This window comes from Scyliorhinus torazame, chromosome 5, assembly GCF_047496885.1.
Source record: "Scyliorhinus torazame isolate Kashiwa2021f chromosome 5, sScyTor2.1, whole genome shotgun sequence".
NCBI lineage: Eukaryota > Metazoa > Chordata > Chondrichthyes > Carcharhiniformes > Scyliorhinidae > Scyliorhinus > Scyliorhinus torazame.
In genome coordinates, this window is record NC_092711.1 from 196444534 (window position 1) to 197357103 (window position 912570).

At 50.3% G+C, this 912570-nt stretch overlaps 1 protein-coding gene across 1 annotated transcript; it reads left to right on the top strand.

The window, feature by feature from the left end:
• The first annotated feature begins 226675 nt into the window (after positions 1-226675).
• LOC140420864 (gamma-aminobutyric acid receptor subunit alpha-3-like) lies at positions 226676-858976 on the top strand. The gene is made up of 10 exons (XM_072504959.1): positions 226676-227220; positions 277758-277890; positions 288588-288709; positions 448594-448661; positions 599809-600029; positions 743941-744023; positions 744424-744567; positions 787259-787411; positions 838902-839113; positions 847348-858976. The coding sequence occupies exons 2-10, from the start codon at positions 277805-277807 to the stop codon at positions 847672-847674; spliced, it is 1416 nt and encodes a 471-aa protein (XP_072361060.1). The 5' UTR covers positions 226676-227220; positions 277758-277804; the 3' UTR covers positions 847675-858976.
• The last annotated feature ends 53594 nt before the right edge of the window (positions 858977-912570 follow it).

Genomic DNA, 912570 nt, shown 5'->3' on the forward strand with positions numbered 1-912570 from the left:
TAACTATAGGTGCAGGGGAATGATCTACAGAATTTACGGTGTGTCAATGCAAGCTTTTCCTTATCCTGTACTTGTTTGGAATGTATTAATGATCCTTGAAGTCCGCTAGGAGTTTCTCCCTTCAAACGGTGACTTCTGGACAACCTTTAGCTGAAGTGGTTTTATTCCATTTTGAATTAAAATACTGGTTATTTTAATTTCTGCTGCCTTATTTCAAACCGAATTCTGCGGCGAACATGATATTCATCACAGCTGCTGACTCTCTCTCCCTCCCTGAAGGTGCTGACACTCTCTCTCTCTCTCCCTCCTCTGAAGGTGCTGATTCTCTTTCCCTCCCTGAAGGTGCTGACACTCTCTCCCCTGAAGGTGCTGACTCTCTCTCTCACCCCTGAAGGTGCTGACTCTCTCTCTCTCCCTCCTCTGAATGTGCTGACTCTCTCTCCCTCTCCCCTGAAGGTGCTGACTCTCTCTACCTCCCCTGAAGGTGCTGACTCTCTCACCCCATCACCTGAAGGTGCTGACTCTCTCTCCCTCCCCTGAAGGTGCTGACTCTCTCTCCACCCCCCCTGAAGGTGCTGACTCTCTCTCCCCCTCCCCTGAAGCTGGTGACTCTCTCTCCCTCTCTCCTGAAGGTGCTGACTCTCTCTCCCAATCCCCTGAAGGTGCTGACTCTCTCTCCCCTGAAGGTGCTGACTCTCTATCCCTCTCCCCTGAAGTGCTGACTCTTTCTCCCCTCCCCTGAAGGTGCTGACTCTCTCCCCACCTCCCCTGAAGGTGCTGACTCTCTCTCTCCCTCCCCTGAAAGTGCTGACTCTCTCTCCCCCTCCCCTGAAGGTGCAGACTCTCTCTCCCCATCCCTGAAGGTGCTGACTCTCTCTCCCCTGAAGGTGCTGACTCTCTCCCCCTGCCCTGAAGGTGCTGACTCTCTCTCCCCCTCCCCTGAAGATGCTGACTCCCCCTCCCCTTCCTCTGAAGGTTCTGACTCCCCCTCCCCCTCCCCTGAAGGTTCTGACTCTCTGTCCCTCCCCTGAAGGTGCTGACAGTCTCTCTACCACCCCTGAATGTGCTGACTCTCTCTGTCCCTCCCCTGAAGGTGCTGACTCTCTCTCCCTCCCCTTAAGGTGCTGACTCTCTCTCTCCCTCTCCCCCTCCCCTCAAGGTGCTGACTCTCTCTTTCTCTCTCCCCCTGAAGTTGCTGACTCTCCCTCCCCCGAAGGTGCTGACTCTCATTCCCCGTCCCTTGAAGGTCCTGACTCTCTCTCTTTCCCTGAAGGTGCTGACTCTCTCTCTCTCTCCCCTGAAGTTGCTGACTCTCTCTCCCCCTCCTCTGAAGGTGCTGATTCTCTCTGTCCCTCCCCTGAAGGTGTGTGAAGGATTTAGGTTATTCCGGACCTGATAATACTTTATTAATAACCTTTGCTCTAGGTTAACCCACCAAAAGAGGGAATTCCGTTTCTCTGCCAAGACTCAGAATAGATCTCACGAAGGGAGAATGCTTCTCTGGGTCTCAGACAGTTAAACAGGATTTCAGTTAATTCTTATGGGAAAAGTTCAGATCTGTCACTCATAGCTAAATCGTTACCTTTGTCATCGTGGGTCCTAGTCATTGAAGACTTCCTAAATGAGTGTCTAGGATTTTAAACTTTGAGAGTAAGTCTACACAGTATAATTTTATTCAATATATTTTTATTGTAAAATACTCTCAATTGATACATACAGAATTGCAGATATAAAAATATAAATTGATAAACAGTCTTTAGTTTTCTGTTAATAATATGAAAATTCGTTAACAGGCCTTTGTTATCTGCTAACACGCTAACTTCCCTTAAGAGAATGAGATATCTAAAACATGGAAAATCCTAAATTATCTCTTATCAATTTCTAATATATTTCTAAGAAGTTTAACAGAAACATACTTACAAAAACCATGCTGGTCTTTGTTTGATGAGGCAAGCTTGAAGAACAGAGCTTTGAACCACACTCCTGCAGGGGAGTGAGAAGGTACCTCTCTGCCAAAATGCCCCTCTTTTTATACATAAAATCTTCTAATCGGTCAAGGACTGTCTCTGTTAACGTATCCCATGTTGTTGGATAATTATCTGTAGCCAAATAGCTAATTTGAAGTATTATCATCAATATATGTTTTAACGATCTTAGTGTCTGCGTGAATGTCAGGTGTCTTCAGATATATTGGCAAAGAGGGACCCATATAAAGATCTGTCTCTTTTTAATGTTGCCATGTTTCTTAGATATATATAGATTGTCAAACAGGCACTTCTTTGAGGGTGTTATTCTAAATATCAAGAGTTTTATAGTTAAGGAAGGATTTGTGTACTATTTATCTCAATAATTTTCTATCCTCATGGTTTGAATAACTATAGGTGCAGGGGAATGATCTACAGACTTTACGATGTGTCAATGCAAGGTTTTCCTTATCCTGTATTTGTTTGGAATGTATTAATGATCCTTGAAGTCCGCTAGGAGATTCTCCCTTCAAATGGTGACTTCTGGACAACCTTTAGCTGAAGTGGTTTTATTCCATTTTGAATTAAAATACTGGTTATTTTAATTTCTGCTGCCTTATTTCAAACCAAATTCTGCGGCGAACATGATATTCATCACAGCTGCTGACTCTCTCTCCCTCCCTGAAGGTGCTGACTCTCTCTCCCTCCCTGAAGGTGCTGACACTCTCTCTCTCTCTCCCTCCCCTGAAGGTGCTGACTCTCTTTCTCTCCCTCCTCTGAAGGTGCTGACTCCCTCTCCCTCTCCCCTGAAGGTGCTGACACTCTCTCTCTCTCCCTCCCCTGAAGGTGCTGACTCTCTTTCTCTCCCTCCTCTGAAGGTGCTGACTCTCTCTCCCTCTCCCCTGAAGGTGCTGACTCTCTCTCTCTCTCTCCCTCCCCTGAAGGTGCTGACTCTCTCTCTCTCTCTCCCTCCCCTGAAGGTACTGACTCTCTCCCCCCCTACCCTGAAGGTGCTGACTCTCTCTCCCTCCCCTGAATGTGCTGACTCTCTCTCTCCCCCAACTCTGAAGGTGCTGACTCTCACTCTCCCTCCCCTGAAGGTGCTGACTCTGTTCCCTCCTCCCCCGAAGGCGCTGACTCTCTCTCCCCTCCCCTGAAGTTGCTGACTCTCTCTCTCCCTCCCCTGAATGTGCTGACTCTCTCTCTCTCCCCCTCCCCTGAAGGTTCTGACTCTCTCTTCCTCCCTCCCCTGAAGGTGCTGACTCTCTCTCTCCTTCCCCTGAAATTGCTGACTCTCTCTCTCCCTCCCCTGAAGGTGCTGCCTCTCTCCCCTCCCCTGAAGGTGCTGACTCTCTGCCCCCTCCCCTGTAGGTTCTGACTCTCTCTTCCTCCCTCACCTGAAGGTGCTGGCTCTCTCTCCTTCCCCTGAAGTTGCTGACTCTCTCTCTCCCTCCCCTGAAGGTGCTGACTCACTCGCCCTCCCCAGAAGGTGCTGAATCTCTTTCCCACTCCCCTGAAGGTGCTGACTCTCTCTCTCCCGCCCCAGAAGGTGCTGATTTTCTCTCTCACTTGCCTAAATGTGGTGACTCTCTCTCTCCCTCCCCTGAATGTGGTGACTCTCTTTCTTCCTCCCAGAAAGTGCTGACTCTCTCTCCCTCCACTAAATGTGGCGACTTTCCCTCTCCCACCCATGAAGGTGCTGACTCGCTCTCTCCCTCCCCGGAAGGTGCTGACTTGCTCTCTCCCTCCCCTGAATTTGCTATTTCTCTCTCCCTCCCTGACGGTGCTAACTGTGTCTCCCATTCCCTGAAGGTGCTGACTCGCTCTCTCCCTCCCCTGAATGTGCTGACTCTCTCTACACCTGCCCTGAAGTTGCTGAAAATCCTCCTCTGAAAGTGCTGATTCTCTCTCCACCCCTCGAAATTGCTGGCACAGTGGTTTGCACTGCTGCCTCACAGCATTAGTTTCAATTCTAGACTTGGTTGCCTGTCTGGGTGGGGTGTATACATTCTCCCCATGTCTGCATGGTTTCCTCCGGATGCTGCGGTTTCCTCCCACAGGTTAAAAATGTACAGATTAGGTCGATTGGCCATGATAAATTGTCCCATAATGTCCAAAATGTTTGGTTGGATAAAGGGGATAGGGCGGGGCGTGGGCCAAGGTAGGATGCTCTTTCAGAGGGTTCGTGCAGACACGATGGGCCGAATCACCTCCTTCTGCATTGTCGGGATTCTATGATTCTGCGATACTAATTACAGTGATGGAACGGTGATATGTTTCCAAGGCAGGATGGTCAATGGGTTGGAGATGAAAGCCTAGTTGGTGGTGTTCCCAGGAACCTGCTGCCCTTGTCCATAAAAACCCAACAGTCCAACAATATACAAAAAATGTGTGCATTAATAGATGATTGGCGTGTTAAAGATATGGTCCCGGGGGGGGGGGTCTCTGTATTATGCGGGTCTCAACGAGAGTTATCCCTCTTACAGGGGTCCCTCGGGGTCTCCCCATTCCAGGGTCCCGGGGGGGGTCTCCCTATTATACGGGTCTCAACGAGAGATCTCCCTATTACAGGAGTCCCTGGGGGTCTCCCTATTACAGTGGTCTCGGGAGGAGGGTTGCTGGTCGGATCACCACGATACTTGGGTGTGGGGGGCTGCTGTGCGGTGGGGGCGAGGGAGGTATTCGGGACTGATTTGTTGTGCGAGGTGGGTAGCCGGCTGCGGGTCTTCGCTATTGGGCTGTCCACTTGAAATGGTGGCCCGACAGCAGGATTCCCTTGGGAATCGATCGTATTCCATGCCATACTGTTCTGACTACCTGGGCAAGAGCACCGTCAATTCCAGGCCCACAGGCCTCGGAGTCCCAAAATAAGTGAATTGTGTATTTTCGTGCGATCTTTGACCCTTGACTGCTGCAATAGGTTACAGACACCAGGGCTGGATCCTCCCAAAATGAGACTATGTCCCCGCGCCAGCGTAAAAACGCCACGTTTTGCGCCCGAAATTCCTATTAAAAAGTTGAACTAATTCAATGCCCTGCAGGGGGCTAGCAGAGACCCAGAGTAAATCTTGCAGTTTTAGCTGTGGATACGGGACCCCGGTATCTGTGCATGCGCATGGCAGAGGAGTTAAACTAAAAAGTAGGATCTCAAAGGTAGTAATATCAGGATTGCTACCAGTGCCACGAGCTAGTCAGAGTAGGAATGTCAGGATAGATAGAATGAATACATGGCTCGAGAGATGGTACAAGAGGGAGGGATTCAAATTCCTGGGGCATTGGAACCGGTCCTGGGGGAGATGGGACCAGTACAAACCGGACAGTATGCACCTGGGCAGGACTGGGGGTGGGGGGTTTGCTAGAGCTGTTGGGGAGTGTTTAAACTAATGTGGCAGGGGGATGGGAACTGATGCAGGAAGTTGGAAGGTAGTAAAACAGGGACAGAAACAAAAGGCAGTAAGGGGGAAAGTGTAAGTCAGAGAAGCCATAGTCAAAAATCAAAAAGGGCGACAGTACAAGGTACAGTGACTGAGGGGAGCTCAGTGAATAGGACCAGGAATACTAAAAGGAATAAAACGGGAAGTAAAAACATGAATTGTAAGCGACGTGGCAGGTTGTTACATGAAGATATGGGATCAACCACAAGGAAAATTAAGAGAAAAGGTAAGAGGAAATATAACTTAGGAGAGGTTACTGATCGAGGTGTTAAGATTCAGAACAGAGGTAAAAAACCCAACATAAGTGTACTTTACCTGAATGCTCATAGTATTCGGAATAAGGTAAATGAGTTGATGGTGCAAATCATCGTGAATGACTATGACTTAGTGGCCATTACTGAAACATGGTGAAAGGATGGTCACGACCGGGAGTTAAATATCCGAGGGTGTCAAACTATTCGGAAGGCCAGAGTGGATGGTAAGGGAGGTGGTGTAGCTCTGTTAATTAAGGATGACACCCGGGCAATAGTAAGGGATGACATCAGTGCTATGGAGGATAAGGTTGAATCCATTTGGGTGGAAATCAGGAATAGTAAGGCAAAAAAGTCACTGATAGGAGTAGTCTATAGGCCACCAAATAGTAACATTATGGTGGGGCAGGCACTAAACAAAGAAATAATTGATGCATGTAGAAATGGTTCAGCAGTTATCATGGGAGATTTTAATCTACATGTCAATTGGTTTAACCAGTCGGTCAAGGCAGCCTTGAGGAGGAGTTTATAGAATGTATCCGCGATAGTTTCCCAAAACAGGGTAGTTATTATGGGAGACTTTAACTTTCCAAATATTGACTGGAAAAGATATAGTTCGAGTACAATAGATGGGTCGTTTTTTGTACAGTGTGTGCAGGAGGGTTTCCTGAAACAATATGTTGACAGGCCAACAAGAGGCGAGGCCACGTTGGATTTGGTTTTGGGTAATGAACCAGGCCAGGTGTTGGATTTGGAGGTAGGAGAGCACTTTGGGGACAGTGACCACAATTCGGTGACGTTTACGTTAATGATGGAAAGGGATAAGTATACACCGCAGGGCAAGAGTTATAGCTGGGGGAAGGGCAATTATGATGCCATTAGACGTGACTTGGGGGGGATAAGGTGGAGAAGTAGGCTGCAAGTGTTGGGCACACTGGATAAGTGGGGCTTGTTCAAGGATCAGCTACTGCGTGTTCTTGATAAGTATGTACCGGTCAGACAGGGAGGAAGGCGTCGAGCGAGGGAACCGTGGTTTACCAGGGAAGTGGAATCTCTTGTTAAGAGGAAGAAGGAGGCCTATGTGAAGATGAAGTGTGAAGTTTCGGTTGGGGCGATGGATAGTTACAAGGTAGCGAGGAAGGATCTAAAGAGAGAGCTAAGACGAGCAAGGAGGGGACATGAGAAGTATTTGGCAGGAAGGATCAAGGAAAACCCAAAAGCTTTCTATAGGTATGTCAGGAATAAGCGAATGACTAGGGAAAGAGTAGGACCAGTCAAGGACAGGGATGGGAAATTGTGTGTGGAGTCTGAAGAGATAGGCGAGATACTAAATGAATATTTTTCGTCAGTATTCACTCAGGAAAAAGATAATGTTGTGGAGGAGAATGCTGAGCCCCAGGCTAATCGAATAGATGGCATTGAGGTACGTAGGGAAGAGGTGTTGGCAATTCTGGACAGGCTGAAAATAGATAAGTCCCCGGGACCTGATGGGATTTATCCTAGGATTCTATGGGAGGCCAGGGAAGAGATTGCTGGACCTTTGGCTTTGATTTTTATGTCATCATTGGCTACAGGAATAGTGCTAGAGGACTGGAGGACAGCAAATGTGGTCCCTTTGTTCAAAAAGGGGAGCAGAGACAACCCCGGCAACTATAGACCGGTGAGCCTCACGTCTGTAGTGGGTAAAGTCTTGGAGGGGATTATAAGGGACAAGATTTATAATCATCTAGATAGGAATGATATGATCAGGGATAGTCAGCATGGCTTTGTGAAGGGTAGGTCATGCCTCACAAACCTTATTGAGTTCTTTGAGAAGGTGACTGAACAGGTAGACGAGGGTAGAGCAGTTGATGTGGTGTATATGGATTTCAGCAAAGCGTTTGATAAGGTTCCCCACGGTAGGCTATTGCAAAAAATACGGAGGCTGGGGATTGAGGGTGATTTAGAGATGTGGATCAGAAATTGGCTAGCTGAAAGAAGACAGAGGGTGGTGGTTGATGGGAAATGTTCAGAATGGAGTACAGTCACAAGTGGAGTACCACAAGGATCTGTTCTGGGGCCGTTGCTGTTTGTCATTTTTATCAATGACCTAGAGGAAGGCACAGAAGGGTGGGTGAGTAAATTTGCAGATGATACTAAAGTCGGTGGTGTTGTCGATAGTGTGGAAGGATGTAGCAGGTTACAGAGGGATATAGATAAGCTGCAGAGCTGGGCTGAGAGGTGGCAAATGGAGTTTAATGTAGAGAAGTGTGAGGTGATTCACTTTGGAAGGAATAACAGGAATGCGGAATATTTGGCTAATGGTAAAGTTCTTGAAAGTGTGGCTGAGCAGAGGGATCTAGGTGTCCATGTACATAGATCCCTGAAAGTTGCCACCCAGGTTGATAGGGTTGTGAAGAAGGCCTATGGAGTGTTGGCCTTTATTGGTAGAGGGATTGAGTTCCGGAGTCGGGAGGTCATGTTGCAGCTGTACAGAACTCTGGTCCGGCCGCATTTGGAGTATTGCGTACAGTTCTGGTCACCGCATTATAGGAAGGACGTGGAGGCTTTGGAGCGGGTGCAGAGGAGATTTACCAGGATGTTGCCTGGTATGGAGGGAAAATCTTATGAGGAAAGGCTGACGGACTTGAGGTTGTTTTCGTTGGAGAGAAGAAGGTTAAGAGGAGACTTAATAGAGGCATACAAAATGATCAGGGGGTTGGATAGGGTGGACAGTGAGAGCCTTCTCCCGCGGATGGATATGGCTGGCACGAGGGGACATAACTTTAAACTGAGGGGTAATAGATATAGGACAGAGGTCAGAGGTAGGTTCTTTACGCAAAGAGTAGTGAGGCCGTGGAATGCCCTACCTGCTACAGTAGTGAACTCGCCAACATTGAGGGCATTTAAAAGTTTATTGGATAAACATATGGATGATAATGGCATAGTGTAGGTTAGATGGCTTTTGTTTCGGTGCAACATCGTGGGCCGAAGGGCCTGTACTGCGCTGTATTGTTCTATGTTCTATGTTCTAACAGTATGTAATGGAACCTACGAGGGAACAAGCGGTCCGAAATCTGGTCCTGTCTAATGAGACAGGATTGATTCATGATCTCATAGTTAGGGATCCTCTCGGAAGGAGCGATCACAATATGGTGGAATTTAAAATACAGATGGAGGGTGAAAAGGTAAAAGCAAACACGAGTGTTTTGTACTTAAACAAAGGAGATTACAATGGGATGAGAGAAGAACTAGCTAAGGTAGACTGGGAGCAAAGACTTTATGGTGAAACAGTTGAGGAACAGTGGAGAACCTTCCAAGCGATTTTTCACCATGCTCAGCAAAGGTTTATACCAACAAAAAGGAAGGACGGTAGAAGGAGGGAAAATCGACCGTGGATATCTGAGGAAATAAGGGAGAGTATCAAATTGAAGGAAAAGGCGTACAAAGTAGCAACGATTAGTGGGAGGCTAGAGGACTGGGAAATCCTTAGGAGGCAACAGGAAGCTATTAAAAAAGCTATAAAGAAGAGTAAGATAGATTATGAGAGTAAACTTGCTCAGAATATAAAAACAGATAGTAAAAGTTTCTACAAATATATAAAACAAAAAAGAGTGGCTAAGGTAAATATTGGTTCTTTTAAGGATGAGAAGGGAGATTTAATAATGGGAGATGAGGAAATGGCTGAGGAACTGAACAGGCTTTTTGGGTCGGTCTTCACAGTGGAAGACACAAATAACATGCCAGTGACTGATGGAAATGAGGCTATGACAGGTGAGGACCTTGAGATGATTGTTATCACTAAGGAGGTAGTGATGGGCAAGCTAATGGGGCTAAAGGTAGACAAGTCTCCTGGCCCAGATGGAATGCATCCCAGAGTGCTAAAAGAGATGGTTAGGGAAATTGCAAATGCACTAGTGATAATTTACCAAAATTCACTAGATTCTGGGGTGGTTCCGGCGGATTGGAAATTAGCAAACGTGACGCCACTGTTTAAAAAAGGAGGTCGGCAGAAAGCGGGTAATTATAGGCCAGTTAGCTTAACTTCGGTAGTAGGGAAGATGCTAGAATCTATCATCAAGGACGAAATAGCGAGGCATCTGGATGGAAATTGTCCCATTGGGCAGACGCAGAATGGGTTCATAAAGGGCAGGTCGTGCCTAACTAATTTAGTGGAATTTTTTGACGACATTACCAGTTCGGTAGATAACGGGGAGCCAATTGATGTGGTATATCTGGATTTCCAGAAAGCCTTTGACAAGGTGCCACACAAAAGGTTGCTGCATAAAATAAAGATGCATGGCATTAAGGGGAAAGTAGTAGCATGGATAGAGGATTGGTTAATTAATAGAAAGCAAAGAGTGGGGATTAATGGGTGTTTCTCTGGTTGGCAATCAGTAGCTAGTGGTGTCCCTCAGGGATCAGTGTTGGGCCCACAATTGTTCACAATTTACATAAATGATTTGGAGTTGGGGACCAAGGGCAATGTGTCCAAGTTTGCAGACGACACTAAGATGAGTGGTAAAGCAAAATGTGCAGAGGATACTGGAAGTCTGCAGAGGGATTTGGATAGGCTAAGTGAATGGACTAGGGTCTGGCAGATGGAATACAATGTTGACAAATGTGAGGTTATCCATTTTGGTAGGAATAACAGCAAAAGGGATTATTATTTAAATGATAAAAGATTAAAACATGCTGCTGTGCAGAGAGACCTGGGTGTGCTAGTGCATGAGTCTCAAAAAGTTGGTTTACAGGTGCAACAGGTGATGAAGAAGGCAAATCGAATTTTGTCCTTCATTGCTAGAGGGATGAAGTTTAAGACTAGGGAGGTTATGCTGCAATTGTATAAGGTGTGAGTGAGGCCATACCTGGAGTATTGTGTTCAGTTTTGGTCTCCTTACTTGAGAAAGGACGTACTGGCACTGGAGGGTGTGCAGAGGAGATTCACTAGGTTAATCCCAGAGCTGAAGAGCTGGGACTGTACACGTTGGAATTTAGAAGGTTGAGGGGGGATATTATAGAAACATATTAAATTATGAAGGGAATAGATAGGATAGATTCGGGCAGGTTGCTTCCACTGGCGGGTGAAAGCAGAACTAGGGGGCATAGCCTCAAAATAAGGGAAAGTAGATTTAGGACAGAGTTTAGGTGGAACGACTTCACCCAAAGGGTTGTGAACCTATGGAATTCCTTGCCCAGTGAAGCAGTAGAGGCTTCTTCATTAAATGTTTTTAAGATAAAGATAGATAGTATTTTAAGGAATAAAGGGATTAAGGGTTATGGTGTTCGGGCTGGAAAGTGGAGCTGAGTCCACAAAAGATCAGCCATGATCTCATTGAATGGTGGAGCAGGCTCGAGGGGCCAGATGGCCTACTCCTGCTCCGAGGTCTTATGTTCTTACGTTCCAGTGGCAGCGCCGAGTTTCATGGCGGACTCGGACCGCGGAGCCATACAGAGAAAGGAGACCCCCCCCCGCAACCGCCATGCCAGCATCCTGACCGGCAATAAGTGGATTCTCTGCCCCGGCGCCTAACGCGATTTCAGCACGGGGCTGCGGAGAATCCAGCTCCAGATGTTTATGTAAAGTATTAACAAAACTGTTTATTTATAACAAGAGTAAAAGAGTAATACGAAGAATGGAACAATGCTCTCCTAATTATTCCCCAAACCCCATCCCATTTCTACCAGACACAAGACAGACAAACGGTGAGGGGTTGGAAAGGATAAAAATAACAGGGATTAAGTTGGAAAATGAGAGGTGAGTATCTTCATAGTTGATGTTTTCACAGAACTGAGACAGAATGCAGACTGACTTCTGGTCCAGAATTTTCTAAATGGCTCCACCAATCTCAATTGAGAATAGAAGATGCCCTTGAATTTAAAAAGGAGCTGATAGGTTGCTCATCTAGTCTATCAAAATGATATCATGGGCTACGTAAGAAATCTTACAACACCAGGTTAAAGTCCAACAGGTTTGTTGAATCACTGGCTTTCAGAGCACAGCTCCTTCCTCAGGTGAATGAAGAGGTGGGTTCCAGAAGTATATATATAGATAAAGTCAATGATGCAAGATGATACTTTTTATGTGAGTCTTTGCAAGTAATTAAGTCTTTACAGTCCAGACGGAGCAACTGGAGAGAGAGATCATCACAAGTTAAAGAGGTGTGAATTGTCTCAAGCCAGGACAGTTGGTAGGATTTCGCAAACCCAGGCCAGATGGTGGGGGGTGAATGTAATGCAACATGAATCTAAGGCCATACTCATGTATGTGGAACTTGGCTATAAGGTTCTGCTCGGCAATTCTGCGTTGTCGCGTGTACTGGAGGCCACCTTGAAGAACGTTTACCCAAAGATCAGAGGCTGAATGCCCTTGACTGCTGAAGTGTTCCCCGACTGGAAGGGAACATTTCTGCCTGGTGATTGTCGCGCGATGTCCATTCATCCGTTGTCGCAGCGTCTGCGTGGTCTCGCCAATGTACCATGCTTTGGGACATCCTTTCCTGCAGCGTATGAGTTAGACAATGTTGGCTTAGCCGCACGTACCTGGTGGGTGGTGTTCTCATGTGTAATGGTGGTACCCATGTCGATGATCTGGCACGTCTTACAGACATTTCCTTGGCAGGGTTGTGTGGTGTCGTGGTCGCTGTTCTGAAGGCTGGATAGTTGGCTGCAAACAATGGTTTGTTTGAGGTTGCGCAGTTGTTTGAAGGCAAGTAGTGAGGGTGTGGGGATGACCTTGGCAAGATGTTGTCTTCATCGATGACGTGTTGAAGGCTGCGATGAAGATGTCGTAGTTTCTCCGCTCCGGGCAAGTACTGGACGACGAAGGGTACTCTGTCGGTTGTGTCCCGTGATGTATACAAAATGATCAGGGGGTTGGATAGGGTGGACAGTGAGAGCCTTCTCCCGCGGATGGATATGGCTGGCACGAGGGGACATAACTTTAAACTGAGGGGTAATAGATATAGGACAGAGGTCAGAGGTAGGTTCTTTACGCAAAGAGTAGTGAGGCCGTGGAATGCCCTACCTGCTACAGTAGTGAACTCGCCAACATTGAGGGCATTTAAAAGTTTATTGGATAAACATATGGATGATAATGGCATAGTGTAGGTTAGATGGCTTTTGTTTTGGTGCAACATCGTGGGCCGAAGGGCCTGTACTGCGCTGTATTGTTCTATGTTCTATGTCTTCTGAGGAGGTCGGTGCGGTTCTTTGCTGTGGCGCGTTGGAACTGCCAATCGTGAGTCGAGTGCCATATCCCGTTAATACAAGCGTCAGCAGATGTCTGTTATGCCCCAACTCGTCTGAGCAGATCCGGTGTATACGGAGGGCTTGTCCATAGGGGGTGGCTTCTTTAATGTGTTTAGCGTGGAAGCTGGAGAAGTGGGGCATCGTGAGGTTTTCCGTGGACTTGCAGGAAAGCGAAGTGCTGAGGTGACCGTCCTTGATGGAGATGAGTGTGTCCAAGAATGCAACCGATTCTGGAGAGTAGTTCATGGTGAGTCTGATGGTGGGATGGAACTTATTGATGTCATCGTGTAGTCGTTTCAGTGATTCTTCGCCGTGGGTCCAAAGGAAAAAAATGTCATTGATGTATCTGATGTATAACGTCGGTTGAAGGTCCTGTGCGGTGAGGAGGTCTTGTTCAAACTTCTGCATGAAGATGTTGGCATATTGAGGTGCGAATTTGGTCCCCATGGCTGTTCCGTGTGTCTGGATGAAGAACTTGTTGTCGAAGTTGAAGACGTTGTGATCCAGAATGAAGCGGATGAGTTGCAGAATTGCGTCTGGAGATTGGCAGTTGTCAGTGTTGAGTACTGAGACTGTTGCAGCAATGCCATCTTCATGGGGGATGCTGGTGTAGAGTGTCGAGACGTCCATTGTGATGAGGAATGTTCCTGGTTCAACTGGTCCATGGGTGCTGAGTTTCTGTAAGAAGTCTGTTGTATCGCGACAGAAGCTGGGTGTTCCTTGTACGATGGGTTTCAAGATGTCCTCGATATAGCCAGAGAGGTTCTCACACAGGGTCCCATTACCTGATACGATAGGATGGCCTGGTGTGGTGGCCTTGTGTATTTTCGGGAGGCAGTAGAGATCTCCAACGCGGGGAGTACGCAGGGTGCTCTGAAAGTCTGGATCCAAGGTCTTGATCAGTATGTTGAGTTGGCGGGTGTGTTCCTTGGTTGGATCTGCGGGTCTGGGATCTCTTGTTCAACAGATTACAACAAATGATGGAAGCTCATTGGCCACAGAAACTTCCAGAAGGAAAAAGTGATTTTCAGCAGATGGAGGAAATTCCATTTTCAGTAATGAAGAGAATAAATCTTGCGAATGGTTGAGTTTCTTGTGCTGCCGATCTTGGCCAGCAAGGCTTAAGCTGCTCTTTGAAGTCCATCTGGTTCATTCGTTAATTGATTTTCCAGTTAATTAGCCAGAGAGACTGAAGCGTGAACTGTACCTTCTGCAAACTGATAATTGATCAACTGAAGAAAGCACCACAGTGGCAGAAAGGTGCTGACGACGGCGGTTCCCCTGATATCAACTATTTTCAACATTTTTCAAAAAATTCAAATAACTTTATTTCAATTAAAACTGAGTTGGTTGAGGGGGAACTGTGGATGTGGATATGTCAACACAAACCGTCAGAGATCAAAGATCCCGACAACCATGTCTCTCACTTCATGATGATGAAAGCATCAAGACCAAAACTACCCTTTACCCTGTCCCAGATTCACCCCGTGCTCCAGAACTCACCCCCCCTGCTCCAGACACCCCCCTGCTCCAGACACCCCCTGCTCCAGACACCCCCTGCTCCAGAAACCCCCCTGCTCCAGACACCCCCTGCTCCAGACACCCCCTGCTCCAGACACCCCCTGCTCCAGACACCCCCTGCTCCAGACACCCCCTGCTCCAGAAACCCCCTGCTCCAGACACCCCCTGCTCCAGACACCCCCTGCTCCAGAAACCCCCCTGCTCCAGACACCCCCTGCTCCAGACACCCCCTGCTCCAGACACCCCCCTGCTGCAGACACCCCCTGCTCCAGACACACCCCTTGCTCCAGACACCCCTTGCTCCGGACACACCCCTGCTCCAGACACCACCTGCTCCAGACATCCCCTGCTCCAGACACCCCCTGCTCCAGACACCCCCTGCTCCAGACACCCCCTGCTCCAGACAAACCCTGCTCCAGACAAACCCTGCTCCAGACACCCCCTGCTCCAGACACCCCCTGATCCAGACACCCCCTGATCCAGACACCCCCTGCACCAGACACCCCCTGCTCTAGACACCCCCTGCTCTAGACACCCCCTGCTCTAGACACTCCCCTGCTCCAGACACCCCTTGCTCCAGACACCCCTTGCTCCAGTCACCCCCCTGCTCCAGACACGCCCCTGCTCCAGACACCCCCCCCGCTGCAGAAACCCCCTGCTCCAGACACCCCCCTGCTGCAGACACCCCACTGCTGCAGACACCCCCTGCTCCAGACACCCCCTGCTCCAGACACCCCCCTGCTCCCGACAACGCCCTGCTCCAGACACCCCCCTGCTCCAGACACACCCCTGCTCCAGACACCACCTGCTCCAGACACCCCTGCTCCAGACACCCCCTGCTCCAGACACCCCCCTGCTCCAGACACCCCCCTGCTCCAGACACCCCCCTGCTCCAGACACCCCCCTGCTCCAGACACCCCCCTGCTCCCGACAACGCCCTGCTCCAGACACCCCCCTGCTCCAGACACACCCCTGCTCCAGACACCACCTGCTCCAGACACCCCTGCTCCAGACACCCCCTGCTCCAGACACCCCTTGCTCCAGACACACCCCTGCTCCAGACACCCCCTGCTCCAGACACCCCCTGCTCCAGACACCCCCTGCTCCAGACACACCCCTGCTCCAGACACCACCTGCTCCAGACACCCCCTGCTCCAGACACCCCCTGCTCCAGACACATCCCTTCTCCAGACACACCCCTGCTCCAGACACCCCCTGCTCCAGACACCCCCTGCTCCAGACACCCCCTGCTCCAGACACCCCCTGCTCCAGACACCCCCTGCTCCAGACACCCCCTGCTCCAGACACCCCCTGCTCCAGACACCCCCTGCTCCAGACACACCCTGCTCCAGACACCCCCTGCTCCAAACACCTCCTGCACCAGACACCCCTTGCTCCAATCACGCCCCTGCTGCTCCAGACATCCCCTGCTCCAGACACCCCTTGCTTCAGACACCGCCCTGCTCCAGACACGCCCCTGCTGCTCCAGACACTCCCTGCTCCAGACACCCCCTGCTCCAGACCGTCCCCTGCTCCAGACACCCCCTGCTCCAGACCGTCCCCTGCCCCAGACAACCCCATGCTCAAGACCCGCCCCTGCTCCAGATACCCCCTGCCCCAGACATGCCGCCTGCTCCAGACACGCCCCTGCTCCAGATACCCTCCTGCCCCAGACAACTCCCTGCTCCAGACACACCCCTGCCCCAGAGCCTCCCCTGCCCCAGACAACCCCATGCTCAAGACCCGCCCCTGCTCCAGATACCCCCTGCCCCAGACATGCCTCCTGCTCCAGACACGCCCCTGCTCCAGATACCCCCTGCCACAGACACCCCCCTGCTCCAAACACGCCCCTGCTGCTCCAGGCACGCCCCTGCTCCAGATACCCCCTGCCACAGACATGCCTCCTGCTCCAGACACGCTCCTGCTCCAGATACCCCCCTGCCCCAGACACCCCCCTGCTCCAGACACACCCCTGCCCCAGAGCCTCCCCTGCCCCAGACACCCCCATGCTCCAGACACACCCCTGGTCCAAACATCCCCCTGCCCCAGACATGCCCCCTGCTCCAGACACGCCCCTGCTCCAGATACCCCCCTGCCCCAGACACCCCCCTGCTCCAGACACGCCCCTGCTTCAAATACCCCCCTGCTCCAGACACTCCCCTGCTCCAGAGCCTCCCCTGCCCCAGACACTCCACTGCTCCAGACACACCCCTGGTACAAACATCCCCCTGCTCCAGGCATGTCCCTGCTCCAGACCCCCCCCTGCATCAGACACCCCCCTGCTCCAGACATAACCCCTGCCCAAGACTTGCCCTCTGCTCCAGACACCTCCCCTGCTTCAGACTCACACCCTGCTCCAGGTACTTCCCCTGCTCCAGACACCTCCCCTGCTTCAGACTCACCCCCTGTCCCAGACTCAACCCCTGTCCCAGACTCACATCTGTCCCAGGCACGCCCCTGCTCCAGATACCCCCTGCCACAGACATGCCCCCTGCTCCAGACACGCTCCTGCTCCAGATACCCCCCTGCCCCAGACACCCCCCTGCTCCAGATACCCCCCTGCCCCAGACACCCCCCTGCTCCAGACATGCCCCTGCTGCTCCAGGCACTCCCCTGCTCCAGAGACTCCCCTGCCCCGACACCCCCATGCTCCAGACACACCCCTGGTCCAAACATCCTGCTGCCCCAGACATGCCCCCTGCTCCAGACACGCCCCTGCCCCAGACCCCCATGCTTCAGACACCCCCCTGCTCCAGGCACACCCCTGCTCCAGAGACTCCCCTGCCCCGACACCCCCATGCTCCAGACACACCCCTGGTCCAAACATCCTGCTGCCCCAGACATGCCCCCTGCTCCAGACACGCCCCTGCCCCAGACCCCCATGCTTCAGACACCCCCCTGCTCCAGGCACACCCCTGTTCTAGACATCCCCCTGCCCCAGACACGCCACTGCTCCAGACACGCCCCTGCTCAAGACCCCCATGCTTCAGACACCCCTCTGCTCCAGATACGCCGCTGCTCCAAACCCCCCTGCCCCAGACACGCCCCTGCTCCAGACCCCCCCTGCATCAGACACCCCCCTGCTCCAGACACACACCCTGCCCAAGACTTGCCCTCTGCTCCAGACACCTCCCCTGCTTCAGACTCACCCCCTGTCCCAGACTCAACCCCTGTCCCAGACTCACCCCCTACCCCAGACCCACCCACTGTCCCAGACTCAACACCTGTCCCAGACTCACCCCCTACCCCAGACTCATCCTCTGCCCCAGACTCATCCCCTTGCCCCAGACTGACGCCCAGTCCCAGACTCACCCCCTACCCCAGACTCATCCTCTGCCCCAGACGCATCCCCTTGCCCCAGACTCACCCCCTGCTCCAGACACCCCCTGCTCCAGACACCCCCTGCTCCAGACACCCCCTGCTCCAGACACCCCCTGCTCCAGACACCCCCTGCTCCAGACACCCCTTGCTCCAGACACACCCCTGCTCCAGACACGCCCCTGCTGCTCCAGACACTCCCCTGCTCCAGACACTCCCCTGCTCCAGACACTCCCCTGCTCCAGACACTCCCCTGCTCCAGACACTCCCCTGCTCCAGACACGCCCCTGCTGCTCCAGACACCCCCTGCTCCAGACACCCCCCTGCTCCAGACACCCCTTGCTCCAGACACCCCCCCTGCTCCAGACACTCCCCTGCTCCAGACACCCCCTGCTCCAGACCGTCCCCTGCCCCAGACACCCCCATGCTCCAGAAACGCCCCTGTTCCAGATACCCCCTGACCCAGACATGCCACCTGCTCCAGACACGCCCCTGCTCCAGATACCCACTGCCCCAGACATGCCCCCTGCTCCAGACACACCCCTGCCCCAGACACCCCCCTGCCCCAGATACCCCCCTGCTCCAGACATGCCCCTGCTGCTCCAGACACTCCCCTGCTCCAGAGCCTCCCCTGCCCCAGACACCCCCATGCTCCAGACACACCCCTGGCCCAAACATCCCCCTGCCCCAGACATGCCCCCTGCTCCAGACACACCCCTGCTCCAGATACCCCCCCTGCCCCAGACACCCCCTGCTCCAGACATGCCCCTGCAGCTCCCGACACCCCCCTGGTCCAAACATCCCCCTGCCCCAGACATGCCCCCTGCTCCAGACACACCCCTGCTCCAGATACCCCCCTGCCCCAGACACCCCACTGCTCCAGACACACCCCTGGTACAAACATCCCCCTGCTCCAGGCATGCCCCTGCACCAGACCCCCATGCTTCAGACACCCCACTGCGCCAGGCACACCCCTGTTCCAGACTACCCCCTGCCCCAGACACGCCCCTGCTCCAGACACGCCCCTGCTCAAGACCCCCATGCTTCAGACACCCCTCTGCTCCAGATACGCCGCTGCTCCAAACCCCCCTGCCCCAGACACGCCCCTGCTCCAGACCCCCCCTGCATCAGATACGCCCCTGCTCCAGATACACCCCCTGCCCAAGACTTGCCCTCTGCTCCAGACACCTCCCCTGCTTCAGACTCACACCCTACTCCAGATACCTCCCCTGCTCCAGACACCTCCCCTGCTTCAGACTCACACCCTACTCCAGATACCTCCCCTGCTCCAGACACCTCCCCTGCTTCAGACTCACCCCCTGTCCCAGACTCAACCCCTGTCCCAGACTCACCCCCTGCCCCAGACCCACCCACTGTCCCAGACTCAACACCTGTCCCAGACTCACCCCCTGCCCCAGACTCATCCTCTGCCCCAGACTCATCCCCTTGCTCCAGACTGACGCCCTGTCCCAGACTCACCCCCTACCCCAGACTCATCCTCTGCCCCAGACTCATCCCCTTGCCCCAGACCCACCCCCTGTCCCAGACTCACCCCCTGCCCCAGACTCATCCTCTGACCCGACTCATCCCCTTGCCCCAGACTCACGCCCTGCTCCAGACACACCCTGCTCCAGACTCACCCCTGGCCCAGACTCACTAATTGCCCCAGACTCACACCCTGCCCCAGACTCACCCCCTGCCCCAGACTCATCCCCCTGCCCCAGGCCCACCCCCTGTCCCAGAGTCACCCCTGTCCCAGACTCATCCCCTGCCCCAGATCCACACCCTGCCCCAGATTTACCACCTGCTCCAGACTCACCCCCTGTCCCAGACTCACCCCCTGCCCCAGACTCATCCCCCTGCCCCAGACTCATCCCCCTGCCCCAGATTTACCCCATGCCCCAGATTCATCCCCTTGCCACAGACCCACCCCCTGCCCCAGACTCACCCCCTGCCCCAGACTCACCCCCTGCCCCAGACTCACCCCCTGCCCCAGACTCACCCCCTGCCCCAGACTCACCCCCTGCCCCAAACTCACCCCCTGCCCCAGACTCACCCCATTCCCCAGTCTCACCTCCTGCCCCAGATTTACCCCTGCCCCAGAATCACCCCTGCCCCAGACTCATCCCCTGCCCCAGACTCACCCCCTTCCCCAGACTCACCCCTTGCCCCAGACTCACCCCCTGCTCCTGACACACCCTGCCCTAAGACTCACCCCCCTGCCCCAGACTCATCCCCCTGCCCCAGACTCACCCCCCGCTCCAGACTCACCTCCCGCTCCAGACTCACCCCCCGCTCCAGACTCACCCCCCGCTCCAGACTCACCCCCTACTCCAGACTCACCCCCTACTCCAGACGCACCCCCTGCTCCAGACTCACCCCCTGCTCCAGACTCACCCCCTGCTCCAGACTCACCCCCTACTCCAGACTCACCCTCTGCGCCAGACTGACAACTTGCCCCAGACTCATCCCCTGCCCCAGACACACCCCTTGCCACAGTCTCACCCCCTACTCCAGACTCACCCCCTTCCCCAGACTCACCCTCTGTCCCAGACTCATCCCCTGCCCCAGACTCACACCCTGCCCCAGACTGACGACCTGCCCCAGACTGACGACCTGCCCCAGACTCACCCCCTTCCCCAGACTCACCCCCTGTCCCAGACTGACGACCTGCCCCAGACTCACCCTCTGCCCCAGACTCACCCCCTACTCCAGACTCACCCCCTACTCCAGACTCACCCCCTACTCCAGACTCACCCCCTACTCCAGACTCACCCCCTACTCCAGACTCACCCCCTACTCCAGACTCACCCCCTTCCCCAGACTCATCCCCTGCCCCAGACTCATCCCCTGTCCCAGACTGACGACCTGCCCCAGACTCACCCTCTGTCCCAGACTCACCCCCTACTCCAGACTCACCCCCTACTCCAGACTCACCCCCTACTCCAGACTCACCCCCTGCCCCAGACTCACCCCCTGTCCCAGACTCACCCTCTGTCCCAGACTCACCACCTACTCCAGACTCACCCCTTGCCCCAGACTCACCCCCTGCCCCAGACTCACCCCCTGCCCCAGACTCACCCCCTGCCCCAGACTCACCCCTGCCCCAGACTCACCCCCTGCCCCAGACTCATCCCCCTGCTCCAGACTCACCCCCTGCTCCAGACTCACCCCCTGCTCCAGACTCACCCCCTACTCCAGACTCACCCTCTGCGCCAGACTGACAACTTGCCCCAGACTCATCCCCTGCCCCAGACACACCCCTTGCCACAGTCTCACCCCCTACTCCAGACTCACCCCCTTCCCCAGACTCACCCCCTGTCCCAGACTCACCCTCTGTCCCAGACTCATCCCCTGCCCCAGACTGACGACCTGCCCCAGACTGACGACCTGCCCCAGACTGACGACCTGCCCCAGACTGACGACCTGCCCCAGACTCACCCCCTTCCCCAGAATCACCCCCTGTCCCAGACTGACGACCTGCCCCAGACTCACCCTCTGCCCCAGACTCACCCCCTACTCCAGACTCACCCCCTACTCCAGACTCACCCCCTACTCCAGACTCACCCCCTACTCCAGACTCACCCCCTACTCCAGACTCACCCCCTACTCCAGACTCATCCCCTGCCCCAGGCTCATCCCCTGCCCCAGGCTCATCCCCTGCCCCAGCCTCACCCCCTGTCCCAGACTCACCCTCTGCCCCAGACTCACACCCTGCCCCAGACTCATCCCCTGCCCCAGACTCATCCCCTGCCCCAGACTCATCCCCTGCCCCAGACTCATCCCCTGTCCCAGACTCATCCCCTGTCCCAGACTCATCCCCTGTCCCAGACTCACCCTCTGTCCCAGACTCACCTCTTGCCCCAGACTCACCTCTTGCCCCAGACTCACCCCTTGCCCCAGACTCACCCCCTGCCCCAGACTCACCCCCTGCCCCAGACTCACCCCCTGCCCCAGACTCACCCCCTGCCCCAGACTCACCCCCTGCCCCAGACTCACCCCCTGCCCCAGACTCACCCCCTGCCCCAGACTCACCCCCTGCCCCAGACTCACCCCCTGCCCCAGACTCACCCCCTGCCCCAGACTCACCCCCTGCCCCAGACTCACCCCCTGCCCCAGACTCACCCCCTGCCCCAGACTCACCCCCTGCCCCAGACTCACCCCCTGCCCCAGACTCACCCCCTGCCCCAGACTCACCCCCTGCCCCAGACTCACCCCCTGCCCTAGACTCACCCCCTGCCCCAGACTCACCCCTTGCCCCAGACTCATCCCCTGCCCCAGACTGACACCTTGCTCCAGACTCATCCCCCTGCCCCAGACTCACCCCCTGCTCCAGACTCACCCCCTGCCCCAGACTCACCCCCTGCCCCAGACTCACCCCCTGCCCCAGACTCACCACCTGCCCAAGACTTTTCCCCTGCTCCAGACTCACGCTTGCCCCAGACTCACCCCCTGCTCCTGACACACCCTGCCCTAAGACTCACCCCCCTGCCACAGACTCATCCCCCTGCCCCAGACTCACCCCCCGCTCCAGACTCACCCCCCGCTCCAGACTCACCCCCTACTCCAGACTCACCCCCTACTCCAGACTCACCCCCTACTCCAGACTCACCCCCTGCTCCAGACTCACCCCCTGCCCCAGACTCACCCCCTGCCCCAGACTCACCCCCTGCCCCAGACTCACCACCTGCCCAAGACTTTTCCCCTGCTCCAGACTCACGCTTGCCCCAGACTCACCCCCTGCTCCTGACACACCCTGCCCTAAGACTCACCCCCCTGCCACAGACTCATCCCCCTGCCCCAGACTCACCCCCCGCTCCAGACTCACCCCCCGCTCCAGACTCACCCCCTACTCCAGACTCACCCCCTACTCCAGACTCACCCCCTACTCCAGACTCACCCCCTGCTCCAGACTCACCCCCTGCTCCAGACTCACCCCCTACTCCAGACTCACCCCCTACTCCAGACTCACCCTCTGCGCCAGACTGACAACTTGCCCCAGACTCATCCCCTGCCCCAGACACACCCCTTGCCACAGTCTCACCCCCTACTCCAGACTCACCTCCAACTCCAGTCTCACGCCCTGCCCCAGACTCATCCCCTGCCCCAGACTCATCCCCTGCCCCAGACTCACCCCCTGTCCCAGACTCACCCTCTGTCCCAGACTCACCCTCTGTCCCAGACTCACACCTTGCCCCAGACTCACCCCCTGCCCCAGACTCACCCCCTGCCCCAGACTCACCCCCTGCCCCAGACTCACCCCTGCCCCAGACTCATCCCCCTGCCCCAGACTCATCCCCCTGCCCCAGACTCACCCCCTACTCCAGACTCACACCCTGCCCCAGACTCACCCCCTGCCCCAGACTCACCCCCTGCCTCAGACTCACCCCCTGCCCCAGACTCACCCCCTGCCCCAGACTGACACCTTGCTCCAGACTCATCCCCTACTCCAGACTCACCCATTGCCCCAGACTCACCCCCTGCTCCAGACACACCCTGCCCTAAGTCTCACCCCCGTCCTAGACTCACCCCCTGCCCCAGACTCACCCCCTGCCCCAGACTCACCCCCTGCCCCAGACTCACCCCCTGCCCCAGACTCACCCCCTGCCCCAGACTCACCCCCTGCCCCAGACTGACACCTTGCTCCAGACTCATCCCCCTGCCCCAGACTCACCCCCTGCCCCAGACTCACCCCCTACTCCAGACTCATCCCCTACTCCAGACTCATCCCCTACTCCAGACTCACCCCTTGCCCCAGACTCACCCCCTGCCCCAGACTCACCCCCTGCCCCAGACTCACCACCTGCCCAAGACTTTTCCCCTGCTCCAGACTCACGCTTGCCCCAGACTCACCCCCTGCTCCTGACACACCCTGCCCTAAGACTCAGCCCCCTGCCCCAGACTCATCCCCCTGCCCCAGACTCACCCCCTGCTCCAGACTCACCCCCCGCTCCCGACTCACCCCCCGCTCCAGACTCACCCCCCGCTCCAGACTCACCCCCCGCTCCAGACTCACCCCCTGCTCCAGACTCACCCCCTACTCCAGACTCACCCCCTACTCCAGACTCACCCCCTACTCCAGACTCACCCTCTGCGCCAGACTGACAACTTGCCCCAGACTCACCCCCCTGCCCCAGACACACCCCTTGCCACAGTCTCACCCCCTACTCCAGACTCACCTCCAACTCCAGTCTCACACCCTGCCCCAGACTCACCCCCTACTCCAGTCTCACGCCCTTCCCCAGACTCACCCCTACTCCAGACTCACCCCCTTCCCCAGACTCATCACCTGCCCCAGACTCATCCCCTGCCCCAGACTCATCCCCTGCCCCAGACTCATCCCCTGCCCCAGACTGACGACCTGCCCGACTCACCCCCTGCCCCAGACTCACCCCCTACTCCAGACTCACCCGTTTCCCCAGACTCATCCCCTGCCCCAGACTCACCCCCTGCTCCAGACTCACCCCCTGCCCCAGACTCACCCCCTGCCCCAGACTCACCCCCTGCCCCAGACTCACCACCTGCCCAAGACTTTTCCCCTGCTCCAGACTCACGCTTGCCCCAGACTCACCCCCTGCTCCTGACACACCCTGCCCTAAGACTCACCCCCCTGCCACAGACTCATCCCCCTGCCCCAGACTCACCCCCCGCTCCAGACTCACCCCCCGCTCCAGACTCACCCCCCGCTCCAGACTCACCCCCCGCTCCAGACTCACCCCCTACTCCAGACTCACCCCCTACTCCAGACTCACCCCCTACTCCAGACTCACCCCCTGCTCCAGACTCACCCCCTGCTCCAGACTCACCCCCTACTCCAGACGCACCCCCTGCTCCAGACTCACCCCCTACTCCAGACTCACCCCCTACTCCAGACTCACCCTCTGCGCCAGACTGACAACTTGCCCCAGACTCATCCCCTGCCCCAGACACACCCCTTGCCACAGTCTCACCCCCTACTCCAGACTCACCTCCAACTCCAGTCTCACGCCCTGCCCCAGACTCACCCCGTACTCCAGTCTCACGCCCTTCCCCAGACTCACCCCCTACTCCAGACTCACCCCCTTCCCCAGACTCATCCCCTGCCCCAGACTGACGACCTGCCCCAGACTCACCCCCTGCCCCAGACTCATCCCCTGCCCCAGACTGACGACCTGCCCCAGACTGACGACCTGCCCCAGACTCACCCCCTGCCCCAGACTCACCCCCTACTCCAGACTCACCCCCTTCCCCAGACTCATCCCCTGCCCCAGACTCATCCCCTGCCCCAGACTCACCCCCTGTCCCAGACTCACCCTCTGTCCCAGACTCACACCTTGCCCCAGACTCACCCCCTGCCCCAGACTCACCCCCTGCCCCAGACTCACCCCCTGCCCCAGACTCACCCCTGCCCCAGACTCATCCCCCTGCCCCAGACTCATCCCCCTGCCCCAGACTCACCCCCTACTCCAGACTCACACCCTGCCCCAGACTCACCCCCTGCCCCAGACTCACCCCCTGCCTCAGACTCACCCCCTGCCTCAGACTCACCCCCTGCCCCAGACTCACCCCCTGCCCCAGACTGACACCTTGCTCCAGACTCATCCCCTACTCCAGACTCACCCATTGCCCCAGACTCACCCCCTGCTCCAGACACACCCTGCCCTAAGTCTCACCCCCGTCCTAGACTCACCCCCTGCCCCAGACTCACCCCCTGCCCCAGACTCACCCCCTGCCCCAGACTCACCCCCTGCCCCAGACTCACCCCCTGCCCCAGACTCACCCCCTGCCCCAGACTGACACCTTGCTCCAGACTCATCCCCCTGCCCCAGACTCACCCCCTGCCCCAGACTCACCCCCTACTCCAGACTCATCCCCTACTCCAGACTCATCCCCTACTCCAGACTCACCCCTTGCCCCAGACTCACCCCCTGCCCCAGACTCACCCCCTGCCCCAGACTCACCACCTGCCCAAGACTTTTCCCCTGCTCCAGACTCACGCTTGCCCCAGACTCACCCCCTGCTCCTGACACACCCTGCCCTAAGACTCAGCCCCCTGCCCCAGACTCATCCCCCTGCCCCAGACTCACCCCCTGCTCCAGACTCACCCCCCGCTCCCGACTCACCCCCCGCTCCAGACTCACCCCCCGCTCCAGACTCACCCCCCGCTCCAGACTCACCCCCTGCTCCAGACTCACCCCCTACTCCAGACTCACCCCCTACTCCAGACTCACCCCCTACTCCAGACTCACCCTCTGCGCCAGACTGACAACTTGCCCCAGACTCACCCCCCTGCCCCAGACACACCCTTTGCCAAAGTCTCACCCCCTACTCCAGACTCACCTCCAACTCCAGTCTCACACCCTGCCCCAGACTCACCCCCTACTCCAGTCTCACGCCCTTCCCCAGACTCACCCCCTACTCCAGACTCACCCCCTTCCCCAGACTCATCACCTGCCCCAGACTCATCCCCTGCCCCAGACTCATCCCCTGCCCCAGACTCATCCCCTGCCCCAGACTCATCCCCTGCCCCAGACTGACGACCTGCTCCAGACTCACCCCCTGCCCCAGACTCACCCCCTACTCCAGACTCACCCGTTTCCCCAGACTCATCCCCTGCCCCAGACTCATCCCCTGCCCCAGACTCACCCCCTGCCCCAGACTCACCCCCTGCCCCAGACTCACCCCCTGCCCCAGACTCACCCCCTGCCCCAGACTCACCCCCTGCCCCAGACTCACCCCCTGCCCCAGACTCACCCCCTGCCCCAGACTCACCCCCTGCCCCAGACTCACCCCCTGCCCCAGACTCACCCCCTGCCCCAGACTCACCCCCTGCCCCAGACTCACCCCCTGCCCCAGACTCACCCCCTGCCCCAGACTCACCCCCTGCCCCAGACTCACCCCCTGCCCCAGACTCACCCCCTGCCCCAGACTCACCCCCTGCCCCAGACTCACCCCCTGCCCCAGACTCATCCCCTGCCCCAGACTGACACCTTGCTCCAGACTCATCCCCCTGCCCCAGACTCACCCCCTGCTCCAGACTCACCCCCTGCCCCAGACTCACCCCCTGCCCCAGACTCACCCCCTGCCCCAGACTCACCACCTCCCCAAGACTTTTCCCCTGCTCCAGACTCACGCTTGCCCCAGACTCACCCCCTGCTCCTGACACACCCTGCCCTAAGACTCACCCCCCTGCCACAGACTCATCCCCCTGCCCCAGACTCACCCCCCGCTCCAGACTCACCCCCCGCTCCAGACTCACCCCCCGCTCCAGACTCACCCCCCGCTCCAGACTCACCCCCTACTCCAGACTCACCCCCTACTCCAGACTCACCCCCTACTCCAGACTCACCCCCTGCTCCAGACTCACCCCCTGCTCCAGACTCACCCCCTACTCCAGACGCACCCCCTGCTCCAGACTCACCCCCTACTCCAGACTCACCCCCTACTCCAGACTCACCCTCTGCGCCAGACTGACAACTTGCCCCAGACTCATCCCCTGCCCCAGACACACCCCTTGCCACAGTCTCACCCCCTACTCCAGACTCACCTCCAACTCCAGTCTCACGCCCTGCCCCAGACTCACCCCCTACTCCAGTCTCACGCCCTTCCCCAGACTCACCCCCTACTCCAGACTCACCCCCTTCCCCAGACTCATCCCCTGCCCCAGACTGACGACCTGCCCCAGACTCACCCCCTGCCCCAGACTCATCCCCTGCCCCAGACTGACGACCTGCCCCAGACTGACGACCTGCCCCAGACTCACCCCCTGCCCCAGACTCACCCCCTACTCCAGACTCACCCCCTTCCCCAGACTCATCCCCTGCCCCAGACTCATCCCCTGCCCCAGACTCACCCCCTGTCCCAGACTCACCCTCTGTCCCAGACTCACACCTTGCCCCAGACTCACCCCCTGCCCCAGGCTCACCCCCTGCCCCAGACTCACCCCCTGCCCCAGACTCACCCCTGCCCCAGACTCATCCCCCTGCCCCAGACTCATCCCCCTGCCCCAGACTCACCCCCTACTCCAGACTCACACCCTGCCCCAGACTCACCCCCTGCCCCAGACTCACCCCCTGCCTCAGACTCACCCCCTGCCCCAGACTCACCCCCTGCCCCAGACTGACACCTTGCTCCAGACTCATCCCCTACTCCAGACACACCCATTGCCCCAGACTCACCCCCTGCTCCAGACACACCCTGCCCTAAGTCTCACCCCCGTCCTAGACTCACCCCCTGCCCCAGAATCACCCCCTGCCCCAGACTCACCCCCTGCCCCAGAGTCACCCCCTGCCCCAGACTCACCCCCTGCCCCAGACTCACCCCCTGCCCCAGACTGACACCTTGCTCCAGACTCATCCCCCTGCCCCAGACTCACCCCCTGCCCCAGACTCACCCCCTACTCCAGACTCATCCCCTACTCCAGACTCATCCCCTACTCCAGACTCACCCCTTGCCCCAGACTCACCCCCTGCCCCAGACTCACCCCCTGCCCCAGACTCACCACCTGCCCAAGACTTTTCCCCTGCTCCAGACTCACGCTTGCCCCAGACTCACCCCCTGCTCCTGACACACCCTGCCCTAAGACTCAGCCCCCTGCCCTAAGACTCAGCCCCCTGCCCCAGACTCATCCCCCTGCCCCAGACTCACCCCCTGCTCCAGACTCACCCCCCGCTCCCGACTCACCCCCCGCTCCAGACTCACCCCCCGCTCCAGACTCACCCCCCGCTCCAGACTCACCCCCTGCTCCAGACTCACCCCCTACTCCAGACTCACCCCCTACTCCAGACTCACCCCCTACTCCAGACTCACCCTCTGCGCCAGACTGACAACTTGCCCCAGACTCACCCCCCTGCCCCAGACACACCCCTTGCCACAGTCTCACCCCCTACTCCAGACTCACCTCCAACTCCAGTCTCACACCCTGCCCCAGACTCACCCCCTACTCCAGTCTCACGCCCTTCCCCAGACTCACCCCCTACTCCAGACTCACCCCCTTCCCCAGACTCATCACCTGCCCCAGACTCATCCCCTGCCCCAGACTCATCCCCTGCCCCAGACTCATCCCCTGCCCCAGACTGACGACCTGCCCCAGACTCACCCCCTGCCCCAGACTCACCCCCTACTCCAGACTCACCCGTTTCCCCAGACTCATCCCCTGCCCCAGACTCACCCCCTGCTCCAGACTCACCCCCTGCCCCAGACTCACCCCCTGCCCCAGACTCACCCCCTGCCCCAGACTCACCACCTGCCCAAGACTTTTCCCCTGCTCCAGACTCACGCTTGCCCCAGACTCACCCCCTGCTCCTGACACACCCTGCCCTAAGACTCACCCCCCTGCCACAGACTCATCCCCCTGCCCCAGACTCACCCCCCGCTCCAGACTCACCCCCCGCTCCAGACTCACCCCCCGCTCCAGACTCACCCCCCGCTCCAGACTCACCCCCTACTCCAGACTCACCCCCTACTCCAGACTCACCCCCTACTCCAGACTCACCCCCTGCTCCAGACTCACCCCCTGCTCCAGACTCACCCCCTACTCCAGACGCACCCCCTGCTCCAGACTCACCCCCTACTCCAGACTCACCCCCTACTCCAGACTCACCCTCTGCGCCAGACTGACAACTTGCCACAGTCTCACCCCCTACTCCAGACTCACCTCCAACTCCAGTCTCACGCCCTGCCCCAGACTCACCCCGTACTCCAGTCTCACGCCCTTCCCCAGACTCACCCCCTACTCCAGACTCACCCCCTTCCCCAGACTCATCCCCTGCCCCAGACTGACGACCTGCCCCAGACTCACCCCCTGCCCCAGACTCATCCCCTGCCCCAGACTGACGACCTGCCCCAGACTGACGACCTGCCCCAGACTCACCCCCTGCCCCAGACTCACCCCCTACTCCAGACTCACCCCCTTCCCCAGACTCATCCCCTGCCCCAGACTCATCCCCTGCCCCAGACTCACCCCCTGTCCCAGACTCACCCTCTGTCCCAGACTCACACCTTGCCCCAGACTCACCCCCTGCCCCAGACTCACCCCCTGCCCCAGACTCACCCCCTGCCCCAGACTCACCCCTGCCCCAGACTCATCCCCCTGCCCCAGACTCATCCCCCTGCCCCAGACTCACCCCCTACTCCAGACTCACACCCTGCCCCAGACTCACCCCCTGCCCCAGACTCACCCCCTGCCTCAGACTCACCCCCTGCCTCAGACTCACCCCCTGCCCCAGACTCACCCCCTGCCCCAGACTGACACCTTGCTCCAGACTCATCCCCTACTCCAGACTCACCCATTGCCCCAGACTCACCCCCTGCTCCAGACACACCCTGCCCTAAGTCTCACCCCCGTCCTAGACTCACCCCCTGCCCCAGACTCACCCCCTGCCCCAGACTCACCCCCTGCCCCAGACTCACCCCCTGCCCCAGACTCACCCCCTGCCCCAGACTCACCCCCTGCCCCAGACTCACCCCCTGCCCCAGACTGACACCTTGCTCCAGACTCATCCCCCTGCCCCAGACTCACCCCCTGCCCCAGACTCACCCCCTACTCCAGACTCATCCCCTACTCCAGACTCATCCCCTACTCCAGACTCACCCCTTGCCCCAGACTCACCCCCTGCCCCAGACTCACCCCCTGCCCCAGACTCACCACCTGCCCAAGACTTTTCCCCTGCTCCAGACTCATCCCCTGCCCCAGACTGACGACCTGCCCCAGACTCACCCCCTGCCCCAGACTCACCCCCTACTCCAGACTCACCCCCTACTCCAGACTCACCCGTTTCCCCAGACTCATCCCCTGCCCCAGACTCACCCCCTGCCCCAGACTCACCCCCTGCCCCAGACTCACCCCCTGCCCCAGACTCACCCCCTGCCCCAGACTCACCCCCTGCCCCAGACTCACCCCCTGCCCCAGACTCACCCCCTGCCCCAGACTCACCCCCTGCCCCAGACTCACCCCCTGCCCCAGACTCACCCCCTGCCCCAGACTCACCCCCTGCCCCAGACTCACCCCCTGCCCCAGACTCACCCCCTGCCCCAGACTCACCCCCTGCCCCAGACTCACCCCCTGCCCCAGACTCACCCCCTGCCCCAGACTCACCCCCTGCCCCAGACTCACCCCCTGCCCCAGACTCACCCCCTGCCCCAGACTCACCCCCTGCCCCAGACTCATCCCCTGCCCCAGACTGACACCTTGCTCCAGACTCATCCCCCTGCCCCAGACTCACCCCCTGCTCCAGACTCACCCCCTGCCCCAGACTCACCCCCTGCCCCAGACTCACCCCCTGCCCCAGACTCACCACCTCCCCAAGACTTTTCCCCTGCTCCAGACTCACGCTTGCCCCAGACTCACCCCCTGCTCCTGACACACCCTGCCCTAAGACTCACCCCCCTGCCACAGACTCATCCCCCTGCCCCAGACTCACCCCCCGCTCCAGACTCACCCCCCGCTCCAGACTCACCCCCCGCTCCAGACTCACCCCCCGCTCCAGACTCATCCCCTACTCCAGACTCATCCCCTACTCCAGACTCACCCCTTGCCCCAGACTCACCCCCTGCCCCAGACTCACCCCCTGCCCCAGACTCACCACCTGCCCAAGACTTTTCCCCTGCTCCAGACTCACGCTTGCCCCAGACTCACCCCCTGCTCCTGACACACCCTGCCCTAAGACTCAGCCCCCTGCCCTAAGACTCAGCCCCCTGCCCCAGACTCATCCCCCTGCCCCAGACTCACCCCCTGCTCCAGACTCACCCCCCGCTCCCGACTCACCCCCCGCTCCAGACTCACCCCCCGCTCCAGACTCACCCCCCGCTCCAGACTCACCCCCTGCTCCAGACTCACCCCCTACTCCAGACTCACCCCCTACTCCAGACTCACCCCCTACTCCAGACTCACCCTCTGCGCCAGACTGACAACTTGCCCCAGACTCACCCCCCTGCCCCAGACACACCCCTTGCCACAGTCTCACCCCCTACTCCAGACTCACCTCCAACTCCAGTCTCACACCCTGCCCCAGACTCACCCCCTACTCCAGTCTCACGCCCTTCCCCAGACTCACCCCCTACTCCAGACTCACCCCCTTCCCCAGACTCATCACCTGCCCCAGACTCATCCCCTGCCCCAGACTCATCCCCTGCCCCAGACTCATCCCCTGCCCCAGACTGACGACCTGCCCCAGACTCACCCCCTGCCCCAGACTCACCCCCTACTCCAGACTCACCCGTTTCCCCAGACTCATCCCCTGCCCCAGACTCACCCCCTGCTCCAGACTCACCCCCTGCCCCAGACTCACCCCCTGCCCCAGACTCACCCCCTGCCCCAGACTCACCACCTGCCCAAGACTTTTCCCCTGCTCCAGACTCACGCTTGCCCCAGACTCACCCCCTGCTCCTGACACACCCTGCCCTAAGACTCACCCCCCTGCCACAGACTCATCCCCCTGCCCCAGACTCACCCCCCGCTCCAGACTCACCCCCCGCTCCAGACTCACCCCCCGCTCCAGACTCACCCCCCGCTCCAGACTCACCCCCTACTCCAGACTCACCCCCTACTCCAGACTCACCCCCTACTCCAGACTCACCCCCTGCTCCAGACTCACCCCCTGCTCCAGACTCACCCCCTACTCCAGACGCACCCCCTGCTCCAGACTCACCCCCTACTCCAGACTCACCCCCTACTCCAGACTCACCCTCTGCGCCAGACTGACAACTTGCCACAGTCTCACCCCCTACTCCAGACTCACCTCCAACTCCAGTCTCACGCCCTGCCCCAGACTCACCCCGTACTCCAGTCTCACGCCCTTCCCCAGACTCACCCCCTACTCCAGACTCACCCCCTTCCCCAGACTCATCCCCTGCCCCAGACTGACGACCTGCCCCAGACTCACCCCCTGCCCCAGACTCATCCCCTGCCCCAGACTGACGACCTGCCCCAGACTGACGACCTGCCCCAGACTCACCCCCTGCCCCAGACTCACCCCCTACTCCAGACTCACCCCCTTCCCCAGACTCATCCCCTGCCCCAGACTCATCCCCTGCCCCAGACTCACCCCCTGTCCCAGACTCACCCTCTGTCCCAGACTCACACCTTGCCCCAGACTCACCCCCTGCCCCAGACTCACCCCCTGCCCCAGACTCACCCCCTGCCCCAGACTCACCCCTGCCCCAGACTCATCCCCCTGCCCCAGACTCATCCCCCTGCCCCAGACTCACCCCCTACTCCAGACTCACACCCTGCCCCAGACTCACCCCCTGCCCCAGACTCACCCCCTGCCTCAGACTCACCCCCTGCCTCAGACTCACCCCCTGCCCCAGACTCACCCCCTGCCCCAGACTGACACCTTGCTCCAGACTCATCCCCTACTCCAGACTCACCCATTGCCCCAGACTCACCCCCTGCTCCAGACACACCCTGCCCTAAGTCTCACCCCCGTCCTAGACTCACCCCCTGCCCCAGACTCACCCCCTGCCCCAGACTCACCCCCTGCCCCAGACTCACCCCCTGCCCCAGACTCACCCCCTGCCCCAGACTCACCCCCTGCCCCAGACTCACCCCCTGCCCCAGACTGACACCTTGCTCCAGACTCATCCCCCTGCCCCAGACTCACCCCCTGCCCCAGACTCACCCCCTACTCCAGACTCATCCCCTACTCCAGACTCATCCCCTACTCCAGACTCACCCCTTGCCCCAGACTCACCCCCTGCCCCAGACTCACCCCCTGCCCCAGACTCACCACCTGCCCAAGACTTTTCCCCTGCTCCAGACTCACGCTTGCCCCAGACTCACCCCCTGCTCCTGACACACCCTGCCCTAAGACTCAGCCCCCTGCCCCAGACTCATCCCCCTGCCCCAGACTCACCCCCTGCTCCAGACTCACCCCCCGCTCCCGACTCACCCCCCGCTCCAGACTCACCCCCCGCTCCAGACTCACCCCCCGCTCCAGACTCACCCCCTGCTCCAGACTCACCCCCTACTCCAGACTCACCCCCTACTCCAGACTCACCCCCTACTCCAGACTCACCCTCTGCGCCAGACTGACAACTTGCCCCAGACTCACCCCCCTGCCCCAGACACACCCCTTGCCACAGTCTCACCCCCTACTCCAGACTCACCTCCAACTCCAGTCTCACACCCTGCCCCAGACTCACCCCCTACTCCAGTCTCACGCCCTTCCCCAGACTCACCCCCTACTCCAGACTCACCCCCTTCCCCAGACTCATCACCTGCCCCAGACTCATCCCCTGCCCCAGACTCATCCCCTGCCCCAGACTCATCCCCTGCCCCAGACTCATCCCCTGCCCCAGACTGACGACCTGCCCCAGACTCACCCCCTGCCCCAGACTCACCCCCTACTCCAGACTCACCCGTTTCCCCAGACTCATCCCCTGCCCCAGACTCATCCCCTGCCCCAGACTCACCCCCTGCCCCAGACTCACCCCCTGCCCCAGACTCACCCCCTGCCCCAGACTCACCCCCTGCCCCAGACTCACCCCCTGCCCCAGACTCACCCCCTGCCCCAGACTCACCCCCTGCCCCAGACTCACCCCCTGCCCCAGACTCACCCCCTGCCCCAGACTCACCCCCTGCCCCAGACTCACCCCCTGCCCCAGACTCACCCCCTGCCCCAGACTCACCCCCTGCCCCAGACTCACCCCCTGCCCCAGACTCACCCCCTGCCCCAGACTCACCCCCTGCCCCAGACTCACCCCCTGCCCCAGACTCACCCCCTGCCCCAGACTCATCCCCTGCCCCAGACTGACACCTTGCTCCAGACTCATCCCCCTGCCCCAGACTCACCCCCTGCTCCAGACTCACCCCCTGCCCCAGACTCACCCCCTGCCCCAGACTCACCCCCTGCCCCAGACTCACCACCTCCCCAAGACTTTTCCCCTGCTCCAGACTCACGCTTGCCCGAGACTCACCCCCTGCTCCTGACACACCCTGCCCTAAGACTCACCCCCCTGCCACAGACTCATCCCCCTGCCCCAGACTCACCCCCCGCTCCAGACTCACCCCCCGCTCCAGACTCACCCCCCGCTCCAGACTCACCCCCCGCTCCAGACTCACCCCCCGCTCCAGACTCACCCCCTACTCCAGACTCACCCCCTACTCCAGACTCACCCCCTACTCCAGACTCACCCCCTGCTCCAGACTCACCCCCTGCTCCAGACTCACCCCCTACTCCAGACGCACCCCCTGCTCCAGACTCACCCCCTACTCCAGACTCACCCCCTACTCCAGACTCACCCTCTGCGCCAGACTGACAACTTGCCCCAGACTCATCCCCTGCCCCAGACACACCCCTTGCCACAGTCTCACCCCCTACTCCAGACTCACCTCCAACTCCAGTCTCACGCCCTGCCCCAGACTCACCCCCTACTCCAGTCTCACGCCCTTCCCCAGACTCACCCCCTACTCCAGACTCACCCCCTTCCCCAGACTCATCCCCTGCCCCAGACTGACGACCTGCCCCAGACTCACCCCCTGCCCCAGACTCATCCCCTGCCCCAGACTGACGACCTGCCCCAGACTGACGACCTGCCCCAGACTCACCCCCTGCCCCAGACTCACCCCCTACTCCAGACTCACCCCCTTCCCCAGACTCATCCCCTGCCCCAGACTCATCCCCTGCCCCAGACTCACCCCCTGTCCCAGACTCACCCTCTGTCCCAGACTCACACCTTGCCCCAGACTCACCCCCTGCCCCAGACTCACCCCCTGCCCCAGACTCACCCCCTGCCCCAGACTCACCCCTGCCCCAGACTCATCCCCCTGCCCCAGACTCATCCCCCTGCCCCAGACTCACCCCCTACTCCAGACTCACACCCTGCCCCAGACTCACCCCCTGCCCCAGACTCACCCCCTGCCTCAGACTCACCCCCTGCCCCAGACTCACCCCCTGCCCCAGACTGACACCTTGCTCCAGACTCATCCCCTACTCCAGACACACCCATTGCCCCAGACTCACCCCCTGCTCCAGACACACCCTGCCCTAAGTCTCACCCCCGTCCTAGACTCACCCCCTGCCCCAGACTCACCCCCTGCCCCAGACTCGCCCCCTGCCCCAGAGTCACCCCCTGCCCCAGACTCACCCCCTGCCCCAGACTCACCCCCTGCCCCAGACTGACACCTTGCTCCAGACTCATCCCCCTGCCCCAGACTCACCCCCTGCCCCAGACTCACCCCCTACTCCAGACTCATCCCCTACTCCAGACTCATCCCCTACTCCAGACTCGCCCCTTGCCCCAGACTCACCCCCTGCCCCAGACTCACCCCCTGCCCCAGACTCACCACCTGCCCAAGACTTTTCCCCTGCTCCAGACACACGCTTGCCCCAGACTCACCCCCTGCTCCTGACACACCCTGCCCTAAGACTCAGCCCCCTGCCCCAGACTCATCCCCCTGCCCCAGACTCACCCCCTGCTCCAGACTCACCCCCTGCTCCAGACTCACCCCCCGCTCCCGACTCACCCCCCGCTCCAGACTCACCCCCTGCTCCAGACTCACCCCCCGCTCCAGACTCACCCCCTGCTCCAGACTCACCCCCTACTCCAGACTCACACCCTACTCCAGACTCACCCCCTACTCCAGACTCACCCTCTGCGCCAGACTGACAACTTGCCCCAGACTCACCCCCCTGCCCCAGACACACCCCTTGCCACAGTCTCACCCCCTACTCCAGACTCACCTCCAACTCCAGTCTCACACCCTGCCCCAGACTCACCCCCTACTCCAGTCTCACGCCCTTCCCCAGACTCACCCCCTACTCCAGACTCACCCCCTTCCCCAGACTCATCACCTGCCCCAGACTCATCCCCTGCCCCAGACTCATCCCCTGCCCCAGACTCATCCCCTGCCCCAGACTGACGACCTGCCCCAGACTCACCCCCTGCCCCAGACTCACCCCCTACTCCAGACTCACCCGTTTCCCCAGACTCATCCCCTGCCCCAGACTCATCCCCTGCCCCAGACTCACCCCCTGTCCCAGACTCACCCCCTGTCCCAGACTCACCCCCGTTCCAGACTCACCCCCTGTCCCAGACTCACCCTCTGTCCCAGACTCACCACCTACTCCAGACTCACACCTTGCCCCAGACTCACCCCCTGCCCCAGACTCACCCCCTGCCCCAGACTCACCCCTGCCCCAGACTCATCCCCCTGCCCCAGACTCATCCCCCTGCCCCAGACTCATCCCCCTGCCCCAGACTCAACCCCCTGCCCCAGACTCAACCCCCTGCTCCAGACTCACCCCCTGCCCCAGACTCACCCCCTGCCCCAGACTCACCCCCTGCCCCAGACTCACCCCCTGCCCCAGACTGACACCTTGCTCCAGACTCATCCCCTACTCCAGACTCACCCCTTGCCCCAGACTCAACCCCTGCTCCAGACACACCCTGCCCTAAGTCTCACCCCCGTCCTAGACTCACCCCCTGCCCCAGACTCACCCCCTGCCCCAGACTGACACCTTGCTCCAGACTCATCCCCTACTCCAGACTCACCCCTTGCCCCAGACTCACCCCCTGCCCCAGACTCACCCCCTGCCCCAGACTCACCACCTGCCCAAGACTTTTCCCCTGCTCCAGACTCACGCTTGCCCCAGACTCACCCCCTGCTCCTGACACACCCTGCCCTAAGACTCACCCCCTGCCCCAGACTCATCCCCCTGCCCCAGACTCACCCCCTACTCCAGACTCAACCCCCGCTCCAGACTCACCCCCTACTCCAGACTCACCCCCTGCTCCAGACTCACCCCCTGCTCCAGACTCACCCCCTGCTCCAGACTCACCCCCTGCTCCAGACTCACCCCCTGCTCCAGACTCACCCCCTACTCCAGACTCACCCTCTGCGCCAGACTGACAACTTGCCCCAGACTCATCTCCTGCCCCAGACACACCCCTTGCCACAGTCTCACCCCCTACTCCAGACTCAACTCCAACTCCAGTCTCACGCCCTGCCCAGACTCACCCCCTACTCCAGTCTCACGCCCTTCCCCAGACTCACCCCCTACTCCAGACTCACACCCTTCCCCACTCATCCCCTGCTCCAGACTCATCCCCTGCCCCAGACTGACGACCTGCCCCAGACTCACCCCCTGCCCCAGACTCACCCCCTACTCCAGACTCACCCCCTTCCCCAGACTCATCCCCTGCCCCAGACTCATCCCCTGCCCCAGACTCACCCCCTGTCCCAGACTCACCCTCTGTCCCAGACTCACCACCTACTCCAGACTCACACCTTGCCCCAGACTCACACCTTGCCCCAGACTCACACCTTGCCCCAGACTCACCCCCTGCCCCAGACTCACCCCTGCCCCAGACTCACCCCCTGCCCCAGACTCATGCCCCTGCCCCAGACTCACCCCCTACTCCAGACTCACCCCCTACTCCAGACTCACCCCCTACTCCAGACTCACCCCCTGCCCCAGACTCACCCCCTGCCCCAGACTCACCCCCTGCCCCAGACTGACACCTTGCTCCAGAATCATCCCCTACTCCAGACTCACCCCCTGCTCCAGACACACCATGCCCTAAGTCTCACCCCCGTCCTAGACACACCCCCTGCCCCAGACTCACCCCCTGCCCCAGACTCACCCCCTGCGCCAGACTCACCCCCTGCCCCAGACTCACCCCCTGCCCCAGACTCACCCCCTGCCCCAGACTCACCCCCTGCCCCAGACTCACCCCCTGCCCCAGACTCACCCCCTGCCCCAGACTCACCCCCTGCCCCAGACTCACCCCCTGCCCCAGACTCACCCCCTGCCCCAGACTCACCCCCTGCCCCAGACTCACCCCCTGCCCCAGACTCACCCCCTGCCCCAGACTCACCCCCTGCCCCAGACTCACCCCCTGCCCCAGACTCACCCCTTGCCCCAGACTCACCCCCTGCCCCAGACTCACCGCCTGCCCAAGACTCACCACCTGCCCAAGACCTGCCCCCTGCCCAAGACTTTTCCCCTGCTCCAGACTCACGCTTGCCCCAGACTGACGACGTACCCCAGACCCACCCCCTGCCCCAGACTCATCCCCCTGCCCCAGACTCATCCCCCTGCCCCAGACTTACCCCCTACTCCAGACTCACCCCCTGCTCCAGACTCAGCCCCTACCCCAGACTCACCCCCTGCCCCAGACTCACCCCCTGCCCCAGACTCACCCCCTGCCCCAGACTCATCCCCTGCCCCAGACTCACCCCCTGCCCCAGACTCACCCCTTGCCCCAGACTCACCCCCTGCCCCAGACTCACCCCCTGCCCCAGACTCACCCCTGCCCCAGACTCACCCCCTGCCCCAGACTCACCCCTGCCCCAGACTCACCCCCTGCCCCAGACTCACCCCCTGCCCCAGACTCACCCCCTGCCCCAGACTCACCCCCTGCCCCAGACTCACCCCCTACTCCAGACTCACCCCCTGCCCCAGACTCATCCCCTGCCCCAGACTCACCCCCTGCCCCAGACTCACCCCTTGCCCCAGACTCACGCCCTGCCCCAGACTCACCCCTTGCCCCAGACTCAGCCCCTACTCCAGACTCACCCCCTGCCCCAGACTCACCCCCTGCCCCAGACTCAGCCCCTGCCCCAGACTCATCCCCTGCCCCAGACTCACGCTCTGCCCCAGACTCACCCCCTGCCCCAGACTCACCCCCTGCCCCAGACTCACCCCTTGCCCCAAACTCACCCCTTGCCCCAAACTCACCCTCTGCCCCAGACTCACCCCTTGCCCCAGACACACCCCTTGCCCTAAGACTCACCCCCTGTCCTACACACACCCCCTGCCCCAGACTCATCCCCCTGCCCCAGACTCACCCCCTACTCCAGACTCACCCCCTCCTCCAGACTCACCCCTTGCCCCAGACTCATCCCTTGCCCCAGACTCACCCCTTGCCCCAGACTCATCCCCTGCCCCAGACTCACCCCTTGCCGCAGACTCACACCCTGCTCCAGACACACCCTGCCCTAAGACTCACCCCCTGTCCTAGACCCCACCCTGCCCCAGACTCATCCCCTGCCCCAGACACATCCCCCTGCTCCAGACTCATCCCCTGCCCCAGGCTCATCCCCTGTCCCAGACTCACCCTCTGCCCCAGACTCACCCCCTACGCCAGACTCACCCCCTGCCCCAGACTCACACCCTGCCCCAGACTCACACCCTGCCCCAGACTCACACCCTGCCCCAGACTCACCCCCTACTCCAGACTCATCCCCTGCCCCAGACTCATCCCCTGTCCCAGACTCACCCCCTACTCCAGACTCACCCCCTACTCCAGACTCACCCCCTGCCCCAGACTCACCCCCTGCCCCAGACTCACCCCCTGCCCCAGACTCACCCCCTGCCCCAGACTCACCCCCTGCCCCAGACTCACCCCCTGCCCCAGACTCAACCCCCTGCCCCAGACTCACCCCCTGCCCCAGACTCACCCCCTGCCCCAGACTCACTCCCTGCCCCAGACTCACCCCCTGCCCCAGACTCACCCCCTGCCCCAGACTCACCCCCTGCTCCAGACTCACGCTTGCCCCAGACTCACCCCCTGCTCCTAACACACCCTGCCCTAAGACTCACCCCCTGCCCCAGACTCATCCCCCTGCCCCAGACTCATCCCCCTGCCCCATACTCACCCCCTACTCCAGACTCACCCCCCGCTCCAGACTCACCCCCTACTCCAGACTCACCCCCTACTCCAGACTCACCCCCTGCTCCAGACTCACTCCCTACTCCAGACGCACCCCCTGCTCCAGACTCACCCCCTACTCCTGACTCACCCTCTGCGCCAGACTGACAACTTGCCCCAGACTCATCCCCTGCCCCAGACACACCCCTTGCCACAGTCTCACCCCCTACTCCAGACTCACCCCCTGCTCCAGACTCATCCCCTACTCCAGACTCACCCCTTGCCCCAGACTCACCCCCTGCCCCAGACTCACCCCCTGCCCCAGACTTTTCCCCTGCTCCAGACTCACGCCTGCCCCAGACTCACCCCCTGCTCCTGACACACCCTGCCCTAAGACTCACCCCCCTGCCCCAGACTCATCCCCCTGCCCCAGACTCACCCCCTACTCCAGACTCACCCCCCGCTCCAGACTCACCCCCTGCTCAAGACTCACCCCCTGCTCCAGACTCACCCCCTACTCCAGACGCACCCCCTGCTCCAGACTCACCCCCTGCTCCAGACTCACCCCCTACTCCAGACTCACCCCCTACTCCAGACTCACCCCCTACTCCAGACTCACCCTCTGCGCCAGACTGACAACTTGCCCCAGACTCATCCCCTGCCCCAGACACACCCCTTGCCACAGTCTCACCCCCTACTCCAGACTCACCTCCAACTCCAGTCTCACGCCCTGCCCCAGACTCACCCCCTACTCCAGTCTCACGCCCTTCCCCAGACTCACCCCCTACTCCAGACTCACCCCCTTCCCCAGACTCATCCCCTGCCCCAGACTGACGGCCTGCCCCAGACTCACCCCCTGCCCCAGACTCATCCCCTGCCCCAGACTGACGACCTGCCCCAGACTCACCCCCTGCCCCAGACTCACCCCCTACTCCAGACTCACCCCCTTCCCCAGACTCATCCCCTGCCCCAGACTCATCCCCTGCCCCAGACTCACCCCCTGCCCCAGACTCACCCCCTGCCCCAGACTCACACCTTGCCCCAGACTCACCCCCTGCCCCAGACTCACCCCCTGCCCCAGACTCATACCCCTGCCCCAGACTCATACCCCTGCCCCAGACTCACCCCCTGCCCCAGACTCATCCCCCTGCCCCAGACTCATCCCCCTGCCCCAGACTCACCCCCTACTCCAGACTCACACCCTACTCCAGACTCACACCCTGCCCCAGACTCACCCCCTGCCCCAGACTCACCCCCTGCCCCAGACTCACCCCCTGCCCCAGACTCACCCACTGCCCCAGACTCACCCCCTGCCCCAGACTCACCCCCTGCCCCAGACTGACACCTTGCTCCAGACTCATCCCCTACTCCAGACTCACCCCTTGCCCCAGACTCACCCCCTGCTCCAGACACACCCTGCCCTAAGTCTCACCCCCGTCCTAGACTCACCCCCTGCCCCAGACTCACCCCCTGCCCCAGACTCACCCCCTGCCCCAGACTCATCCCCTGCCCCAGACTGACACCTTGCTCCAGACTGACACCTTGCTCCAGACTCACCCCCTGCTCCAGACTCACCCCCTGCTCCAGACGCACCCCCTGCTCCAGACTCACCCCCTACTCCAGACTCACCCTCTGCGCCAGACTGACAACTTGCCCCAGACTCATCCCCTGCCCCAGACACACCCCTTGCCACAGTCTCACCCCCTACTCCAGACTCACCTCCAACTCCAGTCTCACGCCCTGCCCCAGACTCACCCCCTACTCCAGTCTCACGCCCTTCCCCAGACTCACCCCCTACTCCAGACTCACCCCCTTCCCCAGACTCATCCCCTGCCCCAGACTCATCCCCTGCCCCAGACTCATCCCCTGCCCCAGACTCATCCCCTGCCCCAGACTCATCCCCTGCCCCAGACTGACGACCTGCCCCAGACTCACCCCCTGCCCCAGACTCACCCCCTGCTCCAGACTCACCCCCTTCCCCAGACTCATCCTCTGCCCCAGACTGACTCCTTGCTCCAGACTGACACCTTGCTCCAGACTCATCCCCCTGCCCCAGACTCACCCCCTGCCCCAGACTCACCCCCTACCCCAGACTCACCCCTTGCCCCAGACTCACCCCTTGCCCCAGACTCACCCCCTGCCCCAGACTCACCCCCTGCCCCAGACTCACCCCCTGCCCCAGACTCACCACCTGCCCAAGACTTTTCCCCTGCTCCAGACTCACGCTTGCCCCAGACTCACCCCCTGCTCCTGACACACCCTGCCCTAAGACTCACCCCCCTGCCCCAGACTCATCCCCATGCCCCAGACTCACCCCCTACTCCAGACTCACCCCCCGCTCCAGACTCACCCCCTACTCCAGACTCACCCCCTACTCCAGACTCACCCCCTGCTCCAGACTCACCCCTGCTCCAAACTCACCCCCTGCTCCAGACGCACCCCCTGCTCCAGACTCACCCCCTACTCCAGACTCACCCTCTGCGCCAGACTGACAACTTGCCCCAGACTCATCCCCTGCCCCAGACACACCCCTTGCCACAGTCTCACCCCCTACTCCAGACTCACCTCCAACTCCAGTCTCACGCCCTGCCCCAGACTCACCCCCTACTCCAGTCTCACGCCCTTCCCCAGACTCACCCCCTACTCCAGACTCACCCCCTTCCCCAGACTCATCCCCTGCCCCAGACTGACGACCTGCCCCAGACTCACCCCCTGCCCCAGACTCACCCCCTGCTCCAGACTCACCCCCTTCCCCAGACTCATCCCCTGCCCCAGACTCATCCCCTGCCCCAGACTCACCCCCTGTCCCAGACTCACCCTCTGTCCCAGACTCACCACCTACTCCAGACTCACACCTTGCCCCAGACTCACCCCCTGCCCCAGACTCACCCCCTGCCCCAGACTCACCCCTGCCCCAGACTCACCCCCTGCCCCAGACTCACCCCCCTGCCCCAGACTCACCCCCCTGCCCCAGACTCATCCCCCTGCCCCAGACTCACCCCCTGCTCCAGACTCACCCCCTGCTCCAGACTCACCCCCTGCCCCAGACTGACACCTTGCTCCAGACTCATCCCCTACTCCAGACTCACCCCTTGCCCCAGACTCACCCCCTGCTCCAGACACACCCTGCCCTAATGCTCACCCCCGTCCTAGACTCACCCCCTGCCCCAGACTCACCCCCTGCCCCAGACTGACACCTTGCTCCAGACTCATCCCCTACTCCAGACTCACCCCTTGCCCCAGACTCACCCCCTGCCCCAGACTCACCCCCTGCCCCAGACTCACCACCTGCCCAAGACTTTTCCCCTGCTCCAGACTCACGCTTGCCCCAGACTCACCCCCTGCTCCTGACACACCCTGCCCTAAGACTCACCCCCTGCCCCAGACTCATCCCCCTGCCCCAGGCTCACCCCCTACTCCAGACTCACCCCCCGCTCCAGACTCACCCCCTACTCCAGACTCACCCCCTACTCCAGACTCACCCCCTGCTCCAGACTCACCCCCTACTCCAGACGCACCCCCTGCTCCAGACTCACCCCCTACTCCAGACTCACCCTCTGCGCCAGACTGACAACTTGCCCCAGACTCATCCCCTGCCCCAGACACACCCCTTGCCACAGTCTCACCCCCTGCCCCAGACTCACCTCCAACTCCAGTCTCACGCCCTGCCCCAGACTCACCCCCTACTCCAGTCTCACGCCCTTCCCCAGACTCACCCCCTGCCCCAGACTCACCCCCTGTCCCAGACTCATGCCCCTGCCCCAGACTCACCCCCTACTCCAGACTCACCCCCTACTCCAGACTCACCCCCTGCCCCAGACTCACCCCCTGCCCCAGACTCACCCCCTGCCCCAGACTGACACCTTGCTCCAGACTCATCCCCTACTCCAGACTCACCCCCTGCTCCAGACACACCCTGCCCTAAGTCTCACCCCCGTCCTAGACACACCCCCTGCCCCAGACTCACCCCCTGCCCCAGACTCACCCCCTGCCCCAGACTCACCCCCTGCCCCAGACTCACCCCCTGCCCCAGACTCACCCCCGGCCCCAGACTCACCCCCTGCCCCAGACTCACCCCCTGCCCCAGACTCACCCCCTGCCCCAGACTCACCCCCTGCCCCAGACTCACCCCCTGCCCCAGACTCACCCCCTGCCCCAGACTCACCCCCTGCCCCAGACTCACCCCCTGCCCCAGACTCACCCCCTGCCCCAGACTCACCCCCTGCCCCAGACTCTCCCCCTGCCCCAGACTCACCCCCTGCCCCAGACTCACCGCCTGCCCAAGACTCACCCCCTGCCCAAGACCTGCCCCCTGCCCAAGACTTTTCCCCTGCTCCAGACTCACGCTTGCCCCAGACTGACGACGTACCCCAGACCCACCCCCTGCCCCAGACTCATCCCCCTGCCCCAGACTCATCCCCCTACTCCAGACTTACCCCCTACTCCAGACTCACCCCCTGCTCCAGACTCACCCCCTGCCCCAGACTCACCTCCTGCCCCAGACTCACCCCCTGCCCCAGACTCACCCCCTGCCCCAGACTCACCCCCTGCCCCAGACTCACCCCCTGCCCCAGACTCATCCCCTGCCCCAGACTCACCCCCTGCCCCAGACTCACCCCTTGCCCCAGACTCACCCCCTGCCCCAGACTCACCCCCTGCCCCAGACTCACCCCCTGCCCCAGACTCACCCCCTGCCCCAGACTCACCCCCTGCCCCAGACTCACCCCCTGCCCCAGACTCACCCCCTACTCCAGACTCACCCCCTACTCCAGGCTCACCCCCTGCCCCAGACTCATCCCCTGACCCAGACTCACCCCCTGCACCAGACTCACGCCTTGCCCCAGACTCACGCCTTGCCCCAGACTCACCCCTTGCCCCAGACTCAGCCCCTACTCCAGACTCACCCCCTGCCCCAGACTCACGCCCTGCCCCAGACTCACCCCCTACTCCAGACTCACCCCCTGCCCCAGACTCATCCCCTGCCCCAGACTCACCCCCTACTCCAGACTCACCCCCTGCCCCAGACTCATCCGCGCCCCAGACTCACCCCCTGCCCCAGACTCACCCCTTGCCCCAGACTCAGCCCCTACTCCAGACTCACCCCCTGCCCCAGACTCACCCCCTGCCCCAGACTCACCCCCTACTCCAGACTCACCCCCTGCCCCAGACTCATCCCCTGCCCCAGACTCACCCCCTGCCCCAGACTCACCCCTTGCCCCAGACTCACCCCCTGCCCCAAACTCACCCCCTGCCCCAGACTCACCCCCTGCCCCAGACACACCCCTTGCCCAAGACTCACCCCCTGTCCTACACACACCCCCTGCCCCAGACTCATCCCCCTGCCCCAGACTCACCCCCTACTCCAGACTCACCCCCTCCTCCAGACTCACCCCCTCCTCCAGACTCACCCCTTGCCCCAGACTCACCCCTTGCCCCAGACTCACACCCTGCCCCAGACTCACCCCTTGCCCCCCAGACTGACACCTTGCCCCAGTCTTACCCCCTGTCCCAGACACACCCCCTGCCCCAGACTCACCCCCTGCCCCAGACTCACCCCCTACTCCAGACACAATCCCTGCCCCAGATTCACACCCTGCCCCAGACACACCCCCTGCCGCAGACTCACCCCCTGCCCCAGACTCACCCCCTACTCCAGAATCAATCTCTGCCCCAGATTCACACCCTGCCCCAGACTCACCCCCTGCCCCAGACCCACCCCCAGATCCAGACTCACCCCTGCCCCAGACTGACGCCCTGCCCCAGACTGACGCCCTGCCCCAGACTCACCCCCTGCCCCAGACTCACCCCCTGCCCCAGACTCACCCCCTGCCCCAGACTCACCCCATGCCCCAGACTCACCCCCTGCCCCAGACTCACCCCCTGCCCCAGACACACCCCTTGCCCAAGACTCACCCCCTGTCCTACACACACCCCCTGCCCCAGACTCATCCCCCTGCCCCAGACTCACCCCCTACTCCAGACTCACCCCCTCCTCCAGACTCACCCCCTCCTCCAGACTCACCCCTTGCCCCAGACTCACCCCTTGCCCCAGACTCACACCCTGCCCCAGACTCACCCCTTGCCCCCCAGACTGACACCTTGCCCCAGTCTTACCCCCTGTCCCAGACACACCCCCTGCCCCAGACTCACCCCCTGCCCCAGACTCACCCCCTACTCCAGACACAATCCCTGCCCCAGATTCACACCCTGCCCCAGACACACCCCCTGCCGCAGACTCACCCCCTGCCCCAGACTCACCCCTACTCCAGAATCAATCTCTGCCCCAGATTCACACCCTGCCCCAGACTCACCCCCTGCCCCAGACCCACCCCCAGATCCAGACTCACCCCTGCCCCAGACTGACGCCCTGCCCCAGACTGACGCCCTGCCCCAGACTCACCCCCTGCCCCAGACTCACCCCCTGCCCCAGACTCACCCCATGCCCCAGACTCACCCCCTGCCCCAGACTCACCCCCTGCCCCAGACTCACCCCCTGCCCCAGACTCACCCCCTGCCCCAGACTCACCCCCTGCCCCAGACTCACCCCCTGCCCCAGACTCACCCCCTGCCCCAGACTCACCCCCTGCCCCAGACTCACCCCCTGCCCCAGACTCACCTCCTGCCCCAGACTCACCCCCTGCCCCAGACTCACCCCCTGCCCCAGACTCACCCCCTGCCCCAGACTCACCCCCTGCCCCAGACTCACCCCCTGCCCCAGACTCACCCCCTGCCCCAGACTCACCCCCTGCCCCAGACTCACCCCCTGCCCCAGACTCACCCCCTGCCCCAGACTCACCCCCTGCCCCAGACTCACCCTCTGCCCCAGACTCACCCTCTGCCCCAGACTCACCCTCTGCCCCAGACTCACCCCCAGCCCCAGACTCACGCCCTTTCCCAGACTCACCCCCTGCCCAAGACTTTTCCCCTGCTCCAGACTCACCCCCTGCCCCGACTCACCTCCTACACCAGACTCACCCGCTGCCCCCAACTCACCCCTGCCCCAGACTCACCCCCTGCCCCAGACTCACCCCCTGCCCCAGACTCACCCCCTGGCCCAGACTCACCCCTGCCCCAGACTCACCCCTGCCCCAGACTGACACCCTGGCCCAGACTCAAACCCTGGCCCAGACTCACCCCTGCCCCAGACTCATCCCTGCCCCAGACTCACCCCCTGCCCCAGACTGACACCTTGCCCCAGACTGACACCTTGCCCCAGACTCACACCCTGCCCCAGACTCACCCCTTGCCCCCCAGACTGACACCTTGCCCCAGACTTACCCCCTGTCCCAGACACAGCCCCTGTCCCAGACACAGCCCCTGCCGCAGACTCACCCCCTGCCCCAGACTCACCCCCTACTCCAGACACAATCCCTGCCCCAGATTCACACCCTGCCCCAGACACACCCCCTGCCGCAGACTCACCACCTGTCCCAGACTCACCCCTTACTCCAGAATCAATCTCTGCCCCAGATTCACACCCTGCCCCAGACTCACCCCCTGCCCCAGACCCACCCCCAGATCCAGACCCACCCCCAGATCCAGACTCACCCCTGCCCCAGACTGACTCCCTGCCCCATACTGACGCCCTGCCCCAGACTCACCCCCTGCCCCAGACTCACCCCCTGCCCCAGACTCACCCCCTGCCCCAGACTCACCCCCTGCCCCAGACTCACCCCCTGCCCCAGACTCACCCCCTGCCCCAGACTCACCCCCTGCCCCAGACTCACCCCCTGCCCCAGACTCACCCCCTGCCCCAGACTCACCCCCTGCCCCAGACTCACCCCCTGCCCCAGACTCACCCCCTGCCCCAGACTCACCCTCTGCCCCAGACTCACCCCCAGCCCCAGACTCACGCCCTTTCCCAGACTCACCCCCTGCCCAAGACTTTTCCCCTGCTCCAGACTCTCGTTTGCCCCAGACTCACCCCCTGCCCCGACTCACCTCCTACTCCAGACTCACCCCCTGCACCAGACTCACCTCCTACACCAGACTCACCCCCTGCCCCAGACTCACCCCCTGCACCAGACTCATCCCCTACTCCAGACTCACCCCCTGCCCCAGACTGGCACCTTGCTCCAGACTCATCCCCTACACCAGACTCGCCCCCTACTCCAGACTCACCCCCTGCCCCAGACTCACCCCCTGCCCCAGACTCACCCCCTGCCCCAGACTCACCCCCTGCCGCAGACTCACCCCCTGCCCCAGACTCACCCCCTGCCCCAGACTCACCCCCTGCCCCAGACTCACCCCCTGCACCAGACTCACCCCCTGCACCAGACTCACCCCCTGCCCCAGACTCACCCCCCTGCACCAGACTCACCCCCTGTTCTGACTCACCCCCTGCCGCAGACTCTCCCACTGCCCCAGACTCATCCCCTACACCAGACTCACCCCCTGCCCCAGACTCACCCCCTGCACCAGACTCACCCCCTACTCCAGACTCACCCCCTGAACCAGTCTCACCCCCTGCTCCAGACTCACCTCCTGCCCCAGACTCACCCCCTGCCCCAGACTCACCCCCTGCCCCAGACTCACCCCCTGCCCCAGACCCACCCCCTGCCCCAGACTCACCCCCTGCCCCAGACTCACCCCCTGCACCAGACTCACCCCCTGCTCTGACTCACCCCCTGCCCCAGACTGATCCCCTGCACCAGACTCACCCCCTGCTCCAGACTCATACCCTGCCCCACACTCACCACCTGCCCCAGACTCACCCACTGCCCAAGACTCAACCCCTGCCCAAGACCTGCCCCCTGCCCAAGACTTTTCCCCTGCTCCAGACTCACGCTTGCCCAAAACCCACCACCTGCCCCAGACTCACCCCTGCCCCAGACTCACCCCCTGCCCCAGACTCATCCCCCTGCCCCAGACTTACCCCCTACTCCAGACTCAACCCCTACTCCAGACTCACCCCTTGCCCCAGACTCACCCCCTGCTCCAGACACACCCTGCCCTAAGACTCACCCCCTGTCCTAGACACACCCCCTGCCCTCGACTCATCCCCCTACTCCAGACTCACCCCCTGCCCCAGACTCACCCCCTGCCCCAGACTCACCCTCTGCCCCAGACTCACCCCCTGCCCCAGACTCACCCCCTGCCCCAGACTCACCCCCTGCCCCAGACTCACCCCCTGCCCCAGACTCACCCCCTGCCCCAGACTCACCCCCTGCCCCAGACTCACCCCCTGCCCCAGACTCACCCCCTGTACCAGACTCACCCCCTGCCCCAGACTCACCCCCTGCCCCAGACTCACCCCCTGCCCCAGACTCACCCCTTGCCCCAGACTCACACCCTGCCCTAAGACTCACCCCCTGTCCTAGACACCCCCCCTGCCCAGGACTCAATCCCTGCCCCAAACTCACCCCTGCCCCAGACGCACCCTCTCCTCCAGTCTCACCCCCTGCCCCAGATTCACCCCCTGCCACAGACTCACCCCCTGTCCCAGACTCACCCCCTGTCCCAGACTGGCACCTTGCCCCAGACTCACCCCTGCCCCAGACTCACCCCCTGTCCCAGACTGACACCTTGCCCCAGACTCACCCCCTGCCCCAGACTCACCCCCTGCCCCAGACTCACCCCCTGCCCCAGACTCACCCCCTGCCCCAGACTCACCCCCTGCCCCAGACTCACCCCTGCCCCAGACTCACCCCTGCCCCAGACTCACCCCCTGCCCCAGACTCACCCCCTGCCTCAGACTCACACCCCTGCCCCAGACTTACACCCTGCCCCAGACTCACCCCCTACTCCAGACTCACCCCCTGCCCCAGACGCACCCCCTGCCCCAGACGCACCCCTGCCCCAGACTGACCCCCTGCCCCAGATTCACACCCTGCGCCAGACTCACCCCTGCCCCAGACTCACCCCCTGCCCCAGACTCACATCCAGCCTCTGACTCACCCCCTGCCCCAGACTCACCCCCTGCCCCAGACTCACCCCCTGCCCCAGACTCACCCCCTGCCCCAGACTCACATCCAGCCTCTGACTCACCCCCTGCCGCAGACTCACCCCCTGCCCCAGACTCACCCCCTGCCCCAGACTCACCCCCTGCCCCAGACTCACCCCCTGCCCCAGACTCACCCCCTGCCCCAGACTCACCCCCTGCCCCAGACTCACCCCCTGCCCCAGACTCACCCCCTGCCCCAGACTCACCCCCTGCTCCAGACTCACCCCCTGCCCCAGACTGACACCTTGCCCCAGTCTCACACCCCGCCCCAGACTGACGCTCTGCCCCAGACTCATACCCTGCCCCAGACTCACCCCCTGCCCCAGACTCAACCCCTGCCCCAGACTCACCCCCTGCCCCAGACTCACCCCCTGCCCCAGACTCACCCCCTGCCCCAGACTCACCCCATACTCCAGACTCTCCCCCTGCCCCAGACTCACCCCCTACTCCAGACTCACCCCCTTCCCCAGACTCACCCCCTACTCCAGGCTGACACCCTGCCCCAGACTCATTCCCTGCTCCAGACTCATTCCCTGCTCCAGACTCACCCCCTGCCCCTGACTCACTCCCTGCCCAAGACTCACCCCCTGCCCAAGACCTGCCCCCTGCCCAAGACTTTTCCCCTGCTCCAGACTCACGCTTGCCCCAGACTCACCCCCTGCCCCAGACTCAGCCCCTGTAAAAATGCAGATTGCTGAGAAATAACATTTACCCTTTTGAAGGAGTGGGGTTGCCAAAGAAAATCTCAGCTTCCTGCACTTGGTTTCCTAACCTGACTGCATTTCCCAAGATAGCTGCTGGAAGGGTTCCACTGCACACACATCTTTCATGGGTGGAAACCTCCTTCCCAGCCCTTCCAACTTCATTATGGGCTTGAAACCTTAACTCCATTTCTCTCTCCTTTAAGTGTCTTTCTTGATGATTCCTTTATTTTCACTTTCTTCATTTCTGCTGTTATCATGTTTGATCTATGGATGCTTAATGGACATGTATCTTTAAATGAAGCTGCAGAAAGAATGAGGAATTCAAAAAGTTACAGCATAGTACACTCTGCCAGCCTTAGATAACAGGACTCAGACTTCTCATCACCCAGTGGGGGCTCAGTTTGATGGATTGACAGTTTGATGGATTGACAATGGTCAAAAGGCCGTATCCTGCCTGGTTGCAGGTGATGATTGGATCCTAGTTGAGTGAAAGGATTTTCAGAGACCCAAGGAGCTCAGTGTGAATCCTGGACACTCAGAGGAAGGACCTGCTCCTCTTTTCTCTCTCTCCAGACAGGCTGTGAGTTGCTGTTTTTCTGAAACTATTGAGTCTACTGTGTCCACCGTGCCATTACAGGCTGCAAACAGAGGCCTGGATCTGAAAGCTTACTTTGAAGCACGGTCTGTTTCAAGGCAACCATCTGAAACAAAGGCTCTTTTTCCTTTTACTTGTTATTTTCACCCCTTTCCTCCTCTCTGTGTTTGTCTGTCTTGTGTGTGTGTGTTTGTGTGTGCTGAGAGAGAGTGTGAGGGGCAACTTAAGATGGGCAATGAGGAATTAGTTGATAGTTAACTAGTTGTATTTGCTATATATTTAATTTAGTTCTTGTTATTAATAAAAGGTCATTATGTTTAAATGTACAAACTTGGTGACTAATTATTGTGCAGCCAAGGGAAAATTGGATATTTTTCCAACAGTTACTGATTAACTCAATTGTTTTGTGACTCCGGGTTGAGTGGGATTGGAATTTACTGGACCCCAGCCCAGGGTGCCATAGCAATACACAGATGTTGCCAGACATGCTGTGTTTTTTCAGGATTTCCTGTTTTTATTTTGGATTTCCAACATCTGCAGCATTTTGCTTTTATTTAAGTGCTGCTGTGATCCTGGCTGCCAAGAGGCAGTTCATTCCTTGTACCTACAGATCACTGTGGTAACCTCTTTTATAAAACCTCAATATTTGCTGGTTTTGGGTCATGTGAATATAACAGTCGTGTTTTGTGAAGACCCTGGCTGGATAAACCATCCTGCCGAGACCCTTTCACACCATCCTGTCTATCTCTCTTTGAGCACCTGCTGCTTCATTGTTTAATATCCTGTCCTCCTCACGGAGAGCAAGGAGATACTTCATAGGATTTTGATTGTCAAACACCTATCCTGCTGACACAGTAAGACAGAATAGCACTGCACTAAGGGTTAATTTCTACAGTCTGATCAGGCACAGAATGGTTTGTGAAATGGCTCAGGAAGGGTTGGAGCTGAATCATTGGTTTAACCCATGTTCAAGTGCTGGATTCCAATGACTGGTGACAAGGGACTTATAATAACAATAGTTCATTAATAATATTATTAGAGTCACAAGTAGACTTACATTACCACTGCACTGAAGTTACTGTGAAAAGCACCTTGTTGCCACATTCCAGCGCCTGTTCGGGTACACAGAGGGAGAATTCAGAATGTCCAAATTACCGAACAGCACATCTTTCGGGACTTGTGAGAGGAAACCGGAACACCCGGAGGAAACCCACGCAGACACGGGGAGAATGTGCAGATCCATACATACAGTGACCCAAGCTGGGAATCGAACCTGGAACCTTGGCACTGTGAAGCAATAGTGATAACCACTGTGCTACCGTGCATTCTGAGCAGCTCTTACCTGCTTCAACTCTGCCTGTGCTCCAGGAAACTCCCCACTTACGACACGTGACTCTTTAGCTACTGTGTCATCACGGCATCACGTCACCACTCGGTCTGCAGCCTATGTTGTGCAAGATATCTCCTTTGTCTTTATCCAGCATGAGAAATGACAGCCTTGAGTCGTTAAGTAGCTGACTATCACTTCAAAAGCCTCTTTGCATTCATTAAAGAAGCTGTAAGTAGTTAATGCTTTGACTATCTCTCCGTGTTATGATCTGGCAGGTGGTAAGTGCCATGTAAACCAAATCCCAAAGGAAAATTGAGCAAGCTATCTGGGTGGCACGGATGCACAGTGGTTAGCACTGCTGCCTCACAACTCCAGGGTCTCATCTTCAATTCCGGCATTGGGTGACTGTCTGTGTGGAGTTTGCACGTTCTCCGCATGTCTATGTGGGTTTCCTCCGAGTGCTCCGGTGTCTTCCCACAGTCCAAAGACATGCACGTTAGGTGGATTGGCCATGCTAAATTGCCCCTCATTGTCCAAAAGGTTAGGTTAGGTTACTGGTTTACGGGGATAGGGTGGAAGCCTGGGCTTAAGTAGGGTGCTATTTCAAAGGGCTGGTGCAGATGCGATGGGCCAAATGACCTCCTTCTGCACTGTAAATTCTATGATTCTATGAACTCTTTACTGTATTTTGTCACAAGATGACTGAAGTACTGAATTCGGGAGCCACAAATTCCAGCCACACTTTTGGAGATTTTAAATATTAAGATAAAACATTTATTGACAAAAGAAACACACAAGATTACGTTTATACAGTTAAGATTAGTCTTACAGAACATTCTCCCAAAACGATTCTTGCTCATAAATTAACACCCCTTTAGGCAACCATTCATTATAAATAGTTAACCTAAAAATCCAGTAACAATGCCCCCAAGGGAAAGCTACCATCACTTTAGTGAAATATGCTACATAATATCTCACTCCTAGCTTCCACTCTGCTGTGGAAGTTCAAACTCTCCTGTTTGCAGCCCCAAGCCTTTCTGGCTTAAATAGGTGGCTGATGTGAAACTTATTTCTGGCAAACAGATACTCTAGTGTTGCCTGGCAGCTGCCTCACTTTGCTTCTTCACAGTTCTACACAGCACAGAAAGCACTCGAGGATGTCTTACATTGCTCAACACAACTCCCAACCTCTCTTTAAATGTTTATTCGCTTTCATCTCTTCTCACTACCATTATCCTTCTTTGAACTTTACCTCTCCCAGGATACAAATATGTTTAATGTTTTCCTTATGGCCACCACCATCAGGTCAAAAAATAATAACTTACATTATTTATTTATGACTTTTTCCAATTTTAAACTCCATTTTACCTCCCTTTGAAATTTAACAACTTATCACATTAAACATTCTTTATCTCCAGATGCAAATTTTTACCCATGTTTTATTTACCGTCGAACATCCGAGTCGCTCTTATTCACCTTAAATGCCTACCTTTCACATTTAGCCACTTTGATGTCCTCAACTTCGTAGCTTAATTAAATTAGTCACACACCCACCCATAGAGTCATTCAGCACAGAAACATGCCCGTCAGCCCTCCACGTCTATGTCGACCATCAGATACCAAACTACACTAATCCCATTTACCAGCACTTGGTCCATAGCCTACTATACCCCGGTGATTTACGTGCTTGCCCAGATGCTTCATAAATGTTATTGACAGTACCTCCGTCCGGCACCCTCTCTGGCAGCATGTTCCATATTTACACCACCCTCTGGGTGAAAAAATGTTTGCTCAGGTTCCTCTAACCCACTTACTCCTCATCTTAAACTATGCCCTGTGCCCTTTGGTCTTAGACACCTCTGCCATGGGGAAAAGTTTTATATGATCTACCCTATCTATGCCTCTCATAATTTTGTAGACATCTATCAGCTCACCCCCCTCAGCCTTCTCTACTCTGGATAAAGCAAATCCAGCCTATCCAGTATCTCCTCCTCGCTGAAACTTTCTATTCCAGCCAACATCCTGGTGAATCTCCTCTTCACCCCCTCCAGTGCAAATGCGCTCTTCTGATGATGTGGCACATCAGAACTGCACATCTGTGGCCTAATCAATGTTTTCTAAAGTTTTACCAATACTCCCTGCTCCGATATTCTATGCCCCGGCTAATGAAAGCAAGCATTCCTCACCACCCTGCCTACCTGTGCTGCCATTTCAGGGATCCATGGGCTTCGACACCAAGGTTCCTTTCTTTCTCAATACTCCCTAAGGACCTACGAATCATTGTGCATTTCCTACCCATACTAGACCTCCCAAAATACATCATTTCACACTTATCAGGATTAAGTTCCATCTGCCATTGCTCTGCCCAATTTACCAGCTGATCACTGTCATTCTGTAAGACGATCCTCGCGATCAAAAACATAACCTTATTTTGTGTCATCTGCAAACTTACTAATTATACCTTTGACATTCACATCCAAGTTGTTAATGTATATTACGGTGTTAATGTATAACAAACAGCAAGGGTTCCAGCACCAATCTCTGTGGTACATCGTTGGTCACAGCCTTCCAACGACAAAAACAACCTTCCACCATCACCCTTGGCCTCCCATTAACAAGCCAATTTTGGATCCAATTTGCCAACTTGCCTTGGATCCCATTGGTTCTAACCTTTTGGAACAGTGTTCCATGTGGGGTTTTGTCAAAGGCCTTACTGAAATCATGTAAAGATAGAAACCAACATAGAAAATAGAAGCAGGAGGAGGTTATTCAGGTCTTTGAGCCTACCATCATCAAGTTCAATACTCTGATACCGCCTTCCCCCATATCCCTTGATCCCTTTAGCCCCAAGAGCTATATCTAATAACTTCTTGAAATTACACAATATTTGCACCTCAACTATTTTTGTGATAGCAAATTTCACAGATTCACCACTCTCTGGGTGAAGAGATTTCTCCTCACCTCAGTCCTAAAAAGTTTCCCCCCTCATCCTCAACCTATGACCCCTAGTTCTGGGCTCCCCCACCATCAGGAACATTCTTTCTGAATCTACACTGTCTAATCCTGTTAGAACTTTAAGTTTCTATGGGATCCTCCTCACGCTTCTAAACTCCAATGAATATAATCCTAACCAATTTAATCTCCCCTCATTTGACAGCCCCACCATCCCAGGAATCAGCCTGGTAAACCTTCACGCACTCTGCCCATAGCAAGAACATCCTTCCTCAGATAAGGACACCAAAACTGCACACGATACTACATGTGTGGCCTCACCAATGTCCTACAATTTCCTACAATTGCAGGAAAAATCTCCTCTATCCCTACACTCAAATTCTCTTGCTATGAAGGCCAATGTACCATTTGCCTTCTTTGCTGCCTGCTGTACCTGCGCATTTACTTTCAGCGACTGATGCACGAGGACACTTAAGGTCTCGCTGAGTATCCACCTCTCTCAATTTACACTCATTCAAATAATAACCTGCCTTCCTATTTTTGCCACCAAAGTGGATCACCTCACAATTAAAATAGTGATCTCTGGATGTAGTAATACATGATCAAGTAATGTTAAGCAAGTACAGGCAAATGATGACTGGATGGCCACACTACCAAGATGTATAAAAAGGTTGTTCCACTCTTTCCTCAAGGAAAGTGTGTTCGGAGTGTGGAGAGTACAGTAGGGAAACAGCTAGAGAGAAGAAGTTAACAGATCTTAGTATATAACAATGTTGTATTTAATAGTTCAATCTATAGTTATTTGTTTGTTTACTAGTTCAGTATTTAAGTAAAAAGAACTCACTAGTTTATTTCATATTACTCAATAAATTATTTTGTCATCACCTGGAAGACAACAACTATATTTCAACAACTCGGCTCGACAAAAAGAGTAATATATATATTATAAAATCATAATATTCCAGGACCCATAGACCAGCCAGAGGGTAGAACAAGAACAAAGAAGAAAGAAAATTACAGCCCAGGAACAGGCCCTTCGGCCCTCCCAGCCTGCGCCAATCCAAATCCTTTTTCTAAACCTGTTGCCTATTTTCCAAGGGTCTACTTCCCTCTGTTCCCCACCCGTTCATATATCTGTCTAGATGCATCTTAAATGATGCTATCGTGCCCGCCTCTACCACCTCGGCTGGCAAAGCGTTCCAGGCACCCACCACCTTCTGTGTAAAAAACTTTACACGCACATCTCCCTTAAACTTTCCCCCTCTCACCTTGAAATCGTGACCCCTTGTAATTGACTCCCCCACTCTTGGAAACAACTTGTTGCTATCCACCCTGTCCATACCTCTCATAATTTTGTAGACCTCAATTAGGTCCCCCCCTCAACCTCCGTCTTTCCAACAAAAACAATCCTAATCTACTCAACCTTTCTTCATAGCTAGCACCCCCCATACCAGGCAACATCCTGGTGAACCTCCTCTGGACCCTCTCTAAAGCATCCACATCCTTCTGGTAATGTGGCGACCAGAAATGCACGCAGTATTCCAAATGTGGCCTAACCAAAGTCCTATACAACTGTAACATGACCTGCCGACTCTTGTACTCAATACCCCGTCCGATGAAGGCAAGCTTGCTGTATTGCCTTCTTGACCACTCTATTGACCTGCGTTGCCACCTTCAGGGTACAATGGACCTGAACACCCAGATCTCTCTGTACATCAATTTTCCTCAGGACTCTTCCATTGACCGTATAATCTGCTCTTGAATTAGATCTTCCAAAATGCATCACCTTGCATTTGGTGGATTGAACTCCATCTGCCATTTCTCTGCCCAACTCTCCAATCTATCTATATTTTGCTGTATTCTCTGTCAGTCCTCCTCACTATCTGCAACTCCACCAATCTTAGTATCATCTGCAAAGTTGCTAATCAGACCACCGATACCTTCGTCCAGATCATTTATGATTTATGTATATCACAAACAACAGTGGTCCGAGCACGGATCCCTGTGGAACACCACTAGTCACCTTGCTCCATTTTGAGCACTCCCTTCCACCACTACTCTCTGTCTCCTGTTGCCCAGTCAGTTCTTTATCCATCTAGCTAGTACACCCTGAGCCCCATATGACTTCACTTTTTCCATCAACCTGCCATGGGAAACTTTATCAAACGCCTTACTGAACTCCATGTATATGACATCTACAGTCCTTCCCTCATCATTTAACTGTCACTTCCTCAAATAATTCTATTAGGTTTGTAAGTCATGACCTTCCCTGCACAAAACCATGCTGCCTATCACTGATAAGTCTATTTTCTTCCAAATGTGAATAGATCCTATCCCTCAGTAACTTCTCCAACAGTTTGCCTACCACTGACATCAAGCTCACAGGTCTATAATTCCCTGGATTATCCTTGCTACCTTCTTAAACAAAGGGACAACATTAGCAATTCTCCAGTCCTCCGGGACCTCACCTGTGCTCAAGGATGCTGCAAAAATATCTGTTAAGGCCCCAGCTATTTTGTCCCTCGCTTCCCTCAGTAACCTGGGATAGATCCCATCCGGACCTGGGGACTTGTCCACCTTAATGCCTTTTAGAATACCCCAAACTTCCCCCTTCCTTATGCTGACTTGACCCAGAGTATTTAAACATCCATCCCTAGCCTCAACATCCGAAATGTCCCTCTACTTGGTGAATACCGATGCAAAGTACTCATTAAGAATCTCACCCATTTCCTCTGACTCTATGCATAAATTCCCTCTTTTGTCTATGAGTGGGCCAATCCTTTCTCTAGTTACCCTCTTGCTCCTTATATACTAATAAAAGGCTTTGGGTTTTTCCTTAACCCTGTTAGCCAAAGATATTTCATGACACCTTTTAGCGCTCTTTATTGCGCGTTTGAGATTTGTACTACTTTCCCGATATTCCTCCAAAGCTTCATCAGTTTTATGTCGCCTAGATCTTATGTATGCTTCCTTTTTCATCTTCGCTCGTCTCACAATGCCACCCTTCATCCATGGTTCCCTAATCTTGCCATTTCTATTCCTCATTTTCACAGGGACATGTCTGTCCTGCACTCTAATCAGCCTATCCTTAAAAGACTCCCACATTTCAAATGTGGATTTACCCTGAAACAGCTGCTCCCAATCCACATTCCCTCACTCCTGCCGAATTTTGTTATACTTGGCCTTTCCCCGATTTCGCACTCTTCCTTTAGGACCACTCTCGTTTTTGTCCATGAGTATTCTAAAACTTACGGAATTGTGATCGCTGTTCCCAAAGTAATCACCGACTGAATCTTCAACCACCTGGCCGGGATCATTCCCCAATATCAGGTCCAGTATGGCCCCTTCCCGAGTTGGACTATTTACAGTTGGATAGAGGACAGTCGGCAATGTTGAGGGTCCGGCAAGCCTGGAGCGGCAGGGAGGCTCTCGGCCGCCTCACATAGGATATGGCCTCGTCTGTCATCGTAACCCCTCTCCCCACCCCCTCCCCCATCCCCCTCTCCCCTTAGAATCATAGTATCCCTACAGTGCAGAAGGAGCCCATTCGACCCATCGAGTCTGCGCCAATCCTCTGAAAGAGTATCTTACCCAGACACAAGTCCCACTCTAGCCCCACCTAATCATTTTTGGACACTAAGGGGCAATTTTGTACAGCCAATCCAGCTAATCTGTACATCTTTGGACTGTGGGAGGAAACAGGAGCGCCTGGGGCAAACCCACGCAGACATGAGGAGAACATATCAACTCCATCCACACAGTCACCCAAGGCTGGAATTGAACCTGGTTCCTGTAGGAGTGTTATCAGGAGCTGAGTATTGAGCTGGTTTTTACGTGGGGGATTTCCCCACCTAATTGCAGTTCAGCTAACACATAGACTCATGGAGACAGCAACTCTGGAGAGTGATTTGGATAAACTCCAAAACCAACTCTGCTTTACATTGCTTCAGGTTGAACAGTTATACAATTTCCAAAAATCAGCAGCCCACCCCAGTTGTACTCGATCCAATCTTTGTAGCCGTAGATTTTACCTTGACCAATGAATTTTACTTTAGGCAGCTTGGTAACTGCGTGATCAGCTCATGATTTAGCCGCATCCTGTTCCCTGGCAATCTGTTGTTTTTCAAGACCCTCGCATCTGCTGTCTCTTGCTCTCCCCTACTCCCTTTTGTCTTATCTCAGTGTCATAATATACACCAGTATATCATGGTGCAGACACACACACTGATGGACACACAGTGGGCACAATCAACACACACAACACCGCAGCCAATCAATAGTGAGAGCACATGCACTATGAAGACAGGGGGCATCATTCGCGTTGCAGCTAGCTAGGAAGACAGAGCTCACAGCCTGCAACACAGACATTCACCATGTGCTGAGTGCATCGACTGGTTAGGACAAGGCAAAGGTCTTTAGTTAAAGCTAGTATCATATTAACCCACAGTCTGAGGATGTTTAAACAGCTAATGATTCAATAAAATAGTGTTGCACTATTTCAAGTGTTGGTGACCTGTATGTGATCCAGACCATCCAACACATCATGATACCAGGTGTGGTGGGATATTAGCACTTCTTAGACCTACCTGCAAGTGATCTGCCTTCCGCCAGCATTCCGTCATCCTGCAACATGGAGAACATCAGCCCGCCGCCGCCGCTCCGCATCGCCGGCAACCTCGGGGCCAACTGGAAGATTTTCAAACAGCGCTTCCAGATCTTCCTTGAGGCCATAGACAGGGAACAAAGAACAAAGAACAAAGAAATTTACAGCACAGGAACAGGCCATTCGGCCCTCCAAGCCCGTGCCGACCATGCTGCCCGACTAAACTACAATCTTCTACACTTCCTGGGTCCGTATCCCTCTATTCCCATCCTATTCATGTATTTGTCAAGATGCCCCTTAAATGTCACTATCGTCCCTGCTTCCACCACCTCCTCCGGTAGCGAGTTCCAGGCACCCATACCCTCTGCGTAAAAAACTTGCCTCGTCCATCTACTCTAAACCTTGCCCCTCTCACCTGAAACCTATGCCCCCTAGTAATTGACCCCTCTACCCCAGGAAAAGCCTCTGACTATCCACTCTGTCAATGATCCTCATAATTTTGTAGACCTCTATCAGGTCGCTCCTCAACCTCCTTCGACCCAGTGAGAACAAACCGAGTTTATTCAACTGCTCCTCATAGCTAATGCCCTCCATACCAGGCAACATTCTGGAAAATCTCTTCTGCACCCTCTCTAAAGCCTCCACATCCTTCTGGTAGTGTGGCGACCAGAATTGAACACTATACTCCAAGTGTGGCCTAACTAAGGTTCTATACAGCTGCAACATGAATTGCCAATTCTTACACTCAATGCCCCGGCCAATGAAGGCAAGCATGCCATATGCCTTCTTGACTACCTTCTCCACCTGTGTTGCCCCTTTCAGTGACCTGTGGACCTGTACTCCTAGACCTCAGAGGTAGGTTCTTTACGCAAAGAGTGGTGAGGCCGTGGAATGCCCTACCTGCAACAGTAGTGAACTCGCCAACATTGAGGGCATTTAAAAGTTTATTGGATAAGCATATGGATGATAATGGCATAGTGTAGGTTAGATGGCTTTTGTTTCGGTGCAACATCGTGGGCCGAAGGGCCTGTACTGCGCTGTATCATTCTATGTTCTATATATGTTCTATGTTCTTTGACTTTCAATACTCTTGAGGGTTCTACCATTCACTGTATATTCCCTACCTGCATTAGACCTTCCAAAATGCATTACCTCACATTTGTCCGGATTAAACTCCATCTGCCATCTCTCCGCCCAAGTCTCCAAACAATCTAAATCCTGCTGTATCCTCTGACAGTCCTCATCGATATCCGCAAATTCCACCAACCTTTGTGTCGTCTGCAAACTTACTAATCAGACCAGTTACATTTTCCTCCCAATCATTTATATATACTACAAAGAGCAAAGGTCCCAGCACTGATCCCTGTGGAACACCACTGGTCACAGCCCTAATTAGAAAAGCATCCTTCCATTGCTACTCTCTGCCTTCTATGACCTAGCCAGTTCTGTATCCACCTTGCCAGCTCACCCCTGATCCCCTGTGACTTCACCTTTTGTACTAGTCTACCATGAGGGACCTTGTCAAAGGCCTTACTGAAGTCCAGAAAGACAACATCCACTGCCCTACCTGCATCAATCATCTTAGTGACCTCCTCGAAAAACTCTATCAAGTTAGTGAGACACGACCTCCCCTTCACAAAACCATGCTGCCTCTCACTAATACGTCCATTTGCTTCCAAATGGGAGTAGATCCTGTCTCGAAGAATTCTCTCCAGTAATTTCCCTACCACTGAAGTAAGGCTCACCGGCCTGTAGTTCCCTGGATTATCCTTGCTACCCTTCTTAAACAGAGGAACAACATTGGCTATTCTCCAGTCCTCCGGGACATCTCCTGAAGACAGTGAGGATCCAAAGATTTCTGTCAAGGCCTCAGCAATTTCCTCTCCAGCCTCCTTCAGTATTCTGGGGTAGATCCCATCAGGCCCTGGGGACTTATCTACCTTAATATTTTTTAAGACACCCAACACCTCGTCTTTTTGGATCTCAATGTGACCCAGGCTATCTACACACCCTTCTCCAGACTCAACATCTACCAATTCCTTCTCTTTGGTGAATACTGATGCAAAGTATTCATTTAGTACCTCGTCCATTTCCTCTGTCTCCACACATAGATTCCCTTCCCTATCCTTCAGTGGGCCAACCCTTTCCCTGGCTACCCTCTTGCTTTTTATGTATGTGTAAAAAGCCTTGGGATTTTCCTTAACCCTATTTGCCAATGACTTTTCGTGACCCCTTCTAGCCCTCCTGACTCCTTGCTTAAGTTCCTTCCTACTTTCCTTATATTCCACACAGGCTTCGTCTGTCCCCAGCCTTTTAGCCCTGACAAATGCCTCCTTTTTCTTTTTGACGAGGCCTACAATATCTCTCGTTATCCAAGATTCCCGAAAATTGCCTTATTTATCCTTCTTCCTGACAGGAACATGCCGGTCCTGAATTCCTTTCAACTGACACTTGAATGCCTCCTACATGTCAGATGCTGATTTGCCCTCAAACATCCGCCCCCCAATCTATGTTCTTCAGTTCCCGACTAATATTGTTATAATTAGCCTTCCCCCAATTTCGCACATTCATCCTAGGACCACTCTTATCCTTGTCCACCAGCACTTTAAAACTTACTGAATTGTGGTCACTGTTCCCGAAATGCTCCCCTACTGAAACATCTACCACCTGGCCGGGCTCATTCCCCAATACCAGGTCCAGTACCGCCCCTTCCCTAGTTGGACTGTCCACATATTGTTTTAAGAGGCCCTCCTGGATGCTCCTTACAAAATCCGCCCCGTCTAAGCCCCTGGCACTAAGTGAGTCCCAGTCAATATTGGGGAAGTTGAAGTCTCCCATCACCACAACCCTGTTGTTTTCACTCTTTTCCAAAATCTGTCTACCTATCTGCTCCTCTATCTCCCGCTGGCTGTTGGGAGGCCTGTTGTAAACCCCCAACATTGTGACTGCACCTTTCTTATTTCTGATCTCTACCCATATAGCCTCACTGCCCTCTGAGGTGTCGTCCCGCAGTACAGCTGTGATATTCTCCCTAACCAGTAGCACAACTCCGTCACCCCTTTTACATCCCCCTCTATCCCGCCTGAAGCATCTAAATCCTGGAACGTTTAGCTGCCAATCCTGCCCTTCCCTCAACCAGGTCTCTGTAATGGCAACAACATCATAGTTCCAAGTACTAATCCAAGCTCTCAGTTCATCTGCCTTACCCGTAATACTTCTTGCATTAAAACATATGCACTTCAGGCCACCAGACCCGCTGTGTTCAGCAACTTCTCCCTGTCTGCTCTGCCTCAGAGCCCCACTGTCCCTATTCCCTAGTTCTCCCTCAATGCTCTCACCTTCTGACCTATTGCTCCCGTGCCCACCCCCCTGCCATACTAGTTTAAACCCTCCCGTGTGACACTGGCAAACCTCGCGGCCAGGATATTTATGCCTCTCCAGTTTAGATGCAACCCGTCCTTCTTATGTAGGTCACACCTGCCCCGGAAGAGCTCCTAGTGGTCGAGATAATGGAAACCCTCCCTCCTACACCAGCTGTTTAGCCAAGTGTTTAGCTGCTCTATCTTCCTATTTCTAGCCTCACTGGTACGTGGCACAGGGAGTAATCCCGAGATTACAACCCGAGAGGTCCTGTCTTTTAACTTTCTGCCTAGCTCCCTGAACTCCTGCTGCAGGACCTCATGCCCCTTCCTGCCTATGTCGTTAGTGCCAATATGTACAACGACCTCTGCCTGTTTGCCCTTCCCCTTCAGGATGCCCTCTACCCGTTCGGAGACATCCTGGACCCTGGCACCAGGGAGGCAACATACCATCCTGGAGTCTCTTTCACGTCCACAGAAGCGCCTATCTGTGTCCCTGACTATAGAGTCCCCTATTACTATTGCTCTTCTGCGCTTTGACCCTCCCTTCTAAACATCAGAGCCAGCCGTGGTGCCACTGCTCTGGCTGCTGTTCTTTTCCCCTGATAGGCTATCCCCCCCCGACAGTATCCAAAGGGGTATACCTGTTCAAGAGGGGGACAACCACAGGGGATTCCTGCGCTGACTGCCTGCCCTTTCTCGTGGTCACCCATTTCTCTGCCTGCACATTGGGTGTGACCACATTCACATAACTGCGATCTATGATGCTTTCCTCCACCTGCATGCTCCTAAGTGCATCCAATTGCTGCTCCAACCGAACCATGTGGTCTGTGAGGAGATCCAGTTGGGTGCACTTTCTGCAGATGAAGCCATCCGGGACGCTGGAAGCCTCCTGGACCTGCCACATCTCACAGTCAGAGCACTGCACCCCTCTAACTGACGTTGCGTCAATTAATTAAAATTAAAAGTTTTTAAAAATAAATTCTAATATAAATGCGAAAGCTAAATATAGTACTCTCCGATCTCTGGCTTAGATACCCCTCTAAATTATAATTAAGTAATTACGTTTAATTAGTTACCAATGCTTAATTTTTTTAATTTAGTGTAGACCAGATCGTTTTCGGTGTTCAGTCGGACCCCCGACGTCAGCAGCTCCTCAAAGTAAAGCAATTCACTCTAGTGACCGCCATCGAGACCTGTGTCTTACATGAAAATGCCACGAGTCAGTATTCCCATATACAAGCGGCTGAAGCGGCAAGGTTCCCACGAGACGGAACGGGTCCAAGTGATTGCGCACCTCCAGGGCCTCAGCCTGGATGAGGGCGGCCATTTTGCGCGCTTTTCGTGGACTCCCGCGCTTGTACGCACCAAACGAGGGGACGGCGACGTTGAGGAACGTAATGCACAGGCGCGCACCATGCACGACCGCACCGTGCATGCGCGGTGGTGCAACAAACGTGCTGACGCCACGACGTTTGGCAACTGTGTCCACTTAAAGCGGCAATGCCCGGCAAAATCTCGACAATGCCTACGATGTGGAAGACTTGGCCACTATGCTGCCTTCTGTCGAGCAGCTCAGCCTTCCAATTCATATCGCTTCAGCCAGCCTCGCAGGAATGTTCGGGCAATTCAACCCACGGTCACCGAATCCGATGCGGACCTCCCACACAGCAGTGACACCGAGGACCCGAAGGCGCCTTTTCGAGTCGGTGTCGTAACGAAAAACAGGCTGTCCCCGAAGCAAAGGCACCAGCCGCTGTCGGTATACAGCATCGATCCAGACGATGAGTGGTGTGCCACCCTGACGGTCAACCGGTCCCAAATGCGATTCCGCCTGGACACTGGTGCCTCCGCCAATCTCATGGCGTGGTCTGCTTTCCAAAGCCTTCGTGTCAAACCAGCCATCCTTCCATCGGCCTGCCAGCTATTGGACTACAATGGCAACATCATTTTTGCTACCGGCTCGTGCCAACTTGAAGTGACGCACAAGTCATGGAAAGCCATTCTTCCTTTCGAGATAGTGGGCTCCTCGAAGAACTCCCTGCTTGGCGCACAGGCGTGCAAGCTGTTGAACCTCATTCAAAGAGTTCACTCTCTCTCTCCTGATGACACGTCTGCCTTCCAAGACGCTGACTTCAGGGCGCAACTCGACGCCATCATCGACAAGCACCGCGACGTCTTCGAAGACATGGGCACGCTCCCATATACTTACAAGATCCTACTCAAACAGAACTCCACACCTGTGGTGCATGCACCTTGCAGAGTCCCAGCACCCCTCAAGGACCGCCTCAAGCAGCAAGTGCAGGACCTCCAAGACCAAGGAGTGATCTCCAGAGTTACGAAACCACCCGACTGGGTCAGTTCCATGGTGTGCGTAAAAAAGCATTCCGGCGAGCTGAGAATTTGCATTGATCCCAAGGATCTGAATCACAATATCATGAGGGAGCATTATCTGATTCCCAAGCACGAAGAGATCACATGCGAGATGGCTCGCGCCAAGCTCCTCACCAAACTTGACGCCTCAAAAGGTTTCTGGCAAATCCAGCTCGGCAAATCCAGCAGGAAACTGTGTACCTTTAACACCCACTTTGGCAGCTATTGTTACAACAGGATGCCGTTTGGGATCATATCGGCTTTAGAAGTGTTCCACAGGATCATGGAACTATGGGCAGCATGGTAGCATTGTGGATAGCACAATTGCTTCACAGCTCCAGGGTCCCAGGTTCGATTCCGGCTTGGGCCACTGTCTGTGCGGAGTCTGCACATTCTCCCCGTGTGTGCGTGGGTTTCCTCCGGGTGCTCCGGTTTCCTCCCACAGTCCAAAGATGTGCAGGTTAGGTGGATTGGCCATGATAAATTGCCCTTCGTGTCCAAAATTGCCCTTAGTGTTGGGTGGGGTTACTTGGTTATGGGGATAGGCTGGAAGTGTTGACGTTTGGTAGGGTGCTCTCTCCAAGAGCCGGTGCAGACTCGATGGGCTGAATGGCCTCCTTCTGCACTGTAAATTCTATGATCTATGAAATGATGGAAGGTATTGAAGGTGTTCGCGTCAATGTCGATGACATAATCATTTGGTCCACCACCCCGCAGGAGCATGTTAGTCGCCTCCTGCGCGTGTTCAAATGCATACGGGAACAAGGCCTACACCTCAACAGAGCCAAATGCTCCTTTGGTCAGACGGAACTCAAGTTCCTAGGGGACCACATCTCCCAGTTGGGTGTGCGGCCGGATGCGGACAAGGTGGCTGATATCACAGCCATGAAAATGCCAGAGGACAAGAAGGCGGTCCTCCGATTTCTGGGCATGGTCAACTTCCTAGGGAAGTTCATCCCTAACCTCGCCTCTCATACCACGGCTCTCAGGAACCTGGTCAGGAAGACGACAGACTTCCAATGAGCGCGAATGGAGAGAACTCAAAACCAAACTCACCACGGCCCCGGTCTTAGCTTTTTTTGACCCAGCGAAAGAGACAAAAAGTTTGACCGATGCCAGCCAATCTGGCATTGGGGCAGTGCTCCTGCAACGTGATGAGGCCTCATCATGGGCCCCCGTTGCATATGCGTCACGCGCCATGGCCCCCACGGAACAGCGCTACGCGCAGATAGAAAAGGAGTGCCTGGGCCTTTTGACCGGTGTCGTCAAGTTTCATGATTAAGTGTACGGCCTTCCCCAATTCACCGTCGAGACCGATCATCGCCCGCTGGTCAATATAATACAGAAAGACTTGAACGACATGACGCCTCGCCTCCAGCGTATTCTGCTCAAGCTCCGGCGATACGACTTCCAGCTGGTATACACCCCGGGCAAAGACCTAATCATTGCCGACGCTCTCTCCAGGGCAGTCGACACTCCGTGTGACCCAGCGGGATTCGTCTGTCAGGTTGACGCCCATGAGGCCTTCATGGCCTCTAATCTACCTGCCACGGATGAACGCCTCATCCAAATTCACCGCGAGACAACGGCTGACCCTTTGCTACAGCGTGTCATGCGCCACCTAACAGACGGGTGGCTCAAGGGCCAATGTCCGTAGTTCTACAACATCAGAGACGATCTGGCGGTAGTCGATGGAGTTCTCCTGAAACTGGACCGCATTGTCATCCCGCACAGCATGCGGCAGCTCATCGTGGAACAACTACACGAGGGCCATCTTGGCGTGGAAAAGTGCCGCCGACGGGCCCGAGAGACTGTACTGGCACGGCATCAATAACGACATCGCCAACACAGTGCTCAACTGCCCCACTTGTCAGCGCTTCCAGCCGGCCCAACCACGTGAGACCCTACAGTCCCATGAGTTGGTCACATCCCCTTGGTCCAAGCTCGGCATCGACCTGTTCCACGCGCTGGGCAGGGACTAAGTCTTGATTGTAGACTACTTTTCAAACTACCCGGAGGTGGTACGTTTACACAACATCACATCATCTGCAGTCATCCGTGCCTGCAAGGACACCTTAGCTCGACACGGCATCCCACTCACTGTGATGTCGGACAATGGCCCCTGCTTCGCAAGCCAGGAATGGTCCAACTTTGCCAGGAGGTACAACTTTGTGCATGTGACATCCAGTCCCCTGTACCCCCAATCCAACGGCAAAGCGGAGAAGGGCGTCCACATAGTCAAACAGCTCCTCTGCAAGGCTGCCAATGCTGGGTCCGATTTCTACCTCGCCCTGCTGGCCTATCGCTCCGCCCTATTGTCCACTGGCCTGTCGCCAGCCCAGCTGCTCATGGGTCGCACCCTGAGGACGACGGTGCCGTCCATTCATGTCCCAGACCTCAACCACGTTCCGGTCCTTCAACGAATGCAACTGTCTCGTGCACAACAGAAGGTGGCTCATGACTCCTGTGCAGCTGATCTCCCTGCTCTGGCTCCAGATGACAAATTCCGTATCCATCTTCCGGATGGTGGCTGGTCTGCAACCGCTGTGGTTCTTCGGCAGGTGGCTCCCCACTCGTTCCTGGTTTGTCTACCGGATGGCTCCACTCTGCGCCGCAATCGACGCGCCCTTTGTCTCGTTCCACGCTCGCTACGTGATCCTCCACCGTTGCCACGCCCTCCTGTTGCCCCTGCCATGGACTATGCAGAGATCCCGGTCACTCTGCATCCTCCTCACTCTGACGCAGTCCATCCCGCTCCTCAGCCGGCGGCTCCCGATCCACCCTTGAGACGGTCAGCCAGAATTCGCCGCCCACCTCAGAGACTTAATTTGTGAACTTTGTGGACTTATGGACTTTCTGATCTGTTCTGTTCTTCCGTTTAATCGTTCAAGTGGTTTGTATATAGTGTCCATCCCGTTATTCTTGCGACACTGTTTTTCTGCACCAGGCACCTTCCCATGTAAATAGCTTAGTTTTTATGTACATAGTCCTGTAAATATTTGGCACACACGTAGTCAGAAACATTCACCATACATTATTTATTGCCACGCAGGTACATTTTTTATAAAAGGGGGGATGTCATAATATACACCAGTATATCATGGTGCAGACACACACTGATGGACACACAGTGGGACCAATCAACACACACAACACCGCAGCCAATCACCAGTGAAAGCACACGCACTATAAAGACAGGGGGCATCAGAGTTCCCGCTCATTCGAGTAGCAGCTAGCTAGGAAGACAGAGCTCACAGCCTGCAACACAAACATTCACCATGTCCTGAGTGCATCGACTGGTTAGGACAAGGCAAAGGTCTTTAGTTAAAGCTAGTATTGTGTTAACCCACAGTCTGAGTATGTTTAAACAGTTAATGATTCAATAAAATAGTGTTGCACTATTTCAAGTGTTGGTGATCCAGAATACCCAACACATCACTCAGTAGGTTCCAGCTTGAACATTGTCTGTCTGAGCGCGGGACACGTGTGGTCTCATCCGTCGGGAACTCGGCATGGCAGCTGCGGACCCAGTCCAGAGCTGCCACAATCGGGGGAGCGCCAATCCGCGGGCAGGGGGGACTTCATCACGGGCTGGGGGCACTATGGGAGGGGGGGATGTGGTCAGGGTGCATGATCGGCTGAAGGGGGAGACTATTTCAAGGGCCGAGTCCGGGAGCAGCCACCACCATGTAGCACGGCGCGGCCGCTATAGGCCGCTACCGTGCGCATGCGCGGCCATGGACCTGCAATTCTCCGGGCCATAGAGACAACTAGAGCCGGGTGCTCCACGCTGCCTTCCTGCTAGCCCCCAGCAAAACGGAGAATCGATGGCCGATTTACACCAATTTTGTCTGGCGTAAAACGCCACCGTTCCCACGCCGGCGTGGGGGCACAGCCCCAGAATTGGACAATTCAGCCCATGGTTTGCATTTTTCAGGAGTGTGTATCCACTGCCGTGGTTTGTGTTTCTCAGGACTATGTATTCACTGCTCTGGTCTGCATTTCTCAGGAGTGCATATCCACTGCTGTGTTGTGTGTTTTTGTTAGGACTGTGTATCCACAGCTAGATCTGCATTTCTCATGTGTTTATCCACTACTGTGGTTTATATTTCCCAAGACTGCACATCCACTGCTGTGGTCTGCATTTCTCAGAACTATGTATCCACTGCTGTGGTGTGTGTTTATCAGGACTGTGGATTCACTGCTATGGTCTGCCTTCCTGAGGAATGTCTATCCACTGCTATGGTCTGTGTTTCTCAGGAGTGTGTATCTACAGCTGTGGTCTGTGTTCATAGAATCATAGAATAATAGGATTTACAGTGCAGAAGGAGGCCATTCAGCCCATCGAGTCTGCACCGGCCCTCGGAAAGAGCACCCTACTTAAGTCCCACGCCTCCACCCTATCCCCCTTTATCCTTGTAACCCAGTAACCCACCTAACCTTTTTGGACACTAAGGGCAATTTAGAACATAGAACATATAGTGCAGAAGGAGGCCATTCGGCCCAACAGGTTTGCACCGACCCACTTAAGCCCCCACCTCCACCCTATCCCCGTAACCCAATAACCCCATCTAACCTTAATTTATCATGGCCAATCCACCTAACCTGCACATCTTTGGACAGTGGGAGGAAACTGGAGCACCCGGAGGAAATTCACGCACACACGGGGAGAATGTGCAAACTTCTTACAGATAGCGACCCAGCGGGGAATCAAACCTGTGACCCTGGAGCTGTGAAGCAACTGTGCTAACCACTATGCCACCATGCTGCCCTTTCTCAGGACAGTGTAGCCACTGCCATGGTCTGTGTTGCTCAGGACTGTGTATTCACTGCTGTGGTCTGTGTTTGTCAGGACTGTGTATCCACTGCTATAGTCTGTGCTTCTCAGGAGTGTGGATCCACTGCCATAGTCTGCATTTCTCAGGACTGTGTTTCCACTGCCATGGTTTGTGTTACTGAGGATTGTGTATCCACTGCTGTGGCCTATGTTTCTTAGGACTGTATAATCATTGGTGGCTGTGTTTCTCAGGACTGTGTATTCACTGCTGTGGTCTGTGTTGTTCAGGGTTGTGCATCCACTGCTGTGGTCTGTGTTTCTCAGGACTGTGTAACCAATGCAATGGTCTGTGTTTCTCAGGACTGTGCATCCACTGCCGTGGTCTGTGTTTCTCAGGACTGTGTATCTCAGGACTGTGTATCCACTGCTGTGCTCTGCATTTCTCAGGATTGTGCATCCTCTGCTGTGGTCTGTGTTTTTCAGGTCTGTGAACCACTGCCATAGTCTGAACTTCTTAGGCTTGTGTATCCACTGCTACGGTCCGTGTTTCTCAGGACTGTACATCTTCTTCCATGGTCTGTGTTTCTCAACTGTGTGCCCACTGTTGTGCTGTGCATTTCATAGTGCTGTATATCCAGTGCGGTAGTCTGAGTTTCTCTTGGCTGTGCAATCACTGCCATTGTATGCATTTCTCAGAACTATGTATCCACTGCCCTGGTCTGTGTTTCTCAGGACTGTGTATCCACTGTGCAACAAATGTTTTCCCTCATATCGCCTTTAGTTTACAGGAGTTTGCTGGTGAACCTTTAATACAAGTAATACAATGTGTATTAAACAAGAAAAATTAGCTATGTTCCATGAGACAAAATGATGAGAAATATCTCAAAACAAACACTAGAAAATGATTCAAATATTCACGATTCCTTAACCCCAGCTGTATCTTTGCAGACACAATTTCTGAAATACAAAGCAGTTTGCAACATCCATCTCACACTCTAATATTTAGTATAACTATGTGACCCAAGCCGGAATCGAACCTGGGACCCTGGAGCTGTGAAGCATTGTGCTATCCACAATGCTACCGTGCTGCCCTTAAGAACAAATAAATCTACACTATATCATTTTACCGTAATCCATGTACCTATCCAATAGCTGCTTGAAGGTCCCTAATGTTCCCGACTCAACTACTTCCACAGGCAGTGCATTCCATGCCCCCACTACTCTCTGGGTAAAGAACCTACCTCTGATATCCCCCCTATATCTTCCACCTTTCACCTTAAATTTATGTCCCCTTGTAATGGTTTGTTCCACCCGGGGAAAAAGTCTCTGACTGTCTACTCTATCAATTCCCCTGATCATCTTATAAACCTCTATCAAGTCGCCCCTCATCCTTCTCCGTTCTAATGAGAAAAGGCCTAGCACCCTCAACCTTTCCTCGTAAGACCTACTCTCCATTCCAGGCAACATCCTGGTAAATCTTCTTTGCACCTTTTCCAAAGCTTCCACATCCTTCCTAAAATGAGGCGACCAGAACTGTACACAGTACTCCAAATGTGGCCTTACCAAAGTTTTGTACAGCTGCATCATCACCTCACGGCTCTTAAATTCAATCCCTCTGTTAATGAACGTGAGCACACCATAGGCCTTCTTCACAGCTCTATCCAATTGAGTGGCAACTTTCAAAGATGTATGAACATAGACCCCAAGATCTCTCTGCTCCTCCACATTGCCAAGAACTCTACCTTTAACCCTGTATTCCGCATTCATATTTGTCCTTCCAAAATGGACAACCTCACACTTTTCAGGGTTAAACTCCATCTGCCACTTCTCAGCCCAGCTCTGCATCCTATCTATGTCTCTTTGCAGCCGACAACAGCCCTCCTCACTATCCACAACTCCACCAATCTTCGTATCGTCTGCAAATTTACTGACCCACCCTTCAACTCCCTCATCCAAGTCATTAATGAAAATCACAAACAGCAGAGGACCCAGAACTGATCCCTGCGGTACGCCACTGGTAACTGGGATCCAGGCTGAATATTTACCATCCACCACCACTCTCTGACTTCTATCGGTGAGCCAGTTCGTTATCCAACTGGCCAAATTTCCCACTATCCCATGCCTCCTTACTTTCTGCATAAGCCTACCATGGGGAACCTTATCAAATGCCTTACTAAAATCCATGTACACTACATCCACTGCTTTACCTTCATCCACGTGCTTGGTCACCTCCTCAAAGAATTCAAGAAGACTTGTAAGGCAAGACCTACCCCTCACAAATCCGTGCTGACTATCCCTAATCAAGCAGTGTCTTTCCAGATGCTCAGAAATCCTATCCTTCAGTACCCTTTCCATTACTTTGCCTACCACCGAAGTAAGACTAACTGGCCTGTAATTCCCTAGTCCCTTTTTTGAACAGGGGCACGACATTCGCCACTCTCCAATCCCTTGGTACCACACCTGTTGACAGTGAGGACGAAAAGATCATTGCCAACGGCTCTGCAATTTCATCTTTTGCTTCCCATAGAATCCTTGAATATATCCCGTCAGGCCCGGGGGACTTGTCTATCCTCAAGTTTTTCAAAATGCCCAACACATCTTCCTTCCTAACAAGTATTTCCTCGAGCTTACCAATCTGTTTCACACTGTCCTCTCCAACAATATCGCCCCTCTCATTTGTAAATACAGAAGAAAAGTACTCGTTCAAGACCTCTCCTATCTCTTCAGACTCAATACACAATCTCCCGCTACTGTCCTTGATCGGACCTACCCTCGCTCTAGTCATTCTCATATTTCTCACATATGTGTAAAAGGCCTTGGGGTTTTCCTTGATCCTACCCGCCAAAGATTGTTCATGCCCTCTCTTAGCTCTCCTAATCCCTTTCTTCAGTTCCCTCCTGGCTATCTTGTATCCCTCCAATGCCCTGTCTGAACCTTGTTTCCTCAGCCTTACATAAGTCTCCTTTTTCCTCTTAACAAGACATTCAACCTCTCTTGTCAACCATGGTTCCCTCACTCGACCATCTCTTCCCTGCCTGACAGGGACATACATATCAAGGACACGTAGCACCTGTTCCTTGAACAAGTTCCACATTTCACATGTGTCCTTCCCTGACAGCCTATGTTCCCAACTTATGCACTTCAATTCTTGTTGAAGTCCTCTCCAACTCAAAATCCTGAAACAATTTTGTTAGTTAACCGTTGAAAAGTGGCTGGGGTGTTTTTCATGCCAAATGGCATAACTTTGAATTGGTATGTACCATCTGGAGTCACAAAAGCTGAAATCACCTTCGCCCTTTCGGATAAAGGTACCTGCCAGGTAAGAAAAGCTGATTGTCCTACCTTCTCAATGCAATACTCCAAACGTGGGATAGGATAAGAGTCCGTTCTTGTAACTGCATTAACCTCTCTATAGTCCACACACAACCGTTGGGTACTGTCCGGTTTCGGTACTATCACTATGGGTGAGCTCCATTGACTGCAACTCACTTCAATTATGCCATTTTTAAGCATACTTTCAATTTACTTGTTAACCTGTGCCAATTTTAAAGGGTTAAGTCTATATGGATGTTGTTTAATTGGAACAGCATTTCCCACATCTACATCATGTATAGCCATTTTAGTACTTCCCAACTTATCTCCACAAACTTGCCCATGTGATATCAATAACTCTTTCAAATCAGTTTGTTTTTCCTCTGAAAGGTAACTCAACAATTTATCCCAATTTTTAAGAATATCCTTGTTTCCAATTTAAATTGAGGGATGTCAAATTCACAGTCATCTGGCTTCGGTTCTTCACTTTGAGTTAGAATCAGTAAACCCTCCTCCTTTTGCTCTCCTTCCCTTTCAAAGTAGCTTTTAAGCATATTCACATGACACACTCGGTGACTTTTCCTTCTATTTGGTGGTCTTACTACATAATTCACTTCACTTAATTTCCTTTCAATCTGATAAGGTCCACACAACATGGCTTTTAAAGATTCACCTACCACTGGTAACACTATTAAAACTTTATCTCCACTGGCAAAACAACAAACTTTTGCTTTCTTGTACGCGACCCGTTTCATCACATTTTGTGTAACTTTTAAACATCTAGCCAATCCCACTGCTCAATGTAATTGTTCCCTAAAATTTGTCACGTAATCCAATCTTTGCTCACTCACCAATTTTTCCTTAATCATCTTACCTCATGACCAAAAATTGGTTCAAAAGGACTGAATTTGGTTGACTCAGTCAATTGCAAACAGTACGAATGGAATTCCTTTATCCTGATCCTCTGGATAATCTTGACAATAAACCCTGAACATTGTCTTTAATGTCTGATGGCACCTTTCTGACGTTCCCTGCGATTCTATATGGTACGTAGCTATCCATAACTTCTTTGAATAATCTTGAGGTAAAATTTGATTCTTGATACGATTGTATTTCTGTGGGTAGTCCACATCTAGCAAAGAATTTAAGTAACTCCTCCATAATCTTTTTAGCTGTAATATTGCGTACTGGAATGGCCTCTGGAAACCTAGAAGACAGATCCATTACAGTCAGAAGATATTGATTCCCACTTTTCGTTTTAGAAAGCGGTCCTACGCAATCAATTAAGGACCTTGTAAAAGGTTCCTCAAATGCTGGAATGGGTATTAAGGGCGATGGTTTGATCACTGCTTGAGGTTTCCCTATCACTTGACATGTGTGACATGATCGACAAAATGTAACTACATCGTATGTAATCCAGGCCAATAAAAATGTTTTTGTATTTTAGCTTGAGTTTTTCTTACTCCCAATTGATCTTCCACTGGTACCTCATGTGCTACTCGCAACAGCTCCTTTCTATACCCTACCGGCAAACCACTTGATGAACTTCTGCCCACTTTTCACCTGCATATGTAAAGGTCTCCATTTTCTCATCAAGACATCACTTTTACGGTAATAGCATTCTGGTATACACTCAGATTCCTCCTCCGTGTATGCTTCCTGATACATTCGTTTTATTTCTGTATCTTTCTGTTGTAACTCCACCAATTTTCCTGAACGAAAAATATCCACCTCATCCTCCACCTGTTCTTGTACTTTTCCAACCATCTGATCAAAAATCGTTTCTGATAATTGCACGTCAACTTTATCTTCACTCTTTGATTTCTCCTCTTGTCTTAACCTGTGACTTTGCGACCTTGCTACTACACAATCCGGAAATATCCCAGGATATTCGTCCTTCAACACTTCAGTTGTCTGATTTTCAACTGGCTTATCAACCACAGTAGGCATCACTCCCACCTGCGATCCAGCTATACCATGACCCAAGATAAATTCTATTCCTGGACAAGATAGTTTCTCTATTACTCCTACCACCACTTCACCACTCTTCATTGGGCTTTCCAACCTTACCTTATATAATGGAGCACTACTTTTCTCCCCCTGAATTCCACATATTACTACCTTTTCTGGAAATATTCCTTCCAAACTACATAACTCCTCATCTCTTACCATCAAAGAGTGACTAGCTCCCGTATCTCTTAAAATTGTGACTTCTTTGCCTGCTCCTCCTGGTACACATGAGTAAACTTTACCCACACAAGTAAATTCTTGAAAGAGATTTGGCACCTTCTTATCAATCACCTCTTGATCAGGCTGTACAATCTTTTGCACCTCCTTCGCTTCACTTGGCCTTTCCTTGACCACTTTAACAAACCCCACTGTCTTATCCTGTTTTACCACATCAGCCTTCCCAGTGCTTTTCTTCAACCACCAACACTGTGACTTTACATGGCCTAGTTTATTACAGTGAAAATATTTGAAACTTTTCATTTCTCTTCCACCCTCCTGGATTTCCTTTTTAATCTGAGGTACACTCCTTATTATCTCCCATCAGATCACCTTTACCTTTACCACTTGAGTATTTCTCTTTTCCCCAGCTTCTCTCCCTCACAGGTTGAAACTGATATTGGAAACCAATCTTTGATTTATGAACTAATTCATAATCAGCTGCCATTTCTGCTGCTAACCTCACAGTTTTAACCCTCTGCTCTTCCACATGAGCTCTCACTACATCAGGAATTCAATTTTTAAACTCCTCCAAAAGTATAATTTCTCTGAGAGCTTCATATGTTTGGTCTATTTTCAAAGCCCTTATCTACCTATCAAAATTACTCTGTTTGATCCTTTCAAACTCCATGTATATTTGACCAGGTTCCTTCCTTAAATTTCTAACCCTTTGTCTGTAGACTTCAGGCACTAGTTCATATGCACCTAAGATGGATTTCTTCACCTCCTCATACATCCCAGACTCCTCCTCTGATAGTGATACAAACACTTCACTGGCCCTACCTGCCAGCTTTGTTGAATCAGTAATACCCACATGCCCTGTGGCCATTTCATTTGTTTAGCTGCCTTCTCAAATGAAATGAAAAAGGCTGCTACCTCCTTCTCATCAAATTTTAGCAATGCTTGGACATATTTAAATAGATCCCCACCAAGCCTTCCACTATGATGCTCAAACTCATTATTCCCATCACTCTCCTAAACTGCACGATTCCCTTTACATCCGCCAATTTTACCTAACTGACATGTTTCATGGTCATTTTCTGAAGTTCAAATTCTCTTTCTTTTTCCCTTTCCTCTCTATCCTTTTCTTTTTCTTCTCTATCTCTTTCTCCCTCTTTTTCTTTTTCGCTGATCTGTACCTCCCTTTCTCTTTCTTTTTGTTCTGCCTGTTCTATTCTTTCTTTTTTCCTTTCTTCTCTCACCTTTTCTCTCATTTCTTATTCAAGCTGCTTTAATTCTTTTTCATGTTCAAGTTGCTTGATTTGTAACTGAATTTTTGCCACTTCCAATGAGTCCGTCTGTATCTCAAGCAATTTTAAATGCTCAGCTACCGCCGTAAGTACCTCATCTTTTCATATTCTGTCAGGTAATATTAACTGCACTGTTTTTGCAAAATCTAAAAGCCTGTTTTTAGTCTCTGTTTGTAAGGTACTGCGAGTGACCTTCTCCACCCCCAAAAACTTCAGAGCCTCTGAAAGACCCATTGTCCACAACACACTCCCTACTTAAACTGGAATACCACACCTGAAAAGCAAACACAAATATGCTCACCCCTCATTGTCTTTAAGTTCACTAAGCCAACCCAATCACAAAAGATAGACTTTTATCCCACAAGCCCCCATTTGATGAAACACACTTGTCTTAAAGGGACTCTCACATGACACTGGGCTCTCTGGCATCCCAATTTGGAATGCCATCAGCTCCTGCTATAGCTTGCAATAAAGGACTAGATTTTAAAACTCGAAGGGCGGGATTCTCCTACCCCCGCCGGGTCGGAGAATCCTGGGGCGCGGCACAAATCCCCCCCCCCGTTTTTCGGCAGGGGTGGGATTCACACCACGTCGGTCGGGGGCCGTTGACAGCGGCCCCCCAGCAATTCTCCGGGCCCCGTTGGACCGAGCGGCCGTCCGTTTTTGGCCAGTCCAGCCGGTATGGGTTACATATGGTCCCACACGGCAGGACCTGGCAGGTAACTTGGCAGGGGCGGTTCTTGGGGGGGCGTGGGGGAATCCGACCTCGGGGGGGGGCCCACGGTGGCCTGTCCCGCGATCGGGGCCCACCGATCTGCGGGCCGGTCTGTTCCGTGGGGGCACTTCTTCCTTCCGTGCCGGCCCCTGTAGGGCTCCGCCATGGCCGGTGCGGAGAAGAGAATCCCCCACGCATGCACCAAAATACGCTGGCCGGCTACGCGCATGCGTGAGATCACGCCGGCCCTTCGCCGCATGCGCGAACCCTTCGGTGCCAGCTGGAGCGGCGCCAACCCCTCCCGCATCCACCTAGAAAGTGCGGTTCTCCCGACGGCGTGGGGACTTAATCCCCAGAAGGGAGAAACCCGGACAAAGAATCTGCACTGATCTTTCATGAACATGAGTTTGAAGTACACTGCAGTCGAATAGCTGTATAATTTTACCCACTACAATTTGGTGCCATGACTCGGATTCACTTGAGCTGGTGGTGGAGACATGACTACAGTTTGGTGAGTATTATCTTTTGGATTGGATTGGATTTGTTTATTGCCACGTGTACCGAGGTACAATGAAAAGTATTCTTCTGTGAGCAGCTCAACAGATGATTTAAGTACATGAAAATAAAAGGAAATAAAAGAAAATACATAATAGGGCAACACAAGGTACACAATGTACACCGGCATCAGGTGAAGCATACAAGAGTATAGTATTAATCAGGTCAGTGCATAAGATGGTCGTTTAGGAGTCTGGTAACAGCAGGGAAGAAGCTGTTTTTGAGTCTGTTCGTGCGTATTCTCAGACTTTTGTGTCTCCTGCCTGATGGAAGAAGTTGGAAGAGTGAGTAACCCAGGTGGGAGGGGTCGTGGATTATTCTGCCCGCTTTCCCCAGGCAGCTTTTCTTGATTATACACCCGACTGGGTACTGTCACAGACTGACAGCTGATTTAAAAGAGTGAATCTGGACCAAGAGTAGACCAGACGAAGGGCGTGCAGGGGGACGCCTGAAATTGGAAGTGGTTCATAAAATCGTGTACCCTGATCGGGTGGCCCAACGAGGGTAAAATCGGAAGTGCTTAGTGTTGCCTTTTTCCCTTTATGTGAACCACAAGCTGTTTCTTATATTGACCAATGACCACACAACCAGTATGTTAGGTCAAAACACAGTTTATTAATAACACAAGACTTGTATCTCTATGCAATAATACACGCGGCTCCATACTAAACTACACCTAACAACTAAGATGACCTTTACTTAACTTTGAGTGACTGGCACTGTGCGAGATATGGCCTTTATCCGGGTCCACATGGTCGGTTGGAAGCCTTCAACTTCGTCTCGGCTGGGCTCGTCCTTCAGGTAGCGATCGCGGGTCCTGGAACTTGGCTAGTTGATATGCTGCAGTTGGTCGCACACAGGCCGGTCCCAAAAGAGACAGATCTCTAGTGCGCAGGGCTTTTTATCCTTCGTCTCTTTCGCGCCCTTTTGGGCGGTCCTTACTCCAGGTCCAATGGATCGATAGGGTTTTCGATCACCCTCATCAATCTTAGCCAATTAGGGGACGGATACCCCGATGGCTGGGCGGGTCCTAGCTATCATTGTCCCAGGCACGTAGGCCTTTCCAAATAATGGGGGGAGTGGGGGGGGGTTGCCGGTTAGTCTGCTATCGTTGATGGTCCTTAATGCGAATGCTATTGTCCTGGGGAAAATGGTAATTGATTCTCAATGGATGCAAGTTTCAGCCAAGTCTGGTTTCTTTGCACAATACACAGAGGCTGTGTACCTGCCTGTGTCCCAAATTAACCACACTTCCCATGGTCCTTTGCAGGTGGCCATTCTACATGGCTACATTATAAAACCACGTGCCCTGTTCGGTGGCACCATTGGGGCGATTGAAATTGGTCTTTGAACTGTTGAATTGTGTTAAATGCTAAGAAGGCGAAAGCTGACAAAGCAGAACTTAGGTTTGTGACCGACTGAGGGAAGGTGCAATGTTCCTTTTCAATGCCCCAAATCATCCTAATTGCTAAAATGTAAAAACAGGTTGAATTCCAACACTTTGCTGTGTAGTTACGAAAAGGGGGCTGGAAAGCTCAAACAAGTCCTTTCCCGAATATCTGGGGGTGGAACCCCTGGTACAGCTGGCCATTTTCTAATGGTGGTGACAGCACGACACGAAGGGGCCCAGATAAAGAATGTTAAAACAGAGCCTTTCACTACCGAAGAGAGACAAACGTTATAACAAAATTGATAAAGAGTTAATGAAATTGTAAATGAAATACAAACTTGCGTTAAACAATTCTTTAATTCAGTTCTGAATCAAGGTCAGATATAAATTTGCAGCGATCCAATGTGAATTTTTCAAAACAAGTTAAAAGTGAACTGTTAATACTTCTTTCAAACTTGCTTAAGTAAGAAAATTGAAATTATTTTAAAGGAAAATAAAGGATATAGGAAAATAAATTGGAGCAGGAAAGTTAACTATTTCAGCAGGCAATTGATTTGTTTTTAAATTGCCCAGAAACATATATGTCTATGATTATATGTGTCTAACTTATTTGATATAAGATCTAATGAATAATAATTAATAATAATAATCTTTATTATTGTCACAAGTAGGCTTACATTAACACTGCAATGAAGTTACTGTGAAAAGCCCCGAGTCGCCACATTTGGAACTTGTGGGAGGAAACTGGAGCACCCGGAGGAATCCCACATAGACACGAGGAGAACGTGCAGAATCCGCACAGACAGTGACCCAAGCTGGGAGTCGAACCTGGGACCCTGTCATTGTGAAGCAACAGTGCGAAGCACTGTGTTACCGTGCCGATTTATGGGAACTCAATGACGTCAGTTAAAAGAGGAAATTTTAAGCATGCCCTAGAAGAATGTGGAACACATGTGCGAATTTTATTGTTATCATAATCGCCCCCAGAAGGAGAACAAAGATTTTACAGGTGTGTAGTGTTTTTGGGTGAGAATGTTTTTGAGATTTGAATTGAACAAAGAATAGATAATGCCTATGATGACAGTTGGAAATTGGCTTAAATGGATCAAAAAAAAAATGAATGAAATAAATAATTTAAGTTTTATAATGAAGGAGAATGGAGGATCTTGTTTATTATTTTAACAAGAGATTGTGAGCTCTGTCTCTTAAAAAGAATCTATAGCCGCGAGAGATGATTAACTGTTTGAAATTCATGAGCAGGGAGATTCTTGGTCTGCTTCATTTGTTTCATGTGGATGTTCGTATATTTGTGTTATCATTGTTTTGGGCTATGTTTGTTAAAGTTCATCTTTCTGGGGAATTAACCTTGATGGGAGTTTTTAATTACTGGCATTCTGGAAGTTTACAACAGAACCACATGGATGCTTCAGTAATTTGTTTTGGTCATTGCAGCTTTAAATCACTTGATATGCTTCACTGCCTGTGTAGGAATGATAAGTGTGTGTTATCTGTTTCAAGTTTTACTGTTTTCTGTCTGATTTTGAGATTTTTGAGATCATAGTTTAAGTCAAGCAGCTAACAAAGGGAAGTTTAGTTAAAAAAAAATTATTTTGAAAGGTTACCAACCAGAAGTCATGTTTTTCTTGCCAGAAGCATGGGGCGGGATTCTCCACTCCCGCGCCGAAGTGGGCGCACCGTCGTGAACGCCGTCCAGGTTCACGACGGCGCGAAACGGCCCCGGTCCCGAACGATTCAGGCCTGACAATGGGCCAGGATCGGGGCCGCGTCATCTACACGCGCCAGGCCTTGTCGCCCGCGTAAAAGCGGCACCGCATCGATGACGCCGCATAACGGGCGTCATCCGCGCATGCGTGGTTGCCGGCCTCTCTAAGTCCGCCCCGCAAGAAGATGGCGGACGGATCTTGCGGGGCCGCGGAAGGAAGGAGGTCCTCCTTCAGAGAGGACGGCCCGACGATCGTTGGGCACCGATCGCGGGCCACCCCACATTTAAGGTACCCCCCGGTGCAGGATCCCCCCTCGCCCCCCCGCAGGCCGCCCCCCCGCAGGCCGCCCCCCCCCAGCGTTCATGCACCGCTCACGACCAGGTGTGGACGGCGCCGGGAGGAACCCGCCGTTTTGACCTGGCCGCTCGGCCCATCCGGGCCTCAGAATAGCGGGGGTGCCGGAGAATCGCCATTTTCGGTGTCTCCGGCGATTCTCCGGCCTGCGGCCCACGAAACTCGACCGGGCCGTTTCCGCCTCTTGGGAGAATCGCGGGAGGGCGCCGGACCGCGTCCCGGGGAATTTTGGCGGCCCAAGCGATTCTCCCAACCGGCGTGGGAGTGGATAATCGCGCCCATGGTTCCAAGATATTTTTGTTAGACATGTGGGTATTTTATCCTGGCTACAAATTCACACATGTAAGAATGAGATAATTTAAATCCAATATGGTTTATTGGAATTTGGGGATATTTGGAATGATTATTATTTGTTTTATTTTTCCAATTAAGGTACAATTTAGCGTGGCTAATTCACCTATCCTGCACATCTTTAGGTTGTGGGGGTGAGACCCACACAGACATGAGGATAATGTGCAAACTCCACACGGGCAGTGACCCAGGGCCGGGATCGAACCCGGGTCCTCGACGCCATGAGGCAGCAGTGCTAACCACTGCAACATCTGCCACCAGGTTTCTTGTTAGGTTGAAACAAAGAAGGGTGATGTAATAATAATATCCAATTGAGAACTTTGCTCCACCCTTTTTCAAACCAGCAGAGAAGTAACCCTTGCCTGTTACAGCTGAAGATGTATTTATAATAATAATAATCTTTATTGTCACAAGTATGCTTCCATTAACATTGCATTGAAGTTACTGTGAAAAGCCCCTTGTCGCTATATTCCGGCGCCTGTTCGGGTACACGGAGGGAGAATTCAGAATGCCCAAATTACCTAACAGCACGTCTTTCGGGACTTATGGGAGGCAACCAGAGCACCCGGAGGAAACCCACGCAGACACGGGAGAACGTGCAGACACCACATAGACAGTGACCCAAGCCGGGAATCAAACCATACTGTGCTACCATACCGCCTATATTTTTTACAGGAATTGGAGATTACAAAGTTTTAGGTTTGAAATGTCAGCTATGTTCCTATTAAGTAACCCATTTTTGCACCAAGCAGAATGGATCTTTCGTGTTTTACTTTACAGGTAACTACAAGCGAATTGCAGTAGCTTCAAGAAATTGTAAATGTATTTGTAGACTTTCAATATTGCAGCAATAGTCTGCCCATTCTAAAATCTAGTGAAAGGGGAGGGTAAATCGTGAGAAGTTACAAAAGACAGAATAGATGGAGGAGTGCAAGGTCACATTCACCAGTCTTAAACAGGTTCGAGCAACAGCACCGGCATTAGAACTGCCAGACTTGACTTGCCCCCTTCCACATGTATGGCCATAATAATGGGAATTATTCCACTGCTGTAGTGACCCAACAATATGGAGATTATAAGCAACTTGTAGCCTATTATTCTAACAAGCAATCAATAGTTGCTGCTGGATATAGAAAATCCATATAGAGCACCCCTTTGCACAGATTCTGGACATGGGAAGGTTGAAAATGGTCTCCGACGCTAGAAGGACTCAAGGGGAGTGTGTAGCCATCTGGGATGGCAACTTACAACCAGGAACAGAAAAACTCGCAAAGCGTAGCGGGTAAAATGGACAAAGCAAGATACAGGCAGGCTCAGAGCCTGAAATGTATATTTGCAAGTGAGGAGTCCAGACGGTATCGAAACTCCGACCAATTAGCATTTTGATGGGCCGATTAGCATTTTATGGCCCATCTTCACCAAGACAAAGGACTGGTACTTGAGCAACCGGTACAGTCCCAGACATTTCAGCGCCACTCCCTGTTCTAGGGAAGCATAAACAACAGGGTCAGTGACCGCTTGGGACACGCCCAGCCATCCAGGCACCCGCTCATTTATTGGTTAGAAATCGAACATAGTGATCGGGGATCACCCAATTAGTGGGGGCCAAACTGAAGGAACGCCCAAAGGAGCCTGAAAACCCCCAAGCATAAGAAGAGAGTCCACCATATGTTCGTCCTCTTTTGGACCTGGCGCCCCGGCACCGACCATCTCCAATGGCAGCACCACCAGAAGCAAGTCCAAGTTCAACGCCCGCTACCAGCCGGATGAACCTAGCTGAGCAGCAGTTACTTCTCCAGACTCGATAGATCCAGAAGCGAACAACGGTCACTGTTCCTCTGACCTAAGCCTGAAGTTAAGTACAGGTTGTCTTAGTCGATAGGTGTAGTTAACTAGTAGTGTATGTTGCATGACTAATTATGTGTGTAAATAAAGTACCCTTGACCATGAACTAACTAACTGGTGTTTGGCTCTTTGATCGATAGCCGGTTGAACCTTGTGGTGGTATCATTCGATACCTGGCGACTCTGAGCATTAGAATATAGATATCAAAAGTAGGGAGGGCAAACTCATTGATTGCCGTGGTTACAGCAGAGCCACAGAAAAGGCAACAAGTGTCTGTTACTTAAATGGGTGGGTTACAGTAGTTAGGAACAAGAGAACAGCCCAGTGGGATATGTGACCATTGAGGAAAGGAATATGTATGTGATGTGCAGATTGAAGTTGAGGAAGTGAATAGGGTAAGAGAAGAGCTGTAAGAGGAGGCCAGTGTGACCCTTTTTGTCAAAAGGTTATGGCGGAGTGAAAGAAGAGCCAAGAATAGGCCGGGCAATAGTTGAGCAAGGCGACGACTTTAAAAGTGGAATCGATCTGACAGGTAACGAGGACGACGATGGTAAAAAAACCTGACATTTAAAGTGGTTTTAAGAAGACAATAAAAAAAAGCATGCACACAGCTTAGGCGGTTTCCATGGATATAAGGACAAAGATTATTTTGAAGACGAGATGAAATAGACGTTAATGGAAATCTGAAAGCCGACAACACTGTTGTTTGAATTTGGGACAATTTTTTGGATGTGAAGAAGAAATGTAATATAGCAAGTTACCTTCAAAGAAATGTCATTAAAGACAAAACATGTTACTGCCTGAATCAAATAGAAGTGTTTGATTTCTGTTTTAAAGATGTTATGAAGCTATTTTATTGGACTGCAAAAATTCTCCAGGGCTGAGATTGGGATAGGATTACACAATTGAATGTAGTTGATTGAGACAGGAAATCAAAACTGCAAATGGAAATTGGAATATTGGGTACAATTCAATGGAATATTTCAATCCGGCATTGATATATATATATAAATATACAGAGAGAGAGAGAAAGAGAGCGAGGGAGAGAGAGAGAAAAGGGGAAAGTCTAGCAGAGGCTCGTAAATTGATAAACTCTCTCTTGGTAATGCTTGTGTCCTTGTTTATGTTTTTATTTAAGAGAACAAAATTTGATACTCTGGCCACCACCATGAGACATCTGAACCATACATGGAGAGATAAACAACAACCGTGAGATAATTTGGTAAGATCACAAAGAGTTTAAGAATGTGTGGCATAGCATTTGGGGCACTGCATAAGTGTGCAGATGGGTTAGCTCTGAAGTAACAAATAGGCAGGAAACCAGTTCAAAATAGACCCTTTCAAGGGTTTGAAATTCCTTGCTTTTGTGCACTAAAGAACAGGGGCGAAATTTACCGGAAACGGCGCGATGTCCGCCGACTGGCGCCCAAAACGGCGCCAATCAGACGGGCATCGCGCCGCCCCAAAGGTGCGGAATGCTCCGCATCTTTGGGGGCCGAGCCCCAACATTGAGGGGCTAGGCCGACGCCGGAGGAATTTCCGCCCCGCCAGCTGGCGGAAACGGCCTTTGTTGCCCCGCCAGCTGGCGTGGAAATGACATCTCCGGGCGGCGCATGTGCGGGAGCGTCAGCGGCCGCTGACAGTTTCCCACGCATGCGCAGTGGAGGGAGTCTCTTCCACCTCCGCCATGGTGGAGATCGTGGTGGAGGCAGAAGGGAAAGAGTGCCCCCACGGCACAGGCCCGCCCGCGGATCGGTGGGCCCCGATCGCGGGCCAGGCCACCGTGGGGGCACCCCCGGGGTCAGATCGCCCCAGTACCCCAGAGCCCGCCCACGCCGCCTTGTCCCGCCGGTAAGATAGGTGATTTAATTTACGCCGGCGGGACAGGCAATTTATCGGCGGGACTTCGGCCCATTCGGGCCGGAGAATCGAGCGGGGGGGGCCCGCCAACCGGCGCGGCGCGATTCCCGCCCCCGCCTAATATCCGGTGCTGGAGACTTCGGCAACCGGCGGTGGCGGGATTCACGCCAGCACCCGGCGATTCTCCGACCCGGCGGGGGGTCGGAGAATGTCGCCCCAGGTCCCATGCATGCACACTACATGACAAACAGCAGGGCATGAAATGGTTAATGAGGCCAATAGAGTGCAACAACATCTTTCAGTTCTGAAAGCACTGACACATACTCCAGAGAGAAACTGATTTTAAAACTATTGGGATAAATTAAATATCCCAATACCTGTCAAAATGATCAAAATTAAAGTGAAAGGGTAAATTGTTTGGACAGGAACAATTAAGGGCCCGGCAGCAAGTAAACCTGGTGAGGAGTAGCCACAAGATGGATGCATATGAATGGAGAATATTGTAAGTCCATGCATGATGTTATTCTGAATGATATTGAGTGAGATAATCTGTAAGTGGGTAGTGTCAGAGAGAAAGGGGTATCAATCGAATTATTCAGAGAAACAACAGATGATGGAATAAAATTGAATTAAACACATTGGGCGGGATTCTCCTGAATCCCCGTGACGGCCAGACGCCGGCGTCAAAAACGGCGCGAACCACTCCGGCGTCGGGCCGACCGGAGGTTGCGGAATCCTCTGCACTTCCGGGGGCTAGGCCGGCGCCAGAGGGCCGGTGCGAGTTAGTGCATGCGCAGACCAGCCGGCGTATTCTAGCACATGTGCAGGGGGGTGTCTTTTCTTCACTGGCTATGGTGGAGCCCTACAGGGGCCGGCGCGGAAGGAAGAAGTGCCCCCATGGCACAGGCCCGCCCACAGATCGGTGGGCCCCGATTGCGGGCCAGGCCACCGTGGGGACCCCCCCCGGGCCGGATCCCCCCCCCTCGAGGACCGCACGAGCCGGTCTACCACCCAGCCCCACGCTGTGTGGGACCATGTCCAATTCACGCCGGCCGGACTGGCCAGAAACCGACGGCCGCTCGGCCCATCGGGGCCCGGAGAATTTCCGGGGGGGGGGTGCTGCTGCCAACGGCCCCCGTCCGGCGTGGTGTAATCTTCCTTTCCCTCATCCACTGTTTCTTTCTTTGTCTTTGTTTATCTATCTCTGTCCTTTTATCTCTCTCTCTCCCATTTCTTATAATCTGTCTCTTTTCCTGGGTCTCCCCCCCCTTCCTCTGTTTCTCCCTCTCTCTCTCTCTCTCTCAGAGGACCACATTTTACTTGTTTAACTATTTCCCTCAGTGTTTTTCACACTTGGCCTCATTTACCGAGTGTATCTCAGCTTGTCTCACTCTCGCTGATCCTGCCGATCCCTCTTTGTGACTTTCTGTTTCTTTTTATCATGCTTCCTGCCCTCATCTGTTCCTGTCTCAGTCTCAGTCTCTCTCTCAGGTATCTATAGCTCTCTGTTGCCCTCTGTCTCTCTTCATCTCTATCAATATCATTGTTTTCGTCTCTCTCTCTCTCTCTCTGTCTATCGTTCTTTTTACGTCTCTTGTTATCGTAATATCTGCCTTTATCGCTCCTTCTGTCTCTCTATTTCTCACTCTCTGCCTCTCCCTCTGCTGACCTTGAACTCCACCCTCTCATTCACCTTAATGTGAGTCAGATTTCCAACTCTGAGGACAGATGCTCTTTAGCTTCTCATTTGCTAGAATATTAGAGACTAGGATCTGTTTCACGAATACTTTACCTATTCCCCAGCAGAGAGCACTGCAGCATTCAGTATCAATTCCAACCCAATAATGCTGTGTGTATGAGGCAGATACAACATTTTCAACTCAGAATTTTGTATATTCATTAAGACGTGAGTTGAATGGAAACAATGACAGACATGGGTGATTTGACGAGGCAGTCACAAAGTCACAGCAAAGTGACTGCTACATTTATTACATAATGGTTCAGTTGGAAAGATAAAAAGATATCCAAATATTTCCAACTCCAAGGAAATACCAACAAGTCATAGTCTCTACACAATGCTCTGGGTGAACAAAGAATAAAGAACAAAGAAAAGTACAGCACAGGAACAGGCCCTTCGGCCCTCCAAGCCCGTGCCGACCATGCTGCCCGACTAAACTACAATCTTCTACACTTCCTGGGTCCGTATCCCTCTATTCCCATCCTATTCATGTATTTGTCAAGATGCCCCTTAAATGTCACTATCGTCCCTGCTTCCACCACCTCCTCCGGTAGCGAGTTCCAGGCACCCACTACCCTCTGTGTAAAAAACTTGCCTCGTACATCTACTCTAAACCTTGCCCTTCTCACCTTAAACCTATGCCCCCTAGTAATTGACCCCTCTACCCTGGGGAAAAGCCTCTGACTATCCACTCTGTCTATGCCCCTCATAATTTTGTAGACCTCTATCAGGTCGCCCCTCAACCTCCGTCGTTCCAGTGAAAACAAACCGAGTTTATTCAACTGCTCCTCATAGCTAATGCCCTCCATACCAGGCAACATTCTGGTAAATCTCTTCTGCACCCTCTCTAAAACCTCCACATCCTTATGGTAGTGTGTCAACCAGAATTAAACACTATTCTCCAAGTGTGGCCTAACTAAGGTTCTATACAGCTGCAACATGACTTGCCAATTCTTATACTCAATGCCCCGGCCAATGAAGGCAAGCATGCCGTGTGCCTTCTTGACTACCTTCTCTACCTGTGTTGCCCCTTTCAATGACCTGTGGACCTGTACACTAGATCACTCTGACTTTCAATACTCTTGAGGGTTCTACCATTCATTGTATATTCCCTACCTGCATTAGACCTTCTAAAATGCATTACCTCACATTTGTCCGGATTAAACTCCATCTGCCATCTCTCCGCCCAAGTCTCCAAACAATCTAAATCCTGCTGTATCCTCTGACAGTGCTCATCGCTATCCGCAATTCCACCAACCTTTGTGTCGTCTGCAAACTTACTAATCAGACCAGTTACATTTTCCTCCAAATCATTTATATATACTACAAACAGCAAAGGTCCCAGCACTGATCCCTGCGGAACACCACTAGTCACAGCCCTCCAATTAGAAAAGCATCTTTCCATTGCTACTTTCTGCCTTCTATGACCTAGCCAGTTCTGTATCCACTTTGCCAGCTCATCCCTGATCCCGTGTGACTTCACCTTTTGTACTAGTCTGCCATGAGGGACCTTGTCAAATGCCTTACTGAAGTCCATATGGACAACATTCACTGCCCTACCTGCATCAATCATCTTTGTGACCTCTTCGAAAAACTCTATCAAGTTAGCGCGACACGACCTCCCCTTCACAAAATCATGCTGCCTCTCACTAATACGTCCATTTGCTTCCAAATGGGAGTGGATCCTGTCTCGAAGAATTCTCTCCAGTAATTTCCCTACCACTGACGTAAGGCTCACTGGCCTGTAGTTCCCTGGATTATCCTTGCTACCCTTTCCAAGAGCCAGTGCAGACTCGATGGGCCGAATGGCCTCCTTCTGCACTGTAAATTCTATGAAGTCTATGATTAAACAGAGGAACAACATTGGCTATTCTCCAGTCCTCCAGGACATCACCTGAAGACAGTGAGGATCCAAAGATTTCTGTCAAAAAGGCCAGTGTGGTGGGATTACACATTAAAAGTCAGCTCTAACAATTTTCACAAAATGTAAATGTAAATATTCTACTCTTAAATAAAAGCAAAATCCCGGAGATATGAGACAAAAACAGAAAATGCTGGAAAAAAATTCAGCAGGTCTGGCAGCATCTGTGGAGCGAGGAACAGAGTTAAGGTTATAAATCTTATATGGACTCTCCCTCCACAGATGCTGCCAGGCCTACTGAGTTTTTTGCCCAGCATTTTCTGTTTTTACATTGTGCTATTAATATCGGGAAAGGACCATTAAGCAGGCCATTCAGCCCTTCAAATCTACCCTGAGATTCCATGAGATGATGTCTGATCTGATTGTGGTCTTAACTCCATTTTCCTCCCAGAACCCTTGTGTTGGATCCGAGCAGAGTGACCACAAGGAACAAATGTTCAGAGACAAAAAGAAAGGTTTAACCATGCACACAATACTCACTCCAATCCCTAAAGGATTCATAGATACTCATAGAATTTACAGTGCAGGAGCCCATCGAGTCTGCACCGGCTCTTGGAAAGAGCACTCTACCCAAGGTCAAAATCTCCACCCTATCCCCATAACCCAGTAACCCCACCCAACACCAAGGGCAATTTGGGCACTCAGGGCAATTTATCATGGCCAATCCACCTAACCTGCACAACTTTGGACTGAGGCAGGAAACCGGAGCACTCAGAGAAAACCCACGCACACATGGGGAGGATGTGCAGACTCTGCACAGACAGTGACCCAAGCCGGAATCGAACCTGGGACCCTGGAGCTGTGAAGCAATTGTGCTATCCACAATGCTACCATGCTGCCCCACACCCCGGCCCACATCCAGACCGCAGTTTTATACCAGTCAGGCTTACCTTGTTAAGGGAAGCCCCGTCCCTTTAAAGGGGAAGTTCACATTCTGTCGAGGTCACGAGGAACCTAATAGTCCACACCCCATGGCCTCCGTGAGGGTTATAACAGCTTTCCTCCCTTGTCTATCAAAGGTCCCTCCAACTCAGCCTTGAATATTTTCAAAGACCCAGCCTGCACTGCTCTCTGGAGAAGAGAATTCCATAGACTAACGATCCTCTGAGAGAAACAAAACTTCCTCACCTCTGTCGTAAAAGCTCTTATTTTTAAATTGTCTCCTTAATTCTAGCCTCCCCCATGAGAGTAAACAGCATGGATACAGCATGGATACAACCTATTCAACCTTTCTTCATAGGATAAGCCCCTCATCCCTGGAATGAATCAATGAACTTTCTCTGAACTGCTTCTAATGGAATTATATCCTTTTTCAAATAAGGAGGCCAGAACTGTACATGTTATTCCAGATGTGGTCTCACCAAGGCCTTTTACAGCTGCAGTAAGAATTTCCTACTTTTAGATTCCACCCCCTTGCAATAAACACCAACATTACACCTGCTTTCCTGATCACTTGCTGCATCTGCAGACTTTTCCTGATTCATGTACCAGGACACCCAGATCCCTCTGTACCTCAGAGTTCTGTAATCTCTCTTTTTTTAATTACATTCTGCTTTCTTATACTTTCTGCCAAAGATGGCGCCGGAGTGAGGCGACTTTCTGCGAGCTCTCCCTAACAAATCCACTTTTTACTTATCTTACAATCGTTTTAATCTTTTCCTTATTATGTATTTTCTTTTATTTGCTTTTCTTTTCATGTACTTAATGATCTGTTGAGTTGCTCGCAGAAAAATACTTTTCACTGTACCTTGGTACATGTGACAATAAACAAATCCATCCAAAGTGGACCAAGTCCACGTTTCCCACATTATACGCGACCTGACAAATTTTTGTCCACTCATTTAACCTGCCATATCCCTTTGTACACGCTTTACCCCCTCTTCACAACTTAGTTGGTGTCATCGGAAAATTTAGCATCCGTACATTTATTTTCCTTGGCCGGAATTCTCCGTCCATTCACACCAACGAGGTTCTTCAGTCCTGCTGCGGTGAAGGAGCTTTGGCTGAGTGCCAGATTCTCCATTCTCGCTGGCATTGATGGCGGGAATGAACTCCGATCGGAGAATCCCAGCCCTATCCAATTCAATAATATCGATTTCAGGATCAGGAAACAACTGTGATACTCTCTCCAAAGCAGCAACCTGCACCACCCAGAAAAAAACACCTGCAAGTTCACATACTACCCCGACTCAAAACACTGGATGCCGAATATGTGTGTTTCCTCTGCTATTCAAATGGCTGGTGGACTGACAGACTGACAGATTTATACACTGTTACTTGACATTGACTGTGATGCAGCAGTAACATGCTTCCATGTCTTTGGGCTCTCTTTTCAGCTTTCCTTTCCATTCGATTGGTACTGAAGGATTCGGAATTTGGGTTTTCCTCCACTTTGGATTGTTCCTCCATTTTCTGTTGCTCAGAACAGACTGTCTGTTAATTCAGCTGGACTTCATTTTGGACAAAACATGCAAGCCAGTCATAACCCAAAGGGGCTAGCCCCTCTTAACTGCTATGCTCACTCCCAAGCGTAGTGTGGTACTCACCACTGTTGTATTATATTGTATATACTGCACTGCATACGAGGGTATTACGGTAAGGGTACTACAGGTACGGGGGTAGATCCCTGCCTGCTGGCTCCGCCCAGTAGGCGGAGTATAAATGTGTGTGTCACATTGGCCATTTCGGCAGCAGCTGTAAGAGGCCACACATCTCTGTGTAATAAAGCCTTGATTACTCTCTACTCTCGTCTCATCGTAATTGATAGTGCATCAATTTATTACTCAGAGATGTGTGGCCTCCTACAGCTGCTAGCCCATGGCCATCTGACATTGGTTCCTGCTTATTAACAGTTGCTGTTTTATTTGCCTCCAGAAATAGCTTATGACTTTCTGACAGAAATTTCATTAACTTTTGCCTCCGCAATATTTGTCCAGTTGGCCGGTGAATATAACTTAGAGGCAATGGACAGGGGACTCTGCTTGAGATAACAGAACATGTAGGGTTTGCTGGATATGTGTTACCAAAATGACCTCGCTGAATGAGGCTTTCATTAAACCAAAATGCTGTTTGTGGTACCCATTGATTCAAGGCCTGAGACCAGGTGAACGCAGGACAGACAATTATAACAGGAATGTTAATCCATCAAGGAAACTGGAGTGTTCATCTTTTGCTATCAGCAGAAACAGCAATTAATAGAGGACAGGTATCAGAGACCTGAAGTAGAATCACAGATGCTAACATAATGATCTATCTTCTAAGCGTTACAAAGAAGTAATTACTTTGTCTCTGTATTGGACTTTGTAATAGTATATGGTTAGCTTGTAATGACACATGTTTTAGCTGTTGTTATTTTCCGACACTATGTATTAACTAAAACAGATGTCGGGAGTGGTGCAGGAGGCCACATTATAAACTTTGATTAATGCCATACATTTATGTTCTGAATTCACTCTATAATCTTATAAATCGTAATAATCATGGATACACACTTATGTTAATGCTACACCTTGTATAACCTTAAGTATAATTTGTATTACACTAAGCATTACAAAATATTCTGTGAATTAGGAGTGGTGACCATATTTTCCTTTGTATTAAAATTAAAATGGCCTCGAGCAGCTTTTTAGCTTGCAGTAAGAAGCTAGTTCATGGCCAGATAGTTGATCAGACAGAATTTGTTTTCATCAGAATCCAAGCTGCTGGCATTAGCCGTTATCGGAGGGAAGGAATTGGAAGCCATAAATTTCTTTTGTATATGATGAAGGAGTTTCTGGCTAGCAAATGCCTAGATGCGTGACCTATCACCAATTCTAAAGGTCACGGGAGACTCCTCGGATATTAAGAATAATAGCGTCACAGATCTTGAGGGTCGTGAATAAACATTACTTATTAGGAAGAGGCCAAGCTGCAGAATAATGGGAGGAGTAACGAGGGGTGATAAGGACTGTCTGAAATGTTTATAACCTGTGCTCTTGTGTCTGTAGACTGAGATGAATTTTGTCTGACTCTTTACCTGCAGGTTAAGGCAGACAGGGGGCGGAATTCTCCCCCCCCCCCCCCCACGCTGGGTGGGAGAATCGCCCGGGCGCCGCGTGAGTCAAGCCACGCCGCCCCGAAGCCCGCACGCGATTCTCCCCCCCCCCAAACTGGCGCGCCGCGAATCACGACTGGCCGCTGGGAGAATCGGCGCTTGCCGTTGGTAATGGGCGAGCGGCGATTCTCCGGCCCAGGTGGGCCGAGCGGCCTGCCCAACACGACAGGCTCCCGCCGGTGCCATCCACACCTGGGGCGTCATTCTCCGACCCCCCGTCGGGTCGGAGAATTGCCGGGGGCTGCCGTGAATCCCGCCCCCGTCGGTTGCCGAAGTCTCCGGCACCGGATATTCGGCGGGGGCGGAAATCGGGCCGCGCCGGCTGGCGGGCCCCCCCCCCCCGCTGGATTCTCCGGCCCGGATGGGCCGAAGTCCCGCCGATAAATTGCCTGTCCCGCCGGCGTGGATTAAACCACCTTTTGAACAGCGGGACAAGGTGGCGTGGGCGGGCTCCGGGGTCCTGGGGGGGGCGCGGGGCAATCTGGCCCCGGGGGGGTGCCCCCACGGTGGCCTGGCCCGCGATTGGGGCCCACCGATCCGCGGGCAGGCCTGTGCCGTGGGGGCACTCTTTCCCTTCCGCCTCCGCCACGGTCTCCACCATGGCGGAGGCGGAAGAGACTCCCTCCACTGCGCATGCGTGGGAAACTGTCAGCGGTCGCATGCGCCGCCCGGAGATGTCATTTGGCGCCGTTTTGGGCGCCAGTCGGCGGACATCGCGCCGTTTCGGGAGAATTTCGCCCCAGGTTGCAGCCGGCGGGAACAGCCCGGGAATTCTGGAGGGGGGGGCGGCCTGTGGGGGGAGAGGGTAGTTCCTGCACTGGGGGGGGCTCAAGAGGGGTCTGGCCCGCGATCGGTGCCCACCGATCGGCCGGCCGGCCTCTCTGAAGGAGGACCTCCTTTCCTCCGCTGCCCCGCAAGATCCATCCAACATCTTCTTGCGGGGCGGCCGCGGGGAGGACGGCAACCGCGCGTGCGCGGGTGATGTCATTTACGCGGCGCCGGTTGCGTCATTTACGCGGCGCCGCTTTTACACGGCGCCAAGGCCCGCCGCACGTAAATGTCACGGCGCCGCTCCTAGCCCCCCGGGGGCGGGAGACTAGGGGGCTGGGAACGGCCTCCGACGCCGGAGTGAAACACTCCGGTTTTCACTTCGCCGTCGGAACTTCGTCTCCCGTTGGGAGAATTGCGCCGACTGGTCTCCCGGCCATTTAAAATCTCCAAGAAAGTCCATAGCAGAATTTACCATGCCTGATCCTAGTCTACGTTTTTGAGTCTAACAGTACTTTGTGGAGGATGATTCATTGGTTTCAGTACTGAGACAATAACGATGCTATACTCAAAATCTCCAAAGCACCCAACCATCTCATCAAAGCATTCTGGACGATTTGTACCAGATCTTTCTTGCTTCTGATTGGAGAGTGGGGCTTTTCAATGAATGACACAAAACTTCAACAGTCAGTGGCACTTCCTTCACCCCTGGTTTACTATGTTAGCGGAAGCTCTTTACAACGACTAAACCTCAGGACAGCAGAAACAACTGTTTCACTGATGTCTGACATACAGTTAATACCTTTTCTTTGTGTGTCCCTCTCATTTGGGTTGTTCCTAGCTGTTAGATCACAGTTTCCCTATATATCATCAGTGTGATGTTGTTTCGTTTCACAGCAGCTTCCGTTGAGTAACCATTTCCTTTCAATTTTTCAGGAAAGATCTTCTGGTACAGTTTGAGTGAGATGATATTACTCTGTGCTCCAGTATCAATCTTCAGCTTCTGATTTATGGTGTGGACTTATTTCTCACCCACGTCCTGATCTGAATGCGTGTGTGAACATTCTTTCTCTGGGAACTGCCAGATGTTTCATGCAGTTGTTTGGTGCCCATGCCCATGGTGGCTCAAACCCATAATCATCTTCCAGTGTATGAATGTTTTAGTACTTTGTTCCTTCTCATTTGCTCTATTGCGCTGTCTCTGATACTCCCTTTGCCATCTTCTTTCTTCATTCTGCACATATTTTCCCAGTGATTGGGCTTTCCGCAAACTCTACAGATTGTTCCAGATTCCTTCTGTCTGTGAAGTGATGGTCATCCCATGAAAGAAAGAAGCTATAAATATAGAGCTCCAAGATTAAAAAGAGGGATTCTCCTATGAAGTAGGTATTAAAAATTAGAAGCAGCATTCATCTGCTGGAGAGATGTTTCGCGATAATTTAAAGTACCTGGGCATGATTGTGTGCACAAGGTCACTAGCTTCCCATGGTATAGGATATGGTATAGAACATAGAACATACAGTGCAGAAGGAGGCCATTCGGCCCATCGAGTCTGCATTGACCCACTTAATCCCTCATTCCACCCTATCCCCGTAACCCAATAACGTCTCCTAAGCTTCTTGGACACTAAGGGCAATTTAGCATGGCCAATCCACCTAACCTGCACGTCTTTGGACTGTGGGAGGAAACTGGAGCACCCGGAGGAAACCCACGCAGACACGGGGAGAACGTGCAGACTCCATACAGACAGTGACCCAGCGGGGACTCGGACCTGGGGCCCTGGCACTATGAAGCCACAGTGCTAGCCACTTGTGCTACCGTGCTGCCCCAATATCCTCTAACACAAGGCAGCTCTGAAAAAAACAGGAACTGACCTTCACATGACCTCAGCAAAACATTGATAAATTGTCTGATACCACAATCTTCGAATGAATAAGCTTAAGGATGACCTAAAATCACTTGTTAACTGAATCCTGAAATATGAGTTGCACAAGGAAGTGACGACCATCTGCATCTCTCAATATTGTCTTTGATTGAAGGATGATGGCTAATACGAAGGATGTCATTCAGTGTATCCTAAGAGTGAAGAAATATCTCCTTACCTCAGTCTTATCTCAGGGGCTGTTTAGCACTGGGCTAAATCGCTGGCTTTGGATGCAGACCAAGGCAGGCCAGCAGCATGCTTCAATTCCCGCAACAGCCTCCCCGAACAGGCGCCGGAATGTGGCGACTAGGGGCTTTTCACAGTAACTTCATTTGAAGCCTACTTGTGACAATAAGCAATTTTCATTTCATTAAATGGTCCCCCTGTTATTCTGAGACTGTGTCCCCTGGCTCCAGACTCACTAGCTCGGGGAAACATCCTATCCACATTTATCCTGTCAGAATTATCCTCTGTAAGAATTGTGCAAGTTTCAGTGAGATTGCTTCTCATTATTCAAAACTGTACGCAGAATACAGACACAGTTTACCCAATCTCTCCCTCATAAGACAATCCCACTATCCAAGATGTTAGTCTTATGAACATCGATTGCACTCCCTCGATGGCAAACATATCCTTTCTTAGATAAGGAGACTGCAACTAAGAACAAAGAACAAAGAAATGTACAGCACAGGAACAGACCCTTCGGCCCTCCAAGCCCGTGCCGACCATGCTGCCCGACTAAACTACAATCTTCTACACTTCCTGGGTCCGTATCCCTCTATTCCCATCCTATTCATGTATTTGTCAAGATGACCCTTAAATGTCACTATCATCCCTGCTTCCACCACCTCCTCCGGTAGTGTGTTCCAGGCACCCACTACCCTCTGTGTAAAAAACTTGCCTCGTACATCTACTCTAAACCTTGCCCCTCTCACCTTAAACCTAGGCCCCCTAGTAATTGACCCCTCTACCCTGGGGAAAAGCCTCTGACTATCCACTCTGTCTATGCCCCTCATAATTTTGTAGACCTCTATCAGGTCGCCCCTCAACCTCCGTCGTTCCAGTGAGAACAAACCGAGTTTATTCAACCGCTCCTCATAGCTAATGCCCTCCATACCAGGCAACATTCTGGTAAATCTCTTCTGCACCCTCTCTAAAGTATCCACATCCTTATGGTAGTGTGGCGACCAGAATTGAACACTATACTCCAAGTGTGGCCTAACTAAGGTTCTATACAGCTGCAACATGACGTGCCAATTCTTATACTCAATGCCCCGGCCAATGAAGGCAAGCATGCCGTATGCCTTCTTGACTACCTTCTCCACCTGTGTTGCCCCTTTCAGTGACCTGTGGACCTGTACACTTAGATCTCTCTGACTTTCAATACTCTTGAGTGTTCTACCATTCACTGTATATTCCCTACCTGCATTAGACCTTCCAAAATGCATTACCTCACATTTGTCTGGATTAAACTCCATCTGCCATCTCTCCGCCCAAGTCTCCAAACAATCTAAATCCTGCTGTATCCTCTGACAGTCCTCACCGCTATCCGCAATTCCACTAAATTTTGTGTCATCTGCAAACTTACTAATCAGACCAGTTACACTTTCCTCCAAATCATCTATATATACCACAAACAGCAAAGGTCCCAGCACTGATCCCTGCGGAACATCACTGGTCACAGCCCTCCAATTAGAAAAGCATCCTTCCATTGCTACTCTCTGCCTTCTATGACCTAGCCAGTTCTGTATCAGCCTTGCCAGCTCACCCCTGATCCCGTGTTCCTTCACCTTTTGTACTAGTCTACCATGAGGGACCTTGTCAAAGGCCATACTGAAGTCCATATAGACAATATCTACTGCCCTACCTGCATCAATCCTCTTTGTGGCCTCCTCGAAAAACTCTATCAAGTTAGTGAGACACGACCTCCCCTTCACAAAACCATGCTGCCCCTCACTAATATGTCCATTTGCTTCCAAATGGGAGTAGATCCTGTCTCGAAGAATTCTCTCCAGTAACTTCCGTAACACTGAAGTAAGGCTCACCGGCCTGTAGTTCCCTGGATTATCCTTGCTACCCTTCTTAAACAGAGGAACATCATTGGCTATTCTCCAGTCCTCTGGGACATCACCTGAAGACAGTGAGGATCCAAAGATTTCTGTCAAGGCCTCAACAATTTCCTCTCCAGCCTCCTTCAGTATTTTGGGGGAGATCCCATCAGGCCCTGGGGACTTATCTACCTTAATATTTTTTAAGACGCCCAACACCTCGTCTTTTTGGATCTCAATGTGACCCAGGCTATCTACACACCCTTCTCCAGACTCAACATCTACCAATTCCTTCTCTTTGGTGAATACTGATGCAAAGTATTCATTTAGTACCTCGCCCATTTCCTCTGCCGTATTTATCCTTCTTCCTCACAGGAACATGCCGGTCCTGAATTCCTTTCAACTGACACTTGAAAGCCTCCCACATGTCAGATGTTGATTTGCCCTCAAACATCCACCCCAATCTAGGTTCTTCAGTTCCCGCCTAATATTGTTATAATTAGCCTTCCCCCAATTTAGCACATTCACCCTAGGACCACTCTTATCCTTGTCCACCAGCACTTTAAAACTCACTGAATTGTGGTCACTGTTCCCAAAATGTTCCCCTACTGAAACTTCTACCACCTGGCCGGGCTCATTCCCCAATACCAGGTCCTGTACCGCCCCTCCCCTAGTTGGACTGTCTACATATTGTTTTAAGAAGCCCTCCTGGATGCTCCTTACAAACTCGGCCCCGTCTAAGCCCCTGGCACTAAGTGAGTCCCAGTCAATATTGGGTAAGTTGAAGTCTCCCATCACCACAACCCTGTTGTTTTTACTCTTTTCCAAAATCTGTCTACCTATCTGCTCCTCTATCTCCCGCTGGCTGTTGGGAGGCCTGTTAACAATACTTCAGGTGTGGTCTCACCAAGTCTCCATACAATTGCAGCAAAATATCTTCACATCCGTACTCAAATCCTCGTGCAATGAAGCTCAACATGTCATATGCCTTCCTAATTGCTTATTGCATCTGCATGTTAGCTTTCAGTGACTCATGAACGAGGACACACGGGTTCCTTTGGAAATCAACACTTATCGACCTCTCACCATTTAAGAAATGCTCTGCCTTTCTGTTTTTTTCTGCCAAAATGGACAACTTCACACTTATTCCCATTATATTCCGTCGGCACATTCACTCGCCAGTCCAGGTCCTACTCCTTGCCTACTCCTCACAACTTACATTCTCACCAAGATTTGAATCTGCAGAACTTTTAAAGTGGTAATACAAGTGGACAAGGTAGTCAAGAAAGCATACAGAATGCTTGGCCTTCATTCGACGGGACATCGATTATAAAATCTGGCAAGGCCGCACTTTGAATATTGCGCACAATTCTGGTCGCCACATTACCAGAAGGATGTGGGGGCTTTGGCGAGGGTGCAGAGGAAGTTTACCAGGATGTTGCCTGGTCTGGAGGGTGTTAGCTGTGCGGAGAGGCTGAATAGACTCGGACTGTTTTGATTAGAAAGACGGAGGTTGAGGGGTGACCTGATAGAGGTCTACAAAATTATGATTGGCATGGATAGAGTGGATGGGCAAGCACTCTTTCCCAGGGTGGAGGGGTCAGTCACCAGGGGGCATAGGTTTAAGGTCTGTGGGGCAAAGTTTAGAGGAGGTGTGCGAGGCAGTTTTTTTTACACAGAGGGTGGTGAGTGCCTGGAACGCGTTGCCATGGGGAGGTTGCGGAAGCAGATACATTAACGGCATTCAAAGGGCATCTCGACAAGTACATGATAGGATGGATATAGAGGGAGGAAGGAAATCCTGAGGGTTTTAGCCAAGGATGGTATCATGACCGGTACAAGCTTGGAGGGCCAAAGGGCCGTTTCCTGTGCTGTATTGTTCTTTGTTCTTTGTAACGGGAGATAAAAGCTGTGATTATGAAAACTCTGATGGGATCCAGGTGGTTCTGGCACATAGCTGCCTGTGAGAAGGCAGCCCTGTCCTGGGCTTTGGCCACCGCCTGCACAGAATGCCCCAGGCCTTGGACAAGCTGATCCATAGCCAAAACCGTCACCCCCAATGCCTCCACCATGGACACTACCCTTGCGGTGTTGGCCTGGATGACACGCATGGCTGGCACCACCACCTGCTCCTGCGCGTGGTTGGATTTCTCCAGCTGTGCCCGCAGGTGCTGGATTCTCGCCGACAACCCCTTGGTCCCTGGCTCTCTGACTGCATCTCCACTGTGGCTGGGACTGAATGTTTCAGAAACCCGGGACCCACCTGGACTGCAGCTGGTTCCTGTGGCCGGCCTGCCCTCCGACTGTCCGGTCCCTTGGGAGCTCTACCTCCACCTGCTGTACCGAATCCGATGTGTGGTGTGGACCAGATAGTGTCCCAGGAGCCTCTTCAATAATGTGCCCAGCAGAGGTAATAGTCCCTGGGATGGTGGAGGGTGTTGGAGACAGCTGTGACGATCCGATCCGATCTCCGGGGTGTCCTGAGTCTCAGCCGGAGTGCTGGTGTTCGGGCTGCTCTCCCGGTCAGTGCTCAGCTGTCTGAGGGACACCGGCTCTGGCACTGGCTGGGATCGGGGGGGCTCCGGATGGACCCACCCCATCTGCGGCAGGTCCTGCAAGACACAAGATGACATGTATGATTTTACCTCGGGCCGGGCAGGAGTGGAGGGGGTGGTGAGGGTGGTGTGGGGGTGAAGGTGGTGTGGGGGTGGGGGTGGGGGGTTATGTAGTGATCGTGGTGTGAGGGTGGGGGGGTGAGGGTGGAGGGCTGGGGGTGAGGATGGGGTGTCTCAACACACGTGTCTTGGGAAACCGCAACTCAGCAGGGTCTCAGTTCCTCGCCCGTGACCGCACTCCACCCTGTGTAACCTCCTTTCCTCTGGGCCACCGGCCACGTTCAGGACCCTCTGCTCGGGCATGGTGAGGGACCGCAGGTCTGATAGTCCCCCTCCAGTCTTCTCCCGCTCCCAGCGGTTGTGTGTGGCCTTTTCATGGGGCGGGGGGGGAGCTGGAAACACATTCATCAAAACTTTTAGGCCGCCCAACACATGCAGCCCAGGGGTTGGGTAGATGGTGGCCTCAGTGGCCAGGGCACCCGGCCATGGCGGCTGGCATGGATGCTGGCATGTGGGAGGGTAGGGGTTTAACCGTCCGCGGGGGGGGGAGGAGGGCTCGGTTATGGATGTGTGGTGGTGTGGTGTTGGTGCCAGGGGCACGGAGCAGCCAACTCATCTTGGCTGCCCTGAGAAGGTTGTGCAGTTTCTTCCTGCACTGGATGCCGGTCCGGATGACGCTGCCCACAGCGCTGACAGCCTCCCCCACCTGTGCCCAGGCACGACAAATGGCGGCGCCTGGCAACCTTCCTCCCGGGCCGGGGTACAGGATCATCCGCCTCTCCTCCATCGCATTCAGGAGGGTCTCCAGTCCAGCGTCCCTGAACTGTGGCGTTGCTCTCCTTATAGCCATCTTGTTGGCTGGGTCGGTGTGTGGGGGGAAGGACCGTTTAAGTGTGGCTGCAGCATGTGAGCCTCATGGGTGCCAAACACAGGCCCGATGAATCCGGCACCGTTGTTCGTGGAATTGATTGTGTTCCACGTGGCGCCGGTGATGGCCCATTTAAAGTAGCTGAATCGGTGCGGGTGTTGCGCCGATTTTCCTGTCGTAAAACTCCACACTTCCTCCGCAGGCGTCAAAACGTTGCCTCAAGACTTCCGGGTGCGGCTATGCAGAGCTATTCGGTAGCTCCCACTTGGAACGGACTTTTGGGCTCTTTTACAGGGCCCCCACGGCATTTGATTGACATTTCCCGGTGTGGCAAGAGGACTGCAACACTCCCCTGACGGTGTCCCCCAGGAGTGTTGCGTCTTTTGTCTGCCAGGCCCAGCAGAAGCAGTGGAAGATTTGGCTGCAACAGGATAAACAGGGCCCCTTCCAGCATGCAAGCGGGGGAAGGGCAAGCTTAAAGCTGCAAACTGACCTGAGGACCTTTATCAAAAGTGAATTCTAACAGCAGAGGGAACAACTGTGAAAAGATCTCAACAGGGCCACTGAAGAAGCGGGGACGAGGCTTCCGGTGGCGGCCATGGAGGAGTAGGTCACGCATTCGTCAGCTCCCGTCTGGAACTGACACTTAGACCTTTTTCAGGAGTTTCCACGGACATTTTGGGGCAGTTTGGTGAAGCGAACACTGCCAAAAGGATTCCCTCTCGAGACTTTTGGGCTCTTTTCAGGGCCCCCAAGGGCACTTTTTCGACGTTTCCCGGTGTGGGAAGGAGTTAATAATAGTTCCCCGTCAGTATATGGCTTTAACTAGGAGCGGGGTGACAAAAAAGATGGTGGTGGACCAGAAGAAGGGAGGAAAGAAGGACAAAATGGCGGCGGGCGGAGACCAGGCAGCGTGGAGGCAGTGGGCGGAGGAGCAACAGGAGGGTATCCAGCGCTGCCTCAGAGAGATTAAAAAGGACCTGCTAGAGCCGATGAAGGCTTCCATTGATAAGCTGCTGGAGACACAGACGGCCCAGGGGGTGGCGATCCGTGAGGCTCGACAGAAGATCTCTGACAATGAGGCCGAGATCTTAGGCCTGGCGGTAAAGGTGGAGGCGCACGAGGTGCTCCACAAGAAATGGCAGGAGCGGTTCGAGGAGATGGAGAATCGGTCGAGGCGGAAGAATCTGCGGATTCTGGGCCTCCCGGAGGGGCTGGAGGGGCTGGTCGTGGGGGCCTATGTGGTCACCATGTTAAACTCGCTGATGGGAGCGGGGTCCTTCCAGGGGCCCCTGGGGCTGGAAGGGGCCCATAGAGTGTTGGCGAGGAGGCCTAAGGCTAACGAGCCTCCGCGGGCGGTGCTGGTGCGGTTCCATCGGTTCGTCGATCGGGAGTGTGTGCTCAGGTGGGCCAAGAAGGAGAGGAGCAGCAGGTGGGAGAACGCGGAGGTTCGGATATATCAGGACTGGAGTGCGGAGGTGGCGAAGAGGAGGGCCGGGTACAATCGAGCGAAGGCGGTGCTGCACAGGAAGGGGGTGAAGTTTGGCATGTTGCAGCCGGCGCGATTGTGGGTTACCTACAAGGACCGGCACCATTATTTTGAGTCTCCGGAGGAGGCGTGGGCCTTTGTTCAGGCCAAGAAGCTGGACACAGACTGAGGGTCGGGATGGGCGATTGGGGACTGCGGTGGATATGTTATGCCTATTTTTGGTTCGGGGGGGGGGGGCCTTTGCATTGTTTTGGGTTTCTCTTTTCTCTGTGTTTTTCTCTTTCGGGTTGGGGAGGGTGGATGGGGCGGGTTGGGCACTGTTTTGGTTGGTGGCGGGGACTGGTAGGTGGAGAGCGCGGTTTCTTTTTCCCGAGCCGAAGACTGGAGGGCGGGGGGCGGGACCGGGGCGGGGAAGCGAGGATTGTTTCCCGCGCTTAGAACGGAGGGGGAGAGCCTGTGAATGGGGAGCGGGAGAGGAGGGTGTGCCACACAATGGGAGGAGTCGAAGGGGAGGCGGGAGTGGCCGGGGTCAGCAGGAGTCAGCTGACTTACGGAAGTGCAATAGGGGGAGTAAACCAGCTAGGATGGGTCCTAGCCGGTGAGGGGGGGGGGGGGGGGAATCGAGTTGCTGCTGCTAAGATCAAGGAGGAGCTGGAGCGAGTGGGGTGGGTCAAGACGGGGGTATGCCGCTGTGGGGAACGGGCCGGGTGTGGGGTGCGGGCGCGTGGCTGGCCGAGGAGGGGTCATGGTTAGTTGGCGGGGGAGGGGGGGCGAGTAGCCCCCTGATCCGGCTGATAACCTGGAATGTAAGGGGACTGAATGGGTCGGTTAAGCGGGCCCGCGTGTTCGCGCACCTGAAGGGGCTCAAGGCGGATGTGGTTATGCTTCAGGAGACACACCTGAAGGTGGCAGACCAGGTAAGACTGAGGAAAGGGTGGGTAGGTCAGGTGTTTCAATCGGGGCTAGATGCCAAAAATCGAGGGGTGGCGATCTTGGTGGGAAAGAAGGTGTTATTCGAGGTGTCGAGCATTGTGGCAGATAATGGCGTTAGGTACATAATGATAAGTGGTAAGTTGCAGGGAGAGAGGGTGGTACTGGTCAATGTGTATGCTCCGAACTGGGACGATGCGGGTTTTATGCGGCATATGTTGGGTCGGATCCCAGACTTGGAAGTGGGGGGCCTGATAATGGGGGGAGACTTTAACACGGTGTTGGATCCTGCACTGGATCACTCCAGGTCTAGGACGGGTAGGATGCCGGCGGCGGCGAGAGTGTTGAGGGGATTTATGGACCAAATGGGAGGGGTGGACCCTTGGAGATTTGTAATGCCGGGGGCTAGAGAATTTTCATTCTTCTCACATGTCCATAAGGCTTATTCTCGAATCGACTTTTTCATTTTGAGTAGGGTGCTGATAGCAAGAGGAGAGGATACCGAGTATTCGGCAATAGCCATTTCGGACCACGCCCCGCATTGGGTGGACTTGGAGATGGGGGAGGAGAGGGACCAGCGCCCGCTGTGGCGCTTGGACGTGGGGCTGTTGGCGGACGAGGAGGTGAGCGAGCGGGTCCGAGGAAGTATAGAGAGGTACTTGGAGACCAACGACAACGGGGAGGTCCGAATGGGGATGGTATGGGAGGCACTGAAGGCGGTGGTGAGGGGAGAGCTGATCTCCATCAGGGCGCACAAGGAGCGGAGGGAGCGGGGAGAGAGGGAGAGGCTGGTGGGGGAGATGGTGAGGGTAGACAGGAGGTATGCGGAAGAACCTGAGGAAGGATTGTTGAGGAAGAGGTGCAGCCTCCAGGCCGAATTCGACCTGGTGACCATCAGGAAGGCGGAGGTGCAATGGAGGACAGCCCAGGGGGCGGTCTACGAGTATGGGGAAAAGGCAAGCCGGATGCTGGCGCATCAGCTTCGGAAGCGGGACGCAGCTAGGGAGATCGGGGGAGTTAAGGACAGGGGAGGGAGCATGGTGCGGAGTGGGGTTGGCATCAATGGGGTCTTCAGGGACTTCTATGAGGAATTGTACCGATCTGAGCCCCCACGGGAGGAGGGAGGGATGGGCCGTTTCCTGGACCAATTGAGGTTTCCAAAGGTGGAAGAGGGACTGGTGGCGGGACTGGGGGCCCCGATTGGGCTGGAGGAGCTGATCAAAGGGATAGGAAGCATGCAGGCGGGGAAGGCACCGGGGCCGGACGGTTTCCCGGTCGAGTTCTATAAAAAATATATGGACCTGTTGGGCCCGCTGTTAGTTAGGACCTTTAATGAGGCAAGGGAGGGGGGGCTTTACCCCCGACGATGTCCCGGGCACTGATCTCCTTGATCCTGAAGCGGGACAAGGATCCCCTGCAATGTGGGTCTTACAGACCGATTTCCTTGCTAAATGTAGATGCCAAGGTGCTGGCGAAGGTCTTAGCCACGAGGATTGAGGATTGTGATCTGCAGATCATCCATGAAGACCAGACGGGGTTTGTGAAGGGGAGACAGTTGAACGCTAATGTGCGGAGGCTTTTGAACGTTATCATGATGCCGGCGAGGGAGGGGGAGGCGGAGATAGTGGTGGCGATGGACGCTGAGAAAGCCTTCGATAGGGTAGAGTGGGGGTACCTGTGGGTGGTGCTGAAGAGGTTTGAGTTTGGGGAGGGGTTTGTCAGGTGGGTTAGGCTGTTGTACGAGGTCCCGATGGAGAGTGTGGCAACAAATAGGAGGAGGTCCGAGTACTTTCGGTTGCACCGAGGGACGAGACAGGGGTGTCCCCTGTCCCCCCTGCTCTTCGCACTGGCGATTGAACCCCTGGCTATGGCACTGAGAGAGTCGAGGAACTGGAGAGGGTTGGTGCGGGGTGGGGAGGAGCATAGGGTGTCGCTTTATGCGGACGACCTGCTGCTGTATGTGGCGGACCCGGTGGGAGGAATGCCAGAGGTAATGAGGATGCTTAGGGAATTCGGGGACTTTTCGGGGTACAAGCTCAATATGGGGAAGAGCAAGCTGTTCGTAGTTCAGCTAGGGGACCAGGAGAGGGGGGTTGGCGAGCTCCCACTAAAAAGGGAGGAGAGGAGTTTCAGATATTTGGGGGTCCAGGTGGCCAGGAGCTGGGGGGCCCTGCATAGGCTTAACTTTACAAGGCTGGTGGAGCAAATGGAGGAGGAGTTCAAGAGGTGGGACGCGTTGCCGCTGTCCCTGGCGGGTAGGGTGCAGTCAATCAAAATGACGGTGCTCCCAAGGTTTTTGTTCCTGTTCCAGTGCCTCCCCGTGTTTATCCCGAAGGCTTTTTTCAGGCGGGTTAACAGGAGTATAATGGGGTTTGTGTGGGCGCGAGGGACTCTGAGGATGAGAAGGGTGTTTCTGGAGCGGAGTAGAGATAGGGGGGGGCTGGCACTGCCAAACCTCTGTGGGTACTACTGGGCCGCCAATGCGACAATGGTGCGCAAGTGGGTGATGGAGGGGGAGGGGGCTGTATGGGAGAGGCTGGAGACGGCGTCCTGTGTGCGTACGAGTCTGGGGGGGGTGAACTCTTCCTCTTCATGCGCGAGGCTCAGCCTCATACAGTTTAAGGTGCTGCACAGGGCACACATGACCGGGACAAGGATGAGCCGGTTCTTTGGGGGTGAGGACAGGTGTGTTAGGTGCTCAGGGAGCCCAGCAAATCACACCCATATGTTCTGGGCATGCCCAGCGCTGGAGGAATTTTGGAAGGGCGTAGCGAGGACGGTGTCGAGGGTGGTAGGATCCAGGGTCAAACCGGGCTGGGGGCTCGCAATATTTGGGGTGGCAGAGGAGCTCGGAGTGCAGGAGGCGAAAGAGGCCGGAATTCTGGCCTTTGCGTCCCTGGTAGCCCGGCGAAGGATTCTCCTTCAGTGGAAAGATACGAGGCCCCCAAGCGTGGAATCTTGGATCGGCGATATGTCAGGGTTCATTAAATTGGAGAGGGTGAAATTCGCCTTGAGAGGGTCGGTACAAGGGTTCTTTAGGCGGTGGCAACCGTTCTTAGACTTTCTGGCAGAACGCTAGACATTGGTCAATGGCAGCAGCAGCTCGGGGAGGTGGGGTGGGGGGTTACTTAATTCTTGTTTGTGTTCTTTACACTGGAGGGTCTGAGGGGGTGTATATACCTGCTGTCTTAAGTCAGGGTGTTAATGTTAATTTATTATTCAGGTACGGGGGGAGGGGTTTGGGGGGGTTGCTTTTTTAGATTGTGTTTTGTACTTAACCCTGTTGGGTTCTTTTTTCTTTCTCATTTTGTTATTGATATTTTATGAAAACCTTTAATAAAAATTATTTAAAAAAATTAAAACAACGTTGCCTCAAAAACGGAGAATCCAGCCCTGTATTTTTTCAAGAAGCAGTTTGAGAAAGAACTTTGGGCAAAGGGGATCAAAGAATATGGGGGGGAAGGCGGGATTAGGCTTGGGTAATCAGCCATGATCACAATTAATTGTGGAAGGCTCGAAAGGCTGAATGGACTCCTGCTGCTGCTATTTTCTCTGTTTTTATGATTCACTCTTCGAGGAACATGTTGGCACAGAACTCTCAGTATTTCACTTTTGAAAAACTCCCACTTTCCAAATGTAGATCTATTTGCAAGTCGTTGCTCCCAGTTTATGTTTGCCAGATCCTGTTTAATGATATTGAAATCGACCTTCCCCCAATTCAAATACGTGATTTCTGGACTACCCTTATCTCTTTCCATAATGACCTTGAAACTTACAGAATTACCATCCCCAAAATGCTCACCCATTGACACTTTGGCCAATTGCCCAGCTTGTACAGGTCGCACCTACTGTCCCAATGGTCTAATGATCAATGATCTAAAGTCCCCCGCCTCCTAAACCATAAATTCATCTGACTTATTTTTCTATTCCTATACTCAGTGGCACATGGCACTGGAAGTAATCCAGAGATTAGACCTCAGACGTCCTGTTCTTTAATCTATGACCTAATGCCCTAAATTTTCATTGCAGGGCTTCCTCCTTTTTTCTGCCTATGTTGTTGGTACCGCTGTGTACCACGGACATTGGCTGCTCACCTTCCCCCTTCAAAATACCCTGCAGCCAATCTGAGACATCCCTGACCAGTGGGGCAACATACTGTTGAGTCTAATTCCCGGCCGCAGAAATGCTCCCCTTACAATCAGGTTGCCTATCACTAAAGCTCTCCCAGTACTTTTGCACCTCTCCTTTGCAGCAGGACCAACATGGTTCATAAACATGGTGCCATAAACATGGCTGTTGTTGCTTTCCCCTAGAGGCCAACCTCCCACAGTGTCCAACATGGTACATCTGCTTGAGATGGGGATGATCGCAGGGAACTCCTGCACTATCTGCCTACACCTACTACCATACAAGTGGTCACCCAACACGTTTCCACCTGTGCAGCCATTGCTTGCAGTGTGACCAGCTTGTTAAACGTGCTATCCATGATGCCCTCAGCACTACAGAAGCTCCATAGTGTATCCACCCGCAGCTACAGTCACACAATGTCATTCAGAAGCTGCAGCTGAAATGAAAAAATGCAATGATGGCCACACTTGCTGCGTATATGGTCACCAGAGACACTGGAAGGGTCACTGATTTCCCACATATTGTAGGAGGAGCATTAAACAGGGCAGAATTATCTTGCCATATCCTTGAACTGAACTTTTAGTTTCTCACTTAAATTTAGATTATGCAAGAGAACTTCCTCTACTTTAAACTCTAGCTACACAAAAGCTAACGTCCCTGAAAGGTTTACAGAAGGGAAGATACACCTGATTGTTGCTCACCAATCATCAGCCTCCATTGCTGCACATCACTTTCGGAATTGTGACATCAGTTTGAGCTCTGCTGCCAGCTCACTTCGCTGTTTTTAGTTCTGGAGTGCTCTGCTCCGCCTCGCTGCTTCTTCACACGTCAGCTACCAATTGTGATCCCACCAACTTCAAGCAAGCTATTCGTGAAAATTATTTTACCTCACAACACTGCTCATCAAATCAGTTCCCTTCTTCCATCTGGGAGATTATAAAACTCAGCTGTGTCCACACATGCCCAGAATGAAGCCAAGATCCATACTCGTAATTTGTGGCTCCACCTCCTCCCTCTTTCACCTTATTCTCTGTTTTCACCTAACTCCAAGCAGCATCCACAGTTGTGCACTGCTTTGTGTCTATTGCTTAGTGCTGTACACTGCTGTGTGAGTATTGCAAAGTGCTGTACACTGCTGTGTGAGCATTGCTTAGTGCTGTACACTGCTGTGTGACTAATGCTTAGTGCTGTACACTGCTGTGTGACTATTGCTTAGTGCTGTACACTGCTGTGTGAGTATTGCTTAGTGCTGTACACTGCTGTGTGAGTATTGCTTAGTGCTGTACATTGCTGTGTGAGTATTGCTTAGTGCTGTACACTGCTGTGTGAGCATTGCTTAGTGCTGTACACTGCTGTGTGAGTATTGCTTAGTGCTGTACACTGCTGTGTGACTATTACTTAGTGTTGTACACTGCTGTGTGTGTGTATTGCTTAGTGTTGTACACTGCTGTGTGTGTGTATTGCTTAGTGCTGTACACTGCTGTGTGAGCATTGCTTAGTGCTGTACACTGCTGTGTGAGTATTGCTTTGTGCTGTACACTGCTGTGTGAGTATTGCTTAGTGCTGTACACTGCTGTGTGAGCATTGCTTAGTGCTGTACACTGCTGTGTGAGTATTGCTTAGTGCTGTACACTGCTGTGTGACTATTGCTTAGTGTTGTACACTGCTGTGTGTTTGTATTGCTTAGTGCTGTACACTGCTGTGTGAGTGTATTGCTTAGTGTTGTACACTGCTGTGTGAGTGTATTGCTTAGTGCTGCACACTGCTGTGCGAGTATTGCTTAGTGCTGTACACTGCTGTGTGAGCATTGCTTAGTGCTGTACACTGCTGTGTGAGTTTTGCTTAGTGCTGTACACTGCTGTGTGACTTTTGCTTAGTGCTGAACACTGCTGTGTGTGTGTATTGCTTAGTGCTGTACACTGCTGTGTGAGTATTGCTTAGTGCTGTACACTGCTGTGTGAGTATTGCTTAGTGCTGTACACTGCTGTGTAAGCATTGCTTAGTGCTGTACACTGCTGTGTGAGTATTGCTTAGAGCTGTACACTGCTGTGTGAATATTGCTTAGTGCCGTACACTGCTGTGCGAATATTGCTTAGTGCTGTGCACTGCTGTGTGAGTATTGCTTAGTGCTGTACACTGCTGTGCGAGTATTGCTTAGTGCTGTACACTGCTGTGCGAGTATTGCATAATGCTGTACACTGCTTCGCAAGTGTTGCTTAGTGCTGTACACTGCTGTGCGAGTATTGCTTAGTGCTGTACACTGCTGTGTGAGTATTGCTTAGTGCTGTACACTGCTGTGTGAGTATTGCTTAGTGCTGTACACTGCTGTGTGAATGTTGCTTTGTGCCGCACACTGCTGTGCAAGTATTGCTTAGTGCTGCACACTGCAGTGTGAGTATTGTTTAGTGCTGTACACTGCTGTGTGTGTATTGCTTAGTGCTGTACACTGCAGTGTGAGTATTGTTTAGTGCTGTACACTGCTGTGTGATTATTGCTTAGTGCTGTACACTGCTGTGTGTGTATTGCTTAGTGCTGTACACTGCTGTGTGATTATTGCTTAGTGCTGTACACTGCTGTGTGAGTATTGCTTAGTGCTGTACACTGCTGTGTGTGTATTGCTTAGTGCTGTACACTGCAGTGTGAGTATTGTTTAGTGCTGTACACTGCTGTGTGATTATTGCTTAGTGCTGTACACTGCTGTGTGAGTATTGTTTTGTGCTGTACACTGCTGTGAGTATTGCTTAGTGCTGTACACTACTGTGAGTATTGCTTGGTGTTATACACTGCTGTCTGAATATTGCTTTGTGCCGCACACTGCTGTGCGAGTATTGCTTAGTGCTGTACCCTGCTGTGTGGGTATTGCTTAGTGCTGTACACTGCTGTGTGAGTATTGTTTAGTGCTGTGTGAGTAATGTTTAGTGCTGTACACTGCCGTGTGAGTATTGTTTCGTGCCGTATACTGCTATGTGGGTATTTCTTAATGCTGTACACTGCTGTGCGAGAATTGCTGAGTGCTGCACACTGCTGTGAGGGTATTGCTTAGTGCTGTACACTGCTGTGTGGGTATTGCTTAGTGCTGTACACTGCTGTGTGGGTATTGCTTAATGCTTTACACTGCTGTGTGTGTATTGCTTAGTGCTGTACACTGCTGTGTCAGAATTGCTTAGTGCTGGATAGTTACAAGGTAGCGAGGAAGGATCTAAATAGAGAGCTAAGACGAGCAAGGAGGGGACATGAGAAGTATTTGGCAGGAAGGATCAAGGAAAACCCAAAAGCTTTCTATAGGTATGTCAGGAATAAGCGAATGACTCAGGAAAGAGTAGGACCAGTCAAGGACAGGGATGGGAAATTGTGTGTGGAGTCTGAAGAGATAGGCGAGACACTAAATGAATATTTTTCGTCAGTATTCACTCAGGAAAAAGATAATGTTGTGGAGGAGAATGCTGAGCCCCAGGCTAATAGAATAGATGGCACTGAGGTACGTAGGGAAGAGGTGTTGGCAATTCTGGACAGGCTGAAAATAGATAAGTCCCCGGGACCTGATGGGATTTATCCTAGGATTCTCTGGGAGGCCAGGGAAGAGATTGCTGGACCTTTGGCTTTGATTTTTATGTCATCATTGGCTACAGGAATAGTGCCAGAGGACTGGAGGACAGCAAATGTGGTCCCTTTGTTCAAAATGGGGAGCAGAGACAACCCCGGCAACTATAGACCGGTGAGCCTCACGTCTGTAGTGGGTAAAGTCTTGGAGGGGATTATAAGAGACAAGATTTATAATCATCGAGATAGGAATAATATGATCAGGGATAGTCAGCATGGCTTTGTGAAGGGTAGGTCATGCCTCACGAGCCGGATTGAGTTCTTTGAGAAGGTGACTGAACAGGTAGACGAGGGTAGAGCAGTTGATGTGGTGTATATGGATTTCAGCAAAGCGTTTGATAAGGTTCCCCACGGTAGGCTATTGCAAAAAATACGGAGGCTGGGGATTGAGGATGATTTAGAGATGTGGGTCAGAAATTGGCTAGCTGAAAGAAGACAGAGGGTGGTGGTTGATGGGAAATGTTCAGAATGGAGTACAGTCACAAGTGGAGTACCACAAGGATCTGTTCTGGGGCCGTTGCTGTTTGTCATTTTTATCAATGACCTAGAGGAAGGCGCAGAAGGGTGGGTGAGTAAATTTGCAGACAGTACTAAAGTCGGTGGTGTTGTCGATAGTGTGGAAGGATGTAGCAGGTTACAGAGGGATATAGATAAGCTGCAGAGCTGGGCTGAGAGGTGACAAATGGAGTTTAATGTAGAGAAGTGTGAGGTGATTCACTTTGGAAGGAATAACAGGAATGCGGAATATTTGGCTAATGGTAAAGTTCTTGAAAGTGTGGATGAGCAGAGGGATCTAGGTGTCCATGTACATAGATCCCTGAAAGTTGCCACCCAGGTTGATAGGGTTGTGAAGAAGGCCTATGGAGTGTTGGCGTTTATTGGTAGAGGGATTGAGTTCCGGAGTCGGGAGGTCATGTTGCAGCTGTACAGAACTCTGGTACGGCCGCATTTGGAGTATTGCGTACAGTTCTGGTCACCGCATTATAGGAAGGACGTGGAGGCTTTGGAGCGGGTGCAGAGGAGATTTACCAGGATGTTGCCTGGTATGGAGGGAAAATCTTATGAGGAAAGGCTGATGGACTTGAGGTTGTTTTCGTTGGAGAGAAGAAGGTTAAGAGGAGACTTAATAGAGGCATACAAAATGATCAGGGGGTTGGATAGGGTGGACAGTGAGAGCCTTCTCCCGCGGATGGATATGGCTGGCACGAGGGGACATAACTTTAAACTGAGGGGTAATAGATATAGGACAGAGGTCAGAGGTAGGTTCTTTACGCAAAGAGTAGTGAGGCCGTGGAATGCCCTACCTGCTACAGTAGTGAACTCGCCAACCTTGAGGGCATTTAAAAGTTTATTGGATAAACATATGGATGATAATGGCATAGTGTAGGTTAGATGGCTTTTGTTTCGGTGCAACATCGTGGGCCGAAGGGCCTGTACTGCGCAGTATTGTTCTATGTTCTATGCTGTCACTGCTGTGTGAGTATTGCCGAGTGCTGCACACTGCTGTGTGAGTTTTGTTTAGTGCTGTACACTGCAGTGTGAGTATTGTTTGGTGCTGTACACTGCTGTGCGAGTATTGCTTAGTGCTGTACACTGGTGCGCGAGTATTGTTTAGTGCTGTGCACTGCTGTGTGAGTAACGCTAAGTGCTGCAGACTGCTGTGTGGGTATTGCTTAGTGCTGTACATTGCTGTGTGAGAATTGCTTAGTGCTGTACACTGCTGTGTGAGTAATGCTTAGTGCTGTACATTGCTGGGCGAGAATTGGTTAGTGCTGTACAATGCTGTGTGAGTATTGCTTTGTGCTTTACACTGCTGTGCGAGTATTCTTTAGTGCTGTACACTGTTGTTTAAGTATTGCTTAGTGCTGTAAATTGCTGTGTGAGTGTTGCTTACTGTTGTACACTGCTGTGTGAGTGTTGCTTACTGCTGTACACTGCTGCGTGGGTATTGCTTAGTGCTGTACACTGCTGGGCGAGTATTGCTTTGTGCTGTACACTGCTGTGTGAGTATTGCCTAGTGCTGTACACTGCTGTGCGAGTATTGCTTAGTGCTGTGCACTGCTCTGCGAGTATTGCTTAGTGCTATACACTGCTGTGTGAGTATTGTTCAATGTTGTGCACTTCTGTGCGAGTATTGCTTAGTGCTGCACACTGCTGTGCCAGTATTGCTTAGTGCTGTACACTGGTGTGCGAATATTGCTTAGTGCTGTGCACTGCTGTGTGAGTATTGTTTAATGCTATACACTGCTGTGCAAGTACTGTTTAGTGCTGCACTCTGCTATGCGAGTATTGCTTCGTGCTGTACACTGCTGTGTGAGTATTGTTTAGTGCTTCACACTGCTGTGTTAGTATTGCTTAGTGCTGTGCACTGCTGTGAGAGGATTGCGTAGTGCTGTACACTGCTGTGTGAGTATTGCTTATTGCCGTAGACTGCTGTGTGTGTAATGCTTAGTGCTGTACACTGCTGTGCGAGTCACGCTTAGTGCTGTACACTGCTGTGCGAGTATTGCTTGGTGCTGTACACTTCTGTGTGAGTATTGCTCAGTGCTGTACTCTGCTGTGCGAGTATTGCTTGGTGCTGTACACTGCTGTCTGATTATTGCTTAGTGCTGTGCACTGCTGTGTGAGTATTGTTTAGTGCTGCACACTGCTGTGCGAGTATTTCTTAGTGCTGTACATTGCTGTGTCAGAATTGCTTAGTGCTGTACACAGCTGTGTGAGTAATGTTTAGTGCTGTACATTGATGTGTGAGAATTGCTTAATGCTGTATGCTTCTGTGTGAGTAATGCTTAGAGTTGTACAATGCTGTGTGAGTATTGCATAGTGCTGTACAGTGCTGTGTGAGTATTGCTTAGTGCTGTACACTGCTGTGAGTATTGTTTAGTGCTGTACACTGCTGTGTGAGTATTGCTTAGTGCTGCACACTGCTGTGCGAGTATTGCTTATTGCTGTACACTGCTGTGTGAGTATTGCTTAGTGCTGTACACTGCTGTGTGAGTATTGCTTATTGCTGTACACTGCTGTGTGGGTATTGCTTAGTGCTGTACACTGCTGTGTGAGTATTGCTTAGTGCTGTACACTGCTGTGCGAGTATTGCTTATTGCTGTACACTGCTGTGAGGGTATTGCTTAGTGCTGTACACTGCTGTGTGAGTATTGTTCAGTGCTGTACACTGCTGTGTGGGTATTGCTTAATGCTGCACACTGCTGTGCGAGTCTTGCTTAGTGCTGTACACTGCTGTGTGAGTATTGTTCAATGTTATACACTTCTGTGCGAGTATTGCTTAGTGCTGCACACTGCTGTGTGAGTAATGCTTAGTGCTGCACACTGCTGTGAGGGTATTGCTTAGTGCTGTACACTGCTTTGTAAGTATTGCTTAGTGCTGTAAATTGCTGTGTGAGTGTTGCTTAATGCTGTACACTGCAGTGTGAGTATTGCTTACTGTTGTACAATGCTGTGAGTGTTGCTTACTGCTGTACACTGCTGCGTGGGTATTGCTTAGTGCTGTACATTGCTGTGTGAGTGTTGCTTAGTGCTGTACACTGCTGTGCGAGTATTGCTTAGTGCTGTACACTGCTGTGTGAGTATTGCCTAGTGCTGTACACTGCTGTGTGAGTATTGCTTAGTGCTGTACACTGCTGTGCGAGTATTGCTTAGTGCTGTGCACTGCTGTGTGAGTATTGTTTAATGCTATACACTGCTGTGCAAGTACTGTTTAGTGCTGCACTCTGCTATGCGAGTATTGCTTTGTGCTGTACACTGCTGTGTGAGTATTGCTTAGTGCTGTGCACTGCTGTGCGAGTATTGCGTAGTGCTGTACACTGCTGTGTGAGTATTGCTTATTGCCGTAGACTGCTGTGTGTGTAATGCTTAGTGTTGTACACTGCTGTGAGAGTCATGCTTAGTGCTGTACACTGCTGTGCGAGTATTGCTTGGTGCTGTACACTGCTGTGTGAGTATTGCTTAGTGCTGTACTCTGCTGTGCGAGTATTGCTTGGTGCTGTACACTGCTGTCTGATTATTGCTTAGTGCTGTGCACTGCTGCGTGAGTATTGTTTAGTGCTGCACACTGCTGTGTGAGTATTGTTTAGTGCTGTACACTGATGTGCGAGTATTGATTAGTGCTGTACACTGCAGTGTGAGTATTGTTTAGTGCTGTACACTGCTGTGTGTGTAATGCTTAGTGCTGCACACTGCTGTGCGAGTTTTGCTTAGTGCTGTACACTTGTGTGCGTGTATTGCTTAGTGCTGTGCACTGCTGTGTGAGTATTGTTTAATGCTATACACTGTTGTGCAAGTACTGTTTAGTGCTGCACTCTGCTATGCGAGTGTTGCTTCGTGCTGTACATTTCTGTGTGATTATTGTTTAGTGCTTCACACTGCTGTGTGAGTATTGTTTAGTGCTTCACACTGATGTGCGAGTGTTGCTTAGTGCTGTACACTGCTGTGTGTGTAATGCTTAGTGCTGTACAGTACTGTGTGAGTGTTACTTAATCCTGTACACTGCTGTGCGCGTATTGCTTAGTGCTTTACACTGCTGTGTGAGTATTGCTTAGTGCTGTTCACTGCTGTGCGAGTATTGCTTAGTAATGTACAATGCTGTGCGAGTATTGCTTAGTGCTGTACACTGCTGTGTGAGTATTACTTAGTGCTGTACACTGCTGTGTGTGTAATGATTAGTGCTGTACAGTACTGTGTGAGTGTTACTTAATCCTGTACACTGCTGTGTGAGTATTGTTTAGTGCTGTACACTGCTGTGTGAGTATTGCTTAGTGCTGTACACAGCTGTGCGAGTATTGTTTATTGCTGTATACTGCTGTGTGTGTATTGCTTAGGGCTGTTCACTGCTGTGTGTTTATTGCTTAGTGCTGTACACTGCTGTGTGAGTATTGCTTAGTGCTGTACACTGCTGTGTGAATATTGCCTAGTGCTGTACACTGCTCTGTGAGTATTGCTTAGTGCTGTGCACTGCTGTGTGAGTATTGCTTAGTGCTGTACACTGCTGTGTGAGTATTGCTTAGTGCTGTACACTGCTGTGTGAGTATTGCTTAGTGCTATACACTGCTGTGTGAGTATTGCTTAGTGCTGTACACTGCTGTGTGAGTATTGTTCAGTGCAGTACACTGCTGTGTGACTATTGCTTAGTGCTGTACACTGCTGTGTGAGTATTGCTTAGTGCTGTACACTGCTGTGTGAGTACTGCTTAGTGCTGTTCACTGCTGTGTGTTTATTGCTTAGTGCTGTACACTGCTGTGTGAGTATTGCTTAGTGCTGTACACTGCTGTGTGAGTATTGCTTAGTGCTGTACACTGCTGTGTGAGTATTGTTCAGTGCTGTACACTGCTGTGTGTGTATTGCTTAGTGCTGTACACTGCTGTGTGTGTATTGCTTAGTGCTGTACACTGCTGTGTGAGTATTACTTAGTGCTGTACACTGCTGTGTGTGTAATGATTAGTGCTGTACAGTACTGTGTGAGTGTTACTTAATCCTGTACACTGCTGTGCGCGTATTGCTTAGTGCTTTACACTGCTGTGTGAGTATTGCTTAGTGCTGTTCACTGCTGTGCGAGTATTGCTTAGTAATGTACAATGCTGTGCGAGTATTGCTTAGTGCTGTACACTGCTGTGTGAGTATTACTTAGTGCTGTACACTGCTGTGTGTGTAATGATTAGTGCTGTACAGTACTGTGTGAGTGTTACTTAATCCTGTACACTGCTGTGTGAGTATTGTTTAGTGCTGTACACTGCTGTGTGAGTATTGCTTAGTGCTGTACACAGCTGTGCGAGTATTGTTTATTGCTGTATACTGCTGTGTGTGTATTGCTTAGGGCTGTTCACTGCTGTGTGTTTATTGCTTAGTGCTGTACACTGCTGTGTGAGTATTGCTTAGTGCTGTACACTGCTGTGTGAATATTGCCTAGTGCTGTACACTGCTCTGTGAGTATTGCTTAGTGCTGTGCACTGCTGTGTGAGTATTGCTTAGTGCTGTACACTGCTGTGTGAGTATTGCTTAGTGCTGTACACTGCTGTGTGAGTATTGCTTAGTGCTATACACTGCTGTGTGAGTATTGCTTAGTGCTGTACACTGCTGTGTGAGTATTGTTCAGTGCAGTACACTGCTGTGTGACTATTGCTTAGTGCTGTACACTGCTGTGTGAGTATTGCTTAGTGCTGTACACTGCTGTGTGAGTACTGCTTAGTGCTGTTCACTGCTGTGTGTTTATTGCTTAGTGCTGTACACTGCTGTGTGAGTATTGCTTAGTGCTGTACACTGCTGTGTGAGTATTACTTAGTGCTGTACACTGCTGTGTGAGTATTGTTCAGTGCTGTACACTGCTGTGTGTGTATTGCTTAGTGCTGTACACTGCTGTGTGTGTATTGCTTAGTGCTGTACACTGCTGTGTGAGTATTGCTTAGTGCTGTACACTGCTGTGTGAGTATTGCTTAGTGCTGTGCACTGCTATGTGAGTATTGCTTAGTGTTGTACACTGCTGTGTGAGTATTGTTCAGTGTTGTACACTGCTGTGTGAGTATTGCTTAGTGCTGTACACTGCTGTGTGAGTATTGCTTAGTGCTGTGCACTGCTATGTGAGTATTGCTTAGTGTTGTACACTGCTGTGTGAGTATTGCTTAGTGCTGTACACTGCTGTGTGAGTATTGCTTAGTGCTGTGCACTGCTGTGTGAGTATTGCTTAGTGCTGTACACTGCTGTGCGAGTATTGCCTAGTGCTGTACACTGCTGTGTGAGTATTGCTTAGTGCTGTACACTGCTGTGCGAGTATTGCCTAGTGCTGTACACTGCTGTGTGAGTAGTGCTTAGTGCTGTACACTGCTGTGTGTTTATTGCTTAGTGCTGTACACTGCTGTGTGAGTATTGCTTAGTGCTGTACACTGCTGTGTGAGTATTGCTTAGTGCTGTACACTGCTGTGTGAGTATTGCTTAGTGCTGTACACTGCTGTGTGAGTATTGCTTAGTGCTGTACACTGCTGTATGAGTATTGCTTAGTGCTGTACACTGCTGTGTGAGTATTGCTTAGTGCTGTACACTGCTGTGTGAGTATTGCTTAGTGCTGTACACTGCTGTGTGAGTATTGTTCAGTGCTGTACACTGCTGTGTGACTATTGCTTTGTGCTGTACACTGCTGTGAGTATTGTTCAGTGTTGTACACTGCTGTGTGAGTATTGCTTAGTGCTGTACACTGCTGTGTGAGTATTGCTTAGTGCTGTGCACTGCTATGTGAGTATTGCTTAGTGTTGTACACTGCTGTGTGAGTATTGTTCAGTGCTGTACACTGCTGTGTGACTATTGCTTAGTGCTGTACACTGCTGTGTGAGTATTGTTTAGTGCTGTACACTGCTGTGTGAGTACTGCTTAGTGCTGTACACTGCTGTGTGTGTATTGCTTAGTGCTGTACACTGCTGTGTGAGTATTGCTTAGTGCTGTACACTGCTGTGTGAGTATTGCCTAGTGCTGTACACTGCTGTGTGTGTATTGCTTAGTGCTGTACACTGCTGTGTGAGTATTGCTTAGTGCTGTACACTGCTGTGTGAGTATTGCTTAGTGCTGTACACTGCTGTGTGAGTATTGCTTAGTGCTGTACACTGCTGTGTGAGTATTGTTCAGTGCTGTACACTGCTGTGTGACCATAGCTTAGTGCTGTACACTGCTGTGTGAGTATTGTTTAGTGCTGCACACTGCTGTGTGAGTATTGTTTAGTGCTGTACACTGATGTGCGAGTATTGATTAGTGCTGTACACTGCAGTGTGAGTATTGTTTAGTGCTGTACACTTGTGTGCGTGTATTGCTTAGTGCTGTGCACTGCTGTGTGAGTATTGTTTAATGCTATACACTGTTGTGCAAGTACTGTTTAGTGCTGCACTCTGCTATGCGAGTGTTGCTTCGTGCTGTACATTTCTGTGTGATTATTGTTTAGTGCTTCACACTGCTGTGTGAGTATTGTTTAGTGCTTCACACTGATGTGCGAGTGTTGCTTATTGCTGTACACTGCTGTGTGTGTAATGCTTAGTGCTGTACAGTACTGTGTGAGTGTTACTTAATCCTGTACACTGCTGTGCGAGTATTGCTTAGTGCTTTACACTGCTGTGTGAGTATTGCTTAGTGCTGTTCACTGCTGTGCGAGTATTGCTTAGTAATGTACAATGCTGTGCGAGTATTGCTTAGTGCTGTACACTGCTGTGTGAGTATTACTTAGTGCTGTACACTGCTGTGTGTGTAATGATTAGTGCTGTACAGTACTGTGTGAGTGTTACTTAATCCTGTACACTGCTGTGTGAGTATTGTTTAGTGCTGTACACTGCTGTGTGAGCATTGCTTAGTGCTGTACACAGCTGTGCGAGTATTGTTTATTGCTGTATGCTGCTGTGTGAGTATTGCTTTTTGCTGGACACTGCTGTGTGTGTATTGCTTAGGGCTGTACACTGCTGTGCGAGTATTGCTTAGTGCTGTACAGTACTGTGTGAGTGTTCCTTAATCCTGTACACTGCTCTTCGAGTATTGCTAAATGCTGTTTACTGCTGTGTGATTATTGTTTTGTGCTGTACACAGCTGTGTGAGTATTGCTTAGTGCCGTGCACTGCTGTGTGAGTCTTGTTCAATGCTGTACACTGCTGTGTGTGTATTGCTTAGTGCTGTACACTGCTGTGTGAGTATTGCTTAGTGCCGTGCACTGCTGTGTGAGTATTGTTTACTGCTGTTCACTGCTGTGTGAGTATTGCTTAGTGCTGTACACTGCTGTGTGAGAATTGCGTTGTGTTGTACACTGCTTTGTGAGTATTCCTGAATGCTGTACACTGCTGTGTGAGTATTGCTTAGTGCTGTACACTGCTGTGTGAGTATTGCTTTGTGCCGTGCAATGCTGCGTGAGTATTGTTCACTTCTGTACACTGCTGTGTGAGTATTGTTTAGTGCTTCACACTGCTGTGTGAGTATTGCTTAGTGCTGTGAACTGCTGTGCGAGTATTGCGTAGTGCTGTACACTGCTGTACGAGTATTGCTTAGTGCTGTGCACTGCTGTGTGTATTGTTTTAGTGCCGTACACTGCATTGTGAGTATTGTTGAGTGCTATACACTGCTGTGTGTGTATTGTTTAGGGGTGTACACTGCTGTGCGAGTATTTTTCAGTGCTGTACACTGCTGTGTTAGTATTGTTTAGTACTGTACACTGATGTGCGAGTATTGTTTAGTGCTGTACACTGCAGTGTGAGTATTGTTTAGTGCTGTACACTCCTGTGTGAGTATTGTTTAGTGCTGTACACTGCTGTGTGACGATTGCTTAGTGCTATACACTGCTGTGCGAGTATTGATTAGTGTTGTACACTGCTGTGCAAGTATTGCTTAGTGCTGTACACTTGTGTGCGTGTATTGCTTAGTGCTGTGCACTGCTGTGTGGGTATTGTTTAATGCTATACACTGTTGTGCAAGTACTGTTTAGTGCTGCACTCTGCTATGCGAGTATTGCTTCGTGCTGTACACTGCTGTGTGAGTATTGTTTAGTGCTTCACAATGCTCTGAGTATTGTTTAGTGCTTCACACTGCTGTGTGAGTATTGCTTAGTGCTGTACACTGCTGTGTGTGTATTGCGTAGTGCTGTACACTGCTGTGCGAGTATTGCTTAGGAATGTACAATGCTGTGCGAGTATTGCTTAGTGCTGTACACTGCTGTGTGAGTATTACTTAGTGCTGTACACTGCTGTGTGTGTAATGATTAGTGCTGTACAGTACTGTGTGAGTGTTACTTAATCCTGTACAATGCTGTGTGAGTATTGCTTAGTGCTGTACACAGCTATGCGAGTATTGTTTATTGCTGTATACTGCAGTGTGAGTATTGTTTAGTGCGGTACACTGCTGTGTGTGTATTGCTTAATGTTGAACACTGCTGTGTGAGTATTGCCTAGTACTGTACACTGCTCTGTGAGTATTGCTTTTTGCTGGACACTGCTGTGCGAGTATTGCTTAGTGCTGTACAGTACTGTGTGAGTGTTAATTAATCCTGTACACTGCTCTGCGAGTATTGCTTAATGCTGTTTACTGCTGTGTGATTATTGTTTTTTGCTGTACCCTGCTGTGTGAGTATTGCTTAGTGCCGTGCACTGCTGCGTGAGTATTGTTCTCTGCTGTACACTGCTGTGTGAGTATTGCTTAGTGCTGTACACTGCTATGTGTGTATAGCTTAATGCTGTACACTGCTGTGAGTATTGCTTAGTGCTGTACACTGCTGTGTGAGTATTGCTTAGTGCTGTACACTGCTGTGTGAGTATTGCTTAATGCTGTACACTGCTGTGTGAGTATTGCTTAGTGCTGTACACTGTAGTGTGAGTATTGCTTAGTGCTGTACACTGCTGTGTGAGTATTGCTTAATGCTGTACACTGCTGGGTGTGTATTGCTTAGTGCTGTATACTGCTGTGCGAGTATTGCTTAATGCTGTACACTGCTGTGTGAGTATTGCTTAGTGCTGTACACTGCTGTGTGAGTATTGCTTAGTGCTGTACACTGCTGTCTGAGTATTGCTTAGTGCTGTACACTGCTGTGTGAGTATTGTTCAGTGCTGTACACTGCTGTGTGACTATTGCTTAGTGCTGTACACTGCTGTGTGAGTATTGTTCAGTGTTGTACACTGCTGTGTGAGCATTGCTTAGTGCTGTACACTGCTGTGTGAGTATTGCTTAGTGCTGTGCACTGCTATGTGAGTATTGCTTAGTGTTGTACACTGCTGTGTGAGTATTGTTCAGTACTGTACACTGCTGTGTGACTATTGCTTAGTGCTGTACACTGCTGTGTGAGTATTGTTTAGTGCTGTACACTGCTGTGTGAGTACTGCTTAGTGCTGTACACTGCTGTGTGTGTATTGCTTAGTGCTGTACACTGCTGTGTGAGTATTGCTTAGTGCTGTACACTGCTGTGTGAGTATTGCCTAGTGCTGTACACTGCTCTGTGAGTATTGCTTAGTGCTGTGCACTGCTGTGTGAGTATTGCTTAGTGCTGTGCACTGCTGTGTGAGTATTGCTTAGTGCTGTGCGAGTATTGCCTAGTGCTGTACACTGCTGTGTGAGTATTGCTTAGTGCTGTACACTGCTGTGCGAGTATTGCCTAGTGCTGTACACTGCTGTGTGAGTAGTGCTTAGTGCTGTACACTGCTGTGTGAGTATTGTTTAGTGCTTCACACTGCTCTGAGTATTGTTTAGTGCTTCACACTGCTGTGTGAGTATTGCTTAGTGCTGTACACTGCTGTGTGTGTATTGCGTAGTGCTGTACACTGCTGTGCGAGTATTGCTTAGTAATGTACAATGCTGTGCGAGTATTGCTTAGTGCTGTACACTGCTGTGTGAGTATTACTTAGTGCTGTACACTGCTGTGTGTGTAATGATTAGTGCTGTACTGTACTGTGTGAGTGTTACTTAATCCTGTACACTGCTGTGTGAGTATTGCTTAGTGCTGTACACAGCTATGCGAGTATTGTTTATTGCTGTATACTGCAGTGTGAGTATTGTTTAGTGCGGTACACTGCTGTGTGTGTTGCTTAATGTTGAACACTGCTGTGTGAGTATTGCCTAGTACTGTACACTGCTGTGTGAGTATTGCTTTTTGCTGGACACTGCTGTGTGTGTATTGCTTAGGGCTGTACACTGCTGTGCGAGTATTGCTTAGTGCTGTACAGTACTGTGTGAGTGTTAATTAATCCTGTACACTGCTCTGCGAGTATTGCTTAATGCTGTTTACTGCTGTGTGATTATTGTTTTGTGCTGTACACTGCTGTGTGAGTATTGCTTAGTGCCGTGCACTGCTGTGTGAGTATTGTTCAGTGCTGTACACTGCTGTGTGTGTATTGCTTAGTGCTGTACACTGCTGTGTGAGTATTGCTTAGTGCCGTGCACTGCTGCGTGAGTATTGTTCACTGCTGTACACTGCTGTGTGAGTATTACTTAGTGCTGTACACTGCTACGTGTGTATAGCTTAATGCTGTACACTTCTGTGAGTATTGCTTAGTGCTGTACACTGCTGTGTGAGTATTGCTTAGTGCTGTACACTGCTGTGTGAGTATTGCTTAATGCTGTACACTGCTGTGTGAGTATTGCTTAGTGCTGAACACTGTAGTGTGAGTATTGCTTAGTGCTGTACACTGCTGTGTGAGTATTGCTTAATGCTGTACACTGCTGGGTGTGTATTGCTTAGTGCTGTATACTGCTGTGCGAGTATTGCTTAATGCTGTACACTGCTGTGTGAGTATTGCTTAGTGCTGTACAGTGCTGTGTGAGTATTGCTTAGTGCTGTACACTGCTGTGTGAGTATTGCTTAGTGCTGTGCACTGCTGTGTGAGTATTGCTTAGTGCTGTACACTGCTGTGCGAGTATTGCCTCGTGCTGTACACTGCTGTGTGAGTATTGCTTAGTGCTGTACACTGCTGTGCGAGTATTGCCTAGTGCTGTACACTGCTGTGTGAGTAGTGCTTAGTGCTGTGCACTGCTATGTGAGTATTGCTTAGTGTTGTACACTGCTGTGTGAGTATTGTTCAGTGCTGTACACTGCTGTGTGACTATTGGTTAGTGCTGTACACTGCTGTGTGAGTGTTGCTTAGTGCTGTTCACTGCTGTGTGTTTATTGCTTAGTGCTGTACACTGCTGTGTGAGTACTGCTTAGTGCTGTTCACTGCTGTGTGTTTATTGCTTAGTGCTGTACACTGCTGTGTGAGTATTGCTTAGTGCTGTACACTGCTGTGTGAGTATTGCTTAGTGCTGTTCACTGCTGTGTGTTTATTGCTTAGTGCTGTACACTGCTGTGTGAGTACTGCTTAGTGCTGTTCACTGCTGTGTGTTTATTGCTTAGTGCTGTACACTGCTGTGTGAGTATTGTTTAGTGCTGTACACTGCTGTGTGAGTACTGCTTAGTGCTGTTCACTGCTGTGTGTTTATTGCTTAGTGCTGTACACTGCTGTGTGAGTATTGCTTAGTGCTGTACACTGCTGTGTGAATATTGCCTAGTGCTGTACACTGCTCTGTGAGTATTGCTTAGTGCTGTACACTGCTGTGTGAGTATTGCTTAGTGCTGTACACTGCTGTGTGAGTATTGCTTAGTGCTGTACACTGCTGTGTGAGTATTGCTTAGTGCTATACACTGCTGTGTGAGTATTGCTTAGTGCTGTACACTGCTGTGTGAGTATTGTTCAGTGCTGTACACTGCTGTGTGACTATTGCTTAGTGCTGTACACTGCTGTGTGAGTATTGCTTAGTGCTGTACACTGCTGTATGAGTATTGCTTAGTGCTGTACACTGCTGTGTGAGTATTGCTTAGTGCTGTACACTGCTGTGTGAGTATTGCTTAGTGCTGTACACTGCTGTGTGAGTATTGTTCAGTGCTGTACACTGCTGTGTGAGTATTGCTTAGTGCTGTACACTGCTGTGTGAGTATTGTTCAGTGCTGTACACTGCTGTGTGACTATTGCTTAGTGCTGTACACTGCTGTGTGAGTATTGTTCAGTGTTGTACACAGCTGTGTGAGTATTGCTTAGTGCTGTACACTGCTGTGTGAGTATTGCTTAGTGCTGTGCACTGCTATGTGAGTATTGTTCAGTGCTGTACACTGCTGTGTGACTATTGCTTAGTGCTGTACACTGCTGTGTGTGTATTGCTTAGTGCTGTACACTGCTGTGTGTGTATTGCTTAGTGCTGTACACTGCTGTGTGAGTATTGCTTAGTGCTGTACACTGCTGTGTGAGTATTGCTTAGTGCTGTGCACTGCTATGTGAGTATTGCTTAGTGTTGTACACTGCTGTGTGAGTATTGTTCAGTGTTGTACACTGCTGTGTGAGTATTGCTTAGTGCTGTACACTGCTGTGTGAGTATTGCTTAGTGCTGTGCACTGCGATGTGAGTATTGCTTAGTGTTGTACACTGCTGTGTGAGTATTGCTTAGTGCTGTACACTGCTGTGTGAGTATTGCTTAGTGCTGTGCACTGCTGTGTGAGTATTGCTTAGTGCTGTACACTGCTGTGCGAGTATTGCCTAGTGCTGTACACTGCTGTGTGAGTATTGCTTAGTGCTGTACACTGCTGTGCGAGTATTGCCTAGTGCTGTACACTGCTGTGTGAGTAGTGCTTAGTGCTGTACACTGCTGTGTGTTTATTGCTTAGTGCTGTACACTGCTGTGTGAGTATTGCTTAGTGCTGTACACTGCTGTGTGAGTATTGCTTAGTGCTGTACACTGCTGTGTGAGTATTGCTTAGTGCTGTACACTGCTGTATGAGTATTGCTTAGTGCTGTACACTGCTGTGTGAGTATTGCTTAGTGCTGTACACTGCTGTGTGAGTATTGCTTAGTGCTGTACACTGCTGTGTGAGTATTGTTCAGTGCTGTACACTGCTGTGTGACTATTGCTTTGTGCTGTACACTGCTGTGAGTATTGTTCAGTGTTGTACACTGCTGTGTGAGTATTGCTTAGTGCTGTACACTGCTGTGTGAGTATTGCTTAGTGCTGTGCACTGCTATGTGAGTATTGCTTAGTGTTGTACACTGCTGTGTGAGTATTGTTCAGTGCTGTACACTGCTGTGTGACTATTGCTTAGTGCTGTACACTGCTGTGTGAGTATTGTTTAGTGCTGTACACTGCTGTATGAGTACTGCTTAGTGCTGTACACTGCTGTGTGTGTATTGCTTAGTGCTGTACACTGCTGTGTGAGTATTGCTTAGTGCTGTACACTGCTGTGTGAGTATTGCCTAGTGCTGTACACTGCTGTGTGTGTATTGCTTAGTGCTGTACACTGCTGTGTGAGTATTGCTTAGTGCTGTACACTGCTGTGTGAGTATTGCTTAGTGCTGTACACTGCTGTGTGAGTATTGCTTAGTGCTGTACACTGCTGTGTGAGTATTGTTCAGTGCTGTACACTGCTGTGTGACCATTGCTTAGTGCTGTACACTGCTGTGTGAGTATTGTTCAGTGTTGTACACTGCTGTGAGTATTGCTTAGTGCTGTACACTGCTGTGTGAATATTGCTTAGTGCCCCGGAGTTGGGCCTTGCATCTGGAGGACCCAGTAACTGAACTGTTCTGCAGTGCCCATGTGGCCCCTTTTCGCTTTCCAAGACAGATGAATTGTTACATGCTCCAAATGGAGCTGGATACTGAGAAGCTGTTCCTGGGGTGACGCATAGCACTTTTAATCTTACAAATATGTAGTGCATTCTTTGCCTTTGGCTGACACAACGGTTCATTTGGTCACTTCTCCAGGGGAATGACTGAATATTGTGGGGTCCCCCCTCATTCCATTGGTTCATGCGCGCCAATAAGTGCGTCTTCCTCTCTTTGCTGTGCAAGGCAACGGTCCTCGCCTGTTGGGTCGCGATTGGCTACACCAGCCACAGTTGGATTGGCAGCATAGCCTCCAAGTAGGGTCTGGCTCTTTGTGTGCGGTGCTGAGTTAGTTCCCTGAGGTTTTCCAGCCCGCTTTGGGTACCATTAAAGGATCGTGGCTAAACTCCAGGTTGACCCGGAAGCTCAGCCCTGATATTTTTGTGCCTGGCTGGTGTACACTCTCTATATGGAGAAGGTTGATACAGACCTTCGGCGTTTGAAAGGTTTGACACAATTCGCCCTGAGGCTTTGGTGATTGGGCGGTGCCTATTGTCCCAGTCATGAAGCCTCAGCAGAGATGATAAATTGACAGTGAACACGGTGTCGTGATCATCTACTCTGCACATCTTTGGGTTGTGAGACGAGAGCCACGCAGACACGAGGAAAATGTGCAAACTCCACACGGGCAGTGAACCAGGGCCAGGATCAAACTCAGGGCGTCGGCATTATGAGATAGCAGTGCCAACTGCACCACCATGCTGCCCGATGGCTTTTACCATCTTTCGACTGTGGTCCTTTACCTCGCATTGAAGATTTATATGCAACATTTGGTGGCGGCTGTACGTTCACAAAATTGGACTTGAATAACGCTTTTGCACAACTGGTGCGTGATGAATCTTTCCAGAAGTACATCAAGATTAATATGCACAAGGGACTCCATAAGGTCTTCTGTTTAGAATCTCCTTGGTGTGCGCAGTCTTGCAGCACGTCATGGAGAACATCCTGCGTGGATTTCCGTGGTTACGGTTTACTTGGGCAACGTGTTAGTCACAGGGGCTATGGAACAAGAACATTTGCAGAACCCCGACGTGAATATGGGGTGCCCGCCCTGAACAAAGTGTGTGTTTCACGCGAATGAAGTGGCATATTAGGTATACTTACCGAGAAGGTATCGGCAATCAAATTGGCCCCTGTACCACGAGACGCCATGGAACTTTGCTCTTTTCTTGGGTTAATTAATTATTATGTGCACTTTATTCTGAATTTGGCTACCGTTCCCCCCCCCCCCCCCCTTTACTTGCTTTGAAAAAGCACCCAGGATGCAAAGTTTAACAGGGTGAAGCGGTGGTTGTCTTCTTTAGGGGTGTTGTTACTTTTTGACTCCTCAAATCCATTATATGTCACCTGTGATGCTTCACCAGATGGCATTGGGGCAGCTCCATCCCATTGAATGGACCATGGCTGTGACCGTCTGATCGCTTTTGTCTGCTGGACGCTGACTGCGGCTGAAAGAATATATGCCCTGATACAGCATGGCCGTATTTGGTGGAAAGCAATTTCATCAATTTGTCTAATGCGCCATATTTTAACATCACCAACCACAAGCCATTGCTCGGCATCTTTCGTGAGACAAGGCAATCCCGCCTATAGCATCTGCAAGAGTTCAGCACTGGGCTCTGTTATTGGCTGCTTACGGATACTCTTTTGAGCACCACCCTGGGATCCAAATTACTCATGCTGAGTGCACACACACTATAATAATAATAACCTTTTATTGTCACAAGTATGAAGTTACTGTGAAAAGCCCCTAATCGCCACATTTCGGAGCCTGATCGGGTAAGCTGGTACGGGAATTGAACCCGCGCTGCTGGCCTTGTTCTGCATCACAAACCAGCTGTCTAGCCCACTGAGCTAAACCAGCTCTATGTTCATGCATCCAAGATTGCTAGATATGCAATGCAATAATCGTCCTCTGAGGCATGGAATGTGTGCCCTTGAGGAAGCACTTGAGAGTTCAGGAGCTTGGGGTGCTCTTACAACTAACAAGGCTAATCCCTCATTTGAAATAGCTTTCAGCTATGAAGCTAGAGGTTGCCCACAATCAAAGGGAGTGAAATTGACTTTCAGCATCGAAGCTACACCAGTCCTCGATGTAGGACAGACAGGCTGCAGCTGTGGTTGCCCCAGTTATGGGTCTCTGCAATATTTAATGATGGCTTGAATGCCTCACAGACACAAAGCCCCTCATCTCCCCAGCCCAGGGCGACCCCTCAATGGAAATGGGTACTCACCTCCTCACTTCCCCTCAGCATTCATGCCACCTTCACGTTTTAGAAAAAGAGTACCAAACGATGCCCACGTGACTTCCCATTGGGGAGTCGAGTAATTCCCGGGAGGCCGCTGGATTGACTTCAATCTTTTAATAAGATTGAAATGTATGCGTATTAGGGTTAATGATATTTTTGAGCGAGATCTGGAACTCGCCAAATGGTTCGTCCTGATTTTGCTCTCTCCCGCGATTTGCCCGGCATGTCCGAATCTGCGCCGGGCGCAACTCGGTCTCTGAATCGTGCCCATACTGTCTAAATACAAGTTGCTGTTGTAATCGTCATTAATTTAAAGGCACAAATAGTAATCAATAGGTTTGATCTAATAAGCATTACCAGGATGTGGCTGTACGGTGACTAGGGTTGTGAATTAAATATTCCAGGGTAGTTTACTTTTGGAAACAGCAGACATAATAGAAAAGGAGATGGAATAACCCTGATTATAAAGGATGTGATAAAAGCTGGAGGGAAAAAGGAGGTTAGACCAAAATGTGGAATTTAAATTCAATTAATAAATCTGGAAGTGAATGTTTGTCTCAGTAGAACAAAGAACGGTACAGCACAGAAACATGCCCTTCGGCCCTCCAAGCCTGCACTGACCATGATGTCTGTCTAAACTAAAACCTTCTGCACTTCCCGGGTCCATATCGCTCTATTCACATCCTATTCATGTATTCATCAAAGTGCCTCTTAAATGCCCCTATTGTATCTGTTTCCACCACCTCCTCCGACAGCGCATTCCAGGCTCTCACCACCCTCTGTGTAAAGTCTTCCCTCGCACATCTCCTCTCAAGTTCCCCCTGGTACCTTGAACCTATGTCCCCTAGTAATTGACTCTTCCACCCTTGAAAAAAGCATGTGACTATCCACTCTGCAATGGATCATGCCGCCACCAAATCATGCCGCCACCAAATCATGCCGCCACCAAATCATGCCGCCACCAAATCATGCCGCCACCAAATCATGCCGCCACCAAAGGTTTTCGTAAAACCCCATCTGATTCACTAATGTCCTTTCGGGAAGGAAATCTGCCATCTTATATGGTCTAGCCTACATGTGACTTCAGACCTACACTCCAGGCCCTCTGAAATGGCTGAGCAAACTGTTCAGTTCAAGGGCATTTAGGCATGGACAATAAATGTTGGAACAGTGATACCCACATCCCACGAATTAATAAAAAAAGGTTCCCCAATATATTTTGCTCAATATGTTGTGAACTCATATGGATGGAACTAAGAAATAACAAAGGTGGTTTATAGGCTCCTAACAGTAATCATACTGTTAGGCAGAGTATCAACCAGGTAATTAGAGCAGCAAGTAACAAAGGTAATACAATAATTGTGGAGGATTTTAATCTTATAGACCAGACATTCCAAATCAATAAAAGTAACTGAAAGGATGGCTTTTATGGAATACATTTGAGGTGGTTTTCTAGTCCGATATATTGAGGAAACCACCTAGGGAATAGACTTTTTTACATAGAGTACTGTGCAGTGAGACAGGATGTCAACATTTTCATATTCTCATAGTGAATGATTCTCTGGGGAAGAGTAATCACAATATGATGGATTTTTTAATTAAGGTTGAGAGTTGTATGTTTAAGAAATAATCAAATTTTAAACAAAACGAATTATGGAAGAAATGGGGCGAGTTTGCAGAGAGTGTGGGAAATTAGATTTAAAAATATGATGGTAGATAACTAGCGGCAAACATTTAAATAAATAATTCATAATTCTCAATGAATAAACATTCCCTTGAGGAATAAAATCTCCACTGGAGAGGTAATGGTGCTGTGACAAATGAGAGAAGTCAAGGACAATCTTAGATTAAACAAATAGGTTGACAATATTACCGAAAGGAGCAGTAAGCCTGAGGATTGGCAGTGTTTTAAACATCAGTGAAGGATGCCTAAAAAAATGATTCAGAGGGAGAAATGTGAGAGAAAACTAGCAAGAAATTTAAAACTGATTGTAAGGGCAGCACGGTAGCCTTGTGAATAGCACAATTGCTTCACAGCTCCAGGGTCCCAGGTTCGATTCCGGCCTGGGTCACTGTCTGTGCGGAGTCTGCACATCCTCCCCGTGTGTGCGTGGGTTTCCTCCGGGTGCTCCGGTTTCCTCCCACAGTCCAAAGATGTGCGGGTTAGGTGGATTGGCCATGATAAATTGCCCTTAGTGTTCAAAATTGCCCTTAGTGTTGGGTGGGGTTACTGGGTTATGGGGATAGGGTGGAGGTGTTGACCTTGGGTATGATGCTCTTTCCAGGAGCCGGTGCAGACTCGATGGGCCGAATGGCCTCCTTCTGCACTGTAAATTCTATGTAAATTCTATTCTATTCTATAAGAGCTGCGAGTCAGTGGAAAGGACAATATCAGCAGATGTAAATTGGTCTCATAGAAGCAGAGACAGGAGAAATTATAATGGTGAATAAGCAAATATTTTCTATCTATCTTCACTGCAGAAGATACAAAGAACATTTGCAGAAAAACAAAGGAGGGTGAGAAACTTAAAGTAATTAAATAAATGATGAAAACAACTACAGAATTGAATGGTTTATGGCTCTAGCTGGTTTCTCACATGTGCAGGATGCCAACACCTCCACACTTACAGCAATCCAGGCTCCCTCAGATTACCCAAGAGTATTCATTGACCACTCCACCATTGTGCACAGAATTGCTTTGGAGCTAACATGATGCTTTCCAGACTTCCAGACATCTTCACACCTCAAGGCAGACTGACTGCTCCGAGACAAGAGACACCCACTTAAAATGTGACTGATTAAGCCTCACCGAAAGTTGGTAAAAAAGGTTGGGAGTATGACAGTACATAACTATCAACTGGAAATGAACCGAGCATCCTGAAGATGAGTTTCAAGTTCCTGGACTGATCTGGATGTACGCCAGCCGCAGGTTCCTGAATGTTCACCACAAAATCACAGAGATTTTATGGCACAGAATGAGGCCATTTGGCCCATCGTTTCTGCACGGCTCTCCGAACGAGCATTATAACCTAGTGCCATTTCCCTGCCCTGTCCCCAATCCCCTGGGATAAACTACCTTAGCGTGTAGGGGAGGCAGGTTCAATCAAGAGGGAATTAGATTGTTTTCGGAAAAGGAAGACTGCTACAGGGTTAGAGGAAGAAGTGGGGGAGTGGCACTTGGTGAATTGCTACTTGGAGAGCTAGTACAGACACAATGACCTCCTGTGCGTAACCACTTGTGATTCTGTGAATAATATTTTTGTTCTTCAAACAGAAATTTATCCGTACGTCAACGGATGAAATTCTCCGCCTTGTGACACCGCAAACGTGAGCCGTGATCTGCCGGAGAATCGTGCATCCGGCCAAACTCGAGGTCTGTGCACTGCGCAGAATCTGGTGACATAATCCGATCCGCACTGGTGGCAATAACAAGGTCTGATCCCTGCACTGGCAGCGGCATGCAAAACAGGCATTTGCATGCATTGAAATGTGATTAGCGGGTTGGACACTGTATGCTCCGCCCTTCTGCGTTGCTCCACTCCTCTCAGGCGGAAATCTTGCGGGCGCGAATTGCTGTAAGTATTTATAAACGTGGTCAGGAGGCCAAGGCTGTGGAGGGGGAGCATGGGCTAAAAGACACTGAAAAGCTGGTGAAAACTGTCAGGCTTGTTGGCGATGGATTCCTGGGCCGGCGGCAGTAGCGGGTAGTGACTTGATGCCAGCTCCGTGTGTTCGGGGTGTCCCCTTCGGGATCTGGGTGGCTTGGCTCAGACTGCCATTGCTGCAGTCTGTCTTTTAAACACACCCCTTTGGTGTTACTTACAGGCTCCTGGTTGCTCACGCTAAGTGCTGCCTGTGTTCTTTAAATGCTCAGAAGGCCTCTGGTCATCTGGGAGCCCACCCAGTCCACTCCTCTGGACACCCTCAGACCTCAGTTGGATCATCATGGGCCAAGTTTAATCAGGAGCCCACCAGGTGTTGATGGGCTCCTGATACAACTCAGCAGTGCTGCCTTATTGCAGAGGAAGCAGGGGATCCCCAAGCTCACCCCAACCAGAGGACACCTGCACCGCAGCCTTTGGAACCCTCCCTGGCAGAGAATTCACGAGTTACCCCACCCCTCCGGACCACCAGCTGTCTCCTTGTAGAGACTGGCAGTGTTGACTGCTTCTGCCACCACCTCCCAAGCAGTGTTCAGGAGGGCAGACTTGAGTCTGCAGCCCACACTGGGGAAGAGCGTGTCCATCCACACCTCACTGACATGGAGCTGGCATCCACTCTGGACTCCCGACTTCAGGGGGGCAAGTCTTCTGTGAGTCATCTTAGTTTCTCCAATGAGTATGTGGTAAGTGGAGCACTTAAAAACAGCTCCAATTGCCTGGTTCTTTGGCACTAACTTCAGCCCCAGGGCTGGGAATTGCTCAGAATTCGCAACAGCAGAGTGCTGGCCCAGTAGCATGTCCTGAATTGTTCCACAAATAGTACTCCCAACAAGATCGTGAAGTGCACATAATTCAGTCCTGGCGTCAACACTTAGGGCGCGATCTAATGGCTGCGACGGCTGGCTGCGAATCCGCACAAGCCAGTTAGATCGTGAGAGATGATAAAATCAAGAACTATGCCGGGCGCTGATCGGCTTCTGATCTCACCAGCCCGCTCCCATTAGCGAGATCCAGATCCCGCTGCGGCATGGCGAGAAACCAATAGTCACGAATTAAGGCCAATCTACATCCCATTAACGGGCAGCACTCCTTTGAATGGCCTCACATGATCTAACCTGACTCTTAAGTGCCCCCTCAAGGGCAATTAGGGATGGGCAATAAATGCTGGCTGCCAGTGATGCCCGCATCCCATGAATGAATAAAAAAAGAGATTTGGCTGCTGTCGGGATTGGAGGAGGTGAGTAACCATCTTCGGTTTTGGGCAATCGGCCCAGGGACTCTGGGGCAGCAGCACTGGGGTGGGGAAGCCTCCAGGGGCAACGGGCCCAGTATGGGAGGGTGGGGGGGGGGGGGGGGGGGGGGAGGACACACCAGTACAGAGCCCTATCCATGGTAAGATAGTTAACGTCACTTTAAATAGAAACAATGCTTGCACCATAGAAAATGCAAATCTAAACAATGAACAAAAGAATCTGGGATAGAGGTGAACAAATTATTCAAAACAGCAGCTCGGGTCAACAGAGCAAATAACAATGCTAGCACAGTCCTTTGACTTATTCTTAAGTGAATAAAATTCAAAAGCAATGAAGTTATGTTCAACTTTTACAGGACCCCAGTTCAGCAACATGCAGAATGCTGTGTGCCATTCCAGTCCCCATTCTATCAAGAGTTTGCAGATTATACGAACATTGGCAGAGTTGCTAATAGTGCCGAGGATATAGATAGATTGGAGACTTGGGCACAGAAATGGCAGATGAAGTTTAATCAGGACAAATGTTATTTTGGAGGATCAAATCTAGGTATGAATTGTACTGTAAATGGCAGAACCCTTAGGAACATTACCACACAGAGGGATCTGGATGTGCAGGTCCACAGTTCCCCAAAAGTGGTAACACAGGTGGCCAAGGTGATGAAGAAGGCATTATGAAGGCATGCTTGCCTTCATCAGTCGGGACATTGAGTACAAGGGTTGGGAAATCATGTTGCAGCTATATAAAACCTTGATTAGGCCACATTTGGAGTATTGCGTGCAGTTCTGGGGCGAAATTCTCCGTTATCGGCGGAAAGTCCGCCGATCGGCGCAAAAAACGGCGCAAATCCGACTTGCGTCACATCGGAAAAATGGGTCGAAAGTCTCCGGCCCGAAATGGGCTAGCAGCGACGTAACGGGATCCGCGCTTGCGCAGTGGTTCACACCGTGCAGCGTCATACGCGCCGCACGGCGTGACGGCTCATAAGGCCGCGCTGCTCCCCCCCACCCGACCGCAACACCCGACTGGATGGCTGGCCGCCGCTCAGCCCCGAGGTTCGAGTCACGGGATGTGGAGGCGCTCCTGGACGCGGTGGAGCAGAGGAGGGACACCCTGTATCCCGGGCACGGCCGCAGAGTTGCCCCACGCCACAGCCGGCGTCTGTGGAGGGAAGTGGCAGAGGCCGTCACCACTGCGGCCCTGACACCACGGACAGGCAACCAGTGCCACAAGAAGGTGAACAACCTCGTCAGAGCAGGCAGGGTGAGCCGCCCCATAACCCCCCCTCCCCCATATCCCCCCTCCCCCATATCCCCCACTCCCCCATATCCCCCCTCCCCCATTTACCCCCCTCCCACATATCCCCCATATCCCCCCTCCCCCATATCCCCCTCCACCATATTCCCCCTCCCCATAGCCCCCTTCCTCATATCCTCCCTCCCCCATATCCCCCCTCCCCCATATCCCCCATAATCCCCCCTCCCCCGTATCCCCCCTCCCCCATATCCACCCTCCCCATATCACCCCTCCCCCATATCCCCCTTCCCCATATCCCCCATATCCCCCCTCCCCCATATCCCCCCTCGCCATATCCCCCCTCCCCATAGCCCCCTTCCTCATATCCTCCCTCCCCCATATCCCCCCTCCCCCATATCCCCCATAATCCCCCTCCCCATATCCCCCATATCCCCCTCCCCCGTATCCCCCCTCCCCGTATCCCCCTCCCCATATCCCCCTCCCCCATATCACCGCTCCCCCATATCCCCCCTTCCCCATATCCCCCATATCCCCCCTCCCCCATATCCCCCCTCCCCCATATCCCCCCTCCCCCATATCCCCCCTCCCCCATATCCCCCCTCCCCCATATCCCCCTCCCCCATATCCCCCCTCCCCCATATCCCCCCTCCCCATATCCCCCTCCCCCATATCCCCCATATCCCCATAATCCCCCCCTCCCCATATCCCCCCTCCCCATATCCCCATATCCCCCCCTCCCCCATATACCCCCTCCCCCATATCCCCCTCCCCCATTTCCCCCCTCCCCCATTTCCCCCCTCCCCCATATCCCCCATATCCCCCCTCCCCCATATCCCCCCTCCCCCATATCCCCCCTCCCCCATATCCCCCCCTCCCCCATATCCCCCCCTCCCCCATATCCCCCTCCCCCATATCCCCCTCCCCCATATCCCCCTCCCCATATCCCCCTCCCCCATATACCCCCTCCCCATAATCCCCCATATCCCCCCTCCCCCATTTATCCCCCTCCCCCATATCCCCCCTCCCCCATATCCCCCCTCCCCCATTATCCGCGATATCCCCCCTCCCCACATCCCCCCCTCCCCCACATCCCCCCTCCCCCATATCCCACCTCCCCCATATCCCCCCTCCCCCATATCCCCCCTCCCCCATATCCCCCATAGGGATATGTGAATCCAGCCCTAACCTTAACCTCTGCAATGCACGAGCAACCGATGGCGTGCATTCATATACCTGCCTAACAGCGTTGCCTTTTACCCCTGCCACCCCCACCCCCCCCACAGGATAAGCGCGCACACAACAATAGGGAGCATGTGAGGACTGGAGGAGGCCCCGCTGATGAGATGCCACTGACCGAACACGAGGAAAGGGCCCTGGAACTGGCTGGCGGACCTGATGACCAGGAGGTTGCTGATGCAGAGGTCGGGGGCGTAGTAGCAAGTGAGCCACCGACAGCCCGTCCCCATATCCCCCCTCCCCTATATCCCCCTCCCCCATATCACCTGATCACAGCCTGATGTCTAACCATGCATGCTTCATTGTGTATCGCAGGACCAAACGTCCAGGCACCCATCCCCGCAGATGCAGACCGCCCGCAGGATGCCCCTCGGAGGCCACGGGAGACGGAGAGACCCGGACCCTCCAGCATGCGACGCCCGCAGGATGCCGCTCGCACACCACGGGAGACGGAGAGACCCGCACCCTCCAGCATGCGACGCCCGCAGGATGCCCCTCGCACACCACGGGAGACGGAGAGACCTGGAGCAACAGGGAGACGACACCCCCGTCACGTGCGGGAGCGACCACTCAGCGACGAGGGGGGCAGCCACAGGCCCCCGTCACATCCGAGCCAGGACACCACTACCCAGGACACCACTGCCCGGGACACCACTACCCGGGACACCACTAACCGGGACAGCACTGCCCAGGACACCACTACCCGGGACACCACTACCCGGGACAGCACTGCCCAGGACACCCCTACCCGGGACAGCACTACCCAGGAAGACGAAATACCGGACAGTGACTCAGAGTGGATGGGTGGAGACGAACCCCCACCCCAAAGTGCCATGGACTCAGAGTGGGACGAAGAGCACGACACAACGCCACTGCTGTCACCAACACCCTCCACCATCGCAGAAACACTCACCACGGTTGGGCACTTTAGTGATGAGGCGTCTGGTACACTCACTGGTGCGCACAACACAGCCGTCCCGGTACAGCAGGTGGAGGTAGGAGCAGCAGAGGGGCCGGGCGGTCGGAGGGCAGCCCAGCCCAAGCGAACATCTGCCGCCCAGATGGATCCCGGGTTCCTGGAGTTACCACACCCACACATAGATCCGCTGCAACCACCGACCCGGAGACGAGCGAAGAGGGTGACGGGCGGCTTGCGGCGGCTGCAGTCGCAGGTGGAGGAGTCCACCCGCGTCCAGGAGCTGGGAGTGGTGCCGGTCATGCGTGCCACCCAAGCTGACACCGCACGGGTGGCGGCAATGGGTGCGACGGTGTCAGACATGGGGAACGGTTTGCGAGGCCTGGGGCCTTCCGTGCAGGCGGCGTCTGTGGCCCAGGAAATGGCTGCCCTCTCACAGGAGGCCATGAGCCAGTGCCAGCGCCAGATGGCAGAGGCGCTCAATGCCATAGCCCAGTCTCAGCAGGCCATGGCCCAGTCTCTGCAGGCCATGGCCCAGTCTCTGCAGGCCATGGCCCAGTCTCTGCAGGCCATGGCCCAGTCTCTGCAGGCCATGGCCCAGTCTCAGCAGGCCATCGCTGAGGGCATCGGCGCCAGTGACCATGTGCGAGCCGGCGTCGCACAGTCACAGACAGGGTTTGCCAACCCCTTGGGCTCCATGGCTGCAAACCTGCAGACCCCTGTCGATACCAGCACGGGCCTCCAGGACTGGCAGCGCCAGATGTCGGGGGGGCGTCGGATGGCCAGTCCGTTCGCATCTCCCACCCATGTAGAGGCCTGGGGGCCATAGGGCACCCCGAGGGAGGAGGAGGTGGTGTGGTCCGACCCGGCTCCCCCTGTAGGGGAGGTCCCGGTACACCGCGACACCTCGGACTCGCCCCCCCTTCCGTCCCAGGTGCATCGGGTGGGCAACGGGCAGGACAGGCTGGCAGCTCGCCATCCCAGTCGCCCTGGCCGCAGCTGGCCCATCTAGGCCAGGACGCCCCAGGAACCGGCTGCCAAAGGGATCCAGTGTCAGAGGGCAGGAATCACAGGAGTCCACCTCCAGTTCTGCTGTACTGTCTGGGGAACCACGTAGACGTAGTCAAAGGGCCCGTAAGGCCAAACAATTAGACACTGAGTAAGTTGGCACGGGTCAAGGACACAGGTGAGCTTTAGGGGCTACGGCACGTGCATGAACCCGTTTGGTTATTAAAGCCAATGTTACACCTACAGAAGCTGCCTTTGTGCTCTGTCCAAAGCGTGCGGGGGTGTCATGTACGTTGAGCGCAAGTGTGTGTGTGAGGGGTGGTCTTACCTCAGCCCCAGGTGAGTCTGCCCCCTTCCCCCTGGGCCGCCATCAACATCCCCCGGGCAGAGGACGGGACCGTGCGCTGCAGTGTCACAGCCGCATGCAGGGATGGTCCGGGTGGATGGTGGTACTGTGGCCATGGGTCAGACATAGTCCAACGATGTAGAGCCAGGAGCTCACCGCAGGGCGGGTTGTCATCATCCTCCATGGCCTGCAATAGACACGCGTCCACCCGCAACTGTGTGAGCCCGGCCCGTTGTGCCGCAGGTGGATCGGCAATGGGGGGGGTAGTGTGCATGCGGGTGTGGTGGGTGGGGTTGGGGAGGGGGGTGAGGGTGCTGGGTGGGTGGATGGGTGGGGGGTGTGGGTGGTCGGCTGTTGCCATGGTGTGCTGTCTGTGGCCATACTACCCGATTCCCACGCCCATCTAGCCAGTGAAGCGGGCGGCTATCAGTCTGTCCCGTGCCCGCTGGGCCAGCCGGTAACGGTGGACAGCCACCCGCCCGTGTCTACCCCGTCTGCCCTGACCATTACCCCCATCACCCTCATCTGGGGAGGACTGCGCCTCTTCCTGCTGTTCCTCCTCTCCGCCCTCCTCTGCCTGCGGCACATCGCCCCTCTGCTGGGCTATGTTGTGCAGGACGCAGCACACCACAATGATGCGGCCGACCCTATCTGACCGATACTGGAGGGCGCCCCCAGAGAGGTCCAGGCACATGAAACGCATCTTCAGCACGCCAAAGCACCTCTCTATCACTCCCCTTGTCGCTACAAGGGCATCATTGTAGCGGTTCACCGTCTCATTGCGTGGCCTCCGTATAGGCGTCATCAGCCACGATCGCAATGGGTAGCCCCTGTCGCCCAGCAACCAGCCCCTCAGCCGGGGATGGCGTCCCTCGTACATGCCGGGGATGGATGACCGCGACAACACGTATGAGTCGTGTACACTGCCTGGGTAACGGGCGCAGACATGCAGGATCATCATGCGGTGGTCGCAGACCACCTGTATGTTCATCGAATAGGTCCCATTCCTATTGGTGAACACGGCCCTGTTATCTGCCGGTGGCTGCACGGCGACGTGCATCCCATCGATCGCGCCCTGGACCATGGGGAACCCGGCCACGGCAGAGAAGCCCACAGCCCGGGCATCTTGGCTGGCCCGGTCCACGGGGAAGCGGATGTAGCGGTACGCCATGGCATACAGGGCATCTGTCACTGCCCGGATGCACCGATGTCTGCGATATGCCGGACAGGTCCCCACTCGGTGCCTGGAATGACCCCGTTGCATAAAAGTTCAGGGCCACCGTAACCTTGACGGACACGGGGAGTGGGTGTCCCCCGCCAGTGCCACGCGGTGACAGGTGTGCCAGCAGGTGGCAGATGTGTGCCACGGTTTCCCGCCTCATCCGGAGTCTCCTCCTGCATTCCCGGTCCATGAGGTCCTGGTATGACTGCCGGGGCCGGTACACACGGGGCGCCCTCGGGTGCCTCCGTTGCCGTGGGGCCGCGACGTCCTCCTCCCCCTCCTCGTCCTGTCGGTCAGGTGTCCCTCCAGCCTGGGCGGCTGCCGCCTGTCCCTCTGCGGCAGCCTGCGCCGCCTCTCTGGCACGCTCCTCCTCCTCATCCAGGGCAACATAGACATGAGCGGCTGCCGCCACGGCGGCCAACATCGCTGGATGATCGGAAAACATGACGGCCTGGTGGGGGGGAGGGGAACGACGACATGTCGTCATTGCCCATATCCCCTCCTCCCCCCAGCCAGGTGGCATGGACCGCATGGGTCCAACTGTTGGAGGCCGGCACCTGGCCAGGTGGACCAACACACTTGCCCTCGCATCCCCCTCCCCGGCACGGACCCCTCCCCCAACCGCCACCCCGGCACGGAGCCCCCCCCCCCCCAACCTCCACCCCGGCTCGGACCCCCCCCCCCAACCTCCACCCCGGCACGGACCCCCCCCCCCAACCTCCACCCCGGCACGGACCCCCCCATCCCCCTCCTCGGCACGGACCCCCCCCCAACCTCCACCTCGGCACGGAACCCCCATCCCCCTCCCCGGCAGGGAGCCCCCACCCCCAACCTCCACCCCGGCACGGACCCCCCCCCCAACCTCCACCCCGGCACGGACCCCCCATCCCCCTCCCCGGCACGGACCCCCCCCCATCCCCCTCCCCGGAACGGACACCCCCCCATCCCCCTCACCGGCACGGACCCCCCCCAACCTCCACCCCGGCACGGACCCCCCCCCCCCCCCAACCTCCACCCCGGCACGGACCCCCCCCCCAACCTCCACCCCGGCACGGACCCCCCATCCCCCTCCCCGGCACGGACCCCCCCATCCCCCTCCCCGGCCACGGACACCCCCCCATCCCCCTCCCCGGCACGGACCCCCCCCCAACCTCCACCCCGGCACGGACCCCCCCATCCCCCTCACAGGCACGGACCCCCCCCCGAACCTCCACCCCGGCACGGACCCCCCCCAACCTCCACCCCGGCACGGACCCCCCCCCAACCTCCACCCCGGCACGGACCCCCCCATCCCCCTCCCCGGCACGGACCCCCCCCCCAACCTCCACCCCGGCACGGACCCCCCCCCCCAACCTCCACCCCGGCACGGACCCCCCCCGAACCTCCACCCCGGCACGGACCCCCCCCAACCTCCACCCCGGCACGGACCCCCCATCCCCCTCCCCGGCACGGACCCCCCCCCAACCTCCACCCCGGCACGGACCCCCCCCAACCTCCACCCCGGCACGGACCCCCCCCCAACCTCCACCCCGGCACGGACCCCCCATCCCCCTCCCCGGCACGGACCCCCCCCCAACCTCCACCCCGGCACGGACCCCCCCCCAACCTCCACCCCGGCACGGACCCCCCCCCAACCTCCACCCCGGCACGGACCCCCTCCCGGCACTCCCCGATGGATCGAAGGGTGTTTTCTGTGCTGTCGACCTCTATGCATCTATGACTCTAAACATTCCAGAAACAATACTCCTAAACAATATTTCAGAAAGACAAAGAGAATGATAAAGGAAGTGGGATAGTCCTGATTCTATACGATAACATAAGGACATTTCTCAGAAATGGTGTGGCGTCAGAAGATCTTGAAGATCTTAAAACTGATGAGGCTTTGAAGGAATATCGGGAAAGTAGGACAAATCTCAAACGCGCAATAAAGAGGGCTAAAAGGGGTCATGAAATATCTTTGGCTAACAGGGTTAAGGAAAATCCCAAAGTCTTTTATTCGTATATAAGGAGCAAGAGGGTAACTAGAGAAAGGATTGGCCCACTCAAGGACAAAGGGGGGAATTTATGCGTGGAGTCAGAGGAAATGGGTGAGATTCTTAATGAGTATTTTGCATCGGTATTCACCAAGGAGAGGGACATGACGGATGTTGAGGCTAGGGATGGATGTTTAAATACTCTGGGTCAAGTCAGCATAAGGAAGGGGAACGTTTTGGGTATTCTAAAAGGCATTAAGATGGACAAGTCCCCAGGTCCGGATGGGATCTATCTCAGGTTACTGAGGGAAGCGAGGGACGAAATAGCTGGGGTCTTAACAGATATCTTTGCAGCATCCTTGAGCACGGGTGTGGTCCCCGAGGACTGGAGAATTGCTAATGTTGTCCCTTTGTTTAAGAAGGGTAGCAGGGATAATCCAGGGAATTATCAACCTGTGAGCTTGACGTCAGTGGTAGGCAAACTGTTGGAGAAGATACTGAGGGATTTGATCTGTTCACATTTGGAAGAAAATAGACTTATCAGTGATAGGCAGCATGGTTTTGCGCAGGGAAGGTCATGTCTTACAAACCTAATAGAATTCTTTGAGGAAGTGACAAAGTTATTTGATGAGGGAAGGGCTGTAGATGTCATATACACAGTTTGATAAAGTTTCCCATGGCAAGTTGATGGAAAAAGTGAAGTCGCATGTGGTTCAGGGTGTACTAGCTAGATGGATAAAGAATTGGCTAGGCAACAGGAGACAGAGTAGTGGTGGAAGGGAGTGTTTCAAATTGAATCAACCCTGTGTCTCTACTCACTGACTGTCTCCACTGGAAAGAGGAAGATCATGTGTGTTGTGTCCTTTATATATGGATTGGTGTAATGCCCTCCTGTGGTCGTGTCACCTCTGTGTGTATCGTGAATGTCCATTGGTCGTGTCCTATCTAACTTTTCTATTGGTTGAGTGTCTGTGTGTCATGTCTCTGGTGCTCCCTCTAGTGTCTAGCTAGTCTACATGTATTTACATTAACCCTTGTGTCTTTACAGTGATGCATATCACCACAGAGGGTGCTAGCTATGAAGAAAGGTTGAGTAGATTAGGATTGTTTTCGTTGGAAAGACGGAAGTTTAGGGGGGAACCTGATTGAGGTCTACAAAATTATGAGAGGTATGGACAGGGTGGATAGCAACAAGCTTTTGCCAAGAGTGGGGGTGCCAATTACAAGGGGTCACGATTTCAAGGTGAGAGGGGGAAAGTTTAAGGGAGATGTGCGTGGAAAGCTTTTTACGCAGCGGGTGGTGGGTGCCTGGAACACTTTGCCAGCGGAGGTGGTAGAGGCGGGCACGATAGCATCATTTAAGATGCATCTAGACAGATATATGAACGGGTGGGGAACAGAGGGAAGTCGATCCTTGGAAAATAGGCGACAGGTTTAGAGAAAGGATCTGGATCGGCGCAGGCTGTGAGGGCCGAAGGGCCTGTTTCTGTGCTGTAATTTTCTTTGTTCTTCTTTTGTTCTAGATTCAGTTTCAGTGGAAATTAGGAATAGTAAGAGCCACTGGTGGGAATATTTTATAGGCTACCTAACTGTAGTTAGAATGTTAGGCAGAGAATTAAACAAGAACTAATTGGAGCTTGGAACAAAGGAAATGTAATAATTTTGGCGGATTTTAATCTTCATACAGACTGAGGTAATCAAATCTGTAAGAATGGTTTCGAAATTGAGTTTGTACAAGGTTTCATGATGGTTTCTTGGAGAACTACATAGTAGAACTGACTCGGGGTAAATTTATCTTAGATTTAGGATTGTGTAATGAAACAGGGTTAATTAGCAATAGACATGGACATAGAATTTACAGTGCAGAAGGAGGCCGTTCGGCCCATCAAATCTGCACTGACCCTTGGAAAGTGCACCCCACGCCACCATTTTATCCCTGTAACCCAGCAAACTCACCTAACCTTTTTGGACATCAAGGGCAATTTAGCATGGCCAATCCACCTAACCTGCACATTTTTGGACTGTGGGAGGAAACCGGAGCACCCGGAGGAAACACACGCAGAAACGGGGAGAATGTGCAGACTCTGCACAGACAGTGACCCAAGCCGGGAATCGAACCTGGGACCCTGGAGCTGAGAAGCGACAGTGCTACCCGCTGTGGAGGGGACATGCATTTCAACCAGCCTCTATCCCATCCCTGTGCACAACTGCGAGTGAGCCCAGACCCAGAGAGGTACAACGGTGATCATTGGCCCCACTGTGTTCAAGGAGGCTGCTGCAGAGTTCCCTACGCGGACTGGGATTGCTCCTGTGATGAAGCAAAGCTTGGCCTCTCGCAACAACCTAGTATGGATTTCAGCTCCATTACTTTGCCCAATCCTGCAATTCACACTGAGTGTAATGTACTCTGAACTCGCTTCAACTAATCCACTAAATATGTCCTTTTATCTATTGCAGGTACAGCAGACTGTGGCCAGCTAGTCAGCCCCCAGAGCATGTCTGAGGATGAGGAGGCTCAGGATGAACCATGACAACGTTCACTAGCATCCTCCACCAGCGCAGAGACACACACCTCAGTGGGACAAGGTTGAAGGTTAGACTTAGGGTCGCTTTTACGAAAGTTAAAATGTTTTGAGGTCACCTCAGGGTCACCAGTGTCCTATCACTGTGAACAAATTGCACTTTCTTGAAGACCATTCCATGAGTATGTGAATGTAATGGTCAGATAAAAGAATTTTGGTTTGGATCTTCGCAATCCTCTTATTACGCATTTCAACCTTTCTCGCACTCAGATTGTTCCCTTTTAAGATTACCAGTCGTGTGATGCCAATCTCAGTGCCATTTGGTGCTGGATCCTTGTGTGTTGTCAGGGAGATATCTGTAATTCTTTATTCAGAGTCTCTGATGGGTCATTTTGCAGTCATTTGGGATAGCAATGGCTGAGGAGGGCTCACCAGAAATGTGACCCTCTGCGCATCTGGGTTTCCAAACTAATAGTATCCCAAACCAAGACATTCATTCGGACAAGGCTCCTACACTGGTTTGTATTTGCTTTGTGGCAGTGTTTGCTGGTGAAGGTTATCAGTTCGAAAATAGTGGAGTGCCACTAGGAACAGTGCTGGGGCCTCAGCCATTTATCAAATATATTAAACACTTAGATGAAGAAACGGAATCATGTTTTGAAGTATGCTGATGATAATAAACGCGGTGGAAAAGTCAGCTGTGGGGAGGAGACAGAGGAGCTGCAAAGAGGTATAAATAGGTTAGGCGAGTGGGCAACAAGATGGCAGATGGAGTATAATATGGGGAAATGTGAAGATATTCACTTCGGTCGTAAGAATAAAAAAGTATAAATTTTGTTTTTCAAGGTGAGAAACCTGTAAGTGTTGATGTTGAGATTTGGGTGTGTGGTACAAGGAGGTCAGAATGTGCACGTGCAGGTACAACCAGCAATTAGGAAGGAAAATGGAATGTTGGCCTTTGGAAAATGGATCATTGGAGAAGAAGAAGAAAGAAGACTTGCTACAGTTGTACAGGGTTTTGGTGAGTCCACAGCAGGAATGCCGTGTGCAGTTTTCGTCTCCATATTTAAGGGAGAATATATTCACATCAGAGGTCTCTGGGAAGACAAGGTTGTCCTGTGATGAGAGGATGAGTAAATTGGGATTTTATTCTCTGTATTGTAGAAGTTTGTAGGGGTTTGATCGGCTGAGAGATTGTTTCCGCTGTTCTGGGAATCTAAAGCATGGGGAAGGCCCAGTCTCAGTATAAGGGGCCAATCGTCCAGGATACAGAACTGGCTAGGTCATAGAAGGCAGAGAGTAGCAATGGAAGGCTGCTTTCTGATTGGAGGGCTGTGACTAGTGGTGTTCCACAGGGATCAGTGCTGGGACCTTTGCTGTTCATAGTATATATAAATGATTTGGAGGAAAATGTATCTGGCCTGACTAGTAAGTTTGCTGACGACACAAAGGTTGGTGGAATTGCGGATAGTGATGAGATATCCGCTATACAGTACCCCTTGATTTGTACCAAGTGGGACCTGGGTGCGAGGGCTATGGTTTGGGATGCAGGATGGGTGGGCAAGGAGCAGTGCCTTACCGTTTCTGGATGGATAAAGCTCTCTGTGCTCCCAGAGTCGAAGAGGCATGCCCGTTGACATGGACCTTCATTATCGAGTTTTGCAGATGCTTCGGCCGAGTTTGGTCGAGGGTGATCGCTCCCACTCGCGAGTCCTCAGCCGAGTCGGACTCGTAAAATGGCCGCCGCCGTCGGTTGCACGTGTCGGGTCGAGAAGATGGCCGCCGACAAGATGGCCACTCCCATGATTCGCACGAGGCTGATGACGCGTCAGAAGGGGGGGTGTCGGGTCGGTGCGCAGCCGCATTGCGAGGCCTGCGGGCCTGAGAGCCTGATTTTCGGGCCGGCTGCTCTTTGTTCTTCTGGCCCCTGGGTCTGGCCAGGCAGACCCTTGCAAAATGTCCCTTCTTCCCGACGTCGCTGCAGATCGCGGAGCGGGCTGGGCAGCGTGGGCGTGGATGCTGGCCCTGCCTGCAGAAGTAGCATGGTGTACCCCCAGGATGAGCGGGTCGCTGCGCGGCGCAGGCCCGTAACGTGGCTGAGTCTGGGGAAGTCCGAAGCGGGCTCGCAGAGTCCGCGGGGTACATACCCAAATTATGTCGGGCCACCTCCAGCGAGGAGGCAAGCGTTAGCGTGTCCTGGAGGTCTTTTGCCCCGTTTTCGAGCAGCCGCTGCCAGATGTGTGTCGAGCGGATTGTAGAGGGTGCCATCTCTGCTACTCCACTACTGGGCCGATATCTGGGGTTTGAGTATCTGTGTGTGTCTCTCTCCAGCTGGCACTGAAACTTCAGAGGCCAGGGGATGCCGCACTGGGACACCTCCACGGGAGAGAGCACTGAATCAAGCCTTCCGTTTATCCCTAACCGGAAGCCTGAGGGTTATATCACACAGATATCCAGACCCCCACCAATGCCCAGGTGATTCTCTCTCTTGCCGGTGGTGCAACACCCACCCGGTTCCTACTTCGCTGGAGTAGCTTTCCCAAGAGAGAGAATAGGACACTGCTGTTTATTACCTAACCAGCAGCCTGTCCTGAGTGAATCGTTCAAGATGACCCTAGATTCTCGAACCCGGAATTAAGGTGAGGAATATCTTAACAATGACTTGGTCAGAGATCGCTGGTGAGAGATTGAAGAATTTAAACGACTCCAATTATCAGCAAATCAAGGTTTATTGCAAAACCCAGGTCAACATCATCAAACAGAAGAAATTATAATAAAATCTTAAACTCTAACACAAACTAAGTCTATTCAGAAAGTACTATAACGGACACAACGTAAAATCTTATTGTTACACAGTTTTAGCAATGACACAGAACACAAATCAAGTCCCCTTCCCCCAAAGCCTCAACCACTATCAAGGTCAAGGGAGTTTCGCAAGCTGCTGCAGGGTACTTACAGTCACAGGCTGCAGGAGGTCAAGTCAAAGGTGGAGAGGTCAAGCCAAGAGACCCTCAATCGAAACACAGCCCCTTTTATATCCGTTTTACCTGGCCTTTTCCTGTGTTCGGCCAGCCCATTTTGCATTGAATTGGTAAGGTTTAAAGTTCCCGCTGGTCCCGCCCCCTTTGAGCCGGTCAGAGCTGTCGACTTCTGGGTTTTCCTCCCCCTTTGCGTTGTATCGGTCCAAGTTTAAAGTTCCCGCTGGTCCCGCCCCCTTTGAGCCGGTCAGAGCTGTTCGCTTCCGGGTTCTCCTCGCAGGTCCGCTCCTTCCAGCCAGGCAGACCTGCCGCGATTTGAATTTGGCGCCGACTCCGCCCCCTCCACCCAGTGAGTTCCTGCCGGTGGCTTCTGTCAGGATTGGAGTACCTCCCCCAGGTCCGCCTCCAACTTGGTTTTTTCTACCGTTTATCTTCAAGGGGCTTTTCCAGCGCAATATACTGAGCCCAGACAGTCTGCTTTTTGGGATAACAAGGTTAAGCTCTCTTGTGAAGATTTTCAAAGTCTTCCAGCTGCTCCGGAGATGGCTGCTATTCTCACCTTGCTATGTTGATGGGGTGTTAATTGGATTCTGCTCTGGTGGAGGCCAAGTCATTTACATCTGCATGGGGCTATGACCATCCCATTGTCCTGCTTGCAGGCAGGCCCCTTACAGCATTACCATGCCCCTTTGTCTGTGTTTTAATCTCATCTAGTTGTCTGGCTCCTTCTTCCTTGTAGCTCCTGGGGGGGTTTGTAAATACCTATGCCCCTACTCAGCTCAGCGGACCAAGCCTGCTGGGAAATTTGGTTACGTTCCCTTGGCTGAAAAGTGTCCAGTTTACAGTCTCTGGGTTTTATCCTTGGGCAGTCCAAAAAGGGCCGAATTGCCCGAAAACCTTACAGATGCCCCTTCGATACGTCCCTACCTGCTTGGACCGTATCGATACAGGTGAAGGGCAATCATTTCCTTTTGTGTGGACCGTAGGCCCCCCCTCAACAACATGCAAAACTACAAGTCCCAAGACAGTTCCCTTAATCTAGGCTACCCCTAATTTCATTGAAAGGGAAAGACAAGACCATACTTAATTCAAACACACAGTAACATACACACATTTCACCGGAACCCCAAACGTAAGGGTCCCTGTACATATATCACAATCAAGTAACTGAAACCCGCGAATCCATACACCTATTTACATTTGAATCTCTTTATTTCACTAAGGATCCTCTTTTCTTGGCTGCACTTCGCTTCTTCCCGTTGAAGGCTCTCCATTTTTCCTCCATCGTCGATACCTGCAGCTGAGAGGTTCAGTACAACTGAGGCGACAGCATAATGTACCCCCTGGTACAACATTTCCTTTGTGGGGACAAACACTAAACCATTCTCAGGCCCCCCTGGTGGTGATCGGACAGTTGTGAGGGTCGATTGGTTGGGCTGTGGGCAGGGGTCGCTTTACCTGAACCAGCAGTTCGGTAGCTTTTACAGTCATCCCTTCCCTGGGCGTTACACATCCCTCCCCACTGCGGTCAATTCATCCCGTTCCCTGGGTTCTGCCACCACCTAACAAAAGTGATCGATGCCCCTTGTGGACATGTCTTGGTAGACCCCCATAAACACAAATAAATGCCCTGGTCAGAAGCCCACCACTTATCCCAGCAAACGGTGATCCTACCCGGTGACCCCGTGATGGTCCGGTAGGTGTTGTTGTCCAGGCGTTCCCAGTCCGAGGACCGATCCCTCATGTCCAGGCTCAGCTTCCTGAGCCACCACCATCTCCCCAAAGGAACGTCCCCCTCACAGGTTAAACACACCCGCCTGCCCTCAGTCACCCTAACCCGGTCAGTCGCCACCTGTATCTCCTCGCAGAGTACAGAGGCCTCTCCATAGGTGAAGCTCTGGTGGCTGGAGTACCTGGTCGAGTTCGACCCCAGCCACCCAGGCCACCTCCCCAGGTGTGAGTAGCGGGTCTGCTCTGTGGCCACCTGGTCTCCCTGTCCGGTAGTGACAAGAGGGGCTCTGCCGCCAGAGCACCCATAGACGAAGGACTCTTCTGTCTCGCCTCTGCGGAGTTCTCCCGGTCCCACCATCGCCAAGATCATCAGCAAGCTCCACATCGTCGGGTGCCCCACCTGTAAAACAGACAAAACACATCCTTGCCTCTACAGAACTACCTACCTTAAAGTGCATGGCTTCTATCCAGCGGCAGCAGCAGCTCCCGCTTTTAAGTTGGGAAATTGACATGAAATTGCCGCAGCCTGTCTGTGGTTCTGTGTCCACAGCCCGGCTCCACCAGGGTCCTAGTGCCTGCTGCTCAATCATTATATCACTGCACTATGCGCTTCTGTGATCCCACGATCCTAAATAACCCACACACCACTAAACACTAATTAGAACTAACAGGGGGGGAATGCTATATACAATGCCACCCGTCTCCGGGTGGCCAAATTAAAACTGGACCCCGCTATACTGGGGCAGTTCACCTGTTTGGACCAACGGCTCGGGCCAGACCGTCCCCTCCCGGGGGTTCGGGCTGCCCCTTGCCTCTCCTTCCCCAACAGGGTTCGGGGATCCCTCAGCTCTCCCTTCTACTCGGGCCCCCTTACTGCGGGACCGGGTTCTAGGGAGGTGTGATGGGGACCATCTTACAGGGGGCTTGGAGACCCGATTGCTCCTTCGTCCCCTGGATGGTTCCCACGCCCAAGGTGATACCTCCCTCTCCTCTGCCTCCCTAGCCTCTATACTAAGGCAGGCCACCTGACCCACAGGTAATGGCTTGGGAATCGTTACTGTCCCTGGGCTGGGTGCTTGCAGCACTGTCGATTTCTTTGGGACTGCCCCTTCGGGACAGCACCTTGTCACCGGTTGTGTGACCGTGGAGTCAGGGACCTCCCCCACCGTCGTTAATTCTACGGGGGGTTTCTCCACTACCACCCCCAGTCTTCCCCCCAACTTGCTCTTTCTTGCCCTTATGGGGTGGAACAATTTAAATTGACTGATGTGGCGTTCGCATGGGTCCCACCTTAAGGGATTTAAACTGCAAATAGCCGCTGAGGAAGCCTCCAGAATGGGACCCTGCACCTGGACCGGACCAGGGTCTGGGGCTAGAACTACCCCTGTGCTCCCTTTTTCCTGAGGCTGCTCCCTGGGTAGTCATACGGGTTCTTGTGGTGTGGGTGCGGGCAGGCCCTGGCCCGTTGCCATTGCCACCTGTCCCGACCCAGCTACTAGGCTCTGCAAAAAGGCTAAAAGTTTTTTTAATTCGATGGTTTCCGGGGCAGCTGCTCCTGCCGCCGGGGTCTGACTCTCTACTGCGGGAGCCCTCTCCTCCTTGCTAGGGTTCTCACACTCCCTCTTGAAATGCCCGGCCTTACCACACCCGTAGCATACCGGTCTCTTGTCGGAGGTCCGGGTGTCCTCATGCTTCCACTCTCTCTTAGGGGCTGCTGGCGCGATTTCATGCACCCTACCCTTAAGGGGCTTGTCCTCACCCCTCTCCCCATTACGATATGCGAGGGTAAGTTTCCTAAGGACCTCTTCCTCATTAAGGGCCGGGGTCTGCGGGTCGAACCAGTGTTCGGCTTTTGCCCTAACGTGAGGGAGACAGTTGGCAACTAGGGTCTTCAGCCAGTGGGCGGTTCTTTCCCCTAAATTCCGTCTATCCGCGGGAACCCCGCATGCCTCCATATAGACAATCCACAGCCTGTCTGCGAACATGGTGGGAGATTCCCCTGGTTGCTGCTTGGTTTCCCCCACCCTCATGAAAGGGCTCCCCAGATTCAAGCCCATCGCCACCAGAACAGCAGTCTGTGCTGCCGCCCATGTGTCGGGTCTTCCCCCATTCCCAGAGGTCACTGCCCTGCATAGCTGTGCATCTAGGGTCATCAGAAGCATCCTTACTTGCTCCCCCTCGTCGCAGTCATTAATGCTGGCTGCCTGCTCCACCTCCATAAAATGAAGCGACGGATCCCCTTTTGGAGTTAGCCTGGGAACGTGGGCCACCATCCCCCTGAGCGCGGATGCCCCATGAGGAATGCTAATGTCGCCCTCAACCGGTCCCCTATTCGCCAGCCCCGCCGGGGGACCATACCTTCTCTGTCTGACAGGGCACATCTGCCCTACCTGGGGTTCCTGCTCCTCCTCCCCACTGTCTGACTCTTCTTCTCCTGTGTCCTCTCGCCCTACCACCCCTGGGTTAACTACCCACACAGGAGATGCTGTTACCTGGGGATCCCTCTCTGCTCCCCCTTGGGCCCGTCCCTTCCTGGACTCCCCGTTCCCCGCCTGCCGACCCGGGCACGATCCCGGTGCCTCAGGAGGCGGTCTATTCCCCTTGGCCTTTGGGGAATCATCCGCTGCGAGGAACACCTTGCCCCTAGGGAACCCCCCTGGACCTACCAGGTGTACCTGTCCCCTGACCTTGGACAAGGTCTCCTCCAACTCCATTATTCGTGCCTGGCACGGCCCATGAGCACAGTCCCCTACTTCCTCGCGAGCCACTCGGTACGCTGCCTGGATGTCCCGGAACTTCCCCTCCAGCTTCCTACACTGCTCTGTACTCCGAGCATAGAGTTCCTGGAGCCTCCGTTCCTTTTCTTTACCCTCCACTATCTGGCAGTGGAGATAGTCCTTCTCGCACCGGTTAGACTCGCTTTCCTGTAGGCTGCCCTGTTTCATTTCTGCCAATTCCTCCCGCAGTCGTTCCGCTGCGCTAGCGCTGTCCTGTTTAATTTCTGCCAATTCCTCCCGCAGTCGTTCCGCTGCGCTAGCGCTGTCCCCTGCGCTGGCCCTCACTTCTCCCAACTCCTGCTCTAATTCTTCGACCCTTCGCTCTGTTTTGACTACCTGCTGGGACAGGCAGACCAGCCAAACTGCCTTCTCCAAGTGCCTTTTGTGCGCCTTACTATCTGTCCATGCAGCCGCTGCCATTACAGGTCGCTCCGCATTAATTAGTTCTGAGACCCAAGGTTTGGTGAGGTTGACCTTTTGCCACATATACGAGGAGATTCTCTCCTCCATTTTACTTCGTTCCCTCACCCCCTCTGCCAAGTCACATACTCCAAACCACCGGGGTCCTGCCGCGGTCGCCATTGTAGAGGGTGCCATCTCTGCTGCTCCACTACTGGGCCGATATCTGGGGTTTGAGTATCTGTGTGTGTCTCTCTCCAGCTGGCACTGAAACTTCAGAGGCCAGGGGATGCCGCACTGGGACACCTCCACGGGAGAGAGCACTGAATCAAGCCTGCCGTTTATCCCTAACTGGAAGCCTGAGGCTTATATCACACAGATATCCAGACCCCCACCAATGCCCAGGTGATTCTCTCTCTTGCCGGTGGTGCAACACCCACCCGGTTCCTACTTCGCTGGAGTAGTTTTCCCAAGAGAGAGAATAGGACACTGCTGTTTATTACCTAACCAGCAGCCTGTCCTGAGTGAATCGTTCAAGATGACCCTAGATTCTCGAACCCGGAATTAAGGTGAGGAATATCTTAACAATGACTTGGTCAGAGATCGCTGGTGAGAGATTGAAGAATTTAAACGACTCCAATTATCAGCAAATCAAGGTTTATTGCAAAACCCAGGTCAACATCATCAAACAGAAGAAATTATAATAAAATCTTAAACTCTAACACAAACTAAGTCTATTCAGAAAGTACTATAACGGACACAACGTAAAATCTTATTGTTACACAGTTTTAGCAATGACACAGAACACAAATCAAGTCCCCTTCCCCCAAAGCCTCAACCACTATCAAGGTCAAGGGAGTTTCGCAAGCTGCTGCAGGGTACTTACAGTCACAGGCTGCAGGAGGTCAAGTCAAAGGTGGAGAGGTCAAGCCAAGAGACCCTCAATCGAAACACAGCCCCTTTTATATCCGTTTTACCTGGCCTTTTCCTGTGTTCGGCCAGCCCCTTTTGCATTGAATTGGTAAGGTTTAAAGTTCCCGCTGGTCCCGCCCCCTTTGAGCCGGTCAGAGCTGTCGACTTCCGGGTTTTCCTCCCCCTTTGCGTTGTATCGGTCCAAGTTTAAAGTTCCCGCTGGTCCCGCCCCCTTTGAGCAGGTCAGAGCTGTTCGCTTCCGGGTTCTCCTCGCAGGTCCGCTCCTTCCAGCCAGGCAGACCTGCCGCGATTTGAATTTGGCGCCGACTCCGCCCCCTCCACCCAGTGAGTTCCTGCCGGTGGCTTCTGTCAGGATTGGAGTACCTCCCCCAGGTCCGCCTCCAACTTGGTTTTTTCTACCGTTTATCTTCAAGGGGCTTTTCCAGCGCAATATACTGAGCCCAGACAGTCTGCTTTTTGGGATAACAAGGTTAAGCTCTCTTGTGAAGATTTTCAAAGTCTTCCAGCTGCTCCGGAGATGGCTGCTATTCTCACCTTGCTATGTTGATGGGGTGTTAATTGGATTCTGCTCTGGTGGAGGCCAAGTCATTTACATGGCTATGACCATCCCATTGTCCTGCTTGCAGGCAGGCCCCTTACAGCATTACCATGCCCCTTTGTCTGTGTTTTAATCTCATCTAGTTGTCTGGCTCCTTCTTCCTTGTAGCTCCTGGGGGGGTTTGTAAATACCTATGCCCCTACTCAGCTCAGCGGACCAAGCCTGCTGGGAAATTTGGTTACGTTCCCTTGGCTGAAAAGTGTCCAGTTTACAGTCTCTGGGTTTTATCCTTGGGCAGTCCAAAAAGGGCCGAATTGCCCGAAAACCTTACAGGATGCTGGACACGAAAGCGTCTCTGATGTGCAGGTTCATATGGACTTCCCCTGTCACATCCTGGTGGTCACAGTCCCTGGCAAGCGCGGTGAGTTTTTCGACGAATTCGTCTAGCGATTCCCCCGAGTGCTGCCGGCAGGTAGAGAGCCGATGCATGGCGTGTACCTCGTTGATGGGTTTGACGAACCGCCTGCGGAGTAGCTCGATCGCCTCTTCAAAAGTCGGTGCCTTTTCAAGCATGGCGGAAATTCTGTGACTCAACCGGGCGTGGATTAGACGCAGCTTGCGTGGCCCCAGGATGGGAGTCTCTGGGGAGTCCAGGTAGACCTCGAAGCATCGGAGCCAGTATTTAAAAATGTCCTTTGCCTCTGGTGTCCGTGCTTCCAGGTTGAGTTTCTCTGGTTTTAGGCCTGCGTCCATCGTGATGTAGCTTAGCTTATTAAATTGCGGTACTCTCAATAACGACGCTTAGAGTGTAAACGGTAAAAGGCTTTAATAAGCTAAGAACTAGTCTGGTGCCGAGACGTGTGCTAACAGTGGTGCCGCCCACAAGGCGGCCCCTTATTTACGGCTCCCAGATGGGCGGAGTCCCCCAGGGTTCCAAGCCCGGTCTTAAAGGGGACATCACCTTACATGATGACAAGGGTACAGTGTTACAGTAACCGTTCATCATATCTACCTTAATATTTTTCAAGACTCCCAACACCTCGTCTTTTTGGATCTCAATGTGAGGAGAGGTTGAATAGGTTGGGCCTTGCACTCATTTGAATTTAAGTGACCTTGTTCAGACATATAGGATTCTCAGGGGGGTTGACAGGGTAGATGCTGAGAGGTTGTTACCCCTTGTGGGAGAGTAGGACCAGCGGGTATAATCTCCGAGTACCGGGTCACCCATTTAAGACCGGGATGAGGAGGAATTTCTTCTCTGAAAGGTTAGTGAATCTGTGGAATTCTTTATCGCAGACGGCTGTAGAAGCTGGGTCGTTAAGTATGTTCAAGTCTGAGATAGACAGATTTTTTTCATCAGCAAGGGGATCAAGGGTTATGGGGTAAGGCAGGAAAGTGGATTTGAAGGTTATCGCATCAGATCAGCCATGATCTCATTGCATGGAGGAGCAGACTCGATGGGCTGAATGGCCTCCTTCTGCTCCTACATCTTATGGCCTTACAGTCTCACTTTAGGAAAGGGCAGGAAAGATTCATGAGAATGGTTTTAGGGACAATCTGACTATGTAGTCAGATTGGAGGGGCTGTTACTGTTTTCCTAGGAGAAGAGAATGTTAAAAGGGGATTTGATAGAGGTATTTAAAGTCGCGAGGGGTATAGGCAGAGTCGATAGAGAGAAACTGTTCCAAGTGTCAGGAGGGTCGAGAACAAGAGGGCACGGATTAAAGATAATTGGCATTTAATGGGAATTGGCACCAAGTGAAGAGCTTATTTTGCACACTGGGCTAAATAGCTGGCTTGCAATGCAGAACAATGCCAGCAGCGTGGGTTCAATTCCCGTACTGGCCTCCCCAAACAGGTGCCGGAATGTGGGGACTAGGGGCTTTTCACAGTAACTTCATTGAAGCCTCCTTGTGACAATAAGCGATTATTATTAATATTATTATTATTATTTGGAGACTCCGTGCAGTTACAATGGGCCGAATGGCCTCATTCTGCACTGTAACAAATCTGTGGGGCTGAATTCTCTGCCATTGGGATTCTCTATTTTTGCCGGCAGCCTGTGGGTTTGTGTGGGGGTGCCCCAAAGTGAGAAACCCCATTGGCCAGCTGGCGAAACAGAGAACCCCAACGGTGTGCCACACTAGAAGTCTGATGCGGAGGGACGGAGAAACCCGCCCGTGACCTTCCAGTTTTCACCTTGTTCTGTATCAGGAAGGTCTCCATACCCGTACAGGTTTGATTTCACCCTTGGGTAGCTGTGTGTGGAGTCTGCACATTCTCCCTGTGTCTGCGTGGGTTTCTTCCGAGTGCACCGGTTTCCTCCCACAGTTCAAAGATGTGCAGGTTAGGTGGACTGATATGCTAAATTGCCCCTAGGTGATATGCTAAAGTGGGCCGAGGTGGAGTGCTCATCCAGAGGGTCGGTGCAGACTCGATGGGCTGAATGCCTTCCTTCTGCCCTGTAGGGGAGTGAAGCAGAATAAGAGAGCTCTCGGTTTCACCCATGGCTCAAGCTTCCCCAGGTTGCAAGGTGCTGCAGAGAGCCCTGTCATAGCACTGTGTGTTCACCATAACCAATCCCTCATGTCCAGCTGCTTTCCGAGCACGGTCTCCACATCCTGCAGCTCTGACAGGCACATCTGCAGAGGTGACCTACACTGAGAGCCATGATGCTTTCCTAGATATCACCAAGGAGACAGATAATAAATAATTCTGCTGCCTAGACCCCCACGTAGGAGCTTTTCATAACAGCCTGATTTGTTAAGAGTCACTCGAGAGACAAAAGGAATGTGCCCTCTCATTCTATTTTTGGTGTATGTTCTCTCTCCTTGGCTTTTCTCCAAATATTAGCTTTGTCCTTGATGCCTTTCCCTGACCATATGGTAGTTCTCAAACTGTGAGACTGCACCATCTCTCTGTCCTCGGTACCTGCTGCACTCCTGCAGCGGAGTCCCTGAATGGTAAAGCCGGGAAAGTGGGAGCCGGGATAAAACAAAAGCTATGGGAGCTGAGATAAGTAACAAGAGTCATAGAGGTTTACAGCACAGAAAGTGGCCCTTCGGCCAATCTTGTCTGCGCTGGCCATTAAGTACCTATCAATTCTAATCCCATTTTCCACCACTTGTTCCGTACCCTTGTAAGCTATGGCATTTCAAGAGCTCATCTAAATGCTTCTTAAATGTTGAGGCTTCCCGCTCTACTAACCTTTCAGGCAGTGAGTTCCAGATTCCCACCACCCTCTGGGTGAACAAGTTTGTCCTCAAATCCCCTCCATGTGTGGGAATGGGAGCTGGGATAAAACAGCAGGAGAAACTTGCAAAGTGATGACTCAGCACATGGAGCTGGTGAGCAGAGTGAAATATTGAAGTTAACCACGCGGTTTTCAATCTCCTCCAGCTAACGATGCCTCCCACTCACGTAGTCGGTCACCCAGGACACACAGAAGGAGCCACCTCCAGTGTCCGATCGAAGTTCATCCCTCAACCAAATTCACAAAAACAGACTATCTGGTCATGATCACATTACTGTCTGTGGGAGCTTGCTGAATATATTGGCTGCTGTGTTTCCTACATTAAAACAGTCACTGCACTTCAAAATATGCTCCTGCTGAAAGGTCACAACCTGAGACGTGCCCCGACAGAGATGTTGTGAGACTTGCCGAGTATTTCCAGTGGTTTGGTTTTATTTTGAAATTCATAGAATTTACAGAGCAGAAGGAGGCCATTCGGCCCATCGAGTCTGCACCGGCTCTTGGAAAGAGCACCCTACCCAAGGTCAACACCGCCACCCTATCCCCATAACCCAGTAACCCCACCCAACACTAAGGGCAATTTTGGATACTAAGGGCAATTTATCATGGCCAATCCACCTAACCCGCACATCTTTGGACTGTGGGAGGAAGCCGGAGCACCCGGAGGAAACTCACGCACACACGGGGAGGATGTGCAGACTCCGCACAGACAGTGACCCAAGCCAGAATCGAACCTGGGACCCGGGAGCTGTGAAGCAATTGTGCTATCCACAAGGCTACCGTGCTGCCCTTATATATTTCATCAGCTGTAAGCCACTTTAAGAATAAAGAACAAAGAACAATACAGCACAGCAACAGGCCCTTCAGCCCTCCAAACCTGTACTGGTCATGATACCACGTTGGCCAAAACACTCAGCACTTCCTAGTGCCGTAACCCTCTATACCCATCCTATCCATGTATTTGGCGAGATGCCTTCAGAACGCTGTTAATGTATCTGCTTCCCCAACCATTTCCTGGCAGCACGTTCCAGGCACTCACCATCCTCTGTCCAAGTCTTGCCCAAGACTCCAACCTATTTATGTCCTGTTGTATCCCCTGACAATCCTCAACACTATCTGCCACACCACCAACCTTGGTGTCATCTGCAAACTTACTAATCAGACCAGCTACATTTTCAAAGAACAAACAACAAAGACCAATACATCACAGGAACAGGCCCTTTGGCCCTCCAGGCCCACACCGGCATGATACAAACCTTTGCCAAAACCCTCAGCATTTCCTTGTGCCGGATTCCTCTATACCCATCCTATCCATGTGTTTGTCAAGATGCCTTGTGAATGCCGTTAATGTATCTGCTTCCACAACCTCCCCTGGCAACGTGTTCCAGGCACTCACCACCCTCTGTGTAAAAAAGCCTGCCTCGCACATCTCTAATCTTTGCCCACGGACCTTAATGCTATATACCCTGTTGACTGACCCCTCCACCCTGTGAAGAGTGTTTGCCCATCCGCTCTATCCATGCCCCTCATAATCTTGTCACCTTTGATTTCCTCCAAATCGTCTATGTATACTACAAACAACAGAGGCCCCAGCACCGATCCCTGTGGAACATCACTAGTCACAACCTTCCATTCAGAAAAACACTCTTCTACTGCTACCCTTTGCCTTCTGTGACCGAGCCAGTTCTGTATCCATCTTGCCACCTCACCTCTGATCCCATGTGACTTCACCTTTTGTACCAGTATGCCATGGGACATCTTGTCAAAGGCTTTACTGAAGTCCATGTAAACAACATCCACCACCCTCCCCTCATCAATCATCTTTGTCACCTCCTCAAAAATTTGATCGAGTTAGTGAGGCACGACACGACCTCTTCTTCACAAAACCATGCTGTCTATCGCTGATGAGTCCATTTATTTCCAAACGGGTATAAATGCTGTCTCTGAGAATTCTCTCCAATAACTTACCTACAACAAACATGAGGCTCACCGACCTATAGTTTCCTGGATTCTCTCTGCTACCTTTCTTAAACAGTGGTACCACATTAGCTATTCTCCAGTCCTTGGCAATCTCACCTGTAGCCAATGAGGATACAAAGATGTCAGTCAAGGCCCCAGCAATTTCCTCCCTTGCTTCCCTCAGTATTCTGGGGTAAAGCCCATCAGGCCCATGAGTCTTATCTACCTTAATATCTTTTTAAAAACCCAAAATCTCCTCCTTTTTGATGTAAACATGACCCAGAATGTCCACACACCCCACCCAAGAATCATCTTCCACAAAGTCCTTTTTTATGATGTGCAGTTTTCAAAGGAAGCATAAATACAAGAGAGGTTGGATAGGTTGGGGTTATTTTCTGTATCTCCCATCCACAGAAAAAGCTTCACATCTCCTCCCCAACCGGACCTCCTGACCCAAATGGATACGGCCGCCACTGACTTGACCACTCTTTCCTGGCCCCCCATGACCTGAACAACCCCCACCAAACCAACCGGACCTATCCCCAATCCCATTCAGCCCACACCCTTCTGATGTCAGTTTTCCACACCCAATATCCGACTCTCAACCCCCCCGCCCCCGTCCGATGCCTGACCCCCAACAGCCCTGACTTCCCCATTTACCTGCCACGCCCTCACTCCCTGCCGCCTGAAACCACTCCACACATCCCATCCCCTTATCTTAGACAGTTACCTTCTTCCCAGCCTGTTATTTTCAATGGAACATTTCAACTCATCTGCTTCACAACAGTTAGTGCTGTAAAGCGGGGCATGTCCTCCTTTGACCCTGGAGCCGAGGATGTGCTGCGCTGCCTGAATGTCACCTGGTCTGAGTCAGGAAGGTTGGGCGATTATTGCGAGATAGGCGATTAAAACTTTTAGCAGAGCTAAGTTGGTTGGTATGGAGTGGCAATCTGCTGCTGAAACCCACTCCAAGGAAGGTATGGCCCGCTATTAACTTTTCATCTGCAGAAGGTCCATTTAGATCTGAAATGCTAACTCTGTTTCTCTCTTCACAGATGCTGCCAGACCGGCTGAGTATATCCAGCATGACCCATTCTGTTTTGAATAATTATTCTTTCTCTCTCTCTCTCAGATGCTCCCAGAGCTGCTGAGTGTTTTCAGCTATCACCATATTTTGCTCTTGTAAACTTGATTTAAAAAAACTCCAGTGAATCACCTAAGGTTACTATATTAAACTGTTGTAACCGACACGAGACCCACAAGGCTGGGCCGAGTCTCGTGGAATATGAGCTTCCTCCTAATAGGAGCTGCCTCAACAGTGGGAGAACAAATCAGGATATATGAATCCAACCCGAGTGTGGGCTGGGCGCGGGTATCATAGAATCATAGAATTTACAGTGCAGAAGGAGACCATTCGGCCCATCGAGTCTGCACCGGCCCTTGGAAAGAGCACCCTACCTTAGCCCACACCTCCACCCTATCTCAGTAAACCAATAACCCCACCTAAACGTTTTGAACACTCAGGGCAATTTATCATGGCCAATCCATCTAGTTGGAAGGGTAGTCCCTCCTGGGACCGGTGTGCATAGAATCTTCCTTTTGTTGTCAATAAAACCTTTGTCCCTTACACTTCTTGTGTGGCCGCTTCTTGAACTAGCGACGAGGGTTAAGTGTAGCTGCAGATGCTGCTATTTTTGCTGGACCTGGAGGCCTTTGGAGGTTATTTTGCCTGCCACAGTGATGCCGCATTTTGGGAAGCTAGAGGCGTTTGACGCGGGTATCGAGGACTGGTCACAATATGTCAAGCATATGAGTTATTTTTTCTGACCAACGCCATTATCGGTGATGAACGCCAGACTGCGATTCTCTTAATGGCTTGTGGTGCGCCCACCTTTAGTGTGATAAAGAACTTAACATACCGCGCTGATGCTCGATCTATAACTCCAGAAGCGAGATTGGATGACAGTTGAAGGCTTTATTGGACTCGATGTTTCCCCCAGCAGCGCAGGTACAGAATGCAGCTGCTAGGGAGACACAGGCTCTTATACTCCACCTTACTGGGCAGAACCAGCAGGCAGGTTTCACCAATGATATTGCTGTCTCAGGTACCTCCCACACCAATGGTCTTACAGCATCAACCTGGGTACCGTAATACCCCTAATACCGACTACCACATTCACCCCCTGATAAATAAAGAGTCCGGTGGGGGTGGTGGTCTCGCGTTATACAGTGGTAGACGTTGAGGTTATGGTGGTACCCGGTATACATTAGTACAGTGTTTTGCCTCGTTACATGTCGCGACTATTTACAGTATTTATTTACATCAAAATGAAGCAATTAGTCGGTCGGGGGCCCTGGTCATCCTCTGCGATTCTCGCAGTTTCTGCGGTGATCCAGGCACTGGCTCGGGCATCCATGGCTCCGGGAGCGTGGCTTCGGCTTCTTCGGCAGTTTCATCACCTCTAGATGGGACCAGTGGGAGAACCGATCCACCTGGGAAGGGGGCGGCTGTGGGGTGCGCCGGTGGGAGGGAGGGTGGGGTTGGTGGTGGTGTAATGGGTGGCGACCCAGTGGGCGCCAGGTCCCGTAGGGAGACCGTATCCTGTGGGCCGTCGGGATACGCCACATACATAGGCATATTGAGGGTTAGCGTGAAGGAGGTGGACCCTATCGACCAATGGGTCCGACTTGTGCACCTGCACGTGTTTGCGGAGCAGGATGGGTCCAGGAGCTGCCAGCCAGGTTGGGAGCGAAGTCCCGGAGGAGGACTTCCTAGGGAAGACAAGGAGACGTTAGTGAGGTGTCTGGTTGGTCGTGGTACACAGCAGTGATCGGATGGAGTGGAGGGCCACCGGGAGGACTTCCTGCCAGCGGGAGACTGGGCGATTCCTGGACCGTAGGGCCAGCAGGACGGTCTTCCAGACCGTTCCGTTCTCCCTCGCTACCTGTCCGTTTCCCCGGGGGTTGTAACTGGTCGTCTTGCTTGAGGCAATGCCCTTGCTGAGCAGGAATTGACGCAATTCGTCGCTCATAAAGGAGGACGCCCTATCACTGTGTATGTAGGTGGGGAAACCCGAACAGTGTAAAGATACTGTGGAGGGCTTTTATGACGGTGGCTGCGGTCATGCCGGGGCAGGGGATGGCGAATGGGAACCGGGAGTACTCGCCAATCACGTTCATGAAGTCCATACTGAGGCTTTCAAAGGGACGGGAAGCCTTTATCAGGTGCGCTTTCTCTGGCATGTAGAAGTGCAGCTTGCTCTCCGCACAGATTTGGCAGTTCCTGGTGACGGTCCTGACCTCTTCGATGGAGTAGGGCAGGTGCGGGTCAAAATGAAATGGAAGAATCGAGTGACCCCCGGGTGGCAGAGGTCCTTGTGGAGGGCCCGGAGTTGGTCCACTTGTGCATTGGCACATGTGCCACAGGATAGGGCATCATGAAGCTCATTTAGCTTCCCAGGACGATACAAGATCTCATAGTTGTAGATGGAGAGCTCGATCCTCCACCGTAAGATCTTATTGTTCTTTATCTTGCCCCGCTATGCATTATCGAACATGAAAGCAACCGACCGTTGGTCAGTGAGGAGAATGAATCTCCTGCTGGCCAGGTAATGCCTCCAGGACCGCACAGCTTCTGCTATGGCTTGGGTCTCCTTTTCAACTGAGGAATGGCGGATTTCTGAAGCGTGGAGGGTGCGTGAGAAGAAGGCCACGGGTCTGCCTGCTTGGTTGAGGGTGGCCGCCAGAGTTACGACAGACGCGTCGCTCTCGATTTGGAAGGGAAGGGATTCATCGATTGCGTGCATCGTGGCCTTTGCAATGTCCGCTTTGATGCGGCTAAAGGCCGGCGGGCCTCTGCTGACAGGGGAAAAACCATGGATTGAATTAGTGGGCGGGCCATGTCCGCAAAGTTGGGGACCCACTGGGGCATAATATGAAAAAAATCCCAGGCAGCGTTTCAGGGCCTTGGAGCAATGGGGGAGGGGAATCTCCATGAGGCGGCGCATGCGTTCGGGATCTGGGCCTAAAACTCCATCATGCACTACATAGCCGAGGATGGCTAGATGGTCGGTGCTGATCACGCATTTGTCCTTGTTGTAGGTTAGATTAAGGATTTTTGAGGAATGGAGTAATTTTCGGAGGTCGCGGTCCTGTTGGTCGTGGCCGCAGATGGTGACGTTATCGAGGTATGGAAATGTGGCCCACAAACCGTACCAGTCAACCATTCGGTCCATCTCCCGTTGGAAGACCGAGACTCCATTTGTGACACCGAAGGGAACCCATAGGAAGTTGTAGAGCCGCCCATCTGCTTTGAATGCAGTGTATTTGCGGTCGCTGATGGGGAGCTGGTGGTAGGTGGATTTTAGATCCACCGTGGAAAAGACCTTGTATTGTGCAATCTGATTGACCAGATCAGATATGCGGGGGAGAGGGTACGCGTCGAGCTGCGTATACCTGTTGATGGTCTGACTATAATCGATGACCCCCGGTCATTACAACCACGACTTGAGCTCTCCATGGACTGTTGCTAGCCTCAATAATACCTTCCTTCAGTAACCGCTGGACTTCCGACCTAATGAAGGTCCGGTCCTGGGCACTGTACCATCTGCTCCTGGTGGCAATGGGTTTGCAATCCGGGGTAAGGTTCGCAAAAAGGGAAGGCAGATCGACCTTGAGGGTCGCAAGGCTGCAGACAGTGAGGGGGGGTATATGGCTGCTGAATTTAAAAGTTAAACTCTGGAGGTTACATTGGAAATCTGACCCTCGGAGTGTGGCAGCGCAAAGGTGAGGGAGGACGCAGAGGCGGAAATTTTTTAACTCCCTTCCCTGGACCATGAGATTCGCTACGCAGAACCCTTTGATCTCTACAGAGTGAGACCCGGAGGCCAGGGAGATTTTTTGATTAACTGAGTGGATGGGAAGAGATCAGCGCCTCACCGTGTTGGGGTGTATGAAGCTCTCTGTGCTCCCAGAGTCGATCAGGCAGGATGTTTTGTGCCCATTGATGAGCACGGTCGTCGTCGCGGTCGAGCGCGTTCAGGGCCGAGACTGGTCCAGGATCACCGAGACAAGTCATGGCAAAAGTTGGGGTTTTCCTCGGGCGGTGTGTGTTCATCCGAATCGGGATCCTGAGACTCCAGCCAAGATGGCGGTGCCCACTGGTCGCACATGGCTGGGGGGGTGCAAGATGGCGGCGCCCATCCGTCGCACGTGGTCCCTGGGGAACAAGATGGCGGCGCCTGGGGCCCGCACGTGGCTCTGGAACAGGAAGATGGCGGCGCTCGCTGGCCGCACGTGGCTCATGGAGAGAGTTGGGGTGGCAGTCCAGTTTCACCCCCGGTGACCGCGGCGACCGCCCGGGCCTGGCATACAGCCACGAAATGGCCCTTTTTGGCCCACACTTTGCAGGTGGAGGAGCGGGCCGGGCAGCGCTGCCGGGGGTGTTTGGCTTGCCCGTAAAAATAGCAGCGGGGCCCCCCGGGTTTGCCTGGTAGTCACGCAGCACAAGCTTGTGGGAGGATGGGGGATGCATCGGAGTCGGCTGTGGGGGGGTTCCTCTCTGCCCTATGGGCCGCCGCGCGGTCGGGTACGTAAGTGCGGGCGTTTCAGGAGGCCACATCCATGGAGCTAGCAGGGGCCCGTGTCTCCTTGAGGCCTAGTGTGTCTTTTTCTAGCAGCCACTGGCGGATTTGGGAGGACAGCATACCTGCAACGAATGCGCCCCGGATCAAAAGCTCTGTGTGTTCGCTGGCTGAAACTTGCGTGCAGTCACAGTTCCTACCTAACACCAGGAGCGCACGGTAAAATTTATCCAGCGATTCCCTGGGAATTTGTCGCCTCGACGCTAGCAGATGTTGGGCGTAGACCTGGTTTACTGGGCGAATATAGTGTCCTTTCAGCAGAGCCATTGTGGCCTTGAAATCGTCCGCATCCTCGATGAGGGTGTAGATCTCTGGGCTTACCCTCGAGTGGAGAACTTGCAGTTTCTGGTCCTCCGAAGGTGCCGTCGTGGCCGTCCTGAGGTACCCTCGGAAGCATGCCAGCCAGTGTTTGAAGGTTGCCGCTGAGTTTGCCGCATGGGGGCTGAGTTGCAGACACTCCGGCTTGATTTGGAGCTCCATTCTTTGAAATCTAGTCCAATAAATTGATGCTCGATCAATAACTCCAGAAGCGAGATTGGATGACAATTGGAGGCTTTATTGGACTAGATGTTTCCCCCAGCAGCGCAGATACAGAATGCAGCTGCTAGGGAGACACAGGCTCTTATACTCCGCCTTACTGGGCGGAACCAGCAGGCAGGTTTCACCAATGATATTGCTGTCTCAGGTACCTCCCACACCAATGGTCTTACAGCATCAACCTGGGTACCGTAATACCCCTAATACCGACTACCACACCCGCCACCTCAGCTGGACCTCCAGGGGGCCGTGGAAATTGTCCTGTCGCGAGAAAGTGCAGAACAGGATGTACAAGAATTGTAGAGGATGGACGTCCTAAGCTTAGGCCGCACCCCCTTGGCTGGGCAACCCTTCTTCTCTGCCCTGGGCTGTGACCCGCCAGGGATTGGCACAGTAGCCTAGGACCACTAGGTGACTGAGTAGGTACTCTCTACCGATTTAGACGAGGACGACCCCGGGATTGTGGGATGTGTGGTTAGTTTGGTCACAGAGAGCAGTGTCGGCAGGATGTCCGTCCATCCGTCATCCTGCCAGGCCTAGCAGCCCACCTTGGTTCTGCACCATTTTCATGGGAGAGCCCACAGATGATTGTCTACACCTGAACTGCATTTCCGCATCCAAAACTGCCCCATTAAGGTCACGGTTGATTTCAATGGTCACCCATTACTAATGGAGCAGGGAACAAATACTGCCGTCTCAGTTGTCGGTCAGTATATTTTCGAGAAACTCCGAACGGGAGAGCAGCTCCTGCCATTGTAGGACACCAAGGCTCAGTTGGCCACATGCACCGGGGAGCTGCTGGCCATTGTTGGAACCACCGTGGCCCCGGTGGTTTAGGGGCAACAGTCCACTTGTCTACCCCTGGGGATGGTGAGAGGTGACGGACCCAGTTTGCTTTGCCGTGACTGGTTACAATGCCTCTGTGTAGACTGGCGGAAGGTGTTTGGGATGGGTTCGGGCAGCCTCAATGCAGTATTGGCCAAGTACCCCGAAGTTTTCAGGCCTGGGCACAATCTGTGAGGCCTTGGCAAAGATCCATGTGGATCCTGCGGCACAACCGAGATATTTTCGTGCTCGCCCAGTCCCTTACACGCTGCTTCCTAAGGTGGAAGTGGATCTCCACCAGCTCAAAGGTTTGGGGATCATCCGACCGGTGACATTTGCGGATTGGGCTGCGCTATTTGTCCCTGTTATGATTAGTAGGTTTGCAGACGACACAAAAGTTGGTGGAATTGCGGATAGCGATAAGGACTGTCAGAGGATACAGCAGGATTTAGGTCATTTGGAGACTTGGGCAGAGAGATGGCAGATGGAGTTTAATCCAGACAAATGAGGTAATTCATTTTGGAAGGTCTAATGCAGGTAGGGAATATACAGTGAATAGTAGAACCCTCAAGAGTATTGACAGTCAGAGAGACCGAGGTGTAGAGGTCCACAGGTCACTGAAAGGGGCAACACAGGTGGAGAACCTAGTCAAGAAGGCATATCGCATGCTTGCCTTCAATGGCCGGGGCATTGAGTATAAGAATTGGCAAGTCATGTTGCAGCTGTATAACCTTAGTTCGGCCACACTTGGCATATAGTGTTCAATTCTGGCCACCACACTACCAGAAGGATGTGGAGGCGTTAGAGAGGGTGCAGAAGAGATTTATCAGGGTGTTGTCTGGTATGGAGGACATTAGCTATGAGGAGCGGTTGAATAAACGCGGTTTGTTCTCACTGGAGCGACGTAGGTTGAGGGGCGACCTGATAGAGGTCTACAAAATTATGAGGGGCATAGACAGACTGGATAGTCAGAGGTTATTCCCCAGGGTAGATGGGTCAATTACTAGGCGGCATAGGTTTAAGGTGCGAGGCGCAAGGTTTGGGGGAGATGTACGAGGCAGGTTTTTTACACAGAGGGTAGTGGGTGCCTGGAACTCGCTACCGGAGGAGGTGGTGGAAGCAGGGACGATAGTGATGTTTCAGGGGCATCTTGACAAATACATGAATAGGATGGGAATAGAGGGATACGGACCCAGGAAGTGCAGAAGATTTTAGTTTAGACGGGCAGCATGGTCGGCACCGGCTTGGAGGGCCGAAGGGCCTGTTCCTGTGCTGCACTTTTCTTTGTTCTTTGTTCTTTGAAGCTTGATGGCATTGTCCTCCTCTGTGACGACTGTAAAATGACGGTAAATAGGGCCTCCAAGTTGGACAGGTATCCATTGCTACGGATCGAGGACCTGTATGCCAAATTGGCCAGTGGTCACTCCTTCACCAAACTCGATATGAGCCGCGCGTACCCTCAGTTGGTGTTATACCCAGAGTCTCGCAAATAAGCGCTGGTGAACACACATCAGGGACTGTATGAGTACGGCAGATTTTTGGTCATATATGATGCCTCACCATACGGCATCGGCACTGTATTGTCCCATCAGGTGAATGACGGTCAGGAGCACTCAATCGTTTTTGCATCGAAAATACTTGCTGTGGCTGAGCGCAACTATGCCCAAATAGAGAATGAGGGTCTGGCCGTGATACCCGCCATCAAAAAATTCCACCAGTACATCTACGGGCGTCGATTCACAATACGGGCTGATCACAATCTGTTGCTTTCAGTTTGTCAAGTAGGACAGGGTCATTCCTCCGATTGCATCAGCCAGAATTCAACGGTGGACCCTCATACTGGCTGCGTTCCAATACGTGCTGGAACACCAGGATGGAGATAGCGCACATGGATGCTTTGAGTAGGATTCTGCTCCCGACGAGGCTGCCAATGTCCCCCAGGGTTGACAAGGTCGTCGCTATCAAGCGTTTCATGGACATATTGCTGGTCACTGTAGCCCGGATATGTACATAGACCCAGAGCGATCCCATGTTATCCAGGATTCAACATATTGTCTTATATGGAGCCCAGCGGCGTGCCATTCCCAGTGAACTGAAGGCATTTACAACTGAAATTGCCGAATTCAGCATGGAAGATGGTATACTCCTTTGGGGGACATGCGTGGTGGTTCCACAAAAAGGGCAAGGCCCCATCTTCGTGGACCTCCACAATGGGCACCCCAGTGTGTCAAAGATGAAAATGCTTGCCTGACGTTACGTGTGGTGGTCAGGTCCAAATGCGGAGATTGAGTGGCTCGCCCACCAATGTGGCGTACGCTAGGAGAAGTAGAACCTCCCACCTGCAGCACCACTTCACCCCTGGGGTTGGCCGGGCTGCCCGTGGATACACCTCCATGCCGATCTTGCTGATGCTTTTCAGGGGCCCATGTTCCTCCTCCTTATTGAAGGTCACTCAAACTGGTTGGACATCCACACAATGCCATCAAAATGTTGTGGGTGACAGTTGAGAAGCTTTGGCTCGCGTTTAGTATTCACGGTATTCCAGAGGTACTGGTCTCTGACAACGGGATGCCGATACCAGTGTGGAGTTCAGAAAATTTATGAGGACCAATGGCATAAGCCACATACACACTGCCCTACATCACCCCATGACCAATGGTTTGGCCGAGTGGGTGGTCCAGACATTTAAGCGTGGAATAAGCAAGCAGACGATACATGACTGGCTTGCTTCCTTTTCTGCCGGTGTCATGCAGCAAGGCACCGGCAAGGCATCGGCAGAACTTCTTATTGGTTGTCGGCTTCAGGCTAAATTTGCACAATATTGGCGGGAGGATATGCCACAGGGAGGTGCAGCTGGAGGTTGCCCTGCCGAGCATTCCCCACCGAGGTGGTTCTCACTGGGCGACACAGTCCATGTGCACAATTTTGGTGATGGTGCCAAGTGGATATCGAGAACTATTGTCCAACAGACCGCGCTAGTGTCATACCGGGTTCGTGTGAGTGACCTTGAGTCAAATGGGCATCTTGATCACCTCCGTGATAGGGGTTGTGTATTGTACAATGCCCTTTTGGAGGCCCGGCATGACCCCGGACACCCTGACATTGCCATCGCCACAAGCACCATCCCACGGGGGTCTCGGTGATGAGATGCTGGATGCCGGAGATTCGGACTCCGAGATGGGGGTGCCACCGCAGAATGTTGCCAGTGAGGGGTCTCCTGACGACCAACTGCCGACGGTGGGACCACCTTGACGATCGACAAGGAGACGTCGGTCACCTGACTGCTATATGCCATCTGGCCCTGACCTGACGGCGCCCAAGCTGCAACCACGAGCAAAAAGATGCAGGGTTCCCCCATCGTGCATCCCATTGATGGATGCACTGCTGCACTTTGCAGGGGGGAGGAGTGCTGTAAACTACATGAGACCCAAGGGGCCGGGCAGATTAGGCTCCCCGTGAGTCTTGTGTAATATGAGCTTTCCTGCTGAGGGGGCAGGGCTCCCTCATCAGCAGGGGAGCAAATCAGGATATTAAAAACTCCGGCTTGGAGTGGCCAGTCTCTTCAGGGACCAGTGTTCAGAGACTCTTCGCTTTGCTGTTCATAAATCTTTCATTCCTTACGCTTCCTGTGTGGCCGCTCCTTGAACTCAACATAATACCACTTCATAAATTCACGTTCTTTGCTTTGCTATTGAACTGATTTAAAACAAGATCACGACTCTTTAATTTAAACTGAAGAATGCAGTTGCAATTTTTAGCTGTAATCCAATTAAATCAGTGTTTTAAAGGCGTTCAAATGAAACTACTACCAGATTCCATAGCAACTGGAAGTTGTACCTCAAGGCTGAGTCTTACCATTTTTTTAAAAACAAACTCTCTCTGGTTTTACAGTTAGGTGAATAAACTTTAGCCAAAATAAAATCACACTGGCATCGTCAACTTAAAATGTAATCTACAAATTTTCTCCAATTCTGAATATACAATCTGAAAATAAAATGAACTCCCTCAACAATCATATTCACAATTTGATGCAGTTTAAACACATTCACTCCTCTAATGGATTCTGAACTCAGAGAACACCAAGTTTCTTCTTATGTGATAGGTGTAGAAGGCATACAGCATGCTTGCCTTCATCGGACGGGGCATTGAGTATAAAAAGTGGCAAGTTATTCTGCAGCTTTATAGAATCTTAGTTAGGCCACACTTGGACTAGTGTTCAATTCTGGTTGCCACACTACCAGAAGGATGTGAAGGCTTTAGAGAGGGTGCAGAAGAGGTTTACCAGGATGTTGCCTGGTGTGGAGGGCATTAGCTATGAGGGAGGTTGATAAACTCTGTTAGTTCTCACTGGAATAATGGAAGTTGAGGGGTGACCTGATAGAAGTCTACAAAATTATGAACGGCATGGACAGAGTGGATAGTCAGAAGCTTTTTCTCAGGGTGGAAAAGTCAATTACTAGGGGTTTAATGTGGGGCAAAGTTTAGAGGAGATGTGTGAGTGAGGTTTTTTACACAGAGGGTAGTGGATGCCTGGAACTCGCTGCCGGAGGAGGTGGTGGGAGCAGGCACAATAGTGACGTTTAAGGGACGTCTTGACAAATGCATGAACATGATGGGAATAGAGGGATATGGACCCCTGAAGTGTAGAAAGTTTTAGGTTAGACGGGCAGCATGGTCGGCGCAGGCCTGAAGGGCCGAAGGGCCTGTTCCTGTGCTGTACTTTTCTTTGTTCTTTATTCTATTCTCAGGCTGCGATTTTAAGGGTTATTTTCACAATTGAAATCAGCTGGCCGGGTGTATCTTCTCTTCACAATGACAGGATGACAGAGGATTAAACTGCTTTTAGCCATGTTAAACATTTCAAAGTCAGCAACTTCCCCACATTCACGCACACATTCATACAGAGATTCCCAGGGAATGTTAGACAATCCCATTCCATTGTCTCCTTCTTCCACAGTTCACATCACTGCTTGAGGGATTTGGTGTATTTCTGGATGCCTTACTTCCTGACCCTGTTCTCATATCTTGGTGCGGTTGTTACTTAAATTTTTTTTTCGATTACTCAAATCTTTTTTTCCAATTTGAGGGGGCAATTTAGCGTGGCCAATATAACTACCCTGCACATCTTTATGGGTTGTGGGGGTGAGACCCACGCAGCCATGGGGAGAATGTGCAAACTCCACACGGACAGTGACCTGGGGCCAGGATCGAACCCGGGTCCTCGGTGCCGTGAGCAAGCAGTGCTAACCACTGTGTCACCATGCCGCCCAGGTCCGGTTGATTCTTGCTAACAGTCTCCGTCCATCAGCTTCTATCTTCTATATTTTCCCATAGCTATCCTAGATTCTGTTTGCTCAACAAAGGCTATGGGTGACCCAAATAATTCTTCTATCATGTGTGCAGACTGGGTGGTCATGTGGATGTTGGGACGCAGCGTGCAGAAAAAGACGTCATGTGTTGGGAGTGCGGGGGGTTCTACCAGAGCTCGGGCAGGTGCACACCATGTAACAGCTGCTCAGTTACTGTTGATAAACACTCACTGTTTGTTAGGACCCTGGTCGCCAGTTATTGGGACCACGGTGTCACGGGTTGGCAGGATTGCACAGAGCTTCACCACATCGAACCGCTCATGTTGGTGAAAACATTGCAGGCAATTGGGCAAAATTCGAACAAGAGTGGTGCATCAACTGCGGTGCCAGCCCATCAGGCAAATCAAAGAAGGTTCAGGTATTCATTCTCGTAAATTGAGCGGGTCCCGAGTCAGTTGAGAAATACAAGTTTTCTAATTTTCAAATGGAGGAAGAGGAGGCTCCCGAAATATTGTTGAAAATGTTTGAGCATATATGCATGTCTATAAATAATATCATACTGGATAGATATAATAATAATATCACACCTTTAATACTAGCGACCAAAGGTTTGACAAGTCTATTCAGTCGTACACTGCGACTTTAAGAATTCTGGCAAAAAGATGCGCATTTGGCACCCTCACTGATGAACCTGTGAGAGATCGCATTGTGTGTGGGGTCCACAGCAGTGTTGGCCACAAGCAGCTTCTTCGTGAGAAAGATCTAATATTAATCTAATGTAAATCGGTAATCTAATGAAAGATCTGCCATTGGTATCTGCGTGCTAGAAGGAAGCAGCAGGGAGTTGAGGTGGGAAACATGTTTTTGCAGTAATCAGGCTTAAGAGGTGACTTAATTGAGGCATACAAGATGATTAGAGGATTGGATAGGGTGGACAGTGAGAGCCTTCTTCCTCAGATGGTGATGTCTAGCTTTAAATTGAGGGGAGATAGATATAAGACAGATGTCAGAGGTAGGTTCTTTACTCAGACAGTAGTAAGGGCGTGGAATGCCCTGCCTGAAACAGTAGTGGTCTCGCCAACACTAAGGGCATTCAAATGGTCATTGGATAGACATATGGACGACAAGGGAATAGTGTAGATGGGCTTTAGAGTGGTTTCACAAGTCGGTGCAACATTGAGGGCCGAAGGGCCTGTACTGCGCTGTAATGTTTTATGTTCCATGTTCTAACTGCAGCGGCCATTGCTCACAGAGCAGAACTACATGTCTGACGTTTAGAAAGCTTTGTAACAAGTGTGGCAAAGGGAACTATTTTGCGAAATGCTGCAGATTTAAACCACAGCAACCTCCCTATGCCACCTGCCACATCGTAGCTGGGTCACTGCTACTGGTTCCAGAGTGTGAACAGGGTAAATGAGTTGGAGTGTAATCAGAGTAACCAAGGCACAGAACCTCCATAAACACTTTATTGTGAGAATGATAACAACATTACTGTGATGGGAGGCACGGTGACACAATAGTTAGCACTGCCGCCTCACGGCGCCGAGGTCCCGGCCCTGGGTCACTCTCTGTGTTTGCACATTTTCCCCGTGTCTGCATGGCTCTCGCCCCCACCCCAAAGATTCAAGGCAGGTGGATTGGCCATGCCCCTTAATTGGAAAAAAAAATTGGATAATCTAAATTAAAAAATAACACCATCACTGAGAAGAGTGAGATTTTCCCCACATTAAACTGTGCCTGGGGCAATGCAAAACTAAAAGTAAAGATTGACATGGGGCAAAGTGTAATGTCCTGCCCAGGAAGTTGTTATGGGAAATTGAACTATATGCTGCCCCAATCCTAACACTCAGGTGGACGTCATGGTAAATGGCGGACAAACTATCCACATGGATGTGACCACTCTCCATTGCACACAGGGCAGCTTCAAGTTTCATGTAATTGACCAAAACGTGAAACTGCCCTTGGATCGGCGGGGCAGCATCACACTGGGGATCATCCACCTTGGTACAGACGTGCACACTCTGCAACACCAGGCTCCAGAAATGATAAAGGACAAAGGCCTCTCCCACTGAGACATCATTGGGAAACTACCAGTAATGTACCATATGAGACTCGATGATTTGGTATCACCAACAGTCTGTGCTCAAGGAGAGCGTCGGTAGACATGAAGTGGAAAATAGTAAATTAGCTGCATCGGAAGATGACATTGGGAGTCATACCTCTTACAGCGGAGGCCACAGAATGGATTTCAGCAATGGTGGCTGCAGTAAAGAATGATGGGACGGTCAGGATCTGCATTGACCCAGTTCACTTAGACAAAGCACTGCTCTGATCTCATTACCCTCTGAAGACAGTGAAACAGGTGATAATGCCAAGGCTTTTAGCATCTTAGGTGTGAAATTCAGGTTCCGGAAAATCAAGCTGGATGAAGAATGTTTGAAACTCACCACCTTCAATACTTCGTTAGACAGATACCGTTTCCTCCACATGCCCCATGGGATCTACACTGGCAGTGGGGTCTTCCAGTGATGAATGGAGCAACTCTTTGCAGGTCAACTCTGTGAAATCATTGTTAGTGACATCCTGGTTTGGGGTCGCACCGTGCAAAAACATGACGACCATCTCGTCCTCGACAGAATCAGGAGCACACAGTTAAAGTTCAACCCTGCTAAATCTAGATTCAGGGTTAACCAGGTTCCTTACATGGGTCACTTCGTCACAGCCGATGGGTGAAGCCAGATCCAGACAAGACAACGGCTATATGACAGAATGACCATCCCCTTGACAAGCGTGCTTTATAGATCTTCCTTGGGTGTGATTCAGTGACCACTCTGCACCCGGTGCGGAACTTCCCAGAGGGAAGTCACCCAGGCATCATTTAGCTTGTTCTCAAAAATGTGAAGGTGGCACAATGGCTACATTGGGAAAGTGAGTAGCCATTTCCATTTTCTGGCATGCAGATCAAAGGCACCAGAGCTGCTGCCCCTCAAGGGGGTTGGGATCGGTCGGGGGCCTGAAGTATTCCAGGTCGGTGTTCATCCCTGGGCCAGGGGGTGAGAGGTTTTGCATCTGTGAGGCCTTCAAGCCATCTTTAAACGTAGCCTGCTGCTTTCTGCACCATCTGGCCTTTGATACCCTTGATGGGTGTCCTCTGGAGGGCCTGGAGCTGGGATGGTCCTGTCTGAATTTTTGGTGTTGTAGTGACCTGTATATCTGCTGGTATGTAAAGGGTTAATGACTGTAACATAGTATTAGACAACCACAAGATGGCAGCACTGAATTCTGCCATCGTACTGCTGTACGATCCTATCATATCCAAACTGGCTTGTCAGGCGATGAGACAACTTCATCCTGAAGCAATTGCAGCAATTCAGGCCAAAGCTCTATATAGCACGGCAGAGGAGCAACAGTTGGCAAAGATTGGATCGACCAGTCAGCCCACACTGGACACATTTCATGATTTACTGACTAAACTTGGTATATAAATTGAACTCAGAGGATCTTCCTCCCTCTTCGTATCAGGAGTGACTAGACAGCAGAGTGTTAGAGAGATATAGCTTAGTTGGCACATGCAGTTAAGTATAATTAATACTTCTTCTGATTTACTTTATCATCAGTTATAGTTCTGTAGAGTGAACAAACTCATTAGTATTTAATTTGTTATTCATTAAATATCATTAGCTTTAAATTGAAGATGAGTAGTTTCATTGAATTCTAACCATCAGACCATTCTGGAAGTAAAGCAAAGAGTAACAAAGTATTATGATCACGTAACATAACAGGTGTCACTGGCGTGGCTATGCCATCCTGTTCTGCCCGCTACCCTTGAGATGCATTGGTGTTGGGGGTGGGGAGAGGGATTCAGAAGAATGGGAGACCACCGTAGTGCCTCGGTAACCGGCCCCAGGTTGGCCTCCAGAACGTCTCCTCCCTGACGGGGTCCGTATGACCCTGGGGGACTCGATCATGGAATCATAGAATTTACAGTGCAGAAGGAGGCCATTCAGCCCATTGCGTCTGCACTGGCCCTTGGAAAGAGCACCCTACCTAAGCCCATACCTGTAATCTATCCCCGTAACCCAGTAACGCCACCCAACCTTTTTGAACACTAATTTAGCATGGCCAATCTATCTAACCTGCACACTCACTCCATCTGGCTGGACACCTGCAACTTTTTTCAGTGTAAAAGTCTGAACCAGACAATGTTCAATGTAACTAATGCCTTGCCTACATGATCGACAATGTATAAATATCGCATGATTTTTCAGTTGGGTAGTGTCAGCTCCAGAGACACTTCTCTGAGGTTGTGCTTGCTAATAAACAATCGTTCTGTATCTGTGTCTCCTCAAATTACTTTGTATAACAGTCTAGCACTACACACCAGCGCAGCCAACTGGCACAATGACACACTCTGTGCATCTGAGTAAACCAAATGCTGGGGGCCGGATTCTCAGATTTGGAGACTATGTCCCCACGACGGCGTGAAAACTGTGGCGTTTTACGGCAGGAAAACTTTTGCTGGGGACTAGCAGGAAGTCAGCGTCGAGCTCCCAGCTCTAGCTGCCAATGCACCCCAGAGAATTGCCGGGTATGTGGCCATGCCGCGCAACATGGCGGCGGTCACCCGTGGACCCGGCCCGCAAAATAGTTCCCCCCCTTTGGCCGGCTCGCACGTCCCGGACCGCCCCACCACAGTGCCCCCAGCCCCAAATATGTTCAGCCCTACCTGCGGATCGGCACTCCCCCGAGTGCTGGACTGAGTCCGCAGCCACCACGCTGAGTTCCCCACGGGTGAGACCACACGTGACCCACTCGGGAACGCGGCCGGTCGGGGACGGAGTATCACGGGGCGGGCCTCAGCCAACGTTCGGAGACCGTGGATATGGCGTGTGGCGCACTCTCCGAGTACGTTGCTTTTCAGGTGGCGGAGCATCGCGAAAGTGGCGCCGCGTCCCACATTTCGGCATCATCGGGGATTCTCCGCCCCGTCGCAAAACGTGATTTTGGCATCTGGGATCGGAGAATCCAGTCCAGGGTTGTCCAAAACCCTTTGTACTTTAAAAGGTGGCTGTTGTGGGTGCGGGTTGGGCAATGTGCCAGCTGCAGCAGCCCAATCAGTGTTTCACACAATGTAACTAGTTATGTGTTGTTAGCTCTGTTTAACTTTGTATGTTGTCAATAGTTTAAACCTCGTGACTGTTCTTGCAGACTGTTACACTTCATCCTCCTCATCCCCCTCTTCAGACAAGGATGCATGTCCATCCGCCTCCTCTTCTTATCCTCCTCCAGTCTGTTGCCTCGTTGCCGTGCCAGATCGTGGAGTGCTTAGCAGACCACCACAAAGCGGGAGGCCCTCTGGGGGGGTATACTGCAGGGTACATCCAGGGCAGTTAAAGCAGCGGAACCACATCTTGAGCATCCTGATGCACTGCACAATGACAGCATGGGTGGCAACGTGGTCCTTAATATGATGGATCGCCCCTTCAGTCTCAGGCCTCCATCGGCCGTCATCAGCCATTTCCTCAGCATCTATCCTTTGTCCCCCCGCGAGCCAGCCTGCCATCCTGGCATGGCCCTCAAAGACACCTGGATCTCCGAGTGCTCCAAGAGGTAGCTGTCATGCACTCTCCCAGGTGCATGATTCTGAGGTGGTGGTTGCACACAATCAGTATGTTCAGGAAATGGAACCCCTTCCTGTTAATATAGGGCACTTCCTTATGCCCCAGTGCTCACAGGGTGAGAAGCATTCCATCGATCGCTCGATGGATATCGGACATCCCAGCAGTGAAACTTGCAGCCAGGGCATCTTGGTGGGCCTGGTCCAATTGAAAGGGGATATAGTCTGATGTCAGATCCCCGCTCGAGCTCTGAAATTACCCAGTGACCTAAAGTTTTGGGGCTACAGTAACTTTCATGGTCACCGGGATGGGTGTCCTTCTCCTCCTCAGGATGTCAAATCCACGGGGACGTGGCACAGGTAGCGACTTGTCAGTCAGAGCATATGCTGTCCGTCAGCTCATTGAATTACCTAAGATTTCTACTTTCGGCTAACCTCCCCTTCTGGGTCCCTCCACAGCCTGACGGGCAGACGGGCCTTCAGGATGTGTGATGACCCCCTGCACATGGCTGCCTCCTACGGCGTCTGCCCTCCTCGTCTGCCTTAAGCAACACAAGGGCAGCCTCCGCGGCATCCACACCAGCAAACATTGTTTAATCTGGAAGGAATTGGAGAAGGAGAAAGTCCGACAATCAGTTAGGGCTTCCATCCCTGGACCCACAAGCCTCCCCCACCCTTACCATGACTGTTCTACCTTCTCTCAGAGTGCCATCCAGTGAGCCAGTTGTGTTGACAAACCTTGCTCTGCACACTCGCCCCCAGCTTCATCAGGAGCCCTTGGTCCCAGACTTCTGTCGGGAACATTAGGAAGGCCGTGTTCAGCTGCCCTCCGCTCATCCACAAACTTAGCCTTTGGCTCTGAGAGAATTCTCAGTGCTGAAGCCCAACTCTTTAGTGTTTGATGTTGGCAGCTGCCTCTATGGTGCTGATGCTCCTCGAGTCGGGGGACATTGTTCAGGTATCAAAGTTTGTTGGACATGCAGTGCACTAATCTTCCTCTGAGACATGGCATGTATGCCCTCGAGGAGGCACTTGAAAGTTCAGGAGAATGAAGTGCTCTCACAACTAACAATGCTAATCCCTCATTTGAAATCGTCTTCAGCTGTGAAGCGAGAGGCTGCGCATAAAGGGGCTTTCAGGATAGAAGCCACAGCAAGGCTCTGTACTGGGCGAGTTTGGTAGAACAGACAAACTGCAGCTGTGGTTCCTCCTGTTATGGGTCTCCACAATATTTAAAGATGTTTTGAAAGTCTCACAGGCCGCAAAATCCCTCAACCCCCATTGGCCCAGGGGTGACCCCTGACCTGGAATGCTTGAGCCCCCTGACCAAGCCCCCTCTCCATTGAGCACTGGGGCAGCAGCTCCAGTGCCCTTGAGCTGTAAGCCGGAAAATGGAAAGGGCTTATCACCTCCTCAGTTCCACTCAGAAGCCATCGTGCCAGCTCCTGTTTTTGAAAAGAGGTACCCTTTTGACTATCCGCTGAGCACTACCTTGGGTTGGAGGTATTCATAAAAGCATTGCATCAGACAATCATAGAATTTAGAGCACCCAACTGAAGCCCACGCCTCCACCCTAACCCCGTAACCCAGTAACCCCACCTAATCTTTTGGACTTTAAGAGGCAATTTAATATGGCCAATCCACCTTACCTGCATATCTTTGGACTGTGGGAGGAAGCTGGAGCACTCGGAGGAAACCCACGCAGGCACGGAGAGAACGTACAAACTCCATACAGGCAGTCAACTGAGACTCGAATTGAACCCAGGTCCCTGGCATTGTGAGGCAGCAGTAATAACCACTGTACCACCGTGCCACCCACAGATGGAACATTATTCCGAACTCCTCGAACAGTCATACAGGTGTGTCACTCTTTCTGCTTATCTGTGAGTGTCTGACTCTTTACATGTTATCAGAATACCAGCTTACTTATGGCCTTGCATATTAGGTATGTAGGTCTCCTAGCAACTCGATCCTTATCTGTGTTTTTCATTATTCTGCAATTTTAGTATTTACTGTCTTTGAGTTACTGAGACAAGATTCACTGCATCCACCCCATCAACAGTTTTCTGTATATTTTCTCTGTAGTTGCAATACTGTAGCAAAGCAAGCTGACATACCTGACCATTAGTGCCACACTAGAATACACAAAAACCTGTCATTCTGCTGAATTCTGTCATGCCTATTATTTGATGTAGGCCTGTTACACACATTATTCAAACTCATTTTCTCATGTTTATAACTAGTTCTGTCACATCAATCATTATGCATAATTCTGTAACACCTAGCATTATGTCTTACACATATATTTTACATCAGTCTATTCTTTGACCTAATTCTGCCACATCTATCATTCTGTGGAAGTTTGTGGCAGGTATTATTCTAAATAGTTCACTAACTCTTTTTACACCCATCAGTCCACCTAATGCCGTCATACCTAGCATTCTAATTAAGTATTGCACCTATTGTTTTACCGAATTATCTTACATCCATTGTTCTAACAAACTCTGTCATACAAATTATTCTATTTGTTTCTGATATTATGCTTCCTACTTACTCTGACAGTACTATCATCTAACTAAACCAGCCCTAGGTACTGGGAATGACAAAGGCACACCCTACCCAGTCAGCCCTGCAAAGATCTCCTCCTTAGTATGTGCCCAAATTGGGAGAGCTGCCCCACAGCCTGAAACAGTCATACTCGCTGAATCATACCCAACAGCCAATGCTCCAGACTCCTCCGTTACCCGTCCCACTACCAGAACAGACCCACCAGGAACACGTGGCAACACAGTGCTAGAGGGCGGCACAGTAGCACAGTGGTTAGCACTGTTGCTTCACAGCACCAGGGACCCAAGTTTGATTTTTGGCTTGGGTGACTGTGTGTGGAGTGTGCATGTTCTCCCAGAGTCTCTCCGGTTTCCTCCCACAAGTCCCGAAAGACGTGCTGTTAGGTGAATTGGACATTCTGAATTCTCCCTCAGTGTACCCGAACAGGTGCTGGAATGTGGCGACTAGGGGCTTTTCACAGTAATTTCAATGCAATGTTAATGTAAGCCTACTTGTGACACTAATAAAGATTATTATTATGCAGTGTGGAGGTAGTTTAAAAAAAAAAATTCAGAGTACCCAATTCATTTTCTTTTCCAATTAAGGGGCAATTTAGCGTGACCAATCCACTTACTCTGCACATCTTTGGGTTGTGGGGGGGCGAAACCCACGCAAACACGGGGAGAATGTGCAAACTCCATTCGGACAGTGACCCAGAGCCGGGATCGAATCTGGGACATCAGCGCCGTGAGGCAACAATGCTACCCACTGTGCCACGGTGGAGGTAGTTAACCTGGGAGTTATCAACATTGACTCTGGAATTCATGAAGTCTGGAATGTCATTAATTCAAACATGACATCAAGGCAGCATTTGGCCAGGTGTGGCATCAAGGAGTCCGAGCAAAACTTGAGTCAATAGAAATTGGGAGATAGCTCTCCACCAGTTCGAGTCATTCCTCGGTTACCATTAACTAGTTACTGAACTGGACCGGCCATTTAAATGCTGTGGCTACAAGAGCAGGTCAAAGGCTGGAATTCTGTAGAGAATAACTCACTTCCTGACTTGTCAAAATCTAGCCATCATCTACAAGGTACAAGTCAAGAGTGTGATGGAACACTCTCAAGGAAGTGCTGAGAGTTTTGGCAAATGTTGGTATCATGACCGGTACAGGCTTGGTGGGCCTGTGCTGTACTGTTCCTTGTTCTTTGTTCTTTTACATAGGGCTGAGGCAGGTATGGGAGACATATTTCCTCTCTATGTTAGACCTACCAAAATGCATTGCCTCACATTTGTCTCGATTAAACTCCATAGGGTGGACAGTGAGAGCCTTTTTCCTCGGATGGTGATGTCTAGCACGAGGGCACATAGCTTTAAATTGAGGGGAGATAGATAGAAGACAGATGTCAGAGGTAGGTTCTTTACTCAGAGAGTAGTAAGGGCGTGGAATGCCCTGCCTGCAACAGTAGAGGACTCGCCAACACTAAGGGCATTCAAATGGTCATTGGATAGACATATGGACGATAAGGGAATAGTGTAGATGGGTGTTAGAGTGGTTTCACAGGTCGGCGCAACATCAAGGGCCGAAGGGCCTGTACTGCGCTGTAATGTTCTATGTTCTATGTTCTATTTGCCATTTCTCTGTCCAAGTCTCCAAACTATCTATATCCTGCTGTATCCTCTGACAATCCTTAACATTATCTGCCACTCCACCAACCTTGATGTCATCCGCGAAGTTACTAATCAGATCAGCTACATTTTACTCCAAATCATTTATTTATACCACAAACACAACCTCACCTTCACAAAACCATGCAGTCTATCGCTAATGAGTCCATTTGTTTCCAAATGGGCAAACATCCTGTCCTTGAGAATTCTCTCCAATAATTTACCTGCTGCCGACGTGAGGCTCACTGGCCTATAGCTTCCAGGATTATCCCTGCTACCTTTCTGAAACAATAGTAACACATTAGCTATTCTCCAGTCCTCTGGGATCTCATCTCTAGCCAATGAGGATACAAAGATGTAATTCAAGGCCCCGGCAATTTCCTGCCGGGCTTCCCTCAGTATTCTGGGGTAAATCCCATCTGGCCCAGGAGACTTATCTACCTTAATATGTTTTACAAGACCCAATACCTCCTCCTTTTTTATGTCAACGTGACCCACACTGTCCACACACCCTAGTCAAGAATCATCTTCCACAAAGTCCTTTACTTTGGTGAACACCAATGCAAAGTATTCATTTAGTACCTCGTCCATTTCCTCTGGCACAACACATAGATTCCTCCCACTTCCTTAAATGGCCCAATCCTTTCCCTGGCCACCTTCTTGCTTTTTACTGTGAATAAATAGAACATAGAGCAGTACAGCACCGGAAGACCATAAGACCATAAGGCATAGGAGCAGAATTAGGCCACTCGGCCTATCAAGTCTGCTCTGCCATTCAATCATGGCTGATATTTTCTCATCCCCATTCTCCTGCCTTCTCCCCATAACCCCTGATCCCCTTATTAATCAAGAACCTATCTAATTCTGCCTTAAAGACACTCAGTGATTTGGCCTCCACAGCCTTCTGCAGCAAAGAGTTCCACAGATTCACCACCCTCTGACTGAAGAAATTCCTCCTCATCTCTGTTTTAAAGGAATGTCCCTTTAGTCTGAGATTGTGTCCTCTGGTTCTAGTTTTTCCTACAAGTGGAAACATCCTCGCCACTTCCACTCTATCCAGGCTCATTTAATCTAATTTAGTCTAAGGTCAACCTAACCTACACCCCTTCAAATAACTGCTTTCCATGTGCCTGTCCAAGAGCCGCTTAAATGTCTCTAATGACTCTGACTCCACCACCTCCGCTGGCAGTGCATTCCACGTGCCCACCACTCTCTGTGTAAAGAACCTGGGCGCGATTCTCCATTCCCGCGCCGAAGTGCCCACGCCGTCGTGAATGCCGTCGAGGTTCACGACGGCGCGAAACGGCCCCGATCCCGACCGATTCAGGGCCCGAAAATGGGCTAGGATCGGGGCCGCGAGAACCTCGGGGGGGCGTGTCGCGAAGGCTGCGTCGTCACCGCGCTGCGTCATAAATGGCGCGATCCGCGCACAGAGGACCTGGAGGAGAAGAGAGGAGATGGCTGAGCCCCGAAGGGCCGCACCGAGGTTCCGGGACACGGACCTGGACACCCTGGTGGATGAGGCGGAACAGAGAAGGGACAACCTCTGCCCAAGACGTGGGCATCGCCAGCCATCCAGCGCGGTGAAGCGTGGCTGGCGGGAGGTGGGCACCGCAGTCAGTGCTGTGGGGCAGACCCCCCCGGACGGGGGAGCAGTGCCGCAAGAAGTTGCACTACCTCACCCGGGCTGCCAACGTAAGTGCCATGAGGGTGCCCCCATGCCGGGGGGGGGGGGGGGGGAAGTAGGGTGGAGGGGGCAGGGGGGGGTTGGGAGTGTTGGGGGGGATTGGGGCATCAGGGGCGATGTTGGGGTGGTCAGGGGGGTTTGGGGGGGTCACGGTGCCCAACTACCTACTCGACCCACATGAGCCCCGGGACCCCCCGGAGCGAAGCCATGGCGTGCTGTCTCCTAAACCAGCAACAATGTTGTCTATATCTGCGTGCCCTGATGATACCCGCCTAATGGTGATGCTTTATCCAACCCCTCCCCACAGGACAAGATAGCGCACAACCAGCGTGAGCGCATGAGAACCGGAGGGGGTTCTCCTGTCCTGCACCCCCTAACTGTTCACGAGCAGAGGGCCCTGGACCTCGCTGGGGGATCCGCCACCCGGGAGATCGCGCCATGCCAGGTCGGAGGCGGAGAAGCAAGTGAGAGAACCCTGCATGTCCTCCCCACCTCCAACCCGTCATCGCCCCCTTCACACTCTGGCCACTGCACCCTCGATCCCATCCCCCCTCACACTCTGGCCACTGCACCCTCGATCCCATCCCCCCTCACACCCTGGCCACTGCACCCTCGATCCCATCCCCCCTCACACTCTGGCCACTGCACCCTCGATCCCATCCCCCCTCACACCCTGGCCACTGCACCCTCGATCCCTTTCCCCCTCACACTCTGGCCACTGCACCCTCGATCCCATCCCCCCTCACACCCTGGCCACTGCACCCTCGATCCCTTTTCCCCTCACACTCTGGCCACTGCACCCTCGATCCCATCCCCCCTCACACTCTGGCCACTGCACCCCCGATCCCCTCCCCCCTCACACTGTGCACCCACCACCACCATACACCCGGACCACCGTGTCTATCAAACCCCGAATCTTTTATGTTCCCCAGGGCCACCCGCCGAACCTTCAGGGACGTCTCGCCCAGGAAACAGCGCAACATTGCCAACCGCAACTGCACCCAGGGACGCACGCCAGAGGTTGGCAGTCGGTCGGACAGGAGGGCAGACCTTTCAGTCTGGGACGCAGGACCGGGACGCTCAGACCACCGGGACAGACATTAGTGAGGGGCACAGGGAGGACAGTCATGCCGAAGTCCACATCACGGCCACACACCCGTTGGATCGAACTGGAGGTCAAGACGACATGGCCCGCATGGAGCTTGCGCCGGGCCAAGAGGGGGACCATACACACCAGACTTCCTGATGGATGATGACCTTGAGCTTGCGGCACTGCTGCCTCCCACACCGTTCACCATCACAGAGGCACCCACCTCGGTTGGGCATATAAGTGATGAGGCTCCCGGGTCACTGTCTGGTGCGCACCCCACAGCCGAGCCGGTACAGCAGGTGGAGTTTGGAGCAGCCAAGGGGCAGGACGGTCGGAGGGCAGCCCAGGCCCAGCAACCAGCTGCCACCCAGACGGTCCCCGGGTTCCTGGATGTAATTGACCCACCCGGACAACCGATGCATGTGGACACCCAGGGACTGAATAACGGGATGAGGGCCGTCTTCCAGGACCTGCACACGCAGTTGGAGGAGTCTATCCGCGTCCAGGAGCAGGGAGTGGTGCCGCTCATCGCAGCCACCCAGGCCGACACCGCACGGGTGGCGTCCGCGGTGGAGGCAATGGGTGAAAGGGTTTTGGCCATGGGTCAGGCAAGGCGTTGGGCTTACCGTGCACGCGTCATCCATGGCCCAGGAGAGGGCTGCCCTCTCACAGGCAGCCATCGCACAGAGCCAACAGGACATTGCCGCCGCTCTCTGGGCCCTGGCTGAGTCTCACCATGCCATGGCCCGGTCCCAGCGAGTGATGGCACTGTCCCAGCAGTCGGTCGCGGAGAGCATTGACTGCCTGGCGCACGTGATGGATGGCGTCGCGCAATCACAGGTCAAGATCGCACAGACCTTGGCAGGAATGTGGCACTCCCTGGGCTCCGTCTCAGCGAATATTCGGACCGTGGTCGATACCGCTGCAGGCCTCCAGGACTGGCAGCGCCAAGTGTCGGTGGTGTGACGGGGCATGTCTCCGAGCACATCTCCGTCCCACAGTGAGGCCCGGGGGCCACCGGGCTCCCCGAGGGAGGAGGAGGTTCTGGGGCCCGTCCCGGTAGCTCCATCAAGAGACGTCCCGGTACACTCGGCCTCCCCCCGTTCCGTCCCTGGCGCATCTGGTGGGGAGCGGGCAGGTCAGGGTGGCACCACGCCATCCAGCATGCCCGCAGAGCAGCCTGGCCCATTGAAGCCGGGCCGCCCCAGGAAACGCGTGCCGACGGGGAGCCATGTCGAAGGGCGTGATTCTCAGCAGTCCGCCTCCACTCCTGCTGTACCATCTGGGAACACACCTAGACGTAGTGGTAGGGCCCGTAAGGCAAAGACGGTAGGCACGTAAGAAGTTGGCACGGGTGCAGAACACAGTCTAGTTGTAGTGGGTAGGGCACCTATGTTAACCTCACGAATAAACGCACTGTTAAATTTGACTTGTAAGACTGTGTGCTATGTCCGGTGCCAGGGGGCTCGTGAGGGTGCCCGATTGGCGTAGTGGTATACGAGCCGTTCAAGGTCTGTTCCGGATGTGCTGACCCTTTCCCCCCCTGCCTCCCATAATCAGACACCGTTGTCCTCGGTACACCAATGCCAGCCACCCCACGGGCATGTGGTGAAATATCCGTCACAAAGGCTGTGACCACCGGAGTGCATGGTTCAGCTATAGCCATGAGTCAGACCTCGGCTGGCGAATCTGAGCACACAGCTCATCGCAGAGCGGGCCGTCATCATTCAACATGGCACTGATCACACCCGCTTACACAATCATCAATGTTGTGCAATCCCGTCGTGCAGCAGTGGTAAGGTGATGTGGAATTGTTGCCGTGAACGCAGTGCGGGGGTGCGGGGGCGGGGGGGGGGGGGGGGTGCTGTGTGGTGCCCGTGTACAGGACTGACGGTGCAAGTGGCAGTGTTCAGCGAATCCCACCCCCACAGTGCGTGAACCGTGCGGCCACCAACGCGTCGCTGTCCGCGGCGGTGCCGTCGCGCAGCCTCCTGGACGTAACGAGCAGCCGGGCAGTGTCTGCGCCCTGCACCCCTCCCCTATCCTGATGCGCGCCATCATCCTCATCCTCCTCTTCCCCATCCCCCTCGTTTGCATTGGCTCCAGTGCCGTCGGGTCCTCCCTCCGGCTCCTCCACCAGGTCATCTCCCCTCTGCATGGCAATGTTGTGCAGCGCACAGCAGACCACAACTATGCGACCGACCCTGTCGGGGTGGTACTGCAGGGCCCCTCCTAATCGGTCCAGGCATCTGAAGCGCATCTTCAGCAGCCCGAAGCACCGCTCCACCACACCCCTGGTTGCTGCATGTGCCTCATTGTATCGGCTCTCCGCGTTGGTGTGAGGCCTCCGTATTGGCGTCAGCAGCCATGACCTCAATGGATAGCCCTTGTCGCCCAGCAACCAGCCCCTCAGCCGCGGGGGGGGGGGGGGGGGGGGGGGGGGCAATCCATCGAACATTGCGGGGATGAACGACTGTGCCAGAATGTAGGCGTCATGCACACTGCCGGGGTACTTTGCACACACGGGCATGATCGTCATGTGGGGGTCGCACACCACCTGAATGTTCATGGAGTATGCGCCCTTTCTGTTCATGAACACGTCCCTGCTGTCTGCAGGCGGGCGCATGGGGACGTGCACCATCGATGACACCCTGGACCATCGGTATCCCGGCCACCTTGGCGAATCCATGTGCCCGTGCCTCCTGCTGTGCTCGGTCCTTGGGGAATTTAATGTACCTGTCTGCGATGGCGTACAGGGCGTCGGTGATGGCCCTGATGCATCTGTGGACCGATGCCTGTGATATCCCGGATAGGTCCCCGCTTGGCGCCTGGAAGGAACCGGTTGCATAAAGGTTTTGGGCCACTGTCACCTTGACGGAGACTGGTATCGTGTGTCCTCCACCCATTCCACGTGGTGCGAGGTGCACCACGAGCTGGCATATATGTGCGACCGTCTCCCTGCTGAACCGTAGTCTCCTCCTGCATGTGATGTCCGTTAGGGCCTCGAACGACATTCTGTCAGGGTACACCCTCGGCCTTGCTGGACACCTGTGGCGCCCTGGCACCACCATCAGTGGATCCCCCTGCTCCACCTGCTCCTCCTCCTCCTCCTGCTCCCCCCCAAGCACTTCCTCTGCATTCCTCGCCGTCTGGCGGTCAATGTTCCCCTCGGCATCCCCCTGCACATTTGGGTCCTGAGCGCCTGCGGCCTGCGCGTCGACGACGGGCCACTCCGCGCCCATCCCCTCTGCTGCACCGGCAACCGCTGCATCTGCAGCCACTGTGGGCCGTCCGACTCTACGCTGCCGGATGGCAAACTCCAGAGCTGCGGCTCCAACCACGGCAGTGAACATCGCTGTCTGGTTGGCATACATGGTGACCTGCAGGAGGGTGGTGGGGGGGCAGAGAAACGACATGTTACACCATGTATACAGTGAATGGTAGAACCCTCAAGAGTATTGAAAGTCAAAGAGATCTAGGAGTACAGGTCCACAGGTCATTGAAAGGGGCAACACAGGTGGAGAAGGTTGTCAAGAAGGCATACGGCATGCTTGCCTTCATTGGCTGGGGCATTGAGTATAAGAATTGGCAAGTCATGTTGCAGCTGTATAGAACCTTAGTTAGGCCACACTTGGAGTATAGTGTTCAATTCTGGTCGCCACACTACCAGAAGGATGTGGAGGCTTTAGAGAGGGTGCAGAAGAGATTTACCAGAATGTTGCCTGGTATGGAGGGCATTAGCTATGAGGAGCGATTGAATAAACTCGGTTTGTTCTCACTGGAACGAAGGAGGTTGAGGGGAGACCTGATAGAGGTATACAAAATTATGAGGGGCATAGACAGAGTGGATAGTCAGAGGCTTTTCCCCAGGGTAGAGGGGTCAATTACTAGGGGGCATAGGTTTAAGGTGAGAGGGGCAAGGTTTAGAGTAGATGTACGAGACAAGTTTTTTACGCAGAGGGTAGTGGGTGCCTGGAACTGTCTACCGGAGGAGGTAGTTGAAGCAGGGACGATAGGGACATTTAAGGGGCATCTTGACAAATATATGAATAGGATGGGAATAGAAGGATACGGACCCAGGAAGTGTAGAAGATTGTAGTTTAGTCGGGCAGCATGGTCGGCACGGGCTTGGAGGGCCGAAGGGCCTGTTCCTGTGCTGTGCATTTCTTTGTTCTTTCTTTGTAAGGTTCTTCCACACCTCGTTGCGGGTTCTTCCACACCCCAGCCGGGTTGCATGGGATCCCTGTGTGTCCCGGTGGCCTGGTCGCGCTGCAGACACGCAGCCAGCCTAACACCTGGTCACTGTCTGCGCCCAACGGTCAGTTCACACCGTACTGCTCACCAGTGTGCCACTCGCCTGTGCCCATCAGCCACAGGCAACCTGCGGCCGTGTCCTCGTCACCGTCCTGCCATATCAGGGCGGCTGACATGTGGCATCCGCGGATGGACGATTCCATCCACACTCTCCCTCACCCCCCTCCCACCTGCACGCCACTCCCTCATCCCCCCCTCCCACCTGCACACTCCCACACCCCCCTCCCACCTGCACACTCTCCCACACCCCCCTCCCACCTGCACACTCTCCCTCACCCCCCTCCCACCTGCACACTCTCCCTCATCCCCCCTCCCACCTGCACACTCTCCTTCACCCCCCTCCCACCTGCACACTCTCCCTCATCCCCCTCCCACCTGCACACTCTCCCTCATCCCCCCTCTCACCTGCACACTCTCCCTCATCCCCCCTCCCACCTGCACACTCTCCCTCATCCCCCCTCCCACTTGCACACTCTCCCACACCCCCCCTCCTACCTGCACACTCTCCCTCATCCCCCCTCCCACCTGCACACTCTCCCTCATCCCCCCTCCCACCTGAACACTCTCCCTCACCCCCCTCCCACCTGCACACTCCCACACCCCCCCCTCCCACCTGCACACTCTCCCACACCCCCCTCCCACCTGCACACTCTCCCTCATCCCCCCTCCCACCTGCACACTCTCCCACACACCCCCTCCTACCTGCACGCTCTCCCTCATCCCCCCCCTCCCACCTGCTCACTCTCCCTCACCCCCCTCCCACCTCTCCCACACCCCCCTCCCACCTGCACACTCTCCCTCATCCCCCCTCCCACCTGCACACTCTCCCACACCCCCCCTCCTACCTGCACGCTTTCCCTCATCCCCCCCTCCCACCTGCTCACTCTCCCTCACCCCCCTCCCACCTGCACACTCACCCCCCCCCACCTGCACACTCTCCCACACCCCCCTCCCACCTGCACACTCACCCCCCCCACCTGCACACTCTCCCACACCCCCCTCCCACCTGCACACTCTCCCACACCCCCCCCCTCCCACCTGCACACTCTCCTCACCCCCACTCCCACCTGCACACTCTCCCTCATCCCCCCCCTCCCACCTGCACACTCTCCCACCCCCCCCCCCCCCTCCTACATGCACACTCTCCCGCACTTTGGCCCCAGCCTTCTCGGGGAAGCCGACCCGGTCTCCAGGAGCTCCGGAACAGTCCGCTCACCTCCTCCCTGCTCAGCGTCAGCCAGCACGACTGGCTGACGACTTTAAAAAGCAGGTGTGAACGGCGACGGCGTGAACTGGGGTCACGCCGTCGGGACTTCGGCCCATCCGGGCCCGAGAATAGCAGGGGTGCCGGAGAATCGCCATATTGGGTGTCTCGGGCGATTCTCCGGCCTGCGCAGCGCGGAACTCGACGGGGCCGTTCTCGTCGCTTGGGAGAATCGCGGGAGGGCGTCGGACCGGCGTCGCGGGAAAATTTGGCGGCCCAGGCGATTCTCCCAACCGGCGCGGGAGTGGAGAATCGCGCCCCCCACTTCTGACATCTCCCCTATACCTTCCTCCAATCACCTTAAAATTATGTCCCCTCATGTCAGCCATTTCCACCCTGGGGAAAAGTCTCTGACTATCCACTCTAGCCATGCCTCTTATCACCTTGTACACCTCTATCAAGTCACCTCTCTGCCTTCTTCGCTCCAGTGAGAAAAGCCCTAGCACCCTCAGCTTTTCTTCATAAGACATGCCCTCCAGTCCAGGCAGCATCCTGGTAAATCTCCTCTGCACCCTCTCCAAAGCATCCACATCCTTCCGATAATGAGGTGACCAGAACTGGACACAATATTCCAAGTGTGGTCTAACCAGGGTTTTATAAAGCTGCAGCAAAACCTTGCAGCTCTTAAACTCAATCCCCCTGTTAATGAAAGCCAACACACCATACGCCTTCTCAACAACCCTATCAATCTGGGTGGCAACTTTGAGGGATCTATGTACATGGACCCCAAGATCCCTCTATTCCTCCACACTTCCAAGAATCCTACCTTTAACCCTGTATTCAGCATTCAAATTCGACTTTCCAAAATGAATCACTTCACATTTATCCAAGTTTAACTCGATCTGCCACTTCTCAGCCCAGCTCTGCATCCTGTCAATGTCCTGTTGTAACCTGCAACAACCCTCGACACTATCTACAACTCCACCAACCTTCGTGTCATCGGCAAACTTACTAACCCACCCTTCCACTTCCTTATCAAAGTCATTTATAAAAACTACAAAGTGCAGAGCTCCCAGAACACCACTGGTCACAGACCTCCAGGCGGAATACTTTCCATCCACTACCACTTGCTGTCTGCTTTCGGCCAGCCAATACTGTATCCAGACAGCCACATTTCCCTGTATCCCGTGCCCCCTGATTTTCTGAATGAGCGTACCATGGGGAACCTTATCAAATGCCTTAATGAAATCTATACACACCACATCCACTGCCCGACCTTCATCAATGTGTCTTGTCACATCCTCAAAGAATTCAATGAGGCTTGTGAGGCATGACCTGTCCCTCACAAAGCCATGCTGACTATCTTTAATCAAACTAGGTTTTTCTAAATAATCATAAATCCGATCTCTCAGGATCTTTCCAGTATTCTGCTCACCACAGACGTAAGACTGACTGGTCTGTAATTCTCAGGGATTTCCCTATTCCCTTTCTTGAACAGGGGAACAATATTCACCTCCCTCCAATCATCCGGTCCTACTCCAGTGGAGAGTGAGGACGCAAAGATCATCGCCAACGGCGCAGCAATCTCCTCCCTCGCTTCCCGTAGTAACCTTGGGTATATCCCGTCTGGTCCAGCGGACTTATCTATCCTGATGCTTTTCAAAATGTCTAGCAACTCCTCCTTCTTAATATCAATCTGTCCGAGTCTATTAACTTGGTTCACACTGTTCTCACGAGCAACAAGGTCCCTCTCTCTAATGAATACTGGAGCAAAATATTCATTTAGGGCCTCCCCAACCTCCTCAGACTCTGGGCACAAGTTCCCCCTACTATCCCTGATCGGCCCTACTCTCACTCTCATCGTCCTCTTAATTGTCACGTAAATGTAGAATGCCTTGGGGTTTTCTCTAATCCTTCTCGCCAGGGCTTTTTCATGCCCCCTTCTAGCACTCCTAAGTCCATTTTTAAGTTCTTTCCTGGCTATCTTGTAACCCTCTAGAGCTGAGTCAGATCCTTGCTTCCTCAACCTAACGTAACATTCCTTCTTCCTCTTAACTAGAAGCTCCACTTCTCTTGTCATCCAAGGCTCCTACACCTTACCATTCCTTCCTTATGTCAATGGGACAAAACTATCCAGCACTCGCAGCAAGTGCTCCTTAAACAACCTCCACATTACTGTTGTGAATTTTCCCAAGAACAATTGTTCCCACTTTATGCTCCTCAGCTCCTGTCTCATAGCAGTATAATTTCCCCTCCCCCAATTAAATACCTTCCCATACTGTCTGTTCCTATCCCTCTCCATGACTATGGTAAAGGTCAAGGAGTTGAGGTTACTGTCACCGAAATGCTCCCCCACCGAGGCATCTGACACCTGACCTGGTTTGTTGCCAAGCACCAAATTCAATATGGCCTCCCTCTGAATCGGCCTATCTACACATTGAGTCAGGAATCCTTCCTGTACACACCTGACAAAATCTGCTCCATCCAAACCATTTGCACTAAGGAGGTTCCAGTCAATATTAGGGAGGTTGAAGTCACCCATGACAACAACTCTGTTACTTCTGCACTTTTCCAAGATCTGCTGCCCAATCTGTTCCTCCATCCATCTGCTGCCATTGGGGGTCTATAGAAAACTCCCAATAAAGTGACTGCTCCTTTCTTGTTTCTGACTCCCACCCATACTGACTCAGTAGACAAACCCTCCTCAACTACCTCCTTTTCTGTAGCTGTAATGCACTCCCTAATTAATAGTGCCACTCCCCCTCCTCTTTTACCTCTCTCCCTATTCTTCTTAAAACATCTAAACCCCGGAACATCTACCAACCATTCCTGCCCCAGTGAAATCCATGTTTCTGTAGTAGCTTTGGGATTCACCTTAATCCTACTTGCCAAGGACTTTTCATGACCCCTCCTAGTCCTCCTAATTTCCCGCTTCAGTACCTTCCTACTTTCTTTATACTCCTCAAGGCTTTCCACTGTCCCCACACTTCTAGACTGTACAAAAGTCTCCTTTTTCTTTTTGACAAGGTTCACAATATCCCGCGTTATCCAAGGCTCCCTAAACTTCCCATACTTACCCTTCGTTCTCTCAGGAGCGTGACTTTCCTGAATCCTAGCCAATTTTCGTTTGAAAGACTCCCACATGTCCGATGTTGATTTACCCTCCAACAGCCGCACCCAATCAAAATTCTTCAATTCCTGTCTAATGTTATCGTAATTTGCATTTCCCCAGTTTAGCACCTTACGCGGGGGTTACCCTCATCCCTGTCCAAAAGTACCCTAAAACTTACGGAATTGTGGTCACTACTCCCAAAATGTTCCCCTACTGAAACCTCAACCACCTGGCCAGGCTCATTCCCCAATACCAGATCCAGTACTGCCCCTTCCCGAGTTGGACTATCTACAAATTGCATCAAGAAGCCTTCCTCGGTACACCTTACAAACTCTGCCCCATCCAAGCCCCTAGAACTAAGTGAGCCCCAGTCAGTATAGGGGAAATTAAAATCACCGACCACACCAACCCTGTTACTTTTGCACGTATTTAAAATCTCTCCACCTATTTGCTCCTCTATCTCTCGCTGGCAGTTGGGGGGCCTGTAAAGAACGCCGAACATTGTGATTGCCCCCTTCCTGTATCTGAGCTCTACCCAGATTGCCTCATTGTATGAGCCCTCCGAGGTGTCCTCCTGCAGTACGGCTATCCTATTCTCCTTAATCAGTAATGCTACTCCTCCACTCCTTTTTTCTGACTTCCACATATCCCCCTTTATCTCTCCTGAAGCATCCATATCCTCCAACGTTCAGCTGCCAATCCCACCCTTCCTTTAACCAAATGTTTGCGATAGCCACAGCATCATAATTCCAAGTACAAATAAGTGCTCTAAATTCATCTGCCTTATCTGCTATACTTCTGGCGTTGAAACAAATACACTTCATACCACTGCGTTTGAGCAGACATGGAGATGTTCTCTTATTTTTGTTCTCTATTTCCCCTTCAATTAGTACACCTTCTAAGCTTACGCTCTGCTTCCCTCCCCTGCCGTACTAGTTTAAATATCCTGCCCATCCTCCCCTTACCCCGCACCCTCCTTGTCAGACGAGGCGTGGCATTCCTCCCCCTCTTCCAACAAGTCACCCCTCTGCTGCGTGATGTTGTGGAGGATGCAGCAGGCTGCCATGATGCGGGCGACTCTCTCAGCAACATACTGGAGAGCTCCTCGAGAGCTGTCCAGGTACCTGAACCGCTTCTTCAGGATACCAAAGCACTGCTCGGTCACATCACTGGTCGCTGTATGGGCGCCGTAGTAGCGGGTCTCCACATCAGACTGTGACCTCTGGATAGGTATCATCAGCCCTATACCGCATTAGCCAACCCACAAGGTGAGGGCGGGGGGGGTGGGGGGGGGGGGGGGGGCTGCCTCTTGAACATGTCAGGAATCATCGAGTGCGCAGGATGAAGGCATCATGCACACCAACCGGATATCAAGCGCAGAGGGGAATGATGCACAGCTGATGGTCACAGACTAGCTGTGCGTTCATTGAGTGATACCCCTTTCAGTTTGTGTAGCGTGGCGTGTTATCCGCAGGTGCCCATAGGGTGACATGCATCCCTTCGATCAGTCCCTGGACCCAGGGCATCCCGACGATGGCAGCGAAACCCACTGCCCGGGCATCCTGGTAGGCTCAGTCCACATCAAAATGGATGTTTGATCCGCCTGGGCATATAGGGCCTCTGTGATGGTATGGATACACCTGTGCACCGAGATCTATGAGATCCTGGCCAGATCCCCACTCGGCGCCTGGAAGGACCCTGTGGCATAGACGTTCAGGGCGACCATCACCTTGTCGATCACCGGGAGTGAGTGTCCTCCTCCATACCCCCCGGTGCCAGGTGTGCCATCACCTGGCCGATGTGTCGCACTGTCTCTCTGTGGAGCCGGAGTTTTAAACGGCATAGCTGTTCCGGCAGCTCCTCGAATGTTAAGCGGTGCCGGCACACATAAGACCTCATGTAGCACCTCCTTGGCCCCTCCTCCTCCTCAGCCTGTTGGACGGTCGGCTCTCCAACTTGGGCGGCTGCCACCTGCCCTCTGACACCCACTCCGCTGCTGCCATTCTGCTGCTGCAGCTTCCACCTCCTCTTCGAGTGGCTCCCGCTCATCCGGCTGCAGGGCATTTCGCAGAGCTGCAATGACCACCAGATCGGCCACCACTGCTGGTCCAACTCTAAAATCCATTGTCTACAGAGGGTGAGAGGCCGACAGGTTAGCATGGTGCCCAACCATGGTCAATGGGCTATACATTGGCCCCGGTTGCCACTGAAGGATTCGCCTCCCACACCTCCCTCCACAAGGAGAAGTTAGAGCAGAGTGAATGTTAATTAGAGATAGCACGAGATTAGATCATAATGTAGTTAGTGAATAGATAGAATATAAAATACTGTAAGACAGATTCAATATAATTTATTATCATATGTAGCTCAGTAGAGTGTTCGAACTTCATTTAATTAGGAGTGTAATAAAAAAATTAGTTTAGTTTCAATCTTTTGATTGGTATACTTTTTGTCATCACTCCATCACGTCAGGACTGACCCCGCAAACTTACCTTCCAGGTCCCGCCATGTGGGAGGTGAGTAATCCATGCCGGCGGGACTCAGCCAAACTCGACGGCCACTAGGCCCATAGGGTCTATGAGAATCGCTGGGACGGCAGCTGTCAACGGCCCCTGACTGGCATGGCGGCGATCCTGCGGGAGTCCGAAAATCGGTGCAGGAATATTCTCGGGTCGGAGAATCCCGGCCTTTATATTTCAGTGTATTGATTATCAGAATTGCACAGGTTCTGTATTTCAGTGTATTGATTATCAGAATTGCACAGATTCTGTATTTCAGTGTATTGATTATCAGAATTGCACAGGTTCTGTATTTCAGTGTATTGATTATCAGAATTGCACAGGTTCTGTATTTCAGTGTATTGATTATCAGAATTGCACAGATTCTGTATTTCAGTGTATTGATTATCAGAATTGCACAGATTCTGTATTTCAGTGTATTGATTATCAGAATTGCACAGGTTCTGTATTTCAGTGTATTGATTATCAGAATTGCACAGGTTCTGTTTTTCAGTGTATTGATTATCAGGATTGCACAGGTTCTGTATTTCAGTGTATTGATTATCAGAAATGCACAGGTTCTGTATTTCAGTGTATTGATTATCAGAATTGCACAGATTCTGTATTTCAGTGTATTGATTATCAGAATTGCACAGGTTCTGTATTTCAGTGTATTGATTATCAGAATTGCACAGGTTCTGTATTTCAGTGAATTGATTATCAGAATTGCACAGGTTCTGTATTTCAGTGTATTAATTATCAGGATTCCACAGGTTCTGTATTTCAGTGTATTGATTATCAGAATTGCACAGGTTCTGTATTTCAGTGTATTGATTATCAGGATTGCACAGGTTCTGTATTTCAGTGTATTGATTATCAGAATTGCACAGGTTCTGTATTTCAGTGTATTGATTATCAGAATTGCACAGGTTCTGTATTTCAGTGTATTGATTATCAGAATTGCACAGGTTCTGTATTTCAGTGTATTGATTATCAGAATTGCACAGGTTCTGTATTTCAGTGTATTGATTATCAGAATTGCACAGGTTCTGTATTTCAGTGTACTGATTATCAGAATTGCACAGGTTCTGTATTTCAGTGTATTGATTATCAGAATTGCACAGGTTCTGTATTTCAGTGTATTGATTATCAGAATTGCACAGGTTCTGTATTTCAGTGTATTGATTATCAGAATTGCACAGATTCTGTATTTCAGTGTATTGATTATCAGAATTGCACAGATTCTGTATTTCAGTGTATTGATTATCAGAATTGCACAGGTTCTGTATTTCAGTGTATTGATTATCAGAATTGCACAGGTTCTGTATTTCAGTGTATTGATTATCAGAATTGCACAGATTCTGTATTTCAGTGTATTGATTATCAGAATTGCACAGGTTCTGTATTTCAGTGTATTGATTATCAGAATTGCACAGATTCTGTATTTCAGTGTATTGATTATCAGAATTGCACAGGTTCTGTATTTCAGTGTATTGATTATCAGAATTGCACAGGTTCTGTATTTCAGTGTATTGATTATCAGAATTGCACAGGTTCTGTATTACAGTGTATTGATTATCAGAATTGCACAGGTTCTGTATTACAGTGTATTGATTATCAGAATTGCACAGGTTCTGTATTTCAGTGTATTGATTATCAGAATTGCACAGGTTCTGTATTTCAGTGTATTGATTATCAGAATTGCACAGGTTCTGTGTTACAGTGTATTGATTATCAGAATTGCACAGGTTCTGTATTTCGGTGTATTGATTATCAGAATTGCACAGGTTCTGTATTTCAGTGTATTGATTATCAGAATTGCACAGATTCTGTATTTCAGTGTATTGATTATCAGAATTGCACAGGTTCTGTGTTACAGTGTATTGATTATCAGAATTGCACAGGTTCTGTATTTCAGTGTATTGATTATCAGAATTGCACAGATTCTGTATTTCAGTGTATTGATTATCAGAATTGCACAGGTTCTGTATTTCAGTGTACTGATTATCAGAATTGCACAGGTTCTGTATTTCAGTGTACTGATTATCAGAATTGCACAGGTTCTGTATTTCAGTGTATTGATTATCAGAATTGCACAGATTCTGTATTTCAGTGTATTGATTATCAGAATTGCACAGGTTCTGTATTTCAGTGTATTGATTATCAGAATTGCACAGATTCTGTATTTCAGTGTATTGATTATCAGAATTGCACAGGTTCTGTATTTCAGTGTATTGATTATCAGAATTGCACAGGTTCTGTATTTCAGTGTATTGATTATCAGAATTGCACAGATTCTGTATTTCAGTGTATTGATTATCAGAATTGCACAGGTTCTGTGTTACAGTGTATTGATTATCAGAATTGCACAGGTTCTGTATTTCAGTGTATTGATTATCAGAATTGCACAGGTTCTGTATTTCAGTGTATTGATTATCAGAATTGCACAGATTCTGTATTTCAGTGTATTGATTATCAGAATTGCACAGGTTCTGTATTTCAGTGTACTGATTATCAGAATTGCACAGGTTCTGTGTTACAGTGTATTGATTATCAGAATTGCACAGGTTCTGTATTTCAGTGTATTGATTATCAGAATTGCACAGGTTCTGTGTTACAGTGTATTGATTATCAGAATTGCACAGGTTCTGTATTTCAGTGTATTGATTATCAGAATTGCACAGGTTCTGTATTTCAGTGTATTGATTATCAGAATTGCACAGATTCTGTATTTCAGTGTATTGATTATCAGAATTGCACAGGTTCTGTGTTACAGTGTATTGATTATCAGAATTGCACAGGTTCTGTATTTCAGTGTATTGATTATCAGAATTGCACAGGTTCTGTATTTCAGTGTATTGATTATCAGAATTGCACAGGTTCTGTATTTCAGTGTATTGATTATCAGAATTGCACAGGTTCTGTATTTCAGTGTATTGATTATCAGAATTGCACAGGTTCTGAATTTCAGTGTATTGATTATCAGAATTGCACAGGTTCTGTATTTCAGTGTATTGATTATCAGAATTGCACAGGTTCTGTATTTCAGTGTATTGATTATCAGAATTGCACAGGTTCTGTATTTCAGTGTATTGATTATCAGAATTGCACAGGTTCTGAATTTCAGTGTATTGATTATCAGAATTGCACAGGTTCTGTATTTCAGTGTATTGATTATCAGAATTATACAGTCTCTGTATTTCAGTGTATTGATTATCAGGATTGCACAGGTTCTGTATTTCAGTGTATTGATTATCAGAATTGCACAGGTTCTGTATTTCAGTGTATTGATTATCAGAATTGCACAGGTTCTGAATTTCAGTGTATTGATTATCAGAATTGCACAGGTTCTGTATTTCAGTGTATTGATTATCAGAATTGCACAGATTCTGTATTTCAGTGTATTGATTATCAGAATTGCACAGGTTCTGTATTTCAGTGTATTGATTATCAGAATTGCACAGGTTCTGTATTTCAGTGTATTGATTATCAGAATTGCACAGGTTCTGTATTTCAGTGTATTGATTATCAGAATTGCACAGGTTCTGTATTTCAGTGTATTGATTATCAGAATTATACAGTCTCTGTATTACAGTGTATTGATTATCAGAATTATACAGTCTCTGTATTTCAGTGTATTGATTATCAGAAATGCACAGGTTCTGTATTTCAGTGTATTGATTATCAGAATTGCACAGGTTCTGTATTTCAGTGTATTGATTATCAGAATTGCACAGGTTCTGTATTTCAGTGTATTGATTATCAGAATTGCACAGGTTCTGTATTTGTGTATTGATTATCAGGATTGCACAGGTTCTGTATTTCAGTGTATTGATTATCAGAATTCCACAGGTTCTGTATTTCAGTGTATTGATTATCAGAATTGCACAGATTCTGTGTTACAGTGTATTGATTATCAGAATTGCACAGGTTCTGTATTTCAGTGTATTAATTATCAGGATTCCACAGATTCTGTATTTCAGTGTATTGAGTATAAGAATTGCACAGGTTCTGTATTACAGTGTATTGATTATCAGAATTGCACAGGTTCTGTATTTCAGTGTATTGATTATCAGAATTGCACAGGTTCTGTATTTCAGTTTATTGATTATCAGAATTGCACAGATTCTGTTTTTCAGTGTATTGATTATCAGAATTGCACAGGTTCTGTATTTCAGTGTATTGATTATCAGAATTGCACAGGTTCTGAATTTCAGTGTATTGATTATCAGAATTGCACAGGTTCTGAATTTCAGTGTATTGATTATCAGAATTGCACAGGTTCTGTGTTACAGTGTATTGATTATCAGAATTGCACAGGTTCTGTATTTCAGTGTATTGATTATCAGAATTGCACAGGTTCTGTATTTCAGTGTATTGATTATCAGAATTGCACAGGTTCTGAATTTCAGTGTATTGATTATCAGAATTCCACAGGTTCTGTATTTCAGTGTATTGATTATCAGAATTGCACAGGTTCTGTATTTCAGTGTATTGATTATCAGAATTGCACAGATTCTGTATTTCAGTGTATTGATTATCAGAATTGCACAGGTTCTGTATTTCAGTGTATTGATTATCAGAATTGCACAGGTTCTGTATTTCAGTGTATTGATTATCAGAATTGCACAGGTTCTGTATTTCAGTGTATTGATTATCAGAATTATACAGTCTCTGTATTACAGTGTATTGATTATCAGAATTGCACAGGTTCTGTATTTCAGTGTATTGATTATCAGAATTGCACAGGTTCTGTATTTCAGTGTATTGATTATCAGAATTGCACAGGTTCTGTATTTCAGTGTATTGATTATCAGAATTATACAGTCTCTGTATTACAGTGTATTGATTATCAGAATTGCACAGGTTCTGTATTTCAGTGTATTGATTATCAGAATTGCACAGGTTCTGTATTTCAGTGTATTGATTATCAGAATTGCACAGGTTCTGTATTTCAGTGTATTGATTATCAGAATTATACAGTCTCTGTATTTCAGTGTATTGATTATCAGAATTGCACAGGTTCTGTATTTCAGTGTATTGATTATCAGAATTCCACAGGTTCTGTATTTCAGTGTATTGATTATCAGAATTGCACAGGTTCTGTATTTCAGTGTATTGATTATCAGAATTGCACAGATTCTGTTTTTCAGTGTATTGATTATCAGAATTGCACAGATTCTGTATTTCAGTGTATTGATTATCAGAATTGCACAGGTTCTGTATTTCAGTGTATTGATTATCAGAATTGCACAGGTTCTGTATTTCAGTGTATTGATTATCAGAATTGCACAGGTTCTGAATTTCAGTGTATTGATTATCAGAATTCCACAGGTTCTGTATTTCAGTGTATTGATTATCAGAATTGCACAGGTTCTGTATTTCAGTGTATTGATTATCAGAATTATACAGTCTCTGTATTTCAGGGTATTGATTATCAGAATTGCACAGGTTCTGTATTTCAGTGTATTGATTATCAGAATTGCACAGGTTCTGTATTTCAGTGTATTGATTATCAGAATTGCACAGGTTCTGTATTTCAGTGTATTGATTATCAGAATTGCACAGGTTCTGTATTTCAGTGTATTGATTATCAGAATTGCACAGGTTCTGTATTTCAGTGTATTGATTATCAGAATTGCACAGGTTCTGTATTACAGTGTATTGATTATCAGAATTGCACAGGTTCTGTATTTCAGTGTATTGATTATCAGAATTGCACAGGTTCTGTATTTCAGTGTATTGATTATCAGAATTGCACAGGTTCTGAATTTCAGTGTATTGATTATCAGAATTGCACAGGTTCTGAATTTCAGTGTATTGATTATCAGAATTGCACAGGTTCTGTATTTCAGTGTATTGATTATCAGAATTGCACAGATTCTGTATTTCAGTGTATTGATTATCAGAATTGCACAGGTTCTGTATTTCAGTGTATTGATTATCAGAATTGCACAGGTTCTGTATTTCAGTGTATTGATTATCAGAATTCCACAGGTTCTGTATTTCAGTGTATTGATTATCAGAATTGCACAGGTTCTGTATTTCAGTGTATTGATTATCAGAATTGCACAGGTTCTGTATTTCAGTGTATTGATTATCAGAATTGCACAGGTTCTGTATTTCAGTGTATTGATTATCAGAATTGCACAGGTTCTGTATTTCAGTGTACTGATTATCAGAATTATACAGTCTCTGTATTTCAGTGTATTGATTATCAGAATTGCACAGGTTCTGTATTTCAGTGTATTGATTATCAGAATTCCACAGGTTCTGTATTTCAGTGTATTGATTATCAGAATTGCACAGGTTCTGTATTTCAGTGTATTGATTATCAGAATTGCACAGGTTCTGTATTTCAGTGTATTGATTATCAGAATTGCACAGGTTCTGTATTTCAGTGTATTGATTATCAGAATTCCACAGGTTCTGTATTTCAGTGTATTGATTATCAGAATTGCACAGGTTCTGTATTTCAGTGTATTGATTATCAGAATTCCACAGGTTCTGTATTTCAGTGTATTGATTATCAGAATTCCACAGGTTCTGTATTTCAGTGTATTGATTATCAGAATTGCACAGGTTCTGTATTTCAGTGTATTGATTATCAGAATTGCACAGGTTCTGTATTTCAGTGTATTGATTATCAGAATTCCACAGGTTCTGTATTTCAGTGTATTGATTATCAGAATTGCACAGGTTCTGTATTTCAGTGTATTGATTATCAGAATTGCACAGGTTCTGTATTACAGTGTATTGATTATCAGAATTGCACAGGTTCTGTATTTCAGTGTATTGATTATCAGAATTATACAGTCTCTGTATTTCAGTGTATTGATTATCAGAATTGCACAGGTTCTGTATTTCAGTGTATTGATTATCAGAATTCCACAGGTTCTGTATTTCAGTGTATTGATTATCAGAATTGCACAGGTTCTGTATTTCAGTGTATTGATTATCAGAATTGCACAGATTCTGTTTTTCAGTGTATTGATTATCAGAATTGCACAGATTCTGTATTTCAGTGTATTGATTATCAGAATTGCACAGGTTCTGTATTTCAGTGTATTGATTATCAGAATTGCACAGGTTCTGTATTTCAGTGTATTGATTATCAGAATTGCACAGGTTCTGAATTTCAGTGTATTGATTATCAGAATTCCACAGGTTCTGTATTTCAGTGTATTGATTATCAGAATTGCACAGGTTCTGTATTTCAGTGTATTGATTATCAGAATTATACAGTCTCTGTATTTCAGGGTATTGATTATCAGAATTGCACAGGTTCTGTATTTCAGTGTATTGATTATCAGAATTGCACAGGTTCTGTATTTCAGTGTATTGATTATCAGAATTGCACAGGTTCTGTATTTCAGTGTATTGATTATCAGAATTGCACAGGTTCTGTATTTCAGTGTATTGATTATCAGAATTGCACAGGTTCTGTATTTCAGTGTATTGATTATCAGAATTGCACAGATTCTGTATTTCAGTGTATTGATTATCAGAATTGCACAGGTTCTGTGTTACAGTGTATTGATTATCAGAATTGCACAGGTTCTGTATTTCAGTGTATTGATTATCAGAATTGCACAGGTTCTGTATTTCAGTGTATTGATTATCAGAATTGCACAGATTCTGTATTTCAGTGGATTGATTATCAGAATTGCACAGGTTCTGTATTTCAGTGTACTGATTATCAGAATTGCACAGGTTCTGTGTTACAGTGTATTGATTATCAGAATTGCACAGGTTCTGTATTTCAGTGTATTGATTATCAGAATTGCACAGGTTCTGTGTTACAGTGTATTGATTATCAGAATTGCACAAGTTCTGTATTTCAGTGTATTGATTATCAGAATTGCACAGGTTCTGTATTTCAGTGTATTGATTATCAGAATTGCACAGGTTCTGTATTTCAGTGTATTGATTATCAGAATTATACAGTCTCTGTATTTCAGTGTATTGATTATCAGAATTGCACAGGTTCTGTATTTCAGTGTATTGATTATCAGAAATGCACAGGTTCTGTATTTCAGTGTATTGATTATCAGAATTGCACAGGTTCTGTATTTCAGTGTATTGATTATCAGAATTGCACAGATTCTGTTTTTCAGTGTATTGATTATCAGAATTGCACAGGTTCTGTATTTCAGTGTATTGATTATCAGAATTGCACAGGTTCTGTATTTCAGTGTATTGATTATCAGAATTGCACAGGTTCTGTATTTCAATGTATTGATTATCAGAATTGCACAGGTTCTGTATTTCAGTGTATTGATTATCAGAATTATACAGTCTCTGTATTTCAGTGTATTGATTATCAGAATTGCACAGGTTCTGTATTTCAGTGTATTGATTATCAGAATTGCACAGGTTCTGTATTTCAGTGTATTGATTATCAGAATTGCACAGGTTCTGTATTTCAGTGTATTGATTATCAGAATTGCACAGATTCTGTATTTCAGTGTATTGATTATCAGAATTGCACAGGTTCTGTGTTACAGTGTATTGATTATCAGAATTGCACAGGTTCTGTATTTCAGTGTATTGATTATCAGAATTGCACAGGTTCTGTATTTCAGTGTATTGATTATCAGAATTGCACAGATTCTGTATTTCAGTGGATTGATTATCAGAATTGCACAGGTTCTGTATTTCAGTGTACTGATTATCAGAATTGCACAGGTTCTGTGTTACAGTGTATTGATTATCAGAATTGCACAGGTTCTGTATTTCAGTGTATTGATTATCAGAATTGCACAGGTTCTGTGTTACAGTGTATTGATTATCAGAATTGCACAAGTTCTGTATTTCAGTGTATTGATTATCAGAATTGCACAGGTTCTGTATTTCAGTGTATTGATTATCAGAATTGCACAGGTTCTGTATTTCAGTGTATTGATTATCAGAATTATACAGTCTCTGTATTTCAGTGTATTGATTATCAGAATTGCACAGGTTCTGTATTTCAGTGTATTGATTATCAGAAATGCACAGGTTCTGTATTTCAGTGTATTGATTATCAGAATTGCACAGGTTCTGTATTTCAGTGTATTGATTATCAGAATTGCACAGATTCTGTTTTTCAGTGTATTGATTATCAGAATTGCACAGGTTCTGTATTTCAGTGTATTGATTATCAGAATTGCACAGGTTCTGTATTTCAGTGTATTGATTATCAGAATTGCACAGGTTCTGTATTTCAATGTATTGATTATCAGAATTGCACAGGTTCTGTATTTCAGTGTATTGATTATCAGAATTATACAGTCTCTGTATTTCAGTGTATTGATTATCAGAATTGCACAGGTTCTGTATTTCAGTGTATTGATTATCAGAATTGCACAGGTTCTGTATTTCAGTGTATTGATTATCAGAATTGCACAGATTCTGTTTTTCAGTGTATTGATTATCAGAATTGCACAGGTTCTGTATTTCAGTGTATTGATTATCAGAATTGCACAGGTTCTGTATTTCAGTGTATTGATTATCAGAATTGCACAGGTTCTGAATTTCAGTGTATTGATTATCAGAATTGCACAGGTTCTGTATTTCAGTGTATTGATTATCAGAATTGCACAGGTTCTGTATTTCAGTGTATTGATTATCAGAATTGCACAGGTTCTGTATTTCAGTGTATTGATTATCAGAATTGCACAGGTTCTGAATTTCAGTGTATTGATTATCAGAATTGCACAGGTTCTGTATTTCAGTGTATTGATTATCAGAATTATACAGTCTCTGTATTTCAGTGTATTGATTATCAGGATTGCACAGGTTCTGTATTTCAGTGTATTGATTATCAGAATTGCACAGGTTCTGTATTTCAGTGTATTGATTATCAGAATTGCACAGGTTCTGAATTTCAGTGTATTGATTATCAGAATTGCACAGGTTCTGTATTTCAGTGTATTGATTATCAGAATTGCACAGATTCTGTATTTCAGTGTATTGATTATCAGAATTGCACAGGTTCTGTATTTCAGTGTATTGATTATCAGAATTGCACAGGTTCTGTATTTCAGTGTATTGATTATCAGAATTGCACAGGTTCTGTATTTCAGTGTATTGATTATCAGAATTGCACAGGTTCTGTATTTCAGTGTATTGATTATCAGAATTATACAGTCTCTGTATTACAGTGTATTGATTATCAGAATTATACAGTCTCTGTATTTCAGTGTATTGATTATCAGAAATGCACAGGTTCTGTATTACAGTGTATTGATTATCAGAATTGCACAGGTTCTGTATTTCAGTGTATTGATTATCAGAATTGCACAGGTTCTGTATTTCAGTGTACTGATTATCAGAATTATACAGTCTCTGTATTTCAGTGTATTGATTATCAGAATTGCACAGGTTCTGTATTTCAGTGTACTGATTATCAGAATTATACAGTCTCTGTATTTCAGTGTATTGATTATCAGAATTGCACAGGTTCTGTATTTCAGTGTATTAATTATCAGGATTCCACAGATTCTGTATTTCAGTGTATTGATTATCAGAATTGCACAGGTTCTGAATTTCAGTGTATTGATTATCAGAATTGCACAGGTTCTGTATTTCAGTGTATTGATTATCAGAATTGCACAGGTTCTGTATTTCAGTGTATTGATTATCAGAATTGCACAGGTTCTGTATTTCAGTGTATTGATTATCAGAATTGCACAGGTTCTGAATTTGAGTGTACTGATTATCAGAATTATACAGTCTCTGTATTTCAGTGTATTGATTATCAGAATTGCACAGGTTCTGTATTTCAGTGTATTAATTATCAGGATTCCACAGATTCTGTATTTCAGTGTATTGATTATCAGAATTGCACAGGTTCTGTATTTCAGTGTATTGATTATCAGAATTGCACAGGTTCTGTATTTGTGTATTGATTATCAGAATTGCACAGGTTCTGTATTTCAGTGTATTGATTATCAGAATTGCACAGGTTCTGTATTTCAGTGTATTGATTATCAGAATTGCACAGATTCTGTTTTTCAGTGTATTGATTATCAGAATTGCACAGGTTCTGTATTTCAGTGTATTGATTATCAGGATTGCACAGGTTCTGTATTTCAGTGTATTGATTATCAGAATTGCACAGGTTCTGTATTTCAGTGTATTGATTATCAGAATTGCACAGGTTCTGTATTTCAGTGTATTGATTATCAGAATTGCACAGGTTCTGTATTTCAGTGTATTGATTATCAGAATTATACAGTCTCTGTATTTCAGGGTATTGATTATCAGAATTGCACAGTCTCTGTATTTCAGGGTATTGATTATCAGAATTGCACAGGTTCTGTATTTCAGTGTATTGATTATCAGAATTGCACAGATTCTGTTTTTCAGTGTATTGATTATCAGAATTGCACAGGTTCTGTATTTCAGTGTATTGATTATCAGAATTGCACAGGTTCTGTATTTCAGTGTATTGATTATCAGAATTGCACAGGTTCTGTATTTCAGTGTATTGATTATCAGAATTGCACAGGTTCTGTATTTGTGTATTGATTATCAGGATTGCACAGGTTCTGTATTTCAGTGTATTGATTATCAGAATTCCACAGGTTCTGTATTTCAGTGTATTGATTATCAGAATTGCACAGATTCTGTTTTTCAGTGTATTGATTATCAGAATTGCACAGGTTCTGTATTTCAGTGTATTGATTATCAGGATTGCACAGGTTCTGTATTTCAGTGTATTGATTATCAGAATTGCACAGGTTCTGTATTTCAGTGTATTGATTATCAGAATTGCACAGGTTCTGTATTTCAGTGTATTGATTATCAGAATTGCACAGGTTCTGTATTTCAGTGTATTGATTATCAGAATTATACAGTCTCTGTATTTCAGGGTATTGATTATCAGAATTGCACAGTCTCTGTATTTCAGGGTATTGATTATCAGAATTGCACAGGTTCTGTATTTCAGTGTATTGATTATCAGAATTGCACAGATTCTGTTTTTCAGTGTATTGATTATCAGAATTGCACAGGTTCTGTATTTCAGTGTATTGATTATCAGAATTGCACAGGTTCTGTATTTCAGTGTATTGATTATCAGAATTGCACAGGTTCTGTATTTCAGTGTATTGATTATCAGAATTGCACAGGTTCTGTATTTGTGTATTGATTATCAGGATTGCACAGGTTCTGTATTTCAGTGTATTGATTATCAGAATTCCACAGGTTCTGTATTTCAGTGTATTGATTATCAGAATTGCACAGATTCTGTGTTACAGTGTATTGATTATCAGAATTGCACAGGTTCTGTATTTCAGTGTATTAATTATCAGGATTCCACAGATTCTGTATTTCAGTGTATTGAGTATAAGAATTGCACAGGTTCTGTATTTCAGTGTATTGATTATCAGAATTGCACAGGTTCTGAATTTCAGTGTATTGATTATCAGAATTGCACAGATTCTGTATTTCAGTGTATTGATTATCAGAATTGCACAGGTTCTATATTTCAGTGTATTGATTATCAGAATTGCACAGGTTCTGTATTTCAGTGTATTGATTACCAGAATTGCACAGGTTCTGAATTTCAGTGTATTGATTATCAGAATTGCACAGGTTCTGAATTTCAGTGTATTGATTATCAGAATTGCACAGGTTCTGTATTTCAGTGTATTGATTATCAGAATTGCACAGGTTCTGTATTTCAGTGTATTGATTATCAGAATTGCACAGGTTCTGTATTTCAGTGTATTGATTATCAGAATTGCACAGGTTCTGTATTTCAGTGTATTGATTATCAGAATTGCACAGGTTCTGTATTTCAGTGTATTGATTATCAGAATTGCACAGGTTCTGAATTTCAGTGTATTGATTATCAGAATTGCACAGGTTCTGAATTTCAGTGTATTGATTATCAGAATTGCACAGGTTCTGTATTTCAGTGTATTGATTATCAGAATTGCACAGGTTCTGAATTTCAGTGTATTGATTATCAGAATTGCACAGATTCTGTATTTCAGTGTATTGATTATCAGAATTGCACAGATTCTGAATTTCAGTGTATTGATTATCAGAATTGCACAGATTCTGTATTTCAGTGTATTGAGTATCAGAATTGCACAGGTTCTGTATTTCAGTGTATTGATTATCAGAATTGCACAGGTTCTGTATTTCAGTGTATTGATTATCAGAATTGCACAGGTTCTGTATTTCAGTGTATTGATTATCAGAATTGCACAGGTTCTGTATTTCAATGTATTGATTATCAGGATTGCACAGATTCAGTATTTAAGTGTATTGATTATCAGAATTGCACAGGTTCTGTATTTCAGTGTATTGATTATCAGAATTGCACAGGTTCTGAATTTCAGTGTATTGATTATCAGAATTGCACAGATTCTGTATTTCAGTGTATTGATTATCAGAATTGCACAGGTTCTGTATTTCAGGGTATTGATTATCAGAATTGCACAGATTCTGTATTTCAGTGTATTGATTATCAGAATTGCACAGATTCTGTATTTCAGTGTATTGATTATCAGGATTGCACAGGTTCTGTATTTCAGTGTATTGATTATCAGAATTGCACAGGTTCTGTATTTCAGTGTATTGATTATCAGAATTGCACAGGTTCTGTATTTCAGTGTATTGATTATCAGAATTGCACAGGTTCTGTATTTGTGTATTGATTATCAGAATTGCACAGGTTCTGTATTTCAGTGTATTGATTATCAGAATTGCACAGGTTCTGTATTTCAGTGTATTGATTATCAGAATTGCACAGGTTCTGTATTTCAGTGTATTGATTATCAGAATTGCACAGGTTCTGTATTTCAGTGTATTGATTATCAGAATTGCACAGGTTCTGTATTTCAGTGTATTGATTATCAGAATTGCACAGGTTCTGTATTTCAGTGTATTGATTATCAGAATTGCACAGATTCTGTATTTCAGTGTATTGATTATCAGAATTGCACAGATTCTGTTTTTCAGTGTATTGATTATCAGAATTGCACAGGTTCTGTATTTCAGTGTATTGATTATCAGAATTGCACAGGTTCTGTATTTCAGTGTATTGATTATCAGAATTGCACAGGTTCTGTATTTCAGTGTATTGATTATCAGAATTGCACAGGTTCTGTATTTCAGTGTATTGATTATCAGAATTGCACAGGTTCTGTATTTCAGTGTATTGATTATCAGAATTGCACTGGTTCTGTGTTACAGTGTATTGATTATCAGAATTGCACAGGTTCTGTATTTCAGTGTATTGATTATCAGAATTGCACAGGTTCTGTGTTACAGTGTATTGATTATCAGAATTGCACAGGTTCTGAATTTCAGTGTATTGATTATCAGAATTGCACAGATTCTGTATTTCAGTGTATTGATTATCAGAATTGCACAGGTTCTGTATTTCAGTGTATTGATTATCAGGATTGCACAGATTCAGTATTTAAGTGTATTGATTATCAGAATTGCACAGGTTCTGTATTTCAGTGTATTGATTATCAGAATTGCACAGGTTCTGAATTTCAGTGTATTGATTATCAGAATTGCACAGATTCTGTATTTCAGTGTATTGATTATCAGAATTATACAGTCTCTGTATTACAGTGGATAAACATATGGATGATAATGGCATAGTGTAGGTTAGATGGCTTTTGTTTCGATGCAACATCGTGGGCCGAAGGGCCTGTACTGCGCTGTATTGTTCTATGTTCTATGTTCTAAACCCCTTTCCGGCGGGTAAAGCAACAATTGTCGTCGGTGGGTTACTAACCCACTATGATCCGGGAAAGCCTTTGCTCGTCACATGTGATGCATCCCCGTATGGTATTGGGGCCATCCTGTCCCACAAGATGGAGAACGGGGCCGAGCGACCGATAGCTTTCGCCTCCCGCACATTGACTGCAGCGGAGAAAAAGTACGCGCAGATCGAGAAGGAGGGCCTGGCAGTGGTTTTCGCGGTGAAACGCTTCCACCAGTATGTGTATGGCCGCCATTTCACTCTCGTGACTGATCATAAGCCCCTGCTGGGACTCTTCAGAGAGGATAAGCCAATACCGCCCATTGCTTCTGCACGGATCCAGCGCTGGGCTGTGTTGCTTGCTGCATATGAGTATTCTCTGGAGCACAAACCAGGGGCGAAATTCTCCGTTATCGGCGGAAAGTCCGCCGATCGGCGCAAAAAACGGCGCAAATCCGACTTGCGTCACGTCGGAAAAATGGGTCGATAGTCTCCGGCCCAAAATGGGCTAGCAGCGACGTAACGGGATCCGCGCTTGCGCAGTGGTTCACGCCGTGCAGCGTCATACGCGCTGCACAGCGTGACGGCTCATAAGGCCGCGCTGCTCCCCCCCACCCGACCGGAACACCCGACCGCAACACCCGACCGGATGGCTGGCCGTCGCTCAGCCCCGAGGTTCGAGTCACGCGATGTGGAGGCGCTCCTGGACGCGTTGGAGCAGAGGAGGGACGCCTTGTATCCCGGGCACGGCCGCAGAGTTGCCCCACGCCACAGCCGGCTTCTGTGGAGGGAAGTGGCAGAGGCCGTCACCGCTGCGGCCCTGACACCACTGACAGGCACCCAGTGCCACAAGAAGGTGAACGAACTCGTCAGAGCAGGCAGGGTGAGCCTCCCCATATCCCCCCCTCCCCATATCCCCCCCTCCCCATATCCCCCCTCCCCATATCCCCCCGCCCCCATATCCCCCCTCCCCCATATCCCCCCTCCCCCATATCCCCCATATCCCCCCTCCCCATATCTCCCATATCCCCCCTCCCCCATATCCCCCCTCCCCCATGTCCCCCCCTCCCCCATATCCCCATATCCCCCTCCCCATATCCCCCCTCCCCCATATCCCCCCTCCCCCATATCCCCCCTCCCCCATATCCGCCATATCCCCCATATCCGCCATATCCGCCATATCCCCCATATCCCCCATATCCCCCCTCCCCCATATCCTCCCCTCCCCCATATCCTCCCCTCCCCCATATCCCCCCTCCCCCATATCCCCCCTCCCCCATAGCCCCCCTCCCCCATAGCCCCCATATCCCCCCTCCCCCATATCCACCCATATTCCCCCTCCCCCATATCCACCCTCCCCCATCTCCCCCATATCCCCCATATCCTCCCCTCCCCCATATCCTCCATATCCCCCCTCCCCCATATCCCCCCCTCCCCCATATCCCCCATATCCCCCCTCCCCCATATTCCCCCTCCCCCATATCCCCCCTCCCCCATATCCCCCCCTCCCCCATATCCCCAAGTGAATCCAGCCCTAACCTTAACCTCTGCAATGCACGTGCAACCGATGGCGTGCATTCATATACCTGCCTAACACTGTTGCCTTTTACCCCTGCCCCCCCCCCACACAGGAGAAGCGCGCACACAACAATAGGGAGCATGTGAGGACTGGAGGAGGGCCCACTGATGAGAGGCCACTGACCGTACTCGAGGAAAGGGCCCTGGAACTGGCTGGCGGACCTGAGGACCGGGAGGTTGCTGATGCAGAGGTCGGGGGCGTACCAGCGAGTGAGCCACCGACAGCCCGTCCCCATATCCCCCCTCCCCTCTATCCCCCTCCCCGTATCACCTGATCACTGCCTGATGTCTAACCATGCATGCTTCATTGTGTATCGCAGGACCAAACGTCCAGGCACCCATCCCCGCAGATGCAGACCGCCCGCAGGATGTCCCTCGGCGACCACAGGAGACGGAAAGACCCGCACCCCCCAGCATGCGACGCCCGCAGGATGCCCCTCGGAGACCACAGGAGACGGAGAGACCCGCACCCTCCAGCATGCGACGCCCGCAGGATGCCCCTCGGAGACCACAGGAGACGGAGAAATCCGCACCCTCCAGCATGCGAGGCCCGCAGGATGTCCCTCGGAGACCACGGGAGACTGAGAGACCCGGACCCTCCAGCATGCGACGCCCGCAGGATGCCCCTCGGAGACCACGGGAGACGGATAGACCCGCACCCTCCAGCATGCGACGCCCGCAGGATGCCCCTCGGAGACCACAGGAAACGGAGAGACCCGCACCCTCCAGCATGCGACGCCCGCAGGATGCCCCTCGGAGAACACTGGAGACGGAGAGACCCGGACCCTCCAGCATGCGACGCCCGCAGGATGCCCCTCGGAGACCACGGGAGACGGAGAGACCTGGACCCTCCAGCATGCGACGTCCGCAGGATGCCCCTCGCACACCACGGGAGATGGAGAGACCTGGAGCAACAGGGAGACGACACCCCCGTCACGTGCGGGAGCGACCACCCAGCGACGAGGGGGGCAGCCACAGGCCCCCGTCACATCCGAGCCAGGACACCACTACCCAGGACACCACTACCCAGGACTCCACTACCCGGGACAGCATTACCCAGGAAGACAAAATACCGGACAGTGACTCAGAGTGGATGGGTGGTGACGAACCCCCACCCCAAAGTGCCATGGACTCAGAGTGGGACGAAGAGCACGACACAACGCCACTGCTGTCACCAACACCCTCCACCATGGCAGAAACACTCACCACGGTTGGGCACTTTAGTGATGAGGCGTCTGGTACACTCACTGGTGCGCACAACACAGCCATCCCGGTACAGCAGGTGGAGGTAGGAGCAGCAGAGGGACCGGGCGGTCGGAGGGCAGCCCAGCCCAAGCGAACATCTGCCGCCCAGATGGATCCCGGGTTCCTGCAGTTACAACACCCACACATAGATCCGATGCAACCACCGACCCGGAGACGAGCGAAGAGGGTGACGGGCGGCTTGCGGCGGCTGCGGTCGCAGGTGGAGGAGTCCACCCGCGTCCAGGAGCTGGGAGTGGTGCCGGTCATGCGTGCCACCCAGGCAGACACCGCACGGGTGGTGTCCGCGGTGGAGGCAATGGGTGCGACGGTGTCAGACATGGGGAACGGTTTGCGAGGCCTGGGGCCTTCCGTGCAGGCGGCGTCTGTGGCCCAGGAAATGGCTGCCCTCTCACAGGAGGCCATGAGCCAGTGCCAGAGCCAGATGGCAGAGGCGCTCAACGCCATAGCCCAGTCTCAGCAGGCCATGGCCCAGTCTCTGCAGGCCATGGTCCAGTCTCTGCAGGCCATCGCTGAGGGCATCGGCGCCAGTGGCCATGTGCGAGCCGGCGTCGCACTGTCACAGACAGGGTTTGCCAACCCCCTGGGCTCCATGGCTGCAAACCTGCAGACCCCTGTCGATACCAGCACGGGCCTCCAAGACTGGCAATGCCAGATGTCGGGGGGCATCGGATGGCCAGTCCGTTCGCATTCCCCACCCATGTAGAGGCCTGGGGGCCATCGGGCACCCCGAGGGAGGAGGAGGTGGCGTGGTCCGTCCCGGCTCCCTCTGTAGGGGAGGTCCCGGTACACCGCGACACCTCGGACTCCCCCCCTTCCATCCCAGGTGCATCGGGTGGGCAACGGGCAGGACAGGCTGGCAGCTCGCCATCCCAGTCGCCCGGGCCGCAGCCTGGCCCATTTAGGCCAGGACGCCCCAGGAAACGGCCGCCAAAGGGATCCAGTGTCAGAGGGCAGGAATCACAGGAGTCCACCTCCAGTTCTGCTGTACCGTCTGGGGAACCACGTAGACGTAGTCAAAGGGCCCGTAAGGCCAAACAATTAGACACTGAGTAAGTTGGCACGGGTGCAGGGCACAGATGAGTTTTAGGGGCTAGGGCACGTGCATGAACTCCTTTGGTTATTAAAGTCGATGTTACACCTACCGAAGCTGCCTTTGTGCTCTGTCCAAAGTGTGCGGGGGTGTCATGTACGTTGAGCGCAAGTGTGTGTGTGAGGGGTGGTCTTACCGCAGCCCCAGGTGAGTCTGCCCCCTTCCCCCTGGGCCGTTACCAACATCCCCCGGGCAGAGGACGGGACCGTGCGCTGCAGTGTCACAGCCGCATGCAGGGATGGTCCGGGTGGATGGTGGTACTGTGGCCATGGGCCAGACATAGTCCAACGATGTAGAGCCAGGAGCTCATCGCAGGGCGGGTTGTCATCATCCTCCATGGCCTGCGATAGACACGCGTCCACCCGCAACTGTGAGCCCGGCCCGTTGTGCCGCAGGTGGATCGGCAATGGGGGGGGGGGGGGGGTGGTGTGCATGCGGGTGGGGTGGGTGGGGTTGGGTAGGGGGGTGAGGGTGCTGGGTGGGTGGATGGGTGGGGGGTGTGGGTGGTCGGCTGTTGCCATGGTGTGCGGTCTGTGGCCATACTACCCGATTCCCACGCCCATCTAGTCAATGAAGCGGGCGTCTATCAGTCTGTCCCGTGCCCTCTGGGCCAGCCGGTAACGGTGGACAGCCACCCGCCTGTGTCTACCCCGTCTGCCCTGACCATTGCCCCCATCCCCCTCATCTGGGAAGGACTGGGCTTCTGCCTGCTGCTCCTCCACTCCGCCCTCCTCTGCCTGCGGCACATCGCCCCTCTGCTGGGCTATGTTGTGCAGGACGCAGCACACCACAATGATGCGGCCGACCCTATCTGACCGATACTGGAGGGCGACCCCAGAGAGGTCCAGGCACCTGAAACGCATCTTCAGCACACCAAAGCACCTCTCGATCACTCCCCTTGTCGCTACATGGGCATCATTGTAGCGGTTCTCTGCCTCATTGCGTGGCCTCCGTATAGGCGTCATCAGCCACGATCGCAATGGGTAGCCCCTGTCGCCCAGCAACCAGCCCCTCAGCCGGGGATGGCGTCACTCGTACATGCCGGGGATGGATGACCGCGTCAACACGAATGAGTCGTGTACACTGCCTGGGTGACGGGCGTAGACATGCAGGATCATCATGCGGTGGTCTCAGACCACCTGTACGTTCATCGAATAGGTCCCCTTCCTATTAGTGAACACGGCCCTGTTACCTGCAGGTGGCCGCACGGCGACGTGCATCCCATTGATCGCGCCCTGGACCATGGGGAACCCGGCCACGGCAGAGAAGCCCACGGCCCGGGCATCTTGGCTGGCCCGGTCCACGGGGAAGCGGATGTAGCGGTGCGCCATGGCATATAGGGCATCTGTCACTGCCCGGATGCACCGGTGCACCGATGTCTGTGATATGCCGGACAGGTCCCCACTCGGTGCCTGGAATGACCCCGTTGCAAAAAGTTCAGGGCCACTGTAGCCTTGACGGGAGAGGGTGTCCCCCGCCAGTGCCACGCGGTGACAGGTGTGCCGGCAGGTGGCAGATGTGTGCCACGGTTTCCCGGCTCATCCGGAGTCTCCTCCTGCATTCCCGGTCCGTGAGGTCCTGGTATGACTGCCGGGGCCGGTACACACGGGGCCCTCGGGTGCCTCCGTTCCCGTAGGGCCGCGACGTCCTCCTCCCCTTCCTCGTCCTGTCGGTCAGGTGTCCCTCCAGCCTGGGCGGCTGCCGCCTGCCCCTCTGCGGCAGCCTGCGCCGCCTCTCTGGCACGCTCCTCCTCCTCCTCCTCCTCCTTATCCAGGGCAACATAGACATGAGCGGCTGCCATCACGGCGGCCAACATCGCTGGATGATCTGAAAACGTGCCGGCCTGGTGGGGGGGGAGGGGAACGACGACATGTCATCATTGCCCATATCCCCTACTCCCCCAGCCAGGTGGCATGGACCGCATGGGTCCAACTGTTGGAGGCTGGCACCTGGCCAGGTGGACCAACTCACTTGCCCTCCCATCCTCCTCCTCGGCACGGACCCCCCCCCCAACCCCCAACCTCCACCCCGGCACGGCACGGACACCCCCCCAACCTCCACCCCGGCACGGCAAGGACCCCCCCCAACCTCCACCCCGGCATGGCACGGACCCCCCCCAACCTCCACCCCGGCACGAACCCCCCCCAACCTCCACCCCAGCACGGAACCCCCCCCCCCAACCTCCACCCCGGCACGGCACGGACCCCCCACAACCTCCACCCCAGCACGGACCCCCCTCCCCAACCCCCAACCTCCACCCAGGCACGGCATGGACCCCCCCCCCAACCTCCACCCCAGCACGGCACGGACCCCCCCCCAACCTCCACCCCGGCACGGACCCCTCCCCAACCTCCACCCCAGCACGGACCCCCCCCCAACCTTCACCCCGGCACGGACCCCCTACCCCCCCCCCAACCTCCACCCCAGCACGGACCCCCCCCCCAACCTCCACCCCAGCACGGACCCCCCCCCCAACCTCCACCCCAGCACGGACCCCCCCCAACCTCCACCCCAGCACGGACCCCCCCCCAACCCCCAACCTCCACCCCGGCACGGCACGGACCCCCCCCCCCCAACCTCCACCCTGGCACGTCACGGACCCCCCCCCCCCCAACCTCCACCCCGGCACGGACCCCCCCCCCCCAACCTCCACCCCGGCACGGACCCCCCCCCCCAACCTCCACCCCGGCACGGACCCCCCACCCCCCACCCCCCCGAACCTCCACCCCAGCACGGACCCCCCCCCCCCAACCTCCACCCCGGCACGGACCCCCCCCCCCAACCTCCACCCCGGCACGGACCCCCTCCCGACACTCCCCCGGAGCCCAGCCTACTCTAACCACCCCCCCCCACCCCCCGCCGCACACACACACACACACACAACCCGAGACACACCTCTCCTCAAGCATTCAGTCTGCGGCCACGCCATTGCCTGCCCAGAGCCAACCCCCCAGGCCGTCACTCACCTCCACGCTGGTCGGAGTGAGCCTGGAGCACCGGGTCACGCTGATGAAAAGGAGGTTTGATTCACGTCGACGTGAACGGTCATCACGTCGACGGGACTTCGGCCCATCCGGAAGGGAGAACATCGGCAGGCCGAAAATCGGCTGCCTTGCGCAGACCCGTGACATTCTCCGCGGCAGCGGCGCCATTAACGCCCCGCTGACTTTTCTCCCTTCGGAGACTTCGGCAACCGGCGGGGGCGGTATTCACGGCGGCCAACGGCCATTCTCCGACCCTCTGGTGGGTCGGAGAATGACGCCCCAGGTACGCAGATAGCAAATGCCGGCGCAGTGAGCCAATTGCCTTTATCGACCGTCCCCATGTCGACCCCCATGACCGGTGAGGTGGTTACAACCCTAAATTTTATGGACACCTTGCCTGTCACGGCATCACAGATCCGTGAGTGGACCCAGACGGAGCCAGTCCTGTCAAAGGTTCGGCACATAGTCCTGTATGGTGGGCAGCATAGACAGCTCCCAGGCGAGTTGCGGGCATTTTCCTCCAAGCTGTCAGAGTTCAGCGTGGAAGACGGCATCCTCTTGTGGGGGACGCGTGTGATTGTCCCGGAAAAAGGCCAGGAGCTGATATTATGCACAATGGGCATCCAGCCGTGACCAAGATGAAAATGTTGGCCCGGAGTTATGTCTGGTGGCCAGGCCTCGACACCGACATTGAGAAGGTGGCCCAAAACTGCTCCATTTGCCAGGAGCATCAGAAGCTTCCGCCGGCCGCGCCCCTACATCACAGGGAATGGCCAGGGTGGCCTTGGGCACGCTTGCATGCAGATTTCGCAGGCCCTTTTCAGGGATCCATGTTCCTTCTACTAATTGACGCCCAGTCCAAATGGCTGGAGGTGCATAAGATGCAGAGGACAACGTCCGGCGCAACAATTGAAAAGATGCGTTTATCGTTTAGTACGCATGGCCTCCCCGAGGTGCTGGTCACGGATAATGGCACTCCATTCACGAGTGAGGAGTTTGCTAGGTTTAGAAAGATGAACAGCATCCGCCATATCCGCACCGCCCCTTACCGGCTTCAAATGGGTTGGCAGAGCGTGCAGTGCAGACATTCAAAAGAGGCCTAAAGAAGCAGTCTTCCGGATCAATGGACACGAGACTGGCTCGCTTTTTGTTTACGTACAGGACCACCCCCCATGCAGTGACTGGGGTAGCTCCCGCAGAACTCCTAATGGGCAGGAGACTCCGCACCCGCCTTAGTATGGGTTTCCCGGACATTGGCGCAAAAGTATGCCTCACACAAGAACGGCAGGGACAGGGATTTTCTCGGCATCGTCCGATCCGGCAGTTTGCGCCCGGTGACCCAGTATTCGTGCGGAATTTTGCTGGTGGTGCCCAATGGGTTCCTGGTGTAATCTTTCACCAAACGGGCCCTATATCTTACCAAGTGCAAGCCCAGGGTCGTCTCCAGCGAAAACATGTAGACCACGTCCGGTCCAGAAGATCATCCCCTCAAAAGATTCCCCGCCCCCGGAGCTCATTTCAACAGCCGCAAAGACCAGAGACAAGGGAAGGTAGTCCTCAAAATCTTCCACTGGTGCCTCACTCGAAGCCTGCGCAGGTCATTACGGAACCGAATGGAGATAGAGACGCTGACATGACGGAGGCAGCAGACTCTGACTCCGAGATGGAGACACAGGATGCATCAGAGGGGGAATCCGCGGGTCCACGGGCCGTGGATGTACAACCGCGCCGTTCATCACGGAAGCGCCGGTCTCCGTCTCGTTACACGCCGCCTGATCCAGCGCCGCGTGCAAATGGCGTCCGGCCTGCGGCCAAACGAGTCCGATGCCTTCCTTCGCCAGGGTCTTCGGTGGATTCCTTGGACTTTGGGGGGGAGGGATGTTATAACCTGCCTACTTTCGATTGGCTGGGGACTAATGACTATCCCACAATCCTGTGGGAGTATGAACTTCCCCAATGAGGGGGGCGGAGAAACTCCTAGTATAAATAAGCTGGCCAGTTCAGGAACCAGGAGGAAGGAGAAGGTAGCAAGGGAGGTTACTGCTACTGTTATGTATATATGTTATAGTAACTAAATGTTATTACTTTGTATCCTTAAAAACTCGTGCTGGATTCTTCATGGCCCTTACAAAAAGTATATTGATTATAGAATTATACAGACTCTGTATTTCAGTGTATTGATTATCAGAATTATACAGACTCTGTATTTCAGTGTATTGATTATCAGAATTAAACAGACTCTGTATTTCAGTGTATTGATTATCAGAATTATACAGACTCTGTATTTCAGTGTATTGATTATAGAATTATACAGACTCTGTATTTCAGTGTATTGATTCTCAAAATTATACAGACTGTATTTCAGTATATTGATTATAGAATTATACAGACTCTGTATTTCAGTGTATTGATTATCAGAATTATACAGACTGTATTTCAGTATATTGATTATAGAATTATACAGACTCTGTATTTCAGTGTATTGATTATCAGGATTATACAGACTCTGTATTTCAGTGTATTGATTATCAGAATTATACAGACTCTGTATTTCAGTGTATTGATTATCAGGATTATACAGACTCTGTATTTCAGTGTATTGATTATCAGAATTATACAGACTCTGTATTTCAGTGTATTGATTATAGAATTATACAGACTCTGTATTTCAGTGTATTGATTATCAAAATTATACAGACTGTATTTCAGTATATTGATTATAGAATTATACAGACTCTGTATTTCAGTGTATTGATTATCAGAATTATACAGACTGTATTTCAGTATATTGATTATAGAATTATACAGACTCTGTATTTCAGTGTATTGATTATCAGGATTATACAGACTCTGTATTTCAGTGTATTGATTATCAGAATTATACAGACTCCGTATTTCAGTGTATTGATTATCAGAATTATACAGACTCTGTATTTCAGTGTATTGATTATCAGAATTATACAGACTCTGTATTTCAGTGTATTGATTATAGAATTATACAGACTCTGTATTTCAGTGTATTGATTATAGAATTATACAGGCTCTGTATTTCAGTGTATTGATTATCAGAATTATACAGACTCTGCATTTCAGTGTATTGATTATAGAATTATACAGACTCTGTATTTCAGTGTATTGATTATCAAAATTATACAGACTGTATTTCAGTGTATTGACTATCAGAATTATACAGACTCTGTATTTCAGTGTATTGATTATAGAATTATACAGACTCTGTATTTCAGTGTATTGATTATCAGAATTATACAGACTGTATTTCAGTATATTGATTATAGAATTATACAGACTCTGTATTTCAGTGTATTGATTATCAGAATTACACAGACTGTATTTCAGCATATTGATTATAGAATTATACAGACTCTGTATTTCAGTGTATTGATTATCAAAATTATACAGACTGTATATCAGTATATTGATTATCGGGATTAAACAGACTCTGTATTTCAGTGTATTGACTATCAGGATTAAACAGATGCTATTTCAGTGTATTGGTTATCAGAATTATACAGACTCTGTATTTCAGTGTATTGATTATCAGAATTATACAGACTCTGTATTTCAGTGTATTGATTATCAGAATTAAACAGACTCTGTATTTCAGTGTATTGATTATCAGAATTATACAGACTCTGTATTTCAGTGTATTGATTATCAGAATTAAACAGACTCTGTATTTCAGTGTATTGATCATCAGAATTATACCGACTCTGTATTTCAGTGTATTGATTATCAGAATTATACAGACTCTGTATTTCAGTGTATTGATTATCAGAATTATACAGACTCTGTATTTCAGTGTATTGATTATCAGAATTAAACAGACTCTGTATTTCAGTGTATTGATCATCAGAATTATACCGACTCTGTATTTCAGTGTATTGATTATCAGAATTATACAGACTCTGTATTTCAGTGTATTGATTATCAGAATTATACAGACTCTGTATTTCAGTGTATTGATCATCAGAATTATACCGACTCTGTATTTCAGTGTATTGATTATCAGAATTAAACAGACTCTGTATTTCAGTGTATTGATTATCAGAATTATACAGACTCTGTATTTCAGTGTATTGATTATCAGAATTATACAGACTCTGTATTTCAGTGTATTGATTATCAGAATTATACAGACTCTGTATTTCAGTGTATTGATTATCAGAATTATACAGACTCTGTATTTCAGTGTATTGGTTATCAGAATTATACAGATTCAATGGGCGGGATTCTCTCAGCCCACATCGTTGTGGAGAATCGCCGGGCCGGCGCGAATTGCGCGAAACCTCCCTGATGCCGGTCCGCCGATTCTCCGGTCACCGGAGAATTGGCGCCGGTGCGGTCAGCAAGGCGCTGGTCAAGGGCCACTCTACGTGGCCCTCCCGCCAATTCACTGCCCGGGATGTGTCGAGTGGCCGCCCGAAATCGTCCGAGTCCCACCGGAGCCGTTCACATCTGGTGCGAAATTCTCCGGAAACGGCGCGATGTCGCCGACTGGCGCCCAAAACGGCGCAAATCAGACGGGCATCGCGCCGCCCCAAAGGTGCGGAATGCTCTGCATCTTTGGGGGCCGAGCCCCAACATCGAGGGGCTAGGTCGGCGCCGGACGAATTTCCGCCCCGCCAGCTGGCGGAAACGGCCTTTGTTGCCCCGCCAGCTGGCGCGGAAATGACATCTCCGGGCGGCGCATGCGCGGGAGCGTTAGCGGCCGATGACGGCATTCCCGCGCATGCGCAGTGGAGGGAGTCTCTTTCGCCTCCGCCATGGTGGAGACCATGGTGAAGGCGGAAGGAAAAGAGTGCCCCCACGGCACAGGCCCGCCCGCGGATCGGTGGGCCCCGATCGCGGGTCAGGCCACCGTGGGGGCACACCACGGGGCCAGATCGCCCCGCGCATCCCCCAGGACCCCGGAGCCCGCCCGCGCCGCCTTGTCCCGCCGGTAAGGTAGGTGGTTTAATTTACGCCGGCGGGGCAGGCATTTTAGCGGCCGGACTTCGGCCCATCCGGGCGATTCTCGCCCCTGCCGAATCTCCGGTGCCGGAGATTTCGGCAACCAGCGGGGGCGGGATTCACGCCAGCCCCCGGCGATTCTCCGACCCGGCGGGGGGTCGGAGAATTTTGCCCCTGGTCTTATCAGGCGGGACCTTGCCGTCCATCCTGTCGGGGTTGGCCTGGTGGGGAGGGATGGGGCGTCCGACCCCAGGGGGTGCGGGGAGGCCTCCACCGTGCCTGGCATGCAATCGGGGTCTACCGATCGGCGGGCCGGCTTCTCCTGGTGGGAGCCTCTTTTTCTCCATGCCGGCCCCTGTAGCCAACCCGCGAATGCACGGGGCAGACTTCCTCAGTGCACCGGCCCTGATGCAACATGGCGTGGGGGTTCAGGGCCCGGCCTCGTAAATCAATAGGGCCGGGCTGGAGAGGCCGGTTCGCCGATCGGTGGGACCCGATCGCGGCCTAGGCCCCATCGGAGGTCCCCCCCTCGCTGAAGGAGCGCTTTTCCCCGCCCCACAGGCCGCACCCCGACGCTACGTGCAGAATTCCGCGCGGCCGCTCGGCCCATCAGGGCTGGAGAATCGGCGGCCCGGCCACAGGCAGCGGATCGCGACTGGCGGCCCGCCAAAAGCACCGGCGCAAATGGCGCCGATTCTCCGCTCCTCAGAGAATCGCCTGTCGGTGTCGGATCGGCGGCGCGGGAAAAATGGCGCGAACAGCGATTCTCCCATACGGCGCGGCATGGGAGAATCGCGCCCAGTATTTCAATGCGGGAGCTTCAGCGGCCACTGCTGTCATCCCCGTGCATGCGCAGAGGCGGTGTCTCTTACGCGTCGGCCATCGTGGAGGCTGTGGCCGAGGTGGAGAGAAAAGAGTGCCCCCACAGCACAGGTCCGCCCGCGGATCGGTGGGCCCCGATCGCGGGCCAGGCCACTGTGGGGGCACCACCCCGGGACCAGATCGCCCGCGACCTCGCCCAGGACCCCGGAGCCCGCCCGTGCCGCCAGTCCCGCCGATAAGGTAGGTGGTTTGATTCACGTCGGCGGGACTGGCATGACAGCAGCGGGACTTCAGCCCATCGCGGGCCGGAGAATCGCCGGGGGGGGGGGGGGGGGGGGGGGGGGCCCGCCGACCGGCGCTGCGTGATTCCTGCCCCCACTGAATTTTCATGCCGCTCCCCGGCGATTCTCCGGCCCGGTGGGGGGTCGGAGAATCCCGCCCAGTATTTCAATGTATTGATCATCGGGATTACACACTGTGGGCGGTATTCTCCAAGCCCTGCGCCGGGCCAGAGAATCCCCGTGAACGGGCCATGCCACCCCGACGCCAGCACGCGATTCTCTGCAGTTCAGAGAATCGGCGCTATTGCTGCCGGTGTGGTTGGCGCTCCGCCGGTTGTGGGCAGCTCTATGCGGCCGAACCGCCGATTCTCCGGCCCAGGTGGGCCGAGCGCCCGCAGGAAAAGAGCCAAGTCCCACCACCGCCGTTCTAACCTGCTCTACGCCGATGGGACCTCGGCGTGTAAGGTTCGGGTGGCAGCCTGTTAGGGAGAGAGGGGGGTCCGACCCTCGGGGGGGGGGCCTCCGATGTGGCCTGGCCCGCGATCAGGGTCCACCGATCGGCGGGCTGGCCTCTCTGGCTGGGGGCCTCCTTTCCTACGTGCCGGCCCCTGTAGCCCTGCGCCATGTTGCGTCGGGGCCGGCGCGTTGAAGGAGGCCACTGCGCGTGCGCGCGTTGATGGCAGCGCCACTGCGCATGCACGGATCCCTCGGCATCCAGTTCGCACCGGGATCTGCAGGTGGAGCGGCACGAACCGCTCCAGCGCCATGCTGGCCCCCTGTAGGAGCCAGAATTAGACGTGGGAGCGGTCCATTCACGCCGTCGTAAAACGCGACGCCGTTTACGACAGCGTGGACACTTTGCTGCGGGATTGGAGAATCCCATCCAGTATTTCAATGAATTGATCGTTGGGATTACACAGACTCAGTGTTTCAGTGCATTGTTTATGTGCATTACACATACTATTTTGGAAGTGACATGTCTCACACATGTTTAGTGATGTTGAACCAGAATGACCAGAGAACTCCGGCAAGCCTCAAAATAACAATTGGTGGAAACTGGAGGCATAAAATGTTTTTTCATGGAAAAAACAATTGTCTGCATTTGAATAAAAGAATGTACATCTGATCATCTAAAACAAATTAGAATAAAACTACACACAGTGAAGAGAAATTGGGGAAATTTGTAGATGCTGCTCCTTGTATCGGTTACCATAGTAATGGAAAATCCCCTTTTATAATTTCTCAGTAGGTATTAAGTGTTCCAGATAAACAGGATTTTCTCCGATGAATGTTAATAGAATTGGAACAAGGCGCAGTTTAGTGTGTGAAATATTCTTGTGTCTGAACTGAACGTGGCAAGTGTGTAATGGATTAAAATGTGTATGACTGTTCTTGTGCCTGTGCATGTACAGATGTGAGGATGTGTGTGAATATTTATATGTATGTTTTTGTGCTTGAATGAGTGGTGGGATGTGTGTGTGTATATGCGTTGGTGTGTCTTTGTTTTTATGTATGCTTGTATGTTATTCTGTCTGTTTCTCTGTGTGGGTTTTGTACAAGAGCATGTTTCTGTGTCTGCATATTCATGTTTCGGTGTGTGTGTCTGTGTGTTTTTGTGTGTGTGCTTCTGTATGTGTATTTCTGTGTGAGTGTGTGTTTCTATGTGTGTTTCTGTGTGTCTATGTTTCTGTGTATATGTGTTTCAGTGTGTGTGTGTGTTTCTGTGTGTGTGCATTTCTGTGCGAGTGTGGATGTTTCTGTGTGAGCATGTGTATTTATGGGTATATTCCTATGTGTACATGAGCGTGACTGTGTTTCTGTGTTTTTTTTATTCATTCATAGGAATTGAGCATTGGCTTGGTCACATCCCTTAGAGTCAACCACATTGCTGTGGGTCTGGAGTCACATTTGGCCAGACTAGGTAAGGACGGCAGATTTCCTTCCCTAATGGACATTAGTGGGCCAGGTGGGTTTTTACTACAATCGGTTTCATGGTCATCAGTAGACTTTTAATTCCAGAATTTTTGTTGGATTCAAATTCCACCATCTGCCCTGGCGGGATTCGAACCCAGGTCCCCAGAGCATTACCCTGCGTTTCTGGATTATTAGTCCAGTGACAATGTTACTACACCACTGCCTCCTGAGTGTGCGTGTGTGTTTCTGGGTATATTTTTCCGTGAATGTTTATGTTTCTGTGTGGGTGTTTCTTTGTATGTGATTCTTTGTGTGTTTGTGTTTCTGTGTGTGTATGTTTCAAAGAACAAAGAAAAAACAAAGAACCATACTGCACAGGAACATGCCTGTGTGTATATGTGAGTGTGTGTAAGTGCTTCTCTGTGTGTGTATAAGTGTTTCTGTGCATGTTTGAGAGTCCTTCCATTTGTGTGTGTTTCTTGTGTGTTTCTGCATGTGTTTTTGTGTGCATATTTCTGTGTGTGCATGTTTCTGTGTGCACCTGTTTCTGTATGTGCACTTCTCTGTATGTGTTTCTGCCTGTGCGTGTTTCTGTGTGCCATTTTGGTGTGTGAGTATTTCTGTGTGTCCGTGTTCTGTGTGTGGGTGTTTCTGTGATGTGTGCATGTTTCTGTTTGTGCGTGTTTCTGTGAGAGTGTGTTTCTGTGAGAGTGTGTTTATGTGTGTTTTTCTAAGTGCTCATGTATGTGCAGCGTGTGAGAAAGAAAATGTGATGCGAATCTTTGTGTGCCTGTAAGTATTTCAGTTTGTGCGTTTGTGTGTATCTGCCTATGTTTCTGCATGTTTCTGTGCATGCATGTCTTTATTTGTGTGTGAGTAAGTGTGTCTGTGCATCCTCTGATTTGAACAGGTCAGACATCACTGAATCCACCTCCGGGGAATCTGATGTGCCACTGTCAGTGGGGGAGAAAAAGCAGCAAACATATATAATCTTCTCTTTCTAGAAACAACATCTCCCAGACACACTGTGGGATATTAGTGAGACTGCAGCAGCACGAGGATATGTATTTAAAAAAAAAAAAATCCCGGCACTGGTAAGAGCTGAGCGATTGCTTATTGTGTAGTCTGCTTGCAGTGCTAGTCTGGCTGCTGTTTGAGCTGAATGCAGTGTGCTCTGTCAGAGGAGAGGAGATGTTGGAATTTGTGATTCCAATCCCAGACAAAATAATAATCAAGGATTGTCTGAAAAAAGTCATCATCTTCAAACATCAGCATCCAGCTTGTTGGAAGAGTCAGAGTGCAATAACTATGGATCTGGAAATGTGTTAATGCATGGGGTCTGAATCCAACATTTTGGAATCTAAACTGAATCAATTTATTTGAAAAATACGTCTGAGGTTGAACTACAGAAGGGACGGTTCCACAAAATGTCTTAGAGGTCTAGCTACAGAGAATGAAGAGAGAGGGAGTGAGAGAGAAAGAGAGGAATAACCAGGAATACAGGATGGATGAAACAAAGTATTTGTTGCCTGATATCCAAAGGGTGTTGTGAATATAAATCATTTTTAAAGGTGAGCAGTATTACATACTAGTTTAAAATTCTTTTTGTGTTTGAAAATATTGTAAAACATTCAGTCAAACTATGAGGCAAAACTTGGGCCCCGCAGGGGAGAATGATTCTGGCTGTATTCTTAGAATGTGCCTTTAACGTATCATGTCCAGCGAGTCACGAATAAGTCCCTCATGAAAAAAATAATTCAGCAATTCAATGTGATGACTTTGATTCTGAGCCCTCAATTAGAGGCTTGAAAATATGTTCAACAAAACACCCCAAAAATTATGTTTAAAATTCAAGTTCACAAAAGGAGATTATTTTTGTTGCTGAGACTGGATTCATGGTTTTTTTAAATCACTGTAAAAAACTGTAATGAACTTATTGCTCAGGGAATGTTATGTAGCCCCAAGAAGAGAGACTGCATTTAAAAAATGTGCCTCTAATTGATCATTGATCCAACTGATTGTTTATAAAGAAATGGAAATCATGTACATGTTTCTGCTGCTCTAATCATTGCTGGATTCATTTCTGCAGCTTCCCCATAAATTCAGTATATAGCACAGACTGCCAACCCTGTTTGACTTTTCATTGTGCTTTTCATGGTCGCATATGATGTAGACATGCAGTAAAAATGATTGGGCATCACACTGATGGAGCCAGGTGTTTGTGGCATGTGCATTTGCAAAATAAAAATAGAATTTTGTGTGTAGGATTTGAAGATTTGATCAGTTTTAATTGTTGCAAAAAGGCAGATATTTTCCTCCCCACTGCTGCTATGTTTATGTTGTGCACATCTGCACCTCGTTGTATTTTGTCACAGTAGGAGCTCAGATGGGCTCATCTGATTGCTTGTAGACATGGTGCGGACTCTGAATACACCAGCTGCCAAAAACATCCCAGCCCTCAGAGTTAACAAAAAGTGACCTCTTATTTCACACAATGAAATTGTGAGTATGCACACCCCAACATTAAACATTTTGTCCTCTTTCTGTTTGGCAACAAAATAAACGACTGACGTGATTTACTGTATCAATGTCTTTGATTTATTTCTGAAAACCAGAAGCACTGACTATACAGCAGGCACAACTCACAGTTGTTTCTAAGCAGCAGTGTCAATAATCAAACAGAGACAACTAACCAAGATGCTTATTTGAAATGCAAAAAATCCCCTCACTATACAATTTAATTAAACATGCTCTCGTATGAGACATGTTTATCCTTTCATTGGCCTGTTCACAAACATCTTCACATTTACCACGTTCTAAATCTTGGTGTAATAATGAGCTTTGAAAACATTGTTTGACAAAGGCCAATACCAGAAGCTCAGTCATAGTAATCCTGTCACGGTTGATGAATCACTAGGTTCTGGGAAGGCATTGTTTTGTGCACATTTGATGTCGTTAATGCCACATGACTATGATGTCATTGATGACACATTACTTTGATGTCACTTGTGTCACATGACTGTGATGTTATTGATGACATGGGGCTACTGTGTCATTGATGACATAGGGCTATGATGAACTTAATGACACAGGGCTATGATGTCACTGGTGACACATTACTTTGATTTCACTTGTGTCATATGGTTTTGATGTCAGTGTTGATACTGGGTTATATGTCACTGATGACACATGATTTTGTTGTCACTGATGATAAATTGATTTGATATATTAAAGGCACAGGCTAGGTTTCCGCTAACAACACTGGGATGAAATATTACAATGGATGCATGACAATGTCTTTAGTAATATCACATGGCTGGATAGCTGGCACTGAAGTGCCACCTTTGACATATGGCTACGATGTCTTTCGTGGAGCATTATCGTGCTATCATTGTGACCCATGAATACAATGTTATTGAAGGTTCTGATGTGATTATGATGTGAAAGATGCAACATTATATTATAGAATGGCCACAGTACAGTAGGAGAATATTTAACTTTCACAGACCATGCAATCTCTCAGCAAGAGCAATTGGAGCGAGTCCATCTTTTTTGATTCTGGCAATGATGGCACAAGGATGTGATGTCACTCAGTGCAGATGAATGTCATGTTACTGTAAGAAACACTTTGTGACATCACTGATTATAATTGGTTGCAGTTTGACTGATGGCACCTGACTGAGGCATCAATGATGTCACATAACTGTGGTATCACTGATGTCACCTGATGGTGGTATCATTGATGTCACCTGGATATGATGTCAATGATGTCACAGCCTGAGGTATCACTGAAGGCACCTGGCTATGATGTCAATGGTATCACGTGACTGTGGTATCAGTGATGTCACCTGGCTATGATGTCAATGATGTCACAAGGCTGTGGTATCACTGATATCACGTGCCTGTGGTATCACTGATGTCACCTGGCTCTGATATCAATGATGTCACTTGCCTATGGTATCATTGATGTCACCTGGCTATGATGTCAATGATGTCACATGACTGTTGTATCACTGATGTCACCTGGCTATGATGTCATTGATGTCACACTGGTGTGCTATCAAAGGTGGCACATGGTTGGAATGTCACTGCTGATGTTACGTGGCTGTGATGTCACTTATGGTAAATGGATCTGATGTCATTGCCAGGAGATGGCTGTGATATAATTGATGTCTTAGGGATGCGGTATCAATGAGAGCACATGGCCTTTGACATCAATAATCAGACCTGTCCATGATGTTATAGATAACACATGGCAATTTGTCATTAATGACATTTGGTTGCGATGCCAGAGATCGCTGATGGTTGTGATGTCAATGATGGCAAATGGTGCTGGTGTCATTGACATCATATGGCCCTGATGTCATTTCATTGCAGTGATGTAACAAATGATACAATTAATGTAAAGTTACAAATGGTATATAACTGTATTGTGATTGATGGAATTTCAGTGACATACAGGAACATAGGAATATTGGAGGTGGGGTAGGCCATTCTGCATTGCAGAAAATGTGGCTGTTGTCATTAATTGTCAGGCCATCATTAGCAACGGTACTTTGAAGGTCAATCCAGAGTAGATCAGGAACCCATTCGTGGAACACAGGAACAGGAGTAGGCTATTTGGCCCATCAAGCCTGCTTCACCATTCAGTTAGACCATGACAGATCACCTACCTCCTTCAATGCCACTTTCAAACATAGGGGGCGATTCTCCAGTATGGAGCCCAAGTGTTCACGCCGTCGTAAACGCCGTCGCGTTTCACGACGGCGCGAACCGGGCCCAGGTACGACCGATTCTGGCCCCCACAGGGGGCCAGCACAGTGCTGAAGCGGTTCATGCCGCTCCAGTCTCCTTTCACGGCGCCAAATGGCCGCAGCGCCAACCTGCGCATGCGTGGGGGACTTCTTTAGCGCGCCGGCCCCGACTCAAGATGGCGTCGGTGTTCAGGGGCCGGCCGTGCCAGAAAGTAGGCCCGGGGATGGAGAGGCCGGACTGCAGATCAGTGGGCCCCGATCGCGGGCCAGACCCCATCGGAAGCCCCCCAGGTGAAGGAGCCCCCCTCGCCCCCCGACCGCTCGCGCAGAGTTCCCGCTAGCAGCGACCAGGGGTGAACGGCACCGGCGGGACTCTGTCGTATCGCAGCGGCCGTGCGGCCCATTCGGGCCGAAGAATCGGCGGCCCCGCTGATTCACGCGCTGGCGCAAATGGCGGCAATTCTCCGCACCTCGGAGAATCGCGCGCCAGTGTCGTGGCGTCGTGGCGCAGTTGCGCCGATTCTCCGGCCCGGCGCAGGGCTCGGGGAATTGCCCCCACTCTCTCCATAACCCTTGATGTCATTGGTATCTAGGAATCTATCGATTTCTGTCTTGAACATGTTCAATGACTGATCTTCCACAGCCCTCTGGGGTAGAGAATTTCAAAGGTTCACCACCTTCTGAGTGAAGAGATTCCTCACCATTTCAGTCTTAAATGCCCCATCCCGTATAATGAGACTGTGTTCCGTGGTTCTAGACTCAAGAGCCAATAACCCTGTATGAATTTTGTAAGTTTCAATAAGGTCACCCCCCATTCTTCAAAATTCTAGAGAATGCAGGCCCAGTTTCTTCACTCTCTACTCATAAGACAATCCTGCCATCGCAGGTATTAATCTGGTGCATCTTCCTTGTACTCCCTCTATAGCAAGTATATCTTTCCTTTGATGGAGACCAAAACTGTACATAAGTGTGGTCTCACCAAGATTCGATCTAATTGTCACAAGACATCTTCACTCTTGCACTCAAATCTCCTTGCGATGGCAAGGCATACAATTTGCCTTCCTTATTGCTTGCTACACCTGCCTGTTTGATTTTGGTGCCTCATGAACAAGGACACCAGAGCCCTTTGGACACCAGTACTTCCTAACTTCTCACCATTTAAGAAATACCTTTCTGTTTCTTTCCAGCAAATTGGAGAACCTCACACTTTGTCGCATTATATTTCACCTGCTATGTTCTTGCCCATTCACTTAGCCTGGCCAAGTACTCTGGAAGCCTTGCGACTTACATTGCCACTTAGTTTTATGTCATAAGCAAATGTCACAGTAGAAGACGCAAAAAGCATTCCAAGAACATTAGAAAAGCAGGGGTCAAAAAGGAAAGAGGAACTTAAAACAATTACAATCACTGCAGAGAAAGTACGAGGAAAGCTAACGGGACTAAGGTCTCCTGGACCTGAAAGCTTGCATGCTCAGGTCATAAAAGAAGTGGTTGCTGAGTTAATGACCGGACTTATCCGGGAATTCATGCCAGCAGGATCTGCGAGACCTGCCGACGGCGCACACTTCCATTGTGCGTTTCCCAGCAGCGAGGGGTGCATTTAGCAGGAAACTCCATTGGCGAGACCAGAAGATTCTGCCAGAAGCCAATGGCGGGCCGCCTCCATGAAACACATGGCCGATTGCATGGGAAATCCGACCCAGTGAATTAATTAGTTATGATTTTCCAAAATTATCCAGATTCTGGAAAGGGTCCAGCAGAATTTTGTTGCAGATGAAGAAAGGAGCAAGACAGAAAGTAGGAAACTATAGGCCTCTTAGCCAAACGTTAACCATTGGGAAAATGCGGGAATCCATTGTTATTTTTCTTTATTTTTCAAAAGATTTAAAGTAACCAATTCATTTTTGTTCCAATTAAGGAGCAGTTTAGCATGGGCACTCCACCTACCTACGCATATCTTTGGGTTGTGGTGGTGAGACGCAGAATGAGCAAACTCCACATGACAGTGACCCGGGGCAGCAGTGCTAACCACTGCGCCACTGTGCCGCCCTTAGAATCCATTGTTCGGGAGGTTGTATCAGGACATTTAGAAAATCCTAATACAATCATGCAGACTCAACATGGTTTTGTGAAAGGGAAATAGTTTTTGCTAACTTTATAAGAATGTTTTGAAGATGTAACAAAAAGGATGAGTAAAGGGGGAGATAATAATCTTTTATTGTCACAAGTATGAAGTTACTGTGGAAAGCCCCTAGGCGCCACATTCCGGGGCCTGTTTGGGTAAGCTGGTACGGGAATTGAACCCACGCTGCTGGCCTTGTTCAGCATCACAAACCAGCTGTCTAGCTCACTGAGCTAAACCAGTGTGATGAACGATGACTGCCTTATCATCATGTAAGGTGATGTCCCCTTTAAGACCGGGCTTGGAACCCTGGGGACTCCGCCTCTGGCTCCGCCCATCTGTGAGCTATATATAAAGGGCTGCATTGTGGGCTGTACAGCAGTTAGCACATGTCTCAGCTCTAGCATAGTTCTTAGTCTAATAAAGCCTTCTTTACCGTTTACACTCTAAGCGTCGTTATTGAGAATACCTCAATTTATTAGACTAAACTAGATTCAGGATGGACGCAGGCCTAAAACCGGAGAGGCTCAACCTGGAAGCACGGACTCCGGAGGTGAAGGAAATTTTTAAATACTGGCTGCGGTGCTTCGAGGCCTACCTGGACTCCACAGAGACTCCCATCCTGGGGCCACGCAAGCTGCGCCTACTCCACGCCCGGGTGAGTCACAGAATCTCCGCCACGCTCGAAAAGGCGACGACTTATGAAGAGGCGGTCGAGTTACTCCACAAGCGGTTTGTCAAGCCCATCAATGAGGTACACGCCAGGCATCTGCTCTCTACCTACTGGCAGCGCTCGGGGCAATCGCTAGACAAATTCGGCGAGAAACTCACCGCGCTTGCCAGGGACTGTGACCATCAGGATGTGACAAGGGAAGTCCATATGAACCTGCACATCAGAGACGCTTTCGTGTCCGGCATCCGCTCGACCTACATCCGGCAGCGGCTGCTCGGAAAAGGGGCAAAAGACCTCCAGGACACGCTAACGCTCGCCTCCTCGCTGGAGGTGGCCCGACATAACTTGGGTACGTACCCCGCGGACTCTGCGAGCCCCCCCTGGACTTCCTCAGACTCAGCCGTATTACAGGCCTGCGCCACGCGGCGACCCGCTCACCATGGGGACACACTGTGCTACTTCTGTGGGCAGGGCCAGCATTCACGCCCGCTCCGCGATCTGCAGCGACTGCGGGAAGAAAGGGCATTTTGCGAGGGTCTGCCTGTCCAGACCCAGGGACCAGAAAAACAAAGAACAGCCAGCTCTAAAATCAGGCTCTCAGGCCCGCAGGCCTCACAATGCGGCTGCGCACCGACCCGACACGTCCCCTTCTGACGCGTCATCAGCCTATGCGAACCATGGGAGCGGCCATCTTGGTGGCGGCCATCTTCTCGACCCGACACTTGCGGCCATTTTACGAGTCCGACTCGGCTGAGGACTCCGATTACCCACGAGTGGGAGCAATCATCCTCGACCAAACTCGGCCAAAACACCTGCAGAACTCTGTGATGCAGGTCCAGGTCAACGGGCGCGACACTGCATGCCTCTTCGACTCCGGGAGCACGGAGAGCTTTATCCACCCTGAAACGGTAAGGCGCTGCTCCCTACATCCCGCATCCCAAACCATAGCCCTCGCATCCGTGTCCCACTCGGTACAAATTGAGGGGTACTGTATTGCGGATCTCTCGATCCAGGGTGCCAAAAACACCCATTTCAAATTTTATATCCTCCCTCACCTCTGTGCCCCCTGCTGCTCAGACTGGATTTCCAGTGCAGCCACCGAAGCCTGACACTGAAGTTCGGCGGACCCTTGGTAGGAGGTTTACCCTCGTCACCGGCCAACGGTCAGTCGCCTATATGTTCGATAACACGCAACGGGGCAAAATAAAAAACGATAACATTTTGAGATGGAGGATCGAACTCTCCACCTACACGTACGATATCAAGTATTGTCCAGGGGAGCTCAACGAGCCCCCAGATGCCCTGTCCCGCGGCACATGTGCCATCGCGCAGGACGACCGCCTGCAAGCCATCCACAATGACCTCTGCCATCCGGGGGTTACCCGGCTCGTCCATTTTATCAAGTCCCGCAACCTACCTTACTCAACCAAGGAGGTCAAGGCCATGGGCAGGGCCTGCCAGATCTGTGCGGAGTGCAAACCACACTTCTATCGGCCAGACAAGGTTCGGCTCGTGAAGGCCTCGGGTCCCTTTGAGCGACTGAGCGTGGACTTCAAGGGGCCCCTCACATCCACCAATCATTATGCCTATTTCCTCACCATGATCGATGAGTTCTCCCGTTTCCCATTCGCTATTCCCTCCCCTGACATGACTCAGCCACTGTGATTAAGGCACTGCACAGCATCTTCACCCTGTTCGGTTTCCCCGCTTATATCCACAGCCACCGGGGTACATCGTTCACGAGCAATGAACTGCGTCAGTATCTGCTCAGCAAAGGCATCGCCTCGAGCAGAACGACCAGTTATAACCCATGGGGAAATGGGCAGGTGGAGAGGGAGAACGCAACAGTGTTCGGCTGTCCTTCTGGCCCTGCGGTCGAGAAGTCTCCCAACCACCCGCTGGCAGGAGGTCCTACCCGATGCCCTACACTCCATTAGGTCACTCCTCTGCACGGCCACGAATGAGACCCCTCACGACCGATTGTTTCTCTTCCCCAGGAAGTCTACCTCCGGGGTCTCGCTTCCACCTTGGCTGATGGCTCCGGGACCTGTTCTTCTCCGGAGGCACACGAGGAGCCATAAAACGGACCCCCTAGTCGAAGAGGTCTGACTGCTCCACACCAACCCCAGTTACGCCTATGTTGAGTACCCCGACGGCAGGCAAGATACGGTTTCCCTCCGGGATCTGGCACCCGCTGGATCCCCCACCACAGACGCCCCTTCCCGCACCGCGCCCCTGCAGGACCCGTCGCTTCCTACAACACACCCCTTCCGGCCCTACCCCGCATTGGTGAGCACCTACCACGCTACCCCCCTTTACACACCCCGCCGGCGCCGGTACCGCTACCCACGGCCCTGCCTAGTCCCCCTGCCCCGACACGGACCGAAGCTCCGACCGCTGTGCTCCCGGATGTGCACTCAAAAAGGACGTCTGTGCCCGCCGCACCACCGCCTGAACTGAGGACGTCTAGGGGGACGATCCAGCCACCGAGACGGATGGATCTATGATGACACTTCACCCCCGCCGGACTCTTTTTAAACAGGGGGTGAATGTGATGAACGGTTACTGCCTTAACGTCATGTAAGGTGATGTCCCCTTTAAGACCGGGTTTGGAACCCTGGGGACTCTGCCTCTGGCTCCGCCCATTTGTGAGCTATATATAAAGGGCTGACTTGTGGGCTGTACAGCAGTTAGCACATGTCTCAGCTCTAGCATGGTTCTTAGTCTAATAAAGCCTTCTTTACCGTTTACACTCTAAGCGTCGTTATTGAGGGTACCTCAACCAGATATATTTGTATTTCCAAAAGGTGTTTGATAAGGTGCCTCATAAAAGGTTGCTACACAAGACTAGACTTATACAATTGTGAATGATATATTAACATGGACAGAAGATTGGTTAACTAACAGGAAACAATGAGTCGGGATAAATTCTTTACTTCCAAGTTGGCAAACCGTAATTAGTTGAGTGCCATAGAGATCATTGGTGAGGCCTCAATATTTATGGTCTATATTAATGAGTTGAATGTAGCGACCGACTGTAATGTAGCCAAATTTGCTGATGATGCTGTTGCAGACAGGTGACGGGATCAATTAAAACAGCCCTGATTTCCCCGCTCTCTACACGTCCATAAACGCTAAGGTGTTTTTAAAACTTGATTTCTCCCTTAATAAATGGTGGCTTTATTTCCCCCAACCCTTAAATTTGGAAATGCTCCAATCCTCACTGAGTAACGTGCACAGCAAACCCGAGGTAAGATAAAATATAAAGGGTTGGTTTATTTTAATACACACGTGAGAGAGGGTTTTGCGACGTGCATCCCTGTTACATTCACACAATAAACGGGGGATAAGCAAAAAGGTTCAGGACGTGACAAAAATAAAATACAGGTTGGGCCTTTACACATGTCCAGAGTCCAGAGTCCAGAATAAGGGGCGAAATTCTCCGTAATCGGCACAATGTCCGCCGACCGGCGCCAAAAACGGCGCAAATCAGTCCGGCATCGCGCCGCCCCAAAGGTGCAGAATCCTCCGCATCTTGAGCGGCTGAGCCCTAACCTTGAGGGGCTAGGCCCGCGGCGGACTGATTTCCGCCCCGCCAGCTGGCGGGAAAGGCCTTTGGTGCCCCGCCAGCTGGCGCGGAAATGACATTGCTTGGCGGCAAATCCGCGGGAGCGTTAGCGGCCGCTCACGGCATCCCCGCGCATGCGCAGTGGAGCGGAACATCCCCGCGATTCTCCGGCCCGGATGGGACAAAGTCCCGCCGCTAAAATGCCTGTCCCGCCGGCGTAGACTAAACCACCTACCTTACCGGCGGGACAAGGCGGCACGGGCGGGCTCCGGGGTCCTGGGGGGGAGGGGGCGCGGGGTGATCTTGCACCGGGGGGTGACCCCATGGTGGCCTGGCCCGCGTTCGGGGTCCACCGATCCGCGGGCGGGCCTGTGCCGTAGGGGCACTCTTGCCCTTCCGCCTTCGCCACGGTCTCCACCATGGCGGAGGCGGAAGAGACTCCCTCCACTGCGCATGTGCGGGAATGCTGTCAGCGGCCGCTAACGCTCCCGCGCATGCGCCGCCCGGAGATGTCATTTCCGCACCAGCTGGCGGGGCACCAAAGTCCTTTTCCGCCAGCTGGCGGGGCGGAAATTCGTCCGGCGCGGGCCTAGCCCTTCAAGGTGAGGGCTCGGCCCCCCAAGTTGCAGAGCATTCCGACCCTGATGTCGAATGGAATGTTCCTGCTGCGGAGAAGTTGATGGATTGTAGGGTGATCCATCTTTCCGAAGCAAGACTTCTATGATGAGGGAAGGAACATCGAGTCACTTAGTCTTGGAGGGACAAGTTCCAAAGTTCCAGCAATTGGGAGGGTTGCTTTCTGCTGCCACTTGTTTGATGGTAGATATAGATACACAGATACATAGAAGATAGGAGCATGAGGAGGCCTTTTGGTCCTTCGAGCCTGCTCCGCCATTTGTCATGATCATGGCTGATCATCCAACTCAATAGCCTAATCCTGCTTTCTCCCCATAGCCTTTGATCCCATTCTCCCCAAGTGCTATATCCAGCCACCTCTTGAATATATTCAATGTTTTAGCATCAACTACTTCTCGTGGTAATGAATTCCACAGGCTCACCACTCTTTGTGTGAAGAAATGTTGCCTCATCTCTGTCCGAAATGGTTTATCCTGAATCCGCAGACTGTGACCCCTGGGGCGAGATTCTCCAACCCCCCGCCGGGTCGGAGAATCGCCGGGGGCTGGCGTGAATCCCGCCCCCGCCGGTTGCCGAAGTCTCTGGCACCAGAGATTCGGCGGGGGCGGGAATCGCGGCGCGCCGGTTGGCGGGCCCCCCCGCTCGATTCTCCGGCCCGGATGGGCCGAAGTCCCGCCGCTAAAATGCCTGTCCCGCCGGCGTAAATTAAACCACCTACCTTACCGGCGGGACAAGGCGGCGCGGGCGGGCTCCGGGGTCCTGGGAGGTGCGCGGGGCAATCTGGCACCGGGGGGTGGCCCCATGGTGGCCTGGCCCGCGATCAGGGCCCACCGATCCGCAGGCGGGCCTGTGCCGTGGGGGCATTCTTTCCCTTCCGCCTCCGCCACGGTCTCCACCATGGCGGAGGCAGAAGAGACTCCCTCCACTGCGCATGCGCGGGGATGCCGTCTGCGGCCGCTGACGCTCCCGTGCATGCGCCGCCCGGGGATGTCATTTCCGCGCCAGCTGGCGGGGCACCAAAGGCCTTTTCTGCCAGCTGGCGGGGCGGAAATTCGTCCGGCGCCGACCTAGCCCCTCAATGTTGGGGCTCGGCCCCCAAAGATGTGGAGCATTCCGCACCTTTGGGGCGGCGCGATGCCCGTCTGATTTGCGCCGTTTTGGGCGCCAGTCGGCGGACATTGCGCTGTTTCCGGAGAATTTCGCCCCTGGTTCTGGACACACCCATCATTGGTAACATCTTCCCTGCATCTATCCTGTCCAGTCCTGTGAGAATTTTATAAGTCTCTAAGAGATCCCCCCTCATTCTTCTGAACTCCAGCGAGAACAATCCTAACCTAGTCAACCTCTCCTCATATGACAGTCTCGCCATCCCTGGAATCAGTCTGGTAAACCTTCGCTGTGCTCCTTTGAGAGCAAGAACATCAGTCCTCAGAAAAGGAGACCAGAACTGCGCACAATATTCCAGGTGTGGCCTCACCAAGGCCCTGTACAATTGCAGCAACACATCCCTGCTTCTGCACTTGAAACCTCTCGCAATGAAGGCCAACGTACCATTAGCCTTCTTTACTGCCTGCTGCACCAGCATACTTACTTTCAGCGACTGGTGCACAAGGACATCCAGGTCCCACTGCACACTCCCCTCTCCCAATTTACAACCATTCAGGTAGTAATCTACCTTCCTGTTTTTTCTTCCAAAGTGAATAACCTCACACTTATCCAAATTATATTGCATCTGCCAGTGATTTGCCCACTCTCCCAACCTGTCCAGATCATGCTGTAGGATCCCTGCATCCTCGTCACAGTTCACCCTCCCACCTAACTTGGTATCTTCTGCAAACCTTGAGATGTTACATTTTGTAGCACAGGAGTTCTGTTCTCATTGGAGGTTAAACTGTAACTGCAGAGTTCGCAGTTCCACAGGACAATACTACAGTGCAGCTGAACAAAGGATGGCTGGCACTTTGAGGTGTTTCCTTGGAGTCAGGATTTCTTTTGTTCTTGGAGACACTGGTTTTGGATTGACTAAATGTAGCCCCCTTGTTGAAACCATTGAGTTAGGACAATTAATGCTCTGGCCAATAGCACCATTATTGGAAGGTTAGGGCTTACACAATGCCTTTGCTCATAAGTGGCTGGGGCAGACTGTTCATCTGCGAGGACATTGTGTTGGCTTAGCTGGAGTGGTCACATTCCAGGCATTTGAGGTATGAGCCTTTGCTTGTTCTGAAACTTCTGGAAGTCAGCATGTGACCAGCTGCAGCCATCTTGACAACTCAGCAATTGTCTATTTTTAAAAGCATTTAAAAAAGTATTTTAAAGTAGTCCAGCTGATGAATGTATGTTTGTGTATTTTCCTTCATGCCTTGACCGTGATAACACAAAGATAAGTATGTCGCAAGTCATGAGGACACAATTTGCAAAGTGATATAGATAGATTAAGTGAATGAGCAAAACATTGGCAGATGCGGTATAATGGCAAAAGGTGTGAGGTTGTCCACTTTGGCAGGAATTACAGAAAAGCAGAATATTATTTAAGTGGAGAGAGAGTGTTTAATGCTGCAGTACAGAGGTGTTTTGTAGCGATATCAGAAAATGCAGCTACAGCAAGAAAGTGGGAAGACACATGGAGTGTTGGCCTTTATTTAAACTTAATTACCTGCAAAGACTCGCATTCAAAGTATCGTGTTGCATCATTGACTTTGTCTATATATGTGTTTCTGGAACCCACCTCTTCATTCACCTGAGGAAGGAGCAGTGCTCCAAAAGCTAGTGACTCCAAACAAACCTGTTGGACGTTAACCTGATGTTGTAAGACCTCTTACTGTGCCCACTCCAGTCCAACGCCGGCATCTCCATATCATGACTTAAGGAAGGATATACTTACATTGGCAGCAATTCAGAGGTCACTAGGTTGCTGCTGGGATGAAGGAGTTGTCTTATGAGAAAAGGTTGAGCATGTTGGACCTATACTCATTGGAGTTTGAAGGTTTAGAGATAATGCACTGGATTCTCTGTTTGGAAGATGTTCTCCCGCCAGAGCTGAATTGCACGGTCCCCTAGTGGTTGTAAAGTGGGATACAATTCAGTGTTCCATGCCTTGCAAATTTATTCATGGTGTGGAATACGAGGGATTATAATACGAGGGCCGTTATTAAAGACATAGACATAGAACATACAGTGCAGAAGGAGGCCATTCGCCCATCGAGTCTGCACCGACCCAGTTAAACCCTCACTTCCACTCTATCCCCGTAACCCAATAACCCTTCCTAACTTTGTTAGTCACTCAGGGCAATTTATCATGGCTAATGCTCCTAACCTGCATGTCTTTTGTCTGTGGGAAGAAACTGGAGCACCCGGAGGAAACCCACGCAGAGACTGGGAGAACGTGCAGACTCCGCACAGCCAGTGACCCGGCGGGGAATCGAACCTGGGACCCTGGCACTGTGAAGCCACTGTGCTATCCACTTGTGCTACCGTGCTGCCCAATCTTGAGCAGTTGGCCTGATAGGAGGGTCCCGCAGTCGGCCAACACTCCCGCACCACAAATCAGCCCCGAACCCCCCCCGGCCATCATAAATCGGCCCTAACCACCACCCTCATTGCACGGCAGCACCTACCCAGATTGCATGGGTTCACCCCCCCCCCACCCATACCCCCAAATATGGGGGTGACCTGACTCGCCCCACCTTCCAGGATCCCCTGTAAACCCCCCGCCCCACAGGGAACCATGCCGAAAGCAAGTCCTTCCACAGATCCCCCTCCCCCACACACACATGGTAGGGCAGCACGGTAGCACAAGCGGCTAGCGCTGTGGCTTCACAGCGCCAGGGTCCCAGGTTCGATTCCATGCTGGGTCACTGTCTTTGCGGAGTCTGCACGTTCTCTCCGTCTCTGCATGTGTTTCCTCCAGGTGCACCGGTTGGGTTGTGGGGATAGGGTGGAAGTGAGGGCTTAAGTGGGTCAGTGCAGACTCGATGGGCCCAATTGGCCTACTTCTGCACTGTTTGTTCTATGTTCTATGTTGACTCACAGAGCTTCGTTAATCTTTGAAACTCTCTTCCATTGGGAGCTGGCTCAATGAATATATTCAAGATTGAGATAGATTCTTGATTGACCAGGGAGTGAAGAGTTCTGAGCAACAGGCAAGGAAGTGGGATTAAGGCCACAATGAAATCAGCCCTGATTTTACTGAATGGTTGAGCAGGATTGATTGGCCAAAAGGCCAACTCCTGCTCCTATTTCTTATAATCTTACAAAGTTCACAAATGACAACTGGATGAGTACGTGAAAAGACACATGGTTCTAGGTGCGAAATAAGTGGTTTGGAGGGGATCTGAGTGTGGCGCACAATGACTTACGAGAGAGACGAGAAGTGATGAAGTTGATTCAGGCTTTATTAAGCGAGACTTGTCCCCAGCAGTTCAGCAACAGAATGAAGCGGCGGGGAGAAGCTCGGGTTCTTATACTCCGCCTTCAGGGCGGAGCCAGGAGTCAGCAGCCAACCAGGACCCGGGATCTGTCAGCCAATAGCATCACGGCTTCATAGTCCCACATGACCCCTAATACATACCACCACATTCACCCCTTGTTAAAAAGGAACCCGGCGGGGTGGTGGTTCGCATGGTGGTAGGGGTTTACAAGGCTGGCCCTGGAAGGAAAATTTCGGACATGTTACTCCAGTTTTAGCCCTACATTGGGCTATGTACAAAGTTTGCGAAACTATTTACAATATTAGCAAGGGAAAAAAAAAATGTCTTTTGTTACAATACAACAACATTCTTGGTGTCACGCGGATGCCACGAGTCGAGCGGGCGGTCTGGTCTTCCTCGTGAATCGCCTCAGCCCTGGTGGTGGTGCAGGTGCTTGTTCAGGCATTGTCGTCTCCGGGAGCGTTTCGGTGTTTGTTCCCGTTTCACTCCTGGGCGGGCACGGGAGGAGGACCGATCCTCCCGGGAAGGGGGTGGTCGCGGGGTGCGTCGGTGGTAGGGAGGGGATGATCAGTGTCGGGGGGGTGTGTGTGTTGCCGGCGGGCGCCAGGTCCCGCAGGGAGACCGTGTCCTGGCGGCCGTCGGGGTATCCACGTATGCGTACTGTGGGTTCGCGTGGAGAAGGTGAACCCTCTCGACCAACGGGCCCGATTTGTGCGCCCTCACATGTTTCCGGAGCAAGATGGGTCCTGGGGCCGCCAGCCAGGTCGGCAGCGACGTTCCGGAGGAGGACTTCCTGGGGAAGACAAGGAGGCACTCATGAGGTGTTTGGTTAGTGGTGGTTCACAGCAGCGACCGGATGGAGTGGAGAGCGTCCGGGAGGACCTCCTGCCACCGGGAAACTGGGAGATCCCTGGACCGTAGGGCCAGCAGGACGGTCTTCCATACCGTGCCGTTCTCCCTCTCTACTTGCCCATTCCCCCGGGGGTTGTAGCTGGTCGTCCTGCTCGAGGCTATGCCCTTACTGAGCAGGAACTGGCGCAGCTCGTCACTCATGAAGGAGGACCCCCTTTCGCTATGGATATACGCGGGGCAACCGAACAGTGTGAATATGGTGCCAAGGGCTTTAATGACTGTGGCCGCTGTCATGTCGGGGCAGGGGATGGCGAAGGGGAAACGAGAGTACTCGTCCACCACATTCAGGAAGTATGCGTTGCGGTCAGTGGAGGGGAGGGGCCCTTTGAAATCCAAACTGAGGCGTTCAAAGGGGCGGGAAGCCTTGATCAGGTGCGCTCTATCCGGCCTGAAAAAGTGCGGTTTGCACTCTGCGCAGATGTGGCAGTTCCTGGTGACTGTACGGACCTCCTCCACAGAGTAGGGGAGGTTGCGGGACTTTATGAAATGGTAGAATCGAGTGACCCCCGGGTGGCAGAGGTCCTCGTGGAGGGTTTGGAGGCGGTTAATTTGTGCGTTGGCACATGTGCCGCGGGATAGGGCATCGGACGGCTCGTTCAGCTTTCCGGGACGGTACAAGATCTCATAGTTGAAGGTGGAGAGCTCGATCCTCCACCTTAAGATCTTGTCATTTTTAATTTTGCCCCGCTGTGCATTATCGAACATGAAGGCTACCGACCGTTGGTCGTTGAGGAGAGTGAATCTCCTGCTGGCCAGGTAATGCCTCCAATGTCGCACAGCTTCCACTATGGCTTGGGCTTCCTTTTCCACTGAGGAGTGGCTGATTTCTGAGGCGTGGAGGGTCCAGGAGAAAAAGGTCACGGGTCTGCCCGCTTGGTTAAGGGTGGCCGCCAGAGCTACGTCGGATGCATCGCTCTCGACCTGGAAGGGGAGGGACTCATCGATGGCGCGCATCGTGGCCTTTGCGATATCCGCTTTGATGCGGCTGAAGGCCTGGCGAGCCTCTGTCGACAGGGGGAAGGTAGTGGTCTGTATTAGCAGGCGGGCCTTGTCTGCATACTGGGGGACCCACTGGGCGTAAAATGAAAAGAAACCCAGGCAACGTTTCAGGGCTTTGGAGCAGTGGGGGAGGGGGAAATCCATAAGGGGGCGCATGCGTTCGGGGTCGGGGCCTATTATCCCATTGCGCACTACGTATCCCAGGATGGCCAACCGGTTTGTGCTAAAAACGCACTTTTCCTCGTTGTATGTGAGGTTCAGGGCGTTAGCGGTCTGGAGGAATTTTTGGAGGTTGGCGTCGTGGTCCTGCTGATCGTGGCCGCAGATGGTTACGTTGTCGAGATACGGGAACGTGGCCTGCAACCCGTGCTGGTCAACCATTCGGTCCATCTCCCGTTGGAAGACCGAGACCCCGTTCGTGACACCAAATGGGACCCTTAGGAAGTGGTATAGACGCCCGTCTGCCACGAAGGCTGTGTACTTGCGGTCACCTGGGCGGATGGGGAGCTGGTGGTAGGCGGACTTGAGGTCCACGGTGGAGAAAACCTTATACTGGGCAATCCGATTTACCATGTCGGATATGCGGGGGGAGAGGGTACGCATCTAGCTGTGTGTACCTGTTGATGGTCTGGCTATAGTCTATGACCATCCTTTGCTTCTCCCCGGTCTTTACTACTACCACCTGGGCTCTCCAGGGACTATTGCTGGCCTGGATTATGCCTTTCTTCAGCAACCGCTGGACTTCAGACCGAATAAATATCCGGTCCTGGGCACTGTACCGTCTGTTCCTAGTGGCGACGGGTTTGCAATCCGGGGCGAGGTTTGCAAACAAGGACGGCGGTTCAACCTTGAGAGTTGCGAGGCCGCAGATAGTGAGTGGGGGTATTGGGCCGCCAAATTGAAATGTTAGGCTCTGCAGGTTACACTGGAAATCTAATCCCAGTAATGTGGGCGCGCAGAGTTGGGGAAGGACGTAGAGCCTGTAGTTCTTAAACTCCCTCCCTTGCACCGTTAGGTTTGCGATGCAGAACCCTTTGATCTCTACGGAGTGGGATCCTGCAGCTAGGGAAATCTTTTGCGTACTTGGATGGATGGTCAGAAAGCAGCGTCTCACCGTGTCTGGGTGAATAAAACTCTGTGCTCCCGGAGTCGATTAAGCATGATGTCTCGTGTCCGTTGATCAGCACCGTTGTTGTCGTCGTCTGGAGCGTCCGGGGCCGTGATTGATCCAGAGTCACCGAAGCCAGTCGTGGTAGTAGTGTCGCGGCGTCTCCTTCGGACCCCGTGGAGCCGTCGATGCTGGGGTCCTTTGTTGTCAACCAAGATGGTGGCGTCCATGAATCGCACGCGGCCGGGGGTGGACAAAATGGCCGCCCCCATGGATCACACGTGGTCGGGGGTGGACAAAATGGCCGCCCCCATGAATCGCACGTGGCTGGGGGGGTCACAAGATGGCGGCGCCCATCCTCGCCTCGTGGTGCCCGGGACCCAAAATGGCGGCACCCGTGGGTCGCACATGGGGCGCTGGGGGGGGGTTGGGGAGTGTTTGGGCTATGCTGGGCTCGTTCTTCTCCGGGGATTGCGGCGACCCCCCGGGACCGGCACACTGCCGCATAATGGCTCTTCTTGCCGCAGCTTTTACAAATAGCTGCGCGGGCCGGGCAGCGCTGCCGGGGGTGTTTCGCTTGCCCGCAGAAATAGCAGCGGGCCCCCCCGGGATGGTCTGGCGCTTTAACCGTGCAAGCCTGCGAGGGGGTTGTCGCGACGGAGGTCCACGGAGCCCAAGCGGCTGCCACGCGGTCGGGGCCTTAGGCGCGGGCGTTCTGCGAGGCCACATCTAGGGAAGCTGCAAGGGCCCGTGCCTCTGAGAGTCCTAGCGACTCTCTTTCTAAAAGTCTTTGGCGGATTTGGGGAGAGTTCATACCTACCACAAAACCATCGCAAATTTGCATGTCTGTGTGTTCCATCGCGTTCACCGGCGGGCAGCTGCAGCCCCGTCCCAAAATTAGCAGCGCGGCGTAGAACTCTTCTAGCGATTCTCCGGGACTTTGCTGTCTCGTTGCGAGTTGGTGGCGCGCGTAGACCTGGTTCACGGGCCGAACGTAGATGACCTTCAGTAATGAGAGCGCCGTCGGGAAATCCTCTGCGTCTTCTATGAGAGGGTAAATTTCCGGGCTTACCCTCGAATGCAGGACCTGCATTTTCTGGTCTTCTGTGATCCGGCCGGGGGCCGATCGGAGGTAGCCTTCAAAACATGCTTGCCAGTGTTTAAATACTGCTGCCGAGTTCGCTGCGTGGGGGCTGATCCGCAGGCATTCCGGGGCGATCCGGAGCTCCATAGTCTTTTAAGCTCGCTTAATAAATTGTAGCGCACAATGACTTACGAGAGAGACGAGAAGTGATGAAGTCGATTCAGGCTTTATTAAGCGAGCCTTGTCCCCAGCAGTTCAGCAACAGAATGAAGCGGCGGGGAGAAGCTCGGGTTCTTATACTCCGCCTTCAGGGCGGAGCCAGGAGTCAGCAGCCAACCAGGACACGGGATCTGTCAGCCAATAGCATCACGGCTTCACAGTCCCACATGACCCCTAATACATACCACCACACTGAGAAAACATTCTTTTCACCCAGGTGATGCCGCCTGAGAGGGTGGCGGAGGCAGATACACTCAACATTGAAGAAGCATCTGGACCAGCACTTAAATCGGCAATGCATAATAGGCTATGGACCAAGTGCGGGTAAATGGGATTAGTATAGACATGGTGGGCTGAAGGGCCTGTTTCTGTGTTCTATGACTCAATTACTCGGTGACTCTAATATCATTAATAATACTCAGCTGAATTGACATTGGTGAGTTTATGGATTGTACATGGCTGCAGTGTCACTGATGAAACTTACTTGCAGACAGGTGCTTGTTGTTTCATTTGTGACACATGCCTGTAATTTCACTGATGACATGTTGCTATGTTTCATGCACATAGCTGTAATTTCAGTGTCTTTTCACTGCTGACAAATGCCAGTAGCTTTGTTTGTGACACACTGCTGTAATTTCACTGATGGCACATAGCTGGAATTGAATTAATGACACAAGGCACAAAAAAAAACAACTGGAAAAGTGAATCACCCATTGGCTAAGAAATTAAGTTAACAAATGTATTTGATCAAAGGAAGCAATCGCCAGAAAAAGTGGTAAATCTGAGAATCGGGAGCAATTTAGAATCTGGCAAAGCTGGAGCATTTCAGAGAGGTTATTTGGATTTTCCTTTGTGAAGACAGAACTAAAGTAGTTGTTTAATTGCTCTGCATTTTCCTGATTCTCCATTATGAGTTCTCCTGTTTCGGACTATAAGAACCTACATTTGTTTTCACTCATCTTTTATTACATATTTATAGAAGCTTTTACAGTCCGCTTTTATGTTACTTGCAAGTTTGCTCTCATATTCTATATTTCCCCTCTTAATAAATCTCTTTGTCCTCCTTTGTTGAATTCTAAATTGCTCTCAGTCCTCAGGCTTACTACTTTTTCTAACAACTTTATATTACTCGACTTTGGAACTAATGCTATCCTTAATTTATTTTAGAAGCTGTGGTTGGGCTGCTTTTCTTGTGTTTTTGCAGCAGAAAGGAATGAATAAATGTTGCAATACATACATTTGTTCCTTAAATGTTTGCCATTGCCTATCAATCGTCACGCCTTTAATGAAGTTCCCTCATCAAACTTAACTAACTCGATGGACTTCCGGTGGCGCCCTCGAGAAAGCGGGTCGCAGGTCGGATCGCTCCCACCCGCGATGCGCAAACGGACCTGTTAAACGGACTTTTGCAGGACCTGGCGACCTGGTTAGGTTGAGGAGACAATAGGGAAGAGGCTCCCCCCCCCCCCCCCCCCCGGGGCATGAGCAGCTGGACCAGAAGTGGTCGAGTGGAGCGGCAGGGCTCGAAGCGGGAGCAGCGGGGACCCCAGGCCGAGTGGCGAAACATGGTGGACGGCAGGGACCAGGGAGCGGAGGCTCACTGGCCAAGGGAGCAGCAGATGGAGTTTTTTAAGAACTGCTTCGCCGAATTGAAGAGGGACACGTTGGACCCGATGAGGGCGGTAATGGACCGAATGGTCGAGACGCAGGCGGTCCAGGAGAAGGCGCTCAGGGAGGTCGAGGGGAAGCTCTCCAGCCAGGCGGACACGGTGGCGGAGCTGGAGCATGAGGTGGAAGAGCTGAACGCCCGCCAGAGGAGGATGCAGGAGCAGCTTGAAGAGCTGGGGAACAGAGCCAGGAGGCAGAATTTGAGGATCGTTGGCCTCCCCGAGGGCTGCGAGGGGTCGGATGTGGGTGCATACGTGAAAGGTATGCTCGAGGCGCTGATGGGGCCGGAGGTCTTTCCCCCGACCCCTGGAGTTGGATGAGGCGCATAGAGCCCCCAAAAGGAAGCCCAGGATGGGCGACCGACCGAGGGCCTTGGTGGTCCGCTTTCACCGGCTTGCTGACAGGGATTGTGTGCTGCGATGGGCCAAGGCGGAGGGGAGCAGCAGATAGGAGAATTGTGAGGTGCGCATCTACCAGGACTTGGGAACGGAGCTGGCCAAGAGGCGTGCAGGATTCATCAAGGTAAAGGCAGCCCTCTACAAAAAGGAGGTGAGGTTTGGAATGCTGTATCCTACGAAGCTGTGGGTTACGTTTGAGGAACTCCACTACTATTTTGAGACACCGGAGCAGGTTTGGACTTTTATCAAAGAAAAGAAGCTGGACTTGAACTAAAGGGCACTTAGTTTTTTCAGTGCTGTACAGTGGCGGCGGTCTGATAACCTAACTTGCTCTGATTAGGAGTGATTTTTTTTTTTCTTGAAAGAAGAAGCTGGAGTTGAACTAAGGCTCTCAGAGCTTTTGTGTTTCAGCGGTTTGTTAGATTATCCTGTACTGTAATGTTATATCCAAGATTGTTTTCAGCCGGGACAGGGAGCGGGGGCTGGAGGGCGCACTGTGTGGGGTGTTTGTGGGAGATTGCATTGAGGGGGGAGATGGGGGGAGAGAGAGGGGCCCTGCAAAGGGGGTCCTGCGCTTGGTACCTTTTGGCGGGAGATCAGGGCCTCGGAGAGGAGTATGGGCTAGGGGCTGGTCAGGGGACATGGAAGGGCACAGGGAGATACGATCAGGTTAATGTGTCCTTGGAGTGTGGGGGGAGGGCCCGAGCACTCGGGTAGGAGACAGACAGGCGCTAAGGGCAGGGGTCAGCGTAGCTAGCGTAGGTCAGGGGGCCCCAGGGAGAGTAGGAGGAGGGGTGGGCTAGGGCCAGACATGGGGCTGGCCTGGCAGGTCAAACCTCGGGGGGTGGGGGAGGTTAGGGGGGGGCAGATGGGAAGGGGAGCAGAGGAGATTTAAGGGGCAAGGGGGTGTTGAGGAATCCCCTGAGGGAGAGAGTCGCTGCAGACTCTCAGGGAGCGGAGCAGGAAACTGATAGCAGCAGCACCCGAGGTGGGGGGGAGGGGTAGAGCCACGTTAGTTTAGTTGAACACGTGGGGCATGGCAAACAGAGTTGATAGGGGAAATGTTTTGTTAACATGTTTATTCTTTCCCACTGTTTGTTTTCACTATGTTAAGGCCCTTTGCATAGGCCCTGTGATCTCTCTGGAAATGCTACAGATTTGTTTTAAATAAAAAAATTTTAAAAAATCTTAACTAACTCATGCCTCATACCTTGGTAGTTTCCTTTGTTTAAATTTAAACCCTAATTTCAGAACGGACTTCCTCACTTTCTATCCGAATGGAGAATTCTATCTTGTCATAGCCACTGTTCCCTAAAGGACCTCGCACACCAAGATTATTAATGGACCCCTTCTCATTGCACAATTGCAAATTGAGGATAGCATTGAAGAACCTAGTTCGTTCCTTGACATACTGGTCTAAAGGAAATCTCCGTACGCAGTCCAGGAATATATCTACCACAATACTGTATTTAATTTGTTTTGCCTAATCTATGTGTAGATTAAAGTCACCCATATAATACTTTGACAAAGAGTCATTGGACTCGAAACGTTAGCTCTTTTCTCTCCCGACAGATGCTGCCAAACCTGCTAAGATTTTCCAGCATTTTCTCTTTCGTTAAAGTCACCGATAATTATTGTAGCACCCGTGTTACATACATCTCGAATTTCCTATTTAATGCCCCCCCTACCACTACTGTTTGGAGGCTTTTAGACAACTTCCACTTACGTTTCCTGTCCCTTACTTCTTCTTAACTCCACCCAGGCTGTTTCTCCATACAGATTTTCTGAGACAATTGTACTATTGTACTGATTTCATCCTTATCTAGCAACACCACCCCACCTACCTTTTTGCCTGTCCTTCCTAAATATCAAATATCCTGGATATTCAGTTCGCAGCCTTGGTCACCCTGTCCAAGGCTCTCTGTAATTGCAATCATATTATAGACGTTTAGATTGGTTTGCACTGTTATTTCGTCTGTCTTATTGTGAATGCTCAGATACAGTGCCTTTAGACCTGCAAGGATATTAGTCCTAGTCCTGCTGGGGTGCACACCATCTGGATGTTAGCTCTGACAATGTGAAATCTGGATGGGAAGAATTCAGAAATACCAAGGGACAAAAAATATTAGTGGGTGTCATATATAGACCCACAAACTGCAGTTGGGAATGGCATTAAACAAGAAATTAGAGACGCATGTAACAAGGGAATATCGGTGATCATGGATGATTTTAATCTTCACATAGATTGGGCAAATCCAATTAGCCATAATGCGATAGAGGAGGAATTCCTGGAGTATATAAGGGATGGTTTTCATGACCAATACATGGAGGAACCAACTAGAGAGCAGGCCATCTTAGACTGGGTACTGTGTAATGAGAAGGGAGTCATTGCCAATATGGCTGTATGAGACCCCTTGGGGATGAGCGACCATAACATGATAGAATTTTTTTATCAAGATGGAGAGTGATGTACTTGATTCGGAGACTAGGGTGCTGGATCTTAACAAAGGGATCTATGAGGATATGAGGTGTGAGTTGGCCTTGATAGATTGGGGAGAGTTACTTCAAGGGATAACTGGGGATAGACAATGGCAAACATTCAAGGAACTTATGGGGGAACTACAGCAACTGTTCATTCCTGTCTGGCACAAAAGCAAAGGGAGTAAGAGGGCCAATCCATGGCTTACAAAGGAAATTAGAAATAATATCCGATACAAGGATTGGCCAAGAAAAATAATAGGTCTGAGGATTGGGAGCAGTTTAGAATTCAGCAAAGAAGGACGAAGGGACTGATTAAGAAGGGGAAAGTATAGTACGAAAGGAAGCTTGCAGGGAACATAAAGGCTGACACGAAGAGTTTCTATAGATATGTGAAGAGAAAGAGATTGGTAAAGAGAAATGTAGGTCCCCTACAGACTGAAACAGGAGAATGAATAATAAGGGACAAAGAAATGGCTGAGCAATTGAATACATACTTTGGTTCTGTCTCCCACTCCTGTCATGATATTTAGATCAGCATATCGTGGTGCAATCAAACACACACTGATGGACATGCAGTAGGACCAACCAACACCAGACAAATGTGAGGTAATGCATTTTGGAAGGTCTAATGCAGGTAGGGAATATACAGTGAATGGTAGAACCCTCAAGAGTATTGAAAGTCAAAGAGATCTAGGAGTACAGGTCCACAGGTCATTGAAAGGGGCAACACAGGTGGAGAAGATAGGAAAGAAGGCATCCGGCATGCTTGCCTTCATTGGCCGGGGCATTGAGTATAAGAATTGGCAAGTCATGTTGCAGCTGTATAGAACCTTAGTTAGGCCACACTTGGAGTATAGTGTTCAATTCTGGTCACCACACTACCAGAAGGATGTGGAGGCTTTAGAGAGGGTGCAGAAGAGATTTACCAGAATGTTGCCTGGTATGGAGGGCATTAGCTATGAGGAGCGGTTGAATAAACTCGGTTTGTTCTCACTGGAACGAAGGAGGTTGAGGGGAGACCTGATAGAGGTCTACAAAATTATGAGGGTCATAGACAGAGTGGATAGTCAGAGGCTTTTCCCCAGAGTAGAGGGGTCAATTACTAGGGGGCATAGGTTTAAGGTGAGAGGGGCAAGGTTTAGAGTAGATGTACGAGGCAAGTTTTCTACGCAGAGGGTAGTGGGTGCCTGGAACTCGCTACCGGAGGAGGTGGTGGAAGCAGGGACGATAGTGACATTTAAGGGGCATCTTGACAAATACATGAATAGGATGGGAATAGAGGGATACGGACCCAGGAAGTGTAGAAGATTGTAGTTTAGTCGGGCAGCATGGTCGGCACGGGCTTGGAGGGCCGAAGGGCCTGTTCCTGTGCTGTACATTTCTTTGTTCTTTGTTCTTTGTTAACACACACACACAACATCGCAGCCAAACACCAGTGAGAGCGCACACACTATAAAAACAGGGGACACTACAGTGCCCGCCCATTCCAGCAGCAGCCAGCTCAGAGCACCGAGCTCAGAGCCTGCCACTCAGACATTTACCATGTGCTGAGTGCCTCACCCAGATAGTAATAGGACAGGGTCCACAGATTAGCTGGTAATGCACGTACCCAAGTTAGCAGTGTGCTGTTACAGTTAACCAGTTAATAACATTGAGTTACACCATCTCCAGCCGTGTTGGATCATTTGTACATCAGAACACCCAACACGACAACTCCGATATTCAAAGAGGGAGGTAGAGAGAAAGCAGGGAATTATAGACCAGTAAGCCTAACATCGGTAGTGGGGAAAATGCTTGAATCCATTATCAAGGACTTTATAACAGAACATTTAGAAAGCAGTGGCAGGATCAGTCAGAGTCAGCATGGATTTATGAAGGGAAAATCATGCTTGACAAATCTGTTGGAATTCTTTGAAGATGTAACCAGTACAGTTGACAAGGGGGAGCCAGTCGATGTGGTATACCAGATGTGGTATACCAGACAAAGTCCCGCAAAAGAGATTATTGTGCAAAATTAAAGCGCATGGTATTGGGTGAAATGTATTGAGGTGAATAGAACACTGGTTGGCAGAGAGGAAACAAAGAGTAGGGATTAATGGGTCCTTTTCAAATTGGCAGGCAGTAACTAGTGGGGTATCACAGGGATCAGTGCTGGGACCCCAGCTATTCACAATATATATTAATGATTTGGATGAGGGAACAAAATGTAACATCTCAAAATGTGTCCAGAACCAGGGGTCACCAGATGTCTGAGGATTCAGGGTAAACCATTTCGGACAAATATAAGGAGACATTTCTTCACACAAAGAGTGGTAAGCCTGTGGAATTCATTGCCACAAGAAGTAGTTGATGCTAAAACTTTGAATATATCCAAGAGGTGGCTGGATATAGCACTTGGGGAGAATGGGATCAAAGGCTATGAGAAGAAAGCAGGATTAGGCTATTAAGTTGGATGATCAGCCATGATCATGATGATTGGCAGAGCAGGTTCGAAGGGTCAAAAGGCCTCCTCCTTCTCCTATGTTCTATGTATCTATGTATCCAGCTTGTACAGGCCCCATCTTCCCCAGAATCGGTCCCATTTCCCTAGGAATCCAAGTCCCTCTCTCCTACATCATCGCTTCAGCCACCCATTCATCTGGTCTATTCTCCCCTTCCTGTTCTCGCTAGCATGTATCATTGGGAATAATCCTGAGATTACTACTTATGAGGTCCTACTTTTAAATTTATTTGCTCGCACCTTGTATTCAGCTTTCAGGATTTCATCCCTCTTTTTACCAACATCGTTGGTACCAATGTGGGCCACAACCTCTGGCTGTTCAGCCTCCCCTTCAATCATTCAGCGACATCTTGACACTGGCACCAGGGAGGCAACATACCATCCTGGTGTCACATCTGCAGCCAAAGAAATGCCTGTCTGTTCCCCTGACAATATAACCCCCTGGCTCTTCCACTCTTTATTTTCTCTCCCCGTTTGCAGCTGAGCCACTCATGGTATCACAGACCTGTCTCTTACTGCATTCCCCTGAGAACCGTATCCAAAAGGAAAACCTGTCAGAGAGGGAGATGGACCCAGGGGACTCCTGCAACACCTCCCCAGTGCTCTTGCTCTGTCTGGCAGTTACCCATTCCCTTTCGGCCTGTGCATTCTTTACCTACGGTGTGACCACCTCACTGTATCTGCTGCCCACGAAGATCTCCTCCTATTATAAAGTAAGGGGAGGACCCACCATCCATGGTGAACTGAAGAAGTTAAGGATCGCATCAAACACAAGGAAAAATCATTTCACTGCACACAGATGAGTGGCAGGTCAGATGATAGGTCAGAATATAAAGAAAGGCAGAGGTTGTCTAAAAGGTTAATCAGGAAAATAGAATTAAAGTATGAGAGGAAGCTAGATAGGAATGTAAAAATGGAGAGTAAGAATTTCTACTGGTACTTAAACAGGAAAAGAGTAAGAGGGTGTTGGTCCTCTAAAGTGTAAGAATTGGGCATTAATAGTAGATAATGAGAAGATGGCAGATGGAATGAACAGATATTTTGCTTCTGTCTTCACTATAGAGGAGACCAAAAAGATTCCAGTCGTAACTGTAAATCAGGAGATAGAGGGGAACTTGGTGAAATTACAATCACTGTGGAAACTGTAATGAACAAACTGATGGAGATGCAGCTGACAATTTTCCGGTCCTGATAGACTTCATCAGGAAAAAGGTGGTTAATGAGGTAGCTGATGTGTTAATGTTAAATTTCCAAAATTCGTTAAATTCTGGAAAGGTTCCGTCAGACTGCAAAGTAGAAAATCCTCCTCTATTCCAGTGAGACACAAAACCGGAAACTGTAGGCCTATTAGCTTGACATCTGCCATGGGGAAAGTATTAGAATTGATCATTAAAGAGATTATAGCTGGACACTTAGATTAGCTCAAGATAATTGTGAAAAATCAACATGGTTTGTGAAAGAGAAATCACATTTCTCTAATTCATTGAAATTCTTTGAAGGAGTCACGTGTGCTGTGGATAAAAGTTAGCCTCTAAACGTACTGAACTTGGAATTTGTAAGGATCCTCCCATTTAAACCCTGTTTGTTCCCTGTTTTCTCCTTTCTGTTACTTATTTTATTTGCGCTATTACAATTTTTTCCCATGGACGATTAATGGGCTGTGCCTTTAATGTCGATTTTACCCTGTATTCGAGCAGCAGCCTGGGCTGGTTTAAACTGAAGATTGACCTGCGACCCTAAGGCAAACCAGTCTGCATGAAACTGTCTTTAATTCAAAGCAGCAGATTCCAGAGGGTTGTGCTGCCTTTGTTTCACACAATCGGATTCCAGAACGATTTGACTGACACCAGTGGTGACGCAGATTGATGGACCTGGGTGGCATCTTGACTGGATTGAAGTTTGGCTGGTTGGCAGAAAACAGAGAGTGTACAAAAATGGGTCTTTGTCTGATTGACAGGATGTGATAAGTGGAATATCACACGGGTCTGTGCTGGGGCCTCACCTTTTCATGATTGATGATTTAGAATCGGGAACAAAGGCATAGTAGCTAAATTTGTAGATGACACAAGGTTAGGTAGGAAAATATGTTGTGGAGAAGGTTGCATATGGATGTAGATAGGTTGAGTGAGTGGGCAAAAATCTGGCAGTTGGCATATAATATAGAGAAATGTGAAGTTGTTCACTTTGGCAAGAGGAATATGAAGATCCTTTAACAGAAAATGACTGCAGAATTCAGAGGTGCAGAGGGATCTAAGTGCATGAGTTACAAAATGTTAGTATGCAGGTGCTGCGAGTAATTAAGAAGGCTAATGGAATGTTATCCTTCATTACGACGGGAATTGAAATCCAAGTAAGGATGTTATGTTTCAGTTATATGGGGCATTGGAGAAACCACGGGCGGGATTCTCTGATCCTGAGGCTAAGTGCTGACGCCGTCGGAAATCTGGCCCCTACAGGGGGCCAGCAGGGTGCTGGAGCGGTTAATGCCGCTCCAGCTGCTGATCCGGCCATGAAATGGGCGCCGGGGGATGCGCGCATGCACAGTGGGTCTGGCGCGAACCCACGCATGCGCAGTCCCACCGGTGCGATTTCCGCGCATGCGCAGTGTCTCCCTTGTCCGCGCCGGCCCCGATCCAATATGGCGCAGGAGTACAAGCGCAGGCGCGGAAGAAAGGAGGTCAGGGGACAGAGAGGCCGGCCCACCGATCGGTGGGTCCCGATCGCGGGCCAGGCCACATCGGAGCCCCCCCCCCCCCCCTCCAGGGTTGGACCCCCCCCTCCCCTCCCACAAGCCGCCACCCGACCCTTCAATGCTGAGTTCCCGCCGGCTGAGAGCATGTGTGGATGGCACCGGCGGGACTCGCCATTTCCACGACGGCCGCTCGGCCCATCCCGGCCCGGGAAATGGCGGGCCGGCCGCGTAGAGCAGCCCCCGACTGGCGCTGCGCCAATCACACCGGCGCCAATGGCACTGATTCTCCACTCTGCGGAGAATTGCGTGCCGACGTCGGGCGGCATGACGCGATTTGCGCCGGTCGCGGGGATTCTCCGGCACGGCCCCGGGCTGAGAGAATCATGCTCCATATCTAGAATACTGTGTGCAGTTTTTGTCTCATTATTTAAGGAAGGATGTATATACGTTGGAGGTGGTTCAGAGGAGGTTCACTCATTTGATACCAGTAATGGATGGGTTGTCTTAAGAGGAAAGGTCAGACAGGATGGGCTTGTTTCCAGAGTGAGGGGTGACTTAATGGAAGTTTATAAGATCCTGAACGGTCTTGACAAGATTGATGTGGAAAGGATGTTTCCTCTTGTGGGTGAGTCCAGAGCTAGGGCGCAGTGCTTAAAATTAGGGGTTGCCTTTTTCAGACAGAGATGAGGGGCGAAATTCTCCGGAAACGGCGTGATGTCCGCCGACTGGCGCCCAAAACGGCGCAAATCAGACGGGCATCGCGCCGCCCCAAAGGTGCGGAATGCTCCGCATCTTTCGGGGCCGAGCCCCAACCTTGAGGGGCTAGGCCGGCGCCGGATGAATTTCCGCCCCGCCAGCTGGCGGAAAAAGCCTTTGGTGCCCCGCCAGCAAGACTGTAATTTCACTTGATTCTAATTTCATAGGAACGTAGGAACAGGTGTAGGCCATTAAGCCCCTCGAGCCTACCCCGCAATTCAATGAGATCATGGCTGATCTGTGGCCTAACTCCATATACCTGCCTTTGGCCCATATCCCTTAATATCTTTGCTTAACAAAAACCTATCATATGTGACATATGGCTATCTGATGACGTATGTCGGTGAGTTCATTGATGGCACAGGCTTTAATTATATGAATGGGCTTTTGCTGTAGATGAACAGATGGCAAATGGCTGCAATTTCATCCAAGATTCATGTGTGAAATATCATTGGTAATACAGAATTCCATTGTTGAAACAATGCTGAAATTTCATTGATTCTTTGGGAGGCAAGGGATGAGATTGCAGAGCCTTAAGCTTTGATCTTTGGGTCCTCACTGTCCACGGGGATAGTGCCAGAGGACTGGAGAGTGGCGAATGTTGTTCCTCTGTTCAAGAAAAGAAATCGGAATGACCCTGGTAATTATAGGGCGGTTAGTCTTACTTCGGTGGTCGGTAAGTTAATGGAAAAGGTCTTGAGGGATAGGATTAATGACCATTTGGAAAGATGCAACTTAATCTGCGATAGTCAACACGGATTCATGAAGGGTAAGTCTTGCCTCACAAATTTGATTGAATTCTTTGAGGAGGTAACTAAGTATGTAGATGAAGGTAGAGTAGTTGATGTCGTATACATGGATTCCAGTAAGGCGTTTGATAAGGTTCCCCATGGTCGGCTCATGAAGAAAGTAAGGAGGTGTGGGATAGAGGGAAATTTGGCCAATTTAGTTAAGTAACTGGCTATCACATAGAAGACAGAGGGTGGTGGTGGATGGAAAATTTTCAGACTGGAGACCAGTTACCAGCGGTGTACCACAGGGATCAGTGCTGGGTCCTCTGCTATTTGTGATTTTTATCAATGACTTGGAGGGGGGGGCTGGAGGGTGGGTCAGTAAATTTGCTGATGACTCCAAGATTTGTGGAGTAGTGGATGAGGTGGAGGGCTGTTGTAGGCTGCAAAGAGACATTGATAGGATGCAGAGCTGGGCAGAAAAATGGCAGATGGAGTTTAACCCTGATAAGTGCGAAGTGATTCATTTTGGTAGGACAAATTTGAATGCGGATTACACGGTCAACGGCAGGATTCTGAGGAATGTGGAGGGACAGAGAGATCTTGGGATTCATGTCCACAGATCTCTGAAGGTTGCCACTCAAGTGGATAGAGCCGTGAAGAAGGCCTATAGTGTGTTAGCGTTTATTAACAGGGGGCTTGAGTTTAAGAGAAGTGGGGTTATGCTGCAACTGTACAGGACCAGGTGAGACCACATTTGGAGTATTGTGTGCAGTTCTGGTCACTTTACTATAGGAGGGATGTGGAAGCATTGGAAAGGGTGCAAAGGAGACTTACCAGGATGCTGCCTGGTTTGGAGGATAGGTCTTATGAGGAAAGGTTGAGGGAGCTAGGGCTTTTCTCTTTGGAGCGGAGGAGGATGAGAGGTGACATAATCGAGTTTTATAAGATGATGAGGGGGATAGATAGAGTGGACGTTCAGAGACTATTTTCTTGGGTAGATGTAACTGTTACAAGGGGGCATAACTATAAGGTTCGGGGTGGGAGATATAGGAGGGATGTCCGTGGTAGGTTCTTTACTCAGAGAGTGGTTAGAGTGGAATGGACTGCCTGCTGTGATAGTGGAGTCGGACACTTTAGGAACATTCAAGCGGTTATTGGATAGGCACATGGAGCACACCAGAAAGACTAGGGGCGAGATTCTCCGACCCCCTGCCGGGTCGGAGAATCGGCGGGGGCTGACGTGAATCCCGCCCCCGCCGGGTGCCGAATTCTCCGGAGATTCGTCGGGGGCGGGAATCGCGCCGCGCTGGTTGGCGGGCCCCCCCCCCCCGTGATTCTCCGGCCCGGATGGGCCGAAGTCCCACTGCTAGAATGCCTGTCCCGCCGGCGTGGATTAAACCACCTCTCTTACCGGCGGGACAAGGCGGCGCGGGCGGGCTCCGGGCTCCTGGGGGGGGCACGGGGCGATCTGGCCCCGGGGGGTGCCCACACGGTGGCCTGGCCCGCGATCGGGGCCCACCGATCCGCGGGCGGGCCTGTGCCGTGGGGGCACTCTTTTTCTTCCGCTGAAGAGACTCCCTCCACAGCGCATGCGCGGGGATGCTGTGAGCGGCCGCTGACGCTCCCGCGCATGCGCCGCCCGGCAATGTAATTTCCGCGCCAGCTGGCGGGGCACCAAAGGCTTTACCCGCGAGCTGGCTGGGCGGAAATCAGTCCGGGGCGGGCCTAGCCCCTCAAGGTTAGGGCTCGGCCGGTCAAGATGTGGAGGATTCCGCACCTTTGGGGCGGCGCGATGCCGGACTGATTTGCGCCGTTTTTGGCGGACATCGCGCCGATTACGGAGAATCTCACCCAGGGAGTGGGATACCTTGATCTTGGTTTCGGACAAAACTCGGCACAACATCGAGGGCCGAAGAGCCTGTTCTGTGCTGTACTGTTCTATGTTTGGACAAAACTCGGCATAACATCGAGGGCCGAAGGGCCTGTTCTGTGCTGTACTGTTCTATGTTCTATGTTCTATGCATGTAACTTCACTGGTGAAGCAGAGCTGTATACTCGCTTACGACACCTGGCTAATTTCATCGATCTAACTGATCGCAAACTTACCACTGATGGAACAAATCTGTAATCTAATTGATGACACACACCCGCAATTTTGCTGCTGACAGACAGCTGAAATATTATTGATTAGACATGCCAGTAATTTCAATTTTTACGACATTTAAGAGCTCATTCAAACATATGTTCACCGGATTCTCCTGGCAAATGGGACTCAATGGGCACGCCTGGGATACCTCACCAAAGCGCCATTTAGTACTGCTACACACAAACGTCGACCAGTTGTAATTACACCTGGAGCTGTCCTCCAGGTCATTGGACACCCCCGGGTGGTCGAGGACAGCATGGCACCTTGGCACATCCCCTGGCACCTGGGCACCTTGGCACTGCCAGAATGCAAGGCACCCTGGTGGTGCCACCCTGGTGCTGCCAGGATGCCGGTTGGCACTGCCAGGCTGGCAGGGCACTACCAGGATGCTAGGCTCGCGGTGCCATGGTGCTCGGTTGACCCTGTCAGGGATCAGACCCAGGTAGCCTTAAAAGACGGGGGAGAGGTAGGGGTGAGGGGGTGGCGGTCAGAAATAGTGGGGGGGGGCTCAAATGTTCTTGATGTTACATTGCTATAATTTCACTGATTTCACCTGACTGTCATTCCAGTGAAAGAGATGCTGGATTCTCTGCCTCCCGCCTCCGGGAGAATCCAGCACCGGGCAAAAAATGGGATCGATGCCTGGCGCCCATCTCATTCTGATGCTCCAGTCCCCTATTGGCGGCAGCATCAAGATTCATGCCCCATCAGCGGGAGGATGCAAATTGGTCAATAGGGCAGCATGGTAGCACAAGTGACTAGCACTGTGGCTTCACAGTGCCAGGGTCCCAGGTTCGATTCCCTGCTGGGTCACTGTCTGTGCGGAGTCTGCACATTCTCCACGTGTCTGCGTGGGTTTCCTCCGGGTGCTCCGGTTTCCTCCCACAGTCCAAAGACGTGCAGCTGAGGAGGATTGGCCATGATAAATTGCTCTTAGTGACCAAAAAAGGTTAGGAAGGGTTATTGGGTTACGGGGATAGGGTGGAGGCGGGGGCTTAAGTGGGTCGGTGCAGACCCGATGGGCCGAATGGCCTCCTTCTGCACTGTATGTTCTATGTTCTATGTAATTGGACCCATCTGCATCCTATTAATGGGCTGGATTCTCCGGTTCCGACGCCAAAATCGCGTTCGGCGAATGTCCGGAGGATCAAAGTTCCCGACCACATCGGGGCGGCGCCACTTTCGCGATGCTCAATCCTCTCCAAAGCAGCGTACAGCCGTCGCCATGTAGCACGGCACGGCTGCCGCAGGCCGCCGCCGTGCGCATGTGCAGCCACAGACCCGCCAATTCGCCGGGGCGTATCGGCAGCTCGAGCCGGGTGCTCTACACTGCCACCCTGCTAGCCCCCAGCAAAATGGGGAATTGGTGGCTGTTTCGCACCAGTTTTTCTGGTGCAAAACGGCACCGTTCCCACGCCGGCGTGGCAACATAGCCCCAGAATGGAGAATCCAGCCCCAGGGGCTGTTTAGCACACTGGGCTAAATCACTGGCTTTTAAAGCAGACCAAGCAGGCCAGCAGCACGGTTCAATTCCCGTACCAGTCTCCCCGAACAGGCGCCGGAATGTGGTGACTAGGGGCTTTTCACAGTAACTTCATTGAAGCCTACTTGTGACAATAAGCGATTTTCATTTCATTTCATATACCTGGAAGCCCCCCATGAGAGAGATCACTGCCTGGCAGCCTCCCCCATAAGACTGATCACTGCCTGGCAGCCCCCCCCCCCCTCCCCCCCCCCCATAAGAGAGATCACTGCCTGGCAGCCCCCCACCCCCCATAAGAGAGATCACTGCCTGGCAGCCCCCCCATAAGAGAGATCACTGCCTGGCAGCCTCCCCATAAGAGAGATCACTGCCTGGCAGCCTCCCCATAAGAGAGATCATTGCTTGGCAGCCCCCCCATAAGAGAGATCACTGCCTGGCAGCCTCCCCATAAGAGAGATCATTGCTTGGCAGCCCCCCCATAAGAGAGATCATTGCCTGGCAGCCCCCCCATAAGAGTGATCACTGCCTGGCAGCCTCCCCATAAGAGTGATCACTGCCTGGCAGCCCCCCCATAAGAGTGATCACTGCCTGGCAGCCCCCCCATAAGAGTGATCACTGCCTGGCAGCCCCCCCATAAGAGAGATCACTGCCTGGCGCCTCCCCCCCCCCCCCCCCACCATAAGAGTGACCTCAGCTGGGAAGCTAGAAAGCAGTCCCGATAGAGACAGTGGGGGGAAAAAAATCATATGTGCAATACACCTGCTGGTTCAGGCTTAGGAAGTAGCACCTGCAAATTCCATAAAACAAGAAATCAGGTCAGCTGTATTTAAACCCATTCAGATCTTTGATCTGCAAGGTTTTTATTCATATTTATGTGAAATTGATTTTACTAGACTGTGATTGACAGCTTTCACAAACATGCAGCTGCCAGGGTTGTTTAATTCATCCCCTTCACACTCCAGTGGAGTTCAAGTAGTCAGTGAAAGGAGCTGCAATATTTATAAACATCTACCTATGATTGACAGCTCTTGGACCACATCAAATATAATTAAGTGCTCTCACTTCCTGTTTTTCTCTGCAGAAAGCACTTCACTGACAGAAAGCTGTCAACCATAGATAGGTGTTTATAAACATTGTGATTAGTTTCACAGCTGATGAAAGCCCTGTAATAATAATGCTGATGAGAGGCCAGTAATGTTACTGATGACACAGGGCTGTAATGTTACTGATAACATTACTGATGACACAGGGCTGTAATTTTACTGATAACATTGTGCTGTAATGTTACTGAGAACACATTGCTTTAAATTACTGATGCCCTGGAGCTGTAATATTACTGATGACAGAGCTGTAGTATTACTGATGACACTGGGCTTCAATATTCCTGTTGGCTGTAATATTATTGAATACACAGGGTTGTTAAAGTTAAAGTTAAAGTTAAAAGCCAGGACAGACAGAGTTGTCATCTCTGGTTTGTTGCCGGTGCCACGTGATAGCGAGGCTAGGAATAGGGAGAGAGTGCAGTTGAACACGTGGCTGCAGGAATGGTGTAGGAGGGAGGGCTTCAGGTATTTGGATAATTGGAGCGCATTCTGGGGAAGGTGGGACCTGTACAAGCAGGACGGGTTGCATCTGAACCAGAGGGGCACCAATATCCTGGGAGGGAGGTTTTCTAGTACTCTTCGGGAGGGTTTAAACTAATTTGGCAGGGGAATGGGAACCGGATTTGTAGTCCAGCAACTAAGGTAGCCGATATTCAGGACGCCAAAGCGTGTAATGAGGCAGTGGGGAAGGGAACACTGACAAAGGAGAGTACTTGCAGGCACGGAGATGGGTTGAAGTGTGTATACTTCAACGCAAGAAGCATCAGGAATAAGGTGGGTGAACTTAAGGCATGGATCGGTACTTGGGACTACGATGTGGTGGCCATCACGGAAACTTGGATAGAAGAGGGGCAGAAATGGTTGTTGGAGGTCCCTGGTTATAGATGTTTCAATAAGATTAGGGAGGGTGGTAAAAGAGGTGGGGGGGGTAGCATTATTAATTAGAGATAGTATAACAGCTGCAGAAAGGCAGTTTGAGGAGTATCACCCTATTGAGGTAGTATGGGTTGAAGTCAGAAATAGGAAAGGAGCAGTCACCTTGTTAGGAGTTTTCTATAGGCCCCCCAATAGTAGCAGAGATGTGGAGGAACAGATTGGGAAACAGATTTTGGAAAGGTGCAGAAGTCATAGGGTAGTAGTCATGGGCGACTTTAACTTCCCAAATATTGAGTGGAAACTCTGTAGATCAAATAGTTTGGATGGGGTGGTGTTTGTGCAGTGTGTCCAGGAAGCTTTTCTAACACAGTATGTAGATTGTCCGACCAGAGGAGGGGCAATATTGGATTTGGTACTTGGTAATGAACTAGGGCAAGTGATACATTTGTTAATGGGGGAGCATTTTGGAGATAGTGACCACAATTCTGTGACTTTCACTTTAGTAATGGAGAGGGATAGGTACGTGCAACAGGGCAAGGTTTACAATTGGGGGAAGGGTAAATACGATGTTGTCAGACAAGAATTGAAGTGAATAAGTTGGGAACATAGGCTGGCAGGGAAGGACACAAGTGAAATGTGGAACTTGTTCAAGGAACAGGTGCTACGTGTCCTTGATATGTATGTTCCTGTCAGGCAGGGAAGAGATGGTTGAGTGAGGGAACCATGATTGACAAGAGAGGTTGAATGTCTTGTTAAGAGGAAAAAGGAGACTTATGTAAGGCTGAGGAAACAAGGTTCAGACAGGGCATTGGAGGGATACAAGATAGCCAGGAGGGAACTGAAGAAAGGGATTAGGAGAGCTAAGAGAGGGCATGAACAACCTTTGGCGGGTAGGATCAAGGAAAACCCCAAGGCCTTTTCCACATATGTGAGAAATATGAGAATGACTAGAGCGAGGGTAGGTCCGATCAAGGACAGTAGCGGGAGATTGTGTATTGAGTCTGAAGAGATAGGAGAGGTCTTGAACGAGTACTTTTCTTCTGTATTTACAAATGAGAGGGGCGATATTGTTGGAGAGGACAGCGTGAAACAGATTGGTAAGCTCGAGGAAATACTTGTTAGGAAGGAAGATGTGTTGGGCATTTTGAAAAACTTGAGGATAGACAAGTCCCCCGGGCCTGACGGGATATATCCAAGGATTCTATGGGAAGCAAGAGATAAAATTGCAGAGCCGTTGGCAATGATCTTTTCGTCCTCACTGTCAACAGGCGTGGTACCAGGGGATTGGAGAGTGGCGAATGTCGTGCCCCTGTTCAAAAAAGGGACTAGGGATAACCCTGGGAATTACAGGCCAGTTAGTCTTACTTCGGTGGTAGGCAAAGAAATGAAAAGGGTACTGAAGGATAGGATTTCTGAGCATCTGGAAAGACATTGCTTGATTAGGGATAGTCAGCACGGATTTGTGAGGGGTAGGTCTTGCCTTACAAGTCTTATTGAATTCTTTGAGGAGGTGACCAAGCATGTGGATGAAGGTAAAGCAGTGGATGTAGTGTACATGGATTTTAGTAAGGCATTTGATAAGGTTCCCCATGGTAGGCTTAAGCAGAAAGTAAGGAGGCATGGGATAGTGGGAAATTTGGCCAGTTGGATAATGAACTGGCTAACTGATAGAAGTCAGAGAGTGGTAGTGGATGGCAAATATTCAGCCTGGATCCCAGTTACCAGTGGCGTACCGCAGGGATCAGTTCTGGGTCCTCTGCTGTTTGTGATTTTCATTAATGACTTGGATGAGGGAGTTGAAGGGTGGGTCAGTAAATTTGCAGACGATACGAAGATTGGTGGAGTTGTGGATAGTAAGAAGGGCTGTTGTCGGCTGCAAAGAGACATAGATAGGATGCAGAGCTGGGCTGAGAAGTGGCAGATGGAGTTTAACCCTGAAAAGTGTGAGGTTGTCCATTTTGGAAGGACAAATATGAATGCGGAATACAGGGTTAATGGTAGAGTTTTTGGCAATGTGGAGGAGCAGAGAGATCTTGGGGTCTATGTTCATACATCTTTGAAAGTTGCCACTCAAGTGGATAGAGCTGTGAAGAAGGCCTATGGTGTGTTCACGTTCATTAACAGAGGGATTGAATTTAAGAGCCATGAGGTGATGATGCAGCTGTACAAAACTCTGGTAAGGCCACATTTGGAGTACTGTGTACAGTTCTGGTCGCCTCATTTTAGGAAGGATGTGGAAGCTTTGGAAAAGGTGCAAAGAAGATTTACCAGGATGTTGCCTGGAATGGAGAGTAGATCTTACGAGGAAAGGTTGAGGGTGCTAGGCCTTTTCTCATTAGAACGGAGAAGGATGAGGGGCGACTTGATAGAGGTTTATAAGATGATCAGGGGAATTGATAGAGTAGACAGTCAGAGACTTTTTCCCCGGGTGGAACAAACCATTACAAGGGGACATAAATTTAAGGTGAAAGGTGGAAGATAGAGGAGGGATATCAGAGGTAGGTTCTTTACCCAGAGAGTAGTGGGGGCATGGAATGCACTGCCTGTGGAAGTAGTTGAGTCGGAAACATTAGGGACCTACAAGCAGCTATTGGATAGGTACATGGATTACGGTAAAATGATATAATGTAGATTTATTTGTTCTTAAGGGCAGCACGGTAGCATTGTGGATAGCACAATTGCTTCACAGCTCCAGGGTCCCAGGTTCGATTCCGGCTTGGGTCACTGTCTGTGTGGAGTCTGCATGTCCTCCCCGTGTCTGCGTGATTTTCCTCCGGGTGCTCCGGTTTCCTCCCACAGTCCAAAGATGTGCAGGTTAGGTGAATTGGCCAATGATATATTACCCTTAATGTCCAAAATTGCCCTTGGTGTTGGGTGGAGGTGTTGAGTTTGGGTAGGGTGCTCTTTCCAAGAGCCGGTGCAGACTCAAAGGGCCGAATGGCCTCCTTCTGCACTGTAAATTCAGTGATAATCTATGATTAATCTAGGACAAAGGTCCGGCACAACATCGTGGGCCGAAGGGCCTGTTCTGTGCTGTATTTTCTATGTTCTATGTTCTATGTTGTAATATTGCTGATAATACAGGGCTGTACTATAATTGATGTCACAAAGTTGTAATATTGTAGATGACACAGGGCTGTAATATTGCTGATGACAGGGCTGTAATGTTACTAATGACACAGGGCTGGAATATTACTGATGCCACAAAGCTGCATTATTGTAGATGACACAGTGCTATAATATTGCTGATGGCAGGGCTGTAATGTTACTGACACGGCTGGTATATTACTGATAACGCAGAGTTGTAATACTGCTGATGGCACTGAGCTGCAAAGTTGCTGATGACATAGAGCTGTAATATTACTGATGACAGAGCGCTGTAACATTGCTGATGACACAGAGCTGAAATATTGCTGATGACATTGTTGTAATGTGAGGGCCTTGTGCATTCACTGTTGTCCAGCTTAGAGGCAGGCGGGCATTTACTCAGGCAGGTTTGGCTGGAATACCTTGGGGGGGTGGGGGGGGGGGGGGGGGGGGTGTCGAGGCGGGTTGCCTCACGTCCTTTAAAAAGTACATGGATCAGAAGCTGGCACATCATAACATTCAAGGCTATGGGCCATGTGCTGGCAAATGGGATTAGGTTGGCAGGTCAGGTATCTTTCATGCATCGGTGCAGACTCGATGGGCCGAAAGGCCTCTTCTCCACCGTATTATTCTGTTTGTGGTGAACTGCAACACGGCCGTCTTCCCGCCTTCCATCAGAATTAAGTTCTGGATGTGAAGGCCCTCGACCATCACACCCTGATGCCAGTTGAAAATATTCAGTAGCGAATTAAAATCCAAATATAGGCCTCATCCCTCCACCCATGCGCACAAGGCAGGCACACAGAGGGCTGGAAATAATAAGGGTTAAGGGTAAAAGTCCCTGCTTCAGTTGAGGATTTCTTCAGTTCACCTTCTTCCCAGTATGAATGACGTTTAAAGTCTCTAACTTTGCAGCCTGCACTCGTGTTCCTGCAGTCACACATTCCCTGGAGTGGCAGAGACTTTGCTTCCGCCAGCTTTTCTCTTAGCTCGTGGAGGGAAAGAGTTGGCTGGATCTTTTCATGCGAGGCCTAGCAGTTGTTTTTTCAGCTGGGTATTTCACCTCCGCTACCAGAATTCAAACTGAAAGTAAAAATGGAACCTCATGGCTCTAAAGAACATTCCAGAGATGTCAGAACCAATCACCACTGGTTATCGGCAAAACCCAACCTTGTCATAGAATCATAGAATCATACAGCACAGAAGGGGCCCCTCGGTCCATCTCATCTACACCGTTCAAAAACAACCACCTGACCATTCTAATCCCATTTTCCAGCACATGGCCCATTGCCTTGTATGCCTTGGCATCGCAAGTGTACATCTAAATACTTCTTAAATGTTGTGTGGGTCTCTGCCACCACCACCCTTTCAGTCAGCCAGTTCCAGACTCCCACCACCGTCTGGGTAAAAAAGTTTTTTCTTCACATTCCCTCTAAATCTCCTGCCCTTACATTAAATCTATGCCCCCTGGTCTTTGACCCCCTCCACCAAGGAGAAACGCTTTTGCCCGTCTACTCTATCTATACCCCTCATCATTTTATATGTCCGACCCCCCTCAGTCCCCTCTGCTCCAAGATAAACAATCCAAGTCTATCCAATAATTTTCCATTGCTAAAACTCTCCAGCCCAGGCAACATCCTGGTAAATCTCCTCTGCATCTTTTCCAGTGCTATCCCATCCCCCCCATTCCAGAACTGCACACAATACTCTAGCTGTGGCCTCCCCTATACAGTGCTAGCATAACCTCCCTTCTCTTAAACTGTCTGCCTCGGCTAATGGCAAGTGTACCAAATGCTTTCTTAACTGCTGTATCCACCTGCTCTGCTAACTTAAGGGACCGGTGTACATGCTGATCCTTCTGACACTCAGTGCTTTCCATATATTGCCTTGCCTTTCCCTAGTCCATTGCCTCCCACTTATCCTGATTGAATTCCATTTGCCACTGATCTGCCCATCTGACCAGCCCATCTATATTCCCTGTAATCGAAGGCTATCCTCCTCATTATTTACCATCTCACCTATTTTTGTATCATCCTCAAACTTACTGATCAACACTCCTGCATTACTAAATCATTTGTATAAACCACAAACAGAAAGGGCCCCACTCTGATCCCTGTGGGGCCCCACTGGACACAAGTTTCCAGTCAGAAAAATATCCCTCGACCATCACCCTCTGCTTCCTGCCACACAACCAATTCTGGAACCAATTTGCCAAATTTGCTTGGATCCCATGAACTCTTATCTTCGCTATCAGTCTCTAATGTGAGACCTTATCAAAAGCCTTGTCGAAGTCCAAGTAGATGACGTCAAATTCATTTCCCTCATCTACACACTTGGTCACTTCTTTGAAATATTCAATCAAGTTGTTCAGACATGAACTCCCCTTCACAAACCATGCTGACTGTTCTTGATTAATCCATGCCTCTCCAAATGCCAAATGCAGATTAATTCTGTCTCTTAGAATTGCTTGCAAAAGTTCCCTTACCACTGAGGTTAGCCTGACTGGACTGTGGTTTCCTGGTTTATCCCTTTCTCCTGTCATGATATCCACATCAGCATATCATGGTGCAATCACACACACACTGATGGACAGGCAGTTGGACCAACCAGCACACACATAACATCGCAGCCAATCACCAGTGAGAGCACACGCACTATAAAACAGGGAACACTGCAGTTCCTGCTCATTCTACCAGGAGACAGCTCAGAGCACAGAGCTCACAGCGTGCCACTCAGACATAGTCCATGTGCTGAGTGTATCACTAAGATAGTGATAGGGCTGGGTCCACAGGTTAGCTGGTGAAGCACGTACCCAAGCCAGTAGTTAGTTGTAACCGTTGTTAAGACAATAAAACAGAGTTGTACCATCTCCAGCCGTGCTGGATCATTTGTGCAGCAGAACACCCAACGCAACACCTCCCTTTTTGAATAAGGGTCCCATGTTGGCTATCCTCCAGTCCTCTGGGATCTCTCCTGTGGCCAGAGAGGAATTGAAAATTATTGCCAGCACCCTTGCTTTTTCCTGCCTTGCCTCTCTGAACAGCTTGGGATACATTTTACCAGGCTCTGGAGATTTGTCTACTTTTAGCCTGCCAGACCACTCAGAACCTTCTCTCTGTCTATGTTAATTTCTTTCATTTTATTGCAGTCCTTCTCCCTGATTTCCGTACTCACACTGTCCCTCTTACGAGTGAACACTGACACAGTGTATTCATTTAAAACCCTACCTTCATCCTCCGGCTCCACACACAAATTACTATTGTGGTCCTGAATGAACCCTATTTTTCCTTAGTTATCCTTTTACCCTTAATGTAAAACAACTTAGGATTTTACTTTATTTTAATCTGCTCGTTGGATTTGGATTTGTTTATTGCCACATGTACCGAGGTACAGTGAAAAGTATTTTTCTGCGTGCAGCTCAAACAAGCATTTAGTACATAAAAAGAAAATACATAATAGGGCAACACAAGGTACACAATGTAAAATCCTTTCATGTCCCTTTTAGCTCTCCTAATTTCCTTTTTAAGTTCCCTCTTTCACATTCTACACATTCTGTACACCTCTTAGGCTCCTGCTGTTTTGAGCCCTCGATATCTGCCTCCCTTTTTCTCCTGATCCAATGCTAGATATGCCTCAATATCCAGAATGTGGAGATGCCGGCGTTGGACTGGGGTGAGCACAGTACGAAGTCTTCCAACACCAGGTTAAAGTCCAACAGGTTTGTTTCGATGTCACTAGCTTTCGGAGCGCTGCTCCTTCCTCAGGTGAATGAAGAGGTCTGTTCCAGAAACATATATATAGACAGATTCAAAGATGCCAGACAATGCTTGGAATACGAGCATTAGCAGGTGATTAAATATCCAGAGTTAAAGGCAAATCCACATTAAAGGCAAAGCCCATCAATTATTCATGGACCAAAAGTTAAGATGTTAGTAGCAAAAAAAAATAACAAAAAGGGAAAATCAGGAAACAAACAGTGTTTAAACAGGAGGATCCTTACAAAAGGCATTCAGTTGCTATTCAAGCATCTGTACATCTGTTCTCTCTTCGTACCCTCACTTCACTTACCTTGTTCTCATGGGTCACTTCCTGATCCTGCGACTCCAGGTGGCTGAGGATTCTTCCAGCAGCTTCCATGCCCTCCTCCATGCTGGTGCCGAATGCAAGAGCTGGCGGCCTCTGTTTGGCTGGCAGCTCTCACCAGGGGGACCTAATTCCAGAAGAGAGTCTGCCATTGGCCTTGGCAGTGCTCGATTGGCACATGGGTTGGTGGGCTTTCTGGAGAAGAGGCAGTGTGGATCGCTCGCTGGCTCTCCAGCCAGCAGGCAAGACCCCTGGTGCCTCTGCAAGAACCGGCCTGTTTCACAGATGATACATGGCTGTAATTTCACTGAAACACATAACTGAAATTAAATTAATGAGACATATCTGAAATATCAATAACACAAGCTGGAACACATAGGTAGCACATGACTATACTTCCATTGGCTGTAACTTCACAGAAGACCAATGTTTTTTTTATTTTTGATGACAAGTGGCTGTAATGGGAATGTGGTGGGGAGATGGTGGGGAGACGGTGGTGTAGTGGTATAGTCACTGAATGAGTTAGCCAGAGACCCAGAGTAATGTTCTGGGGACCCAGGTTCAAATCCTGCTACTGCAGATGGTGAAATTTGAACTCAATAAAATTCTGGAATTAAAAGTCTAATGATGACCATGAAACCATTGCCGATTGTTCTCTAATGTCCTTTAGGGAAGGACATCTGCCAGCTTGCCGGCTTGCATGTGACTCCAGACCCACAGCAATGTGGTTGACTCCTAACTGTCCCCTCAAGAGCAATTAGGAATGAATCATAGAATTTACAGTGCAGAAGGAGGCCATTCGGCCCATCGAGTCTGCAGCAGCCCTTGGAAATAACCCAGTAACCCCACCTAATATTTTTTTGGACACTAAGGGCAATCTAGCATGGCCAATCCATCTAACCTGCACATCTTTGGACTGTGGGAGGAAACCGGAGCACCCGAAGGAAACCCACGCGGGCACGGAGAGAATGTGCAGACTCCGCATAGACAAGTTGGGAATTGAACCCAGGTCCCTGGCGCTGTGAAGCAACTGCTAACAACTGTGCTACTGTGCCGCCCTAAATGGTTGGAGTCATGCCTGGCAGAAAGGAAGATGGTTGTGGTGTTTGGAGGTCAATCATCTCAGCTCCAGGACGTCACTGGTGTTCCTCAGAGTAGTGTCCTAGGCCCAATCATCTTCAGCTGTTTCATCAATGACCTGCCTTCCATCATGAAAAATAAAGGCTGCCACATCCCATGAACAAACAGAAAAAATTCACTGAGGAGAAATGACTGCAATTTCTCTGAGGACACATGGAGGTAATATGATTGATGACATATCATGGCACATGACGCACCGTGGAAATTCCTTCTGTGCCATAAATACTTGGACATTTTTGAAATGTTCCATATACCTGAGTGTAAAGCTGTGGGGAGTGGCAGTACATGAATTACTCTTTGAGAGACCAGTACAACTCCAATGGGTGCATTCCACCTTTTGTGCTGTAATGATTCTGTGATTTTATTCTAAGACACATGGCTTTAATTTAATTGATGAAACAAGGCTGGAAGCTCATGAATGCAAATGGATTGGAATGCCTAAATTTTCAGTGAATCCTTGAGGCTGTGCTGCCATTCGTGGGATTTTTCTTATTTAATTGTCTGCACTGTTGGTGATTTTGCTCATGTTTCTGTTATCAATGCTGTTGAACAGCTCCATTATCAGTTACGCTGAGAACTTGACAATTAATGGGGAACTGTCTTGTTAGCAGGTGCTGGTCACCTTCCCTAATATTGATGGAGAACTGTGATCTTGAAGAGCTGTCATCAGCAATTCTGAACAGCTCTTTTTGATGTGAAGATGTGGCCGTCGCTGTCTAGACCAGCATTTATTGCCCACCTCGAGTAGCCCTTCAGAAGGTGGTGGTGAGCTGCTTTCTTGAAACGTTGCCATCCTTGTGTTGTAGGTACACCCACAGTGTTGTTAGGGAGGGAGTTCCAGGACTTTGACTAAGTGGCAGCGAAGGAACGACGATATATTTACAATTCAGGAGAGTTTGCTTCTTTGAGAGAACTTGCAGGTGGTGGTACTTCTAAGCTTCTGCTGCCCCTGTCCTTCGAGACATTGCGGGCAAAATTCTCAATTTGGGAGACTAAATACTGATGCCAGGATTGAATGGGGGGCGGTCCTCTGTGCTGATGTGGGCACCGGAGGCATTCAGGACATGCTGATGGGTCAGCACTCACGCCTCATGGAACTAGTGCAATTCCACTGACATCGGTGTCGGATTCGCTGGGGTCAGGATTGGTACTGGAGAGTGTGACAAGCTGGAGCTGCATAGAAGCACTCAATTCCCTACACACACGTATTCCAGCCAACACGATGGCACCATGGAGAGCGGCCCCAAGGTTCGCAGACGCAGAACTGGAGACACTGCTGGTTGCCATGGAGAAGAGGCAGGACACCTTGTTCCCCCTTGTTCAACTGGGCCTGGGCAGCGGTGGCAGAGGCAGTGAGCACCGTGGGCCCTACCGCAAGGACCGGCCAGCACATGCCGGGAAGAAGCTGCACGGCATCTCCAGGACGAGCCGGGTGAGTCACCACCACCGTGCCCCTGGCACCACCCTCATCCCACACACCCCAAACCCCCACCCCCATACGGCCACCAGCAGACGGAGGGGTAGAAAGGGCCGAGTGTGGATGGGCAACCCCCCAGGCTAGCCAAGGTGAGCCCCCACCTCCGTGCCCCTGGCAGGATATGCAGCAGGTCACCTCCACATCTGAGGACCCACCTAGATGAAGCTAAGTTAAGTTGGCACAGGTGAAGCACATAGGTTAGCGATAGGGGCTATGATACAATATTTGTATAACCACAATAAACACCTGTTCACCGATGTTCCAAACTGCCTCAGTCCTCTGTCCAAAGGGTGAGGGATGGACTGGGCTGGATTCAGAGGGTGTGTTGGGTGGACTGGTGAGGTGGAGGCTGTAGCGGAGGGCTGTGGATGGGGATGGGCCATTGATGTGGAGTTGAGGGGATTGGAAGAAGGCATGGGGCTGGGCCCCAAGTGCAGTCCGGCGTTCCACCCGGAGTCACCCTCGGGTGTGGGAGGGGATTGGGTCAGAGATGTAGGGGTGCCATGTGTAGGGCCTACACAGTGAGTGACCCATCACCACTCAACAGCCCCATAGCCACAACCCTCCTACCATCTCGGACCCCAACCTCCCCTGAAGGTCTGTGGGCCCGTGTGAAGGAATGGCCAACACGCATGCTGGGGGCACCTGGGCAGACAGTAGAATGTGACCCTGGGGCGGGCGTCAGACTCTGTCAAACTATACGGAGCACCAGAGCTCATCACACTGTGGGCCATCATCATCCTCCATCCCATGGACCAGACCCGCTGACCCAGGGTCAACACCCTGTGGCAAAGCTGGTGGGAAGCAGAGAGGGTGCAGGTGCTCTGGTTGAGGGGATGAAGTGCAGTAATGGGGGTCAGGGGAAGGGGCGGGTGGCCATGGTGGGTGGGGGGGGCATGTGGGGGTGGGATAGAACATTTGAGTTGCTGGTGGCCAGGCCACCTAGCCAACGAACTGGGAGGCGATTAGGTTGTCCCGTACACTGTGGCCCAGGCGCACATCTCATGTGGTCTCCTGTGCCTGCCCGGGCTTCAGGCCCTGCCCATCCTGGTCCTTCTCAGCATTTCACCTCTCTGTGGCGGATGCAGAAGGCCACCAGGTTGTGGGAGACCCTCCTAGGGCTGTATTGGGACCCACCAGAGTGGTCCAGGCACCTGAACCACACATCTTCAGGACACCGATGCACCGCTCGATGACGTTCCAAATTGATGCATGGGCATCATTGTAACGCTTCTCTGAGAGGCGTCCTTGAAATGAAAAATGAAAATCGCTTATTGTCACAAGTAGGCTTCAAATGAAGTTACTGTGAAAAGCCCCTAGTCGCCACATTCCGGCGCCTGTTCGGGGAGGCTGGTACGGGAATTGAACCGTGCTGCTGGCCTGCCTTGGTCTGCTTTAAAAGCCAGCGATTTAACTCAGTGCACTAAACCAGCCCACGAGAGCAGCGGAGAGCCCCTGTGCTCCCAAGATCCAACCACTTACCCGAGGGAGCGCCTTGAACGTATCGGGCACTGACGAGTGTGCCAGAACGAATGCGTTGTACATGCTTCCTGGGTATCGGGCATAGACGTGCATGTATTGCAGCCGGTGGTCACACACCAACTGCACATTCATGGAGTGGCACCCCCTTTCCGATTGGTGAAAGGCACCCCCTCATGTAATGGTGCTCAAAGGGGGACATGTGTCCCATCCACCACAACCTGGAAGAGGGGCATGTCTGCGATGGCAGCAAATCCCACTCCCCGGGTGACCTGGAGGGTTCGGTCCGCACTGAATTTTATAAAGTGCGCCACCGGGAACGGGTATCCATGCACCGCAGTTCCAGGTGTGTGATAATCCGACAGAGATTAGATAATCCTGCTGTAGTTGTCGCTGGCAGGCTGGGTCTGGCATGTCCTCGAATGGCAGATGCTGCCGATACACAAGAGGCCTGATGGAGCGCCCCCTTCCCACCTTCTCCTCGGCCTGTTAGACGGCTGGCTCTCCAGCCTCACTGGCTGGTGCCTGCTCCTTTGGGGCCAGCTTCTGTTCTGCAGAGTCCTCCCTGAACAGCTCATGTTCGTGCAGCCTCATTGCGTCTGCACGGGCCACCGCGACCAGGCAGATGTCAGCTATTCTTGGGGAGTTCAGGCCCATTGTACCCTGAAGGTGGCATCGCAGGTCGATAGAGTGGTCAAGAAGGCATACAGCATGCTTGCCTTCATCGGACGGGGTGTTGAGTACAAGAGTTGGCAGGTCATGTTACAGTTGTATAGGGCTTTGGTTAGGCCACATTTGGAATACTGCGTGCATTTCTGGTCGCCACATTACCAGAAGGATGTGAATGCTTTAGAGAGGGGGCAGCGGAGGATGCCATACCAGGAAGTTGCCTGGTATGGAGGGTGCTAGCTATAAAGAGAGGTTGAGTAGATTAGGATTGTTTTCATTGGAAAGATGGAGGTTGAGGGGGGACCTGATTGAGGTCGACAAAATTGTGAGAGGTATGGAAAAGGGTGGAAAGCAACAAGATTTTTCCAAGAGTGGGGATGTCAGTTACAAGGGGTCATGATTTCAAGGTGAGAGGGGGAAGGTTTAAGGGAGATGTGCATGGAAAATCTTTTACGCAGAGGGTGGTGGGTGCCTGGAACTCCTTCACAGCGGAGGTGGTAGAGGCGGGCACGATAGCATCATTTAAGATGCATCTAGACAGATATATGAATGGGTGGGGAACAGAGGGAAGTAGATCGTTGGAAATAGGCGACAGGTTTAGATAAAGGATCTGGATCGGCGCAGGCTAGGAGGGCCGAAGGGCCTGTTCCTGTAATTTTCTTTGTTCTTTGTTCTATTCCTGGCTGCACTCTGAAATCCATTGTGTGCAGGGGATGAAGGGCCACCCATATTAGCATGGTGAGTATTTACAGGTCCGATGGGCTACACAGAGGCCCAGGCCGGCACTGAAGACCCTGCCCCACATGTCACAGTGAGGGCCTGGATAAAAGGAACAGTGAGAGACAGAATAATTGGTGGTCAAGAGGATCAAGATGAGAAAGCAAGAGGAGCAAGATAGCACTGATTGGACATAAAGAAATAAGAAGGGCAAGTGAAAGATGAAGGGCTGGATTCTCCTGTCCCCAACTGTGTGTTTCCCGGCCACGCGCTGTTGGCTGATGATGGGATTCTATCTTCCCGCTGCTTGTCAATTGGATTTCCCATTGCAACCAACCCACACTGCCACAAAACCTGCTGGCGGGGCTGCACTGCCAGCGGGAAAACTGAATCCCAATGACCGGAGAATTCTGGCCTAAATGTTTGGAGCCAGAGGTGAGAGAGTGAATGCCTGTCAGATGAGCATAACCTTGTATGTTGGCCAGCAACGTGGATGAGACGTCATAACAGTCTCTGAGACTTTTAAAAATTAAACTATATAAAATGTATGCACACTTTAGCCTCATATAAGAATGGTCATGGATCACAGGGCAAATGGACAAATTAATGAACCCATCAATGTTCCTGTGGAAGCAAAGATTTTTATTTTTTTCATGGTATGTGGGCATCACTGGCTGTGCAAACAGTTCTTGCCTGTCACTTATTGCCCTTGAACTGAGCGGTTTTCTAGGACATTTCAGAGGGCAGTTAAGAATCATAGAATGCTTACAGTGCAGAAGGAGACCATTTGGTCCATCAAGTCTGCACTGAACCTCTGAAAGAGCATCCTACCTAGGTCCACTCCCTCCCGTCCATCCCACTCTATCCCCCGTAACTCCATAACCTAACCTGCACATCCCTGGACACTAAGGGGTAATTAAGCACGGCCAATCCACTTAACCCACACATCTTTGGACTGTGGGGGAAACCGGAGCACCCGGAGGAAACCCACATAGACACGGGGAGAATGTGCAGACTCCGCACAGCCAGTCACCCAAGGCTGGAATCGAACCCGGTCCCTGGCACTGTGCGGCAGCAGTGCTAACCACTGTGCCACCACATTGCTGTGGGCCTGGAGTCATTTGTAGGCCAGACAAGGTAAGAACTTGAGATTTCCTTCCCAAAAGGGACATTAGTGTACCAGATGGGTTTGTGTAAAAATCAATGATTGTTTCATGGTCACCATTACTGGGACTAGTTTTCTATTCCAGATTGATCAACTGAATTTAAATTCCATCAACTGGGATTTGAACCAATGTCCCCAGAGCCTGGGCTAGTGGTATTACCACCACACCATCATCTTGTGATAAATTGGACTAGCAAGGATCACAAACGCGCAGATGATTGCGTCATTTGTTTTGCGTCAATTGGATGGCACAATAACACAGTGCTTAGCACTGTTGCTTCACAATGCCAGGGTCCCAGGTTTGATTCCCGTTCTCCCCTTGTCTGCGTGGGTTTCCTCCGGGTGCTCCGGTTTCCCCCCACAGTCCAAAGATGTGCAGGTTAGGTGAATTGGACATTCTGAATTCTCCCTCAGTGTAACTGAACAGACGCCGGAATGTGGCGACTAGGGGATATTCACAGTCACTTCATTGCAGTGTTAATGTAAGCATATTTGTGACAATAATAAATATTATTAGCATTATCAAATAGTTGGTTGACAATCACTTCAATTGAAGTGGCACATGTGTGTTGAGCCTTGCAAAGCCTCTCGACCCTCTGGTAAGAAATTCTCATGAGAAGGAGCAAAGGTGTTCAATCCCATGTTGCGACAGTGCACGGATTGAGCAATGTGCTAATTGGACAACGGAGACAATAACTAGTCCAACTAACTGAAAGGCAGCCAGCCATGAGCCTGTGTGGAGCTGAGTAAACCCAAATAAAAATTTAACAGTTCATATAAAGCTTGGCCAATGATGACAGTAACATTTCTGAAAGGTGAACACAGGGCAGAAACGAGAGAGAGAGAGGGAAAGAGAGAGAGGATGACTAAGAAAAAGAGTGAAAAGGAGAGTTTGCATAGACTTGTCCATCTTCTATTTAATGTCATTCTGCTTTTGGTTTCTCTGCAGACCACTGTCCCACGTGAGCTTGCTGATACTGGGAACAGATTCAGGACATGGCTGAACTAGTTCTGGGAGTCTTCGTATTCTATAGCCTCCTTGTGATAGCGCTTCTTTCCAAGACCAGCATCCCTGTGCATGGGTAAGTGGCTGTACGTTCATTCCATTTTCATACGAGGGTTACTCAGTAGCTAGCTAACAGATGTGATTATTGTCCAATATGTAAGGAACACAACAGGCAGAGTCAGCAGTCTATTATATTGACATTTTGTTGTAAATGATGTGGGATCATCTATTTCATTAATTATTTTGGATCTTCTATTTTTTTCTTTACCTTGTTCCTTTTATTCTTGAGTTGGGGCCAGTTTTGATACCAAAGGGTAACCCACACCATCATGCCAACTATTCCAGCATCTTAAGCAAATCCTGAGGGGTAGATCCCATCCCAGCTTCCACCATGTTGGTAGCTGTGGAACACGGTTGAGAATTCTTCCAGTGAGTAAATTTAAACAACTTCACTCTGATTTCCTTGTCTTCTGGAATGATTCGAAGATGCCTAGTGGCTCTGAGGCAAGAGATTCCTGGTTTGAAGTTTCAGCTGGTTGTTTGAAATACAGCAGTGGGAAAGGTCAGCTGATATTGTTCAAAGTGAGGAGTTCCTGAGAGTAAAGAGTTTACAGATTCTGGAATGTTTTACCCCATCATATTGTGCAGCCATGATAAAGCTTCTGAATGCTCAAAGGCAGATAACTCACAGGGGAGGCACAGTGGTCAGCACTGCTGCCTCACAGCACCAGTCACCAGGGTTCAATTCCAGCCTTGGGTGTCTGGAGTTTGCATATTCCCTCCGTGTCTGAGTGGATTTCCTCCGGGTGCTCCGGTTTCCTCCAACAGTACTAAGTTGTGCAGGTTAGGTGGATTGGCCATGCTAAATTGCCCAGAGTGTCCAGGGATATGTGGGTTAGGTGGGGTTATAGGGTTGCAGGGAACCTGGTGGGAACCTAGTTAGAGCTCTCTTTCAGAGGGTTGGTGCAGACTTGATGGGCCAAATGGCCTCTTCCTGCACTGAGGTAGTTCTCTGATTCTATTATCCTATACTCACAAATTAAGCAATATTTCTTAAGAGGTATAAAACTTGTAAAAGTTAAAAAACACAGAAAGTATTCAGATGTAAACAAGCAATCAGGAAGTTAAATGGAATGCTATCCTTTACTACCATACTTCAATCCCACTGCATTAATGAACCCTTGCTATTATTGTGTGGGACTTTGGTGAGAACAGACCTGGTGCACAGCACTAAGTTTCTGTCTCAATTTCTAAGGAAGGATATACCTACAGAGGCAGTCCAGCAAAGGTTACAAGATTAGTTCAAGAGAGGAGAGGGCTGTCCAACAATAGAAGCCTGAGTAAATTGGGTCTATCCTCTCTAGGGTTTAGAAGAAAGAGACGTGATCACTTTGACAAGCTATAAATGAGGTGTCAATCTGGTGAACCACAATGCAGGACCACTTGTGTGTCAAACAGTGCAAGGTAGACAGACCTAAATCATCCCACAACCAACAGATCAGCTAAAGCTCTGAAACCCTGCCTCTTCCAGTCTGAATGGGAGCAGGTGGTGGACAATTAAACAACAATCTGGGGCTAAACAGCTGGCTTGTAAGCAGAATAAGACCAACAGCGCGGGTTCAATTCCCATACCGGCCTCCCCAAACAGGCGCCGGAATGTGGCGACTCGGGGCTTTTCACAGTAACTTCATTGACGCCTACTTCTGACAATAAGCGATTATTATGATTATTATTATTAATTAACCAGAGGAGGAGGCTCCATAAATGTCCGCATCCCCAATGTTGGAGGAGCCCAACAGATAAGTGCAAAAGATAAGGCTGAAGCATTCACAACAATCTTCAGTCAAAAGCGCTGCATGGGTGACCATCTCGGCCTCCTCCAGAGATCCCCATCATTACAGATGTCAGTCTTCAGCCAATTCGATTTACTTCACGTAATATCAAATAACTGCTTAAGGCACTGGATACCGCATAAGTTACGGACCTGACAATATTTCAGCAATAGTACTGAAGACCTGGGCTCTGGAATTAGCTGCACTCTGTACAGCTCCATTGGCATCTACCCAGCAAAGTGGAAAGTTGCCCAGTAGAAAGCAGGAGAAATCCAATCGGGCCAATACCTGCCCCATCAGTCTACTCTCAATCATCAGCAAAGTGATGGTCATTGACAGTGCCATCAAACAGCACAGCAATAACCTGCTCACGGACATTCAGTTTGTGTTCTGTCAGGGCCATTCAGTTCCTGACTTCATTACAGCCTTGGTCCAAACATGGACAAAAATTCTGGACTCCAGAGATGAGGTGAGAGTGACTGCCCTTGACACCAAGACAGTGTTTGACCGAGTGTGGCATCAAGGAGCTCTAGCAAAATAGAGGTCAGCAGGAATCAGGGGTAAAATCCTCCACTAGTTGGATTCATACCTAACACAAAGATAGATAGTGGTGATTGTTGGAGATCAATCATCTCAGTCTGGAGACATCATTGTAGGAGTTCCTCAGGGTAATGTCCTAGGCCCAAACATCTTCAGCTGCTTCATTTATGACTTTGCCTACATCATAAGGTCAGAAATGGAGATGTTCACTGATGATTTCACAATGCTCAGCGTTATTTGCATCTTGTCAGATACTGAAGCAATTGATGTTCACACATAACGCTATGTCCCTTGATTGCTCCAATGACTTACAGGTACCAGATTTGTAAATTAAACATAACTGTTCAGTTATAACGGAAATAGAATTGAAACATGCAGTAACTGTAACAAAATAACAGCAACTAATGTACTACCTCCTCCCTTTAATTGTCTTGCCCCATATCCCCCTACAAACAAGACAGACAAACACAGGAGATAGGGAGGGGAAAGGAGAAAATAATAATGGTTTAAAATAAAGAGATGAGAAGTTGTAGTCTTTGCAGCAGGCTGTCCTCCCAGGACAAGGAATGATTGAAGCAAGAAGCTGGATTGCTAATGGGGGTCTTCTGGCATGAACATTCATTCAGTGCTTTCAGGCTGTAGGGTTTCCTCTGGGGAAGTCACTTGAACTTTTATTACCCTGGGCCTTCATTCAAAGGAACAGCTTCAGGCCAGTTTGATTCTTAAGACTCTGGGTATCACCTTCTCCCCAGATCCAGCCTGTGTTTTAAACTTAACTGGATTCTAGGCCCACCAGAATGTCCTCCAGCATTACTCAGGAAGTACAGAGTATCAGAGAAACAGTTTCCATGGGATTTTTTAGAGATCTGTTAACATTTCAGGAAGAGAAATCCAGAGAGTTCCCTCCAGCTCTACCTTCAGGAATTAAACACTGACAGGTTGGATAGAGAGAAAAGGCTGGCTGGATCATTTTCCTGGAGAGAACTCCAGCAGAGGTATTGCTCTACAGCTGGATTTTGAAAACTGAAAGCAAGATGAATCCTTCCTAGCTCTGCAGAACATTCCAGAATAGTCAGCACCAATCAGCATTGAGTATCAACAAAGGCCCAGAAAGTTGAGCCAGCTCATTGGTTGCCAGCCACGTCCATCAAGATGTGTTAGCATTGATCTCCCTGGAATGAGCTCATCTGAAACGTAAAGGCTCTTTGTAACCTGCGTTGCCTTACATCATAGGTCAATCCTCAGTTTACTAGCCACCCGAATTAAAGGTGAAATCCATTCACATTAGGCACATTAATTGTCCAGATACAAAAATTGAAAGAGCAAATAAGAGAAATGAAAATGAAAAATCAAGGGTCAAACAGGAATTAACAAGAGGATCCTTACAATATATACCGTATTCGGAGACAATATACAGGCTTGAACTGTACAGTGGCAAGTGGCATTCATGCCATACAAGATCCAGATAATGACCATCTCCAATATGAAAATCTAATCATATTCAGTGATATTCAGTGGCATTACTATGGCTGAATCCCCTACTATAAACATCCTGGAAGTTACATTGAGCAGAAACTGTGCTGGCCGAGCCATATAAATACTGTGGCTACCAGAGCAGATCAGAGGCTGGGAATCCTGCAGCAAGTAACTCACTTCCTGACTCCACAAAGCCTGTCCACCACCTAACAATGCACAAGTCAGGAGTGAGATAGAATATTCCCCAGTTATCTGGAAGAGTGCAGTTCCAACCCAAGAAGTTCAACACCATTCTAGACACGATGTGGAGATGCCGGCGTTGGACTGGGGTGAGCACATTAAGATGTCTTACAACACCAGGTTAAATTCCAACAGGTTTGTTTTGAATCACTAGTTTGCTCCTGGGACAGTGGTCTGCAGAGAAACCAAAAGTAGAATGACAAAGAGCTGTGCTCCAAAAGCTAGTGATTCGAAACAAACCTGTTGGACTTTAACCTGGTGTAAGACTTCTTGCCATTCTAGACAAAGCAGCCCATTTGATCGGCAACCCAGCCACCACCTTAAATGTTCACTCCCTCCAGCACCGACGCACAGGGGCAGCAGTATGTACCATCTACAAGATGCACTGCAGCAACTCCCCAAGGCTCTTTTAACAGCACCTTCCAAAATAGCTACCAATACCACCAAGAGCAGCAGATGTATGGGAACCGTCAAGTTAACAGGAACAATGTGAAAATTAAAGCTAGTCTTATTTATAGTGACCAAGGTGCTACCACTGATTGTCATAAGACTTCATGCTGTTCAGTCATTACCTGGTCTGGACTAAATGTGACTCCACAAACAGCGATGTGGTTAACCCTTAGCAGCCCTCAAAAACAAGCCACTCAATTTGGGATGGGCAAGAAATGCTGGTCTTGCCAACAACATCCACATCCCATGAAAGAGTGAAAGAAAATCCTCTATCATTTAGGACTGAGATGAAAACTTTCTTCACTCAGAGGATCAGGAAACATTGGAATTATTTATCCCACAGTGTTGTGGATGTTTCACGGGTGAGTATTTTATAGACTGAGATCAATAGATCTATTGACCACGAAGGGAATCAGACAGGGAAATTGAGTTCAGGTAGATCAGTTACAATGGTATTAAATGGTGAAGCAGCCTTGAAGGGCTGTATGATCTATTACTTTCATCCACGCTGATGGATGTGGTCCCTGCACTGATGGACTGCAGGCAGCGAAGTTCTGCAGTTTTTAGAGAAGGTGAAGTCTCCAAACTGTTTACAAATAAAGTTTTAATGTTTTGAAAGCTACGGTGCCATGGACGTCGACAGCGCTGGATCTTGCAGTGAAATCACCAAACGAATCGGACATATCGGGCAGGATTCTCCGACCCCCCGCCGGGTCGGAGAATCGCCGGGGGCTGGCGTGAATCCCGCCCCCGCTGGTTGCCGAATTCTCTGGCACCGGATATTCGGCTGGGGTGGGAATCGGGCCGCGCCGGTTGGCGGGCCCCCCCCCCCCCCGGCGATTCTCCGGCCCGCGATGGGCCGAAGTCCCGCTGCTGGAATGCCTGTCCCGCCGGCGAGAATCAAACCTTTTGAACGGCGGGACAAGGCGGCGCGGGCGGGCTCCAGGGTCCTGGGGGGGGGGGGGGGGGGGCGCGGGGCGATCTGGCCCTGGGGGGTGCCCCCATGGTGGCCTGGTCCACGATCGGGGCCCACCAATCCGCGGGCGGGCCTGTGCCGTGGGGGCACTCTTTTCCTTCCGCCTTCGCCATGGTCTCCACCATGGCGGAGGTGGAAAAGACCCCCTCCACTGCGCATGCGCGGGGATGCCGTGAGCGGCCGCTGATGCTCCCGCGAATGCGCCGCACGGCAAAGTTAGTTTCGCGCCAGCTGGCAGGACACCAAAGGCCTTTCCCGCCAGCTGGCGGGACGGAAATCTGTCCAGCGCGGGCCTAGCCCCTCAAGGTTAGGGCTCGGCCCCTCAAGATGCGGAGGATTCCGCACTTTTGGGGCTGCGCAATGCCGGACTGATTCGCGCCGTTTTGGCGCCGGTCGGCGGACATCGCGCTGATTGCGGAGACCCCGCCCATCAAACGCAGGAATAACGGAGTCTCCAAATGGCAGGAGACCAAAAAAACTGCGGAGATTGCCAGACGGTGTCAAGCTTTAAAAGTAAAAACAATGGTTCAAAGGAGAAGCGTCAAAACTTCAAAAGAGTGAGAAAAACACACGGAAGCTGCTGACAGCTGAGAGATCAGACTTAAAGCACAATTGCATTTAAAGCAGCAACTGCAAGACAAGACACATGGCTGTGGCCAGAAAGATTGAAGAAAATCCAGATAGAGGTCCATCAGCAACAAAGACTTCAAGGAAGTGGCACTGAAAGATCCCAGAAGGAGGGCTATGAAAGACCCCCAGAAGGAGGCCAATGCAATTCCCCAGAAGGGGGGCAATGAAAGACCCCCAGAAGGGGGGCAATGGAAGGCCCCAGAAGGAGGGCAATGGAAGACCCCAGAAGGAGGCTATGAAAGACCCAGAAGGAGGGACTAAAAGGGTCACGAAAAGTGATTGGCAAATAGGGTTAAGGAAAATCCCAAGGCTTTTTACACGTCCAGAAAAAGCAAGAGGGTAGCCAGGGAAAGGGTTGGCCCACTGAAGGACAGGTAAGGGAATCTATGTGTGGAGCCAGAGGAAATGGGTGAGGTACTAAATAAATACTTTGCATCGGTATTCACCAAAGAGAAGGAATTGGTGGATGTTGAGTCTGGAGAAGGGTGTGTAGATAGCCTGGGTCACATTGAGATCCAAAATGACGAGGTGTTAGGCGTCTTGAAAAATATTAAGGTAGATAAGTCCCCATGGCCTGATGTGATCTACCCCAGAACACTGAAGGAGGATAGAGAGGAAATTGCTGAGGCTTTGACAGAAATCTTTGGATCCTCACTGTCTTCAGGTGATGTCCCGGAGGACTGGAGAATAGCCAATGTTGTTCCTTTGTTTGAGACGGATAGCAAGGATAATCCAGGGAACTACAGGCCAGTGAGCCTTACGTCAGTGGTAGGGAAATTACTGGAGAGAATTCTTCGAGACAGGATCTACTCCATTTGGAAGCAAATGGACGTATTAGCGAGAGGCAGCGTGGTTTTGTGAAGAGGAGGTCGTGTCTCACTAACTTGATAGAGTTTTTCGCAGAGGTCACAAAGATGATTGATGCAGGTAGGGCAGTGGATGTTGTCTATATGGACTTCAGTAAGCGCTTTGACAAGGTCCCTCACAAGGTGAAGTCATACGAGATCAGGGGTGAGCTGGCAAGATGGATACAGAACTGGCTAGGGCATAGAAGGCAGAGAGTAGCAATGGAAGGGTGCTTTTCTGATTGGAGGACTGTGACTAGTGGTGTTCCGCAGGGATAAGTGCTGGGATCTTTGCTGTTCGTAGTATATATAAATGATTTGGAGGAAAATGTAACTGGTCTGATTAGTAAATTTGCTGATGACACAAAGGTTGGTGGAACTGTGAATAGCGATGAGAACTGTCAGGATACAGCAGGATTTAGATCGTTTGGAGACTTGGGCAGAGAGATGGCAGATGGAGTTTAATCCGGACAAATGTGAGGTAATGCATTTTGGAAGGTCTAATGCAGGCAGGGAATATACAGTGAATGGTAGAACCCTCAAGAGTATTGAAAATCAGAGAGATCGAGGTGTACAGGTCCACAGGTCACTGAAAGGGGCAACACAGATGGAGAAGGTAGTCAAGAAGGCATAAGGCAAGCTTGCCTTCATTGGCCGGGGCATTGAGTATAAGAATTGGCAAGTCATGTTACAGCTGTATAGAACCTTAGTTAGGCCACACTTGGAGTATTGTGTTCAATTCTGGTCACCACACTACCAGAAGGATGTGGAGGCTTTAGAGAGGATGCAGAAGAGATTTACCAGGATGTTGTCTTGTATGGAGGGCATTAGCTATGAGGAGCAGTTGAATAAACTCGGTTTGTCTCAATGAAACAACGGAGCTTGAGGGACGACCTGATAGAGGTCTACAAAATTATGAGGGGCATAGAGAGAGTGGATAGTCAGAGGCTTTTCCCCAGGATAGAGTGGTCAATTACTAGGGGGCATAGATTTAAGGTGCGAGGGGCAAGGTTTAGAGTAGATGTACGAGGCAAGTTTTTTACACAGAGGGTAGTGGGTGCCTGGAACTCGCTACCGGAGGAGGTGGTGGAAGCAGGGACGATAGTGACATTTAAGGGGCATCTTGACAAATACATGAATAGGATGGGAATAGAGGGATACGGACCCAGGAAGTGTAGAAGATTTTAGTTTAGAAGGGCAGCATGATCGGCACAGGCTTGGAGGGCCGAAGGGCCTGTTCCTGTGCTGTACATTTCTTTGTTCTTTGTTCTTTGTTTTGGGGGCAATGAAAGACCCAGAAGGGGGGCAATGAAAGACCCAGAAGGTGGGCAATGAAAGACCCAGAAGGTGGGCAATGAAAGACCCAGAAGGTGGGCAATGAAAGACCCCAGAAGGCGGGCAATGAAAGACCCCAGAAGGAGGGCAATGAAAGACCCCAGAAGGTGGGCAATGCAGGACCCCAGAATGAGGGCAATGAAAGACCCCAGAAGGGGGGCAATGAAAGACCCAGAAGGTGGGCAATGAAAGACCCCAGAAGGGGGGCAATGAAAGACCCCAGAAGGGGGCAATGAAAGATCCAGAAGGGGTCAATGAAAGACCCAGGAGGAGGGCAATGAAAGTTCCCAGAAGGTGGGCAATGAAAGACCCAGAAGGGAGGCAATGAAAGACCCAGAAGGTGGGCAATGAAAGACCCCAGAAGGCGGGCAATGAAAGACCCCAGAAGGAGGGCGATGAAAGACCCCAGAAGGTGGGCAATGAAAGACCCCAGAAGGTGGGCAACGAAAGACCCCAGAAGGTGGGCAATGAAAGACTCCAGAAGGGGGGCAATGAAAGACCCCAGAAGGGGGGCAATGAAAGACTCCAGAAGGGGGGCAATGAAAGACCCAGAAGGGGGGCAATGAAAGACCCCAGAAGGGGGGCAATGGAAGACCCAGAAGTGGGGCAATTAAATAAACCAGAAGAGGGGCAATGGAAGACCCAGGTGGGCAATGAATTACCTCAGGAGGAGGGCAATGAAAGACCCAGAAGGTGGGCAATGAATGACCTGAGAAGGAGGACAATGAAAGTCTGTTTCCCTCTCTTCCCTCCCTATTCATGTACCATCCAGATGATTTTAAATGTTGATAATGTGCCTGCTTCCACCCGAACCACTGTCAGCGCGTTCCAGGCACCCACCACTCTGCGTGAATAGCTTCCCTGCACATCTCCCTTAAACTATTCCCCTCTCACCTTGAACCTGTGCCCCCTTGTAATTGACACTTCCACCCTTGGAAAAAGCCCTTCCACCCTTGGTGGCCTGGCCCGCGATTGGGGCCCACAGATCCTCGGGCGGGCCTGTGCCGTGGGGGCACTCTTTCCCTTCCGCCTCCTCCATGGTCTCCACCATGGCAGAGGCGGAAGAGACTCCCTCCACTGCGCATGCACGGTAAACTGTCAACGGCCGCTGACGCTCCCGCGCATGCGCCGCCCCGACATGTCATTTCCGCGCCAGCTGGCGGGGCACCAAAGGCCGTTTCCGCCAGCTGGCGGGGCGGAAATTCCTCCGGCGTCGGCCTAGCCCCTCAATGTTGGGGCTCGGCCTCCAAAGATGCGGAGCATTCCGCACCTTTGGGGCGGCGCGATGCCCGTCTGATTGGCGCCGTTTAGTGTGCCAGTCGGCGGACATCGCGCCGTTTCGGGAGAATTTCGCCCAAGGTTGCTGAAATGGTCACGTGAATTGAAAAGTAAAAGAACCAATATGATAAAATGATCAATGAAAAAGTGGTCAATTAAAAAGGTGCCAAATTGAAATGTTGGCAAGTGAAAAAACGTATCACATGACCTAAGTACCAGAAACAGAGTACCACGGACATTTCTTCACACATGACAGACAGACATTGTGGGAAAACTGGCCATATTAGTAATTCTGTCTAGATAAAGCATACCAGTACATGTGTTTATGTTTGAACACTCAAGCCTCAAAATCTCACCAATGAACCATCACCATTGCAACAATAAAAAAACATATTAAGTACATAATATAACATGGTGTCACAATATGAAACTTCGGGAGCTAATCAAGTTGGATCCCTGGAATTATTGTCTCTGAGACTGGACTCCTGTCATACCCCAGAGACATGGGGGGACAGATCGTTCATAACCATTTGGGTCACTTGAGGAGTAAAGAAACTCCAGCAGTCAGTGTTGCCATCACAAAATAGTTTTGAACCTGTAAGCACCTAAGTACCTGATCGTAGACTCCCTACAGTGCAGAAGGAGGCCATTTGGCCCATCGAGCCTGCAGAGACCCTCCGAAAGGGCACCTGACCTAGGTGCAGAGGAGGTTTACCAAGATGTTGCCTGGTCTGCAGGGTGTTAGCTGTGTGGACAGGCTGAATATAGTCCGACTGTTTGCAATAGAACGACAGAGGTTGAGGAGTGACCTGATAGATGTCTACAAGATTATGAGGGGCATGGATAGAGTGGATGGGCAGGCACTCTTTCCCAGGTTGGAGGGGTCAGTCACCAGGGGGCATAGGTTTAAGGTCCATGGGCAAAGCTTAGAGGAGATGTTCGAGGCAGGTGTTTTACGCAGAGGGTGGTGAGTGCCTGGACGCGTTGCTAGGGGAGGTTGTGGAAGCATCTTGACAAACTATGGGCATAGAGGGATACGGCGCAAGGAAGTGTGAGAATTTTGCCAAAGGTTAGTATCATGACCGGTACAGGCTTGGAGGGCTGAAGGGCCTGTTCCTGTGCTTTGTTCTTTGTATTTTTGGAAAAAAAGGTTGATTCTTTTTATTCTTAGATTTTCAAAGAAACATGCTCGACCAGCACCAACAGAGGGGAAAGACAACATCACCATCTTCACCAGAATTTTGGACCGTCTGTTGGATGGTTACGACAACAGGCTGCGGCCTGGTCTTGGAGGTAAAAATCACCATTTATTTAAGGAGAGGCTTAATTGAGAAGTATTCAAAATCTGATGCACTCTCTCACCTTCTGTTGCACATGCTATTTAAAAAGATGCACATTGTTCAATGTGGTGAAGTGTTCAAACTACAGGAGTTGCAAGTAAATAAAGTCAGAAATCAGAAGAGATCAGGCAGATCCTTTACATCCCACGAGGAGCTGAATATCCAGAAAAGTCCGTGAACACGGATTCTCTGGGAAAATAACTACAGAGGCTGCTTAATAAAATTAGGGGTGAGAATAAAATTCTGGTGTTGACAACAATATAAAATTCCCATGAATTCCTACAAAAAAGCTCGTGAAGTAAATGCAGACGTGAACGCAAGGGCTGGGGAGAAGGTGGAAGGATATTGGGATGAAGTTGATTGATGTGATTCAAGTTTCTGATGAACAGATGTGTTGAAGGACAGGATGAATTGATGGGGTTGAGGGACAGCGCGAGTAGATGGGGTTGAGGGACAGGGTGAGTGGATGGGGTTGAGGGACAGGGTGAGTGGATGGGGTTGAGGGACAGGGCGAGTGGATGGTGTTGAGGGACAGGGCGAGTGGATGGGGTTGAGGGACAGGGTGAGTGGATGGGGTTGAGGGACAGGGCGAGTGGATGGTGTTGAGGGACAGGGCGAGTGGATGGTGTTGAGGGACAGGGTGAGTGGATGGGGTTGAGGGACAGGGCGAGTGGATGGTGTTGAGGGACAGGGTGAGTGGATGGGATTGAGGGACAGCGTGAGTGGATGGGGTTGAGGGACAGGGCGAGTGGATGGGATTGAGGGACAGGGTGAGTGGATGGGGTTGAGGGACAGGGTGAGTGGATGGGGTTGAGGGACAGGGCGAGTGGATGGTGTTGAGGGACAGGGCGAGTGGATGGGGTTGAGGGACAGGGTGAGTGGATGGGGTTGAGGGACAGGGTGAGTGGATGGGGTTGAGGGACAGGGCGAGTGGATGGTGTTGAGGGACAGGGTGAGTGGATGGGGTTGAGGGACAGGGCGAGTGGATGGTGTTGAGGGACAGGGTGAGTGGATGGGGTTGAGGGACAGGATGAGGGACAGGGTGAGTGGATGGTGTTGAGGGACAGGGTGAGTGGATGGGGTTGAGGGACAGGGCGAGTGGATGGTGTTGAGGGACAGGGTGAGTGGATGGGGTTGAGGGACAGGATGAGGGACAGGGTGAGTGGATGGGGTTGAGGGACAGGATGAGGGACAGCGTGAGTGGATGGCGTTGAGGGACAGGGCGAGTGGATGGGGTTGAGGGACAGGGCGAGTGGATGGGGTTGAGGGACAGGGTGAGTGGATGGGGTTGAGGGACAGCATGAGTGGATGGGGTTGAGGGACAGGGCGAGTGGATGGAGTTGAGGGACAGGGTGAGTGGATGGGGTTGAGGGATAGGGTGAGTGGATGGGGTTGAGGGACAGGGTGAGTGGATGGGGTTGAGGGACAGGGCGAGTGGATGGGGTTGAGGGACAGGGCGAGTTGATGGGGTTGAGGGACAGGGTGAGTGGATGGGGTTGAGGGACAGGGTGAGTGGATGGGGTTGAGGGACAGGGTGAGTGGATGGGGTTGAGGTAAAGGATGAGTGGATGGGGTTGAGGGACAGGATGAGAGGATGGGGTTAAGGTAAAGGATGAGTGGATGGGGTGGGGGACAGGGTGACTGGATGGGGTTGAGGGACAGGGTGGGTGCATGGGATTGAGGTAAAGGATGAGTGGCTGGGGTTGAGGGACAGGGTGAGTGGATGGGGTTGAGGGACAGGGTGAGTGGATGGGGTTGAGGGACAGGGAGAGTGGATGGGGTTGAGGGACAGGTTGAGTGGATGGGGTTGAGGTAAAGGATGAGTGGATGGGGTTGAGGGACAGGGTGAGTGGATGGAGTTGAGGGACAGGATGAGAGGATGGGGTTAAGGTAAAGGATGAGTGGATGGGGTGGGGGACAGGGTGAGTGGATGGGGTTGAGGGACAGGGTGGGTGGATGGGATTGAGGTAAAGGATGAGTGGATGGGGTTGAGGGACAGGATGAGTTAATGGGGTTGAGGACAGAATGAGTGGATGGGGTTGAGGTACAGGATGAGAGGATGGGGTTGAGAGACAGGATGAGGGACAGGGTGAGTGGATGGGGTTGAGGGACACGGTGAGTGGATGGGTTTGAGGGGCAGGGTGAGTGGATGGGGTTGAGGGACAGGGTGAGTGGATGGAGTTGGGGGACAGGATGAATGGATGGGGTGGGGGACAGGGTGAGTGGATGGGGTTGAGGGACAGGATGAGTGGTGGGGTTGAGGGACAGGGGAGTGTAGATGGGGTTGAGGGACAGGCTGAGTGGATGGGGTTCAGGGACAGGGTGAGTGGATGGAGTTGAGGGACAGGGTGAGTGGATGGGGTTGAGGGACAGGATGAGGGACAGGATGAGTGGATGGGGTTGAGGGACAGAATGAGTGGATGGGGTTGAGGGACAGGGTGAGTGGATGGGGTTGAGGGACAGGTTGAGTGGTTGGGGTCGAGGGACAGGATAAGTCAATGGGGTTGAGGGACAGGATCAGAGGATGGGGTTGAGGGACAGGGTGAGGGACAGGGTGAGTGGATGTGGTTGAGGGGCAGGGTGAGTGGATGGGCTTGAGGGATAGGGTGAGTGGATGGGTTTGAGGGACAGGGTGAGTGAATGGGGTTGAGGGACAGGGTGAGTGGATGGGGCCGAGGGACAGGATGAGTGGATGGGGTTGAGCGACAGGGTGAGTGGATGGGGTTGACGGACAGGATGAATGGATGGTGTTGAGGGACAGGATGAGTGGATGGGGTTGAGGGACAGGGTGAGTGGATGGAGTTGGGGGACAGGGCGAGTGGATGGGGTTGAGGGACAGGATGAGTGCTGGGTTTGAGGGACAGGCTGAGTAGATGGCGTTGAGGGACAGGTTGAGTGGATGGGGTTGAGGGACAGGATGAGTGGGTGGGGTTGGGGGACAGGGCGAGTGGATGGGGTTGAGGGACAGGATGAGTGCTGGGTTTGAGGGACAGGCTGAGTAGATGGCGTTGAGGGACAGGTTGAGTGGATGGGGTTGAGGGACAGGATGAGTGGGTGGGGTTGAGGGACCGGTTGAGTGGATGAGGTTGAGGGAGAGGATGAGGGACAGGGTCAGTGGATGGGGTTGAGGGACAGGATGAGGGACACGATGAGTAGATGGGGTTGAGGGACAGGATGAGTGACAGGGTGAGTGGATGGGGTTCAGGGACAGGGTGAGTAGATGGGGTTGAGGGACAGGATGACTTAATGGGGTTGAGGGACAGGATGAGTGGATGGGGTTGAGGGACAGGTTGAGTGGATGAGGTTGAGGGACAGGATGAGTGGATGGGGTTGAGGGACAGGTTGAGTGGATGAGGTTGAGGGATGGTATGAGTGGATGGGGTTGAGGGACAAGTTGAGTAGATGGGGTTCAGGGACAGGATGAGGAACAGGGTGAGTGGATGGGGTTGAGGGACAGGATGAGTGGATGGGGTTGAGGGACAGGATGAGGGACAGGGTGAGTGGACGGGGTTGAGGGACAGGGTGAGTGGATGGGGTTGAGGGACAGGGTGAGTGGATGGGGTAGAGGGACAGGATGAGTGGATGGAGTTGAGGGACAGGATGAGTGGATGGGGTTGAGGGACAGGTTGAGTGGATGGTGTTGAGGGATAGGGTGGGTGGATGGGGTTGAGGGGCAGGGTGAGTGGATGGGATTGAGGGACAGGTCGAGTGGATGCGATTGAGGGACAGGGTGAGTGGATGGGGTTGAGGGACAGGGTGAGTGGATGGGGTTGAGGGACAGGGTGAGTGGATGGGGTTGAGGGACAGGGTGAGTGGATGGGGTTCAGGGACAGGGTGAGTGGATGGGGTTGAGGTAAAGGATGAGTGGATGGGTTTGAGGGACAGGGTGAGTGGATGGGGTTGAGGGACAGGATGAGAGGATGGGGTTAAGGTAAAGGATGAGTGGACGGGGTGGGGGACAGGGTGAGTGGATGGAGTTGAGGGACAGGGTGGGTGGATGGGATTGAGGTAAAGGATGAGTGGATGGGGTTGAGGGACAGGGTGAGAGGATGGAGTTGAGAGACAGGATGAGGGACAGGGTGAGTGGATGGGGTTGAGGGACAGGGTGACTGGATGGGTTTGAGGGGCAGGGTGAGTGGATGGGGTTGAGGGACAGGGTGAGTGGATGGAGTTGGGGGACAGGATGAATGGATGGGGTGGGGGACAGGGTGAGTGGATGGGGTTGAGGGACAGGATGAGTGGTGGGGTTGAGGGACAGGGTAGTGTAGATGGGGTTGAGGGACAGGTTGAGTGGATGGGGTTCAGGGACAGGGTGAGTGGATGGAGCTGAGGGACAGGATGAGTTAATGGGGTTGAGGGACAGAATGAGTGGATGGGGTTGAGGGACAGGGTGAGTGGATGGGGTTGAGGGACAGGATGAGGGACAGGATGAGTGGATGGGGTTGAGGGACAGAATGAGTGGATGGGGTTGAGGGACAGGGTGAGTGGATGGGGTTGAGGGACAGGATGAGTGGATGGGGTTGAGGGACAGAATGAGTGGATGGGGTTGAGGGACAGGGTGAGTGGATGGGGTAGAGGGACAGGTTGAGTGGATGGGGTAGAGGGACAGGATAAGTCAATGGGGTTGAGGGACAGGATGAGAGGATTGGGCTGAGGGACAGGGTGAGGGACACGGTGAGTGGATGGGGTTGAGGGGCAGGTTGAGTGGATGGGGTTGTGGGACAGGGTGAGTGGATGGCGTTGAGGGACAGGATGAGGGACAGAATGAGTGGATGGGGTTGAGGGACAGGGTGAGAGGATGGGGTTGAGAGACAGGATGAGGGACAGGGTGAGTGGATGGGGTTGAGGGACAGGGTGAGTGGATGGGGTTGAGGGACAGGATGAGTGGTGGGGTTGAGGGACAGGGTAGTGTAGATGGCGTTGAGGGACAGGTTGAGTGGATGGGGTTCAGGGACAGGGTGAGTGGATGGAGCTGAGGGACAGGATGAGGGACAGGATGAGTGGATGGGTTTGAGGGACAGAATGAGTGGATGGGGTTGAGGCACAGGGTGAGTGGATGAGGTTGAGGGAGAGGATGAGTGGATGGGTTTGAGGGACAGAATGAGTGGATGGGGTTGAGGGACAGGGTGAGTGGATGGGGTTGAGGGACAGGTTGAGTGGATGGGGCAGAGGGACAGGATAAGTCAATGGGGTTGAGGGACAGGATGAGAGGATTGGGCTGAGGGACAGGGTGAGGGACACGGTGAGTGGATGGGGTTGAGGGGCAGGGTGAGTGGATGGGGTTGAGGGACAGGGTGAGTGGATGGGGTTGAGGGACAGGGTGAGTGAATGGGGTTGAGGGACAGGGCGAGTGGATGGGGTTGAGGGACAGGATGAGTGGATGGGGTTGAGCGACAGGATGAGTGGATGGGGTTGACGGACAGGATGAGTGGATGGGGTTGAGGGACAGGATGAATGGATGGTGTTGGGGGACAGCGTGTGTGGATGGTGTTGTGGGACAGGGCGAGTGGATGGGGTTGAGGGACATAGTGAGTGGATGGAGTTGGTGGACAGGGCGAGTGGATGGGGTTGAGGGACAGGATAAGTGCTGGGGTTGAGGGACAGGCTGAGTAGATGGGGTTGGGGGACAGGTTGAGTGGATGGGGTTGAGGGACAGGATGAGTGGATTGGGTTGAGGGACAGGTTGAGTGGATGAGGTTGAGGGAGAGGATGAGGGACAGGGTCAGTGGATGGGGTTGAGGGACAGGATGAGGGACAGGATGAGTAGATGGGGTTGAGGGACAGGATGAGGGACAGGATGAGTAGATGGGGTTGAGGGACAGGATGAGGGACAGGGTGAGTGGATGGGGTTCAGGGACAGGGTGAGTAGATGGGGTTGAGGGACAGGATGACTTAATGGGGTTGAGGGACAGGATGAGTGGATGGGGTTGAGGGACAGGTTGAGTGGATGAGGTTGACGGACAGGATGAGTGGATGGGGTTGAGGGACAGGTTGAGTGGATGAGGTTGAGGGATGGTATGAGTGGATGGGGTTGAGGGACAAGTTGAGTAGATGGGTTTCAGGGACAGGATGAGGGTCAGGGTGAGAGGATGGGGTTGAGGGACAGGATGAGTGGATGGGGTTGAGGGACAGGATGAGGGACAGGGTCAGTGGGCGGGGTTGAGGGACAGGGTGAGTGGATGGGGTTGAGGGACAGTGTGAGTGGACGGGGTAGAGGGACAGGATGAGTGGATGGAGTTGAGGGACAGGATGAGTGGATGGGGTTGAGGGACAGGTTGAGTGGATGGTGTTGAGGGATAGGGTGAGTGGATGGGGTTGAGGGACAGGGTGAGTGGATGGGGTTGAGGGACAGGTTGAGTGGATGCGGTTGAGGGACATGGTGAGTGGATGGCGGTGAGGGACAGGATGAGGGACAGAATGAGTGGATGGGGTGGAGGGACAGGTTGAGTGGATGGGATGGAGGGACAGGATGAGGGACAGGATGAGTGGATGGGGTTGAGGGACAGGATGAGGGAAAGGGTGAGTGGATGGGTTTGAGGGAAAGGGTGAATGGATGGGGTTGAGGGGCAGGATGAGGGACAGGGTGAGTTGATGGAGTTGAGGGACAGCGTGAGTGTATGGGGCTGAGGGACAGGATGAGTGGATGGGGTTGAGGGACAGGATGAGTGGATGGGGTTGAGGGACAGAATGAGTGGATGGGTTTGAGGGACAGGGTGAGTGGATGGGGTTGAGGGACAGGGTGAGTGGATGGTGTTGAGGGACATGGTGAGTGGATGGGGTTGAGGGACAAGATTAGTGGATGTGGTTGATGGACAGGTTGAGTGGACGTGGTTGAGGGACAGGGTGAGTGGATGGGGTGGAGAGACAGGTTGAGTGGATGGGGCGGAGGGACAGGGTGACTGGATAGGGTTGAGGGACAGGGTGAGTGGGTGGGGTTGAGGGACAGCGTGAGTGGATGGGGTTGAGGGTCAGGATGAGGGACAGAATGAGTGGATGGGGTTGAGGGACAGGGTGAGTGGATGGGGTTGAGGGACAGGATGAGGGACAGGATGAGTGGATGGGGTTGAGGGACAGAATGAGTGGATGGGGTTGAGGGACAGGGTGAGTGGATGGGGTAGAGGGACAGGTTGAGTGGATGGGGTAGAGGGACAGGATAAGTCAATGGGGTTGAGGGACAGGATGAGAGGATTGGGCTGAGGGACAGGGTGAGGGACACGGTGAGTGGATGGGGTTGAGGGGCAGGTTGAGTGGATGGGGTTGTGGGACAGGGTGAGTGGATGGCGTTGAGGGACAGGATGAGGGACAGAATGAGTGGATGGGGTTGAGGGACAGGGTGAGAGGATGGGGTTGAGAGACAGGATGAGGGACAGGGTGAGTGGATGGGGTTGAGGGACAGGGTGAGTGGATGGAGTTGGGGGACAGGATGAATTTATGGGGTGGGGGACAGGGTGAGTGGATGGGGTTGAGGGACAGGATGAGTGGTGGGGTTGAGGGACAGGGTAGTGTAGATGGCGTTGAGGGACAGGTTGAGTGGATGGGGTTCAGGGACAGGGTGAGTGGATGGAGCTGAGGGACAGGATGAGGGACAGGATGAGTGGATGGGTTTGAGGGACAGAATGAGTGGATGGGGTTGAGGCACAGGGTGAGTGGATGAGGGTGAGGGAGAGGATGAGTGGATGGGTTTGAGGGACAGAATGAGTGGATGGGGTTGAGGGACAGGGTGAGTGGATGGGGTTGAGGGACAGGTTGAGTGGATGGGGCAGAGGGACAGGATAAGTCAATGGGGTTGAGGGACAGGATGAGAGGATTGGGCTGAGGGACAGGGTGAGGGACACGGTGAGTGGATGGGGTTGAGGGGCAGGGTGAGTGGATGGGGTTGAGGGACAGGGTGAGTGGATGGGGTTGAGGGACAGGGTGAGTGAATGGGGTTGAGGGACAGGGTGAGTGGATGGGGTTGAGGGACAGGATGAGTGGATGGGGTTGAGCGACAGGATGAGTGGATGGGGTTGAGGGACAGGATGAGTGGATGGGGTTGAGGGACAGGATGAATGGATGGTGTTGGGGGACAGCGTGTGTGGATGGTGTTGTGGGACAGGGCGAGTGGATGGGGTTGAGGGACATAGTGAGTGGATGGAGTTGGGGGACAGGGCGAGTGGATGGGGTTGAGGGACAGGATAAGTGCTGGGGTTGAGGGACAGGCTGAGTAGATGGGGTTGGGGGACAGGTTGAGTGGATGGGGTTGAGGGACAGGATGAGTGGATTGGGTTGAGGGACAGGTTGAGTGGATGAGGTTGAGGGAGAGGATGAGGGACAGGGTCAGTGGATGGGGTTGAGGGACAGGATGAGGGACAGGATGAGTAGATGGGGTTGAGGGACAGGATGAGGGACAGGATGAGTAGATGGTGTTGAGGGACAGGATGAGGGACAGGGTGAGTGGATGGGGTTCAGGGACAGGGTGAGTAGATGGGGTTGAGGGACAGGATGACTTAATGGGGTTGAGGGACAGGATGAGTGGATGGGGTTGAGGGACAGGTTGAGTGGATGAGGTTGACGGACAGGATGAGTGGATGGGGTTGAGGGACAGGTTGAGTGGATGAGGTTGAGGGATAGTATGAGTGGATGGGGTTGAGGGACAAGTTGAGTAGATGGGTTTCAGGGACAGGATGAGGATCAGGGTGAGAGGATGGGGTTGAGGGACAGGATGAGTGGATGGGGTTGAGGGACAGGATGAGGGACAGGGTGAGTGGACGGGGTTGAGGGACAGGGTGAGTGGATGGGGTTGAGGGACAGTGTGAGTGGATGGGGTAGAGGGACAGGATGAGTGGATGGAGTTGAGGGACAGGATGAGTGGATGGGGTTGAGGGAAAGGTTGAGTGGATGGTGTTGAGGGATAGGGTGAGTGGATGGGGTTGAGGGACAGGGTGAGTGGATGGGGTTGAGGGACAGGTTGAGTGGATGCGGTTGAGGGACATGGTGAGTGGATGGCGTTGAGGGACAGGATGAGGGACAGAATGAGTGGATGGGGTGGAGGGACAGGTTGAGTGGATGGGATGGAGGGACAGGATGAGGGACAGGATGAGTGGATGGGGTTGAGGGACAGGATGAGGGAAAGGGTGAGTGGATGGGTTTGAGGGAAAGGGTGAATGGATGGGGTTGAGGGGCAGGATGAGGGACAGGGTGAGTTGATGGAGTTGAGGGACAGCGTGTGTGTATGGGGCTGAGGGACAGGATGAGTGGATGGGGTTGAGGGACAGGATGAGTGGATGGGGTTGAGGGACAGAATGAGTGGATGGGTTTGAGGGACAGGGTGAGTGGATGGGGTTGAGGGACAGGGTGAGTGGATGGTGTTGAGGGACATGGTAAGTGGATGGAGTTGAGGGACAAGATTAGTGGATGTGGTTGATGGACAGGTTGAGTGGACGTGGTTGAGGGACAGGGTGAGTGGATGGGGTGGAGAGACAGGTTGAGTGGATGGGGCGGAGGGACAGGGTGACTGGATAGGGTTGAGGGACAGGGTGAATGGGTGGAGTTGAGGGACAGCGTGAGTGGATGGGGTTGAGGGACAGGATGAGGGACAGAATGAGTGGATGGGGTTGAGGGACAGGATGAGGGACAGAATGAGTGGATGGGGCTGAGGGACAGGATGAGGGAGAGAATGAGTGGATGGGGTTGAGGGATAGGTTGAGTGGATGGGGTTGAGGGACAGGATGAGTGGATGGGGTTTCAGGGACAAGGTGAGTGGATGGGGTTGAGGGACAGAATGTGTGGATGGGGTTGAGGGACAGGTTGAGTGGATGGGGTTGAGGGGCAGGATGAGGGACAGGGTGAGTGGATGGGGTTGAGGGACAGGATGAGGGACAGGATGAGTAGATGGGGTTGAGGGACAGGATGAGGGACAGGATGAGTAGATGGGGTTGAGGGACAGGATGAGGGACAGGGTGAGTGGATGGGGTTCAGGGACAGGGTGAGTAGATGGGGTTGAGGGACAGGATGACTTAATGGGGTTGAGGGACAGGATGAGTGGATGGGGTTGAGGGACAGGTTGAGTGGATGAGGTTGACGGACAGGATGAGTGGATGGGGTTGAGGGACAGGTTGAGTGGATGAGGTTGAGGGATGGTATGAGTGGATGGGGTTGAGGGACAAGTTGAGTAGATGGGTTTCAGGGACAGGATGAGGATCAGGGTGAGAGGATGGGGTTGAGGGACAGGATGAGTGGATGGGGTTGAGGGACAGGATGAGGGACAGGGTGAGTGGACGGGGTTGAGGGACAGGGTGAGTGGATGGGGTTGAGGGACAGTGTGAGTGGATGGGGTAGAGGGACAGGATGAGTGGATGGAGTTGAGGGACAGGATGAGTGGATGGGGTTGAGGGACAGGTTGAGTGGATGGTGTTGAGGGATAGGGTGAGTGGATGGGGTTGAGGGACAGGGTGAGTGGATGGGGTTGAGGGACAGGTTGAGTGGATGGGGTTGAGGGACATGGTGAGTGGATGGCGTTGAGGGACAGGATGAGAGACAGAATGAGTGGATGGGGTGGAGGGACAGGTTGAGTGGATGGGATGGAGGGACCGGATGAGGGACAGGATGAGTGGATGGGGTTGAGGGACAGGATGAGGGAAAGGGTGAGTGGATGGGTTTGAGGGAAAGGGTGAATGGATGGGGTTGAGGGACAGGATGAGGGACAGGGTGAGTTGATGGAGTTGAGGGACAGCGTGAGTGTATGGGGCTGAGGGACAGGATGAGTGGATGGGGTTGAGGGACAGGATGAGTGGATGGGGTTGAGGGACAGGATGAGTGGATGGGGTTGAGGGACAGAATGAGTGGATGGGTTTGAGGGACAGGGTGAGTGGATGGGGTTGAGGGACAGGGTGAGTGGATGGTGTTGAGGGACATGGTAAGTGGATGGAGTTGAGGGACAAGATTAGTGGATGTGGTTGATGGACAGGTTGAGTGGACGTGGTTGAGGGACAGGGTGAGTGGATGGGGTGGAGAGACAGGTTGAGTGGATGGGGCGGAGGGACAGGGTGACTGGATAGGGTTGAGGGACAGGGTGAATGGGTGGAGTTGAGGGACAGCGTGAGTGGATGGGGTTGAGGGACAGGATGAGGGACAGAATGAGTGGATGGGGTTGAGGGACAGGATGAGGGACAGAATGAGTGGATGGGGCTGAGGGACAGGATGAGGGAGAGAATGAGTGGATGGGGTTGAGGGATAGGTTGAGTGGATGGGGTTGAGGGACAGGATGAGTGGATGGGGTTTCAGGGACAAGGTGAGTGGATGGGGTTGAGGGACAGAATGTGTGGATGGGGTTGAGGGACAGGTTGAGTGGATGGGGTTGAGGGGCAGGATGAGGGACAGGGTGAGTGGATGGGGTTGAGGGACAGGATGAGGGACAGGATGAGTAGATGGGGTTGAGGGACAGGATGAGGGACAGGATGAGTAGATGGGGTTGAGGGACAGGATGAGGGACAGGGTGAGTGGATGGGGTTCAGGGACAGGGTGAGTAGATGGGGTTGAGGGACAGGATGACTTAATGGGGTTGAGGGACAGGATGAGTGGATGGGGTTGAGGGACAGGTTGAGTGGATGAGGTTGACGGACAGGATGAGTGGATGGGGTTGAGGGACAGGTTGAGTGGATGAGGTTGAGGGATGGTATGAGTGGATGGGGTTGAGGGACAAGTTGAGTAGATGGGTTTCAGGGACAGGATGAGGATCAGGGTGAGAGGATGGGGTTGAGGGACAGGATGAGTGGATGGGGTTGAGGGACAGGATGAGGGACAGGGTGAGTGGACGGGGTTGAGGGACAGGGTGAGTGGATGGGGTTGAGGGACAGTGTGAGTGGATGGGGTAGAGGGACAGGATGAGTGGATGGAGTTGAGGGACAGGATGAGTGGATGGGGTTGAGGGACAGGTTGAGTGGATGGTGTTGAGGGATAGGGTGAGTGGATGGGGTTGAGGGACAGGGTGAGTGGATGGGGTTGAGGGACAGGTTGAGTGGATGGGGTTGAGGGACATGGTGAGTGGATGGCGTTGAGGGACAGGATGAGAGACAGAATGAGTGGATGGGGTGGAGGGACAGGTTGAGTGGATGGGATGGAGGGACCGGATGAGGGACAGGATGAGTGGATGGGGTTGAGGGACAGGATGAGGGAAAGGGTGAGTGGATGGGTTTGAGGGAAAGGGTGAATGGATGGGGTTGAGGGACAGGATGAGGGACAGGGTGAGTTGATGGAGTTGAGGGACAGCGTGAGTGTATGGGGCTGAGGGACAGGATGAGTGGATGGGGTTGAGGGACAGGATGAGTGGATGGGGTTGAGGGACAGAATGAGTGGATGGGTTTGAGGGACAGGGTGAGTGGATGGGGTTGAGGGACAGGGTGAGTGGATGGTGTTGAGGGACATGGTGAGTGGATGGGGTTGAGGGACAAGATTAGTGGATGTGGTTGATGGACAGGTTGAGTGGACGTGGTTGAGGGACAGGGTGCTTGGATGGGGTGGAGAGACAGGTTGAGTGGATGGGGCGGAGGGACAGGGTGACTGGATAGGGTTGAGGGACAGGGTGAGTGGGTGGGGTTGAGGGACAGCGTGAGTGGATGGTGTTGAGGGACAGGATGAGGGACAGAATGATTGGATGGGGTTGAGGGACAGGATGAGGGACAGAATGAGTGGATGGGGCTGAGGGACAGGATGAGGGAGAGAATGAATGGATGGGGTTGAGGGACAGGTTGAGTGGATGGGGTTGAGGGACAGGATGAGTGGATGGGGTTTCAGGGACAAGGTGAGTGGATGGGGTTGAGGGACAGAATGTGTGGATGGGGTTGAGGGACAGGTTGAGTGGATGGGGTTGAGGGGCAGGATGAGGGACAGGGTGAGTGGATGGAGTTGAGGGACAGGGCGAGTGGATGGGGCGGAGGGACAGGGTGACTGGATAGGGTTGAGGGACAGGGTGAGTGGGTGGGGTTGAGGGACAGCGTGAGTGGATGGGGTTGAGGGACAGCATGAGGGACAGAATGAGTGGATGGGGTTGAGGGACAGGATGAGGGACAGAATGAGTGGATGGGGCTGAGGGACAGGATGAGGGAGAGAATGAGTGGATGGGGTTGAGGGACAGTTGAGTGGATGGGGTTGAGGGACAGGATGAGTGGATGGGGTTTCAGGGACAAGGTGAGTGAATGGGGTTGAGGGACAGAATGAGTGGATGGGGTTGAGGGACAGGTTGAGTGGATGGGGTTGAGGGGCAGGATGAGGGACAGGGTGAGTGGATGGAGTTGAGGGACAGGGCGAGTGGATGGGGTTGAGGGACAGGGTGAGTGGATGGGGTTGAGGGACAGGGTGAGTGGTTGGGGTTGAGGGACAGGATGAGTGGATGGGGTTGAGGGATAGGATGAGGGACAGGGTCAGTGGATGGGGTTGAGGGACAGGATGAGGGACAGGGTGAGTGGATGGGGTTGAGGGACAGGGTGAGTGGATGGGGTTGAGGGACAGGATGAGGGACAGGGTGAGTGGACGGGGTTGAGGGACAGGTTGAGTGGATGGGGTTGAGGGACAGGGTGAGTGGATGGCGTTGAGGGACAGGATGAGGGACAGAATGAGTGGATGGTGTTGAGGGACAGGTTGAGTGGATGGGATGGAGGGACAGGATGAGGGACAGGATGAGTGGATGGGGTTGAGGGACAGGATGAGGGAAAGGGTGAGTGGATGGGTTTGAGGGACAGGGTGAATGGATGGGGTTGAGGGACAGGATGAGGGACAGGGTGAGTGGATGGAGTTGAGGGACAGCGTGAGTGTATGGGGCTGAGGGACAGGATGAGTGGATGGGGTTGAGGGACAGGATGAGTGGATGGGTTTGAGGGACAGAATGAGTGGATGGGTTTGAGGGACAGGGTGAGTGGATGGGGTTGAGGGACAGGGTGAGTGGATGGTGTTGAGGGACATGGTGAGTGGATGGGGTTGAGGGACAAGATTAGTGGATGTGGTTGATGGACAGGTTGAGTGGACGTGGTTGAGGGACAGGGTGCTTGGATGGGGTGGAGAGACAGGTTGAGTGGATGGGGCGGAGGGACAGGGTGACTGGATAGGGTTGAGGGACAGGGTGAGTGGGTGGGGTTGAGGGACAGCGTGAGTGGATGGGGTTGAGGGACAGGATGAGGGACAGAATGATTGGATGGGGTTGAGGGACAGGATGAGGGACAGAATGAGTGGATGGGGCTGAGGGACAGGATGAGGGAGAGAATGAGTGGATGGGGTTGAGGGACAGGTTGAGTGGATGGGGTTGAGGGACAGGATGAGTGGATGGGGTTTCAGGGACAAGGTGAGTGGATGGGGTTGAGGGACAGAATGTGTGGATGGGGTTGAGGGACAGGTTGAGTGGATGGGGTTGAGGGGCAGGATGAGGGACAGGGTGAGTGGATGGAGTTGAGGGACAGGGCGAGTGGATGGGGCGGAGGGACAGGGTGACTGGATAGGGTTGAGGGACAGGGTGAGTGGGTGGGGTTGAGGGACAGCGTGAGTGGATGGGGTTGAGGGACAGCATGAGGGACAGAATGAGTGGATGGGGTTGAGGGACAGGATGAGGGACAGAATGAGTGGATGGGGCTGAGGGACAGGATGAGGGAGAGAATGAGTGGATGGGGTTGAGGGACAGTTGAGTGGATGGGGTTGAGGGACAGGATGAGTGGATGGGGTTTCAGGGACAAGGTGAGTGAATGGGGTTGAGGGACAGAATGAGTGGATGGGGTTGAGGGACAGGTTGAGTGGATGGGGTTGAGGGGCAGGATGAGGGACAGGGTGAGTGGATGGAGTTTAGGGACAGGGCGAGTGGATGGGGTTGAGGGACAGGGTGAGTGGATGGGGTTGAGGGACAGGGTGAGTGGATGGGGTTGAGGGACAGGATGAGTGGATGGGGTTGAGGGATAGGATGAGGGACAGGGTCAGTGGATGGGGTTGAGGGACAGGATGAGGGACAGGGTGAGTGGATGGGGTTGAGGGACAGAGTGAGTGGATGGGGTTGAGGGACAGGATGAGGGACAGGGTGAGTGGACGGGGTTGAGGGACAGGTTGAGTGGATGGGGTAGAGGGACAGGGTGAGTGGATGGCGTTGAGGGACAGGATGAGGGACAGAATGAGTGGATGGTGTTGAGGGACAGGTTGAGTGGATGGGATGGAGGGACAGGATGAGGGACAGGATGAGTGGATGGGGTTGAGGGACAGGATGAGGGAAAGGGTGAGTGGATGGGTTTGAGGGACAGGGTGAATGGATGGGGTTGAGTGACAGGATGAGGGACAGGGTGAGTGGATGGAGTTGAGGGACAGCGTGAGTGTATGGGGCTGAGGGACAGAATGAGTGGATGGGTTTGAGGGACAGGGTGAGTGGATGGGGTTGAGGGACAGGGTGAGTGGATGGTGTTGAGGGACATGGTGAGTGGATGGGGTTGAGGGACAAGATTAGTGGATGTGGTTGATGGACAGGTTGAGTGGATGTGGTTGAGGGACAGGGTGAGTGGATGCGATGGAGAGACAGGTTGAGTGGATGGGGTTGAGGGATAGGATGAGAGACAGGGTCAGTGGATGGGGTTGAGGGACAGGATGAGGGACAGGGTGAGTGGATGGGGTTGAGGGACAGGGTGAGTGGATGGGGTTGAGGGACAGGATGAGGGACAGGGTGAGTGGACGGGGTTGAGGGACAGGTTGAGTGGATGGGGTTGAGGGACAGGGTGAGTGGGAGGCGTTGAGGGACAGGATGAGGGACAGAATGAGTGGATGGTGTTGAGGGACAGGTTGAGTGGATGGGATGGAGGGACAGGATGAGGGACAGGATGAGTGGATGAGGTTGAGGGACAGGATGAGGGAAAGGGTGAGTGGATGGGTTTGAGGGACAGGGTGAATGGATGGGGTTGAGGGACAGGATGAGGGACAGGGTGAGTGGATGGAGTTGAGGGACAGCGTGAGTGTATGGGGCTGAGGGACAGGATGAGTGGATGGGGTTGAGGGACAGGATGAGTGGATGGGGTTGAGGGACAGAATGAGTGGATGGGTTTGAGGGACAGGGTGAGTGGATGGGGTTGAGGGACAGGGTGAGTGGATGGTGTTGAGGGACATGGTGAGTGGATGGGGTTGAGGGACAAGATTAGTGGATGTGGTTGATGGACAGGTTGAGTGGACGTGGTTGAGGGACAGGGTGCTTGGATGGGGTGGAGAGACAGGTTGAGTGGATGGGGCGGAGGGACAGGGTGACTGGATAGGTTTGAGGGACAGGGTGAGTGGGTGGGGTTGAGGGACAGCGTGAGTGGATGGGGTTGAGGGACAGGATGAGGGACAGAATGATTGGATGGGGTTGAGGGACAGGATGAGGGACAGAATGAGTGGATGGGGCTGAGGGACAGGATGAGGGAGAGAATGAGTGGATGGGGTTGAGGGACAGGTTGAGTGGATGGGGTTGAGGGACAGGATGAGTGGATGGGGTTTCAGGGACAAGGTGAGTGGATGGGGTTGAGGGACAGAATGTGTGGATGGGGTTGAGGGACAGGTTGAGTGGATGGGGTTGAGGGGCAGGATGAGGGACAGGGTGAGTGGATGGAGTTGAGGGACAGGGCGAGTGGATGGGGCGGAGGGACAGGGTGACTGGATAGGGTTGAGGGACAGGGTGAGTGGGTGGGGTTGAGGGACAGCGTGAGTGGATGGGGTTGAGGGACAGCATGAGGGACAGAATGAGTGGATGGCGTTGAGGGACAGGATGAGGGACAGAATGAGTGGATGGGGCTGAGGGACAGGATGAGGGAGAGAATGAGTGGATGGGGTTGAGGGACAGTTGAGTGGATGGGGTTGAGGGACAGGATGAGTGGATGGGGTTTCAGGGACAAGGTGAGTGAATGGGGTTGAGGGACAGAATGAGTGGATGGGGTTGAGGGACAGGTTGAGTGGATGGGGTTGAGGGGCAGGATGAGGGACAGGGTGAGTGGATGGAGTTGAGGGACAGGGCGAGTGGATGGGGTTGAGGGACAGGGTGAGTGGATGGGGTTGAGGGACAGGGTGAGTGGATGGGGTTGAGGGACAGGATGAGTGGATGGGGTTGAGGGATAGGATGAGGGACAGGGTCAGTGGATGGGGTTGAGGGACAGGATGAGGGACAGGGTGAGTGGATGGGGTTGAGGGACAGGGTGAGTGGATGGGGTTGAGGGACAGGATGAGGGACAGGTTGAGTGGACGGGGTTGAGGGACAGGTTGAGTGGATGGGGTTGAGGGACAGGGTGAGTGGATGGCGTTGAGGGACAGGATGAGGGACAGAATGAGTGGATGGTGTTGAGGGACAGGTTGAGTGGATGGGATGGAGGGACAGGATGAGGGACAGGATGAGTGGATGGGGTTGAGGGACAGGATGAGGGAAAGGGTGAGTGGATGGGTTTGAGGGACAGGGTGAATGGATGGGGTTGAGGGACAGGATGAGGGACAGGGTGAGTGGATGGAGTTGAGGGACAGCGTGAGTGTATGGGGCTGAGGGACAGAATGAGTGGATGGGTTTGAGGGACAGGGTGAGTGGATGGGGTTGAGGGACAGGGTGAGTGGATGGTGTTGAGGGACATGGTGAGTGGATGGGGTTGAGGGACAAGATTAGTGGATGTGGTTGATGGACAGGTTGAGTGGATGTGGTTGAGGGACAGGGTGAGTGGATGCGATGGAGAGACAGGTTGAGTGGATGGGGCGGAGGGACAGGGTGACTGGATAGGGTTGAGGGACAGGGTGAGTGGGTGGGGTTGAGGGACAGCGTGAGTGGATGGGGTTGAGGGACAGGATGAGGGACAGAATGAGTGGATGGGGTTGAGGGACAGGATGAGGGACAGGGTGAGTGGATGGCGTTGAGGGACAGGATGAGGGACAGAATGAGTGGATGGGGCTGAGGGACAGGATGAGGGAGAGAATGAGTGGATGGGGTTGAGGGACAGGTTGAGTGGATGGGGTTGAGGGACAGGATGAGTGGATGGGGTTTCAGGGACAAGTTGAGTGGATGGGGTTGAGGGACAGAATGAGTGGATGGGGTTGAGGGACAGGGTGAGTGGATGGGGTAGAGGGACAGGATGAGTGGATGGAGTTGAGGGACAGGATGAGTGGATGGGGTTGAGGGACAGGTTGAGTGGATGGTGTTGAGGGATAGGGTGGGTGGATGGGGTTGAGGGGCAGGGTGAGTGGATGGGATTGAGGGACAGGGCGAGTGGATGCGATTGAGGGACAGGGTGAGTGGATGGGGTTGAGGGACAGGGTGAGTGGATGGAGTTGAGGGACAGGGTGAGTGGATGGGGTTGAGGGACAGGGTGAGTGGATGGGGTTCAGGGACAGGGTGAGTGGATGGGGTTGAGGTAAAGGATGAGTGGATGGGTTTGAGGGACAGGGTGAGTGGATGGGGTTGAGGGACAGGATGAGAGGATGGGGTTAAGGTAAAGGATGAGTGGACGGGGTGGGGGACATGGTGAGTGGATGGAGTTGAGGGACAGGGTGGGTGGATGGGGTTGAGGTAAAGGATGAGTGGATGGGGTTGAGGGACAGGGTGAGAGGATGGAGTTGAGAGACAGGATGAGGGACAGGGTGAGTGGATGGGGTTGAGGGACAGGGTGACTGGATGGGTTTGAGGGGCAGGGTGAGTGGATGGGGTTGAGGGACAGGCTGAGTGGATGGAGTTGGGGGACAGGATGAATGGATGGGGTGGGGGACAGGGTGAGTGGATGGGGTTGAGGGACAGGATGAGTGGTGGGGTTGAGGGACAGGGTAGTGTAGATGGGGTTGAGGGACAGGTTGAGTGGATGGGGTTCAGGGACAGGGTGAGTGGATGGAGCTGAGGGACAGGATGAGTTAATGGGGTTGAGGGACAGAATGAGTGGATGGGGTTGAGGGACAGGGTGAGTGGATGGGGTTGAGGGACAGGATGAGGGACAGGATGAGTGGATGGGGTTGAGGGACAGAATGAGTGGATGGGGTTGAGGGACAGGGTGAGTGGATGGGGTTGAGGGACAGGATGAGGGACAGGATGAGTGGATGGGGTTGAGGGACAGAATGAGTGGATGGGGTTGAGGGACAGGGTGAGTGGATGGGGTTGAGGGACAGGTTGAGTGGATGGGGTAGAGGGACAGGATAAGTCAATGGGGTTGAGGGACAGGATGAGAGGATTGGGCTGAGGGACAGGGTGAGGGACACGGTGAGTGGATGGGGTTGAGGGGCAGGTTGAGTGGATGGGGTTGTGGGACAGGGTGAGTGGATGGCGTTGAGGGACAGGATGAGGGACAGAATGAGAGGATGGTGTTGAGGGACAGGGTGAGAGGATGGGGTTGAGAGACAGGATGAGGGACAGGGTGAGTGGATGGGGTTGAGGGACAGGGTGAGTGGATGGAGTTGGGGGACAGGATGAATTTATGGGGTGGGGGACAGGGTGAGTGGATGGGGTTGAGGGACAGGATGAGTGGTGGGGTTGAGGGACAGGGTAGTGTAGATGGCGTTGAGGAACAGGTTTAGTGGATGGGGTTCAGGGACAGGGTGAGTGGATGGGGTTCAGGGACAGGGTGAGTGGATGGAGCTGAGGGACAGGATGAGGGACAGAATGAGTGGATGGGGTTGAGGGACAGGGTGAGTGGATGGGGTTGAGGGAGAGGATGAGTGGATGGGTTTGAGGGACAGAATGAGTGGATGGGGTTGAGGGACAGGGTGAGTGGATGGGGTTGAGGGACAGGTTGAGTGGATGGGGCAGAGGGACAGGATAAGTCAATGGGGTTGAGGGACAGGATGAGAGGATTGGGCTGAGGGACAGGGTGAGGGACACGGTGAGTGGATGGGGTTGAGGGGCAGGGTGAGTGGATGGGGTTGAGGGACAGGGTGAGTGGATGGGGTTGAGGGACAGGGTGAGTGAATGGGGTTGAGGGACAGGGTGAGTGGATGGGGTTGAGGGACAGGATGAGTGGATGGGGTTGAGCGACAGGGTGAGTGGATGGGGTTGAGGGACAGGATGAGTGGATGGGGTTGAGGGACAGGATGAATGGATGGTGTTGGGGGACAGCGTGTGTGGATGGTGTTGTGGGACAGGGCGAGTGGATGGGGTTGAGGGACATAGTGAGTGGATGGAGTTGGGGGACAGGGCGAGTGGATGGGGTTGAGGGACAGGATAAGTGCTGGGGTTGAGGGACAGGCTGAGTAGATGGGGTTGGGGGACAGGTTGAGTGGATGGGGTTGAGGGACAGGATGAGTGGATTGGGTTGAGGGACAGGTTGAGTGGATGAGGTTGAGGGAGAGGATGAGGAACTGGGTCAGTGGATGGGGTTGAGGGACAGGATGAGGGACAGGATGAGTAGATGGGGTTGAGGGACAGGATGAGGGACAGGATGACTTAATCGGGTTGAGGGACAGGTTGAGTGGATGAGGTTGAGGGAGAGAATGAGGGACAGGGTCAGTGGATGGGGTTGAGGGACAGGATGAGGGACAGGATGAGTAGATGGGGTTGAGGGACAGGATGAGGGACAGGATGAGTAGATGGGGTTGAGGGACAGGATGAGGGACAGGGTGAGTGGATGGGGTTCAGGGACAGGGTGAGTAGATGGGGTTGAGGGACAGGATGACTTAATGGGGTTGAGGGACAGGATGAGTGGATGGGGTTGAGGGACAGGTTGAGTGGATGAGGTTGACGGACAGGATGAGTGGATGGGGTTGAGGGACAGGTTGAGTGGATGAGGTTGAGGGATGGTATGAGTGGATGGGGTTGAGGGACAAGTTGAGTAGATGGGTTTCAGGGACAGGATGAGGATCAGGGTGAGAGGATGGGGTTGAGGGACAGGATGAGTGGATGGGGTTGAGGGACAGGATGAGGGACAGGGTGAGTGGACGGGGTTGAGGGACAGGGTGAGTGGATGGGGTTGAGGGACAGTGTGAGTGGATGGGGTAGAGGGACAGGATGAGTGGATGGAGTTGAGGGACAGGATGAGTGGATGGGGTTGAGGGACAGGTTGAGTGGATGGTGTTGAGGGATAGGGTGAGTGGATGGGGTTGAGGGACAGGGTGAGTGGATGGGGTTGAGGGACAGGTTGAGTGGATGGGGTTGAGGGACATGGTGAGTGGATGGCGTTGAGGGACAGGGTGAGGGACAGAATGAGTGGATGGGGTGGAGGGACAGGTTGAGTGGATGGGATGGAGGGACAGGATGAGGGACAGGATGAGTGGATGGGGTTGAGGGACAGGATGAGGGAAAGGGTGAGTGGATGGGTTTGAGGGAACGGGTGAATGGATGGGGTTGAGGGACAGGATGAGGGACAGGGTGAGTTGATGGAGTTGAGGGACAGCGTGAGTGTATGGGGCTGAGGGACAGGATGAGTGGATGGGGTTGAGGGACAGGATGAGTGGATGGGGTTGAGGGACAGAATGAGTGGATGGGTTTGAGGGACAGGGTGAGTGGATGGGGTTGAGGGACAGGGTGAGTGGATGGTGTTGAGGGACATGGTGAGTGGATGGGGTTGAGGGACAAGATTAGTGGATGTGGTTGATGGACAGGTTGAGTGGACGTGGTTGAGGGACAGGGTGAGTGGATGGGGTGGAGAGACAGGTTGAGTGGATGGGGCGGAGGGACAGGGTGACTGGATAGGGTTGAGGGACAGGGTGAGTGGGTGGGGTTGAGGGACAGCGTGAGTGGATGGGGTTGAGGGACAGGATGAGGGACAGAATGAGTGGATGGGGTTGAGGGACAGGATGAGGGACAGAATGAGTGGATGGGGCTGAGGGACAGGATGAGGGAGAGAATGAGTGGATGGGGTTTCAGGGACAAGGTGAGTGGATGGGGTTGAGGGACAGAATGTGTGGATGGGGTTGAGGGACAGGTTGAGTGGATGGGGTTGAGGGGCAGGATGAGGGACAGGGTGAGTGGATGGAGTTGAGGGACAGGGCGAGTGGATGGGGCGGAGGGACAGGGTGACTGGATAGGGTTGAAGGACAGGGTGAGTGGGTGGGGTTGAGGGACAGCGTGAGTGGATGGGGTTGAGGGACAGGATGAGGGACAGAATGAGTGGATGGGGTTGAGGGACAGGATGAGGGACAGAATGAGTGGATGGGGCTGAGGGACAGGATGAGGGAGAGAATGAGTGGATGGGGTTGAGGGACAGTTGAGTGGAGGGGGTTGAGGGACAGGATGAGTGGATGGGGTTTCAGGGACAAGGTGAGTGAATGGGGTTGAGGGACAGAATGAGTGGATGGGGTTGAGGGACAGGTTGAGTGGATGGGGTTGAGGGGCAGGATGAGGGACAGGGTGAGTGGATGGAGTTGAGGGACAGGGCGAGTGGATGGGGTTGAGGGACAGGGTGAGTGGATGGGGTTGAGGGACAGGATGAGTGGATGGGATTGAGGGATAGGATGAGGGACAGGGTCAGTGGATGGGGTTGAGGGACAGGATGAGGGACAGGGTGAGTGGATGGGGTTGAGGGACAGGGTGAGTGGATGGGGTTGAGGGACAGGATGAGGGACAGGGTGAGTGGACGGGGTTGAGGGACAGGTTGAGTGGATGGGGTTGAGGGACAGGGTGAGTGGATGGCGTTGAGGGACAGGATGAGGGACAGAATGAGTGGATGGTGTTGAGGGACAGGTTGAGTGGATGGGATGGAGGGACAGGATGAGGGACAGGATGAGTGGATGGGGTTGAGGGACAGGATGAGGGAAAGGGTGAGTAGATGGGTTTGAGGGACAGGGTGAATGGATGGGGTTGAGGGACAGGATGAGGGACAGGGTGAGTGGATGGAGTTGAGGGACAGCGTGAGTGTATGGGGCTGAGGGACAGAATGAGTGGATGGGTTTGAGGGACAGGGTGAGTGGATGGGGTTGAGGGACAGGGTGAGTGGATGGTGTTGAGGGACATGGTGAGTGGATGGGGTTGAGGGACAAGATTAGTGGATGTGGTTGATGGACAGGGTGAGTGGATGCGATGGAGAGACAGGTTGAGTGGATGGGGCGGAGGGACAGGGTGACTGGATAGGGTTGAGGGACAGGGTGAGTGGGTGGGGTTGAGGGACAGCGTGAGTGGATGGGGTTGAGGGACAGGATGAGGGACAGAATGAGTGGATGGGGTTGAGGGACAGGATGAGGGACAGGGTGAGTGGATGGCGTTGAGGGACAGGATGAGGGACAGAATGAGTGGATGGGGCTGAGGGACAGGATGAGGGAGAGAATGAGTGGATGGGGTTGAGGGACAGGTTGAGTGGATGGGGTTGAGGGACAGGATGAGTGGATGGGGTTTCAGGGACAAGGTGAGTGGATGGGGTTGAGGGACAGAATGAGTGGATGGGGTTGAGGGACAGGTTGAGTGGATGGGGTTGAGGGGCAGGATGAGGGACAGGGTGAGTGGATGGAGTTGAGGGACAGGGCGAGTGGATGGGGTTGAGGGACAGGGTGAGTGGATGGGGTTGAGGGACAGGGTGAGTGGATGGGGTTGAGGGACAGGATGAGTGGATGGGGTTGAGGGATAGGATGAGGGACAGGGTCAGTGGATGGGGTTGAGGGACAGGATGAGGGACAGGGTGAGTGGATGGGGTTGAGGGACAGGGTGAGTGGATGGGGTTGAGGGACAGGATGAGGGACAGGGTGAGTGGACGGGGTTGAGGGACAGGGTGAGTGGATGGGGTTGAGGGACAGGGTGAGTGGATGGGGTTGAGGGACAGAATGAGTGGATGGGGTTGAGGGACAGGTTGAGTGGATGGGGTTGAGGGGCAGGATGAGGGACAGGGTGAGTGGATGGAGTTGAGGGACAGGGCGAGTGGATGGGGTTGAGGGACAGGGTGAGTGGATGGGGTTGAGGGACAGGGTGAGTGGATGCGGTTGAGGGACAGGATGAGTGGATGGGGTTGAGGGATAGGATGAGGGACAGGGTCAGTGGATGGTGTTGAGGGACAGGATGAGGGACAGGGTGAGTGGATGGGGTTGAGGGACAGGGTGAGTGGATGGGGTTGAGGGACAGGATGAGTGGATGGGGTTGAGGGACAGGATGAGTGGATGGGGTTGAGGAACAGGATGAGGGACAGGGTGAGTGGATGGGGTTGAGGGACAGGGTGAGTGGATGGGGTTGAGGGACAGGATGAGTGGATGGGGTAGAGGAACAGGATGAGTGGATGGGGTTGAGGGGCAGGGTGAGTGGATTGGGTTGAGGGACAGGATGAGTGGATGGGGTTGAGGAACAGGATGAGGGACAGGGTGAGTGGATGGGGTTGAGGGACAGAATGAGTGGATGGGCTTGAGGGACAGGGTGAGTGGATGGGGTTGAGGGACAGGTTGAGTGGATGGGGTTGAGGGACAGGATAAGTCAATGGGGTTGAGTGACAGGATGAGAGGATGGGGTTGAGGGACAGGGTGAGTGGATGGGGTTGAGGGGCAGGCTGAGTGGATAGGGTTGAGGGACAGGGTGAGTGGATGGGGTTGATGGACAGGGTGAGTGAATGGGGTTGAGGGACAGGGTGAGTGGATGGGGTTGAGGGACAGGGTGAGTGGGTGGGGTTGAGCGACAGGGTTAGTGGATGGGGTTGAGGGACAGGATGAGTGGATGGGGTTGAGGGACAGGATGAATGGATGGTGTTGGGGGACAGCGTGTGTGGATGGTGTTGAGGGACAGGGCGAGTGGATGGGGTTGAGGGACAGGGTGAGTGGATGGAGTTGGGGGACAGGGCGAGTGGATGGGGTTGAGGGACAGGATGAGTGCTGGGGTTGAGGGACAGCCTGAGTAGATGGGGTTGAGGGACAGGTTGAGTGGATGGGGTTGAGGGACAGGATGAGTGAATGGGTTTGAGGGACAGGTTGAGTGGATGTGGTTGAGGGACAAGTTGAGTAGATGGGGTTCAGGGACAGGATGAGGAACAGGGTGAGTGGATGGTGTTGAGGGACAGGATGAGTGGATGGGGTTGAGGGACAGGATGAGGGACAGGGTGAGTGGACGGGGTTGAGGGACAGGGTGAGTGGATGGGGTTGAGGGACAGGGTGAGTGGATGGGGTAGAGGGACAGGATGAGTGGATGGAGTTGAGGGACAGGATGAGTGGATGGGGTTGAGGGACAGGTTGAGTGGATGGTGTTGAGGGATAGGGTGAGTGGATGGGGTTGAGGGACAGGCTGATGGATGGGGTTGTGGGACAGGTTGAGTGGATGGGGTTGAGGGACAGGGTGAGTGGATGGGGTTGAGGGACAGGATGAGGGACAGAATGAGTGGATGGGGTTGAGGGACAGGTTGAGTGGATAGGATGGAGGGACAGGATGAGGGACAGGATGAGGGACAGGATGAGTGGATGGGGTTGAGGGACAGGATGAGGGAAAGGGTGAGTGGATGGGTTTGAGGGACAGGGTGAATGGATGGGGTTGAGGGACAGGATGAGCGACAGGGTGAGTGGATAGGGTTGAGGGACAGGATGAGAGGATGGGGTTAAGGTAAAGGATGAGTAGATGGGGTGGGGGACAGGGTGAGTGGATGGGGTTGAGAGACAGGGTGGGTGGATGGGATTGAGGTAAAGGATGAGTGGATGGGGTTGAGGGACAGGGTGAGTGGATGGGGTTGAGGGACAGGATGAGGGACAGGGTGAGTGGATGGGGTTGAGGGACAGGGTGACTGGATGGGTTTGAGGGGCAGGGTGAGTGGATGGGGTTGAGGGACAGGGTGAGTGGATGGAGTTGGAGGACAGGATGAATGGATGGGGTGGGGGACAGGGTGAATGGATGGGGTTGAGGGACAGGATGAGTGGTGGGGTTGAGGGACAGGGTAGTGTAGATGGGGTTGAGGGACAGGTTGAGTGGATGGGGTTCAGGGACAGGGTGAGTGGATGGAGTTGAGGGACAGGATGACTTAATGGGGTTGAGGGACAGAATGAGTAGATGGGGTTGAGGGAAAGGGTGGGTGGATGGGGTTGAGGGACAGGATGAGGGACAGGATGAGTGGATGGGGTTGAGGGACAGAATGAGTGGATGGGGTTGAGGGACAGGGTGAGTGGATGGGGTTGAGGGACAGGTTGAGTGGATGCGGTTGAGGGACAGGATAAGTCAATGGGGTTGAGGGACAGGATGAGAGGATGGGGTTGAGGGACAGGGTGAGGGACAGGATGAGTGGATGGGGTTGAGGGACAGGGTGAGTGGATGGGGTTGAGGGACAGGGTGAGTGGATGGGGTTGAGGGACAGGGTGAGTGAATGGGGTTGAGGGACAGGGTGAGTGGATGGGGTTGAGGGACAGGATGAGTGGATGGGGTTGAGCGACAGGGTGAGTGGATGGGGTTGAGGGACAGGATGAGTGGATGGGGTTGAGGGACAGGATGAGTGGATGGGGTTGAGGGACAGGATGAATGGATGGTGTTGGGGGACAGCGTGTGTGGATGGTGTTGAGGGACAGGGCGAGTGGATGGGGTTGAGGGACAGGGTGAGTGGATGGAGTTGGGGGACAGGGCGAGTGGATGGGGTTGAGGGACAGGATGAGTGCTGGGGTTGAGGGACAGGCTGAGTAGATGGGGTTGAGGGACAGGTTGAGTGGATGGGGTTGAGGGACAGGATGAGTGAATGGGGTTGAGTGACAGGTTGAGTGGATGAGGTTGAGGGAGAGGATGACGGACAGGGTCAGTGGATGGGGTTGAGGGACAGGATGAGGGACAGGATGAGTAGATGGGGTTGTGGGACAGGATGAGAGACAGGGTCAGTGGATGGGGTTCAGGGACAGGGTGAGTAGATGGGGTTGAGGGACAGGATGACTTAATGGGGTTGAGGGACAGGATGAGTGGATGGGGTTGAGGGACAGGTTGAGTGGATGAGGTTGAGGGATGGTATGAGTGGATGGGGTTGGGGGACAAGTTGAGTAGATGGGGTTCAGGGACAGGATGAGGAACAGGGTGAGTGGATGGGGTTGAGGGACAGGATGAGTGGATGGGGTTGAGGGACAGGATGAGGGACAGGGTGAGTGGACGGGGTTGAGGGACAGGGTGAGTGGATGGGGTTGAGGGACAGGGTGAGTGGATGGGGTAGAGGGACAGGATGAGTGGATGAAGTTGAGGGACAGGATGAGTGGATGGGGTTGAGGGACAGGTTGAGTGGATGGTGTTGAGGGATAGGGTGAGTGGATGGGGTTGAGGGACAGGGTGAGTGGATGGGGTTGAGGGACAGGTTGAGTGGATGTGGTTGGGGGACAAGTTGAGTAGATGGGGTTCAGGGACAGGATGAGGAACAGGGTGAGTGGATGGGGTTGAGGGACAGGATGAGTGGATGGGGTTGAGGGACAGGATGAGGGACAGGTTGAGTGGATGGGATGGAGGGACAGGATGAGGGACTGGATGAGGGACAGGATGGGTGGATGGGGTTGAGGGACAGGATGAGGGAAAGGGTGAGTGGATGGGTTTGAGGGACAGGGTGAATGGATGGGGTTGAGGGACAGGATGAGGGACAGGGTGAGTGGATGGAGTTGAGGGACAGGATGAGGGACTGGATGAGGGACAGGATGAGTGGATGGGGTTGAGGGACAGAATGAGTGGATGGGTTTGAGGGACAGGGTGAGTGGATGGGGTTGAGGGACAGGGTGAGTGGATGGTGTTGAGGGATATGGTGAGTGGATGCGGTTGAGGGACAGGATTAGTGGATGTGGTTGATGGACAGGTTGAGTGGATGTGGTTGAGGGACAGGGTGAGTGGATGGGGTGGAGAGACAGGTTGAGTGGATGGGGCTGAGGGACAGGGTGACTGGATAGGGTTGAGGGACAGGGTGAGTGGGTTGGGTTGAGGGACAGCGTGAGTGGATGGGGTTGAGGGACAGGATGAGGGACAGAATGAGTGGATGGGGTTGAGGGACAGGATGAGGGACAGGGTGAGTGGATGGGGTTGAGGGACAGGATGAGGGACAGAATGAGTGGATGGGGCTGAGGGACAGGATGAGGGAGAGAATGAGTGGATGGGGTTGAGGGACAGGTTGAGTGGATGGGGTTAAAGGACAGGATGAGTGGATGGGGTTTCAGGGACAAGGTGAGTGGATGGGGTTCAGGGACAGAATGATTGGATGGGGTTGAGGGACAGGTTGAGTGGATGGGGTTGAGGGGCAGGATGAGGGACAGGGTGAGTGGATGGAGTTGAGGGACAGGGCGAGTGAATGGGGTTGAGGGACAGGGTGAGTGGATGGGGTTAAGGGACATGGTGAGTGGATGGGGTTGAGGGACAGGATGAGTGGATGGGGTTGAGGGATAGGATGAGGGACAGGGTCAGTGGATGGGGTTGAGGGACAGGATGAGGGACAGGGTGAGTGGATGGGGTTGAGGGACAGGATGAGTGGATTGGGTTGAGGGACAGGATGAGTGGATGGGGTTGAGGAACAGGATGAGGGACAGGGTGAGTGGATGGGGTTGAGGGACAGGGTGAGTGGATGGGGTTGAGGGACAGGATGAGTGGATGGGGTAGAGGAACAGGATGAGTGGATGGGGTTGAGGGGCAGGGTGAGTGGATTGGGTTGAGGGACAGGGTGAGTGGATGGGGTTGAGGGACAGGGTGAGTGGATGGGGTTGAGGGACAGGATGAGGGACAAGATGAGTGGATGGGGTTGAGGGACAGAATGAGTGGATGGGCTTGAGGGACAGGGTGAGTGGATGGGGTTGAGGGACAGGTTGAGTGGATGGGGTTGAGGGACAGGATAAGTCAATGGGGTTGAGGGAAAGGATGAGAGGATGGGGTTGAGGGACAGGGTGAGGGACAGGATGAGTGGATGGGGTTGAGGGGCAGGGTTAGTGGATTGGGTTGAGGGACAGGGTGAGTGGATGGGGTTGAGGGACAGGGTGAGTGAATGGGGTTGAGGGACAGGGTGAGTGGATGGGGTTGAGTGACAGGATGAGTGGATGGGGGTGAGCGACAGGGTGAGTGGATGGGGTTGAGGGACAGGATGAGTGGATGGGGTTGAGGGACAGGATTAATGGATGGTGTTGGGGGACAGCGTGTGTGGATGGTGTTGAGGGACAGGGCGAGTGGATGGGGTTGAGGGACAGGGTTAGTGGATGGAGTTGGGGGACAGGGCGAGTGGATGGGGTTGAGGGACAGGATGAGTGCTGGGGTTGAGGGACAGGCTGAGTAGATGGGGTTGAGGAACAGGATGAGGGACAGGGTGAGTGGATGGGGTTGAGGGACAGGGTGAGTGGATGGGGTTGAGGGACAGGATGAGTGGATGGGGTAGAGGAACAGGATGAGTGGATGGGGTTGAGGGGCAGGGTGAGTGGATTGGGTTGAGGGACAGGGTGAGTGGATGGGTTTGAGGGACAGGATGAGGGACAGGATGCGTGGATGGGGTTGAGGGGCAGAATGAGTGGATGGGCTTCAGGGACAGGGTGAGTGGATGGGGTTGAGGGACAGGTTGAGTGGATGGGGTAGAGGGACAGGATAAGTCAATGGGGTTGAGTGACAGGATGAGAGGATGGGGTTGAGGGACAGGATGAGAGGATGGGGTTGAGGGACAGGGTGAGGGACAGGATGAGTGGATGGGGTTGAGGGACAGGGTGAGTAGATGGGGTTGAGGGACAGGGTGAGTGGATGGGGTTGAGGGACAGGGTGAATGAATGGGGTTGAGGGACAGGGTGAGTGGATGGGGTTGAGGGACAGGATGAGTGGATGGGGTTGAGCGACAGGGTGAGTGGATGGGGTTGAGGGACAGGATGAGTGGATGGGGTTGAGGGACAGGATGAATGGATGGTGTTGGGGGACAGCGTGTGTGGATGGTGTTGAGGGACAGGGCGAGTGGATGGGGTTGAGGGACATGGTGAGTGGATGGAGTTGGGGGACAGGGCGAGTGGATGGGGTTGAGGGACAGGATGAGTGCTGGGGTTGAGGGACAGGCTGAGTAGATGGGGTTGAGGGACAGGTTGAGTGGATGGGGTTGAGGGACAGGATGAGTGAATGGGGTTGAGGGACAGGTTGAGTGGATGAGGTTGAGGGAGAGGATGACGGACAGGGTCAGTGGATGGGGTTGAGGGACAGGATGAGGGACAGGATGAGTAGATGGGGTTGTGGGACAGGATGAGAGACAGGGTCAGTGGATGGGGTTCAGGGACAGGGTGAGTAGATGGGGTTGAGGGACAGGATGACTTAATGGGGTTGAGGGACAGGATGAGTGGATGGGGTTGACGGACAGGTTGAGTGGATGAGGTTGAGGGATGGTATGAGTGGATGGGGTTGGGGGACAAGTTGAGTAGATGGGGTTCAGGGACAGGATGAGGAACAGGGTGAGTGGATGGGGTTGAGGGACAGGATGAGTGGATGGGGTTGAGGGACAGGATGAGGGACAGGGTGAGTGGACGGGGTTGAGGGACTGGGTGAGTGGATGGGGTTGAGGGACAGGATGAGTGGATGGGGTAGAGGGACAGGATTAATGGATGGTGTTGGGGGACAGCGTGTGTGGATGGTGTTGAGGGACAGGGCGAGTGGATGGGGTTGAGGGACAGGGTGAGTGGATGGAGTTGGGGGACAGGGTGAGTGGATGGGGTTGAGGGACAGGATGAGTGCTGGGGTTGAGGGACAGTCTGAGTAGATGGGGTTGAGGGACAGGATGAGGAACAGGGTGAGTGGATGGTGTTGAGGGACAGGATGAGTGGATGGGGTTGAGGGACAGGATGAGGGACAGGGTGAGTGGACGGGGTTGAGGGACAGGGTGAGTGGATGGGGTTGAGGGACAGGTTGAGTGGATGAGGTTGAGGGACAAGTTGAGTAGATGGGGTTGAGGGACAGGATGAGGAACAGGGTGAGTGGATGGTGTTGAGGGACAGGATGAGTGGATGGGGTTGAGGGACAGGATGAGGGACAGGGTGAGTGGACGGGGTTGAGGGACAGGGTGAGTGGATGGGGTTGAGGGACAGGGTGAGTGGATGGGGTAGAGGGACAGGATGAGTGGATGGAGTTGAGGGACAGGATGAGTGGATGGGGTTGTGGGACAGGTTGAGTGGATGGTGTTGAGGGATAGGGTGAGTGGATGGGGTTGAGGGACAGACTGATGGATGGGGTTGAGGGACAGGTTGAGTGGATGGGGTTGAGGGACAGGGTGAGTGGATGGGGTTGAGGGACAGGATGAGGGACAGAATGAGTGGATGGGGTTGAGGGACAGGTTGAGTGGATAGGATGGAGGGACAGGATGAGGGACAGGATGAGGGACAGGATGAGTGGATGGGGTTGAGGGACAGGATGAGGGAAAGGGTGAGTGGATGGGTTTGAGGGACAGGGTGAATGGATGGGGTTGAGGGACAGGATGAGCGACAGGGTGAGTGGATAGGGTTGAGGGACAGGGCGAGTGGATGGGGTTGAGAGACAGGGTGGGTGGATGGGATTGAGGTAAAGGATGAGTGGATGGGGTTGAGAGACAGGATGAGGGACAGGATGAGTGGTGGGGTTGAGGGACACGGTAGTGTAGATGGGGTTGAGGGACAGGTTGAGTGGATGGGGTTCAGGGACAGGGTGAGTGGATGGAGTTGAGGGACAGGATGAGTTAATGGGGTTGAGGGACAGAATGAGTAGATGGGGTTGAGGGAAAGGGTGAGTGGATAGGGTTGAGGGACAGGATGAGGGACAGGATGAGTGGATGGGGTTGAGGGACAGAATGAGTGGATGGGGTTGAGGGACAGGGTGAGTGGATGGGGTTGAGGGACAGGTTGAGTGGATGCAGTTGAGGGACAGGATAAGTCAATGGGGTTGAGGGACAGGGTGAGAGGATGGGGTTGAGGGACAGGGTGAGGGACAGGGTGAGTGGATGGGGTTGAGGGGCAGGGTGAGTGGATGGGGTTGAGGGACAGGGTGAGTGAATGGGGTTGAGGGACAGGGTGAGTGGATGGGGTTGAGGGACAGGATGAGTGGATGGGGTTGAGCGACAGGGTGAGTGGATGGGGTTGAAGAACAGGTTGAGTGGATGGGGTTGAGGGACAGGATTAATGGATGGTGTTGGGGGACAGCGTGTGTGGATGGTGTTGAGGGACAGGGCGAGTGGATGGGGTTGAGGGACAGGGTGAGTGGATGGAGTTGGGGGACAGGGCGAGTGGATGGGGTTGAGGGACAGGATGAGTGCTGGGGTTGAGGGACAGGCTGAGTAGATGGGGTTGAGGGACAGGTTGAGTGGATGGGGTTGAGGGACAGGATGAGTGAATGGGGTTGAGGGACAGGTTGAGTGGATGAGGTTGAGGGAGAGGATGACGGACAGGGTCAGTGGATGGGGTTGAGGGACAGGATGAGGGACAGGATGAGTAGATGGGGTTGTGGGACAGGATGACTTAATGGGGTTGAGGGACAGGATGAGTGGATGGGGTTGAGGGACAGGTTGAGTGGATGAGGTTGAGGGATGGTATGAGTGGATGGGGTTGGGGGACAAGTTGAGTAGATGGGGTTCAGGGACAGGATGAGGAACAGGGTGAGTGGATGGGGTTGAGGGACACGATGAGTGGATGGGGTTGAGGGACAGGATGAGGGACAGGGTGAGTGGACGGGGTAGAGGAACAGGATGAGTGGATGGGGTTGAGGGGCAGGGTGAGTGGATTGGGTTGAGGGACAGGGTGAGTGGATGGGGTTGAGGGACAGGGTGAGTGGATGGGGTTGAGGGACAGGATGAGGGACAAGATGAGTGGATGGGGTTGAGGGACAGAATGAGTGGATGGGCTTGAGGGACAGGGTGAGTGGATGGGGTTGAGGGACAGGTTGAGTGGATGGGGTTGAGGGACAGGATAAGTCAATGGGGTTGAGGGAAAGGATGAGAGGATGGGGTTGAGGGACAGGGTGAGGGACAGGATGAGTGGATGGGGTTGAGGGGCAGGGTTAGTGGATTGGGTTGAGGGACAGGGTGAGTGGATGGGGTTGAGGGACAGGGTGAGTGAATGGGGTTGAGGGACAGGGTGAGTGGATGGGGTTGAGTGACAGGATGAGTGGATGGGGGTGAGCGACAGGGTGAGTGGATGGGGTTGAGGGACAGGATGAGTGGATGGGGTTGAGGGACAGGATTAATGGATGGTGTTGGGGGACAGCGTGTGTGGATGGTGTTGAGGGACAGGGCGAGTGGATGGGGTTGAGGGACAGGGTTAGTGGATGGAGTTGGGGGACAGGGCGAGTGGATGGGGTTGAGGGACAGGATGAGTGCTGGGGTTGAGGGACAGGCTGAGTAGATGGGGTTGAGGAACAGGATGAGGGACAGGGTGAGTGGATGGGGTTGAGGGACAGGGTGAGTGGATGGGGTTGAGGGACAGGATGAGTGGATGGGGTAGAGGAACAGGATGAGTGGATGGGGTTGAGGGGCAGGGTGAGTGGATTGGGTTGAGGGACAGGGTGAGTGGATGGGTTTGAGGGACAGGATGAGGGACAGGATGCGTGGATGGGGTTGAGGGGCAGAATGAGTGGATGGGCTTCAGGGACAGGGTGAGTGGATGGGGTTGAGGGACAGGTTGAGTGGATGGGGTAGAGGGACAGGATAAGTCAATGGGGTTGAGTGACAGGATGAGAGGATGGGGTTGAGGGACAGGATGAGAGGATGGGGTTGAGGGACAGGGTGAGGGACAGGATGAGTGGATGGGGTTGAGGGACAGGGTGAGTAGATGGGGTTGAGGGACAGGGTGAGTGGATGGGGTTGAGGGACAGGGTGAGTGAATGGGGTTGAGGGACAGGGTGAGTGGATGGGGTTGAGGGACAGGATGAGTGGATGGGGTTGAGCGACAGGGTGAGTGGATGGGGTTGAGGGACAGGATGAGTGGATGGGGTTGAGGGACAGGATGAATGGATGGTGTTGGGGGACAGCGTGTGTGGATGGTGTTGAGGGACAGGGCGAGTGGATGGGGTTGAGGGACATGGTGAGTGGATGGAGTTGGGGGACAGGGCGAGTGGATGGGGTTGAGGGACAGGATGAGTGCTGGGGTTGAGGGACAGGCTGAGTAGATGGGGTTGAGGGACAGGTTGAGTGGATGGGGTTGAGGGACAGGATGAGTGAATGGGGTTGAGGGACAGGTTGAGTGGATGAGGTTGAGGGAGAGGATGACGGACAGGGTCAGTGGATGGGGTTGAGGGACAGGATGAGGGACAGGATGAGTAGATGGGGTTGTGGGACAGGATGAGAGACAGGGTCAGTGGATGGGGTTCAGGGACAGGGTGAGTAGATGGGGTTGAGGGACAGGATGACTTAATGGGGTTGAGGGACAGGATGAGTGGATGGGGTTGAGGGACAGGTTGAGTGGATGAGGTTGAGGGATGGTATGAGTGGATGGGGTTGGGGGACAAGTTGAGTAGATGGGGTTCAGGGACAGGATGAGGAACAGGGTGAGTGGATGGGGTTGAGGGACAGGATGAGTGGATGGGGTTGAGGGACAGGATGAGGGACAGGGTGAGTGGACGGGGTTGAGGGACTGGGTGAGTGGATGGGGTTGAGGGACAGGATGAGTGGATGGGGTAGAGGGACAGGATTAATGGATGGTGTTGGGGGACAGCGTGTGTGGATGGTGTTGAGGGACAGGGCGAGTGGATGGGGTTGAGGGACAGGGTGAGTGGATGGAGTTGGGGGACAGGGTGAGTGGATGGGGTTGAGGGACAGGATGAGTGCTGGGGTTGAGGGACAGTCTGAGTAGATGGGGTTGAGGGACAGGATGAGGAACAGGGTGAGTGGATGGTGTTGAGGGACAGGATGAGTGGATGGGGTTGAGGGACAGGATGAGGGACAGGGTGAGTGGACGGGGTTGAGGGACAGGGTGAGTGGATGGGGTTGAGGGACAGGTTGAGTGGATGAGGTTGAGGGACAAGTTGAGTAGATGGGGTTGAGGGACAGGATGAGGAACAGGGTGAGTGGATGGTGTTGAGGGACAGGATGAGTGGATGGGGTTGAGGGACAGGATGAGGGACAGGGTGAGTGGACGGGGTTGAGGGACAGGGTGAGTGGATGGGGTTGAGGGACAGGGTGAGTGGATGGGGTAGAGGGACAGGATGAGTGGATGGAGTTGAGGGACAGGATGAGTGGATGGGGTTGTGGGACAGGTTGAGTGGATGGTGTTGAGGGATAGGGTGAGTGGATGGGGTTGAGGGACAGACTGATGGATGGGGTTGAGGGACAGGTTGAGTGGATGGGGTTGAGGGACAGGGTGAGTGGATGGGGTTGAGGGACAGGATGAGGGACAGAATGAGTGGATGGGGTTGAGGGACAGGTTGAGTGGATAGGATGGAGGGACAGGATGAGGGACAGGATGAGGGACAGGATGAGTGGATGGGGTTGAGGGACAGGATGAGGGAAAGGGTGAGTGGATGGGTTTGAGGGACAGGGTGAATGGATGGGGTTGAGGGACAGGATGAGCGACAGGGTGAGTGGATAGGGTTGAGGGACAGGGCGAGTGGATGGGGTTGAGAGACAGGGTGGGTGGATGGGATTGAGGTAAAGGATGAGTGGATGGGGTTGAGAGACAGGATGAGGGACAGGATGAGTGGTGGGGTTGAGGGACACGGTAGTGTAGATGGGGTTGAGGGACAGGTTGAGTGGATGGGGTTCAGGGACAGGGTGAGTGGATGGAGTTGAGGGACAGGATGAGTTAATGGGGTTGAGGGACAGAATGAGTAGATGGGGTTGAGGGAAAGGGTGAGTGGATAGGGTTGAGGGACAGGATGAGGGACAGGATGAGTGGATGGGGTTGAGGGACAGAATGAGTGGATGGGATTGAGGGACAGGGTGAGTGGATGGGGTTGAGGGACAGGTTGAGTGGATGCAGTTGAGGGACAGGATAAGTCAATGGGGTTGAGGGACAGGGTGAGAGGATGGGGTTGAGGGACAGGGTGAGGGACAGGGTGAGTGGATGGGGTTGAGGGGCAGGGTGAGTGGATGGGGTTGAGGGACAGGGTGAGTGGATGGGGTTGAGGGACAGGGTGAGTGAATGGGGTTGAGGGACAGGGTGAGTGGATGGGGTTGAGGGACAGGATGAGTGGATGGGGTTGAGCGACAGGGTGAGTGGATGGGGTTGAAGGACAGGATGAGTGGATGGGGTTGAGGGACAGGATGAATGGATGGTGTTGGGGGACAGCGTGTGTGGATGGTGTTGAGGGACAGGGCGAGTGGATGGGGTTGAGGGACAGGGTGAGTGGATGGAGTTGGGGGACAGGGCGAGTGGATGGGGTTGAGGGACAGGATGAGTGCTGGGGTTGAGGGACAGGCTGAGTAGATGGGGTTGAGGGACAGGTTGAGTGGATGGGGTTGAGGGACAGGATGAGTGAATGGGGTTGAGGGACAGGTTGAGTGGATGAGGTTGAGGGAGAGGATGACGGACAGGGTCAGTGGATGGGGTTGAGGGACAGGATGAGGGACAGGATGAGTAGATGGGGTTGTGGGACAGGATGACTTAATGGGGTTGAGGGACAGGATGAGTGGATGGGGTTGAGGGACAGGTTGAGTGGATGAGGTTGAGGGATGGTATGAGTGGATGGGGTTGGGGGACAAGTTGAGTAGATGGGGTTCAGGGACAGGATGAGGAACAGGGTGAGTGGATGGGGTTGAGGGACACGATGAGTGGATGGGGTTGAGGGACAGGATGAGGGACAGGGTGAGTGGACGGGGTTGAGGGACAGGGTGAGTGGATGGGGTTGAGGGACAGGGTGAGTGGATGGGGTTGAGGGACAGGATGAGGGACAAGATGAGTGGATGGGGTTGAGGGACAGAATGAGTGGATGGGCTTGAGGGACAGGGTGAGTGGATGGGGTTGAGGGACAGGTTGAGTGGATGGGGTTGAGGGACAGGATAAGTCAATGGGGTTGAGGGAAAGGATGAGAGGATGGGGTTGAGGGACAGGGTGAGGGACAGGATGAGTGGATGGGGTTGAGGGGCAGGGTTAGTGGATTGGGTTGAGGGACAGGGTGAGTGGATGGGGTTGAGGGACAGGGTGAGTGAATGGGGTTGAGGGACAGGGTGAGTGGATGGGGTTGAGTGACAGGATGAGTGGATGGGGGTGAGCGACAGGGTGAGTGGATGGGGTTGAGGGACAGGATGAGTGGATGGGGTTGAGGGACAGGATTAATGGATGGTGTTGGGGGACAGCGTGTGTGGATGGTGTTGAGGGACAGGGCGAGTGGATGGGGTTGAGGGACAGGGTTAGTGGATGGAGTTGGGGGACAGGGCGAGTGGATGGGGTTGAGGGACAGGATGAGTGCTGGGGTTGAGGGACAGGCTGAGTAGATGGGGTTGAGGAACAGGATGAGGGACAGGGTGAGTGGATGGGGTTGAGGGACAGGGTGAGTGGATGGGGTTGAGGGACAGGATGAGTGGATGGGGTAGAGGAACAGGATGAGTGGATGGGGTTGAGGGGCAGGGTGAGTGGATTGGGTTGAGGGACAGGGTGAGTGGATGGGTTTGAGGGACAGGATGAGGGACAGGATGCGTGGATGGGGTTGAGGGGCAGAATGAGTGGATGGGCTTCAGGGACAGGGTGAGTGGATGGGGTTGAGGGACAGGTTGAGTGGATGGGGTTGAGGGACAGGATAAGTCAATGGGGTTGAGTGACAGGATGAGAGGATGGGGTTGAGGGACAGGATGAGAGGATGGGGTTGAGGGACAGGGTGAGGGACAGGATGAGTGGATGGGGTTGAGGGACAGGGTGAGTAGATGGGGTTGAGGGACAGGGTGAGTGGATGGGGTTGAGGGACAGGGTGAGTGAATGGGGTTGAGGGACAGGGTGAGTGGGTGGGGTTGAGGGACAGGATGAGTGGATGGGGTTGAGCGACAGGGTGAGTGGATGGGGTTGAGGGACAGGATGAGTGGATGGGGTTGAGGGACAGGATGAATGGATGGTGTTGGGGGACAGCGTGTGTGGATGGTGTTGAGGGACAGGGCGAGTGGATGGGGTTGAGGGACAGGGTGAGTGGATGGAGTTGGGGGACAGGGCGAGTGGATGGGGTTGAGGGACAGGATGAGTGCTGGGGTTGAGGGACAGGCTGAGTAGATGGGGTTGAGGGACAGGTTGAGTGGATGGGGTTGAGGGACAGGATAAGTGAATGGGGTTGAGGGACAGGTTGAGTGGATGAGGTTGAGGGAGAGGATGACGGACAGGGTCAGTGGATGGGGTTGAGGGACAGGATGAGGGACAGGATGAGTAGATGGGGTTGTGGGACAGGATGAGAGACAGGGTCAGTGGATGGGGTTCAGGGACAGGGTGAGTAGATGGGGTTGAGGGACAGGATGACTTAATGGGGTTGAGGGACAGGATGAGTGGATGGGGTTGAGGGACAGGTTGAGTGGATGAGGTTGAGGGATGGTATGAGTGGATGGGGTTGGGGGACAAGTTGAGTAGATGGGGTTCAGGGACAGGATGAGGAACAGGGTGAGTGGATGGGGTTGAGGGACAGGATGAGTGGATGGGGTTGAGGGACAGGATGAGGGACAGGGTGAGTGGACGGGGTTGAGGGACTGGGTGAGTGGATGGGGTTGAGGGACAGGATGAGTGGATGGGGTAGAGGGACAGGATTAATGGATGGTGTTGGGGGACAGCGTGTGTGGATGGTGTTGAGGGACAGGGCGAGTGGATGGGGTTGAGGGACAGGGTGAGTGGATGGAGTTGGGGGACAGGGCGAGTGGATGGGGTTGAGGGACAGGATGAGTGCTGGGGTTGAGGTACAGTCTGAGTAGATGGGGTTGAGGGACAGGATGAGGAACAGGGTGAGTGGATGGTGTTGAGGGACAGGATGAGTGGATGGGGTTGAGGGACAGGATGAGGGACAGGGTGAGTGGACGGGGTTGAGGGACAGGGTGAGTGGATGGGGTTGAGGGACAGGTTGAGTGGATGAGGTTGAGGGACAAGTTGAGTAGATGGGGTTGAGGGACAGGATGAGGAACAGGGTGAGTGGATGGTGTTGAGGGACAGGATGAGTGGATGGGGTTGAGGGACAGGATGAGGGACAGGGTGAGTGGACGGGGTTGAGGGACAGGGTGAGTGGATGGGGTTGAGGGACAGGGTGAGTGGATGGGGTAGAGGGACAGGATGAGTGGATGGAGTTGAGGGACAGGATGAGTGGATGGGGTTGAGGGACAGGTTGAGTGGATGGTGTTGAGGGATAGGGTGAGTGGATGGGGTTGAGGGACAGACTGATGGATGGGGTTGAGGGACAGGTTGAGTGGATGGGGTTGAGGGACAGGGTGAGTGGATGGGGTTGAGGGACAGGTTGAGTGGATAGGATGGAGGGACAGGATGAGGGACAGGATGAGGGACAGGATGAGTGGATGGGGTTGAGGGACAGGATGAGGGAAAGGGTGAGTGGATGGGTTTGAGGGACAGGGTGAATGGATGGGGTTGAGGGACAGGATGAGCGACAGGGTGAGTGGATAGGGTTGAGGGACAGGGCGAGTGGATGGGGTTGAGAGACAGGGTGGGTGGATGGGATTGAGGTAAAGGATGAGTGGATGGGGTTGAGGGACAGGGTGAGTGGATGGGGTTGAGGGACAGGATGAGAGGATGGGGTTGAGAGACAGGATGAGGGACAGGATGAGTGGTGGGGTTGAGGGACAGGGTAGTGTAGATGGGGTTGAGGGACAGGTTGAGTGGATGGGGTTCAGGGACAGGGTGAGTGGATGGAGTTGAGGGACAGGATGAGTTAATGGGGTTGAGGGACAGAATGAGTAGATGGGGTTGAGGGAAAGGGTGAGTGGATAGGGTTGAGGGACAGGATGAGGGACAGGATGAGTGGATGGGGTTGAGGGACAGAATGAGTGGATGGGGTTGAGGGACAGGGTGAGTGGATGGGGTTGAGGGACAGGTTGAGTGGATGCAGTTGAGGGACAGGATAAGTCAATGGGGTTGAGGGACAGGGTGAGAGGATGGGGTTGAGGGACAGGGTGAGGGACAGGGTGAGTGGATGGGGTTGAGGGGCAGGGTGAGTGGATGGGGTTGAGGGACAGGGTGAGTGGATGGGGTTGAGGGACAGGGTGAGTGAATGGGGTTGAGGGACAGGGTGAGTGGATGGGGTTGAGGGACAGGATGAGTGGATGGGGTTGAGCGACAGGGTGAGTGGATGGGGTTGAAGGACAGGATGAGTGGATGGGGTTGAGGGACAGGATGAATAGATGCTGTTGGGGGACAGCGTGTGTGGATGGTGTTGAGGGACAGGGCGAGTGGATGGGGTTGAGGGACAGGGTGAGTGGATGGAGTTGGGGGACAGGGCGAGTGGATGGGGTTGAGGGACAGGATGAGTGCTGGGGTTGAGGGACAGGCTGAGTAGATGGGGTTGAGGGACAGGTTGAGTGGATGGGGTTGAGGGACAGGATGAGTGAATGGGGTTGAGGGACAGGATGAGTGGATGAGGTTGAGGGAGAGGATGACGGACAGGGTCAGTGGATGGGGTTGAGGGACAGGATGAGTAGATGGGGTTGTGGGACAGGATGACTTAATGGGGTTGAGGGACAGGATGAGTGGATGGGGTTGAGGGACAGGTTGAGTGGATGAGGTTGAGGGATGGTATGAGTGGATGGGGTTGGGGGACAAGTTGAGTAGATGGGGTTCAGGGACAGGATGAGGAACAGGGTGAGTGGATGGGGTTGAGGGACACGATGAGTGGATGGGGTTGAGGGACAGGATGAGGGACAGGGTGAGTGGACGGGGTTGAGGGACAGGGTGAGTGGATGGGGTTGAGGGACAGGGTGAGTGGATGGGGTAGAGGGACAGGATGAGTGGATGGAGTTGAGGGACAGGATGAGTGGATGGGGTTGAGGGACAGGATGAGTAGATGGGGTTGTGCGACAGGATGACTTAATGGGGTTGAGTGGATGGGGTTGAGGGACAGGATGAGTGGATGGGGTTGAGGGACAGGATTAATGGATGGTGTTGGGGGACAGCGTGTGTGGATGGTGTTGAGGGACAGGGCGAGTGGATGGGGTTGAGGGACAGGGTGAGTGGATGGAGTTGGGGGACAGGGCGAGTGGATGGGGTTGAGGGACAGGATGAGTGCTGGGGTTGAGGGACAGGCTGAGTGGATGAGGTTGAGGGAGAGGATGACGGACAGGGTCAGTGGATGGGGTTGAGGGACAGGATGAGGGACAGGATGAGTAGATGGGGTTGTGCGACAGGATGACTTAATGGGGTTGAGGGACAGGATGAGTGGATGGGGTTGAGTGGATGGGATGGAGGGACAGGATGAGGGACTGGATGAGGGACAGGATGAGTGGATGGGGTTGAGGGACAGGATGAGGGAAAGGGTGAGTGGATGGGTTTGAGGGACAGGGTGAATGGATGGGGTTGAGGGACAGGATGAGGGACAGGGTGAGTGGATGGAGTTGAGGGACAGCGTGAGTGTATGGGGCTGAGGGACAGGATGAGTGGATGGGGTTGAGGGACAGAATGAGTGGATGGGTTTGAGGGACAGGGTGAGAACAAAAGAACAAAGAACAAAGAAATGTACAGCACAGGAACAGGCCCTTCGGCCCTCCAAGCCCGCGCCGACCATACTGCCTGACTAAACTACAATCTTCTACACTTCCTGGGTCCGTATCCTTCTATTCCCATCCTATTCATATATTTGTCAAAATGCCCCTTAAATGTCCCTATCGTCCCTGCTTCCACTACCTCCTCCGGTAGCGAGTTCCAGGCACCCACTACCCTCTGCGTAAAAAACTTGCCTCGTACATCTACTCTAAACCTTGCCCCTCTCACCTTAAACCTATAAAGTGGATGGGGTTGAGGGACAGGGTGAGTGGATGGTGTTGAGGGACATGGTGAGTGGATGCGGTTGAGGGACAGGATTAGTGGATGTGGTTGATGGACAGGTTGAGTGGTATGTGGTTGAGGGACAGGGTGAGTGGATGGGGTGGAGAGACAGGTTGAGTGGATGGGGCTGAGGGACAGGGTGACTGGATAGGGTTGAGGGACAGGGTGAGTGGGTGGGGTTGAGGGACAGCGTGAGTGGATGGGGTTGAGGGACAGGATGAGGGACAGAATGAGTGGATGGGGTTGAGGGACAGGATGAGGGACAGGGTGAGTGGATGGGGTTGAGGGACAGGATGAGGGACAGAATGAGTGGATGGGGCTGAGGGACAGGATGAGGGAGAGAATGAGTGGACGGGGTTGAGGGACAGGTTGAGTGGATGGGGTTGAAGGACAGGGTGAGTGGATGGGGTTTCAGGGACAAGGTGAGTGGATGGGGTTCAGGGACAGAATGATTGGATGGGGTTGAGGGACAGGTTGAGTGGATGGGGTTGAGGGGCAGGATGAGGGACAGGGTGAGTGGATGGAGTTGAGGGACAGGGCGAGTGAATGGGGTTGAGGGACAGGGTGAGTGGATGGGGTTAAGGGACAGGGTGAGTGGATGGGGTTGAGGTACAGGATGAGTGGATGGGGTTGAGGGATAGGATGAGGGACAGGGTCAGTGGATGGGGTTGAGGGACAGGATGAGGGACAGGATGAGTGGATGGGGTTGAGGGACAGGATGAGTGGATTGGGTTGAGGGACAGGATGAGTGGATGGGGTTGAGGAACAGGATGAGGGACAGGGTGAGTGGATGGGGTTGAGGGACAGGGTGAGTGGATGGGGTTGAGGGACAGGATGAGTGGATGGGGTAGAGGAACAGGATGAGTGGATGGGGTTGAGGGGCAGGGTGAGTGGATTGGGTTGAGGGACAGGGTGAGTGGATGGGGTTGAGGGACAGGGTGAGTGGATGGGGTTCAGGGACAGGATGAGGGACAAGATGAGTGGATGGGGTTGAGGGACAGAATGAGTGGATGGGCTTGAGGGACAGGGTGAGTGGATGGGGTTGAGGGACAGGTTGAGTGGATGGGGTTGAGGGACAGGATAAGTCAATGGGGTTGAGGGAAAGGATGAGAGGATGGGGTTGAGGGACATGGTGAGGGACAGGATGAGTGGATGGGGTTGAGGGGCAGGGTTAGTGGATGGGGTTGAGGGACAGGTTGAGGGACAGGTTGAGTGGATGGGGTTGAGCGACAGGGTGAGTGGATGGGGTTGAGGGACAGGATGAGGGACAGGATGAGTGGATGGGGTTGAGCGACAGGGTGAGTGGATGGGGTTGAGGGACAGGATGAGTGGATGGGGTTGAGGGACAGGATTAATGGATGGTGTTGGGGGACAGCGTGTGTGGATGGTGTTGAGGGACAGGGCGAGTGGATGGGGTTGAGGGACAGGGTGAGTGGATGGAGTTGGGGGACAGGGCGAGTGGATGGGGTTGAGGGACAGGATGAGTGCTGGGGTTGAGGGACAGGCTGAGTGGATGAGGTTGAGGGAGAGGATGACGGACAGGGTCAGTGGATGGGGTTGAGGGACAGGATGAGGGACAGGATGAGTAGATGGGGTTGTGCGACAGGATGACTTAATGGGGTTGAGGGACAGGATGAGTGGATGGGGTTGAGGGACAGGTTGAGTGGATGAGGTTGAGGGATGGTATGAGTGGATGGGGTTGGGGGACAAGTTGAGTAGATGGGGTTCAGGGACAGGATGAGGAACAGGGTGAGTGGATGGGGTTGAGGGACACGATGAGAGGATGGGGTTGAGGGACAGGATGAGGGACAGGGTGAGTGGACGGGGTTGAGGGACAGGGTGAGTGGATGGGGTTGAGGGACAGGGCGAGTGGATGGGGTAGAGGGACAGGATGAGTGGATGGAGTTGAGGGACAGGATGAGTGGATGGGGTTGAGGGACAGGTTGAGTGGATGGTGTTGAGGGATAGGGTGAGTGGATGGGGTTGAGGGACAGGGTGAGTGGATGGGGTTGAGGGACAGGTTGAGTGGATGGGGTTGAGGGACAGGGTGAGTGGATGGGGTTGAGGGACAGGATGAGGGACAGAATGAGTGGCTGGGGTTGAGGGACAGGTTGAGTGGATGGGATGGAGGGACAGGATGAGGGACTGGATGAGGGACAGGATGAGTGGATGGGGTTGAGGGACAGGATGAGGGAAAGGGTGAGTGGATGGGTTTGAGGGACAGGGTGAATGGATGGGGTTGAGGGACAGGATGAGGGACAGGGTGAGTGGATGGAGTTGAGGGACAGCGTGAGTGTATGGGGCTGAGGGACAGGATGAGTGGATGGGGTTGAGGGACAGAATGAGTGGATGGGTTTGAGGGACAGGGTGAGTGGATGGGGTTGAGGGACAGGGTGAGTGGATGGTGTTGAGGGACATGGTGAGTGGATGCGGTTGAGGGACAGGATTAGTGGATGTGGTTGATGGACAGGTTGAGTGGTATGTGGTTGAGGGACAGGGTGAGTGGATGGGGTGGAGAGACAGGTTGAGTGGATGGGGCTGAGGGACAGGGTGACTGGATAGGGTTGAGGGACAGGGTGAGTGGGTGGGGTTGAGGGACAGCGTGAGTGGATGGGGTTGAGGGACAGGATGAGGGACAGAATGAGTGGATGGGGTTGAGGGACAGGATGAGGGACAGGGTGAGTGGATGGGGTTGAGGGACAGGATGAGGGACAGAATGAGTGGATGGGGCTGAGGGACAGGATGAGGGAGAGAATGAGTGGATGGGGTTGAGGGACAGGTTGAGTGGATGGGGTTAAAGGACAGGATGAGTGGATGGGGTTTCAGGGACAAGGTGAGTGGATGGGGTTCAGGGACAGAATGATTGGATGGGGTTGAGGGACAGGTTGAGTGGATGGGGTTGAGGGGCAGGATGAGGGACAGGGTGAGTGGATGGAGTTGAGGGACAGGGCGAGTGAATGGGGTTGAGCGACAGGGTGAGTGGATGGGGTTAAGGGACAGGGTGAGTGGATGGGGTTGAGGTACAGGATGAGTGGATGGGGTTGAGGGATAGGATGAGGGACAGGGTCAGTGGATGGGGTTGAGGGACAGGATGAGGGACAGGATGAGTGGATGGGGTTGAGGGACAGGATGAGTGGATTGGGTTGAGGGACAGGGTGAGTGGATGGGGTTGAGGGACAGGATGAGTGGATGGGGTAGAGGAACAGGATGAGTGGATGGGGTTGAGGGGCAGGGTGAGTGGATTGGGTTGAGGGAGAGGGTGAGTGGATGGGGTTGAGGGACAGGGTGAGTGGATGGGGTTGAGGGACAGGATGAGGGACAAGATGAGTGGATGGGGTTGAGGGACAGAATGAGTGGATGGGCTTGAGGGACAGGGTGAGTGGATGGGGTGGAGGGACAGGTTGAGTGGATGGGGTTGAGGGACAGGATAAGTCAATGGGGTTGAGGGAAAGGATGAGAGGATGGGGTTGAGGGACAGGGTGAGGGACAGGATGAGTGGATGGGGTTGAGCGACAGGGTGAGTGGATGGGGTTGAGGGACAGGATGAGTGGATGGGGTTGAACGACAGGGTGAGTGGATGGGGTTGAGGGACAGGATGAGTGGATGGGGTTGAGGGACAGGATTAATGGATGGTGTTGGGGGACAGCGTGTGTGGATGGTGTTGAGGGACAGGATGAGTGGATGGGGTTGAGGGACAGGATTAATGGATGGTGTTGGGGGACAGCGTGTGTGGATGGTGTTGAGGGACAGGGCGAGTGGATGGAGTTGGGGGACAGGGCGAGTGGATGGGGTTGAGGGACAGGATGAGTGCTGGGGTTGAGGGACAGGCTGAGTAGATGGGGTTGAGGGACAATTTGAGTGGATGGGGTTGAGGGACAGGATGAGTGAATGGGGTTGAGGGACAGGTTGAGTGGATGAGGTTGAGGGAGAGGATGAGGGACAGGGTCAGTGGATGGGGTTGAGGGACAGGTTGAGTGGATGCGGTTGAGGGATGGTATGAGTGGATGGGGTTGAGGGACAAGTTGAGTAGATGGGGTTCAGGGTCAGGATGAGGGACAGTGTGAGTGGACGGGGTTGAGGCACAGGGTGAGTGGATGGGGTTGAGGGACAGGGTGAGTGGATGGGGTTGAGGGACAGGATGAGTGGATGGGGTTGAGGGACAGGTTGAGTGGATGGGGTTGAGGGACAGGCTGAGTGGTTGGGGTTGAGGGACAGGATGAGGGACAGAATGAGTGGATGGGGTTGAGGGACAGGTTGAGTGGATGGGATGGAGGGACAGGATGAGGGACAGGATTAGTGAATGGGGTTGAGGGACAGGATGAGGGAAAGGGTGAGTGGATGGGTTTGAGGGACAGGGTGAATGGATGGGGTTGAGGGACAGGTTGAGTGGATGAGGTTGAGGGAGAGGGTGAGGGACAGGGTCAGTGGATGGGGTTGAGGGACAGGATGAGGGACAGGATGAGTAGATGGGGTTGTGGGACAGGATGAGGGACAGGGTCAGTGGATGGGGTTCAGGGACAGGGTGAGTAGATGGGGTTGAGGGACAGGATGACTTAATGGGGTTGAGGGACAGGATGAGTGGATGTGGTTGAGGGACAGGTTGAGTGGATGAGGTTGAGGGATGGTATGAGTGGATGGGGTTGGGGGACAAGTTGAGTAGATGGGGATCAGGGACAGGATGAGGAACAGGGTGAGTGGATGGGGTTGAGGGACAGGATGAGTGGATGGGGTTGAGGGACAGGATGAGGGACAGGGTGAGTGGACGGGGTTGAGGGACAGGGTGAGTGGATGGGGCTGAGGGACTGGGTGAGTGGATGGTGTTGAGGGACATGGTGAGTGGATGGGGTTGAGGGACAGGATGAGTGGATGGGGTTGAGGGACAGGATGAGGGACAGGGTGAGTGGATGGGGTAGAGGGACAGGATGAGTGGATGGAGTTGAGGGACAGGATGAGTGGATGGGGTTGAGGGACAGGTTGAGTGGATGGTGTTGAGGGATAGGGTGAGTGGATGGGGTTGAGGGACAGGGTGAGTGGATGGGGTTGAGGGACAGGATGAGTGAATGGGGTTGAGGGACAGGATGAGTGGATGAGGTTGAGGGAGAGGATGACGGACAGGGTCAGTGGATGGGGTTGAGGGACAGGATGAGTAGATGGGGTTGTGGGACAGGATGACTTAATGGGGTTGAGGGACAGGATGAGTGGATGGGGTTGAGGGACAGGTTGAGTGGATGAGGTTGAGGGATGGTATGAGTGGATGGGGTTGGGGGACAAGTTGAGTAGATGGGGTTCAGGGACAGGATGAGGAACAGGGTGAGTGGATGGGGTTGAGGGACACGATGAGTGGATGGGGTTGAGGGACAGGATGAGGGACAGGGTGAGTGGACGGGGTTGAGGGACAGGGTGAGTGGATGGGGTTGAGGGACAGGGTGAGTGGATGGGGTAGAGGGACAGGATGAGTGGATGGAGTTGAGGGACAGGATGAGTGGATGGGGTTGAGGGACAGGATGAGTAGATGGGGTTGTGCGACAGGATGACTTAATGGGGTTGAGTGGATGGGGTTGAGGGACAGGATGAGTGGATGGGGTTGAGGGACAGGATTAATGGATGGTGTTGGGGGACAGCGTGTGTGGTTGGTGTTGAGGGACAGGGCGAGTGGATGGGGTTGAGGGACAGGGTGAGTGGATGGAGTTGGGGGACAGGGCGAGTGGATGGGGTTGAGGGACAGGATGAGTGCTGGGGTTGAGGGACAGGCTGAGTGGATGAGGTTGAGGGAGAGGATGACGGACAGGGTCAGTGGATGGGGTTGAGGGACAGGATGAGGGACAGGATGAGTAGATGGGGTTGTGCGACAGGATGACTTAATGGGGTTGAGGGACAGGATGAGTGGATGGGGTTGAGTGGATGGGATGGAGGGACAGGATGAGGGACTGGATGAGGGACAGGATGAGTGGATGGGGTTGAGGGACAGGATGAGGGAAAGGGTGAGTGGATGGGTTTGAGGGACAGGGTGAATGGATGGGGTTGAGGGACAGGATGAGGGACAGGGTGAGTGGATGGAGTTGAGGGACAGCGTGAGTGTATGGGGCTGAGGGACAGGATGAGTGGATGGGGTTGAGGGACAGAATGAGTGGATGGGTTTGAGGGACAGGGTGAGAACAAAAGAACAAAGAACAAAGAAATGTACAGCACAGGAACAGGCCCTTCGGCCCTCCAAGCCCGCGCCGACCATACTGCCTGACTAAACTACAATCTTCTACACTTCCTGGGTCCGTATCCTTCTATTCCCATCCTATTCATATATTTGTCAAAATGCCCCTTAAATGTCCCTATCGTCCCTGCTTCCACTACCTCCTCCGGTAGCGAGTTCCAGGCACCCACTACCCTCTGCGTAAAAAACTTGCCTCGTACATCTACTCTAAACCTTGCCCCTCTCACCTTAAACCTATAAAGTGGATGGGGTTGAGGGACAGGGTGAGTGGATGGTGTTGAGGGACATGGTGAGTGGATGCGGTTGAGGGACAGGATTAGTGGATGTGGTTGATGGACAGGTTGAGTGGTATGTGGTTGAGGGACAGGGTGAGTGGATGGGGTGGAGAGACAGGTTGAGTGGATGGGGCTGAGGGACAGGGTGACTGGATAGGGTTGAGGGACAGGGTGAGTGGGTGGGGTTGAGGGACAGCGTGAGTGGATGGGGTTGAGGGACAGGATGAGGGACAGAATGAGTGGATGGGGTTGAGGGACAGGATGAGGGACAGGGTGAGTGGATGGGGTTGAGGGACAGGATGAGGGACAGAATGAGTGGATGGGGCTGAGGGACAGGATGAGGGAGAGAATGAGTGGACGGGGTTGAGGGACAGGTTGAGTGGATGGGGTTGAAGGACAGGGTGAGTGGATGGGGTTTCAGGGACAAGGTGAGTGGATGGGGTTCAGGGACAGAATGATTGGATGGGGTTGAGGGACAGGTTGAGTGGATGGGGTTGAGGGGCAGGATGAGGGACAGGGTGAGTGGATGGAGTTGAGGGACAGGGCGAGTGAATGGGGTTGAGGGACAGGGTGAGTGGATGGGGTTAAGGGACAGGGTGAGTGGATGGGGTTGAGGTACAGGATGAGTGGATGGGGTTGAGGGATAGGATGAGGGACAGGGTCAGTGGATGGGGTTGAGGGACAGGATGAGGGACAGGATGAGTGGATGGGGTTGAGGGACAGGATGAGTGGATTGGGTTGAGGGACAGGATGAGTGGATGGGGTTGAGGAACAGGATGAGGGACAGGGTGAGTGGATGGGGTTGAGGGACAGGGTGAGTGGATGGGGTTGAGGGACAGGATGAGTGGATGGGGTAGAGGAACAGGATGAGTGGATGGGGTTGAGGGGCAGGGTGAGTGGATTGGGTTGAGGGACAGGGTGAGTGGATGGGGTTGAGGGACAGGGTGAGTGGATGGGGTTCAGGGACAGGATGAGGGACAAGATGAGTGGATGGGGTTGAGGGACAGAATGAGTGGATGGGCTTGAGGGACAGGGTGAGTGGATGGGGTTGAGGGACAGGTTGAGTGGATGGGGTTGAGGGACAGGATAAGTCAATGGGGTTGAGGGAAAGGATGAGAGGATGGGGTTGAGGGACATGGTGAGGGACAGGATGAGTGGATGGGGTTGAGGGGCAGGGTTAGTGGATGGGGTTGAGGGACAGGTTGAGGGACAGGTTGAGTGGATGGGGTTGAGCGACAGGGTGAGTGGATGGGGTTGAGGGACAGGATGAGGGACAGGATGAGTGGATGGGGTTGAGCGACAGGGTGAGTGGATGGGGTTGAGGGACAGGATGAGTGGATGGGGTTGAGGGACAGGATTAATGGATGGTGTTGGGGGACAGCGTGTGTGGATGGTGTTGAGGGACAGGGCGAGTGGATGGGGTTGAGGGACAGGGTGAGTGGATGGAGTTGGGGGACAGGGCGAGTGGATGGGGTTGAGGGACAGGATGAGTGCTGGGGTTGAGGGACAGGCTGAGTGGATGAGGTTGAGGGAGAGGATGACGGACAGGGTCAGTGGATGGGGTTGAGGGACAGGATGAGGGACAGGATGAGTAGATGGGGTTGTGCGACAGGATGACTTAATGGGGTTGAGGGACAGGATGAGTGGATGGGGTTGAGGGACAGGTTGAGTGGATGAGGTTGAGGGATGGTATGAGTGGATGGGGTTGGGGGACAAGTTGAGTAGATGGGGTTCAGGGACAGGATGAGGAACAGGGTGAGTGGATGGGGTTGAGGGACACGATGAGTGGATGGGGTTGAGGGACAGGATGAGGGACAGGGTGAGTGGACGGGGTTGAGGGACAGGGTGAGTGGATGGGGTTGAGGGACAGGGCGAGTGGATGGGGTAGAGGGACAGGATGAGTGGATGGAGTTGAGGGACAGGATGAGTGGATGGGGTTGAGGGACAGGTTGAGTGGATGGTGTTGAGGGATAGGGTGAGTGGATGGGGTTGAGGGACAGGGTGAGTGGATGGGGTTGAGGGACAGGTTGAGTGGATGGGGTTGAGGGACAGGGTGAGTGGATGGGGTTGAGGGACAGGATGAGGGACAGAATGAGTGGCTGGGGTTGAGGGACAGGTTGAGTGGATGGGATGGAGGGACAGGATGAGGGACTGGATGAGGGACAGGATGAGTGGATGGGGTTGAGGGACAGGATGAGGGAAAGGGTGAGTGGATGGGTTTGAGGGACAGGGTGAATGGATGGGGTTGAGGGACAGGATGAGGGACAGGGTGAGTGGATGGAGTTGAGGGACAGCGTGAGTGTATGGGGCTGAGGGACAGGATGAGTGGATGGGGTTGAGGGACAGAATGAGTGGATGGGTTTGAGGGACAGGGTGAGTGGATGGGGTTGAGGGACAGGGTGAGTGGATGGTGTTGAGGGACATGGTGAGTGGATGCGGTTGAGGGACAGGATTAGTGGATGTGGTTGATGGACAGGTTGAGTGGTATGTGGTTGAGGGACAGGGTGAGTGGATGGGGTGGAGAGACAGGTTGAGTGGATGGGGCTGAGGGACAGGGTGACTGGATAGGGTTGAGGGACAGGGTGAGTGGGTGGGGTTGAGGGACAGCGTGAGTGGATGGGGTTGAGGGACAGGATGAGGGACAGAATGAGTGGATGGGGTTGAGGGACAGGATGAGGGACAGGGTGAGTGGATGGGGTTGAGGGACAGGATGAGGGACAGAATGAGTGGATGGGGCTGAGGGACAGGATGAGGGAGAGAATGAGTGGATGGGGTTGAGGGACAGGTTGAGTGGATGGGGTTAAAGGACAGGATGAGTGGATGGGGTTTCAGGGACAAGGTGAGTGGATGGGGTTCAGGGACAGAATGATTGGATGGGGTTGAGGGACAGGTTGAGTGGATGGGGTTGAGGGGCAGGATGAGGGACAGGGTGAGTGGATGGAGTTGAGGGACAGGGCGAGTGAATGGGGTTGAGCGACAGGGTGAGTGGATGGGGTTAAGGGACAGGGTGAGTGGATGGGGTTGAGGTACAGGATGAGTGGATGGGGTTGAGGGATAGGATGAGGGACAGGGTCAGTGGATGGGGTTGAGGGACAGGATGAGGGACAGGATGAGTGGATGGGGTTGAGGGACAGGATGAGTGGATTGGGTTGAGGGACAGGGTGAGTGGATGGGGTTGAGGGACAGGATGAGTGGATGGGGTAGAGGAACAGGATGAGTGGATGGGGTTGAGGGGCAGGGTGAGTGGATTGGGTTGAGGGAGAGGGTGAGTGGATGGGGTTGAGGGACAGGGTGAGTGGATGGGGTTGAGGGACAGGATGAGGGACAAGATGAGTGGATGGGGTTGAGGGACAGAATGAGTGGATGGGCTTGAGGGACAGGGTGAGTGGATGGGGTGGAGGGACAGGTTGAGTGGATGGGGTTGAGGGACAGGATAAGTCAATGGGGTTGAGGGAAAGGATGAGAGGATGGGGTTGAGGGACAGGGTGAGGGACAGGATGAGTGGATGGGGTTGAGCGACAGGGTGAGTGGATGGGGTTGAGGGACAGGATGAGGGACAGGATGAGTGGATGGGGTTGAACGACAGGGTGAGTGGATGGGGTTGAGGGACAGGATGAGTGGATGGGGTTGAGGGACAGGATTAATGGATGGTGTTGGGGGACAGCGTGTGTGGATGGTGTTGAGGGACAGGATGAGTGGATGGGGTTGAGGGACAGGATTAATGGATGGTGTTGGGGGACAGCGTGTGTGGATGGTGTTGAGGGACAGGGCGAGTGGATGGAGTTGGGGGACAGGGCGAGTGGATGGGGTTGAGGGACAGGATGAGTGCTGGGGTTGAGGGACAGGCTGAGTAGATGGGGTTGAGGGACAATTTGAGTGGATGGGGTTGAGGGACAGGATGAGTGAATGGGGTTGAGGGACAGGTTGAGTGGATGAGGTTGAGGGAGAGGATGAGGGACAGGGTCAGTGGATGGGGTTGAGGGACAGGTTGAGTGGATGCGGTTGAGGGATGGTATGAGTGGATGGGGTTGAGGGACAAGTTGAGTAGATGGGGTTCAGGGTCAGGATGAGGGACAGTGTGAGTGGACGGGGTTGAGGCACAGGGTGAGTGGATGGGGTTGAGGGACAGGGTGAGTGGATGGGGTTGAGGGACAGGATGAGTGGATGGGGTTGAGGGACAGGTTGAGTGGATGGGGTTGAGGGACAGGCTGAGTGGTTGGGGTTGAGGGACAGGATGAGGGACAGAATGAGTGGATGGGGTTGAGGGACAGGTTGAGTGGATGGGATGGAGGGACAGGATGAGGGACAGGATGAGTGAATGGGGTTGAGGGACAGGATGAGGGAAAGGGTGAGTGGATGGGTTTGAGGGACAGGGTGAATGGATGGGGTTGAGGGACAGGTTGAGTGGATGAGGTTGAGGGAGAGGGTGAGGGACAGAGTCAGTGGATGGGGTTGAGGGACAGGATGAGGGACAGGATGAGTAGATGGGGTTTGTGGGACAGGATGAGGGACAGGGTCAGTGGATGGGGTTCAGGGACAGGGTGAGTAGATGGGGTTGAGGGACAGGATGACTTAATGGGGTTGAGGGACAGGATGAGTGGATGTGGTTGAGGGACAGGTTGAGTGGATGAGGTTGAGGGATGGTATGAGTGGATGGGGTTGGGGGACAAGTTGAGTAGATGGGGATCAGGGACAGGATGAGGAACAGGGTGAGTGGATGGGGTTGAGGGACAGGATGAGTGGATGGGGTTGAGGGACAGGATGAGGGACAGGGTGAGTGGACGGGGTTGAGGGACAGGGTGAGTGGATGGGGCTGAGGGACTGGGTGAGTGGATGGTGTTGAGGGACATGGTGAGTGGATGGGGTTGAGGGACAGGATGAGTGGATGGGGTTGAGGGACAGGATGAGGGACAGGGTGAGTGGATGGGGTAGAGGGACAGGATGAGTGGATGGAGTTGAGGGACAGGATGAGTGGATGGGGTTGAGGGACAGGTTGAGTGGATGGTGTTGAGGGATAGGGTGAGTGGATGGGGTTGAGGGACAGGGTGAGTGGATGGGGTTGAGCGACAGGGTGAGTGGATGGGGTTGAGGGACAGGATGAGGGACAGGATGAGTGGATGGGGTTGAACGACAGGGTGAGTGGATGGGGTTGAGGGACAGGATGAGTGGATGGGGTTGAGGGACAGGATTAATGGATGGTGTTGGGGGACAGCGTGTGTGGATGGTGTTGAGGGACAGGATGAGTGGATGGGGTTGAGAGACAGGATTAATGGATGGTGTTGGGGGACAGCGTGTGTGGATGGTGTTGAGCGACAGGGCGAGTGGATGGGGTTGAGGGACAGGGTGAGTGGATGGAGTTGGGGGACAGGGCGAGTGGATGGGGTTGAGGGACAGGATGAGTGCTGGGGTTGAGGGACAGGCTGAGTAGATGGGGTTGAGGGACAAGTTGAGTGGATGGGGTTGAGGGACAGGATGAGTGAATGGGGTTGAGGGACAGGTTGAGTGGATGAGGTTGAGGGAGAGGATGAGGGACAGGGTCAGTGGATGGGGTTGAGGGACAGGTTGAGTGGATGCGGTTGAGGGATGGTATGAGTGGATGGGGTTGAGGGACAAGTTGAGTAGATGGGGTTCAGGGTCAGGATGAGGGACAGTGTGAGTGGACGGGGTTGAGGCACAGGGTGAGTGGATGGGGTTGAGGGACAGGGTGAGTGGATTGGGTTGAGGGACAGGATGAGTGGATGGGGTTGAGGGACAGGTTGAGTGGATGGGGTTGAGGGACAGGCTGAGTGGTTGGGGTTGAGGGACAGGATGAGGGACAGAATGAGTGGATGGGGTTGAGGGACAGGTTGAATGGATGGGATGGAGGGACAGGATGAGGGACAGGATGAGTGAATGGGGTTGAGGGACAGGATGAGGGAAAGGGTGAGTGGATGGGTTTGAGGGACAGGGTGAATGGATGGGGTTGAGGGACAGGTTGAGTGGATGAGGTTGAGGGAGAGGGTGAGGGACAGGGTCAGTGGATGGGGTTGAGGGACAGGATGAGGGACAGGATGAGTAGATGGGGTTGTGGGACAGGATGAGGGACAGGGTCAGTGGATGGGGTTCAGGGACAGGGTGAGTAGATGGGGTTGAGGGACAGGATGACTTAATGGGGTTGAGGGACAGGATGAGTGGATATGGTTGAGGGACAGGTTGAGTGGATGAGGTTGAGGGATGGTATGAGTGGATGGGGTTGGGGGACAAGTTGAGTAGATGGGGATCAGGGACAGGATGAGGAACAGGGTGAGTGGATGGGGTTGAGGGACAGGGTGAGTGGATGGGGCTGAGGGACTGGGTGAGTGGATGGTGTTGAGGGACATGGTGAGTGGATGGGGTTGAGGGACAGGATGAGTGGATGGGGTTGAGGGACAGGATGAGGGACAGGGTGAGTGGATGGGGTAGAGGGACAGGATGAGTGGATGGAGTTGAGGGACAGGATGAGTGGATGGGGTTGAGGGACAGGTTGAGTGGATGGTGTTGAGGGATAGGGTGAGTGGATGGGGTTGAGGGACAGGGTGAGTGGATGGGGTTGAGGGACAGGTTGATTGGATGGGGTTGAGGGACAGGGTGAGTGGATGGGGTTGAGGGACAGGATGAGGGACAGAATGAGTGGATGGGGTTGAGGGACAGGATGAGGGAGAGAATGAGTGGATGGGGTTGAGGGACAGGTTGAGTGGATGCGGTTGAAGGACAGGATGAGTGGATGGGGTTTCAGGGACAAGGTGAGTGGATGGGGTTCAGGGACAGAATGAGTGGATGGGGTTGAGGGACAGGTTGAGTTGATGGGGTTGAGGGGCAGGATGAGGGACAGGGTCACTGGATGGGGTTGAGGGACAGGATGAGGGACAGGGTGAGTGGATGGGGTTGAGGGACAGGATGAGTGGATTGGGTTGAGGGACAGGATGAGTGGATGGGGTTGAGGAACAGGATGAGGGACAGGGTGAGTGGATGGGGTTGAGGGACAGGGTGAGTGGATGGGGTTGAGGGACAGGATGAGTGGATGGGGTAGAGGAACAGGATGAGTGGATGCGGTTGAGGGGCAGGGTGAGTGGATTGGGTTGAGGGACAGGGTGAGTGGATGGGGATGAGGGACAGGGTGAGTGGATGGGGTTGAGGGACAGGATGAGGGACAAGATGAGTGGATGGGGTTGAGGGACAGAATGAGTGGATGGGCTTGAGGGACAGGGTGAGTGGATGGGGTTGAGGGACAGGTTGAGTGGATGGGGTTGAGGGACAGGATAAGTCAATGGTGTTGAGGGAAAGGATGAGAGGATGGGGTTGAGGGACAGGGTGAGGGACAGGATGAGTGGATGGGGTTGAGGGGCAGGGTTAGTGGATGGGGTTGAGGGACAGGGTGAGTGGATGGGGTTGAGGGACAGGGTGAGTGAATGGGGTTGAGGGACAGGGTGAGTGGATGGGGTTGAGTGACAGGATGAGTGGATGGGGTTGAGCGACAGGGTGAGTGGATGGGGTTGAGGGACAGGATGAGTGGATGGGGTTGAGGGACAGGGTGAATGGATGGTGTTGGGGGACAGCGTGTGTGGATGGTGTTGAGGGACTGGGCGAGTGGATGGGGATGAGGGACAGGGTGAGTGGATGGAGTTGGGGGACAGGGCGAGTGGATGGGGTTGAGGGACAGGATGAGTGCTGGGGTTCAGGGACAGGCTGAGTGGATGAGGTTGAGGGAGAGGATGAGGGACAGGGTCAGTGGATGGGGTTGAGGGACAGGTTGAGTGGATGCGGTTGAGGGATGGTATGAGTGGATGGGGTTGAGGGACAAGTTGAGTAGATGGGGTTCAGGGTCAGGAAGAGGGACAGGGTGAGTGGACGGGGTTGAGGGACAGGGTGAGTGGATGGGGTTGAGGGACAGGGTGAGTGGATGGGGTAGAGGGACAGGATGAGTGGATGGGGTTGAGGGACAGGTTGAGTGGATCGTGTTGAGGGATAGGGTGAGTGGATGGGGTTGAGGGACAGGCTGAGTGGATGGGGTTGAGGGACAGGTTGAGTGGATGGGGTTGAGGGACAGGCTGAGTGGTTGGGGTTGAGGGACAGGATGAGGGACGGAATGAGTGGATGGGGTTGAGGGACAGGTTGAGTGGATGGGATGGAGGGACAGGATGAGGGACAGGATGAGTGAATGGGGTTGAGGGACAGGATGAGGGAAAGGGTGAGTGGATGGGTTTGAGGGACAGGGTGAATGGATGGGGTTGAGGGACAGGATAAGAGGATGGGGTTAAGGTAAAGGATGAGTGGATGGGGTGGGGGACAGGGTGAGTGGATGGGGTTGAGGGACAGGGTGGGTGGATGGGATTGAGGTAAAGGATGAGTGGATGGGGTTGAGGGACAGGGTGAGTAGATGGGGTTGAGGAACAGGATGCGAGGACGGGGTTGAGAGACAGGATGAGGGACAGGGTGAGTGGATGGGGTTGAGGGACAGGGTGACTCGATGGGTTTGAGGCGCAGGGTGAGTGGAAGGGGTTGAGGGACAGGGTGAGTGGATGGAGTTGGGGGACAGGATGAATGGATGGGGTGGGGGACAGGGTGAGTGGATGGGGTTGAGGGACAGGATGAGTGGTGGGGTTGAGGGACAGGGTAGTGTAGATGGGGTTGAGGGACAGGTTGAGTGGATGGGGTTCAGTGACAGGGTGAGTGGATGGAGTTGAGGGACAGGATGAGTTAATGGAGTTGAGGGACAGAATGAGTGGATGGGGTTGAGGGACAGGGTGAGTGGATGGGGTTGAGGGACAGGATGAGGGACAGGATGAGTGGATGGGGTTGAGGGACAGAATGAGTGGATGGGGTTGAGGGACAGGGTGAGTGGAAGGGTTGAGGGACAGGTTGAGTGGATGCGGTTGAGGGACAGGATAAGTCAATGGGGTTGAGGGACAGGGTGAGTGGATGGGGTTGAGGGGCAGGATGAGGGACAGGGTGAGTGGATGGAGTTGAGGGACAGGGCGAGTGGATGGGGTTGAGGGACAGGGTGAGTGGATGGGGTTGAGGGACTGGATGAGTGGATGGGGTTGAGGGGCAGAATGAGGGACAGGGTGAGTGGATGGAGTTGAGGGACAGGGCGAGTGGATGGGGTTGAGGGACAGGATGAGTGAATGGGGTTGAGGGACAGGTTGAGTGGATGAGGTTGAGGGAGAGGATGACGGACAGGGTCAGTGGATGGGGTTGAGGGACAGGATGAGGGACAGGATGCGTAGATGGGGTTGTGGGACAGGATGAGGGACAGGGTCAGTGGATGGGGTTCAGGGACAGGGTGAGTAGATGGGGTTGAGGGACAGGATGACTTAATGGGGTTGAGGGACAGGATGAGTGGATGGGGTTGAGGGACAGGTTGAGTGGATGAGGTTGAGGGATGGTATGAGTGGATGGGGTTGGGGGACAAGTTGAGTAGATGGGGTTCAGGGACAGGATGAGGAACAGGGTGAGTGGATGGGGTTGAGGGACACGATGAGTGGATGGGGTTGAGGGACAGGATGAGGGACAGGGTGAGTGGACGGGGTTGAGGGACAGGGTGAGTGGATGGGGTTGAGGGACAGGGTGAGTGGATGGGGTAGAGGGACAGGATGAGTGGATGGAGTTGAGGGACAGGATGAGTGGATGGGGTTGAGGGACAGGTTGAGTGGATGGTGTTGAGGGATAGGGTGAGTGGATGGGGTTGAGGGACAGGGTGAGTGGATGGGGTTGAGGGACAGGTTGAGTGGATGGGGTTGAGGGACAGGGTGAGTGGATGGGGTTGAGGGACAGGATGAGGGACAGAATGAGTGGCTGGGGTTGAGGGACAGGTTGAGTGGATGGGATGGAGGGACAGGATGAGGGACTGGATGAGGGACAGGATGAGTGGATGGGGTTGAGGGACAGGATGAGGGAAAGGGTGAGTGGATGGGTTTGAGGGACAGGGTGAATGGATGGGGTTGAGGGACAGGATGAGGGACAGGGTGAGTGGATGGAGTTGAGGGACAGCGTGAGTGTATGGGGCTGAGGGACAGGATGAGTGGATGGGGTTGAGGGACAGAATGAGTGGATGGGTTTGAGGGACAGGGTGAGTGGATGGGGTTGAGGGACAGGGTGAGTGGATGGTGTTGAGGGACATGGTGAGTGGATGCGGTTGAGGGACAGGATTAGTGGATGTGGTTGATGGACAGGTTGAGTGGTATGTGGTTGAGGGACAGGGTGAGTGGATGGGGTGGAGAGACAGGTTGAGTGGATGGGGCTGAGGGACAGGGTGACTGGATAGGGTTGAGGGACAGGGTGAGTGGGTGGGGTTGAGGGACAGCGTGAGTGGATGGGGTTGAGGGACAGGATGAGGGACAGAATGAGTGGATGGGGTTGAGGGACAGGATGAGGGACAGGGTGAGTGGATGGGGTTGAGGGACAGGATGAGGGACAGAATGAGTGGATGGGGCTGAGGGACAGGATGAGGGAGAGAATGAGTGGATGGGGTTGAGGGACAGGTTGAGTGGATGGGGTTAAAGGACAGGATGAGTGGATGGCGTTTCAGGGACAAGGTGAGTGGATGGGGTTCAGGGACAGAATGATTGGATGGGGTTGAGGGACAGGTTGAGTGGATGGGGTTGAGGGGCAGGATGAGGGACAGGGTGAGTGGATGGAGTTGAGGGACAGGGCGAGTGAATGGGGTTGAGGGACAGGGTGAGTGGATGGGGTTAAGGGACAGGGTGAGTGGATGGGGTTGAGGGACAGGATGAGTGGATGGGGTTGAGGGATAGGATGAGGGACAGGGTCAGTGGATGGGGTTGAGGGACAGGATGAGGGACAGGATGAGTGGATGGGGTTGAGGGACAGGATGAGTGGATTGGTTTGAGGGACAGGATGAGTGGATGGGGTTGAGGAACAGGATGAGGGACAGGGTGAGTGGATGGGGTTGAGGGACAGGGTGAGTGGATGGGGTTGAGGGACAGGATGAGTGGATGGGGTAGAGGAACAGGATGAGTGGATGGGGTTGAGGGGCAGGGTGAGTGGATTGGGTTGAGGGACAGGGTGAGTGGATGGGGTTGAGGGACAGGGTGAGTGGATGGGGTTGAGGGACAGGATGAGGGACAAGATGAGTGGATGGGGTTGAGGGACAGAATGAGTGGATGGGCTTGAGGGACAGGGTGAGTGGATGGGGTTGAGGGACAGGATGAGGGACAGAATGAGTGGATGGGGTTGTGGGACAGGATGAGGGACAGGGTGAGTGGATGGGGTTGAGGGACAGGATGAGGGACAGAATGAGTGGATGGGGCTGAGGGACAGGATGAGGGAGAGAATGAGTGGATGGGGTTGAGGGACAGGTTGAGTGGATGGGGTTAAAGGACAGGATGAGTGGATGGGGTTTCAGGGACAAAGAGAGTGGATGGGGTTCAGGGACAGAATGATTGGATGGGGTTGAGGTACAGGTTGAGTGGATGGGGTTGAGGGGCAGGATGAGGGACAGGGTGAGTGGATGGAGTTGAGGGACAGGGCGAGTGAATGGAGTTGAGGGACAGGGTGAGTGGATGGGGTTAAGGGACAGGGTGAGTGGATGGGGTTGAGGGACAGAATGAGTGGATGGGGTTGAGGGATAGGATGAGGGACAGGGTCAGTGGATGGGGTTGAGGGACAGGATGAGGGACAGGATGAGTGGATGGGGTTGAGGGACAGGATGAGTGGATTGGGTTGAGGGACAGGATGAGTGGATGGGGTTGAGGAACAGGATGAGGGACAGGGTGAGTGGATGGGGTTGAGGGACAGGGTGAGTGGATGGGGTTGAGGGACAGGATGAGTGGATGGGGTAGAGGAACAGGATGAGTGGATGGGGTTGAGGGGCAGGGTGAGTGGATTGGGTTGAGGGACAGGGTGAGTGGATGGGGTTGAGGGACAGGGTGAGTGGAAGGGGTTGAGGGACAGGATGAGGGACAAGATGAGTGGATGGGGTTGAGGGACAGAATGAGTGGATGGGCTTGAGGGACAGGGTGAGTGGATGGGGTTGAGGGACAGGTTGAGTGGATGGGGTTGAGGGACAGGATAAGTCAATGGGGTTGAGGGAAAGGATGAGAGGTTGGGGTTGAGGGACAGGGTGAGGGACAGGATAAGTGGATGGGGTTGAGGGGCAGGGTTAGTGGATGGGGTTGAGGGACAGGGTGAGTGGATGGGGTTGAGGGACAGGGTGAGTGAATGGGGTTGAGGGACAGCGTGAGTGGATGGGGTTGAGGGACAGGTTGAGGGACAGGATGAGTGGATGGGGTTGAGCGACAGGGTGAGTGGATGGGGTTGAGGGACAGGATGAGGGACAGGATGAGTGGATGGGGTTGAGCGACAGGGTGAGTGGATGGGGTTGAGGGACAGGATGAGGGACAGGATGAGTGGATGGGGTTGAGCGACAGGGTGAGTGGATGGGGTTGAGGGACAGGATGAGTGGATGGGGTTGAGGGACAGGATTAATGGATGGTGTTGGGGGACAGCGTGTGTGGATGGTGTTGAGGGACAGGATGAGTGGATGGGGTTGAGGGACAGGATTAATGGATGGTGTTGGGGGACAGCATGTGTGGATGGTGTTGAGGGACAGGGCGAGTGGATGGGGTTGAGGGACAGGGTGAGTGGATGGAGTTGGGGGACAGGGCGAGTGGATGGGGTTGAGGGACAGGATGAGTGCTGGGGTTGAGGGACAGGCTGAGTAGATGGGGTTGAGGGACAAGTTGAGTGGATGGGGTTGAGGGACAGGATGAGTGAATGGGGTTGAGGGACAGGTTGAGTGGATGAGGTTGAGGGAGAGGATGAGGGACAGGGTCAGTGGATGGGGTTGAGGGACAGGTTGAGTGGATGCGGTTGAGGGATGGTATGAGTGGATGGGGTTGAGGGACAAGTTGAGTAGATGGGGTTCAGGGTCAGGATGAGGGACAGTGTGAGTGGACGGGGTTGAGGCACAGGGTGAGTGGATGGGGTTGAGGGACAGGGTGAGTGGATGGGGTTGAGGGACAGGATGAGTGGATGGGGTTGAGGGACAGGTTGAGTGGATGGGGTTGAGGGACAGGCTGAGTGGTTGGGGTTGAGGGACAGGATGAGGGACAGGATGAGTGGATGGGGTTGAGGGACAGGTTGAGTGGATGGGATGGAGGGACAGGATGAGGGACAGGATGAGTGAATGGGGTTGAGGGACAGGATGAGGGAAAGGGTAAGTGGATGGGTTTGAGGGACAGGGTGAATGGATGGGGTTGAGGGACAGGTTGAGTGGATGAGGTTGAGGGAGAGGGTGAGGGACAGGGTCAGTGGATGGGGTTGAGGGACAGGATGAGGGACAGGATGAGTAGATGGGGTTGTGGGATAGGATGAGGGACAGGGTCAGTGGATGGGGTTCAGGGACAGGGTGAGTAGATGGGGTTGAGGGACAGGATGACTTAATGGGGTTGAGGGACAGGATGAGTGGATGGGGTTGAGGGACAGGTTGAGTGGATGAGGTTGAGGGATGGTATGAGTGGATGGGGTTGGGGGACAAGTTGAGTAGATGGGGATCAGGGACAGGATGAGGAACAGGGTGAGTGGATGGGGTTGAGGGACAGGATGAGTGGATGGGGTTGAGGGACAGGATGAGGGACAGGGTGAGTGGACGGGGTTGAGGGACAGGGTGAGTGGATGGGGCTGAGGGACTGGGTGAGTGGATGGTGTTGAGGGACATGGTGAGTGGATGGGGTTGAGGGACAGGATGAGTGGATGGGGTTGAGGGACAGGATGAGGGACAGGGTGAGTGGATGGGGTAGAGGGACAGGATGAGTGGATGGAGTTGAGGGACAGGATGAGTGGATGGGGTTGAGGGACAGGTTGAGTGGATGGTGTTGAGGGATAGGGTGAGTGGATGGGGTTGAGGGACAGGGTGAGTGGATGGGGTTGAGGGACAGGTTGAGTGGATGGGGTTGAGGGACAGGGTGAGTGGATGGGGTTGAGGGACAGGATGAGGGACAGAATGAGTGGATGGGGTTGAGGGACAGGATGAGGGAGAGAATGAGTGGATGGGGTTGAGGGACAGGTTGAGTGGATGGGGTTGAGGGACAGGTTGAGTGGATGGGGTTGAGGGGCAGGATGAGGGACAGGGTGAGTGGATGGGGTTGAGGGACAGGGCGAGTGAATGGGGTTGAGGGACAGGGTGAGTGGATGGGGTTAAGGGACAGGGTGAATGGATGGGGTTGAGGGACAGGATGAGTGGATGGGGTTGACTGATAGGATGAGGGACAGGGTCACTGGATGGGGTTGAGGGACAGGATGAGGGACAGGGTGAGTGGATGGGGTTGAGGGACAGGATGAGTGGATTGGGTTGAGGGACAGGATGAGTGGATGGGGTTGAGGAACAGGATGAGGGACAGGGTGAGTGGATGGGGTTGAGGGACAGGGTGAGTGGATGGGGTTGAGGGACAGGATGAGTGGATGGGGTAGAGGAACAGGATGAGTGGATGCGGTTGAGGGGCAGGGTGAGTGGATTGGGTTGAGGGACAGGGTGAGTGGATGGGGTTGAGGGACAGGGTGAGTGGATGGGGTTGAGGGACAGGATGAGTGGATGGGGTTGAGCGACAGGGTGAGTGGATGGGGTTGAGGGACAGGATGAGGGACAGGATGAGTGGATGGGGTTGAGCGACAGGGTGAGTGGATGGGGTTGAGGGACAGGATGAGTGGATGGGGTTGAGGGACAGGATTAATGGATGGTGTTGGGGGACAGCGTGTGTGGATGGTGTTGAGGGACAGGATGAGTGGATGGGGTTGAGGGACAGGATTAATGGATGGTGTTGGGGGACAGCATGTGTGGATGGTGTTGAGGGACAGGGCGAGTGGATGGGGTTGAGGGACAGGGTGAGTGGATGGAGTTGGGGGACAGGGCGAGTGGATGGGGTTGAGGGACAGGATGAGTGCTGGGGTTGAGGGACAGGCTGAGTAGATGGGGTTGAGGGACAAGTTGAGTGGATGGGGTTGAGGGACAGGATGAGTGAATGGGGTTGAGGGACAGGTTGAGTGGATGAGGTTGAGGGAGAGGATGAGGGACAGGGTCAGTGGATGGGGTTGAGGGACAGGTTGAGTGGATGCGGTTGAGGGATGGTATGAGTGGATGGGGTTGAGGGACAAGTTGAGTAGATGGGGTTCAGGGTCAGGATGAGGGACAGTGTGAGTGGACGGGGTTGAGGCACAGGGTGAGTGGATGGGGTTGAGGGACAGGGTGAGTGGATGGGGTTGAGGGACAGGATGAGTGGATGGGGTTGAGGGACAGGTTGAGTGGATGGGGTTGAGGGACAGGCTGAGTGGTTGGGGTTGAGGGACAGGATGAGGGACAGGATGAGTGGATGGGGTTGAGGGACAGGTTGAGTGGATGGGATGGAGGGACAGGATGAGGGACAGGATGAGTGAATGGGGTTGAGGGACAGGATGAGGGAAAGGGTAAGTGGATGGGTTTGAGGGACAGGGTGAATGGATGGGGTTGAGGGACAGGTTGAGTGGATGAGGTTGAGGGAGAGGGTGAGGGACAGGGTCAGTGGATGGGGTTGAGGGACAGGATGAGGGACAGGATGAGTAGATGGGGTTGTGGGATAGGATGAGGGACAGGGTCAGTGGATGGGGTTCAGGGACAGGGTGAGTAGATGGGGTTGAGGGACAGGATGACTTAATGGGGTTGAGGGACAGGATGAGTGGATGGGGTTGAGGGACAGGTTGAGTGGATGAGGTTGAGGGATGGTATGAGTGGATGGGGTTGGGGGACAAGTTGAGTAGATGGGGATCAGGGACAGGATGAGGAACAGGGTGAGTGGATGGGGTTGAGGGACAGGATGAGTGGATGGGGTTGAGGGACAGGATGAGGGACAGGGTGAGTGGACGGGGTTGAGGGACAGGGTGAGTGGATGGGGCTGAGGGACTGGGTGAGTGGATGGTGTTGAGGGACATGGTGAGTGGATGGGGTTGAGGGACAGGATGAGTGGATGGGGTTGAGGGACAGGATGAGGGACAGGGTGAGTGGATGGGGTAGAGGGACAGGATGAGTGGATGGAGTTGAGGGACAGGATGAGTGGATGGGGTTGAGGGACAGGTTGAGTGGATGGTGTTGAGGGATAGGGTGAGTGGATGGGGTTGAGGGACAGGGTGAGTGGATGGGGTTGAGGGACAGGTTGAGTGGATGGGGTTGAGGGACAGGGTGAGTGGATGGGGTTGAGGGACAGGATGAGGGACAGAATGAGTGGATGGGGTTGAGGGACAGGATGAGGGAGAGAATGAGTGGATGGGGTTGAGGGACAGGTTGAGTGGATGGGGTTGAGGGACAGGTTGAGTGGATGGGGTTGAGGGGCAGGATGAGGGACAGGGTGAGTGGATGGGGTTGAGGGACAGGGCGAGTGAATGGGGTTGAGGGACAGGGTGAGTGGATGGGGTTAAGGGACAGGGTGAATGGATGGGGTTGAGGGACAGGATGAGTGGATGGGGTTGACTGATAGGATGAGGGACAGGGTCACTGGATGGGGTTGAGGGACAGGATGAGGGACAGGGTGAGTGGATGGGGTTGAGGGACAGGATGAGTGGATTGGGTTGAGGGACAGGATGAGTGGATGGGGTTGAGGAACAGGATGAGGGACAGGGTGAGTGGATGGGGTTGAGGGACAGGGTGAGTGGATGGGGTTGAGGGACAGGATGAGTGGATGGGGTAGAGGAACAGGATGAGTGGATGCGGTTGAGGGGCAGGGTGAGTGGATTGGGTTGAGGGACAGGGTGAGTGGATGGGGTTGAGGGACAGGGTGAGTGGATGGGGTTGAGGGACAGGATGAGGGACAAGATGAGTGGATGGGGTTGAGGGACAGAATGAGTGGATGGGTTTTAGGGACAGGGTGAGTGGATGGGGTTGAGGGACAGGTTGAGTGGATGGGGTTGAGGGACAGGATAAGTCAATGGGGTTGAGGGAAAGGATGAGAGGATGGGGTTGAGGGACAGGGTGAGGGACAGGATGAGTGGATGGGGTTGAGGGGCAGGTTTAGTGGATGGGGTTGAGGGACAGGGTGAGTGGATGGGGTTGTGGGACAGGGTGAGTGAATGGGGTTGAGGGACAGGGTGAGTGGATGGGGTTGAGGGACAGGATGAGTGGATGGGGTTGAGCGACAGGGTGAGTGGATGGTGTTGAGGGACAGGATGAGTGGATGGGGTTGAGGGACAGGGTGAATGGATGGTGTTGGGGGACAGCGTGTGTGGATGGTGTTGAGGGACTGGGCGAGTGGATGGGGATGAGGGACAGGGTGAGTGGATGGAGTTGGGGGACAGGGCGAGTGGATGGGGTTGAGGGACATGATGAGTGCTGGGGTTGAGGGACAGGCTGAGTAGATTGGGTTGAGGGACAAGTTGAGTGGATGGGGTTGAGGGACAGGGTGAGTGAATGGGGTTGAGGGACAGGTTGAGTGGATGAGGTTGAGGGAGAGGATGAGGGACAGGGTCAGTGGATGGGGTTGAGGGACAGGTTGAGTGGATGCGGTTGAGGGATGGTATGAGTGGATGGGGTTGAGGGACAAGTTGAGTAGATGGGGTTCAGGGTCAGGAAGAGGGACAGGGTGAGTGGATGGGGTTGAGGGACAGGGTGAGTGGATGGGGTAGAGGGACAGGATGAGTGGATGGGGTTGAGGGACAGGTTGAGTGGATCGTGTTGAGGGATAGGGTGAGTGGATGGGGTTGAGGGACAGGCTGAGTGGATGGGGTTGAGGGACAGGTTGAGTGGATGGGGTTGAGGGACAGGCTGAGTGGTTGGGGTTGAGGACAGGATGAGGGACGGAATGAGTGGATGGGGTTGAGGGACAGGTTGAGTGGATGGGATGGAGGGACAGGATGAGGGACAGGATGAGGGACAGGATGAGTGAATGGGGTTGAGGGACAGGATGAGGGAAAGGGTGAGTGGATGGGTTTGAGGGACAGGGTGAATGGATGGGGTTGAGGGACAGGATGAGGGACAGGGTGAGTGGATAGGGTTGAGGGACAGGATGAGAGGATGGGGTTAAGGTAAAGGATGAGTGGATGGGGTGGGGGACAGGGTGAGTGGATGGGGTTGAGGGACAGGGTGGGTGGATGGGATTGAGGTAAAGGATGAGTGGATGGGGTTGAGGGACAGGGTGAGTGGATGGGGTTGAGGGACAGGGTGACTCGATGGGTTTGAGGCGCAGGGTGAGTGGAAGGGGTTGAGGGACAGGGTGAGTGGATGGAGTTGGGGGACAGGATGAATGGATGGGGTGGGGGACAGGGTGAGTGGATGGTGTTGAGGGACAGGATGAGTGGTGGGGTTGAGGGACAGGGTAGTGTAGATGGGGTTGAGGGACAGGTTGAGTGGATGGGGTTCAGGGACAGGGTGAGCGGATGGAGTTGAGGGACAGGATGAGTTAATGGGGTTGAGGGACAGAATGAGTGGATGGGGTTGAGGGACAGGGTGAGTGGATGGGGTTGAGGGACAGGATGAGGGACAGGATGAGTGGATGGGGTTGAGGGACAGAATGAGTTGATGGGGTTGAGGGACAGGGTGAGTGGAAGGGTTGAGGGACAGGTTGAGTGGATGCGGTTGAGGGACAGGATAGGTCAATGGGGTTGAGGGACAGGGTGAGTGGATGGGGTTGAGGGGCAGGATGAGGGACAGGGTGAGTGGATGGAGTTGAGGGACAGGGCGAGTGGATGGGGTTGAGGGACAGGGTGAGTGGATGGGGTTGAGGGACTGGATGAGTGGATGGGGTTGAGGGGCAGGATTAGGGACAGGATGAGTGGATGGGGTTGAGGGACAGGATGAGGGAAAGGGTGAGTGAATGGGTTTGAGGGACAGGGTGAATGGATGGGGTTGAGGGACAGGATGAGGGACAGGGTGGGTGGATGGAGTTGAGGGACAGCGTGACTGTATGGGGCTGAGGGACAGGATGAGTGGATGGGGTTGAGGGACAGAATGAGTGGATGAGTTTGAGGGACAGGGTGAGTGGATGGGGCTGAGGGACTGGGTGAGTGGATGGGGTTGAGGGACAGGATTAGTGGATGTGGTTGATGGACAGGTTGAGTGGATGTGGTTGAGGGACAGGGTGAGTGGATGGGGTGGAGAGACAGGTTGAGTGGATGGGGCTGAGGGACATGGTGACTGGATAGGGTTGAGGGACAGGGTGAGTGGGTGGGGTTGAGGGACAGCGTGAGTGGATGGGATTCAGGGACAGGATGAGGGACAGAATGAGTGGATGGGGTTGAGGGACAGGATGAGGGACAGGGTGAGTGGATGGGGTTGAGGGACAGGATGAGGGACATAATGAGTGGATGGGGCTGAGGGACAGGATGAGGGAGAGAATGAGTGGATGAGGTTGAGGGACAGGTTGAGTGGATGGGGTTGAGGGACAGGATGAGTGGATGGGGTTTCATGGACAAGGTGAGTGGATGGGGTTGAGGGACAGAATGAGTGAATGGGTTTGAGGGACAGGTTGAGTGGATGGGGTTGAGGGACAGAATGAGGGACAGGGTGAGTGGATGGGGTTGAAGGACAGGGTCAGTGGATGGGGTTGAGGGACAGGATGAGGGACAGGGTGAGTGGATGGGGTTGAGGGACAGGGTGAGTGGATGGGGTTGAGGGACAGAATGAGTGGATGGGGTTGAGGGACAGGGTGAGTGTATGGGTTTGAGGGACAGGATGAGTGGATGAGGTTGAGGGACAGGTTGAGTGGATGGGGTTGAGGGACAGGATGAGTGGGTGGGGTGGAGGGACAGGATGAGTGGGTGGGGTGGAGGGACAGAGTGAGTTCACAGGATGAGTGGATGGGGTTGAGGGACAGGATGAGGGACAGGGTCAGTGGATGGGGTTGAGGGACAGTATGAGTGGATGGGGTTGAGGGACAGGATGAGGGACAGGGTCAGTGGATGGGGTTGAGGGACAGGATGAGGGACAGGGTGAGTGGATGGGGTTGAGGGACAGGGTGAGTGGATGGGGTTGAGGGACAGAATGAGTGGATGGGGTTGAAGGACAGGGTGAGTGGATGGGGTTGAGGGACAGAATGAGTGGATGGGGTAGAGGGACAGGGTGAGTGGATGGGGTTGAGGGACAGGGTGAGTGTATGGGTTTGAGGGACAGGATGAGTGGATGGGGAAGAGGGACAGTATGAGTGGATGGGGTTGAGGGCCAGGGTGAGTGAATTGGGTTGAGGGACAGGATGAGTGGATGGGGTTGAGGGATAGGATGAGGGACAGGGTCAGTGGATGGGGTTGAGGGACAGGATGAGGGACAGGGTGAGTGGATGGGGTGGAGGGACAGAGTGAGTGTACGGGGTTGAGGGACAGGGTGAGTGGACGGGGTTGAGGGACAGTGTGAGTGGATGGGGTTGAGGGACAGGATGAGTGGATGGGGTTGAGGGACAGGATGAGGGACAGGGTCAGTGGATGGGTTTGAGGGACAGGATGAGGGACAGGATGAGTGGATGGGGTTGAGGGACAGGATGAGGGACAGGGTGAGTGGATGGGGTGGAGGGACAGAGTGTGTGTACGGGGTTGAGGGACAGGGTGAGTGGACGGGGTTGAGGGACAGGGTGAGTGGATGGGGTTGAGGGACAGGATGAGTGGATGGGGTTGAGGGACAGGATGAGGGACAGGGTCAGTGGATGGGGTTGAGGGACAGGATGAGGGACAGGGTGAGTGGATGGGGTTGAGGGACAGGGTGAGTGTATGGGTTTGAGGGACAGGATGAGGGGATGGGGAAGAGGGACAGTATGAGTGGATGGGGTTGAGGGCCAGGGTGAGTGAATTGGGTTGAGGGACAGGATGAGTGGATGGGGTTGAGGGACAGGATGAGGGACAGGGTCAGTGGATGGGGTTGAGGGACAGGATGAGGGACAGGGTGAGTGGATGGGGTGGAGGGACAGAGTGAGTGTACGGGGTTGAGGGACAGGGTGAGTGGACGGGGTTGAGGGACAGTGTGAGTGGATGGGGTTGAGGGACAGGATGAGTGGATGGGGTTGAGGGACAGGATGAGGGACAGGGTCAGTGGATGGGTTTGAGGGACAGGATGAGGGACAGGGTGAGTGGATGGGGTGGAGGGACAGAGTGAGTGTACGGGGTTGAGGGACAGGGTGAGTGGACGGGGTTGAGGGACAGGATGAGTGGATGGGGTTGAGGGACACGATGAGGGACAGGGTGAGTGGATGGGGTGGAGGGACAGAGTGAGTGTACGGGGTTGAGGGACAGGGTGAGTGGACGGGGTTGAGGGACAGGGTGAGTGGATGGGGTTGAGGGACAGGATGAGTGGATGGGGTTGAGGGACAGGATGAGGGACAGGGTCAGTGGATGGGGTTGAGGGACAGGATGAGGGACAGGGTGAGTGGATGGGGTGGAGGGACAGAGTGAGTGTACGGGGTTGAGGGACAGTGTGAGTGGACGGGGTTGAGGGACAGGGTGAGTGGATGGGGTTGAGGGACAGGATGAGTGGATGGGGTTGAGGGACAGGATGAGGGACAGGGTCAGTGGATGGGGTTGAGGGACAGGATGAGGGACAGGGTGAGTGGATGGGGTGGAGGGACAGAGTGAGTGTACGGGGTTGAGGGACAGGGTGAGTGGACGGGGTTGCGGGACAGGGTGAGTGGATGGGGTTGAGGGACAGGATGAGGGACAGGGTCAGTGGATGGGGTTGAGGGACAGGATGAGGGACAGGGTGAGTGGATGGGGTTGAGGGACAGGGTGAGTGGATGGGGTTGAGGGACAGCATGAGTGGATGGGGTTGAGGGGCAGGGTTAGTGGATTGGGTTAAGGGACAGTGTGAGTGGATGGGGTTGAGGGACAGGATGAGGGACAGGGTGAGTGGATGGGGTTGAGGGACAGGGTGAGTGGATGGGGTTGAGGGACAGGGTGAGTGGATGGGGTTGAGGGACTGGATGAGTGGATGGGGTTGAGGGGCAGGATGAGGGACAGGGTGAGTGAATGGAGTTGAGGGACAGGGTGAGTGGGTGGGGTTGAGGGACAGGGTGAGTGTATGGGGTTGAGGGACAGGGTGAGTGGATGAGGTTGAGGGACAGGATGAGTGGATGGGGTTGAGAGACAGGATGAGGGACAGGGTCAGTGGATGGGGTTGAGGGACAGGATGAGGGACAGGGTGAGTGGATGGGGTTGAGGGACAGGGTGAGTGGATGGGGTTGAGGGACAGGATGAGGGACAGGGTGAGTGGATGGGGTTGAGGGACAGGGTGAGTGGATGGGGTTGAGGGACAGAATGAGTGGATGGGGTTGAAGGACAGGTTGAGTGGATGGGGTTGAGGGACAGGGTGAGTGTATGGGTTTGAGGGACAGGATGAGTGGATGGGGAAGAGGGAGAGTATGAGTGGATGGGGCTGAGGGGCAGGGTGAGTGGATTGGGTTGAGGGACAGGATGAGGGGGTGGGGTGGAGGGACAGGATGAGTGGGTGGGGTGGAGGGACAGAGTGAGTTCACAGGATGAGTGGATGTGGTTGAGGGACAGGATGAGGGACAGGGTCAGTGGATGGGGTTGAGGGACAGTATGAGTGGATGGGGTTGAGGGACTGGATGAGGGACAGGGTCAGTGGATGGGGTGGAGGGACAGAGTGAGTGTACAGGGTTGAGGGACAGGGTGAGTGGACGGGGTTGAGGGACAGGGTGAGTGGATGGGGTTGAGGGACAGGATGAGTGGATGGGGTTGAGGGACAGGATGAGGGACAGGGTCAGTGGATGAGGTTGAGGGACTGGATGAGGGACAGGTTGAGTGGATGGGTTTGAGGGACAGGATGAGTCGATGGGTTTGAGGTACAGGATGAGTGGATGGAGTTGAGGGGCAGGGTGTGTGGATTGGGTTGAGGGACAGTGTGAGTGGCTGGGGTTGAGGGACAGGATGAGGGACAGGTTGAGTGGATGGGGTTGAGGGACAGGGTGAGTGGATGGGGTTGAGGGACAGGGTGAATGGATGGGGTTGAGGGACAGGGTGAATGGTTGGGGTTGAGGGACAGGGTGAGGGACAGAATGAGTGGATGGGGTTGAGGGACAGGATGAGGGACAGGGTCAGTGGATGGGGTTGAGGGACAGGATGAGGGACAGGGTGAGTGGATGGGGTTGAGGGACAGGGTGAGTGGATGGGGTTGAGGGACAGGATGAGGGACAGGGTGAGTGGATGGGGTTGAGGGACAGAGTGAGTGTACGGGGTTGAGGGACAGGGTGAGTGGACGGGGTTGAGGGACAGGGTGAGTGGATGGGGTTGAGGGACAGGATGAGTGGATGGGGTTGAGGGACAGGATGAGGGACAGGGTCAGTGGATGGGGTTGAGGGACAGGGTGAGTGGATGGGGTTGAGGGACAGAAAGAGTGGATGGGGTTGAGGGACAGGATGAGTGGATGGGGTTGAGGGGCAGGGTGAGTGGATTGGGTTTAGGGACAGGGTGAGTGGATGGGGTTGAGGGACAGGATGAGGGACAGAATGAGTGGATGGGGTTGAGGGACAGGGTGAGTGGGTGGGGTGGAGGGACAGGGTGAGTGTACGGGGTTGTAGGACAGAGTGACTGGACGGGGTTGAGGAACAGGGTGAGTGCACGGGGTTGAGGGACAGGGTGAGTGGACGGGGTTGAGGGACAGGTTGAGTGGACGGGGTTGAGGGACAGCGTGCGTGGATGAGGTTGAGGGACAGGATGAGGGACAGGGCGAGTGGATGAGGTTGAGGGACAGGTTGAGTGGATGGGGTTGAGGGACAGGGTGAGTGGATGGGGTTTCATGGACAAGGTGAGTGGATGGGGTTGAGCAACAGAATGAGTGGATGGGTTTGAGGGACAGGTTGAGTGGATGGGGTTGAGGGGCAGGATGAGTAGATGGGTTTGAGGGACAGGATGAGTTGATGGGGTTGAGGGACAGAATGAGTGGATGGGTTTGAGGGACAGGGTGAGTGGATGGGTTTGAGGGACAGGATGAGTTGATGGGGTTGAGGGACAGAATGAGTGGATGGGATTGAGGGACAGGGTGAGTTGATGGTGTTGAGGGACAGAATGAGTGGATGGGATTGAGGGACAGGGTGAGTGAATGGGGTTGAGGGACAGGATTAGTGGAAGGGGTTGATGGACAGGTTGAGTGGATGTGGTTGAGGGGCAGGGTGAGTGAATGGGGTTGAGGGACAGGTTGAGTGGATGGGGTTGAGGGACAGGGTGAGTGGATGGGGTTGAGGGACAGGGTGAGTGGATGGGGTTGAGGGGCAGGATGAGGGACAGGGTGAGTGGATGGTGTTGAGGGACAGGATGAGGGACAGGGTGAGTGGATGGGGTTGAGGGGCAGGATGAGGGACAGGGTGAGTGGATGGAGTTGAGGGACAGGGCGAGTGGATGGGGTTGAGGGACAGGGTGAGTGGATGGGGTTGAGGGACAGGGTGAGTGGATGGGGTTGAGGGACAGGATGAGGGACAGGGTGAGTGGATGGTGTTGAGGGACAGGGTCAGTGGATGGGGTTGAGGGACAGGATGAGGGACACGGTGAGTGGATGGGGTTGAGGGACAGAGTGACTGGACGGGGTTGAGGAACAGGGTGAGTGGATGGGGTTGAGGGACAGGGTGAGTGGACGGGGTTGAGTGACAGGGTGAGTGGACGGGGTTGAGGGACAGGGTGAGCGGATGGGGTTGAGGGACAGTGTGAGTGCACGGGGTTGAGGGACAGTGTGAGTGGACGGGGTTGAGGGACAGGGTGAGTGGACGGGGTTGAGGGACAGGGTGAGTGGACGGGGTTGAGTGACAGGGTGAGTGGACGGGGTTGAGGGACAGGGTGAGTGGACGGGGTTGAGGGACAGGGTGAGTTGACGGGGTTGAGGGACAGGGTGAGTGGACGGGGTTGAGTGACAGGGTGAGTGGACGGGGTTGAGGGACAGGGTGAGTGGATGGGTTTGAGGGACAGGGTGAGTTGACGGGGTTGAGGGACAGGGTGAGTGGACGGGGTTGAGTGACAGGGTGAGTGGACGGGGTTGAGGGACAGGGTGAGTGGACGGGGTTGAGGGACAGGGTGAGTGGACGGGGTTGAGGGACAGGGTGAGTTGACGGGGTTGAGGGACAGGGTGAGTGGACGGGGTTGAGTGACAGGGTGAGTGGACGGGGTTGAGGGACAGGGTGAGTGGACGGGGTTGAGGGACAGGGTGAGTGGACGGGGTTGAGTGACAGGGTGAGTGGACGGGGTTGAGTGACAGGGTGAGTGGACGGGGTTGAGGGACAGGGTGAGTGGATGGGGTTGAGGGACAGAATGACAGGATGGGGTTGAAGGACAGGTTGAGTGGATGGGTTGAGGGACAGGGTGAGTGTATGGGTTTGAGGGACAGGATGAGTGGATGGGGAAGAGGGACAGTATGAGTGGATGGGGTTGTGGGGCAGGGTGAGTGGATTTGTTTGAGGGACAGGATGAGGGGGTGGGGTGGAGGGACAGAGTGAGTGGACAGGATGAGTGGATGGGGTTGAGGGACAGGATGAGGGACAGGGTCAGTGGATGGGGTTGAGGGACAGGATGAGTGGATGGGGTTGAGGGACAGGATGAGGGACAGGGTCAGTGGATGGGGTTGAGGGACAGGATGAGGGACAGGGTGAGTGGATGGGGTGGAGGGACAGAGTGAGTGTACGGGGTTGAGGGAGAGGGTGAGTGGACGGGTTTGAGGGACAGGGTGAGTGGATGGGGTTGAGGGACAGGATGAGTGGATGGGGTTGAGGGACAGGATGAGGGACAGGGTCAGTGGATGGGGTTGAGGGACAGGATGAGGGACAGGGTGAGTGGATGGGGTTGAGGGACAGGGTGAGTGGATGGGGTTGAGGGACAGGATGAGTGGATGGGGTTGAGGGGCAGGGTGAGTGGATTGGGTTGAGGGGCAGTGTGAGTGGATGGAGTTGAGGGACAGGGCGAGTGGATGGAGTTGAGGGACAGGGCGAGTGGATGGGGTTGAGGGACAGGGTGAGTGGATGGGGTTGAGGTGCAGGATGAGGGACAGGGTGAGTGGATGGATTTGAGGGACAGGGCGAGTGGATTGGGTTGAGGGACAGGATGAGGGACAGGGTGAGTGGATGGGGTTGAGGGACAGTGTGAGTGGATGGGGTTGAGGGACAGGGCGAGTGGATGGAGTTGAGGGACAGGGCGAGTGGATGGAGTTGAGGGACAGGGTGAGTGGATGGGTTGAGGGACAGGGTGAGTGGATGGGGTTGAGAGACAGGATGAGGGACAGGGTCAGTGGATGGGGTTGAGGGACAGGATGAGGGACAGGGTGAGTGGATGGGGTTGAGGGACAGGGTGAGTGGATGGGGTTGAGGGACAGGATGAGGGACAGGGTGAGTGGATGGGGTTGAGGGACAGGATGAGTGGATGGGGTTGAGGGACAGAATGAGTGGATGGGTTTGAAGGACAGGTTGAGTGGATGGGGTTGAGGGACAGGGTGAGTGTATGGGTTTGAGGGACAGGATGAGTGGATGTGGAAGAGGGACAGTGTGAGTGGATGGGGCTGAGGAGCAGGGTGAGTGGATTGGGTTGAGGGACAGGATGAGGGGGTGGGGTGGAGGGACAGGATGAGTGGCTGGGGTGGAGGGACAGGTTGAGTGGATGGGGTTGAGGGACAGGGTGAGTGTATGGGTTTGAGGGACAGGATGAGTGGATGGGGAAGAGGGACAGTATGAGTGGATGGGGTTGAGGGGCAGGGTGAGTGAATGGGGTTGAGGGACAGGATGAGGGACAGGTTCAGTGGATGGGATTGAGGGACAGGATGAGGGACAGGGTCAGTGGATGGGGTTGAGGGACAGGATGAGGGACAGGGTGAGTGGATGGGGTTGAGGGACAGGATGAGGGACAGGGTGAGTGGATGGGGTGGAGGGACAGAGTGAGTGTACGGGGTTGAGGGACAGGGTGAGTGGACGGGGTTGAGGGACAGGGTGAGTGGATGGGGTTGAGGGACAGGATGAGTGGATGGGGTTGAGGGACAGGATGAGGGACAGGGTCAGTGGATGGGGTTGAGGGACAGGATGAGGGACAGGGTGAGTGGATGGGGTGGAGGGACAGAGTGAGTGTACCGGGTTGAGGGACAGGGTGAGTGGACGGGGTTGAGGGACAGGGTGAGTGGATGGGGTTGAGGGACAAGATGAGTGGATGGGGTTGAGGGACAGGATGAGGGACAGGGTCAGTGGATGGGGTTGAGGGACAGGATGAGGGACAGGGTGAGTGGATGGGGTGGAGGGACAGAGTGAGTGTACGGGGTTGAGGGACAGGGTGAGTGGACGGGGTTGCGGGACAGGGTGAGTGGATGGGGTTGAGGGACAGGATGAGGGACAGGGTCAGTGGATGGGGTTGAGGGACAGGATGAGGGACAGGGTGAGTGGATGGGGTTGAGGGACAGGGTGAGTGGATGGGGTTGAGGGAAAGCATGAGTGGATGGGGTTGAGGGGCAGGGTGAGTGGATTGGGTTAAGGGACAGTGTGAGTGGATGGAGTTGAGGGACAGGGCGAGTGGATGGGGTTGAGGGACAGGGTGAGTGGATGGGGTGGAGGGGCAGGATGAGGGACAGGGTGAGTGGATGGAGTTGAGGGACAGGGCGAGTGGATGGGGTTGAGGGACAGGATGAGGGACAGGGTGAGTGGATGGGGTTGACGGACAGGATGAGTGGATGGGGTTGAGGGACAGGGTGAGTGGATGGGGTTGAGGGACAGGGTGAGTGGACGGGGTTGAGGGACAGCGTGCGTGGATGAGGTTGAGGGACAGGATGAGGGACAGGGCGAGTGGATGGGGTTGAGGGACAGGATGAGGGACAGGGTGAGTGGATGGGGTTGAGGGACAGGATGAGGGACAGAATGAGTGGATGGGGCTGAGGGACAGGATGAGGGAGAGAATGAGTGGATGAGGTTGAGGGACAGGTTGAGTGGATGGGGTTGAGGGACAGGATGAGTGGATGGGGTTTCATGGACAAGGTGAGTGGATGGGGTTGAGCAACAGAATGAGTGGATGGGTTTGAGGGACAGGTTGAGTGGATGGGGTTGAGGGGCAGGATGAGTAGATGGGTTTGAGGGACAGGATGAGTTGATGGGGTTGAGGGACAGAATGAGTGGATGGGTTTGAGGGTCAGGGTGAGTGGATGGGATTGAGGGACAGGGTGAGTTGATGGTGTTGAGGGACAGGGTGAGTGAATGGGGTTGAGGGACAGGATTTGTGGAAGGGGTTGATGGACAGGTTGAGTGGATGTGGTTGAGGGGCAGGGTGAGTGAATGGGGTTGAGGGACAGGTTGAGTGGATGGGGTTGAGGGACAGGGTGAGTGGATGGGGTTGAGGGACAGGGTGAGTGGATGGGGTTGAGGGGCAGGATGAGGGACAGGGTGAGTGGATGGAGTTGAGGGACAGGGTGTGTGGATGGGATTGAGGGACAGGGTGAGTGGATGGGGTTGAGGGGCAGGATGAGGGACAGGGTGAGTGGATGGAGTTGAGGGACAGGGCGAGTGGATGGGGTAGAGGGACAGGGTGAGTGGATGGGGTTGAGGGACAGGGTGAGTGGATGGGGTTGAGGGACAGGATGAGGGACAGGGTGAGTGGATGGTGTTGAGGGACAGGGTCAGTGGATGGGGTTGAGGGACAGGATGAGGGACAGGGTGAGTGGATGGGGTTGAGGGACAGAGTGACTGGACGGGGTTGAGGAACAGGGTGAGTGGATGGGGTTGAGGGACAGGGTGAGTGGACGGGGTTGAGTGACAGGGTGAGTGGACGGGGTTGAGGGACAGGGTGAGCGGATGGGGTTGAGGGACAGTGTGAGTGCACGGGGTTGAGGGACAGTGTGAGTGGACGGGGTTGAGGGAAAGGGTGAGTGGACGGGGTTGAGTGACAGGGTGAGTGGACGGGGTTGAGGGACAGGGTGAGTGGACGGGGTTGAGGGAAAGCATGAGTGGATGGGGTTGAGGGGCAGGGTGAGTGGATTGGGTTAAGGGACAGTGTGAGTGGATGGAGTTGAGGGACAGGGCGAGTGGATGGGGTTGAGGGACAGGGTGAGTGGATGGGGTGGAGGGGCAGGATGAGGGACAGGGTGAGTGGATGGAGTTGAGGGACAGGGCGAGTGGATGGGGTTGAGGGACAGGATGAGGGACAGGGTGAGTGGATGGGGTTGAGGGACAGGATGAGTGGATGGGGTTGAGGGACAGGGTGAGTGGATGGGGTTGAGGGACTGGATGAGTGGATGGGGTTGAGGGGCAGGATGAGGGACAGGGTGAGTGGATGGAGTTGAGGGACAGGGTGAGTGGGTGGGGTTGAGGGACAGGGTGAGTGGATGGGGTTGAGGGACAGGGTGAGTGGATGGGGTTGAGGGACAGGATGAGTGGATGGGGTTGAGAGACAGGATGAGGGACAGGGTCAGTGGATGGGGTTGAGGGACAGGATGAGGGACCGGGTGAGTGGTTCGGGTTGAGGGACAGGGTGAGTGGATGGGGTTGAGGGACAGGATGAGGGACAGGGTGAGTGGATGGGGTGGAGGGACAGAGTGAGTGTACGGGGTTGAGGGACAGGGTGAGTGGACGGGGTTGCGGGACAGGGTGAGTGGATGGGGTTGAGGGACAGGATGAGGGACAGGGTCAGTGGATGGGGTTGAGGGACAGGATGAGGGACAGGGTGAGTGGATGGGGTTGAGGGACAGGGTGAGTGGATGGGGTTGAGGGAAAGCATGAGTGGATGGGGTTGAGGGGCAGGGTGAGTGGATTGGGTTAAGGGACAGTGTGAGTGGATGGAGTTGAGGGACAGGGCGAGTGGATGGGGTTGAGGGACAGGGTGAGTGGATGGGGTGGAGGGGCAGGATGAGGGACAGGGTGAGTGGATGGAGTTGAGGGACAGGGCGAGTGGATGGGGTTGAGGGACAGGATGAGGGACAGGGTGAGTGGATGGGGTTGAGGGACAGGATGAGTGGATGGGGTTGAGGGACAGTGTGAGTGGATGGGGTTGAGGGACAGGGTGAGTGGACGGGGTTGAGGGACAGCGTGCGTGGATGAGGTTGAGGGACAGGATGAGGGACAGGGCGAGTGGATGGGGTTGAGGGACAGGATGAGGGACAGGGTGAGTGGATGGGGTTGAGGGACAGGATGAGGGACAGAATGAGTGGATGGGGCTGAGAGACAGGATGAGGGAGAGAATGAGTGGATGAGGTTGAGGGACAGGTTGAGTGGATGGGGTTGAGGGACAGGATGAGTGGATGGGGTTTCATGGACAAGGTGAGTGGATGGGGTTGAGCAACAGAATGAGTGGATGGGTTTGAGGGACAGGTTGAGTGGATGGGGTTGAGGGGCAGGATGAGTAGATGGGTTTGAGGGACAGGATGAGTTGATGGGGTTGAGGGACAGAATGAGTGGATGGGTTTGAGGGACAGGGTGAGTGGATGGGATTGAGGGACAGGGTGAGTTGATGGTGTTGAGGGACAGGGTGAGTGAATGGGGTTGAGGGACAGGATTAGTGGAAGGGGTTGATGGACAGGTTGAGTGGATGTGGTTGAGGGGCAGGGTGAGTGAATGGGGTTGAGGGACAGGTTGAGTGGATGGGGTTGAGGGACAGGGTGAGTGGATGGGGTTGAGGGACAGGGTGAGTGGATGGGGTTGAGGGGCAGGATGAGGGACAGGGTGAGTGGATGGAGTTGAGGGACAGGGTGTGTGGATGGGATTGAGGGACAGGGTGAGTGGATGGGGTTGAGGGGCAGGATGAGGGACAGGGTGAGTGGATGGAGTTGAGGGACAGGGCGAGTGGATGGGGTTGAGGGACAGGGTGAGTGGATGGGGTTGAGGGACAGGGTGAGTGGATGGGGTTGAGGGACAGGATGAGGGACAGGGTGAGTGGATGGTGTTGAGGGACAGGGTCAGTGGATGGGGTTGAGGGACAGGATGAGGGACAGGGTGAGTGGATGGGGTTGAGGGACAGAGTGACTGGACGGGGTTGAGGAACAGGGTGAGTGGATGGGGTTGAGGGACAGGGTGAGTGGATGGGGTTGAGGGGCAGGGTGAGTGGATTGGGTTAAGGGACAGTGTGAGTGGATGGAGTTGAGGGACAGGGCGAGTGGATGGGGTTGAGGGACAGGGTGAGTGGATGGGGTGGAGGGGCAGGATGAGGGACAGGGTGAGTGGATGGAGTTGAGGGACAGGGCGAGTGGATGGGGTTGAGGGACAGGATGAGGGACAGGGTGAGTGGATGGGGTTGAGGGACAGGATGAGTGGATGGGGTTGAGGGACAGGGTGAGTGGATGGGGTTGAGGGACTGGATGAGTGGATGGGGTTGAGGGGCAGGATGAGGGACAGGGTGAGTGGATGGAGTTGAGGGACAGGGTGAGTGGGTGGGGTTGAGGGACAGGGTGAGTGGATGGGGTTGAGGGACAGGGTGAGTGGATGGGGTTGAGGGACAGGATGAGTGGATGGGGTTGAGAGACAGGATGAGGGACAGGGTCAGTGGATGGGGTTGAGGGACAGGATGAGGGACCGGGTGAGTGGTTCGGGTTGAGGGACAGGGTGAGTGGATGGGGTTGAGGGACAGGATGAGGGACAGGGTGAGTGGATGGGGTGGAGGGACAGAGTGAGTGTACGGGGTTGAGGGACAGGGTGAGTGGACGGGGTTGCGGGACAGGGTGAGTGGATGGGGTTGAGGGACAGGATGAGGGACAGGGTCAGTGGATGGGGTTGAGGGACAGGATGAGGGACAGGGTGAGTGGATGGGGTTGAGGGACAGGGTGAGTGGATGGGGTTGAGGGAAAGCATGAGTGGATGGGGTTGAGGGGCAGGGTGAGTGGATTGGGTTAAGGGACAGTGTGAGTGGATGGAGTTGAGGGACAGGGCGAGTGGATGGGGTTGAGGGACAGGGTGAGTGGATGGGGTGGAGGGGCAGGATGAGGGACAGGGTGAGTGGATGGAGTTGAGGGACAGGGCGAGTGGATGGGGTTGAGGGACAGGATGAGGGACAGGGTGAGTGGATGGGGTTGAGGGACAGGATGAGTGGATGGGGTTGAGGGACAGTGTGAGTGGATGGGGTTGAGGGACAGGGTGAGTGGACGGGGTTGAGGGACAGCGTGCGTGGATGAGGTTGAGGGACAGGATGAGGGACAGGGCGAGTGGATGGGGTTGAGGGACAGGATGAGGGACAGGGTGAGTGGATGGGGTTGAGGGACAGGATGAGGGACAGAATGAGTGGATGGGGCTGAGGGACAGGATGAGGGAGAGAATGAGTGGATGAGGTTGAGGGACAGGTTGAGTGGATGGGGTTGAGGGACAGGATGAGTGGATGGGGTTTCATGGACAAGGTGAGTGGATGGGGTTGAGCAACAGAATGAGTGGATGGGTTTGAGGGACAGGTTGAGTGGATGGGGTTGAGGGGCAGGATGAGTAGATGGGTTTGAGGGACAGGATGAGTTGATGGGGTTGAGGGACAGAATGAGTGGATGGGTTTGAGGGACAGGGTGAGTGGATGGGATTGAGGGACAGGGTGAGTTGATAGTGTTGAGGGACAGGGTGAGTGAATGGGGTTGAGGGACAGGATTAGTGGAAGGGGTTGATGGACAGGTTGAGTGGATGTGGTTGAGGGGCAGGGTGAGTGAATGGGGTTGAGGGACAGGTTGAGTGGATGGGGTTGAGGGACAGGGTGAGTGGATGGGGTTGAGGGACAGGGTGAGTGGATGGGGTTGAGGGGCAGGATGAGGGACAGGGTGAGTGGATGGAGTTGAGGGACAGGGTGTGTGGATGGGATTGAGGGACAGGGTGAGTGGATGGGGTTGAGGGGCAGGATGAGGGACAGGGTGAGTGGATGGAGTTGAGGGACAGGGCGAGTGGATGGGGTTGAGGGACAGGGTGAGTGGATGGGGTTGAGGGACAGGGTGAGTGGATGGGGTTGAGGGACAGGATGAGGGACAGGGTGAGTGGATGGTGTTGAGGGACAGGGTCAGTGGATGGGGTTGAGGGACAGGATGAGGGACAGGGTGAGTGGATGGGGTTGAGGGACAGAGTGACTGGACGGGGTTGAGGAACAGGGTGAGTGGATGGGGTTGAGGGACAGGGTGAGTGGACGGGGTTGAGGGACAGGGTGAGTGGACGGGGTTGAGGGACAGGGTGAGCGGATGGGGTTGAGGGACAGTGTGAGTGCACGGGGTTGAGGGACAGGGTGAGTGGACGGGGTTGAGTGACAGGGTGAGTGGACGGGGTTGAGTGACAGGGTGAGTGGACGGGGTTGAGGGACAGGGTTAGTGGACGGGGTTGAGTGACAGGGTGAGTGGACGGGGTTGAGGGACAGGGTGAGTTGACGGGGTTGAGGGACAGGGTGAGTGGACGGGGTTGAGTGACAGGGTGAGTGGACGGGGTTGAGGGACAGGGTGAGTGGAAGGGGTTGAGTGACAGGGTGAGTGGACGGGGTTGAGGGACAGGGTGAGTGGATGGGGTTGAGGGACAGAATGACAGGATGGGGTTGAAGGACAGGTTGAGTGGATGGGTTGAGGGACAGGGTGAGTGTATGGGTTTGAGGGACAGGATGAGTGGATGGGGAAGAGGGACAGTATGAGTGGATGGGGTTGTGGGGCAGGGTGAGTGGATTTGTTTGAGGGACAGGATGAGGGGGTGGGGTGGAGGGACAGAGTGAGTGGACAGGATGAGTGGATGGGGTTGAGGGACAGGATGAGGGACAGGGTCAGTGGATGGGGTTGAGGGACAGGATGAGTGGATGGGGTTGAGGGACAGGATGAGGGACAGGGTCAGTGGATGGGGTTGAGGGACAGGATGAGGGACAGGGTGAGTGGATGGGGTGGAGGGACAGAGTGAGTGTACGGGGTTGAGGGAGAGGGTGAGTGGACGGGTTTGAGGGACAGGGTGAGTGGATGGGGTTGAGGGACAGGATGAGTGGATGGGGTTGAGGGACAGGATGAGGGACAGGGTCAGTGGATGGGGTTGAGAGACAGGATGAGTGGATGGGGTTGAGGGACAGGGTGAGTGGATGGGGTTGAGGGACAGGATGAGTGGATGGGGTTGAGGGGCAGGGTGAGTGGATTGGGTTGAGGGGCAGTGTGAGTGGATGGAGTTGAGGGACAGGGTTAGTGGACGGGGTTGAGTGACAGGGTGAGTGGACGGGGTTGAGGGACAGGGTGAGTTGACGGGGTTGAGGGACAGAATGACAGGATGGGGTTGAAGGACAGGTTGAGTGGATGGGTTGAGGGACAGGGTGAGTGTATGGGTTTGAGGGACAGGATGAGTGGATGGGGAAGAGGGACAGTATGAGTGGATGGGGTTGTGGGGCAGGGTGAGTGGATTTGTTTGAGGGACAGGATGAGGGGGTGGGGTGGAGGGACAGAGTGAGTGGACAGGATGAGTGGATGGGGTTGAGGGACAGGATGAGGGACAGGGTCAGTGGATGGGGTTGAGGGACAGGATGAGTGGATGGGGTTGAGGGACAGGATGAGGGACAGGGTCAGTGGATGGGGTTGAGGGACAGGATGAGGGACAGGGTGAGTGGATGGGGTGGAGGGACAGAGTGAGTGTACGGGGTTGAGGGAGAGGGTGAGTGGACGGGTTTGAGGGACAGGGTGAGTGGATGGGGTTGAGGGACAGGATGAGTGGATGGGGTTGAGGGACAGGATGAGGGACAGGGTCAGTGGATGGGGTTGAGAGACAGGATGAGTGGATGGGGTTGAGGGACAGGGTGAGTGGATGGGGTTGAGGGACAGGATGAGTGGATGGGGTTGAGGGGCAGGGTGAGTGGATTGGGTTGAGGGGCAGTGTGAGTGGATGGAGTTGAGGGACAGGGCGAGTGGATGGAGTTGAGGGACAGGGCGAGTGGATTGGGTTGAGGGACAGGGTGAGTGGATGGGGTTGAGGGGCAGGATGAGGGACAGGGTGAGTGGATGGATTTGAGGGACAGGGCGAGTGGATTGGGTTGAGGGACAGGATGAGGGACAGGGTGAGTGGATGGGGTTGAGGGACAGTGTGAGTGGATGGGGTTGAGGGACAGGGCGAGTGGATGGAGTTGAGGGACAGGGCGAGTGGATGGAGTTGAGGGACAGGGTGAGTGGATGGGTTGAGGGACAGGGTGAGTGGATGGGGTTGAGAGACAGGATGAGGGACAGGGTCAGTGGATGGGGTTGAGGGACAGGATGAGGGACAGGGTGAGTGGATGGGGTTGAGGGACAGGGTGAGTGGATGGGGTTGAGGGACAGGATGAGGGACAGGGTGAGTGGATGGGGTTGAGGGACAGGATGAGTGGATGGGGTTGAGGGACAGAATGAGTGGATGGGTTTGAAGGACAGGTTGAGTGGATGGGGTTGAGGGACAGGGTGAGTGTATGGGTTTGAGGGACAGGATGAGTGGATGTGGAAGAGGGACAGTGTGAGTGGATGGGGCTGAGGAGCAGGGTGAGTGGATTGGGTTGAGGGACAGGATGAGGGGGTGGGGTGGAGGGACAGGATGAGTGGCTGGGGTGGAGGGACAGGTTGAGTGGATGGGGTTGAGGGACAGGGTGAGTGTATGGGTTTGAGGGACAGGATGAGTGGATGGGGAAGAGGGACAGTATGAGTGGATGGGGTTGAGGGGCAGGGTGAGTGAATGGGGTTGAGGGACAGGATGAGGGACAGGTTCAGTGGATGGGGTTGAGGGACAGGATGAGGGACAGGGTGAGTGGATGGGGTGGAGGGACAGAGTGAGTGTACGGGGTTGAGGGACAGGGTGAGTGGACGGGGTTGAGGGACAGGGTGAGTGGATGGGGTTGAGGGACAGGATGAGTGGATGGGGTTGAGGGACAGGATGAGGGACAGGGTCAGTGGATGGGGTTGAGGGACAGGATGAGGGACAGGGTGAGTGGATGGGGTGGAGGGACAGAGTGAGTGTACGGGGTTGAGGGACAGGGTGAGTGGACGGGGTTGCGGGACAGGGTGAGTGGATGGGGTTGAGGGGCAGGATGAGGGACAGGGTCAGTGGATGGGGTTGAGGGACAGGATGAGGGACAGGGTGAGTGGATGGGGTTGAGGGACAGGGTGAGTGGATGGGGTTGAGGGAAAGCATGAGTGGATGGGGTTGAGGGGCAGGGTGAGTGGATTGGGTTAAGGGACAGTGTGAGTGGATGGAGTTGAGGGACAGGGCGAGTGGATGGGGTTGAGGGACAGGGTGAGTGGATGGGGTAGAGGGGCAGGATGAGGGACAGGGTGAGTGGATGGAGTTGAGGGACAGGGCGAGTGGATGGGGTTGAGGGACAGGATGAGGGACAGGGTGAGTGGATGGGGTTGAGGGACAGGATGAGTGGATGGGGTTGAGGGACAGGGTGAGTGGATGGGGTTGAGGGACTGGATGAGTGGATGGGGTTGAGGGGCAGGATGAGGGACAGGGTGAGTGGATGGAGTTGAGGGACAGGGTGAGTGGGTGGGGTTGAGGGACAGGGTGAGTGGATGGGGTTGAGGGACAGGGTGAGTGGATGGGGTTGAGGGACAGGATGAGTGGATGGGGTTGAGAGACAGGATGAGGGACAGGGTCAGTGGATGGGGTTGAGGGACAGGATGAGGGACAGGGTGAGTGGTTCGGGTTGAGGGACAGGGTGAGTGGATGGGGTTGAGGGACAGGATGAGGGACAGGGTGAGTGGATGGGGTTGAGGGACAGGGTGAGTGGATGGGGTTGAGGGACAGAATGAGTGGATGGGGTTGAAGGACAGGTTGAGTGGATGGGGTTGAGGGACAGGGTGAGTGTATGGGTTTGAGGGACAGGATGAGTGGATGGGGAAGAGGGAGAGTATGAGTGGATGGGGTTGAGGGGCAGGGTGAGTGGATTGGGTTGAGGGACAGGATGAGGGGGTGGGGTGGAGGGACAGGATGAGTGGGTGGGGTGGAGGGACAGAGTGACTTCACAGGATGAGTGGATGGGGTTGAGGGACAGGATGAGGGACAGGGTCAGTGGATGGGGTTGAGGGACAGTATGAGTGGATGGGGTTGAGGGACAGGATGAGGGACAGGGTCAGTGGATGGGGTTGAGGGACAGGATGAGGGACAGGGTGAGTGGATGGGGTGGAGGGACAGAGTGAGTGTACGGGGTTGAGGGACAGGGTGAGTGGACGGGGTTGAGGGACAGGGTGAGTGGATGGAGTTGAGGGACAGGATGAGTGGATGGGGTTGAGGGACAGGATGAGGGACAGGGTCAGTGGATGAGGTTGAGGGACTGGATGAGGGACAGAGTGAGTGGATAGGGTTGAGGGACACGGTGAGTGGATGGGTTTGAGGGACAGGATGAGTCGATGGGTTTGAGGTACAGGATGAGTGGATGGGGTTGAGGGGCAGGGTGTGTGGATTGGGTTGAGGGACAGTGTGAGTGGATGGGGTTGAGGGACAGGATGAGGGACAGGTTGAGTGGATGGGGTTGAGGGACAGGGTGAGTGGATGGGGTTGAGGGACAGGATGATTGGATGGGGTTGAGGGACAGGGTGAGTGGATGGGGTTGAGGGGCAGGATGAGGGACAGAATGAGTGGATGGGGTTGAGGGACAGGATGAGGGACAGGGTGAGTGGATGGGGTTGAGGGACAGGATGAGGGACAGGGTGAGTGGATGGGGTTGAGGGACAGGGTGAGTGGATGGGGTTGAGGGACAGAATGAGTGGATGGGGTTGAAGGACAGGTTGAGTAGATGGGGTTGAGGGACAGGGTGAGTGTATGGGGAAGAGGGACAGGATGAGTGGATGAGGTTGAGGGGCAGGGTGAGTGGATTGGGTTGAGGGACAGGATGAGGGGTGGGGTGGAGGGACAGAGTGAGTGTACGTGGTTGAGGGACAGGGTGAGTGGACGGCTTTGAGGGACAGGGTGAGTGGATGGGGTTGAGGGACAGGATGAGGGACAGGGTCAGTGGATGGGGTTGAGGGACAGGATGAGGGATGGGTGAGTGGATGTGGTGGAGGGACAGAGTGAGTGTACGGGGTTGAGGGACAGGGTGAGTGGACGGGGTTGAGGGACAGGGTGAGTGGATGGGGTTGAGGGACAGGATGAGTGGATGGGGTTGAGGGACAGGATGAGGGACAGGGTCAGTGGATGGGGTTGAGGGACAGGATGAGGGACAGGGTCAGTGGATGGGGTTGAGGGACAGGGTGAGTGGATGGGGTTGAGGGACAGAAAGAGTGGATGGGGTTGAGGGACAGGATGAGTGGATGGGGTTGAGGGGCAGTGTGAGTGGATTGGGTTTAGGGACAGGGTGAGTGGATGGGGTTGAGGGACAGGGTGAGTGGATGGAGTTGAGGGATAGGGTGAATGAATGGGATTGAGGGACAGCGTGAGTGGATGGGGTTGAGAGACAGGATGAGTGGATGGGGTTGAGGGACAGGGTGAGTGGATGGGGTTGAGGGACAGGGTGAGTTGATGGGGTTGAGGGACAGGATGAGGGACAGAATGAGTGGATGGGGTTGAGGGACAGGGTGAGTGGGTGGGGTTGTGGGACAGGGTGTGTGGATGGGGTTGAGGGACAGAGTGATGGACAGGATGAGTGGGTGGGGTGGAGGGACAGGATGAGTGGATGGGGTTGAGGGACAGGATGAGTGGATGTGGTTGAGGGACAGGGTAAGTGGACGGGGTTGAGTGACAGGGTGAGGGGACGGGGTTCAGGGACAGGGTGAGCGGATGGGGTTGAGGGACAGTGTGAGTGCACGGGGTTGAGGGACAGCGTGAGTGCACGGGGTTGAGGGACAGGGTTAGTGGACGGGGTTGAGTGACAGGGTGAGTGGACGGGGTTGAGTGACAGGGTGAGTGGACGGGGTTGAGTGACAGGGTGAGTGGACGGGGTTGAGGGACAGGGTGAGTGGACGGGGTTGAGTGACAGGGTGAGTGGACGGGGTTGAGGGACAGGGTTAGTGTACGGTGTTGAGTGACAGGGTGAGTGGACGGGGTTGAGGGACAGGTTGAGTGGACTGGGTTGAGGGACAGGGTGAGTGGATGAGGTTGAGGGACAGGATGAGGGACAGGGCGAGTGGATGAGGTTGAGGGACAGGGTGAGTGGATGAGGTTGAGGGACAGGATAAGGGACAGGGTGTGTGGATTGGGTAGAGTGACAGGAGGGTGAATGAATCTGAGGATGCAGGGAATGCTGCACTCTCCGTGCTGAGGGAGCGCTGCACTCTCCGTGCTGTGGGAGCGCTGCACCCTCCGTGCTGAGGGAGCGCTGCACTCTCCGTGCTGGGGAGCGCTGCACTCTCCGTGCTGAGGGAGCGCTGCACTCTCTGTGCTGAGGGAGCGCTGCACTCTCCGTGCTGGGGAGCGCTGCACTCTCCGTGCTGGGGAGCGCTGCACTCTCCGTGCTGAGGGAGCGCTGCACTCTCTGTGCTGAGGGAGCACTGGACTCTCTGTGCTGATGGAGCGCTGCACGCTCCGTGCTGAGGGAGCGCTGCACTCTCCGAGCTGAGGGAGCGCTGCCGCTGCACTCTCCGTACTGAGGGAGCGCTGCACTCTCCGTGCTGAGGGAGCGCTGCACTCTCCGTGCTGAGGGAGCGCTGCACTCTCTGTGCTGAGGGAGCGTTGCACTCTCCGTGCTGAGGGAGCGCTGCACTCTCTGTGCTGACGGAGCACTGGACTCTCTGTGCTGATGGAGCGCTGCACTCTCCGTGCTGAGGGAGCGCTGCACTCTCCGAGCTGAGGGAGCGCTGCCGCGGAACTCTCCGTACTGAGGGAGCGCTGCACTCTCTGTGCTGAGGGAGCGCTGCACTCTCCGTGCTGAGGGAGCGCTGCACTCTCTGTGCTGAGGGAGCGCTGCACTCTCCGTGCTGATGGAGCGCTGCACTCGCCGTGCTGAGGGTGCGCTGCACTCTCCGTGCTGAGGGAGCGCTGCACTCTCCGTGCTCAGGGAGCGCTGCACTCTCCATGCTGAGGGAGCGCTGCACTCTCCCTTCTAATGGTGCGCTGCACTCTCCGTGCCGAGGAAGCGCTGCACTCTCCGTACTGATGGAGCGCTGCACTCTCCGTGCTGAGGGAGCGCTGCATTCTCCGTGCTGATGGAGCGCTGCACTCTCCGTGCTGAGTGAGCGCTGCACTCTCCGTGCTGAGGGAGCGCTGCACTCTCCGTGCTGAGGGAGCGCTGCACTCTCCGTGCTCAGGGAGCTCTGCACTCTCCGTGCTGAGGGTGCGCTGCACTCTCCGTGCTCAGGGAGCGCTGCACTCTCCGTGCTGAGGGAGCGCTGCACTCTCCGTGCTGAGGGAGCGCTGCACTCTCCGTGCTGAGGGAGCGCTGCACTCTCCGTGCTGAGGGAGCGCTGCACTCTCCGTGCTGAGGGAGCGCTGCACTCTCCGTGCTGAGGGAGCGCTGCACTGTCTGTGCTGAGGGAGCGCTGCACTATTCGTGCTGAGGGAGCGCTGCACTATTCGTGCTGAGGGAGCGCTGCACTCTCCGTGCTGTTGGAGCGCTGCACTCTCCGTGCTGATGGGAGCGCTGCACTCTCCGTGCTGAGGGAGCGCTGCACTCTCCGTGCTGAGGGAGCGCTGCACTCTCCGTGCTGAGGGAGCGCTGCACTCTCCGTGCTGAGGGAGCACTGCACTCTCCGTGCTGATGGAGCGCTGCACTCTCCGTGCTGATGGAGCGCTGCCGCTGCACTCTCCGTGCTGAGGGAGCGCTGCACTCTCTGTGCTCTGGGAGCGCTGCACTCTCCGTGCTGAGGGAGCGCTGCACTCTCCGTGCTGGGGGAGCGCTGCACTCTCCGTGCTGAGGGAGCGCTGCACTCTCCGTGCTCAGGGAGCTCTGCACTCTCCGTGCTGAGGGTGCGCTGCACTCTCCGTGCTCAGGGAGCGCTGCACTCTCCGTGCTGAGGGAGCGCTGCACTCTCCGTGCTGAGGGAGCGCTGCACTCTCCGTGCTGAGGGAGCGCTGCACTCTCCGTGCTGAGGGAGCGCTGCACTCTCCGTGCTGAGGGAGCGCTGCACTCTCCGTGCTGAGGGAGCGCTGCACTGTCTGTGCTGAGGGAGCGCTGCACTATTCGTGCTGAGGGAGCGCTGCACTATTCGTGCTGAGGGAGCGCTGCACTCTCCGTGCTGTTGGAGCGCTGCACTCTCCGTGCTGATGGGAGCGCTGCACTCTCCGTGCTGAGGGAGCGCTGCACTCTCCGTGCTGAGGGAGCGCTGCACTCTCCGTGCTGAGGGAGCGCTGCACTCTCCGTGCTGAGGGAGCACTGCACTCTCCGTGCTGATGGAGCGCTGCACTCTCCGTGCTGATGGAGCGCTGCCGCTGCACTCTCCGTGCTGAGGGAGCGCTGCACTCTCTGTGCTCTGGGAGCGCTGCACTCTCCGTGCTGAGGGAGCGCTGCACTCTCCGTGCTGGGGGAGCGCTGCCGCTGCACTCTCCGTGCTGGGGGAGCGTTGCCGCTGCACTCTCCGTGCTGAGGGAGCGCTGCACTCTCCGTGCTGAGGGAGCGCTGCACTCTCCGTGCTGAGGGAGCGCTGCACCCTCCGTGCTGAGGGAGCGCTGCACTCTCCGTGCTGAGGGAGCGCTGCACTCTTCCTGCTGAGGTAGCGCTGCACTCTCCGTGCTGCGGGAGCGCTGCACTCTCCGTGCTAAGGGTGCGCTGCACTCTCCGTGCTGAGGGAGCGCTGCACTCTCCGTGCTGAGGGAGCGCTGCACTCTCCGTGCTGAGGGAGCGCTGCACTCTCCGTGCTGAGTGAGCGCTGCACTCTCCGTGCTGAGGTAGCGCTGCACTCTCCGTGCTGCGGGAGCGCTTCACTCTCCATGCTGATGGAGCGCTGCACTCTCCGTGCTGAGGGAGCGCTGCAATCTCCGTGCTGATGGAGCGCTGCCGCTGCACTCTCCGTGCTGAGGGAGCGCTGCACTCTCCGTGCTGAGGGAGCGCTGCACTCTCCGTGCTGAGGGAGCGCTGCACTCTCCGTGCTGAGGGAGCGCTGCACTCTCCGTGCTGATGGAGCGCTGCACTCTCCGTGCTGAGGGAGCGCTGCACTCTCCGTGCTGAGGGAGCGGTGCACTCTCCGTGCTGAGGGAGCGCTGCACTCTCCGTGCTAAGTGTGCGCTGCACTCTCCGTGCTCGAGGAGCGCTGCCGCTGCACTCTCCGTGCTGAGGGAGCGCTGCACTCTCCGTGCTGAGGGAGCGCTGCCGCTGCACTCTCCGTGCTGAGGGAGCGCTGCACTCTCCGTGCTGAGGGAGCGCTGCACTCTCCGTGCTGAGGGAGCGCTGCACTCTCCGTGCTGAGGGAGCGCTGCACTCTCCGTGCTGAGGGAGCGCTGCACTCTCCGTGCTGAGGGAGCGCTGCACTCTCCATGCTGAGGGAGCGCTGCACTCTCCCTTCTAATGGTGCGCTGCACTCTCCGTGCCGAGGAAGCGCTGCACTCTCCGTACTGATGGAGCGCTGCACTCTCCGTGCTGAGGGAGCGCTGCATTCTCCGTGCTGATGGAGCGCTGCACTCTCCGTGCTGAGTGAGCGCTGCACTCCCCGTGCTGAGGGAGCGCTGCACTCTCCGTGCTGAGGGAGCGCTGCACTCTCCGTGCTGAGGGTGCGCTGCACTCTCCGTGCTGATGGAACGCTGCACTCTCCATGCTGGGGAGCGCTGCACTCTCCGTGCTGGAGGAGCGCTGCACTCTCCGTGCTGGAGGAGCTCTGCACTCTCCGTGCTGGAGGAGCGCTGCACTCTCCGTGCTGAGGGCGCGCTGCCGCTGCACTCTCCGTGCTGAGGGAGCGCTGCACTCTCCGTGCTGAGGGAGCGCTGCACTCTCCGTGCTGAGGGAGCGCTGCACTCTCCGTGCTGAGGGAGCGCTGCACTCTCCGTGCTGAGGGAGCGCTGCACTGTCTGTGCTGAGGGAGCGCTGCACTATTCGTGCTGAGGGAGCGCTGCACTCTCCGTGCTGTTGGAGCGCTGCACTCTCCGTGCTGATGGGAGCGCTGCACTCTCCGTGCTCAGGGAGCGCTGCACTCTCCGTGCTGAGGGTGCGCTGCACTCTCCGTGCTCAGGGAGCGCTGCACTCTCCGTGCTGAGGGAGCGCTGCACTCTCCGTGCTGAGGGAGCGCTGCACTCTCCGTGCTGAGGGAGCGCTGCACTCTCCGTGCTGAGGGAGCGCTGCACTCTCCGTGCTGAGGGAGCGCTGCACTGTCTGTGCTGAGGGAGCGCTGCACTATTCGTGCTGAGGGAGCGCTGCACTCTCCGTGCTGTTGGAGCGCTGCACTCTCTGTGCTCAGGGAGCGCTGCACTCTCCGTGCTGAGGGAGCGCTGCACTCTCCGTGCTGAGGGAGCGCTGCACTCTCCGTGCTGAGGGAGCGCTGCACTCTCCGTGCTGAGGGAGCACTGCACTCTCCGTGCTGAGGGAGCACTGCACTCTCCGTGCTGATGGAGCGCTGCACTCTCCGTGCTGATGGAGCGCTGCCGCTGCACTCTCCGTGCTGAGGGAGCGCTGCACTCTCTGTGCTCTGGGAGCGCTGCACTCTCCGTGCTGAGGGAGCGCTGCACTCTCCGTGCTGGGGGAGCGCTGCCGCTGCACTCTCCGTGCTGAGGGAGCGCTGCACTCTCCGTGCTGAGGGAGCGCTGCACTCTCCGTGCTGAGGGAGCGCTGCACTCTCCCTGCTGAGTGAGCGCTGCACTCTTCCTGCTGAGGTAGCGCTGCACTCTCCGTGCTGCGGGAGCGCTGCACTCTCCGTGCTAAGGGTGCGCTGCACTCTCCGTGCTGAGCGAGCGCTGCACTCTCCGTGCTGAGGGAGCGCTGCACTCTCCGTGCTGAGGGAGCGCTGCACTCTCCGTGCTGAGTGAGCGCTGCACTCTCCGTGCTGAGGTAGCGCTGCACTCTCCGTGCTGCGGGAGCGCTTCACTCTCCATGCTGATGGAGCGCTGCACTCTCCGTGCTGAGGGAGCGCTGCAATCTCCGTGCTGATGGAGCGCTGCCGCTGCACTCTCCGTGCTGAGGGAGCGCTGCACTCTCCGTGCTGAGGGAGCGCTGCACTCTCCGTGCTGAGGGAGCGCTACACTCTCCGTGCTGATGGAGCGCTGCACTCTCCGTGCTGAGGGAGCGCTGCACTCTCCGTGCTGAGGGAGCGGTGCACTCTCCGTGCTGAGGGAGCGCTGCACTCTCCGTGCTAAGTGTGCGCTGCACTCTCCGTGCTCGAGGAGCGCTGCCGCTGCACTCTCCGTGCTGAGGGAGCGCTGCACTCTCCGTGCTGAGGGAGCGCTGCCGCTGCACTCTCCGTGCTGAGGGAGCGCTGCACTCTCCGTGCTGAGGGAGCGCTGCACTCTCCGTGCTGAGGGAGCGCTGCACTCTCCGTGCTGAGGGAGCGCTGCACTCTCCGTGCTGAGGGAGCGCTGCACTCTCCGTGCTGAGGGAGCGCTGCACTCTCCGTGCTGAGGGAGCGCTGCACTCTCCGTACTCAGGGAGCGCTGCACTCTCCGTGCTGAGGGAGCGCTGCACTCTTCGTGCTGAGGGAGCGCTGCACTCTCCCTGCTGAGGGTGAGCTGCACTCTCCGTGCTCAGGGAGCGCTGCACTCTCCGTGCTCAGGAAGCGCTGCACTCTCCGTGCTGATGGAGCGCTGCACTCTCCGTGCTGATGGAGCGCTGCACTCTCCGTGCTGATGGAGCGCTGCACTCTCCGTGCTCAGGGAGCGCTGCACTCTCCGTGCTGAGGGAGCGCTGCACTCTCCGTGCTGAGGGAGCACTGCACTCTCCGTGCTGATGGAGCGCTGCACTCTCCGTGCTGATGGAGCGCTGCCGCTGCACTCTCCGTGCTGAGGGAGCGCTGCACTGTTGTTATCATGCAAGGTCCCATGTCGTGACCTTCCAAAATTGGTGCGAAAAGTTTGCAATTATCACTTGATTATTTTGAAGTGTTATAAGAAAGAAAAACAGGCAATGATAGGTTTGCCAGTTTAATGTCAGTTGTGACCTTGTTTCTGTAACCTGTTTTGGGGGAAAAAGTGACACAGCATCTCGGAAGTATGAGATAATCACAAAGCCTACACACATTTGTAATGTTAAGCACATCTAACTGACATGGTTCAAGTTTTGAGAATCATAATGGAATGTCCACTTGTGTTATTTAGTGGGTCTCCCGGAAGTCATTCACGGATGTGAACATTAGCAAATCTGAGATTGTATGGAATTAGGGGGAAAGCTGACTGGTGGTGAGTTGAAGGGCAAGGTTAAGAAGGTCAGGCGTTAATGAATAACCTCAGCCAGTACAGGAATTGAATCCAGGCTTAGCATCGCTCCACATCACAAACCCGGCATCCAACCCCATGAGCTACCTGACCTCTCTCGATGGGAATGTGTAAGTTCTGGTCATACCCCTTCTGCAATGTTATCGTCTGTTGCGAACTCCACTCAGGATTGGCATTCGAGTGCAGATTCCCAGGATTGATACCAGGGCTAAAATAATTCAATTATGAGGACAGATTCCCCAGAGTAGCCATATATTTACTAGAATATAGAAGATTAAGGGGTGATATAATTGAGGTGTGTCTTTGCATTGGAGAAATGCAAATGTCACACCAGCATTTAAGAAAGGATTGATGGAGAAACAAGGAGATTACTTTGAGACTATCATCAGGGACAGAGGGCTGGATTGTCAATTGTTAATGGGGCTAGGAACGGACACGGGCACGATTTGGAAGTTGCATTTCCTGGAATGGTGACACTGGACCTTCCCATCTCTTGTTTAGTTGATAATATTTAGAAGATGTGAAGGGAGGGGAGGGAAGGTGAAACTGACTTGCCACAAGTGAATGGCTCCTTGAGGAAGAGAGTTGTATCTCCACGCTTGGAGATCACACAAAGTTAGTGGGAATGGTAGGTTGATTAGAAGATTAGTGAAAAGTCTCTCTCCAAAAGGATTGTGGGTGCTGTGACAACTGGAATTGTCAATTCTTTGTTGAGTAAGGGTTATGGAGCCAGGGAAATAACAAAGGGAGTTCAGGTCTCCATAAGACACAACTAATTGAATAGGGGAACAGGCTCAAAGGAATGTTTGGCCTCATCCTGCTGCAATATAATTGGGAGAGAGCTGGAAACATATGGAGAAAGATTCTAGCTCATATTCTTTGAAGTGACTGTGTGATTGGAGTAAATGAGAGCGAAAGCTTTCCTTTTGAACTAACAGTTTGACGGTGTAACAGGCCATTCCACTGCAGTCAAATCAAATGGACAGCTTCGCACAGATATTAGCAGCTTGAACAAGTATGTTTAAATAAAAGTAATGACACCATTCATTTACTGAGTGACATTCTCAATTGCTGTATTGCAACACAAAAGGTCATTACAATAAATCAGACCTTGTTCAAAAATTAATATCCACTGCTTGGTTTCCCTGGCTCAGTTTCCAATGTGCCCAGGCTGAAGCCTGGATTTTCCACTCCTCTCAGGGGAAAATATTGCAGGAGCGCACAGGTCAGGTTTACATCGACAGGAAACCAGTTGGGATCGTCCACTGTAGACTTCAATGGTGGCGTATGTTTCCCACTGCACCATGTCGGGAATGGAATTTGAATATGAGAATATCAGGAATGCTCAGTGTGAAGGCAGCTTTTTGTTTCGTCGGAATCACGCACCTACTGGATCAAAAGGCCACGCCGGCGCCTAATAAGATCAGCGTCCTTCATGTTCAGATGTAAGGGGGCTGCATTTCAGTCGTGACTTCGAGCTATGTTCACCTGACTGATGTCGCACAATGCAGGGTCTGCTCACACATGGTTTCCGGGCATAATACTAATCGATTGATGGCACGGTCACAGTCAGGGGAAGCATCTTATAGAGCAGGTCGAGGGGCAGGGACTAAATGGTCTAAATGGTCTCTGCCTGTTAATAAGCCTTGAGATAGGAGAGGTAAGGTTGACATGGGGCATAGCCACACCCACCTCAAAATGATTCAAGGGGTAAAACAGGGATATCCCCCATGCTTACAGGGGAGGAATGCGAGTTATTGGAGGGAGGGAAGCCTGTATCTTCTGTTCCTCCTGGATAATGGGAGGTATTTCCATAGTCATGCAGGAAGGGTCGAAGCTAGTCTGGTAGTAGAACCTCAGCGACCTGAAATTATGTTGCAGTAGAAAATGAACCAATGAAAAATAAAACAAACCTGCATACTAACATTTTGTAACTTGTGCATTAGAACATCTGGTGTCGCACCTCAACATTCTGCAGTCGTTCTCCACTTAAGTATTTATTATTCTTCCTGCCAAAGTTAACAACGTCACATTTTCCCACATTATACCCCATCTGCCAAATGTTTGCCCACTCACCCAGCTTATCTATATCAGTCTGCAAGCCCCTCATGTCTTCTTCACAACATACTGGAAGTCTGCAGAGGGATTTGGATAGGCTAAGTGAATGGGCTAGGGTCTGGCAGATAAAATACAATGTTGACAAATGTGAGGTTATCCATTTTGGTAGGAATAACAGCAAAAGGGATTATTATTTAAATGATAAAATATTAAAACATGCTGCTCTGCAGAGAGACCTGGGTGTGCTAGTGCATGAGTCGCAAAAAGTTGGTTTACAGATGCAACAGGTGATTAAGAAGGCAAATGGAATTTTGGCTTTCATTGATAGAGGGATGGAGTTTAAGACTAGGGAGGTTATGCTGCAATTGTATAAGGCGTTAGTGAGGCCACACCTGGAGTATTGTGTTAAGTTTTGGTCTCCTTACTTGATAAAGGACGTACTGGCACTGGAGGGTGTGCAGAGGAGATTCACTGGGTTAATCCCAGAGCTGAAGGGGTTGGATTACGAGGAGGGGTTGAGTAGACTGGGACTGTACTCGTTGGAATTTAGAAGGATGAGGGGGGATCTTATAGAAACATATAAAATTATGCAGGGAATAGATAGGATAGATACGGGCAGGTTGTTTCCACTGGCGGGTGAAAGCAGAACTAGGGGGCATAGCCTCAAAATAAGGGGAAGTAGATTTAGGACTGAGTTTGGGAGGAACATCTTCACCCAAAGGGTTGTGAATCTATGGAATTCCTTGCCCAGTGAAGCAGTAGAGGCTCCTTCATTAAATGTTTTTAAGATAAAGATAGATAGTTTTTTGAAGAATAAAGGGATTAAGGGTTATGGTGTTCGGGCCGGAAAGTGGAGCTGAGTCCACAAAAGATCAGCCATGATCTCATTGAATGGTGGAGCAGGCTCGAGGGGCCAGATGGCCTACTCCTGCTTCTAGTTCTTATGTTCTTATGTTCTTTCCTAATCATCTTTGCAAATTTGGCGACCATGCCTTCTCTCCCCTCATCTAAGTCATTGATGTAAATTGTGAAAAGTTGAGGCCCCTGCGGGTCTCCATTCATGCCAATCAGAAAAAGACCCATTTATTCATACTATCTGTTTTCTGCCAGTCAGCCAATCTACAATCCAAGCTAATATGTTACCCCTAAACCACAAGCTTTTATTTTCCACAATTACCTTTAATGTGGCACTTTATCAAATGCCTTCTGTAAATTCAAGTCCATTATGTCTACAGGCTCCCCTTTATCCACAGCACATGTTACTTCTTTAAAGAATTCCAATACATTGACGAAACATGATTTTCCCTTTCACAAATCCATGCTGACTCTTCCCGATTACCTTGAGTTTTCCAAAAATGAGTAATGATAACCACTTTAATGACCAATTCTAACACATTCTCCATGATAGATGTCAAGCTAACTAGCCCATAATTTTCTGTTTTCTGCCTCGCTCCCTTCTTGAATAGAGGAGTTATATTTGGTACCTTCAAGTCTGATGGATCATTTCTAGAATCTAGGGAAATTTGGAAATTTCACACCAATGAATCTACTCATTCACCACCTTTTCTCAGACCCGAGGACAAAGTAGATCAGGACCCGGGGACTTGTCAGCCACAGCTCCATTAGTTTGTTCAGTACATCTTTCCCAGTGATTGTAATTTTACCAAGTTCCTCTCGCCCCTCCACCTCTTGATTTACAGCTATTACTGGAATATTTCTTGTATCCTCTGTAGTGAAGACAGAAGCAAAATACCTGTTCATTCCATCTTCCATTTTCTGATTATTGGCTATTAATGCCCCGTTCTCACTCTCTACAGAAGAAACATTACAATGCACTTTCAGTATCACTGTCAGAACGAGCAGCTGGTGAAGGATCCTCACTTGGATCTGCACCGTCATGCTCACCCTTGCCACAGACACGTATTATGATCCCAGACCAAAATGATTAACTAAAACCTTGAGGTAACAAGGATAGTAGGCTGAAAGCCCAATATTTTAATTTATTTGTAAGATTGTGCATAAAGAATGGTGCATTCCAGGAGGGATTGCATGAAGAAATAGGACTTTAGTATTTTAAAACTGTATGGTAACTACTATATTAACTTTTTTAACTTCACACCCAAAAAGAACAGCTTACAATTACCTCTCAAACACTACTACCTAATTTCCCGTTAAGCAACATGGAAAGAAACAGCCAGCTCTCAATCTATCTTACTGTGAGGGAATTGTGGACTCAGAGTCAGACAGATCAGAATTCAACTCCCCTCTCCAAAGCTTTCCCCAAAAAACTGCCTCTCGAAAGCTTTTCAAAATGTCTCCCTGTATTCCTTGGCCCCACCCAGCAATGGCCTCGTCTCCCCAACCTAAAAAATAAATGATCGCTGCCGGCTGAAAAGCACATTAATTCCCAAGGGACTTTCCCAGTCAAACCACAGTCCATTGATCCAGACTGAAAAACGCATTCCTTTGTCAATTTCACCCTCTGGCTGCTAAAAGCACCTAGACCCTGCAAAAACAGAATTGTTTTTAAACAAACATAACCGCTGCATTCAAACACACTCTAACTCTTTTAACCCTTAAATTGCCCAATACTTCGAATCCAATATTCCTAAAGTCTTCCTGTCATCATGCCTCCCCCACCTTTCAAAGAAAATGAACTAGCAATGTAAATAGATGGATTCATTTTTCTAAACTTCTTTTAACATTAAACATTTGCTGAGATTACATACAACCCAAACTCTAAAATATATCAATATATCATTTTACATTTTTAAACAGGCAAATTTCAATATGAATTTATTCCATTTTGGTCTTCTCACATGTCACAGTTGTGCAAAGCATCAGCAATCACATTTTCTCTTCCTGCCACATGTAGAATTGATAAATTAAACTGTTGTAATAATAAACTCCGTCTGAATAGTCTTGCATTTGGAGTAATAAAATTGTCCAAAGATTTTAATGCATTATGGTGCTTATGTACAGTTGTGTCAGATAAATTGTTACAAAGATAAATGTTAAAATGTTGTGACACCAATACTGAACTCAATGTCTCCTTCTCGATGTGCGAATATTTATTTTGGTTAATTTTGAGTTTCCTAGCAAAATACCCGATTGGTCTTTCTATTCCTTCATCGTCCTCTTGCAGCAGGACAGCACCAACACAAACATCACTTGCATAACTTACCATTCAATTTCCTTACAATTTGATATGGCACACTGAATCCTGTTTTCAATAGTTCACCTACCATTGGTAACAAAACTAGTACTTTCTCCCCACTAACAAAACTACACATTTTTGATTTCTTATCCGCTCCTTTTTTCATCACATGTTGTGACAATTTGAAATATTTCCTAGCCAACTCACCAGCCCCAGTTAATTTCCCCCAAACGTTTGACACATAGTCTAACAATGTAATCTCCGACCGCTGACTCACTAATTTCTCTTTGAACAATTTAAGTGATCCTCTCACCTCATAATCAAAAATCAATTCAAATGGACTGAATTTAGTTGAATCATTAGGTGCAACCCGAATTGCAAATTGTACAAATGGAATTCTTTTATCCCCATCCTCTGGATAATCTTAACTATCGGCCCTCAACATGATCTTTGGAGTTTGATGCCACCTTTTTTTTATTTAGAGGCAATTTAGCATGGGAAATTTAGCGTGGCCAATCCACCTACCCTGCACATCTTTGGGTTGTGGGGACGAAACCCACGCAAACATGGGGAGAATGTGCAAACTCCACACGGACAGTGACCTAGAGCCGATTTCGAACCTGGGACCTCAGCGCGTGAGGCAGCAATGCTAACCACAGTGCCACCATGCTGCCCTGATGATGCCATCTTTATAATGCCCCTTGTGATTCAAGATGATGTGTCTGAGTTAAATAACTTTATTCCAGAACTATCCGTAATTTCCTTGAACAACTTCGACATAAAATAGGATCCCTGATCTGACTGAATTTATTTTGGTAGTCCATATCTATTAAAAAACATTTGGTTAACTCCTCTCCAACTCTCTGAGATGTAGGGCTGGATTCTCAGATTCTGGGGCTGTATCCCCACGCCAGTGGGAATGGGGAAAACTTGCGCAAAATGGCTACCGACTCCCCGTTTTGCTGGGGACTAGCAGGATGGCAGCATAGAGCACCCGGTTCTAGCTGCCGATATAAGCCCCGAAGAATTGCTTGATTCATGGGTACGCATGCGCACGGCGGCAGCCTGCAGTAGCCGCGCTGTGCTTCATGGCGGACGCTGCTCGCAGACCCGGCCCGTGAAAAAATCCCTCCCTTCGGCTTGCTCGCGCGCCCCAGACCACCCCCCACAGTGCCCCCAGCCCCGAATAATTTCCCCCCTGCTTGCGGATTGGCCCTCCCCCGACTGTGGCGGCGGCGCTGGACTGAGTCTGCAGCCGCTATGCCGAGTTCCGGGTGAGACCATGCGAGACCCATGCTGTCGGGAACTCGGCTGGTCGGGGGCAATGTCCTGAAGCCATCGATACGGCGCGCAGCATACTCCTAGAGTACGGCGTGCGCCGTATTCCTAGAGTACGCCATTTTGGAGGAGCGGAGCATCGCGAAAGCGACGCTGCCCCAGATCCTAATGTGAATTTGGATTCTCCGGCCGGTCTCCGAACGCGATTTCGGTGACGGAGAATGCAGTCCATAATGTTTCTTAATGGAATTTCCAGTAGACCGATCCATTATGGTCAACAAATACTGATTCCCATTTTTGGTTTTAGGCAGGGGTCCCACGTGATCAATTGGGTCCTGAATAAAAGATTCCTCAAATGCTGCAATGAGTATTAAAGGTGCTGGTTTGATTACCACCTAAGGATTTCCTATGACCTGACATGTGTGACAAAACAGCAAATTGAACTGTATCCTTATGCAGTCCAAGCTAATAAAAATGTTGTTGTATTTTTGCTTGGAGTTTTCTTTGTTCCTAAATGAAATCCTATTGGAACCTCATGCACTACCCACAGATCTCCTTTCTATAACCCACCAGTAATAACACTTGATGAATTTATCATCTGCTTGAATATGTAAAGGTACCCATTTTCTCATTAATAGATTATTTCAAATGTAATAACACTCTGGCATATACTTAGATTCCATTTCCATATATGCTTTCTGATACAACTGCTTTATCTCTGAACCTTTCTGTTGTAATTCAACCAACTTGCTTGAACTAAAGACATCCGTTTCATCCAGTACCTGCTCTTGTTCTTCACTAACCATCTGATCAAACATGGTTTCTGACAACTGAATGTCAGCCCTATCGGTACTCCTCAAGTTTTCTCTCTCCTGTGGCTTTGTGACTTGTTACCACACCATCAGGAAATATTCCCAGGTAAACCTCTTGCAACATGACTTTCCACTGGCTTTTCAACCGCAGTAGGCTGCACTCCCATCTGTGATCCAGTGACATCATTACCGAAGAAAAAAGTAATTTTTCTATTACTCATACAACCACTCCACCACTTTTCACTGGACTCTCTAACCTTATATAGTGGCACACTACTACTTTCACCACTAATTTCACATATTACCACCTTTTCTAGCAATACTCCTCCCAAACTACATGTCTCCTTATCTCTCACCATTAAAGATTGACTTTCTCGTGTATCCCTTAATATCTTAATCTCCTTCACTACACCACATTGTACACACGAGTAAGTCTTACCTTCACAAATAAAATCCTTACAAAGTTCTGGTACTTGCTTTTCCACAAACCTCTGAACATGCTGCACACTTTGTTACAGCACCCTGTCCTGGACTCCGCGTGGCGGCAGCCATGGGAACTCCACCACCTGCTGCCGAACAAACGCCCATACCTGCAGGGCAGCAAGGTAGCATTGTGGATAGCACAATTGCTTCACAGCTCCCGGGTCCCAGGTTCGATTCTGGCTTGGGTCACTGTCTGTGCGGAGTCTGCACATCCTCCCCGTGTGTGCGTGAGTTTCCTCCGGGTGCTCCGGCTTCCTCCCACAGTCCAAAGATGTGCGGGTTAGGTGGATTGGCCATGATAAATTGCCCTTAGTATCCAAAATTGCCCTTAGTGTTGGGTGGGGTTACTGGGTTATGGGGATAGGGTGGCGGTGTTGACCTTGGGTAGGGTGCTCTTTCCAAGAGCCGGTGCAGACTCGATGGGCCGAATGGCCTCCTTCTGCACTGTAAATTCTATGAAATAATCTGTAAATTCTATGAAATATCTGAAGGTGTTCCCCGCGGGGAGTCCAACTCACCCAGGCTCCCGAACTTCCCGTCCACAAACAGGTCCCCCATCCTTCTAATACCTACCCTGTGACAGCTCAGAAACCCTCCATCCATCCTCCCCGGGACAAACCGGTGGTTCCCCCAAATCGAGGACCACACCGAGGCCCCCACCTCCCCCCTGTGACGTCTCCATTGGCCCCAAATTTTGAGGGTAGCCGCCACCACCGTGCTCGTGGTGTACCTCGTTGGAGGAAGCGGCAGTGGCACCGTCACCAGTGCCTCCAGGCTTGTGCCCACACAGGACACGCTCTCCAGCCTCTTCCATGCCGCCTCATCCCCCTCCATCACCCACTTCGGCACCATTGCCACGTTGGCGGCCCAATAATACCCACAGAGGTTAGGCAGCGCCAACCCCCCCCTATCCCTGCACCGCTCCAGGAACACCCTTCTCAGCCTTGGGGTCTTCTGCGCCCATACAAACCCCATAACGCTCCTGTTAACCCGCCTGAAGAAGGCCCTAGGGATCAGGATGGGGAGGCATTGTAACAGGAACAAAAATCTCGGGAGCACCGTCATTTTAACTGACTGCACTCTACCCGCCAGGGAGAGTGGCAGCACGTCCCACCTCTTAAACTCCTCCTCCATCTGCTCCACCAGCCTCGTGAAGTTAAGCTTATGTAGGGCCCCCCAGCTCCTAGCCATCTGGACCCCCAGGTACCTGAAACTCCTCTCCACCCTTTTTAGTGGGAGCTCACCAATCCCCCTCTCCTGGTCCCCCGGGTGCACTACGAACAACTCGCTCTTCCCCATATTAAGCTTGTTCTTGGAGAAAACTCTAGACTCCCTAAGGATCCTCTTCACCTCCGGCATTCCCCCCACCGGATCCGCCACATATAGCAGCAAATCATCCGCATAGAGCGACACCCGATGCTCCTCCCCACCCCGCACCAGCCCCCTCCAGTTCCTCGACTCCCTCAACGCCATTGCCAGGGGTTCAATCGCCAGTGCAAAGAGCAGGGGGGACAGGGGACACCCCTGCCTCGTCCCCCGGTGTAGCAGGAAATACTCTGACCTCCTTCTGTTCGTGGCCACACTCGCCACCGGGGCCTCACCCATCTGACAAACCCCTCCCCTCCCCGAACCTTTTCAACTCCTCCCACAGATACCCCCACTCCACCCTATCAAAGGCCTTCTCCGCATCCATCGCCGCCACCATCTCCGCTTCCCCTTCCATCTAAACCAGCCCCAAACCAGGGGCTGGTTTAGCTCACTGGGCTAAATCGCTGGCTTTTAAAGCAGACCAAGGCAGGCCAGCAGCACGGTTCAATTCCTGTACCAGCCTCCCCGAACAGGCTCCGGAATGTGGCGACTCTTGGCTTTTCACAGTAACTTCATTGAAGCCTACTTGTGACAATAAGCGATTTTCATTTCATTTTACCAGGGGCTGTTTAGCACAGGGCTAAATCACTGTCTTTGAAAGCAGACCAAGGCAGGCCAGCAGCACGGTTTGATTCCCGTAACAGCCTCCCCGAACAGGCGCCGGAATGTGGTGACGAGGGGCTTTTCACAGTAAATTCATTTGAAGCCTACTTGTGACAATAAGCGATTTTCATTTCATTTCATTTTCATCGCTGGCATCATTATAACATTCAAGAGCCTCCGTACATTGGTATTCAACTGCCTCCCTTTCACGAACCCCGTCTGATCCTCGTGTATGACCTGCGGCACACAGTCCTCTATCCTCATGGCCAAAATCTTTGCCAGCGACTTTGCGTCTACATTTAAGAGTGAGATCGGCCTGTATGACCCACACTGTAGGGGATCCTTGTCCCGCTTCAGGATCAGAGAAATCAGCGCTCTAGACATCGTCGGGGGGCAGAGCCCCCCTTCCCTTGCCTCGTTAAAGGTCCTTACCAACAGCGGGCCCAGCAGGTCCGCATACTTCTTATAAAATTCGACCGGGAACCCATCTGGCCCCGGTGCCTTCCCTGCCTGCATGCTTCCTATCCCTCTGACCAACTCCTCCAACCCAACCGGCTCCTCCAACCCAACCGGCACCCCCAACCCCGCCACCTGCCCCTCCTCCACCCTCAGAAACCTCAGCCGGTCCAGAAAGCGACCCATCCCTCCCCCTTCCAGTGGGGGCTCAGACCGATACAGTTCCTCGTAGAAGTCCCTGAAGACCCCATTGATACCCACCGCACTTTGCACCATGTTCCCTCCTCCATCCCTAACTCCCCCGATCTCCCTAGCTGCCTCTCGCTTCCGAAGCTGGTGCGCCAGCATACGGCTCTCCTTTTCTCCGTATTCATATACCGCTCCCTGCGCCTTCCTCCACTGCGTCTCCGCCTTCCTGGTGGTCAACAAATCAAACTCAGCCTGGAGGCTACGCCGCTCCCTAAGCAATCCCTCCTCCGGGGCCTCCGCGTACCTCCTATCCACCCTCACCATCTCCCCCACCAACCTCTTCCTCTCTCTCCTCTCCCCCCTCTCCTTGTGTGCCCTAATGGAGATCAGCTCTCCTCTGACCACCGCCTTCAGCGCCTCCCACACTACCCCTACTTGCACCGCCCCATTGTCATTAGCCTCCAGGTACCTCTCTATACACTTCCGGACCCGCCCGCTCACCGCCTCGTCCGCCAGCAACCCCACCTCTAGGCGCCACAGTGGGCGCTGGTCCCTCTCCTCCCCCAACTCGAGGTCCACCCAATGCAGAGCATGATCAGAAATGGCTATCGCCAAGTACTCCGTATCCTCCACCCTCGGAATCAGCGCCCTGCTCATGACAAAAAAGTCAATCCGGGAGTAGACCTTGTGAACATGGGAGAAGAATGAAAATTCCCTGGCCCCCAGTCTTGCAAACCTCCACGGATCCACCCCTCCCATCTTGTCCTTGAACCCCCTCAGCACCTTGGCCGCCGCCGGCCTCCTGCCCGTCCTAGACCTAGAGCGATCCAATGCCGGATCCAGCACCATGCTGAAATCTCCCCCCCATTATCAGGCCCCTTGTCTCCAGGTCCGGAATCCAGCCCAGCATACGCCGCATGAACCCCGCATCGTCTCAATTCGGGGCGTATACATTGACCAACACCACCCGCTCCCCCTTGCAGCCTGCCACTTACCATCACATACCTACTGCCATTGTCTGCCACGATGCTCGACGCCTCGAACGACACTCTCTTCCCCACCAGGATCGCCACCCCCCCCCCCCCCCCCCCTCCCCCCCCCGATTTTTTGCATCCAAACCCGAATGAAACACCTACCCTACCCACCCCTTTCTCAACCTTACCTGATCCGCCACCCTCAGGTGCGTCGCCTGAAGCATGGCCACATCCGCCTTCGGCCCCTTCAGGTCCATTCAGTCCTCTTACATTCCAGGTTATCAGCCGGATCTGGGGGCTAATCACCCCTCTCCCCCGCCGACTAGCCATAGCCCTTCCTAGGCCAGCCACGTGCCCGCGCCCCCAGCACAGCCCGTTCCCCACAGCGGCAGACCCCCGCCCCGACCTCCTCTACCAACTCCAGCTCCGCCTTGGCCATTCCAGCAGCAACCTGGTCCCCCCCCCCCCCCCCCGGCCCCAGCTGGGCCCCCCCGAGCTGCATTGCTACCCCAATTGCGCTCCTGTAAATCAGCTGACTCCTGCTGACCCCAGCCACTCCCGCCGCTCCATCGAACCCCCCCCCCCTCCCTCCCCGTCCCCAGCAGGATCTCATCCTTTCCACTCCCAGCTCCAGCCCTGCCTCTTCAGCCCTAAACGCGTGGGGGAAAAAAAGCCCGCACTTTCTACTGGCCCCGCCCCGCCTCCCCTGGCTCAGCACCCTTTCCCACTACCCCCAACTCAGGCCTCTTCCCCCCCCCCCCCCCTCCCCCCCCCCCCCCGCATCCCCACCCTGCGCGGGGCTCCATCTCCCGACCATCAACCCCCCAAGCGGTTTACCTACACCCTCCCCCCCCCCCCCCCACGAGCCTGCCCGGCGGACCTAATTAAAACAATGCCAATCAACCTCCAAAAACCAACGAACCCCCCCTCAAAACGCAACCCAACAATCCCCACCATCCCTCCACCGCGACCCCTCATTCCCGACCCTTAGTCTGAGTCCAGTTTTTTGGCCTGAACAAAGGCCCACGCCTCCTCCGGGGACTCAAAATAATGGTGTTGATCCTTATAGCTGACCCACAGACGTGCCGGCTGCAGCATACCGAACTTCACCCCCTTCCTGTGCAGCACTGCATTCGCCCGGTTGTAACCGGCCCTCTTATTCGCCACCTCCGCGCTCCAATCCTTGCTGAGGGACCTGGTAGGTCCGGACCTCCGCGTTCTCCCACCTGCTGCTCCTTCTTGGCCCACCTTAACACACATTCTCGATCAGCAAACCGGTGGAACCGCATCAACACCGCCCGCGGCGGCTCGCTGGGCTTGGGCCTCCTCGCCAGCACTCGGTGGGCCCCCTCCAGCTCCAAGGGCCCCTGAAAGGCCCCCGCTCCCATCAGCGAATTCAGCATGGTGACCACGCAGGCCCCCACGTCCGATCCCTCCAGCCCCTCCGGGAGACCCAGGATCCGCAGGTTTTTCCGCCTTGACCGGTTCTCCATCTCCTCGAACCTCGCCTGCCATTTCTTGTGGTGAACCTCCACCTTCACCGCCAGGCCCAGGATCTCGTCCTCGTTCTCCGAGACCTTCTGCCGGACCTCCCGGATCATCGCCCCTTGGGCCGTCTGGGTCTCCAGCAACTTATCGATTGAAGCCTTCATCGGCTCCAGCAGCTCTGCTTTCAGTTCCTTAAAACAGCGCTGGAGAAGCTCCTGCTGCTCTTGCACCCACTGCCTCCACGCTGCCTGATCTCCTCCCTCGCACCTTTCTTTGCTTCAATGCCACTTTTTTAATCGTCCCACTCCTGGTCCAATCCATACACTATCGGGGGAATGTTACTGTCCCCTTCCCACACTGGGTAACATCGAACAAGCGCCGTTATGGGCCCCAAAAAGAACCCAAAAGCCCCATATGTCCTTTTCACCATCCTATTAACCTGCCTTTCTGCCTTCAGAGATGTATGGACAAACACATCAAGGTCCCTTTATTCTTCAGAACCTCCCAGTGTCAGACCTTTCAGAGTATACTTCCTTGTTAAATTTCCTTCCTAAGTGTATCAACTCACACTTTTCAGGCTTAAATTTATCTGCCACTTATCCGTCCATTTGACCATCCCGTCTATATCTTTCTGTAACTCAAGGCACTCAACCTCACTATTAACCACCTGGCCAATCTTTTAGTCATCCACAAACTTACTGATCCTACCCCCCCAACATTGTCATCTACTGTAATTTTCTAAATGTCAAACAATAGGGGACCCAGCACGGATCATTGTGGTACGCCACTGGTCACTGGCTTCCAGACAATAAACAGCCATCTATCTCCTCTGTCTCCTACCGCTAAGTCAATTATGAATCCACCTTATCAAATCACCCTGTATCCCATATGCATTTGCCTTCTCAATAAGTCTCCCATTTTTAAAAAGTTTATTTACGGGATGTGGTATCGCTGGTGAGGCCAGCAGTTATTGCTCACCCCGAGCTGCCCTTCAGAAGGTGGTGGTGAGCTGCCTTCTTGAACCGCTGCAGTCTTTGAGGTCTAGGAACATCAACTGTGCTGTTAGGGAGGGAGTTCCAGGATTTTGACCCAGCGACAGTGAAGGAGCGGCAATATATTTCCAAGTCAGAGTGATGAGTGACTTGTCGGGAAACCTCCAGGTAGTGGGGTTCCCAGGTATCTGCTGCTTCTGTCCTTCTAGATGTTAATGGTCGTGGGTTTGGAAGATGCTGTGTAACAAACCTTACACAGCTACTGCTGTTCATCGGTGCTGCAGGGTTTGAATGTTTGTGGAAGGGGGGGCAATCAATTAGGATGTTTGTCCTGGATGGTGTCAAAGATGCTTGAGTGTTGTTGGAGCTGCACTCATCCAGGCAAATGGAGAATATTCCATTACACTCCTGACTTGTGCCTTGCAAATGGTGGACAGGCTTTGGGGGGGGGGGGGGGTGGTCAGGAGGTGAGGTACACGCTGTAGGATCCCTAGCCTTTGAACTGCCCTGGTAGCCACAGTATTAATGTGGCTAGTCCAGTTCAGTTTCTGATCAATGTTAACCCCAGGACGTTGATTGTGGGAGATTCAGCGATGGTAATGACATTGAATATCAAGGGGCGGTGGTTCGATTCTCTCTCATAGGTTATTGCCTGGCATTTTGTGGCACGAATATAACTTGCCACTTGTCAGCCGAAGCCTGGATATTGTCCAGGTCTTGCTGAATTTGGACATGGACTGCTGAGGAGTCGCAAATGTTGCTGAACATTGTACAGTCATCCATAAACATCCCCACTTCTGACCTTATGATGAAAGGGAGGTCATTGATGAAGCAGCTGAAGATGGTTGGGCCTAGGACACTTCCCTGAGGAACTCCTGAAGTGATGTCCTGGAGTTGAGATGATTGACCTCAAACCAAAACAACTATCTACCTTTGTGCCAGGTATGACTTCAACCAGCAGAGAGTTCCCCCCCGATTCCCTTTGACATCAGTTTAGCTAGGGTTCCTTGATGCCATACTCGATCAAATGCTGCTTTGATGTAAAGGACCTTGTCAAAGGCTTTGCTGAAATCTATGTAAAGTACATCAACTGCACTATCTACACATTTGGTTACATGATCAAAAAATCTCAGGCATAACCTCCCTCTGACAAAACCATCCCAGATCAAACCTTGCATCTCCAAGTGGAGATAGATTCTCTTCTTCAGAAACGTCTCCAGTAGTTTCCCTACCACTGACGTGAGACTCACTAGTTCATAGTTCCCTGGCTTGTCAATTTTGTGAAGGGGAGGTCGTGCCTCACTAACTTGATCGAGTTTTTTGAGACGGTGACAAAGATGATTGATAGGGGAGGGCGGTGGATGTTGTTTACATGGACTTCGGTAAAGTCTTTGACAAGCTGCCTCGTGGCAGACTGGTACAAAACGTGAAGCCACATGGGATCAGAGGTGAGGTGGCAAGATGGATACAGAACTGGCTCAGACATTGAAGGCAAAGGGTAGCAGTAGAAGGGTGTTTTTCTGAATGGAAGGTTGTGACTAGTGGTATTCGACATGAATTTGTGCTTGGGCCACTGTTGTTTCTAGTGTACATAAATTATTTGGAGGAAAATGTAGCCAGTCTGATTAGTAGGGGGAAACACGGTAGCACAGTGGTTTGCACAGTTGCTTCACAGTTCCAGGGTCCCAGGTTTGATTCCTGGCTTGGGTCACTTTCTGTGCAGAGTCTGCACGTTCTCCCCGTGTCTGCGTGGGTTTCCTCCGGGTGTTCCGGTTTCCTCCCACAGTCCAAAGATGTGCAGGTTAGGTGGATTGGCCATGTTAATTGCCCTTGGTGTCCAAAAGGGTTGGATGGGGTTATGGGGATAGGGTGGAAGCATGGGCTTAAATAGGGTGCTCAGGGGCCGGTGCAGACTCGATGGGCCGATTCCACTGTAAATTCTATGATTCCATGAGTAAGTTCGCGGATGATACCAAGGTTGGTGGAGTGGCAGATAGTGTTGAGGATTGGCAGAAGATACAGCAGGACATAGATAGGTTGGAGACTTGGGCAGAGAAATGGCAAATGGAGTTTAAAGCGGACAAATGTGAGGTAATGTATTTTGGTAGGTCTAACATGGAGGGGAAATATATGTAAATGGCAAACTCTTGGGAATATAGAATGTCAGAGAGATCTGGGCATGCAGGTCCACAGATCTTTAAACACAAGTGGACAAGGTAGTCAAGGAAGCATACGGAATGCTTGTCTTCATTGAACAGGGCATCGAGTATGAAAACTGGCAAGCCATGCTACAGTTGTATAGAACCTTGGTAAGGCTGTACTTGGAATATTGCACTCAATTCTGGTCGCCACACTACCTGAAGGATGCGGAGGCTTTGGAGAGGGTGCAGAGGAAGTTTGCTCGGATGTTGCCTGGTCTGGAGGGTGTTAGCTATGTGGAGATGCTGAATGGACTCTGACTGTTTTCATTAGAAAGGCGGAGGTTGAGGTGTGACCTGATAGAGGTCTACAAGATTATGAGGGGCATAGATAGAGTGGATGGATAGGCACTCTTTACAGGATGGAGGGATCAGTCACCAGAGAGCATAGGTTTAAGATTCGTGGGGCAAAGTTTAGAGGAGATGTGCGAGGCAGGCTTTTCACGCAGAGGGTGGTGAGTGCCAGGAACGTCAGGGGAAGTTGTGGAAGCAGATACATTAAGACCGTTCAAAAGCCATCTTGACAAACACATGGATGAATGGGTATCGAGTGATACAGCATAAGGAAGTGCTGAGGGTTTTGGCAAAGGTTGCTATCATGACCGGTACAGGCTTGACGGGCCGAAGGGCCTGTTCCTGCGCTGTATTGTTCTTTGTTCTTTGTTGTCAGATTTGGTCGAATCTGAATTGGTGCGTAACTGAACCTTGATAGTGGAGTTTCAGAAACAGTTCCCATTCATCATTATCATTCTATAAGCAGTTTAAATACAGTGAAAGGGAAGCTGGATAAGTACACGAGGGAGAAAGGAATAAAAGGAATCGCTGATCGGGTGAGATGATTTAGAGTGGGAGCACAAGCTTCGGAATGGAGCTTCCAGGCAACCAAGTCCAATTTTTGAGCAGTAAAATTCGATGTAACTGACATCCTGCAGTCATTATTCGATCCTTCCTTGTCACACCCTCAATTTGCTGAGTAAGTTAGTTTAATACTCCTGTGCCCAGCGAAACAAGACTCTTCTCAGTCCGGAGTTAAATATCAGACTCTAATCTAAATATCATCTCCTTCACATCCAGCTGATTGCGGCTCTCCTCAGTGCCTGTTTCCACTTGCGAGTCTGGAACAGGCTCATCTTTCTGTTTTTAATTTTTGAAGTGCCCAATTCTTTCTTTTCCAATTACGGGGCAATTTAGCGTGGCTAATCCACTTATCCTCCACACCTTTGGATTGTAGAGCGAGCCCACGCAGACTCGGGGAATATGTGCAAACTCCACATGGACAGTGACCCTGGGTCAGGATCAAACCTGGGTCCTAATTGCCGTGAGGAAACAGTGCTAACCACTGCGCCACCGTGCCACCCCAGAACAGGCTCATATTGTCTCTTGTAACAAAAGACATTTACCTCGCACATCTCCTCTAAACATTGCCCCTCGCACCTTAAACCTATGTTCCCTAGGGTTGAATCTTCCACCCTGAGAAAAATATTCTGACTATCCACTCTGTCCATGCCCCTCATAATTTTGTAAACTTCTATCAGGTCGTCCCTCAACCTCCGTGAGAACAAACTGAGTTCATCCAACCTCTCCTCATAGTTAATACATAGAACATAGAACATTACAGCGCAGTACAGGCCCTCGATGTTGCGCCGACCTGTGAAACCACTCTAAAGCCCATCTACACTATTCCCTTATCATCCATATGTTTATCCAATGACCATTTGAATACCCTTAGTGTTGGCGAGTCCACTACTGTTGCAGGCAGGGCATTCCACGCCCTTACTACTCTCTGAGTAAAGAACCTATCTCTGACATCTGTCTCATATCTATCTCCCCTCAATTTAAAGCTATGTCCCCTCGTGCTAGACATCACCATCCGAGGAAAAAAGGCTCTCACTGTCCACCCTATCTAATCCTCTGATCATCTTGTATGCCTCAATTAAGTCACCTCTTAACCTTCTTCTCTCTAACAAAAACAGCCTTAAGTCTCTCAGCCTTTCCTCATAAGATCTTCCCTTCATACCAGGCAACATCCTGGTAAATCTCCTCTGCACCCTTTCCAATGCTTCCACATCCTTCCTATAATGCGGCGACCAGAACTGCACGCAATACTCCAAATGCGGCCGCACCAGAGTTTTGTACAGCCGCAACATGACCTCATGGCTCCGAAACTCAATCCCTCTACCAATAAAAGCTAACACACCGTACGCCTTCTTAACAACCCTCTCAACCTGGGTGGTAATTTTCAGGGATCTATGCACATGGACACCAAGATCTCTCTGCTCATCCACACTGCCAAGAATCTTACCATTAGCCCAGTACTTGTCTTCCTGTTATTCCTTCCAAAATGAATCACCTCACACTTTTCTGCAATAAACTCCATTTGCCACCTCTCAGCCCAGCGCTGCAGCTTATCTATGGCCCTCCATACCAGGCAATATCCTGGTAAACCTCTTCTGTATCCTCTCCAAAGTCTCCACATCCTTCTGCTAGTGTGCCGACCAGAATTAAACACTATATTCCAAGTGTGGCCTAACTAAGGCTCTGTACAGCTGCAGCATGATTGCCAATTTTGTATACTAAATGCCTTGACCGATGAAGGCAAGCATGCAGTATGCCTTCTTGACTACCTTCTCACCTGTGTTGCCTGTGACCTGTGGACCTGCAGAGTCCCTCCTCTGTCAATACTCTTGATGGTTCTGCCAGTTATTGTGTATTCCCACCGGTATTAGACATTCCAAAATGCATTACTTCACATTTGTCCAGATTAAACTCCATCTGCCATCTCTCGGTCCAAGTCTCCAACCAATTTATATCCTGTTGTATCCTCTGACAGTCCTTATTGCAATCAGCACTTCCACTAACCTTTGTGTCATCTACAAACTTACTAATTAGACCAGTTACATTTTCCTTCAAATAATTTATACATACTACAAACAGTAATAGGTCCCAGTGTTATGGGCCAGGGTTTAGAGAACCCCAAAGTGTATCATGGAGTTCACCTGATGTGCTTCCCATTGACAATAGATTGTGGTATGGGAAGCACATGGCCCACTCTACAGGTGTGGTCCAGCAGAAATGGAAAAGTATTTTTTAAAGCAAAACAATGTTTATTCTATGAACTCGAGTTAACCTTTTTAAAACATACAGTGAACATCTTAGCAATCATCAATTCAAATATAACCCCCAAAGAATACAACATTAAGTAATCCTTAAGCTGCCCTTTTAACATCCATAAGACTTTAAAAAAAAACTTTAAGCAGAAGCACATCAGGTTAAAGTCACTACTGAGAGCAGTTATTAGTTTTAAATCACCAAAGGATCGATTTACAGAGAGATAGACTCATACACCTTCTGGCTGAGACTGCAGCTACCCAGCTCTGAAAATTAAATTAAAACACACCCTGCAGCAAATAGCCTAAAACAAAAGTAAAAAGCTGACAGACAGCCTAGCTCCACCCACTCTCTAACATCACTGCAGTAATAGACACCCATTTCTTAAAGGTACTCTCACTACAGATATTTATCTACACACCCATTTATAAACACCCATTTCTTAAAGGTACTCTCACATGACACCTCCCCCCAAGAAAAAAAAATAAACCATCAACTTCAAGATGGTTTCATTTTTCACCTTTTCACCATCCTTTAAGAAATGCACACAGTAATATACTTTTTTGTTTCAAAAAACAACACACGCAAACAGATATAATAATATAGTCCATTATTGTTCTTCTTCCTCCAACTGGAATCCTTCTCGATTGACAGTCTCTTTGAACAAGAAGGTCTCTGCATGATCCATCCATTTCTCTATACCTCAGCATTTCTCTTTAAAGTCAAATACTTTAGTTCAATTTGATCACAGAGTCCCTTGTAATTCTCCAACACATGAGCATTGGTTAGCACAGTTTTCAGGCAGTCAAATGCCTGTTGAAAGTCCGCTGCCCACTGAAATTTTTGACGTTTCTTCAGCAAGTCCATCAGTGTCGAGTGTATCGGAAACTCCCCAATAACTGTTCTTTTCACATCCCGTGGGACCATTCGACCCTGTCCGATTGTATGGCCACGGAAAGTGACCTGGGCTTTTCCAAATTCACTTTTGGCTAGGTTTATCACCAAACCAGCCTCCTGAAGTCGATCAAAACACTCCATCAGATATTTTAAATGTTCTTTCCATGTCTGGCTGAAAATTACCAGATCGTCGATGTATACCGCACAATGGGGTAATCCTGAAACAACTTTGTTAGTTAACCATTGAAATGTGGCTGGGGCGTCTTTCATGCCAAATGGCATAACTTTGAATTGGTATATACCATCTGGAGTCACAAAAGCTGAAACCTCCTTTGCCCTTTCGGATAAAGGTACGTGCCAGTAACCTTTAAGTAAATCCAGTTTGGAAATAATAGCTGATTGCCCCACTTTCTCAATGCAATCCTCCAAACGTAGGATAGGATAGGAGTCCGTTCTTGTGACTGCATTAACCTTTCTATAGTCCACACACAACCATTGGGTACCACCTGGTTTAGATACCATCACTATGGATGAGCTGCATTGGCTGCAACCCACTCCAATTATGCCATTTTTATGCATACTCTCAACCTCTTTGTCAACCTGTGCCAATTTTAAAGGGTTAAGTCTATATGGACGTTGGCATAAAAGCAAATTACAGCGGATGCTGGAATCTGAAATGAAAGAGAAAATGCTGGAAAATCTCAGCAAGTCTGGCAGCATCTGTAGGAAGAGAGAAGAGCTAACATTTCGAGTCCGATGACTCTTTGTCACGAGCTTTGACAAAGAATCATCGGACTCAAAACGTTAGCACTTCTCTCTCCCGACAGATACTGCCAGACTTGCTGAGATTTTCTGGGATTTTCTCTTTCGTATATTGATGTTGTTTGATTGGAACAGCATTTCCCACATCTACATCACGTATAGCCATTTTAGTACTTCCCAATTTATCTCTACAAACTTGCCCATGTGATATCAGTAACTCTTTCAGGTCAGTTAGTTTTTCCTCTGGAAGGTAACTCAACAATTTATCCCAATTTTTAAGAACACCCTCATTTTCCAATTTAATTTGAGGTATGTCAAATTCACAGTCATCTGGATTTGCTTTGTCATTTCGAGTTAGAATCATTAAAACCTCCTTTTTCTCTCCTTCACTTTCAAAGTACCTTTTAAGCATATTTACATGACACACTTGATGAGTCTTCCTTCTATCTGGTGTTTTTACCACATAATTCACCTCACTTAATTTCCTTTCAATCTGATAAAGTCCACAAAACATGGCTTTTAAATGCTCATCTACCACTTGTAACAACACTAAAACTTTATCTCCACTGACAAAACTACGAACTTTGGATTTCTTGTCCGCTACCCGTTTCATCATATTTTGTGCAACTTTCAAAAGATGTCCAGCCAATTCACCTGCTCTATTTTAATCGTTCCCTAAAATTTGACACGTAATCCAATAATGTAAGTTCTGATTTCTCACTCTCCAATGTTTCCTTAATCAATTTAAGTGGTCCTCTTAACTCATGACCAAAAATTAGTTCAAAAGGACTGAATTTGGTTGACTCATTAGGTGCATCCCTAATTGCAAACAATACGAATGGAATTCCTTTATCCCGGTCCTCTGGACAATCTTGGCAATAAGCCCTCAACATTGTCTTTAATGTCTGATGCCACCTTTCTAACGCTCCCTGCGATTCTGGATGGTACGCAGTTGATTTAAATTGTTTTATTCCTAAGCTATCCATAACTTCTTTGAATAACCTTGAGGTAAAATTTGATCCTTGATCCGATTAAATTTCTGTGGGAAGCCCATATCCAGTAAAGAATTTAAGTAACTCCTCCACAATCTTTTTAGCTGTAATATTACGTACTGGAATGGCCTCTGGAAAACTAGTAGACACATTCATTATAGTCAAAAGATATTGATTCCCAATTTTCGTTTTCGGAAGCGGTCCTACGCAATCAATTAAGACCCTTGTAAAAGGTTCCTCAAGTGCTCAAATGGGCATTAAGGATGCTGGCTTTATCACTGCTTGAGGTTTCCCTATCACTTGACATGTATGACATGATTGACAAAATTTAACTACATCCTTATGTAGTCCAGGCCAATAAAAATGTTTCTGGATTTTAGCTTGAGTTTTCCTTATTCCCAAATGACCTCCCACTGGTATCTCATGTGCAACTCGCAACACCTCCTTTCTATACCCTACCAGCAATACCACTTGAACTTCTGCCCACTTTCCATTCACCTGCATATATACAGGTCTCCATTTCCTCATCAAGTCATCACTTTAATGGTAATAACACTCTGGTATACATAGGAACATAAGAACTAGGAACAGGAGTAGACCATCTGGCCCCTCGAGCCTGCTCCACCATTCAATGAGATCCTGGCTGATCTTTGTGGACTCAGTTCCACTCTCCGGCCCGTACACCATATCCCCGAATCCCTTTATTCTTTAGAAAGGTATCTATCTTTTTCTTAAAAACGTTTAAAGAAGTAGCCTCAACTGCTTCACTGGGCAAGGAATTCCAGAGATTCATAACCCTTTGGGTGAAGAAGTTCCTCCTAAACTCGGTCCTAAATCTACTTCCCCTTATTTTGAGGCTATGCCCCCTAGTTCTGCTTTCCCCGACCAGTGGAAACAACCTGCCCGCATCTATCCTATCTATTCCCTTCATAATTTTATATGTTTCAATAAGATCCCCCCCGCATCCTTCTAACTCCAATGAGTACAGTCCCAGTCTACTCAACCTCTCGTCATAATCTAATCCCCTCAACTCTGGGATCAACCTGGTGAATCTCCTCTGCACACCCTCCAGTGCCAATATGTCCTTTCTTAGGTAAGGAGACCAAAACTGAACACAATACTCCAGATGTGGCCTCACCAACACCTGATACAATTGCAGCATAACCTCCCTAGTCTTGAACTCCATCCCTCGAGCAATGTCAAAACTCGATTAGCCTTCTTAATCACCTGTTGCACCTGCACACCAACATTTTGCGACTCGTGCACCAGCACACCCAGGTCCCTCTGCACAGCAGCATGTTTTAACATCTTACCGTTTAAATAATAATCCATTCTGCTGTTATTCCTCCCAAAATGGATAGGCTCACACTTGGCAACATTGAATTCCATCTGCCAGACCCGAGCTCATTCACCTAACCTATCCAAATCCTTCTGCAGACTTCCGGTATCCTCTGCACTTTTTGCTTTACCACTCATCTTAGTGTCGTCTGCAAACTTTGACACATTGCACTTGGTCCCCAACTCCAAATCATCGATGTAAATTGTGAACAACTGCGGGCCCAACACTGATCCTTGAGGGACCCCACTAGTTACAGGTTGCCAACCAGAGAAACACCCATTTATCCCCACTCTCTGCTTTCTGTTAGTTAATCAATCCTCTACCCATGCTACCACTTTACCCTCAAGGCCATGCATCTTTGTATGCTTTCTGATATATCCGTTTTATTTCTACATCTTTTTGTTGTAACTCTGCCAATTTTCCGGAACTAAAAATATCCGCCTCATCCTCCACCTATTCTTGTTCTTTTTCAACCATCTGATCAAAAATTGTTTCTGATAATTGCACTTCAACTTCATCTTCACTCTTTGATTTCTCCTCTTGTCTTCACCTGTGACTTTGCGACCTTGTTACTACACAATCCGGAAAAATCCCAGGATATTCGTCCTTCAACACTTCAGTTGTCTGATTTTCCACTGGCTTATCAGCCACAGTAAGCATCACTCCCACCTGCCATCCAGCTATATCATTACCCAAGATAAACTGTATTCCTGGACAAGATAGTTTCTCTATTACTCCTACTACCACTTCACCATTCTTCACTGGACTTTCCAACCTTACCTTAAATAATGGAACACTACTCCTCTCACCCTGAATTCCACATATTACCACCCTTTCTGGCAACATTCTTTCAGATCTACATAACTCCTCATCTCTTACCATTAAACATTGACTAGCTTCCGTATCTCTTAAAATTGTGACTTCTTTACCAACTCCTCCTGATACACATGAGTAAACTTTATCCACACAAGTAAATTCTTTAAAGAGATCTGGCACCTTCTTATCAATCACCTATTGACCAGGCTGTACAATCTTTTGCACCTCCTTCGCTTCACTTGGGCTTCCCTTTACCACTTTAACAAACCCCACTGTCTTATCCTGTTTTACCACATCAGCCTTCCCAGTGCTTTTCTTCAACCACCAACACTGAGACTTTACATGGCCTAGTTTATTACAGTGAAAACATTTGATATTTTTCATGTTTTTTACACCCTTTCTTCTTTAATCTGAGGTACCCGCTCCTTATTATCTCCCATCAGATCACCTTTACCTTTACCACTTGAGTATTTCTCATGTCCCCAGTTTCTATCCCTCACTGGCTGAAACTGATGTCGGAAACCAGGCTTTGATTTATGAACTAATTCATAATCATCTGCTATTTCTGCTGCTACTCTCGCAGTTTTAACCCTCTGCTCCTCCACATGAGATCTCACTACATCGGGAATTGAAATTTTAAAATCCTCCAAAAGTATAAATTTCAAAGCCCTTATCGACCTATCAAAATTACTCTGTTTGAGCCTTTCAAACTCCATGTATGTTTGACCAAATTTTTTCCTTAAATTTCTAAACCTTTGTCTGTAGGCTTCAGGCACTGGTTCATATGCACCTAAGATGGATTTTTTCACCTTCTCGTACGTCCCAGATACCTCCTCCGGTAGTGATGCAAACACTTTACTAGCCCTACCTATCAGCTTTGTTTAATCAGTAATACCCACATGTTCTGTGGCCATTTCATTTGTTTAGCTACCTTCTCAAATGAACTGAAAAAGGCTTCTACCTTCTTCTCATCAAACCTTGGCAATGCTTGGACATATTTAAATAGATTCCCACCAAGCCTTCGACTTTGACGCTCTTTCTCACTATCCTCATCACTATCATCCAACTGTACGTTTCCCTTTGCGTCTGCCAATTTTAACTGGCTGTCATGTTTCATGGCCATTTTCTGAAGTTCAAACTCTCTCTTTTTTTCCCCTGATCTGTATCTCCCTTTCTCTTTCTTTTTGTTCTGCTAGGGCTATTCTTTCTTTTCTCCTTTCTTCTCTATCCTTTTCTTTTTCCTCTCTCTCTCTTTCTTTTTCTTCTTTCGTATTCAAGCTGCTTTAATTCTTTCTCTTGTTCCATTTGTTTAATTTGTAACTGAATTTTTGCCATTTCCTATGAGTCAAACTGTATCTCATGCAACTTTAAATGCTTAGCCATCGCCATGATTACCTCATCTTTTCGTATTTTGTCAGGTAATGTTAACTGCAATGTTTTTGCCAAATCTAACAGTCTGCTTTTAGTCTCTGTCCGTAAGGCACTGCATGTGACCGTCTCCACCCCCAAAAACTTCAGAGCCTCTGAAAGAGCCATTGTACACAACACACTCCCCACTTAAACGGGAATACCACACCTGAAAAGCAACCACAATATGATCATCCCTCACTGTCTTTAAGTTCACTAAGCCAATCCAATAGATAGACTTTTATCCACCTTGAGCCCCCAATTTGTTATGGCCAGGGTTTAGAGCCCCAAAGTGTATCATGGAGTTCACCTGACCCACAACTTTGAATAGATTGTGGTATGGGGAGCACACGGCCCACTATGCAGGTGTGGTCCAGCAGAAATGGAAAAGTATTTTTTAAAGCAAAACAATGTTTATCCTATGAACTCAAGTTAACCTTTTTAAAACAGATAGTGAACATCTTAGCAACCATCAATTCAAATATAACCCCCAAAGAATACAACACTAAGTAATCCTTAAGGTGTCCGTTTAACATCCATAAGACTTTTAAAAAACCTTGAAGCAGAAGCACATCAGGTTAAAGTCACTACTGAGATCAGTTATTAGTTTTAAATCACCAAAGGATCGATTTTACAGTCTTTACATTACAGAGAGAGAGACTCGTACATCTTCTGGCTGTGACTGCAGCTATCCAGCTCTGAAAAAGAAACTAAAACACACCCTGCAGCAGTCTAAAACGAAAGTAAAAATCTGGCAGACAGCCCAGCTCCACCCACTCTGACATCCTTGCAGTAATAAACACCCATTTCTTAAAGGTACTCTCACTACAGATATTTATATGCACACCCATTTCTTAAAGGTACTCTCACATGACACCAGAAAAACACCCTTCCACTGCTACCCTCTGTCTTCTATGACCAAGCTAGTTCTGTATCCATCTTACTAGCTCACCTATAATCCATGTGACTTCACGTTCTGCAGCAGTCTGCCATGAAGGACCTTGTCAAAGGCCATACTGAAGTCCATGTAGACAACATCCACTGCCGTACCTTCATCAATTATCTTTCTCACTTCTTCGAAAAACTCGATCAAGTTAATGAGGCACGACCTCCCCTTCACAAAACCATGTTGCCTCTCGCTAATACGTCCAATTATTTCCAAGTGGGAGTAAATCCTTTCTCGAAGAATCCTCTCCAATAATTTCCCGACCACTGAAATAAGGGTCACCAGCCTATAATTTCCTGGATTATCCTTGCTAACCTTAGAACATAGAACATAGAAAAATACAGCACAGAACAGGCCCTTCAGCCCACGATGTTGTGCCAAACTTTTGTCCTCGATTAAGAACAAATTAATCAACAACCCATCATTCTACCGTAATCCATGTACCTATCCAAAAGCTGCTTAAAGGTCCCTAATGTTTCCGACTCAACTACTTCCACAGGCAGTGCATTCCATGCCCCCACTACTCTCTGGGTAAAGAACCTACCTCTGACATCCCCCCTATATCTTCCACCATTCACCTTAAATTTATGTCCCCTTGTAATGGTTTGTTCCACCTGGGGAAAAAGTCTCTGACTGTCTCTGAAAGGAATAGATAGGATAGATGCGGGCAGGTTGTTTCCACTGGCGGGAGAAAACAGAACTAGGGGGCATAGCCTCAAAATAAGGGGAAGTAGATTTAGGACTGAGTTTAGGAGGAACTTCTTCACCCAAAGGGTTGTGAATCTATGGAATTCCTTTCCCAGTGAAGCAGTTGAAGCTCCTTCATTAAATGTTTTCAAGATAAAGATAGATAGTTTTTTGAAGAATAAAGGGATTGAAGGTTATGGTGTTCGGGCTGGAAAGTGGAGCTGAGTCCACAAAAGATCAGCCATGATCTCATTGAATGGTGGAGTAGGCTCGAGGGACCAGATGGCCTGCTCCTATTCCTTATGTTCTTATATCTACTCTATCTATTCGCCTGATCATCTTATAAATCTCTTTGAAGTCGCCCCTCATCCTTCTCTGTTCTAATGAGAAAAGGCCTAGCACCCTCAACCTTTCCCCGTAAGACCTACTCTCCATTCCAGGCAACAAAGAACAATCAAAATTACAGCACAGGAACAGGCCCTTCGGCCCTCCCAGCCTGCGCTGATCCAGATCCTTTATCTAAACCTGTCGCCTATTTTCCAAGGATCTACTTCCCTCTCATCCCCACCCATTCATATATCTGGCTAGATGCATCTTAAATGACGCTATCGTGCCTGCCTCTACCACCTCTTCTGGCAAAGCATTCCAGGCACCCACCACCCTCTGCGTAAAAAACTTTCCATGCACATCTCCCTTAAACCTTCCCCCTCTCACCTTGAAATTGTGACCCCTTGTAATTGACACCCCCACTCTTGGAAAAACCTTGTTGCTATCCACCCTGTCCATACCTCTCATAAATTTGTAGACCTCAATCAGGTCCCCCCTCAACCTCCATCTTTCCAATGAAAACAATCCTAATCTACTCAACCTTTCTTCATAGCTAGCACCCGCCACACCAGGCAACATCCTGGTGAACCTCCTCTGCACCCTCTCTAAAGCATCCACATCCTTCTGGTAATGTGGTGACCAAAACTGCATGCAGTATTCCAAATGTGGCCTAACCAAAGTCCTATACAACTGTAACATGACCTGCCAACTCTTGTACTCAATACCCCGTCCGATGAAGGCAAGCATGCTGTATGCCTTCTTGACCACTATCGACTTGTGTTGCCACCTTCAGGGTACAATGGACCTGAACTCCCAGATCTCTCTGTACATCAATTTTCCCCAGGACTCTTCCATTGACCATATAGTCCGCTCTTGAATTGGATCTTCCAAAATGCATCACCCTGCATTTGCCTGGATTGAACTACATCTGCCATTTCTCTGCCCAACTCTCCAATCTATCTATATTTTGCTGTATTCTCTGACAGTCCCCCTCGCTATCTGCAACTCCACCAATCTTAGTATCATCTGCAAACTTGCTAATCAGACCACTTATACCTTCATCCAGATCATTTATGTATATCACAAACAGCAGTGGTCCGAGCACCGGTCCCTGTGGAACATCACTGGTCACCTTTCTCCATGTTGAGACACTCCCTTCCACCACTACTCTCTCTCCTGTTGCCCAGCCAGTTCTTTATCCATCTAGCTAGTACACCCTGAACCCCATGCAACTTCACTTTTTCCATCAACCTGCCATGGGAAACTTTATCAAACGTCTTACTGAAGTCCATATATATGACATCTACAGCCCTTCCCTCATCAATTAACTTTGTCACGTCCTCAAAGAATTCTATTAGGTTTGTAAGACATGACCTTCCCTGCACAAAACCATGCTGCCTATCACTGATAAGTCTATTTTCTTCCAAGTGTGAATAGATCCTATCCCTCAGTATCTTCTCCAACAGTTTGCCTACCATTGACGTCAAGCTCACAGGTCTATAAATCCCTGGATTATCCCTGCTACCCTTCTTAAACAAAGGGACAACATTAGCAATTCTCCAGTCCTCCGAGATCTCACCCGTGCTCAAGGATGCTGCAAAGATATCTGTTAAGGCCCCAGCTATTTCGTCCCTCGTTTCCCTCAGAACCTGGGATAGATCCCATCCGGACCTGGGGACTTGTCCACCTTAATGCCTTTTAGAATATCCAAAACTTCACCCTTCCTTCTGCCGACTTCACCTAGAGTATTTAAACATCCATCCCTAACCTCAAAATCTGTCAATTCCCTCTCCTTGGTGAATACCGATGCAAAGTACTCATTAAGAATCTCACCCATTTCCTCTGACTCCATGATTAAATTCCCTCTTTTGTCTTTGAGTGGGGCAATTTTTTTTCGGAGTTGTTTTTGTCTCAGAGCAGCAGGAAACCGGAGGTCAGCTGTGCGGATTTCTGGGAAGGTGTGTAGTACCTGTATATAAGTTGGGCGGTTGCTAAACCCGAGGCACTACACTTGTAGTGTCCACCACTCTTCCACCTCCTCTAACCTAAGGGGTTGAGTGAATATCAAGTAAGCTCTTCCTTTCTTTTTCTTGTTTTGTCCGCAATTATCTAGGGGGGGGGGGATGGCAGGGAAGGCAGTGCAATGTTCCTCCTGCAGAATGTTTGAGGTGAGGGACGCCATCAGTGTCCCTGCTGATTTCACCTGAGGGAAGTGCCATCTCCAGCTCCTCCGAAACTGCATTAGGGAACTGGAGCTGGAGTTGAATGAACTTCGGATCATTTGGGAGGCAGAGGTGGTCATAGATAGAAACTTCAGGGATGTAGTTACTCTGAAAAATGAAGATAGATGGGTGATGGTGAGAGGGGCTGGGAGGAAGCAGTCAGTACAGGGATCCCCTGTGGCCGTTCCCCTTAGTAACAAGTATACCGCTTTGGATACTTTTGGGGGGGGGGGGTACTTACCAGGGTTAAGCCATGGGGTGCAGGTCTCTGGCACAGAGTCTGTCCCTGTTGCTCAGAAGGGAAGGGGGAGAGGAGTAGAGCATTAGTCATTGGAGACTCCATCGTTAGGGGGATAGATGGGAGATTCTGTGGGAACGAGAGAGACTCGCGGTTGGTGTGTTGCCTCCCAGGTGCCAGGGTCCGTGATGTCTCGGATCGTGTTTTCGGGATCCTTAAAGGGGAGGGGGAGCAGCCCCAAGTCGTGGCCACATAGGCACCAACAACATAGGTAAGAAAAGGGATAGGGATAGGAATTCAGGGAGCTAGGGTGGAATCTTAGAGCTAGAACAAACAGTTATTATCTCTGGGTTGTTACCCGTGCCATGTGCTAGCGAGACGAGGAATAGGGAGAGAGAGCAGTTGAACACGTGGCTACAGGGATGATGCAGGAGGGAGGGTTTCAGATACCTGGATAATTGGGGCTCATTCTGGGGTAGGTGGGACCTCTACAAACGGGATGGTCTACACCTGGATGAGAGGGGTACCAATATCCTGGAGGGGAAATTTACTAATTCTCTTTGGGAGGGTTTAAACTAATTCAGCAGGGGGTTGGGAACCTGAATTGTAGCTCCAGGGTACAGGAGGTTGAGAGTAGTGAGGTCATGAGTAAGGTTTCAAGATTGCAGGAGTGTACCGGCAGGCAGGAAGGTGGTTTAAAATGTGCCTACTTCAATACCAGGAGCATCCGGAATAAGATGGGTGAACTTCGATGTTGTGGCCATTTCAGAGACATGAATAGAGCAGGGACAGGAATGGTTGTTGCAGGTTCCGGGTTTTGATATTTCAGTAAGCTCAGGGAAGGTGGTAAAAGTGGGGTATGGCATTGTTAGTCAAGGACAGTGTTACGGTGGCAGAAAGGACGTTTGATGAGGACTCGTCTACTGAGGTAGTATGGGCTGAGGTTAGAAACAGGAAAGGAGAGGTCACCCTGTTGGGAGCTTTCTGTAGGCCTACGAAAAGTTCCAGAGATTTAGAGGAAAGGATTGCAAAGATGATTCTGGATAGAAGCGAAAGCAGCAGGGTAGTTGTTATGGGGGACTTTCCAAATATTGACTGGAAACGCTATAGTTCAAGTACTTTAGATGGGTCTGTTTTTGTCCAATGTGTGCAGGAGGGCTTCCTGACACAGTATGTAGATAGGCCAACAAGAGGTGAGGCCATATTGGATTTGGTACTGGGTAATGAACCAGGACAGGTGTTAGATTTGGCGGTAGGTGAGCACTTTGGTCATAGTGACCACAATTCGGTTACGTTTACTTTAGCGATGGAAAGGGATAGGTATATACCGCAGGGCAAGAGTTATAGCTGGGGGAAAGGCAATTATGATGCGATGAGGCAAGACTTAGGATGCATCGGATGGGGAAGGAAACTGCAGGGAATGGGCACAATTGAAATGTGGAGCTTGTTCAAGGAACAGCTACTGCGTGTCCTTGATAAGTATGTACCTGTCAGGCAGGGAGGAAGTGGTCGAGCGAGGGAACCTTGGTTTACTAAAGTAGCTGAATCACATGTCAAGAGGAAGAAGGTGGCTTATGTAAAGATGAGATGTGAAGGTTCAGTTAGGGCTCTCGAGAGTTACAAGTTAGCTAGGAAGGCCCTAAAGAGAGAGCTAAGAAGAGCCAGGAGGGGACATGAGAAGTCTTTGGCAGGTAGGATCAAGGATAACCCTAAAGCTTTCTATAGGTATGTCAGGAATAAAAGAATGACTAGGGTAAGAGTAGGGCCAATCAAGGACAGTAGTGGTAAGTTGTGCGTGGAGTCCGAGGAGATAGGAGAGGTGCTAAATGAATATTTTTCGTCGGTATTCACACAGAAAAAAGACAATGTTGTCGAGGAGAATACTGAGATACAGGCTACTGGACTAGACGGGCTTGAGGTTCATAAGGAGGAGGTGTTAGCAATTCTGGAAAGTGTGAAAATCGATAAGTCCCCTGGGCCGGATGGAATTTATCCTAGGATTCTCTGGGAAGCTAGGGAGGAGATTGCTGAGCCTTTGGCTTTGATCTTTATGTCGTCATTGTCTACAGGAATAGTGCCAGAAGACTGGAGGATAGCAAATGTTGTCCCCTTGTTCAAGAAGGGGAGTAGAGACAACCCCGGTAACTATAGACTAGTGAGCCTTCCTTCTGTTGTGGGCAAAGTCTTGGAAAGATTTATAAGACTTGGGATTTATAATCAACGAGAAAGGAATAATTTGATTAGAGATAGTCAACACGGTTTTGTGAAGGGCAGGTCGTGCCTCACAAACCTTATTGAGTTATTTGAGAAGGTGACCAAACAGGTAGACGAGGGTAAAGCAGGTGATGTGATGTACATGGATTTCAGTAAAGCATTTGATAAGGTTCCCCACGGTAGGCTATTGCAGAAAATACGGAGGCATGGGATTCAGGGTGATTTAGCAGTTTGGATCTTCCACACATTCAAGGGGTCAACCTAATACCCAGGTGGGTTTAGATATCTTTGTCTCGGTGATTTGAGAGTTAGCACAAACACAGTGGCCCAAATGGCCTCTTTGCGGGCTATGTCATTCTACATCACTCAGTGCCTCATCCAGAAGCACACTGAAATCATTACGTCCATGTAGGAGCAAGGAACCAACCCGCAAAGATACATCTATTGTCCACTGTGCAAACGGAAAGGAATTCACCAATTCTGACAACGGTAAAGGAATCTCACTCCCTTCCTGCAAATTCTTCACCAGAATCTGTCTGAACCTCAATCAGGATCTACTGTAAGAAAATCAGTGCTGTTTCTGAAAAGGTTGTGGATCCATTGATATGATGTTTGCAATTAGACAGCTCCATTAAAAAGTACCCAGAGCAGACCTGGGCTACTAGACTAGGATTTTGACCTGATCAAGGCTGGGAGGGCCTTTTGCAGAAATGTGGCTGCCCTGAAAAACAGATTGCAGTGGTTCCACAGTTCCAGGACAGCACGTTCCCTTGTGTCCTGGATGATTCTTCTCAGGGCATTAGTGAGACCACATTTCAAATATTGTCTGCAGGTTTGGTCTCCTTATTTAAGGAAAGATGTAAATACATTGGAGGCGGTTCAGAGGCAGTTTATTGGACTGATCCGTGAAATGAATGGGTTGTTTCAGAAGGAAAGGTTGGACTGGCTGGGCATCTTTCCACTGGAGTTTAGAAGAGGGGTGGCTTGATTGCAGTATCATAGAATCATAGAATTCACAGTGCATCGGCCCATCGAGTCTGCACCAGCACTTGGAAAGAACACCCCACTTATGCCCACACCTCCACCCTATCCCCGTAACCCAGTAACCCCACGTCACTTTTTTGGACACTAAGGCAATTTAGCATGACCAATCCACCTAACCCGCACATCTTTGGACTGTGGGACAAAACTGGAGCAGCAGAGGAAACCCACGCAGACACAGGAAGATTGATTAAGAAGGGGAAAGTACAGTACAAAAGGAAGCTTGCAGAGAACATCAAGACTGACACTAAGAGTTTCCATAGAAATGTGAAGAGAAAGAGATTGGTAAAGACAAATGTAGGCCCCCTATGTACATAAACAGGGGAATGCATAATAGGGGACAAAGAAATGGCTGAGCAATTAAATACGTACTTTGGTTCTGTCTTCACAAAGAGGACGCAAATCAGTTACTGGAAATGTTGCAGAATGAAAGGTTTAGTGAGAGGGAAGAACTGAGGGAGATCAATATTAGTTGAGAAATGGTGCTAGGAAAATTGATGGGATTGAAGGCTGATAAATCCCCAGGGCCTGAGAATCTGCATCCCAGAGTGCTTGAGGAGTGCTGGAAATAGTGGATGCATTGGTGGTCATCTTCTGGGATACTATGGACCCTGGAACATTCCTTGCAGATTGGAGGGAAGCTAATGTCACTCCAATATTCAAAAAAGGAGGTAGAGAGAAAGCAGGGAATTGTAGACCAGTAAGCCTAACATCAGTAGTGGGGAAAATTCTTGAGTCCATTATCAAGGACTTTAGAGCGGAACATTTAGAAAGCAGTAGCAGGATCAGTCAGAGTCAACATGGATTTATGAAGGGGGAAATCATGCTTGACAAATCAGTTGGAATTCTTTGAAGATGTAACTTGTACGGATGACAAGGGGGAGCCAGTCGATGTGGTATATTTGGACTTTCAGAAGGCGTTTAACAAAGTCAAAGAGATTATTGTGCAAGATTAAAGTGCATGGAATTGGGGGAAGTGTATTGAGGTGGATAGAAAACTGGTTGGCAGAGAGGAAACAAAGAGTAGGAATTAATGGGTCCTTTTCAAATTGGCAGGTAGTAACGAGTGGGGTGCCACATGGATCGGTGATGGGACCCCAGCTATTCATAATATATATTAATGATTTGGATGAAGGAACAAAATGTAACATCCCAAAGTTTGCAGATGATACTAAGTTGGATGGAGGGTGAACTGGGAGGGTGCAGATAGCCTACAGCATGATCTGGACAGGTTGGGCGAGTGGGCAAATCAATGGCAGATGCAGTATAATTTGGATAAGTGTGAGGTTATTCACTTTGGAAGCAAAAGAATGGCAGATTACTACCTGGAACGGTTGTAAATTGGGAGAGGGGAGTGTGCTGTGAGACCTGGGTGTCCTTGTGCACCAGTCGCTGAAAGTAAGCATGCAGGTGCAGCAGGCGGTAAAGAAGGCTAATGGTATGTTGGCCTTCATTGCAAGAGGTTTTGAGTACAGGAGCAGAGATGTGTTGTTGCAATTATACAGGACCTTCCACCTGGAGTATTGTGCGCAGTTTTGGTCTCCTTTTATGAGAAAGGATGTTCTTGCTCTCAAAGGAGTGCAGCGAAGGTTTACCATATTGATACCAGGGATGGCGGGGCTGTCATATGAGGAGTGATTGACTAGGTTAGGATTGTTCTCGCTGGTGTTCAGAAGAATGAGGGGGGATCTCATAGAGACTTATAAAATTCTAACAGGACTAGACAGGGTAGATGCAGGGAGGATGTTCCCGATGGTGGGTGTGTCCAGAACTAGGGGTCACAGTCTGAAGATTCAGGGTAAACCATTTCGGACAGAGATGAGGAGACATTTCTTCACCCAAATAGTGGTGAACCTATGGAATTTATTACCACAGGAAGTAGTTGATGCTAAAATATTGAATATATTCAAGAGGCGGCTGGATATAGCACTGGAGGAGAATGGGATCAAAGGCAATGGGGAGAAAGCAGGATTGGGCTATTGAGTTGGATAATCAGCCATGATCGTGATAAATGGTGGAGCAGGCTCGAATGGCCAAAAGGCCTCCTCCTGCTCCTATCTTCTGTGTATCTATGTACCATGTGTATTGTTCAGTTTGGGGGCTTGCGATATGATGGAATTAAAGGTGAAGGGCATGAGTTGATACTACCATAGGAAGCGCGAGTTTCAGCCCTACAACTATGTGTCCAGTGGCGATGTGAGACCATACGTCATAAGAAATAGGAACAGGAGTTGGCCGTTAGGCCCCCTCCCGAGCTAGTTCCGCCATTCAATGGGATCATGGCTGATCAAACACTCCTCCTGTTCACTTCCTGCCCTTTCCCGTAACCCTTGTCCCTTACTGATGAAGAATCTATCGATCTCCGCATGTTCCAAAGGCTCACAGTCCCTTGAGAGAAGAAATTCTTCCTCATCTCAGCCTGAAATTGGCACCCTTTTATTCTGAAACTGTGCTCTCTGGTCCTAGAATCTCCCAGGAGGGGAAACATCCTCTCAGCGTTTATCCCCTTAAGAATCTGATGTGTTTCAATGAGATCGTCTCTCATTTTTCTAAATTCCAATGAGTAAAGTTTCTGCAAACAAAATGTTGAAGCCTTGAATCTTTTTTGAATTAGCCACGAGTTTGGGGTGCATATTGTTTTCTCCATGGCAACACCATGCAAATCAGAGTCAACTTACCAACCAATTAGCGCACTTTTCTCCTACAGTAAAAATTGTTGTGAACATAGTCAAGTCGTGAACGAACAAAGGCGTGAATAAATGCTTCAGCAGAAGACAGTCCGAATCAAACAAAGTTACCAAGTTCTTAGTTATGGTGCAGAAATATGTCTGGAATCTCGTCTCGGGGTCGACAAGATGCCAAGGCTGCAAACAATTAGGTTCTCGTCAGATGGTTGTCAGGGAGAGGGATGGAATCGAGAGAGAAGGAATAGAATTTGTGGTGGTGATTAAAGTCAATGACTTCAAGTTTCCCAGAATATAATTGGAGGAAATTTCTGCTCATCCAGTTCTGGATGTGAGATAAACTGTCCGATAATCTAGCAACAGGGGAGTTGAGAGAGGTGATGGCGAGGTCAAGTTGATGTAATCAGGAGAGTTGGGTAGAGCTAAGGTAATCACCTGAACACCAGGCATGACATCATCAACTTGTCAAAAGAAACTGCCATGGAAGATTAAAGAGAAAAGCAACAACATCAATCTAAAATGAGAGAATGTAAAACAAACAGGAGGGGCTGTTTAGCATACTGTGCTAAATCGCTGGCTTTGAAAGCAGACCACGGCAGGCCAGCAGCTCGGTTCAATTCCCGTACCAGCCTCCCCGAACAGGCGCCGGAATGTGGCGACTAGGGGCTTTTCACAGGAACTTCATTTGAAGCCTACTTGTGACAATAAGCGATTTTCATTCATTCATTTCATACAAAAGAAATAACACACAAATCCTGGTGAATGGGAAAGATAGAAAGGACAGCACAGGGTGATAACACAGATAATAAGAGCTAGAAAAAGGGAATTTGGAAAGAAACCTTCAACGGATATCAAAAAATGGTTACAATAACGTTTTGAAAAATGAGGGTGGCCAGGAGTAAAGTAGATCCCTCAACAACTGCTAACGGTAATCATAGAATTTACAGTGCAGAAGAAGGCCATTTGGCCAATCGAGTCTGCACCGGTTCTTGGAAAGAGCACCCTACCCAACCCCACACTTTCACCCTATTGCCATAACCCAGTAACCCCACCCAACACTAAGGGCAATTAAAGGGAAATTTATCATGGCCAAACTGTCGTAATATACACCAGTATATTATGGTGCACACACACACACACTGATGGACATGCAGTGGGACCAATCAGCATACACAACACCGCAGCCAATCACCAGTGAGACCACACGCACTATAAAGACAGGGGACAGGAGAGTTCCCGCTCATTCTAGTAGCAGCCAGCTCCGAGTACAGAGTTCACAGCCTGCAACACAGACATTCACCATGTGCTGAGTGCATCACCAGGTTAGGACTAGGCAAGGGTCAACAATTAAAGCTGGTATTGCATTTACCCACAGTTCAAGTATGTTAATATAGTTAACCTTATAATAAAATAGAGTTGCACCACTTCAAGTGTTGGTGACTTGTTTGTGATCCAGAACACCCAACACATCATGGTACCAGGAGTGAACGGGTTCAGTCCAGACAGCCATAACTCAGCGGACAGTGACAACCAGCAATGATACCCAGGCAACCTGCACATCTTTGGACTGTGGGAGGAAACCGGAGCACCCGGAGGAAACCCACGCACAAACGGGGAGAACGGGCAGACTCCGCACAGACAGTGACCCAAGCTGGGAATCGAACCTGGGACCCTGCAGCTGTGAAGCAATTGTGCTAACCACTATGCTACCATATTGGGCATGATTCTCCCATGTTACACCCAGCATGGCGAATCACGGAAGAGACCCAAATCGGGTTTGTGCCAGACGCAAAACCTTGCGTGAGTCACCTGACTTGCAGCGCCCCCTTCTTTCTGGGCATGATCCAGATAATGATATTTAACTGGGGGATCATGCCCTTGAGAGAAGGGGCGAGGAGGGAGTTTGAGGGGGCCGCAGAAAGTTTGGGGGTGAAGGGGTGGTCCTGAAAGGAGGGAGGTAGAGATTGGGGCAGCCTTTCAAAAGGGCATCCCGATCTGTGAGGAGCTACTCCTGATTGTGTGCCGGAAAACCTTAAAAGTGTGGCCTCAAAGGGTAGAAACTCACCAAGGTCCAAAAAATAGCTAAGTGCCGTTGAATAATGATATCAATATCAGCACTGTAGCCATTCTGAAACACCTTGCTAACGCGCCCGAAACCGGACTTTTAAATTCCTCTGATGAATCGCGCCCATTGTCATTGAAAATAAAGAAATGGTGGACATGTTGCATAATTAGTTTGCAGCAGAGCTCTGCATGTCAGAAATTCCAAACAAACTAATATTGCATCAGGGACAGAAACACAGCAATTTAGTATCAACAAAATAACAGGAATGAAGAAAATAATCGCACTAAAAAAGTGATAAACCTCCAGGACCAAATGGTGTCCATGTCAGGGCTTTAAAGGAAGTAGGTGAGGATATTGTCAAGGTTTTACTTTATTTTTTTCTTTCAGTTTGGGAACCTTCATTTACATTGGAAAATTGTGCATGCCGCTCTGCTGTCTATAAAGGTGAAGTGAAACCAGGGAATTGTAGCTCAATATCTGTTGCTGTGAATTTACTCGATAAAGTGACTGAACTGATAGATTTGTAAAGGTTCGGTCACGCCTGACAAATCTGATTGAATCTTTTTGAAGTGGTGACTGAAGTCGTGGATGTTATTTATAAGGACCCTAGAACATAGAACATAGAACATTACAGCGCAGTACAGGCCCTTCGGCCCTCGATGTTGCGCCGACCTGTGAAACCACTCTAAAGCCCATCTACGCTATTCCCTTATCGTCCATATGTCTATCCAATGACCATTTGAATGTCCTTAGTGTTGGCGAGTCCACTACTGTTGCAGGCAGGGTATTCCACGCCCTTACTACTCTCCAAGTAAAGAACCTTCCTCTGACATCTGTCTTATATCTACCTCTCCTCAATTTAAAGCTATGTCCCCTCGTGCTAGACATCACCATCCGAGGAAAAAGGCTCTCACTGTCCACCCTATCTAATCCTCTGATCATCTTGTATGCCTCAATTAAGTCACCTCTTAACCTTCTTCTCTCTAACGAAAACAGCCTCAAGTCCCTCAGCCTTTCCTCATAAAATCTTCCCTCCATTCCAGGCAACATTCTGGTAAATCTCCTCTGCACCCTTTCCAATGCTTCCACATCCTTCCTATAATGCGGCGACCAGAATTGCACGCAGTACTCCAAATGCGGCCGCACCAGAGTGTTGTACAGCTGCAACATGACCTCATGGCTCCGAAACTCAATCCCTCTACCAATAAAAGCTAACACACCGTCTCAACCCTCTCAACCTGTGTGGCAACTTTCAGGGATCTATGTACATGGATACCGAGATCTCTTGCTCATCCACACTGCCAAGAATCTTACCATTAGCCCAGTACTCTGTCTTCCTGTTATTCCTTCCAAAATGAATCACCTCACACTTTTCTACATTAAACTCCATTTGCCACCTCTCAGCCCAGCGCTGCAGCTTATCTATGTCCCTCTGTAACTTGTAACATCCTTCCACACTGTCCACAACTCCACCGACTTTAATGTCATCTGCAAATTTACTCACCCATCCCTCTACTCCCTCCTCCAGGTCATTTATAAAAATGACAAACAGCAGTGGCCCCAAAACAGATCCTTGTGGTACGCCACTAGTAACTGGACTCCAGTCTGAACATTTCCCATAAACCACCACTCTTTGTCTTCTTCCGGCTAGCCAATTTCTGATCCAAACTGCTAAATCACCCTGAATCCCATGCCTCCGTATTTTCTGCAGTAGCCTACCGTGGGGAACCTTATCAAATGCTTTACTGAAATCCATATACACCACATCAACTAAATTGCTAGAAGGCACTTGATAAACTCCCAATTGTTGACCTGGTCAGGAAATTGACTGAATCATAGAATCCCTACAGTGCAGAAGGAGGCCATCCAGCCCATTGAGTCTGCACCGGCCATTCGAATGAGCATTTACACCCCCCGTCCAACCCACCCTCGCTTTGTAACCCAGAACCTGGACATTAAGGGGCAATTTAGCTTGGCAAATCCACCTAACCTGCACATCTTGGACTGTGGGAGGAAATCGGAGCACCTGGCGGAAACCCACGCAGATATGTGAAGAAGGTACAAACTCCACACAGTTCAGAGGCCAGGATTGAACCCGGGTCCCTGGCACTGAGGCAGATGTGCTAACTACTGTGTCACCATGAACAGCAGTAAATAGTGAATAGGGATAATAGACAGGTACTCGAATTATCAGATCATGTCTCCTGGAGTCCCACAATATTGGTGCCCGGACTATTTTACTTTACTTATTCACGACAAGGTGATGGGATAGAACATACAGTGCAGAAGGAGGCCATTCGGCCCATCGTGTCTGCACCAACCCACTTTAAGTCCTCACTTTCACCCTATCCCCGTAACCCAATAACCCCAATAACCCCTCCTAACCTTTTTGGACACTAAGGGCAATTTAGCATGTCCAATCCACCTAACCTGCATGTCTTTGGACTGTGGGAGGAAACCGGAGGAAACCCACGCAGACAGAGGGAGAACGTGCAGACTCTGCACAGACAGTGACCCAGTGGGGAATCAAACCTGGGACCCTGGCACTGTGAAACCGCAGTGCTAACCACTGTGCAACCGATCGAAAGCCACATATCCAAATTTATTGATGGCACAAAGATTGGTGGCATTGGAAGTAATGTAGATGGAAACATAATGTTGCAAAAAAGATATCGATAAATTTACTGAATGGCCAAAACTATCTCTAAGAAGGATGGAACAGCACACATTCTTTTCATTTGACTATTTATTTATTTATTTGTTTTTCTTTTGTTTTTTTGGAATTGTAGTTGTATAAGTTAACCTAAGGTTTAAGACATGCAGGAGATCCCAGACCCATGTCATGCTCCTCGTGTGCAATGTGGGAGCTCAGGGACACGTTCACTGACCCTGGCTCCTTCACGTGCAAGAAGTGTGTCCAGCTGCAGCTCCTGTTCGACCGCTTGACGGCTCTGGAGCTGTGGATGGACTCATTTTGGAGCATCTGCGATGCTGAGGACGTAGTGGATAGCACGTTTAGCGAGTTGGTCATATCGCAGGTGAAAAGTACTGAGGAAGATACATGGGTGACCAAAAGACAGCAAGAGTAGGAAGGCAGTGCAGGTGTCCACTGTGGTCATCTCCCTGCAAAACAGGTAGACCGCTTTGGATATAGTTGAGGGAGTTGGCTCACCAGGGGAAGGAGGCAGCAGCCAGGTTCATGGCACCGTGGCTGGCTCTGCTGCGCAGGAGGGCAGGAAGAAGAATGGCAGGGCTATAGTGATCGGGTACTCCACCGCCGGCGGCTCTGCCGACACAATCGAGACTCCAGGGTGGTATGTTGCCTCCCTGGTGCCAGGGACAAGGGTCAAGGATGTCTCGGAGCGGCTGCAGGACATTCTGGGGGGTGGGGAGTGTGAACAGCCAGCTGTTGTGGTGCGCATAGGCAGCAACAATATGGGTCAAAAACGGGATGAGGTCCTACAAGCTGAATTCAGGGAGTTAGGAGTTAAACTAAAAAGTAGGACCTCAAAGGTAGTAATCTCAGGATTGCTACCAGTGCCATGAGCTAGTCAGAGTAGGAATGTCAGGATAGATGGGATGAATGCGTGGCTCGAGAGATGGTGCAAGAGGGAGGGATTCAAATTCCTGGGGCATTGGAACCTGTTCTGGGGAAGGTGGGACCAGTACAAACCGGACGGTCTGCACCTGGGCAGGACTGGAACCGATGTCCTAGGGGGGGAGGTGTTGCTAGAACTGTTGGGGAGGGTTTAAACTAATGTAGCAGGGGAATGGGAACTTGTGCAGGACATCGGAGGGAAGTAAAACAGGGCCAGAAACAAAAAGCAGTAAGGGGGAAAGTGTAAGGCAGAGAAGCCATAATCAAAAATCAAAAAGGGCCACAGTACAGGGTACATTGACTGAGGAGAGTGTGAAAAGGGAGGTGGCCAATGCAGGATTGAGGGTGTTGTACCTAAATGCACGCAGTGTACGGAACAAGATAAATGAGCTTGTTGCGCACATTGAAATTGAACGGTACGATGTGGGCATCACAGAGACGTGGCTACAAGGGGATCAGGGTTGGGATCTAAATATCCAAGCATATATGTCCTATCGAAAGGACAGGCAGATGGGCAAAGGGGGCGGGGTTGCATTGTTAGTAAGTAATGAAGTTAAATCGATAGCAAGGAGCGATATAAGATCAGAAGGCAATCTGATCAGATCACAATCTTTGTGGGTAGAGTTGAGGAATCTCAAAGGTAAAAAGACCTTGATGGGAGTTATGTAGCAAGTCAGGAATAAATCAGGAGATAGAAAAGGCATGTAAAAAAGGCAAGATTGCAATAATCATGGGGGACTTCAATATGCAGGTGGACTGGAAAAATCAGGTTGGCAATGGATCCCAAACAATCTAAGTGATGGTTTTTAGGAGCATTTTGTGACAGAGCCTACTAGGGAACAGGCAATTCTGGATTTGGTGATGTGTAATGAGGCAGACTTGATTAGGGAACTTAAGGGGAAAGAACCCTTAGGGCGCAGTGACCACAATATGATTGAATTTATCCTGCAGTTTGAGAGGGAGAAGCTGCAATCAGATGTAATGGTATTACAATGAAAGAAGGGTAACTGCAAAGACATGAGGGAGGAGCTGGCCAGAGTTGATTGGAAAAGGAGCCGAACAGGGAAGACAGTGGAACAGCAATGGCAGAAGTTTTGGGGGGTTATTAGGGAGGCAGAACAGAAATTCATCCCAAGGAGGAGGAAACATGCTAAGGGGAGGACAAGGCATCCATGACTGACGAGGGATGTCAAGGACAGCATAAAGGCTAAAGAAAAAGCATACAAAGTGGCGAGCTTAGTGGGAAACCAGAGGATTGGGAAGCTTTTAAAAGCAATCAGAGGACAACTAAAAAAGCAATAAGGGGGAGTAGATGAAGTATGAGTGCAAGCTAGCTCATAACATAAAGGAAGATAGGAAGAGATTTTTTAATATATAAAAGGTAAGAGAGAGGCAAAAATAGACATTGGACCACGAGAAAATATGGCTGGAGAAGTAATAATAGGAAACAAAGTAATGGCAGACGAACTGAATTGTTACTTTGCATCAGTCTTCACGGTGGAAGACACCAGTGGGATGCTAGAGCTCCAGGAGAACCAGGGGGCAGATGTGAGTGCAGTGACCATTACAAAGGAGAAGGTTCTGGGGAAACTGAAAGGTCTGAAGGTGGATAAGTCACCTGGACCGGATGGACTACACCCCAGGGTCCTAAAAGAGATAGCTGAGGAAATTGTGGAGGCATTAGTGATGATCTTTCAGGAATCACTGGAGGTAGCGAGGGTCCCAGAGGACTGGAAAGTGGCTAATGTAACACCACTCTTTAAGTAGGGAGGGAGACAGAAGATGGGAAATTATAGGCCGGTTAGCCTGACTTCGGTCATTGGTAAGATTTTAGAGTCTGTTATTAAAGATGACATCGCGAAGTACTTGGAAGGGCATGGTAAAATAGGACTGATTCAAAGGTAGGTCGTGTCTGACAAATCTGTTAAAATTCTTTGAGGAGGTAACAAGGACGTTAGACGAAGGAGAACCAGTGGACATGATTTACTTAGATTTCCAGAAGGCCTTTGACAAGGTGCCGCATAGGAGACTGTTAAATAAGTTAAGAGCTCATGGTATTCAGGGTAAGATCCTGGCATGCATAGCGGATTGGCTGACTGACAGAAGATAGAGAGTTGGGATAAAGGGGTCTTTTTCAGGATGGGAGCCGGTGACTAGTGCTGTGCCTCAGGGGTCTGTGCTGGGACCACAACTTTTTACAATATACATTAATGATCTGGAAGAAGGTACTGAAGGCACTGTTGCTAAGTTTGCAGATGATACAAAAATCTGTACTTGGACAGGTAGTATTGAGGAAGCAAGGGGGCTGCAGAAGGACTTGGACAAGCTAGGAGAGTGGGCAATGAAGTGGCAAATTAAATACAATGTGGAAAAGTGTGAGGTTATGCACTTTGGAAGGAGGAATTTAGGCATGGACTATTTTCTAAATGGGGAAATGCTTTGGAAAGCAGAAGCACAAAGGGACTTGGGAGTCCTTGTTCACGATTCTCTTAAGGTTAATGTGCAGGTTCAGTCGGCAGTTAAGAAGGCAAATACAATGTTAGCATTCATTTCAAAAGGGCTAGAATACAAGACCAGGGATGTACTTCTGAGGCTGTATAAGGCTCTGGTCAGACCCCATTTGGAGTATTGTGAGCAGTTTTGGGCCCCGTATCTAAGGAAGGATGTGCTGGCCTTGGAAAGGGCCCAGAGGAGGTTCACAAGAACGATCCCTGGAATGAAAAATTTGTCGTATGAGGAACATTTGAGGACTCTGGGTCTGTACTCGTTGGAGTTTAGAAGGATGAGAGGGGATCTTATTGAAACTTACAGGCTACTGCGAGGCCTGGATAGAGTGGACGTGTAGAGGATGTTTCCACTTGTAGGAAAAACTAGAACTAGAGGACACCATCTCAGACCAAAAGGACGATCCTTTAAAACACAGATGAGGAGGAATTTCTTCAGCCAGAGGGTGGTGAATCTGTGGAACTCTTTGCTGCAAAAGGCTGTGGAGGCCAATTCACTGAGTGTCTTTAAGACAGAGATAGATAGGTTCTTGATTAATAAGGGGATCAGGGGCTATGGGGAGAAGGCAGAAGAATGGGGATGAGAAAATATCAGCCATGATCGAATGGCGGAGCAGGATCGATGGGCCGAGTGGCCTAATTCTGCTCCTATGTCTTATGGTCTTAAGGTCTTATAAGCTCGAAACAATGGAGGTCCAAAAATTCTTGGAGTTCCAGGTACACAGATCATTAAAATGTCATGAGCAGAAACCGAGAATAATGAAAAAAACTAGTGGTATTCTGACCTTTATGTTGTTATGGACAGACTGAGAGAAAAGTAATGAAATCCCTGCTCCTTTCACAACTGTCTGAAATTAGTAAGCTTCCGAGAGGAAGATGTGGTTTTTTTACCCCTGAGTGTGTGGACAATTTGAATACCTGGCAGCAAGTTTTTTTCTGGGTTTAAATATAGAAAGATGATTCTTTATTTAAACACTAATCCCAAAATCCCAGCATCCATTCACACAGGCATGCACTCAAAAACAATCAAAGAGCGAACAGTTGAAGACAATAGTGCACTTTTGTAAGTTATAAACACAAGGAAGTGTTCATTATTCACTTGATTGTTGTCTTCAGGAAAATGAGCATTGCAGGCCTGATTAAAAAGTTTCTTCACTTCTAATGTGTCGTTTGGGTGAATTCAACAGCTGAGGTTTTATGCTGAAATGGCTTTCCAGGCTCTTTTTAGAGAGATAGACTTTCTGCAGGTCAAAAAGTTAGCTGTTTGCAATTTCATTACCAGTGTCATGATATGCAAACATGCAACCAATGAACACTCAGAATAGGACACAACCAATGGGCAGTCAGAACACTCAGAGGTGGCATCACCACACGGGGGCATGACATAAACACTATCAAAGGGATGAGGCACTCACACCCTGCCTCTTTCCACAGACAGACAACTAGAAAGTTAGACAGGGTTCATCAGCAGCATCACATCCCAGCATGTGGCTTCCAGCAAGCTGGTACAGTTAGACTGAGTTACTACAGTCAGATTAGCAGAGAGTCGAACTCATTTGAGAACTGTGTTAATAGTTCAATAAACACGTTGAACTCATTTCAGAGTCTGGAGTATCCTTTAGATAAGACTGCATCAAGTAGCAGCCAGCGTTATCCGAAGCAGCATAACACAACATGATACAAGGAGTGTCTGTTCAATCTATTTAGTTCAACTCAGCAAGATCCATGACAACCAGCAACTGAATAAAGGCACAATGGACAAGATTAGGCTCCTCATCAGCCCAGGACCACCGGCAATCTTAGTGCCAACTGGCGACCATTCAAGCAGAAATTTCAACTATACGTGGAAGCATCCGACCTCAATGGCGCGACCAATGCTCAGAAGTTAGCTCTTCTACTCACCATGCGATAGAGATCTTCAACTCCTTTCACTTTTCCAAAGGGCAGGACAAACCGAAATACCAAATCATCCTGGACAATTTCGACAGCCACTGCGACGTGGACACCACCAAAATCTTCGAGCGCCACATCTTCAATGAAATGAAAATCGCTTATTGTCACAAGTAGGCTTCAATGAAGTTACTGTGAAAAGCCCCTAGTCGCCACATTCTGGCGCCTGTTCGGGGAGGCTGGTATGGGAACTGAACCGTGCTGCTGGCCTGCTTTGGTCTGCTTTAAAAGCCAGCGATTCAGCCCAGTGTGCTAAACCAGCCCCTAAGCAGAGGATGCAAGGTAAAGACAAATCCTTCAACTCCTATCTAACTAACCTTAGATTGCGCAAGCTTGCAACTTCGGTGATATCACTGACTCCATGATCAGAGACCAAATCGTTTTTGGAGTCCACTCTGATCCTCTGCGAAAGCAATTGTTGAAAATCAAGCACATGACCCTGCCAGTGCGATTGAAACGTGTACTGTGCATGAGCACTCTAAAAATCGCTATTCACAGTACAAAACGGCAGAAAGTGAAAACCAAGCCTCCCACGAGGTGGCGAGAGTTCGTCCATCTCCCGGACGCAGCGCCTCCACATTGCCGAAAGTGACCATTTCACATGCTCTTCCTGGGGCCCGACGCATGCGCAATGCGATCGGGAACACAAAGTGGCCGAAAACCGCATTGAGCAGGTGCAGACGTCCGAGAACCGCACCGCGCATGCGCAACGATGCACTGAGCGTCATGACGCTGCCGTCATGACATGTGCGAACTGCGGCACCACCTACTTTTTAAAAAACTGCCCTGCAAGAGGCAAACGCTGTTTAAACTGTGGGAAACCAAACCACTATGCAGCCCTGTGCAGATCTGCACCACCAGTGAGGAGCCAGCGTTCCCAATTCCGACAGTGGCGCATCAGAAGTGTGCAACATCGAATGCATGAGTCTGATCCAGGCAGTGCGATGGATCCAGATGATGAATACCTGGACAACACTTACCGAGTGGGCATTATTACGAAGTGCGAATACGCCACACCGGACACATCGCGAGTCCAATCAATCCTGGCCGTGGATTCCGAGGACGAATGGCATGCAGTGATGAGTTCAACCACTGCGCCATCCAGTTCAAACTGGACACAGGTGCCTCCGCCAACCTGATTTCGCAGGTGGACTTCAAGAGAACCAGGAAGCCCCCACAATCCTTCCAGCTGCCGGCAAACTCCTGGACTACAATGGAAATGCAATCAAGGCACTGGGGTCCTGCCATCTGCAGGTGTCCAGCCGACACACACAAGCAAGCTTCCGCTTCGAGGTTGTTAAACTAGTCAGGGCGTCCCTGCTAGGTGCGCACGCCTGCAAGCAACTGAACCTCATTCAAAGGGTCTACACCACGACGCCGTCCCATTCGGATCTTCAGGCCAGCATCGACAACATCCTAACCCAGTACCCAGAGGTATTTAGCGGGATGGACACGCTGCCGTACGAGTACAAGATTCTACTGTGGCCTGATGCCAAGCCAGTGGTCCACGCACCACGACGTGTCCCTGCTCCACTGAGAGAGCGCCTGAAGGCAGAGCTCACGAGTCTACAACAAAAAGGCGTCCTCTCCAAGGTCACTGAACCAACCGACTGGGTCAGCTCGATGGTGTGCGTAAAGAAGCCTTCGGGGGACCTACGCATCTGCATTGACCCCAAGGGTCTAAACGAAAACATTATGCGGGAACATTACCCCATCCCGAAGAGGGAGGAAATCACGAGTGAGATGGCACACGCGCGCTTCTTCACAAAATTGGACGCATCCCAAGGAATTTGGCAAATCCAACTTGAAAAATCCAGCAGAAGGCTCTGCACCTTCAACACGCCTTTTGGCAGATTCTGCTACAATCGAATGCCATTTGGCATCATCTCGGCATCAGAGATTTTCCATCGCATCATGGAACAGATGATGGAGGGAATAGAAGGGGTTTGTGTCTACGTTGACGATATCATAATCTGGTCCACAACCCCAGAGGAACATGTGTCACGACTCAAGAAAGTATTCCGACCCATACATGAACATGGCCTCAAGATAAACAGGTCCAAGTGCTGTTTTGGGACATCCACGCTGAGGTTCCTGGGCGATCAGATTTCGCGACACAGTGTGCGCCCGGACACAGACAAAATTAAACCCATCGAGGCAGTGAAAGTCCCCGGGGACAAGAAGGCAGTACTGCGCTTCCTGGGAATGGTCAATTTCCTTTGCAGGTTCATCCCTAATTTGGCCACCTGGTGCGCAACCTGGTGAAAATATCCGCATTTGAGTGGAAGACGGAGCACCGAACAGAGTGGCTAGAGCTGAAAGCCAAGCTCACCACTGCACCTGTCCTTGCATTCTTTGACCCAGACCGAGAGACCAAGATATCCACAGATGCGAGTCAGGATGGCATTGGGGCGGTGTTGCTTCAAAGAGACGACACATCATCCTGGGTACCAGTAGCATACACATCACAGGCAATGACACCTACTGAGACCAGATATGCGCAGATAGAGAAGGAGTGTTCAGGTCTTCTCACCGGCATCCTCAAATTTCATGATTTTGTCTATGGCTTGCCAATATTTACTGTTGAGGTGGATCATAAGCCTCTGGTCCACATCATCCAAAAGGACCTGAACGACTTAACGCCTCGTTTGCAGAGAATTCTGCTCAAACGCCAGAGGTATGATTTCAATTTGGTGTACACACCTGGCAAGGAGCTCATCATCGCCGATGCATTGTCCCGCTCAGTCAACTCACCCAGTGGACCACTGGAGATCATCCAGCACATTGAATTGCAGGTAGAACTGTGTGCAAGCACTCTCCCGGCAACAGATGAGAAGGTCGTTCTCATCCGAGAAGAGACGGCCAAAGACCCCCTGTTGCAGCGAGTCATCCACAACCTCAGCAATGGCTGGCAGAAAGGGCAATGCCCTTAATTCTACAACGTCAAGGATGACCTGACACTGATCGACGGCACCCTTCTCAAGCTGGACAGGATAGTCATCCCGCTACATCTCCAGAGCATGGTGCTGCGGCAGATTCATGAGGGACACCTGGGCGTAGAAAGGTGCAGACGCAGAGCCCGGCAAGCTGTCTACTGGCCCGGCATCAAACAGGACATCACAGACATGGTCCTGAACTGCGAAACCTGTCAGAGGTTCCAACTAACGCAGACCATGGAGACGCTCCAACCACATGATCTCAAGACCTCTCCATGGTCCAAGGTTGGCATTGACCTATTCCATGTGAATGGTTGCGACTATATCTTAATCATCGATTAATTTTCGAACTATCCTGAGGTGCTGAAGCTGCCAGACCTCACGGACCATCATCAAAGCGTGTAAAGAGACATTCTCATAGAATGGCATCCCGAACACCATCATGAGTGACAATGGCCCGTGCTTCCACAGTCGAGAATGGTCCATGTTTGCCAAGAGCTACAATTTCAGGCATGTCACCTCCAGTCCGCACTATCCGCAGTCAAATGGCAAAGTCGAAAAAGGGGTGCACATCGTTAAGCAGCTCATCCGCAAGGCCTCGGACTCTGCTTCCGACATACACCTTGCACTACTTGCGTACCGGGCGACTCCCTTGTCCACTGGAATGTCGCCAGCTCAACTGCTGATCAACAGGGACCTGCGGACGACGCTTCCAGCCACACACCTGCCCAACCTTGATCACCTCCCGGTGCTGCAGAAGATGCAGCAGCTTCGTGACAGCCAGAAGCAGGGCTATGATGCACATGCCACCGATCTGGACGTGCTATCCCCGGCAGACACGGTCAGGATCAAAATACCAGATGGTGGGTGGTCTGCTCCGACTGTCGTTGTTCGATCCTATGTCATATGTATGGCTGATGGCTCCATTGTGCGAAGGAATCGAAGGGCACTGCGAAAAGTTGCTTGCCCACAACCACTTTCTCCTCCAGTAGTTGACAAGGATCAGATGCAAGCCTCAGAGACTGGACTTATGAGCATTTGTTTTATTTGTTCTGTTCCGTATTCCTCAGTCAGTCACATTAGACAGACACATTCACATGTATATACAACTTTTTAAAAAAAAGGGGGGGAGATGTCATGATATGTAAACATGCAACCAATGAACACTCAGAATAGGACACAACCAATGGGCCGTCAGGACACTCAGAGGTGGCATCATCAGAAGGGGGCATGACATAAACACTATAAAAAGGATGAGGCTCTCACACCCTGCCTCTTTCCACAGACAGACATCTAGAGAGTTAGACAGGGTTGATCAGCAGCATCGCACCCCAGCACGTGGCTTAGAGCAAGCTGGGACAGTTAGACAGAGTTACTACAGTTAGATTAGCAGAGAGTTGAACTCATTTGAGAATTGTTAATAGTTCAATAAACACGTTGAACTCATTTCAGAGTCTGGAGCATCCTTTAGTTAAGACTGCGTCAAGTAGCAGCCTGTGTTATCCGAAGCAGCATAACACAACAACCAGGAGGTAGGTTTGCTGTATCAGTGGAACCAAAAACAAACCAGGCTTGCAGACCTTATGATGTTACAGCTGGAGGTTCTTAAGGCAGAGGTATTACTGCTCCGTCTGGTACTTTCTGCGGTCATCCTTTTTAAAGATAACAAAGAGACGAACATGGCAGCTTCATGGAGTGGCTATAATGGTTTCTGCTTCAATCCTTTACTCACAAAGAAGGGTCACATAACTATGGAAAGCCACAGTACACAAGAGTCGGCAGGGCACAAAGGCAGTTCTCCAAACATTTTCATATGAATAATAAGAAAAACCATATTCGGCGGGATTCTTTGGCCTTGTCCGCCCGGCGACCGGAAATTCCTGGCCAAGGTCAGTTACATGGTCCACGTCCCATCTTGGGACGATCTTGCAGCCAGCGCAGCCGAAGTATCCAGCCCATTGCATGCACAATCTTTTGCAGTTGCAAGTTACTCACGTACACCATCTATAAAAAAAGGTCGTCTCAGCAAACAGAAAACCATTCATTCTAGTCTGCCTCACTTTTGTCAGTCTCTACTGACCTATACATACATTGCACACAACCTTTAGCAAGTCTTCCAACTGTATGTGTGCGAGTCTTGCTGGTCATTTGTCTGCTGCTTCCTGGGTTGCCTCTCTGGTGAATTTTGATGCTGTGGTGAGTGCTGCTACTGATCTGTTGCATTTGTTGGGGAGAAGTTACCCTCGGGCACTGATGGACATTCGATTCCTTGTTCAGTTGGCAAAATCAACTCTTCCTCATTAACTGTCTGCTGTAAAGGAGCAGCTTCTCCGGTTCCACGTATGTGTCTGTCGTGTGATGATATAGTTGGCTGTTCACTTTCACCGTGTATGATCAAGATGACAACTGCTTCACACAGGTTCCAAGTTGCCAAGTGGGCTGAGTTTTATTGAATGCATTTTAAATGTTTGCATTCTGCCTGGCTCTTGAACTCTCAACTCTGGCAATGATTTATTTGGCAGCTTTATCAAAGTGAAATTTGACTTTCTGTCATTTCACTTTGATTTTGTTATTCATTCCTGTTACACCTGGTTTCAGAGGCTTTGGAAGACTAGTCTGGGTGCAACGTGACATTAATCGCTAGACTGGGCTACATTTCTTGCCCTCAGTAGGTGTTTTTCTCGACTCTTAAGATCGCTTTGTTCACACCGTTGCAGGATCTAGTTGACTTTTTGATGATTCCTTTGCTAATGTTCATTGCTGCCTCAGTCTTTCATTGGACAGGGACTGGTGTGGAGTCCTGAATTTCCAAATCATTCATTATGCACCTGAATTCTTCACTTGTAAACTGAGGGCCATTGTTGCTCATCACAATGTCATGATGACCAAAGTGTACTTTCAGGAATTCTACAATTTCACTGGTAATGGTTGGCATCAGCTGGTCCAACTCTCAGTAGGCTGAATAGTAGTCAACATTGATGAAACAGTCATTTCCAAATAGAGTGAAGGGGTCTGCTCCAAGCTTTCTTCTTGATCTCTCTGGGATGTCATAAGTCACGAGCAACTATTTCCCTTGCTTATCTTGATGTTCATTAGATGCATTGCAATGGCCGATGTGGTCTTTAATCTCATGGCTCATGTTTGGCCAGTAGGAGCACTTCTCTTGCTTCCTCAGACGAGACCTTGGTGGCTGGCATGGCTTCACTTCAGCATCTCTTTTCTCATCCTGTAAAGGATGATGATTCGAGTTCCTTTGCACAGGACACCATTGGGCAATCATTTCATCCCTGTTTGCCCAATGCTTATAAGAATAACAGTAGGTGTTTCCTTGGTAGTTTCCGGTCATCCTTTCATCGCTACTTTCTGTAGCACTTGGAGAGATACATTTCATTATCTATTCACTTGATCTGTGCAAGAAACTTGTCTGTCAGATTCAATGTTTCTGCTGGTTGATGATTCGAGAGCACTTTGTGTTCTTGCTTCTGGTTGAATCTTGTACATTTCACATAGTGGACTGGCGTCATCAGCTTTCTTCGAAGGGAAAGTGGCTCTTGATAGCTTGCCTGTGATGTACATACACTTCTCTTGCTTGTACTTCACTTCCAAACAATGTCTCTGAAAAGAGAGTACCATCTTTTGATGACACTTTGGTGCAGATAAAAATGGTTTGCGAAAGATGCTTTTGTTATGGGCCAGGACTTAGAAACTCCAAAGTGTATTATGACGTCCACCTGACCTGCAACCTTTATGTTGAATTTGGCTAGGATGAGCACAAGAGCATTCCCTTCAGGTGTGATTCAACACTGGACACTTTAATCAAAACAAGCTTTATTCTAAGAACTTAGTTAACATTTATATGAACACACAAGAATTTTTATCAATTACAAACATAAATACACCACACAGCTACAGTAATCTATGTATTACACGTCATGAATTCCCCCTTAACTGTTCCAATTCAAAAACAAAATCTCATAAGCCAAAAATCCCTTTTCAAGGGCGTGGCCCAGCACTCTGCATTCTCACTTGAATAAGACTGGGTTTTCCTGAGATTCTGACCCCGTCTCACGAGCAGGTTTACATCCTTCCGGAAAGCAAACTATATCTTTTAAGTTGCCAGAGCAGGTAGCTTAATCAGTGTTTTGTTTCCTGGAAAATCTCTTTAAAATGAAAATAGAGAGAGAGAGACAGACCAAAACACTTATTTTCTCTGTTTGTAGTCCACTGCAGTCAAAACTGAAAGCGAAAGTAAAACAAACCTCACAGCTACATCTCAGCTCCACCCACAAAATGACATCACTGAAGCCATGTGATAAGCCAAAAACCTTTCTTAAAGGGACACTCCCATGACACCTAGATCATGGTCGACAAGAGGCTTGTGGTCAGACTCTATCCTTACTTTCCCGTGTTGCTAACTTTTCGGTTGGTTCAATTGCTCTCTTTTAGTACCTTTGCTCTCGAGTTGCCAGGTATCTTTATGATACCGCCACGAGGTTCAAGTCCAAGTAATGGGTGATGGGAGACTTCAACTTCCCCAATATTGACTGGGACTCACTTAGTGCCAGGGGCTTAGACGGGGCGGAGTTTGTAAGGAGCATCCAGGAGGGCTTCTTAAAACAATATGTAGACAGTCCAACTAGGGAAGGGGCGGTACTGGACCTGGTATTGGGGAATGAGCCTGGCCAGGTGGTAGATGTTTCAGTAGGGGAGCATTTCGGGAACAGTGACCACAATTCAGTAAGTTTTAAAGTACTGGTGGACAAGGATAAGAGTGGTCCTAGGATGGATGTGCTAAATTGGGGGAAGGCTAATTATAACAATATTAGGCGGGAACTGAAGAACATAGATTGGGGGCGGATGTTTGAGGGCAAATCAACATCTGACATGTGGGAGGCTTTCAAGTGGCAGTTGAAAGGAATTCAGGACCGGCATGTTCCTGTGAGGAAGAAGGATAAATACGGCAATTTTCGGGAACCTTGGATGATGAGAGATATTGTAGGCCTCGTCAAAAAGAAAAAGGAGGCATTTGTCAGGGCTAAAAGGCTGGGAACAGACGAAGCCTGCGAGGAATATAAGGAAAGTAGGAAGGAACTTAAGCAAGGAGTCAGGAGGGCTAGAAGGGGTCACGAAAAGTCATTGGCAAATAGGGTTAAGGAAAATCCCAAGGCTTTTTACACGTACATAAAAAGCAAGAGGGTAGCCAGGGAAAGGGTTGGCCCACTGAAGGATAGGCAAGGGAATCTATGTGTGGAGCCAGAGGAATGGGCGAGGTACTAAATGAATACTTTGCATCAGTATTCACCAAAGAGAAGAAATTGGTAGATGTTGAGTCTGGAGAAGGGTGTGTAGATAGCCTGGGTCACATTGAGATCCAAAAAGACGAGGTGTTGGGTGACTTAAAAAATATTAAGGTAGATAAGTCCCCAGGGCCTGATGGGATCTACCCCAGAATACTGAAGGAGGCTGGAGAGGAAATTGCTGAGGCCTTGACAGAAATCTTTGGATCCTCGCTGTCTTCAGGGGATGTCCCGGAGGACTGGAGAATAGTCCTTAAGAAGGGTAGCAAGGATAATCCCGGGAACTACAGGCCGGTGAGCCTTACTTCAGTGGTAGGGAAATTACTGGAGAGAATTCTTCGAGACAGGATCTACTCCCATTTGGAAGCAAATGGACGTATTAGTGAGAGGCAGCACGGTTTTGTGAAGGGGAGGTCGTGTCTCACTAACTTGATAGAGTTTTTCGAGGAGGTCACTAAGATGATTGATGCAGGTAGGGCAGTGGATGTTGTCTACATGGACTTCAGTAAGGCCTTTGACAAGGTCCCTCATGGTAGAATAGTACAAAAGGTGAAGTCACACGGGATCAGGGGTGAGCTGGCAAGGTGGATACAGAACTGGCTAGGCCATAGAAGGCAGAGATTAGCAATGGAAGGATGCTTTTCTCATTGGAGGGCTGTGACCAGTGGTGTTCCACAGGGATCAGTGCTGGGACCTTTGCTTTTTGTAGTATATATAAATGATTTGGAGGAAAATGTAACTGGTCTGATTAGTAAGTTTGCAGACGACACAAAGGTTGGTGGAATTGCGGATAGCGATGAGGACTGTCGGAGGATACAGCAGGATTTAGATTGTTTGGAGACTTGGGCGGAGAGATGGCAGATGGAGTTTAATCCGGACAAATGTGAGGTAATGCATTTTGGAAGGTCTAATGCAGGTAGGGAATATACAGTGAATGGTAGAACCCTCAAGAGTATTGAAAGTCAAAGAGATCTAGGAGTACAGGTCCACAGGTCATTGAAAGGGGCAACACAGGTGGAGAAGGTAGTCAAGAAGGCATACGGCATGCTTGCCTTCATTGGCCGGGGCATTGAGTATAAGAATTGGCAAGTCATGTTGCAGCTGTATAGAACCTTAGTTAGGCCACACTTGGAGTATAGTGTTCAATTCTGGTCGCCACACTACCAGAAGGATGTGGAGGCTTTAGAGAGGGTGCAGAAGAGATTTACCAGAATGTTGCCTGGTATGGAGGGCATTAGCTATGAGGAGCGGTTGAATAAACTCGGTTTGTTCTCACTGGAACGAAGGAGGTTGAGGGGAGACCTGATAGAGGTCTACAAAATTATGAGGGGCATAGACAGAGTGGATAGTCAGAGGCTTTTCCCCAGGGTAGAGGGGTCAATTACTAGGGGGCATAGGTTTAAGGTGAGAGGGGCAAGGTTTAGAGTAGATGTACGAGGCAAGTTTTTTACGCAGAGGGTAGTGGGTGCCTGGAACTCGCTACCGGAGGAGGTAGTGGAAGCAGCGACGATAGGGACATTTAAGGGGCATCTTGACAAATATATGAATAGGATGGGAATAGAAGGATAAGGACCCAGGAAGTGTAGAAGATTGTAGTTTAGTCGGGCAGCATGGTCGGCACGGGCTTGGAGGGCCGAAGGGCCTGTTCCTGTGCTGTACATTTCTTTGTTCTTTGTTCTTTGTAATGATCAATAACTCAATACACCGATTAGTAAGATTCAAATCAAAGCACATTTATTATACACAGTAATCGCTACTGATGCACAAATTCTATGTCTAAGCTACTTCTGTAACTAACCGGCCTATACTTAACTTTGGACTGGCCCACCAGGTCAGGGGAACAAATGGCCTTTCGTTCGGGTTCTGAGTCTGCGGGATTCGAAGTTGGTACGGATTGGTAGCTAGCAGCGCCTATCTCGTAGCGAGCATTGACTTGAGACTTACTTCTTTCGGCGGTCACTGCACCGGTCACGGTCAAGGTTGGTTCGAAGTTGCTGGGTGATCCGGGCAGGAAGAAGAGAGCGAGTTGAACTTGGTGGTTTAAATTTATAGTCCCCAGGGGCTTCCCGCCTTTCGTGGCGGACCCTGTACCTGGTTCTAGGTGATTGGACTTTGTTCCAATTGCTTGGTTCGATTTCTCCAATAATGGAGCGGTTCCCTGATCGATGGGCGGTCTTGCGGTGTCCATTAACCTCTTTTGTGTTGGCTCCTGCTGGCGCTGGGGAGTCTGGGTTAGTTTTGTGTGTCCCAAATGTTACTATTGTTCCCGGGGATTGCTCATTAGTATGTAGATGGCTGCTACATTATTATGCTGATGGTCGCTGGTATCGATGCTGTCTGGGCTTTGCAGAGTTAAATACACAGCAAACCTGCACCTGCTGGTTTCTGCCTGTGTTGGCTGAATTTCCCTTCAGCCTTTGCCGTTCGCCATTTTAAATCGGGAGTTGGCCAATTTAGGTGGCTACACCCGACCCAAATTCAGATTGGTTAAAATGCTCACAAGCAAAGGCAATATACAGTTACTCTTTCACAATCTGTGTATAGCATCATTCGGTGTGCATCTTGATGCAAACTCAACTGGTTGTCTTTGCTGCATGAGGGTTGCTCCAAGTCCTGTTTCTCTGGCACCTCACTGCAGAGTGACTTTGCCATTGACAGCATCATACCTCAGCACTTGCATTATTATCATTGATGTTTGATGTGAGTGGAAGCTGCTTCTTGTTCGGTGCCCCAGTACTATTGAACATCCTTTGCAGTGAGCTTGTTTAAAGGTTCACGTGATAATGACAAATTGGGCAGTTAGCTAGTTAGCTCAAAAATCTGACAAATCGTTCAACCTCCTTCACACCTTTTGGTTGCAGCATCTCTGCTACAGTTTGCACCTTATCGGGGTCAGGGCAACCTCCTTTCACTATCATGACTTATGTACTGGACTTCAGTCACCTTCAGTTGCAGTTTTTTTAAAAGTCAGCTTTAGGTTCATCTGGTAAGCTCTCTCTAACAGTCTCACTAGATTCTGATCATGGTCGACAATGTCTTCTAGTGGTGTAGTTCTGGTGGTGGTTTCTGTAATGGGGAGTCTCTGGTGGGGTTCTCTGTAATGGGGCTTCTGCGAAAGAGACTCCAGGATGGTGTGTTGCCTCCCTGGTGCCAGGGTCAAGGATGTCTCTGAACAGACATGGAGCATTCTGAGGGGGAGGGTGAACAGCCAGAGGTCGTGGTACACATTGGTACTAACGACATAGGCAGGAAGAGTGACGAGGTCCTACAGGGGGAGTTCAGGGAGTTTGGTAGTAAGTGAAAAGCAGGACCTCGAGGGTTGCATTCTCGGGATTACTCCATGTGCCACGTGCCAGTGATACTAGGAATAAGACGATAGTACAGCTAAACACATGGCTAAACAGCTGGTGTAAGAGGGAGGGTTTCAGATACTTGGATCATTGGGCTCTCCGCCGGGACAGGTGGATCCTGTACAAGAAGGACGGGTTGCACCTAAACTGGAAGGGCATAAATATCCTGGTCGGGAGGTTTGCTACGCAGAAGGACCTGGGCGTTCAGGTCCATAGTTCCATGAAAGTAGCAATGCCGGTGGTTAAACTGGTCAAGAAGGCACATGGCATGCTTGCCTTCATCGGCTGGGGAATTGAGTACAAGAATTGTTTGATCAAGTTACAATTGTATGAAATGTTAGTTAGGTCACATTTGGAATACTGCGTGCAGTTCTGGTCGCCACACTACCAGAATGAGGTGGGTGCAAAGAGGATTTACCAGGATTTTGCCTGGTCTGGAGGGTGTTAGCTTTGGGGAGAGGTTGTATAAACTCGGATTGTTTTCATTGGAAAGATGGAGGCTGAGGGGAGACCTGATTGAGATCTACAAAGGTATAGACAGGATGAATAGAGAGGTATAGACAGGGTGAATAGTCAGATTATTTTTCCCAGGATGGAAGCCTCTATTACAAGGGAGCACAGCTTCAAAGTGAGATGGGGAAATTATAGGCGAGATGTGTGGGGAAAGCTTTTCATGCCGCGAGTGGTGGGTGCCTGGAACGCATTGCCAGTGAAGGTGGGGGAGGGAGACATGATAGCAATGTTTAACATGTAGCTTGACAGACACATGAATGAACAGGGAATGGAGGGATACGGATAGTTCGGGCAATAAATAGTAGGTCTAAATAAGGAATCTGGATTGGCGCAGGCTTGGTGGGCCGAAGGGCTTGTTTATGTGCTGGAAAGTTCTTTGTTGCTAGCGTCACCTTGGAGGGTTCAAGCTAGTGTGGTAGGGAGGTGGGAACCAGAAATGAAATGAAATGAAAATCGCTTATTGTCACAAGTCGGCTTCAAATGAAGTTACTGTGAAAATCCCCTAGTCGCCACATTCCGGCGCCTGTTCGGGGAGGTTAGAAGTAGGTTAGAAGATGAACAAACTGAGGGAGAATAGAGAATAGGGCCAGTAAGACTCCGAGGAAGAGCAGGCAGGGAGATGTTGCTGAACACTGCAGGACTAGTGGTCTGAAGTGCATTTTTTCAGCGTGAGAACTGTAAGAGGTAAGGTAGATGAATTTAAGAGCTTGGATTAGTACTTGGAATTATGTTGTTGCCATTACAGAGACTTGGTTGAGGGAAGGACAGGATTGGCAGCTAAATGTTCCATGATTTAGATGTTTCAGGTGAATAGAGGGGTTGTAAAAGGAGTGGGGGAGTTGCATTACTCGTTAAGGAGAATATCACAGCTGTACTTCAAGAGGACACCTCAGAGGGCTCATGCCGTGAGGCAATATGTCCAGAAATAGGAAGGTTGCAGTCACAATGTTGAGGCTTTACTACAGGCCTCCCATCAGCCAGAGGGAGATAGAAGGGCAGATACGTAGACAGATTATGGAAAGATGGAAAAGCAACAGGGTTGTTGTGGTGGGTGATTTTAACTTCCCCTATATTGAATTTGACTCATTTAGTGCTAGAGGCTTGGATGGGGCAGAATTTGTAAGGAGCATCCAGAGTGCTTCATGAAACAATATGTAAATAGTCCAACTAGGGAAGGGACTGTACTGGCCTGGTACTGGGGAATGACCTCAGCCAGGTGTTTGAAGTTTCGGGAGGGGAACATTTAGGGAAAAATGACCATAATTCCGTAAGTTTTAAGGTACTCGTGGAGAAGGGAAAGGAGTAGTCCTTCGGTGGAGATGCAACAATATTAGGGAAAATACAATAATATTAGGCAGGAACTGATGAATTTAGATTGGGGGAGTCTTTCAAACCTCAGTTGATTAGAATTCAGGACTGTCCTGTTCCTGTGAGGATGAAGGATAAGTTTCGGGACCCTTAGATAACGAGAGATATTGACAGCCTTGTCAAAAAGAAAAATGAAGTATTTGCAAGGTCTAGAAGGCTGAGAACAGCCAAAGCCCTTGAATAATATAGAGAAAGTAGGAAATAACTTAAGCAAGGGGTCAGGAGAGCTAAAAGGGGTTATGAAATGTCCTTGGCAAACAGGATTAAGGAAAATCACAAGGCATTTTATACGTATGCAAAGAGCAAAAGGTTAGCCAGGGGGAGGGTTGGCCCACTCATGGACAGAGGAGGGAATCTATGTGTGGAGCCATAGGAAATAGGTGAGACTAAATGAGTACTTCGCATCAGTATTCACCAAAGAGAAAGACTTGTGGATGATGGGTCCACGCCTCCCCCACTACCCTTTGTCCGTAAATCCTCCATGCTGAGCAACACAGTATTCATCATGGGCAGACCACAGAATCCATGTTTATACATGAATTCAGCATTATAAAAATATGTTCTCACTGATAAAAACGTTGATTTCATTTACTGCGCTTTATTCACTTTAAGAACAAATATTCGTATTCACAGTGTGATTTCAAGGACTTGATAAATACTTGGAGCTGTTAATCAAACTGTGAAGTGATAGGCTGTGATAATGATAGGTTGTAAAATCAGTTAATGGAGCACGGATCCTGGAATGGCAGCAATAATTGGGGTGGCGCACTGGGGCAGCAATGTGGCCCAGTGGTCAGCACTGCTGCCTCACAGCTCCATGGACCCGGGTCCAATTCTAGCCTCGGGTGACTGTCTGTGTGGAATTTGCATTTTTGTCCGTGTCTGCGGTGGTTTCCTTCGGGTACCCCGATTTCTGCCCAAAGTCCTAAGATGTGCAGGTTAGGTGGATTGGCCATGATGAATTGTCCTTTAGTGTCCAAAAGGCTAGGTGGGGTTGCAGGGATAGGGTAAAGGCATGTAGGGTACCCTTTCCAAGGCCGGTGCAGACTTGATGGGCCGAATGGCCTCCTTATGTACTGTAAATTCCATGATTCTAATATTGTAATGGTAGCCTTCTGTCTTAGTCAATAGACAGAGTGATGTAGCAAGCATTGATTTTTTTCAACACTTCCAACAGATTTTTTCAAATATTTAATGCGCTGGCGATTTAAATATTTGACAGCTTGACGGCTCCTCTTGACAACTCCCTTAACAGTTCCAATGAGCTTGACAGATCCAATGAGTTCATTCACTTTTTACACACATTCATGCCCAATTTTAACAATCTCAAAAGGCGGGTGACCTTCCCCAAATTACATCTAGGCCAGAATTCTCCTGTTGCTGCCATTCTCCTGTCTTCCCGCCGACAGCACAGCCCCGCCACCGGGTTTTGTGGCAGTGTGGGGTGATTGCAGTGGGAAATCCCATTTGGGAAGTTAGTTTCCCCCGCCCCTCAGTGAATGGCGCACAGCCAAGAAACACGCGGCTGCCGGACCAGGAAATCCCGCCCCTCAGCTCTCTCAAAAGCTGACTGAAAACTCCAAAGGGCAAATGATCTCTCCCACAGGTGTCCATGGACCATATTGAAATGGGTACCTTTTTAAGTTTCGACCTTCTGCTCCCAGATGTAAAGTGCACATGCTGGGTGGGATCCTCTGTCCTGCAGTACACGTTTTCTGGCGCGGTGCGCCCCCCGCTGGCAGCGGGATTCTCTGTCCTGGCAAGCGTCCATTGGGGTTTCCCATTGTGAGTTCGCTGCCGGCGAATGCTGCCAATGGAGAATCCAGCCCACTTATTTTGCCCCATGTCCTCCTTGCGAAAATCAGATCCAGACTGAAGGCAGTTACAATTTAATTTGTCCTGCTGCCTCTGTGAATCACAGGTATCCCAAGTTTGACCTGCTCCCAATCATGCTGCTGTGAAACTGTAGTTCAAGGGTGGGACCTCTGAGTTCTGGCTTCAAAGTCTCTCCACCTTTGTGAAAATTCAGGTTTAAATTTGTCCTCCCTCAGCATACATGTTTTGAAGGCATCCCTATCTCTGATGAGATTATCCTTCAGTTGCTTGAATTTACAAGATTCAGCTAGATGTGTCAGCACAGTCATATTGATCAATATTTCCCCCTCCAACTGAACTCTGCAATTGAACATGTAAGGCGCTGTTTACTGGCCTCGCCGTGCCCGACCTGGTGGTGCGACAAGGGCAATAAATTTGGCAAGACGCTGCGATCTGGATCTCGCCAGCGCTGGGTGAAATTCAGATTTAGATTTTTGAATGAGCCATTTGGCTTATTTAAATATGTCTGCAATGTATTCTCACTGGGCCCCAGGGTAACTAGTGAGGCCTGGACTTAGTACTGGCCTTTGGAGACCACTGGGTGGTCAGTGAAAGGGCAGGTTGGCCCCCTGGCTCTCTCTGTGGCATCCGGGCGTTGCCAAGGTGCTCGGATGACACTGTCAGGCTGGTGGGGGCACTGTCAGGGTGTCCGGGTGGCAGGTCCGGGTGCCCGGAAGCTAGGGTGGCCCTGCCAAGGGTTTGGACCTTAGAGAGGCCATGCCCATGAATGGAGGGGGTGATGGGGGGAATGAAGGACGGGGAGGTGAAAGGTGGGTATGAAAGGGCCAAATAATGGTTGGAGGTGGGGAAAGGGTGAGGGTCCTGAAAGGGGGAGCTCAAAAGAGAAGGTGGGGAGACCTGAAAAGGGAGGTGGCCTGCAGCTATCCCAGAGCGAGTGTCCTCACTTGGAGGGGGTGTTGGGTAATGCCCATGTGTGCCGAGGTGACATTGCCCGTGGGTGGGTGGTGTGATGGACCCTCAAGCTCACTTAGAGATTGGGGTACCATTTGAAAATGGCAGCCCGATCTCTGCGGAGCCAGTCTTGGAGCCAGTTACATTGTTGCAGGAGACATACGAAAGAATAACAGTTACACTGCTTTAGGGGACACAGTATAGAACTGGTATAGGGGACATACTATATATTAGGTTACACTGATGTAGGGGACATACTATAGAATAACAGTTGCACTGATATAGGGGACATCCTATACAATAACAGTTACACTGGTATAGGGGACATACCATAGAATAACTGACACTGGTGCAGAAGACATACTATATAACAGGTACACTGGTGTAGGAGACATACTATAGAATAACAGCTAAACTGGTATAGGGGGCATTCTATAGAATGGTTCCACTGCAGGTAATATACTATGGAATAACAGTTACACTGGTATGGGAATATACTATAGAGTAACAGTCAAACTGGTACAAGGGAACTTCTGTGGAATAACAGTTAGAGGTATTGGGGATATACTACGGAATAATAGTTACACTGGTCTGGGGAATATACTGTAGAATTCCAGAGTTAGACAGTTATAAGGGATATACTGTAGAATTACAGAGTTACACTGTTAAAGGGGAAATGCTTTAGAATAGCAGTTACACTACAATAGAGGATATTCTATCAATTAATAGTTACACTGGTATAGGAGATATACTGTGTAATTACAGAGTTAGACTGACATAGAGGATATTCTATGGAATAACAAGAGTGTTAGAGTTATAGTGGTCCATAGCACAGAAAAGGTGCTTCAACCCAGTCAAATCAATCACCTAACTATTCTAATCCCATGTTACAGCATTTCGCTCATAGCTTTGTAGCCATGTCATTGCAAGTGCACATCTAAATATTTCTCAAACGTCGTGAAGGTCAGGGCGGCATGGTGGTGCAGTGGTTAGCACTGTTGCCTCATGGCACCGATGACCCGGGTTCGAACCCGGCCCCGGGTCATTTGTCCGCGTGGAGTTTGCATATTCTCCCTGTATCTGCGTGGGTCTCACTCTCACACCTCAAAGATGAGCAAGGTAGGTGGATTGGCCACACTGAATTGCCCTATCATTGAAAAAGTATTGGGTACTCTAAATTTATTTTTAAAAATGTTATGAGGGTCTTGTGCCTCCACTACCCTTTCAGCCAGTGAGTTTTGGATTCCCACCACCCTCTGGATAGAAAGGTTTTCCTCACATCCCCTCTAAACCTCCTGCCCCTTAGCTTAAATCTATGTCCCTTGGCCATTGATCCCTCTGCCAAGGAGAAAGGTTTCTTCCGGTCTATTTTATCTATGCCCCTCATAATATTATACATCTCAATCATGTCCACCCTCAGTCTCCTTTGCTCCAAGGAAAACAACCCCAGTTTATCTAATCTCTCTTCCTAACTAAAACTGTCCAGTCAAGGCAGCATGTTGTTAAATCTCCTCCACATCTTTTCCAGTGCCATCACATCCCGCCTATCGTGTGAATTCCTGAACTGTACACAATACTCTAGCTGTAGCCAATACCAACATTTTATATAGTTCCAGCATAATCTCCCTGCAATAAGCTCTAAGCCTTGGATAATAAAGGCAAGTACACCATATGCCTTCTTACCCACTGTATCCGCCTTCTCTGCTACCTTAAGGGACCAGTGTACATACACACCATGGCCCCTCTGATCCTCGGTGCTTGCCAGGGTGCTACCGTTTTTCCCAGGCCTCGTTTGTCCTGCCCAAGTGCATCATTTCACACTTATCGGGATTGAATTCCATTTTCCACTGATCAGCCCATCTGACCAGCCCATCTATATCTTCCTGTAACCTAAGGCTATCCTCCTCACTATTTATCACCCCATCAATTTTCGTATCTTCCTCAAACTTACTGTTCAACTCTGCTCCATTCATATCTAAATAATTTATGTAAACCACGAACAGACAGGGTCCTAACACTGATCCTTGCGGGACTCCAATGGATCCAGGCTTCCAGTCAGAAAAACACCCCTCGACCATCTGCTTCCTGCCACTCAGCCAATTCTGGATCCAATTTACCAAATTTCTTTGGTTCCCATGGACTCTGATACCGTCACTATCAGTCTCCCATGTTAGACCTTACCAAAAGCCTTGCTGAAGTCCAAGTAATATCATAATAATATTTTTTAATGTCACAAGTAGACACTGCAGTGAAGTCACTGTGAAAAGCCCCTAGTCACCACATTTCGGCGCCTGTTCGGGTACACAGAGGGAGAATTCAGAATTCTCAGCTGGTACGGGAATTGAACCCACGCTGCTGGCGTTGTTCTGCATTACAAGCCAGCTGTCTAGCCCACTGAGCTAAACAGCGCTGCAGAAAGTAGAAATCGGTTGCGACCCAGCGGAATAGGGATGGTATCCGGTCCTGGATTCCCGATGGTTGTTACCTCTCACGAGATCTAACCAGTTTAGGAACTGGGAAATTATTGGAGAGGTCCTTTGAGACAGGATTTACTCCCATTTGGAAGCACAAGGAAGTATTAGCAAGAGGCAGCATGGTTTTGTGAAGGGGAGGTCGTGTCTCAGTAACTATATCGAGTTTTTCGAGCAAGTGACAAAGATGATTGATGCAGGTAGCGCAGTGGATGTTGTCTACATGGACTTCAGTAAGGCCTGGTAAGGTCCCGCATGGCAGACTGGTACAGAAGGTGAAGTCACATGGAATCAGAGGTGAGCTGAAAAGATGGATACAGAAGTGGCTTGGTCATAGAAGACAGAGGGTAGCAGTGGAAGGTGTTTTTCTGAATGGAGGGCTGTTCCACAGGGGTTAGTGCTGGGGTCTTTGCTGTTTCTAGTATGTATAAATGATTTGGAGGAAAATGTAACTGGTCTGATTAGTAAGTTTGCAGATGACACAAATGTTGGTGGAGTTGCGGATAGAGATGAGGACAGTCAGGGGATACAGCAGGATATGGATCGGTTGGAGACTTCAGCAGACAAATGTGAGGTAATGCATTTTGGAAGATCGAATACAGGTGGGAAATATATAATAAATGCCAGAACCTTTCAGAATATTGACAGACAGAGGGATCTGGGTTTACAGGTCCATAGGTCACTGAAAGTGGTAACACGGGTAGAGAAGGTAGTCAAGAAGGCATACGGCACGCTTGCATTCTTTGGCCGGGGCATTGAGTATAAAAATTGGCAAATCATAATGCAGCTGAATGGAACCTTAGTTAGACCACACTTGGAATATCGTGTTCAATTCTGGTTGCCACATTATCGAAAGGATGTGGAGTATTTGGAGAGGGTAGTACAGAAGAGGTTTACCGGGATGTTGGCTGGTATGGAGAGCATTAGCTATGAGAAAAGGTTAGATAAACTTGGTTTGTTCTCTGGAATGACGGAGGTTGAGGGGCGATCTGATAGAAGTCTATAAAATTATGAGGGGCATGGTCAGAGTGGATAGTCAGAAGCTTTTTCTCAGGTTGGAGGAGTCAATTACTTGGGGACATAGGTTTAAGGTGCGAGGGGCAAAGTTTAGAGGAGATGTGCGAGGAAAGTCTTTTACACAGAGGGTAGTGGGTATCTGGAACTCGCTGTCGGAGGAGGTGGTGGAAGCAGGGACGATAGTGACGTTTTAGGGCCGTATTGACAAATACAGGAATAGCATGGGAATAAAAGGATACGGACCCGAGAACTGTAGGAGGTTTAAGGTTAGACGGGCAGCATGGTCAGTTTCTGTGCTGAACCTTTCTTTTTTCTTTGTTCACTCGTATAGGGGATGTACTGTGGAATTACAGACTAGATAGTGTGGACAGGATAAAATTGTTTCCCTTGATGGAGGATTCTAGAACCCGGGACATTGATTCAAGATAAGTAGCGGAAGGCTGTGGAGGGGACATGAGGAAAATTGTTTTTACACCAAGGGTAGTGGGAATCTGGAATTAGCTGTCTGAGTGGGTAGTGGAAGCAAAGACCCTAAACTCTTTTAAAAGGTTGCTGCATTTGCACCTTAAGTGCTATAAGCTACATGGCTATGGACCAGGTGCAGGAAGGTGGGATTAGAAAGAGCACCTGGATGTCCTCAGGCTCGCATGTACATGATGGGTCGAATGACCTCCTTCGGCGCTGAGACTTTTCTATGATTCTAAGATCTTCAGGGTGGTCAATGGGATATCCCATTGACAGCGGCAAGATCTAGCTGCCAAGATACTCGCTGTGAGGAGGCCAGAGAAATCTGACTCAACCTGTCAGTACTGATTCAGGGGACATGATGCATGATAATAGAACCCTATTAATTAATGATCAATTCCACCCTGTACACTGTATTGATTACTCTGTAGTTTGGCAAAACTGGTGTTCCTTTTCTTTCTGCAGGTTCTGGACTGGGCCATGTGGGATTTTAATGACTCACTGACACTGATGTTTTGAATGTTAAGGGGAAATCTTACTTTCAAAATGTTTGTGTTTTGTTTTCTCACAGAAAGCGTGACTGAAGTTAAAACAGACATCTACGTTACCAGCTTCGGGCCAGTGTCTGATACGGACATGGTGAGTGGGTGTGAAGGTGGCTTGTGGGTTTCAGTTAAGGATTGGACTGGACAATGAGAAGTTGGATATTTGACAGAAGGATGAGAAGATTGGGAGTGTATATCCACCACCTTAAACATTCAATCGCTCCACTACCAATGCGCAGTTGCAGCCATGTGTACCATCTACAAGATGCACTGCAGCATCTCACCAAGGATCACTTGACAGCACTAGCATGGGAATAGCAGTTCTCCACATCAGAAAGACAAGGGCAGCTGACACATGGGAACCCCACTACCTGGAGGTTCCCTTCTGAGCCACTGATCTTCCTCACTTGGAAATATATCGCCGGTCTTTCACTGTCGCTGGGTCAAAATTCTGTAGCTCCCTCCCTAACAGCACAGTAACCTACACCACAAGGGCTGCAGCGGTTAAAGGAGGCAGCTCAACACCATTTTCTCAGGGGCAATTAGGGGTGGGGAATAAATGTTGGCCTAACCAGTGACACCCACACCTTGTGAATTCTGCACATTGTCCAGAGGAATGACTGGAACAGGTGAAAGAGATAGTTATATTATGTGCAGGATGGGAATATGGGATCTTGTCTGAAACATGGAGATCTGCCAGTTCTTCTAAGGAACTATTTTAAGGTAATAAATACTCTTCAAAGTAAATCTGACCCGGTGTAATCATAAAATTGTCTGATGCAATTATACCGCTCCCCCCATGAAAAACATCAAATTTTAACAGGGAAATTGTTATAACATCTCTTTGTCCTTGTTTTGACCTAAAGAGTTAAACAATCTGATTTCACGCTCCAACTTCTCGTCCCTCGCTCTGGAGGTTGCAGCATTTCAAATATATATCAAAGTTGTTTAAATGTGTTGAGGGTTTCTGCCTTGACCACCATTTCAGGCAGTGGGTTCCAGACCCACATCACTCTCTTGAAAAAATTACTAAAATGCTTCAGCCCTCACAATGGGTTGGTATAGACTCGATGGGCCGAATGGCCTACTTCTGCACTGTAGGCGTTCTAGATTCTATGACAAGACACACAATAATTTCATCCATCCCCTCTTCAGTCTGGTCACATCCTTTCTGCAATATGGTGACCAGATCTGCACACAGTTCTAGCATCACCTCCCATGACTCTTATATATCCTATGCTTTAGCTGATAAAAAAGTATCTTGCAAATCACCGTATCTATCCACCCTGTTACCTTAGAGATCCTTGGATATGCACTCCAAGTTCCCTCTGTTCCTCGACACTTCTCCTATCATTTGTTGATATTCTCTTGTCCTCCCCAAATGCATCACCCAACACTTCTCTGGACTGAATTCCATTTGTCACTAACCAGTCCATTCATATCTTCCTGAAGTCGACCACTATGGGTCAAAATGTTGCGCCTCCGTGAGCCATCAGCGAAAACGGCGATGTGGGCAAAAAAATCAGGAAATGCAATTCTTGCCGGTGAGATCATGTTTTCTGATTTTCCAGGCATAATGTGGATCCCACCACTGAAGACTGGGAATCTCACTGAAATACATTATAATATCATTAGCCAGCCCTCCCGCTGGGACCTCTCCTCTCACTGAACATTCATCAGTTGCCGTGTGACGCCCGCTGGCGCAATTTACAACAGTTGTATAAAAACGAACCTGATGACCTTACGTCTGAAGGGGATATTAGAGGTGAGCGCTCGGGTCGCCATTACTTGGGAGCGATGGGGGGTTGGGGGGGGTTCAGATTCGGCATCTCAGGGGTGGAGCCACTTACAGGCCTTAGCAGCCCTTCATGGCTGGAAGTGGTGCGCAGGCAGCCTTTCTAGTGTCCTCCTTTTTAGGCCTGTGGCAATATCACATCTGAGGGATTGCTCTCCCAGACTGGCAGCTGGAAAGGGTGGGAGCTGGTGAATTCATTGGGCCAACACTGGGGGTGACTGTGAGGTTCTAGGGTGGGGACCTATGAGAGGCCAGTCTGCATAGGCAGAGTGGGAGACAGTGACAAAGGGTGAGACCTGAAGACCCTCACACAGGGGAGAGGACAGGTCTAGTCAGAATGAATACCCACACTCAGGCATCACCATGAGGCCAGAGGGCATGAGATGCCTGGAGGTTCCAGGCCACTGATTATGGAGGCCAGGTTGTCAGGGGTGAGTGTACGAGTGACTGGCTGATCAAGTTGGAAGTTCAGGCAGCACAATAGCACTGTGGCTTCACAGCGCCAGGGTCCCAGGGTCGATTCCCCACTGAATCATTGTCTGTGGAGGCTGCACGTTCTCCCCGTGTCTGCGTTGGTTTCCTCCATGTGCTCCGGTTTCCTCCCACAGTCCAAAGTTGTGCAGGTTAGGTGAATTGGCCGTGATAAATTGCCCTTAGTGACCAAAAAGGTCACTGAGCAGACCTAACGGCCCTGCCTGGCAGACCTCACCAGGGAGCCATCTAGCACTGGTTTCCATAAATGTGGACAAGTCATAATGGCACCTGGGGGTCTCCCAGGTCATTAGAGACCCCTGTGTCATCAGGAGCTGGGCATTGTGGTATCCTGGCACTCCTGCTAGCACCTCGGCACTGCCACTTCAGCACCCTGGCAGTGCCACCAGGCCTGGGTGGCAGTGCCATGGTGCCAGGCTAGCAGTGCCAAGGTGCCCGAATGCCAGGTTGCATTGCCAGGGGTCTGGCCCAGGGGTGCCATACTCAAAGATGGGGTGACGGAAATGCTCAGGGACCCCAGAAGAGGTAAATTGAGGGAAATTCATGTCTCCGGAGGCCACAGTGGGGTCGCTGAAGCGGGTCGAAAGATCGGGGCTGTCGTTAAAAATGGCGCCCTGATCCACAAGCAGTCTTCCTGCATTGGTGAGCTGAGCTTGTCAGTAGAGGGAATGACTAAAGTGCGGCCTCGACAGTACATTCCTCGCCAAGGCCAAAAAAGCCCGGCAAAGTGCAGTTGAATAGTGGGATCTTTCTCAGCACTGCAGGCGTCCGCTAAACCCGCCTGAAACCAGACCCTGAAATGTTTTCATTAAATCGCGTATGTTTTCAAGAAGATGTTAGATATAGTTCCTGGGGCTAAAATGATCAAAGGATATAGGCAGAAAACGGGAACAGGTTACTGAATTGGATGCTCAGCGATGATCATATTGAATGGTGGAGCAGGATCGAAAGGCCGAATCCTGACCCTATTTTCTGTATGTCTACAAGTCGCCACTTTGAAAAAATAGGGGAAAATTATGCCCTTCATCTTCATGATAGCCAACTTTTGGAATCTTCTGCAAACTTCTCAAAGCAGGTCCCCAACATTTAAATCTAAATCATTGATATATACCACAAACTGGAAAGGAGCCAGTACTGAGCCCTGTAATACACACTAGGAACAACCTTCTAGTCACAAATACACCCGTCAACCAGAACCCTTTGCAGATGACACCAAGTTGGTGTGAGGGTGAGCTGCGAGGAGGATGCAGAGATCCTTCAGTGTGATTTGAACAAGTTGAGTGGGAAAATGAATGGCAGATGCAGTATAATTTGGAGAAATGCAAGGTTATCTACTTTGGAGAAAAAACGAGAAGGCACACTATTATCTGAATGGCCATAAATTAGGAGAGGGGAATGTGCAACGAATGTACACCAGTCACAGAAGGTAAGCATGCCGGTACAGCAGATGGTAAAGAAGGCAAATGTTGGCCTTCATGGCAAGAGGATTCGCGTACAGGAGCAGGGATCTCTTGCTGCAATTATACAGAGCCTTGGTGAGGCCACACCTGGAATATTGTGTCCAGTTTTAGTCTGCAAAACTGAGGAAGGATGTTCTTGCTCTCAAGAGAGTACAACAAAGGTTTACCAGTCTGATTCCTGAGGGGAGATTGAATTGTTTAGGATTGTATTCACTGTAGTTCAGAAGAATGAGAGAGGATCTCATAGAAACCAATTAAATTCTAACAGGGCTAGACAGGGTAGTTACAGGAAGGCTGTTTCCGATGGTGGGTGTGTCCAGAACCAGGGGTCATAGTCTGAGGATATGTGGTAGACCATTTAGCACAGAGATGAGGACAAATGTCTTCACCCAGAGAGTGATGAGCCTGTGAAATTTGTTTCCACAGGAAGTAGTTGAGGGCAAAACATTGCATGTTTCAAGAAACAATTAGATGTAGCACTTTGGGCGAAGGGGATCAAAGGACTTGGGGGCAAATCAGGATTAGGCTATTGAGTTGGATGATCAGCTATGATCATAATGAATGGCGGAGCAGACTTGAAGGGCCGAATGGCCTCCTCCTGCTCTTATTTTCTATGATTCAATGATTCCTGAATCAGTTTTGGATCCAACTTTAATTTCCCCTTGAATCTGATGAGCTTTTAATTTTAAGACCACTGCCAGGTGAAGCTTTGTGGAAAAACCTTGTTAAAATCCATGTCCACTGCATCAAATACCCTCCATGTTACTTCAGCGAAAAATTCAATCAAGTTGGTCAACCAGGGCCTTGCCTTGGCAAATGCATGATACCTCTCTGAAATTAATCTATGCCATGAGTCATGTGCCACACAAGATGATTAACAAGAAACGGACACACTTTGCTGACTTCTGCAGTACATCACTCAGCTATGTCTGCTGTCAAGTCCACTAAGACTTGTTGACGTATTCTAATGCTCTTCATCCTTCTCTATACAATTGTGCCTGTCTTCTTTTGAAACTGAGTTCTATTTATGAATCTTGTATTAAAATTAAGTAAAGCTGCATAGGATGAAAAGAGAGGCCACAGATTAAAAGACTGGACAGATTCAAAGTGTTGGCCCAATTGTTTCCCAAGTGTTGTGCTCTTGGGCGAAATTCTCCCGAAACGGCGCGATGTCCGCCGACTGGCGCCCAAAACGGCGCCAATCAGACGGGCATTGCACCGCCCCAAAGGTGTGGAATGCTCCGCATCTTTGGGGGCCAAGCCCCAACATTGAGGGGCTAGGCGGGCGCCGGAGGAATTTCCGCCCCGCCAGCTGGCGGAAACGGCCTTTGTTGCCCCGCCAGCTGGCGCGGAAATGACATCCCCGGGCGGCGCATACGCAGGAGCGTCAGCGGCCGCTGACGGCATTCCCGCGCATGCGCAGTGAAGGGAGTCTCTTCCGCCTCCGCCATGGTGAAGACCGTGGCGGAGGCGGAAGGGAAAGAGTGCCCCCACGGCACAGGCCCGCCCGCGGATCGGTGGGCCCCGATCGCGGGCCAGGCCACCGTGGGGGCACCCCCCGTGGACAGATCACCCCCCGCCCCCCCAGGACTATAAGACCATAAGACATAGGAGCGTAAGTAAGGCCATTCGGCCCATCGAGTCCACTCCACCATTCAATCATGGCTGATTTCAACTCCATTTACCCGCTCTCTCTCCATAGCCCTTAATTCCTCGAGAAATCAAGAATTTATCAACTTCTGTCTTAAAGACACTCAACGTCCTGGCCTCCACCGCCCTCTTTGGCAATGAATTCCACAGACCCACCACTCTCTGGCTGAAGAAATTTCTCCTCATCTCTGTTCTAATGTGACTCCCTTATATTCTAAGGCTGTGCCCCCGGGTCCTAGTCTCCCCTGCTAATGGAAACAACTTCCCTACATCCACCCTATCTAAGCCATTCATTATATTGTAAGTTTCTATTAGACCTCCCCTCAACCGGAGCCCGCCCACGCCGCCTTGTCCCACCGTTCAAAAGGTGGTTTAATCCACGCCGGCGGGACAGGCAGTTTATCGGCAGGACTTCGGCCCATCCGGGCCGGAGAATCGAGCGGGGGGGGGGCCCGCCAACCGGCGCGGCGCGATTCCCGCCCCCACCGAATCTCCGGTGCCGGAGACTTCGGCAACCGGCGGGGGCGGGATTCACGCCAGCCCCCGGCGATTCTCCAACCCGGCGGGGGGTCGGAGAATGACGCTCCTTATGTATTGACCAGCTCTGTGTTTCTTCATGCAGCTCACAGCCAAACAAACAGACACTCCCAGCTGCGTTCTCAAACTGAAACTCAAAAAAGCAGAAGTGAGCTCAGCTCCCCCAATTGTGTTATAGGTCCGCGTTTACAGAACCCCAAAGTGTTTCATGTTCAACCGACCCACAACTTGTAATAGATTGTGGTGTGGGAAGCACACGGCGTACTCTCCAGGTGTGATACAGCAGAAATAGACAAGTGGTTTTTAAAACAAAACAATGTTTATTCTATGAACTCAAGTTAACCTTTTAAAAACAAACATTGAATACCTTAAAACCCATTACTTCGAAGATTACCCCAAAAGACTACAACATTGTTTAGCACAGGCTGTTTAGCACAGGGCTAAATCGTTGGCTTTGAAAGCAGACCAAGGCAGGCCAACAGCACGGTTCAATTCCCATACCAGCCTCCCCGAACAGGCGCGGAATGTGGCGACTAGGGGCTTTTCACAGTAACTTCATTTGAAGCCTACTTGTGACAATAAGCGATTTTCATTTCATTTAATTTCATTTCATTTTTTCACTAAATAATCCTTCAAACTGTTCCTTTAAACATCCAAAAGACTTCAAACCTTCATAATTAGGAGCACATTAGATTACATTCAATATATTTATAGTCTTTGGATTGTAGAAATCAACAGACCAGCTCTGCGTTTCTTCATGCAGCTCACAGCCAAACAAACAGACACTCCCAGCTGCGTTCTCAAACTGAAACTCAAAAAAGCAGAAGTGAGGTCAGCTCCACCCACCCTCTGACATCACTTCAGTAATATGATCAACTCCATTTCTTAAAGGTACATTGCTTAAACATCCATTTCTTAAAGGTACTCTCACATGACACCTCCCCCCCCCGCCCCCAAAAAAACCCATCAACTTCAAGATGGTTTCATTTTTCACCTTTGCACCATCAATTAAGAAATGTACACAGTAAAAACACTTTACCGGTTCAAAACAAAAACACACACAAACAGGTATAATAATATAGTCCTTCCGTTCATCACATTCGTGACAAAACATCGGCTATCACATTTTCCCATCCTGCCACATGTACTATTTTTAAATGAAATGGCTGTAACAATAAACTCCAGTGAAACAGCCTCGCATTGTTATTCCGGAATTGCTCCAAAAACATCAATGGATTATGATCAGTTAATGGTGTCAGACGGATTGCTGGTCACACAAATGTTAAAATGTTACAAAGCCAGCACCAAACGGGCTGGTAAGGGGCTGGTTTAGCACACTGGGCTAAATCGCTGGCTTTTAAAGCAGACCAAGGCAGGCCAGCAGCATGGTTCGATTCCCGTACCACCCTCCCTGAAAAGGTGCCGGAGTGTGGTGTCTAGGGGCTTTTCACAGTAACTTCATTGAAGCCTACTTGTGACAATAAGCGATTTTCATTTCATTTTTTTCAAACTCAAAGTCTCCTTTTCAATCGTGGAATACTTTTTCTGGTGAGAATTCAATTTCTTTGACAAATAACCAACAGGCCGCTCTAGCCCTTCGTCGTCGTCTTGTAGAAGCACCGAACCTACGCCCACATCGCTCGCATCCACAGCCACTTTGAATGATCTGGCATAATTTGGGATGACTAACTCAGGAGCAGTGGTTAACACAGCCTTCAGGCCGTCAAATGCCTGTTGATACTCCGCTGTCCACTGGAATTTGTTACGCTTCTTGAGCAAGTCCGTCAGTGGAGTGACCATACTGCTAAAATTTGGTACAAATTTCGGGTAAAATCCACTCATACCAAGAAATCGCATTATTTCCCGTCATGTCGAGGGTATCGGAAACGCCCCAATAACTTTCGTTTTCACATCCCGTGGGACCATTCGGCCCTGTCCGATTGTATGACCAAGGAAAGTGACTTGGGCTTCTCCAAATTCATTTTTGGCTAGGTTTATCACCAAACCCGCCTCCTGAAGTCGATCAAATAACTCCATCAAATGTTTTAAATGTTCTTTCCATGTCTGGCTGAAAATTACCAGATCATCGATGTATACCGTACAATTAGGTAATCCTAAAAAGATTGTATTTGTTAACCGTTGAAATGTGGCTGGGGCATTTTTCATGCCAAATGGCATAAATTTGAATTGGTATATACCATCTGGAGTCCCAAAAGCTGAAATCTCCTTCGCCCTTTCGGATAAAAGTACCTGCCAGTAACTTTAAGTAAATCCAATTTGGAAATAAAAGCGGATTATCCCACGTTCTCAATGCAATCCTCCAAACATGGGCTAGGATAAGAGTCCATTCTTGTAAGCACATTAACCCTTCTATCGTCCACACACAACCGTTGGGTACCATCTGGTTTTGGTACCATCACTATGGGTGGGCTCCATTGGTTGCAACCCACTTCAATTCTGCCATTTTTAAGCATACTCTCAATCTCTTTGTTAGCCTGTGCCAATTTTAAAGGATGAAGTCGAACGTAGAGACTTCTCAGTGCTGCGAACGCCGTCTGGAAATCGCGGGTGTCTTCAATGAGGGTGAAAATCTCCGTGCTCACCCTCGAGTGCAGGACCTGCAGTTTTTGTTCATCTGAGACTCGGCCTGTGGTCGATGTGATGTAGGCCTCAAAGCAAGTCTGCCAGTGTTTGAAGGCTGCTGCCGCATTCACTGCGTGGGGGCTGATCCTCAGGCATTCTGGAATGATCCTGAGCTCCATAGTCCTTTTTAGGCACGCTTAATAAATTGTGGCGCACAAAGACTCCGTGAGACAAACAGAGTGAAGTCGATGAGGCTTTATTAAGCGTGTCTGTTCCCCAGCAGCCCGATAGTAAACTGGCATGCGGGGGAAGGCACCGGCTTCTTATACTTCGCCTTCAGGGCGGAGTATGAGGTCAACGGCCAACCAGGACCCGGGATCTGTCAGCCAATGACATTAGGGCTTCCAGTCCCACATGACCCCCAATACATACTACCACAGATGTTATTTGATAGGAACTGCATTTCCCACATCTACATCATGTATAGCCAATTTAGTACTTTCCAGTTTATCTCTACAAACTTGCCCATGTGATATCAATAACTCTTTCAGGTCAGTTTGTTTTTCCTCTGGAAGGTAACTTAACAATTCATTCCACCAATTTTTAAGAACATCCTCATTTTCCAATTTAATTTGAGGTATGTCAAATTCACAGTCATCTGGATTTGGTTTGTCACTTTGAGTTAGAATCATTAAAACCTCCTTTTTCTCTCCTTCACTTTCAAAGTACCTTTTAAGCATATTCACATGACACACTCGGTGAGTCTTCCTTCTATCTGGTGTTTTTACCACATAATTCACCTCACTTAATTTCCTTTCAATCTGATACGGTCCACAAAACCTAGCTTTTAAAGGCTCACCTTCCACTGGTAACAACACTAAAACTTTATCTCCACTGGCAAAACTACAAACTTTGGATTTCTTGTCCGCTACCCGTTTCATCACATTTTGTGCAAATTTCAAATGTTGTCTAGACAATTCATCTGCTCTAATCGTTCCCTAAAATTTGACACGTAATCCAATAGTATAATTTCCGATTTCTCACCCACCAATTTTTCTTTAATCAATTTAAGTGGTCCTCTTACCTCATGACCAAAAATTTGTTCAAAAGGACTGAATTTGGTTGACTCATGAAGTGCATCCCTAATTGCAAACAGTACGAATGGAATTCCTTTATCCCAATCCTCTGGATAATCTTGACAATAAGCCCTCAACATTGTCTTTAATGTCTGATGCCACCTTTCTAATGCTCCCTGCGATTCTGGATGGTACGCAGTTGATTTTAATTGTTTTATTCCTAAGCTATCCATAACTTAGAACATAGAACATAGAACGATACAGCGCAGTACAAGCCCTTCGGCCCACGATGTTGCACCGAAACAAAAGCCATCTAACCTACACTATGCCATTATCATCCATATGTTTATCCAATAAACTTTTAAATGCCCTCAATGTTGGCGAGTTCACTACTGTAGCAGGTAGGGCATTCCACGGCCTCACTACTCATGCGTAAAGAACCTACCTCTGACCTCTGTCCTATATCTATTACCCCTCAGTTTAAAGCTATGTCCCCTCGTGCCAGCCATTTCCAGCCGCGGGAGAAGGCTCTCACTGTCCACCCTATCCAACCCCCTGATCATTTTGTATGCCTCTATTAAGTCTCCTCTTAACCTTCTTCTCTCCAATGAAAACAACCTGAAGTCCATCAGCCTTTCCTCATAAGATTTTCCCTCCATACCAGGCAACATCCTGGTAAATCTCCTCTGCACCCGCTCCAAAGCCTCCACGTCCTTCCTATAATGCGGTGACCAGAACTGTACGCAATACTCCAAATGCGGCCGTACCAGAGTTCTGTACAGCTGCAACATGACCTCCTGACTCCGGAACTCAATCCCTCTACCAATAAAGGCCAACACTCCATAGGCCTTCTTCACAACCCTATCAACCTGGGTGGCAACTTTCAGGGATCTATGTACATGGACACCTAGACTTCTTTGAATAACTTTGAGGTAAAATTTCATCCTTGATCCGATTGTATTTCTGCGGGTAGTCCATATCTAGTAAAGAATTTAAGTAACTCCTCCACAATATTTTTAGCTGTAATATTACATACTGGAATGGCCTCTGGAAACCTAGTAGACAGTTCCATTATAGTCAAAAGATACCGATTCTCACTTTTTGTTTTAGGAAGCAGTCTAACACAATCAACTAGGACCCTTGTAAAAGATTCCTCAAATGTTGGAATGGGGGTTAAGGGTGCTGGTTTTATCACTGCTTGAGGTTTCCCTATCACTTGACATGTGTGACATGATTGACAAAATTTAACTACATTTTTATGTAGTCCAGGCCAATAAAAATGTTTCTGGATTTTAGTTTGAGTTTTCCTTATCCCCAAATGACCTCCCACTGGTACCTCATGTGCAACTCGCAACACCTTTCCATACCCTACCGGCAATACTACTTGATGAACTTCCGCCCACTTTTCATCCGCCTGCATATGTACAGCTCTCCATTTTCTCATCAAGACATCACTTGTACGGTAATAACACTCTGGTATACTCTCAGATTCCTGTTCCGATTATGCTTTCTGATATATCCATTCTATTTCTACATCTTTCTGTTGTAACTCCGCCAATTTTCCTGAACTAAAATTATCCGCCTCATCCTCCACCTGTTCTTGTTCTTTTTCAACTATTTGATCAAAAATCGTTTCTGATAATTGCACTTCAACTTCATCTTCACTCTTTGATTTCTCCTCTTGTCTTAACCTGTGACTTTGCGACCTTGTTACTACACAATCCGGAGAAATCCCAGGATATTCGTCCTTCAACACTTCAGTTGTCTGATTTTCCACTGGCTTATCAACCACAGTAGACATCACTCCCACCTGCGATCCAGCTATATCATTACCCAAGATAAACTGTATTCCTGGACAAGATAGTTTCTCTATTACTCCTACTACCACTTCACCACACTTCACTGGACTTTCCAACCTTACCTTATATAATGGAACGCTACTCCTCTCACCCTGAATTCCACATATTACCACCTTTTCTGGCAACATTCTTCCTAAGCTACATAATTTCTCATCTCTTACCATTAAAGATTGACTAGCTCCTGTATTTCTTAAAATTGTGACTTCTTTACCTGCTCCTCCTGATACACATGAGTAAACTTTACCCACACAAGTAAATTCTTTAAAGACAACTGGCACCTTCTTATCAATTACTACTTGAACAATTGTTTACACCTACTTCGCTTCCCTTGGGCTTTCCTTTACCACTCTAACAAACCCCACTGTCATAGCCTGTTTTACCACATCAGCCTTCCCAGTGCTTTTCTTCAACCACCAACACTGTGACTTTACATGGCCTAGTTTATTACAGTGAAAACATTTGAAACTTTTCATTTCTCTTCCAAAGGTTTTCTTTTTTTCCTGGATTTCTTTTTTAATCTGAGGTACACTTCTTTATTATCTCCCATCAGATCACCTTTACCTTTACCACTTGAGTATTTCTCATGTTCCCAGTTTCTATCCCTCACTGGCTGAAACTGATGTCGGAAACCAAGCCTTGATTTATGAACTAATTCATAATCATCTGCCATTTATGCTGCTAATCTCGCAGTTTTAACCCTCTGCTCTTCCACATGAGTTTTCACTACATCAGGAATTGAATTTTTAAACTCCTCCAAAAGTATAATTTCTCTGAGAGCTTCATACGTTTAGTCTATTTTCAAAGCCCTTATCCACCTATCAAAATTACTCCGTTTGAGCCTTTCAAACTCCATGTATGTTTGACCAAATTCTTTCCTTAAATTTTTAAACCTTTGTCTGTAAGCTTCAGGCTCTAGCTCATATGCACCTAAGATGGATTTTTTCACCTCCTCATACGTTCCAGATACCTCCTCCGGTAGTGATGCAAACACTTCACTAGTTCTACCTACCAACTTTGTTTGAATCAGTAATACCCACATGTCCTGTGGCCATTTCATTTGTTTAGCTACCTTCTCAAATGAAATGAAAAAGGCTTCTACCTCCTTGGCAATGCTCGGACATATTTAAATAGATCCCCACCACGTCTTCGACTATGACGCTCTTTCTCACTATCCTCATCAATCTCATCCAACAGTATGTTTCCCTTTGCGCCTGCCAATTTTAGCTGATTTTCATGTTTCATAGCCATTTTATGAAGTTCAAACTCTTATTTTCCCTTTCCTCTCTATCTCTTTCTCTGTTTCTTTCTTCTCTCTCCTTTTCTTTTTCTCTAATTGCATATTCAAGCTGCTTTAATTCTTTTTCATGTTCAAATTGCTTAATCTGCAACTGGAGCTTTGCCATTTCTAATGAGTCAGAATGTATCTCAGGCAAATTTAAATGCTCAGCTACCTCGGTAAGTACCTCATCTTTTCACATTTTGCCAGGCAATGTTAACTACAATGCTTTTGCCAAATCTAACAGTCTGCTTTTAGTCTCTGTCCGTAAGATATTGCATGTTACCGTGTCCACCCCAAAAACTTCTGAGCCTCTGAAAGAGCCATTGTCCACAGCACATTCCCCACTTAAACTAAAATACCTCGTATTTTAGTAAACTAAAAGCAACCACAATATGTTCACCCCTCACTGTCTTTAAGTTCGTTAAGCCAGTCCAATTGATAGACTTTTATCCCCCTCGAGCCCCCAATTGTTATGGGTCCGGGTTTACAGAATCCCAAAATGTTTCATGGATTTCAACCGACCCACAACTTGTAATAGATTGTGGTGTTGGAAGGACACGGCGTACTCTCCAGGTGTGATACAGCAGAAATAGACAAGTGGTTTTTAAAACAAAACAATGTTTATTCTATGAACTCAAGTTAACCTTTTAAAAACAAACATTGAATATCTTAACACCCATTACTTCGAAGATAACCCCAAAAGACTACAACACTAAATAATCCTTCAAACTGTTCCTTTAAACATCCAAAAGACTTCAAACCTTCAAAAATAGGAGCACATAAGTTACATTCAATATATTTATAGTCTTTGGATTGCCGAAATCAACAGACCAGCTCTGTGTTTCTTCATGCAGCTCACAGCCAAACAAACAAACACTCCCAGCTGCGTTCTCAAACTGAAACTCAAAAAAGCAGAAGTGAGCTCCGCTCCCCCCACCCTCTGACATCACTTCAGTAATATGATCAGCTCCATTTCTTAAAGGTACACTGCTTAAACATCCATTTCTTAAAGATACTCTCACATGACACAATAGATATTGAGCATGACAGGCAAACCCCAGTACAGAAGGTCCTCAAACCACTTATTAGAGTTTATACAAGAATACACCTGATGCAAACTCAACATTTATAAGATGATAACATTAAGTTATGGGTATATAGGAGAATATCTGCCGCTACCTCTTAAATGGTTCCTCTTTGCCTCAGAAGGAATGCCGTAGCGATTCCAGCCTTTGGTCCTGGGCCAGGTGCAGCGCAACATCCCAGGACTCCGCTGACTGCAGTTCTGTCCCATGTGTGAAGTGCGGACATCACACCAGACATAGCCGAAGGCGACAGGTGAGCTGACGCCCCAGGCACACTGGGCATAGTAGGCATCGACCCTGTGGTAAGCCCTTGCATTTGGATGACCCAGAGAAGCCGAGGAGGAGGCCGAGATGCACCTCAATTGTGTTTCAGAGCCCTGTATAGCCCCAATTCATATTCGGGTATAGGCCAATGGACATTTGCTCCGGATTGAGTTTGACATCGGAGTGGCTGTTACAGTTGTGGCACAACGCACCTTTGACCAGATCAAGCAGGTAGTGAGTACCTTGTCATTGACAGGTACAGCCACTTGGTTGGCCACGTATACGGGTGAGTGTTTTCATATTCTGAGGTCTACATTCATTCCAGTGATTTACGGAGTTCAGTCCCTGCGCATTCTCCTCTTTGTGGGGCAAGGTGATGGCCTGGCTGTGGTTTTTGGTGTCAAACATTTTCACCAATATGGCTGCCATTTTGTCATCATAACTGCCCATAAGCCGCTACATGGTCTCTTTCGTGAGGACAAGGTGATCCCAGTGATAGCCTCTGCATGGATCCAGTGCTGGACTTTGCTGTTCGCCACATATGAGCACTCTTTTGACTACTGTCCAGGGACACAAATAGGGAATACAGGCGCTTTGCGTTGTCTTCCCCTGCCGGTAGTGGCCGCTGAACTGCCCAAGCTGGCTAAGGTGCGCCAGCTGGTGTTGTATGGTGGGTAGTGGAAACCGCTTCCAGGTGAGTTGAAGGCATTTTCTTTAAAGTTCTCCAAACTAATCGTGGAAGACAGTATCCTCCTATGGGACATGAAGATCATCGTCCCTGAAAAAGGGTAGACTTTGAAAGATCTTCATGCGGGACATCCTGGTGTATCCAAGATGAAGATGTTGGCTAGAAGCCACGCTTGATGGCCAGGGTTAGATGCCACTTTCGAGGCATTGCCCAGGACTGTCATATTTGTCAGGAACATCAGAATCTCCCGCAGCAGCACCTTTACGTCTCTGGGAGTGGCATTGTCACCCTTGGGCCCACGTTTATGTGGATTTTGCAGGACATTTTTTAGGGTGACGTTTCTGATAATGGTGGATGTCCACTCAAAGTGGCTGGAGGTCCACAGAATGACGTCTTGAGTGACCTGAGAGCGCCTACTTACTACTTTTTTGTTCAATGACATACCCAGGGGGTTCATCACTGATAATGGAGCTTTGTTTACAAGCGAAGAGTTGGCCACGTTTGCGGCAATGCGATTCGCCATGTCTGCACCACTCTTTATCACCCAGTGTCAAATAGTTTAGCTGAGAGAGCCATACAGGCTGTAAAAAGAGAGCTGAAGAAGCAGACTGTGGACTCGATGGATACCCAGATTCCTGTTTTTTCACAGGACCACTCCTCACGCGGTGATTGGGGTGCCCTCCCCCTGCCGAGCAGTTAATGGGTCAGCAGCTCTGGACATGACTGTGTTTTCTGATGCCAGACATAGGCACTAAGGTGCGCTATAGTCAAGAACCCAAAGTCATTGCCCGGCTCGACGTCAACCACTTTGTCGCTTCGCACCTGACGATGTGGTCTACGTTCTAGGATCTTACTCCTCAACTCGATAGCGAGCTGCCAGAGCAAAAATGTCTTTGTCATCCAGCTGCTGCGGTGGATTCTTCTTCTTCTTCATCAACCATCTTTACAACTTTGTCATCTTTGCCACATCATCGTCATTCTAGGTGGTGTTTCGACTTTTGAGGAGGAGGAATGTAATTACCAGCAGGGGACATACAGAGTGGGGATGATTGTTTTCCCCGAGCCCCTCGAGGAGTACAAGCTCCCCCACTAGGGGTGGCATTGCTTACCCGCACTTGTATAAAAGGTCGGCCATTCTGGAAATGACCAGCGGGAGAGATTACCCGGTGAGGTTTGACCAGTACTCATGTAGTTGGTTGTTGTAAAATTAACGCTGCTAACCTTTTGCTTATTAAAGTTGGATGATCAGCCATGATAATGAATGGCGGAGCATGATCGAAGGGCCGAATGGCCTCCTCCTGCTCAGGTTTTCTATGTTTCCATGTTTTGTTTCCTGTGGAAGGGATTAAATTATTTGTGTTGTGATGGAATTACTTCTGTTGGATTTTTTTAAGTCTGTGGTTTTGTAAGTTTGTACCTGTGGAGGGTGCCCTTTGGTGCCTGCAGTTCGCAGCATGCTTAGCTTTGATACATTTGACCCTCCCTTGGAACAGGGAAGGAACCCCATTGGGAGATATTAATAGGGTCACACAGATCAGTTCCAGGGCCAGTGAAGAGCAGTTAGTGAACAATTAGTTGGGAGCAGACGCAGAGGCTCCATGGAGCTGAAGTGCTGTCATTAGCTGTGCGGCTGAGAGAGCTGGGGCAATAAACAGATATCGGCGAGCCTCAAAGGAGCCCCGAAGCAGTTGTTGGCAGCAGCGTGGGCGAGAAACTGGACTTGTGTCTATATCCAGACATTGGAAGGTGTAACCTGACCAACACGGGGGGGCACAGTCTTGGTAGAAGGTCAGTTCAGCTCAAGAGGTATCCAAGAAGGCTTGCTGGAAGCAGATTTAAGAGAGAGATCTGCAATAGCGTGCTTTTTGGGTGAGGATAGTACTTGTGGAACTCAGGTAGATCAGAGCTGCTGTTGCCCTGAGGATCAGAGTAATGCTTTGAAAGAGAGGACCTAAAATTCCGCAGGAGGAAGACTGAATTTGAAGATGTTTTGTGATTCACAATCAAAACTGAGTGTGAAGCTAAGAAAACTTGGGGAACCTGGGTTAAATCACCAGGGCCTGTTAAAATCTACGTCCCAGAGTATTAAACAAAATGGCCCTCCAAATGTTGGATGCATTGGTGGTCATCTTCCAAAATTCTCTAGACTCTGGAGACTCTACATATTGGAGGGTGGCAAATGTAACCCCACTATTTAAAAAAGGGTGGGGGAGAAGAAAGGAGAGTGTTGCAAACTAATTAGCCTTACATCAGTGGTGAGAAAGATGCTAGAATCTATTATAAAAGATATGATAAGAGAACATTTGGAAAGCATTAAAGGGATTGGAGAAAGTCTGCATGGATTTATGAAAGGCAAATCATTCTGAACAAATCTACTGGAGATTCTTGAGGATGTAACTAGCACAATAGATAAGGGAGAACTAGTGGATGTGGTGTATTTAGACTTTTAGAAGACTGTTGATAAGGTCCCTCATAAGAGGTTAGTGGGCAAAATTAAAACACATGGGATAGGGGGATTAGCATGGATCAAAAATTGGTTGAAACGCAGGAAACAGAGACTGCAAATAAATGGATCTTTTTCCAAGTGGCAGGCAGCGACTAGTGGGTTACCGCAGGGATCAGTGCTTGGGCCCCAGCTTTTCATGACATGTATAAATGGCCTGGATGTGGGAACCAAATGTAACATTTCCAAGTTTGCTGACAACACAAAACTAGTTGGAATTGCGAGAGGGATGCATGGAGGCTTCAAGATGCTCTCGACAAGTTGAATGAGTGGGCAAACACATGGCAGATTCAGTACAGTGTGGCTGAATGTGAAGTTCTACACTTTGGTGTGGAAAACAGAAAGGAAGAGTATTATCGAAAGGGTAATATATTGGAAAGTGTGGATGTAAAAAGGGATCTAGGTGTCCTTGTACACCAGTCAATGGAAGTGGAGAGGCAGATGCAACAAGGAATTATGAAGCCAAATTGGAAGTTGGTCACCATTGCAAATTTGAGTTTAGAAGTTGAAATGTTGGGCCTTGGTGAGACCACACCTGGAGTATTGTGTGCAGTTTAGGTCTCCCTATCGAAGAAAAGATATAGAGGGAGTGCAGCGGAGGTTCATTCTGCTGATGCTGGGGTTGCTAAGACTGTTCCATGAAGAGAGATTGGATCGACTGGGCCTGTATTCACTGGAATTTACAATGATGAGATGATTAAACGTACCAAATTCTAACAGGGCTGGAAGACAAGATGCAGGGAGGATATTTTCCCTAGTTGGGGAATCTAGAACCAGGGGCACAGTCTCAGGATATGTGCTAGACCATTTAGGACTGAGATAAGGAAAAATGTCTTCACTCAAAGGGTAGTGAGCTTGCGGAATTCTCTACCACAGGAGGCTGTGGAGGCCAAGTCACTGAATGTATTTAAGAAAGGGATTTTTAAAAATATGTTCACAGCATGGGGCGGCATGGTGGCACAGTGGTTAGCACTGCTGCCTCACAGCTCCAGGGTTAAATTCCGGCCTAGAGCAAATGAGCTGCAGACTAGGAGGCGGCATGGTGGCACATTTTGCTTTAGTGTGGAACTGACGCCGGGAGATGGCACTGCTGCCTCACTGTCTTTGTGGAGTTTGCACTTTCTCCCCATGTCTGCGTCCTCCGGCTGCTCTGGTTTCCTCTCACAGTCCAAAGATGTGCAGGTTACAGGTAGATTATTGGCCATGCTAAATTGCCCCTTAGTGTCCAAAATGTTAGATAGGGCTACTGGGTTATAGGGATATGGTGGAGGCATGGGCTTAGGTAGGGTGCTCTTTCAAAGAGCTGGTGCAAACATGATGGGCCGAATGGCCTCCTTCTGCACTGTAAATTCTATGATTCTATGAGCATCATTGGGGTATGGCGAGAACACAGGAATATGGCATTGAGATCAAGGACGAGCCATGACCACATTGAATGATGGAGGAGCCCAAAGGGCCAAATGGCCTTCTGTTGCAGTCTAGTTTCCATGTTTAATGTCATCCCAGTAAAATTAAAATCATCGGCTTGTGGAAGGGCTTAAATTATTTATATTGTGCTGAAATCATCTTTTTGTTGATGATTTTTTGTCTGAATTAACATCTGTGGAGATATTTGCAATTTAATGTGTAGCTTATGGTATTTTTGACCATAAAGTATAAGATAAATGACTGTTTGGTTTGTTAACTCATGTACAGTAAAATGTCTTCTGCTTAGTCTAATTTAAGAATGTTGCAGGTTCCTAAACAGATTAGAACCAAATTTGGGGGCCTGGTCTGGAATTCTAATAATGTGAAAAGGCATAGCCAAGGTCAGTGTGATTCAGCCAGTACTGGCTTACATCTCACAACTTTCAAATAGACTTGCTGCATGGAAAAGAACCAAACTCCATTTTACTTTTTCTCTCCTAAATATTTGTGCCTTTAACAGCAATCCGAGGAATTTATTAAATTTGCTGTCATCAAATTTCATTAAAATTAAAACTACACAATGATCCAAATTGTGGAAAACACGTTTCAGCTTCACCTTGACTTTTGGTTTCCCACCCATGAGCCATGAAGGCATAACACTTTAAAGGAATTGAAAAGCTGTTAAAACATGCGGAAATCATCAGAAACATGACATTTCCTATCAGGAAGACAGAATTTCAGATTCCTCATCACATTTGAAAAAAAGGTCTCTCGCCTCAGTCTTGAATCTATAAATGTTTTACCTTAAACTACAATTCTTTTAAAAATCATGGGCTGGATTCTCCATTTTTGGGACTAAGTCCCCATGCCGTCATGAAAACTGTGTTCTTTTATGCCAGGAAAACCTTGCAGGGGCTAGCAGGCAGCTGTCGTAGAGCTCGCAGCTTTAGCCACCGATACAGCCCCACGCACTGCCAGATCAGAGGCCACGCATGCGCACGACAGCGGCCTCCAGCGGCCACGCCATGCTCCATAGTAGACTCAGCCCGTGCACCTGGACGGGCAAAGTAGTGCCCCGCATCGGCCGCCCGCGCGCCCTGAACCGCCTGTACACATATCCCAGACTCGAATGAAACACCCCCCCCCCCCCCCACCCTCCGATCGGCCCTCCCCCGACTGAGACGGCCCCGGACTGAGTCCGCAGCCGCCACGCAAGTATCCTGGACGGTGGGATCCTCGCCGTCGGGAATTCGGCCGATCGACAACAGAGCATGGCAGGGTGGGCACTGAGGCCAATAATACTCGGCGCGGTGTACTCCACGAGTACGCTGATTTTCGGGGGGCAGAGAATTGAAGAACCGGCACTGCTCCTGATTTCGTGCGGCAAAACAGATTCTCCGCCCCATCGCCAAAAGCGATTTCGGCGTCGGGGTGCAGAGAATCCAGCTCCGTGTCAAATGCTCCTTACATTATGAACTCTTTGGCATGTCTCTGGATTGTTGCTATAAATCCTCAGATCATTCTTGTTTTTTTTTACTCATCAGTCGCAAGATCAAAGAGTGCCGTCACCTTCTGAATGCCCATCATATTCCAGTACAAGGAACATCCCTTGTACTGATTAGTCTGTTTAGATTGGAAATTTAGCACAACATCAGTTGGATTATTACACTCAACATTCCGTTTTCTTTCTGTTCCAATCTCATGTCCATTACTGGAGATTGTTCACATAATTTATCATAACCAGAATTTCACTGGGAACACAATAAGAGACCAGCTTTCACAATTTAATATGTGAGTTAAGCTCAGCAATTCTAATGTAATTCAGACTAAGAGCTTAAAATCACTCAAAACATGACAGATAAAATTATTCAAATGCCACACGATTCCAACAAAACCACAGTAAATTGTCATTTTTCTTCTTGCCCTTATTCAGGTGCCTTTCCACATGATTAAAAATAGTGAAAAGTTAAATTTCACAAAAATAAAATTCTATCTTCTTCCCCTGAAGGTGCTGACTCTCCCTGTCTCCCCTGAAGGTGCTGATTGAAGGACGGCATAGTGACACAGTAGTTAGCTCTGTTGTCTCACAGCACCAGGGACCCCTGTTCAATTCCGGCCTCTGTGTGGATTCTGCACTTCCTCCCCGTGTCTGAATGGGTTTCCTCCAGGTGCACCGGTTTCCTCACATAGTCCAAAGATGTACAGGTTAGGTCGATTGGCCATGCCAAATCGCCCCTTAGTGTCCAGAGGTTAGGTGGGTTATGGGGTTGCGGGAAGTGGGCCTGGATGCAGTGCTCTTTCAGAGGGTCGGTGCAGATTCGATGGGCTGAATGGCCGCCTCCTGCACTGTAGGGATTCTATGATTGTCACACAATCTGGGTATAATGTTTGCAGACTAAGAAAGGACAGAGGAGCCTGTCCTGGTTTCGCTTTGGAAACCATTCATCAACTCATCGGTTATTTGTTTAAAACTGGCCACTGTTATTTATATTGCTTTACTGTTGTGTAAAAGAAACACTACGTACTGTTATGTTTGGCCAAAAATCTTGAATAAAATATATATATTTTTTAATCTCATCGGTCTTGCAAAGACTGAAAGCTGAAGAACCTGCAGAATTTTTGCTGGGTCCGTTTTCTCATCAGCTCTTATTTGTATCGCTCGTTTAATATAGTAAACCAGTCAAGCCAATTCACATTGGCAAAGTTTGATGCTGACGCACTGCAGGAAGCATCACAGCAGGTGACTAAAAGCTTGGTCACCATGCTCAGTTTTAAGCTGCATCTCGAGGGAGGAATGTGAGGGCAGACATGGAGGAAATCCCAGAGTTCAGGATCTCGGCAGCTGAAGATGCAATGGTGACATAATTAAAATCGGGACCCTTGAGAAGCTGCAGTTAGAGGATGCAGATATCTCAAAGGGTTGTAGGACTGGAGGAGATTACAGAGGTCGCGAGGGATGAGATCATGGAGAAATTTGTCAACAAGGAAGAAAATTTTAAAATCAAGATGTTGCTTGGCCAGGAGCCAATGTAACTAGAGAGAGGAGGGTTGATAGGTGAATGGGACTTGGTGTGAGTTAAGACAAAGGCAGAAGGATTTTGGATAAGTTAAAATTTACAGAATGTTGACTAGCAGCAGGAGTCCTTTGGAATAGTCAGTGTTATGCAGGTGGAAATGCCTGGTTTAGTGATCGAGGGATATGTGGTCAGAAGCTCATCTTGTGGTCAAATACGATACCAATGTTGCAAGCACTCTAGTCTAGCCTCAGATATTTGCCAGGGGGAGGGATGGACTGAGTGGGTACAGAGATAGTGGTCGGTGCTGTAGACTGGAGGAAATTTGCACTCATTTTTTGGCAATGCAGTTTAATAGAGACAGTGGAAAGGTCAACCGAGACAATGGTGAGGTAGAACTCAGTGCAGTCAATGTAAATGTGAAAGTTGATGTTGCGTTTTCAAAGATGTCGTAGAGGGGCAGCATGGGGTGAGACATTAGAGATGGTTGTGAGACTCCCGACACAATGTTGCAGGAACAGGAAGAGAAACCATTACACATAGTTCTCTGGCTATGATCATATAGATAAGAATGGACCCGGGCGAGAGCCGTCCTGTCCAACTGGATGGCAATGCAGATGCTTTGGAAGAGGATGGTGTGGTCAACCAAGTCTGATGACCGGTGAGAAGGATGAGGAAGAATAGTTTACCTTTGTCACAATCACACAACATTTTACTTGTGACTTTAAGAGGGAAGTTTCAGTACAGTGATAGGGGTAGAACCCTGATTGGAGGACTTCAAACATGGAATTCTGGGAAAGATTGTCAGGAATTAAGAGTTGACAACAGGTCTGTTCTGGGGAAGGTGTTCGAATCGATCTTTAAGGAGGTTATAGCTAGGCACTTAGACAAGCTTAAGGCAATTGGAAAGAGTCAGCGAGGGAAATCATGTTTAACCACTTTACTAGCATTCTTTGAAGGTGTAACATATAAAGAACAAAGAAATGTACAGCACAGGAACAGGCCCTTCGGCCCTCCAAGCCTGTGCCGACCATGATGCCCATCTAAACTAAAATCTTCGACACTTCCTGGGTCCGTATCCCTCCATTCCCATCCTATTCATGTATTTGTCAAGATGCCCCTTAAATGTCACTATCGTCCCTGCTTCCACCACCGCCTCCGGCAGTGAGTTCCAGGCATCCACTACCCTCTTTATAAAAAAAACTGCCTCACACATCTCCACTAAACCTTGCCCCTTGCACCTTAAACCCATGCCCCCTAGTAAGTGACCCCTCTACCCTGGGGAAAAAGCCTCTGACTATCAATTCTGTCTATGCCCCTCATAATTTTGTAGACCTCTATCAGGTCGCCCCTCAACCTCCGTCGTTCCAGTGAGAACAAACTGAGTTTATTCAACCTCTCCTCATAACTAATGCCCTCCATACCAGGCAACACCCTGGTAAATCTCTTCTGCACCCTCTCGAAAGCCTCCACATCCTTCTGGTAGTGTGGCGACCAGAATTGAACACTATACTCCAAGTGTGGCCTAACTAAGGTTCTATACAGCTGCAACATGACTTGCCAATTCTTATACTCAATGCCCCGGCCAATGAAGGCAAGCATGCCGTATGCCTTCTTGACTACCATCTCCACCTTTGTTGCCCCTTTCAGTGACCTGTGGACCTGTACACCAAGTCCAAAGATGTGCAGGTTAGGTTAGGTGGATTGGCCATGATAAATTGCCCTTAGTGTCCAAAATTGCCCTTAGTGTTGGGTGGGATTACTGGGTTATGGGGATAGGGTGGAGGTGTTGACCTTGGTAGGGTGCTCTTTCCAAGAGCCGGGGCAGACTCGATGGGCCGAATGGCCTCCTTCTGCACTGTAAATTCTATGATTCTATGAACTCTCTGACTGTCAATACTCTTCAGGGTTCTACCATTCACTGTATATTCCCTACCTGCATTAGACCTTCCAAAATGCATTACCTCACATTTGTCCGGATTAAACTCCATCTGCCATTTCTCCGCACAAGTCTCCAAACGATCTAAATCCTGCTGTATCCTCTGACAGTCCTCATCGCTATCCGCAATTCCACCAACCTTTGTGTCGTCTGCAAACTTACTAATCAGACCAGTTACATTTTCCTCCAAATCATTTATAGAGACGACGAACAGCAAAGGTCCCAGCACTGATCCCTGCGGAACACCACTAGTCACAGCCATCCAATCTGAAAAGCACCCTTCCATTGCTACTCTCTGCCTTCTATGACCTACCCAGTTCTGTATCCATCTTGCCAGCTCACACCTGATCCCGTGTGACTTCACCTTTTCTACAAGTCTGCCATGAGGGACCTTGTCAAAGGCCTTACTGAAGTCCATATAGACAACATCCACTGCCCTACCTGCATCAACCATCTTCGAAAAACTTTTTCAAGTTAGTGAGACACAACCTCCTCTTCACAAAACCGTGCTGCCTCTCACTAATACGTCCATTTGCTTCCAAATGGGAGTAGATCCTGTCTCGAAGAATTCTCTCCAGTAATTGCCCTACCACTGATGTAACGCTCATCTGCCTGTAGTTCCCTGGATGATCCTTGCTACCCTTCTTAAACAAAGGAACAGCATTGGCTATTCTCCAGTCCTCCGGGACATCAGCTGATGACAGTGAGGATCCAAAGATTTCTGTCAAGGCCTCAGCAATTTCCTGTCAAGCCTCCTTCAGTATTCTGGGGTAGATCCCATAAGGCCCTCGGGACTTATTTACCTTAATATTTTTCAAGACACCCAACACCTCATCTTTTTGGATCTCAATGTGACCCAGGCTATTTACACACCCTTCTCCAGGCTCAACATCCACCAATTCCTTCTCTTTGGTGAATACTGATGCAAAGTATTCATTTAGTACCTCACACATTTCCTCTGGCTCCACACATAGAGCCCCTTGCCTGTCCTTCAGTGGGCCAACCCTTTCCTTGGCTACCCTCTTGCTTTTTATGTACGTGTAAAAGGTCTTGGGATTTTCCTTAACCCTATTTGCCAATGACCTTTCGTGACCCCTTTTAGCTCTACTGACTCCTTGCTTAAGTTCCTTCCTACTTTCCACACAGGCTTTGTCTGTTCCCAGCCTTCTAGCCATACAAATGCCTCCTTTTTCTTTTTGACGAGGCCTACAATATCTCTCGTTATCCAAGGTTCCCGAAATTTGCTGTATTTATCCTTCTTTCGCACAGGAACATGCCGGTCCTGAATTCCTGCCAACTGACATTTGAAAGCCTCCCACATGTCTGATGTTGATTTACCCTCAAACATCCGCCCCCAATCTAGATTCTTCAGGTCCCACCTAATATTGTTATAATTAGCCTTCCCCCAATTTAGCACGTTCACCCTAGGACCACTCTTATCCTTGTCCACCAGCACTTTAAAACTTACTGAATTGTGCTCGCTGTTCACGAAATGCTCCCCTACTGAAACTTCGACCACCTGGCCGGGCTCATTCCCCAATACCAGGTCCAGCACAGCCCCTTCCCTAGTTGGACTATCTACATATTGTTTTAAGAAGCCCTCCTGGATGCTCCGCACAAACTCTGCCCTGTCTGCTGTTGGGATTGATAGTTGGCCCGCATCACAGAACAAAGAGCCAGAGGCATCAAATTGGTTGTGGTGAGGATATTTTAATGTTCCTCGTACAAGTGAACACTGCTGCCCCACTATCCCGATGGTGTCACCCCACTATCTTTTCCTCCCCTACCCCTCCCCCACCAAAGCACACTGTACTCCTTACTTCCGCATCCCCTCACCCCCTCAGTGCCCTCAGTGATCCTCAATGTGTTTGGCCTTCCTTGATCTACCGCTACATCGAGGTGAATCCCCAGGATGCAAATCAGAGATGGAGGCAGCCAGTTGCTTACCACATCCCATTGCCTTCAATGCACAGGACGGGCATCCTCTGGGGGCTCTGGGGCCCTGCGCACTTGTCGACAGTACATGCACAGCCATCCAGCCCTGTTCTGGGTACTGGCTTCGAGGCGCGGCCTCATCAGAGGCGGAACTTGGGGAAGCTTGTGGCCATCGTCGGCAGTCGATAGGATGGATCTGGATTGCCACTTAGTGCTCCCTTCTCCAAGTCAGTGTGGATAGAACACTGGGGTTCACCTCAGAATAGAGGGGCAGCTGGTACAAGCCCTGGTTGCCCCTGTGTCATCTGACTTTGACAGCTCTTGCAGCTCTACAGTCTATGCACCATGATGTTGACCCCCTCGGTGATGCTCCTTAGTGATCAGTGATTGGGCCATGCTCTGCAATGACTCGCCAATGCCCACCTGGGACTGGGACAAGCTCTGCAGCGCCTCGTCCATTCCCATCTGAGAGCGAGACATGTCCCGCAGCAGCTCATCAATGTCAGCCTGGTACTGGGTCACATCCCCCATGGAGTCGGACATTCTGCCGAGGCCCTCCAGCCATGGCCATCACCGACTATGCCTTGGACACACACCTTCACTCATGCTGCCGATGTCATGTACCAGGCTCTCCACTGCGGTCGCCACTCCAGCAGTGTTGGCCTCAGTGACATGCATTGCCGGCGACATCTCCTGCGGCCATAGTCTCTAGGACTCCTCCAATCAGCTATGGACCGGCTGGAGTGTTGCTGACATCTTCATCTGGATGTCTCGGCCGCTCCCTAACATCTCCATCAGCTCCGGGTAAACCTGTTCCAGAGGCTCAACTGGGTCCTGGGATGACAGCTGTGAGGCATCAACTGTGGCATCCTCTGAGCTCTCCAAGATGGTCTCATGGGAGGCAGGAGGTTGGGGCTACCCAGGATGGGGCGGCACTGTCAAATGGAGGAACTGTAGGAGAATGAACACGTGGTCAGTGGGAGGGAGGGTTAGTCTGTATGGCAATAACAACTCATGTGTGACAGTCCGTCCGCCGATCTGTGCCCTCTCCCAGCGATTGTGGGAGAGCTTCTCCTGCGGAGACATAGAGGGCATCATTAGTCACACGTGTTTCACAGTGCTGGGGGGGGGGGTGGTTTGAAGGGAGGGATGGGAGAGTTGGGGTTAAGGGAGAGCTGGAGTGAAGGGTGGGTTGGGGGACAGATGGAGGGTTGGAAGGGCTGGTCACTTTGGTGGGGGGGAAAGCTCTGGGAGGCGGGAGGGGTTGTCAACTCACCCGTGCTGCCCCGGTGTAGGTCATTGACCTTCTTGCGACACTGGAGGCCACTGCCCGAGCTTATGGCCGTTGCCACTTCGTCACAGGTGGCACTATATATCCCACCTCGCCTCCAGTGCAACTCGGAGCCTCCCCAGGTCTGCATCTCCAAACTTGGGGTCGTCTTGGCGCCATGGCTGCGAGCAGAATGGGGTTGGTTGTGCAAGTACTGCTCGACCTTGTTAGCGGGGGGCCTGGCATGCACGGTCCCGGCGAATTGGCTGGCAAGTCTTCATTTGCGGTGTGAAGCCTGTGAAGCCTCATTAAGTGGACTAATTAATGTTGAATAGCATTTCTGGCCTGGCTGGGCCGAGCGCCGGGAAGCTTGTGGCATTCCCGCTCACTCCCATACTTAGAAAACTTTCCGGTGAATCACGTCTATGCTGTACTTGGGTTTCCAGAAAGCATTTGATAAGGTGCCACATAAAAGGTCATTGCAAAAATTAAAGCTGTAAGGGATACCATATTAGCCTGGATTGAAGATTGGTTGACTGGCAGAAGACAAACAGAAAATATAAATGGATCTTTGTCTGATTGATAGGATGTGATAAGTGGAATCCAGCAGAGGTCTGTGTTGGAGCTTCAACCTTTTAGAATTTACATCAATGACTTAGAAGAGGGAAGCAAAGGGATGGCTGTAAAATTTGCAGACGACACAAAGCTAGGTAGGAAAGTATGTTGTGAAGAAGACATGAGGGCCGGAATTCTCCGGCTGTTCGTTGATGGCGGAATTCTCTGGTGCCATCGGCAGCGCACCCCCACCCACGAGATTTCCGGCAGCGTGGGGTGGGTTCAATGGGAATTCTCATTGAAAATGGAGGGAGCAAAGAATCCCGCCGTCAGCAAACACGCAGCTGGATGGTTAGAGAATCCCACCCGAGGAATTTGCAGATGGATATAGATAGGTTGAGTGAGTGGGCAAAAATTTAGCAGATGGAGTATATTGTGGGAAAATGTGAAGTTGTTCACTTTAGTAGGAGGAATGTTATTTGAATGGAGAACAACTGCAGAATGCCGAACTGCTGAGGGATTTAGGTGTTTTAGTGCAAAGGTCACAAAAAGTTAGTATGCAGGTCCAGCACGCAATCAAAAAGGCTAATGAAATGTTATCCTTCATTACAAGAAGAACTGAACAGAAAAGTAAGGATGTTAATGTTGAAATTATACGGGCATTGGTTAGACCGCATCTCGAATACTGTGTGCAGTTTTGGTCTCCTTATTTAAGGAAGGATGACGGTTCAGGGGAGGTTTACTACATTGATACCTGCAATTAGTGGGTTGTCTTATGAGGAATGTTTGGACAGGCTGGCCTTGTTTCCACTGGAGTTTAGAAGAGTGAGGGGTGACTTCATTGAAGTATATAAGATCCTGAACAATCTCGACAAGGTGGATGTGGAAAGGATGTTGTCTCTTGTGGGTGAGTCCAGAATTAAGGGCCGTTCTTTTAGAACAGAGATGAGGAGAAATATTTTATCTAAGAGGATTGTGCGACTTTGGAATTCTTGCCCTTAAAAGGTGATGGAGGTGGAGTCATTGATTAATTTTAAGGTGGAGGCAGATAGATTATTGTTGAGCGGCGGAATCAAAGATTATCGGGGGTAGATGAGAATATAGAATTCACAACACAAATAGATCAGCCATGATCTTATTGAATGGTGGAGTAGGCTTGAGGGACCAAATGGCCTAATTCTGCCCTTATTTTGTATGTTTGCATGTTGGTGGATTCAAGGACTTTGAAAAGGAAGCTGGAGATGTGGCGTTTGCATGGACGTAGGGTTTTTTCAGTCAACAGGGTAGTTTTGAAGGAGAGGGGGGAGACAATGGCTGAGAAAAGAAACACATCCCCGCAACTTTACTTTCTGATACTTTTTTAAGCTGTTAAACTCTCTCTTTTATATTCTAACTTTGTTGTGATTAGTTGAGGAACAATTGCCGAGACATTGGTATGTCTGAACAAGAAATTATATATTGGCCGATTCATGCATCTCTCTCATCATCATGTGGGTGGTCCTGTTTCCACGGTCCCAACATTAATCCTTCAACCCTAATGCAATGTGATGGAGGTGGATAGTGGCAATGGGGAACCAGGCAACAGTCCCATATGCTGTTTCTGTTGGTTCAAACCCGAAAACTATCCCACAATCCAAACTCTGCCATCACCTCGCTAAATGTATCATGATGTTGAGCGCTGGATCAGGACTGGGTGGTTTATAAATAACATATAGACCTTAAGTCTCATTTTTTTTCTTGTACCCCTCATCAGAGGAGTCCTGATCTGGTCTGGCCTACATGTGACTCCAGACCCGCAGCAATGCGTGTTTCATGGTCATCATCAATTTAAATGTATGTCTATATCTGACTGTCGAGTGCAAATTGTGATTCTGAAAGAACTAGGTAAAGTTTCCGTAAACATTCATCTAGTTTGGAGTTTGATTATCAACAGGATCATTGACTATAAGGCAGCATTGTTAAAAGCCACAGAACTACATGTTATCATGCTCAATATTCTGTCCGATCAAATGTGGATATTCTTACTTATATATAATTCCTCAAACGATCAAAGACATTCATTGATTTGCATTGGAATTAAGCATACAACTAAAACTATTATTACCAATTGTTATGGGCGAGGCGTTTTCAGAACCCCAAAATGTATCATGGAGTTCAACCAACCTCCCCCTTTAATGGATTGTTGCTTTTCCGAGCACACGGCTTGTTCCCCAAGTGTGATATTACAATTATGGACACATGGTTTTTAACACATAACAATGTTTATTCCATGAACTCAAATTAACCTATTAAATAAACATTGGATCTCTTAACACCCCTTACTTCAAAGTTAACCCTGAAAATAACACAACACTAAATAATCCCTCAAAATGTTCCTTCAAACATCCAAAAGGCTTCAAACCTACAAAACAGTAACACCCCAGGTCACAGTTAATATATATTTTCTGTTTTATGGCAGAGATAGATATGCTTGGTTGACTTCAGCTCCAGCACCTTGCTTTCTTCCTGCAGCTCACTGGAAACACACAGACACACCCAAGCTGATTTTTCAAACTGGCTTTGTCCCTTCAAGCAGATCACATCAAACCAGAACTTCTCAATCTGCTGTCTCAAGCTGGCTTTCTCCTTTTTAGCAGCTCACAGCAAAACAGCCAGGCACTTTAAACTGCTCTCAGCAAAACCAGCCAGGCACTTTTAGCTGCTCTCAGCAAAACACAGACACACACACAGCTCTTTTCCTCAAAACTGAAACTTCAAAAATGGCTGAACTGAGTTCAGCTCCACCCACTCTCTGACATCACTGTTTTCTTAAAGGTACATTGCTTAAACATCCATTTCTCAAAGGTACTCTCACATGACACAATAGTTACATCCAGGAGAGTGTTATTGTCTCATCTACATCAAAACTTCTGTTTGACTTGTTGAGCTATCTTACCTTGTCAATGTGGACGTTTTTATTATTCATTCATGGGACGTGGGCTTCACAGGCTGTGTCAGCATTTATTGCCCATCCCTAATTGCCCTTGGGGGCAGTTAAGAGTCAACTGCATTGCTGCAAGTCTGGAGTCACATGTAGGCCAGACCAGATCAGGACGGCAGATTTCCTTCCCTAAAGGACATTAGTGAACCAGATGGGTTTTTACAACAATCGACAATGGTTATCATTAGACTTTTAATTCCAGATATTTTATTGAGGTGAAATACCACCACTTGCCATTGTGGGTTCCGAACCCGGGTCACCAGATCATTATCCTGAGCATCTGTATTACTAGTCCAGTGACAATACCACTCTGCCACCGCCTCCCCATAAATACTGAATATATCTTAACCTCATCAACCTCCTGTTAGGAAAACCGCAATTATGTCTGGCTATTAAAACTGAGGCTGCAATTTTGCACTCCGAACCACTGTTTGCCACGGTGCTATGGACGTCCTGAAGCTATAAAATGGTGCAGACCAAGCTGCCAGCCACTTCCAACAATATACAAATGTACAAATTAGGAGCAAGAGGAGGCAACGTGGTCCCTTGCCCCTACACCCCCATTTAATAAGATCATGGCTGATTTGATTGTGACCTCAAATCTACATCCCACATACCCCCAATAACCTATCACCCCCCCCCCCACCACCCCCCCACCCCCCCCCCCCCACCCCCCGTTTGCCAAGAATCTCTCCACCTCTGCCTTAAAAATACTCAAAGGTTCTCCTCCCACTACCTTTTCAGGGAGAGAGTACCAGAGACTCTCAACCTTTTGAGAGAAAACATTTTGCCTCATCGCCTTATTTTTAAACAATGGCCCCTGGTTCTAGATTTTCCCACAAGAGGAAACATCCTCTCCATATCCTCCCTGTCAAAATCCCTCAGGATCTTATTTTTCAATCAAGTTGCTTCTTACTCTTCGAAACACCAGTGGATTCAAGCCCGGCCTGCCCAATCTTTCCTCATAAGATAACCCACTCATTCCAGGTATTAATCGAGTCGACCTTCTTTGAGAAGCTTCCAACACATTTAAATCCTTCCTTAAATAAGGTAACCAATACTGTACACAATACAGCACATGTGGTCTCACTAGTACCCTGTACAACTGAAGCAAAACCTCCTTACTTTTGATTTCAATTCCCCTTGTAATAAACAATCACATTCCATTAGCTTTCCCAATTATTTGCTGGACTTATGCGACTCATGCACTAGGACACCCGGATCCTTCTGCACCTCAGAACTTGCAATCTCTCACCATTTAGATAATTCCGTTTGATGCCAAATTCTGGGCAGAATGCTGGTGCAGGAATGCCGTGCATGTTTTGAACGAGTGAGGATTTGTGTGTGACTATCAGCTGTTCTGACTAAATGGATGCACATTTCACAAACTGAGTTCCTCCCAACCACTGAGCCCGACCATTAATCATTCTCAGTTGAATTTGCAGACAGCACCATGAGGGTATCTTCATGATGGCATGGTCACCATTTCTATATTGGTAGAGATGGGTTCCAAGCTCTCCTCCAAGCTCCTTGACATCACAAGTCTGTCATGAAAGCCTGCCAATGCACAAAGTATAATAGTGTACATGCTCATTAGAATCCCTGTGTAGGCTCATTGAAGTCTTTATCTGGGTCTGCTGCAGCAGAACTTATCTGGACTTCGCCCTCGACTGAACAAACACACAGATCGGCTGAGATGCTTGGAGCCTACTCTTGCCCAGTAACTCACCACATGCAGATTCCAACTCTAGACTAGCCTATATTCGATATATTCTATTTACAAGTCTATATTCTATACTACTTTGTGCATTGCCAGTATCTGAGGTGGTGACTGCGAGTGTCAGATCAAATGCTGGTGCCTCTTCAAGAGTGTTGTGATTTTGCTCTCTCCCTTCTCCCTAAGGCTGGTTAGGTGGCAGCTCTCGGGCAGAAGGAAACATAAAATCAGAATCAGGGTTAATATGTGGGTGAGGAGGTTAGTAAGAAGCCCAAAATCACACCATTTGCATCTTACACACTAAGGCAGATGGCAGGCTGAGAGTGTGGAGGGAGTTGTGCAGGAACAGAGGTCAGTAACATATTGTCCTGAATTCTCCGGCCGTTAGGATTCTCTGTTCCCGCTGGCAGCGCATCCCCACCGGTGGGTTTCCCAGTGGTTTCAATGGGAAATCCCATTGACAAGCAGCAGGAAAGTAATACTCTTTCAGAAGAGTAATAGTTATAGGGGACTCTATAGTCAGGGGAACAGATAGGCGCTTCTGTGGACGTGAAAGAGACTCCAGGATGGTATGTTGCCTCCCTGGTGCCAGGGTCCAGGATGTCTCCGAACGGGTAGAGGGAATCCTGAAGGGGGAGGGCAAACAGGTAGAGGTCGTTGTACATATTGGTACTAACGACATAGGCAGGAAGAGGCATGAGGTCCTGCAGCAGGAGTTCAGGGAGCTAGGCAGAAAGTTAAAAGACAGGACCTCGAGGGTTGTAATCTCGGGATTACTCCCTGTGCCACGTGCCAGTGAGGCTAGAAATAGGAAGATAGAGCAGACAAACACGTGGCTAAACAGCTGGTGTAGGAGGGAGGGTTTCGGTTATCTGGACCACTGGGAGCTCTTCCGGGGCAGGTGTGACCTGTATAAGATGGACGGGTTGCATCTAAACCGGAGAGGCATAAATATCCTGGCCGCGAAATTTGCTAGTGTCACACGGGAGGGTTTAAACTAGTATGGCAGGGGGGTGGGCACGGGAGCAATAGGTCAGAAGGTGAGAGCGTTGAGGGAGAACTAGGGAATATGGACAGTGTGGCTCTGAGGCAGAGCAGACGGGGAGAAGTTGCTGAACACAGCGGGTCTGGTGGCCTGAAGTGCATATGTTTTAATGCAAGGAGCATTACGGGTAAGACAGATGAACTTAGAGCTTGGATTACTACTTGGAACTATGATGTTGTTGCCATTACAGAGACCTGGTTGAGGGAAGGGCAGGATTGGCAGCTAAACGTTCCAGGTTTTAGATGTTTCAGGCGGGATAGAGGGGGATGTAAAAGGGGAGGCGGAGTTGCGCTACTTGTTCAGGAGAGTATCACAGCTATACAGCGAGAGGACACCTCAGAGGGCAGTGAGGCTATATGGGTAGAGATCAGGAATAAGAAGGGTGCAGTCACAATGTTGGGGGTATACTACAGGCCTCCCAACAGCCAGCGGGAGATAGAGGAGCAGATAGGTAGACAGATTTTGGAAAAGAGTAAAAACAACAGGGTTGTGGTGATGGGAGACTTCAACTTCCCCAATATTGACTGGGACTCACTTAGTGCCAGGGGCTTAGACGGGGCAGAGTTTGTAAGGAGCATCCAGGAGGGCTTCTTAAAACAATATGTAAACAGTCCAACTAGGGAAGAGGCGGTACTGGACCTGGTATTGGGGAATGAGCCCGGCCAGGTGGTAGATGTTTCAGTAGGGGAGCATTTCGGTAACAGTGACCACAATTCAGTAAGTTTTAAAGTACTGGTGGACAAGGATAAGAGTGGTCCGAGGATGAATGTGCTAAATTGGGGGAAGGCTAATTATAACAATATTAGGCGGGAACTGAAGAGCATAGATTGGGGGCGGATGTTTGAGGGCAAATCAACATCTGACATGTGGGAGGCTTTCAAGTGTCAGTTGATAGGAATACAGGACAGGCATGTTCCTGTGAGGAAGAAAGACAAATACGGCAATTTTCGGGAACCTTGGATGACGAATGATATTGTAGGCCTCGTCAAAAAGAAAAAGGAGGCATTTGTCAGGGCTAAAAGGCTGGGAACAGACGAAGCCTGTGTGGCATATAAGGAAAGTAGGAAGGAACTTAAGCAGGGAGTCAGGAGGGCTAGAAGGGGTCATGAAAAGTCATTGGCAAATAGGGTTAAGGAAAATCCCAAGGCTTTTTACACTTACATAAAAAGCAAGAGGGTAGCCAGGGAAAGGGTTGGCCCACTGAAGGATAGGCAAGGGAATCTATGTGTGGAGCCAGAGGAAATGGGCGAGGTACTAAATGAATACTTTGCATCAGTATTCACCAAAGAGAAGGAATTGGTAGATGTTGAGTCTGGAGAAGGGGGTGTAGATAGCCTGGGTCACATTGTGATCCAAAAAGACGAGGTGTTGGGTGTCTTAAAAAATATTAAGGTAGATAAGTCCCCAGGGCCGGATGGGATCTACCCCAGAATACTGAAGGAGGCTGGAGAGGAAATTGCTGAGGCCTTGACAGAAATCTTTGGATCCTCGCTGTCTTCAGGGGATGTCCCGGAGGACTGGAGAATAGCCAATGTTGTTCCTCTGTTTAAGAAGGGTGGCAGGGATAATCCCGGGAACTACAGGCCGGTGAGCCTTACTTCAGTGGTAGGGAAATTACTGGAGAGAATTCTTCGAGACAGGATCTACTCCCATTTGGAAGCAAATGGACGTATTAGTGAGAGGCAGCACGGTTTTGTGAAGGGGAGGTCGTGTCTCACTAATTTGATAGAGTTTTTCGAGGAGGTCACTAAGATGATTGATGCAGGTAGGGCAGTAGATGTTGTCTATATGGACTTCAGTAAGGCCTTTGACAAGGTCCCTCATGGTAGACTAGTACAAAAGGTGAAGTCACACGGGATCAGGGGTGAACTGGCAAGGTGGATACAGAACTGGCTAGGCCATAGAAGGCAGAGGGTAGCAATGGAGGGATGCTTTTCTAATTGGAGGGCTGTGACCAGTGGTGTTCCACAGGGATCAGTGCTGGGACCTTTGCTCTTTGTAGTATATATAAATGATTTGGAGGAAAATGTAACTGGTCTGATTAGTAAGTTTGCAGACGACACAAAGGTTGGTGGAATTGCGGATAGCGATGAGGACTGTCTGAGGATACAGCAGGATTTAGATTGTCTGGAGACTTGGGCGGAGAGATGGCAGATGGAGTTTAACCTGGACAAATGTGAGGTAATGCATTTTGGAAGGTCTAATGCAGGTAGGGAATATACAGTGAATGGTAGAACCCTCAAGAATATTGAAAGTCAAAGAGATCTAGGAGTACAGGTCCACAGATCACTGAAAGGGGCTGCACAGGTGGAGAAGGTAGTCAAGAAGGCATACGGCATGCTTGCCTTCATTGGCCGGGGCATTGAGTATAAGAATTGGCAAGTCATGTTGCAGCTGTATAGAACCTTAGTTAGGCCACACTTGGAGTATAGTGTTCAATTCTGGTCGCCACACTACCAGAAGGATGTGGAGGCTTTAGAGAGGGTGCAGAAGAGATTTACCAGAATGTTGCCTGGTATGGAGGGCATAAGCTATGAGGAGCGATTGAATAAACTCGGTTTGTTCTCACTGGAACGAAGGAGGTTGAGGGGCGACCTGATAGAGGTATACAAAATTATGAGGGGCATAGACAGAGTGGATAGTCAGAGGCTTTTCCCCAGGGTAAAGGGGTCAATTACTAGGGGGCATAGGTTTAAGGTGAGAGGGGCAAAGTTTAGAGTAGATGTACGAGGCAAGTTTTTTACGCAGAGGGTAGTGGGTGCCTGGAACTCACTACCGGAGGAGGTAGTGGAGGCAGGGACGATAGGGACATTTAAGGGGCATCTTGACAAATATATGAATAGGATGGGAATAGAAGGATATGGACCCAGGAAGTGTAGAAGATTGTAGTTTAGTCGGGCAGTATGGTCGGCACGGGCTTGGAGGGCCGAAGGGCCTGTTCCTGTGCTGTACATTTCTTTGTTCTTTGTTTGTTCTTTGAAAAGAGAATCCCACCACAAGCGAACGGTGCACCGCCGAGAAACATGCAGCTGGAGGAGTGGAGAGCCCGCCTATTACCCTGAAAGTACGCAATGAAACCTGGTGATAAAGGTTCTGTCCCAACCAGCTTCATGGCATGGAACACCGCTGCGGGGTTTAGGGATTAGAGCAGGCCTGTCTCCCAACAATTCTACACTGATCCTTTCTATTATGTGGCACCTTGTCCTCCGAGAGGTGGAAAATGTCAGTGATTTTGTTGCAATGTTTGGTGACGTATCTGTCATAGCTGAATAGCTTGAGGGCATTTGGAGGTTGCAAGCGATGGTTGTGTAGCTGATAACATTGGTAAATATGTGAGAGCTATTTGCAGCATCTGAACGTTGAACGGGTGTATGAGCAAGTGCTGCGAAATGAGCAGCTGATAGATAGGCGGTCTGGTGGGTTCGAGACGTCATGTGAAAATGCATACACGACCCAAGTGAGGTCATTAAACATTTTCTTGCACTGCTGCTCAGTCTCAGGGAGTTGACCTCCCTGGTCGCCTGCTCCCACGCTCTATGGAGGTTTGTTACCTGAGGGTTTCCTGACAACCCACCTAATTATGGCATCACCCAGCTTATCAATGTTATGAGGAAAGGTTGAACAGGTTAGGCCTGTACCACTTGGAGTTTAGAAGATTCGGAGGTAATCTTACTGAAACATATAAGATTCTGCGGTGACTTGAAAGGATAGATGATGGGAGGATGTTGGCCCTCATGCGGAATCTAGAAGTGGGGCAAGGTTAAAAATTCCCTTGAAGACTGAGATGAGGAGAACTTTCTTGTTTCAGAGGGTTGGCAGTGTTTGGAATTCCATTCTCCAGAGAGCAGTGGAGGCTGGGTCATTGAATATATTCAAAGCTGAGTTAGACGGATTTTTAATCTCCAAGGGAGTTGAGGGTCATGGAGGAGAGGCTAGAAAGTGGAGTTGAGACCACAAGTAGCAGCCATGATCTTACTGAATGATGAAGCAGGCTTGAGGGAGCGAATGGCCTAATCCTTTCTTATAATCGTATGAATGTCCATGACTAATCCTGCATGCTGCCAGTTGTGATCCGTGAAGACCTCTATTTGCCCTGGTGCTCCGTTTCCATTCTCTCCAATTGCAGCGCTGACACACAGTAGCAGTCTCATTTCATTCAGTGCCCTGTTAAAAGAACAGACTATCTTTAAGAGCTGGAAGCCAGCTACAACACCTGCTTGCCTTGCATACGTTCAGATCAATTTCTGAGTGCAGTCAGCCAGCAGCCTACTCTGAGTTCAACATACACCAGAAAATAGGTGCAAACCTACACTAGCCATGCATATATAAATAATTTGCAGATGTGGTTAATCTACAAAATGAATAACATAGGCGAGGCAGGCTGTCCCTTTCTAAAATGTTCAATGTTAACTAGAGTATTAAATCTCAAAGGAAAGTTACTACTGATTGGTCTAAATTGGTGAGATCAATTTCTGATTAAATTCATTACTGCTAATAGTGTGAGATATCAAGCCCATTGAACAGAGGAGGGTATAGGGGCTGGTGGTTGTTGCCATATGGCTTTTAAGAAAATGTGTAAATGATGTACACTTGTCCTTGAGGAACCAAGAAGTAAAACAGCATGTGACCAGCTGTCAATTAGTAAATTGGAGCAGTTGTTGCTGTTTTTTTGAGTCATAGTGCTTCCTGAATTCTTAAAGTAAACCAGTTGTTGAGCTATCCTGTGACACCTTCAAATACATCAAATCTGCTTATATTTTGCCAACCGTGTGTATAATTGGAGAGTTTGTATGAAGAAGCCAGAAATGCACCATGGTGGCAGCGTTTTGAGGTTGAAGACCACCGGAGGAGCCACAGATATGATTTGGTGTAATACATGGATAGTATGTGCATTGAAGCCCTCTACAGACAGGTCTTTCTGGTAGGCTTTGATCAGCATTGAAACTATAACCAGCTCCATTAGCAATTGAGACAGTTCAGCCCACAACAAATCACAATCCTTGCCTTTATCACAGGACCTTCTGATGAACTGATCAGTTCATTCTTGTGGCTGTTGACTGTAAGCCATTGGCTCCAATCAGTGCATTCTAAAATTTATCTTTTCACAAAGTTTTGTCAAATAGTGAGTTCCTGATCTGTGGGATGGTGAATGTGAGCAATGAGTCTGTTTGCGGTCTTGCCGTGCAGTTGGTTTTAAATCATAAGGAAAAACTGCAGAGTCATTCAAACATCTTTGGAAGACCACAGATGTCCCATTGGACCAGTTGGATCCTGTTCAGCTGCAGACCAGTTCATCAGATGGTCCAGTGATAAAGGCAAGGATTGTGATTTGTTGCAAGCTGAACGTCTAAATGACTAATGGAGCTGGTTATAGCTTCAATGCTGATCAAAGCATTCCAGAAAGACCTGTCTGTAGAGGGCTTCAATGCATATACTATCCATTTATTACACCAAACAAAGGATGGAAATATGCTTTTTAGATTTTGTCATCACAGAATATCAATGAAAATAAAGATAACCATCAGAAATGAGGAGTTGCATAGAGTCAACATTTTGTGCCTGGCTGAGGAGGATCAGAATTATTCTGTTCAACTGCAGAACATGCTAAAGGAGCATGAAACAGCAAAAGTGCCAATACATGTTCACAGTCAAAATCACTAGACGAGCGAGTGTGAACATCATACCGGTCAGAGTCCTAAAGGATGTGTACCTGGATCATTGGAGGTCAATGATACAACCAACTGAAGGCAAACTAAATGCAGCCAATGGGTCACCCATTCAGTGAATTGCTACATTCAATTTGAAATGCAGCTACAGCAAATCTGCGTGGAAACCACAAGTGTTTAATGTGGTGGACACAAGTAGACCAGTAGTAGCAGAGTTACCGGTGTGTTCAGAACTCAACATTGTGACCATACACAAGATCACCAAAATCACAGCAGAAGAGGTTCAGAATTAGGGCATTGAGTCAGTCTGTGGCCCATAATAGACATACCCAAACAGATTTGACACCACAAGGAACTTCAGAGGTGATAATGTGCAACACCTCACAGAAGGTATAATTCCATCGATCAACCCTTCTAGAAAGTGGAGTGTGCTCGTCCAGAGAAGTTGTACAGAGAAGATGATGTGAAGCATATCGGCATTATCCAGTGTGTGTCAGCACAGCAGCTGGTGCAGTTCTATCATTTGCCTACTGCAAAAAGATGACACAATTCGGCTATGCTTGTCCACAAGATGTCTAAAGCTCGCTCTAAAGTGATGGCCACACAAGATTTCAAAATGAGAGGAATTGAATCCCAAATTCACAGGAGCAAATTTTTTCCAAATTGAACGCTAAACATGGATATTGGTCGGTTCATTTGACAGAGGGGCCTCAAGAAATCACTGCATTCAGGACACCATTTGAAAGATACTGCTTCCAGAGTTTACTCTTTGGCTTATCCATCACTCAGGATCTGTCCCAGCAGCATATGGATTGGATTACAGAACATATTGCTGGGTGCATATGCATCACCGATGATATTACACTGATTGGCAAAACAGAAGGGGATCACAGCTATATTATTCTCTAAGTCTGAATAAAGATTGTAGACTTCCAGTTAACACAAATACTTTATTCAGTGGGTTTGTTCTGTTTCCAGAGCTTAACTAGATATAATACAGTCAAGAGGTATGACCAGTGAAGCTAAGGTAAGCTGCCTATGCTGAGCTGTCTCTGTCTGCTGGTCCCTAGCCCTGTGCTTCTGAAAGAGGCGGATCCTACCTTGGGCTGGACTCGTTATACCCGTCTCTGGTGCCCTCTAGTGATGCTGTGGCTGTTACATCTGTCTGCAGTCCCTGGTGTAAGTGCAGATGTATGTACAGATCACTACTCCCCCCCCCCCCCTTTTATTGGACATGTTTTCTAGACTGGCCTCAAGAAAACTGTACATAACAAGTGGTGAGAATATGCAAATCTGCACACTGTGAAAATGATAAAAGTAATACAGAAACAATTAACTGTGTTGTGAGTCCATCGTGAGAAATGTCCATATTCGTCTTGTGCGTGTGTTGAAGTGTCGTCACAAATCTAGCCGGTCGAGTGCCTTATGGCTTCTGCTGGAGCGTCTTAACGGTGGTAGTAGGGATGATGGTTTGATGGCATCAAGAGTACTGTCTGGAGTTGTGTGGCGAGGAACGTCCTGTGGACAAATGGACTCGGTCAAGTCCAGTGTGGGAAATACTGGCGTTGTAGGTCGAATCTCTAATAGATCCCAGCGGTTACGGCGAAAAAGTACTCCCGCAGACGATTTGACAATGTAGGACTGCGGTGCCTCCTGCCTGATCACCGTGGCTGACTCAGACCATCCGCCTCCTGGGTCCCGGATTCGGATGGTGTCACCTATTGTCAGTGGCTTGAGTGGGATCGCATGTTGATTGTAGTATAGTTTGTGTTTGGAGAATAGTGCTCGCATGTCGTCGAGAACGGGTGCGTTGCCGGGGACTCGGAATTGCTTTGCCGATAGGGTTGTCCGGATGTCTCTGCCGAAGAGCATTTGCGCTGGCGACAGTCCTGAGCTCAATGAGGTTGCTCGGTACGATAACAGAGCTAGGTTGATGTCAGAACGTGACTCGTCTGCTTTGCTGATGAGCCGTTTGATGATGTCGACACCTTTTTCCCCTGTTCCATTTGATTGCGGGTAGCGATTCTGTGTCGCACCGTTGTCTGACCTCGACTTTTTCTTGTGTTTGTGGTAGTGATCCTGTCAGTCACCATTCATGAAAGCTGTTTTGCTTGTTTGTTCTGGAGCAGATGTGAATTTGTGAGATTCTTTATCATGCCATGGCATGTTTGCAGTCTCGTCATTGTTTTGCAGTAAGCTGTGGCATTGTCCTTCAAGGGCAGAGTTGTACCATGTTGTACAGGTCGTTGTTTCATTGTTGTTGTTTGTGTCGTTTCGGTCTTTGTTGTTTTCGTTGGCGTTCTTGTTGTTGTCGTTCTTGTTGTTCTTTTTGTCGCGCTTGTTGATTCTGTGTTCGTTGTTTTCGCTTTTATTCTTGCTCTTTTTCTTGTCATGCTTGTTGTTTCTGGGATGCTTCTTGTTGCTTTTGTCATTCTTGTTGCGCTGCATGTTGCTTTTGTTGTTGCTGTTGTTCTTGTTTCTGATGTGCTTCTTGCGGTTTTTGTTGTTCTTGTTGCGCTCAATGAATGTGCCATGTGGATGATTTGAGTCATTGTCACAGTTATTGGTGTCCGTGCCCATTGTGGTCTCTGCTACATTGAGCATATCTTCTTGAGAATTGTGAGAATGATCTGATGTTGCATTGATTTTGGTGACATCAGTCATTTGTGGTTGATTCGATTCCTCTTTTTTTGCTTACTTGGTACTCCTCTTCCAGAGTCATTTCTGGTTCACTTGAATCATCATTGATTTCTAGGTGCTCCTCTTTTGGAGTCATTTCTGGTTCACTTGAATCATCATTGATTTCTTGGTGCTCCTCTTTTGGAGTCATTTCAGATTTATTTGAATCATCTGTGATTTCTTTGTGCTCCTTTTTCTGGAGTCAAAATCTTCACAATTTCAATTGATGTGGTCTCTCTGGACTCATGGGTGGCCGTCCTCTGATTATTGAGTGCTTCTGTGCAGACGAGCTGAGATATGTCAGTCTCGCTGTGATCCTGCACATCCTGTATGGGAATTGTGATTTCTTCGTCACTTATCTCACATACAGTGGGTAGACATTCAGTGTCTTCTTCTGGTGGCTCAAATAAGCTTGATAGATCTCCATGGTATTGTTCATGCATGGCGTTCGGTATGGAATGTTTGCTTGCTGACATTTTTGAGTCTGTCACCGAGCTGTCTGTGGAGGCTTGCGTCACTCTCTTTGTGGAGACTTGCGTCGCTCTCTTTGTGGAGGCTTGTGTCACTCTCTCTCTGTGGAGTCCTTCATCGCTCTCTCTGTGGAGCCCCTCATCGCTCTCTCTGTGGACTCTGTCATCGCTCTCTTTGTGGAGTCGTGCAATGTTCTCGCTGTAGAGTCGATCTGTGCTCTCTCAACGGAGTCATTCTGTGCTCTCCGTGTGGCGTCGTCTTCATCTTGGGGATTGCTGTCATCCAATGTATCGACGATCTGCCATGGCATCATGGTGTTGGATTCATCTACCATGAGAAGAGTCGTATTGAGCATTTCAACCGTATTGCTGATGCTGTGATCAGGATCTCCGAATAACTCAGCCATGTCTGAGCAGTATTGTGTGTATTGTTCGATAGACAGATCATCGCCTTTTGTTTTGGAGTTGTGATCGTTCTCTTCATGTTCAATGAACAAATCATCTTCTTGCGTGGAGGTTGGGACCCTTTGTGGTGTGTGGACCACTCTCTGTTTCTTGGCATCAGGCCGCAGCATAATCCTGCACTCACGAGTCGGGATGTCATATGTGCTGGGCTGAAGATTCCCCAATCCGAAGAACTCATCGTCGAGGTCTTCACGGTCCAACACCTCTAGTTGCGGTTCGGATTTGGTACTGGGGTAGCCATCTCCGAAGATGAAATCTATGTCTGAGTCGTAGTCTACAAGGACCATATTGTGGTGATATACATCACTGTAAGTACACAAAGGGTTAATGTACATACACTACACCTAGCTAGACACTAGAGGGAACACCAGAGACATGACACACAGACAGTCAACCAATAGGTCAGTAAGATAGGACACGACCAATAGACAGTCACGATACATACACAGGTGACACTACCACAGGAGGGCATTACACCAACCTATATAAAAGGACACAGCACGCATGCTCAGTCTCTTTCCAGTGGAGACTCTCAGTGAGCACAGACACTGGGTTGATTGAAACACATCACTCCCACCACTTGGATTGTAGCAGACTGGTTAGATCATCTGAGTAGCTATAGCAGGATTAACAGTAGAGTCGAATCCAAGTAAGAGAATTGTTAATAGGTCAATAAACGTGTTGAAGCTATCTCCAAGTCTGAACCTTCCTTTGTCAGAGTGCACATCAAGGAAGCAGCTTATGCCACGACAAGAGCATACCAAAAGACAAATCATCTTCTAGGGCAGTGCTAACTGCTTATTCCAGGGTGTTGTGAAAGTTATTTTTAACTGCTGGTGTAAGTTCGGGCATTGTTCTGTCTTTTGAGGCAAGAAAATTGGGTGTTGCAGCTTTAAATTTATTTTTGTTCATTTTCATGCATTTCCCTTTTATGTGGGCATGGTCCTGGTCATCTGACATCATGACGCTAGTGACGTCATGTGTCGGTCTCGATTGCGCATGCGCAATTCGAGTTTCCATTGCTGTGCGCTCTTGGCACAACTGCGCATGTGCGGCTCCTTCCTCAAGATGGCTGCCGCTCAGAACTTCCTTCAATCCTGTCTCTGCCTCGTGCTAAGTTTTGGCGCTGTTTTTTCCGATTTTCTTTTCTGGACACTGATTCTGTGTTTGTAAAGACTGACAGTATTGATTTTGTTTTTGTTCATAAGCAAGGCATTTTTGTCTAGCGATTTCTAGAGTTAGATGCTTATTTTGTCATAGATCTTCCTTCAAATTTTTATCAGATAGTCTAGAAATTAATTGATGGATTATCACAGTGTCTCTGAAATCAGCATAATCACAGCCTTGTGGTATTAACTTGAGATTTGTAATAAAATCAGAGATGGGCCCTCCGTTTCTCTGACTAGAGTTAAATCTTTCCAGCATCTCACCAGCCTGACTGTTACAGCATTTAGCAAATTTTTTGAGTATATTTCTACTTTGGATTTGTCTTCATCTTCTAAGTAATTAAAGCAATTATAGATTTCTCTAGCTCCATGCCCTCTTGTTGAGAGAAGTAGGGCTATTTTCATTGCATCAGAGGCATGGCTTAAATCACTAGCTGTGATAAATATCGCTTTTCTGTTCACCCCCCTTCCCTTCTGAGCCACAGAGCCAGGCTCAGTGCCAGAGACCTGGCCGCTATGGCCTTCCTATCGTGCCCCCCCCCCCCTCCCCCAAACAGAATCCAAAATGGTATACTTGATTTTAAAGGGGAACGGCCACGGGGGATCCCTGCACTGTCTGCCTGTTCCCTTTCCTTCCCCTGACTGTAACCCAGCTACTCTTGTCCTGAAACGTGGGTATGGCTATCTCCCTGTAACTCTTCTCTATCACCCCCTCTGCCTCCTGGATGATCCGAAGTTCATTCAGTTCCAACTCCAGTTCCCAAACTGGAGTTGGAACCCACTCCGAGGAGCTGGAGTTGGGTGCACCTCCCGCAGGTGTAGTCAGTGGGGACACTAGTGGTATCCCTTACCTCCCACATCCTACAGAAGGAGCATGCAACTGCCCTAACTTCCATCCCCTCTGATCTGAATTTCGAAATAGATTTTTAAAAGGAAAAAAAATATAAGATTAAGGACTCGTTATGACCTTAAAAAAAACAATACTGCTGCTACTCTCTCAAGTGAACCCTCTAAAATTGGTGATTTAGCTGAATGATACAAATATAGCTTGCTGCCTGCTATTCACCGGCCTCGTCACGCTCTCACTCGAGCGCAACAAGGCCACTAAATTGCACCCAAGATCTCTGTATTTTTATGCTAACTTGCGGTGATATGGCCAGGTTAACCGAGGTGAACTGTTTCTTCTCTGTCCCACTACTCAGTTGGTTACAACAGAGTTTGAATTTAAAGGAGAGGTGATACTGTCAATTTAATATATATTTAATTGTGTACAGCTCAGTGCAAAAAATAAGCTAGGTAGGTTTCGGTCAGTTAATAAGTAAGAATTTTATTGCTAAAAGTCACTTAGATAAAGATGCGGAACTTATTAACTAAAGGTGTAAATAATAATAATAATCACTTATTTTTGGAGTCTGGCACCGCCTGTGGTGAGCCAAGTGTGTTTTTCATGTGAAAGAGGTGGTGTACTTGGGCTATCGCCAGGGTTTACACCCAGTTGCAGAGAAGTGCGTGCCATTCAGCAGGCCCCTGTCCCTACGAGCACCACAGAACTTTGATTGTTTTGAGGGTTAGTGAACAAGTTCACCCTGAATCGCTCCCCTCCATCTACTTTTGAAGAAAAACCAAGAGTGGACGAGGCACAGGCCGCAGGAAACAGCTTTCAGACAAGTGAAGAAACAGCTTTCGTCTTTCGGGTTGTTGACTCACTATGAGCCCGCTAAGTCTCTCATTGTCACATGTGTCGCCGTATGCTATTGAGGCCATTCTCTCTCATAGGCCGACAGATGGTGGGGATCGGATGATTGCTTTTGCCTCCTGGACGCTGGCTATGGCCGAACGCAAGAGCGCACATTATAGAATCATAGAATCCCTGCAGTATAGAAAGAGGCCATTCAGCCCATCGAATCTGCACCGACCCTCTGAAAGGAACTCTACCAAGTTCTGCCCCACCCTCTCCCCGTAATCCCACCTCACCTTTGGAAACGAAGGACCAATTTAGCACAGCCAATCCACTTAACCTGCACATCTTTGGACAGTGGGGAGGAAACCGGAGCACCCGGAGGAAACCCACGCAGACACGGAGAGAATGTACAATCTCCACACAGTCACCCGAGGCTGGCATTGAACCCGGGACTCTGGTATAGTGAGGCAGCTTACTAACCATTGTGCCACCGTGCTGCCCACATAGACAAGAAGGGACTGCCGCTGGTTTTTGCAGTAAAGGAATTTCACCAATACGTGTACGGCTGCCATTTTACCATCATGACCGACCACGAACCATTGCTCAGTCTGTTCAAGGAGGACAGGTCTATTCGCCTATCACTTCCGCAAGGATCCAGTGGTTGGCCCTGATGTTGGCTGCTTATGAGTACTCATTCGAACATAGGTTCCCCATGGCATATGTGTCACCCCGCTCCCCCACCACCACACCAAACCAGCCTCACACCACCCCACCCCCACACCACCCCTACTCGCCCGCTCCACCACCCACAGCCCCCTCTCAGTGCACCTCCTCCCTGCTCCCAACATACCCCACTCGGCTCCCCCCCCGGCCTGCGATGCAATCAAGCGTCTTGCCATGTTTCTTGCAGGAGCTGCTGGTGATGAGACAGGCCCGACTGGTGTCACCCGACCCCAGCCACAGCCAGCACCCCAGGTGCTGACCGGAGATGAGGGAAACACAACACGGATGGGGGCCATCGACCCACATCCCCGGAGACCCCAGAGCTCGAGTCCTCGATTTCCCATCACAGCTGTCTCCGATTCCCTCCACCATCCCAGAGACACTCACCTGGATTGGGCATGTTAGTGAAGAGGCTCCTGGGGCACTATCTGGTGCACACCACACAGTTGACCCGGTACAGCAGGTGGAGGTAGGAGGTAGGTCGGCGGGCAGTCCAATCCCAGAGATTAGCTGACGAGGGATGGGTTTCAGGCGTCTGGAATGGATGGTCCCATCGATTGTGGAGATGCAGTTTCAGAACCAGAGACTACATGAGGGGTGTTGGTGAGCATCCAGCATCAGCAGGTGCAGTTGGGAGGTGTCCAACCGCGCGCAGGAGCAGGAGCTGGTACCATCCATGCGTGCCACCCAGACTAACACCGCACGGGTGACATCCGTAGTGGAGGCCTTGGGAGCGAAGGTTTTGGCCATGGATCAACATGTCCAAAGTGAGGGGAACTCTGTGCAGGTGGCGAGTCTGAGGCTCACGTCATGGCTGATATGGCACACACCCAGAAGGTGGTGGCACAGTCACAGCGTGATGTGCTGCAGTCCCAAATCGAGGTGGTCCACTCTCTGTTTTCCATGGCTGCGAGCATGTTGACCCTGTTTGAGACAGCAGATGGGCCTCCAGGACTGGCAGCACCAGGTGGCAAGGGAGACTCGGGGGTTAGCTCCGCTCGCACCCCCGTCCCATGGAGTAGCCAGGAGGCCATCGGCACCTCCAAGGTGATAGGGCCCATGCCGGAGACTCCCTCAGGGGAGGTAGCAGAACACAGCAGCACCTCAGATTCGCCCCTTCCTATCCCTGACGCATCACATGCTCAGTGGGCTGAACAAGGTGGCACCACGCCATCTGGGACACTGAGCAACAGCCCGGCCAATCCAGGCCTGGTCACCCCAGAGGACAGTCGCCACATAGGTCCTAGGTCACAGGACGGGAATCACAGCATGCCGCCTCCACTCCTGATGTACCATCTGAGGATCTACGTAGGCACAGCATTAGGGTCTGTAAGGCCAGAAAGGTAGGCAGCAATTAAGTTGGCACATGCAGGGCACAGGGGCCAGGGCACAAATCTGTATATATATTATTACTTTAAACTTCTGTGCACAATGTTACAACCTGGCGTGTTGCTCTGTCAGAAGGGTGTGAGGGATGGAGTGGAGCAGAGGAGGCGGGGGGGGGGGGGGGGGGGGGGGGGCGTGGAAATGGGTGGATGTTGAGCTAGGCTTGGCCCAGGGACTGTGGTTCAGCCAGTGCTCACCGTTCCACCCCACCATTCCCATTTCCGGCATCCCAGTGATTTGATGCGACCGTGTGATGTAATGGTAGGTTCGCATGCAGGGATCACTCAGGTGAATGGTGAAAGTGCCACCATGGGCAGGGGAGACGTAGTCAAATGATGCAGAGCACCAGAGCTCATCGCAGGGTGGGTTGTCAACATCCTCCATCTGTGGACCATAGCCACTGTTACTGCCAAACCAGGGCCCGCAGTCCATATTACAGCAGGTCAGGGAGTGGTGTGGAGGTGGGATGCGGTGTCCCTGGCCAGTCTCCGCCCCCCCCCCTCGTCGGTGAACCTGAAGGCCTCCCATGCCTTCCCAGGCCCCATGTCCCTCCATCCAGGATGGCACGGTAGCACAGTGGTTAGCACTGCTGCTTCACAGTGTCAGGGTCCCAGGTTTGATTCCCGGCTTGGGTCACTGTCTGTGCGGAGTCTGCACCTTCTCCCCGTGTCTGCGTGGGTTTCCTACGGGTGCTCCGGTTTTCTCCCACAAGTCCCGAAAGACGTGCTTATTAGGTGAATTTGACATTCTGAATTCCCTCTGTGCACCCGAACAGGCGCTGGAATGTGGCAACTAGGGGATTAGAACAAAGAGTAAAGAAAAGTACAGCACAGGAACAGGCCCTTCGGCCCTCCAGGCCCGTGCCGACCATGCTGCCCATCTAAACTACAATCTTCTACACTTCCTGGGTCCGTATCCCTCTATTCCCATCCTATTCATGTATTTGTCCAGATGCCCCTTAAATGTCACTATCGTCCCTGCTTCCACCACCTCCTCCGGCAGCGAGTTCCAGGCACCCACTACCCTCTGTGTAAAAAAAACTTGCCTCGTACATTTCCTCTAAACCTTGCCCCTCGCACCTTAAACCTATGCCCCCTAGTAATTTACCCCTCCACCCTGGGGAAAGCCTCTGACTATCCATTCTGTCTATGCCCCTCATAATTTCGTAGACCTCTATCAGGTCGCCCCTCGACCTCCGTTGTTCCAGTGAGAACAAACCGAGTTTATTCAACCTCTCCTCATAGCTAATGCCCTCCATACCAGGCAACATCCTGGTAAATCTCTTCTGCACCCTCTCGAAAGCCTCCACATCCTTCTGGTAGTGTAGCGACCAGAATTGAACACTATACTCCAAGTGTGGCCTAACTAAGGTTCTATACAGTTGCAACATGACTTGCCAATTCTTATACTCAATGCCCCGGCCAATGAAGGCAAGCATGCCGTATGCCTTCTTGACTACCTTCTCCACCTGTGTTGCCCCTTTCAGTGACCTGTGGACCTGTACACCTAGATCTCTCTGACTTTAAAAACTCTTGAGGGTTCTACCATTCACAGTAACTTCAGAAGCCTACTTGTGACACTAATAAAGATTATTATCCTCGGCCTCCCCTGCATCCTCTTCATTGGAGGAGGCCTGGTGTTCATCCTCCTCCTCCAGCACGTTGCTCCTCTGCTTTGCGATGTTGTGGAGAATGGAGCAGGCCACCATGATGTTGGCGACCCTCGCAGCGCTACGCTGGAGGTCCCCTCCAGAGCAGTCCAGCCCCCTGAAACGCATCTTCCGGATGCCAAAGCTCTGCTCGACCACACCCCCGGTGTGGTCGAGCAGAGCTTTGGCATGGGCTTTATTGTAGCTGGTCCCCATGTCGGTCTGTGTATCAGTGTGTAACAAAGGAGGCAGAGAATTGTGGAGGCCCCGGAGAATACCGGGTCAGACCCACTAATGATATGCAAACAGCATTTACTGTGCGTGCGGAGTGGAATGCATTGACAACGCTGCCAAGGCACCGGAGAATTGTGATTTGGCGTGAACATGGCACCCGCCACGATTTTGGTGTCAAAACTGATTCTCCGCCCAATCACCTTTCCCAATTCTAGCGTCGGCTGACAGCGAATCTCGCTGTTCTGTTTTGAGACTGATGACCACCGCAGTTGGGGCAGGGCGTGCCCTGTGTCCTAAAATCTTTGGATTCCCACCTAAAGCCTTTGCTGCTTTTTCAGGCTGATCATCTAGCAGACAGATGCTAATGGCTGTTTGTAATTTTAAATCTTTCTCCCACAGACTATTCATTCTCTGACAAACTCATCGGTAAGGGTGCCAAATATACATTTTTTTCATCAAGATTTTTATAATTGCAGGATAGAACTATATCGATTAGTCAGAACTTTTGTTTGTAGAGTTAAACACGTGCCCATCGAATATGATGTTTTTGATTGGCAAGCAAATGTTCTCAAACTTTTTAAAGGTTATTTCAGGGTAGGGTCCTCTTTCTCTACTTCCATTTGAAAAGCAAACGACACCAACTTCACGACGGCCTCAGGCCACTAAGTCTGGTAATATGTAAACTTCGAATCACTAACAGTGCAGAAGGAGGCCCATCGAGTCTGCACCAACCCTTTAAAAGAGCACCCTACCTAGGCCCACGCCCTCACCCTAACCTGTAACCCAGTCACCCCTCACCTTTTGGACACCAAGGCACAATTTAGCATGGCCAATCCACCAAACCTGAACATCTTTGTACCTTTTTATACCTTTGTGATTTGTCAGATAATCCGGCACAGCAGTAGATGTGCCACTCCTTTTCAAACTTGGTCCAGTTGTCCACAATGTTTTCAACAATCATGATCAGGTCGATGCGGCAAAGTCTTTGTGCCATACTGCCCACCCCGACACCATGTAGAAATGCTGGGTTCCCAACGACTGGTGACCAAGGACTGATAACAACAACAATTTGTTCACTAGTCTGAACAGCTCTCACCTGCCCCCACTCTGCCCGCACTCCGGAGAGAACTCCCGACGTGTGACACTTTAAGTAGCCATGCCATCACCTGACCACTCGGTCTGTAGTACCAGAATAACCCATTGCACCCAAAGCAGAAACTAGTCGATATTGTATACAACAGCTTCTTTAATGCTCCCCTCTTAGACTGCCTCCTGCTCTACAGTTATCACTCAGGATATCCTCCTTGTAGTCTGCATGCTTATCCTCACAAGTAGCTGTTGAATGGGTGTCAGTGTGTGGTGATACACCACTGTACCTCCCTACCATTGTACATAGTATATAATAGTTGTGCGTAACGTGGCCCTGTAATATTGTGTATTGTACTGTAACTCTGCAGAGGTTGGTCACTGGTAGGTAACCCGACCTGGCCACGGAGAGCTCCGCCTTAGCCACTCCCCCGGGAGTCAGTATAAGAACCTCTTCTGGGACAGGCCCCATTCTGTCTGGGGTCGTCTGTGTCGGGTAAGCCTCCCATGTAGTATATTAAAGCCTGAGTTAAAGTCTCACTTGTCTTTGTGGTTCTTGACGCTTAGCGCATCACAGTGGTTATGGAAATCCTTCTTTTTCCCTCCTGGGCTCTTTGCTTCACGCTCTTCCTTTCCTTGCACCTGTACTTTGTTCTGGTCTGTAATTGTGTTCGGATATAAATTAACCACACATTCTTCACCCTCTCCTATAGAGTGCAGTTTGACCCTGCTGCTTCTTCAGCTTATCTGGTACTGAAACAGTCATTCATGCCTCTGTCGCCTTGATCGAGACTTGACAATTCCAACCTTTCTTGGCTGTGCTCCATAACTTCAGTTGAGCCATACCTCTGCTGCCTGTATTCTCATTTTAACCCACATTCCTGCGCTCACTGACCTACTCCAGCCCCTGTTCCAGCAATGCCCCAATTTTAAGATACGTGTCCTTGTTTTTAAATCCCTTCATGACCTGCCCCTCCCCCTCTCTGCAATCTCTTCCAGCCCCACAATCCTCTCAAATCTCAGTGCTCCTCTAATTCTGGGGATGTTTTCTTACTATTTTTTTTTTAACAGATTTAGAGTACCCAATTCATTTTTACCAATTAAGGGGCAATATAGCATGGCCAATCCACCTACCCTGCTCATCTTTGGGTTGTGGGGGCGAAACCCACGCAAACACGGGGAGAATGTGCAAACTCCATACAGACAGTGACCCAGAGCCGGGACCGAACCTGAGACCTCAACGCTGTGAGGCAGCAATGCTCTCCACTGCATCATCATGCAGCCTGATGTTTCAATATTTTTAATGTGTTCTGCAAATTAACATTGTTATAAATTATGAGGCAGGATTAAAATCTACAATTGTATTCCCTGTCATTTAGAAGGTTGAGGCATGATTTTCAGAATCTATACAGTGCAGAAGTAAGCTATTCCGTCCATTGAGTCTGCACTGATTCGCTGAAAGAACATTCTAACTAATCCCACTCCCCTGCCTTACCCCCGTAACCTTGAACATTCTCACTTTGCAGAACGGCAGTGTTCTGAAGAATGTGGATGAGCAGAGAGATCTCGGAATTCATGTCCATAGATCTCTAAAAGTTGCCACCCAAGTGGATCGCCGTGAAGAAAGCCTATAGTGTGTTAGCATTTATTAACAGGGGGATTGAGTTTAAGAGCCGTGAGGTTATGCTGTAACTGTACAAGACCTTGGTTAGACCACATTTGGAGTAATGTGTGCAGTTGTGGTCACCTCATTAGAGGAAGGATGTGGAAGCATTGGGAAGGGTGCAAAGGAGATTTACTAAGATGCTGCCTGGATTGGAGGGTAGGTCTTATGAGGAAAGGTGGAGTCAGACACTTTAGGAACTTTCAAGCGGTTATTGGATAGGCATATGGAGTGCAATAGAATGATTGGGAGTAGGTTGATTTGATCTTCGTTTCAGACTAGTTCGGCACAACATCAGCCTCCTCTACCCTGTCAGGAAGTTCACTCCAGACTCCAACCTCACATCATTTTTATTCCTTTAGCCCATTATTTTGAATCTGTACCCTTTAGTTCTTGATGCCCTTTTGAGGGGGAACAGTTTATCTCTATTTACCCTGTCGATGCCCCTCAGCATCTTGAATACCTCGATCAAGTCTCCCCTCAGCCTTCTTTTCTCCAAGGAAACAGTCCCAACCTCTCCAGTCTATCCTCATAGCTATGTTCTTTAACCCTGGAATCATTCTTGTGAATTTCCTCTGCACTCGCTCCAATTTTCATCAGGAGTCTAACATGGGGGAGTACGGTTGAACAATCAGAGCCAGATCGTTAAAGAATGTACTTAGGAAACAGTTTGTCATGCAAAAGTGGTAAAGATTTGGAACTCTCCTCCACAATTAGATGCTGGATCAGTTGTTAATTTTAAAACTAAGATTGATAGTTTTGTGATCCAAAGGTAGGAAGAGATACGGGCAAAAGTGGGTCAATGAAGTTAGGTCACAGATCAGCCATGGTCTCTTTAAATGGCAGATTGTTTTCAAGGGACTAAATGCCTCCTCCTATGTAATTGTGGAAAAAGCTTATTTTGAGGAAATGATAATGGGAGTGGGGAAGGTAAACAGAAAAAAACATAAAAGATAGATACAACAGTCGTGAAGATATTTCAAACAGTGATCAAATGAGTCCTGGTGGAACATATTCTCCTGAATAACTGAAAAAAACAATCATCTACGATGATGCATTATTGGTGAAAGTGATAAGGCGAAAAATGAAGGTAGATAGAATGTGTAAATTAAATAGATCGACAATAAAAGAGAGAATGACAAAAAGGAAACATCAGGCAGTTAGGAAATAAATGAAAACATTGAAAAGGAAAGCAAAGAGAAACTATGCGATTAAGTTATGAAGCAATATAAAACATAAATAGTAAAGTATTTGGCAGATACATAAATAATAATTCAAAAATCATAACATCAACAAATAGGGTCACTGAAGGATAAATATACTAATCACATCGGACAGGTCAGCAAAACAGCAGAAAACTGAATAGTTATTTTGTTGCGCTATTGAGCAGGGAGTTAATAGGGAGGACATGATCTTGGAAGAATCATAGAATCTCTGCAATGCAAAAGGAGGCCACAGGGCCCATCGAGTTTGCACCAAACCAAACATGGCCAATTCACCTAACCTGCACTTCTTTGGACTGTGGGAGGAAACTGGAGCACCCGGAGGAAACCCACACAAAGAAAAAGTGCAAACTCCACACAATCACCCAAGGCCAGAATTGAACCCGGGTCCCTGGAGCTGTGAGGCAACAGTGCCAACCACTGTGCCACCGTGCTGCCCCAGGCCCTTTCTGAAGAAATCAAAAAGTTATAAAGTTATTTAAGGTAGAAATAGTTTAAGGGCACAATAATTGATATACTCATAAAACTTAGTGGATTGAACTGTTGATTTAGAGAAAAGATAGTAGAGACACCATTAAATATATATATATATATATATATATATGTGTGTGCGCACACACACGCACATTGCATATGTGTGTGTGTGCATACATATAGATTATATAATCAACAAATGTTTATATGGAAATGGAGAGAGAAAGACGCACACACACATTCAATAAAGGAAGGTCTTGCTTGACCAACCTTATTGAAATCTTTGAATAAGCTGAGAGATGGAGAGGGGACATGCAGCAGATATTTAGATTTTCAGAAGGCCTTACGTAAGGAACTACACAGTAGATTCACAGGGCGGAATTTACTGTTTTTTCTTCGAAGTGCTGGTCAAGGCGAGAGAAGCAGTGTGAAGCTCACTGGCTGCCCACCTGGCTTTTATCGCCATATTGCCGAGAACATCAAAGAAAAAATTCCTGGAGGTGTGTTGCATGTAATCACGCTGGCTGGGCAGACCTGAAAGAGCCGACAATAGCAGTTTTTCAACCATTGGGCAATGTTTGTAAAGGGCTCCCGATCTCCAGCACTCAAAATAAAAACATAGGACCACCCCCCACATTGCGCATGGAGACCATCACTCCCATACCCACAGGAGGATCTCCCTCCCCCATGGGCTCCATGATGTTCCCCAGAGGAAACTTTCCCTACAGCACTGCCCCTTGGCACTGCCTGGGAATTTCCCTCTCCTCCTGGGGATTGTACCATGTGCACCACCAACATGGCCTCTTCAGCTGGTTCATGTTGCTCTGGGCCTGTTGTAAACCTGAGAAATCCCAATCTAGGGGGACGATACAATGGGGAAGCCCGCCAATGAGATGGTAATGCATTTAAAAGTGGTTCCTGACCTTCCTGGGCGGGAACTTCGTTATGTCTATGGCAGGGGCATGGACGATCGCGCAGCGAGATCTTGCCAGTGCGAATCTCGCTTTTGGCTTCTCATGAGATTTTTCCCCCCATTGCCATTTGCGCACAAGGTTGAAACATGTGGAAAGAACTAGAAGAATAGGTTGCAATCTAGTGACAAAATAGAAAACAAAGAAATTGTGTTAAGGGTAGTTTCTAAATCTGCAGATAACATTAAATGGTTAGGTATAGTTAATGCTGATGAAGACTGTGTCAAAATACAAGAAGGAATTAATAAACTTCCAGAATGGATGTGTAAATGGCAAATGACTTTCATACAGATAAATGTGAGTTGGTCTTTCTCGGAGGAAGAGAAGTGTTTAAATGGGATAGGGGTTCTGGGGTGCAGATAGACAAATCACTGAAAGTAGTGGCACAGGACAATGAGGCCAGAGAAAGTAAGCCATGCATTGGAGTTCATTCCAGAGGGATAACATTGAAAAGCAGCTCAGTCATGTTAAAGTTGTGTCAAAGCTTGGTTAGACCACACAGCACTGTGAATAGATTTAGTGTCCACACTATAAGAGGGATATAGAGGCAAGGTAATTGATGAAGCAGCTGAAGATGGTTGGGTCTAGAACTACCCGATGGAACTCCTGCAGTGATGTGCTGGGATTAAGATGATTGACCTCCAATCCTCACAGCCATCGTCTTTTGTGCCAGGTATGACTCCAACCAGTGAAGAGTTTTCCCCCTGATTCCCATTGACTCCAGTTTAGCTAGGGCTCCTTAATGTCATACACAATCAAATGCTGCCCTGGTGTCAAGGGCAGTCACTCTCACCTCACCTCTGGAGTTCAACTCTCTTGTCCATGCTTGAACCAAGGCTGTAATGAGGCCAGTAGTTGGGTGACCCTGGTGGGAACACATGCTGAGCATCAGTGAGCATGTTATTGCTGAGAAAGTGCCGCTTGATGACTCCTTCCATCAGTTTACTGATGATTGAGAGGAGACTGATGAGGTGGTAATGAATTTGTGCTGCTTTTTGTATGCAGGGCGTACCTGGGCAAATTTCCACATTGCCAAGTAGATGCGAGTGTTTTAGCTGTTCTGGAACAACTTGACTAGGGCCGTGGCAAGTTCTGGAGCACAGGTCTACAGTAGTATTGCCGGAATATTGTAAAGGTCCAAAGCCTTAACAGCATCCAGTGCCTACAGTTGTTTCTTGGGGTGAATTGAGTTGGCTGAAGACTGGCATCTGTGATCATAGAATCCCTACAGTGCAGAAAGAGGTCATTCAGCCCATCGAGTCTGCACCAACACTTCGAAAGACCACCCTAACTAGGGCCAATACCCTACAATTTATCATGGACAATCTACCTAACTTGCACAAATTTGGACTGTGGGACGAAACTGGAGCACCCGGAGGAAACCCACGCCGACACTGGGAGAACGTGCAAGCTTCAGAAAGACAGTTACCTGAGTTCAGAATCGAACCCGGGTCCCTGGCGCTGTGAGGCAGCAGTGCTAATCACTGTGCCACCCATGCTCTGTGGATCTCTGGAGGAGACTGAGATGGATCATCCACTTGGCACTTCTGGCTGAAGCTTGTTGCAAATGATTCAGCTTTGTCTTTTGCACAGATGTGCTGGGCTCCTCCATCATTGAGGATGGGGATATTTGTGGAGCCTCCTCCTCCTGTGCACTGCCGTTCAGGCTTTGGTCCAGGTCTCTCTCTTCCACTCACAACGTACCTATCCCTGCCACCAGCAAGTTTAGTGATTGAAGTGTGGGGATGGGTGAGCAGATGACAGTGAGGATGGGTGGGTGGGTGATAGAGGTGTGGCTGGATGAATGAGTGACATTGAGGATGCGTAGATGTGTGAGGGCAGGTGAGTGAGTTACGTTGGGTTGGCAAGTGAGTGAGTGTGTAGATGGGTAGGTGAGTGATGGTGACGATGGGTGAGTGGGTGACAGAGTATTTGAGGGTGAGTGATTGAGGGTGGGTGAGTGAGCATGGATGAATAAGAGTGAGTAAGTGAGGGTGAGAGTTGGTGGGTGAGGGTGGTGAGTGAGGATGAGGATGGGTGGGTGAGTATGTGTGCTTGCGTGTGACGGTGTGTGTTTGTGGACAGGTTATACCAACCAACCCATCTCATGTTTTTCAGTTCCGGAGGTAGCCCGCCAACAAGATTTACCGACTCCGCAGTTGTCAACGGGATTTCCTGTTGAGCGCATCCCTCATCGCCGGGAAATCCGTGTGCGGTGTGGGACTGGAATATCCCGCCGGAGTAAACATCTGGCAGATCATGCGTAATGTGTGCACATCTTGTGCGTGTGTGAATGTCTGTGTGTGTGTGTGAGTGTGAAGGTGTGAGTGTATGTGTGTGTGTGTATATGTGTGTGTGTGTCAGTGTGTGTGTATGTCTGTGCGAGTGTGTGTGTGAGAGAGTGTGTGTTTGTTTATGTGTGTGTGAGTGAGTGCTTATGTGTATATCTGTATGTGAGTTTGTGTGTATGTCTGTGTCAATGTGAAGGTCTGTGTGTGTATGTCTGTGTGTGAGTGTGTGTGTGTATGTGTATCATAGAATTTACAGTGCAGAAGGAGGCCATTTGGCCCATCGAGTCTGCACCGGCTCTTGGAAAGAGCACCCTACCCAAGGTCAACACCTCCACCCTATCCCCATAACGCAGTAACCCCACCCAACACTAAGGGCAATTTTGGACACGAAGGGCAATTTATCATGGCCAATCCACCTAACCTGCACATCTTTGGACTGTGGGAGGAAACCGGAGCACCCGGAGGAAACCCACACATACATGGGGAGGATGTGCAGACTCCGCACATCCTGCCCGTATGTCTGTGTGTGAGTGTGTGTATATGTCTGTGTGTATGTGTCTGTATGTGTGTATGTCTCTGTGTGTGTATGTGTGTGTGTGAGTATGTCTGTGTGTGAGTATGTCTGTGTGTGAGTATGTCTGTGTGTGAGTTTGCCTGTGTGTGTGTGAGTATGTGTGCGTGTATATATGCCTTTGTGTATGTGTGTGTGTGTGTTGTGTGTGAGGGGGAGAGAAGGGAGAGTGTTTGTCTGGCTCACCCCTGTCATGATATGAAGACACACACATAATGAGATACAGACAAGCAGCTAATGGACACAGAGAACAGGATTTGACCAATAAGCAGGTAGGACACTCAGGGGTGGGATCTGACTATAAAAGACACGAGGCACTCACACTCCACCTCTTTCCACTGATGAACATCTAGAGAGTCAGACAAGGGTGATGTTACAATCTCACACCTCCACCACGTGGCTAAGAGCTAGTCTGGTTCAGTGAGACAGAGTAACCACACTTAAGTTAGCAGAGAGTCGAACTAACAGAGAATAGTGCCATCTGTGCTATTAGTTAAATAAACCTGATTGAACTAACTTCAAGGTCTGGAGTATCTTTCTGATCTAAGCTGCATCCAGTTGCAGCCAGTGTTAGACCAGTGTACCGAACACGACATGATACCAGGAGACTACTAATTTAAGGTGGCTCACCTCTCCATCCCGTGACGATCAGCAAATGTATCCTGGCACATGGAGAAGATTCAGACTCCTCACCAGCCCAGGACCTCCGGCAATCTCAGTGCCAACTGGCGGATATTCAAGCAAAGGTTTCTGCTATATATCGAAGCCTCGGTCCTCGAGGGTGCGTCTGATGCAAGAAAGATTGTGCTTCTCCTCTCAACAGCGGGTGATCAAGCCATCAAACTCTTCAACTCGTTTAACTTCACCGAAGGCCAGGACAAGACAAAGTTTCAGACCATCCTGGACAAGTTCGATAGTCACTATGAAGTGGACACCAATGAAATCTTCGAGTGCTACATATTCAAACAACGTCTTCAAGGTAAAGATGAATCAGTGCCTTCTTAACTAGCCTCCGCCTGCTAGCGCAGTCCTGCAACTTTGATGAGATTGCTGACTCCATGATCAGAGACCAAATCATGTTTGGAGTTCACTCTGATCCTCTGAGAGAGCAGCTCTTAAAAATCAAGCATACGCCCCTGCCAGTCGCGATTGAAAAATGTACAGTGCATGAGCACGCAAAAAATCGGTATTCCCGATACAAATTGGCTGAAAATGAGAAACTTGCCTCCCACGAGGCAGTGAGTGTGCAGGCCATCTCCCGGATGCAGCGCCTCAGCATTGAAGACAGCGGCCATCTCGCGCGCTTTTCCTGGAGCCCCACGCATGTGCGATGCGAACGGGATAACGAAGCGGCCGACACCCACATTGCACAGGTGCAGCCGTCTGCCGACTGCACCTGCGCATGTGCGATGATGTACACCGCATCACGACACCGACGCCATGACGTGCCCGAACTGTGGCAACGCCCACTTAAAGGGGCACTGCCCTGCAAGAGGCAGGCGATGTTTAAACTGCATGAAGCCTGGACACTATGCAGACTGGTGCAGGTCTGCGCCCCCAATCAGAGGCCAGCGCTCCCAATTCCGACGACGGCGCGTCCAGAATGTGCAACGACGATTACAGGATTCTGATCCTGGCAGTACAACGGATCCAGAGGACGAGTGCCTGGAGTCCGCCTACCGAGTGGGCATCATTACCACACGTGAACATGCCACACCTAACTCATCTCGCATTCAGTCCATCCTCGCTGTGGATTCGGAGGATGAATGGCGTGCGGTGATGCAGGTCAACCGCTGCTCCATCCAGTTCAAGCTGGACGCAGGTGCTTCTGCCAACCTCCTCTCACAGGCAGACTTCAAACGCATCAAGAAGCCCCCCAAGGTCCTCCAGAAGCCTGCCAGCTCCTGGACTATAACGGTAATGCCATCACGGCACTGGGGTCCTGCCATCTACTCGCCTCCAACCGGAGTACCATGCACGGCTAAGGTTTGAAATTGTCAAGCTGGACAGGGCACCCTGGGCGCGCATGCCTGCAAAAATCTAAACCTGGTGCAGCGGGTTTTTTCAACGACATCCTCCATCGTGGATCTTCAAGCTGGGATTGACGACATCCTCGCTCAGTATCCAGATGTGTTTGACGGGATGGGCACTTTGCCATATCAGTACAAGATCCTACTGTGACCTGATGCCAAGCCAGTGGTCCATGCACCACGCCGGGTCCCGGCTCCGCTGAAGGAGCGCCTGAAGGAACAGCTCAAGGAGCTGCAGCAGCGGGGGATCATTTCCAGAGTAACCGAACTGACTGACTGGGTCAGCTCGATGGTCGTGGTTAAAAAGCCCTCTGGAGACCTGCGCATCTGCATTGCTCCCAAGAATCTCAACCAGAATATAATGTGTGAACGCTACCCCATCCCAAAGCGGGAGGAACTGACCAGTGAGATCGCATATGCACGGTTTTTCACGAAGTTAGATGCGTCACATGGATTCTGGCAAATCCAACTGGATGAGTCCAGCAGAAGGCTCTGCACCTTCAACACAACTTAGCATCGGAGATATTTCATCGCATCATGGAGCAGATGATGGAGGGCATCAAAGAGATTTGTGTGTACGTGGACGACGTCATCATGTGGTCCACAACCCCTGAGGAGCATGTTTCCCGTCTCCAGCAGGTATTCCGCCGTGTCCACGCCAATGGCCTGAAGCTGAACAGGGCCAAATGTTGCTTTGGCATGTCAACACTCAAGTTCCTAAGAGACCAGATCTCTCTGCAGGGCGTGCGCCCCGATACAGACAAGGTCAAGGCCAGCGCAGCCATGAAGGTCCCGGAAGACAAGAAGGCAGCATTGCGCTTCCTGGACATGGTCAATTTTCTGGGCAAGTTCATCTCAAACATGGCCTCACACACCACGGCGCTACGAAACCTAGTCAAGAAGTCCACTGCCTTTGAGTGGAAGGCGGCCCATCAGGCAGAGTGGTTGGAGCTGAAAGCCAAGCTCACCACTGCACCTGTATTGGCATTTTTCAACCCAGACAGGGAAACACAAATCTCGACACATGCGAGCCAGGATGGCATCGGTGCGGTCCTGCTGCAACGCGTCCTGGGCACTGGTTGCCTACGTATCAAGGGCAATGACGCCCACCGAACAAAGGTATGCACAAATCGAAAAGGAATCCCTGGGCCTTCTCACTGGCATTCTCAAGTTTCACGACTATGTCTACGGCCTGCCAACATTCACAGTCGAGAGGAATCACAGGCCCCTGGTCCACATTATCCACAAGGACCTTAATGACATGATGCCTCGGTTGCAGTGCATCCTCCTCAAACTCAGAAGGTACGACTTTGACCTGGTCTACACGCCTGGCAAGGAGCTCATCATTGCCGATACACTGCCCCGCTCCATCACCGTGCCTAGTGAACCACTGAAAGTCATCTGGCAAATTGAGTCACAGGTTGAGTCACAGGTGCAGCTGTGTGCTCGCACCCTCCCGGCATCTGATGAGAAGGTGATTCATATCCGTGAGGAGACAGCCAAAGACCCCCTCTTGCAGCGTATTATGCAACACCTAGCCCAATGGCTGGCAAAAAGGGCAGTGCCCCCAATTTTTCAATGTAAAGGGCCACCTGACGGAGATTGATGGTATCCTCCTCAAACTGGACCGGATTGTAATTCCACTCAGTCTCCAGAGCTTGGTGCTCCGTCAAATCCATGAGAGACACCTGGGTGTGGAAAAGTGCAGACGCAGAGCCAGGCAGGCTGTCTACTGGCCCGGGATCAGCCAGGACATCGCGAACATGGTCCTTAATTGTGCGACCTGTCAACGCTTCCAGCCAGCGCAGTGTAAGGATACACTTCAGCAGCATAAAATTGAAACCTCTCTGTGGTCCAAGGTTGGCATCGACCTCTTTCATGCAAATAGTCGTGATTACGTGTTAATCATTGATTACTTTTCCAATTACACTGAAGTCGTGAAGCTCTCAGACCTCACATCTCGGACCGTCATCAAGGCCTGTAAGGAGACGTTCTCCAGGCATGGTATCCCACTCACTGTCATGAATGACAATGGCCCATGCTTCAGCAGCCATGAATGGTCTCTGTTTGCCCAGTCGCATCAGTTCAAATACGTCACTTCCAGCCCACACTATCCGCAGTCAAACAGAAAAGTTGAGAAAGGGGTGCACATAGTGAAGCAGCTCATCTGCAAGGCCGCGGATTCTGCGTCTGACATTCACCTTGCGCTGCTTGCGTACAGGGCGACCCCACTGTCCACTGGCATGTCGCCGGCTCAACTCCTGATGAACAGGGGCCTGCAGACGACACTTCCAGCCATACACGTGCCCAACCTGGATCACCTCCCGGTGCTGCAGAAGGTGCAGCAACTCCGAAACCAGCAAAAACAGGGCTATGATGCTCATGCCACCGATTTGCCCGTGTTATCCCCGTCAGACACTGTTCGGGCCAAGATCCCTGATGGAGGCTGGTCAGCTCCAGGTGTCATTGCTCGACAGGCTGCCCCCCGCTCGTATGTTGTGCATCTGGCTGATGGTTCTATTGTGTGACGAAACAGACGGGCACTGCGCAAAGTTGCCTGCCCGCAACCACATTCTTCTCCGTTTCCTTCTGTTGTTTTGCCACCTCCTGATACCTCGACTCACGAGGCCACCAGTCAGGCTACAATCCCGCCCATCAAGGCACTGTCGGCCCCACCACCACCTCTCCGGCGGTCGACCAGGATCAGACGCAAGCCACAGAGACTGGACTTATGAACATTTGTTCTGTTTGCTATGTTCTGTGTTCTCACATTAGACAGCTGTTTTCACATGTACATATGTTCACATCCACTGCATGTATATATGTTAATATTGGCCTTTCTTGTAAATACGTTCACATACATTGCACTGAGTGCTGAATTTGGTGCTTTTTGAGTGCTATAGTAAGAGTTTGGTGACCGAAGGAGTATAAGGCTTCATTTTTATCTAAAGTTTAGTCTTTCTTTTATTTAGTTAATTAACTTAAAAGTTGCTGTTTGGTTTAGAAGAAGGTGAATTTTCAATCAGCTTTAAACAGGCTTCTACTTGTAGGCACTTGCAGCTGGAGCTTGTTAATTAGTTAATTGGATTAGGCCAGTTTTCAGAGGCCAGATTCACAGTATAAAAGTGATCCCCTACAGTGCAGACTTTGTTTGCACTGAGTGCTGAATTTGGTGCTTTTTGAGTGCTATAGTAAGAGTTTGGTGACCGAGGGAGTTAGGTGAGCAGGGAGTAAGGTGCTCCTTCCATTTTGTTTCCGACATTTCCGCAAAGAGTGAGAAGAGAGCCAGGAGTTTACAGAAAGTGTAGCTGACTGGGAGCAGAGTCGGAGGGCGGAGATCTAGTTAGTCCACACGGCAGCTATATTCTGTCAGGTAAGAGGGGATGGAGGCTAGGCCAGTTGCATGCTCCTCCTGTAGGATGTGGGTGGTGAGGGATACCACTAGTGTCCCTGCTGACAATACCTGCAGGAAGTGCACCCAACTTCAGCTCCTCAAAGACCGTGTTAGGGAACTGGAGCTGAAGCTGGATGAACTTCGGATCATCCGGGAGGCAGAGGGGGTGATTGAGAAGAGTTACAGGGAGGTAACCACACCCAAGGTACAGGACAAGATTAGCTGGGTTACAGTCAGGGGGAAAAAAAAAAACAGGCAGACAGTGCAGGGATCCCTCGTGACCGTTTCCCTTCAAAACAAGTATACCGTTTTGGATGCTGTTGGGGGGGATGACCTACCGGGGGAAGGCCCGAGCGGCCAGGTCTCTGGCACTGAGTCTGGCTCTGGAGCTCAGAAGGGAAGGGGGCAGAATAGAAAAGCAATAGTTGTAGGAGATTCAATAGTTAGGGGAATAGATAGGAGATTCTGTGGTCGCGAGCGAGACTCCCGGAAGGTATGTTGCCTCCCGGGTGCCAGGGCCAGGGATGTCTCGGATCGTGTCTTCAGGATCCTTAAGGGGGAGGGGGAGCAGCCAGAAGTCGTGGTACACATTGGTACCAACGACATAGGTAGGAAAAGGGGTGTGGAGGTAATAAACAAGTTTAGGGAGTTAGGCTGGAAGTTAAAAGCCAGGACAGACAGAGTTGTCATCTCTGGTTTGTTGCCGGTGCCACGTGATAGCGAGGCCAGGAATAGGGAGAGAGTGCAGTTGAACACGTGGCTGCAGGAATGGTGTAGGAGGGAGGGCTTCAGGTATTTGGATAATTGGAGCGCATTCTGGGGAAGGTGGGACCTGTACAAGCAGGACGGGTTGCATCTGAACCAGAGGGGCACCAATATCCTGGGAGTGAGGTTTTCTCGTACTCTTCGGGAGGGTTTAAACTAATTTGGCAGGGGAATGGGAACCGGATTTGTTGCCCAGCAACTAAGGTAGCCGATATTCAGGACGCCAAAGCGTGTAATGAGGCAGTGGGGAAGGGAACACTGACAAAGGAGAATACTTGCAGGCACGGAGATGGGTTGAAGTGTGTATACTTCAACGTAAGAAGCATCAGGAATAAGATGGGTGAACTTAAGGCATGGATCGGTACTTGGGACTACGATGTGGTGGCCATCACGGAAACTTGGATAGAAGAGGGGCAGAAATGGTTGTTGGAGGTCCCTGGTTATAGATGTTTCAATAAGATTAGGGAGGGTGGTAAAAGAGGTGGGGGGGTGGCATTATTAATTAGAGATAGTATAACAGCTGCAGAAAGGCAGTGCGAGGAGTATCACCCTATTGAGGTAGTATGGGTTGAAGTCAGAAATAGGAAAGGAGCAGTCACCTTGTTAGGAGTTTTCTATAGGCCCCCCCAATAGTAGCAGAGATGTGGAGGAACAGATTGGGAAACAGATTTTGGAAAGGTGCAGAAGTCATACGGTAGTAGTCATGGGCGGCTTTAACTTCCCAAATATTGAATGGAAACTCTTTAGATCAAATAGTTTGGATGGGGTGGTGTTTGTGCAGTGTGTCCAGGAAGCTTTTCTAACACAGTATGTAGATTGTCCGACCAGAGGAGGGGCAATATTGGATTTAGTACTTCGTAATGAACCAGGGCAAGTGATAGATTTGTTAGTGGGGGAGCATTTTGGAGATAGTGACCACAATTCTGTGACTTTCACTTTAGTAATGGAGAGGGATAGGTACGTGCAACAGGGCAAGGTTTACAATTGGGGGAAGGGTAAATACGATGTTGTCAGACAAGAATTGAGGTGCATAAGTTGGGAACATAGGCTGGCAGGGAAGGACACAAGTGAAATGTGGAACTTGTTCAAGGAACAGGTGCTACGTATCCTTGATATGTATGTCCCTGTCAGGCAGGGAAGAGATGGTCGAGTGAGGGAACCATGGTTGACAAGAGAGGTTGAATGTCTTGTTAAGAGGAAAAAGGAGACTTATGTAAGGCTGAGGAAACAAGGTTCAGACAGGGCATTGGAGGGATACAAGATAGCCAGGAGGGAACTGAAGAAAGGGATTAGGAGAGCTAAGAGAGGGCATGAACAATCTTTGGCGGGTAGGATCAAGGAAAACCCCAAAGCCTTTTACACATATGTGAGAAATATGAGAATGACTAGAGCGAGGGTAGGTCCGATCAAGGACAGTAGCGGGAGATTGTGTATTGAGTCTGAAGAGATAGGAGAGGTCTTGAACGAGTACTTTTCTTCTGTATTTACAAATGAGAGGGGCGATATTGTTGGAGAGGACAGTGTGAAACAGATTGGTTAGCTCGAGGAAATACTTGTTAGGAAGGAAGATGTGTTGGGCATTTTGAAAAACTTGAGGATAGACAAGTCCCCCGGGCCTGACGGAATATATCCAAGGATTCTATGGGAAGCAAGAGATGAAATTGCAGAGCCGTTGGCAATGATCTTTTTGTCCTCACTGTCAACAGGGGTGGTACCAGGGGATTGGAGAGTGGCGAATGTCGTGCCCCTGTTCAAAAAAGGGACTAGGGATAACCCTGGGAATTACAGGCCAGTTAGTCTTACTTCGGTGGTAGGCAAAGTAATGGAAAGGGTACTGAAGGATAGGATTTCTGAGCATCTGGAACGACACTGCTTGATTAGGGATAGTCAGTACGGATTTGTGAGGGGTCTTATCTTACAAGTCTTATTGAATTCTTTGAGGAGGTGACCAAGCATGTGGATGAAGGTAAAGCAGTGGATGTAGTGTACATGGATTTTAGTAAGGCATTTGATAAGGTTCCCCATGGTAGGCTTATGCAGAAAGTAAGGAGGCATGGGATAGTGGGAAATTTGGCCAGTTGACTAACGAACTGGCTAACCGATAAAGTGGTGGTGGATGGCAAATATTCAGCCTGGATCCCAGTTACCAGTGACGTACCGCAGGGATCAGTTCTGCGTCCTCTGCTGTTTGTGATTTTCATTAATGACTTGGATGAGGGCGTTGAAGGGTGGGTCAGTAAATTTGCAGACGATACGAAGATTGGTGGAGTTGTGGATAGTAAGGAGGGCTGTTGTCGGCTGCAAAGAGACATAGATAGGATGCAGAGCTGGGCTGAGAAGTGGCAGATGGAGTTTGAAAAGTGTGAGGTTGTCCATTTTGGAAGGACAAATATGAATGCGGAATACAGGGTTAACGGTAGAGTTCTTGGCAATGTGGAGGAGCAGAGAGATCTTGGGGTCTATGTTCATACATCTTTGAAAGTTGCCACTCAAGTGGATAGAGCTGTGAAGAAGGCCGATGGTGTGCTCACGTTCAGTAACAGAGGGATTGAATTTAAGAGCCGTGAGGTGATGATGCAGCTGTACAAAACTTTGGTAAGGCCACATTTGGAGTACTGTGTACAGTTCTGGTCGCCTCATTTTAGGAAGGATGTGGAAGCTTTGGAAAAGGTGCAAAGAAGATTTACCAGGATGTTGCCTGGAATGGAGAGTAGATCTTAAGAGGAAAGGTTGAGGGTGCTAGGCCTTTTCTCATTAGAACGGAAAAGGATGAGGGGCGACTTGATAGAGGTTTATAAGATGATCAGGGGAATAGACAGAGTAGACAGTCAGAGACTTTTTCCCCGGGTGGAACAAACCATTACAAGGGGACATAAATTTAAGGTGAATGGTGGAAGATATAGGGGGGATGTCAGAGGTAGGTTCTTTACCCAGAGAGTAGTGGGGGCATGGAATGCACTGCCTGTGGAAGTAGTTGAGTCGGAAACATTAGGGACCTTCAAGCAGCTATTGGATAGGTACATGGATTACGGTAAAATGATATAGTGTAGATTTATTTGTTCTTAAGGGCAGCACGGTAGCATTGTGGATAGCACAATTGCTTCACAGCTTCAGGGACACAGGTTCGATTCCGGCTTGGGTCACTGTCTGTGCGGAGTCTGCACGTCCTCCCCGTGTCTGCGTGGGTTTCCTCCGGGTGCTCCGGTTTCCTCCCACAGTCCAAAGATGTGCAGGTTAGGTGAATTGGCCAATGATAAATTGCCCTTAATGTCCAAATTGCCCTTGGTGTTGGGTGGAGGTGTTGAGTTTGGGCAGGGTGCTCTTTCCAAGAGCCGGTGCAGACTCAAAGGGCCGAATGGCCTCCTTCTGCACTGTAAATTCAATGATAATCTATGATTAATCTAGCACAAAGGTTTGGCACAACATCGTGGGCCGAAGGGCCTGTTCTGTGCTGTATTTTCTATGTTCTATGTTCTATATGTCATCCAAACATTAAAAAAGGGGAGATGCCATGAAATGCAGACACACACATAATGAGAAACAGGCAAGCAGCTAATGGACACAGAGAACAGGACATAACCAATAAGCAGGCAGGATACTCAGGGGTGGGATCTGACTATAAAAGACACGAGGCACTCACACTCCGCCTCTTCCCACTGATGAACATCTAGAGAGTCAGTCAAGGGTGTTGTTACAATCTCACACCTCCACCACGTGGCTAAGAGCTAGTCTGGTTCAGTCAGACAGAGTAACCACACTTATGTTAGCAGAGAGTCGAAGTCACAGAGAACTGTGCTAACTGTGCTATTAGTTCAATAAATCTGATTGAACTAACTTCAAAGTCTGGAGTATTTTTCTGATCTAAGCTGCATCCAGTTGCAGCCAGTGTTAGACCAGTGTACCTAACACGACAACCCCCACTGTCACGGTTCTCATTCACCCTCACCCCACGCACCAACATGCACTGTGTGTCTCAGTGGCTGAGGGTGAATGAGTGAGCACCCTGAGACTGGGAAAGGGCTGGGAACACACACTCCCATCTTTTCACACTTGAATGTCATCTTTATTTATTATTCATTTATTGCAATTATCAATTTATGATTGTGACTTCTTTTTCTCAGCAAGATGTTTCTTCCAGACCTCAGATTTTGTTTTGAAAATCAATTTTAATGTTGTCTCAAACATTTACCCCCCCCCCCCCCCCCTCCCCACCCCCCAACCCCCACCGTGCCGAGTGTGAGAATTATTTGAAAGTGCCCCCACATGAATAGGTTGGAGAAGCTGATGCTGGAGAGTGCAGCAGACTTTCTTGATAAGCTGCCTTCTCATCTGGAATATGAATACATGTTATTATTTCTTCAGGAATTGACAGATTTTCTGGGTTGCCTGGGGCTTCCCTCTGATATTTGAAATTCTCCTAATGCCAACATTTTTCCTGCCACTGATGTCCATTTCCCAACAGTTCCTGGAACATATTTTCCCAAAATGTTCTTTTATTTTTGTTATTTGCCTCTGGGATCTGCATTCGCTGGCAAAGCTGATATTATCACCCTGCAACGTGGCTGAGGAAATTATTTCTCTTCTCTTTGATATTCCGCTGTTGTCTGCATTTCTGAAAAATTGCTGAGATTTTCTCAAAACTCACCCCTCGAGCTTCTGACACAGGAATAGGGGGAGGCCTTACAGATCCTGGTTGAGGGAAGGGCAGGATTGGCAGCTAAACGTTCCAGGATTTAGATGTTTCAGGCGGGATAGAGGGGGATGTAAAAGGGGAGGCGGAGTTGCGCGACTGGTTAGGGAGAATATCACAGCTGTACTGCGAGAGGATACCTCAGAGGGCAGTGAGGCTATATGGGTAGAGATCAGGAATAAGAAGGGTGCAGTCACAATGTTGGGGGTTTACTACAGGCCTCCCAACAGCCAGCGGGAGATAGAGGAGCAGATAGGTAGACAGATTTTGGAAAAGAGTAAAAACAACAGGGTTGTGGTGATGGGAGACTTCAACTTCCCCAATATTGACTGGGACTCACTTAGTGCCAGGGGCTTAGACGGGGTGGAGTTTATAAGGAGCATCCAGGAGGGCTTCTTAAAACAAGATGTGGACAGTCCAACTAGGGAAGGGGCGGTACTGGACCTGGTATTGGGGAATGAGCCCGGCCAGGTGGTAGAAGTTTCAGTAGGGGAGCATTTCGGTAACAGTGACCACAATTCAGTAAGTTTTAAAGGACTGGTGGACAAGGATAAGAGTGGTCCTAGGATGAATGTGCTAAATTGGGGGAAGGCTAATTATAACAATATTAGGCGGGAACTGAAGAACATAGATTGGGCGCGGATGTTTGAGGGCAAATCAACATCTGACATGTGGGAGGCTTTCAAGTGGCAGTTGAAAGGAATTCAGGACCGGCATGTTCCTGTGAGGAAGAAGGATAAATACGGCAATTTTCGGGAACATTGGATGACGAGAGATATTGTAGGCCTCGTCAAAAAGAAAAAGGAGGCATTTATCAGGGCTAAAAGGTTGGGAACAGACGAAGCCTGCGTGGAATATAAGGAAAGTAGGAAGGAACTTAAGCAAGGAGTCAGGAGGGCTAGAAGGGGTCACGAAAAGTCATTGGCAAATAGGGTTAAGGAAAATCCCAAGGCTTTTTACACGTACATAAAAAGCAAAAGGGTAGCCAGGGAAAGGGTTGGCCCACTGAAGGATAGGCAAGGGAATCTATGTGTGGAGCCAGAGGAAATGGGCGAGGTACTAAATGAATACTTTGCATCAGTATTCACCAAAGAGAAGGAATTGGTAGATGTTGAGTCTGGAGAAGGGGGTGTAGATAGCCTGGGTCACATTGAGATCCAAAAAGAAGAGGTGTTGGGTGTCTTAAAAAATATTAAGGTAGATAAGTCCCCAGGGCCTGATGGGATCTACCCCAGAATACTGAAGGAGGCTGGAGAGGAAATTGCTGAGGCCTTGACGGAAATCTTTGGATCCTCGCTGTCTTCGGGGGATGTCCCGGAGGACTGGAGAATAGCCAATGTTGTTCCTCTGTTTAAGAAGGGTAGCAAGGATAATCCCGGGAACTACAGGCCGGTGAGCCTTACTTCAGTGGTAGGGAAATTACTGGAGAGAATTCTTCGAGACAGGATCTACTCCCATTTGGAAGCAAATGGACGTATTAGTGAGAGGCAGCACGGTTTTGTGAAGGGGAGGCGTGTCTCACTAACTTGATAGAGTTTTTCGAGGAGGTCACTAAGATGATTGATGCAGGTAGGGCAGTGGATGTTGTCTATATGGACTTCAGTAAGGCATTTGACAAGGTCCATCATGGTAGACTAGCACAAAAGGTGAAGTCACACGGGATCAGGGGTGAGCTGGCAAGGTGGATACAGAACTGGCTAGGCCATAGAAGGCAGAGAGTTGCAATGGAAGGATGCTTTTCTAATTGGAGGGCTGTGACCAGTGGTGTTCCACAGGGATCAGTGCTGGGGCCTTTGCTCTTTGTAGTATATATAAATGATTTGGAGGAAAATGTAACTGGTCTCATTCGTAAGTTTGCAGACGACACAAAGGCTGGTGGAATTGCGGATAGCGATGAGGACTGTCGGAGGATACAGCAGGATTTAGATTGTTTGGAGACTTGGGCGGAGAGATGGCAGATGGAGTTTAATCCGTACAAATGTGAGGTAATGCATTTTGGAAGGTCTAATGCAGGTAGGGAATATACGGTGAATGGTAGAACCCTCAAGAGTATTGAAAGTCAAAGAGATCTAGGAGTACAGGTCCACAGGTCACTGAAAGGGGCAACACAGGTGGAGAAGGTAGTCAAGAAGGCATACGGCATGCTTGCCTTCATTGGCCGGGGCATTGAGTATAAGAATTGGCAAGTCATGTTGCAGCTGTATAGAACCTTAGTTAGGCCACACTTGGAGTATAGTGTTCAATTCTGGTCGCCACACTACCAGAAGGATGTGGAGGCTTTAGAGAGGGTGCAGAAGAGATTTACCAGAATGTTGCCTGGTATGGAGGGCATTAGCTATGAGGAGCGGTTGAATAAACTCGGTTTGTTCTCACTGGAACGAAGGAGGTTGAGGGGAGGCCTGATAGAGGTATACAAAATTATGAGGGGCATAGACAGAGTGGATAGTCAGAGGCTTTTCCCCAGGGTAGAGGGGTCAATTACTAGGGGGCATAGGTTTAAGGTGAGAGGGGCAAGGTTTAGAGTAGATGTACGAGGCAAGTTTTTTTACGCAGAGGGTAGTGGGTGCCTGGAACTCGCTACCGGAGGAGGTGGTGGAAGCAGGGACGATAGTGACATTTAAGGGGCATCTTGACAAATACATGAATAGGGTGGGAATAGAGGGATACGGACCCAGGAAGTGTAGAAGATTGTAGTTTAGTCGGGCAGCATTGTCGGCACGGGCTTGGAGGGCCGAAGGGCCTGTTCCTGTGCTGTACATTTCTTTGTTCTTCTTTGTTCTTTTCAGCCTCTCGAGCCTGTTGCACAGGAATAGGAGGAGGCCATTCAGCCCCTTGTACCTGTTATACTGGAACAGGGGATGCCCATTCAACCCCTCTGGCCTGTTACACACGAACAGGAGGAGGCTATTCAGCCCCTAGAGTCTGTTGCAAGCAACAGTGGGAGGCTATTAAACCTCTCAAGTCTATTACACAAGAGGACAAGGCCATTCAGTCCCTCTGGCCTGTTGCTCAAGAGCAGGATGAGGCGATTCAGCCCCTTTAATCTGACTACAGTAGTGAACCATTCAAGGCCTTCAAACCCTGTTCCAAATTTGAATTAGATCAATTCCTGGATAATTCAACTTACTCACATTTCCTGCATATCCTGTGTCACTGTTACCTCATAACATTGGAGGCAGTGCAAAAGAGAATCACCAGGCTAATTCCTGGGTTGAGAGCTTTGTCCTATGAAGAGAGATGGAATAGTCTTTGTCTGTATTCCTTGGAAGTTTAGAAGAATGAGGGGACTTTATTCAAATAAGACCCTGAGAGGGCTTGTCAGGATAGATTAGTTTTCATTCATGGGAGAGTCTCGAACAAAGGAAGATAGCTACAAGATAAAAGACTCATTTAAAATTGAGATGCTTAGAAATTCCTTCTTGCAGAGGGTGATGAATCTCTGTGGGCAGAAACCAGAGCACCCAGAGGAAACGCACACGGACACGGAGAGAAAGTGCAAACTCCACACAGACAGTCATCTAAGACAGAAATTGAGCCCAGGTCCCTGGCATTGTGATATGCAGTGCTAACCACTATGCCACCATGCTGCCCCAGGGATGGGTGGAGTATTGGGAAGGCTTTGAACTAACTTGGCATGACTGTGCCAACCAGGAGATAATATCAAAGAGGAATGCCAAGATTCACAGAATACTGAGAGAGATAGCACTAGATTAGGGTGCAGTAATTTAATAGGTGGGTTCAGAGTAAGGAAGAAAATATGAAATCTAAATCACAGGTACTGTGCATGTGTGTGAATGCACAGAGTATTATAAATAAGATTGGAGAGTTATAAGCACAGATTGCGTTGTGGAAATATGATGATAACAGAGACCTGGCTCAAAGAAGATCAGGACTGGATATTAAATATTCCTAGATGTTCAGGAAAACTCGGAAAGGAAGCATTGCACTATTGATTAAGGAGACCTTTGCAGTGCTTAAGAAGGAGGATATTTCAGAGTGGTCAAGGGCAGAATCTATTTGGCTCAAGGTAAGGAACAGAAAACATGTCATTATATTTCATAGATTTCATAGACTTTACAGTGCAGAAGGAGGCCATTCGGCCCATCGAGTCTGCACCGGCCCTTGGAAAGAGCACCCTACCCAAGCACACACCTCCACCCTATTCCCGTAACCCAGTAACCCCACCCAACTTTTGGACACTAAGGCAATTTAGCATGACCAATCCACCTAACCTGCACATCTTTGGATTGTGGGAGGAAACCGGAGCATCTGGAGGAAATTCACGCAGACACAGGGAGGACGTGCAGACTCTCCACAGACAGTGACCCAAGCCGGGAATTGAACATGGGACCCTAGAGCTGTGAAGCAACTGTGCTAACTACTGTGCTACAATGCTGCCCAGAGGCAATTAGTGGGAAAGATATAGAGGTACGAATTTGCAAGGAAATTACAGAGAGATGCAAGACTCATAGAGAGGTTATAATGGAGGACTCTGAATGTGAACTGAGATAGCAGAGGAATAAAGGGCAGAAGGAGAATAGAGTTCCTAGAATATGTTATAGAAAGTTCTACAGTGTCCAGTTCCATGAGAAAGAAGGCACAGTTAGACCTGATGCTTGGGAATGAGGTGAGCCAAGTGTCAGCAGGAGAACATTTAGCGAACAGTGACCATTTTATCATAAGGTTTGGAATAGCTATGGAAAATGACAAAACATTCTGGAGTTTGAATAACTAACTGGGGGAAAACCAACTTCAATGGGGTAAGAATGGATCTTGGCTAAATAAACTGGTGTCAAAGGTTGGCAGAAAACTGATAGCTCAAAAATGGGCTACTTTCAAAGAAGAGATGGTTCATGCACAGTCAAGGTATATTCCCTTTGAAAGGAAAGGTAGGACAACAAATCCAGAGCTCCCAGGAAAGCAAAAGAAAAATAAATGCCAATGACAGGTGTGAGAACCATGAGGAATTACAGAAGATTCAGAGTGGAGGTAAAAAAGTTCATTAGAGAAACAAAGAGTGATTATGAGAAAAGACTGACAGCCAAATAAATAGTAAAAGGGAGTAAAAGGAGGAGCGGGAAGGAGGGAAAATTAGAGACCTAAAAGTGAATTTACCACAAGGAGGCAGGAGACATGGCAGGAGACATGGGCGGCACAGTAGCACAGTGTTTAGCACTGTTGCTTCACAGCGCCTGGGTCCAAGGTTCGATACCTGGCTTGGGTCACTGTCTGTGTGGAATCTGCACGTTCTCCCAGTGTCTGCGTGGGTTTCCTCCCACTGTCCAAAGATGTGCACGTTAGGTGGATTGTCCATGATAAATTGCCTTTAGTGTCCAAAAAGGTTAGGTGGAGTTACTGGGTTATGGGGAGAGGGTGGAGGTGGGGGCTTAATTAGGGTGCCCTTTCCAAGGGCCGGTGCAGACTCGATGGGCCGAATGGCCTCCTTTTGCACTGTCAATTCTGTGATTCTACTTTGCATTGTCTTTACCAAGGATTTCAGGATGCTAACCTGGCCATGGTGAAAAAGGAGGTCATTTAAATTGATAAGGAGGAGGTTGTCTGTACTTAAAGTTGATAAGGCACCAAGACCGGATCAGGTGATACCGAGGGATGTGAGAGTGGAAGTTGCAGAGGCACTGGCCATAATCTTCAGTCTTCCTTCGACTCATTGGTGGAGCCAGAGGACTGGAGAATTACAAGCATTACACCCTTGTTTAAAAAAGACTGTAAAGATAATCCCAGCAACTACAGACCAGTTGGTTATTTTCTATCTTTAGACGAACAGTACAAAAGAATTAGATTGCCGTAGCACGTGTGTTTGCAAGATTTATTGAATAAATCTTCACTATTACACTTTTTGGCACTAGACACCCCATGGAAAAAGAGGAAATTCCAGACAGGTCAAGAACACAATCTATTTGGCTAGAGCTAAGGAACAAAAAAGGTGTGATTATATTGCTCGGTGTTGCCTAGAGGCCCCTAACTAGTGGGAAAGATCAGATGGCCGTTTATTTCTCACTGATTGCCTGCACACTTCGGGAATTTGTCATTCTCGAATTTAGATGTACTGTCAGATTCTCCAGTAGATGTCTCCACCCTGGAAGGGATTACAGCCTCTTTATCCGAGGGAGGATGAGTAGTAGCCGGTACTTCTGATTCAACCTCTTCTTCTGTTGATGAAAGATAAGCTACACAATTAGATGGAACGGAGACCGTTACCTTTTGAAACAGTTGTGGCATTCTAACATGGGTTGACAATAATTGTTCCACATGATGTCTCCGCGAGTTTGTCTATCGTTTGGTCCGTGTAGGATATTGGACCAGTCTGAGCCAATACCATCGCAGGACCCACTTCTCACTGGTAGTGTAGCTGCGCACTTAATACTTGTTCTCCTTGTCGAAACAAAAGTTCCTTTGAGTTAATTTCTTGTCTCAAGATATGTGGTTGTTGGTTTTGCTCTACTCTGTCATATGTCTCCTCGGCAAGCATAAACAAAAGGTAGTTCTCCGCTTCCTTTTCATCAATAGCAAAGCTGGGGAACTTTGTGTGGCTGTATGTGTCGTATTTTGGTATGTTGCTAGAAACATGTTCACACGGCGCTGAAGTCAACTTTGGCCTTTTGACGCCTTCAGTGCTGTTTCCAGGACTGGACAACCTTTTGGCTAACCCATTCGTGAACAGGTAGTAAGGTGCTGAATTTATATGTTGACTCCACAGATTGTTAAGTAGTCTTCAAACTCTTGGGTTATGAACTGTGGTCCATTGTCGCTCATGATCTTCTCTGGTTTTCCAAATCTCGCAAAGATCTCATTGAGCTTTTCAATGGTTTGTTCCGCAGTGCTCAGCTTCATTATGACTACCTCAGGACACTCTGAGTGAGCGTCTACAATAACCATGAACATGTGCCTCTCAATTGGACCAGCAAAATCAATGTGCAGACATTTCCATGGCATTTTAGGCCACTCCCATGGATGCAATGAGGACAAGTGTGGTGCATTCCGTATCTGTGCACATCACTGGCACAGTCCAGCTTTTTCTTCCATTTGGGCATCAGTTCCTGGCCACCAAAAGTAGTGCGAATTCCTTCATTCGAGCTGTGCCTGGGTGTCTTTCCAATACTGTTTGTCACAAAATTTTAGGAATAATTACTCTCATTCCCCATAACAGACATCTGCCTGTGCTGTTAATTTGAGTCTCCTAGAAATGTATGGTCTTGATTCAAGATGTTTTCTTGCAGTACTCTACTTTAATACCATTTCTAGTACATTCCCCATCACACGATCATTTCTGGTATGTCTTTGGACTTGCGCTCCAGTCACTAGAACATTCTCAATCTGTGAACCATAAAAAATATTAGCATGACTAGATAGTATTTGACTAGCTGGTAAAGGTAAGCATGATAATGCATCTGCATTGGCATGATTTTCTGATTGCGGCATTTGATTTCAGAGGAATGTGCAAATATTATTAAAGACCACGTCGGAGTCTACTTGCAGCCAATGAAGTGATATCTTTGTGTGGCCCAAAAATAGCTGTTAAGGGCCTGCAGTCCATCAGCAATGTGAAGTGACGACCATACAGGTATTGGTGAAATTTCCGTCAGTGCCTCAGTGCCTCCTTCTCCAACTGAGCCAAGTTAAATTCTACATTTGTTAATGTACGAGATGCAAAAACTATTGGTCTTTCTACCCCTGAAGGTAGTATATGTGACATGATCGCTGCAACACCGTAAGGTGAAGCATCACAGGCAAGTTGTAATGCTCACTTTGGATAGAAATGTCCCAACATTCCTGACTTTCCAGTGCTTCTTTTACAGATTGATATGCTTTGCATTCTGGTGTGTCTATTGCCATGCCTGTCTTGCACATAACAACATATGTGAGGGTTCCAATAGGGTTGCTAGATTCTGGATGAATTTTCCATAGTAGTTGATTAACCCTAAGAATTACCTAAGTTGAGTGTCCTTGGCCTCCATTATGGTTTCCATTTTTAGGTGTTTTAAGTAGATCTTTACTGTCAATTACATGTCCAAGATATTGTATAGATGTCTGGAAAAGTGTTCGAAATATTCTTGCTCATTTGTGCCAGTGATAATATATCATCTAGGTAGCACTAACACGACCCTCTAAGCCACTAAGGGTCTGGTCCATTGAGCATTGAAATAAAGCTGTGCTGACGTTATTCCAAAAGACAATCTCTTGTAGTGGAATAGGCCTTTGTGAGTGATGATGGTGAGCAGGTATTGAGATTCATTTGCAGGTAGACCTTGCTGAACTTTGGCCTCCTGCAAAGCCTGCAAAAAAAATCTTCAATCAATGGTAGTGGGTATTGATCCACACGTAGTATCAAATTGATTGGGTACTAATGCTACAGATGCAAATTATACCATTCTGTTTGATGACAGGTACAATAGGGGTAGCCCAGTCACGAGTAGTGAAGGGTTATAAGACTCCTCCAGTTCCCATGAATCTCAGTAGTTCGGATTCAACCATTTGACTTATAGGTCAAGGTATGGCTCTAGCCTTCAGCCATTTTGGGGGTGATGCTCCGAGCTCCCCCCGCCAGGCCAGAGAATTGCCGCAACTGCGCCACGAAGCTGGCGTGCGATTCTCCGAGGTGCGGATAATCGGCGCCATTTGCGCGGTGCATTTGGCGCGGCACCGGCCACGGGCCGCTGGAATCGGCGGGGCCGCCGATTCTCCGGCCGGATGGGCCCAGCGGCCGCACCAATACGACAGAGTCCTGCCACCGCCGTTCACCCCTGTTTGCTGCCGGTGGGAACTCTGCGTGAATGGGCGGGGGGCGGCCTGTGGGGGGGGCTCCTTCACCGGGGGCCGGGGGGGGCCTCCGATGGGGTCTGGCCCATGATCAGGGCCACCGATTGGCGGGCCGGCCTCTCCCCCCCCCCCCGGGCCTACTTTCTGGCGCAGCCAGCCCCAAACACCGACGCCATGTTGAGTCGGGGCAGGCGCGCTAAAGAAGTCCCCCGCGCATGCGCAGGTTGGCGCAGCCCAACTTCACATGCGCGAGTTGGCGCGGCGTCCATTTGGTACCGCAAAAGGAGGCTGGAGCGGCGTGAACCGCTCCAGCACCGTGCTGGCCCTCTGTGGGGGCCACAATCGGTCGTACCTTGGCCCGGTTCGCGCCGGTGTGAAACACGACGGTGTTCACGACGGCGTAAACACTTGGGCTCCATATTGGAGAATCACCCTCTTTGGCTGGCTGTTTTGTTTCATTTTCAGGGACATTTTGTACCCCTTTCCATGGACCCCAGTGTGTCTTTAAAAACACTGCTGTATTTTTCCATTATTGACTGTGTGTCTGATTTTGAATCAACTAAGCTGCTTACATCGTTCCAATTCAATTTCATTCTTTCCAGCCATGAACAGCCAAAGATCTGGAATATTTCCTCATACCAAATGGAGTGGTAGCTCTGCAGTTTTTCCACTCAGCTCAACCATGACTGTGATGTAACCTCTTAGAGGCACTCTTAGAGGTCCTCAAGATCACATCTGCTGGTTTCAAAGGCAGTTGATTAAGTTTCCATTCATAGATGAACTCAGGAATTAGGACACTGCAGCCCCTGTATTGCCCTCCATTTTGATAGGTTGTCTGTTAAGATTTGGCCCAACCCAAAAAACAATGCAACTCATCCTGGACTGAGAGCATGTTCAGCTTCAGTCTTCATCAGAATGAATTCTGATGGAATTCATCTGATGGGGAAAACAGCAGCAGCCAGAGCAGTGGCACCACGGCTGGCTCTGATGTTCAGAAGGGAGGGTCAAAGCGCAGAAGAGTAATAGTTATAGGGGACTCTATAGTCAGGGGAACAGATAGGCGCTTCTGTGGACGTGAAAGAGACTCCAGGATGGTATGTTGCCTCCCTGGTGCCAGGGTCCAGGATGTCTCCGAACGGGTAGAGGGAATCCTGAAGGGGGAGGGCAAACAGGTAGAGGTCGTTGTACATATTGGTACTAACGACATAGGCAGGAAGGGGCATGAGGTCCTGCAGCAGGAGTTCAGGGAGCTAGGCAGAAAGTTAAAAGACAGGACCTCGAGGGTTGTAATCTCGGGATTACTCCCTGTGCCACGTGCCAGTGAGGCTAGAAATAGGAAGATAGAGCAGACAAACACGTGGCTAAACAGCTGGTGTAGGAGGGAGGGTTTCTGTTATCTGGACCACTGGGAGCTCTTCCGGGGCAGGTGTGACCTGTATAAGATGGACGGGTTGCATCTAAACCGGAGAGGCATAAATATCCTGGCCGCGAGATTTGCTAGTGTCACACGGGAGGGTTTAAACTAGTATGGCAGGGGGGTGGGCACGGGAGCAATAGGTCAGAAGGTGAGAGCGTTGAGGGAGAACTAGGGAATAGGGACAGTGTGGCTCTGAGGCAGAGCAGACGGGGAGAAGTTGCTGAACACAGCGGGTCTGGTGGCCTGAAGTGCATATGTTTTAATGCAAGGAGCATTACGGGTAAGGCAGATGAACTTAGAGCTTGGATTACTACTTGGAACTATGATGTTGTTGCCATTACAGAGACCTGATTGAGGGAAGGGCAGGATTGGCAGCTAAACGTTCCAGGATTTAGATGTTTCAGGCGGGATAGAGGGGGATGTAAAAGGGGAGGCGGAGTTGCGCTACTTGTTCAGGAGAGTATCACAGCTATACAGCGAGAGGACACCTCAGAGGGCAGTGAGGCTATATGGGTAGAGATCAGGAATAAGAAGGGTGCAGTCACAATGTTGGGGGTATACTACAGGCCTCCCAACAGCCAGCGGGAGATAGAGGAGCAGATAGGTAGACAGATTTTGGAAAAGAGTAAAAACAACAGGGTTGTGGTGATGGGAGACTTCAACTTCCCCAATATTGACTGGGACTCACTTAGTGCCAGGGGCTTAGACGGGGCAGAGTTTGTAAGGAGCATCCAGGAGGGCTTCTTAAAACAATATGTAAACAGTCCAACTAGGGAAGAGGCGGTACTGGACCTGGTATTGGGGAATGAGCCCGGCCAGGTGGTAGATGTTTCAGTAGGGGAGCATTTCGGTAACAGTGACCACAATTCAGTAAGTTTTAAAGTACTGGTGGACAAGGATAAGAGTGGTCCGAGGATGAATGTGCTAAATTGGGGGAAGGCTAATTATAACAATATTAGGCGGGAACTGAAGAACATAGATTGGGGGCGGATGTTTGAGGGCAAATCAACATCTGACATGTGGGAGGCTTTCAAGTGTCAGTTGATAGGAATACAGGACAGGCATGTTCCTGTGAGGAAGAAAGATAAATACGGCAATTTTTGGGAACCTTGGATGACGAATGATATTGTAGGCCTCGTCAAAAAGAAAAAGGAGGCATTTGTCAGGGCTAAAAGGCTGGGAACAGACGAAGCCTGTGTGGCATATAAGGAAAGTAGGAAGGAACTTAAGCAGGGAGTCAGGAGGGCTAGAAGGGGTCATGAAAAGTCATTGGCAAATAGGGTTAAGGAAAATCCCAAGGCTTTTTACACTTACATAAAAAGCAAGAGGGTAGCCAGGGAAAGGGTTGGCCCACTGAAGGATAGGCAAGGGAATCTATGTGTGGAGCCAGAGGAAATGGGCAAGGTACTAAATGAATACTTTGCATCAGTATTCACCAAAGAGAAGGAATTGGTAGATGTTGAGTCTGGAGAAGGGGGTGTAGATAGCCTGGGTCACATTGTGATCCAAAAAGACGAGGTGTTGGGTGTCTTAAAAAATATTAAGGTAGATAAGTCCCCAGGGCCGGATGGGATCTACCCCAGAATACTGAAGGAGGCTGGAGAGGAAATTGCTGAGGCCTTGACAGAAATCTTTGGATCCTCGCTGTCTTCAGGGGATGTCCCGGAGGACTGGAGAATAGCCAATGTTGTTCCTCTGTTTAAGAAGGGTGGCAGGGATAATCCCGGGAACTACAGGCCGGTGAGCCTTACTTCAGTGGTAGGGAAATTACTGGAGAGAATTCTTCGAGACAGGATCTACTCCCATTTGGAAGCAAATGGACGTATTAGTGAGAGGCAGCACGGTTTTGTGAAGGGGAGGTCGTGTCTCACTAACTTGATAGAGTTTTTCGAGGAGGTCACTAGGATGATTGATGCAGGTAGGGCAGTAGATGTTGTCTATATGGACTTCAGTAAGGCCTTTGACAAGGTCCCTCATGGTAGACTAGTACAAAAGGTGAAGTCACACGGGATCAGGGGTGAACTGGCAAGGTGGATACAGAACTGGCTAGGCCATAGAAGGCAGAGGGTAGCAATGGAGGGATGCTTTTCTAATTGGAGGGCTGTGACCAGTGGTGTTCCACAGGGATCAGTGCTGGGACCTTTGCTCTTTGTAGTATATATAAATGATTTGGAGGAAAATGTAACTGGTCTGATTAGTAAGTTTGCAGACGACACAAAGGTTGGTGGAATTGCGGATAGCGATGAGGACTGTCTGAGGATACAGCAGGATTTAGATTGTCTGGAGACTTGGGCGGAGAGATGGCAGATGGAGTTTAACCTGGACAAATGTGAGGTAATGCATTTTGGAAGGGCTAATGCAGGTAGGGAATATACAGTGAATGGTAGAACCCTCAAGAGTATTGAAAGTCAAAGAGATCTAGGAGTACAGGTCCACAGATCACTGAAAGGGGCTACACAGGTGGAGAAGGTAGTCAAGAAGGCATACGGCATGCTTGCCTTCATTGGCCGGGGCATTGAGTATAAGAATTGGCAAGTCATGTTGCAGCTGTATAGAACCTTAGTTAGGCCACACTTGGAGTATAGTGTTCAATTCTGGTCGCCACACTACCAGAAGGATGTGGAGGCTTTAGAGAGGGTGCAGAAGAGATTTACCAGAATGTTGCCTGGTATGGAGGGCATAAGCTATGAGGAGCGATTGAATAAACTCGGTTTGTTCTCACTGGAACGAAGGAGGTTGAGGGGCGACCTGATAGAGGTATACAAAATTATGAGGGGCATAGACAGAGTGGATAGTCAGAGGCTTTTCCCCAGGGTAGAGGGGTCAATTACTAGGGGGCATAGGTTTAAGGTGAGAGGGGCAAAGTTTAGAGTAGATGTACGAGGCAAGTTTTTTACGCAGAGGGTAGTGGGTGCCTGGAACTCACTACCGGAGGAGGTAGTGGAGGCAGGGACGATAGGGACATTTAAGGGGCATCTTGACAAATATATGAATAGGATGGGAATAGAAGGATACGGACCCAGGAAGTGTAGAAGATTGTAGTTTAGTCGGGCAGTATGGTCGGCACGGGCTTGGAGGGCCGAAGGGCCTGTTCCTGTGCTGTACATTTCTTTGTTCTTTGTTCTTTGAATTGCTTCAGTTTCATTGTGGTTGTTCTTCTCTTTTTTTCCACATTGTGAATTGTCTTAGTTTAATTTGTTTTGTTTGTTACTTTGAATGAGCTCTGTGTCTTTCTTTGAGCGTTCGTCTCAGGAGAAGTAATTTTACCGCAGCAAGTCTTGCTGTGTGGCCAGTTCTGCCACAATTTTTACATTGGCTGTCCATGCTCCAGCAATCAGCCTGTGAATAGCCAATTTTTGCACAGCCATGACACGCCTGTTGCTGGATAGACTTCTTCTGGGTGGCAGCCAGTTTATGGATCCTTGTGCTCACTCCGAGCTGAGAAACCTCCTTAGCCGCAATTCCATTGAAACAGCAATATCCAATACAGTCTTCAGACTTGGATTACCTTCCGTTAATAACTATTTTGAATGGCCTATTTTTTAAAGCTACACAATAAACAATCTTTAATTGTAATTTAATGAATCTCACAAAACTCTGCAAATCGCTTGAGGTATGCAACAAACTGTGCAATATTTTTCCCTATTAACTGATTCCGTTGATGAAATTGAAACCTTTCCACAATAATCAAGGGCTTTGGTGAATAATGATCTTCTAAAATTTTCACCAGTTCTTGATTTGTCTTATCCCCAGGTTTCTCAAGCTGAACTAAGCTTCTTAGCAAATCAGAAGTTTTGCTCCTGATTGTATTTAATGCAATACTTTAATCTCTTCTGATATTTTGTTGGTTAAAATGTAATAATGGAACCTCTCTGAATATGATTTCCTCTGAGTTTTCTACTAAATTTTCCCGCCATTATTCACGGTGTCAGAATGTTCTCCTCCTTCAGTGGTCTAGTTCATAGAATCATAGACTTTACAGTGCAGAAGGAGGCCATTCGGCCTATCGAGTCTACACCGGCTCTTGGAAAGAGCACCCTACCCAAGCCCACACCCCCACCCTATCCCCATAACCCAGTAACCCCACCCAACACTAAAGGCAATTTTGGACACTAAGGACAATTTAGCATGGCCAATCCACCTAACCTGCACATCTTTGGACTGTGGGAGGAAACCGGAGCACCCGGAGGTATCCCACGCACACACGGGGAGAACGTGCAGACTCCGCACAGACAGTGACCCATGCCAGGAATCGAACCTGGGACCCTGGAGCTGTGAAGCAATTGTGCTAACCACTATGCTACCGTGCTGCCCACGGTTCATTCAAGGTGGATCACCAATTTGTAACAACTTTTACTTTCACCAGCTTTAACTTGCAACAGCTTTAACTAGCATGAAAGTTATTATAATCTTTTGTTCTTTGCCCTGCTCTATCTCCGTGTCTACTGTACTGCACGTGGCAAGCCCCGCAGCCTGACTCCCCAGATTGCCGGTTTAAAATTGGTACGAGCCCTTCCTTTGAGTTTTTGCTCCAAAACCTTACCGGTTCCAATTCCAGTGATTTCTGACCTTCTGTGAATCGATTGATTGATTAATTGATTTGTTGAAGCTGCTCCACGCCAACAATTTTTGAATTTTATCTTTCTCTTTCTTCTGATCCGTTCCTCATCGACAGTTTTACTTTTGTTAAACTGTTGTATCTGTAGACTAAGAGTACAAAATAAACAAATGCCGTTGCATGTGGGTTTGATACAAGATTAGCAGAGGTTTATTGAATAAGTCTCCACTGTACAAGGATTTGTATTGGACTCCCCAAAAGTCCGCAAAGTAGCCGATGGTATCACACATGTCACATAACTCGATTATGAAAGAGACATTGCACACAAGTAAAATAGCCCATAGATATAACAGGTTCGGCTTCAGTAGTGGGGAAACCTTTAGAAAAAATAATTTGGCACAAAATGAAGAGTCACAATGGTAAATGAGGGTTAAGTAAGAAAAGCCAGCATGGATTTCTGAAAGAAAAACCATGTTTAACTAACTTATTGGAGGTTTTGAAAGCAATAATAGAGAGGGCTGATGAGGGCAATGTTGTTGATGTGATGTGTATATATAGACCATAAGGCATAGGAGCAGAAGTAGGTCACTCAGCCCATTGAATTTACTCCGTTATTCAATTACATCATGGCTGATGGGATAATCCTCAACTCCACGCCCCTGCATTATCCCCATAACCCTCAATTCCCTTATTGATTACAAATCTGTCTATCTCAACCTTGAACACACTTAACGGGCGAGATTCTCCGACCCCCCCCGCCGGGTCGGAGAATCGCCGGGGGCTGGCGTGAATCCCACTCCCGCCGGTTGCCAAATTCTCCGGCAGCGGATATTCGGCGGGGGCGGGAATCGCACCGCGCCGGTTGGCACCCCCCATGCCTGTCCCACCGGCGTAGATTAAACCACCTACCTTACCGGCGGGACAAGGTGGCGCGGGCGATCTGGCCCCAGGGGGTGCCCCCACGGTGGCCTGGCCCATGATCGGGGCCCACCGATCTGCGGGCGGGCCTGTGCCATGGGGGCACTCTTTGCCTTCCGCCTTCGCCACGGTCACCACCATGGCGGAGGCGGAAGAGACTCCCTCCACTGCGCATGCGCGGGAATGCCATAAACGGCCGCTAACGCTCCCGCGCATGCGCCGCCCGGAGATGTCATTTCCGCACCAGCTGGCGGGGCACCAAAGGCCTTTTCCGCCAGCTGGCGGGGCGGAAATTAGTCTGGCGCGGGCCGAGACCCTTAAGGTTGGGGCTCGGCCCCCCAAGATGTGGAGCATTCCGCACCTTTGGGGCGGCGCGATGCCCGACTCATTTGCGCCGTTTTGGGCGCCAGTCGGCGGACATCACGCCAATACCGGAGAATTTCGCCCAACGATCCAGCTTCTACAGCCTTCTGGAACTTACTACCCTCTGTCTTAAATGGATGTTCCTTGTTAATATCCCGGCCCAGACCCCAAGGTTTGTTCGGACACCGGCAAGAACCCCAACCACTTCAAAAAATGTTTAAAAACTCTGAGGTAAGGATGCTTCACTCCAGGAATGATTCCACTAGCCAATGGGTATCTTTGTAAAAATAAACTTTTTTTTAGCACAGGATTAAACACATTACCATCACAGAAAATACATTTTCAATTAACAGTTAAACAATGCTTCAAATATTTAACTCCAACGCAATCTTTAAGTTTGCGGATGAAACGACTGTTGTGGGTTGTTTCTCAAACAATGACGAATCAGACTACAGAGTGGAGATAGATCATTTGGTTGCATGGTGTACCGAAAACAACCTCTCTCTAAATGTCGGAAAGACCAAGGAACTGATTATCGACTTCAGGAAGCATAGCACGACATATTACCCCCCACCTGCACCAATGGCTCCGAAGTGGAGATGGTCGATAGCTTTAAGTTCCTGGAGGTCACCATCACCAACAGTCCATCATGGTCCACTCATGTTGGTGCAACAGTCAGGAAAGCCGAGCATCATCTCTACTTCCTACGGAAGCTAAAGAAATTCAGCATGTCTGCATCAACTCTCACAAACTTCTACAGATGTGCCATAGAGAGCATCCTATCCGGCTGCATCACAAGCCTGGTATGGCAACTGCTCGGTCCAAGAACGCAAGAAACTGCAGAGTGTGGTGAACTCAGCCCAATGCATCACACAAGCTTGGCACCCTCACATTGATTCAATATACACCTCTTGCTACCTCAGGAAGCATTATCAGAGACCCCTCCCACCCAGGCTTTCCCTTCTTCCAGACCCTTCCATCAGGCAGAAGGTACAGAAGTCTGAAGACCCGCACATCCAGATATAGGAACAGCTTCATCCCCACAGCTGCCAGACTCCTCAACGACTCCCCCTGGGACTGATCTGTTCCCTGTAAGAACACTATTCACGATACCCTATGTTGCTCTTGCTCTTGCATTTGCTTTGTTTGGTCCCTTGTTCCGCACTGTAACCAATCACTGTTTGTCGATGTATCATTTGTCAATGTACTCTGTTGATTATTCTTTTGTCTACTATGTACGTACTGCGTACATTCCCTTGGCCGCAGAAAAATACTTTTCACTGTACTTGGGACCTGTGACAATAAATCACATCAAATCAAATAAAAGGAAACCCATTTTACTGCGAACTTAGGAAAGTCTGCTTGGCGACAGCGAGAATGTCTTTCAGAAACAGGCTGCAAGCCCTTCTGTCTTTGGCAGACTACTGCTTAACCTGACAGCCTTTAGCAAAAGCTGCTGCTGAACTTAAAACTCCTGGCATAACTGAAAAACTGAACTAAAACAGAAAATATCGGACAATCTCAGCAGATCTGACAGCATCTGTGGAGGGAGAAGGGGGCTAACATTTTGAGTCTGGGTTACTCATTGTCAAAGCTGAAGAGAACTGGAAATAGGGTCAGATTTATACTGTGGTAAGGGGGTGGGTGTGTGGAGCAGTGGGGCTGGATAGAATGCCAGTGGTAGGTGGAGATTGTCAAAGATGCCATGGACAGAAAGACAAAGGGAATGTACATATGAGGTGATCAAGGCTAAGACAGATATTGATCATGGCAGAGATTACTATGTGTTAATGCCAGAACAAAGGCAAGCAGTGTGTCAAAGCACAGCTGGAAACAGAGAACAGATGGCCCAAGTGGGGTTGGATGGGGGAACAATGGTGAGGGAAAATTGGACCGACGGAAGAAATTAAAGTAAATGACAGAAGTAAAAATGGGGTGAAGGTGGAGGAGAGAGTTCACAGTCTGAAGTTGTTGAACTTAAATGTTTAGTCCGGAAGGCTGTAATGTGCCTAATTGGAAGATGAGGTGCCGTTCCTCCAGTTTGCGCTGGGCTTCATTGGAACATTGCAGCAGGCCAAGGATGGACATATGGACAGGAGAGCAGGACAGAGAGTTGAAATGGCAGCGACAGGAAGGTCTGGGTCCTGCTTGCGGATGGAGCGAAGGTGTTCTGCCAAGTGGTCACCCAGTCTGCATTTTGTCTCTCCAATGTAGGCTGGACCGTACTGGGAGTAGCAAATGCAATAGACCAGATTGAAGGAGGCACATGTGAAGCACTGCCTCACTTGAAAAGCATGTTCAGGCCCTTGGATGAGGTAGGGGCAGATGTTACAACTTCTACGATTGCATGGGATGGTGCCGTTGGGAATAGGGTGAGGTGTTGGGGGTGATGGAGGAGTAAACCAGAGTATCCCGGAGGGTATAGTCCCTGCAAAATGCTGGTGGGGGAGTGAAGGGGGGATGTGTTTGGTGGTGATATAATGCTAAAGTTGGCGGAACTAGAGGAGTATGATTCTTTGAATGCAGAGGCTGATGGGATGCAAAGTGAGGACAAGGGGGACCCTATCCTGGTTCTGGGAAGGAGGGGAAGGGGTGAGAACAGAGGTGCGGGAGATGGGTCAGACACGGTTGAGAGCCCTGTCGTCCACAGTGGGTGGGAAACAACAAAAACTAAACTGCCTGTTACAGACCTGGCTACCCCATTAATTGCATCATATTTATCCCACTTAGATCCCCTGTCCCGCTTACTGTAATAACCCTCATGTGACCCACAGGAACGACCTGACAGATCTCCCCTTGGGGCTCATGGAATATGAGTTGCCCCATTAATGGGCAGAGGCTCGTCAGCAGGGAACCATAGAAATCACCTCTTAAAAATCGGCCCAGTTTGGGGCCAGTATGATCAGTCATCCAAGACCTTTGTGCTACACGCCATGTAATAATAAATTGCCATTTGGAGTTACCTTCTCACGTCATCATTGCTTTTATACTTACCCAAGTCCTGACACAATGGGCAGGATTCTCCGACCCCCCGCCAGGTCGGAGAATTGCCAGGGGGCGGAGTGAATCCCGCCACGCTGCTCCGACGCCGGCTGCTGAATTCCCCGGCGCCAGTTTTCGGGCGGAGGAGGGGTTCGCGCCGCGTCGGTCGGGGGCCGTTGGCAGTGGCCCCTGGCAGTTCTCCGGTCCCCAATGGGCCGAGCGTCCACCTGTTTTCGGCCAGTCCCACGGCGTGAAATGGACATGGTCAATCCCGGTGGGACTTGGCTTTTAGGGCGGTTAGCGGGGTCCTCAGGGGAGCACGGGGGGAATCCAGCTCCGGGGCCCCCCACAGTGGCCTGACCCGCGATCGGGGCCCACCTATCTGTGGGCGGGCCTATGCCGTGGTGGCACTCTTTCCCTCCGCGCCGGCTTCTGTAAGTCTCCGCGATGGCCGGCGCGGAGAAGAAACCCCCTGTGCATGCGCAGGAAACATGCCAGCGGTTCTGCACATGCACCAGAACACGCTGGCAGTTCTGCGCATGCGGCAACTTGTGCCGGCCGGCGGAGTCCCTTCGGTGCCTGTTGGCGCAGCACCAATTACTCCAGCGTTGGCCTAGCCCCCAGAAGTGCGGAGGCTTCAACAACTTCCGGGCGGCCCGACACCAGAGTGGTTCACGCCACTCTTGGCGACGGTACGGGGACGCCCTGCCGATTCCGGGAGAATCACGGCCAATGTCTCAAATTATCTACTCTCCAGGGAATCTCCAGGAACCATAAAAAAATTCCATTAAGCCTTTCATTGTGAAAACGATTTATTAATGATGATCTCACTTATTCGAAATCTTAATTGCATCTTTTGCAGCTACAAAGTCTGAATATCTTAACCTAGATACTTTACTAATATTACTGCAGATATAAAGACCTGAACTCAAGCTTTTAAAAACATTATCGCAACAGATATAAAATACAAATTATCTAAAATTTACTTCATTCATCACCACCCCTTACTCGAAGATTATGCTCTCTGTCCCTAGACTGGCAAGAGGAAACATCCTCTGAGCATCTACTCTGTCAAGTCCCCTGAGAATCCTTTCTGACTCAGTAAGGTCACCTCTCATTCTTCTAAACTTCAATTAGTACAGGCCCCATCTACTCAACTTCTCTTCATAAGAAATTCCCTCAGATCCGGGATTAACCTGGTGAACCTTCTCTGGATTGCCTCTAATGCCAGTGTATCATTCCTTAGACCAAAACTGTTCACAGTATTCCCGAGTGTGGTCATAGAATCATAGAATCATAGAATTTACAGTGCAGAAGGAGGTCATTCGGCCCATCGAGTCTGCACCGGCCCTTGGAAAGAGCACCTTACTCAAGCCCACACCTCCACCCTGTCCCTGTAATCCCACCTAACCATTTTTTTGGATAAGGGAAATTTAACATAGCCGATCCACCTAACCTGCACATTTTTGGACTGTGGGAGGAAATCGGGACACCCGGAGGAAACCCAAGCAGGCACGGGGAGAACATGCAGACTCCGCACAGACAGTGACCCAAGCCGGAAATCGAATCTGGGACCCTGGAGCTATGAAGCAATTGTGCTAACCATTGTGCTACTGTACTGCCCTCTAGCTAGTGCCTTGTATAGTTTTAGCACGATTCTCTTAAGGTTAACATGCAAGTTCAGTCAGCAGTTAGGAAGGCAAATGCAATGTTAGCATTGGTGTTGAGAGGGCTGGAATACAAGAGCAGAGATGTACTGCTGAGGCTGTATAAGACTCTGGTCAGGCCCCATTTGGAATATTGTGAGCAGTTTAGGGCCCCATATCAAAGGAAGGACGTGCTGGCCTTGGAAAGGGTCCAAACGAGATTGACAAGAATTATCCCTGGAATGAAGTGCTTGTCATATGAGGAACAGTTGAGGACTCTGGGTCTGTACTCGTTGAAGTTTAGAAGGATGAGGGGGGATCTGATTGAAACTTACAGGACAATTCGAGGCCTGGATAGAGTCGACGAGGAGAGAATGTTTCCACTTGTAGGAAAAACTAGAACTAGAGGACACGATCCTTTAATACAGAGATGAGGAGGAATTTCTTCAGCCAGAGGGTGGTGAATCTGTGGAACTCTTTGCCGCAGAAGGCTGTGGAGGCCAAATCACTGAGCTCCTTTAAGACAGAGATAGATAGGTTCTTGATCAATAAGGGGATCAGGGTTATCGGGAGATGGCAGGAAAATGGGGATGAGAAAAATATCAGCCATGATTGAATGGCGGAGCAGACTCGATGAGCCGAGTGGCCTAATTCTGCTCCTATAACTTATGGTCTTGTGGTCTAACCTTCCAAGAACCTTAAATTCTGGAAAAGTCCCAGAGGATTACAAGTACTAATGACGGGTTGGGACATGACGTGGGGGGATGGGGTGGTGGGACATGGTGCTGGGAAAACATGTTGGACTGTGATATCTCTTGCTGATGTGTGATGTGTGTGAAGTTTAATGGAAATTAAAGTGGAGGAGATATGAAATGTGGTTTTAATCTGATTGAATGCCATGGCTCCCTGGTAACATATCAGAGTACATACATCACCTCTCACAATGATCTCATTGGCTAGGTATGTTTTGCTCATTGAAACGCCTCGGGCCTCCCTACCCCCACTCAGCTTGTAATCACTGCATTGCTGTCATGGCAACACTTCACATCACTTCTCAATTTTCACATTGGGTCTCATAGGGTTTCCATGGTAACTTCCTTGGAAAATCTCCTCTGTAAACATAACTATAACCTCGTGCAGCATGTGATTGTAACACTCCCATTAACACACAGCGAGATAATAGTGCTAAGGATCTTCATTTTGACAAACCACTGTTAATGTGTAACAGGACAGAAGTTGGCAAGGAATCCTGTTTGAAGACAGTGCCATGTCCCCACATCACAACAGTTTCCTGTTTTGTTTATATGCCAGAATTTGTTTCAATAAAATGTTTGAAGCCATTGAGGAATAGAGAAGGAGGCTATCCAGCCCTTTGTGAGTCTGCTGCCTCTTCGCTAAACCTCTCAAAACCTTTGCTAATGTTTCACTTTCTCCCCACCTTGTATCAATCTCAAACTAATCCCACTGTCCCTTGTTCTCCATTAACCCTGTATCAATCATAAACTAATCCCACTTCCCACTGTCTCCTCATAGTCCTGTATCAATCCGAAACTAATCCCACTGCCCTGTGTTTTCCTCATAGTCCTGTATCAATCCTAAATTAATCCCACTGTCCCATGCTTTGCACATAGTCTTGTATCAATTCTAAACTAATCCCACCGCCCCATGTCTCCTCACAGTCCTGTATCAATCCCAAACTAATCCCATTGCCCCATTGTCTCCTCATAGTCCTGGATCAATCCCAAACTAATCCCACTGCCCTGTATTTTCCTCATAGCCCTGTACCAATCCTAAATTAATCCCACTGCCCCATGCTTTGCACATAGCCGTGTATCAATCCTAAACTAATCCCACTGCCCCGCTGTCTCCTCACAGTCCTGTATCAATCCCAATCTAATCCCACTGACCCACTGTCTCCTCATATTTCGGCGGCAGCGGTGCGCAGGGGCCTTCTTGGAGGTGAGTAGTGAGTTTAAAAGCACTTACCTTTACAGGAGCAGCCCTTTGGATTTCGGCGGCAGCGGTGCGCAGGGGCCTTCTGGGAGGTGAGTAGTTAGTTTAAAAACCTTACCTTTACAGGAGCAGCCCATTGGATTTCGGCGGCAGCGGTGCGCAGGGGCCTTCTTGGAGGTGAGTAGTTAGTTTAAAAGCTCTTACCTTTACAGGAGCAGCCCTTTGGATTTCGGCGGCAGTGGTGCGCAGGGGCCTTCTGGGAGGTGAGTAGTGAGTTTAAAAGCACTTACCTTTACAGGAGCAGCCCTTTGGATTTCGGCGGCAGCGGTGCGCAGGGGCCTTCTTGGAGGTGAGTAGTGAATTTAAAAGCCTTACCTTTACAGGAGCAGCCCTTTGGATTTCGGCGGCAGCGGTGCGCAGGGGCCTTCTGGGAGGTGAGTAGTGTATTTAAAACCACTTACCTTTACAGGAGCAGCCCTTTGGATTTCGGCGGCAGCGGTGCGCAGGGGCCTTCTGGGAGGTGAGTAATTAGTTTAAAAACCTTACCTTTACAGGAGCAGCCCATTGGATTTCGGCGGCAGCGGTGCGCAGGGGCCTTCTTGGAGGTGAGTAGTTAGTTTAAAAGCACTTACCTTTACAGGAGCAGCCCATTGGATTTTGGTGCGCAGGGGCCTTCTTGGAGGTGAGTAGTTACAGCAGTTTTATTTGTTTTTATATAAGGCGGGAACCGGAAGTTCTACCTCTGGCAAGTGCCCCCCCCCCCCCAACCAATAAATTCTGGTGGAGAGGAAACCCGAGACACTACACGTGTAGTGTCTCCCACCCGCCCTCCTCCTCTAACCTAATAATAAGACCCATTGGTGTAAGGTAAGTGCCATATTATATTATTAGCATTGTGCAGGTCAAGGATCGGTGGTGGAGGAGCAGTCTCTGTCAGCGAGAGAACCTGAGAACATCTCAGACACTCAGAAGGCAAGTAAGTGATTTTTACTTTTATACCTTTTTTCAAATTGTGTGTGTCGGGGGGGAAATTGAAGCGACATCACAGAAAAGCTGTGACCTGAGTGGCTGGTTGGGATTCTAACCTAAATTTAAAAAATATTTGAGTATTTGGGAACTAATTAAACATAATAACTTAGAAATTTAGTGCTAGGAAACAGATAGTTGACAGTAACTTTGCAATTTAAAAAAAAAAGTATTTAAAAAAAAAAATAGAGACAAATTTTAATTTTAATTAATTGACGCAATGTCAGTTAGAGGGGTGCTGTGCTCTGACTGTGAGATGTGGCAGGTCCGGGAGGCTTCCAGCGTCCCGGGTGGCTTCATCTGCAGAAAGTGCACCCAACTGGAGCTCCTCACAGACCGCATGGTTCGGTTGGAGCAGCAATTGGATGCACTTAGGAGCATGCAGGTGGCGGAAAGCGTCATAGATCGCAGTTATGTAAATGTGGTCACACCCAAGGTGCAGGCAGAGAAATGGGTGACCACCAGAAAGGGCAGGCAGTCAGTGCAGGAATCCCCTGTGGTTGTCCCCCTCTCGAACAGATATACCCCTTTGGATACTGTCGGGGGGGATAGCCTATCAGGGGAAAACAGCAGCAGCCAGAGCAGTGGCACCACGGCTGGCTCTGATGTTCAGAAGGGAGGGTCAAAGCGCAGAAGAGTAATAGTAATAGGGGACTCTATAGTCAGGGGCACAGATAGGCGCTTCTGTGGACGTGAAAGAGACTCCAGGATGGTATGTTGCCTCCCTGGTGCCAGGGTCCAGGATGTCTCCGAACGGGTAGAGGGAATTCTGAAGGGGGAGGGCAAACAGGCAGAGGTCGTTGTACATATTGGTACTAACGACATAGGCAGGAAGGGGCATGAGGTCCTGCAGCAGGAGTTCAGGGAGCTAGGCAGAAAGTTAAAGGACAGGACCTCGAGGGTTGTAATCTCGGGATTACTCCCTGTGCCACGTGCCAGTGAGGCTAGAAATAGGAAGATAGAGCAGACAAACACGTGGCTAAACAGCTGGTGTAGGAGGGAGGGTTTCCGTTTTCTGGACCACTGGGAGCTCTTCCGGGGCAGGTGTGACCTGTATAAGATGGACGGGTTGCATCTAAACCGGAGAGGCATAAATATCCTGGCCGCGAGGTTTGCTAGTGTCACACGGGAGGGTTTAAACTAGTATGGCAGGGGGGTGGGTACGGGAGCAATAGGTCAGAAGGTGAGAGCATTGAGGGAGAACTAGGGAATAGGGACAGTGTGGCTCTGAGGCAGAGCAGACGGGGAAAAGTTGCTGAACACAGCGGGTCTGGTGGCCTGAAGTGCATATGTTTTAATGCAAGGAGCATTACGGGTAAGGCAGATGAACTTAGAGCTTGGATTACTACTTGGAACTATGATGTTATTGCCATTACAGAGACCTGGTTGAGGGAAGGGCAGGATTGGCAGCTAAACGTTCCAGGATTTAGATGTTTCAGGCGGGATAGAGGGGGATGTAAAAGGGGAGGCGGAGTTGCGCTACTTGTTCGGGAGAATATCACAGCTATACTGCGAGAGGACACCTCAGAGGGCAGTGAGGCTATATGGGTAGAGATCAGGAATAAGAAGGGTGCAGTCACAATGTTGGGGGTATACTACAGGCCTCCCAACAGCCAGCGGGAGATAGAGGAGCAGATAGGTAGACAGATTTTGGAAAAGAGTAAAAACAACAGGGTTGTGGTGATGGGAGACTTCAACTTCCCCAATATTGACTGGGACTCACTTAGTGCCAGGGGCTTAGACGGGGCAGAGTTTGTAAGGAGCATCCAGGAGGGCTTCTTAAAACAATATGTAAACAGTCCAACTAGGGAAGGGGCGGTACTGGACCTGGTATTGGGGAATGAGCCCGGCCAGGTGGTAGATGTTTCAGTAGGGGAGCATTTCGGTAACAGTGACCACAATTCAGTAAGTTTTAAAGTACTGGTGGACAAGGATAAGAGTGGTCCGAGGATGAATGTGCTAAATTGGGGGAAGGCTAATTATGACAATATTAGGCGGGAACTGAAGAACATAGATTGGGGGCGGATGTTTGAGGGCAAATCAACATCTGACATGTGGGAGGCTTTCAAGTGTCAGTTGAAGGGAATACAGGACAGGCATGTTCCTGTGAGGAAGAAAGATAAATACGGCAATTTTCGGGAACCTTGGATGACGAGTGATATTGTAGGCCTCGTCAAAAAGAAAAAGGAGGCATTTGTCAGGGCTAAAAGGCTGGGAACAGACGAAGCATGTGTGGCATATAAGGAAAGTAGGAAGGAACTTAAGCAAGGAGTCAGGAGGGCTAGAAGGGGTCATGAAAAGTCATTGGCAAATAGGGTTAAGGAAAATCCCAAGGCTTTTTACACTTACATAAAAAGCAAGAGGGTAGCCAGGGAAAGGGTTGGCCCACTGAAAGATAGGCAAGGGAATCTATGTGTGGAGCCAGAGGAAATGGGCGAGGTACTAAATGAATACTTTGCATCAGTATTCACCAAAGAGAAGGAATTGGTAGATGTTGAGTCTGGAGAAGGGGGTGTAGATAGCCTGGGTCACATTGTGATCCAAAAAGACGAGGTGTTGGGTGTCTTAAAAAATATTAAGGTAGATAAGTCCCCAGGGCCTGATGGGATCTACCCCAGAATACTGAAGGAGGCTGGAGAGGAAATTGCTGAGGCCTTGACAGAAATCTTTGGATCCTCGCTGTCTTCAGGGGATGTCCCGGAGGACTGGAGAATAGCCAATGTTGTTCCTCTGTTTAAGAAGGGTAGCAAGGATAATCCCGGGAACTACAGGCCGGTGAGCCTTACTTCAGTGGTAGGGAAATTACTGGAGAGAATTCTTCGAGACAGGATCTACTCCCATTTGGAAGCAAATGGACGTATTAGTGAGAGGCAGCACGGTTTTGTGAAGGGGAGGTCGTGTCTCACTAACTTGATAGAGTTTTTCGAGGAGGTCACTAAGATGATTGATGCAGGTAGGGCAGTGGATGTTGTCTACATGGACTTCAGTAAGGCCTTTGACAAGGTCCCTCATGGTAGACTAGTACAAAAGGTGAAGTCACACGGGATCAGGGATGAGCTGGCAAGGTGGATTCAGAACTGGCTAGGCCATAGAAGGCAGAGGGTAGCAATGGAGGGATGCTTTTCTAATTGGAGGGCTGTGACCAGTGGTGTTCCACAGGGATCAGTGCTGGGACCTTTGCTGTTTGTAGTATATATAAATGATTTGGAGGAAAATGTAACTGGTCTGATTAGTAAGTTTGCAGACGACACAAAGGTTGGTGGAATTGCGGATAGCGATGAGGACTGTCTGAGGATACAGCAGGATTTAGGTTGTCTGGAGACTTGGGCGGAGAGATGGCAGATGGAGTTTAATCCGGACAAATGTGAGGTAATGCATTTTGGAAGGGCTAATGCAGGTAGGGAATATACAGTGAATGGTAGAACCCTCAAGAGTATTGAAAGTCAAAGAGATCTAGGAGTACAGGTCCACAGGTCATTGAAAGGGGCAACACAGGTGGAGAAGGTAGTCAAGAAGGCATACGGCATGCTTGCCTTCATTGGACGGGGCATTGAGTATAAGAATTGGCAAGTCATGTTGCAGCTGTATAGAACCTTAGTTAGGCCACACTTGGAGTATAGTGTTCAATTCTGGTCGCCACACTACCAGAAGGATGTGGAGGCTTTAGAGAGGGTGCAGAAGAGATTTACCAGAATGTTGCCTGGTATGGAGGGCATAAGCTATGAGGAGCGATTGAATAAACTCGGTTTGTTCTCTCTGGAACGAAGGAGGTTGAGGGGCGACCTGATAGAGGTCTACAAAATTATGAGGGGCATAGACAGAGTGGATAGTCAGAGGCTTTTCCCCAGGGTAGAGGGGTCAATTACTAGGGGGCATAGGTTTAAGGTGAGAGGGGCAAGGTTTAGAGTAGATGTACGAGGCAAGTTTTTTACGCAGAGGGTAGTGGGTGCCTGGAACTCGCTACCGGAGGAGGTAGTGGAAGCAGGGACGATAGGGACATTTAAGGGGCATCTTGACAAATATATGAATAGGATGGGAATAGAAGGATACGGACCCAGGAAGTGTAGAAGATTGTAGTTTAGTCGGGCAGTATGGTCGGCGCGGGCTTGGAGGGCCGAAGGGCCTGTTCCTGTGCTGTACATTTCTTTGTTCTTTGTTCTTTGTTCATAGTCCCGTATCAATCCCAAACTAATTCCACTGACCCACTGTCTCCTCACAGTCCTGTATCAATCCCAAACTAATTCCACTGTCCCGTTCTCTCCTCATAGTCTTGTATCAATCCCTAACTATTCCCATTGCCCCATTGTCTCCTCATAGTCCTGTATCAATCCCAAACTAGTTCCACTGTACCGTTGTCTCCTCATCATCCTGTATCAATCCAACCTAATCCCAGTACCTCACTGTCTACTCCTAGTCTTGTATCAATCCCAAACTAACTCCACTGCCAAGTGCTCTCCTGATATTTCTGTGTCAATCCCTAACTATCCCACTGCCCCACTGTCTCTCTCTGTAGTCCTGTATCAATCCTAAATTAATCCCACTGTCCCATGCTTTGCACATAGCCGTGTATCAATTCTAAACTAATCCCACCGCCCCATGTCTCCTCACAGTCCTGTATCAATCCCAAACTAATCCACTGCCCCACTGTCTCCTCATAGCCCTGTATCAATGCCAAACTAATCCCACTGCCCCACTGTCTCCTCATAGCCCTGTATCAATGCCAAACTAATCCCACTGCCCCACTGTCTCCTCATAGCCCTGTATCAATCCTAAATTAATCCCACTGTCCCACTGTCTCCTCATAGCCCTGTGTCAGTTCCAAACTAATCCCACTGTCTCCTGATAGCCCTGTATCAATCCCAAACTAATCCCACTGCCCCACTGTCTCCTCATAACCCTGTATCAATCCCAATCTAATCCCACTGCCCCACTGTCTCCTCATAGACCTGTATCAACCCCAATCTAATCCCACTGCCCCACTGTCTCCTCATAGCCCTGTATCAATGCCAAACTAATCCCACTGCCCCACTGTCTCCTCATAGCCCTGTATCAATCCCAATCTAATCCCACTGCCCCACTGTCTCCTCATAGCCCTGTATCAATCCCAATCTAATCCCACTGCCCCACTGTCTCCTCATAGCCCTGTATCAATGCCAAACTAATCCCACTTACCCACTGTCTCCTCAAAGTCCTGTATCAATGCCAAACTAATCCCACTTACCCACTGTCTCCTCAAAGCCCTGTATCAATGCCAAACTAATCCCACTGCCCCACTGTCTCCTTATAGTCCTGTATCAGTCTCAAACTAATCCCACTGCCCCACTGTCTCCTCAAAGTCCTGTATCAATGCCAAACTAATCCCACTGCCCCACTGTCTCCTTATACTCCTGTATCAATGCCAAACTAATCCCACTGCTCCACTGTCTCCTCATAGCCCTGTATCAATGCCAAACTAATCCCACTGCCCCACTGTCTCTCTCTGTAGTCCTGTATAAATGCCAAACTAATCCCACTGCCCCACTGTCTCCTTATAGTCCTGTATCAATGCCAAACTAATCCCACTGCCCCACTGTCTCCTCATAGCCCTGTATCAATGCCAAACTAATCCCACTGCCCCACTGTCTCCTCATAGCCCTGTATCAATGCCAAACTAATCCCACTGCCCCACTGTCTCCTCATAGCCCTGTATCAATGCCAAACTAATCCCACTGCCCCACAGTCTCCTCATAGCCCTGTATCAATCCTAAATTAATACCACTGTCCCACTGTCTCCTCATAGCCCTGTATCAGTTCCAAACTAATCCCACTGTCTCCTCATAGCCCTGTATCAATGCCAAACTAATCCCACTGCCCCACTGTCTCTTCATAACCCTGTATCAATCCCAATCTAATCCCACTGCCCCACTGTCTCCTCATAGCCCTTTATCAACCCCAATCTAATCCCACTGCCCCACTGTCTCCTCATAGCCCTGTATCAATGCCAAACTAATCCCACTGCCTCACTGTCTCCTCATAGCCCTGTATCAATCCTAAATTAATCGCACTGCCCCACTGTCTCCTCATAGCCCTGTATCAATGCCAAACTAATCCCACTGTCTCCTCATAGCCCTGTATCAATGCCAAACTAATCCCACTGCCCCACTGTCTCTTCATAACCCTGTATCAATCCCAATCTAATCCCACTGCCCCACTGTCTCCTCATAGCCCTGTATCAACCCCAATCTAATCCCACTGCCCCACTGTCTCCTCATAGCCCTGTATCAATGCCAAACTAATGCCACTGCCCCACTGTCTCCTCATAGCCCTGTATCAATCCCAATCTAATCCCACTGCCCCACTGTCTCCTCAAAGCCCTGTATCAATCCCAATCTAATCCCACTGCCCCACTGTCTCCTCATAGCCCTGTATCAATCCCAATCTAATCCCACTGCCTCACTATCTCCTCATAGCCCTGTATCAATGCCAAACTAATCCCACTTACCCACTGTCTCCTCAAAGTCCTGTATCAATGCCAAACTAATCCCACTTACCCACTGTCTCCTCAAAGCCCTGTATCAATGCCAAACTAATCCCACTGCCCCACTGTCTCCTCATAGCCCTGTATCAATCCTAAATTAATCCCACTGCCCCACTGTCTCCTCATAGCCCTGTATCAATCCTAAATTAATCCCACTGTCCCACTGTCTCCTCATAGCCCTGTGTCAGTTCCAAACTAATCCCACTGTCTCCTGATAGCCCTGTATCAATGCCAAACTAATCCCACTGCCCCACTGTCTCCTCATAACCCTGTATCAATCCCAATCTAATCCCACTGCCCCACTGTCTCCTCATAGCCCTGTATCAACCCCAATCTAATCCCACTGCCCCACTGTCTCCTCATAGCCCTGTATCAATGCCAAACTAATCCCACTGCCCCACTGTCTCCTCATAGCCCTGTATCAATGCCAAACTAATCCCACTGCCCCACTGTCTCTCTCTGTAGTCCTGTATAAATGCCAAACTAATCCCACTGCCCCACTGTCTCCTTATAGTCCTGTATCAATGCCAAACTAATCCCACTGCCCCACTGTCTCCTCATAGCCCTGTATCAATGCCAAACTAATCCCACTGCCCCACTGTCTCCTCATAGCCCTGTATCAATGCCAAACTAATCCCACTGCCCCACTGTCTCCTCATAGCCCTGTATCAATGCCAAACTAATCCCACTGCCCCACAGTCTCCTCATAGCCCTGTATCAATCCTAAATTAATACCACTGTCCCACTGTCTCCTCATAGCCCTGTATCAGTTCCAAACTAATCCCACTGTCTCCTCATAGCCCTGTATCAATGCCAAACTAATCCCACTGCCCCACTGTCTCTTCATAACCCTATATCAATCCCAATCTAATCCCACTGCCCCACTGTCTCCTCATAGCCCTTTATCAACCCCAATCTAATCCCACTGCCCCACTGTCTCCGCATAGCCCTGTATCAATGCCAAACTAATCCCACTGCCCCACTGTCTCCTCATAGCCCTGTATCAATCCTAAATTAATCGCACTGCCCCACTGTCTCCTCATAGCCCTGTATCAATGCCAAACTAATCCCACTGCCCCACTGTCTCTTCATAACCCTGTATCAATCCCAATCTAATCCCACTGCCCCACTGTCTCCTCATAGCCCTGTATCAACCCCAATCTAATCCCACTGCCCCACTGTCTCCTCATAGCCCTGTATCAATGCCAAACTAATCCCACTGCCCCACTGTCTCCTCATAGCCCTGTATCAATCCCAATCTAATCCCACTGCCCCACTGTCTCCTCATAGCCCTGTATCAATCCCAATCTAATCCCACTGCCCCACTGTCTCCTCATAGCCCTGTATCAATCCCAATCTAATCCCACTGCCTCACTATCTCCTCATAGCCCTGTATCAATGCCAAACTAATCCCACTTACCCACTGTCTCCTCAAAGTCCTGTATCAATGCCAAACTAATCCCACTTACCCACTGTCTTCTCAAAGCCCTGTATCAATGCCAAACTAATCCCACTGCCCCACTGTCTCCTCATAGCCCTGTATCAATCCTAAATTAATCCCACTGCCCCACTGTCTCCTCATAGCCCTGTATCAATCCTAAATTAATCCCACTGTCCCACTGTCTCCTCATAGCCCTGTGTCAGTTCCAAACTAATCCCACTGTCTCCTGATAGCCCTGTATCAATACCAAACTAATCCCACTGCCCCACTGTCTCCTCATAACCCTGTATCAATCCCAATCTAATCCCACTGCCCCACTGTCTCCTCATAGCCCTGTATCAACCCCAAACTAATCCCACTGCCCCACTGTCTCCTCATAGCCCTGTATCAATGCCAAACTAATCCCACTGCCCCACTGTCTCCTCATAGCCCTGTATCAATCCCAATCTAATCCCACTGCCCCACTGTCTCCTCATAGCCCTGTATCAATCCCAATCTAATCCCACTGCCCCACTGTCTCCTCATAGCCCTGTATCAATGCCAAACTAATCCCACTTACCCACTGTCTCCTCAAAGTCCTGTATCAATGCCAAACTAATCCCACTTACCCACTGTCTCCTCAAAGCCCTGTATCAATGCCAAACTAATCCCACTGCCCCACTGTCTCCTTATAGTCCTGTATCAGTCTCAAACTAATCCCACTGCCCCACTGTCTCCTCAAAGTCCTGTATCAATGCCAAACTAATCCCACTGCCCCACTGTCTCCTTATACTCCTGTATCAATGCCAAACTAATCCCACTTACCCACTGTCTCCTCAAAGCCCTGTATCAATGCCAAACTAATCCCACTGCCCCACTGTCTCCTTATAGTCCTGTATCAGTCTCAAACTAATCCCACTGCCCCACTGTCTCCTCAAAGTCCTGTATCAATGCCAAACTAATCCCACTGCCCCACTGTCTCCTTATACTCCTGTATCAATGCCAAACTAATCCCACTGCTCCACTGTCTCCTCATAGCCCTGTATCAATGCCAAACTAATCCCACTGCCCCACTGTCTCCTTATAGTCCTGTATCAATGCCAAACTAATCCCACTGCCCCACTGTCTCCTCATAGCCCTGTATCAATGCCAAACTAATCCCACTGCCCCACTGTCTCCTCATAGCCCTGTATCAATGCCAAACTAATCCCACTGCCCCACAGTCTCCTCATAGCCCTGTATCAATCCTAAATTAATACCACTGTCCCACTGTCTCCTCATAGCCCTGTATCAGTTCCAAACTAATCCCACTGTCTCCTCATAGCCCTGTATCAATGCCAAACTAATCCCACTGCCCCACTGTCTCCTTATAGTCCTGTATCAGTCTCAAACTAATCCCACTGCCCCACTGTCTCCTCAAAGTCCTGTATCAATGCCAAACTAATCCCACTGCCCCACTGTCTCCTTATACTCCTGTATCAATGCCAAACTAATCCCACTTACCCACTGTCTCCTCAAAGCCCTGTATCAATGCCAAACTAATCCCACTGCCCCACTGTCTCCTTATAGTCCTGTATCAGTCTCAAACTAATCCCACTGCCCCACTGTCTCCTCAAAGTCCTGTATCAATGCCAAACTAATCCCACTGCCCCACTGTCTCCTTATACTCCTGTATCAATGCCAAACTAATCCCACTGCTCCACTGTCTCCTCATAGCCCTGTATCAATGCCAAACTAATCCCACTGCCCCACTGTCTCCTTATAGTCCTGTATCAATGCCAAACTAATCCCACTGCCCCACTGTCTCCTCATAGCCCTGTATCAATGCCAAACTAATCCCACTGCCCCACTGTCTCCTCATAGCCCTGTATCAATGCCAAACTAATCCCACTGCCCCACAGTCTCCTCATAGCCCTGTATCAATCCTAAATTAATACCACTGTCCCACTGTCTCCTCATAGCCCTGTATCAGTTCCAAACTAATCCCACTGTCTCCTCATAGCCCTGTATCAATGCCAAACTAATCCCACTGCCCCACTGTCTCTTCATAACCCTGTATCAATCCCAATCTAATCCCACTGCCCCACTGTCTCCTCATAGCCCTTTATCAACCCCAATCTAATCCCACTGCCCCACTGTCTCCTCATAGCCCTGTATCAATGCCAAACTAATCCCACTGCCCCACTGTCTCCTCATAGCCCTGTATCAATCCCAATCTAATCCCACTGCCCCACTGTCTCCCCATAGCCCTGTATCAATCCCAATCTAATCCCACTGCCCCTCTGTCTCCTCATAGCCCTGTATCAATCCCAATCTAATCCCACTGCCCCACTGTCTCCTCATAGCCCTGTATCAATCCCAATCTAATCCCACTGCCCCACTATCTCCTCATAGCCCTGTATCAATGCCAAACTAATCCCACTTACCCACTGCCTCCTCAAAGTCCTGTATCAATGCCAAACTAATCCCACTTACCCACTGTCTCCTCAAAACCCTGTATCAATGCCAAACTAATCCCACTGCCCCACTGTCTCCTCATAGCCCTGTATCAATCCTAAATTAATCCCACTGCCCCACTGTCTCCTCATAGCCCTGTATCAATCCTAAATTAATCCCACTGTCCCACTGTCTCCTCATAGCCCTGTATCAGTTCCAAACTAATCCCACTGTCTCCTGATAGCCCTGTATCAATGCCAAACTAATCCCACTGCCCCACTGTCTCCTCATAACCCTGTATCAATCCCAATCTAATCCCACTGCCCCACTGTCTCCTCATAGCCCTGTATCAACCCCAATCTAATCCCACTGCCCCACTGTCTCCTCATAGCCCTGTATCAATGCCAAACTAATCCCACTGCCCCACTGTCTCCTCATAGCCCTGTATCAATCCCAATCTAATCCCACTGCCCCACTGTCTCCTCATAGCCCTGTATCAATGCCAAACTAATGCCACTGCCCCACTGTCTCCTCATAGCCCTGTATCAATCCCAATCTAATCCCACTGCCCCACTGTCTCCTCATAGCCCTGTATCAATCCCAATCTAATCCCACTGCCCCACTGTCTCCTCATAGCCCTGTATCAATCCCAATCTAATCCCACTGCCCCACTGTCTCCTCATAGCCCTGTATCAATGCCAAACTAATCCCACTGCCCCACTGTCTCCTCATAGCCCTGTATCAATCCCAATCTAATCCCACTGCCCCACTGTCTCCTCATAGCCCTGTATCAATCCTAAATTAATCCCACTGCCCCACTGTCTCCTCATAGCCCTGTATCAATCCTAAATTAATCCCACTGTCCCACTGTCTCCTCATAGCCCTGTATCAGTTCCAAACTAATCCCACTGTCTCCTCATAGCCCTGTATCAATGCCAAACTAATCCCACTGCCCCACTGTCTCTTCATAACCCTGTATCAATCCCAATCTAATCCCACTGCCCCACTGTCTCCTCATAGCCCTTTATCAACCCCAATCTAATCCCACTGCCCCACTGTCTCATAGCCCTGTATCAATGCCAAACTAATCCCACTGCCCCACTGTCTCCTCATAGCCCTGTATCAATCCCAATCTAATCCCACTGCCCCACTGTCTCCTCATAGCCCTGTATCAATGCCAAACTAATCCCACTGCCCCACTGTCTCCTCATAGCCCTGTATCAATCCCAATCTAATCCCACTGCCCCACTGTCTCCTCATAGCCCTGTATCAATCCCAATCTAATCCCACTGCCCCACTGTCTCCTCATAGCCCTGTATCAATGCCAAACTAATCCCACTGCCCCACTGTCTCCTCATAGCCCTGTATCAATGCCAAGCTAATCCCACTTACCCACTGTCTCCTCAAAGTCCTGTATCAATGCCAAACTAATCCCACTTACCCACTGTCTCCTCAAAGCCCTGTATCAATGCCAAACTAATCCCACTGCCCCACTGTCTCCTTATAGTCCTGTATCAGTCTCAAACTAATCCCTCTGCCCCACTGTCTCCTCATAGCCCTGTATCAATGCCAAACGAATCCCACTGCCCCACTGTCTCCTTATACTCCTGTATCAATGCCAAACTAATCCCACTGCCCCACTGTCTCCTCATAGCCCTGTATCAATGCCAAACTAATCCCACTGCCCCACTGTCTCTCTCTGTAGTCCTGTATAAATGCCAAACTAATCCCACTGCCCCACTGTCTCCTTATAGTCCTGTATCAATGCCAAACTAATCCCACTGCCCCACTGTCTCCTCATAGCCCTGTATCAATGCCAAACTAATCCCACTGCCCCACTGTCTCCTCATAGCCCTGTATCAATGCCAAACTAATCCCACTGCCCCACTGTCTCCTCATAGCCCTGTATCAATGCCAAACTAATCCCACTGCCCCACTGTCTCCTCATAGCCCTGTATCAATGCCAAACTAATCCCACTGCCCCACTGTCTCCTCATAGCCCTGTATCAATGCCAAACTAATCCCACTGCCCCACTGTCTCCTCATAGCCCTGTATCAATGCCAAACTAATCCCACTGCCCCACTGTCTCCTCATAGCCCTGTATCAATGCCAAACTAATCCCACTGCCCCACTGTCTCCTCATAGCCCTGTATCAATGCCAACCTAATCCCACTGCCCCACTGTCTCCTCATAGCCCTGTATCAATGCCAAACTAATCCCACTGCCCCACTGTCTCCTCATAGCTCTGTATCAATGCCAAACTAATCCCACTGCCCCACTGTCTCCTCATAGCTCTGTATCAATGGCAAACTAATCCCACTGCCCCACTGTCTCCTCAAAGTCCTGTATCAATGCCAAACTAATCCCACTGCCCCACTGTCTCCTCATAGCCCTGTATCAATGCCAAACTAATCCCACTGCCCCACTGTCTCCTCATAGCCCTGTATCAATGCCAAACTAATCCCACTGCCCCACTGTCTCCTCATAGCTCTGTATCAATGCCAAACTAATCCCACTGCCCCACTGTCTCCTCATAGCCCTGTATCAATGCCAAACTAATCCCACTGCCCCACAGTCTCCTCATAGCCCTGTATCAATCCTAAATTAATCCCACTGCCCCACTGTCTCCTCATAGTCAATAAACAAAAACAAAGAAAAGTACAGCACAGGAACAGGCCTTTCAGCCCTCTAAGCCTATGCCAACCATGCTGCCCGTCGGCCTAAAACCATTTACACTTCCGGGGTCCGTATCCCTTTATTCCCATGCTATTTATGTCTTTGTCAAGATGCCCCTTAAATGTCACTATTGTTCGTAACTGCTTCCACCACCTGCTCCGGCAGCGATTTCCAGGCACTCGCTACACTCTGTGCAAAAATGTCTCTCGTACATCTTCTCTAAACTTTGTCCCTCGCACCTTAAACCTATGTCCCCTATTAATTGACTCTTCCACCCTGGGGAAAAGCTTCTGACTATCCCCTCTGTCCATGTCCCTCATAATTTTGTAGACATCGATCAGGTCGCCCCACAATCTCCATCATTCCAGTGAGAACAATCCAAGTTTATCCAACCTCTCCTCATAGCTAATGCCCTCCATACCAGGCAACATTCTGGTAAATCTCTTCTGCACCCTCTCTAAAGCCTCCAGGTAGTGTGGCGACCAGAATTGAACACTATACTCCAAGTGTGGCCTAACTAAGGTTCTATACAGCTGCAGCATGACTTGTCAACTTTTATACTCAATGCCCCGGCCAATGAAGGCAAGCATGCCGTATGGCTTCTTGACTATTTTCTCCACCTGTGTTGCCCCTTTCAGTGACCTGTGGACCTGTGCACCCAGATCCCTCTGCCTGTTGTTACAACACCCTGGGTGAGTGCCTTGTCAATTTCTTCCCCACAGAACCCGGAGTCCCAACATAAGTGAATTAACCAATATTTTACATTTTCTGAAGATCTTTAACCCATGCCTGCTCCAGTGAGTTAGACACCAGGGGCGGGTTTCTCCACTCCCACGCCAAAGTGGCCGCGCCTTCGTGAACGCCGTCGAGGTTCGCGATGGCGCGCAACGGCCCCGGTCCCGACCGATTCAGGCCCTGACAATGGGCCAGGATCGGGGGCGCGTCATCTACACGCGCCAGGCCTTGTCGCCCGCGTAAAAGCGGCGCCGCATAGATGACGCGGCCGGTGCCGCATAACGGACGTCATCCGCGCATGCGTGGGTGCCGTCCTCTCTATGTCCATCCACAAGAAGATGGGGGATGGATCTTGCATGGCCGCGGAAGGAAGGAGGTCCTCCTTCAGAGAGGACGGCCCGACGATCGGTGGGCACAGATCACGTGCCACCCCACATTCCAGGTAAAGCCCAGTGCAGGATCCCCCCTCCCCCCCCCCCCCCACAGGCCGCCCCCCCAGCGTTCACGCACCGCCCACGACTGCAGCGACCAGGTGTGGACGGCGCCGGGGGGAACCCGCCGTTTTGGCCTGGCTGCTCGGCCCATCCGGGCCTCAGAATAGCGGGGGTGCTGGAGAATCGCCATTTGGGGTGTCTCCGGCGATTCTCCGGCCTGCGGCCCGCGAAACTCGACGGGGCCGTTCCCGCCGCTTGGGAGAATCGCAGGAGGGCGTCGGATCGGCGTCCCCGGAAATTTTGGCGGCCCAGGCGATTCTCCCAACCGGCGTGGGAGTGGAGAATCGCGCCCCAGATTTATCAGTAAAATATTAATAAACAATTTATTAATTAAAATTAAAGATGAACATATAAGTAAATAACAGGATATTCGTCTATCAGACCACCTAATCCCAAGGCCCCATCCCACCCTCTATCCAGACACACACAAGACAGACACAAGGTAAGAGTCGGCGGGATAAAAAGAAAATGGGGATTAAAGGGTAAGTTTGAGATGAATTTTCACTACTGAGGTTGCAGCCTCTGGGAAATAGATTTCCTTGAGAAGTTCCGGTTGGCACAATTCCGTCCTTCGACCACCAGATGGTGTTTCACCTAAGAATTCAAGGTCGGTGTGATTCCGCCCTTCGGTCACCAGATAGAGTAGGTCTGGGCTGTTCAGATCAGTGCAGTTATCATTGCCGGCCACCAGATGGTGCTGTACGCAGGATGCTCAGGTCCGTGCACCTCTGCCTTTCTACTACCAGATGGAGATTTCATCTCCCTCTGAGAACAATACAACTCTGATCCTGGAATTTAGCGGTTTTACTGGCCTGATTCCTGTAGAAGACTCTGGAGGCTTTATCACAAATGCTCCCACTTGCAACTTCAATTCTTCAGCACTTCCCAGCCACTGGCACACAGTTCGAAGGTTACTGACCTTTGGGAAATCTTGCACTTTCACACTCAAGATCTCTTTCCCAGTTCTGTTGGCTGTCTATGCCCCTTTAAACAGAGAAATATTCACAAGTTTGGCTAGAATGCTTCTTAAAATCGTCCAGCACAGAGAGAAAGAGAAGGAGAGAGAGACTTCAGGGTCCTTACTTGCTGGCTTTCCAAGCAGAACTGAACAAAAGTTGGCACTCTCCAGAAGACCTGCTCTTACCTGAAAATTACTGACTGACTTCATCAACCACAGGCCCCAATAGGAGAAGACTGAAAATCCTATATACACCGATTGGTTGCTTGCCAAGTTATAAGAACATGAGAACTAAGAAATAGGAGCAAGAATAGGCCACCTGTCCCCTCGGGCCTGGTTTCCATTAAAAAAAATCATGGTTGACCTTTTTTGTGGACTCAGCTCCACTTACCTGCCCGCTCACCGTAACCCTTAATTCCTAAATATCTATCTATCTTTGCTTTAAAAACATTCAGCAAGGTAGCATCAACTGCATCACTGGACAAGAAATTCCACAGATTTACAACCCTTTGGGTGAAGAAGTTCCTCCTCAACTCAATCCTAAATCTGCTCCCCCTGATTATGAGGCTATGCTCGCTAGTTCTGCTTTCACCCGCCAGTGGAAACAACCTGTCCGCATCTATCCTATCTATTCCCTTCATAATCTTATATGTTTCTATAAGATCCCCCCTCATCCTTCTAAATTCCAACGAGTACAGTCCCAGTCTACTCAGCCTCTCCTCGTAATCCAACCCCTTCAGCTCTGGGATTAACCTAGTGAATCTCCTCTGCACACCTTCCAGTGCCAGTACGTCCTTTCTCAAGTAAGGAGACCAAAACTGAACACAATACTCCAGGTGTGGCCTCACTAACACCTTATACAATTGCAGCAGAACCTCCCTAGTCTTAAACTCCACCCCTCCAGCAATGAAGAACAAAATTCCATTTGCCTTCTTAATCACCTGTTGCACCTGTAAACCAACTTTTTGCGACTCATGCACTAGCACGCCCAGGTCTCTCTGCACAGCAGCATGTTTTAATATTTTATCATTTAAATAATAATCCCTTTTGCTGTTATTCCTACCAAAATGGATGACCTCACATTTGTCAACATTGTATTCCATCTGCCAGACCCTAGCCCATTCACTTAAACTATCCAAATCCCTCTGCAGACTTCCAGTATCTTGACAGAAACAACCTCCCTGCTTCTATCTTAACTACTCCCTTCATAATTTTCTGTTTCTATCATATCTCCCCTCATTCTTCTAAATTCCAGAGAATATAGTCCCAGTCTACTCAGCCTCTCCTCATAAGCCAATCTTCTCAACTCCTGAATCAACTTAATGAATCTCCTCTGCACCCCCTCCAGTGCCAGTACATCCTTTCTCAAGTAAGGAGACCAAAACAGTACATGGTGTGGCCTCACCAGCACCCTATAGAGCTGAAACATAACCTCCCTGTTTTTAAGCTCCATCCCTCTAGCAATGAAGGATAAACTCCATTTGCCTTTTTAATTACCTGATGCACCTGCAAACCAATGTTTTGCCATTCATGCACAAGGACACTCAGGTCCCTCTGCACAGCCGCATGCTGCAATTTTTTACCATTTAAATAATAGTCCATTTTGCTGTTATTCCTACCAAAATGGATGATCTCACATTTACCAACATACTCCATCTGCCAGATCCTCGCCCATTCACTTAAACTATCCAAATCCCTATGCAGACTTTCAATGTCCTCTGCACACTTTACTCTACCACTCATCTCAATATCATCTATGAACTTTGACATATTACACTTGGCCCTCAACTCCAACTCCAGCTATCAAACCATATCATGGGTTCTGCCACAGAACCTAAAGGAGATGTTTTTGGACCAGCACATTAGAACAATGTCCAAGACTACAATTTAAACAGAAATCCCAAAGGGTGCATTAACGTTGTAGTAGCTGCCATGAAGAATGTATATCAGAACAGGCAGCAGGACGGGCATTAAAAGGGAACACTGACAATATCCTAACACTGTCAATACTCTTAAGGGTTCTGCCATTTATTAGATATGTTCCACCTGTATTAGACCTTCCAAAATGCATTACCTCACATTTGTCCGGATTAAACTCCATCTGCATCTCTCCGCCTAAGTCTCCAACTGATCTACATTCTGCTGTATCGTATGACAGTCCTCACCTACCAATGTTTGTCTCATCCGCAAATTTACTAATCAGACCAGTAACATAGTCCTATTTTAATCCCAAACTAATCCCACTGCCCCATTGTCCCCTCCACGTCCTGTATCAATCCCAAACTGATCCCAGTGCCCCACTGTCTCCTCCAGGTCCTCTATCAATCCCAAACTGATCCCACTGCCTGGCTCTCTTCAGTTAAATGTTTCAGGAATCTATCTCTCAGCCACTCCGTGATTCAGTGATCCACTGTACAAACACATTTGTTCCTACCATCCTACCTATCTTTCTCACCTTGTAGCAGTGTTAAAATGATGTCTCCTCGACACCGAGTCCGAAATCAGAAAATAGATTCCTTTCCTTTTCATTTAAAGGCTTCTGTCTCTTGAAAACCTTTCTCACGTTGCAGAGAATCATGCACAATATTGGGTGCTGGTTTGAAAATTTCAGCATACGGTTTTTCATTGGCCTTTGCTCCTAGCTGGGACTAATCAGTGAAAACTGCATTTCTCAATTCCCATTATCTTATACCAATGCATAGATAGTGAGTGCTAATAGACTGGTCCTCCATGGAAGGGTTTCACCTTTCATGGAACTTCTCGGCTTAGGGAGTCCTTGAGATCGAAGGTGACTTCTGGGGCTTCTCAATCATTTCAGAACTCATTGAACCAATGTGCAATCCAGAGACTCGCATGGGGCAGGTGATGCTTGGAGCATTGGGTAGGTGGATTGTTGGAGGTTTGTGCACTCTCTATGATGCCTCAACTTCACCCCAGCATGTTCCTGGCGTGGTCTCTTAATGTGTTCTGGGATGTTTTGAAGGAACCTTCTCCATTTTGGTCAGTCACAAGCCAGTGACTCATCTGAATCAGCTCTTCAGTGATGATTGAGGGCATCCCTAAAACATTCCCACTGTCCCACTGGGAGACACCTGCTCGATTAAGTTCAATAAGTAGAGCAGTTACTTAGGGCTTCTGGTGACCGACATGACTCACTCAGAGGAGCTGGTTTTGAGTGATTCGCGTCTCAATGCTGTACATGTTTGCTTGGGAGAGAACGCTGTTGCTGAATTGTCTTTCTTGCCATCAGATTTGGAGGATCTTGCGACCATTTTGCTGGTGGTACTTACCCAGTGATTTGAGCTGCCGGCTGAAGACTGTCCAAGTCTCTGAAGCAAACAGTAATCCGGGTATCACTGCCGTCTCGTGAACCACAATTTAATCTCAGGTTTGAGATCCTTGCTCTCAAATACTCTTCTCCTCAGTTAGCTGAAGGCTGAGCTATCACATTAGAGTCGATGTCGTTCATGTCTGCCTCCGTCATGAGGAAGCTCCCAAGATATGGAAACTGGTCCACATTTTCCCGAATCTCACTGTCTCAGTTGAATCTGAATTGATGGAGGGAGGCATTGTGCTGTGGGAGATGGTTGGAGGAGGACCTTAGTTTCCAGGTATTTAGTGAAAGGCCCACTTTCTTATGTGTTTGAGCGAAGGAGTCACCAATGACTTTGAGCTCAGTTTCTGAGTGAGCACACACACACATCTACATACTGAAATGTAGTCACTGTTGTAATGTAGGAAACACTGCAGCCAATCTGTGCACAGCAATGTCCACCAAACAGTAATGCCATAGTGACTGAGGTATGTAATGATATGTAGAATATAATTTGTTAAGAATTTAATAATCGAATTGTAAGTTAGGATAGGTGCCATGTGCATAGACTGAAATTCTAGCATCCAACCACAGGTGGCATGGTGACAGGAGTAGGTCGCTAGAAGACAGGCTGCATGGAGATACGAGGTAATCTCCTGGACAGCACATGGAGACAGAATCTGGACAACAAGCACAGAGTATAGTCGCATATCGAACAGCTCCAGTAAACAGTTAACCATAGTTATTTGTACTTAGCTGTAATATTCAACTGCATCATATAAATCTTACATAGTTAATTAATAAACAGTTTTGTTCATTTACAAAGCCATATGTTATCTGAGCACTTCAACTATAAAGACCTCGCCATCCGTGCGTGCAGAGAACATTACACGGTAATCTTCTGTTATTTACCTACTTTCCAGCATAATTCCTCCACTTTTCATCTGCCATTCTGGGGTCTTAAATCTAAAGAAAGCAAACTGTGTAGGTAATGAAGGGTGAGTAAGCTAAGATAGATTGGGAAATTATATTAAAAGATGCCAAATTAATGTGACGGAGATGATTGAGGTTGAGGTGATTGAGACTTTGGATTGAAGGTGGTTAAGATTGAACAGTTTCCATTCTGTTTGGTAGACTATCTCCAGGCCTGTGGGAAGGTCACTGAAGGTGAGGTGCAGTATTACAGTGAGGAAAGTGGAAAAGTGAGTTGGTGGAATGGCCTCAGTCTTCACTGAGATAAGGCCTGTGGTGGGTCAGTTGGTGAGGATCTTGGCTTGTATGTCATTGTGGAGCAAGCAGGAGAATCACAGAATCACAGAATGGTTACAGCACAGAACAAGGTCTATCAGCCTGACATGTCTGTGCTGGGCCACTGAAAGAGAAACTCACCTTGCACCACTCCCCTGCATTTTTCACCATATCTCCAGGAGACAGGAAATCAATTTCAATGATTAGAGGCCCATTTAGGAGCTATTTAATGGTGCCATTGGCATTTTGCCAATGTTGAATCAAAACACATCTCACAAAGAGGCCATCAGCTGTACTGAGTCAGTCTCCCAGCGGCGGCACAGCAGCGATGGGTTTATGCAGCTGGTACAAAGTTGTGTGAAGGGTGCCGGCCCCCATAGACACAACAATATCCCTGAAGGGGATGCCCTCCTCATGCAGCCCTTTAATAATTTTAACCCAGAAGGAACAATCAGTTTGGACCAGTGTTGATTATTCCCAGTTTTCACTGTTATTCTCCTTCTTTGCCAACTTGTTTTAGGCCGCTGCTTTCTGGTCTATTTCAGTAATGGCTGCTGCTGGTCTCTTGTCTATTTCAGTAATGACTGCTGCTTTCTGGTCTATTTTAGTAATGGCTGCTGCTGGTCTCTGGTCTATTTCAGTAATGACTGCTGCTGGTCTCTGGTCTATTTCAGTAATGGCTGCTGCTGGTCTCTGGACTATTTCAGTAATGGCTGCTACAGGTCTCTGGTCTATTTCAGTAATGGCTGCTGCTGGTCTCTGGTCTATTTCAGTAATGGCTGCTGCTGCTTTCTGGTCTATTTCAGTAATGGCTGCTGCTGGTCTCTGGTCTATTTCAGTAATGGCTGCTGCTGGTCTCTGGTCTATTTCAGTAATGGCTGCTGCTGGTCTCTGGTCTATTTCAGTAAGGACTGCTGCTGGTCTCTGGTCTATTTCAGTAAGGACTGCTGCTGGTCTCTGGTCTATTTCAGTAATGACTGCTGCTGCTTTCTGGTCTATTTCAGTAATGGCTGCTGCTGGTCTCTTGTCTATTTCAGTAATGACTGCTGCTTTCTGGTCTATTTTAGTAATGGCTGCTGCTGGTCTCTGGTCTATTTCAGTAAGGACTGCTGCTGGTCTCTGGTCTATTTCAGTAATGACTGCTGCTGGTCTCTGGTCTATTTCAGTAATGGCTGCTGCTGGTCTCTGGACTATTTCAGTAATGGCTGCTGCTGGTCTCTGGTCTATTTCAGTAATGACTGCTGCTGGTCTCTGGTCTATTTCAGTAATGACTGCTACAGGTCTCTGGTCTATTTCAGTAATGGCTGCTGCTGGTCTCTGGTCTATTTCAGTAATGGCTGCTGCTGGTCTCTGGTCTATTTCAGTAATGACTGCTGCTGGTCTCTGGTCTATTTCAGTAATGACTGCTGCTGGTCTCTGGTCTATTTCAGTAATGACTGCTACAGGTCTCTGGTCTATTTCAGTAAGGACTGCTGCTGGTCTCTGGTCTATTTTAGTAATGGCTGCTGCTGGTCTCTGGTCTATTTCAGTAAGGACTGCTGCTGGTCTCTGGTCTATTTCAGTAATGACTGCTGCTGGTCTCTGGTCTATTTCAGTAATGGCTGCTGCTGGTCTCTGGACTATTTCAGTAATGGCTGCTGCTGGTCTCTGGTCTATTTCAGTAATGACTGCTGCTGGTCTCTGGTCTATTTCAGTAATGACTGCTACAGGTCTCTGGTCTATTTCAGTAATGGCTGCTGCTGGTCTCTGGTCTATTTCAGTAATGGCTGCTGCTGGTCTCTGGTCTATTTCAGTAATGACTGCTGCTGGTCTCTGGTCTATTTCAGTAATGACTGCTACAGGTCTCTGGTCTATTTCAGTAATGGCTGCTGCTGGTCTCTGGTCTATTTCAGTAATGACTGCTGCTGGTCTCAGGTCTATTTCAGTAATGGCTGCTGCTGGTCTCTGGTCTATTTCAGTAATGACTGCTGCTGGTCTCAGGTCTATTTCAGTAATGACTGCTGCTGGTCTCTGGTCTATTTCAGTAATGGCTGCTGCTTTCTGGTCTATTTTAGTAATGGCTGCTGCTGGTCTCTGGTCTATTTCAGTAATGACTGCTACAGGTCTCAGGTCTATTTCAGTAATGGCTGCTGCTGGTCTCTGGTCTATTTCAGTAATGACTGCTGCTGGTCTCTGGTCTATTTCAGTAATGGCTGCTGCTGGTCTCTGGTCTATTTCAGTAATGACTGCTACAGGTCTCAGGTCTATTTCAGTAATGGCTGCTGGTCTCTGGTCTATTTCAGTAATGACTGCTGCTGGTCTCTGGTCTATTTCAGTAATGGCTGCTGCTTTCTGGTCTATTTTAGTAATGGCTGCTGCTGGTCTCTGGTCTATTTCAGTAATGACTGCTGCTGGTCTCAGGTCTATTTCAGTAATGACTGCTGCTGGTCTCTGGTCTATTTCAGTAATGGCTGCTGCTTTCTGGTCTATTTTAGTAATGGCTGCTGCTGGTCTCTGGTCTATTTCAGTAATGACTGCTACAGGTCTCAGGTCTATTTCAGTAATGGCTGCTGCTGGTCTCTGGTCTATTTCAGTAATGACTGCTACAGGTCTCAGGTCTATTTCAGTAATGGCTGCTGGTCTCTGGTCTATTTTAGTAATGGCTGCTGCTGGTCTCTGGTCTATTTCAGTAATGGCTGCTGCTGCTTTCTGGTCTATTTCAGTAATGGCTGCTGCTGGTCTCTGGTCTATTTCAGTAATGGCTGCTGCTGCTTTCTGGTCTATTTCAGTAATGGCTGCTGCTGGTCTCTGGTCTATTTCAGTAATGGCTGCTGCTGGTCTCTGGTCTATTTCAGTAATGACTGCTGCTGGTCTCTGGTCTATTTCAGTAATGACTGCTACAGGTCTCTGGTCTATTTCAGTAATGGCTGCTGCTGGTCTCTGGTCTATTTCAGTAATGACTGCTGCTGGTCTCTGGTCTATTTCAGTAATGACTGCTGCTGGTCTCTGGTCTATTTCAGTAATGACTGCTACAGGTCTCTGGTCTATTTCAGTAATGGCTGCTGCTGGTCTCTGGTCTATTTCAGTAATGACTGCTGCTGGTCTCTGGTCTATTTCAGTAATGACTGCTGCTGGTCTCTGGTCTATTTCAGAATTGGCTGCTGCTGGTCTCTGGTCTATTTCAGTAATGGCTGCTGCTGGTCTCTGGACTATTTCAGTAATGACTGCTGCAGGTCTCTGGTCTATTTCAGAATTGGCTGCTGCTGGTCTCTGGTCTATTTCAGTAATGGCTGCTGCTGGTCTCTGGACTATTTCAGTAATGACTGCTGCTGGTCTCTGGTCTATTTCAGTAATGGCTGCTACTGGTCTCTGGTCTATTTCAGCAGTGGTTGCCGGCTAGGCTTCTGGCCTAGTTGAGCAGGCACTGCCGCTGGTTGCTGGCCTACCTCAGCAGAGGATGTTTTGAATTATAATGACTTGGAGATTTGCTGCATATTGAATGTTAATTCATCAAGTTGTGAGATTTATTATCCTAGTTTCCAATCTTTCTACAGGATAATGGCTACCCACTGAGGAGGTGTCTGATGATGGCTGTGCAGAGGCCACAGCATGCAGCAAAGACTAGGTATAACGAGAGTCATGCTGCTACCTGCACTTTAGTTGAGCAGACCACCAGGTGCTGGAGATGAAGACCTGGTGCCTGGACACGTTTGGTCGTGCCTTGCAGTACACAACAAAGAGGGTGTCACACATCCTGGCCGCCTGTTGCACCCTTCACAACCTGGCACTTCAACAGGGCGGAGGGGGCAGAATTGCTTAAGGGGGAGATGGAAGAGCTGCACATATCCCATGAAGAGGACGTAAAGGTGGACAATGAAGATGGGGTACCGGAGGGAGATAACGTCAACCATCAGGCAGTGGCTTGGACAGAAGGGCAAAAGAGCTCAGGATGCCCTCATAGCCACCCGATTCATGGTTGGTAATGATGAGGGGCTTTGAGAATGTCCCATCATCTTGAAGTCCCTTCCCATGTGCACGGATCTTCAGTCTGACTGCTGGCAGCGCACACTCTCACCGATAAGGCTCGTGTCCTGGGGAGTGTGCGGTTTTCCATAGTCCCTACGTTGCAAGAGGGTGATGATGACTTTCAGTTGGGACAATGAATTGTTCCTCACAGAGCTACTGAGAATCTGATTCTTGCCTGACTAAAGGCAGGGCTTACTGTCAGATCAGGGCGATGTCACACAGAGAGTTTAATCTCTCATGATCTAGGCTCCTCCTTCGTGAACTGTGTCACCAGAGGCCAATGCACAGTTTCCATGAGGGTTTAGCCTCTAGGTTACATACTGTAGCACCGTCAATATGACGTGAGGCAGGTTGAGGTAATGTCAATTGAAGGCTTTATTAAGCAGAACTTTATCCCCAGCAGCGTGGTTACAGAGTACAACTGCTGAGGGAAATGGAGGGAAAAACTGGGTTCTTATACCGGCATTTCTGGGTGGAGTCCAGTAGGTGGCAGATCCTATCAGGACCTGGCATCCCTCCACCAATAGCCTGTCGACACGTGGTGTACCATATTACCCCTAATACATACCACCACATTCATCCCTTGTTGAAAATAAACCCGGCGGCATGGTGGTTCGCATGGTGGTAGGGGTTTACAGAGTCGGAACTGTGCATTAACTATAACAAGACACAATAACTGAAAACTGGGCCAACGGGCCAAACAGGGTCGGCATGATGCCATAACTATAACAAGACACAATAACTGAAAACGTTGAGTTAAAGCGATTCGATGAGCCGGATGGGCGCCCTGGTCGTCCTTTCCAATCGTCTCGGGCGTGGTGGTGATGGCGCTGGCTCGAGTCCCGTCGACTCTGGGAGCGTAGCGCTGTCCCCTGTGTCCTTACTCCTGGGCGGGTCTGGGAGGAGAACCGAACCCCCCGGGAAGGGGGTGGCGGCGGGATGAACCGGCGGGAGTGAGGAGGTGGTGATTGGCATTGGGGGTGTGGGTAGCTCCGGCGGGCGCCAGATCTCGCAGGGAGACCATGTCCTGTCGACCATCGGGGTACTCCACATAGGCGTATTGCGGGTTGGCGTGAAGGAGATGCACCCATTCCACCAACGGATCTGACTTGTGCGCCCGCACATGTTTCCGGAGCAGAATGGGTCCCGGAGCTGCTAGCCAGGTCGGAAGTGGCGTTCCAGAGGAATACTTCCTGGGAAAGAGGAGGAGGCGCTCGTGAGGCGTTTGATTCGTGGTGGTGCACAGCAGGGACCGGATAGAGTGAAGGGCATCCGGGAGGACTTCCTGCCAGCGGGAAATTGGGAGGCTCCTAGACCGGAGGGCCAGCAGGACGGCCTTCCAGACCGTTCCATTCTCCCTTTCTACCTGCCCGTTCCCCCGGGGGTTGTAACTGGTCGTCCTGATCGAGGCTATGCCCCTGCTGAGCAGGAATTGACGCAGTTCGTCACTCATAAAGGAGGACCCCCTGTCGCTATGGATATAGTCGGGGAAACCGAACAGTGTAAAAATGGTACCGAGGGCTTTAATGACCGTGGACGCGGTCATGTCGGGGCAGGGGATGGCAAAAGGGAAATGGAAGTATTCGTCAACGACGTTCAGGAAGTATGCGTTGCGATCGGTGGAGGGGAGGGGGCCTTTGAAATCCAAACTGAGGCGTTCAAAGGGTCGAGAGGCCTTAACCAGGTGCGCTCTATCTGGCCTGAAAAAGTGCGGTTTGCACTCAGCGCAGATCTGGCAGTTTCTGGTGACTGTTCGGACGTCCTCGACGGAGTAAGGGAGGTTGCGGGCCTTAAGGAAATGGTAGAAACGAGTGACCCCCAGGTGGCAGAGGTCCTCGTGGAGGGCTTGTAGACGGTCCACTTGTACATTGGCACATGTGCCGCGAGATAGGGCATCGGATGGCTCGTTCAGCTTTCCGGGACGATACAAGATCTCATAATTGAAGGTGGAGAGTTCGATCCTCCACCGCAAGATCTTGTCGTTCTTGATCTTGCCCCGCTGTGCATTATTGAACATGAAGGCTACCGACCGTTGGTCAGTGAGGAGAGTGAATCTCCTACCGGCCAGGTAATGCCTCCAGTGTCGCACAGCTTCCACTATTGCTTGTGCCTCCTTTTCCACTGAGGAGTGGCGGATTTCTGAAGCATGGAGGGTTCGGGAGAAGAAGGCCACGGGTCTGCCTGCTTGGTTGAGGGTGGCCGCCAGAGCTACATCCGATGCGTCGCTCTCGACCTGGAAGGGGAGGGACTCGTCGATGGCATGCATCGTGGCCTTTGCGATATCCGTTTTGATGCGGCTAAAGGCCTGGCATGCCTCTGTCGTCAGGGGAAAAGTAGTGGACTGAATTAGTGCACGGGCCTTGTCTGCGTACTGGGGGACCCACTGGGCGTAATAAGAAAAGAAGCCCAGGCAATGTTTCAGGGCTTTGGCACAGTGGGGGAGAGGGAACTCCATGAGGGGGCGCATGCGTTCAGGGTCGGGGCCTATCACTCCATTACGCACTACGTAGCCCAGGATGGCTAGACGATCGGTGCGGAACACGCATTTTTCTTTGTTGTAAGTGAGGTTCAGGGCGTGAGCGGTCTGGAGGAATTTTTGGAGGTTGGCGTCGTGGTCCTGCTGGTCGTGGCCGCAGATGGTGACGTTGTCGCGATACGGGAACGTGGCCCGTAAACCGTGCTGGTCAACCATTCGGTCCATCTCTCGTTGGAAGGCCGAGACTCCGTTCGTGACACCGAATGGAACCCTTAAAAAGTGGTATAACCGCCCGTCTGCTTCGAAGGCAGTATAGTTGCGGTCACCGGGACGGATGGGGAGCTGGTGGTAGGCGGACTTGAGGTCCACGGTGGTAAAGACCTTGTACTGTGCAATCCGATTGACCATGTTGGATATGCGGGGGAGAGGGTATGCATCTAGCTGAGTGTACCTGTTGATGGTCTGACTATAGTCGATGGCCATCCTCTGTTTCTCCCCGGTCTTAACAACTACCACCTGGGCTCTCCAGGGACTGTTGCTAGCCTGGATGATGCCTTCCTTCAGCAGCCTCTGGACTTCGGACCGGATAAATGTTCGGTCCTGGGCGCTGTACCATCTGCTCCTTGTGGCGACGGGTTTGTAATCCGGTGTGAGGTTCGCAAACAAGGAAGGCGGTTCAACCTTGAGGGTCGCGAGGCCGCAGACAGTCAGTGGGGGTATAGGGGTGCCAAATTTAAATGTTAAACTCTGGAGGTTGCATTGGAAGTCCAACCCTAGGAGTGTGGGTGCACAGAGATGGGGGAGGATATACAGCAGGTAATTTCTGAACTCCCTCCCCTGCACCGTTAGGTTAGCGATGTTGAACCCTGTGATCTGAACGGAGTGGGATACGGCTGCCAGGAAAATTTTCTGGGTGCTTGGCCGAATTACGAGGTAACAGCGCCTTACCGTGTCCGGATGAATGAAGCTCTCCGTGCTCCCAGAGTCGATAAGACACGGCGTCTCGTAGCCATTCACTAGGACTGTAGTGGTTGCAGTCTGGAGCGTCCGGGGTCGCGACTGGTTGAGGGTCGTCGAAGCCAGACGTGGTTGTTGAAGTTGAGCATCGTAATCAGGCAGTAAGTGGCCGTCTGTGTCGGGGTCCTTCAGCCAAGATGGCAGCGTCCACGGATCGAGCGCGGTCGGGGGTGGACAAAATGGCGGCGTCCGTTGGTCGCACGTGGATCGCTGGGGGGGCTGGGTCTGTGGTCCTGTTTCTTCCCCGGAGATAGCGGCGACCCCGTGGGACTTGCACACAGCTTCCCGCAGCTTTTGCAGGTAGCCGCGCGGGCCGGGCATCGCTGCCAAGGGTGTTTCGGCTGGCCGCAAAAATAGCAGCGGGGCCCCCCCCGGTTGGTCTGGTGTTTTGGCCGCGCAGGTTTGCGGGGGTGGGGGGGGTGTCGGAGAGTCGACCACAGCGGGGGTCCACGGAGCCCAAGGGGCTGTAGTGCGGTAGGGGGCGTAGGCCCGGGCGTTACGCGAGGCCACATCGATGGGTGCCGCCAGGGCCCGAGCTTCTGTAAGTCCCAGAGATTCTTTCTCCAGAAGCCTTTGGCGGATCTGGGAAGAGGCCAAACCTGCCACATAAGCATCGCAGACCAGGAGCTCTGTGTGTTCACTCGCTGTTACCGCTGGGCAGTTGCAGTTTCGACCCAGGATCTGCAGGGCGTTATAAAACTCGTCCAGCGATTTCCCCCGGAAATTGCCGTCGTGTGGCGAGCTGGTAGCAAGCAAAAACCTGGTTCGCGGGCCGGATGTAGATATCCTTCAGCGCGGCAATGGCACCGGTGAAACCGTCCTCGTCCTCGATAAGGGAGTAGACGTCAGGACTCACCCTGGAATAGTGGACCTGCATCTTTTGTTCGTCAGTCGGTGTGCCGGGGGCCGTTCGGAGGTAGCCCTCAAAGCATGGCATCCAGTGTTTGAAGATAGAGGACGAGTTAGCTGCTTGGGGTGCGATGCGCAGGCACTCCGGGGTGATTCGGAGCTCCATGTTCCCACGTCGTTTTCTTCAATTTAAGTTCTGCTTAATAAATTGTAGCACCGTCAATATGACGCGAGGCAGGTTGAGGTAATGTCAATTGAAGGCTTTATTAAGCAGAACCTTATCCCCAGCAGCGTGGTTACAGAATGCAACTGCTGAGGGAAATGGAGGGAAAAACTGGGTTCTTATACCGGCATTTCTGGGTGGAGTCCAGTAGGTGGCAGATCCTATCAAGACCTGGCATCCCTCCACCAATAGCCTGTCGACACGTGGTGTACCGTATTAGCCCTAATACATACCACCACACATACCATATGAATTAAGAGCAGGAGTAGACCACTCGGCCCCTCGAGCCTGCTTCCCCATCCAATAGGATCATGGCTTATCTGATTGTAACCTCAACCCCACATTCCTGCTGACCCCCAATAGCCTTTCACCCCCTTTTTAATCAAGAGTAGAGAAGACTCTGGGCTGAGCCCATTCTGCGGAACAGTTGCCTCAGCTGCACTGCAAGAAGAAATCTATTGAGACCAGAGAGCCATAGACAGGTTACAAAATGTGAGAGATTATTTACAAAGTTGGGTGGTTATTTATATTGGTGGACGATTATCTATAAGTGCCCATGATATGCAACTGGACCTTCTTAACATTTCTAACTGCGGCTACATCTTGATGTTTCCCCAGAATCCACAGTTGAGGTGGAGGCAACCTGCTGTCTGCCATGCCCCTGTTGTGTGTGATGACCTTGATGGGCATCCTCTGGTTGGCTGAGGCCTGAAGGCCCCGGGCCTACTTTCAGGGTCAGTGCCTATGAGATTGGGGATGTTTCAGTCACAGGAGGGATTTGGATGGTTGGACACTCCAGCAGATTGCCCTGGGCTATGCACCAGCTTTTCCTCCTCCCTGTGATTACCCGAGGAACCCTGGCTTCCTCCTTGGGATAGAGGGGCATCTGGAGTAAGGTCGAGAAGCCCCTCCACCCTCTGGCATTTGCACTTGTGGATGCCCACAATTGCCTGCGCCGTGGAGTACATGGCCTGCGATATGAAATGCATGTCATCCATGTCCTGCAGCTGTGCAGGACAGAACTCTTGCATCAAGGTCTCCACTGTGGCTGCTACCTTGTTGCGTTGCAGTGTTTACACAATCTCCTCGGTCAAAAGCTCCTCCATTCTGTCTTTCGATCAGAGTACAGTTGCTGACATTCCTTTTGACTTTGGAACTCTAGCAACCATCATTACCAAGTTCAGAGGCTTGTCATCTGTCTGGGACTCTACAGATTCTTGGTCTCCAGCAATGTCCCGAGTGCCGACACCAATGGCACGCCATGCCTCTTCCTGCTGTGGAGTGAGGTGCTCAGTTTTTGACCCGATCTGTCTGGGACTCTCTCATACGAAGTCCCATTGAAGTGTGCGTCTCTGCGCTGGTGGAGGGTGTGGGTGAAGACTGTGATGCCTCTTGATCTCCATTTCTGAGAACTCACCACTCACGGCAGACTCTTGGACCTGGCTGATGGAGGCACTGTGCCTGTGAGAAGAGAGATGGCAGGGAAATAAAGAGACTACTCGACTCTCATTTGGTTGATATGATGGATGATGCTGTGCTGGATCACTTGGTTTACTGACTCGGCGCAGAACAAAGAACAATACAGCACAGGAACAGGCCTTTCGGCCCTCCAAGCCTGCACCGGTCATGATACCAACCTTTGCCAAAAGCCCTCAGCACTTTCTTGTGCCGTATCCCTCTATACCCATCCTATCCATGTATTTGTCAAGATGCCTTTTGAACGCCTTTTTATGGGCAGCACGGTAGCACAAGTGATTAGCACTGTGGCTTCACAGCACCAGGGTCCCAAGTTCGATTCCCTGCTGGGTCACTGTCTGTGCGGAGTCTGCATGTTCACCCCGTGTCTGCGTGGGTTTCCTCCGGGTGCTCTGGTCTCCTCCCAATGTCCAAAAATGTGCAGGTTAGGTGGAGTGGCCATGATAAATTGCCCTCAGTGACCAAAAAAAGGTTAAATGGGGTTATTGGGTTACTGGGATAGGGTGGAAGTGAGGGCTTAAGTGGGACAGTGCAGACTCGATGGGCCGAATAGCCTCATTCTGCACGGTGTGTTTTTTAAAAAATTTAAAAACGCAGTTAATGTATTTGCTTCCACAACCAAGGAGTGGTCGGGTTCTTCCGCAGCCAGTTGGAGAGCTTTCTTCTTTAACTCCATGAGGTAGGGAAATTACTGGAGAGAATTCTTCGAGACAGGATCTACTCCCATTTGGAAGCAAATGGACGTATTAGTGAGAGGCAGCACGGTTTTGTGAAGGGGAGGTCGTGTCTCACTAACTTGATAGAGTTTTTCGAGGAGGTCACTAAGATGATTGATGCAGGTAGGGCAGTAGATGTTGTCTATATGGACTTCAGTAAGGCCTTTGACAAGGTCCCTCATGGTAGACTAGTACAAAAGGTGAAGTCACACGGGATCAGGGGTGAACTGGCAAGGTGGATACAGAACTGGCTAGGCCATAGAAGGCAGAGGGTAGCAATGGAGGGATGCTTTTCTAATTGGAGGGCTGTGACCAGTGGTGTTCCACAGGGATCAGTGCTGGGACCTTTGCTCTTTGTAGTATATATAAATGATTTGGAGGAAAATGTAACTGGTCTGATTAGTAAGTTTGCAGACGACACAAAGGTTGGTGGAATTGCGGATAGCGATGAGGACTGTCTGAGGATACAGCAGGATTTAGATTGTCTGGAGACTTGGGCGGAGAGATGGCAGATGGAGTTTAATCCAGACAAATGTGAGGTAATGCATTTTGGAAGGGCTAATGCAGGTAGGGAATATACAGTGAATGGTAGAACCCTCAAGAGTATTGAAAGTCAAAGAGATCTAGGAGTACAGGTCCACAGGTCATTGAAAGGGGCAACACAGGTGGAGAAGGTAGTCAAGAAGGCATACGGCATGCTTGCCTTCATTGGCCGGGGCATTGAGTATAAGAATTGGCAAGTCATGTTGCAGCTGTATAGAACCTTAGTTAGGCCACACTTGGAGTATAGTGTTCAATTCTGGTCGCCACACTACCAGAAGGATGTGGAGGCTTTCGAGAGGGTGCAGAAGAGATTTACCAGAATGTTGCCTGGTATGGAGGGCATAAGCTATGAGGAGCGATTGAATAAACTCGGTTTGTTCTCTCTGGAACGAAGGAGGTTGAGGGGCGACCTGATAGAGGTATACAAAATTATGAGGGGCATAGACAGAGTGGATAGTCAGAGGCTTTTCCCCAGGGTAGAGGGGTCAATTACTAGGGGGCATAGGTTTAAGGTGAGAGGGGCAAGGTTTAGAGTAGATGTACGAGGCAAGTTTTTTACGCAGAGGGTAGTGGGTGCCTGGAACTCGCTACCGGAGGAGGTAGTGGAAGCAGGGACGATAGGGACATTTAAGGGGCATCTTGACAAATATATGAATAGGATGGGAATAGAAGGATACGGACCCAGGAAGTGTAGAAGATTGTAGTTTAGTCGGGCAGTATGGTCGGCGCGGGCTTGGAGGGCCGAAGGGCCTGTTCCTGTGCTGTACATTTCTTTGTTCTTTGTTCTTTGTTTGAGGACTATTAACGTGGGAATCCCTCGGCTCATCTGGGATCTCTCCCTTTAATTTTGTGCCAGCTTCTCTGAGAGTATAAGCCGGCTGTGCGCCAGGTCTGTCCGGCATAATGAGTGGGAGCAGGGAGTTGATGAGGGGGAGATGAAGTATCATAGAATCATAGAATCATAGAAGTTTACAGCATGGAAACAGGCCCTTCGGCCCAACCAGTCCATGCCGCCCAGTTTTTTACCATTAAGCTAGTCCCAGTTGCCCGCACTTGGCCCATAACCCTCTATACCCATCTTACCCATGTAACCATCTAAATGCTTTTTGAAAGACACAATTGTACCCGCTTCTACTACTACCTCTGGCAGCCCATTCCAGACACTCACTACCCTCTGAGTGAAGAAATTGCCCCTCTGGGCCCTTCTGAATCTCTCCCCTCTCACCTTAAACCTATGCCCTCTAGTTTTAGACTCCCCTACCTTTGGGAAAAGATGTTGACTATCTACCTTATCTATGCCCCTCATTATTTTATAGACCTCTATAAGATCACCCCTAAGCCTCCTACGCTCCAGGGAAAAAAGTCCCAGTCTATCCAGCCTCTCCTTATAACTCAAACCATCAAGTCCCGGCAACATCCTAGTAAATCTTTTCTGCACTCTTTCTAGTTTAATAATATCCTTTCTATAATAGGGTGACCAGAACTGCACACAGTATTCCAAGTGTGGCCGTACCAATGTCTTGTACAACTTCAACAAGACGTCCCAACTCCTATATTCAATGTTCTGACCAATGAAACCAAGCATGCCGAATGCCTTCTTCACCACCCTGTCCACCTGCGACTCCACCTTCAAGGAGCTATGAACCTGTACTCCTAGATCTCTTTGTTCTATAACTCTCCCCAACGCCATACCATTAACTGAGTAGGTCCTGGCCTGATTCGATCTGCCAAAATGCATCACCTCACATTTATCTAAATTAAACTCCATCTGCCATTCGTCGGCCCACTGGCCTAATTGATCAAGATCCCGTTGCAATCCTAGATAACCTTCTTCACTATCCACTATGCCACCAATCTTGGTGTCATCTGCAAACTTACTAACCATGCCTCCTAAATTCTCATCCAAATCATTAATATAAATCACAAATAACAGTGGACCCAGCACCGATCCCTGAGGCACACCACTGGTCACAGGCCTCCAGTTTGAAAAACAACCCTCTACAACCACCCTCTGCCTTCTGTCGTCCAGCCAATTTTGAATCCAATTGGCAACCTCACCCTGGATCCCGTGAGCTTTAACCTTCTGCAACAACCTACCATGCGGTACCTTGTCAAAGGCTTTGCTAAAGTCCATGTAGACAACATCTACTGCACTACCCTCATCTACCTTCTTGGTCACTCCCTCAAAAAACTCAATCAAATTTGTGAGACATGATTTTCCACGCACAAAGCCATGCTGACTGCCCCGAATCAGTCCTTGCCTCTCTAAATGCTTGTAGATCCTGTCTCTCAGAATACCTTCTAGCAACTTACCTACTACAGACGTTAGGCTCACCGGTCTGTAGTTCCCAGGCTTTTCCCTGCTGCCCTTCTTAAACAAGGGCACAACATTCGCCACTCTCCAATCTTCAGGCACCTCACCTGTGGCTGCCGATGATTCAAATATCTCGGTTAGGGGACCCGCAATTTCCTCCCTAGCCTCCCACAACATCCTGGGATACATTTCATCAGGTCCCGGGGATTTATCTACCTTGATGCGCTTTAAGACTTCCAGCACCTCCTCCTCTGTAATATGCACACTTCTCAAGACATCACTATTTATTTCCCTTAGTTTCCTAACATCCATGCCTTTCTCCACCGTGAATACCGATGAGAAATATTCATTCAGGATCTCACCCAACTCTTGTGGCTCTGCACATAAATGCCCTTGTTGATCCTTAAGAGGCCCTACTCTGTCCCTAGTTACTCTTTTCCCCTTTATGTATCTGTAGAATCTCTTTGGATTCTCCCTTGCATTATTTGCCAAAGCAATTTCATGTCCCCTTTTTGCCCTCCTGATTTCCCTCTTAACTCTATTTCGACAATCTCTATACTCTTCAAGGGATCTACTTGATCCCAGTTGCTTATGTACGTCATATGCCTCCTTCTTCTTTTTGACCAGAGTCTCAATATCTCGAGTCATCCAGGGTTCCCTACTTCTACCAGCCTTGCCCTTCACTCTAAAGGGAATGTGCTTACCCTGCACCCTGGTTAACACATTTTTAAAAGCCTCCCATTTACCAGCCGTCCCTTTGTCTGCCAATAGTCTCCCCCAATCTACCTCTGCAAGTTCCTGTCTGATACCATCAAAATTGGCCTTGCCCCAATTAAGAATTTTAACTCTTGGGCCAGACCTATCATTCTCCATAGCTATCTTAAAACTAATGGAATTATGGTCACTTGTCCCAAAGTGATCCCTCACTAGCACTTCTATCACTTGCCCTTCCTTATTTCCCAAGACGAGGTCAAGTTTTGCCCCCTCTCTAGTCGGTCCATCCACATACTGAATGAGAAATTCCTCCTGAATACACTCAACAAATTTCCCTCCATCCAAGCCCCTAATGCTATGACTGTCCCAGTCAATGTTGGGAAAGTGTGTGAGAGAGCGAGGAGGAGATGAAGTGTGTTGGACCGTGAGTGGCGGTTTCCCTTGAGCTGGCTGTGAGTGAACTCCCTATTTGATGAGTGTGTAAATCGAGAGTGATGAGAAAAGTGACTTACTCTGGCAGAACAGAGGAGATCATTCATCCTCTTCCTGCACTTGGTGCTCGTCCTCCTCTGCAGGGAGCTGGCACTTACCATGCTGCCATTGCCTCACGTGGGGTTAGTGACCTGGTTGGTGGGTCTCCTCCCTTTGCCCGTTAAAGGATTGCTTGAAGCATTGCTTGATAGCATCCATCAGTCTGTCCATCAGTGAGGTACGTTTCTGAGAATCAAGGGGCAGATTTCTTCACAGTCATCCTCTGCATTAGACCTTGTTTGTACAGGTTGATGGGGAAATCTTTAAATGGAATGCCCCGTTTGCTTGTGTGCTCAACTGGTGGCAGAACGGGTCAGGCAAATCAGAAGCTGCCCGCCACAGAGGTGGCATGAAACACGTGGGAACTTATTTTTCAAAGTCCCTAAAAATATGGCACGAAAACCCACCACCTCTGCTGCCGGCGGGCTAAACTCCAAAATACTGTGCAGTTTGGAATCCCATGTTATAGGAGGGATGTGATAGCACTGGAGAGGGTGCAGAGGAGATTTACCAGGATGCTGCCTGGGTTGGAGAGTTTAAGTTATGAAGAGAGACTGGATAGACTGGGGTTGCTTTCTTTGGAGCAGAAGAATAACAGGAATGCGGAATATTTGGCTAATGGTAAAGTTCTTGGAAGTGTGGATGAGCAGAAGGATCTAGGTGTCCATGTACGTAGATCCCTGAAAGTTGCCACCCAGGTTGATAGGGTTGTGAAGAAGGCCTATGGAGTGTTGGCCTTTATTGGTAGAGGGATTGAGTTCCGGAGTCAGGAGGTCATGTTGCAGCTGTACAAAACTCTGGTACGGCCGCATTTGGAGTATTGCGTACAGTTCTGGTCACCGCATTATAGGAAGGATGTGGAGGCTTTGGAGCGGGTGCAGAGGAGATTTACCAGGATGTTGCCTGGTATGGAGGGAAAATCTTATGAGGAAAGGCTGATGGACTTGAGGTTGTTTTCGTTGGAGAGAAGAAGGTTAAGAGGAGACTTAATAGAGGCATACAAAATGATCAGGGGGTTGGATAGGGTGGACAGTGAGAGCCTTCTCCCGCGGATGGAAATGGTTGGCACGAGGGGACATAGCTTTAAACTGAGGGGTAATAGATATAGGACAGAGGTCAGAGGTAGGTTCTTTACGCAAAGAGTAGTGAGGCCGTGGAATGCCCTACCTGAAACAGTAGTGAACTCGCCAACATTGAGGGCATTTAAAAGTTTATTGGATAAACATATGGATGATAATGGCATAGTGTAGGTTAGATGGCTTTTGTTTCGGTGCAACATCGTGGGCCAAAGGGCCTGTACTGCGCTGTATTGTTCTATGTAAGAGATTGAGGGGGGACATGATTGAGATGTCCAAAATTATGAGGGGCATAGATAGAGTAGACAGGAAGAAACTTTTCTCCTTGGTGGTGGGATCAATGACTGGGGGCATAGATTTAAGCTAAGGGACAGGAGGTTTAGAGGGGATGTGAGGAAACACTTTTTTACCCAGAGGGTGGTAGGAGTTTGGAATTTTCTGCCTGGTAGGGAGGTGGAGGTAGAGACCCTCATAACATTTAGGAAATTTTTTTTTTTTTTAAATTTAGAGTACCCAATTCATTTTTTCCAATTAAGATGAATTTAGCGTGGTCAATCCACCTCCCCTGCAAGTCTTTGGGTTGTGAGGGCAAAACCCACGCATACACAGGGAGAATGTGAACCTCCACACGGACAGTGACCCAGAGCCGGAATCGAACCTGAGGCATCAGTGCTAACCACTGCGCCACCGTGCTGCCCTCGTTAGGAAGTATTTGGATGTGCACTTGCGATGCAAAGGCAGACAAGGCTATGGGACAAGTGCTGGAAAGTGGGATTATAATTTTGACCGGCACAGACCTGATGGGCCAAAGGGCCTTTTATGCACTCCTATACTTCTGGCATGTGCTGAGGTTGTGCAGGTTGTTATATAAAGTTAAGAATTCTTTGGTTCCAGTTGTGGTCACTTAAGCAGTGGCATGACTGGTAATTACTGGGAGTGCGGAGGAAAACCTCTACTTTCTCAATCAGTTCATGCCACTCACTATTGAATGGTGCAGAGACTTGAGTCTATTCCTCCACCTCCCTCAGTGGGACTCAGGATGCACTTAGAGACTGCACCATTCAACCAAATCACCAAGCTTTCAACATTTGAGTTTTCATCCGCCCTGAGTCCTCTGCGCTGTCACAAATGACCATAGCCAGAACTATTCTGGCAGGAAACATTATATTATGTGTTAAGGACAAAGAAGGTTACAGGGTTCTGGCCCTGAGCCAGTCCCACCTGACAGTAACAGAAGACATTGCTTGTGATAGGGTCTAGACAAGGCTTCAAGTGCAATGTTCATCAATCCATTCTCTTCAAACTGTGAGATAAGTGCTCAGCTGGGACCATTCACCTTTGCCTATCAATGGAATAATTTCCCTGTGTCTGTTAGTCACAGGGATTATTTTGTCGGCCTGTGTCCTGTGAAATGTGTTAGGTCATTTCTTCTGGCTGTGAATTGTCAGGTTATTGAGTAGAGCTGGGATACAGCTCGTCATGTACATCTTTTGAAAACCTTCATGATTTCAGTTCTGTTCCTTCCTTACCCAAAGTCCCTAATTCCAACTAATAGACATTCCCATGCAGCTAGCTGCCCACCTTGATAATATGGTCATCATAATCAATGGTTGTTGGCAGGTTGCTCAAGCATGGAAGGCAAGTATGAGAATATTCCAGATGTTGGCCTCATGTCATCTTCCTAGTGAACAGAACTGGATTGTACATCAAACTTGGACACTTATGAACAAGGTAACTTGGTACACACTGGGCATTGCCATCACCTCCTGACCTCATTGGGAGAAGCTGGTAGCAAGTGTCTATATTTATAGAATTAGAAAATTACACAGAACTTGCAGGGCAGAAACAGGTTATTCAATCCATCAGCTCAATGTTAGTGTTTACACAGCTCACCTAACCAGGACTAGGACCAGATGAGATGCATCCAAGGTAACTGAGACAGAGCGAGTAGAAATGGCAGAGCACTGACCATACTTTTCCAATCTTTCTTAGTCTCCGAGATGGTGACAGAGCATAGGAGAATTGCAGATGTTACACACTTGTCCAATAAAGGTTGCAAAGATAAGTCCAGAATATGTAGGCAAGGCAGTTTAACATTAGCGGAGGGGGAAACTTTTAAAAATTAATATTCAGGACAAAATTAGTAGTCACATGGGCAAATCAACATCCTGGTGGTTACTAAGATAAAAAACATTACTATGGATGCTGGAATCTGAAGCAAAAAGAGAAAATACTGAACAATCTCAGCAGGTCTGACAGCATCTGTGGGGAGAGAATGGAGCTAATGTTTCGAGTCTGGATGACTCTTTGCCAAAGTTAGAGGGAACTGGAACAAGGTTGTGATTTATACTGTTGGGGGATGCGGGGTGTGTGGAGCAGTGGGGCTGGATAGAGGGTCAGCGATAGGTAGAGATTGACGAGATGTTGTGGAGAAAGACAAAGGGAATGTAAATGGCGGTGATCGAGGCTAAGACAGATGCTGATAGTGGCACATTAAAAAATCAGGACCTGTTAATGGCAGAACAAAGGTAAGCAGTGTGTCAAAGGACAACCTGAAACAGGGAACAGATGGCCCAAGTGGGGTGGGGTGAGGAGTCAATGGTGAGGGAAAATGGACCGATGGAAGCAGTGAAAATGTATTGCGAGAAATAACATGGGGTGAAGGTGGAGGAGAGAGTTTACAGTCGGAAGTTGTTAACTCAATGTTAAGTCTAGAAGGCTGTAACGTGCCTAATCGGAAGATGAGGTGCTGTTCCTCCAGTTTGCACTAGGCTTAACGGGAACTTTGCAGCAGGCCAAGGATGGACATGTGGACGTGATAGCAGGACAGTGAGTTGAAATGGCAAGATCTGGAAGATCTGGGTCTTGCTTTCAGACGGACGGAAGGTGTTCTGCAAAGTGGTAACCCAGTTTCTGCTTAGCCTCTCCAATGTAAAGTAGACCTGCATTGGGAGCAGCAAAGGCAATAAACAAGATTGAAGGAGGTGCACAAGAAGTACTGCTTCACCTGAGAAAAGTGTTTAGGACCTGAGATAGTGAGGAGGGAGTGTGGTGTTCTTTGTGTTGCTAAATTCTGGATGGTTGCGTCGTGTTCACAAAGACCACAAATAGCTTTTATATTGAACAAATCTATAGATTTATTTACACTACTTAATTGGATTCAACACTTACTCCTATATAATACACAGTTGATAACAAACATACAATCTACACTGATCTACTACTAATCTCTACACTAATACATTAACTATGATCTGCTCTAACTCACTATCTTTCCTTAAGTCTGTCTTCTAGATTTTTTTCTCAACCTCTTACCCACAAGGCTTAGCATTGATGCCTTTATATAGTCGTGCATCTAGCTCCCTCTAGTGGTTGATTTGGACATGACATTAGCCCTTCCAGTTCTGAACATTTATGATAATGTCACATCCTGCTTTCCTTGGAAAAAAGAGATTATAAATTTTGTTTGTAACATTTTTTCTTTGAACATTACATTAGCGAGCATGAATCATAAACTTGTGTGACATTCAGTTGCAAAATAAACATTAAATCACATTGGTGGTTACAGATGAATAGTTATTAAAGTCATTACAAATTCAGTCTGTTCGGTGGTTTCCTCGTTCTCGTTGATCTTCTCAGTGGTCTTGTCGAAGTATGCAAGTTGTCCTCTAAATTGTTTTGATGCGTTGTTGATAATGAAGGATTTGGAAAGTCAATGTTTTTGGAGATGGCATCCTGAGCAACAATGTTCGCTGCTGTCTGGGGCAGATCAACCAAAACTACGGGGTACTTAGTTGTGATGTTACCTATTTGTATCGCTACAGGGGCTGATGTGATGTGTCCCTGTTGTAAATGGCCTGTAAAGCCACTGAGTGTGATGGTGTCTGTTGTGGGTCACGTGTCTCGCTGAAACATCGTGGAGGAATTAAGTGTGGTGCGGGATCCTCCTGTGTCCCAAAGAAATTCTACGGGGTGTCCCCGAACTTTGCCTGCTACTACCGGTCTATTGGACCTGTCCCAAAGGGTGTCGCAGACCCAAGTTGGGGAGCCTGAACACCGTCAGTCGGTGCCGCTCATGTCAGCATTCTCTGAACGGGCGCTAACGCTATGGATCGGCTTTGCCCTATTCCTGTTCAGGGTGCCTGTCTGTTGGTTTCTCTGCTGCTTTTGGGGTGCGTTGCACTCTCGTGCAAAGTGTCCTAACTGTCCACAATTGTATCATTCTTGAGCTTTGGGCTGGAGTGGGCTGTTCCTGCCCTCATTTACCCATGCGGGGTTCTGGTGGGCTTTAACTGGATTCATATCTGCCTGATCTTCCTCGGGTTTTATAAATGCGGTTTTGCTTTGGACTGATTGCTCCCAAGCGCGGGACAACCTCTTCAAAACCCATTTCTCATGTGAGCCTCATCTGAGGGGTCGTAATTTGTGCAAGCTTTCTGTCCTGCGTCTGTCACGTGAGAGACTAGGATGCGAGTCCATTTGGCAATATTATATGGGGAAAAATGGGCGCGGGCTAACTCTTCGAAAACTGCGGTGAAGTGTACCCACAAGCGCCCAGCAAACACTGTTGGGTTCTGTCTTCTTTTGCCTACACTTATTTCGGCCTTCTACGGGGTCTCCTCTGTTGAAGCCGATCGCATCAAGGATCGCTGTGTGCACCTCTTGGAGTGTGCCTCCTCCAACATTCTGTGGGTCGGGAAGGGCTGCCCCGACTGAAGGGTCGAGGCTTAAAACTGTGAGCTTCACTTGCTCCTTTTCGTCCAGGCCGTACATGGTAACCTGCTGTTTAACTTTCGCGAAAAATTGGTGGGGGTCTGATGTGGGAAGGAACGGTGTAATTTTTCCACACGCGTTCCGTAATTGGGTCACGGTTAACGGGGTTGTGTAAAGGAAATCTGCTTCTCCTTCTGCTGCGACCCTGCAGTGTGTGGTTACAGGGTTCATGGGGGTGTGTTCTGCCTGTTCAGTTGGGGGTTGGGGCGCTTTCCTTTTCTGGGGTTTTCCCTGCGTACATGTCCCATGTACGTATCTATGGGCAGTCTCAAAGAACAAAGAACAAAGAAATGTACAGCACAGGAACAGGCCCTTCAGCCCTCCAAGCCCGTGCCGACCATGCTGCCCGACTAAACTACAATCTTCTACACTTCCTGGGTCCGCATCCCTTTATTCCCATCCTATTCATGTATTTGTCAAGATGCCCCTTAAATGTCACTATCGTAAAACTCTCTCGTTCAATTCCTGCCAGTCGGGGCCGTTTTCCTGATCTAACTGGGGTCCGAATGTGCTTTGAAACCCATTTTGAACGGAAAGCAGAGATTGCAATTCTGCAATTTGCTTCCGGCACTTTGCGTGGTCTACCGAGCTCTGTCTTTGTTCCGTCGTGGAAGTATGGAGTGCTCGTAGGGCTGCTTTCAGATCATTGCACTGTTTCTGCAATTTCTCAACTTGTTGCTCGGTCTCTTGTCTTACCAAGACTGCACGTTATCGGATTGCGTTTGGAAACTACTCAAATGCGCGAGACAAGACTGGTGTGCCCTCTTGACATTATCCACCTCTCTGTCCCTTGCTGCTTACTGCTCTTTTAAATCTCTATTCTCCTTCTCTACCTTGCTCATGTCTACCTCACTACTTCTGTCTCTCTCCTCTATCTTTCTACGGAGCGTCCCAACGACCTCCTCGGTGCCTCGCAATTGTGCCAAACAGGACACGATTGCCATCGGCTTGCGAGCTTTCCCTAAGCTCTTCTTGTGGATCTCTGACAGGTCTCCCACCAAGTATGTCCTATACTCCCGGGACCTGTTTCCTCATTAGCGCAGAATTCACTCCAGGGGCCATCCTTTCCCTTTGAGATATTTCCTGATCTCATCTTCCCAAACCGGACACTGTCCTACTCTACTGGTCGCTGCGACCTCGAATTCCTGGGGGTTCATAAGGTGTTCCATTGCCTTCATTGCCATTTTCTCTATCTAGGTTCTCTGCTGAATTTGGAACAGTGGGTGATAAAGTGATGTAAACACGGGTACGGCTCACGTTAATTTCCGGCCTACAAAACTCCCGACAGTTTTACGCAACAAAATCTCTCAAGTTTACCTTATATTCCTGTTAGTATGAATGCATTAACACACTTCTTAATCTCAGAGGCTTGATCAGTACTGTTCTTACGCTTATGGTTTTTCTGTTTCCAATTGGATTCTCAATTCAAATTTGGGTTCTCTCGGAGTGGTTATGCCACTTCTAAGTCAAGTCCCATCAGATATCGCCAGTAAATGTTGCTAACTTACTGTTGTCTCTTAACTTGGCTCTGTTTAATTACATTTGCTCAAGAGTCGCCAGGTATCTTTCGATATTGCCACAAGGTTCAAAACCGAATACTGATCAAAGACTCAATACACCAGTTAGTAAGTTCAAAGCAATGCTCATTTATTTACACACAGTCAAATCTACTCCTGCATAAAACTCTACAACCTAAACTATCACTCTGACTAAAAGCCTATACTTAGCTTCGGGTGCCCACTCAGTCAGAGGAACAATGGCCATTGCTCGGTTCTGAGGCTGCTGGGTTGAGCTGTTTACAGGGTAGCAACTAGGAGCATCTATCTCGTAGTGTGCGTTGACTTGGAACTTACTTGGTCTGGTGTAGCTGCTAGTCAGGTCTCTCCTCGCTGAGAGCCAAGAGAGAGATCCTCTCTTGGGGAGTCCTTTTTATACCCCAAAAGGGCTTCGCGCGCTTTTGGGCGGGCCTTGAACTTGGCCCCAATTAATTGGGCCGTTTCCCAATTGTCCTTATCGATGTTCCTCCTATAGAGGGGTGGGTTCCCTGGTTGCTGGACGTGTCCTAGGTGGCCGTTGGTTTCCTTTGTTTTAGTCTCCTCTGCGCCGGGATGTCTGGCTTAACATTGTTTACCTAAATGTTGCCTTTTGTTCCCAGGGATGGCTCATTAGTATGTAGATGGCTTAGCAGTACCGGTCCTGTCTGAGAGCTAAGGCTCTAATCAACAGACAGACCTTGCACCTGCTTTCTTTTTCGGTATTGTCTAATTTTCCTTGCATTCTTTGCAAGTGTCCATTTTGTAATCGGGACGTGGCCATCCCAGATGGCTACAGTGAGAGGACAAGTTCAGCCAGACAGAGGAATGGTGGTGGATGGGGATTGTTCAGGTATCTGTTCGAGGAAGAAGCGGAGAGCCCTCTGACCATCCTGGTGGGGAACAGAGGTATAGAGGGATTGGATATCCATGATAAAGAGGAGACAATTAGGACTGGGAAACTGAAGTTGATATATTGTAGGACATCAGAAGAATTGCAGATGTAGGTGAGAAGGGACTGGACAGGAGGTGAGAGGATGGAGTCAAGATGGGAAGAAATGAGTTCAGTTGGGCAGGAATAGGCTGTAATGATGGGCCTACCAGGACAGTCCTGTTTGTTGGTTTTGGGGGGGGGGGAGGTAGAAGCGGCCTGTCCAGGGCTAGGACACTAGGGTTGGGAGCTGCGGAGGGAAGATCTCCAGAGGAGCTGAGGTCAGTGAGAGTCCTGGAAACAACGGCTTGCTGCTCGATGGTTGGGTCATGGTACAGGGAGAGGTAGGAAGAAGCATCTGAGAGTTGGTGCTCAACCTCTGCATGGTAGAGGTCAGTACGCCAGACAACAATGACCCCATCCTTGTGGACAGCATGGATGACAAAGTCAGGGTTGGATCTGAGAGAGCAAAGTGCAACAAGTGCAGGAGACAGGCTCGAGTGGGTCAGAGGAGCAGAGAAATTGAGAAGATCAATGTCACGCCAGCATTTATGAATGAAAAGAGCAGGTAAGCGGACGGTTGGAGGGGTCAGGTGGAGGGAGAGTATGGGAGGCGGATAAAAGGATCTGTTGGACGGGGGAGGACTCCCGCCCGCAGAAGTAAGCGCAGTGCTGAAGGTGGTGGAAGAAAAGCTCAGCATTATGTCGAGCCTGAAATTCGCTGAGTCCTTTGCTGAATACAGCACATTCAGTTTTGGAGAGGGGAAGACCAGAGGGTATGGTGAATACACGGTAAAGGCTGGAGTTAGCAACAATGGGGTCCGAGGGATGGGAAAGAATGGAGAATCCTGGATGGGTTCAAGTCAGGAGTATGATGGAATACTCTCTTCTTGCCTGGATGAGTGCAACTCTAACAACACTCAAGAAGCTTGACACCATCCAGGACAAATGAGCCTGGCTTGATTGACACCCCATCGACAATCATTCAATTCCTCCACTACCGATGAACAGGGACAGCCGTGTGCACTATCAACAAAATGCTCTGCAGAAAGTCACAAAGTATCCTTTGACAGCACCTTTCAAACTCGTGCCACTACCATCTAGAAGGGCAAAGGCAGCCCGAGAACACAACCACTTGGATGTTCCCCTCCAAGTCAATATGTCGCCTTTCCCTCACTGTCACTGGGCCAAAATCCTGGAACTCCCTCCCTGACAACATTGTGGGTGTACCTACACCACATGGACTGCAGCAGTTCAAGTAGGCAGCTCATCACCACCTTCTTAGTCAGCAATGCGCACATATAAAACAATGGTTAATTGAGGAAATCCAGCAGGAATGTGTTGAGGAAAAATTGTGTTTGACTAACTTGCTGGAGTATTGCTGAAAAAAACGAGACATGCTATGAAAGCTTTTCATCTTGTACCCATCAAAACAGATTTCCAATAGTAATAATTTATACTGCCTGAGCAGCAAGTGTTGATTGGTTGGCAAGTGGACTCTAACTGATGGAGCTGTTACCATTAGGAATGTACCAGGGAACAGTTAACTGTCAAGCTTGTGTTCAAATTTAAACCAGGCTGATTAGTAAATTTGCAGATGACACCAAGGTTGGTGGAATAGCAGATCATGTTGAGGATTGTCAGAGGATAGAGCAGGACATAGGTAGGTTGGAAACTTGTGCAGAGAAATGGCAAATGGCGTTTAATCCAGACAAATGTCAGGTAATGCATTTTGGTAGGTCTAATATAGAGGGAAAATATACCATAAATGGAAAAACACTTGGGAATATAGAATGTCAGAGAGATCTGGGCACGTAGGTCCACAGATCTTTGAAAGTGGGAACACAAGTGGACAAGGTAGTCAAGAAATCAATGCTTGCCTTCATTGGATGGGGCATCAAGTATAAAAACTGGCAAGTCATGCTACAGTTGTGTAGAACCTTTTGGAATCATTTGGAATATTATGCACAATTCTGGTCTCCACACTACCAGAAGGATGTGGAGGCTTTGGAGAGGGTGCAGAGGAGGTTGACCAGAATGTTGCCTGGTCTGGAGGGTGTTGGCTCTGTGGAGAGGCTGAATAGACACAGACTATTTTCATTCGAAAGACCGAGGTTGTGGGGTGACCTGATAGAGGTCTACAAGATTATGAGCGGCATGGATAGAGTGGATGGGCAGGCACTCTTTCCCAGCGTGGAGGGGTCAGTCACCAGAGGGCATAGGTTTAACATCCTGGAGCAAAGTTTAGAGGAGATGTACGAGGCGGGTTTTTTACGCAGATGAGGGTAAGTGCCTGGATCGAATTGCATGGGGAGCTTGTGGAAGCAGATACATTAATGGCGTTCAAAAGGCATCTTGAAAAATATATGGATGGGATGGGTATAGAGAGATACGGCACAAGGAAGTGCTGAGGGTTTTGGGCCAAGGTTGGTATCATGACCAGTACAGGCTTGGAGGGCCGAAGGGCCAGTTCCGGTGCTGTATTGTTCTTTGTTCTTTGACTCTGATTGGTCAAGGTGTTGCCATGTGGGGAATGAACCATGAAATGGCTTTAATTAAGTTGAAAAAGGTGCAATGCGTGGACATGCTCCTTCTGTCTGCAAAGGACAGAATTCAATATCTGTGAATATATGTGGCTTCAAGCATGTGTAAGTGAGCCACACTGAGACCAATTTATAATCTTAAATTGGTTTTCTGTGTACTTCTTAGTGCAATCATGGTTGTTTAGCAAATGTTCTCATGTGCAGAATCACATCGAATGTTGGACACTGTGTTTTGGGTTTTGCAAGGATGGGCTTATTGGGTACGGTCAGTACGTTGTCCATTGTGAACTGTGGTTGGAACAGGTTGTCTGATATGTTCTGTCAGTCTTTGGGACATACAGCCAACATACCTGGCATCAAACTGGCATTGAAGCTCATAGACCACATTATTAATTTGTGTGACAGGTAGAATGTCTCTTTCACTTGACGGCACCATCCTGTTAGTGGAGAATGCCACTCGTGTTGCAAAAGCGTGAAATAGCTAACTTCACCTGTTTTCACCTGTGACCCAAGTTTTCACCTGTGACTGAAGTTTTGAGGTACCTTACCCTTCCAGGGTAATCTGAGGAAGACTGAACACTTTTCAGAGCCAAAAGTCGTAGCTTTAGGCCCGTTCATGAGTTTGTGCGTTATGTAGCAAGCAATGATCTGATCAGGCTAGATATTATCCCACAGGGTGTCTTAAATGTGCTCCTATTTCAGCATCAAGCAAATGGTTCAGGCCTTATTTCTGAGGTTGCTGATGAGGTTAATCTTATAGCACATGGAACTGTCAGAATCTCAATGTGTACGTTGACCAGTGAAGGTGGGCATGTGATAGACGACAGTAGAGAACTCCCTCGTAGATTTCTCAACTGACACATCAAGGAAAGGGAGCTCATTTGACTGTCCCATTTCTAAGGTGGGTTCCATAGATGAAACTCATTAAGGTGTGCAAGGAAATTCTTACAGGCAGCTGCGGATTCAAATCTAACAAAGGTATCATCAATGTATTGGAAATATGCAAGGGGGAGGAGGTTAGGTGTCATTCCATTGAAGAAGTGTTTCTCATGGAACCCAACAATGATGTTTGTGAGAGCTGCTCCTAGAGCGGGTCCCCATGGTAACACCAGTTATTTGAGCATTCACTGTGTTGTTGAAACTGAACTTGACTGCGTGAATTGCTGAGTTCATAAATTTAATGAATACAGATTCACACAATGTCAGCCGGTCTAGATCGCCATGTTATAACGCAGCTGTGCGAATACCGAAGGCTTCCTTGAATGGTACATTGATGAATTGGTTCGCAATGACAAATGAGCACATCCACACAGCATCAGTATTGATATGTAAGTCCTGCATGGTGTTCGCAAAGGTGAAGGAATCCTGTGTATGTGGAAAATTTGTTCAAAACTGGTTGCAGCAACTCACCCAACAATTTGACCAATTCATGTTGTGATAAACCAGTTAGAGACAGAAAAGAAGGACATCACTTCTGTCTGTCTTGAGCAGCCCATACATATGTGGATGTAGAAGAAGAAGGATGTAGTGAGCAGTGAGGATGAATGCTACCTTTTTTTGTTACCCAGCCGCTTGTTAATCTTACTCGAATCCAATAAGGATTTTTGCAACTTGCTTTCAAGCAGGGTTGTCTGGCCATGCTATGTGACGGGTCCAATGGATACAAATATTGACCCATCATTAAGAATGGTGTGCATTCAGTCAACGTAGTCACACATATTAAGGATGATCATTCCAGTACGTTTGTTGGGTTTACAGGTCTGTATGTCTGAGTTGGCCTTAAGGCCTTGCAATGCTACTAGACATTCAGTTTGCATGTGAAAATCAGCCAAGTTGCTCAGAATCCCACAATATGTGTGTGCTAGATCATAAACATAAGAACATAAGAACTAGGAGCAGAAGTAGGCCATCTGGCCCCTCGAGCCTGCTCCGCCATTCAATGAGATCATGGCTGATCTTTTGTGGACTCAGCTCCACTTTCCGGCCCGAACACCATAACCCTTAATCCCTTTATTCTTCAAAAAACTATCTATCTTTATCTTGAAAACATTTAATGAAGGAGCCTCTACTGCTTCACTGGGCAAGAAATGCCATAGATTCACAACCCTTTGGGTGAAGAAGCTCCTCCTAAACTCAGTCCTAAATCTACTTCCCCTTATTTTGAGGCTATGCCCCCTAGTTCTGCTTTCACCCGCCAGTGGAAACAACCTGCCCGCATCTATCCTATCTATTCCCTTCATAATCTTATATGTTTCTATAAGATCCCCCCTCATCCTTCTAAATTCCAACGAGTACAGTCCCAGTCTACTCAACCTCTCCTCGTAATCCAACCCCTTCAGCTCTGGGATTAACCTAGTGAATCTCCTCTGCACACCCTCCAGCGCCAGTACGTCCTTTCTCAAGTAAGGAGACCAAAACTGAACACAATACTCCAGGTGTGGCCTCACTAACACCTTATACAATTGCAGCAGAACCTCCCTAGTCTTAAACTCCATCCCTCTAGCAATGAAGGACAAAATTCCATTTGCCTTCTTAATCACCTGTTGCACCTGAAAACCAACTTTCTGCGACTCATGCACTAGCACACCCAGGTCTCTCTGCACAGCAGCATGTTTTAATATTTTATCATTTAAATAATAATCCCTTTTGCTGTTATTCCTACCAAAATGGATAACCTCACATTTGTCAACATTGTATTCCATCTGCCAGACCCTAGCCCATTCACTTAGCCTATCCAAATCCCTCTGCAGACTTCCAGTATCCTCTGCACTTTTTGCTTTACCACTTATCTTAGTGTCGTCTGCAAACTTGGACACATTGCCCTTGGTCCCCAACTCCAAATCATCTATGTAAATTGTGAACAGTTGTGGGCCCAACACTGATCCCTGAGGGACACCACTAGCTACTGATTGCCAACCAGAGAGGCACCCATGAATCCCCACTCTTTGCTTTCTATTAATTAACCAATCCTCTATCCATGCAACAACCTTTTGTGTGGCACCTTGTCAAAGGCTTTCTGGAAATCCAGATATACCACATCCATTGGCTCCCCGTTATCTACCGCACTGTTAATGTCCTCAAAAAATTCCACTAAATTAGTTAGGCACAACCTGCCCTTTATGAACCCATGCTGCGTCTGTCCAATGGGACAATTTCCATCCAGATGCCTCGCTATTTCTTCCTTGATGATAGATTCCAGCATCTTCCCTACTACCGAAGTTAAGGTCACTGGCCTATAATTACCCGCTTTCTGCCTACCTCATTTTTTAAACAGTGGTGTCACGTTTGCTAATTTCCAATCCGCCGGGACCACCCCAGAGTCTAGTGAATTTTGGTAAATTATCACTAGTGCATTTGCAATTTCCCTAGCCATCTCTTTTAGCACTCTGGGATGCATTCCATCAGGGCCAGGAGACATGTCTACCTTTAGCCCCATTAGCTTGCCCATCACTACCTCCTTGGTGATATCAATCCTCTCAAGGTCCTCACATGTCATAGCCTCATTTCCATCAGTCACTGGCATGTTATTTGTGTCTTCCACTGTGAAGACTGATCCAAAAAACCTGTTCAGTTCCTCAGCCATTTCCTCATCTCCCATTATTAAATCTCCCTTCTCATCCTCTAAAGGACCAATGTTTACCTTAGCCACTCTTTTTTGTTTTATGTATTTGTAGAAACTTTTACTATCTGTTTTTATATTCTGAGCAAGTTTACTCTCATAATCTATCTTACTCTTCTTTATAGCTTTTTTAGTAGCTTTCTGTTGCCCCCTAAAGATTTCCCAGTCCTCTAGTCTCCCACTGATCTTTGCTACTTTGTATGTTTTTTCCTTCAATTTGATACTCTCCCTTATTTCCTCAGATATCCACGGTCGATTTTCCCTCTTTTTACCGTCCTTCCTTTTTGTTGGTATAAACCTTTGCTGGGCACTGTGAAAAATCACTTGGAAGGTTCTCCACTGTTCCTCAACTGTTTCACCATAAAGTCTTTGCTCCCAGTCTACCTTAGCTGGTTCTTCACTCATCCCATTGTAATCTCCTTTGTTTAAGCACAAAACACGAGTGTTTGATTTTACCTTCTCACCCTCCATCTGTATTTTAAATTCCACCATATTGTGATCGCTCCTGCCGAGAGGATCCCTAACTATGAGATCCTGAATCAATCCTGTCTCATTACACAGGACCAGATCTAGGACCGCTTGTTCCCTCGTAGGTTCCATTACATACTGTTCGAGGAAACTATCGCAGATACATTCTATAAACTTCTCCTCAAGGCTGCCTTGACCGACCTGGTTAAACCAATCAACATGTAGATTAAAATCCCCCATGATAACTGCTGTACCATTTCTACATGCATCTGTTATTTCTTTGTTTATTGCCTGCCCCACCATAATGTTACTATTTGGTGGCCTATAGATTACTCCTATCAGTGACTTTTTCGCCTTACTATTCCTGATTTCCACCCAAATGGATTCAACCTTATCCTCCATAGCACCGATGTCATCCTTTACTGTTGCCCGGATGTCATCCTTAAATAACAGAGCTACACCACCTCCCTTACCATCCACTCTGTCCTTCCGAAAAGTTTGATACCCTCGGATATTTAACTCCCAGTCATGGCCATCCTTTAACCATGTTTCAGTAATGGCCACTAAATCATAGTCATTCACAATGATTTGCGCCATCAACTCATTTACCTTATTCCGAATACTACGAGCATTCAGGTAAAGTACACTTTTATGTTGGCTTTTTTACCCCTGTTCTTAATCTTAACACCTCGATCAGTAACCTCTCCTAAGTTATATTTCCTCTTAACCTTTCTCCTAATTTTCCTTGTCGTCGAACCCATATCTTCCTGTAACAACCTGCCGCGTCGCTTACCATTAATGTTTTCACTTCCCGTTTTATTTCTTTTAGTATTCCTGGTCCTATTCACTGAGCTCCCCTCAGTCACTGTACCTTGTACTGTCGCCCTTTTTGATTTTTGACTATGGCTTCTCTGCCTTACACTTTCCCCCTTACTGCCTTTTATTTCTGTCCCTGTTTTACTACCTTCCAACTTCCTGCACGGTTCCCACCCCCCTGCCACATTAGTTTAAACTCTCCCCAACAGCTCTAGGAAACACCCCCCCTAGGACATCGGTTCCAGTCCTGCCCAGGTGCAGACCGTCCGGTTTGTACTGGTCCCACCTCCCCCAGAACCGGTTCCAATGTCCCAGGAATTTGAATCCCTCCCTCTTGCACCATCTCTCGAGCCACGTATTCATCCTCTCTATCCTGACATTCCTACTCTGACTAGCTCGTGGCACTGGTAGCAACCCTGAGATTACTATCTTTGAGGTCCTACATTTTAGTTTAACTCCTAGCTCCCTAAATTCAGCTTCTAGGACCTCGTCTCATTTTTTACCTATATCGTTGGTGCCTATGTGCACCACGACAGCTGGCTGTTCACCCCCCCCCCCCCCCCCAGAATGTCCTGCAGCCACTCTGAGACATCCTTGACCCTTGCACCAGGGAGGCAACATACCATCCTGGAGTCTCGATTGCGTCCGCAGAACCTCCTGTCTATTCCCCTTACAATTGAGTCCCCTATCACTATAGCCCTGCCATTCTTCTTCCTGCCCAGCTGCGCAGCAGAGCCAGCCACGGTGCCATGAACCTGGCTGCTGCTGCCTTCCCCTGGTGAGCCATCTCCCTCAACAGTATCCAAAGCGGTATATCTGTTTTGCAGGGAGATGACCTCAGAGGACACCTGCACTGCCTTCCTACTCTTGCTCTGTCTTTTGGTCACCCATTTACTATCTCCCTCAGTACCTTTCACCTGCGGTGTGACCAACTCGCTAAACATGCTATCCACAACGTCCTCAGCATCGCGGATGCTCCAAAGTGAGTCCATCCCCAGCTCCAGAGCCGTCAAGCGGTCTAACAGGAGCTGCAACTGGACACACTTCTTGCACGTGAAGGAGCCAGGGACAGTGGATGTGTCCCTGAGCTCCCACATCGCACACGAGGAGCATGACACGGGTCTGAGATCTCCTGCATGTCTTAAACCTTCGGTTAACTTCAACAATTTCAATTTCCCCCCCCCAAAAAATTTAAATAAATAAATAAACAATGAAGAAAAAAAATATATATATATACCAATGAAAGGAAACAGAAAAACAGAAACACTACTTACCAGTCACAAAAAGCACTTCCTCCCCACCCAGCTTCAAATTCCCACCTCGATTCAAATTCCCAAACTCACTCTTTGCTGTCTCACTCCTGGCTGTCTTCTCTGTCTCACTGGGAGAACTCACAGATCAGCTAGGCACACTTTCAAGGATTTAGTATCTTTAATGCATGCTGGTTTGTGGCAGGATAGTTGGGAATAGAGGAGTTTGACCTCAGAAAATACTTCTTCCAGTTTGATGTGGGATGAAGGCACACCAAAATTGTCACCATGGGCAAGGACAAACCCCACCCATTCAGAGAACTCAGTGTCAGAACACATGCCAAACTGCATGTTTGACAGCATCATTAATGTTACTGCAAAACAGCTTCTGCAGTTGCTTGAGATTTGTGGAGAGGATTGATGGAGGTAATGCTATTTATGTGGTGTACAAGGACTTCCAAATGTGGTTTGATACAGTGCCACACAACAGACAAGAGGAAACATCCTCTCCACATCCACCCTGTCAATACTCCTCAGGGTTTTAAAGGTTTCAATCAAGTCGCCTCTTACTCTTATAAGCTCTGATGATTAACAAACCTAACCTCACCAAACTTTCATCATAACACAACCGACTGATTAAATAAACCTTCTTTGAACTGCCTCTAGCGCATTTACATCTTTTCCTTAATAAGGGCACCAATACCGTACACAATTCTCGAGATGTGGTCTCCCCAATGCCTTGTACAACTGAAGCATAATCTCCTTACTTTTGGAATCAATTTCCCTCAGAATAAACAATGTTTTATTAGCTTTCCTAATTACTTGCTGTACCTGTAGACTAGTCTTTCGTGATTCATGCACTCGGACAGCTGGGTCCCTCTGTACCTCAAGAGTTCTGCAATCTTTAATCATTTAAATAATCCATTTATCTTTTATTTTTCTTTCCAAAATGGACAATTTCACATTTTCCCACATAATATTACATTTGCCAGATCTTTGTCTATTCACTTATTTTATCTGTGTTCCTTCGTAGAGTCCTTATGTCCTGTTCACAGTTTACTTCCTGACCTATCTTTGTGGCATCAGCAAAATTCGCAAACATACCTTCAGTCCCTTCATCCAATTCATTTATACAAATTGTAAAGAATTGAGGTCTCAATACTGATTCCTGTGGTAATCCTGCCAACCTAAGAAAGGTTGAATGGTGGAGCAGACATGATGGGCCAAATAGCCTAATTCTTCATAGTGGTTAGCACAGTTGCTTCACAGCTTTAGGGTCCCAGGTTCGATTCCCGCTTGGGTCACTGTCTGGGTCACCGTCTGTGCGGAGTCTGCACGTTCTCCCCGTGTCTACATGGGTTTCCTCCGGGTGCTCCGGTTTCCTCCCACAGTCCAAAGATGTGCAGGTTAGGTGGATTGGCCATGCTAAATTGCCCTTACGTTAGGTGGGGCTACTGGGTTATGGGGATGTGATGAGGTGTGGGCTTCAGTGGGCTGCTCTTTTCAAGAGCCGGTGCAGACTCGATGGTCCGAATGGCCTCCTTCTGCACTGTAAATTCTATGATTCTATGTCTTGTGGTCTCTATGGATCATTTATACTGACTCCTTGCTTCCTGTTAGATAGTCAATCTTCTGTCCATTCCAATATGTTACCTTCTACACCGTGAGCTTTTACTTCCTGTAATAACCTTTAATGTGGCACTTTTCTTCCTGTAATAACCTTTAATGTGGCACTTTATCAAATGTCCTACGGAAAACTAAGTATAGGCGCCGGTATGTGGCGACTAGGGGCTTTTCACAGTAACTTCATTTGAAGCCTACTTGTGACAATAAGCAATTTTCATTTCATTTTTCATTTCATTACAGTACATCCACCTTTATCTTTATCCACAGCACATGACTCCTTCAAAAAATTCCAAGAAATTGATTAAAAATTATTTTCCTTTTTACCAAACCATGTTGACTCTGCCTGATTGGCTTTAATTTTTCCATGTGTCCTGCTATAACATCTTTAATCATGATTTCTAACATTTTCCCTATGGCAGTGGTCAATAATTCCCTGCTTTCTGTCTTCCTCCCTTTTTGAATAAAGGAGATACATTTGCTATCTTCCAACCTAATGGAACCTTCCTGAATCTAGGGAATTTTGGAATTTAAATCCAATGCATTGTAGCCACCTGGGTGGCCACTTCCCAACTTTAAAATGGAGATCCGCTAAGAATGCAGGGAAATTCAGTCAAACGCAGGAAAAGCAAGCAGGTGCAAAGTTTCCTGTATATCAGAGCTTGCAGGAACCCAGACAGCACTGAAACTGACAACCATCTACATATTAATGAGTGATCCCCGGGAACAATTGGAAACAGTTAAGAAAAACAAGGCCAAGCCAGACTCCTCAGCGTCAGCAGGAAGGCCAACGGACACTTAGGAACCGCCCAGCGATCGGGGAACAGCTCCAGTATTGGAGAAATCGATCCAAGTGATCAGAACTTAGTCCAATCACTTGGAACCAGGTACGGGGTCCGCCCAAAAGGGTGTGGAGCCCCTGGGGACTATAAAATAGAGCCCCCAAGTTCAATTCGTCCTTCTTGGCATGGTCTCTCAGCAGCTCGAAACATCTCTTGACAGTTACCTGCCTAGTAGCTGCACCAACCAAGTAAGTCTCCAGTCAACGCACGCTACGAGATAGGCGCTCCTAGCTACCAGTCTATACTTGGAAGCTTGGAAGCCTGCAGACTCTGAATCGAACGAAAGGCCATTTTTTCCCTGACCTGGTGGGCCAGTTCCAAAGCTAAGTATAGGCCTTTTAGTGTTAGAGATAGTCTAGTAAGTAGAGTTTTATGCATGAGTAGTGATTGATTGTGTATAATAAATGTGTTTTGATTTGAAACGTACTAACTGGTGTATTGAGTTATTGATCAGTACTTGAACTTGAACCTCGTGGTGGTATCATAAAGATACCTGGCGACTCTAGAGCAAAGGTTATAAAACAGAGCAAATTAAGTAAAGACACAATGAGCAACAAATTAAGAATCAACCAAAAGTTAGCAACATTTAGTGGCGACATCTGACGGGACCTCGACTTAGAAGTGACCTAACCACTCCGAGAGAACCCAAAATTTGAATTGAGAATCCAATTGGGAACAGAAATATTCACAAGTGTTCAAGCAGTTCTGACCAATCCTCGTAATTCGGAAGCGTGTTAATGCATGCGTAACTAACTGGGCTATAAGGTAAAACTGATAGATTTTGTTGCGAAAAACTGTCAGGAGTTTGTATTCCGGAAAATAGAAACGCCGTACCCGTGTTTACAGCACCGCCTTAGTACCCCCCGTTCCAAATTTTAAAAGAGAGTATTCAGATAGGAAAAATAGCAATGAAGGCAATAGAACGCTTCATGAACCCTCAAGAATTTGTGGTCGCAGCGACCAGCAGCAGAGTAGGCCAGTGTCCCATTTGGGAAGTTGAGATTAGAAGGTAATTCAAAGGGAAGGGACTGGGCCCTTGGAGGATGCACCATGTTCCAAAAAGACACGTGGCCCACTACAGCCACAATCACCCTCAGCGGCTTCACGGGCCATTCACAGCAGGGACACATCACAGCCCCTGTACCCATTCAAATTGGCAACATTACAACAAAACACCCCATAGTTTTGGTCGATCTGCCCCACACAGCAAAACACATTTATTATACACAGTCAATCACTACTCATGCATAAAACTCTACTTACTAGACTATCTCTAACACTAACACTAAAAGGCCTATACTTAGCTTTGGAACTGGCACACCAGGGTCAGGGGAACAAATGGCCTTTCATTCGATTCTGAGTCTGCAGGCTTCAAAGCTGGTATAGACTGTTAGCTAGGAGCGCCTATCTCGCAGCGTACGTTGACTGGAGACTTACTTAGTTGGTGCAGCTACTAGACAGGTCACTGTCAAAGGTTGTTTCAAGCTGCTGAGAGACCCTGCCAAGAAGGACGAATTGAACTTGGGGACTCTATTTTATAATCCCCAGGGACTCCGCGCTCTTTTGGGTGGACCCCGTACCTGGTTCCAAGTGATTGGGCTAAGTTCTGATCACTTGGATCGATTTCTCCAATACTGGAGCTGTTCCCTGATCGCTGGGCGGTTCCTAAGTGTCCGTTGGCCTTCCTTTGTCTTGGCTCCTGCTGGCGCGGAGGAGTCTGGCTTGGCCTTGTTTTTCTTAACTGTTTCCAATTGTTCCCTGGGATCGCTCATCAATATGTAGATGGTTGTCAGTTTCAGTGTTGTCTGGGTTCCTGCAAGTTCTGATATGCAGGAAACTTTGCACCTGCTTGCTTTTCCTGCGTTTGACTGAATTTCCCTGCATTCTTAGCGAATCTCCATTTTAAAGTCTGGAAGTGGCCAACCCAGGTGGCTACAGCATCAGTTATCTAATTGGCCACTTCTTTCAATATTGAGGATGAAGCCTATCTGGACCTGGGAATTTGTCAGCCTCCAGACCCAACTATTTGCTCAATACCACTTCACTGGTGATTGCAATTTTCCTGAGTTACTCCCTCTCTTCCATTTCCTAATTTACAGCTATTTCTGGGATGTTATTTGTGTCCTCTATAATGGAAATCAATGCAAAATACCTGTATAATTCATCCACCATAGCCCTCTTTTCCAATACTAATTCCCCAGATGCACATTCTATAGGGCCAATGCTCACTTTTTTTACTCTTTTCTTATTTGAATATCTATAGAAACTCTTACTGTCCACCTTTATATTTCTAGTTAGCTTTCCCTTGTATCTAGCTTTTCCCTCCCTCACAATCTTTTTGTCACTCTTTGTGTTCCTTATAGTCTTTCCAATCTTCTAACCTGTCACTCGCCATTGCGCAAATGTATACTTTTTTCAGTTTACTACTGTTTAATAACGTTTTAGTTATCCACAGATAATGGGCCTGCCCGTTGGATTTTTTTCTTTCTCACTGGAATGTGTTTATTCTGTGTATTCTGAAATATTCCTATAAATGTCTGCCACTGAACATCCCTTAAGTATATTTGCCAGTTCACTTCACCTCGCTCTGCTTTCATGCCTTCATAATTGTCCTTATTTTAGTTTAAAATACTAGTCTGGAACACATTCTTCTCTCCCTCAAACAGAATGCAAAATTTAATCATATTAAGATTGCTGTTGCCCAGAGACAGATTCACAATGAGACCATTAATCCTCTCTCACTGCACAATATCAGGCCTAGTTCTGGCCACCACGACGAGGAAGGATGTGATTAGAGACAGTGCAGATTATTATTATTATAGGAATACTTCTAGAGATGAGGTACTTCAGTTATGGAGATAAATTAAGCAGGCAGGTGCATCAGGCAGTAAAGAAGGCAAATGGTATATTGGCCTTCGTAGAGGGAGAATTTGAGTACAGTGATGTCTTTCTGCAATTATATTCTGGAATATTGTGTGCAGTTTTCACCTCCTTATCTGAGGAAGGATGCTCTTGCTCAAGAAGGAATACAGAGAAAGTTTATCAGAGTGATTCCTGGGGTGGCCAGACTGACGTATGAGGAGAGACTGAGTCGGTCATGATTGTATTTGCTGGAGTTCAGAAGAATGAGGGGGAATCTCATAGAAACCTATAAAATAGATAGGGTAGATGCAAGAAGGATGTCCCCGGTGGTGGGGGTGTCCAGAACCAAAGGTGGTAGTCTGAGGATATGGAGGATCATTTAGGCTTGAGATGAGGAGAAATTTCTTCGTGCAGAGAGTGGTCAGTGTGTGAATTCGCTCCCACAGAAAGTAGTTGAGGCCACAGTACACTGTGGATGCAATCTAACCAAAACATAGTATGTTCTGGGTCGTTCAGTGTTGGGAACTCGGTTGTGTTTTTGGGCACCAGCGGGGAATGCCCCCAGAAGCCGCACTTCATTTCACACACTGAGGAGTTCCAGTGACCGGAGATCCTCCGTGCAGAAGAGAAAAATCGTCCCCTGACCTCTCGGCCACCCCCTGCATGACGGACCCCCCCCTCCCCCAATGCCCCAACTCATCTGTTGGGGGGTCCTTGAGCCCCTGCAACCCACCTCACATGGGCAGGCCACCCCTGGGCCCAATTCCCGGTGCAAGCAAAAAGCCACCAAGGAACCTTGGCACTGCCAACCTGGCACCCTGGCAGTGCCCCTGGCAGCCTGGCATTGCCACCTGCGCAAGTGTATAAAAATGCCAGGGTGGCATCAGCAGTGCCAGGGTGCCATCAGCCCAAAACCAACCACCCAGGGGTCTCCGATCTCCTTGGAGACCCAAGAAAATGCCATTTGTGGGGACCAGGCCGGTAGATCCTAGGTGCTGGTTCAATCTGACATCGTCAGCAGAGTTAAATGAGTTTAAACTTGCTCAACTCTGAAAGTCTGGGTCCTGCCCATTGTGGATGGGATACAGATTACAATGCTTCACGGAATCTCATTAGATCTTGCGAAGCATAACGACCATCGGGAATCCAAGGTGAGGCCTTTCCCGGGATCTACTGGCTGCGTGCCATTCCGATTTCAACGGGAGTCAGATCGTAAATTGGTAAATCTTATATGTTGCCAAGAAGCAATTCGATATAGAACATGGGGCAAAGGGGATCATAGAATATGGGAGAAGGAGGGATCAGCCTATTGAGTTGGATGATCAGCCATGATAATGAATGGTGGAGCAGGCTCGAAGGGATGAATGGCCTCCTCCCTACTACTAATGTCTATATGTCTATTTCAACTGAAGAACTTTGGGCTGTTTTCCTTGGAGAAGTGAAGATAGAGAGGTGATTTGACAGAGGGTGTTGAAAATCCTGAGGGGTCTGGACAGAGTAGATAGAGATAAACTGTTTCCTTGGTGGAGATTAAGAACCAGAGATACTGATTTGCGGTATATAACAAAAGAAACAATCGTGATATGAGGAAAATCCTGCTTGCGCAGTGAGGTTGTGGAATGTACTGTGTGAGAGTATGGCGGACACAGATTCACACAGCCCGTGATTGGGATCTGGAATGTACTGTCTGAGAGTGTGGTGGAGGCAGGTTTAAACAGTGAGTGGTTAGGATCCGGAATGTACTGTCTTGAGTGTGTGGTGGAGACAAATTCACACAGCGAGTGGTTAGGATCTGGAATACACTTCCTGAGAGTGTGGTGGAGGCAGGTTTCAGCAGAGCTTTCAAAAGGAAATTTGAAATTTATCTGATAAAGAAGGAATTGAATGGGCTAGGGGAAAAAGTCAGATGATTAGAATTCGCTGAGCTGCCCTTGCAGAGACCTGGTGCAGGCTGAATGGCCTCCATCTGTGCTGCAATAATTCTATGCTTCCACTTTGTAAGATAATGCAAACTGAACCTGAAACAGTTGTTTATTGATGACAGGCAGGTGAACAGAATTCATTCTTTGTTTAATTGGCAATATTGGTGGAAGGGTTTGATGCAACTGGGAAGAGGCGATAGCGACAGGGACAAGCTAAGGAAACAACAATGCTCCTAACCATCTGATTGCCTCCTTGTTTTTCCTGAATGCAGGAGTACACCGTTGACGTGTTTTTCCGACAGAGTTGGAAGGACGAGCGACTCAAATTTAAAGGGCCCATGCGCATATTGCCACTAAACAACCTTCTGGCCAGCAAGATCTGGACTCCAGACACTTTCTTTCACAATGGAAAGAAGTCAGTGGCACACAACATGACCACTCCAAACAAACTACTGAGGCTGGTGGACAATGGGACCCTGCTCTACACCATGAGGTAAAGAATCGCTCATTCTTCCTGCCATTCAAACTCAAACCACTCTTTTTTTTTTCAAATTATTATCTCCTAATTTCCAATATGCTGCAAATTCCACTTGCCAAGAATTCCAAAACTCCAACTAGATTCCATCAGTTCATGGTTGTTTTCTTTATTCTCAGGATATGAGTATTGAGAATGTTCTGGTGGTAAGCCATCTTGAACTATTGGTACCATTATTTGATCCAGCTATGTGTCTGGCTGGGCCATTTCAGAGGGGCAGTTTAAGAGTCAACCACATTGCTGTGGATCTGGAGACACGTGTAGGCCAGACCAGACAAGGATGTTTGATTTACTTCCCTAAAGGACATTAGTGAGCCAGGTGGGTTTTTCCGAAAATCCCACAGTTTCACGGTCACCTGTACTGTGACCAGCTCTTTATTTGCAGATTTTTAAAAATTGACTTCCAATTCTGGGTTTGCTGAATGGCTAACCCAGTAAGATAACACTCCACCAGCACTCTAACCTATTACTATTTGTCACCTTACTCCTTTGCTCTACTTTACTGAAGGCAACGCCCCGTGCTGGGATCCAGACCCACTGATGTGGGCACGAACCGTGCATCGCCACGGCCTCCTGGTAATGTTAGTACTTGTACTATTGTCTTGTCTTCTGTTGTAACCAAGGTTTTAAATAACTGAGAAAGGTCTGGCAAATGCCAGTATCACCAACAGACACCTGAACGTTATTTACCCATGGGGCACATTCTCAGGTGAACCTCGCTGTATCTGTTGTACAGTGTTATATCACTGTATATTTAAAAATTCTGGTCTTTATTCTCAAGTTCCCCCCATGACCACCCCCTCCCTATTTCTGTAATTTAATTCAGACATACGTTCCTTGACAATCTCTCTAATACTGGCCACTTGTGCATTTCCCATTTTGATCTCTTCAGCATGTTTTTCTAGCTGCCTAGGTCCTGAGCTCTAGAAATTCTCCCTAACATCTCTGGTTCTCTACCTCTTTCTCCTCCTTGAAACTGTGCCTTAAAACATGCAACTTTGACCAAATGTTTGTTCATCTGTCCTAATGGTTTCTTCTCAGGATCAGTGTCATATTTGTATGGTAATGCTCCAGTGAAACGCCTTGTGATTCTCAGTGTTCACCAAGGTTATACAAATGAAAGATGTTGTTGAGCATCTGAAGTATCTGCATACGTGTTTGTTTCTGCATATATGTATATGATTGTTTTGCATGTTTAAAGCTCTGTGTATGCACATGTTTGTGATTAAGTTTGTGTGCACTCGTATGAATGCAACCATGAGTGTATATATGTGTACTTGTGACTATGAGTATACGTGTGTGAACATGAGTGTGACTGCTTGTGAACATGTCTAAATTATTGAGTACATACATGTACTTGTTTGCAGCTGTGTGGATATGTGTTTCTATCCATACGCATGTGTCTGCGTTTCTGCTGATCTGTATGTGTGCGAGTTAGTAACTGAGTGTAACCATGTACACGATTGTGTTTGTAAGCATGTATTCAACTGCGTGTGATTTAACCGTGTGTACATGGGGACATATGTGTTTGAAAACAATGATTGTGAACTTGAGTGCTCATGCATGTTTATTTCCATGCGTTTACATGTGTATGTTTATAACCGTTTGTGGATTGTTGAAATTGTGTGCGGAATTGAATGTGGGTAATCAGTGTCTCGTCCAATGAATGACTATCCGGTGATAACCCGAGGTCACCTCTTTTCGATAAAGCTCGCTACCTAAAGTACCAAGCAGATCTTGCCAGGCCAGTGGTGGGCTTTCCTGGAATCAAGGACCATGTGGACAGAAATCCTGCCCCCCTGAAGAATGCTGGCCAATCAAAGGCCAGCAGTGGCTCATTGCTGGCAGCACCACTGGGAGGGTGGTGGCTGCTACTGGTAATGCACCCTCCTGAGACCAAGAATTGCGAAGAGAATCAGGCTACATGGAAGTAATGGTGGAGGTTGGGGCTATAGGGTGGAGGTCGCAAGGTGCCAGGGGGATTGGCAGTAAGGACAGGGAATGCCTCTCTGTGGGCCCCACCATCCTGATGCCCCCACCATCCTGATGCCGGGTCCCTAGATCAGGCATTGAGTTTTTGATTGGAAGGCCTCCCACCCACATGGGTATGCGAGTGTATCCGTGACCCTGTTTCTGTGTGTATGTCAGTGAGCCTGCGATTCGATAGATATGCTTACAACCATTTTGCATTTGTTTCTGTGAGCGGAATTTCAGTGTTGCCGCCGAAGTCAATGGACGTTTGAATGACTTGTTGCATTTGATGGGGCCTGCCCCACCATGCCGGGCAGTAACATTCTGTCCTGTGTGTTTTCATGGGTGTTTGAAACCGAGTATCCCTGTGTCTGTTTTAAACTGAATGAAAACCTGAGATTTTGTTATCTAATGTGTGCATGTATCTGTAACTGTCTTTATAAGTGTGTTTGCATATTTGTGAGTTGTAATCATGTCTGTACACGGGTGTTTCTGATTATTTGTGTGAATGTGTATTTTTAACTTCGTGCACGTGTAAATGTTTTTAACTGTGGGTGGAGTTTTCTATTCTCTGCACCGTGTTGGCTAAGGTGGGAAAGGCTGTACAGCTGGATTTTCTCTCCAGATAATTCCGCAAACGGTGCAGAGAAATCTGGAGGTGCGGCTCACGCCGTCATGCTGGCGGGAAGAGGCTGGAAATAGCTGGACGCCTCAAACCCTGCTGTTTAAAAGCGTGTCTCAATCTCTGATATAAAACACAGGGACGCCCCCCCCCCCCTCCCCCGCCACACACACACGGGAGCCATTGACAGACATGGGGAACCACCCACAACAAAGGGGAACCCTCCCCCCAATGGAGCTTCCTGGAGGGGTTCCATGACGCATGGGCACTGTCAAGGGGCACTGCCAGAGAAAGTGCCAGGGGGCAGGGTCAGGGGGCTGTGCCGGGGGGCAGTGCTAAGGAACTGCCAGGCCATGTCGATCCCCTGCCTCCACCCCCTCCCCGCCCCCCCCCCCCCCAACCAGCTATACTTACCTGTGCATCCTCAGTGGATTCTCATCGCCTGGTCCCGTTCTTGAAAAGCAGTTGTAAACCTTGCTAATGTTGAGGAATCTGAATATGGCAGGGAATCCCGCCAATTACATTAAGATTTACTTTTCTGGGTGGGAACCTTATATCACTGGCGGGGGTAGTGGAGAATCTGAAAATGTGATCTCGTCACCATTCGACCCCACGGAAAACGCTGGCACAAAATCGCGCCAATGTATTTTTTTGTTATTGTACATGTACATCTGTGTTTGTTACTATGTTTATACATGTATGTATTTATATCTATGCGTGTACGTGTATGTACACTGTCCGACAGTGGAAGAAGCGCAATCGTCGAAAGCAGACGGCCAATTTGGTTGACCGGCAGCTCTTACGGTCCCAGCAGTGCCTGAACTCAGTAGTGGGTGCTGCTGGGATTGTGCCGTGGGTGCAGGTGAGGCATATCTTCGACATGGAGGGACAGACACCCTTGAGAGGGGACAAGGAAAGAGTTGGAGCTGTTTTTGGGCCCAGGGAAACAGGCAGAAGGCGGTGGTTATAATCTTAGTACGGAATGGACGGAGAGGTGCCCAGATGTGCACAGGGCATCTTCTAAATAATGTCCCCAAACTTTCACTTTGGGTGAAGAAAATAACCATTTCACTCTTCCATTGCCCAGCATATTATGGCAATGGAGGTGGACTGAGGTCCTTAAGTAGCCATTCATTTTAAACTTAAAGACTTCATTAGGCCCAAGGCGGCAGGCTAATGGGCATCTTATCTACCCCATTGTATTATGGTGACTAGGTCAGGGTGGGTAGAGTGGCAGTGAGCTACCCATCCAAACTATTTTAATGCCCCCTGCTGAACACATGGCTGGTTGGGAACATAAATCCAACTCCATGTGTGCACATGGATTGTAATCATGTGTGTGCAGGTCTGTTTCTAACCATCTCTATACCTATGTGTTTGTTACCCTGTGATGGGCATATGTGTGTTTTAACCATGAGATTGCGTATTTGTGATCAAGTGTGTACATTGGCCATAATTCAGTAAATTTTAAGGTACTGTCGGATAAAGATAAGAGTAGTCCTCAGGTGAAGGTACTTGTGACAATAAGCGATTTTCATTTCATTTCATTTTATGATGAGTCTTGGGAAGGGTGAGATAATCTGGGTCGCATTGAGATCAAAAAGAAGGTGTTGGTTTGAGGAAAATTAAGCTGTCATCAGTGGGGATGGGAGGGGGAAGGTAAAAGAAAAGGGGGAGGCATGTGGGGTTGGATAAGGTTGGAAATGGTGAGAGGGAAATTGGGATTGGGGAATTGTGTACACAAGCCATGTTGGCTGGGTTTGGTTGTTGGTTGGCTGTGTATTGTTCACTTTGGGTTTTTTTCTTCTTGAAAATTGTTAAAACTTTAAATGCCTTATTAAAAACATTATTTTTTTAAAAAGGTGTTGGGCGTCTTGAACAACATTAAGGTAGATAAGTCTCCAGGGCCTAATGGAATCTACCCCACAATACTGAGGGAGGCAAGGGAAGAAATGGCTGGGGCATTGACAGGAATCTTTGTATCCTTACTGGCTACAGGTGAGGTCCCAGTGGATTGGACAATAGCTAATATTGTTCCTTGGTTTAATAAGGGTAGCAAGCATAATCCAGGAAATTACAGGCCGGTGAGACTTATGTCAGTGGGAGAAAAATTATTGGCGAGATTCTTTGAGACAGTATTTACTCCCATTTGGAAGCAAATGGACGTATTAGCGAGAGGCAACATGGTTTTGTGAAGGGGAGATCGTGTCTCACTGACTTGATCGAGTTTTTCGAGGAAGTGTCAAAGATGATTGATGAAGGTAGGGCAGTGGACCTTGTCTACATGAACTTCAGTAAGGCCTTTGACAATGTCCCTCATGGCAAACTGGTACAGAAGCTGAAGTCACACTGGTTAGAAGTGAACTAGCAAGATGGATACAGAACTGGCTCGGTCAGAGAAGACCGTGGGCTGCGGTGGAAGGGTGTTTTTATGAATGGAGGGCTGTGACTAATGGCGTTCCTCAGGGACCAGTGCTGGGACCTTTGCTGTTTGTAGTATATATAAATGATATGGAGGAAAATGTAACTGATCTGATGAGCAAGTTTGCGGATGACACAAAGGTTGGTGGAATTGCGGATAACGATGAGGACTGTCAGAGGGTACAGATCAGTTGGAGACTAGGGCGGAAAGATGGCAGAAGGAGTTGAATCCGGACAAGTGTGTGGTGATGCATTTTGGAAGGTCTAATATAGATGGGAAATATACCATAAATGGCAGAACACTTGAGAGTATTGACATGCAGAGGGATCTGGGTCTACAGGTTTACATGTCACTGAAAGTGGCAACACAGGTGGAGAAAGTAGTCAAGAAGATATACGAGATGCTTGCCTTCATCAGCTGGGGCATTGAGTATAAAAATTGGCAAGTCATGGTGCAGCTGTATAGACCCTTAGTTGGGCCACACTTGGAATATAATGTTCAATTCAGGTCACCACACTACCAGAAGGGTGTGGAGGCTTTAGAGGGCGTGGAGAAGAGGTTTACCAGGATGTTGCCTGGTATGAAGGGCATTAGCTATGAGAAGCAGTTGGATAAACTTGGTTTGTTCTCACTGCAACGACGGAGGTTGAGGAGCAACCTGATCGATGTCTACAAAATTAGGAGGGGCATGGACAGAGTGAATAGTCAGAAGCTTTTTTCCATGGTGGAAGAGTAAATTACGTGGGGACATAGGTTTAAGATGCGAGGGGCAAGGTTTGGAGGAGATGTACGAGGTATGTTTTTTTACACAGAGGATAGTGGGTGCCTGGAACTCACTGCCGGAGGAGGTGGTGGAAGCAGGAACGACAGTAATGTTTAAGGAGCATCTTGACAGATACATGGGAATAGAGGGATACAGACCCTGGAAATGTGGCAGGTTTTAGGTTAGACAGGCAGCATGGTCAGCGCAGGCTTGGAGGACCAAAGGGTCCGTTACTGTGCTGTACTTTTCTTTGTTCTTTATGTGTGGTGACGAGGAGATTTTCACAGTAACTTCATTGCAGTGTTAATTTAAGCCTACTAGTGACACTAATAAAGATTATTGTATTTCTGTCTATAGCCATCAATACTCATGTCTATGATTTTGAATACCTGTGCATTTGTTATTACATTCAGATATGTACATGTTTATTACTGTGTAATAAGGGGCACAGATAGGAGATTTTGTGGGAGCGTGAGAGACTCACGTTTGGTATGTTGCCTCCCAGGTGCAGGGGTACGTGATGTCTCGGATCGTGTTTTCCGGGTCCTTAAGGGGGAGGGGGAGCAGCCCCAAGTCGTGGTCCACATTGGCACTAACGACATAGGTAGGAAAGGGAATAAGGATGTCAGGCAGGCTTTCAGGGAGCTAGGATGGAAGCTCAGAACTAGAACAAACAGAGTTGTTATCTCTGGGTTGTTGCCCGTGCCACGTGATAGTGAGATGAGGAATAGGGAGAGAGAGCAATTAAACACGTGGCTACAGGGATGGTGCAGGCGGGAGGGATTCAGATTTCTGGATAACTGGGGCTCTTTCTGGGGAAGGTGGGACCTCTACAGACAGGATGGTCTACATCTGAACCTGAGGGGCACAAATATCCTGGGGGGGAGATTTGTTAGTGCTCTTTGGGGGGGTTTAAACTAATGCAGCAGGGGCATAGGAACCTGGATTGTAGTTTTAGGGTAAGGGAGAATGAGAGTATAGAGGTCAGGAGCTCAGATTTGACCTCGCAGGAGGGGGCCAGTGTTCAGGTAGGTGGTTTGAAGTGTGTCTACTTCAATGCCAGGAGTATACGAAATAAGGTAGGGGAACTGGCAGCATGGGTTGGTACCTGGGACTTCGATGTAGTGGCCATTTCGGAGACATGGATAGAGCAGGGACAGGAATGGATGTTGCAGGTTCCGGGGTTTAGGTGTTTTAGTAAGCTCAGAGAAGGAGGCAAAAGAGGGGGAGGTGTGGCGCTGCTAATCAAGAGCAGTATTACGGTGGCTGAGAGGATGCTAGATGGGGACTCATCTTCCGAGGTAGTATGGGCTGAAGTTAGAAACATGAAAGGAGAGGTCACCCTGTTGGGAGTCTTCTATAGGCCTCCAAATAGTTCTAGGGATGTAGAGGAAAGGATGGCGAGGATGATCCTAGATAAGAGCGAAAGTAACAGGGTAGTTATTATGGGAGACTTTAACTTTCCAAATATTGACTGGAAAAGATATAGTTCGAGTACATCAGATGGGTCGTTTTTTGTACAGTGTGTGCAGGAGGGTTTCCTGACACAGTTTGTTGACAGGCCAACAAGAGGCGAGGCCACGTTGGATTTGGTTTTGGGTAATGAACCAGGATTTGGAGGTAGGAGAGCACTTTGGGGACAGTGACCACAATTCGGTGACGTTTACGTTAATGATGGAAAGGGATAAGTATACACCGCAGGGCAAGAGTTATAGCTGGGGGAAGGGCAATTATGATGCCATTAGACGTGACTTGGGGGGGATAAGGTGGAGAAGTAGGCTGCAAGTGTTGGGCACACTGGATAAGTGGAGCTTGTTCAAGGATCAGCTACTGCGTGTTCTTGATAAGTATGTACCGGTCAGGCAGGGAGGAAGGCGCCGAGCGAGGGAACCGTGGTTTACCTCAAAGAAGTGGAATCTCTTGTTAAGAGGAAGAAGGAGGCCTATGTGAAGATGAGGTGTGAAGTTTCAGTTGGAGCGATGGATAGTTACAAGGTAGCGAGGAAGGATCTAAAGAGAGAGCTAAGACGAGCAAGGAGGGGACATGAGAAGTATTTGGCAGGAAGGATCAAGGAAAACCCAAAAGCTTTCTATAGGTATGTCAGGAATAAGCGGATGACTAGGGAAAGAGTAGGACCAGTCAAGGACAGGGATGGGAAGTTGTGCGTGGAGTCTGAAGAGATAGGCGAGATACTAAATGAATATTTTTCGTCAGTATTCACTCAGGAAAAAGATAATGTTGTGGAGGAGAATGCTGAGCCCCAGGCTAATAGATTAGATGGCATTGAGGTACGTAGGGAAGAGGTGTTGGCAATTCTGGACAGGCTGAAAATACATAAGTCCCCGGGGCCTGATGGGATTTATCCTAGGATTCTCTGGGAGGCCAGGGAAGAGATTGCTGGACCTTTGGCTTTGATTTTTATGTCATCATTGGCTACAGGAATAGTGCCAGAGTACTGGAGGATAGCAAATGTGGTCCCTTTGTTCAAAAAGGGGAGCAGAGACAACCCCGGCAACTATAGACCGGTGAGCCTCACGTCTGTAGTGGGTAAAGTCTTGGAGGGGATTCTAAGAGACAAGATTTATAATCATCTAGATCGGAATAATATGATCAGGGATAGTCAGCATGGCTTTGTGAAGGGTAGGTCATGCCTCACAAACCTTATCGAGTTCTTTGAGAAGGTGACTGAACAAGTAGACTAGGGTAGAGCAGTTGATGTGGTGTATATGGATTTCAGCAAAGCGTTTGATAAGGTTCCCCACGGTAGTCTATTGCAGAAAATACGGAGGCTGGGGATTGAGGGTGATTTAGAGATGTGGATCAGAAATTGGCTAGCTGAAAGAAGACAGAGGGCGGTGGTTGATGGGAAATGTTCAGAATGGAGTTCAGTCACAAGTGGAGTACCACAAGGATATGTTCTGGGGCCATTGCTGTTTGTCATTTTTATCAATGACCTAGAGGAAGGCGCAGAAGGGTGGGTGAGTAAATTTGCAGACGATACTAAAGTCGGTGGTGTTGTCGATAGTGTGGAAGGATGTAGCAGGTTACAGAGGGATATAGATAAGCTGCAGAGCTGGGCTGAGAGGTGGCAAATGGAGTTTAATGTAGAGAAGTGTGAGGTGATTCACTTTGGAAGGAATAACAGGAATGCGGAATATTTGGCTAATGGTAAAGTTCTTGAAAGTGTGGATGAGCAGAGGGATCTAGGTGTCCATGTACATAGATCCCTGAAAGTTGCCACCCAGGTTGATAAGGTTGTGAAGAAGGCCTATGGAGTGTTGGCCTTTATTGGTAGAGGGATTGAGTTCCGGAGTCAGGAGGTCATGTTGCAGCTGTACAGAACTCTGGTACGGCCGCATTTGGAGTATTGCGTACAGTTCTGGTCACCGCATTATAGGAAGGACGTGGAGGCTTTGGAGCGGGTGCAGAGGAGATTTACCAGGATGTTGCCTGGTATGGAGGGAAAATCTTATGAGGAAAGGCTGATGGACTTGAGGTTGTTTTCGTTGGAGAGAAGAAGGTTAAGAGGAGACTTAATAGAGGCATACAAAATGATCAGGGGGTTGTATAGGGTGGACAGTGAGAGCCTTCTCCCGCGGATGGAAATGGCTGGCACGAGGGGACATAGCTTTAAACTGAGGGGTAATAGATATAGGACAGAGGTCAGAGGTAGGTTCTTTACGCAAAGAGTAGTGAGGCCGTGGAATGCCCTACCTGCAACAGTGGTGAACTCACCAACATTGAGGGCATTTAAAAGTTTATTGGATAAACATATGGATGATAATGGTATAGTGTAGGTTAGATGGCTTTTGTTTCGGTGCAACATCGTGGGCCGAAGGGCCTGTACTGCGCTGCATTGTTCTATGTTCTATGTGTACCTAAGTGCATTGGTAATTCTGGGCAGAATTTTATGAAGGCGGGGAAGCCAATGTCCACCATCAAAACTAGCTGTCTCCCTACTGACCGATCATCAGGGGTTTCAATGGAATTAAGTCCCTAATTGGCTGTGTGAATGTTGTCTCTGGGGCTCCCAGCTCCATGGAGGATAGTTAATTGCTGCACCCCTCCCTGCCCCACCCCCCTCAGAGCTGTCCCAAAGGCCAGTCAGAGGCTGGTAGTTCTCCATTTCCGGCAGCATCATTAGGAACAGTGACTGCTGTCCTCACCAGCGAACGCTGTTAGATTTCTAGAGAAAAGCAAATGTGAGCAGGATTGGGAGTGAGGGATGTGGGGTAGGTCAGAGGAAAGGACAGGGGTTGGCACTCAGCAGGCATCCCCTTTACAAAGCCAGATACCCTCTCCCTCCCCCCACACACCACCTCCCCATGAGGCACTTTGAACAAGAGACATCCTTTGCTAGGGTGCTATAAGCATCCCAACATGCTTTATTTGATCATCTCATCGAAGGGCTTGTCCCCAGTCCCTTAATGGTTGAACAAGGCCTTTTGGTAGGCATTAACTGCCCACCTACAGGCTTGTGGCTTCTGGGCCTCTGTGGACAGTCCGCTCCAAACATTTACCATCCTAAATTTAATTATATTTAACCTGACCATTCTCTTCTGGCCATTCCCATCCCTCCCCCTCCCCCCTCCCCCAATCAAATTAAACAGCACCAAGCCCCCCAGCCCCTCCCTGCCACTCCCCGCAACCTTTACAATGTGTGCGTGGGTTTCCTCTGGGTGCTCCGGTTTCCTCCCACAGTCCAAAGATGTGCGGGTTAGGTGGATTGACCATGCTAAATTGCCCTCAGTCTCCAAAAAAGGTTAATTGGGGTTGTGGGGATAGGGTGGAAGTGTGGGCTTGGATTGGGTGCTATGAAATATAAAGCAAGTAGAACTGGTTAACTAGTATCTAATTCCTAATTCCCCACTTCAACTTGCCTCACACTCTACACACACAAACACAAGACAAGCAAACACAGAGGGGAGGAGAAGGGTCAAAATCATAAATAAAATGAAAACAGAATCTTTGTTTCAGATGCATGTTTCTAGTGCCTTACTGGCCTTCAAACTTTGCTTTCAGTTCAAAGTTTTCACTGCAGTTTCATTCTGGTCTCTGTAATTTCATAAATACAGCACTCACAGCCTTTCTGGAGAAAGAGAGCAGGCTCTTGTCTCTGTCTGCAACATGTAATGGTTTCATTCATTCACGATCTCTGCAGCTCCTGAAATATGGAAGTTATACAGCTTCCTGGAGAAAACATGGAGGAGAGAGAGTGAGCAGACCTTTGTCACTTTTGTGTCTAGGTCTCAACTGAGCTCGCTGAAGTGTCAGAGAATGAACCCAATGGGGTAGGATGCAATCACCACCTGTTACTGGTCAGAGTACGGCCTTTTGGCCACTTCATTGGCCACTAGCCAATCAATTGACCCAAGTCCTACCCCATTTCTTTCTGGTGCTGAGAAGTCAGATTGGAGGGAGGCGAATGTTGTTCTCCTGTTCAAGAAATGGAATAGGGAAATCCCAGGGAATTACAGACCAAGTCAGTCTTACGTCTGTGGTGAGCAAAATACTGGAAAGGATTCTGAGAGGTAGGATTTATGATTATTTTGAAATATACAGTTTGATTAAAGATAGCATGGCTTTGTGAGGGGCAGGTCATACCTCACGAGCCTCACTGAATTCTTTGAGGATGTAATGAGACACATTGATGAAGGCCGGGCAGTGGATGTGGTGTATAAAGGCATTTGATAAGGTTCCCCATGGTAGGCCCGTTCAGAAAGTCAGGGGGCATGGGATACAGGGAAATTTGGCTGTCTGGATACAGAATTGGCTGGCCGAAAGAAGACAGCAAGTGGTAGTGGATGGAAAGTATTCCTCCTGGAGGTCTGTGACCAGTGGTGTTCTGCAGGGATTTGTTCTGGGAGCTCTGCTCTTTGTGGGTTTTCTAAATGACTTGGGGCTTGGAAGTGGAAGGGTGAGTTAGTAAGTTTGCCGATGACATGAAGGTTGGTGGAGTTGTAGATAGTGTCGAGGGCTGTTGCAGGTTACAACAGGACATTGACAGGATGCAGAGCTGGGCTGAGAAGTGTCAGATGGAGTTGAACCTAAATAAATGTGAAGTGATTCATTTTGGATGGTCAAATTTGAATGCTGAATACAGGTTTAAAGGCAGGATTCTTGAAGTGTGGAGGAACAGAGGGATCTAGGGTTCACGTACATAGATCCCTCAAAGTTTCCACCCAGATTGATAGGGTTGTTAAGAAGGCATATGGTGTGTTGGCTTTCATTAACAGGGGGATTACGTTTTAAGAGCCGTGAGGTTTTGCTGCAGCTTTATAAAATCCTGGTCAGACCACACTTGGAATATTGTGTCCAGTTCTGGTCACCTCGTTATAGGAAGGATGTGGATGCTTTGGAGAGGGTGCAGAGGAGATTTACCAGAATGCTGCCTGGACTGGAGGGCATGTCTTATGAAGAAAGTAAGAAGTCTTACAACACCAGGTTAAAGTCCAATTTTAACCTGGTGTTGTAAGACTTCTTATTGTGCTCACCCCAGTCAAACGCCGGCATCTCCAAATCTTATGAAGAAAGGTTGAGGGATCTCGGGCTTTTCTCACTGGAACAAAGAAGGCAGAGAGGTGACTTGATAGAGGTGTACAAGGTGATGAGAGGCATAGATAGTGTGGATAGCCAGAGACTTTTCCCCAGGGCGGAGATGGCTATCACGAGGGGACATAATTTTAAGGTGATTGGAGGAAGGTATAGGGGAGATGTCAGAGGTAGGCTCTTTACACAGAGAGTGGTGGGTGCATGGAATGCACTGCCAGCAGAGGTGGTGGAGTCAGAGTAATTCGGGACATTTAAGCGACTCTTGGACAGGCACATAGAACATAGAACATTACAGAGCAGTACAGGGCCTTCAACCCTCGGATGTTGCACCGACCTGTGAAACCACTCTAAAGCCCATTTACACTATTCCCTTATCGTCCATATGTCTATCCAATGACCATTTGAATACCCTTCGTGTTGGCGAGTCCACTACTGTTGCAAGCAGGTCATTCCACACCATTACTACTCTCTGAGTAAAGAACCTACCTCTGACGTCTGTCTTATATCTATCTCCCCTCAATATAAAGCTATGTCCCCTCGTGCTAGACGTCACCATCTGAGGAAAAAGGCTCTCACTGTCCACCCTATCCAATCCTCTGATCATCTTGTATGCCTCAATTAAGTCACCTCTTAACCTTCTTCTCTCGAACGAAAACAGCCTCAAGTCCCTCAGCCTTTCCTCATAAGATCTTCCCTCCATACCAGGCAACATTCTGGTAAGTCTCCTCTGCACCCTTTCCAATGCTTCCACATCCTTCCTATAATGCGGTGACCAGAATTGCACGCAATACTCTAAATGCGGCCGCACCAGAGTTTTGTACAGCTGCAACATGACCTCATGGCTCCGAAACTCAATCCCTCTACCAATAAAAGCTGACACACCGTACGCCTTCTTAACAACCCTCTCAACCTGAGTGGCAACTTTCAGGGATCTATGTACATGGACACCGAGATCTCTCTGCTCCTTCACACTGCCAAGAATCTTACCATTAGCCCAGTACTCTGGCTTCCTGTTATTCCTTCCAAAATGAATCACCTCACACTTTTCTGCATAAAACTCCATTTGCCACCTCTCCACCCAGCGCTGCAGCTTATCTATTTCCCTCTGTAACTTGTAACATCCTTCTGCACTGTCCACAACTCCACCGACATTTGTGTCACCTGCAAATTTACTCACCCATCCTTCTACGCCCTCCTCCAGGTCATTTATAAAAATCACAAACAGCAGTGGCCCCAAAACAGATCCTTGTGGTACACCACTAGTAACTGGACTCCAGTCTGAACACTTCCCATCAACCACCACCCTTTGTCTTCTTCCAGCTAGCCAATTTCTGATCCAAACTGCTAAATCTCCCTGAATCCCATGCTTCTGTATTTTCTGCAGTAGCCTACCATGGGGAACCTTATCAAACGCTTTACTGAAATCCATATACACCACATCAACTGCTTTACCCTCGTCTACCTGTTTGGTCACCTTCTCAAAGAACTCAATAAAGTTTGTGAGGCACGACCTACCCTTCACGAAACCGTGTTGACTATGTCTAATCAAATTATTCCTTTCCAGATGATTATACACCCTATCTCTTATAAACCTTTCCAAGATTTTGCCCACAACAGAAGTAAGGCTCACTGGTCTATAGTTACCGGGGTTGTCTCTACTCCCCTTCTTGAACAAGGGGACAACATTTGCTATCCTCCAGTCTTCTGGCACTATTCCTGTTGACAAAGATGACTTAAAGATCAAAGCCAAAGGCTCAGCAATCTCCTCCCTAGCTTCCCAAAGAATCCTAGGATAAATCCCATCCGGCCCAGGGGACTTATCTATTTTCACCCTTTCCAGAATTGTTAACACCTCCTCCTTATGAACGTCAAGCCCTTCTAGTCTAGTAGCCTGAATCTCAGTATTCTCCTCGACAACATTGTCTTTTTCCTGTGTGAATACTGACGAAAAAAATTCATTTAGCACATCTCCTATCTCCTCGGACTCCAAGCACAACTTCCCACTACTGTCCTTGACTGGCCCTACTCTTACCCTAGTCATTATTTTATTCCTGACATAGCTATAGAAAGCTTTAGGGTTATCCTTCATCCTACCTGGCTCTTCTTAGCTCTCTCTTTAGGTCCTTCCTAGCTAACTTGTAACTCTCGAGCACCCTTACTGAACCTTCATGTCTCATCTTTACATAAGCCTCCTTCTTCCTCTTGACAAGTGTTTTGACTGCCTTAGTAAACCACGGTTCCCTTGCTCGACCACTTCCTCCCTGCCTGACAGGCACATACTTATCAAGGACACCCAGTAGCTGTTCCTTGAACAAGCTCCACATTTCCATTGTGCCCATCCCCTGCAGTTTTCCTCTCCATCCGATGCATCCTAAGTCTTGCCTTATCGCATCATAATTGCCTTTCCCCCAGATATAACTCTTGCCCTGAGGTATATACCTATCCCTTTCCATCACGAAAGTAAACGTAATCGAATTGTGGTCACTATCACCAAAGTGCTCACCTACCTTCAAATCTAACACCTGTCCTGGTTCCTTACCCAGTACCAAATCCAATGTGGCCTCGCCTCTCGTTGGCCTATCTACATACTGTGTCAGGAAACCCTCCTGCACACATTGGACAAAAACGGACCCATCTAAAGTACTCAAACTATAGCGTTTCCAGTCAATATTTGGAAAGTTAAAGTCCCCCATAACAACTACCCTGTTGCTTTCGCTCCTATCCAGAATCATCTTTGCAATCCTTTCCTCTATATCTCTGGAACTTTTTGGAGGCCTATAGAAGGGTGACCTCCTTTCCTGTTTCTAACCTCAGCCCATACTACCTCAATTGACGAGTCCTCATCAAACGTCCTTTCTGCCACCGTAATACTGTCCTTGACTAACAATGCCACCCCTCCCCCTCTTTTACCATCTTCCCTGAGCTTACTGAAATATCTAAACCCCGGCACCTGCAACAACCATTCCTGACCCTGCTCTAGCCATGTCTCCGAAATGGCCACAACATCGAAGTCCCAGGTACCAACCCATGCCGCACGTTCACCCACATTCTGGATGCTCCTGGCATTGAAGAAGACACACTTTAAACCACCTTCCTGCCTGCCGGTACACTCCTGCAACTTTAAAACCTTACTCGTGACCTCACTACTCTCAACCTCCTGTATACTGGAGCTACAATTCAGGTTCCCAAGCCCCTGCTGAACTAGTTTAAACCCTCCCGAAGAGCATTAACAAATTTCCCCCCCCCAGGATATTGGTACCCCTCTGGTCCAGGTGTAGACCATCCCGTTTGTAGAGGTCCCACCGACCCCAGAATGAGACCCAGTTATCCAGAAATCTGAAACCCTCCCTCCTACACCATCCCTGTAGCCACACGTTCAACTCCTCTCTTTCCCTATTCCTCATCTCGCTATCACGTGGCACGGGTAACAACCCAGAGATAATAACTCTGTTTGTTCTAGATCTAAGTTTCCACCCTAGCTCCCTGAATTCCTGCCTTACATCCCTATCCCTTTTCCTACCTATGTCGTTGGTACCTATGTGGACCACGACTTGGGGCTGCTCCCCTCCCCCTTAAGGATCCCGAAAACACGATCCGAGACATCACGCACCCTGGCACCTGGGAGGCAACACACCAACCGCGAGTCTCTCTCGTTCCCTCAAAATCTCCTATCTATCCCCCTAACTATGGAGTCTCCAATGACTAATGCTCTACTCCTCTTCCCCCCCCTTCCCTTCTGAGCAACAGGGGCAGACTCTGTGCCAGAGACCTGCACCCCATGGCTTACCCCTGGTAAGTCATCCCCCAACAGTATCCAAAGCGGTGGAATCCCTGTACTGACTGCTTCCTCCCAGCCCCTCTCACTGTCACCCATCTATCTTTATTCTTCGGAGTAACTACATCCCTGCAGCTTCTATCTATGACCACCTCTGCCTCCCAAATGATCCGAAGTTCACCCAGCTCCAGCTCCAGTTCCCTAACGCGGTTTCTGAGGAGCTGGAGATGGGTGCACATGGACAGCAGTAAATTGAAGGGGTATAGGTTAGGTTGAACTGGCCCAACTGAGCATGCGCGGGTTGGCGTGGCGGAAATGAGGCTGGAGCGGCGTGAACCGCTCCAGTGCCGTGCTGGCCTCCTGTGGGGGCCAGAAGCGTACGTAACCGGGCCCGGTTCGCGCTGTCGTGAAACGTGATGGCGTTCACGACGGCGCAAACTCTTGGGCCCAATATTGGAGAATCGCCCCCGTAATTCCAAGCATGGCCTAACTAAGGTTCTACACAACTGCAGCATGACTTGCCAATTTATAATCTCAATGCCCCTGCCGATGAAGGCAAGCATGCTGTATGCCTTCTTGACTACCTTTCAGTGACCTGTGGACCTGTACACCCAGATCCCTTTGCTTGTCAATGCCCTTAAGGGTTCTGCCATTTACTGTATATTTCCCACCTGTATTTGACCTTCCAAAATGCATTACCTCACATTTGTCTGGGTTAAACTCCATCTGCCATCTCTCCGCCCAAGTCTCCAACTCATCTATGTCTTGCTGTTTCCTTTGACACTCCTCATCACTTTCCACAATTCCACCAACCTCTGTGTCATCCTCAAACTTACTAATGAGACCAGTTTACATTTACCTCCAAATCATTTATATTTACTATGAACAACACAGGTCCCAGCACTGATGCTTGCGGAACACCACTAGTCACAGCGCTCCATTCAAAAAAAAGCACCCTTCCGCTGCTGCCCTCTGTCTCGTGTGACTGAGCCAGAAACTCCATGGAGCCCAAAAAAACAGCAAAGTGGCGTTGAATAGCGGGATGATTCTCGGCGCTGCAGCCGCTGAGAAACACCCCACCAAACCCACCCAAGTTTGTCTGCTAAATCACGCCCCAGGTCTTTTCCCTAAAGCTGGCCCTTGATTACTAAGCAGCAGCGCATTCATTTTCCAAACTCTTATTTACCTTTCTGTCATAAACTCTTTAAGCACACTGGAGACACATTTTAAAATGAAACCAAAAGAGCTTGTACGTGCAACCACCTTTGTTCAACCTGAATCTAACTAGAGTTTTACACTTTCTTACATAAAAATACTAAACATAATTGACTGAAACATTTTAACATCCAACGATACATACATTAATCATTAAAAGTGCCTCTATTTCCCGACAAATGCGTCTTTGTAATGTATTTATCCATATCAATGGCCATGTTTGTAGCTGTTTATTCAAGAAAATATATGTGTTTGTATCCAGATATGTGTGCAAATTTGGAATTGCGTTGGACATGTAAATGTGTGAATTAATTTGTGTTTATACGTATTAGGGTGTGTTTATAACTGAATTTGTCGATGGTTTTGTATGTGTGTTTGTAACTGTATTTATCCATGTTAATGTGTGTGTTTGTAACTGTGTTTATCCATGTTTTATCCATGTTTATCCAGTAATAAAGTACTGTGTGCGGTTCTGCAATCTACATTATAGGAAGGATCTGAATATAGGAGGGCGACATGATAGCACAGTGGTTAGCACTGTTGCTTCACAGCACCAAGGTCCCAGTTTCGATTCCCCACTTGGGTCACTATCTGTGCGGAGTCTGCATGTTCTCCCTGTGTCTGCGTGGGTTTCCTCCATTTCTTTTCAGAAGTCCTGAAAGACGTGTTGTTAGGTGAATTGGAAGTTCTGAATTCTCCCTCTGTGTACTCAAACAGACAGCGTAATGTGGCGACTATGGGATTTTCACAGTAACTTCCTTGTCGGGTAATTGTAAGCCTAGTTGTAACACTAATAAAGATTATCACCAGAAATTGTTCAGAGGAGATTTACCAGGATGTTGCCTGAACTGGAGAGTTTTAGCTATGAAGAGAGATTGGACAGACTGGGGTTGTATTCCAAGGAGACTGAGGAGGGATATGATTAAGATGTAAAAAATTATGAGAGCCATAGGTAGAGTAAACAGGAAGAAACCTTTCCCCTTGGTGACCAGGGGCATAAATAAATTTCACCCAAAGGGTGATGAGAGTCTGGAACCCGTTGAAAGCGTGGTGGAGGCAGAGACTCTGATGACATTTTAAAAATATTTAGATGTGCAGCACGGTAGCACAAGTTGATAGCACTGTGACGTCACAGCTCCAGGGTCCCCGGTTTGAGTCCCAGCTGGGTCACTGTGCGGAGTCTGCACGTTCTCCCCGTGTCTGCGTGGATTTTCTCCGGGTGCTCCGGTTTCCTCCCACAGTCCAAAGACGTGCAGGTTAGGTGGATTGGCCATGCTAAATTGCCCTTAGTGTCCAAAAGGTTAGGAGGGGTTATTGGGTGACGGGGATAGGGTGGAAGTGAGGGCTTAAGTGTGTCGGTGCAGACTCGATGGGCCGAATGGCCTCCTTCTGCACTGAATGTTCTATGTAATGTGCACTTGTGATGTGAAGGCTATTGGTCAAGTTCTGCAAAAAGGGATTGGAATAGTTAGGTGTTTTATAAACTAACATACAGGATGGGCCGAAGGGTCCTTTTTATGCAGTAGACCTCTTAGACTCTATGTTAGTGTATGTATTTGGAACTGAGTTTGTCCATGTAAATGTGTGTCTGTAATTGTGCTTATCTGTGTTGATGTGTGTGTTTGTAACTGTGTTTATCCATGTTAATGTGTGTGTTTGAGGGCACTGTTGCTAACTTTGCAGATGATACAATGATCTATAGAAGGACAGGTAGTATTGAGGAAGCAAGGGGGCTGCAGAAGGATTTGGACAGGCTAGGAGAGTGGCAAATGAACTACAATGTGGAAAAGTGAGAGGTTATGCACTTTGGAAGGAGGAATTTAGGCATAGACTATTTTCTAAATGGGGAAATGCTTAGGAAATCAGAAGCACAAAGGGACTTGGGAGTCCTTATTCACAATTCTCTTAAAGTTAACGTGCAGGCTCAGTCGGCAGTTAAGAAGGCAAATGCAATGTTGGCATTCATGTCAAGAGGGCTGGAATACAAGAACAGGGATGTACTTCTGAGGCTGTTAATGCTCTGGTCAGATCCCATTTGGAGTATTGTGAGCAGTTTTGGGCCCTGTATTGAAGAAAGGATGAGCTGGCCTTGGAAAGGGTCCAGAGGAAGTTGACAAGATTGATCCCTGGCATGAACAGCTTGCTGTATGAGGGACGGTTGAGGACTCTGGGTCTGTACTCGTTGGAGTTTAGAAGGATGAGGGGGGGATCTTATTGAAACTTACAGGCTATTGCGAGGCCTGGGTAGAGTGGACGTGGAGAGGATGTTTCCACTTGTAGGAAAAACTAGAACCAGAGAACACCATCTGAGACTAAAGGGATGATCCTTTAAAACAGAGACGAGGAGGAATTTCTTCAGCCAGACGGTGGTGAAGCTGTGGAACGCTTTTCCGCAGAAGGCTGTGGAGGCCAAATCACTGAGTGTCTTTAAGACAGAGATGGATAGGCTGTTGATTAAGAAGGGGATCAGGGGTTATGGGGAGAAGGCAGGAGAATGGGGATGAGAAAATATCAGCCATGATTGATCGGCGGAGCAGACTTGATGGCCAGAGTGGCCTAATTCTGCTCCTATGTCTTATGATCTTTTGGTTTGTAACTATGTATATCCATGTTAATGTGTGTGTTTATAACTGTGTTCATCCATATTAAGAGTTTCAATCATTGCTTATCCATTTTAATGTATGTTTGTAACTATTTATCAATGTTAAAGCATGTGCGCATAACCCATGTAAATGTGTGCTTATAACTGTTTATCCATTGTGGTAATTTGAGACCACAAAGTAGGTGGACGAATGCATTGTTTAAAATTTTGAAAACTTCTTTATATAAATAAATGACAAAGTTTAACCATAACGGTAACACAGCAGAACAGTAGTAAAAGTTAACAACTGTGAAAACTGGAGCTCCAATAACACTGCTCTGAAAAAGCCCACCCAAAGCCCGCATACACACATCCCTCAATACATGCCAGAGTAACATTTATAGAGGAGAGAGGCTTATAAGATAATTCTGGACTCAAAATGATGCTCTGTAACACTTCTCCCCTCTTAAATTTTAATCCCCCAACAGGACAAAAATACAACAAAAGTAATGTCTGAACTATGCCAAAGTCAGGAGCTTTGGATTGCCTTGTGATCTATGCAATACGACTGGTGAATCTTGTAACAGTTGGTCTGAAATCGTAGCTGAAGGTGTAGTTTGAGTACCTGAATGTTCCGCTTCCACTGATAATTTGCTCAGCAATAAAAAAGGGGCAGCCACGCTACCAGAACTATACTGCAGACCCCCAGATATTAGGAGGGAGTTAGCAGAGCAAATATCAAGTCAGATTTCTGAGTGCAAAAACAATAGGGCAGTTATCGTTGGGGACTTGCGATCCCAAGGCATACAAGGCTATGGGCCAAGTGCTGCGAAATGGGATTAGAATAATTAGAACGTAGAATATAGAATTTACAGAAGGAGACCATTCGGCCCATCGAGTCTGCACCGGCCCTTGGACAGAACGCCCTACTTATTTAAGCCCATACCTCCTCCCTTTTCCCGTAACCCAGTAACCCCACCTAACATTTTTGACATTAAGGGCAATTTAGAATGGCCAATCCACCTAACCTGCACATTTTGGTCTGTGGGAGGGAACCGGAACACCCGGAGGAAACCCACACAGACATGGGAGAACGTACAGACTCTGCATAAACAGCGACCAAAGGCGGGATTCAAACCTGGGACCCTGGCTCTATGAAGCAACAGTGCTAACACTGCTACCGTGCCGCCCCTGGTTGTATTTGACCGGCGCAGACGCAATGAGCCTAAGTGCCTTTTCTGTGCTGTATGACACTGTAACTCTATGGCTTCAACTACTCTGATATCAATTGGGATATGAACAGTGCGAAGGGCACAGAGGGCACAAAATTCTAGAGCAGTATTCAAGGGAACGTTTTAGCCAGAGTGTAACAAGCCCAACAAGAGGGAGTGCAACTCTAGGAAATGAAGCTGGGCAAGTGGATGAGGTAGCAGTGGGGAGGCAATTTTTAAAAATTCTTTATGGGATGTAGGCATCGCTGACTGGGCCAGCATTTATTACCTATCCCTAATTCCCCTTGAACTGAATGATGTTTCAGAGGTAATTTAAGAGTCAACCACATTGCTGTGGGCCTGGAGTTACACGTAGGCCTGACCAGGTAAATATGGCAGATTCCTTCCTTATAAAACATTAGTGAACCAGATGGGTTTCCAAGACAATTGACAATGGTTGTTCGACTTTTAATTCCAGATTTTTTATTGAATTTAAGTTTCACCCTCTGCCATGGAGAGATTTGAATCAGGGTCCCTAGAGCATTACAAGTCCAATGCACCACTACCTCCTCTTGCGGTTTTGGAGATAGGGACCTTTATATCATTAGATTTAGCACCATTATGGAAAAGGACAAAGAACTGGAGTCAAAAGTTCTAAATTGGGGAAAGACAGATTTTACAAAGCTGTGAGGTGAGCTGGCGAGAGTGGGCTGGTCACAGCTATTCGAAGGAAAAACTGTGTCAAATCAGTGGGAGAAATTCAAAGGTGAGATTCTACAGGCACAGTGTAGACAAGTCCCCACAAGGAAAAATTGTGGTTTGGCCAAACCTAGAGCCCCCTGGTTATTCAGAAGCATATAAGTAAAAGAGGAAATGAGGAAAGTAAAGGGAGGATACGAGGAATCTGAAACGAGGAATCAAGAGGGCTAAAAGGGGGTCATGAAATATCTTTAGCAAACAGGGTTGTGGAAAATCCCAAAGCCTTTTATTCATATATAAGGAGCAAGAGGGTAACTAGAGAAAGGGTTGGCCCATTCCAGGACAAAGGAGGAAAGTTATGCGTGGAGTCAGAGAAAATGGGAGATTCGTAACGAATACTTTGCATCGGCATTCACCGAGGAGATGGACATGACAGATGTTGAGGTTAGGGATAGATGTTTGATTACTCTAGGTCAAGTCGGCAAAAGGAGAGAGGATGTGTTGGGTATTCTGAAAGGCCTTAAGGTGGACGAGTCCCCAGGTCCGGATGGGATCTATCCCAGGTTACTGAGGGAAGTGGGAGAGGAAATAGCTGGGGCCTTAACAGATATCTTTGCAGCATCCTTGAACATGGGTGAGGTACCGGAGGACTGGAGAATTGCTAATGTTGTCCCCTTGTTTAAGAAGGGTAGCAGGGATAATCCAGATAATTATAGACTGGCGAGCCTGACGTCAGTGGTAGGGAAGCTGCTGGAGAAGATACTGAGGGATAGGATCTATTCCCATTTGGAAGAAAATGGGCTGAGCAGTGATAGGCAACATGGTTTTGTGCAGGGAAGGTCATGTCTTACCAACTTAATAGAATTCTTTGAGGAAGTGACAGTTGATTGATGAGGGAAGGGCGGTAGATGTCATATACATGGATTTCAGTAAGGCGTTTGATAAAGTTCCCCATGATAGGCTGATGGAGAAAGTGAAGTCTCATGGGATCCAGGGTGTACTAGCCAGATGGATAAAGAACTTGCTGGGCAACAGGAGACTGAGAGTAGTAATGAAAGGGAGTTTCTCAAAATGGAGAACTGTGACCAGTGGTGTTGCACAGGCATCCGTGCTGGGACCACTGTTGTTTGTGATATACATAAATGATCTGGAGGAAGGTATAGGTGGTCTGATTAGCAAGTTTTCAGATGACACTAAGATTGGTGGAGTAGCAGATAGTGAAGGGGACTGTCAGACAATACAGCAGAATATAGATAGATTGGAGAATTTGGCGGACAAATGGCAAATGGAGTTCAATCCGGGCAAATGCGAGGTGATGCATTTTGGAAGATCCAATTCAAGAGCGGACTATACGGTCAATGGAAGAGTCCTGGGGAAAATTGATGTACAGAGAGATCTGGGTGTTCAGGTCCATTGTACCTTGAAGGTGGCTGCGCAGGTTGATAGAGTGGTCAAGAAGGCATACGGCATGCTTTCCTTCATCGGAAGGAGTATTGAGTACAAGAGTTGGCAGGTCACGTTACAGTTGTATAAGACTTTGATTCGGCCACATTTGGAATACTGCGTACAGTTCTGGTCGCCACATTACCAAAAGGATGTGGATGCTTTGGAGAGGGTGCAGAGGAGGTTCACCAGGATATTGCTTGGTATGGAGGGCGCTAGCTATGAAGAGAGGTTGAGTAGATTAGGATTATTTTCATTAGAACGACGGAGGTTGAGGTCTACAAAATCATGAGAGGTATAGACAGGGTGGATAGCAAGAAGCTTTTTCCCAGAGTGGGGGACTCAATTACTAGGGGTCACGAGTTCAAGGTGAGAGGGGAAAAGTTTAAGGGAGATTTGAGTGGAAAGTTCTTTACGCAGAGGGTGGTGGGTGCCTGGAACGCATTGCTAGCGGAGGTGGTAGAGTTGGGCACGATAGCGTCATTTAAGATGTATCTAGACAGATACATGAATGGGCAGGGAGCAGAGGGATACAGATCCTTAGAAAATAGGCGACAGTTTTAGATAGAGGATCTGGATCGGCGCAGGCTTGGAGGGCCGAAAGGCCTGTTCCTGTGCAGTAATTTTTCTTTGTTCTTTGATACAAAAAAATATTGGCGGTAAAATCAAAGAAAATCCTCAGATATTTTATCTTTACATTAAAAGGAAGAGAATAACTAAGGAAAAGGTAGGGCCTGTCAGAGAGGTACATGGTAAATTGTGGGTTGATTCAGAAGATGTGGGCAGGGTTTTCAGTGAATAATCTGTCTGTGTTCGCTGAGGAACAGGATGATTCAGACATTCTAGTTATAGAGGAGAAGTGTGACACATTTGCTACAATAAACATAGTGAGCGGGATTCTCCTTTACAGGGACTAAGTCCCAATGCCGGCAGGAGAACCGGCGCCAACCACTCCGGCGTCAACAGCCCCCGAAAGTGCGGAATTCTCCGAACTTTCGAGGGCTAGGAGGACGCGGGAGAGGTTGGCGCCACTCCAACCGGCGGCGAAGGGACTGCATGGGTTTGCGCATGCGGCGAAGGGCCGGCGTGATCTTGTGCATGCACGGAACTGCCGGCGTGGTTCCACGCATGCTCAGACCGGCCGGCGTATTCTGGCACATGCATAGGGGGTTGTCTTCTTCGCACCGGCCATGGGAGAGCCCTGCAGGAGCCGGCGCGGAAGGAAGGAGTGTCCCCACGGCACAGGCCCGGCCACAGATCAGTGGGTCCAGATCGCAGGCTAGGCCACCGTGGGGCACCCCCCTGGGGTCAGATCATCCCATGCTCCCGCCCGAGGACCACCCCAGCCGACTTACCTGCCAGGTCGCGCTGTGTGGGACCATGCCTAACCCACGCCGACGGGACTAGCCAAAAACAGATGGCCGCTCAGCGCATCGGGGTATGGAGAATTGCTGGGGGGGGGGGCCGCTGCCAATGGCCCCCGACTGGCGTGGTGTGAACCCCGCCTCCGCCCGAAAACCAGCGCCGGGATTCTCGCAGGCCCCAGAGATTCTCCGACCCGGCAGGGGGTCAGAGAATCCCGCTGCACGAGAGAGGCAGTACTGGAGGGACTGACAACCTTAAAGTTGGATAAATCACCAGAGCCGGATGGATTATATCTCAGGCAGTTGAAGGAAGCCAGGGAGGAAATAACAGATGGTCTGAGGATAATTTTCTAATCCTCAATAGATACTGGTGGGGCACCAGAGGATTGGAGGTCTGCAAACGTTGTGCCATTATTTTAAAAGAGTGCGAGGGATCGGCCAGAAAACTATAGGCCGGTCAGTCTGACCTCCGTGATGGGCAAATTACTGGAAACAATTCTGAGAAACAGGATAAACTGTCATTTAGAAAGGCACAGATTAATCAGGAATTGCCAGCATTGTTTTGAGAGGGACGATTCTGCCTTATTAACTGCATAGAATTTTTTGAGGAAGTAACAAGGAGAATTGATGAGGGCAGTACAGTGGCTAGATGTGGTAAACCAAAGAGTCGAGTCAAGGCATGAGAGAAAGGTACTAATATGGGAAATGATAAACAGATTATGACCGAGTTTGCTGATGACGCAAAACTGGTGGAATTGTGAGCAGGGTGCAAGGAAGCCTCAAGGTGATTTAAGACACAAAAGTGCATATATACACTTTGGTGTGAAAAAGAGAAAGGAAGAGTATTATTCAGTGATATATTCGAAAGTGAGGATGTACAAAAGGACACCTGGGTGTCCTTGTTCACACTCCGTGAAAGTGCTGAGGCATGCAGCAAGCAGTTAGGAAAGAAAATAGTATGTTGGCCTTCATTGCAAGAGGATTTGAGTTCAGAAGTAGAGATGTTTTACTGCAGTTATTCAGGATCTTGGTGAGAACACACCTGGTATCTTACATCCAGTGTTGGTCTCCCTACCTAAGGAAGGATATACTTGTCATAGAGGGAGTGCAGCTGAGGCTCACTAGGTTGATACTGGGGTTACACGTAGGACAATCTGAAAGAAAATGTCAAGCTGGCTTATCAGAAAGGTGCTTCAATAATCATGGGGGATTTTAATCTACATATAGGTCACTGTCTGTGCGGAATCTGCGCGTTCTCCCCATGTCTGCATGGGTTTCCTAAGGGTGCTCCGGTTTCCTCCCACAAGTCCTGAAAGACGTGCTGTTAAGTAATTTGCACATTCTGAATTCTCCCTCTGTGTACCCAAATAGGCACCGGAATGTGGTGACTAGGGGCTTTTAATAGTAACTTCATTGCAGTTACTTGTGACAATAAAGATCATTATATTATATTATTTTATAGATTGGAAATATCAGGTGGGAATAGGTAGCCTGAATGAGGAGTCCACAGAATGTTTTCAGAATAGTTTCTTAGAACAGCATGTTCAGGAGTTAACCAGAGAGCGGGCTGCTATAGACCTGGTATTGTGCAGTGAAATGGCAATAATTGATAATCTTGTAATGAAGACACCCTTGGGTAGCAGCAGCAATGATAATATGATTGAATATAATATTCAGGTTGAGGGAGAAAAAAGTGTGTCCAAGACTAAACATAACTCAGGGCAGTGTGAGGGCAAGAAACCTGAGCTGACTAAGTGAGCTGAAAAATGTGCTAAAGGGGTAAATCAACAGATGTTCAGTGACAGACATTGAAAGAGAATTGTCAGAATACAGAAAATAATCACATTCCAATGAGAAAGAAAAAATCCAAGGGAAGGAACCGTCATCTGTGGATAACTAAAAAAGTTAAAGCCAGTGGGCAAGATTATCTATTTGGGAAACTATGGGCCGGATCCTCCATTGGCAGGATTCTCCATTGGCAGGATTCTCCATTGGCAGGATTCTCCGTTTCACTGAAAGCGCATGTGGTAATACCAGGCATTGCAGTACCTGAGAGGTGAATGACCATTGGCTAGACCTAGGAGTCTACCATTGGCTAACGTACATAGCCCCGCCCTGAGAGGCAGGGTATAAGAACCCATGCCATCCCAGCAGCCTTCACTTTCTGTATCGAAGCCGCTCTCCATGCTTCCGATATTCGCCACTCCTCGGTCGAAAAAGAGGCTCAGGCCATAGTAGAAGCTGTGCGACACTGGAGGCATTTGTTGACTGGCAGGAGATTCACTCTCCTCACGGACCAACGGTCGGTGGCCTTCATGTTCGATAATGCACAGCGGGGCAAGATTAAGAACGACAAGATCTTGCGGTGGAGGATAGAACTCTCCACCTACAATTACGAGATCTTGTACCGTCCCGGGAAGCTGAACGAGCCTCCTGATGTCCTGTCCCATGGCGCTTGTGCCACCGCACAAGTAGACCGCCTCTGAGCCCTCCACGAGGACCTCTGCCACCCGGGGGTCACTCGTTTCTTTCATTTCGTTAAGATCTGAAACCTGCCCTACTCCATCGAGGAGGTCAGGACAGTCACCAGGGACTGCCGAATCTGCGCGGAGTGCAAACCGCACCTCTACCGGCCAGAGAGAGTGCATCTGATGAAGGCTTCCCTTTGAACACCTCAGCATGGACTTCAAAGGCCCCCTCCCCTCCACCGACCGCAACACGTACTTCCTGAACGTGATTGAGGAATACTCCCGCTTCCCATTCGCCATCCCCTGCCCGGACATGACCACGACCACCGTCATCAAGGCCCTCCAAAGTATTTTTACACTGTTCGGTTTCCTCGCATACATTCACAGTGATAGGGCGTCCTCCTTTATGAGCGACGAACTGCGTCAATTCCTGCTCAGCAAAGGCATCGCCTCCAGCAGGACGACCAGTTACAACCCCCGGGGAAAGGGGCAGGTAGAAAGGGAGAACGGAACGGTCTGGAAGGCTGTCCTGCTGGCCCTTCGGTCCAGGAATCTCCCAGTCTCCCGCTGGCAAGAAGTCCTCCCAGTGGCCCTTCACTCCATTCGGTCGCTGCTCTGTACTGACCGGAGGGTCAGTACTGCCGCCGGAGCCCCTGCCCAGCGCCGAACAGGCACCGATGCCCCTTACAGGCACCCCTCCCCCCTGCCCACCTTTCGCCCCAACAGCGCCGCCTAGAGGTGACGAAGCTACCTGGGAGGAAGACACCACGTTCCCGGAGCCACAACCGCCGGGGCCCCCACCAGGATCATCGCCGAAACTCAGACGCTCCAGAAGGATGGCCAGGCCACCCGATCATCTGAATGCTGCACCATGAACACTTCTTCTGTTACCCTCGACATCACGGTACCTCCATACCTGGTCCTACCATGCAAAAGGCAACAGTGAAGCTGGCCATCACCCCGCTGGGTTCTTTTTTAACAGGGGGTGATTGTGGTAATACCAGGCATTGCAGTACCTGAGAGGTGAATGACCATTGGCTAGACCTAGGAGTCTACCATTGGCTAACGTACATAGCCCCGCCTTGAGAGGCGGGGTATAAGAACCCATGCCGCCCCAGCAGCCTTCACTTTCTGTATCGAAGCCGCTGGGTACAGTTCTAGCTGATTAAAGCAGATTAGATATGACTCCCCTTGTCTCGAGAGTTATTGATTGTGCATCAGCGCACTCACGCCCGTAGATTTTCTAACGGCGTGGGGGTGCCCACAGTGGGAAATGCCATTGAACGACTGCCAGGATGGCGAATCCTGCTACCGGCGGGGTTGTGTCGTACCCGTTTCCGGGTGCGGTGGGATGGAGAAGACCGCCCTATATTCTCCCACCAGAGCTGAATTGTATGTGATTGGTGCCCTTGCTGGGAGCGCAAATGATAGAGCAATTCAGTGTCCCTCGCCATGCAAATTTATGCACGGCGAGGATTATGAGGGATTCCTGAGGGAATCCGGCTGTCGGCCGTCATTTTGAGCGGATGACCGATAGTGAAACCCCCGAGGCCCCCCTGCACACTGCAAATCAAATCCCCTCCAGCATCGCACAACAGCCCCCTACCTCCAGGTCTCCTGGGTTCCCCCCTTCCCCCAAGAAAAGGGGTGACCCGACCAACGACCCTAGGGACCCCCTAAATAGAGACACCGTCCCAGAGTACCCCTAAATAGGGAGGCGCCCTGCAGCAACCCACTAAATAAGGAGACCCCCAAAACATTTACCAACTAGAGGGAATGACATTAATTGATAATCTCATAATGAAGACACCCTTGGGTAGCAGCAATGATAATATGATTGAATTTTACATTCAGGTTGAGGGAGAAAAGAGTGTGTCCAAGACTAGTATTCTAAACATAACTCCCACAGTGACCCCTAACTACAGGGACTCTTTCCCCCCCCCCCCCCCCCCCCCCCCCCCCGCCCCCCCCCCCAGAGAGCCCCTAACTCGGGTGACCACCACAGAGATCCCCTAACTCGAGGAACCTTGGCATGTTTGTCATTGGATCACTGAAGGCAGAAAGGCAAGATTAATAAGGTGGTGAAAAAGGCATATGGGACATTCGTTTTTATCAATCGGGCCACTGCTGGAGTACTGTGTGCAATTCTGGTTGTCAAATTATTGGAAGGATGTGATTGTACGAGAGCGGGTGCAGAGGCAATTCACCAGGATGTTGCCTGGGATGATACATTTAAGCTATGAAGAGAGGTTGGATAGGTTGGGTTGTTTTCTCTAGAGTGGAGTGGAGAAGTCTGAGGGGTGACGTGATTGAGGTGTACAAGTCAAAATGCAGTGCAAGCAGAATTTTTGAATATTCTTAACGCAGAGCTAGATAGATTCTTGATTAACAAGGGGGTGAAAGGTTATTGGCGGTCAGACGGAATGTGGGGTTGAAGTTAAAATCCTATCCGCCACAATCTTATTGATGGGGGAGCAGGCTCAAGGGGCCGAGTGGCTTACTCCTGCTCCTAATTCATATGTTTGGATAAAAGTGAGATCACATGGTATACAGGGGAAGGTGGCATGTTCGATTCAATATTGGCGCAATGACAGGAAATAAAGAATAATGGTCGATGGATGTTTTTGAGAATGGAAAACAGTTTCCAATGATGTTCCGCCGGGTTCAGTGCTGGGACTCTTGCTGTTTGGTGTATTTATTAAGGATGTAGAGTTAAATGTGGGTGATGTGATTGGGAACTTTGCAATTTGCCATGTAATTGACAGTGAAGAGGAAAGCTGTTGACGCCAGAATGGTATCAATAGTTTGGGTGAGTGGGCAGAGAAGTGGCAAATGCAACTCAATTCTGAAAAGTGTAAAGTAATGCATTTGGAGAGGACAAACAAAGCAAGGGAATATTCAATAAACAGGAAGATATTGAGAGAGGTTGAGGACGTGGCAAAGAGTCATCCAGACTTGAAACATTAGCTCCGTTCTGTCTCCACAGATGCTATCAGACCTGCTGAGATTGTCCAACATTTTCTGTTTTTGTTTCAGATTCCAGCATCTGCAGTAATTTGCTTTTATCTAGCTGGGATGATGGAATTATATAAAACGCTGGTTCCGCCACAACTGGAGTTTTGTACTGTTCTGGTCACCACATTACAGGAAGGACACTCTCTGGAGAGAGTGCAGAACAGATTTACAGGAATGTTGCTAGGGCTTGAAAATTGCGGCTTTGAGGAGAGATTGGACAGGCTGAAGTTGTTTTCCTCAGAGCAGACCTAATTGAGGTCTACAAAATGATGAGGAGCCGAGAAAGGGGAGACTAGAAAGATGTATTTCCCCTAACTAAGGGTTCAATTACCAGAGGATATTGGTTTAAGGTGATTGGTAGAAGGATTAGAGGGGACGGGAGGAAAACCTATTCACCCAGAGGGTGGTGGGTGTCTGGAATTCACTGCCTAAGTTGGTGGTTGAGGCTGAAAGGCTCAACTCATTTAAAAGGTACCTGGATCTGCACCTGATCCTGCAAGGACAGGGATCAGGTGCTGGAAAGTGGGATTAAAATGAACGGCTACTTTCCTGTTTCCTCTTCTTTGGCCGGTGAAGACACGATGGGTTGAATGGTCACTTTCTGCACCATAACATCTTTGTGGTTCTATATAGCATTTTACATAACTAAGAGATGGCTCAAAATTCTTTACAGCAAATAATGTATGTTGTGGTAGGGGATTTTAACTTCCCCTATATTGACTGGGATTCACTTAGTACAAGGGGATTGGATGGCAGAGTTTGTAAGGTGTCAGGAAAGTTTCTTTATGCAAGATGTAGATAGTCCAGCTAGGGAAGGGACAGTATTGGACCTGGTATTGGGGAATGGTGGTTGAGGTTTCAGTAGGGGTACATCTTGGGAATAGTGACCATAATTCTGTATGTTTTAGGGTACTTTTGGATAGGGCTGAAGGTAACCCTCGGGTTAAGGTGCTAAACTGGGGAAAGGCAAATTACGATAACATTAGGCAGGAGTTGAAGAATTTGGATTGGGTGCGCCTGTTGGAGGGTAAATCAACATCGGACATGTGGGAGTCTTTCAAGCGACAGTTGATTAGGATTCAGGAAAGTCATGAAGGATAAGTTTGGGAAGTTTAGGGAGCCCTGGACAAACAGGGATATTGTGAACCTCATTAAAAAAAAAAAGGGAGGTTTTTGTACGGTCCTAGAAATCTTTGAGAAGTATAACGAAAATAGAAAGGAACTTCTGAGGGAAATTAGGAGGGCTAGAAGGGGTCGTGCAAAGTCCATGGCAAGTAGGATTAAGGTGAATCGCAAAACTTTTTATTCATATGTAAAAAGCAGAATGGTGGCCAGGGAAAGGGTTGGATCACTTAAGGACAGTGAGGGGAATCTATGTGTTAAGCAAGACGAAATGGGCGAGGCACTAAATGAGTACTTTGCATCAGTGTTCACCAAAGAATAGGACTTTGTGGAAGATGATTCTTGGGTAGGGTGTGTGGATAGTGTGTGTCATGTTGACATCAAAAAGATGGAGGGATTGGGTACTTTAAAAGACATTAATGTAGATACGTCTCCTGGGCCTGATGGGATTTACCCCAGAATACTGAAGGAAGCAAGGAAGAAAATTGCTGGGGCCTTGACTGACAGGTTTGTATCCTCATTGGCTGAAATCCCAGAGGACTGCAGAATTGCTAATGTGGTATCACTGTTTAAAAAAGGCAACTGGGGGAATCAGGGAAACTACAGACTGGTGAGCCTCACATTGGTAGTAGGTAAATTATTGGAAAGAATTCTCAGGAGCTGGATTTGTATCCATTTGGAAACAAATAGGCTCATTCGCAATAGACAGCATGGTTTTGTGAAGGGGAGGTTGTGCCTCACTAACTTGTTCGAGTTTTTTGAGGAGGTGACAAAGACGATTGATGAGGGGAGAGCGGTGGATGTCGTTTACATGGACCTCAGTAAAGCCTTTGACAAGGTGCCTCATGGCAGACTGGTACAAAAGATAATGTCACATGGGATCAGAGGTGAGGTACTAAGATGGATACAAAACTGGCTTGGTCACAGAAGGCAGAGGGTAGCAGTAGAAGGGTGTTTTTCTGAATGGAATTTTGTGGCTAGTGGTGTTCCGTAGGGATCAGTGCTGGAGCCTCTGTTGTTTGTAGTATACATAAACTATTTGGAGAAAATGTAGCTCGAGTGATTAATAAGTTCGCAGATGACATCATCTAGGCTAAGCCATGGGCAGAGAAATGATAAATAGAGTTTAATTCGGACAAATGTGAGGTAATGCATTTTGGTGGGTCTAACATAGAAGAAAAATATACTGGAAATGGCAAAACTCTTGGGAATATAGGAAGACAAAGAGATCTGGGCGTACTGGTCCACAGATCTTTGAAAGTGGCAACACAAGTGGGCAGGTAGTCAAGAAAGCATGTGGAATGCTTGCCTTCATTGGACTGGGCATTGAGTATAAAAACTGGTAAGTCATGCTACTTGTATAGAACCTTGGTAAGGCCACACTTGGAATATTATGCACAATTCTGGTTGCCACACTACCAGAAGGATATGGAGGCTTTTGAGAGGGTGCAGAGGAGGTTTACCAGGATGTTGCCTGGATTGGAGTGTGTTTAATATGCGGAGAGGCTGAATAGACTGGGACTGTTTTCATTAAAACGACGGAGGTTGAGGGGTGACCTGATAGAGGTCTACAAGATTATGAGGGCATGGATAGAATGGATGGGCAGGCACTCTTTCCCAGGGTGGAGGGATCAGTCACTAGGGTGCATAGTTTTAAGGTCCGTGGGGCAAGGTTTCGAGAAGATGTGCAAGGCAGGTTTTTTTACACAGAGGGTGGTGAGTGCCAGGGGAGTTTGAGGATGCAGATACCTTAATAGCATTCAAAAGGCATCTCGCCAAATACATGGATAGCATGGATACAGAGGAATATGGCTCAAGGAAGTGCTGAGGGTTTTGGCCAAGGGTGGGATCATGACCAGGACAGTCTTGGAGGATTGAAGGGACTATTCCTGTGCTGTTTTGTTCTTTGAAATATAGGCACTGTTGTAATCTAGGAATTCATCTTGGATTGTGCACCGGTATCTTATTCTGCTCTCCTCATTTACATTGAAACTTGCTTTATCCAGGGAACAGGGTATCGGTCATGCAGGTAGGTTCTATAACAGATCTTAGTGGGCATAATAGTAGACACAGTCAAGTTCTATTCGAGAAAAGTCAGCAGCTTCTATTATTTAATGATATTACAAATTACAGTAAAGGGATATTTCACTACAGTCTTGAACTGTTCTCTGAATTTAGTCTGGGTGACGGCGTAAATACAAGTATTTGTGCAGCAACTCAGAAGCTGAAACATATAACCAGATTCTTGTACAATTCCATTAATAGATCCAACAGTACCAAGAAAATACCACATCCGATTCCACATATAATAGACCATAACATTTGACCATAATAATATGAAATTCCCAGAGATAACAAAAAGTAAAATGATAGATTTCTTTCGACTCTCCATCTCTGGGTCTTTGGGTCTCTCCCCACTGTTGTGAGCTCGGAGTCTCCTACGGGCTCTGCTGCTCACTAAAATGTATCTAACAGTTAAAGCATTGAGCAGCAGAATCAGAGCAAATGGGATACATGGAGTAAACATGTAATGAAGCAGTTCAAATATTGCCCACAGCAGTGATTCTGTATTTTCATCTGTTACATTGCAAAACCATGGACTATTATCAAGTTCATACTTACTCGTATACATAAAATACCAGAAAATATTCTTTAAGCAGCTGAGGACAGTCACTGTTCCCAGAACCACAGTTGCCATTTTCTCGGTGCAATATTTAGTTTTCAACTTCTGGTAACAAATGGCCACAAATCGGTCAAAGGTGAAACTGACAGTGAACCAGACAGAACAATCAGTGACTGCATAAAGTAGGACAGCATGAATATTACAGACTGGAATATGCAGCACAAAACGAAACTGTTCCCAATAAACAATTGGAATATGTCTCAATATCAAGTCGAGGATAATAACCAGTAAATCCGCCACTGCCATGGCCACCAGGTAGCAGGTAACACATTTGGAGAGACCACACTTTCTCTGAGTTAAGGTAATAATTGTCACTATGTTAACTGTGAGGAAGAGAAATGAACAGGTAAGTTAGACATCATACTGGGAGCAAAAGCTGCAGCATCATGTACTTTGAGAACATATGCAACTTGTTTCAGATATTCAATTATGAAATTTAAATCCTTTACCTGTGCAGAGATATAGGGTTTAAATATATGAATAATTGGTAGTAAAATGTGGAATCAATGCATGAATGGGAATAAATACAACATAAAAGTTACAGTTACTAACTTGATCGAGTTTTTTGAGATCACAAACATGATTGATAAGGGAAGGGCGGTAGATGTTGTTTACAAGGACTTTAGTAAAGCCTTTGACAAGGTGCCTCATGGCAGACTGGTACAAAAGATGAAGTCACACAGGACCAGAGGAGAGGTGGTGAGATGGATACAGAACTGGCTCGGTCACAGAAGGCAAAGGATAGCAGTGGAAGGGTGTTTTTCTGAACGGAAGTTTGTGACTCGTGGTGTTCCACTGGGATCTGTGCTTGGGGAGAAGACAGGAGAAAGGGAATGAGAAAATATCAGCCATGATTGAATGGCGGAGCAGACTCGATGGGCCGAGTGGTCTAAATCTGCTCCTATGTCTTCTGGTCTTGGGCCTCTGTTGTTTATAGCATACATAAATGATTTGGAGGAAAATGTAGGTGGTCTGATTAGTAAGTTCGCGGATGACACCAAGGTTGGTAGAGTGGCAGATAGTGGTGAGGATCGTCAAAGGAGACGCAGGACATAGATAAGTTGGAGACTTGAGCAGACAAATGGCAAATGGAGTTTAATCCGGACAAATGTGACGTAATGCATTTTGGCAGGTCTAACATAGAGGGGAAATATACCGTAAATGGCAAAACTCTTAGGAATATAGAAAGTCAGAGGGATCTGGGCATTCAGGTCCACAGACCTTTGAAAGTGACAACACAAGTCGACAAGGTAATCAAGAGAGCATATGGAATGCTTGCCTTCATTGGATGGGACATCAAGTATAAAACTGGCAATTCATGCTGTATGTGTAGAAAACCTTTGTAAGGCCGCACTTGGAATATTGCGCACAATTCTGGTCGCCACACTGCCAGAAGGTGTGGAGGCTTTGGAAAGGGAGCAGAGGAGGTTTACCAGGATGTTGCCTGATCTGGATTGTGTTAGCAATGTGGAGGGACTGACTAGATTAGGACTGTTTTCATTAGAACAACGGAGGTTGAGGGGCCGCCTGATAGAGGCCGACAAGATTATGAGCAGTATGGATAGAGTGGAGGCAGGCACTCTTTCCCAGGGTGGAGGGGTTAGTCACCAGGGGCATACGTTTAAGGTCCATTGGGCAATGTTTAAGGGAGATATATGAAACAGTTTTTTTTTACACAGAGGGTGATGAGTGCCTGGAACGCGCTGCCAGGGGAGGTTGTGGAAGCAGATATATTAACGGCGTTCAAAAGGCATCTTGACAAATACATGGATAGGATGGGCATCGAGGGATAAGGCACAAAGAAGATCTGAGGGTTTTGGCCAAGGGTGGTATCATGACTGGTTAGGCTTGGAGGGCCTGTGCTGTATTGTTCTTTGTTGTTCTTTTTTGATGTTTGATCAAGGAGAGATTAAATTATTTAAATATATTTTGATCACATTAGAAGCCTGACAGAGGTAACAGGGATGTAAGTGACCGGAGCTTCTGAAGAAAAAACAGAATCTTGATAATACGGTATCACGTCCAAAATCAACAGCAGACAGCAGCGAGGATGAGTCAGGGAATGGAAAGGAGCAAATTAATTATTGGAAATATCGGCCTAGGCCTTGGGTCAGTGGTGAAGTGGAGGAATTTCTCAAATACATTAGGACATGATTTGTTTCCCTGTATGTTCTCAGCCCAGCTAGAAAGGAAGCACTGCTGGTTTTGTTGCTGGGGAAGAAGATGAGCCAAGTGAACAATATGTATGTGAGGAAGTATTTGGGCAATTGTAAGATAAGGCATAAATTAGTAATGAGGAAGATAAAGGAACATTTTTCCAATCTATATTTGCGGTATTAAAATTCTTATCTTTTTAAAAAGATGTTTCAAGTTACAGGCTGGATATATTACACTAAGCAGCAATGTAGTGGAAACCAAAGCTTAGGGGCTGATACCGAAATTGGGAAAGGCGATTGGATGGAGAATTGGGTCCGACACCAAAATGGCCGCTGTAATGGCGGTCGGTGCCTGGACACCGCCTCAGTCCATGGGGAGGGTCACCCCGGCCACTTGACCTGTTCCCCACCGGCGCCTCCTGACGACAAATTCGCAGCAGGTGCCGATTTGACGCCAAGTTGCGATTCTTCGTCACCTCGGCAGCGTTGTCAATGCGTTACGGAATGAAGGTTCAGTAGATACCGTTTGCATGTCATTAGCTGGCTCGACCGAACCGGTATTCTCCAGGGTCTCCCTGATTTTCTGCCTCCGATGGGCCGAGTTCCCGATGGCATAGTTCACTTGTGCTTTTAAAGATCGTGAAATCGGTGCCATGGCTGCTGAGAGAGAGCGAGAAAGGAGCTGCCGGCCCGGACACTGGGGTGCGGGAGGCCCTGCCAGGGCCTCAGGAGGAGAGGGGAGACGGTGGGGAACAGGCCGAGTTGTCCGGGTGACCCCCCCCCCCCACCATGGGACTGTGGAGGTGTCCAGGCATGGACCGCCATTACCTTGGCCATCTTGCTGCCCACTGACAACCCACCTTGGCCCCTGGTTCTGCTGTATGATACTTGTCTTCTGAGGACCTGTCGGACCAGGCATGCCGACGAAGACTCCGGCTGGGCAGAGAGGCAGTGTGAAATATCTGCCTGATGATGGCACAACTGGCACCGCGGGAATATGGGGGAGGACACCCACTCCCGCTCCCCGTCACGGTGATGGTCGCCCTGAACGTTTCCACGACGGCCTTCCAGGCGCCGAGTGGGGACCTGTCCGGGATCTCTCCGACCTCGGTGCACAGATGCATCATGCCGTCACGGAGGCCCTGCATCTATTTTAATGTGGACCGAGCCCGCCAGGATGTCCGGGGGTGATCAAAGTGATGCATGTCCCCCTATGAGCACCTACAGATGACAGACCGCTCTACACCAACCGAAAGGGGTTCCACTCAATGAAAGGGCAGCTGATATATGACCATCAGCTGCGCATCATTCAACTCTGCTCTGATACCCAGGCAGTGTACACGATGCCTTCATCAATGAATTCTGACATGTTCGAGACACCCCCACCCCGGCTGAAGGGTTTGCTCCTGGGTTATCCACTGTGGTTGGTGCTGATGACGCCTATCTGGAGGCCACACACTGATGCGGAGACCAACTACAATGACGCCCATACAGCGCTAACAGCGGGTCTGGTCCATAGGATGGAGGATGATGACAACCCACTTTGCGATGCGGTGCTCCGCATTGTATGACAACGTCTGACTCCCGACCATGGGAGCACTTCCACCTGGGTGATCCCTGCAGGCGAGGTGGCCATTCCATCACAGGGTCCTATCGGATCCCTGGGGTGGCGGTATGAGGGGCGGGGGGGACGGTGGAATTGGGAGGAGGAAGGGGAGCATGGGCCATGCATATGGTCCTGGTCCACCTATCCCCCCCCCCCCCCCCCCCACCTGGCCAGCAAAGTCCGGCCCACCCCTCACACTCACCAGACTGAGCACCAAGGCTGGTTGTAACAGTGGCAACAGGTCCCGTAGCCCCTATAACTAAACTGTGCCCTGCACCCGTGCCAAATTAACTGGTGTCTACATTTCTGGCCTTATGGGCTCTAGCGCTACATCTGGGTGGATCTCCAGATGGTACAGCAGGAGTGGAGGCAGCCTGCTGTGATTCCCGCCCTGCGGCAAAGGTCCTCATTGGCAGGCATCTTCTGGGGCGACTGAGCCTGGATGGGCCCGCCTGCTGCTCGGATGTCCCAGGTGGCTGTTCTGCCCGCTGCCCACCAGATGCGCCACTATCATGGCCAACTGAGGTGAGTGTTTCAGGGATGATGGAGGGTGTTGGAAACAGCTGTGATGGAAAGTCAATGTCATCCTCCGATCCGAGCTCTAGGGTGTGCTGAGTCTCGGGTGGAGGGCTGGTGTCTGAATTGCTCCCATCACTGCTCGGCTCATGGGGGGGTCTCCGGTTGTGGAACTAGCTGGGGGTGGGGGGGCACCAGATGGACCCACCCCATCTCCAGAAGGTCCAGCAAGACACGACAAGACGCATGATTAGACCGGGGCCATGGGGGAGGGCTGGTGGTGTTGGGGTAATGTCGGGTGAGGGTGACAGTGGTGTTGGCGTGATGGTGGTGTTGGGGGTGGGCGGGGTTGACACACACATCACTCCAACAAAGCGGGGTTACGGGTGTGCGGGCCGGGGTTATTGGCCGAGGCACACTGCTGCCTACTCACCCTGGCCGCCCTGAGGAGGTCGTGCAGTTTTTTCCGGCACTGTTGGCCGGTCTGGATGTTGTTGCCAAACTGCTCAAGGCCTCTGCCACCTGCGCCTAGGCCGGGTTGCAAGGTCATCCGCCACTCCTCTACCACGTCCAACAGGGTCTCCAGCTCGGGGTCTGTGAACCTCGGGGCTGTTCTCCTTTCTGCCATCTTGTGACTGGGATGCTGTATGCGACTGCAGCTTGTCAGCCTTTGGGTGTTAATCGCAAAACCGGCGAAACTGGCACTATTTCCCATTAGAATGGATTGTGTTCCACGTGGCACCAGTGCTAGCCCTTTAACGGTTGTGGAATCGGTCCAGTGAGGCGCCTGTTTTTCTGTCGTAAAGGTCTACGGATTCTGCTTAGGTGTCAACACATATTCTCCGATTTTGAGGCTATGTCAGGAGGATGTGTCTATCTTATGACCAAAAAGTCGATGCCGACCCCACACCGATGCTCCGCCCGGTGGAGGGCTAAAAGCTCCGCCACGTAAAGCTGGCTTTACCTGCAGTTATGGATGGCGAATTGCCGGGTCTGTGGCCACACATACATATGGCAGCAGCTGCGCACGGACCCAGCCTGCCCGATAGTGCTCCCCTGTAATCCCCCGCACCAACCCCCACAGCACCTGCCGAAGCCCTGCCAGCCAGTAGAATGGCTCCCCCTCCGACCGTGATGGCGCTGGACACAGTCCGCAGCCGCCACGTGAGGTCCCCGTAAACTGTGAGCATACGTGTTTCAAACCGTCGGGAAGTCGGTCCATCGGGGGCGGAGCATTGGGGAGGAGGGCCTTGGGTGACGCCCTGAGGCCGTCCCAAAGGCGTGCAGCGTACTTAAGCAATGCTGCCGTTTTGTGTGTGGGGGGGGGGGAGGGGTTCGGTGTCAAAACGGATTCTACGGCCAATTGTCGAATGCGATTTCAATATTGGCAATTGGAGAATCCAGTCCTCGGTCTCAGAAACGGAGAATCACGCCCAGGGTCTCTTGATGAGAAGAGAGTGTAAGGGTCCTTCCGATTTATTCCCTGATTTCCCTTTCCTTTATTTTGCTATGTGAAGTAACAGTGAAGGCTGATGAAGGGAACATGGTTTGAAGGAAGGGTTTGATAAAGTACTGCATAAAAGGCTAGTCAACACATCTGTGGCTCCTGGAATAGGAGGATTAATGTTCCCATGAATTTAAAAACAATCAAGGACAGAATTTCACAATCAAGGTCAATGGTACTTTGACAGATGGGGAAATTGTAGACATTGGTTTACCCAACAGCCAGTGCTGGCACCACAGATGTTGCAGAAAATAATTTGGGAATAATAGTAAACTTGCAGGAGTATTTCTCAGTGAGAATGATGAAAAGATAGCAGAATGGGCAGCCAAGAGGCAGATATAAATTTAATTTAATACAGGTCATGTGAGGTGCTGCTTTTGGTAAAAGGGCTATGGCGATGCAATATAGATTGAATGGTACAGTTCTAAAGAATGTGCAGGGATAGAAAGAGATATTTGAAGATGGCAACATATATTGAGATAGTGGTTAGCAAAGTGTATGGGATATTGAGCGTCATAGATAGAGGCATTGAGTACGGATGTGGGGAAGTTATGCTGAACCTTTATAAAACTCTGGTTTGGCCCCACTGCAGCATTGCACCCAGTTCTGGTCACCACACTCTAGGAAGGATGTGAGGGTCCTTGAGAGTGTGTAGAGGAGATTTACAAGTGTGGGTCCAGGGATGAAGGGGGTTGAGTTGGAGAAGCTGGAGGCGTCCTGCTTGGTGTGAACGAGATTGACGGGAGATTTAATCGAGGTGAACAAGCTTTAGAGAAGATAAACGGGGATAGACTGATTATGGTACAAGAACTAGAGAGCACTGATTAAGGTTCTGGGCAAGTGATGCAGGAGGATCTGGGAATAATTTTACACAATTAAATGGTCATGACCTAGAACTCACTGCCTATGACAGTGGAAACAGACAATCGATGATTTCAAAAGACAAACTTGCAGGATTCCATGGATGAAGCAGTGAGATGGGACTGACTTTGATTGCTTCATGGTGAGCTGGTGAACATTGATTGTTCTTGCTGACATGACACTATGGCTCCACAGCTCTACAGAGAAACTTATCAGTGACGCTGAGTGTACTGAGGTAAATTATACGAATATTACAGTGAAACTGTTTTCTCGAATTAATAACAAAACATAAGTACTTACCAGGGACACTAACTGCCGCTAGGATGGGATAAAAAATCTGTTGTAGATCCTTAAATAATTTTCGTATCCGACGCTTTTGAAGGAATGTTTGAAGATCAAGACTTGAAATCATGATTTCAGTTCTTTGATTATCGGCGATGGCATTTGTACTTGAGGCAACAAACACAGATAATATAAGGTAACACAGTGAAGGGGACTCGTCATATAGAGCTGAGAAATCCCCAAGTGCTGTCATTAGGCATTGAAGTGAGTGGCATTAATTCCAGTAAATGAACAAACACACTTATTGAGCCACTGTTGCTACATCCCTTGGTTACGACAGAATCTAGTTCAGTGCATTGTTCAGTTTGAAACTGAAATTGAGCAAGGGCAAAATACTTCAGCTGTGCAGAAATGACCAAAGATAGAACGGAGAGACTGGAGTTTCTCGTCCTGCGTTGGTCTAAAATAGGCCACATAAGAGGAGAAAATGACTGGAAAATAAAGAACTTACTGAACAAGAAACCGCTCCTTCCACATTTCGCTTTCCTCAAGAACAGAATCTACAAATTGCTGATTTCACTAATAGAATGAGTGAAGTGGTCTCTGCTTCCATCCAGGAATTTCATTCCCTATGCCAACTGAGCCAGACTGCTCCTCCCTCAGTACGAAGTCTTACAACACCAGGTTAAAGTCCAACAGGTTTGTTTCGATGTCACTAGCTTTCGGAGCACTGCTCCTTCCTCAGGTGAATTTCATCGATCTCAGTCTTGAACATACTTAATAACCCAGCCTCTACAGCCCTCTGCTATACAGAATTCCACAAATTCACCACCCTTTGAGAGAAGAAATTCCTCCTCATCTCTGTCTTAAATGGCTGACCCCTTACTCTGAGATTATGACCTCTGTTGCTCGACTCTCCCATTAGAGGAAACATCCTCTCAGCATCTACCCTGTAAAGCTCCCTGAAAATCCTGTACATCTCAATAAGATCACCTCTCATTCTTCAAAACTCCAGTGAGTACAGGCCCAACCTCCCCCCATAAGAAATCCCTTCATGCCCAGGATCAACCTCGTGAACCTTCCACAGATTGCCTCCAATGCCACTATATCTTTCATTAGGTAAGGGCACCAAAACTGTTCACAGTATTCCAGGTGTGATGTAACTAGTGCCTTGCATTGTTTCATCAAGACTTCTTTATTTTTAATGATGTGGAGATGCCGGCGTTGGACTGGGGTGAGCACAGTAAGAGGTCTTAAAACACCAGGTTAAAGTCCAACAGGTTTGTTTCGATGTCACTAGCTTTCGGAGCGCTGCTCCTTCCTCAGGTGAATGAGCTCAGGTTCACCTGAGGAAGGAGCAGCGCTCCGAAAGCTAGTGACATCGAAACAAACCTGTTGGACTTTAACCTGGTGTTGTAAGAACAAAGAACAAAGAAATGTACAGCACAGGAACAGGCCCTTCGGCCCTCCAAGCCCGTGCCGACCATGCTGCCCGACTAAACTACAATCTTCTACACTTCCTGGGTCCGTATCCTTCTATTCCCATCCTATTCATATATTTGTCAAGATGCCCCTTAAATGTCCCTGTCGTCCCTGCTTCCGCTACCTCCTCCGGTAGCGAGTTCCAGGCACCCACTACCCTCTGCGTAAAAAACTTGCCTCGTACATCTACTCTAAACCTTGCCCCTCTCACCTTAAACCTATGCCCCCTAGTAATTGACCCCTCTACCCTGGGGAAAAGTCTCTGACTATCCACTCTGTCTATGCCCCTCATAATTTTGTAGACCTCTATCAGGTCTCCCCTCAACCTCCTTCGTTCCAGTGAGAACAAACGAGTTTATTCAACCGCTCCTCATAGCTAATGCCCTCCATACCAGGCAACATTCTGGTAAATCTCTTCTGCACCCTCTCTAAAGCCTCCACATCCTTCTGGTAGTGTGGCGACCAGAATTGAACACTATACTCCAAGTGTGGCCTAACTAAGGTTCTATACAGCTGCAACATGACTTGCCAATTCGTATACTCAATGCCCCAGCCAATGAAGGCAAGCATGCCGTATGCCTTCTTGGCTACCTTCGCCACCTGTGTTGCCCCTTTCAATGACCTGTGGACCTGTACTCCTAGATCTCTTTGACTTTCAATACTCTTGAGGGTTCTACCATTCACTGTATATTCCCTACCTGCATTAGACCTTCCAAAATGCATTACCTCACATTTGTCCGGATTAAACTCCATCTGCCATCTCTCCGCCCACGTCTCCAGACAATCTAAATCCTGCAGTATCCTCCGACAGTCCTCATTGCTATCCGCAATTCCACCAACCTTTGTATCGTCTGCAAACTTACTAATCAGAGCAGTTACATTTTCCTCCAAATCATTTATATATACTACAAAGAGCAAAGGTCCCAGCACTGATCCCTGTGGAACACCACTGGTCACAGCCCTCCAATTAGAAAATCATCCCTCCATTGCTACTCTCTGCCTTCTATGGCCTAGCCAGTTCTGTATCCACCTTGCCAGCTCACCCCTGATCCCGTACTTTTGTACTAGTCTACCATGAGGGACCTTGTCAAAGGCCTTACTGAAGACCATATAGACAACATCTACTGCCCTACCTGCATCAATCATCTTAGTGACCTCCTCGAAAAACTCTATCAAGTTAGTGAGACAATATCTCCCCTTCACAAAACCATGCTGCCTCTCACTAATACGTCCATTTGCTTCCAAATGGGAGTAGATCCTATCTCGAAGAATTCTCTCCAGTAATTTCCCTACCACTGAAGTAAGGCTCACCGGCCTATAGTTCCCTGACTTCTTACTGTTCTTTATTTTTATACTCCATTTCCTTTGAAATAACGGCCAGCATTCCATTTGCCTTCCCAATTACCTGCTGAACGTGCAGGCTAACATTTTACCATTTGTGCACATGACGAGGATCCCCAAATCTCTCTGAGCTTCAGTTTTCTGCAGTCTGTCTCCATTTAAATGATATTCAGCTCCTTTATTCTTCATATCAAAGTTCATAACTTCACATTTCCCAGATTATATTCCATCAGCCATGATTTTGTCCACTTCCCTAACCTGTCTATATCCCCCTGTAGAATCTTTGTGTCATCCTCACCACTTGCCTTCCCACCTATATTTGTGTCATCCACAAACTTGTCAATAATACATTTACTTTCCTCACTCAAGCCATTAATATATGTTGTAAATAATTGTGGCCCCAACAATGATCTCTGTTGCACTCCATTAGTTACAGGTTGCCATCCTGAACATGCCCCTCTTATCCCAACTCTCTGGGCGCGCTTCTCCGCTCCCGCGCCGGTTGGGAGAATCGCCTGGGTCGCCAAATTTTCCTGCGACGCCGGTCCGACGCCCTCCCGCGATTCTCCCAAGCGGCGAGAACGGCCCCGTCGAGTTCCGCGCGGCGCAGGCCGGAGAATCGCCCGAGACATCCAAAATGGCGATTCTCCGGCACCCCTGCTATTCTCAAGCCCAGATGGGCCGAGCGGACAGCCCAAAACTGCGGGTTCGCCCCGGCACCGTCCACACCTGGTCGCTGCCGGCGGGAACAGCGCGGGAACGCTGGGGGGGGGGGGCGGTCTGCCGGGGAGGGGGGGGAGAAGGGGGGGGGGGATCCTGCACCGGGGGGGGGGGGGGGCCTGCGGGGAGGGAGGGGGGATCCTGCACCGTGGGGGGGGGGGCTCAAATGGGGTCTGTCCCGCGATCGGTGCCCACCGATCGGCGGACCGTCCTCTCTGAAGGAGGACCCCCTTTCTTCCGCAGCCCCGCAAGATCCATCTGACATCTTCTTGCTGGGCGGACTCGGAGAGGACGGGAACCACGCATGCGCGGGTTGGCGCCTTTACGTGGCAACAAGGCCTGGCGCGTGTAAATGACGCAGCCCCGCTCCTACCCCATTATCGGGCCCTGAATCGGTAAGGATAGGGGCCGTTTCGCGCCGTCGTGAGCCTCGACATAGTTCACAACGGCGCGAACACTCGGCCCCCATTTCGGAGAATCCCACCCTCTGTTTTCCATCAGTTAGCCAATCCTCTATCCATGCTCATATACTACCCCCAACACCATGGGCTCTTATCTTATTAAATTGCCTTTTGTTTTTTTCATGCGTTACCTTATCGAGCTTGCAGTAACTTGAGACCAGAAAGAAGGTTGTTGAATGTGTTGTTTAAAAGGAGGAGCTCCTTTATATAAATAAATAGCAAAGTTTGACAATAACAGTAACACTGCAGAACAGTAGTCACAGTGATAACTATGAGAACAGGAGCTCTCGTAAAACAGGGCATGGAATCACCCTTCTGGAGTTTAAGTGCTCCTGCCAGTGGAGAATCAGGACTGATCTCTACTGTTGCTAGGAGCGGGACCCCAGTGCAAAACTCTTTCTTTCACCATGCAATATATGCACACCTTTTTGAGTGTGAGCCCGATCCTGAGGTCTGGCAGCAGGCTCCCCTCCCACTCACAATGCTAATTCTACTGAAACCACGAGAGGTGAACAGGGATGTTTGATGGAGGTACCTTATGTGCGATTAACTGGTCATGCCCCCACAGCACACATTCTTGAGGATGGCCCAACCAACCCCCACCCTCTGATGCCCGCAGATCCCCATCATCGACACACATCAGTCACCCCATCAGATCCCCATCAGTCACCGCAATCAGATCCCCCATCAGAGGCCCCTATCGCTTCCCCTGCATCAAAGTTGATGAGCAGTCCAGTAAAAGATCACTGCATTTTAATTTATCCTTCCATAACAGACAAAAGTGTTTAAAGCAACAACTGTTACAAGTGTCAGAGGATTCCTCGAACGTCAGGTATAGTGGAAAATGCCTCCAATCCCCTGACAGTCTCAGTGGTTTCACTTCCTATTATTCATTGCATAAAGCACTTTACTGCTTTTAATGTGGTGAGGAGGTGTCAACCATAGCAAAAGTGTTTATACACCTTGTGGTTAGTATCACAGCAGGGTAGTGGAGATGCATCCAGGAGTGAAGGGAAAGACAAATAAATGATCCGCAAAGCACCTGTCCTGGAGTAATAAAATTGTCAATCACTGAATTGCTCCAATGTATTGCTGTGTGAAATTGAATGGAAAGTTTGCATTTAAGATGCTGCCAGGGCAGGATTTGCGTTACGGGGGGGGGAGGGGGGGCTTCTGATGGACTTCGGGGGGCATCTCAGTTATGCACTGACCTTCTTGACCCGCCTCTGGGTCTACAGCATCAGGATCACACTGGGACAAACTGGCACCAAAGCCCATCAGGGGGATATCCCTTTGTGGGAGGTTGCTGCATAGGGGTGATTGGGGGGCGGGGGGGGCTTTGACTTGGGCTTCTAGCCCATTAATTAAATTGAAATTGGTGATTTGCATCCTCCCGGCAGCACAAAGCGGGTGGCATGCTGAGGCTGCCGGCAGGGGATTGGAGCATCACAACAGGGTTTGGCGTTTCTTGGGGGACATTTCATTTCTCCACTCAATCGGGAATCCCAATCACGGTGTCGGGCAATAGAGAATCCGCCCTCAGTTCACCCAGGCTTACAGCTCACCCAGTTGCAGACTGCAAACGCCCGCACATGCTCAGAACCCTCAGCAGATGCCAGTAAAACAATTAGATAGGAGAAAGGCTTTTAAGAACATTCTAATCAAAATGACACTCTGTAACATTTCTCCCCCCTTAAATTTCAATCTCCCATCAGGACAACGGAAGTAATGTTTTATCGATAACGAAAGTCTGTCAGGAGCTTTGTGGTTGCATTGTAAGCTATGTAATACCACTGGTGAATCTTGGAACATTTGAAACGGACTCCAAGGTGAAGAGGCAGATTGAGAATCTGAACACGAAAGTTCCTCTTCCACTCCCTCAGCAGAGTCAGCTGACAACCCTGGAAACACAGGAACCCTTTCCTGGTGAACACCAACAGCAGCATTACCTTCTGCCTTGTTTTCTGGTTGCTGATTCTGAAACATTTCCTGACTTTGAGTCCAAATGTAAATGAACATGGTCTTGGTGTCTGTGAACAGCTCTTCCGTGTTGTCGTCTCACCACTCAAATACCGGACCATTTTGGTTTAAAATTATTCCCAGTAACCACCTCTCGCTACCACCAAAGTTGGTCATGTAACCGTTATCATTCAGTTTGAACTGCCTCTCTTTGGCATGGTAGTTGTGACCCTCCTTCTGCTTCACTTGTCTCCAGCTCATTTTTGCTCTGAGATCTGGATGAAGTGAATTCAGCAGTGATTTCACATAATTGAAAGCCTTCTTTTGTGTGGACTCCCACTTCCATTTGGTTTCTTTGTGCAGAAGCAGGTACAGTGGAGCCAACACTGTGGAGAGGTCTGGCAAAAAGATCCATAATAGTTTACCAAGCCCCAAACTGACCTGAGTGGCCCACCGCACCTAAAATACCCCACTGCTTTCACCTTTTTGCTTACAGTCTGTTTTTTAATTTGATGCAATGCCCCAACCTGGGCCCTGATATTAATCTTCTGAGTATCTGTAGCATTACTAGCAGCCATTATCATGCCCTAGAAAACTTCTGGAGCCGCCTCAAAAGTCAATGTTGCTTTAACCAACAACCAAAGCTGAATGTTGTCCTCAATAATGCCACAGACTAGCCTATCTCTGAGAATATCTTCTAAAACTGCCCCAAAATCACAGTGTTCTGAAAACCATGGTAATTCTGCCCCAAAGTTAGTTACCAATTCACCTAATTTTCGAAAATGTGAAATTTGTATCTTTGAACATTCACTGAGGACTTCTTGTTATGGAGATCCTGGACTAGAGCAAAGAAATTTGCAAATTAAATCTCCCCTAGCTTCTGTGGAATTGGCAAATTCCTCATCAACTTGTAAGGCTTCACCCCACACACACTCAGGAGAATTGCGCACTGCGTTACCTTATCTTCTATTCCATTTGCGAAAAAGAAAGGTATTCAACCCAGTCCTTGCTTCTCTCATCGAATTCACTGCTCACCCTGTACATAGCCGTGGTGTGGCTAACTTTAAATTCTATTGAATAAACCCGTAATGAAAGCTAGATGTTCACTGAATGCAATCTTGTGTTGCCATGCTGAACATCGATAAATTTTCTTTTCTTTTCTGGCCGTTTTCTCCTCATTACCCAAAAACATGTTTATGTTTGTGATTTTAACTGTGTTTATCCATGTTAATGTGTATGCTTATAATTGTGTTTATCCATGCAAACGTGCTCATCCATGTATATGTGCACATTTATATATGTGCTAATCCACGGAAACAGATGTTTGTAACTGAGTCTAGACATGTAAATGTGTGTGCATCTAACTGTGGTTATCCATATTAATGGGTGTATTTGTAACTGTGTTGAAGCATGTTAATGTGTGTTTGCAACTGTATTTGTCAATATTAATGTGTATGTTTGTAACTGTGTTCGGGTTTGGGACTATGTTTGTAACTGTGTTTATCCATGTAAATGTATGTGCTTTTAATTGTGTTTATTTATTTAAATGTGTGTGTCTGTAGTTGTATTCATACTTATGTGTTTGTAACGGTGTTTAACCATTTAAATATATTTGTTTCTAGTGTGTGCCTTTGTTACTTTTTATCCATGTATTTATGTAAATGTATATTTGTTTATGTATGTGTTTATCCATGTTAATGTGTGTTTGTAGTTGTTCAAGCATGTTAATGTGTGTTTGACACTGTTTATCCATGTAAACACGTGTTTATAACTGTTTATCCATGTAAACATGTGTGTAATAGTTACTTTTAATGTTAATGTGTGTGTTTGCATGTGCATTTATGCACATTAATATGTGTGTTTGTCATTTTGTTTATCCATGTTCTGTGTGCATTTGTAACTGTTTTCATCCATATTGTTACAATGTCCTGGGCACCCTCAGATAATTCCAGCCCCACGTGCCCAAGATTCACATTGCAAGTGAACCACTAATTCTTGGAAAAATTCCTGAAATCTTTGGCTCTTGGCGACCCAATAATTAACAGTCACCAGATGTGTAAGTAGAAACACAATTAATGTTTATTTATAACACAAACTATCATGAAATATGCTGTAAATACAACTGAATAACGGCAAGCTAACACCTTTTAACTGTCCCACACCCTGACCACACACACAAGACAAACAGAGGGGTGTGGAAAGGGATAAAAAGAATAAGGCTGAAGGTTAAAGATAGTCTTTGCTTCAAATGGTGGTTCTTTAGCAGGCTTTTCACATAGCATGCTCACTGATGAAAGCCTCTCGTTTACAGCTTGTAGATTCATTCATTCAGGATAGAGAATTTAGTCCTCACTGGCAGCAAGCTTTCTGGAGAGATGCTTTATTTCTTATCAAACTGGGCCTTCAGCTCAAGGTTCACCTCCGGGCCTATATCTTTCTGGATAGATACTTTACTCCACCTCAAACCTTGCTTTCAGCTCATGGTTTGACTTCAAGCCTTTGCAATCTCGAGATAATGACACCCAGACTTACTGAAAGAACAATCAGCCCTCACAGCAGACCTATGGAGAGGATTAGTCAAGATATTTTTGGAGAGAACTAATTAGAACCCTCCATCCAAGAAGCAGAATCAAAAGAGAGACCAAAAACTCAATACTTGAAGCTCTGAGATGTAGTGAGAACAGATTCAATCATCACCTGTTACCGGCCAGAGCACAGTCTTTTGGGCCAATTCATTGGACACTGTCCTTATCAATCAAACTGAGTCAGCACAGATGTCATCCAATCTGCAGACCCCAGTCTAAAACAGTACACCATCCTGGATCCTTCTGTTTGAGTTAAAGGCACAGGCTGCTTACAGGCTGTCCTGTCTTAAAGTCAAAAGTCCATTAAACATCCATGGATCAAAACAGCAAACAAAAATGGGAAAGGAGGGAATAAATGTGAACAAACAGTTCAGTGTAATAGTGTGTGTTTATAAATGAGTTAATCACATAAACATGAGTTTATTACCCTGTTTATACATGTAACTGTATCTGCATGTAACTGTGTTTATACAGGTTAATGTGTGAGATTGTAACTGTGTTTAAGCATGTTAAGCTGTTTGTAACTGTGCTTATCAACATTAATGATGTGGAGATGCCGGCATTGGACTGGGGTGAGCACAGTAAGAAGTCTTACAACACCAGGTTAAAGTCCAACAGGTTTGTTTCAAACACTAGCTTTCGGAGCACTGCTCCTTCCTCCGGTGAATCACCTGAGGAAGGACCAGCGCTCCGAAAGCTAGTGATATCGAAACAAACCTGTTGGACTTTAACCTGGTGTTGTAAGACTTCTTACTGTATCAATATTAAGTGTGTTGTTTGTAATTACGTTTATCGATGTAAAGGTGTGAATTTCTTAAGTGTCAATCCTTGTTAATTTGTGTTTTTAACAGTGTATATGCAAGTTAATACATGTATTTATAACAGTGTTTATCTATGTAAATGTGTGTGCTTGTAAATCTGCTTATCCATGTAAATGTGTGTTTGTAAATGTGTTTTACCATGTTAATGGGTGCGAATCACTCGGAAAATTATTACCTTTCATTTTGGGTGGGATTCGCGGGCACATTTGCACCGGCTGTAATGGCGGGATCGAGAATTGTATTCACCTGCACTTAGTGCAAAGAAAGATCCATACCTGAAACTCACCACACCTGGTTGCCCAGGTGTCTGATTCACCTGACTCATGCCCGTACCCCCGAGGGTGCAGGAGAACCAGCAGCAGAATTAGCAATGCCACCTGGGAGGCTGTGGCAGCTGCAGTTAGTGCAGGCAGTATGACGAGGAGGACTGCAGTCCAATGTAGAAAGAAGATGAACAACCTCCTGGGAGCTGCAAGGGTAAGTTACCAACTCTCATGGCATCAGTCCCACCTGCAATCCCTCAATTTGCCAACCCCCACCCCCCCCCCCCCCCCCCAATCTATTGGCTGACACATCGCACTCTCCCAACACAAATCTCCAAGCTTGTTCTTCACAACCTCCGGCACTTAGCATCACAGCCCATTAACGTCTAGACGTGGCACCCACACATGCCACCTGCTGCAGACCCCTGATCAATCAAGTGCATGGCTCACAATGTCCGCTCTTTGTCCTAGCAGGCGAAGATAGCCCATAATAAACAGGAAAGGGCCAAGATAGGGGAAGGAATCCCAGAGATCTGAGTCCTCACCGCTATGAGAAACGGGCCCCGGAGATCACGCGTTTGCCCGAGGAGAGAGCAGTCACTGACAGCGAGGTTGGTCTGTGCCATAGTAGTAAGGATTCACTGTCCCATCATCCAGATGACCTGTCTCAAGTGAGTTGTTGATGTCGCACAAAATGATCCTTCCCTCTTACTGACCACATGTCCATTGTCCTGCCGGATCACCATCTGATGATGTTGGGCCATCCAGTGTCGCTGTCCCCTGCCACCCAAGAGACCACCTCCAAAGGGAGCTTCAAGGAGAACATCGGCAATACATCACAGCTGTCATCCGCACTTTCCACCAGTGCAGATACACACACCTTGGTGGGTGACATCAGCAGACAGGCTTCTGAGTCACTATCTGGTGAGCACCACACAGCTGCCGATGCACATAAGGTGGAGGCAGGAACACCCAAGAGAGACAGCAGTCAAAGGTCTGCTGGCTCCCAGGACTCAGCTGGCCCCAGCCAGATGCTAAGCTTCTGGACAAGATTCTTTCTGAGTTGCTAGAGATGATAAACCAGAACTGTGAGCTTCAGGAGGGGATGCCAGCCACATTCCTGTGACTACAAAGCCGACTGTAGGAGTCTCAAAGACGTCAGACGTCTTGATCACGCATGCCAACACAGGGTGGTGGCCGCAGTGGAAAACCTGGAGCGCACTGTCCAAGGCATTGCTCAGTTTGTGATGACCATGGCTGGGGACCTTGACACCATGCCCCAGTCGCTGCGAGACATGTCCCAGTCACAGGTGGACATTGCCGGGGCACTCCAGAGCATGGCCTAGTCACTAGGAGCATCGCTGAGCGTATTGCCACAGGCAATTGGGAGCCTCCTGGACTAGCAGTGCCAGATCACTGAGGCTTCTGGAGCTCACTTCAGCTGCACCTCCATCACATTGAGTCACCTCGGGCCCTATGGAAGCCCTGGAGCCCATTCCAGGGCCTTCCACCCACGAGACTATGGGGCCTCCAGTTGTTCTGAATCTAACTCTCCAGACACTGGAGTATCACAAGGTTAGCGAGCAGAACAGTGTGGCAAAGCGACACCTGTGACAGGGCACCCCCTGGCTCCAGGCCCTACAATGGACGACTGTCAAGAGCATCAAGGACCACAGGGTGCGGAAAGCAACAGGCAGCCACCACCTCTGATGTGCATCCTGGGAACACACCGTGATGTAGCATGGAGGATGAAGAATCTTTAAGAGAACTGAGTGGCACTGCTGAGGTCAGTATTCACAGCTACGGAGAATGGATAATCTACACTTCCGAGGTCCATATCCCTCTATTCCCATCCTATTCATGTATTTGTCAATACGAGCCTTAAAAGTCACTATCGTAACATGTTTCCACCACCTCCTCCGGCAGTGGGTACGAGGCACTCAACATCTTCTGTGTAAAAAAAAAAAAAAAAAAAAAACTTCCCTCGCACATCTCCTCTAAACTTTACCCTCACACCTTAAACCTATGTCCCCTAGTACTTGATTCTTCCACCCTGGGAAAAAGCACCTGACTATCGACTCTGTCCATCCCCCTCATAATTTTTTAAACCTCGATTAGGTCACTCCTCAACCTCCGTCATTCCAGTGAGAACAAGGCGGGTTTCTCCAACCACTCCTCATAGCTAATGCCCTCCATACCGGGCAGCATCCTGGTCAACCTCTATTGTACCTTCTCCAAAGCCTCCACATCCTTCTGATAGTTTGGCGACCAGAATTGACCAGTATACTCCAAGTGTGGCCGAATTAAGTGTGGTGAATGTATTCACCATATTATAAGTTGTCTGTATAGTACTGTGGCCTATGGCCAAGGAATGGTAATATGATCTCCTTCCATGTATTGTACTGGAACCTTGGTGGGCTCCGCCTCTGGCTCCGCCCCCCCGGGCGGTATATAAGCTGGGGGCGGCGCTCAGTTGTTACAGCAGTCACAGGCAGGCAAATTCTTGGATAATAAAGCCTATGTTCACTCGCTCTCATCGTCTTGTAGTGAATTGATGGTACATCAATTTCTAATCCAACGACATCACTATGGAAGCCGCTCTGAAGCCTGATAAACTAGAACTCGATGCACAAGCAGCAGCCGCTAAGGAAATCTTCTCCCACTGGCTCTGCTGTTTTGAGGCCTACCTCGACTCCTTTGAAACTCCTCCCTCCGATGCCATCAAGCTGCGCCTCCGCCACACCCGGGTGAGCCACCGAATTTCGGGTACGACTGAGGACGCAGCCATGTACGAAGCGGTGGTCGCGATTCTAAAGAAACAGTTTGTGAAGCCCGTGAACAAAGTGTTCGCACGGCACCTCCTCACTACCCGCCGATAACGCGCCGGGGAATCGCTGGACGAATATCTAAAGAACCTGACTCTACTCACCCGCAACTGCAACTACAGGGATGTGAAGATCGATGAGCACATGAAGCTGATGATCCGGGACACCTACGTGGCTGGGGTCCGTTCTAACTACATCCGGCAGTGACTGCTAGCAAACGGGGCCACTGATCTACAGGACACGGTAAAACTAGCTACCTCGTTGGAGGTGGCCTACCAGAGCCTCGCCGCGTTCCCGGCAGACCCACGAACCCCTCGTGGGCACCACAGATACTGCCTTCACCAGGCCCGACTGCGTCCCAGGCCTGTGCCGCGCAGCTGCCCGTGCAGCGCGGGGGACCGTCTTGCTAATTCTGCGGGCTGGGCAACGCTGCCAGAGGTGTTGGCCCTGCCCGCAGAAGTAGCAAGACGGTCCCCCGCGACATGCAGCGACTGCGGCAAAAAGGGAAATTTTGCCACAGTCTGTCTGGCCCGATCCAAAGCCCCGAAGTCAAAAGCTTACCAGGCCCCATCCACGGACTCACAGGCCCACAGACCCCACAATGTGGCTGCGTGCCTGCCGGCACCGCCCCCTTCAGATGCATCATGCGCCTTGTGCAGCTCGTGGGGGCCGCAATCTTTAACTCAGCCCGACACGTGCGACCTGTGGGGGCGGCCATATTGGCCGCCATCTTCAACACCAACCGACACGTGCGACCGATGGGGGAGCCATCTTGGTCGCCATCTTCATCCAGCCCGACACGTGCGACCCGTGGGGGCCGCCATCTTGCGACCCCGATACCTCCGACCACACAGGCTACCCGCAACTCGGTGCAATCACCCTCGACCAGTCACGGCCAAAACATCTGAAGAATTCGATGATGGCCGTCTGGATCAATGGGCATGAGATCCCCTGTCTTTTTGACTCCGGGACCACAGAGAGCTTCGTCCACCCCGACACGGTAAGGCGCTGCTCCCTCCACATCTACCCTGCGTAGCCTTCTTTTCTAGAACGCTCCATGCCACCGAGATTCGACACTCCGCTGTTGAGAAGGAAGTGCAAACCATTGTGGAAGCTGTGCGGCATTGGAGGCACTACCTAGCTGGTAGGAGGTTCACCCTCGTCACCGACCAACAGTCGGTAGCCTTTATGTTCGACAACGCACAACGGGGCAAAATTAAAAACGACAAAATCTTGAGGTGAAGAATCGAACTCTCCACCTATACTTATGATATCAAGTATCGTCCTGGGGAGCTCAACGAGCCCTCCGATGCCCTTTCCCGCAGCACATGCACCAGCGCGCAAGACAACCTACTTCAGGCTATCCACAATGACCTGTGTCACCCGGGGGTCACTTGGCTTATCCACTTTATTAAGGCCCGCAACCTGCCCTACTCCACCAAGGAGGTCAGGGCCATGACCAGGGATTGCTAAGTCAGCGCGGAGTACAAACCGCACTTCTACCGGCCAGAAAAGGCTCACCTGGTAAAGGCCTCCTGGCCCTTTAAGCGCCTCAGCATTGACTTCAAAGGGCCGCTCCCTTCCACCAACCGTAATATATACTTCCTGACCGTCATTGACGAGTACTCCCACTTCCCCTTCGCTATCCCATGTCCCAACATGACCTTGGCCACTGTTATAAAGGCACTGCACAGCATTTTTACCCTGTTCGGTTTCCCTGCATATGCCCACAGTGACCGGGGCACCCCTTTCATGAGCGATGAGCTACGTCAGTACCTGCTCAGTAAGGGCATCGCCTCGAGCAGGACTATGAGCTACAACCCGGCAGGGAAACGGGCAGGTCGAGAGGGAGAACGCGACGGTATGGAAGGCCGTTCTTCTTGCCCTTCAGTCTAGAAGTCTCCAGATTCCCCGCTGACAGGAGGTCCTCCCCGACACGCTCCATTCCATTAGATCACTCCTCTGCACAGCCACGAAGGAGACCCCTCACGGCCGTTTGTTTGTCTTCCCTATGAATTCCATCTCCGGTGTCTCGCTTCCATCCTGGCTGACAATTCCGGGACCTGTCCTTCTCCGGAAGCATATGAGGAGCCATAAGACTGACCCCCTGGTCAAGAGGATCCAGCTTCTGCATGCCAACCCCCAATATGTCTACGTCACGCACCAAGATGGACGGCAAGATACGGTCTCCCTCCGGGACCTGGCCCCCGCTGTATTAGACCTTCCAAAATGCATTACCTCACATTTGTCAGGATGAAACTCCATTTGCTACCTCTTCGCCCAAGTCTCCGACCGATTCACAGCCCTCCATTCAGAAAAGCACCCTTCCACTGCTACACTGTCTTCTCACCTCCGATGCCAGCTCACCTCCGATCCCATGTAACTTCACCTTCTGTACCAATCTGCCATGAGGGACCTTGTCAAAGGACTTTCTGAAGTCCAGGTAGACAACATCCACTGCCCTACCTTCATCAATCATCTTTGTCACTTCCTCGAAAATCTCGATCAAGTTAGTGTGACACGACCTCCCCTTCACAAAACCACGTGCCTGTTGCTGATACGACCATTTGCTCTGTGGGCTGACAGACACAGAGTCTCATCTCATGTGAATCTCAAGACAATTAGGGCCTACTGGCATATCGGAAGGACCCTTGCAGCTGCCTGTCCTCCATCCTCCGTGTCCTCCTTGGGATTGTCCTCCAGGCCCTCCTGGTCCTCCCCCATCAGACAAGGCCATATGATCCTCCTCCTCCTGCTTTTCGCCTCACTGCTTTGCCAGGTTGTGGAAGGCACAGCAGACCACCACAAAGCAGGAGGTCCTCTGGGGGCTGTATTGCAAAGCACTGCCAGAGTGGTCCAGACAGTGAAACTGCAGCCCAATGCAGCGTTTTTGACAACCGGTGGCAGCATGGTTGGTACGGGTCTCTGCCTCGGTCTCAGGCCTCCGCACTAGCTGCCTTGGACTGTTAAGTGTCATATTATCTTGCAAATGTATTTGTTAGCTGAATAAGAATGCTGTTTTAATCTATAATGAATTATGCTGTTTCTATGTTCTGTTGAAGCTATGTTTTGAAATGAATTATGCATTTTGAAATGAATTATGTTTTGAAATGACCTGAGGTTATGAGGGAGTTTTAAAATGGGTATTTAATAGACTAGGGGCTTAATGCTAAATAGTTATCTTTTACCTATCATTTTTGCCTATTTTACCTATCAGGTGTGTCAGAAAATAGCTGGCTTCTACAGCCGGCCCTTTTGATAAATCGAAAGAATAAGTGAGATATTATCACAAGATAAAAGACACCATTAATGCGATAAGAGAGGTAAAAGTGCAAAGAATAACTCATTCCTATTGTCATTGCAGTTTTAAACAATAGAGAGGACAAGTAATTGCATTACAAGCATTTCAGCAAAAACTATTATAATTCTTAAAGAATCATTATTATAAAATACCAACTAATAAATTAATCAAATTTGATTCCACTGATTCAGTATTGATAAATTATACAATAGGTTAATAATACAGTCATATAATTGATTGATCAGTAACATTTCAACAATAACAATGCATTTCTATTTCATCTAATGGTGGTGCAGTTGGGTTAGTGTGAATCATTCTGACAGTTGGTCCCCTGCGTTTAGCGAATAGTTCTTTGATGCACTTGATACATTGGCATGTTATGTGAATGATGAATCCAGCTACAGAGGAGAATAAGATTATTCTTACTGTGGACATTCCAGTGTGTCCCAACCACCCGCAAAGTTTATCCCAGAGAGGGATAACTGGGGGTGGATCAAGTTTCTTGATTTCTCTTTGGATATGTGATGCGAGGTCTTCAACTTCTTTTGAGTTATCTGGAATTAAAGTGCCACACTCCGCACCAATCAGGGCGCAGGTGCCACCTTTTTCAGCTAGCACATAGTCAAGTGCCATTCGATTTTGTAATGCCACGGTTTGAATTGCTCGCATTTCGTCAGAAATTCTACCTCGGGCAGTGGCGGTGTAATCTGCTACGTTTTGTATGATGGTCGATAGTTTACTCAATTCATTGCCCATCCTTATTTCCCAATAGAAAGGAATAATTCTAGCATAAATTGCATCTCCTAAGGTAATGGAACGTTTATTTCTTCGAGTGGCTGGTTCTGAAACATAGGGAGATGAGGAGAATGACGGATAGCAGGTACTAACTATCCTAAATAGCAAGATCCTGACCAGTATTTTGGGAGCCAGGGATATACTCTATTATTACAAATAAAATAAGTCCCATTATAAGCAGAATATAAGTAAATGTCTTCTAAGTACCAATGATCTGAGAATGTTTTATTATTTATAATGTTGCGTATGCCTGTTATTGTTGAGGACCGTTTAATTCTTTGTAATACATTTTGTGTACATTTATAAGCTGTGTTAACATCTAAATAATTAGTACAAACACTATTGCCCATTTTAATCCCTTTGGAGTGATTACTAATGAGGCGTATTGATCCTTTTTATTTAATATTAGTTGGGACGCTAATATATTGAGGATTTTTGTTCAGGTTATATTTAAGTTGGTGCCATCCTGAAAAGGTGTTTAGTGGTAGCCTGCAGATTTCCATAATTTAAGAAATTTCTGTAAATAAATCTTGTACCTTCCTTTTCCACATGAATATGCTCCAGAACAGACCACTACAGAGCGAGGGACACTTTGATAGATGCACCATTCTGCTGTTTCTGAAGCATTAAAGGGAATAGTTAGAAAGGGAATACCCTCTCCTGAGTTAGTAGGGGTTGCAATGCATACCCAACAATTGGAAATATTGAAATTTTTAGCATATATCTGAGATGTGTAACGGAATGTGTTCTTATTCAGTTCTGGTACAACATTTACAAAGCCAATCAAATAACTGAAAATGAATAGTACGGTAAACATTTTACAGATCTCAATATTTATATGCGCGCTTCACGTGTGATGCGTGAATCCAACTTTTCTTTCCTTTTAACTTTACAGCGGATTGGGTGGTGAGAAGGATTAGAAATGGTCCTTCCCACTTTGATGAAATGAAATGAAAATGAAAATCGCTTATTGTCACAAGTAGGCTTCAATGAAGTTACTGTGAAAAGCCCCTAGTCGCCACATTCCGGCGCCTGTTCGGGGAGGCTGTTACGGGAATTGAACCGTGCTGCTGGCCTGCCTTGGTCTGCTTTCAAAGCCAGCGATTTAGCCCTGTGCTAAACAGCCCCTAAGGGTTCTTTCAGCAGCTTTTTAACATGCGCTTCTTCACCAGGCACCAGGTCGTGCCCACCTTCTGGAGGATCTCCTCACTCAGCTAATACCTGTTGAGAAGCAGAATTAACAGCATTTGTTAGATTTTGACAATAAGTCAGCAAAGCATCACTCATTAAATGACAGTCTGCTTTCCGCAAATCAATAGTTCCTGGCAGAGACATTGGTCTGCCTGTGATGATTTCAAATGGACCCTTGCCTGTTGTTCTGTTTGGTGTAGCTCTAATACTGCATAATACTATTGGCAAAGCGTGGACCCAATTCATGCCTTCCTGGTTGTATTTAGACAGTCTTTCCTTCAAAGTTTGATTCATATGTTCCACTTGTCCTGATTATTGTGGATGATAAGGACAGTGTAAATTCCAGTTAATGTTTAGTAGTTTACAGACTTCCTTACAAACAGCACCTGTAAAGTGAGATCCATTGTCTGAGTCAATGCTAGCTGGTACCCCCCATCTGGGGATAAAGTCTTTGCATAGCACTTTGGCTGTATGGGCAGCTGTCCCTCTTCTAGCTGGAGCAGCTTCCACCCATCTGGAGAAAGTATCCACTATTACAAGGATGTCATTGTATTGTTGATATTTAGGAAGGGTGATGTAATCTACCTGTATATCCTGGAATGGTCCTGCGGGAGCAGCAGCTCTTAATTGAGGCACAGGTGTTATAGGACCCAAGTTATTCTTTTGACGGGTTACACAACGATTTGATACTAATTGTGCATGTTTCTTGAATCCTTTACCACACCAGCTTTTATGGAATTGATCCATCATTTGTTGAGGTGATAGATGTCCCCATGAATGAATTTGTTGAGCTAAGAAGGGCATTAGTGATTGTGGTGTGACTGGTTTATAAGTTTGAACTCCTTTCCAAATTTTGTCGTCATATGGCTGAATACCTGATTCTAACTATGTCCATTTTTCTTCCATTATGCAATCATTCTGCATTTCAGGTAAATCATGTAATAAAGTGGTTACTCCCAATTTGTAAATGTGACTGAATTCCTGATGCCATTGGGAGGCACAAAGGGAGGCAGCTTCCCTTGCTGCTTGGTCCACAAGAGCATTTCCTCTTGCTTCCATAGTGTCCTCATGAGTATGGGCTTTACATTTTAGAACTGATATTTCTTTTGGTAAGGACATAGCTTCTAGAAGATCTCGTACTTCCTTTCCATTTCTGATAGGTGTACCAGCTGTTGTGAAAAATCCTCTTTTTCTCCACAGAGGGCCAAAATCATGTGCTACTCCAAAACCATATCTGGAGTCAGTACAGATGTTAGCAGTTTTATCTCTTGCCACATGATATGCTTCTGTTAGTGCTTTTAATTTAGCCTGCTGAGCTGATGTACCTGGGGGCAAACTTCCTTCAGCTAATACTTTGTATGGGCTTGTGACTGCCCACACAGCTTTTTTGATACTCTTGTCAATAAAAGAGGAACCATCAGTGAATAGAACTAAATATGGGTTCTGTAGTGGCTCTTCTTCTACCAAGCGTACTACTTCCATTTCCTCTATTATTTTCACACAGTCATGCCCTTCTCCCTCTTCCTTTTTGTTCCTCGGGAAGCGGGAGCAAAGATGATGGGTTTACGGGACTGACTTTGTGAAAATATAGGTTGGGAGCTTCCAAAACTGCTGTCCATTTGGTTCATCCAGCTGATGTAACTTGTGACACTCTGTTCATGGATAGGAGAGAATGGACTGAGTGTGGACATTTAATGGTTAACTTTTGGTCTAGGACAAGCCCTGATGTTGCCATTACAGCTCGACATGTGGCTTCCATGGCTCGTAAACAGCTGCCAAATGCTAGTGCCACATTGTCAAGTTTAAGGGAATAGTATTCAACCGGTCTTAAGACATCACCATGTTCCTGAGCTAATACTGCAGTCATGTAACCATCTTTTTCATGAACAAACATGGCAAAAGGTTTTCCGTTGTTTGGAATACCTAGGGCTGGTGCTGAACACTGGACCTTTTTCAAATTTAGAAATGATTGCTTCTGTTCTGAATTGAGATTAACTAGATCCTTTGATTTTCTGTTTCCTTTTAAAAGATCATTCAATGGCTGGGATAACTGAGTGTAAGAATAAGTCCAATTTCTGTTAAAATTACAGAGTCCCAAAAAGGATCTTACTTCCTGTACCGTTGAGGGTTCTTTAGCTGCTTTGTTGGCAGCCGTTCTGTCCTGAGTAAGTTCCCTTTTTCTTTTGGATATTTTCTGACCTATGTAGACAACTTCTTGGGAAATCTGGGCTTTGGCAAAGCTAGCTTTGTGACTATTAGTACTGAGGTGGTTCAGGACCACTTGTAGATCTTTCTCATGATCATCTTTATTGATGGAGGCTATTAGAACATCATCTACATACTGGATAATGGTGGAAGGCAGATCAGGCAGTTGCCTGAGATGATTCTGTAGAGCCATGTGGTGAACAGTTGGGCTATTGTGAAAACCTTGCGGTAGTCTAGTCCATGTGTACTGTTGTTGATTAACTGTAAAAGCAAACCATGGTTGTACTTGCTTAGCTAGTGGTACTGACCAGAAACCATTGGCCATGTCAATGACTGAAAACCATTGAAGGTCAGGAATTAAAGAGTTAAAGATTGTAGATGGATCTGCTACTAAAGGAGCTTTTCTGACAATGAATTGATTTGCTCTTCTGTAGTCAATTGTAAGGCGCCACATGCCCTTAGCCTTTTTTACAGGCCATACAGGGCTGTTTGATGAGCTATGAATGCGCACTAAAATACCCCTTTCTTCAAGTTGTTTTATTATACGTAGAATGTCTTGAATTGAAGTATTATTAATAGGGTATTGTTTGGTACAAGGTGGAGCGGATCCCATAAAAGTGACTGGTTCCATTTTCAAAAGGCCACAGTCATTTTTATCTTTTGTCCAAATTGGATGATTTTATATTTCATCTTTTTTGATGTGTCTAATGGACCAGGTGATTTTTCCATTATTGAAATTGAGTGAAGAATTTAGTTGTGATAAGATGTCCATACCAAGACATGCTTGTGTTACCGGACCTACCCATATTGATGTCATCAGTTGGTGTGGTCCAAATTTCAAAAGCTGTGGCTTAGTTTGTCGGAGAGTAATTGAATCTCCTCCTGCGGCAAAAGCGTTAATTTTTCCTGCAGTTAGGGGAAAGAAAGCAGCATTCTGTTCAGTAACACAGGTAAGTTCAGCTCCAGTGTCAAATAAGAAATCCATATGAATACCTCCCACTCTTAGTGACATATATAGTCCATCATTTTTCAGTTCCAAAAGTGCATGTAGAGAAATCCTCATCAACTCCTCCTGGTGCTTGGATGTGGCGACTCTGGCGACCTACTGCTCCCCAGACCGTGAAGTGCCACCCATATTATCTTCCACATGAGTTCACTTCAGCCATTATCGCAGCGGTCTACATCCCACCCCAGGCAGTAGTGAGAAAGGCGCTGGACGAACTATACACAGTAATAAACAACTACGAAACAGAACACCCGGAGGCCTTGTTCATCGTGGCCGGAGACTTCAACAAGGCCAACCTCAGGAGTGTACTGCCAAAATTCCACCAGCACATCTGTCCCACCAGGGGCGACAACACTCTTGACCACTGCTACACAAAAATCAAGGGCGCCTACCGTTCCATCCCCCTACCGCACTTTGGGAAATCAGACCATAAGACGGTGCTCCTTCTCCCAGCATACAAGCAGAAACTCAAGCAGGAGAATCCAGCTAAGAAGGTTGTGCAGTGCTGGTCCAAGGAGACAGACGAGCTCTTACGTGACTGCTTAGTGACAGTGGACTGGTCCATATTTAAGAACTCAGCGACCAACTTAAATGAGTATGCCACCACCGTCACAGACTTCATCAGCAAATGTGTGGACGACTGCGTGCCAAAGAAAGCAGTACGTGCGTTCCCCAACCGGAAACCATTGCTCAATCGTGAGATTGACTCCCTACTGAAGGACAGATCTGAGGCGTTCAAGGCAGACGACCCTGACCTATACAAGAAATCCAGCTACGACCTCCGCAAAGCCATCCGGAATGCCAAGAGAGAATATCAAACCAAGCTCGAGTCACAGACAGACTCTCGGCGGTTGTGGCAAGGACTAAACAACATAACGGGCTACAAAGCAAAGCCGAACAGTATCTCTGGCAGCAGGGCACCCCTCCCCGATGAACTCAATGCATTCTATGCTCGGTTCGAGCAGGTAACCAACAATCCGCTGGCGAGTGCCCCAGCAGCCCATAATTCACCCATACCCACCATCACAGCTTCCGAAGTCAGATTGGCCTTCCTGAAAGTGAACCCTCGGAAGGCAACGGGCCCAGACGGGATCCCTGGTCGTGCACTCAGAGCCTGCGTGGACCAGCTGGCAGAGGTATTCACGGACATCTTTAACCTGTCCCTACTCCACTCCGAGGTCCCCACCTGCTTCAAGAAGACCACCATCATACCGGTGCCAAAGAAGAACCAGGCAACGTGCCTCAATGACTACCGACCAGTGGCCCTGACTTCAGTCATAATGAAGTGCTTCGAGAGGTTGATCATGAAGCGCATCACCTCCATACTCCCAGAACGCCTTGATCCACTGCAATTCGCATACTGCTGCAACCGGTCCACATCAGACACCATTTCCCTGGCCCTACACTCAATGCTAGAGCATCTCGAAAACAAGGACTCCTACATTAGACTCCTATTTATTGACTACAGCTCCGCCTTCAACACCATAATCCCAGCCAAGCTCATATCAAAGCTCCAAAACCTAGGACTTGGCTCCCCACTCTGCAACTGGATCCTCGATTTTCTGACCAACAGACCACAATCAGTAAGAATGAACAACAACACCTCCTCCACAATAGTCCTCAACACCGACGCCCCGCAAGGCTGCGTACTTAGCCCCCTACTCTACTCCCTGTGCACACACGACTGCGTGGCAAAACTTGGTTCCAACTCCATCTACAAGTTTGCTGACGATACGACCATCGTGGGCCGGATCTCGAATAACGATGAGTCCGAATACAGGAGGGAGATAGAGAACCTAGTGGAGTGGTGTAGCGACAACAATCCCTCCCTCAATGCAAGCAAAACTAAAGTGCTGGTAATTGACTTTAGGAAGCAAAGTACTGTACACACCCCTGTCAGCTTCAACGGGGCCGAGGTGGAGATGGTTAGCAGTTTCAAATTCCTAGGGGTGCACATCTCCAGAAATCTGTCCTGGTCCACCCAAGTCGACGCTACCACCAAGAAAGCACAACAGCGCCTATACTTCCTCAGGAAACTAAGGAAATTTGACATGTCCACATTGACTCTTACCAACTTTGACAGATGCACCATAGAAAGCATCCTTTCAGGCTGCATCACAGTCTGGTATGGCAACTGCTCGGCCCAGGACCAAGAAACTTCAGAGAGTCGTGAACACCGCCCAGTCCATCACACGAACCTGCCTCCCATCCATTGACTCCATCTACACCTCCCGCTGCCTGGGGAAAGCAGGCAGCATAATCAAAGATCCCTCCCACCCGGCTTACTCACTCTTCCAACTTCTTCCATCGGGCAGGAGATACAGAAGTCTGAGAACACGTACGAACAGACTCAAAAACAGCTTCTTCCTCACTGTCACCAGACTCCTAAATGACCCTCTTATGGACTGACTTCATTAACACTACACCCTGTATGCTTCATCCGATGCCAGTGCTTATGTAGTTACGTTGTATATGTTGTGTTGCCCTATTATGTATTTTCTTTTATTCCCTTTTCTTCTCATGTACTTAATGATCTGTTGAGCTGCTCGCGGAAAAATACTTTTCACTGTACCTCGGTACACGTGACAATAAACAAATCCAATCCAATCCAATATGGAACGAATCATTAAGAGTGGGGTTCAGTAGTTTTTTTGAATGATCAAACATAGAACGTCTTTGAGCTGCAGTACAGCCGTTTAACATTTCGTTCATAGCATTGTCGTCATCGTCTGCGTCCCCACGTGGGTACGGCTCATCCCTACGTGGGTATGGCTCGTCCCTATGTGAGAACGGCTGGGAGGGTCTCGAATCCCTGCAGGCAAGTCTGGGTGCGTCTTGTTGGAACTTAACCCTATGTGATTTTTGTCTGTGCGCGTTACGTGATTTTCCACGAGGTGGTAACGTATTGTAGTGATCACTGCCTACTTCATTTTCATCTCCTGACTCGATCCGTTGTTTATGATAGCATGTTGCCATCCAGTATCCTACTTTACCGCAGAAAAGACATTGTGGTATTTTCTTATGTGATTTTAATGGAGCAAGGGTACATGTTTGCCCTGACGCCTCCGGTGAAATTGTAGTTACTGCTGATATTCCTGCAGGCGCTGCAACAGCTGCCGCTGGAGCAGCGGGTATTGCAACAGGCTGAATTTGAGCAACGGGTAACATAGGCTGCATTTGAACGGGTATCATAGGCTGCTTTTGAGCAGGTAACATAGGCTGCATTTGAGCGGGGAACAAAGGCTGCATTTGAACAGGTAACATAGGCTGCATTTGAGCGGGTAACAAAGGCTGCATTGAAACAGGTAACATAGGCTGCATTTGGGCAGGTAACAAAGGCTGCATTTGGGCAGGTAACATAGGCTGCATTTGGGCAGGTAACACAGGCTTCATTTGGGTTGGTAACAAAGGCTGCATTTGAGCAGGTAACATAGGCTGCATTTGGGCAGGTAACACAGGCCGCATTTGAGCAGGTAACATAGGCTGCATTTGGGCAGGTAAAACAGGCTGAATTTGAGCAGCTGCAGTGTTATAGATTGCCTGGTTATGCATACCGCGATCTATCTGAATGCACTTGTCAACTATGTCGCGATAGGTACCAGCTGTGGCCCAAGTTGGTCAAATCAAATTCAAGACCGGTTTAATACCGGCTATAAAAGCCGCTTTAATTGGACCTAAAATGCTTGTGTCCCAAGTGTCAGTTTCATTTTTGAGTGTCATTCCTGAGTATTCGAAGTAAAAATCTTTCTTCAAAATCCTGAATATCTTCAGTATATTTTTGAGTGCAAGATGTGATTCTAGACCAATCGGTTCTCGGAAGGTGAAATTTTAATAGCCAATTCTTGACTGCTAGCCAACCACCTAAATTTTGTAAATCATCTCCAAGGGCAACTTCTCCCTCTGTTCCAAGAGTTGCACTGGCACGAGTGCTTACATAATTGTCAGAATTTGTACTCCATCAAATGGGTGGAGATGGTAAATGGATTGCAATCTGTGAAGTTGATCCCATGTGGTCATACCACCCTTTTTTGGGTGTTGAAAATCTTTAGACCGTTTGTCAGTTTTTTCAGGGTCTGCTACATCATGAACCCAATGGTGGTCAAATATGGTCAAATAACCGTACCTTCATCATCTACCTCTTTGCTTCCAACTTTAACCCGTTTGAGTTTTAAAGGGACTAATCGAATCAATTTAGTAGGCATTCTGGGAAAACTTGTTTCATCACTATCTTCATCTGATTCAACTGGCAAATGAAATTTAGATTTTGATTTAGTCCTTGATCTCAGCTGTGGAATTGGAGCTTTTTGTGCAACTGGAGCAGCTTGTTGAATTGGAGCTGTTTGTGCAACTGGAGCTGCTTGTTGAATTGGAGCTGATTGTGCAACTGGAGTAGCTTGTTGAATTGGAGCTGATTGTGCAACTGGAGTAGCTTGTTGAATTGGAGCTGATTGTGCAACTGGAGTAGCTTGTTGAATTGGAGCTGATTGTGCAACTGGAGTAGCTTGTTGAATTGGAGCTGATTGTGCAACTGGGGCTGCTTGTTGAATTGGAGCTGATTGTGCAACTGGGGCTGCTTGTTGAATTGGAGCTGATTGTGCAACTGGAGCAGCTTGTTGAATTGGAGCTGATTGTGCAACTGGGGCTGCTTGTTGAATTGGAGCTGATTGTGCAACTGGAGCAGCTTGTTGAATTGGAGCTGATTGTGCAACTGCGGCTGCTTGTTGAATTGGAGCTGATTGTGCAACTGGAGCTGCTTGTTGAATTGGAGCTGATTGTGCAACTGGAGCAGCTTGTTGAATTGGAGCTGATTGTGCAACTGGGGCTGCTTGTTGAATTGGAGCTGTTTGTGCAACTGTTTGAGAAACAGGAATTGTTTGTGAAATTGAATTTGGAGGCGAAACTGGATTTCGAACTGTGTTGCTTAGAGTACTTACTCCAGCATCAGAACTAACATTCACATTTGTGCTTCGGTTTAAATTATAAGCTGCAAGGCTGTCAAGATTTTGCAGTGTCCTTTAAAATTGTTCATTTCACCTTCCAAAATACAGCCTTCTTCGACTAACTTGCAATTTTCAATTTTGACTCGCTCAGTTTTTGTTTGTAACTGATGGTATTTTGACTCTGTTTCAATAACTTTACGTTGCAACTCTCCATTTTGAAATGATAGTTGTTGAACTTTAAAGGACTCGTTTTCCAGTAATGTTCTAATCTCATCATAATGCTCAAGTTTAGATTTTGCATCTCGTAATTCCTCAACAACTGCAGCTAGTTGAGCTTTAGTGGACTTAAGGTTATGGGCGTTTTTATTTTTAACAGTTACTTCTTGCTGTCTGCGAAGCTGTGCCATTATTGCAAGAGTCCATTTTGCATGTTGCATGGGCCATGCAAGCGTGTGGTTTTTCCCCATGCCCTCTTGATATTATCAAGGGACCACTGTCCTCTGGGGATATCCTATTTTGATTCAATTTGTCTTGAAATTTCACATTGTCCAAATTGTCTATGAATTAAAGATCCCAAATCACTCAATATATAGTCAATGGAGACATCCGGTACAGCGCTACCTCCCTTGGAAGTTATGGGAACTAGTTCTCCGCCGGTTAAAGGTTCTGAATCTATTTTAGGATTTGTTTCCGCCATAAATTCAACCTTACACCCAATTTTTTGGTTGCCAACTGTGTGTAATATGTGTACCGCCCCGTTTTATTTTTGTTTCAACAACCGGCACCCGATTGAATTAACACAGTCTATAAAAATGTCCTTTCTAGGGGTCGAAGCACTGCTTGATACGGCTTTAAGACTTTTAATGGGTGAAAAAGATGTTTCTTACCCCAGTCTAGCCGTTTTTCTTGGGTCTTCCATCCTTCTGGGCTTCCGTTAGCGGTAAGATCGTTCGTCTTCCGAAGTACTCCGATTCTCCCCGATTGTCTTTGACTCGCTCCGAAGGTTTCTGAACATCTCCGATTTTGTCCCATCTCGTCTCAGAGCTCCTCCCTTTTGCCGAACTACGTCAGTTGTAGAGATCTACCATGCGGATCTAGTGGCACTTGCGAACACTAAAAGTCAGTAGAAATTTGAGTTAACACTTCTTGTGTGCAAATAAGAATCGTTTCTTGTCCTCTATTTGATCACAATTGAGAATCACTTAAATCTTATTCTCTAATAAGTCCAGCTAGCAAACGGACTCAAAGAGAAGCAATTTGTAGACAATATAACTTTCAAATAATATAGAAATGATTTTCTTGCTTACGGCAAAAGAGCTTGCATTTACTTCAAGAGTCAGAGTTGGAAAGTGAAAGTATGAAAGATAGATACAGCGAATAGCTTACATCAAAGAATATAGAATGATCTGGATAAAAATGGCCGTATGATCTAACACGGTTATACTAAATCATATCTGTCTTTAGCCATTTAGCTATACCCCTATGTAATCCTAATTGGTTTGGGTTAGAATCAAATAAGTTTGATTTGACAGTTAGATGTCTGTCTTTAATGTGCAACATTAACTTGAAATGTTTCATAAATGAATTCTTATAGGTGTTATGGAATGCGATTTGATGCCGTTATCGTAAACGGCTTGAACTGGATTCTTGCTGACTAGACTGTTAGGACATGGCTCCTTTAGGTTACGGTACCGTTGCTATGCTAGTGTCATGGAGCTGTCCTGCCCTTGGACTGCTTAGTGTCATATTACCTTGCAAATGTATTTGTTAGCTGAATAAGAATGCTGTTTTAATCTATAATGAATTCTGCTGTTTCTGTGTTCTGTTTGAAATGAATTATGCTGAATATATGTTTTGAAATGACCTGAGGTTATGAGTGAGTTTTAAAATGGGTATTTAATAGACTAGGGACTTAATGCTAAATAGCTATCTTTTACCTATCATTTGTACCTATTTTACCTATCGGGTGTGTTAGAAAATAGCTGGCTTCTACACCATGTAAATGAGTGTTGGTAACTGTGTTTATCCATGTTTTTTTTTCTTTTTCTTCCTGCACATCTTTGGGTGGTGGGGGCAGAACCCACTCAAAAACGGGGAGAATGTGCAAACTCCACACGGACAGTGACCCAGGGCTGGGATCGAACCTGGGACCTCAGCGCTGTGCGGAAGCAGTGCTAATCACTGTGCCACCGTGCCGCCCCTATGTTTATCCATGTTAATGAATGTTTGCAACTGTGTTCATCCATATTAATATGCTGTTTGCAACTGTGTTTATTCATGTTGTTTGTATTGTGTGTTTGTATTGTGTTCAACCATGTAAATGAGTGTTTGTAACTATGTTCCTCCATATTAATATTTGTGTTTGCAACTGTTTATTCATGTTAAATATGTGTGTTTGTAACTGTCTATCCGTGTAAATATATGTTTGTATCTATGTTAATCCATGTAAATGTGTTTGTAACTGCGTTTATCCATGTTATTGTGTATGTTTGTGACTGTTAATTCATGTAAGTTTGTGTGTTTATAATTATGTTTATCCATGTTATTGTACGTGTTTGTAACTGTTTATTCATGTAAATATATGTGTTTGTAACTGTGATTATTCATATTATTCTGTGTGTTCATAATTAATCCAAGTAAATGCACGGTGGTGCTGTGGTTAGCACTGCTGCCTCACGGTGCCGAGGTTCCAGCTTCGATCCCGGCTCTGGGTCACTGTCCGTGTGGAGTTTGCACATTCTTCCCGTGTTTGCGTGGGTTTTGCCCCCACAACCCAAAGATGGGCAGCACGGTAGCACAAGTGGATAGCACTGTGGCTTCACAGCGCCAGGGTCCCAGGTTCGATTCCCCGCTGGGTCACTGTCTGTGCGGAATCTGCACGTTCTCCCCGTGTCTGCGTGGGTTTCCCACGGGTGATCCGGTTTCCTCCCACAGTCCAAAGACGTGCAGGTTAGGTGGATTGGCCATGATAAATTGTCCTTAGTGCCCAAAAAGGTTAGGAGGGGTTACGGGGATAGGGTGAAAGTGAGGGCTTAAGTGGGTCGGTGCAGACTCGATGGGCTGAATGGCCTCCTTCTGCTCTGTAAATTCTATGTTCTATGTGCAGCGTAGGTGGATTGGCCACACTAAATTTCCTCTTGGAAAAAGTGAATTGGGTACTCTAAATATTTTTTTTAAATCATGTAAATATGTGTGTTTGTAACTGTGTTTAACCATGTCAGCCTGTGTGCTTGTAACTTTGGGTTGGATTCTCCAGCCGTGTTCACCCAGCAACTGGAGAATCCCGCCCGAGGTCAATGGATGTTTCCATTGTCGCCGTCTCGCCCCTGCCGTTCTTGCAGCGCGCGGGGCAGAGGAAACCCACCCTATGTTTATCCAGGTTCTGTGTTTATCTATGTTATTGTGTGTGTTTGTAACTGTTTTATCCATATAAATGAGTGTTTGTAATTGTGTTTTTCCAGGTAAATGTGTGTTTGTAAATGTGTTTATCCATGTTAATGTGTGTGCTTTGCTCTGACACCCTGGGTGAGTGGGTGGTGAATTCCAGCCCCAAAGATCCCGGAGCCCCAACATAAGTGAATTAACCAATAATTTGTATATTTTCCTGAGATCTTTGTCCCTTGACAGCTGCAATGGCCTACAGGTACTAAATTTGTAAGTAAAACATAAAATAAACCTGTTTATTCATAACAAGTGTAGAGATAAACATGTAATGGAAATAATAGAATAATGGTCTACTAATCATACTATTCCCCAAACTCCACCCCAACCAACACCCAGACACACACAAGAAAGAACATAAGACCATAAGATGATAAGACCGAGGAGTAGAATTAGGCCACTCAGCCCATCGAGTGAATGGCCACGCCATTCGATCGCGGCTGATATTTTTCTCATCCCCATTCTTCTGCCTTCTCCCCATAACCCCTGATCCCCTTATTAATCAAGCTGGGCGGGAAGGAAAGGTTAAAAATTAACATCGATGAAAAGGACTGAGATGAATCTTTGCTGCAGTGGTGGTAGTCTTTGTAGTCCGTGAACTTGAAATCATTGGTTGGTTTGGATCTTTTAAGGATTGTCTCTAATTACAACTCGCAGGCTGCAGAACTTCCTCCAGGGAGTCACGTTCACTTGACTGGCTTCAGCCCCACTGAATTATTTTAGAATTCTCTGAGAATTGCAAAGAGGGTTTTCCATCTAATCTGCCTCTGGAACACTTGTATGCTCCTTCTGCAAATCAAGATTAGCTGTAGTGAAGAGAAAGTAACAGGCCCTTCTCGAGACCTCAGGGGAGAGCTATCAGCACTGTGCTTTCCACAGCCTTCCAAACAGAGGTTAGGCTTTCACAGAACTGGCCGGAGACTTCCTGCAGCCTTTTGATCAGAGGTTATTCTCCATAGGTCTGGCTGGGTAGAATGCCTGCAGCATTTTAATCAGGAGTTAAACCTTCACAGGCCTAAGAGAGACAGAGTGTGTTTTAAATTGCCAGCCTTAAATCCGATCCTGCTGCTTCCTAGGTTTTCACAGAAAAGAGATGAAATGAAAATCGCTTATTGCCACAAATAGGCTTCAAATGAAGTTACTGTGAAAAGCCCCTAGTCTCCACGTTCCGGCGCCTGTTCGGGGAGGCTGGTATGGGAATTGAACCGTGCTGCTGGTCTGCCTGGGTCTGCTTTCGAAGCTAGCGATTTAGCCCTGTGCTAAACCAGCCCCGATCTAAACCAGACCCAGAGATAAAAGACTGCCTACTGTTCTAGAATCTTCCAAAAGAGTCTCCCAATCCCAATCAGAAACAGAAAATGTCCTGGAGTTACAGAAGAGGGGCTTGATTGCTAGCCAAGTCAATCAAAATGACGAGCTATGCAACAGAGCACACTGCATCAAGGGGCGTTCCTGGGTCAGTTCAAATAGCAGCTTGCAGCAGGGGGCAGGAGGTGGGGTCAGTTCAAAACCGAAAGTCCGAAGCTTTAAAAATAGCCAACAGGACAGGCATTAAAAATATAACCAGGACGAGACAAGGATTTAAAAGAGGTTCCTTACAGTTTGTAAATGTGTTTATCCATGTTACTCAGTGTGTTTGTAACAGTTTTTATTCATGTAAATGTGTGTTTGTAACTGTGTTTATCCATGAAAATGTGTGTGTGTGTTTGTCACTGTGCTTATTCATGTTAATTTGTACGTTTGGTAATGTGTTTTACCATGCAATTTGCATCTTTGTAACTCTGTTTCCCTCTGAAAATGTGTGCAATTTTTCCACTGTTGAAATGGACCACTAGGGTCATTTCAAGATGCGCCACCTGTTTGAGGCCGTTAGCTTCCGGTAGTCACCGGCCACACCAGCCAGGCCTTACACAGGCCCCTGATTATAGAGACCCATCTAAGTGTGTGTGTTTGTAATTGTGCTTATCCATGTAAATGTGTGTTTTTGTAACTGTGGGCTGGATTACTCCACCCCGCCCACCGCTAGATTGCCATGGGCGGGACGCGGACTTTTTAAAGGTCGATTGACATTGGGTGGGGAATTTCCAATTAATGTGTGTTTGTAACTGTCTATAGCCAGCCTCTAGCTTGGCAGCTGAAGGCTATCACAAAAGAGAGATCAGCCTTGTTATTTATGATAGCACTTCATATTCCTGAACTCTCATAGAACATACAGTGCAGAAGGAGGCCATTTGGCCCATCGACCCACTTAAGCCCTCACTTCCACCCTATCCCCATAACTCAATAACCTCTCCTAACCTCTTTTGGCCACTAAGGGCAATTTTTATCATGGCCAATCCACCTAACCTGCACGACTTTGGACTGTGTGAGGAAACCGGAGCACCCAGAGGAAACCCACGCAGACAAGGGGAGAACGTGCAGACTCCGCACAGACAGTGACCCAGCGGGGAATCGAACCTAGGACCCTGGCGCTGTGAAGCCACAGTGCTAGTCACTTGTGCTACCGTGCTGCCCTCTCAAGTGCCTCCTCGAAGGAACAGGTGCCCTGTCTGAGAGGATGATTAATGTGTGTATGTAATTGTGTTTATCCATGTCAAAGTGTGTTTTTAACGGTGCATATCCATGTTAATGTATGTGTTTGTAACTGTATATCCATGTTAATGTATGTGTTTTTAACTGTATATCCATGTTAATGTATGTGTTTTTAACTGTGTGCATCCATATTAATGTGTTTGTGTTAAATGTCTATGTTTTAGCTGTGATATTCCGTTTTAATATCATAGATTATCATAGAATTTACAGTGCAGAAGGATATGTAAGTTTGTAGCAGTGCATATCCATGTTTATGTGTGTGTTTGTAATTGTGCATATCCACGTTAATGTGTGTTTGTAAATGTATATTCATGTTAATGTGTGTTTGTAACTGTGCACACCCATGTTAATGTGTGTGTTTTTAACTGTATATCCATGTTAATGTGTGTTTGTAACTGTGTATATCAATGTTAATGTGTGAGTTTTAGCTGTGATCTTCCGTTTTAATATGGGTGTTTGAAACTGTGTATATCCATGTTAATGTGTGGGTTTGTAACTGTGCATATCCATGTTAATGTGTGAGTTATAGCTGTGATATTCCGTTTTAATGTGTATGTTTGTAACAGTGTTTATCCATGTTAATGTGTGTGTTTGTAACTGCATATCCATGTTAATGTTTGTTCCTAACTATGCATATCCATGTTAATGTGTGTGTTTGTAACTGTATATATCCATGTTAATGTGTGCGTTCGTAGCTGTTCATATCCATGTTAAAGTGTGTGTTTGTAACTGTGTATATCCTTGCAATATGTGTGTCTGTAACTGTGTTTACCCATGATAATGTGTATGTTTGCAACAGTGTTTATACATGTTAATGTGTGTGTTCCTAACTGTGCATATCCATGTCAATGTGTCTGTTTGTAACTGTGTATATCTATGTTAATGTGTGAGCTTTCACCGTGATATTCCATTTTAATGCGTATGTTTGCAAAAGTGTTTATCCATTTTAATGTGTGTGTTCCTAACTGTGCATATCCATGTTAATATGTGTGTTTGTACCTGTGCATATCCATGTTAATGCGTGTGTTTGTAACTGTGTTTATCCATGTTATTCTGTGTGTTTGTAACTGTGTTTTTCCATGTTTCTGTGTGTGTTTGTAACTCTGCATATCCATGTTAATGTTTGTATTTGTGACTGTGCATATCAGTGTTAATGTGTGTGTTTGTAACTGTGTACACCATGTTAATGTTTGTGTTTGTAACTGTGTATATCCATGTTAATGTGTGTGTTTGTAACTATTTATTCATGTTCAATGTCTGTCTTTTGACTGATAGTCCATTTTAGTGTGTATTTGTAACAGTATTTATCCATGTTACTGTGTGTGTTCATAATTGTGCATATCCATGTTAATGTGTGTGTTTTCTTAATTGTGCATATCCATGTTAACAGTGTGTATCCATGTTAAATTGTGTGTTTTTGACTGTGTATACCCATGTTAATGTATGCGTTTGTAACTGTTCATAGCCACGTTAATGTGTGTTTGTAACACTGTTTATCCATGATAAAGTATGTGTATGTGACTGTGTATATCCATGATAATGTTTGTGTTTTTTAAACTGTACATATCCATGCTAATGCATGCTGGTATCTGCGTATAGCCATGTTCATGTCTGTGTTTGTATCTGTGTTATCCATGTTAATGTGTGAGTTTGTAACTGTGCATAACCATGTTAATGTTGGTGTTTGTAACTGTGCATATCGATGTTAATGTGTGTGTTTGTAACTGTGTATATCCATGTTAATGTGTGTGTTCCTAACTGTACATATCCATGTTAATGTGGGTGTTTGTATCTGTGTATATCCAGGTGAATATGTGTGATGTAACTGTGCATATCCATGTTAATGTGTGTGTTCGTAATTGTGCGTATCCATATTAATGTGTGTTCAAAACTGTGTATATCCATGTTAATGTGTGTGTTTGTAACTGTTTATTCATGTTAAAGTGGGCAGCACGGTAGTGGGCAGCACGGTAGCATTGTGGATAGCACAATTGCTTTACAGCTCCAGGGCCCCAGGTTCGAATCCCGGCTTGGGTCACTGTCTGTGCGGAGTGTGCACATCCTCCCCGTGTGTGCATGGGTTTCCTCCGGGTGCTCCGGTTTCCTCCCACAGTCCAAAGATGTGCAGGTTAGGTGGATTGGCCATGCTAAATTGCCCTTCGTGTCCAAAATTGCCCTTAGTGTTGGGTGGGGTTACTGGGTTATGGGGATAGGGTGGAGGTGTTGACCTTGGGTAGGGTGCTCTTTCCAAGAGCCGGTACAGACTCTATGGGCCGAATGGCCTCCTTCTGCACTGTAAATTCTATGATCTATGATCCATGATCTAAGTGTGTTTGTTACTGTATGTTGTGTTATGTAAGTTGGAATAACACTAGTTGCCACTTGATGCAGTTTTGAGTAAAAGATGCTCCAGACTTTGAAGTGAGTTCAATGTCTTTTATTGAACTATTAGCACAGTTCTCAATGAGTTTGACTCTCTGCTATTCTAAATGTAGTAACTCAGTCTAACTGAACCAGCCTTGCTCTAAGCCACGTGCTGGGATGTGATGCTGAGGATACACCCTGTCTCACTCTGTAGATGTTGGACTGTGCAAAGAGGTGGGGTGTGAGTGCCTCATCCCTTTTATAGTGAGATACCACACCTGAGTGTCCTGACTGCTCATTGGTTGGGTCCTATTCTGTGAGTTCATTAGCTGCATGTTTGCATATCGTGACATCTCTCTTTTTCTTAATGTTTTGTTAGTGTATGTGAATGTATTTACGTGTAAATGGGTCTGTCCAACGTGACTGACGGAGGGCAACAGAACAGAGCAGACAAAACAAACGTTCACAAGTCCAGTCTCTGAGTCTGATCCTGGTCGACCACCGGAGAGGTGGCGGAGGGGCTGATGGCGCCTTGACAGGTGGGATGGAAGCCTGACTGGTGGCCTCGTGGTGCGAGGTATCAGGAAGTGGCAATTCAACATATGGAAATGGAGGAGAAAGCGGTTGCGGGCAGGCAACTTTGCGCAGTGCCCGTCGATTCCTTTGCACGATGGAGCCATCAGCTATACGTACAACATAAGAGCAGGGCGCAGCCTGTCGAACAACGACAGCCGAGGCAGACCACCCACCATCCGGTATCTTGATCCTGACCGTGTCTGCCGGGGATAACACGGCCAGATCGGAGGCATGGGAATCATAGCCCTGCTTTTGACAGTCTCTGAGCTGCTGCATCTTCTGCAGCACCGGGAGGTGATTCAGGTTGGGCAGGTGTATGGCTGGAAGCGTCGTCCACAGGTCCCTGTTCATCAGGAGTTGAGCCGGCGACATGCCAGTGGACAATGGAGTCGCATTGTACGCGAGCAGTGCAAGGTGTATGTCGGAATCAGAGTCCGCGGCCTTGCAGATCAGCTGTTTCACAATGTGCACCCCTTTCTCGACTTTTCCATTGGACTGCGGATCGTGCAGACTGGAGGTGACATGCTGGAAATTGTATGACCTCGCAAACGTGGACCATTCTCGACTGTTAAAACAAGGGCCATTGTCGCTCATGACAGTGATTGGGAGCCATGCCTTGAGAATGTCTCCTCACAGGCTTTGATGACGGTCCGAGAGGTGAAGTCCGGGAGCTTCAGCACCTCAGCAATTCGAGAAATAGTCGATGATCAATACGTAGTCGCGACCATTCGCATGAAAGAGGTCGATGCCAACCTTGGACCGCGGAGAGGTCACTATGCCATGCTGTTGGAGCGTCTGTTGCTCTGCGCTGGCTGGAACCGCTGACAGGTAGCACAGTTCAAGACCATGTTCGTGATGTCCTGGCTGATGCCGGGCCAGTAGATAGCTTGCCGGGCTCTGCGTCTGCACTTCTCGATGCCCAGGTGTCCCTCATGAATCTGGCGCAGCACCAAGCTCTGGAGACTGAGCGGAATGACAATCCTGTCCAGCTTGAGGAGGATACCATCAATCACCGTTAGGTGGTCCTTTACATTGTAAAATTGTGGGAACTGTCCTTTCTGCCAGCCATTGGTGAGGTTGTGGATGACGCGCTGCAAGAGGGGGTCTTTGGCTGTCTCATCACGGATGAGAACTACCTTCTCATCTGTCGCCGGGGGAGTGCTAGCACACAGCTGCACCTGAGATTCGATGTGCTGGATGATCTCCAGCGGCTCACTGGGCGAGGTGACGGAGCAGGACAATGTATCAGCAATGATGAGCTCCTTGCCAGGTGTGTACACCAAGTTGAAGTGTTACTTCCTAAGTTTGAGCAGGATTCTCTTCAACCAAGGCGTCATGTCGTTCAGGTCCTTGTGGATGATGTGGACCAGAGGCCTATGATCCGTCTCGACAGTGAATGTCAGCAGGCCGTAGACATAATCATGAAATTTGAGGATGCCGGTGAGAAGACCCAAGCACTCCTTCTCAATCTGTGCATATCTGGTTTCAGTGGGCGTCATCGCCCTTGGTGCGTAGACTACTGGTGCTCAGGATGATGTGTCATCTCGTTGAAGGAACACCGCACCGATGCCATCCTGATTCGCATCTGTGGATATCTTTGTCTCCCAGTCCGAGCCGAAGAATGCCAGGACTGGTGCAGCGGTGAGCTAGGGTTTCAGCTCCTGCCACTCTGTCTGGTGTGCCGCCTTCCACTCAAAGGCAGTTGACTTTTTCACCACGTTGCGTAGGGCCGTGGTGTGTGTGGCCATGTTTGGAATGAACTTGCCCAGAAAATTGACCATACCCAAGGAGCGCAGCACCGCCTTTTTGTCCTCCGGGATCTTCATCACCTCAATGGCCTTGATTTTGTCTGTGTCCGGGAGGACACCATGCTGTGAGATCTGGTGACCTAGGAACTTGTGCGTCGATGGTCGATGTGCCAAAACAACATATGGACCTGTTTAACATGTACACGGTGGAATACCTTCTGGGGATGGGGCACATGTTCTTCAGGGGTCATGGACCATATGATATGTCGTCCACGTACACACGAACCCCTTCAATGTCTTCCATCATCTGCTCCATGATGCGATGGAATCTCACCATTGCTGAGATGATGCCAAATGGCATGCGATTGTAGCAGTACCTGCCAAAAGGCGTGTTGAAGGTGCAGAACCTTCTGCTGGACTCTTCCAGCTGGATTTGCTAGAATCCCATTGATGCATCCAATTTGGTGAAGATGCGCGCGTGTGCCACCTCACTCAAGAACAAGAACAAAGAACAAAGAAATGTACAGCACAGGAACAGGCCCTTTGGCCCTCCAAGCCCGTGCCGACCATGCTGCCCGACTATCCCTGGGTCCGTATCCCTCTATTCTCATCCTATTCATGTATTTGTCAAGATGCCCCTTAAATGTCACTATCGTCCCTGCTTCCACCACCTCCTCCGGAAGCGAGTTCCAGGCACCCACTACCCTCTGTGTAAAAAAACTTGCCTCGGACATCTACTCTAAACCTTGCCCCTCTCACCTTAAACCTATGCCCCCTAGTAATTGACCCCTCTACCCTGGGGAAAAGTCTCTGACTATCCACTCTGTCTATGCCCCTCATAATTTTGTAGACCTCTATCAGGCCGCCCCTCAACCTCCGTCGTTCCAGTGAGAATAAACCAAGTTTATTCAACCGCTCCTCATAGCTAATGCCCTCCATACCAGGCAACATTCTAGTAAATCTCTTCTACACCCTCTCTAAAGCCTCCACATCCTTCTGGTAGTGTGGCGACCAGAATTGAACACCATACTCCAAGTGTGGCCTAACTAAGGTTCTATACAGCTGCAACATGACTTGCCAATTCTTATACTCAATCCCCCGGCCAATGAAGGCAAGCATGCCGAATGCCTTCTTGACTACCTTCTGCACCTGTGTTGCCTGTGGACCTGTACTCCTAGATCTCTCTGACTTTGAATACTCTTGAGGGTTCTACCATTCACTGTATATTCCCTACCTGCATTAGACCTTCCAAAATGCATTCCCTCACATTTGTCCGGATTAAACTCCATCTGCCATCTCTCCGCCCAAGTCTCCAAACAATCTAAATCCTGCTGTATCCTCTGACAGTCCTCATCGCTATCCGAAATTCCACCAACCTTTGTGTCGTCTGCAAACTTACTAATCAGACCAGTTACATTTTCCTCCAAATCATTTATATATACTACAAACAGCAAAGGTCCCAGCACTGATCCCTGTGGAACACCACTGGTCACAGCCCTCCAATTAGAAAAGCATCCTTCCATTGCTACTCTCTGTCTTCTATGACCTAGCCAGTTCCTCGAAAAACTCTATCAAATTAGTAAGACACGACCTCTCCTTCACAAAACCATGCTGCCTCTCACTAATACGTCCATTTGCTTCCAAATGGGAGTAGATCCTGTCTCGAAGAATTCTCTCCAGTAATTTCCCTACCACTGAAGTAAGGCTCACCGGCCTGTAGTTCCCTGAATTATCCTTGCTACGCTTCTTAAACAGAGGAACAACTTTGGCTATTCTCCAGTCCTCCGGGACATTACCTGAAGACAGTGAGGATCCAAAGATTTCTGTCAAGGCCTCAGCAATTTCCTCTCCAGCCTCCTTCAGTATTCTGCGGTAGATCCCAGGCCCTGGGGACTTATCTACCTTAATATTTTTTAAGACACCCAACACCTCGTCTTTTTGGATCTCAATGTGACCCAGGCTATCTACACACCCTTCTCCAGACTCAACATCTACCAATTCCTTCTCTTTGGTGAATACTGATGCAAAGTATTCATTTAATACCTCGCCCATTTCCTCTGGCTCCACACATAGATTCCCTTGCCTATCCTTCAGTGGGCCAACCCTTTCCCTGGCTACTCTCTTGCTTTTTATGTACGTGTAAAAAGCCTTGGGATTTTCCTTAACCCTATTTGCCAATGACTTTTCGTGACCCCTTCTAGCCCTCCTGACTCCTTGCTTAAGTTCCTTCCTACTTTCCTTATATTCCACACAGGCTTCGTCTGTTCCCAGCCTTTTAGCCCTGACAAATGCCTCCTTTTTCTTTTTGATGAGGCCTGCAATATCTCTCGTTATCCAAGGTTCCTGAAAATTGCCGTATTTATCCTTCTTCCTCACAGGAACATGCCGGTCCTGAATTCCTTTCAACTGACACTTGAAAGCCTCCCACATGTCAGATGTTGATTTGCCCTCAAACATCCGCCCCCAATCTATGTTCTTCAGTTCCCGCCTAATATTGTTATAATTAGCCTTCCCCCAATTTAGCACATTCATCCTAGGACCACTCTTATCCTTGTCCACCAGCACTTTAAAACTTACTGAATTGTGGTCACTGTTACCGAAATGCTCCCCTACTGAAACTTCTACCACCTGGCCGGGCTCATTCCCCAATACCAGGTCCAGTACCGCCCCTTCCCTAGTTGGACTGTCTACATATTGTTTTAAGAAGCCCTCCTGGATGCTCCTTATAAACTCCACCCCGTCTAAGCCCCTGGCACTAAGTGAGTCCCAGTCAACATTGGGAAAGTTGAAGTCTCCCATCACCACAACCCTGGTGTTTTTACTCTTTTCCAAAATCTGTCTACCTATCTGCTCCTCTATCTCCCGCTGGCTGCTGGGAGGCCTGTAGTAAACCCCCAACATTGTGACTGCACCCTGCTTATTCCTGATCTCTACCCATATCGCCTCACTGCCCTCTGAGGTGTCCTCCCGCAGTACAGCTGTGATATTCTCCCTAACCAGTAGCGCAACTCCGCCACCCCTTTTACATCCCCCTCTATCCCGCCTGAAACATCTAAATCCTGGAACGTTTAGCTGCCAATCCTGCCCTTCCCTCAACCAGGCCTCTGTAATTGCAACAGCATCATAGTTCCAAGTACTAATCCAAGCTCTAAGTTCATCTGCCTTACCCGTAATACTTCTTGCATTAAAACATATGCACTTCAGGCCACCAGACCCGCAGTGTTCAGCAACTTCTCCCTGTCTGCTCTGCCTCAGAGCCCCACTGTCCCTATTCCCTAGTTCTCCCTCAATGCTCTCACCAATTGCTCCCGTGCCCACCCCCCTGCCATACTAGTTTAAACCCTCCCGTGTGACACTAGCAAACCTCGCGGCCAGGATATTTATGCCTCTCCAGTTTAGATGCAACCCGTCCTTATATCGGTCACATCTGCCCCGGAAGAGCTCCCAGTGGTCCAGATAACGGAAACCCTTCCTCCTACATCAGCTGTTTAGCCACGTGTTTAGCTGCTCTATCTTCCTATTTCTAGCCTCACTGGCACGTGGATCAGGGAGTAATCCCGAGATTACAACCCTAGAGGTCCTGTCTTTTAACTTTCTGCCTAGCTCCCTGAACTCCTGCTGCAGGACCTCATGCCCCTTCTTGCCTATGTCGTTAGTACCAATATGTACAACGACCTCTGCCTGTTTGCCCTCCCCCTTCAGGATGCCCTCTACCCGTTCGGAGACATCCTGAACCCTGGCACCAGGGTTATATAACTGCGATCTATGACGCTTTCCGCCACCTGCATGCTCCTAAGTGCATCCAATTGCTGCTCCAGCTGAACCATGCAGTCTGTGAGGAGCTCCAGTTGGGTGCACTTTCTGCAGCTGAAGCCATCCGGGACGCTGGAAGTCTCCCGGACCTACCACATCTCACAGTCAGAGCACAGCACCCCTCTAACTGACATTGCGTCAATTAATTAGTAAATTAAAATTAAAAGTTACAATTTTAAAAATTTGTTTTTAAAATTACTGTTAACTATCTGTTTCCTAGCACTAGATTTCTAATACAAATGTGAAAGCTAAATATAGTACTCTCTGATCTCTGGCTTAGATACCCCTCTAAATTATAATTAAGTAATTATGTTTAATTAGTTACCAATGCTTAATTTTTTAAATTTAATGTAGATTCCCAACCAGCCACTCAGGTCACAGCTTTTCTGTTTACCCCCGACACACACAATTTGAAAAAGGTATAAAAGTAAAAATGAGTAAAAATCACTTACTTACCTTCTTACCTTCTGAGTGTCTTAGATGTTCTCAGGTTCTCTCCCTGACAGAGACTGCTCCTCCTCCTCCGAACGGCTCCCGAAACTAGGCTGCGATCTTTTTAAATCTCCACTCCGACTCGCAGCTCCCGCGCTTTTTAAATCTCCCGCGTTTTTTAAATCTCCCGGCTCTCTCTCCTCTCGCGCTGTTTTCAATGTCCCGGCTCTCTCTCCTCCTGCACTTTTTAAATCTCCCGGCTTTCTCTCCTCTCGCACTGTTTTCACAGTCCCGGCTTTCTCTCCTCTAGCGCTGTTTTCAATGTCCCGGCTCTCTCTCCTCCCGCGCTTTTTAAATCTCCCGGCTTTCTCTCCACTCCCGCTGTTTTCAATGTCCTGGCTTTCTCTCCTCCCACGCTGTTTTCACTGTACCGGCTCTCTCTCCACTCGCGCTGTTTTCACTGTGCCGGCTTTCTCTCCACTCGCACTGTTTTCAATGTCCCGGCTCTCTCTCCACTCGCGCTGTTTTCACTGTGCCGGCTTTCTCTCCTCTCGCGCTGTTTTCAATGTCCCGCCTTTCTCTCCTCTCGCGCTGTTTTCAATGTCCCGGCTCTCTCTCCACTCGCGCTGTTTTCAATGTCCCGGCTCTCTCTCCTCTCGCGCTGTTTTCAACGTCCCGGCTGTTTCTCCTCCCGCGCTGTTTTCAATGTCCCGGCTCTTTCTCCTCTCGCGCTGTTTTCAATGTCCCGGCTCTCTCTCCTCCCGCGCTGTTTTCAATGTGCCGGCTGTCTCTCCTCCCGCGCTGTTTTCACTGTCCCGGCTGTCTCTCCTCTCGCGCTGTTTTCACTGTCCCCTCTGTCTCTCCTCCCGCGCTGTTTTCACTGTCCCGGCTCTCTCTCCTCTCGCGCTGTTTTCACTGTGCCGGCTGTCTCTCCTCTCGCGCTGTTTTCAATGTCCCGGCTCTCTCTCCTCTCGCGCTGTTTTCAATGTCCCGGCTCTCTCCTCCCGCGCTGTTTTCACTGTCCCGGCTCTCTCTCCTCTCGCGCTGTTTTCAATGTCCCGGCTCTCTCTCCACTCGCGCTGTTTTCAATGTGCCGGCTGTCTCTCCTCCCGCGCTGTTTTCACTGTGCCGGCTGTCTCTCCTCCCGCGCTGTTTTCACTGTGCCGGCTGTCTCTCCTCCCGCGCTGTTTTCACTGTGCCGACTGTCTCTCCTCCCGCGCTGTTTTCACTGTCCCGGCTGTCTCTCCTCCCGCACTGTTTTCACTGTCCCGGCTGTCTCTCCTTCCGCGCTGTTTTCACTGTGCCGGCTGTCTCTCCTCCCGCTCTGTTGTCACTGTGCCGGCTGTCTCTCCTCCCGCTCTGTTTTCACTGTCCCGGCTGTCTCTCCTCTCGCTCTGTTTTCAATGTCCCGGCTCACTCTCCTCTCGCGCTGTTTTCAATGGATCGGCTGTCTCTCCTCCCGCGCTGTTTTCACTGTGCCGGCTGTCTCTCCTCTCGCGCTGTTTTCAATGTCCCGGCTCACTCTCCTCACGCGCTGTTTTCACTGTCCCGGCTTTCTCTCCTCTCGCGCTGTTTTCACTGTCCCGGCTCTCTCTCCTCCCGCGCTGTTTTCACTGTCCCGGCTCTCTCTCCACGCGCTGTTTTCAATGTCTTTACCTTGCAATCGCTGCTTTAATCTGTAGTGCTCACAGTGGCTGTCACACTTGTCCAGGGTGGTCTGAAACTTGGTCTTGTCCTGGTCTTCGGCGAAGTGAAAGGAGTTGAATATTTCCAACGTGTGATCACCCGCTGTGGTGAGGGAAGGAGATATCTTCTCTGCATCAGACGCACCATTGAGGTCTGATGCTTCGACGTAAAGCTGAAATTTCTTCTTGAGTGTCCACCAGTTGGCACTGAGATTGCCGGAGGTCCTGAGCTGGTGAGGAGACGGAATCTTTTCGGTATACATTCGCTGGTCGTCACGCATCTTGCTGAGTTGAACTAACTAGATTGAACAGACTCCTGGTATCGTGTTGTGTTATGTAATTTGGAATAACACTTGTTGCCACTTGATGCAGTTTTGAGAAAAAGATGCTCCAGACTTTGAAGTGAGTTCAATGTGTTTTATTGAACTATTAGCACAGTTCTCAATGAGTTCGACTCTCTGCTAATCTAAATGTAGTAACTCAGTCTAACTGAACCAGCCTTGCTCAAAGCCACGTGCTGTGGTGTGATGCTGAGGATACACCCTGTCTCACTCTGTGGATGTTGGCCTGTGGAAAGAGGCAGGGTGTGAGTGCCTCATCCCTTTTATAGTGAGATACCACCACTGAGTGTCCTGACTGCTCATTGGTCGTGTCCTATTCTGTGTGTCCATTAGCTGTATTTTTGCATATCATGACACTGTACATATCCATGTTAATGTATGTGTTTTAACTGTGAACATAGAACATACAGTGCAGAAGGAGGCCATTCGGCCCATCGAGTCTACACCGACCCACATAAGCCTTCACTTCCACCCTATCCCCCTAAATCCTCCTGACCTTTTTGGACACAAAAGGCAATTTAGCGTGGCAAATCCACCTAACTTGCACGTCTTTGGGCTGTGGGAAGAAACCCATGTTAATGTGTGTCTTTGTATCTGTGCAAATCCATGTTGATGTTTATGTTTGTGCCTGTGTATATCCATGTTAATGTGTGAGTTATAGCTGTGATATTCCATTTTAATGTGTGTGTTTGTAACTGTGCATATCCATATTAATGTGTGCGTTCGTAACTGTGCATATCCATGTTAATGTTTGTGTTTGTAACTGTGTATATCTATTTTAAAGTGTGTGTTTGTTACTGTGTGTAGCCATGTTCAATGTTTGTGTTCGTAACTGTGCATATCCATGTTAATGTGTGTGTTCACAACTGTGTACATCCATGATAATTTGTGTGTTTGTAACTGTTTATTCATGTTAAAGTGTTTGAAACTGTGCATATCCATGTTAATGTGTGGGTTTGTAACTGTACATATCCATGTTAAAGTGTGTGTTTGTAACTGTGTTTATGAATGATAATGTTTGTGTTTTTTAACTGTGCTTATCCATGTCAATGTGTGTCTGTATCTGCATATAGCCATGTTCATGTGTGTGTTTGTATCTGTGTATATCCATGTTAATATGTGTGTTTGTAACTGTGCATATCCATGTTAAAGTGTGTTTGTAACTATATCCATGTAATATATGTGTGTAACTGTGCATATCCATGTTAATGTGCGTGTTTTAGCTGCGATATTCCGTTTTAATGTGCATGTTTGTAACCGTGTTTTTCCATGTTAATGTGTCTGTTTGTAACTGTACATATCCATGTCAATGTTTATGTTTGTAACTGTGCATATCCATGTTAATGTGTGCGTTTGTAACTGTGTATATTCATGTTAATGTGTGTGTTCCTAACTGTGCATATCCATGTTAATGTGTGTTTGTAACTGTGCACATCCATGTTAATGTGTGTGTTCATAACTGTGCATATCCACATTAATGTGTGTGCTTGTAACTGTTTATTCATGTTAAGGTGTGTGTTTGTAACTGTACATATCCATGATAAATGATACGGCAGCACGGTAGCCTTGTGGGGGGCAGCACGGTAGCCTTGTGGATAGCACAATTGCTTCACAGCTCCAGGGTCCCAGGTTCGATTCCAGCTTGGGTCACTGTCTGTGCGGAGTCTGCACATCCTCCCCGTGTGTGCGTGGGTTTCCTCCGGGTGCTCCGGTTTCCTCCCACAGTCCAAAGATGTGCAGGTTAGGTGGATTGGCCATGATAAATTGCCCTTAGTGTCCAAAATTGCCCTTAGTGTTGGGTGGGGTTACTGGGTTATGGGGTTACTGGGTTATGGGGATAGGGTGGCGGTGTTGACCTTGGGTAGGGTGCTCTTTCCAAGAGCCGGTGCAGACTCGATGGGCCGAATGGCCTCCTTCTGCACTGTAAATTCTATGATAATGTATGTGTTTTAGCTGTGATATTCTGTTTTATGTTAATGTGTGTTTTAGCTGTGATATTCTGTTTTAATTTGCATGTTTGTAACAGTGTTTATTCTTGTTAATGCGTTTGTTTGTAACTGCATTTATCCATGTTACTGTGTGTGCTTGTAACTGAGTTTATCCATGCTAATGTGTGTTCGTAACTATTTATCCATGATAATTAGTGTTTGTGACTGGATTCTCATGTTAATGTGTGTGTTGTAACTGTGTTTATCCATGTTAATGGTTGTGTTTGTAACTTTATCCATGTTAATGTGTGCGCTTGTAACTGTGTTGATCCATGTTAATGTGTGTGTGTTTGTTAGAGGGCTAAATTTCCTGCCTCGCGACGCCGCAAACATTCATAGATTATCATAGAATTTACAGTGCAGAAGGAGGCCATTCGGCCCATCGAGTCTGCACCGGCTCTTGATAAGAGCACCCTACCCAAGGTCAAACATTAATCGTGATCGGGTGGTGAATCGGGCGTCTGGCCAATATCAAGGTGTGCATCCGGTACCAAATTGGGTGCCCTGTTCCTATCCCTCGCTGGTGGTGATAATGTGACGACGTACGCAAAATCGGCATTTGCATTCATTTAAATTTGATTTGAGTCACTATGCTTTGGGGCTCTGCCTGATCTGTCCCTCACAGGCTGAAGGTGGTCCATGTATGTGTGCTGGCCAATATATCCTTTGGGGTGATGGGGATTTAGTGGTTATGGAGATGGTGAGAGGTGATGGGTCACTCACTGGGTAAGCTGTCCTTCAGGGCGGCCTCCCACCTCTGGCCCCGTTCCCTGCCATCTCTGAGGGTAACCCCAGTCAATTGTCAATTGAAAGCTCAAATATCCTGGGGGCCCTGTTCCATGCAATCTTCCAGCACCCACACCCCATACCACCAAATTCCCGCACCCCACCACTGGCACATCTTCCATACCCAGCCCAGCTCATCCCTCACACCCTTCAGAAGTGGGATTGAGGCAGGTCAGAATGTTGGTGATAAGGTGTTCAATAGTGAATAAAGACATTATTGTGCTCTGACCCCTCCCTCTAATCTATGCACTGCACCCATGCCTACTTAACTGGTATTGAACCAACTTATTTTGCGTGGCCTTCCGCCCCTTCTAGGTGTGATACTAAACAGTACATCAGACATGGAGGTGACCTGCTGCATATCTAGCACTCTGACTTGAGATGGGGGCCTGGATGCAGATGGTCCGACTGACTTTCGGGTGTCACATATGACAAAATGCCACCCTGTTCTGACTGAAGATGTGCCATGTCAGGTGGGGGGGATTCAGAAGCATTGAGGTATTCCAGAACCTCCACTGTTGGAGGCAATGGCACAGGCCCCATCACTTACCCCCTCCCTTCCCCCCGGGCTACTCCTTGGTACGGAGGTGAAGCCGCAGTGTACCCCGGAGGCTCCACCATCATCTGGCACGGCCAGTCCTGGAGGCCTGCCCTCGTCGCAACCAGGGTCTCAACGCTGTCAACCATGGCGCGCAGAGACTGCACCATGTCCCTCAGTGCCTCGGGCATGACTCTCTGTGGCTGGATCATATTCAACTGTCACTGGCCCAGGTGAGTCAGCACCCAACTAGTGCTCTCGATGCCCTCAGCCTTTGTGACTGAGCCAAGTTCTAGAGCGTCGCAGCAATGTCTATGTGGTCCTTGTGACTGGGCTGCCCTGTCCTAAGACTCAGCCATCAACTGCACAGTGTGTCCGAAGCCTTGGATGTCTTGATGTATGCCATCTGTTCAGTTTTGGCCTGTGTGCCACGCAATGTCGACACGATCTCCTGAACCTGAACGTGGATGGACTCCTCCAGCTCTACCTGCGGACACTGGCAAATTGCTGACAATCCCTGCTGTAGATTCTGGCTCATTAGTGAGATTAAAGTCTAATGCAGCGGTCTCCAGGTATTCCCCGCACCCCCGACCCCAAGCTGGAAGGCATTCGCGCTCGAATCACTACTAGTCCCTAAAAGATGGAACCAAGCACCATGGATCCCAAAGGGGAGCAAAGAGATGAGTATCCCTCTCCTCTACCTCAAGGGAGCACAAGGCTGCAGCAGCTGCTGGCCGGATGCCGTGGGGATCAAAGAACAAAGAACAGTACAGCACAGGAACAGGCCCTTCAGCCCTCCAAGCCTGTGCCGACCATGCTGCCCGTCTAAACTAAAATCTTCTACACTTCCTGGGTATGTATCCCTCTATTCCCATCCTATTCATGTATTTCGCAAGATGCCCCTTAAATGTCCCTATCGTCCCTGCTTCCACCACCTCCTCCGGCAGCGAGTTCCAGGCATCCACTACCTTCTGTGTAAAAAAACTTGCCTCGTACATCTCCTCTAAACCCCCGCACGTTAAACCTATGCCCCCGAGTAATTGACCTCTCTACCATGGGAAAACGTTTCTGACTATCCACTCTGTCTATGCCCCTCATAATTTTGTAGACCTCTATCAGGTCGCCCCTCAACCTCCTTCGTTCCAGTGAGAACAAACCGAGTTTATTCAACCGCTCCTCATAGCTAATGCCCTCTATACCAGGCAACATTCTGGTAAATCTCTTCTGCACCCTCTCTAAAGCCTCCACATCCTTCTAGCAGTGTGGCGACCAGAATTCAACACTATACTCCAAGTGTGGCCTAACTAAGGTTCTATACAGCTGCAACATGACTTGCTAATTTGTACAATCAATCCCCCGGCCAATGAAGGCAAGCATGCCGTATGCCTTCTTGACTACCTTCTCCACCTGTGTTGCCCTTCAAGGGAGTTGGGGTTTGCGGGACCTCCCCATAGGCTGGCAGAAAGGACAGTTCCCACAATTTTACAATGTGATTGATGGTATCCTCCTCAAGCTGGACAGTATTGTCATTCCGCTCAGTCTCCAGAGCTTGGTGCTGCGCCAGATTCATGAGGGACACCTGGGCGTCGAGAAGTGCAGACGCAGAGCCCGGCAAGCTATCTACTGGCCCGGCATCAGCCAGGACATCACGTACATGGTCTTGAACTGTGCTACCTGTCAGCGGTTCCAGCCAGCGCAGAGCAAGGAGACGCTCCAACAGCATGACATAGTGACCTCTCCGTGGTCCAAGGTTGGCATCGACCTCTTTCATGCGAATGGTCGTGACTACGTATTGATCATCGACTATTTTTCAAATTGCCCTGAGGTGCTGAAGCTCCCGGACTTCACCTCTCGGACCGTCATCAAAGCCTGTGAGGAGACATTCTCAAGGCATGGCATTCCAATCACCGTCATGAGCGACAATGGCCCGTGCCTTAACAGTCGAGAATGGTCCACGTTTGCCAGGTCATACAATTTCCAGCATGTCACCTCCAGTCTGCACGATCCGCAGTCCAATGGAAAAGTCGAGAAAGGGGTGCACATTGTGAAACAGCTGATCTGCAAGGCCGCGGACTCTGATTCCGACATACACCTTGCACTGCTCACATACAGGGCGACTCCTTTGTCCACTGGCATGTCGCCGGCTCAACTCCTGATGAACAGGGACCTGTGGACGACGCTTCCAGCCACACAATTGCCCAACCTGGATCACCTCCTGGTGCTGCAGAAGATGCAGCAGCTCAGAGACCATCAAAAGCAGGGCTATGTTGCTATCCCCGGCAGACACTGTCAGGATCAAGATACCGGATGGTGGGTGGACTGCCCCGGCTGTCATTGTTAGACAGGCCGTGCCTCGCTCTTATGTTGTACGTATGGCTGATGGCTCCATCGTGCAAAGGAATCGACGGGCACTGCGCAAAGTTGCCTGCCCGCAACCACTTTCTCCTCCATTTCCATATGTTGAATTGCCACTTCCTGATACCTCGCACCACAAAACCACCAGTCAGGCTTCCATCCCGCCTGTCAAGGCGCCGTCAGCCCCTCCGCCACCTCTCCGGCGGTCGACCAGGATCAGACGCAAGCCTCAGAGACTGGACTTGTGAACGTTTGTTTTGTTTGCTCTGTTCTGTTGTCCTCCGTCAGTCATGTTGGACAGACCCATTTACACGTAAATACATTCACATACGCTGACAAAACATTTTTTTAAAAAGAGAGATGTGATGATATGCAAACATGCAGCTAATGAACAAACAGAATAGGACCCAACCAATGAGCAGTCAGGACACTCGGGGGTGTTATCTCGCTATAAAAGGGATGAGGCACTCACACCCTGCCTCTTTCCACAGTCCAACATCTGCAGAGTGCGACAGGGTGTATCCTCAGCATCACACCCCAGCACGTGGCTTAGAGCAAGGCTGGTTCAGTTAGACTGAGTTACTGCATTTAGAATAGCAGAGAGTCGAAATCATTGAGAACTGTGCTAATAGTTCAATAAAACACACTGACCTCACTTCAAAGTCTGGAGCATCTTTTACTCAAAACTGCATCAAGTGGCAGCCTGTGTTATTCCAAATTACATAACACAACACGATACCAGGAGTCTGTTCAATCTAGTTAGTTCAACTCAGTAAGATCCGTGATGACCAGCGAATGTATACCGGCACAATGGAAAAGATTCCGGCTCCTCACCAGCTCCGGACCTCCGGCAATCTCAGTGCCAACTGGCGGACATTCAAGCAGAAATTTCAGCTTTACGTCGAAGAAGCAGACCTCAATGGTGCGTCTGATGCACGGAAGATAGCTCTTTTCCCCACCACAGTGGGTGATCACGCCTTGGAAATATTCAACTCCTTTCACTTCGCCGAAGACCAGGACAAGACAAAGTTTCAGACCACCCTGGACAAGTTTGACAGCCACTGTGTGCGCTACACATTAAAGCAGCGATTGCAAGGTAAAGACGAATCGTTCAACTCATACTTAACTAATCTTCGACTGCGAGCGCAATCCTGCAACTTCGGTGATATCACTGACTCCATGATCAGAGACCAAATCGTTTTTGGAGTTCACTCTGATCCTTTGAGAGAGCAGTTACTGAAGATCAAGCATATGACCCTGCCAGTCGCGATTGAAATATGCACAGTGCATGAGCACGCTGAAAATCGCTATTCCCAGTACAAAATGGCACAAGGCGGAGAGTGTGCAGGCCATCTCCCGGATGCAGCGCCTCAAAATTGACGAAAGCGACCATTTTGCGCGCTCTTCCCGGGGCCCGACGCATGCGCGATGCAAACGGGATAACGAAGCGGCCAAAACCGGCACTGCGCAGGTGCAGACGTGACCGCACTGCGCATGTGCAGAGGTCTGAGAACCGCACTGCGCATGTGCAACGACACACACAGCATCAGGACGCCGGCGTCATGGCGTGTTTGAACTGTGGCACCGCCCATTTAAAGAAACACTGCCCTGCAAGAGGCAGACACTGTTTAAACTGCGGGAAGCCAGGCCACTATGCAGCCCTGTGCAGATCTGCATCACCAGTCAGGAGCCAGAGCTCCCAATTCCGTTGACGGCGCATCCGGAGTGTGCAACAACACCTGCAGGATTCTGATACCGGCAGTGCAATGGATCCAGATGATGAATGCCTGGACAATGCCTACCGTGTGGGCATTATTACAACGTGTGAATATGCCACACCAGACTCATCGCAAGTCCAGTCAATCCTAGCTGTGGATTCCGAGGACGAATGGCGAGCAGTGATGAAGGTCAACCACTGCCCATCCAGTTCAAGCTGGACACAGGTGCCTCTGCCAACCTCCTCTCACAGGCAGACTTTAGACGCATTAAGATGCCCCCCACGGTCCTTCCAGCTGCCTGCAAGCTCCTGGATTACAATGGGAATGCCATCGCGGCACTGGGATCCTGCCATCTGCACGTATCCAACCGACACACACAAGCACGGTTACGCTTTGAAATTGTTAAGCCGGACAGGGCATCCCTACTAGGTGTAAACATTCAAAAGGTTTAAACCACGATATCCTCCCGTGTGGATCTTCAGGCCGTCATCGATGACATCCTCGCCCAGTATCCAGATGTGTTTAACGGGATGGGCACGCTGCCGTATCGATACAAGATTCTGCTACGACCTGATGCCAAGCCAGTGGTCCAGCACTACGACGTGTCCCTGCTCCACTGAGAGAGCGCCTGAAGGCACAGCTCAAGGATCGTCAGCAACAGGGCATCATATCCAAGGTCACCGCAACGACTGACTGGGTCAGCTCGGTGGTGTGCGTAAAGAAGCCTTCGGGGGACCAGCGCCTCTGCATTGATCCCATGGATCTCAATAAGAATATCATGCGGGAACACTACCCCATCCCAAAGCGGGAGGAACTCACGAGTGAGATGGCACACGCACGCTTCTTCACCAAATTGGATGCATCACAGGGATTTTGGCAAATCCAGCTGGAAGAGTCCAGCAGAAAGCTCTGCACCTTCTACACGCCTTTTGGCAGATACTGCTACAATCGCATGCCATTTGGCATCATCTCGGCATCGGAGATATTCCACCGCATCACGATGCAGATGATGGAAGGCATTGAAGGGGTTCGTGTGTACGTGGTCGACATCATCATATGGGCCACGACCCCTGAAGAACATGTGTCCCGTCTCCAGAAGGTATTCCACCATGTACATGCCAACGACCTAAAGTTAAACAGGTCCAAATGTTGTTTTGGCACATCGACGCTCAAGTTCCCAGATGACCAGATCTCACAGCACGGTGTGCGCTCGGACACAGACAAAATATAGGCCATCGAGGCGATGAAGGTCCCTGAGGACAAAGAGACTGTGCTGTGTTTCTTGGGTATGGTCGATTTTCTGGGCAAGTTCATTGCAAACATGGCCACACACACCACGGCCCTACACAACCTGGTAAAAAAGTCAACTGCCTTTGAGTGGAAGGTGACATACCAGACAGAGTGGATGGAGCTGAAAGCCAAGCTCACCACTGCACCAGTCCTGGCATTCATCGGCACGGACTGGGAGACAAAGATATCCACAGATGCGAATCAGGATGGCATCGGTGCAGTGTTGCTTCAACGAGATGACACATCATTCTGGGCACCAGTAGTCTACGCACCAAGGGCAATGACACCCACTGAAACCAGATAGGCACAGATTGAGAAGGACTGCTTGGGTCTTCTCACCGGCATCCTCAAATTTCATGAATATGTCTACGGCCTGCCGACATTCACTGTCGAGACAGATCATAGGCCTCTGGTCCACATCATCCACAAGGACCTGAACGACATGATGCCTCGGTTGCAGAGAATCCTGCTCAAACTTAGGAGGTATGACTTCAACCTGGTGTACACACCTGGCAAGGAGCTCATCATCGCTGATGCATTGTCCCGCTCTGTCACCTCGCCCAGTGAGCCACTGGAGATCATCCAGCACATCGAATCACAGGTGTAGCTGTGTGCTAGCACTCTCCCGGCGACAGAGGAGAAGGTAGTTCTCATCCGTGATGAGACAGCCAAAGACCCCCTCTTGCAGCGCGTCATCCACAACCTCACCAATGGCTGGCAGAAAGGGCAGTGCCCACAATTTTACAATGTGAAGGATGACCTGACTGTGATTGATGGTATCCCCCTCGAGCTGGACAGGATTGTCCTTCCGCTCAGTCTCCAGAGCATGCTGCTTCACCAGATTCATGAGGGACACCTGGGCATCGAGAAGTGCAGACGCAGAGCCCAGCAAGATGTCTACTGGCCCGGCATCAGCCAGTAACGTGTCCACATTAAAAAAAAAGTGGAGATGTCATGATATGCAAACATTCATCTGATGAACACAGAATAGGACCCAACCAATGAGCAGTCAGGACACTCAGGGGTGGTATCTCACTATAAAATGGATGAGGCACTCACAACCCGTCTCTTTCCACAGACCAATATCTACAGAGTGAGACAGGGTGTATCCTCAGCATCACGCCCCAGCACGTGGCTTAGAGCAAGGCTGGGTCAGTTAGACTGAGTTACTACATTTAGATTAGCAGAGAGTCGAACTCACTGAGAGCTGTGCTAATAGTTCAATAAAAGACATTGAACTCACTTCAAAGTCTGGAGCATCTTTTACTCAAAACTGCATCAAGTGGCAGCTTGTGTTATTCCAAATTACATAACACAACACAGTGGACCAGGACAGATTGTTGGTGATGTGAACACCTAGGAAGTTGATGCTGTCAACTGTCTCCACCTCAGCACCATTTATGCAGACAGGGGTGTGTACAATATTTTGCTTCCTGATGCCAATGACCAGCTCCTTAGTTTTGCTGACATTGAGGGAGAGATTGTTGAGGCAGAGCTATTTAACACCCCATAACAGGACAAAGCACAGCTGCAGTCTGACTGTCCTAAATACTCCCACCGGACAGAGCCATTCTACCGCTTGTTTATTTCAGAAACATTTAACTCCCTTTGAAATTTCAATAGGCTCTGTGTTTTCAGTGTTGCAGTATGCCTGCTTTTATCCCTTTGTACTTGGTTGTTTGCATTCAATTTCACATCCCTTGACTTTTACAAACCTCTTGATTGACAGCCAAAGGCTTTCTGAAAGGAAGAATTAGATTTGTTTTTATGGTACTTCACAGTCTATTAAGTCTGAACTGCTTCCTCGAAAGAGCAGGTGCTCTGTCTCAGTTCTTTTTTTTCATTCTGTATTTTTTTTCCATTCTGAAGTTCTTCCTACAAGGAGCAGGCATGCAGTCCTAATGCACTTTTTTAGGCTGAAACTTTTTCAATCTCTGATGTCTGAACAGCATGTCTGCATTGGAGGTTCTTTCCCACCATAGAAGGTGACACCACTTAGGCATTGAAATGCAAGGCTTCCTCAATGAAAATCATCTCACAGCCGTTGTTGAATTCACTGGATAGATGTGATGACCTTGCAGAGGGCTCGGAGGCCTTTGTTGCCCCTGGGTGGTCAGCCTCTGGGAAGGGTGGCACCACAGAACTGTTGGTGCTTCCTGGACACATTGGCATTGCCAATTTGGCATCCTGGAAGTGCCACCTGGACACCTTGGCAGCACCACCCAGGTGTCGCACTAGCACTTCCAGGGTGCCCAGATGGCATTACCAGGCTGGTAGGGGCAGTACCAGGGTGCCAGGCTGGTGGTTCCAAGGTGCCAGTCTGGCATTGTACCCGCAGCAGGGATTGAGCCCTGGATGCCCTTCTCATATGAGGTGGGGTGCGCGGGTCCCAAGGCTCCCAACAGGTGAGTTGGGGGGATCGGGGGTTTGAGCGATCAGGCCACCATTTGAAAATGGCACCCCGATCTCTTCCTGCACAATGGACCTGTGGCAAGTGGATCTCCTCAGGGCAGGAAATTACAGCAGAGAGTGGCCTCTGGGGGGGGGGGTTACCTCCTGGGGCACAAAACAAGACAGAATGCCGTGATAGCGGGGTTGCTCCTGGCGCTTCAAGCAACTGGAATGACACCGCTAATCCTATTCAAAATTACCGGCATGGTGGCACAGGGTTCAATTTTGACTTCGGGTGACTGACTGTGTGGAGTTTGTACGTTCACCCTGTGTGTGCGTGGGTTTCCTCCGGGTGCTCCGGTTTCCTCCCACAGTCCAAAGATGTGCAGGTTAGGTGGATTGACCATAATGAAATTCCCCTTACTGTCCAGGGATGTGTGGGGTAGGGTGGGATGGACGGGGGAGTGGACATGGGTCAGCTGCTCTTTCGGAGGGTCATTGCAGACTTAGTGGGCCAAATGGCCTCCTTCTGCTCTGTGAGGATTCTACAATACTCTGACTTTGTATTATTTTGGCTCGATCGTGCCCAGTGTTTATCAATGGTAATGTGTTCAGGTTTGCAACTGGGTTTATCCATGTTCATCTGTGTATTTGTAACTGTGTTTATCCATGTGATTGGTGTTGTATCTGTGTTTGTCCATGTGAATGTGTGAATTTATAACTGTTTATATCCATTGTAAATGTGCATGTTTGTAATTGTGTTTATCCATTTCAATGTGTGAATTTGTAACTATGTTCATCCATGTGAATGTGTGAATATGTAATTGTGTTTATCCATGTTGATGTGTGTGCTTGGAACTGTGTTTATCCATGTGAATGTGTGTGTTTGTAACTGTTTATCGATCAAAATGTGTGTTTGGTACTGTGCCTATTCATGTTCATGTGTGAATTTGTAACTGTGTTTATCCATGTTAATGTGCGTGTTTATAACTTCAGCCATGTTATCGTGCTTGTTTATATGTTTGCTCATCAGTGTTAATGTTTGTTTGTAATTGTTTTTATCCATGTAAATGTGTGGTTGTAACTGTTTTTAGTCTTAATGCAGGGTTAGAAAATTCTAGCTTGTGTTTGTAAAAATGTGTGCTATATACGTGTCAGTAAATGTGTGCATTTTTGTAATGGTGTGTGGACATGTTTGTAACATTGTCTCTATGTACAAATATGCATAACCATGTGTGCTCATGTAACCATTTGTATACCTGTGCATGTTTGTAATCATATAAGTCTACTTGTTTGGACATGCATATATTTATGACCTTGTGTTGCAATTCTGTCTTTGTCTTCATTTTTATAAATGAGTTTTAATCGTGTGATTGCCTGTCTATGTTTTAACAGTATTCACATGTTTGTGTGTGCAACCTGGTGTATTCATGTATGTGTTTGCAGCCACATCCATGTAGGTGTGCTGTGATCATATGCGCGCATGTGGTTCTTTGTAATCGTGTTTCCAAACATATACACGTGACCATGTGCCATCATCTGTTTGTTCCCGTGTATTTATGTTTGTGTGTTTGTAATTATATTTTTCATATCTGTTTCTCGCCCTGTTTAAATGGCTGTGTGTAACCATGTGTGTGCAAGTAAATGGGTGGAATTTTGCACTCTGTGCACAGAATACTGACTGAGACAACAAAGCTGCCACGTAGCCCTCCAACTGCACAGATTTTGTTTTCTCCAGATAAAGACATGCTCTGTGCACAGAAATTCTCGCCAGCGGGAATCTCGTTTCCTGACTCTCATGGGATTTTGGACCTACGTTGCCATTCACGCTGACAACAGCAAACATAATCTGAAAATTGCCCTGTGTGCACATGTGTTTGCAATGGTTTTTATAGATGTACAGATTTTTGACAACATGTGTACGTGTGCTTGGTTGTAACTGTATTTATACATGTGCATACTCATCACCCTGGGAGTTTGCCTGTGTGTTTGTCCATGTGTTTGTCCTTTTAACTGTGTGATTATATGTATATATTTTTAATCATGTGTTTCAATCTCTGTGCCCAACCAGGTGTGTATTTGTACGTGATGTATTGTAATCATGCGTGTTTGATTATAGTCATGCTTATGTTTGTGGCCATGTGAGTACATCTGTGTATTTGCAAAGTCGTGTTTATTTGTAAGTGGTTGTAACCGCCTGTACATGTGTATTTTTATACTTGTGCCTCTAGCTGTTTGTTTGCAACAATGTGTTTGTACATGTGTATGTGTGTTTATAACTGTATCCAGACATGTGTTTATTTGTAACTGTGCCTGTGTATGTATGTGCAATTCTAATCAATGGTACATGTATTATTGTATTGAGACATGGATATATTTGTGGTTCATCTGTGTGCTTGTTTCTGTTACAACCTGAAGATGGTTCCCCTGTTTTCCCAATCCTCGTTTGACTGCAACAAGTTTTTAAAAAATAACAATATGCTTCTCAATTCAGTTAGTGTTTAAGTGTTGTGACTGGAAAAGACACACCCAGACAGGTTGCTTTGTAAATTGTTTTAAAAAAAAGGCTATTTTGTATTGCGTTTAACACCCAATCTAAGTAAAATCATAAAAACGCTCTGACTCTCTCACGCACATCCAAGGGTGCACACACACACACACACACACACACACACACACATCCAAGGGTACACACACACACACACACACACACACACACACACATCCAACGGTACACACACACGCACATGCATGTGGGAGGACAGGTAAAGTGGTTTTAAAAGTCCAATGAATATCCATAGTTTACAAAGCATGTGGACTTGGTGACTTGGATGGTTTCAGACTGGGCTCAGTGGTCTCTGGGTGTTGTGCCCAGGTGATATAATGATTATGGTGGGCAGTGTGGTGTTGGGTGCTCTGAGGTACAGACAAACCAACACGGTTGCGATTGGTACAACGCAGTTTTATTCCAACTAGTTATTTACACATCTGACTTGGTACTCAGCACGTGGTGACTGTGTGAGTGTCTTGTTAATGAGGTCCTGGCCTTGTCCTGTCTCCAGATGGACTGGCCAGCAGGTGTCGTGTTTCTTGTCTTATACTGTGTCTGCTCTTGTCTGTGATTGGCTGTCGTGTTATGTGTGCTAATTGGTCTGTTGGTCTGTCTATCATGATGTGTGTGTTGTGATGTGTGTTTGAATATCATGACAGGCAGTTTACCTTTTCTTCTGGAGACATCAGCTGCATAAAAAACTGCCTGTGGCAATTGGGTGATCAAACAATAGGCTGCACTTGAACTTTCAGGATGGTTGGAGAGAGGGAGTGGTGGGAAATACTCAGGATCCTGCTTCTTGTGTTCTTTACTTCCCATGTACTGTGGCCTTAAACTCAAAAGGTTAGCGTGCCAGCGCAGCAAGTAATTTTAGGTAAGCTAATAGAAAGTTATCATTTATTGTTTAACGGAATTGATTGCAAAAGTAGGGACATTATGCTTCAGTTGTATTGGTGAGACCACATCAGGAGTATTGGGTTTTGACAAAGGGTCATCTGGACTCGAAACGTTAGCTCTTTTCTCTCCCTACAGATGCTGCCAGACCTGCTGGGATTTTCCAGCATTTTCTCTTCAGTTACAGGAGTATTGTACACTGTATTGGTCACCTTATTTAAGGAAGGGGATAAATGCGTTGGAAGCAGTTAAGAGAAGGTTTACTGGACTAATACCATGAATGGGAGGGTTGTCTTATGAGCAACGTTTGGAGAGATTAAACTTATATCCACTGGGGTTTAGAAGAGTAAGAGGCGACTTGATCAAAACTTTTAAGATCCTGAGGGGTGTTGACAGGGTGGATGTGGAGAGGATGTTTCCTCTTGTCAGAGAATGTAGAACTAGGGGGGCACCATTTAAAAATAAGGGGTTACTCATTTAAAACAGAAATGAGGAGAAGTTCTTTCTTGTGGTAGGTTGAGGCTCTTTGGAACTCTATTCCTCAAATGAAAGTGGGATCAGAGTCTTTGAATATTGTTAAGGCTAAAATAGATAGAACATTGATTAACAGGGGGGGAAGTTTATCGGGGGTTGGAGGGAATGTAGGGTTAAGTTTACTATCAGGTCAGCCATGATCTTAGAAATGGCAGGGTGGGCTCGAGGGGCCAAGTGTGTACTCCTGCTCCTAATTCATATGTTTCTGTGTAAGGTTTGTTGGCATCACATTCCCCCTTTCACCGGCTGACCAGTTACTGAAATATGGTCAGAGCAAGTTGATTCAAGGTCCAAGGTTTCAGCATGATTAGATTATGCTAGATGGCTTTCTTGGCCAGAGATCATTGTCAAAAATGATTACACTGAAAGCTTTTTCTGCACCCAGTTGAATACACAATTGCCTGGATGCTTTGTGAGCGGGCCAGGAGATAATCCATTCACAATCATCCAAGATGATTGTCTGTACTGTGGTTTGTTGATTCCATTTTAATGGTTTTGGTAAGGAACAGCCATGGAAAACTTATAAGGTGCTGTTTTGAGTCACTTTTAAAAAGAATGCTGCTGTACCATCATTTAAAAACTCAACCAGTGGTTTGCAGTACAACAAATACATAAAGTAATCTTCAATGTAAAGCATGGCGTTAATACAGCGCCCATGTGTATATATGTATGTTTGTAACCATGTGATTACATGCCTCTGTTTGTAACCATGTGATTACATGCCTCTGTAACCATGTGATTGCATGTTTGCGAGTGCAACCATTTGTGTACATCAATGTGTTTGTTACTTTTTAATTTGTTTGTAACGAGTGTGTTTGTGTGCTATTTTAACTATACGTGTACATGCATGTTTGAAACTGTTTACCCATGAGCATATCTGTGGCTATCTCTTTTTAAATTCATTTAAGGGATGTGGGCATCGCTGGTTAGGCCAGCATTTATTGTCCATCCCTAGTTTCCCATCAGAAGGTGGTGGTGAGTTGCCTTTGAACCACTGCAATCTTTGAGGTGTTGTTAGGTAGGAAGTTCCAGGATGTTGCCCTAGTGATAGTGAAGGAACGGCGATATATTTCCAAGTCAGGGTGGTGAGTGACTTCAAGGGGTACCTCCAGGTGGTGGAGTTCCCAGGTATTTGTCCTTCTAGATGGTAGTGATCCTGGGTTTAGAAGGTGCTGTCTAAGGAACTTTGGTGCGTTACTGCAGTCCATCTTGTAGATGGTACACATGGTTGCCATGTTCATTGGTGGTGGAGGATTTGAATGTTTGTGGAAGAGGGAGCAATCAAGCGGGCTGCTTTGTCCTAGATGGTGTCGAACTTCTTGAGTGTTGTTGGAGCTGCACTCATCCAGGCAAGTGGAGAGTATTCCATTCCACTCCTCACTTGTGCCTTGTCGATGGTGGACAGACTTTGGGGGGTCAGGAGGTGAATTAATTGCCAGAGGATTTCTAGCCTTTGACTTGACCTAGTAGCCACAGTATTAATATGGCTAGTCCAATTCAGTTTCTGATCAATGGTAACTCCCAGAATGTTGCTTGTGGGGGATTCAGCGATGCTAATGCCATTGAATGTCAAGGGGCGGTGGTTAGATCCTCTTGTAGGAAATGGTCATTGCCCAGCACTTGTGTGGCACGAATGGAACTTGCCACCTTGGATATTGTCCAGGTCTTGTTGCATTTGGACATGTACTGTTTCATTATCTGAGGAGTCGCGAAAGGTGCTGAACTTTATGCAGTCATCTGCAAACATCTCCTTCTGACCTTACGATGGAAGGGAGATCATTGATAAAGCAGCTGGAGATGGTTGGGCCAAGGATACTACCCTGAGGAACTCCTGCAGTGATGTCCTGGAGTGAGATAATTGACCTCCAACCACCACAACCATCTTCCTTTGTGCCAGGTATGACTCCAACCAATAGTGAGTTTCCCCCCCATTAACTCCAATTTAGCTAGGGCTCCTTAATGCCCTATTCGGTCACATGCTTCCTTGATGTCAAGGGCAGTCACTCTCTCCTCACCTCAGGCATTCAGCTCTTTTATCCGTGTTTGATTCAAGGCTGTAATGAGGTCAGGAGCTGAGTGACCCTGGCAGAACCCAAACTGAGCGTCCATGAGCAGGTTATTGCTGAGTAAGTGCCGCTTGATAACACTGTTGATGACTTGTTCCATCATTTCTGCTGATGATGGGGAGAAGGCTGATAGTGTGGTAGGGCTGAGGCTCCTCAACTCCTGAGCCGGGAGATTTAAAAAGCGCGGGAGGAGAGAGCCGGGACAGCGAAAACATCGCGGGAGCAGAGAGAGCCGGGACAGCGAAAACAGCGCCGGAGGAGAGAGCCGGGAGATTTAAAAAGCACGGGAGGAGAGAGCCGGGACAGTGCTGGGCGAGGTGAGTGCACAAAAGGTGTGGCAGGAGTGCTTTTAGTCACGGAGTGCTGATTGGAACAGAGTGCATCTGAGTTTAGGTGAGTGACTGAGTTCGAGTGAGTGGCTGTGTTTTTGTTGGTGTTCGGGTTTATCCTTGAGGTTCTGTAAAGAAAAAAAAGAAAAATTTAAATTAATTAACTAGTTGAATATGGCTGGACAGGTGATGTGCTGTTGCTGTATGATGATGGAACTGGTGGATCCCATTGAGACCGTCAGTGACCACATCTGCAGCAAGTGTTGGCTGCTCGAGGAACTTCGGCTCAGAATTGATGAGCCGGAGACTGAGCTTCACACACTGCGGCACATCAGGGAGGGGGAACATTACCTGGACACTTTGTTTCAGGAGGCAGTCACACCCGGTAGAATAAGTTCTGTTAATTCGGACAGTGGTCAGGGACAGAGTGGTGTGACTGCAAGGGAGGCAGGTAGGGGGATCCTGAGTTTAGGAGTTGAGGAGCCTCAGCCCTTGACCTTGTCCAACAGGTATGAGGTACTTGCTCCCTGTGTGGATGAGGAAGAGGGCTGTAGGAAGGATGCGTTGACTGACCACTGCACCATGGTACAGGAAGCCATTCAAGAGGGGGGAGCAAAAAGACAAGTGGTAGTTGTAGGGGATTCTATAATTAGGGGCATTGATGGCATCCTTTGTAAACCAAATCGAGAGTCCCGCACGGTATGTTGCCTGCCCGGTGCCAGGGTGAGGGACATCTCTGATCGGCTTGAAAGGATTTTGCAGAGGGAGGGGGAGGATCCAGTTGTTGTGGTCCACGTTGGGACTAACAACATAGGTAAGACTAGGAAAGAGGACCTGTTTGGGGATTATCAAACACTAGGGACTAAATTAAAAAGCAGGTCCTCCAAGGTTATAATCTCTGGATTACTACCTGAGCCACGTGCCAATTGGCATAGGGTTGAGAAAATTAGAGAAGTTAACACGTGGCTAAAGGAGTGGTGCGGGAAAGAGGGATTCCATTTCATGGGGCATTGGCATCAGTACTGGGGCAGGAGGGACCTGTACTGTTGGGACAGTCTTCACCTGAACCATTCTGGGACCAGTGTTCTAGCGAATAGGATAAATAGGTTGGTCACAAGGACTTTAAACTAGCAAGTTGGGGGGAAGGGAAGTGTAAAGCTATGGACAGTATAATGATTAATGGAGATCAAGGCAGCAGGTTACGTGACAGGTTATTATGTAGAGATATGGGTTCAAAGACAAGGAAAATTAGGAGAAAGGGTAAGAGGAAAAATAAATTGCGAAAAGTTACTGATCAAGGTGTTAGGATTCATAACAAAGACATAAAAATCAGCATAAGTGTACTTTACCAGAATGCTCGTAGCATATGAAATAAGGTAAATGAGTTGATGGCGCAAATCATCGTGAATGACTATGATTTAGTGGCCATTACTGAAACATGTTTAAAAGATGGTCACGACTGGGAGTTAAATATCCAAGGGTATCAGACTATACGAAAGGATAGAATGGACGGTAAGGGCGGTGGTGTAGCTTTGTTGTTTAAGGATGGCATCCGGGCAATAGTAAGGGATGATATTGGTGCTATGGAGGACAAGGTTGAATCAATTTGGGTGGAAATCAGGAATAGTAAGGCGAAAAGGTCACTGATAGGAGTAGTTTATAGGCCACCAAATAGTAACAGGATGGTAGGGCAGGCAATAAGCAAAGAAATAACGGATGCATGTAGAAATGGTACAGCGGTTATCATGGGAGATTTTAATCTGCATATCGATTGGTGTAACCAGGTTGGTAAAGGCAGCCTTGAGGAGGAGTTTATAGAATGTGCCCGGGATAATTTCCTGGAACAGTATGTAATGGAACCTACAAGGGAACAAGCGGTCCTAGATCTGGTCCTGTGTAATGAGGCAGGATTGATTAATGATCTCATAGTTCGGGATCCTCTTGGAAGGAGCGACCACAATATGGTGGAATTTAAAATACAGTTGGAGGATGACAAGGTAAAATCAAACACTAGTGTTTTGTGCTTAAACAAAGGCGATGACAATGGGATGAGAGAAGAACTAGCTAAGGTAGACTGGGAGCAAAGACTTCATGGTGAAGCAGTTGAGGAACAGTGGAGAACCTTCTGAGCGATCTTTCACAGTGTTCAGAAAAGGTTGATACCGACAAAAAAGAAAGACGGTAGAAAGGGGAAAAATCGACCGTGGATATCTAAGGAGGTGAGGGAGAGTATCAAATTGAAGGAAAAAACATACAAAGTGGCAAAAATTAGTGGGAGACTAGAGGACTGGGAAGTCTTTAGGGGACAACAGAAAGCTACTAAAAAAGCCATAAAGAAGAGTAAGGTAGACTATGAAAGTAAACTGGCTCAGAACATAAAAGCAGATAGTAAAAGCTTCTACAAATATATAAGACAAAAAAGAGTGGCTAAGGTAAATATTGGTCCTTTGGAAGATGAGAAGGGAGATTTAATAATAGGAGACGGGGAAATGGCTGAGGAGCTAAACAGGTTTTTTGGGTCAGTCTTCACAGTGGAGGACACAAATAATATGCCAGTGACTGATGGAAATAAGGATATGATAGGTGAGGACCTTGAGATGATTGTAATCACTAAGGAGGCAGTATTGGGCAAGCTAATGGGGCTAAAGGTAGACAAGTCTCCTGGCCCTGATGGGATGCATCCCAGAGTGTTAAAAGAGATGGCTAGGGAAATTGTAAACGCACTAGTGATAATTTATCAAAATTCACTAGACTCTGGGGTGGTCCCAGAGGATTGGAAAGTAGCAAACGTGACACCACTGTTTAAAAAAGGAGGTTGGCAGAAAGCGGGTAATTATAGGCTGGTAAGCTTTACTTCGGTTGTAGGGAAAATGCTGGAATCTATCATTAAAGAGGAAATAGCGGGGCACCTGGAGGGAAATTGTCCCATTGGGCAGACGCAGCATGGGTTCACAAAGGGTAGGTCGCGTCTGACTAATTTGGTAGAATTTTTTGAGGCCGTTACCAGTGCAGTAGATAACGGGGAGCCAATGGATGTGGTATATCTGGATTTCCAGAAAGCTTTTGACAAGGTGCCACACAAACGGTTGCTGCATAAACTAAAGATGCATGGCATTGAGGGTAAAGTGGTCGCATGGGTAGAGGATTGGTTCACTAACAGAAAGCAGAGAGTGGGGATAAATGGTTGTTTCTCTGGTTGGCAATCTGTAACTAGTGGGGTCCCTCAAGGATCAGTGTTGGGCCCGCAGTTGTTCACAATTTACATAGACGATTTGGAGTTGGGGACCAAGTGCATGTGTTAAAGTTTGCAGACGACACGAAGATGAGCGGTAAAGCAAAAAGTGCAGAGGATACCGGAAGTCTGCAGAAGGATTTGGATAGGTTAGGTGAATGGGCTAGGGTCTGGCAGATGGAATTCAATGTTGCCAAGTGTGAGGCTATCCATTTTGGGAGGAATAACAGCAGAATGGATTATTATTTAAACGGTAAGATGTTAAAACATGCTGCTGTGCAGAGGGACCTGGGTGTGCTGGTGCACGAGTCGCAAAAAGTTGGTGTGCAGGTGCAACAGGTGATTAAGAAGGCTAATTGAGTTTTGTCTTTCATTTCTAGAGGGATGGAGTTCAAGACTAGTGAGGTTATGCTGCAATTGTATAAGGTGTTGGTGAGGCCGTATCTGGAGTATTGTGTTCAGTTTTGGTCTCCTTACCTGAGAAAGGACATATTGGCACTGGAGGGAGTGCAGAGGAGATTCACTAGGTTGATCCCAGAATTGAGGGGATTAGATTATGACGAGAGGTTGAGTAGACTGGGATTGTACTCATTGGAGTTTAGAAGGATGCGGGGGGATCTTATTGAGACATATAAAATTATGAAGGGAATAGATAGGATAGATGCGGGAAGGTTGTTTCCACTGGTCAGGAAAGCAGAACTAGGGGGCATAGCCTCAAAATAAGGGGAGGTAGATTTAGGACGGAGTGTAGGAGGAACTTCTTCACCCAAAGGGTTGTGAATCTCTGGAATTCCTTGCCCAGTGAAGCAGTTGAGGCTTCTTCTTTAAACGTTTTTAAGAAAAAGATAGATGCCTTTCTAAAGAATAAAGGGATTCGGGGATATGGTGTACGGGCCGGAGAGTGGAGCTGAATTCACAAAGATCAGCCATGATCTCACTAAATGGTGGAGCAGGCTCGAGGGGCCAGATGGCCTCCTCCTGTTCCTAATTCTGTTCTTATCCCAAGAAATGGAATTTGTGAAATGCCTCAGAGATGTTTTTTTGGAGCAGCTTGTGACAGAGCCTACTAGGGAACAGGCAATTCTGGATTTGGTGATGTGTAATGAGGCAGACTTGATTAGGGAACTTCAGATGAAGGAGGCCTTAGGGAGCAGTGACCACAATATGATAGAATTTACCCTGCAGTTTGAGAGGGAGAAGCTACAATCAGATGTAATGGTATTACAATTAAATACGGGTGACGACCAAGACATGAGGGAGGAGCTGGCCAGAGTTGATTGGAGAAGGAGCCTAGCAGGGAAGACAGGGAACACCAATAGCAGGAGTTTTTGGGGGTTATTAGGGAGGCAGAACAGAAATTCATCCCAAGGAGGAGGAAACATGCTAAGGGGAGGACAAGACATCCATGGCTGACAAGAGATATCAAGGACAGCATAAAGGCTAAAGAAAAAGCATACAAAGTGGCGAGAATTCGTGGGAAACCAGGGGATTGGGAAGCCTTTAAAAGCGAGCAGAGGACAACTAAAAAAGCAATAAGGGGGAGAAGATGAAGTACGAGTGCAAGCTAGCTAGTAATATAAAGGAAGTTAGGACGAGATTTTTTTAATACATAAAAGGTAAGAGAGAGGCAAAAATAGACATTGGGCCACTAGAAAATGTGGCTGGAGAAGTAATAATAGGAAACAAAGAAATGGCAGATGAACTGAATAGTTACTTTGCATCAGTCTTCACGGTGGAAGACACCAGTGGGATGCCAGAGCTCCAGGGGAACCAGGGGGCAGAGGTGAATGCAGTGACCATTACTAAGGAGAAGGTTCTGGGGAAACTGAAAGGTCTGAAGGTGGATAAGTCCCCTGGACCGGATGGACTACACCCCAGGGTCCGAAAACAGATAGCTGAGGAAATGGTGGAGGCATTAGTGATGATCTTTCAGGCATCACTGGATGCAGGAAGGGTCCCAGAGGACTGGAAGGTGGTGAATGTAACACCACTGTTTAAGAAGGGAGGGAGGCAGAAGATGGGAAATTATAGGCTGGTTAGCCTGACTTCGGTCATTGGTCAGATTTTAGAGTCTTATTAAAGATGAGATCGCGAAGCACTTGGAAGTGCAAGGTAAAATAGGACTGAGTCAGCACAGCTTTGTCAAAGGGAGGTCATGTCTGACAAATCTGTTAGAGTTCTTTGAGGAGGTAACAAGCAAGTTAGACAAAGGAGAACCAGTGAACGTGATTTATTTAGATTTCCAGAAGGCCTTTGACAAGGTGCCGCACAGGAGACTGTTAAATAAGTTAAGAGCCCATAGCGTTCAGGGTAAGGTCCTGGCATGGATAGAGGATTGGCTGGCTGGCAGAAGGCAAAGAGTGGGAATAAAGGGGTCTTTTTCAGGATGGCAGCCGGTGACTAGTGCTGTGCCTCACGGGTCTGTGCTGGGACCACAACCTTTTACAATATACATTAATGATCTGGAAGAAGGTACTGAAGGCACTGTTGCTAAGTTTTCAGATGATACAAAGATCTGTAGAGGGACAGGTAGTATTGAGGAAGCAAGGGGGCTGCAGAGGACTTGGACAAGCCAGGAGAGTGGGCAATGAAGTGGCAAATGAAATACAATGTGGAAAAGTGTGAGGTTGCACTTTGGAAAGAGGAATCTAGGCATAGACTATTTTCGAAATGGGGAAATACTTCGGAAAGCAGAAGCACAAAGGGACTTGGGAGTCCTTGTTAACGATTCTCTTAAGGTTAATGTGCAGGTTCAGTCGGCAGTTAAGAAGGCAAATGCAATGTTAGCATTCATGTCAAGAGGGCTAGAATACAAGACCAGGTATGTACTTCTAAGGCTGTATAAGGCTCTAGTCAGACCCCATTTGGAATATTGTGAGCAGTTTTGGGCCCCATATCTAAGGAAGGATGTGCTGGCCTTGGAAAAGGTCCAGAGGAGGTTCACAAGAATGATCCCTGGAATGAAGAACTTGTTGTATGAGGAACGTTTGAGGACTCTGGGTCTGTACTCGTTGGAGTTTAGAAGGATGAGAGGGGATCTTATTGAAACGTACAGGATACTGCGAGGCATGGATAGAGTGGACGTGGTGAGGATGTTTCCACTTGTAGGAAAAACTAGAACCAGAGGACACCATCTCAGATTAAAGGGACGATCCTTTAAAACAGAGATGAGGAGGAATTTCTTCAGCCAGAGTGTGGTGAATCTGTGGAACTCTTTGCTGCAGAAGGCTGTGGAGGCCAAGTCACTGAGTGTCTTTAAGACATAGATAGGTCCTTGATTAATCAGGGGTTATGGGGAGAAGGCACCAGAATGGGGATGAGAAAATAGCAGCCATGATTGAATGGCGGAGCAGACTCGATGGGCCAAGTGACCTAATTCTGCTCCTGTGTCTTATGGTCTTATCTCCCTCCTGTAGTCTGATTTGTCGTTGTTTGTGATGCGGTTCACCACAGTCGTATGATCCGCAAACTTATAGATTGAGTTGGAGTTAAATCTTGCCAGACAGTCATGTCTGTATAGGGAGTACAGTAGAGGACTGAGCACACATCCTTGCGGGGCTCCGGTGTTGAGGACTATCGTGGAGGAGGTGCTGTTCCCTCCCCTGACAGATTGCAGTCTGTTGGCGAGGATCTCGAGGATCCAGCTGCACAGGGAGGGGTCAAGTCCAAGATTGCGGAGTTTGGTTATTAGTCTTGTTGGGATAATGGTGTTGAAGGCGGAGCTGTAGTCTATCAACAGCAGTCTTACATAGGTGTCCTTGTTGTCAAGGTGTTCGAGTGTTGATTGCAGAGTCAGTGAGATAGCGTCTGCTGTGGACCGTTGCGATGATAGGCAAACTGCAGTGGATCGAGACCGTCTGGGAGGCTGGCAGTGATCCGTGTCATGACTAGCCGCCCGAAGCATTTCATGATAACAGACATTAGGGCCACTGGTTGGTAGTCATTAAGACAGGCTGCCTTGTTCTTTTTTGGTACTGCTATTATGGTGGTCTTCTTGAAGGAGGTGGGGACCTCAGAGCGAAGGAGTGAGGTGGTGAAGATATCTGCGAATACACTCGCCAGCTGGTCTGCGCTGGCTCTGAGTGCTCGCCCAGAGACTCCGTCGGGGCCCTTCGCTTTCCGCGGATTCACTTTCAAGAAGGCAGCTCTTACCTCTGAGGCTGTAATAGTGGATATGGGTGTGTCCAGGGCTGTTGGGACGGGTGGCACTAATACATTGGCTGACTACTCAAAACGGTCATGGAACTTGTTCAGATCATCGGGTAGGCATACCCCAGCCCCAGATATTCCACCTGGCCTTGCTTTATAGCCTGTGATCTTGTGTGGGCCATGCCATAGTCGTCATGGGTTAGTGTCGTTGGCCTGGGACTCTAGTTTGATGCAGTATTTGTCGTGTTGGGTGTTCTGATGCACAAATGATCCAGCACGGCTGTAGATGGTACAACTCTGTTTTATTGTCTAAACAATAGTAACAACTAACTGCTGGCTTGGGTATGTGCTTCACCAGCTAACCTGTGGACCCAGCCCTATCACTATCTTAGTGAGGCACTCAGCACATGGTCTATGTCTGAGTGGCACGCAGTGAGCTCTGTGCTCTTGAGCTATCTCCTGGAAGAATGAGCGGGAACTGCGGTGTTCCCTGTTTTATAGTGCGTGTGCTCTCACTGGTGATGGGCTGCGATGTTGTGTGTGTGCTGGTTGGTCCAACTGTCTGTCCATCAGTGTGTGTGTGATTTCACCATGATCTGCTGATGTGGATATCATGACAGTATTGTCTTTTTGAATCCCTGATGGCTTTCCGTACGTCGCACCTGGATCTCTTATATAGGTCAGGGTCGTCAGACTTTGACGCCTCCGTCCGGAACTTCAGCAGGGAGTGAACCATTTGTTTGAGCCAGGGTTTCCGATTGGGGAATACCCGTATTGTCTTTTTCGGTACACAGTCCTCGACACACTTACTGATGACAGTGGTTGCGTACTCGTACAGGTTAGCTGCCGCGGCCTTGAATATCGCCCAACGGCTGCAGCACAATTTTCTTTTAATAACCAACAAATCATTGGACTAAAAATATGCCTGGTAATAATAAGAATAGAAAGGAAGCGGGTTGTACATGTTCCTCGGACTCCGAGGCTTGACAAGATTCGGCGACATCAGCCGCATTGTGATGGCTGAATTGAGAAAATACCACCAAAACTTGGCAGATGAGGCAAAAAGATCAGTGGATAAAGCCCTGGCCCAGGTGTCAAGTGAATTAGAAGATAAGAGTAAAGTTATGGAGGTGCCTGGGGCTACAGTGAAAATATGGAGGAGGCCCTTCCCGGTCATAGTGATTTGATTTTTACGCTAGAGAATGACCTGTCTTCAGTGATGGAAGCAAATAAAAATTTGAAGGTCAAATTAAATGACCTCAGAAACAGGTCCCGAAGGCAGAATATCCACCTTGTGGGTTTTCCGGAGGGGATGGAAGGCCCCTATGGAATATTTGTCCAACATGCTGTCCAAAATGGTGACCGAAGGAGTTTTCATGTTCCCCCTGGGAGCTAGACCGTGCTCATCACACATTGCGACCGAGACCTCATGCTGGGGAACACCCCACATGCGATCATTATGATTTTACAATTTCAAGAAGAAGATCCTTCGATGGGTCAGGGAACACCGGAATACAAAATGAAAAGGTTTTTCGATCTGGCTGTATCAAGACCTCAATACTGACCTGGCAAAGAAAAGAGCGCTTTCAACGGGGTCATAATCCGCTCTTTATCAAAAGGGTCTCCGATTCGGTCTATTATACCCAGCCCGCCTCTGGGTGTCTGTCGGGGAGAACAAAGAACAATACAGCACAGGAACAGGCCCTTCGGCCCTCCAAGCCTGTACCAGTCATAATACCAACATTGGCCAAAATCCGCAGCACTTCATTGTGCAGTATCCCTCTGTACCCATCCTATCCATATGTTTGTCAAGAAGGAACACTTTTTTGACTCCCCAGAAGATCCAAACTTATGTGTCCAGAAGCTCTGTTTAATTTTTTCTTTGTTTTATATATGTTGAATTTACTGTGTGTTTTGGAAATTCGGACGTTTTCACATTGTTGGTTTATATAAGAACATAAGAAGTAGGAGGAGTAGGCCATCTGACCCTGCAAGCCTTCTCCGCCATTCAATGAGATGATGGCTGATCTTTGTGGACTCCGCTCCCCTTTCCTGCCCGAACCTTAACCCTTTATTCCATTATTCTTCAAAAAAACGATATCTTTATCTTGAAAACATTTAATGAAAGAGCCTCAACTGCTTCACTGGGCAGGGAATTCCATAGATTCACAACCCTTTGGGTGAAGAGGTTCCTCCTAAGCTCAGTCTTAAATCTACTTCCCCTTATTTTGAGGCTATGCCCCCTAGTTCTGCTTTCACCCAGTGCATCTATCCTATCTATTCCCTTCATAATTGTATATGTTTCTGGAAGATTCCCCCCCCTGCATCCTTCTAAATTCCAACGAGTACAGTCCCAGTCTACTCAACCCCCTCAACTCTGGGATCAACCTAGTGAATCTCCTCCACACACCCTCCCGTGCCAGTACGTCCTTTCTCAAGAAAGGAGACCAAAAGTGAACACAATACTCCAGGTGTGGCCTCACCAACACCTTATACAATTGCAGCATAACCTCCCTAGTCTTAATCCATCCCTCTAGCAATGAAGGACAAAACTACATTTGCCTTCTTAATCACCTGATCAACAGGAAAATAACGTTGGGTTTCTTCACAAGTGCTGTACATATTCTTCTCGTTGTGCTATTTTTATTGTTGTATTGTTGCAACGTGAATTTTATATTTGTTATAGTTTTTCTTTTCTTTGAATATATGGTTAGGCAGACAGCCTCCCAGCTGAAGATGAGGTTAGCTGATGGGAGGTAGAATATGGGTATAATGCAGCTCCTTCGCAAACACCTTGCAAATAGGAGCTTAGAACATAGTTTTGCTAACTTTATGCTCCCTAAAGATTTAATATTACTGTTGTGGGTTTTTGGGCTAGGAGAGGAGAAGGAGAGGGAGGGTGGTAAAGTTAGTTGTTCGATGTTGTACAGTATTCTGTGTTCATCAGGTCTTTGGACAGGGCCTGGCAGCTGTCCTGGTGGAATCTCTTCGCTTTGGCTTAACAGTTAATATTCGTTAATTTTCAGAAATAATGACTGATCCTGGAGTGACAGGCAGTGGGGGATCTCCTTTCCGTCTTATAACTCGGAATGTGAGGGATTTGAATGGGCCAGTGAAATGGGCAAGGCCGTTTGCTCATCTGAAGGGCCTAAACTCAGGTGTCATATTTCTCTGGAAACCCATCTATGGGTGAAGGACCAAATAAAGCTTTGCAAAAATTGGGTGGGACATTCAGGCTTTAACGGTAGGGCTAGAGGCAAGGCAATATGAATCCCTAAAAAAATACAATTTACTCCCTCTCGGATAATGGATCACACCAATGGTCGTTATATTGTTGTCTGTGTTTCACTGGAAAACACTAGGTTATTTTAGTAAATATATATACTCCCAACTGGGAAGACCCAAATTTTATAAACTCCCTGGTGGAACTCCTCCCTGATTTAAACTCACATTGGATGATTCTAGGAGGTGACCTAAACTGTGTCTTGGATCCCAAATTGGACTGTTCCATGCCAAAATTCCTGACCCAATCTTGGGGGGGCGGGGGCCTGTGGAGTTTCCAGAATGCAAACAGTAAAGAATTTTCCTTTTTTCACATGTTCATCATTCCTACTTCTGAACTAATTTTTGTATTGTTGTCAAGTTCCTCCTTCCCTCAGTGATGGCAGTTGAATACTCAGCAAATGTAATCTCCAATCATGCTCCTCATTTTCTTGATTTTAGCTTTGATTTTGGCCCTCCTGAAGGCCCACCCTGGAGACTGGACCACTTTGTTGTCTGATGACAAATTTTATGAGTGTTTGTCATAGCAGACTTTATTGAATTCACTAAAACAGAGTGAATATCTGCTCTAACAATCTGGAAATCCTAAATGAAATTTGCTTATTGTCACAAGTAGGCTTCAAATGAAGTTACTGTGAAAAGCCCCAAGTCGCCACATTCCGGCACCTGTTCGGGGAGGCTGGTACGGGAATTGAACCGTGCTGCTGGCCTGCCTTGGTCTGCTTTCAAAGTCAGCGATTTAGCCCTGTGCTAAAATAGCCCCTAAAGGCCATCATAGCACGGTAGCATTGTGGATAGCACAATTGCTTCACAGCTCATGGGTCCCAGGTTCGATTCCGGCTTGGGTCACTGTCTGTGCGGAGTCTGCACATCCTCCCCTTGTGTGCGTGCGTTTCCTCCGGGTCCTCCGGTTTCCTCCCACAGACCAAAGATGTGCAGGTTAGGTGGATTGGCCATGCTAAATTGCCCTTAGTGTCCAAAATTGCCCTTCGTGTTGGGTGAGATTATTGGGTTATGGGGATAGGGTGGAGGTGTTGACCTTGGGTAGGGTGCTCTTTCTAAGAGCCAGTGCAGACTCGATGGGCCGAATGGCCTCCTTCGGCACTGTAAATTCTATTCTATTCTATTCTATAAGAACAAAGAAAGCAAAGAATAAAGAAAGGTACAGCACAGGAACAGGTCCTTTGGCTTTCCAAGCCTGCGCCGATCATGATGCCATCACTAAACTAAAATCTTCTGCACTTCCGAGGTCCGTATCCCAGCTTATTCATGTATTTGTCAAGGTGCCTCTTAAACGTCGCTATCGTATCTCCTTCCATCACCTTCCCCCGGCAGCGAGTTACAGGCACCCTCTACCCTCTGTGCAAAAAACGTCCCTCACACATGTCCCCTACAATTTGCCCCTCGCAACTTAAACCTATGTTCCCGAGTAATTGACTTTTCCACCCTGTGAATAAAACGTCTGACTATCCATTCTGTCCATGCCTTTCCTGTAAATCTTTTCTGTACCCTCTCCAAAGCCTCCACACCCTTCTTGTAGTGTGGCGACCAGAATTTTACACAATATTCCCAGTGTGTCCTAACTAAAGTTCTGTATAGCTGCAGCATAACTTGCCAATTTCTAAACTCAAAGCCCTGAACGAGGAAAGCAAGCACGCTGTATGCCTTCTTGACTACCTTCTCCAACTGCGTTGCCACTTGCAGTGACCTGTGGACTGTACACCCAGATCCCCCTTAAGAGGACTCTTAAGGGTTCTGCCATTTACTGTATTTACCTCACGTTTGTCCGGATTAAATTCCAACTGCTATTTCTCCGCCCATGTCTCCAACGTTTATATCCTGCTGTATCCTCTGACAATCCTCTTCACTATCCGCAACTCCACACCTTTGTGTTGTCCGCAAACTTACTGATCAGAGCAGCTTCCTTTTTCCTCCAAATCATTTATATATACTACAAAGGACCCAGCACTGATCTCTGCAGAACACCACTAGTCATAACCCTCCTTTCAGAAAAGCACCTTTCCACTGCTGCCCTCTGTCTTCTATTACTCAACTAGTTCTGTATCCATCAGCTTTGAAAAAGGGTCAGCCGGATTCAAAATGTTAGCTCTTTTCTCTCCCGACAGATGCTGCCAAACCTGCTGAGATTTTCCAGCATTTTCTCTTTGATTTCAGATTTCAGCATCCACAGTAATTTGCTATTATTCTGTATCCATCTTGCCAGCTTACCTCTGGTCACGTGTGACTTCACCTTATCTACCAGTCTGCTATGAGGGACCCTTATCAAAGGCTTTACTGAAGTCCATGTAGACACCATTCACCGCCCTCCCCTCATCAATCATCTTAATCACTTCCTCAAAAAACGTGATCAAATTAGTGAGACATGAACTACCTTTCAAAAAACCATGCTGCCTCTCCATTTGCTTTCAAATGTGGGTAAATCCTGTCTTGAAGAATCTTTTCCAGTAATTTCCCTACCACTGACGTAAGGCTCACCGGCCTGTAATTTTCTAGATTAACCTTGCTACCCGTTTTAAACAAAGGAACAGCATTAGCTATTCTCCTGTCTCCTGGGACCTCACCTGTAGTCAATTAGGATACAATGGCCGGGATTCTCCGACCCAGCACCAGGTCAGAGAATCGCCGGATTGGGGGGGGGGCGCGAGAATCCTCCGGCGCGGGATTCTCCGACCCCGCGCCGGAGAATCACCCGCTCGCCGATTCTCCGGTGCCAATTTTCACCGCCGCGCCGGTCGGGGGTGGTTGAAAGCGCCCACCCCGGCGATTCTCCAGACCTCGACAGGCTGAGTGCCCGGTGAGTTCGGCCAAGTCCCGCCAGCGTGGGTTACGTATGGTCCCACCCACAGGGACCTCGGAGTTCTGTCTGCGGGGACCGTACTGGTTGGGGGTGGGGGGAACCTCCACGGTGGCCTGGCCCGCGATCGGGGCCTACCGATCGGCGGGTGGGCTGATTCCATGTTCCTCCGCGCCGCGCCCCTGTCCGCCATATTTCCCGGGGGCTGTGCAGAGACGGGAACCCACGCGCATGCGCGGGTTAACGGCGGCCGTGGCGCGCTGGATTTCCGGCGCCGGACCTGCAGAAACCACTCCGCGCCTTACTAGCCCCCTCGGAAGGGGTGGGTAGCTGCCAGTTGAGGCCCGTTGATGCCGGAGTGGCTCGCGCCACTTTTCACACCAGCGTCTGAACTTGGCCACAGGATTGGAGAATCCCGGCCAATTATTTCTGTCAATGCCTCAGCAAGTCCTTCCCTTGCCTCCCACTGGGAGTATTCTGGGACAGATCCCATCAGGCCTTGGGGACTTATCTACCTTAATGTTTTTCAAGACGCCCAACACATCCTCCTTTTTGATATCAATGTGACCCAGACGATTTATACACCCTTCCCTAGATTCATCATCCACCAAGTCCTTATCTTTGGTGAATACTGATGCAAAGTACTCATGGTTCTGTACGAGGGAGGTCATGTCTCACTAATTTGATTGGATTTTTTGAGGAGGTGACAAAAATGATTGATGAGGGAAGGGCTGTGGGTGTTGTCTACATGGACTTTAGTAAAGCATTTGATAAGGTCCCTCATGGCAGGCTGGTGCAGGCTTGGCCACAGAAGACAGAGGGTAACAGTGGAAGGGTGTTTTTCCGAATGGAGGTCTGTACCTAGTGGTGTTCCGCAGGGATCAATTATGGGACCTCTGCTCTTTGCAATATATATAAATGACTTGGAAGAAGACGTAGCGGGTCCGATTAGCAAGTTTACGGATGATACTAAGATTGCAGGAGTTGCGGATAGTGATGAAGATTGTCAGAGAATTCAACAGGATATAGATAGGCTGCAAAATTGGGCAGAGAAATGGCAGATGGAATTTAACCCGGACAAATGCGAGGTGATGCATTTTGGTGGATCCAATTCAGGTGGTAGCTATAAAATAAATGGCAGAACCATCAGGAGCACAGACACACAGAGAGATCTGGGCGTGCAGGTCCACAGATCTTTAAAAGTGGAAGCACAGGTGGAAATGTTGGTAAAGAAAGCATATGGCATGCTTGCCTTCATAGGACGGGGTATCGAGTATAAAAGCTCAAATTATGTTGCAATTATATAGAACGTTGGTTCGGCCACATTTGGAATTCTGTGTCCAATTCAGGTCACCGCACTACCAGAAGGACGTGGAGGCTTTGGAGAGAGTACAGAAAAGGTTTACCAGGATGTTGCCTGGTATGGAGTGTATTAGCTATGAGGAGAGATTGAATAAACTGGGATTGTTCTCCTGAGAGAGAGAGAGACAGAGGCTGTGGGGCGACCTGAGAGAAGTTTTTAAAATTAATAGGGGTATAGATAGGGTGATCAGTTGGAGGCTTTTTCTCAGGGCGGAAATGACAATTACAAGAGGCACAAGTTCAAGGTGAGGGGGAAAAAGGGTCAGTGGGGAAAGTTTTTTACACAAAGGGTATGTCATGATATGCAAATATGCAACCAATGAACACTCCGAATAGGACACAACCAATGGGAAGTCAGGACACTCAGAGGTGGCATCACCACAAGGGGGCATGACACAAACACTATAAAAGGGATGAGGCACTCACACCCTGCCTCTTTCCACAGACAGACATCTAGAGAGTTAGACAGGGTTGATCAGCAGCATCACACCCCAGCACGTGGCTTAGAGCAAGCTGGTACAGTTAGACTGAGTTACTACAGTTAGATTAGCAGAGAGTCGAACTCATTTGAGAACTGTGTTAATAGTTCAATAAACACGTTGAACTAATTTCAGAGTCTGGAGCATCCTTTAGCCAAGACTGCACCAAGTAGCAGCCTATGTTATCCGAAGCAGCATAACATAACAGGGTGGTGGTGGCCTGAAACGCACTGCCAAGTGAGGTGGTTGAGGCAGATACGTTAGCAACCTTTAAGACTTATCTGGATAGGCACATGAACAGACGGGGTATAGAAGGATACAGGCGGTTGGTCTGGCTGTTTACCCTCCCCCTTCAGAATGCCCCCTGCCCGTTCAGAGACATCCTTGACACCAGGGAGGAAACATACCATAAGGGAGGAGATGATCTCATATAAAGATACCAGGTTAAAGTCCAACAGGTTTGTTTCGATGTCACTAGCTTTCGGAGCGCTGCTCCTTCCTCCTTCCCAACGCCGGCATCTCCACATCATATAAAGATGACATCATGAAAATAGTGATAGTGGAACAACAACGGTTCGTGGACTCCATTTTGGAGGTTGACCGGCAATATTCACTTACCCCAATGACAGATCTACTGATGCACAGGAAAAATCTACAACTTCAATTCGGTTGATATCTATAATAATAATACAATAATCTTTATTGTCACAAGTAGGCTTACATTAACACTGCAGTGAAGTTACTGAAAAGCCCCGAGTCGCCACACTCCGATGCCTGTTTGGGGACACTGAGAGGAATTCGGAATATCCAATTCACCTAACAGTACTTCTTTCGGGACTTGTGGGAGGAAACCAGAGCACCCGGAGAAAACCCACGCAGACACAAGGAGAACGTGCAGACTCCGCACAGACAGTGTCACAAGCCTCAAATCGAACCTAGGACCCTGGAGCTGTGAAGCAACAGTGCTAACCACTGTGCTACCGTGCCGCCCAAATGAACAAAGCAGTTTCGGCGTTCCAGGGCACCTTCTATGAATATGGGGAAAATGTGTGTCATCTTCTTTCCATCATCGCAAGAAGCAGACTGGCTCCCGAGAAATCGCTCAGATTCAGCATAAGGAAGACAACTTAGTGTCAGCCCCCTCCAGCTTAATGCAGCTTTCAGTTCATAGCACCATGAGCTATAGAAGTCAGAGCATCCTCCAGACACTTCGGACAGGAAGAGTTTTGTAGATGGTCCACACACTCCAGCGATTGAGGAAGGCAGGGAACTTGCGGGACAGCACAGTAGTTAGCACTGTTGCTTCACAGTGCCCGGGACCCGGGTTCGATTCCCGGCTTGGGTCACTGTCTTTGGGAAGTCTACAAGTTCTCCCTGGGTCTGCCTGGCTTTCCTCCAGGTGCTCCGGTTTCCTCCCACAGTCCAAAGATGTGGGGGTTAGGTGGATTGGTCATGCTAAATTGCCCCATAGTGGGGTGTGGGCTTAGCAAAAATGGGCTTAGGTGGGTGTGCTCTTTCAGGGGCAGGTGTAAACTCGATGGGCCAAATGGCCTCCTTCTGCACTGTAAATTCTATGATTCTATGAACTGGAATCCCCTTAAGCCCAGAAAATACGGAAATGTATCAGACGGCTGTAATCTGGCAAAGCCCCCGGTCCTGACGGCTTCCCAACTGAATCTTATAACGAGGTTCCCAGAGCAACTCACATCTCTACTTTTGAAATGTTTAATGGCTTGCTGTCTAGGGGGTCACTTCTTTGACCCTCAGCCAAGCCACAATCTCTGTGCTCCTTAATTGGGTAAAGACCTAGTAGAGTGTGGGTCATATCGACCCATTTCACTCCTTAATACAAAAGTCAAACTACTGGCTAGAGTCCTGGCATCCCGAATGAAGCTCTATCTCCCAGTTATAGTGTCAAATGACCAGACAGGCTTTATTAAAGCCAGATGTGTGTCGGCCAATGCAGCTCAGAAACCTGAAGTCGTAGTATCTATCGATGATGAAAAAGTATTTGATAGGGTGGAACGGAACTATCTCTAAGATTTTGGGGAGATTTGGTTTTGGCCCCAAATTGTCCTCCTGGATTCATCTGATATATAATTCTCCAAAAGCCAATATCCATACAAATACTGTTTCCTCAGAATATTTTCTGTTATGCAGGGGCAGTAGACAGACCTGCCCCTTTCTCCATTGCTCTTTGCGCTGGCCTTTGAGCCCCTCTCAATAATGCCGGTGAAGTGGGAACCTTGGTCTGACTCAATGCTGCGGGGGAGACCCCAGCGTGTGAATATCTGTTGGGTCAAAATCTTAATGACGGCCTTTGCTGTGTTTGTCCGTGAGGGAAATTCTTCTACCCATTTAGTAAGGGTGTCGATTACAACCAGCACATATTTGAAACCATTCCTGCAAGGGGCCATTGCAATCGATTTGCAAATTTGGCCAAGGGCCATTCACAGGTCGGGTGTGACGTACTTGTCCTTTCTTTGAGTAATGTTCGGGATTGTTCTGAGCACAGGTAAGGCAATTCTCGACATATTGGGTTACATCGTTTTTTAAATCGGGCCACCAACACAAAGGTCCTAAATGGGCAATGGTATTGTCTATCCCCTGATGTCCGTGTCCGTCATGAAATTGGTAAATGAGCTGGTTTCTGACCTGGGTGGGGACCACATATATTCCGTTTTTTTAAACTATGCCGTCCTGTACAGTCAGCGCGTCCTTCCATTTATCATAGGGGGCTGGGAAGTTGCCGTCTAAAACCTGTTTAAGGGTGTCGCTTGTTTTTTGGGCTTGAGATAGATCCTCAATATTGGTCTGGGAAACCTGGACTGAATGTATGGGTTCGCTTTCGGGTGGCTGCCAGACGTCACCATGGCGTGATCCAGCTTTAGCTAAGCCGTCTGCTTTTATATTATCGGGTGGGTCGAGCGATGATGGCTTCTTACTTTAAAAAGACCGTATGTGCGATCTGAGGCTGTCTTGAGAATGTGCTTTAACAATGGGGCAGAGGGTAGGGGTTTTCCATCGGCTGAAACAAAACCTCGAGATTCCCACAGGAATTCTGTTAAACTGTTGTACACACACAGGCTGTCCGAGTGTATGTCTGCGGGAGTTAGAATCGAGTCAGGGTGCTAAATTACATAGGTAATGGCTGTGAGTTCTGCTTCTTGTGAACCTAGGTGGCCAGGCAATTTTAAAGAGATCTCTTCTAGTGGGCATCCCTTCGCGTCTTCCACGTAAATTCCACAACCAGTAATTCTAACTCCATTTTTGATTGTGGAGGAACCATCTACATAAATTTTTTAAGTATCCCCTGTGTCTTACTGCCTGCTCGTGGGTGAAGTGACTTTGGGATAAAGGGTCCTGTGTGGTGTTGGGCTGCTATGATCTGGCACTCATGTGGGGTCCCTGCATATTGGAGATTATCGGCCAGAAATGTGTGGGTTTTGGTGCGTTTTACCGTAATGTCCCTGCCTTGTAACAGTAGTGTCCAGCGAGCTGCTCTGATTTGGCTGACTGAATCGGCCTTTAATCTACCGTCTAATAATAGTTGCGTGGGGGTGTGGTCGGTCAAGATCGTGACTGGGTTGAGGCCTGTGATGTACGCTAAGTACTGTACTGCCCAAAAGACTGCGAGCAAGTGCCATTCACAGACTGAGAATCCTTGCTCTACGGGGTCTAATACTCTTGAGGCATAGGCTACGGGTCCTAAGTAATCGTGTTGTTCTTGCAGGAGTACTGCTGATAGGGTTTGGTCGGTGGTTGCTACTTCTATGGCATATGGCAAGTCTGGGTCTGGAACTTGTAAAGTGGGGGCTGTGCCTTGGGCGTGTTTTAAATCATCAATGGTGTCTGTGTGCTGCGGAAGCCATTCCCATGGGGCGTTCTTTTTAAGGAGCTCTGAGAGTGGGGCTGCTTTGGTGGCAAAACCATCTATATAATTTCTGCAATATCCTACCAAACCTCGGAATGACCAGACTGCAGTGACGTTTTGGGGCAGGGTCAATTTAACAATGGGACTCGATCCTTTTTTGCTCAATTTCTCTCTTCCCGTGGGTGATGATGGTGCCTAAATAAAGAACATTTTCCTTTTAAAATCTGGGCCTTTTTGGGGTTGACCTTACATCCGATTGATTGCGGTAGGCCTAGTAATTCCAATAAGAGCTCTACGTGTTCCTCTTTTGTTTCCGTTTGCAGGAGCAGATCATCTACATATTGTATTAGGCATTCGGGTCGGGAAAATTTAGAAAGTCCGTTGGCTAATTGTAGGTGGAAAATGGAGGGGGAGTTATGGAATCCTTGTGGGAGGCATGTCCTTGAAACGTAAATACGAATTTATACTGGCAGGCCCTGTCTAACGGGATGGACCAAAAGCCATTGCTGACATCCAGCACTGTGAAGTATTTTGCCTGTACTCTCTGTTTGAGCATGGTCGCGGGACTCGTGGCAACAGTGGGGGCTGCTAAAGGGGTTACCTTATTAAGTTCCCGGTAGTCGATCGTTAGTCGCCATGAACCATCGGGCTTTTTTACGGGCCAAATTGAGGCTTTATTTGTGGAGGCTACGGGTCAAATCACGCCTTGGTCAAACAAACTTAATAACCTTCGAAATCTCACCTTTGGCTTGCTGTGGGAAACCGTATTGCTTTTGCGGCTTTGGATCGGGACCTGAAATCTTTACTGTACCTGGGAGCTTCCCACAATCGTGTTTGTATTGTGCAAACGAAGCTTTGTGTTTTATGAGGACCTCTCTAATCGTCTGGTCTGCACTAATTGTTTGTGGATTAAACCAATAGCCCCCTACTGAGCAAATCCTGTTTTCATAATCCCCTCCTGTGAGCGTAGCATGACCCCTAGCTGTTTTGGCCATTTACCAGACACATTTGTTTACTGGGTCAAACGAAAGGTAATGGGACCCAAGTAGGGGAATCCGAACACCATAAATCTGTGGAGTTAAACGCTAAGTCGCCTGAACGGGCGCTAACATTATGCATGGGCCTAACATTGTTCCCAGGTGGGGTTTTGGTTGTTGGTATCGTTGCTGGTTCGGGGGGGTTTTGTCGGCAATCGCGGGCGTAATGTTCCATGTGGATTCCATGTCCAATTGTAACAGCCTCGTGGTGCCTGTGCTCTGGGGTGCCTTGTGTCTACCCTCGTTTATCCAAGCTGGGTCCTGGCTAGTCCTAACTGGGTGCATGTTTGCTTTTATATCGTCCTGATCTGTCTGTCGGTGTAGGGTTTGTTCCCATGCTCTAGGAAGTTGTTTCAATATCCAAACTTCATTGTGTGTGGTCTGCGGGGTCGTAGTTTACTCAAGCCTTTTGACCTGCGTCTGTGGCATGCGCGACTAAGGTGCGGGACCATTTAATGGTGACCTCCTCATTTCGGTGTGCGTGGTTCAATTGTCCGTACCCTGCCATGAAATGAATCCATAGACGACCAGCAAATGCGGTCAGATGTTCTACCTTCTTTTGCCTGCAGTGATTTAAACCCTCGACTGGATCTCCTTTGTTATACCCAATGGCATCAAATATGGCTGTTTTCATTTCCTGTAGGGTTCCTTCTGCTACATTTTGGGGTTCTGGCAAAGCTGATCTTACGGACTGGCTAAGGCTCATAACTATTAGCTTTACTTCCTCCCTCTCGTCTAGGCCGTACATAACTTTTTGTTGGTGCACCTCCTCAAAGAAGCTGTGTGGGTCTGCGGTGGGCTGGAATGGACTAATTTTCGTGCAAGCTTCTCTTAATTGGGGTGATGTAAATGACATCAGGCTCCTCCTGATCCGATGACCTGCGTTCTGTGGTAACCGGATTCATGGGGGTCGAATTGTGAGTGGGGGTGTGTGCTGCATGTGCAGTCGGTGCTGCGGGTGCTTTTCTTTTTGGAGCGTGGGAGGCTCGATTTTGATTTCCCGTGCCCTATACATATTGTTGGGCGCTTTCGTTTAACTCTTGCCAATCGGGAGCATCTTCCTCATCTAAATCCTGCCCAAAAGTGTACCTGAAGCCATTCTGTACTGAGAGTAGCGTCTCTCGGGATGGGAAAACGAGCTGTAGTCCAGAAGCCAGTGTTGAGAGTAGTGAGATACTGAGGAGGGTATCAAGGTCACAGGAGTGTACCGGCAGACAGAAAGGTGGGTTGAAGTGTGTCTACTTCAATGCAAGGAGCATCCGGAATAAGGTAGGTGAACTTGGAGCGCGGATTGGTACCTGGGACTACGATGTTGTGGGCATTACGGAGACATGGTTAGAACAGGGACAGGAATGGTTGTTGGAAGTTCCAGGGTATAGATGTTTCAGTAAGAGTAGGGAAGGTGGTAAAAGAGGTGGAGTAGTAACATTGTTAATCAAGGATAGTTTAACGGCTGCAGAAAGGCAGTTCGAGGGGGATCTACCTACTGAGGTAATATGGGCTGAAGTTAGAAATAGGAAAGGAGCGGTCACATTGTTAGGAGTTTTCTAAAGACCCCCAAATAGTAATAGAGATGTGGAGGAAGAAATTGCAAAACAGATTATGGATAGGTGTGGAGGTCTCAGGGTAGTTGCCATGGGTGACTTTAACTTTCCAAATATTGAATGGAACCTCTATAGGTCAAACAGTTTGGATGGGGCAGTTTTTGTACAGTGTGCAGGAGGGTTTCCTGACACAATATGAGGATAGGCCGACAAGAGGTGGGGCCACATTGGATTTGGTACTGGGTAATGAACCGGGCCAAGTGTTAGATTTGTTTGTGGGAGAGCACTTTGGAGATAGTGACCACAATTCGATGTCTTTCGCTATTGCAATGGGGAGGGATAGGGCCATACGATAGGGCAAGGTTTATAACTGGGGGAGGGGTAATTATGATGCGATTAGGCAAGAATTAGGGAGCATAAGATGGGAACAGAAACTGTCAGGGAAAGGCACAAATGAAAAGTGGAGCTTGTTCAGTTCAGTTGGGTTGCTTGAGGGTTACAAGGTAGCAAGGAATGAGCTAAAAAAAAGGGCTTAGGAGAGCTCGGAGGGGGCATGAGAAGTCCTTGGCGGGTCAGATCAAGGAAAACCCCAAGGCTTTTTACTCTTATGTGAGAAATAAAAGAATGACCAGGGTGAGGTTAGGGCCGGTCAAGGACAGTAATGGGAACTTGTGCATGGAATCAGAAGAGATAGGAGAGGCGTTGAATGAATACTTTTCTTCAGTGTTCACCAAGGAGAGGGACCATGTTTTTAAGGATGAGAGTGTGATACAGGCGGATAGGCTGGAGGAGGTAGATGTTCTGAGGAAAGATGTGTAAGCAATTTTGAAAAACCTTAGGGTCGGCAAGTCCCCTGGGCCAGATGTGATATATCCTAGGATTCTTTGAGAGGCACGGGATGAGATTGCAGAGCCTTTGACTTTGATCTTTGGGTCCTCACTGTCCACGGGGATAGTGCCAGAGGACTGGAGAGTGGCGAATGTTGTTCCTCTGTTCAAGAAAGGGAATAGGAATGACCCTGGTAATTATAGTCTGGTTAGTGTTACTTCGGTGGTCGGTAAGTTAATGGAAAAGTTCCTGAGGGATAGGATTTATGACCATTTGGAAAAATGCAGCTTAATCCGGGATAGTCAACACGGATTCGTGAAGGGTACGACTTGCCTCACAAATTTGATTGAATCCTTTGAGGATGTTACTAGGTGTGTAGATGAAGGTAGAGCAGTTGATGTCGTAGACATGGATTTTAGTAAGGTGTTTGATAAGGTTCCCCATGGTCGGCTCATGAAGAAAGTAAGGAGGTGTGGGATTGAGGGAAATTTGGCCAATTAGATAAGTAACTGGCTATCACATAGAAGCCGGAGGGTGGTGGTGGATGGAACATTTTCAGACTGGAGACCAGTTACCAGCGGTGTACCACAGGGATCAGTGCTGGGTCCTCTGCTGTTTGTGGTTTTTGTCAATGACTTGGCGGAGGGGGCTGAAGGGTGGGTCAGTAAATTTGCTGATGACACCAAGATTGGTGGAGTAGTGGATAATGTGGAGGCCTGTTGTAGGCTGCAAAGAGACATTGATAGGATACAGAGCTGGGCTGAAAAATGGCAGATGGAGTTTAACCCTGATAAGTGGGAGGTGTTTCATTGTGGTAGAAAAAATTTGAATGCAGATTACAGGGTCAACGGCAGGGTTCTGAGGAATGTGGAGGAACAGAGAGATCTTGGGGTTCATGTCCACATATCACTGAAGGTTACCACTCAAGTGGACAGAGCCGTGAAGAAGGCCTATAGTGTGTTAGCGTTTATTAACAGGGGGCTTGAGTTTAAGAGCCGTGGGGTTATGCGGCAACTGTACATGACCCTGGTGAGACCACATTTGGAGTATTGTGTGCAGTTCTAGTCACCTCACTATAGGAAGGATGTGGAAGCATTAGAAAGGGTGCAAAGGAGATTTACCAGGATGCTGCCTGGTTTGGAGGATAGGTCTTATGAGGAAAGGTTGAGGGAGCTAGGGCTTTTCTATTTGGAGCGGAGGGGGATGAGAGGCGACTTAATAGAATAAACAAAGAACAAAGAAAAGTACAGCACAGGAACAGGCCCTTCGGCCCTCCAAGCCCGTGCCAACCATGCTGCCCGACTAAACTACAATCTTCTACACTTCCTGGGTCCATATCCCTCTAGTCCCATCGTATTCATGTATTTGTCAAGATGCTCCTTAAATGTCACTATCGTCCCTGCTTCCACCACCTCCTCCAGCTGCGAGTTCCAGGCACCCACTACCCTCTGTGTAAAAAAACTTGCCTCGTACATCTACTCTAAACCTTGCCCCTCGCACCTTAAACCTATGCCCCCTAGTAATTGACCCCTCTACCCTGGGGAACAGCCTCTGACTATCCACTCTGTCTATGCCCCTAATAATTTTGTAGACCTCTATCAGGTCACCCCTCAACCTCGCCGTTCCAGTGAGAACAAACCGAGTTTATTCAACCCTTCCTTCCTCATAGCTAATGCCCTCCATACCAGGCAACATCCTGGTAAATCTCTTCTGCACCCTCTCTAAAGCCTCCACATCCTTCTGGTAGTGTGTCGACCAGAATTGAACATTATTCTCCAAGTGTGGCCTAACTAAGGTTCTATACAGCTGCAAACATGACTTGCCAATTCTTATACTCAATGTCCCGGCCATTGAAGGCAAGCATGCCGTATGCCTTCTTGGCTACCTTCTCCACCTCTGTTGCCCCTTTCAGTGACCTGTGGACCTGTACACCTAGATCGCTCTGACTTTCAATACTCTTGAGGGTTCTACCATTCACTGTATATTCCCTGCCTGCATTAGACCTTCCAAAATGCATGACCTCACATTTGTCCGGATTAAACTCCATCTGCCATCTCTCCGCCCAAATCTCCAAACGATCTAAATCCTGCTGTATCCTCTGACAGTCCTCATCGCTATCTGCAATTCCACCAACCTTTGTGGCGCCTGCAAACTTACTAATCAGACCAGTTACATTTTCCTCCAAATCATTTATATATACTATGAACAGCAAAGGTCCCAGCACTGATCCCTGTGGAACACCACTAGTCACAGCCCTCCAATTAGAAAAGCACACTTCCATTGCTACTCTCTGCCTTCTATGACCTAGCCAGTTCTGTATCCACCTTGCCAGCTCACCCCGACCCCGTGTGACTTCACCTTTTGTATCAGTCTACCATGAGGGACCTTGTCAAAAGGCCTTACTGAAGTCCATATAGACAACATCCACTGCCCTACCTGCATCAATCATCTTTGTGACCTCTTCGAAAAACTCTATCAAGATCGTGAGACACAACCTCCCCTTCACAAAACCATGCTGCCTCTCACTAATACGTCCATTTGCTTCCAAATGGGAGTAGATTCTGTCTCGAAGAATTCTCTCCAGTAATTTCCCTACCACTGACCTAAGGCTCACCGGCCTGTAGTTCCTTGGATTATCCTTGCTACCCTTCTTAAACAAAGGAACAACATTGGCTATTCTCCAGTCCCCCGGGACGTCACCTGAAGACAGCGAGGATCTAAAGATTTCTGTCAAGGCCTCAGCAATTTCCTCTCTAGCCTCCTTCAGTATTCTGGGGTAGATCCCATCAGGCCCTGGGGACTTATCTACCTTAATATTTTTCAAGACGCCCAACACCTCGTCTTTTTGGATTTCAATGTGACCCAGGCTATCTACACACTCTTCTCCAGACTCAACATCCACCAATTCCTTCTCTTTGGTGAATACTGATGCAAAGTATTCATTCAGTACCTCGCCCATTTCTAACTAAAAGGCTCAGGGTGGGAGATACAGGAGGGATGTCCGAGGTAGGTTCTTTACTCAGAGAGTGGTTAGGGTGTGGAATGGACTGCCTGCTGTGATAGTGGAGTCGGATACTTTAGGAACTTTCAAGCGGTTATTGGATAGGCACATGGAGCACACCAGAATGACAGGGAGTGGGATAGCTTGATCTTGGTTTCGGACAAGGCTCGGCACAACATCGAGGGCCTAAGGGCCTGTTCTGTGCTGTACTGTTCTATGTTCTAACTTTTCTATCTTCTGTCGGCATTTAGCATGGTCAACGGTACTCTGCCTCTGTTCCTTAGTGGAGTTGTGGAGCGCTCTCAAAGCTGCTTTTAAATCTGCACATTTTCTAGTTAGCTATGCGACCTGTTGTTCTGTTTCTTCTCTTACCAGGACTGCGCGCTGTGTATCTTGGTAGGCTTTATCGTACTGGGTCTGGAAGCTACTAAGGTGAACCAAACAAGATTGATGTGCGTGTTTTACATCATCCATTTCCTTGTCCTTAGCTGCTAACTGGCCCTGGAGTTGCTCAATTATCGTCTCGCTTTCATTACTGTTTCCCTCGTTCTTTTCTTCCTTCTCAAATAACTGCCTATGGAGCGTCTTCACGACCTCCTCTGTGCCCCGCAACTGTACCAAACAGGACACTATTGCCATCGGCTTTCTGACTTTCCCTACATTTTCCTTGTGGACCTTGCTTAGGTTCTCCCACCAAGTTTGTCCTATCTTTCCTGGACCTTACTCATCATTGGCGCAAAAATTCGACCAAAGGGGCCATCCTTTCCCCATACGGGGCATTGCTCTGCTCTGTTGGTCACTGCGACCACAGGTTCCTGCAGATTCATCAATCTTTTCATTGCTTTCGTGGCCATTCCTTCTCATTTCTCTTTCTCTTCTTTTAATTTGGGACAGGGGAATAAGGCGGCGATTTGAACAGCGGGTATGGCCTAAGCTATCTTCCTGCTCACAATCCCTCAATAGTTGTAATGCGTTGTAATGGCAATTCTAATGAGTTTACCTTACTCTTCCTGTTAGTACGCATGCGGATTAGCACACACTTCTGAAATTCGGTTATTTGATCGATATCGGACTTGCACTTGTGGTTCTTTCTCTTTCTCACAAATGGATTCAAAGTTTGTGGGTTCTCTCGGAGTGACAAAGTCACTTTTAATCGAGTCCCATCAGGGTTGCCACTAATGTTGCCAATAATAATGTTGGTGAACCACAAGCCTTCCCTTATATTGATCAAATGACCACACAACCAGTTAGTTAAGTTCAGAAGATGGTTTACTAACATACACAAGAGTTATCTCGACATGCAAACACAATATCTACTATGAGTTAAACTACAACTATCAACTACAATAACCTATATCTAACTTCAGGGCGACCAGCACTGTGCAAATGGATAAGGCCTTTTTCTGGATTTCATGTGTCTGGTTCGAAGAAAGTGGCTCTGTCTCTGCTGGGCTCATCCATCAGGTAGTGATCGTTGGTCTTGAACTTGGCTGGCTGTTCCTGCTACAATTGGGCTGGCACAGGCCGGATCCAAAAGAGACAGAACACATGGCTGTGCTCTCTTTTATCCCTCTGGGATTTCACGCTTTTTGGGGCGGTCCTTAACCTTGGACAGGGCTCTGATCACTGTCTTTGATTTCGGCCAATAAAGGGGCGGGTGCCTTGGTAGCTGGGCGGGTCCTTAGCGGTCATTGACCTTGGCAGTTGTGCTTTCTGAGTAAGGGGAGTGGCGCCAATCAGTCTGTGGCTCTCCCGGTTGTTTGATTGGAGTTCTATTGTCCTGGGAAAATGGACCATTAAAATACAAACGAGTGGGGGTTTTGATCAGGTCTGGTTACCTGTGTTTCAGATACACATTGGCTCTGTATCTGTCTGAGTCTTGGGTTGGCCATAATTGCCATGGTCCTTTGCAGGTGGCCATCTTAGATGGCTACAATTGCAGCTCCATAATATCGCCAGGCATTGCTCCTGACTCAGTAGATCTTTTGCTGAAACCCTCATTCAGGTCTTGGTTACAATTGGACTGAATTACTCCAAAGTCTCGATGACCTCACACCTTCCACTCTGCATAAATCAGAGCTCATCTAAAACGCTACCGCCTGTATCAAAATTCACAGCGCCTCCCATTCACTGCTGCTCCTGTGCTTCCTCTCAATCCGGCAATGTCTTGATTTTAAAATTTTCATTCTGATTCACAAATCGCTCCAAAGTATCAAACCTGCCCATCTGCCTAATTTCCTTCAGCTCCTCAACACTGAGATATCTGCACTGCTTGTATTCTGGCCTCTTGAGCATCACCGATTCGTATTTCTCCACTAGTGGTGGCCATGCCTTCAGATGTCTATGCCCTACTTCCCCGCCACCCTCTCTCCCAAACCTCTCTGCCTCTCTACCCCTCTGTTCTCCTGTGAGATGCTCTTTAATCACAACTTGTTGACCAGGCGTTTGGTCAGCTATCCTAATATAGAACATAGAACAATACAGCGCAGTACAGGCCCTTCGGCCCACGATGTTGCACCGAAACAAAAGCCATCTAACCTACACTATCTCTGTGCAGTCCTTGAGATGCTGCATTGGAGGCACCATGGGCAAGTTCTCTATTTAGTAGATGAAGGGCCTAATTTACCAGCCTCATCCCATCCAACACGTGATGGGATTAAATCAGGTGAGAGGTCTCTTGTGAGATTTATGACGCTCATCTTGCGAGACATCGCGATCTGTAGCTCATCTGCAATGGGTGTGATCCAGATTTACATATTCGAATGAGTAGTTAATTTCACTTGAATACGTCTGAGCTGGAGTTACCCAAGGTGTCGCCTCGGCTTGGAGACCTCGACTAGGCGCCATTTAGCACTAGTTTCCAGAAATGTGGGCCAGGTGTACTGGCATTTGGATGATTCCCCCTGGGCTGTCATGCTCTGGGCAGAGTGGTACCCTGGCACCACTGATGCAACCCAGGCACCTTGGCACTGCCAGCCTTGGAGCTTGACAGTACCACCCGAGAGCCTGGCAGTGTCACTCCGGGATGCCCAGGTAGCACTGACAGGCTGGCAGTGCCAATGTGCCCAGGTGGCATGTTGTCTGTGCTGGGGATCAGGCCTGGGGGTGCTCTACCCTTATGAAGTGTTGTGTGGGGGCTTCAGGACCCTCTCATTGGTAAGTTGGGCATTGGGAGGGTCTGAAGGCCGTGGTGGGAGTCCAGATATCAGGGCGCCATTTAAAAATGGTACCCCGATCTCTTCCTGCACTCTCGAGCTGAGTTCGTTATTACAGGAAATGAGTCGCAGTGCGGACGTGAGAGGGCTTGCCTCGCTGAGGCCTAAATTTCACGTGGGGTCATTCTCGGTACTGCACATGCCAGGAAACACTTGCTAACCACACCCAAAATGGGACTTTGTTTCTTTTCCATTAAATTGTGCCCTGCGTGTTGATGGCAGGATTGAATTGCTTGCGGTTCACGATCCTGTTAGGGGTGCTATTCGGGAGGCACTCTGATGCCGGGAATTCAAAGCCTAACCCTAACCCTAATCCTGCCGGCATTGTAATCGCTGGGGCCGGAGTTAGTGCCAAAGTGCCTGGCAGCTGGAATAGTTTTTAAGCGCTCCACTTAGAACACGCTCACTGCAGCCACCAAGATGGCTCAAAGAAGACCTGTCCCCTGAGGTTGGGGGTCCGAGGTGGACCCACAGCTCTATGCCAGTGAGGAGCAGATGGATACCTTCTTCCTCCGGGCAAGCCTGCCCTCCTGCCTGGGAGATGGTGGCAGAGGCAGTGAATGCTGCCAGTCTCACCAGGAGGAGACAGCTGGTGATCCAGAGGGGTGGGATCATTGGTGAGTCCTTGTGGTAAACCACTGTTACACCTTTATGAGGTGATGTAAGGTAGGACCTGTACTACAAGTTCGCCGGTAGTCCCTGCCTGCTGGCTCTGCCCAGTAGGCGGAGTATAAATATGCGTGTCCTCCATTCAGCAGCCATTTTGCCAGCTGCAGTGGGAGGCCACACATCTTAGAGCAATAAAGCCTCAGTTGTATCCAACTGTTCAATTGATCGTGCATCAGTCCTCTTCCTTGCGAGCGGCAGAGAACCAGGAAGGGTTCAATAGGCTGAGCTGCAGTTGTCCCCTGGTTGAGGTGAGCTCTGCTGATCCTCTGAGGAATGCCAACACCTGGTGGGCTCCTGATTGAGCTTGGCCTTTGATGACCCAGCAGGGGTATGGGGGTGTCCAAAGGTGTGGTCTGGGTGAACTTCCAGATGACCGGAGGCCTTCTGAGCATTTAAAGAACATAGGCAGCACCCAGCAGTGTGAGCAGCCAGGAGCCTGTAAGTAGCACCAAAGGGGTGTGTTTAAAAGACAGACTGCAGCAATGGCAGCCAGGCCACCGCGGTTCCAAAAGGGACATCCCAATTCCACAGGCTTGGCATCGACTCATGACCTGCTACTGCCCCCGGCCCGAGCAGCCATTCCCCAGCAAGCCGGACAGTTTTCAACAGACAATGATCTGCCCCTAATGGACAATGATCTGATTCAATCTCTCCTTAGCTTCGGTTAATTGAAGCACTGTCTGAAGCTCCAGCCTCCTTTATACTTGAGCAAACAGAACTGAGCAGTAAACCTGAGGACAGCACAGTGGTTAGCACAGCTGCCTCACAGTACCAGGTACCCGGGTTCGATTCCGGTCTTGGGTGACTGATTGTGTGGAGTTTGCATGTTCTCCTCTTGTCTGCGTGGGTTTCCTCCCACAGACCCATAGAAGGTAAGAAGGTAAGTAAGTGATTTTTACTCATTTTTACTTTTATACCTTTTTCAAATTGTGTGTGTCGGGGGAAACTGAAGTGACATCACAGAAAAGCTGTGACCTGAGTGGCTGGTTGGGAATCTACACTAAATTTAAAAAATTAAGCATTGGTAACTAATTAAACATAATTACTTAATTATAATTTAGAGGGGTATCTAAGCCAGAGATCGAAGAGTACAATATTTAGCTTTCGCATTTAGATTAGAAATCTAGTGCTAGGAAACAGATAGTTAACAGTAACTTTGAAAAAATAAAAAAATTTATAATTTTTTTTTAAACTTTTAATTATAATTAATTGACGCAATGTCAGTTAGAGGGGTGCTGTGCTCTGACTGTGAGATGTGGCAGGTCCGGGAGGCTTCCAGCATCCCGGATGGCTTCATCTGCAGAAAATGCACTCAACTAGAGCTCCTCACAGACCGCATGGTTCGGTTGGAGCAACAATTGGATGCACTTAGGAGCATGCAGGTGGCGGAAAGCATCATAGATCGCAGGTATATAAATGCGGTCACACCCAAGGTGCAGGCAGAGAAATGGGTGACCACCAGAAAGGGCAGGCAGTCAGTGCAGGAATCCCCTGTGGGTTTCCCCCTCTCGAACAGGTATACCCCTTTGGATATGGCCAGGGGGGGAATAGCCTATCAGGGGAAAACAGCAGCAACCAGAGCAGTGGCACCACGGCTGGCTCTGATGTTCAGAAGGGAGGGTCAAAGCGCAGAAGAGCAATAGTAATAGGGGACTCTATAGTCAGGGGCACAGATAGGCGCTTCTGTGGATGTGAAAGAGACTCCAGGATGGTATGTTGCCTCCCTGGTGCCAGGGTCCAGGATGTCTCCGAACGGGTAGAGGGCATCCTGAAGGGGGAGGGCAAACAGGCAAAGGTCGTTGTACATATTGGTACCAACGACATAGGCAGGAAGGGGCATGAGGTCCTGCAGCAGGAGTTCAGGGAGCTAGGCAGAAAGTTAAAAGACAGGAAACATAGGGTTGTAATCTCGGGATTACTCACTGTGCCACGTGCCAGTGAGGCTAGAAGTAGGAAGATAGAGCAGCTAAACACGTGGCTAAACAGCTGGTGTAGGAGGGAGGGTTTCTGTTATCTGGACCACTGGGAGCTCTTCCGGGGCATGTGTGACCTATATAAGAAGGACGGGTTGCATCTAAACCGGAGAGGCATAAATATCCTGGCCGCGAGGTTTGCTAGTGTCACACGGGAGGGTTTAAACTAGTATGGCAGGGGGGTGGGCATGGGAGCAATAGGTCAGAAGGTGAGAGCATTGAGGAAGAACTAGGGAATAGGGACAGTGGGGCTCTGAGGCAGAGCAGACAGGGAGAAGTTGCTAAACACAGCGGGTCTGGTGGCTTGAAGTGCATATGTTTTAATGCAAGAAGTATTACGGGTAAGGCAGATGAACTTAGAGCTTGGATTAGTACTTGGAATTATGATGTTGTTGCCATTATGAGACCTGGTTGAGGGAAGGGCAGGATTGGCAGCTAAACGTTCCAGGATTTAGATGTCTCAGGCGGGATAGAGGGGGATGTAAAAGGGGAGGCGGAGTTGCGCTACTGGTTAGGGAGAATATCACAGCTGTACTGCGGGAGGACACCTCAGAGGGCAGTGAGGCTATATGGGTAGAGATCAGGAATAAGAAGGGTGCAGTCACAATGTTGGGGGTTTACTACAGGCCTCCCAACAGCCAGCGGGAGATAGAGGAGCAGATAGGTAGACAGATTTTGGAAAAGAGTAAAAAACAACAGGGTTGTGGTGATGGGAGACTTCAACTTCCCCAATATTGACTGGGACTCACTTAGTGCCAGGGGCTTAGACGGGGCGGAGTTTGTAAGGAGCATCCAGGGCTTCTTAAAACAATATGTAGACAGTCCAACTAGGGAAGGGGCGTTACTGGACTTGGTATTGGGGAATGAGCCCGGCCAGGTGGTAGAAGTTTCAGTAGGGGAGTATTTCGGGAACAGTGACCACAATTCAGTAAGTTTTAAAGTGCTGGTGGACAAGGATAAGAGTGGTCCTAGGATGAATGTGCTAAATTGGGGGAAGGCTAATTATAACAATATTAGGTGGGAACTGAAGAACATAGATTGGGGGCAGATGTTTGAGGGCAAATCAACAGCTGACATGTGGGAGGCTTTCAAGTGTCAGTTGAAAGGAATTCAGGACCGGCATGTTCCTGTGAGGAAGAAGGATAAATACGGCAATTTTCAGGAACCTTGAATAACGAGAGATATTGTCGGCCTCGTCAAAAAGAAAAAGGAGGCATTTGTCAGGGCTAAAAGGTTGGGAACAGGCGTAGCCTGCGTGGAATATAAGGAAAGTAGGAAGGAACTTAAGCATGGAGTCAGGAGGGCTAGAAGGGGTCACGAAAAGTCATTGGCAAATAGGGTTAAGGAAAATCCCAAGGCTTTTTACACGTACATAAAAAGCAAGAGGGTAGCCAGGGAAAGGGTTGGCCCACTGATAGGCAAGGGAATCTATGTGTGGAGCCAGAGGAAATGGGCAAGGTACTAAATGAATACTTTACATCAGTATTCACCAAAGAGAAGAAATTGGTAGATGTTGAGTCTGGAGAAGGGTGTGTAGATAGCCTGGGTCACATTGAGATCCAAAAAGACGAGGTGTTGGGTGTCTTAAAAAATATTAAGGTAGATAAGTCCCCAGGGCCTGATGGGATCTACCCCAGAATACTGAAGGAGTCTGGAGAGGAAATTGCTGAGGCCTTGACAGAAATCTTTGGATCCTCACTGTCTTCAGGGGATGTCCCGGAGGACTGGAGAATAGCCAATGTTGTTCCTCTGTTTAAGAAGGGTAGCAAGGATAATCCAGGGAACTACAGGCCGGTGAGCCTTACTTCAGTGGTAGGGAAATTACTGGAGAGAATTCTTCGAGACAGGATCTACTCCCATTTAGAAGCAAATGGACATATTAGTGAGAGGCAGCATGGTTTTGTGAAGGGGTGGTCGTGTCTCACTAACTTGATAGAGTTTTTCGAGGAGGTCACTAAGATGATTGATGCAGGTAGGGCAGTGGATGTTGTCTATATGGACTTCAGTAAGGCCTTTGACAAGGTCCATCATGGTAGACTAGTACAAAAGGTGAAGTCACACGGGATCAGGGGTGAGCTGGCAAGGTGGATACAGAACTGGCGAGGTCATAGAAGGCAGTGAGTAGCAATGAAAGGATGCTTTTCTAATTGGAGGGCTGTGACCAGTGGTGTTCCACAGGGATCAGTGCTGGGACCTTTGCTGTTTGTAGTATATATAAATGATTTGGAGGAAACTGTAACTGGTCTGATTAGTAAGTTTGCAGACGACACAAAGGTTGGTGGAATTGCGATAGCGATGAGGACTGTCAGAGGATACAGCAGGATTTAGATTGTTTGGAGACTTGGGTGGAGAGATGGCAGATGGAGTTTAATCCGGACAAATGTGAGGTAATGCATTTTGGAAGGTCTAATGCAGGCAGGGAATATACAGTGAATGGTAGAACCCTCAAGAGTATTGAAAGTCAAAGAGATCTAGGAGTACAGGTCCACAGGTCACTGAAAGGGGCAACACAGGTGGAGAAGGTAGTCAAGAAGGCATACGGCATGCTTGCCTTCATTGGCCGGGGCATTGAGTATATGAATTGGCAAGTCATGTTGCAGCTGTACAGAACCTTAGTTAGGCCACACTTGGAGTATAGTGTTCAATTCTTGTCGCCACACTACCAGAAGGATGTGGAGGCTTTAGAGAGGGTGCAGAAGAGATTTATCAGAATATTGCCTGGTATGGAGGGCATTAGCTATGAGGAGCGGCGAATAAACTCGGTTTGTTCTCACTGGAACGAAGGAGGTTGAGGGGTGACCTGATAGAGGTCTACAAAATTATGAGGGGCATAGACAGAGTGGATAGTCAGAGGCTTTCCCCAGGGTAGAGGGGTCAATTACTAGGGGGCATAGGTTTAAGGTGAGAGGGGCAAGGTTTAGAGTAGATGTACGAGGCAAGTTTTTTACGCAGAGGGTAGTGGGTGCCTGGAACTCGCTACCGGAGGAGGTGGTGGAAGCAGGGACGATAATGACATTTAAGGGGCAGCTTGACAAATACATGAATAGGATGGGAATAGAGGGATACGGACCCAGGAAGTGTAGAAGATTGTAGTTTAGTCGGGCAGCATGGTCGGCACGGGCTTGGAGGGCCGAAGGGCCTGTTCCTGTGCTGTACATTTCTTTGTTCTTTGTAGTCCAAAAATGTGCAGGTTAGATGGATTGGCCATGCTAAAATTGCCCATTCGTGTCCGAAGGTTAGGTGGGATTACGGAGATAATGTTGGGCGTGGGCCTAGGTTCGGGTGCTCTTTCGGAGGTTAGTGCATACTTGATGGGCTGAATGGCCAACTGTTACACTGTAGGGATTCTAGGGATTGTCTATTTTAGACAAATCCCACATCATCTTCGGCCATGTTACCATTTTACAAATTGTAAATTAAGTTCGAGTAGAGATGATATTTCACAAGAGGACAAATCTCAAACAGTTAGAGGAAAACCAGACCCCCAGGACATTCATTAATCAGCAGTTTTCTTGGTTATTTATATTTTTAAAATCTGCTAGAAGTAACAAAGCAAGAGAGACTTTAAACTCATTGTTTATCAAAGTGAAGGTGCTGTCTCTCTCTCTACCCTCCCCCTCCCCTGAAGATGCTGTCTCTCTCTCTACCCTCCCCTGAAGGTGCTGACTCTCTCTCTCCCCCTCCCCTGAAGGTGCTGTCTCTCTCTCTACCCTCCCCCTCCCCTGAAGGCGCTGACTCTCTCTCTCTCTCCTCCCCTGAAGGTGCTGACTCTCTCTTTCCCCCTCCCCTGAAGGTGCTGACTCTCTCTCTCCCCCTCCCCTGAAGATGCTGACTCTCTCTTTCCCCCTCCCCTGAAGGCGCTGACTCTCTCTCTCCCCCCCTCCCCTGAAGGTGCTGACTCTCTCTTTCCCCCTCCCCTGAAGGTGATGACTCTCTCTCTCTCTCCCTCCCCTAAAAGTGCTGACTCTCTCCCCCTCCCCTGAAGGTGCTAACTCTCCCCCCCCCTTGAAGGTGCTGACTCTCTCTCTCTCTCTCTCTCCCTCCCCTAAAAGTGCTGACTCTCTCTCTCCCTCCCCTGAAGGTGCTGACTCTCTATCCCCCTCCCCTGAAGGTGCTGACTCTCTCTCTCCCCCTCCCCTGAAGGTGCTGACTCTCTCTTTCCCCCTCCCCTGAAGGTGCTGACTCTCTCTCTTCCCCCTCCCCTGAAGGTGCTGACTCTCTCTTTCCCCCTCCCCTGAAGGTGCTGACTCTCTCTCTCTCCCTCCCCTAAAAGTGCTAACTCTCTCTCCCTCCCCTGAAGGTGCCGACTCTCTCCCCCTCCCCTGAAGGTGCTGACTCTCTCTTTCCCCCTCGCCTGAAGCTTCTGACTCTCTCTTTCTCCCTCCTCTGAAGTTGCTGACTCTCTCTCTCCCTCCCCGGAAGGTGCTGACTCTCTCTCTCTTCTGAAGGTGCTGACTCTCTCCCTCCCCTGAAGCTGCTGACTGTCTCTCTCCCCTCCCCTGAAGGTGCTGACTCTCTCTCTCACTCCCCTGAAGTTGTTGACTCTCTCCCTCTGCTGAAGCTGCTGACTCTCTCTCTCTCCCTCCCCTGAAAGTGCTGACTCTCTCTCTCACTCGCCCCCTTATCTGAAGGTGCTGACCTTCTCTTTCTCTCTCTCCCTCCCCTGAAGGTGCTGACTCTCTCTTTCACTCTCCTCCTTATCTGGTGCTGACTTTCTCTCCTCCCCTACTGGCTCTGTTCGCCTCAAACTTTACTTTGTCTGCTACCTTTCCTCTTGGACTCCTACCAGTATTGCTTCATACATGCCATTCTTTTTGTAAAACACTTATACATTTGGTAAGTTGCACCCATCCATTTACCTTTAAAGATTTTCTTTCCCTCCAGCAACTTGTCAAGCCAGTAAAATTAATCCATATCTTAACTTCAAAGGGGTAGTTGCCATGGAGCTACCTGACTACATTTATTTACCTGACTACAAGATTTAGTATTTCAACACAAATATAGTATGAAGTCTTACAACACCAGGTTAAAGTCCAACAGGTTTGTTTCGATGTCACTAGCTTTCGGAGCGCTGCTCCTTCCTCAGCCTGAGGAAGGAGCAGCGCTCCGAAAGCTAGTGACATCGAAACAAACCTGTTGGACTTTAACCTGGTGTTGTAAGACTTCGTACTGTGCTCACCCCAGTCCAACGCGGCATCTCCAAATCAACACAAATATATAATAAGGTCATAAGTAAAAATTAAGGAAAATGGATAGGGAACTGACTTGGTGAATGCGCAAAACCTTTGGTCGATAATGGAGGTGAATTTGCTAACAGTGATGAATTCAGAGACGTGCGGGAATGTGAATATCGTTGTAATGAATACAACAGCTGAGGGTCATTTTAACAGAGGTCTGTGTGAAAGGAATCATGCCGTGATTGATGAAACAATGTGTAAAAGTTTGGCTGATGGATCAAATTGGTTATCAGCCGAGCATGGGCAGTTCAGGGATATAATTCACTTCAGATGGCTGGAGGATATCAACGTTACCAACTAATCCCAAATTGCCTTCTGCTCTTTGTGATAATCCTCCTCTTCTGGCGCATACTACAATTGATGCAACATTTTATGAACATTTAAATGCTTTGCAAGTAGCAAAACAACTTTTTAATCAAGGCTGAAATATCAGGGAATCATAGAACTCTGTGACATTATTTAAGAGACTGGAGAGAGTTATTGAGTCAGGGACGTCTACACCACAGAAAAGGCCCTTCGGCCCATCCTGTCTGCACCAGTCAAAAACAACCACCTAACTATTCTAATCCCATTTTCCAGCACTTGACCCATAGCCTTGTATGCCCTGGGATCGCAAGTGCACATCTAAATACTTCTCAAATGTTGCGAGCGTCTCTGCCTCCATCACCCTTTCAGGCAGCGAATTCCGAACTCCCATCCTCTGGGTTAAAAGACGTTTTTCCTCACATTCCCTCTAAACCTCCTGCCCCCGACCTTAAACCTATTTTGCCAGTCATTGATCCCTCCATCAACAGGAAAAGTTTATTCTTGTCTACTCTATCTATGCCCCTGAGAATTTTATATATCTCTATTATGTCCCCTTCAGCCTCCTCTGTCCCAAGGAAAAGAATCCAAGTCTATCATAACAAACACTCTCCGGCGCAGGCAACATCCTGGTAACTCTCCTCTGCACCCTTTCCGGAGCTATCACATCCCTGCTATAATGTGGATTCCCGGAACTGCACACAATACCTAACCAAATGGCCTAACCAATGTTTTATATAGTTCCAGCATAACTCCCCTGCTCTTAAACTCTATCCCTCAACTAATAAAGGCAAATATACCATATGCCTCCTTAACCACTGTAACCACCTGCTCTGCTACCTTAAAGGACCGGTCTACATGCACGCCAAGATCCCTCTGATCACAGAACAAAGAATATTACAGCACAGGAACAGGCCCTTCAGCCCTCCAAGCCTGTACCGGTCATGATACCAACCTTGGCCAAAACCCTAAACACTTCCTTATGCTGTATCCCGCTATACCCGCCCTATCGATGTATTTGTCAAGATGCCTTTTGAACACCAGCGAGAACCTTGGGTGCTTCCCAGGATCCAGCCTTATAAAATATATTCCCTTTCCTTCTTTGTCCTTCCCAAATGCATCAACTCACGGTTATCCGGATTGAATTCTATTTGCCGCTAATCAGCCAAAGAATCATGAAATCATAGAATTTACAGTGCTGAAGGAGGCCATTCAGCCCATCGAGTCTGCACTGGCCCTTGGAAAGAGAACCCTACTCAAGCCCATGCTTCCACCCAATCCCCATAACCCAGTAACACCACTTAACCTTTTTGGACATTAAGGGACAATTTAGCATGGCCAATCCACCTACCCCTGCACATGTTTGGACTATGGGAGGAAACCAGAGCACCCGGAATAAACCCACGCAGACACGGAGAGAACGTGCAGACTCCGCACAGACAGTGACCCAAGCCGGGAATCAAACCTGGGTCCCTGGAGCTGTTATTTGCCACCTCAACAATTTTCACATCATCCGTGAACTTACTGATTAATCCTGCTCCATTCATAACCAAATCATTTATATATGGACAAACACAAACAGAAAGGGCACTGAAACTGATCCCACTAAAATGAGGCTTTCAGTCAGAAAAACACCCCTCGACCATCACCCTCTGCTTCCTGCCACTCAGCCAATTTTGGATCCAATTTGCCAAATTTCCTTGGATCCAATGGGCTCTTACCTTCACTATCAGTCTCCCACGTGGAACCTTATCAAAAGCCATGCTGAAGTCTCAGTAGACTATGTCAAATACACTTCCCTCATCTACACACCTCTTCAAAAATTCAATCAAGTTGATCAGACATGACCTCCCCTAAATTATGCTGACTGTTCCTCATTATTCCCTGCTTCTCCAAAGGCAGATTAATTCTGTTTCTCCTGCTTCCAATAGTTAGACTGATTGGCCTGTAGCTTCTGATTTATCCCTTCCTCCCTTTTTTAATAATGGTACCACATTGGTCATCCTCCAGTCGTCTGGCATCTCTCCTGTGGCCAGAATGGAATGAAAAATTATTGTCAGCGCCCCTGCTATTTCCTCCCTTGCCTCACTGAATAGCCTGGCATACATTTCACCTGGCCCTGGAGGTTTGTTTATTTTAAGCCTGCCAGATCACTCAGAACTTCCTCTCTGCGTATGTTAATCTTTTAAATTTTATTACAGTCCTTCTCCCTGATTTTGATACCCACACTGCCCCTCTCATGAGTGTACACAGACACAAAGCATTAATTTAGTACTCTACCAATGTCCTCCAGCTCCACACACGACTTACCACTGTGGTCCTTGATGGGCCCTACTCTTTCCCTAGTTATCCTTTTACCCTGAATGTAATTGTAACGCAATTTGGTAAGACAGCACTTACCAAATACACTAATCAAACTGTCAAATTTCACTTCTCATGATTAATCACAATTACTTATAAAAGCGCACATGTTGAGCCATTGAGAGGAGTAACAAGGTACCTTGTATATACTCATGGTTTATTTGGGGATGGAGGAATAGAATATGGAAAATCAAGGGCAGGATAGTAGTGACGTGGATGCTCATGACAGAGCTATCACCAAAGGGTGTAACTGGGTGAGATATATATATATATATGTATATTCCAGAGGTGTCTAATGAATGCAGGGATGCAGCAATTGCTGGACCTGCAGGAAAAGTTACTGGAATGTTTAAATCTTAAAATCCCTACAGTGCAGAAGAAGGCCATTCTGCCCATCCAATCTGCACCAGTCCTCTGAAAGAGCACCCTACCTAGGCCCCCACCCCATAACCGAACCTAACCTTTGGACACTAAGGGGCAATTTAGCATGGCCCATCCACCTAACCTGCACAACTTTGGATTTAGCTGAATCTTAGAACAAAGGACAAAGAACAATACAGCACAGGAACAGGCCCTTTCGCCCTCCAAGCCTGTACCTTTCATGATACCAACCTTTTCCAAAACCCTCGGCAATACCTTGTGCCGTATCCCTCTATACCGATGCTATGTGGGTGAATATGCCTTTTGAACGCCGTTAATGTATCTGCTTCCATAACCACCCGACAACTCGTTCCAGGCATTCACCACCCTCTGTGTAAAAAAAACCTACTCCCATCAACCTTAAACCTATGCCCCCTGGTGACTGACCCCTCCACCCTGGGAAAGAGTGCCTGCCCATCCACTCTATCCAATGCCCTCATAATCTTGTAGACCTCTATCATAGAACATAGAACATTACAGCGCCGACCTGTGAAACCACTCTAAAGCCCATTTACACTATTCCCTTATCATCCAAATGTCTAATCGGGAAAGATCAGCAGTAGTGGTCCTAAAGGACACAAAAGTACAAGCAGCAACCGCAGTATAAATGGATTGGCCCATGAAATAAATGCCACAGGAAAGGCTCATTTCAGAAGCTGTAGTCTCTATGACCATAGAGTTTTGATGGCTCTGCTAAGCTTGAGAACAAATGAATAAGAGGCAAATAAAGGGAATTAAATACCATAGAATCCCTACAGTGCAGACGGAGGGCATTCTGCCCATTGAGTCTGCACCGAACCTCCGGAAGACCACCGTACCTAAGCCCACTCCCCTGCCTATCCCCGCAACTCAGCGGGGCTGAGTTGGCTTCCCAGAATCATGTAAAACTTTGAAATTGAATGGTAGTTAAGTCTGCATTTCTCCCTAGAACAGGTTGTGTGTGTCACTTTGCTGTAGGGATAGTGATTCAGGATGGAGCCTTGGGTAGATGGTTCTTTTGTTTCTTGTATCCATGTACGTTTCTATTGACAGAAGCAGGTAGTTCATTTTGGAAACAGATATTGGTAGTTGTAGCTTTGCTTTGGCGAGAATGCATCTCACTAGGCTGAGAGAGCCAACAGGAGGTGGTAGCCTCATGGATCTGCATTTCAAGCAGAGAAAATACTTGCTTCACCATTCACACGTGGACTGGAGATGGGGTTGCACCTCAGTTTGGAAAACTCGGTGAAAGAAAAACAGCTCTAATTTGCAACTGTAGAAGAAATCTACAGCGGTCCTCATTGAGATTTGTGTCAGAAAGTAGTGAGCAGAGTTAGTTTGGGAAGCTTCAGGGAGTAGAACATAGAACATAGATAGAACATAGAACATTACAGCGCAGTACAGGCCCTTCGGCCCTCGATGTTGCGCCAACCTGTGAAACCACTCTAAAGCCCATCTACACTATTCCCTTATCATCCAAATGTCTATCCAATGACCATTTAAATGTCCTTAGTGTTGGCGAGTCCATTACTGTTGCAGGCAGGGCGTCCCACGCTCTTACTACTCTCTGAGTAAAGAACCTACCTCTGACATCTGTCCTATATCTATCTCCCCTCAATTTAAAGCTATGTCCCCTCGTGCTAGACATCACCATCCGAGGAAAAAGGCTCTCACTGTCCACCCTATCTAATCCTCTGATCATCTTGTATGCCTCAATTAAGTCACCTCTTAACCTTCTTCTCTCTAACGAAAACAGCCTCAAGTCCCTCAGCCTTCCCTCATAAGATCTTCCCTCCATACCAGGCAACATTCTGGTAAATGTTGTACCCTTTCCAATGCTTCCACATCCTTCCTATAATGCGGCGACCAGAATTGCACGCAATACTCCAAATGCGGCCTCACCAGAGTTTTGTACAGCTGCAACATGACCTCATGGCTCCGAAACTCAATCCCTCTGCCAATAAAAGCGAACACACCATACGCCTTCTAAACAACCCTCTCAACCTGGGTGGCAACTTTCAGGGATCTATGTACATGGACACCGAGATCTCTCTGCTCATCCACACTGCCAAGAATCTTACCATTAACTCTGTCTTCCTGTTATTCCTTCCAAAATGAATCACCTCACACAGAAGCCCGCAGCTAATTCTAAACTCACCCCCTTTATACCTAGGGGCACTGAGGCCAATTCCACCAACAGTCCTGGTTGTGATTGGTTAACCCGGCACCCAATGGTTTAGGGTTGCATGGTGACACAGTGGTTAGCACTGCTGCCTCGTGGCACCAAGGATCCGGGCCACTGTTTGCACATTCTCCCCGTGTCTGCGTGGGTCTCATCCCCACAACCCAAAAAGATGTGCAGGGTAATGGATTAGTCACACTAAATTTCCCCTTAATTGAAAAAAATAATTGGGTACTCTAAATTTATGAAACAAAAGGAAAACAGGTCAAGATCTGATGGGGACCCGAACAAAAATCCATGGCATTCACAGTTGTTAGAGTTCCATAACCTAAAAAATAATTGAATGACCTCAGTGTCTTGGCTGAAATACTAAGGGGAATTAAAGTAAATCCTGGAGGGCTATGGCACTGCTTTGAGTTGGTCTCACAGAAAGTGGGTGAACCTTCAACATTGTGTACATTAAGGAAATTCTTGGGTCGGGAGGGGCAAAGTAAAAAATAGAATATGAATTTCTATCATAAGTCTTTATAAGTTAGACTTTTAAGTTGGTCCTTGCTTTGAGTCATTCGAGTCTTGCTCAGAGTCTCTTTATATCTGCAATAAAATTTGTTTTCATTCAAAAAAAGAAGGGAGGTTGAGGGGATATTCACCTGACGTGTATATGCTCAGATGGAGTGGATAAGAATTACCTAAAAAGTACTTGAATATGGCCATGACTTGCCATGACTTTTCAAATTGGTAACTGTTTTTTCCTTTGCTATGTCTGCAGGCTGACAATAAATGCAGAGTGTCCAATGCACCTGGAGGACTTCCCCATGGATACACACGCATGCCCACTGAAATTCGGCAGTTGTAAGTCCGGGCTGTCAAATGGTCCATCCATTCATTTATAGTTCAATCTAGGGTTTAATGTATTTGCTGCCCGGAAACTGGTTAGCATAACAGGGTCACTCCCCACTTGATCCTTCCCACAAATCCCCCCTGATACAAAAATACCACTAAATTCCCACCATTGGTTGAATGGGAAATCCTGGAATAAAGGTCCTACTGTTTGTTCCTATTTTTCTAACTTGGAAGAGTGGGTTGGATGTTGCATGCTGTGCAGTCTGCAAAAGTCAGGACTATGAGATATAATTTTGTTAGCAGTGGGAGGAGGCAGCTGCAGTCCCTATTTTACCTCCATCATCCAGGGAAACACAGTTACCTGTCAGGTTATACACATAATCATGAACTTGGTGAATTATTTTAACAGATGCCTATACGAAGTCCGAGGTGCTATATATCTGGACTCATGGGAAAACAAGATCGGTGGTTGTTGCTGAGGATGGATCGCGATTGAATCAATATGATCTGTTGGGACAGACTGTTGGAACAGAGGTTATTCAATCGAACACAGGTGGGTGTATAACATATGTTCTCGAGGAAAGATTAAGGAAGAGCAGGCAAGTAAACATATCACAGGACAGGCTCAACATGACAATGCAATTCTTTACATTAACACATTCCAACTGCAGCCACACAACCTCAATACCTTTCTGCACAATTAAAGGCTGGACTGGACTGAACAGTGAGAATCACTGCTCTCAGGGTCCTTCCTGTTTGTTCCTATTTATCCTCTGCTTATTCCCTTATTTTACCTTTGTATTGTTTTTGCCATTGCATTTTTGATCCATGGGTGATTTATGGACATGCGTCTTTAAGCCAGCCTGCCATTTTCTTCATGCAGAAGGAAGCCACGACCAGTGCCTTTAATTCAAGCAGACCATTTTAGCAGCAGGAGAGCTCTGTGATGACTCAATTTGATTGATTTGGCTGGAGGCCAATGAATTGGCTTGAAAGGTGGTGCTCTTACCGGTAACATGTGGTGATTGGATTTGTTCCCACTGAAATGCTTCAGAGACGCAAAGAGCTTTCAGTTTTGCTTTAACAGCTGAGGGAGAAACCTTTATTTTTCTCACTGTTTTCTCCAGAAATAGCCAAAAGGTCACAGTGGGGAACAACTCTTTTTTTCAAAATAGGCTGAACAATCTCCTACTGATGTACATTAACAATCTCCTCCCACTGGACATGAACAATCTCCTACTGCTGGACATTAACAATCTCCTCCCACTGGACATGAACAATCTCCTTCTGCTGTACATTAGCAATCTCCTCCCACTGGACGGCGGTCACCCTTGTTCTCCTACTGGATGTTAAGACTCTACCCTTACTGAACAATAACAATCACCTACCACTGGAAAGAAACTGTCTCCTTCCACTGGACAGTAACACCCTCTCTGCTGGACATTACAATCTCCTCCTACGGGACAGTTACAATCTCCGCCCACTGAACAGTACCAATCTCCTCCCACTGGACAGTAACAATCTCCTCCCACTGGACATTAACAATCTCCTCCCACTGGACATTAACAATCTCCTCCCACTTGACAGTAACAATCTCCTCCCACTGGACAGTAACAATTTCCTCCCACTGGACAGTCACAATCTCCTCCCACTGGACAGTAACAATTTCCTCCCACTGGACAGTAACAATCTCCTCCCACTGGACAGTAACAAACTCCTCCCACTGGACATTAACAATCTCCTCCCACTTGACAGTAACAATCTCCTCCCACTGGACAGTAACAATTTCCTCCCACTGGACAGTCACAATCTCCTCCCACTGGATAGTAACAATTTCCTCCCACTGGACAGTAACAATCTCCTCCCACTGGACAGTAACAAACTCCTCCCACTGGACAGTAACAAACTCCTCCCACTGGACAATAACAATCTCCTCCCACTGGACATTAACAATCTCCTCCCACTGGACATTAACAATCTCCTCCCACTTGACAGTAACAATCTCCTCCCACTGGACAATAACAATTTCCTCCCACTGGACAGTCACAATCTCCTCCCACTGGACAGTAACAATTTCCTCCCCCTGGACAGTAACAATCTCCTCCCACTGGACAGTAGCAAACTCCTCCCACTGGACAGTAACAGTTTCCTCCCACTGGACAATAACACTCTTCACCCACTGGACATTAATAATCTCCGCCCACTGGACAGTCATAATCCGCCACTGGACATTAACAATTTCCGCCCATGGACAGTAACAATCTCCTCCCACGGGATAGTAACAACGTCCTCCCACTGGACAGTAACAATTTCCTCCCCTGGACAGTCACAATCTGCCACTGGACAGTCACAATCTGCCACTGGACAGTAACAATCTCTGCCTCTGGACAGTAACAATTTCCTCCCACTGAACAGTAACTATCTCCTCCCACTGGACAGTAACAATCTGCCATTGAACAATAACAATTTCACCCTACTGGACAGTAATAATTTCCTCCCACTGAATAGTAACAAATTCCTCCCACTGGATAGTAACAATTTCCTCCCACTGAATAGTAACAAACTCCTCCCACTGGACATTAACAATTTCCCCCCACTGGACAGTAACAATTTCCTCCCGCTGAATAGTAACAAACTCCTCCCACTGGACAGTAACAATCTCTGCCACTGGACAGTAACAATCTCCTCCCACTGGACAGTAACAATCTGCCATTGAACAATAACAATTTCCCCCCACTGGACAGTAACAATTTCCTGCCACTGAATAGTAACAAACTCCTTCCACTGGACAGTAACAATCTCCTCCCACTGAACAGTAACAAACTCCTCCCATTGGACAGTAAGAATCTCCTCCCACTGGACAGTCACAATCTCCTCCCACTGGACAGTAACATTCTACTCCCACTGGACAGTAACATTCTACTCCCACTGGACAGTAACATTCAACTCCCATTTGACAGTCACAATCTCCTCCCACTGGACATTAACAATCTCCTCCCACTGGACAGTAACAATCTCCTCCCACTGGACAGTAACAAACTCCTCCCACTGGACAGTAACAGTTTCCTCCCACTGGACAGTAACAAACTTCTCCCACTGGACAGTAACAATCTCCCCCCACTGGACAGTAACAATCTCCTCCCACTGAACAGGAACAATCTCCGCCCACTGGACAGTCATAATCTGCCACTGGACATTAACAACTTCCTCCCACTGAACAGTAATAATCTCCTCCCACTGGACAGTAACAATTTCCTCCCACTGAATAGTAACAAACTCCTCCCACTTGACAGTCACAAACTCCTCCCACTGGACAGTCACAATCTCCTCCCACTGAGGACAGTAACATTCTCCTCCCACTTGACAGTCACACACTCCTCCCACTGGACACTAACAAACTCCTCCCACTGGACAGTAACAATCTCCTCCCACTGGGCATTAACAAACTCCTCCCACTGGACAGTCACAATCTCCTCCCACTGGAGAGTAACAATCTCCTTCTACTGAACAGTAACAATCTCCACTCACTGGACATTAACAAACTCCTCCCACTGGACATTAACAAACTCCTCCCACTGGACAGCAACAATCTCATACCACTGGACAGTCACAATCTCCTCCCACTGGACAGTCACAATCTCCTCCCACTGGACAGTAACATTCTCCTCCCACTTGACAGTCACAATCTCCTTCTACTGAACAGTAACAATCTCCTCCCACTGGACATTAACAAACTCCTCCCACTGGACATTAACAAACTCCTCCCACTGGACAGCAACAATCTCAATCCACTGGACAGTCACAATCTCCTCCCACTGGACAGTCACAATCTCCTCCCACTTGACAGTCACAAACTCCTCCCACTGGACAGTCACAATCTCCTCCCACTGGACATTAACAAACTCCTCCCACTGGACAGCAACAATCTCATACCACTGGACAGTCACAATCTCCTCCCACTGGACAGTAACATTCTACTACCACTTGACAGTCACAAACTCCTCCCACTGGACAGTAAAAACTCCTCCCGCCGGACAGTAACAATCTCCTCCCACTGGACATTAACAATCTCCTTCGACTGGACAGTCACAAACTCCTCCCACTGGACATTAACAATCTCTTCCCATTGGACAGTAACAATCTCCTTCTACTCGACAGTAACAAACTCCTCCCTCTGGACAGTAACAATCTCCTCCCACTCGACAGTATCAAACTCCTCCCATTAGAACATAGAACATAGAACATTACAGTGCAGTACAGGCCCTTCGGCCCTCTATGTTGCGCCGACCTGTGAAACCACTCTAAAGCCCATCTACACTATTCCCTTATTATCCGTATGTCTATCCAATGACCATTTGAATGTCCTTAGTGTTGGCGAGTCCACTACTGTTGCAGGCAGGGCATTCCACGCCCTTACAATCCTCTCTGAGTAAAGAACCTACCTCTGACATCTGTCTTATATCTACCTCCCCTCAATTTAAAGGTATGTCCCCTCGTGCTAGACATCACCATCCGAGGAAAAAGGCTCTCACTGTCCACTCTATCCAATCCTCTGATCATCTTGTATGCCTCAATTAAGTCACCTCTTAACCTTCTTCTCTCCAACGAAAACAGCCTCAAGTCCCTCAGCCTTTCCTCATAAGATCTTCCCTCCATACCAGGCAACATTCTGGTAAATCTCCTCTACACCCTTTCCAATGCTTCCACATCCTTCCTATAATGTGGCGACTAGAATTGCACGCAATACTCCAAATGCGGCCGCACCAGAGTGTTGTATAGCTGCAACATGACCTCATGGCTCCTAAACTCAATCCCTCTACCAATTACAGCTAACACACCGTACGCCTTCTTAACAACCCTCTCAGCCTGGGTGGCAACTTTCAGGGATCTATGTACATGGACACCGAGATCTCTCTGCTCATCCACACTGCCAAGAATCTTACCATTAACCCAGTACTCAGTCTTCCTGTTATTCCTTCCAAAATGAATCACCTCACACTTTTCTGCATTAAACTCCATTTGCCACCTCTCAGCCCAGCGCTGCAGTTTATCTATGTCCCTCTGTAACTTGTAACATTCTTCTGCACTGTCCACAACTCCACCGACTTTAGTGTCATCTGCAAATTTACTCACCCATCCTTCTACGCCCTTCTCCAGGTCATTTATAAAAATCACAAACAGCGGTGGCCCCAAAACAGATACTTGTGATACACCACTAGTAACTGGACTCCAGTCTGAACATTTCCTATCAACCACCACCCTTTGTCTTCTTCCAGCTAGCCAATTTCTGATCCAAACTGCTAAATCACCCTGAATCCCATGCCTCCGTATTTTCTGCAGTAGCCTACCATGGGGAACCTTATCAAACGCTTTACTGAAATCCATATACACCACATCAACTGCTTTACCCTCATCCACCTGTTTGGTCACCTTCTCAAAGAACTCTATAAGGTTTGTGAGGCACGACCTACCCTTCACAAAACCGTGTTGACTATCTCTAATCAAATTATTCCTTTCCAGATGATTATACATCCTATCTCTTCTAAATCTTTCCAAGATTTTTCCCACAACAGAAGTAAGGCTCACTGGTCTATAGTTACCGGGGTTATCTTTACTCCCCTTCTTGAACAAGGGGACAACATTTGCTATCCTCCAGTCTCCTGGCACTATTCCTGTAGACAAAGATGACTTTAAGATCAAGGCCAAAAGCTCAGCAATCTCCTCCCTAGCTTCCCAGAGAATCCTAGGATAAACCCCATCCGGCCCAGATGACTTATCTATTTTCACACTTTCCAGAATTGCTAACACCTCCTCCTTATGAACCTCAAGCCCTTGTAGTCTAGTAGCCTGAATCTCAGTATTCTCCTCGACAACATTGTCCTTTTCCTGTATGAATACTGATGAAAAATATTCATTTAGCACCTCTCCTATCTCCTCGGACTCCAAGCACAACTTCCGACTACTGTCTTTGACTGGCCCTACTCTTACCCTAGTCATTCTTTTATTCCTGACATATCTATAGAAAGCTTTAGGGTTATCCTTGATCCTACCTGCCAAAGACTTCTCATGTCCCCTCCTGGCTCTTCTTAGCTCTCTCTTTACGTCCTTCCTAGCTAACTTGTAACTCTCGAGCGCCCTAACTGAACCTTCATATCTCATCTTTATATAAGTCTCCTTTTTCCTTTTGACAAGTGTTTCAACTGCTTTAGTAAACCACGGTTCCCACACTCAACCACTTCCTCCCTGCCTGACAGGTACATACTTATCAAGGACACGCAGTAGCTGTTCCTTGAACAAGCTCCACATTTCAAAGAACAAAGAAATGTACAGCACAGGAACAGGCCCTTCGGCCCTCCAAGCCCGTGCCGACCATGCTGCCCGACTAAACTACAATCTTCTACACTTCCTGGGTCCGTATCCCTCTATTCCCATCCTATTCATGTATTTGTCAAGATGCCCCTTAAATGTCACTATCGTCCCTGCTTCCACCACCTCCTCCGGTAGCGAGTTCAGGCACCCACTACCCTCTGTGTAAAAAAACTTGCCTCGTACATCTACTCTAAACCTTGCCCCTCTCACCTTAAACCTATGCCCCCTAGTAATTGACCCCTCTACCCCGGGGAAAAGCCTCTGACTATCCACTCTGTCTATGTGCCCATCCCCTGCAGTTTTCCTCTCCATCCGATGTATCCTAAGTCTTGCCTCATCGCATCATAATTGCCTTTCCCCCAGATATAACTCTTGCCCTGTGGTATATACCTATCCCTTTCCATCACTAAAGTAAATGTAATCGAATTGTGGTCACTATCACCAAAGTACCTCCAAATCCAACACCTGTCCTGTTTCATTACCCAGTACCAAATCCAATATGGCCTCGCCTCTCGTTGGCCTAGCTACATACTGGGTCAGGAAACCCTCCTGCACACATTGGACAAAAATGGACCCATCTAATGTACTCGAACTATAGCGTTTTCAGTCAATATTTGGAAAGTTAAAGTCCCCCATTGGACATTACCAATCTCCTCCCACTGCACATTACCAATCTCCTCCCACTGCACATTAACAATCTCCTCCCACTGCACATTACCAATCTCCTCCCACTGCACATTAACAATCTCCTCCCACTGGACAGTAACAAACTCCTCTCACTTGACATTAGCAATCGTTCGTACTCACATGCATGTGAGCCTCACTGGCAAATTCATCATTTGTTAACCAGTCCTAATTGTGTTTGAACTGAGTGGCCTGCTAGACCATTTCAGAAAGCTGCTAATTTTCATCTCCATTGCCGTGACCCACCGCCTTGCACCACCGCACCCCCCGCCCCCCACGCCGCATTAGGTTAAAGCCCTGGCCACAGCCCTAAATATGCTATTGGCCAAGACACTGACCCCAGCAAATTTTGAGTGGAGCCTATCCCAACAGAATAGCCACTGTAAAATACATTCTGGTTCAATGATGATTCATATTTATAGTGTGATGGTTTGGATTGAATTGCTTCGAGATGCCTGTGAGGTGTCTGAGTTCTCCACTGACACTTTATTAATAGTTTCCTGATAAATGTAACTGCTGGATTAAGGTGGATTTAATTTTTGAAGCTGATCCCGTGACGGTGTTGTGATTAACTCGCTGTTAGCTGCACTTGTCCTTCCCTTGTTAATTTCACAAGTGTGGTTCTCCTGAAGAAATATTGGGCTGAATTTTGCCATTTCTCTGGCAAAGTGTCACCTTGGACGGGAGAAGCAGAGGGTTGCATGGTGGCTGCGTTGCCGGGCTTCCCTGCTGTATTTGTAACCACTGCCAAAGTAAATGAGAGGGGTGCCTGTCACTGATAGGGTGGGGGGGGGGGGGGGGGCGTAAGGGGAGCGGACCGTGGTGTGCTTTTTAAAAATGAATGTTTTTATTGGGTTTTATACATGGTATACTTACAGATGTACACACAGATAAACCCAAAAGAAATAAAAAACACTAAAACTAAAAAAACTAAGGGAGGGGAAATAAAAACAGAGGAAGTATATGTACAAAAAAGCAAAAAAGAAAACATTTCATTACGCATGCCAGGCTTACTCCCCCCCTTCTTTTCTCTTTTGAAAAATATACACAACAAGCAAAACAAAACCGGGTGGATGTCATTTGCATCTCTTGGTTTGTTTTCTTTTTTGGTTTTGTCCATTTGCTTCAGCTTCGGAAACTGTAGGGACTGATAGAGAGGGCCGATACTGTACTGGATGCAACGAGGAGGAAATGAGAGGAAGGCGTGGGGCACGAAATAGGGTGGGGACTCTGCAGCGAAGCACTACATAGGGTCAACACCATGTGTGCAAGCATCAATCTAACACAATAAAAGTGAACATAGAGCCCACTTAACAAGAACCCGAATGAGTAGGTTCTTCCCGGAGGTGGAGGACAGATGTGAACGGTGCCAAGGATATCTGGCCACCCACGTCCACATGTTCTGGTCTTGCCCCATGATGCGACCATCAATTCACACGAAACCAGGAGTGGAAGTAAACTGTGGCTGCCTGCGACTGATCTGTTAGTGGGAGCCGGCTACAGGGCGACTGCTCTTTATACCTCCCCTCCAGGGGTGAAGCCAGGGGTGGAGCCCACACAGGTCCCAACATGCTACATCATAGGTAATACCTTTAATGGTCCATAGGTGGAGCCCACACGGGCAACAGCGTAATACAGTTATGCACATGGTGAATTGTTACAGCAATACATTCACCACGCCCCAGACTTTCTGGGTACTGGACAGCCTTCTTCAAGGCGATGTCCAAAGTGGTGGGGATGAGGGTGGTCTTCGGGGTATCAGACCAGCCAGATCTCTTCATGGGGAGGAGGGCAGATGCCCTTGCCTTTTCCTCCCTGATCGCTCGCCACAGAATCCTGCCCGGCTGGCGGTCAGCAACATCATCTAAAGCTGCCGACTGGCTGTCCGACCAATCGGAATTTCTCCAAATGGAGAAAATCAAGTTTGCCATCCGAGGGTCAGAAGATGGCTTCCTCAAAACATTCACCCAACTGTTCAGGGACCTGTTTATGGCCAACAAACAACAAATAAATGAACAAGTAGCGAAGAGCAAGGGGAAAGTAACCAAGACATGATAGAAGAAAGGGAAGGGAGGTCCGGAGGTGGGAGGGCAGTGCAAGAGGGAGTAGCCAAACACCGCTATAAAGAAAGGTAAAGAGAAGGAGGCGGGAGGCAGGAGGGGGGGGAGGATGGAGGGGGGGACACAGGGAGGGTTTAAACTAGTATGGCAGGGAGGTGGGCATGGGAGCAATAGGTCAGAAGGTGAGAGCATTGAGGGAGAACTAGGGAATAGGGACAGTGGGGCTCTGAGGCAGAGCAGACAGGGAGAGGTTGCTGAACACAGCGGGTCTGGTGGCCTGAAGTGCATATGTTTTAATGCAAGAAGTATTACGGGGAAGGCAGATGAACTTAGAGCTTGGATGAGTACTTGGAACTATGATGTTGTTGTCATTACAGAGACCTGGTTGAGGGAATGGCAGGATTGGCAGCTAAACGTTCCAGGATTTAGATGTTTCAGGCGGGATAGAGGGGGATGTAAAAGGGGAGGCGGAGTTGCGCTACTGGTTAGGGAGAATATCACAGCTGTACTGCGGGAGGACACCTCAGAGGGCAGTGAGGCTATCTGGGTAGAGATCAGGAATAAGAAGGGTGCAGTCACAATGTTGGGGGTTTACTACAGGCCTCCCAACAGCCAGCGGGAGATAGAGGAGCAGATAGGTAGACAGATTTTGGAAAAGAGTAAAAACAACAGGGTTGTGGTGACGGGAGACTTCAACTTCCCCAATATTGACTGGGACTCACTTAGTGCCAGGGGCTTAGACGGGGCGGAGTTTGTAAGGAGCATCCAGGAGGGCTTCGAAAACAATATGTAGACAGTCCAACTAGGGAAGAGGCGGCACTGGACCTGGTATTGGGGAATGAGCCCGGCCAGGTGGTAGATGTTTCAGTAGGGGATCATTTTGGTAACAGTGACCACAATTCAGTAAGTTTTAAAGTACTGGTGGACAAGGATAAGAGTGGTCATAGGATGAATGTGCTAAATTGGGGGAGGGCTAATTATAACAATATTAGGCGGGAACTGAAGAACATAGATTGGGGGCGGATGTTTGAGGGCAAATCAACATCTGACATGTGGGAGGCTTTCAAGTGTCAGTTGAAAGGAATTCAGGACCGGCATGTTCCTGTGAGGAAGAAGGATAAATACGGCAATTTTCGGGAACCTTGGATAATGAGAGATATTGTAGGCCTCGTCAAAAAGAAAAAGGAGGCATTTGTCAGGGCTAAAAGGCTGGGAACAGACGAAGCCTGTGTGGAATATAAGGAAGTAGGAAGGAACTTAAGCAAGGAGTCAGGAGGGCTAGAAGGGGTCACGAAAAGTCATTGGCAAATAGAGTTAAGGAAAATCCCAAGTCTTTTTGCACGTACATAAAAAGCAAGAGGGTAGCCAGGGAAAGGGTTGGCCCACTGATGGATAGGCAAGGGAATCTATGTGTGGAGCCAGAGGAAATGGGTGAGGTACTAAATGAATATTTTGCATCAGTATTCACCAAAGAGAAGAAATTGGTAGATGTTTAGTCTGGAGAAGGGTGTGTAGATAGCCTGGTCACATTGAGATCCAAAACGACGAGGTGTTGGGTGTCTTAAAAAATATTAGGGTAGGTAAGTCCCCAGGGCCTGGGATCTACCGCAGAATACTGAAGGAGGCTGGAGAGGAAATTGCTGAGGCCTTGACAGAAATCTTTGGATCCTCACTGTCTTCAGGTGATGTCCCGGAGGACTGGAGAATAGCCAATGTTGTTCCTCTGTTTAAGAAGGGTAGCAAGGATAATCCAGGGAACTACAGGCCGGTGAGCCTTACTTCAGTGGTAGGGAAATTACTGGAGAGAATTCTTTGAGGCAGGATCTACTCCCATTTGGAAGCAAATGGACGTATTAGTGAGAGGCAGCATGGTTTTGTGAAGGGGAGGTCGTGTCTCACTAACTTGATAGAGTTTTTCGAGGAGGTCTCTAAGATGATTGATGCAGGTAGGGCAGTGGATGTTGTCTATATGGACTTCAGTAAGGCCTTTGACAAGGTCCCTCATGGTAGACTAGTACAAAAGGTGAAGTCACACGGGATCAGGGGTGAGCTGGCAAGGTGGATACAAAACTGGCTAGGTCATAGAAGGCAGAGTAGCAATGGAAGGATGCTTTTCTAATTGGAGGGCTGTGACCAGTGGTGTTCCACTGGGATCAGTGCTGGGACCTTTGCTGTTTATAGTATATATAAATGATTTGGAGGAAAATGTAACTGGTCTGATTAGTAAGTTTGCAGACGACACAAAGGTTGGTGGAATTGCGGATAGCGATGAGGACTGTCAGAGGATACAGCAGGATTTCGATTGTTTGGAAATTTGGGCGGAGAGATGGCAGATGGAGTTTAATCCGGACAAATGTGAGGTAATGCATTTTGGAAGGTCTAATGCAGGTAGGGAATATACAGTGAATGGTAGAACCCTCAAGGGTATTGAAAGTCAAAGAGATCTAGGAGTACAGGTCCACAGGTCACTGAAAGGGGCAACACAGGTGGAGAAGGTAGTCAAGAAGGCATACGGCATGCTTGCCTTCATTGGCCGGGCATTGAGTATAAGAATTGGCAAGTCATGTTGCAGCTGTAGAGAACCTTAGTTAGGCCACACTTGGAGTATAGTGTTCAATTCTGGTCGCCACACTACCAGAAGGGTGTGGAGGCTTTAAAGAGGGTGCAGAAGAGATTTACCAGAATGTTGCCTGGTATGGAGGGCATTAGCTATGAGGAGCGGTTGAATAAACTCGGCTTGTTCTCACTGGAATGAAGGAGGTTGAGGGGCGACCTGATAGAGGTCTACAAAATTATGAGGGGCATAGACACAGTGGATAGTCAGAGGCTTTTCCCCGGGGTCGAGGGGTCAATTACTAGGGGGCATAGGTTTAAGGTGAGAGGGGCAAGGTTTAGAGTAGATGTACGAGGCAAGTTTTTTACGCAGAGGGTAGTGGGTGCCTGGAACTCGCTACCGGAGGAGGTGGTGGAAGCAGGAACGGTAGTGACATTTAAAGGGCATCTTGACAGATACATGAATAGGATGGGAATAGAGGGATACGGACCCAGGAAGTGTAGAAGATTGTAGTTTAGTCGGGCAGCATGGTCGGCACGGGCTCGGACGGCCGAAGGGCCTGTTCCTGTGCTGTACATTTCTTCGTTCCTTGTTCTTTGGAGGAAGGATAAGGGAAGGAGAACAATAGAGGGGAGCCAGAGGAGAGGAAAGAGTGGGCGGCAGAGTGGTGCAGTGGTTAGCACAGCTGCCGCACAGTGCAGAGGACCCGGGTTCGATCCCGGCCTTGGGCCAGTGTCCGTGTGGAGTTTGCACATTCTCCCCGTGTCTTCGTGGGTTTCACCCCCACAACCCTAAGATGTGCAGGGTAGGTGGATTGGCCAAGCTAAATTGCCCCTTAATTGGAACAAATGAATTGGGTACTCTAAATTTATAAAGAAAAGAAAAAAAAAGAAAAAGAGGAGACAGGAGGGAACACAAACTGGCGGGAGAGCACGGCAATGACCACAACAAGCACAGCAAGGCGAAAGAGAGAACGACCGAACAGGAAGAAGGAACGACAGACGGTGGTGCCCTTTTTAAAGAGTGCCCCGATGTAAGTAAATAACAATTTAAATATCACCATACACCCCCTCCTCCCGCAACACAACCCCTCACAACAGAAATTATCCCCCCCCCGCAGTCATGATCCTCTTACCCCGGGGGCTGTACTCAACTATGCACCTCTGGCGGGTTCTGCTTGTGTGGGACCTGCTGTGATTCACTCAGGTGTTCCTTCATGCCAATGTGAATGGACAATTGAACGTGGGGAACTATCAGACGTAAAGTCCTGATAATTAAATTTACATTGACCATAAGAGCAGAATTAGGCCACTCGGCCCATCGAGTCTGCTCTGTCATTCAATCTTGGCTGATATTTTTCTCATCCCCATTCTCCTGCCTTCTTCCCATAACCCCTGATCCCCTTATTAATCAAGATCCTATCTATCTCTGTCTTAAAGACACTCAGTGATTTGGCCTCCACAGCCTTCTGTGGCAAAGAGTTCCACAGATTCATCACCCTCTGGCTGAAGAAATTCTTCCTCATCTCTGTTTTAAAGGATCGTCCCTTTAGTATGAGAACTAAAGAGACATCCAGTGCGAGGATATGGAAGCCATTTTGTATTCCCACTCGATTCTCCGCCCACTCCGTTGTTTCCGCCCCCTGAAATCGGAAGTGGAAAATCCCCTCACCCCTCCCTTGGCTTTCCAATTTCTGTTACTGTGGGGATTCATTGGTCACTAATCTAATCCATGTCCTGAGGGATATTCCTTCTGATTCCAGGGATGAAAGGGCTGAGGTATGAGGAGAGATGAAACAGTTTGGGCTTATACTCGCTGCAGCTTAGAAGAATGAGAGGAGATCTGATCAAGGAATATAAAATAGCAAAAAGAATTGATAAAGTAAATGGGGACCAAATGTTCCCCCCGAGTGGGGCAATCCAGAATGAGAGTTCACAGACACAGGGTTGAGAGGCAGTAGATTTAGAGATGAGGAGGAACTACTTCTCGCAGAGGGTGGTGAATTTGTGGAACTCGCTGCCACCTGTCGTGCCCGGATCAGCGCCGGGCACAATGGGGTCTTTGAATCGTGCCCATAAACACTGACCATGACAAATGGGGTGCTGCAGTTGGGATCAAATCCATTGCAAATAAGCCAAATCTGACTCCAAACAAATTGGACATTGAAGGGAAAAGTAACAAAAGTCAAAATTGCTAAAACAAGGGACAAAGGAGGTTACAAGAGAAACAAAGATGGCTATTTTCGATGTGAATGCATTTCTGCAAGAAGCGACTTATCTTGGCAAAAACAAGCGTCTTTAAACATAGAACCTCTAAATGCCATAGCTCAACAAGTAGAACTTAATATATTAAATAAAGCACAGAGATCCAAGGTAATAAAAATGCTGGCCGAGCATTTCAGCCTCACTGCCGAATCGTAGAAAAAATAGGATCTGAAACATACCTGGATACCTTCGCCATCTAGAATCATAGAATCCCTGCAGTGCAAAAGGAGGCTATTTGGCCCATTGCATCCGCACTGACACATCAAAAAGGCACTTTACCCATGTCCACTCGTCCTATCCCCACAACCTAACCTGCATACCCCTGAACACTAAAGAACAATTTATCATGGCCTATCCACCTAACCCGCAGATCTTTGACCAGAGGGAGGAAACCGATGCACCCGGAGAAAACCCACGCAGACACGGGGAGAACATACAAACTCCACACAGACAGTGACCCAAGGGCGGAATCAAAGCAGGTGCCTGGTGCTCTGAAGCAGCAGTGCTAACCTCTGTGCCTGGGGTAGAGTTACAAGCAAGGGAAGGGAAGTGATAGAAGCCCATAGGAAAAGAGGGCAAGGGGATTCCAAGAGGGACAGGTGCTTTACTGCTCAAAAAACTCAAGAGAGATTTTCAGGCACAGTAACATTGCGAATTGTGACAGATTGCAGAAGATAGGGAGAACATGACTCGATCTTGTGGTAATTCAATTACCATTGAATACCTACAGTGCAGCCCATCGAGTCTCACTGACACTCTGAAAGAGCAAACTACCTAAGCCTACTCCCATGTCGATCCCCGTAACCGCTCTTACATCTCTGGACTGTGGGAAGAAACCGGAGCACCCGGAGGAAACCCAAGCAGACACGGGGAGAATGTGCAAACTCCAAACGGATAGTCATCCAAGGCTGAAATCAAACCCATGTCCCTAGCACTGGGAGGCAACAGTGCTAACCACCATCATGCCGCCCACACTTTAGCCTTGAAGTATTCCCTAGTGTCCTCGGCCCAACCATCTTCAGCTGCTTCATCAATGACCTCCCTATCATCATAAGGCCAGAAGTGGGGATGTTTGCGGGGACTGCACAATGTTCAGCATCATTCGCAACTCCTCAGGTAATGGTGCAGTCTGTGTCCAAATGCAGTAAGACCTGGACAATTGCATCCAGACTTGGGTTGACAAGTAACAAGTTAAATTCCCGCCACACAAGTGCCAGGCAATTACCATCTCCTATAAGAGAGGATCTAACCACTGCCCCTTGACAATCAATGCCATTACCATCACTGAATCCCCCACGATCAACATCTTGGGGGTTACCATTGATCAGAAATTGAACTGGACTAACCATATTCATAATGTGGCTACCAGAGCAGGTCAAAGGCTAGGAATTCAACGGCGAGTAACTGACCTCCTGACCCCCCCAAAGCCTGTCCACCATCAACAAGGCACAAGTCAGGAGTGTAATGGAATATTCTCCACTTGCCTGGATGAGTGTAGCTCCAACAACACTCATGAAGCTCAACAATATCCAGGACAAAGCAGCGCACTTGATTGCTCCCCCTTCCACAAACATTCAAACCCTCCACCGCTGACGAACAGTGGCAGCCGTGTGTACCATCGACAAGATGCACTGCAAGGCTCCTCAGACAGCACCTTCCAAACCCACGACCACTACCATCTAGAAGGACAAGAGCAGCAGATACCTGGGAACCCCACCACCTGGAGGTTCCCCTCCAAATCACTCACCATCCTGACTTGGAAATATATTGCTGTTCCTTCACTATCGCTGGGGAAAAATCCTGGAACTCCCTTTCTAACAGTGCAGTGGTGTACTTACACCTCAAGGACTGCAGCGGTTCAAGAAGGCAACTAGGGATGGGCAACAGATGCTGGCCTAACCAGCGATGCCCACAGCCCGTAAATACATTTTTAAAATAAATCCCAATTTGTTCCCAAGTTTGACGAGGAGGATACAACCTTGAAAAGCAGGCTGCTCAGTTACAAATTGCTTGCAATGTCTTGATAAAAATTCAGTTAGTAGGAACTGCTCATCAAGTTTATTTGGTGCTCCCTGTTGACAGCTCTACCAGTTATAATCAGATAAGGGTTTTTATTCCCCATGCCTATGAACTCACAACAGAGGTAAACAGCCAACAATTCCAGAGCTCCTATAAAAAAACAACATAGACCTTTCTGGAATTCAAAAGAGTTAAGCAGTTAGTTTGACATGTGAGTTAAAGGCCTAAATTTGACTGGGCCTCTGAAGGCTGAAGAGAAACATTACTGCTAGATAAGTTTAAAAACAGTCTCCCACACAGTCTTAAAACACAGATTAGAGGAACAAATGGTCTTCAAATTTAGAGATGCAACCATCATGGCTGATGACTGGAACTTAACCCATAAATTTGGATCTAACAACTTATGATCAACAAGGGAGAGATGAGAACGAGGTAAGTGAAACAGAAATAGACACCACAATAAAGGAGAGTTCAGAATACAGTGAAGATCAGTGGCCAACTTTAAAAAGAAAGGATCTGGAAAGTAAAGCAGCAGGACCCTGTCAGGCTGGTTCCAGTGTGACAAGCCTGGGGAAATAAAAGAAAACAGTTGATTCGCCATGAAGTTAACAGGGGGAGCTGAGGCTGGGACGTTGTCCATAGCTTTCAATGTACTGAACTCCAACACAAATGGGACAGGAGTTGGACAAAATTGCTTGTACAAAGGGAAAATGATTCTCTTCGGATAATATATTCCAAGAAAATAAATAACAATTTTTTGTTAAACAGTTACTGTCCAAAAGCAGGGAAAACAGCACAGTGCAGAAAGTCAAATACTGTCCTGAACTGGGGAAACAGAAGAGAAGCAGAACATCCAGTTCTGCTGGGGAGGTGTGGGGTGGGCAATAGAGCCATTAAGGATTATGGAAAAAGTAGATAAACCAGAGGACTTTCCAAAGGCCAGGAGAATCGCAGAATTGTTACAGTGCAGAAGGAGGCCATTTGGCCCATCGTGTCTGCACCAGCTCTCCAAACGAGCATCATGATTCAGTGCCAATCCCCTGCCTTTTCCCCTACCCCTGCACATTGTTTCTATTCAAATAATCATCTAATGCCCCTTGGAATGCTGTCGTGCCCTGTCATAGCCCGGCTCTATGTCAGGCGCCTGGCCGATTGCAAGTCACCTGACTCGCTCCACCCGGTGCAATCTGGATCTCACCCATACGGCTCATTTAAATAGCCAGACGCCGGATTCACCCAGCGCTCAGGACACAATCGACGCGCTTGGGACCTCGTCAGGGCGCCGTTTAGTGCTGGCCCACACAAACATGGACACGGCATAATGGCACCTCGTGGCCATTTGATACCCCGGGTGATCAGGTAAGGGTAAGGTGGCACCCTGGTCCTTCTCCTGGCACCTGGGCACCATGGCTCTCCCAGCCTGGACTTTGGCAGTGCCACTGTGGAGCTGGCAGGGTGCCTGGTGTCATAATATCCACTCATGTATATAATGAGATGCAGACAGGCAGTGATTGACACATAGGATGACCATTAAGCACACAACACAGCACAGCCAATCACCAGACAGGACACTACCACTATAAAGCCACAGGGCACTAGGTTTCCTGCTCTCCCGGGACCCAGCCACTGAGACAGTCAGAGTCCACGAGCTAGCAAGCACAAACACAATGCGGTAGCTCATAAGTCTGGTCAGGCTACTACAAAGTCACTAGTCATATCAGTATAGTGTCGACCAACAGCCGAATATGTACAGCAGTTCACCTAGTTGAATAAAATAGTGTTGGATCTTCTCCTGTGTTAGACGTCTGTTTCTAACTTCCCTGCATCGAGTGCAGTCAACACTGCCTAACACATCATGATACCAGAGTGATATTGATCTTGACGGACCTACCTCGAGTGAATCAGCATCGACCAGCGAGCAGCCATCCAGCGAAATGGAAAACATCCAGCCTCCTCCACAACTCCGCATCGCTGGCAACCTCGGCGCCAATTGGAAAATCTTCAAGCAAAAGTTCCTCTTGTCCATCGAGGCCTCCGACCTCGAGGCAGCATCGGATGCCAGGAACAAAGAACAAAGAAATGTCCAGCACAGGAACAGGCCCTTCGGCCCTCCAAGCCCGTGCCGACCATGCTGCCCGACTAAACTACAATCTTCTACACTTCCTGGGTCCGTATCCCTCTATTCCCATCCTATTCATGTATTTGTCAAGATGCCCCTTAAATGTCACTATCGTCCCTGCTTCCACCACCTCCTCCGGTAGCGAGTTCTAGGCAACCACTACCCTCTGCGTAAAACACTTGCCTCATACATCTACTCTAAACCTTGCCCCTCTCACGTTAAAACTATGCCCCCTAGTAATTGACCCCTCTACCCCGGGGAAAAGCCTCTGAAGATCGCACTATTTCACTCCACTGCGGGGGACCACGCTATCCATATCTACAATTCGCTTATGTTCGCCGACGGCGGAGACAAAACAAAATTCAAAACAGTCCTGCTGAAGTTCAACTGCCACTGCGACATTGAGGTGAATGAGAGCTTTGAACGGTACATCTTTCAGCAGAGGCTTCAGGGTAAAGATGAACCTTTTCAGCTCTTCTTGACCCATCTCCGCATCCTAGCGTAGTCACGTAACTATGACTCGACGGCTGATTCCATGATCCAGGATCAGATTGTTTTCGGGGTCCACTCCGACTCCCTGCGGCAGCAGCTCCTTAAAATCAAACAGTTGACCCTCTCTGTCGCTATTGAGATGTGCGTTGTCCATGAGCATGCCAAGAATCGTTACTCCCACATCAGGGGGGTAGAAACTGCAAAGTTGGCCTCCCACGAGGCAGAAAGGGTGCAGGCCATTGCACAGATACAGGGCCTGAGCATCGAGGAGAGTGGCCGTTTCGCATGCTTTTCTCGGATCCCTGCGCCTGCGCGCCACGACCGAGTGGACGACGAGACCGAAAACCCTACTGCACAGGTGCGTACGTCGGTCGACCGCACTGCGCATGCGCGATGGTGCACGGATCGCGCTGACGTCAGCATCATGACGTGTCCGAATTGTGGCTCCGCCCACTTATAGCGGCAACGTCCGGCAAGAGGACGCCAATGTCTCCAGTGTGGCAAACTTGGCCACTACGCAGCCCTCTGCAGATCCACTCCACCGCTCAGCAGCCAGCGATCCCAGCTGCGGCGCAGAAGTATCTGCTCAATACAACAAGGCATGCCAGATTCTGATCCCGACAGCCCAATGGACCCTGTGCTGACTGCCTCAAGTCTCCATATCGGGTGGGCATCATAACCACACATGAGCTGGCCTCCACCATACCTGCGCAACGCCTCTCGATCCTCAGTGTGGATGCCGACGACGAGTTGTGTGCTGTCCTCACAGTTAACAAGGCTCGCATCTGTTTTAACTGGACACCGGCACGTCTGCGAACCTCATCTCACAATCCGCCCTCAACACCATCTTGGCCCAACCAAGCATTCTTCCACCGGCCTGCCAACTCCTTGACTACAATGACTAAATAGCTGCCAATGGCTCGTGTCAACTAGGGGTATCCAACAAGGCGATCAAGGCAACGTTACGATTTGAAAACGTCAGGCCTGACAGGGTGTACCTGCTCGGTGCTCACGCCTGCAAGCTCCTGAATCTGGTTCAGCGAGTCCACACCATGTCGTCGTCACCAGCGACCGCCTCGCCCAATGGAAATTTGCAAGCCGACATAGACGACATTATCACGCACTACCACAGTGTATTCGATGGAATGAGCACGCTCCCATACCGGTACAAAATACTGCTCAAGCCGAACGCAACCCCTGTAATCCATGCACCATGTCGGGTGCTGGCGCCCCTCAAGGATCGTCTGAAAAAGCAACTACAGGACCTGCAAGACCAGGGCATCATCTCGAAGGTCACGGAGCAAACAGACTGGGTCAGCTCCATGGTCTGCGTAAAGAAGTCATCAGGGGAGCTCCCATTTGCATTGATCCCAAGGATCTAAATCTCAACATCATGCGGGAGCACTACCCGATCCCGAAGCGTGAAGAGTTAACCAGTGAGATGGCTCATGCCAAATTCTTCATCAAGCTGGACGCCTCCCGGTGTTTTTGGCAAATACAGCTGGACGCATCCAGTCGCAAGCTGTGCACGTTCAACACCCCATTCAGCCGCTACTGTTACAACCGCATGCCTTTCAGTATCATATCTGCCTTCGAAGTGTTTCATCGCATCATGGAGAAGATGATGGAGGGCATCGAGGCGTTACGAGTATACGTGAACGACGTAATCATCTGGTCCACAATGCCCCAGGAACACATCACTCGCCTCAAGCAGGTCTTCCAGCGAATTCATGAACATGGTCTCCAGCTCAATAGGGCCAAGTGCTCATTTGGTCAATCTGATACATCTCGCGGCAGGGTGTGCGGCCAGACGCCGACAAGTTCTTGGTGATCAACGACATGAAGACTCCGGAGGACAATAAGGCAGTCCTCCGCTTCCTCGGGATGGTCAACTTTCTCGGGAAATTCATTCCCAATATAGCATCCCACACTACGGCCCTCTGCCATCTCGTCAAGATGTCAACGGAATTCCAATGGCTGCCACACATGAAGCGGAATGGTGTGAGCTGAAGACAAAGCTCACCACAGCCCCAGTTCTAGCGTTCTTCGACCCAACCAAGGCAACCAAGATATCAACTGATGCAAGCCAGGACGGCATTGGGGCGGTACTCCTCCAGCGAGCTGACTCCTTGTCCTGGGCCCCAGTGGCATATGCCTCCAGGGCCATGACGCCCACTGAGCAATGGTATGTCCAGATCGAAAAGGAGTGCCTGGGTCTCCTGACAGGAATAGTCAAGTTTCATGACTACGTTTACGGCCTGCTGAAATTCACGGCGGAAACGGACCACAGGCCTCTAGTCCACAGAATCCAGAAGGATTTAAGTGACATGACACCTTGGTTACAGCGAATTCTTCTTCGATTCCGACGCTATGATTGCGAACTTGTCTACACGCCAGGCAAAGAGCTGATCATTGCCGATGCCCTATCCTGGTCCATCACCACACCCTGTGAACAAGGTGACTTCATCTGTCACATAGAAGCGCAAGTGCAATTGTGTGCCACCAACCTCCCAGCCTCTGACGGACGGGTGGTCCAAATTCGTGAGGAAACGGCCAAGGATCCTTTACTGCAGCGTGTGATGCAGCACCTTACCCATGGCTGGCAGAAGGGATAATGTCCCCAATTCTTTAATGTTAAAGACGAACTGACGGTTGTGGAGGGAATCCTTCTGAAACTTGACAGGATCGTTATTCCTCAAAGCATGCAGGCTATGGTGCTGGGTCAACTCCATGAGGGTCACCTTGGAGTCGAGAAATGCCGACGCAGAGCTCGAGAGGCAGTTTACTGGCTGGGCATTAACCAGGATATTGCCAACACGGTCCTCAACTGTCCCACCTGTCAGAAGTTTCAATCGGCTCAAACCAAGGAAACACTGCAACAGCACGAGATCTTGACCTCCAAAGTAGGTGTAGACCTTTTCCACGCCAAGGGGCGTGACTACATACTCCTGGTCGACTACTTCTCCAGTTACCCAGAAGTGGTGAAACTGTCCGAACTCACGTCGAAGGCGGTCATCAAAGCTTGCAAAGAAACGTTCGGCAGGCACAGGATACCGCTCACAGTAATGAGCGACAACGGTCCATACTTTTACAGCCAAGAATGGTCTGATTTTGCACAGTCAAGAATGGTCTGATTTTGCACAGTCCGACAACTTCCGTCACGTTACCTCCAGTCCCCGCTACCCACAATCAAACGGGAAGGCCGAGAAATGGGTCCATATTGTCAAGCGGTTGCTGTGCAAAGCTGCAGGCTCCGACTTCAACCTGGCAATGCTGGCATACAGAAAAACCCCACTGTCCACTGGGTTGTCTCCAGCGCAGATGCTCATGAATCGCACTCTGAGGACCACAGTTCCAGCCATCCATGTTCCAGACCATGACCACCTCATGGCAGGCAGAGTCCACGAGCTAGCACAGTGCAAACACCATGTGGTAGCTAGTAAGTCTGGTCAGGCTAGTACAAGGTCTCCATCAGTTCAGTATAGTGTCGACCCACAGTTAAATATATATGTTAGTTCTATCGTTCAATAAAACCGTGTTGGATCTTCTACAGTGTTAAAGGTCTGTTTCTTGCATCGCTGCATCAAGTGCAGTCCACACCAAACCGACCTGCCTAACACATCAGCCCCTGGTTGGCACTGCTGGAATTCTAATGGCATTGCCGGGCTGGCACTGCTAGGGATTGGGTTCGTGGGGAACCTTGCCAGATAGAGGGGGTGAGGAGGGGGTTCGCGGGGGCCTCGCCAAGGTTGGGAGGGTGAGGGGTGGGCTTCACAAAAATTGGGGGGTATGAAAGGGGCGGGGGACGATCGAGGCTCCCGGACAAAATGGCGTCCCAATCTGTGAGGAATCATCCACAGGACATCTCTCTAAGTGATGATTGTTGATAAAATAACAGCAAAGTGCCATTGAATGGCGGGATGTTTCTTGGTGTTGCAGCTGCCAAAAAACACCCCACTAAGCGTGCCGTACAGTGGACTTTAACTTGCGTCTGCTGAATCACACCCCATGTGTTTTCTGATTGACGATGATCAGTGAGATTTTTCCGTGAGGTGTGTGCATTTTTCAGCAGAAAGTTTTTGGGGGTGATTTTAAAATAAAGAAGTTAGTCCTTTCGTTGAATGTTTCAAGGAGTCTTGTTTTCAGTGAACTTGAAGTTGGAACAGATTTGGGAGAGTCATTCTCCAACTTTCACGGTATTGCTGTTTATCATTTTGTCTGTTCAGTTGACTTTCAGCTAGTTCACTAGCATTTCTGACAGACTTTGATGGAACTCTGAGTGAACAAAGAACAATACAGCGCAGGAACAGGCCCTTCGGCCCTCCAAACCTGTACCGGTCATGATACCAACCTTGGCCAAAATCCTCAGCACTTCCTAGTGCCGTATCCCTCTATACCCATCCTAGCCATGTGTTTGTCAAGATGCCTTTTGAACGACGTTAATGTATCTGCTTCCACAACCTCGCCTGGCAGCGCGTTCCAGGCACTCGCCACCTTCTGTGTAAAGAACCTACCTCGCACATATCCTCTAAAATTTGCCCCATGGGCCTTAAACCTAGTTCTAGTTATGAAGAGAGGTTGAGTAGATGAGAATTATTTTCATTAGAAAGACGGAGATTGAGGGGGGACCTCATTGTGGTCGACAAAATCATGAGAGGTATAGACAGGGTGGATAACAACAAGCTTTTTCCCAGAGTGGGGGACTCAATTACTAGGGGTCACGAGTTCAAGGTGAGAGGGGAAAAGTTTAAGGGAGATATGCGTGGAAATTTCTTTACGCAGAGGGTGGTGGGTGCCTGGAACTCATTGCCGGCGGAGGTGGTAGAGGCGGGCACGATAGCGTCATTTAAGATGTATCTCGACAGATACCTGAATGGGCAGGGAGCAGAGGGATACAGATCCTTAGAAAATAGGCGACAGTTTTAGATCTGGATTGGCGCAGGCTTGGAGGGCCGAAGGGTCTGTTCCTGTGCTGTAATTTTTCTTTGTTCTTTGTTCTATGCCCCCTGGTGACTGACCCCTCCACCCTGGGAAAAAGTACCAGATTTTGCTGTGTTAAAATTACAAAGAAAGCATGGTTACATAGATACATACATCGAACATACCGTGCAGAAGGAGGCCATTCGGCCCATCGAGTCTGGAGCTGTCGTGTTGTTTACCCTGGGGTAACACGGATTGTACACGATGCAATTAACTGATCAAGTATACACCAAACAAAGGCGCTGGTTCAATATGAGATTTATTGAACTCTCATAAAGAAACACACAGCTGCGTGTGGGTTGACTCTCTACTACTCTAAGTAAACTAAAGTTGACTATCTAGACCAGGCTAGCTCTGATCCACGTGTAGGAGGTGTTGAATGATTTGTACACCCTGACTCTCACTATAGCTATCACCAGTGGAAAGAGGCAGAGTGCTGATTCCTCGTGTGTTTTATAGTTGGAAGCCCCCCTCTGGTGGCCTGTCTTGTGATTGGTCGTGTTCTGTTCTGTACATTGATTGGCTCACCTGGGTGTCTGTCACTGCCTGCTTTTACCTCATGATGTGCATTGGTGCATATTATGACATCCCGCTTTTTAAAAAAATGTTGTCGGCTGCTTAGAGCAGAAACAACATATTTACAAGAGTAACTATATACAAAATCGGTGAGTGGATTGATATATACATGGAAGGTGTCTAGCAAGCGGAAACATAACAGCATATATACAAGGAACTATTTACAAGTCCAGTCGTTGAGGCTGTCGACGGATTCTTATGGACCGCCTGAGAGGTGGAGGCGGCGATGATGGTGTCTTGACCGCTTGGCATGCAGCCAGGCTGATGGCCTCATGAAGCGAGCTGTCCAGGTCGGGCAGAGTGACATCTGGGAAAGTGAGATCCGGTGGAGGGCAGGCAAGTTTGCGTAGTGCCCTTCTGTTGCGCCTTACAATTGATCCATCCACCATGCGAACCACGAACGACCTGGGAGCAGCCTGTCGAACCACAACAGCTGGAGCTGACCAGCCGCCACCAGGCAACCGAATGCGAACGGTGTCCTTCAGAGAGAGAAGCGGCAGATCCGTAGCATGAGCATCAGATGTGATGTTTTGCCTGGTTTTGATCTGCTGCATCTTTTGCAGCACTGGAAGGTGATCCAGGTCAGGTACATGAATGGCCGCAACAGTCATCCACAGGTTACAATTCATTAGGAGCTGTGCTGGAGATAGACCGTTGGACAAAGGGCTGTATGCCAGAAGAGCGAGATTGAAGTCTGAAGCTGAGTCCGCAGCCTTACAGAGCATCTGCTTCACAACGTAGACCCCTTTTTCGACCTTCCCATTAGATTGTGGGTAATGCGGGCTCGAATTGATGTGCTGCAAGCGGTATTGCTTTGCCAAGTTGGTCCATTCTTGACTATAGAAACAGGGACCATTGTCGCTCATGACCGTGAGTGGGATCCCATGCCTGGCGTATGCCTCTTTGCAGGCCTTTATGACTGTGGTGAATGTATTCACCAGATAGGTGATATGCCTTTAAGGTTTGGTGTGATATGCCTTTAAGTCTTGGGTTGGAACCCTGGTGGGCTCCGTCTCCCCGGGACTGTATATAATGTTGCGTCCAGTGGGTGGCGCTCAGTCTGTACTGAAGTCTCTGGCTGGCTAAAGCTTTCATTCACTTGATCTCTCTCTCGTGTCATCATTGATGGTATATCAATTTAATACGCAAAAAACGACAATATGGACCCCGCTCTCAAGCCAGAGAAACTCGATCTAGATGCCCGTGCACCAGAAGCCAAGGAGATCTTCTCACACTGGCTTCGCTGCTTCCTCAGAAGCATCAATCCTCGGAACTCGCAAGCTGCACCTCCACACACGGGTGAGCAACAGAATCTCCATTTTAACCGAGAAGGCAGCCTCGTATGACGCTGCGGTCGAGATTCTAAAGAAGCGCTTTATCAAGCCCGTCAATGAGGTATTCGCGTAGCATCTACTCTCTACCCGCTGGCAGCGCTCCGGGGAATCGCTGGATGAGTATTTGGAAGAGTTCACCATGCTCGCCAGAAACTGCGATTACCAAGCCGTGTCAGTAGAGGACCACATGAAGCTGCAGATCCGGGACGCCTACGTGGCTGGAATCCACTCGAAGTACGTCAGGCAGCGACTCCTAGAAAACGGGGCAAACGACCTGCAGGAAATGGTAAAATTAGCCACATCGTTAGAGGTGCCTACCAGAACCTCGGCGCGTACCACGCGGACTCTGTGAGCCCCACGTGGATTTCACCAGACCCGACCACGCCACAGGCCTGTGCCGCGCGGCTGCCCACCCAGACCGGGCAACTGTCGTGCTACTTCTGTGGTCAGGGCCAACATCCAAGATAGCGTTTCCCAGCCCGCTCCGCGACATTTAGCGACCGCAACAAAAAGGGCCATTTCGCTAGAGTCTGCCTGGCCCTACCAAAGGCCCAGAAGCAGAAAACTCACCAGGCCCGGCCAACGGACTCACTGGCCCGCAGGCCCCGCAACGTGGCCGCGGCCTGCCGGACACGCCCTTTTCCAACGCGTCACTGGCCTCGTGCGATTCGTGGGGGTGGCCATCTTGGCCGCCATCTTCTGCTCAACCCGACACGTGCGACCGATGGGGGCGGCCATTTTGTGTCTCCGATTCCCCGGGTGACACAGACTACCCGCAGCTTGGAGCAGTCACCCTCGACCAGTCACGGCCGAAGCACCTGCGGAGCTCCATGATGGACGTCCAGGTAGGCATGAGGCCTCCTGCCTCTTTGACTCCGGAAGCACAGAGAGTTTTGTGCATACAGAAGGTAAGGCGACGCTCCGTGCTCACCTACCCTGCCTCCCAAACAATCTTCCTCGCCTGTGGGTCCCATTCAGTCCGGATTCTGGGGTACTGTATCGCGAACCTCGCGATCCAGGGCGCTGAAGAAGCCCGCTTTAAACTCTATGTCCTCCCTCACCTCTGCTTGGTCTGGATTTTCAATGTAGTCACCGAAGCCTGACCCTGAAGTTCAGCGGACCCTTATCCCCCCCTCACGGTCTGTAGCCTCACGACTCTGAAGGTCCCCCCACTCTCTCTTCGCGAACCTCACCCCCGACTGTAAGCCCATCGCCACCAGGAGCCGGCGGTACAGTGCCCAAGATATGACTTTCATCAAGTCAGAGGTTCAGCGACTCTTGAGAGATGGGGTCATCGAGGGCAGCAACAGCCCCTGGAGGGCGCAGGTGGTGGTAGTCCGGTCCGGAGGAAAGAACCGGATGGTCATTGATTACAGCCAGACCATAAACCACTTCACGCAGCTTGAAGCGTACCCGCTTCCCCGCATAGCGGAGATGGCTAATCAGATCGCGCAATACCGGGTTTTCTCCACGGTCGATCTGAAGTCCGCCTATCACCAGCTCCTGATCCGCCCGGAAGAACGCCACTACATGGCTTTTGAAGCAGCCGGCCGGCTCGTCCACTTCCTTAAGATCCCTTTTGCCGTTACTAATGGGGTCTCGGTCTTCCAGAGAAAGATGGACCGAATGGCGGACCAGTACGGCTGCGGGCTACTTACCCGCACTTGGACAATGTCACCATCTGCGGCCATGATCAGCAGGACCACGACGCCAACCTTGAGAAGTTCCTCCAGACCCCCCGGGCCCTCAACTTAACTTACAACAAAGAAAAATACTTTTTCCGCACAACCCGGCTAGCCATCCTCAGCTACGTCGTGGAAAACGAGGTCCTAGGGCCCGACCCCGACTGCATGCGCCCCCTCACAGAACTCCCTCTTCCCCTCATCCTCAAGGCCCTCAAACGGTGCGTGGGGCTTTTCTCCTATTATGCCCAGTGGGTCCCCAACTATGCGGACAAAGCTCGCCCACTTATTAAGACCACAACATTTCCCCTGATGGCTGAGGCCTGTTCAGCCTTCAGCCGTATCAAGGCCGATATCACTAAGGCCGCTATGCATGCGGTGGACGAGACCATTCCCTTCCAGGTCGAGAGCAATGCGTCAGATGTCGCCCTGGCTGCTACCGTCAACCAGGCGGCCAGGCCAGTTGCGTTTTTTTCTAGAACCCTCAACGGTTCCGAGATCCGACACCCTGCTGTTGAAAAGGAGGCACTACCTGCGGCATTGGAGGCACTACCTAGCCGGTAGGAGGTTCACCCTCGTCGCCGACCAACGTTCGGTCGCCTTTATGTTCAACAACGCACAGCGGGGCAAGATCAAGAATGATAAGATCTTCAGGTGGAGAATCGAACTCTCCACCTACACTTATGATATTAAGTATCGTCCGGGGTGTGGTGTTGGGTGCTCTGGTGCAAAGATGAGCCAACACAGTTGTATGTGGTACAACTCTATTTTATTTTAACTCTTATAATACAGTTCGTTCTGGATACTCTGCACGTGCTGTCTCCCTGAGTGTGTTTGGTGGCAGATGTGTCCTGGTCCTCCTCTGCAGCTAATACTGACCACCGGGGGTCGTGTCTGTGCTTTTATATCTTTCTGTCATTGGTTGTGGTGTTGTGTGTTCTGATTTGTCTGTTGGTGTGTCTATCATGATGTGTGTGTTTGAATATCATGACATCCCCCCTTTTTACAAAGATATGTGCCTACGTGGTTGTAAATATAATTGTGTCGTGAGTGCATCTAAGAGTGTGTGTGTGTGTTGTGTACAGCGTGTGTATATGACGTAACTATTTACATGGGGCGATGTCGGGTGCGTCACACTAACAAGGTTGTACCATAACAAAACTTGGATGCGAGAGAAAAAAAAACTTGAACATTGGTCTGGTCAGACGATATCTGGAACAATAAACAACAACAGGTTATAATACAGAAGTGTTTGACTTTTTGAACGTATGAACAGCGTTATAAGTCCAGTCTAATGGGTGACCGCCTCAAGAATGGGCTGGTCCTCAAGCCGGTTCAGCTGTGGAGATTTGGGGTCACACTGGTTCACCTTGGACTGTTGGAGGTGATGCTGTTGCCGAAGTCTCTACTTTACCATTTGTTGTACTTCGTGCAGTGCTTGGTTTTTTTCATTCGTGCAAATATAACATTCAACATCTTTGTTAGTGGTGCCTTGGCTGTGGTTTGGTTCTGGTGGCGATGGAAGGGGCATGATCCGTGGCATCTCCACAAAGTCATCCTTGGGAACCAGTGGAGGATCCGGCGTGTGCGTACGGTTCAGTTGCGAGCGTGGAAGGCGGCGCAAAGCCCGCTGATTGCGCCTACGCACCAATCCATCCGCCCTGCATGCCAGGAACAAGGTGGAGTCTGTTTTCTTTTTATGTTTGTGGTGGACGGCATCTTGTAGCCGATGGGTCGTTGCCATCGAAGTAGCACCATCACTAATATCATGCAAGGCGATGACTGTGCCAGATGTGGAAGTTGGCCGAGACCGTGTACGCTGGTTCCGGCCACCTGCTGTGCCGGAAGGGCGACTCCGCAGAGAAACGTCGAAGCATGTCGCCTTGGAGAGAGAATTGTTGCTCGCATCAACGTCTGGCGATGGCGCGAATTGGTGTGTCCATCTTGGACCGCCGGTGCTGGTTGCCACTGCCGACCCAGTGGGACTGCCACGCGATCCATTCCCTGTCGCCGTGGCATCCGCCGTCACCCTGAGCGTGCCATCACCGAGGCCGCGACACCGCCCGTCCGGAGCAAGGTCTGGCGTGCGCAAATCAGAGTCGGCGCTTGGCTGCTCCCCATCTGGAGTCCGGTCTGCCTTCCGTCGATGCCCCCCGTCCGGAGTCCCAACAGGTTCACTGGAGGCAGCCGAGATTCCCTGAAGCTGCACGTCTGGAGTCGGAACATGCAGGAATGCACCAACCAGTGGAGAGGGTCGAGCCATCGAGGGTGGAAGCGGTGCGCCGCCACCGCAGTCGTCAGTGGTCCCACCGTGATCGTCGAGTGCCTCGGTACGCACTAGGCGAGGTCTGTCACCTTGCACCTTTTGCATGGGAAGTGGGATGCTGTCGTCACTCGTCTCACATCCCGTGGATAGATCCTCATTAGCAGCTTGCTGTTCACTAGGGTTGGGTAAATTGTCAAAGTTTTCATCTGGTGGTGCACACCATGTCGGTGGACTGTCATTGTCTTGCCGTTGTCCTTCATTTGGGCTTTTCTTCTTTGGAATTTTAAATCTTCCCCCAGACATTGCAGAACCTTGTTTATTACCCCCAAATTCTCCCATATGTATGGTCTCGAATATAGGATCCAATGTTTCTATCGACATTGTACTATTTTCCAAAGAACATTCCGTTTCACTTTTCTTCTCAGGTACCTCATATGTAACTTTGTCTAATGTACATGCCTTCATTGTCTCTGGGTCTGATTTTGCTGGGACTGGCATGGTCACAGTCTCTCTTTTACTGTTCTCAATTGCCCACATTATACTCCCCATACATAACTGCTTAATCACTGGGGTTAGTGTGGTACAATGGATAATCGGGTCGACCTTATCTGCATCTTCACCATTAGTGGAAAGCACACTTGGTTCACTTGAAACTGCTGTGGGTTTTAAATTCGTTATCTGGCTACTCGATGTCGGTGTCCTCAGGATTCTTGCTCCAATGTTCTGCTCAATAATCAGTGGAGTGTGTATAGGTTCAATGCAATTAATGTTCCCCTCAAGGTTTGAAGAGTCATTACTGACTAACTGCTGGTCTCCGAAGTTGGGATTTTGCGGCGTTGTGTTGAAGGGAGACATTTGTCCCTGCTGTAGATATGATTCAGGTTGTGTTATTTCCATTACCTGAGGATCAATGTCTTGTCCATTTTTTCGATCCGTACTAAAACACTGGCAATTCTCAGTCTGCTCCTTGCAAGTTAAACATTCAATTAATTTTGTTAGCAAATCCTCAGCATCCTTCTGTGGCCGTGCAGCATTATTAATCTCTGTTCGGCTATAATGATCCTGAAGGTCAGCGCATAAACCTTTTTTCTTCGGGCTTGGACGAGGCGATTCCTTTGGCTTGTCTTCAGTTGGGCTTGAACAGTCTTCAGCGCTGTGCCCTTCATTGTAGCATGAGAGACCGTCATGGTCATGCTGCTGTGTAGTGGAGCATGGTAGGCTGTTATAGCCTTCTTGCTGTTCACGTGAGCATGGCAGACTTGCATCGTCTGCCGCTGGTTGGTCAGGAGAGGTTGCTAGACCCTCATGGTCTTGTTCCTGCAAGGACTGCACATTGGAGTCTTGCGTTGCTTCTATCGTGGAGGCTGTCCACGAGCTCTCTGTGGAGGCTTGTGACACTGGAGTCACTTCTTGTTCGTGCAAGGACTGCGCTCTGGAGTCTTGCGTTGCTTCTATCGTGGAGGCTGTCCACGAGCTCTCTGTGGAGGCTTGTGACACTGGAGTCACTTCTTGTTCGTGCAAGGACTGCGCTCTGGAGTCTTGCGTTGCTTCTATCGTGGAGGCTGTCCACGAGCTCTCTGTGGAGGCTTGTGACACTGGAGTCACTTCTTGTCCGTGCAAGGACTGCGCTCTGGAGTCTTGCATTTCTGCAATTGTGGAGTCTGTCCACGAGCTTGCTGTGGAAGCTTGTGACACTGGAGTCACTTCTGGTTCATGCGAGGACTGCACTCTGGAGTCTTGCATGTCTTCTTTCATAGAGTCGGGAACGTTGAGCGGGACGTGGACCACGCTCTGTGTGGCAGCAGGGCACTCTCCGTGTGCTTGCACCGCTCCCTGTCTGTTAATGTCAGGCTGCAGCATCATCCGGTACTGATAAGTTGGAACGTCATATCTGCTGGATTGAAGATCCTCAAATCCGAAAAATGAATCCGCATCTGCGTCGGATTCAATGTGGGGGCCGCCAATGTGCAACACGAAAGGTTCGTCCGAGTCATAGTCGTATAGGACCACGGAGCTATCATTGGGCTCGCGAGGTCCGGAAACACTGTAAAGATCGTCATCGAAGTATTCGAGGTCGGAATCATCGGCTTGTGCGTAGGTAACTGCTTGTCGGAGGGTTCTTCGGAGGTCAAATTCATCTCCTGGGTCAATTTGCGGCACTGTGCTGTCATTCCAGGTGAGGGAAGGTTGTTTTACAGCTTTAACAGATTTTTGTTTTTTTGATTTGGGACGTTTCCCTTTTAAATTGGATTTGGGACATTTCACCTTTAAATTGGTGCAGTCTGGGGCCTCTGACATCCTGACGCTCGGTATGTAGCACGTAGGAAGCGACTGCGCATGCTCAGATCGCTGTTCCTTTACCGATGGCCGTTTTCTTGACTGCGCATGCGCAGCATCTCGCGCATGCGCAAACGAAACTTCCGGTTCTGCGCACTGCTCGCGCAACTGTGCTAGCGTGATACCTTTAGCAAGATGGCCGCCGACCTCGACCCAGCCCTCTCTCAGGCCCGGGATTTCGGCCTCTGGGAATTCGGGCTCCGGGATCCCAGCCACGAGGTGAGTACTGCAGCTTTTCTTACCTTTACTTGCCGATTGGATTGCGTTTTCTTCACAGTACTTGGAGAATTTGTCCAGGACTGCCTGGTAATCGTACCTTTGCTGCCTCCTGAAGAACCTGAACCTTGTGAATATTTCTCTTGCCCTTGCACCGGCGATGGTGAGGAGAAATTCAATTTTTTCGCTATCATCCAGGTCTTGGAGTTCAGCTGCCACCAGGAACAATTCGAACCATTGCCGGAATCGCCGCCAGTTTTCGCGGAGGTCGCCGTGGCACTGGAGCGGCTGCGGAACCGGGAGCTCTATCATTTTGCCTGGGCACTGCTGGTTGTCTCTGTACACTGAGGTATGCCGGCAGGTATCGATCCACTCCTGTACCATGTGGTGTTGGGTGCTCTGGTGCACAGATGAGCCAACACAGTTGTATGTGGTACAACTCTATTTTATTTTAACTCTTATAATACAGTTCGTTCTGGATACTCTGCACGTGCTGTCTCCCTGAGTGTGTTTGGTGGCAGATGTGTCCTGGTCCTCCTCTGCAGCTAATACTGACCACCGGGGGTCGTGTCTGTGCTTTTATATCTTTCTGTCATTGGTTGTGGTGTTGTGTGTTCTGATTTGTCTGTTGGTGTGTCTATCATGATGTGTGTGTTTGAATATCATGACACGGGGGAGCTCACGAGCACCCAGATGCCCTGTCCCGCGGTACATGTGCCAGCGCGCAAGAGGATCGATTGCGGGCTATCCACAATGACCTCTGTCACCCGGGGGTCACCCGGCTTGCCCACTTTATTAAGGCCCGCAATCAGCCCTGCTCCACCGAGGAGATCAGGACAATGATCAAGGATTGCCAAGTCTGCGCGGAGTGCAAACCGCACTTCTATCAGCCAGACAAGGCTCGCCTGGTGAAGGCATCCTGGCCCTTTGAGCGCCTAAGTATCGACTTCAAAGGGCCCCTTCTGTCCACCAACCGCAATTCCTATTTCTTAATCATCATTGACGAGCACTCCCGCTTCCCATTCGCTGTCCCCTGCCCCGACATGAAGTCGGCCACTGTTACAAAGGCACTGCACAGCACTTCACTCTGTCCAGTTTCCCCGCTTACATCCACTGCGGCCGGGATACATCGTTCATGAGCGATGAGCTGCATCAGTACCTGCTCGGTAAGGGCATCGCCTCGAGCAGAACGACCAGCTACAACCCGCAGGGAAACGGGCAGGTAGAGAGGGAGAACGCAACGGTTTGGAAGGCTGTCCTTCTGGCCCTGCAGTCTAGAAGTCTGCCAATTCCACGCTGGCAGGAGGTCCTCCTCGACGCCCTCCATTCCATTAGATCACTCCTCTGCACAGACACGAACAAAACCCCTCATGACCGTTTCTTTGTTTTCCCTATGAGGTCCATCTCTGGGGTCTCGCTTCCACCCTGGTTGACAGCTCTGGGACCTGTTCTTCTCCGGAGGCATGTGAGGAGCCATAAGATGGATCCCCTAGTCGAGAAGGTCCAGCTGCTACATGCTAACCCCCAGTACGCCTACGTTGCGCATTCTGACGGACGGCAAGATACGGTTTCCCTATCGGATCTGGCGCCCGCTGGTTCCCCCGCCAGTGTTTCCCCCTGCAACCCGTGTCACCATTTGCCACCAACTGCGCCTCTCCCGCGCCTCCATTTCCCCCCCCCCTCCCCCCCCCGCGCCTGCACTGTCACCCCCAACCACCCACCCGGCCCCTGCTCCCCAACCTTCTTCGACACATGGAAGAAGCTCCATGACGGAAGCTCCGACCGCCATGCTCCCGGATTTACCATTGCCGATGACGTCTGTGCCCACCGCACCACCGCCTGAGCTGAGGAGGTCAAAGAGGACGATCAGGCCTCCTGATAGACTGAACGTTTGATTCCACGTCACTCCCGATGGACTTTTTGTTTTTTTTAAACGGGGGTGAATGTGGTGAATGTATTCACCAGATAGGCGATATGCCTTTAAGGTTCGGTGTGATATGCCTTTCAGGCTTAGGTTCGAACCCCGATGGGCTCCGTCTCTGGCTCCGCCTCCACAGAGCTGTACATAATGTTGCATCCAGTGGGTGGCGCTCAGTCTGTACTGGAGTCTCTGGCTAGCTATGTTTGTTGCATATTAAAGCCGTCATTCACTTGATCTCTCTCTCATGTCATAATTGATTGTATAATCAATGACGGTCCGGGGTGTTAGGTCCGATAGTTTCACTACCTCGGGGTAAGTGGAGAAGTAATCAATTATCAGGATGTAGTCACGCCCATTGGCATGAAAAAAGGTCCACACCAACGTTAGACCATGGAGAGGTCACAATCTTAAGCTGTTGGAGCGTCTCTTTGGGCTGAGCAGGCAGGAACCGCTGGCATGTCACACAGTTGAGGACCATGTTTGAGATGTCCTCATTGATGCCGGACCAATAGACAGCTTGCCAGGCCCTGCGCCTACACTTCTGAATGCCGAGGTGTCCCTCGCGTGAGCACTGAGCTCTGGAGGCTGCTCGGAATGACGATGCGATCCAATTTCACAAGGATCCCCTCGACAACAGTTAGCTCATCCTTTACATTATAGTATTGGGGGTATTGCCCTTTCTGCCAGCCTGGTGATGTATGATCCACTGCAGCAGTGGGCCCTTGGCGGTCTCTTCCCGAATTATGCCAAGTCGTTCGTCGGATGACGGGAGGGTGCTGGCACACAGTTTCACCTGCGCCTCGATGTCGTGTATGAAGTCTACCTGCTCACATGGCGAGGCGATAGCACGGGATAGGGCATCTGCGATGATTAGCTCCTTCTCAGGTGTGTAAACCAGTTCAAAATCATACCTGCGGAGTCGAAGGAGAATGCGCTGGAGCCTGGGTGTCATGTCATTTAAGTCCTTGTGTATAATGTGCACTAGGGGTCTGTGGTCCGTCTCTACGGTAAAGGTCGGGAGACCATACACATAATCGTGGAATTTCACGATGCCAGCCAGCAGGCCCAGGCATTCTTTCTCGATTTGAGCATAGCGTTGCTCAGTGGGCATCATGGGCCTGGGCACGTAGGCCACTGGAGCCCAGGACGAGTTGTCGTCCTTCTGCAGGAGCACCGCCCCAATGCCGTCCTGGCTGGCATCTGTGGAGATCTTGGTCTCCCTTGCTGGATCAAAGAAGGCTAGAACAGGAGCGATGGTTAGCTTCGCTTTCAACTCAAGCCACTCTTCTTGATGTGCGGGCAGCCACTGGAAAGTGGTGGACTTTTTCACAAGGTGTCTGAGGACCGTGGTGTGTGACACGAGATTGGGAAGGAACTTCCCCAGAAAGTTCACCATTCCCAGGAAGCGGAGGACCGCCTTCTTGTCCTCTGGCGTCTTCATCGTGTTGATTGCCTGGACTTTGTCTGAGTGCGGCTGTGCTCCCTGTTGTGAGATCTGATCACCCAGAAACTTAATTGACGACCTGCCAAAGGAGCATTTGGTTTTATTTAACTTCAGGCCGTTGGCATGTATGCGCCTGAAGACGGGCAATATGTTCCTCCGGGGTCATGGACCAGATGATGACGTTGTCAACATAGACCCGTCAATGCCCTTGAGCATTTGCTCCATTATTCGATGAAAGATTTTGGAGGCCGACACAATGCCAAATATCTCCCGAAGGGAGTGTTAAATGTGCAGAGCTTCCTGCTGGACTCGTCCAGCTGTATCTGCCAGAAGCCCTTCGATGCATCCAGCTTTGTAAAGAATTTGGCATGCGCCATTTCACTCATCAGCTCCTCCTGCTTCGGGATCAGGTAGTGTTCCCGCAAAATGTTGTGGTTCAGATCCTTGGGATCGATGCACATACGCAGTTCTCCAGAAGGCTTCTTGACGCAGACCATTGAGCTGACCCAGTAAGTTGGTTCCATCACATTGGATATTATCCCTTGATCCTGGAGCTCCTGCAGCTGCACCTTCAGACGGTCTTTGAGGGGCGCCGGCACCTGGCGTGGTGCATGGATGACAGGCGTGGCATCAGGCCTGAGCAGAATTTTATAGCAGTAGGTTTTACAGCGTGCCCATCCCAGTGAACACACCCAGGTATTGCAGTAGGGGCTCCTCAATGTCAGCTTGCAGAATGTTGTTAGCTGAGGACATGGCATGTACAGGCTGAACTAGATGGAGGAGCTTGCATGCTCGGGCACCCAGCAGAGAAACCTTGCCGGGCTGGACGATCTCAAAGCGCAAAGTGGCCTTGATGGCCCTGTTGATTACCTGCAGGTGACAGGACGCAAGCGCCGTGATGGCATTCCCATTGTAGTCGAGCAACTGGCAGGCTGGTGGAAGAATGGTCGGCTGCCTCTGGATGCGAGCCAGATCTGCTTTGGATAGGAGGTTGGCCGAAGCACCGGTGTCCAGCTTGAACCGGATGCTACAATCGTTGACCTGTACTGTGGCACGCCACTCGTCCCCATAATCCACTTTCAGGATGGGTGTGTGTGTTGGTGAATGTGAGGAGGCCTTGTTTTGCATGGTGATGATGCCCACTCGATATGGGGACTCCGAGCAGTCGTCCTCTGGATCGGTGATGGGATCAGGTTCCAAATCCAGTGCCCCTTGCTGCACACTTCGAACGTGTCTGCGTTGGAACTGGTACCGCTGGCCCCCTGTCGGAGGTGCAGACCTGCACAAAGCCGCGTAATGGCCAAGCTTCTTGCAGTTGAGACATCGCCTGCCTCTCGCAGGGCATTGCCGCTTTAAATGGGTGGTGCCGCAGTTGGGGCACCTCATCACGTCGACGTCGTGATGCTCGGCCGCCGCTCGCACCTGCGCAGTGTAATCTTCGGCCGCTTCGTTTTCCCGACCATGATGCGCGCGAAATGGCCGCCTTCATCGATGAACAGGCCCCGCATTCGGGCGATGGCCTGTACACTTTCCGCTTCGTGGGAGGCGAGTTGGTCCTGCTCTGCCGACTTCAGGCGGGAATAGCGACTTTTCGCCAGTTCGTGGACTTTGCACGTCTCGATGGCCACTGGCAGGGTCATATTTTTTATTTTTACGAGCTGCTCCCGCAGGGCGTCAGAATGGATGCCAAACACAATCTGATCCCTGATAAGGGAGTCAGCAGTGTCTCTGTAGTTGCAGGATTGCGCTAGAATGTGAAGCTGAGTAAGAAAAGACTGAAAAGGCTCGTCCTTATCCTGAAAGCACTGCTGGAATACATAACGCTTGAAGCTTAAGTTTGTCTCGACCTCGCAGTGACTGTCGAATTTGGCGAGGATGGTCTGCAACTTGGCCTTGTACTCACCGTCGGCAAAAGTGAGCGAATTGAAGATTTGGATGGCCTGGTCCCCCGCAGTAGACAGCAGCAGGGCGATTTTTCGAGCATCGGAGGCAGTTTCAAGGCCCGAGGCCTCAAGGCCTCGATAGGCTGAATTTCTGCTTCAAGACCCGCCAGTTGGCGCCAAGATTCCCGGAGATCCGGAGCTGCGGAGGTGCCTGGATATTTTCCATGCCACTGTGAGGCACGATCAATTTGACTGGAGACGAAGTTGAATCCAAACTGAGGCTTTATTAGTATCAGATGTGTGGCCTCCCACAGCAGCTGGCAAAATGGCTGCGAGCTGGAGGCCACGCATATTTAGACCCGCCTCCTGGGCGGAGCTAGCATGCAGGGGCCACAGGTGAACCTGTAGTGCAGGTTCTACCATACAACCTCTAATATCAGAACACAGTGGTTTATCACATTCACCCCCTGCTAAAATTGAATCCGGCAGGGGTGGTGGATAACTATATACAATTAGAAATTTTAATATTTACAGAGCAGCAAAAAAATGTCTCTTGGCATCTGGCAGGCCGGTCAGAGGTTCAACCGGTCTGGTGCCTTTAATGGTCCTTTGAGATCAGCGAAGTGGTGACGGCGATGTTGGCGCTGTCGTGGTCGAAATTGACTCCGGGAGCGTGCCGAAATCCTCTTCGTCGGCAGGCGTGGGCAGGGGGAGGATGGACGGTCCTAGGGGGGGGGTGATGGGTGATGGGAGCGGCGGGGGAGGGGAGGGTGGCGCCGGGGGCGATGGGGTGCTGTGAGTGTGGAACCAGCTGGTGCCAGGCCTGCCTGATTGAGGGTGGCGGCAAGGGCGACGTCTGATGAGTCGCTTTCTACTTGGAAGGGGCCAATTTAGCATGGCCAATCTACTTAACCTGCACGTCTTTGGACTGTGGGAGGAAACCGGAGCACCCGGAGGGAAGTCACGCACACACGGGGAGAATGTGCAGGCTCCGCACAGACAACGACCCAGCAGGGAATCGAACCTGGGACCCTGGAGCTGTGAAGCCACAGTGCTAGCCATCATCATTGTGTTCATCATGTGACTCATAAAAGTTCAAAACCTTTTTTCCCAGCAATATGGTGAGTTGATTCCACATCCTGTGCTGATGGTTGCGAATTTGAAATTCATCCTGTCCAATTTGGGAGCAAAATTATCAAAAGACAATGGAAGCTTGATAGGATCCATTGCACATTGAGTTTCGATGTTGCTTTTGTCCATGTTGAAATAGAAAAATAAGTTGTCTGGAATGCTGTAGGTGTGTTGCTGATGCTCCATCCTTAAACAGGGATATATGATAATCTGGTAAACTGTAGATGCCCAGACTCAATTAGCCAAATTCTCAAACCTCAGGACAGTCTGGAGTTCGGAATGCCAATGATCATGTGATTTTCCATGGCCATTTTAACAAACTGTGTCACAACTTTCAAACGTGTTGGCCGGAAAACTCTGGCCATTGGGATTCTCTTTTCCCCGTCACCTCCCGTCCCATGGGTTTCCCAGCGGTGTGGGGTGGCTTCAATGGAAAATTTTTCCAATTAAGGGCAATTTAGCGTGACCAATTCACCCACCCTGCACATCTTTTTGTGTTGTGGGGGTGAGACCCACGCAGACACTGGGAGAATGGGCAAACTCCACACGGACAGTGACCCGGGGCCGGGATTGAACCCGGGTCCTCAGCATCGTGAGGTAGCGGTGCTAACCACTGCGCCACCGTGCTGGCCTGGGGAAATGCTGTGACAAGCGGCGGGAAGGGAGAATCCCGCCACCAGTGAATGGTGCATCACTGAGAAACACGCGTGGAGAATCCTGTCTGATTTCTGAGAGTTCATAATTTCTGCACAAGTACACTTAACTGATCATCCCTGCGTATATGCCAAGATTCTGGAAAGCTGGCTGCAAAGAAAGCTGGATGTGGAGTCTGCTGAAGCACATTGCCTGTGCTTGGAGCCTCAAATTGTCTTGCTGCTTGACTTGCCTGTGCAATTAGGAAGAAGTCACAAATCACTACTGTGATTAAAGCAGCAATCAATAATCCACTGTTGACTTATGTGCAACACAACAAATTGCAGGCAAACAACTTACCAACTGTATTAATAGTTACAAGCAGTTTTATGGGAAGATGATGGCTAATGGTAATGTCACTGAATTAGTCCAGCTTAAGGAAGCTTTTGCGATAGAACTGTCAATCAAAATAGGCTATTCCCCAGAAAAACAAGGTTAAAAATAAAAACGCTAGTGTTTTAGTTGGATTTCCAGGAGTTTTCTTTTACAGTGAACGTGAAGTTGGAACAGATTGGGGGAGAGTCATACTTCCACTTTCAAGGTATTGCTGTTTATTACCTTGGCAGCTCAGTTGACTTTCAGTTGGTTGATTGGTATTTCTGATGGACTTTGATGGAATTCTTTCTGCACTAAATCACAAAGAAAACATGATTGTGTTCACCATGTCACTTGTACAAGTTGAAAACCCTTTGAACAAAGAACAAAGAAAAGTACAGCTCAGGAATAGGCCTTTCAGCCTTCCAAGCCTGCTGTGACCTAAAACATTCTACACTTTCAGGGTCCATATCCCTCTATCCCCATCTTATTCATGAATCTGTCAAAACCCCCTTAAACATCACTCTCGTGCCTGCTCCCACCACCTCCTCCGGCAGTGAGTTCCAGGCATCCACTACCCTCTGTGCAAAACACTTCCCTGACATATCTTCTCTAAACTTTGCCCCTCGCACCTTAAACCTATGTCCCCTAGGAATTGACTGGGAAAAAGCTTCTGACTATCCACTTTGTCCATGCCCCTCATAATTTTGTAGACTTCTATCAGATAGTCCCGTTGTTCCAATGAGAACAAACCAAGTTTATCCCACTCTCCTCATATCTAATGCCCTCCATACCAGGCATCATCCTGGCAAACCTCTTTGGTACCCTCTCCAAAGCTTCCACATCCGTCTGGTAGTGTGGCTTAAACGGAGAATTTGCGGGTGTTTTACCACGCCAAAATCGGCACCGAACCCTCACCGATTCTGGGACCGGTGAGGGATTAGCAGTGGTGCCTGGTGAAACTCCCGGCTTCCATGCCAAAAACAGCCGGAGAATGGCCGGGTCCCTAGCCACGCATATGCGGCGACCTGCAGCGGTTGTGCCATACAAAATGGTACACTGGCTGTGCGTGGACCCGACCCGCCATCTGTGACCCCCACAGGCCAACTACTGGCCATTCCTCACCAGTTCCCTCAGCCCTCGTGGAAGCCGCCCCGTCCAGCGGCACGGATCCCAAGGCCGAGTGTGGCAGCATTGGACAAAGTCCACAGCTGCCAGGTCGGGTTTCTGACTGCTGAGACCACACATTACCCGCGTGATCAGGAACTCGGCCCATCAGGGCGGAACATTGTGGGAGGGCCTGCCGATGACGCGCCAACGCTATTGCAACAGCGTGCGACATGATTATGCCACTTCCGAGGGGGCGGAGCATGGCTGATCGGCATCAAATTGGCGCTGGCCCCGATTTGGGCATCTGAGTGGATTCTCTGCCCGATCGCCAATTACGATATCGGCATCGGGCAATGGAGAATCTCACCCTATATATTTCCCGTCTGTATTTGGCCTTCCAAAACGCATTACTTCACATTCGTCCAGATTAATCTCCATCGGCCATCTCTGCCCAAGTTTCCAACTGATCTAAATCCTGCTGAAAGCAAGCTGTTGAGTTAATTCCACATCCTGTGCTGTTCGTTGAAACAAGAACAAAAACAGATAACAGGCCAGTAAACAGGATAATGATAACAGGTAAGTTTATTAAAAAAAGGTTTTTGCAATATATTTTCAGATGCAATAATAAAAACAAAATGCAGGCACACATTTTCTGTTTTTATTTCAGGTTTCCAGCATTTGCAGTCAGATGCAGTAAATTTCCCTTCTGTAAAGAGCTCTGACCTTTTTGAAATCAATGAAGCCATTTACGAGATTCATTAACTAACTTTAAATCAATGTGGTTAATGTTAGAAAAAAATCAACTAATTTTTATGCCCAATGTCTTGAATTTTAAGATGTTGTCTCTTGATTTATGAGAGGATGGGGTTGACAAGTCAGGGGAAGTAATATGGGGTATTTTACATCCACACAAGAGGGCTAGCCAGCTTTGGTTTAATTTCACCTCTGAAAGATACCTTTGACAGTGCAGCAATTCCACAGTATTGGACTGAAGTGTCAGCCTTAATTAGTTGCTCAATTCTTTGGACGTGAGCTTGAATTCATGACTTCCCACTTCAGAGGTGAAATTGCTCTCCCTTAGCCATGGCTGATACCCAATTGTAACAGCTCAGCAGCGAATTTGGATCTCACTGCCTGAAAGGATGGTAAAGGCGGGAGCCCTCACAACGGCACAGTGTTCAGCACTTCTGCCTCACAGCACCAGGGACCCGGGTTCGATTCCAACCTTGGGTGACTGAATTTTTGGAGTTGGTACATTCTCCCCGTGGCTGCGTGGGTTTACTCCCACAGGCCTCGGTAGGGATGCTCTTTTAGAAGGTCGGTGCAGATTGAATGAGCTGAATGGCCTTCATCATCTGCACTGAAGGGATTCTATGATTCTAACATTATGAAGCATTTACATGAGCACCTGAAACACCATGGCGTCCAAGGCTATGGACCAAGTGGTGGAAAGTGGGGATTTGAATAGATGGTGCTTGATGGCCGGCACAGATATGATGGGCCGAAGGGCCTCTTCCTATGCTGTCTATGACACAACACCTACCAGTAGTGGAGATGTACAGCTTGCTGGTTCAGTCTAGCTGGGGTATTTATCATCCAATCAACACAATGTGTTGTTCTAATTCCTCCGCTCAAGATTGTTCCTCGAGGTCATGTCTTTGTATGTATACAGTGACTAATTCTGGAATCTGATAACCCAGTCTTGTCGGCTTTGGGCGGAAGGTGTTACCATTCACCCTTTGGATTGGCATAGTCACAGTTAGGTTCAACATTTTGGAAATTTCTAAAACTAAAGCAGTATTAACATCTCTTAACTGTTCATTCATTTGTTTGTGGTTTGTGGGAATATACAGTAATTGACTATGACATTTGCCTCTAGAACAATAATGACAACACTCAAAAGTATTTATCTAACTGTGAAGCTTTTTGGAGCATCTTGAGGTCATGTAAGGTGCTGTATAAATGCTACTTCCAATAGGATGGATAAGTGTCAAATGGATGCAGATTTACAGGAAGTCCTGATGGTCATTCAAAACTCTGATGCCTCGGGCAGCATGGTGGCACAGTGGTTATCACTGCTGCCTCACAGCACCAGGGGCCCAGGTTCAACTCCAGCATTGAGTGACTGTCTCTATGGAGTTTGCAAGTTCTTCCCATGTCTGTGTGGGTTTCCACCAGGTGCTCCAGTTTCCTCCCACAATGCAAAGATGTGCATGTTAGGTAAATTGGCCATGCTAAATTGCCTCTTTGTGTCCAAAGGTGTGTAGGTTATGTGGGGTTACAGCGATAGTGTGGGAAGTGTGTCTAGGTAGGGTGCCCTTTTAGACGGTCGGTGCAGACTCGATGGGCTGAATGGCCTCCTTCTGCACTGTCGGGATTCTATGTCCAAGGAACTTAATTGTCTATATCGCATCCACTATTACCCTTGTGTTCACTGAGCTATGTTTGCTCCTGGTTAAGTAACTTTGACATTTTCCATTTAGCCCTAATCTCCAGTTGTTCTTCATAATATTCCTGTGAAACTCAGTGGGACATTTTAGGTTTCATGTAAACGCGAGAAAATATTTATCGGGATTCCCCATGAATATATATGAGGGAATATTGATGAATGTGACAATATTCATTGGTGTTACAGGGCAAATCCATTACAGTAAATGGACCTGTCTCTGAATGTCATTGTTTAGTCAATAACCTGAGAGATGATGGCTTAATGCACATTCGATATAAGTAATCTCGCTGCCAATGGTTGATGAAACTTACTAGTGCTTAACTCTTTGCCTTCCATGTCTCTTCAGGTGAATACATTGTCATGACGACCCACTTCCATCTAAAGAGGAAGATTGGTTACTTTGTGATCCAGACGTACCTGCCTTGCATCATGACTGTGATTCTCTCGCAGGTGTCATTCTGGCTGAACAGGGAATCCGTCCCTGCACGCACTGTCTTTGGTGAGTTTCCATCTATATCGATCTTAGGCAACACACAATCAATTCTCTTTATTTCAATGCCCTCCTGGCTGGTTTCCCACCTTCAACGCTCCATGTACCTGATGTTATCTAAAGCCCTGCTCCCTGTGTCTGAATTCTCACAAAATTCCATTACCCTATCACCCACTGTGCTCACTGAGCGACACTGGCTCCTGGTCAAACAACATCTTTATTTTAAAGTTCCCATCCTTGTTTTCAAATCCTTCCATGGCTTTGGTGCCTCCTTAACTCTGCAATCTCCTTCTGACCCACAACCCTTTGAGATCTCGGCGCTTCTCCATTTCCAGCCTCTTGAACATCCCTGATTCTTGTCATTTTAGCATTAGTGGCCATGGGTCCCAAGTTTTGGATATCCCTCCCTACATTTCCCCACCTCTCCCTCATTTAAGTCACTCCTTACAAACTGCCTCTCTGACCAAGATTTTAGTCATCTGATGTAATGGGCGCGATCAAAGGCCTTGTCTCGCCCGACTTATGATGTAATGAGGCCATTAAATCTCGTGAGAGGCCTCGCATGATCTAACGTTGGCTCACGAGGCGTCACAATCTTGATCTCGGCCTCACTGGGTGAGGTCCAGATTAACGTATTTAAGTGATCCACTGGGCTCATTTAAATCTGTCAGCACCCAATTCTCCCAAGGCCCGGGAACGAATGCCCGCACTTGGGAAACCTCGCCATGGCCCCATTTAACACTGGTTCTCACAAATGTAGACCAGGCATAATGGTATCTGGGGGCTCTCTCAGATCGTCAGAGGCCTCTGGGTGGTCGGGGACAGGGCAGGGTGGTACCCTGGCATTCTCACTGCCACCCAGGCATGCTGACACTGCCAGTCTGGCACTTTGGTACTACAACCTGGCACAATGCCAGTGCCACCCGGCACACTGGAGCTGCCAGGCTGGCATTGCCATGGTACCATTGTGTTAGGTTGCCCGTACCAGGGGTTCGCTGCCCTTAGGAGCTGTGTGAGGGGGAGATCGAGAACCCCCTAAGAAGTACGTTGCGGCAGCAGGGTGTGGGGGGGCTCCGGAGGCTGCAGTGTGCTGTCCAAAGGAGGGGTCCAGAGATCTGGACGGCATTTTAAAATGGGGTGAACGGGACATTCCCAACCGAGACCAGAAAAAAACGTCCCATTTGATAACGCTAAGAAAAACCCCACTATACACGCCCAAAATAGAACTCTGTTTTTTGCGCGTTAAATCGCGCCCAATATCTCCTTATGTGGCTTGCTGTTATATTTTGCTTTATAATACTCTTGTGAAATATCTTGGGATATTTTATCACGTAAATGGTGTTACAATGCCCTGGCTAGTGCATGGTCGACTCCAGGCCTTCAGATCCTGGAGTCCCAGCACAAGTGAATTAATTGATAATTCATATAAAGTTTGCAGAATCTTTGGCCCCTTGACTGCTCAACACATTATACCCACTAGATCTGTAAGTTGACCACAATAACTGTTTATTTATAACAGGAACAGAGTTGAAATATGCAATAATTATAGCTGAATAACAGCAAGCTAATCTACTACTCCCACTTTCACCGTCCCATCCTCAAACCAAACACAAACAAGACAGGCACACACAGAGGGAGGGGAAGGGGTAAAAAGTAATAGGAATTTAAATATGAAATGAAAGATGAGTGAACTTGCTTCCGGTGTTGAGGTCTTTGCAACAGGCTGTCCTCCCAGGATGCTTAGGGTTCAAAGACACCGGCTAGATTGCTAACAAGAATCTTCTGGCAGTATCTTTCAGTCAGAACCCTCGAGCTGTAGGAATCTCCCTGGGGTGTTGCTTTAACTGTTATTAACCTGGACCTTCACTCAAAGGATCAGTCTCAGGCTTCTTTAATTCTTATTTGTTCCCAGCTCCACCAGAATGACCAACAGCCTTACTGAGTTAAGAACAGAGTTCCCCACACAAGATCTTTAAAACGGTTTTTGAACAATTGACAATGCCTTCAGCTGCTGGCTGGACTGGATTTACCTGCAATTAAATCTGGCTGTGCAGAGAGAAAGGTCTTTACTTTGGGTCTTTAGAAATAATCCATTAGATGAGAGAGAAATCAGGGGCGAAATTCTCCCCCAACGGCACGATGTCCGCCGACTGGCGCCAAACACGGCGCCAATCAGACGGGCATCGCGCCGGCCCAAAGGTGCAGAATGCTCCGCATCTTTGGCGGCCTAGCCCCAACATTGAGGGGCTAGGCTGACGCCGGTGGGATTTCCGCCCCGCCAGCTGGCGGAAATGGCGTTTGTTGCCCCGCCAGCTGGTGCGGAAATGCGGCGCATGCGCGGGAGCGTCAGTGGCCGCTGTCAGTTTCCCGCGCATGCGCAGTGGGGAGAGTCTCTTCCGCCTCCGCCATGGTGGAGGCCGTGGCGGAGGCGGAAGGGAAAGAGTGCCCCCACGGCACAGGCCCGCCCACGGATCGGTGGGCCCCGATCGCGGGCCAGGCCACCGTGGGGGCACCCCCCTGGGGTCAGATCGCCCCGCGTCCCCCCCCAGGACCCCGGAGCCCGCCCACACCGCCTGGTCCCGCCGGTAAATACCAGGTTTGATTTACGCCGGCGGGACAGGCAATTTCTGGGCGGGACTTCGGCCCATCCGGGACGGAGAATCCAGCGGGGGGTCCCGCCAACCGGCGCGGCCCGATTCCCGCCCCCGCCCAATCTCCGGTACCGGAGACTTCGGCGGGGGCGGGATTCACAGTGGCCTACGGCCATTCTCCGAGCCGGCGGGGGGTCGGAGAATGCCGCCCCAGGAGCTGGATCCTCCGCCCTGCCGCTCCACATTTTTGTTTCACCCCGCCGGCGGGATGCTCCATTATGCCAGCTAGTCAATGGGGTTTCCCATTGTGGAGCAGCCCCACGCTGTCGAGAAACCGCCGGGCTGCCGGCAAAATGGAGCATCCCGCCGGCAGAGAATCCAGCCCCAGAGCTGTGACCCTCCATTCTGACCAAAACGCAAGTAAAAGCAAACACAGTCACACAGAAGAAGGAACATTCCAGAGAAAACACCAACCAATCGGCCAGGGGCACTGATAAGGTCCAACACTTCGAAACAGTCCATTGGCCGATAGCCAAGTCCAACACGATGTATCAGCACTTACCTCCCTTGAATCTGCTGATCCAAAATTTAAACTGCTCTTTGCAACCTACCTTACCTGAGGTCATAATTCAATCTTCAGTTTACCAGCCACTCGAAGTAAAGGTGCAGTCCACCTTAAAGGCAGAGCCACATTAAATGGTCCATGTAAAGAAATTGAAGAATAACGAAATTGAAGAGGAAAAACAAGGGACAAACAGGAAATAACAAAAGGATCCTTACAGTATATTATGAAAATAGACGCTATGCTTCTCTACGTATTTTGTATGTGCAAAGGTCCTAACCAACCATTTCAGAAATGATTAATTGTAGCTGGTTGGGTAGGATTGATTAATTGATTTATTGTCACATGTACTGAAGTACAATGAAAAGTATTTTTCTACGACCAAGGTACACAATAGACAGAAAGAATAATCGGCAAAGTACATCGACAAATAAGTAATTGGTTACAGTGCGGAACAAGGGGCCAAACAAAGCAAATACGACATGAGCAAGAGCAGCATAAGGCTTCACGAATAGTGTCTTACGGGGACAGATCAGCCCAAGGGAGAGTCGTTGAGGAGTCTAATAGCTTTGGGGAAGAAGCTGTTCCTATGTCTGTTCTATATCTTCTGCCTGATTGAAGGGTCTGGAAGAGAGCAAGGCCTGGGTACGAGTGGTCTCTGACAATGCTGTCTGCCTTCCTGAGGCAACGGGAGGTGTAGACAGCATCAATGGGAGGGTAGCAAGCTTGTGTGATGCAGTTTCTTGCGATCTTGGACCAAGCAGTTGCCATGCCAAACTGTGATGCAGCCGGATAGAATGCTCTCTATCGCACAACTGTAGAAATTTGTGAGAGTCTATGCAGACATGCCGAATTCCTTTAGCTTCCATAGGTAGTAGAGACGTTGTTGGGCTTTCTTGACTGTTACATTAACGTGAGTGGACCAGGACAGACTGTTTGTGATGGTGACCCCTAGAAACTTAAAGCTATCGACCATCCCCACTTCGGAAGGGAGGACAGACTTGGTTTGTAACTCTCCTTGCTAGTAACTACAAATTCAATTGTCTGGGCTATTTAAACTGGAGACAGTAGGGAGAGCAGTCTTACCATCCAAAGTCCAAATCTCTGATAACTGGGCTCAGGCTATGCTAAGCAGCAAATTCCAGCTCAAAGAGGTTGAAACTGTCAATCCCTTTTCCGAGTCAGTACACCTCATGAACCAATCAAGACACAAACATAAGGATACAGCTGTTTATGACGCTGCCATTCACGCACACTCTGGCCTGGTCTTTTGTTTCTTTACTACGATGGCACGGTGGCACAGTGGTTAGCTCTGCAGCTTCACAGTGGCTGAGACCGGGGTTCAATTCCAGTTTTGGGAGTCTGTCTGTGTGCAGTTTGTATGCTGTCTACGTGGGTTTCCACCGGGTGCTCAAGTTTCCTGCCACAGTCCAAAGCTGTGTAGGTTAGGCGAGGTTATGCGGATAGCGTGGGGAAGTGGGCCTCGGTCGGGTGCTTTATCAGAGGGTAGGTGCAGACTTGTTGTGCCAAATGAACTCCTTCTGCACTCTAGGGATTCTATGGATTCATTGCCGCTTCTTCCTGCTTTTTTTTTCTTTTATAACTTCAGAGTAGCCAATTATTTTTTTTCCAATTGTGGGGCAATTTAGCCTGACCAATCCACATGTTTGGGTTGTGGGGGTGAAACCTACGCAGACACGGGGAAACTGTGCAAACTCCACACGGACAGTGACCCAGGGCCGGGATTCGTACCAGGGTCCTCACGCAGTAGGCAGTAGTGCTAACCACTGTGCCTTATAACAGATTTTGCTCTTGTACTTCCTCCACTCCACCCCCGTTCACTTGCTGCTAACTAATTCGCTCGCTGCCGATAGCAAGTTCCTGATCATGCCGAAATATAGCGAGCATATCATAAACTCTCATTTGCATTAATTTCCATCTCATTAGCACGGTTGAAGTCAAATGTGACGGCCTCCTGGGAATTAACCAGCTCCCCAGCGAGAAATCACACGGGCATCAATAATACTCCGATTTAAAAATGTGAAGCTGGCACAATTCTGCCGAGGTGATCTGAGGACCCTGCTGCCCCAGTGCTCAGGGGTGAGGGGGGCCGTCAGGGGGTTTGGCGTGGTCTGGGGGCTGAAGTGTTCCAGGTCGGGAGGCATCCCTGGGCCAGGGAGGAGGGGGATTGAGGGGCTTTTCATCTGTGTGGACTGAATGCCATCTTTAAGTATTGTCGATACCCATAACAGGAACAACTACAGCTGCTGCCTGTCTGTCCAGTATGGTAGTCACCACTCATAGTATATTACATGTATTACACTGCCCGTATAGTAGGTACATGGGTAAATCCCTGCCTGCTGGCTCCGACCAGTAGGCGGTGTATAAATGTGTGTGCTTGCCGGTGCAGCATGCCATTCTGGTTCCAGCTACAGGAGGCACATCTTGCTCAATAAAGCCTCGATTATTCCACTACTCTCGTCTTTGTGGTAATTGATGGTGCATCAATTTATTGAGCAAGATTTTTAAAACGATGGATCTCCGCATCAAGCCTGATCGCCTGCAGCTGAGCCCTCAAGCAGCCAATGCTACGTCCGCCTTTGACCACTTTGCACCACTGCTAGCCTGCTTCGAAAGCTACCTCCGAACAGCCGCTGAGGAACCCTCGGACTCGCAGAAGCTCCAAGTCCTCTATTCACGGGTGAGCCCTGACATTTTTCCTCTCATCCGGGATGCGCCCACCTACTCCGAAGGGATGGACCTCCTGAAAGAACATTACGTTCGACCAGTCAATTAAGTATACGCCAGGCACCTCCTGGCCACGAGTCAGCAACTCCCCGGGGAGTCTCTGGACGATTTCTGGCGTGCCCTGCACATCCGAGGTAGGAACTGCGACTGCCAGGCAGTTTCGGCAGTCCAGCACACCAAACTTTTAATTCGAGACGCTTACTGCATAAGTCCGCCAGTGGCTACTGGAAGGGGGTATGCTTGATCTTGCAGGAACCAGGCAGCTCGCTAATTTGGTGGCCTCCCGTAGCGTTCAGTCCTACGCCCCTGACCACGCGGCACCCTCGTGGGCATCGTGGGCCCCACCAGCTGCCGACTCCAGCTCACCGCAGGCCTGCGCCGCACGGCAGCCAGCCAACTCTGGGGGACCCAAGTGCTATTTTTGCGGGCAAAACAAACACTCTAGGCAGCGTTGCCCGGCATGGAGCACGACCTGCAATGGCTGTGGGAAGAAGGGACACTTTGTTTCTGTTTGCCAGGCTCGGTCGGTCGCCGCTGTTTCCAGGCCAGGCGTTCCTTCGTGCGGCCCAGGGGTGCCACCATTTTCCCCTTCGCAAGCGACGTGCGGCCCGTAGGCACCGCCATCTTCACCGGAAGCCACGTGCGGCCCGTGGGCACCGCCATCTTCACCGGAAGCCACGTGTGACCCGCGGGCGCCGCCATCTTTGATGCCACCCGCCATGTGCGCCCCGTGGGCACCGCCATCTTCGCCGCCATTTCAGATTGCACCTCAGGACTCCTGCTCGTCTGGCCCTTCATCGCCTGCCGCTACCTCCACCACCGCTGAGCAGTCCGCGACCTCCTAGCTTCTGCCGCACCTCGCCTCTATCACCCTGGATCAGTCCCGGCCCCGCAAACTCGCGACCCCGACGACGACGGTGAAGATCGATTGGCACGAGACGACCTGCCTTTTTGATTCCGGGAGCACAGACAGCTTCATCCACCCCACTACGGTAAGGTGCTGCTCCCTCTCGTCACCCAGAAAATCTGCCTGGCCTCCGGATCCCATTCTGTGGAAATCCGGGGGTACTGCATTGCGACCCTCACCGTCCAAGGCGTAGAGTTCAGCAACTTCTGGCTCTATGTCCTCCTCCGCCTCTGCGCTGTCCTGTTACTCGGCCTGGACTTCCACTGCCATCTCCAAAGCCGAACCTTAAAATTTAACGGACCCCTGCCCCCCCTCACCGTCTGCGGCCTCACGACCCTTAAGGTCGATCCACCTCCCCTGTTTGCGAACCTCACCCCGGATTGTAAACCCGTCGCCACTAGGAGCAGACGGTACAGTGCCCAGGACCGGACCGTCATCAGGTCGGAGGTCCAACGGCTTCTGCGGGAAGGGGTCATTGAGGCCAGCAACAGCCCTGGAGAGCTCAAGTGGTGTAGTGAAGACTGGGGAGAAGCACAGGATGGTCATTGACTAAAGTCAGACCATCAATCAGTACACCCAGCTCAACGGGTATCCCCTCCCACACATATCTGACATGGTCAATCAGATTGCACAGTATTGAGTCTTTTCCACAGTAGACCTGAAGTCCGCCTACCACCAGCTCCCCGTCCGCCCGGAGGACCGCCAATACACTGCGTTCGAAGCAGATGGCTGCCTCTATCACTTCCTCAGGGTTCCCTTCGGCGTCACTAATGTGGTCTCGGTCCTCCAGCGAGAGATGGACCGAATGGTTGATCAGTACGGACTGCGGGCCACCTTCTCATACCTAGATAACATCACCATCTGCGGCCACGATCAGCAGGACCACAACGCAAACATTCCTCCAGACCGTCAAACTCCTTAACCTCACCTACAATAAGGAGAAATGCGTGTTCCGCACCAACCGCTTAGCCATCCTTGGCTATGTCATGGAAAATGGAGACCTAGGGCCTGACCCCGACCGCATGCGCCCCCTCACGGAACTCCCACACCCCCGCTGCTCCAAGGCCCTGAAACGATGCCTGGGGATTTTCTCCTACTGTGCCCAGTGGGTCCCTAATTATGCGGACAAGGCCCACCCACTCATTCAGTCCACAGTTTTTCCCCTGATGGCTAAGGCTCGCCAGGCCTTCAACCGCATCAAGGCAGACATCCCCAAGGCCACGATGCATGCGGTCGACGAGTCCCTCCCCTTCCAGGTGGAGAGCGATGCATCGGACATAGCTCTGGCCGCCACCCACAACCAGGCGGGCAGGCAGTGGCCTTCTTTTCTCGCACCCTCTATGCCTCCGAAATTTGGCACTTCTCTGTCGAAAAGGAGGCCCAAGCCATTGTGGACGCTGTGCGGCATTGGAGGCATTACCTGGCCGGCAGGAGATTCACTCTCCTCACTGACCAATGGTCAGTTGCCTTCATGTTTAATAATACACAGCGGGGCAAGATCAAAAACGACAAGATCTTGAGGTGGAGGATCAAGCTCTCCACCTATCACTATGAGATCTTGTATCGCCCCGGGAAGCTCAATGAGCCCCCTGATGCCCTATCCCGCGGTACATGTGCCAGCGCACAAGTAGTCCGACTCCGGGCTCTCCACTATGACCTCTGCCACCCGGGGGTCACCCGTTTCTTCCATTTCATCAAGGCCCGCAACCTGTCCTACTCCATTGAGGAGGTCAGGACCGTCACCAGAGACTGCCAAGTCTGCGCAGAGTTCAAGCCACACTTCTACCGGCCAGGTAGAGCGCACCTGGTGAAGGCCTCCCGCCTCTTTGAACGCCTCAGCGTGGACCGCAACATGTAGTTTCTCAATTTCATTGATGAGCACTCCCGTTTCCCATTCACCATCCCATGCCCCGACATGACTTCTGCCGCAGTCATCAAGACCCTGCACAGCATCTTTATCCTGTTCGGTTTCCCCACCTATATCCATAGCGATCGGGGGTCCTCTTTCATGAACGATAAGCTGCGTCAGTATCTGCTCAGTAAGGGCATTGCCTCGTGGACCTCGCTGGCGGAGGAGGGGACCGGGAGGTTGTCTCTTGCCAGATCGGAGGCGCACCAGCAAGTGAGACTCCCCTGCCTGCCTACACCCACCTCCCCCCCAGCACACACCCTCACCCCATTCCCCCCCTCCCCCTGCACACACCCTCACCCCATTCCCCCCCTCCCCCTGCACACACCCTCACCCCATTCCCCCCCTCCCCTGCACACACCCTCACCCCATTCCCCCCCCCTCCCCCTGCACACACCCTCACCACCACCCCCCCCCCCCCCCCCCCCGCTGTGACATAGAAGTTAAGGGCCATGTCCTCCTCCAGTCCGCCCCCAGTCCCACACGGTGCCAGGTGTGCCATAAGGGGTCTGGCAGGTCCTCGAAGGACATGCGGCGCCGGTAGACACGTGGCCTTTATGGAGCGCCTCTGGCGCCTTGGCCCCACCACCACCTGCTCCCCCTACTCCTCAGCCATGTCGGTGTCGTCATCCGAGCATGCCCCTCGTTGATCTGGTCATCGTCCGCCTCGGCCTCCACCTGCGCCAGTCAGGCAGGCAGCCCTGCTGCCTCAGCGGGTCCCACCTGGCTTGCTGCAGCCTGACCCTCTGCTGCAGCCCGTCCCTCTGCTGCAACCCGTCACTCTGCTGCAGCCTGTCCCTCTGCTGCAGCCCGTCCCTCTGCTGCTGCCCGTCACTCTGCTGCTGCCCGTCACTCTGCTGCTGCCCGTCACTCTGCTGCAGCCCATCCCCCGCTGCAGCCTGTCCCTCTGCTGCAGCCTGTCCCTCTGCTGCAGCCTGTCACTCTGCTGCTGCCCGTCACTCTGCTGCAGCCCGTCCCTCTGCTGCAACCCGTCACTCTGCTGCTGCCCGTCCCTCTGTTGCAGCCCATCCCTCTGCTGCAGCCCATCCCTCTGCTGCAGCCCGTCCCTCTGCTGCAGCCCGTCCCTCTGCTGCAGCCCGTCCCTCTGCTGCAGCCCGTCCCTCTGCTGCAGCCCGTCCCTCTGCTGCTGCAACCCGTCCCTCTGCTGCTGCCCGTCCCTCTGCTGCAGCCCGTCCCTCTGCTGCTGCAACCCGTCCCTCTGCTGCTGCCCGTCCCTCTGCTGCAGCCCGTCACTCTGCTGCAGCCCATCCCTCTGCTGCAGCCCGTCACTCTGCTGCAGCCCGTCCCTCTGCTGCAGCCCGTCACTCTGCTGCTGCAACCCATCCCTCTGCTGCAGCCCGTCCCTCTGCTGCTGCAACCCGTCCCTCTGCTGCTGCCCGTCCCTCTGCTGCAGCCCGTCACTCTGCTGCAGCCCGTCCCTCTGCTGCAACCCGTCACTCTGCTGCTGCCCGTCCCTCTGCTGCTGCCCGTCCCTCTGCTGCTGCCCGTCCCTCTGCTGCTGCCCGTCCCTCTGCTGCTGCCCGTCCCTCTGCTGCAGCCCGTCCCTCTGCTGCTGCCCGTCCCTCTGCTGCTACCTGTCCCTCTGCTGCAGCCCGTCCCTCTGCTGCTGCCCGTCCCTCTGCTGCTGCCCGTCCCTCTGCTGCTGCCCGTCCCTCTGCTGCTGCCCGTCCCTCTGCTGCAGCCCGTCCCTCTGCTGCAGCCCGTCACTCTGCTGCTGCCCGTCCCTCTGCTGCAACCCGTCCCTCTGCTGCAGCCCGTCCCTCTGCTGCAGCCCGTCCCTCTGCTGCAGCCCGTCCCTCTGCTGCTGCCCGTCCCTCTGCTGCTGCCCGTCCCTCTGCTGCTGCAACCCGTCCCTCTGCTGCTGCCCGTCCCTCTGCTGCAGCCCGTCCCTCTGCTGCAACCCGTCCCTCTGCTGCAGCCCGTCCCTCTGCTGCAGCCCGTCCCTCTGCTGCAGCCCGTCCCTCTGCTGCAACCCGTCCCTCTGCTGCAACCCGTCCCTCTGCTGCAGCCCATCCCTCTGCTGCTGCCCGTCCCTCTGCTGCAGCCCGTCCCTCTGCTGCTGCAACCCGTCCCTCTGCTTCTGCAACCCGTCCCTCTGCTGCAGCCTCTCCCTCTGCTGCAGCCTGTCACTCTGTTGCAACCCGTCCCTCTGCTGCAGCCCGTCCCTCTGCTGCTGCCCGTCCCTCTGCTGCAACCCGTCCCTCTGCTGCAGCCTGTCACTCTGCTGCTGCAACCCGTCCCTCTGGTACTGCCCGTCACTCTGCTGCTGCCCGTCCCTCTGCTGCAACCCGTCCCTCTGCTTCTGCCCATCCCTCTGCTGCAGCCTGTCACTCTGCTGCAGCCCATCCCTCTGCTGCAGCCCGTCCCTCTGCTGCTGCAACCCGTCCCTCTGCTGCTGCCCGTCCCTCTGCTGCAGCCCGTCCCTCTGCTGCTGCCCGTCCCTCTGCTGCTGCCCGTCCCTCTGCTGCAGCCCGTCCCTCTGCTGCAGCCCGTCCCTCTGCTGCTGCCCGTCCCTCTGCTGCAGCCCATCCCTCTGCTGCTGCCCGTCCCTCTGCTGCTGCCCGTCCCTCTGCTGCTACCTGTCCCTCTGCTGCTACCTGTCCCTCTGCTGCTACCTGTTCCTCTGCTGCAACCTGTCCCTCTGCTGCAGCCCGTCCCTCTGCTGCCCGTCCCTCTGCTGCTGCCCGTCCCTCTGCTGCAGCCCGTCACTCTGCTGCAGCCCGTCCCTCTGCTGCAGCCCGTCCCTCTGCTGCTGCCCGTCCCTCTGCTGCTGCCCGTCCCTCTGCTGCTGCCCGTCCCTCTGCTGCAGCCCGTTCCCTCTGCTGCAACCCGTCCCTCTGCTGCTGCCCGTCCCTCTGCTGCAGCCCGTCCCTCTGCTGCAGCCCGTCACTCTGCTGCAGCCCGTCACTCTGCTGCAGCCCGTCACTCTGCTGCAGCCCGTCCCTCTGCTGCTGCCCGTCCCTCTGCTGCTGCCCGTCCCTCTGCTGCTGCCCGTCCCTCTGCTGCTGCCCGTCCCTCTGCTGCTGCCCGTCCCTCTGCTGCTGCCCGTCCCTCTGCTGCAGCCCGTCACTCTGCTGCAATCCGTCCCTCTGCTGCAATCCGTCCCTCTGCTGCAGCCCGTCCCTCTGCTGCAGCCCGTCCCTCTGCTGCAGCCCGTCCCTCTGCTGCAGCCCGTCCCTCTGCTGCAGCCCGTCCCTCTGCTGCTGCAACCCGTCCATCTGCTGCTGCAACCCGTCCCTCTGCTGCAGCCTGTCCCTCTGCTGCAGCCTGTCACTCTGTTGCAACCCGTCCCTCTGCTGCAGCCCGTCCCTCTGCTGCTGCCCGTCCCTCTGCTGCAACCCGTCCCTCTGCTTCAGCCCGTCTCTCTGCTGCAACCCGTCCCTCTGGTACTGCCCGTCACTCTGCTGCTGCCCGTCCCTCTGCTGCAGCCCGTCCCTCTGCTGCAGCCCGTCCCTCTGCTGCTGCCCGTCCCTCTGCTGCTGCCCGTCCCTCTGCTGCAGCCCGTCCCTCTGCTGCAGCCCGTCCCTCTGCTGCTGCCCGTCCCTCTGCTGCTGCCCGTCCCTCTGCTGCAGCCCGTCCCTCTGCTGCAGCCCATCCCTCTGCTGCAGCCCGTCCCTCTGCTGCAACCCGTCCCTCTGCTGCAGCCCATCCCTCTGCTGCAACCCGTCCCTCTGCTGCTGCCCGCCCCTCTGCTGCTGCCCGTCCCTCTGCTGCAGCCCGTCCCTCTGCTGCAGCCCGTCCCTCTGCTGCTGCCCGTCCCTCTGCTGCTGCCCGCCCCTCTGCTGCTGCCCGCCCCTCTGCTGCTGCCCGTCCCTCTGCTGCAGCCCGTCCCTCTGCTGCAGCCCGTCCCTCTGCTGCAACCCGTCCCTCTGCTGCAACCCGTCCCTCTGCTACAGCCCGTCCCTCTGCTGCTGCCCGTCCCTCTGCTGCAGCCCGTCCCTCTGCTGCAGCCCGTCCCTCTGCTGCACCCTGTCCCTCTGCTGCTGCCCGTCCCTCTGCTGCAGCCCGTCCTTCTGCTGCAGCACATCCCTCTGCTGCAGCCCGTCCCTCTGCTGCAGCCTGTCACTCTGCTGCAGCCCGTCACTCTGCTGCAGCCCGTCACTCTGCTGCAGCCCGTCACTCTGCTGCAACCCGTCCCTCTGCTGCAGCCCGTCCCTCTGCTGCTGCCCGTCCCTCTGCTGCAGCCCGTCCCTCTGCTGCAGCCCATCCCTCTGCTGCAGCCCGTCCCTCTGCTGCAACCCGTCCCTCTGCTGCAGCCCGTCACTCTGCTGCAACCCGTCCCTCTGCTGCAGCCCGTCCCTCTGCTGCAGCCCGTCCCTCTGCTGCTGCCCGTCACTCTGCTGCAGCCCGTCCCTCTGCTGCAACCCGTCCCTCTGCTGCAACCCGTCCCTCTGCTGCAGCCCGTCCCTCTGCTGCAGCCCGTCCCTCTGCTTCTGCCCGTCACTCTGCTGCAGCCCTTCCCTCTGCTGCAGCCCGTCACTCTGCTGCTGCAACCCGTCCCTCTGCTGCTGCAACCCGTCCCTCTGCTGCAGCCTGTCCCTCTGCTGCAGCCTGTCACTCTGTTGCAACCCGTCCCTCTGCTGCAGCCCGTCCCTCTGCTGCTGCAACCCGTCCCTCTGCTGCTGCAACCCGTCCCTCTGCTGCAGCCTGTCCCTCTGCTGCAGCCTGTCCCTCTGCTGCAGCCTGTCCCTCTGCTGCTGCCCGTCCCTCTGTTGCAACCCGTCCCTCTGCTGCAGCCCGTCGCTCTGCTGCTGCCCGTCCCTCTGCTGCAACCCGTCCCTCTGCTGCAGCCTGTCACTCTGCTGCTGCCCGTCCCTCTGCTCCAACCTGTCCCTCTGCTGCTGCCCGTCCCTCTGCTGCTGCCCGTCCCTCTGCTGCAGCCCGTCCCTCTGCTGCAACCCGTCCCTCTGCTGCAGCCCATCCCTCTGCTGCAACCCGTCCCTCTGCTGCTGCCCGCCCCTCTGCTGCTGCCCGTCCCTCTGCTGCAGCCCGTCCCTCTGCTGCAGCCCGTCCCTCTGCTGCTGCCCGTCCCTCTGCTGCTGCCCGCCCCTCTGCTGCTGCCCGCCCCTCTGCTGCTGCCCGTCCCTCTGCTGCAGCCCGTCCCTCTGCTGCAGCCCGTCCCTCTGCTGCAACCCGTCCCTCTGCTGCAACCCGTCCCTCTGCTGCAGCCCGTCCCTCTGCTGCTGCCCGTCCCTCTGCTGCAGCCCGTCCCTCTGCTGCAGCCCGTCCCTCTGCTGCACCCTGTCCCTCTGCTGCTGCCCGTCCCTCTGCTGCAGCCCGTCCTTCTGCTGCAGCACATCCCTCTGCTGCAGCCCGTCCCTCTGCTGCAGCCTGTCACTCTGCTGCAGCCCGTCACTCTGCTGCAGCCCGTCACTCTGCTGCAGCCCGTCACTCTGCTGCAACCCGTCCCTCTGCTGCAGCCCGTCCCTCTGCTGCTGCCCGTCCCTCTGCTGCAGCCCGTCCCTCTGCTGCAGCCCATCCCTCTGCTGCAGCCCATCCCTCTGCTGCAGCCCGTCCCTCTGCTGCAACCCGTCCCTCTGCTGCAGCCCGTCACTCTGCTGCAACCCGTCCCTCTGCTGCAGCCCGTCCCTCTGCTGCAGCCCGTCCCTCTGCTGCTGCCCGTCACTCTGCTGCAGCCCGTCCCTCTGCTGCAACCCGTCCCTCTGCTGCAACCCGTCCCTCTGCTGCAGCCCGTCCCTCTGCTGCAGCCCGTCCCTCTGCTTCTGCCCGTCACTCTGCTGCAGCCCTTCCCTCTGCTGCAGCCCGTCACTCTGCTGCTGCAACCCGTCCCTCTGCTGCTGCAACCCGTCCCTCTGCTGCAGCCTGTCCCTCTGCTGCAGCCTGTCACTCTGTTGCAACCCGTCCCTCTGCTGCAGCCCGTCCCTCTGCTGCTGCAACCCGTCCCTCTGCTGCTGCAACCCGTCCCTCTGCTGCAGCCTGTCCCTCTGCTGCAGCCTGTCCCTCTGCTGCAGCCTGTCCCTCTGCTGCTGCCCGTCCCTCTGTTGCAACCCGTCCCTCTGCTGCAGCCCGTCGCTCTGCTGCTGCCCGTCCCTCTGCTGCAACCCGTCCCTCTGCTGCAGCCTGTCACTCTGCTGCTGCCCGTCCCTCTGCTCCAACCTGTCCCTCTGCTGCTGCCCGTCCCTCTGCTGCTGCCCGTCCCTCTGCTGCAGCCTGTCCCTCTGCTGCAGCCCGTCACTCTGCTGCTGCCCGTCCCTCTGCTGCAGCCTGTCCCTCTGCTGCAGCCCGTCCCTCTGCTGCTGCAACCCGTCCCTCTGCTGCAGCCTGTCCCTCTGCTGCAGCCTGTCACTCTGTTGCAACCCGTCCCTCTGCTGCAGCTTGTCCCTCTGCTGCTGCCCGTCCCTCTGCTGCAACCCGTCCCTCTGCTGCAGCCTGTCACTCTGCTGCTGCAACCCGTCCCTCTGCTGCAGCCCGTCACTCTGCTGCAGCCCGTCCCTCTGCTGCAGCTTGTCCCTCTGCTGCTACCCGTCACTCTGCTGCAGCCCATCCCTCTGCTGCAGCCCATCCCTCTGCTGCTGCAACCCATCCCTCTGCTGCAACCCGTCACTCTGCTGCAACCCGTCCCTCTGCTGCTGCCCGTCCCTCTGCTGCAGCCCGTCCCTCTGCTGCAGCCCGTCCCTCTGCTGCAGCACGTCCCTCTGCTGCTGCCCGTCCCTCTGCTACTGCCCGTCCCTCTGCTGCTGCCCGTCCCTCTGCTGCTGCCCGTCCCTCTGCTGCTGCCCGTCCCTCTGCTGCAGCCCGTCCCTCTGCTGCTGCCCGTCCCTCTGCTGCTACCTGTCCCTCTGCTGCAGCCCGTCCCTCTGCTGCTGCCCGCCCCTCTGCTGCTGCCCGTCCCTCTGCTGCAACCCGTCCCTCTGCTGCTGCCCGTCCCTCTGCTGCTGCCCGTCCCTCTGCTGCAGCCCGTCCCTCTGCTGCAGCCCGTCACTCTGCTGCAGCCCGTCATTCTGCTGCAGCCCGTCACTCTGCTGCAACCCGTACCTCTGCTGCTGCAACCCGTCCCTCTGCTGCAACCCGTCCCTCTGCTGCAGCCTGTCCCTCTGCTGCAGCCTGTCCCTCTGCTGCAGCCTGTCCCTCTGCTGCAACCCGTCACTCTGCTGCAACCCGTCCCTCTGCTGCAGCCCGTCCCTCTGCTGCATCCTGTCCCTCTGCTGCAGCCTGTCCCTCTGCTGCAACCCGTACCTCTGCTGCTGCAACCCGTCCCTCTGCTGCAACCCGTCCCTCTGCTGCAGCCCGTCCCTCTGCTGCAGCCCGTCCCTCTGCTGCAGCCTGTCCCTCTGCTGCAGCCTGTCCCTCTGCTGCAGCCTGTCCCTCTGCTGCAACCCGTCCCTCTGCTGCAGCCCGTCCCTCTGCTGCAGCCTGTCCCTCTGCTGCAGCCTGTCCCTCTGCTGCAACCCGTCCCTCTGCTGCAGCCCGTCCCTCTGCTGCAGCCCGTCCCTCTGCTGCAGCCCGTCCCTCTGCTGCTGCCCGTCCCTCTGCTGCAACCCGTCCCTCTGCTGCAGCCCGTCCCTCTGCTGCAACCCGTCCCTCTGCTGCAGCCTGTCCCTCTGCTGCAACCCGTCCCTCTGCTGCAGCCCGTCCCTCTGCTGCAGCCCGTCCCTCTGCTGCAGCCTGTCCCTCTGCTGCAGCCCGTCCCTCTGCTGCTGCCTATCCCTGTGCTGCAGCCCGTCCCTCTGCTGCAGCCTGTCCTTCTGCTGCTGCCCGTCCCTCTGCTGCAGCCCGTCCCTCTGCTGCAGCCCGTCCCTCTGCTGCTGCCCGTCCCTCTGCTTCAGCCCGTCCCTCTGCTGCAGCCCGTCCCACTGCTGCTACCTGTCCCTCTGCTGCAGCCGTCCCTCTGCTGCAGCCGTCCCTCTGCTGCTGCCCGTCCCTCTGCTGCAGCCCATCCCACTGCTGCTACCTGTCCCTCTGCTGCAGCCTGTCACTCTGCTGCAACCCGTCCATCTGCTGCAACCCGTCCCTCTGCTGCAGCCCGTCCCTCTGCTGCAGCCCGTCCCTCTGCTGCAGGCCGTCCCTCTGCTGCTGCCCGTCCCTCTGCTGCTGCCCGTCCCTCTGCTGCAGCCTGTCACTCTGCTGCAACCCGTCCCTCTGCTGCAGCCCGTCCCTCTGCTGCAGCCCGTCACTCTGCTGCAACCCGTCCCTCTGCTGCAACCCATCCCTCTGCTGCAGCCCGTCCCTCTGCTGCAGCCCGTCCCTCTGCTGCAGCCCGTCCCTCTGCTGCAGCCTGCCCCGCTGCTGCAGCCTGTCACTCTGCTGCAACCCGTCCCTCTGCTGCAGCCTATCCCCCTGCTGCAGCCCTGCAGCCCATCCCTCTGCTGCAGCCTGTCCCTCTGCTGCTGCCCGTCCCTCTGCTGCTGCCCGTCCCTCTGCTGCTGCCTGTCACTCTGCTGCTGCCCGTCCCTCTGCTGCAGCCCGTCCCTCTGCTGCAGCCCGTCCCTCTGCTGCAACCCGTCCCTCTGCTGCTGCCCGTCCCTCTGCTGCAGCCCGTCCCTCTGCTGCAGCCCGTCCCTCTGCTGCAGCCCATCCCTCTGCTGCAGCCTATCCCCCTGCTGCAGCCCTGCAGCCCATCCCTCTGCTGCAGCCTGTCCCTCTGCTGCAACCCGTCCCTCTGCTGCTGCCCGTCACTCTGCTGCTGCCCGTCCCTCTGCTGCAGCCCATCCCTCTGCTGCAGCCTGTCACTCTGCTGCAGCCCGTCCCTCTGCTGCTGCCCATCCCTTTGCTGCAGCCCGTCCCTCTGCTGCAGCCTGTCCCTCTGCTGCAGCCCGTCCCTCTGCTGCAGCCCGTCCCTCTGCTGCAGCCCGTCCCTCTGCTGCTGCCCATCCCTTTGCTGCAGCCCGTCCCTCTGCTGCAGCCTGTCCCTCTGCTGCAGCCCGTCCCTCTGCTGCAGCCCGTCCCTCTGCTGCAGCCCATCCCTCTGCTGCAGCCCGTCACTCTGCTGCTGCCCGTCCCTCTGTTGCAGCCCATTCCTCTGCTGCAGCCCATCCCTCTGCTGCAGCCTGTCCCTCTGCTGCAGCCCGTCCCTCTGCTGCAGCCCGTCCCTCTGCTGCAGCCTGTCACTCTGCTGCAGCCTGTCACTCTGCTGCAACCCGTCCATCTGCTGCAACCCGTCCCTCTGCTGCAGCCCGTCCCTCTGCTGCAGCCCGTCCCTCTGCTGCAGGCCGTCCCTCTGCTGCTGCCCGTCCCTCTGCTGCTGCCCGTCCCTCTGCTGCAGCCTGTCACTCTGCTGCAACCCGTCCCTCTGCTGCAGCCCGTCCCTCTGCTGCAGCCTGTCACTCTGCTGCAACCCGTCCCTCTGCTGCAACCCATCCCTCTGCTGCAGCCCGTCCCTCTGCTGCAGCCCGTCCCTCTGCTGCAGCCTATCCCCCTGCTGCAGCCCTGCAGCCCATCCCTCTGCTGCAGCCTGTCCCTCTGCTGCTGCCCGTCCCTCTGCTGCTGCCCGTCCCTCTGCTGCTGCCTGTCACTCTGCTGCAGCCCGTCCCTCTGCTGCAGCCCGTCCCTCTGCTGCGGCCCGTCCCTCTGCTGCAACCCGTCCCTCTGCTGCTGCCCGTCCCTCTGCTGCAGCCCGTCCCTCTGCTGCAGCCCATCCCTCTGCTGCAGCCTATCCCCCTGCTGCAGCCCTGCAGCCCATCCCTCTGCTGCAGCCTGTCCCTCTGCTGCAACCCGTCCCTCTGCTGCTGCCCGTCACTGTGCTGCTGCCCGTCCCTCTGCTGCAGCCCATCCCTCTGCTGCAGCCTGTCACTCTGCTGCAGCCCGTCCCTCTGCTGCTGCCCATCCCTTTGCTGCAGCCCGTCCCTCTGCTGCAGCCTGTCCCTCTGCTGCAGCCCGTCCCTCTGCTGCAGCCCGTCCCTCTGCTGCAGCCCGTCCCTCTGCTGCAGCCCGTCCCTCTGCTGCTGCCCATCCCTTTGCTGCAGCCCGTCCCTCTGCTGCAGCCTGTCCCTCTGCTGCAGCCCGTCCCTCTGCTGCAGCCCGTCCCTCTGCTGCAGCCCGTCCCTCTGCTGCAGCCCATCCCTCTGCTGCAGCCTGTCACTCTGCTGCTGCCCGTCCCTCTGTTGCAGCCCATCCCTCTGCTGCAGCCCATCCCTCTGCTGCAGCCCATCCCTCTGCTGCAGCCCATCCCTCTGCTGCAGCCTGTCCCACTGTTGCAGCTCATCCCTCTGCTGCAGCCTGTCCCTCTGTTGCAGCCCATCCCTCTGCTGCAGCCCATCCCTCTGCTGCAGCCCATCCCTCTGCTGCAGCCCATCCCTCTGCTGCAGCCTGTCACTCTGCTGCTGCCCGTCCCTCTGCTGCAGCCCGTCCCTCTGCTGCAGCCTGTCACTCTGCTGCAACCCGTCCATCTGCTGCAACCCGTCCCTCTGCTGCAGCCCGTCCCTCTGCTGCAGCCTGTCACTCTGCTGCAACCCGTCCCTCTGCTGCATCCCGTCCCTCTGCTGCAGCCCGTCCCTCTGCTGCAGCCCGTAACTCTGCTGCAGCCCGTCCCTCTTCTGCAAACCGTCCCTCTGCTGCTGCCCGTCCCTCTGCTGCAGCCCGTCACTCTGTTGCTGCCCTCCCTCTGCTGCAGCCTGTCCCTCTGCTGCTACCTGTCCCTCTGCTGCAGCCCATCCCTCTGCTGCAGCCCGTCCCTCTGCTGCAAACCGTCCCTCTGCTGCTGCCCGTCCCTCTGCTGCAGCCTGTCACTCTGCTGCTGCCCGTCCCTCTGTTGCAGCCCATCCCTCTGCTGCAGCCCTTCCCTCTGCTGCAGCCCATCCCTCTGCTGCAGCCTGTCCCACTGTTGCAGCTCATCCCTCTGCTGCAGCCTGTCCCTCTGTTGCAGCCCATCCCTCTGCTGCAGCCCATCCCTCTGCTGCAGCCCGTCCCTCTGCTGCAGCCTGTCACTCTGCTGCTGCCCGTCCCTCTGCTGCAGCCCGTCCCTCTGCTGCAGCCTGTCACTCTGCTGCAACCCGTCCATCTGCTGCAACCCGTCCCTCTGCTGCAGCCCGTCCCTCTGCTGCAGCCTGTCACTCTGCTGCAACCCGTCCCTCTGCTGCATCCCGTCCCTCTGCTGCAGCCCGTCCCTCTGCTGCAGCCTGTCACTCTGCTGCAGCCCGTCCCTCTTCTGCAAACCGTCCCTCTGCTGCTGCCCGTCCCTCTGCTGCAGCCCGTCACTCTGTTGCTGCCCTCCCTCTGCTGCAGCCTGTCCCTCTGCTGCTACCTGTCCCTCTGCTGCTGCCCGTCCCTCTGCTGCTGCCCGTCCCTCTGCTGCTACCCGTCCCTCTGCTGCAACCTGTCCCTCTGCTGCAGCCCGTCCCTCTGCTGCCCGTCCCTCTGCTGCTGCCCGTCCCTCTGCTGCAGCCCGTCACTCTGCTGCCCGTCCCTCTGCTGCTGCCCGTCCCTCTGCTGCTGCCCGTCCCTCTGCTGCTGCCCGTCCCTCTGCTGCAACCCGTTCCCTCTGCAGCAGCCCGTTACCTCTGCTGCAACCCGTCACTCTGCTGCAGCCCGTCCCTCTGCTGCACCCTGTCCTTCTGCTGCTGCCCGTCCCTCTGCTGCAGCCCGTCCCTCTGCTGCAGCCCTCCCTCTGCTGCAGCCCGTCCCTCTGCTGCAGGCCGTTACTCTGCTGCAGCCCGTCACTCTGCTGCAGCCCGTCCCTCTGCTGCAACCCGTCCCTCTGCTGCAGCCCGTCCCTCTGCTGCAGCCCGTCCCTCTGCTGCAGCCAGTCCCTCTGCTGCAGCCCGTCCTTCTGCTGCAGCCCGTCCCTCTGCTGCTGCCCATCCCTTTGCTGCAGCCCGTCCCTCTGCTGCAGCCTGTCCCTCTGCTGCAGCCCGTCCCTCTGCTGCAGCCCGTCCCTCTGCTGCAGCCCATCCCTCTGCTGCACCCTGTCACTCTGCTGCTGCCCGTCCCTCTGTTGCAGCCCATCCCTCTGCTGCAGCCCATCCCTCTGCTGCAGCCTGTCCCTCTGCTGCAGCCCGTCCCTCTGCTGCAGCCCGTCCCTCTGCTGCAGCCCGTCCCTCTGCTGCAGCCCGTCACTCTGCTGCAGCCCGTCACTCTGCTGCAACCCGTCCATCTGCTGCAACCCGTCCCTCTGCTGCAGCCCGTCCCTCTGCTGCAGCCCGTCCCTCTGCTGCAGGCCGTCCCTCTGCTGCTGCCCGTCCCTCTGCTGCTGCCCGTCCCTCTGCTGCAGCCTGTCACTCTGCTGCAACCCGTCCCTCTGCTGCAGCCCGTCCCTCTGCTGCAGCCTGTCACTCTGCTGCAACCCGTCCCTCTGCTGCAACCCATCCCTCTGCTGCAGCCCGTCCCTCTGCTGCAGCCCGTCCCTCTGCTGCAGCCCGTCCCTCTGCTGCAGCCCGTCCCTCTGCTGCAGCCTGCCCCGCTGCTGCAGCCTGTCACTCTGCTGCAACCCGTCCCTCTGCTGCAGCCTATCCCCCTGCTGCAGCCCTGCAGCCCATCCCTCTGCTGCAGCCTGTCCCTCTGCTGCTGCCCGTCCCTCTGCTGCTGCCCGTCCCTCTGCTGCTGCCCGTCCCTCTGCTGCTGCCTGTCACTCTGCTGCAGCCCGTCCCTCTGCTGCAGCCCGTCCCTCTGCTGCAGCCTGTCCCTCTGCTGCAACCCGTACCTCTGCTGCTGCCCGTCCCTCTGCTGCAGCCGTCCCTCTGCTGCAGCCCATCCCTCTGCTGCAGCCTATCCCCCTGCTGCAGCCCTGCAGCCCATCCCTCTGCTGCAGCCTGTCCCTCTGCTGCAACCCGTCCCTCTGCTGCTGCCCGTCACTCTGCTGCTGCCCGTCCCTCTGCTGCAGCCCATCCCTCTGCTGCAGCCTGTCACTCTGCCGCAGCCCGTCCCTCTGCTGCTGCCCATCCCTTTGCTGCAGCCCGTCCCTCTGCTGCAGCCTGTCCCTCTGCTGCAGCCCGTCCCTCTGCTGCAGCCCGTCCCTCTGCTGCAGCCCGTCCCTCTGCTGCTGCCCATCCCTTTGCTGCAGCCCGTCCCTCTGCTGCAGCCTGTCCCTCTGCTGCAGCCCGTCCCTCTGCTGCAGCCCGTCCCTCTGCTGCAGCCCGTCCCTCTGCTGCAGCCCATCCCTCTGCTGCAGCCTGTCACTCTGCTGCTGCCCGTCCCTCTGTTGCAGCCCATCCCTCTGCTGCAGCCCATCCCTCTGTTGCAGCCCATCCCTCTGCTGCAGCCCATCCCTCTGCTGCAGCCCATCCCTCTGCTGCAGCCCATCCCTCTGCTGCAGCCCATCCCTCTGCTGCAGCCCATCCCTCTGCTGCAGCCTGTCCCTCTGTTGCAGCCCATCCCTCTGCTGCAGCCCATCCCTCTGCTGCAGCCCATCCCTCTGCTGCAGCCCATCCCTCTGCTGCAGCCCATCCCTCTGCTGCAGCCTGTCACTCTGCTGCTGCCCGTCCCTCTGCTGCAGCCCGTCCCTCTGCTGCAGCCTGTCACTCTGCTGCAACCCGTCCATCTGCTGCAACCCGTCCCTCTGCTGCAGCCCGTCCCTCTGCTGCAGCCTGTCACTCTGCTGCAACCCGTCCCTCTGCTGCATCCCGTCCCTCTGCTGCAGCCCGTCCCTCTGCTGCAGCCCGTCACTCTGCTGCAGCCCGTCCCTCTTCTGCAAACCGTCCCTCTGCTGCTGCCCGTCCCTCTGTTGCAGCCCGTCACTCTGTTGCTGCCCTCCCTCTGCTGCAGCCTGTCCCTCTGCTGCTACCTGTCCCTCTGCTGCAGCCCATCCCTCTGCTGCAGCCCGTCCCTCTGCTGCAAACCGTCCCTCTGCTGCAAACCGTCCCTCTGCTGCTGCCCGTCCCTCTGCTGCAGCCTGTCACTCTGCTGCTGCCCGTCCCTCTGTTGCAGCCCATCCCTCTGCTGCAGCCCATCCCTCTGCTGCAGCCCATCCCTCTGCTTCAGCCTGTCCCACTGTTGCAGCTCATCCCTCTGCTGCAGCCTGTCCCTCTGTTGCAGCCCATCCCTCTGCTGCAGCCCATCCCTCTGCTGCAGCCCATCCCTCTGCTGCAGCCTGTCACTCTGCTGCTGCCCGTCCCTCTGCTGCAGCCCGTCCCTCTGCTGCAGCCTGTCACTCTGCTGCAACCCGTCCATCTGCTGCAACCCGTCCCTCTGCTGCAGCCCGTCCCTCTGCTGCAGCCTGTCACTCTGCTGCAACCCGTCCCTCTGCTGCATCCCGTCCCTCTGCTGCAGCCCGTCCCTCTGCTGCAGCCTGTCACTCTGCTGCAGCCCGTCCCTCTTCTGCAAACCGTCCCTCTGCTGCTGCCCGTCCCTCTGCTGCAACCCGTCACTCTGTTGCTGCCCTCCCTCTGCTGCAGCCTGTCCCTCTGCTGCTACCTGTCCCTCTGCTGCAGCCCATCCCTCTGCTGCAGCCCGTCCCTCTGCTGCAGCCCGTCCCTCTGCTGCAAACCGTCCCTCTGCTGCTGCCCGTCCCCCTGCTGCAGCCCGTCCCTCTGCTGCAGCCCGTCCCTCTGCTGCAGCCCGTCCCTCTGCTGCAGCCCGTCCCTCTGCTGCAGCCCGTCCCTCTGCTGCAGCCCGTCCCTCTGCTGCAGCCCGTCCCTCTGCTGCAGCCCGTCCCTCTGCTGCAGCCCGTCCCTCTGCTGCAGCCCGTACCTCTGCTGCAGCCCGTCACTCTGCTGCAACCCGTCCCTCTGCTGCAAACCGTCCCTCTGCTGCAACCCATCCCTCTGCTGCAGCCCGTCCCTCTGCTGCAGCCCGTCCCTCTGCTGCAGCCCGTCCCTCTGCTGCAGCCCGTCCCTCTGCTGCAGCCCGTCCCTCTGCTGCTGCCCGTCCCTCTGCTTCTACCTGTCCCTCTGCTGCTACCTGTCCCTCTGCTGCAACCCGTCCCTCTGCTGCAGCCCGTCCCTCTGCTGCTGCCCGTCACTCTGCTGCAGCCCGTCCCTCTGCTGCAACCTGTCCCTCTGCTGCAGCCCGTCCCTCTGCTGCAGCCCGTCCCTCTGCTGCAGCCCGTCCCTCTGCTGCTGCCCGTCACTCTGCTGCAGCCCGTCCCTCTGCTGCAACCTGTCCCTCTGCTGCAGCCCATCCCTCTGCTGCAACCCGTCCCTCTGCTGCTGCCCGTCCCTCTGCTGCTGCCCGTCCCTCTGCTGCTGCCCGTCCCTCTGCTGCTGCCCGTCCCTCTGCTGCTACCCGTCCCTCTGCTGCAACCTGTCCCTCTGCTGCAGCCCGTCCCTCTGCTGCCCGTCCCTCTGCTGCTGCCCGTCCCTCTGCTGCAGCCCGTCACTCTGCTGCTGCCCGTCCCTCTGCTGCTGCCCGTCCCTCTGCTGCTGCCCGTCCCTCTGCTGCTGCCCGTCCCTCTGCTGCTGCCTGTCCCTCTGCTGCTGCCCGTCCCTCTGCTGCAGCCCGTTCCCTCTGCAGCAGCCCGTTCCCTCTGCTGCAACCCGTCACTCTGCTGCAGCCCGTCCCTCTGCTGCACCCTGTCCCTCTGCTGCTGCCCGTCCCTCTGCTGCAGCCCGTCCCTCTGCTGCAGCCCTCCCTCTGCTGCAGCCCGTCCCTCTGCTGCAGGCCGTTACTCTGCTGCAGCCCGTCCCTCTGCTGCAGCCCGTCCCTCTGCTGCAGCCCGTCCCTCTGCTGTAGCCCGTCCCTCTGCTGCAGCCCGTCCCTCTGCTGCAGCCCGTCCCTCTGCTGCTACCCGTCCCGCTGCTGCAACCTGTCCCTCTGCTGCAGCCCGTCCCTCTGCTGCAGCCCGTCCCTCTGCTGCAGCCCGTCCCTCTGCTGCAGCCCGTCCCTCTGCTGCAGCCCGTCCCTCTGCTGTAGCCCGTCCCTCTGCTGCAGCCCGTCCCTCTGCTGCAGCCCGTCCCTCTGCTGCAGCCTGTCCCTCTGCTGCAGCCCGTCCCTCTGCTGCAACCCGTCCCTCTGCTGCAGCCCGTCACTCTGCTGCAACCCGTCCCTCTGCTGCAAACCGTCCCTCTGCTGCAACCCATCCCTCTGCTGCAGCCCGTCCCTCTGCTGCAGCCCGTCCCTCTGCTGCAGCCCGTCCCTCTGCTGCTGCCCGTCCCTCTGCTTCTACCTGTCCCTCTGCTGCTACCTGTCCCTCTGCTGCAACCCGTCCCTCTGCTGCAGCCCGTCCCTCTGCTGCTGCCCGTCACTCTGCTGCAGCCCGACCCTCTGCTGCAACCTGTCCCTCTGCTGCAGCCCGTCCCTCTGCTGCAGCCCGTCCCTCTGCTGCAGCCCGTCCCTCTGCTGCTGCCCGTCACTCTGCTGCAGCCCGTCCCTCTGCTGCAACCTGTCCCTCTGCTGCAGCCCATCCCTCTGCTGCAACCCGTCCCTCTGCTGCTGCCCGTCCCTCTGCTGCTGCCCGTCCCTCTGCTGCTGCCCGTCCCTCTGCTGCTACCCGTCCCTCTGCTGCAACCTGTCCCTCTGCTGCAGCCCGTCCCTCTGCTGCCCGTCCCTCTGCTGCTGCCCGTCCCTCTGCTGCAGCCCGTCACTCTGCTGCCCGTCCCTCTGCTGCTGCCCGTCCCTCTGCTGCTGCCCGTCCCTCTGCTGCAGCCCGTTCCCTCTGCAGCAGCCCGTTCCCTCTGCTGCAACCCGTCACTCTGCTGCAGCCCGTCCCTCTGCTGCACCCTGTCCCTCTGCTGCTGCCCGTCCCTCTGCTGCAGCCCGTCCCTCTGCTGCAGCCCTCTCTCTGCTGCAGCCCGTCCCTCTGCTGCAGGCCGTTACTCTGCTGCAGCCCGTCACTCTGCTGCAGCCCGTCCCTCTGCTGCAACCCGTCCCTCTGCTGCAGCCCGTGCCTCTGCTGCAGCCCGTCCCTCTGCTGCAGCCCATCCCTCTGCTGCAGCCCATCCCTCTGCTGCAGCCCGTCCCTCTGCTGCTGCAACCCGTCCCTCTGCTGCTGCAACCCGTCCCTCTGCTGCAGCCTGTCCCTCTGCTGCAGCCTGTCACTCTGTTGCAACCCGTCCCTCTGCTGCAACCCGTCCCTCTGCTGCAGCCCGTCCCTCTGCTTCTGCCCGTCACTCTGCTGCAGCCCGTCCCTCTGCTGCAGCCCGTCCCTCTGCTGCTGCAACCCGTCCCTCTGCTGCAGCCCGTCACTCTGTTGCAACCCGTCCCTCTGCTGCAACCCGTCCCTCTGCTGCAGCCCGTCCCTCTGCTTCTGCCCGTCACTCTGCTGCAGCCCGTCACTCTGCTGCAGCCCGTCCCTCTGCTGCAACCCGTCCCTCTGCTGCTGCAACCCGTCCCTCTGCTGCAGCCTGTCCCTCTGCTGCAGCCTGTCACTCTGTTGCAACCCGTCCCTCTGCTGCAGCCCGTCCCTCTGGTGCTGCCCGTCCCTCTGCTGCAACCTGTCCCTCTGCTGCAGCCCATCCCTCTGCTGCAACCCGTCCCTCTGCTGCTGCCCGTCCCTCTGCTGCTGCCCGTCCCTCTGCTGCTGCCCGTCCCTCTGCTGCTGCCCGTCCCTCTGCTGCTACCCGTCCCTCTGCTGCAACCTGTCCCTCTGCTGCAGCCCGTCCCTCTGCTGCCCGTCCCTCTGCTGCTGCCCGTCCCTCTGCTGCAGCCCGTCACTCTGCTGCTGCCCGTCCCTCTGCTGCTGCCCGTCCCTCTGCTGCTGCCCGTCCCTCTGCTGCTGCCTGTCCCTCTGCTGCTGCCCGTCCCTCTGCTGCAGCCCGTTCCCTCTGCAGCAGCCCGTTCCCTCTGCTGCAACCCGTCACTCTGCTGCAGCCCGTCCCTCTGCTGCACCCTGTCCCTCTGCTGCTGCCCGTCCCTCTGCTGCAGCCCGTCCCTCTGCTGCAGCCCTCCCTCTGCTGCAGCCCGTCCCTCTGCTGCAGGCCGTTACTCTGCTGCAGCCCGTCCCTCTGCTGCAGCCCGTCCCTCTGCTGCAGCCCGTCCCTCTGCTGTAGCCCGTCCCTCTGCTGCAGCCCGTCCCTCTGCTGCAGCCCGTCCCTCTGCTGCTACCCGTCCCTCTGCTGCAACCTGTCCCTCTGCTGCAGCCCGTCCCTCTGCTGCAGCCCGTCCCTCTGCTGCAGCCCGTCCCTCTGCTGCAGCCCGTCCCTCTGCTGCAGCCCGTCCCTCTGCTGTAGCCCGTCCCTCTGCTGCAGCCCGTCCCTCTGCTGCAGCCCGTCCCTCTGCTGCAGCCTGTCCCTCTGCTGCAGCCCGTCCCTCTGCTGCAACCCGTCCCTCTGCTGCAGCCCGTCACTCTGCTGCAACCCGTCCCTCTGCTGCAAACCGTCCCTCTGCTGCAACCCGTCCCTCTGCTGCAGCCCGTCCCTCTGCTGCAGCCCGTCCCTCTGCTGCAGCCCGTCCCTCTGCTGCTGCCCGTCCCTCTGCTTCTACCTGTCCCTCTGCTGCTACCTGTCCCTCTGCTGCAACCCGTCCCTCTGCTGCAGCCCGTCCCTCTGCTGCTGCCCGTCACTCTGCTGCAGCCCGTCCCTCTGCTGCAACCTGTCCCTCTGCTGCAGCCCGTCCCTCTGCTGCAGCCCGTCCCTCTGCTGCAGCCCGTCCCTCTGCTGCTGCCCGTCACTCTGCTGCAGCCCGTCCCTCTGCTGCAACCTGTCCCTCTGCTGCAGCCCATCCCTCTGCTGCAACCCGTCCCTCTGCTGCTGCCCGTCCCTCTGCTGCTGCCCGTCCCTCTGCTGCTGCCCGTCCCTCTGCTGCTACCCGTCCCTCTGCTGCAACCTGTCCCTCTGCTGCAGCCCGTCCCTCTGCTGCCCGTCCCTCTGCTGCTGCCCGTCCCTCTGCTGCAGCCCGTCACTCTGCTGCCCGTCCCTCTGCTGCTGCCCGTCCCTCTGCTGCTGCCCGTCCCTCTGCTGCTGCCCGTCCCTCTGCTGCAGCCCGTTCCCTCTGCAGCAGCCCGTTCCCTCTGCTGCAACCCGTCACTCTGCTGCAGCCCGTCCCTCTGCTGCACCCTGTCCCTCTGCTGCTGCCCGTCCCTCTGCTGCAGCCCGTCCCTCTGCTGCAGCCCTCCCTCTGCTGCAGCCCGTCCCTCTGCTGCAGGCCGTTACTCTGCTGCAGCCCGTCACTCTGCTGCAGCCCGTCCCTCTGCTGCAACCCGTCCCTCTGCTGCAGCCCGTGCCTCTGCTGCAGCCCGTCCCTCTGCTGCAGCCCATCCCTCTGCTGCAGCCCATCCCTCTGCTGCAGCCCGTCCCTCTGCTGCTGCAACCCGTCCCTCTGCTGCTGCAACCCGTCCCTCTGCTGCAGCCTGTCCCTCTGCTGCAGCCTGTCACTCTGTTGCAACCCGTCCCTCTGCTGCAACCCGTCCCTCTGCTGCAGCCCGTCCCTCTGCTTCTGCCCGTCACTCTGCTGCAGCCCGTCCCTCTGCTGCAGCCCGTCCCTCTGCTGCTGCAACCCGTCGCTCTGCTGCTGCAACCCGTCCCTCTGCTGCTGCAACCCGTCCCTCTGCTGCAGCCTGTCCCTCTGCTGCAGCCTGTCACTCTGTTGCAACCCGTCCCTCTGCTGCAGCCCGTCCCTCTGGTGCTGCCCGTCCCTCTGCTGCAACCCGTCCCTCTGCTGCTGCCCGTCCCTCTGCTGAAGCCCGTCCCTCTGCTGCAGCCCATCCCTCTGCTGCAGCCCGTCCCTCTGCTGCTGCCCGTCCCTCTGCTGCTGCCCGTCCCTCTGCTGCTGCCCGTCACTCTGTTGCAGCCCATCACTCTACTGCAACCCGTCCCTCTGCTGCAGCCCGTCCCTCTGCTGCAGCCCGTCCCTCTGCTGCAGCCCGTCCCTCTGCTGCGGCCCATCCCTCTGCTGCAGCCCGTCCCTCTGCTGCTGCAACCAATCCATCTGCTGCTGCCCGTCCCTCTGCTGCTGCCCGTCCCTCTGCTGCTGCCCGTCACTCTGCTGCTGCCCGTCCCTCTGCTGCTGCCCGTCCCTCTGCTGCTGCCCGTCCCTCTGCTGCTGCCCGTCACTCTGCTGCTTCCCGTCCCTCTGCTGCACCCTGTCACTCTGCTGCTGCCCGTCCCTCTGCTGCAGCCCGTCACTCTGCTGCAGCCCGTCCCTCTGCTGCAGCCCATCCCTCTGCTGCAGCCCGTCCCTCTGCTGCTGCCCGTCCCTCTGCTGCAGTCTGTCCCTCTGCTGCTGCCTGTCCCTCTGCTGCTGCCCGTCCCTCTGCTGCTGCCCGTCCCTCTGCTGCAGCCCGTCACTCTACTGCAACCCGTCCCTCTGCTGCACCCTGTCACTCTGCTGCTGCCCGTCCCTCTGCTGCAGCCCGTCACTCTGCTGCAGCCCGTCCCTCTGCTGCAGCCCATCCCTCTGCTGCAGCCCGTCCCTCTGCTGCTGCCCGTCCCTCTGCTGCAGTCTGTCCCTCTGCTGCTGCCTGTCCCTCTGCTGCTGCCCGTCCCTCTGCTGCTGCCCGTCCCTCTGCTGCAGCCCGTCACTCTGCTGCAGCCCGTCCCTCTGCTGCAGCCCATCCCTCTTTTGCAGCCCGTCCCTCTGCTGCTGCCCGTCCCTCTGCTGCTGCCCGTCCGTCTGCTGCAGCCCGTCTCTCTGCTGCAGCCCGTCCCTCTGCTGCAGCCTGACCCTCTGCTGCTGCCCGTCCCTTTGTTGCTGCAACCAATCCATCTGCTGCTGCAGCCCGTCCCTCTGCTGCAGCCCTGCAGCCCGTCCCTCTGCTGAAGCCCGTCCCTCTGCTGCTGCCCGTCCCTCGCTGCAGCCCATCCCTCTGCTGCTGCCCGTCCCTCTGCTGCTGCCCGTCCCTCTGCTGCAGCCCATCCCTCTGCTGCTGCCCGTCCCTCTGCTGCTGCCCGTCCCTCTGCTGCTGCCCGTCCCTCTGCTGCAGCCCATCCCTCTGCTGCTGCCCGTCCCTCTGCTGCTGCCCGTCCCTCTGCTACTGCCCGTCACTCTGCTGCAGCCCGTCCCTCTGCTGCAACCTGTCCCTCTGCTGCAGCCCGTCCCTCTGCTGCTGCCCGTCCCTCTGCTGCTACCTGTCCCTCTGCTGCAACCTGTCCCTCTGCTGCAGCCCGTCCCTCTGCTGCCCGTCCCTCTGCTGCTGCCCGTCCCTCTGCTGCTGCCCGTCCCTCTGCTGCAGCCCGTCACTCTGCTGCAGCCCGTCCCTCTGCTGCTGCCCGTCACTCTGCTGCTGCCCGTCCCTCTGCTGCAGCCCGTTCCCTCTGCTGCAACCCGTCACTCTGCTGCAGCCCGTCCCTCTGCTGCAGCCCGTCCCTCTGCTGCACCCTGTCCCTCTGCTGCTGCCCGTCCCTCTGCTGCAACCTGTCCCTCTGCTGCAACCCGTCCCTCTGCTGCTGCCCGTCCCTCTGCTGCAGCCCGTCCCTCTGCTGCTGCCCGTCCCTCTGCTGCTGCCCGTCCCTCTGCTGCTACCTGTCCCTCTGCTGCAACCTGTCCCTCTGCTGCAGCCCGTCCCTCTGCTGCCCGTCCCTCTGCTGCTGCCCGTCCCTCTGCTGCTGCCCGTCCCTCTGCTGCAGCCCGTCACTCTGCTGCAGCCCGTCCCTCTGCTGCTGCCCGTCACTCTGCTGCTGCCCGTCCCTCTGCTGCAGCCCGTTCCCTCTGCTGCAACCCGTCACTCTGCTGCAGCCCGTCCCTCTGCTGCAGCCCGTCCCTCTGCTGCACCCTGTCCCTCTGCTGCTGCCCGTCCCTCTGCTGCAGCCCGTCCCTCTGCTGCAGCCTTTCCCTCTGCTGCAGGCCGTTACTCTGCTGCAGCCCGTCCCTCTGCTGCAGCCCGTCCCTCTGCTGCAGCCCGTCCCTCTGCTGCAACCCGTCCCTCTGCTGCAGCCCGTCCCTCTGCTGCAACCCGTCCCTCTGCTGCAGCCCGTCCCTCTGCTGCAGCCCATCCCTCTGCTGCAGCCCATCCCTCTGCTGCAGCCCGTCCCTCTGCTGCTGCAACCCGTCCCTCTGCTGCTGCAACCCGTCCCTCTGCTGCAGCCTGTCCCTCTGCTGCAGCCTGTCACTCTGTTGCAACCCGTCCCTCTGCTGCAGCCCGTCCCTCTGCTGCTGCCCGTCCCTCTGCTGCAACCCGTCCCTCTGCTGCAACCCGTCACTCTGCTGCTGCAACCCGTCCCTCTGCTGCTGCCCGTCCCTCTGCTGCAGCCCGTCCCTCTGCTGCAGCCCATCCCTCTGCTGCAGCCCGTCCCTCTGCTGCGGCCCGTCCCTCTGCTGCAGTCTGTCCCTCTGCTGCTGCCCGTCCCTCTGCTGCTGCCCGTCCCTCTGCTGCTGCCCGCCCCTCTGCTGCTGCCCGTCACTCTGCTGCAGCCCGTCCCTCTGCTGCAGCCCGTCCCTCTGCTGCTGCCCGTCCCTCTGCTGCAGCCCGTCTCTCTGCTGCAGCCCGTCTCTCTGCTGCAGCCCGTCCCTCTGCTGCTGCCCGTCCCTCTGCTGCTGCCCGTCTCTCTGCTGCAGCCCGTCCCTCTGCTGCAGTCCATCCCTCTGCTGCTGCCCGTCCCTCTGTTGCTGCAACCAATCCATCTGCTGCTGCAACCCGTCCCTCTGCTGCTGCCCGTCCCTCTGCTGCAGCCCGTCTCTCTGCTGCAGCCCGTCTCTCTGCTGCAGCCCGTCCCTCTGCTGCTGCCCGTCCCTCTGCTGCAGCCCGTCTCTCTGCTGCAGCCCGTCCCTCTGCTGCAGTCCATCCCTCTGCTGCAGCCCATCCCTCTGCTGCTGCCCGTCCCTCTGTTGCTGCAACCAATCCATCTGCTGCTGCAACCCGTCACTCTGCTGCTGCCCGTCACTCTGCTGCTGCCCGTCACTCTGCTGCTGCCCGTCCCTCTGCTGCAACCCGTCACTCTGCTGCAGCCCGTCCCTCTGCTGCTGCCCGTCCCTCTGCTGCAGCCCGTCCCTCTGCTGCAGCCCGTCACTCTGCTGCAGCCCGTCACTCTGCTGCAGCCCGTCCCTCTGCTGCAGCCCGTCACTCTGCTGCAGCCCGTCCCTCTGCTGCTGCCCGTCCCTCTGCTGCTGCCCGTCCCTCTGCTGCTTCCCGTCCCTCTGCTGCAGCCCGTCCCTCTGCTGCTGCAGCCCGTCTCTCTGCTGCAGCCCGTCCCTCTGCTGCAGTCCATCCCTCTGCTGCAGCCCATCCCTCTGCTGCAGCCTGACCCTCTGCTGCTGCCCGTCCCTCTGTTGCTGCAACCAATCCATCTGCTGCTGCAACCCGTCACTCTGCTGCAGCACGTCCCTCTGCTGCTGCCCGTCACTCTGCTGCTGCCCGTCACTCTGCTGCTGCCCGTCACTCTGCTGCTGCCCGTCCCTCTGCTGCTGCCCGTCCCTCTGCTGCTTCCCGTCCCTCTGCTGCAGCCCGTCCCTCTGCTGCAGCCCGTCCCTCTGCTGCAGCCCGTCACTCTGCTGCAGCCCGTCCCTCTGCTGCTGCCCGTCCCTCTGCTGCTGCCCTTCCCTCTGCTGCTGCCCGTCCCTCTGCTGCTGCCCGTCCCTCTGCTGCAGCCCGTCCCTCTGCTGCTGCCCGTCCCTCTGCTGCTGCCCGTCCCTCTGCTGCTGCCCGTCCCTCTGCTGCAGCCCGTCCCTCTGCTGCAGCCCGTCCCTCTGCTGCAGCCCGTCCCTCTGCTGCAGCCCGTCCCTCTGCTACAGCCCGTCACTCTGCTGCTGCCCGTCACTCTGCTGCTGCCCGTCACTCTGCTGCTGCCCGTCCCTCTGCTGCAGCCCGTCCCTCTGCTGCAGCCCTGCAGCCCATCCCTCTGCTGCAGCCTGTCCCTCTGCTGCAGCCTGCCCCTCTGCTGCAACCCGTCCCTCTGCTGAAGCCCGTCCCTCAGCTGCAGCCCGTCCCTCTTCTGCAGCCCGTCCCTCTGCTGCAACCTGTCCCTCTGCTGCAGCCCATCCCTCTGCTGCAGCCTGTCCCTCTGCTGCAGCCCTGCAGCCCATCCCTCTGCTGCGCCTTTCCCTCTGCTGCAGCCTTTCCCTCTGCTGCAGCCTTTCCCTCTGCTGCAGCATGTACCTCTGCTGCAGCCTGTCCCTCTGCTGCTGTCCGTCCCTCTGCTGCTGCCTGTCACTCTGCTGCTGCCCGTCCCTCTGCTGCAGCCCGTCCCTCTGCTGCAGTCCGTCCCTCTGCTGCAGCCCGTCCCTCTGCTACAGCCCGTCCCTCTGCTGCAGCCTGTCCCTCTGCTGCAGCCCGTCCCTCTGCTGGTGCCCGTCCCTCTGCAGCAGCCCGTCCCTCTGCTGCAGCCCGTCCCTCTGCTGCAGCCCGTCCCTCTGCTGCAGCCCGTCCCTCTGCTGCTGCCCGTCCCTCTGCTGCTGCCCGTCCCTCTGCTGCAGCCCGTCCCTCTGCTGCAGCCCGTCCCTCTGCTGCAGCCCGTCCCTCTGCTGCAGCCCGTCCCTCTGCTGCAGCCCGTCCCTCTGCTGCTGCCCGTCCCTCTGCTGCAAGCCCGTCCCTCTGCTGCAGCCCGTCCCTCTGCTGCAGCCCGTCCCTCTGCTGCAGCCTGTCCCTCTGCTGCAACCCGTCCCTCTGCTGCAGCCCGTCCCACTGCTGCAGCCCGTCCCTCTGCTGCAGCCCGTCCCTCTGCTGCAGCCCGTCCCTCTGCTGCTGCCTGTCCCTTTGCTGCAGCCCGTCCCTCTGCTGCAGCCCGTCCCTCTGCTGCAGCCCGTCCCTCTGCTGCAGCCCGTCCCTCTGCTGCTGCCCGTCCCTCTGCTGCAGCCCGTCCCTCTGCTGCAGCCCATCCCACTGCTGCTACCTGTCCCTCTGCTGCAGCCGTCCCTCTGCTGCAGCCGTCCCTCTGCTGCTGCCCGTCCCTCTGCTGCAGCCCGTCCCTCTGCTGCAGCCCGTCCCACTGCTGCTACCTGTCCCTCTGCTGCAGCCGTCCCTCTGCTGCAGCCGTCCCTCTGCTGCAGCCGTCCCTCTGCTGCAGCCCGTCCCTCTGCTGCAGCCCGTCCCACTGCTGCTACCTGTCCCTCTGCTGCAGCCGTCCCTCTGCTGCAGCCTGTCCCTCTGCTGCAGCCCGTCCCTCTGCTGCAGCCCGTCCCTCTGCTGCAGCCTGTCACTCTGCTGCATCCCGTCCATCTGCTGCAACCCGTCCCTCTGCTGCAGCCCGTCCCTCTGCTGCAGCCCGTCCCTCTGCTGCAGCCCGTCCCTCTGCTGCAGGCCGTCCCTCTGCTGCTGCCCGTCCCTCTGCTGCTGCCCGTCCCTCTGCTGCAGCCTGTCACTCTGCTGCAACCCGTCCCTCTGCTGCAACCCATCCCTCTGCTGCAGCCCGTCGCTCTGCTGCAGCCCGTCCCTCTGCTGCAGCCCGTCCCTCTGCTGCAGCCCGTCCCTCTGCTACAGCCCGTCCCTCTGCTGCAGCCCGTCCCTCTGCTGCAGCCCGTCCCTCTGCTGCAGCCTGTCACTCTGCTGCAGCCCGTCCCTCTGCTGCAGCCCGTCCCTCTGCTGCAGCCCGTCCCTCTGCTGCTGCCCGTCCCTCTGCTGCAGCCCGTCCCTCTGTTGCTGCCCGTCCCTCTGCTGCAGCCCGTCCCTCTGCTGCTGCCCGTCCCTCTGCTGCAACCCGTCACTCTGCTGCAGCCCGTCCCTCTGCTGCAGCCTGTCACTCTGCTGCAGGCCGTCCCTCTTCTGCTGCAACCCAACCCTCTGCTGCAGCCCGTCCCTCTGTTGCTGCCCGTCCCTCTGCTGCAGCCTGTCACTCTGCTGCAGCCCGTCCCTCTGCTGCAGCCCGTCCCTCTGCTGCAGCCCGTCCCTCTACTGCAGCCTGTCACTCTGCTGCAGCCCGTCCCTCTGCTGCTGCCCGTCCCTCTGCTGCAGCCCGTCCCTCTGCTGCTGCCCGTCCCTCTGCTGCAGCCTGTCACTCTGCTGCAGCCCGTCCCTCTGCTGCAGCCCGTCCCTCTGCTGCAGCCCGTCCCTCTGCTGCAGCCCGTCCCTCTGCTGCTGCCCGTCCCTCTGCTGCTGCCCGTCCCTCTGCTGCTGCCCGTCCCTCTGCTGCTGCCCGTCCCTCTGCTGCAGCCCGTCCCTCTGCTGCAGCCCGTCCCTCTGCTGCAGCCCGTCCCTCTGCTGCTGCCCCTCCCTCTGCTGCAGCCCGTCCCTCTGCTGCAGCCCGTCCCTCTGCTGCAGCCCGTCCCTCTGCTGCAGCCCGTCCCTCTGCTGCAGCCCGTCCCTCTGCTGCAGCCCGTCCCTCTGCTGCTGCCCGTCCCTCTGCTGCTGCCCGTCCCTCTGCTGCTGCCCGTCCCTCTGCTGCAGCCCGTCCCTCTGCTGCAGCCCGTCCCTCTGCTGCAGCCCGTCCCTCTGCTGCTGCCCCTCCCTCTGCTGCAGCCCGTCCCTCTGCTGCAGCCCGTCCCTCTGCTGCAGCCCGTCCCTCTGCTGCAGCCTGTCACTCTGCTGCAGCCCACCCCTCTGCTGCAGCCCACCCCTCTGCTGCAGCCCGTCACTCTGCTGCTGCCCGTCACTCTGCTGCTGCCCGTCCCTCTGCTGCAGCCCGTCCCTCTCCTGCAGCCCTGCAGCCCGTCCCTCTGCTGCAGCCCGTCCCTCTGCTGCTGCCCGTCCCTCTGCTGCAGCCCGTCCCTCTGCTGCAGCCCGTCCCTCTGCTGCAGCCTGTCACTCTGCTGCAGCCCACCCCTCTGCTGCAGCCCACCCCTCTGCTGCAGCCCGTCACTCTGCTGCTGCCCGTCACTCTGCTGCTGCCCGTCCCTCTGCTGCAGCCCGTCCCTCTCCTGCAGCCCTGCTGCCCGTCCCTCTGCTGCACCCTGTCCCTCTGCTGCAACCCGTCCTTCTGCTGCAGCCCATCCCTCTGCTGCAGCCCATCCCTCTGCTGCAGCCCATCCCTCTGCTGCAGCCCGTCCCTCTGCTGCAGCCCATCCCTCTGCTGCAGCCTGTCCCTCTGCTGCAGCCCTGCAGCCCATCCCTCTGCTGCAGCCTGTCCCTCTGCTGCAGCCTGTCCCTCTGCTGCAGCCTGTCCCTCTGCTGCTGCCCGTCCCTCTGCTGCTGCCCGTCCCTCTGCTGCAGCCCGTCCCTCTGCTGCAGCCCGTCCCTCTGCTGCAGCCCGTCCCTCTGCTGCAGCCCGTCCCTCTGCTGCAGCCCGTCCCTCTGCTGCAACCCGTCCCTCTGCTGCAGCCCGTCCCTCTGCTGCAGCCCGTACCTCTGCTGCTGCCCGTCCCTCTGCTGCTGCCCGTCCCTCTGCTGCAGCCCGTCCCTCTGCTGCAGCCCGTCCCTCTGCGGCAGCCCGTCCCTCTGCTGCAGCCCGTCCCTCTGCTGCAGCCCGTCCCTCTGCTGCAGCCCGTCCCTCTGCTGCAGCCCGTCCCGCTGCTGCAGCCTGTCACTCTGCTGCAACCCGTCCCTCTGCTGCAGCCCATCCCTCTGCTGCAGCCTATCCCCCTGCTGCAGCCCTGCAGCCCATCCCTCTGCTGCTGCCCGTCACTCTGCTGCTGCCCGTCCCTCTGCTGCAGCCCGTCCCTCTGCTGCAGCCCGTCCCTCTGCTGCAACCCGTCCCTCTGCTGCTGCCCGTCCCTCTGCTGCAGCCCGTCCCTCTGCTGCAGCCCATCCCTCTGCTGAAGCCTATCCCCCTGCTGCAGCCCTGCAGCCCATCCCTCTGCTGCAGCCTGTCCCTCTGCTGCAACCCGTCCGTCTGCTGCTGCCCGTCACTCTGCTGCTGCCCGTCCCTCTGCTGCAGCCCATCCCTCTGCTGCAGCCTGTCCCTCTGCTGCAGCCTGTCCCTCTGCTGCAACCCGTCCGTCTGCTGCTGCCCGTCACTCTGCTGCTGCCCATCCCTCTGCTGCAGCCCATCCCTCTGCTGCAGCCTGTCGCTCTGCTGCAACCCGTCCGTCTGCTGCTGCCCATCCCTCTGCTGCTGCCCGTCCCTCTGCTGCAGCCCGTCCCTCTGCTGCAGCCCGTCCCTCTGCTGCTGCCCATCCCTTTGCTGCAGCCCGTCCCTCTGCTGCAGCCTGTCCCTCTGCTGCAGCCCGTCCCTCTGCTGCAGCCCGTCCCTCTGCTGCAGCCCATCCCTCTGCTGCAGCCCGTCCCTCTGCTGCAAACCGTCCCTCTGCTGCAAACCGTCCCTCTGCTGCTGCCCGTCCCTCTGCTGCAGCCCGTCCCTCTGCTGCAGCCCGTCCCTCTGCTGCGGCCCATCCCTCTGCTGCAGCCCGTCCCTCTGCTGCAGCCCGTCCCTCTGCTGCAGCCCGTCCCTCTGCTGCAGCCCACCCCTCTGCTGTAGCCCGTCCCTCTGCTGCAGCCCATCCCTCTGCTGCAGCCCGTCCCTCTGCTGCAGCCCGTCCCTCTGTTGCTGCTCGTGCCTCTGCTGCAGCTCGTCCGTCTGCTGCAGCCCGTCCCTCTGCTGCAGCCCGTCCCTCTGCTGCTGCCCGTCCCTCTGCTGCAGCCCATCCCTCTGTTGCAGCCCATCCCTCTGCTGCAGACCATCACTCTGCTGCAGCCCGTCACTCTGTTGCAGCCCATCCCTCTGCTGCAGACCGTCCCTCTGCTGCAGCCTGACCCTCTGCTGCAGCCTGACCCTCTGCTGCAGCCGCTGATGCTGCAGCCGCTCTGAACCGCCTGCGCCGATGCTCCAAATGGGCCACATGTAGGGCCGCGGCTCCTGCCACGGCGGCCAACATCGCTGGCTGGTGCCCAAATATTGTGATGTGCAGGGGGTGGGGGTATGTGGTCCCCTCTACAGTCATGGCCCTGGGGTACATGTCTGCCCCGGCTTTCTGAATGCACCACAGCCACGCATGCACTCAGACCCCTGGCCACATCCTCCGTCCTCCGCCCAGTACTGCCCGTCCCTTGTGGTAGCACCATTGTTGGATGGCTATGCCCTCACTGGGGGATGTCAGGGTGCGGACCTGCCCCTTGCCGCCGATGTGTGCCGGCTGATAGGAGGTCTGCCCGTGTGGGGGGGCCGCACCCATGGGCAGGTCCAGGTGCCGTGCGGGAGGATAGCACCCGGGGACGGTGCCCATTAGCCTGGCCGCTGTACTGGCGGCAGTGGCTCTGGCAACACCCTGCACTGGCATGGCGGCTGGCATGTTGTCCACACGCCCCCCCCGCCATCCCCCCTGCCGAACATGGAGGACCCGCCCTGCCAACATAGAGGCCCGGCCCCTCCCCCTCACCACATGGAGGCCCCGCCCTGCCAATGTAGAGGCCTGGCCCCCCCCAGCATAGAGGCCCAGCCCCCTCCCCCCAGCAGAGAGCCCCCCCCCCCCCCCCCCCCCCCCCAGCAGAGAGCCCCCCCCCCCCCCCCCCCCCCCAGCATAGAGGCCCCCCCCTCCCCTCCCTCCCCAGCATAGCAGCCTGGGCCCACCCCAGCATAGAGGCCCGGCCCACCCCAGCATAGAAGCCCGGACCAGCCCAGCATAGAGGCCCGGACCAGCCCAGCATAGAGGCCCATTCTCCCCCCCCCCAGCATAGAGGCCTGGTCCCCCACCCAGCATAGAGGCCCAGCACCCCCCACAACATAGAGGACCGGCCCCGCAAACATAGAGGCCCGGCCCCCCCTCCCAAACATGCAGGCCCCCCGCTTGTCCGCAGCCCCGTCCGTGTCCGTCCCGAGAGTGTCGCGGGCGCAATACAACGGCCGCTCACCTCCTCTCTCATACCGTCAGCCAGCACGACTGGCTGATGATTTGTATTTGCAGGTGTGAACGGCGCCGGTGTGGCCCGGGGTCACAACGTCGGGACTTCGGCCAATCCGGGCCGCAGAATCAATGTGACACCAGAGAATCGCGGGACTTTCCCCCTCAGCCGATTCTCCGGGCGGCGCGGCGCCGTTCACAATTAGGCCGTTCAAGCCGGGTGGAAGAATGGCGGGAGGGCGTCGGACTGGCGCCGCGTGAAAAATCGGCGCGATCGACGATTCTCCGAACCGGCGCAGGGACGGAGAACCCCGCTCTCAATTCCCGCTCTTTTTAAATCTCCGTTCTGACTCTCAGCTCCCACTTTTTATAAATCTTCTCTCTGACTCTCAGCTCCCACTCTTTTTAAATCTCCAATCTGACTCTCAACTCCTGCTCTTTTTAGATCTCCGCTCTGACCCTCAGCTCCCACTCTTTATAAATCTTCTCTCTGACTCTCAGCTCCCTGAGGCACGATCAATTGACCAAAGACTAGAGCTGGATACAACCGAGGTTTTATTGCTCTAAGATGTGTGGCCATCCCACAGCAGCTGGCGAAATGGCTGCTGAATGGAGGACATGCATATTTATACCCTGCCTACTGGGCGGAGCCAGCAGGCATGGTCTACCGGCGAACCTGTAGTACAGGTCCTACCTTCCATCACCGAAGACAGGTGCAACAGTGGTTTACCACATTCACCCCCTGTTAAAATTGAGTCAGGCAGGGGTGGTGGAGAACTATATACAGCAATGAATTTATATTTAAAGTATTTGATTAGAAAAATAAATGTCTTTTGAAGTCCAGTGCCAGTTAAGAGATTTAAACGGTCTGGTGCCTTGATGTTCCGCTGGGAGCGACGTAGCAGTGGCGGCAATGTCGATGTGGGCCTGATCTTCGGTGACCCTGGGAGTGTGCTGAAATCCTCTTCATCCTCGGGCGTGGGCATGGGAAGGACGGATGGTCCTGGTGGGGTTTATGCTGGGAGTGACGGGGGAGGGAAGGATGGTGCCGGGCCGGAGGGGTGTGTGTGTGTGTGGATCCTGCTGGTGCCAGGTCCCTGAGGGAGACAGTATCTTGGCATACTGGGGGTTGACATGGAGCAATTGCACCCTTTCCACCAACAGGTCCGCCTTGTGGAGGCGGGCGTGCTTACGGAGCAGAACTGGCCTGGAGCTGCGAGCCAAGTCAGGAGTGACACCCCGGATGTGGACTTCCTGGGGAAGGCAAAAAGACGTTCATGGGGTGTGTTGTTAGTAGCAGTGCACAGCAGTGACCGAATGGAGTGGAGTGCATCAGGGAGGACGTCCTGCCAGCGAGAGGCTGGGAGGTTCCTGGACGGTAGGGCCAGTTGGACGGCCCTCCATACCGTCCCGTTCTCCCTCTCTACCTGCCCGTTTCTCCGGGGGTTATAGCTGGTCTTCCTGCTGGAGGCGATACCCCTGTTGAGCAGGAACTGACGCAGCTCATCGCTCATGAATGAGGATCCTCTGTCACTGTGGATATAGGCGGGAAAGCGAACAGAGCGAAGGTAGTGTTTAGGGCTTTGATGACGGTGGCAGACATCATATCGGGGCATGGGATGGCGAAGGGGAACCTGGAGTACTCATCGACCACACTGAGAATATACGTGTTTCGGTCGGTGGAGGGTAGGGGCCCTTTGAAATCCACGCTGAAGCGTTCAAAGGGGCGGGAGCCCTTCACCAGGTGGGCACGGTCCGGCCGGCAGAAGTGCTGCTTGCACCCCGCACAGACCTGGCAATCCCTGGTGATTGTCCGTACTTCCTCGACGGAGTAGGGCAGGTTGCGGGCCTTTATGGAATGGTACAACCGTTTGACTCCCGGGTGACAAAGGCTGTCGTGCAGGGTCCGGAGTTGGTCTACTTGTGCGCTGGCACATGTATCTCGGGTAGGGCGTCAGGGGGCTCGTTGAGTTTGCCGAGGCATTACAAAATCTCGTAATTATAGGTGGAGAGCTCGATCCTCCACCGCAAGATTTTATCGTTTTTGATCTTGCCCCGCTGTGTGTTATTGAACATGAAGGCTACTGACCGTTGGTCAGCGAGGAGAGTGAATCTCCTGCCGGCCAGGTAATGCCTCCAATGCCGCACAGCTTCAGCTGATGAGTGCCGAATTTCTGAGGGATGAAGGGTGCGGGAAAAGAATGCCACAGGTCTCCCTGCCTGATTGAGGGTGGCGGCTAGGGCGACGTCCGATGCGTCGCTCTCTACTTTAAAGAGCAGTGTCTCGTCTACTGTGTGCATCCCGGCCTTGCCGATACCGGCTCTGATACGGGCGAAGGCCTGCTGTGCCTCGGCCGTCAGGGGAAAATGGGTCGACTGAATGAGTGGGCGGGCCTTGTCCGCATAGTTTAGGTCCCACTGGACGTAGCATGAGAAGAACCCCAGGCAGTGTTTGAGGGCCTTGGGGCATTGGGGGAGGGGAAGCTCCATGAGAGGGCGCAAGCGGTCGGGAACGGGCCCCAGAACTCCGTTCTGGACCACATAGCCGAGTATGGCTAAGCGGTTCGTGCTAAACACGCACTTCTCCTTGTTGTAGGTGAGGTTAAGGAGAGTGGCGGTGTGGAGAAATTTGGCAAGGTTAGTATCGTGGTCCTGCTGGTCAAGGCTGCAGATGGCGACGTTGTCTAGGTACGGGAAGGTGGCCCTCAAACCACATCGGTCCATCTCCCTTTGGAAGACTGAGACCCCATTAGTGACACCGAAGGGAACCCTGAGGAAGTGATAGAGACGACCGTCTGCCTTGAAAGCAGTGTATGGACGGTCTGATTTACGAATGGGGAGCTGGTTGTCGGCGGATTTGAGGACTACCGTTGAGAAGACCCGGTACTGTGCAATCTGATTGACCATATCAGATATGCGTGGGAGGGGGTAGGCATCGAGCTGTGTGTACCGATTGATGGTCTGGCTGTAGTCCACCACCATTCTGTGTTTCTCCCCAGTTTTAACGACTACCACTTGGGCTCTCCACGGGCTGTTGCTGGCCTCGATAATGCCTTCCCGAAGCAGCCGCTGGACCTCGGACCTGATGAAGGTCCTGTCCTGGGTCCTGTACCGTCTGCTCCTAGTGGCGACGGGTTTGCTAGATTGGCGAAGAGGGAAAGCGGATCGACCTTTAGGGTCGCGAGGCCGCACACAGTGAGGGGTGGTAGGGGCCCGCCGAATTTGGGGGTCAGGCTCTGGAGGTTACACTGGAAGTCCAGGCCGAGTCGCAGCGCAGAGGTTAGGGAGGACGTAGAGGCGGAAGCTGCTGAATTCTATGCCCTGGACCGTGAGTGTGACCGTACAGACCACACGGATCGCAACGGAATGGGAGGCCAGGGAAATTCTTTGGTTGGCGGGGTGTACTGCGGGGGAGCAGCGCCTTACCGTATCCGGGTGTATGAAGCTTTCAGTGCTCCTGGAGTCCAGCAGGCAAAAGGTCATGTGGTCGTTGATTTTCACACTGGTCAATGCGGTGGCCAGGTTGTGCGGACGAGACTGGTCGATCATCAATGAGGCGAGTCATGGTCGGTCGTCGCTGACATCGGATGATGGGGAGCCCAGGGGGCCCAGGTCCTGGAACGCTGTCTGTGTCCATGTCCTGTGGGGGAGACAAGATGGAAGGCGCCTGAAGATCCTGTGGGGGACAAAACGGTGGTGCCCATGGGCCGCACGTTGCGGGGGTTGGATAAGATGGCGGCGCCCACTGGCCGCGTGTGGCCCCGGGAGATGAAGATGGCGGTGCCCACTGGCCGCGTGTGGCCCCGGGAGATGAAGATGGCGGTGCCCACTGGCCGCGTGTGGTCCGGGGAGATGAAGATGGCGGTGCCCACTGGCCGCGTGTGGTCCGGGGAGATGAAGATGGCGGCGCCCATTGTGTGTAGGCTAGGGGGGTGGGGGTGATAGCGGCGACTGCGCAGACCTGGCACACCGTGGCGAAGTGCCCCTTTTTGCCGCAAGCCTTGCAACGGGCAGTGCGGGCCGGGCAGCGTTGCCGAGGGTGCTTCTGCTGGCTGCAGAAGTAACATCGGGGACTCCCGGGGTGCGCGGGCTGGCATGTGGCGCAGGCATACTGGCTGGGTAAGGCCCCCGCTGGGGCGGCCGTCTGTGGGGTCCATGAGGGGTAGGAGGAGTGGGCCGCATGGCTGGTGGGGTAGGCCTGAATGTTACCTGAGGCAACCGTCATGGAGAGCGCTAGCTTCATTGTTTCAGCTAGGTCGAGCGTGGCCCCTTCTAACAGTCTCTGGCGTATGAGGTCCGACCCAATCCCCGTTACGAACGCGTCCCGCATAAGAAGGTTGGAATGTTCGGTGGCCATAATGGCCTGACAGTCACAGTCCCGGACGAGTGAGATTAGGGCCCGCCAGAAGTCTTCAATGGACTCACCAGGGAGTTGAGAGCGAGTGGCGAGTACGTGCCTGGCGAACAGCATGTTCGTTTTCTGTGCGTAGTTTTCTTTGAGAAGCGCCATGGCGTTGGGGTAGTTCGGGGCGTCATAGATCAGCGGAAACATGTTGGAGCTCAACCTTGAGTACAGGATCTGTATCTTCTGAGCCTCGAAGCAAACTAGCCAGTGATTAAAGTCCTTTTTGGCGTCGCTTGATTGCAGATCCAGCTGCAGGCGATCTGGTTTGATTCGGAGATCCATGTTTTAGAAAATCTAAGAGCAATAAATTGATGCACGATCAATTGAACAAAGACTCGAGTTGGATACAACTGAGGCTTTATTGCTCTAAGATGTGTGGCCTCCCACAGCAGCTGGCAAAATGGCTGCTGAATGGAGGACACGCATATTTATACTCCGCCTACTGGGCGGAGCCAGCAGGCAGGGACTACCGGCGAACCTGTCATCAGGTTCATCCTACCTTACATCACCTAATACAGGTGCAACAGTGGTTTACCACACTCCCACTCTTTTTAAATCTCCATTCTGACTCTCAACTCCTCTTTTTAGATCTCCACTCTTACTCTCAGCTCCCACTTTTAAAATCTCCTTTCTGAATCTCAACTCCTGCTCTTTTTAGATCTCCACTCTGATCCTCAGCTCCTGCTCTTTTAAATCTCCGCTCTGACTCTCAGCTGCTGCTCTTTTTTAATCTCCATTCTGACTCTCAACTTCCGCTCTTTATAAAACTGTGCTCTGACTCTCAGCTCCTGCTCTTTTTAAATTTCCATTCTGACTCAGTTCCTGCTCTTTTAAATCTCCGCTCTGACTCTCAGCTGCTGCTCTTTTTTAATCTCCATTCTGACTCTCAACTTCCGCTCTTTATAAAACTGTGCTCTGACTCTCAGCTCCTGCTCTTTTTAAATTTCCATTCTGACTCAGTTCCTGCTCTTTTAAATCTCCGCTCTGACTCTCAGCTGCTGCTCTTTTTAAATCTCCATTCTGACTCTCAGCTCCCACTCTTTAAATCTCCATTCTGACTCTCAACTCCTGCTCTTTGAAACCTCCTCTCTGACTCACATCTCCCGCTCTTTTTAAATCTCCTTCAGACTCTCAACTCCTGCTCTATTTAAATCTCTGCTCCAACTCTCTGCTCCTGCTCGTCTAAATCTCCTCTCTGACTCTCAGCTCCTGCTCTTTGAAATCTCCGATCTGACTCTCAACCTCCTCTCTTTTTAAATCTCCGGTCTGACTCTCAGGTCCCACCATCTTATCGATGTCACTGTAGCATCACCATGCCATCCTGTTCTGCCCGCTCACCTTGAAAAGTGCTGGTGTCTGGAGGATTGGATTGGATTGGATTTATTTATTGTCACGTGTACCAAGGTACAGTGAAAAGTATTTTTCTGCGAGCAGCACAACAGATCATTAAGCACATGGGAAGAAAAGGGAATAAAAGAAAATACATAATAGGGCAACACAAGGTATACAATGTAACTACATAAGCACCGGCATCGGATGAAGCACAGTGTTAATGAGGTCAATCCATAAGAGGGTCGTTTAGGAGTCTGGTGACAGTGGGGAAGAAGCTGTTTTTGAGTCTGTTCGTGCGTGTTCTCAGACTTCTGTATCTCCTGCCCAATGGGAGAAGTTGGAAGAGTGAGTAAGCCGGGTGGGAGGGGTCTTTGATTATACTGCCCACTTTCCCCAGGCAGCGGGAGGTGTAAATGGATGGGAGGCATGTTCGTGTGATGGACTGGGCGGTGTTCACGACTCTCTGAAGATTCTTGCGGTCCAGGGTGGTCCTGGGCCGAACAGTTGCCATACCAGGGTGTGATGCAGCCAAATAGGATGCTTTCTGTGGTGCATCTGTAAAAGTTGGTAAGGGTTAATGTGGACATGCCGAATTTCCTTAGTTTCCTGAGGCGCTGTTGTGCTTTCATCGTGGTAGCGTCGACGTGGGTGGACCAGGACAGATTTTTGGAGATGTGCACCCCTTGGAATTTGAAACTGCTAACCATCTTCACCTCGGCCCCGTTGATGCTGACAGTGGTGTGTACAGTACTTTGCTTCCTGAAGTCAATTACCAGCTCTTTAGTTTTACTGGCATTGAGGGAGAGATTGTTGTCACTGCACCACTCCAATAGGTTCTCTATCTCCCGCCTGTATTCTGGCTCGTCGTTATTCGAGATCCGATCCACTATGGTCGTATCGCCAGCGAACTTGTAGATGGAGTTGGAACCAAATTTTTCCACGCAGTCGTGTGTGCACAGGGAGTAGAGTAGGGGGCTAAGTACGCAGCCATGCGTGGCCCCGGTATTGAGGACTGTTGTGGAGGAGGTGTTGTTGTTCATTCTTACTGATTGTGGTCTGTTGGTCAGAAAATCGAGGATCCAGTTGCAGAGTGGGGGTTTTGGAGCTTTTATATGAGCTTGGCTGGGATTATGGTGTTGAAGGCAGAGCTGTAGCCAATAAATAGGAGTCTGATGTTGGAGTCCTTGTTTTCGAGATGCTCTAGGGATGAGTGTAGGGCCAAGGAAATGGCATCTGATGTGGACCGGTTGCGACGGTATGCGAATTGCAGTGGATCAAGGCATTCTGGGAGTATGGAGGTGATGTGCTTCATGATCAACCTCTCGATGGGTGTGAGGAGCCAGTCACCGACTAGTTGGGAGGGGTTTGGTGCGGGGGGGGAAGGGGGGTGCGGGGGGGGGAAGGGTGGTGGCAGAGGGTAACCAGTGCCAGGGGGCCGGTGTCAACTTACCCATGCGGCTCAGTGGAGATCGTTGGTCTTCTTCCTGCGTTGAACGGTGGTGCTGCTGATCACATTGCCAGCACTGACTGCTTCTGCCGCTGCCTCCCAAGCAGTATTGGCAGCCCTGTGGCTGATCCTCCGACCCCTTTGGGGGAACAGGGTGTCCTGTCACACCCTACGGCTTCCTGCAGCCTGGCCAGGTTGACATTTACGAAATCTGCAGCAAGTCTATGTGGAGGCATGTCTGTGTGCTGGTTTAGCTGAGTGGGCTAGATACCTGGTTTGTGATGGCGGACAAGCAGCGCGACTTTTCACAGTAACTTCCTACTTGTGACAATAAAAGGTTATTATTATGTTATTATCTGTATATACACAAAGGGTTAATGTGTATAGTCATAACAGCTAAGTGATCACTAGATGGCAGCACTAAGAAGGGGTATAAAAGACAGACTCAATCCGACTTCCCGCCTCTTCGTGTGTATTATGACTGGTGACCGGAGGTAGAGGGAGTTAGCTCAGAGTGCAGGTGTAGTTAATCACAGTTTATTCTTCATCAATCTTGTTTATTTAATATCTAGAAAAAGTATTGGAGAAAACAAACTCACAATTTATTTGTTTAAGTTACTAATAAATTATTTGCTTGCATTGGACGAGTGTAAATCAACATTGAGTTTAAGAGCATCTTGGTAAGAAGCAAATGAGTAACATATATTACACTAAGTAATATAACAAGAGTGATCAGGATTGAAAGGGTTAATACGTGGGACTATGGGAACAGTCGAGGTTTGGAACTCTCTCCCGCGAACAGTTACTTAAATCCGAGATGGATGGATTTTTGTTAAGCAAAATTATTAAGGGTATGAGCCAAAGGCAGGTATACGGGGCGGGATTCTCCGACCCCACGCTGGGTCGGAGAATCGCCGGGGGGCCGCGCGAATCGCGCCATGCCACCCCGACGCCGGGACACGATGGGGCTGGTGTGGTCGGCGCGGCGCCGGTCGGGCCGAGCGCCCGTGAAAAAAAAAAACGTGTCCCGCCGGCGCCGTTCTAACTGCTCTGAGCCGGTGGGACCTCGGCATTGAAGGGTCCGTGGGCAGCCGTGGGGGGGGGGGGAGAGGGGGTTCGACCCATGGGGGCATCCGATGTGGCCTGGCCCGCGATCAGGACCTACCAATCGGCGGGCCGGCCTCTCTGTCTCCCGGCCTCCTTTCTTCTGCGCCGGTGCCTGTACTCCTGTGCCATGTTGGGTCAGGGCCGGCACGGACAAGGGGGATACCGAGCACGTGCGGAAATCGTGCCGGTGGGACTGCGCATGTGCGGGTTCGCGCCGGACCCACTGCGCATGCGCACATCCCCGGATGGCCATTCCACAGCCGGATCAGCAGCTGGAGTGGCGTGAACCGCTCCAGCGCCCTGCTGCCCCACTGTAGGGGCCAGAGTTGCTGATCCTTGGGCCCTGTTGACGCTTTCGAGAAACGCAACGGTGTTTCCGACGGCGTGAACACTTAGCCTCAGGATCAGAGAATCCCGCCCAAGGAGTTTGGATAAGTTTTCATTTATCTCATTTACGGTGGCATTCAGGGAATCTGAGCAATTAGTGATGAACTGGGTTTACTGGTGGGATTGTCACATTTGATGCTTCATGCAGATGACTACTCTTTTACAGACAAACCTATTGGAATCCCATTGTGTTTGAAGATGCTGGTAGGGTACTTCTTATTGGTTGTGATAGTCACCACTAGCAATTGTATGTATTATGATAAGACACATAGACTAGAGGTACATGGGTAAATCCCTGCCTGCTGGCTCCGCCCAGTAGGCGGTGTATAAATGTGTGTGCTTGCCGGTGCTGCAGCCATTCTGGTTCCAGCTACAGGAGGCACAACATCTTCGCTCAATAAAGCCTCGATTATTCCACTACTCGCGTCTTTGTGGTAATTGATAGTGCATCATTGGTCAAGAATATGCCTCGTGTGTCAATTGATGGTCTGAAGTCTGGCTGACTGTAGTTCTCGACAGCATGTAAGCAGTTGTCTGACTTTTGCTGGGCACGTACTCTGTTGGAGAGACATTGCGCATGCGTCTCAGTCATGCAGTATCCTTGGCCTCACTCTTTGCAGCTCAGAAGAGTGATTAGAGATTTATGGATCATCTCAATCCTCAATTGTAAACCCATTAAGTAATGTGGAAATTTTTCTCAGGCCCAATGTTTCCATTCGTACTTCCTTTCAATCATTGCATAATGTTTTTCACTTCCTGTCAATGATCTCGAGGCATAATAAACTTGTTTTCCCAGATTTTTTGAACAGCTCCAAGCTCCATTATAATCTGTAAGCACGTGCAAATGAGCAAGTCTTTAATCCTGTCAAACGCATTCTTCTGCATGACTCCCCAGTACCACCGCCGACCTTCTCTGGGCATATCTGATAAAGTTTGTTGATATCAGTCAGATTTCTCCACCTGAATGACCATGTCTAAAAATATTTGTATATGTCAGTGACACACTTGGGCTGTGGAACATTTTCAATCGCTTTGGTCTTTTGGGGGTCCGCTGTTACCTCATTTTGGTGTAGCATTTGACCTACAAATCTGATAGTTTTACGACACTTGCACTTATCATTCAGGCCTGCACTTTTAAAACCACCTAGACTCTATGGCCATGTTCTTTTTTGGTAGCACCATGGATAAGCAGGTCATCCAAATGGCAAATAATTCCTTCTTAGCCTTCGAGGATATTGGACATAATGGGTGAGATTCTCCAGTTCCACCAGTCACGTGTTTCTCGGTGGCGTGCCATTCGCTCGCAGGGGGGAATTCTCTCTTCCCACCACTTTCAATGGAATTTCCCATTGAAGCCACCCCACACCACTGGGAAGCCTGTGGGTGGGGGTGCACTGCCAGCGGGAAAAGAGAATCCCAATGGCTGGAGAATTCCGGCCAATATGTTGAAAGATATCTGATGCCGAGGTTATGCCAAAGGGAAGTCGATTGAAACCAAAGCAACTGGAGGAAGCAATAAATATTTTCAAGCACTTTGATTCTTGGCCAAGGGGAGATCAGCTAAAAACCACTGTTTGCATCCAGCTTTGTAAAAGTTTTTGATCACTTTGTCACACTAATTAACAGAGGACATCGGGTGACAATCTCTTTGAATGGCTTCGCTTAGCTGTGCCAGGTAAACACAAAATCAAATTTCACGGGTGGCACAGTGGTTAGCACTGCTGCCTCACGGCGCTGAGGACCCGGGTTCGTTCCAGGCCCTGGGTCACTGTCCGTGTGGAATTTGCACATTCCCCCCGTGTCTGCATGGGTCTCAGCCCCACAACCCAAAAGATGTGCAGAGTAGGTGGATTGACTATACTAAATTGCCCTTTAATTGGAAAAAAGATAATTGGATAGTCGAAAATGTAGGGCGAAAAAGTCCAATTTCACCTTTTGGTTTAGGATCTATCACAATCCCTAAGCACTTATTTGTGGGCACCACTCCTTGATGCAGCATCCTATTAATTTGGTCCTCTACTTTCTCGATCAGTGGGTGTTGTAAATAAGTAGACATGTTTGGCATTTAGGAGTAGAACGATGTGATATTCACTTTTGAGTTTTCTCAGTCCCTGTAACAATTTAGGAAATTAATCCCTAAATACAGCCCCCCCACTGTCAGCCTGTGTTACCTCATCGGCACCTTGTAGACGATCAAGTCATGAACACGTTGCCCTGCTGAGCAAAGAATGTTGTTGATTCTGTAGGATATAAAGAGTTGCATTTTAAAATAATCTTTTTGTCTAAGGTTTGTAGTGATCTCAGTCGAAAGTTTTCAGTGATCTTATCCTTCACTTTGGGGTCTCTGCCTCCTGGCCCGTGCAGCTTTATTTATGATGGCTGAATCACAACATGGTTAAGCCAGTCCAATTTGTCTGATAAGAATGTGACCCCAGCCCCAGTGTTCAGTTTAAACTCTGTTCTGTATCCTTTGACTTCCAGCCCTACAGACCAGAACTGCTTATTGGGATCCTTAATCTCTCATTGGAAATTGTTGGGTTGAAATGGTGTATGTCCAATTTCCTGGACTTCAAAATGGTTGGAAGCTTGATGCAACTTTCTGCCTTTAAACTTAGCGTTAGATCTGCAGAATTGTTTAAACTGTCCAGAGTTACCACAGAGAAAGCACTTGGCACCCCCTGTGGGGAATTCTCCACAGCGATGCGGCTGTTAGGCTGTCGCATCTGGAATATTTTAAAAACAGGTGGAAGGGGTTGTCTCACCCCTTTGGTGCTTTTGACGGGCTTTCTCACAAGCATTTTAGTGGACGGGCCTCCTGACTTTGGGCCTACATATTGGATTGACCACTCCCAAACCTTGACGTCTCCCCGAGCTGTCGCAGCTCAGCCTGCAGATTTGCAGTGGGGAGATGGAGGAGTCAAATATCTTCTCTGACAAGGAGGACTGGCAATGGTGTTAAAGGAGGGTGATAGAGTTACAGAGGAATGGTCAGCTCCAGGGGAACTGTAAGGCTGTCTTAACATTTAACAATAATTTGTGAAATATGTTAAGATGTCAATCCAACCCAATATTTGTTTCTTTCAGTCCTAAGCAAATGTTTTGAAGCTAACAAGACATCACAGGTGTTGTGGGCCAGGGCTTAGAAACTCCACAGTGTATTATGGAGTTCACCTGATCAACAACCTTTATGTTGAATTTGGCGAGGATTAGCACAAAAACCTTTGTCTCAAGTGTGATTCATCAGACACCGTAGACACTTTAATCAAAACAAGGTTTAGTCTAAGAATATAGTTAACATAGATATATATATAAACACAGCAAGACTTTTTATCAATTACAAGCTACACAGTTACAGTAATCTATGTGTAACACTTAATGAATTCCCCCTTAACTGTTCCAATTCAATAACAAAATCCAATAAACCAAACCCCTATTCAAGGGCATGGTCCAGCACACTGCATCCTCACTTGAATGGGACTGGTCTTTTTCCTGAAATTCTGAACCAGTCTCAACCAGCAGATTTAAAGTCCTTCCGGTAAGCAAACTATATCTTTTAAGTTACCAAAGCAGTTAGCCACAACCAATGGGCTTTTTTACTTCTGGAACAGCTTTTAAAATGAAAATAGAGAAAGACAGGGAAAAAACACTTCCTTCTTCCTCTGCAGTTCAAAACAGTCCAAAATGAAACTGTAACCCAAACAGCTCACAGTCACAGCCCAGCTCCACCCACAAAATGACATCACTGAAGCCATGTGGTAAGACAAAAACCTTTCTAAACAGAGATTCACATGACACAGGAAACCTTCATCGTGTCTCAAAATCTTTACAAACGATTTGGAAATGCAAGTGCAAATAATAAGTAGTTGGGTCCAGACAATTATTGCATTATAAACAGAAGCAAATGCTCAGGCAATACCTGAAGCTGAGTAAAGGGTTAAAAATGTAGCCTCAGCTAAATGTGTAAATTATACATGTGAACATACATATTGCATAAGAATGGGCTACAGTTGTATTAGAATAGAACCAGCTTCCCCCTTAAGGCAGATATTCTTCAGTTCCAGAACCTTGCAGTCATAGGCATCCTGGAGGATGGGAATTGGTCACATTGGGATTTGTGATGTTATTTTGGGTCAGAGAGAGTTCTCAAGGTAGTCCGACCTTGGGAACTAGGTTGTAATATTTCCATTCAATCTGAATGGAAAATCGAATTGTAATGAATCTGGTTATTATATAAAAAAACATATAGATCATAGATCATAGAATTTACAGTGCAGAAGGAGGCCATTCGGCCCATCGAGTCTGCACCAGCTCTTGGACAGAGCACCCTACCCAAGGTCAACACCTCCACCCTATCCCCATAACCCAGTAACCCCACACAACACTAAGGGCAATTTTGGACACTATGGGCAATTTAGCATGGCCAATCCACCTAACCTGCACACCTTTGGACTGTGGGAGGAAACCGGAGCATCCGGAGGAAACCCACGCACACACGGGGAGAATGTGCAGACTCCGCACAGACAGTGACCCAAGCCGGAATCGAACCTGGGACCCTGGAGCTGTGAAGCAATTGTGCTATCCACAATGCTACCGTGATGCCCCATATGAATCATATGAATCAAAACCAGAGATATTGTCGCCAGACCCTATGTTGTCTCAGTAATCATGAAGAATTCCACCATTGTAATATAAGATGAATCAAACAGGTTGCGAGCTTCATGGAATTATTTTATTTTGCAGGAGTCACCACAGTGTTAACAATGACCACTCTGAGTATTAGTGCCAGGAACTCCTTGCCCAAGGTGGCATATGCGACAGCCATGGACTGGTTTATCGCCGTCTGTTACGCATTTGTGTTCTCGGCACTAATTGAGTTTGCAACCGTGAACTACTTCACCAAGCGCAGCTGGCCATGGGATGGCAGGAAAGCCATGGAGGCTCAGGAGATGAAGGTGAGCTTCACAACACACCACTGAACCTCATTGTGAGGTTTGCCCTCGTACCTCAGCTGGTTAATGCAAAAGAAGAAGGCCCTGGGCTTGATTCATAGGAACATAGGAATAGGAGCAGGCCAAATCTGATTCGCCATTCAATTTGAACATGGCTGATCATCTGCCTCAGTGCCACTTTCCCGCACTATCCCCTTAACCCATGATGTTATTAATATCCAGAAAACTACCGGTTTCTGTCTTGAGCATGCTCAATGTTTGGGTTTCCACAACCCTCTGGGGTAGAGTATTCAAAAAATTCACCACCCTCTGATTGAAGAGGTTCCTCCTCATCTCGGTCCTTAAATTGCCTGCCCTTTATTTTGAGATGGTGTCCCTAATTCTAGACTCACCAGCCAGAGAAAGCATCCTATCTACATCCACCCTGTCATACCATAGAATCCCTACAGTGCAGAAGGAGGCCATTCAGCCATCGAGTCTGCACTGCCCCTACCCTATCCCTGTAACTCTGTAACCCCACCTAACCTTTGGACTGTGGACTGTGGGAGGAAACCGGAGCACCCGGAGGAAACCCATGCAGACAAGGTGAGAACGTGCAAACTCCACACAGACAATCACTCAAGGCTGGAATTGAACCCAGATCCCTGATGCTGCGAGGCAGCAGTGCTAACCACTTCACCGTGCCGCCTTGTAAGAAAATTATAAGTTTCAATAAGATCATCTCTCATTCTTTGAAACTCTATGGAATATGGGCCCAGTTTCCTCAATCTCCCCTCATAAGACAAACCTGCTATCCCAGGGATTATTTTAGCGAACCTTCACTGCATTCCCTCTGTTGCAAGTATAGCCTTCCTTAGATAAGGGGAACAAAACAGTACACAATGCCCCAGGTGCAGTCTCATCCAGGCTCTTTGCAATTGCATGCCTTTACCCCTATTTCCTGCAACCCCATATCATGGGATGTGGGGTTGCAGGAAATGCCAGCATTTGTCACCCATCCCCAATTGCCCTCAAACCGAGTGGCATTTTACCGCATCACTGCAAATCTAGACTCACATGTAGGTCAGACCAGGTAAGGATGACAGATTTCCTTCCAGAAAGGAGAAAACTCTGGGTGTCTGGATTACTATTCCAACGACAATACCACTACGCCACAGCCTCCCAATGGCTAACATATGCCTTCCTAATTGCTTGCTGCACCTGCCTGCTGGCTTTTAATGACTCATGGGTAAGGACACTCAGGTCCCATTGGACATCAGCACTTTCCAACCTATCGCCATGTAGGAAACATTCTGGGAAGGATTCTCCGGCCCGTCGCACCAGTTTTCTGGTACGGCGTGTCCCCACCGACAGCGGGATTCTCCGTTCGGCCAGGCGAATGATGGGGTTCCCCATTGTGAGCAGTTCCACGCAGTCAGGAAATCCCCGGGTATGGGTGCACAGCCAGCGAAACGGAGAATCCCAACAGCGGAGAATCCAACCCTCTGCCTTCTGTGTTTTCTACCAAAGTGAATAACTCCACACTAATTCACATTAAATTCCATCTGGCCCATTTACTTCCATGTGAAATTTCTTTGCCCCTCACTCGTAATAGCCTGCCATCCTGAGAGTGTTCTGCTTATTCCTATTCTGTTTTGGGTCTGTTAACCAATTCTCAATCCATTGCAGTATATTAACTCCAAAACCCATGTGCTCTAACTTTGTTTACTAACCTCCTGTGTGGAATTTTATCGATAATCTGAAAATCCAAAAACATCACATCCACTGGTTCTCCGCTATCAATGCTACAAGTACCATACTCAAAAGGTTCCATCAGGTTTGTGAAACATAATTTCCCTTTCATAAATCCATGTTGACTCTGCCCAATTTTACCATTCTTTACTAAATGTCGAGTTATTACATCCTTTAGAATGGATTCTAACATTTTCACTTTACAGACGTCAAACTAACAGGTATGTAGTTCCCCATTCTCTCCCTGTCCCTCCCCTCGTAAATAGTGGGGGTTACAGTTGCTACATTTTGCAGTCTGCAGGAGCCTCTTTCAACACTCTGGGAGATAGCCCATCTGGTCCAGGGCATCCGTCAACCTTCAGTCCAGTTAACTTTTCAAGTACTACCTCTTTCCTAAAACTAATTTCTTTCATTGCCTCAGTTTCACAAGTTCCTCGGTTGTCTAGTATTTCTGAGCGATTTTCTGTGTCTTCTTCTGTGAATGTAGCCACAAAGTAATTCCTGGCCTAATCATCTTGGATTGGTATTTTTAGATCTCAGTTGAACTTGTTTCTTCTTTGCTAATGCTTAAACAGTGTCCAGCTGGTTAGAGAGCACCGGCTGGCTGGTCTAGCAGGAATGTGCTGTGTGGGCATTGGTTGCATTCCTCAAACCCAGAATCAATGTGCACAAGTTGGCCATGTTCCCTAGCCAAGAGGCCACAAGTCCAGCCCAATATTGAGTCTTGAGACTCGTTAACATTTTGTGCCCGAACCTGATGCACCTCGACAAGCAGCTCGTCCACACAAATATTGTGCCACTTGCCTCACCAGCAACAGGCCCAAGGAATGTTTAATGGATTGAGGGTGGGGACTTGAAGCTGGATAGAGGATGGGCATGTGATTATGATAGCTGTGGACTCCTGCTAGCCTACCCGTCTTTCATCTACAGAAGGTCTTATTCTGAACTTTGCTTCTATTGGTGACGCTACCAATGCTGTTCAGCAACGCTTGTGATGCTCTGTGTGGGGACCTGAAACAGATGCTCAGACACTGATTTATGTGTAGAAGATATTAAAAGTGATAAATAGAGAAGATATACTTCATAGATTAGGTTTGTATTCCCTTGCAAGTAAAAGGCCCATAAATTGAGATGATATAAGGAATTGACAGGATAGATAAAGTCTATTTCTCCAGCAGGGAGAGTCCAGAACAAGAGGACATAACCTTCAAGATTATAGCTCGGCCACTCAAAGATCAGGAAACTTTATCTCATGCAAAGATTGCTGGAAACCGAGAAACTTCTCCCAAAAGCCATTCAGGCTGAAGATCAATTGAATTTTTTTCAACTGTGATTGAAACAATCTTTTATGAGTAAGGGTATTAAGGTATGTGGAACCAAATTAGTGAAATGAAGTTAAAATAGCGGTCAACCAGAAACCTATTGGAATAGGTTCAATGGCCTATTGAGAGGTGTGAGAAGACAGAGTATGATGAGGTCTGAGTACAACAATGTATGACTGTTAACTTGGGAATTCAGTGCAGGCGGGGAAGGAAATGTTGGTTTTTATGTCATTTTTCCAACCTCCAGAAGCTGGTAAGTGCTCAAGGATTAACTAGGTGAGCAGGTAAGTGAATGTTTGGTGAGTTTTAAGTTTTTATCCCTCTAAATGCAGGTAGCAGTTCAAATCTATACTGGGGAGATATAAGTATCAGACTAAATTTATAGATTAACCAGTTAAACTATAACACAAGCAACAGCTGAGTGATACTTCTAAACTTGATCCCTAATTAGAACATAGAACATAGAACATGGAACAATACAGCGCAGTACAGGCCCTTCGGCCCACGATGTTGCACCAAAACAAAAGCCATCTAACCTACACTATGCCATTATCATCCATATGCTTATCCAATAAACTTTTAAATGCCCTCAATGTTGGCGAGTTCACTACTGTTGCAGGTAGGGCATTCCACTGCCTCACCACTCTTTGCGTAAAGAGCCTACCTCTGACCTCTGTCCTATATCTATTACCCCTCAGTTTAAAGCTATGTCCCCTCGTGCCAGCCATTTCCATCCGCGGGAGAAGGCTCTCACTGTCCACCCTATCTAACCCCCTGATCATTTTGTATGCCTCTATTAAGTCTCCTCTTAACCTTCTTCTCTCCAACGAAAACAACCTCAAGTCCATCAGCCTTTCCTCATAAGATTTTCCCTCCATACCAGGCAACATCCTGGTAAATCTCCTCTGCACCCGCTCCAAAGCCTCCACGTCCTTCCTATAATGCGGTGACCAGAACTGTACGCAATACTCCAAATGCGGCCGAACCAGAGTTTTGTACAGCTGCAACATGACCTCCTGACTCCGGAACTCAATCCCTCTACCAATAAAGGCCAACACTCCATAGGCCTTCTTCACAACCCTATCAACCTGGGTGGCAACTTTCAGGGATCTATGTACATGGACACCTAAATCCCTCTGCTCATCCCACTTTCAAGAACTTTACCATTAGCCAAATATTCCGCATTCCTGTTATTCCTTCCAAAGTGAATCACCTCACACTTCTCTACATTAAACTCCATTTGCCACCTCTCAGCCCAGCTTTGCAGCTTATCTATGTCCCTCTGTAACCTGCTACATCCTTCCACACTGTCGACAACACCACCGACTTTAGTGTCGTCTGCAAATTTACTCACCCACCCTTCTGCGCCTTCCTCTAGGTCATTGATAAAAATGACAAACAGCAACGGCCCCAGAACAGATCCTTGTGGTACGCCACTTGTAACTGAACTCCATTCTGAACATTTCCCATCAACCACCACCCTCTGTCTTCTTTCAGCTAGCCAATTTCTGATCCACATCTCTAAATCACCCTCAATCCCCAGCCTCCGTATTTTCTGCAATAGCCTACCGCGGGGAACCTTATCAAACGCTTTACTGAAATCCATATACACCACATCAACTTCTCTACCCTCGTCTACCTGTTCAGTCACCTTCTCAAAGAACTCGATAAGGTTTGTGAGGCATGACCTACCCTTTACAAAGCCATGCTGACTATCCCTGATCATATTATTCCTATCTAGATGATTGTAAATCTTGTCTCTTATAATCCCCTCCAAGACTTTACCCACTACAGACGTGAGGCTCACCGGTCTATAGTTGCCGGGGTTGTCTCTGCTCCCCTTTTTGAACAAAGGGACCACATTTGCTATCCTCCAGTCCTCTGGCACTATTCCTGTAGCCAATGATGACATAAAAATCAAAGCCAAATGTCCAGCAATTAGTTAAACAAAGATGGCAGAGGGTGTATTGCAGCTCTAGCATGTGGGAGCTGGTGGACACCAGTTGATCCACGGCAACCACTTCAACAGTACGTTTATGCCATTCGAGGAACTATGGCTCAGAGTTGATGAACTGAAGTCTGGGTTTCAGACACCGTGATGCATCTGGGCGAGGGAAAGTTACCTGGAAACTTTGTTCCAGGAGGTACTCACACCCCTTAGGATTTGATCTGCGATCAGGACAGGAGAGTGTTACTGCAAGAGAAGACGGTATGGGGATCGAGACGGCAGCAATGGAGGAGACTCAGCACTTGTCCAATAGGTTCAAGGCTCCTGCAACTTGTGTGGCCGAGAGCAGGGACTACAAGAAGAATGCGCAAACTGACCATAGCACCAGGATGTAGAGTGCCAATCCAGTTTGGGGGCTGGGAGAGTTAAAAGGAATGTTGCAGGAGGGTCACATGCACATACTCAGTTCTCTGCAGCTGAGAGCCTTAATTTAAGAATACTAATCTTTATTAGTGTCGCAAGTAGGCTTACATTAACACTGCAATGAAGTTACTGTGAAAAGCCCCTAGTCGCCACACTCCGAACCTGTTCGGGTACACAGAGGGAGAATTCAGAATGTCCAATTCACCTCACAGGCACGTCTTTCAGGACTTGTGGGAGGAAACTGGAGCACCCGGAGGAAACCCACCCAGACACGGGGAGAACGTGCAAACTCCGCACAGACAGTGACCCAAGCGAGAATCGAACCTGGGACCCTGGCGCTGTGAAGCAACAGTGCTAACCACTGTGCTACCGTGCCACCAAAACGTTGTGTTGTCAGCCCAGTGCCAGGATCATCTTCTTTGGGACTGGAGAGGAACCGGTACAGGCTTGGAGGCTGAAGGGCCTGTTCTGTGCTGTATTGTCCTTTGAACTTATCAGGAAGGATGCAGATTTTAGATTGTCATGTGTACCGAGGTACAGTGAAAAGCTTTTTTCTGTATATAGTCCAGACAGATCGTTCCATACATGAAAAAACTATTGGAGTAAACAACAAAGGACAAAGAAACGTACAGCATAGGAACAGGCCCTTCAGCCCTCCAAGCCTGCACCAACCATGCTGTCTGTCTGAACTAAAAAAAAATACTCATCCAGGGACCACGTCCCTCTACTCCCATCCTATTCATGTATTTGTCAAGATGCCCCTTAAAAGTCACTATCGTATCTGCTTCTACTATCTCCCCTGGCAGCGAGTTCCAGGCTCCCAACACCATCTGTGTAAAGAAACTCCCCTCATACATCTCCTTTAAACCTTTCCACTCAAACCTTAAACCTATGCCTCCCAGTAATTGTCTCTTCCACCCTGAGAAAAGGCTGTCCCAAACTGATGGCCTGCATCTTAAGGTCTTAGGCTGTAGTGATAGCAGGTGCATTGTTTGCAATCTAACAAAATTTCCTGGATCCTGGAATGGCCCCAGTGGATTGGAAAATCACTCGATTGAAGAAAGGAGGGAGACCGAAATAGGTAACTATAGGCCAGTTAATCTAACATCAGTCATTGGGAAATTACAATTAAGGTGATAGTGGAGAATATTTAGAAAATCATAATGCAATCAGACAATTGACATTGTTCTATGAAACGGAAATCATGTTTGACAAAGTTATTGGAATTCTTTGTGGAATTAACAAGCAGGATGGATAAAGGGGAGCCGGTAGATGTAGTATATTTGGATTTCCAAACGGTCTTTGAAAAGGTGCCACATAAAAAGGTTGTGCATAACATAGTAGCTAATTGTGTTAGGATATATTTGCATGGACAGAGAATTGTCTAACTAACAGGAAAACAAAGTCAGGATATTTGGGTCATTTTCAGATTGGCAAACTGCAATTCGTTGAGTGCCAAAAGGATCAGCGCAGGGGCCTCAATTATTGTAATCTATGTAATGATTTGGATGAAGGGGCTGACTAATGTCTCCAGATTTACTGATGATAAAAGCAAAGCTAGTAGTGAGGAGGACACAAAGGGTGTTTTTTTCAGAATTTTTGTGATGTGTTTCGCCATGGCAGAGGCAACCCGTAGGTTCGCCTTCTGTGCATCCCCCCACCCCCGCCACCAAGAAACCCACAGCGGGCGTTTGCCATCGGCAGGATTGGAAGATCCCGCCGGCGAGAATGGCCGGAAACTCCAGCCAAAGAGTTTGCAAAGGGATATAGTTAGGGCATGTAAGTGGGCAAAAAATTAGAAGATGCAGTATGTCAGAAAGTGTGAGGTTGTTCACTTTGGGAGACAAAACAGGAAAACAGAATAATATTTAACTTTAGAGAGACGTCAGATTATTGTGGTACAGAGGGATCAGGGTGCCCTTGAAAATGAATCACAAAATGTCAGCATGCAGATACAGCAAGCAATTAGGAAGGCAAATGGAAAGTTGGCCTTTATTGCAAAAGGGATTGAATATGAAAGTGGAGAAGTCTTGCCTCGGATGTACAGGCATTGGTGAGACAGCATCTAGAGCAGCACGGTAGCACAAGTGGATAGCACTGCGGCCTCACAGCGCCAGGGTCCCAAGTTCGATTCTCCGCTGGGTCACTGTCTGTGCGGAGTCTGCACGTTCCCCTTGTGTCTGCAAGGGTTTTCTTCGGGTGCTCCGGTTTCCTCCCACAGTCCAAAGACGTGCAGGTTAGGTGAATTGGCCATGCTAAATTTCCCTTAGTGTCAAAAAAAAAAGTTAGGAGGGGTTATTGGTCTTTTCGGACAGAGATGAGGACGATTTCTTTCTCTCAGAGGATTGTGCGACATTGGAACTCTGTTCCTCAGAAGGTGGAGTCAGTGAATATTTTAACGGTGCAGGTAGATAGATTCTTGAAAGTCCAGAGAATTAAAGGCTATCGGGAGTAGATGGGAATGAGGAACTCAATGCAAACAGATCAGCCATGATCTTATTGAATGGGAGAGCACACTCGAGGGGCTGAATAGCCTAATTCTGTTTCTATTTTGTATGTTCATATATGCACATCGCTAAAGTATTACAGTTCTCATGAAAGGCCACAGACCATAAGACCACAAGAAATAGGAGGATCAGTAGGCCACTCAGCCCCTCGAACTTGCTCTGTGTTTCGCCCTGAAATGTTAAGTCTGTTTTTTGTCCAATTGCAGCTCCACATTTCCCCTTGAACTGTAAATCATACCCTATTTACGCCTTTATTCAATGTTGGCCTGTTTGTATTTGATACTTTATCCGCATTCTCCATTCTAGAAAAGGGAACCAGTCACTTTGGCCAAGAAGACCAACAATACGTATAATATTGTTGGGACAACATACACGCTGAACATCACGAAGGATCCCAGCCTGGCTACCATATCGAAGAGTGCAGGGGCGCATGCCAAGCTGAGCAAAGTCGAGGAGAAACTTCTCAAGAGCAAGAAAACTTACAACAGCGTCAGCAAGGTTGACAAAATGTCCCGAATTGTCTTTCCTGTTCTCTTTGTCATTTTTAACCTGGTTTATTGGGCAACATATGTCAGTAGAGAGCCAGTAATTCAAGGCATGATTCCCCAGAAAAAGACTCCACTCCCAGCCTGATTTCAGGTGGTTTCCTTTTCCAGTGTTTTCTAAATAAAGCTGTTTGATGTGTTTGAAGGAACGTAGCTGATCATTGTATAAGTCTGACTGAAATTGTATTTCATTGTTTGCATGCCATATAATCGTTGGCATCTTCTCACAAAACTGGCTATCTTTCACTGATGGCCTGGAGGGTGTATTTTGCAATCTGTGTGATTCTTTGCTGGATGGCAGCGTACCCCCGCCACACACGCTGATAGCGGCCCCTCCCTGAGACTGCCTGCTTCACCCTCACTGACACCACCTCCCTCACCCTCACTACACTCTCTCACTCATTGACACCGCCTCCATCACTAACACTCTCTCCCTCATTGACACCGTCTTCCTCACCCTCGATGGCACTGCCCCCCCGACACCACTTGCTTACCCTCGGTGACGCCGCCCCCCTCACTAACACCGCCTCTCTCACTAACACCGTTTCCCATACCCCTACTGACAGCAACCCCTCCTTGCCACCATCTCCCACACCCTCGCCACCCTGACACTGCCTGCTTCACCCTCACTGACACTATGTATCTCACCCTCACTAACACCTCCCTCACTGACCGTCTCCCGCACCCTCACTAACACCTCCCTCACTGACCGTCTCTCTCACCCTCACTAACACCTCCCTCACTGACCGTCTCCCGCACCCTCACTAACACCTCCCTCACTGACCGTCTCCCGCACCCTCACTAACGCCTCCCTCACTGACCGTCTCTCTCACCCTCACTAACACCTCCCTCACTGACCGTCTCTCTCACCCTCACTAACACCTCCCTCACTGACCGTCTCCCGCACCCTCACTAACACCTCCCTCACTGACCGTCTCTCTCACCCTCACTAACACCTCCCTCACTGACCGTCTCCCGCACCCTCACTAACACCTCCCTCACTGACCGTCTCCCGCACCCTCACTAACACCTCCCTCACTGACCGTCTCCCGCACCCTCACTAACACCTCCTTCACTGACCGTCTCCCGCACCCTCATTAACACCTCCTTCACTGACCGTCTCTTTCACCCTCACTAACACCACCCTCACTGACCGTCTCCCGCACCCTCACTAACACCTCCCCCACTGACCATCTCCCGCACCCTCACTAACACCTCCCTCACTGACCGTCTCCCGCACCCTCACTAACACCTCTCTCACTGACCGTCTCCCGTACCCTCACTAACACCTCCCTCACTGACCGTCTCCCGCACCCTCACTAACACCTCTCTCACTGACCATCTCCCGCACCCTCACTAACACATCCCTCACTGACCGTCTCCGGCACCCTCACTAACACCTCCCTCACTGACCGTCTCCCGCACCCTCACTAACACCTCCCTAACTGACCGTCTCCCGCACCCTCACTAACTCCTCCCTCACTGACCGTCTCCCGCACCCTGACTAACACCTCCCTCACTGACCGTCTCTCTCACCCTCACTAACACCTCCCTCACTGACCATCTCCCACACCCTCACTAACACCTCTCTCACTGAGGTGAGGTAGGGTGCTCTTTCCAGGCAGCGGTGCAGAATCGATGGGCCGAATGGCCTCTTCCTGTATTGTAGGGATTCTATGATTGATCTAGTCGAGGAATTCATTTTTTTTAAGGACTGAATAAAAATTATTCAATTTAAGCTTCAGGCTCCGTATTCCATGCACACACACCTCCATCCACCCATGCCTTCACCAGTCTGCCCATACCCTCCGTTATCCATTCAGTCTTCTGCCGCCCGCACTCTCAAGTGCATGCGTCCCTTTTCATGAATTAATTCTTTCACAGGATGAAACATCACAAGACCATATTCGCACACACACATTCACACGCACGCACACATTCACAGGCGTCCACACTCACGCACACACATTCACCCATAAACACACACACAAACATTCACTCGCACACATTCACACACACAAACATTCATGCGCACACTCACACATGCACCCTCCCCCACGACACGTGCCCCCAATACACAATAACCTTCCACAAGGATCACTACTTGTTAATTCTAAATTCTCCCCCTCTAAACCTAGAGGTACTGAGGCCAATTCCACTGACAGCCCTGGTTGGGATTAATGAACTCGATACCCAGTGAGAATTGAGTCTGTGAGCTCACTGCTCTGCCCTGCTCAGTATCATACTGGGTGCAGTACTGACTGGCCAAGCTACACAAATTGGAATTTATTCGTTTTTAGGAAGCCGAGATTAAAAATTGTGATTGTTAAATGTGATTTGAATTGTCATCAGCACTCTCCCATGAACAATGCCGACACCATGTCAATGGGTAGAGAATCAATTTGAGCAGCAATTGCTGTTTGATGATTATCAATGTTGAGTTGTATCCTGATAAGGTAACCAGTCTGTCTGACACGCCTCACCACTTCATGTAAAGCTGTAGATGTTCGTGGTCAACACCAAAGCAGATTTATTATGTTATTAATCATGATTTGCAGTTTACATGAAAAATACTGTTGAGTTATGGTAGCTCAGGACAGAAGTGCCACTCCCTTTTCCAATATTATAATGAGCTGAAAGAACTCAGGCCCGGGTCAAGAAGGAGGGGAAAGTAACGGAAGAATGCAAGTACTGTGCATCGCATTGCTGCAAATGTGCGGGTGGTCTGCATCACAATGCTGCAAATGTGCGGGTGGTCTGCATTGCAATGCTGCAAGTGTGCAGATCATGTCCACTGCAATGCTGAGTATTGCTGTAAACATGCAGGTGATCTGAATTGCAATGCTGCAGGTGTGCAGATGCTGTGCATTGTATTGCTGTAAATGTGCAGGTGCCTTGCATGGCAATGCTGCGGGTGTGCAGACGCCGTGCATCGCAATGCCGCAAGCGTGCAGACACTGTGCACCGCAATGCTGCAAGTATGCAGATGCTGTGCACTGCAATGCCGCAAACGTGCAGATGCTGTGCACTGCAATACTGCAAGTATGCAGACGCTGTGCACTGCAATGCTGCAAGTATGCAGATGCTATGCACTGCAATGCTGCAAGTATGCAGACGCTGTGCACCACGATGCTGCAAGTGTGCAGATGCTGTGCACCGCAATGCTGCAAGTATGCAGACGCTGTGCACCACGATGCTGCAAGTGTGCAGATGCTGTGCATCGCAATGCTGCCAGCGTACAGATGCTGAGCTTCGCAGTGCTGCAAACGTGCCTCTCTGGTACTCATGTTGGACTGGCCATCAAGCACATATCTGTTCTAATCTCATTTTCCAGCACTTGCTCCGGAGCCTTGTAAGCTATGGTATTTCAATTGGTCATCTAAATGCTTCCTAAATGTTGTGAGGGTTCCCTCCTCCACCACCCGTTCAGGCAGTGAGTTCAAGATTCCAACCATCCTCTGGGTGAACATGTTTTTCCTCAAATCCCCTCTAAACCTCCTGCCTCTTACCTTAACCCATGTCCCTGGTTATTGACCCCTCTACCAAGGAGAAATGTTCCTTCCTATCTACCCTATCCATGTCCCTCATGATTTTGTACACCTCGATCAGTTCCCCCTCAGCCTTCTCTGCTCTAAGGTAAACAGCCCCAGCCTAATCAACCTCTCGTCATAGCTGAAATACTCCATCCCAGGCAATATCCTGGTGAATCTCCTCTGCCCCCTTTCTAGTGCAATCACATCATTCTTATAGTGTAGAGAACTGCACACAGTACTCTCGTTGTGGCCCAGCAAACACTTAATCGAGCTCCATCATAACCTCGCTGCTCTTATATTATATGCTTTGGTTATTAAAGGCAAGTATCCCATATGCCTTCTTAACCACCTTATTTGCCCATCCTGCTGCCTTCAGAGACCTACGGACATGCACCTCAAGGTCCCTCTGTACTTCCTAGTGCCCTACCGTTCATTGCATATTCCTAAACATGGTCCAAAAAAAATTTACATTGTCTCCTGTCCTGGGTCTTCTCTCTTCTCCACACTGAGCTACCTTGAGCTAGTTGCAGGTACTGCCCAGTGTAACACTTAGCAATAAAAACTCAATACGGGCCAAGTGCTGAGCTAGCCCCTTAGTGAACAATTGAAGTCCTCCCCCCACAAAAAGCTGTTGAGCTAGCGATCAAGTGAAAACTGACATCAATCGATGTTTATTTGGCAAGGACATTAATGGTTATTGGATGAAGGTAGGTAAAAAGAGTTCATATACAAATTATCCATGATCAAATTGAATACAAAACCAGACTTGATGGGCTGAATGGCCTATTTTTGTTCCAATGTTCATATGATCAATATCCGTAACTACAGTAAGTAAAAAGTAATGTCGCCGTTGTCCCAGATGACCATAGGCTACTTTCCCCATTGAGGGGAAAGGGTTTTGTGGTGATTTGACCTGAGGATCATCACACCTCAAGTGAGGGGCAAGGTTGAGACGATGGACCTTCATAAATATGGGCTGGTTTAGCAGAGTGGTCTAAACAGCTGGCTTGTAATGCAGAATAAGGCCAGCAGTGCGTGTTCAATTCCCATACCTCTTCGAACAGGTGCCGGAATGTGGCGACTAGGAGCTTCATTGAAGCCTACTTGTGACAATATGCGATTATTATTATTATATCCTTGGCCAGTGTGGGAATTAAACATGCATTGCTGGTCTTGCTTTGCATCACAAGCCAGCTGTCAAACCAACTGAGCTAAACTGGCTCCCAGGCAGGGACTACAACAGTATACCATTTCACAGGAACAAACGTACTGACCAAGCTGTAACAGAGGCCATCCACCAGAACTGGTGAAGCAATGGTGAGTTCCTGCCAGCCACTGCATGGCCATGGTCAGCAACTGTGTGAAAAGAAGGTAGGAAAAGGGGGAGTAGAGCACAAAGTGTCCCGTAGTGAGTGAAATTCAGACTCTATCTCCGCACTCAGCCATCTCCAATGTAAGTGGCGTTGCAAGGAAGAGTGAAGGTCAGCCATTGCAGATCGAGGAGTGAGAGACAAAACCATCGGAGAATTCTTCAGAAAGCTCTTTGAGACTGATTTGTAACAGCAGTAGTGAAGGTCTGAGACTCAGAATATTTAGCTGGCCTACCCACATCATGACTGAAAGGGAAACAGTAGATGGGAAAAGGGCTTAATTAGAAAGAAAAATCTTCAAATTGTTGATAGAAATAAAGATTTATTCCTTTTGTGGCCCTCTTACTCTCACGTACCCTCCCAAGGCAAACTATCTCAATAAAAAGTGATTATGAATGTGGTCTTCTCCGTGAATGTAATAATAACAATCTTTAAGGGCAGCACAATGGTGCAGTGGATAGCACTGCTGCCTCACGGCGCCGAGGTCCCAGGTTCGATCCTGGCTCTGGGTCACTGTCCCTGGGGAGTTTGTACATTCTCCCCGTGTTTGCGTGGGTTTCGCCCCCACAACCCAAAGATGTGCAGGGTAGGTGGATTGGCCACGCTAAATTGCCCCTTAATTAGAAAAAATGAATTGGATACCGTAAAAAAATAAATTTTAATTAAAAAAAATAATAATCTTTATTATTGTCACAAGTAGGCTCACATTAACACTGCAATGAAGTTACTGTGAAAAGCCCCGAGTCACCACACTCCGGCACCTGTTTGAGTACACAGAGGGAGAATTAGGAATGTTCAATTCACCTAATAAGCATGTCTTTCGGGTCTTGTGGGAGGAAACTGGAGCACCCACGGAAACCCTCGCGGACACTGCGAGAACATGCAGACTCCACACAGGCAGTGACCAAAGCCGGGAATCGAACCTGGGACCCTGGCGCTGTGAAGCAACAGTGCTAACCACTGTGCTTCTGTGCGAATATAGTTCATCAGGAATTGTACCTGACAAACCCCAAACTCCTGTACCTGAAGAACCTGCTTCAGGTTCAGCAGAAACCCTCCAATTGAAGATAACAGAGCAGCAGCAGGTCAAAAAGGCACATCTTCCTGTTCATGAGTGTGATGACATATCATGTACTTGCTAACTCTTCTGTACTTGGGCGGAGAGATGTTAGATGGAATTTAATCCGGACAAATATGAGGTAATGCATTTTGGAACGTTAATGCAGGTAGGGAATATACAGTGAATGGTAGAACCCTCAAGAGTATTGAAAGTCAGAGAGATCTAGGAGTACAGGTCCACAGGTCATTGAAAGGGGCAACACAGGTGGAGAAGGTAGTCAAGAAGGCATACGGCATGCTTGCCTTCATTGACCGGGGCAATGAGTATAAGAATTGGCAAGTCATGTTGCAGCTGTATAGAACCTTAGTTAGGCCACACTTGGAGTATAGTGTTCAATTCTGGTCGCCACACTACCGGAAGGATGTGGAGGCTTTAAAGAGGATGCAGAAGAGATTTACCAGGATGTTGCCTGGTATGGAGGGCATTAGCTATGAGGAGCGGTTGAATAAACTCGGTTTGTTTTCACTGGAACGACGGAGGTTAAGGGGTGACCTGATAGAGGTCTACAAAACTATGAGGGGCACAGACAGAGTGGATAGTCAGAGGCTTTTTCCCAGGGTAGAGGAGTCAATTACTAGGGGACACAGGTTTAAGGTGCGAGGGGCAAGGTTTAGAGTAGATGTACGAGGCAGGTTTTTTTACACAGAGGGTAGTGGGTGCCTGGAACTTGCTACCGGAGGAGGTGGTGGAAGCAGGGTCGATAGTGACATTGGTTTACCAAGGAAGTGGAATCTCTTGTTAAGAGGAAGAAGGAGGCCTATGTGAAGATGAAGTGTGAAGTTTCGGTTGGGGCGATGGATAGTTACAAGGTAGCGAGGAAGGATCTAAAGAGAGAGCTAAGACGAGCAAGGAGGGGACATGAGAAGTATTTGGCAGGAAGGATCAAGGAAAACCCAAAAGCTTTCTATAGGTATGTCAGGAAGAAGCGAATGACTAGGGAAAGAGTAGGACCAGTCAAGGACAGGGATGGGAAATTGTGCGTGGAGTCTGAAGAGATAGGCGAGATACTAAATGAATATTTTTCGTCAGTATTCACTCAGGAAAAAGATAATGTTGTGGAGGAAAATGCTGAGCCCCAGGCTAATAGAATAGATGGCATTGAGGTACGTAGGGAAGAGGTGTTGGCAATTCTGGACAGGCTGAAAATAGATAAGTCCCCGGGACCTGATGGGATTTATCCTAGGATTCTCTGGGAGGCCAGGGAAGAGATTGCTGGACCTTTGGCTTTGATTTTTATGTCATCATTGGCTACAGGAATAGTGCCAGAGGACTGGAGGACAGCAAATGTGGTCCCTTTGTTCAAAAAGGGGAGCAGAGACAACCCCGGCAACTATAGACCGGTGAGCCTCACGTCTGTAGTGGGTAAAGTCTTGGAGGGGATTCTAAGAGACAAGATTTATAATCATCTAGATAGGAATAATATGATCAGGGATAGTCAGCATGGCTTTGTGAAGGGTAGGTCATGCCTCACAAACCTTATTGAGTTCTTTGAGAAGGTGACTGAACAGGTAGACGAGGGTAGAGCAGTTGATGTGGTGTATATGGATTTCAGCAAAGCGTTTGATAAGGTTCCCCACGGTAGGCTATTGCAAAAAATACGGAGGCTGGGGATTGAGGGTGATTTAGAGATGTGGATCAGAAATTGGCTAGCTGAAAGAAGACAGAGGGTGGTGGTTGATGGGAAATGTTCAGAATGGAGTACAGTCACAAGTGGAGTACCACAAGGATCTGTTCTGGGGCCGTTGCTGTTTGTCATTTTTATCAATGACCTAGAGGAAGGCGCAGAAGGGTGGGTGAGTAAATTTGCAGACGATACTAAAGTCGGTGGTGTTGTCGATAGTGTGGAAGGATGTAGCAGGTTACAGAGGGATATAGATAAGCTGCAGAGCTGGGCTGAGAGGTGGCAAATGGAGTTTAATGTAGAGAAGTGTGAGGTGATTCACTTTGGAAGGAATAACAGGAATGCGGAATATTTGGCTAATGGTAAAGTTCTTGAAAGTGGGATGAGCAGAGGGATCTAGGTGTCCATGTACATAGATCCCTGAAAGTTGCCACCCAGGTTGATAGGGTTGTGAAGAAGGCCTATGGAGTGTTGGCCTTTATTGGTAGAGGGATTGAGTTCCGGAGTCGGGAGGTCATGTTGCAGCTGTACAGAACTCTGGTACGGCCGCATTTGGAGTATTGCGTACAGTTCTGGTCACCGCATTATAGGAAGGACGTGGAGGCTTTGGAGCGGGTGCAGAGGAGATTCACCAGGATGTTGCCTGGTATGGAGGGAAAATCTTATGAGGAAAGGCTGATGGACTTGAGGTTGTTTTCGTTGGAGAGAAGAAGGTTAAGAGGAGACTTAATAGAGGCATACAAAATGATCAGGGGGTTGGATAGGGTGGACAGTGAGAGCCTTCTCCCGTGGATGGATATGGCTGGCACGAGGGGACATAACTTTAAACTGAGGGGTAATAGATATAGGACAGAGGTCAGAGGTAGGTTCTTTACGCAAAGAGTAGTGAGGCCATGGAATGCCCTACCTGCTACAGTAGTGAACTCGCCAACATTGAGGGCATTTAAAAGTTTATTGGATAAACATATGGATGATAATGGCATAGTGTAGGTTAGATGGCTTTTGTTTCGGTGCAACATCGTGGGCCGAAGGGCCTGTACTGCGCTGTATTGTTCTATGTTCTATGTTCTATTTAAGGGGCATCTTGACAAATACATGAATAGGATGGGAATAGAGGGATGCGGACCCAAGAAGTGTAGAAGATTTTAGTTTAGATAGGCAGCATGGTCGACATGGGCTTGGAGGGCTGAAGGGCCTGTTCCTGTGCTGTACTTTTCTTTGTTCTTTGTACTTGGAGATGGTCCCCATCACCAAACTCTGCTGTATTTGTTCAGATATTGCTGAAATTCTGACTACTCCTCAATAGGTATTCTACTTCCCAGTGGATACTGTGGTGACTGTAGAGTCTGAAGTATATTAGTGCCTATTAGAAATTTCAAAGACAGGAAAACTTACTCCACTCTGAGTCGTTGGGTAATCCATAACAAATTAGCTGTTTATTTCCAATATATAAACATAGGATAATGGAACAGTATAGAATCATGCAAAGGTACAGGATAATACAATATAGGATAAGACAACAATATAGAGTAATATAACAATATATGACAGAAAGAGGCCGATTGAGCCCCATTTCCCTCACTCTTTCTTCATATCTTGCAATTCTCCTCATTCGAATAATGATCTAATCCCCTATTGAATCTGGCATCCTATCCAGCAGGGGCACGGACAGAGTGAATATTCAGAAGCTTTTTCCCAGAGTGGGAGAGTCATTACTAGGGAACATGGGTTTAAGGAGCGAGAGGCAAACTTTAGAGGAGATGTGCGAGGGAAGCTTTTTTTACAGAGGATAGTGGGTGCCTGGAATTGGCTGCCGGAGGAGGTGGTGGAAGCTTTTCCAAGTGGCTATTCATTTCCTTCAGGCTCATTGTTTTTTTATAGCTTGCCTTCCACCAATATTAAAGTGACTGGCCTGCAGATTTCTTCTCCTCTTTTTTGAACCAGGGTGTAATATTTGCAATTATCCAGTGCTCCAGCATCACTGCTGTATCATGAGTGTGACCAGCACATCCACAGTTTCTACCCTTAATTCACTCAGGAATCTTGGATGCCTCCCATCCAGACCAAGTGACTTGTTCACTTCACTTACTACCAGCCTTTCTAGTACCACCTCTTCAACCAGTGATATCAACAACCTCTCATTTTAGCAAAGTTCTCTTCCATGGTAAACCTCTGCCATGCTTCCTGCCCGGGTCAGTTCTATTGTTGTCCCTAATCCGCCCCGCCTGCCTCTGACAACCCTTTTGCAGTTAATATGCCAATGGAGACCTTTAAGTTGCCTTTTAATGTTAACCGTCAATCTGTTGTCATGCTGCCTCCTTGCTCCCTTATGTTTTTTCATTTCTCCTTGGTGTTTTTTTAAATATTCAGCCTCTTCCCTTATATTATCAAGCTTATGCACTCTCTTTTTCGGTGTCATCCTATTCTTCAACTCCTTTAGCAACCATGAGCTCTTGATTTGGTTGCCTGTCTGTTACTCTTTGCGGGGTTGTACCCAGACTCTAACTAAACCATCTATTCTTAAAGTGCTTCCATTGCTCTGTTTCATTTCTGCCTGTCGTTCTTTAACTGGACTGATCCTTGCTCAATTCATTGAAATTAGCACTCCGTTATGTTAAGTAATTTTGCTTCAGTCTGCTCTTTCATGATTAATTTAAATTCTATGATACTATGATCACTAGAATTATAGTTTCCCCGCTGTGATATTTTCCAGTTAACTCACTTCATTCCCAGGCTAGATCCAGGGATGCCTCCTTTCTAGTTGGACAGGAAGCAGACTGACAAAAGTAATTCCCCTGAATATGTTTAAGAAATTCCTCCTGCTCTCTTCCCTTCACACAGTAACTGTCCCATTCAATATTGGGGTAGTTAAAAATATTCCATTGTCACTACTTGATTGTTCTTGCACCTCTCAGGAATTTTCCAGCAAATCTGCTCCTCTATCTCCATCCCAAATTTGGTGGTCTACAAAATATACCAAATAACGGCACTATTATTTCTTATGTCCAACCAAGTAGTTTCTGTCTTTCACCCTTCAAAGGGCATTAGCAGTATATTATTTTCCTGAATCAAAATTGCTGCCCCTTCTCCCTTCTTTCCTTCCCTATCTTTCCTTTGTACCTAGAAATATTAAACATCTGCTTTTTTGAAGCAGGTCTCAGATACCATCAATACATAATATTCCTGTTTGTGCCTGTAAGTCACCAACCTTATTAACACCCGTATTTAGGCACAGAGAGATTCCCAAACTAATTTACAACTCATCATATTTTCTATGGCTGCAACTAATTCTGTATTATTTGCATCTGTAAATTGTTGCCCCTAGACCTGTGTACACTTGTTTCCACTTTGCAATATTACATCTTGGTGCCCAAGCCCTGCTGAATAATGTTAAAGATTCCCCAACATCGTCAGTTAACCTGTCCATTGTCCTGAGCTATCTCCATTCTCTACTAGTTATTGCCTTGGTATTAATGCTACATTATCTGTTGCGTATTTGTGCATTGAGCTTATTCTTAATTGTCTTTGTCTCAAATAATCAAAAGTACTTTAAATAACTCTAATGCATCAGGTAATGCAGCTCTCACTGTGTTCAGATCTCCATCTGTAAATAAAAACTGTGAGGTGCCCAACAGCAGTTTGACCTTATGAACCTATATAACCTTAGAAATGCTGTAACTTAACCTATGCTAATGTTATGCAATGTACTTAATGATTAAAATGCTGGAATGCAAGACATGGCTTAATACACGACTTACCTTGTATTTTATTTCAAGCTCTTACAGTGCACAAGTGACAGTGGCATCAAGATGAATTGGTTCAAACATCGTTTTACCATAAATTTTGGATTTTGTATTATGGGGATGACACATCACTAGTTAAATGGAGAGACATAAATTCATGCTTGAACTATTTCACTACCATCTCAATCCAGTTGAGCTCAAACCATTTCAACACACTGATTTGGATTGGGCTGAGTTGCATTGAGCTGCTTTGGATTGGATTGAGTTTGACTGCGCTGAATCCAATTCAACTCAGCTCAATACAATTCAACTCATTCCAAACCAACTCAGTCCAATAGATCTGAGTCCAATCCAAATGTTTTCCCTTCATGAGATGTGGGCATCACTGGCTGAGCCAGCATTAATTGCCCATCCCTAACTTAGGAGTCAACCACATTACTGTGGTTCTGGAGTCACATGTAGCCTAGACCAGTTAAGGACGGTGGATTGCCTTCCCTAACTCAGCCCAATCCAACTCATTCCAATGCAACTCAGCCCATCTAAGTCAATGCCATCCAACTGAATCTAATCCAATTCAATGCAATCCAACTCAGCCCAATACAACTCAATCCAATTGAAATCAGCTCATTCCAACTCATCGCAATCTGACTCTTCAATACACCTTGATCCAGTCCAATTCAATCCATTCCAAAAGAGCCCTATGCGCTGTAACTCAATCTTTGGGCAGCACGGTAGCACAGTGGGCAGCACTGTTGCTTCACAGCACCAGGGTCCCACATTTGATTCCCGGCTTGGGTCACTGTCTGTGTGGAGTCTGCACGTCCTCCCTGTGTCTGCGTGGGTTTCCTCCAGGTGCTCCATTTTCCTCTCACAAGACCTGAAAGACCTGCTGTTAGGTGAATTGGACATTCTGAATTCTCCCTCTGTGTACCCGAACAGGTGCCGGAATGTGGCGACTGGGGTTTTTTCACAGTAATTTTATTGCAGTGTTAATGTAAGCCTATTTGTGACAATAAAGATTATTAAAAATTATCCAACTCAATCCAGTCCAACTCAATCAAGTCCAACTCAGTCCATTCCAAAACAGCCCAATGTAATCCAACTCAATCCAGTCCAACTCAACCTATTCCAAAACAGCCCAATGCACTCCAACTTAATCAATCCAAATCAATCCGTTCCAACTCAATCTAATACAACTCAATCCAGTCCAACTCAATCCAATCCAACTCTATCTAATCCAACTCTATCCAATCCAACTCAATCCAATCCAATCCAACTCAATCCAATCCAAATCAGCCCAATTGAATTCAACCTAATCCAGCTCAATCCATTCCAACTCACTCCAATCCAAATCAGCCCAGTTGAATTCAACCTAATCCAGCTCAATCCATTCCAACTCACTCCAATTCAAATCAGCCTAGTTGAATTCAACCTAATCCAGCTAAATCCATTTCAACTCAACCCAAACCAACTCAATCCAAGCCAACTGAGTACAATCCAGCTCAATCGAATCCCGCTCAACCCAAACCAATACAGCCCAAATTAACTCAATCCAATTCAGCTCAATCCAATTCAACTCAATCCAACTCATTCCTTTCCAAAGCAGAACAATCCAATCCAATCCAACTCAATCCAATTCAATTCAATCCAGCCCAACTCAATGGAATTCAACTCAATCCAATTCAACACAATCAAATTTAAATAAACACAATCTAAACCAATGTAATGTAATTTACGTCAATCCAATCCAAATCAATCTAATCCATCTTTCTCCATTCCAAAGCAGCCCATTACAATCAAACTCAATCCAATCCAACTCATTCCAATCAAACGCATTCCAAACAAAACCAACTAAATGCAATTCACCTCAATCCAATCCAATTTATTCCAGACCTAATCAATCCGATCCAACTCAGCCCAATTGAACTCATTCCAATCCAACTCAATCCAACACAGCCCAATCTAACTCAATCCAACCAACTCAGTCAAATTCAATACAACGCAATCCAGCTCAATCCAAAACAGCCCAATCCAACACAGTCCAATCCAACTCGAGCCCAATCAAACACAATCCGATCAAACATAGTCTAATCTAACACATCCCAATCCAAGTCAATCCAATCCTATTTAGAGAAATCCAACTCACAGCAATCCAACACATTCTAATGGATATCAAACCTATCCAACTCTATAAAATCCAACTCAATCATTTCCAAAACAGCCAGTACAATCCATCTCAATCCGATCCAACTCAATCCAATCCAACTGTGCCCAATCCAACACAACCCAATCCAACTCGAGCCTATCTAATTCAATCCAGTTGAATCCAAATTCATCTCAATGCAATTCAACCCAACCCAAGCCAACTCACTGCAATCCAACTCACTCCATTTCAAAACAGCCCAACACAATCCAATTTAGTTCAATCCAACCTAATTCAATCTACCTCATTCCATTCAAATTCATACCAAACCAATTCATATCTAAACCAACTCAATGCAGCTCATGTAAATCCAATCCAACTCAATATGATCCTACTCAGTCAAATCCAAGGCAATCCAATCCAACTGAATATAATCCAACTCAATCCAATCCAATTTATATTAATCCAATTCAGTCCAATCTAATTCTTGCCAATCCAATTTATTCCAAACCATTCCAACTCACCGCAATCTAACTCAGCCGAATACAACTCAATCCAATTCAACTCAAACTAAGGCAACTGATTTGAATTAAACACAATCATCTAATTAAGTCCAATCCTAATAAATTCAGTTCAATCCAATCCAATCCAATTCAATTCAATCCAACTCAATCCAATCAAACTCAGCCCAATCAAATTTGATACAATCTAACTCAATCCAATCCAACTCAATCCAATCCAACTCAATCCAATCCAACTCAATCCAATCCAACTCAATCCAATCCAAGTCAATCCAATACAACTCAATCAAATCCAATCCAATCCAACTCAGTCCAATACAACTCAGTCCAATACAACACAATCCAATCCAATTTAGTCCAATCCAACTCAGACTAATCCAACTCAATCCAATCTTATTCAGATCAATATATCTCACCGCAATACAACACATTCTGTTGCATCTCAAACCTATCTAACTCTCGCCATGAGCAAGCCGCATAGAATGGAAAAATCAAATGACCTCGGGCCGGATTCTCTGGTCACCGGGTGAATACCGCCAGAGAATCCTGCCCTAAATATTCATCAAAAGAAATATTCGACCTTCACGAAGGAGACATTGAATTTGGTATTGGAATTACAACATTTATGTTGCGAACAATTCATCGTAGAGAATTGTATGTACAGACCATAATCCAGTAAAGTTATTTGAAAAGTTTAAGGCTCCAAGTGCAAGGCTGGTTGTATGAAGTTCATTGCCACGAGCATTCAAATTAAATATTTACATGTAGCAGGAAGAGAAAACGTGATTGCAGATGCTTTATAATTACTTTAAAATGTGAGGCAACTGCATCGTTTGAAGGTGGAAAAGAAAGACTGAAATGGACTATACTTGGTATGCTTACATGTAATATGACATGTACCTTAAAAAGATTAGTTGTGTTTAATAATGAGAAATGTTTAACTCTAAAAAGGCATTGGGACAATGAAATCATCTTTTTATATTGCTTATTCATTTCTTTTAAGGGGGAGGTGTGATGAATGTAAGAATTTCTGATATATTGTATTGTAGATATTTTGTGTAGTAAGGGCTAAAAGCTTGGATTAGTGTGCGTATGACTGCTGCAGTCGTGTTTATAATGAGTCCTGGTTTGAAAGGTTTTGGGAGCCAGAGGTATTAAGGAATCCTAGAAGCTTGGGCTGATGGAGTTTTGTTTAGATTAAGTGGGTTTCCTGTGGAGTTAATTAGATTTCAGCTTGGTAAAATGATGTAATTAATGGGAGGAGCTAGAGTACCAGGCATTTTGCAGAGAATCAGTTTAGTTTTAGTTCTGGAGGTGAAAGTCAAATTATGAAGGCACTTGCTGAAGACTTCAGATAGAGATACTGCATTGTTCTGACATGGTCAGGTCTCTTTCTTTAAAGCAGTGTCAAAAGATCTCTCTTTCTCAAAGTAGAGTATTCAGACTTCTCTGTACAGCAGGTATTCCCAAGCGGAGTATCCTTTCCGCACAGTCTTCCAAAATTAAAATAAAATATTGGGGTTCCTATCCAGTATCCTAGCCACTGTTGGGGTCTGGTCTGGGATTGCAATGCCACCCATTGGGTTTTTAGCTTCTCGAGCAGTGTAAGATAAGAAATATTTATTTCAAATCCCACAACAAAAGTTTGCTGCTGGACATTTTTAATCAGGAAAATCACTCTGACAGTAAGGCTACATACCAGTTGCATACAAAGAAGATGGGCAGTTTTTCCTTAACAGTTTATTACAGCAGGAGCCTGTTCTCTCAGCTCATCCAGTGACAATTACAACACAGGTAAGTGGATCAGCATTGCACCAGAAAAGGATCCTAGACTTGGTTGTAATCGCCTTTGTGGCCGAGTTGTCTTTGATGTTCATTGTTCAGGATAAAACATGAAGAATAGTCATGGGGTGAGCTGCTGAAAGCTCACCATTTCAACCTAGCATACAATATTCAAGGAAAGGAGGAAGGATAAATAGTGAACAAGAGGGGAATAAAAAAGCAACTTTCAGTCTTCCACTGAGTTTAAGACAGGCTGGTTTATAATTCATCGACCCCTCCGCAGACTGCAGTTGCTGAATGTAGAAATGGATCAGAAATCAGGGGTGAGATCAGTCAAAGTGATGCCTGCGTGGGTTGCATGATGCCTTGTCATGACTTTAGTTGAAGGGTTTGTAGTTCTGAAAACAGGCCTGAAGCAGAGATGATCAAACACGGTGACTGTTTTTCACTCTTTCAATGAACACAGATCCAGGAGGCTCAATCATTGATCTCCACTCATGACCTTGGGTCAATGTTTAATGTTACATTCTCTGAAGGATACCGAAATATCTTGCTATTCTTTAATGGGTAAACTCAACAGAATGTCTCATAGTTCTCTTAAGAGCCAATGTGGAAGGATCTTTCTTAAGTACCTCTTGATCAATAAAAGAAACTTGGAATACAGGATTGACAATTCATTTTACAAATTAAGTTTATTTTTAATGACCTTCCTTCCCTTTCTCAAGCTGCTGATGCATTCTGGCAAACAGTTCCAAAGGCACCACACACCTCTGTTGCCTACTCATAATGTATATTCTTCTTGTGCGGGCTCAGACAACCAGTATTAACTGGACACTTGACCAAAGGAGCATCACCGAATCCTTTCCTCGTCCTCATAGTTGGCCTTCCCACCAAGTGGACAATGATCTTTGTCCATTAAAACTTGGAATCGTGGAACAGTAAAGCACAGAAGGAAGTTTCTCAGCTTCCCAAGTTTGTCCCAGCTTGTTTGAAGAATGTGTGGTCATTTCTGCCCTCCCTTGAATTGGAATGACAACATTAATTATGACAATTTACATTCATATAATGCTTTTAACAAAGGTGGGTTAAAGTTACTCAGTATCGACACAGAACCATCCTGGCCCTCCCAGTGCAAGAGGAATCCTGGTTTGCCTGACTCAGTGTTACACCAGAAATCAAATGGCAGATGAATGGATGTGTTTCAGTGAGTGATTTTGTTACTATGGTGACACAGCGGGGGAGGCAGAGATTGCCAAGTGACAATGAAAATGTTCAGTGCTTAGACCACAATTAAATGTCAGCTTGAGTCATCTGAGGCCACAATTTACGTTAATAATATTGTGAATTAACCAGGATCCACAGAGCACTGGGGATTGCTGAGTATGAATTATTAATCATTCCTAATTAAATCTACTCCAGGTTGATGTTACTGCCAAATCAGAATCAGATGTTGTCAAACTGAGTAATGAGAAAATCAGCAAAGTGGATCAGATATTTCATTCCAATTCTTAAGCACAACAATGTGGTGGACAATGAGTGACAGGTGTCACCCTCTCTTTCTCAAAAGGACAGTGAGTGGGAGATGGCTCCCTCACTCTTGCTCTCCAGGGGGCAATGAGTGTTCCCTCTAGCAGAAAAACACCAGTCGCCTTGAAGCATTTTCCTTCCAGAATTATGCAAGCGTTACTTCAGTATCACTACTTGTTGATCTGATTATTCCTGCATGATTATATCTCTAATTCTCTTCACTCTATCTGAATTGTTGGATAGTACTGAAAAATATTATTCAGGTGGACCTCACATTGTGTACGACATCTCAGCTGCTCCTGATGTTTGGGGTCTGGATGATAATGGAGTAATTTATTTTCAGTATTTTCGAGACTCGATCTCCAAGTCCTCGGTTGAATACCAAGTCCTGCATTGTTTTCTGGAATTAGATTTCCCAGGTGGACTGATGTTATACAGATGAAGAACACACGGAGGTTCTTGGAGCTTGGGCTTGATTTATAGAGATTCTTCACACAAGGTGATTACCCCTTCAGGGTCCCCAAAGCTGGCAGGTGTTACTCGCGGCCCAGGAGAGGGGGATGAACCTGTTACAGAACACTGGGGCCCGGCAGGTCAGGCACAGGAGAGGGGGCTGCACCTGTGATAAAACACTGGGGTCTGGGGGGCTCGGGCCCAGGAGAGGAGGCTTCACCTGTTACACAACACTGGGGCCTGGAGGCTAGGGCCCAGGAGAGGAGGCTGCACCTGTGACAAAGCACTGGGGTCTGGGAGCTAGGCCCAGGAGAGGGGCTGCACCTATGACAAAACACTGGGGTCTGGAAGCTCGGGCCCAGGAGAGGGGGCTGCACCTGTTACACAACACTGGGGTCTGGTGGCTCGGGCCCAGGAGATAGAGGCTGCACTTATTACAAAACACTGGGGCCTGTGGGCTTGGGAGCCCAGGAGAGGAGGCTGCACCTATTACACAACATTGGGGCCTGGGGGCTCAGGCCCAGGAGAGGGGGCCAGTTGCAGTGAGTGACTCAACGATCCAATCCTGATGTTGTCAACATTAGAGAACATATGATTCAGGCACATTTTAGCTGAGCCCTTCTCACCCATGAGATTAATATGCTCTGGAACTCACTTTCAGCTGCTTGTGAGATGACTTCCAACAGATCCATTCTTATCACTTATGAATGACATAGATGAGGGGTGGGATTCTCTGTCAGCCGACACCAGAATCAGGAACCGTAATTGGGCGGAGAATCAGATTTGATATCGAAATCGTGGCTTTTCACACCATATCGCAATTCTCCGTCGCCTTGACAGCGGCGTCAATATGTTCCACTCCGCACCTACATTAAATGCCATTTGCGTATCATTGGCGGGCCTGACCCAGTATTCTCCGGGGCCTCAGTGATTCTCTGCCTCCACCGCGGTGAATGCATGATTGGGGGGGGGGGAAGAGAGTGGCGTGAGACTGGTGTGGTGTCCACACACGGACCTGCATCCCACTGGCCACCCTGCAGAGTGACACCTGCCATAAAGGTACTCCCAACCCCGCATCCCAGATCCCCCTCTTCCACCCCACCATCTCCGCCCCCGCCCTCCACCATATCACCCCATACCCGAGATGGCTGCCACCCATCAGCAGGGAATCACATGCCCCACCCAGGGCACTTACAGGGTGGGCACCAGATGAGGGCTGCAGACCGTACCGCTGGCACGGGCCTCACCAGTCAACAGTATCCCTGGCAGCAGGGATGGGGGCCAGGGCCCCCATGTGTTGGGCACTGATGGGGCCAGGGGTGCAGAGAGAAGGGGGGGGAGGAGCGATATGGGGGGTCAGGGTCTGCAGTGCCAACCGGAGCCACCATGTAGCTCGGTGGGCCTGGTTGGGCATGGGGATATGCACCATGCTAACTAGTCGGCCTTTCACCCCTTACAGACAATGGATATTGGAATTCAACCAGCAATGGTGGCCTTCCTCCTAGTCACCACAGCCCGGGGGATGCACTGCGGCTGTACGAGCTGGAACTGCTCGAGGAGGAAGAAGCTGCAACAGCGAAGTGTGCAGCAGCGGAGCATGCAGCAGCGGAACCTGCCCCAGAGGTACAGGAGGCAGCTGGGAGGGTGGAGAGCTGACCAGCTTGTGGTGATAATGCATCACTGTAAATACACAAGGGGTTAATGTGAACACACTACACCTAGCTAGACACTGGAGGGAGCACCAGAGACATCATGAGACACAGACATTCAACCAATAGGTCAGTAAGATAGGACACGACCAATGGGCAGTCACGACACACCAAGAGGTGACACTACCACAGGGGAGCATTACACACACCCATATATAAGGACACAGCTCTTTCTCTTTCCAGTGGAGACACTTAGTGTGTACAGACATGGTTGACTGAAACACATCACACCCACCACGTGGATTTCAGAAGACTGGTTAGTTAGTCTGAGTAGCTATAGCAGGATTAACAGGAGAGTCGAATCCAAGTAGGAGAATTGTTAACAATTAAATAAACGTGTTAAAGCTATCTCCAAATCTGAACCTTCCTTTGTCAGAGTGCACGTCAAGGAAGCAGTTTATGCTACGTCAAGAGCATAACAAAACACACCCAACAAGTCGAGGAGGAGGAGTGGAGGAATAGGAGGAGGTGCCAAGGAGGCGCGGCATGAGCCCTCATGTGTACCAATAGCTCCTGTCATTCGAGGACCTGCCGGAACGGCATGCCGTCAAAGATGCCAGCTGAGCAGGGGGACAGTGTGATATATTTGCCAGATTATGGTGCACCTGGCACCGTGGGGGAATGGGAAGGACACCCGCTCTCAGTGGCCATCAACGTGACGGTCGCCCTGAACATTTAAGCCATGGGGTCCTTCCAGGTGCCGAGTGGGTCATATCAGGGTCTCAGAGACATCGGTGCACAGGTGCATCCATGTCGTCACGAAGGCCCTATATGCCCAGTCGGCACAATACATCCATTTCAGTGTGGACCGAGAGAACCAGGTTGCCCGGGCAGCTGTGTTCACCACCATCGCTGAGATGCGCCGGATCTAGGGTGTGATTGATGGGATACATGTCGTCTTATGAGCACCTGCTGATGACAGGCCGCTCTACACAAATTGAAAGGGGTTCCACTCGATGAACGTGCAGCTGATATGTGACCATCAGCTGCACATCATGCACGGCTGCGCCCAATACCCAGGCAATGTGCATGATGCCTTCATCCTGGCACACTCGGCAATTCCCGGCCTCTTCAAACAACACCTCCAGCTGGCTCTTGGATGACAGGGGTTGCCCACTGCGGTCGTGGCTGATGACTCCTATCCAGAGGGCACAGACCGATGCGGAAACCCGCTACAACAACGCCCAAGCAATGACCAGGGGTGTGAATGAGCGGTGCTTTGACATCCTGAAGATGCGGTCGAGGTGCCTGGATCGCTCTGGAGGGCCCTACAGTTTGGCACTGGGCGGGTTGCCCTGCTGCGTCCTCCACAACATCACGCCTCAGAGAGGCAACGTGTTGAAGGAGGAGGATGAACGCCTGTCCTCGGCCGGCAAGGAGGTTGCAGGGGAGGGTGAGGATGAGGCCCAGGCTGGCTTGGGAGGCTGTATGATGTGTGCGTCAGCGCCAACAGGCATGGGTAACTCTGATCACCTCCAAGTTCACCGACTGGGGGGGGGGGGCACTGGCAAGGGGCATCCCCCACCAATAGATACATGCCCTAGCCCCTATCGCTAAACTGTGCCCTGAACCTGTGCCAACTTAACTAGTATCTAATTTTCTGGCCTTACAGACCCTAACACTGCATCTACGGGGATCCCCAGATGGTACGTCAGGAGTGGAGTGGCTCCCCAGTGTCGGATTGTCCAGCAGCACTAACTTTCACTCAAAAATTGGGCTGTGAAATTCTTACTTATTTCCAACTCCAACAATACCATATAAAGTGACTTTCCTCGGTGCCTGTGAGAATTAAAGGAGCGGCAGCCATTAAAACAGGTCAAGGCTCTTCAATCTCTCAAAGTCTAAGGTAGGAAAGGCAACAGCTTTGTGCCCCCCGCCAAGAGGGAGATGACGCAGTCACTGGCTGACGTGACACAAACCAAGAAGGTGGTGGCACAATAAGTGATGTGGCGCAGTCCCAGACGGAGATGGTCCACTCCCTGTGCTCCATGGCCACAAGCATGCAGACTCTGGGCCTCCAGGACTAGCAGTGGCAGGTGGCGGGGGAACCTCAGGGGATAGCTCCGCTCACACTCCCATCCCATCCGGCACCCCGAGGGAGAAGGAAGTGATGGGACCGTGTCAGTGACTTCTACAAGGGAGGTGCCAAAACACCGCTGCACTTCAGAGTCCCTCATTCCTGTCCTTGGAGCATCTGGCAGTCAGCGGGCAGAACAGGGTGGCACCATGCCACCTGGGACACCCGAGCAGCAGGCGGGCCCATCCAGGCTCGGTTACCCAGAAGACAGTTTCCAACGAGGGCCTAGGTGACAGGGCAGAAATCACAGCCTCTACTGCTGCTGTATCGTCTGGTAAACCAACTAGGCGTAGCATTAGGGCCCGTAAGGCCAGGAAGTTAGACACCAGTTAAATAGGCATGGGGGGCAGGGCACAGTTTAGTTATAGGGGCTAGGGCAGAAATCTGTAAATATTTGTTCACATTAAATTCCTGTTACCACTATTACAACCTGCCTCCGTGCTCTGTTGGATGGATGTGAAGGGTGGGTTGCTCTGGGCTGGCCAGAGGGGGGGGGGTGGAATGGGTGGACATTGGCGAGGAGTGGGTGGACCTTGCGGGTGGCCTGGCCCCCCCCCCTCCCCCCTACCCGCCCGTCCCCACCACCGACACCCCAGGGATTTGATGGGCCGTGTGGTGGAATGACCAGCTCGCATGCAGGATCACCTCCTATTCCTCTGAAGATGGCCCAACCAGCTTCAGCTGCTTCATCAATAACCTCCCTTCCATCATAAGGCCAGAAGTGGGGATCATCAAAGGGCAGCACTACCGCAGAGTTAGTCTAAATCTGATGAGGCTTTGAGAGGAAAGATTGTGATGGATTGTTTCCATTCATGCAGGAAGGATGTGAAGTCATTGCAGAGAGTACAGAGGAGATTCACAAGAATGATTACAGGGATAAGGGCCGGCACGGTGGCACAGTGGTTTGCACTGCTGCCTCACAGTGCCGAGGAACAGGGTTCGATCCCAGCCCCTGGTCATTGTCAGTGTGGAGTTTGCACATTCTCCCCTTGTCTGCGTGAGTCTTACTCCCACAATCCAAATCGATGTGCACGATCGGTGAATTGGCCACGCTAAATTGCCCATTAATTAGAAAAAAAGAATTGGGTACTCTAAATTTGTAAAAAATGATTCCAGGGATAACCACAACTGCAGCTGTGAGGATAAATTGGAGAGGTTGGGTCAGTTATCCTTGGAGAAAAGAAGGCTGAGGGGAGACCTGATTGAGGTAATTAAGATCTTGAGGGTCAAATAGTGAGAAACTGTTCCCTCGCTAGACAGTATCAAGAACGAGAGAACACAGATTCAAAATAATGGGCAAAAGGAGTAGATGTGATGTGAGGAAAAATGTTTTCACCCAGAGGGTGGTTTGAGTCTGGATTGAACTTCCAGAGAGGGTGGTGGAGGCAGGTTAATCAAGGTTTTCAAAAGAGAATTTGGATTCTTTTCTGAAAAGAGAGAATGTGAAAAGTTACCGGGATAAGGCAGGGAATCGGGACGAGATAGAATGTTCTTTCAGAGAGCCAGTGCAGATACAATGGGCCGAATAGCTTCTTTCTGCACAGTAAAGATCCTCTGATTTTGCGTCAGGATTAGGGACTGGTCATTTACAACTGAGATGAAGAGAAATTTCTTCACTCAAATGGTTGTGAGTCTTTTTGAATTCTCTAACCCAGAGGGTTGTAGATCTTCCATCCTTGAATATATTTAAGGCTCGGTTTAATGGATTTTTGGTGTCTCGGGGAATTAAGGATGTGAGGAGGATTCAGGAAAATGGAGTTGAAGCCCAAGATTAGCCATGATCATACTCCTGCTCCTGTTTCTCGTGTTCTTAAATTTTTAGCAAACCTATGAATGCATTTATGAAAAAGTCTAAATTGAATCAACACTGCAGACACACAAGAAAACCACTGGCCTTGAATCAGCCAGGTAGCAGATTGGGTTGTAGAGTAGTGAGAGCAGGGATGCCTTGTGTTCAACAGAGAATTGATTAATGATTGCAGCTAAGAAACAAGGTTTGAAACCACCTCGCTGCTGACATTCCTATTTCTAATTCCCCTTAATTGTGTAAACCGGGTTACCTTCCCAGCTTGGCCACAAAGGGGATTCCATATGTTGGGGCCTCTGAGACACAGAAGGAACTCTGAGCTGTCAAGATGGTTTTCCCTGGTCACAGCGGCTATATACTTGCCTCAATTCCCCTCAGAAGTCCTGCAGTACCTGACAGAGGTTGTGGGCTGCTCTACTGTGGCTCTCGCATCTACTTTTAAAAATATCATTTATGGGATGTGGGCGTCGCTGGTGAGACCAGCAGTTATTGCCCATCCCTCATTGCCCTTCAGAAGGTGGTGGTGAGCTGCCTTCTTGAACCTTCTTGAGGTGTAGGTACACCTACTGTGCTATTAGGGAGGGAGCTCCAGAATTTTGCTCCAGCGACAGTGAAGTAACGACGATATACGTCCAACTCAGAGTGGTGAGTGACTTGGAGAGGAACCTCCAGGTGGTGGAATTCCCAGATATCTGCTGCTCTTGTCCTTCTAGAAGGTAGCGGTCGTGGGTTTGGAAGGTGCTGTCTAAGGAACCTTGGTGAGTTCCTGCAGTGCGTCCTGTAGATGGTACACACGGCTGCAGTGGTGGATGGTTTGAATGTTTGTGGAAGGGGAAGCAATCAAATGGGCTACTTTGTCCTGGATGGTGTTAAGCTTCTTGTGTGTTGTTGGAACTGCACTCATTCAGGCAAGTGGAGAGACATAGACATAGAACTTACAGTGCAGAAGGAGGCCATTTGGCCCATTGAGTCCGCACCGGAAAGCCCACACCTCCACCCTATCCCCCAAATCTAGTAGCCCCACCTAACCTTTTTGAACACTGTGGGCAATTTATCATGGCCAATCCACCTAACCTGCACATCTTTGGACTGTGGGAGGAAACCAGAGCACCCGGAGGAAACCCATGCAGACACGGGGAGAACGTGCAGACTTTGTACAGACAGCGACCCAAGCCAGGAATCAAACCTGGGACGCTGGAGCTGTGAAGCAACTTTGCTGACCACTGTGCTACCGTGCTGCCCCAAGAGTATTCCATTACAGTCCTGACTTGTGCCTTGCAGGTGGTGGACAGGATATGGGAGGTTACGAGGTGAGTTACCCGCCATAGGACTCCTGGCCTTTGACCTGCCCTGATAGCCAGTATTAATATGGCTAGTCCAGTCCAGTTTCTGATTAATGGTAACCCCCCAGGATGTTGATGGTGGCGAATTCAGCGATGATAATGCTATTGAATGTCAAAGGGTATGGTTAGATCCTCTCTTGTAGGAGATGGTTATTGTCTGGCATTTGTGTGGCGTGAATGTAACTTGCGACTTGTCAGTCCAAGCCTGGATATTATCCAGGTCTTGCTGCATTTGGACATGAACTTCTTCATTATGTAAGGAGTTGCGAATGGTGCTGAAAATTGTGCAGTCATCTTCAAACATCCCCACTTCAGACCTTATGATGGAAGGGAGGTTATTTATGAAGCAGCTAAAGTGGGTAGGGCCTAGGTCACTACCCTGAGGAACTCCTGCAGTGATGTTCTGGAGTTGAGATGATTGACCTCCAACCACCACAACCATCTTCCTTTGTGCCAGGTGTGACTCTAACCAGCGGAGAATTTCCTCCTGAATCCCATTGACTCCAGTTTAAATAGGCCTCCTTGTTGCCATACTCAGTCAAATGTTGCCTTGATGTCAAGGGCAGTCACTCTCACCACACCTCTGGCATTCAGCTCTTTTATCCATGTTTGAACCAGGGCTGTAATGAGGCTGAGTAATCCTGGCAGAACCCAAACTGAGCACTCATGAGCAGGTTATTCCTGAATAAGTGACGCTTGAAGCACTGTTGCTGACTCCTTCCATCATTTTGCTGATGATGGCGAGTAAACTGATGGGGCGGTAACTCACTGAGTTGGATTTGTCCTGTTTTTGTGTCCAGAACACACCTGGGCAATTCTTCACATTGCCGGGTAGATGCCAGTGTTGTATCTGTACTGGAACAGCTTGGCTAGGGGTGCGGCAAGTTCTGGAGCACAAGTCATCTGTACTATTTCTGGAACATTTTCAGGACCAATAGCCTTTGCAGTCTCCAGTGCCTTCAGCCATTACTTGATATCATGTGGAGTGAATCGTATTGGCTGAAGAATAGCATCTGTGATGCAGGTGGTCTCCGGAGGAGGATGTTGTCATTCACTCTGCCAGTATCCTGCTTCTTTTGTTTGCTGCTATTCTCTCTCTCTCTCTCTCTCTCCTCATGGCTTTTGGCTCCATGTCCTCAACGCCCTTCAACCCGCACTCAGTGTTTCATGGCCTCCTCTTCGAGGACCGTACTTGAGGCTATTGGCTGTGCACCCAGAGGAAGGGTCTGTCCCTCGTCACCACCTGCTGATGGAGACCTGGCCAACAGAACTCAGCAACCATCAGGAATACCTCGCAGAAAGGGTGGCATGCGGCGCAGTGGTTAGCACTGGGACTGTGGCGCTGAGGACCGGGTTCGAATCCCGGCCCTGAGACACTGTCCATGTGGAGTTTGCACATTCTCCCCATGTCTGCGTGGGTTTCACCTCCACAACCCATAGATATGCAGGTTAGGTGGATTGGCCACGCTAAATTGCTCCTTAATTGGAAAACAAATAATTGGGTACTCTAAATTTATTTTGAAAGAGGAATACTTTGCAGAAGGCAGCATCTAATATCCAACCCTGCACCAAAGTTAGCAGCCAGGTCTCAGTGAATTCCTCAAAGAGGGAAATAATTATTACAACAACTTATTAGGGAAGATAGCGAGTATGGTTCATGCAGGCACATTTATAGGGGTTAAATGGTTACATGAAAAAGGACTAGGGAATCTATGTAATTTACGAAAGGGACTTATGGTGGGATTTAAAACTATATAATTGTATTAGGGTAGGTTAAGTAAAATTCCAGCTCACATGCTGATGTGACAAAGACACGCAGGCACCTCCAGCTGAATTCTTACATGGTTTAACAGCCAGCGAGTATTTGTAAACCTCAGATGTCTTCAGGGCCCATATCAGTAGCTTGAATGCCTGGTGATGGCTATACTCCTCAAAGACCTGACTTCGCAGTACAAGGCCAAGCCTGGTAGCAAGACGTGATTAGGAGGAGTCTCTGAGAGAGGGAAGACAGATAATGCTTGGAGTAGCAGACACCCTACCTTATGAGAATCTGCAAACAGAAGTATTTGTTTAATGTAAACCTATAACAGGCAATGTTGGAATTTATGTGCCTATGTGCTTCTAAATGTATAAATGCCCGATGGGCCTATTCAGTTAGGTAGGCACCTGCTTCAGAGCCATTCTCTGAGATAGTGCTCTCCCAATGCGTTGGCAAATAAACATTGGTTCTACACCTGGAATTCCTGAGATTATTTTGTATAATAATCTGCTCCACAACAATACATTTCTGGGAAGGCACAATGGCGCTGTAGTTAGCACTGTTGCCTCATGGCGCTGAGGACCCAGGTTCGATCCCGGTCCCGGGTCACTGTCCGTGTTGAGTTTGCACATTCTCCTTGTGTCTGCCTGGGTTTCACCCCCACAACACAAAGATGTGCAGGGTATGTGGATTGGCCACAATAAATTGCCCCTTAATTCTAAAAATAAAATTGGGCACTTAAAATTTATTTTTTTAAAAACAATACATTTCTGAAAAGAACCTCAGGGCTTGTGTCAAAGGATATGGAGCCCCACTCAGCTGATGGATGAAAGAGCCGCACAACCAGAGTAAGCTAACTTGCTGCTCTGTGCTCCCATGCCTTGGCGTTCTCCAGTTCATTCCTTTGACCTCTTAATAATTTAACTGATAATTTAACCTCATCCTTCAGTGTCAGAGAAAGAGATACCTTCAGTATGAGAGTAAACCTCTGATCAGTGTGTGAAACAGACATAGTTGAGTGCTACAGTCAGACATGACCTTGTTATCTGATATCAGTCATTGCTTATCATTCATTTCTTCTTTGAATGAATGGCTGTCATCTGGGCTCTAGGGTAGTTTCCGCTTGTTAAGCGGAATTCTTCAAAGGAAGGAGATTGTTTAAAGCCAAGGGTATGAAACACATAAGGGACTGAGCACTGTACATTGAAAAGATGTTTCCTTACAATCTTATCCTAGTGGGAATGACATTACATTTGAAGTCCCGCGCCTGGGTCCCAGCCAAGACCTGGATAAGGGGTCACAGTGAGTAGAGTAGCACAGAGGAAAACATTAGAGTTATGCAAATAGAACACAGGGTAGTGGGCCTGATACAACGCTGCCCAAATTTGAAATCTGAGATAAACACAGAAAATGCTGAAAAACCATGCAAGGCGAGAGAGAGTGAGAGGGTGGGACTCACCGACCACCCCACCGTGTGGTTTTCGGCGGCTTGCAGAGGGACCTATCGGTCCCGTCATTGTCAACAGGGTTTCCCATTGACTACAACTCTCATCACCAGGAAACCCGCACGCCGGCGTGGGACTGGAATTTCACACCGGCGTGAACAGCCGGTAAATCCCACCCATTGTTTCAGGTCAGCAGGAGAATGGAACTGAGTGGACCGTTCTCTCAGTGAGCCATCACAGGCAGGATGGACAGAATGGGCTCCTCCAATGCGGCTTGATCCTATGAGTCTATGTTTTGAGATGGACAATATTCAATCCTCTCATTAAAAAAGATGTAGAGAGTCGGCAAGTTACTTCAGGCTTCTTACTGAAATCATTGCTCTTAAATCCTGATTCCAGCCATGACATCTCAATTCATAGAACCATAGAACCCCTACAGGCAAAAGGAGGCGATTTGGCCCATCGGGTCTGCACCGACCCTGCGAAAGACCACCCTACCTGAACCCAATCCCCCACCATTTCCCTGTAACCCCACATAACCTTTGGACACTTAGGGGCAATTTATCATGGGCCAATCCAACTAACCTGAACATAGAACATAGAACATAGAACGATACAGCGCAGTACAGGCCCTTCGGCCCACGATGTTGCACCGAAACCAAAGCCATCTAACCTACACTATGCCATTATCATCCATATGTTTATCCAATAAACTTTTAAATGCCCTCAATGTTGGCGAGTTCACTACTGTTGCAGGTAGGGCATTCCACGGACTCACTACTCTTTGCGTAAAGAACCTACCTCTGACCTCTGTCCTATATCTATTAACCCTCAGTTTAAAGCTATGTCCCCTCGTGCCAGCCATTTCCATCCGCGGGAGAAGGCTCTCACTGTCCACCCTATCTAACCCCCTGATCATTTTGTATGCCTCTATTAAGTCTCCTCTTAACCTTCTTCTCTCCAACGCAAACAACCTCAAGTCCATCAGCCTTTCCTCATAAGATTTTCCCTCCATACCAGGCAACATCCTGGTAAATCTCCTCTGCACCCGCTCCAAAGCCTCCACGTCCTTTCTATACTGCGGTGACCAGAACTGTACGCAATACTCCAAATGCGGCCGTACCAGAGTTTTGTACAGCTGCAACATGACCTCCTGACTCCGGAACTCAATCCCTCTACCAATAAAGGCCAACACTCCATAGGCCTTCTTCACAACCCTATCAACCTGGGTGGCAACTTTCAGGGAGCTATGTACATGGACACCTAGATCCCTCTGCTCATCCACACTTCCAAGAACTTTACCATTAGCCAAATATTCCGCATTCCTGTTATTCCTTCCAAAGTGAATCACCTCACACTTCTCTACATTAAACTCCATTTGCCACCTCTCAGCCCAGCTCTGCAGCTTATCTATATCCCTCTGTAACCTGCTACATCCTTCCACACTGTCGACAACACCACCGACTTTAGTATCGTCTGCAAATTTACTCATCCACCCTTCTGCGCCCTCCTCTAGGTCATTGGTAAAAATGACAAACAGCAACGGCCCCAGAACAGATCCTTGTGGTACGCCACTTGTAACTGAACTCCATTCTGAACATTTCCCATCAACCACCACCCTCTGTCTTCTTTCAGTTAGCCAATTTCTGATCCACATCTCTAAATCACGCTCAATCCCCAGCCTCCGTATTTTCTGCAATAGCCTACCGCGGGGAACCTTATCAAACGCTTTACTGAAATCCATATACACCACATCAACTTCTCTACCCTCGTCTACCTGTTCAGTCACCTTCTCAAAGAACTCGATAAGGTTTGTGAGGCATGACCTACCCTTCACAAAGCCATGCTGACTATCCCTGATCATATTATTCCTATCTAGATGATTGTAAATCTTGTCTCTTATATTCCCCTCCAAGACTTTACCCACTACAGACGTGAGGCTCACCGGTCTATAGTTGCCGGGGTTGTCTCTGCTCCCCTTTTTGAACAAAGGGTCCACATTTGCTATCCTCCAGTCCTCTGGCACTATTCCTGTAGCCAATGATGACATAAAAATCAAAGCCAAAGGTCCAGCAATCTCTTCCCTGGCTTCCCAGAGAATCCTAGGATAAATCCCATCAGGCCCCGGGAACTTATCTATTTTCAGCCTGTCCAGAATTGCCAACACCTCTTCCCTACGTACCTCAATGCCATCTATTCTAATAGCCTGGGTCTCAGCATTCCCCTCCACAACATTATCTTTTTCCAGAGTGAATACTGACGAAAAATATTCATTTAGTATCTCTCCAATCTCTTCAGACTCCACGCACAACTTCCCATCCCTGTCCTTGACTGGTCCTACTCTATCCCTAGTCATTCGCTTATTCCTGACATACCTATAGAAATTTTTTAGGTTTTCCTTGATCCTACCTGCCAAATACTTCTCATGTCCCCTCCTTGCTCGTCTTAGCTCTCTCTTTAGATCCTTCCTCGCTACCTTGTAACTATCCATCGCCCCAACTGAAACTTCACACCTTATCTTCACATAGGCCTCCTTCTTCCTCTTAACAAGAGATTCCACTTCTTTGGTAAACCACGGTTCCCTCGCTCTACGCCTTCCTCCCTGCCTGACCGGTACATACTTATCAAGAACACGCAGTAGTTGATCCTTGAACAAGCTCCACTTATCTAGTGTGCCCAACACTTGCAGCCTACTTCTCCACCTTATCCCCCCCAAGTCACGTCTAATGGCATCATAATTGCCCTTCCCCCAGCTATAATTCTTGCCCTGCGGTGTATACTTATCCCTTTCCATCATTAACGTAAACGTCACCAAATTGTGGCCACTGTCCCCAAAGTGCTCTCCTACCTCCAAATCCAACACCTGGCCTGGTTCATTACCCAAAACCAAATCCAACGTGGCCTCGCCTCTTGTTGGCCTGTCAACATATTGTGTCAGGAAACCCTCCTGCACACACTGTACAAAAAACGACCCATCTAATGTACTCGAACTATATCTTTTCCAGTCAATATTTGGAAAGTTAAAGTCTCCCATAATAACTACCCTGTTACTTTCGCTCTTATCCAGAATCATCTTCGCCATCCTTTCCTCTACATTCCATATAACTATTTGGAGGCCTATAGAAAACTCCCAACAGGGTGACCTCTCCTTTCCTGTTTCTAACCTCAGCCCATACTACCTCGGACGATGAGTCCCCAACTAGCATCCTCTCCGCCACCGTAATCTTGACTAGCAGTGCCACACCTCCCCCTCTTTTGCCTCCTTCTCTGAGCTTACTAAAACACTTAAACCCCGGAACCTGCAACATCCATTCCTGTCCCTGCTCTAACCATGTCTCCGAAATGGCCACAACATCGAAGTCCCAAGTACCAACCCATGCTGCCAGTTCCCCTACCTTATTTCGTATACTCCTGGCATTGAAATAGACACACTTCAAACCACCTACCTGAACACTGGCGCCCTCCTGCGACGTCAAATCTGTGCTCCTGACCTCTATACTCTCATTCTCCCTTACCCTAAAACTACAATCCAGGTTCCCACGCCCCTGCTGCATTAGTTTAAACCCCCCCAAAGAGCACTAAAAAATCTCCCCCCCAGGATATTTGTGCCCCTCAGGTTCAGATGTAGACCATCCTGTCTGTAGAGGTCCCACCTTCCCCAGAAAGAGCCCCAGTTATCCAGAAATCTGAATCCCTCCCGCCTGCACCATCCCTGTAGCCACGTGTTTAATTGCTCTCTCTCCCTATTCCTCATCTCACTATCACGTGGCACGGGCAACAACCCAGAGATAACAACTCTGTTTGTTCTAGTTCTGAGCTTCCATCCTAGCTCCCTGAAAGCCTGCCTGACATCCTTGTCCCCTTTCCTACCTATGTCGTTAGTGCCAATGTGGACCACGACTTGGGGCTGCTCCCCCTCCCCCTAAGGACCCGGAAAACACAATCCGAGACATCATGTACCCTTGTACCTGGGAGGCCACATACCAAACGTGAGTCTCTCACGCTCCCACATCTTTGGACTGTGAGAGGAAACTGGAATACCTGGACGAAACCCACACAGACTCAGGGAGAACGTACAGACTCCACACAGACAGACACCCGAGGGCGGAATCGAACCCGGATCCCTGGTGCTGTGCGGCAGCAGTGCTAACCACTGTGCCACCGTGCCCATAATTGTTACAGTTTCAAAATAAACAAAGGTGGTCGTCTGTCCTGTGTGCCCCATCACCACAGTTTCTAAAAAAGCCATTAGTTAATTTAGTGAAATAGTTGCTGGCTCTTTACTGCTGCCAGATGAGGAGACCAAATGCTTCAAACCACGAGAGGGGAATGCTGACCTTAATGTTATTGTGAACAGTTGCATAGCGGTTATGCTGCTGGATTAATAATCTGAAGACTACATTCAGAGGCATGAGTTCAAATCCCACTGTGACAACTGCAGAATGTAAATGCAGTTAATGAAATAAATCTGGTATAAATAGCGAGTACTGATGAAACGATGACCTTGAAAACTACCAGTTTGCCAAAAAAACACATCTGGTTGATTAATGTCGCCTGGAGAAGGAAAACTTGCAAATTTACTTGGTCCAACCTACATGTGACTCCATGCCCACATCAATGTGATTGACTCTGAACTGCCTTCTGAAATTGCCCAGCAATCCATTCAGTTATACCAAAGCACTTCAGAAACTTCAAACAAGAATAAAAAGAGACAGACCGGCTTGCATTGACTAGGCACCAGAAACAGCAATGCCACACCCAGAAATGTCAACCCCGAAAAGTCCTTCTTACCAACATTTAGCAATGTATGGATTAACTAGGAGAGTTGTCCCTTAAGCTATGCAAGGAACTTAGTCATACTCATGGAATTATAGCTTACAGACAATGTTCCAGACACCTTCATCACCATCCAGGTATGTCCTGGCCAACCAGCAGGACAGATCCACCATTGCTGTTGACACAGTGGTATCCAGTTAGAAGGACATGGCCCTGGGAGTCCTCAACATTCATTTTGAGTCCATGGATCCTCATGAGACCAGATCAAACATGACCAAGGAAACCTCCTTTCAGTTACCTCCCAATGCCTCCTCTCAGCTGATGAATCCGTACTCCTCCATGTTGAACACCTCTTGCAAGAAACACTGAGGGTACCAAAGACACAGGATGTACTCTGGGAGGTTCATCACAAAGAGTGACTTGGTAGCACCGCCTACTTGGATAGATTTGGATTTGCTTATTATCATGTTATTATTACTGTGAAGAAGCAGTCAGTGCAGGGATCCCCTGCGGTCGTTCCCCTGAGAAACAAGTATACCGCTTTGGATACTTGTGGGGGGGGGGGACTTACCAGGGGTAAGCCATGGGGTACGGGCCTCTGGCACGGAGTCTGTCCCTGTTGCTCAGAAGGGAAGGGGGAGAGGAGCAGAGCATTAGTAATTGGGGACTCGATAGTCAGTGGCACAGATAGGAGATTTTGTGGGAGTGTGAGAGACTCACGTTTGGTATGTTGCCTCCCAGGTGCAAGGGTACGTGATGTATTTGGCAGGTAGGATCAAGGAAAACCCAAAAGCTTTCTATAGATAAGCTGCAGAGCTGGGCTGAGAGGTGGCAAATGGAGTTTAATGTAGAGAAGTGTGAGGTGATTCACTTTGGAAGGAATAACAGGAATGCGGAATATTTGGCTAATGGTAAAGTTCTTGGAATTGTGGATGAGCAGAGGGATCTAGGTGTCCATGTACATAGATCCCTGAAAGTTGCCACCCAGGTTGATAGGGTTGTGAAGAAGGCCTATGGAGTGTTGGCCTTTATTGGTAGAGGGATTGAGTTCCGGAGTCAGGAGGTCATGTTGCAGCTGTACAGAACTCTGGTACGGCCGCATTTGGAGTATTGCGTACAGTTCTGGTCACCGCATTATAGGAAGGACGTGGAGGCTTTGGAACGGGTGCAGAGGAGATTTACCAGGATGTTGCCTGGTATGGAGGGAAAATCTTATGAGGAAAGGCTGATGGACTTGAGGTTGTTTTCGTTGGAGAGAAGAAGGTTAAGAGGAGACTTAATAGAGGCATACAAAATGATCAGGGGGTTGGATAGGGTGGACAGTGAGAGCCTTCTCCCGCGGATGGAAATGGCTGGCACGAGGGGACATAACTTTAAACTGAGGGGTAATAGATATAGGACAGAGGTCAGAGGTAGGTTCTTTACGCAAAGAGTAGTGAGGCCGTGGAATGCCCTACCTGTTACAGTAGTGAACTCGCCAACATTGAGGGCATTTAAAAGTTTATTGGATAAACATATGGATGATAATGGCATAGTGTAGGTTAGATGGCTTTTGTTTCGGTGCAACATCGTGGGCCGAAGGGCCTGTACTGCGCTGTATTGTTCTATGTTCTATGTTCTATTTCCTTAGTTTCCTGAGGAAGTATCGGCACAATTGTGCTTACTTGGTCATAGCGTCGACGTGGGTGGACCAGGAGAGATTTTTGGTGATGTGCACACCTAGGAATTTGAAGCTGTCAACCATCTGCATCTCAGCCCCATTGATGCAGACAGGGGTGTGTACAGTACTTTGCTTCCTGAAGTCAATGACCAGCTCTTTCATTTTGCTGGCATTGAGGGAGAGATTGTTGTCGCTGCACCACTCCACTAGGTTCTCTATTTCCCGCCAGTATTCTGACTCGTCGTTGTTCGAGATCCGACCCACTATGGCCGTGTCGTCAGCAAACTTGTAGATGGAGTTGGAGCCAGATTTTGCCACAGAGTCGCGTGTGTATAGGGCACATAGTAGGGGGCTAAGTACACAGCCTTGCGGGGCCCCGGTATTGAGGACTATTGTTGACGAGGTGTTGTTGTTTCTTCTTACTGATTGTGGTCTGTGGGTCAGAAAGTCGAGGATCCAATTGTAGAGTTAGTAGCCAGGTTCTACTGACCTACTCACCACCTACTGGCTCAGTCCTGAAGGACATAGAATCATAGAATACCTACAGTGCAGAAGGAGGCTATTCAACCCATTGAGTCTGCACTGACCCTCTGAAAGAGTGTTCAGCCCAAGCTCACTTACCCGCCCTATCTGAATAACCCCTTAACCTAACTTACACGTCTTTTTTGAACACTAAGGGCAATTTGGCATGGCCAATCCACCGAACCTGCACATCTTTGGGCTGTGGGAGAAAACCCACGCAGACATGAGGAGAATGTGCAAACTCCACACAGACAGTGACCCAAGTCCGTAATCGAACCCGGGTCGCTGGCGCTATGGGAAAGCAGTGCTAACCACTGTGCCACCGTGCTGCCTGTTAACTGCCTGACAATGCCTGTGGCTGCTGTTGAGGGACTCAACATAAGAGAAAAATATTTTTGACCTCATAGAATTCCTATAGTGCAGAGGAGGCCATTCGGCTATAGAGTCTGCACTGACTCTCCGCAGTAGCCCTACCTAGGCCTACTCCCCCGCCCCACCCCCATAACATCACCTAACCTTTGGACAACTTAAGGGAAACTTTAGCGTGGCTAATCCACCAAATCTGCACATCTTTGGACAGTGGGAGGAAACTGGGGCACCCGGAGGAAACCCACACCGACACAGAGAGTCCACACAGACCGTCACCCAAGACCGGATTCAAACCCAGATTCCTGGCGCTGTGAGGCAGCACTGTTAACCACTGGGTCACCGTGCTGCCCCCTCACCTCTGTCTTGTTTTTATGCTGCACAATGACCAATACTGTTATTGTAAACTCGCTTCCAAACCCGCAATCTTTACCACTTGGACGTTCCCCTCCAAATCACTCACCATTCTGACTTGGAAATATATCGGCCATTCCTTCACTGTTGCTGAGTGAAAATCCTGGAAGCTCGGCCTCCACAGTACTGTGAGTATACCTACACCATGTGCAGCAGTTCATGAAGGCAGCTCACCGCCAACCTCTCAAGGGCAAGTAGTGATGAGCAATAAATGCTGGTATGGCCAGTGATGCCAAATCACATGAAAGACAAATCAACCTTCAAGTAAAGATAGAATCAGTTCTCTGCCCTTTGGTGACTTTTCAACAGGGTCCTTCTTTGCTGGTCTCCCTCTGTCTTGACTCACTGATTACTTGTTGCTGGTCTCAAAGTTTATTGTTGATAAATGTTCCTGATCACAACCTGGTTCCTGGCAGGTGATCATATACCTGGGGCGGATTCTCCGGTCGGCGATGCCAAAATTGGGTTCGCCGCTCGGCCGGAGAATCCCCGTGCACGACCAAATCGGGGGCGGCGCCGCTTTCGCGATGCTCTTCACCTCCAACGTGGCATACTCGGAGTGTACGCCGCTTGCGCCGTATCGACGGCCTCCGTTCCGATTCTCTGCCCCCGACCGGCCGGGTTCCCGCTGGCATTGGTCGTGTGTGGTCTCATCCTTCGGGAACTCAGCGCGGCGGCTGCGGACTTAGTCCAGCGCCGCCACAGTTGGGGGTGGGCTGATCCAGGGCAGGGGGGACTTTGGCAGGGGCTGGGGGCGCTGTTGGGGGTTGATCCAAGGCGCGCGAGCCGGCCAAAGGGGGGGCACTATTTCACAGGTCGGGTCCGGCGAGCGGCTGGCGCCATGTTGCACGGCTCGGCCGCTGCAGGCCGACACCATGCGCATGCACAGCCATGGACCCGGCAATTCTCCGGGTCATATCGACAGCTAGAGCCGGGTGCTCTAAGCTGCCTTGCTGCTAGCCCCCACCAAACGGAGGATCGGTGGCCGTTTTACGCCATTTTATCTGTTGTAAAATGCCACCGTTCCCACGCCGGCATGGGGACATAGTCTCAAAATCGGAGAATCCAGCCTTTGATTTCTATTGTCCATACAAATGGTCACTGATAACTTGAGTATTGACACACACTACTGTTTAACTTTTATCCATTGATTTTTCCTTGTGACAGAATGGATTTCTCCTACCACCATTTCTGTGGAATTCCATTCTGTAAACAAGAAGTTTAGGGGCAGGATCTACCACTTGCGTTATGCCCGAATAGCAGCATGGCGCAACGCGGCTAATAGCTGTTGGGAGATCCCACTTCCTGGATCTACCTGGCTCACCACAACTTGCGAGATCTAGGGGATCTCACAAAACGTCGCAGTGTGAATCCCACCATTGTGGCCATGATCACTTTCTGGCAAATTAGAGTGAGACAGTTAGTCACAAATGGGGACCAGACGGAATGGCACACGTGGTGGTCTCCCAGAGTAGCGATCCTGCTCTCCGGTACTGCTGGTGCCATCTGGGCACCCTTGAGTGCCAGGCTGGCAGTGCCATCTGAGTGCCAGCCTGGCACTGCCAAAGTGCCCAGGTGGCACTACCAGCTGGCAGGGCCATTGCCAGGGTTCCAGACTGGCACTGCCAAGGTGCCAAGCTGGCATTTTATGCTCGGCAGTAATCGGGCCAGGGTATGCCCTGCACAGGTGTGTGGTGCATGTGTGGAGCCCTTTATAGTGAGTTGGAACTTGGGTTGGATTCAAAAGTCATAGCAGGGGTGTCCTGATCTCTCATTGCAGTGAGGAGTTCCAGTGATTGCAGCTCCTCAGTGCAGAAAACAGGGGAGTTCCCTGCTGAGGACCCTGATCTACCTAGATTGTCGTTAGTTAGCGGGATGTTTCTTGGTGCTCCGAGCGCCAGGATATACCCTGCTAATCTTGTTCGCTTTGGGACTCTGTCCCCATTCAGGTTGATCATGTCCTAGAAGCTCATTGTGAACTCAGCATGTGCAGTTAGTTGTTCAATGGTATCCATTAAATCCACAGAAACGAGCCTGTTGTATTTTGATGTCTTCTCAATAGGATATTCCAAAAGGATGGTTACAGGATATTGTAACCAGGCAAGCAGGCTAATTTTCAACTGTGTATAGTTCCATGAGCTTTGGCAGAAGCAAAAAGAGGTCATCTGACCTGTTACCTCCATTTGTTTCAATGCAGTTTGTCCATTTTCCATTCTTGTTTTTAAAAGTAGCACAACAATTTCCCATAATGGCGGCACGGTGGAACAGTGGTTAGCACTGCTGCATCACGGCACTGAGGACTGAGTTCGATCCCTGCCCCGGGTCACTGTCCGTGTGGAGTTTGCACATTCTCCCTGTGTCTGTGTGAGTTTCACCCCCATAACCCAACAATGTGCAGGGTAGGTGGATTGGCCACGCTAATTTGCCCCTTAATTGGGAAAGTTAAAAAAAACAATTTCCCATAAATCCATGAATATAACTGCGTGGGCGTGACAACATCATCGTATAATAACTTTATAAAATGTAGGAAATGGATTAAATATTATTGGAATATCTATCTCTTATAATGAAAGCTCCCATAGCAGTTTCCTGGGCTGACAACACTTGACTGTTCCCTCTGTCAAGGACATGTCTCTAAAACAGGCACTGGACCAGGACATCTCCAATCCTGACAAAGGGTGGTGGGGGATTGTGTGTGTGGGTGGTGGTGGTAGTGGTGGTGGTGGGTGAGGGAGGGGGTGAGCTAACCTCATGATCGTGATCCATTTGTAAATAAACAGTTTTAAAGCACAGCAGGATAACAGCAATCCTAGCAAGCAATGAGCCACAAGATGATTTAATGGCCGTCCTAAAGACATAGGAGGGATTATCTCAAATATCTGTCCCTTTGTCAATGGACAATTGAATAAATCATAGGCATAAGACATCTATTATTGAAAGATATAAACAAAGTATTGAGAAGGAAAAAACATTTCTGAAAGAAGAGTTTCCTGAGGAGGGCCAGTGCAAGGTCTAACAACTTGGTCTGCTCAAGAAGATTTTGGACAGGTAAGAATTACGTTTTTGACGTGATCCTTCTGGCCAACTTTCTTCAGATGGAGGAAAACTGTGAGAGAGAGCTTCCTACATCTTGGTTTGCTTGAGGAGATATAGGGCAAATGAGAAGGAGGCTGTGAACAGAACAGACAAGAGATTGCCTCGCCAGCTGCAGAAATCATCCATCTGTTCGCCCTCCGCGACTGGTAAACCACCTTCACATGTCAGAGATCATAATGCCTTTCCTGTCCATTCACCTCATGCATCATATTCAAACTACTTAATAAACTACTCTAAAATTGTTGATGAGCAACACCAGGCATACCGACAATTGATGTGTCAACCTGGTGAAGGTACAATACAGGACTACTTGCGTGCCAAAGAGCATAAACAGCAAGTAGTAGACAGAGCTAAGCAATTCCACAACCAATGGATAAAATCACTGATCTGCAGTCCTACCACATCCAGTCATGAATCGTGGTGGAGAATTAAAGAACTAACTGAAGTAGCAGCTTCTACAAATATCTTCATCTTCAATGATTAGAATAGTTGGGTGGTTGTTCTTGACTGGCACAGACACAATGGGCGGTAGGGCCTTTTCTGTGCTGTAGACCGCTGTGACACTATGACCGTGATGTACCTTTAAGGGATCCACCTAAACTGCTCTGCATCTCCAGACAGGATGTAATGTAGAAACTCATGGATAGATGATAGGAGCAGTCCTTATGACCAGATGTGTTAATCAACCATTCAGATATTATTTTATATAGTTTCATTTCTTCATTATTAGCTAATTCAGTTACCAATCCTCTTGATGTGGTTAATGTGTTTGTGCAATGTAGTTAATACAGCAGAGAATCCCAGCACATCAGCACAAAAGACAACACTGAAGCATTTGCAACAATCTTCAGCCAGAAGTGCCGAATTATTAATCCGTCTCGGTCTCCTCCAGAGGTCTCCAGCATCATACATGCCAGTCTTCAGCCAGCTCCATGTGATTTTAATAAACAGCTGAAAGCACTATGGACCCTGACAACGTTCCGACAGTGATAGGGAAAACTCCAGAACTAGCAGTGCCCCGAGCCAAGTTGTTCCATTACAGCTACAATACTGCCAACTACCAACAATTGCTCAGTTATGTCCTGTCCACAAAAAGCATGATAAATCCAACCTGGTAAATTATCTGTTGGTCTATTCTCAAATATCAGCAAAGTGATGAAAAGGTACTAACAGTGCTATCATTGCAGCATTGCTTTACCAATACACGGCTCAATGATGCTCGGATCAGCTCTTGACCTCATTACAGCCTTCATCCAAATACAGAAACATATAAAATTCCGAAGGCACTTTACAGGATAGTCACTGAGAGATTGTCACCACTTGTTGGGGAATCTATAACGCAAGGGTCCAGTCTCAGGATAAATTGTTGATTTAGAAGCCATAGAATCCTAAGAATCCCCACATTGTAGAAGGAAACCATTCAGGCCATCGAGTCTGCACTGACCTTCTGAAAGAGCACTCTACCTAGGCCCACTAAGCCCCCCTATCCCTGTCACCCCTCACATTGATCATGGCCAATCCACCTGACCTGCGCATCTTAGGGCTGAGATGAGGAGAAATTTCTTCACTCAAAGTGCACAATATCATAGATTATCATAGACTTTACAGTGCAGAAGGAGGCCATTCGGCCCATCGAGTCTGCACCGGCTCTTTGAAAGAGCACCCTACCAAGCTCACACCTCCACCCTATCCCCATGACCCAGTAACCCCACCCAACACTAAGGGCAATTTTGGACACTAAGGGCAATTTAGCACGGCCAATCCACCTAACCTGCACATCTTTGGACTGTGGGAGGAAACCGGAGCACCCGGAGGAAACCCACGCACACACGGGGAGAACGTGCAGACTCCGCACAGACAGTGACCCAAGCCGGGAATCGAACCTGGGACCCTGGAGCTGTGAAGCAATTGTGCTAACCACTATGCTACCGTGCTGCCCTAAGTATTGTGAATCTTTGCAATTCTCCACCCACAAAGGGGTGTGGATGTTCCATTGTGGAATATATTGAAGACTGGGATAGACAGAATTTTGGTCTCTCAGAGCATCAAGGTATGTGATGAGCAAGCAGGAAGGTAGAGTTAACATAATTGATCAGCCCTTATCGGATTGAATGATAGATCAAACTCGACAGGCCAAAAGGCCGTTTCCTGCTCCGGTATCTTGTGACCTTATGTAAACAATCTGGGGCGAGATTCTCCGTCCCACCACACCCGTCTTCTGTTGCGGCAAGCCCCCGCCGGCAGCAGATTCTCCGTCCCGGCAGACAGCCAATGGGGTTTCCCATTGTGGGCACCTCCATGCCGTCGTGAAATCCATGGCCATGAGTGCATTGCTGGCAAAATGGAGGATCCTGCCAGTGGAGAATCCATCGTCTGATTTCCAGCAATGAGTTTGGAGTAACTACCGTTGACATTAACACCGAATTTTGTGGAGTGCAGCATTACGGAGCCAGAAAAAACTTGAAGTCAATGGGAATTTGGGAAAACTCCACTGATTGGAGACCAATCACCTCAGCCACAGGACATTGCTGCAAGAGTTCCTCAGAGTAATGTCCGTGCCCTGACCATCTTCAGCTGCTACATCAATGACCTTCCCTCCATCACAAGGTCAGAAGTGGAAATGTTCACTGATGATTACACAGTGTTCAGTACCATTTACGACTCCTCAGCCTGCATGCAAAGCACTTGGGCAGCATTCAGGCTTGGGTTAATTAGTGGCAAGTAACCTTCACGTCACACAAATGCCTGGCAATGAGCATCTCCAACAAGTGAGAGTCTGGACACATCATTTTCACATTCAACAGTGAATGATTATGATCTGGAATGCACTCCCTGAGAGTGGCGGCAGTTTCAATAGAGGCATTCAAGAGGAAATTGGATTATTAACTGAAAAGGAAGAATGCACAGGGTGATGGAGAGTAGGTGTGGGAGTGGTCCTGTGTAAATTGCTCCTTCGAAGAGCTGGTGCAGACTCAATTACTGAATGTCCTCCATTTGCTATCCTGGGAACAGCAGTACCATCGCTGAATACCACATCATCAAAATCCTGGAGGTCATCTTTGACCAAAAACTGAACTGGACTGGCTATATATATACTGTGGCTACACAAACAGGTCAGAGGCTTGGAATTCTGTGGTTAGTATCGCATCTCCTGTCTCCCCAATGTTTGTGCAAAGTCACAAGGCACGGGCGTCATTCTCCGACCCCCCGCCGGGTCGGAGAATGGCCGTTGGCCGCCGTGAATCCCGCCCCCGCCCCCGCCGAAGTCTCCGCTCCCGGAGATTGGGCGGGGGCGGGAATCCAGCCGCGCCGGTTGGCGGGACCCCCCGCTGGATTCTCCGGCCCGGATGGGCCGAAGTCCCGCCCAGAAACTGCCTGTCCCGCCGGCGTAAATCAAACCTGGTATTTACCGGCGGGACCAGGCGGCGTGGGCGGGCTCCGGGGTCCTGGGGGGGGGCGCGGGGCGATCTGACCCCGGGGGGTGCCCCCACGGTGGCCTGGCCCGCGATCGGGGCCCACCGATCCGCGGGCGGGCCTGTGCCGTGGGGGCACTCTTTCCCTTCCGCCTCCGCTACGGCCTCCACCATGGCGGAGGCGGAAGAGACTCTCCCCACTGCGCATGCGCGGGAAACTTTCGGCGGCCGCTGACGCTCCCGCGCATGCGCCGCATTTCCGCGCCAGCTGGCGGGGCAACAAACGCCATTTCCGCCAGCTGGCGGGGCGGAAATCCCTCCGGCGTCGGCCTAGCCCCTCAATGTTGGGGCTAGGCCGCCAAAGATGCGGAGACTTCCGCACCTTTTTGCCGGCGCGATGCCCGTCTGATTTGCGCCAGCTTTGGCGCCAGTCGGCGGGCATCCCGCCGTTGGGGGAGAATTTCGCCCCACAAGTCAAGAGTGCGATGGAATACTCTTCACTTGCCTGGATGAGTGCAGCTCCAACAACACTCAGGAAGCTCAACACCATCCAGGACAAACCACCTGATTGATTTGCAACCCATCCACCACCTTCAACATTCAGTTCCTCCACCACTGACACAATGTAGTAGCAATGTGTACCATCTACAAGACGCACTGCAGCTACTCACCAAGCCTACATCCTTCCAACGTACCTTCCAAACTCACCACCTCTACCATCTAGGAAGCAAGGACAGCAGATACATGGGAACCCCACCACATAATCACTTCCAAGTCACACCTAATCCCATCCTCGCTTGGAAATATATTGCTGTTCCCTCACTGTCGCTGGGTAAAATCCTGGGATTGTCACCCTAATGGCACTACACCACATGGACTGCAGCGGTTCTAGAGGCAGCTCATTATCATCTTCTCAAGGACAATTGAGAATGGGTAATAGATGCTGGCTTAGTCAGAAATGCCTGCTTTTCACGAATGAATAAGAAGTAATGTTAGTGCTGGAAAATGTAGATCTTTGAGAAGATGTTGTCATCTATCATAAATGGCTTTGTGAAGATTTAATTTGTTCATGATTTCTAGTAAGAATATTAAAATGAAAATAAACAGGAGTTCTTTATGAGTTCAAAGTAATTGGATAGATTAGCATCTTGAAAGCATGAATGCGAAGGCAGCAATGAGAAAGGCCATTGACGCATTGCTTTGCATCCTTTGAAATAAAGTCTTGCCATAGGTAACCACTTGGACATGGTTCCATTGGTTAATACCAACAGTGGACAGTTGAGAATTCTATGGATAAACCTGCCCTCATGTTGCCCGATATCTAATTGTATGAAGCATAACCTCGGGTGGAACAGTTGTGTCTGCAAATGAATTGAACTAGATATTAGTGTCTCTCATAGATAGGCTCCTTCAATCCTTTCAAGGACTTTTGGAAAGCATACTGATATGAATAGTTAATCTGAACTATTTCACAACACATGAATGCACAGAGCAACTGTTATAATTAGATCCAATTCAATGAACACAATTTGTCACGGTGTAAGGATATAAAATGATGAACATGCCAAGCTTCCCCACATCAGTGGATCATCTTAATTGACTTAAATGAAGTAATTCCTAATGACCCTCTTAATTCTCCTCTGGACTTGACCAAAACTTTCCTTTGCAGTATTCTGTTTTCAGACTCTGACTTGAATGTTCCTTGTTTTGAAGATCAGAAGGAAAGGCCTGCTGGACGACCAGTGCTGAGGAGCCAGGATCAGAAATTACCCAACACATTTGAGGGTAGGTGTGTATTTATTACAATGGTAAGCTAACTGACATTTGTAATATCTATATCAGTAATTTTCTTTAACCTTGTGTGTGAATAAACTTTGCTTTAAAAGAACAGTATTTAAATGTAACTAATTCTGTAGAAATGTGGTCAAAAATCCCAAAGCAAGAAACTCTCCCAGTATAATACCCAGATGTATTTTAAGCATGCCTAATGTTTTATCTCTATTCCAAATGGTCTCCAATTGAAAAAGTCCTTTTCAAAATAATAATAATAATCATTATTATTGTCACACGTAGGCTTACATTAACACTGTAATAAAGTTACTCTGAAAATCCCCGAGTCACCACACTCCAGCGCCTGTTCGGGTACACAGAGGGAGAATTCAGGATGTCCAATTCATCTAACCAAAGCATGTCTTTCGGGACTTGTGGGAGGAAACCGGAGCACCCGGAGGAAACCCACGGAAACATGGGGAGAACATGCAGACTCCACAAAGACAGTGACCCAAGCGGGAATCGAACCCGGGACCCTGGCGCTGTGATGCAACAGTGTTAACCATGGTGCTACAGTGCCGCCAGGGTTTTGCTGCCAATCAAAGTGGAAATGTTAATTCTGGGAAATGCATCACTGTGCATTTCAGACAAATACATTGTGAGTGTATTGCATTGTAAGTGCATTTCAAGTCTATAAATCTAATGTACATGAATTATGTGCTTCTTAAGAACATTGTAAACTATTCTGAAGCGTTGAAGGTGTGCTGAAGTTCATTGCATTATAAATATCATGTATTTTGTATTATAATTGTAAGTGCATTGTAATTTCATGAAAAGGAATGCAAATCATGCAAGTATATTATGTGTATGTATTATGAATTTATTGTTAATGCATTCTAAGGCCCAAATCTTCTATTCGGTGTTGGAAATATTGTATCCACCGGTGAACAGACGGAAAACTGCCCACTTACAGGGATAGGTTTCTTCTGGCCAAACTTTGAATCCACAAGATAGTATAATTCCCTCAGCACAGAAATTTTTGGAGAGACCTGAGAAGAGAGCCAGCACAGAGGACATGCCCCCTTTTCTGTGGCACTAGTTGCCCTATTCAGGGAAGTGTGTTTTTAAGTATCGCAAAGATTTTCAGTAGTTAGTGAATCAGTGAGTGTATGTGATTGGGTGAGCGGGTGAATGGGTGGGTGGGTGAAGTTGGTAATATCACAATATCATTTTAAGGTAGAACATGCTAATGAGATGTGCAAGAGAAGTTTTTTACACAGAGGGTAGTGTGTGCCTGGAACTCGCTGCCGGAGGAGGTGGTGGAAGTAGGTATGATAGTGATGTTTAAAGGTGTCGTGACAAATACATGAATAGGATGAGAATAGAGGGATACGATCTGTAATTTTATTTGTTCTTTCTTTGTTCTTAAGGAGCCAGAATGTAAACCGTGTAACCAGCCGGTATATTTCAGAGAAGCTTTGAGTTTAGCTAGCAACATGTGATGTGAATAAGTTGCAGCTTTGGTTTCCAGTTGACAATAGCTGTTGAAACTTTAGCGGTAAATCTGTTTTGCTGAACAATCTTCAAATAAACTGAGACAATGTTTAGTTTACCAGTCCCGTGTGAGATTGGTAAGTTTGCATTAAACAAACATAGAAATACTACATGGTGAGCAGCAGTGGTTCCTCTGAAATAAAACAATGAATTATGATATCCGCACAAAGACTAAGGGCAGGAGTTACCGGCTGTTCATGCCGGCGGGAAATCCGCTGGTGGGCCGCATCCGCTGCCAAAAAACACGCTCATTGAAGACCCCAGGAGGCAGAGTCCCTCCACATGCAGTATTTCACAGAGCGCTGAGTACATGAGTTGTGGGGTAGGTGGCATGGTGGTGAATTGGGAAATCCATTTTTAATTGGGCAGTTGGTTTTAAGTTGATCTATGCAAGTTGCAGGGCCATAACAATGTCCTCGGGTGCCATTACCACACAAAAGATAAAGGCCGGGATTCTCCGAGCCTGCGGCGGGTCGGCGAATCGCTGGTGACGTGGAAATTTCTCCCACGCCACTCCGATGCAAGGACGCGATCGCCGGCGATCGCGCCTGCGCGGCCGACGCGGCGCCGGTCGGGGGCCGGTGAAAGAGGCCCCCGCGACAATTCTCCGCGGTCAACTGGCCGAATTTCCAACGAGTTCCGCCGAGCCCCGCTGGCATGGTTTCAAACTGGTACCACCTGGCGGGAGCTCAGACCAACCTGGTGGGGGTATCAGACTCCAGGGGGGGCCTCCACGGCGTCCAGGCCTGCAATCAGGGGCAACCAATCGGCGGGCGCCCGCGATCTGGAGGGGGCGTATCTCCTTCCGCGTGTGCCCGCAATAGGGCTCTGCCATGTTGTCTGCCACCGGCGTGGAGACAGCCACCACGGCAAGCGCCGGCGCAGAAATGGCCACCACGCGCATGCGCCGGCACGGAGATGGCCATCACGCGCATGCGCGGACCCACGCCGGCAGTGCAGGGCCACGTATCAGCGCCGGAGCAGCGCGCAGCATTCCGGCGCCATGCTGGCTCCCTGAGGGCTGCTGAATCGCTGGGCCAGGAGGCCCGTTGATGCTGGCATGCACCACTCCGGTGTTTTTGCCGGTGTCAACACTTGGCCGGGATTTCGGAGAATCCCAGCCAAAGTGTGTGAAACAGAAAAAAACACAAGCTCAACCAAAAAAAAGGAGAGAAAAAAAACCTACAGCAACTGCATTGATGAATCTCCCCACAAGTTACAAACCCCTACACATCATCAAGAAGGTGGTCACCAAAACCCCAGCACAAATTGGAAGGCCATATGTGTCAAATGTAGATTTAGGCTTTTTAAACAAAGGATGGAGCTCATCTTTTTAGATTCATGCATCATCAAAGCAGATAAACATGTGGCGAAAATAAAGATAGCCATTAGAAATTAGGAGTTGCATAGAGCCAAATCGTGTGGGAAGAGGGGTGTGCAAAGCTGTCTTACGATTCAGGATCTTTGTAAGCTACACGGTGTGAAAGGACATTTGGTTTGCCTGTGCATGAAACCTGGTTGCACAGGTGTGACCAGAGGTAAGATGCAACCAAACAAAATGTGTGTGCAGCTTATTGGCAGCAACAGGGAGTGTGTTCGGGACCAACATAAGCGCAAGAACATATATGAGGCTGGTGGCCACAGAGACCAGGGTGAAGATGTAGAGCAAAACGATCTTAAAATGGAAAATGAACAGGCTTTCCACATTCCATAGAATCCACAGAATCCCTACAGTGCAGAAGGGGCCATTCAGCCCATCAAATCTGCACTGACCTTCCGAAAGAGCACACTACCCACTCCCCAGCCCTATCCCCATAACACCACCTAACACTTTGGACACTAAAGAGCAATTTATCATGGTCAATGCACCTAGCCTGCACATCCTTGGACTCAGGGAAAAACTAGAGTACCTAGAGGAAATCTACGCAGACACAGGGAGAACGTGCAAACTTTGCACAGTCACCCAAGGACAAAATTGAACCCGTGTCCCGGGCGCCATGAGGCATCAGTGCTAACCATTGTGCCACCATGCCATCCTAACCACAGTGCCACTGTACCGCCGAATGTGAGAATGTGTTATCCTGATCCTAGACTCGACGCCCAAGTTGTTGGTAAGTTATGGTTAGGGACCAATAATATTTTGTTTGAAGTAAACAAACTTTGAGAATCAAGACACTTGCAAGGAGAATAAAGCCACAAGATTCCATGGAACAAACAATGCTGAATAAAAGCAGCAAATACACACACACAGCCAAAGTTGACACAGGGAAAGAGTTTGATGTCGTACCAGTCAGAAACCTGAAGGATTGTTGGAAGTCACTGATATAACTAACTATTTACAATGGGTCACCCATTGATTGCACAGGTACACCGATATTGAAATGCAGCTCTGGCAATTCTTCATGGAAACCATAAATATTTAATCTGGTGGGCAAGAGCTGACTAGTGGAAGCAGGGTTACTGGTATTTACAGAACTCAACATTTGGGCAGCACAGTAGCACACGTGGCTAGCACTGTGGTTTCACAGCGCCAGGGTCCCAGGTTCGATTCCCCGCTGGGTCACTGTCTGTGCGGAGTCTGCATGGTCTCTCCGTGTCTGCGTGGGTTTCCTCCGGGTGCTCCGGTTTCCTCCCACAGTCCAAAGACGTGCAAAGAATTGGCCATGCTAAATTGCCCTTAGTGTCCAAAAAGGTTAGGAGAGGTTATTGGGTTGTGGGGATCGAGTGGAAGAGAGGGCTTAAGCAGGTCGGTACAGACCCGATGGGCCGAATGGCCTCCTTCTGCACTGCATGTTCTATGTATCTATGTATGTATCTATGTGACCATACACAAGATCACCAAGGTGCGATTCGCAGCAAAAATGGTCAAGAATAATCAAATTGAGTCAGCATGTGACCTATATCAGACGTATGCAGCCAAATTCGTACCAGAGAAATTTAAGAGCGAGCTAGGTGACATGGAGACCACCAGCATTATCTGTTTGCGTCACATTGCCTACTGAAAAAAGTTGACACAATCCAGTTATGCTTGTACTCAAGATGTCTCAATCTCGCTTTAAACAATGCCCACTCAAGATTCTAACATTAGAAAGTTGTAAGTGGGGTTCCTGTTTGTTCCTTGTTTATTCCCTTATTTATCCTTTCTTCTATTTTGCTGGTGCATTTTTGATCTATGGATGATTAATGGACATCTCACTTTAAGACAAGTAGCCTGTAAGAAGCCTATACCTATAACTCAAGAAGAAGGTATCCAGAAGGCTGTGCTGGTTTAAACTAATGATTGCAGACTGGCCGGCATCAGTGAGGACTTGATTGATTGATTTGACTAGTGGCCAATGAATGGGTCCGGGAGGCTGTGCTCTGCCCAGTAACAGGTGGTGATTGGATATTATTCCACTGGAAGGCTTTTCAGAGTCCAGAGGTTCCAGTTTGTTTTCAGTTTTGATTCTGGCAGCCTGATGACGAGATCTAACTAACTTTCTCCGACAGAGATCCAGCTAATTCTCTCCAGAAGGCCACTGTGAGGGTTGACACTCTCTCTAGCAAGTCCGGCTGCTGTTCTCTGGAGGCTTCAGATGTTTGAAGACAAACCATGAGCCAAAAGCAAGGTTTGATAAGAAATAAAGTCAGCGGAATTCTCCGTCGGCGGGATCTTCCAGTCCGCCGGCAGTGCGCCCAAGCCCGCGGTTTTCCCATTGACTGGCTGCGGGAAATGAGATTCCTGCTGCCGACGAGGGCAGGCGTGCAGGAAAACGTGGCTGGTGGACCGGAGAATCCCGCCCAGTGTCTTTCAAGAAAGATAGAGGCCTGAATGAGGACCTCGTGCTGAAGGCCCAGTTTGAAAATATGGGGCAGGAATCTCTGGTACTCCAGCTGTATTTTCCTGGGCAGCGTGGCCTCGCTGGCAGCTGGATTCTCTGTTCCTGCCATCTGTCAATGGAATTTCCCATTGTGGCAACACCACGTCGCCGGGAAATACGTTGCCGGCACAACGGAGAATCCTCCTGGCGGAAAATCCAGCCCAAGTTGTCTCTCCAGAAAACCTGCTGCCTGTGACGATTGCATTTTCTGAACTACAGGGACCCTGAACGAATGAATTTGCAAAGAAAGCCATTATTGGCTGCAAACCACAGGCTCTAACCTGCCAACTTGCTGTGAGGAAAGTGTGCTAAAAGAATCACTATCTGAAGCAAAAACTGTTGACTCTTGACTTTCATTCTTCGTATCTTTTTACCTCTTTCCCACTCCCCCGCCCCCAGAATCAGAATCACAGAATAATAAAGTGCAGAAGAGGCCAATGATACACTAAAGGCAAACTAAACACAGCTAATGGTCGTCCACTCAGTGAATTGCTACATTCACTTTGAAATGCAGATAAGGCAAATCTGCATGGAAACCACAAGTATTTAATGTGGTGGACACAAGTAGACCAGCAGTAGCAGGGTTACCGTTGTGTACAGAACTCAACATTGTCACCATAAACAAGATCACCAAGATACCAACCGCAGCAGAAGAGGTTCAGAAATAAGGCATTGAGTCAGTCTATGACCCATAACAGACATACCCAAGCAGATTTGATGCGACAGAGAAATTCAGAGGTGATAATGTACAACACCTCACAGAAGGTATAATTCCATCGATCAACCCTTCTAGAAAGTGGAGTATGCTCGTCCAGAGAAGCTGTACAGAGAAGATGATGTGAAGCATGTCGGCATTATCCATTGTATCAGCACAGCAGCTGGTGCAGTTCTGTCATGTGCCTACTGCAAAAAGATGACACAATTCGGCTATGCTTGTACGCAAGATGCTACATCTCGCTCTAATGCGATGCCCACACAGGATTCCAAAATTAGAAGAATCTGTCAGACACAATGGACGGGTTCTCAGTCGGCTGATGCCAAAATAGGGAAAGGCCACTGGGCAGAGAATTAGTTCTGGCACAGAAATCGTGGCGGGCGAAGGTTTCACGCCTAATTGCAATTCTCCGGTGCCTCAACGGCGGCGTCAATTAGTTCTATTCCGCATGGACAGTAAGCACCGTTTGCATATCATTAGTGGGTCTGACCCAGTTTCTCCAGGGCATCCACTAGTCTTTGCCTTCACTGGGGTGAATGCCCAGCTGCAAGGTTCACTGTTTTTGCAAATCGAGGAACAGGCACCATGGATGATGAGGGAGAGAGAGGAGGTAGGACACGGTGAAATGCAACTGTGGACTGCCGGTCCTGACAATGGCTGGGCTGGCGGGGGGAGGGGGGGGGGGTTCCTGCCAGGGCCAAGTGGGAGGTGACAGGGTGATGGGCCGTCGGGCACGACACTAGGATGCTTTCCAATCACAGACCACCATTGCAAGACAGCTGCGCACCACGCTGACCACCCACATTAGCCCCGGCTTCTGCAGAGTGCCAACCGGCCATATGGGTGCCCCCATCTCATCATCCCCCGCACCCCAGGCCTGACCCTCCACCCCCGAACTCCACCCTCCGCCATAACCCCGACATAGGCTGCCCCTGCCCACAAGGCATCACGCGGCCTTCCCAAGGGCAACGTCCACATACGCCTCTACAGAAGTGGTGCCAGATGGGGGTCGCAGAGCATATCACTGGCAAGGGCGGTGCCAGCCAATATTACTCCAGGCAGTAGGGACAGGCGCCAGGGCCAGAGGCCCCCATGGTGCTAGCCATGGTGCTGGCCTAGGGTGCAGGGATCATAGAATTTACAGTGCAGAAGGAGGCCATTTGGCCCATTGAGTCTGCACCGGCTCTTGAAAAGAGCACCCTACCCAAGCCTACACCTCCACCCTATCCCGTTAACCTGGCACCGCGGGGGAATGGGGTAGGACACCTGCTCCCAGTGGCCGTCAGGTTGATGGTCTCCCTGAACTTTTACACCATGGGGTCCTTCCAGGCGCCGAGTGGAGACCTGTCCAGCATCTCACACATCTCGGTGCACAGGTGCATCTGAGGTGTCACGGACACCCTATAAGACCAGCCGGCACAGTACATCCATTTCAATGTGGACTGAGACCACAAGGATGCCTGACAGCGGGGTTTGCTTCCATTGCCGAGATGCCCTGGGTCCAGGGGTTGACCGACGGGATGTATGTACCTGCAGATGACAGGCCGCTCTACACAAACCGAAAGGGGTTCACTCGATGAATGTGCAGCTGGTATGTGCCATCAGATGTGCATCATGCATGTCAGCGCCCAATTCCCCAGCATTGTGTACAACACCTTCATCCTGGCACACTCGACGATTCCTGACATATCCAATATCCCCCCGGTTGGCAGGGGGGGTTTGGCTCCTGGGTGACAGAGGTTATCCATTGCAGTCATGGCTGATGACACCTATCCAGAGGCCACAGACAGACGTGGAGATCCGCTACAGGGCCCATGCATCAGCCCGGGGCGTAATCAAGCGGTGCTTTGGCATCTTGAAGATGCGGTTCAGGTGCCTGGACTGCTCTGGAGGGTATTTTGAGTACTATCTGGGAGGGTCACCCGCATCCTGGTGGCCTGCTGCATCCTCCACACATCACACAGAAGAGGGACAACGTGCTGGAGGAGGAGGATGAATGGAGGCACCAGAGCGGTGAGCGCTGTCTGTGCCCCCTCTGCGGCCAGCCCAGAGCAGCCCACCCACACACCCTTCTGACTGAGCACCGAGGCAGATATACAGATTTGTGCCCTAGCCCCTGTCGCTAAACTGTGCCCTGCACCCGTGCCAAATTAACTGGTGTCCAATTTTTCTGGCCTTAATGCTATACCTAGGTGGATCCCCTGACAGTGGAGATGGCCTGCTGTGATCCCCTGTGGCAGCCGTCTTCTGGCGACGGGTCCTAGATGGGTCCGGCTGCTACTCAGGTGTTCCAGGTGGCACCGCCCTGTTCTGCCCGCTGTCCTTGTGATGCACAGAGACAGGAGGGGGGGGAACACGAGGGGCTGCAGTGTTCCGGCCCCTCCCCTGTGGGAGTCACAGGCATGGGCTCCATCACCACCTCCTCCTTCAGGGTGCCCGATGGCTCCGGGTGGCTCCATTAGATATGGGTGAGAGCAGAGCTCAACCCTGAAACTCTCTCGTCAACTGGTGCTGCCAGTCCTGGAGGTTCGCTGCCATCTTGACCAGAGTCTGCATGCTTGTGGACATGGAGCATAGGGTGTGGACACCTCTGCCTGGGATTGCGCCACTGCCCTCTGTGTCTGTGCCACACCGGACCTGGCACATGGCTGCCTGTGAAAGGAAAGCCCTGTCCTGGGCCTCGGCCACCGCCTGCACAGATTGCCCAGGCCTTGGACATGTTGATCCATGGCTGAAACACCCTACGCAAGGCCACCCGTGCGATATTGGCCTGGTTGGCATGCATGACCGGCGCCACCTCCTGCTCCTGCACGAGGTTGGACTCCTCCAATTGCACCTGCAGGTGCTGGATGCTCACCGACATGTAGTCCCTGGCTCTGCGACTGCATCGCCACAATCGATAGGACTGTCCGTTCCAGAAGCCCAAAACCCACCTGGAAGGCAGACCGTCCGCCCCCTCGTGGGTTCCTACCTCCACTTGCTGTACCAGAGCATGTTGGGGTGCGCGCCAGATAGTGCCATAGGAGCCTCTTCACTAAAGTACCCAACCGAGGTGAGTGTTTCTGGGATCGTGGGAGTGTTGGAGATAGCTATGACACAAAATCTGTGTCAGCCCCGCACTGGAGCTCCGGGATGTCCTGGGATTTTGGTCGATGGCTCCTGTCTGTATCAGTGTCGTCCTCATTGCTGGTCGGCACATGGACTTCTGGCATGTGGCTGTGGCTGGGTTCGGAGGTGGGGGACACCAGAAGGGGCTACTCCATCACCAGCAGCTCCTACATTCATCCCAAGGAGAAGGAGACATGCACAGCTGATGAGGGAAGTCAAGGAGTGCATTAAAGCAAAAGACAAAGCATACAGGGTGGCGAGGATTAGTGGGAAGCCAGAGGATTGGGAAGCCTTTAAAAGTGAGCAGAGGACAACTAAAAAAGCAATAAGCAGGGAGAAAATTAAATATGTGTGAGCTGGTTAGTAATATAAAAGATGATAGCACGAGTTTTTTTCAAGATATAAAAGGTAAGAGAGAGGCAAGAATAGACATTGGACCACTGGAAAATAAGGCTGGAGAAGCAATATTAGGGAACAAAGAAATGTCAAATGATCTGAATAGTTACTTTGCATCAATCTTCAGGGTGGAAGACACGAGTGGGATACCAGAGCTCCAGGAGAATCGGGAGGCAGAGGTGAGTGCAGTGACCATTACTAAGGAGAAGGTTCTAGGGAAACTGAAAGGTCTGATAAATCACCTGGACCGGATGGACTACACCCCAGCGTTTTGAAGGTGGTAGCTGAGGAGATTGTGAAGGCATTGGTGGTGATTTTCTAAGGAATGACTGGAGACAAGGACGGTGCCAGAGGATTGGGAAATAGTTATGAGTGGACATGGAGAGGATGTTTCTATTCGTAGGAAAAACTAGAACCCAAGATCACAGCCTCAGACTGAAGGGACAATCATTTAAAACTGAGATGAGGAGGAATTTCTTCAGCCAGAGGGTGGTGAATCTGTGGAACTCTTTGCCACAGGAGGCTGTGGAGGTCAAATCACTGTGTCTTTAAGACAGAGATAGATAGGTTCTTGATTAATAAGGAGATTAGGGGTTATGGGGAGAAGTCAGGAAAATGGGGACGAGAAACACATCAGCCATGGTTGAATGGTGGAGCAGACTCGATGGGCTAAATTTATGCATGACGTGAAACACGAGGGATTCCCAAGGAATCCTGCTATCAGGCCGCCATCTTGAGCGGTCGGCCTGATAGCGAGGTCCCGTGGCTGACACCCCCCCTCCCACCGCACAGCAGGGCAACCCCCACCCACGGATTGCCTGGGTGCCACCCCAACCCCAAGTACAGAGGTGACATGACCCGCCCTCCCCCCCGGGACCCCTGTAATAGGGGCAAACCTCCAGGGGCCCTTAAGGGTGGGGAGAGGCACTGAGGCAATCCGGAGGTTGAGGGCTGCTGTGCGGTACGGTGGGGCTTTGCAGACCGATGTGCAGCATTGGGGAGGGGGGGCTGGGGAGCTGATGAGCGGTGGAGGAGGGGTTAGGTCTCAGATGGTCTTTACCATCGTGGCCCTTGTGTGGTGGCCCACTGCGAGGTCCATCACGCCATAGATGTAGACACCACAAGTGAACCGTGCCCACGTGGTTCCTGGTCGCGGGGATCGGAGACACAGGAGGGCAGAGCAGAGGGCGCTGAGCCCACAAAATAGTTAAAATGGGCCATTACGACCCATTTCCAATTATTTAATTGCTCCCACTGGCATGGGGCATGGAACCCATTCACACTGCCAGCGGGGTGCTAGGGCATTGCACTCAGATCGGTGCCTGGCACCCATACAGATTCTGCCCCAATGCCCGATTTTCTGTCCCATCAGGGAACGCATTCCAGTTGTTCTGGGATGGAGAATGCAGCCCAAGGTCTTTGTATTGCCCTGTTACATATAAGAGCAACACCTGTACGCATGGACTTAACACCAGTGGAAAGCATGTTTTGCGGCAGGTTAGGACAACTTTGCCAAGACAATCGCTGCCCCATTTCTCAGAATTACACCAGAATTATATTTAAAAACAAGGGAGAATGATGCCAGATAAGGAATATGTGCAACAGAAACCACCTTGCAGTCGTACTGTGACCAGAAAAGGCTTGACAACCCCTCCACGTGGCATCAGAGTGATTGTTGAAAATGCCAGGACGATGGCTCAGTGAGTTCACAGATTTCTCAAGGAGGCTGCTCCTCCAATCACAGCCTGTTTTTCTCATTATTGAGCCTATCAGCAGCAAACATGGGAGAAACAGGCTATGATTGGAGGAGCAACAAGCACTGGCAAGGTGAGTATTTGAAGATTGTTGGTGTGACTCCGCAGTGCACGGGACCTCTCCTCAACGGGGCTTTCCCATGGCTCCAGCTGCTTTCCCTTGGCCCAGCTGCGCTTCATTATTCCAGTTGCCCTCACATGGTTTAGCCATGATAAAGTGCTGCTTGGTGTCCAAAGGTTCGATGGGGTTGTGGGGATGGAGTGGGGAAGTGGGCCCGGTTGGGGTACTTTTTCAGAGGGTAGGTACAGACATGATTGGCCGAATGTTCTCTTTCTACACTGTGATTCTACCTGTTTTCCCTGAAACGCCATGGCTCTCCCCATATTCCCAGCTCTCAGCTGTCCCCTTAGTGTGCACCTGACCTCATACACCACTAGGCCTCAGGCCTTGTTCCATGTTTCCCTTCTGCTCTCATCAAAGCTACACCAAATTTCCCACAGCCAACTTATTGAATGATGGTGAGTATTAGAGTGAGTAAGTGAATATTAAGCTGGGTGAGTGAATGAGTTTGAGGGTGTGGGAGGATGTGTGAATGATTGTGAGGTTGGGTGAGTTAATGAGTGTGAGGGAGTGAGTTAATGAGTGTGGGGGGGTGAGTGAATGGGTGTGAGGATGGGTGGGTGAGGATGGGTGAGGTGAGTGTATGCGGGAGAGATATGTATGTGACAGACAGGGATGAGAGGGACGGGAGAGTGTATGGCTGGCTCACTCCAGTCTCAGGGTCCTCATTCACCCTTGTCCCACACACCAACAGGCACTCTCTCATTGGATGAGAGTAAGTGAGTGAGCACCCTGTGCTGGACACATGCATTCACACACTCAAAAGGCCATCTTTATTTGTCACTCATTTTAAATGACCAATTTATTGTTGTGATTTTTCTAAAGTTAAAAAAAATTTAAGTTTAATGTTGTGCAAAACTTATCCTTTCAAAATTTGCTCATCAGCCCAGCACCATGCCCCCACTCCCCACCCCGAGCATGGAAAACAATTGAAATGTGCTCTCCATTCTAAAGTTTGGACAAGCCTGTTCTAGAACATATCCAAAGATGGATTCGGCAAATGAAATGATGGAAGATCACCATGGGAGGTGTTGGCGTAGTGGTATTGTTGCTGGACTAGTAGTCCAGAGAACCAGCATAATGACCTGGGGACCTGGGTTTGAATCCCACCACAGCAGCTGGTAGAACTTAAACTCCATAAAATAGCTGGAATTAAAAGTTGAATGTTTACCATGAAACCATTGTTGATTGTGCGAAAAACCCATCTGGTTCACTAATGCCCTTTAAGAAAAGGAAATCTGCCATCCTTATCTGGTCTGGCCGACACGATGGGCCAAATGGCCTCCTTCTGCACTGTCAATTTTATGATTCTATGATACATGTGAATCCAGATCCACAGCAATGTGATTGACTTTTAAATGCCCTCGGCAATGACCTAGCAAGTCACTCAGTTGTAATCAACCATGACAAAATCACAGGAAAGGTACGAATCAGAACAGACCACCCGGCACCGACCCAGGCACTGGAAATGACAACGGCAAATCCAGCCCTGTCGACCCTGCAAAGTCCTCCGTACTAACGTGTCAAAGTTGGGAGAGCTTTCTCACAGACTAATCAAACAGCCTGACATATTCACACTCACAGAATGTCCCAGACACCATTATTATCATTCCTGGGTATGTCCTGTCTCACCGGCAGGACAGACTCAGCTGAGGTGGCGGCACAGTGGTATACAGTCAGGAGGGAGTTGCCCTCGGAATCCTCAACATCAACTCTGGACCCCATGAAGTCTCATGGTTTCAGGTTAAACATGGCCAAGGAAACCTGCTGATTACCACTGATGAATCAGTACTCCTCCATGTTGAACACCACTTGGAGGAAGCACTGAGTCCATGTTCAAATGCAGAAAGACCTGGACAATATCCAGACTTGGGCTGACAAGAGGCAAGTTACATTTGTGCCACATAAGTGCCAGGCAGTGACCATCTCCTACAAGAGAGGATCTAACCTTCGCCCCTTGACATTCAATGACATTATCATCGTTGAACCCCCCACAAGCAACATCCTGGGGGTTACCATTGATCATAAACTGAACTGGAATAGTCATATTAATAATGTGCCTACCGGAGCAGTTAAGATGCTAGGAATGCTATGGCGAGTAACTCACCTCCTGACTCCCCATCTACAAGGTACAAGTCAGGAGTGTAATGGAATATTCTCCACTTGCCTGGGTGAGTGCAACTCAACAACTCTCAAGAAGCTCAACACCATCCAGGACAAAGCAGCCGGCTTGATTGCCAATGTTCCAGAAACATTAAAAACCCTGCACTACCAACGAACAGTGCCAGCCGTGTGTACCGACACAAGATAGAGTGGACGTAGGGAAGTTGTTTCCATTAGCAGGGGAGACTAGGACCCGGGGGCACAGCCTTAGAATAAAAGGGAGTCACTTTAGAACAGAGATGAGGAGAAATTTCTTCAGCCAGAGAGTGGTGGGTCTGTGGAATTCATTGCCACAGAGGGCGGTGGAGGCCGGGACGTTGAGTGTCTTTAAGACAGAAGTTGATAAATTCTTGATTTCTCGAGGAATTTAGGGCTAAGGAGAGAGAGCGGGTGAATGGAGTTGAAATCAGCCATGATTGAATGGCAGAGTGGACTCGTTGGGCCGAATGGTCTTACTTCCGCTCCTATGTCTTGTAGTATTATGGTCTAAGATACACTACAGTAACTCGCCAAGGTTCCTTCGACAGCACCTTCCAAATCCAGGACCACTACCATCTAGAAGGACAAGAGCAGCAGATACCTGGGAACTCAATCAGCAGTCTGACAATAGGCAAGAAACCATCACATCTACAATTCAAGAACCCTCAAATGAGTCTAGATCTCAGGGAGGCCACACCATCACAAGATCTGGGAGGTATGTTTAACCACCCATGCATTACACAGATTCTTAAACACTTTTATTCTTAAACTCTTGAACAGAGATCAATTTTTTGTACAAATAGTTTTCACAACTACCCGCATGTATATGAATTTTCATTCTTAATGTTATCTTGGAAAAGAAGGGAAATTGTGATACAAATTTCCAATGCAGAACATAAAAGAAATCCCTCAGATCAGGAATCCTTGGAGAGACCTGAGACGAGAATCAGCCACACAGGACATGCCTCCCTCTTTATTGCACTGGTTACCCAATTCAACTAAGTATTTAAGTACCCCAAAGTTTTACAGTGTGTTCGTGAAGGAGTGCATGTGTGTGATTGGCTGGTGGTGTTGCAACATCACTTGAAGAGAGAATATGCAATTAAGTGAGTAGCCAGGATGTAAGCCATGTGACCAGCAGACAGTGTTCAGAGGAGCTTTCAGTTCAGCTAGCAACATGTGGTGGGAAGTAATTGTAGCTGCACTTTCCTGTCAACAATAGCTGTTGAATTTTTATGGTAAACCTGACAGCTGAGCAATCCTGTACATCTTCCAATGAACTGAACCTATGTTTCCTGTTTACCATTCCTGTGTGGAATTGATAAGGTTGTATCAAGCAAACAGAAATACAACAGGTAGGTGGGTGGGTTTGGAACATAGGTATGTGAGGTGCTTCAGTGTGTAAGGTGAAGGAGTGGGTAGCTGTGTCAGAGGGAGAATGAACTGGGCAGGGGGCTGGTCTGATGGACAGTCTGAGGCTAGTCAGGCCAAATCAGAAAGGGGGGGAGAAATTGTCAGGTGGTCAATGGGTGCAGTAGAGGATGCTGATCGGAACAGATCGAGGGACAGTTAGACTGTCGGGCCTCAGGTTGGTCGGGTGGTCGGGGGTTAGTCAGGTCATAGGAGGGGTGTGGGGGTGTGATTAGAGGGCCACTTGTGAAGTTACCCAACTGTCTCACATCTTGAGGTTTACTATTCAGGTAAATCGTGCAGAACTGACCAAAGTCCCTGATTGTAGCTCAGAGCTGAAGCCATGAACCCTGTGACGTGTTGGGTATTCTGCTACACAGACGAACCAACATGGTTGCGAATGGTACAACTCAGTTTTATTGCTAACATTTATTTACAGTGGTAAACTGGTTACTGAGGTTCGATCAAAACCCTAGAATCTGTGGACCTATTCCTAATACTATCTTGTAGTGGCATTCGGCACATGGTGGATGTCTGAGTGGCTTGCTATGAGCTCTGTGCCCTGAGCTGTCTCCTGCTGGAATGCTCAGGAAGAGTCGTGTTCCCTGTTTTGTACTGTGTATGCTCTTGCCTGTGATTGGCTGTGGTGTTGTGTGTGTGTTGATTGGTCCGTTGATCTGTCCATCAGTATGTATGTGCTATGATGTTTACCTGAATATCTTGACACCCTGGGAGCAGGGGAATTGAGCAGAGGGTCCAACTTCCCAGACAATTCCCACAGATGTCCGTAAGTCAGGACTTCTGCAGGGTCACACCTCTGGTCACCGATGATCTGGAATATATTGTAGATGTATATTGTAGACATCTGTAAAGAGACAGGGAGTTATTTTGGCTGAAGGATTAAAACAGGCATTAAATGGGTGCTGTGCTAATGTGAGATGCCCATTTTAAAGTCAAGCTCTGTCACACAATTTTGGTTCTAATTACTAATGACATAATTTAAATTTGCTTAAAAATGTTAAAAAATGAAACCTGCAGGTTTTTCACTCAGCCACTGATTAAATGTAATATTCATGAAAGTTCTCTCACTTGTGCAGTGAGTGTGAAGTGTACTGACTGGGCTACAATATCATGTTGCACAATAACTCAGGAACCAAGGGAGATAGTGCATGGGGTCCCATGAAGCACTGAAGGTTTTGCTGGAAGGGGGAATGTCCTGTGAGCACAGGGGGCATTCTCCCATTCCTCATGCAGAGAAAGCAGACCCCTTCTGCTGGTAACTAATAAAGGTGTCATTGACACAGCACTCACTCCTTTTTGATGAAAGACAATTTCCAGAATAAATGTCACCCAAGTGGTGGTGAAGTTTTGATATAGTGGTTAGCACTGCTGCCTCACAAAACCAGTGACACAGGTTCCATTCCGGCTTTGGGTGACTGTGTGAAGTTCTGCCCAAGTCTGCATGGGTTTCCTTCGGGTGCTAGGTTTTCCTCCCTCAGTCCAGAGATCATAGATCACAGAATTTACAGTGCAGAAGAAGGCCATTCGGCCCATTGAGTTCTGCACCGGCCCTTGGAAAGAGCACCTCACATAAGTCTACACCTCCATCCTATCCCCGTAACCCCACCTAACCTTTTTGGACACTAAGGGCAATTTAACATGGCCAATCCACCTAACCTGTACATCTTTGGACTGTGGGAGGAAACCGGAGCACCGGGAGGAAACCCGCACAGACACGGGGAGAATGTGCAGACTCCGCACAGACAGTGACTCAAGCTGGAAATCGAACCTGGAGCTGTGAAGAAACTGTGCTGCCCACTGTGCTACCGTGCTGCCCACAGGTTTGCAGGTTAGGTAGATTGGCCAAGTTAAATTGCCTCTTAGTGTCCAAAGATTTGCCAGCTGGGTGGGGTTATGAGGATAAGGTGGGGGAATGGGCCTAGGTAGAGTCCTCTTTCGGAGGGTCGGTGCCAACTCGATTGGCCGAATTGCCTCTTCTGCACCATTGGGATTCTATGTTTCAGAAGGTTTCTCAATTTGTCTACTCCCAGGATAGCTTGTCGCTGTTTGGAGAAAGTGTTACTTGAAGCGTTAGCCACTTAAATGTCATGTGGCCCCTTTCATGAGCATTGGCAGGTAAGTAAGTGCCACTTACCTACAGCTGGCTTCTACTCTTTTACTAATGTGGTGTCTTGGATTGCACACTGGCTCCATCTTGGCCACATTAGAAGGTCATTAGTGCCTAAACAAGTTACTGAAAATTGCCCCCCATGTATTCACTTCTACATTGAGAGAGATGAAAGGTCTGAATATCTTTTGTCCTGCTGCTTCACTGGACAGGCAGTCCACAAATGTGGATTTCGCCCAGAGTTTCCAACAAAGTAGCAGCAACATAGAGACATAGAATGGGTTGGGCTGGGGCCACAACTTTGGGGTCAAAGGGGAAGTGGATATTTTGCTACATGAATAGGGTACCTGCAACCTGTTGATGGGCAGACCTCCCCCCAACCCCCCTTAAGACAAGATAGTGCTAGTAAACCAGCACACTGGCTGTGCTGTGAAACTGCGACCCGCCCCTCTGCAAGAATCACCCCATTTGGAGTAGAAATTCGGGCCATAATATCCGAGGAAATTTAGGTCTGGCAGCATCACTGGAGAAAGAAGCTGAGCGAACGTTTTGAGTCCGTTTGATTCTTCAGAGCTGAAGAGGGGTAGAAATGTGATAGTTGATGTTAGAGGTGAAAATATTCACACAAAGGTCTTTGGATGAGTAAAGAAGCAGTTTATTATATCAGAATTTGGGGAGAAAGGCCTGTGGCTCCGCAGCCTTTAGACAGCACTCTTTTACACTTGAGCTAAGGCTACACTGGTTAATATACAGATTCAAAAGCGAAATCAGTTTGTAATCTCATTTACATACAGCCAATCACCTTTATTCGCGTCATTCGCGACAATTCGCGACAATTCATTACACGCAACTAATTAGTCCTCCATTATCTCAGTCCATGTCATAAATGGTTATTAGTTTGTAATCTACAGCCTTTTCCTGTTGTTGCTAATTCTTCAGCTTGTGGCTAGCCGGGCAGAACAGGGATACCGTAAGGCATTCAGACCTTGGGCAAAGTTTGTTAATAGTCCATTGTCTCTGAATACGCACCTGGCAATGAGTCATTTGTTTTGCACACAGTACTGTTATTCCAGTAGCAGACACAGAAAGTACATCGAACTGCAGAGTTAGATACAATTTGCAACATAGTTTGAATTAGTTATATATTGTAAAAACAGGATTTCCCACCAACATGTCCCACAGTTGATATAATTGGAGAGGATCGTGGAAAATGTGGCGCAGAATGGAAAGTCCGGAATAGATGAGAACTCGGAGACATTTGAAAAAGCTGTCATTGACACAAGACTAAAGAAGGTGTTAATGATGGCATAAAGGTAAGGTAGCAGAATGTGTTATGAGCAGAACAAGGGTCAGCGCTTTGTGAAGGTAAAACAAGTTGCAGACTGTACCTGTGAAGGAAACGATTGGAAAAAAAAAATCAAAATGGAGCAGAGTGTAATGATATGCAGACATGTAACCAATGGGTAATCAGAACAAGACACAACCAATGGGTAATCAGAACACCCAGCGGTGGCATCACCACAAGAGGGCATCACATGACCACTATAAAAGACAAGACACACAGGCCCTCTCCCCCTTCCACTGGCAGAAACCTAGAGAGCAAGACGTGTGAAGTAAGCAGCACCGTCACACCACCACATGTGGTATGGATTAAGTTCATTTAGTTAATAGAGTGTACTGTGTTCATAGAATCATAGAATTTACAGTGCAGAAGGAGGCCATTCGGTTCATCAAGTCTGCACCGGCTCTTAGAAAGAGCACCCCATTTAAGCCCACACCTCCACCCTATCCCCGTAACCCAGCAACCCCATCTAACCTCAGGGCAATTTACCATGGCCAATCCACCTAACCTGCACATCTTTGGACTGTGGGAGGAAACCGGAGCACCCGGAGGAAACCCACGCAGACACGGGGAGAACGTGCAGACTCAGCACAGACAGTGACCCAAGCTGGAATCAAACTGCTAGGTGCGCAAGCCTGCAAGCAACTGAACCTCATTCAAAGGGTCTGCACCATGACGCCATCTTATCAGGATCTTCAGGCCAGCATCGATGACATACTGAACCAATACCCAGATGTCTTCAGCGGAATGGGCACACTTCCATACGAGTACAGAATTCTACTGCGGGCTGATGCAAAACTAGTGGTCCACCCACCAAGGAGAGTTCCTGCTCCACTGAGGGATCGACTAAAAGCAGAACTCGCAAGCCTACAGAAGAAAGGCACCATCCCTAAGGTTACTGAACCAACTGACTGGGTCTGCTCGATGGTGTGTGTCAAGAAGCCTTCGGGGAAACTAGACACACACGAAACTAGACACATCCCAAGGATTCTGGCAAATCCAACTCGAAGAATCCAGCAGAAGGCTCTGCATCTTCAACATGGTCCCACACCTCAGGAAGGACATACTGGCACTGGAGCGGGTCCAGCGGAGATTCACACGGATGATCCCAGGAATGGTAGGCCTAACATACGATGAACGTCTGAGGATCCTGGGATTATATTCATTGGAGTTTAGGAGGTTGAGGGGAGATCTAATAGAAACTTACAAGATAATGAATTGCTTAGATAGGGTGGATGTAGGGAAGTTGTTTCCATTAGCAGGGCAGACTAGGACCTGGGGGCACAGCCTTAGAATAAAAGGGAGTCACTTTAGAACAGAGATGAGGAGAAATTTCTTCAGCCAGAGAGTGGTGGGTCTGTGGAATTCATTGCCACAGAGGGCGGTGGAGGCCGGGATGTTGAGTGTTTTTAAGACAGAAGTTGACAAATTCTTGATTTCTCAAGGAATTAAGGGCTATGGAGAGAGAGCGGGTAAATGGAGTTGAAATCAGCCATGATTGAATGGTGGAGTGGACTCGATGGGCCGAATGGCCTTACTTCCACTCCTATGTCTTATGGTCTTATGGTTTTATGCCTTTTGGCAGATTCTGCTACAACCGAGTGACATTTGGCATCATCTCGGCATCTGAAATATTCCACCGCATCATGGAACAGATGAAGGAAGGAACAGACGGGATTCGTGTCTACGTTGACGATGTCATCATCTCGTCTTCAACTCCGGAGGAACATGTGTCGCGACTGAAGAGAGTATTCCGATGCATACATGTGCATGGCCTCAAGCTAAACAAATCCAAGTGTAACTTTGGGATGTCCACGCTAAAGTTCCTGGGTGATCAGATATCGAAACACGGTGTCCACCCGGATACGGACAAAATAAAAGCTATTGAGGCAAAGAAAGTCCCCAAGGACAGGAAAGCAGTACTGCGCTTCCTTGGAGTGGTAAACTTCCTGGGCAAATTCACCCGAATTTGGCCACACATACAACTTCCCTAAGAAAATTGATACATAAATAAACCATCTTTGAGTGGACGATGGAACATCAGACAGAGTGGTTAGAGCTGAAGGCCAAACTCACCACTGCACCCATCCTCGCATTCTTTGACCCAGATCGCAAAACTAAGATCTCGACCGATGCGAGTCAGGATGGCATTGGAGCGGTACTGCTACAGAAAGACGACACATCATCATGGGTCCCAATAGCATACGCATCATAGGCAATGACACCGACAGAGACCAGGTACGCGCAGATTGAAAAGGAGTGTTTAGGTCTTCTCACCGGCATTTTAAAATTCCATGACTACAGATCACAAACCTCTGGTCCACATCATCCAAAAGAACCTGAACGACGTGACGCCCTGATTACAGAGAATCCTGCTCAAACTTCGGAGGTACGATTTTAATCTTGTGTACACGCCTGGCAAAGAGCTCATCATTGCAGATGCATTGTCCCGCACCGTCACCTCACCGAGTGAGCCACTGAAGA

Bases quoted from the DNA above. Each gene is read 5' to 3' on its own strand.
- LOC140420864 (XM_072504959.1), top strand. From the start codon at position 277,805: ATGGCTGAACTAGTTCTGGGAGTCTTCGTATTCTATAGCCTCCTTGTG. The intron at 277,891-288,587 runs GTAAGTGGCTGT...TTTTATTCTTAG, and splicing joins ACCAGCATCCCTGTGCATGG to ATTTTCAAAGAAACATGCTC. The intron at 744,568-787,258 runs GTGGGTGTATAA...ATGTCTCTTCAG, and splicing joins GGTTATTCAATCGAACACAG to GTGAATACATTGTCATGACG.